Consider the following 1,018,128-nt stretch of genomic DNA (forward strand, 5'->3'; position numbering starts at 1 on the left):
CTGTTTGAAGAGAAATTTATATACAACAATAACCCATATGGCCATCGCATTTCCAACTATATGCGTTATATCGACCACTTGTTTTTAATTTGGACAGGAAACCAAGAGGAATTGAACCAATTTGTTGAATGGCTCAACTCAAGAACCGTTGACATTCAATTTTCCGCGACAGCATCAAAGGACTCCATCACATTCCTTGATGTGGAAATTCAACCACAAGCACCAGGCTTAACCACTACTTTATTTCGAAAACCATCCGACAGAAATAAAGCATTGCATTTCACCAGTAACCATCCGCGTAACTTAAAAGAAAATTTACCCTATGGACAGTTCCTTAGGATACGTCGAAACTGCTCTACTAAAGAGGAATATTTCAAGCATGCGGACCATTTAAAAGACCGTCTCATACAAAGAGGTTACCCCAAAAAATTACTGAAGAATTCCCTGAAACGAGCTTGGTGGACCCCAAGAGAGACTTTACTTGAAAAGAAAGTCAAACAAGACCTCAGAAGAATGGTATGTGTTACCACTTTTTGCCCAGCAGCAAATCAATACAAAAAATTGATCATGTCCAACTGGCACCTACTTAAAAACCTTCATGAAGACCTGGCAGCTCCCCCACTGTTTGCTTTTAAAAAAGAAAAAAGTGTGGCGAATCACATCGTAAGAGCCGCCCTCCCATTAGTCAAAGCCCCCACATTACAAAGCCTTTTTGGATTACCTCCCACCAAAGGTCACCACAAATGTGGTACTTGCATATGCTGCAATGAAACGATTGAGGACTCTGTTTTCACATTCGAAAATATCCATTGGAAGCATGACACATTTACAAATTGCAAAACTAAAAATGTGATCTACGCAATCATCTGTCCGTGCCCTTTGGTTTATATCGGTAAGACTACACAAGAAGTGAGGAGTAGGATTACTCAACACAAATCCCGAATAAGAAGAGGAGTGGAAAATGCCCCCTTAGTCAACCATTGGGTGAACATGAAACATAAACAGACCGATCTAAAATGGACAGTACTGTCCAAGATTGAAAAAGACCCAAGGGGAGGCGACTTGGACGCCAAACTGGCCCAGCGTGAGGCATTATTAATTATGAAATTCAACACTGCCGTACGAGGGTTAAACGAAATGTCAGAGATTTATAAGTCTAACACCTGACTCGTGCAGTCAGACAGCAAAACATCAGAACACTATTTTCTGCCGTTCTTTCCACCAGAAGTGAACTACAAATCCCAGAAACCTCTAGGAGTACTTCAACCAGGAAGTAACAATCCCGACTGCTTCGCAATCGTGACTCACTCTGTAGAACGTTTCCATGGATGAAGGACCCATTGTTTGACCGGTACGCTTGTTTTGTGAGAAGCGCTACGTTTCTGAACATCTACAGCATTATCTAATCATCTGTTCCTCCGTTTCAGCGGCGAATACGCGAAGGAGCCTGTTCGCACCGCGACTGATGAGAAGCATGATTTAAACGTCCAGCCAGCAGCCGACGTCAGTGCAGGTAAACAACTCCCCAGATCCCCAGTGCACACCCGAACCTAGAGAAGCGTGTCGTAGGGCAGCATCCAAGCGCGCGTATTTACTTTATTCAATGTTCTTTTACTCACAGCCCGTGAACACACCTCACGGTGAAACCTTCCGCTTTGACACTTCCATCCTCGAAGTACTTACTTTTCTGGTTCATTGGCTGAAGGTAGGCTTTGGTTGAGCTCGGAGTGAGCGTCTTTCTTTTTCTGACTCATTGCCATACTAAGTACCCCATTCTTTTGATTATTCCCACAGAACCAGCCTAGGTCCTGAGGAGAACCCCACTAATCATAAGGGTTCGAAACGCGTCGACCATCCCCGTATCTGGTCTATATGTTTTGTGCTAAAACAAGCCTGTTTACCATCTTTAAGAGAAGTGGACTCCCGTTTAGAGATTAAGTTAAAAAGACTTTTAAAAAATTCAAAAACCTCAAGGGATTCCCTCCACTGATTTATGACCGATACGTGGTTTTCTTTGTAAAATGTTTCGTTTGTTGTGTTTTGATCATTTCACTGGCTATTGCGTATGAATGTTTTGTATGACTGGAAGGCCATGTATGCTGTAAGTGTGTAAATATTTTTCTACATGTTCATTGTGTATAAATATAAATAATGTCTGTTTTTTCCATGCACTAAAAATATTATGTGACAAACAAAAGAAAAATTTTGAAAGAGGAATAAAATTCCCAGTTGCTAATTATGCAGGTTGTTTATGATTTATTCGAAACATCCATATGTGACAAGCTTATGTGGTCAAAAAGCTCCAGCAGTGGCGCTTGTGTTGTTTCCTAACTTTGCTCAGGGCCGGCACTCATCCAGTGCCACTCCAGTTGGTCTCCAGGTCGCACTGTAGAGCAGGGTAGTGAGAGGCGCCCCGTGCCGCACCTTTGGCGTTCCTCCCCGGCTGCCACAATCACCGCCCCTCCGTGTGTAGAGTCCAGGGACGCCCAGTACCCACCACGGGTCGCCAGGTGCTCGTCCGCATCAACTGCCTGGTCTCTGCTCCGCAGATAGATGGCGAAGAGGCAGAGTCCTAAGTCCAGTCTGGGCCCAGGGTCCGCAGAGCAGCCTCGCACCGCAGGCCCGGTAGAGAGGACCAGCCGGGCGTTGTAGCAGGGCGGGGCCCAAAACTCTCGTCTGTGTCGTCTGGGCTCTCCCTTGCGCTTCCCACTCTCACCTGTCCCCGTCTACCTCCTGGGATGCCGAAACGGTGGGCCTGGGACTTGCGCGGGGGCACGGGCCTGCTGGGCCTCCTGATCCCCGGGCTGCCGTAGTTGACCTCCGCCGGCTCCTCCCCTCGCCACTCCGGTCGGGCTGCCGGCCGCCTCGTTCGAGTCCTCCGCACTCTGACCACACCAGCGGCTTGTGCTGGCTACGCTTCCGAACCTCCGGTCCTCCACAGTATCGCCGGTGCCGGTCTCGGAACCTCCGGCAGGCGACGGTCGCTGGCTCCTCGGGTCCCCGCTTGCTTCCCAGCCGGCCCCCGCACCACGGACTCCTGATCGTCGCCCAGCAAGGGCTACGGGACCACCGGAGGGTCCGGACTGCTCCGCTGTGCTCACGGTTCCGTTAGGCTTCGCTTCCACTCGATCTTGGGGAGATCAGCGGAGCAAAAGCGGTGTAGGGGCTACGGGAACACGGTAGCCCACGGAGAGTGCATCCTCCTAGCCCGCCATCTTGGCCACGCCCCTCTCTATGTTGGTTTTAAACATAGAGGGAATGCTCCCTCTTCCCGCCCTGCAGATTATCACTGCAGATTATGTAAAGGTGCAGAGGGGTATGCACTGAGTGATTTGGTTTCTAAACAGGGCCTCAAGAGGGAGCAGTCCCTCTCTGTTTAAAACACATTGCAGATTAATCTTTAATCTGCAGTTAAACATAGAGGCCTTGTTTTAGAAGCAATGACTTCTGCAAATTTATCAGCTGGCAAAGCGGCAGTAGCTCAGCATTAAAAGAGTAACGCAAAATTACCAAATTCCTCAGATTAAGCTGGCCCAGGCCTACAAATGAGTTTAATTTTATCGATAAATACTTAATAGGATTGAAAGACATCTTTACAGGAATTTAAGGTACTGCTTTGGATAATTAGAGGCAACTGGCGCATGTTTAAGAATAAAAAACGTTAACCGTCTGTTATAATTAAATTAGATTTAAAAAAACATTTCATAGGGTTGGTGCTAATTTGTGCTGAAAAAGTTGTGGCATGTGTACTCAGATTTTACTGGGAGTCAAAATCCTCCAAAGTCGTTTTTCACTGCAGAAAGGGAGACTTTCCCATAGAAGAGCACTGTGTTAAATTAGAATGCCTTATAATGCATAATTTAATTTTGGAACTGGCTCGAAAATTGATTCAATGACTTGTTTGAATAGGAATTTAAAACCCAACCTGATGGTCAAGTCATATTTTAACTTTCTATTTTGAAAATGCCACTTTTAGAAAGTTAGCATTTTCCTGACTAAGCCAAATGCACACTTCTGCCAGTGTCACTTGACTGGTAATGGCTCTCCTGTGGTGTGATGTGTAGTCCTTCCAGACAATTGAAATGGGGCCTGTAAGTAGAGAGGTGACCTAGTTCTAGGACACCCCCGCGCCGCACGGCCACCAGCTGCTGCGTGTGCCCCCTTCTGCCTGACTGCCTCGCTGCCGCCGCGTGACCACGCCCCCTGCCTTCCAGCGGCGTGGTCCGCGATCGCTTGTCCTGCCCCTGCTGCTTTGCTGGATCAACTGCTGTAATTGTTTCATTTTTGTAATTGTTTAATCTCTGTAACTGTTTAAATTTTTGTCTTCTGTACTTCTGCCGTTTTGCGCTGCCCTTCGCCCTCCCTCCCCGCTTCCCGCCACCGCCGCTAAACCACGCCCCTTTTGCCTTCTGTACCCTCCCCGCTCCCGCCTCCCAGCTGCTCCGCCCCCCGCGCACTTCGCCATATATGGCGACCGTGCGAACGCGCAGCGGTCACGCGCAGCGGGCGCGCCGATTGTGCGCCGAAGGCGCGCCAAAGGTAAGCCCGTCTGCGCCTGGACCGCGCCCAGTGCCAGGACCCCTGGCCCTCGAGGACCCCGGCCGACCCGCCTGACGTACACCGCCGCCAACCTCAGCGCACTCAACGCCGGTCGACTCCCAGGATGCTACCAAGCCACACCACGACGCACCCACGGACCCTTCAGCTGCCACGCCTGCAAGTTCACCTGCATCCGGACCTGCCCCGCACCAGCACCCGCCAAGTCGAACACCAGCAGCACCCACCTCAAGTGCATCCTGCTCAACACCCGCTCCGTCCACAGACACGCCATCGAACTCTGGAACCTCCTCGACACCACAGCCCCTGATGTTGCCTTCCTCACGGAGACCTGGATGAACGCCTCTTCAGCACCCGACATCGCCATCGTCATCCCAGAGGGCTACAAGATCACCCGGAGGGATCGCACCGCCAACCAGATGGGAGGAGGCATCGCCATCATCCACAGGAACACCATCCGTATCACGACCAGCACCGACAACACCCTTACCACCGCCGAACACCTGCATTTCCAGATCCACACCGACCCGAAGACCACCCTCAGAGGCACCATGATCTACCGACCTCCGGGACCACGCACCCAATTCAGCGAGGACATCGCCGACTTCGTCAGCCCGCATGCCCTCCCCTCCGCTGACTACATCCTCCTGGGGGACCTCAACTTCCACCTGGAGAACAACAACGACCGCAACACCAGCCCCCTGCTCGACAACCTCGCCAATCTTGGACTCAAGCAGCTGGTGTCCACCCCCACCCACCTCGCCGGACACACACTCGACGCAGTCTTCTCATCCAGCACAGACATCGCCTTCAGCCACGCCACAGAACTTCAATGGACGGACCACAGCTGTGTCCACTTCACCTTCAAAAGAATGACGACCCACCACCACCAGCAACAGGTTGCCCGCAGAAGCTGGAACAAGATCACAGCCGACCAGCTCGCCACCTCCTTGAGCCAGCACCCTCCTGCCAGCTCAGCGAACCCCAGCCAGGCCGCCGACAACCTCACGAAGTGGATCAGCAACTGCGCGGACGAGCTCGCCCCGCTGAGGACCCCGCCCAGCAGACCCGGCAGTAAGAAAGCCCCATGGTTCACCGACGAACTCAAGAGCTCCAAGAAAACACCGGACAACATGACCACCCTCAAGCTTGCCACCCGGAAGCACCACCAGCTGATCCGCGCCACCAAGAAAACTGCATTCAAGGACCGGCTGGACAACAACGCACACAACTGCAAGGAACTCTTCAACATCGTGAAAGAGCTATCCAACCCCAGCGCAGGAAACAACGACATCACCCCATCGCAAGACCTCTGCAACTCCCTCGCCTCATACTTCCACAACAAGATCGCGGACATACACAACAGCTTCAACAACCAACCAACGCACACCACGACCGAACCACCACCCCCCACCACCACCCTCCGCGCCTGGACTCCGATCAGCACCGAAGACACCGTCCGCACGATGAACTCCGTCCACTCCGGATCTCCGACCGACCCCTGCCCTCACAACGTCTTCAACAAGGCCGACGTTGTCATCGCACCCCACCTGCGAGACATCATCAACACATCCTTCGACACCGCCACCTTCCCTGAGAGCTGGAAGCACGCCGAACTCAGCGCTCTACTCAAGAAACCCACAGCGGACCCCACCGAACTCAAGAATTACCGCCCCATCTCGCTCCTCCCGTTTCCAGCCAAAGTCATCGAGAAGACCGTCAACAAGCAGCTGGCCGCCTTCCTTGAGACGAATGGATCCCTCGACCCCTCACAGTCTGGCTTCCGAGCCAACCACAGCACCGAGACCGCCCTCATCGCCGCCACCGATGACATCCGAGCCCTGATGGACAACGGAGAAACAGCGGCCCTCATCCTCCTAGACCTCTCCGCGGCATTCGACACTGTCTGCCACCGCACCCTAGTGCAGCGCCTCAGCAACGTCGGAGTCCAGGAGAAGGCCCTGGAATGGATCATCTCCTTCCTCGACGGAAGAGCACAGAGAGTCCGCCTACCACCGTACAAGTCAGAGGCCACCGAAGTCATCTGCGGCGTCCCTCAAGGATCCTCGCTGAGCCCCACCCTCTTCAACGTCTACATGAGCCCCCTCGCGGCCATCGCACGCCAACACAACCTCAACATAATCTCCTACACCGACGACACCCAGCTGATCCTCTCCCTGACCAACGACCCCGCCGCCGCCAGAGCCAATCTGCACGAAGGGATGAAAGAGGTAGCCGAGTGGATGACGACCAGCCGCCTGAAACTGAACTCAGACAAGACGGAGGTCCTCATCCTGGGCTCCTCGCCCTCCGCCTGGGACGACTCCTGGTGGCCTCCCGCCCTGGGCACCGCACCCAAACCGACAGACCACGCACGCAACCTGGGCTTCATCCTGGACTCCTCCCTCTCCATGACCAGGCAAGTCAACACCGTCTCCTCGGCGTGCTTCAACATCCTACGCATGCTACGGAAGATCTTCTGGTGGATCCCCACCGAGACCAGGAAGACCGTCACGCAGGCCCTCGTCACCAGTCGACTGGACTACGGCAACACCCTCTACGCTGGTACCACCGCCAAGCTCCAGAAGAGACTCCAGTGGATCCAGAACGCCTCAGCCAGACTCATCCTCGACATCCCACGAACCAGCCACATCTCCGGACATCTGAGAGACCTGCATTGGCTCCCCGTCAACAAAAGAATCACCTTCCGCCTCCTCACCCACGCACACAAAGCCCTACACGACCAAGGCCCGAGCTACCTCAACAACCGAATCAACTTCTACGCTCCCAAACGCCACCTCCGATCAGCCAACCACGCCCTCGCCGCCGTCCCCCGCATCCGAAGAGCGACAACAGGAGGAAGGTCCTTCTCCTACCTGGCCGCCAAGACCTGGAACTCCCTCCCGACCGACCTGCGCCTGACCCAAGACCACCTCTCCTTCAGGAAGAAGTTGAAGACCTGGCTGTTCGAGCAGTAAACGGCACCCCCCTCCCCCCAGCGCCTTGAGACCCTACGGGTAAGTAGTGCGCTCTATAAATGTCTTTGATTGATTGATTGCTGAGAGGGTGGCTGGGGAGGAGCTGTGTCCCTGCCCTGATTGCACTTCAAAGGGTGGCCGGTGGGCTGTACCATGCCCTTCCTGTCTTCAGAAGAAGCCTACCCTGTCACTGGCAGATTCAGCTCACACATGGGCCTGCATGTCTTTGTTTTACTAGCCAGTCTAGAACCAAACCTATGGAAAAGGGAAGTACTGACCAGAACCAGTTTAAAGGTTAGGCAAAGGGGTGTCCCCCACACCGAGACTTGCACTGAGACTAAAAGTGGCATCCCCAGAACCTGAAATCAAAACACTCATGGACCTGTGAAGACTCAGAAGAAGAACTGGCCTGTTTGAAGCCTGAAGGAAGTCTGGGCCTGGTTGCCTTGAACCCAGTACTCCAAAAGTGACTCCAAGTGTCATTTGACTGACCTCCTGCGGTGAACTAAAGGGACACAAAAAGTTCCAGAGGCCTTTTTCCTGCTTCCCAGCTGACCAGACCCAACTAGAACTGACCTGGCCTCCCTCTGCTGACTTCTGTGGGAATGAGTCCTGACCCCCAAGTGTTGTCCTCAAGATCCTGGACCCTTGGCTGGTGTAAGAGTGCACGTCCCCTCCTTAACTGAAGGTTTCACTGGATCTGAATCAGAGCGATGCAATGTCTCGCAGAGCCCGCAGCTCTTAACCAAAGGCTATACCCAAATTTATTGGTGAATAGTACAATTTATAGCACATTGAGCTGGTAGTAATGATCAAAATTTGGTAGGATTTAAACGAACACTTTCCAGGGGAGTTGAGGTATTCTCCAATAATTGTTGAGACAAGGCCTAAATGGTATTCTCTACAGACAATAGAACAGCAACTTAGGTTAGAATCTGTTAGGAATTAACAATCACTGTATTTGTGGGCTGAGGACCTCCTCCTACAAACATTTGGGGAATGTTTCTGCACTTGTGACATTTTATAGAACATTAAGCCATTGATATTGGTCAGTATTTGCAATAGAAGCCAAAACAGATGAATGCCCACCTTGATCGACAAATACACTTAATCGTATTAACCCACACCTTCCATCCCCTACACCAGAGGTCTTCAAACTTTTTTAGGCCAAACTCCCCCGGAAATATTTTTTTAAGAGTCGGGCCCCCCCCCCATCACAAACATTTCTGGAAGTTGGGATTTAGTATCTTTGACACCTAGTTTAGCCCTGAGGTGTTAGTTGACTACTAATTTTCGAAACAGCAAAACACCATTGGCAGGATTTTTTTAAAGTTAAGATTTGTGAGCTGTAAATCTGGCTCACAACCACTGAACTAATTCAACACCCTTTAATGGAAAACTTTATTTTAGGTAAAACCGCCACGAGGTCAGTGCCTGAAACCCACCTTTCAAGACCACATCTAATACTGTGCAGCCTGATCCAGCAAGCTAGCAAAATGTTGGCAGACCTGGCAAGCACATCATTCTCGGGGCAAGGTCTTTGCTCTGAAGATACAACTCAATCAATTGAAATTCTCACTGCCATAAATGTTTATTTTGTATTGTCATGTGACAGCTGTATAGATACCATGGGCCCAGGTTGTGCAATGAAAATGGCCTCTTTGACTAGAGCTGGGATAGGAATCCACAGCAACTATCAGGGCTTAATGGGCTGAATGTACATTAAGACTGTGCAGGAAGCTTCTTGACAGCCTTATCACTAATTAACAGGAAGCAGGCCCGGATCCAGGAATTTTTATTTGGGTGGGCCAAGGATGCATTAGGGTGGGCCACTGTGGGCTCGATTTGTAGCATATATGTCTGTGCAGGCCAGCTTCAGGGCCCTCCTTTATCTCTTATTAGTCTTACAAGGCCCAGTAAAACACACTCTTTTCCAAATCTCTTTCTAAATATTATCACTCTCAAAAAGTGTTTTTTCCATGTAATGTTCCTTTGATGGGAAGAGGAGGTTTTTGAGGTGGGAGTATCAGGCAAGTGACACTTCACGGGCTCTCTCTGTGCGAGCCTTCAGGGAGAATCCCTCTTCATTACTATCTCCACCTGACCCCCGACTCTGCAACGCTCTCCCTTACAGGCTCAATTATCCACCACTCCTCTCCAGTGCACCTTATCGCACAGCTGACCTTGGGCCCCAGCCCCATATCAGGCACCATTGGGCTCCACTTTCATTTTTCCCAGTAAAAACATTAGTAAAATCACCATCAAACTTAAAACATTGAATATAGCAGTAAATATAATTAGCACGCACTTTAAAGTACGTTCCACAGAAGCCCTTATGACCAGACTTCTAATTAAATTTAAAAAAACAGAAAGACCATGACAGGGCCGGCTTTAGCGCCGGTATGAAAGTCCTTTTTGGCGCCGCACCACTGACCTCGTTCTCCGTAAATACCTTTACTATCACCTTCCAACAGTGCCCCTCATCCCTCCATGGGCTCCATATTGACCTGCTCCTCGGATTGCCTCACTGCCACCCTCCACTGGTTGCCCTCATCTCTCTGTAGCCCCTCCTCCTCAGATTCCTTCACTACCACCCTCCACCAGTGTCCCTGATCTCTCTGTAGCCCTCCCTCTCATTTTAAAAAAAAATATTTATTGGTCTTTTTCATATTATTCCAATCCCTTACAATACAAGACAAATCAAAAATTGTGAAGAATACAATAAATATATCTGCATGCAATCGTCATCAAAACCTCATTATAAGAGAACAGCTGCTCCTACTACCGCAGCACGATTTCACATGCACAATCACATATTAGCTTATTTCTAATGAACAGTTTCCCCAGCAGCGGTGCGTCCATTGGGGCATAGGGGCGTAGCCCCACCAGCCCATGGACCCGCGGCTGCCAATAATAATAATTTAATTTAAATAAATGTTCCCAGTGACTCCTTCCTTGACCTTTTCTCATCATGATATTTTTTTTTCGGAGCGCCGCCGGGCAGCACCCGACTGAAACGGGAGTGCGCAGGGGGGGCGGGCTGGTGTGAGTCAGTGATTGACAGACGACGAGTCGAGAGTCGAGTCCTCTCCTTTTAGAACACGCGCATGTACAGCTTGGGGCAGAAACTTGCCCGAGCATGCGCATATTAAGCTGCCCCACATTATAGTGACTAGGGGGTGCAGGTTTATTCGCGCTCTGCAGCCCTGGCGTTAAAAGGGCGACAGGGCGAGCAGTTAGTGGGCCCTCCAAGCCAATCCTGGCGCTGCATGCAGCGCCAGGATTGGCTGGTCACCGCGCCGCAGAGCAGGGGCAATCCATATTGGATGCCGCGCGTGGGTGGCTCAGCCGCAGTGCACAATGGCCAATCACTGTATCTGACTTCTTGTAGTCATGCAGTGATTGGCCATTAGCGCGCGGCGCTGCTCTCGTCGTACGTTGGATCCCGTAATGGTTCACTCCAACTCGCCTTGTGGTTGTGTGTGGACTGGAGTAGACTCGTGTGTGGAGTGGAGACAGTACTGACAGTGTGCGCATCACCACCGGAAGCCTGTGCTTGCCTTTTGCTGCCTGTTCCTTTTGCTGCCTGTTCGTCGTTGCCTTTCTTTCCTGAAGCTCGACTTCTTCTTTTAGCTGGGAAGTGTCAGTGAGTATATCAGCGGCGGCCCCTACTAAGAGACGGGCCTTGATAATAAATTCATTGTACATGCAGGCTATTAAAACTTTTTGTTAAAGCATACGTTTTCTCAATTTAAGTTCACATTGCCACGAGGGCTGAATCGATCTACATTTTCATTGGTGACATTAAATGCAATAGGTTTGCCCTTTCCTGGCCTTCTCTTCAAAACCCATCATTGGAGAGAAAGGGGTGCTGCCCCAGTAAAGACAGAGACAAAAGACAGAGAGCGCAGAGTGGGGATTAAACACCAGAGAGACAAGAGTGCCTTCGGTGGGCCAAGGGGTGAACGGACAACAGTCAGTGGGAACAAGAGCAAGGGGCAAAGAGGGGAGATCCCACCCTGCGAGGAAGGGCAGAGAATGCACAAGCACAGGGAAAGAGAGAGCACAGGAAGATAATGGAACAGAGAGATCATGTTGGCGGGCTAGAGAGAGCACAGCAGAACGTCCAGAGAGAAAATAGAGAAGAGAAAACTCTGTAGCTGGTCAAAGCACAGCAGATGGATCATAAAGACCATATAGCATAGTGGAGGGAAAAAGAGCACAGCAGTGGCTGGCAGGGAGAGGTCCCATCAAGAGGACAGAAGAAAGAACGCAACACAGGTAGGTAGAGAGCACAACAGAAGGGGCGCAGAGAGCACAGCATGGTGTTTAAAGAGCATATAACACAGAAGGGAAATGAGTACATTATCTGTGGCAGAGGGCGGGTGGGGCAGAGATACTGCTGTTAAGACGGCAGAGATAGCTCTGGGGAGTGGGAGAAGAGAACGCTTGACAGAAGATCAGAGAGAACCGCTGAAGGGCAGACTGAGGACTGCATCAGAGGGAGTGGCAGAGGAGGATATAACTGAGTGAACCAAATCAAGGCAAGTAGATGAGTGGCAAGAGAGACAGTTGAATTCCCAAGTGAAAACGTTGCAAGAGGAGTCACACTAGAGGCCCAACGTGGCCGGACTGATCGTTTGCAATTAGCTGAAGTGAGGCACTGCGGTGACAGTAAGCGCGGGGGTCTGTGAACACTGTTAGACATGATGGTGACATAGGGAGACTCTGTTAGGGCTCATCCAGCAAGAGCTATTCCCGAGCGACATCCACCAAGTACTTCCCCAGGGAACCTACTGCACACTACACGAACGCAGTTCACCTCACAGGCCTGCTTATTATTCAAGACCTGTGGAATCGTCGCCATGCTATGGAAACCTTCATTTTCTGTTTTCATCAGAAACGATTAATAGTAAATTCCTGCACTACATTCACGGGCCAGCTGTTTCTGGTCGGAGCAGTTTCTGTTATCTGCACTAAGAGATAAAAGGCCTAGCCCCTCTCTTTTGAAATCAGTGCTGCCATAAAAAAATTGAAATATATATGTTTACAGAATACGTTTCCTAACACTTATGGTACAGTTAAAGTTCAATGTCAGATGTTTTTAAAATATCTCTAGGACACACCATTGCATGTAACTTAGCAGCGCTCGTGGCATCATGCTATTCATCAATCTCAAACTTGTTTTTCAGTTTTTTTTTCCATTTATTCTGGACCAAGCTACTCAAACAGTAGACTTACTCTGGGTTTTAGCTTCAAATGTTTCTTTACAAGCGCAACACTTCCCGGTATGCTCTTCTACACACTAGCATATATTAAAGGACCTGTTGTTATCTATTTTCAGCTAATTCAATCCTCACAATAACAAACAATATTGAATGTTAAACCCTTAGAATTGGGGACATGCAAAAGAACAGATGGCTCAACCTGCTCCGCGTCCACAAGCCAAGTGGTAGCAAGAGACAGCTTGAACAAGCATTGAAAATGCCATTCATTGTTGCACTTGGCTAGTTGGCTGTATATTCTTTTGTCTTGCAGTAACAGCATTTTATGTGGAATCTAGTCTCTAACGAGCCTGTTCCTTAAAATGTAGGAAATACATAGTGTGGGTTAGGGAATGGATATTTAATGAGCCAGGGTGTAATATTGAAATAAGGCATATGCCCATATTGCTTGAAATTGTGTCTTTAATGGCTGCATATTTATCATCGCAAATATATCCCCTTACACATCTGGCGTTCTCAGTGAAACTGGGAAAATAAAAGCACTTCTTTAAGGATTTCACCATTCCATTACATAAAATCTGATTATTTTCTTTTAATTCTATTCTCCTCCCTTGAGCGCCTTCTCTACTCCTTTTATGAGTTCACACATCTAGCTCAGCTGATCGCACGTGCGGTGCACCATCCGCGCCGTTCTGCACGGATGGCATTGGCATGGGTGGGTCACAGAAGTGTCACACTCACACAGACACAACCAGCCAGGGAAGGGTTTCGTTCTGTGAGTGTGACGAAAAGAAACCGAAGCCACAAACCCACCCCCAGTTATGCCTATACCCCAGTTATGCATATACCAGGCTTCTGCGTGGAAGGCTCGTCCCTTGGCTCCATCTCAAAAACACGTATCCGTCCAAACCTGGCCTGTACTAAGTCGAGACTCGAGAACAAAGGCCAAGGCCAAGGAGCAAGGTGACTGTGGCGGAGTGCAGATAACTGGCATTTCCTCATCCTCAGCACGTGCTGCCATAATTCCCACATGCATCACTCTCACATATCCGCTTTCGGTCCCCAGGGGCTTGGTGACAGTGGAGGATATTCTCAGTGAGTAGGTCTGACTGACAGCCCACGTCTTCCACGCAGCTTCTAAGGGTCGTGTTGTGTGCTGCAGTGACCAAAACAGATAATGCATGCTGGCTAAATTCAGGGATCTTTTAACCTCATAGCTGCTATTACACATTCCTCCCCAGTGCTGCGCTGTCCATTAGAACTAGTGCTGAATGGACGTTCAATGGTCGTGCGCAGCACTGGGGAGGTAGTGCTGCCGTCGGCCAATGCACCGAGGCAGCACTTAAGGGGTTAAGGACTTGTGTGCACACATGTCACTTTTTCCTCCTGTAATGCACTGTGTGCAACCTCATGTATTTTGTTTGCTCACAATTGTCACTTTTGCCTTTTGTAACTTAACGTTTGCTTTTGTAATTTGTTCACTTGTAATTTTCTCCTCATGTTTCATTACTGTTCCTATTGTGAAGCGCAATGACGCCTTTGAGTAAAGTCTGCGCTATATAAAAACGCATAAATAAATAGAAGACCAGAAGACCCTGTCCGGCCCCGCCATTCCAGTCTCCTGGGCTAGTCCTGATCTGGGCGGTGCATTGTGCTTGCAGTTGCACACGGCCGACTGCATGATTTATTGCTCAAGGCAGGGAGCAGGTCAGGCCTTTCCTTGAACTCGTCACTTCACTTGCAGGTGATTCACTTTACAGAGATGTATTTGTATTTGTACTGAAATTTCATATTATTGCACTGCACCTTATACGTTGTATTTTGATTATTGACAGGTTTATCAGCAAACAACAAGAGGACCCCAACCTCCTTTGCTGCTCTCTCACCCCGGCTACAACCCAGCAAACACCAGTGTTAAAGGTAAGCAAACTGATGCTATATATTTTTTTACATGGGAGTTAGGGCTATGTAGTATGTGGTCACTCTCCAGGCCCTCAAGCAGTGTCTCTTTCAGTGCCTCCAGCAACCACTATGGCACAGAGAGGCAGGAGGCAGTACGGCTGTATTTTAGCAGTCATTTTGTGGGAAGGGGAGCTGTTGGAGATGTATTTGTATTTGTACTGAAATTTCATATTATTGCACTGCACCTTATACGTTGTATTTTGATTATTGACAGGTTTATCAGCAAACAACAAGAGGACCCCAACCTCCTTTGCTGCTCTCTCATCCCGGCTACAACTCAGCAAACACCAGTGTTAAAGGTAAGCAAACTGATGCTATATATTTTTTTACATGGGAGTTAGGGCTATGTAGTATGTGGTCACTCTCCAGGCCCTCAAGCAGTGTCTCTTTCAGTGCCTCCAGCAACCACTATGGCACAGAGAGGCAGGAGGCAGTACGGCTGTATTTTAGCAGTCATTTTGTGGGTAGGGGAGCTGTTGGAGATGTATTTGTATTTGTACTGAAATTTCATATTATTGCACTCCACCTTATACGTTGTACTTTGATTATTGACAGGTTTCTTTAATATATATATTGGTAAGGCCAGCAACACACCATCATGAATACAGCACAAGAGCTGATTGCAAGGTCATTCCAGTCACGGACACTTGAACAAAAACTACAGATAAAGCAATTAGGACCTCATCAGCCTGAAATAAACCTACAGCATACTACCCAGGACAGAGGAAAAATGTCAAAACGCACATTCTCAAATGCCTGGTACAAAAAAGCTGATTGGCTTACAGGGTGCCCTATATAAAATTCTCTGTTCTGCTTCCCCTGCTTGCTGTTTGGTGGTGACTTTTCTTGGACACGACAAGGACTAGTGGACTTGAAGCACATTTCTGAAAAAATAAAGAAGCATGCGATCACAAGAAATCATCTGGAAAACCTGACAAGACTGGGAATGTTGGGGGAAGACGCCCCAATTGAACAGCAGATAAATGATGCATATCGCAAATCCATTCAAAAACACAATGAAGCTGTTGATAAGAACAGACAAAATCTATCCAAGATCATTGGTTGCATTCGTTTCTGTGGTGCTTTCGAACTGGCATTGCGAGGCCATGACGAATCAGAAACTTCCTCAAAACCTGGGATCTTCCGAGGCCTAGTGGATTTAATGTCAACCATAGACAAGGATTTGGAAACACATTTAGCACGTGCTACAGTCTTTAAGGGCACCTCTAATACAATACAAAATGAACTCCTTGACTGTATGCTCAAAATTATAAAAAGCCATATTGTGCAAGAGTTGCGAAACACAGACTATGTGGCTATTCAGGCTGATGACACCACTGATGTGGCCACTAAAACACAGTCCGTGTTAGTGTTTCGGTACCTTGACAGTGACAAACGTTGTGGAGAGGTTTTATGGTTTCACACATTTAAAAGACTCTAGTGCAGCAACCATCACTGAAGCTATAGTGTGTCAACTGGACTTAATTTTCCAGGACCTGCCTCAAAAACAAAACCTTATCGCACAAAGCTATGATGGTGCGTCCGTAATGAGTGGAAACCTTGGTGGAGTACAGAAACGAATTCGAGATGTGTACCCTAATGCTCATTTTGTGCACTGTTACGCCCACCAACTCAATCTTATTATGCAACAGGCAGTATCAAAGATCAGAGAGACACAAGTTTTCTTTCAGGATATCGGAGGCATAGCAGCATTCTTCACACGTTCCCCCAAAAGAACCGAAGCCCTTCATGAGATTGTAGACAAAAGCGTACCAAGGGGATCCTCAACTCGTTGGAACTTTCACACTCGTACAGTCAATTTAATCTTTGAAGAGAGGGAGGGCCTTGAGAAATGTTTTGTCGCCATATCATCCAGAGAAGACTTTGATCGCACAAGTCAGAATGAAGCCCATGGCTTTCTTAGAACACTACAAGACAAAGAGTTTCAGTTCTTACTGTTTTTATTTCATGACATAATGTCTCATGTTGATGGGTTATATGATCAGTTACAACGAAAAGACATTGATACTGTCTCTGTGAAAGCCGTTACATCTGCATTTGTACAAAAGATAATGGAAGTGAGAGATGGGGTTGACGATTTAGAGAGCAAACTGCCGGAGCATTCTATTTTTGCAAACCGCAGACAAAACATCACCTCTCTGGTTCGAATTGGAAAGGAGATATGTGACATTGTAATTGTGCAGGCAAAAGAACGTTTTTCATTCACAAAACATTTGGTGACTGCCACTTTATTGCAAAGTAAAGAGTTTGCACGATATGATGAATCCTTCCCTGAGCGTGCTCTGAATCAGGCTGTGGAAGCATATCCTATGGTAAAAAAAAGAGCAGTTGAGAACTGAGTTAACTGTACTCTACGGAATGCCTGTGTACCGGAAGGCCACAAGCGCCTTGAGTTTGCTGAGTTTAATTCATAAACTGCATATGGAAAACTCACTTACAGAGACAGTGACTTTACTCAAAATTGTGATTACGACTCCAATGACAACAGTAGAAGCTGGACGATGTTTTTCAGCCTTAAAGCGTATAAAGACATTCCTCAGAAACACCATGCTAGAGGAAAGACTAAATGCTTTGGCGATGCTGTCTGTAGAGAGCAAACTAGTCCAAAAGATGCCGGTCTTCAATATGAAAGTAATTGACAAGTTTGCTACACTGAAAGACAGACGTGCTGATTTCATTTACAAAAAGTGAATGCTGCTACTTGTTGGTTGAATACAAAAAATTCTGATTGAGGTAAGAAATGCATTGTTATCTTGAGGTTCCGTGACACTCATAATGGTGTTCTCGACTCGCTCGAATATGGACGAGTTTGGTATCTATGAACCGCAAATGACGAGTTTAGTGGGTGTACGCGTTTTCGTTACGCTGGCCTGAACCGTTCGTTTTATTCGTGGGTTTCTCCATCTGAACCCACGGGTTCCATTTTAGATATGGCATCCATTTTGTCTCTTGCCCTCAAGTAGCCAGCGAACGGACACTGTCCGCTTCGTGACCCTGGGATTCCCAAACTCTTGCGGAAGAGACGTGTTCCTTTGAGGGTATCTTTATGACGAGGGGGGTGACACTGCAAAGGCAGATGGCCCCGCTCGAGGCTCATCTTGCCGTGCCGGTCTATTGTTTCAGCCGTGCATGCATTAGGCACGAATCCTTTGATCCTGCAGTCGTGTTTCCGATATCGCCCCCTACACTCTTTTTCAACCTGTTGTCTATCTCTGTCTTCCTTGCACCTGTTTCTGTCCTTTCTCTTAACTTGTTTACAGCCAGAACGGAATGTACTTTATGGTGGGATAACGTACTTTTACAGTTGGGAACCGGCGATGCTACTGTAATTATGTTCCGGGCTCTTGAAGACATGAAAGCGACCCTTTTGAAGTTTACTGTGGAAACTGAATTGTAACCTTTTGTTCACCATGTTGTGCTATGACTAAAATATGTATAAAAGGAGCGATCCACTGTTGCAATTTGAAGCAGTCTCCTAGAACCTACACACGGTGTACTTCTTGCGATCTCTGTATTCCCTGCAGTAAATAAACCCTGATCTTTGACGCCGAAGGAAGTGTCCCGTGTCTCTGTGATTTGTACGCCAGAACAGGTAACCCACGAAGGTTTCAGGTGTTGTCCCCTGGCACCGCTGGGTCTTAGAATAACCCAGTCCTTCAGTTGGCGCCCAACGTGGGGCGACATCAGCGGTACCGGTCCAAAGCCCGACGATCGTGAGGAACTTCGTGTGAAATCTCCGAGGGAAGGTGCACCCCGCTTCATCGATCCTGTTGTCGAAATAAGTGGGCCGAAAATTTTCCCGCGAAGATCCCCGCCTCCTGACGGCTGCGACGGACTGATGCCCTGACTGTCGACCTGTTTTGGCGCCTGGCGTAGTCCTTTGTACAGCGAGACGATAGACGGGCCTTCCTGGTGACGCCATTGCTCTTTCAGTTAAGTATTTGTGGGTCGCTCCCAGAGTCCTTGGTTGTTGTTGAAACTTGGTTGTTTGCATGGTTCCATTGCATTTGTGGTTCTTAGTTATTGGTTCTTAGTTGTTGGGTATTATTTGACGATTGCAATTGCCAAAAACCGAGGGTCTTGCATTTTTGCGAGGACATCGTAATTCGATAACCCTTGAAGTTTGTAAACTCAGTTAGTGTGCACGGTGCCTGGCCGTAGTACTTTGTTTGGTTGCTTTAAATGTTGCGGTACGGATTCCCGATTGGAGGACTCATGTCCGATACCTCCAGTTGGAACTCCGATCTATGAGCTCTATAGTCGCCATGGAGTAGGTCCTATCGTATATAATGATTATTGGATCCGCTACACTAAAGATGATGGTGTCCTTAGTTGGCCACCTCATGGTAGTTTCGAAACTGCAATTTTGGACAATCTCGAGGCGAAATTGTTTAAAAAGAAATCTAGGCCGGCCATGTTTGATTCCTTTCGGTTATGGCGGAAAGAGGCCAAGCAGAAAGAAATGAAACAGCTTAAGAAAAATAAGAGGGAAGGTATCGTTACGGTGATGAGAAATGCAGAGCAGTTCCAGCGAGACAAAGAAGAGAAAGAAAAGGAAGTTTTTGCTAGACTGCAACATATGGCGGTGGATAAATGTTATCCTGTTTTACCGTCGAGTTCTGAAAAGAAGGGAGAGGAAGCGGTAGAGGACCCTTTGATGTCCTATCTACTGAAATCACAACCTACGTACGCACAGGATACTACAGCCCCTGTGGTTCCTCCTGTTCCTCAACCTGTTGTTCCGGCGGCTGCTGGGCAGCCTGTCGCTGGTCCTGTTCTTCTGAATCAACTTGTTCCTCAAGTTGTCCCTGTTCCCTTACCTGCCCCTCTTCATACTGCTCCACTGCCTATACCTTCTCAGTCTGTTGTTCCTGCTGCTTCTGCTGTCTTGGCTGTTCCTACTGCTCCTACGTTCAGCCCTCATGTTGTTGCCCCTGTACTTCTCTCCTCTTCTCCGTCTGTTCGTAGTCGCATACCTAATGTTGTTGCTAATCTTTACTCTCCATTTGGACCGATCCTTGGGTTCGATGTTTCTGATGTCCCTCAAAGATGTAGTCAAATTCCTGGTGGTAGGGAGAGCGATACGTTAATAAAAATGTCACGTAATTGGATTAGGTATCCCATTAAAAACACCCGCGCCTGGTTTAGGAGACGTTTTCTCAATTTAATGAGCCCACGCAGAGATTTATGTTTGAGGAAATGTGTAAATGTTTACGAGAGGTATGGGATACCAATGAGGTAGACAATGTGCCGCCCGAAGTGACTGAACTCCAGCATCAGTTTTCGAGTGGTATGATTGTGGGTAGTAATGTTCGACGTGCTTTAGAGCGTCTCCTATCCTTTTGATCTCCAGTACTACCTCGAGCGTTGTTTAAGGATGAAACTGAGGAGTGGATGGCAACACCTGGTCAGTATCCCATGCGAGAAGTCCCCCCAGTATGGATGCCAGGTAATCCTGGTGCTAACCCTCCGATTTTGCCACACTTCCAGAGAGTTTGGATACACCTCCCATGGAAGCGTTCGGAAGTCTTGCAGGTGAAGCAAACTTTGCCTGACCCCCGCAAAAATCCGGCAGGTTATTATAAGGAGTTATCGCAATTAGTAGATGCTACTGTTATGAACCTTGCCGACATCGACATGCTGTTTGGTAACGTCGTACCTCAACCAATTTGGGCAAAAATTCGTCAAGAGAATCACGTAGCCGAGTTAGGCGGTGATTGGGCTGCTCTTGCGGCGGCTGACGGACGACAAATTGGCGGGGCTAAGCCTGAACAGCTCATTACAGATCTGCCCCAAAGGATCATTACACTTATGAAGACACTTATGCATTGAGAGTTAATTGGGATAAACTGTCCGCGTGTAAGCAAAAGAAGGACGAGAGTGTCTCCGATTTCTTTACGAGATTTGAGGAGGCATTAATCGATCACAGTGGTCAGGATATGAGCACTGAGGGAGGTCAGCGGTTATTTGTAGATAAATTTGTATCGAATTTGTTGCCTGACCTCAGCAACAAATTGAAAAATTCCGAAAGTTCATGGGCTGTTTCTACTTCTGCTCAAATAATGGGCACGGCTCAATATTACGAAAATAGGGAGAAGGAAGAAAACGATTGTGCAGATAAGAAAACGAAGGATCTTAAAACTAAGGTTCTGTTGCAGCAAGCGTATCCTCCGCGCTTAAATCAAAATGACTCACAGCAGCAAAATAGATCGCAATCACAGTCTGCTAGGTCACAGTTGCGTAATGACTCCTCTACACCGAGATCTATGCTTGGCTATAATCAATGCGCATGCTGTAGGGGTGAGGGCCATTTGAAGTTTAATTGTCCAGTTTTGCGTGACCGAAACAATGGTGTTTCGGCTCGAGGAGGTTGTAGTGGTCCTCAACAGGCTTCACGTGGTAGAGGTCGAGGTGTCGCTCAAAATCAGAATGAGCGTTCTACCACTTCGTCAGATTCAAATAATTGCTTTGATCAGCGCGGTTCATCGTCTGGTAGATCTGCACAGTATCATGTAGACGACTATTACGTCGAGCATGATATCGATACTGACGGTAATTACTAGGACAGCCACAGACAAAGAGAGGGAGTAGTATCAGTTCCGGTTGATCAGAGAGGGCCTTACGTCGCAGTTGCCACATCGGGCGTAGTTGAGCCTTTTCTGTTGGACACTGGTGCAGCGAAAAGTTCCATCATGCATTCGAAACTCCCTGTGCACCTTTGTCTGGCTTAACGAATGTTTCCGTTGGATTCTCTGGCGCCCCTGTTAGCAATCCGGTTTCTAGCCCTTTGCCCCTTACAATTGGGCCTCGTGAGCTAGAAGTTCCCTTGATTTTGACTACTGGTTGTGGTGAGAATCTTTTGCGCTTGGATTTGCTGAAGCGGTTATATGCGACCTTGTACTGTTCTCCTGCAGGAGTGGAGCTTACATTGGGTCAGAGAGTGATCTCTCCTATGTACTTGTCAACTGATAAGCTCCCACCGGAATTGAGTTCTCTTCCTAAGTCTTTGTGGGCAACAGGTCCCAATGATGTGGGCCTGCTGGACATATCACCTTATGTTGTCCAATTGAAATCGAATGTGCGATTACCACGTATTCCCAGTATCGTATCTCTCTTGATGGTGAACGAGCGCTGTTAGCTATCATTTATGACTTGATCAAGAAGGACGTTATTGAAGAAACTCGGGGAAATGTGTGTAATAGTCCTGTGTTACCTATTCTAAAACGAACTGATCCATCTAAGCCTCCTGTGTATCGTTTTGCCATTGATTTAGGAGAGGTAAATAAAATTGTGATTCCACAATTTCCTGTGGTGCCTGACATTACGGCTTTACTGACTCTGATTCCAGCCTCTGCCTCTTGGTTCTCAGTGATCGATCTGAAGAATGCTTTCTTTAGCATTCCGATTGCTGAGGAAAGCAGAGATCTATTCGGCTTCTCATTAGGTGGTCGCAGCTTTAGGTTTAAACGCGCTCCTCAGGGCTACTGCGAGAGTCCATCGATCTACAGCCAAGCCCTGAAGAGTCAACTTGATGCGTTTGTGTTACCAGCTGGTGCGGCCTTGATTCAGTACGTTGATGACTTATTAGTGGCTGCTGACACTAAAGAGATCTGCAAAACTGCTACAGTATCGTTGTTACAGCATCTCTGTGACTTACATCACAAGGTGTCACCTTCTAAGCTGCAATATTATTGTCAAGAAGTAACCTATTTAGGTCACTTATTGTCTAAGGAGGGAAGAAGGTTGACCCCAGAGAGAATTGCAGCGATCGCTCGAATGACTGTGCCAACAACTCAGAGAGATGTGCGTGCCTTTCTAGGTATCACGTCATACTGCAGGCAATGGATTCCAAATTTTTCATTGCTAGCGAAGCCATTGGTAGCCCTCACGTGCAAGGATGTCCCGACTCCTTTGCCATTGACTGAAGAGTGTCAGAAAAGTTTTTCTGAATTGCGTGATGCGGTGTGTTCGGCTCCTGTGTTAGGTACTCCTGACTACAGTAAGCCGTTTACACTATACGTTCACGAGAGAGAGGGTTGTGCGTTGAGTGTTCTAACGCAACAATTTGGTGGTAAGCAGCGTCCATGTGCATATTTCTCCTCGACCTTGGACCCCGTAGCTAGAGCATTGCCGAGTTGTCTAAGTGCGACAGCGGCAGCTGCGGTGTCCATCCGACAATCTGCAGGATTGGTCATGGATAATATGCTTACGGTGATGGTTCCGCATGCAGTTAACACTCTTTTAAATCGTACAAAAACTCAACACTTGACGAGCGCAAGGTTGTCCGGTTATGAGTTGACGCTTTTGGCAAGTCATATACAAATAAAGCGCTGTAATGTACTGAACCCGGCGACGTTGTTGCCAACTAATATGGAATCAGATGATGTACCACCACATGATTGCTATTTACGAACTGAGGAAGAAACGAAGGGTCGTGTTGACCTAAAAAACACTCCATTGGCAGATCCCGATGGTACTTTGTATGTTGATGGTTCGTGTTTCAAGTTGCCGAATGGTGATGTGACGACTGCGTATGCTGTGGTGACATTGAGTACGGTTGTGGAAACTGCGAGATTGAGTCAGAATTCCGCGCAGGCGGCAGAGTTGATTGCGTTGACGGGAGCGTGTGTTTTGTCTAAGGGAAAGCGAGTGAATGTGTTTACGGATAGTCAGTATGCATTTGGCGTTGCACATGTCTTTGGTCGACTGTGGAGAGAAAGAGGATTTATGACATCAAATGGCACGAAGATCCAACACGGACAGCTCGTGAACGATCTTTTGGACGCACTTACATTGCCTAAGCAGGTGGCAATTATTAAATGCAGCGCGCACCGAAAGGTTACGGATGATGTTGGTCGTGGTAACGCGTTTGCGGATGAGATTGCTAAAGAGACAGCTAAAAACCTTGCAACCCGAATGTACGTTACAAGTTCAGTAAGGTGGCCGGCGGAGACTGGTATGTGTGAGGACACTGTTGAGAGCGTGAATGCGATTCAGAATGAGGCCACTGAAACTGAAAAGACTAAGTGGAAAGAAAGCACGGGAAAGTTAGATGCCCATGGATGTTGGATTGATTTGAAGGAATGTCAGAGGTGGATGTTACCGGATGCATATGTGCTAGCCGTTGTGACTATGGCTCACGGCTTGTCACATATTAGCGCGAAAGGTATATGTAAATTGCTGTCCCCTGTATGGAAGAATGATGGTATTGCTAAGTGTGCTGAGAGAGTGGTTAAGAATTGTATGGTATGTATGATGTACAATCCTGGCAAGGGCACTCCCACTCCACCTGGCCATTTTGCTCCTCCTACATGTCCCTTTGAGGTTATCCAACTGGACTTCATCCATATGGAGAGATGCAATAACCTGAAGTACGTTTTAGTTGTGGTTTGCGCGTTCTCCAGATGGATTGAGGCCTATCCTCTTAAAGATAATACTGCACTGTCAACAGCGAAAGTCCTACTGAAGGAATACTTTCCTCGGTATGGAATGCCACGGATTGTATGGTCAGATAACGGAAGTGAGTTTGTGGGGAGTGTGATGAAGAGTGTGTGTAAAGGCCTTGGAATTAGACAAAAATTCCATAGCGTCAATCATCCCCAGTCAGCAGGTTTAGTTGAAGGGTACAATGGTACTCTGAAACTGAAACTTGCTAAGATTCAAGCTAGGACTGGTTTGTCGTGCCCTGATGCCTTGCCTCTAGCTCTCTTGTCGACTAGGGCGACTGTGCACTCTCGAGTAGGGCTCAGCCCATATGAGATTGTGTTCGGCCGCCCTGCGAACATTTGGGGAGTCCCGAGGCCTAAGGCCTTTGATAGTCTTGAGTATCCAATGTTAATTGATTATCTTCATGATCTGACTGCTAAACTGAGGTTAATTCATCAACAGGTCTTTGAAGCTCTACCGGCACAGACTAGGGGCCTGGACATCGGCTCCAACCGGGTGACTGGGTCGTCACCCGCAACTTTGGCAGAAAGCGCAATTTGGAGCCGAGATTTGTAGGTCCGTTCCAAGTCCTGCTGGCCACAAGAACTGCAGTTCATTTGGAAGGTAGAAAAAATTGGGTGCATGCCACCCACACCAAAAAGGTTCCGATCCCTTTGCCAGCAGATTCTTGGGTGAGGACCGGGATTGCCGCAACGGAAACAGAGACCCCAGCAAGTTTTGTGCCGTTTAGTGATGCTCAACCTGTAGGAGACACCACGATGCAGCCAGATACATCTGTTGAACCATCAGCATTGGAGAATTCGAGGCTTGAACTGCCATCTGATCGATTGGACGCTGTTTCACAATCTGAACAATTATTCGAAGAACAGACTCGTCCTGGAAGAAGCAGATATTTTCTTCGTTCTCATAACAAAGACTAATAAAGGAAATCCCTTTTCGTTTATTTTCCCTTTTTGAATTCATATTACCCTCTTACTGTTGTCATGAACATTATGAACAATTGCATCCTCTATTAATTCTTGAGCCTTTTTCTACGTAAGTTTTTTTTTCCACAGCTAGGAGATTCGCATTAAAATTGAATGTTTTGATTAAAGAAAAACTTACATCCGGGTTGACCGTAGGGCCGTGCGGGTACTTCCTTCTGTTTAGCAGGTTCCTGACACTAGGTCGGTTACTTTTGTCGATTCCTGGGAACTCCTGGGAATTGATAATCGCTACTCAGAACGAAGTGCGTCAAGAACGTTGCGGACGGTTTTTAGAGGATGGAATTCTCAAAGTTGTCGGAAGTAGAGAGGATGTCAGCTCAAAGATCAAAATTGCATAGGGTTGTACGAACGAAATGCTTTCTGTTTCAGGTATTCCTGCTGTTCTTGACAGTTTCCATGTTATTGGTGGGTGTAGTGTATTTCGGAATACAGTCATTATTGCCTTCTGTTTCACCTACTTCTTCTTCTGAACCGAAATCTATTCCCACTGTTTCTCCACACTCCTTTCATCCTCTGCCCCAACACGAACAGGTTAGACGTGCGGAATTCATGAACAACTCCTTTGTCCAGCTTCTACATCAGCATCAGTTGGTGATGAATACTACTAACTGTTGGGTGTGTGGGTTAATGCCACATACCATGGATAGGGGTATTCCGTATTTGGTTCTTCCTTATAGCTCCCAGGGTTCAGCTCGAGCATTCCAAACTATGTTTCGTAGCGCACTAGATTCCTACCCCCATCGAGAGCCACACTCTCCAGATTCTGGTCCCGGCCCGTACCACAAGCCTTTGGCAAGAGCGATTGCTGATTTAGATAGAGATATTTTTGATGTATCGCTTATCCCAGAGGAAGAGGTGCGAGCATACAAGGATCTGAGTGAGGCTGAGTATAGTGTATCAGTGGGTGATAGACAGCTTAAGAGCTCGTCTCCGATCTGGATCGTACCCCATCTCGGTAATTTCTGCTTGAAAGGCCTTGGCCGAAGTCCGCGAGCTCAATTCGGGAGGAGTGCTTGCACTGAAACGTATGTTTTACCAATGCTCTCTTCCCTTGTTTTCCTGACTGCCAAGGGTACATACTTTGTATGTTACGATCGCGCATATACGTGGTTGCCCCGTGACTTCTTGGGCACCTGTTATATTGCGAATCTGTTGCCACCGACTTTCACAGTTGCCTCGGACTATCACAAGACTAGAGTTGTGAGAGGCGTTATTAGCGAAGAAGACACTGCCGGTCAAGAAGCAGGAGACTTCTTCAAGGGTTTCCTGCCGTTTTGAGGTCCTATGGTTAATAGTAGGAACCTGAGACAGTTGACTCGTGTGGTCGAATCGACCGCTAATATAACTGCAAATGCTCTTGGTAATCTGACAGCAGAGCTTCAGGCGGATAGGCTTATGACGTTGCAGAACCGTATGGTTTTAGACGTTGTTCTTGCAGATAGAGGTGGTGTGTGCAAGGTGATCCATTCGAGTTGCTGTATTTTCATCCCTGATAACGCTCCAACTGTCTATCAAGCCATCTTGAAGTTGCATAAGATCTCAGAGTCCATACACGTGGACGTAGGTGATTGGACACTACTAGGATGGTTTTGGGGTCTAATGTCGACGTGGGGTTGGAAGATTCTGATGGTCATCGGGGTTATTGTAGCATTTCTATTCACGTGTTGTCTTTGTGTGCAGTGTGGTCCTGCCTTATGTGGCCTCTGTGCTACAACGTGTATAAGACGGCCATCTGTTACCAAGGAAGCATTGATGGATAGAATAATGTTGCAGCAACATCTGAATGATCTGATGAATATCGAGATCGATTCTGATATTGACTAGTGCTTGCCTACATGAGGGCAAAAGGAGCGTCTGAGGTTCCGTGACAATCATAATGGTGTTCTCGACTTGCTCGAATATGGACGAGTTTGGTATCTATGAACCGCAAATGACGAGTTTAGTGGGTGTACGCGTTTTCGTTATGCTGGCCTGAACCGTTCGTTTTATTCGTGGGTTTCTCCATCTGAACCCACGGGTTCCATTTTAGATACGGCATCCATTTTGTCTCTTGCCCTCAAGTAGCCAGCGAACGGACACTGTCCGCTTCGTGACCCTGGGATTCCCAAACTCTTGCGGAAGAGACGTGTTCCTTTGAGGGTGTCTTTATGACGAGGGGGATGACACTGCAAAGGCAGATGGCCCCGCTCGAGGCTCATCTTGCCGTGCCGGTCTATTGTTTCAGCCGTGCATGCATTAGGCACGAATCCTTTGATCCTGCAGTCGTGTTTCCGATATCGCCCCCTACACTCTTTTTCAATCTGTTGTCTATCTCTGTCTTCCTTGCACCTGTTTCTGTCCTTTCTCTTAACTTGTTTACAGCCAGAACGGAATGTACTTTATGGTGGGATAACGTACTTTTACAGTTGGGAACCGGCGATGCTACTGTAATTATGTTCCGGGCTCTTGAAGACATGAAAGCGACCCTTTTGAAGTTTACTGTGGGAACTGAATTGTAACCATTTGTTCACCATGTTGTGCTATGACTAAAATATGTATAAAAGGAGCGATCCACTGTTGCAATTTGAAGCAGTCTCCTAGAACCTACACACGGTGTACTTCTTACGATCTCTGTATTCCCTGCAGTAAATAAACCCTGATCTTTGACACCGAAGGAAGTGTCCCGTGTCTCTGTGATTTGTACGCCAGAACAGGTAACCCACGAAGGTTTCAGGTGTTGTCCCCTGGCACCGCTGGGTCTTAGAATAACCCAGTCCTTCAATCTCTGTTTTTAAAAGTTTTGTAGTGTTTGTTCTATTTGGAGACTACACAGATTTGCTCACCTTTGTTCACTGGCTGGAGCTTTCTCCCGCAGGTTGAACGATTCGTTGCTTGTGTTGCCTATCAAACCTTTCCCCTTGGCAACTTGCAAAAACCTTGATACCATATAGTGCTCATAATCTTATCCTTCTGTTGCACAGGGGTACAATCTATGTTAACCTGCCATTTGTCTACTAGAACCAAGACTGAAAGCTGTGCAGGTTGTATATACAAGTGTGTTCATACTCTGTAGTATAGATAAGAATAGAGTGTAACATCTTCCTTCCTTTACAGCCTGCCTATTCTTCAAGAATTCACGAAGAGGTTATGTTTGGGGTACTTGAGTGGACATATGTGAAGTGTGTGTATAAAGCTCAGCTCAACCAGAATCACGGTAACAGCACGTTGAGCTGCCTCTTTTATATTCAGTATGTTGTTAGTCTTTAATGTGACCTTTATCACCACTCTCTCCTGGCAGATTATTCTTTGTACGTATAACCTACAGAAGAATACGCACTCCTCTTACTCCAGTCTGGGAATAGAGTGGTGAGCCATACATACCTTTTCATTGTATATAGTGACATTGTGTTGGACCATAGTGCTCATAATCTTATCCTTCTGTTGCACAGGGGTACAACCTATGTTAACCTGCCATTTGTCTACTAGAACCAAGAATGAAAGCTGTGTAGGTTGTATTTGCAGGTGTGTTCATACTCTCTGTAGTATAGATAAGAATAGAGTGTAACATCTTCCTTCCTTTACAGCCTGCCTATTCTTCAAGAATTAACGAAGAGGTTCCCACGCTCAAGACCTGTTTTTCTTCCCCCGCCTTTCCTTGTTTTCTTTCCCTGTTTTCCCCTGGTGTGCCATTCGTTACTCTAAAGTCTTATAGAGTCGGAAGGCCGTAGGGGAAGACTGTGGACTTTTCTTCAAGTTCCTGACACTCCTGCGGAACGAGCCTGGTAACCATTAAACTGCTGTGCAACTTCTTCTACTCTTAGAGCTGACATTTCCATGAAAGTCTTATAGTCTGAATTCAGCACCTGAGCATAATAGGGCGGAATATATGAAGCTCTGTGGTTATACTGAATAAGCAGCTACCTATGTTATGCCATCTATTAATGTAATAACTGCACTTTCACGATTGCTTTATAAACCTTCCTGCTTTCTCAAATTTGCTTGAAAATGCACGATTTTTCTTCTTTTTTTAAAAAAATTTCTTGGGGGGGTAACCCCCCTAAACCCCCCTTTTGGGGTTCAGGCTCGCTCGCTGCGCTCGCTCGCTACGGTGCTGTATGCAAATCACTTTCCACCCCACCACTTTAAAATCTCACCCACCGCCCCTGAGTTTCCCATATATTGTTGCAACTGCCTGCCCGCCACGTATCTCAAAAGCCTGCATGCGCCTACATTAGAACAAAGTTAAAAAGAGAACAATGGGACATATTGCTAACTTCACATGCTAACATTACCCACAGTATTTAAGTCCTTTGCGTCTAATGGACACGACATTACCAGGCGCTGGAGATCCATACATGTGGCCTATTCGATATTACAACGGAGCCGGCTTTGCCGAAGAGGAAACGTGATGACAAATTATTATATCAACAGATACATCAATAAAGCATATTTTATCAAAATTAACGTACTAAAAAACAACACTAAAGGGCTACTATCTGGAAAAAATATGTTAACTATTGCCGGAGTGTGGTTATGGCATGAATAACTGCTTGGAGACTCATTGGGACTCAACTCGGACTCATGCGGATGCGGGAGGTCAATGCCGCAGCACTAGGCGTCGGGATAAGATAGAACAGGGCCCCCATTACCTCAGACTGCCCCAAGGGGTATCGTCCGGTGAACTACAACAGATATCCACCTCCAGCCCTCTCCTTGCCACCCGGGAACTTCAAGTAGCATACCATTTTGTCACTAACTAAATGTCACTGTCCTCCCCAGTAGCCCCTCCCATCATGACCTCCTCCTCAGACTCCTTCACTACCACCCTCCACCAGTGCCCCTCATCTTTCCCTAGCCCCCCCCCTCCACCCCATGACCTCTTCCTCGGATTCCCTCACGGCCACCCTCCACCAGTGCCCCTCATCGCTCCGTAGGCCCTCCCACTACCACCTCCTCAGATTCCCTCACTGCCACCCTCCAACAGTGCCCCTCATCTTTACGTAGCCCCTCTCTCATATGCATTTCATTTATTGTATAGCGCTACTCATATCAGTGTAGTGCGTGTCAGTACTTTACACCACGCACACATTATACAGAGACAATGAATCATACAAGTATGTAAATCAGTCTACAGGGAATGTCACATAAGCCAATGAGGATTACAAGGTGTAGGAATCATGTGTCATCCATACTGGTGGGCAGTTTATTTTAAGAGGGTTTGGTCTGGGAAACACAACCGTAGGATTTAAAGAGTTTTCCATGGGGGTCAGTTTTACTGATAAAAATGTAAATCTGCCCAAACATACTCATTTTACCAATATTAGAATAATGAAAGACTGAGGACGTTCGAACTATATCACAAAACAAAAAAAGCGAAGTTCTAACTATAACATTCATATTTGTATGTAGCTCTTTGGTGACAGTTCATTGGTCACTTTCCTATGTTAGGATTGTAACTTCTGAACTGCAAGTAACACAAGGATCTCTATGACAAAGGCAGTGACCCACTGAGCTTCCACAAAAAATACAGTTCATCTGGATTTAAAAACTACTAACAGACAAATGATTGCTCTCATGCAAGATCATTAATCACCAGCGTTCACTGGGCATTTTGTATTGTCTTATTGTTGTCCTGCATCAGCCATGAAAACTGTTTAAACTAAGCGCACGAAGTATGTGTAATGCTGGGCCTGTGCAGATTTTAAAAAGAAAAACAAATAGTAACACATTCTCTTACCAACTACTCCAATAGCCAAACTGTGTGTCACAGCCTGATGTGATAAGCGGCTGTAGGGGTCAGGAAAGGTGAATAGGAATAAACAAACTTTTCTCCTGCACTGCAGAGAAAAAGAAATTTCCAGCAGCAGAACAGTAGGCAAAGTTTGATTTGTCACCTTTGCCATGTGGAGATGAAGGGGTGAAAAATAAAGAAAGCCTCATTAACATGTTAATAGTCTTTTAAAGACCTGTGAAGTGCTCGGGTGCGGCTGCGATACTCTCTAAAACTGTCTGTGTGCGCCCAGGAAGTTTTCTCAACCCGGGCACACACACAGACAGCCCTTTGAACCCAATGCCGTTGCGCGCCTGCATTCAAGCCCTCACTGCGAGGGCCAAGGCTACTGTTTGGGTGGGCGGCCTACCCGCAAGAACCGGGCCTGACAGGAAGGAGCGCAAAACTGCAACAAATGGCCTGAAAAGGCCTGGGTATTATGGAAAATACTATGAAATTTTTAATTTTGCTTCAGGCTCTGAAAATACCTGCATCATAGCAGATTTGCAGAGTCTAAACTGCTGTTCGCTAAAACGCCAGGACTCAGAGCTAAGACTCTCAACTGAGACCAATTGACAACAAAGTCGAAGGTCACTAGGTCATAAGAATTTGCACAGCACAGTTATGCCCTGTTTAAGGCCTCATAGCACTCTATAGTTTTCAACTTATTTTTATTTAATGACTCCTTTTTGTCTGGTTACCAGCGTGTTCCTTGCCTTTTAGTAAGATTCTCAGGAAAGAAAGCATCACCCTGACCTTGAGAAGTTCGACAGAGATTACTCCAGAAGTTTACCTTTCAATTTGTAGAATTCGAGTGACTCAGTGGCTGCAATCTGAAAGGACCAACGCTGGGTTAAGTTTCTGGATATTACTTTGAGTCACTAATATTCCTTTCCCTTCTGGTGGTGTTTAAACGCACCCAAGTTTTGTGAACCTTTCCCTGTTTCAAATGCGTGAAAAGCAGGGGGAACTGTCGCATATTCTAGATGTGTGTGTGTGTGTGTGTTTTTACGTGTGAAAGAATGTCTGCTTGTCTGACACTGTGAACGCCTGCTGAGTGAGAATGCTTGTACGAGTGTCCTGCTGTGAGGGAAAAACCAATTTACGTCTTGCTGTGGTAAATAAACAGAAGTGGAGCGAGGGTGGGGGAATAGTGAAATTACCCTACAGAAAAATGTTTAAACATCCTACCAGTAGCTTCCAATGTCTAGACAGCAGTGTGATGAACCGATGGAAAAGGCACAAGCAAGGGGGCCAAAAGGCAGCAGCAAGAAAGGCGAAGGGCAGGGGAAAAGCACCGCTCTCCCTGCAAAGCAGTATATGTTATTAAGTTTCATTTTGTATGGAAATGAATGTGCAATTCGCTGCCATTTCCTGCCTTTATGCTGCTGTGTCTCGGATTAGAGAAACGTCAGAGTTGACACTTCCACTTAGTTATTATTTACTCTGACTGCAGCCTCCAATCAAAATAGAGTCCTGTTTGCGATGGCCACGAACCTCGAGAATACATGGCAGTAAACGTGCTTCAGACGTCGGAATGAGTGATGATAAGGGGAAATCTTTCTGTCGAGCTCGCGCCCCCATGGGGGGGGGTGGAGGGGGGGGAGTAGCATCCCTCAGTTTGAAGACCTCTGCCCTACACTCCTGTCACCCTCAAATAGGCCTGCTCTCCTATATTTGCAACTATTAAGCAGTCCCAGGGTCATCTCTCATGTTGCTAGTTTTTTGGTGGGGGCTGCCAGGGAGAGAAAAAAGATAATGAAACTCCACACGAACGTATTTTTATAATTCATGCACTTTATGTACACAGTGTGATTTTTAAATATGGATGGTATAGTACCTACTTTGTATATGTATTGACCTTTTTTCTAATATTTATGAAACGTGTGAACTTTTTAATAATGTAACTGTAATTTATATATTGTGCATCACTGTCTTTTTATGATATTGAATTATCGAATAAAGTAATTTGACTGACTGACTGAAACATAGGATGGGAAGGAACTAAACAAACTCAACAAAGTAGGATACAATTGGTAATGTAGAACATGAATATGATCAACTATATGAAAATTCGAACAAGTGCGCAAACAAAGTGAGGAAGACAGAACACAATGACAAGAAGTATTGGATACTATCAGCCTGATTCATGTACAATCCGTTTTGCGTGTCCCTAATAGCGAGTCATAGCGACTCGCTATTGAGGACACGCAAAACGGCATTCATGTAGGAATTGCTAATAAAATAGCGATTCCTACATGTTCTTTATTTGCGAGTAGCAATTTGCTACTCGCAAATACTCCCCATTCATTCCTATGGGCCAAGAGGCCCATAGGAATGAATGGGGAGTATCCCTTATTTGCGAGTAGCAATTTGCGACTCGCAAATGAGATAGCGACTGAAAGGGTGCCAGGGGTGTCCAAAGGACGCCCTGTAGCACCCCTAAAATGCACATTTGGACAGGTGTTGCGCACACACATGTCCAAAGGACATGTGTGTGTGCAACATGCAACTTAGAAAAATGCTTTTAAAAGCATTTTTCTGAGTTTCTGCTATTTACCGACAGGTCTGACCTCTCGGTAAATAGCGGCCCCAAAAGTGCTAAATCGCAATTTCAGGATGTGTCATGAATAGCATTTGAGGAATCTCTAATAGAGATTCCTTAAATGCTATTCCTCGCATATTTGCGACTTCCTAAATAGCGATTTTTGCATTTGGTATCATGAATACCAAATGCAAAAATCGCACTCGCAAAGGGCCAGATTCTCAGAATCTGGCCGTTTTGCGAGCGCTATTGCCTACATGAATCAGGCTGTATGTGAACAGGCGTGAAAAGTACATATTCATTAGCGAAATGTCACACCTTGCAGGCTCTCCAACCCTAGTAAATACATACCAAATAGGTGGCCCTCACCAAGGTTAATGTTATTGGTTAACATTGTATTTGTTTGTATAATCGTTATTTAAAACATTTGCAATATATCACAATTGTAATTTCATCAAGAAATGTTTGAAAACTAGTAAAGAACCATGAGGGAAAAAAATGTTCGTCAAACCTTCGTAGAATGTAAATACCCATTTATTGGGGTTTACAGGTTCACCTCTAAAGAATTTTTAGAAAATTATGTGTCAGATGGAGCGTATGTAAATACATTAGACAGGTAAAGTTAATCAAAACCAGGAAGAGTTTAAAGACCACTATTCTCACATTCTTTTTTCCACACAGGATCCTTCAAGCATACGTAATCAAAATGACAGTAAATGATGATGCAGGCACCTATGGAATAGGTCATACCTTTGGCACCCGGGTGTGTGGGGTCTAAAGCCCTCTTAGCCCAATGGTCTTTGAGCGCTTGCTACCTTCATAAGTGTGAAGGGTTGCACTCAGCCCAGTGTGCAGTCACACTTGGGCGTTGCCCTGACACCCCAGGCAGGTGACCCCCCCAACCACCACGGTTGGGGCTCAGATGTCCCTATTTGCGCTGTGCCCTCGCCGAGATGGCTCTTACACCGGCCAAGAAAGGTTTCAGAAATATTAATCCAGAAATTAAATATGGTGCAGGTTTTGGGCGGCTTATACGTCCACCACACGTGAAAGGCATTATCAGGAAACTAAAAACTACATCTGCAAGTTAAGAACCAATGACATTAAGCTGTAAACACGTAGTGCTGCCATGGGAGAAGAGTGGGCGTCAGGAGTTGTAATTAGGCGTTTTAAAGGGCGTGCCGCTAATCTGCTCGGTGTTGGCTCCAAGCACCCTCGTGTTAGCAGTAACCATCGCCTCGTGTTTATGTACCACGGGGTGCCTTATCCCAGACGCTTCTTTTCTTGTTTTTTCCAACAGTGCGAGGAGACAACAGAGCTTCAGGTCTGAGAGGGAGGCGGGCTCGACCTCTGTCAACAGAGGTGCAATCGCCTCAGGCCGGGGAGTCCATTTAACAGCCGCAATGTACCTTTTATTAGGCTAATGCCCCGGCTACGTCACGCAGCAGGCATTCATAAATCTGCCCTATGGGAGGGGGAGTTCATGACAACATTTCAGCAACAAAACAGCTACAAAGCAGGCGCCTCTATGATTCCAGACACTACACAAGGCACATCTTCGAAGGCGGTCTCCTTCTAAAGATTTCTTTTGAACCTGCGTTTGTTTTTACATTCGCCTGCCCAATACGCATTCGTTTTAAAAATGTGAAAGTTCGTTAGCTAGGCAGCTAACATTTTCACTTTATAATCTAGCACACTACAGGTGCTGAACCGTGAGCGAGGTTTGAAATTGGGCGCTTCTTGCGGCCTTATGAATTGAGCTCCCTCGAGGGCTCTCAGATCCCATGGCTACCGATGCGTGCACCAGCATCCGTGGCTTCACATGAGAAAATACACAAGAACGACATAGTGAGGCACAGTAGATTGAACATTTTCACAGCCTCTCGCATTTTCTCTCTCGCTCTCTTTCTGATCTCTCCTAGGGTGACAAGATTTCTAGAACCAAACAAGCATTTGCAATGCAATAGGTCTCGCATTAATTAAGTTTGAGCTATTGGCATTGCTTAATATTGCAACACCAATTGCAACAAAAGTCTATAAATTGTAGGCCAAAAAATTGTGTATTTATTTTTGTAGCAATGGTGGCATGCTGCGCTTTAGATGAATATGTTTAAAAGTAAAGTGCACCATACTGCGGTTGCTACAATAGTTAATTGTGATGCATTAACAATTGATGTGTGCACTGATGGCTGGTGGTGTGTGTGCCTGGTGGAAGTGTGCACTGCCGGCTAGTAGTGTGTGTGTGTCTGGTGGAAGCGTGACCCACTTGTGGGACACCCCCGCGCCGCACGGCCACCAGCTGCTGCGTGTGCCCCATTGCCTTGCCCTCTGCCTCGCTGCCTGCCTCGCTGCCGGCTGACGCCGCTATCGTCTGTTTTGTTTTTGTTTTGTTTGGTAAATCATTTGTGCTTGTTTAACCAGTTTTTTTTCCCCGTGTTAGCGTTTTTGTTTTCCATTTGTGCCTGTTATTTTTGGTCAGTTTCTGCCCGTCTTAGCGTTCTCCTTCCTGTCTGCCCGCCTACCTCGCCGCCCTCCGCCTCCCCTCCCCGCTCCCCGCTTCCCGCCACCACCGCTGACCACGCCCCTTTTTCCCTTCTGTTCCCTCCCCGCTCCCGCCTCCCAGCTGCCCCGCCCACCCGCGCACTTCGCCTTATATGGCGACCGTGCGAACGCGCAGCGGTCACGCGCAGCGGGCGTGCTGATTGTGCGCCAAAGGCGCGCCAAAGGTAAGCCCGTCTACGCCCGTCCGCGCCTGGACCGCGCCCAGTGCCAGGACCCCTGGACCTCGACCGACCCGCCGGACGTACTCAGCCGCCACCCTCAGCGCACTCAACACCGGCCGACGCCCAGAGTGCCACCAAGCCACACCACGACGCACCCACGGACCCTTCAGCTGCCACGCCTGCAAATTCACCTGCATCCGGACCTGCCTCGCACCAACACCCGCCAAGTCAACCACCAGCAGCACCCACCTCAAGTGCATCCTGCTCAACACCCGCTCCGTCCACAGACACGCCATCGAACTCTGGAACCTCCTAGACACCACTGCCCCTGACGTTGCCTTCCTCACAGAGACCTGGATGAACGCCTCTTCAGCTCCCGACATCGCCATCGCTATCCCAGAGGGCTACAAGATCGTCCGGAGGGACCGCAACGCCAACCAGATGGGAGGAGGCATCGCCATCATCCACAGGAACACCATCCGTCTCACGACCAGCACCGACAACACCCTGACCACCGCCGAACACCTGCATTTCCAGATCCACACCGACCCGAAGACCACCCTCAGAGGCACCCTGATCTACCGACCTCCGGGACCACGCACCCAATTCAGCGAGGACATCGCCGACTTTGTCAGCCCGCATGCCCTCCCCTCCGCTGACTACATCCTCCTGGGGGACCTCAACTTCCACCTGGAGAACAACAACGACCGCAACACCAGCACCCTGCTCGACAACCTCGCCAATCTTGGACTCAAGCAGCTGGTGTCCACTCCCACCCACCTCGCCGGACACACACTCGACGCCGTCTTCTCTTCCAGCACAGACATCGACTTCAGCCACGCCACAGAGCTTCAATGGACGGACCACAGCTGCGTCCACTTCACCTTCAAGAGAACGACGACCCACCACCACCAGCAACAGGCTGCCCGCAGAAGCTGGAGCAAGATCACAGCAGACCAGCTAGCCACCTCCCTGAGCCAGCACCCTCCTGCCAGCTCAGCGAACCCCAGCCAGGCCGCCGACAACCTCACGAAGTGGATCAGCAACTGCTCGCCCCGCTGAGGACCCCGCCCAGCAGACCCGGCAGCAAGAAAGCCCCATGGTTCACCGACGAACTCAAGAGCTCCAAGAAGAACTGCCGAGCCCTCGAGAAAGTATGGAGAAGGGAACCTACACCGGACAACAGGACCTCCTTCAAGCTTGCCACCCGGAAGCACCACCAGCTGATCCGCGCCACCAAGAAAACTGCATTCAAGGACCGGCTGGACAACAACGCACACAACTGCAAGGAACTCTTCAACATCGTGAAAGAGCTATCCAACCCCAGCGCAGGAAACAACGACATCACCCCATCGCAAGACCTCTGCAACTCCCTCGCTTCATACTTCCACAACAAGATCGCGGACATACACAACAGCTTCAACAACCAACCAACGCACACCAAGACCGAACAACCACCCCCCACCACCACCCTCCACGCCTGGACCCCGATCAGCACCGAAGACACCATCCGCACGATGAACTCCATCCACTCCGGATCACCGACCGACCCCTGCCCTCACCACGTCTTCAACAAGGCTGACGCTGTCATCGCACCCCACCTGCGAGACATCATCAACACATCCTTCGACACCGCCACCTTCCCTGAGAGCTGGAAGCACGCCGAACTCAGCGCTCTACTCAAGAAACCCACAGCGGACCCCACCGAACTCAAGAATTACCGCCCCATCTCGCTCCTCCCGTTTCCAGCCAAAGTCATCGAGAAGACCGTCAACAAGCAGATGGCCACCTTCCTCGAGACGAATGGATCCCTCGACCCCTCACAGTCCGGCTTCCGAGCCAACCACAGCACCGAGACCGCCCTCATCGCCGCCACCGATGACATCCGAGCCCTGATGGACAACGGAGAAACAGCGGCCCTCATCCTCCTAGACCTCTCCGCGGCATTCGACACTGTCTGCCACCGCACCCTAGTACAGCGCCTCAGCAACGTCGGAATCCAGGACAAGGCGCTGGAATGGATCATCTCCTTCCTCGACGGAAGAACACAGAGAGTCCGCCTACCACCGTACAAGTCAGAGGCCACCGAAGTCATCTGCGGCGTCCCTCAAGGATCCTCTCTGAGCCCCACCCTCTTCAACGTTTACATGAGCCCCCTCGCGGCCATCGCACGCCAGCACAACCTCAACATAATCTCCTACGCCGACGACACCCAGCTGATCCCCTCCCTGACCAACGACCCCGCCGCCGCCAGAGCCAACCTGCACGAAGGGATGAAAGAGGTAGCCGAGTGGATGACGACCAGCCGCCTGAAACTGAACTCGGACAAGACGGAGGTCCTCATCCTGGGCTCCTCACCCTCCGCCTGGGACGACTCCTGGTGGCCTCCCGCCCTGGGCACCGCACCCAAACCGACAGACCATGCACGCAACCTGGGCTTCATCCTGGACTCCTCCCTCTCCATGACCAGGCAAGTCAACAACGTCTCCTCGGCATGCTTCAACATCCTACGCATGCTACGGAAGATCTTCTGGTGGATCCCCACCGAGACCAGGAAGACCGTCACCCAGGCCCTCGTCACCAGCCGACTGGACTACGGCAACGCCCTCTACGCCGGTACCACCGCCAAGCTCCAGAAGAGACTCCAGCGGATCCAGAACGCCTCAGCCAGACTCATCCTCGACATCCCACGAACCAGCCACATCTCCGGACATCTGAGAGACCTTCACTGGCTCCCCGTCAACAAAAGAATCACCTTCCGCCTCCTCACCCACGCACACAAAGCCCTACACGACCAAGGCCCGAGCTACCTCAACAGCCGAGTCAACTTCTACGCTCCCAAACGCCACCTCCGATCAGCCAACCACGCCCTCGCCGCCGTCCCCCGCATCCGAAGAGCGACTACAGGAGGAAGGTCCTTCTCCTACCTGGCCGCCAAGACCTGGAACTCCCTCCCTCCCCACCTGCGCCTGACCCAAGACCACCTCTCCTTCAGGAAGAAGCTGAAGACCTGGCTGTTCGAGCAGTAGCGGCACACCCCCCACCCCCAGCGCCTTGAGACCCTACGGGTATGTAGCGCGCTCTATAAATGTCATTGATTGATTGATTGAAGCGTGCACTGACGGCTGTTGGTGTGTGTGCCTGGTGAAAGTGTGCACCGACGGCTGGTGGTATGTGTGTGCCTGGTGAAAACGTGCACTGATGGCTGGTGGTGTGTGTGTCTGGTGAAAGCGTGCACCGACGGCTGGTGGGTGTGTGTGCCTGGTGGAAGCGTGCACTGACAGCTGGTGGTGTTTGCACCCGGTGAAAGCGTGCACTGACGGCTGGTGGTGTTTGTGCCCGGTGAAAGCGTGCACTGACTGGTGGTGTCTGTGCCTGGTGAAAGTGTGCACTGACGGTGTGGTTGTGTGTGTGGTTGTGTTTGTATGTGTGGGGTTGAGTGTGTGGTTCTGATTGTGTGTGTAGTTGGGTGTGGGTATGTGTGTGTGGTTGTGCGTGTGGTTGTGCGTGTGGCTGTGTGTGTGGTTGTGCGTGTGGTTGTGTGTGGTTGTATGTGGTTGTGTGTGGTTATATGTGTGGTTGTGTGTGGTTGTGTGTGTGTTTGGTTGTGTGTTTGGTTGTGTGTGGGTGTGTTTGTGTGTGGTTGTGTGTGTGTGTGTGTGGTTGTGTGTGTGTGGTTGTGTGTGTGTGTGGTTCTGTGTGTGTGTGTGGGTGTGGTTGGGTGTGTGTGTGGTTGGGTGTCTGTGTGGTTGTGTTATTCATCATCACATGAAAGCACTTTGAAAAACAAAAGTTCCTGTTGTGTGCTGTACAAAAACTTCTCTCAGGCCTGCCGAGTGCCACGCATCGTGGGTTTGGCTAACGCATTGTAATGCCTTCTGCATCACTGCACTGGCATTAAATGCCACACATTAGTGCGCTTAATTGTAATGTCTGAGAGTGCAGCTTTAGCGCCCAACACTGAATAGCTCGGCTGCGAGTGCTTCGGTAGCCAGAGCGTGAGCCGGACCCAATGTTGAAGCGGGGGCTGTGGTTGTCATGGATACACAGTAATGTCTGCTTGGGCCCGCCCTCACACCATGTGCTGACACCTCTTTGCTTGAAATAGACTGCATGGCACATTGTTGTTAAAGCACGATTTCCTGTTGTTCCCAGAAAACGAGGTACGCGATCCGTTCCAATACTGGCACCGCCCGTCAGTGCCACACACACCGGACCGGTGCGGACAGTCCAGAGGCCTGCGGGGATCAGTCGCTGCCGGGGTAAATCAGCTATCTACGGGTGGGTGAGACGCTATAAAATAAACACGTAATGCAGTCTGCACTCTTTTGTACCCAGGCAAGGTACGAGCTATTTAAATTGCTGAAAAACGGTTGAAAAAATAAACGTGTAATGATTAAAGTTATTTTATTACCAGGTTAAATAATGCAAATTTTGCATAGTGAATGGGGAAAATAAAGAGTGCTTAATACCTCTCAAAGACTACATTACTAAAGTAGTCTGTGTTAATTATGAAGAGGTCTTTTTTCCCTATGAAAAGTTAACTGTATTCATACTGCTGAACAACTAATTGTGTAATGTTTATTCCCCAATATTTAACCTGCTGAAAAAATAAGCGTGTAATGTATTCTGCGGCAATTATGAAGCTGTCTTTTGACCCTGGGCAAGTTTCATGCTAGTTTAAACAAAGGAAGAGTGTCCAAAAGTCAATCAGAAATAACAAAAGGAGCAACAGTATAAAGTAGATACACAACCCCACTCAGGTGTGTATAAAAAGCCCTCACTCACCTACATGGTAGGTGACATGCTTCATCATCGGGCCCTACTGGAGTGGCCGAGTGCCTCCCCAGTGTGCTTCAACGCCATAACTACTGCGGAGCAGGTATTTTGTGAATAGACGTGAAAGTGAGTGATTTAAAGTGATAGTGATATTAAAAAATGTCTACAGTGTATCAAAAAAAGGATTTAATGTTTGATCACTTGGACATATTTAAAGTTAAGGTGTGGGAAATTCAGCAAATTGAATTGATTGGTTATTTCCACTATATTAGTAGTCAGTCAACATGTTTCTGCCTTGAAACGGTGTCAATTTACCAGGCATTCATCAGGACAAAAGTGGACTAAACCCCGGCGGTGTGGACACGCTAAGGACCACCCTAACCAAGGGACGTGAAAGTAAAAACAGTGTAGAAAAAGTGCAAGTGGAAGGAGGACCTGCCTCCTAAAGTACTACCCGTTTGGGAGACTTAAAAATGAGTGTGTAATGCACCTGTGGAAGAAAAAGAGGACAAAGACATACATTTAAGAGACAAAACAAACAATTAAAATCTTATTATGCTCATGAGTATGTCTCAAGTGCTCCAGTTGTTGTGAGAGGAGGGTGAGTGTCAAAATAGCATTATTGTTAACACCACAATAGGTCCATACCCACCAGATGTATGCTCTGCTGTTCCAACCATGTCCGGAGATGCAAGGCTTCCTGACAAAGGGTCCATGACCCCACCCTGCTTGTTACAGTACCACATGCGGTGGTGTTGTTCGTGAACCCTTTCAGTAGCCTTTCCTGGATAGAGGGTAGAAAGGTTTTTAAGTACCAAACGGATCACTTGATGCCCCAACAGGTTGATGTGGAGTCTGTATTCCGCCAGAGACCAGAGCCCTCTGATCTGCACCCCTCCCAGATGGCTGCCCCATCCCAGAAGTGAAGCATCTGTCACTACTGTCAGATCTGGTTGGGGAAGGAAGAGGGGTCTGCTGCTGACCCAATCAGGTTTGTTAACCACCCTTCCAAGATCTGCACCACGTTGGAGACATTCCCCTGATGCTGTGCCCACTGGAACTTTAGGTCCCACTGCAGAGTCCGCATATGCCAATGGGGATGTGTCATAAGCAGGATGCAGGAGTCTCACCAAAATCCAGGATAGAGGCTGAAACACCGGTATCATACCGTGAATATCCTGGACTTGCTGTTCGGGAGGATACGCCTAAATTGCACCGCGTACTGAACAGTTCAGATGAAAGGGAGCATAAAAGAGGGAGTCAGGTGTGACTTCTGCCATAGTTTGGACACAGTGGGAGACAAGAGCCTGGGGTAAGCCCACCTTTAACAGTCAGTAATCAAGATAGGGGAAGACTGGTACTCCTGATCTCAGCAGATGAGTTGCAGCCACTGCAATCCCCTTGGTGAACACCCAAGGGCCGCAGGTGAGACGAAAAGGGAGCACAGCAAACTGAAAGTGCTCATGGCCCACTGTGAACCGCAGGGAACGCTTGTGAGCAGGCAGGATGAAAATGTGGAAATAAGCATCTTGCAAGTCCAATGCTACCATCCAGTCACCCAGCTCCAGGGTATACAAAACCTGAGAAAGAGTGAGCATCTTAAATTTCTCTTTCTTGAGGAAGATATTGATAGCCAGAAACCGGTCCTTGGTTGCTTGAATCCGGTCTAGGAAAGACATGGCTTGGTAGTTCGGGCTGGACTGTTCCCATGAGGCGCAGGGTCAAGGCTCATTTGCATATAGCCATTGTCTGACCTAGGGTGGTGTGGAGTGCAGAAAAACGATGGATTTAGGCCCAGATCTTTGTACTGGGGTGAATGTAAGACATTGTTCCGCATTCTGTCCATCAACTGTGTTTTTTGCAATGTCCTAAGTGAATGGCATGGAGAGAGAGGTAGTCTCCAAGGGGAAGGAGTAGCCCCTTCAGACAATCTGCAACCCCCCCTGTCTGATGCTATGGACCACCAGCGGGGCAGGTGATGACGAATCCTGACGGGGGCGTGGCTTGGACGCCGATCGGGATGGCGGCGTGAGCTTGCAGCTCCGCGCAGGGTCCCGCTAATTCTCCTGAAATCAGCACCCGGAGCGACCCCTGGTCGGTGTGACTGGCCTACGAAGAGTTGGGGAGCCACTGGGGAGCGGCGGAAAGCACTTTGGGGTTCGCTGGCCCCGTGGAGACCTCGTAAGACGACGGCCGAGGTGTTGCCTGGAGTGTGAAGAAAATGGCGGCGGCGCGGGTCGATGGCCTCGGAAACCGAAACTGAGCGGAATTGGCGTCGACTGGCGGGGTGGCCCGCTTCTACGAGATCGGAGTTGTGGGAGCTGTAGATGCGGTCCTGAAGGCGGGGAGTTTGGTGCCCGGCATTTGATCGGGGTATTGGGGGCGACCGCTCGTCTCTACTCCTTCTCCCCCTCTCCCTCCCCCGGATCTGGTGGCAGTGAGGTGGACGGCGCTGGTCCTTCTGATCCTCGGAGTTGCGGGCATTGTGGTGGCACTCTGTCGCGATCATTGCTGAGACGCACGTCCCACTGGACAGTGGTTGTTGGGACTTGGCGAGGCCCTCTGCCCGTGTAGAGGCGACGGAGCAACCTAAGATGGCGGCTGCTGGGGGAGCGACCACCATGGAGCAGGGCCAGGTGGACGTGGCCGCACTATCCCAGGTTGGTGAGGCCCCCCCGCCGATGATGGACCAGAAGCAGAGGCTACATCGGCGCTTGGCTGCCATACTGGATGCTGTCACCTCGACCAAGGAGGCATTGCAGCAGGACATTGCGCAGGTCGCTACGGGGCTGGGGCTCATGCGAGCGGATCATGCCAAGTTGGCGGATAAGGTAAAGGACCATGACCAGCTATTATTGGACCTGAAACCGGCGGTGGTGACCACGGTTAACGGACATCCTGACCCGGCTGGACATGTTGGAACGACGAGCGGAGGATGCCGAAAGCCGCAACAGAAGGAACAACGTGCGGGTCGTAGGCCTGCCGGAACGAATTGAGGGGGAGGATGCGGTGGCCTACATGGAGGAATGGTTCCGGACTGTGGTGGCACCGGAGGGACTTACTTCCTTCTTTACATTGGAGCGAGCTCACAGGGTGCCGGCTCGCCCGCCAGCGCTTGGCCGCCCCCCCCGACCGATGGTGGTGAGGCTCCTTCATTATAAGGACCGGGACCTCCTAATCCAGAGATCTCGGGCTTCGGGCCCATATGAGGTGGAAAACAGCAGGGTCACGATCTTCCCGGACTACACTCAGGCGGTCCAGAAGAATAGGGCATCATTTCTGCCAGTGAAAAAGGAACTGAGGGAGGAGGGCATCCAGTACTCCTTGCTCTTCCCGGCCAAGCTGCGGATAATCCTGGATGGGGCCACGCACTTTTTTCAGACCCCGGATGAAGCATGGCTGTGGTTGGAATCGTACCGAGCTGGCACGGATAGGAATCACAAAAGTCGGCGAGATCGGCCTAAACCGCCTCAGGTCCGGCAGTCCCAAAGGATCCGCTCCCGCACTAGGCGTCAGCGAGAGAAACGGGAGGCCCAAATGGCTGCAGACAAGAGAGAGGCGCTTGCAGCGACGGCGGCCATTACGAGATCGCAGCCGGAGAGTGAACTGGCAGCGACGGACTCTGGCAGCGACGGACTCTGGCGACGACGGCGGCAGGACCGGAGAGGAACTTTCGGAGGCGGAGAGCTCGAAGGGGCCGGTGGTCACCCCCCAGACGTCTGATGAGATTTTTCATGGCTGATTCTTCATTGGGACTTGAACACGGTTTTTGGTAGGGTGGCATCCTGTTGGAGCTGGGTGGGTCGCCGGGCAGGGTGCCGCGTTGGCATGGCGGGATAGGGAGCGCGGGGCGCGGGCTCCGCTTGCCGGGGTCGGCGATAACTCACCCCCCCAGGGCCCTTAAGGCCTTCTGTGGTGGCGACCACAGGTTAGTCGGATGCGTGTTTGGTTTAAGGTTTGGATCGGGGCTGACACCGGGTTTGTGGGCTCTGTCCTGGGGAGTGGGGTTCGGGGAGTTTTCTTTTCAATAGTTTGTTTCGGGGGGGCAACTGCTATGGTGTGGGTATTGACTGGCTGCATTTGAACTGGATCGCTCTATGCTGGTATGGGGACGTTACCTAACTTGAAATGCCTGACGTGGAATGTCCGAGGGCTGCGAACTATGGTCAAACGCCACAAAGTGCATGCGTATTTGGTGCGTAGGGGGGGGTTCAGGTTGCCATGTTGCAGGAGACTCATTTAACGAAACAGGAATGCACCGCACTACAGAAGAGATGGCGGGGTCAGGTTTTTGGCACCACTTACTCAGCGTTTGCTAGAGGGGTACTGATATGGGTGAGAGCAGGGATACCGTTTCAGGTGCTGAATCAATTGGTGGATCCCGAGGGCAGATATGTGGCGGTGGAGGGGAGGTTATATGGTCGGGATGTGGTTCTCAGCTGTGTGTATGCTCCAAATGTTGATCAGGCCCGCTTTTTTGATGGTTTATCCGGGTCCTTGGCCTCCTTCCTAGCGGGTCCTGTGATACTGGGGGGGGACTTTAATTCGATCACGGATGTGGCCTTAGACAGATCTCACCCTCCCCTTGTTGACTCCCCGGTACGTAAGCTGGCCATGCATAGGAAGGATTGGCAAGATAGGTGGGGGCTGTTGGATGTATGGCGGGAACAACACAGGGATGTTAGGGACTACTCCTTTTTCTCGGCACTCCATGCTCTACATGTTAGAATTGATTCGGTACTGTGTGGCGGGTCCCTGGCCCCATTGGTCTCTCATACGGAGTATCTGGCCAGAACCATCTCGGATCACAATCCTCTGCTGGTGCATGTCCAATGGCAGAGGGAGCGTACCGCGATTCCAACATGGCGACTCCGGCCAGACACGCTGGAGGACTCGGTGTTCAGTGATGCAGTCCAACAGGGCATTGATCAGTATTTTAGTGAGAATGAGGGTACAGCTACATGCAGGTCCACTGAATGGGAGCGATGAAAGTGGTGGTGAGAGGTGTATGCTTGGGTAGGTTTTCGAATGCTCGATTGTCGGTGCTGAATGCGCTTGCCAGTGCGGAGGAGAAACTGAGGGAACTGGAGCGGCGTAGGCCGGACCGACCGGAATTGCAGGCCCGGTTGCTGGAGACAAAGGAGGTGGTGGCCACCGAAACGGAACGGTTACGGAGCTATGACTACAGACAATACGCCATTAGAGCGCATGCCGAAAGGGATAAGGTGGGTACGCTCCTGGCTAGGCTTGCTAATCCTGAACTTAGAGGCTGCCCGGTCCTAAGCATCAAAAATGCACTGGGGGAAACGGTGTATTCCCAATCGGCGGTGCTGGAGTGCTTTCGGGCCTATTATGCGGAGCTGTACGAGAGTCAGTTGGGAGTAGAGGCCCACGTAATCGCGGCGTATCTGGAGTCAAGGCAGCTTCCGGTCCTTGACGATGACGATGCAAAAGACTTAGGTGGGCCTATCACGCTGGCCGAGATCAGGACGGCCATTAAGCACATGGCGAGGAATAAAACGCCCGGTGTGGATGGCCTACCGATAGAGTTCTACCAGAAGTACGTTGATAGTTTGGCGCCCAGACTGCTGGAGGTGTATACGGAGGCTTACAGGTTGGGGGGTCTGCCCGGATCAATGAGGGAAGCACTGATAGTGCCGTTGCTAAAACCCGGCAGGGACGCGACTGATGTGAGGTCCTACAGGCCATTGTCCATGCTGACGGTGGACTACAAGATATTGAGCCGGATCTTGGCCACCAGGTTGGCCCCACACATGACTGGCCTGGTGCATAGGGACCAGGCGGGGTTTATCCCCACGAGGAGCACGGCGTTAAATATTCGTCGCCTGGTTGGGATACTGGATGGTACAGTGGATACGGACGGTGCCCAGGCGGTGTTGTCTGTAGACATTGAGAAGGCTTTTGATAGTTTGGAATGGGTCTATCTGGATGAAGTGCTAGTGAGGTTTGGTATTGGTGAAGGGTTCCGCAGGTGGACGAAGGTGCTGTATTCCTCGGCAACGGCGCGAGTACGCCTGGGCAATTTGGTGTCCGCGGCTTATCCAGTTGGTAGGGGAACGCGACAGGGGTGCTCCCTTTCCCCTCTTTTGTTCGCACTGGCGATGGAACCCTTGGCGGTGCATGCCAGGTCGGGAGACGGGTATGCAGGGATTGCAAGCGGTGGGCAGCTGCACCACATCTCACTGTACGCGGATGACCTGCTGCTGTATATGGAGGACACGGAACGGGCTCTGGAAGGGGCGATGGAAATGCTGTCTGAGTTTGGCCGGTTGGCGGGCCTCAGGGTTAACTGGGCGAAGACCTGTGTCTTTCGGCTTCGAGCGGATGCGCCCTGCCCCGCACGTGACATGGGGGTGGTCTGGGAGCCATCTTGCTTTACTTATTTGGGAGTCCGTATCTACCACGAGGCCGCGGACCTATTAGAGGGCAATATTGGACGGTGCGTACGGGCGCTGAGAGGTTGTATGTCCTTTTAGGCATCCCTTCCCCTGACGGTGTTAGGTAGGATTGCTCTGTTGAAAATGGTAGCGCTTCCACGACTCCTGTATTATTTTCGAACGCTGCCCATTTGGATTCCTCAGAGGATCTTTAGGGACTTGCGGACGATGGTTATTGACTTCCTTTGGGGGCATGGCCGCCGTAGAGTGGCACTGAACACGTTGCTTCGCCCCAAGATTGAGGGGGGGATGGCCGTCCCTGACTTTGAGTTGTATTACTTGGCGGCGCAGCTTCAGGTTCTTACACAGCATGTGGCTAGGGTGTTCAGAGGGCCGGAGTGCGACCGAGAGTTGGGGATACAACGCCACGTCCTGGCCTATATCGTTATGCAGCAGAAACTGGAGTTGCGAGGCCTCACTATGGAGGAGCGGACGCTCAGGTTATGCTGGCAGAGGAGTCTGAGGAGGGCGAAGGCGACCCGACCGTATGCACCGGAGATACCGATAGGCATGTTGACAGCACTGCCGCATGGGGGCGATTGGTCCCCACTGTCGGAATGGGAGGAGTCGGGACTGCAAGTGGTAGGGGACCTGTATGTTGATGGGACCTTGGTGCCCTTCGGGGTACTACAGGAACAGTTTGGGCTGCCGGAGGGGAGCTTCCTCTTGCATGCGGCCGTGGTGGCGGCCATTCAGAAGCACTGGAGAGGGGGGCTCATTGAGCCGGACACGACTATGGCATGCCAGTACGTAGTGATGGCCGCTGGCACCTTTAAGGCGGTGACCTGCCTCCATAATAGGATGCTGCATGAGTGGCTGGAACCGCTCCTGGGGCTGAAAGCGAAATGGGAGGCGAGCATAGGTAGGCCCATTCCGGACACGGTGTGGAGCCATATTCTTAAGCATACGTGGAAGGGCACGAGGAACGCGCGCTTCCAGCAGGTGCATTTCTTTGTATTACATAGGGCCTACTTGACTCCGGAGAAGATCAAACGGTACTTCCAGGTGCAGGAAGCGCGGTGTCCGAGGTGCTTGGCGTTGGAGGCGGATATGGATCACCTGTTCTGGGGCTGTCCGAAATTAGAGGCTTACTGGGCGGAGGTAGGGGAACTTCTCAATGCAGTGACCGACAGGGAGGTGGAGTTTGATATGGCGGCGTGCTTGTTGCTCTGGTTCCCACACACTAAACACACTAAGGTGACAAGTAAGTTTATTGACCTAGGGCTGATACTGGCGCAGAGAGAGATTACCTGGCACTGGAAGTCCAGGGAGGGACCGTCAGTGAGGAGGTGGACGAATGACTTGCTGAGGTGGTCCGAGTGCGAGAGTGTGCTCCGAATGAGGCAGGCTGTCAAGCTTGATAATGAAAAGAACTTAGAATCAGCGTGTGCATGGGAATTGATAGTGCAGGCTCTGCGTGATTCATTGGTGGAGGATGAGGACTGAATGGATAGGACCCGAGGACACTGCGAGGCTTACGAGTGCGGAGGTATCAGCGGATCTGTAGCGGGACCCATGCAAGAGTCAGGAACATGGCACACACCATTAGCGGTTGCTGGCGGGGTGGGACTAGGGGTTTTTTAGGGGCTGTTGAGGGGTGGGCTAGGAGCCGGGAGGCAGATTGGATACGGCAGCGATTCTGGATTGGGACTGCTTACTGGGTCTGTGGAACGTGGGTGGATAGCGGGAGGCGGCAGGGGCGCATGGGACGGACATGATGAGGCCCTCGTAGGGAACGGGGAACGGGATTGCAGCGGCTCCGTAGCACTGGAATGTTAGACTAGGATGGCTGATGTTGGGGATAGGTTAGGGGTTGGGGGGGTAAAATGCAGATACGTAAAGAGATTTCGACCATTGTCCCTCAGGGACGCTCACCATGATGTCTTGCTACTAACTGGGACGCTGTGCCGCCCGGCCTCCGGGATGCGGGCTGAATGGCTGTGTATGATCTACGCTCTTACGATTGATGCGGGGGGACACCATGAGTGTACTGGTTGAGCAATTGTATGCAATGGTTTCTAATTCTGCAATAAAAATGTTTTTTTTAAAAAAATGACGAATCCTGACGCCCACTGGGTGTCCTTGATGATAAAGGGGTAGAATAGAAGGGTTTGGCGGCTGCTGGGGGGCAGAGGGGTGGACTGACCAACCGCTGGTACCCGACCTATAGGCCCGGTAGCAACCTCGTCCCACTCCATGCAGAGGCTGGAAAGCTTGTAGGAAGTGGGGTTGGGTGGGTAAGGACGCACCTGTACACCCCTTCTGTGGCCACGAAAGGAGCGAAACGTGGACTGAGGAGGACGAGAGGCCTTTAGAAAGGCTCAGGGACCTGGTTGTAACCCTGCTGTCCTTAAAGCGCTCCAGCGCCAAATCTGCCTTGTCTCTGAAGAGACAGGAATTATAAAGGACATATCCACAAGTGAGGATTTGACATCCCTAGAAAAGCCAGTAGCCCTCAACCAGGCATGGCACCGCAGGGCCACTGTCGATGAAACTGCTCTGTTTAGTGAGTTGGTGGAGTATAGTACACATCTAATGGTGAACTTAGATACATCCCTCCCAATCAGCAGCCTGGGGGAGAATAGCCCGAGCCTCCTCAAGGACCGTGGGCAGCATCTGCACAACCGTATCCCACAGAGCGTGGGAATAGCAGACCAAAAGCCATGCAGTGTTCACTGCCAGGGTGGTGGAAGAAAAATTTCCTTGCAGCCACCCAGGAAGAGGTACTTGTGCTGTCGGAGGTCAGCTCTGTCCCCTCCACTGATTGAGAGGACACCAGGCCCAACCAGAGCCGCACAGCACCAATGCCAGTGGTACCGGATCCCTTGCAGCAGTCAAGGACTGCTGGTGCTGGTACACCTGGCAAAGTTTAGTCGGGACTAACAGCACCTAGACCGAGCAGCTGTCGAGGGACATCAGCACCGCAGAGACCCGCTTCATGAGTAGCCCAGCTTTCCTGAGTTTTGCACCCTCCACAGTGAGACTGACAATCACAAGGGCCTGGACGCACAAAGCCCAGCCGACCTATCTATTCTGCACCGATTGCTCCTGCCCAGGTAACCAAAAACCGACTGTGCTCCCTTGCTCCCATTAACCTTGTGATCAGAGTCCTTCGTTGGGAGCTCCTGGATCTGTCCCCAAGACCTCTGCAGCCTGTTTCTAGGTGGACCCCCTTCATTCCACCAGTGTAGCACACAAGGCTATCAACCAGACCAGCGCCTCTGCACCCGAATGCCCCAGGACAGGTACCTAGTAATTCCTGGAAGTACTTTGAGCCTTGGCCCTCTATGACCATAAGCCCAGAAGGAGACCCTCAGACCCGACCGTAAATAACTGCCTTTTTCCCCCCACAGGAAAGCATTGCTGCGCAAGGATGCATTTAAGTGAATATTTTACTTAACTGTAGAAAGCGATATTTTTTAAAAGTACTTACTTGACAACTAAGTTATTGATACAAACAATTACATAAAAATACGTCTTATTTTCCTAAATTGGTCTCAGATTTCTTTTTGAGAATGTTTCTTATTTATTGCCTCTTTAAGTACAACAAATGCTTAGCACTATCCTGTGATCAGCATAAGCTGCGCGCCCACACTACCACAAAAGAGAGCATTTAGTGTCATCATTTTTGCCTCTGTAAACCAATTAGGGTTACCTGGACTCTGAACAGTGTACCTCGTTTTGGTCCACTATATCGAGAGCCAGCTCCCTACAGGGGGGGTCGCTGCAGCTCCCGGAAAAGCAGGGAGGTGTGGAGTAGGCCTAAGTGCTGGCTCAACCACAGAGCCAGGCCTCGAAGGACACTCTCTAATTTTGCCAGACGAAGTGAAGTCGAAGCACGCTTTTTTTTTTTGCGAGACCTACACTTACCCAAATGGCTCAACCACTTGGAGTTGGACGACGACCTCTGACTCCACAACAATTCCTGGTAACTTGAGCTGCCATGATCTTGAGGGATAGCTCCCTCAAAGCCTTTGGATGCATGGCGCTGCAGTCGGGACAGGCCTATGGGTCATGGTCTCGTTTGAGGCATCATAGGCAAGCAATGTGCCGGTCAGTCATCAAAATCTGTCGGTGACAGGTGCCCCAGGGCTTCTTTGTTGACATTATTGTCACACCAGGAAATAAGACCTCAAAAAAGACTTCAGCAAAATGCCCAAAAAAGTGCAGTCTAAAAGTGACTAAGGGCTAGCACTTCCTGGATCTGTGCTGACTGGTGCGGAAAGAAAAGAACGGACATCAGTACGCCTAGGTGGCGTCTTTTCAGGCACCGCAAATGTCACTTACGGCACGGACAATGCCAACGACGCCACCTACCGGCTGGGGTATTGCTCAGGAAAAATTTCCGAATACAGTCTGACTCCAGGGGATAATTTTAAGGTAAGAAAACTGCAGCTAGAATCTATCAAATTAAAGGAAATTTGACCCTACAATGGTGCATGCAACTTAGAACTCATTCCATATCTAGTCAATGGAAAATAGATGTCAGGTAATGGGGTATCAAATAATGTATCTCAACTGACTAGGATATGTCTGCCCTTCATCAGCTTTGTTTTCCAATAGTCAAGTATTCCTTTACTTTATTTGGCATTCAGTCATTGAGACTCTAGCATACAAAAAGACTTGTTGGAGCGCCACAAGAGCAAGATGGTGAAATAGGATTGTCAAAAGAACCATAAGCCCACAGACCCTTGAGTCAAGTCAAGTCAAGTCAAGTCAAATCCACTTTATTCGATTATTTAAAATCATAAAAGTATGCTATTCAATCACATGTTAAAATCAAAGGTACAAGATATATAAAATTATTTACATAATATACAATTCTTATATACATAATGTACAGTGTGTGTCAAATTCATAAATTTTCAGTTTATCTTACAAAATGTACACACTCTCTAAGGGACAGCATTTTACAAACCGGGGGTTCATATTCATGTATATACTCAGTTAATTCTTTTAGATATCTTCAATTGATGAAATTACATTTAATCAGAAGATATTTCCCCTAATTGCCTCATCTTTTTATTACGAATGGAGGCTACCAAGAAGTTTGCTACCCCAAACATAACAACGGAAGATTCCATTAACTGTATGTAAAGTAAAGCAGGTTTTACTTGTATGAAGCCCCTGTTTTTCAACAATGGAGTGATAAACCTTTTCCTTCCTTCCGTATAAAAAGGACAAAAAAACACAAATGCATTGTGTCCTGGTATGAGTAATAATCACATTTACAGGGAGCAGCTTCCTCTGGTTTACTCCACTCCCTATAATTTCCCAATAGCACGTGCGATTGATTAAAACGGAATTTGGTAAGCAACCATCGATGAAAGGGTTTAGTGACAATTGTCAGGTATGGTTGAATAGACATTGTCAATATCAACAAGTAATGAGCCCTCACAGTAGGTTTGCAAAGTTCTGTTGCTTCACGATCCAGCTCCCTAGATTTGATAAAATTGGTTTTTACCCAGTTGATATCAGCCTTAATTAAAGTTTCTGGGTTGGAGTAAATCTCTGGACGTCCAAGATAAATGGATATGGATTTAATGTAAGACATCCATTGTATTTCCGCCACCTTGTCAAGGGTCATACAGTCCTTAATAATCTTGTGATTCAAAGTTAGGTTGGGGTTTATCCATGTTCTTATTTCAGGATAGGTGCCATGTTCAAATAATCTGAGATATAACCCATCCCCAGCTCAAGGTGTACAGCATAACTGGCGGTTGAGTGGGGAAGACCCAAAAGGGCTCGCAGGCATTTATTTTCCTCCCTCTGTATGATGGTTGTATCCTTATAGACCCATATTGCGGCCCCATACCTAGCAATGGCCACACTTTTAGCTTTGTAAATGGACAGGATAGCTTCCCCTGGTTTGCCACTCTGTCTCTTTGCAAAGCCCAGAATAGCGGATGTTGATCTTCTTACTCCAGCTGCTTTATTTAGTAATTGGGGAGCCCAAGTGCCTACGTCATCAAACACAACTCCTAGATAGGTGAAGACTCTCACCTTAGTTATTATAGAGTCATTACAGGAGACTGTTTTAAAGTACTTCCTTCTGCTCCCTAAAGACATAACATGGGACTTTTCTGTATTGCCCACCAGGTCCAACCTCTCCATAAACTTCCCGAAGGAGTCAAGCAGTCGTTGTAAGGCATTAGGTGTTCTCGCCAACAATACTGTATCGTCCGCGTATAGGAGTACAGGGATGGGCTTTCTTCCTATACGCGGAATGTCAGATGTTACAGTTACCAGGACATCCTCCAGGGAGTTTATGTAAAGTGTGAACAACATTGGGGCCAATATGCATCCTTGACGCACCCCTCTGCCAGATTTAAACTCAGCAGTGCATTTTCCATCTTGCGACATTCTAATTGATGCCGAAAGGTCCCTATGCAGCTCAGCTAGGAAGTTCACCAAAGCCTGGTCTAATCCCAGCTCCGGGAGCATCTTCCACAGCCTTGACCTGTTGACTAAGTCAAAGGCTGTGGATAGGTCCATAAATGCCAGGTAGATTGAACCTTTGGACGCTACTGTATATTTGTTGACTATAAGGTGTAGGTTTAGGCATTGGTCTTCTGTGCCTCTTCCCCCTCTAAACCCATATTGGGCATCACATAAAATAGCTTTGTCTGTGGCCCAAGCATTTATCCTGGCCAGGATAACTTTTCCCAGTATTTTGATTGACGAATCAATCAATGAAATCGGCCGATAGCATCTTGGGTCCCCCCTTTGACCCTTTTTAAATACGGGTATTATGATAGAACGGGACCAGGTCTTAGGGAGAATGGCCGGGGTAGAGCTTGCTGCTAGATTAAAAACATTAGTGAGTATAATTGACCAAAGGTCAGAGTTGGCTTTATACATATCAGACGGTACCCCATCGGGGCCCGGTGCTTTCTGTCCTGATGTTTCAGCTATTGCTATCTGTACTTCCTTAATAGTAAAACTCTGTACAGACCCCACTAGTTCATTAGAATGTATCTCATAAGTATCAAGTTCCAAATTACTTCCGTAGATGTTCTCGAAATGGTTTAACCGTTCCCGTTCTGTGATGTTAACTTCTAGCGGGGCATTTTCTACCCCATTGAACAAGGGAGAATTTACGATGGTCCAAAATTTAGAACTATTCCTTAGGGTAGCTTTATCATATAGCGAATCCCAGGCCTCTTTTTTTATTTCATTTTTATGAGTTTGTAGTGTGGTTTTGTATGTTCTCCTTAGAGAGGAGACCTCAGACTTGTCTCTAGGCTTCTTATTTAAAGCATACAGGAGTTCACTATGAATTTTAGTGCAGTTATGGTCAAACCATCTATGCACCGGTTTGAGTTTCGGTTGTCGCTTCACCTTAAGTTCTAATGAGACCTGATGACAGATTGCCTCAAAAGATGGTATAACATCCCCCCCAAATCTGAGTGGGTCACTACAGGTGTTAATTTCATTCCCAACCTTAGATTTGATTGCAGATAGAAACTCCTCTGGTATGATTTTATTCCATTTTCGTCTCCTTCCCTGATCCTTGGTTACAACCTCAGTAATTACTTTAAGGGTCTCTGTTTTATTAACCCTTTCCATGCTCATGACGAGCTCAGCTCGTCATGATGCACGGTTGAGCTGTGCTGATGACGAGCTGAGCTCGTCATGAAATGATGGAAATGACGATAATTCAGCATAGGAGGGGAAAACACCTAGCAGCCAAGGTGTTAAAAGAGAGTGAGGTATTATCCATTTCCAACACCACTGGGTTATGGTCACTAAACATGGATTGAATGGCATTATAGAATAAAACGGAATTTAACAATACAGGAGATAAAAACATATAATCTATAATGGTTTCGCTATCCCTTGCATTATATGTGGGAACCCGATCCTTTATGTCAGCGAACCCAGGTTCGAACAGGTCTACCTCTGTGAGTAGATCCTCCAGGGCAGCCCCCTTTACATTGGGTTCGAAATGCTGATAAGCTGAATAGGCCGGGTAATCTAAATCTAGATACTGGCAGTTTAAGTCACATAAATGAATATTAAAATCATCCATCAAGATGACATAGAAAAAAGTGGTTTGAGCTTCTTTATATAAGGATACAAATTTTAATAGTGAGTGGATATGCTCATTTGGATGCTCTCCCTGTATTGCATTATAGAAGTTAATATATACAACTTTGTTATTATTTGGCATTGAGACTTCTATAGCTAAGATGTTAGGGGAGGCAGTGTTAAGTTCCTTCACTATACCTTTTATATTAACCGATATTAAAAACATCAGTCCTCCTTTGGTGTCAGTCAATCAATATCACCCAAATGGGATAAAGGTGTAAATCTGTTTGACGTAACGATACCCCCATTAATCACAGTAGTGTTGGGATTACGTGCTTTTGGTAGTAGTCCAGATTTTTGGGTGGCCCAACTATTTAAGTGTGCTGGCTGGTTTACTGGATTTCTTGCTGTAGCTATTCGTCCATTCTCCTGTGTACTCCTCCTATGTAACTCTGGCCGATGATAAAAGAACCCTAAAGGTGGTGCTTGTATCTCTCCCTCTTGTATGAGCATGTCCGTTGCATCCCAGAATAACCGAGATGCCTCGTAGGGTCTATTAAAGTTCACAATGAGACAATCTCCCTTAAGATTTTTTTTGTTATTTCCCACCCAACTCACCCGTCTCCCCATAATTATACTGGCAGAGAGATTTTTACCACCCGTGCAGTTTTCATCGCACCAGACCTTGATGTTTCTTAACAGGGTTTTCTGTGTCTCTAACTCTCCTTGTTTTAGGGGGGGGGAACATTTGCTAAGATAGCCACATACGATGTGGCCTCTGGGGGTAGATGAGAAGTGTGTTTGTGATCCACATCCCTGTTCTTGATATGCTCTCTCTCAACTATAAGGATCTCTTGGTGAGAGTGTGAACTATCGGGAACAATAGCCATCCCCTGGTCCTCAAGACCCTTGGCCTGACCTGCGGGTGTTATCCCACTGTGTAACATAGGTGAGGAGGGAGGATTCAGATGAGTCGGTGGAGTATAATCATCTGAAGTCCCCTTTAACACGGTATGCTAGGTTAAAGGTTTTTTGGGCAGATTAGTATTAACAGTAGTGGGAGAATGATCTTTTACAGCCAAGAATGTGTTTATACGTTCACATTTTTTCAGAATTTCTAAAACACACTCTCTTAGCGTTTCAGTAATGTCCCTACAGATCTGAGTCAATATTGTTTCCAGTTTTTCAGTGAGTATACCCTCAACCATGTCTCTCATAGAGCTTTCAAAATGTCTAGATATAGAATATCCTTGTTTGGGATTCGATGGCGTCGGCATTTTAGACTTTTTAGTCTGCCTCTTTGCATGTTTCGTGCCTGCGTTTGTGGCCTCCCCAGTAGGACTTTTAACAGTGGGAATATTTACGACCGCTTCATCCTCACGACTAGATGTAGTTTGCGGAGATAAGATGTCAATCACTTCATTGATACAAATCACGGGTTCCAAAGGAATAGCCTGTTTTTCAATTACAGGTGATCCAGATGGCTCTAGGATAGAAGTTTCAAGTCCCAACTCTCGTTCTGTGGTTGCAATTTCTTTATTTAATTTGCCCACAGCAGAGGTAAGGTAGGACAATATATTTGTAGGGTTAGTAGAATTGCGTGGGACTTTAGATTTTACACCGCCTGCATTTGCAGAAGTTTGTAGCTTGCGCTTACCCATCGTAGTCAATGTTTCTCAGGGTGGTGGCCCATTCCGTCCCTTGTCGTCCCCTGACGGCCACAGACGGCCCGCCCTTTGCCCGGGCTTCGCCCGGCGTCCCGCGAGGCGGGGCTGACGCTGATTTCAAGCGCCTCCTGGCGCGGTTTCCGATGTTGCAGCCTGCATGGGCTGATGGGAATTGTGGTTCCCTGTCCCGCTCTCCGCTCGGCGGCAACACTCAGCGAGTGGTCGGCAGGCGGCAGCAGGGTTCTCCGGTAGCTGGTTAGCGCTCAAACGGTGGGTCCCAGAGTCAATGCCCAGGTGGGTAGATGTGGCGGCTAAACAGGTTTCTGTGCGGCAAAGATTCCCCACAGACCCTTGAGATAGAGAATATGAAAATCAATGTGTGTGAATGGGGTCACTAGAAGGACCCTCAATCTAAACATGAAACAGTTTTGCTATAGTTAAACATATTTCTGTCATGGCCACCCCTTCACTATGGCCCATTTATTTGGCATTTTGTTGTGGTTTAGAGATTGTTGGCTTTGCGCCAGTACCTACGCCAGGCACAGTGCACCGTATGAGTGAGAGGGGAAGGTAGATAGGGATGTGGATGCTGCACCACGAGCAAATGTTTATCCTAGGCTCACTGTTATGTCCAGAATTGAAAAGCTGTTCGGTTTGGCTGCTGTATGGCTGCAAGTGGTTTTTGATCTGTGCTGGTCTGCCAGGTTGCTATTGATGTCTCCTTTGAGCTTGCGGCCATCATAGTGATTTTTTCACTACTAACTTTCCAAACTGCTTTATAGGCTATACATTTCTGACTAATTACAAAGAAGTGGTTTACCAGAGGAGTGATCGGGTACTGTAGTGGTCTTCAGATGGGATTAGTGTTGACGTTTTCTCCAGAGGGGTATTTCTGCACTTTTGAGTACCACTCACATTCTAGAGGGATGTGTACCATGTTTTTGATTGGCTTTCTATTGCAACGCCTTTCTAACTGAGCGGTCTTGTTCCATCGGTGGCTTTGTTTGTATGAGTTCAACAGGTCAAACTTTGCCAAAGCAAAGTTTCTGTGATTGTTCCTGCTTGCAGAGTGAAGAGATATGGTTGTTGTTGCTATGAGTCCAGAAATGCTTCTATGAAAGTTGAACTGGAAACGGACATTGGATCAATAGAAAAAAAAATTGAAGGTAGATGGCATCTGAGGAACACCTGCTCACAATATACAGGTGATACATTTGCGAAGCATTTGGTGGTGGTGTTTTTGTTGAAGACAGCTACTCCTCCTCTGGCTTGTGGTTCTGCGTATACATATTACTCCCTAGAGAAATAGCTTCATGGACGGTATGTCATCATGTTTCAGTAATGAAGATGAGGTCCAAACCAGAATAGGCTTATTGATAGATCGTGCATTAGTGGGGAAGCAGAAAAGAGCAAAGCAAAGGGATTGTGGTATGGAGAGATTATGTAAATATTGTGAAGGGGAGGAAGGTGTCTGACTCAGTTTCAAACAATCTGAGAAAGGACTTAACTGGCTTGGCTGCATTGTGAAGTCCAATGATTGAAGGGCTGGAAAGGTTGTGTGAGCAGGTCCTGGAATGAATGGCAGGTGGATATCCAGGCAGAGTACATACGTATTCAGTGGCTGGAAGCAGGAGGACAGAAATGGCGCAGTTACATGGCAGGCAGAGTTAAAAAAAAAAAGAATTAGGAAACTGGGGGTGGCATAGAAGATCTTAGGCTAGAAGGAAGGGGACTGCGGATGAGAGTTTAACCAACCAATCAGAGGAGAAATTACACACAGTGGGAATCTTAAATAAACACCATCAAAGGGAGGGGAAAGCCGGCTGGGAGGAACATTAAAGAACAAAGGCAGGAGATGAAGAGGTTTTAAAAAAAAACTACGATTGAAGTGAGGTGGGGTGAGGAAAAGGACAAGGGAAGTGAAAGGTAGAAGGGGGTGAAATGAAAAAAGAAGCAATAGGATGAGATGAAAGGAAGGATGGTATTGGTGGTGTTGGGTGTAAAGATGGAGTTAGATGGGGTATAGGATGGGCATGTTAGAAAAAATGAAGGAAATAGGGCACATAATGGGAAGATAACGGAGGACCAGGGAGAATGTGAGTGTCAGAAATTTTAGAAAGTAGGGCTGCTGCAGAGTCCACAGTGGAAAGTGGCTATTGGAGTACAGGGGCAAAGGTGGGAGATTTATCAGGGACACATGCAACATATTGGGCCTCTGACCAGGACCTGTGCAAGCTGAAATACATTATTTTCAGATATAGATATATTGCCGATGGAGAAGCAGTTGCACTTCAGAGGCCCCTAGTGTGTGTTTGTTTTCCAAAGCTACAAGATTAACTAAGTATAAGGACCACCGATAGATGGCCCAGTTTCCCAGGCGTAGTCACGCTGATATTATCCCGTTGATGTAAGGTCTGAAGATGGAAGGGTCCAATTCTGTGAAGCAAAAGGGAGCCGGGTTAACAGATGTTAAGAGAGAAGGGAAGACGGAGAAGGGAAGTTTATAAAAATAGATAATGGCTCAAGAAGGAAGGTTAGATCCTTACTTGTGAGCGAGGAGATCATGTATTGACTGCAGGATATAAGGATTTGCAGCAGAGTCTCTTGCCCATTGCCCTTCTGGGTCCTAACACAAACAGCTAAGTCACCTCAGCAAGTTGCACCGAATCATCTGACCTTTACATGGATGACGGAGTGAACACCAAGTGGGGAGTTTAAATAGATGGGAGAGGCGTGAGGCACACAACAGATGCAAGAATGAGGAAAGGTGGCTGGACTGGGTCAGGTTGATGGGTGGGGGGATAAGAAGGGGACTTCAATTGGAAGGACCTGTTTGTGGTCATACCGGATAGTGATAAACAAAGGACTGGCTTGTGTTTGGTAAATAAATCAACACAAGACAGGCCGGATCTTACAGAAGTCGCCATTGCTGTTTAAATACAATTGCCCTGATGAGATTCCTGGTACTTCGCGCCCAGGAACAGAAAGGCGTTGGCTGATAAATATTCAGGGGACTACTGAATAATTTAAATTTGTGATTAGAGAAAAAAATCTCCAGTTTTTCTCAAAAAAACAACTTGCCCTGTATAAGATTGGATACCGAATATAGACATGAAAGAGTCTTAAGGAGCATAATCAAAAGTATATTACTAATAGCGATATATGTATTAGATGTCTTTTTTGTTAAAATGTTTTTCATGTAAAATGCCTTTGTGATATATGTTGTACTGCAAAATTTATGTCTTATTTAACTATGTTTGTTAAATTGTTTTGAGAACAAGGATGTATTGATATGATACAACATACGTCTTTTTCAGATTGAAAGAAATAACTAAGAATAAAACATTGTGAAAATAAAAAGGTGAAAATAAATTCACCAGTTCAAACTGAAATCAATGGGCTTGGCTATTTAGCAAAGACATTCAGCTTTAAAAAAACGAGAGGCACAGGCTCATTCCTCTTTTACAAACTTTCTAAAAGTGGCATTTTCTGAATTGTGACTTAACATCTGACTTTACTATTAAAGAGGATTTTGAATTACAATCCCTTTGAATGTAAACACCATATCTCTACCTGCTTCCAATCCAAAGTTAGCATTTACTAAATTAAATATGGTAACCGAGAGCCAGCCAATGGGAGAGATAGGCCTTATAATACTGAAAAACAACTTTAGGAGTTTTCCATTACCAGGTCATGTAAAACCTAAAAACACAAATCCTACTTTTTAAATACAATGCATCATACCCTATGAGCATTTAGGGTCAAACTGAAAGATGACTTATAAATATTAAAAAGTAAGCTTTATTCCTGGTGAAGGTTTTTGTTTGCCAGTTCAAAATGGCAGTTTAAAATTGCACTATAGGCTGCATTGGCAGGCCTGAGACAAGTTTTAAAAGGCTACTCGAGTGCTGCTACCTGCCAGTGAGTAGCATTAACATTATAGGCCTTACGTACATGTAGTCCCTCATTTTAGGGACTTACAAGCAAATTAAATGTACCAATCTGGTGTGGTCCAATTTTACCAAATTTGACAGAGACAGCACAAGTACTTTAAAACTGGTTAGAAGTGGTAAAGTGCACAGAGTCCTAAAAGCCAACAGACATAGGTTCTTTTTTTTTTTTTTTTTTGCAAGACCTTTATTTCAAACATGCTCACATACACAGCAGTGTGCCTACAACCCTGTACAGGGCCGGCTTCCATCAAATCAACAGTGGGTATCTGCAAGCACATATCAAAGGATATCAGGCAGGGACAGTCCAAGTACGCAGAGGGAGGCAAGTGTCCACAGTTCAAGTCGATATCATCCTCCACATGAGTACCCCGCTCTTCACCTATAGGTCTTATTTTATAGTTTTAATACAGAACAGCAACAAACCCCACCCCCCCCAGCCCAAACAATCCCGGTCCCAGGTCACAGTAAAGTCCATAGTATTAATGCTGAATAGCAAAGCAGTGTAGAAGGTACGCAAGGTACTGCCAGTAGTCGTGCAAACAGTGCAATCCCAGATACGAAATCCAGCATGTGCCATCAGTCGTCGTGCAAGAACAGTGAAAGGTACAGACAGGACAGCCCCCCCCGGATCCACACTCACCAGCAGAGACAGACATCCCATTGACGAACACAGCACAGCCCAACCATTCATTCAGGCAAACCCTCAGGCACACCGACACCAGGCAGTCAATCCCCGCCCTCGCCATCAGAACTGTCGTCCTCCTCTAACGCAAGCATATATGCAGTATATGGAGCCCAAATGTCTCGCGGACGGGACTTCTCCGGCAGAGTTTCAGCATAGCAAGTTAACTGATCCCTGCAGTAGGCCAGGTCCTTTAACCACAGTTGCACATCAGGTGCCCGCCTTCCACCCCACATCATAGCCACCCTCCGCTTAGCAAGCTGCAATGCCAGTACAATCAATTTCCGCTCCTTACATGGCACTCCAGAGGCAAGCCCCAGCAAGCATAATCGTATATCCATCGCAACCTCCGTGGCCGTCATCTTAGTCAGCGCCTCAGTCACAGCCACCCAGAAGCTATACACCCGGGCACACCCCCACGCCAAATGCACGAAATCTGCATCATCCTCTCCACACCGGACACACTGCGCAGTGTCCCGAAGACCATACCTGACCAGCTGCGTTGGCGTGTAATACCATTGATGTAGAAATTTAAAGTGGAGTAGGCGGAAATTGCTGTTAGCCACATAGCCCCCAGTCATGGAGCAGCATTCAGTCCATTCCTCATCCGTTAATGGCTCAGGCAGACTCCTATCCCATCTGGCCCTAGCCAGTAGAGCCCGGGCCCCCCACCTTCGTCTTCTTGAGCAGCACGGTATAGTCTGGAAAGCAGTTTAACTCTGTCTGTCGCGGTGTAGATTAACTGCAAAGCGCTCAGTGCTAAGGGTTCCTCCGGATATGTAGGATATAAGGAGCGTATGGCCGCATGGAGACTGACATAAATGAAGGTAGCCATGACCACATTCGTTGACTGCTCCGTCACAGTTTGCAATGAAAGGAACTTGGCCCCTGGGAAGAGATCCCCCATAGTGTGAAGACCGGCACCCTGAAGGACCTGCAAACCACCAATTTCACTCGACACCGATATATCTGAATGATACAACAGCGGCATGCTAGGAGCATAGAGCGGTAACCTGCCAGCTCTCCTACCAAGCTCACGCCAGGCATTCGCCGTGGAACGGACTGTATCCACCTCACCCTTATCAAACACCGAGTGAGTGTTACCCACCATAGCTCTCAACGGGTACGGCAGAACAGCGCTGGCCTCAAGTGCCACGTGAAGGGTATACGGGGGCGCAGACACCCAATAGGCAGCAAAGTGCGCCTGTGCGCATAAGTAATATAGCTTCATATCCGGCACAGCAAAACCACCCAGTGCATAGGGCTTAGTCAGCACATCCCACGTCACTCGTGGTTTCTTACCAGCCCAGGTTAAGGTGGTCAGCAAAGAGCGCAGCTGAGCAAAGAAGCAACAGACATAGGTTCAGCAATGGAAGGAAGTGAAGGCAAAACGTTTGGATTGACCTGCAGAGAGGGCCAGGTCCAACAAGGTGGAAATTGGAAAAAGCCTTATCTTACGTATTCAGAAATTTGTCAGAGTTGAGTAGGCGATTTCATGCATTCTTTATATAAAACAGGATTCCAAGATTCCTAGGTTGTTAATAGAGACGTTAAGCCCTGCTCTACTGAATGCTCTTGTTGCAAATTAGGAATAGTCTTATACAAGCTGCGAGGTTGTTATATAGCAGCCCACTTGGTGGTGATGAATAATTGGGTACAGTGTCCACTGGAAAATCCTCAATCTGAATGGACAGAATGTCCAGGGGTACAAAAATGTATGTACATTTACTCTAAGGGGAACAGCACAGAAAGTATGCAACCAACTATGTCCATGTTGATTAGTGCATGGCCCACTACCATAACACTAATGAGCTGGAAGGGGAACACAACTAAGTAGACTCCAATGTGCTGGACACTATGTGTCAAAGTTAGGAAACATATTGGCAAATGGTTGGAGGAAACCATACGGACTTCCAGGTGCAATTTAAGCTAGCACAGTGAGAACACATTTTTATTACAGGTCTGTCATGCCATTGTAAGTTACAAACTGAACTGGATGGATATCTCAAACAATTTCTGAAAGAACTTGTATACCAAAGTGTGGACTGGACAGCGGATGAAATTCAGACCAACGACACTATCAATACTAATCTACCAAAGACCTCTGGGTTGAGAACCAGGGCTACTGGAATTATGCGACTGCAGCGTTTTTTTTCCTCATAATTATGGATATGCCGTATTTGCCACATAATCAACCTGCTGCACAGTCTACAGAATTGAACAAAACATTTTTTTTGTTTTGAGTTAATAAGTTATATGAAAACAGTGATGAGTTGCTGCGCAGTGAAAGGTCCTTTGTAAAGTTTGACTGGTCACCTTTCTGTGGCTTATTGCTATGTTTGTTAAACTGGTACTAATGAGGTGCAACCAATGCCCAGACAGTGTTTAATAAGTGTACAAATGATAAAATAAAGAAGTAATACTATCAGAAAATGTCCTGCATTACGCAGGATTATGTGCCTTTTCTTGCCACATAATTTAGTTAACCCTGCCGCATAAGTTGGCTTTCTCCTGCCGCATAATTACAATGGCCCTGGCCGACAATAAAGTGGTTGATTGATCTAGGCCCTTTCAAAGACGAGGACTGGGAGGAAGCAATGGGAAGTAGCAGTGCCGGCTTGTTGCAGACTTATACAACTTAAAATTGTACATGGGGCACACCATCACACGACAACATTTCACGCAACAGGATTCGTGGACACCCCACTACAAATACCCTGTAAGAAAGAAGGTCTTCCATTGGCACAGCTTGGGGCTGCCCAGTGAACGAAGAGTTGTGGGACTAAGATTCATGAAGAACTGGTCATCAGCATTAGTGTTAGGATACTGCCTACTCCCAATACAGCATTCTAGGGAAGTAGAGGTCAGAGAGCTTTTTCCAGGTATAAACTGCCTGTCTACTTAATGGGAGGGACAAAGCTCGCAAATGGAAGCAAATGCGAAGCAGTCCCGAAAAACATGGGAGAAGGTATCGGTCCCATGAAAAGACAACTAAAACACTATATACATCGGACCAATTTTATAATTCAGTGTGAAAAGTGTGTGAGAAACAAAGAGGGTTTGGGAGGGTTTCCATGGTCTCTGACGTACACTTATCGTTTCATCTTGAAATTAGAAGCCGAAAGCAGTTCAGTGAATTGTACTGTCAATATTTATTTTTTCCAAAGGTGCGCTCTTATGATCAATACAATTCATTGTAATCAAACATATAAATTAAACACGAATACATAAAAAATATAGGCAGACGTTTGTAAAGGAATATCTGACTCTTCAGTGAGTAGCCATGATTTTTTCACTCACAGTGTAATGGACATCACACTTTTACATGGTAAATTAACTCAGACTCCTCTGTGAAACCACAGACCGAAAAACATTTTTTCTGATCAATAGGCATGAAAAATAAATATTTTTAGCAAACTTTTATGAAGGCATGTTCACAAGTTTGAAATCTATTTTACAGTGGTAGTTGTTATAACTCAACTATCAACGTGCTTTGTCCATGTACTACAAAACAACAAATCACACTGGTTTGATGATACAATTTTATAGAAAAAATACAAAAGAGGTCACAGCAAATATTTTACACTGGTTGTTGTACAAAAAAGCAAAACTGCTACTTTTTTATTGTGCAAAAATTCAAATGTGATAATTTTACATTACTCGTTATGTTTTATAATTGCACCATCTCCTTCGAGTTGTCGATTTTTTTTTCTGAAACCTTGATTTAAACAGTCTTCGTTCAACTAAGCACACTTCTTCATGGATCAAAGAAGTTTCTATGTTCAGTAAAAATCCGAAGAGCTGCAGCAAAAAATTGTAGCTCCTTGGGAAATGTGATTCCTCATAGACAGTCCAATGCTTACATTCCCTGCCAACACAAGGAAGAAATATGTACGTTAATATTCAGGAATACTCGGTGTGTTCACACAGCACAAACCGCTAAATTACGATGGGAGGGAATTTAAGAAGCAATTAACATTTGATAGAAGCTCTTTGCAGTACATACATGCAATATCCCAGACTTGCTGCCTGCGCAGAGAGAGATATTGGTCATTAAAGGCCCATCCAGTGAGAGTTGATACTACGAGCTGAGGACTTGTGAATGTTTTACAAGGTCATTAAAGTCACTGGCAGCAGTGCTAAAAGGAAAAATAAAATGATAACATGATGTTAGGTTTAGGGCGGGGCGGGGCGGGACTGGACTGTCAGAGCAGGGGGAGGAGGAAATATGTGCACATGACAGTTTGGCCGGCCATCATGGGCCGGCCAAACAGTCTTGCGCACTTAGCATGTTCTCCAACTGGCCGAATTGCACGGCCTGGGTGGCGAACATGCACAGGCTCCTACTCCTTGTCTAAGCGCCAAACCAGGCCACTCAGACCAATCACAACGATGCTGTCATGTTGGTGACAGCAGTGTTGTGATTGGCTTACGGGAGCCTGCATGCTTCCGGGAGTCAGAAAGAGAAGCAGAGGAGAGATGACAGGGGAGAGACGGCAGCCTTGCAGAGGTGTTATATTTTTCTTTTCACTCCCCCGCCGCACCAACACCCCCATTCCATAACAACTGCCACTTCTGATCTGTTGGGAGTATTACACTCTACAAAGGATGAATGTACTTACGTCCTAAAATGTCTGCATTGAAATAGCTTTAGAAATACCTGCGGATCTCTGCAGCTTCCCTTGGCCTCTTTTTGTGGATCCTGTGGTCAATGAATGAGTACTGACTTACTTCCAAGGCCACGCACGATGGCCTACACGGTCCCACAAGCAACTCTTATCACGGACAGTGAGATCAGTTGATGTAGAGCTTTAAATGGGAAGGTACTGAAAACCTTCACTTCTTCAATTTAAAAGGGAGAATATCAGCACTACTCACTACTGGTGCAATACTTGCAATAGGAGAGTACCAGCACTTTTCCAAAGTAAACTGGTACTCTTGGATAGCGAGTACCTGCACCTCTATATTTTTATGAAAGCACTGGAAGGATGGAGGATGATCTTCTACAGCCCATGCCTCTCCCTCTGCTGCTCCGTCCAACTGCTCAATTTCTGAAAATAAATTAGGTAGAAGGGAAGGAAAGGGCTCTCAAGCCTTATGCCCTTCCTCCTGTGGCGCCTGCGCATAGCAGCGGGTGCTCTAGGAGAATGAAGGGGGGAACTCTCTACTTTTCTCTCCCCATTCAATCGCTTGCAAAACAACATATTGCCAAATGTAGGGGGAGGCGATGTGCATTAGGGTCTTGGAATGTTGACAGCAGCTTGCCTATACCAGTGTTTATGACCTTCCGAGCACTCAAAATATCAAAAGAGTCTTTATATAGTTTTCACTATTTCTTTTAATGTCCAATCTTCTTTCAAATCAAATCCAATTTTCATCAAACGATTGCTCGCAGCCAACACGCGTTTCGTCAAGTCCGTATAGGACAAATTGACTTCTTCAGGGCTGCAACCCAAATATTTACAGTCAATCTTAGTTTACTCAAATTAGAAATACAAGGCAAAACAATTCATACATTCTCAACATTATACAGTAAGTCACTCAAAATAACTTTTCAACCTTAACTAAGGTCTAGTGTCTGGTTACAGTATCACTACAATGATTTCACAAAGAAGGAACACTTGTGCTAAAAACATGATCTCCACATTAATCCAAAAAACCATTTACATTTCAAAACATCACCAGCTATAATTTCATATGAGTCATATGTAAAAAGTACACGGGTATAAGGTTATGGTCCCCGAAAACACCCATAGCTAACAGATCGCTTGTAGGTGACTCACCTATTTAATGATAGGTGTCTACTTTCTAGTCGTCCATACGTAGCATATTCGATACAAATCAAAATCCGTCCTATTCTATGTAGTGTGTCTCGTATATGCCAACATCTATAAATAAAGTTCATAAGTCGTGTTGTTAGCGCTAAATACGCAATGTTAGTTAGGTTAAATAATAGTTTGGGTTTTTGTCCAGCAACGAATTTAGACTGGTGTATGATTAAAATAGATCTTTTTAAATTTGTAAGAAACCTTAAAATCAAGAAATACTTTGCTAATGTACCAGAGAAAGACAAACAATCCTCTAATAAAGTTCTCAGTGAGATTACGATACAAGAATTGAAAGATACTCAGCTTCTTTTATCACTTACTGAAAGGGAAGATGATCCAGTCACAATGCAGACACTTATTGAAGATCTTGAGATATCGAGATTTCAGAGGGAAGGGAGTGGATTGAAAGTGAAGTCAAAATGGACCCCACAACTAATACCAGGGAATACTATCGATACATTCTTTAAGATGGTCTGTACAGACATAGACAAAGCAATTGACACATCTAGACTTAAAGGCACTAGGGTACTTCGAGATAATCTCACATTTGGAGAGAGAGAGGCCTTACAAGAGCTTATTAACAACAAAGCAATAACGATACGTAGTGCAGACAAGGGTGGGAACATAGTGGTATTGAATACTATTGATTACAATAATGAAATCTACTCCCAACTCAATGAAACCCGGTATTATGAGAAGTTGACTAATAATCCTATTCCAGACTTAATTGTTAAAATTAATGGTGAAATTAAGCTATGGTATGAACAAACATTGTTAGACCATGACGAATACCTCTACCTTATGCTAAGCACACCTAGATAACCGTGTCTATACACTCTCCCAAAAGTCCACAAATGCCGGGACAAACCGCCGGGGCGGCCTATTGTATCCGGCATTGGTGGCCCAACGGAAAGACTATCTGAGTTTATTGATTGTTTTTTGAGACAATATGTCTATAACTTACCGTCCTTTATTGAAGATACTAAGCACATATTGAACTTACTTGAAGATATTGTATGGGAGGATGGTATGTTATTAGTTACACTGGACGTGGTATCCCTTTATACCATTATTGATCACGATATGGGTATACGTGCTTTGGACCATTTTCTCAGCGTGAGACCAGCTGAAATGTTTGATCACACTCAAATGTTATTACGAATGACTCAATTGGTACTAGAAAATAATGTGTTTTTATTTGATGGCCAGTGGTACAGACAACGCCTTGGGACGGCGATGGGTTCTAGATTTGCTCCGTCTTTTGTCAATCTATTCATGGGTTGGTTCGAGGCGGAGCGAATCTGGGGCCCAGAAGGAACTGAATGGACCCCATATATACACTACTGGGGCCGTCTTATTGATGATTGCCTGATGATATGGACAGGCACAGTAGAGAAACTCAAAGGTTTTTTTGACTATCTGAATGAAAATACATACAATTTGAAATTTACAACTTCTTATGATAGGCAGAAGATTACTTTCTTGGATGTAGAGTTGTATGTGGAGGGAGCAAAGATTCAAAGTCGGATGTATCGAAAACCCACGAGTTGTAATTCAATCTTGCATGCCGGGAGCTGTCACCCTAGTTATCAAAAAAGAGCCATACCATATGGAGAACTAATCAGAGCACGACGGAACTGCTCAATAGATAGTGAATTTGAGCACAATATAGCAGACATGACATCTAGATTCCTTAATCGAGGATACAGACGAAATGTGGTTACTAAAGCTGTATCAAGAGTAAAGAAAGTAAGAAGAGAATCCACATTGATAAGAGAGAAGAAAGATGGTAGAACAACTGATCAGAAGATAAGACTAATAACTAATTATGGAATGGACAGCTCGAAACTGTTTACTATTCTGAACAAACATTGGCACCTACTTTGTATAGATAATGATCTAAAACCATACATTTATGATAGACCCAGTGTGACATTTAGAAGAGGAACAACTTTGAAGAACATGTTGAGTCCTAGTTACCCGATTAAACAGAACAAAACTGACTGGTTGAACAGCTATAAGGGCTTCTACAAATGTGGAAGATGTGTATCATGCAGATGGGCAATGAAGAAGGTTCTGTGTTTTGAATACAATAATTCTGGCAAATACACTATTGGCATGTTCATAAATTGTGACACAACATATGTGATATATGTGATCTCATGTACATGTGGCAAAATCTATGTAGGGAGTACCAAGAGAAGGCTCAGAGATAGAATTGCTGAACACTATAGAGCATTAAAGAATGGAGACACACGTTATCCAATTGCGTCACATTTAATTCAGAACTTTGAAAACAAGGATCAACATGTTTTTTTCTACCATGGTATTGACCACATAAAACCAGACCCGCGAGGGGGCAACAGATTGCTAACATTGAGAAAGCGGGAGGTACTTTGGTTGATCAGATTGAAAGCGGTTGAATGTGGTCTTAATGTTGACCATGAGTATGAATTCTATCTTGGGAACTAAGATAAGATTACAATCAGTAGAGTGAAATCTGTAGATAACAATGCTGGTGCCATTGTTTTTGTTCTATATTGAGTTTATACTAATGTCTCCCAAAACTGTAAACTCTATTGAACGGGAAAGGATAGTGATTTATGAAGCGAGTACATACGTCTGTTTTTTAACGGTTGTAAAGAACCCAACTGGATTGTATACCTTTCTTTTGAACCCACTACCTCTCTGTATTGTTTTATGCTATGAACACGTGAAATTTGATGGATAGGCTTAATGCTGACGCAAAAAGGGAAAAGGCGGTGGTTAACTTGAAGACCCCAGTGGTTCGCAGATCATATTGTAGGAGTCTAACATAGAAATTATTGATATGACAATAGGACCGATTAATTCATCATGTATTAGTATGTGCAAAAACACTTAATGCACACGAATTTGATATCGGAGTTGACGGCAGCGCAATATCAACGTAAAATAATAACTTGATTAAGAATAATCCTTAAAAACATAAATTTGTACCCGTTTAAATATGGCGAGACCGTTACTTTTGAGTATATCTGCCGATCTTGTAATTATACTAAGACATTACAAGATGGCGCCCGTATGAATAACCATAAATTGACATTCCAAGATGGCACCCGTGCGGAACGCCAAAGTCGGAACGAAATAGACTTACAAACGGTAAGCGCGGCCAAGTCATTAATATTTAAAATTAGATACTAGGGTAGTTTCGGAACTTATGAGTGTACCCTTTTTCTTTTCCAGACACGGACTCGTGTTGGTGACATTTACGATTACATATAACTACTAGGAGATAAAGATACATATTATGGGTACGAGCAGATACTGAAGTGAGAAGGTGAGACACATATAGTTGGTATCGGGTTGAATACTCTGTTTTAACCGTCACATGCCCTACTGATAGCACTGACACAGCTCTTAATTTACTTTAGGAATTTACTTGAACAATCCGCAGACATTTGGATTGGAACAGAAGTTTTTGGAAAGACTCATATATATTTGAAAATAAATACAGTTTTCGTTACTGTTTGGTGAGTGCAATTATCGGCCCTTGAATAACATAACTGGTATTGACTATTATTTAACCTAACAAACATTGCGTATTTAGCGCTAACAACACGACTTATGAACTTTATTTATAGATGTTGGCATATACGAGACACACTACATAGAATAGGACGGATTTTGATTTGTATCGAATATGCTACGTATGGACGACTAGAAAGTAGACACCTATCATTAAATAGGTGAGTCACCTACAAGCGATCTGTTAGCTATGGGTGTTTTCGGGGACCATAACCTTATACCCGTATACTTTTTACATATGACTCATATGAAATTATAGCTGGTGATGTTTTGAAATGTAAATGGTTTTTTGGATTAATGTGGAGATCATGTTTTTAGCACAAGTGTTCCTTCTTTGTGAAATCATTGTAGTGATACTGTAACCAGACACTAGACCTTAGTTAAGGTTGAAAAGTTATTTTGAGTGACTTACTGTATAATGTTGAGAATGTATGAATTGTTTTGCCTTGTATTTCTAATTTGAGTAAACTAAGTTTGACTGTAAATATTTGGGTTGCAGCCCTGAAGAAGTCAATTTGTCCTATACGGACTTGACGAAACGCGTGTTGGCTGCGAGCAATCGTTTGATGAAAATTGGATTTGATTTGAAAGAAGATTGAACATTAAAAGAAATAGTGAAAACTATATAAAGACTCTTTTGATATTTTGAGTGCTCGGAGGATCAAAATAATCGTTTGGACCTTTGGTTTGTCTTGGTGACTGTGGTAACCAGTCCCCCACCTCTTCCTGAGCACCATTTTGACATTTGGTTTATTACGTTTACCTAGACTTTGTGCTGTGCGCTCTTTTAAACCGTTACCATTGTTTTCTACAGTGTTTATGACCTGCTTCCACTCCATTGTTTTTAATGAAGCTCTTAAAGTATCCAATGTTCTTGTAAATGCATATATCTTGCTGCAGCATTCCAGCAGTACTGGCCAACACTGCAGAGAAAGTAGAAATACCCATAGAGGAAGAGGAGGAGGCCTCTGAATGGAAGTACAATCACCACATGGCTCATCTAGTTGAAGATATGCTTGGAAATCACCTTGAGGGTCACCAGCCTAGCCACATGACCACTGCTGTCCAATATCATCAAAGGAACGACTGTTAATTATTAACTGCCGTCGTGGAGCCACTGAGGAGTTTCCCTGTCGACATCTAGTGGTGCCTATGCTCTGTCCCAAATGAACTAAGTATCTTTGAGGGGTCTGATATCTACTTTCTTCAGCTGCACAGAGACTATGAGGTTTTTGTCGTCATAGTCCTGGCATGAGGTTCAGTCCCCATTAGCAGTTAGGCATACAGAGTTTTAACCCAGTGGTTTGACTCTAACTCGAAGCGTCCAGGTCCAAGTTGGGACTGGTGATGGCTGGTGGTCTGGTGGCTGTCTTTGGACCGTGGTCAGGTGCTTGCACCATTGGAAAAACTTAACTCTGACTTGCTCATATTGAAATAGAGGCCCCCTTGAGTTTTGCGTTTTAGAGCACTACACAGCAGGTAGTTATGTGTATATCTATGCAGTTTTGAAAATAACCTTGAAAACACGAGGCCAGTTAAGTTCTTATTTGGTCTCCACCAAACTGTGTCTTAATGTGACAATAAGTACATATTCCGAGCTTACGTATTGTATTTATTTACATTTAAGACATCAGAGTGGTAACAAGGTGAATTAGAACCACAAGCAAGAAAGGAGAAGCCTAGATCTCTGTTAAACATACGGTTTTTTTAAACGTAAGAAATTAGCTTAGAGGAACTGCACACAGACACACTTGGTAACCTAAATTCATCACTGAATTTTATGTACTGGATTTAAGGCTCAATGGCTTTTTCACCATTCTACCATCTTAACTTGAACTGAAGCACAGAGACTTAAATCCATTGAGCTGACCAGTTGCACTCAGAAGCAGAATCCCTTAATAAGATGGCCATATTTGTAATAGCCATCTGATACACTGAATGCACGGCTGCACATTTCCCTAAGACTTTGTAAACGCCGTAATAATAAGGCTGAAAGATCCAGAAGTCTTTTCACCTAAGCGCAGTCCTTTAGGATAATATTTACTACAGAGCGAAACAGAAGTGTTTGGGGTCACATCTCAGCTTTATAAGGTCTTCTGGTTATCACTATGCATCATCATTTTAACAGTCCCTTTTAGGTCTTGCCTGTCTATTACCTACGACCCAGTGTGTACAACTAATATGCAGAGAGTGGGCTTTTGGTCAACAACCTGCCCATTACTGGAGGAGTTCATTGTTTACCTCAGTTCACTGCTTCTTATTTGAAGGCTGTGGTAAGTAAAGATGACCCACAAATGTGTAGATAAGTAGTACTCTTTTTGGAGCATCAATGCAAGATGAGCACCAGAAGATACTGACAAAGAATCACATCCCAGAACTTGGAATGTAAACTGGACGTACACAACGGAAAGACCAATAAGAATGAATGTAAATAGCAATCATGTAAGGATGTCTTCAACTATTAATAGATACATGCAAATTTAGTCACAGAACTTAGTCGTAGAATGTTGACTAAGGCCTACCACACACCTCCCTTATTTATACAACAAAACCTATAAAAACGAAATAAAACTTAAATACATACTTCTATACATAATATAATATACACTTTACCCGTGCTTAACAAAATCCTCACATTCTTTAAGCACTGTAGTATTTCTGTTTTTGGCACCAGCACTTCCTGATGAAACAGTAATCTGAAGAATGACTGCTTCACCATTATCAATATTGTCCTTCCTAACTTTGGAGTTGAACAAATCACTTAAAAAATCAGGTTCATTACACACACTTAAATCTTCCTTGACAATGTTATTCACACTAGCTAATCTAGAAACACTCTACCACGTTTCATTGCTAAGCAAGGCTGTCATTTTTCCTACTTTTACAATTCTCCATACTTTGGAGAATTTGGAACTCTCTTTCTTAACATGTACATACAGTTTGGTTTTGACATCCTCTCCAACACGTAGTGGAATTTATTTTGAGTGCTTTTTTTTTCTTTAGTTTCCTTACCTATAACATTACTCTTGACTACATCGTACATTTTCTTTGAGTCACAAGTCTTAGCACTGGAAAACAACCAACTTGGATTTAATTCCTATCTTGGTTTCCTCCTTTTAAGTAACACAAAAGGAGAACATTTGGTGGTTAAATGGGGTGTGCAATGATATGACCATAAAAAATCTGCTACATGTTTTTTAACATCAATACGCCCTCTAAGAGCCAATTGACTGTCTTCCATTAACGTTTTGTTAAATCTCTCTACCAAACTATTCATGTTTGGTTAATATAATGCAGTTCTTAGGTGTTGAATACCCCCATTCCTGAAATAATATCCCATTGTCTGAGACCATAGAATCAAGAAAACCTTCTCTCCAGAACGTGCCTTGAAGAAAATCAATGACTGTCTCTGTGATGAGTCTGTAAGACCCACTTAAGCCCTATCCATTTTGAAAATCATGATTAAAATGTAATCTTTTCCAACTCCAATGACTTTATAAGGCTCCAACAAATCAATGGCTAACTTTTTCCGTGGCTTCACTGGCAACGTAGTGTGAACATAATATGATTGCTGCGCTTTCAATACCTAATCCGAATTGAGGCATAAAGGACAATTTTTTTCAAAGCTGACCATATCCTTGTATGGCCACCAAAACAGCTCCCTCACTTTCTTAATGGTGGTACAGTTTGTCCCATATGACCTAAATGAGCAATTGATATAAGTTTATTTCTGATACCAGAAGGTGTAACATAATCACCTAATTTTCCAATCATAACCTTCCAAAACACTTTATGTTCTTTAGATAAATGCTTCTCCAATCGCCACACCTTCACAATGTACTCTCTGAGTTCCCTCAACACTGAATTACTAGAAGCAGCCTGCAACCACTCTTCTTCCATTTAAATCTGTTTGACTGCTAGCACTACATCCTCCAAACTTGCTACAACACATTCTTCCGGAGGATGTGAATGACTGGAAAACTTAACTTCACCCGACAGCCAATCTGCTCTCAAATTTTGCATTCCTGGTATATATACCACCGTACAATTGTACACATATAATTTGGCCAACAATCTCAATAACCTGGATGAGGATTTCCCCATGCCATGCTTAGACAACAAAGAAGTTAATAGTTAATGACCAGTCTTCAAATGGAAAGGTTTACCCACAAGTACATTTTGAAATGTTACACTGACTAAGTCCACCCCAATGTTTCTCGTTCTAAGGCACAATTCCTGGACTCAGCGACTGTCAATTGATTGGACGCAAAAGTAATAGTGCATTCCACCTATTCTTTAATTTGACTCAAAACAGCCCACAAACCAGTGGCCCTGGTGTCCATGGTAACTAAATTTACATCATTGTGGGCAAAAGAGGACAGTGGTTTAGAGTCAATGATTGCCTCTTTTTAAACGTTGAAAGCACAAGGATGATATTCTGATCATTCACATTTTGCCTCTTCCTTAAAGCCGTCAAAGGCAGCACAATATCAGCAACCTTTTGTACAAATTTTGAGTAATAATAGCACAAACCCAAAAATAATTTCAGTTGTTCTTTACTACCAGGCTTTTGCATGCATTGGATTAATTCTAATAAATCTTTCTTTTGATAAATGCCTGTTTCAGCAATAGTGTGTCACAAATATTCTACCTCATGGGCAAATACGTTACATTTGTCAAGACAAACTATCATGCCCTTTTCTTCTAATATCGTCAACACTTTACTCAACATTTTGAGATGTTGATAGGGTGATTCAGAATGCACTAAAACGGCATCCTAATGTATCTGAAAGCCCCATCAGGTTTTCAAAACGTAGTAATATGTCTAGAATGACTAGTTACCTCGAACTGATTATAAGCTGCTTTAAGGTCTATGGTTGTGAAACAATTTGCCCTATTCCAATTTTGCAAACAATCTGTGTACCTTAGCTAACAGATGGCAGTCCACAACAACTTGCTTTTTCACCAACCTAAGGTCCACACACTTCCTTAGTTCGAGTCTTCTTTTTACCCAAAACAACTGGAGAAATCCATTTGGATGAATTCACAGGTTCAATCACCCCCCTCATCACACATGCTCTTAAGCATTGTGGACAACTCACACCAAACAGACAATGGAACGTGTCTTAATTTGTGTCTGGTGGGTACAGAATGCTTCTTCAGTTGAATATGGTGGGAACACCCCTTCTCTTCCCCAGTTCCTTAAGAAATAAACTCTCATGTTTGTTAAGAAGAATTTCTAATTTGTTTTCTCTCACCAAAACACTTTGAACCCTCACTTTCTCTTTTATACATGTTTGCACCTTGGTATTAGGATTTAGGGTAACATCAAACTTCTCTTGGTACCTTCAGCCCACTACCTGCAATGCATCAATGGCAACATATACCATACCAATAATGGTCTTATGTTTGAAACCTATTTCAGACACAAAATATCCCAACATATTAATTTCTTTACCCCCAATTCCACACACACTAACATCCATATGATTTTCCTATACTTTTCAAAGCCAATTCTTATGAAAGAAGATACAATGGCATATTGGGATCCTGAGTCAGCCATAACATTTATACTCTCCCATCAATGTTAATTTAGCATACAGGTGGCAATCAATCCAATCAATCAGTGACACTTATAAAGCGCGCTACATACCCGTAGGGTCTCAAGGCGCTGGGGGGGGGGGGGGGGGGGGGGGTGCCGCTACTGCTCGAACAGCCAGGTCTTCAGCTTCTTCCTGAAGGAGAGGTGGTCTTGGGTAAGGCGCAGGTCGGTCGGGAGGGAGTTCCAGGTCTTGGCGGCCAGGTAGGAGAAGGACCTTCCTCCTGTAGTCGCTCTTCGGATGCGGGGGACGGCGGCGAGGGCGTGGTTGGCTGATCGGAGGTGGCGTTTGGGAGCGTAGAAGTTGACTCGGCTGTTGAGGTAGCTCGGGCCTTGGTCGTGTAGGGCTTTGTGTGCGTGGGTGAGGAGGCGGAAGGTGATTCTCTTGTTGACGGGGAGCCAGTGAAGGTCTCTCAGATGTCCGGAGATGTGGCTGGTTCGTGGGATGTCGAGGATGAGTCTGGCTGAGGCGTTCTGGATCCGCTGGAGTCTCTTCTGGAGCTTGGCGGTGGTACCGGCGTAGAGGGCGTTGCCGTAGTCCAGTCGGCTGGTGACGAGGGCCTGGGTGACGGTCTTCCTGGTCTCGGTGGGGATCCACCAGAAGATCTTCCGCAGCATGCGTAGGATGTTGAAGCACGCCGAGGAGACGTTGTTGACTTGCCTGGTCATGGAGAGGGAGGAGTCCAGGATGAAGCCCAGGTTGCGTGCATGGTCTGTCGGTTTGGGTGCGGTGCCCAGGGCGGGAGGCCACCAGGAGTCGTCCCAGGCGGAGGGTGAGGAGCCCAGGATGAGGACCTCCGTCTTGTCCGAGTTCAGTTTCAGGCGGCTGGTCGTCATCCACTCGGCTACCTCTTTCATCCCTTCGTGCAGGTTGGCTCTGGCGGCGGCGGGGTCGTTGGTCAGGGAGAGGATCAGCTGGGTGTCGTCGGCGTAGGAGATTATGCTGAGGTTGTGTTTGCGTACGATGGCCGCGAGGGGGCTCATGTAGACGTTGAAGAGGGTGGGGCTCAGAGATGATCCTTGGGGGACGCCGCAGATGACTTCGGAGGCCTCTGACTTGTACGGTGGTAGGCGGACCCTCTGTGTTCTTCCGTCGAGGAAGGAGATGATCCATTCCAGCGCCTTGTCCTGGATTCCGATGTTGCTGAGGCGCCGTACTAGGGTGCGGTGGCAGACCGTGTCGAATGCCGCGGAGAGGTCTAGGAGGATGAGGGCCGCTGTTTCTCCATTGTCCATCAGGGCTCGGATGTCATCGGTGGCGGCGATGAGGGCGGTCTCGGTGCTGTGATTGGCTCGGAAGCCGGACTGTGAGGGGTCGAGGGATCCGTTCGTCTCGAGGAAGGCGGCCATCTGCTTGTTGACGGTCTTCTCGATGACTTTGGCTGGAAACGGGAGGAGCGAGATGGGGCGGTAATTCTTGAGGTCGGTGGGGTCCGCTGATGCGGCACACATGGTTCCGCATCCAACTCATCACACATCTTTTTGATATTGCAAACCTCTTACGCCACTCTTTCAGTATCAACTCCGTCACTTACACACATCACTTCATTTTCCATGGCTACCTCATCATCCATGATATTATCCTGCTCACTAGACACCCTCTTGGGTACACTCCGACACATAAACCCAATATGCCCAACCTTACCACGCTTAAAACATTCTTTACCGTTGGTAGGACATTCTTCAAATTGGGCTGAGTGGGCTGAGTGTGTGTTTTTAAACCACAGCGATTGCACATACACTTATTGTTCATCACAACAGCAGGTGTGTGTGTTTTCACACAAAATTCCCTTTAGAACCTACAGACCTGTTAGCATTCCACAATGTCACTGCTACTATACCCATGGAAACAATGTCAACAATAACAGTTTTAAACAAATGAATGGAACGTTCTACACTCTAACAATATCAATTACTTCCTGTAATGTTGGATTACACTGACGTACAGGTTGTTCTTGAATTTTCTTGTCATAGCATCGTATGATTAATAGCTCCCTAATATAAGTGTTGACTTGCGCACCAAAATGCACAATCAGCAGCAAGTATTCTTAATACTGAGACATGTAAGTCGATGAACTCCTCCAACAGCTGATGGAGTGTAAAAATTAAACCTTTCTAATACAATATGTGGTTCTTCAGTGAATCCTTTTTAAGTCTGCCTAATGCTTCCGAAACAAATTCTACCCAAAGTGGTGCTGTCACTGCAGGGAAGTGCTCTAAAATGTCTTCCGCATCCATACGTTTTAAATTGAAAAGCAACCCGTTTTTCCCTTCTGGTTCACACGAATTTCCATTAATATCCAACATTTAATTCTTAAAATGTCTCAACCATTTTTCACAATTAATACTCGGTTAAGTGGAACCTCTAAAGAATGAAGGATGAGGATTTCCACATGTAGTATTCATATTGATAAAAACCGATACCACACTGTAAAATGTTAGTCAAAGTCTTCTGTATAATTCCCAGAATAGTGAAGTAAAAATGTGGTAGGCCCAAATTTAGTAAATGATAATAAAGATTTCACCTGAGAATGACGTACATTAATGTTCATTGTGCGTCACCAACTAAAACTGGGCACACCGCATGCCCAAAAACGACAAAAGAGGTGAAAAAAACAAACAAACTGTTACCGCTCTAACTCAAATGATTTGTACCCCAAAACAATATGGGCACCAACAACGTGCATGCATGTAATGTGTTACGTTGCCGTATTCTTTTCAGTATGCCATCACATGTCACAGCATGATTGTGGGGCGGCTCCTCTGCTCTCAGCAAGTGACTTGCAGTTTGATTGCGGCAATGCTGTATGTTGCTGTGTGCTGATCTCCTGCTCCCAGGATTGTGGTATTGCTTGTGTCTGGGGCCGCGCTGGTTTGTGCTCAACGGTTCACCTAATTATACGCAAATCCACCAAATCTTCTCAATTCCTGTCGAATCGGCCACATACTTCCCGTTCGTAGGCAGGAAGAACTTATTCGATAAATCTGCTTCAGTACTGCCAAACTTTGGAATCTGGCAAAATCAAATACGACTCTGCTCATGCCACACCATGTACAGTATAAACATGGATGCTCCCTTTGGATCCTTCTCAGTCTCATCAAAAAAATGTAGTAAATAAAGATGATCCACAAATTTGTAGATAAGTAGAACTCTTTTTGAAGCATTCATGCAAGGTGAGCACCAGTAAAAACATACCTAGAATCACATCTTATGACTTGGAATTTAAACTGAGCATATAAAATGGAAAGACCAATGAGAATGAATGTAAATAACAATAATGTTAGGAAATCTTAAACTACTAATAAATACATGAAAGCTTAGTTAGAGAACTTAGCCATAGAATGTTGACTATGACTTACCACAATCGTATTCCTCCTTGATGTTGTTTTTGTCCTGCACCTGGAGCATTGCTGCTTTACACCATTTATGTTGATATGAGGGGTTCTATTTTTTATTTCACTTTCAGCACTCCATGAATTCATCACTTTACTCTTTAGGTAAACACATTTCTGTTTTTTCTCAATGAGGGCAGGCCTCGGAGAAAAGAAGTCTGTATTTAACATCAGTTTTTTATGTGAACATGTATGCGCTGAAAGGCGTTTATTGAAAACGTCTTTATCTGGTGGTCTCCTGCCCCTCCCATTCCCGCTGCCTGCTTTCTCGCCTTTTTGCTAACCCATCTGCTAGCTCACTTCCTGTTCAGTACCCCCCAGAATCACCTTACTGCTCCCTGCTTTCTTGCCTTTGCTATCTTCAATCTACCTGCATCGTCTCCATCTGCTCCTCTCCATGCCCTACTCTATCAGCTTCTTACTTTTGTTTTTTCTATCCCCATCCACTCACTCTCTACACCTTCCAAAACTCTCTTGCTTTTTTTAGTCTATTTTTTAAAGAGCCCAGCAGTTGTGCCTTTTAGAAATCAGCTCTTGTACTTGCATGGTCCTGCTTTCAGAACCTTCCAGACACCTCTGCTCATCCGGACTCCTACTTGCACCCATCCCACGCATACAGAAACACAGATCCAGCAGTCAAGCCTTCTTCTACATCGCTCCTTAAGCATGGATCGACCAGACGCTAGCCATAATAACCTCCTCTTCACATCTTGAATTAGGCAAGAGGCTGAAGACCTGGCTTTTCGAGTAGTGCCAATAGGCCCTAGATTTCACACATGCTCAGTGCCAGGATACCCTACTGGATGCTAGTGCACTCTACAAATTGGAATACCATAGTTTCCCAGGTATACTTTAGTCTTAATTTACCAATCTAAAAGGCTGTTCATCTTGGAACGGTGACTTAATAATGAAGTACTAAAAAAATAAAGCAATGATGGCTGCTGGTGCATCATTACACATGCACATTAATGGGTAACCATCTTCAACTGTTTTTCATTATACTTTATGAGATAAACCACTCCATGATGGCCACTGTCAGTATGCATGAGAGGTCATCTCGAAAATAATTTCTATCTCAGATCAATTTACTGTTCCAAGATGGTTGACAACCATTTTCGGACAGTGAAATGATATTAAGGAGTGGGATGCCAAACCTAACAAGCCTTGGCAAAAACAATAGCTCTGTGCAGTGGTTGAGACATTAACCTGGCCAAAGATGGTAGCTTACCTGTTAATAAACATTGTATTCTTTTTTGACATCGTAGCACGGACTGCACATTACATTTACTGCTATTTCTTTACTGAGTCCGACATCATCTGACTTTTCCATTGTAACCACTTCATAGAGGACACTGTGGTTGCCTTACTTTACTCCCACTGAAGAGACAAGTTCGGCGAGGGAGTAAATTAGTTATGCAACTGGAATGTAACAGTATTCACAACCCTGGGACTGCAGTGCTACATGAAAGCACACCAACAAGATAATATCCGTTAACTGATCCATAATCCTAAAGAAACATCTCAACAACACCCATGAAAGAACATATTAGACAGCACATCTGTATATGCACTCATATACAAAAGTACACTCACAAATTAGAAACAAAGCCTTCTAGTTGGCCAAACTATTCAGTCTCATGAGCCAGTCACATTCCTCACACAATCATCTCCCTCTGAACCACAAGAACATGTTAGCAAGACAATTGAACACGTTAAATACACACTACAGCACCAAAGTCATATAACTAGTAAACTGATGATTACCAACTATAAAACATTGCTAATGCTTACCAGTGCCAATAAGAGAACCTACTGAAAAGTCCTTTCGCACAGTAATGCATCAAAGATGTTAAAGCAAAGATTCCCAAGCACCACATCCCACACCTCATAAAGTTAACCCTTACAGAGCCTAAACATTTTTTATGAACTTCAAACACCCTCACGCACATAATACAGCCCCCTAGTAAATTTCTAGCTATCGAAGGCCTATTATCTATGCAACACCATAAAACCCTCAGGCAATGCACAACCGTTTGTAATAATGACATCAAAGGTAATGCACTATATCTCATTGACACAAATACACCCCTCAAAGTCTTTAGGACCACACAGGGATTTTACCTTTAAACCACACTGACCACATACAATATCTTGGGACAATCACTATAATCAATGACGCGTTACAACTGCCACATAAATGACAAATATGCTATAAAAATGCAGATCACTTTAATTGATTGTTAGTGGTGGTGTGCAGAGCAACTTTCTTGGTGTCTTGAAGGCTTAAAATAGGTTGAGTGGCCTTATAGGTTAAAAAAAATAGCATATTGGGAGAAAATCTCTGACTCTTGTTAAAAAGGCTCAGTTCTTGGTTGCACTTTCTGTGACTTAGGGCCTGTTTGCAATCCCTTTGTTTTTACGGGAACTATGCCAGTGAGCACAGTCAATCTACAACTAGAGTTAGAAAAACAATTTGTATCTTAACTAATCAAATTGAAGTAGGATAGAATCAGACTGAGCTTTCATTATCCCCTAATTGTTCTGCATCTTCTAAGAATTCTATTCGGTCATGCTGCAATGCTTCAATAGACTTTATATCAACCTCTTCTTCCCTGAGCTGAAGTTGAGGAGATTGACACTGTACAGCGGTTCACACAGTGGTAAACCACAACATCTACATGGGTCATACATACTCATAGAGTAGAGAGAGAATTGTGGCAAACATATCATGGTATTGCTGCAGCTCTTAAACCCAACAGACAAGCAGCCATTTCAACAATACAACCGCATAACATTGCGTGTGCTCCAGTAGTACATATCATGGCAGCTCTTAAACCCAACAGAAAAGCAGCCATTTCAACAATACAACCGCATAACATTGCGTGTGCTCCAGTAGTACATATCATGGCAGCTCTTAAACCCAACAGACAAGCAGCCATTTCAACAATACAACCGCATAACATTGCGCGTGCTCCAATAGTACACGACTATTCCTGTGGTCACATAGCAGTCAGAGGGTACTGGGCAGCTAAAGATAGCATTACTGTTGTTTACCACGTATGCCCTGAGGCTACTGTAACACTTAAACTGATTAACCAAGTGTCATGTATCCTGGAGTTCGTACTCTCCAGGGATTGTGTTCAGTGTTGTCGGGAGACAGGCACATTTCTTAGACTCTGCGATACAAGCTTGCTATAGGCCAGTGGAGGTTAGGGAGGCAAAGGAGGTTCGAGTCACAGTGTAACACAGATTAGCACTTCTAGAGCAAGGCTGAAAGAGCCGGTACATTCTGGAAGAAGGTGGAATGTTACAGACGCTTCTAGGTCAATAAGAACTAGGAAGATTTAAGCTCCCATCACAGCGTAATGCTTTGTTAGGCAACAGCGGTTGATGTGTTCAACATTCTGGTCAGCTTAGCTTGTGTTCCCTACATCTGGTTTTCTTTGTTTGTTGCTCCTTTCAGTTCCCTCAATGGTTAGGGCAGCTCCTGTTATCCACTCCTTCCAAAGATACTGCAGTTTGGTTGCTGCCATTCTGTAATTCCTGCTCAAATGGCAAACACCCTAAGTCATCTTGATTCTAGGATCTCGGCAATTGTAGGTAGGACTTCATATTCAGTTCTCAGACCAGAGACCTGTCCTCTTGGGGCTAGTCATGGCCTTCCCACTTCCATACCCACGTAAGACATTGTACCAATACTCTCAAGACACTGTATGTTGTTTGTATATTTAGATTAACGGTACACCATGTTTTACAAGATTACGGGGGTTACCAATCAGTTCACTGTAAACTGAGGGTCTTTGAGGCAGGCCTTACACTAGCCTATGCTGCCGAGGCCAGCAGGTCGAGACGCTTACGCAGTTTTCACAGTCACTACAGATTTAGGAATTCCTTACAAATCTTATTTCACTGAACGGGGAAAGAGTGGGGTTAGCATCAGAGTCCCTTGGCCTACACCAGTGAAATCCTGGCACTTAGAAAGAAGATATGGCCTAAAGGCTAGAGCAGTTGAACTCGAAGCTGGGGAACTGGGTTCGAGACTCGGCAGGGACGCTCTACATCCTCTGATTCTGGACAAATCGCTTAATTTCCCTGTGCCTAACAAAATTAATGTGGGAGTTTGTAACGCAATTGGTGCTAATTTAAAGCACTCCGATATCTTTGGGTAGAGTTTGTGCTATATAAAACTCCCCCCCCCCCCCCCCCCCCCCCCCCCAAAAAAAACCTACTTGTTTCAGCACTTCATTCTCTGTCAGGGTAGCTAGACTCTAAAGTCAAGGCTTACCCTACAGATAATTTGGGGTTAAAATCTCCCAAACGTTATATAGCAGTTAATTAATGGAGTGACCAGGCAGCTCTTTACTTTAAAAAAATTAAGAAATTTAGTAAAAGTAAATAAATTAGTCCACACTAAATACAGTAGGCACTTTGTAAAGTAGAAATGTCTAGCAACTTCTGGGACTGAGAACCAACCCCACAAGCATTTAAATCTCCTAGGTGTTATGCTGACCAATGTTAACTAGTAGGGGAAACTTCAAAGGGACAAGAGTACGGGTGAAGCATTTGGCCTGTAATGCCTGTTAATGGATAACAGATGCCAGGAACAAGAATATAATGTTACAAGATTTGTAACGGATATGTCTACTCTCGGAGTTAACAGCAAAGCTCTTTCAGGATTAGAGAAATATATTCATATAAAGACCCACCACCAAAAACAAATAGGATGCTTCCCTTGTGGAACATGTTTTAAGTTGATAACAAGGGATCCTAGAGGTGGTTAGTGGTGACCCTGCATCTGGTCATCGGTGCCAGTTGGAGGACATGTTAGACCGGTCATCCTCAGGTGGTCTTTCCCCAGGCTTTTTGACTGCTTGCCTCCTCTTTTCGCTGTATCTTTTTGTTGGCCTTAGGACTCTGAACATTTTACCACTGATGACCAGTGCTAAAGTGCATGTTCATCTCCCCTAAACATGGTGATATTGGTGTGTATATATGTCTGGCATATTTAGTTTACTTATAAGTGCCTTTTACAGTTGTATACCATATACCCAGGGTCTGTAAATTAAATAATACTAGTAGGCATGCAGCATGGATTGGCCTGCAGCAATGATTGTGCCTCCCACATCAGTAGCCTTCCAAACCTGTCTCAAGCCTGCCATTGCAGTGTCTATGAGTGCAGCTTACTGTCACTTCGACGCCAGGGAGAAGCCAGGGAGATGTTATCCTGATGGCTGAAACATGTTGACCACGTAGACAGTGATTTACTCCTAACTGTCTTTTTTCACTTATTATTATTATTATTATTATTTAAAATTTTATATAGCGCGCAGTTACCCTCGGGCATCCCAGCGCTTTGGTTTTAGTTGGAAGACTTATAAGGGCTTACAACAAAGCATTATTTGTATTGTATATACCTAAGTGTATCCTATTTTATCTCACATCTTTCACTTTCTGCACTGCTATTTTCGTATAACAATTTTGGTAAATAAATACGTTTCCTTTTCTTACACTTGTCTTCCCTTGTGAGAATCCACAAGCCGGTACAACTTAACCTCTATGGTTTTTCCCTAATGATCAAGGGAGAACTAGAGGCAGTTGTTTGGTAAACCCAGATGATGACACTGGGCACATGGATTGCGTAATTATGGGATACCAAATATCCTGAGGGGGCCTCTGCTCGCCCTTTTACTTGATCTCAGTTTTCTGCATCACTATGTTTCTTTCTTACCTTTTCTTCATTTCTAGAAGATAGTGTAAATAGTAGTATAATTCTAAGGCTTAATTTCTGAAGCTAGTAGACCATCGATTTTGTTTGTTTTTGACATTTAATAACACTTGCCAAGCCTTAAACTCACCTTTTATTACATGTAAGCCACCCCTCTGGTAGGCTCCAGGTAACCTTAAGGGCAGGGTGCTGTGTAACTAAAAGGTAGGACATGTACTTTTAAGCTTTATACAGCCTAGTAGTGACAAACAGCGAAATTCGTATTTCACTACTTTGAGGCCTGCTCCTCTCATGGGCTAGCATTGCGAATTCCTTAATTCACTTTTAAGCTGCTATTCCTGATTAGAAAGGAGAGGCTGCATCACGTTACATAACTTTGGAATGATAATGATAAATCCGCTTTACATGTAAATATGGATTTCATATTACTATTTTAGAAATGCCACTTTTAGAAAGTGGACATTTCTCTGCTCTTACAGTCCTGTGTGCCTTGCAGCCTGTCTCCAATACATGTCTGGAGTGGATGTCAGCTACACTTTGTGCATTCCCTCTTGACAGCCACAAACACAGGAAAGGTGGGTGTAAAAGAGATCTCATCTACATTCTGATAGCTCATCCTGGGCAGGAAGAGGGGGAGATGACACACCTGAATAGGCATTGTCTTGTTTCCCACACAAAGGGCTGATTACCCCCTACTGATAGTCTGGAGCCAGGGCTGGGAAGAAAGGGGGGGCTGTGTAACTTCAAGGGCCTGCTTTGAAGTCACCCCCACTTCAAAGGCACAACTGGTTATAAGTCTCTGATCCTACCAAGAATGTATACTACTGGGCCTGTGAAAAACTCCGCCAGGAGTGAAGACTGCTGTGCTACAAGGATTGCCACTTTGTTTGACTGCTGCTCTGAAGGAACTGTTCCTCTGCTTTGCTGTGCTGCCCTGCTGCCTGCTGATCTCTGCCGTGCTGAGTACAAGGACTGCACCCATCTCACTTGAACCCAAAGAGACTCCAGGGCTTGCTGGCTTGCCCTCTATTCAAAGTCTCAGGGCCATCAAAAACTGCTTTCAACTCTGCAACAGCACCTGAACTCTGCCATCTATGAGGCGTCCTGCCCTGCCAAGTGGTGCCAATCCAGTCCAAGGTCCTTGAAAGTTGATTTCTGCTGTCCTGAACCATCAAAATCGCCAGTGACGACTCAGCGATCGAACTGACACACTGACTTTCAATGCTGATGCAGGAGCCAATCGATGACATCGCTGTGATGGACTGTGTGGCTCGATGACACAGTGTCTGCATTGTAAAGGGGTTCAACTACCTCACCTGCGTGGAGTCTTCAATGTCGATGCTTGCCCCATCCAAGGTACTTTTTCAGTCGAACCTGCGTGAGTCCTGTAGCCGGTCTGCCCTCCGTTGCGGTCGGCCTGGATTTACCCCAGTTCAACACAACAACACGTAGCCCCTAAGTGCTACTTGCTTCTAAGCACTACTTTTTGATTTATTATTTAAAAATACATAACACCGGTTCTACTTATTGGAGTTTTGTCGTTTTGGTCACATTTTACTCATAAAAATATGATTATTTTTGAAACCGTGTGTAGAGTATTTTTGTGGTGTTTTCATTACGTTACTGTGTTTGCTGCACAAATACTTCAGACATTGCCTCTTTAGATAAGCCTGACTGCTCTGTGCCAAGCTACCAGAGGGTTAGCACAGTTTATCTTTTAGTATACATCTAACTTTCCCTGACTAGAATTGTGGTTCCTGCGTGTACAGAATGAATACTCTTATAACCAGAAACCCAATTTCAAACAACATGGTTCATTCACTTAAGTCCAGCTGCCCAGCCAGACTCTGGTGAGAACAATAGCTGGTTAGTATGCAATACTGTACTTTCAAAAGCGACCAGTCACAGCTGTGATTTTAGAGGGTGGAGACAGCTACGGGTCCTTGACATCTGCAATTGGCATCAAAGAGTCCAATGGCTACTTGCCCAGATACAGGAGGGTGTTGACTGGAGCTTCAACTAGTGATATTTGTGAAACAGAAGTAGATAGGAAGCTGACCCAATGGTTCTGGAATCAGGGTGTCTTCTTCTAAGCACCACATGCCAGGATAGAACTTCAGAATTCTCTAAACCTCCTTAGATGGCAGAGAAGGTACATACAGGCAACACACGGGGAGGACAGAGTACAAAGCAGGTTAACCCTTCTTGATGATTTAAGACGATCTGCCAGTGCTTCAAGCAAGATGTTTTTGTGCTAGTTCCAGGGCAGTTAGTTATGTCAACCCCATGATTCCAGTCAGTCTCAGTCTAGAAAGATGTCAAGATATCCTCTATCTAGGCCCTACTGGCCAGCTGGGCCATGACTTTCTTCTACAGGTCAGGCAGATCCTAGCTGCTTGTCACAGACATGCAGGCCTCCGTTCACACCACAGTTCCAGCAGCAAGATGGTTCTTCGGGCAGCCCAGACTGAAGGGAGAACAGCAAACACACACTGGTTCGCTCCCGGCTCATCAGATTTCAGCATAGAGGACCTGTTCAGTGTTGAGTTGAATATTTGGCAGAAGTCCACCGGTGGCTAAGTCTGCATCATCAGGGAGGATACATGTTCTGACTGTAATTTTGCTCCTCTAATCCTAAGAAAACATTTTCCCCACTTCTTTAATTGTGCAGGCTCTTTGCCTTGTGTCCCTCCTGCAACACGTTTATGCTAGCTTAAGAAGGGAAATGTACACACATGAAAGGAGGAGAGGTGTGGTTCACTCGAGTAGGGGAACCCTAGCCAAGGCATATGGGAATGAGCTGACTATCTCTTCTCCTTAACCAGACACACCTAGTTTTGGGGAGTGAGGATATGTGATGTGTATATGTAGATTGGCATGTCCAAAAAACAACACCAGCCTTGTACAAAGAAGACTACCATCTTGTGCAGCACACATACATGGAAGCTCAAGGGACTAAAGCATCCAACAGCGCTCGCACACACACACACACACACGACATGTATCATAGGCAACCTCTGAGACATGGTGAAGGCAAAGGATACTAGTTCTGGAAGACTGAACTGCCAGTTTACAGATGGGAGTTGGTAGGACATCTTTATATAGACATGAAGTAAAAAGACATGTCACTAACTAGAACATACACTGCCATCACTGTCTGTCCTAAATATCCTAAGGGACCTGGAGGGGACAAGAAGCCACTATCACAGAAATTGGGTGACTGTGAGTGACCACCTTACATCATAATATTATGGGTGGTTTAACTAGGAGAATCCAGACCCAATTTTTGCCACTTGGGAAGGAATTGAAATTCTTCCCCCCACCCCGCTAATTTGGTCCGACCATTATATGATCACTTTTGATATACCTATTAATTTTACTAATAACGCTCCTAACAAAATATTATCTCTTAAACGCCGCAACTGGAAAAATTACACCCCCGATCGATTTATCAGCGCATTAGAGGAACAACTACCCCCCACAAGTCAGTCCTTACAAGAGACATGGAATAACTATGAAATATGGCTAGGTAAGGCATTAGACAAAATTGCCCCGTGGACCACGAAACCCCCAGTGAGAAGAACCAAATCAGAGCCATGGTACGCTGAGAAACTAAAACTCGCAAAGGCCCAATGCAAAGCGACAGAACGCAAATGGAGAAAAAGCTACACTCCCGAACTTAAGGAAATTTATAGATCTGAGCTAAAAAAATACCAAAAAATGTTAAGAGAAGAAAAAAGCGTCTTTTTTAAAAACAGAATTGAGGAGGCGGACAACCCCACGAAGGAACTGTTCCGTATTTATAAAGAATTAACAGATACCACACGCTTAGACACCCAAGACACATACTCCAATGATATATGTGAACAAATAGCAGATTTCTTCGTCGAAAAAGTCGAGAAAATTCATGCCACTTTCCCCAAACCCACTAAATTAGGAAATGAGGTAGTCACTATAGCCTCCCCTACTCAAAATTCCACACTTACCACATTCACTACACCTGACAAAAAAGATCTAATATATATCATCAATGGTATTCATTCAGGTCCTCCTAGTGATGTGTGCCCACTGGTAAAAAGTAAGGATATCATGGAAAACTTTCTCATAGATCACATCAGAAACATGATCACCCTATCCTTTCAAGAGTGTAATGTACCAGAGGCTTGGAAAACAGCTCAAGTCATACCCTTAAAAAAAAAAACAATATCCCAATCACTCAGTTCCAAAACCTCAGGCCTATCTCTCTGCTGCCACAATGTGCCAAAATAATAGAAAAAATAGTCAATAAACAGATTATGGCATTTCTGGAAAAGGAAACTCTACTCCACCCCTCCCAATCGGGTTTTAGACCTGGCTATTCCACAGAATCAGCGGTCCTGTACTCCACGGAATGCATCCGTAGGATGGTGGACGAGGGAGTGACAGCGGCGCTGGTCATGCTCGACCTAAGCGCAGCATTTGATACTGTGCTTCACTCAACGCTGCTGTCTCGGCTCTCGGACATAGGAGTGAAGGACCAGGCACTAGCATGGCTCGAATCTTTTCTCACCAGAAGATCTTTTCAGCTGCACTGCCCACCCTTTAAATCATCTTCTCGAAGCGTGAGCCATGGGGTTCCACAGGGCTCTAGTTTGAGCCCTACCTTATTTAACATCTATATGGAACCCCTGGCTCACGTTGTAGAGCATTTTGGGGTGGGCATTGTCAGCTATGCTGACGACACTCAATTAATGTTCAAACTAACACCGGACAGCAAGGAATATGCCACCAATTTCTCAAGCTGCATGGCTGCTGTAGCCACTTGGATGGACAACAACTGTCTCCGCTTAAATGGAGACAAGACAGAGGTGTTGGTGGTGGGGAACAAAACATCGATTTGGTCCCATGCTTGGTGGCCCACGGCTCTGGGTGAATTCCCCTGCCCTGTAGAAAAGGTCAAAAACTTAGGGGTCATGCTAGACTCGGACCTCTCGGGCAAATCCCAAGTCAGCGAAATAACAGGAAAGTGCTTTGGCACATTAAAAGTCCTGCGTAAAATCATTGACCTAATCCCCATCTGAGCCAGAAAAACCATTGTACATGCTCTCATAACACCCCATTTAGATTACGGAAACGTTCTCCTATTAGGCCTTAACCAAAAAAGCTTACACCAGCTACAATGGATTCAAAATGCTGCTGCTCGTATGGTGTTGGGTCTTCCAAGAAGAACCTCTTCCAAAGCCGCCCTATCTAAATTGCACTGGCTTCCCGTTAGGGAAAGAGTCAGATTTAAAAGCCTCTGCTATGCTCATCGGATTGCCCACAATAAAGGACCTATCTACCTCAGAAGTCTCTTGACCATCCATCGCCCGATCAGAGACTTGAGATCATCTGGTATGATGCAATTCAAACTACCCTGCATCTCCAGAGCGAAAATGGGGGGTAGATCCTTCCGCTATCTGGCAGTGAAACATTGGAATGCCCTCCCAGTACACTTGCGGATGGAGCCTTCCGAAACTCTATTTAGAGCTAAATTGAAAACTCACCTTTTCCCGCAATAACTTCATGTTATCATTTCCTTATGTCTCCTCCCCTCTGGAATTTTTTGTTAGCAGTAAGCGCGGGGATACACAGTTTTGTGCAGCCATGCGCTTTACAAATGTCTTGTTATTATTATTATTATTATTAGAGTGAGCTCACATGACTGTTGAGCTCACTGGGGTCAAAATACACAGATCCACACAGAGAGCTTCACAAAACTGTACAGAGGACCTTGGACCGAACAGGGGCTCTTTTTGTTCCTTTCACCTTTTGAAGGTAGCAGGTGTATGTGTGCCTATGTGCTTGTTTGTGGTGACATATGTCTATGGAATTTTGATACAAGTATGCCTACATGGTTTGGTGACAAATGCAAAAAACAACAGGTGATGGACAGAATGCAGAACAATGTCATACATTCACCCCAGTACAGAGATCTTGGCCTAAATCCATCGTTCTTTTGCTCACCATGCCATTCCAGTTTGAACCCAGCCATATGCAAATCAGTCTTGACCCTGTGCCCCATGGGAACAGTCCAGCCCGAACTGCCAAGCCAGGTCCTCCCTGGACTGGAAACAAGCATCCAAGGACCGGTTTGGGGCTTTCAGCCCTCATCAGCCTGGATAGCTTGATTCCAGTGGCATGGAGAGCACGTGACGCACGTCAGAGCATACCCGTCTCACTCGGGGTAACAAATGCAAAAAACAACAGGTGATGGACAGAATGCAGAACAATGTCATACATTCACACCAGTACAGAGATCTGGGCCTAAATCCATCGTTTTTTTGCTCACAATGCTATTCCAGTTTGAACCCAGCCATATGCAAATCAGTCTTGACCCTGTGCCCCATGGGAACAGTCCAGCCCGAACTGCCAAGCCAGGTCCTCCCTGGACTGGAAACAAGCATCCAAGGACCGGTTTCGGGCTTTCAGCCCTCATCAGCCTGGATAGCTTGATTCCAGTGCCATGGAGAGCACGGGACTCACGTATGAGCATACCCGTCTCACTCGGGGTGACAAATGCAAAAAAGAAACAGGTGATGGACAGAATGCAGAACAATGACATACATTCACCCCAGTACAGAGATATGGGCCTAAATCCATCTTTTTTTTGCTCACCATGCCATTCCAGTTTGAACCCGGCCATATGCAAATCAGTCTTGACCCTGTGCTACATGGGAACAGTCCAGCCCGAACTGCCAAAGCCAGGTCCTCCCTGGACTGGAAACAAGCATCCAAGGACCGGTTAAATGCCAGAAACCGGTCCTCGGAAGCTTGTTTCCCGTCCAGGCAAGACGTGGCTTGGCAGTTCGGGCTGGACTATTCCCATGAGGCACAGGGTCAGACTGATTTGCATATAGCCATGTCTAAACTGGAGTGGCAGAGTGGGCTAAAGAACGGTGATGTATTAAACCCAGATCTTTTGACTGGGTGTGAGTGTTTGATTGATTCAGATGCTCCGTTCATCACCACCCCCTTTTGTATCGAACATGGTTTGGTGTGCGCCTGTTACTGCTATACATGCCTCTGCTTCTGACTACCTATCTAAGGTATGTCAATTGACTTTGGTTGTCATCCTGCTTTTGTGAGGTCTTGCATCTTATATTGTAGCATACTGTGTACATACAAATATACCACACTGTGGTTTTGATTTGCACTTAAAGGTTTGCCAATAGCAGACATGGCGGGAATTATGGGTGCCAATCCATTGGATCAAAGTGCTCTCCATCCCATTTTGTATGTGTTCCATAGGTTAGACAGGATGGTCATAGCCAGACGTGCAAGGGATAGGGTGCATGTGTTTCTACATTCGTCCTATTGGTGGTTTGATGCCTTGAGGTTAACGTCCACCATGTAAAAAGGTGGCAGAGGAAAGTGCTTGCCATCTGTGAGTGCTTGAACACATCATTCCTGAATACACTGTCTCACTCAACTGTATTTGTTCATCACTAGGAAGCATTAATGTCTTTAAAAAAGTGCATGGCTACTGCTCATTGAACCAATTCCAGTTCTTGCCTTTTTTGAATCTGTTTACTTATTCAACACCACCTCTGTCTGATGCATGCTGCCATTTAGATTACAGAGCCTTCTCGGAATACCCTTCTTTTTTTAGTGTACCCATACCAAGCTTTCTGCTGCACTTATGATCAGGCTGGTGCTATGTAGCTGCCTATATGTTTTACTCCTTACTACATTTATAATGTATGTGTCTATCTCTCACATACCCTCACCTATCACACTGCCAGGCTGTGTGTCCAATAACACAATAACAGCACCTGTGTGGTAATAGCATACAACATGAAAACACTTCCCAAAAAGGCACAAAGTACGAGTTACTTACCTTCGGTAACAGTGTATCTGGTAGAGACGTTGTCTAGGACCTCCAAGAAGCGGAGGCCCCAAAGACGCCCCAGGAACGAGAGAGGACCCAAGGGAGGCCTGATATGCATCCATCTAGGCCCGAGTTGCCCCCACACCCGGGAAGGGCGGATATAGGGGGGGCGACTGACGGGAGCACACGTCCGGCAGGCTCCGGGAACCAGCGCCTCTGACAACAGAGGAAGGGGAGGTCGAAGACCTCGGCGACAAGTGCCTCGAATTACCAAGCATTCTTGAATAAACTTGACGAACTTCTCGAATCAGTGTTAGTTAATAAGGAATTCACCATTTTGGGTGATTTATTTATTTATTTGCGGTTTTTGTAGAGCGCGACACTCATCCCTTGGGATATCACGGCGCTTTATACCAAATAAGGACTACTGATGGCGTATGCTTAGGTGTTAAGGATTGGGGAAGAGGTGGGTTTTCAATTTTTTTCGAAACTGGAGATAATTTGTAGTATGTCTTAGGTCAGTAGTTCAACTTTTATTTAGAAGATCATGAAAATAAAGATTCTGCGGTGCTCTTGGACACTCTGGGTGTCGCAGGGTTGGCCCAACTGATCGGTGTTCCCACCCATGAAGCGGGGCACACGCTGGACGGGATCTTCTCTTCTTCTTCCGGACTTAAAGTTGGTGAAGGGTTTTTACTTCCCTGGTCCGATCACTCACTCATTAGTTTCACCCTTCCCATAAATATTGGTCCATTGGACCATTTACCCAGGTCTCAAGCAGTCCCTTGTAGAGCCTGGAGTAAAGTGGACAAAACTGCCCTTCGAACCAAACTGGCTTGTTCCGTTCCCTTAAGTTCGGCTAATGTGGACAATGCAGTTAATAACTATAACAACTGGTTATCAGACGCCATTAGCATAGCGGTTCCTATTAAGCGTATCTCCGGCAACCGGGCGCCGCCATCTGCTCCCTGGTTTTCGGATCTCCTTCGTAAGGAGAAACAGAAGTGCCGCCGTGTGGAACGGCGTTGGTGTCTGAACTATCATGACTCTGATAAGACCCCACTCAGGTCCTACAAAGCATTAGTAATTGCAGAGAAAAGTAAATATTTTAAAGCCCAGATTGACTCAGCTAAATACTCTTCTAAAGAGTTATTTACAGTTATAAATAAATTAACAGTCCTAAGGCTCTGAATAAACTGGGCAGTCAACAATTTGTGGATGACAAGGCGTCCAATTTTAAAATCAAAGTATTGGACATTGTCCATAATTTTAAAGATGGCTTAAGTGCTCAGCCGGCTTCTAATATGCAGGCGATAGTTGCCGACACGAGCAGATTCCTAGAGTTTTCCCCTGTGTCAATTGACACAGTGAGTCACTACATTCTGGCTTCTAAATCGGGCTCTCCTTTGGATCCCTGCTCGTCAGGTTTTTTGATAGAGCTGGTAGACCTGGTGAGTCCTGTGTTGACAGACATCTTTAATAAGATGTTTTCCTCAGGAACTTTTCCCACCATTTGGAAGGAGATTTCCGTTCTCCCACTTCTCAAAAAACCCTCTTTTGATGCATTCAAAAAACTGGTTTGGAAAACTGTCAAAACTCTTTCACTACTAGAGGATAAAGAGTCATTTGCTAAAAGAAACCATGCATGGATGACCATAAACACATATAAATCCCTGATACCTCAACCATACTTCAGCCAGGGTTATCCCAAGACAATAAAACTGAAGTTTCTGAAATACAGACTAGGGAGGGGTCTTGCCTACTAGAGAGCATTTTCCACCATGGCTCAGGAGCAATGGCCACGATGCCTGCACCTTCTGCAATACAGAGAAGGGCGACATACTTCATATGACTTGCCTCTGCAAAGAGTTCAGGCCAGTACGCTAGCTGTTCTTAAAGGACCAGCTTAAACAGATAGGAACTCGCACTAGAAGGCAAGCAGTACTGGCTTGTCTTAACCCTGCAAACACAAAACTGAACTGCAGGTATGTAAAGTTCCTTGCGCTAATTGAGCAGAAACTGCCAAAAAACATTACACAGTAAACATATAGACGCCAATTTGAACTTAATGACACCTGCTCTCAGTGGCGGCTGGTGACATTTGAAAGTGGTAGGGCGTAAAACAATTCCCGTACTGCACTCGGGCCCTCAGTACACGTTGCCGAGTGAGGTCTCGCAAGAGACACCTTAAATACACCGCCTCCCCCGCCCCAGCACTATGGACACACAAAAAATGGCCCCAAACATACTTGCTCCTGCTCAAAGCAGGTAGCAAATGAGTGCGGATTTTGACCCGTTTCCCTCAGAAGAGGTAAATATGAGACGGAGGGTGTCTCCATGTTAATCCCCATTCAGATACATTAGCCACTGCTTTCTCTCGTGAATACCAAAGCTGGAGCTCCCAGCCCGCCCCTCCTCTCAGTCAGGAGGAAGAGGGCTCCACTGACTGCTGGTTCGAGGACCACGCCCACTTCTTTCCCACTTCGCTAGCAGATAGCATCGGCAAAACAAAATACACTAAACATCTCTTCATGCACGGAATATAAAGTACGAAGTGACACGGCGCGCAGGAGAAACAGGGTTATACGACATGAGAACACTGTCACCCCTACAAGCCTCATTTCACGCTCCATGCACGATCGCAACTAGCAACACAGATTGCCCTAACCATTAACCATATCGCTTTGTATAAGGTAAAAGATCGCTTCCAGCTTACTGTCATTAAGGTTACATTTAAAATTAATTTAAATATAACAAACTTACCTTGGCTTCCCGACTCGAGTCCCGAGACTGCTCCCGCCGTCCTGCATTTGAATACCGCCGCTCTCCTCACGGAAGCCTGCAGGCAGCCTCCCTCCCCTCCATGGCAGCCAGCGCTGATTGGTTCGGCTGGCTGCCCTAAATACGTCATTTCTCCGAGTCTGCATCCTGCAGAACGGAGAATGGGAGGAGGCTTGGGGGAGTGGCTTGCCCACTGTTGCTAATACTGTCTGTTTGGACTGCCTCTCAGGCTGTCCAAACAGTCCGTATTCACAACATTGGGCAAGCCACTCCCCCAAGCCACTCCCCCCTGCCCTGAGGCTCGAGTTAGTAACCAGGAAGTTCGCTGATTTCTCGCCGTGCAAGAAGGGCAGGCAGAAACAAATGGTAGTTATAAATAAATAACTACCATTTGTTTCTGCCTTCTTCTCGCACGGCGAGAAATCAGGGGGGGCGGCGCCCAAACGCCCCAATGTAGAAACCGCCACTGCCTGCTCTTACCCAAAAGTAATGCATCTGGAACTTGTATTGGGCTTTTACTGTTTCCTCTTTTAATGACGTTTAAAAGATACAACTTCTTTTATGATATTTAATCTGTTTTGTAAAATGTTTGCACTGGTTTTAATTAACTATGCATAATAAAAATTACCTTACCTTACCTTACCTTACCTCTTTAGATGCTGCCATGACTTCAAACTATCGCCCCATTGCACGCCTTCCTATTCCAGCCAAAATTGTGGACAAGATTATGAACATCCAACTGTCCCAGTTCATTGATGACAACGGGCTGTTGAACCACTCTCAGTTTGGCTACCGCAAGGAACACAGTACCGAGACGGCCCTCATTAAGGTGACCGAAGAAATTAGAGCAGTCATGGATGGTGGTGGCACAGCGGCATTAATATTACTTGACCTCTCTGCCGCATTTGACACCGTTGATCATACTCTCCTGACTCGCCGTTTAAAAACTCTTGGTGTGGATGGCATGGCGTTGGCCTTGCTGTCCTCCTTTTTGCAGGAGAGGAGATCAACGGTGTCACTTGACGGGTTTAATTCGGAACCCTATGTGCTGCCTTGTGGGGTTCCGCAGGGTAGTTCATTGAGCCCCCTGCTGTTCAACGTCTATGTTACTGAGCTTGCATCTCTTGCCAGGGACTACGGCTTCTCATTAACATCATATGCAGATGACTCGCAGATTGTGGTTGCAGCTCATAAGAAACAGAGCTCCCCTGCTGGGCAGTTTTATAACTGCATGGCCGCCATTAACATCTGGATGAGCAGTCACTGCCTTTAATTAAATTCTGAGAAGACGGAAGTGTTGATTTTTGGCAACTTGCAACCTTCCTGGAGTAAGCGTTGATGGCCTATGGAAATGGGCCTCCCGCCCGTCCCTACGGCAAAGACAAAAAACCTGGGTATTTTGATAGACAATAGGTTTACGTTTATTCCTCAAAGAAATGCCATGGTGTCTGCCTCTCACTTCCTGATAAAAAAAGTCAGGAAGGTACTTCCTTATATTCCGGAGGAAACCAGGAAAGTGGTCCTCACTTCTCTGATACAGTCCGAGTTGGATTACTGCAACGGGCTGCATTTGAACGCCCAAGCGCAGTGCCTGAGAAAACTTCAGGCTGTCCAAAACTCAGCGGCTCGTTTACTGCTGAGTCTTACCCGGCACAAATCTATCTCAGAAGAAATTCGGAAGCTTCATTGGCTCCCAGTGACGCATCGTATCGAATTTAAAGCACTCTGTGTGGCTTTTAAAGCTTTGACACAGAAGGGTCCACTGTTTATGAGGGAGCTCTTTGCTTGGTATCAGCCAGGCAGATCTCTCCGTTCCTCAGAGGCAAAATTCCTTGCAGTGCCAAAGATTCGAACTCTGCATTGGGGAGGACGGAATTTCCAACACGGCACCTCTAAGTTGTGGAACCTGCTGCCACCAGAAATTAGGAAGGCTAGCTCTCTTATGGGCTTTAGAAAAAATCTGAAAACCTGGTTGTTTCAGTGAGGGGGCTGGCGGGGTGTCTGTTCATGGTTCTAGCGCCGAGACACCATTTTTGGTATTCGGGCGCTTTATAAATTTCATTATCATTATCATCATTATCATTATCAAGCGGCAGAAATACGGCCTGAACCCCAGAGGACGATCGACGGCGGAACCAGACAGTAGAGGGACCTGCCGTTGATGAAGAGGCCCGGGGGGCGGGAGGGGCGAGATGACTCCGACCGGGACAGCCTTGCCGAGAGAAGCTTCATACGGAGACTTCAGCTTCAGGCGTGGCAGGCTTCGCAGTCCGTGGAGTCATGGTGCTTGCCCAGACACCACATACAAATAAGATGTGGGTCGATCGCGGACATCTGCGGCGAACAAGAACTACAAGTTTTGAAGCCCGAAGGCATCGCACACTGTTCCTGACGCGAAGGGTCGAAAAGGAGGCCTGAAGACAGGCCAGAGGAACCGCTCATTCCGGAAAAGAAGGAAACTGGTCAGCGCGCCGGGAGAGACTTATATGACCTCGCTGACGTCACGTAAGTGGATGACATCAGGGCGCCATCCCTCAGCACGCAGACGTGCTGCTGCAAAAAATTTCCAGATCCAGTCTCACGCCTGGGTATATTCTAATTTAAGGAATCTGCGACTAGATGTCTCTATCAGATACAAAAACCACACCTGCTCGCCAGACACCTTACAGTGTAACTTCCTATCCACATTGTTACTAGTAGTAAGCACTACACAAATACTATGGTACAACACAATAAAATACTAACTCCCCATACCTTTTCAGTCAGGATTGCCACACTGATTGACCTGCCACCAGCGGACGAAGGATTGTTGAACACCAGCGGGAGCCCTCAGAGCCAGCTGCTGCCGCTACGCCTCGCCGGACCCGCTTCGCGGGTCCCGCTTCGCGGTCAGCAGCGGCCGGACCAGTACTGCGAGGGGTGTCTCTGTCCCAGGATTTGACCGGCAGGGCTGCGAGCTAGCAGCGTGGGGACTCCAAGGTCCAGGAGCCCACGCGCGCCCGTCTCCATCTGGGCTGCTCTCCCTGCCGGCCCGACCCCCACCCGAACTCCTTTTAAAGAACCATCGTGCCTTTGCTCACCGGATTGCCACACTGATTGACCTGCCACCAGCGGACGAAGGATTGTTGAACACCAGCGGGAGCCCTCAGAGCCAGCTGCTGCCGCTTCGCGGTCAGCAGCGGCCGGACCAGTACTGCGAGGGGTGTCCCTGTCCCAGGATTTGACCGGCAGGGCTGCGAGCTAGCAGCGTGGGGACTCCAAGGTCCAGGAGCCCACGCGCGCCCGTCTCCATCTGGGCTGCTCTCCCTGCCGGCTCCACCCCCTCGGCCTCCAATCCAATAGCTACAAAAGTCATACAGCCTCCCCGCTGCGCGGGAGCGCGCCGGGAGAAGCCCGGGACAAGGGCGGGACCGTTTGAGGCCGTTCGAGGCCCAAGAGGACTGGCCTGGCCCACCCCCCTTGGTTCGTGCCACTGTCATCGTGCCTGGACTTTGAGATTAGTGAGTACGCTACAGGAACTATAACTGTCACACACCATGTGTACTCGGGGTAGTCGTAGTAAGACTGCACTGGGCCTGACCAAGCCAAATGGTACCTTGGATGATTTTCTTGTAAAAACAAACTTGGCAATAGACGCCGAAATCACTAAAATGCAGAAGAGGGTCTCTATTGAGCTAGACGCTGCGCGCAGGCTCTCCCAAACTTTTGCTAACTCCAAAAAATCTTCCCTGGGTAATATTGCGTCCGCTGCATCCCCCTAACAGGTTTCACGCCCACTCCCTCTGTTAATTCACGCCGACATTCATCATTCTCCCCCTTCTTCCTCTTCACTCCCATTAGATTCCTCCTTTATTTTCACACCCATGACCTCCAAACCTACTGAGGGTCATGTGCCTACTGAACAGGAAAACTCTACCACCTTGCCGGACATCCCTGCCCCTTCCTTTTCTGTAGTAAAAAGTAAAAACCTAGATCGCCAAGCCCTGAAAAAGAAGAATAATGCAAAATCTGCCTACACTCGCAAGAAAGCAAAAATTGCAAGGCAGCAGTTTTTCAATCATAGAAGAACTCTGCCCAACACAGGGGAGCTCAAACAAACACCACATTCAGCTACCCAGCCAACAGGGGGTGATAGCGATCTTACCCATTCTAACACCACTACTGCCCCTGTTTTAGAGAATCTGGCTGTCCCTGGCGACAACTCAACAGGGGGAGGGCAAAATGACCTAGGGAGGGACATGGACAAGGCGGGTGATGATGAAGACTTTCTCAAAACAGTCTGGGTCACTTTAAAACAACTATTGTTACCTTTTGAACTCAGACTGTCACGCATTGAGAATCACCTGCTTGAAATGGATAAAACCTTAGTATCCCTGGCCACGCTTAGCCTAAAACAACTGGAGGCAACATATCCCCAGATTACTGAGGGTGCCCCACAGGTTAGTAATGATGGCACCCAACCTGTACCAGCCCCTAATGCTGGCATCCAACTGGCTCTAGCCCCTAATGAGGCCTCCCTTGCTCCTTTAATTCTGCCCTCACCTTTGCCCCCCCCATTACCCAAACCTACTCCAATTCCCAAACCCCGGACAATTGCAAATGTCCCTGCCCCCCCCATCTAATTCATCAAAACCAGAGATAAAACCCCCCAAAAAACAGGTGCACCCCAAATATTTTCCTAGAACTGACCAGAAGGCGACCAAGCCTATCACCCCTCTTTTACAGCGCACATTTAACCAACACCAAAATCAACAGAACTTTTGCGGGGGCTATATTGACCTCCCTCCTGATGCCGGGCCCTATGTTGCCATCTTGGCTGGGGTACCTCCGCTTGACCCTGACACTGTGGAAACCCAGTGGTCCTTAAAGAACAAAGTGATCTACTGGCTAAATGTCAACAGGCAGCTCCCTCATACCACCAGGAGCAGGGTCTAAATGGTCAGGCGAGTCCCATGGGTGGGTCGCACTTATAAATCCATACCGGGAGACTGTATTGTGGTGTCATTTGCAGACCCTCACACAGCCCAACTCATCACCACGTGGGATCCATATGCGACTGACCAATCCATCGTCACTAAACCCCTTACCTTTTTTTTCCCTCCAAAACAGATAGTAGAGCTTCCTGGGGTCTGGTCTATAGCCCACAATCACAGATGGAAGGGGCACGGGCAGGGATGGCAACCCGCTAATAACTGGTGGGAAGGAGCACCCACTATGAACAGGTTTGAATGCCTAGATCAGGTGGATTGACTGGGAACTGTCGATCTCTCACCCCGGTCTAGTGCTCAAAATCATCCAACCAATCCCAGTAACAGTGACAAATCACCACCCATTAACAAAAATCCAACCCTTCCGGGGGCAGAACAACCCTGCCCTGTCCAGCGTCCCCTTGCTGTGCGGGCCACACAACATCTAGAGATGGTACATTCCCTAGTTCCGTTAGACGTAACGGGGAACGTGGGCCAACCAGGCCAGAAAAATAGCGACTCAAAGCATTCACTCCTATCCTGGAATGTAGCAGGCCTGGGTAATAAGATCACCCACAAACCTTGGCTGGAGATTGTACAGAAGCATGGCATTCTTTGCCTGCAAGAAACTTGGCTTGTAGAGGAAAGTCACATTATGGGGTATCGAACATTCCATTCACCCGCTGTTCCCTCTCCCCAGGGTCGAAATAAAGGGGGCCTGTGCATATATACATTGAATGTAGGGGATATAAAGGTATATAATTTCCATTCTGATCAATACTTCCAAATCCTTTCATTCAAATGGGGCACCACACAAAAGGTGATACTGGTGAATTTTTATAATAACATGCCAGCTAATGAAATGGAATTGATTTTGAACAAAATGTCACACCATATTCATAAAGTGAGAGATCAAAACACGGGGGACCACACAGTTCTATGGGTGGGAGATTTTAATTGTGCCATCTGTCCATCTTCTGAGTTAGGTTTGTGCGGCCTTGCAGATCACGAGGAGGATGGCCCTTTTCACTTCTCACACACCAATCTGGGGTCTCTCCTCAACAGTATTATATTCTCTTTTGATCTTACTTTCATTAATCAGGCATGCTCCCCCCCAGTTCCCTTTGCCCCAACATACAATGGTAGAGGCTGTGAAACTACAATCGACTTTGCACTAATATCACCCACTAAACCCAACTTTATAACTTTCTGGGAGATCGGGGACGACCCAATGAGCGATCATTATCCTATTATCTTTGGGGTAAGGATCGCAGAGGGGAAAGCAAAGGAATCTAGCGGGCCTCTATATCCACTTGAGGTCACTCTAACAAAGATAAACGGCTATGTGATAAAGTGGGAGAAATTGAATCCCTCAATCTTCTTTCACAACCTCATATCATCTTGCTTTACAGACATATTTGTCTGTTTAGAAGAAGATATTGATCCAAAGGCGATTATGGCAGCCTTCGCTAATATCCAGCTTTACATTAAAGATATGCTAACTAGGAGCCACAAAAAGAATGGGAAACACACACGTGGGTGGTTTGACTCCAGGTGTACAGCTGCCCTAAAGAATTTGAAGAAAGTTTTAAACGCCATTCCCAAAGACAGGGTTCAAATTTCCCAGGCCAGACGAGAGTACAAGAGGGAAATCAACCATCGGAAGGCAACAATGAAAAGGGAGGCCTGGGAAGCTTTGGGGGAAGCTGCCAGGAATAAGGACACTAACCTCTTTTGGAAAGTTATAAGATCAGTATATAACACAAAAGATAGTGACAATTGCATAGACGTAGCAATCACGGCAGAGCTCTGGGTAGAACACTACGGCAAACTTTACACCAATAGCCAGGGGGACACCCAGAACCAACAAAAGGCAACCTCATCCTTGAATAAATCAATTCAGGATTACCAGTTAAGTGACCCCCCAGTATCCCCCTATCCAATTGATCTGGTTTTTACCTCCCTAGAAGTGGAAAATGCCATCAGGGAAAGCCAGTCAGGGAAAGCTCCTGGCCCCGACCACACCCCAGTGGACGTCTACAAAACAAATCTGGAATTCTGGGCTCCCCTCTTAACTAACGTTTTAAATATGGGAAACAACTGTGGCTTAATTAACACCTGGTCAGATGCAATTGTAGTGCCCATCTTTAAAAAGGGAAATAGGGACGATCCTGCTTGCTACCGTCCTATATCGCTATTGGACGGCCTTATGAAAATCGCAGGAAGGATCGTCCTTAACAGAATCCAGCACTGGGAGACAGAGAAAAAGGTCATCTCGGAACTCCAATACGGGTTCCGAAAGGGCTTGGGTACCCAGGAACAATGTTTAAACCTGTCCTTATTGATCTCCAAATACACCGAGGCTAAAAAAGGGGACCTGTTTGTTACCTTTGTTGACCTTAGCTCAGCATTTGATTGTGTGGACCATCTGCAGCTCTGGTCAACATTGGAACATATCGGGGTGGATCCTACCATCATCATATTCATAAAAGAATTATACAGAGATGCCGGCGCCTGAGTGAGGTTCGGGACCCAGGGTCAATGCACACAGAAATTTGCCATAAATAGAGGGGTTAGGCAAGGCTGCATACTTGCGCCCCTCCTATTTAGTTTTTATATAAACTCCATCGTAGAGCACTTAATAAATCTGCCAAGTGACTACCCAGCTGTCAATGGTAGGCCTGTACCCATTCTTTTATATGCCGATGACGCGGCAATCATGTCTAGGACTAAGGTAGGGCTGCAGAGAGCAGTAACTGAATTCTCATCCTACATGGGGAAAAGAAATCTGAAAGTGAACACCTCTAAAACTTTCTCCATGTCCTGCACCCAAAAAAACAAAAGGCCACAATGTTCGATATATCTTGACGAGCAAAGAATTGAGTGCACGGACACCTTTTGCTACCTGGGTGTTGTCTTTGAGAGGAAAGGAGGTTGGAAACATGCAGTATCTGCTAGGAAACTTGCCTTCAGCCGTGCCATTGGGGCCCTGCGAACTTTTGCAGCTAAAATCGGGGGCTAACCGATTGCTGAGATGTTACAGATCTATCAAGCCAAGTGTATAGCGACAGTCACTTATGGAGCAGGCCTTTGGGGCTTCGAAAATGTGTCCTCGCTACAAACCTGTGAGAACCTTTTTATCCGCTATCTACTAGGTGTGAGCAAATCTACTTCGACTTTTATTACCCATATAGAGACTGGCCTCAAATACCTTAGCGACACTATAAAGTTATCACCGTGTTTGCTGTGGCACAAAATCTGGACCACCATGGAATGCCAACTTAACAGAGAACTCATCACGGACTGTATGAACTTGGATGGTGCATCCAAAATCAAATGGCTACGATACGTCCAGCTGATGTTCTCAAAAATTGGACATCCCGAATTTTATGATGCCCCAGAGTCTCTAGAAAACTTGTCTAGGCCAGCTCTCAAAAAACTTTTAATCACGCACCTGGAAAGTGCCAGATGGAACACTGAGAAACTTAAGAGCACTACCCTGAGTTACCAAAAAATTATCCCTATTGAAGGTTTACAAACGTATCTCAGGATCGAAACTGCACCTTACCCTCGTATGCTTCTTACTAGGCTGCGTTTAGGTACCTTCTTCCGTATGGTCACCTTCCCAAAACAGAATGATTGGACTTCGTCGAATCTAATTTGCCCATGCGATGATCATTCATCGCAAAGTAACATTCATATTATGTTCTTCTGTAATCTGTACTCTGCCCCGAGGAAACTATTCCTCTTACCTCTTCTTAAACGCTGGGGCATAAGAACATGTAAAACTGCTTATCTGAAGTTACTCTTGTTAGATGAGGTGTATGTTATCTTTGTTGTTTCTCGCTTTTTAATGTCAGTGATGAAATACAGAAACTCTATGATGTAAGCCTTACATGTTTAAATTCTCTAGAAGCTCCAACATGAGACCTTTCGGTTATATGTTTATCTCTGACTTTTTATATATGGAAAAATGTTTTTACAGATTCCTTACAAATTTTCTCGATGTGGTAATCTTTTTAAATTTTATGGTATAAACTGTACTGTATGCTTTTATGATTTTTCAGATAAATCGAATAAAGCTAAATTTGATTTGATTTGATTTACCTTTTCAGTCCTTGCACACATATATGGCCCAAACTTAATTACAGACACCCACACACACAAATGCCTATCTCCATCAACGTTATAACATGGCTAACAATTGATGTTGCATGAAATAGAGAGTATGCTGTTCTGCATTCTCTGTGCCAATGGCACATTTTTTCCAAGGCTGCTTTCTCAAAAGACGCACTGTTCAAAATCTTGGCATTTTTGTTATGCCAGCTCCTGTGCTTTTCAGGTAGGTATCAATGGTGCACATGTGCCAGAATCAGTTTACAGTTCCTCCATTGACTCAGCATGTGATTTAGTTATTTAGTGTGGAATATTACAGAATGCTGTGTGTATCTTTATGACGCTCACCTTGCCGCTACACTACAGATCTTGGACCCTTGTACTTTCCCTTCTGTGTGGGTTTCCTTGTGGTTCTGGTTCTCCATTGTTATGTTATGTTATGTTATGTTATATTGGTTTTTCTATAGCACACGGCTACTCCATGGAGTGTCCCGGCGCTTTTTAATTAACGAACCAGTAACATACAAGAAAACACAACACAGTAGAATAACAGACCAGACTAAAGGAGAAAAAAAGCAACCTAAAGGGCGAAAAGCCAAGTTTTAAGGCCCTTTCTAAAGTTCAACAGATTAGAGGTGCTACGCAGAGGTAAGGGCAGAGTATTCCAAAGCTGTGGCGCCAACAGCCTGAAAGAGCGACCTCCAATCCGAGCCCTTTTTACTCTTGGGACCACAGCAAGGGAGAGTGCTTCAGACCTCAAAGATCTGGCGGGATGGTAAAAAGCAAGCCTCTTCTGAAGATATTTGGCTCTCGAGGCGTAAAGCACCTTAAGGGCCAGGGTCAGAGCCTTAAAAACTATCCGCTTACGGATAGGCAGCCAGTGCAACGACTGCAGAAGACTCTGGCTCGCCTGTGCAGACCGAAGATGGCCCTTGCGGCCGAGTTCTGGACCACCTGCAGCCGCTGTAAGAGATATTCTGGCAGGCCGAGATAGAGGACATTGGAGTAATCCAATCTTGAGCCTATTAAGGCCTGCACCTTCATCTTCCTGTGCTCCTCAGACAGCAACGGAAGGAACTTCCGGAGCGTCCTGAGTAGGCCAAAGCATGTGCTCGTGAGACCAAGGATCTGAGATTTTAACGCCAGACCGTTGTCAATCTTGATCCCTAAGTTCTTTGCCAGCTGGGACGAGCCCGCTGGAGGGAACATGCCGCCCGGCCACCATTCCTGCCAACCTGGATCAGATGCACAACCGAAGAAGAGTACCTCAGATTTATCTGAGTTGCACTTGAGGCAGTTAAGCTGGAACCATTGAAAAACAGCCCCAAGGCACTCACGGATACTCTCTCCGTCAAAGTCATCTCCTTTTTTGCACGTAAAGAAGAGCTGGGTATCGTCAGCGTAGGAAACGATCTGGGCCCCAAAAGACTCAGCCAGTGCCGCCAGAGGGGTCATAAAGATGTTAAAAAGAGTCGGGCTCAACACAGAGCCCTGCGGAACTCCGACTCCCAAAGGCGGCATCATGGCAGAGCTGGGTGGGACCCAGACCGTTTGTCGACGGTCAGCCAAAAAAGATTTAAACCAGCTGAACACCGTCCCCCTCAGACCGATCTCATAAAGTCTGGCGAGGAGACCCTCATGGGGGACGGTGTCAAATGCCGCCGACAGGTCTAGCATGACAAGCATAGCCTTGCCTCCCGAGTCCAGTACCTCTTTAATAGCTTCAGACACCTCCAAAAGCGCTGTCTCTGTGCTTAAATTGGGGCGGAAGCCAGATTGAGTAGGGTGCAACAGATTGTATGATTCCAGAAAATTGGAGAGCACGGTGTTCACATGCTTCTCCAAGATCTTGACCAGCGCAGGAAGGAGAGAAATCGGCCTGTAGTTGGCCAGAACCTCAGGGTCCAGACCAGGTTTCTTAAGGAGGGGGACAACATTCGCCTGTTTCCAGACCTGTGGTACCACACCCCGCCTCAAAGAGAGATTCAGAAGTGGGTTACCCAACGGGTTCACCACTTCGGCCATTTTAGCCAAAAATTTGGCCGGACAAGGGTCAAGAGGCGACCCAGATTTGAGATTGGCCATAAGTGCCAGTGAGGATGTGGCTGAGATAGGCGGAAAATCCGCCAAGACAGGACTCACCGGGGCCGCCAAAACAGAGCCACCCTCAAAACTAGGGGGTACTTCGGCCACCTTCAGAGGAAAAGAATCCCGAATCAGTTGGATCTTGGTGGTGAAAAAAACATAAGGGCAGAGACCCACGGCTCAGAAGGGGTAACCTGGGTTGAATTGGATCGCGGAGTAGTAAACTCCCCGACGTTCGTAAAGATCTCTTTGCAGGAGTTTGAAGTGGCCTCTATCCTCCTTGCCAAGTAGTCTTTCTTTCCAAGGAGAATGTCCTGGTGGTAGGCTTTAACCGCAGTCCTATAGGCAAGCCTGGCCATAGGATCATATTGAGACCTCCATGCCCTTTCAGCCACCTTGCACTGCCGTCGAGAGGCCGATAGTGCTTCAGTGAACCAAGGGGCCGAGACCCGCTTAGATGTTAGACGAGGGGCCGTCTCAGGGGCTAGATCGTTCAGCCTGTCCAATAGCCATGATTGCAAAGACTCTAAATCCCTCTCCAAGTCTCCCGTTACAGGGCAAGGATGATCAAGGGCCGCCTGGGCTAACATATCAGGAGTCACCCGATGAAGTGCCCTGGGAGCTCGACCCTGCTGCCTAGGAGCAATGCTGGATGGTTTCTTTGTGCCAGATATATAGAATTTAGCCAGCCGGTGGTCTGACCAAAGCACCGGCACCAGTGCCAACACCTCCAATGGAGACGTGGAGAAAACCTGATCCAGAGTATGACCCTTATCATGCGTTGGTCCGAAAAGGTGAGGGGCAAGACCTAAGGAGGCTGTGATGTCAGCCAATTTGATCACTTCAGGGTCCTGTTTGTCCTCCATATGAAAATTAAAATCTCCTGCCAGAATGCAATGCTCGGCTCTCAGAGCCAGCATTGAAATTACCGTCTGGAGCTTGTCAAAAAAAGCTCCTACTGGTCCAGGGGGCCTATAAACCAAAAGCCCTTTAAAAGATTGATGGGGCGCCAATGCTATAGTAAAAGCAAGGGATTCCGATCCTGTGATGTCATCCATAGGGATGATAGAACAGGCAACAATTGGCCTTAACGGTGATGGAAACCAAGAACCCTTCTCGTGCCAAAAGGAAAAGGATTGCTAGTCCGCATAAAGGCAGCTTCTTTAAATGATATAAGAGATCTAAGAAGCTAGGAAGTAGGGGTACAGGAAATGCAATGGTGAAGGGCTTAGTTACGGTTATCAACAATACTGAAAACAGGGGCCACCATCCCGGTACCAAAGTTAATGAAGCATGTGTAGCCCCCCCTCCAAATTGTCAACTGGGTGCCAGTGATGACCCGATAACACTGGCTCAAATTGAAAACATGATGAAAACACTACTGTCCCTGATAGCTGACAGAATAAGGGTGCTAGGGGAAAGGGTAGACAGGTTTGAACAGACAACCCTGGATAACTTCTTTTCGTTGAAAACCCTTATCAAATTGCACTCTAGGATGAGGGAGGATGGTCAGGGAGGGGTAGCTGGTAACTGGGTGATCCCGGATTCTCCGCAGCCAACAACTTCCACAGCAAACACAGTAATTTTACAGGTGTCCGAAAATGCTCCTGCAGTATGTGTTGTGGATACCCCAATGAGCACTACCACGATTGCCCATGCACCCATGAGTATCCCCAAACCTCCTGAAGCCCAGGCGACGAAGCCCAGCAAGGCCAAGCCGCTGGGAGCAAAGGGCTCTGGCAATAACACGAGTACATCGAAGGGGAAGGGTTCTGGTAAGGGTCCTGTTCGGGTATGTTCTGTCACAATCTCCACCAGTATACCCGGGACCACCCAACCGGAAGTTGCTGTATTAAAAACCGCCCCAAAGTGCCCCCCGGTTAATCTGCCCCCTGATTGTCATCCCTATGTCGCCATCCTTACACATGTACCAATCTTGAAGGATGGACAATATGAATCCCACCAAACACTCAAAAATAAAACCTTACACTGGCTAAAAACCAACAGACCACTTCCCATGGGTGTTGACGGGCTGATCCTGGGAGTAAGAAGAGTAGAGTGGGTGGGGTATGGCAAAAAGCAATTTGAAGGGGATTGTGTGATAGTTAACTTCAAAGACAGTAGAGTAGCACAAGTCATTTGTAACCACAGGGATACAAATTGGGGACTCAGCATTGGCGTAGTAGACCTGACCTATTTCTATCCAAGGCCTGCTGCAACCTCCATTTGTCCATATACTGGTAGGGGTTGGAGTAATGGTCCATCTCATCTTGGTAATCTAGTGGGCCCTCAGTTCCACCCATGTGCTACATGGCCTGGATTAGAATGGAGCCCTCCTGGATATTGAACCGACGCCCACAATGGGGAGGCTACCCGGGCACAGAGTATGGGTATAGTTGGCACAGCCCCTAAAGCATCAGCAGCGGGCAACATCATGGACGACAGCCCAATACCACCTATTATTGTACTTGGAGATAACGCGTCCCATGGGAGATCAAGCAGGGGCAGCGAAACAGGAAGACAGGATCAGTTGGAAGGTAGAGATGGCCCTGTATCCCGTGGCGAGAGAGCTGTGGCGGATCCAGTTCTTAGGATTTGCAGCTGGAACGTCGCGGGTATTGATAGGAAGTTGGGCCTGCCGGATTGGAATACCCTCGTGGAGGGTTATTCCATCTGTATTTTACAGGAAACCTGGTGCAGAGAGCCCTGTCATAAGGTGGGATACTCAACCCACTTTTCCCAGCTGTTCCCCCGGTGGCAGGGAAGGGACGCCCTTCGGGTGGCCTCCTTATCTGGGTTGGAACTGCCCTAGAGTGCAAGGTGGAGGAGCATCCAACTAACTCTCCTGGCCTCCTTAACATCACTCTAAAGGACTCTAGGGGTGTCCTGCTTTTGAATATCTTCAATATCTATGCAAGAGGTACAAAGGGTGGTACAGAATCGGCCACCATTGCCCTTCTGGAGGATCTGCTTAGACAGCGCGCCCCTAAATCTCACATCTTGGTGGCGGGTGACCTTAATTGCACGTTTGAGCCCCTCGACAGGGATGATGTATTAGGCACAGAAGAGGAGGACTCAAGGCGGGGGATTCCCGCTCTGACGCTACCCCCCATTAAGAGGTGGACCCAAGTGGCTCTACAGATTAACTCCCTTAATATGGAATTTGACTTGAGGGCAGTCAATGGGAGGTCTAAATCCGATTTGAAAGGGGCCCATACCTATAACAGGCCAAATCACACATCTAGAATAGATTATATCCTTCTTGATGTACGCTTGTGGGGTGACCTAAGGGATATGGAGATTATTTCGACCATTGAGAGTGACCATAATCTCCTCTCTCTTGTTCTTTCTCCCCAGTGGCTTAAGGGAAGAAAAAACCCCTCCCCCATATGGCCCCCAACCCCCAGGCAGTCCCTATCTCTAACTGTGGTCGACGGTTGAAGTGGGCTAAATTTACTTTGTCCCCAGAGAAAGTGGCAGCCGTAGGGTGTCTCCTGCTTACAGCTTCAAACAAACTAGACCTGCCTTCCCAAGTATCTGAAGAGGTCTTGTTGACCTTCTGCAACCTAACTAGGGAATTAAGTAATCTATTTATTCTTGCCGGTGGGTGTATGGGAGCTCATATTAGGGAGCGACCACCTACCAAACAGGGTTGGTATACAAAGAAATGTAGGGCAACGAAAAAACCCTTGGTGGGAGCAGTTACATCTAAATCCCAAGTAGCTACCAGGCTTGCAAAAAAGGATTACTATCAGACATTGAAGGCAGCGAAAAAGGAGTGGGAGGAAAAGTTCTGGGCGGACCTTTTAGCAGTTAGTATAGGAAGGGATGCCAGGGGTTTCTGGAGCCTGGTCAGGAATAGGGATAGGCCGGTAGCCACGTTGGTCACATGTAACATCCCTGCCCAGAGCTGGTATAACCACTTTGAGGCCCTGTATTCCATACCTGGCGGGGCCAACAATGATACTTTATCCACGGTGGTCGAGGCAATGGTTGACCTCCCCGATGCCTTCACCGCTAGGGAGGTTGAGACCGTAATAAAGACCCTGGTCCCACTAAAAGCTGCAGGAACAGATGGGATTCCAGGCGACCTGATACGAGCCTTCCCCAAGGAATGGGGCAAGTTGGTTGCCTCCCTACTCAACGCAATTTTGGAGGGAGGTCCCGTACCCGACTCCTGGAAAGGGGCGGAGGTTGTCCCGATATTCAAAAAGGGGTGTCGGGACAGCCCTGCCAACTACAGGCCCATAAGCCTCATAGACTCCTCCCAGAAGGTGGCAGGGAAGGCGATCCTGGGGAGGCTTCTCCAATGGGTAGATGATAATAAGATCCTGTCAGACCTCCAGGCGGGTTTCCGGTCGGGAACTGGAACTATCGAACAGGCCTTCAGATTAATGCTCCTGCACTGGAAGGTGGTGGTGCTGGGCATGGGCAGTCTTTATCTGGCCTTTATAGACCTGAAGACTGCCTTTGACCTGGTACCTAGGGAGGAATTGTGGAGGGTCCTGCAGAACATGGGGTTGCCCCCTTACCTTTTGTTGCTCCTAACCAAACTACTCTCAGGGAACTATGCACAGGTGCGGTGGGGCACAGGGGGGGGGGGGGGGAAAGACTGATAGGATCCCGGTGTGCAGGGGAGTCCGCCAGGGATGTGTGCTAGCCCCCACCCTATTCTCCTTGTATGTGAATGGGGTGGTGGAGTATCTCCAAAAAGAACCGGCCGATGCACCCTCCCTGGCGGGCATCCGGATCCCTAATCTGCTTTTTGCGGATGATACTCTCCTCATCTCAAAGACCCCCCAAGGTCTGCAAAAGCTTCTCGATCACTTCCAGGAGTTCTGCTCCCCGAGGGGACTGGTGATCAATATCGATAAAACCAAATACTTGGTCATGAATCCCCCCAGGAAACTAGGGCGTCCACCGGTGCTGAATAACTGTCCACTGGAGAAGGTAGCAGAGTTTGACTACCTGGGAATCCGGCTTAGTGACTCCATGAGCTGGTCCCCGCATATTAATAAAATGTTACTCAGCCACAAAAGGGTGGGTGGTGCGCTACTTAGGGAACACTGTTCTTCCCCCAAACATTATATGGCCCCTGTTATTGACATATATAAAGCTAGAGGGGTCACTGCTGCACTTTATGGGGCTGAGCTGTGGGGTACTTGTAATCTGGAAGTACTAGCCAAAGTGGAGAGCAAATTTTTGAAAAACCTACCTGCTCTCCCTTTGAGCACACCCACAGTGCCTGTATTATTAGACTTGGGATGCAGATCGATTGTAGATCAGGCACGACTATGGCCCCTGTTATGGGCTCGTTTGTGGAGGGTCCCAGAACTTGCCTCATATGCCGAGGGCCTGTCCGAGGTGATGGCCATGGGGGGTTGGCATAGGATAAAGTGGTTGAGGGATGTCAAAAGCCTTTTGGGGGAGTTGGGATTGGCTGAAGCATGGGTCACTCGCTCCGCCCCACCCAAAGCCACCCTGAAGAAACTGTACTGGGAGTGGGTCTCTTCTAAACTTATTAGTAACCCACGACACTGTAATTCCACCGCAGTTTTCTTACGAATCAAAGACGTGGTGGCTTACGAACCCTACCTTGACTTGATTTCCATCGCATTTGATAGGGCTCTGTACTTTAGGTTTAGGGTGGGTACCCTACCAGTAGGCTACTTGACATCGAGATGGAAATCTACCTCCCAGCACTCCCCCTATTGTGCCCTATGTCCCTCGAGGGTGGAGACGGTTGCACACATGCTTTTTGAATGCCCAGATTATTGTAACCCAAGAAAGCGCTGGCTTAAACCTGTGTGCAGATCACTTGGTACTCGCGAATATTCAGTGGCCTTACGCATTTTACTAACAGATACCTCCCCCCTTGTAGTTTGTGGCGTCTCAAAATTTTTAAAATGGTCTTGGTTGATCCGATCAAATAGGCTTTCTGTATCCATTTAATTTCTTTTTAACTGTACATATTAATCCAATTCTTTTTTAATTGTACATATTCTAATGTTTTATTGTCTTTTTTATCTTATGGATGTATTGCTATGCATATTCGCTTAATATCTTTTTTAATATACCTATTGTATGTACTGCTTTTAAGATATTTTTATGTATCGAAATAAAGCATATCAACCAACTTTATGGTTACTTGGGACTGCTAAGTAATTATAGAGTGAGTATCCAGTGGTGTAGAAGAAATTAGTAGTTCAGTCTGTGAGAGGAGAAGACAATCTGATGTTCTTTGGAGTGACCACTTTGAGAGCTTAGATCACGTATAACATTAAAATATGTAGTGTTGGTGAATTAAAATCACACAAAAAGAAGTAACTCAAATCTATCACATCTAATAAGAAACAGCAGGTACCCACTTAATACAAGGTGCATAACCATGTTCCAATATCATATTACATTTCAGAAATCGACAAAAATAATATCCTAATTCGAGTAAAACAACAATTAAAATAACTGCGGGACAGGCGAAACGCGTCCGAGGGTTGACAAATAAACTTATTTGTATGGCACACAGTCTCGCCATCGTGTGGTTTTTCTGCCCGTTGACAAGGAAAAAAAATTAAAATAACTATTATGTACAAGAATATGACAACAAACCAAGGTGGCACAAATTGCAAACTAAGTAAAACATACAGATAGATAATCTGTTTCTGCGACGAGCCAAGCAAACAGGTTTTTACAAGGTCCTTTACTGACGCAAAGTAAAGCCACATCCATAAATATTGCTATATTTTCAAGTCATTTTAAGAGCTTCACCACTGAGCACTGATTTGCATATGGCCATGTCTGAACTGGGGTGGCTTGGTGAGCAAAATAACGATGGATTAAACCCAGATCTGTGACTGGGGGTGAATGTTTTGCCATTGTGCAACATTCCGTCCATCATCTTGTGTGTTTTGCTGTTCACAAACCTCGGCACGACTAAGGCTTGGATACAGTCCTATTTGGTGAATAAAGGCCTGGACCATTTTCCAAAGTTCAATGAATAAAGATGGGCAGGCACATAACACGTAACTTGAGGACAGAGACCTCCCACCACAAAAAAGGCAACCCTTAGTTTGGCTATTAAATGAAGTCCAAGAGTGTCTCAATCCCATTAGTGGAATTAATAAAAAAGCTATTTGAACAAAATGATGCATTGAAGCCTTCTCTAGAGAGCAGCAGTTAAGCAGTTTACCAATCACTTAAAAAAAAGACTGGACGAAATGTAATTTGATTCAAATTACACATTTTTTAAATTATTTGAAACTTTATTTTTGCTTAGTGCCTCAGCAACTGACAAATGACAGCGCGTTAACTTATTTTTTGGCCACCAATTTGAAATGTGCTGGTCAAATCAAAGATTCCCACCAGGGTTGTAATGTGCTCAGTGTCCTGTGCCGATATTCGGTCCACGGACAGTCTGGGGTCCGTTCCTGATAACACTTGACAGATTATTAATTATTTTCAACGCTTTGCCACACTGACTAACAACAGACCAAAAGTGGTGACATCACCTAAAGATGGCTGCTGCAATCTGGACTCTAGCCTATTTTGTCATTGGCCAGTGGGGTTCGATAAACCTGAAGGCCATGCATTGTGTACAGGGTAACCAGGAACCAAGTTTCAATGTAAAGACAGCCAGGCCATATTCAAGAGATGGAAGTTATTTTGCAGTAATGCCAGTCAATATAGGCCTGACAGAGGGTGTATGTAAATTATTATAGTAGGCAAATGGCATACGTCAATGATGTAGCTGTGGTTTTCAATGAAGTTAAATGTTCATTTGCTGACCTCTGTTCCACTATCCACACCCTGAAGTATATTTTCTATGTTTCTCAATTGGGAACTTTGCAGTATGCCATCCATTGACCTTACATAATTCATTATTAAACACATAGGCTGTTGATTTGTTTGTTTTAACCACCAGTTTATTATAAGTGTTGTAGGTATTAAGTTCAGTTGGTGATTGCTGTATGCCAATAACTAGATGATCTACACATCAACTATAAGCGATCTGGGAAAGTTCTGTTTTTAGGTTCTTCCTGAAGAGCATGCAGTTAAGTTCCAACATCATACCTGGGCTTAGGGTATAAGAGTATTCACACCAAGGTTGAGCTGCTTTCCGGGACTTTGTAGGGTCAGGTGTGCGTGGATGGCCTCTTTGCGAGTTGTAATGTGGTGCAACTTCTATGGATAAATTAGGCCCACGCTTCAACAGGCTCTGAGTAAAGTGCTGAGGATTTTGAATGCAATCCTTGCCTCCACCAGTGCCTGTGAAGCACTTTAAGAGCTGGTTTGTTGTGATGCTGCCTCTGCAGCTTCAGGCAAACTCTGGCACCTGGTTCTGAAACCTTTGCAGTTGATGAGTTTCTTTGGGACTTCAGTGTAAATGACACTAGAAAAGTCAGTCAGTCAGTCAGTCATATTAGCTTTATTTTGATACAAACATATCTTAAAAGCTGGAGTACACAAGTTAAAAAAAAGCTACATTATTAAGAGCACAAAACTTCTCAAATAGTAAATACACTCTAAATGACTGGATAAGAAAGATCATCAGGGTCCTTATTATAAAAATGATTAAAAATAACATTAAAAGTGTTATATACAACATGAAATAGAAAAAAGTACAGTTTCTAAAGTGCAGGTGACTCATAGCAGCATCAGTAATTAAGGATTGGCTTTCAGGTATCTCAATCTGATGTTCCATGCCCAGCTCAGGAATTTGGCCAAACCACATGCATACAGGGCTCACGCATCAGATCCTAGGATGCGCAACGCTACAAGGTGGCTACGAGTGCCCAGTTCCCTGCAGAGTGGTTTGAGCCAACGTTCCCTTGGCGCTTTATAAGCTGGGCATACGAACATGATGTGCGCCAATGACTCTAGATTAGCTTCACAGTTCGGACAGGAGGCTGGTGTCTGATGGGGAGCCTTCCATCGAGCAGTCATTTCTCGAGTGGGGAGCGAACCAACCCTGAATGCAAAGAACAAAGCTCTGTCATGGGGTTTTTGTATAAGGTCTAGGTATGGTTCATAGCAAGTAGAATTTTTATGTTGCATTAACTCCTCAGATAACCTGCCGGATTTGGGATCAAGGAGGCCCCTAGTACGAACCCAGTAGACTTTCTTGAGTTCTGCTTTTGGTGGAGCGGTTCTGTTTGTCCACGCTTCTTTAAGACCAAGGTCGCATAGGAGTGTTTTCAAGTCCTTTAACCATTTGATCTTGTGCCATCCATCCATATTCATTACTTCACTTAGCCCTGCTGCCTACCCTGCCAATTGTGGCCTCCGCCATAGGCGGGCCCACAAAAGGAGGGGTCGCAGTCTGGCCAAGTCTCTTAATGAATGGCATCCTAGGTCTTGCAGCAAGGGCCTAGTGGGGGTCCTTGAGGGCAACATCATAAGTACTTTTAGAAAAGTAGTGGCATGCCATCATTAAGGGTCTTGTCAATTAAACTCCGAAGTGTGTACAGAGAAATTGCCGAAGCAGAGATAACTCCATGTTGATGCTTTTGGCCACTGCATTTATTGGGGAGGTGGTGGGGGGTTAAGAGAATTCAGAAACGAACAGGACACAGGACAGCTATTGAGGGAGTTTGGTCTACATTTGGAGACCATGGGAATATCTGCACCCATGATATAACAGGTCTTACAGAATGCCTTATCTATGACATCTTCCAGCTCCCTAAGAGTAAATGTGCCCTTTTTCTTTTATCACTCAACAGTTCTAGAGTTTTATCTATTCCTCTTGCTTGTACCTTCACATCTGCCAAGCATACTTATAGCATATCTATTACGACTCTTGCATACAACCAACGTAATACATGTCAGTACTTATTTTGCGCTGAAGCGTACTGCCCGCTGGTCTGTGATTCTTACAAGCCTGCTACATAGAAAGAGGGCCTGCACCGAATGGGCCTGTTCATGTTTACCAGGGTTTTTTCCCCAAGAACTGTTGGAAGTGTCTTGCTCGTAGAAAAGACTGCTACTTCCTAGCAATGCTGTAATACAACACTCTGTTTACACTACTCAAAACATTGCTGTCACGGTACACACGTGATGGTATGCAAAGGAAAAAGAGAACAGGAAAAAAGGCGGGTCTGAGAATCAGATATAATGAAAGAGCACAAAGCCACGACCTGCTCTGTTTGATAAGGTACACAGGAGACGGAAGAATCATTTATTGGTTTATTTACACTTCAGAGACGGTCTTATGCAGAACTATAGTTGAAAGAATGTATTTTCATATTTTTATGAGTACACTTGAATTACCCAAAATACTGGGCGACCTCAAGGAGAAAAACTGGGTTAACAGTGGTTTGTTGCCCAGAAGGCCTCGTGTACTGCAAACAACAATAGAGCACTGATGAAAGGGGGACATGGACACGCGTTGTTGTGAAAAGGACGAACTATAACTCAAAAACAATGTTATCCATTGATCTAAAGCATTACACAAGCCCGCTGTCAAGAGCAACCCGGCTTTGTTTACAGCCCTGGAGCGCTGTTGTGGATGAAGCAGATATGTCTGCTAAGTTTATCAATCATTGGGCGCAAACCCCGCAATAAAGGGCTGCACATTTTATGGCAGGGTGCATTTCTTTTCTATCGCAAATTGCAATCAATGTAGTCCCCATATTTTAAAACCTGCAATTACATCAATACGTTTTGCATTAATCATCCTTTCATCCTCAAAGTGCTCTAAACATGTCGTCGTCTAGTTCATTTATTAGAATGTGTTTGTATAGTGCTCATGGCTAACACCATGCGGACAACCCCAAACTGGTCACCAGTACGTATTTAATATCTCTGGAGTGTGTTTTTTGGCTGATAAAGTAGCGTTTAAAAATATGAAACTGCCTTCAGACTATATCGTAACTCTGTGTAGATGCTGGGGATCATCAAAGTGAAAAGTATGAGTTTCTTGGAGAACATTTGCACACCAAAGGACTGATTCCCAAAGGCAATTTAGACTGTTGAGTAAGATTACTACTTTCAGCATTCACAAACTTTGAATGTAAACTTACTATAAAACAATAATTATACATGTCACTAGCCGCTGAGTATTGCAATTGGCTTACTCTCGTGTGGGTGGGTGATGTCCTTCCCTACCCCTCTCTAGCTCGCCCGTAATATTCATTAGTCCTCTCTAATCCCATTCTCTTTTGTAAAAAGTCCGGCACTTCTTTAAGCCACCCCCGAGACCTCCCACATTTAGTACTAAAACCTATTTTTACATGTGCGTAGACTCCAGGGTCGGGCAAAGTATAGGTAATGTGAGGCATAAGATTCCACACGTAGTTTGTGAATTGCAATTCGTAATATGTTGTGTACTCCTACAAAATATACTACAAAGTCCAGTTTGTGAATCAGGCTCCTACTGTTTTTTTCTCAAATGGAACACAAGATCACTCTACAAGCAGAGTCAAAATACACCAAAGGGCTGTGGGCTGGTGCCCCATCATGGTGGCTGCTCAGTTTGGGCCTTCTCTTAGCACCTGCTTTTCAGCTACTAGTTCCGTTTCAACTCAGGCTGACAGTCCGTAAATGATGGGAAATCGTCCCTGAGGTGACGAGGAGACAAAGGGCTTTATTGCGATCTTACCTGGATCAAATTGGCGACGCAGTGGAGGCTAGTGCAGCCTTTAATTTGTGTAAGAGTTCGGTGGTGGTGGGCATCAGCACTCACTTTTAGAGACAGGAAGACCTGCAAATGGAAAACAATTCACTCCGGGAACTCATATTGGAAGTCCAGGTGTGATATCTGAAAGGGGGAGGAGTCATGAAGGGCGACGTCACGAAAAGCAGAATCTGACAATTCAAGGAAATTAGCAACATTGGCAAATATGACAAAGTCTGTTCTGGCTAACTTACTTGGTCACTAAGAGGCTAGATTTTAAAATACCATATTGGCTTTAGGCATCTGCCACAGAGATCTTTGTATGACCAGCAATTTTTATGGGTTAATAATGCAGCCTGAAATATAACTCTGGTGATTAATGGATTTCGGTGACAGATCTGTGTTTCACCTAGTTAGAGTTTTGATTTATAAAGTAGCATAAAGGGTTAATTTGCCTGCTGCAAAGCACTTAATGTAACATGAATATCACAGAGTTTTATTTTTTTAGATAGGTAAATGTTTTACTGCTTTTGACACACAGATCCTTTTGTGACTTGAAGTTCATAAGTTTCAATCTTCTTAATATAGGACAGTGAGCTATGAAAAAGCGTCAAAGGACTGCAAGAAAACTGCAAGGCATGACTTTAGACCTTATTTCTTTTCGCAATCTGTTTCTATTTTAAGGCTCCAGCCAGCTCCCAGCCAGGTCGATACTGGAAAAAACAGAAAGGCTGGCTCTTTAAATCAGGCCTTTGTTTTGGGTTCATTTGGAAATGAATAAGAAACCCCCCCTCTCCGCCTACACTAGACCCTGATGACCTTGTCAATTACCAGCCCATCACTGACATACCATTCATCAGAACGATTGCTGAAAAAGCAGTCTATGCTTAACTCCAAGATCACATGAATGATAACATCTTATGCATGACAAACAGTCTGGCTGTGATCATGCTGATCACTGAGGCTGCTACCTAACACAATGTAGACCAGTGGTCTTCACACTTTTTAATGCCCCCGTGGAAAAAGATTATTTTTGGGCTCCCCTCAGAATTTTTTACAATTATTCTATCAAATTGGCAATTTTAAGTATGTTTATACTTATTTAAACATTGCAGTGAAGTTCTGTTACCGGTTAAAAAAGTAAATCAAATACATGATTGCCAAACATACTATTCTGGTCAGGCAGGCCTTACTAACCTGTGAAAGTATCCACAGTGTAATTATTAGAAACGGGGGTGGGCTGTTTGAAAATTATTTGGAGTCCCTTCATTTTTGACACACTCCCAGTTACGATATAAATGACAAAAGATGTTAGGGATGGCCCACTGCACAGTGGCTTACTGCCGCTCATTTGCTTTTCTGCTTAAAACCAAGAACAGTCATCAGCATAATGCTTCTTTTGGCCAGAGCCTGGTGTGCCCATTAAAATACTTAAGGCCCCCCTAGGGCGGTCCACCCCCCAGTTGGAAGACTCCTGATGTAGACAATGCCCTCCTAACCACACATGAAGCTTCCTGATACAGCTGGACCTCTCAGCTACCTTCAACACAGTGCCATCCCACCCGAATACGCACCCTGGAGTGATGGATTGAATTCACAGGCAATGTCTTTCACTAGTTCTCCTACCATCACCAGTTTTTATTATTTAGGCACCTTCAGGTCCCAACACATCCCTATCACCTGCAGAGTCCGCAGAGGTTCCATACTGTTTTCTGTCATCTTCAACCTCACCATGCAGCAACGCAGTGCTCTACTCACATATAACAGCATCAAGATTCACCAATATGCTAATAATACACAACTCTCCATCTGCTGGATGTCCAGTGCCTACCCGACACTCAACCCAACCAAGACAGAAATCCTATTTGCCAAGAACAACAATCAAGAAACATTACAAACCTGTCTTAATGACATGAGCCTTAACTGTTTCGAATCCCTGCTTTAACCAAATGCCAAGTCACTTGGATTCATCCTGGACACCAGCCTCATCTTCAAGGAACACATTAGCAAAAAAACAAATTCGGCTTACTGGTATTAGCTCTAACCTGAAAAAAAGTGGAATTGTTTCTTCCAGAAAATCACTTCAGAACTGTTGCTCAAGCCCTTGTACTCTCACGTCTGGAAGGTGGTAACACCCACCTCCATGGCCTTCGGGACTCCACACTGGCACCCCTTAAGGGAACCCTCAACGCTGCAGCAAGTCTCATCCAAGGCTTTAGGAACTATGATCACATCATCCCCTTCCTGATGGAACTCTATTAGTTCTCCTTCCTGGCCTGCACCTTCTTAAAAACCAACTAGCTGCATCATTTACAAAGCCATCACAACCAGCACTGCTGCTTATAGACAAGGTCACCCTCTCTGGTGTTTTTCAGCACACCTGCAGCCAGGACACCATCAGACTGTAGACTAAGAAGTGTAAAAAGGAAAAAAACAAGGCAGCAGGTCTTTTCCATCTATGCACCCAAGATCTGTTAAAAACATCTCTGTATTCATCACAGGTGCCCCAAAGCTGATGTAATTTACGAAAGAGTTGAAGACTCGCCTCTCTAAAGAACACTACATCACAGACTTCTCAAGACCTGGTTGTTCGAGCAATAGCAGCACCCTCTACCCCGCTTAGCGCCTTGAGACCCTCCCGGGTGAGTAGTGTGCACTACAAATGTTTGATTGTTTGAAAGCATTAACCATTCATAATCGTCGTACTTATCCTAACACTTGTCAACTTTATGCTTGTCTTTGACCCTGTACAGTGCTAAGCCGCCTTTTGGCTAGGTTTGAGCTATAGAAATACCATATACATACATACATATCAACTGCAGGTTGCTGCTCAGAATGCAAAGCAGACAAAGTATTGGAGCTGCTGAATGTTTTCCGACATCAGCAAATTATGCATATATTTGTTGGATTTCTCAAATGGACAAACATTAATCCTAGAACGTTAACCATGGACAAGTTGCCTTGAATGTCTGGAGTTCGGTTCTCCAAAATATGTATGGGTTTCCTTAGGGAATTCAACCAGCAGAATTACTTATATAATATTACCACAGATCACAAATTTGTGGCAGAATCACTGTTTATAGTTCACTGTTCATTTCATAAGAGATACCAAACTCAGGACTATATAAATAAAAACGATACATTTTCTAATTCTGTATGACCTAGGACTGTATAAGGGAAGCCAGACCTCCCTTTTCCTGACTTGCCAGCAGAACACTCTGAACATGGTATTTGTCAGATTTTCATCATTTCTTCCCCCAAAAATGGAAATTCCCACCAGTGTCTCTCAAACAGGAACATATTCCTGCCAAGGCCTAACCCCCAACATTGTTCTCCTGGGACTCCTTTCAATGTGTTTGTGGAGTCCATAGGTGATTAAGTGGGTGCAGTACATTTGTGAAACTTAAAAAGCAAATGATAGAGGAATGGCAGTTTAGGTTACTGTGGTAATGCTTAAGTCTTTGTGGGAATGCCTAACTCTTTGTGAGTTCTGTGTCCTTTTACGGAATGCTGTGTTTTGATCAGAGCGGCAGTTGGTTCTTGGCGCTGCTTTGGACTGGACATAAGTGTAGCGGTCTAGTTGTTCACTGCTAGCCACCTCGGGGACCCCTACCCGGAAGCAAATCTATACTTTGTAGCACCTTCTGCCAGGCGTGGCCAGAAGGCTTAAATAAACGGGCCGGGGTCGCTCGGGACTTCCGGCCCACACAAGTGCCTTACCCAACCTGTCTGTGTACCTCATTGAAGTGTGCAGGGCTCCCTCAGGGGGCGACCCACGCGCGATAAGTTTTCACTGGCGACGAGGGTGTGATGGACGAGGCACTACCACTCCACTGCTGAGGTAAAAACTGTCCAGTCCGGCCCGTCAGCCTGCCGAAAAGACGACTAAGCGTGATTGACGTCCATCAGCGCATGAGGACAAGATTGCGTCAGTGCGGTGAAACGGGATCCAGAAAGTCACCGGCCGGCGACTCAAGATACCGCCTGACCCACAAACCCCTTACTGAAAAATAAAATCCCTCACACGAAGCGGCAGTGTGCTGGTGCTCCTGGAGAGGCCACTGTAGAGCCCGCGCTGACAACCGAAGCCAAGATCAGTGCGCTCGGCAGCGAACCCTCAAGCCTTGAAGTGCGCGGTCGACACGCAGCAAGATACAGTGAAGCGAGCGCAATTAACTGCCTGACAGGGGAGCAGATAACCATTGGATCAGCCCACCGAGCCAAAGATAGAAACAAACAAGCATTGGCACGGCTTATCACGTCGACTGCCAGAACAAACAAGCATTGGCAAAGCCAACCACTCTTGAACTGGCATACTAAGACAAAGATAGAAGCAAACAAGCATTGGCGCAACTTATCACATCGACTACAGGCACAAACAAGCATTGGCAAAACCGACCACTCTTGAACAGGCATACTCAGACAAAGATAGAAACAAACCAGCATTGGCGCAGCTCATCACGTCGACTACAGGCACAGCCAAGCATTGGCAAAACCAATCACATCGACTAACGGCACAAACAAGCATTGTCAAAATCCTCCGCTCAATCAAATATAGAGCCGGGAAAGAAGAAGAAAAAAAACCAAACACACGAAGACTATTGTACCACACCCCGCCATGACTGAACCGGCTACCACTAAAGCCGCTCCACAGCCAGCACCTCCAGCGGCACCACCAGCACATGCACACTCACACGTCAGTGCGCTCCCACTGTTCAGTGAATTGATTTATCCGGCCACCACATCACTGAGGTGGAACGTGTGGATTGGCTGTTTAGATAAATATTTTATCGTGACAAGAGAGACAGATGGCGCCGTAAAGAGATCATTGCTACTACATTTCGCAGGTGAAGAAATCTACAAACAATTTGCTCATCTGTCAAACAACGGAGAGTCCACTGACTACGATGCGGCTCGAGCGCTTAATGCCCATTTTGACCCCCAACTTAACCCAGACTATGAACGTTTTAAGTTGCGGTAAGCCCGTCAAAGGGAGGGTGAATCCATGGACATATTCCATGCCCGCCTCAGAGAACTGGCCAGTAGCTGCACTGGGGAGTAGGGGCACAGGCCATTCTAGGATGCCGCAACAAGACCTTGCGGACCCTCATCCTCAGGCAACCGCGTATCTCCCTGGAGGATATACTAATCCTAGCACGTTCCCATGAACTATCAGAAGTCAGGGCTACGGCCATGGAAGCAGTGCTCAACAAACCAAACAAACCTGTGGTGACCGTTAAGACAGAGCGAGTGGATGCAGCTCGCATCCCCACTCGTGGAGGTCGGGGACGATGGCCCACCAGAAGACCGTGACAGTCCCAATGCAGATACTGTGGGAGAGAGGATCATCCCGAAAATGCCAGCCCAGCAAAGGGCAAGATATGCTCGAAGTGTGGAATCCCCAATCACTTTTTGAGTGTATGCTGAGGCGCCATGCGAAACAGAGGAACTCCCGGGCAAAGACCCGGGCTAGATCAGTGAGACACCTCTCACTAGACGAGCCCAACAAGTCAAAGATGCCGAGAACACAGACCCCGCGTAGGCCATACATCGAAGATTCCTCCACAGTTGGAGAGGAGGAATGCCACCTCGTCTCCTTCGCGAGTGACCTGAAGGGGAGGCGGCGCCCCCAGCGTACACCTGTCACAGCCCTCATCCACACCGGACCGTCCGTAAATGTCATGGCGGAGTCAGCACTACAAAACACTCCACCCAAGGCCAATGCTCGTGCCATCCAAAGTGAGGATACTCACATATAGCAGCCAAATGCCACTTCCTCTGAAGGGGAAAATGACTGTACAGGTGAAGTCAGAAGACCATGAAGACCACAACGACATTCCATGTAGTCGACAGTGAAGCAGCCACATTGGTAGGACGATATACTGCAGAAGACTTAAGCCTGATAACATTCGCTAACGCAGTAAAGACACTACAGACCGAGGACATGTTAGAGCTGTTCCCACAATTGTTCAAAAGGTTCGGGTGCATAAAGCGACCACCAGTAAAGGAATATGCTACTTACCAGTATGCATCTGTTCTTGGCATGTAGGGCTGCTGACATTCATACCTTGTGCATATCTTGTGCATAGATCGCCGCCTAGTGTTGGGTCCGGATGATTGCACTTTGTTGTCTTGGAAGAGTCTTCGATGTTTCACAAGATAGGAGACTCCTCCCTTGGACTACAGTGCGCATGGGCATCTTCTCCATCCTCAGATTGTTTTTTGCCATTGTGGCAGAGATGGAGATAGTAAAGTAAGAGATGGCCATGACAGAGATAATGCTGCAGCTGCTACAGGCACCGGGGAGGAGGGCGGGCGATATGAATGTCAGCAGCCCTACATTCCAAGAACAGATGCATACTGGTAAGTAGCATATTCCGTTCAAGGCATGTGGGCTGCTGAATTCATATCTTGTACATAGACTGTATAGCAATATCTCCACTAGCGGTGGCTACCTGTGCCAGCTGCAGATGTTTGAAAAAGAGTTTTGAGAACAGCCTGGCCTACAGCAGCTTGCTGTTTTGCTTGCAGTAGTGTTTTGTGAAAGTCTGTATGGTGGTCCATGTGGCTGCCTTACAGATATCTTCAAGAGGAATATTTCTTAGGAAAGCCATGGATGCCCCCATTTTTCTTGTGGAGTGTGCTCTTGGGGGGACGGTTAAAGTATGTTTTGCCTTTTGATAGCATATTTGAATGCATTTAACTATCCATCTGGCTATTCCTGATTTTGAAATTGGATTCCAGTTGTTTTGTTTTCCTACAGGATTTAGTTCTGTCCACATAATAAAGTAGAGCTATCTTTACGGTCTAATGTGTGCAGGACTCTCTCAGCTACTGACTGTTGATTTTGAAAGAACACTGGCAGTTCTATTGATTGGTTGATATCGAAATTGGATACAACCTTAGGCATGAATTTAGGGTTTGTTCTAAGAACCACCCTGTTGGCATGTACCTGCATGAAAGGTTCTTGAATTGTTAGTGCTTGTAATTCCCTCACTCTTCTGAGTAAGGTAATGGCAACCAAGAATGCAACCTTCCACGTTAAGAATTGTAGTTCGCATGAATGTAGAGGTTTGAAAGGAGGGCCCATGAGTCTGGTAAGCACTATATTTAGATTCCAGACTGGGGAAGGGGGGTGCCTCGGAGGAATCACCCTTTTTAAACCCTCCATGAAGGCTTTGATTGCTGGTACTCTAAACAGTGAAAAGTGTTGCCTGTTTTGAAGGTATGCTGCTATAGCAGCAAGGTGTAGTCGTATTGAAGAGTATGCTAAGTTACATCATTGTAGATGCAGCAGGTAACATATAATGTTTTGTATTGAAGCGTCTAAGGGGTTGATTTGATTATTGTTGCAGTAAATACCAAATCTCTTCCATTTAGCTGCATAGCACGCTCGTGTGGTTGGTCTTCTTGCCTCCCTAATGATGTTCAGGCAAACTGGGGGCAAGTTAAGGTATCCAAACTCTAAGACCTCAGGAGCCAGATCGCTAGGTTCATTTGATTGGGATCTGGGTATCTGATTTCTCCATGGTTCTGAGTTAGAAGATGAGGTGCAAGGCACAGTCTTTGATGAGGAACTACTGAGAGTTCTAAGAACGTTGTGTACCACGGTTGTCTCACCCATGTGGGAGCAACTAGGATTAGTGTGAGAGAGTGTTGCCGCAGTTTGCGTGCCACTAGCGGGATCAGCGGTGTTGGGGGAAAAGCGTACGCCTGACCAGTTCATCCATATCGCATTGCCCTGTGACAATGGATGTGGGAACCTGGCGGCAAAGTACTGGCATTTCTAGTTTTCTTTTGTGGCGAACAGGTCTATTTCTGGGCGACCCCACTCCTCGAAGAATGGCGGGAGAACCTGGGGGTGAATCTCCCATTCGTGTAGTTGTTGGCTATGCCTGCTGAGCAGGTCGGCAACCTGATTGTCCTTCCCTGGAAGGTGTTCTGCTAGGAGAAAAATGTTTTTCGGAATCGCCCACTTCCATATGCTTTGTGCCAGATGGGATAGCTGTGGAGAGTGCGTTCCTCCTGTTTCTGGATATAGTACATCACGGTCATGTTGTCCATCCGGATCAACACTGTCTTGCTGTACAAGTATTTCTGAAATGCTTTTAGGGCTAGGAATATTGCTAGCAATTCCAGTTGGTTGATATGCAGCTTTTTCAGTTTGTTTGTCCAGAGCCCTTGTACTGTGTATTGAAGGAGATGGGCTCCCCAGCCTGTCAGTGATGCGTCCGCTGTTAGTACTAGTTGTGGAACCGGCTCTTGGAACAGTCGCCCCTTGGAAAGGTTTTGTGGGTTCCACCACTGCAGAGAGTTGTGAGTGCGACTGTTTACCAACACTAGGTCCTTTAGTTGTCCTTTAGCCTGGTTCCATTGCCGTGCTAGGCATTCCTGTAATGGGCGCATTTGAAGTCTGGCATGGGGGACAATGAATATGCAGGAGGTCATCATGCCTATGAGCTGCATGAAGAGCTGGCAGAGAGTGTTTTGGCAGGAATTTGCGAATGAGTGTCTGCATACTGGCTATCTTTGCTGAGTTTGGATATGCCTTTGCCACCAAGGTGTCTATAGTGGCTCCCAGGTACTGCTGTTTGTGGGACGGTTGCAGATGTGATTTTGCGTAGTTGATTAAAAAGCCTAGGCTGTGTAGCAACTGGATTGTTTGAGACGTGTGTGCTGCGCACTGTTGGTACGATTTTGCCTGTATCAGCCAATCGTCCAGATAACGGTACACATGGAAGTGTTGCCTTCTGAGATGTGCTGCTACTGTCGCTAAGCATTTTGTAAACACTCTTGGAGCCGTGGTAACCCCGAAGGGCAAAACCTTGAATTGGTAGTGTTGATCTTCTATTGTGAACCTGATGTATTTTCTGTGGGCTGGTTGGATGGGTATGTGAAAATACGCATCTTTGAGGTCTAGTGCTGCTAGGAAATCTCCTTGTTGTAGCAACGGGAGCACTTGTTGTAGTGTGATCATATGAAAGTGCTCCGATAGTATGTATTGATTTAGGGGTCTGAGGTCCAATATGGGTCTGAGGTCCAATATTGGTCTGAGGGAACCATCCTTCTTGGGAATAAGGAAGTATAGGGAGTTCACTCCTGTCCCTTGCTGTTGGAAAGGGACTTGCTCTATGGCCCCCTTTTCTAGCATGCAGTTCACCTCTTGTTGTAGCAGGGTGATGTGTTCCCTGGACATTGGACGATGTCTGGGTGGTATGTTTGGTGCTGTGGAAGTCAGTTCTAGGCAATAGCCAGACTGGATAATTTCTCTCACCCACTGTCTGTGGTAATTGCGTTCCAGACAGGCAGGAACTGTTGGAGTCTGCCTCCGACCGGTTTTAGGTGGTCTGGAGGTAGCGTAATGAAGTCACTATTTTGTGGCCGTGGAGGCTCTGGTGTTATTGCCTCCACGTCCTCTTCCCTTATTGTTGTTTCCCCTGTAACCTCCTCTGTTTGTGTTCTTGTTGAAGGAGCCTTGTGTGTTACTTTTGTATGAGGCAGATGTTTGTGAGGTATTTCCTCGTGTAGTTGCTCTGTATGAGGAGCGACGAAAGGAGCCTCTATGCTGCTGAAATTGCAATGCCCCCATTGGTTTTGCGGTCTCTGTGTCCTTTTTCATTTTATTCAAAATGGTGTCGACAGCAGGGCCAAATAGAAAATCCTGATTGACAGGCTGGTTAAGAATGGTGGACTGCACCTCATTTTCAAAACTAGAAATACGCAGCCATGCATGTCTGCGTATTAGGACGCTAGTGTTGATTGACCTAACTGCAGTGTCTGCTGCGTCAAGCGCGCATTTGATGGAGGTGTTTGTTATGAATATTCCCTCTTGTATGAAATCCTCGGCTTGTGCTTTGAAAGGCTCAGGTAGGTGTTGCATTAGGGTTTCTAGCTGATCGTAATGCGCCCTGTCGTAACAAGCCACTAGGGCTTGTGTATTAGCAATCCTCCATGAGTTGGAGGCTTGTTCTGCTACCCTTTTGCCTGATGCCTCTAGTATTTTTGACTCCTTGTCGGGGGGAGGTGCTTCCCCAGTTGTTTGGGAGTTGGCTCTTTTTCGTGCGTTGGCCACTACCAGGGAGTTTAGTGGTAACTGCCCTCTGATGTAAGTAGGGTCTGTAGTAGCTGCCCTATACTTTTTTTCTATTCTGGGGTTGATTACCCGTGCCCTGGCTGTATCCTTAAATATGTCAGGTGCATGTTTCAGAACTCACTTTAACATGGGAAGTGTTTTGACACTTTTTTCTGATGTAGGGAAGGTGTCAAACAGGAAGTCTTCCTCAACAAGGTCGTTATGCATATCTACATTGTGGAATTGTGCTGCCCTGTCTATGAGTTGATTAAAGACTACAGTGTCATTAGTAGGTGACGGCTTAGTAGGATAAGAAGGTATATCAGGGATGGGATGGGTGTTGTAAGGGTCTGTTGGCTCCTCCCATGGTTCCTATTGTGGTTCAGGATCTTGTGGGAAATCATTTTGAGGCTGTGGCTCATCCCCCGTGTTACCTTCATTGTCCCTGTGGTGAGAAGGAGAATAAGGAGAGTAGGGAATAAAAGGTGTAGTAGGCATGATAGGCTGAAAAGGAATGAAGGGTCTAGAGGGAGAAGTCCCAAAGTCCTTTTTCTTTAATGGAATAGGGGACTGAGTTTCAAAGTCCAAAGGCCTCTTTTTTCTATGCAGGATGGTAACTTTACCAGTCTCTAGATTAATGTATATCTTTGCCTGGTCATCAGAGGGATCTGGGTGGAAGAGTTCTTCCTCTACAGTCCTGGGTTGAGTGTTAGACTTTGGTTTTTTGACGACTTTTGGCTTAGTAACAGATTTTTCCGGCTCTGGGCCTTTTTTCGGGTCGACCGGAATTTTTTGGTTTGACGCGTTTCTCCGTAGTTTTTTTTTGGAGGAGTGTTCTTTTCCAGAGTTGATGTTCTTTTTCGGACCGATTGGTGACTTTGGCTTTTTTGGATGAGTGTCCTTTGTCAATGGTATTTTTTGGATCGACTGGTGTTTTTGGAGCAGGTGTTTTCGGGTCGGCAGGTTTTTCCGGCCTCAGTGCGGGTTTCGGCATGGCACCTTTTGCCAGGTCGACGGATTTTGGAACATTAGGCTTGTTTGGGTCGGCGACCTTTTTTGGTTCGGCGCCCTTTGGTTGTGTGCCTTTGTTCGTTTTGACAACCTCTCTTGGGTCGACAATTTTCAGCTGGGCGGCCTTTCTTGGGGTCGACAGTCTTTTTTGGCTTGACACTCTTTGGCTGTACGGCCTTTTTCAGAATGACGCCCTTCGGATCGACGGCCTTGTTTGGCTCTGGAACATTCTTTGGGACGATGGTACTGGGCCCTGGGGTCTCAGAAGGTTTCGGTTTCGGAGCCGAGCCGGATGGCGGAGCATGCAAAACATTTTTATGATCTTGTCTAAGGCCTTTAGGCAATGCCTTGACCGGAGCCTTTGGTAACGGGGTAGTTGGTGTCGGGGCAGGGTACTCACGATTTGCCCCGGTGGGATGTCGTCATCGCAGTCCGAGTAGTCCTCGACGGTGACGATTTCTAGGTCCGAGTCTGGAGCTTCCTGTAGATTCTGGTCATCATCGAAGATGTTGTCCGGTTCCGGAGCCTGTCGCTGCATTTCTTGCCTAGCGGCCCATCGGTTTCGAATAGTTTTCTTCGATCGAAACTGGGCGCAGGCTGGACAGGTTTCTTCCCTATGGTCTGGGGAAAGGCACTTGTTGCATACAGAGTGCTTATCATTATGTGGGAACTTGGAGTGGCATTGTGGGGACCTTTTAAACGGGCTTCTTTCCATCGACGGTCGACTCACGTGGCGTTGAAAAGGCCCAACGGCCCGCGTCGACGACCGATACGGGATGGAAGGCTGGATCGAGTAGAGAGGTACCGAGCGAGAACAATACCGTCGAATCGAAGGCCTTTTGGCCTTTAGAAAAGTTTTGTTTTTGATTCCAAAGTTGGAGTATAGGAGCTAGCATCCAAACCCAATGGCGGAAAAAAACAATCTGAGGATGGAGAAGATGCCCATGAGCACTGTAGTCCAAGGGAAGAGTCACCTATCTCGTGATACTTCGAAGACTCGTCCAAGACAACAAAGTGCAATCATCCGGACCCAACACTAGGCAGCGATCTATGTACAAGATATGCACAAGATATGAATTCAGCAGCCCACATGCCTCGAACACTACATATCGACACATCGATAAAGCCAGTTGCCCTGCGACACCGGCGTATCCCATTCCATTTGTGCCCACTGGTAGAACAAGAGCTACAAAAGCTTGAACAAGGAGTGATAGAAAAAGTTTCTGGGCCAACTCCCTGGGTGTCGCCCATGGTTTTAGTCGAAAAACCAAAGCAACCCGGCCAAATCAGACTGCATAGATATGAGGATGCCCAACCAGGCAAAATGCAGGAAGAGAGACTTGACACCAACGGTTGATGCCATAGTCGCTGACCTCAATGAGTCTCAGTGGTTTTCGAAACTAGACCTCAACGCTGGATATCACCAGTTAAGACTAGCTGAAGAAAGCAGATACATAACCACATTTTCAACACACCTTGGGCTCAGGCGTAACTTTGGGATGCGGAGATCTTTCCAAAAGGTGTTAGAGAAGTTCTGTCCGGTCTACAAGGGGTGCTCAATGTCAGCGATGACATTCTGATACACTCTGCAACACTTGAAGAGCATCACCGACGGCTCTGAGCCACCCTCCAGCGTCTGGCAGATCATGGAGTCACCCTCCACAAAGAGAAATGTCAATTGTTAAAAAAAAACATTGAATTCTTAGGGTCTGTGTTTAGCCAAGAGGGGGAAAAGGTTAACCCTAGGAAGTCTCAAGCCATCCAGCTTGCTCCTGCGCCCACAACTGTATCGGAGGTTCGGAGTTTCCTGGGCATGGCGACGTACTGTGGGAGGTTCATACCCAACCTCGCCACTATCGCAGAAACTCTGCGAAGCTTGACGAAGAAAGAGGCTGGATGGAATTGGGGCCAGGCAGAAGAAGAAGCGTTTCGCAAAATGAAGTCAACCCTGCAAGAGAAGACAACCATGGCTTACTTCGACACCACACGGCCAATGGAACTAATAGTGGACGCCAGCCCGGTGGGGTTAGGAGCCCTTCCGACGCAGGGACATGTGTTCTCTGGCATTCGCGAGCAAAGCATTGACAGCAACGGAAACCCAACATTCGCAGATCGAATGAGAAGCGCTTGCTATCAAGTGGGCATGCAACCACTTTCATCTATATATCTGCGGGCACTTCAACACTATCAACTGGACTTGGTTTACCGACTTGGTGCAAAGAACCCAGCAGACTTCTTGTCACATCATCCGGCTGATCCCACAGACAGAAACTCTGAGCACAAGAAACAGACCGAAGACTTTATCAACATGATCACTCAGTGGGCATGCCTAAAACCCCTCACAATCCCACACAAGAACTGACATGGTACTCGAGAAAGTACTGGATGCCTTGAAGAAAAGCTCATGGACGGGTTTTCTCCATGACGTCAATGGTTGGAACAAGGCAGACCGAAGGAAGGTCTGGAAAGTACACAAAGAACTAAGCGCTGCAGCCAGGGGCATCGTGTTGAGGTGGTCATGCATCGTAATACCCCTAAGCCTCAAAGAACGAGCCACTGCTTTGGCACATGAAGGACACCAAGGTACGAGAAGAATGAAATCCAGAATGAGGGAAAAAGTGTGGTTCCCGGGTCTGGAAGAAGCCATAGATGACTTTATGCGCAAGTTCCAAGCATGCCAACTCACTGGAAGCCCAGAGTCGCTGGCCCCGTTGATAACTGAAGACCCAGCTCCGTCACCCTGGTCATGGATAAGTCTCGACTTTGACAGTTTTCCGGATGGTCGGACCACCGCGGTTCTGATCGTCAGCTACACAAGGTACCCGATCGTGGAAGTACTACCCTCCACTGCATTTAACCACCTACTATCGATGCTTGAAAAGACTTTTGCACTATTTGGGCTGCCACACATAGTCAAGACAGATAATGGGCCCCCTATCCAAGGCAGCAAGTTCAAGAAATTCCTAATGCGGCTAGGAATAAAACATCACTGCATCACTCCACAGTGGCCCCAGGCCAACGGGGAGGTTGAATGATTCATGCGGACGCTCAACAAAATCCTACGCATAGCAGTAGCTGAACAGTCTGACCCGGAAATCACCTACAGAGATTTCTGGGAGAGTACCGGAGCACTCTTCATTGCACAACTCAGAGGTCACCGTGGTCGCTGAAGCTATCCGGACACCGACGGGACACCATCCCGGTGGCTGAGAACTGGGTGCCAGAGTCATATAATCCAGTGGACACTCAAGCCCGCAGGTTAGCAACCAATGAGAAGGCCAGTCAGCGGCAAAGAGCACGCCCACAGCTGATGGTGCCTGAATGTACAGTCCTGGTAAGGAATCGTCCGAGTGGGGGAAAATTCTGCAAGCCCTATGAACCGGGGCTGTGGACAGTCAGGGCAGTTAAGGGAACTGCTGTCACAGCAGAAAAGAACGGAGAAGTACTCACTCGAAATGTCTCTTGGTTCAAAGAAGTACTCACTCTGGAGCGCGGAAGGGCTCGGCCCGAGTTGCCCTGCAGCAGTGAACTAGAGTGGGAAATTGCTGAGCTGGACCACGCGCCGAATCCAGCGGCACCTGAATTACCGGCGGACACGGGATCCAGAATTTCACCCAGCGAAATAGACGCGCCACGCCAAGGACAAGCCTAACCACTTGTCAACGTCATTACGACTTGAGACTGAACCCAAAGCCGAACCAAAGACTTGCTGATTTTGTGTGCTAATTTGTCTTTACTTTAAATTTTGTTTTGAACCGATTTGGAATGGGATGTAGCGGTCTAGTTGTTCACTGCTTGCCACCTCGTGGACACCTACCCGGAAGCACACCTATACTTTGTAGCACCTTCTGGCCAGGCGTGGCAAGAAGGCTTAAATAAACAGGCCGGGGTCGATCGGGACTTCCAGCCCACACAAGTGCCTTACCCAACGTGTCTGTGTCCCTCATTGGAGAACACAGGCCTCCCTCAAGGCGCAATCCCACGCGCAGTAAGTTTTCACTCTCGACAATAAGCAAAGTAGCATCATCGACACTCGGAGGTACTGTGGTGATTTACTTTTACAATTTGGTGACAAGCTACTGTTGGGCATTCTGGCTGTTCCACTTGTGCGACGACCTCTACACACAAGATCATTGCTTTAAAAAAAAAAGTTTATTTCTCATCCTTCTTGCTCTGAGGGAAATCACCTGATGACGAACAATTGAGGTTTTAAGCTGAGGAACAATTGGAGATTTGGAGCATTATGGGCATCATTCGAGCCCCGGCTCAGAGGTATTTGTGACACTAATTACTTTACATCCTCGTCAAGGGCGGTGGAAGTTATGCATACATGCTTTTCTCCATCTGCGTGGGACTCGTACGTTAGTCCGTCCGTCAGCTTGACTCCATCTTTTCAGAGGCTTCGTGCTTCAAGCAAACTGCCACACTTCTACGAGTGCATCTACGCGAGTAAGATTATTAAATCATCTATCACGTAGCCAACATATTGCTTTGAGATTTCGGAGGTGTTCAGTGACGCACACACTGTAAAGCTTCACAGTGTGTCTCAAGAGTTGTTGTAGGGCATCATCCAGTTCAGTGCATCCTGTGCATATCAGTGACACGCGCACTACTCATTTCTAAAAAAACAAATCATTGCGTCTTCTGTGATGCACACACTTATGGATTTCAATCTTGGAGCATTTGGCACATGTTAATGATGCGCACACTGGTTACTGCTGCAAAGTCTTTGGTGGGAGTATTCACTTTTGAAGTTTCTGCACGCGTTCAGTAACACGTACACTAGTTATTTGGCGTACCCAATTGACAGTGACAACTGCAACAAGCACACAAAGTCCTTCTTGTGCATATTCAGTGATGAGCACACTACTGCATATCACGAGAGAATTTGTGGATTTACTATGATACGCAAACTTATTTGTCTGTGTAACAAAAACTCTGACCCGGATAATAAATCACCCCAATGCGTGTGTACATTTGGAAAATCATTTTGGTTGCTTTTGTGCTCTGGGGGTGTTTTACCTAATGTCTGAGTGTCATCATAATGCAAAGTGTTAATTGCCCACTATCATCTTACAAACACCAGGGGATCCTCCAATAAATTGGAAGCCCCAGTTTAGAGCTTTTACAAAGTATTTGGGTGCCTTTGGGGGTAATAGGTTCTGCCCAGAAAGGAAAATAATTTAGCTTGAACATAATTCAGGCTTGGAAGGACAGGTAATATATGAACAATTACCACCATTACATGAGGTTTCTGATCAAGAGAATGAGCTTGATGAATATCAGGATGCGGTTAAAAAGTTGGAAAAAAAATTTGATGTTCAACCACGTTTGATTGTCAGTAGGCACAAATGTTTTTAGTTGTTAGCAAGACCAGGAAGAGTCGATTGACTAATACGTAGCAGCTAAGCGTATTTTGGCTGCTGACTGTGAATTTGAAAAGGTCACCACCCAGTTCATCAGAGATGAAATAGTTGTAAGATGCTGGGATAAAAAAGAAAGGACAAATCGCTTACTTTAAAGAACCCTTCACTTACAGAGCCTATTGATGTGGTCGAAAGCATTGAGATTTCCCATAAGGCGTCCAAGGAACTAATCAAAAAAGAAACTATTAGGTTTCACGCAATTGAAGGCAATGTTGCAAAAGGTCAGCATATTTATCGGTTTGGGTCCAAGAAGAAGAAGTACAATTTCATAAAGGGGGACAAGAGTCAAAACATTCCTTGTAGATGTGGTTTTCCAATTCATTCTCACATGGGCCATCCTTGTTTTGCAAAAAACGCAACTTCTAAAAGTTGCGGTAAGGTTGGGCAGTTTGCCATGGTTTGCCAGAGCAGTAAAAATAGAGTGAATGTTCTCGCTGAATGATAAAGCGGTGATGAAGCACTTGAGGTTATGGAGAGAACAAAATATCTTGTGTTGGTTATTACAGGTGGAGAGGAGTCTTATTGTATTGATCCCTTGACTGAAATTTGTGTGGATGGGAAAACTCTGAATTTACTGGTGGATATGGTGTCAAGATGACCATCATCACTGAAGAATTATTCAACAGTAAATGGTCAAGGAACGAGTTGTTGTCACTCAATATATGTCTAGTGTCAGTCAGTTAGTCAATTACTTTATTCAATACTTATAGTATAATATCATAAAAGTTCAGGTGAATACAATTTAAAAACGTTAGTCAATCAGTGCAAATTCAAGGGTTATATACATGTCAGTATAAAAATGATAAAAACATATAACAATCACAGATAAAAAAAAATAGTTAATAAAAGCGGTTTAAAATTAATTCACTAGGCTTCCTGGGGGTGTGGCCAAGATGGCGGGCTGAGAGGACGCTCTTGCCGTGAGCTCCCGAGCCCCTGGAAACCCTGCACCTTTTTCCACCGCTGATCTCCCCCGGATCGAGCGGAAAACGCACCCAGAGCACCCCGTGGTGGTGTGGAGCAGTCCGCAGCCCTCAATCTCCTTGCAGCGGCGGCGGAGAGCCGCTTGGGAGCCGGCCTGCGGCGAAAGCCGCCCGAGGAACCGCCGAAAGGACCGGTGGCCCCTCGATCACGGGTCCTCGGTTATCCAGCGAGGGAGACCAGTAGCACGGAGTAGACAAGTTGCTTGCGGGTGCTCCGTCGCTACGACCCCGCCGTGGCCTGAAACGACCTTCCTTGGCGGAGCGGAGCCGCATTAGCGGAGAGTGAAGAGGCGGAGCCGACAGGAAGCAGCTACGCAAGCCCGGGGATCAGGTAGGCCGCGAGGCCTGCGCCACATGGCCCGGCCCTGAGCCCCGCCCTTCGCCACTGCCGGGTGCTTCCAGCCCCTCAAGCACTCACGGTCGCCTTCGCGGCCCGCGGGACCTAACCCCTCTCCGGTCCCAACTGCGGAACGACTTGCACGACCGGCCTCCAGCCATGTAATAATCGAGTGGACCAGCGGGGGATGAGTGCTGTTATCCCCGAGAGCGGGCCTAGACGGAACAGCTGGTTGTGGGGTTCTGGGACGATCACTGGGAGGACTGTCCAGTAGTGCTCTCTTTGTACCAGCAGATCTTGACTTCAAACTTGGGCGGAGCGGAACGGCACATATATAGCCCGGGAGACGAGGCTGCGTCACACCGGCGCTGGTTCCCCAGGCCGTTGCGGACGGCCATCTTGGACGGGAGCAGAACGATCGCATCGGCCTCTTGGAGCGGCCCTCGCTCAAGGCGATTGGAGGCACCTCGCTGGGATTAGGTCTGCATCGGCACTTTAGACTCCGCGAGCGGTGTGGATTGCCATCTCCTGCCGCACTGCTGCCCGTGCCTGTATTCCCTCCTCGCCACGGCACGTGGGCTTTGGTGATCCCCTCCCTCCGCGATGTCGAATGCCATAGGGTCGAAGAAGGGTGACCGGACCTTGCCGGACATGCTGGGTAGAGGTGCCCCGAGGCAGGACAGGAACCAGCCAGCCCCGAGCCCCCCGACTAGTTCTCGGGGCGCGGAAGGCGGGGAACCCCCGGTAACTAGATCTTTCCTGGAGTCACTGTTCAGCTCTTTGAGAGAGGACTTTCAAACCCTGAAACAAGAGGTGGCCGGGGAGGTTCGGGAAGTTCGGAGAGAAGTTGACTCCTTGGGAGAACGAGTGAACACGGTGGAGGCGGCTGGCCACTCTAGGGATGAGGAAATCACTCAATTGCAACAGGAGGTCCTGAGGCTGAGAGACCAGCAGATTGACCTACAGGCCCATGCCGAGGACCTTCAAAACAGGTCTAGACGTAACAACATACGGGTCCGAGGCGTTCCATCCAGCGAGGAGGGCGAGGACGCGGCCGCCTACTTAGGAGCCCTGTTTCGTGATATTCTGGGAGAATCTGAAGAGTTCCCAATTTGGATCGACAGGGCACATAGAGTTGGTCGGCCCCGCAGGGCCTCAGCGCCTCCTCCGGACATTTTGGCTTTCTTGCCGGATTTCCCCCTGAAGGAGCGGATTCTTCGTGAGGCCCGAAGAAAACAGCCTCTACGTTTCAGAGATCACCCAGTGGCTCTATACCAGGATCTGTCCGCAATAACACTGCAGAAACGGAAGGCCTTTAAAATTGCTACAGACTTTTTGAGGGAACATGGCACACAGTATTCGTGGGGGCATCCCTTCCGCCTCATCTTTCGCTGGAATGGGGCTCTGCACCAGCTCCGGTCCCTCCAGGATGTCTGCGGAGTGCTGGGAATCACTGCATCGGACATGGACACTCCAGCGCCTCGTCGCAGGCGGAGCACGCGAGATGGCTGACAGCTAGTCGGGAAACGACGATCCCCGCCACCCACGAGACCCGACTCGCCTACAATCCGGGCGGAAATGTCCAGCGCCATACAGGAGGCTTCCAGGACTACGGCGAATGGTGATGTGGCCTTGACGGCCTGAACAGGCTCCGGGGGGAGACTGCAGTGGCCTATCTTCATAGCAGGTGCGGGGGTTCCGGGGGTGGGGGGCGGCGGGGGCGCTGGAGGTGGTGGCTGGACGTCCACTTGAACAACTTTCCACGGCCTTGTCCGTTGAGGACCAGACTGGGACAATGAAGTACTCTGCATGGTTGGGGGTGAGGGGGGTGGGCGAGGGAGTTGAATGGGTGAGTTTGGGGTTTGGGGCGTTCACTGGGCGGCGGGGGAGAGGGGGGAGCGTTGGGTTCCAGGGAGGGGGTCCTCACAGTTGGGGAATTGGGGGCCCGGGGACTGTACTGTGCTATGATGTGGTTTACTATCATTGTGTGCTGTGGCCGCGATCTGATGTCTTTGAGTTTAGTCCGGCGGACCGTGCCCGCCTTGATGAGCAATGCTGGTATTCCCCTCACTGATGGCACTTAAGATTGTTACCCTGAATGTGAAGGGGCTGAACAATCCGGTTAAACGGAAGGCTGTATTGTCCCTCCTGGAAGACTCACAGGCAGACATATGTCTTCTACAGGAGACTCATCTTCTAGCTAAAGACTGTCACAGGCTGCGGACCCCAAAGTTCCCCACACAGCTCTTCTCTTCCTGAGCTTCCAAAACCGCAGGTGTAGCACTCATGATATCTAGGAGGTTCAAGGGGGAGGTACTGCAAAAGGTAGCAGACCAAAATGGGAGGCTTTTGGTGTACAGAGTCAGGGTGGGGGGTCTAATGTTCACTGTGAGCTCCATATATAGCCCCAACGACCATCAGGAACAGTTTCTACACAGGGCACTGGAAGACGTGACATCCACTCCTGACAGACACATCGTACTTGGGGGGGACTTGAATATGGTATTTGGTGCGTCCCTGGACAGGTCGGCGCAAAGGCGCCTACAATCGGGAGAGCTCTCGGGCTCGGTTCGATCCCGTTTGAAGGATCTTGATATGCATGACATGTGGCGCCGCCTCCACCCCACGACCCGCGCCTATTCATACTATTCTCATGCCCACAAATCCTATGCGAGATTGGACCATCTCCTGGTGACGGGTCCGATGTATGAGCTGGCCTCGGCTGCCGAAATAGGGGTCCTCTCTCTCTCGGATCATGCCCCGGTGGAGGGCACTTTCCAGCTACCCCCGGTGTCTCCCTCGCGAGGGGTCTGGCGTCTCAGGGACACTTTGCTGCACAAGCAATCCGTGGTGAAACATATCCGCGAGTCCATAGAGAAGTACAAGCGTAATAACGACAATGATGACACCACCCGCGCGACGCAATGGGCCGCCTTAAAGGCTGTGCTCCGCGGCGAGTTTATTGCCATCTCCTCAGCGGAGAATAGAGACCGTCAGCTTAAAAAGGACGAACTTACACGCCAGGTGAGGGAGCTAGAGCAGGTGCATCAACGGACAGGAGCCCCTCGAATCTGGAGGCAACTTAAGGCTGCTAGAAAGCTCCTGTCCGCGCTCGACATGGACAGAGAAGAGTACGCTGTACTTCGCCTGAAACACAAATAATACACTGGCGGGGACAGGTGTGGCCGACTTCTTGCGCATAAACTCCGCGTACAACACCAGCAGCATCGGGTGAAAGAACTGGCGGTCCCCACTGGGGGGACAGTCACGGAGGATGGCCAGATTGCGGACGGTTTCCGTAGTTACTACGCTGATCTCTACGCCGGTGTCCCCCCCTCAGCGCGAGCCGAGACTGACTATTTGGAGTCGGTGTCGCTCCCGTCCCTCACGCCGGACCAGGCCCAACATCTTGAGCGAGAGATCCGGATTGAGGAGGTGGTTACGGCCATCTCCCGACTCAAACACGGGAAAGCCCCGGGGCCCGACGGTTTTATCCCTCTCTTTTACAAGACCTTTTGCCAGGACCTTGCGCCGCTGTTGACGCGCCTGTTTAATACGTTCTCTGAACCGGGCGCTATCCCTCCGGAGTTCCTTCAAGCGACGGTGTCGGTGATCCCTAAACCGGTCAAGGACCGGACTGACTGCGGATCCTACCGCCCGATCTCACTTTTAAATTCGGACCTGAAGATATTCACCAGTATTCTCGCGCCACGTCTGGCACTCCACCTACCGGGTATGGTTGACCCGGACCAGGCCGGGTTTGTCCCGGGCCGGCAGACTGTCGATAATACTAAAAGGGTGACCCACATATTGGAGAAGGCCTCCCGGATACCCGGGGAACGCATGCTCCTTTCCATCGACGCGGAGAAGGCGTTCGATAGAGTGCATTGGCCTTACCTGGAGAAGGTATTGAGTAAATTCGGCATAGGGGAGAGGTTTAGGCACCTGGTATTCAATTGCTACCGCTTCCCATCCGCAGTGGTGAGGGTGAACGGTTGCAGCTCCCGGCAATTTGCAATAGAAAGGGGCACCAGGCAGTGGTGCCCACTATCACCGCTGCTTTTCGCTCTCTATATGGAGCCGTTTGCACAAAGAGTTCGCCAGAACCCCGATGTCACAGGCGTCCGCATGGGGGAGTTTCACCACACCCTTAGTCTTTACGCGGACGACGTGATATTGACACTCGATGACCCTAGGAGGTCGTTGCCTGCTTGTATTGAGGAGCTGGAAACCTTCGCGACTGTAGCAGGTTTCAAAGTAAACTTTGGGAAATTGGCGGCCCTCGACATCTCGCTATCCGGCACCACCAGGGCCGACTTACAGAGGCTTTTCCCGCTGAGCTGGTCTAAAGACCAAGTACCCTACTTGGGGATCCTCTTAGTACCCTCTCTTCCTGCCATGGTCACGGCCAACTACACAGCCTTAAATAAGAAGATTAAGGAGGAACTGGCCCGTTGGGACAAAGGCACGTTGTCATTGCTGGGCAGAGTGGCCGCGGTGAAAATGACCCTCCTACCGCAAGTCCTGTATCTCTTTCGGGCCCTCCCGTTGCAACCCCCCAAGGGGTGGCTAGGACAGACCCAGTCTGACATAACACGCTTTGTATGGCAGGGTCGCAAACCTAGGCTCAAGAGAGCCATAGCCATGCTGGCGCCTGAGTCCGGTGGCCTTGGTATACCGGACTTGCACAAGTATTTCCAAGCTGCACAGCTGCGCTACCTAGTAGAGTGGAGCCGGTGGGAATCAGATAAACACTGGTTGTTTCAGGACCAGGCAGTGGCGGGCAGGACGCTGCAGGAAGTGCCCTTCCTACGGAGGGCCTACCGCCCCCCCCCCCAACCTCTATGCGTCTTTCATCAAGCGGGTTCCGCTCCGAATCTGGGACTCCGTGTCCACCAAACACGACCTTACCACCTTTCCTTCTACCTTTACACCAATAATCGGAAACCCGGACTTTAGCCCTGGTATGGAACCTGGAGCCTTCGAGCTTTGGCGGGCAGCCCGCTGCTCCGCCCTATTCCATATGTATGGCCCGGAGGGTGCCGTCTCCTTCCAGGATCTTCGGCGGGACTTCGGTCTGCCCAAGACGGAGCGCATGAGATACATGCAGGCGCGTCACTGGGCGCTCCAGCCGCAGGTGCGAGCCTCCGCGGACCGGAAACTTACAGCATATGAGCGCTGGCTGGTGACACGCTCCTCGGACGCCAAGCTTATCTCTGACCTCTATAAACTGTTGCAACCTCCCACTTTTCACATATACAATCCCGGTAGAGAACGCTGGGAGCGGGAGCTTGGACGATCGCTGAGCCACACTGACTGGGACCACATCTCCTACCGGGCACGACACTCTGCTTATCACACTGGGCTCACTGAGACTTTCACCAAAATGTCCACTTACTGGTATCGCACCCCCGAGAAACTTCACGAAATGAACCACTCAATACCCAGGACCTGCTGGCGAGCCTGCGGACAGACTGGCACACTCACACATATACTATGGGAATGCCCCCTACTGACTCCCTACTGGGAGGAGGTGCTGAATGAGATAGACCAATGCTTTGAGATTGAATTACCCCGCTTTCCTGCCTATGTTCTGCTTGGTTTGCCAAACGGTTTGATATACCCCCTAAGATCTAAGAAGGGTAGGCAGATAGCGATCGCCCTGGGATCGGCGATTCAGAATATACTCATTCACTGGCGCACTACCACGCTTCCTACTGTTGTTGGTTGGCTACATAGGTTGTGGCATGTCTTGGGCATGGAGAAGATGTCCCTGGTGGTTGCGGGGGAGGTGGACATGTTTGAGGAGCTGTGGTTACCATTTCACACACTGTTACGGTCAGAATTCAAAGAAATTACTTGCCCTAGATACCTCAGATTGCTACGGCTGACGCCTCAGCCAGCCCAGTCCATCTGAGTTGCCCGGGTAGTTAGCTAGAGGGGGGCATGGATGACTACGCTGCCATGGTGGAAAGGAGGAAGTCTATTAGCACAGTACAGGGGGTGGGGGGGAATCGGGGAGGTTGGGGGGAGGCAGTTGGTTGGGGGGGTTTTTGTTTTTCTTTTTCCTTTTGGTTTGTCCCCGCCCACAGGTGCACTAACCATGTGACTCTGGAACAGGATGTGCCCATCGCACTGCACGAACGGATTTCACGTCTGTGATGAACAGTATGCACTATTTCGCGGGGGGCACCTGTGGGTATTTGTTTGTAATGTTGTCCTTTTCTTTCTATGCTGCAATAAAATACTTTAAACCTAAAATTAATTCACTAGTGTTGTTCTGCTGCCTGATCTTCCATGGTTGGGTTAAAAAAGACGCCACTGAAAAGCAAACCATAGTATTAGGCAGAGATTGTAAAAAGAACATTGCTACACAACATTGTTTAAAATGGAGTTTGCACATCAGGGGGAGGATACATCTTTTACGAGGTTCCCTGTAAAATTTGCAGAAAAAGAAGATATGTAAATTTGATTGCGCAGAGGAGCCATCGTAGGGACAAAAGGGTAAATCATTTATCCACATGGCTGCTGCGGGGATTTTTGCCCTGTGCTGGATTTTGCACTTTTGCTGGCACCATGACGAGCTCAGCTCGTCATCAGCACACGACACCCGTGGGTGATGACGAGCTGAGCTCGTCATCAGCAGCGAAAGGGTTATAGAATAGATTCCTGCAGGGTGTGCCAGCATACACAGAATAAAATTTAATCAGAATCTAATTAAAAGGAAACCGTGACGTGGGTTTGTCACAGTAAATAAGTATGGCATTGTCCCTTCCTGACGCTTCGGTCCTTCAAGGTATAATTTTGCCAATAGCTTCGTGCAGTTTGTTTGCAGTCTAGCATCTTCACTTTGTTTAAAAAAAACTGGCATTTAGATCCCGTTTTGAAATGCTCATACAGTCTCTGGGGGCAACAAATAGACGCTGCAAGCCTGAGGAGGAAAGAGTAGATTTGATGTAGGAAATCCATGGAATCCTATGGGCATTTTCCATGGATAGACAATCTTCAATTAATTTTTGGGTAGTCTGAATAGACTCCCTTCTTCAAATGGAGTGCCACATGATAAATGGAGCCACAGAGATTGTATCAGACAGATATGGGACCTCCAATTCGGTGTGGGTGATAAAGTTAGTGTAGCTAACGGGGAGGCCCATTAATATTTTCCAAAAGATATCCTCTCTCACTTGGAGGGCCTACGGATTAATATGGCCCCATATACCTGCCCCATAAGTTTCTACCAATACTGATTTTGCTGCATAGACCTTTCTTACCATATCGATAGGGTTCGCCCCCAGTTTTTAATGAAGAAGTGGAGAGCAATGATACTTCTCTCAAGTGATAGCCCTCTAGTAGCAAGCATATGGGACAGTGAAAGGTGCATGTCAAATGTTACGCCCAGGTAAAAAAAGGTATCGGTATGGGCTATTTTTTCCCTGAAATATAAAAACTCAGTACCTTCATATACCTCCGACCAGGTGTTAGAATAAAAGACTTTGCCTCATTTATTTTATGTTTAAAAAAAAGTTTTATAAAGCGCTAGCTTGACCCGTGGGTATCAGAGCACTTTACATGCACACATGAGAGAAAAATAGCATTACATAGCAGGGACCTAAGAAAGCAAACAAAGATATAAGCGAAAGATACTAATTAGGCATACAGTGAGGGGAGGGACAAAAACGCAGGTGATTGGTCATAGTCAAATAACCATCTATCTTTGATGATCAAGTGAGAGGGGATTCAACTAGGTTATTGAAGTCTAAGTTAGTTGACTTTGTTGGTAAAGTATTTGTTGAGGAGATGGAGTTTCAGATCCCTTTTGAAACAGGAGAAGGAGGGGTTGCATCTGAGGTCTCTAAGGAGTGTGTTCCACAACCTGGGTACGCTACCAGAAAAGGAGTGGTTTTCCTTTACAATTTCGGAGGGATGAGAAGAAGTGAGTTGGAGCTTTTCAGAGTTCTGGATTTTCCTTCTTTTACTAGTTTGCTGTTAAGGTAGTTGGGGGAAGGTGAGTGAAGGGTTTTGTGTGTGATGCAGGCCAGTTTGTACATACATCTACCTTGCATGGGAAGCCACTTGAGGGAGCTGAAGGTTGGTGTGAAGTGTTAAAATCTTTTCATACCAGTTATGAGTCGAGCTGCCATGTTAAGGACTGACCTTAGTGGGGCTAGGTGAGATTTTGGTGTCCCTGTTAGGGTGGCGTTCCCATAATCCAGTTTAGAGAGGACTAGGGATTGTACTATTGTCTTAAGATCATCTTGGGGAGTGAAAGGTTTAATTTTCTGGAGGTGTTTCAGTGAGTAAAGCGCACGTTTTGCAGAGTTCTTGATGTGGTCCTTCATTGATAAGTTTTTGTCCAGGGTAATGCCTAGTGACTTAACCGAGTCAGATACGACGAGGGAGCAGTGTAGGGCATCAAGATTCTTGAGCCAGTCTTGGATTGGTCGGTGGTTACTTTTTGGGGCGAGCAGTATAAATTCAGTTTTGGCCGGGTTCAGCTTTAAGTGGTTTGCGTTAAACCAAATTTGAATCTTGGTTAGTGTGACGTTGAGGTGTCGGATGTCGCTGGGCTTTGCTTGGGTATACTTGGCGATTAATAGACTAAGGTTGAGGCACTGATCTTGGGTACCCATACCCTTTTTAAAACTATATTGGACCGGAATTAAAACCTTGTTTTTTTCTGCCCATTCCTCTAAGCGGTTCAATAGAACCCTGCCCATGAATTTAGCTGGGCTATCCAGCAATGATATAGGCCTATCATTTTTTGGTTCAGATTTGTCTCCCTTCTTGTAAATCGGTATTAAAATTGATTTCTTCCATGAGTCAGGTTGGCTCACTTTTGCGACTGCGTTAAAAACATTTGTCAGCACAAGGCCACACAGACCTGGCTGGTCAACGAAGAAGTCTATGGGAGTACAGTCTGGTCCTGGCACTTTATTAGTGGAGCACTGGACAAGGGCTTCCTTAACCTCATAGTATTCAAAGACCAGTGGTGGCTCAATGAAACGGATCACACACAGGGGTCAAATATGCGGGAAAAATACCTGACCCAAGATTTCTCATCAACATGGCAATCCAATGTGGGAGCTGTTGGTGGTTTAAGGAAGGGGGCGTTAATAATACTCCAAAAGACCTTAGAGTTTTTTGCAATTTCCGCTTGATAGAGTTGGTCTCATGTTTCGTCCTTCAAAATATTGATTCTTTCCTTCCTGGCCTCGTTATATTGACAACAAAGTTGCTTCACTAAGTTTTTGTCTCAAGGAATTACCCTCAGGGCCATATGCAAAGTTGATAATAATTTGGTGCATGAAGGATCAAACCATCTGGACCCTGCTGTTATAGTAGTTGGTTTTTTCCTAGATGGGTGATACCTAACCTCAGATAATATGGCCTCGAATGCCATAGTTATTTGAGTTGGATTAAAAGCAGGTTCTAGGCATATAAAGATGTCCTTCTGGCTCTTTTTAATTATTTTTGGAACAAGGGATGCTTTATCTGCTAAGGCCCATTTTAGGGTTATCCCATTTGTTTTCGCAATCGTAAGCTTGATGTGCCCTATCTGTTCCTGAAAGATTCCTGCCCATTTAATTTTTCCAGTAATCGCTGCGTGATCGCCAACATTTAAGTAGTTGATCTCGCAACTAGAAATACGTTTTTTGAGCGGTTCTGCTGTGATTATGTAATCGATTGTACTACCCTGCGAGGGTTTAACCAAACGTATTATATAGCGTGCCAGCAGAAATATTAATCGGATTAAAAATCTCTACGTTATCATTCGCTAAAAGTCTGTTCAGGGCTCCCCATAGTAATTATGATTAAAATGGTATAGGGGATCCCCTTCATCATCATTAAAAACCACGTGCTACTGTATGTGAGAGCTGGCAGCAGTGTGCATTAAAATCGCCCAGCCACAGAATTTTTGGTGTAACTTTTATAGTGCTGGAGCAATTATTAATATCTATCTCCAACTGATCTGCCACCTTTTTCATATCACCTGAAAAATTATGATTATAAAAATTAACTAAAACAATAATATCTTCATCTGAACCTTTTATAAATAATAAATTATAAAAAGGGGAAGCATTGTGAAACAAAACAACTTCCACCCGTAGGGTATTTCGTAATAAAGTTAAAATCCCCTGGCTCTACCTGATCTTGATGGAAGGGCAGCAGTTTAAAACGAGCGATAACCATCCCGGTCGGTCTTCTCGATCTCCCATGTTTCCTGGAAACAGATCAGATCATATGTGGTTACAATGTTTATCCAATCTGGGTCCTGGATTTTACTGCTCAAACCAGCGATATTCCAGGTCATGAATGAGATTGGTTTGGACTGATCAAATGTTTCAGTGACAGACAATTGGGTTTCAGAAACCCGTAAAGGTGAGTTTTGAACAGGAGTGGGAACACTCCCGTTGGGAGTGTGTCATTCACAACTCTCTAGGTCTGTTAATACATTGAATCTGATATGTGTGGGCAGGGGAGCAGAAAACATGCCCAAAGAGTGTTGGGGAGGATTAGACAAAGGGAGAGGAGCCAGATACGATTCAGGAGATTGTCGACCTCGCAACCCTACTGTATTTGGTATATAAAAATAACCCTGTCTAGTATCATTTGAAGGAAAGAAAATTGATTTGGTAGGGTACTTTGAGAGTTTATTGCATTTCAATGGTAAGACCATTTTTGGAAAGATTTATGTGGCCAAGAAAGGGCTAAGCATTTTAGGGTGGTACCACCAAGGTTTTTTTGGGATGACATTGAGGCCAAGGAAGAAAATACAGGTTTTACTGGTAAGTGAGGACAAGCAAATGCATTCTCATACAGACTCATCTTTCAGCAGCGGGGGGACTGAAAGGTTTAAAGGAGATTTTAAAAGCAGTCTTGGTAATATCAAAGGCTTTAAACATAAGATTCTGGTCCAAGAGGGTGCTCTGCCAGTCAAGCATAAGTTGAGAAATCTGCCTTTCAGAATTAGAGAAGACTTAGCAGATATGTTGGGAAAGATGTGCATTGAAGTGGTATTGAGACTGTAGAACCATCATTGTGGCTGTCTCTTATAGTCACTGGTAGGAAAACAAATGGAGAATTGAGAGTTTACGTTTATTTGAGGAGTTTGAGTAGTAGAATGATTTGGGTGGATTTTCATGCTTTGCCTTTGATAAAACTGTGATGAGTTTTGCTGTAGCATGCATTTTTAGTAAAATTAATTTGTCATCTGCATAACCAAGTCAAACTTGATCAATCATGCAGACATCTTACAGCTTTTGTTTCTCCTGTGGGTACTTTTCAGTTTAAGAGAATGTTGTTTGGCTTCTGCTGCAACAGTGTTCCAACAAATTATGGAATCTGTTCTACAGGGTATCAAGGGAGTGATCACTTTTAAGGCTGATATTCTTTTTTTTTTTAATTTTTGGGGAACCTTTATTATTACTTCAAGCAATTACAAGCATGGGCCTACAACCACCCCGGCCGGCCGCTAGTCAAACATAAGTACAGCAGAGCAATGTGGAAAGTTATAGCAGTTCGAGAACCGGGGTCCAACAAATGTCCAGGATATGACTTGTATTCAAGCGTACTGGTCGGAATTCAGGATTATGAAGGTTCATTTTACAGTAAAGAAAAACCAAGAATAAATGCCATACGGTCATACATGGTCCTACAATAACAAGCATGAATCCGGATATCCGCAAATAGTACAAATACAAATGAAGTATTGGGGGTAAGGTACGCGAGTCAGGATAAATGTAAGCACAAACCCGTTCCGTAGCAAAGCTGAACCCCACCCCTCAAAACGAAACATACTGTAGGAAACATGGAGAACGACGACACTAAAAAGGAAGAAAGACTAAAGGGCCATAGAAACAAATAACGGACAAATTAACAAACCCCATCCCCCTACCCCCACCCTGCACCCCTGCAGAAGGCCATGGCCTACCCCCTCTCCCCCCTCCCCTCCCCCCCCCCAGCAGCGTGCCTGTCGCACTATTGGAGACTCGAAATATAGAAAAAGAGGAGAAAGAAGAAGAGAAGAAAAAAGTGGAGAAGGGCCCTCGATCTTGCCACCCAGCCTCCCCCCCCACCCCTGCGCCCAGTAAACATCCTAAAAGCAAGATCAGAATATCCATGGACAACATCAATCACCGACCACTCCAGCAATATAATCCCCGCCGAATGTCCCCCAATCACCGTCAGCCAACAATAAGTCCACTGGAGTCTAGACGGTATCACCCCTGGCCTTGTCTATCAATAGAACCAACATACGTCCACTTATCAATCGGCATACAGAACGGCGTGGAGGGTCCAAGTGATCCGGGCGGACCAGGCCGAGTTATCGCTCCATGGGACTTCAGCAACCACAACCCAGGCGAACATGTATGGCGGAAATCCGTTTGTGTCGATATCGACCCCAAAAACATCCTCAAGTCCGAACACAGTCTCACCATCCAAGGAGAGAGTCTCACCCAATCCGGCAAGCGCCGATACGTCGCCGGGACAGCCCAAGAAATAGATCGACGTTGTTTCCCCAGCCGGCAATTAGACATGTGCCCCGACGAGACACTCGCATGTACAACAGATCTGTCCAGGGCGATTACATGAGCCGGGTCTTTCGGCGTCTCCATAAACCTAGGCGTAGCTGGAGCACTCTTCATGGACATAGAGGCGGGCACGTCGGCACTCCATTGAGATCGAGCTGTGCCCGTGCGGAACGGCGGGACAACAATGGCGGCCATCCTTCTTCCCAGGTCCCAGGCATTACAGATCAGGGTAACATGCAGGGTCGTTAGAGCAGCCAATATATCTTTGGACGTGGGCTCCTTCTCGTGCCGCCAGTCCCCTGATCTCACCCGCACGGCAGCTGTTCGACCTGGATGTGGTCTGCATAAGAGGGTGCCGGTCGCCATCTTAGCTGATCCGGCCTCGTCCCTCTTCACCTCACCTCAGGGACCGGGCCCCAAACCAGGGCGCTACAGGATTCACAGCGTGGACTCAGAAAGTCAAGGCAGGCTCCCCAGAAAAGAGTCACCAAAGGGCTAAACAAAATCTCTGCCGCTCCCCGGGAGCCGGCCGCCGATTCCGGGGGTAGTCCTTGATTATGCCCGGTCACAAAACTGGGAAGGGGGGCCAGATGTCGTGCACTACCCTCGACCCTGTTTTGCCACGCATCCCCACGAGGCACTCCGCTAAGTGGACTGGGTCATCACTGTCGCCATCGGCCCAGCAAGTCTCCGGTGCCCTCCGGCTGACTCTTCACCTCCACCAGTGGCCGCTGTAGTCGCAGTCGCGGCCGGATGCTCCTCTCACTCGACACCCCGGTCCCAGCTCCGCGAGGGCCGCAAAACAGTCGGGGACATTTCTCCTGGTCTGCCGCACGTAGAAGCCTCAGGAGCAGACGGTAAGTGAAAGTTCTCCTTCGCCTACTTAAATATGCCGTTACGGCTCAGGATAATTGCCAGGATGTATGCGCGGGGTGAGAGGGCTCACGGAGCCGAGCGTCTATGCGGCCATCTCGGTCGCTGGCTTGGCTCCTCCGCATGAAGGCTGATATTCTTATAGCAGCTAAGAACATCCTAGACATGATGAGTTGATGCAGTTGGCATTAGAAAGGCTTGAACAGGCTGGCATATTAGCAAACTTGAGCACATGCGAGTTTGCCGGATCGAGCTTGGAGTATTTAGGTCATGTAATTTTGGAACATGTGGTGGAACCATGCATGGTTTGGTGGAAACGATTAGAAACACTCCCATTCCTGACAACAAAGAACAGGTTTTATCCTTTTTGGGAGTTTTTGAATTTCATGCAAAGTTTATCAAATGAATTTCTAGTAAGACAGAACATCTGAGGGCATTGCTAAAGAAAAACAAAGTCTTTGTTTGGGAAGACAAGTGTCAAATACACTTTATCATGTTAGAAGAAGTGATTGTGTCGGCTAAGATCTAAGCACTGTTTGTTCCTGCTAGTTAGTGTTTAATCACTCTTGATGCCAGTAATAGTGGCTTAGGGGCAACATTGTCCCAGAAGAGCAATTGATTGGTTCAATTGTTAAAAGATGGATGAGGATTTGACTTTGGTCCAGAAATATGTTATGGAAGGGTGGCCGAAAGAAAAGTCTTTGCCTTTATTTAAGGTTGCGGATGGTGAATACTCTAATAGAAGATTCCTCTTCTTAGAAAACTCCATAAGAGCCAGACTGGATATGAAGTTGTTGTTCAATAGTGTTTCCACACACAGCTAGGTGGCACTGTGTGGCTCCATGATGGCTCTGTAATGCCCCAGAAGTGATGAAGCAGAGCTGCATGTAAGCACCACCCCTGTGTGCTGCTATCAGTTTCTTATTTTCCCTTTCTATGCCCTTTGATGCAGAGCATGAACAAATGCTGGTACCAGTGTGCTGAATACCACCTTGACACCTTTTTAGATGATCAAGAGGCCACTCTGCAAAACAGGGAGGTGAGAGGGCAATGAGGTACGTGCTGTTGGGTAGAGTGCCCAACAGAAAGAGCATTATCGAAATTAAGTAACTTGTTCTTCTGATGAATACTTCTTTTTTTTTAAATAAATGTAATTTGTATTTTGCCAAACAAAAGAAAAATAAAACACAACAAAATTTGTTACAGCCATGCAGTAACATACATTTGTAGGCCATACATCATACAATACTGCATCACAACCAAGACGGGCCTCTTGAAAAATCAATTTCAATCTGTCCACACATCCCCATTGTGGTATTTCAGGGCTCCTCCTTCTCTTGTGTGCTAGGGAATCAATACTTATCTTTAGGTTTAAAGGAAGGATCCCTCCAGGGTCGCCTAGACATTCCCCATACCAACATCAAGGCCATAATAGGTCCCCCATTTGCCCCATACCTTGCGAAATTTCTTCGGGCAGCCCTGCCTTCCATTCTCGGAGCAGAGGAGCAGTGGTAGCACCCCAGGTTCTTGCTACGTTCCTTTTCGCTACTACCAGGGCTAACATAGTAAAGATGAGCTGTGGTCGGCCTAGATCTACATCCCCGGGTATGCCCAGCAATATAAATTTAGGGTCGAAGGGTATAGTCGCCTCTAAAACCTTTCTCAGTTCCCACAATACCTTTTCCCAGTAGGCCTGCATTTCAGTACAATCCCAGATGGTGTGATAAAAGTCTCCCCTCTCATAGCCACATCTCTGACAACCAGGGTCGCTGGCTCGGCCCATTTGGTGAAGTCTGGCCCTCTCATAATAGGCTCTGTGAAGTATTTTATATTGAATGAGACAAAGGTGGAATTTAATTCCACCTCCCTATGGTGTATCAGGGCTGCTTCCCAATCTATGTTTTCGTGTACGCCTAATTTTCTTCCCAGCTATCTCTCAACTTGCACAACCTGTCTGGTGCATTGTTATTCAAGGTCCGATAAGTGAGCGATACCGCCTTGGCAGGCATGTGCTCTTGTAGAAGGTGCCCCTCCAACGGCCCATAGTCTGGCAGTGAGGAGAAGGTTAAGGTCTCTGCCTGCCAGGCATGTTTGAGTTGAGCGTACTTAAAGAACTAGGAGGTATGTAATGCAAAGTCTGTCCGTAGTGAGTGGAAGCTTTTGAGTTTACCCTTGGCAATGATGCCCCCTATGGTAGAGATACTTATGGCGTCCCAGCCCTCAAAGCCCCTCAATTTTTGGATGTCTTTTAACTAGGCACAATGCTAAAGGGGCGTCTGCTTAGTAAGTTTACGATCCCACCCCATTGCCTTGGTTGCTTTCCCCCATGCCTCTATTGAGGCTTGGGTAGCAAGGAGAAGTATCTCCTTACCCCGTCCTCCATATAGATAGTGCAGGCAGGTACGCCTGCCATAGTTTCACTCTCTAGTCTGTAGGTGGGGCAGTCCCCCGGGGCATGGATCCAATCATTCACTGGGGTTAGCTGTTCCGCCCAGTAATAGGCCTCAATGTCCCGCAGCAATATCCCTCCATTATATTGATGGCGCTGCAAAGTATTCAGTGCAATCCTCGGTTGTTTCCCAAGCCACAGGAGGGAGTGTAATTCCACCTCAACAGCTCGGAAGGTTAGTCGCGAAAGGGGGAAATACGTGTTCTGTAGTACATACAGGAAGCGCGGCAAGGTAATCATTTTAAACATGGCGGCCTGGCCTAGGATAGTGAGAGGAAGGGATTTCCATCGCTACGCGTCTTCCGTAAAAATTTGTAAGTATACGATTAATGCTTCTCTGGTAACAAAGATTCTTATCGGTAGTGAGGTAAATTTCCAAGTATGTGAACCCATTATGGGCTATCTGAAGGGCCCCAGGGAAGGTCGGCCATGTGGACAGGGCACCCGGGCTATATATTACTGACTTGTGCCAGCTGATGGTGTACCCCGAGTTAATCCCATAGGCGTCCAAATACAAAACAAGGTGGGGATCATGGTTTCCGGATGTGTAATATAGAGAAGGATATCGTCCGCACATAGAGAGATCTTTTCTTCCCAAGTGTCCGCTGGTTTAATGCGTAACCCCTGGATCTCAGGGCACTGTCTATTCGCACAAGCTAGTGTCTCGATCGTGAGTGGAAAGAGCAGAGGGGATAGAGGGCAGCCCTGACGGGTGCCTCGTCTAATAGGGAAGTCTCTGGAGGTCTGACCATTGACCCTAACCCTCGCCAGGAGATCTTTATACAGGAGTCCTACCCAGTTCCGGAAATTGGGGCCTATACCGAATTTAATCAAGGTTGCCTCAAGAAAGGACCAGTGGACCGCGTCAAATGCCTTTTCCGTGCCCAATGACAAAAGCAGATGCGGGGTGTCGCGGTCCTTAACCTCCATTAACCAGTTATGGGTCCTGCATAAATTCAGTCTACTCGCCCGGCTGGGAAAACATTCTGAAAGGTCCTGATGTACTAAAGGAGTAATTACTTGGTGAAGTCTTGTGGCAAGGATAGTACCCAATATCTTCACCTCAATATTGAGAAGGGAATATTGGGCGATATGATGCACATTTATTTGGGGGCTTCCCCTGTTTATTGATAGCGATGATTGTGGCCATTCGTAGGTCCAGGGGAAGGATTCCCTCCTGAGACGCATCCTGAAAGAGATTGAAAAAGTGGGGACTAAAGAGATCTGTGCACCTCTTATAGAGTTCTGCAGGTAGGCCATTTGGACCTGGGGTCTTTCCGGGACGTAGTTGGGTTAAAGCCATTTTAATTTTGTCAACAGTAATATCAGAGTCTAGCCCCTCCCTATCAGCCTCCTCTAATAGTGGGGTATGAATCTCCGCCAAATATTCTGTAATGGCTGAGGGCGTTCACAGGGTCTTGGCATCATAGAAGTTTTGATAGTTAGACGCAAAAGTCTGCGCTATCTGCTTATCATGCTTCTGTGTTATCCCTTGGTGATCTATAATACTTGCCACCTATCGGGCCTCTACTTCTCTATGGCTAAGCCTTGCCATGAGCTTACCCCCACATCATACAGCCTATGCAAGGTCGCCTGTGCCTTGGCCGCCTGAGTGGCCAGGGACCTATAGTGATGTTGTACGTCAGTTAGCTGTGGCAGGACCTGGGGATCTCTCTGCGTGATGTTCCGTCTCTCTAGGGTAGGAATCTGGGCCTCCAGTGTAGTTAGTTCTTCCTGGTCTTTCCTCCTTTCCCATGCTACCCGGTTTTGAGCCCTATCCCTCAGGACCATTTTATACGTTTCCCAGATCACCACCTCTGCCTGCACCGAATCCACATTTTCAGCAAAGAAGACTTTTGTATCAGCTCCGAGGTCTGCCCATATGCCCCATCCGGGCCCCCTCTCCTACTCGTACATACAGGGGTGAATGATCGGAAAAAACCATAGCCATATATTCTGCTTTGTGAATGTTTTGTATTGCACCACTCGTGAGGAACATATAGTCCAATCTCGAGTAGACCCTATGGGCACCTGAACAGTAGGAGTATTGTCGTTCCCCCGGATGCTGGTATCTCCATACATCCACCAGACCAAGTGTGTCAGCAAGACGCACTAGTTGTGTAGCAGAGGACGCTTAGACATGGTTCCCTGAGTGGTCCATGGGGATAAGCTTCACGTCACTGAAGACACCCCCGATAATGTGTGTCGAGCCTAGTGTCTCCAATAATATGTCTGTCACTTTGTTTGGCGTCCTGGTTTGTAGGTTTGGTGGGGCATAGACAGAAGGATGGTAACATTCTTCAAGCCCCACGACCCTGTCACTCCCACAAAAGTGCCTTGAGGATCTATCCACGTACGTTTCACACTGAAGGGAGGTGACTTCTTAATAAGGATGGCAACTCCTCTAGAGCCAGAGGTGTACCCCGCATGCGCCAGGACAGTGTATGCTCCTCGTGTTATGAACACACATTTAGTACCTTTGAGATATGTTTCCTGCAACAGTAACACATCTGGGTGAGTGCGTTTTATGAAAGACGTCACCAACCCTTTTTTAATTTTGTCTCCAAGGCCATTAACATTCCAGGTTAGGGCCGTGAAGGGACTATTCCCTGAACTCATCATGGGAGGCTATAGTGCAGTGGTGGTGTATGCAGTAATGTAGCACCCTGACATAGGGGTGTGGTTGGTTGTGTATGTCCTGCGGACTCTGGGACTAAAACGCAACAGAAACGTAAATAACAATAACAAAGTAAATTATTGAAAGCCCCTCTCGTCCCCCTCCCACCTCCCCCATTTCAACATCCTCATCCAGGAAAAGACTTCCGAGGCGGTGCATAAGGGTGGTAGAGGTCTGTCGCCCACCCCAGCCCAAAACTTATGTACAAGTTCAAACTCTTGCAGCGCCACAAACGACCCCAAGAAAGAAAACAAACAATAAGTAGAAAAAAAGACGAAACCAAAGACTGAAAAAGAGGAAAAGCACAGGGGAGAGGTGAGGAAGACAGAACAGAGAAGAAAAGAGAAGGAAAAGAGGAGGGAGAAAGAAAAGCAAATGTCCAAGTCTTAGGCCTCTTCTGGCCCTTCACCTGCTCTGGAATGCAACCCTTTAGTCGCTCTGCAGGTTGAATAGGTGGTGCAGGGGGTCAGGGGGGAGGGAGGCGCCCAACACCAAACTCAGCCGTTTTAATCTGGTCCCACGGCCAGTCTCCAAGGCCCGTGTTCAGGAGTTCGAATCAGGGGCTTCGCCCTGCGAGGCAAGTGTTTCTGGTGCTGAGTCTTGCTCCATTGCTACGATTTCAGCAACCAAGGGATGTTGTGAGGGGTCGTCTTCTTCTCCGGACGTGCTCTCAATAGTGTGTATCTCGGTGCAAGGTTTACGACGACCAAGGATGCAGCCGTTGCGCGAAGCCACCGCCAAGTTGGAGTCCAACGATCGTCCACTTCTCCGCCGAACACGTCCACTCCCTTTCGTGACATGACATATGGCGTTGCCCCCTGCAGACGTTCCATTAGGTTGCCCCGGGATCTCAGCGTCCACTGAAATCCAAGAAGTTTAGGGTCTTTCTCCGCCATTGATTAACTGGTCCGCGGCAAAGCTTCCATCTTCTTCAAGACAGGGCGTTCTTTGATCCATTGCCACGCTTCCTCTGGTGTTTGGAAGAAGTGGGTCTTTCCCATGAATAGTACCTTCAATTTGGCAGGGAATAGAAGTATGTATTGGATTTAATGGTCCCTGAGTTTCGCCTTCACGGAGTCATAGGTGCGCCTTTGTTTTTGGGCCTCTCTGATGTAGTCCAGGAAGATCATTATACGTGCGTTTTCATGCCTAATGTCCCCAGGTTTCCTGGCCTCTCTGAGGATCACGTACCTCTCTAGAAAGTTCAGGAAGCGGGTTATGATGGGTCGCAGCTGCGCACCCGGGGGGTGGGGGGGGCAGTTTATCGCCGTCAGCGCCCTGTGAGCCCTCTCTATGACAAAGCAAGTGGAGAATTTATCAGCCGGGAAAAGGCGCTGGAGCCATGAGTAAAGGAAGTCTGATGTACTTGCTCCTTCAATGCCTTCTCTAAACCCCACAAAGTGTAAGTTGTTTTGCTTCGCTCTGTTTTCTGCATCATCGAAGCACCACTGGAGGTCTTTGTTCGAGGCTTGATGGTCTGCCATCCCCTTGCGGAGATCCTGAAGCGAATCCTCAGCCTCACCCAGCCAGGTCTCCGTTTCCGTGACTCTGGCGGCTAGGTTGCGCTGGTCCTGCCTCAAGATCATCACCTCAGTGCCCACTTCTCCTATTTTCCCCTCCAGTGCAGTCCTGAAGGATTGGATCACCTGGAGAAGAGTATCAGTGTCGGTACGACAAGTAGGTCTATCCTCCGGGCGGGGCAGGGGGTGTTAGTGATCACCTTGGTGTAACAGTCAATTTTCCCCTGGCGCGGTGGCTCCGGTCTTAATCCTTACCAATGGCCGGGGATGCAGTGATAACCCACAAGGATAGTGATGGGCAAGCAGGGTCTGACCACACGTGTGGCAGGGGAGGTCCCTTCTCAATCCTACGGTGGGGCAACCTTCATACGCGGCCCCGCTCAACAGGACGTTGTGCCGCTCGAACTCCTCGTAGCCCCAGCCCAAGCGAGGCAGCAATAACTCCTCCGGCATGCTCAGGAATTCGGAGCCCACAACTGGTGGAGAGGGAAGGGGTACAGTCCAGCCTGGCACAGTAGGTCCAATCCGATGCAGGAAAAGCCCCTCTGCTTCAGCTGCTACAGGGGAATAGAAGGCTCAGAATGAGTGGAACGGCTCAAGCCAGGCGTGGATCCCCACACCGCTAGTTCTCAGTCAAAAGGGCATCAGGGAGGTTCTGTCCTACCAGGGCACCGCAGCCACAGCAAGACAGTTCCAGCCCCCTACTGCATAGCCAGCGTGGGAGGCGGTCATCAGCAGGCTCACGCGGGCTCCAAGGCCCCTCAGGATCACAGTCCCTGCATAGGTCCGCCGTACAGGGCCCCACATGGCAGCAAAGGTGGAGGGCACAACTTGTCTCAAGCCTAACCGGGCCCAACCTCAGCGTCATTTGGAGGGGTGAGGGTGCAGCCCTGAGGTGCAGGTGATCTCGCCGCAGCAGCGGCAGCCGCTTGGGTCCCCAAAATAGTCAGTCCCCTAGGGGCCGGCCTGGGGACCCCCGTCTTCATCCATGTCTGCCGCCGATCAGGCCCCTCATGCGGCACAAGCCCACGGAGCAGCCAGCTCACCTTTTTCTCAAGTCCAAGGCACCATCAGCCAGCCTGCACAACCGCCACCAGGCCACGTGGCAGCAGGGGCGGCGTGCCCCAGGATGCGGCGGCGAGGAGTCCCGTGTCCCCAGGGGGGGGCGTCGCAGTCCCGCATGGTCAGTCGAGCAGCCTCAGCCCCGGGGGGGGGGCGCCATTTTGGGGTATCGTCTGCGGAGCCAACTGCAGCGTTTCAACGGCCGATATGCCTCCCGATTGTCCCCACAAATATCGCTGGGTTGTCCGCGTCCCTTCTGGAGCAAAAAAACTATTTAGTCCGTGCCTTCGGACTGCTGGATAAGTGTTCAGATGAAGCTTTCGGTCAGAGCTCGGCGGAAGAACGTCCTAAGAGGCCACGCTGTTGGCCACGTCCCTCTGATAGATACTTCTAATCGCAGATTCCTCACATTAGAATAGATTTCAAAGCAGTGCCCGCATCAGTCTGGCAGATGTCAAGGCAGCGGTAGCGGCCTTAACCTTGGTCGAATCGGCTTGCAGACCTTCTGGAAGCTGTTTGTCGGCCAGAGTGTAACAGGTCTTAATTCACATGACTATCCTCCTCAACAATAGCCTCTTCTGCACACCCTTTCCTTCCTTTGCTCCAGAGAACTCCCACAAAACATTGATAGTCTACTCAATGGTTTTTGGTAAGAAAATTTTAAAAACTTAGAGCCCCCTTGGGTCCAGCCAATGGAAACTATCATTCTCTTTCATGGGATGTGTGGGAGCAAAGGGTGCTCGGAGAGAGCTTAATTGGCTGTCCCGGCTCCACATCAACCTTCTGGAGCTGCGGGCGATCCCACTTGCACATTGGTGAAATTAACAGAGTTGGGAGTGCAGATCTGGATCTGCGCTGGAAGGTGCTGAAAGAAAATGACTGGAGCTGGTGTGCAGGTGTGGAGCTTATTATATGGGGCTCTGCTTTAGGGACAGTGTGGGCCATCACTGAGCTGCACCATGCCACCTAACGGCATGCAGGAGCACTGGTATACGAAAAATTCTTCTGGAGCGTTAAGGAGTAGTCTAAGGTGAAGAATCTGCATTTAGAAGTATCCATCATAACAAAGGTTTTGTACATCAGTCCTTAAATTCTTTATGCATTGTAGACCTGAAACAATCATATTTTTTAATTCTTTTTATTGAGTAAGAAAAACAAACTTATGACAGCATATCATAGAGTGACATTGTGCATCAGTACCTTAACCATTACCAATTCATCAGTACATAGCAACATTACCATTACATTGCATATCGTCATGTTACATTATGACCACTAATTTCATGGGGTTATACATTCCTTATTAGAGGGATCAAGAAACGGAGCACATAGCATTCCCCTTGCTTCGTACCATGCCCCCCAGATCTTGGTACATTTATGGGGGCAACCCCTCCCTTCATAGATCACCCTCTCCGTCTGCATACACCAGTCCATGTTTGCTTCCCATTCCCGAAGTTTAAGTGTTGTGTCTCCCTTCCAGGCTCTAGTTATGTAATGTTTTGCAACTACATTACCAAGGAAAACTCAGATCCATTCTTTAGCTGTCAAGTCTGTTGCGTCTCATATGTCGAGAAGGCAGAGTCGGGGGTGACTTCCATACATTTCCTGCAGACCTCCCACATTTTGGAGGTAATTTTCTTCCAATACTGCTGTATCGTCGGACATTCCCACCACTAATGCAGATACTCTTGGCCACAACCCCTAGGACATTGTGGGGACCTTAAGATTCCAATCGTGGCCAAAGCAACACCAGTATGATTAACTCTATGGAGTAGCTTAAGTTGAATTAATTTAGATCTAGATCGCATTGCGACCTCCCGGGGGGAGGTGAGTGCTTCCTGCCACTCCTCGTCATCTAAATCCACCACGTCTTCCCCCACCTAGCACGAACCTTCACCACGGCGTCTAGAGAATTATTTAAGAGCTTGTAGGTCAGGGAGATGACTTTATCTTTCAGATAATCATCAAGGAGTCTGTACTCCAGTGGCGAGGCTGCTGGGAGATCCATGCCCTTCGGCACTACTTTACACAGTACATTACGAACTTGTAGGTAACGGAAGATTTCCCTTGGGTTTAGATCATAGTCTCGCTGAAGGTCACTAAAGGGGATAACTTTACCTCTTGCCCATAAGTCGCATACTGTTAAGAGCCCAATGAGGTCCCACTGACAAAATCACGGCTGTGCACCAAGAGCCCCAATCGTTCATACCCAAAGAGGGGGGTGCTAGGGTAATCTTATTCTTCCAACCCAAGGCGGAGGCGACCGCGCACCACAAAGCGACCCTGGTTGAGGTCGGAGTATAATCCGGGCACTCCATATAATGCCCACTGGTAGGAGCCTGCTATTATATTGTACCTATCCATTCTGTAGGCAGGCTCTGTTACTGTCCAATGTACCCAGTGGTTGGTGACCGCTAATTGGGAAGCCCAGTAGTAACTCTTGAGAGCCGGGAGAGCAATGCCACAATCTTACAAACTCTTTGTGAGCTTCGTCAGGGAGACAGGGGAATTCCGTTGTTTTAAAGAAGGGTCCTGATCTCTGAATCTAGACTGAAAATACCTGGGTGGGACGGGGAAGGCGTATTTTGTAAGGTGTAAACAAATCGAGGCAAAGCCTTCATCTTAAAATAAGGCTGCTCTGCCAATAATGTGAGAGGCAGTGTCTTCCAGTGTTGGTTTGAAGACAGCGCAGCAGCGGGGCAAAATTATTATCATAAAAAGTCACTGGGTCAATCGTCACATAGATTCCCAATTAGCGAAATTCTTCTGTGACAATTTTAGCACCACATTGTGCGTCAACCTAAGATCCTCCCCAGAAAGAATGTATATGAGGGATTTATCCCAGTTTATTGTGTAACAGGAATATTTCCGAAACAGGGTGAAGATATGGAGAATTCTGTACATGAAAAAATAGGGCCGGGCCAGATACAGTAAAATGTCATCTGCATAGAGGGAGATTCCATTGTCCAGTTTAAGCCTCTAATGAGAGGGTCCCCCTGATCCAAATTGCTAACGGTTCGAGAACCAAAGCAAATATCAGCAGGGACAGTGGACATCCCTGCCATTTTCCACTCTGCAAGGCAAAGGTTGCCGAACGGCCCCCATTCACCCATTACAGAAACTCCGGGCCAAATCCGTATCGTTCTAAAACTGAAAATAGGTCGGGACATTCAATCAGATCAAACGCCATTTTGGCATCTAAGGACATGATCACTGCATCTTCTTGTATAGTCCTAGCTCTGCCCAATACCCCATGAAGCCTTCGCAGATGGAGCGCCGACTGGTCGGGATGGATCAGTTTAGACAGTCGCGTGGCCAAGATTTTCGATAATATCTTCACCTCCGAAATCAATAACGATATTGGCAGGTAGGAACCACACCATTCCGGAGGTTTGCCCTGCTTGTGAATCACAACCACATTCGCCAGCCTCTGTGTTTCAGAGAGCATACCCTCAACCACACTTTTCTCGAACATATCTACCAAATATGGGGCTACAGTGGACACATTTATTTTAAATAGCTCAATCGGAAGACCACACGGACCCATCGCCTTCCCCAATTGCAAGGTACCATTTTTTTGGGTGACCTCGTCCTAGGTCAAGTCGAACTCAAGTTCCTCCCTCTCCCTGTCATCCAAGAAAGGGAGTCTAAGGGTAGACAACAGCTCCTTAGCCTCTTTCCCTGTAGATACAGATGCAGATCCGTATATCACTTTGAAGTGTTCTGCAAAGGCCCCTGCAATACTGTTTCTCTCCGTAAGTCGTCCCCACCATCTGTCTCAATCTCAAATACTCACCGAGTGGCCAGATCCCGCCAGTCCAGCCATGCTAGAAGCGTGCTCGCTTTATCCCCTATATCATAAATTCGACACTGCGTGGCCCTGTAGTGAGGCTTGGTTGCCTCTTTGGTGATATCTCTATATTCTTTCTGCTTAAGGAGTAATTTATGTTTGAGTTTGGGGGATACTGAGATCACTTGTTCGTCCTCCAATTGGGCTATCTCACCTTCAAGGGTGAGCAGCTGTTGTTGGTTTTCTTTCTTAAATCCTGCAACCAGGGATATTACCTGACCCCTAATGACTGTCTTATAGGCTTTCCACAACATGGAGGATGAGTCCACTGATCGCACGTTTTCTTTAAAATAATTTTCTGTTGCCTCAATTAGCCCTTCCCGAATCTTAGGGCATCGCAAATACCAGGGATTAAGTACCATCTCATGTCTATTGTCCGGAGGAGAAGCTGCATGTATAAATACAAACAGAGAGTAATCAGAGATTCCCCTAGGGAGGTGACCCACCTCTCTAAACAGTGAGAGCTGATCCGCTCTACAAAATACGTAATCTATACGAGATAAACTTCCGTGCACACCCGAATGAAAGGTGTATTGGAGGGATGACAGGTTGTATGCTCTCCAAACATCCAGCAACCCCATAGCTGTTATACAATCTCAATATAATTGGAAGGATTTGAGACCTTCCGCCATAAGGATCACACAAAGAAAGTTATGACCTGTTAACACATAGTGGATCTCAAATACAGCCCCCTTCGGACATCGGTGTAAAGGAATTTGACGGACAGCACTTTTATCGCCTATAGGCCCTTTGAACGCTGTAACCAGTTTTCCTATACAAGAGGGATATACGAAGTGTTTTGACTCATGCCACTAGTAGCTTGCTTTAAGTGAGTTTGGCGGCATGTGTTTTTCCTATTGTCTTCTCACTTATGCTGGCATTGAAAGCAGTAGGTAGGATGCCTATACACAAGATTGTTTTATAGTTTGAGCACATACTCAGAGGTGTTACAGCTGAGTGATTTTATCTATCAAGCCACATTTTCTACACTTCTTTAGTTCTTATTCTTTTATAATACATTTTTGATATCCCCAGTTTGAATCACATGACATGAGTTTCTTCCCTGCATGTCCACACCCAGCATGCTCGTTGTAACCGAGAGGACAGTTGTTTAATATATTTCTTGGCATCATTATAATTTTTTGGATTATTGTAGGTTTGTTCCATTACCCTTGTCCTGAAGAGGCCCAGAAGTGATTGGGGGCCGAAATGCGTCAACAGTTTGGATATGAGAAGCCAGCTTAAACAATGAGATTGATTATTCTATTTTGTCGCACATTTGAGTAATTAGTTTTGAGGTAGTTTTACCTCATGCGCCTTTAGGGTTATCTCTCAGAGTATTACCCTGATTTGATGTGTGAACACAGATTTTTGCATAACAAAGTGGGTACTGGTAACTTATTGATGCTTTCTAGTTTTGTTAATATTTGTTCGATTCATGTTTCTTTGTTCTTTAAATGGTTTGTGATATAAATGTCTATGTAAATGTTGATATACACGTTTGCTTGTTTGATACAAATGTTAATGTAAAAGTTACCACAAGAGTGTGGTTTATCCTTGCCCTTTGGTCCACATAACAAATAATTACCATTTAGTTTGTCAAAAAACGTCTTCTTGGTATGTGTCATGTTTAATGTATTTTCCATAATTTCATACAAGACAATGCTTCAAATGTAGGGTAATTTACTGTTCCCTATTGAGTAGTAAAGAAAGAGATATTGGTTCCTCCATACCACAGTGTTTTTCGTATCGTAGTTAGAAAATATCCTAGCGCTCTTCCGGTCGGTTCCTCCGGCTATGGTGGCCATCTATCAACGTCCCCACTCAATGCAGCATTACAGTCACCCCCAAGTAGCGACTCCCCTTCCGGCAAGTTGAGCAGATGTGCTCCAAGATCAGTCAAGGTAGGGAGGTGAAGCCGAGGTGGGATATACAGTTAAGTAATATTAAGTACTCTGTCCTCCATTGTGCCAGTAAGCGTCACGAATATGTCCAGCTGATCACGTAACACGGGTTGGACCTGCAGGGGGAAGGAGTTACGTAGAAGAATCCCCACCCCTCAAGAACCTTTAGTGTACCCCGCATGCGCCACCAACTTATATACCCATCTATTGAAACAATCATATTCTTGTTGTGCTTTTTTTTTACTGTAGCAGGTGTTTTACAAGTCCTTTTGCTTTGCCAATGCTTGCTTTATATAATGCTCTTGTAACAGTACAAGGGTAACTTCCCATTGTGGCACTGTTGTCGACGTAAAAAATAAATCTGGCTAACATTTCCGGTATCTCTCCTCACTAATGAAAATTGTAAAGCTTGGTTGAAAAATTAAATGAGTGGATATGGCAAGTGTTCAAAAAGAGAGGAAAGAAAAACACTAGACTTACACAGACACCTTTTGTTGAAGAAAGAAAGGCAAGGTTTAGCTCATGGAAACTATCAGTTAAAAAAGGTGATGGCACTTGCATTCAAAGGATTTAACTTGTATATTTTGGCTTGCACCATAATCTTATTACAGGTTCTGATTGGCTTTAAATAATGGTACCTTATGTTTTGTTCGCTGTGCCTTCGTTAATTTTCTTGATATATTATTTTTGGGATCTATTATCCAAGATCTTAAATTCTAAATGAACCATACTATCTTTCCTTTCCAGATGCTCGATGCCAAGAAACTCGTAAATGTAAAGAAACAGTGACTAGATAGTGGATGCACATCAATAAACAAGATTCACTAATTCGGTTTACATAAGCAATTCTCTGGGTACTAAAACCCTACAACCCTGCCGCTGTGAATGCCTAAACCATTTCTACATTCTCAGGGTAGCACGCCCGTATTAATACACCAATTCCCTGGTTGATATCTGTGATAGAAATAGACACCAAAGATAATTTGCATATTTTTTTATTTAACTAGTTGATCTCATACAATAGGTCACAATCTTTAAAGCTGTTTTGCTCCAAATACCAAACATTTTCAACGTTATAAATACTAGTATTAAAGGGTATGTTACAATGCATAGGTCAGTTTCATTTCATTAATTTGTAATTAAACAACCCGTACACCACATTTTCCTTGAAGATCACTGCGTAACCATCAGGTCTGAAAGTGATGTGAATGACGCATGGACCAGCATGGCCACCGACATCCGCAGTGGTTCTCATGCCATCTAGAATAGTGAATACACAAGGCCCGCCTCGGTGCTGTGGAGGGAGCAGACGCCTCACCGAGCTAGGCCTAGAAGAGCCAGATCATCCAAAACGCGGAGAAATGTTTACTGATTTTCTTCTGAAGATTTTTAACATATGACGCAGTAGAGAATGAGTCTGTATTCACGGAATATTAGTGGGCCAGCAGCGGGCTTTTTGAGGAGGGGAATGACCACAGCTTACTTCAAGTACAAGGGAGAAGAGATAGAAGCGTTGGACAAGGAAGTGGAGAGACTGTATCCATTGCTGCAGCCCCGGATCACATCAGGGTCAAGATGAGAGCCTGATTTGATAGACATAGCTAATAATACAATATTAAAAATAAGTATATTTAACACAAAGTGTTTCCAAACGGAGAGTATAAAATAAATAAATACATAAATAATAATAAATAAAGAAAAGGTAATTTACATAAATCAACTTTCTATGGCATTGTGGAATCATTTGGGTGAAAGCCACTCTATTCTAAGGAAACTAGTTTCCACGCCACTACCTTTTTCCATCTTGTGAAAACTTTAGTCACTGCGTCCAAAACACAAACTTGGCGATAGTAGTGCAGACAGCTCCTATCTCCTTTTTTTAAACAAACATTGGCAAAGCCAATAGGTCTTGCCTTTGAGACTATTGGCTCTGTGTCACTGTATTTAGTTCATGCTGTACAGCATGGGTATTGCCGAATTCGGCAATAATTTGTAGCCATTCTGTGAAAACAATAATACAAAAAATGACTATGTTGCATTTAAAAAATAAAAATAAAACAACATTAGAACTGGCTGCGTCCTAGCAGTTTAAAAAAATTATTGGTAGCCACACTTCAAATCATCCGTGCGCCGTGCTGCTGTACCGCATGAGTACAAGACATTGCCAAAGACAGCTGCTTTCACAGGCGAGACCAATTGGCTTTGCCACTGCTTGTTATTTAGATGCAGCAATGCAACCCATGAGCGTCCAGCTGAAGCAACAGAACTTTAGATGACAAAACTCACTCCACACAGCTGGTCCTAGGCTGAAAGAATACCCTAAAAAATGAACTCAGTAGGTTACTGATCAAGCCAGTCACATGTTTAAAAAGAAAATGAAACTGTAGAGATGGACGAGAAAAAACACATCTGTCTCAGTTAACAGAATGGCCATTCAAAGCTAGAATGCTACATCTCATTTCAATTTGAATGAAAAACAAATGAAAAGGGAGACCAAAACCAATGTAGCAAGGCTCAATATTTAACCTTTTAAGTGCAGACATCGTCCAGTGGCCAACACCTGCACTACCTCCCCAGTGTGCGTGTCAAGGGACACTAGGGAAGTGTTGGCCCCTCTGGTGCTCAGCACCAGAACGAGTCTTTTATTTTTTTATTTTTTACATCTGGCTGCTTGAGAAGAGCATCCCAAGCAATCTTTTTTTTTTCCTTTGCTGTAATGGCAAACAGAATGCAGGTTGCACTGACGTCGTTACAGCAAAGTGAAAGTAAAATAAGCTGTTTTACTTCCACTGAGTTAGTACTTAGGAGCATATCTCAGCACCACCGCCCGCAGCAATGGATTCTTTTGGGTTAGATATATTTGGAAAGAGAGAATCTCCCCCCTTTCCGATGCTACCTCTGCCATGTGCATCCCTGCTTGGGAATCGCCATAGTAGAACGATCCTCAAGCAGGGATCCACTCACTAGACACCAGGGATGGGAAAGCTGCCCTTTAGGCAAAGGCTTGTGCCCCCCCAGCGCCTTTGAAAATTACAGTCTTTTTAGCACCCCCACCCCCAAAGGGATGGGGTTAATTACCCCCGATCTGTCCAACCCCCTCAAAGCCCACTAGATGCCAGGGAAATATTTAGTTTTGAAATATAGCTGTGGGGGCTTCCTAACATGGGAATGGCCATAATCCCACCTCTAATAAATGGAGCATCAATATTTTTGCCTTTCCGGGGGAGGGAGGGGGGAAAGTGGAGGTGATGACATTTCTTGTTAAAAAATTAATATATATATATATATATATATATATATATATATATATATATATATATATATATATATATATATATATATATATATATATATATATATATATATATATATTTATTACCTACTGGCGGTCGCCAGTAGGTATATATAGTTAGGATTTTTTCTCTATGGGATTTTTGAAAATTCTATGTCTAATAACTTTGGCGTTTGTGGACGGAATTGGCTGAAATTTTCAGGAAAATGGAACATTTTGTTTCTGAGCAGCCCCTGACAATTTGGGGGGGTTTCATCAAGGGGGGGGCGAGAAAAAAGGGGGGTCCCAAAACGCGTTTTTCCCATGTTAATTTCCATAGGGCGGTTGGCCTCACTTTTAGCTCGAACGGCTGAATGGATTTGCACAAAACTTGGCAAAATTGTAGGGACTGTTAGCCCGATGTGCCTTTGCTAGGTCTCAATATATGTGCTCCAGTGGATTTTGAGTAATTTAGGTTCAAAAAAAGATATATATCTGGGCGGAGCCTAACCACACATCTGATCTGATTGGCTGTCAGCACTTCATCCAAGAAGTGTTGGCAGCCATCTTGGGACCAATATACATGATAGCACCTCATTAAAAAGCATTGTAGTTAATAGAGGGTTTTAGGACTTTAGTTACATTATAAATCATTTGTTGATGGTACCATACTCGTTTTAGGAATTGTGGTGGGTTCTAAGGTGATTTTACCATTGTAATGGCTGGATTTTCTGAGTAGGTGGGATCAGCCCCTAGGGGCCCCTCCAACCCAGCCAGAACGTAATCACATCCCTCCTCAGGACCAACTATCCAGGCACCTGGGTACCTACCTGAGGATGGGGAACTCGCAATATACAAGCTCATATTATTAAAAACACCACTAAATCTATAGGGATACTAAGAATACTCACTGATTACTAGGGATATCCATACCCTACACCACACTTATATTCACATCAGTTGGTCTCGCGGCCACTCAGACCCAGACCGGTCTACCCTAGGGCAGATATGACACACAATCCGGTGCGTCTACACATGGGCCTGCAGAACCCAATGCTCCCTTTTCCAAACTATTCGCAATCCTGCAAAACTACACGCTAGTCTCCCTCCTAGCGCTCTCACTTATTCAAGCCACAATCCTGTGGGTATCCGCGCTGGTAATCCTCCCCAGCGTTCTCACTAACGCCGTATATCAACGACGACCACATTCCTATGAACACCTATATATATATATATAGTGGGAAGTCTCTTCACTAAGGGTCTGCTACTACAATATTAGGAGTTAGCCAATTAATATCATGTGTCTCCTATTCTTGGCATCATAGGTCCACTCACTCCCTATTTATGTGATCACCACTTACCTGATTGGGATTACTCATCCATTCATGTACCTAGTAAATACCTAGGAGCTTTATTTACCTAGATTGAACAAAAGTATGAGACATATGCCAGTTTTCTACAAACTGGGGGTTATTTTATTAGTACAATATAAACCTTTACACAGATCTGTGACTGACAAAGACTATAGGTAGAACACACCGCTGAAAGAGAAAAGATTAAACATAACAGGAACACTCCGCTGAAAGAGAAAAGATTTAAACATACAATGGCTTAGGGAATAAGGACAAGATTAAGGATGGAGTTCACCTTATTAGTGTGTAGTCTTGTTCTAGCTGTCATCTGGGTTCCTCTCTCGTCTGTGCCTTGGCTCATCTCAGACTCTCTCTCTCTCCTGCACTCTTGGGTACACCTCTGCGCTGATCACTTTGCACTGGACTCCTCTCCCCCACGAACTGTCTCCACCTTCCAGCTTCAATCTTAATGGTTCCTGCCGCTCTGATCACCGTTCATTCCACTAGCTTATTCACTCTGTCTCTGCGCCAATGTCCAATTAACTCCATCTGCTCCCATAGGTTAGTCCACGATCTCTCCTCCGTCTCTTCTAAAAGGCATTACTTCAGACTCCAGCTATTCACACCTCCTCCTGATAAGCAACTGCTTCTGACTGCTTCCTTCAGTTCCAGCTCACTATTCAACTCAGCTCTTCTCCAGCTTGAACCCTCTCTCTCTGCCAACTCCACTCCACTGCTTTCCACTCCTCCACCTTAACACGACTCTCTGGCTTCGCCACCTCCACTCGACTCTCACTCTGCTCGACTCACTGGCTCCGCCTCTGCACTTCACTGATATAGAATGCTGTTTCCTCATGGAAAGTTCCAGCCATCAGCCTGCCGCCCACCAGGTCTCTGCATCACCTCGCATCAAGGACACACACCCAGCCGGCCGGCCTTTTGTTGTGTCTTCCACACAGAGAATAATACAGCCTACCGATAAGGGCTGGCCCAGACCGGTTCTCTCCAAGTGAAAAACAGCCTTAACTATAAACTTTGCCTTTGCCCTGAAAAGCCTCTCAGCTTCATCAAGATGGAGTCCCTCTAGCTCTAGGCCTGTAGGCCTGAAGGGGGTGAAATGCTCCTTAGCTCTGTCAGAATACCTACATAAACCATACCAATGTGTCTAATATGTCAAAGCCAATAGGCAATAGACAGGTTAAAGTCAAGAATAAAGGCATATTAAGCAGCTATCCTCTTCTAGGTCTGGAAAAAAGGGCTTAAAAGGGCCAACACAGGCTAAGAATACCTATACTAGATGTGAGCAAGATTAATGATCTATATCACTGCTAAATAAAGCCAAAAACTCTGCCATTACAACCATGTGAAAAAACCTTCTGCTGTGATATCATGAATATTGTTTGAAAGAAAACTAATATCTCATGATTTTCCCACAGTGGTTTGGAAGGGGATCTATAAGCTAAACTGAAAGCATATTTTCTGTAAATTCACATTATCTTTCTCAGTCATGTGAAAATGAAGTCTGACATTCTCAGTAAAACATGTACATCCAACAAGGACAGAGACTGTCAGTTGATTCCTTTGTGTTCTACTGCAGCCTCCTAGAGTGTTCTAAAGAACAACTAGAGCGCTAACAGTCCTACTTATTACAAAGGTATGGCACACCCGAAGCCATCTTGATTGGAATAAAGTGGTAACTCTTAAAACATTTAATTTAAAAAGAAACAACATGAGGGGGTATATTTTGCCATAGAATGTATGATTAGTGCTGCAGAATGAAAATTTAGGGCACATTTTGAGTGACTTTTCAAATCCTCTTCTATTTCATTAAAACATTCTGACATGCAGTCTCCCAAAATGGCCACCAGAGACAAAAGAGCCCAAATGTAGCCCAAATATCACCCAGATGTAGCCCAAGTATAGCCCAATGACAGAATGTCCCAGAGTGTTCTAAAGAACAACTAGAGCGCCAACAGTCCTACTTATTACAAAGGTATAGCACACCTGGAGCCATCGTGATGGGAATAAAGTGGTAACTCTTAAAACATTTAATTTAAAAAGGAAAAAAATGAGGGGGTATATTATGCAATAGAAGGTATTATTAGTGCTGCAGAAAGAAAAATTAGGGCACATTTTGAGTGACTTTTCAAATCCTCTTCTATTTCATTAAAAAATTCTGACATGCAGTCTCCCAAAATGGCCACCAGAGACAAAAGAGCCCAAATGTAGCCCAAATATCACCCAGATGTAGCCCAAGTATAGCCCAATGACAGAATGTCCCAGAGTGTTCTAAAGAACAACTAGAGCGCTAACAGTCCTACTTATTACAAAGGTATGGCACACCTGAAGCCATCTTGATGGGAATAAAGTGGTAAGTCTGAAAACCCTCAATTTAAAAAGGAACAACATGAGGGGGTTAATTTTGCCATAGAAAGTATGATTAGTGCTTCAGAAAGAAAAATTAGGGATCATTTTGAGTGACTTCTCAAATCCTCTTCTATTTCATGAAAAAAATTCTGACATGCAGACTGAAACATGCACTTCGAATACCAGCAGCAGACGTCCCTGGTGAGCAGTAGCTTTACTACAGTGATCTAATGTGCAACTAGAGTGCTAACATTCAGAATTTATGGCAAATGTGTGACACATCTGAATGCCTTCTTGATGGAACCAAAGTAAACAAGCATTGAAAATGCAATAGATCTCGCCCTCGTTTAAGTTAAAGCCATTCTGTTTGTAATGAGGTGGCTTTTTAGCTTTGCTTTTATTAGTGTTTTTTCAACTTTCATGTAAATAACATGCATCTGTATGCATATAAGTATATGTATGCATGCATTTATGTTTGTATTTATATAGATATACAGATGATATATGTTTATATATGTATGTATATATATATATTCACTGAAAAAACCATAGGTTATAGACCATATATAGTTAGGAATTAGCATTTACAAAACCTTGAAAATTCACTGAAAAAACCATAGGTTATAGACCATATATAGTTAGGAATTAGCATTTACAAAACCTTGAAAATTCACTGAAAAAACCATAGGTTATAGACCATATATAGTTAGGAATTCGCATTTACAAAACCTTATTTTACTCACACAAAACCATTGAAATTCCATATATAGTTAGTTGCACTAACTATATATCGCGCACCCGCAATCCACTGCTGATGATGTCACATATTACATCATTCATGACATGGTCAGTGACATCACTGATGACATCACTGATGACATCTCAAATGACATCACTGATGACATCACTGATGACAACATCCAGTGACTGTATGTTTCTGTAAAGTTACAATATGTCTTACATATTGAAGAATGAGTGGATGTATAAGTGTCTGGATGAAGGATTTAGTAGGTGCATGACTGACTGTATGAGTGAGTGATTAAATGTGTCTCACTGAGTGCATGGGTTAGTGACTAAACTGTCTTAATTTGTGCATCATTATGTCTGTTGTTCTGTAAACTGTTGCATGTGTTGATAAGTAGCTATATGAGTAACTATATCGGTTATTGATTGGTTGCCCAAGTATTTGTATGGGAGACTGAGTGTGTGTGTGTGGGTGGCTGGGAGGTGTATGACTCTGTGCATAGATGTGTGAGCAGTTGATTTACTAGATGTATGGTTTCAAAAGTGCATGTGGAAACAGCTGTATGGGCGGTTGACTGTGTGCATGAGTGTATTGGTGAGTGAATGGATATCTCAGTGCTACATGTCAAAGTAAGTACATATGTAAAACACAGTACATGTGAGAGTTGACATATATAAATAACTGTGCATAAGAGCCAGTGAATGTGTGAGTGGCTGTATGGATCATTGTGAACTTGTATCAGGGATTGTATAAGAGAGTAAATATGTGTTAGTATATGTTTGAATAAGTAAAGTTTGTATAACTGTATAGTTGAGGAAATGGAGGTGTGATTGATTCTTTGCATGACTGACTAGGTGTGTGAGTAACTCCATGGATGAGTGACAGTCTGTGAGTGTCTGTTTACACTGATTGTATCTAAGGTTATATTAGAGTCTGAAGAGGTTCATCGTATTATCACATGAATGATATCATCAGTGATGTGATCAGTAATGTCAAATGAGATGTCATCAGTGATGTCATCAGTGATGTCATTTGAGATGTCATCAGTGATGTCATTTGAGATGTCATCAGTGATGTCATCAGTGATGTCACTGACCATGTCATGAATGATGTAATATGTGACATCATCAGCAGTGGATTGCGGGTGCGCGATATATAGTTAGTGCAACTAACTATATATGGAATTTCAATGGTTTTGTGTGAGTAAAATAAGGTTTTGTAAATGCGAATTCCTAACTATATATGGTCTATAACCTATGTTTTTTTCAGTGAATATGTATATATATATATATATATATATATATATATATATATATATATATATATATATATATATATATTTATTATCTAGCAGCCCGTCCCGACCTTGACCGGGAGCAACAGGCTTCCCCGACCCCCGACCGCCCCGACAATGCCCAGCAGCCCGTGCCCCCGCCCGGCCAGTCCGCTGCCTGCCCCGACCCCCGCCTGCCCCGACATGTGTCCCCTTACCTCAGCCGCCACTCCTCCCGCCTGTCTGCTGCTGATATACTGCTTTAAATATGTCTGTTCTTCTTTGCAGAGGTGTACAGCTGACCAATCCGTTCTACAGAGTGTACATTGGCTGGGAAAGCTTACATCATAGCTAATCTTTTTGGCCTAGAGGTGTGTTAATGATTGCTGTTTCACCATAAAAACATGGGATCATTCTCTTTTCACCTGCAGCCCGGGCCCGTGCCCAGCCCGTCCCCCGCCCAGCCCGTCCCCGCCTGCCTCGACATGGGTCCCCTTACCTCAGCCGCCGCTCCTTCCGCCTGTCCGCTGCTCGCACCGCCGCTGGCCTGTCCGCTGCGCCTCACGTCACCCCGCGCCATGTCCGCCGCTCCCTTACCTCAGCCGCCGCTCCTCCAGCCTGGCCGCCGCTCCTTCCGCCTGTCCGCTGCTCGCACCGCCGCTGGCCTGTCCGCTGCGCCTTACGTCACCTCGCGCCATGTCCGCCGCTCCTTTACCTCAGCCGCCGCTCCTCCAGCCTGTCCGCTGCTCGCACCGCCACTGGCCTGTCCACTGCTCCTCACGTCACCGCTCCACCTCCGCGATATGTCCGCCTCTCCTAGTCGCGCTCCTGGACGCCGCTCCTCCCCGCGCTCCCGACGTGAGCACGCACGTCGCGGCCGGCGCTACTTCGGAGGGATTACTTTTTTTTTTACTGTACATTTTTTAAATAACTTATTTTGTTTTAATTTGTATAGCCTATAACCATCTACACACCCTGACGATTCCAACGGTGTACCGGGTGTGTGGATTGGCGCTGTGGTTCCAGAGTTTACCCGCCTCCAAGGCTGAAAGTTCTTCCTTTATTATAGTATATAGATATCCCAACACAGTCCAGTAGCATGAATCAAATAACTCACTGGTGCGTGGCCTCAATTAAAAAACAGTGTTTATTTTAGCAACGGGTGCCCAACGCGTTTCGCTGTTAACCTCACAGCTTGTTCACGGGTGAAATTTTTACAAGTGAAGTGCATATTTAAAGGTACATAGATCAGTTCAGTTTTTTTGTCATCATAAACATAGTGAAAATACTACGTTGCAATCAATTACATCGTAATTTTGGAGGAATTCATGATAAGAAATAATACATAGACAAATAAATTAATTTTGCATCAGAGCATTATTATCTGCATTTGAAGCTGTGACTAAGTTTTGCGCTGTTTTTAACTTCACGACTATTGCGCCCAGGTGGGTAAACACAACTCATTTTTATGTTGCTGCATAATTGTCACATTTTCAACATAATTTTTGGTTGGCTTATACCAAAATTATCCTCATAGAAAGGAGACGACCTTAAATCTCGAGCTGACTTTCTGTCATATATATCACCAACAAAAAAGCACTTGTGCTTCAGGAGGTCACACACCTCGTCCCCACAATCCTGCTTGTTCACCTCACAACAGCTTGCACTCCCCTTCTCCATACATTTCACCAGAATCCCGACGCGTTTCGAGGCTATACGCCTCTTCATCTAGGGGACAAACAGAAGCATCCAGCAAACTCGCATCCATTTTTCATCCTTTTATTGTCCTCATTGACACCATCAAGCATGATGGTACATGTAGTCCGTGCGGAGAGTTTAAATAATTCCCTTGAATAGGTTGCAAGCTCCGGCACATAAAGTTATTGAGGCACCTTTAGTAGGAAGGGAGAATCGGGAAAGTTAAGCTGCATCATAATGTAGAACGACGTGCCAATCAGCAATAGAAAAGTTCTCCGCTTCAGCGTCACTGTCTCACAGTATTGTACCTGTGAGTAGAGCGGTTCTTCTCCTCACGGCCAAGACCAGCCGTGCACGTAAATCAGCAACAAAGAAGCACTTGTGCTTCAGGAGGTCACACACTTTGTCCCGCAATCCTGCTTGTTCGCCTCACAACAGCTTGCACTCCCCTTCTCCATACATTTCACCAGAATCCCAACGCGTTTCGAGGCTACACGCCTCTTCATCTAGGGGACAAACAGAAGCATCCAGCAAACTCACATCCATTTTTTATCCTTTTATTGACAATAAAGTTCCGCCTACAGTGGTCGTGGCTCCTCATTGACACCATCAAGCATGATGGTACATGTAGTCCGCGCGGCGAGTTTAAATAATTCCCTTGAGTAGGTTGCATGCTCCTGCACATAATGTAATTGAGGCACCTTTCGTAGGATGGGAGACTCGGGAAAGTTAAGCTGCATCATAATGTAGAACGACGTGCCAATCAGCGATAGAAAAGTTCTCAGCTTCAGCGTCACTGCCTCACAGTATTGTACCTGTGAGCAGATCGGTGCTACTCCTCACGGCCAAGGCCAGCCGTGCACGTAAATCACCAACAAAAAAGCACTTGTACTTCAGGTGGTCACACACGTCGTCCCCGCAATCCTGCTTGTTCGCCTCACAACAGCTTGCACTCCCCTTCTCCATACATTTCACCAGAATCCCGACGCGTTTCAAAGCAACAAGCCACTTCATCTAGGGGACAAACAGAAGCATCCAGAAAACTCGCATCCTTATTTTATCCTTTTATTAACAAAAAAGTTCCGCCTACAGTGGGCGTGGCTCCTCATTGACACCATCAAGCATGATGGTACATGTAGTCCGTGCGGCGAGTTTAAATCATTCCCTTGAGTAGGTTGCATGCTGGTGCACATAATGTCATTGAGGCACCTTTAGTAGGAAGGGAGACTGGGGAAAGTTAAGCTGCACCATAATGTAGAACGACGTGCCAATCAGCGATAGAAAAGTTCTGCGCTTCAGCGTCACTGCCTCACAGTATTGTACCTGTGAGCATGGGGGACACAATTTGTTCATCTAGTGGGGAAGCTATGTAAAGCAGCCAATCCTAGCACTGCGCTCCTGTCTACAGATATCTGATAAACCAGTCAGGAACACCCCCATGTATTGCCTGACATAGAATAGTGCATTCTTTTTCTTTAAGTTATTTGATGTTTTAATTTACTGTCCTAGTAGTCCAGTGGCTGCTTCAGAGCGGTTTGCAAGAGAGTGAAGATTGTCCACGGTTAGATGTATATAGTGGGCAGATGAGGTGGAGATGCAGTCCAGCCTGAGCAGTAAGGTTCTTAAGTCTTTGTTGAATTTCTTCAAATAAAGGAATTGATTCAAATGGATCAATTATTAAATGCAATGAACACTTCAGTTTTTTAGTAACCATTATCAGAAGCAACTATAAAATGAAATAATGTCATTGTAAAGTAAAAATGTAGGGTGTTCTTAACATTAGGTGCAACATTTGTATGGAAGTGTAATGAGTAGAAAATGAAATGCGTTACCTGTTACTGCAGTTATCCAGTATTGGTATCTTTCATAGATTCACATGCCTGAATCATTCCCCGTCATCGGGATGGGGGTACCCGGTCCATAAATAAAGTAATGTCTTATTAGACATATAGAGTAATAGGCCAAGGGCTTCACATTATTAACATATCCATGTCCTTTTGTAAAAAGGACCAAACTCTAGAGAAGAACCAATCAGTTATCACCACCTTCTGGAACCCTCCTGGAAGGAGCTCTAGTCCCTCAGATTTCCGTAAGCAAAGTGCTAAATAGGTGTATCACTGAGAGAACTAGGTGAGCCCTTCCAGTGGAGGGGGTTGGGTTGCATGTGAATCTATGAAAGTTACCAATACTGGATAACTGCAGTTACAGGTAAGTAACACATTTCTTATCCAGAATTAGGGTATCTTTCATAGATTCACAAGCCTGAATCAGAATAGTAAGCAGTGATAAGCACATTTTGGATGGTACAGCATAAATTAATTCACCTGATAATAAAATATCATTGTGAAACATAGAAAGTACCAAAGTGCAATCAAAGAAATCATTAAAGAACACAATAGAGAAATGTGCTTATAAAAGAAAGGACGGTGGGATGAAAAGAATGCTCACCTCTAGTTAAATAGATGACGTAGCACCGCCTGTCCCATTGCAGCATCCTTCATGAGTTCCGTATCTAAGCAGTAATGCTTGGTAAATGTATGTGGCGTCTACCATGTTGCCACTCTGCAAATGCCTGTGATAGGCACACCTGCAAAGAGTGCCATGGAGGTAGAGATCACCCTAGTGGAATAGGCTCGAACCGTGGAATGCAAGGGTTGACCCACTTGCTGATGACAAAGTAATAGCTCCCGAGATCCACCGAGAGATACTTTGTTTAGAAAGTGGAAGACCTTTCCTAGGTTGACTGTAAGCCACAAAGAGTTGCTTGGATTTGCGGAACAACTTTGTCCTGTCAAGGTAGAATTTAAGGCAGCGTTTAAGGTCTAGAGAGTGTGGAGCTCTTTCTGCTGCCATCTGAGGATTTGGAAAAAAGGTCCGTAAGACTCTTTGAGGTTAAAGTCTGACGGGACTTTGGGCACAAACTTAGGATTAGTTCGCAGTATAACCCTGTCATCCTTGAACTGAAGAAAAGGGTCTTGAACGGAAAATGCATGAAGCTCACTTACTCGCCTTCCAGAGGTAAGGGCTAGAAGGAGTGCTGTTTTCCAAGAAAGATATTTAAGATTGGCTCTGTATATCGGCTCAAAACGGTGTTTCATAAGCAGAGCAAAAACTGTGTTGAGTTGCCAGGTGGGAGGCAGAGACTTTAGGGGAGGAAAAGTCCTGAATAGGCCTTTGAGAAATTGCTTAATCAATCTACTAGACCAAAGAGAAGGGCCTGCAGAAGATCTCCTGAAATGGGATATTGCTGCCAGGTGAACTTTAATAGAGGCGTGAGGAAGATCTGAAGTCGCCAGATGGAGAAGGTAAGGCAATATCAGTTCTGGAGGAGACTAAAGAGGGTGTCTTTTTGCCAACTTACACCAGATGCAGAACCTCTTTCATTTAAAGGAATATATTTTATTAGTAAGTGTCGGCTCGAGCACGAGCCAGAACTGCCCTGCAGTCCAGAGGAATGTCTAGGCCATGGAACTCACGGAACTCAGGAGCCAAGCCGATAATTTGAGAGATGCTGGATCCGGATGTTGGACTTGTTCCCGGTTCATTGTGAGGAGAGAGGGAAACGGTTTCAAAGGGATCGGCGGTTCCAGGGAGAGAAGATGGAGTTCCGTGAACCAATGCTGGCGCCGCCACGCTGGAGCTATCAGGATTAGCGTGCAGGGTTCTTCCCAAACTTCCTGATGACCCTGGGAATTAGGGGAATCGGTGGAAAAGCGTATGTAAAGACGTTGAACCATGCAATCAAATATGCATTCCCTAGAGATCCCTGTTGGGGATGCCAGCTTGCGAAGTTTTGGCATTTGGCATTCTGCTGCTTGGTAGCAAATAGGTCCAAGAGAGGGGTGCCCCATTGGGAGAATATGCGGTTGAGAGTCCGCTGGTTCTACTCCCATTCGTGACATGTTGTTTGTTGTCTGCTTAGTGAATCGACCAGTACGTTGTCTGTTCCTGGAACATATTCTGCTCGAAGGGAAATGTTGTGATGAAGTAACCAGTTCTAGATCTTTTGAGATTTGTGAGAGAGTAGTAGTGAACGAGTACCACCCTGCTTGTTCGGGTAGTGCATTGTCGTAGTATTGTCCGTCCGTACAAGCACTAGAGAACCTTTGATCCAGGGAAGGAATTCCAGGAGAGCCAGATAGACAGCTCGCAGCTCGCGGAGGTTTATGTGAAGCTTCCAATCGGAAGGAGACCACTTTCCTCTGATTCGGAGTTCTTAGAGGAAAGTTCCCCAACCCTCCAGGGACGCATCTGTTGTGATGATCTGAGGGGAATCTTGGAGCAAGAAGGGCAGGCCTTGAGAAAGGTGCTGTGGACGAGTCCACCACTGCAGAGCAGTGACCATATGAGGGGTCACCTGAATGACATTGTCGAAGGATCCTTCGGATTGAATCCATTGAGCCAAGTGTGCTTCTTGGAGATGTAGGAATGTGGAGGCGACAGTAAGGAACCAGCAGAATACAGGATGACATCATTTCTAGAAGGGATTTGAAGAGGCGTACTGAGAGAGACTTCTTAGATTTTATGTGATTTGCCAAATGAAGAAGTTTGCTCTGTCACTCTTGTGACGGGAAAGCTTTCTTCTGGGTTGTATCGAGAGTAGCACCCAGAAAGGTTATTCGCTGAGAAGGTTCAAGGACAGACTTGTCCTGATTGAGAGTGAGTCCCAGATGACTGAAAAGCTGTAGACAGGTGTCGGAAGACCTGATCGCGCCGTCTAGAGAAGGAGCCTTGACGAGCCAGTCGTCGAGATAGGGAAAGACCTTATGGTATTGTTGTCTGAGGTATGCAGCCACTGGAGAAAGGCACTTCGTAAAAATGCATGTATCTGACTTGAGTTCAAAGGGCAGGACTCGGAATTGGTAATGTCAGCCTGCCACGGCGAATCTCAGAAACGTTTTGTGATTCCTGTAGATAGGGATATGGAAATAGGCATCTTGAAGATCCAAAGACACCATGTAGTCATTTGCGTTGAGAAGTTGCAGCACTTCTTGGATGGTAACCATGCGAAACAACTGCTTTTTTAAGAACTTGTTGAGATTTCTCAAGTCTAGGAATGGTCTCCATTTCTTCTCTTTTTTGCGCACCAGGAAAAAACGGGAGTAAAACCCTTTCCCCCGTTGGTGAAGAGGAACCCTTTCTATAGCTCCCATCTGGAGCATGAGTGAAATTTCCAGAAGTAAAAGGAGTAGATTTTTGTGAAGCATAGGTTGAGGAGGGGTCTGGGGAGGGTTTTGAATGAACTCCAGCGAATGTCCAAATTGTACCAGTTGAAGAACCCAACGGTCCATTGTTATTTGCTTCCAATTGTGTAAGAAATGGGAAATCCTTACTCCTACTTTAGAGGGTGGAGAGGAAATGGAGACCGGCGGTAGAGAGAAGTCACTGCCGCCAAGCAGCGTCCTTCTGTTGTCCTCCCTTTCCTCGAAAGGAGGTCTTAGTGTAAGAGGATTGCTGTTGTTGACGTTGTTGGTATTGTGGACGATATAGTTGGTTGGAGGAGGAATAGGAAAACCAATAGTGTTGGTAGTCTCCTCTGGTGGAAGATTGTCCTCTACCCCTTGAGCCACGAAAGGGTAAGGGTACCCAAAGCCCTAGCCGTGTCGGTATCCTTTTTTATGCTCTGAAGAGCTTCATCAATATGCGTGCCAAAAAGAAGCTGACCATCGTAGGGCATGTCCAGAATTTTCATCTGGACTTCCGTCTGGAATTAAGTCTCCTTCAGCCAACCTTGGCGTCGTAGTACAGCAGCGCCAGCTAGTTGGCGGAAATCAGTAGAGGCGATATCCATCGCACAATCGATGATCTCGGAAGCCGAACGTTCGCCCTCCAGCAAGATCTTCTTTGCTTCCTCCCTCAAGTCGTCCGGCAAGGCCCCCAAGTATGGAGCAATGTCCGCCCACATCTGCCTGTTATAGCGGCCTAATAACGCCAAGGAATTAGACGCACGCACTGTTAATGCAGACATGAAAGAAAAACGTTTCCCAATATTGTCAAGTCGTCTGCCTTCCTTGTCTGGAGGAGCGGACATCGCAGCAGAAAGATTTTTAGATTTTCGCTGAGCAGCCTGAGTGATGACGGAATCAGGCTTGGGATGTCCGATAAGGCAGGCTGGAGCGGTGTCCTTAGCCCTGTATTTTTTGTCTAGCCGAGGTAACACTGGGGGAACCGAAGATGGATTGTGCATTATTTTAACACCCTGATCCCAGATGTAGTCTCCAATAGGCACAGATCTTACAGACTTTTAAAAGGTTCCTTAAAGTCATAAAGGAAACAATCCTGCGAGTGAGAAGGCATAGGGATCTGGAAACGCTGTGCAGCCCTTTCCAAGACATTATGAAAACCCCTGATATCCTTAGGAGGCGAATCAGCTTGAGTAGGCACCGGGACGCTGGACAAGGGATAGCCTAATCATCCCACTCATCATGAGTCAATTGGGAATCATGGAGTTCTCCTTCCTCTTGTTGATCATCCGTGTAAGGTGTAGGTGGCAGCGTGACAGTCACAGACTGTGGAGGTAGAGGTGGAGGTTGTGGCCTTGGCGGTGGAGAAACAACTGGAGTAGAAGACGTAGCAGAAGTAGGAAATCTCTGCTTGTAGTCAGTAATCAGAAATTGGAGGTCAGAAACCAAAAAAAAGCAGGTAGACAAACCATGGGAGGTTGGGGAGGATGGCTGTCGTCCGGATAATATGTCTGGTCTTCTGGTTCTTGCTCGTCATAGTCCGAACTCTCTTGGTACTTGACATGAAGTTTAGAAGGACTTGTCGCAGTTCCGAACATACTGCCATCATCTGAATCTTCCTCCTCTTCCAAAAGGTGAGTCGGAGGTAATGGCTGGACCCTGCTAGGGGAAGTTAGGGCAGGTTTCAACATGCGTTTTGTTATTTTGAGATGGACATACACACTTTCCATGTTGGACTCTTTTGTCGTCGTCGACGGTGAAGCACCGCCGGACACAATTCAAGGTAACGTCGATAAAGCTCCAGTCGACGAGGCAGTCGTCGACGGTGTTGTCGTCGTCGACGGAGCCCTCATCGACGGTGTTGTCGTCGTCGGCGGCGGATCTCTCGTCGTCGACGGGGTAGACGTTGACGGAACACTCCTCGTCGATGTTGGCGTCGACGTGCTTGTCGACGATCGTAGCGTCGCCGCTGGCTTGGACGTCGACAATGATTTCTTAATTTTTATCGTCGACGATACAGGTTGTCGACGTGGACGAATCTGAAGTCGCCAAAGAGGTAGAGACAGTCGTCGTCGACGAGGTTACTCACACAGCTGTGGACGGGGATTTTCGCGTCGTCGAGGACACCGTTGACGAGGCAGTTGTCAACGAGATGGAACTAGGCTTCTTAAAGGTATGTAGAATCTCCTTCGGAGAAACCTTCATTGGTAAAGCCTTAAGGTGTGCCTCTGAAGACTTTTTGTGCGTCTTCTTTTCAGGGGGCTGCGACGAAGGTCCTGGAGAAGCAACTCTGGGCCTTTTTTAAGAGGATTTTGAAGATTTGGAGGAACCCTTACTCTCCTCAGAAGACAAGGCTTGGTCTTTGTCTTTGATCCTCTGCAGCCAAATTAAAAAGCGTCCCTCCCGGTCTTTAAGGGTCTTTGAAGAAAAGGTATGACATACCTTACAGTCCTTTGAGGAGTGATCCGGGTAAAGACAGTAGAGACAGTCTTTGTGTTGGTCGTCAACATGAAGCCTCTTCTTACCACAGGAAGCACAGAGCCTAAAAAGGCCTTTCTTAGGAGTATCTACCACGAAAATAGTAAGAACTTCACACAGAAGAAGGAATTCTGAAGAAAAAAATCTCTGGAAACGCCGAAACAAGGAAAACTGAGCAGAGCTCAGTGGAGACTTCCTTAGCACGACGAGAAGTAGAAAATCTGAGGGACTAGAGCTCCTTCCAGGAGGGTTCCAGAGGGGGGTGATAGCTGATTGGTTCTTCTCTAGAGTTGGTCCTTTTTACAAAAGAGTGATCAAATGGGTAAAAAGGCCTCCAAAGGAGTTTGTTTTCAAAATTGACTTGGGTTGTTTAAATGAATTAGATACAGGTAACTGAATTATCCTGGGATAAATTAATTTCAGTAAATCAAATGGCTCAAACTAACTAGACACGACAATACTCAACATTAAAACAAATATTGACATGAAAACAAATAGACATGTGTATATGCAAAAAATAGATTTTATCAAGATTTAAATTAGGGAAAAATACAATAGACCAAAATGTACAACACAGGGATACAAGTCAGACTTCTGCTTTATCCGAAAGAAAATTTCCCCACTCCTTGTTTTTGGATAAGCTTGTCACAGGCTATACAGAGAGTTTGATTGATTTCCTAACACTTGTCTTGTATCCCTGTGTTGTCCATTTTGGTGTATTGTATTTTTCCCTGCTAATTTAAATCTTGATAAAATCTATTTTTTGCATATACACATGTCTATTTGTTTTCATGTCAATATTTGTTTTAATGTTGAGTATTGTCGTGTCTAGTTAGTTTGAGCCATTTGATTTACTGAATTTAATTTATCCCAGGATAATTCAGTTACCTGTATCTAATTCATTTAAACAACTGTAATGGCTGCCTTTTCGCTAGCTCTTTGGAGAAGGAGAATGATGGAGAGTGACTCCAGCCTATCACCCCCATAGCATAGGGATTAGGCCGATAGACAGGGACCCTTTCTTACATATATTAGGGCATTTTCGTACCATTTTCCTTAAAGTAAGGCTTATGAATTTAAGTTAGGGGATAGATATATAAGTATTAGTTATGATTTGCTCATTTACTAACATGCTGGGCTATTATCTATGGAGCTATGCATATTGTGGGCTCCGTAGGCCTTAAACGAGACAGACTCCATTTTGCTTTCTGCCCGGTAGCTCGAGAAGGCTTTCTAGGTGAAGTGTAATGTTTTAGTTTCAAGCTGTTGTTCGCTTGGAGAGAACCGGTTCAGGCTGACCCTTATCGAAGGAATGTATTTTTCTCCACTCCGAAGACACAACTTCAGGCCGGCCGGCTGGGAAAGTGTCCTTGGTACGGGGAGGTACAAGAATTTGGTGGGCGGCAGGTTACTGGCCGTGAATTTCCATGAAGGAACGGGCTTTGATATTAGCGAAGGTGTTAGTCAGTTTGTCAGTCAGTCCGTAGGCGGCATCTAGCCGTTAGCATCTCTGCCATTATTCATCTCATGGTGGACAAGTCGCCATCTTTGAAGTCGGAGAAAGATTTAAGACCGAAACTCTCTGAGAAAGACTGAACGAGAAGCAGCGCGGAGCGCACTGACAGAGAGAGAGAGAGAGACGGTAGCTAATAATCAGCAAGGTTCCGGTGTCCTGAAGGGAAGCAGACGAGGTTGAGCCTAGCGGTGCAGACGTGTACTTGTGACGGCTGGGGTGTGACTGCAAGGCGAGCCAGGATACAGAGACGAGAAGGGAACCTAGATGACTGCCGAGTCCAGACTTCCCACTAATAAGGTGACCTCTGTCTAAACTTTAATAGAATGTGCACTCTAATCTTTACCTTTTCTTTGCAGAATGTCTGTTGCATAGTAATGTGATCGGTGTCTATTGTTAATAAATACCCTAATTCTTATAGAATTATTGTGTACCTGGTGTTCATGTTCAATCCTGGTAAACTGCATTCCTAGTTGAGAGTTGTTTATGTGAACGGATGAGAAATCCCGATCAGGTAAATGGTGATCAAATAAAGAGGGAGTGAGTGGACCTGTGATGTCAAGAGCAGGGAGTACACTATACGATTTGGAACTATATTCAAAGTTATTATTATTATTATAGTTTTACCCCGGGTAGGTAACTGAGATTTGGTCCCGATAACTGTTCATAGGAATGTGGTCGTCGTTGATATACGGCGTTAGTGAGAACACTGGGGAGGACTACCAGTGCCGATACCCACAGGATTGTGGCTTGAATAAGTGAGGGCGCTAGGGGGTCGAACTAGCGTGTAGATCGACAGGATTGTTGGTCGTTTGGAAACGGGAGCATTGGGTTCTGCAGGCCCATGTGTAGTCGCACCGGATTGTGCGCAATATCTGCCCTAGGGTAGACCGGTCTGGGTCGGGGTGGGCGCGAGACCAACTGATGTGAATAAGATATTGTAGAAAATTCCTATATATGTATATTATCATTCCCCATCCTTAGGTGCGACCTGTATATATATCTGTAAATCTATCCATTGTGAATACGATCTGAGGAGGGAAGGTGAGTACGTTTTGGCTGGGTCATAGGGGCCCCTGGGGGCTGATCCCATCTAAACAGAAAATCCAGCCATAACATCTGGCGTCACGAACTGTTTACGAAGCCTGTGTGCATTGTGTTGTTTTAATATTGTTGGTTTGCGCTCGGCTTGTACGTATTAAGTTTGTTTATAATTGTGTATATAATTTTTTTTTTTTTTGTGTGTCATTATGTTTGCGAAAAAATCATCGTCGGTTTTCAAATTACCGATTCAGATTCCCGGCTGGGAATGTACCCCTTACGAGGCCTTGGCCCGTGAGTGGGCTGATTCTACTGGTTTGAGTGAAAATTGATCTTCATGCTTGGAGCAGGCGGAGCCTGCCGATGTGGTATCGTGCTTGCAGAAAGCGCCAGTAGTGAAGGGTGATGAGCTTCCTATTTTAGGACGCAGAGGGTGGATTGTTCTTAATGCATACAGAATATTGCATGAGAAGTTTGTTCAGCTACAGAAGCGGTTTAAAGATATGGAAGGACAGTGTGTTGAATTACAAAATGCACATACTCTGTTGCGTTGTCAAAATAAATTGCTTGCCGACAAACTTGAGACATATCAGACCATTGCTGAAAGAGCTGCGGTCCGTATTGCACGATATAAGTATAAACATCGTCGTGGTCGTGTATCTACACGCAAAGTGCGTATGGTTGTAGCGAAAGCTGGAATGGATTGGAACCCCGATGAGTGGGACGGTAATATCTGGGATTCTCATACTTCTGACTCCTCGGCAGAGGAGGGTGATAAGCGCGAGTCTTCTCGCTCCGGACGTGATTGTAAATCTGCTTCGTGTACTGATATGGGTCCTGACACCGACCGTGCTCGTTCTTCCCGTTCGGATGACGTGGCTTGCACTGATTGTGCTACTAAATCTAAGCTGCGGGCTTCCTCGGAAGCTCTTCCTGCAGTTTCTGCTCACCCGATTTTTCGACGAAAGTTACAACAGGCCCCTGGTAATCCGGGTGGTATTGCTCTTGATTGTATTGAAGACTTTACTCAACAGGAGGTTAGTGACATTTTGCAACGATTTCGACAACGGCCTGGTGAGGCCTTGCTTACCTGGATGGTGCGTCTTTATGAACTTGGCGCTGCCGGTATTATGCTCGATGCTGTTGATTGCTTACGATTTTGCTCTTTGAGTTCTGAATCTACGATTCAGGATCATTTTCGGAATTATAATGGTGCTGGTCAAATTTCTTTGCTCCAGCTTGCGTCCGACGGCTGTAATCATAAATATCCAACTGAATCTGATTGGCCTACTGATGAGAAACCGTGGTACACTCTGCGCGATGCGTCGCAACGTTTAAAAGAGGAGGTCATGAAAACGGCTATCTTTCTTAGTACTGCTGATAAACTTTTGGATGGTCTTTTAACATCTTCTGTGCGTAATCGCATTATACGTTCTTCTCCTGTTGCTTACAAGCAGGTCATGATGACATTATTGATTAACCAAACTGGCAACCCTTTGTCTGTTGTGCTTGAATCTGTTCGTCAGCTTGGTGAGCTGGGTGAATGGTTTAAACCTGAAAGACAATCTCGGCCTGAGGGTCGTACTGGTGGTGACTACAAGTTCTCTAGACGTGACATGTTCCTTGCTCTCATTGCTGATGGTGTCAAAAAGGAAGACATTGATGGTGAACCTAATAATCGCTTATGGGACATGTTTCGTAAGCGTGGTCTGGATCGAAAGGAGGGTGCCCGTCGTGTGCGAAAGAATGAGTATGATCGTGGTTCGGATGACAGTGGTGATGAGAGACGACGTGTGAATTCTGATCGCCGTGATGATCGGCGCTATGAACGTGATGGATCCCCTCGTCGTAATGATGGAAGGGGGAGAGAGGATGATCGTGAAAGAGGAAGTGATGATCGTGTTTCCAACAGACGACGAGATGCAAGGAGTTATTCCCCTGACGTACGAAAGAGGGAGGATCGTAACAGACTCTCTGACCGTAATTCACATCTTTTTGAGCCTGACACTAATCCGTTTCGTACTGGAGACGGATATGAACAAGACATTCTAATACCAAAGAAAACTGAGAGTATTTACCCTGATTTGTCTTGGTTGACAGAGCGCAGGAAAAATGACTAGGAAATAGGTCAAGCTCCGGTACGCAAGTGGGCCCACAGAGATTACAGACCCTATGTAGATATTGAGATTTTTTGGAAACATCGTAATATCCAAAGGGCCCGAGCGTTAGTTGATACTGGGGCGGAGGCCACTTTAATTCATGGTAAATCGAGAAAGTTTCATGGACAATCCTTTACGATTACTGGTCTGGGTGGTAAAGAAACACCCGCGGTTCAGACTGCACTCGAAATTAAAATTGGTAGAATCCCTCGTAGAGAATACTCTGTATTGGTTGTGCCACTTTTGGAATACATTATTGGAATTGACATTTTGAAAGGTATGACTTTGCATTTGGATGATGGATACTATCAATTTGGTACACGACAGTACATTTCGACCAGACCCGTACGGGTTGGCCGTTTACGCATGCCACCTATTAAAATACCTTTAGCAACGAAAGTGATTTCTCAAAAGCAATATCGCATCCCAGGTGGTCATGAAGAAATTACCGCTACGATTCAGGATTTGGTTGACGCAGGAGTCATTACTCCGGTCACATCTGCTTGGAATAATCCCGTTTGGCCCGTGCGCAAAAGTGATAATTCTTGGCGCATGACTGTTGATTATCGAGAATTGAATAAAAATACGCCTAAATTGACTGTTGCAGTGCCTGACATCGTCACACTGATTGAGAGAATTCAAAAGCATCCAGGTACGTGGTATGCTTCCATTGATATTGCTAATGCATTCTTTTCAATTCCGATTGCCCCCGAATGTCAAGAACAATTCAGTTTCACATGGAATGGACGTCAAATGACGTTCCGGAGTCTTCCTCAAGGCTATGTACATAGTCCTACGATCTGTCACCGGCTGGTGGCGGAACATTTGTCTGAAGTGCCCACGAATGCACAAGTTCAGGTTTGTCATTATATTGACGACATTTTGATTCAAGGTGAAACGCAAGACCAGGTGCAGTCCCATTTAGATCAGATCATTGACTGTTTGCGAGCGAAAGGCTGGGAAATTAATCCTGACAAATTACAAACTCCATCCCAAGCTGTGAAATTTTTGGGAATAAATTGGCATGAGGGTCACAGAGAGGTGATTCCACAGGTTAAACGAAAAATACTTGATTTTGCTGTTCCCAGAAACAGGAAAGAAGCTCAATGCTTTATTGGTTTGTTTGGATTTTGGCGTCAGCATATTCCCCATTTGAGTCAAATTTTAGCTCCACTGTATCGAGTCACTCGTAAGAAGAATGCGTTTGAATGGGGTGAACATCAACAGACTGCTTTTAATTCGGCTAAAGAAGCTATTCAGTATGCTTTGGATTTGTGGCCTGTGAGTGAAGGTGATGTGGATTTGAATGTGTCTGTGGAAGGCCTGTATGCCAATTGGAGTTTGTGGCAAAAGCAGGGCAGACATAAAGTGCCATTGGGTTTTTGGACTAAAAAGTTACCTGAGGCTGGTGAGCGTTACTCACCTTTTGAAAAACAGTTGCTTGCTTGTTATTGGGCTCTGGTGGATACCGAGCAATTGACCTTAGGCCATGCTGTGATTTTAAGGCCCGAAATTCCCATTATGCAGTGGGTTTTGAGTTCACCTAAATCCCATCGAATTGGACATGCTCAGGAGGCTAGTGTGATTAAATGGAAATGGTACATTCAGGACAGGGCACATGTGGGTCCGAAAGGTGTGGCGGTTTTACATGAGCGAGTGGCGCAGGCGCCCTCCAATGAGATTGAAAGTGAGTGTTCGGTGCCCGTAGTGCAGGAGTCTCCCGTGACGTGGGGTAAATCATTTGATGATCTGTCCGCGGAGGATAGAAAACATGTGTGGTTTACGGACGGTTCTGCGAAATTCATTGGTGACAAAAGACATTGGAAAGCTGTCTCTTATAACCCGATCACACAGAAATTATTAAGCACAACTGGAGACGGTAAGAGTAGTCAATATGCAGAACTCTATGCAGTTTACCAAGTTTTGAAACAGGAATTACCTGGTACATGTCATATTTTCACTGATTCCTGGTCCACTGCAAATGGACTAGCGGTGTGGTTGCCAACTTGGCATTCTCATAATTGGGAATTGCATTCGAAGGAACTGTGGGGCAAGGAGCTGTGGCAAGAAATTTGGGAATTGCTCCCGCAGAGTACTGTAACAATCTTTCACGTGGATGCTCATACTCCAATTGACTCCCTTGACAAATTTTTCCATAATATTGCAGATGAGCAGTCTAAAATTTCTGAGGCAGTGGTTGACATGCAGGATTCTGATTTGGCGGGATTGGCGAAGTGGGCCCATCAGAAAGCAGGACATTTTGGAGAGAAAGCCACTAGCAGGTGGGCTGCCGATCGAGGGATTCATATTCCTTTTTCTTTAATAAAAGATGTCATTCTACATTGTCCCATTTGTCAGCATTCTAGGAAAAAAGAGGTGCCTCAGATTGTTCGAGGTCACTTACATCGAGGTAAATTGCCCGCCCAAATCTGGCAGATTGATTACATTGGTCCGCTCCCTATGAGCAGAAATTGTCAATATATTTGCACAGTGGTTGATACTTATAGTGGCCTTTTGGTCGCTTTCCCTTGCAAAAACGCTACCCAAGTGAATACAATTAGAACCCTGGAGCTAATTATTCTGTACTATGGTGTCCCATTCCAGATTCAATCAGATAACGCATCCCACTTTCGTGGAAGATTGGTGCAAGAATTCTGTACGGAAAATAATATTGATTGGGTGTTTCATATTCCATATTACCCACAAGCTTCAGGATTGATTGAGAGAATGAATGGCTTGTTGAAAGAACAGTTGCGCAAGTTGACTGATGACCGTTACAGCCAGTGGAGAGATGTCCTACTTCAAGCTTTGTTAATTTTAAATAATCGTCCTTTGTTGCATGCTGAATCTCCTTTAATGCGTTTGTTTCCTCCACATGTTGATGCGAAACCGAATTCTATATCGAATACTGTTATGTATTGGGAAATTACCCCCGGTGCTCTGGCTCCATGTAGAGCTACCCCTGGTTCTGCAGGCCTCGACCTGCATGCTTTAAATGATGCTAAATTCCCAGGAAAGGATCGAATCATTGTTGAAACTGGCATTGGTGTCTGTATACCTGCCGGTAGCTTTGGATTCATTGCCCCTAGATCTGGCCTGGCCCTGAAAGGTGTACAAGTGCTCGGAGGAGTAATTGACAGTGATTATCAGGGAGAGATTAAGGTTCTCCTGCTTAATAGCAGTGAGACGGATTTGTTCATCAAAAAGTCTGACCGTGTTGCTCAGTTATTGATTATGCCTGTCTTCAGTGGTGAGATCAAAAAAGGCTCTGCCCCAACGTTGCTAACTGTGCGAGGACAAAAAGGCTTCGGATCGTCTGATCTTCCTGGGGCTAAGATATGGGTGCAATCGCCTAAAAATCCTCCTGAACAGGCTGATATTATTGCGACCGGTCATGACAACACCGTTTTGGTGATGAAGCCAGGGAAAGATGGCTGGGAGGCTGTCCCAGCTGATAAATGTTACTTACGAGAATGATTAAGGCCTGTGTTTGTATTGTTTCAGATCATTCTTTGGATTGCTGCTGCAGGATGTGTCGGCGCTGGACTCCTTTTGGCTTGCTACGCCGGGAGAGGGAAGGATCCACCGACGCCGGTTGATGGGATAATTCGAGCCCCGCGGTCTGCGTGGGCAAAGTCATCAAACTTTTGGATTACACTCGCAAAGCGGGTGACGAACTCTCCACATTTCTGCCTTACCCCCATGAAGTCCGTCACTGACATTTTAGCGACCTGTTTGGTTGCTGTCCCTGCATCCACTGAAACTCTACGTCACATTTTTAATATATCTAATGCTCGACCTAATGTTATTCTGGGCGACTTCGCGGCCCATGAATTCTGTCCCTCATGTACTGCTCTTCCAGATCTTGATATCCCTATTCATTCCCGTATTACTACTTTTAATATTACCCCTGGAGACCTATGCTTTATCATGACTTGCGACCCAAAAGCTATTACTGAGTGCTTGAAGCTTAAGCTCCGAGCCGCTACTTCCTTTTCAGCTCATCAACGTTTGTTATGTTCAAAGAGACTTCCGAATTCATGTCTTTCAGTTAAAAATAATATGACATGTAAACGATTATTAGTAGCCACTAGCCATTATCGTTCAATGCTATTACCAGCTGGATGGCTCTTTTCCTGTGGGAATTCATCTTGGCCCTATATTCCGGCGAATATTTCTGGTGGCCCATGTGCCATCACTAGATTGAGTTTGTTAATGTTTTCTTCACATCCTACTTCACATTCCCGTATTGTACGTGATTCAATGTCATTGCATGAAGATTGTGATTCCTCTGTTCATCTCTATTCTAGATCAGAGTACCTTGGTTTAGCTTTTTCTATCATTGGAGTGCCTGCATTGGCCGTTTATAATGCCAAAACAATCGGCAAAATGGCCTGCTGGATGGTTAAGTCCATTAACCAAACGTCTACTGTTTTATCTGATCTCTTATTAGACGCCCAAGGTGAACGTCGAGCTATTTTGCAGAATAGGGCCGCTATTGATTATCTCTTGTTGAAACATGGACATGAATGTTCTGATTTTGAAGGTCTATGCTGTTTTAATTTGTCTGACCATTCTAAAGCTATCCAATCCCATATTGACAAACTCCATGACTTGACTGCAGAAATTAGACAACATATAGATCAGGGCTTCTTTGACTGGCTTTTTAATTGGCTCCCTGACATGCATTCCTTACGACAGATTTTAGGGGGGATTATTGTCGCTATTTGTCTCCTAATAGCTATTTGTTGCTTGATTCAGTGCATCCCTTCCCTGCTGCAATTCTTTAGGCTTAGTAAGGGTCGTAGATCAGTTAGTTTTGTTTCATATTATTCTTCTACCGATGTTAGTTCCATTTAGTTTGTGGTTAATAGACTGGAGTCAAGGGGTGTAATGTAATGGCTGCCTTTTCGCTAGCTCTTTGGAGAAGGAGAATGATGGAGAGTGACTCCAGCCTATCACCCCCATAGCATAGGGATTAGGCCGATAGACAGGGACCCTTTCTTACATATATTAGGGCATTTTCGTACCATTTTCCTTAAAGTAAGGCTTATGAATTTAAGTTAGGGGATAGATATATAAGTATTAGTTATGATTTGCTCATTTACTAACATGCTGGGCTATTATCTATGGAGCTATGCATATTGTGGGCTCCGTAGGCCTTAAACGAGACAGACTCCATTTTGCTTTCTGCCCGGTAGCTCGAGAAGGCTTTCTAGGTGAAGTGTAATGTTTTAGTTTCAAGCTGTTGTTCGCTTGGAGAGAACCGGTTCAGGCTGACCCTTATCGAAGGAATGTATTTTTCTCCACTCCGAAGACACAACTTCAGGCCGGCCGGCTGGGAAAGTGTCCTTGGTACGGGGAGGTACAAGAATTTGGTGGGCGGCAGGTTACTGGCTGTGAATTTCCATGAAGGAACGGGCTTTGATATTAGCGAAGGTGTTAGTCAGTTTGTCAGTCAGTCCGTAGGCGGCATCTAGCCGTTAGCATCTCTGCCATTATTCATCTCATGGTGGACAAGTCGCCATCTTTGAAGTCGGAGAAAGATTTAAGACCGAAACTCTCTGAGAAAGACTGAACGAGAAGCAGCGCGGAGCGCACTGACAGAGAGAGAGAGAGAGACGGTAGCTAATAATCAGCAAGGTTCCGGTGTCCTGAAGGGAAGCAGACGAGGTTGAGCCTAGCGGTGCAGACGTGTACTTGTGACGGCTGGGGTGTGACTGCAAGGCGAGCCAGGATACAGAGACGAGAAGGGAACCTAGATGACTGCCGAGTCCAGACTTCCCACTAATAAGGTGACCTCTGTCTAAACTTTAATAGAATGTGCACTCTAATCTTTACCTTTTCTTTGCAGAATGTCTGTTGCATAGTAATGTGATCGGTGTCTATTGTTAATAAATACCCTAATTCTTATAGAATTATTGTGTACCTGGTGTTCATGTTCAATCCTGGTAAACTGCATTCCTAGTTGAGAGTTGTTTATGTGAACGGATGAGAAATCCCGATCAGGTAAATGGTGATCAAATAAAGAGGGAGTGAGTGGACCTGTGATGTCAAGAGCAGGGAGTACACTATACGATTTGGAACTATATTCAAAGTTATTATTATTATAGTTTTACCCCGGGTAGGTAACTGAGATTTGGTCCCGATAACTGTTCATAGGAATGTGGTCGTCGTTGATATACGGCGTTAGTGAGAACACTGGGGAGGACTACCAGTGCCGATACCCACAGGATTGTGGCTTGAATAAGTGAGGGCGCTAGGGGGTCGAACTAGCGTGTAGATCGACAGGATTGTTGGTCGTTTGGAAACGGGAGCATTGGGTTCTGCAGGCCCATGTGTAGTCGCACCGGATTGTGCGCAATATCTGCCCTAGGGTAGACCGGTCTGGGTCGGGGTGGCCGCGAGACCAACTGATGTGAATAAGATATTGTAGAAAATTCCTATATATGTATATTATCATTCCCCATCCTTAGGTGCGACCTGTATATATATCTGTAAATCTATCCATTGTGAATACGATCTGAGGAGGGAAGGTGAGTACGTTTTGGCTGGGTCATAGGGGCCCCTGGGGGCTGATCCCATCTAAACAGAAAATCCAGCCATAACAACAACCCAAGTCAATTTTGAAAACAAACTCCTTTGGAGGCCTTTTTACCCATTTGATCACTCTTCACCCAGCCCCCAAAGGTTTACTGGGTAGCTCACTTTACCTAACATCTTTTTACAAAAGGACATGGATTTGTTACTAATGTGAGGCCCTTGGCCTATTACTCTATATGTGTAATGAGACATTACTTTATTAATGTACCGGGGACTCCCATCCCGACAACGGGGAATGATTCAGGCATGTGACTCTATGAAAGATATACTAATACTGGATAAAAACTGGTTACTAAAAACCATACAATGAAAAGAGGTGAAAAACCTCAGGGGACAATGAGAAAAACAAACCAAATGGCAGACAAAAGCCTAATAAAATAACAAACAGCAGGAGAAAGAAGAACAGGAAGTGTCACAAGAGTACTCAAAATGGGGGAGGCGTGGCTAGCTGCCAAGCGGAATGGTCGCTTGCTGAAGCGACTCTCCGCCTACCGGCACAACATCCGTTATTTTTATCCGCTTTTGCTACTGGTGATCCCCTGCAAAGCTCAGGGATCACCGCGACGTCCTGTACGTGTGCTTTCTCTTGAGTCCTTGGGGGCTTAGAAGGTGCGGAAGGCGACAAACTCCCTCTCCCAACCGAGGCCCTTGTGCGGCCAAGATGGCGGCCGCCGCCGGAGACGGCCTGTGAACTGTAGCACCTCGGAGACTCACTGATGGCCTGAACTGCTCGCTGGGGCCGAGGAGGTGCGGAGGTGCAACCGGAGCGCTGGAACAGGTCCTGGGCTTCACCCAAATGCGGAGCGCCGGCTCCCTCCCCTGCCTGCTGATGGCGGCGAGGTGCCATAGAAGGTACCCCTCACTCCGGGGACGCGCTCACGCGAGCCCCCGGCTGCGCGGACTAAGCTGCACAGTGCGACGGCCAGCGACGCCTCCTTGGGGCTCGAACGCCGCCTCTCAGACCCTGGCCCGCATCTTGCGCCCCCCCTCTACCTTTGAACCTTGCCTGCTGTGTCTTTGGGGGCTACGGGTGCCATCATATCTCCTGGAGACTCGGCGGAGAAGCCTACTCCAGCAGGACCATGCCCTTGGACCCCCGGGACTGTCATCATCTTAGTGGGGCCTCCCCTGCTGCTTCCCAGACGCTACACAGCGGCGCACTTTGAAGACCCCTGCTCTCTTTTAACAAGCCTTGCCTGTACTATCCCTTGGGGGGGTCTCGGCGCCGGGGGTCCGACCCTGTGTGGCAGGACGTCAGCGGAGCTACAGCTATGTGAGTGACACAGCCTACCTTGAATGCCCTGCTCAGGCCTTCTATTCACCAGGGTGACTGCTTGAGGTGCGTCGGTGCGCCTACCGCCTACTTACCAACTCCTGGGGTTCGTGGCTGCCTGAGCCGGCCGTCATCTTTCTGGAACGCTGCCACGTGCTGGCGCACTTCGAACCTGAGGCCACGCCACTTGATCTCACCCTGCTGTTAGTAAAACGCGCAGTGGCAATGCAATGGGGCGCCCCACAGAGGCTTCTCCTGGTGGGATGGGTGGCTGAAATGGATAGATGTATGCTTGCTGAAAAATCTGTATATAAGGTCAGGGGGTGCCCCATAAAATGGGACGGGAAATAGGGACATTGGAATGGATATAGAGGCGAGATCTGTACCTCCCCCACCACCGACATGGCCTTGGATAGGGCTGGGTCTCGACATCGCACTGTACCCTGATCTAATGTCTTTAAGCTTTGCCTATTGCATTTACCTCTGTATTGTATGAAATGATGCTTGGACGATGACTCTGTTTTCTTTTTGTTTTCAATAAAATATTATTTAAAAAAAAAAAAAAAGAGTACTCAAAATGCCATCCTTTTGACGGTGGGCAACTCTAGGGGATGAAGCATTACAATTTATTCATACAAAGCTTTTGAAATTACTGCCACGTCACCCAGACCACTTTGTAGTGTTATTCCTATATTCCCAATAGGCTCTGCGCATTGGAATAATATATCCTATAGATGTGACGTAGGACTTAGGTCGACTGGGTCTCTATCAAATATATTAGACTTAATTGTGAGTGCTTGCTAGCTCAGAGGTCACTAGAAACTTTCTCAAGTTCACAAGAAGGGATTTAGTTTCTGACAACCGCATAAACATGACAACTTTTGTTTCCCCAAGATAAAACTGATCTTCAGAGTTGTGGAAACAATAGATAGATATTTTGTGCATGCTTCGTTTCAACAGAATTGCAGAGAAGTAGAGAGACGGGCGTTTTCAATAAAAGGTATTTATTGAACAGTCTTCTTTCTCAAGCATAAGAAGTGAACTGCTACAATCGTAATACTGGTTGCAAAATATAATGCATACAGTAAAAAGAGTAGAATAAAATAATACTGTAAGAGCATTGTATGGTTCCTAGACCATAGATAAATACATATATAAATAACAGATGCTAAAAAAGTACTCAACTGGTGCGTCTAAAATACGCCTACCCCGATGTACCTAACCTAAGTCTAGTACGAGGGAAGAAGTAAGTGTGGTGTACCATAAGTTAAATATTCTTTTGCAAAGATTCTAACCAAGATTTCTCTAAGGGTTTAATCAGAATGTAGAATGAAGACTGTCAGTCTCAGGACTCGATTTCCCAACAACCCACAAGGGTAGCTTAAAAACACTGGAGCTGGATTTCTCGACAAGAGAAAAGACAACGCCTATCTCAGTGCGTCTGCTGGAGGGTCGGCTTCCTTCGGCACTTGCTGTAGCAGGATGCGTCAGGCAAGTAGATAGTCGAACTGCTCCAAACCACTGTGTGTTTGCTAAGGGAAGTGTGGGCATATTTATACCTTGAAGGTGCTGAGTTTGACGTAAAGGTGGACATATAACGTCATCAAAGAGTCTCAGTTCTTTGAAAACTCCATGAGTTCTTGGACAAGTCAGTATTCGAGCAAGGGGAAGTCCCTAGCTGCTGAAGCAGAGTTTTCCAAGAAATCGTTATGGATTTTCGGAACTAGTGTAAGTAGCCCTGCCGTATTTGGACTGCATTAGCTATGTCTAAATATGGTTATGATTTCTATGCCTATATAAGGATATGGTGATTTATACCTATATAAGGGCATGAATCGGGAAAATTACAATAGGGTCCTAAAATGTTATACAACAGTAGCACTGATGAGCAAACAAACTAAAGGAAAGATGGGCTGGAGACTAGTTCTAAGGAGTTGAGAATACCTACACCAGTCCCTTCAATACCTACCCTGGTATTCATGGTTCGAGCGGAGAGCTGCCCTGAGCACTTCTGTTTCCAACAGTCTGCTGAGTTGGAGGTAGCTGCTTTCAGCTCGGACCCAAAGGTGATGGTAGCTCCTAGTTGTAGGCCTTGAACTACTAAGGAAAGACGTTATGTCATGTTTTAGTCTCTTGAAGGGGCGTTGTTGGGTCAGCTGAGAGGAAGTTTAGGGCAAGTGTTTGTCTGGTACATAGAAGAGTAGGTAGCAGGTAATCAGGACCTGTACCCTTATATGTTTTATGTATGTATGGTGATTTTATCTTGGTACCTCCTGTAAGTCCTACGCAGCGGAATTCCTGAGCGCTGGTCGGAGGCCCAGCACCCTTTCTCCATCACTCTGCAAACGTGACTGCTAGTTAATGAAGGTTTCGCATTTGCGAGAGTTAGAGCTATTGGCAATGTAAATGTAAACTTTTTTGTAATGTTTTTCTTAGTGGAGTGGATGTACATTGTGTGCAGTGAAATTATGTGGATAGAAAGTATGTGGTATTTATTTTATAGGAATTATGTAGAGTGGGATTATGTGTTATGGAGAGTAATTATGTGGTATGGTAGTCTGTGTTGTGGAGTGGTAACGTCAGGCTTAGTCTTCCTCGTTTCCATAGAAGCTCAACTATGGACTCAATGAGACAAAAAAAAGATGGAATCACTGAGGAGCACTTCTGGACCTAGTCAGAGGTATGAGCAGGGCCACTGGAATTATGACTGTTTGGCTGCACCGACTTTCGCACAAATATACATTTTTCACATTAGCCATATAATTCATCATCTGGCCCATAATCTGCAGATTTGAACAAAAAAAGCCTTGTTTCTAGCTCAAACGTTAACAAAAATTGCAGCGACAAGTGTAACAGCATGGTGGAAGGTCCTTTGCAAACCTAGAATGGTCACATGTTACTTATTGCTAAATGTGGGTATTAAATTGGTACTAATGGTGTGCAACCCACTCTTGCTTCCTTCTGCGCATCTCTCTGCGCCTCTCTTGCCTCTTTCTGCATTTCTAATGCTTCTTTCTACAAATTTATTTTTTTCTGCACTTCTCTTGCCTCTTTCTGCAAATCTCTTCTATTTTCTGCATCTCTCTTGCCTCTTTCTGCATGTCTGTTGCCTGTTTCTGCACCTCATTTGCTTCTCTCTATACTTTCTTGACTCTTTTCGTACCTTTCGCCCGTCTTTCTGCACCTCTCTTGCCTCTTTCTGCATTTCTAATGCTTCTTTCTACAAATTTATTTTTTTCTGCACTTCTCTTGCCTCTTTCTGCAAATCTCTTCTATTTTCTGCATCTCTCTTGCCTCTTTCTGCATGTCTGTTGCCTGTTTCTGCACCTCATTTGCTTCTCTCTATACTTTCTTGACTCTTTTCGTACCTTTCGCCCGTCTTTCTGCACCTCTCTTGCCTTTTTCTGTACCCCTCATGTCTTTCTGCACCTTTTTGCCTCTTTTCCTTCATTCTGCACTTCTTTTGTTTCTTTCTACACCTGCCTTGCTGCTTTCTGTATCCCTCTTGCCTCACTCCACCCCTATTCCCTCTTTCTGCACTTCTGTTGCTTCTTTCTGCACATCTCTTGCTTCTTTCTGCACCTCACTTGCCTCTTTCTGCACCTCTAGTGCCTCCTTCTGCACTTAACTTGCCTCTTTCCATAACTCTTTTGCCTCTTTCTGCACCTCACTTGCTTCTTTCTGCACCTGCTTTTGCCTGTTTCTGTACCTCTGTTCCTTCTAGTCTTTCTGCACACTTCGTGCCTCTTTCAGCACCTCTGTTGCTTCTTTCCGCAGTTCTCTTCCTCTCAGCACCCCTCCTGCCTCTCTCTGTACCCCTCCTGCCTCTTTGTGCAGCTCTCCTACCCTTTCTGCACCCCTCTTGCCTCTTCTCCACCTCGGTTGGTTCTTTCTGTACCTCTTTTTCTTTGTTCTGCCCTTCACTTGCCTCTTTCTGTACCCCTCTTGCCACATTCTGCACCTCTGTTGGTTCTTTCTGCACTGCTCTGTTCCACATTTCTGATCTGCATCCCTCTTACCTGCTTCTGCAGCCCTTTTGCCTGTTTCTGCAGTTCTCTTGCCTCCTTCTGCTCCTCAATTGCCTCTTTTCGCACCTCTGTTGGTTCTTTTGCACAGCTCTTGCTTCTTTCGGCCCCTCTCAAGGAAAGTTCTGCACCCCTCTTGTCTCAGTCTGCACCTCTGTTCCCACTTCCCACGCTTCTTTCTACACTGATCTTGCTTTTTTCTGCACCCCTGTTGCCTCTTTCTGCATTCGTCTTCCCTCTTTCTGTACCTTTCCTGTCTGTTTTTGCATTTAACTTGCCTCTTTCTACACATCTGTTGCTTCTTTCAGCAATTCTCTTGCCTCTTTGTGCTCTTCTCTTGCCTGTTTCTGCACCTCTCTTGCCTCTTTTTGCACCTCTGTTGGCTCTTTCTGCACATCACTTGGTTCTTTCTATACCCTCTTGACTCTTTTTATACCTTTCTTCCCTCTTTCTGCACTTCTCTTGCTTTTTTCTGTACCCCTCATGTCTTTCTGCACATTTTATCCTCTTTCTGCACCTCTGTTCCTTCTTTCTGCACTTCTTTTGTATCTTTCTACATAGGTCTTGCTGCTTTCTGTACCCGTCTTGACTCTCTCCACCCCTCTTCCCTTTTTCTGCACATCTATTGCCTCTTTCTGGAGTTCTCTTGCCTCCTACACTTCACTTGCCTCTTTCTGCACCTCTCTTGCCTCTTCCTGCACATCACTTGCTTCTTTCTGCATCTCTGTTGCCCGTTTCTGCACCCCTCTTCCCTCTTTGTGCAACTCTTGCCTCTTTCTACACCTCTCTTCCCTCTTTCTGCACCACTCTTCACCTGTCCTGTCTCTTTCTGCACCCTTTGTGCCTCTTTCAGCACCTCTGTTACTTCTTCCTGCGTTTTCTTCCTCTCTGCACCCCTCCTGCCTCTCTCTGTACCCCTCTTACCTGTCTGTGCAACTCTTCTACCCCTTTCAGCACCCCTCTTGCCTCTTCTCCACCTCGGTTGGTTCTTTCTGCACCTCTTTTTCTCCGTTTTGCACTTCACTTGCCGCTTTCTGTACCCCTCTTGCCACTTTCTGCACTGCTCTGGCTTCTTCCTGCACCTCTATTCCAAATTTCTGCATCCCTCTTGCCTTTTCCTGCACCCTCTTCCCTCTTTCTGCACCCCTTTTGCCTGTTTCTGCAACTCTTGCATCTTTCTGCAGTTCTCTTGCCTCTCTCTGCACCTTATGTGCCTCTTTTTGCACCTCTGTTGGTCTTTTGCACTGCTCTTGCTTCTTTCTGCCCCTCTTTAGGAAATTTCTGCAACCCTTTTACCTGTTTTGCATCTCTCTTGCCCCTGTCTGCACCTCTGTTCCCTCTTTCTTTACCTCTTTTGCCTGTTTCTGCAACTCTCTTGCCTCTTTCTGCAGTTCTCTTGCATCCTTCAAAACTTCTGTTGGATCATTCTGCACTTCCCATGCTTCTTTCTACACCTGTCTTGCTTTTTTCTGCACCCCGGGTTGCCTATTTTTGTATTTGTTTTCCTTGCCTGTTTTTTCTTTTAACTTGCCTCTTTCTGCACTTTTCTTGCTTCTTTCTACACCTCTGTTGCTTCTTTCAGCAATTCTCTTGCCTCTTTGTGCACTTCTCTTGCCTGTTTCTGCACCTCTCTTGCCTATTTTTGCACCTCTGTTGGCTCATTCTGCACATCACTTGCTCCTTTTTACACTTATCTTGCCTCTTTCTGCATGCCTGTTGCTTCATTCTGCACTGTCCATGCTTCTTTCTGCACCCGTCTTGCTTCTTGGCTCGGCACTTTTCTTCCCTTTTTCTGCACCTCTATTCCCTCTTTCTGCACTCCTGTTGTCTCTTTCTGCACTCGCCTTCCCTCTTTCTGTACCTTTCCTGCCTGTTTTTGCATTTCATTTGCCTCTTTCTGCACTTTTCTTGCTTCTTTGTATACCTCTGTTGTTTCTTTCAGCAATTCTCTTGCCTCTTTGTGCACTTCTCTTGCCTCTTTTTGCACCTCTGTTGGCTCTTTCTGCACCTCACTTGCTCCTTTCTACACTTCTCTTGCCTCTCTCTGAAACCCTGTTGCTTCATTCTTCACTTTCCATGCTTCTTTCTCCACCGGTCTTGCTTCTTTCTCACCCCTGTTGTCTCTTTATGTACTTCTTTTGCCTCTTTCTGTACTTTTCTTGCCTTTTTCTGTACCTCTCTTGCCTCTTTTAGCACCTTTGTTGCTTCTTTCTGCACTTCTCTTGCCTCCTTCTGAAGCAGAATAGCTAGAGATAGTTTTAATCCCCTTGCCCTATTATATACTAGGGCCATACAGGGGAGGTCATGCCAATCACAGGGGTACCCCAACCCATAGTGTACCCTAATGTATGTAAATGTAAATGTAAATGTCATGGTACTTATAGAGCGCACTGTCACCAGACGGTCACCTTGCGGTGTCGCCTATTCGGCTTCGTGGCGCTAATACTCATACCGCTGTGGAACCCCTCCTGGCTTTCTCTGAGAAGTGTCCACTCCTGGGCACCCCCAGGGTGAAGCCAGGCATTCTTAGCGCTGTTGGGGCCGGTGTGGAGGCTAAGCAAGCTATTGAATTAAAGGACTCAAATATGTTTTGTCAGGGGGTAGGAACACCTTGTAGGTGTGTTCATGAGGCCCTCACCCACCAACCTAGTTGGTGGCATGCTTCATCATCGGGCCCACCCAGTAACACCTAGCTTGTCCCGGGTGTGCTTCGACGCCTGATTACAGCGGAGCAGGTATATTGCTGAGTGTGCAGTGTGAGGTGTAAGGTATAGTGATGTTAAAACGGCTTGGCGGGGGTCCCAGTACCCAAGGGTAAATTAAACTTTAATAACTGGGCCTCCGTCAGCGGTTAAAAATAAGGCTTTTTGGATGTCGGAGGCGAGTTACGACCTCTCACATCCAGTGGTGGGTCGACATGTTTCAGCCAGTGCCTTATGACTATGCTGGCTTTCTTCAGGACCAAGATAAAAAGGTGTAGGTGTGAGTTAAAGGTAATGGGTGTGTAATCCAGACTATGTGTATACACGCCCTAAAGTGTTTATCTATGTGTGAGAGGGGGATTCCCTTCTCAAAAACACACTAGTACCGGTATGCAAAGGAGGCATAACAGGTCCCAGGCAGGCTTTGCCCAGAAAAGCTGGTCATCCCCTTGCCACTTCTCTACCTTGAAGTCATATACAGCTAAAACTAGCGTGTTTTTGAGAAGGGAATCCTCCTCTCACACATAGATAAACACTTTAGGGCGTGTATACACATAGTCTGAATTACACACCCATTACCTTTAACTCACACCTACACCTTTTTATCTTGGTCCTGAAGAAAGCCAGCACAGTCATAAGGCACTGGCTGAAACATGTCGACCAACCACTGGATGTGAGAGGTCGTAACTCGCCTCCGACATCCAAAAAGCCTTATTTTTAAACGCTGACGGAGGACCAGTTATTAAAGTTTAATTTACCCTTGGGTACTGGGATCCCCGCCAAGCCGTTTTAACATCACTATACCTTACATCTCACACTGCACACTCAGCAATATACCTGCTCCGCTGTAATCAGGCGTCGAAGCACACCCGGGACACGCTAGGTGTTACTGGGTGGGCCCGATGATGAAGCATGCCACCAACTAGGTTGGTGGGTGAGGGCTTCATGAACACACCTACAAGGTGTTCCTACCCCCTGACAAAACATATTTGAGTCCTTTAATTTAGTAGTTGATGAGCTAGTCTCCTTTTGATTAAATATATATAAACCACGGGGACACGGACTAGCTATCTGGTCCTCTCTCTCTCTCTCTCTTGATACGCATATAAGCAAGCTATTGCCCAGAGTTGCAGCGTGGGGCCCGTGATTAGAATAGGCACCGAGGCGAGAATTAACAGGTCCGAAGAAATTGAGCCCGAGACCCCGCCGAGGCGGGAATCGAACCCTGGTGCCTGGCCAGAACTCTGCATCAGGGTCTGCCGCTCTAACCACTGAGCCACCCTCCTCTACTCTCCTCCACTATGTAGGTGTTTTCACTGTATTCTAAGTGTCTTTCAGCATAGCACTGGCTCTGGGCCTGGTTAGTCAGAGTCAGTTACCACCAGTACCCGTCAGCAAACAGTTGGGGGCACAGGATGACTTTGCAACAAGGCCTCTTTCTGCCCCTCTGTTGGTTCTTTTTGCACATCTCTTGCTTCTTTCTGCACCTTTCTTCGTCTTTGTGGATTTCTGTTACATCTTTCTGCATTTCTCTTGCTTCTTTCTGCGCCTTTCTTGGTCTTTCTGCACATGTCCTACCTCTGTAGGCATAGTTAGAAATTAGCATTTAAAAAACCTTTGAAATTCACTGAAAAAAACACAGGTTTCAGGGATGTTATAGTTAGTTGGACATTTCACTCTTACAAAACCAGTGAAATTCCGCTGTTATAGTTAGTTCAGCTAACTATATTTATTTATTTATTTATTTCAAGGGTTTTATATAGCGCTGCTGGACCCTGGCGTATCAGAGTGCTTTACAACAGAGTTAGACACAATAAGATAAAATAGCAATATATGCGGACTTCGCAACGGGATACAGTATTGCAAAAAGTATATATAGACAGGTACAAATTAAAAATAGGCGAAACAGTTAACAGGGGAGAAGATGTTGAATTCAGACAAGGTGGGGGGAGGGTATAAGAGTAGAGAGAGTGGACATGCTAGGTACCCCAATATTTGTTGTGGAGAAGTAGTTTGAGTTCTTTTTTGAAAAGAGAGTAGGAGGGGTTGCAGCGAAGGTTTTTGGGGAGTGAGTTCCAAATGGTAGGAGCACTACCAGAGAATGCACGGGATTGAGTTTTTTGACAATTAAGTCTGGGTGGGATCAGGAGAAGGGAGTCGGTGCTTCTCAGGGACCTGGTGCAGCCTGCTTTTTTTAGTTTGGTTTCAAGGTAGGCGGGGGTGTTTTGATGAAGAGCTTTGTGGGTGATAAAGGCAGTCTTGTATGAGGATCTTCCTTCAATTGGGAGCCAATTAAGATTTTTGAGGACGGGCGATATGTGGTCAAATCTTTTACAGTCAGAGATAAGTTGGGCAGCTAGATTGAGGACAGATTTAATCGGTGCAAGATGGGTTTTAGGGGTGCCGGCAATGGTGGCGTTAGCATAGTCAATCCTGGAGAGGACTAGCGATTGGACAACGATTTTTAAATCATCAGCTGGAATGAAAGGTTTGATTTTTTTGAGGTGGAGAAGGGTGAAAAGAGCACTTTTGGCGGCATTATTAATGTGGGGGATGAGGTTGAGATTCTGGTTGATGCTGATGCCAAGGGATTTAACAGAGTTAGAGGTGGAGAGGGAGCAATTGAGAGCTTTGATATCATTGATCCAGATTTGTATGGGAAGGGTATTGTTTTTGGGGGTGAAAAGAATGATTTCTGTTGTTTTGGGGTCCAGTTTGAGATGGTTTAGATGGAACCAGGCTTGTACTTTAGTTAGGGTGTCGTTGAGGTGAAGGATGTCGTTGTGGGATTTGATCTTGTAGTATAATTGGGTATCGTCGGCGTAGAGGTGGAAACTAATTTTAGCTTGTTTGAAAATGAGGGTGAGTGGTTCCATGAAAAGGTTGAAAAGGGTTGATGAGAGGATGGATCTTTGAGGGACCCCGAGTGAGACAGGTTGAGGATTAGAAAGGAAGTGGCTAAGCTTGATTTGCTGTGTTCTGTTTTGAAGGAATGAGCAGAACCATTTGTGTACAGTGCCTTCCAAGCCAAATCGATCTTTGAGGGTGTTTATAAGGGTGGGATGATGGACAGTATCAAATGCCACCGAGAGGTCAAGGAGGATCAATAGAGAGGATTCACCATTGTCAAGGGAGCGATGAATGTCATCTATGATATTTAACATTGCAGTTTCTGTACTACAACCTTTTCTGAAACCTGATTGAAAAACATCAAGGAGATTGAAGTCGAGGATATGGTTATCAAGTTGTGATAGGACACATTTTTCTAGGGCTTTAGAGAGGAAAGGAAGGTTAGAGATAGGGTGTAAGTTGTTGAGGTCATTTGGGTCGGCAGAGGTGTTTTTCAGGATGGGAGAGATTTGACCGAGCTGAAGGGAGGCTGGGACGCAACCAGTGGCAAGGGAGGAGTTGATGATATTGGTCCAAATAGGGGCAATGGTAGATTTGAGGTCTTGGACCAAATGGGCGGGAAGAGGATCTTTGGAATGGGAGGAAGGTTTGAGTTTAGTCATGATGTTAATGATCGATGACGCTGAAACTGGACTAATTTCACTCCAAGAGGCATTATTTTTAGTTCTGAGTCTATTAGGAGAGAGGTTTGAATGCGTGAGAGCAGGAGGGGTAAGAGATGGGTCGAGGAGAGTGGGAAGGTTAAGAGATGAGTGGAGGAGAGTGGGAGGAGTTGACGAAAGAGATAGAGGGGTGTTGGGGAGGGTATGTTGAGTGTGGGAGGGGTGGAGAGAGGGGGGAGGGAGGAGAAGGATAGTTCTATCTTATTGACTTTGTTGCTAAAAAAGCAGGCGATTTCTTCGCATTTGTCAATAGAGGCAGATATTTTAGGAGGGCCAGTGGAGGTTTGTTTTTTGACAATGCTAAAGAGTTCTCTAGGTCGGTTTTTGGCTTGGTCAAGTTGTGACCGGAGAAAGGAGGCTTTTTTTTATTGTAGATGTGTTTTTTGTATTGGACTCTGGCAGTTCTGAGGAGGGTAAGATTGTCATTGGTGGGATGATTTCTCCAAACACGTTCAGATTGTCTTAGGGATCGTCTTTCATTATTAAGTTCAGAGTTGAACCAGGATTTGGGAGGGTTGTTTTTTTGTTGTTTGAATTTAATTGGGGCAATTTCGTCGAGGGCTTGGAGAATAGAGTTATTATAATGGTTGGTTAGGTCATTAGTACTGTCAGAGAGAGGGAGGCGAATTTTTGTGGTTAGGCTTAGTGCCCATGACAAGAATGGATCAAGCCAGGGTCAGTGGGAGTCCCCTCGCAAGAGTAATAAATAGACACTGTGGGTATGAGATGCCACCTCTGAAGAGGCCACCTCCAATAAATGTGGGTCAACCTTCAGTAATACTAAACAATGGCATTCTGCCGAAACAATACAATCAACATTGTCCAAGAGAGAGAACAATTTCTGCACCCATCCTGATAGTACCTCTGTTCTATTGGTTCACCTAAGCTCCTTCGCTGCCTTAGCACTGTCAAACAGTTTAGTGAAAGGCCAATGAGAAGTCTAACAACTTGTCTTGAAAGGCCAGTCAAGATCTGACAACCCTTCTCTTGTGGTCCCTTTCATTAGGATCCCTTGAAAACCTACCCATGAACATGGATATTTCCACTCCATTCAACAGTGTTCTTGCTCTCAATGTCCTGTGGCACTTTGGAATGAGATGGCTCCTCACCTCTCTATCAAACAGACTCCTAGAAGGCCTTGCAGCAGGCAGTGAGTGTCTAATTAGGTTGGGATCAAACATATCTAGCTATGAATTTAATCTGATTTCCTGGTCTATGAGGCAACACAACTTTCTCTTCTCTTAGCCTCTTCCTTTCAACACCAGAATAATACCAGTCCACCAATCTCCTGGACGTCAATGTCCAAGTCTAAGACTCGTCTTAGGAATCCTCATTCTCAGTCAGAAAGGACCACGCTTTTCTTCACAGGAGGAATACTGGGAAAACCTAATGGCTAAGTCTGGTCTATTCTTCGCCCCCTGGACTGCCATTGCTACACTTGTTAAAGACAGCTCCTCTGACCCATTTAAAAGATCCCATCCTATCTGCTGGAACTTCAGCCCTTAAAGCGCTAATGCAAGAGATCCCTGCATTGAAGGATTCTGCTCTCTTGCACAGCCAAGATGGGCATAGGTGCCTCATGCAACCTTTGAATGGCTGCTTCACAGCATGCTGGACATACTTCTACAAATACTTGGGCAAAGCTAGGATCGAAAGCACAGGGCATCTTCACCAACAAACCATCTGGCATTAGGAGGGTTTGAAATGACAATTATAACTATCTTCCAACAATGTTTTTTACATACAAATTGTTCAATATTCCTATTTTTTGGGCAATCTAATTACAAATACATTTAGCAGGAAAAATAGCATTAAACCACCCAACAAACCAGCAATCCCATTACTGCTAAATCAACTGCATAGCAAACTGCCCCTTCAGTTCTATAGATCTGGCCTATCAGAAGAAAAATGAATCTGAGAGGGCGTGGTTTGACGCCAGGAGAAGATGGCCACTCTCCTGTGAGGCTCCGTGGCAACCGCCAAATTGGGTCCCTTCCAATTATGAAGACCCCTTGATTTGAAGGATCTTGATAGGACAGATCTATGGAACTGCAGGGGCAGTTTGCTATGCAGTTGATTTAGCATTAATGGGATTGCTGGTTTGTTGGGTAGTTTAATGCTATTTTTCCTGCTAGATGTATTAGTAATTAGATTGCACAAAAAATATAGGAATATTCAACAATTTATGAAGACCTGGTTTTGCTACAACGCTTTATAGACAATTGTAGAGAAGATGACAGACGCTACCAGACTTTCTAATATTTGAAGTTGTGATGTTCGTTAACCATTTCCTTTTCAGTGGTTCCTATAATACATTTTCTCTGGTTGGTGATAGATGTTTGAGTTTCGATTTACTTCATGGTTTAATGTTTCTCTTTCTTTTCCCTATGTTAGGTGCAGCATACAGTTTTTTACCCTTGTGATCACTGGTTCGTTTGGATGGAGTATCGTCCCCCAAAATCTGTCCTGAGTTGTTTTGTCAGTTGTGTCATCTTCTTTGCGTGGCTTTACCACCCTCATTTTTGGTATGCCTTTTTGGTATGTCTTTTTGATGTCCTTGTTTGTCTTTCGTATATATGGGGTTTGTTTCTTTTCTTTACTTTTCTCTCTCTCTTTTTCTTCCTTTCCCTTACCTTTTCATTTCCCAACAATCTCTTTACTTTATTCTATTACCGTCCTTGCTTCATCCTTTTTCCTTTATGCATCCTTTCACAATACTCTTCCTTTATAATCACATCATATGTTTCATTATATTATTTCATTTCTGCATATACATTACATATATCTGATATTTCTGGAAACTGCATTATGTAGGTACCCTATTATATCTTATTAGTGCTTCACTTTTTTAGCTTAAACTGTTTAATATGTCCATTCGAATATAGATGACTTGGAGAATTTTATCTTGGAACGTTAAAGGTTTTGGTTCTCCTATAAAGCGTCAGAGAGTATTAACTTTTCTTTCCAATTCAAATTGTGATATTGCCTTGTTACAGGAAATTCATATTGTGGACAAAGAAATAGCTAAGCTTAAACGACAATGGGTGAGCCATGTTTTTGCTTCCCCTGGTACTGGGAAAGGTAATGGTGTAGCTATTATGTGTCACAAACGCTTAGATATTCAGTTGCTATCACAAGATTTTGATGATTTAGGTAGATGGGTGTCTGTTTCGCTATTAATGAATAAAATACCTATTCAACAAAGCCTTTTGGCCCACAATACTGTCCAAATTGATGACTTACAAGGATGATTATCTATTGGTGGGTAGTGATTGTAACAAGGTCATTGATCCCATACTTGATCGTAACTCTAAATCTACATTTAATCCCTCTCTTATGCATACCCAATTTACATCTACCATTTGGACAACGATCTTTGGTGGATGCGTAGAGACTTTGCAATCCTACAGTTTTAGAATATACCTTTTTCTCCCCTGTACACTGTTCCCAATCCAGTTTAGATTATTTATTCCTTTCTCATCCCCTTGCACAACACATCACTCAATCAGATATAGGTCCTATACTTATTTCAGATCATGCCCCAGTATCTTTTAACATAGAACTTCTCCCTCCAACTCATGGTACTAGATGACAGAGATTTAACAATTCCCTTCTTTTAGATCACAATTTTACTCAAAGTTTTTAATCCTTTGCTAATACCTTTTTTCTTGAAAATGAGTACTCACTTATCGCCCCACAAATTATATGGGATACTTTTAAGGCTGCGTCTAGAGACTTCATTATTTCTTTTGTATCCTGCAAGAAGAAATCCTCTTCAAGTACTTTCTACAGATAACACAAATTCATGTTTACTTAAAGCATTTGCGAAGAACTATGAAGGTCAAAATAAATCGGGTCCATTCTTGGCTCTATCTTAAAATAAAAAAAGAACTCTCCAAAATCAACTCGATCCTTACCTCATCTAATCACGTGCTTTATAAGAATGAAGACATTCTGGCTGAATTTACCTGTTTTTATCAGGAACTCTATACACCTGACTTTCCCACTTCTCAAGATAATATTCAACAATATTTTGTCTATTGATCCTCCTTCCCATCTTAATTTAGATTTCTCTTTCACTAGACAAAGAAATTAAAATTCAGGATATTCTTAATGCAATCCGTACCATTAAACATGGTAAAGCACCGGGTCCTGACGGTTTTACCATCGAGTTTTATTCTAATTTTTCTCACTTTCTTCTTTCTAAATTGCATCAACTTTTCCTATTCTGTATATCCTCTCAATCCTCTGGTGGCCCTTTTCAGAATGCTCTAATTTGCCACCTTCCCAAAGAAAAAGAAGATCCCACATTGTGTAAGAATAACAGGCCTATTTCTTTGATCAATTTAGAATATGAATTTTTTTGAGTAAAAAAATACTAGCTCTATGTTTGGAATCTTTAATGCCTCAATTAATTGGCAGGGGACCATGTGGTTTTATTAAAGGCTGTCATATTGCAGATAACATTAGATTATTCTTCAATGGCCGTTTATTTTTTCTACCCTTTCTTGGTTTGGTTTTGGTAAAACTTTTATTGATTGTTTCCCTATTATATTTGTCTCCTATGTCATCTATTTTAGCTAATGACCTTCTTTCTTCCTAATGTTCCCAATATAGTGGTGCTAGACAAGGATGCCCTCTTTCTCCTCTCCTATCCTCCTCCACACTACTCCTGTGGAGTGGTGTGGCTCACTGGTTAGAGGCGGCAGACCTGGAAGCAGAGGACAGCCCGGGACCAGGGTTCAATCCCCGACGCGGCAGGGTCATGAACCAGGGTCAGCGGACTCGATAATTCTCGCCTCGGTGCCTACTCTAACCAGGGATCACACTCGGCAACTCTGGGCATTAGCTTGACTCGTCTCCACAACGGCCCCCCACAAACGCCGGGGATGCCTGGTTTCACCTTGGAGATACCCAGGAGGGAACATCTCACAGGGAAAGCCAGGACGGGTTCCCCAGCGGTCTATAGCGCCAGGACGCCTCCGGGTAGCAGTGCGCTTTACAAAACACACACATTTACATTTACATTCTCACTCTTGAACCAACTCTGATAAAGATTCATAAAACTCCCAAATTTCCAGCTTTCAATACGTGATAATCAATTAAAGGCCTCTGTTTATGCCGATGATATCTTACTTTTTCTTTCAGAGCCACAGACCTCTCTTCCAGCTTTCTTTCGGAGGTACAGCTTTTTGCTTCGGTTTCAGGATACCAATTAAATACAGACAAGTATGAGATTCTTCCCCTAAATAAACTATGTTTTCATGCTGATTATACAGTTTCGAATTTCCGCTGGAAACCGGATAAAATTAAATACCATAGCTTATGGTTTATGCCTACTAGTAAAGAAACAGTTTCCCTGAATCTAAAAAATTGCTAATAGCTTTGAAAAATCTCACTTCCAGATGGAATCCCCTGTTTTTATCCTGGTGGGGCTGTTTAGATGTAATAAAAATTATGCTGGTTCCTATAATTCTCTTTTATATTTCCAACCTTTCTATAAATATACCTCATTCCCACTATAAGTTAACATATTCCATCTTATCTAAATTTTTATGGAACAATAAAAAACCACGTATGTCTATTCAGAAACTTAAAAGACCCAAGTTTATGGGAGGTGCTAACTTCTCGGACTTTTACTCTTACCAGACTGCCTTTCTTTTTCCTTAAACAATCTTCCTTCATTTTACATGAGGATGCCTTAAATTTACCTCTAAGGGCCAATATTGAAAAACTATCCCTTCCTATTTTTAATAACATTTCAAAAATCTTCCAACCTATCTTCACCTCTCACAAACCCCTTAAGGACCAATTCTTGCAATCATCCATTTGGTACAACCAACACATTCAAAATAACAACAAAACAGTTTTATTGGAAAGACTGGCACGCTAAAGGACTTCATTGGACTTTTCAACTTTTTCATCTTGATATTTGTATTTCTTTTGCAAATGCCCAAATGCATTTTTCATTACTCTCTTCCTGGGAATCTAAACTCAATTCTTTAATCCCAAAGATTCAACATGCTTACAAGAATCTCCTATCTACCCCTGTATTTCCCTCTTCTCCACCCAATATAGTTTTGATTTGGAGTCTCCACCTTCTGCTTCACAACTATATAAACATCTCCTTCCTCAACCAACCCATCAAGACGAAACAGAAGTAGAATTACCCTGGGAAAGAGATCTCCAGCTTACTTTTCCCAACCATATTCGGAACAAGATTTGGTTGAAAATAAGATCTTCCAGAGCAGCCAACACAACACAGACATTATTGCACAAGTTACTACTTGTGTAACGATATATCTGTAAGAGACATTAGTTAGTGATAGATTCCTTACCTTAGAATATCCCCAGGCGTCAGACTGGATCCAGAAACTTTTGCGTAGCAGTACCCTTGCGCGTCGGTAGGCGTCGTCTGCGGCTCCGCGTCCGTCGTCGGCGTCGTGGGCGCCGTGATGACGTCGTCGGAGTACTTAGACGCCGCCTCCGCGTGCTGACGTCAGCTCTTAGACACAGCTTTTCCACGCCAGAAACGCAGAGCTATGCCAAAAACCAACACTGGTGCCAAGAAACTAGGGCCCTTGAAAGGGGATGACCTTAACCCTAGATATCGGTTCGCAGAACGGGGAGGATGGGTGGGTCGGTAAGGAATCTATCACTAACTAATGTCTCTTACAGATATATCGTTACACAAGTAGTAACTTGTGCATCTGAAAGAGACACGTTAGTGATAGATTCCTTACCTTAGAATAGATACCCCTGCAATACCAACCCCGTGGTGGTGGGTCTGCGAACCAATAATCACACCAGAAAGTCCTGGAGGACGTAACGGCCTAAGTAGCCATCCCTCCGGAATTGACTGTCCAGGCAATAATGTCGTGCGAACGTGTGCAACGAGGCCCACGTAGCCGCCTGGCAAATGTCCTGCAAGGGCACACCTTGGCCCAAGGCAGTTGTAGTCGCTGTGGCTCGAGTGGAATGAGCCCTCAGCCCCACAGGGGGTCCCTTCTTAGCAAGGAATAACCCGCCTGGATGCACAAGATGATCCACCGCGAGATGGTACGCTTGTGCACCGCTTTCCCTTTCCTAGCGCCCATGTACCCAACAAAGAGTTGGTCATCCACCCGGAACTGTTGTGTGCGATTCAAATAAAATGAGAGCGCACGTTTTGGGTCCAGACGGTGGAGTCTCTCTTCCTCTCTCGAGGGATGCGGAGGCGGAAAGAAGGTGGGCAAAGTGATAATTGCTCAATGTGGAAGGCCGTGACTACCTTGGGTAGGAAGGAGGGCCTTGTCCGTAACACAACCTTGTCCGGATGGACTGAAAGGAAAGGAGGCTTACAAGATAGAGCCTGAAGCTCAGTCACTCTCCTGGCAGAGGTGATGGCTACCAGGAAGGCAGTCTTCAAGGAGAGAAGGCGAAGAGGACAGTTGTGAATTGGCTCAAAGGGAGCGCACATCATAAATGTAAGAACCAGGTTCAAGTCCCACTGAGGCATCACGAAGGGAACAGGAGGGAACGTGTGTGTGATGCCCTTCAGGAATCGATTAACGATAGGGGACTTGAACAAAGAAGGTTGATCAGGCAGCCTTAGAAAGGCTGAAAGAGCTGAAAGATAGCCCTTGATAGTGCCCAGAGCAGAGCCCTGCTGGGCAAGAGAAAGAAGGAAGAGGAGAACCTCAGAAAGAGGGGCATTAAGGGGATCCACAGCCTTTGCTGCGCACCATGCCACAAATCTGTTCCACCTGCAGGCGTATACCGACTTTGTGGAGGGACGCCTGGCTGCCAGAATGATGTTACAGACTTCAGGAGGCAAGTCAAATGGCCTCAACTGTCGCCGCTCAATCTCCAATCATGGAGGTGGAGACTGGACAGGTTCGGGTGGAGGACTGTCCTGCTGCTGCGACAGAAGGTCCTCCTGAAGAGGCAGACGAACCGGGGGATCGACTGACATACTGAGTAGCTCTGGATACCAGTACCTTCGTGCCCAGTCCGGAGCCACAAGGATGACTTGTGCCCGGTCGCGTTTGATCTTCTTCAGCACTCTGGGCAGAAGTGGTATAGGCGGAAAGGCGTACAACAGACCGCAACTCCACTCGCGACGAAAAGCGTCTCCGAGCGAGTGCCGCCTTGGAAATTCCAACGCGCAGAACTGATGACATTGCTTGTTCTCTTCGGTGGCGAATAGATCTAACCAAGGCTCTCCCCACTGCAGAAAGAGACCTTGCCCCACGTCAGAGTTCAGACGCCATTCGTGATCCATCATGCACCGGCGGATAAGCTCGTCCGCCCTGGCGTTCAGAGAACCTGCCAGGTGTTGAACCATCAGAGTCACGCCCTGATGTTCCAGCCATTGCCAGAGGCGCAGAGCCTCCTGGCAAAGGGTCCACGACCCCACCCCGCCTTGTTTGTTGCAGTACCACATGGCGGTGGTGTTGTCCGTGAACACCTGCACTACACTCCCTCGGACAGACGGGAGGGATGCCTTCAGTGCCAGACGAATCGCCCGCAGCTCCGAAAGGTTGATATGGAGCCGGGACTCCGCCGGAGACCAGAGGCCTCTGATCTCCGCCTCTCCCATGTGGCCTCCCCAGCCCTGGAGGGACGCGTCCGTCACAACTACGTGCTCCGGTTGGGGAAGGGAGAGGGATCTGCCGTTGACCCAATCGCGGTCCGTGAGCCACCACTGCAACTGTCTCGCAGTGCCCTCCGAGATCAGGACATGGTCGGACAGGTTGCCCTGATGCTGGGCCCACTGAAACTTCAGGTCCCACTGCAGAGCCCGCATCCGCCACCTGGCGTGATGCACCAGAAGGATGCAGGAGGCCATCAGCCCCAGAAGCCGTAGCGTCAACCTGACCGAAACCCGGGATAAACGCCGGAAGATTGGAATCAGAGCCTGTATATCCCGAACCCGCAGTTCGGGCGGGTAAACCCGAAACTGCGCCGAGTCGAAAACCGCTCCGATGAAAAGGAGCTTCTGAGAGGGACACAGGTGTGACTTCAGCACATTGACGGAGAACCCCAGCTGGTGCAGGAGATCCGCCGTAGTCTGGAGGTGGCTGACGACTGTCTGGGGCGAGCCCGCCTTCAACAACCAGTCGTCGAGGTAGGGGAAGACTGAGACCCCCAACCTGCGCAGATGAGCTGCGACCACCGCAATCACCTTCGTGAACACCGTTGGGCGCTGGTAAGGCCGAAGGGGAGCACGGTAAACTGAAAGTGCTCGTGGCCTACCGTGAACCGCAGGTAACGCCGATGGGCCGGCAGGATCGGGATGTGGAAATACGCGTCCTGCAAGTCCAACGCTACCATCCAGTCTCCTGGGTCTAGGGCAGCTAAGACCTGAGCCAGAGTCAGCATTTTGAACTTCTCCTTCCGGAGGAAGCCGTTGACGTTCCTCAGATCCAAGATAGGGCGTAGGCCTCGTTTGCCCTTCTTGGGTACCAGAAAGTAGTGGGAGTAGAAACCAGGTCCTACTTCTGGCCCAGGAACGCGCTCGATGGCCCCCTTGGCCAAGAGGGCCGAAACTTCCTCCTGCAGGAGCCTCAAGTGATCCCCCGACACACGGTGGTGTTGCGGTGGCATGGCTTGAGGAGTCGTCTCGAAGGGGAGGGAGTAGCCCCTTCGGACGATCTGCAGCACCTACCTGTCCGAAGTGACAGTGCGCCAGTGAGAGTGGTGATGGCGAACCCTGCCTCCCACTGGCGTCACATGGGCCGAAAAGCACAGACTAGGAGGGTTTAGAGGTGGATGCTGCGGGGGAAGGTGTGGACTGACCTCACCGGTTTCCCCGACCGCCTCCACGGCGGTTTCCACGGCCGCCGCCGCGCTGGATGGCAGTCTGCGGCGAGTGGCTGGCGGCACGTGTGGGGACGCCCCTTCCTTGGTCACGAAAGGAGCAAAAGCCACCCGTTTGCTGGCGCGGGGCCGAGAGGCCCAAGGACTTGGCCGTAGCCCTGGAGTCCTTAAAACGCTCAAGCGCGTGGTCTGCCTTGTCGCCAAAAAGGCGACGGCCATCGAACGGCATGTCCATAAGAGTGTTCTGGACATCTGCCGAAAAATTGGCGGATCTCAGCCAGGCATGGCGTCTCACCGCCACCGTCGTAGCCATCGCTCTGCCTAGCGAGTCGGTGGTATCCAGCCCACACCTGATCGAATACTTGGCTGCATCTCGGCCCTCCACAAGGGCTTGGCCGAGTTTGGCCCGTACCTCCAACGGGCACTCTGGCAGCACATCCGCCACCGTCTCCCACAGGGAGTGGGTGTAGCGGCCCAAGAGGCATGCGGTGTTGGAAGACCGCAGTCCCAAACTAAGGGAGGAGAATATCTTTTTACCATACTTCTCATACCTCTTGGATTCCCTGTCCGGCGGAGCCGTCGGGAATGCGGTCTGGGAATTAGAGGCCTGGATGACCAGAATCTCGGGGGTGGGGTGGGAGGACAGGAAACATGGGTCGCCCGGAGCCGGGCGGTGGCATCTGGCCACGTTCCTATCTACGGGCGAACCCGTAGCGGGCCTGGACCAAGTGCCCAAAAGAACGTCGGTCAAGGCCTCATTAAAGGGCAGCAGAGGCTCAGCCGAGCATGACTGCGGTTTAAGGACCTGTGTGAGGAGGTTAGTCCTCACGGCCGCAACGGGGAGCTCAAGGCCCAAAGCCTTGGCAGCCCTCGTCAACACCACACCATAGGTAGCCCCCTCCTCCGAAGCCACGGCAGGAGGAGAGACAAAACCAGTGTCTGGAGACGTGTCCAGGCCACTGGCCTCCCCAAGGTCTCCTGCCCAGTCCTCAGGAGACTGACACTCCTTAGTCAGAGGGTCCCCAGACCCCTCCCAATCCTCCTCTTCACCCATCTCCTGATACTCAGGGTTTTAATTGAATGGGTTCAGTTCATAGAAGTGGAAATCTCCAAACGGCGCCGCTCCGACGTCGGAACCGAAGCAAAGGAGGTATCGGGGGCGGCGCCGCCCGAGGACGGCGCCGGAGGTGACACCTGACGGACCGACGCCGGGGGGGGTCGTAAGGTCCACCGGTGACGATCCAGAGCCCACCGCCGGTGCCCGAAGGCACCGGCGGTGTCGGGATCGTGGGGCCCTGCGGCGCCAGCCGGAAGGCGCCTGCGGCGTTGAAGCACCCAACGGCGTCGGGGTTGAAGCCCCCGACCCGCTAGGGCCCCTAGACGGGTCCGCTGGGCCCGAAGGCGCCGCGGAATCCGTCGGAGGAGAAAGGGACCTCATGGCCATGAGGAAGCGCTCAATCTCCTCCGGTGTTGCGTCCTGCCCAGGGACCGGAGGGTGTGGGGCGGGACGAGACGCCCGCGACTCCGAAGGAGCCGCGTGGGCGGTGTCACCCGAACCCCCGGCCACATCGCGCGAGCGTCGGGGGGAGTCAGAATTGCGATGACGTCTCTTCGACTTCTTGTGCTTCTTACCTGACGACTTCGACCCGGAGGGGTGGTGCCGACTCCCGGAGCTGTGACGGTTCCGTCCCCGCGACCTGTCCCTCGACCTCCCGTGGGACCGGGACCTCACTCGGCGCGGGGCCGACTGCCGGAGTTCGAGCCGCCTGGGGGACCGCTCCCGCATGGCTTTCCTCGAGAGGCCCCACAGTCGGGGCAGGCCTCGTCGTCGTGGTCGACACCTAGACAAGTTAGGCACAGGCGGTGAGGGTCCGTGACCGACATCGTGCGGTCGCATTCCTCACAGTGCTTGAATCCGGGCATCCCTACGGCACCGATCGGAGTCGTTAGACTACGAGAAATGATCAAAAATTGATCCAAAAAGTTAGTCAAAAATTGACTTGGGTAACTGCTCTTTCCAGATCTGCGCTGGCTGGCGCGGAAAAAAGAAGAGCTGACGTCAGCACGCGGATGCGGCGTCTAAGTACTCCGACGACGTCATCACGGCGCCCACGACGCCGACGACGGACGCGGAGCCGCAGACGACACCTACCGACGCGCAAGGGTACTGCTACGCAAAGTTTCCGGATCCAGTTTGATGCCTGGGGATATTCTAAGTTAAGGAATCTATCACTAACGTGTCTCTTTCCGATTTATGTTTACAATAGACTTATGTTCACTCCTGTTTCATTAAACAAGATAAATCCAACTCTCTCAGCTTCTTGTGGGCCTTGTTAATCCAACAAAGCGGATTTAAAACATATGTTATTCAATTGTCAACATATTTACACATTTTGGACGCAGGTTTGGCAGCAAATAAATGACATATTTCATATGCAAGTCCCCCATACCTTGGTTAACATTGTCTTAGGGAGTGTCTCTAAAGATTGGGATTCCAATTTGTACATAATAGACTTACTTCTCGGAAAACATGGCGGCCGCCGGTTAGGGCAGGTCGCGTCTCTGTAGAGGAGTTCCTGTAAACCCGATGAAACGCGGTGATTTTCGGCATGCAACGTGGCCCTTTAACCAGCGCGACCGGCTTTGCACCCTGAAATGAATCGGATTAACCTTCGCCGAAACGCGGTGATTTTCGGCATGCAACGTAGCCCTTTAAACAGCGTGACCGGCTTTGCACCCTGAAATTAATCAGATTAACCTTCGCCGAAGCTAAAGGTTTTCCTTCGGCATTTTTTCAGCGTTTTCTGCATTTTCCCGCTATAAGATAGACGCCGACATCTATGTTTGCATCTGAGGCGCCTTTGAGATAGGCGCCGCCCGGAGCCGCTCGGAGCGGTGAAGAGCAGCATAGCAGCAGAGGAGCGGAGCTGGGGAGCTCCGTATGAGGTAAAGGTGGTTTCCCAATCTACCCGCCGATATCTGCAAAGACATCGGCTGCCAGGGGGTTACTGGGGGTTACTGGGGAGTTACCTGTGGGATTTCCGGCGTGTTGTGGTCTCGTCCCTTTCTTCTGTGTGATTCGCGTGCTGGCAGTGTTCAGCGTCCGAAGCCCGAAGTGGCCTGGGACGGGAGCCAGGGCAGGCTCCGCCCTGAGTGAGGCCTGAGTGAGGCCAGCAAGCAGCAAGCAGCACTAGTGTTTCTCAGGACAGGCACAAGAGGTATACTGTAATCGTCCCACGCTTTGGCTTCCTGGCTCCCTGACTCTTTTTTCCCCCACAGGAAAGAAAAGGAAATGAGAATGAACAATTAATTAAGGGGGAAAAAAAAAAAAAAAAGGGAACAGAATAAAAGTAGAAGTGGAAAGTGGCAGTACTGACTTTACTTTACCTTTACCCCAATTAGAAACATCCAGCTTGTCGGTGTGTGGATGTGTGGTGGCAAGATCCCGCCTTTTGCCACACTCTCCCGGTGGGCAGAGGCAGCCGTGGAGCTGCGAAGGAGCCGCAGAGCGGCTGCTAGAGGTGATCTTAGCAGCCTTACCACTTTATCAAAGTGCCCTACTCTAATAAAAGGAGCTCAACCGGACACCTTCAGCCTGGACAAAACCCAGAGAATCCGTCGCATTAAACCAAAGACAAAGACAAAGACAAAGATAAGGTCAGGGGGAGAATCAGAGGAGGAAGGTGTTGGAAAAATATTCGTCCAGGCACTGCCATCGAGCAAGGAGCTCGGGAAGAGATGTGTGGACACTAAAGGGGGTAAGGTTGATTATACCCTCACTGATACCTTTTCTAAGTTGGATCTCAGTCCTCGTGACGCTAAGAAGGGAGTTAAGGAGGGAAGCAAGGACGTGGCTATAGACTTTGAATTCGGACCTAAAGAGAGCACTCCGGACCCTTCGGTTTTTGTGTTTTCTGGTACTCACATCGCAAATTCCGCAATTACAGTAACTGCGGCCGCTAACCCGCGGCCGGCTGGGCTAAAGGGTACTAAAGATTCAACAATTGGAACCAAAACAAGATCTAAAAAAACTAAAGGTAGTGCTGCGAAGCTTACCCCCTCGCTTAGATCTTACTTTAAAGTGTTACCTCAAGTTCTAGAAATCCCCAGTGGACCACTAGAGGATAAGAATAAGATGGGCGATTCAGATGCCACCCAAGATTCCGTCCCGGTGGGGGTGATAAAAGAGGAGGAGGAAGTAGACTCTGTTGCTGTTCATGCTGGGCTTCCCTCGGTTCAGGAAAAGGACAAGGATAAGGCAGGAGAGACCTCGGAAATGAAGGAGAAGATTTCACTGGAGGATTTACTGCACGAAATTAAAGTTGGGTTTGCTGAATCCAAGCGTAACCAGCTTGAGATTAAAGCAGCTTTTGAAGCCTTGGATAAGAGAGTGGATCTTCTCTTCGAGAGGACAGATACTCTTGAGAGCACAGTTGTTGAACTAAAAGCTAAATTAGAGTCTGCCAATGAAAAGATCTATTATCTAAGGCGAGACGGGAACGCAACAAAAGAGAGAGTGGAATCTTTGGAGAACTATTCAAGGAGAAACAACATTAGAATTCTAAAAGTTCCAGAGGGGAAAGAGGGGAGTGATATGAAAAAATACGTAGCTTCCCTGCTTAAAGAGTCCCTAAATCTGGAGGAATCCATTGAAGAGCTAGAAAAAGATATTCAGCGAGCTCATAGAGATCCCTTCCGTTTAAAACAGGGAAGGTCTAAACCTAGGAAAATTCTAGTTAATTTTCTGACCTATTCGGTAAAAGAGAAGATCCTAAATCTAGCTCTAAAGTCCACTGCTCTAAAAGCTCCAGACTTCTCATATGTTGTCAGATCTGATTTATCCAAGTCCACTCTCGACAGACAATGGGAGTTAGGCCAGAAAATGGAGAAGTTTAGGGCTCTGGGAGTAACTGTCCAAATGAGGTTCCCTGCTTTTTTGAGGGTTATGTATAACAACAAAATGCATAACATTCATTCTCCATTGGAGGCTGACGAACTTTTGACTTCCATTCATGATCATCAACAGGGTAATATCTAGCGTTAGGTCTTAGGGTAACACACGGAGGTGAAGGGGATATAAGGTCGAAAATAGGGGAAGTTAGAGAGGACAGGAGGAAAAAAAATATATATATATATATGTAGGGATGAAATATGGGGAAAAGTATAGGGAAATAAAAACGAAAAAAAAAGGGGGGGGAAAAAAAAGGGGGGAAACAGGAAATAATGAGGGAAGGAAAAAAAAAAAATAATAGGGGGACGGGTGTAAAAAAAAAAAAAAAAAAAAGTATAATACTGTATTTACAAAGGGAAAAAAAATAGATATACGTTTTGAAATTAAAAATATATATATATATAAAACTTTTAAAAAAAGGAGGAAAAAAAAAGGGAAAGCATATCAGAATAATACTCCTGTTATATGTGATGGTGTGCGTATAACACCTAAATCTACTTTAATTCCCAAACTTAAGTGTTGCCATTACTTTTAATTTACATAATTATGATGGCTTTCCCCTAGAAAGAATTAAGGCATGCCAGGCTAAACTTAAACATGTAAATGACCTGGGCATACGGAACTCCATAGAGAGGCAAATCTGGCAGTAAGAGCCAGATTAATTAAGGGGGGTTTTCCAGGGTGGGGTGGGAGGGGGGAAGGGGTAAAACCATAAAACATCCTCACTGTTCAGGCACAGTCTCAAACTTACTAGTTCAACCGAGTGTACTTTTATTTTTATTCCATTTAAGTCTCACTGGACGACACAATCCTTTATGGAGTTGGAGTAGGGGGAGGGGTCCGGACACTGGCTGACGGTAATTAAATTTCTGTCCTGGAATGTCAATGGCCTGCGTGTTAAGAGTAGGAGACATAGAATACTGCAATATCTGAGGGACTCACCGGCGCAGGTCATAGTCATCCAGGAAACACATCTTCTCCAACACGAAGTGAAGGAAATCCTGAGTAAAACCAGATGGGTTGATAGTTATATTAGCACTAATCATAATGCGAATATCCGTGGTATATTAATCATCTTTAAAAAGCAAATCAAAGCCCAGATTCTTACATATGAGGAAGATTTAAGTGGCAGATGGCTATACGCTAGAGTCAGTCTAGTCAATAATGTATATAATTTGGTAGGCTATTATGGTCCTAACCAGGATGACCCTTCATATTTGATTAAAATTCAGAACCAGTTATTATCAACACAAGGTCCGATAATCTGGATGGGAGATTTTAATCTGGTACTTAACCCAAGGCTGGATAAATCCCCTAATTCAAGGGCAGTAACCTTTAAAAAATCCAGGCAGGTGTTGGGGGATGTTATGTCGACACTCGGATTGGCGGATCCATGTAGGGAGAGAGCGGGTAGGGCACTCGGTGTATCATACAACAACTATAAATATAGCCACAAATCAAGGATTGACTATGCCCTTTTTAGTTACTCACTTAGAGACCATCTTAAGGATGTAACGTATTTACCTTCACACTTATCGGACCATTCCGCTATATTTTTTTGTTTACAATCAGGCCAGCAACCCTCTCAGGCATTGTGGTCATTTGACCGCACTATTCTTCTAGATGAAGAAGAGACAGACCTTCTCATCCACGAAACAAAATTTTTCATGGACACAAATATTAATTCCACACAGTTAAACACAGTATGGGAAGCCTTTAAAGCTTATATGAGAGGCTACATAACTAACAGGGCCTCTTTCCGAGGGAAAATCTACAGAGCTAAGATTAATAGTATTGAAAGGGACATTGCATTATTGGATCAACATATTGGCACCGGAATCGGAACCAATATGGAGCAAGAACAACGTAAGGGGTTTAAAGAAAAGCTAGAAAACATCCTTCAAGAAAGAGTCGCCCTAAAATGGGAAGCAAGTAAAATCTCTAATTTTGAATATGGCGAGTCTGCAGGAAAGGTCCTGGCGTGGAAAATTAAATCGGACCAGGCAAAAAAACACATAAAACATATCATGGTAGATGGAGAGACAAGTGAAAGAACATCTGTTAAAGATATCAAGGAAGCATTTTTGGAGTTTTTTCAAAAAATATACAAGGAAGAAATTTTGGAGGACCCTAGTTCAAATTTTAGATGGTTGGAGAAGATTACTCTTCTCACTCTTAGCTCTGAACAAAGAGAGCGTCTTGATAGGCCTATCTCAGAAGAAGAAGTGAAGGAAAGCATTAAAAAGGTGAAGAGGGGCAAGGCAACAGGCCCGGATGGCCTCCCTGGCGAATTATTACGGGTCATAGCCCCGGAAATAATTTCGGTGTTGACAAGGCTCTTTAACGATATCCTAATAAATGGTGTGGCTCCTCCGAAGTCTTGGGGAGAGGCGATTATTGTCTTGATTCCAAAACCAGGGAAAGACCCAGCCAAATGCGGCTCATATAGGCCAATCTCACTTTTAAACAGTGATTATAAGATCTTTTCCGCTGTGCTGGCAAACAGACTTGGACGTGAGGTCGGGTCAATTATACATACTGACCAAAAAGGCTTTATAAAGGGTAGACAACTTTCGGACCTAACATACGATTTGATCGGGGCAGTGGACATTACCTCTACTTTTTCCCTTCCATTGGCAATTATGACCCTTGACGCAACTAAAGCGTTTGACCGGGTAAATTGGACATACCTAGCAGAAACAATGAAGAAATTTGCATTTGGTCCAAATTTCCGAAGATCAATTGGACTTTTATATCAAAATCCCAGTGCAAGTATCATGGTGAATGGAGTGTGTACTCAGCCCTTTAAGATCAATAGGGGGACAAGACAGGGCTGCCCCCTGTCCCCTTTATTATTTAATATATACATTGAGCCACTAGCACAATCTTTTAGGGATGACCCAAGAATTCCCTCATTTAAATTCGGTGGGTGGGAAAGGAAAGTTGGGCTATATGCCGACGATATCGTAATATACACCAGTGACCCTGCAAATGCTTTCCCCGTAGTGGTCGAAAAAGCCAAGGAATTTGGAGGTATCTCAGGATACGACAATAATGCTGAAAAGACCGAGTTGATGACATGGAATATTGCCAATCCGGGTGTGGGGGTGACGCCTTCAACACACGCAATACGATATCTTGGAGTTAAAATCACACAAGAAATAGACGACTTAGCAAAATTAAATCTAGACTTGGTTGCCAAAGAGTGTAGGGTCCTTTTAAGATCCTGGGTAGGTCTTAGATTATCAATTTATGGGAGGGTTAACATTGTAAAAATGTCTATCCTCCCGAAATTCACCTTTATCTTTAATACAATTCCCATTGCATTTGACTCTAAACAACTTCTTAAGTGTCAACAAGAAATAAATTCTTTCATATGGGGGTACAAAGCGACAAGGTTGGCTTGGAAACAATTGAGGAGGAGAAGGGAAAAAGGTGGTCTGGCCCTTCCAGACATTCAATACTATTCCTGGGCGTTCCAGCTCTCCCACTCAAGAATGCTTTTGAAGACACCAGATGTCACCTCAAATGGGAAATTATTTAAAGCAATGTTGGTAGGGGCAAACCTCCCATTGGATGGGTTTCTTTTCAAGTTCGGAGAACAAAAGTTCTTCAAGAAGGTGAGGTTAAAGATTTTATTAACGCAATTAAAGACGTGGGTACAAATTAAGCGCAGAGTGGGGTTGGCGTATTACTCTAATTATGCACCAATTTGGGACTCTCCCGGGCTTCCACCATGTTTACAGGACTCTCTGGCCACCCCTCTAATATCAGCTGGGCTTGCTAGATGGGGGGACTTACTTGATGGGGGCAGCCTGATACCGTGGGAAGCCCTCAGGGAAAGAGTAGGGGTGACATTGTCTAGATTTAAATACATACAAATCAGCAGTTGGGCCAGAGATTTGATCAGGAAAGTTCCTAATATCGGGAGAACTAGTCCTCTAGAACAACAGCTAGTCGGAAAACAGATAGGAGGTAAAGAGGTGGCTTGTTGGTATTGGTTGATACATGAAGAGATAGATGGGGAGTTTCATCTGCCAAAACAGTTATGGGGGAGAGAAATTGCGGCAATAGAGGAGGACAGTTGATAAGAGTCTTTCACCCTTTTATACAAATTGGTAAAACCCGCTTGGCTTAGACGAAACCATCTGTTCACTTTACATCGGGCTTATCTTACTCCTCTACGCCTGTCTAAATTTCAAGAGGGGAAATGCTGTAACAAATGTAAACTCCCCTCAGCATCTGACACTCATATGTTTTGGGAATGCCCCCATCTGGTTACTTTCTGGACAGAGATTAAAGCTACCCTGGACTCAATTATCCAAACTGATATTTCATTATCTTTATCATTAGTTATCCTTGGTGTACACCAGAACATAACTGGCGCAGCACGATCCTTTCTGTTTTACGCCATACTACTGGCAAGACGGCAGATCTGTATGCAATGGGTGGAAACCACCCCTCCCACCCACTCAGGATGGCTAAACTCACTGTATGAAACCTCAAAGGTAGATCTGAGAAGATCATGTAGAGCTCAGAATCTCTAATTTTGGAAACTTTTGATTGAGTGGAAGTGAAGTCCTATTGGGGTTTTTTTTTCTTTTTTTTTTTTCTCCCCAATATCCGATGATTAAGCCCATCCACTCAATAGTTCAGTATTGTGGTCAGCCCAGACTTCGACATATATATACTGAAACCTTCGGCACGAAGTTGCTTTGAGACATCGTCATAAGATGCACGGTTGTTCCTATCAATTCATATAACTCTTTGCCAAGTAGTGAAGCGGCTCAATCTCCAGGGTCTTGCTTCTAGAGGCAGTGAGATGATTGGTTGGTTTCTCCCACATCTAAGGGACGTGTGTCGGGCAGATGAGGATAAAGAAAAAAAAAAAAAAATAGACTTACTTCTTGCGTTGCCTTTCAGCAAATCACCAGGGAATGGAAGAATTCTACTAAAGTATCTTATCGGCCCTGTTGGTATGTAGTTTCTTACAACCATAGACTAGATCGAGCATATCTCTCCCCAATTTCCCTTGCTATTAAACATGACTCCTTTTGGCTACCCATAACTACCTTTTCAGATAATTCTGCTATGTATGCATGTGCTCATAATCCCCGAATTGAGGAAGTTACTAAACCTCCATGATTGTTTTTCATGCACTACAATTATAGCAATTTATTAATTGGTCTAGTTTTTTCTTACTCTCGACTTGGATGTTATTTACTGTACTGTGATTATACCTAATTCCATAATTTTGGTGAGTGTCATTTTTTCCCTCCTTGCCCCTCTATCTCGCATATTTTATTGATATGATAACTTTATGTTTGATTTTATCTCGTGCTTGTTATATTGTATTTAATTAATTACAAAGAAAACCTCTTTTAAAACTTAAGGAGAAAACGAAATCTGAATCGGAGGAGCTGGCTGACAAAAGCTGTGTGTGCGGACGAGGTCTGAAGATTAGCGCCAGGTTAAAGTCAAAATGGACCAACATGGTCCGAAAAGAGACATTACCAGCACAAATGGACAATTCTTGTCTGCTGACCAGCATCTCTCCTCACTTACCAATAGGACTGGGCACACAACCTCAGAGCAAAACAGAGTGTTAGAGCACAGGCTCTTAGACCACACAGAGAGGCACTGTCTATGGTGCCAATTGCGCACACCTTAGGGAGACGCTTCAAGCTGCTTAAAAGGGCATGGCCTTTGACTGCATGCTAATCTTAAAGGAAGATCACTAAAATACTGAACATAGGTATGCAGAAGGTATGCAGGTGAACTTCTATTGGCTACAAGAAACAAAAAGAGAGGGTGATGGAAGTTCTACTGAGGATTTCCATGGACAGTGCTGGTGTTCACTTGTTGGATTGACATGATTTATATTTCCTTTCCCGCCAGGTCATTAAAAAGGTAGAGGAAAGCGTATTCCTCACCTCCGGTCCTGCCATACCCTACAGAGTGTAATAATGCAGACAGTTTAATTACATTGAGGTTCAAAGTGCAGACACATCTTTTATAGAATGAGTATGATTATCCAATTAAAGGACCATTTAAGAATTTTTAAAGTTTTTTTTAAACAAATTTTTATTGCCTTTTTTGATATCACATAACATGCTCCTTAGAGCGTCGAGATACATAAGACGTAACCATTCAATGTGCTATGCCTGTTGCCTTTAGTGTATAATCACCATCGCTTGACCCCCTTGTATATGGCAACTAGAATGCTCACCATGCGGTCTCCTACCAGCCTACCATGTGTGCAAGACAAACCCCCCTCCTTTTCCCCCCGAACATTAAGGCAACAAACCAAAACTTTCCGCACCCCCCCCCCTCCCACACTGCTGTCTCCCCATAACTATTGTTCAGCTCTCCGGCATTTTAGGCGTGAAAACCGATGATGTGCCGGGACCTTCTGTTGCGACCCCCTTTTTCACCCATGCATGTCGGTACCGTGTAACGCTCCCATTTTTCTGTCTCTACTGGGGCATGCAGCCTTAGTCTCATCCCTGGAGGTGCTCTACCTGCTGAAACTGCTCTGGGGTGGAAGCCTCTGAGTCCCTGCCAATTCCTGTTAAGTCCGCCACCAGCCTTTCCCATGGCTGCACCCGTTCCAGCTTTCCCACTCCCCACCTTGCATTCCGAATAGAATTTTTTAAGTTCTCAAAAATACTAAAATACTCACGGTTGTTGACAAAGTTTCAGAGAGCTTAGCCAGTAGTTTGAGTTCACCAGTGAAAATATATTGTCCTCTTCTTGCGTAATTGCCTCCAGGCTATGCCCATGAAAACAAGTTCTCTCTGTGTTTTCTTCATCCCATTTAAACTGGAAACTGGAGGGATTTTGCTTTTCAGTAGACGGCCTCGACCCAGCCAGTCTTCCAAACTGCCTTTGCAGGTTTATTCTCATTTCTGAAATGAAACGACTAATGCTTAATTCGCAAACTAAAATTTACCCTCTCCTCCCCAAACATATTTTCGTATTGAAAAGACAGATTGTTAAAAATCACTTGTCTTGTGTCAAACATTATTTTAGAAAACCACAGCAAAAAACTTTTTAGCAGTCCTTCACAACAGAAATCACCATTTGATTAATTTATTACTTTTGTGTTCTTCCAAGTCATTAGATTCCTACTCTTTTCCACCTCAATAAAAGGGCCCTATAGTCATTCCGATAGCTTAAGAAATTGCCTGGAGCACTCAATTGGTGAGCTATGATCATTCAAAAACTCAATTCCTCCTTTGCATTACCCTAAGTGCATTGCTTAATTTGTGCAGGCGGTGGGCACCAGGACTTCTAACTGAAGACCGGGGCTTACTTGTCTGTATCAGAATTTGACTCGGAGAACATAGATAAAGGCAGAAAAGACAAACAGAAGAAACGCGTTACTTACCTGTAACAGCAGTTATCCAGTATTGGTGTCTTTCATAGATTCACATGCCTGAATTATTCCCCGTCGTCGAGACGGGAGCCTCCGGTACATAGAAAAGTAATGTCCTATAGACATACATAGAGAAAATAGGCCTAAGGGCCTCACCTTAGTAGCCTATCCTTGTCCTTATGTAAAAAGGACCAAACTCTTAGAGCCAGCCAATCAGCTATGACCTCCCTCTAGAAACTTCCTGGCAGGAGCCTCAGTCCCTCAGATTTTCGTACGCACCCAGCTAGGTAGGCGTAATACAGTTAGAGAGGGATGTGAGTCCTTCCAGGGGAGGCGGCAGGGTTGCATGTGAATCTATGAAAGACACCAATACTGGATAACTGCTGTTACAGGTAAGTAACGCGTTTCTTATCCAGTATTAGGGGTGTCTTTCATAGATTCACATGCCTGAATCAGAGTAGTCAGCAATACATTATGCACATTTCTGATGTAATGTTGCCATACAGGCATGCGAGATAATACACATATTATCATACAACATTGGAACGATAGCATAAAGCAGAATATCATAAAGACAAAAAATGTGCATACCCGGATGGCGGGATGTTGGAAGGCTCACCTCACTGGAATAGATGGCGAAGCACCGCCTGGCCCACTGCTGCATCCTTCTGAAGTTCAATATCCAGGCAGTAGTGCCTGGAGAAAGTGTGCGGTGACTTCCAGGTCGCCGCTCTGCATATGTCCAAGATCGGCACTCCAGCGAACAGTGCTGCTGATGTGGACATCGCCCTGGTGGAATGCGCTGTAACATGATCACTCAAAGGCCGTCCGGCCTTGTCATGGCAGAATGCTATCGCTGAGGAAATCCACCTTGACATGCTTTGTTTCGTGAGAGGAATACCCATTCTTGGTCTACTGTAGGCCACAAACAGTTGTGATGATTTTCTGAAAGTCTTAGTTTTGTCTATGTAGAACTTTAGACACCGCTTGAGGTCCAAAGAATGTAGCGTTCTTTCTGCTGCGGTGGAAGGGTTCGCAAAGACAGACCGAAGGACTATCGGTTCATTGAGATGAAAGTCTGAAGGCACTTTCGGTATGAACTTAGGATTCGGTCTAAGCACCACCCTGTCCTGTTTGAACTGCATGAAGGGTTCTTGAATGGTCGCATGCCTTGCTCTGAACACCAAATGCAGAATCTTTTCCATTTGAGAGAGTATGTTTTGTTGGTACTGTCTGCTCTCGCTTTTGCCAGCACGTCCCTGCATTCCTGCGGGATATTCAGGCTACAGAACTCTCTGTGCTCAGGAGCCAGGCCGATAACCTGAGCGATTGCAGGTTCGGGTGTTGCACCTGCCCGTTGGACATGGTCAGTAGGTTCGGGTGCTGCCGCAGACGAATCGGTGTCCTGATGGAGAGGCGATGAAGATCTGAGAACCAGTGCTGCCTCGGCCAGAACGGGGCAATTAGGATCAGGGTACAAGGCTCCGCCTTCATCTTCCTGAGGACTCTTGGGATCATCGGAAACGGAGGAAAAGCGTACGCAAATACGCTGAACCAACCGATGGAAAAAGCATTTCCGAGTGACCCTTGATGGGATGCCAGCTTGCGTAGTTTGGGCATTTGGCGTTTCCCCTGGTGGCAAACAGGTCGATTCCTGGGACTCCCCATTTTGAGAATATGTGATCCAGTGCGCTCTTGTCCAGTTCCCACTCGTGGGAGAGGGATCTTTGCCTGCTTAGGGCATCCGCAATGGTATTGTCCTTGCCCGGGACATAGTCCGTCCTGAGCGTGATTCCATGTAGTACAAGCCAGTTCCAGACCTTCTGCGATTCGCATGATAGAGTGAGCGAACGCGTTCCTCCCTGTTTGTTGAGATAGTTCATCGTCGTGGTGTTGTCCGTTTTGACGAGCACCAGGGAGTTCTGGATGCGTGGTAAAAAGGCTTGTACTGCCAGATACACAGCCCTCAGCTCCAAAAGATTTATATGGAGCTGTTTCTCCTGAGTGGTCCATTTGCCGCTTATCCGAAGGTCTTGGAGGACAGCGCCCCAGCCTTCCAGGGAGGCATCCGTGGTGATCACCAGAGGTGCCGCTGGAAGTAGAAATGGCAGCCCTATAGATAGATTCCTGCGACACCTCCACCAGTCCAGACTCTTGGATATTTTTGGTGTTATCTTTACAATGTCCTCGAAAGAACCTGTACTCTGTGTCCATTGGTTCGTGAGGGCCTCTTGCAATGGGCGCATCCTGAGTCTGCAGTGAGGGATGAGGAGTATACAAGAAGACATCATGCCCAGGAGAGACTTGTAGGTCCGAACTTTTAAGGACTTCCTTGATGCCACAGCCGTGGCCAGAGATATTATCTTGTTTGTTCTTTCCATCGAAGGGAATGCCCTTGCGCACTCCGTGTTCAAGGTTGCCCCGAGGAAGGTAATGTTTCTTGTAGGGATCATGCAGGATTTCTCGAGATTGAGAGTTAATCCTAGCCGTTGAAAAAGATTGGTGCAGGCGTTGGAGGATTCGGTCACGCCTGTAGCTGAGGGTGCCTTTACCAGCCAGTCGTCGAGGTAGGGGAAGACTTGGTGACCCATTTGACGCAGGAAAGCTGCCACCGGTGCAAGGCACTTTGTGAAAATCCGCGGAGCGGACTTGAGGCCAAACGGCAGGACCTTGAATTGGTAATGTTGTCCTGCGACTTCGAATCTCAGGAATTCTCTGTGACACTTGAGGATGGGGATGTGGTAGTAGGCATCTTGGAGATCCAAAGATGTCATGAAATCTCCTTTTTCCAGCATGCCTAGTATTTCTTGGATCGTCACCATCCTGAACGATTGGCTTCTTAGGAAAGAGTTGAGCGCTCGGAGGTCCAGAACGGGCCTCCATTTCTTCTCCTTCTTGCGTACAAGAAAGAAGCGGGAATAGAAGCCTTTTCCTTTTAGAGATGATGGAACTCGTTCGATTGCTCCTTTCTTCAGCATCACAGATATTTCCTGGAGAAGCGGGCGTAGATGTTTTGTGTGGCAGTCTGCGGGGAGGTGTTGTAGGAGGGATGGTGGTGAATTCCAGGGAATGGCCGAATCTTATTAATTGAAGAACCCACCGGTCTGTGGTGATGAGCTGCCAATTGGTGAGGAAATGGGTCAATTTTCCTCCAATTTGTAATGAGGGATAGAGTGGCTGGACTGGCTGGAGTAATTGGTCACTGGCGGCCGCCAGTGCCCCTCTTCTGATTTTTTCCCCTGAAGCTTGACCTTCCGTAAGAAGACTGACGACTCTGTTGCTGCTTCTGCTGGTATTGATTTTTATTTTGGTAGGAATACGAGGACCTATTTTGATAGGAACCTCTGTAGGAGGATTGTCCCCTAGATCTGTTGCCTCGAAAGGACTGGTTCCGTGCCTGCAAGGTACCCAGTGCTCTGGCCGTATCGGTGTCCTTCTTTATGGTTTGTAGCGCCTCATCAATCTTGTCCCCAAAAAGGTGCTGGCCGTCGAAGGGCATGTCCAGCACTTTCGTCTGCACCTCCTGTCGGAACGACGTTGCTTTAAGCCATCCTTGACGGCGTAGGACTGCTGCTCCAGCAAGTTGACGAAAGCCGGTCATGGCTGCATCAATGGCACAGTCAATGATTTCAGCTGCTGAGGTTTGACCCTCCGTAAGCAGTGCCTTGACTTCTCCCTGCACTGCGTCAGGCAGTTCAGCTAAATAGGGGACTATATCTTCCCAGAGTTGGCGATTATAACGCCCCAACAGAGCTATGGAATTGGCCACTTTGATGGTCATGGCCGATGTTGTCGTAAATCGTTTACCGATTGTGTCCAACTTCCTGCCTTCCTTGTCCGGAGGGGCCGACAGAGGAGAGGAAGGGTTGCGGGAGTTCTTTTGGGCCGCCTGTGTAACCACCAAATCTGGTTTCGGGTGCCCATTGAGGCAAGCTGCCACTGTAAGTGGGGCTTTGTATTTTTTGTCCAGGCGTGGAACAACCGCAGGTACAGAAGCTGGCGTCAGCATTAGTTTCTTGCCTTGGTCCCATAGAAATTCTATTATTGGAATAGACTTTGTTGTCTTCTGCGTCTGCTCCTTGAAATCGTGTAAGAAGCACTCAGTTTCAGTCGATTCCATAGCCATATGGAATCGCTTTGCCGCCCTTTCCACAATTTTATGGAAACCGCCAATATCCACAGGTGGTGAATCTGCCTGGCGTGGTTGGGGTGAAGCTGGGGAAGATGCCACATACTCTTCCTCCTCTTCATGGTCTGACTGGATTTCCTGGACTTCTCCTTCTTCCAGTTCATCATCATCATCCTCATCTGATGACACTACCACCTGAGGTTGGACTCTCTCATGGCGGACTTGAGGGAGAGGCCGAGACTGTTTTGGGGCTGACGCTGGATTATTTATGGTAGGCGTTGTGAGAAGGTGGCCTGATATGCAGTGCTCACTATTCTAGTGAACACTATGTATCAGTCCAGCAACCCTTATTGATGATTGGTTGTAAGTCAACCTTATAGACCAGCTATCCTAGTAGCGTGGATACGAGCAGTCTAAGGCTAAAGACTCGAGAGGGCGTGTTAAGCCAGCTGTTATACCACACATATATCCCTTGAATACCCAGTGAAAGGACACCACACAAGTGTTATGAAAATAAACAGTGTATTTATTAAGAATCACAACAGCCCTGTACTCTTTATGAGGTCAGGGTACTAAGCACAAAACAAAACTCTTACGAAAATACTTAAGTTAGCACAGTATGTACAAATTGCCGAGGGGCACGGAAAACCATATACTCTGAAAGTGGAATGCGAAATTACTAGCAGGTAAGTACAGTACTAATAGGCTTTGGAATCGCTAGGTCTTGACTATAGAATCTTCAGATTACTTCTAGGAGGTCTAGGGGACTCGGTGCAGAGTGTGCACTCTCACGCGTGATGCGGGACAAAGTCTATGGTAGCTAGTAATGACAAAGTTAGTGTTCTCGGGCGAACCCGACCTGGTAGGAGGAAAACGAAAGTGGATTCTGACCCTTGGATAGTGAGGCTATGCTGGGGCACCGAAATGCCGAAGTTACCTAGCCCAGGGGCTGCAGCTGCATAGGTCTCAAAAGACGTCGGGAATCCTCGTAGAGGGACCAGGAGCCTGGAAGAAAGATGCTGGCAGGCGACCAGTGAAGAGAGTTCGAAGTGATCCAAGCCTGGATCTTGAAGAGAGATGACACCTGAAAGCAGAGGGGACCAAGTTCGAGACTACTAGCCAGTAGTCAGGTGGCACCAGGAGGGCACCGGATGGTAGTCACCTCGACTAGGTGAGTGGGTGACGCTGTGCTCGCAGATCTCACGGACCAGGAGGCGTTGTCGGCGACCAGGATGGAGGGGCGAGCTGTCCCACGATGGATGAAGCTGTCGGTGTCGCTGGACCCAGGATTGGGCAACAAAGCCTTGGCAAATTCAAGCCCACGCGGTGGACTCAAAATGGCGTCTGGAGTGGACCAGGAGGGTCCGGGGTGCTTCTCTTGAAGAAGGAAGCAAGGGCCAGTCTGGAGCAACCAGACCAGCAGCGGTGATGTCGTCGGGCGTCGTGAAGAAGGCCACAAGCCAGCCGGCTAGTAGCCACACAGCGCGGTGAGCAGGCAAAAGCAGAAGGGCCCCACGCAGATCGTGGAGATGCTGGAGGGCTGATCTTCGGTGCTGGAGCTGCTCAGTCTTCTCAGACCCCAAAGCACTCACCAGTGGAGCACACGGTGGGCTTGTTGCAAAGAAGTCGTGCAGTCTTGGCGATCGTCGGTCCCTCGAGGTCTCGTCGCACTCACAGTTCTCAGCTTGGCTGTAGAGGTGAGTAGAGGTCAGAGGTGCCAGGGAAGCCGGGTCTCGTCGAGCTGGGTCGCCGGATTCCTGAGGAAGGACTTGCAGCAGACCGCAGTGTTCTTAGGATGGTGCCTGCGGATGCAGGGTGACTATTCCTTAGCCACAAGGGAGAATCTTGAAGAAGAAATCTTGATGTCCTTTCGCAGAAAGTTGTGTCTTGATTCCAAAGATGATCTAATTTGAACAGGGGGCCCGCTCCTATCTTTATACTAAGAAAAGGGGCTGACCCGGTGACTAGGTCCTGCCTATGGGTGGGACTAGGAGGGGGGTGGTTACACCCCTCTCCCATGCCGGACTTCCCCCAGGCCAGGGGCTGGTGTGCCCCTGGAACTGGTTCTGACCGGCCTATGCGTAGTGAGCACCGGGGTGCCACTCAGCAGTCACCTTCCTGTAAAGCCCTGCCTACCCAGGATACACAAAACCCTGTCTGGGACGGTGCTAGCACCGCCCACGACAGGAAACCCTTTGTCCAGGCTCCCCTCGCTGGAAGGACTCCCAGCTGCAGGGGGTCAGACTCGTGTCTGTGGTGGCAGCATCCATTTTGTGGAGCTGAGGCTTCGTTTAACTTTAACCGGGGTTCACAGTTACATCCATGTCGTGTCCCTCTAGAAGGGTGGAATGCTAACCCCGTCGCCAGAATTGGCGAGGGGTTAGTATTCCAATTCGTATGACACCTTACTCGACATGTTTTGATAAAGCAATACCAAAGATAGCATTTAACCGCGAGGATTATAATTAGGGCTCCCGGTTTTATGGTATTTATTTTTTTAACATTTCCGTCTGTATTTATCCATATTTATTTTTTTGTCATTTTATCTGTATATATCCGCATTTATTTTTGGTGCAAGCAAGATAAGACTCTGGAGCTAGTATTTTTCCACGTTTATATAAATATATAGTGCACACTGTTGTTATAGGTTTAGCTATATTTGTAAATACGCCAAATTAAGTGAATACAATACATTTGTGAGCTGCTGCTGTGTTACAATATTGAAAACACTATTTCACTAGCCATGATTATTAGATTTAAACACATTTAGAATTTAGATGAGCGCACCTGTGCACTGTCAGTGACCTGGCCAAAGAGGGCATGAACGAGCCGACAGCTTTTATGATAATTTAGATATTTTGGGTGCCTCCTTGCCAGTTCCATGCTCCTCTCTGCAAGATGCACCTCGCAGGAATGTTTAGATTCTGCTATTGTTTACTTGCTGTGTTTCTTCATGCCAATCAAAGTCAGGGTGGAAAGTTTTGTTTTATGGGCTGCAAGGATCCGAATGTTAATCTGTCCGAATTTCCCTACTGTGTTTATGCTGCCGGTCTTGTAACCCTTTTCGAGTCACATTCAAAAGATTTATTTTTCCTTCTCAAAGTGACTCAGGGCCACTGGTCAGGAATCTGCCTGTAGCACTTCCCAGTCCTCCATAGGAGAGCTAAGAGGTAATCGAAAGCTCTGCACCATCACCAGACCTTGACTCCGCCCTGAAGCAAGATTGTAATATCATCCTTTTCCACAACTAGATTGCATCTAAGGCTCCATCGATTTATTTCTTACCCTCCTTCCCCGCGTTCAGTGGCTCAGCACACGGACTGCACCCACTTCAGAAGCTTTTGCGTCGGAAGGCGTCTTTGGAATGGAACGTTGTGGCTGACCGACCAAAAGCTGAAATGAGATTGATGGTGCTTGCATACCTAGGAGAGTACATCATGGCGATCGCCTGGATGTGGCCAGTGTTAAAACTCTCATGCTTTTTCAGTTTCATTTTAGCGCCCGTTGCAGCCACAGAGTCCTTTATGTGCGAGGAGCTCAGGCTTCGACAATATATTTGCAAAGACCCGGAAATAAAGAGTTAAACCCAAGAACCAGTTAAATGCACAAATTATACAGCATATGCTCAATGTTATCCAGCTCCTAATATTACTTGTAAGGATCCAAATGGCAATGAGACACGTTTTGGGGGAAAGAAATTGGATTTTACAGGCCCATACCGTGCCGTAACGTAAATGGTTACAACGGAACAAGACTTAATCAACTATCACCACGGAAACATTTAGAAAAGCACAGATGTATCCGTGAAAATCCAAACATGTCTAAGGATAAAAAGTCACAAAACCACACGAGCAGCTTCGACAGGAAAATTGAAGTTCTTATGATCGTTACTTTAGCGGAAGCACTTGGTGTGCAGAAAATATTTTTTGTCCTTTTAAGGAACAACCATTGGAAAAAAACGTTACTGAGGGGCATTGGTAGAATATAAAAATTCATTTTCAAAGTGACAGCTTCAGAATCTTTAAGAACTAATGCCATGCCCACTAATTGTATGTTTTGTTCACAGGCTTCCACTCTGTCAACTTGAACTAAATCCTTAGTATCAGCTACTTCATTGTATGGGCTCAAGCATAAACATTGTTTATTTTAGGGTTTGAGACTCACAGAACAATGTTATGAATATGAACATAATTTAATTTACCATCTCTCGTGTAAATATTGTTTATAGGTGTTAACAGCTATATTGTGTATTGCTTTTTATAAATACGTTTTCAAGACTCAGTGACCATTTGGTTAATGACTTATTGCCACATGACCAATGAGCGGTTAAAAGAAAAATAAGAAAACAACTGAAGCTGCAGGTAAGAGAAAGGATTGAAAGAGTTTGAGAATGTTTTGTCACCCTGCCGATCCTCACTATCTATCCTGCAATCAGCTCGTTTCTACTGGTCTTGCAATAGCTACTTAGCGCATCCCCAGCCTCTATAAAGAGCAAACAGTGAAACAAAAGGGCTATAGAGGGCAGGCCAGAGGTCAATACAAGACCTCATAGGAACGCATTTCCCGCTCGTAATCACAGATTAATGGCCCAGCAGGTGTTAATGTGGGCAGGCACACACTAAATCAGGGAGAGCAGCGCAGCGAGGCAACCACTTGGCTGGAGCACGGATGGCCAAACAATTCTTTGATTCCGGTTTGGTCGTATTTTTCCATTTATATTTATAAATACAGAGGGAAGAAAAATATTTTTCCGTCTGTATTTATGTGTAAAAATCCGTTTAAACGGAAAACCGGGAGCCTTAATTATAATGCACTTAAGAGTATATGGTATGTGATATCATGGAAGAGCTATTAGGACTTGGTTCCGCAAGCTGCAGACAGGCTCAGCTCATGCCAGAGCACCATCTCACACGATTCCAAGCACTCTGCCTTCAGGATTGTTAAGGCCTGCCATAGGAGTGACTGATAGGAATCTGTGTGTCCATTTTTAGGGTTAGATATAAGTATACTATATCTACAGCAAAGGGTGATTACACGACTTTGCCCCAGCTGTCATGCAGCCAGTTGTGTCAAATTTAGGATGCCAGCCAGGGGTGGCAAAATACATGCTTCAGCCCCTGGTAGGCCCAGGGTACACCTATGCCCTGAGTTACAGGGTCTGATAAGGTGGCCCAGTACCAATTGGTAAATGCACCTAGGGTACATGTTGTAATTTTAGGGAGAGAACAGCCAGGCTGTGGGTCTGATTGGCAGGCCCACAGCCAGAGAAAGTCGTAAACCAGGGAAACAAAAGCAAAAAATCTGGGTGATCATAGGATTGCAGACCCTACTCTCCTACAGGCGTCTGGCTCCCACTTTCCGTTGCCGGTGTTTCCGGGAAGCGTTGCTTGTAATCCTGGATAAGGTATTTCAGGTCATTAACAATAGAAACCGGCAGGCATACAATCGGGGTGACCTCCGTGCGAACACTAGTGTGGACAGAGTGTTCATGGTAAGTCATGTCCTCCTGTTCCTCGTCAGTGCTCTGGCATTTGACATTAAGGTCCGAAATGGAAGTAGCTGGATCCAGGAGTTCCTCTTCCTCAGATTCTTCACTCTGGAAGATTTCTGAAGGCAACTGCGTTTGCACTTTACTCGGAGACGTTGTTTCCGGCGTAATTTGCTGCTTGGCAATCTTGCCAGACGCAGAACTTGTTGTAGAAGCCCCTGCCGTCGTCGCTGGTGTCGTCGACGGTGGCAGCGTTAGAGACGACATCTCTACGAAATTTTGGACTTCTTCCACGGCTCAGAAAAGGCCAGCGTCGACGATGAGTCATCCGTCGACGGTGTCTTCGTCGACGGTAAGGTCTTCGTCGACGGTATCTCCGTAGACGGCATTTTGATCGGCGACGATGTCCTCGACGTCGGTGCGGTCGTCGTCGGTGCGCTCGTCGGCGCGTCATTTCTCGTCGACGGCAAGCCTGTTGTCGAAGTTTTCGGCGTCTTCGTCGACGCCTTCGTCGTCGGAGCCTTCGTCGTCGATGCCCTCGTCGACGCCTTCGTCGTCAACGTGATCGTCGACGGTGGGCTCTTCATCGATGACGCCGCCGTCGACGGTGTGATCTTCGTCGTCGACGAAGTTTTCGACGTCGACGACGGTTTCAGCAGGACAATAGATGGAATAGGTTTACCTGCTGACGACGATAATGGAGTTGTCGTCGTCGATGGGGAAACCGACGACGCTGTCGTCATCGACACAGTGGTTGTCGCTGTGGTAATCCTTTGCGCATGCCTGCTAGATGACTGAGCAGGCTTCTTAAAAGTCTGGGTATCTTTGGCAGACAATGAAGATGTCGTAGATCTTGCCTCTGAAGACTTCTTTTGTGCCTTCCTAGGAGGAGTTTCTGAGGGGCCAGGGGAAGCTACCCGTGGCCTCTTTAGAGAGACTTCTGAGGTCCTTGAAACGCTACCCTCTGAAGATTCCACATTGTCTCTCTCCTTGAGCCTGTCAAGCCAGATGAGCAGGCGACCTTCCCTGTCCCTTAAGGTCTTGTTGGGGAAAGACCTACATATTTTGCAGTCTTTAGGGACGTGGTCAGGATAAAGGCAATATAAGCACAGGGCATGCTTATCCTCCACATGTAGCCATTTCTTCCCACATGAAGAGCAGGCCCTGAAAAGGGCTTTCTTCTGGGATTCAGACATTGTAGAAAGCAGTAGAAAGAAAGCACTTACTGCAGAAATAAGTGGACTGAAGTAATCCTTGACGAGATGTAGAATGAAGAAACCACTTTTAAAAGTTAAGTAGATGGTTTTGAAGAGATCCTGAGGAGAACTCAGGCTGGAGACTCCCTAGCACAACGTGCGGTAGAAAATCTGAGGGACTGAGGCTCCTGCCAGGAAGTTTCTAGAGGGAGGTCATAGCTGATTGGCTGGCTCTAAGAGTTTGGTCCTTTTTACATAAGGACAAGGATAGGCTACTAAGGTGAGGCCCTTAGGCCTATTTTCTCTATGTATGTCTATAGGACATTACTTTTCTATGTACCGGAGGCTCCCGTCACGACGACGGGGAATGATTCAGGCATGTGAATCTATGTAAGACACCCCTAATACTGGATAAAAAGGAAGACAGACAGCAAAACTGTGACAAAGACAAAAAAAGGAGGGCAAAAAAAAAACTCTGCCAGAGTGCAATCAAAAAACGGGGCCTGATTCATAAAGGTAAACTTGCACCCTGTGTAAGTTTACTACTTTTTGGTATTCACAGACTATGTGCAGAGTTTTTTGACTCTGCACTCCGTACACTTATGCATGCCGAGATTTCCGCACCCATAAACTCTGCAATCAGGACAAAGAACCCAGCACACATAAGTATATGGAGTGCAGAGTCGTAAAACCACCTATGTACTTTGTGAATTGCATTTTGTAGTTTGTGTTGTAGTACTACAAAACATACTACAAAGTTCAGTTTGTGAATTAGGCCAAGGAACAAAGAAACATAAAATGGAAACAAGATTAGGCAGACTTTGTTTTCTGCAACTCAGACAATTGGCAGAGCCAGTGATTTGTTCTTGAGAAAAACTTGGGGGTCCTGCATTTATTTATTTAAACAAATGAAGCAATGTTTAAGTGAGTGCTACACTCTTTATCTCAGTGAGAAATCAGGTTCTGATTTAGATTTTGCCAGAGAGGGTAAACCGTTGCAACGGCAAGAGAGTACCCTCTCCATCAGACTCGAGAACTTTAGTATGTTGATTACAGAGCTTATTCTAGCTCTGTCACCCACATACTCTTACAACGGCCTAACATAGCCCAAGCCATAAAAGGTTAACACATAACACCGTCCTCTCTATTCCTGCCAATGTTTAGAGCTGTTGGACAAATCTAGATTTGGCGGGTGGAGGTCCCTCTGGATGGCGGGGGATGTCCTCCGTCATCCAAAACAAGGTACTCTATACCCACTAAACTCTAAATCAACACGTAATGTACTTGGTTACATGGTGAACAATCCAATACACTAAATATTTCCTCAAGGAGAGTGAAGGGACATTTAGGGCCACATGTACGAAAGTTTTGCGACTCACTAAACGGTCGCAAAGGGGTATGCGAATGCTAAAATGGCTGTTTGCGATGTACAAAAGATATTCACAAATCCCAAACTGTGATGCAACTGTTTTGTGTGTTGGTAAATATAGCAAATGCAATTAAAGGAAATCTCTATTCGCGAATCGCAAACCAAAAGTTAAGGCCCGTTGCAAATAGCGAATACTCAAAAAAAGGCCCATTTGCACATTAGGGGTTACCACTGTAGTGTAGTTCCTATTTTCCCAATAGGCTCTGCACATTGGAATAACATAAACAGCAGTGTAGACGTAGGACTGAGGTCATCTAGGTCTCTACTGACTATGTTAAACTTAATTTAGGTTTGCGCCAGCTAGCTCAGAGGTCACTGGAAACTTTCTTGAATGAATAGAGAGGGACAAGCTCCCCTGGCTCAGACAAGAAGGGATTCAGTTTCCGACATCAGCATAAACATGACAACTCTGCTCCCTCAGAATAAGAGTATATCTCTAGAGTCGTGTGAAAACAATAGACAGCTATTTCACTCAGTCAGCAGTGCATACTTAGTTTCACCAGAGTGCAGAGAAATAGAGAGACAGGCTTTTTCAATAAAAAGGTGTTATTTATTGAGCAGTCTTTTTTCTCATGCAAGAGAAATGAATTGCCACAATTGCAATACTTAAAGTAAAGTAAAGTGCGTACAGTAAAAGTAGTATTATGAAATAATACTGTAAAAGCATGGATATGGTTTCTTAGCCATATGATACTTTAAAATGGATAAAATATATACATACATGAATACATTGACTAACGTACTCAACTGGTGCTTCTAACTAAGCCTACCCAGGTGTACCTGACCTAAGCCTAATTCGTGGGAAGGGATGAGTAAGTAGCAGTTTAAGTTAAGTTGGTTAAGATTATTTTGCCAAGAATCTGCATCAAGAATTCTCTTAAGGGTTTAGTCAGCTCCGTACCTTAGTAATAAAATGTGGGAGGTCTGGTATCTATTGCTGGAAACACCGAAGCTGGATTTTCTCGGATGGAGAAAAAGACAGCGTCTCTCTCGGTGCGTCAAACAGGAGGGGCGGCTTCCGTGGGCTCTCGTATCAGCTGGGCTCTCGGGCAAGTAGATGGCCGCTCTGCTCCAAACCACCGTGTGTTTGCTTAAGGCAACTGTTGGTATTTTATACCTGGAAGGTGCCAGGTTTGACGTAAGGTTGGACATAAGACGTCACTAAGAACTAACAGTTCTTTCTGGACTTCAGGAGTTCTTGTTCAAATCAAAACAAAAGCAGGGGGGATTTCCCGGGTTGCTGGAGGCTTGGTTTGTTTAAAGAACGCGTTGTGCTTTCTAGGAGTCAATTGGAGTAGCAGTGCTGTGCTTTGGATTGCATGGGCTATTACTGAATATGGATCTGATTCTTATGCCTTTATCAGGATATTATTGATTATAACCTCACAAGGGCATAAATCAGGAATATAGAATTAGGGTCCTAGATATAAACACGACACCCACTCCACGGATTGATGTCCATCATTACTAAAAAACTAAGCAATAGTAAACATTCAACGATGCATGTGTGTTTTCCGACCCACCCCAAAATACATCTTTCGCATTTGAAATGGTATATGGTAAATACACAAAGATGAGTGTTGGTACTGTACGCTTTTCAAGCAGTGTCATCATTCAGATAAATGCATATATATCAGCTTAATGAATTGCGAAAATTACACATGAAAATGGCTCTGAATACAGAAAAGAAGGTCGAGATCATTTCATCACATATTTATACAAAATGCTGTATATGTGCTAGAGGCTGAGGTAAAGTATTGTCTCTAGTATCCTAAAAATAGAATCTCTGTTCTCTAAGAATAGTTCTACTTTAAGCAGAGTACCATGTGCCAAAAAAAGTACATATTTTGAAAAATGGGACAAAAATAATTTTGCTTTCAGGGGAAGAATAGTTCCAAATATTTTCTGTAGCTTTGTTTATCAAAAACTGAAGGCCGAATTCAGAGTTCAGGGAACGCTGTGTGCTCATTGTTTTTTTAAGAGTTATTCTCGTTGACTGGAGAGAACATTATTTCAGACAGACCCGCAAAAAATTGATCTACCACATCAGGCGAAAGTTCGACCAAGTATGAAAATGCTGCAACTGTGCAGTTCTCTGCGAGATTGCTATCATCGATTGTTGGATCAGCAATGCTCACAGAAGGCTGTACTTGTTCGGTGCTGCTTTCCTCTTGTACCTCACCGCCACCTACTTGTAGTGGTGAAGTCTCAACGAATGCCGTCATCAGAATTGGTAGCCGCTGGGGACAATACGATGCATGAGTCGTTACAGGACCTAGCAAAGTATTGATATCCATTGGTACTGCTGATTGTAGTGTAAGACAGACGTCCTACACGCATTCTTCTCCGCATAGCAGACATCGAAGCACAGGTAAAACGCAATCTTGCCAGATTCGTCTAAATGAAAGAAACCAGGTTGTACTCAGATCTCTTAGCCGGGCCAATCCGAGGACCTTAGTGATACGGTCTCGGTATCTTATTGCTAGGATTGTTTCTTCCATCGTTGCTAACGTCTTGTCTGTGGATTGGCTTGCCATATCGGTGCAGAAGGAGCAAAAATAAAACTCCTGCCACGAGTCCCAAGATTAAGGGTAGCCCGCCGAAGACAGAATGGACAAAATTCGGGAAGATGACTAGAACCGTTTCAAAGGGTGCGAACAATCCCGAAAAAATGTCTTAAATACATATGCGATGCCACTGGTATCAGACATGTTTAAAATTTGGCTTAACACTTCTACGAAATGTACGGGGCAATTTGTTGATAAAAGGGTATGTAGCTCTGCTGCTGTCCTTGCAACTTGCAGATCATATGTTTCTTTTGATGACGTTAAAGGCACAGTTGTTTGTAAAAGAATAGACTTCTTCTGCTTAAAGTATCAATTTGAATAGAAGAGATATTCAACAGAGGCCATAACGCAGCCGCCATATCTGGATTGCTGTGTGGATACAATACTTGCATACAGCAAACGGCCCTGGAAGTTACAGTTCTTTATACTAAGAAAAGGGGCTGACCCGGTGACTAGGTCCTGCCTATGGGTGGGACTAGGAGGGGGGTGGTTACACCCCTCTCCCATGCCGGACTTCCCCCAGGCCAGGGGCTGGTGTGCCCCTGGAACTGGTTCTGACCGGCCTATGCGTAGTGAGCACCGGTGTGCCACTCAGCAGTCACCTTCCTGTAAAGCCCTGCCTACCCAGGATACACAAAACCCTGTCTGGGACGGTGCTAGCACCGCCCACGACAGGAAACCCTTTGTCCAGGCTCCCCTCGCTGGAAGGACTCCCAGCTGCAGGGGGTCAGACTCGTGTCTGTGGTGGCAGCATCCATTTTGTGGAGCTGAGGCTTCGTTTAACTTTAACCGGGGTTCACAGTTACATCCATGTCGTGTCCCTCTAGAAGGGTGGAATGCTAACCCCGTCGCCAGAATTGGCGAGGGGTTAGTATTCCAATTCGTATGACACCTTACTCGACATGTTTTGATAAAGCAATACCAAAGATAGCATTTAACCGCGAGGATTATAATGCACTTAAGAGTATATGGTATGCGTTATCATGGAACAGCTATTAGGACTTGGTTCCGCAAGCTGCAGACAGGCTCAGCTCATGCCAGAGCACCATCTCACACGATTCCAAGCACTCTGCCTTCAGGATTTGTCAAGGCCTGCCATAGGAGTGACTGATAGGAATCTGTGTGTCCATTTTTAGGGTTAGATATAGGTATACTATATCTACAGCAAAGGGTGATTACACGACTTTGCCCCAGCTGTCATGCAGCCAGTTGTGTCAAATTTAGGAGGCCAGCCAGGGGTGGCATAATACATGCTTCAGCCCCTGGTAGGCCCTGGGTACACCTATGCCCTGAGTTACAGGGTCTGATAAGGTGGCCCAATACCAATTGGAAATGTACCTAAGGTACATGGAATCCATTTTACAGAGAGAGCAGTAGGCCTGGGGTCCTGATTGGCAGGGTCCCAGGTCGACTATGTCAAAAACCAGCTAAAACACAGGGCAAAAAGTTGGGGCAACCATAGTCAGGAGGTACCTTCCTACACCATGCAGGTGACATGAAAGGCTGTTTGAAGACCCTTCGCAGGCTCCATGCAAATTAATACCTTGACACAGAAGTGTACCACTGATTTTTTACAATTTTTACCACTTAGAAATACCTCCTTGTTTCCTTCACTATAACATCTGTGTGTATAAAGTAAATCCCAGGTTGATTTGATGTATTCTTTACCCAACCTTTCATACTGGCCTGCTGGTATATACTCTTGGCAGTATTTAAACTGGAAAGTTGTAATCGGAATTGTAATCGTTCCATGTATTATCCATTCAATGAAAGGTCTCTCTGACATTGTCAATGGTAATCTCTCGAGTTTTTCAATGCGCAGAATCGTATAGTCTGCTCCTTTTTCTGCCAAACTGATTCGTTTATCAGTAAGGTTAAAGATAGAAAATAATGACGTTGTGTTGATTAAACGCCATGGTACGTAGCCTGAACGTAGGTTTTGCAACGTCCAGCCAAGCTATAAAGTTATAAAATTTTTCTGAATAAATCAATTTAGTATTTGTCAACATTGTTTTCATTCCTGTTCTATGTAACATTTTAAAATAAAACGTTCCTGGATCACTGTTATTAAACCCTGAGAAGTATTGGAATTTCTCCCCAACAAAATTCGGACTGCCTTTTGGTGGAGTTGGATAGTGTTCCCACTGATTATAAGATAAAACATTTCTAGGCTGAGCAGTTTTATGCAAATAGTGATCACCATAATGGCTGTAGCAGTATAGCTCTTCATAATTGGATGAACCCTGTAAGTGATCATGTTCTGTAAATTTGGCTGACATTACTAAATCTGACATCATATTATTAATGTTTCAAAGTCCCAGTCATCAGAGAAGGTACTAGGTGTCACAAAGTCACTTAATGCAATCTTGAGCTGGTGGGGATACTTCAGGAGCTCGACCGGCCAAAAATGTCATAATCAGTTCTGTCCCATGCTACCCCACCGGGTATTGGATTGTCGGTGATGTTCACTGATGACAGTTCTCTTTTCTCGATGTGAGAGGATGTGTGAGGCTTTAGGACCAAGTTGATGTTCTGACTTGCTGTGTCCATTGTACTATATTTCCCATCAATGAATTTTCCCAAACATAGAACCATGATGAGCCAAAGCAGGAGGAAAAGTACACCTAACACAATCCAAAATTCAATCCATGGTGAAATTAGATATGTTTCTTTTAGTTGGTGAAAAAGTTCAATTACTTTGTCTTTGAAAGTTTTTGTTGGAGGCGTTTCTTCATGCTCGCTAGGATCTTCAGAGAAATCGTCGAAATTGATGAAGTAGCCTGATGCAGTTCTGTCAATTGTTGATTTTCATTTGCTTTTGCATTTTTATTTGTTTCATTTGCATAGTCCGAGGCTACATCGTTGTAGACAGGTGTTTCTGGACGAACTGGTGAGATTTGTGTTTCAAGAGGCACAAGTTCCATGGCTTTGTTGCATAGTCCTTTTTTATGCCCTGCAGGTTTATCATATGTGATTAGTCTCTCAGTTTGAACCTCTTGGATCGTTGCAAATTTTGGTATTCTGCTATTTCTTGGGAGTCCACTGGGCCTACCACTTATTATTGGCCACATGATTGTGGTTTTACTAGGTCGATGGATACAACTCAGTTCTCCTTTTTACCAGCAAGTGGCGGTAGTACAACTGATCTTGTTCAGTTGATAGCTAAGACAGGTACTGCTTTTCTGTAAGAAGGCCAAAATTCCTTCTTTACTGCAATCTTTTCTCTGACCAGATCCCCAATCTTTGGAATCCAGACAGGTCTTGCTGGGACAGGTGGTTTTTCTTCAGTGGCTGTCGACTGTTGTTTCAACTTTGTTACTCAGGTTTTTTCTTGTTTTATTTAAATCCTGTAAAACAGCCAAACGATCTTTGATATCAAAGGATTTTTCTTCTACCACTGAAGTGTGACTATCAAGATCCTGAATATGCATTCTAGTTCCGAACAATAGTTTGTAAGCAGTGAGACCTTTTAGAGAGTTTCTTGGCAGATTGTTAAGACTACGTTGGACACTTGTTAAATGTTTGACCCACCCATCACCCGAACCTAATACCCTCGCCGTTATAGATTGCTTTTTGTCCCGGTTTTTTCTTTCCACAACCGCATTTACCTCAGGATGCAAGGGAGAAGAGTACCACAATGGGATGCCCATGCTGTTCATGGCCTCTTTGTAAGCTCGAGAGCTAACGCAGGACCCTGATCATAATGTAGCATGCCAATTGCGTATGTGCCGATAAAGACTCGCAAATCTTTTATAACAGTTCTGGCGTCAGCCGAGTGCTGGGGTCTACATTTTTAAGTGAATTCAGTCTTAATTATTATGGGGACACATTTCTCCGACTGGATTTCTGCGCTATAAATAGCCTGATGCTATCTAATAGTGGTATCTGGGCTACAGGCTGGTCCGGTTCACAACTGCAATCTCTGTTGCAGTCCTTGCAATTTTTTGCAAAATAGTACATATCTACGCTCATTCCCGGCCACCAGTACTCCGATTGTAGTTCCATCAGAGATTTCAGGATCTCTTGGTGCCTCTGACCCAACCCCATATGTGCTTCTTGTAGTAAGAAGATTCTCCGGTTCGTGTTTGGAATTACCCTATCCCCCACTCCAGGGATTCGAGCAAACGGAACGGAGTTTGCATCAATTATGTATGTATTACTGAGTGGATAGTTGAGAGGTAATGCCGCATAATCGCCTTTTAATGAGGCTTTTAACGCCAGCATGGTTTCCCCATCTATGTGTTTTTCTGAACGCTTTTCAGTGGCTACGGAAGCCGGTTGAACCGCTTCTGCTGTGGCTGTGTTAACCAATGAATTCCCTGCAGCGTGAACGCCATCAGGTCGATGACTCAATGCGTGTATAAATTGAGTCCTTCGTAGTTCTTTCTGTAAAAGAACTACCTGTTCCCAAAGCCTTTTATGCTTTATTGTAGCACCTGTGTAATCTTTGTAACCGTTTTTGATCCATGTCTGCAAGTCACTGTTGTAGGATTTGACACAGAAATACGAATCGCACACTATTAGTGTGGGGAATTCGCTATCGGCATTTTCAAGCGCCATCTTTAAAGTTCTTATTTCAGCTCGCTGAGCTGAACATTTCCTGAGTGATTCAGTTTTGGTAATCATTGGTTTGAATTTACCAGAGCGCCAGCGACCTTTAACAATCGCGCACGCTGCATCATAGGATTTATTTTCTACATCATAGTGTTGTGCGAATCTGTCCATATAGATTATGCAGGTGTATTGTTCTAGAGGCAGAATTTCAGCTGGCAGAGGATATTCTCGTTCATATACTAGATCATCTAGTTTTTTCAGTTTTGGGTCAAAATAGTATTTCACGTCTTCTGTAGCAAAGGAATTTTCCCATTCTATCCATTTTGGATCTAAGGCCACTTTAAGCAGATTACGTGGACTTGTTAATGCCTCAAGGGCTGATTCTGCTGAAAAAACAGATATTATCCTGCCTTGGGCTAGGGCTCTTTCTTTTGCTACAGCAGTTTTAACCGCTGTCAGAATTTTTTTCTGCAGAGCTGAATTTCATTTCATCTTGAGTGTACAAATGTGATTTGTAAGCTATAGGTACCGTTTCTCTCTCATTAGAGGTCAGATATGTGAATCCGTATCTTCCTGGGATGACTCGGATCACAGGATTGCGTGTATTTTCACGTGTTTGCAATTTTGTTTTAGTTAACATGTCTGTTTGCAATGATCTCAAAATCTCTGTGCGTTTCTGAGACCAATTTGTTTGTTTGAAATTTGATCTTAATAATTCATAGAGGGGTTTAACCCTCTCGGCATAATTTAGAATGTATGTTCTTCCGAAATTCAGAAAACCTAGTATTGATTGTAAATTCTTCAGCATTTTTGGTGCTTGGAGTACAGCACATTTCTCTAAGAAATTGTCTGCCACGCTTTTGCCTTCACTCGATAATTCATATCCTAAAAATAGGACAGTAAGATGGGCAATTCGTGACTTTTTAAAGTTGAATTTGTAACCCTCTGAAGCGAATCCAAGTATTATGGTGTTCACCCTTTTTAAGTGAGTCTCCAGGTCATCATCTGTGAGATAGATGTCATCGACATATGATAATGCTTCATCATCATATATTTGTAATAACTCTGTTACCCTTGCTGAGAATAATCCTGGGCTATTCTTGAATCCCTGTGGTAGTCGGCAAAATTGTTTTTGAGATCCCATTATTGAGAAAGCGGTCAAATACCTGCTTTCAGGTGCAATGTTTTGACAGAAGAATCCATTAGAGATGTCTAATGTCGTTTTATATTTTTTGCGCACAATGTTATTCATTAGTGCTGCACTATGTGAGTTTTGTACTGCAAATGTTTTACAACAGGAGTTAAGGTGTCTGTAGTCCAAAACTAGACAATATGAATCGTCTGGCTTGGAGACAGGAAACAAAGAATTGTTCATTTGAGAGGTGCATGTTTCGATCACCCCTTGATATTCAAGTTGATCTAAGATCTCCCTGACTTGTTTTTTAGCTTCTTGCTTAACTGGATACTGCTTTTGTGCAGTGGGCTGATTTTTTAACTGGATCTTGTGGTGAGGTGAGTCCTCATCCCATCCTACATGATTTTTGTATAAAGCAGGAGCTTGGGCTACTGCCCATTTTCTTGCCAATGTGTATTTTTTATGAATCGGGATGTGATTTGAGAAGGCAGGCATAATCATTTCTTCGCCATGAGGGGATTCCCTGACAAACTCTGGTGGCCAGTCTTTCTCAGCTAAAAGAATGTCATAGCCTTTTGAGAGCTTTTCCCAAAAGAGACTTTTTATTTTTCTAGTTTTATCTCCCTCTATAAGTAATGTTGTTTCATATAGTTTATGGGGCACACTAACCCGTGTGTCTGCAGTTTCCACCTGAATGTACTCATTCGTGTCCACTGTCTCCAGAAGATTCATCAGGGTCTTGCGAGCTATGCTCACTTCTGCTGCGCTGTCTAGCATTGTCTGTGCCCACTCTCCGTTTTTCAGCTGTGTCCTCAGAATTCTCTGCATCTTTAATTTTAATACTTGCTACCTTCTTTCTGGGAAATTGTAATTTTTTACTTTGATGAGCAGGTTCCTTGTCTGTGGACTTGACATGCTCTTCTCTGTGTTCTGACCGTGCTCTTCTTTTGGATTTCATTGAGGAAGATCGAGAAAGATTGAGTGAGAAGGATCGAGAGGGAAGTGTAACAACATCTTGATATCTGTCAGGTTTTCTTATTTTATCCCTATCTCTAAGGTTATATCTTTTTTCAGAGGGTTCCCTTTGGGGAGACTTGTCTTCTCGGCCTAGAGATCTCTCTCTCCGCTGAGGAGACCTTCCTCTGGACTGGAAACGTTTTTCCCTGGGAATGGTTTGTTTATTACCTTCCCAACTCTTTTTTGGAGTTTTTAAATTATTTTTAATAAATGTTTTTTCTGGATTTTCAGTTAGTTGGGGTTTTACCGGTTTCCCACCCAAACTATCTCTTCCTAGTTCTTCCTAGGATTTTTCTATGATTCTGGCGAGTTCAAATGGTTGTTCTGCTATGTCTGTTTCCTTCAATCTTTGGCGGATCGCCACAGTTGCTGCTTCTCCTTTTATATTGGCTAATAATATAGCCGAGACCTGCTTGAAGTCTTTCAGTAATTTCATACTCAGGGTTAAAGCAGGTTCTGGACCGTATTCATTTTGAATCTGTCTTAATACATCTGGTATGACTGCCATAGACGGGACACCATGTGTTTTTGTGTAGATCGAAGCAAAAACTGTACCTCAAGTGTCACAGTCTTCCACATGTGGTGCGAACCCCATTGGGAGACAGATAGTCAGAATTCTGTGTTTATCAGTAGGCGTAGTATCAGGAAATACTGCCTCTATTTGAGTGATTTTTTGTGCTAACCAGAATGGGATTTGTTCCCGTTTTATGGGTACCTTACCAAGACCTGATTGTATGTTCTGTGGTGTGATTTTGTTTGTGTTCCCCTGGTGAGGGTCAGCTGTGGAATATTAATTGTCGGTTGGACTGTTGAAGTCCGCATGACATATTGGACCAATTGTCTATGTATTTTAATTAAGAGTTTTAGCTGAGCTAAAAGTTCAGGAACTGACATTTTATCAATGTCTGGATATGGTCTGTTGCTGGCAATGACCGGCCACGTTGCTCCTGGTCTACCTAGTGGACCGTGCCTGGTGGTGTGATTATTATGTTTTAGGGCGCCATTAAACCAGAGCAGGTGTTCTTGGTAATTTAGTGGGATTTCAAGGTCCTTAAAAGGAGTGTATTCATCTGGAGGTTCCTCTATTTTGTAATAGTGGAAGTATTTTGTTGTAGCGTGTGCTGCTGGAAAATGTATCCATGAATAGAATACCTCTATCTGACGATATTCATGTGCTTGTACCACGAATATGACTGTACCACCTCATGGTGTCAGTCTGTTTTCTATAAGTTTAAGAGTTATAGTTCTTCTTACGTTGACCGGAATGATTATAACACTCGGGTCATTTTCTTGGAGACTTGTGTCTTCCTCTAAGAGTTGAGCTGCTATTCTTGCTCGCTCCCTCTCTTCGTCACTTTCTGCCATTTAACTGACTGAAAGTTTTCTGTTGCAGATCGAGTTTCAAGGAAACAAAGATAAGGTGCATAATATTTTGGAACACTGTATCCTTCAACGTTGATCAAACCAAAAACTAATACATAGGATTCTCATTCTACTAAGTTCCGGCGGATATTAAACTTTCACCCACTCCAGACGTCTTTTGGAGTTTTTACGGGGAAAGGGTTCTGTGTGAAAAAGCACGACTGAGTTACTCTAGTGTCTTGCGTTAGATTATCGCCTTACCAAACGTTGGGCGCCATGTAGTGTAGTTCCTATTTTCCCAATAGGCTCTGCGCATTGGAATAACATAAACAGCAGTGTAGACGTAGAACTGAGGTCATCTAGGTCTCTACTGACTATGTTAAACTTAATTTAGGTTTGCGCCAGCTAGCTCAGAGGTCACTGGAAACTTTCTTGAATGAATAGAGAGGGACAAGCTCCCCTGGCTCAGACAAGAAGGGATTCAGTTTCCGACAACCGCGTAAACATGACAACTTTGCTCCCTCAGAATAAGAATATATCTCTAGAGTCGTGTGAAAACAATAGACAGCTATTTCACTCAGTCAGCAGTGCATACTTAGTTTCACCAGAGTGCAGAGAAATAGAGAGACGGGCGATTTCAATAAAAAGGTGTTATTTATTGAGCAGTCTTTTTTCTCATGCAAGACAAATGAATTGCCACAATTGCAATACTTAAAGTAAAGTAAAGTGCGTACAGTAAAAGTAGTATTATGAAATAATACTGTAAAAGCATTGATATGGTTTCTTAGCCATATGATGCTATAAAATGGATAAAATATATACACATACATAAATACATTGACTAACGTACTCAACTGGTGCTTCTAACTAAGCCTACCCCGGTGTACCTGACCTAAGCCTAATACGTGGGAAGGGATGAGTAAGTTCCTTCCAACAAGGGCACCATTCGTGCCCCCTGCTGCTGCACTGCTGCAATAGGAAGACATTCCTCCGAAATAAACCATATTATTATCTGTAATCTATAGTGATCAGTTGCAATCCAATAAAGCAATCCAATTTATCCCAGCTAGTTAAATCACTGCGGAAACAGCCTGATGGTACTGGAATGTTTATTATGCATTTTCAGATATCAAATGTCGCCAAAGTAAGCTTAAACATTGATACGTGCTTTTTACATTCCTTCAAGTCAGCAACTTGTAAAGCCCAATGCATTTCGAACCCTTATGAGTTCTTCCTCAGGGGCACTGTAATAAATCAAAAAAGCTGTGTAAACAATGAGACAGAAGTACAAAGCGTTTCCTACCTCTGATATCACGATTGACATAAATCTCACCACAAACTTTACCAAAACCCACCCTCTATTGCACTCCCCTCGTGAGCTCCCCTGTGTAATTAATCAAAGTGAACTAAAGTCCTCTCCCAAACCCTTGCACTCTGCCTGCGTTCATTAAAACAAAACGCATTTCCCAATAATCAATCCTGTTTGCTTGCCAAGTGTTCATAACAACTATTCATAACAAAGAAATCAGACACGATATCATGCAAAATGCTCTCCCCTTCCCCCATGCTGTTTAATCATTCTTACGAATGCTACGATGTTTTCCTTTACCTCACTATCAGAACCGGTGGGATGAGTAAGTAGCAGTTTAAGTTAAATTGGTTAATATTATTTTGCCAAGAATCTGCATCAAGAATTCTCTTAAGGGTTTAGTCAGCTCCATACCTTGGTAATAGAATGTGGGAGGTCTGGCATCTCTTTCCTCAGGACTCGATATCCCAGCAACCTGCAAGGGTAGGCTGGAAACACCGGAGCTGGATTTTCTCAGCTGGAGAAATAGGCAGCGTCTCTCTCAGTGCGTCAAACAGGAGGGGCGGCTTCCGTGGGCTCTCGCATCAGCTGGGCTCTCGGGCAGGTAGATGGCCGCTCTGCTCCAAACCACCGTGTGTTTGCTTAAGGCAACTGCTGGTATTTTATACCTGGAAGGTGCCGGGTTTGACGTAAGGTTGGATATAAGACGTCACTAAGAACTAACAGTTCTTTCTGTACTTCAGGAGTTCTTGTTCAAATCAAAACAAAAGCAGGGGGATTTCCCGGGCTGCTGGAGGCTTGGTTTGTTTAAAGAACGCGTTGTGCTTTCTAGGAGTCGATGGGAGTAGCCGTGCTGTGCTTTGGATTGCATGGGCTATTACTGAATATGGATCTGATTCTTATGCCTTTATCAGGATATTATTGATTATAACCTCACAAGGGCATAAATCGGAATATGTAATTAGGGTCCTAGATATAAACATGACACCACAATGGCTGTTCTGTACCTGATTGCAAGGAGGATGAAAACACTGGCTGTTCAGCGGAGGAGGAGACCGAGAGGATTTTCATAGTGAGGCTGACCATATTTCAACAAAATGAGGAAGAAATATATGACAAATACAGGCTAAGTAGCAATGTCATATTAGAGATAATTTCACTCTTACAGCCACATCTTGAAAGCAGGATTCTGCGCAGCAATTCTATCACTACTCATGTTCAGGTGTTGTGCTTGTTACACCTATTGGCCTCTGGCAGTTACCAGAGTGCGATTGCTGTAGCAAGAGGGGTGTCACAAAGTGCACTTTCACGTTTCATCTGTGCATTCCTAGATGCCATGCTGATCTACATTCACCAACACATATACCTACCCAGGAATGCCCATGAAATGCATAGAACCAATTTACAATGTTACATGATAACAAATTTCCCCCATGTCATAGAGTGTATAGATGAGCCAAGTGGCAATACGGCCCCATCCCATCTGGAATATATATCCAGAAGCAGGAAAAATGCACATTCCCCCAACATACAGGTAACTGATATTGTGTCACAATATACACGACGCACTCACGACTCCTTCATGTTTAGACACAGCAGAACATACAGATGGCAGGAAAGAGGGGAGTTTGATTATGGATATCTATTAAGTTCAGTATAGAAATTTACAAACAGATAGGTGTTTGTTGTCACCTATTCAATCTGTCATGTAGCATCACAACTATGTCTGTTTTGCAGGTCACGGTGCATATGCCATAAATCTCAAAATTAGTGCCAATATAACAGTGCACATCGTCACACAAGGAGTGTAATTGAGCTGACATTTGGCCTACTGAAAACTTATTTCCGTGCCTGCACAAGAGTGGGGGTGCGTTACAATATGCACCCGAAATATCTTGTGAGATGAACAAGTTACTTACCTTCGGTAACACTTTTTCTGGTGGATACAGTATCTGCCTGTGGATTCCTCACCTTTTGAATAACCCATGCACCAGCGTTCTGGAGACTTTTTCCTAGGTCTCCACGCCGACGAGGTCGTCACAATACTTTGGTTCTGCTCGCGACTCCGTATGACGTCACTGGAGCCATAAGAGAGCCTAGTTGGCGTGCTGATGTCAGTTCCACCCATTTTTTCCGTGCCTCCGAGGCAAACAGGTGGACCGACATCAGATTGAAAGTACACACTGTACATAAAATTCATACCAATAGACAGTGTAAAATTGAGAGGAAAGCCAAAGAATAAAAGCATTTCCTATAAACACACAAAGATAGATAGAAGAGACAATGCAAAACAAACATGTTAAACAAAGCCACCTTTAAGGTATACAAGGGTGGACATCGGGGAGGAGGGTGGGTCAGTGAGGAATCCACAGGTAGATACTGTATCCACTAGAGTTACCCAAGGTAAGTAACTTGTTCTTCTGCCTGTGGATTCCTCACCTTTTGAATAGAATCCCACAGCAGTCCCACTCCCGGAGGAGGGTGTCCAGTCTTCTATACCAAAAAATCCTGGAGGACAGATTGCGCAAAGTGGCCCTTCCTACTCATTTCGGAGTCCAAGTAGTAATGCTCTTTGCGAAAGTGTGGAGGGAGGCCCAAGTCGCTGCCTTACAAATGTCCACTACAGGTACACCTCTGGCCAAAGCAGACGTTGATGTCTTGGCTCTGGTAGAATGAGCTCTAATACTTTCAGGAGGCTCCTTACCAGCCAGGGTGTAGCAGATCTTGATGCACAAGATGGTCCACCAAGAAAGACTTCGTTTGTGCACAGCCTTGCCCTTCCTGCGTCCAACATAGCCCACAAAAAGCGGATTGTCCAATCGAAAGTCTCTAGTCCTATCCAAATAAAAGCTCACCGCTCTTTTTGGATCCAGGCAGCGAAGTCTCTCCTCCTCCTTGGAAGGGTGAGGGGGGGAAGATAAAAAACAAGAAGAGTTATGGACTGCCCCAGACGAACGGGAGTAACTACCTTAGGCAGAAAAGCAGCCCTGATCCTGGGGACCATCCTTTCAGCATGTATGGTCAAAAACGGGGGCTTTGAACTGAGAGCCTGAAGCTCACTCACCCTTCTGGCTGAGGTGTCTCAAAGGACAACTATGTAAAGGTTCAAATGGGGAACACATCAAGAAAGTCAAAACAAGATTTAAATCCCATTGAGGCCTAACAAAGAGGGAAGGCGGAAACCTATTGGTAAGGCCTTTTATAAATCTCAAAACAATGGGAGATTTAAACAAAGACGGCTGATCCGGCAAACAAAGAAACGCCGATAAAGCCGACAAATAGCCCTTAACAGTGGCCACGGCACAACCCTGCTGAGCCAAGAAAAGTGAAAACTGAAGAACATCTGACAAGTGGGCCTTTAAAGGATCAATGGATCTCTCTCCACACCATTTAACAAACCTCAACCATCTATAGGAGTAAATAGACTTAGTGGATTGTCACCTGGACGATAAAATGACATCCACCACATCCGGCGGGAGAGAAAAGGAACTCAGGTTGCCCTGTTCAATCTCCAGGCATAAAGGTGCAGGCTCTGGAGGTGGGAGTGTAGAACATGCCCCAGTGACTGCGAGAGGAGGTCTGCCCTGAGAGGGAGACGGAGAGGAGGGTGCGATGAGAGGTGGAGTACATCTGTGTACCACACCCTTCTTGGCCAATCCGGGGCTATCAATATAACTTGGGCCCGGTCTTGGCGAATCTTCCTCAGAACCAGAGGAATCAAGGGTATGGTAAAGGAGTTGCGAGCTCCAATTAATTTGAAACTCGTCCTCCAACGCTCTCTGCATTGGATACTGGAGACTGCAGAACAACAGGCAGTGCACGCTCTCGTGAGTGGCAAATAGGTCCAACCTAGGAGACACCCACATCTGGAAGATGTGATGGACCACCTCCGGATGAAGCCGCCACTTGTGATCACCGAGTAATGCCGACTGAGACCTTTCGCACGAACATTCAGCACATCGGCTAGATGATTTGCAAACACACAAATCTGATGGTTCTGAGCCCAGGACCAGAGTCGCAGAGCCTCTTGACAGACGATACGACCCTACACCTCCCTGTTTGTTGATGTAACACATTGTGGCAATGTTGTCTGTCAGGACCTGAACCGACTGACCGCGAAGGGAAGGAAGGAAAGCCTTTAATGACAAACGCATCGCCCGCAATTCCAGAAGGTTGATTTGAAGCAACCTTTCCTCTGGAGACCAAAGACCCTTAACCTCCAGATCCCCCAGATGAGTACCCCACCCTAAAGTGGAGGCGTCCGTGATCACTGTGGCTACCTGTGGAGAAGCTGAAAGGGCTTTCCTTGAGACAGGTTGCCCTGCACACTCCAACAAGTCAGCTCCGCCGCAGCGTCTCTGGAGATTGACTGACTGACTACCTGAGATCTCTGTTGTGTTGATACCACTGCCTGCGGAGGGACTACTGGAGTGTCATCATGTGCCAGCATGCATGGTTGACCAACAAAATGCAGGAAGCAAATAGCTCGACACACAGTAGTATCCAGTACTGCCCTTATGAACAGGTTGTGCTGAGAAGGCACCTGGTGAGATCTGGGCACATTTATTGAAAAACCCAAGTTGAACAACAGTTGAACAGTCATGTGCAGATGATGAAGCACCATCTCCGGTGACTTCGCCTTGAGCAGCCAATCGTCAAGGTAAGGGAAAACCGGGATCCCTGACCTCCTGAGATGAGCTGCCACCACTGCCTTCACCTTTGTAAAGATTTGAGGTGCAGTAGTAAGTCCAAATGGTAGGACCGTAAACTGGTAGTGCTGCAAGCCTACCGTAAAACAGAGATGCTTCCTGTGAGACTTCAGGATGGCGATGTGAAAATATGCATCCTGTAAATCAATCGACACCATCCAGTCCTCTTGCTGCAGCGCCAAAAGAACCTGAGCAAGGGTCAGCATCTTGAATTTCTCCTGTTTGAGGTAAAAATCGAAGACCCTGAGGTCCTGGATCGGACGTAACCTGCAATCCTTTTTGGGGATCAGGAAATACCGGGAGTAGCATCCCTGACCCCTTTCCTGCTCCGGAACCACTTCTATCGCACCTTTTTGTAATAAAGCAAGGAACTCCTTCTGAAGAAGTAAATGGTCCTCCGAACAGAAACATGGGTAAGGAGGAGGAAGTTCCTGAAAGGGAAGGGCGTACCCATTCCCTACAAGGTTTAGGTTTAAAACCCAAAGGTCTGACGTGACCAATTTCCAACCCTGTAGAAGGTGAGAAAGCTGATCCCCTACAGGACCCACATGTTCCAGGACGGGGGATCTAGGGCTGCTTTCCTGCGTTACCAGGGGGAGCAGGAGAGGTAGAAGAGGAGGAGGAGAGATTGCGGGCTGACCCATATTGGCAACACCTGCTTCTTCCTCTGAAGGACTTATAAAGATGATTTAGCTGCTGTTGTTGCTGAGGCTGTCGCTTGCTACGAAAGGAAGACCTTGCAAACCCTTGTTACTTCTTATATCCAAACCCCTTTGACTGGGTTAGTAACCTTAAGGATTTTGCTGTGGCTTTGCTATATTTGAACCTCTGAAGAGCAGAATCAGCCTTCTACCCGAAAAGTTTTGAACCATCAAAGGGCAAATCAAGAAGGGTAGCCTGTACGTCTGGGGAAAAAACCAGAGGATCTAAGCCAAGCCTGTCTCCTGGTAACTATGGAGGAGCTCATAAAACTGGCCACCGAATCAGCTGTATCCACGCCAGACTGTATAACCTGCCGAGCACCAGCCTAAGCCTCCGACAGAACCGCCATAAAATGTCCCTGCTCTTCATCAGGCAACTTGGGCGCTAATTGCTAAGCCGAATCCATCAATGCATGTATGCAACGTCCCAACAAACAGGTAGCCTTAGTTAATTTTAGCTCCTTCTTAGCCGATTGCTCCAACATTTTAAAGTCCCTGTCGGCAGGAGCCTGAGGAAAAGTGCTTGAAGATTGTTTAGAACAGGACGCCTGTACCACCAAACGTTATGGAGACGAATGTGTAGAAAGAAAGGGAGGGTCTACTGGAGCAGACCTATATCTTCTTGCCAGAGATCTAGACACAGCAGGAGAAGAGAGCGGTTTAAGCCATACTTCCAGGATAGGCTCAGTTAAAGCTTCATTAAAAGGCAACAACGGCTCAACTATCGAAGATGACGAATGCAAAACTTCTGTGAGAAAATTTGGCTTATATTCTGCTGTAGGCAGTTGCAATTCTAAAAGCTCTGCAGCCTTTCTGATAACGGGATGATATGGAGCTACCTCTTGAGGTGGAGAAGCCCTTGAAGAAGAAAGCTTTCACTCAGGGAAGGTGTCCAGGCCACTTGCCTCCTGAATCCCTTCGAAATCATCGACAGACTCCTCTATCTCACCCTCTTCAACTTCCTCTCTGTGATATTGTTCTTCCTCCAACAGTCTCTGCGCCTCTCTCCTCGAGCGAAACCTCGGCATCGGCGGTGCCAACAGATCCAGCATCGAAGGAGGATCTGAAGGTGGAATCGGCGCCGTACGAAGCAGAGAGGAAGGCCCACCAGATGGCACCGGGGACTCCATATAGTGCGTCGAAATTCTCGGAGCCAGAGACTGCCATGACGGCGCCGTCGGCATGAAAGGCACGAAGGGTGCCTGGGCATAATGCGGAGGCACGCCCAAATTGAAGGCCAGGCGGACCCACGGGACCTGATGGTGTTCCGGAGGGGAAGGCTGCCTTGGCACACACGCCATACATTGCATTTAAAAAATGCGTAGGATCTGAACCTGAAGTCAGCATCCACACGAGGATCATCCGATGTCGGAACAGCCGGATCCATTGGCGGAGCCACAGGTTCAGTCTCATGTACAGGAGAAGGATCATCCTGAACAGGCAAGCCCTCCGACTCCGGAGAGTCCCTCTGCGTCGGCGACTGCGTCGGAGTACCTTTTGGAGGAGATTTTTACGCAGTCACCTGAGGAGATGGCGAAGGAGACACAAAGCCATTTTGACGACGTCGAGGAGCCGGAGAAGGTGATCTCGAAGTCTTTTCCTTCAACAAACGGCGTTGAGAGCCATGCCTCCTCCTCTTCTTGTGTTTCCTTGACTTCGAAGCATGCAAAGTCGACGACTTCGATTTGGATCTTTTTCAACCTCTCTTCTCCTTCCTTGCTTTTGCCATAAAAAGCATGGCCGTCCGTTCTTTCAGAGCCTTTGGGTTCAGTTTACGACAGCAGGAACAGCCCTCCATGTCGTAGTCCGATGACAAACACCACAAACAGTCCTCATCGGGGTCAGTGATGGACATATGACCACCACACCCTCTATAGGGCTTAATTCCTGACTTCCTCGAAGTAGCCGTCGCAAAGCAACAGTTAAAACTGGAGAAACAACAAAGTAACTCGACACAGTATGGAGAGACCCAGAAAACCGTTACGTGTCGACGGCGCGGAAAAAAGGGAACTGACGCCATCACACCGACGAGGCTCTCTTTTGGCTCCAGTGACGTCATAGGGAGTCGCGAGCGGAGCCATAATATTGTGACGAACTCGTCGGCGTAGAGAGCAAGGAAAACGTTTCTGCGGAATGCTGGCGCAGGGGACATTCAAAATGTGAGGAATCCACAGGCAGATGTATCTGTCAGAAAGTAGCTACGTGTGCCATCCTACACAATATTGCCACCAATAGAGGCCTATACATTGAGGTGTCATACTCCGATTCTGTCGCAGGGATTCCGTTCTCATACAGAACTGTGCATAGAGACTTGGAACCTCAGTGAATTAGGGTGTACCAAAACTCACCTCAGTACCCAAAATCCCCTACCAGACCAGCTACAGTGTCTCATTGGTTATCACAGACTGCCAATGTTTAGACAAACCAGAACATGGACTTAGTACACCTCAGGTAACGTGGAACACATGAACACTCTTTCGTTATACAATCATTTCAATCCAGAACAAAGAGTAAATGAGGACACGTGCCCATTTGAAATGTTTAGTTACTAATGCAGTGTTCTCAAACGCAGTATCTTAGCTAATACAAGCAACATATTATAAGAAACAAAGTAATCAGCATAGTCACTAGTCCATAGATTACAAAAGGTGAAAGCATGGTAAAATGCTAAAACTAATAGAGTTCAGTAACACCTAATTCTCACCCTCCCTAGCTAGTATATTATATTGTATCTAAAAAGGTCTCTTTGGGTTTTTAGCAGGGCGGCCCCATACCTCAAGATCCTAGTGGTAAGGGATCACATCATATTCCACCAGCTCTCTGCATGCGAAGCACCATCAAGTGTGTTTGTATGCTCTTGTGCAAAGCAATATAAAACTTGCCTGAAGCCAGAATTTGGCCGCAGCTGCATGTATGTTATGTCTAGGAACGTGCAAAGTTTTTGAAAAATGGACAAGTAGCACAGGGTTCAGTGCATGAACTTATAGGACAAACCATACGTTGTACACTTCTAATTATAAATCAAATTTAAACAAAAAGATAGAAAAATATTCTTTCTATTAAATACTTTTTTTATAAACTTTTGTTTATTTAAAAATTATACATTTACTTCTTGTGCCATTTGATAATGAATCTCATTTATATCTTTTAACAACAAAGGTCAATTGATCCTAATTACACCATGATTATTTTATCTTATAAATTATTGACAACATAGAGAAGGAGAGGTTATAGTTGCGATGATCTTTGGTGATAATACACAGAACCAATCAACGCGTTTCGGCTACTGCCTTCTTCAGGAGTTCTGTATAACTCTATGAGACAAGAAAATGTATATAAGGTTTCAGCACTCACTGTACAGACACAGCTCACCAAGCAAGGCTGATATCAGATTAAGAACATATTATTCTCGCGTGAAGCAAAACACTCTACTAGGCTCAAAGCTAAGGCAACAGATATGTGTCGTGTGCAGAAGCAGCAGAAAGGTAAAATGGCGTTTAAACTCCTAATAAGCTCATGCTAACTTAACACATCATATAGGCAAAGCGTATCTATATGACAATTCAGAGGATAAAGATCCTGTGCCACCAGTCCACCAGCCGATAGATGGGAGCAGAGCACTGGAGAGGAGAAGGCGCAGGGACCACATTGCTACACATTACTTTAGAAATTAAGTCAACAATAAAAAAACATGGTGTATGTTAAACCTATGTTGAAACATGTCAACCAAATATCCTTTAATGCCAGGTATGTAGTCTGGAATGAAACAAAACACACAGTTGTAAATGAAAAAGCCACTCTGCTGGTTATGTCAGGGAACTAGAACTCCAGTATTTTTCTGACTGTAACACTGAGATACTGGCATCCATCTGAGGTAAATTGACTGAATACGAAAAGGTGGAGCATTGTGCAGGTCAACTTTTTAGGGAAGGAGTCCCAGGTGCGAAAATACAGGGAGGGGGATAGAGCAGGGAAGAGTTTAATACATATGTTGCGTAACCCTGGACTAGTCCTTGCATAGGTGAACTCCAAGATGAACAATGCCATCAGTAAGTTGGTACTGAGGCGGTACAAGGGGCAATGGTCGATTTCTTCTCTGAACTTTACAAACTGCAGTAGCCTGCAACACCCTCCTCAATCTGGCGGAATAATTTGACTCCATCCATCTGCTGTGGCTAGAGGACGGACAAGGAAATATCAGGACAAGCCCTTCTCGGTGGAAGAAGTGCGCCAGGTCATCAGTGCTTTGCCAGCTGATAAGGCCCCAGTGTTGGACGGCCTGGCAGCAGCTTTTTACAAGGAATACGCCCCTGTGCTGGCACACACCCCCTTGCAATGTATGAAGAGGCGCTGGCTACAAGCTCTCTCCCTCTGTCACTTAGAGAAGTCCTGGTTGTCACGATTCCCAAAGCCAGTAAGGACCCCTGACGGTGTGATGTTTACCATCCACTATTTATGATCAATCTGGACAATAAAATTCTGACTAAGTCGATCGCTTCGAAACTGCTCTCCCTGCACTTGGCCATGGTGTGGTCTGACCCTTCCGGATTTGTTCCGGGCAAGTCTTTGTCCCACAACCTGTGTATCTTTTTTGCCCTTCTCCATACTATTGAGTAAACCATGAAGGCTGCAGTGTTATTTTTGAACGCTACTAAGCCATTTGATTAGTTTGAATGGTCCTATCTGTTCATCTTGCTGTTGTGTCTTGGTGAAAGTCCTCGTTTTCTACAGGCTGATTGGGTTGCTATCTGCCCAACTGACAGCCTGTCTGCGTGTTAATGGATTTACCTTTGCCTTCCTGGTGACTACGAGGACCCAACAAGGATGCACCCTTTCGTCAATATTATTTGTAATAGCCATTGAGCCGCCTGTGGCAACATCACATGCAGCGTGGCCTTGTCTTTACACCCCGTATGTTCATCGTTTCAATGTATGCGGATGCCGTGATGCTCTATGTCAAGGACCCACAAGCTAATATTGACCCCCTGGTCAGGAAATTCACTAGGTTTGGAGGACTCTCTGGAGTCAAAATTAATTGGTCAAAGTCCCCCCTCTTTCCCTTAACAGAGGTGACTGAGAAATTCACACTTGAATAACTGATTAAGTGGGAAGATGGCCCAGAAAATACTTTGGGAAATGGCTCAGCAGGGATGCCAATGATCTCTGGTGTGATAACTCCAGGCAGTTAAAGAAGTGGTTGGAAGATGTGTGGGGTGCTGGCATTGACTTCCACTGTCCCTGGCTGGGAGGCTGGCCATCGCCAAGATGGTGATCCTACCCAAATTTCTTTTTTTATTTTTGACAATACAAGCACTCACCCCCAGTCAACTGATCTGGGATTAATCCATCACCGTTCTTTAGCCCACTCTGCCACCCCAGTTCAGACATGGCCATATGCACATCAGTCTGACCCTGTGCCTCATGGGAACAGTCTAGCCCGAACTGCCAAGCCATGCCTTCCCTGGAACGGAAACAAGCTAGCGAGGACCGGTTTCTGGCATTTCAGCAGTCTTCAGCCCGGCTTGCTTGAATCCAGTGGCAAAGTGATCAAGGGACTCACGTCTGAGCATACCCTCCCAACTTATGGCAAACAAAGAAAAACCAAAGTAAATGATGGACGGAGCGTTGACAATACAAGCACTCACCCCCAGTCAACTGATCTGGGTTTAATCCATCACCGTTCTTTAGCCCACTCTGCCACCCCAGTTCAGACACGGCCATATGCAAATCAGTCTGACCCTGTGCCTCATGGGAACAGTCCAGCCCGAACTGCCAAGCCTTTGGTTTTTCTTTGTTCGCCATAAGTTGGCAGGGTATGCTCAGACGTGAGTCCCTTGCTCACTTTGACACTGGATTCCAGCAAGCCGGGCTGAAGACGGCTGAAATGCCAGAAACCGGTCCTCGATAGCTTGTTTCCGGTCCAGGGAAGGCATGGCTTGGCAGTTCGGGCTGGACTGTTCCCATGAGGCACAGGGTCAGACTGATTTGCATATGGCCATGTCTGAACTGGGGTGGCAGAGTGGGCTAAAGAACGGTGATGGATTAAACCCAGATCAGTTGACTGGGGGTGAGTGCTTGTATTGTCAACGCTCCGTCCATCATTCCCTTTGGCTTTTCTTTGTTCGCCATAAGTTGGCAGGGTATGCTCAGACGTGAGTCCCTTGCTCACTTTGCCACTGGATTCAAGCAAGCCGGGCTGAAGAAGGCTGAAATGCCAGAAATCGGACCTCTGTAGCTTGTTTCCGGTCCAGGAAAGGCACGGTTTGGCAGTTCGGGCTGGACTGTTCCCATGAGGCACAGGGTCAGACTGATTTGCATATGGCCATGTCTGAACTGGGGAGGCAGAGTGGGCTAAAGAACGGTGATGGATTAAACCCAGATCAGTTGACTGGGGGTGAGTGCTTGTATTGTCAACGCTCCATCCATCATTTCCTTTGGTTTTTCTTTGTTCGCCATAAGTTGGCAGGGTATGCTCAGACGTGAGTCCCTTGCTCACTTTGCCACTGGATTCAAGCAAGCCGGGCTGAAGACGGCTGAAATGCCAGAAACCGGTCCTCGATAGCTTGTTTCCGGTCCAGGGAAGGCATGGCTTGGCAGTTCGGGCTGGACTGTTCCCATGAGGCACAGGGTCAGACTGATTTGCATATGGCCATGTCTGAACTGGGGTGGCAGAGTGGGCTAAAGAACGGTGATGGATTAAACCCAGATCAGTTGACTGGGGGTGAGTGCTTGTATTGTCAACGCTCCGTCCAACATTTCCTTTGGTTTTTCTTTGTTCGCCATCAGTTGGCAGGGTATGCTCAGACGTGAGTCCCTTGCTCACTTTGCCACTGGATTCAAGCAAGCCGGGCTGAAGACGGCTGAAATGCCAGAAACTGGTCCTCGGTAGCTTGTTTCCGGTCGAGGGAAGGCATGGCTTGGCAATTCGGGCTGGACTGTTCCCATGAGGCACAGGGTCAGACTGATTTGCATATGGCCATGTCTGAACTGGGGTGGCAGAGTGGGCTAAAGAACGGTGATGGATTAAACCCAGATCAGTTGACTGGGGGTGAGTGCTTGTATTGTCAACGCTCAGTCCATCATTTCCTTTGGTTTTTCTTCGCACTTGCAATATCTACACTGATCGTCAAGTCAACTGGGAAAAGCACAGGACAAGCCAGAAAAGTCCTTCAGGGGCAGACTGGAGCAGACTCACAGCCATGCAATGACTCTTGCTCTGAAACACGAGCCTTCTCATAATTACTATGACTCAAAACCTTGAAAGACGTCAGGTGTGCTCCAGGCAAAAGTATTGCATCACTTTCCTGATTAATGTCTGTCTCAACTGCTAGTTATTTAGAAACGTTTACAGTTGGTGGAGATAAGGTACTTGTAAATATCAAGCATGTTTATTTTTTTTCTTTTCAAGAAATTACATTTTTGCGAACGGGTGGAGGGGGTCTAGGGGCATTTTCTAGCATTTTCGTGCTTTTCTTGTATCTACATCAGATTGACATATGATTGGTAAAGTGTCCTCTGTAATGATAGTGTTCCCTATTTAATTACTTATATTTTCTACCCTTTATATGGAATTAGAAGGTGGCAGAACAACTTAAAACAAAGTGAAAAGATGCACGTGGCAGATTGACCAGTGATGCAGTCTACATATGATATACAATTAAAGCAAGGATTAAAAACAGGATAGATGACGCATAAACAATCAAATAAATTGATTATAGAAAGGATGACGAGGCTCTTAATATTTGACAGGGGAAACATTCTAATTTCCTTCCTGTTTAAAACTCATATTTTTAACCGATGCCTCTCTGGTGCCTGAAGGCAATACAGTGCATAATGTGTACCCATAAAAATATATAATTTTCGGATCTTGTTGCTGTGTACCTGTAAGTATCTGCAAAGGCTGCACCCTAAAAAAAATTATAACTAGGCTATAATAAAGTATTCAAATCTAGCTTTCAATGATATATTTACTTTAATGACCCAGCGTTTGTGTTTGTATATAAATACCACAAAACAATACACTACTATCAATCATTAATTGTTACTGCAGTGTCATTAATGGAAACAGCTTACTTTGAAACAGTAAATATTCACAATGCATCGTACATGACATGAAAAAGAGTGGGCCCAACATATCAGCATTAATTATCTGGTCTCTTTTAGCAGAAACATGCTCAGCTGGGAGCTAGCTCTTATAAAGCCCATGAAAATAGATTTTCTAAGGGCAGAAGCTCCACAACGTATTTAATACGGGAGTTGCCTAATATGAGTCTATATTTAGTGCCTTTTCAAATTGATTTTTTCAAACCGCCAATGCTAGAGTATACGCAATTTACACTTTGTGATCGTATTTTGCATATGCATGCCCGGCTAAGGAAGTTTCACCATCGATTCCAGCCTAGGGCTCCCCGCACAAACCAGTTTCTTCACTGCTGCACCCCCTTTTCACACCCACCGAAGCCCCACATGTCAACATAGCTGACGGGGTCATGGCGGAAGGACAGCAAAGATGTTCGACTAAGGCTAGATTTTCAAACCTACCAGGATCTTGCTCTCCAACAATTCTCCACATTTGACTGTATTCATTTTACGTTTTTCAAATTGGATTGTGCGCAATCTGCATTTGCATAGTGCACTATGCATAAATTATAACCCAGATACTGGGGTGTTATTTTTTAGTGACGTAGTATCGACCCCAACAGTCAGAATTGTGTGGGTTCCTCTTAGAGGTGAACGATCCCAACAATTTAATAGGGCGAGCCGAGGCATTGGTCTAGCTTGGCTCTTGGAAACCCTGCACGAGCCTAACCCCAAAAATGTTTGTCACGTAAATTATATAGCAAACTTCACATAAAATATGATAACGTCTCTTCAACATTCAAAAAAGTGCATTACCTTAAAGAGGCAAGGACAGTTGTTCTGTGAACCCTTTATGTTGTTAAAATTCTTATATATAGAGTAACATTATAGTCTATTAAATCAAACACACTAGATTTTGTACAGCTGGTATTCTGATCTCACGTATTTGAAGGTGGCTAAGATCATATGTATCATACAATTTGGTTAAGTGGGGAAGCAGAGATTTATTCAGGTTTTCTGGTGTCACTTTATACATATCAGCCAATAAATGGATATCTATTTGTCTCTCTTTTTTACCCCAAAAGTTAATGCTTTGTGTTGGAAATGGGGGTTGCCCAAGTCTCAAAGGGGGTAGCATGGCATCAAGCGGGCAGGCCAAACTTCGAGGACATGCGAAGCATTCACGCAGTACCCTCAGTCAACACACCAGGCACACCACAAAAGAGGCAGGACACCAGTTTGAGTTGGAAAAAGATATGTAGTTTAGTAGCGTTTCCAACCTGCAAGGCAAAAGAATGCAAAACAGTAGTGTTACAACATGACGCCAATTGGCGCCAGAGCCAAGTGAATAAAGGGGTGATTATTTACATAGGAAGTAGTCCAAAGTCCATGCTGTAAGGGAAAAAGGATGGGTTAAAATTGTCATTAGATCTGGAGCCCAATCTGGCGGGGCCAACTCAGACTCTCATCCTACAGGGAAGGCTGTAATTGCAAAATACCACATTAGCATAGATATATATATCATGCACAATCACGCCAACCCAACCCCTGTAAAAGAAAACATCAGGGCATCATAGTACCTCATAAATAGGAGCACCTGTAATAAAAGGCACAATCACCTGCACGGTGGCACAAAAGCATGCAATTAACCATTAGGTAGGAAAGTGGCCTCACCACAAACGTATAAACAGTAACCTAAGAGCCAGGCCTAACCTCAGGGACCATCTGGCAACAGGTAACAATGGCATTCCATTAGGCAGGTCACCTGGCTAGGTGTATCAATCATCAGGCAGAACATACATCGCCTAGCATTAACATCAGGTAGGGGCCCTCCTCTTAGATAAGGAACACCTGTACAGAAACGGGTAGGCTCCCACTACCATCAACCTAGGGCAACCCTCCTCGGGGCATACTTATAGAAGTGGGAGGTCAGGTCTAAAACACCTCAGGGAAAATTAGGCAACAAGCAAGAAGATGCATTCCAATGGGCCTCTCACTTGGCTGTGCATGACAACCCTTTCCCTGGGGACCACTACAACCTTCTACCTCCCTCCTGTGATCCTTAGGATGAGCAGGGGCTTCTATAAGCAGTTCAGTACGCCTCCCTGGTATCCTGGGGCTCTGAGGCAGCAGTCACCAACAGCCTTTATTTGGTTTCTAGGCACTTGGGCCCCACTTAGTCAATAGAGGCAGGGTAGAAGGCGGACACCGACCCTGTGTCCCGTTGCCCTCTCTACCCCCCCACACCGTATACAGTTGCCCACACTCACCGGGCTGTCCAGGGCCTCCTTCGCGGTAGGGCAGGCACCGACAATGTGCCTCGAGGCCCGGGCTTTGCTGACCCCCACGGGGCTTTCTCGTGGCTACTGTCCGTCTCCCCTTCGGTCCCCTCGGACCGGCACGGTGCTAGGGGCTCTCCTCTGTGGAGGGACAGGCATCGATAGATTGCCTTCCTGCCCCATCCTCTCTCACAACAACCGGGCCCCTCCTTCCTCACAGGGGGCCTGGGACTCACATGCAGCCTCCGCGTGGTGCTAGGCCCAGACGGGGCTCCCTCCTTCCTCACGGGAGCCTCAGATCAGGAGGCGGGGCTGGCACCGACAGTGTGCCCCGGCCCGCCTACCTCACCGGCCCCTCGCGTGGGGGCACAGACCGGCGGGGTGGCCTCCCGCTCCGGGTGCTTCTCTCGGGGCTCCCACTTTGGCACGGGGGCCCCGCAACAAAGCTTCACCCGGGTCCCCCTCCTACCTCACGGGGACCCGGGGCTCCGACTCGACCTCTTCCTGCCTTTCCGGCCGCCCGGGCCGGCAACCAATCCCTTCGCGGCGTTGGCGGGGGCGGGCCAATGACGCGGCCGGGCGCCCCCGTCACATGACGTGAGTGCCGCGGCCTCAGGGCCTAGCGCGGCCCCTTCCTTACTTCGGCGGCCCTCTCCTGGTACCGGGGGCCGCCGCAACGACGCCGAACACGGCGGGGGTCTCTTTGGCGGCGCCGGGCTGCGGCGGTGACGGTGGCATCAATAAGGGGTAGGCTCCCTTCTAATTAATTATTTATATAGCGCCAGAAGCGCGCCTCCTCAAACAGCGCTATTCACAGCACACTGCTCCTTGCCACAGTCTCCTCAGGAAACAGCGTTTTCCACCACGCACCACTACTCAAACCACAGCGCTATTCACAGCGCACTGCTCCTTGCGCCCACACGGCAGTTCTGGGGCAGATTAGTGCTTCCAGATTATAGCGCTTCCTAGGGGGACACAGCAGGCCCTCAGACAACGCGTTTTTCTTCCCACAGCGCTGGGTAGGCAGTCCAGGGCTTCTAAGGACACGCAGCTCCTCCCAGTCCAACGCTTAAGGCAATGCAGCAGCAGCACTTCCAAAGGGGGCCACAGCTTCCTGGGGGCACCAACCTCCCCAAACAGCGTCTGACAGGCGCACCTCACGGAGGGGGGTGAACAGTTCCACAGCCAGCCCCAGGGGCACACTCCTCACCTCCTGGGGGGTTCAAGCCCACAGCATTCCTCCTCATGTGGGCACCTCCTTCCCTCAGCGCTGGAGTAACTCCCGGTTCCCACAGTGTCAGGGACCTGGGTAGGGGCCCTCCCTTGTCAGGGGCCCATGGGGACAGCAGCGGGGGGGTTTATAGGGGTGCAGGGCCCAGCTCACAGGCCCATGTGGCGGTAGCACCTCACAGCAGGTCCCCTCTCTTCTTTGTCCCTGCGCTGACTGAACCTCTGGTGACACTTCCCCCTATTTATACCCTCCTCCCAGGCAGTGCCAGGACCTTCCAGAATGTTGGCACATCTAGCCTAAACTGGTTCTAGGGGAGGGGGTGAGCACCCGGGGTGCCAGGCTTTCCCTCCAAAAGCTAGGGGTTGCTGGGTATTATTATCGAAGAAATGTGTTTGTCTCTTGGGGTCTAGACGTAACATGCAGCTGGCCACTGCGGTTGCGCAGAGAGCCTTGGAGCTGGCACAAGAATTTGGTGGGAGGTAGTTTCTGTTGGAAATTTCCATGAGGAGAGAGCACTCTATATTATCGAAGTGAAGAGAGGCAGAGCGGTCAGATGGATCTTGGAATGGTAGAAGTCAGATGGTTTTTGGAGCTGAAGAGAGCAGTCAGTTGGTCTTTGGAGTTGAAGCAGTCAGAGATGATCTTTGGAGTTGGAACTGTCAGCTGGAGCTGCCAGTTTGTCAGAATGTATTGAAGCAGTTGCCAGTCAGATGGAAGAGTTGGAGCTGCCAGTTGGAGCTTTTGGAGCAGTTGAACCAGTGGAGTGAAGTTAGCATGTTGGTGATGGTGCAGGATAGAGAGAGTCCTGATTCCACCAGAGAGAGAGGAACAGACAGCAGATGTTGGTCCGTTCGTGGTGGTGCCATGGTGATGGAGAGAGTCCTAATTCCACCAGAGAGGGACAGAGAGTTGGACCCTTCTTAATAGGGTGAGGTGTTCTTAAAATGTTTCTATTATATAATCATTCATTCCTCTTTGCTTCCTAGGTTATGTTTAGGTTTCCACTTACATTATTAATTTCCTACTGTGTTGCTTATATACATAAATCATTGTTATAATGTTTTCTTTGTTCTGTCATTCTATTCTAATGTTAAATAAAGGGACCCCAGTTGCATATTTGAGTGTTGTTTTTATGGCAGGATTAACCTTTCTTTTTAACCAAGTGCTGTCGTATAGAAGGATGGGTGATTCCCTTCTTACAGGTAACTGAGAAATGGAAGACAGGGTCATTCAGCCAGGAAATAACTCCCAAATGAGATAATTAGACAGATCTTATGTGTACATCTAAATTATGAGTAGTAAATACCGTCAGTACACCTTAGGTGCACCGCCGGACCCTCATAGAATACCCCGCCGGGAGACAACAGGTATACCATCGAGAGGTGTAGATAATATTGGCCTTAAGAGTTAGGGATACAGTACTATAAAGATAAAAGTCGGGTGACTATGAAGATAAAAGTCGGGCGACTATGAAGATAAAAGTCGGGCGACTATGAAGATAAAAGTCGGGCGACTATGAAGATAAAAGTCGGGCGACTATGAAGATAAAAGTCGGGTGACTATAAAGATAAAAGTCGGGTGACTATAAAGATAAAGTCTTACGGGACTATAAATATAGCGTAAAGTGAGGTAACTATAGGATAAGATATGGAATTCCTTAGATGTTAGTAGTATGTTTGACTACATAGGCTTGTAAATAGCTTCTTTTCACTTTCTCAGGTGAGTATTCTAGATATCTTGTAAATAGTGGCCTGAGAAGAGTGTCGTTACGTGACGACTGGGTTAGCCACGGTTGGTGAGCTGCCTGTCCTAAAAATCCGGTCGTTACAGCAAGTTATAATACTCCTAAAACAACATATGTTTGAGTGATTAACATTGGCAAAAATCATTCGCATAAGAGCACCTTGCTTTTAACTCTAGAATTTCCTCATAGATGGCACAAATTCAATGGCCACAACTGACATTGTAGTGTAGTTCCTATTTTCCCTATAGGCCCTGCGCATTGGAATAACATAAACAGTAGTGTAGACGTAGAAGTGCGGTCTTCTCGGTCTCTACTGACTATGTTAGACTTAATTGGGTTTGTACCAACCAGCTCAGAGGTCACTGGAAACTTTCTTGACTGAATAGGAAGTGATCAGCTTCCCTGGCTCAGACAAGAAGGGATTCAGTTTTCCAACAACTGCATAAACATGACAACTTTGCTCCTCAGAATAAGAGTCAATCTCTAGAGTTGTGTGAAACAATAGACAGCTATTTCACTCAGTCAGTTGTGCAGATTACTTTCACCAGTATGCAGAGAATGGAGAGACGGGCGTTTCCAATAAAAGGTATTATTTATTGAACAGTCTTTCTTCTCATGCAAGAGGTATGAATTGCCACAATTGCAAGACTTGTTATTATAAAAAGTGCGTACAGTAAAAGGAGGATTGCGAAATAATACTGTAAAAGCATTGATATGGTTTCTTAGCCATATGATAGTTAAAATCAGTAAAATATATACATTCATATATACATTTGACTAACGTACTCAACTGGTGCTTCTAACTACGCCTACCCCAGTGTACCTGACCTAAGCCTAATACATGGAAGGAAGGAAGTAAGTAAGTAGCAGTTTAAGTTAAGTTGGTTTTGCCAAGGGTTTGCTTCAAGAATTCTCTCTACGGGTTTAGTCAGCACCGTACCTCTGGAATAGAATGTTGGAGGTCTAGTATCTCCTCTCAGGACTCGATATTCCAGTCACCCGCAAGGGTAGGCTGGAAACGCCGGACCTGGATTTTCTCGGCAGGAGAAAAGACAGCGTCTCTCTCAGCGCGTCAAGGAGGAGGAGGGGCAGCGTCCGTGGGCTTCTCGCATCTGCTGGGCTCTGCAAGGGACAGCTGTTCTGCTCGTGTATTCACCACCATCGCATTTGCTTAAGGCAACGTTGGTACTATTTATACCTGAAAGGTGCCTTGTTTGACGTAACTTTTTGAACATAAGACGTCAATAAAGATGTCACTAAGAACTGGTTGTTCTTACAGTGCTCGTTAGAGTTCTATTACTAATCAAAACAAAGCAAGCAGGGCTTTCCCAGGTTGCTGGTGGTTTTATCTGTTGAAAGAACTCGGAGTGTTATCTAGGAATCTAAGGAAGTGGCTTCTGCTGTGTCATATACTTTAATGAGCTGCAGAGACGAGTTACTGAAATATGGCTCTGATCGTTTATGCCATTATAGGGATATCTATTGATTATAGCCGTATAGGGGCACAAGGTCACAATATTGATCCGGGTCCTAGATAGAACACGACACCCACTCCACAAATTTATGTCCATCAAATTACTAAAACTAAAGCAATAAGATGCATGTGTAATACTTCCCACCCCAAAATACATATTGCATTTGAAATGGCGTATATGAAATACATGAGAGTACAGGTACTGTACGTTTTTAAGCATAGTAATCATTCAAAAATTATTGCATATGTAATCAGTTGAACGATTTTGTGAAAAATTACACATGAAATGTCTCTTAATACAGAAAAGAAGGGCGAGACTATTTCATCACATATAAATACAATTGCTGTGAATTGTGCTAGAGGCCTTGTAATATATTGTCTCTAGATCTACTAAAAATAGAAGTTCTGTTCTTTATGAATAGTTCTACTTTAAGCAAAAGTTTTTGTGCCAAAAAAAGTAAATATTTTGAAAAATGTTCAATCCCCCCCTAAAAAAATTCTCATGGTGAACGGGGGAATAGAGTTCCAAACGCTTTTCAGTAGTTTTTGTTGATCAAAACTGAAGGCCGAATTCAGAGTTCATGGGAACGCTGTGCGCCGGAATGTTTTTTCCAAAAACTCATTGTTGTTGTTCAGGGGAGAACATCATATCAGACAGGCTCTTAAAGAATAGGTCTACATATTCAGGTGACAGTTCGACCAGGTTCGATAGTGCAGTAACCTGGCAGTTGTGAGAATGATTGCTATCATCGATGTCTGGATCAGCAATGCTCACAGAGTGTCGTACCTGGGTGATGCTGCTTTCATTTTTTGCTTCACTGCCGCCACCTAGTCGTAGCGCAGGACTCTCAACGAATGCCGTCATCAGGATTGGTGGCCGCTGGGGACAACATGATGCATGAGCCGTTACAGGACTTAGCAAAGAATCGATATCCATTGGTACTGCTGATGGTAGTGCAAGACAGGTGTCTAACACGCATTCTTCTCCGCATAGCATACATCAGGTAAGATGCAGGTCTGCCATATAGGTCTGAATGAAAGAAACCAGGTCATGTTCAGATCTCTCAGCCGGGCCAATCCAAGGACTCTAGTTATGCGGTCCCGGTAGCGTACTGCTAGGATCGTTCATTCCATCCTTGCTGGAGTCATGTCTGTGTTTTGGCTTGCCATATCGGAGCAGGAGGGTCAAAAATAAAATGCCTGCTACAAGTCCCAACATTAGGGGTATGCCGCCAAAGACTGAGTGGACAAAATTGGGAATAATGCCCAGAATTGCTTTGAATGGTGTTAACAGTCCCGAAAAAATCATCTTAAATACGTTTGAGATACCTACGGCATCCGACATATTTAGAATTTGGCTAAGCATTTCTGTGAAATGCACAGGGCAATTTGTTGATAAAAGGTCATGTATCTCCGATGCTGTCCTTGCAACTTGGAGATCATATGTCTCTTTTGATGACGTGATGGGCACTGTTGTCTGTAAAAGCACAGACTTCATTCTGCTTAAAGTATCAATTCGTATAAAAGAGACATTCAAAGGAGGCCAAATCGGCGTCTCGGAATCTTCAGGGCCGTTTGGAAACAATGCTTGCATACAGCAAGTGACCATGGAAGTCACGCTTACGAGATATGCTTTCCCTGGCACCAAGCCACAACAGCTGTGATCCGTTATTAGAATGTAACTCCCGTTAGAAAGTTGCTTAAAGAAAGGCTCTATCTGCGGTGCAGGTGTGACGTGCTGGTGGCATGAAAGGTTGTTTGAAGTTTCTTCACAGGCCCCATGTAAATTAATACCCTGGCACAAAAGTATACTGCTTAGTGAATGTTTGCAATTTTCACCTCTAAGAAATACATTTTTGTTGTTGTCACTGTAGCATGTGTGTGTATAAGGTAATTTCCATGATGACTTAATGTACCCTTTACCCAATCATTCATACTGGCCCGTTGGTATATACTCAAGGCACTTTTTAAATTGGAAAGTTGTTATCGGAATTGTGATAATCCCGTGTATTATCCATTCAATGACAGGTCTTTCTGACATTGTCAATGGTAATCTCTCAAGTTTTTCGATGCTCAGGATTGTATAGTCTGCTCCTTTCTGTGCCAAGCTGATTTGTTTATCAGTAAGGTTAAAGATGGAAAACAATGACGTTGTGTTGATTAAACACCATGGCACATAGCCTGAAGGAAGATTTTGCAGCGTCCAGCCTAGCTGTACAACAGAACGTAATTGCGACTGGCCATGTTTTAACATTAGCAAGTCTTTATCTATTATATCGATGGAAGATGATACAATACTGTCCAGTGAATATATTCTGGAGGACAGAGTCATTAACCCATTGTCCACAACAGAAAGTGATTTTTCCAAATTAATACGATCAATTTCTCGTATTTTTTCTGCTGTTTCAATTTGCATTACTTTCCATGCCTCCTTGTATGCCGCATATACACTTGCCGCTATGAAACGTTTCTGACGCTGTTTGCGTGGTACCAGAATGAAATCGCGCAAATCAGCACCATTTTTAAGTAAAGATAAGTGTTGCTTAATTTCTGCCAGTGTGGATGATTCTAGCCATTCAAGGCACAGCTTCCCTACACTGTATGTTGTTACTATCCCTGGATGTTGTCTCTGGGAGTATCTAGGGTCTGGTCTGGTCATTGTTAACCCCTGTGCTTTATTCAGGAATCTATCTTGACAGTTATTTGTGTCAGTAGGCCAGATTAACCACTTTTTCCAATCAGGAAGTGTTCTGCTTAGATGTAAAATTTTTGATACGTCTATTTCAATATCTGTGGTTACATTATCAGGTATTGGCTTCGGAATAGACGGTTTGTTAAGGTCTTTAATCTTAGCTAGGCCAAGACAGGTTGTTTGGTGAATTGTGTCATTTAAGAACATTATTTGTTCTGGGATCATGCAGGCTCGAAATAATGCTTCTAGGCCTTGTACCTGCCAATCTTTTGTACCCCAGATGGTTTTTGTTTCAATGTTGTTTTTCCAGAAATCAAAACCAAATGTCATTATTTTTTCATAAAATGCTTCTGAATATATCAATTTAGTATTTGTCAGCATAGTTTTCGTCCCTGTTTTATCCGACAGTTTATAATAAAATGTTTCTGCATCACTTGTGTTAAACCCTGAGAAGTATTGGCACTTCTCATAGAATGTTTATGAACTGCTTTTAGGTGGAGTAGCACAATGTTCCCATTGGTTATATTTAAAAACATTTCTAGGTTGAGCAGATTTATGTAAGTAATGGTCCCCGTAATGTGAGAAACAGTACATGTGTTCATAATTGGATGAACCTTGTAAATAATCGTGTTCTGTAAATTTTGCTGACAGCACTAAATCTGACATCATATTATTTATACTTTCAAAATCCCAATCATCAGAGAATGTACTTGGTTTTACAAAGTCACTTAACGAAACCTTGAACTGGTGAGGATATTTCAAGATCTAAACCGGGCCATATATTTCATAGTCAGACTTGTCCCAAACTACCCCTCCGGGTATTGAAATGCCTGTGACATTTACTGTTGATAGTTCTCTTTTCTTCACGTGGGATGATCTGTGTGGTTTTAGAACTAAGTTGATGTTCTGACTTGCTGTGTCTATTGAACTGTATTTTCCCTCAATGAATTTTCCCAAACAAAGTACCATGATGAGCCAAAGCAGGAGGGAAAATACACCTAGCCCAAACCAAAACTCTAACCATGGAGAAATAAGATACATTTCCTTTAGTTGATGAAAGAGTTCTGTTGCTTTTTCTTTAAAAGTCTTTGTTTCTGGTGTAACTTCAGGGTCGCTCTGATCTTCAGAAAAGTTATCGAAATTGATGAAGTAACCAGAGGCAGTTCTGTCAATTGTTGGAATTGTTTTCTCAATTTGTCTTTCATTAGCACATTCTGATGCCACATCATTGTAGACTGGAGTTCCATGACGAACTGTTTCAATCTGTGTTTCAAGAGGCACGAGTTCCATGGCATTATTGCATAGTCCTTCTCCGTGAACTGCAGGTTTATCAAATGTGATTAGTCTTTCAGTTTGAACCTCTTGGATTGTTGCAAATTTGGGTATTCTGTTGTTTCTTGGGAGTCCACTTGGCCTACTGTTGATTATAGGCCACATGCTTGTGGTTTTACCAGGTCGATTGATACAACTCTGTTCTCCTTTTTACCAGCAAGGGGCGGTAGTACTACTGATCTTGTTCCGTTGATTGCTAAGACAGGTACTGCTTGTCTGTAAGAAGGCCCAAATTCCTTCTTCACCGCTATTTTCTCTCTGACCAGATCCCCAATCTTTGAAATACAGACAGGTCTTGCTGAGACTGGTGGTGTGTCTTCAGTGGTAGTTGGCTGTTGCTTTATTTTTATGTTGCTTAAGGATTTTCTTGTTTCATTCAGGTCCTGTAAAATAGCCACACGAGCTTTGATGTCAAAGTCTTTATTTTCATCTTTTACCACTGAAGCCTGATTATCAAGATCCTGAACATGCATTCTAGTTCCGAACAATAGTTCGTACGGGCTGAAACCTTTTAGAGAATTTCTTGGCAAATTATTAAGACTACGTTGGACACTTATTAAATGTTTGACCCACCCATCACCCGAACCTAATACCTCCGCCGTTATAGATTGCTTTATGTCTCGGTTTTTTCTTTCCACTACACTGTTTCCCTCAGGGTGAAATGAACAAGAGAATCGCAACCCAATGCCCATACTGACCATGGCCTCCTTATACGCTCGAGAGCTAAAAGCAGGACCCTGGTCAGAATGAAACATGGCAATTGCGTATGTGCCGATAAAGACTCGCAGATCTTTTATAACAGTTTTGGCGTCAGCCGAGCGCTGGGGCCACATTTTTAAAGTGAATATAGTCTTATACAATTAATAGGACGCTGGATTGCATACAGACAGCATTACCCTGTCCATAAAAGGTATCTGTGCAACAGGCTGGACCGGTTCACTACTGCGATCTCTGCTGCAGTCTTGATAGTTTTTTGCAAATATTTGATGTTGCACGCTCATTCCCGGCCACCAGTATACTGATTGTAATTCAGTCAGAGATTCTTTGATCTTTTTGTGCCTCGGACCCAATCCCATGTGTGCGTCTGCTATTAATAACTTTCTTCCGGTTCGTGTTTGGAATTACCCTATCCCCCACTCCAGGGATTCAAGCAAAAGGAACGGAGTTTGCATCAATTACGTATGCATAATTGAGTGGATAGTTCACGGGTAGTGCTGCACAGTCGCCTTTTAAGGATGTTTTTACTGCCGGCATGGTTTCCCCGTCTATGTATTTTTCTGAACACTTTTTTGTGGCTACGGAAGCCGGTTTAGTTGCTTCTGCTGTGGCTGTATTAGCCAATTAATTCCCTGCAACGTGAACGCCATTACATTGATGACTCAGAGTGTGTATCACATGAGTCTTTTGTAGTTCTTTCTGTAAAAGAACTACTTGCTTCCAAAGCATTTTATGCTTGATTGTGGCACCTGTGTCATCTTTGTAATCATTTTGAACCCAGCTCTGCAAATCATTATTGTATGAATGGACGCAAAAATGCGAATCGCACACTATTAGTGTCGGGAATTCACGTTCGGCATTTTCAAGCGCCATCTTTAAAGAGCTGATTTCAGCTCGCTGAGCCGAACATTTTCTCAGTGATTCAGTTTTTGTTATTTTCGGTCTGAATTTACCGCAGAGCCAGCGACCTTTAACAATCGCGCAAGCTGCATCGTAGGATTTATTTTCTACATTGTAATGCTGTACAAATCTGTCTGTATAGATTATACAAGAGTTTTGTTGTAGAGGAAGAATTTCGATTGGCAGAGGATATTCTTTTTCATAAGTTAAATCATTCAGTTTTTCATGTGCGGGGCGAAATAGTATTTCACATCTTCCGCAGCAAGAGAATTTTCCCATTGCATCCATTTCGGATCCAGTGACACTGTAGGCAGGTTTACTGGGCTGAATAGTGCCTCGAAGGCGGATTCTGCTGTGAGAACAGTGATCCTTTTGTTGCCTTGTGCTAGTTCTCGTTCTTTAGCTATAGCAGTTTGCACTGCTTTCACAGTATTTTCTGTGAGACTGAATGTTTTTTCTGCTTGTGTGTACAAGTGAGATTTGTAAGCTATTGGTACAGTTTCTCCCTCATTAGAGGTCAGGTACGTGAATCTGCATCTTCCTGGGATGACTCGGATTACAAGGTTGATTGTATTGTCACGTGTATCTAATTTTGTTTTTGCTAACATGTCTGTTTGCAGTGATCTCAAACATTTTTTAGTCCAGTTGATTGGTTTAAAATCAGGTTTAATTAATTCGTAGAGAGGTTTAACCCTCTCCGCATAATTTAGAATGTAAGTTCTTCAGAAATTCAGGAAGCCTAGAATCGATTGTAAGTTTTTCACCGTTTTTGGTGCTTGGAGTACAGCGCACTTCTCTAAGAAGTTGTCCGCTAGGCTTTTTCCTTCACTTGATAATTCGTATCCAAAAAATTAAACTGTCAGATGGGCAATTCTTGACTTTTTAAAGTTGAATTTGTAACACTCTGCTGCGAACCCAAGTATTATGGTGTTCACCCTTTTCAAGTGAGTATCCAAGTCGTCGTCTGTGAGATAGATATCATCCACATAAGATAATGCCTCATCATCATATATTTGTAGTAACTCTGTTACTCTGGCTGAGAATAGTCCTGGGCTGTTCTTGAATCCCTGTGGGAGCCTACAGAAAATTTACTGTGACCCCATTATTGAGAAAGCGGTCAAGTACCTGCTTTCTGGTGCAATATTTTGACAAAAGAAACCATTAGATATGTCTAATGTTGTTTTGTATTTTTTGCGAACTATATTATTCATTAGTGCAGCACTATGCGAATTTTGTACTGCAAATGTTTTGCAACATGAGTTAAGGTGTCTGTAGTCCAAGACTAGACGATACGAATCGTCAGGTTTGGAGACAGGAAACAAAGGATTGTTCATTTGAGAGGTGCATGTTTCAATCACCCCCTGGTATTCAAGTTGGTCTAAAATCTCCCTACCCTGTTTTTTAGCTTCTTGCTAAACTGGGTACTGCCTTTGTGCAGTAGGTTGACATTTTAACTGGATTTTGTGAGGAGGAGAGTCCTCATCCCATCCTACATGGTTTTTATATAATGCTGGTGCCTGGGCCACTGCCCATTTCCTTGCATATATATATTTAGTGTGAATCGGAATGTGATTCGAGAAGGCAGGCATAATCATTTCTTCGCCACGAGGGCACTCCCTGACAAACTCTGGGGGGCAATCTTTTTCAGCTAACAGGGTGTCATAGCCTTTTGAGAGGTTATCCCAAAATAGACCCCTTATTTTTCTAGTCTTATCACCCTCTATACGCAGTGTTATTTCGTATATCGTATGAGGTTCGCTAACTCTGGTGTCGGCAGTTTCTACTTGAATGTATTCATTCGTGTCCACTGTCTCCAGGTGACTCATCAGGATCTTGCGAGCTATGGTGATTTCTGCTGCACTGTCTAGCATTGTCTGTGCCCACTACCCGTTTTTCAGCTGTGTCCTCAGTATTCTCGGCATGTTCGATTACTCTAATACTGGCTACCTTCTTTCTTGGAAATTATAATTTTTTACTTTGAGCAGGTTCCTTGTCTTTGGACTTGGTGTGCTCTCCTGGGTCTGACCGTCCTCTTCTTTCCGATTTCTGCGAAAAAGATCGAGAGGGACGTGTATCAATACTTTGATATCTATCAGGTTTTTTCAAGTTATTCCTATTTCTAAGGTTATATCTTTTCTCAGAGGGCTCCCTCTGGGGAGACTGGTGTTCTCGAGTCGGAGTTCTTTCCCTCCGTCATGGAGACCTTCCTCTGGACTGGAAAACTTTTTCCTTGGGAGTGGATTGTTTATTTCCATCCCAGCTCTTTTTAGGAGTGTTTAAATAATTTTTAATAAACAATTTTTCAGGATTTTCGAGTAGTTGGGGTTTTACTGGTTTCCCACTCAAGCTGTCTCTACCTAATTCTTCATAACATTTTTCTATAATTCTGGCAAGCTCAATTGGTTGATCTGTTATATCTGTTTCCTTCAATTTCTGGCGGATCGCCACAGATGCTGCTTCTCCTTTTATATTGGCTATTAATATAGCCGAGACCTGCTTGAAGTCTTTTAGTAATTTCATACCAAGAGTTAAAGCAGGTTCTGGACCGTATTCATTCTGAATCTGTTTTAGCACATCTGGTATTACCGCCATGGACGGAATACCATGTGTTTTTGTGTAAATGGAAGCAAAGACTGTACCCCAAGTGTCACAGTCCTCCACATGTGGTGCAACCCCCATTGGAAGGCAGATGGTCAGAATTCTGTGTTTCTCAATAGGGGTAGTATTCGGAAATACTGCTTCTATTTGAGTAATTTTCTGCGCCAACCAGAAAGGAATTTTTTCCCATTTTATGGGTGTTTTACCAAGACATGAGGGGTCAGCTGTGGAACATTAACAGGTGTTTGGACTGTTGCAGCCTCCATTACATATTGGACTAACTGTCTATGTAGTTTAATTAATGTTTTTAGCTGTCCTAACAGCTCTTCTTTTGACATTTTTTCAATGTCTGGATGTGGTGTGTAGCTGGCTAGAACCAGCCACGTTGCTCCTGGTCTACCTAGTGGACCGAGCCTGGTAATGTGATCATTGTGTTTTAGGGCGCCTTTAAACCAGAGCAGGTGCTCTTGGTATTTTAATGGGATTTCAATCTCCTCGAAAGGAGCGTACTCATCCGGTGGATCCTCTATTTTGTAATAGTGGAACTCGTGTGTTGTAGTGTTTGCAGCTGGAAATTTTATCCAAGAATAGAATACCTCTGTCTGCCGATATTTGTGTGCCTCTATCACGAAGACGACTGTGCCACCTTGTGTGGTCAGTCCATTTTCTATAAGTTTTAACGTTATAGTTTTTCTTATGTTGACCGGGATGATTATTGCACCCGGTTCATTAATCCCTGTAACATCGGGACCCTGCTGAGTTGCATTTACTGCGGCATCAGCGGTTCCGTTGTCTTCTTCTGACATTGTATAAATGAAAGTTTTGCAGAGCAGGTCTCCAAGGAGACAAAGATTAGGTGCACAATATTTTGAAACACTGTATCCTTCAACGTTGAATAAACCAGAAACTTTACATAGGAATCTCTTCCTACTAAGTTTGGGTGGATTTTAACCTTTCACCCACTCCAGACGTCTATTGGAGTATTTACGGGAGAAAGGGTCTGTGTGAAAAAGCACGACTGAGTTACTCTAACGTCTCGCGTTAGTTTTATCGCCTTACCAAACGTTGGGCGCCATGTAGTGTAGTTCCTATTTTCCCTATAGGCCCTGCGCGGTGGAATAACAAACAGCAGTGTACACGTAGAAGTGCGGTCTTCTCGGTCTCTACTGATTATGTTAGACTTAATTGGGTTTGTACCAACTAGCTCAGAGGTCACTGGAAACTTTCTTGACTGAATATGAAGTGATCAGCTTCCCTGGCTCAGACAAGAAGGGATTCAGTTTTCCAACAACCGCATAAACATGACAACTTTGCTCCTCAGAATAAGAGTCAATCTCTAGAGTAGTGTGAAACAATAGACAGCTATTTCACTCAGTCAGTTGTGCAGATTACTTTAACCAGTATGCAGAGAATAGAGAGACGGGCGTTTTCAATAAAAGGTATTATTTATTGAACAGTCTTTCTTCTCATGCCAGAGAAATGAATTGCCACTATTGCAAGACTTGTTATCATAAAAAGTGCGTACAGTAAAAGGAGGATTGCGAAATAATACTGTAAAAGCATTGATATGGTTTCTTAGCCATATGATAGTTAAAATGAGTAAAATATATACATTCATATATACATTTGACTAACGTACTCAACTGGTGCTTCTAACTACGCCTACCCCAGTGTACCTGACCTAAGCCTAATACATGGAAGTAAGTAAGTAGCAGTTTAAGTTAAGTTGGTTTTGCCAAGAGTTTGCTTCAAGAATTCTCTCTAAGGGTTTAGTCAGCACCGTACCTCTGGAATAGAATGTTGGAGGTCTAGTATCTCCTCTCAGGACTCGATATTCCAGTCACCCGCAACGGTAGGCTGGAAACGCCGGACCTGGATTTTCTCGGCAGGAGAAAAAACAGCGTCTCTCTCAGCGCGCCAAGGAGGAGGAGGGGCAGCGTCCGTGGGCTTCTCGCATCTGCTGGGCTCTGCAAGGGACAGCTGTTCTGCTCCTGTATTCAGCACCACCATCGCATTTGCTTAAGGCAACGTTGGTATTATTTATACCTGAAAGGTGCCTTGTTTGACCTAAGTTTTTGGACATAAGACGTCAATAAAGTTGTCACTAAGAACTGGTCGTTCTTACAGTGTTCGTTAGAGTTCTATTACTAATCAAAACAAAGCAAGCAGGGCTTTCCCAGGTTGCTGGTGGTTTTATCTGTTGAAAGAACTCTGAGTGTTATCTAGGAATCTAAGGAAGTGGCTTCTGCTGTGTCATATACTTTAATGAGCTGCAGAGACGAGTTACTGAAATATGGCTCTGATCGTTTATGCCATTATAGGGATATCTATTGATTATAGGCGTATAGGGGCACAAGGTCACAATATTGATCGGGGTCCTAGATAGAACACGACAACATCTGCAATCATACATTTACACAGACCCTTATTCTGCGAAGGAAGAACATGAATTTACATGTGTAAGTTTGACATATGCATGTAAATTGTTTCATAAATCAGGCCCATGGTCCTTTTTATAGAATGCAATTTTGAACATCTTCCAACTATGGACCCATCATGGTCTAGTGGATTCCAAGCAATGAATAACAATTGCCTGTTAAGGAAGCTTTTAAGTCTGACTACTCTGAACCCATCCAGCCTCTAAGGAGGTAACGGCCTAAGTTTCCAGCACCAGAACATGCACAACCTACTGCAGTGGCAATTAACACTGCTTCACTGGATCGAACAGGCGCATTCCCCTCAGACCTATGTCACCTTCAAGGCCTGCAACCATTCTGCAAACCATGACTCGCTCACCTGCCCTGCAAAATCATAACTCACACATTAAACGTAATGTTTATGACCTCACAATATTTATACACAGACACTGCACCACATAAGAGGAAAGCAAAACATACCCAAAGAGACCTTACTGTATCCATTGTCCTATGGCATATCAAGATCATTTATGTCACTTGTAATGTCATCTGTCAAATCGTAGACGAGGTCATGAACACTGCGCACTTGGTGTGTGAGTTATGTTTTCTGAAGGTAATCATAACTGGGACGTTTCGAGGGTTTCAAGCTTTGTTTCTACTTTAACTTTGATTTTTAACTGATTTAAAGGGTTTTTAAGACAAGTTAATGTTCTAAAAATAGAAAAAAACATAACTGTCCATTAACATTTTTTTCTCAGTGAATTTGTTTCTTTGCTGATATAATGCATGACTTTGGCCAGTGGTTGGTTACAGGGCCTGGCTTTATGCCTGGCCCTGACTTGCCCACCCTTCAATGTGCACTGTCTTTATCTGTGCGAGGATAGCTTTGGATGCAGAACCTAGCCAATACGAGTTAAACCTCCATAGCCCACTCAATACCTTTTTATAATGGAAATATCAGAAAACACTTTAATTGATTTACATCAAAACAAGCAAAGGCTCACATCTGAGCTAAGTTCTAGCTTTACACCAAGTTTAAAGTAATTCAATGTATGGTGTTTTGCCATATTGGATAGCAAATGATTTTATCAGAGTTAAAAATATAAAATACCCATTTTCTTACCCTCTTTACCATCCACCCCAATACCGTTCGGCAGGAACCTTGGTATGCCAAAACATAGTTGCTAATGTTTGCTGTGTGTTGTACCTCACGTACCGGTCCTTGCAACCGCTGTATCGCGATTGTACATACTTGCCGCCAAAGCTCTTCTTCCTCCTTCCAACTTCCCCATTCCATCCTCTGTTTTCTGAAGATGTGTGTCGAATGCTATCACCTGCTCTGCACGGTCACACTCATCTATATTATGGTATTTTTCTTGTTGTGAAGCACACAAGAAAATGCTGCCCATATATCCTCATGCACATAGTTATTGGGAAGTGGAGAGGAACAAGTAATGGGGAGTTAGACCACCCAACAGGTATATGGCAGATCCCCTCACCTTAGGCTTGATAGGGTCGAATGTGCTACACTATATTGCCGTACTTATACAAGCATATAGTTTTAGGTGATCAGCAAAATGGTTGTATTGTTCATATTTTTCAACATTTTCGTCATGTTAGTCCCATTATTCGGTTTCCTTCAACTAATAATTGCTGCATAAGTATTTTACTTAAGAATCACAAAGCTTCAATAAATATTGTAACGCTTTACTGTGTATTTTTTGTGTATCTCTTTGGGTATGCGTAAGTGGCCGAGCAAAAGAGTTCTAGACCTGTTACCACGATTTCCATGGGGAGTCAGGGTTGTCATGTTCTGAGGTTGCACATCCATTTGTTACCGTGAATAGCTAGGGGTACAGATGGTGCACTGTGAGCAAGCAGGACTATGGGCCAACGTATCCTGAGCGGTGCTAAGAATCAGTCTCAGACCATTCAAACGTTTATGTGGTCAAACACATGCAGAGTTTTGCCATGTCTCTGAGTTCAGCCTAGTATGAAGTAGAGCAATTTTTAAGTGTACACAGTTCTTTCCTAAAGTTGCCTTCACTTTCTCACACCGACTTTTGACTTACATTTGCATTTGTGACACTTGGGTTAGTTTCTTGGAAACACTGACCTTGCTAACATGGAGAACATTGTGAGAACACTATCACACTGCCTTGACATTGTGTACTAGGCCCTCATGTGAATTATACAAATGTGTTTGTTATTACGTCCATATGGTGACACAGCTATCTGTGGAATACAAACAAATGGGAGCCTGATCACAATCTCTGCCCAAGATTTCTAAATATAACCTTTTGATTCCCAAATATAATCAGAGGAGACACTTCTGCTGACTTCGAGGGGTCGATGCATGCATGCTGAAATTTTTGCCCAGCAGCTGACTGACATTTCCATGAGGGTTATCCAGTTTGTGATCAAGACGGGGTCCTACACTCTTACCCACCAGGTAAAGGGGTTAGGACATCCAGAAGGGGATTTCTTGGTAGATCATCCATTTACACCTTAGACATGTAGGTTAGGGTTTGCATCGTAGCAGTACACTAGCCTGTTATAATACTGTACATGAATGAATATTGAAGTTGTCTAAAACTCTTCGTTTTATCCAGTCTTGACACTTACTATCATTTTTGTCTGTTTCTGTCTATTGATCAATGCAGCACCTATTTTCTATAAAAGAATCACTTTAGTTCAATAAATACTGAAAAATGTCCCTTTGTGTATTCTTTGTATATTTCTCAGAGCGATAGGGAGAAAGGTTCTAGATCTGTCACCACGGTTCCTGAGGGAACAGGGTTGTCATGATCAGTAGTTGCCAGAGCTGTTCGCTCCCTGTCTAAGTTAGGGGGACTAACCATGGCACTGTGAGCTAGTTGGTCCAAGGGACGACATACCCTGTGGGAGTGAATGGAATTAGTCTGGCAACATCCTAAGTTTATGATGTCCACAAACACACAGTTCCTGCTAATTAGTAAAAACTACACGACATGGCGCCGCCAATGTTGGTTGGATTCTTATTTTGAATGGATCAATTGAGTAGTTTAATTATGCTTCCTCAGAGATCCCAGCACATCCTTTAAATCACAGACATCCTTTATGGTAGGGAAATTCTTTCTAAGCTGAGTAGGTATAACTTATGTATTGGATGTTGATAAATTCAAACTTGAAAGGATCTAGTTCCCACTGTGTTAGCCAAATTCTGTAATCCATTTCTTAAATATCATTGCAAAAACATTTCTGAAAACTGCAGACATACAGTCACTCAAAATTTACTAAACCACAGCCTCACACTAAATGGTGGGGAGGTTATCTTTTCAGTAGAAGTACTTGAGGCATATAGAACAGAGACATTTTACTCCTTGGTTACATTATCTGCTGCAGATGATGCTATACAGTTATTTCACAAATATGAAGTAGACAAGATACCAAATAAATGCACTCCGTATGAGGAGATAGGAGTTCCTCTCCCTTACTAAGAACATGCTAATTGGTTTAAAGGCGTAGTATACAAGAAGTGAGCCTGGGCACACTTAGCAATGAGGGGACAACATGGCCAGTCCTAGCCAATTACACACTGTATCACGGTTTCAACAACTTGAACGCAGGACAGATGCAGGGATTATATAATAATCTAGCAATAATTTACAGAAGCCTCACACAAATTGTGATGCGAACATTAACTCTTACACCTGTGCAGACTATTCAAGAGGTAGCATCACAGTTAGCTACAGCAGGCATTAGCCCACAAACATTAAGTGCAGTAATGGGAAAAGTTTCCACCTTAAGGGAAGAAATTCAGTTTTGGATCGCATAGAAAACAAACTGGTGTTAAGTAGTATTTGCCCATATGGGTCTGCAGGAAAAACACAGGTTATTAATAATTTGCTTGCCAATGGGGATGGCTACCCGGTGGAGGGCTGTGCCACTTGTTGCACGGGCTTTACTGCAGCAAATATCAGAACATATGATACCCCTTTCTGTGGTGGTCCTACATGCTGTATTAAAACAGATTCAGAATGAGAAAGGGCCAACACCTGCTCTGAATTTAGGGATTAAACCGATGGGCAGTTTAGCAGCAGTATCACCCATAATATTGATTAACATTAAAGGGGAAGCAGCAGTGTTCACTATAAACCAAAGCATAAGGGATTTGCCTTCTGCACCACAGGAGCGTGAATTCTCTAAAATTATCAAAGCAACTTATGCTACGCTGGGTAGAGATCATTTGGGAGCCAGACCAGGAAAACCACAATTGAAGAGTAATTCTGAAAAGAGTAACTCTAAGCAAACACCTGACTCTTCAACGAAGAAGAAGTGGGACAAGAAAAACAAGGACAAAACAAAATTACGGGGTGGATCTCCTACATAGGAATCTACCGAAAAACGTTACAAATAATATAACTGTGATAATGTAAAACCGCCTGATAGGTATCAGAATACTGATACACAAACCTCTTGTCTCTTCCAGGATAATTTATTTATTTATACAATTTCTAAAGAGCACTACCACCTAACAGGCATCTTGGCGCTAGTAACTCCGAGACCATATCAACACAGGAAGGGTCAATGCGCAGGCCTAATTCTTAGGGAATAGCCAGGTTTTAAGGTTCTTTCTGAACGCGAGCAGCTCCTTGTTTTGCCGCAGTTCAAGAGGTAAAGTGTTCCACAGCCTGGCTGCAGCCACCCCAAATGTTCTGCCCCCAGCTCTAACTTTGTTAAAGCGTGGTACTTTGATTAACATTCCTCTCGAAGAGCGGAGCTCTCTGCCCGGAACGTATCACTCAAACATTTGCTGAAATGAAGTTGGTCATTTTCCATGCAAGGCTTTGAATACTAGACACAGAGATTTAAATTTAACTCTCTGTGTCACGCGCAACCAGTGCAACTGCGTCAGTGCTCCAGAGGCAGAGGTCCGCCTTGACCAGCCTAATACCAGTTTAGCCACGGCAGATTGTACCCGCTGTAGCCTGTCCAGCAGAAATTTAGGGGACCCAAGAGGTACAGCGTTACAATAGTCAACCCGACTAAGGGCCTCATTAGGATCGCGGACGGACTTGCGTCCGTCCGCGACCCCAGAGCAGGGGGGAACCTCCGCATGGCATGCGGAGTTCCCTCCTGTGCAATTAGGATGTGACCGCCACCCTGGCGGTCACATCCTCTATTTTTAATATTGCGGCGGGTGCGGCTTCAAGCTGCACCCGCGGCAATGTTAAAAATGCAGGTGTTGCATTTGTATGCAGAAAGAGGCAGGCACCGCGCGGTGCCTGCCGCTTTCCGCAAACAAATGCAGGGGGGTACCATAGGCACCCCCCATGTGCACCCCCCACGCCCCCTTCACCTAGGGGGCCCGCAATGGGCCCCCGCAGTGAAGTTACACATGCTTTTCCACGGCGGAAAAGCCGCTGCGGAAAAGCATGTTTCACATCCCATCCTAATCTGCCTGACGGTGTCTGAGAGACACCGTCACCAGATTAGAGCTTTTCCGCCTCGGTTGTAAGCCAACCGCGGCGGAAAAGCTGCGGACGGAAACCAGGACCCACCAGCCATCCTAATGTGGCGGTGGGTCTTTGGTGGGTCCGCTGCGGATTTTCCGCATCCTCCGGGCCGGCGGTGGCTTCCGCCGGACCAGAGGATGCGGAAAATCCGCAATCCTAATGACCCCCTAAGTATGGTACTACGTGCAATCAGGGCGCTGGCTTGATGTGGTAAAAGGGGAAAAATCTTCCTCAGAGAGCGCATAATCCCCAGACAGCAGCTCACCACTTTCCCCACACGCACCTCCAAGGAGAGGTTACAATCAAATGTAACCCCTAGGTTACGAACTATTTTTACCGGCTGGCCGGGGTTGGGGAACTCTAGGGGCCACAGATTCGTGGGCGGCCCTTCCCTGTTCTTATACGTTTCAAAATGCATCAGTTCAGTTTTAGCAATGTTAAACTGTAGGGTATTCTCCTTCAACCATTGTGTCATATCTCCTAAACATCTATGAAACCCTTCTGCTGAGATGGATTGCTCTCCCTTCAGGGAGAGAATGAGTTGCGTATCATCAGCGTAATTGATGACTTTGATGTTATGGCGCTTGATGATCTTCAGCAGGAGTCTCAAATAGACATTGAAAAGAATGGGGCTGATGGCCGAGCCCTGAGGGACCCCATGTGGGACAGGAGTAAAGGCAGATTGGTAAGGAGGAAGGGATACTGCTTGCTGTCTCCCCGAGAGAAAGGAGTGAAACCATCTAAGGGCCACTCCCGTCTCACTCAACCGCCTCAACAAGATGTTATGGTTGACCGTGTCGAAGGCGGCAGACAGGTCCAGCAGAATCAACACTGCTGCCTGGCCCCTGTCAGCCCGCCTCCGAAGCTCATCCATTACGGTCACCAGTGCTGTCTCCGTACCGTGGGCCGGTCTAAAACCGAACTGCTCCTCCTCCAGATGTTTGGCCCGTTCCAGGTGCGTGGACAGTGTGCCACTCACTACCCGTTCCACTATCTTGGCTGAGAAGGGGAGAAGAGATATAGGTCTAAAATTCTTCAGACATTCAGGATCCAAGGAGGCTTTTTTAAGCAATAGCGTTACAAGTGCCTGCTTCCACTGGCTGGGAACCGCCCCTTCTGCAAGAGACTGGTTACAGATCTTACACAGCAGTGGGAAAAGTTCCGCCCCAAATTCCTTCCAGTTTTTGCAAGGTAGTGGGTCCAGGGGGGAGCCTGACACAATACTTTCCGCTAACCTGCGAAAGTCCTCGATCTGGAGAGGGGGAAACTCCAAGAGAGCCTCCAAGGTATCCTCCTTCGAGCTGTCATTCGATAAACATTCGGAGTGAGAAGGATGGTCAGAGAGGAGATCAGAACAGCACATGAAACCAAGAAAGGAGTCATAAAGCTTGTCTGACTACATAATTAAACAGGAAGACAAGCCCAAAACATAAAATCCTCAATTTAAAAATAAGGTAGCCAGACTCAAGGTCAGGCATGCCATGGATTTGGAGGGCTCTGCTTCTGAACGGGGAGGGGCATTGCCAATGGTGAACAGCGTAGCTGAAGCCACGATAGTTTGCCAGAGCCTGATGGATTGTCTGGTGGGAGTAGCGCTGAGTGAGTATATCACGCGGTAAACACAGAATGCCAGGGTAAGCGTTCCACATGGTTTATATGAAGATCAACTATGGTTGGAGGGGGACGTGCCCCGATTTATTAATGTCCTTTTTTGTGAGGAACTCACTCAAGGATATGATATACTACTGGCTGAAAAAGATTGGCCACCTGACTTCCTAATGGATTGCCCAAAGGGGGTAACAGTGATTTTACCAGCCTTCTCTGACATGATTTCTGAATCAATTAAACACTCATATGCTGGGGAGTAGGCTTTATCACTAGCTCCTGCGTTATACAGCAATCATGTGGGGTGGGATGAAGGTTCACCTTATCATGACATTCCGTTGAGGACAACCCCACATCCTCAAAGACAATATCCAATAAAGAATGAAGCTAAACAATTAGGGAAATCCTAGTACAACTTGAATAGCAAGGTGTGATTGAAAGTTACACCTCTTCAATGAATACTCCTGTTTCCTGTAATGAAACCAGATCCATCATATCGTCCAGTATTAGATCACAGACACCTAAACTCAGCTACTTGCACATTTGCAGTACCAAATGCACACAGGGCCGCACTAATGAATAATGTGCAGAAGAAATACAAAACAACACTAGACGTCTCAAATGGATTTTTCTGCCAAAATATAGCGCCTCAAAGCAAATATCTGACAGCCTTTATGGCATTTGGTTCTCAGAAACAATTTTGCCGTTTACCACCCAGGCTGTTTTAAGCCAGAGTTAAAGAATTACTTAAAAATGTTGATGACCAGGCATTGTCCTATGTAGATGACATATATCTAAGGCACCATGACCTGATGAGACACTTGACCAGAGTAGTCTGCATAATCTTGGGTTTTGCTCACATGGGCTAAAGATTCAATAAAAAAAATAATTAAAGATCGACCACCTCAGTGACCTATTTTTCGCATAAGAGCTGTCAAGTAAGGGCAAGAGCCCGACAAACCATTTTTTAGAAAAATGTGCATTGCTCCAGCCTACAACGGCTGTAAAGATTACAATACATATCAGGATTTCTGAATTTTGGCAGAACATATATCCGAGATTACGCAGAAAGTGAAAAACTATTCTACGATCTCATTTGTCCAGAAATTTCAAGCACACACAGGATTACAAGAACACACAGAAAGTTTAAGTTCCGTAAAAGCGGACATGATAGCTTCCAAACATTTGTACACACGAGCAAATACAACAAACCTAGTGATCCGTGTAATCGTGGATACATAAGGGTACGCATGAAGGTGACACAGAACCTATTGTATATAAATCACATCAATATACCACTGCTGAAATGCGTTTTGCACCGACTGAAAAAACACTGACAACAGTTCAGACTGCAGTAGTGAGAAGGCGTGACCTGGCTCAAGGGAAACAAATTATTGCTGTGACCCCTGTACCAACCTTAAAGGCGATTACCAGAGCAAGCGTTCCGAATGCTAATGCTCTACATCCAAGATGGATACAATGGGCACATTCCCTCACTGCAACAGAAACAGACTACAAATTTGACTCTACACCAAAAACGAAAGCATTTCTACAGCACAAGCAGGAATATCCTCCACCTAATGAAATGATACCTCTAGATCGAAATGACTACACCATTTATACTGATGGTTCTGCTCTGTCTACAATAGGGACCAAACACCAATATTCACATGATTGCACAGTTGTAAAAGGGCATATGCACAATGGAACTTTTCATCCTGAAAAAACCTACATGCAGTCACTAGGTGATTGCACTGCACAGCTACAGAGCTACAGAGCTACAGAGCTACATACAGACGCTGGATTCTCCACACTTATTGTGTGTGATTTGTATTATTGTGTACAGTCATATAATGAGTATCTTCATTATTGGAGTCAGAATGTAATCAGGGATTTGAAAGGCTGCATAGTGAAGCACAAGTTGCTTTGGTAACAGGTGGCGAAGCAGAAAGAATGCTTGCCACAGGCTCATGTCATTAATGAACAAGTTACTTACCTTTGGTAACGATATATCTGTAAGAGACATATATTAGTTGTAGATTCCTTACCTTAGAATTACCCCAATGCGTCAGACTGGCTCCAGAGAATTGTTTCTTTGCAGTATGCCTGCGTGTCAGTGGGTGGCGGCGGGCGACTCCACTTCTGTCGTCGGCATCAACGGGATGACGTCACGGTATCGACAGACACAGCCTCTGCTCGCTGACAATAGTTCTTTTACATGACATTCCACACCAGGAGCGTAGAACCATGCAAGACACTGACCACTGTTGCCCAAAACTAGGGCCCAGAAAGGGAGTCCCTTACTCTAGAAGTCAGTTCGCAGAACGGGGAGGATGGGTGGGGTGGTAGGGAATCTATAACTAATATATGTCGCTTACAGATATATCGTTACCAAAGGTAAGTAACTTGTTCATCTGAAAGAGAACATGAGTTATAGATTCCTTGCCTTAGAATAGATACCTCAGCAATACCAACCCCGGAGGTGGGTCTGCGAACAAAGTTCACACCTGAAAGTCCTGGAGAACTGAACGGTCAAAGAAGCCGTCTCTCCGGACTTGACTATCCAGGCAATAATGCTTAGTAAACATGTGCAGTGATGCCCACGTGTCTGCCTGGCATCTGTCACCGAGGGGGACTCCACGTCCCAAAGCAGTGTGCTTGCGGTCGCCCTGGTGGAATGGGCGCAGAGCCCTACTGGAGGCTCCTTTTTCGCCAAGGAGTAACAGATGCTAATGCAAAGGACGGCCCATCGAGAGATGGTCCGTTTTTGCATGGCCTGACCTTTCTTGGCACCCACTTAGCCAGCAAAGAGTTGATCCTCCACCCGGAATTGTTTTGTGCGATCCAAATAAAATGATAACTCATGTTTTGGATCTAGACAGTGGAGTCTCTCCTTCTCCTTGGAAGGATGCGGAGGCGGGTAGAAGGTGGGTAAAGTGTTGGTCTGTCCAATGTAGAAAGAGGTTGTTGTAACGTATCTAGGGCTCTAGTGTAAATTTCCCGATTCATGCCCTTATATAGATAGAACTTATCATATCCTTATATAGGCATACAAATCATAACCATATTTAGACACAGCCAATGCAGTCCAAATACGGCATGGCTACTTCCCCTAAGCTCCCAGAGTACAACGAGTTCTTAAAGACAACCAGCCTTCAGCAGCCCGGGAAAATCCCCCTGCATCAGTATTGATTTGTCCCAAAACTCCTGGAGTGTGTAAAGAATTTCGAGTTCTTAGTGACGTTATTATGTCCACCCTTACGTCGAACTCAGCACCTTCCAGGTATAAATATGCCCACATCTGCCCTAACAAACACACAGTGGTTTTGGAGTAGATCGACTAACTACTTGCCCGACGCCCTGCTGTATGCGAGTGCCGAAGGAAGCCGACCCTCCCTGCTGACGCACTGAGAGAGACGTTGTCTTTTCTCCTGCCGAGAAATCCAGCTCCAGTGTTTCCCTGCTACCCTTGCGGGTTACTGGGAAATCGAGTCCTGAGAGAGAGATACAAGACCTTCTTCATTCTATAACCAAGGTACAGAGCTGATTAGACCCTTAGAGAATTCTTGGATAGATTCTTGGCAGAAACTATTTACCTCAAGCTACACCTCACTTACTTCTTCTCTTGTACTAAACTTAGGTTAGGTACACCGTGGTAGGTGTATTTTAGATGCACCAGTTGAGTACTTTTAGTCATTATTTATCATTGTATGTATTTTATCTATTTTAAGTATCGAATGGCCTAGAAACCATATAAATGCTTTTACAGTATTATTTCATAATACTCCTTTTACTGTACACACTTTACTTCATAGCAAGTATTAATTACGATTGTAGCAATTCACTTCTCTTGCATGAGAAAGCAGACTGCTCAATAAATAACCTTTTTATTGAAAACGCCCGTCTCTCTATTTCTCTGCACTTCTGGGGAAACGAAGCATGCACGATTGGCTGAGTGAAATAGCCATCTATTGTTTCCACGACTCTGGAGATATATTCCTTATTTCAGGGGGAACAAAGTTGTCATCTTATATGGTTGTCAGAAGCTAATCCCTTCTTGTGTATTTGAGAAAGTTTCTAGTGACCTCTGAGCTAGCTGGCACACATAATTAAGTCTAACATATTCAATAGAGACCTAGTCGACCTAAGTCCTACGTCTAAACTGTCGTTTATGTTATTCCAATGCGCAGAGCCTATTGGGAATATAGGAACTACACTACATGGCGCCCAACGTTTGGTAAGGCGATAATTTAACGCTAGATACTAGAGTCACTCAGTCGTGTTTTTCACACAGACCCCTTTTTCCGTAAAAACTCCAATAGACGTCTGGAGTGGGTAAAAGGTTAGTATCCGCCAGAACTAAATAGGACGAGAATCCTATGTATTTGTTTTTTGGTTTATTCAACATTGAAGGATACAGTGTTCCAAAATATTGTGCACCTAATCTTTGTTTCCTTGAAACTTGCTCTGAAAACTTTGTCAGCAAAATGACGGAGAGTGACGCCGAAAGGGAGAGAGCTAGAATAGCAACTCAACTATTAGAAGAAGACACAAGTCTTCAGCAAAACAACCCGGATGCAATAATCATCCCGGTAAATGTAAGAAAGAGTATAACTTACAAACTAATAAATAGTGGTGTATCATCGAGAGGTGGTACAGTCATATTTGTGGTAAAGGCACATGAATATCGGCAGACAGAGGTATTCTATTCATGGATAACTTTTCCAGCAGCAAATCTGGTAACACACGAGTTCTACTACTACAAAGCAGAGGAACCTCAAGCGGAATACGTTCCTTTCGAGGACGTTGAAATTCCACTAACTTACCAGGAGCATCAGCTCTGGTTTAATGGCGCCCTAAAACACCAAAATCACATTACCAGGCTCGGTCCACTAGGTAGACCAGGAGCCACATGGCCGGTTCTAGCCAGCTATACACCACTTCCTGACACTGAAGAAATGTCAGACAGAGAAGTTTTAGTTCAAGTAAAACAATTAACAAAAGCATATAGACAATTAGTTCAATTGACAATACAACCTGCCGCCAAAAATTATAAGAAAAACAGTTTCAGTCCAGAGGAAGATCTCCCCAATGGACTCAGAAACCCACAGAAATGTTACGTTCAATACAAACAGACATGTTAGTTAAAACAAAACTGCAAACACGCGTAAACGAACGCAACCTTGTAATCCGAGTCATCCCAGGAAGATGCGGATTCACGTACCTGACTATAACGAAGGTGAAACGGTACTAATAGCTTACAAATCACACTTGTACACACAAGCTGAAATAAAATTCACTTCAACTGAGAACATTCTCACAGCGGTTCAGCCTGCTATAGCAAAAGAAAGAGCCCTGGCACAGGGAAAACGCATATCAGTCGTTACACCTGTACCTGCCTTAGAGGCAGTGACAAGAGCGAGCATTCTAAATGCTAAAGCTTTACATCCACGATGGATACAATGGGTTAGTTCTCTTGCTGCAACAGACGTTGAATACGTTTTTGACCGTAGCTTGAAAACACAAGAATTTCTCCAATACGAGTACGAATGTCCTCTGCCGACCGAAATTCTGCCTCTTGAACATTACGGCTGTATAATATATACAGACGGATCAGCACAGCCGGCAATTGGGGGTAAACAAGCCTATAGTGCTGCGTGCGCGATTGTAAAAGGTCGCTGGCTCAAAGGTAAATTTTGACCTATTGTCACAAAAACTCAATCACTCGGAGACTGTACAACTCAGCGAGCTGAACTACAGGCTTTCAAGATGGCGCTTGAGAATACCAATTGCGAATTCCCCACACTAATAGTGTGTGATTCGTATTACTGCGTCCAGTCTTACAATGAATATTTACAGAATTGGGTTCAAAACGGTTTCAAAGATGCAAAAGGTGGCACAATAAAGCATAAAATGCTTTGGGAACAAGTAGTTCTTTTACAGAAAGAACTACAAAAGACTCACGTGATCCATACACTGAGTCATCAACGTGATGGCGTTCACGTTGCAAAGAATTCATTGGCTGACGAAGCCACAAAGGCAGCCGTCCAAACGGCTTCCGTAGCTACAATTAAGCGTTCTAAAAACAGAATAGACGGAGAAACGCTACTAGCAGTAAAAGCCTCAATGGTAGGCAATTATGCAGCGTTACCTCTAAATTATCCACTCGGAAATACATACATAATTGATGCAAACTCCGTTCATTTTGCTCAAATCCCTGGAGTGGGGGACAGAGTAATTCCAAACAGGAAGCGGAGAGTCTTCTTGATTCAAGAAGCACACATGGGAGTGGGTCTGAGGCACCAAGGGATTTTAACTTCCCTAATAGAATTATAACTGAAGTACTGGTGGCCGGGAATGAGCGTGCAAATTTATAAATTTGCAATGGATTGTGAAAACTGCAACAGAGATAACAGTCATGTACCGGACCAGGGGACTGACAATAGCACAGTCAGTCTAGCCCAGACACCTCTGTTAGATAGCATTAGACTGTCTACACTCAGACGGCCGTACGGATGGATGCGGCCCCACAACTACTAGGACAGGATTCTTTTGGATGTGGCCCCAGCGCTCGGCTGACGCCAGAACTGTTATAAAAGATTTGCAAGTCTATATCGGCAAATACCCAATTAGCACTCTACATTCTGACCAGGGTCCTGCGTTTAGCTCTCGGGTTTACAAGGAGGCCATGGCCAGCTTGGGCGTTGCATTGGGTACTCTAGTCTCTTCCATCCTGAGGAAAATGCGGTAGTGGAAAGAAAAAACCGTGACATTAAGCAATCTATAACAGCAAGGGTATTAGATTCGGGTGATGGGTGGGTAAAACATCTAATAAGTGTCCAACGTAGTCTAAATAATCTGTCAAGGAATTCTCTGGGTGGAATCACTCCGTATGAACATTTGTTTGGTACTAGAATGATAATCGAAGACCTCGATCGTCAAACTTCAGTGGTAGAATAAAAAACCTTTGATATCAAAGATCGTTTGGCTGTTTTACAGGACTTAAATGAAACAAGAAGAAGTCTGAGTAACACAAAGCAAAAGCCAACGGCCACTGAAGAAAAACCACCTGTCCCAGCAAGACCAGTCTGGATTCCAAAGATTGGGGATCTGGTCAGAGAGAAGATCGCGGTGAAGAAGGAATTTGGGCCTTCTTACAGAAAAGCAGTACCTGTCTTGGCAATCCACGGAACAAGATCAGTAGTACTACCGCCCCGTGCTGGTAAAAAGGAGAACAGAGTTGTATCAATCGACCTGGTAAAACCACAACCACGTGGCCAATAATAAGAAGTAGGCCCAGTGGACTCCAAAGATGTAGCAGAAAACCAAACCTTGCTACAATTCAAGAGGTTCAAACTGAGAGACTAATCACATTTGATAAACCTGCAGTGAATAAAGAAGGACTATGCAACAAAGCCATGGAACTTGTGCCTCTTGAAACCCAAATTGCAACAGTTCGTCAAGAAACACCTGTCTACAATGATGTAGCCTCGGACTATACTAATTTGAAAAAGGAAGAAGCAACTACAAATATTAATAACAATCCTGATGCGATTCAAACAATTGACAGAACTGCCTCTGGCTATTTCATCAATTTCGATGACTTTTCTGAAGATCCTCGTGAACATGAAGACAAGCCATCAAACAAGACACTCAAAGAAAAAATAACAGAACTCTTTCATCAGTTTGGAGAAATATACCTGATTTCACCATGGATTGAATTGTGGATTGTGTTAGGTGTACTTTTCCACCTGCTCTGGCTCATTTTAATTTTAAGCTTGGGAAGAATGATTGATGGAAAATACAGTACAATGGACACAGCTAGTCAGAACATCAACGTGGTCCTAAAGCCACACAAGTCATCACATGTTGAAAAAAAAGACCTGTCATCAGTAAACATCACAGCCATTCCAATACCTGGTGGTGTAGCATGGGACGCTACTGATTACGACATCTATGGCCCGGTTGAACTCTTGAAGTATCCACATCAGTTCCAGGTTTCATTAAGTGACTTTGTCTCACCAAGCAGTTTCTCTGATGATTGGGACTTTCAGTATATTAATAATATGATGTCTGATTTAGAAATGTCAGCAAAATTTACAAATCATGATTATTTAGAAGGTTCATCTGATTATGGAGAAATGTATTGCCTTAATCATTTTGAGCACCACTATTTGCATAAATCTGCAAAACCTAGAAATGTTTTAACTTATAATCAATGGGAACATTGTCCAACACCGCCAAAAGGCAGCTCAAAAACATTTTATGAGAAGTTTTCATACTTCTCAGGGTTTAATGTCACAGATCCAGAAACGTTTTATTTAAAAAATGTGAATAAGACAGGAATGAAAAATATGTTAACCAATACAAAACTGATTTATTCTGCTAAATTTGATGAACAATTGTCTACATTTGGTTTTGAATTCTGGAAAGACAACATTGAAACAAAAACAATCTGGGGTTCTAAAGATTGGCAAGTACAGGGTTTAGAATCATTATTCAGAGCCTGCATGATCCCAGAACAAATAATGTTCCAGAATGACACCATTCAACAAACAACCTGTCTTAGCCTAGCTAAGATAAAAGATTTAAACAACCCGTCTATACCAAAGAATATGCCTGATAGAAATAACACAACAGATGAGGGGTTAGACGTGTCCCATATTTGACACCAAAACAGAAGTAATCCTGATTGGAAGAAATGGTTGATCTGGCCCCCAGACACTAATAACTGTCAAGATAGATTCCTGGACAAAACACAGGGGTTCAAACAGAACAGGCCAGACCCAAAATATTCCCAGAGACAACATCCAGGGATAATAACAACATACAGTGTAGGAAAACTATGTATCGAATGGCTACAGAAATCCACATTACCTGAAATTAAGCAACACTTGACTTTACTTAAAGAAGGTGCTGACTTGCGAGATTTCTTATTGGGACCTCGCAAACAGAGTCAAAAACGTTTCATATACGCCGGTATATATGCTGCTTACAACGAAGCTTGGAAAGTAAAGTAAATTGAAACTGCTGAAAAAATACGAGAAAATGATCGTATTAATTTGGAAAAATCTCTGTCTGTAGTGGACAATAGGTTAACGACTCTGTCCTCCAGAATTTATTCTTTGGACAGCATTGTATCATCTGCTATTGATATAATAGAACAGGATATGCTAATGTTACAACATGTGACTAGCTCATCAACTACTAAGTTAAAGGGCTCAAATATGTTTTGTCAGGGGGTAGGAACACCTTGTAGGTGTGTTCATGAAGCCCTCACCCACCAACCTAGTTGGTGGCATGCTTCATCATCGGGCCCACCCAGTAACACCTAGTGTGTCCCGGGTGTGCTTCAACGCCTGATTACAGCGGAGCAGGTATATTGCTGAGTGTGCAGTGTGAGGTGTAAGGTATAGTGATGTTAAAACGGCTTGGCGGGGGTCCCAGTACCCGAGGGTAAATTAAACTTTAATAACTGGGCCTCCGTCAGCGGTTAAAAATAAGGCTTTTTGGATGTAGGAGGCGAGTTATGACCTCTCACATCCAGTGGTGGGTCGACATGTTTCAGCCAGTGCCTTATAACTATGCTGGCTTTCTTCAGGACCAAGATAAAAGGGTGTAGGTGTGAATTAAAGGTAATGGGTGTGTAATCCAGACTATGTGTATACATGTACAGGTGTTTTTGAGAAGGGAATCCCCCTCTCACACATAGATAAACACTTTAGGGCGTGTATACACATAGTCTGGATTATACACCCATTACCTTTAATTCACACCTACACCCTTTTATCTTGGTCCTGAAGAAAGCCAGCATAGTTATAAGGCACTGGCTGAAACATGTCAACCCACCACTGGATGTGAGAGGTCGTAACTCGCCTCCTACATCCAAAAAGCCTTATTTTTAACCGCTGACGGAGGCCCAGTTATTAAAGTTTAATTTTCCCTCGGGTACTGGGACCCCCGCCAAGCCGTTTTAACATCACTATACCTTACACCTCACACTGCACACTCAGCAATACACCTGCTCCGCTGTAATCAGGCGTTGAAGCACACCCGGGACACGCTAGGTGTTACTGGGTGGGCCCGATGATGAAGCATGCCACCAACTAGGTTGGTGGGTGAGGGCTTAATGAACACACCTACAAGGTGTTCCTATCCCCTGACAAAACATATTTGAGCCCTTTAACTTAGTAGTTGATGAGCTAGTCTCCTTTTGATTAAATATATATAAACCACGGTGATACGGACTAGCTATCTGGTCCTCTCACTCTCTCTTGATACGCATAAATGTTACAACATGGCCAGTCCCAATTACGTTCAGTTGTACAGTTAGGCTGGACGTTACAAAATCTGCGTTCAGGCTACGTGCCTTGGCGTCTAATCAACACAACGTCATTATTTTCGATCTTTAACCTTACTGATAAACAAATCACTTTGGCACAAAAAGGAGCAGACTATACGGTGCTGAGCATTGAAAAACTAGAAAGATTAGCATTAACAGTTTCCGAGAAACCTGTCATTGAATGGATAAAACATGGTAACATAACAATACCAATAACGAGATTCCAGTTTCAATACTGCCTACAGCATAGACCAGCGGGCCTGTATGAAAGGTTGGGTAAAGGATACATCAAGTCGACCTGGAATTTACCTTATACACATAGATGTTGGAGTGGGAGTAACAAAAAGGTATTTCTTAGTGGAAATAAATTGTGAAAAATCACTAAGTGGTGCACTTCTGTGTCAAGAAATTAATTTACATGGAGCCTGTGAGGGTTTATCTAATGATCTTTCTTGCCACTTGCACGGCACTCCAGCAACACAAATAGAACCCGTTTTCAGGCAGCTTTCCAACGATAGCTACGTTATATGAAGTGACCACAGCTGTTGTGGCATGTTGCCAGGAATGCCCCATCTCGTCAGTGTTACATCCAGGGTCACTTGTTGTATGCAAGTATTTTATCCAAACAGCAAGCCAGACAAGGAGGCAACAATTTGGCCTTCTTTGAATATCTCTTCTATTCGAATTGATACATTAAGCAGAATGAAAGCCATTCTTTAAAAAAAACTGTGCCTTTGACCTCGTCTAAAGAAACGTATGATCTGCAAGTTGCAAGGACCTCGGCAGAGATACATACATTATCAACAAATTGCCCCGTACATTTCGTAGAAATGTTAGGTCAAATTTTAAACATGTCAGATACCAGTGGCATCGCACATGTATTTAAGCTACTTTTTTCGGGACTGTTAGCACCCTTTGAAGCAGTCTTGAGCATTTTTCCGAATTTCGTGCACTCTGTGTTCGGCGGCCTGCTTCTCATTTTGGGACTCTTAGCAAGAATTCTATTTTTGTTCTTTCTGCTCCGATATGGCAAGTCCAGTTACCAGCGATCCCCCGGTTACCATGGAACAAGCGATCCAGGCACTGCGGTACCGAAATACGATAACACAGGTTCTCGGCTTGGCTCGTCTAAGAGATCTGAATACCACATGGTTTTTATCATTCAGACCAATCTGGCAAGATTGCATCTTACCTGTTCTACGATGCCTGCTCTGCGGAGAAGAATGCGTGTTAGACATCTGCCTCTCACTTCCATCAGCAGTACCTATGGATGTCGATACTTTGCTTGGTTCGGTAACGGCTCATGCAACGTGTTGTCCCCAGCGGCTACCAATTCTGATGACGGCATTCGTTGAGACCTCACCATTACGATTAGGTGGCGGTGAGGTACGAGATGAAAGCGGCACAGAGGTACAACCTTCTGTGAACATTGCTGATCCAGATAACGCTGACGGTAATGCATCTCACATATGCACTATTTCCACTTTTTCGGAAATGGCCCAACTTTCACCTACTGTGGTAAACGAATTCTTTGCCAGCCTATCTGAGTTAATGTTTTCTCCTACCAACGAGAATAACTCTTGAGAAACGAGCACATTGCGTTCCCTGAACTTTGATTTCGGCCTTCAGTTTTGATAAACAGAACTTCTTAAAATTTGGAACTTTTTTTTACTACAACAAAATAATTTTTTCTCAATACCAAAATATTTTCCCCTTTTTTGGCACAGAGTAATCTGCTTAATGTAGAACTATTCTTAGAGAACAATATTTCTATTTTTTGATACCTAGAGACAATATTTTGAAAATAGGCTCTAGCTCATGTACAGTATTATATAAATCTGTGATGAAATGGTCTCGACCTTCTCTTCTGTATTAAGAGCCATTTCATAAATGTAAATTTTGTGAATCATTCAGCCAGCATTTCAAATGTAAAAACTATATGCATTATTTGAATGATAACACTGCTTTGAAAACGTACAGTATAATACTCATTTTTCGTGTACAAACCATTTCAAATGCATTTATGTATTTTGGGGTGGGATTGTAAACACATGCTTAGAATTGTTATAACTGATTAGCATTTAGTAAAGATGGACATTCTACGTGGAGTGGGTGTTGTAACGTATCTAGGGCTCTAGTGTAAATTTCCCGATTCATGCCCTTATATAGATATAACTTATCATATCCTTAAATAGGCATACGAATCATAACCATATTTAGGCACAGCAAATGCAGTCCAAATACAGCATGGCTACTTCCCCATAGCTCCCAGAGTACAACGAGTTCTTAAAGACAACCAGCCTTCAGCAGCCCGGGAAATCCCCCTTCTTCAGTATTGATTTGTCCCAGAACTCCTGGAGTGTGTAAAGAACTTTGAGTTCTTAGTGACGTTATTATGTCCACCCTTACATCAAACTCGGCACCTTGGAGGTATAAATATGCCCACATCTGCCCTAACAAACACACAGTGGTTTTGGAGCAGATCGACTAACTACTTGCCCAACGCCCTGCTGTATGCGAGTGCCGAAGGAAGTCGACCCTCCCTGCTGACGCACTGAGAGAGACGCTGTCTTTTCTCCTGCCGAGAAATCCAGCTCCAGTGTTTCCCTGCTACCCTTGCGGGTTACTGGGAAATCGAGTCCTGAGAGAGAGATACAAAACCTCCTTCATTCTATAACCAAGGTACGGAGCTGATTAGACCCTTAAGAGAATTCTTGGATAGATTCTTGGCAGAAACTATTTAACTCAAGCTACACCTCACTTAATTCTTCCCTTGTACTAGACTTAGGTTAGGTACACCGGGGTAGGCGTATTTTAGATGCACCAGTTGAGTACTTTTAGTCATTATTTATCATTGTATGTATTTTACCTATTTTAAGTATCATATGGCTTAGAAACCATATAAATGCTTTTACAGTATTATTTCATAATACTCCTTTTACTGTACACACTTTACTTTATAGCAAGTAGTACGATTGTAGCAATTCACTTCTCTTGCATGAGAAAGCAGACTGCTCAATAAATAACCTTTTTTATTGAAAATGCCCGTCTATCTATTTCTCTGCACTTCTGGGGAAACGAAGCATGCACGATTGACTGAGTGAAATAGCCATCTATTGTTTCCGCGACTCTGGAGATATATTCCTTATTTCAGGGGGAACAAAGTTGTCATGTTATATGGTTGTCAGAAGCTAATCCCTTCTTGTGTATTCAAGAAAGTTTCTAGTGACCTCTGAGCTAGCTGGCACACACAATTAAGTCTAACATATTCAATAAAGACCTAGTCGACCTAAGTCCTACGTCTAGCCTATAGGGAATATAGGAACTACACTACAAGGTAACCACTTTGGGAAGAAAAGAAGGTATAGTTCGGAGGGCAACCTTGTCCGGATGGACAGCAACAAAAGGGGGTTTAGAAGACAGAGCCTGAAGCTCACTCACCCTGCGAGCAGAGGTGATGGCAACCAGAAAAGCAGTGTTTAAGGTCTGAGAGGACAATTATGTAGTGGCTCGAAAGGAGTACACATAAGGTAAGTTAAGACCAGATTCAAGTCCGACTGGGGCATTACGAAAGGAATAGGAGGAAATAGGTGAGTAATGCTCTTAAGAAACCTATTAACAATTGGGGACTTGAAAAGAGAAGGTTTATCAGGGAGGAGAAGAAAGGCCACAATGGCCAAAAGATAGCCTTTGAGTGCCCAGAGCAGAGCCCTGCTGGGCCAAAGAAAGAATGAAATGGAGAACCTCTGAAAGAGGGGCAGAATGGGGATCCACAGCCTTTGCTGTGCACCCTGCCACAAATTTGTTCCATCTGAAGGTGTATACCGTTTTAGTGGAGGGACGCCGGGCTGCCAAGATGACATTACAGACTTCGGGAGGAAAGTCGAAAGCTGTCAACTGTTGCCGCTCAATCTCCACGAAAGGAGGTGGAGGCCGGACAGGTTCGGGTGGAGGCAATCTGTTTGGAAGATCAAAGGCCATGTTCTAGAGCTCAGAATACCAGACTCTTCATGCCCAGTCTGGAGCCACAAGAATGATTTGGTCCCGATCAAGCTTGATCTTCTTCAGCACTCTGGGCAGAAGTGGTAAAGGCAGAAAGCCGTATAGAAGACCGCAACTCCACTCGTGGTGAAAAGCGTCGCAGAGCGAGTGTGGCCTAGGAAATTCCAATGCGCAGAACTGCTGACATTCGCCTTCTTCGGTGGCGAACAGATCTAACCAAGGCTCTCTCCACTACTAAAGGAGACCTTGCACCACCTCTGAGTGAAGGTGCCATTCATGATCCATCAGGCACTAGCGGCCAAGTTCGTCCGCCCTGTCGTTCAGAGAACCTGCTGGGTGTCCAACCACCAGGGACATGCCCTGATGTTCCAGCCACGTCCAAAGGCAAAGAGCCTCTTGACACAGAGTCCACGACCCCACCCGGCCCTGTTTGTTGCCATACCACATGGCAGTGGTGTCATGAACACCTGCACTACCTTTCCTTTGACAGAAAGAAGGAATGCCTTCAGTGCCAGACGAATCGCTCGGAGCTCCAGAAGATTGATGTGGAGCCCAGACTCCGCTGGAGACCAGAGGCCTCTGATCTCCGCCTCTCCCACGTGGCCGCCCCATCCCAGGAGTGACGCATCGGTCACCACTGTGAACACTGGTTGGGGAAGGGAGAGGGATCTACAGTTGACCCAATCCTGGTTCGTGAGCCACCACTGCCACTGGTGTGCAGTGCCCTCCGAGAACTGGACGCAATCGGAAAGATTACCCTGATGCTGCGCCCACTGGAACTTCAGGTCCCACTGCAGAGCCCACATATGCCACCTGGCATGATCCACCAGCAGGATGCAGGAGGCCATGAGGCCCAGCAGCCTCAAGGTCATTCTCACCGATACCCGGGATAGCGGCTGAAACATCAGTATCATATCCCGGACTCACTGCTCGGGAGGATAAGCCCAAAACTGAACTGTATCCAGAACTGCTCTGATGAAAAGGAGCTGCTGAGAGAGAATCAGGTGTGACTTCAACACATTGATAGTCAACCCCAGCGAGTGCAGGATGTCTGCCATAGTCTGGAGGTGGGAGACGACAGCCTGGGGCGAGCCCACCTTCAATAGCCAGTCATCGAGATAGGGGGAAGACTGGAACCCCTAATCTGCGCAAATGAGCTGCGACCACAGCCATCACTTTCGTGAACACCCGAGTGGCACTGGTAAGGCCAAAGTTAACCGTAGGTAACGCCTATGGGCCAGCAGGCCGGGGATATGGAAGTAAGCGTCCTGTAAGTCCAACACTACCATCCAGTCTCCTGGGTCGAGGGCAGACAGGACCGGAGTCAACATTTTGAACTTCTCCTTCAGGAGGAAGTGGTTGACAGCCCTGAGATCCAAGATAGGACACAGGCCTTTGTCCTTCTTGGGTACCAGGCAGTAGTGGGAGTAACAACTTAATTCTGGAACAGGGACTCGCGCGATAGCTCCCTTGGCCAAGCGAGCTGTAACTTCCTGGCGGAGAAGGGCCAAGTGATCCTCAGACATGGGATGGAGTGTGGGTGGTATTGAGGGAGGGACAGTCTCGAAGGGGAGGGAGTAGCCCCTTCGGACGTTCTGCAAAACCCACTTGTCCGAAGTGGGGATGTACCAGTGGGGGAGGTGATGGCGGATCCTGCCACCCACTGGAAACTAGTGGCACTGAAAGGTCGGACTAGAAAGGCTTGGAGGCTGCTGCAGAGGGGGCATTGGTGGAATGGGCCGCCCGCTGGCCCCCAGGCCCACGGCCGTCAGTCCCACGCCCCTGGCCGTGCAGAGGCTGTGTAGGTTGCGCCAGCCTATGGCTCTGGGTGGTACGTGGCGGGGCACCCCTTCCACAGAAAGGGGCAAAAGGTGGACTGAAAGGGTGAGAGGTGGCAGCAAGGTAAAGGGATCTGGCTGCTGCTCTCGAGCCCTTGAAGGGATTGAGCGCATTGTCTGCCTTGTCCCCAAACAGGAGACTGCCATCAAAGGACATGTCCAAAAGGGTCAATTGGACATCCCTGGAGAAGCCAGTGGATACCTTAGCTGGGCATAGCGCCTCAGGGCTACCAACGTAGAAATTGTTCTACCCAGTGAGTCAGCGGTATCCAGCTCACATCGAATGGAGAACTTTGTTGTGTCTCTACCCTATGGGACCAAACGGGAGAGTACAACCCGGGCCTCCTCCAGGCACTGTGGCAGCACTTGCCCAACCGTGTCCCACACTGAGTGGGTGTAACAGTCCAATAGACATAAGATGTTCACCAACCGCATTACTAAGCTGGTGGAAGAAAACATCTTCTTCCCTAGATAGTCCAGCTTCTTGGATTCCCTATCTGGGGAGCAGTAGGGAACGCGCCTTTGGACTTTGAGACTTGGAGACTTGGACCACCAAGCTCTCTGGAGTAGGGTGTTAGGAGAGGAAAATGGGGTCGCTCGGGCCGGGCGGTGGTGTCGGGCAATCATCCTATCCACAGGAGCCCATGTGCTGGGCTTGGACCAAGTGCCCAGAAGGATGTCTGTGAGGGCCTCATTGAACGAAAGTAGGGGCTCCGAAGAGGCCGCTGCCCGATGAAGCACCTCAATCAGGACATTAGTCCTGACTGCCACCTTAGGAAGCTCAAGGCCCGAGGCCTCAGCCGCCCTACGCAACACCACAGCGTAGGAGGCTCACTCCTCCATGGAGAAAGCATACCAAGGTCCCGCGAGGTATTCAGACCACTGGCCTCACCCAACTCCTCTCTCCAGTCTGGCTCTTCCAGCTGATCTGCCAGAGGACCACAGACCCCTACAAGTCCTCCTCCCCTCCTCTGGCTGCCACTCAGGGCGATAAAGAAAGCCAGGGTAAAACAGAGGTATAAAAGTATCGGTCGGCGCCAGTGCCAGCATGGGTCGATGCCGGTCCGGCTCCGTGTCCAAGTCGAAGGGGAGGCTGGGGTTGACGCTGGCCGGTCGGAGGCGTAGTCGTCAGAGGGATCGGTCGGAGGTGGCAGAGGTGTCGTGAGGTCAAACTGCACCGATCCGGATCCAGGCCTTGATCTCTGGTGGCCCTGCGGAGCCGGAAGCATCGAAGGTCTAGAGGCCCAAGCCGAGTCCGCAGACCTGAAGGTGCGCTGGCGGAGTCGGGCTGCCCAAAGATGGAGGGGAGGGTTTAGCAAAATGCACAAAGCTGGGCAGGGGACGCTCTGACTCTGGGAAAGGGAGGGAAGCTTTGAGCCGTCACAGTAGGTGGTGGTGAGTCCGTGACAGGTCCCGCGACCTACTACTCGACCGGGACCTCGAGAGGCATGGAGCTGACTGCCGGGCCTCCAGAAGCTTTCGGGACCACTCCCGCAAAGACTTTGGGTTCATGGCCTGACAGTCGGAACATGACTTTGGGTCGTGGTTGCACTGCAGGCACCAGAGGCACACGAGGTGCAGGTCCGTGACCGACATCAACTTGTGACAGGAGTCACAAGGCTTGAAGCCGGTCCAACGATGGGACATCCTTACGTGCACTAGGAGTCTAACTACTCGAAAAAGATGTTGACAAAAGTAAAAAAGTGTTAGTCCAAAAATGACTAAGGGTACCGCTATCTCCGGATCTGCTCTGGCTGGAGAGAAAAAAAAAGGACTGACGTTAGCGCGCAGGGGTTCATCTAAGTAGATAAGCGACGTCACCCCGGCGATCACAACCCCGAACACAGAGTCAACCGACGCCACCTACCGACGTGCAGGGGTAATGCGAAGAAAAAATTCTCCGGATCCAGTCTGACACTTGGGAATAATTCTAAGGTAAGGAATCTATAACTAATAGTCTCTTTCAGATACATTGAGTCATCAGCGTGTTGCCGTTTACGTTGCAGGGAATTCACTAGCTGATGAAGCCACAAAGGAGATGGTACGCACTGCATCAGTTGCTGCAATCATTTGCTCGAGTACAAGAAGAGACAGACACATCATGGTGGCCATCAATGCTGCGTGCAAAGACACACACCTGCCAAAGGCTTTCCACTCATGTACTCCTACAAGTAAGATGCACAAAATACACTGTATGCTAAGATTCCAGGAGTGGGGGACAGAGTAATACCAAACAGTGATCAAAGATTAGGATTATTTCTGGCTGCACATGAGGGTTTGTCATATGCACATGCAGAGATGGCTGCTGCAATTTCACTATTGCAGCAATGCTATTGGTGGCCGGGTCTTTACAAACAGACCAAGTACTTTATCCTGAGATGCAACATTTGTCAGCAGAAGAAGGGTTCCAACATGGCGCGTCCACCCCAGACACTTCTTTTGATTTTTAACAAGCCCTTGGCTTGTGTTTATTTGGACCATTGCGGCCCTCTATCATGTGATGGGGCATACAAGTATATCTTGGTGGTAGTGGATTTCTGCTCTCGATTCCTGTGGGTATAGCCACAGCGATCAGCTAATGCCCAAACTGTCATACAGGACCTGCGAGTCTTTATTGGGACATACGCAGTTGGCACAATGCATTCTGACCAGGGTCCGGTGTTTAGCTCTCTGGCTTAGAAAGAGGCCATGGGAACTTTGGTGTGATACTGTGTTTCTCATCTACATACCATCGCGAGGGAAACTCGGCTGTGGAGAGGAAAAAACTAGAGCAGTCTTTAACAGCAAATGTATTAGGCTCGGGTCACGGTTGGGTCTATCACCTATATGGGTTTCAGAAAGCTTTGAACAATATAGAAATAAAGTCACTGGGTGGTCAGACTCCTTATGAGATCCTGTTTGGGGTTAAGATGTGGGTTCCAGATCTCAATAGTGCCAGCAAAGTGCCAGCAGAAACAACATTTAACATAAATGAATGTTTGACTGTTTTACAGGAATTTAATGATTTCTGGGACGAACAAAGTAACATCCAGGTAAAACTCACCGCCACTGGAGAAATTAAGGTTGTTCTGGCAGAACCAGCTGGGTCCCAAAGGTTGGGGATCTGATCAGAGAAAAGATTGTAGGCAAAAAAGAATTTGGGCCATCTTACAGGGCCAGAGTGTCTGTCCTGACTGTTGAAGGTACACAAACAGTACTTCTTCCGTCCCTTGCCAGACACTGAGACAAACGGTTTGTCTATATTGATCTGATCAAATCACACTATGTGGTGGATTCTCAACAGTAAGCCGCATGGACTCCTGGGTAGCTATCTATGTCCTCTTGCTGCCATACAGGAGGTACAGATGGAAGCTTTAATTACAAATGAAGCCTGCTCTCTTCAACAAGAGACAACAATATACAACAAGGAAGCATGCCTTCTACCTGTTTTGAAAACGAGTCAAAAAGTACAGAAACACAGATCTCAATTCATAATCTTGAAAAGAAAAAGGTCTACATCAATGTACCACAGATCGAGTCTTTATCTAATTCAAACCAACCTGCTGAGCTGCCCAAGATAGACTAGACTGATTCTGGATACTTAATCGAATTTGATGACTTCTCTTCTGACGCATCGAAGCACCACAGACACCACCACCCATGCTATTTGAGCTGAAGGTGCGTGTTCTCTATCTTTGGCTGAAAAGAACATACCTTGTTTCTTCATGGTTACACCTTTGGATTACATTAGCATTACGTTGCCTAATCCTTTGGACTGGTTTTGTGACTGTGTTCTTCCTTATCCTGAACCGACATCCTACAATGCTCTGCAGTACACATAGTAAACTTGGTTCTGAAACCGCATGAGCAAAGAGACTTGTCCCTGATGAAAATTTCAGCTAGTTCCAGATGGGACGGTATGGAAGAAGGTATCTTTTGATGTGTATGGTACCACCAAACTATTGCAAATTCCACATTTGTTTACAATTTTCTTAAATGACATAATCACCCCTAGTATCCTTTCTGATGATTGGGACATTGATACTGTATATGAAACATTAGAAGGTCTAGAACATTCCATTGTGTTTTTTTCTGATGAGTTATACGACGGTACAGCTAATTTTGATTGTTCTGGTTTCAACATTAAGGTCATCATTTTCTACATAAGGCTAGTACACCTCATGAATTATTTAACTTTACACAATGGGAACATTGCCTACACCACCAGTGTTCCAAAGCATTTGCACAGAAGTTTGACTCTTTTTCTGGTTATGATACATCTAACCCAGCCTCATTTTATTTTAGGCTTGCACCATCACCTGCAAAGAAAAATATGTTAACTAACACGAAGCTGATTTGCTCTGCTTCTTTCCTTTCCCAGCTCTCTGCACAAGGTTTTGACTTTTGGACGGATACAGTAGATTTAAAATCTATCAGGAGGACTAAAGATTGGCAGGTTTAGGAAACAGAGGTTTTATTTAAGGCCTGTTAAATACCACAAAAAATGGTTTTCCTGAACAAAATTGTGCAACAGACAATGTGCCTTGGCTTGGGCAAGATAATGGATTTGATTGAGCACACAATGGTTTCCTGCTCTTACACGATTTGACAACTGGCAGCAGTTAACACTGTATGATGAAAGCACAATTGATAACATTCTGCGTAACAGTGAGCATAACTCATCAGATCCCAACTGGAAGGGATGGTTAGTCTGGCTGCTAGACGCTAACAAATGTCAGAATAGATTCCTAGGTAATAGCAAGGGATTTGCAGCAAATATGTCTGACGTGGTATTTGCAGAGTAAGCATTCGGCGGTGGTAACAACTTAAGAGTGTTGGGAAGTTGTGCCTTGATTGGCTAAAAACCTCTACACTGTATCAGGTACAACAGCACTCATTCCTTCAATCTGATGACCTAGACTTATGAGACTTTTTAACGGGTCCTCAGAAACCACGTCAAAAGCACTTCCTTTATGCCCTCTATAATGAAATATCGCAACAAGAGTCTGCTGAAAGCCTGAGTGAAATTGACAGGGCCAACTTAGAACAGGCTCTTGCAGTAGCGGACAATGGTATGACTACCATATAGTCTATAATGCATTTTCTAGATAACATTGTCTCATACACGATAGATGTGCTTCAGCAAAACTTGTCTGTGCTATATCATGGGCGGTCCCAACTTAGGTCAATTCTATTGTTAAGCTGCACACTACAGACACTACGTTCTGGCCACATGTCGTAGAGACATGTAAACATCACAAATATGTTTTCAAAATACCACTTTTCACAACAACAGATAGCTATGGCACGAAAGGATGCAAAATACACTATGTTCCATATTGAAAGACTGGAGAAATGACCTTCTACCGTTGCTCAGATAGCATCCTCGGATTTGATTACACTACCAATCTCGACTTTCCACTATCATTACTGTCTACAGCACCATTAAGTGGGCAGATATGAAGCTTTGGGGGAAGGGTACATACACAAACAATGGGAGCTTCCTTTCATATTCCAGTGTCGAATAAGGACACTAAAGTTTTTCTCAGCGCTCTTACTGCGAAGATACTTTAAGTGCTACCCTAGTATGAAAAGACATTTTGTTGCACAAAGCATGCATTGCGAGTGTGGTGACCTTGGCCTGCTATTTAGAAGGGACTCCGGCAGCAGATTGTTCTCGAATGGGAGTAACTTGATGTTGAACAGTCGAGGTTGCTGCGGGATGAAACCAGGGTTTGCTTATGTGGTGACCATATCTTCCATTGTTACGTCTTGTACACAAGTCCTGTTTCAGCCTGCCCGTGTAGTTAGGGAGGATACACTATGGCCTTTAATTAATCTTACCTACATGCGTTTTGACGCCCTGAGAAAACTTAAAGCCTTTTTATTTCAGAAGGATGTGCCCTTTACTTTGGCCAATGAGACGTTTGATCTACAGGTGGCATGTTCCTCTTTGGAGATACAGGCACTTCTCCAAAACCACCTTCCCACAACATTTTCGGGACCTGGTCTATCTTATTTTTAGCATCTCTAGTACGACTGGAATTGTAGGGTGTTTTTAAGGAGCACTGGCTCTGGGTCAGTCAGCACCTTCCAGATGGTGGTTGGAGTTGTTCCGTCATTTATCCACTCCGTTCTCAGAAGCATCTTTGGAAGTCTTCTGTTGGTCCTGCGCCTAGTTGCATGGATATTGTTTTCAATATTTTTTTCTCCGCAATGGATGTGCCAGTTCAAGATCAAATGGACCTGGCACTGTCTCATGTCCTGTTATGTCGTCAATGCATGGTGCAATACTTTTGCATCCCTTTGCTTCGAGAACTGGATGAGCATTGGTTCCAGTAATTTCGGCCCGTATGGCTTCATTGCATTCAGCCTGTGTTCCGCGGCCTCTTGTACACTTACGAATGTGTCCTGGACTTGTGCTTTGGGTCGCAATTGGTTGAACCTTCTGACATACACGTACTAATGGACCTGCTGAAGCTGTCCCTTGTGGATTCCATTGCTCTTGCCAGCATCCTATAAGCTTCCCTGGGTTGCCTCCGCACCTGTGGTTTGAATCTTGGCTCTGTTTCAACTGAACACAGACTCGCGGACTTCGCTCCCTCAGCGGATGATGTGGGGGTTGGATGGGAACATACTTGCTCTATCAATTTGCTCCGCGATATGCCTCTGGGATTCTCTGCGATGCTGGGAACAGCAATGTCTCGTCTACAATTCGGAACATTTAAACATTTGGCTTTCCGGGTAGGTGGGAATTTTTGATTTGGGCTGTTTTTAACTTCCAAATTTGTTTTAAATTGCCTTACATTTTATTATTTTTATCTTTAACAGCTTTCAGCTTTCTTTATGCTTTGGGCCTCCAAATTGCAGGAGTGCCTGATTTTAAAGCGATTTTCTAATCATCCTTATATTGTATAGCTTTTAGTATTTTCCTTTACATATGCTAATGCATTTTTTAATGGCTTAGTTTGTTTTGCACAACTTCTTAGCCAACCTATGTACGAGGAGTAGGTGTCATGTGCACGAGTTTGGCCTAGAAAATAGTGCAATTTTTACATGTACACAGTTCTTTCCTAATGTTGCCTTCATCTTGCCACTTCGACTTTTGACACACATTGGCATTTAAGACACTTGGTTTAGTTTCTTAGAAACATTGACCTTGCTAACCTGGAGAACTTCGTGAGAACACTATCACACTGCCATGCCATTGTGTACAAGCCCTCACATGCGTTATACAAATGTGTTTGTTATTCCGACCATATGACGACACAGCTATCTGTGGAATACAAACAAGGGCAGCCTGGTCGCAATCTTGGCCCATGGCAAAGATGCATGTTTAGAGTTCACCTGCGTAAAATCTCTTGTATTTAATACATCTTAAAAGGGGGCTCTTATCAATTCTTATGCCGAATTACTGTTTTAATTCGCTTTTACATAGAACTTTGTTTTGTGATAACTTCCCCTGGCTGCACGCATTTAGATACTTCTACTAAAGCTGTTCACACTGTTTAAGGCCCATTCACTGTCAAGATAAGATCTCTTCCCATAGAAAAGGCAGGCAGCTTTTAACAGCATTCTGAAATACATGCTTTTCATTACTTAGTTGTGTAAAGCAGATGCTTTAGCCTTGGAACATTTGTGGCATTTCCTATTCATGCCTCAGTACCTTTCTTAGCACTTTGTAGTCATTATCGGATTGATTTTTTCAAATTAATCTTTTTGGTCAATATGATCGAATTCTAAATGTTGTAATAGACATTGCACGTAAAAAAAAAGTGAATATACAAGAGCTATGCAATATTTTACTAATAAACAGGCAGCCACAAGTGCAATTACCTTGAGACAATAGGGTCATGAATTGAATGGTGCAGCTGGTGCAGTAGCACCATGCCCAAAAGGTGTCAGAACTCCTTTAAACACCTAATATTGATATATTTTACTACTATATAGACAATCACATTGTAATTTCCTTGCAGTTTAAAGGGGCTTCATTCAAATGGTGCGGCAGGTGCAGTGGCACCGGGACCAACAGTTGTCATAACTCCATTCAACACCAAATACTGCTATATTTGACTAAATTGGCAGTCACAAGTGCAGTTATCTTGCAGGCAACAGGGTCCTTATTCAAATAGTGCAGCAGGTGTAGTGGTACGGGGCCCAAACACTCCAGGCACCCCACTAAACATTGATTATTGCTATATTTTACCACTATACAGGCAGTCACAAGTGCAGTTATCTTTCAGGCACTAGGGGCATGATTTTAATGGTGTAGCAGGTGCAGTGGCAGCAAGCCAAAAAGTTGTCAGAACTCCTGTAAACACCTAATGTTGCTATATTTTACTACTAAACAGGCAGTCACAATTGCAGTTACTTTGTAGTTGAAAGGAGCTTGATTTAAATGGTGCAGCAGGTGCAGTGGCACCGGAGCCAAACGTTGTTATAACTCCTCTAAACATAAAATATTGCTATATTTTACTACTAAACAGGCAGTAACAAGTGCAGTTATCTTGCAGGAAACAGGGTCATTATTTGAATGGTGCAGCAGGCACTAGGAGCAAAGGCTATCAGAACTCTGCTACACACCTGGTATTGCTGAAGTTTACAACTAAACAGGCAGTCATAAGTGCAGTTATCTAGCAACCACTAGTGTCATGATTTCAATAGTGCGGCAGGTGCAGTGGCACCGGTACCAAAAGCTCTAGACACCCCAATAAACACTTAGTATTGCTATATTTTATTCCTAAACAGGCAATCACAAGTGCAGTTAACTTGCAGACAAAAGGGTCATGACTTGAATGGTGCAGTAGGTACAGTAGCACTGGGCCCAAAAGTTGTCACAACTCCTCGAAACCCATAATATAGCTATATTTGAGTACTCAACAGGCACAATTGTATTTACCTTGCAATTAAAAGGGACTTGATTTGAATGGTGCAGCAGGTGCAGTGGCACAGGGGCCAAAACTCTAGGGACCCCACTAACCCCAGATTATTGCTAATTTTTACTACTAAACAAGACAGTCACAAGTGAATGTATCAAGCAGGCAATAGGGTCATGATTTGAATGTACGTTATAAGAAACAAGGGTGCTTAGCTTATTCAAAATGAATATAATACAGTATAGGAACACAATGGAATATTATACGATTGAGGTTTCCTGACCCAGCCGGGAAAGGAATTTATTTTCAAGACACAATGTCCAATATACAATGCATAATAAAATAGCATGACACAAGCCTGTGCCGTACCAAGGAAAGAAAGGAAGAGTAGGAATAGAGTGAAAGGGGTGTTTTTTCAGGCAAAGGAAGAGAGCAAGAGCAGGGCACTGTAGAAACAATGAGGATCACTGACAGTGTCACCTGAAGCAGAGCATACACAATCTCATTTGACAATTTTGTAAGTGTAACCCCACTTTTGGGTGTCGACGTTTCGATCCCTATTGCTCATTAAATGCATGGGATCATCATCAGGACTTTAGAGATAAACAAAGCATGCCTGAATCTATCAAAGCCTGTTAGGAGAAACAAAAGATAAAGGGTCCATAAGGAGTAGCTTGAACATGTCTGCCAGCTTTGTAACACATTCGAATTCGCAGTGTGTGAATAAGTGCAGAGTGGCGTGACAGGTAAGATAACATATCCATATTGTTTTAACACTCCTCGGAATCGCAGTGACACGCGTGATGGGCTACTTGGCCAGAGTGTGTTGTGAAAGTGATTGTTTTGGCTCAGCTGAGGAGATGGTCGTGAGTTCGGTAATCTAGCTGTGCAGTGGTCGTGAGAAACCATTGAAGTGAAACGTGCCCGTGAATGCTATTGATATACTAGGGCGGAGGGTTGGGGGGAGCCGTTCATAATTGTAATTAAAATTAATACAGGGTAAAAAGTGGTCCGTACCTCTATTAAACGAGGTGAGAAGCCTCTCGTGGGAGGTTCCCTTTACTCCTTGGTTAATTCGGCGGAATTAATGATCAAGACGCCTAGCTGAGGACGCTAAGGAATGAAGGATAAACAGTGAAGGATGAACAAGTAGAAACCTTCAGTTACGGTATCACTTGTTAACTGCGCAGTGGGCTGGGATGGGTAACAAATGAAACCTACCAAACGGTTGAGCAGTGGTCCTTAATGGGATCCGATTAGCACGTTGTAGTGAGACATACGTGTACCGGTTTTGTTTTCGCCGGTGAAGCCGTGCTGAAAACAGACATAAGTTAGAGCCCTTGTTAATAGAGCGTTACCAGTGTGGCTCCGAGTTTAAAAGATCCGGGGCTTGGAGGTTCTAAAATGTGACAATAAGGAGAAAAATGACGTACCTTCTCCACTCTTTGGGAGGGCGGAGTACGGGATTTTAATGCAGGCACAGATGGCCTTACATGCAGTGCACCCTCAGCGTGGTGCTCGGGCGCTAGAATACATAATTAAATAAAATCGGTCAATGCTCCGCTTGTAAACGGGGCATAATGGGAAAGACTAACCATCTAATGGTACTTACTCAGTCAGGATAAGGACTCGCCCCTGCTTTGGACACTCGGTCGGTGCCGGTTCCCTGTTATGCTTTATGTGGTGGAGTGGATTATAGGTTCCGCGTTGGTCACGTGGTCGCCACTTTGGGCGCCATCTTACAAGGGTGAACAGCTATTCGTCCACGAGGAGGTTGTGCCTACGGTAGCTGCCATCTTAGAGTGGCTAACTAGATGGGCTAGTCATAGGGATATATGGGAATTGTGAGTGATAGTGACTTGGTGACAGTGACAGAAGTGACCAATAGTAAAGTTAAACAATTAATGTAAAAAATAACATAAAGAAAGTTTTGTCCCGCATTCCCGATTGTTCAACTTGTCATCAGAGATGCAATCATTTGGGGAATCCGTCTTCCACATTTAATTATCAGCAAAGTTTTTCAAAGCCATCTCTTTGTTCTAGGTCAGGGATAGTGTTCATCAGGGACAGGGATAACGTTCAACAGACAATTAGTTCAATCAGAGTAATGTAGTCCAGTCCTCACTCCGGTTGAGACCCGTATGGATAGTGTTAAATTGTATAATGGATTTCAACTCTTCCCGGTTCAGCAGTTGTTGTAGATTCCCACCTCTCTGTGGTAACTTGACGGACTTCAGGACCGTCCATCGCAAGTCGTCCGCTGTGTGCTTCATGTTGGCAAAGTGTTCTACCAACGGAGCATTGAGGGTCCCACATCTTATGCGACTCCGATGCTGGCTTATCCTTGTCTTTATTTTTTGTGTCGTTTGCCCCACATACATACAGGGGCAAGGGCATAGAATCGCATAAATTACATTGCAGCTATTGCAATTGGTGAAATCTCTCATGTGGATTGTGATATTATTGTGACTAAAGGTGCGCCCCTCAAGTGTCAAATCACAAACAATACATTGCCCACACTTTGCATGGCCTCTCATTGGTGGCAAACCCCAATTGGACTCAATTGTATTGTTTGGGGTTGAAGTAGGTAAGGCAGCCCGAACAAGGTGGTCTTTTATGTTCTTACTTTTTTTGAAAGCAAAAAGGGGTTCATCAAGTATGAGCTGGCCTGAATTTAGGGTTGGCCAGTGTCTCAGAACTGTTTTCCTGATTTTGTTTGAAATTGGGGAAAACGTTGTGACACACGCTATTCTCTCACAGTTTTGCCTGGTCTTTGGTTCCAGCAGGGCCTCCCTCGGACAATACCATGCACGTTTGGAGGCATTCCTTACTATTCTGTTTGGATAGCCTCGTGCTTTCAGTTTTGAACATAGGATGCTTGACTCCCTAAAGTAGTCACTTTTAGAGGAACAGTTCCGCCTGATCCGAAGGAACTGCGAATATGGCAATGAATCTTTTAGGGCTTTGGGGTGGTTGCTGTCATATCTCAGTAAGGTATTACGTTCAGTCGGTTTCCTATATAGGCGAGTGAGTAGTTCGCCTCCCTCATGATAGATCGTCAGGTCCAGGAAGGGTATCTCTGATTTATGCTGGGAAAGAGTGAACTGCAAATTGTCGCAGTTATTGTTTAACCAATGTAGAAATGAATCTAAAATTCTGTCATCTGAATTCCAAATCAGGAAAATGTCATCTATGTAGCGGCGCCAAATCCCTATGCTGGACCTAAATGGGTTGGTGTCAGCTAAGATTGTACCTGTCTCTAGTGCATCCATATAGATAATGGCCAGATGGGGAGCAAAAATCACTCCCATCGATGTCCCTTTGATCTGCTGGAAGAACACCCCATCAAAGACAAAATAATTTTTTGTGAGACATAGTTCAAGTAACTGTAATATGAACAGTGTCGGTACTCTGTGTGGTCGTGGTCTAGAGTCCAGTGTTTTCTCAATCACTCGTAGAGCCGCTCCTTGAGGTATGTTAGTATAGAGCGACTCTACATCGAGTGTACAGAGTGTTTGGTTGTTTGGATCAAAGGGAAGATGTTCAACAAGATTGATCATTTCCATGCTGTCACGGACATAACAGCATGTGGAAGGCACAAAGTCCTTAATGAAAAAATCCACATAGGACCCCAATGGTTCCAAAATCGATCCACAGGCCGATACTATTGGACGGCCTGGAGGGTTCTCAATGCTCTTATGCACTTTAGGCAAGGTATAGATGACCGGGAGTCGTGGACATTTAACATTGAGGAAATTGTATTCTTTTTTGCTCAAGAAACCCTCATCCCTGGCATCTGCGGTAATTTTCTTAATCAAAGTCTGGATCTCAGTTGTTGGATTGCGACCCAGTTTTAGGTAGTGTTCCCTGTTGTTTAACTGGCGGTTAATTTCATCTTTGTACGTGTCAATGTTCTGTAGAACAATGCCACCGCCTTTATCGGCGCTTTTGATGATTAAATCCGTATTAGATTTAAGGGAATCTATTGCCTCTTTTTCAATTTTGGGAATGTTGTACGGGATAAACAACCTCTTCTTCTCCAGCATCTCAAGATCTTTCAGAATAAGTTTTTCAAAAGTAATGACCTCTGGCGGAATCATACTCGCCGAGGGTAGGAAAGTGGAGGGTGGGCAGAAGGGAGTATTACGATTAGATTCAGGCACCGGGTGCAACTGAAAAAATGCTTTCAGCCGAATCAGTCTAAAGAATCTAAGAAGCTCTGTTTGTAATTCCATATAGTTTGGGCGTATCGTGGGGACAAAGGAGAGCCCTTTCTTCAGCAGTTCTAATTCAGAATGCTGTAGGATGTGATTCGATAGATTAAAGATAGGTAATGTTTCAGTCATATTTTGTGTTGTGGGTACTACCGCTGGTAAAAATTGTTGCGGGTCCTCCGCTCTCCCGGAGCGTTGAACCATTTCCTGGTTTTCTTTGATTAAGAAAATTACCGCAGATGCCAGGGATGAGGGTTTCTTGAGCAAAAAAGAATACAATTTCCTCAATGTTAAATGTCCACGACTCCCGGTCATCTATACCTTGCCTAAAGTGCATAAGAGCATTGAGAACCCTCCAGGCCGTCCGATAGTATCGGCCTGTGGATCGATTTTGGAACCATTGGGGTCATATGTGGATTTTTTCATTAAGGACTTTGTGCCTTCCACATGCTGTTATGTCCGTGACAGCATGGAAATGATCAATCTTGTTGAACATCTTCCCTTTGATCCAAACAACCAAACACTCTGTACACTCGATGTAGAGTCGCTCTATACTAACATACCTCAAGGAGCGGCTCTACGAGTGATTGAGAAAACACTGGACTCTAGACCACGACCACACAGAGTACCGACACTGTTCATATTACAGTTACTTGAACTATGTCTCACAAAAAATTATTTTGTCTTTGATGGGGTGTTCTTCCAGCAGATCAAAGGGACATCGATGGGAGCGATTTTTGCTCCCCATCTGGCCATTATCTATATGGATGCACTAGAGACAGGTACAATCTTAGCTGACACCAACCCATTTAGGTCCAGCATAGGGATTTGGCGCCGCTACATAGATGACATGTTCCTGATTTGGAATTCAGATGACAGAATTTTAGATTCATTTCTACATTGGTTAAACAATAACTGCGACAATTTGCAGTTCACTCTTTCCCAGCATAAATCAGAGATACCCTTCCTGGACCTGACGATCTATCATGAGGGAGGCGAACTACTCACTCGCCCATATAGGAAACCGACTGAACGTAATACCTTACTGAGATATGACAGCAACCACCCCAAAGCCCTAAAAGATTCATTGCCATATTCGCAGTTCCTTCGGATCAGGCGGAACTGTTCCTCTAAAAGTGACTACTTTAGGGAGTCAAGCATCCTATGTTCAAAACTGAAAGCACGAGGCTATCCAAACAGAATAGTAAGGAATGCCTCCAAACGTGCATGGTATTGTCCGAGGGAGGCCCTGCTGGAACCAAAGACCAGGCAAAACTGTGAGAGAATAGCGTGTGTCACAACGTTTTCCCCAATTTCAAACAAAATCAGGAAAACAGTTCTGAGACACTGGCCAACCCTAAATTCAGGCCAGCTCATACTTGATAAACCCCTTTTTGCTTTCAAAAAAAGTAAGAACATAAAAGACCACCTTGTTCGGGCTGCCTTACCTACTTCAACCCCAAACAATACAATTGAGTCCAATTGGGGTTTGCCACCAATGAGAGGCCATGCAAAGTGTGGGCAATGTATTGTTTGTGATTTGACACTTGAGGGGCGCACCTTTAGTCACAATAATATCACAATCCACATGAGAGATTTCACCAATTGCAATAGCTGCAATGTAATTTATGCGATTCTATGCCCTTGCCCCTGTATGTATGTGGGGCAAACAACACAAAAAATAAAGACAAGGATAAGCCAGCATCGGAGTCGCATAAGATGTGGGACCCTCAATGCTCCGTTGGTAGAACACTTTGCCAACATGAAGCACACAGCGGACGACTTGCGATGGACGGTCCTGAAGTCCGTCAAGTTACCACAGAGAGGTGGGAATCTACAACAACTGCTGAACCGGGAAGAGTTGAAATCCATTATACAATTTAACACTATCCATACGGGTCTCAACCGGAGTGAGGACTGGACTACATTACTCTGATTGAACTAATTGTCCGTTGAACGTTATCCCTGTCCCTGATGAACACTATCCCTGACCTAGAACAAAGAGATGGCTTTGAAAAACTTTGCTGATAATTAAATGTGGAAGACGGATTCCCCAAATGATTGCATCTCTGATGACAAGTTGAACAATCGGGAATGCGGGACAAAACTTTCTTTATGTTATTTTTTACATTAATTGTTTAACTTTACTATTGGTCACTTCTGTCACTGTCACCAAGTCACTATCACTCACAATTCCCATATATCCCTATGAATAGCCCATCTAGTTAGCCACTCTAAGATGGCAGCTACCGTAGGCACAACCTCCTCGTGGACGAATAGCTGTTCACCCTTGTAAGATGGCGCCCAAAGTGGCGACCACGTGACCAACGCGGAACCTATAATCCACTCCACCACATGAAGCATAACAGGGAACCGGCACCGACCGAGTGTCCAAAGCAGGGGCGAGTCCTTATCCTGACTGAGTAAGTACCATTAGATGGTTAGTCTTTCCCATTATGCCCCGTTTACAAGCGGAGCATTGACCGATTTTATTTAATTATGTATTCTAGCGCCCGAGCACCACGCTGAGGGTGCACTGCATGTAAGGCCATCTGTGCCTGCATTAAAATCCCGTACTCCGCCCTCCCAAAGAGTGGAGAAGGTACGTCATTTTTCTCCTTATTGTCACATTTTAGAACCTCCAAGCCCCGGATCTTTTAAACTCGGAGCCACACTGGTAACGCTCTATTAACAAGGGCTCTAACTTATGTCTGTTTTCAGCACGGCTTCACCGGCGAAAACAAAACCGGGACACGTATGTCTCACTACAACGTGCTAATCGGATCCCATTAAGGACCACTGCTCAACCGTTTGGTAGGTTTCATTTGTTACCAATCCCAGCCCACTGCGCAGTTAACAAGTGATACCGTAACTGAAGGTTTCTACTTGTTCATCCTTCACTGTTTATCCTTCATTCCTTAGCGTCCTCAGCTAGGCGTCTTGATCATTAATTCCGCCGAATTAACCAAGGAGTAAAGGGAACCTCCCACGAGAGGCTTCTCACCTCGTTTAATAGAGGTACGGACCACTTTTTACCCTGTATTAATTTTAATTACAATTATGAACGGCTCCCCCCAACCCTCCGCCCTAGTATATCAATAGCATTCACGGGCACGTTTCACTTCAATGGTTTCTCACGACCACTGCACAGCTAGATTACCGAACTCACGACCATCTCCTCAGCTGAGCCAAAACAATCACTTTCACAACACACTCTGGCCAAGTAGCCCATCACGCGTGTCACTGCGATTCCGAGGAGTGTTAAAACAATATGGATATGTTATCTTACCTGTCACGCCACTCTGCACTTATTCACACACTGCGAATTCGAATGTGTTACAAAGCTGGCAGACATGTTCAAGCTACTCCTTATGGACCCTTTATCTTTTGTTTCTACTAACAGGCTTTGATAGATTCAGGCATGCTTTGTTTATCTCTAAAGTCCTGATGATGATCCCATGCATTTAATGAGCAATAGGGATCGAAACGTCGACACCCAAAAGTGGGGTTACACTTACAAAATTGTCAAATGAGATTGTGTATGCTCTGCTTCAGGTGACACTGTCAGTGATCCTCATTGTTTCTACAGTGCCCTGCTCTTGCTCTCTTCCTTTGCCTGAAAAAACACCCCTTTCACTCTATTCCTACTCTTCCTTTCTTTCCTTGGTACGGCACAGGCTTGTGTCATGCTATTTTATTATGCATTGTATATTGGACATTGTGTCTTGAAAATAAATTCCTTTCCCGGCTGGGTCAGGAAACCTCAATCGTATAGTATTCCATTGTGTTCCTATACTGTATTATATTCATTTTGAATAAGCTAAGCACCCTTGTTTCTTATAACGTAGTTATACCCATGGTCCTTAGCCATTTATTGGGTTCCCCTTGTTTCTAAAAAAATGATTTGAATGTACAGCAGGTGCAGTAGCACCAGGACAAAAAGCTCTAACATTGTTATATTTTACTACTACTAAATAGGCAGTCACAAGGGCAGTTACCTTACAGACAAGGGGGTCATGATTTGAATGGTGCAGCAGGTGCAATGGCACGGGCCCAAAAGTTGTCAGAACTTCTCTAAACACCTAATATTGCTATATTTTACTTTCTATACAGGCAGACAATTGCAGTTATCTTTAATTGATCTGAATGTTACAGCAGGTGCAGTGGCACCGGGGCTAAAAGCTCTAGGGACCCCACTAAATGCCGAATATTACTAAATGTTACTGCTAAACGGGCAGTCGCAAGTGCAGTTATCTAGCAGGCACTATGGCCTTGATTACAATGGTGCTGCTGGTGCAGTGGCTCCGGGGGCCAATAATTTTCAGAACTTTTACAAACACCAAATAGTGCTAGATTTAACCACTAAAAAAGCAGTCACAAGTGCAGTTATCTTGCAGGCACTCGGGTCAGGATTTAAATGGTGCAGAAGGTGCAGTGACACCGGGGCTTAAAGCTCAAGGAACCTCTCTAAACATTACATTTTTTACTACTAAAAAGGAAGTCACAAGTACAATTACCTTACAGGCGATAGGGTCATGATTTGAATGGTGCAGCAGGTGCATTTGAACAGGGGCCAAAAGAGGTCATAACTTCTCTAAACACCAAATATTGCTATATTTTACTACTGAACAGGCAGTCACAAATGCAGGTATCTTGCAGGCACTAGGGGCGTGATTTGAATGGCGCAGCAGGTGCAGTAGCACCATGCCTAAAAGTTGTCAGACCTCAGCTAAACACATAATATTGCTATTACATCAATGAATTCTATTATTTCCCTCTTTCATTTCATTTTTCAAGATGTTGCTATTACTTACCCGCACTATACCATTAGTAGCAGCACAATGTTATTGCCTTTTTGTGCACAAACAAGTCCTAACACTTCAACAGACTTTCTGTAACTTATATTGCACAACTACTCAGCAAGCTACAACTTGCAACAAAAACCAGCTTATTATTAATCACATAGGCAAAACCTAATACATTTACCAATGCTTGTTCCGTATATATAACCTTTTGTATCCCAAGAATAATCAGAAGAGACCCTTTTGCTGACTTCAAGGGGTTCTTGCATGCTGAAGCTTTTGCCCAGCAGCTAACATGAGGGTGTCCAGTTTGCGACCAAGACGGAGTCCTACACTCTTACCCACCACGTAAAGGGGTTAGATCATCCAGAGTGGGTTTCTTGGCAGACCATTCATGAACACCTTAGACACATAGGCTAGGGTTTGCATCGTAGGAGTACGCTAGACTGTTAAAATTAGGGCTTCTAGATATATGGTATTTATTTTTTAAACATTTATCTCTGCATTTATCCATATTTATTTTTTACAAATCTCATTGGTATTAATCCATACTTAGTTTGTGTTTTATGAACAATTTGAGTAATAAAGTGGTATATTTCTACATTTATTTAACTGATAAACATGCACTTATACTTGGAAGCATGTTGTGTTTTAGCAAATTAAGCAGCCAATATAGCAAAACATAACACCCAATGGTAAATATTAGCATTATATACAAATATATGTTAAAAATATGGCTGCATTTAAGGAAATCTCATCCTGTTTTTCAGCTCCCCATGCTGTCTATCTGCTCAGCTGCTGGCCTGGAATTCATGAAGGGAACATGAAAGGTCACTCACAAGAAGCACAGTTTTCTGTATTATTCCATTTACCAGAAACACGTTGTTTTCTGTTTGTATTTATCTGTAAAAAAACAGTAAAAACTGAAAACTGGGAGCCCTAGTTATAATACTGTATATGAACGCATATATAAGTTGTCTCAACAAGATGGTGGAACTCTTCATTTTGTTCACTGCCTTGACACTTATAACTTTTGTCTATTGTTCATTGAAGCACATATTTTCTATACAAGAATCACTTCTGTCTTTTGCTCAGAGCAAAAGAGAGCAGGAGAGCCTGAGTGAAAGATTCTACATCTAACACCACAGTTGCTGAGGGAAAAGGGTTGTCATATTCATTAGTTGCCAGAAATGGTTGCTCCCTGCCTAGGTTTGGGGGGCTAGTGGTAGCACTGTGGGCTAATTGGTCCGATGGACAACATGCCCTGCGGGGTGCATGGAATCAGTCTGGCACCATCCTAAGTTTATGATGTTAATAAACAAGCAGTTCCTACTGATTAGTGGAGACTATACCACAGTTTTACTTGAGAAAGTATAAGCCATACAACCTGAAAGGGCAATAGAGTGGGGAAAATCAGCCCAAAGCACTCTCGTACATATCTGGCAGACTCTTCACCAGCACATTTCCAGTAAATTATTTTGTTGAAAATTAAGAATGCAATGATTTCAACAACTTAAAAAAACACTTGTGCCTAAATATATACTTATTTTACTCATATTGTAAGAAAACAAGATCGAGTGAAAACCTGGTGTGTCTAATAGCTCTATTAAACTACTCAATCTGTAATGGTCTAGTGGAAATTACTTGAGTTTCTAGTCCGCAACACCAGATTCAGCTTGACACGTCACAAACTAGCATTCTATTCATGGTAAAGAATGAAAACACACAAACACCCAAATGAGGGAAAACAATAGAGAACTTAGCAGCACATGAGATGTAAGCTAGGAAAAACGGCAAGGCACATATCAAATCAACTTGTTATGGTAGATAAATGAGGATGGCTCAGACATAAGTGCTCCACCTTCGAATTAGCACTCTACGTCATGAATTGGAACAATCTGCATCTCTTTAATTATAAGAAAGTGATTCACACACGAAAAGTAGGCCAGGTAAATTCAGGTCTCTAGTAATCACAAGCATTGTGTCAAAAGTAGAATTAGCAATGTAATCGTTTTATTAGAAGGCTAGGGCAATTATCTGGGCTGGGCTCACTAAAGCAAGCTTTAACTCACTGTCCACAACAGGGAGCTTCGCTCCCGGTTGCAGTAGTGTAACAGTGCTGTACCCATGTTGTGTGGTTGGTTACAAAATGAAGAATCTATCAAAATTTAAATTCAAAGGATCTCAGCTACAATCTCTTGCTCCTCATGTGCTGTACACAAGAGTGTGATCTTGTAACAGAGTACCCTAATAAACAGCATAAAGCAGGCCCATGGGATCAAATGATTAAAAATTTACAGTAATGCCCATTTATAGACAAAGAAGGTCATTACGAAATTCACCTTGGGGAAAAAGATCAGTTTCAGGTTGAAAACTGGTGGTCTTGTTTGCAAGTTACGGGAGCCTGAAGCACATTCACAGAACAACCAGGCCCCTGCATAAATGTATTGTAAATGAGACTAGTGAAGGCACCATCTTGATTAAGGAGCCCAGCCATGGTCGGTCCACTGTGCCTGAGGGGCCACGCCCCTCACCTTTAGCCTCTCAAGAACAGTGTCTGTCAGGCTGAGCAAAGTTCGGCCTGACAGACACTTTTTATTTTCAGGTCAGGCAGCCAATACTTAGACATGCTCTAAATGCGCAGGCTCCTGGCTGACTGAGCTGGACTTTGCTGGGCTGAGGATATCACAGCTCCTGTGCATGTGATCTCCTCAGCTCGCAAAAGGTTCGTGAGGCCCTCTCCCTCGGTCGTGAGATGTAGCGTCACTCGTTGCCTCGGACCTGGGTGCTTCAGTTTTAAGCCCTGAAGCACCCAGGGTCGAGTATCTATCAGTGACACTTCGTCACAAAGTGGGGTGGGGTCACCAGTCTCACTGATCCCGTTCAATCTGTTACGAGGTTGGGACTGCTGCCTTAGGTCAGCCAATGATGGGAGGGGGTAGTCTCAACCGTCCTGGGACCTTCAAGGTAGAGATGTGCATGTGTGTGAATGCATAGATGGGGGTGATTATGTATGTGTGCGTGTTTATCCCGTCCGCCACCCTCCCTCCTAAAATTACCGTCCGCCACCGGGGGAACGGTATTCTGGGGTACTAGAGCTTAGCCTTTAAGGCTCTTGTAGGTCACTTCTTGGACTGTGCTCATAAAACTAAAGGGAACTTTAAAGAATGGACTCCCTGAGAATGTGATCGATAGCAAGCAACGTGGTCCCTCAGAGCTCAAAGGAGAAACAGCAGCACCCACCCCTTTGAGCATCATACAGCTGGTCAAACCCACAATCACAGGCAGCAAAATATAAATGGCCAAAGGCTAGGCAAAAACACGTAATAAAGTTTACAAAATCACAAGCAGGTGCTGATACTTTTAAAAGTACAATAAATTAGTCAATGAAACTTTCAAGGCTCAGGTCTTTTAGGTAGACTTTGGCCCTCATTATGAGAGGACTGGTTGGGAAGAAGTTATTTATCAGACCTGATAAGAAAAGATTCCGAGGATCATTATTCATCAGGGCTGATAATTAATTGCTATCACAACCTTCCCCCATTCCAATGCGGATTGACATGCAGATTCTGGTGCCTGATGTACCAACATCTGCATATACTGGTATTTACTGTAGATGTTCCCCCCGTAACGTTCAGCTAGTTTAACCTGCCAGAATTCACCTAGGGGAATTGCAGGAATGCTGTAATTAACGCTAAACTCGTGATTCCGGTCCCTGTGCAACCATGTGTTTGCACAAAAATCAGAAAATAACAAGCCTCAGGTGAGTGCCATAATGCCTTTCTAATAAATACCTAACTTTCTCTAATGCAAGTTACTTACCTTCGGTAACGATATATCTGTAAGAAACAGTAGTTAGTATCAGATTCCTTACCTTAGAATATCCCCAGGCGTCAGACTGGATACGGAAAGTTTTGCGTAGCAGTACCCCTGCGCGTCGGTAGGCGTCGGAGTACTGTCAGTTCTTATACACAGTTTTTCCGCACCAGAAACGCAGAGCCATGATAAAAACCAACACTGGTGCCATGAGACTAGGGCCCTGAAAGGGGATGACCTTAACCCTAGATATTGGTTCGCAGAACAGGGAGGATGGGTGGGGCGGTAAGGAATCTTGATGCACAAGACAACCCATCGGTATATGGTTTGTTTGTGCACCGCCCGTCCCTTCTTAGCGCCCACGTAACCAACAAAGAGTTGGTCATCCACCCGGAACTGACACGTGCGATCCAGATAGAATGAGAGCGCACGTTTTGGGTCCAGACAGTGGAGCCTCTCTTCCTCTTTCGAGGGATGCGGAGGTGGAAAGAAGGTGGGCAAGGTGATGGACTGCCCGATGTGGAAGGCTGTGACTACCTTGGGTAGGAAAGAGGATCGCGTCCATAACACAACTTTGTCCGGATGGACAGAAAGGAAAGGAGGTTGTGAAGAAAGGGCCTGGAGCTCACTCACTCTCCTGGCAGAGGTGATGGCAACCAGGAATGCAGTCTTAAGGGTAAGAAGACAAACAGTACAGTTATGAATTGGCTCGAAGGGAGCGCACATCAGATAAGTCAAAACAAGGTTCAAGTCCCACTGAGGCATCACGAAAGGAACAGGGGGAACATATGAGTGATACCCTTCTAGGACCTATTTACAACTGGGGACTTGAACATAGAGGGCTGATCAGGGAGCCTTAAGAAGGCGGAAATGGCGAAGAGGTAGCCCTTGATAGTGCCCAGAGCAGAGCCCTGCTGGGCAAGAGAAAGAAGAAAGAGGAGAACCTCAGAAAGAGGGGCAGAGAGTGGACCCACAGCCTTTGCTGTGCACCATGCCACAAATTTGTTCCACCTGCAGGCATATACCGATTATGTGGAGGGACGCCTGGCTGCCAGAATAACATCACAGACTTCAGGAGGCAAGTCAAATGGCCTCAACTGTCACCGCTCAATCTCCACGTATGGAGGTGGAGGCTGGACAGGTTCGGGTGGAGGACCGTCACCTGCTGCTGCGACAGAAGGTCTTCCTGAAGAGGCAGACGAATCGGGGGATCGACTAACATGCTTAGTAGCTCTGGATACCAGTATCTTCATGCCCAGTCCGGAGCCACAAGGATGACTTGGGCCCGGTCACGTCTGATCTTCTTCAGCACTCTGGGCAGTACTGGTATAGGCGGAAAGGGTTACAACAGACCGCAACTCCGCTTGTGACGAAAAGTGTCTCTGAGCGAGTGCTGCCTTGGAAATTCCAACAAGCAGAACTGATGACATTGCGCGTTCTCTTCGGTGGCCAATAGATCTAACCAAGGCTCTCCCCACTGCTGAAAGAGACCTTGCGCCACGTCCGAGTTCAGACGCCATTCGTGATCCATCATGCACAGATGGCTGAGTTCGTCAACCCTGGCGTTCAGAGAACCTGCCAGGTGTTGAACCACCAGAGTCACGCCCTGATGTTCCAGCCACTGCCAGAGGCGCAGAGCCTCCTGGCATAGGGTCCAGTTGGAGTACCACATGGCGGTGGTGTTGTCCGTGAACACATGCACTACACTCCCCCGGACAGAGGGGAGGAATGCATTCAGTGCAAGCCGGATCACCCGCAGCTCCAGAAGGTTGATGTGGAGCCGGGACTCCGCCGGAGACCAGAGGCCTCTGATTTCCGCCTCTCCCATGTGGCCCCCCAGCCCTGGAGGGACGCGTCCGTCACAACTGCGTGCTCCGGTTGGGGTAGGGAGAGGGATCTGCCGCTGACCCAATCGCGGTCCGTGAGCCACCACTGCAACTGTCTTGCAGTGCCCTCTGAGATCAAGACATGGTCGGACAAGTTGCCCTGATGCTGGGCCCACTGAAACTTCAGGTCCCACTGCAGAGCCCGCATCCGCCACCTGGCGTGATGCACCAGAAGGATGCAGGAGGCCATCAGCCCCAGAAGCCGCAGCGTCAACCTGACCGAGACTCGGGATAACGGCTGAAAGATCGGAATCAGAGCCGGAATATCCCAATCCCGCTGTTCGGGAGGATAAACCCGAAACTGCACAGAGTCTAGCACCGCTCCGATGAAGAGGAGCTTCTGAGAGGGACACAGGTGCGACTTTGGCACATTGATGGAGAACCCCAGCAGGTGCAGGAGGTCGGCCGTTGTCTGGAAGTGGCTGACGACTGTCTGGGGCGAGCCCGCCTTCAACAACCAGTCGTCGAGGTAGGGGAAGACTGAAACCCCTAATCTGCGCAGATGAGCGGAGAACACCGCCATCACTTTCGTGAACACCCGTGGGGCGCTGGTAAGGCCGAAGGGGAGCACGGCAAACTGAAAGTGCTCGTGGCCTACCGTGAACCGCAGGTAGCGCCGGTGGGCCGGCAGGACGGGAATGTGAAAGTAGGCGTCCTGCAAGTCCAACGCTACCATCATGTCTCCCAGGTCTAGGGCAGCTAAGACCTGAGCCAAAGTCAGCATCTTGAACTTCTCCTTCCGGAGGAAGCCATTGACGTTCCGAAGGTCCAAGATAGGGTGTAGGCCCCCTTTGCCCTTCTTGGGAACCAGAAAGTAGTGGGAGTAACAACCACACCCTACTTCTGGCCCAGGAACGCGCTCGATGGCCCCCTTGGCAAAGAGGGCCGTAACTTCCTCTTGCAGAAGTTGCAAGTGATCCTCCGACACACGGTGGTACTGCGGTGGCATGGCTGGAGGGGTTGCCTCGAAGGGGAGGGAGTAGCCCCTTCGGACGATTTGCAGACTTACCTGTCCGATGTGATGGAGCGCCAGTGGAGGAGGTGATGGTGAACCCTGCCCCCCGCTGGCGTTAAATGGGCCTGAAAGCTCGGACTAGGAAGGCTTTGAGACGGATGCTGCGGGGGTAGATGTGGACTGGCCGCGCCGTTGTCCCCTGTTACCGCCGTAACGGTGACCACGCCCGCTGCCGCGCTGAATGTTAGTCTGCGGCCCGTGGCTGGCAGGACGTGTGGGGGCGCCCCTTCCGTGGCCATGAAAGGAGCGCTGGGCAGAAGTTTGCTGGCGCAGGGCCGACAGGCCCAAGGACTTGGCCGTAGCCCTGCAGTCATTAAAGCGTTCCAGCGCACTATCCGCCTTGCCACCGAAGAGGTGGCTGCCATCGAACGGCATGTCCATAAGGGTGTTCTGGACATCGGCCGAGAAGTTGGCGGACCACAGCCAGGTGTGGCGGCGAACCGCCACAGACGTGGAAATCGCTCTTCCAAGCGAGTCCGTGGTGTCCAGTCCACATCGTATTGAATACCGCGCTGCATCTCTTCCCTCCGCGAGGGCTTGAGCGAGCTTCACCCGGGCTCCCTCCGGGCACTCAGACAGCACTTCCGCGTCCGTATCCCACAGAGAGTGGGTGTAACGGCCCAAGAGGCACGCAGTGTTGACCGACCACAATTCCAAACTAAGGGAGGAGAACATCTTCTTGCCAAATTGTTCATACCTCTTGGATTCCCAATCTGGTGGTGCAGTCGGGAATGTGGACTTGGAAGTAGAGGCCTGGATAACCAGGCTCTCTGGGTGGGGTGGGTTGCCAAGAAACTAGGGTCGCCCGGAGTAGGGAGGTGGCGCCTAGCGACGTTCCTATCTACAGGGGGACCTGTAGTTGGCATGGACCAGGTGCCCAACAGGACGTCCGTGAGAGCCTCATTAAACGGCAGTAGAGGCTCTGGGGAGCTTACCTGCGGTTTAAGGACCTCTGTGAGGATGTTAGACCTCACCTTTGCGAAGGGGAGCTCAACAGCCAAGGCCTTGGCCACCCTTGTCAGCACCACACTATAAGCAGCCCACTCCTCCGTAGGCATGGTAGGAGGGGAGACAAAACCAGTGTCTGGGGAGGTATCCAGGCCACTGGCTTCCCCTAGTTCCCGTGTCCAGTCCTGAAATGACTGGCACTCACGTGCCAGAGGGTCCTCAGACCCCCCCAGTCTCCCTCGTCGTCCGTGTCCTGAAATTCAGGGGTAAAGGATGGACCCAGATCCTCGAAGAATTCCTCTTCGGCCGGCGCCGAATGCGGCGTCGAGCGATGCCGCTCCGACGCGGATCCTGACCGAGGGGTTGACCAGGGACGGCGTCATGCAGGGATGACGCCGGGGATGACACCCTAGGGGCCGACGCCAGAGGGGGGCGTAAGGTCGACCAGTGGCGACTCGGATCTGGAACCGGATCCCGCGGAGCATTGCGGCGCCGGGGCCGAAGCACACGACGGCGCCGGGGCCAAAGCACCCGGCCCACTTGGACTCCCAGTCGGGCCGCTTGGCTCGAAGGCGCCGTGGAACCCAACGGAGGAGAGAGCGACCCCATGGCCATGAGGAAGGCTTCGATCTCCTCCGGCGTCGCGTTCTGCCCAGGGACCGGCGGGTATGGGGCAGGCAGCGACGCCTGCGGAGCCGCGTGGGCGGTGTCACCCGAACCCCCGGCCGCGTCACGCGAGCGTCGGGGGGAGTCAGAAGAGCGATGACGCCTCTTCGACTTCTTGTGCCTCTTACCTGAGGACTTGGAGCCCAACGAGTGGTGTCGAGTCGCCGAGCTGTGATGACTCCGGCCCCGCGACTGGTCCCTCGACCTCCTTCCGGACCAGGACCTCGAACGGCGCGGGGCGGACAGCCGGAGCTCGTGGCGCTTACGGAACCGCTCCCGCCTAACCTTCGACGTCAAGGCCCGACAGTCGGGGCAGGACTTGTCATCATGGTCGGGCCCCAGGCAATGTAGGCACCGGCGATGGGGATCGGTAACCGACATCACTCGGCTGCAGTCGTCACAGGGCTTGAACCCGGGCATCCCTACCGGCACCGATGGAGTCGTATGACTCGAAACAGATCCAAAAAGATCGAAAAAGATTAGTCAAAAAATGACTAAAGGGTACCACTTTCCTCAGACCTGCGCTTGCTGGCGCGGAAAAAAGAAGAACTGACATCAGCGTGCGAGGGCGGCGTCTAAGTACTCAGACGACGTCATCCCGGCGCCAACGACGCCGACGACAAACGCGGAGCCGCAGACAACGCCTACCGACGCGCAGGGGTACTGCTACGCAAAATTTTCCGGATCCAGTCTGACGCTTGGGGATATGGTAAGGAATCTAATACTAACCTGTTTCTTTCAGATATTCTATTTTCAACACAACATTCATCTGTTGCTTTTGGGCAAACATTTGTATGGAAATCATTAACTAGAAATGTGTTTGTGGTGTCAAAATCAAACTCATCTAAAAATTCCAGAAAACAATCCTTTGCTGACCTCCAGTGAAGCTGTGTCACAGGTGGCCTCAGGCAACGGGACAAAATGGTAGAGCGGCTGTCCCTTGAATTTGATAAAGAGTCGTATATCTATGTTACACCATAGTAGTACAATGCACAAGGAACAACCAGTATCACAAGACCTGCCCTTACTTAAAACAGTTCTCTATGTGCCATCGCTGTGACTTTTCTTGTAGAAAAGAACGCCACAGTGCTAAAGCTGCTTACTGCTTCACATATTCATGGGCCTGTTAAAAAACTTTCCTTGAGCTTTGAATGGTCTATCTGTGCATGTGTATGCTTAGAGTATGCCTGGTCTTTCCAGCTTGTTTACTAGCCGCACTGCGTCTGTGGCTGTACGCTCTGCTCTACAGTCTTGGTGCAAAAGTGCATGCACACAAATGCTCCTTTCCTGCCCAGGTGTGCACACGCTGCTGCTGCCTTCCCTCCATCGTTTAAAGGCATGTCCTTAGTTCAAAATATGCTAACATAAAATGCTTTGAGGGATAGTACTTGCTGCTGGTGACAGGTGCAGTCACCAGTAGAAATACAACAGAGGAGGACACACCTCCTCATCCCCAGCTGAAATGCTCCATCCACACAAACAGGGGCCTGTAACCGTGAGAGTGTAATTCTTCAGATGCCTCTGACTCATTACCATTACTTCCTCGTTCATCACGGGTAATAAGAAGGACCTTAAAAACAGTCTAAATACAAAATACACAAACAGTGCAGCCATCTTTGTATGTAGAGCTTAGTGTCTCTCGAGATACTGAGACCTCGGCATGGGTGACAGAGAAACAGAAGTCTAGAGATATTTTTATAGCACAACAGAATGCTCAAACTATGATGATGAAGACAGATGAGGTGGTAATGCTTCAAACAGAAATACTACATAAACCAGCTGCAACATAGATTCTAGCCCTAAAAGGTTTGAGTTAGTGAACCGTGAAGTACGTTACAGATCATGGAAAGCAGGGGCAAAGATGTACTGTGGAACCTGCATCATGAACGTCTAGGACCATTAAAGTGCGCGTACGAGAGCACAACCATTAAAACGTAAATTTAAAAATAAATTAAGTGGAGCAGGTGAGTTAGAATCCCAAATAAAAGATACTTACGTTTACTTTTATATTTATTTTGTTTGGTTCTGAGAGTAGAGAAGAGTGTTTTTTCACTTTTCCAAGTATACCTGTTAGGGTAAAACAATAAAATTCAACAAATATCGAAAAGCTGGTCTCCAAACAGATCAAATAGAAACTTATATTGTTGTAAGCACTATTCCATCAAATGTTGCACCTAGACGGACAGTACTATCATGTAAAGCTTGACGGTACTGCCCATAAGCAGCTGTCATTTTTAAAGTTTGTCAACATGACAGTTACTTAAATACAACTTTGCTTAAGGATATGAGACAAGAGCAAGCTTCATTTGAGATTTAAACCTTAGCTCAACTGTATAATTTGATATGTAGCGATTTTGAGTTCTTGAGTTGATTACTTGATCCAATGCAATTTTTTAAACCAAACACTTTAATTTTTCTGTAGATTTATTCCCACCCTTTAGGGAAATGTTAATTTTCCTTCTATCGTACAGTCATTGGCCATTTGACTTTATTGAATGAGAAAGTGGACCCTGCTATAAAATATTTCGCACTGACCAGTTTATTCTACACCACACAACTAAGTAAATGGTTAGCTAATGCTTAAACACAAGTTTTTTTTCTATGTTTGAGCTTAGTTAACCTTGTCAAACATATTCATAGGTGTATTTACAGATTTACAGCAATGGCCTCAACCACTACCTTCAGACAGTAGCAAGCGTACACACTTGACAGATAATATGGATTTTAAAAAACTCTGTTTACTCTCAAAATTATCTTGAGATCTTATGATCAGCAGTAGGTTGATGCATCACATCTTATCTATTAGCCTGTAGTAACTTAAAGCAAAAACCTTCATGTCTTAGCCCTATAGTAGAGTTATGCTACAGAGCACAGTCCTTTAGTATAGGACGGTGTACCATGTCTCCATATCGGTCCAGACTCCCCTAGAGTCGTGGAGATCCTTGAGCTTGATAGAGCTTTTAGCCATCTTATGAGTCACATTGTCCTTATTGCCATTTCATGAGAGGGAGAATGGGTTAGTCATGCAAGAAAATATGGTGGCTAAGACCTAAATCAATCATCACCTGCTGGCCTGCCTGGGTAGAACTAAACCTTAATTGCATTTATGCCACCTTCATTCCCATGGAGGACAATATTTGGGTGGACAAATCTAAAAAAGTGCTTAATTCATCTTCTGACCTATCAGGCTATTTTATGTTAGCTGTTATGTTAGTTAGTAACACAGATGTCTTGGAAAATGTAGGTTGCCCTAAAGAGAGACTATTTTAAGGTAGTCCTATAAAAGAGATCTTGGAATATACTTAGATCCAAATTCACATCCTCAGATATGTGTTCGTCAGGTGGTGAATAATTGTGCTGATTTTACTACAGTTTCCAGAGGTATTAAAAAAGATCGTAGGATAAGTAAACAAAAAGAAGGTAGATGTTAATAACACTAAACTCAGACAGAGAACTGTTCCAGTGGTTGCTTAGAAGAGATGGATGCCTTTCAGTGTCCAGGATGCTGTGTGCAATGAGTTGGTGAGATTAAAGCAAGTGGGGGTAATCACACTAATGGAAGCCAAAGAGTGGTAGGCTAGGAGGGCAAACCGAGCAATAAGACTGTATCGAGTTGAGCGTTTTAAATAAAGACATTATTGTTAATCAGTATCCACTGCCAAATAAAAAAGAAACTATTGATGTTGGCAGATGCTGAAACCTTCACAATCTTGGATTTAGCATGTGCTTATCATCAGATCAAATTACATCCGGACTCCTAGGAACTTCCAGGAACCTACACGTTTTGGTACACCAATGAGAAATTTTAAGTATACCATTTAGATTAATTTCAGCTGCTTCAGTTTTAGAGAGGGTGATGCAATCTGTTTTGGGGACTTTGCATGATGTGTGTTGTTTTTAGGATGATGTTCTGATATTTTGGCTCAAATTGGGATGAACATAATGTCAGAGTTGTAGTGTTTTGGAATCATTCAAGAAGGCAGGTCTTAGGCTGTAACTGTAGACAGGTGTTTGGCAGGGAAGAGATATCTTTATTAGGGCATTCAGGGTCCAACAAAGGAGCGAAATTATCTGTACTCTGTGTGCTCCTCATAAAAAAGATGAATTACTTTCATTTCTAGGGATTAATGAATTTTATGGACTGTTTTTACCCAACCTGTCTGTTGAAACCAAGGAAATTAGAAGACTTTGTATGAAAGGAGGGGGGATTAATTGGACCAAAGAATGTATGACTGAGTTTGAGAATGTCAAGTCTCAATCATGGTGCGCTCCAGATATGTAGGTTTCCGTCAAGGGAAAAAGGGTGATTAGAGATGACAGTATTTAAGGTCTTGGAGCTGTCCTTCTAAAAGTTGTTGAGTGGAAAGTAAAGACTATTTACTTGTACCTATGGATCTTTGAAAGGCGTTCTCATCCCCAGCAAAGATATTGCTGGGGATGAGAACGATGAAGTGTAGTCTGGTAAAAGTATGTGTGTGGTTATGTGCGGGGTTACCTAACAGGAAGAGTGGAAACATGAACTGGATCAGGGTGAAACATTGGCCCTGTATATATATGATAGATGATTGGCTGAAAACTAGGTTTTTGAGTGACCCAGTTAAACTGTATTGGAAGATTAAGAATTAATTATCTTTGTGTGACAGGCTGATGTTCAGAGGGAAAAGATTAGTAACCTCTAGTAGAATGTGTAATAGAGTATTCGACAATGCTATGAAGGCCATTTGGGAATGGTCAAAACCATTGTCAGGATTCGCTTTGATTTTTGGTGTCCTGGTCTTGATTTATAAATTGAAGGAAAGATCAAGGAATGTTAGGAGTGTAAGGAGCGCGACAACCTTCATAAAGTAAGAACTGTTCCTATGTTACGTAGAGGTCAATCCGATGGTCCATGGTAAGAGATTGCCATGGATTTGGTGGGTCCTTTAAGAGATTAAAGCTAGACTCCTTATTTATTTGCAGTGGTAGATCTATATCAAGGTAGCCTAAGACTTGATGTGTAGCTGACTTTTCTGGGGCTGGTCTATGCTTTCTTGAGACTCTTTTCAGAAAAGAAGGTATCTCAAAAGTATTTTAGCAGATAATAATGTTTCATTTTGCTCTCATGACGTAAGACAATTCTTGAATGCTTATGATATTAGTCATAAGAAAACTATCATCCCAAAACCAATGGAATGGTAGAAAGGTTTAATAAAACTATAAAAGAAGGAAATCAAATTACTAAATCCTGTGGGCTAGATTGGAAAAAAAGTTCAAGCCCGCACGGTTACATAGAGATTAGCTCCGAATGCTACCACTGGGCATTTTGGGGCAGATGTATCATCTGTTTTTTTGTCGCAAACGCTGCGATTCGGAAAATAGCAGCGTTTGCGACAAATAAAACGGGATTTGGAATGTATCATGCAAAAAGCCTCGCAATATTAAGGAATCGCAAATTTAGCGATTCCTTAATATTGCGAGGCTTTTAAGAAATGGCAAAATGCGATTTATTATTTGAAATGTATTAAGCACTTCAGTGTTGCGATTTTTGACTAAGAATTCACAAATTACCATCAACTTGTAGTTGGTGGTAATTGGCGAATTCTTTTCAAAAAGCACTTTTTTAAAATTCTAAAGGTGCCATATGACGCTCATACATGCCCATAGGGCATGTATGTGCGCCATATGCGTACACATCAAATTCAGGGGTGCAGCAGGGTGTCCTTAAGACACCCTTGCACCCTTGAAATTATTCTCAATTTGCGATTAGCTAATTGCTAATCGCAAATTGAGTATAATTTTACATTCATTCCTATGGGCCTCCTGGCCCATAGAAATGAATGGGAAATTATTCCTTAATTGCGATTAGCAATTTGCTAATCGTAATTAAGGAATCGCTAATAAATAGCGAAATTCTACATACATACCATTTTGCACTTCTCAAATAGCGCGATTCCTTAACAATCGCTATTTGAGAAGTGCAAAATGGTATCTTGATACATCTGCCCCTTTGCTTTTGAATTGTTTAGCGGAAGGTAGGCCAACACTCAGCGAGTTCCTGAATGAAGTGAAATAAGAGTTGTGTGTGTGTTTCTGTGGGGAACATGTGGGGAAAGTGTGAGCCTGACAACATGGTTGAAAGGAACAAAGTGTTTGACAAAAGACATGCTGTAAAAGAAACAAATGTGAAATGCATGATTGGGTGAAGATTTGTGCCCCAGGTGGCCCTAAGCCATGGTCAAAGTTATCTGGACTTAAGAGATCACTAAGACCTTTAAAATGCAGTTAAGACATCAGATGGCAGAACTTGGAATGTTAAGTGAATTATTTTTTTGAAAGGTCACTTCTCCAATTTGGAAAAGTGTTCTGATCTCAGTAAAGATCAGCTTTACTGTACTATTTATGGGGACACTGCTACTTGTGGTTTGAAGCTTCCCAAGAGAATCTCCAGGAGGCCACTTTATTTGAAAGGCTATGTATAGATTAGGATATATTTGATCTTTTATCTGTCTTACTGTAATTTGTTTTCTGTTTTTACTTTCTTTATTTGTTTGCTATTTGCCACATTTGGTGTTGAAAAAAGGGGAAAGGGATGCTATCTAGCTATTCTATGTTAGCTAATGACATGTTACTGTATATATCACAGAGTCAAAGGTTCTGGAATATTGGGGGCACAAATCTTGGGGCAGTTGTAGGAAGCAGGTAGCTGAGGTGGAATAAAACATACCTGGATGGTTCCCAATGTCTGGTCCAGTCTCATTTTGTGCTCCCTCTCTCAGCGTTCCATCACATTGATCTGTAAGATGCTCAGGGCACCATTCCTAGACCTGTATGCTTCAAGAACAACTTACTCCAAAGCATCATGTGTCTACTGATATGGTGACCCCTCAGCCTTATATGTCTTCCTGCATTTTTCTGCGAATACAGAGCATTTTGCTGAAAATAAGCAGGAATGGTGCTTTTTGTTTTCCTGGTGCATCCTTTCTAGGCTTGGAAATTACAGTTACTACTCCCTTGGCCAGCTGATGACATTGAGTGGATCCTGTTAGTGTCACCACTTCCCTAATATGCTTCTCTCAGTACATGGACACGCTGTTCTTATTCTTTTTACAAAAACACCCGATGGCGGTAGTACACTACAGCCAGCACCTCTGTAAAAGTTTGCCACAAAGTTTAAAAGATGAAAAGCATATTCTCCAGCGTGCTCAATGCCAAGCCCTGTGCCATCCACAGTGCTAATCTATATGCAGAAAACCTTCATATAGCCAAAACAATAATCTGAATGACAGAGCACAACCCAAACACATTATGAAAGGGACTCAAGTGAGCCCACAGCTCTGAGAACATTAGTAGCACAAGTCCAATTGTATATGCAACAGAAATATTTTATTCTTAAGTCTTCTCCAATGTTGACACAGAGACAAAACTAAAACAGTCGACACGTGTTTCGTCTAGGGACGACTTTTTCAAGGCTAAGTTAAAAATGTTGTAAATATTGTGTGAAGGTGCTTCTAAGCTTCTCAAAGGGTGTTCTGAAGCAGTAATATCGTTGCCAAGCTACTGGATGTTCTGCAAATATGTAGTGTAAATATACATCCAATGGAGAGTAATGGGCCCACAGTCAGGTAAACATCAGTGAGGTGAAGCATCCGTAATACGAGGCCCCTCACGGCGTTGATACTGTCGAAGCCAGCTGTTAAGAGAGGAGGGTCTGTGGCCCGTTTCGATCGGAAATATTATCTTTGTGGAGCGGACCTTCGTAGTAGTTATATAGGAGTGAAAAATCTCATAGAAATTCAAACCGATCTTCTACTTCAATATTGGTGAAAACGCCATAATAGCAAACTACGAATGGAGGGACCGAAGAGGTTACTTTCTTGGACAGGCTGCCTACACCTGGAGGCGTTCTGACCATACCATTATCAAGTGGCGTCCCTTTCATAACGTGTTTGGGTTGTGCTCTGTCATTCAGATTACAGTTCTTATTCTTGTTGTACAAGCATGGTGAATGTTCGATCGGCCTACACATCTTGCTGCATATGTTGCTGGAAAGTCAACTCCCTTCGCCCACCTGTTCAATTTTATGAGCATTATTTGCAAACCCCACAAATGACTTCTTTACAGAATTTCACAGCGTGTACGCTACATCATCCAAAGTCTTGATTAGCACCAGGATCAACTATATGTGAAGGATCAAATAAGGAGTTGTAAGATTCCAACTGTACCTCCAAAGGGCACTCTATATCACCAATAGTCCCAGATGAAAGCTTTGACTACCATCTGCCCACACCTACAGCTATGAAAGCCTGATATTACCACAAAATATGGTCTAAATGGGATTGTCATACTCCAACAGTTGTTAGAATCAGTCATTAAGTTAATTGATTGGAATGTGTGGATGGCTCTAAATCTATGCCTGGGGATTGAACCTGCTTTGCTATAATGGTCCAAATGAATGTGTGGAAGTACAGTTACTGTCCAAAATGTGCCATACTAATTCATTGCATACTCCTTAAGGCCACACGAATCCTCTGGGGACAAACCTTACTATCTAAGGCTATCACGTTTGCAAACCTCTGCTCATCTTCCACCACCTCAAAACAGTGAAAATAGAAACGTAGGTTGACTATGATTATAGCTATATAATTGCAGACAACTATCCCAATCAAGTAATACACAATACTAAAACCATCCTTATGTTCTACACCAAGACAACTACGCTAAGAAAAAGACTAACCAACATCTTCTCACACAAAATAAATGATTATTGTGGCGGCTGGAGGCTCGGAGTATCTTTTAACTGACACAACCCCATAAATATCCTAATCACAGACAACAGAATGCTTATGATCGAAGCGAAACAGTTCCGTTTTCGGATCACCATTCAAACCTTCAAAAACGGAAAGGAATACCAAAAACAGTTCTGTCCCTGCTTTTCCAATCTTCTTTGCTAAAGAGACAACTCAATGTTGGCCCTCTTCAGCCACCTCTTCTCCTTCTCCCACTTCCTTGGCTACACTCAACATTCATTCACGCCTGCCCCCCTTATTCCTGTCTGGGTGATTCGGTAGTGTTACAGTCTTCTCCTAATGCTTTACAGGGCACCCTTGTCAATGCCACAACTTCAGTTAAAACACCTGTTACATCCACTGTCTTCAGTCTTATCCTGAACAATGACTTCCAACTACTTGCTGTTATCGAAACGTGGTTGAAAATCACTTTTGCACCTAAGTCACTGGAACAAAACCGAGCTATCAGCTGGAGTGGGCAAGACCTGTTAGACACAATTCAGGGCATATTAATTGGGTTGTGCAAGGGTACAGAAATGTAAATGTAAATGTATTTGAGCTTATATAGCGCGCAGCTACCCACAAAGGGTTTCCCGGCGCTTGCTTAGGGAACCCGTCCTGGTATTCCCCTGTGAGATAACCCCGGCAGGGTATCCACAAGGTGAAAGCCAGGCATCCCGCCGCGAGGGGCCGTTGTGGAGATTAAGCAAGCTATTGCCCAGAGTCGCAGAGTGTGAACCCGTGAGTCGAGAAGGCACCGGAGCAAGAATTATCAAGTCCGTGGAATTTTTGAGCCCAAGACCCGCCGAGGCGGGGAATTGAACCCTGGTCCAGGGCCGATCTCAGCTTCCGGGTCTGCCACCTCTAACCCCTGAGCCACACTTCTCCACAGAAAGAATATCTCCAGGCATGTATTCATGAATCTTCTAACATCACCAAAGAACTGTTCTGGATTATTAAGAATCCCGTTCATCCTCCAGTTTGTCAGCTCTCTTGGTTGAACTTTGGGACAATCTTCTATCTTTTGTTATCAATAAAACTGAAAGCCTGAGTCTCACATTGCTTTTATTGCTCCAAGGTCACTGAATCATATCTACTCTTCTATTCCTTCCTGTGCAAGCTCGCTGTATGAGTTTGAGCCTGTGCCCAAATATAAGTAATATCTTGATCACCTTCAAGAGATTCTCTCAGCTTTGAGACATACTTACCGCTAAAGTCAGTAACCATAGTCAAGGCCCCAAACATGTACCTCAGTCATCCCCAACCTATTCAATAACTCCCTATGAAGTGAAGTTATCACTCATGTACTTACATTTGCAATAATCACACCCATCCTAAAGAAACACACACCGGCAGAATCAACATCGCAAATTGCAGACCAATCTGAGGTTGAATTTGCATTGGAAAAATGCTTGAAACGTTTGACAAACTCAAACTGTCATCTCACCTGAATCTTTGTGTGGCACTGCACACTTATGTGTGTGCACCAAAAACAGAGTGGAACAGTGCTCCGTATCCCAGAGTATAAGTGAACCCACACCTGCATAGGGAACAGCGTATTAGAGAAAGGTGGACAAGCTGTTTTAAGCAACTGCTCCGATTTTTATTGTGCAGGAGCCAACTGGACATGTGATTGAAATTATAAGAGAGATTCCCTAAAGGCCAGTGTCGTAGGTGACGGCAACCAATCCCTTTCAAGGGGTGGCCTCAGGGGGATGCACTGAATGTGCACTACCTGTAAGTACAGGCCCGCCAGGCCGCCCTTTGACAGTATCTTTGCCGCTGCGCCTGCATCTTTAACAGGGCACAGGAGCAAAATCAAAGTGTTCCCTTCCTTTGCATGGGTCACGAAAATAAGGGCACGCCCCTGAGATCGTGCCTGCCCACATTTATCACTGGTGCGATCGATGTGCAATACAGAACGGCAGCACAAACAGCTGCCATCCCATCTGTAAAACCATAGTACGCAATGGGTGCAATAAGTGTGACACGTCACCACAGCACTTTTATAATATAGTCCATGGAGTAAAATTGCCTTGAAAGGGAGTTCCATCAGACTTCACAACCCTTAGGGATAAAGAGACCCCTCTATCATATATTAGGGAAGGGCCTTTCTACTCTCAGGGAACGGGCTTCACTATGCACTGATCCTACTGGATCTTTCGGCCATCTTTGTCACCATGTTTGACAAGGGGTTTATTGAAAAACTGTCCACTCCACATGGCCGCACAGCACTACCAAAGTTCACTTCCTCCTTTCAAAGTAGGATCATTCTGCTCTGGTATAGTCAACATTAGACGTGTCAAACCTCAGGACTCACTCCTATCTTCAACACAGCTCAATGTTTACAGATATTACAAATACACTAACTATGTATGCTGGTATATAAGATATGTCAGTGGGAGTGATCTTCATTGGCAACCTTTCACTAACACCAGATAATTGTATCTTCTCTCTATGCCTTCTCATATGGGTCTGCTATTGCTCCACTGCTTTCAGAAAAACTCTAATCTTCGCTACAGTTATCTCACACCTTGATTATTATAAAAGTATATATATTGACCTCTTCACACATTCTTTTCAAAACTGCAGAAAGTTCAAAACTATGCAGCTTTCCTGCAATTTGCCTTGAAATGGCAGGACCGTATCACTTTGGCCCTTAAATCCCTTAACTACCTTAGATACACATTATCTATTGTAGATAATCAGACATGTGATTGTTTGGAGATAAAGAAGCGAATCAAGGACTTTTGGAAGTTGAGCTTTACAAAAAAAACAAGGATCGTAACACAATGTCACACTACAATAGTGTTCTTTGACAAACTTTACTTTGTGCACAAACGTATTTGTCCCTTACTATCTGACTAAATGTCTTTGGTCCGCTAACCAGTACGTACTGTCAGCTTGATCGTTCAGGTCCAGTAGATACAGTGGTTGGTCTCTGCATGTCAAAAGATCCTCCTGGTGGAAAGCCCTTCTTCTCTAACTGAGACCACACAGTGACTACCTCAAAATCAGACTATCCCTATTAATCACTCACCTCTTCACCATGGCATTTGGATAACCATATCTTCTCCACAACCGCCCCCAAGATATAAACTATAAGCTATGTACTGCCATTTAATCACCCACGGCAACCTGGCTCTTCTCTCTGGTCCTGTGGACTCCTGCTAGTAAGGTTATGTCATCTTGTAGTACATTATCAACAGGTGCTATCTCCAGCTACTGCCCATCAGTGCTAGAGGGGAGTAAGGTTCTATAAAACACATGCTAGAGATGAATTGTATTACAAAGGTAATAACCACTTAATCACACTCCCCCTACATGAACTCTCGCCCCAAATTCTCTGAGGCCAGCATAGGTTAACAGTGCTTAAAATACAAAAAATATAACAATAATAAAAGAAATACTAATAATAATGACTAGCGCTTACTTTTTGGGAGCAAAAAGATCCAAAAGAAAGAGAGAAACTTAGAACTAGGATAGAGCTGTTCAAAGGAAGATACAGTAATCAAAAAAAGAAGTGCTACAGGTAGCAAAGTCACTTTCATGTGTAGCACTACGCCATAACATATTGAGACCAACAGGAGGAGACAGACCCATTGTCCCAGCCCCTGCCAAGGCCATTCTAGGTATTGGATTGCTTCTAAAAAAATACCTAGTTTAGAAATCGAACTTAAATTATGGCCTTTTCTCTTTATAACTATCCCCGGATCTAGATTTAAAGAATAATACAGAACTTGCAAGTGCTTCAGAAATAACTGCTTCAGAACTAATGCACAAACAAGATAAATACACAATATATCAGTTTGGCCAGTAAAGAATCCCACACTTCTTCAATTTACCTTGCAAATTCTTCCTCCTTTTTCTTTTGTGCTTCATCCAGAGACAACTTCATAGTCTTGTACCACCTTCTGAAATCAAACCAACAAACACCTAAACTCCAAAACAGAAGAAACACAAGTGTATTTAGGTCAAGGGACAAATGAGAAGTACTTAAAGTATATTTTTATTAAGCACTTGATACTGCTGTTTAAGGCATTTTACTGCAGCAAAAATATTTCCAAGTACAATATTGTAGAAGTGAACATTTTTTTTATTATATATATATATATATATATATATATATATATATATATATATATATATATATATATATATATATATATATATATATATATATATATATATATATATATGTATATATCGTAGCTACTTCCTTCTTGTCTTCGCCAAAGAAGAGAGAGCACTCACGGGAGGAGGATCAAAGTTTTATTTCAGACCCTCAGAGCACCAGACGCGTTTTGGCTACTGCCTTTGTCAGTGGTACACTGAATCACCATTTTTTTCTCATTTAAATACCCCTCACGTGTCATATTTAGTCATAGAGGTAGAGAGAGGACTTATACATCATTCTTGTGTGACATATTGGATTGGTTATATACAGCATTTTATAATCGTAATACAATTCATTTTGCCCTGGATGGGCACCTTTAAATTACTTGCTGTGACCTTATTTTCTACATTTTCGATTCGTAATCGCTGACTGTGTCCTGTTTACATTATTGCGATTAGAACAATTTTATGCAATTTTATACAATTTTGGCATTCCCCATTATTTAGCCCTGGATGGGCTTAAGCAGCAAGGTCAACCTCTCAATAATTGACAATTCCTCTGATTCTCTGCCTCTCTAGACTTATTTTTTACAAAACACACAGTGTAAATTATAATACCCTTTACCTTAAACCAAATTAAAATATAAAACATACATTTTCATATTATTTGAGGATTCTTAAGGGTCTTTTCTTACTACACGACTTTCTTTGGAGCATGGAGCCCCCTATCCCATATGTACTGTCATCTCCTCATGGCTATTCAGGACCCGGGGTTCTTGGTGCCAATATCTATTATATGTCTGGATTCTAATCTTCTCAGTTTCATTAATCTGTCACCTCCTCTTGGGCTCGCTGGCACATGATCTAATGCAAAGTACACCAGTAGCTCACTGTTGCTCTTATGATGTTGCTTATAGTGCCTTGCTACTGGCTACGACGGATCACAATTAGTAATAGCCCTGAGGTGCTCCAGGATGCGCATCTTAGTGGGGTTCACTGTGCTGCCAATATAACGCAGTCCACAGGGGCAAACGAGACAATAAACAGTGTAGGGAGTTGTGCATGTTAGAAATGTTTCGATTTTACGTAGTTCTCCTCTCACCTGGTAAGACATTACTTTTTTACTGTGTTTGCATGCCTTACAACGCCCACATGGGTAGAATCCTGGTTTTGGATTACCAAATGGTTGTTCCACTGGGCGTGTTAGGTAACTACTTGTTAAGGTGTTCCTTAATGCTCTCGCCCTCCTGTAAGTTACCATCGGTTGGCTCGGGATGTCTGTTCCTATTACTGGATCGGTTGTTAACAGTTTCCAGTTTTTCCTTAACACTGTTCTCAATACACTTGCCCCTTCTGAGAAGGTAGTGATAAATCTGAACTTTCCATCTTTGTCAGTATCCTTTACTTTGGTTTTTAGCATTTCCTGCCGTGAGATGTTTTTCACTTTTCTCTGAGCTTCTTCCAGACACTTCTCCCCCATAACCTCGTACTCTGAATCTCTCTACACTCTCATTGGCATTCCTGATGTAATCTTCTTCTGACGAACAATTACGTTTTATACGTATTAATTCTCCGTAGGGAATACTGTAAATTAGCTGTGGTGGATGACTGCTCTTCGAGTGTAATATAGAGTTACCAGCTGTGGGCTTTCTGAATAGCTGTGTATGTATTTTCCCTTGCTCTGTTCTTATCTCAAGATCTAGGAAATTGACTTTACTGCTGTTTAAGGCATTTTACTGCAGCAAAAATATTTCCAAGTACAATATTGTAGAAGTGAATATATATATATATATATATATATATATATATATATTACCTACTGGCAGTCGCCAGTAGGTAGTTATAGTTAGGATTGTTTTCCATAGGAAATCCTAAACATTCTATTTGGAATAACTTTGGCCCTGGTTGAAGAATCTTAGCGAATTTCTCAAAGAAGATGGCTCAGTCCGCTGCGCTCCTTCCCTAAAAGTTTGGGGGGGGATTGGTCAAGTGGGGGCTGAGATAAAAGGGGGGTCCCAAAACGTGTTTTCTCCATGTTATTTTCCATAGGACCTTTAGACTCGGCTACAGGTCGAACGGGTGAATGGATTTATAAGAAATTTGGCAAAACTGTACAGTCCGGCTCGCAGATTACGCTTTTTTTGGAATGGTGTAAATCCGTTCAGTAGTTGTTGAGAAACTTAAAGTTAAAGTCAATTATATATCTATAGGCGCGCATGCGTGCGCGCACCCAAGTGGCTGCGCGTGAGCGGATTTTTTTTTTGCTGCGTGACGTCTGTTAACGTTCGATTCGAAGGAAATCAGGAAGTGTTGACCGCCATTTTGTCACTGCGAGTAAATATATTGTCATTTCAAAGCGTTGGAACATGGAAAGGGGAGAAGGTAGAGATTGTTTTGCTGCGTAGGTTTTCTCAGGGTGTGCAGTAAGGTCCTTAAAAGCGAAAATATATATATTTTTTCCTCGAAAAAGTTGCGGGGTGCGCGCACTCGGGCGCGCACACCTATTTACAAAAGTGTGAAAATGGAGATAAATCAGAAGTTTGAGTGCTTTGATATAAGGTGGCTCTGAAAAGAGCCCTTGTGTTAATTGAGTTGTTTCTGCATTTATAAGTAAGTACCGATGCAGAGTTTGATATAATATTGTTGGCAGCATTTTGAAAGGAAAGACAGGGGCCCATTTTCTGGTTAACAGGTGACCAGGCCAACTTTTCACGCCAGGCCCATTCCTGCAAAGTCGACCGCCATTTTTAGGAGATCTGCAACCACCGGCAGTCACTGGGTTGCAGGAGCAGATGGACTCAAGCCTGTCGGGCGAAGCATCGTTGCACCGCCACAGTGGACGAGACCCTGCTGGGCTCGTGGAACATCGCTGTACCGCAACAGTGGGCGAGTCCTTTGCTGGGCTCGTGGAGCGTCCCTATACCGCCAGAGTATGCAAACGCTTTGCTGGGCTCGTGGAGTGTCCCTATATCGCCACAGAGTACGAACCCTTTGCCGGGTGCATGGATCGTTGGGGGTGCAGCTGAGGGGCCTCCATCTGGGGAGGCTCGTCCGCGCCGCCTCTCCCTCCCAGTGGACCCCACGGCGTCTTGCTGACATTTGTTATGGCCGGACCAGGCGATGAAGAGAGGGGGAGGTCGGATATATATGAGTTATACTATTAGGTATGTCACATCCCCCTTGTGGCCTGCAAGGCACCGAAAAAAGTAGAGAATGGGAAGACAACTACATCTCGGGTCGGGCCCATGCCTTCTCTGGCCGATGGCGGCCGGCCGCTCTTTGCCATGGCCCCAGGAACGGATCCCTTGGTTCATCCTGGGGACAGGCCTTGGCGTGTGGTGTCTCCTCCGGACTATTCGCGTAATGGTTCTCCACCCCAGGCCGTTGCCGACGGCTTTTGTAGACTTTCTGACGCTCCACATTGTAAATGCGGCACACCATGGGTGGCAGAGCAGCGGTGCACATTAACTGGTGCATCTCTGGGGATGCGCCAGTTAACATAAATCTGCTCCTTTACATTTAAGTATGAGCAGGGGACACAGAGTTGGTGAAGCTTATCGAAGGTTAAAAAGAGATGAGTCCTGTTCACTGAAAACTTGGACATAGGACTCACCTCCTCAGCATCGCTGGACATGTCTAAATAATAGCTGCAAAATGTTACTGTTGTTAAACAATTTTACTATTATAGTGTCTGAGATTTGTCTCTTACTCTGCAACATCTCATTGTTGTTCTCTTTCTTTAAAGATAAGGACATTAACCATGAGTGATAATGAGCAATCCGTTGGTCTCGATCTTATTGTTGAACATGTCATTGAAACGTCAGTGGAAGTGGAACCCTTAGATGATTTAAATCCTGAGGATGATGAAGAACATGATGAGGATGCCGATTTGTCAGAATTGTATGACATAGGGTGGGAAGCTGACGTGCTTCAGCATATGGAACTATAAACATTTATTTTTCAAATTTACTGGAAATAAAAAGTGAAAATGTAAACCGTTTCATTTAAAATTAAACATAACTTGAAAAACAGGTTATGTGTAGTGTCTTTAATAAAATAGTCAAATATGCTCATAAAAATATTTCTAAACCAATGAAAAGCCTTAACAAGTCACATGACCTGTTATGCTTACGTTACGCGCTCCGCGCCGCGCCCCGGATTGTTGGTCATTCAAACTGAGGCTGGCGTCAGCATGAGAGCGCCAACGTCTCGTGGCTACGCCATTCAGAAAATATTGTTGGCAGCATTTTGAAAGGAAAGATCTGCAACCACCGGCAGTCACTGGGTTGCAGGAGCTGATGGACTCAAGCCTGTCGGGCGAAGCATCGTTGCACCGCCACAGTGGACGAGTCCTTTGCCAGGTGCATGGAGCGTCGCTGCACCGCAAGAGTGGACGAGTCCTTTGACGGGTGCGTGGAGCGTTGGGGGTGCAGGTGAGGGGCCTGCACATGGGGAGGCGGGAGAGGCTCGTCCGCGCCGCCTGTCCCTCCCAGTGCACCCCACGGCGTCTTGCTGACATTTGTTATGGCCGGACCAGGCGATGAAGAGAGGGGGGGGTCGGAGGCATATGCAAGACATCCCCCCTCGTGGCCTGCAAGGCGCCGAAAGATTATCGTCCGCGCCGTCTCTCCCTCCCAGTGTACCCCACGGCGTTTTGCTGACATTTGTTATGGCCGGACCAGGCGATGAAGAGAGGGGGGGGGGGGGGGGGGTCGGAGGCATATGCAAGACATCCCCCCCTCGTGGCCTGCAAGGCGCCGAAAGAGGAAGAGAATGGGAAGACAACTACATCTCGGGTCGGGCCCATGCCTTCTCTGGCCGATGGCGACCGGCTGCTCTTTGCCACGGTCCCAGGAACGGATTCCTTGGTTCATCCTGGGGACAGGCCTTGGCGCATGGTGTCGCCTCCGGACTATTCGCGTAATGGTTCTCCATAGTTGTTTTAATATATTTTTGTTCAAGAATAAAAACGTTTTAATCTGTTATTTTGCTGTCGTGTGGTATATTTCTAATATTTGTCGCTCTGATGTCGTTTCCCCTCCCAAATGGAACATGTGATGTAATCTACAGCCGGACATTCCGACAGGACATGAGAGCAAAAGGGGGGGGGTCAGATCTGAAGTTGGGCAGGCGATAAGATCACGTTTTGCTATGTAGGGCTATCTATGTTCGTGATGGGGCCTAAAAGGGGGCAAGATGGCGTCGAGCTCGGTTTCTCTCACTAGTTTCACTAGTTTCATATTTCTCATGAGGGGTTGTTCCTAATGTTTCTATTTTAGCAAGGTCAAAAAGAGATCCTATCAGTGGCCTATTGATTTTGTTCGATTCCTTTTGTTTTCTCTAACGATTTTTAAGTTAAAGTTTGCTAGTACGATACAGCGGCTAGTCCGCATTTTATATATATGTCTTTTTTATTAGGGGTGTTTTCCGGTGGAGTCGGACGATCTACCTCTAATAAACGGTAAGTGTTCCTCTGAAGGAATGCGTCTTGAAAGTGGCTGACTGTAATGTATGATATTTCACTCAGTGACTTTCAGGCCCATGCTGTTTCAAAACTGTGCATGTGTTTGAAGCAGGCGTAGGTATTGACGCAGCATAGAAACTACTAGGAACCAATTGGAAGTGTTGTTTTCAAGTCACATGACTTCACATGCGCGTCTCAGGACGTGTACGCGGTGATAGTATCTGGTTGGAAGTAGCGGTCCAATTTCAAAACGTGAAGAGGAGTAAATCGAAACATATCCGGATTTAATATATCTTCTGAGTAGTATAAGTTCTATGGTGGGTGTATGAAGAAATTTAATAAGTTGCAATCGCGAGCTTTTCCCGAAATATATATAGGCGGGTGCGCGCACACGGTCGCGCACGATCGAAAGCCGATAAACGCCCTTTATAATATGCTCCTGGAGCTGTTTTTGGAAAGTTCAAATTGCAAAGTTTTCACGAAATATATAGGCAGGTGCGTGCACTCGGTCGCGCACGAAAGCCTGGAAATGCGATATCCATTTTATTGACAACTGTTGCCGAGTGCGCACACCGGGTCGCGCACGAAAGTTTAGTAAGGCTATTTTTATTTACAGACAAATTTTAATGTGTTTAAAAAAAGGCAAGGTACAGACTTTCGAATTCTGTATCGCTTTACAAGGAGTCTCTATGCAACTTGAACAGTGAAGAAAACGGCTTGTTTTCGAAAAAAATATTACCAGAACTTTATTGCCAAAAGTATAGGTTGCATACACGACATTTTTCTGAATTAGCATTTTAAAAACCAATGAAATTCACAGAAAAAACCATAGGTTTTACACACGTTATAGTTAGGAAGTAGCATTTAAAAAACCTATGAAATTCACTGAAAAAAAACATAGGTTTGACACATGTTATAGTTAGCTGGAAATTTTACTGACATAAAACCAATGAAATTCCACGTTATAGTTAGTTGAACTCACTATAACTTGCGCGTGCAATGCACTGCTGATGACGTCACATATTACATCACTTATGACATGGTCAGTGACATCACTCATGACATCACTGATGACACCATCCAGTGAATATGTGTCTTTCTGAAAAATAAATATTAGTGAGTAATGTTTAAATATTTAAATATATATATTAGTGTTTCCCTTTGTGTATAAGTGGCTACATGTGTTGGTAAGTAGCTACATGCGTATGTATATGGGTTATTAGATATTTTTATTAGTATCAGTATGAGTGTCTATATGGTTTGGTGGGGGTATTACTTAGCACATAGATGCATGAGTGACTGACTCTCTGTTTGTATGTGTTTTGAAGACAGCATATGTACAGGACTGTATGGGTGGATGAGTGTGTATATGTGTTTGTTAGTGAGTGAATGACTGTCTCACTAGTGTCTTTATCAGTAACTACATATGTTTTAATCTAGTATATATGAATATTGATGTATATAAGTGAGTATATGTGAGAGTAAGAGATTGTAAGAGTTCCTGTTTAAATAAGTATGTGTTTCTATAAGTGATTGTTTAAGAGAATAAATATGTGTAATTTTCAATAGAAGTAAGGTGGAAGTGTGTGTATAACTCTATATTCAAATAAATGGATGTTCAATAGTTTATTTGCACGTGTGAATATGTGTGTGAGTAACTTTTGGATGACTGTCGGTGTGTAACAGGATGTATAGGTGTATCACTTCATATGATGAGTGAGTATATGTATGAGTGACTATATAGAACTGTTGGTGAATGAGTGGATGTGTATATAGATAGTGGAATTACTGAATTGCTTGTTGTAACTGATATAGGTATCTCCATTTTTTTTAAATTTTAGTTTCTATTTTTGAATATGTGTCTCAAGGGTTACATTACAGTGAAAGGAGGTCTGTCACTATGTCACAAGGATGGTGTCATCAGTGATGTCACTGACCATGTCATGAGTGATGTAATATGTGACGTCATCAGCAGTGCATTGCACGCGCAAGTTATAGTGAGTCCAACTAACTATAACGTGGAATTTCATTGGTTTTATGTCAGTAAAATTTCCAGCTAACTATAACATGTGTCAAACCTATGGTTTTTTCAGTGAATTTCATAGGTTTTTTAAATGCTACTTCCTAACTATAACGTGTGTAAAACCTATGGTTTTTTCTGTGAATATATATATATATATATACACACACACACACACACACACACACACACACACACACATCTGGAAAAAAACAAAGGTTAAAATGACGTTATATTTAAGTGTAGAAATAACAACAAAAAATCCTGCTTAAAAACGAAACAAAAACACTATACTTGAAACCTGTGATGCTACACTTATCACCTCACATATTACATCACTCAGAACATGTTAAGTGACGTCAATGATGACCTCACTGTTGACATCCCAATCACTGATAACACCATAGTCGTATACAGCAGGAAGCAAGTGTGGGTGTGAATTGGTGTGAATGGTTCACCATTTACAAATCACTATGTTTTGGGTATTATACCCTGGTAAACAATAAAAAGAGTGAGAGCACCTGATATGGGTTGCGAGCTATGTTTCAAAGTAGGTTGTGGCTTACAGCCAAAGCCAGTTCCCAAAAATGCGTGAAAAAGGTCAAAGCGTCTGTAGACAATCGATTATCCACCCGATTATCCACCAGTGGATATCTGGGCATGTGCCCACTTTAAATAGTTGTAATACAATTCTATAGGTAAATTATATGTAGCACTGACATTTATAAAGTGTGAACATTTATTTCCCGACTAGCAGAGTAGTTGCAGAGGGCAGGAGGCTGAATGTAAGTAAGATAGAGCTTAGTTCTTGTAATCAGATACTGAGAACCTCTCAAATAAAAAGCCTGATGCAGGATGGTAAGACCTTTAAAACACATCCTGTTTTTAAAAGTAGCCAGTGTAGCTCCCGCAGGTAATGGAAAATGTGCACTTTCAAAATGAAGTCTAATTTGCAGCAGCATTTTGTACCGCTTGCAAATTCTTAGTCCGCTTGTCTCGGAGAACGAGATAGAGACCATTAGCATAGTCCAGTCTCGAAGTGGTCAATGTGTGGACCACTGTCTTACATTTCTTCAAGGACAGAAGATCCAGGAATTTTTTAAGGGATTTCAGGAGGGAAAAACAGATGGCGGCATCAGAGGTAATTTGATAAGAGAACAACAGTTTGTCATCTATCTTCACCCCTAAATTCCTGGCTAATGATGCGAGCCCCTAAAGGGATGGGAGATTCTGAGGCCAGCAGCTGCACTACCATTCTCCTTCAGAATGATCAAACAAGAGGATATCTGTTTTATTTGCGTTAGTTAACAGATGGAATCTCTCAGCCAACCCAAAAGGTGTTTGGGGAGAGATAGCCCTAAATAACGTGCAGTTGTATGCAGCAATCCCTTACCATCGGTTCAGTTCCACCTAGTTGGAAGGCTGCCTGCGTCATGCCCATCATAAAGAAGCCTGGATTGGATCCGTTGAAGCCGGAGAGTTATCGACTCATCTCCCTCCTTCCCTGGGTGGCAAAAATTACAGAGGCCCATGTGAATAACATCTTAACAAACCATCTGGAATCTGCACATCTTCTAGATCCTACACAGAATGGTTTTAGATCTGGACATAGTACAGAGACAGCACTTCTATTCATGGTTGAACATCTCCGCTCTGTACTAGATGCAGGTCAAACGGCGGCACTGGTCCTCTTGGACCTCAGTGCCGCCTTTGACACTGTATCTCACACCATTCTTATTCGAAGGCTTGGTGAGGCTGGTATTTCAGGCAGGGCGTTGGATTGGTTTCAATCGGAACGATCCTTTCCGGTTGTAGTGCCACCGTTCAGATCCAAGCCCCACGCCATCACTCAAGGAGTCCCGCAGGGCTCGGCATTGAGCCCCACTTTCTTCAACCTCTACGTTCAACCTTTGGCGGAGGTTGCGAAGAGTTGGGGTCTCACTATGGTATCATACGCCGATGATACCCAGTTGGCGGTGGCTCTTAACGGGGACTCTGACCAACTGGCATCAAACTTTGCGGATGGTTTGAGGGCCGTTGCTAGCTGGCTTACGTCCAATTGTTTACAACTCAACGCCCTCAAAACTGAGGTGATGGTGCTGGGGAAACATCCTGATCTGTGGGGTGCTAGCTGGTGGCCTAAGGAGCTGGGACCTCCCCCAAAACCTGTCTCCGAACTAAAAAATCTTGGCGTCTGGTTGGATTCCAAACTAACCTTCTCGTTCCACACTAAGAAGGTGGCATCCATGTGCTTCGGCATTCTGCGTGGCTTGAGGCCTATCCTCAAATTTTTTGATGGTGATCCAAGCTAGCGTACTATCGAGGCTCGATTACGCGAGCTCACTGTTCTTGGGCGCCAACCAGGTGGAAGTCTTGCGACTTCAACGGGTGCAGAATGCGGCAGCTAGGGCCCTGGTGGGCCAGCCACACTTCTGCTCAGCCCGTAGCACAATCTTCAATCTGCACTGGCTGCCAGTAATCAGGCGCATAGAGTTCAAGGCCCTCTGCTTTGCGTTCAAAATTCTTAAATCTAACACCCCTATCATCCTTCAGCACCTTTTGTCCTCGTACACCCCTTCGCGCAGCCTTCGTTCTGCTGGCCAAAATCTGGCACTTGTCCCCCGATTTCAAAAATGTAGATTGGGTGGCCGATCGTTTACGGTCTTGGCCTCTAAACTATGGAACGTACTTCCTGCCTACATTCGCTCTTTGGATGACCTTCTTGCTTTCAGGAAAGCTGTCCAAACCGATTTCTTTCCTCTGTCTTATTAATCACTCCCGACTTTTTCTGTGTTATTAGTTATGTTACTTTTTCCAGTTACAGCGCCGGGACGCCCCTTAGCTGGGGCAGCTGTGCGCTTAAAAAATTCAAATAACATAACATAACATAACGTATCAATGTAAGAAATGCATTTCTGGAAATTTGTCTGTGGGCATTCTAATGCTTTCACCCGCTCCCTATCACGTAGGGCTCTACCAAAGTCCTCCTCCTAGGACTCTCTAAGGGGTTGCAGCGAATACTGTTAGTAAGCAACCAAGGCACTAGATAACCAACTAATGAGTGTACAGCCATTCAGCCATAGCCCAACATGTGTAAGGTATGTATGAGTTGATAAGTAACTGGCTCTGATTCCCAAAACCCCAAAATCTCCTTAAGAATACATAGTAGGGAGCCATCCAGAAGAAATTGGCACTCATGGAGGTCATACTGTTCAGAAAGAGCCAAGAAAGGAAGGATCTGACCATCTTGAAAGACATCGCCCCAGGATAATGAGTCAGACTTGCTCCCAGAGCTGTAACTCCCAATACTTGTTTGTTGCCCTTGGGGAGACTGGACCATGAGGAGCTAAGTTTTTGGTGACCCGTAAACCACTAGTAAAGCAGCTGAGTGTTAAAGAAAGGGAGGCTGCCTCCAGGGCCGGCCCCCTGTTACAAAGCGTCTATTTTACAGCCAGGTCAAGAGGAGGGGCGGACACACCGGTTTCCAGGGAGAGAGCCAGTGCCGTTGGACTGTCAAGTACTAATATTCGAAGTTGGGTGCGCCAGGCCTCCCTGGTATTGTGGAAGTTATAATTTAGAAAGGGCAACCTTAAGACGAGAGTAATGCCATATGAGGTCACTCAGTATTGTGTCTTGATATCAAAACTTTTTCCTGGGGAGATATACTGGAAGATTAGCAAAGTAGTAAACAAGGCAAGGGAGCATCATAATCTTTGTCCAGCAATACGACCCATCACTGAGAGTGGGAAGGATCACCAGATGGCTACCTGAAACATTTGGAATAAACAAGATTTAATCCAGCTCATCTTGAGACCAGGGATCTCCCCAAATGTGGTCAAGATGCCATCAATACTGGAGTGTCCCCTGTCAAGTCTTTCAAATAGAACAGAACATCATCCGAGTAGAGAAAGAGTTTGTGAGCTCTATCTGGTAAGGAGCTACCTCACTTCCTTCCTCCCTGCCGAGCACAGGCTGCTAGGGGCTAAATTGCCAGGGCAAATAGAAGAGGGGAGATGGGGCAGCCCCATCTTGTGCCCCTGCCTACTGACAGTGCTGCAGAAAGCAACCCCCAGACTGAATTCAGAATGTTGGGTCTATGTAAAGTAGTTAGACCAGCATAAAAGTATGGGCTCCAAAGTCGAATCTAGACAACACATAAAATAAGTAGTCCAATCTTAAGGTGTTAAATGCTTTCTGTAAATCTAATAACTGGGCAGCGGTTTATGGCCATTGCCCTTGTATGGCTTCAAAAATTCTATAAAGCCATCGGATATTTAGAGCAGTGTGTCTGACAAACCAATTTTGGTCTGTATGTATCAGGAGCGTAAGCACCCACTTGACATGGTTGGCAGAATCTTATTAAGGATGTTGTAATCAATGTTTCAAATTGTAATTGGGAAGTGAGATGTAGGATCAGTAGGATCCTTTCCAGGTTTTAGTAAGGAGACTAATGAAGTTTCAAGAAGCATAGTCAGGAGGCCACCAGATTGGATTACGAAGTCATACATTTTAACCAATTTCAAGGATAAGGAGTTTGCAAAGGCTTTATGAAATTAGCTGGAAGACCGTTATTCACAGGAGAGTTATCTGCAGCCAATTAAATGGTCACATCTTAGACAGTGACAGGTGATTTTGTCTCCTCTCGATTTTACAGGGACAGCCTGGGGAGGCCAGCCTCCAGGACCACCAACAGCCATGGCAGGACTGAGAATGCAAACCAGCCCTGACAATTAAGTCGGACAAGCTGGGGGAGGTGGCGTGGGGGGGAGCATGTGCTTGTGGGAAACACTGCAGCTGGTTTTGTTACAGGGGGCCAATATTGCAGCACTGCTGCAAAAATGGCGCCCACCCTTCTGGCCTACCTGGAAAACACCCGTTGCCTGATATGTCCAGTCCGGCCCTGCCAACACCTCAATACGTGTAGCTCCGGGGGTGTGTGGGAGGGCTATGTAAAATGCTTCAAATGTATAATGGACTGCCCGCTGAAAATAAGTCAAGGTTGCATTCACTTCACAAAGTAAAACCAAAGGGGATTGTTAGGAATCTTTATTATCTAGACATGTTGAGAGGCGCCGGATTTATTAGCCCTCAGCATATGTACGGGCAGAGTAAGATACATGGTCTAGGCAGTGTAATCATTCCATGAATCAGAGCTGGTCAGAGAGTCGTAGTCTCAATGGCCCACCTCTCATTGTCAATGTACTCTTTTGTGACTGTCCAGCTCCCGCATTACAGATGCCTGTTCACCCAGGACGAAAAGGAAAGAACAAGAGAACCCTACTCACTATTGAACCAGGGTGATTAAGTATTATAAGAAAACACAGAGGTTCCAGCGGAATATATACTTAATAGTGATTGCAAAGGCAAAGCGAAAATCGCAATTAGCCAGGGGTTATGGGTGATGTCAAAGAGACAAACACTGACTCTGTTTTTCTATAGTTCTATAGTTGTATTCAAAGATGAATTGGAAATGAATACTCCAAATTATACAGATAAGGAAAAATATTTACAGTTGTGTAAAGGGTCCCAAGTGAAATATGAACCTTAAATAACATAAGTGAGGGTGTGTGACAATATTTACAAGGTTTCAAAGACTTTTCGTTTTTGAAAGCGACCAACAATCCATATTTTTCAAGTACAAAGACCCTATACAATGATAGAGTGTAATTTCAATGGTTCGCTTTTCCTTTTTCTGTCGATGGCGTTTGGATCCTAGTTTTGGGTGCAGGGTCTCTTCAAGACCTACAATGTTAGTGACCTCTGGATGTGGAATTTCTGAGGTGTAGTGGGGTGTGTGTAACCCGTGTTGAAGTGAAAATTAACATACTCACTAGGAGACCAAGCCGGGTTCCCTAAGTGAGGACGTGGGCCTAGCAATCCTAATTTAGGTGTAGCCTAAAAGCTTTTCTCTTCTGCTTCAAGGTTTCGAGATCAGCAGTGTCTGATATCTGTGTAGTTACGGGTGCTCCCTGGCAGTACGATTCCGCTTACGAGATGATTTCTCTTCTCAGTCGAGTATGCATCTCGGACCACTCCCGTCAGTCCTACAAAGTTACGTACATAGGACTGACGGAAGCGGTTTAACACGCAATAAGGTTCATATTTCAGTTGGGACACTTTACACAACTGTAAATATTTTTCCTTATGTGTATAATTTTGAGTATTCATTTCCAATTCATCTTTGACAACAACTATAGAAAAACAGATTCAGTGTATGGGTGTTTCTTTCTCTTTGACATCACCCATAACCCCTGGCTAATTGCGATTTTTGCTATGCCTTGCAATCACTATTAAGTATATATTCCACTGGAACCGCTGTGTTCACCCAGGACAGAATGAAAGCGTAAGAACTGGAGAACTTTGAAAGTCTCCTGGTTCACAGTTTGGAAGAGCCATCATTGTGATCAAAATATTCCAGATTTGTATCTGACATTGGACCTTTAAAGGCTGGGTCTTTCAAAGTGAATGGTTGTAAATGCCTAATAGAAATAGGGGAGGGTATTCTGCCCCAGGTCAAACCCAATATCAGAGGATTATGGTCAGATACATCCATGCCAAGGTAATCTGGAGAGGAGATGGAGGGGCAGAGTGCAGCAGTGCATTTTATTCTATCAAGACGAGCATATAAATCATGTACGGAGAATAAAAGTAATAGTTTGACAACAATATCTGAGGACAAGATGTCAAGAAGGCGCCTCAACTTAACCCAGAAAAGGGTTCTCCTAAGTAGGGTAATTAGTGGAATAATTAGTGGAATATATCTGACCTCTCCTATGAAGCCTATGTCCCTCAGCTTGCACTATGTGGGATTCCTGTATCGATGCTATAGACAGCTTTTTCGTTTGAGTTAATTATGGATTTCACAGCGCTTAGATGGTGTCTGCATCCCAAAGATACTCCCCGAAAAGACATTGAAAAAAATAAATGGCACTAAAATTTGGATCTTTGGGTTAGTCACAACTTAATAGGCAAAGAGTACCAAAAAAATCATACCTGTTTATCTACAAATGGACCAGTACTACTCATAATGATCTTAAAAAGTTGCTATGGGGCGAGAGGAGCTACGCTAGCAACCAAGATGGGCGCGTAGGCTCCCGGCTCCGCTGACCTCCGTCCTCAGCCAGATGATTCTGTCATATATCCTGATCATACGCCCGACCTACGTGTAGATGAATTGTTGCTGAGCCTGGTGGTGCAATCCCGAGAATTTTATTGCCCGGATTGACAGAGTTATGTCGTGTTTTGGATTTCGGCCTAACCCAGCCTGTGAGCCGGGGCCTCGAGTACTGGCCCAGCTTGGTTGCAGTTGATCAACATCTGCCGTGGGACTCAGACAGGGTCCGGTCTTTTGCAGTGGAGATTATCCTGGCCGACTCCGGTGGCGGTCTTTCGGTCCTATTGCTACTGAAGGAGTGGTGACAAGATCCGTCTGTGGCTGTGGGGAGGGGTCCCCGTCCCGGCCACCCGGCTTGCCCTCCCCCGGGGTCCGCTGGGTTGGGGCCCTCGCTTGCGGCAGTGGGATACAGACCGAGGCTGTTTGGCTGACAATGCAACCTCTGTTGCCGTCCACCCTGCTCTTGCCTATTTCCCCTGAGGGACCCGGCTCCCCGGGGAACACTCCTGTGTTTGATTCCAAACGAGCGGAGATGGTCCGGACGAATTGTGAGCCGTCACTGAGGACCATACTGGCCGCCATTGGAACTCTTCATTTACATCTGGACGCCATTCTCCACAAAATGATCGCTGGTAACATCGAAACTGGGCGTCCGAGTCCGGGCTCTGATTCATCGCAAGATTTACAGTGTATTGTGTGCCCCACAATGCACATTGTTATGGAAGATGATGGCCCCATGCAGGAAGTAGTATTGATGCCCTTTGTCAGTGGGCAAAGTAGTAATGGCGGACTTGGTTCTCCGACAAGATCGCAGCACCCACCATCTCTACAGATTGAGGTAGATTTGTTTGGTATTTCACTCCTGGGGACTTCCATGAATGCCTATTGGAAGACATTAGCGTCTTTTCCCTCCCAGGTGGTTTTATTACAAGTACGGCGGAAACAACATCTGGACCTAATGTCGGGGAGGACAATCCTTTGTGTGGCGGAAGTGCGCAAAGACTCAATGTTCTTGACTTGTCCCGGACTGTGTTTTCTTGAACTACCTTCGAACTTTGAGTATCCTGAGACTGCGATGGTGTTATCGGCTAGAGTTTGCATGAAAGTTCGGAAGGGCCAAGGATGAGATCTTCTGTCTGGGTCTGATTCCGGTGCTTTAGAGGACACGGGAATTGCTACCATAATGCTGGCGGGAGGTTGGGCGGTGTTTTAACGTCTCCCCTATACTGTTTCCTTGAATACTTCAAATTGCTTTTTGGTTATTATAGGGGTTGTTCGTTTCTGGCGGGGGAAGGGTGACCGGGAGCCTGTATGTAACTCTCCTCCTCCGTGTTTACTAGATTTAGTATTAGTTAGTTGGGGCGACAGGGACACTGCTAGTTGGGGTTAGGCGATTGCCATAGGCAGGGGTACAGGATGGGGGGATGAGTTTATTATTTTCTTTTTGTTTGTCTTCGTATGGTTTTCCTCCTTTTTCAATCTTCTCTTTACATATCTCTTATCAGCAATATGGGCTAATTATCCTGATTTTGTTTTACCTTCCAGTGTCTGGTTGCCATGCTTTGACTACTATTCTGATTTTATGGGTGGGAGGGTTCGGTGGGCCTGCGCTTAAATTGTTTGCTGATTGTACGACAATTAATCCTGCTTCGTATTCATTAGCGCGGGCATATCAGCGATTCTCTGTTTCTTTAAGTTTCTCCTGTCTTTGTCCCTCTCCGCCCTATTATTAAGTTGTACTGTATGGCTCCAGATACGTCTATTTTGTCTTTCTTGTTTTAAAACAATAAAAAGATTTTTTTAAAAAAGAAAAGTTGCTATGGAACCTTAAAAACACAAATGTTTATACTAAGACAAATTAAAGGTTTGGTTCAGAATACATTGGAAAATATTGCAAGTATATTTCCTTGAGGGAACCTGTGTTAATAACAAAAGTGACTATTGTGGGACATCCTATGCAGCTCAAAATTTATAAACAAAGGCAGTGAGGGCTCCTGACAAAAACGCACTGGTGTTATTGCAACAACAATTCGAATTTCACTTTCCCACATTCAACTCTTTGTTGCTCCACCACCCGTAGGACACATACTTGAAGAATCCAATCTTGGAGAAAGGAGCGTATCCAAATCTGTAATTAAATATTTCTTGTATTTTCAATGTCTTAGATTAATCTTGTCATAACATAAATCCCAATGTCCAATTTTTTTTCACATGGGAGTCTTGTCTTTCATATCAATCTTGATGTTTATTTATTCAATCTCATCACTAGTAGTCAACACAGCCCAGCAAACGTGTTTCGTCCACAAGGATGCATCAGGGCTGCAAATTTAAAAATGCTCATTAAAAATATTATGCACTTGATAACCTCTAATAGAATCAACAATTTATAATATAAAAATTTGTAAATCTTTTTAATCCAAACAGTTTTCGATATCCTTCCACAAGACCCCCTACCTATATACATTCTTTCAAGATGCTTTGCATCCCCCAAAACACAATAGTATACATTTGCAGATATGTATGTTATCCATTTTAACTACAGGTTAGTTCATTGAAATACACCTTTGCGTCCGTCCTGCTTAGATCTAATTCTTTCTTATATCCCATTATCCTACCCTTTTTATGTTTTCAATTTGTAAAAGTGAATCTTCCACATACGAGTGCAACCCCCTTCTTCCAATTAGGAATTGGGTATCCTATTTCCCTTAAGGCAAAAGATACAAACCCTTGTCTTTATCGCCAGTTCACAATAAACATCAAGATTGATATGAAAGACAAGACTACCAGGTGGAAAAGGTTTTAGACATTGAGATTTATGTTATCACAGGAGCTAATCTAAGACATTGAAAACACAAGGAATAATTAATTATACATTTGTACATCCTATGCAGCTTTTGATCCATATATCCAATAGTCACCACATGTGCCATGCCAATCAATTGCTAATTATATGGTCCTTATATCAACTGTGAAGCAAATTGCTCTAGCAGGGTCAGAGGTGCTAAAGGTAAAAAAATGTAATTTCCTTTTGAGTGAGGAGTCAATCTTAACTACAGGTTAATTTCAGAAACTGCACATATATAATAGTACACATTGGCATGATAGGATGTCTCATACAGAATTTTTTTTTAAATTTGTACTGGAATCCTGAATGAGAAATTAAAACTCTTTGACAAGAATATTTGTTAGAGATATCAAAAAGAAGTTGGAAGTTAGAAATACTTGCTTATAATGAACAACAAACTTAAGAAATCATAGACATTTCTGGAGAGAATGAAATGGATAACTCATAAAAGAATCAAACAAATTTGTTTAAGAGAACACACAAATATTTTAAACAGAATGGAAGAGAACAGAGATCTTCAGTATCACAGGCACAATGAATTTGTTTAGTAAAAAAGGCAAATACATCATTATTCTAAAACGATAAAGCAAATGTCTCCAGTAGAAATAAAGTGCTTAGTAATAATAGCGTTTACAGCTTAATACCATTATAAGCTAATGATGCACTACATGGTTAAAATAAATTATCATAAAGGGCACCATTAGTCACTTTAATTGTAAAAACTGAATGCATCACATGTTGATGGGTGAATTCTAAGCAGTTGTAGGACAAAATAGTAAGTAAACAATACTGACATACCAAAATATTCTGTCCTAACTATAAAATAACTACAAATGGTTTTAATAGGAAATGTGAATTAAAAGGATAATGTTACTTATCCAATAAGCATCTGTTCTTCGCTTGTAGAGCTATAGATTCACATGCTTTGCATACTCCTGCCATCTAGTGTTGAGTCTGGATACTTCCTATTTGTTTTTCTTCGACTAAGTCTTTCCTAGTCACGAGGTACTGTGACTGCTCTTTTCGGTGACATTATTCGATTGTTTTGTCGCAAGAGGGTGAGAATGGAGTAAGAAAGTGCTGTATATAGATGTCCATGCTTATAAATGTATAATGAAGAACTACAACAACTATAGGTACCCGGGGAGGCTGGTAGGCTCCTGTGAATCTACAGCTCTACATGCCAAAAACAGATGCTCACTGGGTAAGTAACATTATCTGTTCGAGGCATGTGTGCTGTAGATACACATGCGTTGCATATACTATAAAGCAGTATACTCCCAAAGCGGTGGCTAACGTTAGGTGTTGAAGTTGTTTGGAACCGTGTTTTAAGTACTGTTTGCCTTACATTACCTTGTTGACACACCTACGCAATAGTGTATGGTAAATGTGTGTGCTGTAGACCATGTAGCTGCCTTACGTATTTCAGCTAGCGGAATGTTACCTAAAAAGGCCGCAGAAGCTCCTATTTTGCGAGTGGAATGAGCTCCAGGGGGAATATTTAAAGTCATTTTAGCTTTAGAATAGCATGTAAATGTAAATGTACATGTATTTATATAGCGCAAATCGCCCACATCGCAGGCATCTATGCGCTTGCTTAGGGAACCCGTCCTGGTATTCCCCTGTGAGATACCCCGGCAGGGTATCCACAAGGTGAAAGCCAGGCATCCCAACGCGAGGGGCCGCTGTGGAGATTAAGCAAGCTATTGCCCAGAGTCGCAGAGTGTGAACCCGTTAGTCGAGTAGGCACCGGAGCGAGAATTATCGTGTCCGTGGAATTATTGAGCCCAACCCCCGTCAGGGCGGGGAATTGAACCCTGGTCCAGGGCCGATCTCAGCTTCCGGGTCTGCCGCCTCTAACCCCTGAGCCACACCTCTCCACTGTTTGAATGCATTTAACAATCCATCTGGCAATACCAGATTTAGAGATAGGATTGCCTTTGTGTGGTGGAGCAAATACAAAAAACTGTTGTTTTGTTTTGCAAAAGTCTTTTGTCCTATTTATATAGTACAGTAAAGCTCTTTTAACATCAAGCGTGTGAAGAGCGTGTTTTGCTACAGAATCCGGTTGAGGAAAGAAAACTGGTAACTCAACCGATTGGTTTATGTGAAAGGCAGAAACAACCTTGGGAAGGAATTTAGGGTTGGTGCTAAGAACTATCATGTCTTTGTGTAGCTGAAAGAAGGGTTCTTCCAAAGTTAATGCCGGTAGCTCACCAACTCTCCACAGTGATGTGATGGCAATGAGGAAAGCAACTTTCCATGAGAGGAGTTGCAGAGAGCACTTGTGCAATGGTTCAAAAGGTGGACCCATGAGCCTTGTGAGAACAATGAGGAGATTCCACACTGGGGCAGGGGAAACCCGTGGTGGTATTACTCTTTTTAAGCTTTCCACAAAAGCTTTAATTACTGGAACTCTGAATAGAGATAAATGTTGCCTATTTTGCAAGTAGGCAGCTACTGCTGCAAGGTGCAAACGAATAGAAGTATACGCCAGTCCTGTTTGCTGTGAATGTAACAGGTAACAGATAATATTTTGTATGGCAGCATCTAAAGGATATATTTTGCTGTTATTGTAGTATAAAACACATATTTTACATTTTGCTGCATAGCAAGCTCTGATGGTAGTCTGGTGGTAAATTTAAATAACCAAACTTTATGACTTCAGGAGTCGATCGCTAGATTTAGTACCTTGGGATTTGGATGTCTGATTTCTCCAAGATTCTGTGTAAGGAGACTGGAGGTGAGGTGCAGCTTTTGATGTGAAACTACAGAGAGCTCCAACAGGGTGGTGTACCATGGATGACATGCCCATGTGGGAGCTACTAGAATTAGTGTGAGGGATGTTTTATCTGAATTTCTGAACCACACACGGAATGAGCGGGAGAGGTGGAAAAGCGTAGAAAAATATCCCTGACCAGTTCAACCAAAGGACATTGCCCTTTGAGAGCGGGTGTGGGAACCTGGAGACAAAGCTTTGGCATTTTGCGTTTTCGACTGTGGCGAACAGGTCTATTTTTGGAAAATCCCATTGTTGAAAATAGGGAGGGAGAACTTGGGGATCAAGTTCCCACTCATAAATTTGCTGTCTTCTCCTGCTGAGAAGGTCAGTAATTTTATTGTTTACCCCTGGGAGATGTTCTGCCAGAGGATACATTTTGTGATGGATTGCCAACTTCCACATGGCTTGAGCAAGTGTAGACAGTTAGAGAGAGTGTATCCCCCTGCTTTTCCACATAATATATCGCTGTCATGCTGTCCGTTCGGACTAGGACAGTGTTGGTGATGAGGTGAGATTGAAAAGCTTTGAGTGCCGGAAAAACTGCTAAAAGCTCTAGGTAATTGATGTGGAGAGCCTTGTGCTTGTTGCTCCACAGGCCTTGTATTGGATAACCCTTGAGATGAGCCCCCAACCTGTTAGAGATGGGGTTGCTGTGCGCACAATCTGTGGAATAGGGTCGATGAAAGCACAGCCTGCTGATAAGTTTTGTGGGTTCCACCACTGCAGAGAGCAATGGGTACGGCCGTCTACCAACACTAGATCAGTTACTTGACCCTGTGAATGATTCCACTGACGTGCTAAGCACTTTTGTAGGTGGAGCATGTGAAGCCTTGCATGGGGTACAATTGCGATGCAATATGCCATCATTCCCAGCAGTTGCATGAACTGGCTGGTAAAGCTTGGTTGGGATGAAACTAGAGAATCATAGCCTGAATATTGCAAATTCTGGCTACATTGGGAGAAGTTAGAGCTTTGACTCTGTCTAGACTGGCTCCTAGGTAAGACTTCATCTGTGACGGATGCAGGTGAGATTTTTGAGCATTGATGGTGAACCCCAGTTAATTAAGTCGATCTTTTGTGATCTGTGTGTGTTGTAGACAGTTCTGGTGAGAGCTGGCTTTGATAAGCCAGTCATCTAGATAGGGGAAAACGTGAATTTGTTGTCTTCTGAGATGAGCAGAGACTACTGCCAGACATTTGGTAAAAACTCTGGGCGCTGTAGTCACTCCGAAGGGAAGCACCTTGAATTGGTAATGCTTGCCCGCTATCACAAATCTGAGGTATTTGTGATGAGCCGGATGAATTGGAACGTGAAAATACATATCCTTGGAATCTAGTGTAGACATAAAGTCTGCACTTTGTAAAAGTGGGAGTACCTGTTGAAGTGTCACCATGAGAAAGTGCTCTGATAGTATATACCGGTTTAGCTCTCTGAGATCCAGAATAGGCCTTAGGGAACCGTCCTTTGTGGGGATGAGAAAGTACAGAGAGTAAACCCTGTGAGCCCTGGTACTGTATTGGAACCGGTAACCAGTACTGTATGGTTTGCTGGTAAGCTCCATTCAATAACCAAATTGGATAATTCCAAGCACCGATTTGTCTGATGTTATAGACCTCCAAACTGGGAGAAATTGTTGGGGTGGGTTGTCCTTACCCCTACCCTTCAAGTTGGTGCCTTTATAACCTCCTTGAAAAAAAACCTCTGGTGGGAGTGGGCTGGTTGTTACCTTTGTAGGTGGAGGTATTTTGATCTGAGGATGGTGTGTTTGACCCCCCCTGTAACAGGGGCGACAAAAGGAGCCTCTGCTGGAGGTAGTCTGGAGTGCTCCCATAGATTTAGCTACCTCTGTGTCCTACATTATTTTCTCTAATGCCTGGTCGACGTTAGGACCAATTAGGTGTTCATTATCAAAGGTTCGGTTGAGGACTGATTGGTGGACTTCAGGTTTAAAGACAGAAAATAAGTGTGAGGAGGGTCAATGTAGGGCTATATTTAATGACCAAGAACCACTCATGCCCTGAGAGAAACCGTCAACAAACAAAGAATGGCCTGGTCAGGAACCTGTAAGTATGCCGCAACTGAGCTAGTGCCCCAAAACCATTAGTAGCACTAGAAGTGATCGCCCGGGTCTGCTAGGAAAATTCCCATCAGCCCACCCATGTGGTGGAATGTCGTCATGTGGGAGATGTCACCAATCCCAATCTCAAGCAGTGCACCTAGTCATGGTGCAGAGATGGACTACCATGGTGTAAATGCAAACCACTGGGCTCCACTGGTGATGCTAATGGGGTGCAGTGCAAAAAACAAAAGTGAAGAACGTGAAGATAAAATTAACTCCAAGGGCCTAAATTAATTTTAATCAGTAAGGCACCTGGGTCAAGATTAAAATATGTTGCCTGAATAGTTTGAAATAATAACTATATGTGGGCAAAGTGAGTGAAGGTCGACATGTTTCAGCTGTTATGACTGTTGGTCTCAGCTTTCTTCAGGACCATTAAAGAAACTGCGACTGCAAAAGAAAGTAGTGATATACGCTGATGTACAAAGGATAGATCCTACCAGTTCCTCTGAGCCCAGATGAATACTGTAGGAAATCCAGAAATTTATGTATCTCCCAGCATTATGTGGGAGTACGCCTCACCTCACCCGGAACCAACTCGGGAAAAAGGGAGGCCCCGCTCTGTCCGTCGGTACCTCGATGCCGGCGTCCGAGAAGGAACTGGGCTCAGAGGAACTGGTAGGATCTATCCTTTGTACATCAGCGTATATCACTACTTTCTTTTGCAGTCGCAGTTTCTTTAATGGTCCTGAAGAAAGCTGAGACCAACAGTCATAACAGCTGAAACATGTCGACCTTCACTCACTTTGCCCACATATAGTTATTATTTCAAACTATTCAGGCAACATATTTTAATCTTGACCCAGGTGCCTTACTGATTAAAATTAATTTAGGCCCTTGGAGTTAATTTTATCTTCACGTTCTTCACTTTTGTTTTTTGCACTGCACCCCATTAGCATCACCAGTGGAGCCCAGTGGTTTGCATTTACACCATGGTAGTCCATCTCTGCACCATGACTAGGTGCACTGCTTGAGATTGGGATTGGTGACATCTCCCACATGACGACATTCCACCACATGGGTGGGCTGATGGGAATTTTCCTAGCAGACCCGGGCGATCACTTCTAGTGCTACTAATGGTTTTGGGGCACTAGCTCAGTTGCGGCATACTTACAGGTTCCTGACTAGGCCATTCTTTGTTTGTTGACGGACTTCAGGTTTAAACCCTGAAATCCTATTCCTTAACCCCTTCGATGCTCATGACGAGCTCAGCTCGTCATGAGGTACACCTCTCTTACACTCATGACGAACTGAGCTCGTCATGAACAATGGGAATTTATGATGGTCAGCGCACAGGGTAAATCTGCACCGCACCAATGGTGTTAATCAAACGTGTCTCCTGATCAGAATGCTGGTGTTAACTTCTGCTGCGGTGTCTGCAGCATCTAGAGCGCAGCGTATAGAGGAATTAGAAATTAGCTTACCCTCATTTACGAAGCCTTATGCTCATCTGGAGATATTGGAGCAATTGCTTCGTTTTGTCCCAGTGTGCCCTGTCATACCAGGTTAAGAGGCCCTGCATACTTGCAATGCGCCATTTATTTGCAGCATGAGCAGCTATGTGCTTGCCAGAAGCATCAATTAATTTAGACTCTTTATCTGGCGGCGGAGCATCTCCTGATGTTTGAGAATTCACCTGATTACGAGCATAAGATACGACTAGTGAATTGAACGATAATTGTCCCTTTATACATATAGGATCTGTAGGAGAGGCCTTAGGAGCTGCCTTGTATTTTTTATCCACCCTAGGCGTCAAAATGTGTAGTGCTCTGACTCGTTCTTTGAAAATCTCATCAGCATGTTGCATCATGCCTTTAAGCATGGGAAGTGTCTGAGGCTCCAAGCGGTGGGACCCCCTCCAAATAGGAAGAGACATGGGGAAGGACCTTTGATGGCTGTTTGACTATAAGGCGATCCCTACTCACGGTGAGGTCCCATGAGAAGTCTAAGTTCTCCCAAAACGGGATGGAGTGATTTTTTGAGACACTGAAAATAAAACAACCAAGGAGAATAGGGAGCAGCTATCTGCCCTTACTAATAGTAGTGCAGGTAAATTCTCTACCCAATATCCCAGGGGACTTCCAGTCCCGCCCTGAAGAAAGTCCAGCACCCTTTATGGGGCTTTTTTGGACTAAAATATGTTGACTGTAGGGTCCTAGGACCATAATATCCCTGTTGACCCGCTTCTTTTGGTTTTATTGTCCCTAGCAGATCCAAGAATTAAGGGAAACTGGGATCTGCTTGTGGATTTTTTATCTTTATCCCCCTGGCCAAAAACATCTCCTTAAGCGCTCCCTGAAAGATGGTTGAGCCCACCCTGACTTTTAGGCGTCAGGGTGTCCCAATGATGAAGCATGACACCACTAGGGTGTGTGAGGGAATATAAAACAAAAGGACGTGCCTCCTTTCCCACGCTATAGTGGTGATATAGTCTCTAAAAACTTGGCTTTTCCCTCAATCTGGTTAGTCTTTCTGTCCCCTCTACTTCCAACCAGCGCCAGGAAACCCATGGTGTCAGTGCGCTATACAAGCACCCCTTACGATACGATACGATACGATATATCAACATCTTCACATTGATGTTCTACCCAGTTTAGTTCAGAGTTACTTGACTACCTAGCAGTGGTTATGTCATTAGGGGGAGTACTTCTGTTGGTGAGTAAGTGTCTGTGATTACCTGTGTGTGGAAGATAAAGTCTCAAAAAAAAATCTTCTTCTATTGATTCTTTGTGCAGCTCAACCTCACGGTAATGTGAAGCTCTGGCAATGAGTTGTTGGTGTGATGCATTGTCGTCTGGAGGAGATGGTTTGGCTGGGTAAAGGTCTGGATCAGTATCACCTGGGGGATCAATTGTGTGTCCTGACCAAGGATCTATTGCGATATTCAACCCCACATCACCTGCATCTTCATGGTGTGATTGTGGGGAGTCCTGAGGAGTAATATGCAAAGTATTCTGAGGTAGAGACTAAGGTTCTGGAGGAGGTGGAAGATGGAAAGGACTTGTACCTACAGATTTTTTCTTCAAGGTGATCTTGTAAGAAATGTTATGTAAATATGACCAGTCTTGGGGTTAATGTGTAGCCTCTTCTGCTTTGGATCTGGTGTTAACGGAATAGTGTCTACTTTCGGATCCGAAGGGGGGGACTTTGTGTTTCAGTGCTGAAGTTTTCAGTGCTGGTGTTTTCAGTGCTGAAGGAGGCTGGCCTTTTGGTGTGGAAGGTTTCAACTCTGAAGGTTACTTGGGTTATGGCATTGAGGATTTTGGCTCACAGCCTGACTTATGCTTGGAACCAGAGGGTTTTGGCTCCGAGGAAGACTTCTGGCGACCGGGTACTAAGCCAGAAGGCTTGACTGGTTGTTTCGGAGCCGGACTGGAAGGATGGGTGTCGGAAATGTTGTCTCGGAGCCGACCTTGGCCAGAAGGCGGAGGTGTCGGTGTTTGTGGGGGCAAGGTGTCTTTGGTACTCATGTCACCTTGTCTCTGCAGCAGTTCTTCAGCATCGAGGTATATCTCGAGCTCTAAGTTCGAGTCTTGTTCGGAGAAGTCTTCCTTCTTTTCTGCCGGCGAGGCCTCGATGTCTTTATGACCAAAGCCTTCAGCTAAGATCTCCGGTGTGTCTTTGATGCTGCATTTCTCGACGTCGATTCCGACGGTCGCGAAGTGCCTTTTTTTACCAGAACGATTCGCAAGGGTCACAGTTTTCTTCTTTGCGCTCGAGAGAGAAGCACAAATTGCACACTTCGTGTGAGTCAGTGCGCGGATACTTCGCGTGGCACTGAGGACAGAATTTAAACAGAGTCCGATCCATCGATGGAGAGATGGCTGGGCGCGGTTAAGCCTCGAAGGCTGTTCACAAAGCTTTCCGATGGAAGGTCGATTCCGATGTCGACATGATATGCGGAGAAGTAGAAATGCGTACGGAAATAATACCGTTGAGGGCAGAGAGGATTGCGCGCCGAGGGGAATGCGAGGAATGGTTTCGAACCAGAGCGCAGCAATACACGTCTAAACCCGATGGCGGAAAAAAAGTATCTAACAATGGATGGCAGAAGTACGCAAAGCATGTGTATCTACAGCACACATGCCTCGAACATATATTAAGATACATTTATTCTTTTAAAACTCATCAAAAACAATAGTTAAACAATTTTTCAAGCTATAAAATGTTATATTAACTTAAAAGAGACAATGAAATATATAAAACCCAAACATATATAACCTAATTTAAATATCAACATTAATATAAAAAATAATTGTTATTAATACTGTGAACTAAATAAGGACAAATATACATATATACTTTAAAAATATAAAAGCACAAGTTAATACTTGTGTAACGATATATCTGTAAGAGGCATTAGTTAGTGATAGATTCCTTATCTTAGAATATCCCCAGGCGTCGGAAAGTTTTGCTTAGGAGTACCCTCTGCGCGTCAGTAGGTGGCGTCCTGCCGCTCCGCATCCGTCACTGGCGTCGTAAGCGCCGAGATGACATCACAGAGAGAACTTAGGCGCCACCCATGCATGCTGACGTCAGTTCTGTACACGACTTTCCACGCCAGGAAGCAGATCCATGCAAGATTCTGACCATTGGTGCATAAAACTAAGGCCCTAAAAGGGATGACCTTCACCCTAGTAATCAGTTCGCAAAAAGGGGAGGATGGGTGGGGCGGTAAGGAATCTATCACTAACTAATGTCTCTTACAGATATATTGTTACACAAGTAGTAACTTGTGCATCTGAAAGAGACATGTTAGTGATAGATTCCTTACCTTAGAATAGAAACCCAAGCAATACTAACCCCGGTGGTGGGTCTGTGAACAAGATTACACCTGAAAGTCACGGAGCACAGAACTGCCATAAAAGCCGTCCATCTGGACTTGACTGTCAAGGCAGTAGTGCTTGGTAAACGTGTGCAGCGAGGCCCACATAGCTGCCTGACAAATGTCCTGCAAGGAAAAGCCGCATCCCAAGGCAGAAGTGGCTACCGTTGCCCTGGTGGAAAGGGCACGTAGCCCCACAGGAGGAGTAACATGCTTTGATGCACAGAACGACCCACCGGGAGATGGTCCGCTTGTGCACAGCCCGACCTTTTTTAGCACCCACGTATCCAACAAAGAGCTGGTCATCCACCCGGAACTGTTGTGTACGCTGCAGATAGAATGCTAGCGCCCGTTTTGGGTCCAGACGGTGGAGCCTCTCCTCCTCCCTTGAGGGATGCGGAGGCGGAAAGAAGGTGGGCAAAGTGACGGACTGCCCGATGTGGAAGGGTGTAACAACCTTTGGCAAGAAAGAAGGGCGGGTCCATAAAACCACCTTGTCCGGATGAACAGAAAGGAAAGGAGGTTTGGAAGAAAGAGCCAGGAGCTCACTCACTTTTCAGGCAGAGGTGATAACAACCAGGAAAGCAGTCTTTAAGGTGAGAAGCGGCTCAAAGGGAGTGCACATCAAATAAGTCAACACTAGATTCAAGTCCCACTGAGGCATTATAAACGGAACCGGAGGGAACGTGTGTGTAATGCCTTTCAGGAAGAGGTTAACAACCGGGGACTTAAAAAGAGAAGGCTGATCAGGAAGCCGTAGAAAGGTGGAGATGGCAGAAAGATAACCTTTGATAGTGCACAGAGCAGAGCCCTGATGGGCCAAGGAAAGAAGGAACAGAAGGACTTCAGAAAGAGGGGCAGAAAGGGAGATCAACAACCTTCATTGTGCACCATGCCACAAATCTATTCCACCTGCAGGCGTATACCGTTTTAGTGGAGGGATGCCTGGCTGCCAGAATAATATCACAGACTTCGGGAGGAAGATCGAAAGCTGTCAACTGTCGCCGCTCAATCTCCACGCATGGAGGCGGAGGCTGGACAGGTTCGGATGAAGGACAGTCCCCTGCTGCTGCGACAGAAGATCCTCGCGAAGAGGCAGATGGATCGGGGGATCGATCGCCATGTTGAGTAGCTCGGATACCAGTATCTTCGTGCCCAATCAGGAGCCACAAGGATGACTCAGCCCGGTCGCTCCTGATCTTCATCAGCACTCTGGGAAGAAGTGGTATAGGTGGAAAGGCGTACAAAGGACCGCAACTCCACTCTCGATGAAAAGCGTTGCCGAGCGAGTGCCGCCTTGGAAATTCCAACACGCAGAACTGATGACATTGCACGTTCTCTTCGGTGGCGAATAAATCTAACCAAGTCTTTCCCCATCGCTGAAAGAGACCTTGTGTCACCTCTGAGTTCAGACGCCATTCGTGATCCATCAAGCACCGGTGGCTGAGTTCGTCCGCCCTGGCATTCAGAGAACCTGCCAGGTGTTGAACAACCAAGGTAGTGCCTTGACGTTCCAGCCATGTCCAGAGGCGCAGAGCCTCCTGGCATAGGGTCCAGGACCCCACCCGCCCTGTTTGTTGCAATACCACATGGGGGTGGTGTTGTCTGTGAACATCTGCACCACACTTCCACGGACAGAGGGAAGGAAGGCCTTCAGTGCAAGTCGGATTGCCCGCAGCTTCAAAAGGTTGTTATGGAGCCGAGACTCCGCCGGAGACCAGAGGCCTCTGATATCCGCCTCTCCCAAGTGGCCGCCCCATCCCAGGAGGGACGCATTCGTCACCACTGTGTGCTCCGGCTGGGGAAGGGAGAGGGATCTGCCATGGACCCAATCGCGATTCATGAGCCACCACTGCAAATGTTGTGCAGTGCCTTCCGAGATCTGGACATGATCGGACAGGTTGCCCTGATGCTGCGCCCACTGGAACTTCAGGTCCTACAGCAGAGCCCGCATATGCCATCTGGCATATGTCACCAGCAGGATGCAGGAGGCCATCAGGCCCAGGATCCGGAGGGTCATCCTGACTGAAATCCAGGAAAGAGGCTGAAAGATCGGAATCATAGCCTAAATATCCCAGACTCGCTGCTCGGGATGATAAACCCAAAACAGCGTCAAATCCAGAACCGCTCCGATGAAGGGGAGCTTCTGAGAGGGACTCAGTTGCGACTTTGGCACGTTGATGGAGAACCCCAGTAGGTGCAGGAGGTCGGCCGTAGTCTGAAGGTGGCTGACGACTGTTTGGGGTGAGCCCGCCTTCAACAACCAGTCATCAAGGTAGGGTAAGACTGACACCCCTAACCTGCGCAGATGAGCTGTGACAACCGCCGTCATCTTTGTGAACACCCGAGGGGAGCAGGTAAGGCCGAAGGGGAGCACGGCAAACTGAAAATGCTCCTGGCCTACCATGAACCGCAGCCAGGACCTGAGCCAGAGTCAGCATCGCATCTTGAACTGCTTTCGGAGGAAGCGATTGACGTCCCGGAGGTCCAAGATGGGGCGCAGGCCCCCCCTTATCCTTCTTGGGGACCAGAAAGTAGTGGGAATAACAATCACTCCCTACTTCCTGCCTGGGAACGCACTTGATGGCCCCCTTGGCCAAGAGGGCCGTGACTTCCTGTTGGAGAAGAACCAAATGATCCCCCGACAGGTGGTGGCACCGAGGTGGCATGGCTGGAGGGGAGGACTGAACAGGAAGGGAATAACCCTTGCGGATTATCTGCGGCACCCACTTGTCCGACGTAATGTCGCGTCAGTGGGGGAGGTGGTGGCGGATCCTGCCACCCACCGGCGTGGGGTGCCTCACAAAGCTCGGACTAGGAAGGTTTGGAGGTAGGAGCAGTGGGGGTGCACTGACCCGCACGCTGATTCTCCGCCCCGCCCCTGCGGAAGCCGCGACCACATCCGTGCGGAGGCTGATTCTGCACAGGCTTGTTGAAGAAACGTGGCTGGGTGCCTCTGCCCTGGGCATGAAAGGAACGAAAACCAGGAGTGGCCGGGTTTTTAGCAGAAAGACCCAAGGACTTAACCGTGGCCGCAAGTCCTTAAAACGCTCCAAAGCACTGTCTGCATTGTTGCCAAACAGGTGGGTGCCATCAAAGGGCATATCCATGAGCAAGCTCTGGACATTGGGCAAGAACCCAGTCAAACTTAACCAGGTGTGGCATCGCAACGCCACCGTTGTAGAAATGGCCCTGCCCAACGAGTCTCTGGTGTTCAAACCACACCAAATGGAGAACTTAGCCGCATCCTCTCCTTCAGCAATTGCCTGAGAAAGGACAGCCTGGACTTCCTCAGGACACTGAAGCAACACCTGAGCAACGTGCGTGAGAGTAGCGACCCAACAGCAGGCGGTGTTCACCAACCACAGCCCCAAGCTGGCCGAAGAGAACAACCGCTTACCAAACTGTTCAAGTTTCTTGGAGTCCTTATTCGGCGTAGCTGTGGGAAAGGCACTCTGTGACGTAGAGGCCTGGATGACCAGACTCTTAGGCATAGGATGTGTGGTCAGAAAGACAGGGTCGCCGGGCGGTGGCATCTGGTGACGTTTTTATCCACAGGAGCCCCCGTGGCCGGCCACGACCAAGTGCCCAAGAGGACTTTGGTAAGGGCATCATTGAAGGGAAGCAACAGCTCCGACGAAGTAGATGCCGTCTGGAGTACCTCGGTGAGGAGGTTGGTTTTGAGGGCCATTGTGGGAGGGTGAGGTTGAGGGCCTCAACAGCCCGACGGAGCACCATCGTGTAGGAAGCGCCCTCATCCATCGTAGGTAGGGGAGAGGCAAACCCCAGGTCAGAAGAGACATTGAGGTCGCCGGCGTCTTCCAGGTTGTCCACCGAATCCTGCTCATAGTCACAATGCCGGACAAGAGGTCCTCGGATCCTTCCCAGACCTCCTCCACCTACGGCACAGGAGGGGCAGGGTCGGAGAGGGAGAAGAGGCAAACGGCGTCGGAAACGGCACCGTGAATGGCGCCGGCCGGAGCCAGACCGGCGCCGCCTCCCAATGCGGATCCCAGGTCGGAACAAAATGGTCCTGGAACCGGGGCAAGGGCGGAATGAACGACACCCAGTGCGGTGCCGAGGACGGCACCGGGGCCAGAGTCGGCAACGCTGCACCTCGTGGCCGACGGGCCGACAGGATCTGGACACGGGACCGCAGGGCCCGAAGGCGCGCCGGCGGGAGCCCAAGGCCTAAAAAGGCGCCATGGCAGCAAGAAACTCTTGCACCTGTTCGGGAGTCGTGGACGGACCTGGGTAGGGTGGGTAGACCATGGGACTCCCAGGCTCCAGAGGAGCCCCAGGGGCAGAGCCCCTGTCCCCCTCATCCGCCTCCGAGGAGCGATAGGGGGACGTTGGAGAGCGAACACGCTTCTTCGACTTCTTTTTATGACATCGCTTGCCAGAATCCGAAGGCGAAGACTTGGAGCGACGGCTCAGTTCCCGCAAGCGGTCCCGGCTGGAACGGCCCCTAGACCAGCAGCGGCAGTGTGACGAATACCGGACCTCCAGCAATTTCCGGCGCCGCACCCTCAAGGCCTTCGGGGCCATGACTCAACAGTCCCGGGAGTCGTGATCAGTCTCCAGGCAGTAGAGGCAAACATCGTGGGGGTCTGTCACCGACATATTACGGCTGTAGGCCCCACAGGACTTAAAGCCAGGCATCCCAACGTGCACCAGAGAAAAAAGGGGAAGATAAAGTCTCAAAATAGTAGTCAAAAAGTGACTAAGGTACGTGCTCAATCCGGATCTTCGCTTGCTGGTGCGGAAAAATAAAGAACTGACGTCAGCGTGCATGGGTGGCGCCTAAGTAGTCTCCGTGACGTCATATCGGCACTTACGACGCCAGTGACGGACGCGGAGCAGCAGGACACCACCTACTGACGCGCAGGGGTACTGCTAAGCAAAACTTTCCGGATCCAGTCTGACGCCTAGGGATATTCTAAGGTAAGGAATCTATCACTAACGTGTCTCTTTCAGATTTAAACAATTAAAAAATACATTAAAATTAAACAAAAACATGTATTACAATTCATTGAAAAAAAATTTAACATAAAAACAAATATTGATTTTAAAATACAATTTTTGTAAATAATATAAACATTAAAGAAAAAAACTAAAACAATAATTAAAAATAATCAAAAGCATTCAACTTCTAAGTCAGACGGACTATTTTCACTTCAATTTAAGCAAAAGTAGGACACGTGTTGGAATTTGTAGGGGTTAGATTTACTATTTCGAGTCCAACATAGGCCACAGTAGGGACATTTTTGGGTTTGGCAGGGTAAGATTAACAATCCCAATTACAATCTACGCAACAGTAGGGAAGGTGTTGGACTTTATTTGTGAGTTTTAAATAGCGCAAATATGACCCGAAGTTATCAGAGCGCTTTACAGAGTAAGCACAACAGTAATAACATGAGGTACATAGACATATATATATAGTAATGGTAAAAATGCAAACGAAGGACAGTGGGATATGGAACAAATTTGTAGCAAGTACCGGGGTTACATAAACTGTCAATAAAAAATACACAGCAACAGTTGTATAAAAGAAGAGATCAAAAGCCAATAGGAGTGCATGATCAAAAAATTCTAAGGTAGATCTGATAGGGAGAGTAGCTGCAAAGATTCCCACAAGTAGGTGAACGCATATCGCATCTTAGCACGAACATTCAAAGCAGCTTGGCACTTTACAGAGTTGGACAATATTAGTAACACGAGGTACATAGAGAGCAAATTAAGAATATATAGTACACAATGTGTAGTAGGATATATAAACAGATTTTTAGTGGTATTCGAGTTATATGAAAGTGTAAATAGTCATGCAAATCGACAGTAAATCACAAAAGAGTATGATCAACAGTGTACATAACAGGGCTGAGGCAGTTATGGAAGGGGGATGAAGGGAGGGGAGACAAGAGGCAGAGTTTTCCCAAAGGTAGCGATGCGTAGAATAACGAGGGGGGGGGGGGGAGTGAAACATAGGTCCAAGATTTACAGCATGTGAAGGAGCGATGGAAGGCAGCATACAAATGGAAGGTGGGGTCAAACTGGGAGCGGGCGTGGCCAGGTCCTCAGTGAGAGAGGAATTTGTTGGACAGGATTTTTTTATTACTTCTTTCTTGAAGAAGGGTGTGGATGGGCTACATCTAATCTATCTCAGTGGGGAGAGAGTATCAGATATTAGGGGCCATTCCAGAAAAGAAACCGTAGTAGGCTTGAACAGTAAGTAGCTCATACTTCTGTAGGATCCGCTCCCACCCCAAAGGGTCAGTTTCTGGGACGGTTAGGAAGGGGTGCTGTGGTGCAATGCTGTAGGAGTCATGCAAGCAATTTTGAGATGATTCCTGGCCTCGAAAGATAACCAATTCAGAGATTTTTAGTTATGGGTGATGTGATCACTTTTTTAGAGCCCGTGATGAGCCTGGCTGTTGTTTTAAGAGTAGCCTAAAGAGGAGCAAGTGAAGCTTGTGGGAGGACCACAAGGGTAGCGCTACCATAGTCCAGTTTCGGAAGCATAAGTGCCTAAGTCGCAATTTTGAGGTCAGCCCCGGGGAGAAAAGGTTTTAGTTTCCTAAGGATATGCAACTAAAGGTTGGCTGCTCTAGTGCTGGCGCTGATGTGTGTTGCTGGACTTTGGAGGGATAAGAATTACTATTCCCATTATTTCAACTCCAACATAAGCAAAATCAGAGGAAGTATTTGAGCTAGCAAGGGTTAGATATACATACCATTGCAATTCATAACATTATGAAAAAATATTCAAAATAAAATAAAATGCTTAAAAATATTATATTAACATAAAGGTTGGTGAAATTGAAAAACATGTAATAAAAATAATTTAACAAATATAAAACAGTATACATTTAAAATATACACTTCCCTCTATATTAGCCTAAAAAACACCCCCCCAAAATGAAATAAAATATACATATATAATATCATAGCAAATAATAATTTAATAAAAAAGATACAATTAAAACCAATATTAAAAATAACAAGCTTTGGCAAAGCCAATGGGTTTCACGTTTAGGTCCGATTTGCTTTGTCAATGGTGTTTTACTATGCCATAAAGCACCCCCAATGTTGTGAAGCATGGATAAAGAATGAAAAAAAGTGTTTGACCGGTTTCACAACAGCTCTCTTTCCATTGCAATTTGTAATAGGAAGATCCGTACATCTGTGTTTCTCCAAAATGAGCAATGTTTTTTAAAGGAATAAAAACACCAGATGCTGCTGAGATAAAATAGGAAAGAAGAGCACACGGGCATTTACTGACCTGCTTGGATTTCAAAGTGGGTGTGTGAGAAAATGCACAAGCATTTCCCAAAATGTGCAAACAATCTGCGCCACATAAGAAGTGCCTATCCAGCGCTAGGGAAAATACCATTTGCCACATAGATTTACAGGTACATAAGACAATTAAATATATTTTTCTCACCACAGTTGTGGCTGCATTTTGGTGAATAAGACATATGCATAGTAATCGGGGGATGACGCCATCCAGATGATGATGATAAAAGACTTGTTTTCGGATGAAGACGATGAGTTATCTCCACACTCAACATTTTTGGTTGAATGTGTAGAGATTATTCTGGAAACAAAAAATAATAATGCAATGAAGATTTTTATTGCCAGATAAAGGGGACCAGTATGGGAGCTACTTGTGCTTCAAGCCTGGCTTGCCTTTCTGTAGCATCTTTTGAAGACAAACGTATTTATAATGAATCAGTCGCATTGTTTGAAAATGTGAGTCATTGGTCACGATATTTCGAGGACGTATTTTTCACCTAGCATGGTGAAAAAGAGTCCCTTGATGAATTCATTGAATGGTTACATTTTGGTGATTTTAATATAAAATTCACCTTTAAAATAGATAATCAAAAATGATTTTTTGGACATAAAGAAGCGAATCAAGGTCTTTTTAAAGTTGAGCTTTACACAAAACCCCGGATCGTAACACTATGTCACACTACAATAGTAACTATCCACCAAGCCAAAGAGACTATACCTTCAGGTCAATTTCTTAGGATTCGCCGTAGTTGTACAAAAATGAGTGATTTTGGACACTATGCAAATACACTCACTAAAAAACTCTTAGATAGAGGATATCCCCAAAAACTTGTTGAGAGAGGTTATAAAAGAACAAAATATTACAATAGGGACAGACTATTTGAACCAAAAGGAAAAGATAGCATAGTTAAACAAAAAATGGTATGTGTCACTAATTTTACAAACCTTAGTAATAGAAAAAGAAATCTGATCAATAGAAATTGGCATTTGTTAAATGTAGATCATCTTAACAATTTCGAGTAACCTATCTTAGCCTACAGGAGAAATAGGACAATCAGAAACTGCCTGGTACAAACCTACAAAGAAGGTAAGGAGAAGAAGCAACTTAGTGTAGTAGATGGTTCCGATTTAATTTGTTATGTTTTATGCACTTGTAGAGCACGCAATTACCCTGGGGTGTCCTGGCTCTTAATGCTGGTCTTCCTGGGAAGCTGAATGGAGTGCTACTGTGAAAAAAGCCATGTTTCCAGGCCCTTCCTGAACATAAGGAGACTCAGGGAACTTTTGAGGGAAAGAGGAAGCTCATTCCAGGCTTTAGCGGTGCAATGAGTAAAACTCCTCCTCCCCAGCTTAATTTTTTTGCCATGGAGACTTGCACTTGTTTAGCACTGGTGGATCGTAACATTCTCCCAGGAATGTACCAGTGGAATTTTTGCCTGAGAAACTTCGAGCCTATACCATTGATGGCTTTGAATACTATACAAAGAGCCTGAAAGCAGTTCTTTGTTTTATTGGGAGCCAATGTAGCTTCCTAAGCTCTCCTCTGACGGAGACAAATTTAGGTGTACCGGACAGCAGCCTTGCCACTGCGTTTTGGACTAGTTGAAGCCTATACATATGTTGTTTTTGTAAGTTCAAATATAGGCTGTTACAATAGTCCAAAAGCGATGTTATAAGGGCCATGACTACTGTCTTTAGATTGCTCTCAGTTAGGAAGAACTTAATTTTCCTTATGCTTCTTAGAATCATAAAGCAGGCTGAGGACACCAAGCTCACTTGATCCCCCATGGCAAGTTTTTTATCCATTAGTACCCCCAAGTTTTTAGCCTTCATAGTAGGTATGGCGCAAAGGCCCAAGGCATCTGGCCACCATTCCGGTGTCCACACCAGTGGATTGTTACCGAACTTTAAGACCTCAGTCTTGTTGGAATTAAGCTTAAGACAGTTGGAGGACATCCAACCTGATATTGCACTCATACACTTATAGAAACGATCCCTAGTCTCCTTCTGGCCTCCCCTCATCAGCGACAACACAATTTGTGTGTAGTCAGTGTAGAAGGTGAGCTGGAAACCAAATGATCGAATAACTCCTGCCAGAGGTGCCACATATATATTAAAAAGCGTTGGGCTTATTGAAGAGCCCTGTGGCACCCCACAGGGGAGTGTGAATGGTTTAGATGAATTACCATCCAGATCTTCGGTTTGAATCCTGTCAGCTAAAAAAGATTGAAGGAGTTTCCACGCTAGGCCTTCGATACCTATCTCAGACAATCGGTCCATCAATAACTTATGATGGACTGTGTCGAAGGCTGCGGACAAGTCCAGTAAGATCAAAACAGCACTACCTCCTCCATCTACGGCCTCTCTAATTTCTTCAGTGGATTTCAACAGAGCCAACTCAGTGCTGTGATCAGCCCTGAACCAGTCTTGTGATGGGTCCAGGGAGTTATTACGCTGGAGAAACGCACTGAGTTGGATGTTCATCACCTTCTCCAAGATCACAGCAGGAAGAGGAAGCCGCGAGATAGGCCTATAGTTGTTGGGATCTTTCGGGTCCAAATTCTGTTTCTTCAGAAGTGGAACCACAGAGGCTTGCTACCAGATTTTAGGGAATACACCGGATTTAAGGACCGCATTCAGCAAAGGTGTAATTTTCCGTGGCTCATGTAACAATTGCGCCAATATAATCAAAGGTGACAACATTAAATGCGATGGCATCATTCACCATCTTAATAAGATGGTTAATTGTCGTACCAAAAACATAGTTTACCTTACTTATGTCAATAACCTGATTTCAGAAGCCATGAATAAGTCCAATGTCTTATTTAAGGTGGTAAAAGATCTTGCTGGCTCACAGACAGTTGCTATACCCCCTCCTCTCTCCAGCAAGAAATGTGATGAACTTGCCCAGTACTTCACATCCAAAATTGATAAAATTTACAAAGACATAGCAGCCCATGAGGAATCCAATGCCAGTCCTTGTCCATCCCTCACTACTTCTTGCCTTCCATCGGCTTCATTGAAGACTTGGCCTGACCTCGTACCCGCCACCCTTTTGGAAATTTTAAACAATATTAAATCCGGTTCACCTATGGACCCCCTACCTATTTCGGTTCTACGTAAACTTGAGTTTTCTCAACTTAATGTGATCTGTACTTTATTGAATGCTTCTCTTGACTCAGCCACGGTCCCCCACAGCTGGAAGCATGCAATGGTGACCCCACTGCTTAAGAAACCCACTGCAGATCCAAATGTTGCCGCCAACTTCCGTCCCATTTCACTGCTGCCGGCCTTTTCGAAAATTTTGGAAAGGCACATTCATTTACATCTATCACGCTTTGTCACCACCAACAATCTCCTTCACCCCTCCCAGTCAGGCTTTCGTCAAGGCTTCTCCACTGAAACCACTCTTTTAGGAGTAACTGAGAATATTCGCCAACTACTGGATCGAGGTGAAACGGCTGCACTGATATTGCTCGAGCTCAGTGCAGCCTTCGATACTGTCTCGCACAGTATCCTTCTCAGTAGCCTTGCCTCTTTTGGCATATGTGACAAAGCCTTGCACTGGCTTTCGTCTTTTCTCACTGACCGGACTTTTCAAATCTTTTCCAACACTTCCACTTCCAACACTTACCTTTCTCCACATGGTGTCCCCCAAGGTTCTATCCTTAGTCCTCTTCTCTTCAATCTGTATGTTGTTCCTCTAGCACATGTTGCACATCACTCTGGTCTTAATCTCTTTACTTACGCTGATGATTCTCAGATTGTGTTTTCCCTATCCCAAGCCGACCCTTCATCACCTTCTTCTCTGCAATCAGGTCTTAGTGACATCTCCCGCTGGATGAGCCGTAATTTTCTCAAGCTCAACAGCGACAAGACGGAGGTGCTTGTCTTTGGTAACAAGCCTGATCTATGGAGTTCAAGACACTGGCCGTCGACCATGGGCGACTTACCCATTCCATCGGAACGAGCGAGAAATCTTGGGGTCCTAATCGATAGGGATCTATCGATGAAAGACCAGGCTAATAAAGTTGCAGCCACCTGCTTTACTATTCTAAGATGGCTGAGAAAAATCTTTTGGATTCTGCCTTCCGACACCCAGAGATCTGTCGTGACGGCCCTGGTGACCTCCAGATTGGACTACAGTAACGTGCTCTATCTGGGGGCTACCAGGGCGGTCATGCGCCGTCTCCAACTAGTCCAGAACGCCGCTGCACGGCTTCTATGTGGATGCCGGAAATACGATCCAATCACTGAACGCATCAAGCAACTCCATTGGCTTAACATTGACAACCGGGTAAAATTTAAGGCACTATGCTTTATGCATAAGATTAAAATCGAAGCTGCCCCCACTTATCTCCAATCACTCGTCAAACCTTATGTACCCGCACGCTCTCTCCGCTCTTCTTCCCAACACCTGTTCTGTGTGCCTAAGTTTAGGCTTACCAGAGTGGGTGGTTGTTCCTTTGCTGTACTAGGATCCAAACTCTGGAATTCTCTTCCCCTGGACCCACGAGTGGAGCATTGTCATCTTCGCTTCCGTAAAGCCGTAAAGACCTGGCTTTTTGCCCAATAACTCCTTTTCGGGATTACTATGCTATTACTGTCAATCCGCACCGGCAAACCCTTACGGGTAGCTGTCGCGCTCTATAAGATTAATAATAATAATAATAATAATATCATGTGTCCTTGTAAAAAGGGATACATCGATGAAACATCTAGAGAAATGCGTGGTAGATTGAATGAACCCAAGTCAGCCATACGTAACAGATGTATGAATGCCCCCTTAGTAGAACATTGGGTAGAGTTGAAACATACAACAGATGAGTTGAGATGGTGTGCTGTGGAAGTCATTCAGACTAATGCGAGGGTTGGAGATTTAGAAACCAAAAGGAAAAGGAGAGAACAATTCTACATGTCTAAACTTAACACCTAAAAGAGTGGTTTAAATAATTGGGAATAGTGGGAAAGGATAATATAATGAAGTGAGGATACAAGTCAATTTTGGCTCTTTTACAATTCTTTCTCAAATATTTTTAAACTAGATTTTAACTTTTTAAATTTCCTCATCAATTGTATTTTACAAGAATAAAACTATTCAAGACCTTGTATCAAACACTGATGAAAGATTGGCATTTTACTGAGAATATACGATATTTTGGCGGGATATGGTACTGCCCATTACCCTTTCTGGACAATGCTTTCAATTATTTTGGGCCGATATAGTTACATCTTTATAAATACAAAAAAACTTGGAGGATCATATACTATAATATGGCCCCCACACGTAGGGTTGCTTAAACCAGTGTTGGGTTTGTTTATTTGTTTCTAATGAGCAGTAGACTAGAAACTATGTTAGAGTAGATTTTGTTGCCTTGTGGTACATTACCACATTAGATTTCTATTGATACATGGTATATATGAGGATGATCACCGATTCTTAAGTGATAGATTCTTTCATAACTGACAATTTAAGATGGCCACCACTTTGCTCCATGCTCGCCGGGATTTTAATAAGTGAGTTTGTTGAGCGACGTCATTGGATATGTGTCCTAAATTGACGCCGTAATCATGTGCCATTTTTTTACTTGTTTTGAATTGAGCTAGTGATGCACATGGGCTTAGAACAGAAGGAATTACTTTATAAGTTGCAGTGTAGGACTCCGTTTGTTAACTACTTTTCACTATGGCTAGCAGAATCAATTAATATATTTAAATGATTTAAATGATTTATGAGTATAAGCTTTAGAACGGAGTACTCGTAACTTGAGGAACAAATATACTATTTTTATTATATCGAAATATCCCCTATCTTTTGGTGAATAAGACATATGCATTTATACCAGTATAATAATCGGGTACATTCATTAATAGTTGTAAGCAGTATTGACTTTTTTCTGTTCTGTTTTTTATAGCTTTGTCTCTAATTTATTTAAATGTCCAGTAAATTGAAATAACTGGAAAAACATTGATCGAGGGTCAGTTATGAAGAAGGTATACGTCTCAGATTTTGTGATTATAAAAGATGAGACTAATATATGATCCACCAAATGTTTTTATTATATATATATGGGATTGTGACAGTATCCTCAATAGTCTTTATCTGTTTCTAATAGTAAAGTGTAGACTCGAGTTCATTACTCAATAAGGGTTATCAAGAAACCTGACGGATGGATATTGTACTTTACCATCTCTGATTTTATATTCTCAAGTAAGTCATTTGGTAATTTCTATTTCACAATAGTAAAGAGTAAGAAGTTTAGGTTAAACATTAAAATATAAAAATATATTGGGGGGCGTGGCTAACCGCCGAGCGTGGCGGACACACACTGATGGAGCTCCTGTGCGGGACCCGATACAACTTGCAATTCCTATGAACTTCGGGGGCAATTTCCGATACTTGCTTCCCCTTTCAGCATCGGGCGTTGTGGACAGCATTCGGTCCAAGTAGAGATCCCATAAACCCTGATTTGACCGGAGAGGCCGTGGACGAGCTGCGAACCTCGGCGAGATGGCTGGGTGTGGCCTCCACTTGCTGATCCGACCGATACTCTGCACTGCCGGCCTTGGTGGAATGGCCCGCGATGACTGAGCGGAGACCTACCCGAGCCTTGCACTACCCTTCCTGCTGCAGGGAAGTCCAGGTACAAATGGCAGAAGACATTGGCCGGGCCCACATGTAATCTGGGCTTGCGATGAACCCACTCAGCGGAGTTCGGGGAGCGCAGAAGGACCCCCTGGTACGACCCTGGCGACCGGACCTCCGGCGCTGTCTGAGATTTGAGTGAAGGTGCCCTCTGATCTTGATGGCAGGCTACTTTGACTGCTAACGGACAGCCCCTCTCCCGACTGTGAGGCGAGAAAATGGCAGAGGCCTAACTGACGCATCATTGATATTGGGCCGCGACTGGTGAGAAACCTCGACTGAGCCTGCACACAAACCGGGCCTGTATTTTAACTGCAGCGCGGATGTGAAGGTGTGCGGGGCCCTCAGGCGCGATCTTGTTGACCAGAGCATTTTCGCTGCCTGAGGCTTGAGAGGGGGGGCCCCCTGGTCTTCCGACCGCCTTTTGGCAATCTACACCGACCCTGGGACTGCCATTCTCCCCGACTGCGTACTGGTACTCTAGTGGAGGCCCACTTGCGCCATAATCGTTGGGAGGTGAGTCCTGTTTCCTACCCTCTGGTGGTGTCATTTCATGGAGCTGCGAGTGGCTGGTGCACCCCTCCCGACATTACCATTTATTGTATATACTTCTAGCGGACTCCCTTTCCGTCTGTTGACCACACACACCTGGACTGGTGGATTGAGCCGTTCCGAGCCGCACTGCACTGTTCCTGGAGCTATCGTTCACGCTGAAATTGTAGTGTGGAGAGTGACATATCACACAAATCGTGTCTGATACGAGCCTATTTTATTCTCCCTTGGGCGCCAATAAATACAATATACACTCATTGATCTATTTCTTAATACTTGGGGCCAATACCATCCACGCCACAGTGACTGAGCCATTTGTCATACTACATCGCTATTGCTTTGTTTGATCAATTGAGGTTGGGCTATTACATGTTAACAGTGCAAATACAGTCCTATTACCCCAATATTGTGTAGGTGGAGGTTGGCTGGTGCGGACCCACTAATAACTGGGCTGTTGAACTGTATCGCCAGGAAACGAGAGGCTGGACCAGTAAGCATACCTACTCCTAATGTGACTGAACTTATACAACCACAGATTTAAGCTGGTTCCTCTTGTCGCCGCCAGTAACAAGGTTGACACTATACCTTGTGGCTATACCCTCAGAAGCTTTTCCTATCACAAAAATCTACCATACATGCTGAAATGGGGCGCACGAAAGGAAAACAATCCGATATGTCATCAGCAGAAGTACAAACCCTAGGGGACTTTGACTCCTCCATAAGCTGTGTCCCACCGACGAATTTTGCTCCTGCTCCGGATAAACTGGATCAAATTCGACAGGAAATAAGAGACTCACGCCAATCCATTGAACATCAAATCTGCATTCTTACCACTGGCTTTACCCTCTTGCGTGTGGATCATAATAAACTGTCTGATACAGGCAAGGACCATACACGAACGCTACTAGAAATAGTACCACAACATAGAAAACATGCTGATTATTTATGCAAAAACAACTGGCCATCCTACTTGACAGAGCTGAAGATGCGTAAGGTAGAGCCAGACGTAATAACATTCGTATCATTGGAATGCTGCGACGTTCGGAGGGCCCCAATGCGATCCAATTTGTTGAAAACTGGCTAAAAGAGCATATAGCCCCAGAAGGCCTCTACACCTTTTTCTGTGTGGAAAGAGCACTCCGGATCCCCACGGGCCGACTAACGGCAGTAATGCCGCCCAGTCCATTAATAGCCTGTATCCTGAACTTCAGGGATCGGGATTTCTTGCTTCAAAAGGCTAGAGAAAATGCTCCAATACAATAGGAGAACACTCGAATCTCTCTCTACCCAGACAATACTGTTCAAGTGCAACACCAAAGAGCATCCCACTTGCCACTTAAGCGGAAACTCCAGGCTCTCAATTTGAAATACGCCCTATTGTTCCCCACACAACTCAAAATGATACACAATCAGAAATCTCACTTCTTTTATGTCCTGAGGCGGTAAATGACTGGCTAGAGTCCACCCTTACCTCTCAGACACTGGACGCTATGGATCAACAACTATGGAGTGCCTCAACATGGACAAATAAACCTAGACCCCGCCACAACGGATCAATGCGAAAACCTTCCACACAGAAACCACCTCCGGAACAGGCCCTACTTGAGCAGGAATCGGCATTAGTGGCGGCCGCCTCAATGTGTGATCCTACCCAATTACTGTCTCCGGAAAAGTCAGACGATAACTTGAAGCCTTCCGATTCTGAAAGTAATGATATTTTATTCCTCTCAATCACCCCACAGATTGTAAAAGATTTATTTGGGTAAAGCTACAATGGAGCGGTGCACAAAGGACTGCTAAAATTAAAGATCTGACCCAGCCGGACAGAGGGAAGTAAGATATTGTCAATGTGTAAATATTTGAAGCATTTTCCTGTTGGGAATTCAGCTTAAGGAATCGCAATTTACCACCAACTTCCAGTTGGTGGTAAATTGCTATTTCTGTTCAAAATACACTAATTTGTATTTTTGATTGTGGCATGTGACGCACATACATGCCCATAGGGCATGTATGTGCGCCATATGCACACACATGTGATTTACAGGGGTGTAGCAGGGTGTCCTTGAGACACCCCTGCACCCTTGCAATAATTCTCAAATTGCGATTAGCAAATTACGAATTCGCAATTTGAGAATTATTTGGAAATCATTCCTATGGGCCTTCTGGCCCATAGGAATGCATTGGAAATTATTCCTTAATTGCGAATTCGCAAAATGCGAATTCGCAACTAAGGAAGATTAAGGAATCGCTAATTAAAAGCGATTTTCTTCACACATACCATTTTGCGATTCCTAAATAACCATTCCTTAAAAATCGCTATTTAGGAATCGCAAAACGGAACTATGATACATATGGCCCTAAGTATGCTATGGGAAAAGTTTGGACCAACATAGTTTAAGAGTTGGCCCTAGTATTGGGTTTTGTAGTTCATTGGAGTTTCATGGGTTCCTGGCTCACCCTATTCTCTACAATGTAATGTATTTCTCGTGCCTCCCTAGGATATTTCCTTGTATCTGTTTGATCTTGAATGGCTGTGTTGGGTAAATACAAAATATTGACATGGAATGTACGGGGAATGGGATCAGTCCACAAGCTTCATAGTATTTATGCCCAACTAAACAGACGGAAAGTGCAAATAGCCCTTATTCAATAAACACATCTAACCAATTCAGAAGTGGCCAAAATGCAAAAAAAATGGAAAGGCCAAATATTTAATACTTCCTACTCTGCCTTTGCCAGGGGGTCACTTATCTGGATCAGGCATGGGGTTCCATTTGTTATTGTAGAACAGCGTATAGACACAGCAGGATGTTATGTATTACTACAGGGTAGATTAGATGGTATGCCAATAGTTATTGGCAGTGCCTATGCCCCTAATTACAAAACAAAACGCCTATCTCACTAACCTGAACGCAGTCTTATCTGACTGGGTTGTATATCCATGGGTCCTTGGAGGGGATTATAACTCTATTTTAGATATCCACTTGGATCGGTCTCACCCCCGGTCCGAGGAGCTGTATCCACTAAAAAAGCAGAGTTCTTCAGGCTTGGGCTAAGGGATGGACATTACAGGATGCGTGGCGTCTGCAGCATCCTACTAGTCGGGAATACTTTTTCAATTCATTACATCACATGACCACATAGCAGCCTTTTTGAACACCTTCATATACCCTAAACTGACGATTGACGCCCAAAAGACTTAGAAGCCCATATAACTAAAACTGACATAAATAAAATACTGGGTCTGGATGGATTGCCATCCGAGATTTATTCTGGTGTACGGTGATAAACTGGCCCCATGCCTAGAGAAGTTCTAGAAGACGGCTTATGAGATGAGCACTCTTCCAGTAACTACAATGCAAGCACTAGTTACTTCTGTCCCCAAAACAAATAGGGACCCCCGTGATAAGTCAGTTTACCGGCCCCTTTCATTACTACCCACCGAGTATAAAATACTCAATAAAATATTAGCCAAGCGCCACCTTCCCTATCTTCCCAAACTAATCCACATTGACCAATGTGGATTGGTGCCTGGTCACAATACCTCCTTAAATATCAGACATCTCCATTATATAATGAACACTGTAGCGGGCCTTTCCTGTAAAACTGGGTGTATCTCCTGCGACATGCAACAGGCGTTCAATACACTTAACTGGATGTATATGCTGATGGTCATAGAAAAATTTGGCATTCCGCGAGGATATTTACAGTGGGTTGAATTATTATATACTGGCCCCACAGAACGGGCCAGGACTGGCTCTCATATATCCCATCCTTATTCAGTAGCAAGAGGAACTAGGGAAGGTTGTCCTGTCGCCACTGCTATTTGTTTTAGCACTGGAACCCCTCCTCATTAAGCTCCGTAAAGAGGCATAAATTCTTCCCCCATGGCATTGATTTCTGGTGACCATTTATTATACTGATAACTACACCCTGGTCTATACTATAATGTACTAGGGACAATGCAGATTTTGAGTTGTTACGGAGATGCAAAGATTCTTTATTTTGCACAGTAGTCTTTTTCCACTACTTTATTGGTTTATGTATGCCTTTAAAGTACATTTGGAAAGGCTGTGGATATAGCACAAATTAAATCTCACAAGAACAGTATCTGCTGGTTGGGAGGTTGGTCCCTGGCCATCTCTTGAAAGTTCATTTTAGAAACAGCATTGGAGTCCCAGAGTAATTTTTTCTTTGGAAAATGCATCAGAAAGGTTAACTAGACTATCCTGCTCATATACTCACAAGATTAGTCCATCAATGCAGCATAGAGTTGTAACCCAAAGCTAAGAGCTGGGGGGAAAGGCAAATGTTACTTACCAGTAGAAATCTGTTCTTGGCATGTAGAGCTGTAAAGTCACATGCTATGCATAGATCGCCATCTTGTGTTGGGTTTAGGTGTTTGCAGTTTGTTTTTCTTCGGCCGGTGACTCCTCCTTTTGGTGATAGTGCGGCATCGACTCCATTGTTCAATCAATCAATCCATTTATAAAGCGCGCTACATACCCGGGAGGGTCTCAAAGCGCTGGGGGGGGAGGGGTTGGGGGGTTATATTGCGCTACTGATCGAAGAGCCAGGTCTTGAGGAGTTTTTTGAAGGCCAGCAGGTCCTGGGTCTGTCGTAGGCTGGTGGGGAGAGAGTTCCAGGTCTTGGCGGCGAGGTAGGAGAAGGATCTGCCGCTGGCGGTAGTTTTCCGGATACGAGGAACTGTGGCGAGGGTGAGGTTGGCTAAACGGAGGTTTCGGGTGGGGGTGTGGAAGCTGAGACGGTTGTTGAGTTATGTGGGTCCGGTGTTGTGTAGGGCTTTGTGTGCGTGGATGAGGAGATGAGGAGTTTGAAGGTGATCCTCTTGTTGACGGGCAGCCAGTGCAGGCCTCTCAGGTGGGGTGTGATGTGGCTGCGTCGGGGGACATCGAGGATCAGTCGTGCCGAGGCGTTCTGGATTCGTTGAAGTTGTCTCAGGAGCTTGGTTGTTGTTCCTGAGTAGAGGGCGTTCCCATAGTCGAGTCTGCTGGTGATGAGGGCCTGGGTGACGGTTTTTCTCGCGTCATTGTTAGATTGTTTGCCATCATTTGGTGAGAATCGATTTAGTAGTGTACAAGGAGATGACCATGCGTATGTGTGTAATAAGTATTGAATTAAATGATTGAAACTGCAAAGGTAGGAGGAGCTTCGCGCGCAACCAAGATGGCAGCGTGAGCACAGGGTTCCCGAGACCCTCGCAAACTCCCGCATCTATCCTGAAAATTATCCTGATTACATTGACGGGTTATTGAAGACGAGCCATAGCTGAGGCGGACACCGTTGACCAAATTTGAATCGGACTTCGGGAACCGGAATAATAACGATTTGAATATTGCGGCCTGCCCCTCGGAGAAGCCCGGAGCTCGAGTTAATATGGTGCCCGGGCAGTAGTTGAACAACAGCGGCCTGAGGAGACACTGTCTTGTACTTGCACTTTCGTTTTCGAGGCTCCAGTCTGATCCTATCTGAGAGAGAGCCTGCTACTAGCAGAAGCTATTTGATGGCTTAGCGATCATAGGTGATATCCTGACTGTGTATACTGGGCCTGGACTGACTGTGCCCTCTGGTCGCCGCTGATGTTTTGATCGCAGCTCCTGGTGCGGCCGCTTTCTCTCGAGATACGCCACTTTGGAGGGCCTCCTTGTCTGCGATGGCGACCAAACCTGATGGCGACAAGCAAAAATCCAAGACCACTCGGTGAGGTGGCTACATCCAAGCAAACAATATGGATCGATATGCCCAATCTAAAGGATCCCCTGGTGGACCGAGCAGATCACTAGATGGTACTAAAGAGTGCCCGGCCTCGTCGGCAGAATTTACTTTACAAGACGTCATGGGCGCCCTTAATGGAATGAAGGCGTCCATCGGCCACAAGCTGGACACTGTTTCGATCGATGTTTATTTGATCCGTACGGATTGATCAAAAACTAATGAAAAGGTCAAATCTTTAGATCTGAAAACTTCCAGCCTAACGGGTGATGTGTCCGACTTGCAGACAGAGGTCGGCAACCTGCGGACTTCGAAGGATCTTTTTGCTCGCCGGTTGGAGGACTTTGAAGGTAGGGCCCGGCGTAACAACGTACGCATTATTGGGGTCCCGGAAAAGTCAGAGGATCCGGCAGCTGATTTGTTTGTGGAAGATCTTATCACCAAACACCTCGCTCCTAAGTGTCTGAGCAAGTTCTTCGCAGTTGAATGAGCCCACAGAGTACCGGGTGGTAAACTGAAGTTGGGTGCCTCGACGAGACCTCTCATCGCCAGAATCTTTAACTTCTGGGATAGAGACGCTATTCTGCAGGCCTCACGGATGAGTGGACCCACTAAATATGAAAATACCACTGTAAGTTTCTACCTGGACTTTACACAGGCAGTCCAAAAGCAAAGACTTGGATTTCTGGGCGTGAAACGACGACTGAGGGAGATGGAACTGAAATACGCAATGCTATTTCCAGCCAGGCTGCACGTGGAATTTAATGAACAAACATATTTTTTTTGAGCGCCCAGAGATGGCGGGAGACTGGCTCGACACTTTGCCACTCCAACGTGGCCGGGAGGAACATTCTGGAGGAGCGGAAGGCGGCCCGATGGAGCAGGAATTGGAGCATGGTTTCCGACCCCTGAACTTTACTGATAACCCTGACTATGGTTCGATGACTTTTACTGTATGATTTGATGTGTCATACCCGGGAGTGGCGGGTCGATGGGTTGGCTCTCTTCCTCCTCGGGGGTTTCTTTTTGTAGACTTGTTTGATATAAGGGCGACAGGCACACTGCAAGTTGGGGTGGATATTTAGTCTTACGCAGGGGTGCAGGGTGGGGGGAGTTGTAACGGGCTTCTGGGTTGAGGGTGGAGGGGTGTTCAAGTGGGTGTGTTTTGGTTCAATGCAAGGCAACATATTGTTTTATCATTTGATTTGGATGTTGAGTTCTGAGGAGGGGTGGATCTGCTTTCACTTTTGGGAAGGGGGGTAGGGTATTGAGACTGATGAGTTGGAATGTGAATGGGCTGGGGGATAAGATAAAACGAGGGGTTGTGTTACAATTGTTGAAGCGACTTTCCCCTGATGTGGTGTTGTTGCAGGAAACGCATTTGATCGCTAACACTTGTCATGCCATGAACCGGAGAGGGTATCACCTAGTTGCCCATGTGGGGTTCACCTCTGGATCCAGAGGGGTGGGTATCCTAGTTAGGAATTCTCTCCCCATAGCAATAGATGCAATGGTCCTGGATGATAGGGGGCATTACGTAGCTTTTACTGGACGGTGGGAGGGTAGAACTATATCCTTGATCTCTGTTTACGTCCCCCCGAGTCTACAGTCGACAACTTTTGCTGACCTGGGGCGAATAGTATTGGGACTTCCTGAGGGAACTCTGGTCATGGGCGAAGATTTTAACTCAGTAGTCTCTGGCAGGGAGGATCGGCACCCACCCAGGGACCATACAGGGTCACAGAATTGGCTTAGTGGCTTTATAGACACGCTGGGGTTAGTGGACTGTTGGAGACTGCTACACCCAGCCCAGAATCAATACACTTTCCACTCGGGTGCACACAGTAGCCTTTCCAGGATTGATTATATTTTGATGCCAGCTGCACAGGCACCCTCTGTGACTGAGGTTCGACATATGGCACAGAGAATATCCGACCACTCTCCACTGTGGCTTCGGATAGACTCGCGTGGAGATTCGGAGTGGCGGGTATCCCCAATTAATCCGTGGTATCTCCGTAACCCTATGTCCCGCGCGGCGTTGGTCAAGTCTCTTGACCAGTATTTTGTTGAGAATCTGGGATCCGTGTCTTCTGCAGTATCGCTCTGGGAGGCTTTTAAGACGGTCATCCGAGGTCAGGCGGTATCATTGATTGCTGGTGCAAAGAAGAGTAGAAACGAGGAGTTAGTTAGACTTGAGACAGGGATCATCGAGCTGGAGCGTGATCTGGAATTGGCCGTCACCCGTGAGAAGATGCATGTTATGCGTCTTAAACAGCTTGACTACAGGGCGTTGGTTACGGATGCCGCAAAAGTTATGGGCAGAGAGCAGCAGGGTCGATTGTATGATGTCGGGGATAAAGCTGGCAAACTGATAGCATGGTTAGATAAAAAAGAGTGGGTTAATCGTGTGGTTCCTGTGTTTGAGAGAGTGAATGGTATACGTGTGACTGAACCCGAGAAGATCGTCCAGAGTTTTGCGGAACATCTCCGGGAAGTGTATTCCCCCGTATCTGATAGGCCGGAGGAAGACTCCCATTTATTGTTGCGCGACATTGCATTGCCCAGCTTACCTGATTCTGATAGAGAGTTGCTCGATGCAGTAATAACCGCGGACAAGGTGGCTCTCGCTATCCGCTCTATTCGTTTGGGAACGGCGATGGGCCCTAATGGTCTCCCGATTGAACTTTATAAATTGCGTCCGATAAAATTGCGCCATATCTTCGTGACATGTTCTTGGAATCGCGAGATAGTGGCTCCCTTCCCCGTGATCAGCGTCTAGCGACCATAGTGGTGATTCATAAGGAAGGGAAGCCAAGGGACCGCTGGGCCTCTTATAGGCCTATATCACTCCTTAATGCGGAACCCAAGATTCTTGCTAAGTTGTTAGCCAATCGTGTAATAAAGGTGATTAGTGACTTGATTCATCCAGACCAGTCCGGTTTCATCCCACATCGGAATACGGCCATGAATCTGCGACGTTTTCATGGTGTTCTCGCGAGGACTTCGTCATTGCGTGAGCCGGCAATCTTGGCCTCTTTGGATGCCACAACGGCTTTTGATACAGTGGAGTGGCCGTATTTGTGGGCTGTACTTGCCAAGTTTGGTTTTGGTCCTGGCTTCATTAGCTGGGTCAGGCTCCTCTATGAAGACCCGTTGGCGCAGGTGGTGGTGAATGGTCGGGTCTCTGAGCCCTTCGTTCTTAGGAAGAGCAAAAGACAAGGTTGTCCATTATCTCTGCTCTTATTTGCTCTTGCTCTTGAGACCCTTGCTGCCTGGATTAGATGGGAACCGTCGATGAAGGGTATTCAGTGGGGCCCAGACCTCGAGGATCGTATTTCGCTTTACGCGGACGATATATTGTTGTACTTGACTTCGCCCCGGAAGTCGTTAATTGTTTTGTTTGATGTCCTCACCTCCTTTGGTAGGAATTCAGGTCTAGTCATTAATTGGACTAAGTCTTACCTTTACGTCCTCTCGGGAGATGCCCCTCTTTTGCCGTGTGATTGTCCTATCCGGGTTACACGGGTTTTAAGTATCTCTGGGTTTATGAATTGTTGAACCCGGCTGCCCGATATGAACAGAATTTGCTCCTGCCGTTAACCCGGCTGAAGCTGGACGTGGTGCGCTGGCGCAAGCTGCCGCTTTCGCCGCTCGGCCGTGCAGCGCTCTTTAAGATGATGTCGTTGCCACGCTTTCTGTATGCTCTTCGGAACACCTTTGATGTAATTCCCGCGAGCTATTTTCGGACTATTGAGAGTCTCCAGAGGAGGTTAATCTGGGATGGGCGTTCGCGTATCGCCCTCGCCAAGTTGACGCTTCCATGGTATGACGGTGGTCTCGCTCTCCCTGACATCAAACGGTATTACTGGGCGTCTCAATTGGGGGCCATTAATCATGGCATGTATGGTCGCGGATTGAACCCTGCATTTGCCATGGACAGGTGGCTGTTGCCGGGGGGCGATTATTATAAAGCACTTTATTCTAGATTGGATAGAGGGAAGCTCTCCGGGCCCACAAAGATTGCTGTACGGGTTTGGCACTGCGCAAATAATGCTATGGGATGGAAGGATCGACTGACCCGTGCGACCCTGCTTTTTGCTTCCGAGAAGCTGGGGAACTTGTGGAAAACTAAAGGATTTGAGAAATGGGATATGATCGGTATCAGTAAGGTAGGTGACCTCTGGGTAAAAGGCAAGTTTAAAACCTTTGAGGAATTGAAGGCTGAGTTCAACCTTAGTGACAGGGAATATTTTCGATATGCTCAGGTCCGCCATGCCTTGCATTCGGTTTTTACTGAAAGTGCGGATATTCCGGAGTCCTCTCCGCTTGAGGATAGAATACTGGATGGTTATGTGCCAGATAGTACTATCTCTTTGATCTATAAAAAGCTGATCAATGGTAGGACTGACCTGTTGGTGCTCCTCCGGGAGGTATGGACCCGAGACGGTCTTGAATTAGACGATGAAGATTGGCAGTCTGCGATCTCTTCTCCCAAGGAGGTTGCGATTCCAGCCCGTCTCCGGTTTGTGCAACTTAAAATCCTGCATAGAGTCTATGTGACTGGCCCACGCTTGATTAGAATGGGTTATTCATAAGATGGTCTTTGTAAGTGTCGTTGTCGGCTGCTCAGGACGTTTCTACATATAATTTGGGAGTGTCCTGCAGTAGCTGCTTTTAGGACTGGGATACACAATAAGATCAAGGAGGCTACTGGTATTGATCTGCTGCCCGAGGCTAGACGTTGTCTCCTGAATGTTTGGGAACCAACTGACTATAATGTTGCACAGACGCAGTGGGCAACCCTGGGAAATATGGTGGCTAAAAGAGACATAGCGCAGTTGTGGGGTTCCCAGAGGCCACCCACGGTCGAGGCTTGGATGGAAAACATGGACTGGTGCATGTTTAGGGAGAAAACGGTATATGTGGCACGGGGGCGACCCAGGAAATGGGGTAAGATATGGGGTCATTGGAACACTCACCGGGGAGATATTTGCACTCCTCTGTTATGGATGTCCCTGAAGTTCCACTTTCTCCCTGACCTGCCATTCCTTGTAATGTAACATATATAATCGGTTTTGAACTTGTTCCTCCCCTGCTCCCATCCCCTAATATGATTTGTACACCTTATGGTATGGTATTTGTATTCCTCCTTCTGCATTCGGACTGATATCCTATTGTATTGTGTTTATTGCCTTGTTTGTTTTTATTTTCAATAAAAAGATTTACAACAAAAAAAACTGCAAAAGGTGTAGGTACCCGGGGAGGCGGGTGGGCGCATGTGACTCTACAGTTCTACAAGCCAAGAACAGATGTCTACTGGTAAATAACATTTTCTGTTCGAGGCATGTGAGCTGTAGATCAAATGCTGTGCATAGACTATACAGCAGTTTGCTCTAAAGCAGTGGTTAACCTGTAGCTGTTGCAGTTGTCTGAAATAATGTTTTGAGTACTGCTTGGCCTATATTAGCCTTTAGTCTGGCTAGCACATCTATACAGTAGTGTTTAGTAAATGTGTGTGGAGTAGACCACGTTGCAGCTTTGCAGATATCTGCAATTGGAATGTTGCCTAAAAAGGCCATAGTAGCCCCTAATATGCAAGTGGAATGAACTTTATGGGGTGTAGGTAAAGTCCTTTTTGCTTTAGCATAACAAATTTGGATACATTTCATGATCCATCTTGCAATGCCAGATTTAGAATTTGCATTGCCTTTATGCGGTGGTGTAAAAGCAACAAAGAATTGCTTGGTTTTACAAAATTGTTTTGTTCTTTCAATATAATAAAGTAATGCTCTTTTTACGTCTCATGTGTGAAGAGCCCTTTCTGCCACTGAATCTGGTTGCGGGAAGAATACAGGCAACATAACAGATTGGTTTAAGTGAAAACCAGAAACTAACTTAGGTAGAAATTTTGGGTTGGTACGAAGAACCACTTTATCATTGTTGAGGCGCAAAAATTGCTCTTCAATTGTGAATGCCTGCAGCTCACCAACTCTCCTTATTGATGTAATGGCTACGAACAAAGCAACTTTCCATGTGAGAAACTGCAGCTCACATTTGTGTAAAGGTTCAAACAGTGAACCCATTAGCCTGGTAAGGACAATATTTAAGTTCCACGCTGGTGGAATTGTTGGTGGAATCACTCTTTTTAGTCCTTCCATAAATGCTTTATCACTGGGACTCTGAAAAGTAAGAGGTGCTGTCTGTTTTGCAGATATGCAGCCATGGCAGCTAAATGTAACTGTAGGAGAGTAGGGTCTGCAATCCTATGATCACCCAGATTTTTTGCTTTTGTTTCACTGGTTTACGACTTTCTCTGGCTGTGGGCCTGCCAATCAGACCCACAGCCTGGCTGTTCTCTCTCTAAATTACGACATGTACCCTAGGTGCATTTACCAATTGGTACTGGGCCACCTTATCAGACCCTGTAACTCAGGGCATAGGTGTACCCAGGGCCTACCAGGGGCTGAAGCATGTATTATGCCATCCCTGGCTGGCCTCCTAAATTTGACACAACTGGCTGCATGACAGTTGGGGCAAAGTCGTGTAATCACCCTTTGCTATAGATATAGTATACCTATATCTAACCCTAAAAATGGACACACAGATTCCTATCAGTCACTCCTATGGCAGGCCTTGACAATCCTGAAGGCAGAGTGCGTGGAATCGTGTGAGATGGTGCTCTGGCATGAGCTGAGCCTGTCTGCAGCTTGCGGAACCAAGTCCTAATAGCTGTTCCATGATATCGCATACCATATACTATTAAGTGCATTATAATCCTCGCGGTTAAATGCTAACTTTGGTATTGCTTTATCAAAACATGTCGAGTAAGGTGTCATACGAATTGGAATACTAACCCCTCGCCAATTCTGGCGACGGGGTTAGCATTCCACCCTTCTAGAGGGACACGACATGTATGTAACTGTGAACCCCGGTTAAAGTTAAACGAAGCCTCAGCTCCACAAAATGGGGATGCTGCCACCACAGACACGAGTCTGACCCCCTGCAGCTGGGAGTCCTTCCAGCGAGGGGAGCCTTGACAAAGGGTTTCCTGTCAAGGGCGGTGCTAGCACCGTCCCAGACAGGGTTTTGTGTATCCTGGGTAGGCAGGGCTTTACAGGAAGGTGACTGCTGAGTGGCACCCCGGTGCTCACTACGCATAGGCCGGTCAGAACCAGTTCCAGGGGCACACCAGCCCCTGGCCTGGGGAAAGTCCGGCATGGGAGAGGGGTGTAACCACCCTCCTCCTAGTCCCACCCATAGGCAGGACCTAGTCACCGGGTCAGCCCCTTTTCTTAGTATAAAGAGTGCGGGCCCCCTGTTCAAATTAGATTATCTTTGGAATCAAGACACGACTTTCTGCGAAAGGACATCAAGATTTCTTCTTCAAGATTCTCCCTTGTGGCTAAGGAGTAGTCAACCTGCATCCGCAGGCACCATCCTAAGAACACTGCGGTCTGCTGCAAGTCCTTCCTCCGGAATCCGACGACCCAGCTCAACGAGACCCGGCTTCCCTGTCACCTCTGACCTCTACTCACCTCTACAGCCAAGCTGAGAACCGTGAGTGCGACGAGACCTCGAGGGACCGACGATCGCCAAGACTGCACGACTTCTTTGCAACAAGCCCACCGAGTATTCCACTGGTGAGGGCTTTGGGGTCCGAGAAGCCCCGACCCTGAGCAGCTCCAGCACCGAAGATCAGCCCTCCAGCATCTCCACGATCTGCGTGGGGCCCTTCTGCTTTTTGCTGCTCACCGTGTTGTCTGGCTACTAGCCGGCTGGCTTGTGGCCTTCGTCACGACGCCCGACGACATCACTGCTGCTGGTCTGGTTGCTCCAGACTGGCCCTGGCTTCCTTTCAAAAGAGAAGCACCCCGGACCCTCCTGGTCCACTCCAGACGCCATTTTGAGTCCACCGCGTGGGCTTGAATTTGCCAAGGCTTTGTTGCCCAATCCTGGGTCCAGCGACGCCGACAGCTTCATCCATCGTGGGACAGCTCGCTCCTCCATCCTGGTCGCCGACAACGCCTCCTGGTCCGTGAGATCTGCAGAGCACAGCGTCACCCACTCACCTAGTCGAGGTGACTACCATCCGGTGCCCTCCTGGTGCCACCTGACTACTGGCTAGTAGTCACGAACTTGGTCCCCTCTGCTTTCAGGTGTCATCTCTCTTCAAGATCCAGGCTTGGATCACTTCGAACTCTCTTCACTGGTCGCCTGCCAGCATCTTTCTTCCAGGCTCCTGGTCCGTCTACGAGGATTCCCGACGTCTTTTGAGACCTATGCAGCTGCAGCCCCTCGGCTAGGTAACTTCGGCAATTCGGTGCCCCAGCATAGCTTCACTATCCAAGGGTCAGAATCCACTTTCGTTTTCCTCCTACCAGGTCGGGTTCGCCCGAGAACACTAACTCTGTGAAATCTAGCTACCATAGACTTTGTCCCGCATCACGCGTGAGAGTGCACACTCTGCACCCGAGTCCCCTAGGCCTCCTAGAAGTAATCTGAAGATTCTATAGTCAAGACCTAGCGATTCCAAAGCCTATTAGTACTGTACTTACCTGCTAGTAATTTCGCATTCCACTTTCAGAGTATATGGTTTTCCGTGCCCCTCGGGCATTTGTATATAAATGAAATGAAATGAAAAATTACACTTATATAGCGCATAACAACCCGGAGGCCTCGCAGCGCTTATATACTGTGCTAACTTAAGTATTTTCGTAAGAGTTTTGTTTTGTGCTTAGTACCCTGTCCTCATAAAGAGTACAGGGCTGTTGTGATCTTAATAAATACACTGTTTATTTTCATAACACTTGTGTGGTGTCCTTTCACTTGGTGTTCAAGGGGTATATGTGTGGTATAACAGCTGGCTTAACACGCCCTCTCGAGTCTTTAGCCTTAGACTGCTCGTATCCACGCTACTAGGATAGCTGGTCTATAAGGTTGACTTACAACCAATCATCAATAAGGGTTGCTGGACTGATACATAGTGTTCACTAGAATAGTGAGCACTGCATATCAGGCCACCTTCTCACATTGGTGAGCAGCGGTTGGGATTTGAGCTTGCTGTTGTTTTACCACACGTATCCTAAGAATATCTTGTTGAAAGATCACATAAGTACTTTTAGGTACATATAACTTAGCTTAGAATACTCTGAGTTCTACTGAACCAGCTGTTGCAGCTCCTCAAGGCTTAGCACACCTTGGCTGCAACTCTTAGCAAGGGATCAGTAGGCAAACACATAGTGTAGGTAGGTGCATCACTTACACCACACTAGAAGCATGTCTAACCTCGGAGAGTCTGCTGAGACCCCTCTGATGGTTGAGGACCCTCCACAGGCCTCTTCTAGATATGCAGCCCTTAGCTTCCAGGAGATGAGACAAGTGTGTACCTCCAGGAAGCTAAAACAGGGGTCTAACCCCACAATCCCATTTCTGATTGGTCTCTTAGAGACTTATGATGCCAGGAAAGCTGAGAAACTTCTTAGCTCTTCTCATCCAGAAGGGGACATGCCAGCCCTAGAAGGAACCAGGGGTGACCCAGATCTCATCCATCTCTCAGGTGAGGAGGATGATGATCAGGAGACATCTGGGGATGAGGCAGACAAAGGTCCAGAAATAGTTAGTCAGCTAACTAGGGACAACTTAAGCAGGCATGAGAATGATACTAGGAGATCCCTGGGACCCCTCTCAGGCCAGCTTAACATTGGGAATGGACGAGTTAGGTCTCTCTCAAGAGGCTCTAACAGATCCATTCAAACCAATGGCTCTCAGGCATCTGCTCTGAGGAGGATGACCTCCCCTCAGAGGAGAGTCTATGAAGCCAAGGAAAGGGAAGTCAATCTGAGGATTGCAAGGGAAGAACTTGCCCTGGCCAAAGAAAGACTTGCCTTTGCTAGAGAGCAGGAATTGAGTGGGTCAAAACCCACTGGTGGCAGCATTATACCTAGCAATAGGGAAAGGAGTTTTGATACAAAGCACCTGAATAAGATAGTGCCCCCCTTTAAGCAAGGGGATGACATCCACAAATGGATTACTGCTTTGGAAAGGGCCTGCACTGTGCAGGGTGTTCCCCAGAGTCAGTGGGCAGCTATCTTGTGGCTCTCCTTTGAAGGTAAAGGTAGAGATAAGATCCTCACTACTAGAGTGGAGGATGCTAACAATTACCAAGTCTTGAAAAACACACTGGTTGATGGGTTTGGCCTAACCACTGAACATAACAGGGTGCTGTTCAGGGATACCCAGAAAACTCAGTCTCAAGATTGGTCTGACTTTGTAGATTGTGCCACTAAGGCTTTGGAGGGCTGGTTGCTGGGCAGTAAGGTTACTGATTATACAGGATTGTACAATTTGATCATGAGAGAACAAATTTTAAACAATTGTCAGAACCAGTTGTTGCATCAGCATCTTGTTGACTCAGATCTGACCTCTCCCCAAGAATTGGGAAAGAAGGCAGACAGATGGGTCAGAACAAGAGTTAAGCAGAACCAGGGCCAGAATCAAGGTGGTCAGAAGAAAGCAGACCAGAAGGGTAAAGATTCTAAGGGGGAACAAAATGACCAGAAGTCTTCGACAGGTCCCCAACAACCCAAAGAGGGTGGGGGTCAGGCTCCCCAGAAAAAGAAGAACCAAGAAGGCCAGTCCAACAGGTGGTGCCAATACTGTAAAAGTAAAACTCACTGGTTTAGTGAGTGCACCAAGAAAGGAGGAGGGCAGACTCCTGCCACTGCAGCCCCTAAGGCACCTGTGCCCCCTAGTACAGTCAGCAGTGGTAGTGCACCTCCCAAGGGTTTAGTTGGGTTAACCTTGGGTTCTGAGGGGTATGACAACTTAGTTGGCACACTCACTCAGGCTGTTTTTGTCTGTACAGGGGATGTGGATATATCCCCTGATATAAGTCCCAATACTTTGAGCAAATACAGACAGACACCTTTAATAAATGGAAGAATGGCTCAGGCCTATAGGGACACTTGTGCCAGTGTCACAATGGTGACACCTAACTTTGTGGACCCTGGACAGATCATGCCAGGTACAGATTTCCTGGTGACCAATGCAAGCAATGTCACTACCAGTCATAGTATGGCAATTGTTGCTTTCTCCTGGGGAGGGGTAAATGGCCAGAAAAAGGTTGTTGTTAGTTCAGACCTCCCAGTGGATTGTTTGTTGGGCAATGATTTGGAGTCATCACAATGGTCAGAAGTGGAGCAGAGGACTCACATGGAGATGTTAGGCTTGCCAGCACATTTGCTTGCTGTGACTAGGTCACAGGCCAGAAAATGCCCCACTGAACAGGTGCTGGATCCTGGAACAATGGACCAGACACCTTCCAAGAAGAAGAGCAGTAGGGTTAAGGCATTGCCTTCCCCCTTGCCCCAGGTTGAGGATCAAGTCTCAGAGGAGGCTGACCTACAAGAATTGAGGGAAACTGAGCCTAAAGAATTTGAACTTGATCAAGTTGAATTTCTGGGCTCAGGGGGACCCTCAAGAGAAGACCTGGGGAAGGAACAATTAGACTGCCCTTCCCTTGAACCCCTCAGACAGCAGGCTGCTGCTGAGGCTGCTGGGAACGCCACAGGTACCCACAAGGTATACTGGGATGATGGACTCCTGTACACTGAGGCAAGAGACCCCAAGCCTGGCATGACCAGGAGGCTGGCTGTACCCTTGACTCAGAGAGGTTTCCTTCTCACCTTGGCCCATGAGATTCCCTTAGCAGGTCACTTAGGCCAGACAAAGACTTGGGACAGGCTTGTCTCACACTTTCACTGGCCTCACATGAATGAGGATACCAAGGAGTTTTGTCGCTCCTGTGTCACTTGCCAAGCCAGTGGTAAGTCAGGTGGCACAACAAAGGCCCCCCTTATACCAATGCCTGTGGTGGGGGTGCCCTTTGAAAGAGTGGGGATTGACATTGTTGGTCCAATGGAACCCCAGACAGCATCAGGGCACAAGTTTATACTGGTGGTAGTGGATCATGCCACCAGGTATCCTGAAGCTATTGCACTTAGGACCACTACAGCACCTGTAGTGGCAAGGGCCCTAGTTGGAGTGTTCTCCAGAGTGGGCTTCCCTAAGGAGGTTGTCTCTGACAGAGGTGCAAACTTCATGTCAAGCTACTTAACTGCTATGTGGAAGGAATGTGGTGTCAACTACAAGTTCACTACACCCTATCATCCACAATGCAATGGGCTTGTTGAAAGGTTCAACAGGACCCTAAAAGGGATGATTCATGGACTACCTGAAAAGCTCAGGCGTAGATGGGATGTCCTGATACCCTGCCTTCTGTTTGCTTACAGAGAGGTCCCACAAAAGGGGGTTGGCTACAGCCCTTTTGAACTTTTGTATGGGCATCCTGTGAGAGGCCCCCTGTGTTTGGTGAAGGAAGGATGGGAGAGACCTCTCAAAAAGCCTGCAACCAACATAGTGGACTATGTACTTGGTCTCCGCTCCAGGATGGCTGAGTATATGGAGAAGGCATCTGAAAACCTTAAGGCCAGTCAAGAACTTCAAAAAGCTTGGCATGACCAAAAGGCTGTCCTGACTGTTTACAAGCCTGGACAGAAGGTGTGGGTGTTGGAGCCAGTGGCCCCAGCAGCACTCAAAGACAAATGGTCTGGGCCCTACACAATTCTTGAGCAAAAGGGAGAGGTCACCTACCTGGTGGACCTTGGAACTCCCAGGAGCCCCCACAGGGTACTCCATGTCAACAGGCTCAAAGCATATGTCGACAGGAAGGACATGAACTTGCTCATGGCCATTGATGAGGGACAGGAGGAAGAGAGTGACCCTCTCCCAGACCTGCTCACTCAGAATCCTGATGATGGGGCAGTAGATGGTGTTGTCTTTTGTGGCAGCCTCTCTGAGCATCAACAGAAAGACTGTAAACATGTTCTTCAGTCTTTCAGACATATGTTCTCTCTGACACCCAGTCAGACCAATTGGTGTACCCATGAGGTTGACGCTGGTGACAGCTTGCCAGTTAAGAGTAAAATCTACAGGAAGCCTGATCATGTTAGAGGCTGCATCAAAACTGAAGTGCAGAAAATGTTGGAGTTGGGAGTCATTGAACCCTCAGATAGCCCTTGGGCTAGTCCAGTAGTTCTAGTGCCAAAACCTCACACCCAGGGTGGTAAGAAAGAGATGAGGTTCTGCGTAGACTACAGGGGTCTCAATGCAGTCACTAAGACTGATGCCCACCCAATACCAAGGGCAGATGAGCTTATAGATAGATTGGCTTCTGCCAACTACTTAAGCACATTTGACCTGACAGCTGGGTATTGGCAAATCAGGTTAGCTGAGGATGCCAAGCCCAAGACAGCATTTTCAACCCCTGGTGGGCATTATCAATTTGTGGTAATGCCCTTTGGTCTGAAAAATGCACCTGCCACCTTCCAAAGGTTGGTGAATCATGTTCTCACTGGGCTGGATGACTTCTGTGCAGCATATCTAGATGATATTGCTGTCTTTAGCTCCACCTGGGAGGATCACCTGGTCCACCTGAGGAAAGTGTTAGAGGCTCTGCAAGCAGCAGGCCTCACTATCAAGGCCACCAAGTGCCAGATAGGGCAGACACAGGTTGTATACCTGGGCCACCTTGTAGGTGGAGGCCAGGTTCAGCCACTGGAGAGCTAAATACAGTCAATCAGGGACTGGGCTCCTCCAACCACCCAGACTCAGGTTCGAGCTTTCTTGGGCCTGACTGGTTACTACAGAAAGTTTGTCAGGAACTATGGATCAATTGTGACTCCATTAAATGAACTGACAAGTAAGAAAATGCCAAAAAAGGTTCAGTGGACAGCAGGCTGTCAAAAAGCATTCGATGACCTAAAGCAGGCCATGTGCACAGCACCTATCCTCAAGAGTCCAGACTACTCCAAACCATTCATTGTCCAAACAGATGCTTCTGAGTTGGGTGTGGGAGCTGTTCTATCTCAACTGAATTTTGATGGTCAAGACCAGCCCATTGCTTTTATAAGCAGAAGGCTGACCCCCAGAGAGAAGAATTGGTCAGCTATTGAGAGGGAGGCCTTTGCTGTGGTTTGGGCCCTGAAGAAGCTGAGGCCATACTTGTTTGGCACTCACTTCAAGATTCAGACCGACCATAAGCCCCTCTTGTGGCCAAATCAGATGAAGGGTGAAAACCCCAAACTGCTTAGGTGGTCCATTTCCCTACAGGGGATGGACTTTACAGTGGAACATAGACCTGGTACTGATCATGGCAATGCCGATGGGCTCTCCAGATATTTCCACTTAGAACAAGAAGACTCACCTGGTCAAGGTTAGCTTATTGTCCCAAAGTTTGGGGGGGGGGTCATGTAGGAGAGTAGGGTCTGCAATCCTATGATCACCCAGATTTTTTGCTTTTGTTTCACTGGTTTACGACTTTCTCTGGCTGTGGGCCTGCCAATCAGACCCACAGCCTGGCGGTTCTCTCTCTAAATTACGACATGTACCCTAGGTGCATTTACCAATTGGTACTGGGCCACCTTATCAGACCCTGTAACTCAGGGCATAGGTGTACCCAGGGCCTACCAGGGGCTGAAGCATGTATTATGCCACCCCTGGCTGGCCTCCTAAATTTGACACAACTGGCTGCATGACAGCTGGGGCAAAGTCGTGTAATCACCCTTTGCTATAGATATAGTATACCTATATCTAACCCTAAAAATGGACACACAGATTCCTATCAGTCACTCCTATGGCAGGCCTTGACAATCCTGAAGGCAGAGTGCGTGGAATCGTGTGAGATGGTGCTCTGGCATGAGCTGAGCCTGTCTGCAGCTTGCGGAACCAAGTCCTAATAGCTGTTCCATGATAACGCATACCATATACTCTTAAGTGCATTATAATCCTTGCGGTTAAATGCTAACTTTGGTATTGCTTTATCAAAACATGTCGAGTAAGGTGTCATACGAATTGGAATACTAACCCCTCGCCAATTCTGGCGACGGGGTTAGCATTCCACCCTTCTAGAGGGACACGACATGTATGTAACTGTGAACCCCGGTTAAAGTTAAACGAAGCCTCAGCTCCACAAAATGGATGCTGCCACCACAGACACGAGTCTGACCCCCTGCAGCTGGGAGTCCTTCCAGCGAGGGGAGCCTGGACAAAGGGTTTCCTGTCAAGGGCGGTGCTAGCACCGTCCCAGACAGGGTTTTGTGTATCCTGGGTAGGCAGGGCTTTACAGGAAGGTGACTGCTGAGTGGCACCCCGGTGCTCACTACGCATAGGCCGGTCAGAAACAGTTCCAGGGGCAGACCAGCCCCTGGCCTGGGGAAAGTCCGGCATGGGAGAGGGGTGTAACCACCCCCCTCCTAGTCCCACCCATAGGCAGGACCTAGTCACCGGGTCAGCCCCTTTTCTTAGTATAAAGATAGGAGCGGGCCCCCTGTTCAAATTAGATCATCTTTGGAATCAAGACACGACTTTCTGCGAAAGGACATCAAGATTTCTTCTTCAAGATTCTCCCTTGTGGCTAAGGAGTAGTCACCCTGCATCCGCAGGCACCATCCTAAGAACACTGCGGTCTGCTGCAAGTCCTTCCTCCGGAATCCGACGACCCAGCTCGACGAGACCCGGCTTCCCTGGCACCTCTGACCTCTACTCACCTCTACAGCCAAGCTGAGAACCGTGAGTGCGACGAGACCTCGAGGGACCGACGATCGCCAAGACTGCACGACTTCTTTGCAACAAGCCCACCGAGTATTCCACTGGTGAGTGCTTTGGGGTCCGAGAAGCCCCGACCCTGAGCAGCTCCAGCACTGAAGATCAGCCCTCCAGCACCTCCACGATCTGCGTGGGGCCCTTCTGCTTTTTGCTGCTCACCGCGTTGTCTGGCTACTAGCCGGCTGGCTTGTGGCCTTCTTCACGACGCCCGACGACATCACTGCTGCTGGTCTGGTTGCTCCAGACTGGCCCTTGCTTCCTTTCAAAAGAGAAGCACCCCGGACCCTCCTGGTCCACTCCAGACGCCATTTTGAGTCCACCGCGTGGGCTTGAATTTGCCAAGGCTTTGTTGCCCAATCCTGGGTCCAGCGACGCCGACAGCTTCATCCATCGTGGGACAGCTCGCTCCTCCATCCTGGTCGCCGACAACGCCTCCTGGTCCGTGAGATCTGCAGAGCACAGCGTCACCCACTCACCTAGTCGAGGTGACTACCATCCGGTGCCCTCCTGGTGCCACCTGACTACTGGCTAGTAGTCACGAACTTGGTCCCCTCTGCTTTCAGGTGTCATCTCTCTTCAAGATCCAGGCTTGGATCACTTTGAACTCTCTTCACTGGTCGCCTGCCAGCATCTTTCTTCCAGGCTTCTGGTCCGTCTACGAGGATTCCCGACGTCTTTTGAGACCTATGCAGCTGCAGCCCCTGGGCTAGGTAACTTCGGCATTTCGGTGCCCCAGCATAGCCTCACTATCCAAGGGTCAGAATCCACTTTCGTTTTCCTCCTACCAGGTCGGGTTCGCCCGAGAACACTAACTCTGTGAAATCTAGCTACCATAGACTTTGTCCCGCATCACGCGTGAGAGTGCACACTCTGCACCCGAGTCCCCTAGGCCTCCTAGAAGTAATCAGAAGATTCTATAGTCAAGACCTAGCGATTCCAAAGCCTATTAGTACTGTACTTACCTGCTAGTAATTTCGCATTCCACTTTCAGAGTATATGGTTTTCCGTGCCCCTCGGGCATTTGTATATACTGTGCTAACTTAAGTATTTTCGTAAGAGTTTTGTTTTGTGCTTAGTACCCTGTCCTCATAAAGAGTACAGGGCTGTTGTGATCTTAATAAATACACTGTTTATTTTCATAACACTTGTGTGGTGTCCTTTCACTTGGTGTTCAAGGGGTATATGTGTGGTATAACAGCTGGCTTAACACGCCCTCTCGAGTCTTTAGCCTTAGACTGCTCGTATCCACGCTACTAGGATAGCTGGTCTATAAGGTTGACTTACAACCAATCATCAATAAGGGTTGCTGGACTGATACATAGTGTTCACTAGAATAGTGAGCACTGCATATCAGGCCACCTTCTCACAGTAACCTTATAGATGTATACGCTAAATTTGAGCATTGTAAATGTAGTAAGTAACATACAATGTTTTGTACTGAAACATCAAGTGGGTCAATATGGTTGTTATTGCAGTATATAACAAATCTTTTCCATTTGGCTGCATAGCAAGTCCTAGTGGTAGGTCTCCTTGCTTCTATAATGACGTTCATACAGTCTGGTGGGAGGTTAAGATAACCAAACTCTATGACTTCAGGAGCCAAATCGCAAGATTGAGCTCCTTTGCATTTGGATGCATTATGTCTCCATGGCTCTGAGTATGGAGACTGGGCATGAGATGCAGCTTTTGATGTTTTACTACAGATAGTTCTAGTAGGGTTGTGAACCATGGCTGTCGAGCCCATGTGTAGGAGCAACCAGGATTAGAGTCAGGGATGCTTGTCTGACCTTCTGAATCACAAAGGGAATGAGTGGGAGAGGCGGAAAAGCTTAAGCAAACCTCTCTGACCATTTCATCCATAGGGCATTGCCCGGTGATTGTGGATACCTGGCAGTGCAGTTTGGGCATTTTGTTTGAGGTGAGTTGCAAACAGATCTATTTCGGGAAACCCACACATTTGGAAGAATGGAAGGAGAACTTGAGAATGAAGTTCCCTCTTGTGGATCTGTTGCTTTTGCATGCTGAGTAGGTCTACTATTAGGTTGCTTTCTCCTGGTAGATGTTCTGCCAATAAATAAACTTTTTGAGGAATGGCCCACTTCCAAATAGTCTGAGCAAAATGTGACAGTTGGAGAAAGTGTGTCCCCCTCTGTTTTTGTACATAGTACATTGCTGTCATGTTGTCTGTGCGAATCAATACAGCTTTGCCTTTGAGTTGGGTCTGAAAAGCTTTGAGTGCTAGGAAAATTGCTAGCAATTCTAGGTGATTGATATGTAGGTGCTTCTGCTCCCAACTCCACAGTCCTTGAACGGCTAGAGTCTAGAGATGTGCTCCCCAACCTTTTAGTGATGCGTCTGCTGTTAAGATTCTCTGTGGAATTGCGTCAATGAATGGCCCTTGCCATGCACTCCTAATACCCTACATATTACATGACTCATGGAATGTTCAATGACATCATTGATAACATCACTAGAACATCTGAAATGACATCATTAATGACAACACAGTGCATGGCGGGCATGTGTAATAGTTACGAGTTATAGTTTCTTGAGATAACCGTAACTGATGAATTTCAGTGGTTTTGTTAGTTTAAACACTATGTTTTAACTGACATTTTCACCTAACTATAACATCCTTTTGTTTTTTCCAGTGAAAAAATTTGTCGCCGTGCATGTGTACACCCATTTTATTTTGTACGATTATACATACAATAAAAAGGGATAAAAAGTACATCCAATACATAATGCATACAATGAGGTAATGGGAAAAAAGCAAGGATTGGGGAATCTCATAAAAACCCACCAATTCCATTATGTGTTATCCACCAAGTCTTTTAAAATCCCCCGGATCGTAGTTAAAAATGACCCGATTGCACACGTGATATCCAGAAACCTCATGTTCAACAACAGGCCAAGAGCTTGATCATGATTTGTAATTCCATATTTGATCATAATTGGTTTTAAAAATGCTTTCTGCACATCTAAAAACCATAAACAATCCAATAAAATGTGGGTCCCATTACATTTTGTCTTCATCCCACGAGTGCACATACCCTGTTCATCACTCGCTGCTGATTTTATCCTCTTATCTGCATAGCATGTATTTATCCAGACCCCGAATTTTAATACTGCATCCCTGAGCTAGGGAATAGGCAAGGCCTCAATAAATGGGAAACGTTTGTCATCACTGCATCTTTTAACAAAAATTGAGTGCAGGGTTCCCCCTCAAATACCAATGGTCTTCGTCTCTAGCACAGTTATATGCGAGTACGAGTAGCTCTAGTTTGGAGATCTGCAGCCCCTACTTCAACTGATTCAGCTTTATTGTCAACCTATTACAGATTTCCTTTAGCGCATGTCTCACTTGCATAGCCCATTTCAACTCGCTGTTCTGTACCTCATCTTTATAGAGGTGTGACATTTTGCCTTCCCTTGGTAATCTCTGGCAGAATCTCAGTGGGAATACAAATCCCTAATAAATCAAAACCGTAACCTGGATCTCCACCCTTATGACTTGACACACAGCCAAGGGTGCTAAAGTGTGGAGTCTTTTCACACATTTACCCTCTTCATAGTTGCAATATAGTTTGCTCCCTAAGGTTAGTACTAACATCCCCTACTGGAATTGAGGGCAGACTACTGCACTGAGGCAGCCATTATGGAGCATAGGGAGGGCCCATCTTACTTCCAACTAAATTGTTTAAACCCCATACCGAGGTCAATGCAGTAGTTTTTAGTGATTCAATATTATCTCTCCAATTTAACTTTGTATCAAACCACATACCCAAATATTTATATTTTCCAACCACATTTACTTTGTTCCCTCCCAGGTACCATTTAAACCCTCTCTTTCCTTTCCCTTACACCATTTCCATGGTCTGAGCTAAATTAACAGTGAGCCTTTACTTAAAAAATAATACTAGAAGATGTCCAATTTCTTTTGTAGCCCTACTGTCATGTCCATTATCACCAAATCATCAGCATTAGTAGAGTGGTGTGGCACACTGGTTAGAGGCGGCAGACCCGGAAGCAGGAGTCGGCCCGGGACCAGGGTTCAATTACCGATGCGGCAGGGTCGTGGACCAGGGTCAGCGGACTCGATAATTCTCGCCTCGGTGCCGACTCTAACCAGGGGTCCCACTCGGCAACTCTGGGCATTAACTTGCCTAATCTCCACAACGGCCCCATCAATGCCGGGGATGCCTGGCTCCACTTTGGGGACTCCCAGTAGGGTCCATCCCACAGGGAAAGCCAGGACGGGTTCCCCAGCGGTATACCGCGCTAGGATACTCCGGTAGTAGTTGTGCGCATTACAAAACATCATATAACATAACTTAACATAACACAACATAACATTTTATTTCCTCTTTATGTTGTTTTGCAGGGGTAACTCCCTCCAAGCCTCCTTCGTTTGCATTTTCTGTTATGGAGGTAAGCTCCCAAAAGCCCCCTACTTTTTTAAACTCCTACCTTCCCTGAACTCTAAAAATTGCTTACCTCTACTTGCGTGAACCATAGACACGCCATACCTCCGTTTTCCTCTATCCAACCCTGAACCCTAAAATCCCCTTACCTGTCTGTACCAGTACTTGTCCCAGAACCTTAAAAACCCATACCTCCCTTTACCCCTATCCCCCCCAAACCCTAAAAACTCCTTACATTCCTTTATCACTAGCCTCCCTTCCCCTTACCCATCCCTTAATCCCCTCTTTTTTATGATATAATTAAGCCATCAAAAAAATACTTGTGTGGTAAAGTACCACAAGATAAGGTTCTACAAAAGGGTCTGTGTGGTACTTACCTGAGAGGTACTTATCTGGGTGGTAACATCCTGCAGGGTAAAGAATGCAATGTAAACACTGCATTCCACCTGATGAATCAAGGGGTTTTACCCATTCTGTGTCTATAGGAAAATGTAATAGTACGTACTACCCAAGATTCCTATGAGTCAGCAATTTCACCAATCAGTGACAGAATTAAACACTGGCAAAATATTAAATATGATTTTAATCCCTTCAGTTTCTCTGCAGTGTTTAAAATAATCAGATCAGACCTGAAAACATACTTCGAAACCCATCCCCTTTAATCCAAGCACACTAACCTGGAAAGAACACAAACAAGAATTTACAATGCAATGGTCTCGTCTTTGATAAAGTTGGAGCTATTGGCATTGCAAATGGCATTTTTTTCATTTTTTGTTTTTTTTAAACATAAATAAATGGTATTTTCATTTACTATGGCAATAGGTGAGCATTAGAGAGTAGTAGAGAGTATTAGCAGACACAGAGCCCCACAAACACACACAGAGAGCCCAACACACACACAAACAGAGCCCCCCCCACACACACACAGAGCTCCCCCACACACAGAGCCCTACACACACACACACACACACACACACACAAACACACACAAACACACAGAGCCACTCACACACACAGAGAGCCACACACACACCCACAGAGCCCCCCCCCACACACAGAGCGCCACACACACAGAGCCCCCCACACACACACAGAGCCCCACACACACACACAGAGCCCCCCACACACAGAGAGAGCCCCCCCACACACAGAGAGAGCCCCCCACACACAGAGAGCCACACACACACACACACACAGAGCCCCACACACACAAACAGAGCCACACACAGGGAACAGAGGCCAGAGAAAACTACCACAACGAGGGAACAGAGGCCAGAAAAAAAACCACAACGAGGGAACAGAGGCAAGAAAAAACAACCACAACGAGGGTACAGAGGGCAGAAACATCGACCACAACGAGGGAACAGAGGGCAGAAAAACAGATCACAACAAGGGAACAGATGGCAGAAAAACATATCACAACAAGGGAACAGAGGGCAGAAAAACAGATCACAACGAGGGAACAGAGGGCAGAAAACCAATCACAACAAGGGTACAGAGGCAAGAAGAGGCCAGAAAAACTATCACAACGAGGGAACAGAGGGCAGAAAAACAATCACAACGAGGGAACAGAGGGCAGAAAAACAATCACAATGAGGGAACAGAGGCAAGAAGAGGCCAGAAAAAACTATCACAACGAGGGAACAGAGGGCAGAAAAACAATCACAACGAGGGAACAGAGGGCAGAAAAACAATGACAACGAGGGAACAGAGGGCAGAAAAACAATCACAACGATTCTTAGCTTTGGTAAGGCTTAATATCTTGTCCATTTCTAGCATTGTCTGGTTCCCGGATGCCAGGGCGTCGTCATTGCCTGACCAGGTTTCCTCCAAAGGCGTGATTTTTGCTTTGTGCGTATCGACTCTGGCCTTCACTTGGTCAAGCCTTTCTGTCAGCTGATTGAACTTGGAGTCGATTGTGCATAAACTGGCTTTTACATGCAGGAGGAGTGTCCATAGGTCATCTTTGCGGGATGCTCCGCCGTCCTTTTGCACAGCCTGCTCCTCCGCCTCTGACGCAGTCTCTCCCTGCCTAGTGTGTCTCTTACTTTCAAATGTTAATTTGGGCTGCTTGCCATCTGTCTTGCCCATATTTATGCAGGGGGGCTCAGCCAGGATACTCCAAGGAACAAGGCAAGTGCTCCTAGCATCAGGGCAGGCAATAGGCCAAGGTCCCCCCCCACACACAGTAGGCCACCCTCCTGTCGGCAGGGGTGTGCGACCCCGGCCCAGTCCACCTGGGCGAAATAAACGGGAGGAGAGAGGAGGAGAGGGGGCCCAGAGCAGAGGACGAGCCTCCCGGCACACACGAGTACTCAACTCCGGGGGAAATGGGGTCACAGCAGACCCAAGCAGACAATCGGCAGGCCCGTCTTCACCCCCAAAGCATGAAAGACAAATTAGCTGCAGTAGAACACAGGTCCTCGCAGAGGCCTTCCCAGCAACTCCGACCACCAGTCGCAACCTATTTTTACCTTCTTGACGCGGCTCGCAGGGCTGACCCGCCGCCGGTGGGGAGCGAGTGATGCGGGGGGCTCTGCCACCGCCACTGCCACAGAGGAACTGCATGTCCTAACGCAATGCCCCTAACCGGGCCCAGTGAGGGGCAGGGATCTAGCCTCTGTGCCCAGGGTCCGGTCAGATCCAAAGCGTGGCCTCCGCTTCAGCAGCGTCACCGCCCTACACCGCCCCCACCACCTCGCGGCCTCACCAGCCCGCTTACCTGGGGGAGAGAGTCCCGCTGTCCTCTGCCGGCGCCCCTCGTCCAGCAACTTCCTCGCTCACACCGACTGGTACGCAGGCCTCGCTCTGATCTCGCAGCCGCAATCACCAACCTTCCTTTCATCAAGATGTCTCGTCCATGTAGGGACTCCGGAGCACGACAGCTCCCTCTGTGTGTGCAAGGCCCGATAGGCCCAAAATTCAGCTCCGGCAGGCCGGACCCTCTACTGCGTTGTGGGAAGGGTCTCCAGCCGCCTCAGGCCGCAGCGCCGCACGCTCCCTGGGCCCAGAGGTTGATTATTGTACGGGGATGTCCCAGAGCGCAACAGCCCTTTCACGGTGCGCGAGGTCCGCCGGGCCGCAGTTCCACCCTGTAAGCCGCCCGCCCCGGGGATGAAGCCGGCACCGCTGCTGCTCCTCCAGAAGTAATCCTGCAGCTCTGGGGAACGGATCCAGTCAATCTTTTTACTCTAGAAGCAAAGCTGCGTGGGGGCCCTGCCCTAGAAGGTTGTCATGCCTGCCCCAAGGAGTGGATCACTTGATCTTGCTGCTCCGGGAGACCTGCTTCCTGGGGGTTGACACTTCTGTGCCCCCGACGAGTTCACCCACCTACCCCAACGAGAGGGGACGTCCCTGTTGTTCCTGGGAGGAACAACCGGGAGGTCTGGCCCCAGTAGCACCAAAGCGAACTCCGTCAGGAAAGCGGACCACGTCAAGCACACCACCATGTTTCTCCGAGGCGAAGCAGAAATGCTTCCGAGAAACACAGCATCATTTTTGGACTGGGGGGGCGTGATTTTCTTTCTCTCCTCTTCCCATTGGCTGGAATGTAAAATTTCAGCCAATGGGAAGAGGAGAGAAAGAAACTAAAAAACAAACCCCTCAATCCGAAAAAGATGGGGCTTAAACAGAAAGACGCCCATCTTGTCCAATGGCTGGCCTCCGTTTAGGAAGCCAGCCAATGGAGAAGAGGGGAGGGTTTAAGCCCCCATACTCTAAAACATAAAATCTCGGCAGCGAGACTGCGCAAGCGCAGCTTACGCAGGCCGAGACCTAACAATAACATTTAGTGACTTACCTTATAAAATGCAAGCAAACTAATTGTAGACCAGTTTTTAGTTCTTGCCTAGGCAGGGCGCATGCACTGTCTTTCCGAGACATCTAGTAATCTATATGTGTGGTGAAACTCCGCTGGATAATTTCTCGACGTTTGCCATTAGTTAACTTGTGCATTTTTTTTTATCAGCATTATTATTGGCTCTTCATCCTATGCGTAACTTCTGTTCATTTGGAAGCAGCACTGTCTAACGTCAGTATCCTTACACTTATACAGCGTAATTGTTTTTTTTTTAATAGTGCGCATTAACATGCACGCGCATCCCAGCCGCCGAACGCACTTAAGTGGTAAATCATCTCATCTATAGTCTTAAACCTCCACTCTCCACTCCGCACTTTCATACAGCAGTCCTGTATGCCTTCGAACATTGTTCCATCCGGACTCACCCCTCCCCGCCCCCACTGCTCAGCAGCAGACCCCAGGAGCAGCGATGCATGAAGAAGAGCGGTTGGCAACAGTAAGCAAAGTAAATGGCACAGGGAAATGTTTTCTTTGAATTACTTATTAATCTATGAATAGTATTTTTATTTGGCAGCATGGCACGATTTTAGTATAGCGTCCGCGCAACTTTATTTTATTTTCTTCAGAACTTTTTTTTTCAGGCGCTGGGTGCGAATGTGGGGTGTGTGCAGCCTTTGGCCTCACAGAGCACTCTGCCTCGCCCCTTCTCACTTGTCTGTAGATGGTTGTTAACATCCAATTATTTTCTAATTTCACCAACATAGTAGCTATAAAGAAGTCTATAATCAGTTGGAAGTCGGAAACAAAACCTGGGGGCGGTTTACTCCACCAGCGACACAAGGCATGCTAGCAAGCGCAATGTAATTTTAGTATCACACACAAACTGACTGAATCGATTAAGAAACCCCCGCCTGTCTCTTGGGCGGCATACTTCGACTGTTTTAACGTATTCCCCAGGGCAGTATTTACAGTCTGCACACAGTAAATGTTAGTTAGCCATACTCTGAACATTTTTGTTCCTCTTAATCTGCAAATTCTGCAGCAGTGGATGGATTATGTGGCTAGTGCAGAAAGCGCTCCAGCTACGCAGTTGCATCATTCCATTAGTCCTTGTTATAGGCTGGATGGTGGAACAGTGTGGCAAATGAGGGCCAAGTTGTGCACGCATTCACCAAAGTAACTAGCAAGGGCAGGCATGTTTTGTGGCACTTGCTTCAGAACAGTGGAGGGTCCACCATTAATATTGTACGTCACTGAGAAACATAGTTAGCTGGTGCTACTTCGAATCTTTAGAAGTGTTATGGACCTGTGGGAATAGAGGCACCTCTTCAAACAGTGTCTGTGCCTGACACAGCAGCCATCCCTTAGAGTAATCCTTTACATTGAAGCCCCTCCGCCCAGTGATGTCTCCAACCAGTGAGTTCATACTCACAATACCACGTGCTCGCTGGTAAGTGTTCCATAATGCAAAGTAAAATTGCGGAGGAGGGCCCGAAAGTGGCATGTTAGAGTGCGGGCAAACTAGCATCGGTGTGCTAAGACTATGTGTAAGGGACTCTTATCCTGAGGGCAGCACTTTTGGGGATGTTCGCACACTGTACCACAGATTTGGAAACCGTCTGCTCTTGGGAATTTACAGCATGCCACCGGCATGCCACCAGCACTGGTTCTCTCTGCTGTTAGCATTTGGAAACAAGGTATATAGAAATATAGATTTTCATTTAGAAATGCAAAATATACAGCCATTCACACTATCAGTCGGCAGTCGGCCAACCTTCCTTCCCCACTCGTTGGTAGGTCTTTTATGGGGGTGGACAGGTGTGTGTGTCTGCGGTGTGTCGGTCAGTTGGTGAATTGATGGTTGTTTGTGCATTCGTCATGGCATAACTCAGGACCATGAGTGGATTAGTCCTCCAACTGTGCGCCCCTTATGCTCCCCTTTCAAATGGTCTGTGGTACTCTCCGAGCACATCTTGACTGCAAATGGATCCATATATCTCCTCAACGCAGTTTGAAGTACTGTAAAAAAATAGATTGCAATGCAATAGGTCTCGCATTTCTGAGACTTTTTAAACACATAAAGGCATTGTCATTTACAGTGCCAATAGCTCAAAATCTCGCAATTGCGAGACCTATTGCATTGCAAATGTTTGTTGTTGTTGCTGCCTTGTACAACCAAGTGACATTGTGTTGGCACCTCCAGAGAGAAGTAAAAGAAAAATTAACACGTTCTCTCTCTCATTTTTTTTATTGCATTCTAATTTGTGGATGCACAGGTGCTAATCAGCATTTATATGTTTACACTGATAAGGGCTACTTTCTCTTCAGTTGGGGTTGTAGTTATTATAGGTTTACATCTGAAACAGGAAAGACTATTTATGTTTAAATCTCAACCGGGCATACTAGATGAGCATGGTGATCGCTATAGGCCACAGTGTCTAATCTACCCATGTTTGTCCTAGGAAAATACCACAGATGACATTCAAATAGTTACATACCATCTTTATTCTCTTGATTCCTTTCGGCAGCACATTTTGATAACAACCTGCAAAAAATGTTATAAACAGGTCAACATTGTTTTTTTACTACAGTGTGAAGGTGAGAAACGTTGAGAAAATATTCCACAGTGGACAATGTTGACATAAACACATGAATTAGGTTAATTAGATTTTTAAAAGTCGAATGGACAAATTATGTAATTAGATGAATTGATTTAATATGCTATAAACTTTGGCTAAGTTGGATCTGTCTGCAAGTAACAGCAATGAATGTCTTATGTACAAATTCTGGTATGGAAGCTCTCAAAGTTTCTATGAAACATCCACACTTGGCCTCCCACAGCCCAATCTGTGATTTAAAATGGAGGCACCATAGTGTTACAGTGGCACAGGCCAAACACCTGGGTATAGGGGATGAAACGTCTGCCGCCCATTTCAACATGAACCTCTGCATAGGCCAGAAATATAAAATTGAGAGGAGGCACAGTTCTCTGACGAAAGACTACAAGAAAGCCACTGGTGCAATATCTCTTACCTACGGCTGCAATGTGGAGTTGCTGAAAGAAACCTACGTTTTTTTGTGCAGCAATCCCAATTCACTGGCTGCACCCACCAATTACATAACAGCACAAAGACTAGAACTGATGTATGTCCCCTGCTAGATGAGCAGAGGAAACAATATGAGCCAAAACCAAAGGGGCTGCATAGGAGAATATTTAGGGCCTCATTACTCGTGGTGTCTGTCCAACCTCCGCCACACTGCGGAGCGGAAACAAAGGTACCTCTGGGCCTGGGGGTGCATGTTGGAGGGGGGCACATGTAGTGCCCCCTCGATTTGCATCCCTAGTTCCTGCACCTTCCTTCACGGTGTCGCATACATGTTAAACTGTGCAGGAAGGTGCAGACGGCGTTCACAGAGCGGTGATCTGCATGTTAGGCTCTTCCATGAACCTATCAGACCACTGATGTCAGACTGCCACAGGATCACCCACAAGACCAGGAATAAATTCCTGATCTTGCGGATGATCACATGTGGTGTGTTGCACTGCCTGCTGTAGGACCGCCAAACTCGTAATAAGGCGTTCAAGGTGAAGTTCTGCCAAACAAGAGTGATCAAAAGAGACTTGAATGAATGGTGAGGTAAAGCTCTGTTCAGGTAGATAGAGTGCTACCTAAGGGGGAGCAGGCCATGCTTTAACTACTTCAGGCTGCATTCACTACACCTCATCGATTAGTGCCAGCACCCACATGAAATGGAAAAACAACACATTTCCTACAAAATGATTTTGTCCTATCAATGTAGGACATGAAGACCCTCTTTACATCTAGTGTCTGAAGGGCTCTGTCTGCTACGGAGTCTGGGCGTGGGAAGAACACCAGGAGCTGAACTGTCTGGTTGAGGTGCAAAAGAGAGCTCACAATGGGTAGGAACTTTGTGTTAGGTCTAAGGATTACCATGTCACCAAAAAAACAAAGGCTCTTCCAGTGTAAGAGCTTGGATCTCACGCACATTCTTGAGGTAAGTGATTGCAACTAGAATCGCTACTTTCCACAACATAAATTAGAGAGGGGAAGATTATAGGCACTCTAAGTGGGGCCCATGAGTCTGGTGAGCACTACACTGAAGTTCCAGATAGAGGCTGGAGGTATGCTGGGAGGAGTAGCCTTCTTAACTCAAACGCCTTAATGACAGGGATTCTAAACAGTGATGAGTACTTCCTGTTCTGCAAGTAGGCTGCCTCTGCAGCTAAATGTAAGAGTGGATGTGTAAGCCAGGCATGTACGTTCTAAGTGAAACAGGTAACAGACAATGTCCTGTACTAATGGCTTTAGTGCTGGGGTCTCCAAACCGGTCCTGGAGGGCCGGATCCATGCCAGATGTTTGAAATTACTACATGTATCTCAATGGGGATATCCAAAAAATCTGGCATGGATCCGGCCCTCCAGGACCGGTTTGGAGACCCCTGCTTTAAATGATCAATGTGTTTAGGTAGGCAGTAGTGGACAAACTTCTTCCACATTGCCGCATAGCAGGCTCGAGTGGTGGTATGGCGAACCTCTTTTAGGATGGGCATACACTCAGGAGGCAAATTTAGTTAACCATACTCTAGGACCTCAGGAGTCAGATCGACGGGCAGGGCTGTCTGGGATCAGGATGCCCGAGTGTGCCCTAATGTTGAGTGAGAAGATCTGGCCTGTTAGGAAGCTTCTCGTCAGGGGCTATAGACCGAACAGAATAATGTTGAGAGAACCCCCAATATTGGAAATATGGGAGGAGATGTTTGGGATGGAGTCACCACTCATGGACTTGTTGATGTACCCTTCTGAGTAGGTCTGTGAAGTCGTTGTCCGCTCCCAGAAGATACTCTGCTAGCAGTTGTACTCTGTGGTGGATCGTCTAATGACCAATGTGTTGCGCTCACACCGAGAGTTGGGGAGAGTGCATTCCCCTCTGTTTCTGCAGGTAATACACGACAGTCATATTGTCTATCTTGATCAGGACTGTCTTGTGTTGTGTACCATGCAGAAGGCGGCCTTCAGACTGCTAATAACTCCAGACAGTTTATGTGTAAGGTCTGTTGAAGAGGTGTCCACCAACCCTGAACAGTGATGCTCTGTAGATGTGCCCCCAGCCTGTGAGAGAGGCATCTATGGTGATGGTCACCTGGGAGACCGGGTCTAGAAAAGGCCTATCTTGCAACAGATTGTTGCTGTTCCACCACTGCAGAGAGGAATGGGTGCTGTCTCAAATCAACACTAGACCTTCCCTTAGAGCCTCAGATCGTGTCCACTATGCTGCCAGGCACTCTTGGAGCAGACACCTGCCTAAGTTGAAGCAGGGAATTGAAGGACTGGGTTTTTCTAAGACCCAGCGGTGCCAGGGGACAACACCTGAAACCTTCGTGGGTAACCTGTTCCGGCGTACAAATGACAGAGACACGGGACACTTCCTTCGGCGTCAAAGATTCGAGGTTTATTTACTGCAGGGAACACAGAAGTCACGTGAAGTACACAGCATGTAGGTTCGCGGGATCTGATTCAAATTGCTACTGTGGGTCGCTCCTTTTATACACATTTCTCTCATAGATTAACATGGCACACAAAGGTTTACAACTTGGTTCCCATCATTATCCCCGAGAGGGGTCGCTTTGATGTATTCAGGGTCCGGAACATAAGTACGGAAACATTTGGTGGTTCCCAACTGTAAAAACCCATCTTCACACCATTAGTACATTCCAATCAGCAGTAAACAGATCGAAGAAGGAACAAGGACAGGTGCAGAGGAAGACAGGACAGTGGGGAGATCGGAAAGGGTGTAAAAGGGGGTGGTCTCGGGAAACACGAGCTACAGGCATCAAAGGAATGCGCCTAATGAGATGCACGGCTAAGACAATAGACCGGCACGGCAAGATGAGCCTCGAGCGGGGCCATCTGCCTTACAGTATCATCCCCCTCATCATAAAGACACTTTCAAAGGAACATGTGTCTTCTGCAAGAGTCTTGAGAATCCCAGGGTTGCGAAGCGGACAGTGTCCGTTCGCTGGCTACTTGAGGGCAAGAGACAAAATGGATGCCGTATCTAAGATGGAACCCGTGGGCTCGGATGAAGAAACCCACGAAACAAACGAACGGTTTAGGTTAGCACAGCGAAACTGCGCACACCCACCAAACTCGTCATTTGCGGTTCATAGATGCCAGACTCGACCATATTCGTGTGAGTCGAAAACACCACTTACAATTGTCACGGAACCTCAGACGCTCCTTTTGCCCTCATGTAGGCAAGCACTAGTCGGAATCATATTCGATATTCATCAGACCATCTAGATGTTGCTGCAACATAATTCTATCCAACTGAGCTGCTTTGGTAACAGGCGGCTGTCTTATACACGTCGTAGCACAGAGGCCACATAAGGCAGGACCACACTGCACACAAAGGCAACACGTGAACAGAAATGCCACAACAACTCCGATGATCATCAGAATCTTCCAACCCCAAGTCGACATCAGGCCCCAAAACCACCCAAGTAGCGTCCAATCCCCTACGTCCACGTGTATGGACTCAGAGATCTTATGCAACTTTGAGATGGCTTGATAGACAGTCGGAGCGTTATCTGGAATGAAAATACAGCAGCTCGAATGGATCACCTTACATACTCCACCTCGATCTGCTAAAACAACGTCTAAAACCATACGGTTTTGTAACGTCATGAGCCTATCCGCCTGAAGTTCTGTGGTGATATTACCAAGGGCACTGGCAGTGATATTAGCTGTTGATTCCACCACTCGAGTCAATTGTCTCAGGTTCCTACTATTAACCATAGGTCCCCAAAACGGAAGGAAAGCCTTGAAAAAGTCTCCTGCCTCTTGACCGGCAGTGTCCTCTTCGCTAATCACGCCTCTCACAACTCTAGTCTTGTGATAATCTGCATCAACAGTGAACGTCGGGGGCAAGAAATTTGCGATATAACATGAGCCCACAAAGTCAGAGGGCAACCATGTATACGCACGATCATGGCAGATGAAGTATGTACCCTCGGCAGCCAGAAACACAGGGGAGGAGAGCATCGGTAGGATGTAAGTCTCGGAGCAAGCGCTCTCTCCAAGACTAGCTCTCGATCTTCAGCCACGACCCAGTAGACAGAAATTACCAAGGTGGGGTACGATCCATATTGGAGACGAGCTTCTACGCTGTCTTTCATTCACGAGCGCACTATACTCAACCTTACTCAGGACTCTATAGGCTCGCACCTCCTCCTCCGGGATGAGCGACGGCTCATAGACATCCCTATCTAAATCAGCGATCGCTATAGCCAAAGGCTTGTGGTACGAACCAGGGCCAAAGTGGGAAGGATGTGGCTCTCGATTGGGGTAGGAATCTAGTGCACTTCGAAACATTGCTTGGAATGCTCGAGCTGAACCCTGGGAACTATAAGGAAGGACCAGATATGGAATTCCCTTATCCGTGGTATGTGGCATTAACCCACACACCCAACAGTTAGTAGTGTTAACCACTAACTGGTGCTGGTGAAGGAGCTGAATAAAGGAGTTATTTCTGAATTCTGCGCGTCTAGCCTGTTCGTGTTCGGGTAAGATATGGAAGGAATGAGGGGAAACAGTGGAAGTAGGTTTAGGTTCAGAAGTAGGAGTAGGTATGGCAGAAGGTAGGAAGTACGGTATCATGTAATACACCCCACCCGCCAATAATAAGGAAACAATTAGAAACAGAAGGAACACCTGAAACGTAAAGCATTTGGTACGGGTAATTTGTTGCAGTTTGAATCTTTGCGCCTGAGCTTTTTCCAAGTCCATCAGCTTTGAAAACGCCATCCCCTAAGACCGTCCGCAACGTTTCTTGACGCACTTCGTTCTGTGTAGCAGTAGTCAATCCCTAGGAGTTCCTAGGAACCGACGGTCTTTGACCTAGTGTCAAGACCTACTAACCAGAAGAAAGTACACGCGCGGCCCTACGGTACACCTGGATGTAAGGTATTTTATACACAAGTATGTGCAAAAGTCTCTCAGCTGTGGAAGCAAAAACACATGTGGAAAAAACTCAATATTTTACGAAAATCACAATGGTACGTGTGTTTAGACTGATCGTGGCAAAAGGGGTAACGTAGATGTCAAAAGGATAGAAACGAAAATTTTATTAGTCTTTGGTGCTGGATCGCAAAAAGTATCGTCTCTTTCCAGGACGTGTCTGTTCGTCAAACAAAGGATCCGATGAGGGGACAGAGTTCTGTTGATCAGTCAAATGTTCAGATCTTGAGTCTTGTGATGACAAATGTTCAGCAATGCCTTTCTGCTGCGCTGAGGATTCTCCAACAGGTTCGGCGTCGCTAAAAGGTACAAAGGTCTGTAATCTGTCAGTTTCAGATGAAGCAATGCCTTTCCTCACCCACGAGTCCGCCGGTAAAGGTATAGGTACCTTTTTGGTGTGGGTGGCGTGCACCCAGTTCTTGCGACCTTCCAAACGGACAGCAGTTCTCGTGGCAAGGAGGACTTGAAAAGGTCCAGTGAAACGGGGCTCAAGATTTCTTTTGCGAGCGAAGTTTCGCGTAACCACCCAGTTTCCCGGTTGGAGCTGGTGGCCTGGACCCTCCGTCTGCGTCGGCAGTGCTTCGTAAACCTGTTGATGAATTAACCTCAGTTTAGCAGTCAGATCATGTAGATAGTCAATCAACATTGGGTACTCAAGATTGGAAAACACACTTGGTCTAGGGACCCCCCAAACATTCGCAGGACGACCGAACACTATTTCATAGGGACTAAGCCCTACTAGGGAGTGTACAGTCGCCCTTGTTGACAACAAAGCTAGAGGCAAAGCGTCAGGCCACGAAAGACCAGTTGTAGCCTGAATCTTCGCTAGTTTGAGTTTAAGGGTGCCATTATACCCTTCAACCAAACCTGCTGACTGGGGATGATTGGCGCTATGGAACTTTTGAGTAATTCCAAGGCCCTTACACACACTCTTCATTACACTCCCTACAAACTCACTTCCGTTATCTGACCATACGATTCGCGGCATTCCATACCGAGGAAAATATTCCTTCAGTAGGATTTTCGCAGTGGACATAGCAGTGTTGTCTTTAAGAGGGTAGGCTTCAATCCATCGGGAGAATGCGCAAACCACAACTAAAACGTATTTCAGGTTATTGCATCGCTCCATATGGATGAAGTCTAGCTGGATCACTTCAAATGGACATGAAGGGGGTGCGAAATGACCAGCAGGTGTAGGGGTTCCCTTACCAGGATTGTACATCATACATATCATGCAATTCTTCACCAATCTTTCAGCACACTTCGTGATACCATAATTCTTCCACACAGGGGACAACAACTTACAAATACCTTTCGCACTAATATGCGCTAACCCATGTGCCATCGTCACAACAGCTAGCACATACGCGTCTGGCAACATCCACTTCTTGTGCTCCGACAAATCAATCCAACAACCATTCGCATCCAACTTTCCCGTGCTTTCTTTCCACTTCGCCTTTTCAGTCTCGGTGGCCTCATTCTGTATCGCTTTCACACTCTCGATGGTATCCTCACACATACTCGTTTCTGTAGGCCACCTAACCGAACTCGTCACATACATTCTATTGCTAAGGTTCCGGGCAGTCTCCTTAGCAGTCTCATCCGCAAACGCATTACCACGACCAACGTCATCCGTCACCTTACGATGCGCACTACATTTAACAATCGCTACCTGCTTAGGCAATGTAAGTGCATCCAAAAGGTCATTCACAAGTTGTCCATGCTGAATTTTCGTACCATGCGATGTCATAAAACCTCTCTCTCGCCACAATCGTCCAAAGCTATGCGCAACGCCAAATGCGTATTGACTATCAGTAAACACATTCACACGTTTCCCTTTCGACAACACACACGCTCTAGTCAAAACGATCAGCTCTGCAGCCTGAGCAGAGTTCTGATTCAATCTCGCAGCTTCCACAACAGTATTCAAAGTTACCACAGCATACGCAGTCGTGACATCACCATTCGGCAATTTAAAACATGAACCATCCACATACAAAGTCCCATCGGGATCATCCAAAGGAGTGTTTTTAAGGTCCACGCGACCTTTTGTTTCTTCCTCAGTCCTTAAATAACAGTCATGAGCTGCTACTTCATCTGACTCTGCACTAATTGGCAATAAAGTCGCCGGGTTCAGGACATTACAACGTTTTATCTGAATGTGACTTGCCAAGAGCGTCAACTCGTACCCAGACAACCTTGCACTCGTCAAGTGCTGAGTTTTCGTACGATTTAAAAGAGTGTCAACTGCATGCGGAACCATCACCGTAAGCATATTATCCATGACCAATCCTGCTGATTGTCGGATGGACACCGCAGCTGCCGCTGTTGCTCTCAAACAACTCGGCAATGCTCTAGCTACCGGGTCCAAGGTCGAGGAAAAATATGCACATGGACGTTGCTTACCACCAAAAGGTTGCGTCAAGACACTCAACGCACAACCTTCTCTCTCGTGCATGTATAATGTGAACGGCTTACTGTAGTCAGGGGTACCTAACACAGGAGCCGAACACAACGCGTCACGCAGTTCAGAAAAACTTTTCTGGCATTCTTCCGTCCATGGTAAAGGAGATGGAACATCCTTACACGTAAGAGCCACCAATGGTTTCGCTAACAGTGAAATATTCGGAATCCACTGTCTGCAGTATGACGTGATGCCCAAAAAGGCACGCACTTCTCTCTGAGTTGTTGGCACAGCCATCCGGGCGATCGCAGCAATTCTCTCTGGGGTCAACCTCCTTCCCTCCTTTGACAATAAGTGACCTAGGTAGGTTACTTCTTGGCAACAATATTGAAGTTTAGAAGGAGACACCTTATGATGTAAGTCACAGAGATGTTGCAACAATGATACCGTGGCAATTTTGCAAATGTCCTGAGTATCTGCAGCCACCAATAAGTCGTCAACATATTGGATCAAAGCTGCACCAACCGGCAACACAAACGCATCTAGTTGGCCCTTCAAGGCTTGGCTGTATATCGATGGACTTTCACAGTAGCCTTGAGGAGCACGTTTAAACCGGAAGCTACGGCCACCAAGAGAGAAACCGAAAAGGTCTCTGCTTTCCTCAGCAATCGGAATACTGAAGAACGCATTCTTCAGATCGATCACTGAAAACCAAGATGCCGATGCTGGAATCAGAGTCAGTAGCGCCGTGATGTCGGGCACAACAGGGAACTGAGGAATCACAATTTTATTTACCTCCCGTAAATCGATAACAAAACGATAAACAGGTGGTTTCGAAGGATCAGTACGTTTCAGAATGGGCAACACAGGACTGTTGCACACGTTTCCCCGAGTCTCGTCAATAACATCTTTCTCGATCAAATCATAGATGATCGCCAACAATGCTCGTTCGCCGTCAAGAGAGATACGATACTGGGGAATACGTGGCAACCGCACATTAGATTTCAAATGGACAACATAAGGGGAGATGTCAAGCAGGCCCACATCATTGGGACCTGTTGCCCACAAAGATGCAGGAAGAGAACTCAATTCCGGTGGAAGCTTATCGAGAGACAAGTATATTGGAGAGATAACTCTCTCACCCAAAGTAAGCTTCACTCCCGCAGGAGAGCAATACAAAGTCGCATGTAAACGTTTTAGCAAATCCAGGCCCAAGAGATTTTCACCACACCCAGTGGTCAAAATCAACGGAGCTTCGAGCTCACGTGGCCCAATTGTAAGAGGCAAAGGGCATGAAACTGGATTGCTAACAGGGGCGCCAGAGAATCCAACGGAAACATTTGTTAAGCCAGACAAAGGTGCGCCAGGGAGTTTCGAATGCATGATAGAACTTTTCGCTGCACCAGTGTCCAACAGAAAAGGCTCAACGACGCCCGCGGTGGCAACTGCGACGTAAGGCCCTCTCTGATCAACCGGAACTGATACCACTCCCTCTCCTTGTCTATGGCTGTCCTAGTAATTACCGTCGTCAGTTCCCTGATCGACGTAATAATCATCTACATTGTACTGAGCAGATCGCCCTTGCGACGATCCACGCTGATCAAAACAATTATTGGAGTCAGAAGTGTTAGTGGAACGATCGTTCTGAGCACCGCGACCCCTACCACGTGATGTCTGCTGAGAACCACTACGACCACCTCTAGACAAATTACCACTATTACGCTCATTGAGGACTGGAAAATCAAATTTCAAATGGCCCTCCTGTCTACAATAGGCACACTGATTGTACCCTAACGACGATCTTTGTGAGGAGGAATCATTTCGTGATTGTGACCTATTTGATTGAGACTGCAATCTATTACGTTGCTGCGAGTCATTCTGGTTTGAACGCGGAGGGTACGCCTGTTGCAACAACACTTTAGTTTTGAGTTCTTTCGTTTTCTTGTCAGCACGATCGTTCTCCTCTTTCTCCCTATTCTCATAATATTGGGCCGTAGCCAATATCTGAGCAGAAGTAGAAACAGACCACGCACTTTCAGAATTTTTTAATTTGTTGCTCAAGTCAGGCAATAAATTGGAAACAAATTTGTCCACAAACAACCTCTGACCACCTTCGGTACCCATGTCTTGACCACTGTGGTCGATGAAAGCCTCCTCAAATCTCGTAAAGAAATCAGAGACGCTCTCATCCTTCTTTTGCTTGCAAGCGGACAGTTTGTCCCAATTTACCTTCATGGCAGGCATAAGCGTTTTCATTAGAGCTATAATTCTCTGAGGGAGATTAGCAATTAACTGTTCAGGTTTCGCACCACCAACTTGCAAACCATCAGCTGCTACAAGCGCAGCCCAATCGCCACCTAATTCGTTCGCATGATTCTCCTGGCGAATCTTTGTCCATACCGGTTGCGGCACGACGTTGCCAAACAGCATATCGATATCGGCAAGATTCATTATCGTAGCGTCTACGAGCTGCGATAATTCTTTGTAGTACCCTGCAGGATTTTTGCGAGGGTCAGGCAAAGATTGCTTTACCTGTAAAACTTCTGATCGTTTCCATGGAAGATGGATCCACACTCGCTGAAAGTGCGGTGGGACGATAGGAACGGCAGCAGCGTCTCCTGGCATCCACACCGGAGGAACCTCACGCATAGGATACTGACCAGGTGCTCCTAACGGCCCTTCAATGTCTTCTACAAACAATGCTCGAGGCATTATAGAAGGACGAAGGGACAGTAATTGCTCGACTGCACGTTGAACATTGGTACCTATTATCATTCCGCTCGAGAACTGAAGCTGTAGATTAGTCAAGGCAGTCATTACATCATCGGATGCGTCAGCCGGTATTAGGTCACGCAAAACCTTGCACATTTCTTCAAAAACAAATCTTTGTGTCGGTATATTGAATTGCTCAAACGTTTTCAATACCGCACGTGGAGGATTCCTAACGGGGCATTTCATCCAACCCATAGCCATATTACACAATGAGTCACGCTCCCTACCACCAGGAGGCTGACTACGTCTTTGAGGACCGTCCGAACCAGCGGACTCAAGAATAGGACCAAGAGAATTGAAGAAGTTAGCAGCTACAGAAGGAGTACGACGTCGAACAGACGGAGACAAAGAATAGCCCAGAAGGGTAACAAGAGAAGTACCAGAAACAGAGGGAACGGCAGGAGAAACCAGAACAGTAGAGGCAGCGGGAGCAGGAGTATGAGGAAGTACAAGTGTAGGAGCAGTAGGGACAGAAGCAGGCAGAGGAGCGGGAACAGCTGGAAGTGCAGGGACAGGAGCTGGTTGAGGAGCAGGAGCAGGGGGAACCACAGGAACTGCGGTACCCTGTACATACGGAGGTGGTGACTTCATGAGATAAGACATTAAGGGGTCCTCGATACCTTCCTCCTTTTTGTCCGTATCTGCCGGTAAAGCAGGATAGCACTTATCTACAGACATACGTTGCAATCTATCGAAAACTTCCTTTTCCTTTTCCTCCTTATCTCGCTGAAACTGCTCTGCTTTCTTTACTATGGTAACAACTCCATCTCTCTGACTACGTTTTAACAGCCTGATTTCTCTCTGTTTGGCTTCTTTATGCCACAACCGAAAGGCATCAAACATGGCCGGCCTTGATTTTTTCTTAAACAATTTAGTCTCGAGATTATCTAAGATCGGGGTCTCGAAACTACCATGAGGTGGCCAACTAAGGACACCATCTTTTTTAGTATAGCGGATCCAATATTCATTAAAAGTAATCGGACCTAGTCCGTGCTTGCTGTAGAGCTCATATGTTGGAGTTCCAACCGGAGGTATCGGACATGAGTCCTCCAATCGGGAATCCGTACCACAACGACTAAAACAACTGAACAAAGTACTACGGCTAGGCATCCTGCACACTAGCTGAGTTTCACAAACTTCAAGGGTTACGGGATTTACCAAGTCCCAGCAATGAACAAAACCCTCGGTTTTTGGCGTCTGCAGGCGTCAAATATTACAACAAAGAACCAAGTACTAAGAACCACAAATGCAATGGAATCATGCAACAATGAAGCAACCACAACTAAGGTCTCTGGGAGCGACCCACAAATACTTAACTCAAAGATCGATGGCGTCACCAGAAAGGCCCGTCAATCGTCTCGCTGTACCAAGGTCTACGCCAGGCGCCAAAACAGGTCTACAGTCAGGGCAGCAGTCCGTCGCAGCCGTCAGGAGGCGGGAATCTTCGCGGGAAAAGTCGTCGGGCCACTTATTTCGACAACAGGATCGATGAAGCGGGGTGCACCTTCCCTCGGAGATTTCACACGAAGTTCCTCACGATCGTCGGGCTTGGACCGGTACCACTGATGAAGCCCCACGTTGGGCGCCAACTGAAGGACTGGGTTTTTCTAAGACCCAGCGGTGCCAGGGGACAACACCTGAAACCTTCGTGGGTAACCTTTTCCGGCGTACAAATGACAGAGACACGGGACACTTCCTTCGGCGTCAAAGATTCGAGGTTTATTTACTGCAGGGAACACAGAAGTGACGTGAAGTACACAGCATGTAGGTTCGCGGGATCTGATTCAAATTGCTACTGTGGGTTGCTCCTTTTATACACATTTCTCTCATAGATTAACATGGCACACAAAGGTTTACAACTTGGTTCCCATCATTATCCCCGAGAGGGGTCGCTTTGATGTATTCAGGGTCCGGAACATAAGTACGGAAACATTTGGTGGTTCCCAACTGTAAAAACCCATCTTCACACCATTAGTACATTCCAATCAGCAGTAAACAGATCGAAGAAGGAACAAGGACAGGTGCAGAGGAAGACAGGACAGTGGGGAGATCGGAAAGGGTGTAAAAGGGGGTGGTCTCGGGAAACACGAGCTACAGGCATCAAAGGAATGCGCCTAATGAGATGCACGGCTAAGACAATAGACCGGCACGGCAAGATGAGCCTCGAGCGGGGCCATCTGCCTTACAGTATCATCCCCCTCATCATAAAGACACTTTCAAAGGAACATGTGTCTTCTGCAAGAGTCTTGGGAATCCCAGGGTCGCGAAGCGGACAGCGTCCGTTCGCTGGCTACGTGAGGGCAAGAGACAAAATGGATGCCGTATCTAAGATGGAACCCGTGGGCTCGGATGAAGAAACCCACGAAACAAACGAACGGTTTAGGTTAGCACAGCGAAACTGCGCACACCCACCAAACTCGTCATTTGCGGTTCATAGATGCCAGACTCGACCATATTCGTGCGAGTCGAAAACACCACTTACAATTGTCACGGAACCTCAGAATGATGGTTAAACAGGAGGCAATCAGTGCCAGGAGGCACATCACTTTTCTCATTGTTAGCGGACGATTTGGCTGAAAAACAGGAAGCCGGATCTGAAAGGTTTGGACCCGTGCAGGACTGGGATAAGCTTTGCTTGTGCCGGAGTCCAGTATTGCCCCTAGGAAGGGCTGTATTGATAGGGGTTTGGAAGTTGGACTTGCCCACTTTGATGGTGAAACCCAGATCGAATCCCTCTCCTCAAGGCGATGTTTTAGGAAGCCAAGACCACTGACTCCCTTTGGCCAAAATTTCACAAAGTACACATTTCAAAGACACCGAAACCTGATAAGGACCATCTCTCCTGTACTAACTTTCGTCCCATCTCTCTATTGAAATACAATATGAAGATATTAGCCAAAGGTTTTGGCCATTAGATTGGCCTGCATCATCAGACAACTGATCCATGAGAACCAAGTCAGCTTTGTTCCTTTCTGCTTCTCCCCCAACCATCTACGAACTCTTTCACACTTATTATGGTCTAATAGGAGTGAAGTGGAAGATAAACTCTTGCTCTCTCTGGATGTGGAGAAGAATTTTGATAGTTTGTGGGTCCGATCTTCATCCGGATGGTCCACTGGCTTTATCACTACCCCACAACGTCGATCAGTTATAACAGTATCCTCTCTGAACCGATTACCATCAACAGGGGCATGGGGTAGAGTTGTTTGCTATCACCGCTCTCCTTCCTCCTCACCCTTCCTCCTCTGGCTATTGTTGTTCATACCTCAATGCAAATCAATGGAGTCAAAACGCCGGCCCAGGGAACTAAAATGACTACTTTTTTCCGTTTGCCGTTGAGCAACCCCGGGGCGTCGGTTCCGGCACTTCAGCCACTGACCAATTCCTTTGCTGCCTTATCGGCATACAAGATTAACTGGAATAAGACGGAACCTCTGCTGTTGATCTCTCAGACCCAACAGCTTTGCTTGTCGCGCCTCCCAGCACGGTGGATAAAGAGTGGACTGAAATACTTGTTTGTACTGTTGTACAGAGACTCTCTTCCTATGGACAAGGAAAACATCTTGCCCCTTCTAGAAGCCAGGAAAGCGGACTTTGCTAAATGGTCAACCCTCCAGTTATCTCTTTGGGGTAGAGTCCAAACTATTAGGATGGTGAGGGCCCCCAGATTTAATTATATGATCTGCATGCTCCTTTTCAAAATGTTGAAGATTTTATCGCAGATTGATACCGTTGTTCACAAATACATGTGAGGCCCGCTACCTCCACGACTGCCGCCCAATAAACTCCATGCTGCCACAACCTCTGGTTGCCTTCGCCTCACTCATCTTCGGACTTACTACAGAACATACCACTTATCACAGATGGCATACCACTTGCATGCCCATGGTGAAATACCTTCCTGGGTCAGTATCAGACGAAAACTCCATAATGACACACAGGGTCTATATGTACTTTATGCTGGACCCCAAGCCTCCTGAAACTCAATGCTGGCGGAAAAGAAAGCCGTCTGGCAATTGACGCACACTCTTTTACATGAAGATGGATTTCTTCACCCTAAGACGCCGTTGTGGCATAATGGATCTCTTACTTTTGACTGCTCCACGTGGTCCGGCCGCTGTGGAAATGGGCGGGGATCACGGAGGTACATGGGATTATCATGTGTGTCTTACATCTTGCTACTTCCATGGTCACACTTCTGGCTGTACAGTCAGATTAGACACTGCTACCTCACCCAGAGGTACATAGGGGACTGGACCCATACCCCTTTCCTCACTTCACTTGTACTTGGTGCAATGGAGCCAAAACAAAAAGCTGATTTCCTGTCTCCATGGACTCCTGATCGTAAAACTCTTTTCCGAGCCCATGGAGGGTCTTCTCCAAATATGATGGCATGATCGTCTACAAGTGACTTACACCCCTGCAACTTTGTCTCACCTTACGGCTTCCCATGACAAGAGGCTAAAGGAAGCACAAATTAAGCTTTGCTATTTCAAGACCCTGCAAGACTGACACTGCTTTCCAGTTAGACTTAAAAAAGGAAACTTGATTTCTCATGCACATGCTGGCGGCATCTCCAAACAGAATAGGATATCCTACATATTCTTTGAGCTTCTCCTGCACTCCGCTGCTCCTGTTACAGCATCAGCCATCTTCTCAGAGGTACCCTTGCTCTTCTAACTCACCTACGATCCTTCAGAGCCAGGATCTCCCGGATATTACTACCCACTCAGGAAGATTGGCTTGAGTGTGTTACCATGACCGCTGCCCACGAACGTCTGATATACCGGCTACATGATCAGGAACATATTTTTAATTATATTTGGGGTTTGCGCCTTCGTTAAGGCCTATGCACTTCACCAATCCTCCTCCCCCATTGATCTGAACACTATGCCATTTCCCGACGTAACCTGCCTGACTACGACTGATTCTAGCCGCCTATAGTGCCTGACTCCTAAGGTGAATACTTACAGAATCCCACTTCTGCACCTGCTGTCATTCGAATACCCAATTACCCTCTCTCCATCCTTTTTCTCTACCAACCATAAGATTCCGCAGGGACCCATTTTCTTCTTGTCCACACAATTTCTCAAGTGTTGACCAGATGGTCTTGGGGATACTATATCTCCACTGTACACCCCCATACTATAACTATACAAGTCACAAGATCTATTCCACAGTATGCACTGTGATCCGGCGGAAGGGACAGTTTGGGGGAAACTAATAATAGTGAGTCTGTTTGTAGTTTCTTTTTTTCTGTCCTTGTATTACTTTGTCTTTTTCTGAAATGCCAATACAAATATTCAAAGACACATTTTGAAGGAGACCTGAAGTGAACTGTGTGCGAGCTAAACGCTGCTGCTTGCTTGTACTCTTTATCAGTCAGTCGTCGAGGTACAGGAAGACATGGACACTGCTCCTACGAAGAAAAGACGCTACTGCTGCAAAGCATCTGATGAAGACTCTGGGGGGAATATGCCTCCTTTTCCCGGTTTCCCTTCCCCCGCATGTTGCTACAACACGGTTGTTTCAATGACCGCGTTGTGACGACATGCTGGGTGACGGATGCAGGGTGACTGATGTTTAACCTCTGGTGGTTATACATTACCATTACCCTGCAAGTCGCTACAACGACTTGCGGAGGGGGGTGCTGGATGTTGGACAAGTATAATTTAGTATTCCAACTCCAGTCTGTGCGGACACGAGGGAAGGTGTTTGATTTCAAATCCAACACCTACTCACCCCCTCCGCGCGTCGTTGGAACGAATTGCAGGGTAATGGTATTGTGTTGTTACAAGCCGGTCATTGTAACGACTGCGTTGTGACAACATGCGGGGTGACGGATGTGGGGTGTCTGATGTTTACCCTCTGGGGGTGGTGGTTATGCCGAGGACGAAAACTCTGAATTGAAAGTGCTGCCCACTTAACATGAATCTGAGGTAAAGGTGATGTACACTGTGAATTGGGATATGGAAATAGGCATCCTTCAATTTGAGGACAGTCATGTAGTTGCCTTCCTGCAATAGTGGAATGATATCCTGGAGCGTGGTCATGTGGAAATGTTCTAACAGCATGTACTTGTTGAGGGCTAAACGCTGCTGCTTGCTTGTACTCTTTATCAGTCAGTCGTCGAGGTACAGGAAGACATGGACACTGCTCCTACGAAGAAAAGACGCTACTGCTGCAAAGCATCTGATGAAGACTCTGGGGGGAATATGCCTCCTTTTCCCGCTTTCTCTTCCCCTGCATGTTGTTACAACACGGTTGTTTCAATGACCGCGTTGTGACGACATGCTGGGTGACGGATGCAGGGTGACTGATGTTTACCCTCTGGGGGTGGTGGTTATACATTACCATTACCCCGCAAGTCATTACAACGACTTGCGGAGGGGGGTGCTGGATGTTGGAAAAGTATAATTTAGTATTCCAACTCCAGTCTGTGCGGACACTAGGGAAGGTGTTTAATTTCAAATATAACACCTTCTCACCCCCTCCGCGCGTCGTTGGAACGAATTGCGGGGTAATGGTATCGCGTTGTTACAAGCGGGTCATTGTAAAAACTGCGTTGTGACAACATGCGGGGTGACGGATGTGGGGTGTCTGATGTTTACCCTCTGGGGATGGTGGTTATGCCGAGGACGAAAACTCTGAATTGAAAGTGCTGCCCACTTAACATGAATCTGAGGTAAAGGTGATGTACACTGTGAATTGGGATATGGAAATAGGCATCCTTCAATTCGAGGACAGTCATGTAGTTGCCTTCCTGCAATAGTGGAATGACATCCTGGAGCGTGGTCATGTGGAAATGTTCTGACAGCATGTACTTGTTGAGGGGTCAGAGATGTAGTATGGACCTGAGGAACCTGTCCTTCTTAGGGATTAGAAAGTACGGGGAGTATACACCTTTGCCATGTTGTTCAATGCCCGACCGATCCTTGCCTAAGTAGTATTTCGGATTGTTTTAACCTTTTCTGCTCTTAACAATTGAAGAACCTGTTTTTTAATTCTTCTGCTGCTAATTTTCGCTAGAGTTTGCACGCTTTCCTTACCTGAGTGGGCGGTCATCTTGGGGAGCATTGAGTTAGCGGTCCAGTCTTCGCACGCTGCCTTCTTAGGAGGCACGCTGACGCGGACACGCTCGTTTTGCCTGGCTGGTATCGGAGCTGCGTTCAATGCCCGACCGGTCCTTGCCTAAGTAGTATTTCTGATTGTTTTAACCTTTTCTGCTCTTAACAATTGAAGAACCTGCACTGGCTCCCCGTTGAATACCGGATCCGTTTCAAATCCCTGTGCCTGGTGTACAAAGCTCTGGCTAAACCCAACCCCACAAGTTTGGGTTCCATTCTCTCTCGGCACAACCCTAGTAGAAATCTTCGCTCCGGTCACAAACTCCTCCTCTCTGTACCTCGTGTCAGAAAAGTAAGATGGGGAGGTAGGGCCTTTTCCTTTTTGGCACCCAAGTGGTGGAATGCCCTCCCTCTAGAAGTAAAATCTAGCCCCTCTCTGCAAACGTTTAGATCTGCGCTCAAGACCCATCTTTTCACACTTGCTTACCCCTAGTGGCATTCTGCATTAGTGCATTCCATTTTCTGTATATTTTCTGTTTTTTGATTTGATTTGGATAGGCGCCTTGATACCTTCGGGTTTAGTCTGCGCACTACAAGTTGCTTAATAAATAAATAAATAAATAAGAACCTGTTTTTTAATTCTTCTGTTGCTAATTTTCGCTAGAGTTTGCACACTTTCCTTACCTGAGTGGGCGGCCATCTTGGGGAGCACTGGGTTAGCGGTCTTGTCGTCGCACGCTGCCTATTTAAGAGACACAATGACGTGGACGCACAGAGGGCGCGGACGCGCAGAAGGCAAGCCCGTCTGCGCTCGGATCGGGCTCAGGGCCAGTCACCCTGGTCGTGAAAACAAAGATTATTGGAGATATTCAAAACAAGAGCTCTTGAAGCTAAGACCCAGAGGAGGTTGGCTAAAATGCCCAAGGTATGCGTGTGATTCAACATATAGGGACCATACTGGGGCATGTGAACTTTGCGGTTATTAAATATTTAATGCACGCGATCAGCTGGTCAGAGGATATTATAATAAGTCTAATGAAGTAGTCGCTAATGATAAGTAAGCTGAAATTAATTGTGTTCTTATAAATGCCAGGTCTCTGATCAAACACGCCACTGAATGCGCATTATTCTTAGAAGAAAATAATATAAAAATCGCCTTTATCACAGAAACCTGGGCTGATCTTGCCTCGGGCCCCGAGTTGATAAAAGCAACACCCCCAGGATTTCTATGTTTCACTCTGAATAGGTCGCAGAAGGGGGGGGGGGGGGGGGGGGGGGTCTAGCAGTCATATACCATGACACTGTGAATCACAGCTTCCATCCGGCTTCCAACACTTTTTGCGAGGCACTTTCCTTTAACTTCGCCATGGGGCAATATAAAAATTTCAAAGGGCTACTTCTCTATCGCCCTCCTGGAAACAATAGGCACCCTACTGGAAGACGGAATGTGTGCAAAATCCTTCGTGGTATTAGGGGATTTACATTTTTTCCTCAAAGATACTATGGACCCAGATACAACTAACCTTGATAGAATAATGGAGACCGGTGGAACTGAAGCAGTTTGTGGAAGGCCCCACGCATCTCAAAGGGCATACCCTGGATGGGGTTTTCTCTAATAATCCCGAACTTACCTGGCTTAAAGCTCAACTCTTGGCCTGATCCGATCATAGGGCCATCATTTTTAAGTTGCAGGAATCAAAAATCCCTAAACCCAAATCCAGGCCCAAAATGCTGCTGGGAAAAAGGATATGGAAGGATTTAAATGGAGTCCAGCTAGAAGATGAATTAAAGAGTTCCTTTCTCCCTCTCCTACTGGAGGTAGATGAAGCTATGGCGATGTATACAGACTGGTTATACAAAACCTGTAAAAAATTGGTCCCCGTTAAAAGATGGACCCCCAAGCAGGCTAAACCTTCTGCCCCTTGGTACTCAGACAAACTTAAATCTCAGAAACCGGTCTGTAAAAAACTCGAACGGGCTTGGAGGAAAGACTACAAAAACACTGATAAAGAAACTTACAAGCAAAGTCTCAAATGCTACAAAGAATTGTTGCTGGAAACTAAAAAGCACTACTACTCGTGTGAAATTCTACGAGCCAAATCCAACGCTAAAGAATTATTTAAGACGGTTAAACAACTCGCCTCACCAAACTCATCTTCAATCATATAAAAAGCCTGTACCGGCAGCCTATCTAGACCTCGCTTTCTCGCCTTTTATTAAACGTAAATACCTAAATCTAAGGCTGGGCAACCTCCCAACAAATGCTGATCAACCGAAATGGAGGCCCCAAGAAACTAAGGAATGCGATTTATGTGGCGCAGGAAGACAAGACCTCATCCATCTGATTTGCATTTGTCCTGTTCTGAATCAGGAACGTCAGAGTTGGCTAAAGGCCAAGTTCAAGGAACATGGAATTCGCACCTGTCGGTCTGCGATTGTACAAATCCTATGCTCAGTGGATCCTCAATTCATTTGCAGAGCAGTCAAATTTACTACCAATCTTGAGAAAAAGCGAGGGCTATTGGCAAAGACTTGAACCTGCAACATGATCTCCTTATCTATGTGGCTGAGCCATGGTCCTTGACAAGTTTATCCTGAAGTTTGAATGAAATCTTCATTTTATAAATTTTATCTTTCATATAGCAGTGATAACTACCTGCTTTTAAACATTGTGGTATTTTATATTTTGTAATTGTTTTTATTAACTATACAATAAAGAATTCAATTACTTGTTTGCATCTGCGAGTGCTAGTAGCCCTGAACTCTGCAATAAGCTGGCTACCATTTTCCAACATAAGGTAGAATGCATATATTCTATTTTTTCGCCAGCCCAGAAGGGAGACGGAATTCTCCCCTCGGAAGTGGCTCAAACAGGACCCAATATGGTGCCTGTATTTGATCATTTCATCCCTTTAGAAATATCAGAGACCATTAAACTCCTGAACTCCGTATGCTCAGGCTCCCCCACCGATCCTTGCCCAGTCTCGATTCTGAAAACTATTCCGGAAACTATAGGATCCACTCTACACCCCCTGATCAATAACATCTTTGCATCTGGGTGTTTCCCCAAAGAGTGGAAGAAGGTGTCTATTCTTCCCTTATTGAAAAAAACAACAATGGACCCTGCAGACCCGAGTTGTTATAGGCCAATCTTGCGGCTGCCACTGCCAGCTAAAAGAATTGAAAAGGCAATGAACATCCAGCTTGGTTCGCATCTTCAGATGAACCAACTATTTGATCCAACACAATATGGTTTTAGAGTCGAACATAATACGGAACTGGCTCCTATTAAATCCACAGAAGAAGTAAGGAAGGCGTTGGACGGTGGAGGGAAGGCTGTTCTGATTTTGTTAGATCTATCAGCAGCCTTCTACACGGTCCATCACATGGTCTTGATGGACCGTTTGTTAGAGGCAGGAGTACAAGGGGTGGCATGGAAATTGCTGTATTCTTTTCTCTCAGATAGATCACAGACCATCGAACTGGATAATAACAAGTCTCATCCGTTCTGCCTCCCTGTGAGGTCCCCCAGGGGTCCTAACTAAGCACTACGCTTTTCAATATTTAGAGGATATCGTTGGCTGTCCTTATAAAATCGTATGGCTTTTAGCTTACCTCGTACGCCGATGACACTCAAATAGTGTGATCATTTAGTGACGGCGAGGAAACAGTAACAAATTGCGCTTTCATGATTGTATGAAAGAGATAGCTGGGTGGATAGCTTCAAACTGCTAGAAAATTAATTCCACCAAAACTGAGATCATTGTTTTCAGAAATAACCCTCACGATTGGACACCTGATTGGTGGGCAGCAGAATTGGGGAACTGCCCTTTGCCCTCACGGAAAGCCAAGAATCTGGGAGTAACAGTAGACATTAGATTGACATTTAGCGATCATATCAGTGCTGTGGTCTCCGCTTGTTTCCTGATACTAAGAATTTTAAGGAAAATGAAACCTTATCTTTCAGAAACTAATTTCAGGACAGTGGTCACGTTACTCGTTATGACAAGATTGGACTACTGCAACGGCCTCTATCTGAATGCCCAAAAACAAGTCATCAATAGGCTTCGGATAGCGCAAAATGCAGCAGCCAGGCTGCTGTCAGGCACTCCCAAATTCGTTTCAGTAAAAAATGAGCTAACCAGGCTACGCTGGCTTCCAGTGAAGCTAAGGGTTCACTTTAAGGCCTTATGTACAGCTTTTAAGTCTCTTAATGGTTCAGGCCCTGACCACTTGAAGAACAAATTCAAGTGGTATGTTACAGCCAGGACCCTTCGATCGACGGGAGCAAAAAAGGTCCTAATACCCACTGTTAAAAAGACCTCCTGGGGAGGCAGGAGTTTTGTTGCATGTACATCTAAGGCTTGAAATGATCTGCCATTCTATCTGAGGAATGCTTCGGACCTCCTTCTTTTCAGGAAGGGGTGGAAGACATGGCTGTTTACTCAATGATCCTCTCCGCACAACGGCTAAGCAGTATATGGCGCCAGGACACCCCAGGGTAACCGCTGTGCTCAATAAATTCATCTAACATAACATAACATAACACTGGTTTTATGGCTCCCTTGAGTAAAAGTGTGCTTATCTCCTCCAGGTGTTCTGGTGAAAGGGAAGGCTTGCGATTGGTTGTTTTGTGATGGTGCTGTGAGCTCCAGGCAGTCACTGCGCATCCCCGGCAGAAGTCCCCCGACAGGTGTTGTGTGATCGGGGGAAGTTAGAGGAAGTCACTACTTTGTGAGTGCTTCTACTGTAGCTGCCCCACCTCTACTTCTGGCTCTGGAATTGTTTCCACTAGGGGCCCCCTTGAATAGCCGAGACAGGCTTGTGGTTGGTGCTGCTGCCTTAGGTAGAAGGGGAGGGCCACAGGGGAGGGGTTTTTAGCACCTTAACGGAACTGTGAGCACCAAAAAGTCACACTGGGCAATGGAGATTGGAGAGCCGCCACTAATTTGGCTGTATTCGTGTCTTTCTTGATCTTTTCAAGTATCTGATCAACTTGAAGCCGGAAAAGGTGTTCCCCATCAATGGGCATGTTGATCAGATGCTACTGGACTTCTCTCTTGAAGCCAGAGACGCAGAGTCAAGCATGCCTGCGAATCAAGACACTGGAATTTATGCCTCTGGTGGCAGTGGCAGCCGCGTCTAAAAGCACACCTGATGGTAGTGGTGGAGACTGCTTGCTCTTCAGCAAAAATCTCCTGTGCCCGTTCTTTCTATTAGTGGGGAGATGCTGGATTAGGTCTCCCATTTCATCCCATTGGGCATTGTCATACCTAGACAACAACCCCACAGAGTTGGCGATAATTCAATGAGTTGCTGATTGTGACACAACCCTTTTCCCCCTCTGTGTTGATCTTCTAACTGTTGTGTAGGTCCCACTAATCTGTAGGGCCTTCACGTTTGTTTGGACAACAAACTTTGGGTGAGGTGCCTAGAATGATTCCAGGCACCCTGGCAGGATATGTTGGTTTGGAGACCAGTTAGCTCATAGTGCCGCCACTAGCCAACCTAACCTTACCAGAGAGCGAATGATTTCTGGCAACCACTTAACATGACAAACTTCACTCCTCAGGGATGGTGGAAACAGATCTGAATCTTTCGCTTAGTCACTCGTGCTTAATAGTGCTCACAGAAAAATACAGATTACACAGTGGGACGTTTTCAAAATATTATTTGAACCAACGTTATTTTGGTACAGAATGCATGTGCTGTGAAAATCCGTAGACAGCAGCAAATGAAAGTGATTGCAAGCACCAAAAGATTAAATAGTAGGTACAGCTCTACCATGGTGCTAAAACAGTGCATATAGCCTAACGGCTAGGGCGTCCAACCTAAAATCTGGGGAACTGGATTTGAGTCTCAGCAATGACGCTGAACATCCTGTGATTCTGGGCAAATCACTTAATCTCCCCGTGCCTAGACAAAAATGAATGTGTCCTCATGTAATGCAACTGGTGCTATGTAAAGCGCTCTGATACCCGATTCAGGTCAAGTTCGCGCTATGTAAAACTCTGTAAAAAAATAAATATATATATATATAAACAAGGAAGTAATCAGTCGTACTCCTACTATGCAAATCCTACTTTAAGTGTACCTAGAGTGTCTGTAGGTGTAGAGCCAAGAGTCTCCCTAAGGGACGATCCAACCCCATTACCTGGCGCGTGAGAATAAAGAACCGTGTCTTGGTAACAAACTGGACACCCCTCACAAGATGTCAGAACGCTGTGTGGTGAAGTCTTTGCATGCAGAGCCCTCTGTGTCAGCGGAAGTGCCTCCTCTGCTAATCTATTTGGATGATCATTTTTTATAATAGAAAGCAACCATGTGATGTACGTTGTAGATTAGCGATGTCATGTATATGTAGCTAGCTCTGTCGCCCCGTGGATGAAGCTAGACCGACATTTGTACATAGTGCTTAAAGAGGCCTTGTACTAAGGGTCAATATATAAAAGATATCTAAAAAGCCAACAGGGAACATAACATTACTTTGTTTATCTGTGCACCACGAATGAGTCTGGTGGGAGCTGGTCTCTAATGTAGGGTGGGTTAGAGGGTGGGCGCATGTATATCTGATCAACCGTCGGGGTGCCGACCCTGGCCTTGACAGTCTTTGAAGACCTTCTGCATAGGCTTAAGAATCCCCTTAAGCATGGGCAAAAATTGGGTGACATGCTGGGTGTGAGAGAGCATTTCCACCAGAAAGTCCTTCTCTTCTGGAATTGTGTGTAGGTTTACCACCTTGTGATAGGTGGCCGCCCTGTGGATTACCTCATGGTAAGAGGTGGTATTGTCGGGAGGGTAAGATTTGGAGGGGTAAAGGGTGGGTCCTGGTCTCCTGTAGAGGACACCCCATAATCTTCCCATAGGTCATCCTGGAGTCCCAGGTCATAGGGAGCCTCAATGGGTTCTAAGGGCTACCCTCTCCAAATGAAGAATGAGTAGATCTCTCTGGGAAAGAAGGAGGGGGCTCTTGCTGCAGTAGAGGGGAAGGTGGAGGTGGTGGTGGTAGAAGAAGAGGAGGAGTAGGCAGTGGTGGAAGAGCTGCTCTTGAGGGAAACGGAATGGTGACCCTGTCCTGATGTTTCCTGAAATTTGGAGGTGGAGGGGGTTCCAATGCCAGTGGCTCTTTAAAAGTCAACTTCCTCTTGCCAGGGAGTGTCTCCTGCACTGATGGAGGAATTTGCAGTGATTTTCCCAGTTTAGGATGAACTTACAGTCTCCGCAGCCAAGAGCCCAGCTTCTCCTGCAGACGTTGAAGAATAGGTAGCTCCCCATCATCGCAGTTTGCCATATATGACCGACTGGGTGCCGATGGCTGGTTCAGCTTTGCGGCAATCTTCAACGTCAACCATTGTTTTGACTCTGAGGTGCTGGTGCCGAGATTCCAGAGGTCATCGAGGGAGCTGTTGAGGCAAGTCGGGTTTTGGGAGGCCTGCTTAGCGAAAGGGTCAGCTCTGAAGCCTTAGGTCAGTTCTTGCCATGGCTGGGAGATAGTGGCGGCCCAGAAGGCTTTGTACCGTATTGGGGGCTCACGTTTGAACCCCGGATGGGCGGTCAGTGATTTTTTGGTGAGAAGTAGTACTAACCATTGTTGGTTTCTGACACTGGTCTGGCGAGGGCTGAGGGTCAGCGATCTCAAAGCCTGAGGGGGGAATTATGTTCCAAGCTGAAGTACGCCATCTGTTCGACATCAGCCACTCATTCCGCTTTCTTTCCTTCACCGCCTTCCCTGAAGATCTCAGGGGAATTGTCATCTCAGTATTGTTCCATGACGCATTGAGCAACAGACGATTGTGACAGTTCCGTATGGTCTTTTTACAGCAGAAGGTGAGGTAAGCAGAGCAGGGGGTCTTACTATGCTCCGGCGACAGGCAAGGTTGCAATCTGTGTATAGGTCTACCATGAGTACTTGGAAAGGCACTGTGGACAGTAATAAAAGGGTATTTTGTTTTTCATCATGGTGCTCGCATTCTTGAGCGTGGGACTCTATGGAAGAGGCCAGAGATGCTGATGACCCCGAAGATACTGCTTGATTGCACGGACCTCTAAGTAAACGATAAAACTTGATGCACAGAAAGAGTGTCCGAGGCTACCCGGGACGGAAGACTGGCGCAAACTAAAAACACACAACCAAAATTGAAACAGGGTTCTTCAAAAAGGCTGCAGGAAAGGATTTGCCAAGCCTGAAAATATTTTCCAATGCTTAACCAATATCTCCAAAACAAATTCACAAAAGGTTTGTGATCAAGCCCAGCTACCAGATTCAAATTGCTTTCAAGCAAACACCAGGCGATTACAGGAATCCCTCCACGAAATGTGTTCTGGGCTTTCCATAATTTCAGTGAGCTGTGGAAAATGGCTGCCTAGCTAACTCACCACTGTTGCTGGCATTTCACACTACTGCCACAGTTTTGTAAAATGGCACTCAAGCGTGATGCTGACCATATTTGTAAACCACTTCTTTCCTTCCTGGCATAGGAAAACAGAAAGGCTAAGTTTATTCTGTTGCATGATTACTCAAAATCACTGCAAACATTACAAAAAGTTAAAACACTAAATACTAAAAACAAAAAATATACTAATGGTGGCTATCCTAAAGAATAAGCCTTCTTCTATCAAAGAATAATAGAACATAGAAGTCAACGAAATTGCTCAAAAACAACCATTCATACTAGCAACACACTGCAAACTTTACAAGAAAAATTTAAGCAGAAAATGCAAGACCCGGCAGCATACACATAAGAAAAATCTCGATCGCTAAAACGACTTTCATCAAAGAAGAGCAGAGCACTTCCTAGTCCCTTGCAGTTGAAATTAGCTCCACAAATGGACCTATTTATCTATTGCGAGGTCGTCTTTATACTCCCAGGCCACGGTTGATAGTATCCAACCTCCAAGCATGCTACAAGACGGAGGCCAGCATACAAATGTATTTTGTGTAATCACTGTCCTGATGATGACCTGATGTAATACAGGAAAAAACACAGTCGACATGAACCAACGGATTTACAGACTCTGGCACTTAGCATCTTCTGTAAAATTGTCTCCTCCAGTATTTATTTTTTGTACCATTTGAAATAAATGCCTTCTCACTGTTATTTTCACTCTTTCATGTGCTTCACATGCGCCATTCACATTTTTAGTTCACGAGCACTGTGTCCACTTTATATCGATTGCACATCAATAGAGTAACTTTATTACTGTTCCAAGTTATTCTTCTTCATACTGTGAATACAGAAGGCGATAATCAGTACTTGGTGTTTTCTCTCTTTTTTTCTACTTAATTACTTTACACTCGCCCAGGTCTGAACTAGGTACTTGGGTTTTTCTCCTGATATTGTTGCATTTAAACAGAAGTATCTAGAAGGGAAATGCTACTTACCAGTATGCATCTGTTCTTGGCATGTAGAGCTACACACTGTGCATAGATCGCGACCTAGTGTTGGGCCCGGATGTTTACAGTTTGTTGTTGTCCTGAAAAGTTCTTTGGAAGTCACGAGATAGGCGACTCCTCCTTAGGACCACATTGCGCATGGGCATCAGCTCCATCCCCAGATTGTTTTTCGCCATTAGGGAAATGATGGATCTTTACAAGAAAAGGAAGGATGCCAATGTAATTTGTATCTAATTAAGATAATACTGGAACAGACAAGGGTAGCCGGGAGGCGAGTGGGCATGTGCAACTCTGCAGCTCTACATGCCAAGAACAGATGCATACTGGTAAGTAGCATTTTCCGTTCGAGGCATATGAGCTGCAGATTGCACACTGTGCATAGATTGTATAGCAGTACCCACTCTAGTCGAGGAACACCCCTATCTGTTGCAGTAGTTTGGAATAATGTTTTGAGAACAGCCTGGCCCACATTAGCTTGTTGTTTTGTTTGCACATCTACACAATAGTGTTTTGTGAATGTGTGCGGTGTAGCCCATGTAGCTGCTCTGCAGATGTCATCTAGGGGAACGTTTCCTAAAAATGCCATTGAAGCCCCTATTTTTCTTGTAGAGTGGGTTTTAGGAGGAACAGATAACGTATGTTTAGCTTTGTGGTAACAAATCTGTATGCATTTGACAATCCATCTAGCTATCCCAGATTTTGAAATGGGATTACCTTTGAGTGGTGGTGAGAAAGACACAAAAACTTGTTTTGTCTAACAAAAAGGTTGATTTCTTTCTATGTAGTATAGCAATGCTCTGCTACTGACTGTGGTTGCGAGAAGAAAACGGAATTTGGGCAGGAATTTTGGATTAGTACATAGAACTACCTTATTCTGATGCATTTGCAAGAAGGGTTCTTGGATGGTTAGTGCTTGTAGTTCACTAACTCTCCGCAGAGAAGTAATAGCTACAAGGAAAGCAACTTTCCATGTTAAAAAATGTAATTCACATCTGTGTAAAGGTTCAAAGGGAGGCCCCATTAACCGTGTGAGAACAACATTCAAATTCCACACAGGTGAAAGTGGTACTCTGGGAGGGATTATTCTTTTAAGGCCTTCCATGAAGGCTTTAATGGCAGGCACTCTGAACAGAGATAGATGGTGTCTGTTTTGCAGATATGCTGCTTGTTGCGGCAAGATGTAGTCTAATAGATGTATAGGCTAAGTTACATCTTTGGAGATGCAGTAAGTATCCTATGATGTGTTGAATAGACACATTTAGGGGATCAATATTGTTGTTGTGACAATATATCACAAATCGTTTCCACTTGGCCACGTAACATGCCCTAGTGGTTGGACTTCTAGCTTCTTTAATGACATTCATGCAGTCTGGCGGAAGGTTCAGATATCCAAATTCTAGGACTTCAGGAGCCAGATAGCAAGGTTGAGCTGAGCTGGGTCCTGGTGTCTGATCTCTCCACGGTTCCTTGTTAAGAGGTGTGGAGACAGGTACAGTTTTTGGTGCGGTACTACAGACAGTTGTAGCAGTGTGGTGTACCACGGTTGTCTGGCCCACGTTGGAGCAACTAGGATGAGGGTCAGGGAATTATGCTGTAGTTTGCGTACTACTAGTGGCATGAGTGGTAGAGGTGGAAAAGCATATGCAAATCTGTTTGACCAATTCATCCATATCGCATTGCCCTTTGACAATGGGTGTGGATATCTGCCGGCGAAGCTTGGGCATTTTGCGCTTTCGTGGGTGGCAAATAGGTCTATTTGAGGTTGTCACCACATCTGAAAGAATGGTTGAAGAACTTGCATATGAAGTTCCCACTTGTGGATCTGTTGCGTTTGACGACTTAACAGATCCGCTATAGTATTTTGTACTCCAGGAACATGCTGGGCTAGGAGGAATATGTTTTGAGGTATAGCTCACCTCCATATGTGCTGTGCTAGTTGAGAGAGTTGCAGGGAGTGTGTGCCTCCCTGCTTCTGCATGTAGTACATTGTTGTCATGTTGTCTGTGCCGACCAACACAGCTTTGTTCGCTACTTGCTTCTGGAAAGCTTTCAGTGCTAGAAATATTGCTAGTAACTCCAGATGATTGATGTGGAGTAATTTTTGTTGCGGTGTCCACCTGCCTTGCATGGTGTATTGCAGTAGGTGGGATCCCCAGCCGGAGAGCGAGGCGTCCGCAGTCAAGATTATCTGAGGAACTGGCTCTAGGAACGGTCATCCCTTGGAAAGGTTTTTGGTGTTCCACCACTGCAGAGAGAGATGAGTCCGACCGTCTACCAACACTAGGTCTGTTAAGTGACCTTGAGCCTGGTTCCATTGACGTGATAAGCACTCTTGCAGCGGACGCATCTGAAGTCTTGCATGAGGTACTATGAAGATGCAAGAGGCCATCATCCCTATGAGTTGCATAAACACTAGTGCTGGGAGGGAGTGTTGTAGCTGAAACTTTGTTAGAAGAGTTTGCATGCTGGCTATCCTTGCTGGGGTGGGATAAGCTAGAGCTGTTGAGGTGTTTATTGTGGCACCGAGGTACTGTTGTACTTTGGATGGCTGTAGATGAGACTTGGTGTGGTTTATTGTGAACCCCAAGTTGTGGAGCAGTTGGATGGTGGCATGAGTGTGTTCCACACATTGATTGTATGAGCTGGCTTTAATGAGCCAGTCGTCGAGGTACAGGAAGACATGAATGTGCTGCCTTCGTAGATGCGCTGCTACCACTGCTAAGCACTTGGTGAATACTCTTGGTGCTGTTGTGACTCCGAATGGGAGTACTTTGAATTGCTAGTGCTGCCCGTCTATTACAAATCTGAGATACTTCCTGTGAGCCTTGTGAATGGGAATGTGGAAGTATGTGTCCTTGAGATCTAGAGTACCCAGGAAGTCGTTCTGCAGCAGGAGCGGAATGACTTGTTGGAGTGTGACCATGTGAAAATGGTCTGACCGTATGTATATGTTTAGCGGTCTGAGGTCTAAAAGAGGCCTTAGAGAGCTGTCCTTCTTTGGAATCAGAAAATGTAGAGAGTAAACCCCCTTGTTTTGTTGGTGCAGATGAACTGGTTCTATTGCAGTTTTTTCAAGCAGGGATACTACTTCTTGCTTTAACAGTGATAGATGTTCTTGTGACATCGGACTTTGTTTGGGTGTATGATTCGGGGGTAGATGTTAGTTCTAGACAGTAACCTGACTGAATAATTTGTCGCACCCACCTGTCTGATGTGATGTTGATCCAGGCAGGCAGGAATTATTGAAGTCTTCCCCCCACAGGAGTGGAATGTTGGGGGGGAAGGGGAGGAAAATCATTGGGTAGGGGTAAAGGCAGAGCGGGAGTTGTTGTTTTTGCCTCTGCCTTTGTTGTTGTTACCCCTGTAACCCCCTCTCTGGTAGCCCTTAGTGAATGTAGATTGACCAGGGGTTTTGTAGGAAGTGGAGGGACTTTCTGAGGAGTAGCCTCTTTTGTTGCCTCTGTATGATGAGCGATGAAAGGAACGTCTGGGAGCTTGCTGCTGCAAGGCTCCCATAGATTTTGCTGTATCGGTGTCTTTTTTCATTTTCTCTAAAGACATGTCAACATTTGGGCCAAATAAATGTGTCTCATCAAATGGCTGATTAAGGATGGAGCTTTGTACCTCCGATTTAAAACCTGAAATACGTAGCCAGGCATGTCTACGTAGTAGGGTGCTGGTATTGATTGCCCTTGAGGCGGTATCTGCAGCATCTAGGGCACAACAAATGGAAGTATTAGTGATATTTTTACCTTCCTGTATAAGTTCATTAGCCCTGTTTTTGTATTTGTCTGGTAGGTGCTGCATTATGGACTCTAGTTCATCGTAATGTGCCCTGTCATATCTTGCCATCAACGCTTGCTTGGGTGTTGGCAATGCGCCAGATGTTAGCTGCTTGTGCCGCTGTTCACTTGCCGGAGGCGTCAAGGAGCTTAGATTCTTTGTCTGGTGGTGAGGCCTCACCTGATGTCTGGGAATTAGCACGTTTACGTGCATTAGACACTACTAGAGAATCTAATTGTGCTGGACCTTTAATATAAACTGTGTCTACAGGGGCAGCTTTATATTTTTTCTCAATGCGAGGATTGAGGACCCTAGCCCTGACAGAATCCTTAAAAACCTCTGTTGAGTGCTTGATGACACCCTTAAGCATTGGTAAAATGGCAGTAAACCTTTGTGTATTATCAAAAGTGTCTAGTAGAAAATCTTTCTCCACTACATCAGTGTGTAAGTCCACCCCATGATATTGTGCAGTCCTTTGGAGTTGTAGGTTAAAGCCTATAGTGTCGTCTGGTGGGGAAGGTCTGGAAGAGTATACATCATCTTGTGGGGCGTAAGGCACATCAGGGGTGTTGTAATCATCCCATGGATTAGGTGACTGAGGGGGACCATTGGTGCCTGCAGGGTTGTGTGCACCCCCACGTATGTGGTCAAAATCTGTGTCTACATCATCATCTGGATAAGTAGATGGTGTAGGTGAATGATGTGGTGGGGGAGGTGTAGGAGTAGAAACAATATGGGGAGGTGGTGGAGAAGGGACCCTTAATGGAGAAGTTGCAATGTCCTTCTTTGGAGGGAGAGGAGGTGCTGGCGCCTCAAGTGGTCTCTTCTTGGAGCTGAGTCAATTGTCCGTTTTTAGGATCCTTTACAAGAGTTTTCTGATTGGGATCCGGTGTAAAAAGTTCTTTTCGGCACAGAGCTGGTAGCTGGTGTTGAGTCTTTTGGCTTAGAAATGTGCCCTTTTGCAATGTCTTTTACCGGAACCTGTTTTTTCGTTTCCGGTGTTTCTTCGGCTCAGACGCGTGTGAATCTGGCGTTTTCGGCGGTTTATTACTCGGCTCCGATTGCAGTTTGGGCATCGATGAGCCGCTGCCAGTCTTCAGCGCTGTGTGCTTAGGTGTCAGAGCAACAGTCGGCGTAGTAGAGGAAGATGGCTTCTTTTTCGGTGTCGGTATAGGTTTGGCACCGGGAATAGGCTGGCTCGAGCCCGAGCCGCCTGAAGGCTTAGTGGGCTTCTTTGCCGGGCCCGTAGGCAGAGCGTGGGAAGCAGTGTCTCGGTGTGCACCCGGGCCCGAAGGTGAGGAGTGGTAAGGGTTACCGTACCAGAATGAGGCTCTATGAAACATGAGTTGAATTAATAGAGATTGTTATCATATTGCGGTCCTGATTAGTCACGTGACATTTGGGCTGGTAGGAACCCCCACGGAGGTTATTTTGATGAAGTAAAATTGATAGAGATTGATTAACGAACTGTAGCCTCGAAATGCAAGCAAGCAACTTGTGTGGCGGTCGTCTTGAATAAGACTTGGATCGTATGGAGTGGGACTAATCCCTGCTTGGAATTATTTATGGAATATAGACACTGACTGATTATTTCTACATATAATCCTGTTCTAACATCGATATGGAAAATAAGCGACAAACATAAGGCATAATAAAAAGGCCATAATTTGACGAATTACCGAAGCATCCATCTTTTTCCTTAGTTGGGTTCGCAACCGGCTCCATATGCAAACATAATTAAACTTGAACAGTTAAACTACTGGTATGAAGTATATGCCCTGAGGAAGGCTTCTGCCGAAACGCGTTGGTCTTTTACAACTGCAACCAGTGCTTTCAAGATTATACACAGATGTTTTCATACATGTGTGACGGGTCAACTTAATCCTTTAGTGGTATTTTGTTCCAAGTTTTTGTCTCCCCTCACTTGTTTTTCTCCTTATCATAGGGTGGGGACACATCACATTTTATCTATAAGGGTCAGATGTAGGAGCCCTAATACCGGTCGGTAACGGCCGAATTCGGCCGTTACCGACCGGTATTAGGGTTTTCATATGTAGGGGGCCTATATTTTACCGATTCTGTAAATTTACCGAATCGGTAAATTTACAGAATCAGTAAAATACCGAATCGGTATATTTACCGATTCGGTAAATCCATATGTAGGTGGCACTGCTAAGAGTGCCACAGGCCCTTAACAGTAGGTATTTTACCACCCAATCCTACTGGGTGGTAAAATACCGAATTCAGGTGTGCATGCACATCTGTGCATGCACACCTGTGCAATGTGACACACAGACATGCCATAGGGCATGTATGTGTGCCACATGGCACACAAGCCTGGAATTGGGGTGCTAGAGGGTGTCAAAGTGACACCCCCTGCACCCTTGCAACATTCGGTATTTACCAATTCGGTAAATACCGAATCGGTATTGCCCATTGATTCCTATGGGCTTCGGTAAATACCGAATGTTACAGATTCGGTAAATCAGATTATTGATCTACCTACATCTCCCTCCTTCTAATTTACCGATTCATAAATACCGAATCGGTAAAATTCGGTATTTATGAATCGGTAAATTAGAGTTACCTACATCTAGCCCTTAGTGTCTTATAAAGGTTGATTGTACTAATGAACTTTTTCTGGTGGTTGGATAATATGTTTCTTATGAAATTTTATGTATCAATGAATTATCTCTTTCGAATGTATATGTTTCTTTGATAATTATTTATGTAAGTGATTTTTGTGATTTTGGATCAAATATGTTGCTGATGAAGTAACAAATGAAGTAAGAAATTAAGTAAAATAATAATACAAAGATAAAAGATTTTTTCTATATATAATTGTTTATTGAACATATTTATGTGTTGTGGTCCAAATATATGAGTGCCTTTTGTGTTTTGATTGAGCACTGAGCCCGGTGCAAACTTTTTTTCCAATTTAGTTATTTCCCTGTGAGGGTTTTATCCAATTATACAGGGGCCTCTTTTCTTTTCCAAAAGAGGGTGTGACCAAAGCCTTTTTTGAGGGTGTCGAGGAAGGGTTGGGATCGATGGTCTTACTTACAACTCTTTGAGCTGGAGTGATGTCCTCGACGTTGGAGTCTTTGGGCAGCTGAGGGTCAGATACTCTCTTTGGCGTGCTGGTGTTCTGGCACGTCAACGCCCTCTTCGAAGATGTCGTCGGGGATCAAAGCTGACGAGCGAGCCATAGTTCTCCGAGCTCGTCGGTCCCGAATGGTTTTCTTGGAGCGGAATGAGGCACACGCCGAACAGTCTTTGGCCTCGTGCTCCAGTGAAAGGCAAAGGTTGCACACCTCATGTAGGTCGGTGTGGGGAAACTTTGACCCACATTGAGGACACTTCTTGAATGGCATTGTTTCCATGAGCCAGAAAGCAAGGTCTAGGTAGGCCCGAAGGCCTTAGTCAACGACCGGAATCGAAGACTTCGAAGTGGTAGAGAATCGCGTCGATATAGTGAGATCGAAACAATACCGTCTAACTGGGTGAGGATTGCGCGCCGAAGGAAAATCGGTTCCAACCTGGAGCGCAGGAAACACATCCGAGCCCGATGGCGGAAAAAAATAATCTGGCGATGGAGCAGATGGCCATGTGCAATGTAGTCCTAAGGAGGAGTCACCTATCTCAAAGAAGTTTTCAGGACAAAAACAAACTGCAAACATCTGGGCCCAACACTAGGTGGCGAGCTATGCACAGTGTGCAATTTGCAGCTCATATACCTCGAACATGTAATCTTGGGAGCAGTAGTCGGACTTTAATAAGGTTGTACAAAGACTGGACGCAATCCCACTTTACCACCATCGCCAATGGGTGTGTAGTTTGCCTAAAGGAATAATAATCGCACCCCACATCCTCTCATAAGCCTCCAGTTTGCCATTGGGTGTACACCTAATGTGCTCGTGAAGTGCTACCCTGTGTAGTACTATCAGCCATTCCCGACCTGTCTGGGCAGTCAATTGCCACAACCGGCGAAGAATGCACAGCTTGGCAAAGGCCAGGGCTGTGGCCAGACAACGTTGTGCATTGAGGTCAACTTCAGAGATATCCATGCCGTTGTGAAAAAGTGCCAGATGGGGTGATGGGATCAACAACAGAGAGATGTAAAGGCGTAGATTGGTCCACATGAAAGTCCAGTTGAGCTGAAGAGCTCTACAGGACCATAGAATATGGTAAACATCACAGCGAAGAATTCAACAGGATGAACACCTCTCATGTGACAGCAAATGTGCCATGAGCAATTTCTACAGGGACCAACACAAATCATGGAGAAGCCTTGAAATAAAGGGATTTGAGCTGTCAGTCTCCCAGTACACTGCCAAGTGCTCAATCAACAGGCGAGTATTCCCTCACTAAGGATGTCTGCCATTGTAGCCTGGTCACCATGAATGGAGACGTTAGAAAGTAAGGTTTTGATCCACTGGTTTAAAGCAGCTCCCGAGCCGCAGGTATTGGAAGAACAACCTGCGAAGGCCTGGAAGAGCTTCTGAGGCAATGTGCCATTTTTCTGTACTTTAAACAGTTAGTGGATGAACAGCCAAGCTCGTCCATCAGCACCTCAATGTATTTCATAACGGATTCTTGGGGCAGGTAATCAACCGTTCTCACCCCCTTTATACGCTAAGGCAGCCAATGAATTGGCTTGGCAGCTATGCAGAGTCTTGCATTATACCACAGTGGGACTCCGGACTGCAGGGACAGGGATAATCCAAAGAGTTTGTGTGCCGTGTGCCAGGTCAAAGGGGTTGCGTTGAGTATTGGGTTCTCCGTAATAAGGCTGCGTGTGGTAGACAGGTATACCGGCAGAAGCCTGGTGGGGCATTTCACGATATGGTGCTCAATGTGAACCCATGTGGAGCATCCTTGGGCTCTAGCTGGTGGCAAGAAAGCTGCCATAAATGGAATGCCTGACTGTAGAAGTCATATGTGGGACGTAAAGGCCTCTGGCCGTTGTATACGGCAAGTGTCGTGAGGGGCGAAGTCGCGTTGGTGCCCACTCCAGTTACAGGAATGAACATCCGCCTTAATGTCCAATAACACAGCACGAGGTATCTGAAAAGGCTGCTCCCGAGCACATATTTTTATGGGGGTGCAACCGTTATCTTGATCATCTGTAACTTCCTTCCAAGCGACAAGTTGAGGTGTGCTCACCTGAGATGGTTGCATTTAGATTTTTCCACAAAGTGCAGGATATTGTCTTCAACAATACCTGCCAGTCCCCTGTATATGTGAATACCCAGGTACTTAAGGCCCCTGGGGACCCACAAGTATGTCATATGCCTCTATACAAGTTCTTTTAGTCCCCCTCCAAAAAAGGGACAGCATCACATTTACCCAAATTATACTTTAACTGGACAAGCGAGAGGACTGATCAATAATGGACATGGCGGCCAAGATCAATTCCTGTACATGCAACAAAAGGAGGAGGATGTTCTTAAAAAGGTATAGGGTATGGGTAGCACTATCATTTTAATTAACGCGCTCCAACCTGCTATGAACAATGGAAGTCATAGCAATTTCTCTATTTGCGCTTCAAGGGGGTCTACAGCTTGACCATAATTAAGACGAATAATCTGCACTAAATCTAAATGAATGTGGATGCCCAGGTACTTGATGGAATCCGTGGCCCACTCAAGTGGAAATTCACAATCCTTTCTGATCGTGCTGGGGTGAGGGGAAATACTATTGATTTGCCCCAATTGACCTTAAGGCCCGTTTAAAAGCTAAATCTAATTGTCTCTCTGATCAGGGCTTCAAGGTTCGTCTGGGGCTCCCTGACGTAGAAGACAATGTCGTCTGCATACAGGGACATCAGCAGAGGGCCAGTGTTGAATTGTAGGCCTCTCTGCAAGTGTTTTTCTTGAAAATGACTGACCAAAGGCTCCATGGTCTAGTGCCTCGGGACAGGGAGAAGGGGTGGGATAGCGAGCCGTTCAAACGTAGTCTGATGTGGGTATATGAAGTTGGTGTGTGGCCCTAGGATGGTTGCTGTGTGGCAGTCTGATAGCAGGTTTGTGGACATATGATGGTGGGTGTATGACAGTGTGTGTGGCCATGTGATGGGGATGTGCTGGCAAATGAAAGCAGCTGAACTGGTATATGAGATGGGTGTGTTACCCCATGATGACTGACTCAATGGGCATATAACGGGGTGGGGGGGGAGTCAACATTTTAATGTGGTGGGGGGCTGTTCATCGGTAGGTGTGGGACTACCTGATACAGCTGTGTGGGTATTTGGTGGGGTCATATGGGTGTGTGATGTTGTCACTGAAGTATAATGATGGCTGTGTGGTTATATGTTGTTGATTCTGTGGTTCTATACAATGTGAGGGGTGTGGCTGTAAAATGTTGGGGGTTTTGGCATATAATGTTGGCTCTGTGGGCATATAATGGTGGGTAGAGAGGTGTATTCATCCATGCCCCTCTGTCACTTTGTTCCTACAGCCTTGGTCTGTTGCTCACTATGTCTGTTTTTCCTCGGTTCATCAGATCCTGTCATGCTATCTTCAATCCCTCTGTTCTTGACCCTGACTCTGTCCTTCTGCTTAACCACCTGTCCCAGTCCCTCTCCTTGTCCCTGTAGTGGCTACGGTGGCACTGTTCGTAAAACTGCACGTTTAAATGAAGAAAATGCTTTAAAACCTTGAATAAGAATGTGGCAACAGTGTCGCCCTGGAGAATCTAAAAGCAGTGTTGTAGAAAAGATTCAATTTGGAAAACGAACAAAGTTCTTGTTAAGGTCAAATGAGTCTGGTGTTCCAACATCAGCGTGAAGCTCTTAAACATGAAATAAGTATGTGGCTAAAGAGTCTAAATGCCTCGATCCGGCACAGTAAAACATGTAGTCGCAGAAACTGCTTTAATAAAAAGGTAAAATTGCAGGTTGAAAAGAAAGAAAATACTTTTAAACATTAAATAAGACCGTGGCTACAGTGGCACCATGGAGGATATAAAAGCAAAGTTGTAGTAAAGACTGTATTTGGAAAACAAAGTGCTTTTACTCATTGAATAAGTTAGCCGCTGCAGTATTACCCGGAAACTTCTAAACAAAAAATGAGCACAGGATGGTGGCGTTAATTCTTTAACACCTCCGGCCCTGTCCCATGGAAAATGGGGGTTTTTAAATGTTCTAAATCTACAATGTTTATAAATGCGGAGGGTGTACATTTTAATTTCCTCCTTCTGACCCCCTCCTGCCTTGATCAAGAGGTGTTATATTTCCTGCTGTCACTTCAACTTGCTCAAGGGTGGGACTATCTATTAACAAGCATTGGCAAAACCAATAGGTCTCAGCCATTCGAGAGCTATTGGCATTGTCAATGACAATGTCTTTTAGCTGTGTAATGGAGTGGTTTGGATGCATGTGGTATGGAGTGTAATTATGTGGCTTGGATTGGAACTGTTTCTTGTGGAATTGGCTGGCGTGGAACTGTGAGGTGTTGAGTGGAGGTATGTGTAGTGGAATTATGTGGCATGGTGTGCAGTGGAAATATGTGGAAAGTAATTATGTGGTAGTGAGTGTACTGAAATTATGTGGAGTGGTATTATGCTTCACTGAGTGTTATTATGTCAAGGGGTATTGAGTGTTGTGGAATGGCATGTAGTAAAGTGGAATTATGAGGTGTGGTGTTAAATTTTGTGGCATGATGTGGAATTCTGTGGTGTTGAAAGGATGTATGTGGTGGGTAGTGGAATTGTGAAGTGGAATTATGCTGTTTGTTGTGGAATTATGTGGTGTGGAATGGAAATGAGTGGTGATTTATTTGTTGCAATTTTAAGAACAAGGGTGAAATCTCCTGAGGCAATGCTGAATGTAGAATTGTCAGAAGAGCTGTGGCATGAGACAATTCTCAGTGTTAAATTGATCGAGTAAAGGATTTGCTACAATTCTGAGATTAACATAGTATAATATAAAGCATTCCAGACTGAAGTGATATGAAGGCCCCTGGGGACCCACAAGCATGTCATACGCCTCTATACAAGTTATTTTAGTCCCCCTCCAAAAAAGGGAGAGCATCACACTTTACCCAAATTATATTTTAACTGGACAAGCGAGAGGACTGATCAATAATGGACATGGCCGCCAAGATCAATTCCTCTACATGCAACAAAAGGAGGAGGATGTCATCAGTGTACAGTAGTGCCTTGATTTCAATGCCACCAATCCAGACCATTTCCAACTCACAATGGAGAGCAGCTCAAGGGCCAGCACGAGAGGAGCAGGAAGAGGAGGCAACCCTGTTGGGTGCATCAACAGACCAGGAAGGAGCGCAACAGTACAAACCTTGCCTAAAAACTACGCACTCAGCCCAATCCCGGAAAATACCTGGAAAAGATAAGGTCATTTCACTCAGTCAAATGCCTTCTCGGTGTCCAGGAAGAATGCCAGTGGGCTGTCAACATCATTCCTCGCTTGCTGCAGCTGATGTGCTAGCGTCCTCCGGTGATTACGTTAACATCCACCAAGGACAAAACCCACTTGGGATTCACGGATGAGCTGCAAACTCACCTTTCTCAGTCTAGTATTTTAGCCACAATGTTCAGGTCAACATTAATCAGTGAGATAGGACAGGAGCTGGCGCAGTCTAAAAGATCCTTGTCCTCCTTGAGAATGAGGGAGATGGTGGCTTGATTAGAAATCATCATGAAGGAGTACACCACAGCAGCTTCCTGGAACGCCTTTGTCAAGAGAGGTATCAGCCGAGGCTTGCTGGTTTTATGAAATAACCCTGGAAAGCCGTATTCTCTAGGCAATTTGCAAGAAGGCAATGCTAATAAGGCCATTACCACTACTTCTGTAAAATACCCCCCGAAGTTACTTCTGTCCCTCATCAATGAGAACGGGGAGATGCAAGAGGGTAAGAAAGGAATCACTTGCTCCCGTGAGACCTGGGACACAGAGGAGTAGAGAGAAGGATGCAAAGGGGTCAGTGATGGCAAAGGGGTGGGTTGCCAAGAGGCGACCTGCCCTCTCCCCGTGGTTGTATGTTCACTACTACAACTTTACCAGTGCCTCTCCCATAACTACCATAAAATATGTATTAAAATGGGGCATGGAAACATCCAGCTCGCTCTGAAGCTCCAGCGTGGTTGTCTGGAGGCATTAATAATTAGAATCATTGACCACCTTTTCCAAACATTGGATGTCAGCCTGAGCTTAACATTTCCCCGCCACACAATTTCTCATCAGGATACCCCCCAAAGTTGCCTTCTCGGCGACCCATAGCGTCCTGCCTGTTATTACTCTGGACAGTTGGGTCAATTAAGTCCTGTCCAAGTTTGGGACATAGATGGATCCCAGAATCACTGACTTGCCCATCATGGGCACTTTTGCACAAACCCATCTCCCTCGCCTCATCAGAGCAGGTGTGGAGGACCCTACAAGGGAGTTTCCGCACTATAATTATGGGCAACCCCATTTTTCTTGGAGGAGGGGGAGTTGGGTTAGGCTCTCATTCACGTTCACCCTCTTACTACATTATACCAACCTCCCCACCCACTTAAGTTCACTTGGCTGGGGAGAGGTGTATTTCTTGAAGCATTAAAGCATTATGATAGCCACATGCTTTGTGTTGAGATAGTGAAGAACTTTTTTTTAGTTTCACATAATATGAAGAGTAGGGGGGGATAGGGACAGGAGAAACAGGGAGTGGGAAAAAGAGAAAGAAACCACGACGAATTTTAGGTAGTGAGCTAGCTCGATGCCACCCAACAGCAAAAACTTGCACTCCCGCCCAAGAGCGGCAGATCGATCCATAACTTCAAAACTCAAACACAAAAATGGGGAGAATGTGTTAGCTTAACCATTTCATTGATTTGTGGGATGAGGTTGAGGTCTGAACCGAGAATGATTTCTAATTGTTGGGATGAAGAGGGAGGGAGAGCCCTGTTTGAACGGTCAGCTGAAGGTCCGGGGCCATATTTCCTGAAATAAAGGCTCCCTTTTTTGAAATGTTTACTTACCCCCACATTCCTGATCTCTTTAGTTCCCTTCTCATTTGGGAGGAAGGGTTGAGTTATTATGGTGCGGCAGGAAATTAGAGGAATGGGTTGGCTTTCAACTTTTGCAAGTGTGCTATAGTAAGGATTTCTGGTTAAGTGTTGAAAGATGACACTGTGGGTATGGCTTAAATGTTGACATTTGTGTAATTTTTGGGGTGTCACTGCACTCAATATTTTAGTAAACTTTAACTCACTCTTAAATTTATGTTGTTAAACAAATGCAATTTATGTGTTGGCATTTTCTGTGTGAGCATATGCTGCTGGATGTGTGGAAATATGTTGTTGCAAATGTGGTGTGTGAATAATTGTGCAAGGGTCTGAAGGTGAGTATGTGGGCACAAGCTGATGGGTATGCGATGGATTGTATATAAGCATATGAGAGGTGTGCTGCATCTGATGGCGGATGTGTGGGTGCAGGTTAGTGGGCGTGGGACAGTATGATGGTGAGAGTACTGGCATAAGAAAGTGACTATGAGGCAAGAGAATGTTGACTGTGTGGGTGTAGACTGTTTAATGTGTGATTGTATGATGGAGGGGAAATGGCTCCATGGTGATAGGTTCAGGTGTCTCATGGTGGGTGTGTATGTATGATCAACCCCTGTGATCATCATATGGTGGTCGTGATCAATGCAGCCTCTGTGGACATATTAGGGGGTGTGTGAACACATAAAAGCGGGTTTGTTGGCATGTGGTGTTGGCTTCGTGGAGTTTAATGTTTAGAGTGTGTTGGTGTATGATAACACAGAATAACATAAAAGGTATATTTATAAAGAGTACGTTTATTCCTGAGAAATCTCTTCTCTTGGCTGACAGATAACAGACGCTTATTGTTGCCCAACTCAATAGTACTTATTTTATAGACCTTCGAAGGATGAAAAGATGAGTGGAACTGTCAGGTATTGCATGTGCGACCATGAGTTCAAAAACTGATTCTCAGAGTGGATTCTTTTAATCCACTGATCCAACAGAATGGGCAGTGGGTAGGTAGGTGCTCTAATATGATGATTGGGTGGCTGGTCATGATGGTAAGTTGGTAGAAAGCAGATGAATTAGTATAAGTTGATTATGTGCACATATGGGTGTGTGGGTGTATGAAGATAAATGTTTGATGGTGGGTTTGTGGCCAACTGATGGAAAGTGTTTTAGCATATGAAGATGTCTGTGTGGGTGTAAGATAGTATGTGCACAAGAAGTGCACCATGGTAAGTGTCTGGGTGTATACGTGTTTGATGGTGGCTGTGTGGGAGTATGGATAGTGGGTGAGTGGGCAAATGATGGCAGCTGCACCACTGTATGTTTGGGTATATGATTTTTTTCAACGTTATTTACCATTTGAAACATTACAGCAAAAAGTAATCCACATGAGTGCTCACTGTTATCACTGTTACATATGCAGCAATAATCATGTACAACTAGACTTCCAAACATGAAGATATTGCTACATCTGTCGAGTATTGCGGCTTCCCTAAAGGTTCGCTCCCACCCCTAGTCTCCCCCACCACTGCAACTCGTAGAAGACCACATGAACTGAAGAATCAGTTAAAAAACAATATATAACGTTTACATAAAAGCAAATGATGCAGGCGTTCTCAGCTCATAAGCCGCACAGAGGAAACCTCAGCCCACTCCAGTGGGGACTCTGCCTTGTTCTAATTGTGACCCCGCTGCCTGGTGGCCTGCGGTCAAGTAGCTCCTGAGCGGGCCCCAAATGTCTTTTGGTCTTGAGGAATGGGGCAACATGGTAGCATACACTTCACTTATTGTGCTGGAGAATGTTAAACTGTTCCACTAGCCTTGTAGAGTGGGAACCAGTTTACAACCCCACTTAATGGCAATTTCCCATTTTGCTAACAGAAAACTGATGGCCGCAAACGTCCGTACCGCTTTGAGGAAGTTTACCACGTACCCCAGTAAGGCACCTCTGGGATGGGTACAAGAGACAAGTCAAGCATGGACCTCCTCCCAGTACGACTGTAGTTTAAGGCATGTCCAAGAGCGGTGGGCGAAGTCAGCATGCAGGGTGCCACATTTTAAGCAGTGATGCGGTTGGGATGGATCGATTCTGTGTGCCTTCCCTGGAGTAAAGTACATTCTGCACAAGAATTTCAAATGAAGGAACTTATGTCGGCTGTTTAATGAAACATCCCTTGTCACTGCGTAACACTTGTCCCACTGCTCGTCCAGAATGGGGCGGCCCAGGGCCACCTCCCAGTTCTTGCGGGCATTATCATCATTGACTGGGACTGCCACAATGCAGGCGCTATACAATTTAGAAATAAGGTGTTCACCCCCTTGGCGCTCTAGGATTGTGGTAAGAGGTGCGAATGAGTCCGGTTCGATGGGGAAACTGGGCAGAATTGCTCGGAGTGTAGAGCGTATGCGGCCCATTATTAAACGGTACATAAAGGTGGCATCACGAAATCGGTCCTCTTCTGTTATAGAGAAGACGTGGCCGCCTAGGAACAGGTCTCTGAATTTGAGGATGTTAAGGGAGGTAAGAGCGCGCTGCACGAGTTTCTCACTCATGACTGGCATCCAGCAAGCGTTGGGTATTGGAAGGGCCGACGAGTATAGTATGGGAGCCCTCATGACACACCGTAATTTGTCCCAGGCACAACTAGTAGTGGAAACCGTCTGTATATTGCGGGGGTCTCTGGGTATGCCTTTGCAGAGCACTGCCACCAACAAGTCTTGCTGAACGAAATCCACCTCAGGACGAAGATAATGGGATTCTGGCATCCGGGTGAGACCAAGCGTGAGTGTAGCTGCATTGAGCTACATGATCATAAAGTTTGAGGTCGGGAAGCCCGAACCCACCCCTGTCATAAGGTAGGGTCATTGTCTGCCACCACACCCTGGGTTGTATACCCCCCCACCTCAGTCAGATGAGTAGTTAATGCAATGTCAAAAAGAAACGGTTTGGTAGGGGGATGGGGATATTCTTAAAAAGGTATAGGGTATGGGTAGCACTATCATTTTAATTAACGCGATCCAACCTGCTATGGAAGTCATAGCCATTTCTCTATTTGCGCTTCAAGGGGGTCTATAGCTTGACCATAATTAAGACAAATAATCTGCACTAAATCTAAATGAATGTGGATGCCCAGGTACTTGATGGAATCCGTGGCCCACTCAAGTGGAAATTCACAATCCCATCTGATCGTGCTGGGGTGAGGGGAAACACTATTGATTCGCCCCAATTGACCTTAAGGCCCGTTTAAAAGCCAAATCTAATTGTCTCTCTGATCAGGGCTTCAAGCTTCGTCTGGGGCTCCCTGACGTAGAAGACAATGTCGTCCGCATACAGGGACATCAGCAGAGGGCCAGTGTTGAATTGTAGGCCTCTCTGCAAGTGTTTTTCTTGAAAATGCCTGACCAAAGGATCCATGGTCTAGTGCCTCGGGACAGGGAGAAGGGGTGGGATAGTGAGCCGTTCAAACGTAGTCTGGTGTGGGTATATGAAGTTGGTGTGTGGCCCTAGGATGGTTGCTGTGTGGCAGTCTGATAGCAGGTTTGTGGACATATGATGGTGGGTGTATGACAGTGTGTGTGGCCATGTGATGGGGATGTGCTGGCAAATGATAGCAGCTGTACTGGTATATGAGATGGGTGTGTTACCCCATGATGACTGACTCAATGGGCATATAACGGGGTGGGGGGGGAGTCAACTTTTTATGGTGGTGGGGGGCTGTTCATCGGTAGGTGTGGGACTACCTGATACAGCTGTGTGGGTATTTGGTGGGGTCATATGGGTGTGTGATGTTGTCACTGAAGTATAATGATGGCTGTGTGGTTATATGTTGTTGATTATGTGGTTCTATACAATGTGAGGGGTGTGGCTGTAAAATGTTGGGGGTTTTGGCATATAATGTTGGCTCTGTGGGCATATAATGGTGGGTAGAGAGGTGTATTCATCCATGCCCCTCTGTCACTTTGTTCCTACCCCTTGGTCTGTCGCTCACTATGTCTGTTGTTCCTCTGTTCATCAGATCCTGTCATGCTATCTTTATCCCTCTGTTCTTGACCCTGACTCTGTCCTTCTGCTTAACCATCTGTCCCAATTTGGAAAACGAACAAAGTTCTTGTTAAGATAAAATGAGTCTGGTGTTCCAATATCAGCGTGAAGCTCTTAAACATTAAATAAGTATGTGGCTACCGAGTCTAAATGCCTCGATCCGGCTCCTTAAAACATGTAGTCGCAGAAACTGCTTTAATAAAAAGGTAAAATTGCAGGTTGAAAAGAAAGAAAATACTTTTAAACATTAAATAAGACCGTGGCTATAGTGGCACCATGGAGGATATAAAAGCAAAGTTGTAGTAAAGACTGTATTTGGAAAACAAAGTGCTTTTACTCATTGAATAAGTTAGCCGCTGCAGTATTACCCGGAAACTTCTAAACAAAAATGAGCACAGGATGGTGGCGTTAATTCTTTAACACCTCCGGCCCTGTCCCATGGAAAATGGGGGTTTTTAAATGTTCTAAATCTACAATGTTTATAAATGCGGGAGGGTGTACATTTTAATTTCCTCCTTCTGACCCCCTCCTGCCTTGATCAGGGGGTGTTATATTTCCTGCTGTCACTTCGCCTTGCTAAGGGTGGGACTATATATTAACAAGCATTGGAAAAACCAATAGGTCTCAGCCATTCGAGAGCTATTGGCATTGTCAATGACAATGTCTTTTAGTCGTGTAATGGAGTGGTGTGGATGCATATGGTCTGGAGTGTAATTATGTGGCTTGGATTGGAACTGTTTCTTGTGGAATTGACTGGCGTGGAACTGTGAGGTGTTGAGTGGAGGTACGTGTAGTGGAATTATGTGGCATGGTGTGCAGTGGAAATATGTGGAAAGTAATTATGTGGTATTGAGTGTACTGAAATTATGTGGAGTGGTATAATGCTTCACGGAGTGTTATTATGTCAAGGGGTAACGAGTGTTGTGGAATGGCATGTAGTAAAGTGGAATTATGAGGTGTTGAAAGGATGTATGTGGTGGGTAGTGGAATTGTGAAGTGGAATTATGCTGTTTGTTGTGGAATTATGTGGTGTGGAATGGAAATGAGTGGTGATTTATTTGTTGCAATTTTAAGAACAAGGGTGAAATCTCCTGAGGCAATGCTGAATGTAGAATTGCCAGAAGAGTTGTGGCATGAGACAATTCTCAGTGTTAAATTGATCGAGTAAAGGATTTGCTACAATTCTGAGATTGACATAGTATAATATAAAGCATTCCAGACTGAAGTGATATGAATAAGTGTTTAAAATGTACACTGTTACAAATGTTCTCAATTTGTTCTGCGGGGAAGATATCAGAACTAAACTGAATGCCATCGAAATGAAGAGGTGCAGAAATGCAAATGAATGACTTCAAATACAATAATTCAAAGAGAGCATTGCAGTTCTTGTGGCATGAACCGCATTGGCCAAATTGCTAAATGTTGTAAAAAAAATCTGCCAAGCTGACACTTATTAGTAGTCTTTTGAAAATGTATGTAGGCACAACCTGGTCACCTCTTGAGCGTGGTAAATGGGATTATGTGAAGGGAATATCATAGTTACTGGGTCTAGTTACGCTGAATGGAGTGCATTGCCTGCGAACATAACAGTTGTTGATAATATCAATAAAGTTCTCTAGTTTGGAGGTTGTAAGTTCATTTGTTAGTTTGGCTCAAGGGTGGATCAATTACTTTAATACAGAGGCACAGTTCTTTAGGTGGTTTCATTTAAAATACAAGTCAACAAGAAAGAAGTTGAGACAGCCATTGCATCAATTTTTGGAGTAGCATCTGCATTACTTTTTAGGTTTCACCTGCACAGCACTTGTGCTGTGCTTGTGAAATCTCTTGTGTTTAATATATCTGAAAAGGGCACTCTTATCAGTTTCTGTTTCTGAATTACTGTGTTCATTCACTTTTTGTGGAACTTTTTTTTGTTAACTTCCCCTGGCTGGACGCACTTACGATACTTTTACTGAATCTGTTCACACTGTTTAAGCCCAGTTTACTTTCAAGATAAGATCTTCCAACGGAAAAGGCAGACAGCTTCTAACAGTATGCTGGAATGCTTGCTTTTTAGAACATTTGTAGCATTTCCTATTCAAGTCTCAGTACATTTCTTTGTACTTTGTAGGCATTATCGGATTTAAGTTTGCAACGTAATGTATTTGGTCATTATGATCAAATTCTAAATGTTGTAATAAAAATTGCAAGTTAAAAATAAAGATAATATATTCAAGAGCTATGCAATATTTTACTACCAAACAGGCAGCCACAAGTGCAGTTACCTTTCAGACAACAGTGTCATGATTTGAATGGTGCAGCAGGTGCAGTAGCACAGTGCCCAAAAGTTGTCAGAACTCTTCTAAACACATAATATTGCTATATTTGAATACTAAATAGGCAGTCACAATAGCAGTTACTTTGCAGTCAAAAGGGACTTGATTTGAATGTGCAGCAGGTTCAGCGGCACTGTGGCTAAAAGCTCTAGGGACCCCACTAAACCCAGTGTATTGCACAATTGTAAAACTAAACAAGCAGGCACCAGTGCAGTTACCTTGCAGACAACAGAGTCATGATTTCAATGGTGGAGCAGATGCAGGGACACTAGGACCAAAAGCACTAGGCACCCCACTAAACACCTAATATTACTATGTTTTACGACTAAACAGGCAGGCACAAGTGCAGTTACCATGCAGACAACAGGGTCATGATGTGAATGGTGCAGCGGCACAGGGCTAAACTTTGTCATGGCCTCCTCTAAATACCAAATATTGCTATATTTTACTACTAAACAAGCAGTCACAAATGCAGTCATCTTGCAGGCACTAGGGACATGATTTGAATAGTGCAGCAGGGTCAGTGGCACCGGACCCAAATGCTTGCAGGACTCCTCTAAACACATAATATTGCTATTAAATCAATTAATTCCATTATTTCCTCTTTCATTTACCAAGATTTTTCTACTACTTACCCAAACATATATTGCTGTTTTGTACATAAAGAAGTCAAAACAGCTTCACAGACTTTCTGTAACTCATATTTTAGGACTACTCAGCAAGCTACAACTTACAACAAAAACAGCTTATTATTAATCACAAAGGTGAAATCTAATGCATTTACCTATGATTGTTATACTTTGTCAAGCTTTAGAGATGACAAGAATATCCAGGGTAAATGAGTAAATGCATGCCTTTGGCTGAAAGGGTGGTAGCTGAATATGCATTGAACAGACCCTCCAGGATTTCGCGATTTGCAAAGAAAACGCGAAATCGGCAGTTTCGTAAAAATGTCGCGATTTTTACAAAACTGTCCGTGAAATTTGGAAAAGTTAGAGGATGTTTAAATAGAACAGTGATGGGTGGGAAGGTGCAGGGATTGCAGTGAGGTGACAGTGGTAAGAACGGCTAAGAGGCAGCGCAGTGAGCAAGAGTTGCTGCAGGCAGACATTCAGGGAGGAACAAAAACGGCAGAGAGGAAGGTGGACTGCGTAAAACTTCTGAGGATAGGTACCAGGTCTGAATAGAAGGGGACTTTCCAAACATACACTGGCTGGCTGTGCCACTGAACAACATGCGCATTTCTATAGTAGCGACCAGCCGATCATACGGATCTCTCTAATTCCGAAAGCTTGGGCGCGTCTCCCGCAGTCTCCCCCTCCCTACTATTCGCTCACGATCACACGGTATGCTCAGTGTGGGAGCAGGTTTTAGACACACATCATCTCCTGCCCCATAGCTGAGAGAGACACTCGGGCGGATAAGAGCGCATCCCTCCTCCTTGGGGGGTTAGGCCTTAGGGTTTCTGTGGGTGTCGGCGCGGCTGCAATGAGGAAAAGCCGCCGGGCAGAGGTGCCTGCATGCCTGTGACTTGCCTGTGACCCTGTGTGCAGGCATCCCTGCCTGCGAGGACGCGGGCACCCGCCGGGCATCGGGGCTAACAGGTTGTACGAGCGAGTGCGCCATTACTTGGGGAAGGGAGAGTGAAAAATTAAGGAAGAACTTCGGAAAATCTAGACATCTTGAGTGGCTGTAAGTCCAGTAAAACCGGCTCTTGATACTTGTACTCTGGAAGCTACACGTTTCTGTCTCAGAGCGCAAGTGTAGGACTGCATTGAATTCATTTGGGAGGCCTATTGCGCAGTGTTACTGGGCAGTATTCCCTATAGGACAACAAGTCCCACAATGCATTGCGCTGGATGCGTTGTGACACCCTGCAAGATGCGTCATGAGGCCGGTCATTTTGTCCACCTGGCCGGTTTCTAATATTACTGATGCTCTGTGTAACCCGCTCGCCTCATCTACCTCAGATAAAGAACAAATGACATCTAACCTCAGCTTTACATCCCCGTTTGTATTCAGATTTTCCACATTTCATTAATTTTGCTGCAAAAAACAGGTTAAAAAATCTCGAAAAAGTGAAGCGGCGGTAGAGGCTTGTTACAAATCCCCCCCCCCCCCCCAGCCTTGTGAGGTCTTAGAAATCAGTATCGGATCGATTTGGCACTTCGTGCGTTCACGTGAACCTGTGCCTGCAAGCTCTGCTGGCGCCTACTCTTTATTTCCTTTACCTTCAAGGTTTCAGTAAGCTACAAACACTTTAAACAGGCCTATTTCAAAGTGGAATACTCTGCTAAAACAGTTTCCATTGATTTCAGGCTGAAAATGAATGATTATTTGTAAAATAAACTGCTGCAAAAATGCGGCTAAATTTCCATATTTGTGCCGCTAAATTTTCTAATCCATGCCGCAATATCCTGGGGGTTCTAGCATGCACTGCAGATATGTGATTTCACTGAATTTGGATGTGTGGCATTTTGCAAGGAAACAATGAAGCACTAGAGTGAGCACCTAAAAGATTTTGTCTGCAAGGGCACAACATGTTTTCTAAACGTGTGGAATTATTGGGACACAGAATGATTTGATCTAGGAGTTAAAGAGTATCTACAGAATAGTAAAGGCAAACAGAATGAATTGAGATTGAGTTGGTGCGTGGTAAAGATAAAGAGTGGGGGCGCACATGAACAGCCAGCACTGGTGCCTAAGTACAGGGATTAAAGACTGGTTTGTGTATTACAAATCACATACACTGATGCATAATACTTGTAGAGCTAAAAACCATAATTGTATTGTGCTACTCCGATTTAATTGCCACCGCATACGAGTTAAATGGCAATTTAGATCTTCAGGTACGAGTTTACTACAATACCCAAAATGCAAGATGTCCAAAGTATATTGTTCATCTGTACAACCCTGAGAAGTTGTAAACGATTTCTTAAAGTTTATAAAACTGCTGAATATTACGCAGGAGTGCAATCGCTTGCATGCACCTGTACTGACTAGTTATGGACATCCCATTGTCCAACAAACCCCATGAAAGCTAAATATGATGACATAAAATACAAGTGAATGGGTCGATTAAAAGGGAGCATTGCTACAACTGTGTGGGTATTAACTTTAGAATAGACAGCAGGAAAGTACCACTACTGTAGTCTAGATGTACCACTGACAGATGTCTCACTGTTTGTTGGTAAACCTTCTTCTGGCTCTAGGCTAGGCCAGCACAGCAGGTTTAATCAGTCAATGTAGTCCCGCCCTCAGTGACTCTCAAGCCGTGTAACACCACAGGACGTCAGAGGGTGCAATACAGGCCCAGCCAATCACAGGAAAACACAATAAATAGCTGGCGCAGGAGGGTGTCTGTTTGCTTAGCAACAGTGGTACATAAAACGGGGAGGGTAGAGATATTGTGTGAGAAGAACGATTAACGCTCAAGTTCACAGAAGACCCTGGTGCACAGAAAACCCTGGCGCACAGCACTACACCAGAGTAATGCAGGCGAGGTTACCCGCTTCGCACTAACTACTACATACACACTAAAAAAAGAGAAAACGCAGCAACACATCACCCAATCACACAGTTACCACATTACCTGTCACTGCAGTGCACAAGTACATGCTATCTAGGCTCTTGAAGGCACTATTGGTGCTTAAAAGCGAGGACAAGAAAGAGATGGATAACTGCCTTAGCTGATACACGCCCAGATCCATCGCCACTGCGTTACCACACTGGACCTTCATACAGTTCAAATGCAAACTAAAAAAAGATAATGGTCGCAATGAGAGTGCTGTTTGTATGAAGTGCTGAAAACAAAGTAAAAACATGTGCGTATGAACGCATGGCTGAAAATACAAGCGCTTGTCTTAAGTATTGAAAACATAGTGCTGAAAATAAACCCAAAATAATGCGTGTCGGATCGCGGTGCCGATCAAAACACAAGCGCTTGTGTTAAGTGCTGAAAATAAACCAAAAAATTGTTCCTAAACACTACCCTAAAATGGGAGGAGTTGATGAATGGTAGTAATTGATCCCTGCTCTCGGGGAAAGGATGAAGACAGGAAGAGGAATGAATCATATATGCCATTACAAATGAGGAGAAATATTAGGAGAGCGACAATGGAGCAAGCAAATAAGAAGCTCAAGGGCAGAATGATGCCCCCAAAGAATATACAACATGTCTCTCGTCGAGACAGCGCATGCACGCCGTCTGAAGCCGAGACCTAAAAACTACCTTTACCCAAGGTGGGAGGGTAGTGTGTTCACTGTCCCCTTTCGCCTTACCCAACAGTGCATGGAGAGTTTCAGAGGAGGGATAACGGCTCAGTTACACTGCCTTACGCAAGCACAGGGGATAGGACAAGAACCTCTCTTCACTCTGGCAAAGAGATTTTTTTTAATCTCTCTAAATGTTTATGAATATCATGAGACTTAAAAAAAAATAGAGCATATGGTGGAGAGGGCGAGTGATCTTTGACACCACTGCTTCTCTCAATGGCAGAGGGTCATTAGCAACTCCCCCTTTTTTTTTTTTACACACCAACGCCTTTTTCCAAAAATGATATTGTGTGTACCGCTTCCCTCACCATGTCTCCAAAGACGTGGCACGGTGGAACTTTATGAAACACCCTTATTCGCTCAAGGGAGCATTTACCTGAATAACCTTCCTCCCATCTTGCCCAAAGGCAGGATGTGTTGTTAAACTATACACTCGTTGCAAGGGCAGGTGGGGTAGTTACAAAGTGCACTACGCAGAAAAGGGGAGAGAATTATTACCCACTAATCCTTCCATCTTATTCGAATCTCTAACACATAAAATAGCTAGTGGGCATCCAAAGCTGGTGCAGGATATGAACCAACTTAAAAGGGGGAAATCCCCTTCTTAGGAAAACATAGCCCTCGCCCACAATTTGGGCCATGCTTCTTCATTTGGGTTTTCCCTCATATGAAACATAATAGCGTTTAGAATCTACATATTTCAGCCAATTATATGTGCAACAAAATCAGCCAAAAACATTTTGACAAAAAAGTTGATGGTAGGGCAATAATGCCTCACTAGCTATCACAACAAAATGTTTTAATCCTGATTGACTTGTACTGAATAAGCCTACAGTGGGACTCTAACCCTGGACTGTTTTAGCCTCTCAAACTTTTGTGATACCCTCCATAATGTTGACTTTATCTGACCAACAATTTTTCAGGAGTTTGTTTGTGGTAGTAAGGTCCTTTTTATACCTAAATGTAACAACCCTGGGACTGCCACTCAGGTGATGGTCCTGCAGGCATTTGATTTGGTCATCAGGGGGCCTTCTTAGATCTTTGTATTTAAATGGACAAATGGACTGGTGCTGGTACATTTGTGTTGTGTGGTCATTGAACACAGAAAGCATCCTGCTAAGATCTGCCATTCTTTTTATGAAGATGGAGGAGGAAAACCGCATACAGTGGAGTCTAACCATCCCCCGCCCCACCTTCCCACGTCAGAGTCTAGGATCCCAGCGATCATTAAATCCAATTCTGAATCCCTACAGAGAGCTTAGGGGTCCAGTGAAGTTGCACGTCTGACTGATCAGAATCCTTCCCTATCATCAACCTTCTCATGGTATGTCTCTTCGCCTTCCTGCGTCTCATCTTGGCCGTCTCCTAAAGATTATGATATGAATGAGGTTCTTGGCATAGACATGCCTACCTGGGCCCACTTTGTACAGAGGTCCTGTCGGCCTGCCTTTGCCTAGTACTTAGCCAAGAATCTCAAAATGGCAATTGAAGCTGGCCTCTCCAGTACAAGTTTGGGGATGATCTAACAGTTAGAGGTGATGTTTCTATCTTGCTTGGCAGTTAATAAAGAAATCAAGTACCCTGTTTTAAGAGAAGGGAGAAATCCAGTGAAAGGTGTCTTACCCAGATTTCTCAAGAAATAGTACCCTCTGACCAAAAGGGAAATAGATCTTCCTTCTTTTGTGAGTGTTGAGCCCAGGTTGGCGAACTTGTCAAGCAGGTCCACAGTGGTAGCACCAGATTTATCTGTGGTTGATCCTTTGGATGATAGAGTGGAGACTGCTCTAAAGAAGAGCTGTGCTGGCATGAACCTGGCCACCATAGCAAGTATTTATGCTGTTTATCCTTCACAATCTATTCAAGGATTTTCAGGCACCTTCATTGTAGTTGTAGGCTGGGGATAGATTTTGCATTACTTCAGGCGAGTATGGAGGTCAAATTTCTTTCAGATGTGCGTTGTGACTTTCTCAAGACTTCAGCATTTACCTCTGTGTCTATGAAGCACCCAAATGTCAAATTCATATGCAATATTGGTAGGCTCAAAAAGTAGGTTTTCTGAAGCATCTTTTCTGTGCGTGTGTTGCCAGGGTCTTTTGACAGGAACCGATATAAGCACAAAAAATAATAACAGCCCTGGTGGGCAGAGAGGTGGCAAGTTTCTTGACTCTGATTGCCCTACAGTTGAATATTACAAAGCCTCTAAGGCTATTTTAGCCCTTGGTTGGTGGATTCATATCACTTTGCAGTGACCAGAGGAACACTGCCCCCCCTTACAGTAAGAGAAGTAGTAACTATTATTCTAAAACAAGGTAAACACCCATTAGATTGTGATTTGTTTAGACCCCTAGCTCTCATAAACCTAGATAATAAGATACTTGCTCGTATGCCGGCAAGCAGGGTCAACCCACTAATGAGAGGCCTTGTTCCACCTGAGCAATTGAGTTTTATACTAGGTCTGGCCGCTTGCAATACATTAAGAACTTTGTTCGCCCTTGTGCACCAGATTAAACCGGAGATGGAAGCCTTAGCCATTTTTCTGAATGCAGGAAAGGTGATGGACTCCCTCAAACGTTCTTTCCTACTCACAGTGCTTCACAGATTGGGGATTACCCCTAATATCATAGGACTTATAGCAGTACTGTATTGCAAGTCTACAGCGAGAAAGTGAGAAAATGTCTGCATTTCAAAGGCCTTTTGGGTGCACAGGAGTACAAGGCAGGGCTGCCTGCTCCTCGCTGCTTCTTTTCCTCTTCCTCATCTGGGAGAACTGTGATCTTTATCCATCAGGGCCCCTTAACAATGTTTCCAGATTGGCAATTCTTGATCAGGGTTCATGAAGTCATCCTAAAATGGTACATACATTTCACCAGGAGAAAGAAATTACTTTCCCTTCTTTCTTTGTGAAAGTTTTGTTAGCTGTTATTTCTGACTAAATTCTCCAGTAAAGTAATTTCTCAAATAAATGTAAATGTATTGCATTAATTATGGATTCTGTGCTTTGGTATAACCTCACATTAGGTAAGGATGGGTAAAGGAAGGATTGATTGATTACATATCAGGAATCTTCATTAATCTAACTACCAATCCTCATCCCAGTTCCTCCTCCTTTTCCTGCCTATATTCTCCAACCTTGATCCCCAGTGTTTAGTGATGACAGGAAGTGAGGGAATCCTTTCCTGTTATAATCACTCTAAGTGGGCCGGACCTAGGAAAGGAGGTATCTGAGAAAAGGATAATTATTTTTCTTGAGGGTCAGCTTGAGCATCTGATGCCTTGAGGGAGGTAGACAAACCTCTAATTATAGTTATAAAAACAAGGTTAGAACAATGATTAGGCCCTGCACTGATCAAATCTTTTGAGGTCAATAACTTTTCTGGCCTGCTCACTCAAATGTTTCTAAATTAGAAGGATATGAATCTGTGGGTGTAGAATCTAAGTGTTATTGTATTTTAATAAAAAAGCTTTTTTACATTTATTTTATGTTAACGTTTTCAATCTTATTTTGGTTTGTATTCTAATTGTCTTTTTCTATATTTATTGTAAACTTATATGAAATGTTTTTTATCTCCAAGAGCCCTGAAGAAGAAGTAGGAGGCAGGAAAACATGTTTTGACTCAGGCGCTACAACATAATAATCTATTCTTGAACAAGATTTGGAGAGGCTTTTGAACCATTTGGTGGTTTAATAATAAATTTGGACTGTAGCTCCAAGATTCAATGAATTATTCATGAATGGATCTGGAGTCATTTTGTTGCCCAATTTAAATGTTGACTGGGGATAGAAAAACTCTTGAGAAGTTAATTATTCATGTTTAGGCTAAAATGATTTTATATTTATGTGCAAATAAAAGAGACATTGAAAATGCATCATTAAAGTCTGTTATTAAGAAAAGGAATACTTTATATTCAATGCAAGGTGAGGCTAACAGAGCAATTAAAGTAATTGCTCGCCTTTTGTGAACTTACACCTCAGATTATGTACGTATCAATCAATCAGGAGTTTGTTAAAGCGCGACTACTCACCCATAAGGGTCTCAAGGCGCTAGGGGTGGGGGGGGGGGGATGCAGGTTCCATTCCATCAAGGAGGGGGTCTGTCCAAGAGCCCTGGATGGGTAAATGGAGTAATGACTATTACCTTTATGTAATCAGTGCATTACTTCTGATAGTGAAAGCTGGCTGATATAGAACAAATGTATCATCCAAAAACTGTCAAGAAGCCCATATATATCGTACAATGAATTATCCATAATGGGCCCTATTCACAAAGGTAAGTTTCTATGCACAAATCTACTTGCATGGATATTTCCACCAACCATTAGGCAGAGATCCATGCCTGGATGGATTTCACCAGTTTCTTTGGATCAAAGTAGACTTTTGAATCTGGTCTTCACAACTTGATTTACAACCAGAGTTACTAATAGTTATTCTGCGCTTGTATTGGGGAGATCTCTCGGGGAAGATCTATGCCAAAGGGGCAGACATCTCGTCACTCGGGTGAATATTGCTGCCTGGGTGGAGAAACCCCAACAGAAGAGTTTAGGTAAACACATACAGCTTGGCTAAATCTAAACACCTAACACATATTAACACTCAAAACACAAAGACAGAACACACCCAAGCGCTGTTCTCTCCCTTCATCTGCATGCCTAACCACACTGCTGCATCCTTGCTTCATCCACTGGGATGCAGCTAGCACCCCCTATAGAGGAAGAGGAACTTCACTGAGGAGAATACAGTACTTGTAGTTAGTCAGGGAACTTCATAGTCTTCCTCTATGCTCACTTGGTTGACCAGAGAAGGCAGTCTTGTTGCAGGCGATCGATACAATGGAGAATACATATGGCATGGATACACATCGTAGGGGACTACAAAAAGAGGACAAGATTAAAAGGCACCTGAAGGAGGCATTTTAATTCTTATTTAGACATTACACAGACACACGCTTCTTTCATACTAACCGTGTAATGTACCCCACTCTTCATAGAGCAAACTAGCTTTGTTAATCTCTATGTACTGTTTCATTCTTCCTTACATTCACCATTACAAGTGCACTGGTTGCAACATCTAGGAGAAGAGTAGCATGAACTACAACAGATCTTTTAAATCTTTTATTGCTCTGTCTTACCACTGACATTAATTACTTGTGTTAGAACTTTCTGAGACAACTCACTCATTTATAACTTGAACTGGCATGTAACAGGGCACAAAAATGATCGTCCATATTTTGTTAGGTTCCACTTTAAATGTCCTGCATTGTCGTCCCATCTAACACCTGCCACCGCCTTACTTCTGCTTCTAGCACTGACCCAGCACAAATACTGGCTACAGACAGTAGATGGATATTACAAGCCTGCTAATTTATATTTAATTTAACCATATCTCGCTCTACAAAGGTGTCAGAATATTTATTTTCCATTTCAACATAACCCTATTTTTTTCCACAAGTTCTTTATGTTTTAACAACAGTTCTAATGGGTGAACTGATAGGTCCGATATCAATGTCCTCAGGTCAACAAACGCATCTGTACATTGTGCTATTATGTGCAAGGATATGTATATGTTTCCTGTCACCCATCTATCTATCCTCCCATGTCCCCATTGTAGTCATTCAATGACCACGTTATCCTTTGTCACTATAGTCAATGCTCTGACACTTCATTGCAATGTCAGCAAATTAACAACACCTTTATCCTAAATATTAACATCCAGGATGATACCCGGTGTTGTTGATATACTGTGCATCAAACACGTCACCATACCATCATATTGTTTTTGTTCAGATGTTTTATTTCTCACTATATATTTCTCTTTCAGCTAAAGTTACACAGCAGCCCTGGTGCTCTCACTACAAACATTACCTCAGATTACATCGGTGGATATCCTGACAGCAGACACCCTAGATCATACCATAACTACAACATTGTAGCCAGTCACCAGCCTTCCTCAAAGGGCTCTCTCTAGGACTGGAAGTCCCCTGTCATAGGCACGTGCTTGTCCTCGATACAGAGCATTACTCCGCACACACTCCTCAAAAAAGAGGTATGACAATTGACTCCCCTGTATACTCCTTCCATGCAGGTGCAACTCTGGTCTTCTTTGAGTCGTCTGAGGGAAAGAACAGCTCAGATAAGAAGGACTCTACCTCAGTCACCAATTCTACCCCATAACCGCCCAGAAATCAACACTCTCAGTGATAGATAACCTGCTGGCCACGTATTGGTAGGCGGAGATTTGGTATTGGTAAATTCTGTCCTGGGTGAGGGTCAGGTTTTTAAACAACTGTCAGCTGGGGTGAGGATATATTCATGATATTTATATAAACACCAGAAAAGACTCCTCAGTGTCTGAAAAGTGAAAGATGTACTGGGAAATCTTTGTTTATCAGGGAAGAAAAATGCAAATCAACAAGCCTTGGTCAGACGAATAAAGCCATAACAAACAAGTGTAAGTGTCAATGTGCAAGGCCAATGCATATACGGATCTCACCTGTGGTGTTATAACCGGACAGGCCCACATCATCCAAAAACCCTGTTAGCAATACACCTGTGCCGCCCACAAATCTATCATTTAAAACTATGGGTCTGATCACAATCTTGGTGGATGGGACTCTTCGCTACAAGCATGATGGATATCCTGTCTGCCAGATTACTAGTTCCAAAGGATATAATGGAATTGTAATTTGGTGAACTGGTAATTTGGTGAACTGGATATTAGTCACGTGTGTCCACCAAGATCGTAATTAGGCCCCATATGTTTTAAGTGACATTTTCACCTAACTATGAGGTTCCTTTTCCCTTTGTTGTTTTTCTCTGACATATAAAATATATATATATAGTCATGCTGTAGCTATACTTAGGATTAAGAGAGATGGGAATTCCTCTGATTTTTGATTGGTAATAACTTTGCCACCATTTGATGAATGTACATGGAACTTTGCAGACCTATACCTTTTTCTACATTGGATGAGGATGCAGACTTTTGTGGTGATTAGTTAAACGGGTGCAAAGAAAAAAATAGAGGAGTCCTGAAACACATATTTCTACCAATGTAATTTCCATAGACGTTTTAGACAGACGTAGTGGCAGATATTTATGAAATTTGGCAGGAATAGAGATAATGGTGTAGAAATTTTCCTTTTTATTATCTGATAATAACTGGTTCAGGACGGTCGGTTCTTTGGCATTCCCAGGGAGGTGCCTATGAAATAGGCCCCACAATGGGAACGTCAAAGGCAATAACTGCACGGCATGAACTGCTGCAGTCCATGCCGTGCAGGTAGTGGTGTGCATGCACACAGGGGGGCACCTCCTGTGCCCCCTTGTGTGCATCCACATGGTGTGAGGCACCCCTCCCCCTTTGTTGGTTGGTTCTTTGGCATTCCCAGGGAGGTGCCTATGAAATAGGCCCCACAATGGGAACGTCAAAGGCAATAACTGCACGGCATGAACTGCTGCAGTCCATGCCGTGCAGGTAGTGGTGTGCATGCACACAGGGGGGCACCTCCTGTGCCCCCTTGTGTGCATCCACATGGTGTGAGGCAGCCCTCCCCCTTTGTTGGTTGGTTCTTTGGCATTCCCAGGGAGGTGCCTATGAAATAGGCCCCACAATGGGAACGTCAAAGGCAATAACTGCACGGCATGAACTGCTGCAGTCCATGCCGTGCAGGTAGTGGTGTGCATGCACACAGGGGGGCACCTCCTGTGCCCCCTTGTGTGCATCCACATGGTGTGAGGCACCCCTCCCCCTTTGTTTACTCACTGCCACACTTTTCAAGGTGTTTGCACTGCCATGAAAAGTGTGGCCGGAGGAAACATGTAATACGCTTGGCAGGACTGCAGCTGCACTCGCCAAGCATAAGGCAGCTTCAGGACCGCCGCGCAATGGCCAAGGAACGGCAGTTCCCTGGCGGGTGCGGTAATCCCAGGGCAGCACGAATGCCCTAATTGTAATAAGGCGGTCGTGGGGACAGCCACCGTAAGTCTGCCAGACTCATAATAAGTCACTTAGTCACACAGGGAGATCAGGTGGACCCTTCAATAGGATGCACCTGGACTTTTTTAAGATGCCTGTTTGTAATGGTGTAACGGGGTCCCCCTGGGGGGCCCCGCAACAGGGCGCGAACTGACCCAATGTGACCCCCCCCTCTTCTTTCCACAGCCCACGCAGTATTCGGAGTGGTACAGCCCAGACTCCTACAGTTGTGACGAAGAGGATGTGTGGCCCTTTAACCAGCCCGGAGGTGAAGAAGGGGAGGAGTCGCACAGGTGGATAAAGGAGGAGAACGCCCAACCCCAGGTGTGTCTATACACCGGAGGAGAGGTCAGAGTGAAGAGGAGCGGAGTGGCGGGAAGCAGCGTGGAGGAGCGGAGAGAAGAAGGACGAGAAAGCGGAGCGGTGCGGAGGAGAGGAGGAAGCGGAGAGAGCGAGGACAAGTGGAGCGACAGCATCGGGAGGATAGACAAGACCCCTCGCTCCGAAGGAGAGCTGGCGGATCAAGAGTGGACCTGGGAGCGGTTATCCGGGAGCAGTGCGGACCAAGCCTTGCAGGAAGAAGGAGACGTCGAGACACCCAAGGAAGAACGGAGAAAGCCTGGAGGCCAACACCACGCGTCGCCCAGCCGTACGCCAGGAGGGGTACGGCTCACGGAGGTACGTAAACGCTTCCTGGGGTGGTTTTCTGATAAAGCACGACTATTAGCAGACCGGGGAGGGAGGAACCTGAGGGAGGACCCAAGGGGGGAAAGCACGAGCACTCGCCCTCCTCCTTGACCGTAAACTAAGAGAGCAAGATCACTACACTAAGTGTTTCCCTCACTACCCCATCCCTGTGTTTCCACCTGCTAAACAGCTGCGCATTTCTGATACCTGCCTCTCTTTTTCGTTCTCCCCTTCGGCATCGGCGTGGGCGGCCAGCACGGAGCCTCCAGATCCCCCTGAGCGGCGGAGTCCGGTCCGAAGGAAAGAAGAGGGAACCCGGAAGAAACAACACCGAGAGAGAAGCCGATCCCCTCGGAGGTCCACAACTAGAAAAACCTGTACAGATGCGCTATATGAGCAATTAAAAGCAAGAGTAACAAAAACACGTCTCCTGCCCATTTCTGGTCCCGCCGTTACAAATGGGTAGAGATACATCCTAGTTATTGTGTGTATTTTCTTTTGATGTGTGGAAGCCTACCCAACAAGGAGAAATACTAGTCTCACTGTAGCTAAACTGTTGCTGAGAGGGTTGATACCATGGTACAGATTGCCAGTTTCTCTGCAGTCAGATCATGGGTACTCATTTTAATAATGAGTTCCTGAGAATGATTTGCGAAGGATTATAGATTGAGCAGAGAATACACTGCAGTCATCTACATGAAGCTTCTGGAATTGTTGAACAGCTCAACGGAACCAAGAAGTCCCGATTGACAAAGGTTTGTGATTCTACATAAATGAAATAGCCAGATACTTTATCTTTGGTGTTAATGAGCCTCCGAAATATTCCTGACAGAAAGACTGGGTTGTCCCCTCATGAAATCTTGATGGGGTGTGTGATGAGACTGCCTGCTGTACCTGCAGATGCACTTTTGAATATCACAGATGATAGGATACTCGACTCCTGCAAAGGATTGGATGATGTGGTGCGTTCCGTTTCTCACCAGGTTGAAGTGCTCACCTTAACTTTGCATCGAGAACAGTGCCACGACCTGAGTCCTGGTGACTGGGTGTAGGTCAAGCACGTTCGGAAGTCTTGCTTTGAACAGAGATGGAAAATTCCCTACCATGTGATCCTTGCCACGAAGACTGCTGTTAAGCGTGCCAGAATACCAAACTGGCTGCATGCATCGCACACCCAGAGAGTAAGAAAGCCATATGAAGAAATAGTGTTCTATGAGCCAGTACAAAGAGCACTAGTGGCAGAACCGTCAGTTAGACAACTGCAAGCAGCGACTCAGCAAGAGGCACAACATAAAGGAAAAGAGAATCGTGAAGAACAACAAACAGCCACACTAATCCAGTTTCCTATCATTTCTCAAAGTGGCATTGAAGTCTCAAAGAAGAAAAAAAGATAAGATCTCAAACTGAGAGAACAGTTGAGGCAGCAAAGTACTGGAGAGAGAAGAGTCACCAACCCTGCTGATTGCAAATTGCCTTTGGCCATAATGCTGTAGTCACCCACACTGCTGAATGGCCACAGCATTATGGTCTAAGGAAATTATGATCAAGTGTGTCAGTTATGTGTAAACTGCCATCAATAACAGAAGAAACAGAGTCCAGTGGTATAACCGACACACAACATCATCAGAAAGAAAACAAGAAGGTCAAAAAGAGCAATACTGCCTTGTCGGAGGTATTGTGCACCCGAACTAACCTACTACACTAATCAAGTGTTAAATGAGCCAGCGGAAAACTTGCTTCCTGTGAGATCAGAGCTCTTTAAACCACTGACATCATATTGTGAAGAAATATGGCGAAAAAGCTGCTTGAAAAAGATTTCTGTATGACTTTGTTAACTGAGAAAGTGAAAAAAAGGAAACCTTTATTTTTTATTTTTAAGATGATTCCCTAGCCCCAAAGCTGTTGAAGAAGAGTAGGGATAACACAGAAGAAGACGGAGTAGAGTAAAGGATGACTATATGAAGATGTGTGTAAATAAAAAACTAAAGAACTAATAGCTTAAAGAAAAAGAGACTGCTCAAAGAAACTAACTGTCAAGAAATAATTACAGAAACTGGTTTACGAAAATATGAAATACAACTGTGAAATATTGCTGCTACATTTTTACTTAGCGAACTGACTACAGATAAACATGTGTTTTCTAAATAGAGCTGGTTGCAAGATCATTATGGGTACTACATTTTTTGTAACAGGTTTAGAGATTATAACAACATTAATAGGGTTTTTTTTGACACCACAGACAAAGAAATCTATGTGTACGCCTGAACCCACAACATCCACACAAACAAACAAGATTACTCTACTAACGTTTTTTTTAGATTAGTGGAATGAAATGCAGTCACTGTAAGCAAAGGATTTCTATGTCTGTGCCCACTTACCATTAGATCAAAATGGGGGGACACTGTTCCGAAGGAGGGGGTACAATGTGTCACCCACTCACAAAGATGGAAAAGAGAGAGAGACTGAAACCCAGAAAAGAGGGATCCTAGGCCTAGAACCAACTGGTTAGAGGAAAGAACAAGTCTTGCCTCTTGTTGCCCTCACACACCCCGAAGGATGCCATGCTTCATCATTGGGCATGTGCTCCTCGTCGGGCCTACGGGTCCCCTGAAGGGCCACTTTAGCAGAGATCTTTTGAGAACTGCCATCAGATGCGTGCGGGTGTGTGGGGTGAGTCCTATGTGGAGGGTGGGTAAGTGTGTGTAAGTTAAAACTGGCTATGGGTTACCAACAGAGTGTATTTAATGTGACGGTACCGGTGCCAGAATAAAAACCCGAAGGTTGTGTATTACTCCATTAGGCGCAATGTGCCCAGGTAACTAAAAGGTCGACATGTTTCACGCTTGGTTGGTCACAAAGATCTGTGGCGCTTCATCAGGACCGAAAAACAAGTTGTGGTGTGAAAGTGCTAGTGAGTAAAAGAGGGATAAAAGCCCTCTGTGGAATCAGGGCGTGCCAAAACTGTGAACCCTTCAGTAAGGCTACAACTAAATAGTTGACATGCACCTGAAGTGACCTAAATTCAAAAGGAGAATGGCTCCATGGGCTCCTGGCACAGGATGCCCGCACCTTACCAGGAGTTTAGCGCGGGTGCCAGCTCACAGTCACCTACCCTGTCCATTCGCCTGCCTGAATGTTCCCACTTACCTTCGTCAGCTGCAGAAGAGTTGACTTATCACCATATACATTTGTCATATGCAATAACATGTAGTATTTTGCCTACCTTAATATATAGGTGAGAACACTTTGAATACCTTTACTCAAATTATCCTTTGGTCCTTTCTAGAGACCCATTAGTGAAGATCATACATTTATATGCACAAGAAAAGAAATGGACACAGCCTGGTATTATTTTGGACAATCTATGCCTGTAGATACACTTATGGCATACAAACACAATTTAACCTGCTTGATCAGACTCTTAGAGAAGGTATTCGTCATGACAGTAGAGGGAAGATATGCAAACATTTCACACAGTAAGAACAGAGATGAAGATGTTTTAAAAAACGTTTGGAATCAAGTAGATGAATTCAAAAAGAAAATGATCTATCCAAAATTGAAGCTACATAGAAGACAAAAAGGAAAAATATGTATTTACAAAAGAACCCAAAGTAGAAGCAGGCATGCAGGAATTAGTAGCTTTGAACAAACATTTAAAATAAATGGAGGTAAGTGGCAAATTTTACAAGGAAAATGTAATATCATAACTGAAATTTATTTTGTTTTAATTGCCGGCTGATTGGAGGGTATTTGCTATTTAGCTTAGCAGTTTCCTAAAATGTACCATGTATATTGTATTGATGCATTAACAATGACACCATCACATAGACACACATGTAATATAGGTGATGGAACACAACTAGTCGGAAGACATTGGTGGCACAATCATACCACAATCATACCATCCAGTAGGAGTCATTTTAAATTATGAGAAAATGTGAATGCTTTCAACAGTAGTTGATAAATTGACAACTAGTACGTCTGGAGCTTTATTAGTTGTAATTACAGAATTAGTGACAATTAGATCCATGGTTTTACAAAATCGCCTAGATTTAGACATTTTACTCGCAGAGAAAGGCGGCGTCTGCAAGATGCTGAAAGTTCAGCATTGTTGTTCGTACATACCTGATGAGAGTGAAAAAAGGTTATACTTCACAAATAACATTTTGACCTGGATTAGAACCATTAGAGACACTTAGGGCCCAATTCACAAAGGCAAACTTAGACCTGAAGTCCAAGTTGTGGCCTAAAGTCTAACGTTAGACCTCAGGTCTAAAATTAGGCCTGAAGTCCACGTTTAGATTTAAAGTCTAACTTAGACCTGAAGTCTAAGTTTACCTTTGTGAATTAGGCCTCTACTGTTCTACAAAATTTAGGCAAAGGAGTTGCTGTTGCTGATCGTGAGCGAGGAAAAAGTCTCAATGGGATGTCATTTTTCTCGCTTGTGACGTTGTGGACCGTGAGCAAGCAAAAAAATCTGTACTTCTAGTATGCTTTGAAGGGACAGATTGGTTCACTCTGATTGGACTGTGTTACGTAGCGTAGGCTGTCCGGCCAACCTCCTCCCAGCCACAAATTGGCCAGCATTAGTAGTATGCATCTGCGAGCGTGCAGCAGTAAGGCCAGCTGCCCACCATAACGAAATTTACTGCCGCCAGGCTGCAAGTATGGGCTTAGTGCTAATGTGCCACATTTACCACTGCATTCTAGTGGCGGTGAGCTTTATGGCCTAGGGCCGCTATCCATGTGGAGGCAGTGTGCTCGTGCTTATGCGCTCCCTCACCCGGCACAGCATATTCTTGTATAATTTCTAACTGTACTTCATAAAAGTTACCATTTTGTATAATCCCTCTCCACGCAGGACTAATTAAGTTGTGACTGTCGTAGTCACAGCTGAAAATAGAGATAAGACAGTTATCTCCATTTACGCTTGAATTTACCTTCACTGTAGCTGGATGGCAGGTGCTCGTTGCCAAATTGAAGTTAAAAACGTGGCACTAATTAAGTATTTGTAAGTTTTATTTAAGTCCAGCTACATTGTTTCAACAATCGCTTCATTGTGGAGCAACAGTGACTAAAAGGCTCAGTAAAGAGCAAGCAGGATCATATTTTTAATTTCAAATACCACTGACTCATTGTCAGTGAAATTGCTCTCCCTCCCTCGCAGCTCCACCCTTAAGTGAGGACATCCCCCGAGTCCCTGCACTCTCGAGTGTTGGTGTTCGAGGCCCTCCTCCACCCACAGGTTTCACCTGAGCTGGTGGTCCAGTGGACCTCTGTCTCCATTCTCTCGATCTGCTTTTTCTCTCCTTTTTCCCTCGTTTTTTCCCTCACTTCTATCTCCCCCCTTCTCTCTCCTTCTGGGTCTTTCCTCCGGTTTTTACTCGTTTTTTACCCTTATCTCGATCTTGCGCTTTTACTCTCCTTCTGTGTCCTCTGTGTCTTTCCTCCACTCTTTCTTGCACTTTTGCTGCCTTATTTCCACTTTTCTCTCTCTTTTTGCCTTTTTCATGCCATTTTTCCCCGCTGCTGCTGCCCCACGGCTCCTCCCACCCAGTACGACCAGAGCGACCGGCCCAATTCAGCTCCCCTCCCCGCTCCCGCCTCCCAGCTGTCTTGCCTTCCCGACTCCTACTTAATGGTGGACGCGCCGCTGGCACGCCAAAGGCAAGCCCGTCTGCGCCCATCCGTAACCCGATTGCGACCAGCGCCTGGAACCCTGGATCTCTGCCCCGCCAACGCTATGACCCAACGACACTCCACGCTCTCAACCCAGGCCGCAACAACAACTGCAAGCTAGCATCACAAGCTGACACCCACGGACCCTTCAGCTGTCACCGCTGCTGAAACACCTACAGTACCGCCAAGACCACGGACCCAGCGCAACCCACCCGCGAGAACACAACCAAACCAAAGACCCTGCAATGCATCCTCTTCAATGTCCAAATCCTCCACAAACATGCCACACAAATCTGGGACCTCCTCGACAGCACCACCCCAGACGTAGCATTCTTTACCGAAACCTGGACCAACATCATCTCTGGACCGGACAACGCCATCGCCATTCCAAAAGGATACAAGATCTCCAGGAAGGAACGCCCCACCCGCCCTGGAGGAGGAATCGCCATCGTCCACAAATCCACCCTCCACCTGAGCACACTTCCTGATGAGCCCACAGACCTGCAGGAACACCTTCACTTCAAGATACTCGCCAGCCTTACCTCCACCCTCCGAGGAACCCTAATCTACCACCCCGTGGACTCCGCAGATTTTTCGCCAACTCCATCACGGATATCATCTCCCCGCATGCCATTGCGTCCACCAACTACACACAAATGGGAGACCTCAACTTCCACCTCGACAACCAACTGGACTCCAGCACCACATCCCTCCTGGACAACCTCCACAACATTGGACTCTGCCAGATCGTGACAGAACTCACGCAATCAGCAGGTCACACCCTCGACCTCCTCTTCACAACAGGAAACTCCATCACCTTCAGACAAACCACCAAACACCCATGGACTGACCATAGATGCGTGCACTTCACCTTCAGAACACCCACCATTCACAGACACCAGCACCTGCTCCCATGAAAAAACTGTTCCAGAATCCCCAACGACCAGCTAATCTCATCACTCAGCAACTCCACCCGAAACATCGCAGAAAACGACGACCCCAGCACCGCAGCCCGAACCCTGCGAGGAAAAAAGCGATTGAAGACAGGATCTCCACTCATGCACACAACAGCAAAGAACTCTTCAACATCATCAAGGAGTCCGCCCAACTCACCAGCAAGTCCACCGACATCCCTCCCTCACAAGACCTCTGCGACAAACTAAGCACCTATTTCCACCACAAAATAAAGAGCATCTACAACAACTTCGACAAAGACAACCAACACACTGAACCTTCACCAACCACCCTGAAGCCAGCGATCGACAACTGGACAGCCCTCACCACCGAAGAGACAATGAAGTCAATCTACTCCAGGCCCCCACGGACCCCTGCCCCTACCACATTTTCAACAAAGTCGCAGACACCATTGCACCCATGCTTTGCCACACCATCAACCACTCCCTGGCAGCTGTCTCGTTTCCTGATGACTGGAAACACCCTGAGATCAGCCTCCTCCTGAAGAAACCCTCTGTGGACCCCACTGACCTCAAAAATTACAGACCCATCTCCTTGCTCCCGTTCCCAGCGAAAGTCATCGAGAAAGCCATCAACAGCCAACTCCCCACATTCATCGAAGAGCACAACATCCTCGACTCCTCCCAATCCGGCTTCAGAAAAAAACATAGTACGGAAACCCCCCTCCTCGCCGCAACAGACGACATCCGTACCTTACTGGACAAAGGAGAAACAGCAGCACTCATCCTCCTCAACCTCTCAGGGGCTTTGGACACAGTCTGTCACTGCACCCTAATACGCAGACTCCACAACGCAGGGATCCAAGACAAGGCCCTCAACTGGATCTGCTCCTTCCTCTCTGGCAGAATGCAGCGGGTCAGACTCCCCCTTTCCTCTCGGACCCTACACCTATCACCTGCGCAGTTTCCCAGGGGTCTTCCCTCAGCCCTAAGTTCTTCAATGTCTTCATGGCTCCGCTCGCCCCCATCGTCAGAACCTATGGACTCAACATTGTGTCATACGCAGACGACACCCAACTCATCCTCTCCCTATGCAACGAACAACGAACCCAACACCGCCAGACACAACTTTCAAGAAGGCATGGAAGCCGTCGCCAAATTGATGAAAAACAGTTGCCTACAACTAAACACAACAAAACGTTAGTATGAATCATGGGCCCAAACCCCGACGCCTGCAACAACACCTGGTGGCCCCCTGCCCTCAGAAGCCCGCTCACACCCACGGACCACGCACGCAACCTGGGAATCATCCTGGAATCAGAGCTCAAAATGGACCGCCAGATCAACTCTGTCTCGTCCTCCTGCTTCCACACCCTCTGCCTCCTAGGTAAGACCTTCAAATGGATCCCCCTCAAACACAGAAAAACCGTCACTCACGCCCCGGTCACCAGCAAGCTCGACTTCGGCAACGCACTCTATGCTGGAATAAACAAAAACCTCACCCGCAAGCTACAGAACATCCGAAACGCCACAGCGAGACTGGTCCTCAACCTGCCAAGACACTGCCACATCTCCCAGCACCTGCGCACACTCCACTGACTCCCCATCAAAGCTAGAGTCACCTTCAAGATGCTAACCCACACTTACAAGGCCCTCTACGACACCAGACCAGCATATCTGAACAGCCGACTCAAATGTCACGCACCCCAAAGGACCCTACAATCAGCCCAGCTCTCCTATGCCATGGTCCCCCGCACCAGAAAGACCAGATCAGGACGCCGCTCTTTCTCCTTCCGCGTGGCCAGAGCCTGGAACGACCTTCTGCTCCACCTCAGAAAGATAACATCGCTGCCTCAAAACCTGTCTCTTCGACAGACCCCCTCCTTGATAGGCTGGAACCTGCGACCCCCCCAGCGCCTTAAGACCCTTACGGGTGATTAGTCGCGCTTAACAAACACCTGATTTAATGATTGATTGAAATTTCTTCAGCAGCCAGCCCGGGCCACCAAGAATTGCTGCTGCCAGAACGAAATGAAAGGTCAATAAGTGTCATGCCTGGCCTCCTCAACATGTGCTGCCTAGCCCTGCTCATGGGGGTCGCAGTGGCGGTGTCCAGTGTCTAAAGGTGCAGGGCATGGCACTGAAGACAGCTTGTCCCACGCCGTGCTATCTTCACTGTGACATCTATACAGCTCAGCTGCAGATTAGATATGATGCACTGTCTCCGTTGTTAAGTCAAAGAGAATGTGTTGTGTAATGTTTTTCATATCACAGAACCTAATTTTGCTAAAAGGTGTTCGGTGCTAAGGGATAGTGATGCTTGGTGTTGCATTCCAAAGGAAGTGCACAAGTAGCCATGGAGTAGGTTATAGGTATAAGGTATATTAGCACAAGTTACTACTTGTGTAACAATATATCTGTAAGTGACATTAGTTAGTGATAGATTCCTTACCTTAGAATATCCCCAGGCGTCAGACTGGATCCGGAAACTTTTGCGTAGCAGTACCCTTGCGCGTCGGTAGGCGTCGTCTGCGGCTCCGCGTCCGTCGTCGGCGTTGTGGGCGCTGTGATGACGTCGTCTGAGTACTTAGACGCCGCCTCCGCGTGCTGACGTCAGTTCTTAGCCACAGCTTTTCCGCGCCAGAAGCGCAGAGCCATGACAAAAACCAACACTGGTGCCATGAAACTAGGGCCCTGAAAGGGGATGACCTTAACCATAGATATGGGTTCGCAGAACGGGGAGGATGGGTGGGTCGGTAATCTATCACTAACTAATGTCTCTTACAGATATATCGTTACACAGGTAGTAACTTGTGCATCTGAAAGAGACACGTTAGTGATAGATTCCTTACCTTAGAATAGATACCCCAGCAATACCATCCCCGTGGTGGTGGGTCTGCGAACTAATAATCACACCAGAAAGTCCTGGAGGACGGAACGGCCAAAGTAGCCGTCCCTCCGGACTTGACTGTCCAGGCAATAGTGTCTTGCAAACGTGTGCAGCGAGGCCCACGTAGCTGCCTGGCAAATGTCCTGCAAGGGCACACCTTGGCCCAAGGCAGTTGTAGTGGCCGTGGCTCGAGTGGAGTGAGCCCTCAGCCCAACAGGGGGTTCCTTCTTAGCCAAGGAGTAACACGCTTGGATGAACAAGATAATCCACCGGGAGATGGTCCGCTTGTGCAATGCTTTCCCTTTCTTAGCGCCCGCGTATCCCACAAAGAGTTGATCATCCACCCGGAACTGTTGTGTGCGATTCAGATAGAATGAGAGCGCACGTTTTGGGTCCAGACGGTGGAGCCTCTCCTCCTCTCTCGAGGGGTGCGGAGGCGGAAAGGTGGGCAACGTGATGGATTGCCCAATGTGGAAGGCCGTGACTACCTTGGGAAGGAAGGAGGGCCTTGTCCGTAACACAACCTTGTCCGGATGGACTGAAAGGAAAGGAGGCTTACAAGATAGAGCCTGGAGCTCACTCACTCTCCTGGCAGAGGTGATGGCTACCAGGAATGCAGTCTTCAAGGAAAGAAGGCGAAGAGGACAGTTGTGAAGTGGCTCAAAGGGAGCGCACATCAAGAACATAAGAACCAGGTTCAAATCCCACTGAGGCATCACGAAGGGAACAGGAGGATTGGTATGAGTGATGCCCTTCAGGAATCGATTAACGATAGGGGATTTGAACAAAGAAGGTTGGTCAGGCAGCCTCAGAAAGGCTGAAAGAGCTGAAAGATAGCCCTTGACAGTGCCCAGAGCAGAGCCCTGCTGGGCAAGAGAGAGAAGAAAGAGGACAACCTCAGAAAGAGGGGCATTGAGGGGATACACAGCCTTTGCTGTGCACCATGCCACAAATCTGTTCCACCTAAAGGCGTATACCGACTTTGTGGAGGGACGCCTGGCTGCCAGAATGATGTTGCCTACTTCAGTAGGCAAGTCAAATGGCCTCAACTGTCGCCGCTCAATCTCCAAGCATGGAGGTGGAGACTGGACAGGTTCGGGTGGAGGACCGTCCCCTGCTGCTGCGACAGAAGGTCCTCCTGAAGAGGCAGACGAACCGGGGGATCGACTGACATACTGAGAGTAGCTCGGGATACCAGTACCTTCGTGCCCAGTCCGGAGCCACAAGGATGACTTGTGCCCGGTCGCGCTTGATCTTCTTCAGCACTCTGGGCAGAAGTGGTATAGGCGGAAAGGCGTACAACAGACCGCAGCTCCACTCGCGACGAAAAGCGTCTCCGAGCGAGTGCCGCCTTGGAAATTCCAACGCGCAGAACTGATGACATTGCGCGTTCTCTTCGGTCGCGAATAGAACTAACCAAGGCTCTCCCCATCGCAGAAAGAGGCCTTGCGCCACGTCTGAGTTCAGACGCCATTCGTGATCGATCGAGCACCGACGGCTGAGTTCTTCCGCCCTGGCGTTCAGAGAACCTGCCAGGTGTTGAACCATCAGAGTCACGCCCTGATGTGCCAGCCATTGCCAGAGGCGCAGAGCCTCCTGGCAGAGGGTCCACGACCCCACTCCGCCCTGTTTGTTGCAGTACCACATGGCAGTGGTGTTGTAAGTGAACACTTGCACTACACTCCCTCGGACAGACGGGAGGAATGCCTTCAGTGCCAGACGAATCGCCCGCAGCTCCAACAGATTGATATGGAGCCGGGACTCCGCCGGAGACCAGAGTCCTCTGATCTCCGCCTCTCCCAAATGGCCTCCCCAGCCCTGGAGGGACGCGTCCGTCACAACTACGTGCTTCGGTTGGGGAAGGGAGAGGGATCTGCCGTTGACCCAATCGCGGTCCGTGAGCCACCACTGCAGCTGTCTCGCAGTGCCCTCCGAGATCAGGACATGGTCCGACAGGTTGCCCTGATGGTGGGCCCACTGAAACTTCAGGTCCCACTGCAGAGCCCGCATCCGCCACCGTGCGTGATGCACCAGAAGGATGCAGGAGACCATCATCCCCAGAAACCGCAGCGTCAATCTGACCGAAACTCGGGATAAAGGCCGAAAGATCGGAATCAGAGCCTGTATATCCCGAACCCGCTGTTCGGGTGGGTAAACCCGAAACTGCGCCGAGTCGAGAACCGCTCCGATGAAAAGGAGCTTCTGAGAGGGGCACAGGTGTGACTTCGGCACATTGATGGAAAATCCCAGCTGGTGCAGGAGATCCGCTGTAGTCTGGAGGTGGCTGACGACTGTTTGGGGCGAGCCCGCCTTCAACAACCAGTCGTCAAGGTAGGGGAAGACTGAGACCCCCAACCTGCGCAGATGAGCTGCGACCACCGCCATCACCTTCGTGAACACCCGTGGGGCGTTGGTAAGGCCGAAGGGGAGCACGGTAAACTGAAAGTGCTCGTGGCCTACCGTGAACCGCAGGTAACGCCGGTGGGCCGGCAGGACGGGGATGTGGAAATACGCGTCCTGCAAGTCCAACGCTACCATCCAGTCTCCTGGGTCTAGGGCAGCTAAGACCTGAGCCAGAGTCAGCATTTTGAACTTCTCCTTCCGGAGGAAGCCGTTGACGTTCCTCAGATCCAAGATAGGGCCTAGGCCCCCTTTGCCCTTCTTGGGCACCAGGAAGTAGTGGGAGTAGCAACCACGTCCTACTTCTGGCCCAGGAACGCGCACGATGGCCCCCTTGGCCAAGAGGGCCGAAACTTCCTCCTGCAGGAGCCGCAAGTGATCCCCCGATACGCGGTGGTGTTGCGGTGGCATGGCTTGAGGAGTCGTCTCGAAGGGGAGGGAGTAGCCCCTCCGGACGATCTGCAGCACCCACCTATCCGAAGTGACAGTGCGCCAATGAGAGTGGTGATGGCGAACCCTGCCTCCCACTGGCGTCACATGGGCCGAAAAGCACGGACTAGGAGGGTTTAGAGGTGGATGCCGCGGGGGCAGGTGTGGACTGACTCCACCTGTTTCCCCGACCGCCTCCGCAGCGGTTTCCACAGCCGCCGCCGCTCTGGAAGATAGTTTGCGGCGAGTGGCTGGCGGCGCGTGTGGGGACGCCCCTTCCTTGGCCACAAAAGTAGCGAAAGGCACCCGTTTGCTGGCGCGGGGCCTAGAGGCCCAAGGACTTGGCCATAGCCCTGGAGTCCTTAAAGCGCTCAAGCGCGTGGTCTGCCTTGTCGCCAAAGAGGCGACGGCCATCGAACGGCATGTCCATCAGAGTGTTCTGAACGTCTGCCGAAAAATTGGCAGATCTCAGCCAGGCGTGGCGTCTGACCGCCACTGTCGTAGCCACCGCTCTGCCCAGCGAGTCAGTAGTATCCAGTCCACACCTGATGGAATACTTGGCTGCGTCCCGGCCCTCCACAAGGGCTTGGCAGAGTTTGGCCCGTACCTCCAACGGACTCTGGCAGCACTTCCGCCACCGTCTCTCACAGAGAGGGGGTGTAGCAGCCCAAGAGGCATGCGGTGTTGGAAGACCGCAGTCCCAAACTAAGGGACGAGAATATCTTCTTGCCATAATTCTCGTACCTCTTGGATTCCCTGTCCGGCGGGGCCGACGGGAAGGCGGTCTGGGAGTTAGAGGCCTGGATGACCAGACTCTCGGGAGTGGGGTGGGAGGACAGGAAACATGGGTGGCCCGGAGCCGGGCGGTGGCGTCTGGCCACGTTCCTATCTACGGGCGAACCCGTAGCGGGCCTGGACCAAGTGCCCAAAAGAACGTCGGTCAAGGCCTCATTAAACGGCAGCAGAGGCTCCATGGAGCATGACTGCAGCTTAAGGACCTCTGTGAGGAGGTTAGTCCTCACGGCCGCGATGGGGAGCTTAAGGCCCAAGCCCTTGGCAGCCCTCGTCAACCCCACACCATAGGTAGCCCCCTCCTCCGAAGCCACGGTAGGAGGGGAGACAAATCCAGTGTCTGGAGAGGTGTCCAGGCCACTGGCCTCCCCAAGGTCTCCTGCCCAGTCCATATCAGACTGACAATCTTGGGTCAGAGGGTCCTCAGACCCCTCCCAATCCTCCTCATCACCCATCTCCTGAGACTCAGGGTTGTAATTGCATGAGGTCGGTTCATAGAAGTAGAAGTCTCCAAACGGCGTCGGGTGTGGCGCCGATGACAGGCGCCATCCCGACATCGGAACCGAAACAAAGGAGGTATCGGGGACGGCGCCGGAGGTGACACCACACGGACCGACGCCGGGGGGTTGTAAGGTCCACCTGTGACGGTCCAGAGCCCGAGGAAGACCCATCGGCGTCCCCCGGCGCCGGGCCCAAAGGCGCCGGAGCCGCTGTGCCTTGCGGCGCCGGGCCGAGGGCACCGGCGGTGTCGGGATCGTGGGGCCCTGCGGCGCCGGGCCTGAAGGCGCCGGCGGTGTTGGGGCCGAAGCACCCAACGGCATCGGGGTCGGAGCCCCCGACCCACTAGGGCCCCCAGACGGGTTTGCCGGGCCCGTAGGCGCCGCGGAACCCGTCGGAGGAGAAAGGGACCTCATGGCCATGAGGAAACGCTCAATCTCCTCCGGCGTCGCGTTCAGCCCAGGGACCGGAGGGTATGAGGCCGGACGTGACGCCCGCGACTCCTGAGGAGCCGCTTGGGCGTGTCACCCGAACCCCCGGCCGCGTCGCGCGAGCGTCGGGGGGAGTCTGAAGAGCGATGATGCCTCTTCGAATTCTTGTGTTTCTTTTTTTTTTTTATTTTTTTTTTTTAAAGTTTTTTGGAACCTTTATTGCACAGTACCAGCAGACAAATACGGGCCCACAACCATCCGGCCGGCCTCGACATCTTTGAAGCAAATTGGCAAGCTATACAGCAACTCAGTAGCACCTTAATACAAAATAGCAATCAGCTTGGGTTACACTGGATAGTATCGCGCTACCGAGAAACAGGAGAATTTAAGGTTCATTTTTAAGATTTTCTTTTTTAAAGTATATTGTAAAGTATAGGAACTAAGAAGGATCAGAGTCCATACAATCCACCGAGGACACGAGTGGGCAACGTTTACCAGAAAAATCCAACAAGCAGAAGAACATAATCAGAATGTCGGCAGAGTAATAATCCGAAAGGTGAAACAATCACAAATCACGTTGCATGCCATCCGCTACCCCCACACCGAACCACCCTACTGACCCAAAGAAGAACAGGAAAAGGAAAGAGTTTAAGAATAAGGGAAAAAATAAGGCCCATAGAAACTAAAATGGACAAAATAAACCCCCCCCCCCCTACCCCCCCACCCTACACGCATGCAGAGGCTACGGCCTACCCCCCAGCAGTGTGCCTGTCGCCCGAAAAAGAGTACCCGAAATATAGACGCAGAAAGAAAGAAGAAAGAAAAGAAATCACATAAAACCGGAGGAGGGCCATACATATATGCTCAAAACAACCAACATGTACGGTTCCGGTCGCCCAACCCCAGCCCCCGTATCCGATAAAAGACCAATGTTCAATTCCCCCGTCTATCCTTCAACGTCCCAGCAGTGTGAGCAACAACAATCCAAAAAAAGAGGGGAGACATCCTCAACCTTGCCCCCTGCGATCCGATATAGCGATGTAGTCCAGCTGCACAGTAGCCATCTTGGGTGAGGTAAGCGAACGGGGTGACCACAACAGAATAGGAAGCTGTCCACCAAAGTCCATCCGACACATAGCCATGTGTTTAGCAACGGTACAAGAGGAAGTAACGCATAGCAGCGATCCTCCAAAGTCGGCTGGCCAAAGCAGTAGCATCCGCTCCAGGATAAAATAGTGATTCATGCCAGTAGTTCCCAAAGAAGTCGCCGGACATGGCGCCCGGAGACGATTCCCCAGCCATTTCACAGATCCATGAACACCAGACCTCTCCAAAACCATTACAGTCGGCACCTCAGCGGTAGCAGGATCCCGCACCTCCAACGCCTCCGTGCACACCTGGGCAGAAAATCCACAGTAGTCAGATACAGGGTGTGGCGCAGTGCCCCGCACTCGAGGGCAACCACAGCCAGTCGAGGGTGCGTCAGACGAAATGGCATCCAGTCGGTCCCCCAAATCCCGGGCAGCAGTACGTAGGGCAGCTCGCAGAGTACCTAGAGCGCCCAGAATATCGCCAATCATCATTGGTGCCTCAGGGAGAAAGGATGCAGCAGTGCCCTGCACACGGGGCTCACAGACGTGTAACAGTCCTTGAAGCTGGTCGCCAGCACCTCTTGCAAATAGCCGATCACCCCGCCGGCACTCCTCGTAACACAGCCAGTCCGGGGGCACAAGGGCAGCACATACCATTCCTACACCCCACACGGTGTCAAAGTGGTGTAAACAGTAGTCAGTATCTCCACCAGCAGCCCGGGGTCGTCACTTTCAAATGGCGAATGCTCGATCTCTAAAATGGCACCCACCACAGTGCACAGGGAGACAAAGTAGCGAGCAGAGCTGTTGGACAGGCCACATGAAGGGCTCGCTCCCCCCCCGCACGACCGGGCCCGAGCCCGGCCACTCAAGTGTTACACGCCACCATTCCCCGTTTTCCGTCCCCTCTGGGACCCCTGCCTCTGAACATCTCGACCTCATGGGCCCGATCCCCTACCGGCCCACTCGCCCGACCTGGGCGCCATCTTGGACACAGCACCACGAGGCCGCGTGGCCTCCGATCGACCCTAACCCTGGGCCTGGCCAGGCCCCGACATCCCGGCACCACCATCCACCCAGGAGGTGAGCGGACTACTTGGCAGGTCAATGGGAGAGAGAGGTGTCGATGGCTCTCCCCCGCCAGGTGCCGATCGCCCCCAGCCTCCCCGGGCGCTGGCTCCACCCCCCTGCTGGGTGTCTGGACTCCCTCATCCCGGACCTCCCGACCTCCAAGTGCGAGGGTCCGGACATCAAAGGGCGCCAGACCTATAACTGGGGCAGCTCCAGAGCAGGAAGGCAGTTGTATCCTGGAGTCGAGAGACGCAGAGAAGAACTCATCCTTGACGGACTACTGGCGCTGCCGTAGCCCTGCCTTGTGAACTATCGTCCTGCCTGCTGGCGCTGCCGCAACCTTCTTAAACCTTCATCGTCGTCGGGACCTGCTGGCGTGGCCGCGGACCGTTTGTAACTACCACCTTCATCGGGACCTGCTGGCTCCGCCGCGGACCGTCGCTACCTTCAACCATCTCGGGACCTGCAGGCTCCGCCGCGGCCCGATCATCTAGAACGCCGAGCTCGAGGATTGAGAGCTATTTCATCTATGCAAGTGGTAACAAGACTGTCCCGCTACCCTTTTCCCAATCCAGAGACCAGAACCGAGGGGACCCCTGAGTCCAGACCTCCTTGTATCATTTTACCGTACTTGAAGAATTGCTTATAAAGTATTGTTGAAACTTATCCTTGTGTGGTGTACGTCTGTGGGGGGGAAGTTACTTGTCTGTACGATCGCTGGAGACGGCTCTCCACGGAGACCTCTCCCTTATCCTCGGCCGACCCTCCCGGTCCGTCTAACATTGGTGGCCAGCGGCGCGATCCGAATCACCGCATAATCGTACAGAGAGTAGCTCACCCCACGACGAAATCACGATGACAACCAAAGAAAGCGGATCCACCGAGAAATTCCAGATGGAGAAATTGGAAGAATACAGCCATCGTGAATTAAAACAATTCTGCATTGAACTAGGTATCGCTACCACCGGTCTAAGTACTAAAGACGACTTCAAGCATGCCCTTGAGTCCTGGGCAGAAACCGGGGCCGTCAGACCCCCGGACCAAAATGTCGCAGCAGTAGAAAAAGACACCACGGCTCCCGAGGAGCGAAGAACGGGTCTCTCGCAAGACGAGATCCAGGAACGAGAAAGAACACGACTACATGAACTAGAAATGGCCCGGCTCAAAATGGATGGTGAACTCAAGTTAGCCGAACAGAAACTGAACCTAGAACATTTACGGCTCCGAGAAGAACGAGAAGAGAAACAGAGACAAAGAGAGCTCGAGGAAAAGAGACTGGCATATGAACATGAGCGCAAATTAGCTGAGATAGACTTACGCAAGCAGAACAAAGAATTAGGGGTGCCCGAGCAACCCCGCACCCCAGGGGCAACAGAGAAAAAGGTACACATCCCCAAGGATGTCGTTCGAGAATACTTCCGAGAGGACGACATCCAGCAATGGTTCAAGGCCTACGAGATCGCTATGACCTCCCACCAGATCGATCGAAGCGACTGGGGAGCCGGTCTATGGGGGAGATTCCTCAATGAGGGCCGCGATGCCCTGTTACAGCTACCAGACCATCTGATGACCTCCTATGACCACATGAAAGCTGCCCTCCTCACTCGCTATGGGCTCACACCCGAAATGTATCGTCAGAGGTTCCGAGACTGCACCCGGATCCCGGGTACAACTTGGGTGGAATACGTGAACTATTTCAGCCGAGCCTTCGAGGGTTGGATCAAAGGAAGCAATGTCACAACTTACGAACAACTCTTCAATCTCATGGTATGGGAGCATCTATCAAACAACTGCTTCATCGAGCTCAGGCAGCACCTCCTCGACAGCAAATTGACTGATCCACGGCAGCTCGCCGCCGTGGCTGACCGATGGGAAATCACCAGAGTGGGCCGAAATGGGTCCTATGAACAGAACCGGAACCACCACGGTCAGCACCGTCCCCGAGGAGGAGGAGGGGGCCAAGGACGAGGAAGAGACAACGCTCCGGCCGCCACCGCTACCAGCACCACACCCCCGGCCAACCGGGGCAACACTCCGGCGCGGCCGGGTTACAGAGCCAATGTCACGTGCCACCGATGCCAGCGAGTCGGCCACTACGCAAACGACCCAAATTGTCCACAGAGCCAGACTCCGAGACCCCGCCAGATGGCTGCTGCTGCCCTGGGGGAAGAACAAATCTCCGAGGAACATGAAGAATATGAGCAAGAACACCAAGAATGGGAGCCAGCCGCCATGGCTCTAGCATGCTTAGGGGGGAGAGACATGGTCCCGCGGGTACCCCTACCCGCCAACACCCGGAAGTACAGTCAATGGGTGAGCATTAATGGACGCCGGGCCGAAGCCCTACGTGACACCGGGGCCAGTGTAACAGCCGTCCGCTGTCACCTGGTGACCCCAGAACAGATCCTACCAAACATTCTCTGCCCTGTCCATTCAGCCGATAATTCGGAGAGTCTATGTCGGATGGCTTGCGTCCCCTTCGAGTGGGGAGGAGTCTCCGGCATGTTGAAGGTGACGGTCCGAGATGACGCCCCCGTAGACTGTCTCCTAGGGAATGACCTTGAAAGCTCTCCGTGGGCCGCCGTAGAGAGGAGAGAGCACCTGGGGATGTTGGGCATCCCGGACTGGGCGTGCGTCACCACCCGGTCCATGACCGCCCGTGCCATCCCCCGACCCGAAGAACCTGAATGGCCGGCACCTCCTCCCCCGGTCGCTCCAGTAGAAGACGTCGACCGTGCTGTCCCCCCAGAACAAGCGCCCGTGGGGCCCGCTCAGCCTCAGGACCTTTCCGGCCTGGATCAGTGGCATCAAGAGGGGGGGCCCACCCAGGAGCAGTTTCGCCAAGAACAGAAAACCTGTCCCTCCCTCGAGGGACTCCGCCAACAAGCCCTCGCTCAGAGCGCAGGGGATACTTCCGGAACACATTGGGTCTATTGGGACAATGACCTGCTATATAGTGAACAGAGGATCGCGGAGTTAGGGGCCAGTCGAGTGCTAGTGGTGCCCCTCCGCTTTAGAGACTTCTTGCTAAACCTGGCCCACGATGTCCCCCTGGCTGGCCATCTGGGTCAAGATAAAACCTACAGTCGCCTGGTGACCCACTTTTTCTGGCCTAAAATGAGGAACGATGTACTCCAGCACTGCCGATCTTGCCCCACGTGCCAAGCCAGTGGGAAGAGCGGCCGCAAACTGAAAGCCCCCCTGCAACCATTTCCAGTTGTCACCACCCCGTTCGAGAGGGTGGGGATAGACATTGTGGGGCCCCTCGACCCCCGTACAGCACAAGGACATCGGTTCATCCTGGTACTGGTGGACCACGCCACCCGCTACCCTGAGGCTGTCCCCCTACGAACTGTGACAGCCCCGGTAGTCGGCCGGGCCCTGATGGGGATCTTCTCTCGTGTGGGCTTCCCCAGAGAAGTCGTCAGTGACCGGGGCACAAACTTTATTTCAAAATACATGAAGTCCCTCTGGCAACAGTGTGGGGTCACCTACCGATTCACGACCCCCTATCACCCTCAAGGAAACGGACTCGTTGAGCGGTTCAACCGCACGCTCAAAGGGATGATTGGGGGGTTGGAAGAGCCCCTCCGTCGCCAGTGGGATGTGCTACTACCGTGCCTTCTCTTTGCCTACCGAGAAGTCCCCCAGAAATCCCTCGGCTTCAGCCCGTTTGAACTCTTATATGGACACCCGGTACGAGGACCGCTCAGCCTAGTCAAAGAAGGCTGGGAAATGCCCCCTCTAAAGAACCCTCCAGATGTTTTCAAGTACCTCCTAACCCTCCGCAACCAGACCCGACGATTCAGAGAGATGGCAAAAGCAAACTTGGAGGCCAGTCAGGAGGACATGAAAAGGTGGTACGACCAAAATGCCTCCTCCATCGAATTTGAACCCGGCCAACAAGTATGGGTAATGTCCCCCACCGAACCATGCGCCCTGCAAGACAAATGGACGGGGCCCTTCAAAGTAATCGAGCGCAAGGGCCCTGTCACCTATCTCATCGATATGGAATCTTCACGGAACCCCCTCCGGGTTCTCCACGCGAATAGACTGAAACCCCATTTTGTGCGTTCAGAACTCAGCCTCCTGATGGCCACCGACAATGGAGCCGAGGAGGACTCCGAACCCCTCCCTGACCTCCTACGGACTCGGGAGAAAGACGGCTCCGTGGACGGGGTCCGACTCTCGGAGGCCCTCACCCTGGAACAGCGCCAAGAATGCCGAGACCTCCTGCTGCAGTTCGCCAGCCTGTTCTCCCTCACCCCAGGGATCACCCCCTGGTGCATACACGACGTGGACACGGGGGACAGTCCCCCTATCCGCCACCGGGCCTACCGCGTACCAGATCGGGTACGGGCCTGCATCCAAGAGGAGGTGGCCAGGATGCTCACGCTCGGGGTCATTGAGCCCTCCGACAGCCCCTGGGCCAGCCCAGTAGTACTGGTCCCCAAAGCGGCCGCCCCCGGCACCACACCGGAACTCCGGTTCTGCGTCGACTACCGGGGCTTGAATGCGGTCACCAGAACAGACGCACATCCCATTCCCCGGGCAGATGAACTAATCGACCGCATGGGAGCTGCCCGCTACCTCAGTATCTTCGACCTGACGGCGGGCTACTGGCAGATCGGCCTCACACCCCGGGCCCAAGAACGATCTGCGTTTTCCACTCCTGATGGACATTATCACTTCAAGGTCATGCCCTTCGGCATGAAGAATGCCCTAGCAACGTTTCAGCGGCTAGTGAATCAGGTCCTGGCGGGACTTGAAGGATTCAGCGCCGCCTACCTAGACGACATCGCTGTATACAGCCACCACTGGTCCGACCACCTCCACCACCTCCGAGAGGTGCTACAGGCCCTGCAACGAGCTGGCCTCACGATCAAGGCCAGCAAATGCCAAATTGGCCAGGGGTCCGTGACCTATCTCGGACACCAGGTGGGAAGCGGTCTGGTGGCCCCTCTGGAGCTCAAGATCGCCGCCATCCAGTCTTGGCAGCCCCCCATCACCCAGACCGAGGTACGCGCCTTTTTGGGACTTACAGGCTATTACCGGCGGTTCGTGAAAGACTATGGTAGCATAGTGGGGCCCCTCACGGAACTCACATCCAAAAATCAACCAAAGAAGGTCAACTGGACCCCAGACTGTCAAGCAGCCTTCGAGCAACTGAAAGCCGCCATGTGCTCCGCCCCTGTGCTCCAGGCCCCCGACTACAGCCGGGAATTCATCGTCCAGACGGATGCCTCCGACCATGGCATTGGGGCGGTCCTGTCTCAATTGAACCCCGAAGGCCTTGACCAGCCAGTGGCTTTCATCAGCAGGCGACTCCTGGCCCGAGAACAACGCTGGAGCACCATCGAGAGAGAGGCCTTCGCCGTGGTATGGGCCCTCAAAAAGCTCCGGCCCTATCTCTTCGGCACCCACTTTCGGGTACAGACCGATCATCGACCCCTGCAGTGGCTAATGCAGATGCGGGGGGAAAACCCGAAACTACTACGTTGGTCCATCTCCCTGCAGGGGATGGACTTCACTGTGGAACATCGACCTGGGCAGGACCACGCCAATGCGGATGGCCTGTCACGCTTTTTCCGCCTCGACGAGGAGAGTCCCCAAGAGGATGGGTGACTCTCCCCGCCTTCAGCTGGGGGGGACGCATGTTGGACAGGCCACATGAAGGGCTCGCTCCCCCCCCGCACGACCGGGCCCGAGCCCGGCCACTCAAGTGTTACACGCCACCATTCCCCGTTTTCCGTCCCCTCTGGGACCCCTGCCTCTGAACATCTCGACCTCATGGGCCCGATCCCCTACCGGCCCACTCGCCCGACCTGGGCGCCATCTTGGACACAGCACCACGAGGCCGCGTGGCCTCCGATCGACCCTAACCCTGGGCCTGGCCAGGCCCCGACATCCCGGCACCACCATCCACCCAGGAGGTGAGCGGACTACTTGGCAGGTCAATGGGAGAGAGAGGTGTCGATGGCTCTCCCCCGCCAGGTGCCGATCGCCCCCAGCCTCCCCGGGCGCTGGCTCCACCCCCCTGCTGGGTGTCTGGACTCCCTCATCCCGGACCTCCCGACCTCCAAGTGCGAGGGTCCGGACATCAAAGGGCGCCAGACCTATAACTGGGGCAGCTCCAGAGCAGGAAGGCAGTTGTATCCTGGAGTCGAGAGACGCAGAGAAGAACTCATCCTTGACGGACTACTGGCGCTGCCGTAGCCCTGCCTTGTGAACTATCGTCCTGCCTGCTGGCGCTGCCGCAACCTTCTTAAACCTTCATCGTCGTCGGGACCTGCTGGCGTGGCCGCGGACCGTTTGTAACTACCACCTTCATCGGGACCTGCTGGCTCCGCCGCGGACCGTCGCTACCTTCAACCATCTCGGGACCTGCAGGCTCCGCCGCGGCCCGATCATCTAGAACGCCGAGCTCGAGGATTGAGAGCTATTTCATCTATGCAAGTGGTAACAAGACTGTCCCGCTACCCTTTTCCCAATCCAGAGACCAGAACCGAGGGGACCCCTGAGTCCAGACCTCCTTGTATCATTTTACCGTACTTGAAGAATTGCTTATAAAGTATCGTTGAAACTTATCCTTGTGTGGTGTACGTCTGTGGGGGGGAAGTTACTTGTCTGTACGATCGCTGGAGACGGCTCTCCCCGGAGACCTCTCCCTTATCCTCGGCCGACCCTCCTGGTCCGTCTAACAAGAGCCGTCTACGGGCTGGGGAGACGATACAGTGTATCGCTCACAGCTGCGGTTCACAAAACTTGCAGGTTAGCAGACCAAACAGGGTCTCCGCAGCGGAGAACACAGTGCGGCAGCTGCTTTCCACCGGCCGGCGCCGCCTCGTCTGAAATGGGCGCTGTTGTTGCGTTCAGGGCCGGCCGCACCCGGAGAACAAAGACCCGGTCACCGCCGTGAAGCGCCAGGGAGAAGGCGAGGGCGCCCGTCACTTCCACTGCAGGGAGCGTACAGGAGAGCACATCGTTAGAACCGGGTTCGCCTCCCGATTCCGATGACACAGCGCAAACACAGGATCACTGGCAGGATAGGGCGGAATACGGGAGAAAAGCGAGAAGGTCGGCGGAGCCGAGGAGTTAGGCGGCCATCATGGTTGCAGGCTAGGCTCCTCCCCCCGACTTCTTGTGTTTCTTACCTGACGACTTGGACCCAGAGGAGTGGTGCTGACTCCCGGAGCTGTGATGGCTCCGTCCCCGCGACCTGTCCCTCGACCTTCCGTGGGACCGGGACCGGGATCTCACTCGGCGCGGGGCCGACTGCCGGAGTTCGAGCCGCCTGCCGGACCGCTCCCGCCTGGCCTTCCTCGAAAGGGCCCGACAGTCGGGGGAGGCCTCGTCATCATGGTCGACGCCCAAACACGTCAGGCACTGGCGGTGAGGATCTGTGACCGACATGGTGCGGTCGCAATCCACACAATGCTTGAAGCCGGGCATCCCTACGGCACCGTCGGAGTCGATTAAGACTTCGAGAAGGATCAAAAAGATCACCAAAAAGTTAGTCAAAAATTGACTGGGTTACTGCTTTTTCCAGATCTGCGCTGGCTGGCACGGAAAAAAGAAGAACTGACGTCAGCACGCGGAGGCGGCATCTAAGTACTCCGACGACGTCATCACGGCGCCCACGACGCCGACGACGGACGCGGACCCGCAGAAGACGCCTACCGACGCACAAGGGTACTGCTACGCAAAAGTTTCCGGATCCAGTCTGACGCCTGGGGATATTCTAAGGTAAGGAATCTATCACTAACGTGTCTCTTTCAGATAGCTAAGTTACGGGATGGTAAGTTGGATAATAGGTTCAGCTCCACCAGGAGCAGATGCTGCTCAGCCCACACACTCCAACGGTCTATCTGTCAACAACACCAGGCACTCCAGCATTCCACTATCTCATCAAGCATTCCACACGCATCACATTCATACTGACGGAGCAGCAGGGAACTGGTAGCTAAGGGAAAGGATGCAAAGCAACAATACACTTTACAACACATTTCCTTTCCTAGGGAAAAACAATTAATAATATTACAACAATGTACAATGGAAGAACACACATTTTGTTATCATCATTACGAAAGAGACATATACAATTTACAAATAGCAATTGTAATATTATGCAAAACTGGGAGAATGGAGGAAACCGCTGAGGTGTAACCCCTTCATCACTCACCTTTCTGCACACCACATATAGCACACCTGACAGAACCAGAAGACTCAGGTGAAACAACACCACAGGGTACACAATTCTTCAACTTACACCTCAGGTTAGCAATAGCACAGAGCACACTATCACCCACGTAACAAAATTCTGGAAACAAAAATGCCAGGCACCTTACATGAAAACATTTGGGGTAAAAATTCACCACACAAGGACAGCACACAGAAATGAATTGACATCATGCCACATATTTCTCAAGATCCGGGTAGATGGGTAGGCCTCCCAAAACAAACATGTCATAATCCATGTAGACAGAAAATCAATGATAGTAAGCCATCACAACAATTGAACTCTTCACAGAATACAAGTTCCTTGAAGACACTTCCATGTGTTTCATATAGCACCATGGACAGTCCGATCCATGCAGTGTAACACAAAATCAAAGTAACAGAGGTTCGGTCCTTGAAGAAAAAAAAAGAATACTTCACAGATAAACCAACCAATGTGATGATTTACAATTTTCAGCATTTAACGTGAGACACCAATCCCTCATAGAACACGGCTCTGTGTGAATTTTCAAAAGGTGTGCAGGTAGGTTCCCCACAGATACAGAAGCAATTCCTGGACTCAACAATGCAACGCAGTTCATGTTCTAGTTTTCCCCATTCGTGACATCACCAAGTAGCATCCCCGTCTTCCACAAGCGCTGAGTTTATGTTCCTGCACTCGCGCATTAGGCTTGCTTAGCCAACACTAAATTCACGAGCTGCGCATGGTAGCCTTGCATCAGATTAAAATGTCGCAAAAACTTCACAACAAAGTGGTGAGGAGACACGCGCTCTAATGTTATGCACTCGCAGTGATGGAGCAAGGTGGAAAAACAAAATTTTGTGTACCCCTTGTGAAATCATAGTTCAATATTAATAACTCGTACTAATGGAATGCCAAGCATGACTAACCAACATAGAATAAGAAATGCACCTACACAAATACAAGCGGGAAATTAATCTTGCTTATGTTGCAACTATAATCAACTAATTATGTGATTTTGTCATGTTCCAAACTAATAAGGAGCTTTAAGATAATGGAATGCGGCATAAATGTGCTTTTGTTTATGTGTTTTTGTGCCAAAACGCGAGGTTAAAGTAAGTATATCGCGTTTAAGTGTGGCTATTTGCTAGGTAACTATTAACAGGGAAAACCTTAGTAAAGGGGGAGGTAAATAGAAGGGTTAAATGATTTAAATTAACATCTACTTGTGTTTGTTTCTGTGATAGTTCCCATTTTGACTCGTGAGGCCTAAAAGACAATAGAGTCACTCGATTATTGTAGTCACGAAAAGAAGCGCGCATGCGTGAACAAAGCCTGAGTCTGAATGCGAGCTGCTTGTGCCTGGAGTGACTACAGTTCAAGGACAAGAATGGCCTGGAAGTATAGATGGCTGCCAAAAAGGATGAGCACAATGGTTCTGAACGTGAGAAGATCTCATGAAGTTGCAAAATTGAGAACAGGACTAGGCCAGACATTGCCCAAAACAATAACCCTTTTAAAAATCTAGCTGACGGAAGAAAAAGTAATAATATGATGACAAAATGATGCTCATCCACCCCAAAATTGTCCAATCAGAACTCGTATTTAGGTTAAGAGTTACATTTATAGATAGAGCTAGTGAAAAAGGTATAAAAAGTGCTGATTTTACTGAAGAAAAAATTTTCTCTTCGATTTTCCTCCAGAGATGCTGCTGGAATGCTGATTTTCCTGATCTGTAAGAACTTGCCTAACTCTGTTTTCTGTTTACAGGGAAATGCACTTAATCTGAGAGTCTAGTTAGGGATGTTGGGGAACTAGATGATTAGTTCGGGAACTATCTGTCTTTTGCTAATACTTGATATATAAATTAATGAAATATCTATCATGGAGTTTTTCTTAAATAACTGATGTCAGTTATCCTGAATTTAAAATCATTATGTTTAAATGTTGATTTTTCTGAAATAAATAAATTGAGACGAATAAATCTTAGACGTGCTGAAGTTGCTATTAATAAAAATTAGATAAATAGAGAATCAAGCTGGTCTTGAATTTTCCTACGCCTAATTTTTTACTAGCAGATCCATTGACTTCAATGGTGGTGTGTCTAAATAAATGGATTTATGAAAACCATGGTAAACGCATCTAAACTGCAGGTGTAAATAGTATAAAAATATGCAAATTAGTTTTAGATACTCCACTATGATACAGCCGCTCTTCTTTGAATTTCACTGATCCATGAAGTAGAGTGTAAGTAGATATTGGATGATTGACAGTGTTATGGGCCCACTGATTGAGAATATGTTAGATATATACTTCAGGGAAAAGTGATATGGTTTTAGAAATTATTTCCCGAGGAGCGCGGCATCAGTAATTAGCTTGGTAGCAGAGCATTGGCTGCTAAAGAATTACCTAGGATTATGTATAAAATATTTCATAAGAGTTTTGATGAACAGAATTATGACCAACATCTGTTAAGTTCGTATTGCGTTATATGTAGCCCTGAAAAGGCTTCCGAGTATTGCGCGAAGCTGGTGTCTCTGTCTGCATCGAATCGCCTCATGATCACACAGTGCAATGTACATAGTGACTCTTGTTTTTTGTACATGTTGAATCCTTTCTCTTTCTTTTTATGATCAGTTATATTAATGTCTTGTTTCTTAGAATAATGGTTTAATAACTTTTTAAATGTGGATTTTAGGCTTATTGAATTTATGTCGATAATGCATAGATTTCATCCTTTTAATGAGATTTTGTAAAATGTGGAGATTGTAACTGTTTTTGAATGTTTATAAAAATTTGTCTTTTATGATTTATCATTTATCATCGAAATAAAGACATTAAAACCTGAAAACCTGACAAGTGAAGTCACACATCGCATAGTCTGTTTCAAAGAAGTAGTATCGTCGTATACTGCGGTGGTATCGTCGTATATCACTGTTTAGGGACACTACGTGTGAAAGGATAAATGTATAGCGAGGACAGCCTATAAAATCTTGGCCTTCAAGTATAGGGATCATGGACTATCCTGGTTTAAAACTTATCGCTGAGAGAGTAATAGGGCTTAACCCGAGCTTGTGAGAAGGGTAAAGGTAGAGGCAAGCACTACTTTATCGGCGAATGTAAAAATTCTGTGGTAGAGAAGAGGTAAGCGCTGTCTACCGGAAATACAGAATACTTGTATAATTGAGAAAACTACCACTTTGTTTAGCGAAACAGACAAATGGAGTTATTTTAGTGTAAGTTACTAAATGATTTTGTAAAATATCTTGTAAAAACGGCTTCTTGAAAATATCCTGTAAAGGAGGGGTCAGTCGGCGCTGAAGAGGCCGGAGCGCTAGTGACGTCAAAAGTGCCGTGCTGGGATTGGTCCTCGTGACCAAGACAGAGTAGGAGCTGATACGTTCATCGCGAAAAGGCAGCAAAGTGATTGGTTAAGCACTAAGAAAATGTATCTTGTTCTAATTGGTGCGTTAGTGTAAACTGAGCTGTGATAGGTTGGTGTTACGGACCAGCAACAGGGAAGTGCGCGATCTTTTGAAAGACAGGGAATTTACCGGAAAAATGTATTACTATTATGAAGAAGAAAAGAAGAAACCTTCATGGTTTAAGAAATTAAAAAGTGTGTTTGTAAAGGATAAAGAAATTGTGACGAGAGAGGGAAAAATACTTCCTCCACTGAAAACGCCTGCTTCCTATATGTTGTCGAAATATGGTTACCATACGTGCGTTTGGTTAGAGAACTGGGCAAGGTATACTAAAAATGATGGTGTATTGGCATTCCCAGAAGGAGGATCATTTGATTTGGCAATTTTGAGAAATTTACGAGATAAGATGATGAATCTTGACCCGAGACCTAGACCGACTCAATTCGAAGCCCTAGCTGAATGGGAGGATGAAATGCATGAGTTAGAAAGTGAGAGATTGTCAAGACATATCAGACCCAGAGGAAGATTTAGAAACCTTTCGAGAGAGACACATGAGACTAGAATGCGTAGATGGAGGAATGCAAATATGTGTGATGGTATGTATCCAGTCAGATTAGTGGATGATTATGAAGGACGGAAATGTACAGAAAAAAGAAAGAATATAGAAACAGGGAATCAGAGCTATGGTGAAAGTGAAATGGAGGATGCTGTATTGGAGGAAATATTAAATAGAAGACCACCACCGTACCAACAAGTTTCTTTATGGATTACACCTAATGCTCCAACAGTAGAGGAGAGGATTAATGAGACTCCAAAACAATTTTCTAATTTTAATGATGTACCTGAAAGAGTAGAAGTGAGATATAATCCAAGTACCTCAAGGACAGAACCAAGATTTACTGGTACCCCCAAGCAAAATAACGAGCAAGGAAATGTGAATAGTGCAGAAAGGCGAATAGAGGAACAAGTCAGTACTTCTGAGTATATTAGATTTACAAATGCATTGACAGAGCAAATACAGGAACTCACGAAAAATAAGGAAGCACTAACAGTTCCAGTAACAATAGGGCCAGTAATTCCAGTGTTTGAGAATCAAAGAATAAAAGAACAGAGTTTGACAATTCCTTTACAAGAGAGTTTACAAAAAATAAAAGGGAACATTTATCCAGATTTGTCAGAAATTAGGCGAACTAATCATGTGAATCCGATTGAATTGACTCTTAATCATAGTTTACCCTATAAAAATGCGCCTGAAAAGAGTATGGAAAAAATAGACTTAACACAGACACCTGTTGGACCATGAGATCAGGAATTAAGCGATTGGATAAAAACCTTAAAACTAAAAGAACATGAATCCAAAATACTGCATGTAGCAAAATTAAAAGTAGATATGGAAGAATTAATTATTGGGACAATTGGAACAGATAGATTAAAAACATATTAAGATGATGAACTTATGTTTATGTGCAAAAGTATAACCTGGAAAGCAAAATCAATACATGATCAGCTAGAAAATTTGGCAAATGAATTTGAAATAGAACTCACAAAGAATAAATCATTGCAGAAATCATACAGAGTAGACTTTTCAGAAAAGGATATTGAGAATATGAATACAGCAGGGAGATTAACCCAAATAAAGGAATTAATTGTTTTATTACGAAAATGGGGAGATGTGAATAAATGGAGAGTGAGATGGGCAAAGAAGAAAGAGGAGACTAGTGACAAATCAACATTAGCGTTTCCAGTCAGGGAAAAAGAGGCAGTAGCAAGTGAGCTCCCTATGAGAGAAATACCAGGAGGAGGATATGTACATGTTCCATGGAGTAGACAGGATATATTATCATTCACAAATGATTTTCCCCGATTGAGAGAAAAACCAGTAGAATGGTATCAACAAGTAGATAGGTTTGTGAAAGTTTCAAAAGTTTTGTGGGTTAATATAGATGAATTATTTGATATAGTTGTACCAGCAGATTTGTGGACTGAATGTAAAATTACTGTAAATTGTGCAATAGAGGAATATCCCCGAGACAAAGTAACAGGTGCTCCCTCGCCTGAAGTGATGAGAAAATATGAACAAGTGATTATGTTTTTGAAAAATAAAATTTCACCAAAAGAGACAGATTGGGTAAAAATAGATAGAACTACACAAGAACCGAAGGAATCTGTACATTTATTTTATGAAAGACTGTTGTTGGTATTTAAACAATATAGTGGATATTAAGAGTTGAATGAAAAGGATAGGAGTCATTTTATTTATAGATTTGTGTATGGATTAAGACCAGAAATTGGAGACATGATACGTCACAATATGATAGGTTGGCAGTCAGGTACTGTGGATGAAGTTTTGAGAAAAGCAAAATATTGTAGTGAGGAGATTGACGCTAAACAAAAGAAGCTGAAAGAAAAAGTTATTTGGGCACAAGTGAAGGTAGCAGAACACCAGGTGGCACAAATGGAAAACAAGAATAGTGATGCAAATCAAGGAAAACCAAAAGGAAATTTCCCAAAAACGAAATTGGTAGGAAATCTAGATGAGCTCAAGAAGAAATTTCCATGCCATAATTGCGGTAGGCTGGGGCATTGGAAGAAAGAGTGCAAGTGTCCACCAAGAGTTAACCCAGAAAATGCATCATTAATCCGCAGGTGCAGAATGAGGTAATTCGGCAACACCCGCAGATAGTTAATCAGCAAAGTCAGGTGCCACAACTGTCACTTCCACACAGTCTAAATCAACAGAAATACAGTGCAGAGACAGGATTCAGCGGAGTCGAGCAGGTAAAAAGATCACCTAGAGTGAATGTGAGTCCTCAGTATTGGTGCAAGAAGAGGGTGGGTGTGGTCAGATGAAAGTTTCTGGTGGTGCCTGAGAGAGGGAGAAGAGTGTGTGATTGGAGCCACTCTTGAGGTAAATCAGTCTGGTCCATTTGTAAGTGGAAAGGTGAATGATGTAGAAATAACTTTCCTAGTGGACACTGGTGCTACCCGTTCTACTGTTAGGTCAGCGGAAGTTCAAAATCTTCCTCTCTCGGGAGACCACATCCAAGTTGTAGGTGTTGCCAATAGACAGATTAAAACCTCCTTAACACAACCAGTTGAAGTAGAAATTGGAAATTTCAAAGACATGCACCAATTTGTGGTGTGTGATAGTAGCCCTGTAAATCTGTTAGGACGAGATATTTTGTGTAAGATGAATTGTGCCGTATACTGTTCACCAGATGGCATAGAACTGCAAACCCCAGATGAAGATAGGCCGTATAAAATGATCATGCTTATGATTGAGGCAGAGCAACATAAACTGTTTCCTGTATTTGATCGAGAAAAGATACCGGATGAGTTGAAAAAGGTAGTGACAGAAAAGGTGTGGGATTTCATATGTGAAGATATTGGATTAATGAAAGATGTAGATCCTGTAAAAGTTTCTATAAAAGAAGGTGAAAGTTACCCGAATATTCCCCAGCATAAAATGACTACAGAAATAATTGAAGGAATGTTAATGTTAATGTTAAGGGAAATTTATTGAGCGCACTGTCACCATGAGTTTCCTGGCGCTGATAGGACACTGAGGTTGAGCAAGAGGAGTTTAGTGGGGATGTGAAAAGAGCAGAGTTTTTAAAGATTTCCTAAAAGATAGGAGGGAGCAAGAGGTCTTGAGTGAGAGTGGAAGAGAATTCCATAGCTTGGGAGCCAGGTGAGAGAAGCTGCGGCCGCCAGATTTAGTGAGTTTAAACCGGGGGATAACTAGAAGCTGAAGGTGGGTGGACCACAAGGAGCGGGGAGGACGGTAAGGGGTGATCAGGGACTTCAGGAAAGCAGGGAAGGGACCAGTTAAGGCTTTGAAGACCAGGCAACAGACCTTGAAGGCTATTCTTTCACTGACTGGTAGCCAGTGTAGTTGATGTAATAGAGGTTTGGCCGACTGCCATCTAGGGATTTTAAATGCCAGTCTGGCAGCCTGGTTCTGGATGATCTGTAGCCTAGCCAGCTGGGATTTGGGGAGGCCATGGTATAGGGCGTTAGAGAAGTCCAAACGGGACATCACCAAAGCTATTAAAACTTGTAGCAGGGCTTCGGAAGTCAGAAGATGGGCAACTTTCCGTATCCTGTATAGTTGGAACATACAGGAGGATGTTACAGCACTCACCTGGGCCTTGAGAGTGAGCTCAGAGTCAATAATGACCCCGAGACTCTTTACACAGCCAGCGGGAATAACCCCTTTAATAAACAAAGTGATTGAACAAGGTATATTGAGAGAAATTGAGAGTAGTCCTTGTAATTCACCGATAATGGGACTGAAAAAGCCAAACGGAACCTTTAGAATAGTACAAGATTTGAGAAAGGTTAATAAAATAGCAGTTCCATGTTGTCCGATTGTACCAAATCCAGCACTGATTTTATATCAAATTCCTCATGATGCAGAATGGCACACTGTGATTGACATGTGTAATGCGTTCTTTACAGTTCCATTGCACCCAGAAAGCCAACCAATTTTTGCATTCAGATTCGGAGACCGTATTTTGGCATGGTGCCGAATTCCTCAGGGGTATACTGAGAGTCCATCTATCTTTAATCAATTGCTAAGGAAATCATTGGAGAGTTTGAGCATGCCTGGAGAATCAGTATTGGTTCAATATATTGATAATCTCCTTGTGGCATCAAAGACAAAAGATGCATGTGTGACAGATACTATTGCACTATTAAATCATTTGGCTGAAGAGGGACATAAGGTGTCTCTGTCATAATTGCAATTTTGTCAGCAGGAAGTGCAGTATCTAGGTCATAAAATTGTCAAAGGAATTAGACAAGTAACTACAGAGAGAATCAGGATGATACAAGGAATGTAGCCACCAAAAACCAAGAGACAAGTGAGAATGTTCCTAGGAATGGTAGGTCATTGTATACAATGGATTAGTGGATTTTCGCTGATTGCAAAGCCACTCCAAATATTAACGAGAGCAGATATCAGAGACCCTATAGTTCTGACCAAGACTGAAATGGAAGCATTTGAGCAGCTAAAAATGAGTCTATGTGAAGCGCCAGATTATGAAAAGGAATTTGAGCTATATTGCAGTGAATTGGAAGGAAGTGCATTATCAGTACTGATTCAGAGACAAGGAAAACTGAGAAAACCTATTACGTATTTCTCAGCTGTCTTGGACCCGGTTGCAAAAGCACTACCAGGTTGTCTGAAAGCAGTAGCAGCCACAAGTGTTAGTCTGGAACAAAGTGAAGGAATAGTGATGGGATTTCCTGTAAGAGTGTATGTGCCTCACTCTGTGGAGATTCTCCTCACTAGAATGAAAACTCAGTACTTGACCAATAATAGAATGACAAAGTACGAAAAGGTAATTCTAGGAGCAGAAAGTGTGACAATATCTAGATGTGTAAATGTGAATCCTTCCACATTATTGCCTGATACAATGGAAACAGAAGTCAGAAATGAAGTGGATCACAAATGTTTAGATGTTCCTGAATACTGTACCAAACCAAGAGCAGACATCAGAGATGAACCTTTCCCTGAATCAGATTATGTGATGTTTGTGGATGGTTCCTGTCTGAGAACAGATGAGGGGGCTTTGAGTGCAGCATATGCCGTCTGTACAGTGGCAGATGTGCTAGAAGCCGCTTGTTTGAAAGGAATTTGTTCTTCCCAGATAGCAGAGTTGATTGCCCTGATTCGAGCATGTGAATTCGGAAAAGAAATCAAGGTGACTATAGTGACTGACAGTCAGTATGGCTTTGGAGTTGTTCATGACTATGGACAGCTGTGGTCCCTAAGAGGTTATTTGACTTCTGCAGGAACACCCATACGCAATGCTGAATTTGTGCGAATGTTGTTGGATGCCATTCAATTGCCAGACAAATTGGCTGTGGTAAAATGTGCAGCACACAAAAAGGGGGATGACTATATCACCCGAGGTAACAGGTATGTAGACTCAATTGCAAAATACTGTAAGAAAAATCTTGCATCCATTAATAAGGAAAGGGAGAAGCAGCATGTTCCAAGTCTTTTAATGCTATCAACTGTAGTTGAAACATGGCAGGAAGTGAGGCAAATGCAGGAAGAGGCTGATGAGGAAGAGAAAAATGTCTGGTTAAAAGCAGGATGTAGACAAAGAGAGGAAGATGAAATCTGGGTTTACAAAGATGAAGACCAGTAATGCCGGATAGCATGATCTCAAATATGGCCCGAATGTACCATGGTCAAGCTCATATTGAAAAAGATGCTATGCTTCGCTTATTCAGACAGACGTGGTATAATCCTAAATTTAGGATGATAGCGGAGAGTCTGTGCCAGAGAGGTTTGGTATGTCAGCAATTTCATCCAAATAGAAGAACTATTGTGAGTTTGGGAACCATAGGATGGGAGGGAGGTCCATTTACACGAATGCAGTTGGACTTCATTGAGCTTCCACCATGTAACCGACTCAGATATGTTTTGGTGATCATCTGTTTGTTCTCCCGATGGGTAGAAGCTTTCCCCACAAGGAGGAATGATGGGCTCAATGTTGCAAAGCTACTTTTAAGGGAAATCATACCTAGGTTCGGTTTCCCAGTGACGATTGAAACTGATCGCGGTCCACATTTCCAGAATGAGCTCATACAAATGATATTTGAAACATTGGACATTCGTCAGAGATTACATTGTGCTTACCGACCTGAGGCTTCAGGAGTGGTAGAGCAAGTAAATGGAACAATTAAGAACAGAATTGCAAAAATGAGCCTAGTGACCGGACTAAAGTGACCTGATGCCTTGCCACTTGTTTTGATGACATTAAGAAGCATTCCTGAGAGGAAAAAACTGGATTAAGTCCACATGAAATCTTGATGGGAAGGGTAATGAGACAAGCATATGTACCAGTTGATAAATTGTTGACAATTAATGATTACATCATACTGGATTACTGCAAAAACCTGTCTGACGTGGTAACTTCTGTGTTCCATCAGGTGGGAACTGAGTCAAACACAAAAGAGAAAAGTCCAGCACATGATCTAGTCCCTGGAGACTGGGTGAGAATAAAGGTACACCACAGAAGAAACTGTCTGGTACCTCGTTGGCAGAGACCAAGACAAGTTGTTTTGGTGAGCACTACTGCAGTCAAATGTGCTGGAGTAAAGAGATGGGTACACGCAAGTCATACCATCCATGTAGTCATACCATCCGTGTACCTGAGCCTGAAAATCTAGACTAAGAAGGTGAAAGCACAACTGATTCAGATTCTGAAGGTGAACCAGAGAAAAATCCAGATACTGAAGATCGACAGGAACGTCGATATCTGGAAGTATCAGATACTAGTTCAGCGTCTGAAGGAGAGGAGGAAAGTCTTGAGATACCAAATTCTGAAGATCAAACTGAAGATCGAGAATTGGTAAAGACTGACACCAGTAAAGACATTGAACAAGGTGACAATAATACTGGTGAAGAAGAAAACAATCTTGAGAGACAGACTGGAAACTCTGAAAGCAGGGACGAAGATCCTGAGACTGGGAAGGAGGAAATAACTCATGTAGAAGATGAAATTCCAAGTACCAGCTATGGAAATGTTCCTAACAGAGTGAAAGAACTGTCAAAAGAGAAAACTGACCCCGAAAAACAGAAAGACGCTGTGAAAATCATTATCAACAGGACTGTTGAAGACACTGAAAGTGAAACTGATGAAAGTGCAGATGAAACTCCATTAAGAAAGAGTTCAAGGAAAAGGGCTTGGAGAGTGGAATATAACACCACAGAGCCTAAAACAGAGAGATTTTGCAAAGGAGATAATTGGCCTAAAGGGAACGATGGACTGAGATTTAAATTGGTTAGTAAAGAAAGACAACAAGAAGAGCAGGTTAATGAGATAACAAGTCAAAGAGAAGCATTGGGAAAGAAAATAGAAGTTGTGCAAAGGCCAAAGAGAGTAAGAAGACCAAATCAAAAGTATAAATCACCTGAGTGGTCCTATATTGTGTTGCCTCCAATTGATGAGGTAAACAGTAGTCAGGAAAATTTAAATTGCCCAAAGACAAATGGGAAAAGTGAGTAAAGAAATGTGCTACAAAGGAAAGTGGTAATTAATCAAGAGAGACAAAAAGGAAAGTGAATCTGAAATACAGAAGGGAAAAAGAAAAGGGGCATTGTAAGTAGAAAGAAACATTTTTGTTACTGACATAAGGTTGAAGAACATCTGTCAGAAAATATACGTTTGTAAAGACATTAGGTCGAAGTAAACTTGTTAGAAGTACTAAAGTTTATAGGTGACATAAGGTCGAAGAAAACTTGTTCGCTGTAAAAAAAAAATGGTTGCTAATGAACATCAAACAAAATTTTCTATTTTTAGAAAATGGTGCAGAATGTGCTTGTTTTGTACTGGACTATTGATATTGATATGGATAATTTTAGCTATTGTTATACCTTTCCGAGATAACTTAGTGAAGTTGAAACATAATGTGAGTGCAAGTGAAAAAGATGTGGAATTAAAACCAAATAAGCAGCATGTATATAGGCCAGAATTGCATCAAGATAGTTCAATAAGTGATTTCACAAAGAATACCTTTTGAAGATTATTAACCGAATATGTTAGGACAATGGATGCCAGCGACAGCTATGTGTGTGTAAAATTGCCTGCATCTGTTTCTGAGGGGGTGACCTACCATCATCTCCCACTTACATATGGAATTACATGTAGTGTAATTGCAAGCTTGTTTTACCAAACAGGCAAGTTAGAGTATCATTATTCCAATTCAGATGAAGTGTTTGCAAGACTGAAAATATATAGTGCACTAAATAAGAAAAAAACCTGCTACAGTTATGGGAGAATTTTTTTTAGAAGTAGATGAGTTGAGTCATGACTATGCGTTTAAAAACAATTTAACCTGTAAGATGAGAGCAATAGAAAAAGCGTTCTTAGACATGGTTGAAGAAAGACGCATTGCTTATAAACGTAAAGAGAAAATGAAGCATGAAAAATCAAAATATTGGACATTTAATGATGAAAATATTGATGTAAGTAATGTGAATGTAGCAATAAATATAGACACTCCCTTGTTAGGGAAATTTTGTATTAGGAGAGACAATACTATGTATGACAATTATTTTGTGGGAGCGTGGTCGGGCGGAGGGGAGGAGTCAAGATGGCGGGCTGAAGCCGCCGAGTGAAGGCTGCTGCATGGAGCTGCTCCGCCGCGATTTAACCACGATCTGATTGAAAAGAATACACCTACACTGGCTGATTGTAATAGCCGTTGAAGGAAATGTGAGAAGAACAGAGATGGTGCATCGGGAAATACGATAACAATTTCGGAGCTCGGAATTCGGGACTCACCGATTCATTAACTTCTCCGGTGCTGTTTCGCTGCCGTGATTGCTCCACTGCACGACAAGCATCAATGATACGGATCCTGCTTTGCCATAGCAGGGGTTTGTTCCGCTCCTGGACATTCACAAGCGTCTGCTCCACTCGCACGCCGGCGAGGCTGGTTAGTGGGGCGTGTCCCGGACCTGGTCTGTTTCCCCTGCAGCGGAGAGCTCACCCGACGCTGCGCTCAGCACTACTGACGCCGAATTGTTTGGCGCCTGATGAGGAGCCGATGTCAGCAAGGCAGACGAGGTCTGCAAGAAGCCGGAAGATCTGCCAAACGGTGAAACAAGGGAACACAGGGAACACAGGTACGATGGCGGCAGCTGCAGCGTCAGGCGATTTAAATGTACCACAAATAGAACACTCAGAGAAACCAAAATTAGCCACAGGCAACAACAGCGGTGGGAGAAGCAAAAATATCAAACAAAAGCCCGCTGATAAGACTGAAGCAGTTTTGGGATCTGACATGAAGCCCATGCCGAGTAGTAATAGCGGAATGTGTAAAGAACCCGAGCCAGAGTTAGCAACAGAGTTAGAGTCCAGAGAGCAGACAGATAAAAGCAAGGATAAAATAAAAGAAACAGCTACTAATTTAAATGAAGCTTTGTCAGCTACTACTATATTTTCTGTGGAGAAAGTGGAAACTAAGAGCAGAAGCAAAGGCTCGGATAAACTTTCTAGAGTCAATATAGTAACTATCTTTAGAAAAACAGTCGTGCACTGAGGGTACTTTAATAAAAGAAAACCAAACTGATATGGACACAATAAGCGAAGAAGGGACGTTTGCGATGAATGCAAGCCATAAAAAGATACAAGATATCACGCAAAAAAAAAGGGGCGGACATTGTGGAACCAAACACAAACTCTAACTCACACTTAAACAAAATTAAATCGAAGGGGAAAAAGGCCGGAGATGGCTCAAATCAAGAAACTATTGAGCTAACAGATGAAGATTCCAATTTAGAGTACGAGGAACTAACGGATGAAGATGAAATAGATGATAAATCTAAAAATATATCCAGCAAACTAATCAGTTCAAAGAAAATTAAAATGAAGGTTAAATCAAAGCAAAAAATTTCGATTCATAAATCAGTAACTAGAGAACCAGCTGGAAACAAGAAAAATCGCCTAATTGATGATAGCCCCTTGAGAAGATGGATAGAGGCAAAGGGTGGCGTTAAAAACATGGCTCTAAGACTTTCTGGTACAAGTCCTGAAGATGTGCATAACTCGCAGGTGAGCAATAAAAGAAGCCTTACAGATTCCATAACGGACTCTATAAAGGAATCACCACTTGTAAACCAAGAAATAACAACCTCCATAGGCGAGACTAGAGCTGACTTAAGCAATGAGAACAGAGAAGGGGCCTTCCTGACAATAACCCCAATTACTATTGATAATTATGAGGTCAATGAATCTGTGGATTTTAATACCGAAGACACAGACTCCAACCCCAATAGGATAAATGAAGACCCAGACTGTATAGTATCAAGCTTAAAACTAATTGAAGCCTCGCCAGCGGAAAATTTAGTGGACAACTCAGGAGATCAATCTGAAATGATAAATATATCAACTGAGGAAATAAATATGAATATTTGCCCACTGGAAGTTAGCAATGAGCTGGTCAAGAAAACAAATATGGACTTCCCATATCCAACTCCATTACTGGATCATACATCTACACAGGCACAAGATACAATAACATCACAAGATCCCTCAAAAGCACCATCAATAACCCTATCAATGGAATCAATTATGCAAACTCTTCTGGCACAGAGAATGGAGAATCAGCAGCAATATTTGCAGTTGAGAGAAGACAACACTCAGTTACAAAACTCCATGAGAGATATCTGTCAAGGTCTTGGCGGAGTTACAAAAGAAATAGAGGACATAAAACAACGAATAGTAGAAGTGGAAGAAGGTGCCAGCAAGACTGATTCTACAGTTAAACAAAACTCATTAAGGGTCTCCAAACTAGAAGCTAAAGTTGAGGATTTGGAAAATCGGGCTCGGAGACAAAATCTCAGACTATTTGGAATTCCAGAAGGAATGGAGGGGACCGACCCGAGATCGTTCTTAGTGAAACTATTTCAAAGAGCCTTTAGCGATCTATCCGACTGGGACTGGGACTCCCAATTACAAAGAGTACATAGATTGCCTCTGTTTCAAAAAAATAAAAATAGTAAATTCCCCAGACCATTTTTGATATACTTTGGGAATTTCCTATTGAGACAAGCTGTTTCACTCAAAGCCAGACCTAACAATCCTGTATCTGTTGATAATCTCACCTTCTTTGTGAAGTCTGACCTAAGTAAAGGTACAATGGACAGACGTTGGGAACTTCGAAAAACGATAGATGCTTTCAAAAATTTAGGATGCATGGCTTATCTCCAAGAGCCTGCACGTCTCAAGGTGATACGCAATGGACAAGTGTTTTTTTTTTACTGATCTCGAAGCGGCAGAACAAGCTTTGGAAAGAATTTCTTTGGATAAAGAAAAAGAGGATAACTGAACCAAAAATTAGAACTTACTAACAATGATACTATTTCCTTTTTTCTGACCACTGTGCTGTGCTGATATAATATCCAAAACAACCTTTGTCTTATATTTTTCGGTACTCTCTCATTTTACTTATCTATATTTTTCTTCTTTTGAATGTGGGCTTACATATATTTTTTTTCTTCTAGGTGTGTTCAAATAGAGATATGTTTATGACGTGGTAGGGGCAGTCTCACATGTGAAACCCTTCACTACGCTGCCTTTACAGCAGCAGCAGAAGATAGAGGGGTGCTCCCCCCTAAGGGACGCAAGGGTGGGGGGGGTTTGTAAGGGAGGTGGTGGTAAAAGGTGGGGTGAAAAAACGTGGGAAAAATGTATTGCAAGATTTGATTATGTCTTAAAGAACACTAGCAAATATTTGGTTAAGAAAGAAGATATCAACGGAGGGGAATTAATATGGGAGAAACCTTATGTTTTTATAAATGCTTAAACTAAGACTATTAAGTTGGAATGTAGATGGTCTAAATAGTAAAAGTAAAAGGAACTTAGTACAAGAAGAGATTAAAATGTATAATCCAAACCTTGTGTTAATCTCAGAAACTCATATTACATATCAGGACAGAAAGCTTCTTTCTCAGATGGGGTATCAATTGGTTGTATGCTCTACGTTGAATGCGACTATTAGAGGGGTAGCCATTTTAAAACAAAGAGGAACTCAATTTGATACAATTAAAACTGCTTCAGATGCTCGGGGCAGGTGGGCAATAGCACAGATGCAAGGTGACAACAAAAAATTTATATTATGTGTAATATATGGACCTAATATTGATGATCCCAAAACATTTGAAGAATTAAGTATAGAGCTACTTGAATGGGAGGGAGAATGCATAATAGCTGGGGATTTTAATTGTGTTATTAATTACAAAGTAGATTCAACCGGGCGAAGTAATTCCAATAGAATGCACAAAGTTAGATCAGCAATTATAGAATTAGCAAGACTAAACAATTTGAGAGATGTATGGCGCATTAAACACCCTCTGATAGCAGACTACACCCACTATTCTGCACCACATAGATCTTGCTCTAGAATTGACATGATATGGGCATCGGACCAAATAGTAGATAACTGTGAAATTGAAATATGTCCAAAAATCACTTCAGACCATAAACCTCTGCTACTCGAAATTGAAATAAAAGATCAAAAAAAAGAAACACGAAACTTTACATTCCCGAGGTACCTATTGGCTGATACTAGATTCATAACACTATTAAATAAACACATACACAAGTTCATTTTGCTAAATATCAAATCGGCTAGCATTAATATTGTATAGGATACCTGCAAATGTAGCATTCGGGGATTTGCTCAACAGTATATATTAATGTCAAATGCTGAGAGTCGCCGAGCTAACAAGAGAATTACTTCTACTATATTACACACTGAACTTCAACTTGCTGATGCAACGCGACACTCAAAAAATGACATCGATAAGATCAGACTAAAACTAACCGAATTACAATCAAGCTTAAAAAAACATTAAGAGAAAGATATAGTGCAAAAATTCATAAGTATAAATTTGCTCAATATGAAGGCGGTGATCGTATAGGCAAAGTACGCGCCTATAAAACTGCGGATAAAAAAGCCAAAACTAAAATCAAGGCAATAATAGGAGCAGATCAAGGCACTTATGAACAAGCTGACCAAATACTGAACCAATTTGTTAAATTTTTCCAAAATCTTTATACCCCCGAAAATATACCCTCTAAAGACACAATCATACAATACCTTAATAAACACTTAACAATACAAAGGGTATCAAATATAGAAGCTCTTCAACAATTAAATTCAAAAATAACATCACTCGAAATAAAACATGCAATTGACGAGCTACCTTTAGGGAAGGCGGTTGGAGAGGATTGTCTGCCTTTGGAAATATATAAATCTTGTGCTCAAGAACTATTACCATTGTTAGAAAATGTGATGAACTCAATTTTAGTATCCAAACAAGCACCAGCATCCTGGAAAATTGCTAAAATAATCTTCTTCCTCAAAAAAGGCAAACCCGAAAAAGAGTGCGGTTCATACCGCCCAATATCATTGCTTAACTCAGATGCTAACATTTTCTCTAAAATTCTCGCCAACCGCCTAGCTCCTATTATGCCGGATATGGTCAACATACAACAGCATGGCTTTGTAATGGGTAGAGATACCACCGCTCATGTAAATATGGCAATTACAGCCTTTGATGTGGCTGAAACTATTCACACCCCACTCGGTATGATCATGTTAGATGCGGAAAAGGCATTTGACCGAGTGGGGTGGGAATACCTGTGGGAAGTATTAGAGAAAATGGGAATATCTGGGTCTTATTTGGACTGGGCAAGCTCACTGTATGATGAACCACTGGCTAAGATAAGCTATGGGGGTAAAGAATCTGTTAGCTTTAAGATAGCAAGAGGAACAAGGCAAGGTTGCCCCCTTTCCCTATTACTTTTTGCTCTTTCTCTCGAACCCTTTTTAAACGCACTAAATGATCAGGCTAATATTATTCCAGCCAACCATGGGGGAAAACCCCTCAAATTAACTGCTTTTGCCGATGATATTGCAATATACACAACAGACATAAACAAAGCAATGCCCGGGATTATTAATGAAGCAGATAAATATGGAAAAGTATCTGGGTACAAACTTAACGTGAGCAAAAGACAAATTATTGTCAACTATACCCCTGATGAACCTATATATGATACATGCCAAAATGCTATATACTTAGGAATTAAATTAGCTGCTAATGTGGGAAAAATACTAGACATGAACTATGAAGCTTTTCTAAAAGAAACTATGTTAAGTCTTAAAAAATGGCACAAAATACCTCTTAGCTTAATAGGACGACTTAATTTGATTAAAATGAAAATACTACCTATATCACTTTACTTATTTAGGGCTATACCACTTCAACCTAATAAACTTTTCTTTAAAAAACTAGATGGCATATGTAGCAGCTTTTTATGGGGGTACAAAAAAGCACGAAGGGCTATTAAATTTCTGAAATTGCCAACATCTCAAGGGGGACTTGCTTTTCCGGATTTTAATCTCTATTTTCTAGCCACTTTTTTTCGCCGAATAAGGAGCTTAATAAAGAATGAAACTCCACTATTTTTTCACCAATTTATGTTAGGTTCTGATTGTAAACAATTCTTATCTCGCACACATGACCCAAACTATTTTAAACGGGTCAAATTCAAGACGGCCAAGCATATTAAAAAACTTTGGGATCAAATTTTGTTCATAGGCAAAAGTTCATTTTTTAATGCCGAACTTAGACTTTGGAACAACCCAGGTCTTCCTGGTATTTTCTCTGATGGGACAGGAAATCGATGGGCTAGACATGGAATAAATACACTGGGAGACCTTTACGGATCAAATGGTACGTTAGATTTTGAAAGCCTGAAAATAACAAACGGCATAACTAATGATATGTACTTCAAATATAGACAAATAAGAGATTTCCTTTATAGCAAAATGAAAATAACGGAAGTTACTCAATCAGACATATTGGAGTGTATATATTCTGATCAAACAAAATCACTAATAAAATTGGGCTATCAACACTTAATTAAGGAGAAGTGCGATGATATGATTAAAATTGCATCAAAATGGTCTCGTAGACTTAATTTGGATATAAATCCCACACAGATTGCATCTGCACTAACCCATTTAAACAACATAGTACATTCTTCCAATCTTAAACTGCAATTATACAGAACAATTACAGAACTTTATTATACACCACAAAGAATTTCTACCTGGGCACAGGGGAACTCTGTAACAGATAAAACTAAATGTCCTAAATGTGATTTATTTGCGGCCGGAATCGATCATATGTTATTCACCTGTCCCGCATTTTCTGTATATTGGAACGGAATAATGGAAACCCTAAAAATTAAACAGATATTAACCCCGGTACTCTCTGCACACTTAGTTTTATTAGATATTCAAGAAACCAACTGTCTTAATAAAGATCTCATAACTATCCTTTTTGCATGTGCAAGATTAGTTATAGCAAGGACATGGATATCTAAAGATCCTCCTAACGTTGCAGAATGGTGCGCTTTGGTTAGCGAAATAAAAATTATGGAACTTACATTAGCTAAACATAGAGGCCCAAAAGCCTCTAAAAAACAAGAAAAAATTTGGAAACAATTTTTTTTTGAATGATAGAAGTAGAGATTTCTATTTATATATGACTATTTACTATTTTGATCATTTTTCTCAGTCAGTTAAAAAGTACTTTATCTTTTCCTCTCTTGTTTTCTTTTTTCTTTCTCTATTGATCTTCTTTTATATTGTAAAACTTAATACAAAACTAATACTATGTCAATTTACTTTCACATGACTCAATATATGTATTGTATTATGTCTTATGTCTTATCTTGCAATAATAAACTTACTTTAAAAAATAATATATATATATTTTGTGGGAGCAAGTCAATATAAAGACACTTATCAAATCCAAGGGGGATGGGGATTTAAAGGAGGAAATTAGCCTGTTTTTCCAGGTTATATTTTATATGTAGAAACAAAGCTTATTATAGATTGCCTGATCATTGGTGCGGGACATGTTATGTGGGATTGGTCTTTCCTAAAAAATTTCATGTAGATAGAGGTACTAATGGAATTCATGAGGTAGGTAAACCTTTAAGTCGTAGAAAAAGAGAAAGTGTTATGGAAATAATAGGGGATGTTTTTGGAGCACTGATACCAGCAGTGGGAATATCTTTCAATGCAAATCGAATCATAAGATTGTCAACGATAGTAGATCGTTTGTCAACAAACACAGCTGGTGGATTCCTAATGGTAAAAACTGAAATGATTGCTATGAGAACTATTGTAATGCAAAATCGTCTTGCACTTGATATTATATTAGCAAAAGGAGAAGGAGTTTGTGGAATTTTAAAGGTACAGAATAGCTGTACATACATTCCAGATAAAAGTCAAAACATTGAAAAGTATATTACAAATATTATGGAATTGCATAGAGAAATTGAACCACTGGAGGTTGATGGTATTCTCGAACGATTTGGTAAAAATTAACAGCAATTAAACATTGGCTTCAAGAAATAGGTAGTTCAATTATAGGTAAAATACTAATTCTAGTAACAGTAATAGTATTAGTCATTCTATTGATAAGGTTATGTTGTATATATAGAAAAAGAAGGAATGTTAGAAAGTCATTAAAGAAGATTATTATTGTTATTATTATTATTATTATTAATTGAAATTTATAGAGCGCAACTAAACCCGTAGGCATCAAGGTGCTGAAGGATGATAAGCTAAATGCTCAGGAATCGCCGTGGGAGGAGTTACAGATATGCTTCTTGAAATAACAAAGTCTTGAGTGCTTTAAGGAACAGGGCATGGGATGGAATCCCCTTGAGATCGTGGGGGAGCGTGTTCCCGAGTCTAGGCGCAAGCAAACGAAAGGCCCTTCCATCCCATCTAACCTTGGATATTCGGGGGACAGCCAGCAAGTTTTTACTGGAAGAGCGAAGTGCCCTACCAGGGGTATAATAGGCCACAAGAGCACGGATTGCTTCCGGCCCAGTCCCATTCAGGGCACGATGCGTGAGGCAAAGAGCCTTGAAGTTAATCCTCGCCTGCATGGGGAGCCAGTGCAGGTTTTTTTGATGGCCGTGCCCGAGCAGCGTTTAGGGGCATCCACAACAAACCGGGCAGCCGCATTCTGCACGGTCTGAAGGCGCTGGACCAGACCACTGCTTATGCCCAGGTACAGTGCATTGCAATAGTCCAGCCTGGATGCAATAAGCGCAACTGCACCTGTTTGCGTGCATCAGGGGAAAGATAGTGGACAATTTTCCTAAGGATCCTCAGAGCATTACAACAGGTGGACTCAGTCCTGCTGACCTGTTTGTCAAGCGAGAGAGTAGTATCCAGAATGACCCCAAGATTGCGGGCAAAGAGGGACGGCAGGGGGCAGGCGCCAAGGACGGAAGGCCACCAGTCCATTGACCAGATCTCACCTTTGCCCCCACAAATGAGGACCTCCATCCAGCGCCCGCCTCCATACAGTTTTTAAAGTTATGAGCAGTGATGCTCACAGATTGAGATATGGAGACCATAATCTGCGTGTCGTCGGCGAAGGAAAGAACTTGTAGCCCAAAAGATCTTATGAGCCTGGCAAGTGGGGCGACATAGACGTTAAAAAGCGTCAGGCTCAAGGAGGAGCCCTGTGGAACTCCACACTTCACAGGCTTGATGGGTGACATATAATCGCCTAGCTTAACCCTTTGCTTCCGTTGGTCAAGGAAGGATGTTAAGAGGCTGAGTGCAGGACCCTTGACTCCCATATCGCTGAGTCGGTTAGCCAGAATGGCAGGGGAGAGGGTGTCGAAAGCCGCCGTTAGGTCTAATAACACCAGTAAGTTGGTCTGGCCGGCGTCGACCTTGGACCGAATGCTATTGACAACCACTGTGAGCGCCGACTCAGTGCTGTGAGTCCTACGAAAACCGTGCTGAGATGGATCCAGGGTGTTGGTACTGTAGATAAAGGCACTCAAATGAAGGTTAAGGTGTGCCTCCAAGAGTTTAGCAGGTGCCGGAAGGAGAGAGATGGGACAAAAGTTCTTTAGTATCCCAGGGTCCAGAGTAGATTTTTTCAATAGGGGCTTGACAATGGCCAATTTCCAGCAAAGGGGAAAACTCCCTCTGAAATGGCCAGATTCATAACCTCCACCAAGGGGGGGCAGAATAATCTGTCTGCAGTCTTTAAGGACCTTTAAAGGGCAGGGGTCAAGCAGTGACCCGGACTTTAGCTTGTCCAGCAACGTACTGAGATGATCAAGAGTGAGGGGGGGAAACTGGGAAAGGGAATGAGAGGAGGCAGGCGTTTGAGTTTCAGGGATAAGAGTAGGAAGGGCAGAAGAAGGAGAACTGGAGTTGAGGGCTTCCAGGTCTGTGTAAATATCCAGGATCTTCATATGGAAGAACGTGGCGATTTGGTCACACAGAACCTGGGAGGCAGCTATAGGGTCAGGTGTCTGAATAAGGGAAAGGTTTTCAACTATTTTGAATAGATCCCTAGGTGACTTGAGCGAGGCCGTTAATTTAGAGTAGTGCGCCTGTTTTTCTGTCAGCACCGCAGCTTTATAGCCTTTGAGAAGGGTTTTATGTTTTTCCTTCTCTATGGGGTGTGCCCTCCAAAGACTTTCCTGCCTCCTGCATCCCTGTCTGAGAGTCCTAAGGGATTCCGAGAACCAGGGGGCCGAAGGCCGTTTCCTGGCAGAATAGTGCTGCAGGGCTGGCGCCAGGGAGTCGACAGCCTCTGCCAGGGTGTTAGAAAGGTCAATAGCCGCAGTGTGGGCATCCCCAGCAGGTCGGGGTTTAAGTGTGGATAAGAAGGGGGCGTGGCTAACCGAGCAGCGAGATGGCCGCTCTTTGAGCGAGCTCCGCCGGCTGCACGCGAATAAATCCTTGAATATCCTTTAAAGCGCTACCGAGGGGACCGGCTTCTGAGCGAAAGTGCTGCATCCTTGCCGCTCGAGGTGGGCTGCGCGACGAGATCTGGCGGCCGCGGGTGGCGCCGGCCCGTACACTGGAGCCCGCCTGCTGCTGTGGAGCCCGAGGCGGCGGTGTCATCTAGCCGGACCCCGGGGATTGCTGGGCCAACGCAGATCGGCGGAGAGGGGACTACTCTGGCGCCCTCGGCGCGGGGCCGGGAGCTGCCGGCGGCCGGCTACGCCTAGACACTTGTGGACGGCGGAAGGGAGCGGAGCGGCATTGAACTGAGGTAACGGCTCGGGGGAAGGCCGGGGCTGAGACAGAAGCGCGACGCCGCCATTTTGAGGTGCGGCCGGGTCGCTGGGTGAGAGGCTGCGGACCCGTGGCGCACTAAAGACTACACTGTGAGTGTCCCTTGCTTGGCATACCCCTGAGCCCCTGCAGGTCGCCGTCTGGCGAGAAGGTGACGATTTTGCCCTGATAATAGGCGCTCCGCTCCCGGGCACAGGAACACACTGGAAAACTCAGCCCGATCCTGCCAGAGCCAGTCCCGTGCTCTGCCCTCTACTTGGAGATCGTGGGGGGAGCTTGGAAGGGTTACCAAGGGGCATTGGGCAGCCCACTGTGTTTAGGGGCTGCTAACCCCCCAGTCCTCTCTTGCGACGACACGAGCAGTGCCTGCCAGTCCTGCAAGGCGGCCTGCACGGCGCACTGGTGAGTGCATCACACTACATCCTGCACACCACGTCCCACGCGTGTCCGAGATGGGGGGCACGAAGGATGCGAAACAGCCCAAACTAACATTTGATCAAAAGCAGAAGGCCAAGCAACAAACAGCGGACACGGGAGCCGCGTCATCTCCTCCCAAAAGCCCTGCAGCTGAGATTGATTTTGGCGCTTTAATGCTGGAGGTCAGATCTAGCTTGAAGAGTATCGACGCTAAGCTGGATGCAATGGCCACACAGCTAGAGGCGGTCAAGTCCAAAGTGGACGTACACGAAACGAGGCTAGACTGCCTAGAGAACAGACATACCGAATGTTCCGAGTTTCAGCAGCAGGCTAAAAAACACATCACCAACATTGAGCGCGAACTGGAGTCCATGCGTGCCAAGGCGGACGACTTAGAAGTGCGCTCCAGGAGGTCCAACGTCAGAATTACGGGCATTCCGGAGACGGACAACACCGGGAAGATGGAGGTCTTTGTAACTGATCTTCTACATGAGCTGTTTGACCCGGACCTGTCCCAGGTATTCACGGTGGAGAGGGCGCACAGGACACTGGGCAAGAAACCACCACCAGGCGCCACTCCTCACCCTATATTGGCCAAGCTGCTCAATTTTCAGGACAGAGACCGCATCCTACAGATGGCCCGTGAAAAAGGCAAGATCATCCATAAAGGGAATCATATCTCGTTTTACCCGGATTTCACCCCCCTCGTCCAGGCTGCCAGAAAAGAGTTCATACCTGCGAAGAAACTCCTGATGCAGGCCGGAGTCCAATACTCCTTGTTATACCCGGCCAAATTGAAAATCTTTCATGAACAAACTGCTCACTTCTTCACTGACGCTAAATCGGCCTTGAAGTTTGCCAAACATATCAGTGGCCCCGGCGCCAGACGCAAATCGCCGAGGTTGGAGGAGGACGCGGCCCGCATGAGCGACAATGATTGAGGGAATGAGGATAATGGGGCCGGTGCTGCCCCTTTCAACTAAAGCTGACATTTGCTAGATTGTTTGGATCTCTCGAGACGTAGAATGGAGGACACTGCTGGAACTGCTGGAGCTGGCCTACTCATGCTGGAGGGGTCTTGGTTGTCGACTGTGTCTCAGGTCTGAGGCGTCTTGGACGGAACACTAATCCATTACTGATTGGTCCGTGATGCCGGGCACCCCTCGGAGGTCGCGGATATCCTTCAGTGTGCAGCCACCCTGTGCATTCAGGGGTGTAAGCTAGGAGCACCTCGCCCCCATGGGGTATCTCCCGTTGTTTTTGTTCTCAGTTAACTCAAGTGCGATTCAGAGCACGAATGGGATTTTAGCGCAACCTGATTGGGGGGTTGGCGTGGGTGGGGGTTGGGGGGGGCTGTTGAGTGTTTGGTTACCGGTGCTGGAGGAGTACGTTGCAATCTATTTTCTCACAACTGTGCTGCGCGGGGGAGTGTGAGGATCTGGTCCTGATTGTGTGGTGGGGGGGGGGGGGCGGGGCGGCGGCTTGGTCACCCTGGATACGCCACAGGTATGGGGGGAGTTAAACTGTGGACTTGGAACATTCGGGGCCTTGGGGACTATAAAAAAGCCAAATTGACGCATAATATGTTGACCAGACACAATGTGGACATTTGTTTGTTGCAAGAATCTCACATCAACTCGACCCCATCGCCCAGGCTGAAACATCAGAGGTGGTCGCATGTATATTCTGCTATATACTCTAACTATGCCCGGGGGGTGGCTGTCCTCATACGGAAAGGGTTGGATTGGAGAGAACATAATTGTGTACTGGATAAAGAGGGTCGTTATGTACTTGTGCATGGTTCATTGCAGGGTAGGCCGCTGGTTCTGGCTGCTATATATGGCCCGAATGTGGACGATCCTGATTTTTTTCGCAATGTTTGGGCGCAAATTGTGTTGCTAGATTGTAACCTGATTGTGGTGGGGGGGGATTTCAATGTGGTGTTGGACGATGATTGGGACAGAAGGGGTGCGAGCAGACCTACGCATGCTAAAGCGAGGCAGGCGTTGCTTGATGTGATGGAGGAGGGAAGACTGACTGATGTGTGGAGACTTCGTCACCCTGGGGTGAGAACGGGGACCTGTATCACATGTCATCATGATGCTTGGTCCCGCCTGGACTTTTGGCTGCTGTCTCCTGAGGTGGCTACATGGGTGGGGGAGGTGAATATTCAGGCTAGGTCTCTTTCGGACCACGCCCCCTGCATGCTAGAGCTGCGGATACCCAATGCAGTTCCTAGGGCATTTTCATGGCGTCTGCCACCCCACGCCCTTACAGATCAGGTGTTCACTTAAGAAATCAGGGATGACATTGTCAAGTACTTTGCCGAAAACGAGGGTTCGGCCTCCTCTGAGGCCGTGGTGTGGGACGCTTTTAAAGCGGTAATACGGGGCCAATGTATAGCTCGGCAGGCAGGGGTACTGCATACCATACGTGGGACACTGGCCCAGCTAGAACGAGAACTTAAAGATCTCGACCTGGCCTTCTGCCGTGATCCGACGTTGGCTCTTGCAGGTAGTCTTAAGGCCAAACTGCTGGACTTCAACGAGGAGGCGCAGAGGGAGGTAAAGTTCCTAGGGAAACATGCCGAAGCCCGCAGATATGGGGAAGGTGATAGACCGAGCAGGACACTAGCTAGATTGATCGCTCCCCAGGCGCAGACACACTATATACACACTATCAATAATAGTGAGGGGTCACTGGTCACGGGCCAAGAGGCGGTGCTGAAGGCCTTCGCCGACTTCTATGCTTCCCTTTACACGTCCAAACACTCTGCTGCTCCGACTTCCCTGGACGGTTTTCTTGACTCTATCGCCCTTGTCTGGTTCAATGACAACCATAGACAGTACATGGACCTGCCAGTCTCGATCCAAGACATAGCTCAGGTTATCAAGAGCATGCCAGCTAATAAAGCTCCTGGCCCAGATGGCCTGACCACAATGTTTTACAAGACGTATGCTGAAGAACTGGCCCCGAAACTGCACTCAGTATTCGTTGAGGCGCTGGAGCTGAATTCCCTCCCAGACTCCATGCACGAGGCACTAATTGTCACCCTATTAAAACCCGACAAAGACGAATTATACCTTGACTCCTATCGTCCCCTTTCTCTCATAAATGTGGACGCTAAAATTTTTGCCAAGATCATTGCAGACAAATTACAGCCGATGCTGCCAATTATCGCTCTCCCGGACCAATCAGGGTTCATCCCTGGCCGTGCCACCTCGCACAACCTCAGAACACTTTTCTCCATCCTGCATTATCTCCACCCCTCCGTCCAGGCCGCAGTCGTGTTCCTAGACGCGACTAAGGCGTTTGATTCGTTAGAGTGGCCGTACCTGTTTCGTGTCTTGGGCAGGATGGGCTTCAGTCGTAACTTTATTACTCTCATCAAATTGCTATATGACAAACCCCGAGCTCGGGTACGAGTGAATGGCCTGGTGTCCGAGCCCTTTCCCATCTCCAGGGGGACTAGACAGGGGTGCCCACTGTCGCCCCTCCTCTTTGCTATTGCAATGGAGCCACTGGCGGCCAGGATACGCCAACACCACACGGCGAGAGGGATTGGCTTCAGCTCTCGTAGTCTGCTGATCTCTCTTTATGCAGACGACGTCACTCTGTATGTCAACAACCCTGCAGAAAATTTGAATCCACTGCTCCGGGAATTTGTACGTTTCGAGGGTCTGGCGGGCGTGTCTATAAATTGGTCCAAGTCGGTTGCATTCCCTCTAACTGACGAGACGGTTCAACCTCCTTCGGACTACCCCCTGCGTTGGGAGACCGACGTGGTCAAATACTTAGGTATCTGGATTAGTCGCGACACGCAGGAACTGTGGTCCCTCAACTTCGGCAGAGCGGTCGACTGGCTGGAGCGGAGGGTGGAGGTCTGGAACAAGCTCCCCCTGTCCCTGGTTGCGAGGATTGCACTGGCGAAAATGGTAGTTCTCCCGGAATTCTTATACCTGTTCGTTAATCTTCCGCTGCCCATGACTGCATGCTTCCATGCACGAGTCCGCTCCTTACTTTTATCTCTGGTGTGGGCTGGGAGGCAGGCGAGGATCTCTTGGGCCCTGCTTACACTCCCGTTGCGACAGGGGGGCCTCGGGGCGCCTGACCTAAAGCTATACTCGCTGTGCGCTCAGGCCCAATTTTTGCATTTCTGGGTATTCCCCACCCCCTACCAGCCACATGTGGCGGTGGAGTTGGCCGCGGTTGCCCCGTTGCCACTTCGGGTGGCGTTGTATGGTAAGGTTTCTCGCCCCTCGAAGGAGGTAGACACTGTTGAGATGATCCGCTGGTCCTGGAAGGAGTTACGTCAAAGGGCGGGCCTTCCCCTGCTCTATGCGCCGGCTATTCCACTGCGAAGCAATCCGATGCTGCCCTGCCTTTGCGCTAGGGGTGATACCGTCACGTTCCAGGGGAGACGGTGACCACTTTCGCAGACATCTACCCTGATGGGACGTTTGGAGAGTTGGGTGTCCGTGAGGACGGCCAGCCCACCTCGTTCTCGGACGCGCTTTTGTATCACTCTCTCCGGGAGTCCTGCAAGAAGATGTGGCCTCACTTCCCCGAGGAACCTCCACAACTAGATGCCCTTCAGAACTTGCTGTCACGACCCTCCCCCGCGAAACTGGTCTCTAGACTATACAACTGCATGCAAGAGCAGGCCCCACTCACCGTGCCTATGGCCAAACAAACTTGGGCCGCTGACCTGGACGGGACCCTGACAGATGACATGTGGGAATACTGCTGCAAGCAACTCACGGCGCTGTCACCGAATTATAGGCTACGACTGGTCCATTTTAAATTCCTGCACCGGTACTATCGCACACCAGTACTGCTACACCGCATGGGAATCCGCACTGATGCTTCATGCTGGAAGTGTGGTGGAGCTGACGCGTCCTTCCTCCATGTGGCATGGAGCTGTCCAAAGCTAGATGAGTACTGGTCGAGCATCTTTGAGGCCATCAATCACATATTACACAGGTCAGATGAACCCACTCTGCTTTTAGGGCTCCTGGGATACGTTAAGGACACCGAACCCGATGACAGGAAACTGCACGCGATGCTGCTACTTTACGCTAAACGCCAGGTGGCGATACACTGGGGCCGTGGTGCCTTGCCTACGTTTGCCGCATGGGTTCGAGACGTTACATATGGTCAGACACAACTCACGAATTACTGGGAGACGATGCCCACCGCATCTAGGCCCAGTGACATCTGGGAACCCTTCCTTCAGTGGACTAGAGAGCGGGCGGGTTCAGACACCTCTGTGGACTCCCCTGGGGCGGGTGTTTCGGATGACATGGGGTGAAACCTTTGAGCCCTGTATGCGTTTGCTGGGATGGATGGATACATGCTTGGTAGATGTGCCTGCGGGCTGTGGAATGTATTACTACTGCCGGATTCCATGCCTGCTGCGTGCCAGTCGGGTTTGACATGATGCCCCCCTTCCTGACCAGGCGCCCCACTGCTTTGTCCGGCCGCGTCCCCTCCCCCCCCCTCCGCCCCCGCCCCATAGCTGCTGCCTTGCAGTCCTCCTGCAGCCGCCAATGCTGCTTGTAATCGTCCCTCTATGACTGACGGGTCCTTGTACGCGAGTCCCTGCGTGTGTGAGATGTGATGTCTGTTTTTTTGAAATAGCTCTGCACCGAAGTTTGTTGTTTCCCTCCGATTGTTGCGGGGGGGTTGGGCGAAAAGGTGGTCGTGGACGATTTAACTATGCATTACCTTTTTGCATGAGCTGCGGTCCTGGTACTCGCCGGAGTGACGGGACGAGACCGAGAGCCTGGGATTCGTTTACCAGTCCACGACACCCAAAAATGTAAGACCATCCACTTTACATTGGTTATACCTTTGTACTCCTCGCCAGGGTAAAGGATGTGTATCTCCCTGAATGGTAGGGTACTGACATTGTTTTATGACTCCTAATATGGTACACCTTCTTGGAAAACATTTGTTGACATCGCGGCCTGCCTCCGGGTTGTTGGCGTGACGCAGTGTAACCTTTCCTTTGCATAATAAATGTCTTACACCAAAAAAAAAAAAGTGTGGATAAGAAAAAAATAAGGGAGTCGCCCCAAAATTCCTCCTCAAAACCCACTTGGTGTGATCAGGTCGAGGCCCGGTGGGGGGAGAGAAGGAAAAATCAAGAGGAACAGCAAAATGGTCCGACCACGACAGAGGAAGGGGAATGCCAGTCCGGAGACGGGAGTCGTTGCTAAATACCCCGTCCAAAGTGTGCCCAGCTAGGTGGGTGGGACTAGTCACAACTGCGGCAAGCCACAGGAGGCTAAGGAGTCCAACAGATGGGCCGTATCAGGGGAACTGTAGTTTTCCAAATGGAAGTTAAGGTCCCCTAGAATAGTTAAACTGGGACTATCAATATAGGGCTCAAGAATCTTAAGGAGTTCTTGGCTAAAGGCGGACCTAGGGACAGGGGGTCTATAGATCAATATTCCAGTGAAGGAGATCGTGGGGGAAGGGTTCAGAGTGAAATACATCGCCTGAAAGCGTTCGAGCAGGGAGGACAGATGGACAGTCCGACATTTTATAGAACTGTGATACAATATCCCCAACCCTCCTCCCACTCGGCCCACTCTGTCCATTCTAGCCAGCGAGTACCCCTCTGGTATAGCATTTAGTAAGTCCGGTTCAGAGGAGTCTGTGGCCCAGGTTTCAGTAATCAAGGCCCAAGAGGACTTTCTCTGTGAGATGAATTCCCTAAAGGAGACGTTATTTTTAACCAACGAGCGGGAATTAATGAGGAAAGCCGTATGGACAGCGTTAGACAACGGAAGTAGCATACTTGGGGAGGGGGGGAGGCAGCTAGCCGTATCCGAGGCGTTATGTTGGGTAGCTATGTCGTTGCATTCGCAGACTAGGGCGTTTCCAAGTGTTTCAGGGGCAAAGGAGTGATGGCAGGGCAACCCAGAGGGTTGACTCCGCCTCGACTCCGCCTCGACTCTGCCTCGACTCCGCCTCGGCTCCACTCCGGCTCGACTCCGGCTCGGCTTGACTCCGGCTTGACCGCTGATCGCGTCCGCTGCACGGAGCCATAGCTGATTGCTTAAATACTGGCGACTAGAGCGCCGAGCAAGGAGTGCCCAACTAAATATGGCCGCTGCCGATTTGCGCAGCCCGGGAGACTCAGCCCTCAGATCGGCCGAGAACCGCCCAGGGTGCGTAAGTAAGGGGGTTTAAATTTGCTTCAGTGTGCAAAGTACAAAATTGCCCATGAAACAGCAATGTGAAGTTAAAATGAAGGGAGCGCCACGATAAAATCCGTGAGCGCAAGGAGACAGGGTGGGGCGGACACAAAGGATCAGCAAAGAAAGTCAAAAGATAAAAGTTTTTAAAATCAAGAATCTAAAACAACACCTCCCGGCTTCCGCCTCAGGAGAGTTATGAGCAGCAATCTTGCGTCTGCTTTCCAAGGGCTGCTGAAATACTGGCGACTAGAGCGCCGAGCCAGGACTGCCTAACTAAATTTGGCTGCTGCCGATTTGCGCAGCCCGGGAGACTCAGCCCTCAGATCGGCCGAGAACCGCCCAGGGTGCGTAAGTAGAGGGTTTAAATTTGCTTCAGCGAAGCAGTGTGCAAAGTACAAAATTGCCCATGAAACAGCAATGTGAAGTTAAAATAAAGGGAGTGCCACGATAAAATCCGTGAGCGCAGGGAGACAAGGACTGGGCGGACACAAAGGATCAGCAAAGCAAGTCAAAAGATAAAAGTTTTTAAAAGATGATCAAGGAGAAATGAAAAAGAGAAAGAGAAAGAGAAAAAGGTGATATAGAAATGGAAGAGTTTCAAGAAAAGATGTTTAAAGAGACAAGAGAAAAGGATACTAAAGTATAGACATACTAATCTGAAGAATTTGAAACATGTTCCGAGATAAAATTTTCAAAATTTTGGGTGGTATTCGGTAATAAATCACGAAAGGGGGGAGTTGTTGGAGCAAGGTGGAAAAACAAAATTTTGTGTACCCCTTGTGAAATCATACTTCAATAATAATAACTCGTACTAATGGAATGCCAAGCATGACTAACCAACATAGAAAAGAAATGCACCCACACAAATAAACGTGAGAAATTAATCTTGCTTATGTTGCAATTATAATCAACTAATTATGTGATTTTGTCATGTTCCAAACTAATAAGTAGCTTTAAGATAATGGAATGCAGCATAAATGTGCTTTTGTTTATGTGTTTTTTTGACAAAACGCGAGGTTAAAGTAAGTATATCGCGTTTAAGTGTGGCTATTTGCTAGGTAACTATTAACAGGAAAAACCTTAGTAAAGGGGGCGGTAAATAGAAGGGTTAAATGATTTAAAATAACATCTATTTGTGTTTGTTTCTGTGATAGTTCCCATTTTGACTCGTGAGGCCTAAAAGACAATGGAGTCACTCGATTATTGTGGTCACGAAAAGAAGCGCGCATGCGTGAACAAAGCCTGAGTCTGAATGCGAGCTGCTTGTGCCTGGAGTGACTACAGTTCAAGGACAAGAATGGCCTGGAAGTATAGATGGCTGCCAAAAAGGATGAGCACAATGGTTCTGAACATGAGAAGATCTCATGAAGTTGCTAATTGAGAACAGGACTAGGCCGGACATTGCCCAAAACAATAACCCTTTTAAAAATCTAGCTGACGGAAGAAAAAGTAATAATGTGATGACAAAATGATGCTCATCCACCCCAAAATTGTCCAATCAGAACTCATATTTAGGTTAAGAGTTACATTTTTAGATAGATAGAGCTAGTGAAAAAGGTATAAAAAGTGCTGATTTTACTGAAGAAAACACTTCTCTTGGATTTTCTTCCAGAGATGCTGCTGGAATGCTGATTTTCCTGATATGTAAGAACTTGCCTAACTCGGTTTTCTTTTTACAGAGAAATGCACTTTATCTGAGAGTCTAGTTAGGGATGTTAGGGAAATAGATGATTAGTTCGAGAACTATCAGTCTTTTGCTAATACTTGATATATAAATTAATGAAATATCTATCATGGAGTTTTTATTAAATAACTGATGTCAGTTGTCCTGAATTTAAAATCCTTATGTTTAAATGTCGATTTTTCTGAAATAAATAAATTGAGACGAATAAATCTTAGATATGCTGAAGTTGCTATTAATAAAAATTAGATTAATAGAGAATCAAGCTGGTCTTCAGTTTTCCTACGCCTAATTTTTTACTAGCAGATTCATTGACTTCAATGGTGGTGTGTCTAAATAAATGTTGTATTTATGAAAACCATGGAAAACGCATCAAAAGTGCAGGTGTAAATAGTATATACATATGCAAATTAGTTTTAGAAACTCACTATGATACAGCTGCTCTTCTTCGAATTTCACTGATCCATGAAGTAGAGTGTAAGTAGATATTGGATGATTGACAGTGTTATGGGCCCACTGATTAAGAATATGTTAGAAATATACTTCAGGGAAAAGTGATATGGTTTTAGAAATGATTTCCTGAGGAGCGCTGCATCAGCAGCCTAGGTTCGATCGTTACCTCCGATGGCTGGCGCTGCGCATCCCCCATCAAATTCAAATATACACACAATGTTCGTTGGACGTATAAATAGACAGTACGCCGCACATAGGCCAAACGATACACCACAGAGGAAACTCATCCATATGTTGACAAGTGTGAAGAACACCAGACTGCCTGCTTCCTCAAAATTCACGATGCTGCTGGATTCTTAGTGAATGCAGCTGCCATACCCAAGCTTAAAGCAGGAAACTTAGTAAAGATGAATAAAAATCAAAAGTCCCTGCAGTCCACTGCTTACAAGTGTAAGCTCACTGCTTTCGCTGAACACGTTGTTGGCAAACAGGCAAGCAAGGTTTCTGGAAATGCTGCCAGGTGCTCAGAGAGTAACATTTGGACTGTCCCGATGCAGCAGATTTCTCCAATTATGTCAGATGTACATTGACACACCTAGAATGGCGCAGCACACTAATATATTTTCTGCTGGTCGCTGTTAAAATAAAGATGCCAGTTCTCTCCCAATGACTGCTAGAACTGCAGTCAACAACGCAATGCATACATGCCTTTAACTGACGTTTCCAAATACCATATGACAGGAGGCTGTGCAGTAGGTTGTTTGTAGACCAGCTCGTTTCAAACCACCTAATTTCACTTAATGTCTATCTTTAAACCACACTGGTAAGCGCACAGTTCGTGTTCACATTCATTGATGTAAGGAAAGTTAAACGCCCTAGGCAGCTGTCGAGATTGTAAAGGACACTGGTGGGGCTAAAGATGGCATTCTTGTCTTCCTAACTTCAAGCTTCTTCACATCAGGTTTCCATAGTTTTTTTCTCCAAATCGTCGCCATTGTTGCATTCCAAATGAAGTCCACAGGTAGCCATGAAATAGGTTATAAATTCGAGGTTTATTAAGCTTAGTTACAGGATGGTAAGTAGGAGAATAGATTCAGCCCCACAAGGAGCAGCATCCTTGCTGCTCAGCCCACACATTTCAACTGTCTCTCTGTCAACCACACCAGGCACTCTAGCATTCCACTACCTCATCAAGCATTCCAATATTCCACACACATCACATTCATACTGGCTGAGCAGCAGGGAACAGGTAGCTAAGGGAAAGGAAGCAAAGCAACAATACACATTATAACATTTTGCAGGCAGACTGGAAGGACTGATCAGAGGTAGAGAAACATGTATGAAGGTCCTTATATTTAATTTGCGGAAGAAGTGCTTAACTGGCCATTTTACAATATTATAAACAGCAGGAGCTACACTGAGACAGCAACAGACAGACATGCATATTATAAGAATTTATCTGAGAAATAATGATATGCAAGTGTGTAAAAGTAATTCAGGAAGTCCCATTCAAAAACATATGTGCAGAATTCTGGGAAGAAAAAAGGTTCAGTGGAATTGTATACTGACTGCCACTTATAAATAAATAACAGTACGTTTAAAAAGGAGATGATGAACATACCTTGATTGAAAAAAGTAACATCGCACAACACTACTAAAGCACAACTTGCTGCAAAGAAAGGAATATCACAAAATAGGCAACCACCAAGTGCACAAAACATTTCCCCAAAATGCAAGGTATGCTCTAGAGCCATTATTTTCTTTTTAGTTTCATTTAGCATGAATTAGTTTGCACCAACCTTGATAATAGAAAACATGCACAGAGAAAGGCACACAATAAAAAAAGGGATATCATCAGGTTGGATCTCAAAAAACTGTGTGGAGCTGCAGTCAGCACTACCACCCGTAGATTTCACAAAGGAATTTGTTAAGGTTAAGAAAGATCCGTAGTCCATAAGTGTAATCCAGGATCATAGCATTATTCTTCAGTTTAGATCAATTATATTAAGATGTAATCAAGAGATAAACATCGTCGCCAGTGTTAAGGTTAAGAAAGATCCGTAGTCCATAAATGTAATCCAGGATCATAGCTTTATTCTTAAGTTTAGATCCATTATATTAAGATGTAATCAAGAGACCAGAGATAGACCCCACCAGGAGCAGTTCTCCTGCTCAGCCCCTCATACCAACTGACTTCTTCTTACTGTTCAACCCACTAAACATTCCGATGACATTAACATGGGCCAAGCAGTAGAGCAGGGGCAAGCACAGGAGGATGCATAACACTTGCTAGATTACAACAGAATTATATGGCTTTCAGAAGGCCTTTCCGGCTGCCATGAACCATAAAACTTGTTTTACTGGTGCCATCATGTGCGCAACATTTGAAAAATATATAACTAGAGCACCTAGTTCCTGAAGTTGTCAGCGGGGTAGAAAGACTCAAACTTGTGGTTATTCAGGAGTCGGATGTCAGGTTGGAACCAATGGGGGGGCCTGCAGTAGAGTGGGACCACAGAGCATGAAGATGCAAGTTATCGTCGGTATGGCTTTCGGTGCTAAAGCGTCGAATATAGCAGTACTATGAATAGGGGTGGGCGAAAATTCCGCTCCGCCGGGACAGTTTGCAGAGTTTGCCCACCCTGGCGTTCCAGTTGGAACGTGGAGTTCTGGAAAAACTCTGCCAACCGCCACGTGGTGGAGTTTTTCTAGCTCTCATGCGGCTCATCAACGTAGCAAGACTGAGAATTTGCTTCCGATAGCCCGATTTGCATGTGCTAGAATGCCTAACGGCAAGATTTCTCTATGCGTGCGGTTATGGCAGATCACAACTGTTCGCGTTGAGAAAGCTGCCACTCGAGGAGAAAATCTACTGTGGTGGCAGAAAGAAGCAGCACCCTCTAGCATGCTGTGTGGTGCAGTTCACACTGATTTAACTGTGTAGAACAAGCTCCTGGCACTAAAAATCAGAGGGAACAGCACAATGTTCAAATTCAGCCCACTCGCAGAACTAAGCGGAATCTCGCAAAGTTTTTCTGGAACTCTGCGAAATTCTGCAGAGTGAATCTACATGAGTTCCGCCCACCCCTAATCATAACATGGCATGCTCAGTCGAGCCCAGATCACCGCTGACAGTGATGCGGGTAATCATAGCTTTCTTTTTATTACATCCCTAAAAAAGCACCTCAATTTCAGACCTGTTTGGTAGGTAATATAAAATGTCTATATTTAATCATCCAAAGCCTGCTGATTGCAAAGTAGGATTTAAAAGAACTAAAGAGATGCGACCACATAGTAAACATTTGTGCGTACCCTTTTATTTCTGGTAGAGCATTGATTGCTACAATATTACAAAGATAAGTTTGAAAGTTCTAAGAAAACGTGGTGTGTAAGATTACTTACCACTCGGATTTGTCATTGACTAAAAAAAGCAATTTTAAGACGACTACGATGGCAGCAGCGGCCTGAACTTCGTAATGGATCATATGGGCTGATTTAGCTACTGGGTCAAAAGTCAAAAACTGTTCCTCTCCAATTCCCGTCTTCTTCACCACTCTGCAAGTCCAATTGTGTAATTCATCTGAAAAAAATATATAACAAAATAAAGCAATATTTAAATGCCACCTTGGTGAAGATGTTTAAGATAATATAATGTTTATATTAATTTTTAGTAGCACAAACATTGCTCACTACGCCGCGTGTGTCTTCAATGAACAGCATTTTGCCAACCTCCCTATATAATGCAAAAGAGTTAATTCACCAAAACTTTTTTTAGTTTTTTGTTAAATTAATATTGATTGTTATATAGAAAAATATGCTTGGTCAACATTACAGACATTGTGAGATGACAAGTTATTCCAATCTATTTTCTCAATAGGAAAGCATCATCATGAAACAGTTATTTACAAAATATGTCTACTGCCTATGCAACGTAATCCTAAACGAGGAATATATTAAAAAGAAAAAACACTGCACAACATTATACAGAAAGAAATCCAAACAGTGCTAACACAGTGTATATGGTTAGGGCTAAGACTTAGCATATTATAGCGGAAGTGCTTGCTCTGTACATTGAGAATCAGTTCTATGTATACACAGGAATTGTTATGAGTAAAACTGAACAATATGTTGTACAACGGGAGAGTGTAGTGGACGGCACAGGGGGACGCACTAATTCTATATCCTGGATGCTGTGTTATACCCAGCCCTGAACACAAAAGAACATCAGGTGGTTCTGTGACCCAAACCCTTCTTTACTTATGCATGAAGAACATTTTATTCAATAAAGATGACCTCAAGTTACTTTAGTAGTAGTTGAAAAAACGTTTTCAAACTTATGCAATTGGTGATATGAAAGAAAAGAAAAACCCCATTCAATTCAATGGATATACAGTGAATAATTTGTGTTAAAACATGTGCAAATTGTGGAAAAGTTGTTAAAACTAACAATAGTGTAACTCAAACAATACCTAAACTGAGCTCCAATCCAAAGAAATGTTAAATCAGAGCAATACATTCACAGAAAACACTCTTAGTAATAGGACATTAAGAGGGTCCAGATGTATCGAATATGAATGTATGACGTTACTATGCATACATTCACCATGCATGGCTTTACAACACGGTCGTAACAATGACCGTGTTGTTACCACGCGTGCCGTTAGATTGCAAGTTGTAACAACGACTTGCTGTAGGGGGCGCGCTGGACTTAGGAATAGTATTAATTACTATTTCTACTCCAGTTTGTGCAACAGCAGGGAAGGTGTTAGATATAAAATCCAACACATTCCCTGATGTTGCACGCCTCCACTACAGCAAGTGGTTGTTGCAACTTGCGATGTAATGGCACACGTGGTAACAATGCAATCGTTGTAACAACAGCGTTGTAAAGTTACAGCGTTGTAAATGCTATTTTCCATCGAATATGGACTTGTAATACCCAGCAGCGACTTCTCCGCAATGGTGGAAGAGAGCCTGGCTCAGAGCCGGCACATTTTAAAAAACCCTGTTCTAGTATTGTTTTATTTTTTATCTGCTGGCTCCGAGCCAGCGTTGTAGGGTGGGGTGGGGAGGGTGGAGGAGTGCTATGTGCACTCATGAAGTATGCATATGTGTTTGGCCAGCCGTCTCAGGCAGGCCAAAACACACATGCGCAATTAGGTTTCTCCAGCCCAGCTGCATTGAACAGCCGGGCTGGAGAAACCCCACAGACTCCCTGGTCTGATAGGAGAGTCTTTCTAGCCCGCTCAGGACAATCACTGTGCTGCACTGCAGCTCGGGGATTGGATGGGAGTATGCCCCATGGACTGCTGGGACCAGGAAGAGGAGAGGCGGCACAACTGGATATGGGAAGCAGCCGGCGGCTTCAGGTAAGCTACAAAGGTGGAGCACAGCAGCTGGTAATCATTTGGACTCTGGTGGGTGCAGGGCGCTGACAAAGGCGAAAGGAGCCGAAATGCATTTGCCGCCACCTACCTGTAATGCTGTGCAATAAAGCTTTCTTCAAAGGACCCCCATCTGGCCTCCGCGCTTTCCTTTGCGGGTGAAGTGGTTTGGTGATATATATATATATAAAAAACAAAACAGTCTGAAGCTGGTGCGCTCTTTCAGCGGGTGCCGGTCTCGGGGCCAGACAATGCCTCGCATTAAATTCAGCAGCAAAACGTTTTAAAAGACCGCACTCCAGAAAACAGGAACTTTAGTGAAGCTTATTTTATTCAAGCATGATGAACACCACCACCATCCACCAACGTTTCGAACTAGAAATGTTCTTTTTCACTGTGTTTTGAGTCCGTTTTTTGTGTCACCCTTTATAGTGTAGTGTAGCCAATGGCAGCGCCACAGTCACCGGCGTCAGAAGGACAGGACCTCCAGTAGGGCGCCTGTGCAGGCATCGCCGACGGACCCGGAAAGGGTGGTAGGCCAGCGGTGACGTCGCAGGCTCCGCCGGAGCCACGGGGGTGGTACCACCCGCAGCCTGAGCCGCGTCGCATGACGGGTGAGGGGAAGTCAAAGAGCCACGGCGCTCCTTCAACTTCTTCTTGGAATGCTTTGACTTACCTGACTCCTCGACCTCCCACAGGACTGGGACCTTGAGCGGCGCGGAGCCGACTGCCGGACTTCCAGCAACTTTCGGGACCGCTCCCGCAAAGTCTTCGGTGCCATGGCCCAGCAGTCAGGGCACGACTTGGAGTCGTGGTCACGCCCAAGGCAGTAGAGACACACGCGGTGCGGGTCAGTCACTGACATCATGCGGTGAGAGTCACTGCAGTTCTTGAAGCCAGGCATCCCTACAACACCAGGAGTCGATCGACTCAGAAGAAATGACGTAAAAGGCCTCGAAATAACTCAGTCAAAAAGTGACTGGGGTACTTGCTCTTCCCGGATCTGTGCTGCTGGCGCGGAAAAAAAAGAGCTGACGTCAGCGCACGTGGGCATGTCTAAGTAGTTCCAGCGACATCATCCCGGCGCCAACGACGCATGCGGAACCGCACGACAACGCCTACCGACACGCAGGGGTACTGATGACGAAAACTTTCCGGATCCAGTCTGACACCTGGGGGTAATTCTAAGGTAAGGAATCTATCACTACGTGTTTCTTTAAGATATACATGCACGCACCAGTCAATTAAAACACAACACTTACCTGCTGCAGCTTTCAGTGAAGGAAGCCTCGGAGGTGCCAGGAGGGTTGGGACTGCTGCCTCCCCTCACTGGCCTGACCTGAAAATAAAGAGTGTCTGTCAGGATGACCTTTTTTCAGCCAGATAGGCACTGTTTGAGTCCAAAAGGTGTATGGTCATGCCACTGCTGCAACCTGAGCCAGTGGGTCTTTTCTAGATTGATTACCCCCTTTTATGGTATATCAGCCTATACCTCAATTCTATCCTGGATCATATCCCCTGAATTTTAGTCGAAACTATAATGCGGCACCAAACAGGATGTCTTTTTTTTTAAGAGGTCGTGGACAAGGAAGGAACAAACGACACCAGGAAAACCATGTGCAGTACGAGGATGGGATGCTTTATTGGATAGGGCTGGGCTGTCAATATGTCAACTGGGTTACACTTCTCTATAGTAAACAGCTGGCGAAGGTACACATGGGGCAGTTATGTCTCGCCAGAGATTGCCCTCTGCTGTGGCACCAGCTAGAGATGCCCATTGTCCCCTTTGCTGTTCGCCATTGCAACAGAGCTGTAGACTAGCCCTTTGCAGCAAACCCTCAGGGGTTGGGTATACAAATAGGGGCCACAGAACGTATTGTTTTCACTGTATGCTGATGACGCTATGGTGTATTCTCAGACAACCAGATATATTGGCCCCCATCATGCTTAATGTGCTGTCGAAGTTCTGGGATGGTTCCAGACTATGGATAAGTAGGGCTAAATCCTTACTTTCCCCACTGGGCCAACTTGCGGGCTTGCCGATGGAGAGACTACTGAGTTCAGGCCTCCCTTGGATGGGTGAGAAGGTCCGTTATTTGGGGATCTACGTTACTCTGGATGAACAGCAGTTTTATGAGCATAACAAGTGGAGAGTGCTGAGGGGCCTGCAACCTTCCATCCAGTTTTGGAATATGTTGCATCTCGGATGGGTAAGATAGTGCTCATTAAGATGGTGGTACTGCAGCAAACTTTATGCGTGATGCAGGGGACTTTTTATGAAATTCACAGGAGAGTATTCCACAAACTGGACTCACTCTTGATCAAGCTGCTTTAGAATGGAAAACAATGCAGGGTGGACCTCTCCAAATTTAAGAGGGATTGGGAACAAGGGGGCATGGCAGTTCCTGACCTGGAACTTATTTGGCAGCCCAATTACAGCATACTGTGCATTGGCAGGATGGAGAGCCCAATTAGGAGTGATCAGTGCTGAACGGTAGGAAGGGAAAGCATCAACTTGAGGCACTCTTGATGCGCGGCAGGGGGCTGCCTCACAATTTCCCCTACCTAGTCCAGCTCATGGCCAGACTCTGGGAATAGGCGGTATAGCGGGTGATGTAATGAGCACCCTGGACGCATGATTTGAATATCTGGATTATTCAATTATTCAACCCTTTGCAAAAATTGCCTGGATTAGGACAGCGGAAAAGTGGCAGGAGGTGGTATGTTTAATGCTGTCTGACCTTTACCCCAAGGGTCGGTTTGTCACCTTTTAGGTGGCTGTGGAGACGTTTGCATTGGAACCTAGTTAATTCCTTCAATATGAGAAGATCCTTGCTTCAGGGCGCCAGCTGTGGCCGATGTTCACTAATGCCCTGGCACCATGCATACACTTGCCACTATGTTATCAAGGCTGGGGGCTACAAAATTATAACCCACCTGTATCAAGTAATGCAAATGGACAGATCGGCTAAACCACTGCGTTTAGAGGAGACATGGCAGTGCTTTAGAGATGAATTACTCTCCACAAACGATTTGTCCAAGATTCATGCGGGAGTCCAGTGGGTCTCAGTATGTGCTAGGGTCACACTGATCCAATATAATATTGTACATATGACATACCTATCCTCCAAACGGCTGCATGCTATATATGTATCAAGAGAACATGACTATCCCAGATGCGGGGAGTCGGAGGCTGACTTTCTGCACATGGTTTGGTAATGCCTGGTGGTGGCCGCCTACTGGCTGGAAAGATTGGCCCAGCTTAAGCAGGCAAAGTGATGTTCTGTGCACAATTACGAAATGTTTGTTAGGCCTTCTTCCCGATGAGCCAAAGTGGTGTCTTAGCAGGTAATACACAGTACCTGAGGTTAACAGTAGTAAAAAATATAGCCATACATTGGGTGGGTCATCGATCCCGGACTAGAGAAAACTGGGAAAAGGACATGCTAGAATGGGCGGGGGCAGCGGAGGCACATATGAGAAGGACCAGAAAAGATGATAAATCACAGGATACCTTGCTTGCATGGGGCCCAATGACTCAAGCACTGTTGGAGCCTCAAGATCAGATACAGGTTGTACCTGACTAGTTATTTGGCAGGCTGTTTTTTAAACATAATTATGAGTTGGGCTTGATGGGCATTCTCGCCCATTGCCACTAATATGGAAATACAAGAGTTCACAGGTACCATCACCAAAACGGTGAGTTGACCATTTCTGCAATAGATATTAACATGTATAAGTAAGTGTGGGGTGGGTGGGGGGCTTCTGGAGCTTTATTGCTATTTTTGTTTGAAACGACTATTTCTGTACTTTTTATAAGACTGTATGATGTACTATCCAGATTAAGGTTTGGTCTTCTGTATGCTGAAAGCATACACTAATAAAGAATTGAGGAGAAAACGAAAAATAAGTTTAAGCCCTGTAGATTACACAACAAAAGTTTTTTTTAAAGCTGAAAGCGTTTGATAAACGCAGTCTAAAAGGGATAGCTCTGGATTCTGAGGTTAGAAGTATGTAGTAGAAGTGTTCTATAGATTATTGTATGATGTGTACTCGTTGGAAGAGGTGTTGTGCATACAATATTACACAGAAATGTTCTATACATGTGCTTGTTAGATGATATTGCAATGTCTGTCTAATTTGTAATTTTAAGTGTTATACTTGTGTGTGATTAGCGGTGCTTGCGGCTATCGCCAAAGTGATAGACTATATAGCGATCTGTGCTGGGCTGCATGTGCATGTGTGCTGGGCTGCATGTGCATGTGTGCTGATAGGTTCCTCTCTGAAACCCTTGGAGGAGCAGAGGTTATGGGGGTCAAGCTCAGGAGGGGAGCGGTTTGTGTGGTGTTCTTGGTGGTTTATCGGCCACCTTGGGCGTCGTCAGACTTCCCCACTCTCTTTGTGAAATTGGTCCAGGACCTGTGCACAAGATATGATAAACTGGTGATCGTTGGGGACTTCAACTATCATTGGGAAAAATCCCCCAAAGAAGGACAAGCATTACAGATCGAGGAGGCGGTCTCCTCATTAGGTCTTACTCAACAGGTCAAGGAACCGACACATGATAAAGGTCATGTACTCGACTTAGTCTGGACCACTATGCCAGTCCAGGGCAGTACGGAAATTCTTCCCTGTGCTTGGTCTGACCATTCTCTAATAAAAGGTAGACTTATATTGGGGGGCCCCCGTCCAAACCTGGGGAGGGCTGGAAAACGGCCCGCAAATGGAGAAATCTGGATGGGGAGAAATTGGTCCACCTCTTAGAACACCGCCCTTCAGCAAAAGAGCAGGATGTCAACGTTGATGCTCTATGTAGACACCTCCAGCATAAACTGGGGAGTGCCATTGATGTGGTGGCACCTCTTCGCAGGATGAAGAAGGTGGCGAGAGGAGCTGGGGCGCCTTGGTACAATGATTCCCTAAGGGAGATGAAACGTGGGGTGAGGAAGAAAGAACGGGCATGGCGTAAAAAATATGACGCCATCACCAAACAAGAATACGTCTCATCCTTAGCCCATTATAAACTAGCCATACAATCCAGGAAGGCTGCGTTCTTCGAGGAAAGAATAGCTGCTGCAAGAAACCCGCAAAAAGAAATCTTTCGGGTCCTGGCGGAGCTCAGGGTGAACAAAGAGCAAAGTCCCGAGTTCACTCAGGAGGACAGTCAGAGGTTTCAGGATTTCTTCGTAAAGAAGATATCCGATATCTTGGACGAAATTGAGGAAACTGCACCCCTCGACTGTCCTCGCCTACCGGACCTTATCGCCCCGTTAAACATCCCACCATTAGCTGAGTTCTCCCCTATTTCCAAACAAGAATTACTTAAAATCATAGGCCGAGTTAAATCGGGTTCCTTGGTGGACCCTTGCCCTCCTGACATATTTAAGGTGGCAATGCCAGGAATAGAGGAAGAGGTTCTGCATTTATTGAACACTTCTCTTCGCACAGGACAGATCCCTCTAGCTTTCAAAGAGGCTCGCCTGATCCCCTTACTGAAGAAACCTGGTGCAGACACAAAATGTCTGAAAAACTTCCGGCCCATCTCTCAGTTGCCTTTTCTGGCTAAAGTGATTGAGCAGCATGTGTTAGCTCTACTCTCGGGCCATCTAGAGAGTAACAACCTGCTGGAGACCAATCAGGCAGGGTTCCGTGCTAATCACAGCACGGAACTAGTCATGCTATCCATTCTAGATGAGCTAAGAACTCGGGCTGATGTAAAAACACCGAGCGCCCTGATACTACTGGATCTCTCCGCGGCGTTTAATACCGTGTGTCACAAACAGCTTCTGTCGCGGTTGAGATCCTTTGGCGTCATGGGCACAGCACATGCATGGCTCACATCATTCTTGCAGGGTAGGACACAACGAGTGCAGCTGGGTGATCTACTTTCCACCCCTGCGCCGATCACCTGTGGGGTCCCACAGGGCTCTGCCTTGTCACCCCTACTCTTCAACATCTACCTGCAGCCACTAATTGCTCTCCTGAACAGGATGGATTGCCTAGTGTATAACTATGCCGATGACACCCAGATAATCATCCGGCTGGATGATGGTCCGGGAGCATCCACTAGGCTACAGGACATACTGAAAACCACAGTCAATTGGATGTCCGAGAACTCTCTGAAAGTCAATCCGGACAAGACGGAAGTGTTGCCCATCTCCATCTCGGGTAACCCTTGGAGCGAGAAATTTTGGCCTAGGGAGCTGGGTGCACCACCAAAACCGGCAGTCGCAGTCAAAAGCTTAGGCCTATATGTGGATAACAAATTATCCATGGAAAAACAAGTTTCCACCGTAGTGGGCACCTGTATAGGCCTCCTAAGACAACTAAGGAAGATCTCTGCCCTACTTTCATTCCCTACTTTGAGACACGTGGTCTCAGCCACAATTCTGGCTAGGCTGGACTACGGGAACTCCCTATATCTAGGTTTGCCACAGCGGCTGCTGGACAAACTTCAGGGAGTTATGAATGATGCGGCTAGGCTGATATTTAAAAAACCCAGGACTGCTCATGCCTCTCCCCTGATGCAGGAGCTGCACTGGCTCCCAATTCGTCAGAGAATTGTTTTCAAAGGACTGTGTATCGCTCACAAGGCTCTGTATGGCAAAGCACCAAAATACTTGTGTTGCATTTTGTTGTACATTTATTTCTGCCTTGTTTTCCCTGTCTGAATCTGCTGCCTGGAATGTATGATGCGTGCCTGCATCTTACATCCTGGGTTCCAGATTCCAGACCAACTGATGTATTAGATCTCTACTTGAACCTGTTAAGATGTGCTGTGCTTCAACTCCATTTGATCAATAAACCTTTTTCATGGAAATCAATTCATGCATCCTTGGATCTTTTTATTGGCGACGAGGGAAACCTACTATTTCTGCCACCATCCCTGAAGCACAGGAGCAGAAATTTTTAATTTTTTATACCAGGTTTAAAAAAGGATCAACCTGGAAAATACGCTTTCATTCTTAAAACTACTATGAACTACTCTCTTACGTCGTAACCACGAAGAAATACGACCCACCGGCGCTGTTCTGCACAATTTTAAAGTTTTTTCCGCTTTTCCAACGGTAAAGAAAAGACAAGAAGTACTGTACTTTACCGCATCTACCTTCGTTTGTGGTGCTTCTCCTGACTGTTTCAGCGATCCCTCTCCGGTGATTGGGTGATGTATAAAACCCCATTAATCCAATTTTAAGCCCTTTTAGACTTTTTTCCTGCTGTGCGCGAGCGAGGCTTTCAGAGCGCTCGAGACTTTCCTTGACGTGTTCTTACACGTTGCATCTCGCCTACGCGCTGCGTCACCACGCCACACGCTCCTGTTATCATCACGTTACGCGCTCAAGCGCCATTTTGTGTATCCATGACAACGTGATACACGATCACCGGAGACGCTGAAAAGCCGATGTCGAGCAGGTTTTGCACGGCGGAAGGTAAAATAAAGTATATTTATACGCTGAAAGACTAAATTGGACATATTTTCATTATTCTTCATATATTTTTACCGGAATTACGCTCATTTTAAAAGAAAAGAACTTGGAATATACTACTTGTTATTTTTGGGTGTATATTGTTACTTTTGAGAAACTGTTCATTTTTAAAAGAGAGAGAGCATCTTGCTACAGCCAGTATGCAATTTGACCCACCTTCAAAGTTTTTACAAACCAAAGGAGACCCGCCCATCCCTTGGACTAGATGGAAGGAAGAATTTTTTACTTACCTTAAGGCTATGGATGGTGAAAGGATGTCAGCGGAAAGAAAAAAAAAACATTTTCTTACATTGTCTTGGCTCAGAAGGACAACTTGTCTTTAGAACTTTACCTCCAGTGAGATCTGGTGGTGATTCGAATGTCTATGATGAAGCTGTACACAGAATAGAGGGAAGGTTTAAACCAGTAACCAGTGTAGCCTTAAACAGGTTTAAATTTTATACAAGAGTACAAGATGAGAGTGAGTGCTTTGATGACTTTTTAACTGCTTTGCGTGCACTTTCTCTTCATTGCAATTTTGGTCTGATGACCGACGAAATGATTAGAGATCAAATTGTGGTGCATGTAAAAAGCAAAAAAGTACAAGAGCAGTTATGGATTTTAGGGGATCCTAGTTTGGAGACTGCCATTAGTACAGCTAAAGCATTAGAACAGTCTGACAAATGGATCAAATCCTTAGACAAAGTCTCTGTTCAACCTACTCCCTCTACTTCCACTGGTGAGGTTAGCACTGTGAATGTTAAAACCCAAAATTCTAACAAATACGAGGGCAAAAGCAAACAATTTTATTGTTTTAGATGTGGAAGTCCGGATCATATAGCTTCTTTTCCACAATGTCCTGCTCTGAATAGACAATGTAATAAGTGTAATCGTACTGGTCATTTTTCTAAATATTGCAAAACTTCTGTTAAACCAGTTAATGATTACAAGAAACCTTCTTATAGTACTTCCAGACGAACAAATAGTAATGTATCTTATGTTGCGGAGAGAGAGGGTAATGATCCGCTGGTTAGAGAGTCTGGCATTGTAATTTCTATACAGTCTTCATTCAACATGACACTAGCTGATACTCTGCCTTCTCCAAAGAGTTCAGTGAATATATTAGGAAAAACTCTGGAACTCATGGTGGATTCCTGTTCACCGTGGACTATAATCACTCGTGATTACTGTGTAGAGTCATTTGGTAACCTAATTGATGTGAATTCCTTATGTGAACCTGATATTGATGCATACAATTTTGATACTTCCAAGATCAAGTTTATAGGTTTTAAAGAAGTTCCTATTATTGTAAAAAACAATTCAGCTATTATTAAGATGTATGTTGCGTCTAAAGGTGTGAATGTTCTAGGTTGGCGGGATCAAGCTAAGTTGGGGATCTCGTTAAATCCTAGGTTGAAAGATCCAGTCTGTGTCCTTGCTATAGCTGATGGCGACTATGACTTGGCGTCCATGTCTAAAGAGATATCCATCTCCTTTCCTAATGTGTTTTCTGAGAAACTAGGGAGATTGAATGGTTTTACGCATAAAATCAAGGTCAAACCTAATACGGTGCCTCTAAAGCAGAAGTTGAGAGGGGTTCCCATCAGTATCAGAGAGGAGCTCAGAGTCATGCTTGATAACATGGTCAAGGATGGTGTCATAGAGGAGGTAGAATCCTCTGAATGGGTTTCGCCTATTGTTTTGGCGATTAAACCCGACAAAACAATTAGGTTGTGTGTGGACCTGAGGGCGCTAAATAAATGTTTGGTTACAGATTGTCACCCGTTACCTAACATAAATGAAATGTTGTGCATGCTTGACGGTGCCTGTGTGTTCTCCACATTAGACCTTAGGTCTGCATACCACCAGATTGAGCTCACAGAAGACTCAAAACACTTCACCGCTTTCATCACTCCCCATGGTTTGTTTCAATTTAAAAGAATGCCTTTTGGCCTAGCGTCAGCCGCTTCTGTTTTCCAGAGGGCAATGTATCACATATTCAGGGATCTGAGTGTCTACGTCAAATGCTTTCAAGATGACATCCTCATCTTTTCAAAAAACATCTCTGAGCATGATGGTCACCTTAGGGAGGTTTGTTCCAGGTTGGAGGAGTTTGGCTTGACCATCAAAGCTAGTAAGTGCAAGTTTTTTTGTAAGACAGTAGATTATTTGGGCCATTCACTTTCAGGGGATGGTGTTGTACCAAAAAAAAGTCTCGTGGATGCTATTGTTAAGGCCCCTTCTCCAGACAACAAGGAAAAGTTGCTATCTTTTGCAGGGCTCTGCGAATATTATAGCAAATTTATAAAAAATTTTGCAAATAAAATGGAGCCCCTCAGAGAACTTACAAGGAGTTCAGCCAAATTTATTTGGTCGGAGAAGCAGGAACAAGCTTTCAAACAGATCAAAGAGGAGATAGTAAATGCTCCTACTTTAAAGTCCTTTTGTGTCAACAAGAAGTGCATCATTACTGTTGACGCCAGCCTCTATGGCATTGGTAGTGTGTTAAGTCAGTCATCAGGGAGGGATGAATGGTGCGTTGCCTTCTCCTCAAGGACTTTGTCTCCCACGGAGAGAAGGTACTCTGTAATTGAAAAGGAACTTCTGGCCTGTATTTGGGCGGTGGAGCACTTCAGGAATTATGTTTGGGGAAATCGTTTTGTTTTACGCACCGACCATAAACCCTTAGTTGGGATCTTATCTCCTGGAGGTGGATGGAACTCCACTGCGCGTATAGCTCGTTTGTCTTCACGCCTTCAAGAGTATGATTTTGATATTGTATATGTTCCTGGTAAATGTAACGTGACTGCTGATTTTCTTTCAAGATTTCCTTGTGAGGACTCTTCAAAGATGGATAATGACATCGATGTTGTTGCTTCTGTTGGAGATTGCGTGTCCAAGGAGTTCATTTCATTGTCGGAGGAGGAATGGTTCCTTGAACTTGGCAAGGATGTGATTTGCCAACAGCTGTTTGATTTTGTTAGGAATGGTTGGCCACTCCATAGGGGTGTTTCTCCGGATATAGCTCCCTTTTCCCAGGTTTCATCGGAAATTGAAGAGTTTTCTGGTTTACTTTTCAAGGCTGGTAAATTGATTCCACCCCAATCCTTACAAGAGAAGATTCTTCTTCTCGCTCACCAGAGTCACATTGGCATGTCGTCAATGAAACGTCTTATTAGAGAGAGCTTTTGGTGGCCGGGTGTGGACAAAATGGTGGATAGGCTGGTAAGAGACTGTTCGCATTGTGTTAACAGTGACAAAATGCTTCATGTGACCTCTGCTCCCCTCAAGCCTGTGGCTTGGCCCACTTTTCCCTGGCAGAAAGTGGGTTTTGATATATCTGGTCCATTCAAGCAGTTACCTTATAATGCTCGGTATGCCTTGGTTCTGGTAGACTACCACTCCAAGTGGCCCGAAGTAAAGTTCGTCAGCTCCGCCTCTTCCCAATCTGTCATTCTTTTCCTTAAGGAAGTCTTTGCTAGGGAGGGATTTCCTGAAACCTGCGTCACTGATAATGGTGTTCAACTTGTGTCAGATGAGTTTGAGAGATTCCTCAGTGCATGTGGAATCAAGCATTACACCACCTCTCTCTATGAGCCTAGGGAAAACGGCCAAGTTGAACGCTTTAACCGCGTTCTCAAGGAGTGTTTGAACCTTGTACAGACTTCTGATGATTGTTGGGTGGATGTTGTGAGGAAAAGATTGTGGACATATCGCATAACCCCTCACTCTGTTACGGGTGTTAGTCCCTTTAGACTCCTTAAGGGTAGGGAACCTCCCTCTGATATATGTCCCTGGTGGATAAAAAAACTTGATGTAAAACTTGATGTAAATAATTCTGTTTGTGATCTTGCTGCTGTGGCCAAACGGGTTGAGAACAAACAACTACAAATGAAAACCCTGTTTGATTCCAAAATGAAAACCAAAGATAATGACTTTGTAGTGGGGGATTGGGTACGGATCAGAAAACCCGGTTTTCTGGTAAAGGGCCTTTCCAAATTTTACCCTCCTATCAAAATTGTCAAAGTCTTCAAAAATAGTGTTGCCACACAGGATGGTAGAGTATGGAATGTCCGCAGGGTTGCCAAATATTGCAATCCTGAAAATGTACATTACTCTCCTGCCAAATATTGCAATCCTGAAAATATACATTATTCTCCTTCCTCTACTCAGGACTTTTGCCAAAGGACACGTGATGCTTTTCCCGTTTTACCTTCTCCCAGCTCTGTTCATCTTGATTCCTCAGTTGCCTCCAGGGTTAAAGTTTCCAATAGGCAAAAGTGTGTTCCCAGCAGGTATCTGGATTAATTTTTTTTTTTTTTTTTGGGGTAAGATGTGTTGCATTTTGTTGTACATTTATTTCTGCCTTGTTTTCCCTGTCTGAATCTGCTGCCTGGAATGTATGATGCGTGCCTGCATCTTACATCCTGGGTTCCAGATTCCAGACCAACTGATGTATTAGATCTCTACTTGAACCTGTTAAGATGTGCTGTGCTTCAACTCCATTTGATCAATAAACCTTTTTCATGGAAATCAATTCATGCATCCTTGGATCTTTTTAACTTGAAATCCCGAATATCCCCCTACACACCGGGTAGGACTTTGCGTTCGTCGGACGCCACTCTTCTGTCCCAATCCCGCTTCAAATTGACCACGGTGGGGGGCCGTGCGTTCTCCAACATGCTCCCAGCTTTATGGAACAAATTGGATCCAGAGCTCAGGAAGGAAAGTAACTTACTTTTCTTCAGAAAACAACTAAAAAGTAACTGTATTGTTTAAACAAGCATGGAGCAGATCTTAGGTACACAGCTGGTTTCAAGTGAATGTAACATCTTATCACGCAACATCTTTCACGTAAATCTGGACAGACAGCGCTTAGAGACCCCTGTGGTTATAACGCGCCATATAAATTAAATAAATAAATAAATAAATAAATATGTAGTGGCCTGTACCATATATTCAGTTTAGAGTTTGTGCAGACAATGCAAACATTACTTAGGATAAACAAAAACATTTAAAAAGTTATGCCCTTCATAAGAAAAAAGAGAAAATAAGCAGAGAATCTGAGCTGGTTGATGATTACTGCATTGAAACTGGGCATTCTTGGATTGTGAAACATATACTGCTATGGTACTCCGAGGCTGCACCTTTACTTGAAAGTGGACCTGGCCTCCCCAGCACTTGTACCCTTTGTCACCAAGCACTCACCACTCATCCAGCTCACCAATCTAGAAGAAATGTCAGGTTCACAATGACAGTAGTGGCCAAGACACCACATACACTGCTCAGCCACTGCCTTGCCAGAGTAACCCTCTACCCCATTTACCCACAACACAGACCCACTCTCTTCTGACCTCTGGAGTCAGCCAGTTACCCTCCCCATGAATCCCTAAGTATTGTGCCACAAAAGACCTGTTAGCCTTTACCATCCCTGGTTGCAACCCCAACCACAGTGATGGTGCCAGAAAAGAAATATAAGCTGGATCAGCTGTGTATGCACATCCAAAATATTTTTCACATTTCAAAGACTGGGAGTCATGCATGAATAAAGAGAAATAGCCTGCTAAAAGAGTGAACACGTGTAACAGCATAAGGAACTCTGCATGATAGAAGACTCTTTATATCACCAGGATGTACAAAAGTCCTTCTCCAAGATACAGTGATCCAGTCACTGCTCCCTTTCACAGTTGTTCCAGCACAGGCTCCTGACCGAAAGCCACCACTACTGAAACAGGAGAAGCAAAGGCAGAACCAGGGACCTTAGTTCAGCCATGCTCATTCGCCAGAAAGCCAAGCTCACCCAAAGCTGCCAATCACAAAGCTGACTGAAAATCCCAAAATGAATAGTCCCTCTTCAACAAACAATAAATGGACAGAGGGTGGAACACAAGAGGAAGAATGTAACTACAAGAAAAAGTATTGTAAGAAAATTCTGCTACTGTAAACCCAATGAGCCTAGATCATAACAGAAGTTGCTAACGGGAATCCCACTAAAAAGAAGAATTATAACATCTTTCCCTCAATTACAGCCCTAACACTAACCCCCAAAACCTCAATAAAAACAAAGGCTAACTGCATGACAGCCTGGGGTTCACTACATTGCCAAATGGTAGGATCCAGGCAGCCCCTCAAATCACATGTATTTGGCAAAACCAGGAAACATAGGCAATCAAGACTATAAGAGCCTGTGAAAAGGAGTTGAGTGAGGGTCATGAAACAAGTGAAGAAGTAATCACCCTGAGGAGGGACAGATGGCATCAGGACCAAGGAATAGAACCATTGATGTGATGTATTACCATAGAGCAATAAAAGTCTAATGGGTGTGGGGAAAGGGTGGCTGTAGTACACAAGATGAAAGAGTCTTCTGATCCACCAATATAGCTTCCATGCATCTGTGCATTGTAGCAGGGATTCTGCTCCTACACAGAACTGTGCATAGAGACTTGAAACCTCAGTGAATTAGGGTGTGCCAAAACTCACCTTAGTAGCCAAAATCTCCTACCAGACTAGCAATCAGTGTCTCATTGGTTCTTCCATACCCCTAATGATTAGACAACCCAGAACATGGAACGTAGAATACCTCGGGCAATGTGGAACACGTGAACACTCTTTCGTTATACTCTCATGCTAGTCCAAAACGGGGAGTAAATGAAGACACGTGCAAGTTTGAAAAATTTATTTCTAATGTCGTGTTCTCAGGCGCAAAATCTTAGCTAATACAAGCAGACATATTATAAGCAACAAGATTATCAGCATAGTTACTATTCCATAAAATATAAAAGGAGAAAGCATGTTAAAATGCTAAATGGAAATAGACTATATTACACCTAGATTTCACGCTCCCTTGCTATTAAATTATTTTATATCTACAGAAGGTCTCTTGGGTTTACAAGGGCGGCCCCATACCTCTGGTCCTAGTAGAAATGGATCACATCATTTTCTACACCAGCTCTCTGTATGCGAATGTTCTCCCAAAAAGTGTGTGAGCATCCCTGCGCAGTGCATTATTAAACGCGCCAAAATCAGAGGTGGCCACAGCTGCATATATGTTATGTCTAGAACGTGCGCTGATCAGACCAAACAACAACCACTGTGTTGAAATAACCTTGAAGGCCTCGGCACTCGCTGTTCAGACAAGGCTTACCAAGCCATACTGCTAGTATAGAAAAACATATTATTCTCATGTGAAGCAAAACAGTCCTCTAGACTCTAAACATTTGTAATAATGTGTGCCGTGTGCAAAAGGCAGCAGAAAGGAAAAAATGGCGTTTAAACTTCTAATAAGCTCATGCTAACCTAACACAGTGTAAATGTAAGGTTCAACCCAATGACACCCTCCCTTGATCCGAGCACGGTTAAGACAAAGGGCAAATTTGGAAAGCAGAGTACAAGGACGACTGCCAGAACCAGGTTCAAATTTCCACAGTGAACAAATGTGAAAAAGAAAAAAAGTCCATAAATGGAATGCACCTCAAATCAAATAATTCTAGCCATGGACATCGAGAAGTCAATAGGTCTGTGCAGAAAAAAATTCTAACTGAGAGCAGAAGAGTGAAAAAAAATATAAAAAATATCCGAAGTCCAGCTCGTGACCTCGGTCATGGAAGAGAGAGAAGCCATTCAATCCAACAATGTATATGCAAAAATAAATGTAGCAACAGCCTCCAATAGGAAGTCACTGTTCTCATCCGAAAACATATCAGCCATCCAATTCAGCAAAGGTAAAGAACATACATGTTCCTCAATTACCGGAGTCTCTAGCATCATCAGAGGGCAACTCGGTGTTTCTTCAATGAAGCTGCGTGCCAAGAGATCTTGCACCGCTGTGAAAATATTCCAACTTCCCAGGAGTCGATGCATCGCTGCAAAGGCCATAATCCCTCCGCCAGAACAAAGCAATTCATGAGCAACTAAGGGGCTCATAAGCTGATCATAATCCGCATTGGGAGACACCATATTGCAGAGACACAAATCTAGGGCCCAGTCGAAATCGCAACTCAGGCAATGAAATACAGGCTGGATGCATGTAAAAAAGGAAAATCTAAACGATAATCCATAAGCCGCACTCAAAGTAGCAAGAGGCAGCGCTCCACAAAACTCAAGCATTCGATTGCGGAGCAGCAACAGTCGTGACAGAGCTCGCAACACAGGATGTGCATCCATTTTGAAATAAACAAAACAAAAGAAGTACGCCTGCGGCCAAAGCCAGCAACAAGGGAAATCCACCAAATAGGCTGGAAAAAAATCAAATGAAAAAATGCCGGGAATACCCCAAATATAGTTTGAAAAGAAGTCACAAGGCCACTGCTAACAACTTTAAAAAAGTGCACCAGCCCTGTGGGTGAGGATGCATTAAAGATAGTGTGAATTAACTCGCCGAAATGCAAGGGCAAATCAGTATTAAATAAAGCATGCACCTCTGTGCGGGTATTTGCCACGTGAAGGACAAATGTTTCAAGAGCAGATGTGAGGGCGACTTCTTTTTGGGACAATAGAGCTCTTATACGGCTCATCTTGTTGAACTCTGCTTTCAAGGTCGGAATCATCGGCCAGATGGAAACATCAAGCTTCCCATACGGAGGAGGGAACATTACATTTTTACAGCAAACCACGCGCTCACTGACCGTAACCACGTAAGAAATTTCGGCAACCATCCCACAATAATCTTCAATATTTAAAAGTAAATAACTCCTGTTTGCCAGTAATGTGAATGCTGGTATGATAGCAGGTGCTGGTGTGCCTTTCAAAATACAGGCTAAATTTGTCTCGTTCTGGTTACAAGAGCCATGCAATTGGATATTCCTACACATAAGTGAATGATCAGGCATTGTAGTGCAATCCTCACCTTTCAAGTAAACCTCTTTAACCTCCCTAAGGCATCAATAGATAAATGGTAGTGACCAAGCTTCATGGAGATAAGCGGTGCCCAGAGGTTCATATCTTTCAATTGCATAGTACTTCACACATGCCTTGAATTTGAAAAGAGGAAATGGTAGAGCTATTAACCCCTGGATAAGCCACGTTGCCGAATTGGTTTCAGCCACAGAAAATGGTAACAGTTCTAACTTCTCAATGTGTAACATAGAAAAAGTTGCATCTTTCATTGACATAAAACGTTGCTTTTCAGTCAAATTAAACCGGGCAAATAATGATGACGTATTCATGTAGTGCCAAGGCACTTTCCCAGCTTTCAAAGTCTGTAAGGTCCATGTAAACTTTATAATAGAACGCAATTGATTTTGGCCATGATACAAAACAGGCACTTCATCCTGCACAATATCAACAACAGATGACACAATATCAACAACAGATGACACAATATTATCTAACGTTTAAATGCAGGAAGAAAGCGTGTTAATGCTGTTATCTACGACTGCTAGCACCTTCTCTAAATTCGCTTGATCTATAGCTCCAATGTGGGAAGCCGCTTCAATTTGGGACAGTTTCCAGACCTCGTTGTAAATAGCATAAATCCATCTTTTAGATCTACCGGAAGCCGGGCCTTTCACGAAATCATTCAGATCAACATTGTCAGTCAATTTAGATAAGTGCAGCTTAACTGACGCCAAAGTGGAATGTTTGACCCAACTCTGACATAATTTGCCTACAAAATAGGTAGTCACAGAATGGCCACTTTCAAAACGGGGATCCACCCTGACCTGTGTGTAGCCTGGAGCTAAACACAGAAAACTATGCTAGCAAGAATCAGCACTCTTGTGCCACAGCAACCAACCCGTAGGATCCAAACTGGATATGTTAAAGGAAGAATTCAGTAACAGAGTCTGTAACTCTCTGATAGAAAACTTGGTATTATTATTCCAACCTGAATATTCTTCTAACTAAGGAAATGAAGGGGCATTCAATTTTTTAGTAGTAGCCAATCCAAAGCAAGTCGTTTGTGAAATTGCAGAATTCAAAAACAACATATGGTTCGGGATCAGGCATGCACGATGCAAAGCCTCAGTGCCTTGCACTTGCCAACTTTTAGAACCCCATCAGGGCACGAGTCCCGAAATGCATAGGGACACAATTCTTGCAATCAGATGAATCATAAATCGTTTCTATGACATACCATTATTAATGGAATAAGTCCAGATGACTTGAATCTGGTATCAATCGAATAAATATTTGTTGAACTTTGAAAGAATTTTTGTGTCTGTACCTACAGCAATCAGGCAAAAATCCCTACAAGTCTCTTATGACTCGAGTCCCGTAATGCATAGGGACACAATTCTTGCAATCGGATTAATCGGAAATCGTTTCTATGAAATACCATTATTAATGGAATAAGTCCAGATCACTTGAATCTGGTATCAATCGAATAAATATTTGTTGAACTTTGAAATAATTTTTGTTTCTGTGCCTACAGCAAGCAATTATTAGCCTATTACCTTGAGTCACCGTCTCCCACAGGTGTGCCACCAAGGACCCAGTGTCATTTGATTTGACACTTAGTTTAGTTTTGTACAAATTCTGGTCCCCAAGGCCAGGAGGGACTTACCATGTGGCACCCAGAAGTTGATTACTTTTGGTAGAATTGATTGACATCACTGTTAAATTTACACTTGAACGAAGGTGTGCCGCACACCACCCTGATTGACTTCATTTGAATGTTCAGGCAGCCAGCATGATTTGGTGAAAATAGGTTGTATCAAAGCATACAAAGGCTTGATACGCTGGGCATAATCGGGAATGTAAGTACGCCCAAAATTAAAAAATCCCAGCTTTTTCAGAGGTGTAGGAGCGCGCAGCTGTGCGCATTTCTCCAAGAAGTGAGGAGCCAATCCTCGACCTTCATTATTGAGCACATAGCCCAGGAACAACACTGTGTACTCTGCAATGTGAGACTTTGCAAAGTTGAATTTGTAACCTAAGTCCACAAAGTTACAAATGATGCGGTCAACGCGACATAGATGCGCCCAAATTTTGTCGTCTGTTAGATAGATGTCATCCACATACGAACACGCATCCGGGTCGACCCTCTCTAAAAGAGAGACTATACGGGCCGCAAACACACCTGGACTATTCTTATAGCCCATCGCCAGGCGTTTAAATTGGCGTTGTTTGCCACCACAGGTAAAACTGGTCCATTGGGAACTTAGACTATCCAAATTGTGGGCAAAAAAAAAGTTTGATATGTCAAGCGTGGTTTTGAACCTTTTTCGCACAAGACCATCCACTAGAGCAGAGCCGTGGGTATTCTGTACTGCACAGGTACGGGAATGAGAGTTCAAATGCCGGTAATCCAATACCAAACGGTACGACCTGTCCGGCTTGGTTACAGTAAAAAGTTGGTTATTCATCAGTGACACGCAAGTTTCAATTACACCTTGATATTCCAATTGTTCAAGGATTTCCGCAACGGAAGCCTTAGCTTCACGTCGGATCGGATATTGAGGTTGAGGCTGTGGCAGAGTCCGTAGGGGAATCTCATGGTGTGGGGAAAATGTATCCCAACCACAGTGCGTACGGTACAGAGTCGGCGCAAGGGCTTTAGCCCACTCTTCTGCAAAATTCAGCGCATGCTCCTTGGAGACTGAGTGCGCGAAACGAGGGAGGATTACCTCCTCCCCTCTCGGAGCCGCGAGAACAAAAGGTGGGGGCCAGTCAGCCTCCGCTAACAAAATGTCATAGGTAGTTGTAAGATTTTCCCAAAATACCCCTTTTATGGTACGTTGTATGTCACCTTCAATTAAAAGGACTATTTCATAAAGTCTATCAGGGGGAGCTACTCTGGTATCAGCTGTCTCCTCAACAACATATTGGTCAGTCGCTGTCACCTTCAGTAGTGGACGCAGGGCCTCTCGCACTATGGTCATTTCCGCCGCGCTGTTTAACAACGTCAGCGCCCATGTCTGATTCCGAAGCTGCGTTCTCACTATCTGTGGCATATCACGCTGTTAAAGCGGCAACTTTCTTTTTCTGAAAATGGGGTCTTTTCTGTGAAGAATTGTCCTGCTTGCCTTTTCTGTCTTTCGGGCGGGGTTGGACGCGACTCTGCTGGCCACCCCGACCTCTGCCGCCGCCTCCACCACTGGACGATGAGGCCCATGTGTCCTGTAAAGAACGAGGAGAGCGTTGATCAGGAACCTGAAATCTGTCAGGCGACTTAATCGTACTGCGGTCACGCAAGTCATAAACGTGCTCAGTAGACGCAGGCACTGGTGATGGTGGATGGGACTCCTGTTTCTGTTGCTGTTTCCCCTGTTTTTTATTTCTGTTCCCATTTTTCTTTGGAGCCGTTGGTTGAACGTCTGTTTCAGACTTCGCACCTTGGATCTGCTTCTTATCTTTAGCAGAAAAGGGCTTGACACCTAAACTATTGTGGCCAATGGTTTTATACGCAGCCGTAATAATTCACAGTAACTGTCGGGGTTTGTCGGCATCGGGGTAATGGCGTAAGGCATTAGACACTTGAAAGTTTACCGCATCTCCCTTTATATTAGAAAGGACCAGATCGGAAACTACATCAAATGAGCCCACGAGTCTCATTCCCAATTCAACCGCAGCCTCAGGTCCGTGTTCGTCCTGAACATGTTTAATGACTGTAGGAAGGACAGCCATTGACGGAGTGCCGAAGCACCTCGTATACACAGCCATTAAAATTCTACCCCACGACTCACAGTCACTGGCTTCTGGTACCAAATCCTTTGGTAAACTAATTGTAAGAATCCTGTATTTTTCACGGGACTCGAATTAGGAAAAACTGACTCAAGCTGGTCAAATTTCTCAGCAAGCCAAAAAGGCATATCATCCTTATCTTGGAGACGCTTGCCCATCACCGCATTGACCATCACGGGACTAAGCTTCATTCCGCTCGGTCCAGCTGGAGGGGCCGCAATACCAGCCCCCCCCCGTCCCCCCTGGAAATTGCGGGTAATATATTGAACTAGGGCCATAATGACACTAATAGAAGAGGCTTATAGGGTCCGTAACTCAGCAACGGGGACCTGCCCCGCACGAGGATGCGGGGTAAATCCAGCCAAAACCGGCCAGGAAGTGCCTGGAATGGACAAAGGACTCAATCTACCCGCCGTTAAACTGTGGGGAAGGGCGCCATCAAACCAAACACAGTGCTGCAATGCAGAAATCGGAATTTCCTGTGTCCTATAAGGGACGTAGTCCCTGGGCACGGCTGTGTGAATGTAAGTGTGAAAAACCAGCGTAGCCGCTTCTACTGAAGGAAACGTCACCCAAGAGTAGAATATCTCAAACGGGTAAGCAACCTCAGCACTTACGACCAAAATCACTGCCATGCCCTCCAAACCAAAATTATATGCTTGCAAATGATTGCGGACCGCAATGAGACTATGCTGCGGTATAACAATGTCAGCCATAGTGACACAGAGAAGAAAAAGCTACAATGTAAAACTTAGTAGCACAACTGGGTAGTAATTCAAAAGGAAACCGTTTGAAGAGATTCAAGCTTGAAAGGATCTATTTAACTATAGGTATGTTTGTCCAACATCACTGTTATCCAGAAACAATAGCGAAGGGGTTAAGGACTGAAGGAAGTACTACTCAAGCGTCATGTAATAAGACCACCAACGTTGGGCACCATGTAGCAGGGATTCTGCTCCTACACAGAACTGTGCATAGAGACTTGGAACCTCAGTGAATTAGGGTGTGCCAAAACACACCTTAGTAGCCAAAATCCCCTACCAGACTAGCAATCAGTGTCTCATTGGTTCTTCCATACCCCCAATGATTAGACAACCCAGAACATGGAACTTAGAATACCTCAGGCAATGTGGAACACATGAACACTCTTTCGTTATACTCTCATGCTAGTCCAAAACGTGCAAGTTTGAAATATTTATTTCTAATGCCGTGTTCTCATGCTCAATATCTTAGCTAATACAAGCAGACATATTATAAGCAACAAGATTATCAGCATAGTTACTATTCCATAAAATACAAAAGGAGAAAGCATGTTAAAATGCTAAATGGAAATAGACTAGATTACACCTAGATTTCACGCTCACTTGCTATTAAATTATTTTATATCTACAGAAGGTCTCTTGGGTTTACAAGGGCGGCCCCATACCTCTGGTCCGAGTAGAAATGGATCACATCATTTTCTACACCAGCTCTCTGCATTCGAATGTTCTCCAAAAAAGTATGTGAGCATGCCTCCGCAGTGCATTATTAAACGCGCCAAAATCAGAGGTGGCCACAGCTGCGCATATGTTATGTCTAGAACGTGCGCTGATCAGACCGAACAACAACCACTGTGTTGAAATAACCTTGAAGGCCTCGGCACTCACTGTTCAGACAAGGCTTTCCAAGCCAAGCTGCAAGTATAGAAAAACATATTATTCTCGTGTGACGCAAAACAGTTCTCCAGACTCTAAACATTTGTAATAATGTGTGCTGTGTGCAAAAAGCAGCACAAAGGAAAAAATGGTGTTTAAACTTCTAATAAGCTCACGCTAACTTAACACAGTGTAAATGCAAGGGCCAACCCCATGACACCATCAACATTCAACAACTACAACCAACAGACATCACTGCCACCAACATATTCGTTTGATAACTTTATTTCGGCCACCTCGGGCCATAAAAGCACATTAATACCTTCATACAAACAACGGTCAAGTTTTGCAGTGCTCGGATGCAGTACCTGACTGAAAGAACTCGGAATGGAGGAGGCCGATCAAGCCCGGACGTGTCCCAACATTTGACCCATCAGTCATGCGGTCATAAAGAGGCCAGAAAAGCAAAGCCAACAAACTGACAGATCCGACCACTCATGGGCCAACTGCATTGACACACGGTAGGACACTAGAGACAGGAATGGAAAATGCCAGTGTGCAACTCCCAACATCTCCAGGACATCAAATCTCCATCCCCGAAATCAGGGTAGCCAGTACGCAGCTGATCTAAATGTCAAACACATGAAGGAGGTGAGTAGACAAGAGACTCGTAACCACCAAGATGACCTCGACCCTCCCAACTCTACATCCTCAGCTGCACTCTCAACCTCTTCATCTCATGGAAGGTCAAGTCTGAACCAATGAAATGTTGGCACGCAATACAGGAACCCAATGTGAAGGGTTCAGAGACCTGGTTGGTGTTTTTGGTTACTGCTTACTAAGTCAGTGTGTACCAAGAGTGTGAGAAAGAAAAATTTCTTTCTAGAGTCCCCTCACTCACCGGGGTTGCCCCACGGTGACATGCTTCATCATTGGGGCCATCCCAGTTCTCTACGAAAAGGGGCGCGCTGCGACAAAACGACTACGCAGGAGCACTTGTTTTGTGAGATGACTATGTGTGGTGTAAGTGTGGTGATGGTGGAGTGGTTGTGTAATTAAAAATACCGTGCTAGTGGGCCTCAACAATTTATTTTGCTCCTAGTGTGGTATAAATTAAAAAGGGGTAACACTGTATTCCAACTTTAAGGTTGAGCTAGATCAGTGTTATGGTCGACATGTTTCAAGCTCCCCCTAAGCTTTTCATCAGGACCATACAGGGTCCAGCCCTGTATTTCCACTCCTATATTCTAATGAATAGGTGTTTTAAAAATAAATGCTAGTTATTTATGCTCTACGCTGTTAATAATAAAACATGCGTGTTTTATATACATACGGTTTGTATTTTACTCGTACTGATATATGAGTGTTAAGTTACACTTCATGGTCTCAGGCGAGGGCAGGATCGCCTCGTGGAAACATTGTTCCTATCGGCAAACCCGCTCGGTACTACCTGGTCATTCCTCACCCGACAGCATACCCTATTTTTTGTTCTTCCAATGAAATGTTGCCCACCCACCAGGTTTGGTAGGATTTCACCATACTCCACCATGAATGACCATCATGCCAAAAACATCAAACCAGCCCCAGCACCACGCACCATGTCCCTTTCGGAGAATATGCCATGATGTCAGTGAAAGCCACTGTCAAAAAGGTCTAGTCAGGACATGCAATCATAGGACAATGCCCAGCAGAGGACCTCAACCAACTACAAGCTCTTGGGCTATTAGGGTTTCTGGAAAGTCCAGTAGCACAATTTCATTTTCTCTTGCTTGCTAAGGCCCAGTTGCATTAACCCATCAAGCTGTTTCATTGGCACAGGAAACACGAATCTGCATGGCATCATGAGCTATCTCAATGGATATGAAACATGTAACCTGCAGTGGTCATAGTTTAACCCGCCAGTCTATTTCCACCACCGCACCCCATCAACCCTACCTGCCTTTCTCACAGTCTGTGAACAGATGAGTCGACATACTGTATAAAGCCAATGGTGCACATCTGCAAAGTGCATAATGGAAATTCTAAACAATGTTTTTACTTCAGAAAACGCTGTGATACAAGGCACTTTGGATTGCATGAGGTCCAAAAGTGGTAGTGGTGTCCAGGGAGCTAAACATGGTCAGGACTACATGTCCCAGCATACCAAGCAAGACATCCATCTTGGATGAATCCTGCTATCAAGGCAGCCCCGTCCCAGACCATGTTGCTCAGAATTCTTTAGTCTTCCTGTAGGAAGGTTCTGGAGAGTAGCGGCAGAACTTTAAAGAGCAGTTTGAGGTTGAGTAAATCACAGAGAAGAGCAATGCCGATAGGAGCTTCTAGATGAGATTTTGACTCCTAAATTAACTAAAATATTAGGCACCGTCTGAGACCCTCAAAAAGGAGCTTTAAACCTTGTACCCAACGCTTTTGTGCTCTTTAAACTCAGAGTGGGGAAACAGGGGGTCGTGAGGAGAACTTTCTAAAACTCCATTGACACACTGTTCATTGAATGTTAAGACCTTTTTAAAAGATGATGCTCGAATGCAATAGAAATTGTCAAACAATATTTAAAGTACTTTCCTCTGTTCATTTTTGTGGCATACGATTCCAATGCATATGAAAAACCAGATCCGGCAGTGGAGCCTTCTCCTACATCGCTCCTAAGGCGTGGACGGACCTGCTGCAACATATAAGAGCCTTCTAACTTTTTGAAGACCTAGCTTTTTGAGTAGTCCGTCTAGGCACTAAGTTTAGCTACACTCATCTGCTCAGCATCTCCTGAGTGATAATGCGCTCCACAAATATGCATCATAAAAAAATTGCCATAAAAGACACATCGCATCCAGTAGCCAAAGCCAGACATATTAGCTTTGCAAATGCTTATTTTGGATGCGTACAATGAGGCAAGTGTAGGGATATCGAACAATTACTTCCTTAAAATCTCTCTAAGACAATATAAACGTACATCAAAAACTAACTGGCAGAAATTCAGAATACTCCAGCTAAAGATCTGTTCTTGATGTAGAGTACTCGGGAGGCACCTTGGAAGACATTCAGCAAATGGGAGGCTCCTTTTTAGAGTGGATATGAAGATGACCAGGGAATGAAGTCGGCGTTTGAAGATCATTTTATGTGTTGCAACTAGTTACTATTTTAATAAACCCTCCTGTTCCCAAATAGAGTAAGGCCTGAGAACAGTGTTTTAAATGTAAAATAGTGTAAAGTTAACCTGACCTGTTTCTCTCTTTACAAGTCCAATTTATAGCCAGGTTGTATTTCATAGCGCTATCTTAAAAGCCGCGCTCATCGGGATGTCGTATAGAAAGAAATATGTACAGGCTGGTTTTTCGCATGTCCAATTTTTACCAAGTAATTAACAAATTAAATGGTTGCTTACGTACAACCAGTATATGTTGTGCAAAGGAAAGAACGTTTATATTTTAGTTTTGCATTTTTAGAAGTCGAGGTGTACTAGAAGAAAGTGGGCTTGTATTTAAGGGGTATTTCTTCTGTGCTTGTATAGAACACGTCAATCACTTAGCAATGCGGTGAGTTAAGTTTTAATGTCAGTGAGTAGAACCAATCTTCTACCGACTGTGACAAACAGATAGAGCCGTTTTGAGAAAAGAACAAGCCTTTCCCTTCTTCATTTGAACTAAGGGCTAGTGAAATAAACGCTTTTTAACTAATACGTTTCACATGGTTGTCCTCTAGCACCGAAAATTCGAAGACTCCTAGTGACTGCTTGAGATTTTATGCTCAATCCTTGCCTAGCTTTGGGCAAGGCCACTATATATATATTTGTGATACTATTTCTGCGATTACTCACCCTACTTTGCATTTCCTGCAGGGAACTCGAAATCATAGGTATGGCTAGTGAGATGCACAGGTGAACAGTGTTCCTGGTTGTGAAACAGAAGAGCATCAATTTGGGATTTCTAAGGGAAATGCTATCATGACAAGTTTGCAAAGATCAATGGACAGCTGAGCTCCGTGGGCCATCCTGATGACTTAAAAGAAATCACCCGCCACCATCTAACACCTCTTAGTTATTTGCAAAGAACCATGAACAATTGAGCTCCAAGGCCCATCCTGAGATCTTAACAAGATATCACCCTCCCCCATTTAACCCCTCCCAGCCCCGCGAACAGTGAGACGTGTTGTGAAACACTGGAAATTCAAGTGGTAAAAACAAGAGCAAAGTTGTTGTATTTCAAGTAAAGAACTGAACGTCAGATTCTTTTTGGAGATTTGTTTGACAAGTGCTACGGTATGCAAGGATTGTGAGCAAAAACCTGATTTACTGGAAGGAACCGTCATACCAAAACAGGTTAAGAGGAAACTACGGTTGAAAAATATGAAAAGCATTCTTCGGGTACTAGGTGAAAAGCTTTTAATGACTAGCACCACATTTAACTCAGAAGGTCAGAAGAGACGTGTTAGAAATGGGGTTTCTGGTTGGCAGAGTATGCACCCTGTCCAAGCAGGAGCCACAATCCTAGTCAGGATACGCCACTACACAACATAAATTATCCTGTGCGCACCCTCAGGCAGCGTGGCACAAAGCAGTCAAGGCTTAACTTAAGAGGCAATGTGTAAAGTAGTTATGCAACACTTAAACAGTAGAACAGTAAAAACACCACTAAAAGACTTCACAACAGTTAAAAAAAATAAAGCGTGACTATAAATAAAACAAGACAAAAATTACAAATCCAATATGTAGGAATTAAGATATGAATTTTGAAGGAATAAATGCCACAGTAGTGCTTCAAAACAAATAGTGCTTAAAGAGTTAACTGGTTGCGCCTGACCGGGACAAAATCAAGAGTTTAGGCTGACTGCGAGGGACTCTGGGCCAGATACAGGGATCCACTAAGGGCCACTGAACAAAAGTATATTGATACCAGGTTTGTGTCGACAGAGGTAGGGAACAGCAGAGCGATGCTTCCGTTAATCCCAATGCAGCAGAAGTAATGAGACAAGGGCAGTGAGCAAAGCGTCGGTCCCAGGGTTTGGCCATTCCGAGTGTAATGCGGTGGCTCTCAGTGCGATGCGCCAATCCAATTCCAGCTACAGCAGATGGTATATCAATACCACTGTAGCAAACCCCTAGGTCCATGTCCAAGGGTGCAGGGCTGGCTTGGCTCCTGTTGGTAGGACAGACTGACCAGCAGATGAGCCCAAGGGTTGGAAAAGGACAGTTTTAAGTTTTTATGTCCCTGAGACTTAGGCAAAAGGAGGCGAGCCAGCAAGAACTTGGAGTCATTCTGGGTTCAAGTGATGCAAGTACAGACTGTCTCACCCAGAGAGAGTGGCCGCAGCAAGGCAACACAGCAAGGCAAGAGTTCAGCAAACAGCACAGCCAGCAGAGTGGCAGTCTTTTAGCAGCACAGTGGTTCCTCTTCTTCCTGGCAGAGGGTTCACAGGTCAAGAAAGTGCACTGAATTGGTATGGTCAGAGACCCAGTACTTATACCTTATTCTGCCTTTGAAGTGAGAGTGACTTCAAAGAAGGGTCTTTGAAGTGCACCAGGTCCTTTCTTCCCACCCTGAGATCCAGACTATCAGTAGGGCGTAATCGACGATTTGTGTGTAGTCAGGCCACTACATATATTAGAAGAATAAGCCATTACCTCCCTTCCTGTTCAGGAAGACTCATCAGAATGCAGTTGTATGTAGATGGGTACTGAGAAACACCTAGCCTGCCGTACTTGTGGCTGCGTAGAGGGAATGCATAACTTTTAGCTGTAACCCTCTGTAGACGTGTATTGGAGACAGGGCTGCAAGGCACACAGAGCTAAGAGCAGAGAACTGCCCACGTTCTAAAAGTGGCATTTCTAAAGAGTAATGTTAAATCCAACTGTACCAGTAAATAGGATTTTCCATTGCCATTCCAAAGATATAAAACATAATGCAGCCACTCCTTTCTGATTAGGAATTACAGATTAAAAGTGTACTAAGGAATTCCCAATGTTATCCTATGAGGAGAGTAGGCCTCCCAATAGTGAAAACGAATTGAGCAGTTTGTCACTACCAGGACATGTAAAACTTAAGAGTATATGGGCTACCTTTTACTTACACAGCACCTTGCCCTTAGGGCTACCTAGAGCCTACCTTAGGGTGACTTAGCTGTAATTAAAGGAGATTTTAAAGCTTAGCAGGTAGCTTTAATTGCAAGTCGAAGTTGCAGGAAACTGCACACGAAGACCCTGCAATGGTAGGCCTTAGTGCTGCAGGCCCATTATTAGCACTTAATTTACAGGCCCAGGGCACAAGTAGTGCACTTTACTAAGGACTTACAGGTAAATTAAACATTCCAATTGGGGATGAACCAATATTACCATGTTTAGGGGCGAGAGCAAAAGCACGTTAGCACTGTTTTGCAGTTGTAAAGTGCAGAGTGTCCTAAAGCCAGCACAAACGAGGTCAGAAAAATGGAGGGAGGCAGGCAAAAGTTGGAGGAAGACCACCCCAAGGCTGTCATCTCTTACAAGATGATAGTGAAAAAGTAATCAAAATGTTAAACTGTAGCAAGCACTGTAACATAAGAATCAAAAGTCACAGTAAAACAATTCAGAACATCACTGGAGAAAATCACAGCAGGACCAATGCTCAAAAGTGTGTTGATGAGTTTGGTATGGGCTTCTTACATTGGAATTGGAAAAGAGTTCTGCATAAAATTCAATGGACCACATGAAGTAGAAATGATACAAGGTAGAAAAGTGTACTACCAATCAAGAAAAGCCCAGGTCGTCAGTCTTCTGGCCTGTCTGATTTGAGGAAATCCTCATAAAAGGTAGGACCTAGGAAGGAGTGTCTTCATGTCCCTCCTAAACATTTAGACATCACCATTAAATCAAAGTTGTGAAGTCATTAAAAAAAACTCTGCAATGTGCAAATTTAGTGGAGGGGAGTCCTCAAAGGCAGATATTTGGGTACAGTGAGTCCACCTTCTCCAATATATTTTCTGTTTTGAAGATGATGGCATAGTTTGCATTAGGAGGCTATCCTTCGGCATCTATTCAATGTGTAATAAAGACTGACTTGTCCAATATGTTAGGGCCCAGTTTTTACACACTAAGCAAAAATGTATTAAGACCTTTTGTCAGTGCGCGATATTACGGCTGAGGAAATGTGGTCACATGATGTCTTACTGATGAGGAGTCAAGCTACCTGGTGTTGGGCTGGTTGTAGTATACTCATAGTCTTTGTGGCGAGCCCTTAGTAGAGGTATTTGCTTTCAGGCAAGGCAGTCCCGTATCAATGACTAGCACCTTCCATTAAGCTAGTAGCAGCAGAAGGTGGAAATCCCTGTAGGGGTGACCAAATGCACTTTTTGTTCCTGCATTAATTGAGAAGATAAGAAATATGTTAGCAATGAATTGATCTCTCAAGTTCCATGCCATTCTGCTCGAGTCCTGGTGAAGATCCAATGCTCTGTGATCAGATAAAGGGGTGAACAGTGGGGTTTCGATGGCCGATGATTAGAGTCTGGGTACTTGCAGCTTTCAAGCGTAGCCGGTTTTTATTCATTCAGGTAAGGATTTGCGAGTGCCAACCTGAAGCCTGGTGATGACCCCATTTTTCCTTTAGTTTTTTGAGCTCTCTCTGTGAGTCATCTGCTGAAATGCGTTGGTTTGCATAGTTTATATGGAGGTACTTTGTATGTAAATATTAAAAGGGGTCTGAGACTAAGCTGGAATTTGTGGCACATTGAATGCGATGTTAGTAACTGCAGATAAAAAGGTTAAAGGAGTATGACCTGAAAGGGGCAGGTAGGAGATAGGCTATCTCCAGTATTCAAATTCCAGCATTATTGAAAAGCGATATGGCGAGCTTTGCAGAATGCTGCTAGGAGATCAGGATTCATGTTTTTCTTTTTTTATAACTCACTTTATTAGTTTTAAGATCATATACAAGAAAACAATAACAGTAAAGATAACCTTGCTGCAGTGATCCGAAACCCCACTTCGCCCATGTAGGAGAGGTAACAAAACAGTGCAGTAGGAGAGCTAGTCCTCCATTTCAGGGTTACCGATTAAGACATCCATGCTCCCCATACCTTACGGTGGTTGTTCTGGTCACCCCTTCACAAATCTATCACCTATGGCGGCATAGTCAATTTCTCGGGTCCATAAAAAAAAATTGCAGGCTTGACATGAGTGCCAGTGTTGTCCAATGTCTCTTTTAGCGATGACGAGACCCATACCAAACATAACATAACGTGTATTTGTAAAGCGCACGTTTACCCAAAGGCATCTTGATGCTGAATAACAGGTGTTTATTGTTACCCAACTCAATGGTACTTAATTATGGTGTTACCACCCCCATACTTTCTAGCAGGGCAGGAGAACCAGCTTCGGGTTTGGCGAGACGGTCATGACGATGATCCAGTAAAAGGTGTTGCAAATAACTGGATAATCGGGCATTCCCAGATCATGTGAAAAAAACATGCCCGCTGGGTGCCGAATATGCCAGCACAGCAGTGGTAGGTCAGCCCTCATCCTGTGTAGCGTGAGGAGCTGTAGTATATGTAGTGCAAGTATTTCAATTGGAAGAGGCAAAGCTTCATGGAAATTGCCAATGTCCTAGGGGCCCTTATGGCCTCTACTCTATCGTCACAGCATGAAAGATGGGACCCCCTCAAAAAAATAATTTGCGGGGAAGAGAGAAATTTGTTCTAGGAAATTGTTCCTTCAGTGGTCATATGTATCAATAGGCAATATACATCAAATAATTAAGAAAGGTGACAGAATTATAAAAGAGTGTTTACTTTATCATAGTTTTTATTTTCATTTAATTCAGTTTTTTTCATTTCAGTTTTTCATATAAAAAATGCATGATTCATCATAAATAAATTTTTCAAACTCGAATTTCAAACCGCCGACTGCCGAGGAAGATCAAAATAGACGCCGAGACCTCGTATGTGCAGATGGATGCAGTATAAAGAACGGGGTTATTTACCAAACCGAAGAAAGGAATATCTTTACTCCCTGTCCGAAGAATGGCGGCATATCTCTAACTAAATAAAGGAATGCTTTCCTCCTTTGTGCCACTAACAAGATACCGTAGCTGTTGAGACCACCTCTTATCGATCCATATTGTACCGCTGAGGGCATCATCAGTCACTAAAAGTTTTTATTTGACTCCCTGGAGAACAGATAACTATCTCAGAACAGGTTGGAGTAATTGTACCCTGTCTTGAAACGAAAACTGGTGTCTCTTAACAAGTATCCGGTCCTAAAATCTAGCAACTGAGCACTTGAGGAACACGAATTGGCCTATCTTTTATCGTCCCCTGATATCTTTGATCCACAAGAGAAAAAAAGGTCCTGAGGAAGGTGGTTCACCCACCGAAACGCGCGTCGACCGATCATGTGCGGGGGTCTCGAGTCCTTCTGAGACCCTAGAATTTGACAATTTGACAACTTGTGAACTTGTCAATCAATACGTAGTTTCTCCCCCTTTTTTTCCCCTTTTGGTAGTGTGGTTGTGGTATGCATGTGTGTATGTTTGCGAACTGAGTTGAGTATTCAATATCAGGTGGGCTACTTAAAAATTAATTGTTTACTATAATCGTGTATAAAAAAATTTTTCTCTATTATTGGTGTGTTAATAATAATGTGTGTTCTAAAAAGCAAAAAATTCGAGTTTGAAAAATGTATTTATGATGAATCATGCATTTTTTATATGAAAAACTGAAATGAAAAAAACTGAATTAAATGAAAATAAAAACTATGATAAAGTAAACACTCTTTTATAATTCTGTCACCTTTCTTAATTATTTGATGTATATTGCCTATTGATACATATGACCTCTACTCTATCGTCATCATCGTAGGGGCCTACATCCCCCTCCCATCTCTCCCTCAGTATTTCCATGGAGTCCGGGTGTTGTTGACCAGTGAGCGGTACAGCCAAGAGATGCCTTTCCCCTCTGGATCCCAGTAGGTGTGCCTCTAGGGGATTGTTTTGGGGGAGGGGCTTTGAGGGGCAGAGGGAGGCCTCCAATGAATGTCGTAGTTCTATGAAGCAGTAGAATTGCATCTTGTGCATAGAGTATGCATCTATGAGGTGTCAAACGTGCACATGGAAGTACCCGTCCAGAGATTCCCCCCACCATGAAGATACCTATGGAGTCTCACACCTGAAATCCCTCTAAAGCTGCTGTTTGGCTGAACCAGGACCCGAACCACAGTGGTGTGGGCGCCATCTGCACCCCGTGCCAGCCAATCCACCATACAGCATGGTGCGAGTTAAGCAGGGTCAACTGGGTCCTGGTTGGGATGGTTGTGGGGGTGTTGGGGCCTTAGAGAAGGGTAAGCATGCCATGGCGGTCAAACTCGCTCAGTTCCACTGCTATTGAGGGGTCATCTTAGCCCAGAAAAAACACTTGGTGATTGGAAGGAGGCGACTGGCCCAGTAGTATAGCTGGAGGTCGGAGAACCCAGCCTGCTGTCGTATGGGTTAAGCACACATTTATGGGAGGAGATCCGCGGCTGACCCCCTGCCCAAATAAAGCACACCACTTCAGATTGTAGTGTGCGAAAGCAGGGGGGTAGGATGAGGTATGGGGGTCATCATTGTGAGAAGTTCCTCACTGATTTTAATGAACGTGGTTCAATTTCAAGACTGGCATTCATTTAGTTACAGGCAGGAAGTGAGTTGGGGTGTGAATACTGTTTCCAGGACCTGTTAGAGTGTACATCTAGGATAGTTCGATGATTTGAGAGGACGAGAGAGGGAGAGTTTTATTTTTAGGTTATGTGTGCAGTGAAAGTCATAGAGTAGATAAATATAATTCAGCTAAAAAAACAGGACAAATTCAATACATTTATTACGCTAACAAAGTCATTTATTGGCTAGCTTTTATGAATGAAGATCACTTCTTCATGCAGAAATAAAACAAGCTTTAGAAGAAAATGTTCACAACTTTTTGTTCACCAAGGCAAATAGCTCATCTCTCACCCTATATAAATTACATTAAGGAATGCCAGCCTTCCAGTTTGGATAAAGGTTACACTGGTAGTCATAAATTCAACTTTTAAACTAAGTATCCCACACGAGAATATATAGAGAGAGAATGCACTAGCCATTTATATAACTGCATACTGGCAAAAGGGAAGTTGTCAACAATGTTTTTTCCGTGCACATATGATAATGATGCAACTATACAATATAAAAATAAATACTATCAATTTTGTATTACAGTTCCTTAAAAGTGTGGGGTGTGTGATGGGGTGGGGGAGAGAGTGTGAGAGAGAGAGAGAGAGAGACACTTCTGTAATACGAGATTAGTATTTTTGTTATATTGTATCCTTGGAGATGAATGTAATGGTGGCCGGCATGACTCGCGGGCGGCAGGGAAGGGGGGAGCAGTCGAAGGGCGGCACGTGGGTGCGCGAGGTTGCGCAATGTAAAACAAAATACATTTAAAAAACAATTACACACATACCTTACCGCAGGGTCCAGCATCTCTTCTTCTTGCTCCTGCGCACTAAGGAGTGGGCAAATCACTTCTCCGCTGCCCTGCTCCATGAGCAGACCAGTCCCGCCCAACGGCCCGCCAAGGAAATATAACTTAAAGTTATTATCATTTAATATTTCCTTTCCTTTACAGTGCTCAAAAGCAGAGGGGCGAAGCTCCTCCACCATAGCCATGGAGCCGCCACTTAATGAATGTTGCACAAGTAACATGTTCTATTAGTATTTTTAATTTCATCAGTCTTCTTGCTATTTTTCTGAAGAGTTGTTTAACCACCCAGCTATCTTCCATGAACCACGTATCATAGCACTTGGATTGATTTTGAGCTGCATTGCTAAAGAGGAGCTATTTTATTTTTAAAATATTTCCTTATTGGCTTTTTGAAATCGTCAGAACAGTGATCAAAACACTTGTGAAGAATTACAGTTATAGAGATACACAGGTCAGCAAAATAAATCACAATAGTGTAACTCCGGAGTGTGGGACTATGCGGGGAATCACAAGGAGCAAATGTAGACCAGGCCGCCATCAGTTGGTGTAAGCCCCCACCCGGGGGGAGAGGTGGGCCAGGTCAATACAATCCCCAATACAGTGCCAAAAACATAAAGCCATGCTGCCACAATGACCTGCAACTATACATCCTAGAACGCGTGTAAATAATCTGGGAAACAGGGGGTATCCATGAAAGCTCAGTGGTATTTTCCAAATGGAAGCAAGCAGTCCATGTATAGTTATCAGAAAGTACGGGGGGTCATCGGTGTATAAACCCAAGTAAGGTGAAGATGTAGTGTTGCCTGCTCAGACTATAAGCTGCTATGGATCCCCTTTGCCCGATGGGGACTGGGTGTAAAAGCCCTGTTGCAGGAGGATCCCCAAATCGGCATGTTGGTGGGCTCTCCCTCACAGCAGCAGTATCCGGGAGCATTTGGGGCTACAGCAGTAATTAGTGATCAAGCTTTTTGAGCACATGAGTGTCCCATAATGTGACCCTGGCGTATCCTGCATTCCGAGACGTCACAGGGCAACTCACAAAAATACTAGATATGGCGGAGGAGGCAAAACAGTCTGGTGCTCTCATTCCACTGGAAGTGTAGTCAGGGTGGGCTCAGCAGGCCGCGAGTTTCTTAGGGAGCGCCAACTGCTGCCTGTCAATGGAGAGATGTTGTTCTCATCTTATCAAAATGGATGCTAAGTTGGGGGATCTAGCTTCTTAGGAGGCAGGTGCAGTGGTGCAAAGGGGATTGTTTGGAAACATTTGTTAAGGAGTTGGGGAAATTTGCCTCCACTTTCGCCTCCCTAGATAAAGCCCAGGCTTCCATGATGAAAATCTGCCACCTGAAGATTTTTGCCGAGCCAGTCATGGCAGAGGGCGCTCAACCGGCCAAGTTTTCTACCAAGGCCCTCCGAGACATCAAGAGTCCCGGCGGGGACACTGGCCGGATCAGGTTTGTTTTTCCCCCTCCAGAGGAATCCAGAGGACTAAAGGCACAAGAGGCAGTTCCCAAGGACAATTCAAAGGAAATAATTCAGGTGTTCACCCTTCTTCGCCAAGTAGGAGTGGGGAAGAGGGGGTCGATTGACTCTCTTCGTCCATAATTGGAGGGCCCTGACCTCAGACACATGGGACCTTCAGACTATCCAGGGCTTCCACATCGAGTTTCATGGGTATCTGATTTAATATTTCCACCAATGCATGCTAATTTTTTCCAAAGCATAATGTACCCTCATAGATCAAGAGATTTTGGATCTGTTACAGAAAGACGCTATCTCCCCTACTCATCACCATACTTCCGACTTCATCTGCAATGTTTTTCTAGTGGAAAAGAGGGACGGAGGCCAGCGGCCTGCGGGAGTTCAACCAGTAGTTGTTTTACCGAAATTTTAAGATGGAAGAGATCCATCTTCTGAGAGAACTCTCGCGCCCAGATGATTGGATGGTGCACTTGGATCTCAAACACACATACCTCACAGCCCCTATCTATGCCTCATTGGTCTCCAGACCACCATGCTTCGGCATGAGAGCCTAGGCTTTGTTATCAACATGAAGAAGACTGTGGTATTCTGTCCAATGCTGACTGATGGAATCTCGGGCTAGAATCTTGCGAGGACCCAGATTCCAGCTTTAGTCAGTTGGCCCAGGCTTTTCCCGTATTGAGCTGCGTGTTATTTATGCTCAAATAAATATTACATCTAACCCCTTAATCCTCGTATCCATCATTACAAAGAATCATTATACTGGCAACGATAGGGGTAAATCATTGAAAAACCTGGAGCGCCGCCAACGAGAATACTTCGTGGCAGATCAAGAGGTGTGTACGTATCAAATATGACGCCTACGAAGAAACGAGTCTCCGTTTTCTTGGGAAGAAGAGGTGAACTGTTTTAATGGATTTTGCCTTTTTTTCTGGAGGAATCAGGCATTTGAAATCAATCCCGCATTTGAAACCTTTCCGTTGTTGTTGCGTCTTGCTGAACGCGACAATTGATTTAGGAGCCAGACCCACGCTGTTTGTCAAAAGGAGTGGGGCATTTGTTCCGGTTGTAAGTACTTTTGACTCATTTAATTTCTTTAAATGTTGACAGTGACTTAGTGAGAGTGCGCTTCAACTTATACAGAGAGTTCATCTATATGTGCTGTAAGTATAGAAGCGCATGCTGGCTCGAGCGTATACCGAACTCTCCATGTATGCGCTGAAGCTCGAGCGCTTGAACGATTTCTGACAACTGTCTGCGTTCACCGAACTTTGAGTGTATGCGCTAAAGCTCGAGCACTTGAACCTTTCCTTACAACTGCATGTGGGTGCTTATATTTGGGCGTTACCTGTGGTTTCATACAATTACTGAAATTCTTCAGTGCAACTCTGTTCGATAATTTCAAGCTTTGACTACCGTTATACTTTTATATCTTCAACTTCATCTTGTGTTCTACTACACAATTCGATAAAGAGAGACCTTCTGCGCAAGCTTCATGTGAAAGCACATGATTGGCTCCTATGTTTCCTGATTTTCTTTGCAGTACAAGGTCTACCTGCCTCAGAAACAAGCCCTAAGGACAGTGGAAGCCATTCATAAATTAATGTAAAGTTTGTGGTAGTTTTTATTGACAATATAGACCACCATCTGGTACAACTTTGCGGTGATCTGCACACCACCTTCAGTCTTCATATTTAACCTTGTTTGAACAAATATTATTATTCTTTTTTTATTTCACTATTTTGTTCTTGCAGACACCCAACACCACATATACATATATATACATACATATATATATATATATATATATATATATTCACTGAAAAAACCATAGGTTATAGACCATATATAGTTAGGGATTCGCATTTACAAAACCTTATTTTACTCACACAAAACCATTGAAATTCCATATATAGTTAGTTGCACTAACTATATATCGCGCACCCGCAATCCACTGCTGATGATGTCACATATTACATCATTCATGACATGGTCAGTGACATCACTGATGACATCTCAAATGACATCACTGATGACAACATCCAGTGACTGTATGTTTCTGTAAAGTTAAAATATGTCTTACATATTGAAGAATGAGTGGATGTATAAGTGTCTGGATGAAGGATTTAGTAGGTGCATGACTGACTGTATGAGTGAGTGATCAAATGTGTCTCACTGAGTGCATGGGTTAGTGACTAAACTGTCTTAATTTGTGCATCATTATGTCTGTTGTTCTGTAAACTGTTGCATGTGTTGATAAGTAGCTATATGAGTAACTATATGGGTTATTGATTGGTTGCCCAAGTATTTGTATGGGAGACTGAGTGTGTGTGTGGGTGGCTGGGAGGTGTATGACTCTGTGCATAGATGTGTGAGCAGTTGATTCACTAGATGTATGGTTTCAAAAGTGCATGTGGAAACAGCTGTATGGGCGGTTGACTGTGTGCATGAGTGTATTGGTGAGTGAATGGATATCTCAGTGCTACATGTCAAAGTAAGTACATATGTAAAACACAGTACATGTGAGAGTTGACATATATAAATAACTGTGCATAAGAGCCAGTGAATGTGTGAGTGGCTGTATGGATCATTGTGAACTTGTATCAGGGATTGTATAAGAGAGTAAATATGTGTTAGTATATGTTTGAATAAGTAAAGTTTGTATAACTGTATAGTTGAGGAAATGGAGGTGTGATTGATTCTTTGCATGACTGACTAGGTGTGTGAGTAACTTCATGGATGAGTGGCAGTCTGTGAGTGTCTGTTTACACTGATTGTATCTAAGGTTAAATTAGAGTCTGAAGAGGTTCATCGTATTATCACATGAATGATATCATCAGTGATGTGATCAGTAATGTCAAATGAGATGTCATCAGTGATGTCATCAGTGATGTCATTTGAGATGTCATCAGTGATGTCACTGACCATGTCATGAATGATGTAATATGTGACATCATCAGCAGTGGATTGCGGGTGCGCGATATATAGTTAGTGCAACTAACTATATATGGAATTTCAATGGTTTTGTGTGAGTAAAATAAGGTTTTGTAAATGCGAATCCCTAACTATATATGGTCTATAACCTATGGTTTTTTCAGTGAATTTCAATGGTTTTTTAAAAGCTAATATCTGTAGCTGTAAAATTTATTCTTCTTTTAATCTTAAAATATATTTTACATGTTTTTTATACAATTTAAAAAAAAAAAAATTTATGTTTCGCTCCCAGTCCGCGAACCGGTCAGCTTCCCGTTAGCTCAATTTAAAGCCGCGGCTCGGTCCGCGAACCGGTAAACGTTCCTTTAGCGTAACTGTTACGTTAGAATGACGTTTTGCGTTGTCGCGTAATACGTCATTTGACATTTTGACGCGCCAAGTTAGCGGACCCGGAAGCGGACCGGAAAGCGGAGCAAAGCGCGAAACGTAAACACAGCAGGTCATGTGACTCGGTAATAACACTTTTCATTGGTTCATTTCACTTTTGGTTTCCTAATGATGTAATACTAGGTCATGTGATCTAAAATTAACACTTTTCATTGGTTTAGAACTTATACTTTTCCCAAATGATGAAAACCCCTCCTTCTTTCCTCACTCTGACTTTCATCTTGGTGAGAGAAAGACCCTTTTTGATATTTGAGCAATGGCTTCATTAGTTGCTTCAGCTGGTGCACCCCCACCACCACCTTCACCTCCTCATGGGAAGAGAGGACCACCACCCCAGTTCATCACCAACACAGAGGAGGAAGAGGATGAACTAGAGGAAGAGGAGACAGAAGAACCACAATTCATACAAGAGTTGCCCCGTGTTTCCCATCGGAAAACCAGTTTCATTTGGCAGTTTTTTTCACTCCCTCGAGGGCAGAAGAAAGTAAATGCTAAATATGTCACCTGCCTCATTTGTAAAGACAAGTTATCAAGAGGCACTGAAAAAAAATATAGCATGGGGAACTATACTATGCATCGGCATATGAGCAGGTGGCATCCATTGAACTACAGCCGTGCAGAGTTGCGTGACCTGCAGGATAATCCAAGAACAACTCCTGTGGCCAGGTCAACTTCGCAAATATCATTGACAGGAGCAGAGGAACGGGAAACCGTGCCAAACATTCAGCAGAACTTTAAACATATGAAATTAACCTGTTTGTATTGTGGTGCATTGCTTTCATGTGGTAACATGAGCATAACGTTAATGAACGTTGCTTATGAAAATCATAATTGCCCTAACCGCCCCAGACAGTAATTTTTTTTTTTGCTCCTGTTGAGCCCTTTTCAATGCCTGTTTTTTGTTGTTTCCCCTCCATCAAAAACAAAAAAATCATAAAACTGTTCAAAAAATACAAAAAAAACAAAAAATGTTCAGAAAAAAAAAAAAACATTAAAAAAAAGTTCTTTTCAGAACTACCTCCCCTTTCAAATAAAATTGCTAGAATGTTTAGCATTCTGGCAAGCTCTATTTCTTTTGGTTCGCTTCCCCGTTCGCTGACCGGTTCGCGAACTAGGAGCGAACCAAAACATTTTTTTTTTAAAAAAAAGAAGAGTAAGTATAAGGGAAGTAAACAGAGAGTAATGTTAAAAGAAAGACAGCTATAGGGAGTAAACCAGAGATACTGTTTAATAGATCTACTTACCGAAGAAAAGATGGAAAAGGGTATAATTGCGAAAAACAAAATGGATAAGGAAGTGAAAGAAAAAAAAGAGAGTAGAACAATAACAAAGAAGAGTTTCTTGAAGAATGTGAGTGAATGTTCAAAATAAGATTAAAACATGTGGAATAACAGAGAGAAAAAACAGAAAACAGAAAAGAAAAAATAACAGAAAAAGATTAATTGAAACAGCAAAGAAATGTAAATAACATAGATCCATATCATCAACATAGGCAATAAAAGTTTTGCAGCTTTTATCAGCAGAAATATGTCGCCAAAGCATTCTAAATAGCTTGATACATATGGCCCCAATATACTATCCCTCTGTAGTAGTTATAGATTGAGACTTCTCTGTTATAGTTATGGATGGAGTTAGGCTTCTCTTGGTTAAATCACATACACTTTTTTATAGTCCTACTTCCACTCTGATACTATACACTGCCAAAAGATAAATTCACTGATAAAAACTGCCTATCTAAAATTAATCCCAACAGTGCTCTATCTCTACTAATATATATTTTTTTAATCCAAATTTCAGGCAAAATGGAAGGCGAGCAGCAAGTTCAATTTAAAATTGTACTGCAAGAGAGCAGCCAAGGAAACATTGATGAAAATCAAAATGAATTTATGGATGAAAGTAGGGACCAGGAACTACTACAATGTGTGGAAGCAGTGGATAACCTGCTTAAAAATGAGGACATTTTACACCCTCATAGACTACAAAATATATTCAATGACAATTATGAAATTTCTGACAGTGAAATGTTAGAAAGTTTAATAAATTATGAAACACAATCAAAATAAAAAAAAATGCTTAAAAAATAAAGAAAATAAAAAAATCAACAAAAACAACAAACAATTAACATACAGTATTTGAAAAGTCTATCATTCTTTTATCCTTATAGTACGCTGCCCAGAACGCTTTCCGGTTCGCGTACTAGGCGCTCACCACGCAAAAAAAAAAAAAATTTTTTTTTTTGCCCTGCTGGGCCCTTTTAAAACCTCCACATAAAACCTAGGGGGTCAAGGAGGATCTACTATGCCCCCTTATGGTAATTTCCCCCTTTGTTTTGGCCTCCTCTTGTCTCTCGATCCTACCGAGAGACAAGATGGCGGCCGCTCCGGACTGTTTAGAATGTTGACAGACACCGAAGAGCCAATCAGCTTCGCATCGCAAAGTTCCGTTACGCGAAAAGTACGCGAACCGGAGCGCTACCCGGGGCGCTGTTACAGATATATATCTTTTTTTGAACGTTAATTTCTCAAAATCCACTGGAGCACATATATTGAGACCTAGCAAAGGCACATCGGGCTAACAGACCCTACAATTTTGCCAAGTTTCATGCAAATCCATTCAGCCGTTCGGGCTAAAAGTGAGGCCAACCGCCCTATGGAAATTAACATGGGAAAAACGCGTTTTGGGACCCCCCTTTTTTCTCGGCCCCCCCTTGCCGAACACCCCCCAAATTTTCAGGGGCTGCTCAGAAACAAAATGTGCCATTTTCCTGAAAATTTCAGCCAATTCCGTCACAAACGCCAAAGTTATTAGACATAGAATTTTCAGAAATCCCATAGGGAAAAAATCCTAACTATATATACCTACTGGCGACCGCCAGTAGGTAATATGAATATAATATTGTAGCTCACACAATCTGTACAACATACTATACTACATTAGTATTTATAATGGATGGAATTGTTGCACCATTATCTTTCTTACCTAATCCAGGTGATCCTGTATTAGAATGGAAACAGTGGAAAGAAGGTTTTGAAGCATATTTAGAGGCTATCGGAGGAGAAGATTATACTGATAAACGCAAACTTGCTATACTTGAACATTCTTTAGGTGCTGAAGGAAGACGTGTTTTAAGTCTTCTACCACCTGTTCTTCTTCATGAAGATGATGATGATGCAGATTTAGATATGTATAACATGGCAATTTCTCAATTAGATACATTGTATATCAAAATAGTTAATGAGGTAGTTGCTAGACACACATTTTTAAGTAGAGCTCAATTACCAAATGAATCTGTTGATTCATTTGTCAATGTTCTAAGGATTCTTGCTGCGAAATGTAAGTATGAAGATTTTCACGATTGGATATTGGATATTGGATAGGTATTTATAGAGCGCTAACGTTCGCTCCGAAGGGAGCATCTTGGCGCTGTAAAACCTGGTACCAGATCGCCGGGAAGGTGGTTGAGGGCTAGACGATCAATTAGTACACAAAACTGGACACACTATATTACAAGAAAAATTACTAGCTGCGAAGGACCTTACTTTAGAGAAAGTCATTGACATTAGTCATAGATTCGAAGAGAAGAAATTAGGTATGAAAGAATTTGCCGCTAAATCCACTTCTAAAGTTCAAGTTGTAAAGAAAAAACTGGGTGATGATAAATCAGAAGATAAATCATCAAAAGATGGTGGTAGTGGTAAGGAAAATACAAAGTTTATTACTCAAAATGCAAAAAGAAACAATTATATTTGTTTAACTGTGGCCTACCTGGTCATTCAGAGAATGACAAATCTTGTCCAGCTATTGGACAGATATGTAGATATTGTAGAAACAAAGGTCATTACTCCAGAATGTGTAGGAATAAAAACAAATACCGTATATAAATAAACCTGCTCATATCAAGGAAATAAGTCAAGAACCAGATGATTTAGATGAAAAACTTATGCTTTGCATTTATGATGTCAACGATAAAAAAAAAAGATTCTCCATTTTGTGTGGTTAACATTGATGGCATCGACATAGAAGTGATGGCTGACTCTGGAGCTCATCATACTTTAATTGATGATCAATTCTAAAAGAAATTTCCTAATACACAACTGTTGCCATCTGACATAAAATTGGTTGGTTATGGTACTAGACCTATTGATGTTTTGGGATATTTTGTTGCAAATACAAGTTTTAAAGGCAAGACCATTTTCAGCTAATTTCTATGTTGCTAACGAAGGATCTGGCTTATTAGGATGGCCACAACAAAGGGATTTCCTCGTCACTTTAAATCCCAATCATCCTGAACAGGTATTAGGATACAGTGATTTCATAGCTCAGGTTGATGATGATAAAATGACTTAGTGGGAGAAACTAATGTCTTTTCACCAAAACTAGGATTGTTAAAGGATTTTGTTCATAAAATAATTTTAAAACGGAATACAATTCCTAAAGTTCACAAAGTTAGGAATGTTCCCTTATCTATGAGACAAGCTCTAAAAGAAGAATTAGACAGATTATGTAAGCACGACTTAATTAAAGAAATTGAATCACCTGAGTGATTATCTCCTGTTGTAGTAGTCCACAAGCCTAATGGAAAAATTAGACTATGTGTTGATTCAAGAGATTTAAACGAGTGTGTGTGGGGAGATCAGCACCCATTGCTGAACAAAAATGAGATGTTTTCAGCTTTAAATGGGGCCGCTATATTCTCGACATTGGATTTATCCAATGCTCATCATCAAATGGCTTTGCATGAAAATAGCAAACCTTACACCTCCTTTCTAACTCCTGAAGGAGCTTTTAGGTACAAGAGGATGCCTTTTGGTTTGATATCTGCCTCTGCAGTATTTCAGAGACCTATGCATAAACTGATCAAAGATATTAAAAATACTTTATATTTTCAGGATGACATATTAGTTTTCGGGAACAATAAGCAAGAACATGCCGAGACATTATGTAAGGTTCTTAGCATTTTGAAAAACTCTGGAATTACATTAATCAAAGAATTTGAAATGAATTATGTGGACTATTTAGGGCATAATATAAGTTGTAAAGGAATATCACCTAAACAGAACTTAGTAAAGGCAATTGAAGAAGCTCCAGAACCCCAATCTAAAGATCAGCTCAGATCTTTTCTGGGTCTGGCTGAATATTATGCCAAGTTCATTCCTTTGTTTTCTGTCAAGACCAACCACATGAGAAACTTAATGAAAAAAAATAAACAATTTGTTTGGTGCAAGGATTGTGCCAGAGTTTACAAATCTTAAAAAAGAATGATCCTCCACTTCTGCTTTAGCATCCTTTGACACGCTGTCAGACCTCGAACCCCCCTTCCCCCTCGGTACACACTTCTGAGGTGTATAACCGGGGAACCCATGAAGTCCTGAGGCAGCCGGCGGTAAAAACTACAATTCCCGGCATGCCGTACTCAGCGGCGCACAGGAGACGCAGATCAGGTGCGCACCCGGAAACAAAACAAACGCGGAAACCAGCAGCGGCGCCGATTATTCTATGGAACACAGAGTTTTGGAGTGTGCGGTTTCTGGTAGCGGTAAGCTGGGTTCTTGAACTTCTCTCCCCTCGCGGTTTCGGGGGAGAAGCCTGTTATGTTGTTGTACACGCAAGCTGCGTGTGCATAAGGATTCCCCAGAACGTTTGGTGATTTTGGTCTGGTGTTTAGCAGGCAGCGTGTGAGCAAAGAAACTTTTGGAGCTCTCTCTCTAAGTTTAGGGAGAAAGGACTCACGGCTCGGGGGGGGGAAAACAGTAAGTAGCTCACAGGAGATGCGAGGTTGCAAGACGGATTGCCACCTTGCTTTTGAGCAGAGTTGCACGCAGGCTGCGTGTGTTTAAGGATCTTCACAAGCTTTCTTTCTCAGCTGTATGAACACTAGGCTGGAGGGAAAAACATTGCTTTGTAGAAGAGCGTGGTGAGGCTGCAAGAAGGATTGCCACCTTGCCCTTTATTCCGAGTTGCAGGCAGTGCAACAAGTACATAAGGGAGACTGAATCACGGTGACTATGTACACAGTAAACAGCGTTAAGGAGTATTAACACTGTTTGATATTGTTTCTGTTTGTTTCTACAACCTTGTTTTGCTTTATCTTGACATGCAGGAGAACAGAGAGGGGTACCATAAGTAGGGATCCTGTGCTTTAAGGTGAGCAGTTCTGAGAAGAAATGCGTGAATGTGTATGAATGAGTTCGTAGTTTGTATTCACATTCAGGTTCATACTGGTTCCCTTTGTCTTCTCTGCAGTGAAACAGAATCTCTGGTATTGCCTCAAGTCTCCTCTCCTCGCATTTACTCCCTAACACATTCCCCCCCTCAGGTAGGAAAGAAAGGCTAAGTCATGGACTAAGTATTTGTAGAAGTAGGAAGTTAGAGTCAGCGGGCATGGGGGGAGCTTTCTTCTAATGTTTGTTCATTTGTCGTTTCAGATCTCCCTCCCCGCTGTTCCCTTCCTTTCCTTCCTTGGGGGAATTACCTTAATGGTCTGTGTATACTTCAGGCGTTGGGGTGGTTCTTCGAGGGAAGGTAGAGGTCTTGCAACACAGCTCCGAAGAGATAGAGACGGAGCCTGACACACGCGTTGTAGTTCTGTCATTGTGACTGATGCCAGTAATGTTGGTATTGGTGCGGTTTTGATGCAGAATCAGAATGGAAAAACTTGCCACCATTGCTTTTGGATCAAGACAACTTAGGGATGCTGAAGTTAAATATTCAGCATTGGAAAAAGAAACACTTGCATGCTGGTGGGGCGTAGAATACTTTTGTAAATATGTATATGGTACCCCATTTAAGCTTAGGACAGATCATCGTCCATTGGTTGAGCTATTTACTACTAAAGGTTGTGGAAAAGCAACACCAAGGATTGCCAGATGGCAGTACAAATTACAGGATTTTCATTTCAATGAGGAATACATTCCAGGTGCCAGGAACATTTTAGCAGATTGTCTATCTTGTTTACCAATTAAGGAGGATTGTGACCAGTCCGTGACTGATGAGGACATGGAGAGTTGTATCCATTTGTGTAGTATCAAATGGGTGCATCAAACAAGATGAATGGAAGAATGCCTGCATTAATGATGAAGAAATTCAAGAAGTCATTCAATATAACAGTACTCAATTGCCATTTAAGAAAGATTAGGATAAAGAATTGTTATTCTATGTTGCCAATGAATTATCGGTCATAGATGTGTTATTTTGTGGTGTACAATTGGTGGTACCCAAGGATTTGCGAGAACAGGTGTAGGACATCCTGGCATGTCTAGTATAAAAAACAGATTACGGTTTGAGTTTTGGTGGCCATCCATTGACAGGTGTATTGAGTCTAAAGTTAGATCTTGTGTTGAGTGTGCCATCAGTGACAATTCATAAAAAGTTATCAATTATGAGAAAGCTCCAGTTTCCAGACCAGAAAAAGCATGGGAGAGATTATCTCTTGACATTGCTGGTCCAATATGTTTATCCAAAAGTCAAATGTATGTTATTGTTCTTATTGATCAATTATCCCAGTGGACAGAAATTAAATTAATCCATCACGTTGATTCACACACAGTAATTCAATTTTTAAATGAAGTATTTGAAAAGGAAGGATTTCCTAAATGTTTGGTTACTGACAATGGTGTGCAGTTACGGTCAACTGACATGAAGGATTACTTGGATAAACATGGCATTAGCCATTTACGAACATCTGTACATTATCCACAAAGTAATGGAATTGTAGAAAGGTGGATAAAAGTTCTGAAGGAAGGTGTACAATTGGCTTTAGCCAATGGGAAGAATTGTTCTCAAGCATTCAAGGACCTAATGTGGCATTACAGAGTTACTCCCAGATCGGCAGGTGATATATCTCCATTTGAGAAAATGAGGGATAGGAAGGCAAGTAGTAGAGCTGTCTGATGGTAATGTGTGCCGCATGAGCAAGGTGGTTAAAGTGCCTAAGTGTTTATGGCCTAATTTAGATATGTTTTCTGGATCAAGCGATGTTGTGATTAACCAACATAACAGTGATGTGTCAAATAAGACATCTGCTTCAAGATTGAAATCCAAACCTGCTTGGTGTAAAGATTATGTCATGTAATAGTCTGTAAAGGTAAACCATGTGTTCAAGTCCTATGTTGAACACACTGTTCTTGGTTTTATTACTTAATTCTGACTTTGTACATATAATATTATGTGCATATCATTTTATTCATGTTATTCAATTATCCCTGCAAATCTGTTATTTCTTTAATTGTAGTCTATTTCTGCAATTTATTTTTAGAAATGTGTTTAATTGTAAATGTGTTAACGATGGGGATACAGACACACTTTGGAGATCCCCTACATGCGAGGAGTTATCCGTTCCTCGTTTCTGTTTTTCTCCCACTGCACCCATCGTGACCAACTGCCTCACACTGCTTCTGCCACACTCAAGTTATTTCCAGTTCACTTCCTATGATACCATTTGGGTTCTCAATCAAAATCCGGGGCGCAAACAAGCAGTACATTATTTGATACGGTACTTCTGATTCCCTATTTTTAAACCAATCGAAGCAGACTATTTTGTCTTGGGCCCAGCCCAGTCGGAATTATCACCGGCTGAGCGACAACCCATTGATTTAATATCTTCTGACACAGCCCTGAGAAAGTCGCGGAAAGATTGTTCCACATGCGACGAAACACGTGTCGACTAGTTTGCTTGAGAATTAAAGACTGAACATTTTTTCAAACTCTTCAAGAAACCATTTCCGCTTGCATATTTTGCTATATGTGTTTACACTAACATACTGTTACACTTAATTTATGTGTGCATGGTCTATGCTCGAATTTTGTATTGTGAGGGTTGTTCCCACACTCAATTGGGGGGCTTATAGGGCTTATCCCCTCACCTAGTTTCACCATAAGCAACATCTTTTCAAACTACTGCGTCTACTTTAGCTGATCGCATAGGAATTTCCCTGGTCACTTAAAAACCCTTCTCTGGAGGCGAGGAGTATTCCCAGCCAAGTTTTTTTAGAAACCATTTCTTATCTTGAAATTACAGGAAAGTTTACATTTTATAACTAATTAATATTCAGATGTCTTCATCTGGTATAAGTATTGAAGTCTTCTTTCTTGTTTATTGTCCTGATATCAACACTGTTTCTGTTGAATTTATGAAGAAATTGATGAACATTTTTTCTTTCTTGTGATAGTCTTGATTGAGGAATAGCTGGTGATGTATTTTCTGTCCTATTTCAGGTTAGGAGAATACCAAAATAAAGAATAAGAAAGTTGGAGTCTCTGGCCACCGTTGCATGAGTAAAGAGGGAGCATAGAGGAGAGAAAGGGACTGTTATGGGACATTGTTCATGCCTTCAAGGTGGTTGAAATGGTTTCTACTTCCTTTCCCAATTGTTCCTTGAAAGGATAGTTCTTTATTAAATGTTGAAGCAGCTGGAGTTGTAATAAAGGGAGAAAGGTGAGCATAAACTTTGTTATGAAAGCTAGGAAATTTTACATTCTAGTGAAAAACAAACATTTTCAATAGTCGCTCACAGGTACAAGTGTGACTAAGTGCAAGAGCTACAAAGCTCCAGTGCAAAGTCCTCTTCAGCTCTGCATGTTGGCCAAAGTGTCAATATTTTAGAAATACTTACATTCAAAAATGTCACAGTGGAAAGTCCTAAGATTGTTTTTGATCACCTCATCTTATAATCATTTATGTATTATTAATATTATTAAGTTATTGATAGATCAAGCTCAGCAAAACGGCACTGAAATGCCAAAAAAAAGCAATCTTGCCTGGTGACTCACCCTACTGAGAGCTTACAGCTCAACAGACCATTATTATTGCAGTGTGTTATAAGCAAATACCAATAACTCATCACCTAACTGCAGGTTGGCTAGCAGGAAACAGCAGCACTACATGACACAATATCTAGGAAGGAAAAGCAGTTCGAGGTACCCCACAGCTCAAGTTATGAAAGCAGCTCCTTAAATGTTAAAAACGTGAGATTAGGCTTATGGAAAATCATGAATGCAGAAGTGAGCCAGGTATCTTCTGCTTTATGCAGGTGGATACATCTCATGGGCAGTGCAGGAATAAATAAATACCCACTATTTTTCCCATCACATCACCAGTAAACCATGAATAAGGCTGATGCTACATTCTCTTTCTGATGAAAAAATGTTAGATATCTGTTTTCTTTTTCTTCTTCCATGCACCTAAATTAGTACCAATTCTGATTAACAGTGAATTTTCAAGTGCAATTGGACATAGAAAATTACAGAGTATGGGTAAAAAAACGGTGTTAAACTGTTGGAATTCGTGAAAATTCAAAGTTAATTATCATTTTCACTTAAACATATGCTCGGTTTTCTAATGCAAATATCATTATAACTACAAACAAATAATCCAAGAAACAGAATTTGTTTAACATAAATGCTAATAGTTGTGTAATTGTATAGAATCCATTAAAAGCAGCCTTAATCCAAGGTGATTGTGTTCGTGAGTTAAATAACATGCAACATCTGCAATTACAAAAATATGAAATTATTCTTCATGTGAAGCATGAAGTAAATCAGTTAGAGAACCCTGCTATTAGACGCTTCACTTGTGCACATCTGTAAAATAGGACAATCAATTTACGTAGGGAAAATACACTGCATATCAAACGCCGGTCTGAAAAGCTGAAAAAAACGGACTAACAAATGAGGTCAGGCTGCATTCACTTCGGCTCAGTTCCTCAGACGTCCATCTCGCTGCGTATGGCGCTCCAGCAGCCATGTCACTTTACAAACAGGTGTGACAACGGAGTAAGCTTTCCTAGGAAGGTCTCTTTTACTGACCTGGGTTAACATGTACTGCCCAAATATGTGTTCTTGTCTCTGAAGGGAGGTGGGGCGACAATACCTGTCTTGCAGAGTGGTTTATTTTGAGTGTCTCAAAACCTAGGCACCTTGCTTTTCCTGTTCAGCAAGACATCCTGGAACAGGCTGTATCATTTCATTCCAGGAAGACAACTATGTCTTGCCTAGTTTGAGCTGACAGCCCTGGGGTTAAACTAATTATCTTAATTACCCCGCCTCCATTACCTGCCACATCACAGAAATGGCAGGTGACCCTTAGCACAGAAAAGGTGAACCAGAGTGGAGCAGTGGTCATAAAAGTTTCTGCTCTTTTTGGTCTGAGATCAAATGTGTTTCAAAATATATCCATGCATATCATTACCATTAACTGCATAACCAGTGTCGGAGAATTAGCTGTAAACGTGAATTTCAAGGAAATGTGGCGGGGCAGGATGTAACTTAGCTCTTTCAACCCTTTGTAGTGGGAGAAAACACGGATCGGCGTCAGATACATTGATTCCTTCAGAATCTGTCACAACTGACATATGGAAGAAGATTAACACCAACACTACTAAATACAAAGAAAACAGCTTGTGCACAAAGCAAACAAAGCATGCCACCTTCAACCAAACTACATAACCAACCACCTTGTTCAAACAAGTGCTTTAGTTGTTAATAAAAAAAGTGAGAGGTTCCTTCTCAGAAAGTGACTGTAGTTTGCACCACTCTTTGCCCCTGTTAGCGCTGCCAATGCCAGTACCAATACAACTACAACCCATCACACTCCTACAAGTGTGATAGTTTGGACTATTCCATTACACCCAAAGCCATAAAAATGCACTGGGCGGCTATTATCAATATTTAATGTATATTACATTGTTAAACCCTATTGTTGTGGTCACCTAAAAAATAGACAGTGTCACCATGTGGTGGACCGTCAGAAGTGCCAGTGTTGAGATTTCAGAGTCAGTGTGAGCACTGACAAACACTGACTCAAATTAAGCCCTGGCTCAAAAACTTACTTGAACAAACATTTAAATGCATCAAGGGTTGCATTAAAAAACTATTGATACAACTACATGGCTGAATTAAAAAAAACATTCAGCAACTGAGAGGGTAAGCCCCTCAAATACAGACTAATTGTCATCCTAGTTATCACATACAATTCAGAGCTAGAAGCAATAAGAAAGGTGCCAAGGCAACCACAAGCCTTTCTTAAAGAAAACAAGATACTGAAAGTACCCAATCATAAACTGAATGAGGTTCTATTCCAGGAGACAGGTGCATAAGTTGCACACAGTGCTTCGGGTCAGATTATGGTATTCTGTGGCACTACACTAGATGTTTTATGAGGGCTAATGCCATTGCATGTTTTTACAGTGAAAACTGAAGAGTTCAGGGTATGTACTGAAATGCCATGAAGCAGCAATGCTTCCAGTTACCTGGTCCTAGCCCTGACATACTGTGCTATTAAGATAGTGGGCACTATCAAGAAAAGTAAATGGGTGATGTGAAGGGTGAGGAAGGGGGTATCAATAGAGTGCAGGTAACAAGAAACCGTGGCTAAAAGGAAATTAGTTAACTTGTGGGTCGTATAGTCTGTCTTCAGTTTTAGGATGGATTATGTAGTATCCATATCGACCCAAGCAAGTTGACCTTGTTACTACCATTTCCTGTAGGAGGAGAGCCAGAACCAGGAAGTTGCTAAGTTATCAGGAAAGGAGCAATCATTCCCGTTCTTCCAAAAAGTGATTTTCGCAATCTCGATGTTCCTCATGCACAAGAATCTGAAAGGGCTGTGACCACTGATACATATGGCATACATTACTGCTGGGCTCCTCATCTGCATCTCAGAATAGAGGATACTAAATTCTTCAGGAATACTCTCACCGCAAAAGACTGGATGGTTTGATCAAGCTGCATATATGTAGCCCCATGGGTTTGAGAGCGACATGGTGAATAAGCCGCTGTTGGAAAATTGTCTCTACCAGGATCGGGAGATGTGCTGATTGAATTTCCTGTGTATTCCCAACCAAACAGGTTTTGGCCCCAAAGCTGTGATCAGTAGCTTGGTGATCTTTCTCTCTGGAGGGAGTAGTTGGCTGGGTTGGATATACTCCTGATGTCTTGCTGAGGGCTTAAGGTTTCGTGCATGGACGAATCCTTGGGTAAGGGGGTGTGGTGGCAGAGTAGGCAACTATGACATGTTCAATTCCACAGCACACCCATGAGGCAAAAAAGCAGGGAGAAGTGAGATCTTATCGATGAGTACCATCTTGTGAGACCCGACCAGTGCCTGGTGTCTCTGGTCCAAACACTTTCTAGGGGTAGCAGTAGTAGCAAGAGTTCAATATGCAGCAGTGAGAGCCCTTCCGTGGACCCTGGGGGAGGCTGTCGTTACTGGCCAATATCTGTGGTGGGTACTGGGCCTCACCACTGATGTTGCAGGGTGTCAGGTACCAGAACATGCGAATTGGATAACCAAGTTACTCGCTCTGTATGCTTGGACTGCCGCTAGGTTAGACAGTCAAGGTTTATTCAAAGATGCCTATGTATTTACCTAAAGCTGTGGGGGTAGAACAGCTGTAGTTGTGTCGTTCACCATTTTCAACAGCACTGAGGGTACTTAATTTTCCCCATGTTGTTTCCTCCAGTGATGCCTTAAAATCGCTGCTGCACCTTCTCCTGGTTCATCCAGCCTCTGATGACTGTGGCGGAGTCAACACCAATCCCCACCGCAGAAATGGCCACATCCATCTCACCCCAAAATAGTTGTGTCAGCCACCAGTGACATGCCAATGATGCCATCAAATTCCGATTCCACCTCCTTGGGATTGTTGTGCAAACTTCCCTCCAGTGAGGTGCAGTCCTTTGAGCTGCTGATCACAGAGTATATGCCAGGAGATGGGTCACTCCTTCAAAGTTGCCAGGAAAAAAATAGCAGTAAAGTGGACGCTAAGCCTTACTCTGGGTGGGCTCCACTGGTTACCCACTCCAACTGCCCACTCCTACCTCTTCAGTGAGTGCAATTTCCATATGATAGCCTAGTCATTAATCCACCAGCTAACAAACTACACAGTCCTTGAGTGTACAAGTCAACTGGCCGGTGGTCTAACTGGGAGGAGTGGGGGACAGAGCAGCTTGGATCTTCTAAGCAATGGTCGGCACAAGCATTACTCCTCCTGGAAGAAATATTCCAATGAACGACACAGCGCTCAAGAGAATAATCTGAAAGCCCCAGACAATAGAGGTTAGAAACCTATGGAAGTAGACCATATGAACAAGTAATGAAGGAATAAAAAGGAATACAACACTTATCTCATATCCCTGTGATCTGAGGAGCCCTGTATACTATATCTGTCTAGCTACCTAACTTCATGGTCCTCATTTAGTAATAACCACTGACAAAGCCAATAGGTCTGTTTTTTGTATAATGACTATCCACAGAGCTACATAACATACAGGTACACATCAAACATGTCCCTTGCACCAATGTTTTGCAATGCTTTGAGAATAACTTTCATTGTGTTTTGTGCCCCGCCTTATTAAAACAGAATAAGTATAGGGACATTCACACATAGTCCTTTTCACTTTCTTCCCCCTTTTTTCTTTTTTGAATTGTCAATGATGATTGAATGGATTGTGCGAATGAATCATTGTATGCTAGTGATTGTTGAGTTTGAGATTGAAAGTATGTATGTATGATCCTTTATCTTTTATACTTTCTTGTCACAATCTTGTAGATATGCACACACAAGTTTTAGAATAAGGAGTTCTCCTCCCCCTCCCCTTGTTAATGTGTTTGATGGCCTATTTTTGACTCAAATAAATTGTCAAATATCCAAGGCCTTTGAAAATGTACAGAAATTAACTACATTCTATTTTTCGAGCAAAATAAAATAAAAAGTTTTGAGATACAGTTCTAGACTGAACGAGTGGTCAAAAGAGATAAGGTATTCATTGTTTATCTTGTTGTAGGTATTGAAAAAGTTTGTGCAGTACTGGCATTTGCTTTGTTGATTATATTGTTGGCGCAGCCTTACTGCGCTTAAGCCAAACCCCTTTTTGTTGTTCATATTCTAGATACAGCATGTGTCGAACAGACAGCCATGCGCTGCCTAGGCGAGACCTAAAAAGGTTGCAGGTTGCTTTGCTAATGAAAAGAAATAACAGTACTGTGGGGGTTATTAGAGAGAGGCATATGTGCTTGAGTATGGCAGTACCAATTAAAACATTGTTGACAGGATTCTGAGATTCTATAGCACGAAACGTTTAATGAATGTTTGGAATCTGTTACTAGACCCTTAGAAGGGAGAATTGATATCATGGTCAAGCCTCATTTTCATAAAACATTACACTGAAAGACAAGTATATATGAAAAGATATTGACAACAAAACGATTCACTCATATTTACCAGGTAGATTAGCTTCCATAAGATATTTTAGACACAGGAGGTTGGGATGAAGAAAGCAGCTTTCAATTATGGGAGGAAAACGTGGCAAGTCTAAAAAAGCAGCAAGTTGAAACATATTTTTCTCTATTGAAGTGTACGAGGGCAAACACTGAAAAACAAAACATAACATTCTATGATTAATAAAGTGTTTTCTAATACAATTATGTATCGAAACACCAAAGAAAACCTTGGTGTCCACATGCCATAGAATCTGATTTTTTCGCTCTTGGTCAAAATACAGTGATGATACATTTTTGACTTTTCTTCCTTTTAAAAGGATTTAACAATTTGTCATCATTCTTTTATAAGGGCAAAAAGGAAGTGGCAGTTGTCAAAAAGTTTAAGCTAGGAGAATAGAAACATACAAATCAGGGGATAAAATAAGAATATGTATGTATATATATTTTTCCACAAAAACAAAAAACAAAGGTTAAAGTGATGTTGTAGTTGAATGACAAAGTGACACAAGACCTCACATTTAAAAAGCACAAAAACCCTAAAATTCACCAGTGAGTGACCTAAATGTAACTTGCACTGCTTATTACATCACTCATAACATGTTAAATTACATCATCAATAATTTCACTAATGACATATCAACCTACATTCTTTTATTAGTTGTTCCAGATGCAACTACTCTGAGGAAGTGCCGCAGTATGTTGCGAAATGCATCATTTTTGTCACTTTCCTCCCACTGTTGAAGCAGAACTTCTTGTGGAACAGTCCATTGGCCCTCAGTAGTTCCTCTTTTCTGCATCTCAGCACAAGCCATGCTGTTGGGATACATAACCCTCAGGTGCTTCCACATATCACTGGTTTCCACTGAATATTATCCAGTCTTTCCTCCATGCAGCACTTAGTTTCCCTCCTGTGTACTTTTTATTTGACAACTGGAAGGTAGTAAAACTACCACACCACTGATTCCTTCTCCAGCCTATGTTGTGATGCTGCTGAAGAAGATGGAATGACAATTTTGTCATCTTCTGATACTGCATCTGTAATAGGCAGTGTGGATGATGTGCTTGGTTTCTCTTAGTGTCCAGATATGTCTGAAGCACTGGTGGGCTATGATTGCATTTACACTAAACTGCCTCTTTCTCTCAAACACCCCTCTGGTGATCAGGAAAATCATTTGAGGCTATTTCGAATGGCAATGGGCTTACATTTTGATAAATGCTTCCTGAGTGGCCAATCACTTGGCTGCTTTCATTTTTAGTATTTGTTTGGTGTACCATAAGTCTAACAATACTCTGCAAAACCCAAATACCTAAGTAACAAAATATCATGTCACTCTTGCTAGGTCATTACTTTCTTTTCTAGTGTTGTGGTAGTCCTACAAAAAGTTGTGGTTACTAGGAAGGGATGATGGGGTCATTGTATTCCCACTTAGTATAAATTTGAGTACACCAGTTTCCTCAAAAGCACATTTAACCAAGATCTCTTGTAGTTTTTAGTAAAATGTGTGTGCTTTTAGGTAAAGCAGGACCCGAAGCCAGTACCACAGTCTCTGTGAATAATAGTAAAACTACATGTGATTGCCTCAGGTAATTCTATTAATATATTTTAAAGGAGGTTCCCCCCAATTACTGTTATAAGGGAGTGGCACTTTAGTGTATTGACATCCTCTGCACTCAGTTTTGTTTTTTTCTGCAGTTTCTCCTATTTCTTGGGAATTCAACTACAACTTCTAAAATGGTATCTGGCGAAGACTGTGCAGAGCCTGAAGAGTCCCTAGACGAACAGCAAATGTAGAGGGCTACTTCATAGTCCATTGTTTGGGACTTCTTTTTAATCCCTCCAGGCGAGAAGAAAGTCTTAGACAATATGGTTATTAGCAACTTCTGCCACCAAGACATTTCCAAGAGTATTTATTCGGATGTTGTGCATGATCAATCATCTAAATGTTTGACACACTACTCAATACAATGCGGCCAAGAGAAGACATGCTGAAGATGCGGGAGTCTCTACATCATCTGCTCCACTCCAGACTCTCCAGCCCTGGGATTCTCTTTCTGATGAAGTTGTTTGCACCCTCACCCAAGATACCTACACTCTTTATATAGATATTATCACTTCATGTTGAACAAAAAGTGCAAACATTGTATTTGTTAGAGAAGAGTAGCTTGAGACCAACTATTGGCTGCTCACAAAGCAAACTGCAGAAAATAATTTTTATTTTATTTTTAATCCAAGTTCAGATGCCTTGTTTTCTTCTTGTTTTTAGGTAAACTTCTAAAAAAATGAAAAATTGGCAGATAACATTTAAAAGAATGTTCATGTTAAAACCAATGTTCTTGGTCAAAAACAGAAAAAAACGAAATTGCTTTGTCTGTCATGTCTGTGTTTTAATATTAAATTGTATTAGTATATTATAATGTGCACATTGAATATGCTTTAGCATATTATGCAACATACAAACGTAAACCCAGATTTACTCACGCTTTGCATAGGCTTTGTATTACCATCAAACAAACCCAGGACAAAACATTTTGGTTGTATTTACTTTCCCACATAAAGTATCCATCAACTCAAGCCATGCACACCTGAGGGTGTTAGCCACAGAGCCTAACCCCGACGCAGCCATCCAATTTCTCACTGCGCACAGCCAGTCAGCTCACGAGCAGCCAACCCCCTCCCCTGAACAGCCTTTGTCCAGGCCCTGAGCCCAACCCCGACACAGGCTGCCATCTGTCCACAGCCCTCGGCCTTTGGCTGTGTGCAACAAGGGGATGGACTGCAGCCAACCCCACATAGGCTGCCCAAACCCCTGCTGCGCACACTTTGCTATGGGAATTAACATCTTAGCCTCCCCTCCCTTTTTTCTTGACATCCACTTGACAGATCAGTGCAACACTTTTTAGGTCTCGCGTGGCGTTGCAGCGCAAAGCGCTGCTCACCTCGGCGAGAGATTTTGTCAGAGAGGGCTTGAAGCCTCGCCCCTCATTTCCATTGGCTGGCGTCACCTTTTATGGTAAACAGTGGCCTGCCATTGGTAAAGAGCTGTTTGCATTGCCTCCCTTTGGCCTTTTGGTCCGGCCCATCCGAACGTGATCGCCTGCTTCACAGCTGTCGTGAAGCAGTTTTTTATTTCATGAGGCGTGTTAGATAAACAAGCCCTGAGATCCAGTCCGGATCGGCCATCTTAAAAGGATACAGGGCGCCGCGTGTTTATTTTGCATTGCGCTTTTACCTTTCAAGTGAAAGCGCAATGCAAAAATAAACAGTGGGTATGGCGAGCGCTTGTTTTTCTGGGAATCCTTGAAACTAAATAAGTGTGTGACCGCCTGCAAATCTGTCCAGCTTTTGTGGGTAAATTCTCGCAGCGCCTAGACGCGGATCCACTCACAGTCTGCACTTTACCCAAAGTGTTCATTGCTCTATTGTTCCATTTTGTGTAATATAAAGTGGGTGCATTTTGTTATTTTAATAGCTTGCTATAAAGCTAACTTAGTTCCATGGTTTTCGATCGCTTTACATGAGCACCTGAATGTTGTTACTTTTTAATGACTCGAGAATATTAAACAGTTTGCCGAAAATCACAGGATGTCGAGGAGAAGCTGGGATTCGATCCAGATTTCCTAAGTTTGAAGTCTACAGCTTTTGACTCAAGGCTACATCTTTTATCAGCTAAAAACAACGGTTGCTTAGAAATTAACCACACTGTCGCGGCAAAGCGCCCCAACAGAACTGCTTTTGGATTTCTGTGAAAATGTATGCTGGTGTGAAGCTAGCAGTCCAGCAGCCAAGCCTTCCCGACATACACAACGCGTGTGCCAAGCTCTTCTCCCACGTGTTTCCTCTTCGAAGGAGCGGTGCCAGGGATCGTCTGCCTCTGCTAATGCAATAACTGAATTACCAGCTTGTAAGCTGATATCGCAGCCATTTGGTGACACAACGTTGGTTGCCAGTGGAGAGGGAGAGAGTTGTTTGTGTACTTACCTTAGACAATAGGCCAATGGCGACCGGGGGTTGTTGCCTTGGTTTCCTGCCAGGCTAGTTCCTGGGTACCTCGCATGTGGTGGGAGAGTGCTATGTAACTACAAACCCTTTTTGCAACTCAATTTATGCCCCATGCTGGAATGTTCAGGTGAGTATGAGGGGCAGAGCAGGGCCTCTCAGCTGGAGGTTAGAGCTGGAATGGGGGGGAGGTTTGAAGGGCATTTCATGAGGGAGTTGGAGCTGGAATGGGAGGCAGTGTAGAGTTTGGGTTGGAACGGGAGGCGGTGCAAATACCACAAGTTAGTGAGGTAGAACTTTGTAACTTATCACAATTCTACTCAGAGGTAACCGCGCAAATGGAATACTGTAAGTCTACAGTAGTACACGTGTTTCCAGCTACTTCTAAGTTTTATCTTTACCTAGAGTAAATGAAGTCTTCAAGTGGGGCAGGTCCTAGCAGGTCTCAGGCGCAGCAATAACAAACAAGCATTTGCAATGCAATAGGTCTCGCATTTGCGAGAGATTAGGCTATAGGCATTGTGAATGATAATGCCTTTTATTTGTGTCTTAAAAACCAACACGTAAATAAAAGGCATTGCCATTTACAATGCTAATAGCTCAATCTTTCACAACAGCGAGCCCTATTGCATTGCTAATGCTTGTTTACTAGAAGCTTAGGAGGATTAACTTTTTGTTGGGGGGGGGAGTTTCCTATAGATTTGTCAAACAGCGCAAAAGTTATTAGCGAAACAAAAAATGCTCTTCCTATGGAAACTCTGACCTAATTATCGCTATACTCTGTGTTTGAAAAGTAAAAATAAATCATTTGATTATTGGGAAGTACAAATCATAAAAGAAAATATGATTTGCTGTTGATCTACACAACGTAAGTATAGATTCTAAACGCATTATTTCTATCCCTTTAAAATACGTATGAGAGAGGTGTTCTGCCCGTACCGGGTACTGCACAGCCCGAGAAATTCCTTTTTAAAGATCACTTGTGTTTCACTTGTGTTCAACTGTGGCTGTCGTACCAAAGCCAAACTAATGAGTCTTAGTGGATGTAGAATATCTGGAAAGTAGCCAACACAAGATCATCATTCAAAAAGGAACTAAATCCAGATCTCAACACCTTAAGCCATGCGAACATAATGATCTACTAGACGCATTATTAGTCCCTATCTTAATATACACAGTACTGAATATCAAAACGCAGTTAGCGTCAGAATGTAAATGGTGATAAGAGAATTGCTGCTTGAGCTGAGGGAATTTCGTTTCCAAGTTTTGGGAAGGTTTAGGGAAGTCTAGCAGTTTAGGATCATAAGAATGAAACTAGTCTTAACACTACTAAGCAAAATAGAAAGATAAACAATAAAAGGAGGACTTGCAGAATAAAGTGGGTTTGGTTTCTAGGAACTCTCTGAACATGTTGACGTCTGCCAGCATGACTGGGCCTGCTGCAAAACATCAGAAGACAGAGCAACACCGAACTAAGAAGCACAAGTTAGCAAGACATACAAGACAGAGGTAAAGTGCATGTAATTGGTATGGCACAAGCTAGGAATTAAACACTATCACCAGAGGGAGAGACTATTTAGTACCACACAAAACATATAATTGCTGCTAGACACCGGAGAATAAGAAATCACTGTGACATTCCACACTGTCAGTTCACCCCTAGATTTTGACCTAAATCAATCTACCTCACACTTCTCCAGCGAGTCACTTGTGAGCTACTAGTACCTCTCCAGCTCTCCTGCGTGCATCTTTGCTTACTAAATTGGAACCTTTTGCTCGGTTGAATTAATATGCATAGGCCTAAATTGGGTGTTCAAGATAATAATGTGTGTGTTTTCAGAACTCATCTGATGTTTAGAGATAAAAGACTATATTTGCAAAATATATTTAAAGTCGATGTTTCACTTACTAATCATGTGATCAGACTTATTATTACTTTTCATGCAAGGGTCACAGCAGCACTGTGGCTGGCATGTATTACCTATGCAGAGGCATCCCAAAACCTTTTATACATTACTGCTGGGAACCAAGCCTGATCCACTGAGGTGATCACTGCTGGTAATGTTGCATGAGGTGACCAGTAATGTAATCTTGTCTGATGAGGACAGTGTTACTACACAAATGAGTAGCTTGTGATAATTTTAATTGAACATAAGTAGCTCTTATTACACAAAAGGTCGGAGATCCTTCATCTACTTTCTTCACAGACATATAAAGAATGGAATAGGCGTGTGCTTGATCTGACTACAGAAATGTGGGAATTCTTGCTTACCGACAAAGATATCCCAGCCCTGTGGGGGTCACCTCCTCAGTCCCGCAAAGTGCTTGGAGGACCTTCCCATCATGACGAGTGACAGCATTACTGATATTCTCGGAACTGAGCACTTCAGTTTTAAGCCAGGAAGTGCCCAGGGCCGAGTGTCTATGAATGATACCTCCTCCCAGCGTGGGGTGGGGTCAGACGGTCCCACTGAGCCCATCCCACTCTATGAAGAGGTAGGGACTGCCTAACGTCAGCCAATGAGAGGATGCTGCAGTCCTAATACTCCAGGAACCTCAGACGGCAAGATCACTTCTGAATCTGGCAGGTTCTGTTTTTAAAAAATATTTTATGTGTGCATGCATGAGTGCGTGTATGTATAATTATATGCGTGTTTGTGAGTGCACTGGGTGAACGGCGGGTGTAATGTGCACCCTTGTGAATGCATGGGGGGTGTGTGTGCATGTAGATGGGTGAGCATGTGTATGTGCATGTATGCAGCCCGCCCACTCCTCCTGCTCTACCTTCTACCACTGCAGTCCACCCCCTTAAATAGAAAATCCTTAGGAGGGAACAAGTCTTTCACACCATCCGTTAATGCAATTCTGCACAAAATGCCAACCCTGGACACACTGTTGAAAAGAAGACAGTACCAACCAGTGGTACTAGAATTTAAATGTCAAATTAAGTGTAAATTGGTGTATCAAGGAGGCATATATTTCAAATAGCAGAATAAAGTGACCGCCTTCTTATTACCCATGGAAGACAAAATATATTCAAGAACAAAGACATCGCCGGCCTTCCCTACTACGAGTTCAGACAGCATAGTCGTCATGGGGAAGGGTGGACCAACCCTGTGAGAAGCTGAAAGAAAGAAGTTAGAGATAAGAAGGGAAAACATATCAGATTATTACTGAAGAAATTCTAAGATCATCCAATGATGATAATGTCACTAAAGCCAGGAAAATCCTTCTGACCGCCAAATTTGAATGGTAATATTTATTATCAGTAGGGAGGAAAGAATACTCTGACACAAGAGTTTGGCCCATGGGAACACATCATATCATGCTAATCACGTAACATGCAATCTGAAACACAAGAATTCAAAGAGGTAATTGGGCAGTAGAAAAAAAAGAGAAGGAACTCCACATTGGCAGTGGAAGCAAAATCAACATGGCTAGAGAAGTAGAAACACAACACATCATTTTCACAGAACCAACAGATATGAGTGAGCCTTTCAGGTCTGGCCCTTAAACAAAGGTAGAGTTTGAGACTTCTGGTTGGACCAGGGAGTGGGTTTATGATATTTGTGTTTACTGCTAGTTGTGGGTTGTACTCAATCCAGCAGTGAGTGAACCATGAACGTAATTACTAAGGAGAAAAAACTCGTATGAAGGTTTTAAATAAAGGCTAAGATACCCACATTTAAAAAGTCTGAACTTTTTAGGTAAACACCATTACCTTACAGCTCACACACTTGAATTTTGAATTTGAATAGAATTTGTATGGCGCACAGCTACCCCAAGGGGTTTCTGGGTGCCGGCCCAGTAGGAAAACTGAGATCTAGCAAGAAGGATCTAAGAATTGGACAACCAAGTCTTAAAACGTACGCGGAATACACCATAAACGGTTTACTCACGTAGTGAGATAGGTAAATATTTCCTGATAAAAATAAAAAAAAGTTTGCATTTCGGCACAGAGAACCTCATCTGGTGGGCAGAGCGCAGAAGATGGGAGGGTTGGTAGCGTTGAACTAACTTTTGCAAATATTTGGGGTCCACTCCAATTTTGATTTGAAACACGTAGGATAGGGCTTTCAATGTTCTATGGTTCTCCACCATCAGCCAATGAAGGCTACGGAGGAAGCCAGTAACTGATGAGGATTTAAGCACCTGGCACAATAGTCTAGCCGCTGCATTCTGCACCACTTGAAGTCTTTGGAATATAGATTTATTGGAACCCAGATAGAGAACATTGCCGCAGTTCAGCCAAGAAGTGACTAGAGCATGGACTACCATTTTCTGGGCAGAGAGGGGAATCATCTATAAAAGAAATTCAGCCATTTTAAAAAAGTAAAGCAGATGGCGGATATCCTAGTGACTTGTTGTTTCATAGAAAGATGCTCATCAATGATGAAACCCAAATTGCAAACGTGGTGTACCGGCAAGGGCAGTACCCCTACTTCGTGGCGCCAATTCTGAGGACCGCCACAGACCATGTTTTTTCCTAAAATCTTAACTTCAGTCTTTTCTCCATTCAGTTTGAGTAGATTGTTTGAGTAGATTGTTTTGCATCCAAGATGCAACTTTACTCAGACCTGACTGAAGAGAAGAGGGATCCGACCCCTTAACAGAGGAAAGGGAAAAAATATATGAGTGTCCTCTGCATAGGAAAAAAGGGAGATATCAGCCTCTTCCACAACATCCGCCAGAGGACGAACATACACGTTAAACAGCAGTGGGTTCAGCACTGACCCTTGAGGAACTCAATAAGGCAATGGATAAGAGTTGGAAGTAGCTAAAGCTGATAAATCCTGGAAGGTTTGGTCTGCTAAAAAAGATCAGATCCACTGCAAGGCTACTCCAGCTAAACCCACAGCCTGCAACGCTCTCAAGAAAACAGAGTGAGACACCATGTCTAATGTGGCGCTACGGTTCAGTAAGATAAGGGCCACTGTTTCACCCCCATCTAACATGTGCCTTATCATTTCCATAACTCCAAGAATAGTTGATTGGGTAGAGAAGCCACCTCTATAACCTGATTGAGAGGTGTGGAGTACGTTCTGAGATTCCACATAAGCGGTCAACTGACCCTATATATGCTTTTCCAGAATTCTAGAGAAAGCCAGGAGCAGGAGATGGGACGAAAGTTAGATGGCTTTGTGGGGTCGGCATTGACTTTCTTCAGAAGAGGGAGCACCATAGCATGTTTCCATTCCTGAGGTACAACGACCTCCAATAAGGAGGCATTAAGGAGATCCATAATTATCGAGAGTATGGGCGTGACCAGCTGTTTAGTCACATGAAAGGGGAGTAAGTCACGGGGGAACCCGGTTTCATGTTTGACAAGAGGTGGCCGAAGGAACTAGGTTCTAAGAGGGTCAAAGTTTCCAATATATTGGAGGAGATCCTATTAATGTGTGACCCTAGTCCTGCAGACTCTGGGATGACAGTAATGGTGGTTTCGGACTCTGATGAAATAGTTTGAGAGTGTTAACGAAACAGCGCAGAGTGTATTTGTTCAACTTTATCATTTAAGTAGAGGGTGAGTTCTACACATTGGGCACAAGTAAGAGCAAGGGGTGTAGTCTGAGTTTCTGCGCCGGATAGTTCTTTTACCACCTTAAAAAGCGTTTTGGAGCAGTTTTGGGACTGGGAGATTTTATGTGTAAAGAACTTTTCACTCTTCAGCTCCATCAGAATGCGTGAGAAAGTTAAATTAGGCCTGAGAGCATTTTAAATAACAAGGCTTTACAATCAGTGACACAAAAGTCATCTATTTTACATATTAAAGGGCTTTTGTATATAATAGCTACACTGCCCCCATCTTCAACTTCCTGTCTTTCCTTATGATGGAATAGTTCGGTGGAAGTGCTGCTGTCGCATCAGGCCCTGAGCTTTCCTGTAGCCTGGTGCAACTTGGTCAGTTGCTTGATAGCATAAACTAGTCTTGTTATTTGGCCCAGGGGTCGTGGCCGCTGGTCACGTTCGGGCGCTGAAGGGCTTGCATTTGGCACGCCTTTTGTGCACCCACTGCGCGCGTCCGCTCCCGGGCTATTAAGTAGGGCCGAAGCGTGAGCAGGCTAGAGTGCTAACCACTCGTGGCGTCAGGCACCACAAAATGGCCGCCCGAGGACAAGAGCCTCGAAGATAAGTGCAACAGTATTATGAAGGTTAAAAATTATAAAACACATCAAATTCATAAAAACATAAGCAGTATGGAAAGAGCAGTGCAGGAAAGGCACTACAAAATGGCCGCCCGAGGACAGGAGCCTCTAAGTTAAAGCACAACTTGCTCAGAAAAGATCAATTCGGTATGTAAAACATATTGTTTTCTAACACATCAATAACAGCAGGCATGCAAACAGGAGTTGCAGGTTGAACGAGTTAAGGTTAAAAGAGACCTGGGGGACGATAGGCATTGATCTTACTAGAAACACAAAGGGAAATATTCACACTTCTCTCTGCACAACACATGGCCCAAGATATCTTTCTCAGCACTACTCTAAAAAATATAGTAAGAGAGGATGTTGGGAGCACATTCTAGGAGGAGACCTAAATTTGGAATGGGAACCAAACGTCAACCATTCCAATCAGCCTACTCACATGAAGGCCATGAGTAAGTGGGTGAAGTAGCTATATTGCAATATGGATCTAACTGATAAATGGAGATACTTTTATCCCAGGGTAAGCGATTTTTCCTTCTACTCAAATGTATACAGAGATTCTATGCCAATGGACTAGGTACCTGAAACCTCATCTGTGTTGTGGATACTTCAGAAAGCAGCCGCTGCAGATATTTCGGTCTATAACACACACAAACAAATTAAATGTCTTAGTGGAATGGGAAGGATAAACTCCAGTGCCACAATGACTTGCTCAGACAGCAAATAAATCAGTCCTATCCAAGAAATTCAAAGTTATCTTTGCCATGAAACAAATCAGAAATAGAAAATTATTCTACAAAACCATTTAAAAGTCAATTTCTAGACGCACCTAAAAATGTATTACTGGGGGCTCTAGAGAGCAGTGCACACAATGGATGCCTAATTGGTGTGCCATCCCGGCCACACCAGAAATCTACCAACATTGATTCCTGCCAGCCCACCTATGCTATTGCTATTTGCGGTGGGGGTAGGATACAAACCCAATCCACTCAGAATCAGAGTAGTTGCCCCCGTGGGGGCATCACAACCCAATAAAAGGTATTGGTGGCCTCATGCACGGCCTATCACTTGTGCTCCAGGAGGAAGATCGAGGTGATTCTTGACCACGGTGGGCCCTAGAGTCGGCGTGAGGTGCAGGAAAGGCTACACTGGCAGTCGGCAGGCTGACGCGACCCCAGGTAAAATGCTGCGGTACGATGGAGTGCCGAGAGCCGCCGCAAGAGTACTGAGGCTGTTACCTGTCAGGGCTCGAGGCGCTGTTGCACACGCAGCCCGGCCTGTTACTCCTGCGCCCCAGCATGATGATAGCGGGTGGCTTGCTGAGGGGGAGTTACCAGATGAAGCCGAAGCATGAGGTGAGGTGATCGTGGCCCCCCACACCCACCTGGCCCTGGACAGCTTCCTTAGCGGCCACCCATTGCTGCATAGCTGGATAAAATTTGATAGATTACCGCCATGGGTGCTGGAGCTGCAGACTGTTGGCTCCAGTTGTGCGCACTTACCGGCCTGTGTTCTAAACCCATGGTAGGGCTTGGGTACAGCATCTAAGAGCTGAGTGTGGGGTCCTAACAATAGAACTGACTTTCCTAGCTGCTTCCACCTGACTCAAGAGTGGGGACCAGTCTAAATGCAATCTCTAGTGTGACATCAGAACGGGCCCCAGTTGGGGGAAGCGATGAGACAGCATGGTGGTTAGACTGTCCTCTCAAAGAAATGTTGGTGAGGATCCCGGTAGCCCAGATCATTACCTGCATTACATAAACGCTAGAAGCTGCTGATGTAAGCGATTAGGAGGTGGGAACTGCATAGTGCCCTGAAACAGGTGACAACTGTACCGTCCTTGGAGACTGCTGTGGTGCTGACGACAAGCTGACCACTGCACAAATATGGAAAAAGCATACCAAAATATTCACTTCAATAAACGACGAGGTGTGAATAACATAGATGACGCGCAACAAGTGCCCTCCCATCTTGCAGACTCAGAAGTGGCAGGGTTGCTCCGAGAACTGAAGGAGGGATTCCAAACCTTCAAGGATAAGATAGATCACCTCACGATATGGATGGGGTATTTTAAGATCCTCTTGAACAAACAGGACACCAGACTAACAGAGGTGGATACAAGGATCTCAGAGGTGAAGGGTGCCAGTGGTGACCAAAATCTCAAACCAACCACTCTCTCCAAGGAGTTCGCTATAATAAAAAAGAAAAATTATGATTTGGAAGGTCGCTCACGGCAAAATGATGTACGGATAATGGGGATAGCAGAGACAGAGCACGTGGCCAAGATGGAAAATTTCATAGAGCAAATTATCCTGTCATTCTCCTCCATGTTTATGGTGAAAGATGCCCACGGAAAGCCGACAGCCAAACCTGGGTAACCCCCAAAACCAATCACAGGTCATTTATTGAACTATTGGGATAGGGACACCATACTATGCCTCAACATATCTCATCCGGATTTACAGCGTGGCAATTCACAGGTGGCATTTTGTCTGGAATTCAAAACAATGGTTGAGGAGCCATAGTGATCCTTTCTAGAACTGAAGAAACAGCTCTGTAAAAGGTCATAAAGTACTCAATATTATACCTTGCAAAACTGAGAGTGGAGGCTACTGGTAAGACAGCACTGGATTTCCTTGAAACCTACCCCCCCTGCCTAGTAATATGCGGGCGAAGGGTGAAACTGAGGTACAATTATCCCAACGGGGCTAGAGACAACCTTCACCTCACAGCAATGAGGCCTAACCTTGGAAAAGGAACAATGGATTATCAATGATCTCTATGGAGCGCATTATGAAGTGGCAGATTTGCTTGGTCCCTTGTTGGATTGTAGTCTTCGAACAGCTGCAGCTTACATATAGTGCTCCATTAGACCCGGAATTTGGGGTGACAGCTCCTGCCCCTTTTCTACTGACTAATTCAATGATTATAGACACTAAGCTTTGGTGGGAGGAATAGAAATGGACTCTGCGAGGGGCGGAAATTTCTCTGGGCCTGTTCCAACACCTAAGGCTACAGAGATACATAAGGGGTTGATGATAACATTGCTAATACAGTTATGGACACCTTTAAGTTACCAGAGTAAGCTGTGACCTCTCAGATTCCTCCCTGCCGTTTAGCGCACAGCAGCCATTATGAACCCTATTGCATGGGTACTTTTCTGTATTGGGTATTTTTTTAGCTGACTGCTTTAGGTGGCGTGGATGGTGGTGGTGTAATTGTGGAGTTACTGTTGTGTTAACTATTGGACATCTCACACAGCCACGGGGGAAACATTGTGGGGACGCAATAGCTACCATATTACCAAATAGATACCATGGAATGGCTACACACCCATTGTCCACAAACAGGCATTAACATTGTTCAAACTGATAAGTTAGAATGGCCGTGGGCTTAACAACCCACGGAAAGCACAACAGGTACAAACCTCTCTCACAAGACATGGAATTATATTCCTACAGGAAACACATGTCACCTGGAGCACATCCCGCCTTTGCACCCACATGGGGAGCGCAGAGATATTTTGCACCCTACAGGTCCTACTCCAGTGGAGTTGCAATAATATAGTACAGTTTACACTATTATACTGGCAAGCTAACACTCAAAGTCAGTGGATACTAGTGGTAGGGCACCTTAACAACCGGCCGCCGGTCCTCCTCAATATTTATGGCCTGAACACTGACACCCCAGATTGTTTGGATCAGCTGATGGCTAAATGCAGCAAATATAGCGATACCAAAGGGGATGATGGACGGAGCATTTGAGCACATCAAACACTCACCCCCAGGCAACTGATCTGGGTTTAATCCATCACCATTCTTTAGCTCACTCCACCACCCCAGTTCAGACATGGCCATATGCAAATCAGTCTGACCCTGTGCCTCATGGGAACAGTCAAGCCCGAACTGCCAAGCCATGTCTTCCCTGGACAGGAAGCAAGCATCCTGGGACCGGTTTCGGATTCATAACCCTCATCAGCCAGGCTATCTTGAATCCTGTGGCAAAGTGAGCAAGGGACCCAAGTCTGGGCATTCCCTACCAACTTAGGGCAAACCAAGCGATACCAAACGGGATGATGGACGAAGCATTTGAGCAAATCAAACACTCACCCCCAGTCAACTGATCTTGGTTTAATTCATCACCATTCTTTAGCTCACTCCACCACCCCAGTTCAGACATGGCCATATGCAAATCAGTCTGACCCTGTGCCTCATGGGAACAGTCCAGCCCGAACTGCTAAGCCATGTCTGCCCTGGAAACAAGCATCCTGGGACCGGTTTCGGGTTCATAACTCTCATCAGCCAGGCTATCTTAAATCTACTTGCAAAGTGAGCAAGGGACCCACGTCTGGGGATACCCTGCTAACTTAGGGCGAACAAAGCGATACCAAAGGGGATGATGCAGCAAATATGCCACTTCTCCTATGGTCTGGGGTGGAGAGTTCAATGTGACCATAACTAGACAGAGGGACCGCTCCGTACAGACACACCGCCCGTCTCACTTGGCGGCGGAGGTCCTTTCCAAAATAACACAGCTTTAAGACCAGATGGATATGTGTAGGATACAACACCCACAGCAGACAGATTTCACCCCTAAATCCACTGTGCATGGCACTAGCTCTCAGATTGGCTATTGGCTGGTAACACACCAGGTCATGGGATTGTTTAATATATTGGGTATGATTCAAAGTATATTTTATATCCTCAAGAAGTGTTTTGAAAAAACCTAAGTTGTAATTCACATTTCTTAATATAAGCCTCACATATTTACAAAGTATTGTCCATTTTGCAGCCAACATGTGTTTCGCCCCTTGAAATGGCATGAACGCCCGGGGTTTTATCAAGGCTGAAATAAAAACAAGGTAAAGAAAAAGTAGGGCAAAGAAAACCATAACATAATTCTATGTCACGACTATGTGAAAAGATGCCACACTGTCATTCAATTATGTTACTCTGTTAAAGCCAATAAACATGTGCGTCTTAAACTTATGTTGAAACTTTTATACTGGTGAAAAGTGAGAGTGAGTACAGAGAAAACAAATCATAGTGAAATTTACTTATAGATTAATTTTTTATGAGTTGAAAACCATATGCTATTATTTATTTAAATACTTTTTAAAATGTATTGACTATAGACATTAGATCTAGTGCACTGGCACAGAAAATCTTGTTACATGTTCACTGGTTAATAAGTATTAGAAATCTTGTAGTAGACCTATAAAGGTAAGAGTGTCCTTAAGAATATTGTACTACCCATAATTAAGTAAAATGAGCCAGAAGCATGCTTAAAAGATCACCTCTATTTCCTGGTATCAACCGGATAAGTGTAACTAGAAAGGAAAGTGGGGAAAATAATAGTCAAAATAAAATGCTAATCCTAAAATTTGTGAGAGCAATTGGCAGAGAAATTATGAAAAGCGTACTCAGCTAGTTTTCTAACGAAAGACATTATCGAACCAACCGGGGACAGGAGACGTAATAAATGAAGAAATAGATAATGCATAAGTTAACATCAAAAGTAAGGGTAAAATCGAGGAAAAGAATCGCGGAAAATAACTAGGAGAAACTTAATTCAAAAACTATGTCACTCATTCTTGGATAAAAGAAAAAAGCAAGGCTCATTTTTGGACAAGCCAGAAGGTTTTTTATATATGCACCTCATCAGTTTGATAATTTGGCAACAATAAAACCTTAGAACCTTAGTTGGAAGCCCAGACCACCCACCTGGAGCGGCGCCTTCTCTCTGACCCGGGGGAAGCTACTTCTTGCCAACTGCGTCTCGTCCGGCAGGATATAAGCCTTCACTCTCTAGCAGCGGCTAAACTCAGGCAAGCGATGATGGCCAATATCTACGGCTGACAAGAATGGGAAAATGCTATAATAGCAGGCCTCTCATCAGCAGGCCACTAGAAAAGTCCCAGAGATTAGAGACGACACGGGCCACGTACATCAGACTCTAACAGACATTACCCGGACCTTCGCCCTTTACTCTGAGCACCTGTATTCTGTGCCGAGCAATAGAGAGTGGAAAGCCAGTAACTGCCCCCTAGACATGGTCTCCTTATCACTCCTTCCCCAGGGAGAATCCCAGCTCCTAGACGACCCCACCATAATGGAGGAAGTCGGAGGGGCTCTCTCAGGGATACACCTCGGGAATACTCCAGGTCCATATGGATTCCCCATGGAATACCTGCTGAAAAAACAAGACTTACTGCTTCACCACCTCCCAGCCCTTTTTGAAGAGGCGTGTCTTCTTTGCTTCTTCCCCGAAGACCTGGACTCTGTCACTATAGTAGTAATACCTAAAACGCAGCCCCCCACAACCTCAGGTGCGCATTACCGCCCATCTCCTTACTCGACTACGAAGTAAAAGTTTTTGCCACCATTCAGGAGAATAGACTGAGAAGGGTGCTGTAGTCGCTCGTCCATCCGGACTAGTGCGGCTTCATGCAGCAAAGAAGAACACAACACTGCATTCGATGGCTCCATGGGGCCCTAGCCCATCCTCACTCCCTACCACAAGACCTCGATTTTGATTTTGAGAAGGTACACAATACAGTGGAATGGGAATACCTCCGCAAGGTGCTGGTTAGTGCCGGTCTCGGCCCACGCCTCCAAGGAATGGTTGATGTACTTCACTCCCATCCCTCGACCAGAATTCATGTAAATAGGGTCCTTTTGGACCCCTTCCCTATTAAGCGCGGCAAGAGGCAGGGCTGCCCCTTGTCTCCCCTTCTCTTCGCCCTAGAGATGGGCCCCCTAGCACAGCTCATTCACAGCCATCCAAAATGTGGGGGATGGAGGTGGGACGCCAACCACGAGGACTGCATCGCCCTCTACGCAGATGAAATCCTTTTGTACTTGGCAGACCCAGCGCCGAGAGGCCCCCACTGCCTTCTCCTACTTGAGGCCTTCGGATGAGCCTCTGGCCTGAAAGTAAACCCAGCCAAATCAGTGCTAGTTCCCCATGCCCAGTGAAGGGACTGTTTAGACTGGTAGTTGAGAATTCCCCTCTGTATGCTGAGGCGTATGGGTGAGCATACATCCAAACTCACCTGGGCCCTACACCTACAACCGCTGACCCAGAAGGCAAAGGCGAAACTGACTAGGTGGCAGAGCCTCCCCCTTAATGTGATGGTCAGGATTGCCTTATATAAAATAATGATTTTGCCCCGCTTTCTCTATACCCTCCTTAACAGATTCCAAGGTCCTGGTTATGCAAACTGGAGGTTTCCTCCACCACCTGTTGGCTCGGTCCCCATAGATGAAGCAGATTGGCGTGATGCCCTGATGTCCCCCACGAGCTCACAATCTCCTCCAAGCTGAGGCTAGTACAAACCTACTATCTTCATGTAGCATATCTATCCCCCCACATGTCTACACAGGACAGGTCTCCGACCATATGCCTCCTGTCCAAGATGCGCAGTTACACCTGCGGATTTCTTCTACATGGTTTGGTCCTGTGCTCCAATACAAACATACTGGGCTGCAATAAGAACAAAACGGTCAGAGGTACTGGGGTGGACGATACCCCTATCCCCCAATCTGATACTTTTGGATATAATGGAAGGTGTGGGGGGCACCAGGGCTGAGAGGGACTTCTTGGGTACAGCGTTCCTCGCCACCAAGCGCGACATCGCGGCTCAGTGGATGAATCCCACTCCCCCTACTGTCACAAAGCGACAACGTGGGTTTGACTGGTGTTTCCAGCAGGAAAGGGTAGTGTGAGGCAAGAGGCTGTCCCAGTAAATATGACCGGGTGTGGATGAAGTGGTTGCACCTTTGGCTTGCTGTCTCCATGCCCCAACTCCGGGGAGGCTCAGAGTTCACCAACCTATTTATGTATATGCTCTGACTCATTGGATGTAATTTGTATGTGTGATGTGGAATACTTAGCTTGTGCTTACTCTTGCTAGTCACTGTGGCTGTTAAAACCCAATAAAAGCTTTTATAAACAAAAACATTCCAACATAAGGTTAATGAGCACATGTGTAATGGATTTAACACAGTGTCATGATTGAATCACAGTGTGGCACCTTTTCACATTAGGCATTACAAAGCAAGGATGAAGTTATGGTTTTCTTCACCCTAAATTTTCTTTACCTTGTTGTCGATTTCAGTCGTGATAAAGCCCCAGGCTTGCATGCCATTTCGGGCGGCGAAACACCTGTTGGTTGCAAAATGGGCAATACTAAGTAAATATGTGATGCTTATATTAAGAGATTTGAACTAGAATTTAATATTTTTCAAAACACTTCTTGAGGATATAAAAAAAATACCTAGAATCATACCCAAGAGAAGAGACTCCCTCTTTTTACCCATTAGACTCAGTACAGCCTTCTCCTATGACCTATAAACAAAAACTGGCATAGCCAATAGGACTTGCTTTTTGGACCTTATAAGCGTGTAGCCATGCAGCCCATTATCCTGGGTGCTGTGCTACCAAGGATTGAAGAGCTATACAATTTCAACAGGGGGTGGTGGGAGAGGAAAGAGAAGAAACAGATGGAGGCACAAGGGTAAAAGAAGCAACACAAATAGGGGAGATGCCCTGAAAACACAAGTACTCCTATGGCATGCTTGTAGAAAATTAAAAGAAATAGCTCCGAAAATGTGAGCAGTGGAAGGAGGCAAGTACTTGGTCCATGCCATAGGTGAGGGCCAAACAAAAGAAATATATTAAATTCCACCACATGCCCCACCCAGGTTTCAACTGTGAATCACACTGATACAGCCAGGCATACACCAAAGCAGACACTGACACATCCAGCCAAACACTAATGCATTCAATAACGTACCCAGGCTCATGATGATGCACACACAAACACACACAGGCTTACAGCAATGCAGGCACTGAAACACCTGAACAAACTCTAATGAATGCAATAACATACCAAGGCACACACTGAGGCATACACTGACACAGCCAGGGACATACTAATGCATACACTGACACACCGAGGGATACATCAATGCAGCCACTGATACAGTCACGCATACACCAAAGCAGACACTGACACATCCAGCCAGACGCTAATGCATCCAATAACACACCCAACCACACACTGCAACACGCAGGCATACACAATTGCATAGACTGACACACTCAAGCATACAGCAATGCAGACACTGACACACCTAAACAAACTCTAATGAATGCAATAACATAACCAAGGACACACTGAGTCATACACTGACACAGCCAGGGACATACTAATGCATACACTGACACACCCAGACATATATTAATGTAGACACTGACAAGGCCAGGCATACACCAAAGCAGACAATAACATATCCAGGCAAAAACGAACGCATACAATAACACACCCAACCCACACACTGAAGCACTCAGATGCATAGATTGACACACTCACACCGATGCAGTCATTGACCCATTAAAAACACAGAGTTAGCTCTTTGTTTGACCAGATGGTGGTTCTAACAAGACCCGTTTCTTTTCTAGAAGGTTTTTTTTAAATGTGGTCATCTTTTTTCTTTTTTGAACAAAAAGTGAACAGGGTTCTAAAAAGGGTAAGGATGGGGAAATGAAAAGATGGTACTAGCTTCAGTCTTCAAAAAGCATTATGTGGTCACTGGGAGCAAAAAAACAAAAAACGCTAACAGCGATGCTTCTTCACTGTATTCAAGAATGCACCCACAGAAGACATTTTTACAGCAACAAGCATGTAGCATTTCGCAGAGTGAATAACCATGTCACTCAATTCTTCGTAGGCAGCTAGTATTGTAATGGCTGCAGCTGAAGATGGTGGTTCTCCCAAAGCTGCTGTAGAGGTCGACTTTCCTGCTGCAATAGCTTTCTCCCACATTATCCGGCTGTAGACTCTTTTATGAATTATTTTAGGTGCTTCCACATGGAACTTGCCTCATGTGAAGGTATAGTAAAGTGCTTCCAGATATCACTTTCTTTTCTTAAAGGTGGAGTATCTTCATCCTCATCCTCAACAGGTTGTGGATGCTCATCCAGGTTAGTAGCTTCATCCATTGAGTAAAAGCAGACCACTAAAGTTCTCAATCCTCTTAGAGGCTTCGCTGGAGAAGTAACTGGTTTTGGGTGTGGTTTTCCATGTGCATGGGTTGGGTCCTCATATATCCAAACAGAAGAAAAGGACTAGGTGTGGTTTCGATCAAATGTACGAATCCAGCACGTAGAATTGCAAATTCACGAAAGTTGTAAAATGGATAACTTTGTTGAAAAACAGATATAAGGTGGTTAATATATACCTGTAAATATGTTCATACTGATGTCATTAATGAAAATTGAGGGTTGTACATATGCGAAATTATTTTTAAAATTTGCAGTGAATCCACATATTCGGACTCGCGGATTCATCCCAATCAGATGATTGTGAGTAAAAACCATAAAGTAGTTGTCCGTGTATGTTTATGCACCAGCAAGGGTTCCAAGCTACCCCCCAAAAAATTACAAAAACTTTACAATAAGTACATATGTGATTTTTATGTTTTGAAATGTATATAAAGTATATTTATATAAAATGAAGGCCTACATTTCAAACAAAAAATAAATTAACATCAAAATAAACTGCAATGTACATAGGCCCTCAATTATGGCATTTTGGAATAGGGCAGCACATCAAGGCACCTGGCTGCATTGCCCTACATCAAAGTCGAAGAGCAGGAATGCGCTGTATTTAAGCATTATGGTGCATTCCTGTCCTTTCTGCCTGTACTGGAGCCATTTTTGCAGTCCAGCACCAACGTAGTCAGCCAGGTGCCTCCATTGCATGCAGAATTGTTTTTGAGCAGGAAGAGGCACCTTCCTGCACAAAAACAATCCGACGAGGCGTTTTCCTCCTTCGAGGTATGTTGTAGAATGCATAGCACTTTAGAAATGGAATTTGAAAAACGTTTGAAATTCACTGAAAAATTCAAAGGTTACAGGGACGTTATAGTTAGGAAACAGAATTAAAAGAACCTTCGAAATTTGCTGCAAAAAAACAAAGTTTGCAGGGACGGTATAGTTAGGCTCACATTTCAATTGCACAAAACCTGTGAAATTCAGCAGTTCTAGTTATGTTAGTTAACTAAATGTATGCCCCTGCAATGCACTGATTATTACTTCACATATTACACAATTCATGACATGGTCATTGACATCACAGATGACATCATCCACAGAACCACTCAATCATCCACTCACACAATTCATATACCCACTTACTCATCCACGGAGGCACTCCTACACCCACTCACTCACACAGCCACTCTCTTACCCATAAACCTACTCACACAGTGACTAACCAATAATCACCCATACACTCAGGTTGGATAAGGTTTCGTTCAGGCGATGTGCCAAATGGCTGCGCGACGTCTATTGTTTTTGCTCCGGGACACCTCTGCTGGAGGTAGCTGTTAGAGCTCTACAAATGGCGGAATCATTATTATTATCTGGAGCAAGGGAGAGAAAAACACAAAAGGGGGAAAGAAGGTGAAAGAGTAAAACATAAAGCAGTAACAGGAAGAAAGCAGGATGAAAGAGAACCTGCAAGAGTGAAATAAAGGGGTAGTAAGGAGTGACAGGAGGTGCATTTAAGAGGCAAGCGTTCAAATCTGGACTCCGCAGGCTTGGTATTTGAACCACGAACTTCAATAGCGCAGCCTCTGGATACTGGCACTTATTGATTTTGAAATGAAGCACTGCAGAAAGTACATCATTGTGAATTGAGTGCTGCAATCTCTAGTATCTCGCCACCAAATCTCTTGACCTGGTCAAACGTTTGTGAAGTAGACCCACAAACACTTGCAATGTGGTGTCACAACTTTTGTAACCACCATGGTTGCATCCTCGTTCTTTTAAAAAATGGCTCAAGCGCAATTACTACTTTATAGGTGAAAGATATACAAGTGATTTACAAAATGCCAACATGAAAGCTAAAATGTTCTTTTACATTTTTACTTGTGATTATATTTACATTAGGTCTTTTGCATAGAAAACATGCAGCGGTGGCTCCTCCACAATGGCGGAGGAGTGTCGCCGCACTGGCTCAGAGCGAGCAACTGAAAAATAAAACAATATTTTATTATTGTTTTATTTTTCAGATGCTGGCTTAGCGATTGTGTGCAAGGGAGGGCTGGCCCGGCCATGGGAGGGGGAGGAGGTGTGGCATGGGCACCTCTAAGTGCGCAAGTCAGTTTGGCCGGCTATCTTAAGCCGGAAAACTGACATACACACTTGGGTTTCTCCAGTCCAGCTTAAATTGCACAGCCGGGTTGGAGAAACAGAACAGACTCCCAGTGCCTTAGCGAGCATCATTCCAGCCCGCACAAGCCAGCCACCATACTGGCCTCATGCTTGAGAGCAACACAGGGATTGGATGGGGAGTTCATGATGCCAGGAACTGGAAGCAGAGGAGAGCAAGGCAGCGGCAGCACCAGGTAAGTCTTTTATTATTATTATTTTATGTTATTAACCCCACTTCACCTCATCTCCCCGCCCCACTACTATTTATTTGCATTTGCCACCACTGGAAACATGCATGAAGTGAACCATTTGTTAGCAATAATATAGCTGGTTTTTTTATATGTACTAACTCACTCAATAATGTGATCACAAACCTCATGCACCATTTCATATTTTTTTAATGTAAAATAAATAATTGTGTTTGACTTTTTATCTCATACACAATATCAAATTGATAAGTTCGTAATACAAACGAGAACAAACTAACAGTGCACTGCTCCATAGAAAATCTTGGCATACCATTTTTATCTAATTAATTGTGCATTAGTTCATTATTTTATACTGTAGAGAGGATCAAATGTATGCATGTGTGCATCTATAGTCTACGGTGGCCCAAAAGAATCTAAGACCCAATTTTGAATTTGACAAACAGGGTACTTGAAGTAATCAGAAGGAAGCTGGAACTGTAGATTCTTATGTTACTTTATTAGTTAAGATGTTAAGTCATAAGTTATAACGACAACCCCATCAGGAGCAGCTGTTCTGCTGCTCAGCCCTCACTCAACTGACATTCACAGCACACCAACATTCCAATCATCTAACATTCCAAAAGTCATACATACAAGCTGAGCAGCAGGAAGATGTAAGATACAACATTATCTCCCTTCGTTGGGAAATTAAAGAAAACAAATAAATACAATTGAACAATAGATTCAATAAATCCAAACAAAGCACCAGTAAGATGAAATGTGCAATGTAATCAAAAAAACAATAGGTACCCACATACCTCACTTCGCAACCAACAACACAAAAAAACAAACTGACGCAAGAAGACCCATCCTATCCCTTTCCATACAGACCCATCCATTCGACACCGTGACTCGATTTCACAGGCCCACAGAGGCTCGATTTCCTGCCCCCGAACTCGTTTTTTTATTTTTTTTATTCCTCAAATACTCGGGAATCATAGATCAGCTGACAAATGCCCTTCACACTCCACCGACGCTCGATTTTATGCCCCCGAATAATTCTCCGTGACTCAATCTTTTCTCTCAAACAGTGCTGCTGGCATTAATCACTTTGATTAGCGCTGAAAGATCACGCAGAGTCAACATACACATTTTCCGAGGTTCGAATTACTGTCATGGGTCTGGCAAACCTGGGTTTCAGGGCGACCGATGTCCGGGTCACTGATGGGGTTAGATTGCCAGACAACACTCCAGACACACTTTTAATAAAAAGTCATTTACCTCGAGTTTTCGTTGCTTTCCGATTTACAATACCTTTCAGGATTCCTTTTCCAACCGGCTTTAACTTCCCTTTTTGTAACAGCCAAGTCTCTGTTTTGTCTTTAATATTCCTTGAATTTGCACGCACAGGTTCTTCATCAAATCAAGCTTTCACTTCTTATATTCTTTTCTTTGTTCCAGTCCAATACTCCTTTTCTTTATAGTTACTTTTTTTTAAATCTGCACGTGTAGATTCTTGTTCACAGTGATCACCAAATGTCGCCAAATGAAGTAATCAGAAGGAAGCTGGAACTGTAGATTCTTATGTTACTTTATTAGTTAAGATGTTAAGTCATAAGTTATAACGACAACCCCATCAGGAGCAGCTGTCCTGCTGCTCAGCCCTCACTCAACTGACATTCACAGCACACCAACATTCCAATCATCTAACATTCCACAAGTCATACATACAAGCTGAGCAGCAGGAAGATGTAAGATACAACAGTACTCCATCACAAATGTGACTGAGGTTTTTTTGTGTTGGAGGAACATGGCGGCGGCAGGCTGACGCCGGTCGCGGGAGCTCACAGCGGTAGACGCCGGTCGCGGGAGCTCACAGCGGTAAAGCACACAGCGCACGCAGCGGACAGATAGCAAGGAAAGATGCAATGCTAAACTCCCGTAACTTACCCGGTAGGAGCATGATGATTTGAACTGCATCTCAGAGAGATGAGCCTAAATTCGGTTTATCTGTTTTCTCTTTCTCTCCCTATACACGGCCCTTCACGACGGAGTGCTAGGACCCTGCAGTAGCGGATGGGCAGAGAGGCGGAATCAGCATCACAGGAAGCCGGCCCCGGCCCCATAGCGGTCGGGCGATCCGTGGAGCGCTGCAGTTACGAGCCTTGGAGTGGTCTCTGGTGTCGGGCTCGGGCTGCCCTAGCTCTACATCGTTTTCGAGGTCTGACGAGCAGAAACTGCCCACTGCTGTTAGGAGGCTCACTCTCAATGCACGCCCCAGAGAAACATCACCTCTTTTTCCACCTCTAATCCCGGTAAGGAGTTTCCGAGTAGGGGGGGAGCTGGTACCAGAGTGTCTGGATCGGGAGCTTGTGGAGGTTGATTCAGTAAGTCCCTCGTGCGGAGAAGGGGAAAAAAGTATAGTAGCACCCATCGTATCGGCTATTACACTATTTTCAGGAAGAAAGGAGATTTCACAGCCAGCCTTGGTATCTAAGGGGGGTACTGGCAAAGAACCTATAATAACTACATCAGGCCAATCAAGTCAGTTAACCTTATCACCCTCAAGGAAAAACAGAAACAGGTATCAACTTAGATCTCAGCAGGAGTTGAGGTCTAAGGGAGTGTTGGATCGTTTGGAGGGGGTAGGACCGACACCTTTAACCCCATATAAAAGAAAGAAAAAGCCTGGAGACATAAAAATATTAGTAAACTTCCAGACCTATAGTATTAAAGAACTAATCCTGGGGAGATGCTTAACCTGGGCCACTCTCCATTATCAGGCTACCCCATACCAAATCCGCTCGGACATCGGAGGGAGAACAGCGCAAAGGCAATGGGAGTTAGGCTCCAGAATGCCCGAACTGAGATCACTTGGAGCACAGGTGCAAATGAAATTTCCGGCATTATTGAAGATAATGTGAAAAAATAAAATGCACCATTGCCGTCAGCCCGACGATGTCGATGATCTTCTGTCTCAGATGAGAGGGTAATGACACACAGGGCAGCTAATTTCATAAAGGGGAAAGGGCGGAAGACAAGGTAGGAATAATAGAGATGGGTGGCGGGTGAAATGCTTTGTCCTGATTGGGCATGTCAATCAGATTAAAATAGAGGTGAGAAAGGGAGAAAGTATAAAGGTTCAGGGGAAGGTTTAAGGAGAAATAGAGTTCGGGGTGGGGGAAGGGAAAGGAAAAAAAAAGAAAGAAGGAAGGAGAAAAATAATAATTTTTTATATATACAGATAAGGGTTGGATTTTTTTTTTTTTTAAAGGAAGAAAGGGGGGGGGGGAAGAGAAAATAAATTAAGAAAAGGAAAAAAAAAAAAGAAGAGGAACCCCCCCCCCTCCCCCAAAAAAACCATTTACACACACACGACAAAACTATAGTAATATGTGGTACTGGTTAGACGGGTGTTTTTCTTTCTATACATCTTTCCTCTTATTCAAAGGGAGGAGGTGCTGTGCCGCTTGAGGAGGGTTCCCAAAGGGCAGTCACAACACCTAAACTAAGGGTGGGATCCTCAAGGGAGGGAGGAAGGATGGGTGTGGGAGGGGGGGTACAATTTGGAAAATTGTCCTCATACAAGACAAAAGAAGGACTTTTTTGTCTGTTTAGCTCTAGATGGAAGATTTATATGGTAAGGACATGTTTTATTAGGAAATGAGTGGGTCACTTAGTACAAGATTCCTCTCCTGGAACGTTAATGGACTGGGCGGAAGCAAGAAGCTATCCCGGGTTTGTGATTTTTTACGGAGAAGTGATGCCCATCCCATGTTGCTACAAGAACCTCATCTTGAAGCTACCGAGTGTAAACAAGCTTTCAGTAGAATAAGCTTGGTGCAGGAGGTGGTATGCTCCAGACAGTGGTAAGGGCAAATAAGGGGATTAAGATAGAGAAATAGGATACTGATCAGTCAGGCAGATTGGTGGCAACCGTATCTTTGGGTGGTTCTCCCATTACCTGTGCAGTGTATTACGGGCCTAACGAAGATAACTCTGGCCCGCTTCTGAAACTCCACACCAGTCTGCTGCACACCTCAGCCCCAGTTATATTGGGCGGAGATTTTAATCTACTACTTGATAAACAATTAGATTGGACCTCTAAAACAAGATATATCGTTCCAACTAGAACATTTCAAGTGCTTAAAAATATTATGAAGGAATATAACCTGTCGGACATCTGGAGAATAAAAAATAATTTGGGTAGGGAATTTTCTTTTTACAGTAAAAAGTATAAACAGTTCTCCAGGATTGAGTATTTTTTAATAGATCAGGGTCTGGCTACAGTAGTAGGGTCCGTCAGTCATATCCCAGCAATTATTTCAGACTACTCCGCTGTTGAGTTGGTTCTTAGTCTCGGGTTAAAAAACACAGAGAAAAGGTGGACCTTGAAAAGGACCCTGATGTTAGATGAAAAGGTCAAGGTAGAGTTGAATGAAAGAGCAGCCAATTTTTTTAGTTTTAATATCAGTACCTCCACAGAGCAAATGGATTGGGAAACCTTTAAAGCTTGCTTAAGGGGGGTGCTGAGCTCCATGATGATTTATAAAAGGAAGGCCAGTAAGGAATTGGAACTAGAGACCCTCAAGAATATCAAAGAGAAGGAGACTGAATTGCAATCAGCGGTTTTATCGGCTACGGAGCTTATCCCTCAGCTGGAGAAGGAGTTGGTAAGTTTACAGGCGCAGTTTAATGCCAGGACAGATAAGATTACGCATGATAAGTGGGAGGCAAGCAAACTACAGAACTTTGCCTATGGAGAGAAATGCGGCTCCCTCCTGGCCTGGAAATCAAGATCAGAAAGGATAAGGAATAATATCAAGAGTCTGACAGAGGGGGTCAGCGGTTTTGTTATCTGAGGATGACAAAATCAGAGAAGAGGCAAGGTCTTTTATGCAGGATCTTTATCAAGATGATATTACCCACAGACAAGGTGAAGTCAGGGCTTGGCTGGATAGCAAAGATCTACCTCAATTGTCCGACTCAGACAAGGTTTACTTAGCCTCTGACATATCCGAAGGGGAGATTAGGGACCAGCTGAGGAAAATGAGCAAGGGTAAAGCCACCGGACCTGACGGTCTACCAATAGAGGTCTATATTAGTCTTGTGGAGAAGGTAGCGCCTGTACTGAAAAAACCGTTTAATAACCTACTCATACAAGGCGAAAGCATTCCTCCATCCTGGTCAGAAGCGACAGTAACACTTATACAAAAACAAAATAAGGACCCTCAAAGAATAGAATCTTACAGGCCAATTTTGCTTTTAAATTCAGACCTGAAGATCTTCTCGGGGATACTGGCCACCAGGATGGCCAAAATTATCAAAACAATTATTCACCCTGACCAGAAGGAGTTTATACCAGGGAGGCAGCTCAATGAGCTCACCTTTCAGGTGATCGGCGCAATTGATTTCGCGGAGGATATGAAGCTGCCACTTACCATCATTGCCATTGACGTCGCTAAGACATTCGATCAGGTCAATTGGGATTATCTACGGGCTACTATGATCAAGTTCGGCTTCCCATTAAATTTTATAGGAGCCGTTAAATCTTTGTACCAGAACCCGAGGGCGAACGTTTTAGTTAATGGTGCCCTCACTGGGTGGTTTGATATGCAAAAAGAGGTACTAGGCAGGGCTGCCCTCAGTCTCCCCTATTGTTCAATGTTTATATTGAACCTTTTGTGTGCTCACTTAGAACAGATGAACTCATTTCACCTTTTAAAATGGCAGAACACCCAGGATAGCGTGGAAGAAGCTAAGGAGAGGGCTGAAGATTGGAGGTTTAGCCTTACCTGACCTACTCTCCTATTGTTACGCCTTCCATGTTAAGAATTTCAGACTCTTGGCAAATAAGCTAGATTCATCCACGCTGGGCATGCTATTTAGAGCAATGCTACAGGACATACCACAGGGGCAGGAATTTTTCCTGTATAAGTTTGGGGATCCCAAATTCTATAAAAAAGTCCGGTTGAAGATTTTGTTGACTGCTCTCAAAAACTGTGGACATATTAGGAGAATACTGGGGATTCAATATTACACCCTACAGGCTCCGATTTGGGATTCCCCAGGGACCCCTGATTGTCTGCTAGATCAACTCTCCCAGCCACTTAGGTTAGCAGGTATCAGACTGTGGGGAGATTTAAGCCAAGGACCACAGCTTATGAGCTGGGAGTCCCTTTCTAATCTTACAAATCAGACTTTGACGAGGTTTAAATTCTATCAGCTCACTGGTTGGTGGGCGACACAATCATGGGGCTGTGTAGAAGACACCAGGTTTTCTGATTCTATCTCCAGAGTGGGCACATGGAAACGGGAGGTGTCCTTCTGGTATAAAGCTTTCACAGAAGTAGGGGCCTGCCTAGTCTTTGAGCTGGAGAATCTTTGGAGTCGAGCCCTGACAGAAGACTGGGAGGATACTCGGAAAATCTGGTGTGATTCCTATACCCTGTCCCAGACAGTGATTAAGCCAGCAAACCTCAGGAGAAATTACCTTTATACCACCTACAGAGTCTATTGGACGCCGGGGAAACTATCCAAGATAAGTACAGTGCCATACCATTGCCCTAGATGTAAAGAACTGGCTGTGGATGACCATCACATGTTTTTGGGTTGTCCAAAGTTTGTTCCATATTGGGCCAGGGTATGTGGCTTCCTAGAGGAGGTTCTATTAAGACCAATTGAACTTACCACTACCCTGGTCTTTTTTGGCCTCACACCAGATTACTGTATAAATTCTCCAGTTACAAAACTTCTATTCTATGTGATAGTTATTGCCAGGAGGGAAATCTGCAGGGCATGGAAATCAGAGACCCCACCAACATTTACGGAATGCCTGAGAAATATTATTTTGATAAGTCAGTCCGATATGACCTGTGATGAATCTAGTCGAGATAAGGTCTGGGCACCCTTGGACACCTGGAGGATAAAATAATCTTAGTCCTATGATTATGCCAGAGGTTTGTTGTCCGGTCCTCCCTAGTAACTTGCTTTCTATCTAGTCAAGAAAACGGGAGTGGGACCAGGAGACAGCCTTTCCTCTGGGCGAACTTTGTTTGCCAGGCACATACATACCCAGGGCGGCCATCGTTTTTGTCAGTGCAGATGGCATGGAGTGACCCCATCTAGAGTTTATCAAATCTGATGGCATGTATGAGGACAAAAAAAAAATGTGACTGAGTACCATGTCTGTTAAAACCTCAGTCCACCCAACCTGTTTAGAGCAGTGCAGATTATTAGTGGTGCCCTCAAAGGTTCTGTCGACAGAAAGCCTACTCCGAAAGCTCTCTGGGCTGCTAGTATCCGACCACCCGCCCTATTAAAGACTGATGGTATCAGACCACACACCCTATTAAGGGCAAGGAGCCAGGCAAGGGGAGTTATAAACTATGGTTATGCACCCCAGTGTATAGTCCTACAATTAAGGGCAATGCTACGGAGAAAGTGCTGTAAGGACAGTGCTGTGGAGACAATGGGGAGAGGCAGGAAATATACTATTCATCAGTGATGGTGACCAGAGAAGAATCGTAGTATGATTTCTGCGTAGTGTGATTTCTCAATAAAGGTGACTATGGTACAGGCTAGTCCACGCCTTTGGAGGGTCCTGTGTTCCCGGTTGGTGTTGGTGTGCTGTGACAGTTGCACATCACTCCATTTGCATACAAGAATGTCATAAGCTAGGTGCATAAGTCACTAATGAGCCAGTCACTGCTCTGACAATAGGCACAAGTTCTGCCTACATAGCTAAATAGTGAGCATATGCGGGCTGACCAAGTTTGAGGAGGATAGTGCATTGTCTCTAAGCACACAGCACACAGTGACAAGAGGAGATGGCATGGCTCCTGCAAGCGCTTTGGCCAAGGCAATTGACAGAGGTCTTGTGACAATACCCTGCTCCAGGTACGAGTCATTCCGAGTTGAAGAAAGATGGGAGGGTGTTTGGCGGCATATCAGTGCAACTTGCTTAAGAGAGAGCCTCACCAATATTTTGGATTCCCGACCTGGGCACTGGAGTAAAGGCACTGGCTATGTTTCTGAAGGACGGGTATACGATGATGTTTCATTGGGACAGGTCTGGAGATGTTGAAGAAAGACTACAACCTCCTGGTTAAGTTAAAAAGAAAAGCAGGAATATCTCCAAAGACATTAGAGAGAGAACTAAGAAGGTGTTGTTTCAGAGTTAACTGTGTACTGCAGGCACAGGATGTTGAAACAACGCTTGCCTGGCATTTGCCAAAGGTGATGTTAGAACAGGACATTCAGTTAATAAATCAGCTGAATTATTTGGCATTCATTGAGTTAGTATTACTATATGGGCTTCTGGTAAGAAATGGGTCTTGTTGCTCACTGACTGAGATTCATTAGGTTGAGGGGCAGTTTGGATGGTTATTCTAGAGGCTTGACGTGCCATATACACCTTAATAGTAAAGCATGTCTTGGTTTAGTACATTGGTGTGTAAAACTGCATCTGTTATGTAGCAATTACAGTTTATGATAATGTTTGTGGTGTGCTGATTGCTGTGCCAGGTTGAGTAGCTTTAAGTTATCCACCTGTTGATTATTTTGGGAGAACAGTGTGAATATTTACTTTTTACTCCATTTAGAGATTAGTTAGGGGAAATAGAGAGTAGTGCCCATCTGTGATTTGTTGTGTAGATACATACTGGTTAAGAATGTCCAAGTAGCACAGAAGTGGGGAAGACTATTATCCCATCGCAAAAGATATACGTGTAGTACACTTTAGTGGGTGTTGGTGCAAACTGGGGAAAGAGCAGTACCCTGTCACTGAAGGTTGTAAGGGAGAATGCCACTTGGTGTGCAAAGTTGGAGAAGAGTAGCACTCTGTCGCTCGAGGTTGTATGCAGAGAGCAGTCCATGGTAAGTGAAACTGGGGAAGAATAGTACTCTTTCATGACATGCTGAATGGGGAGTAAGTACCCTGTGGTGTGCTAAGTTGGGGGTAGTGTAGTTTCAGTTGTGAGATGTTGCATCGGAGAGGAAGTACCCAGTGGTGTGCAAAGTTGGAAAAGAGTAGTACCCTGTATGAGAAGTTACATGGGGAGTACCCTATGGGTGTGATGTGGGAGAAGAGAAGTAGCAAGTTGAAGGGGGTAGCAAAGGAAGAATGCCATGGAGTGAAAATGTTGCAAAGTGCAGTATCCTATGGTGTTGTGGGTGATAGCCATAAATTGTATTGAATTGACATGTAATGAGATTGGTCAGCGTTGTGTTTTAATGGAAGTGTTTGATATAGCTCTAGTTTGTTGTGAGTACTTTTTTTTACCTGCTGATCTGGACTGAAGTTAAAGGTTGTATTGCTGGATTGCTCTAGTGTTTCATTGCTGTGTCGTGTCAATACATTTTTAGTATGTGTCTACTGGAGGCTGTCATCATTGTGTTCGAAGGCGTCTCAACTTTACTGGTGAAGTTTCCAGAGGGCGTGGTACAGGGTGTAGCTCAAATGGTACTGAGTGAAGATTAAAGGCTCTCTTTGGCTAGGCACCTGTTCATGTTGGTTTGGCCAGTTAGTTTGAATGGGTGCAGGGCATATTGGAGTTCTGGGTCATACTTTTATGTGTGAGTGTTTTGTACAGTATGTTGCCCTTATTGGGATGAGTGTGTTGCTTGAAGAAGCCAGCAGGGCCGGACTGGGAACCAGAACCGGCCCTGGCAAAGTGCTCGGCCGGCCCCCCCACCCCCCTCCGGCAGGAGGAGGGGGAGGGGGGGCGCGACCACGCTCTATGCCAGGGCCGGTTTTCAGCCGTTTTTGTTACAGGGCCTGTAACAAAAACGGCCCCCAGGGGCCCAAACCCGGCCCCCAACCATGCGGCCCACCGGGGGATTGCCCGGTGCCCGCAACGGCCAGTCCGGGCCTGGAAGCCAGAAAATGTGTAAGAGGTTATTGTCCTGTGTAGTTTAGCAACGTGATGTGAATGTCTGGAGACATAGTGTATGAGTGTAGTTGTGATGACAAGTTTTCTGTTGGAGTCTAGTCAAGGTAGTTTTGAGTTGATGTGACGTATGGTTGAACTTTCAGCTTTTGTATTGTTTTATGCCTTGAATATGTAGGCATGGGATAAACCTTTTGCCGAAAGAAGCCAGAGGGTTCTGTGCCATTACTGTTGCATGATGTGTGTAACTACATGTTTTGTGTGTGAGGAAATGTTTTAAGGTGCCACTGGGAGTGTGCAGGCATGTGTTGGTAGGGCCTCATGTCTGAGGAGGTAGCAAGACTTCACATGCCTTGGACTGTTTCGCAATGGTAGTCACAACCTAGATGTTATCTTTTTTCTTTGCTTGACATGGGGTGTGGGGACCCTGGCATCTTCAAACATCACAGAGTAGTTTTAACCGCTATTTGTTGTCTTTGTGTATCAGCATGGGTATTAGAGAGTTTAACAGATTGTTATTGAGTGAATGTGTAAGTTAAACATTTTGGAAATTGAGCAATTGTGAATGAATATCATTGTACTTTATATGGAAATACACGGCTGATCTATTTTTTGTAATTATTAAAAAAAAGGGAGTTGTGTAGTATCCTGTTTGTCCCCATTACCTCTGCTTTTGAGCTGGTGTCTGGAATGCTGAGAGTGAATGATGCAATGCAATGTTGGATTTGGAGATAAAGGAAGAATGACATCCTGACAGGGCCAAACTGATGTTCCTCTTAACTACAAGGAATAAAAAACGTACTTTCTACCCGAGTGGTTCCAGACTCTTGTATGAAAAGCCTGCCTTCCAACTACAACATACGCCTTTCCCACTTTGGTTATCTGTTATGTTGTTAAGATGATGTCAATAAATACTTTCATTGACGCCATATTTGTGGGATGGAAACTGAACATCTCCGGGCTTTTCTTACACATTAAATTCACACATATGAGAAGCCTGGAAAGAAGTGAGCGATAGCCTTAATAGCAACAGCACTGGTGAGAGGGCATCCCCAAAAACACAGTAATTCCTCTTGCTCCTGAAGCAGGGAAAGCTCTGTTGGATAAATCATTCAGTGTTTGTAGAGAACAAAGTGCTTATACACAGCCCTGACGCAGTCACCAACTCTTCATGAACTACCAGAGCAACAGAACAAGGGACTGAAGGAGAGCAATCAGTTTTGAATGATATGCGAGATCCACGATCAATTGAATGATTTACCTGTATCATGCAGAAAAGCACTCTTGGATAACCACAACACCAGCTGAAGTAAATGAATAGTGTTTTGCACTGGAATTAATTTATTTAAAACGTAGGTTCTATAGTTGTGGTTATGGTCCCTGCAGAATAATAATCCAGGCATTGCATTATCCATGTGGAACAAACAGAATATACTCTGTTTTCCTTCTTTATTTATTTCATTAGTATCTTTAAACTCAAACAAATCGTGAGCATACTGATGATAGTGGCCAAAGCTAAAGGGGGATGGCTACCTAATCATCAGATGTTAACACAGTGGCTAGCCACACTGTAGGATCAACTTGGATCAGTGATATGCACTGAACGCATGCATATTCACCCTTCCACTGTAAAATAAAACAAGCATTGGCATAGCCAATAGGTCTCGCCTTTGGGACCTTATAAGTGTTTAGTTATGCAGCACAATATCCTTGGTACAACAACATCAACTGTTGTATGGCTAAACACTTATAAAGTCCCAAAGGCAAGACCTATTGGCTATGCCAATGCTTGTTCATAAATATTCTGTTGCCACTCACTTCACATTTCTTTAAAAGACTACGCTCCAACATCATCACATTGATGTGGGCAAGTCGACAGCCACGCATCGCCTTTGAAACCTTGACACTGTGTTTTTTAGTGTCAGGATGGGGGGTCCAAATTTTAAGCTCTATGCACACTGCGCTCAGGCCAGCTTCCTGCATTTTTGGTTACACCCAACGCCCTTCCAACACACGTTGCAGTTTGAGACGGACCTTGCCTCCCCCTGGACGCTTCAAACAACACTGTTCCTTCCATACAAGGCCCCCAGAAGAGAAATTAACACAATTGAATATATGTGATGGGCGAGGGAGGGGATCCGCAGACACAGAGACAAATCCCTAGATGCACTGGCGATGCAATTATCAAACAATCCCTCTTTCCCTCCACTGCAGATCAATGGTATGGCGCGCTGGGCTGCGACACTGGGTATACGCACTAACGCTGACCTCTATCCTAATGGACAGTTTCTCCCTCTCCCCAACCACACAACTCCACTAGAAAACCTGCTATATTATCAAATCACAGCAACCTGCAGAAACATCCATGATACATTCCCTGACTCCCTACCGCCAAATGTGGCACTCAAATATGTCCACACAATGGCGTCTCCACGCAAACTTGTCACCAGACTGTATACGCTTACCCACACAGCCTCCCCAGTGGACACTGAACACGTGCGCTGGGCGTGGGTGGAAGACCTGGTTGTAGGACATTCACCAGAACAGTGGCAATATTGCTGTAACCAGTCCAAAAGACTTTCCCCCAACTACCGACTGCGCCTGATATTTTTTAAATGTTTGCACAGGTTCTATTACACCCCAATAGCATTCCACAAAATGGGACTGGCTGTAGATGCGAGATGTATACGATGTTCGGCACCCGAAGCAACATTTACACACTTTGCCTGGACATGCCCAAAGGTAGCGTACTACTGGCAAGATGTGTGTACAATTATTAGCGCCATCACCTACAAAACCATCACGCCTGACCGCCCTCACATGTCTATTGGGACATGTCAAGGACGTATCGGACGTTAGCTGTAGACTTGTTGCAATGCTGCTGGTGTTGGCCAGGCGCAACGTGGCGATTCACTGGGGCCACAGACCAACACCCATGCCCAAATACTGGCTAGCAGACTCAGCACACGACCTGACGCGCCTAAGTAAATATTGGAACTAAATGCCTCTGGCGACCAGGCTGCTCGACATTTGGGTCCCCCTGGTGACATACCTCCGCCAATCAGATGATACTGAGGAACCCTCTGATCGTGCCCAAGATCCTGCAGCCCTGAATGTAAGTGCAATTCCCGACAGTGGCAGACCTGCAACTTTATGACGAGGAGATATTGAGACTTGCATATAGGCTAGCCAAAAATGGTGTTCACATGCCTGGATATTTACCAAGTTGCCATGTATTTTCTATGTGCCATTACCATAATGATGCTCTACCAGAGACCTAGGATTGAACTGTATAATTGAATGCATAAAATGTAACATGCCTTATTCTCAATAAAGTTTTCCAAAGCAAAAAAAAAAAAAAAAAAGAAGGCGAAGATACTGTACCAAATGTTACTTTGGAAAAAGTGCTCCGGGGTCCCCACATGTGGGCGGGATTACTCCGTGATTAGGATTATCAATTGAAATCCCATGAGAAAAAAACGTGCTTTAAGGGGATGCTGCTTCATACACATACTGTTTTTCCCTGTAAGTGATGTGCTCTTTGTAAAATTATGTTCATTAAACGTCAGTGTAAATCGTTTGATGAAAGAAGACAAGGACACTAAAGTAAGGTCCCTGGCATGGGTAGTAGGAGGCTAACCAAACATATCATAAAATGAATATGGTCTCTTTTCTATTACACGTTCTGTCTGCGAAACAACACATATACTGGGAGCACGTCTTCCTCGTTCTCTCCTGCTGCCCTCATCAAAGAGGCTCTTACAATGGTCTGCCGATGGCGCTGCAGAAGTGCGAGTGTTCCCCTAATGCAGCTTCTCACAATGACAGAGACAACACACAAGAGTCGCGCCTTCTCTTCACATCTCTGTAATGAGCTGTCAAGGCTGGTGTCGAAGACCAGCCTCCATCAGTCCCTGTGTGTTTTGTGCTCCCAGTAACAACCACGTTAATGAATTGATTTGGTATTACGAAAGACAGAGCTTGTAATTCCCATTAAACTTTTTTTTTGTTGTAAATATCGTTTTTATTGGCATTTCAATCTGAGGGAACGTCCTGCACCGCATTACAGTTATATTCGTCTGTTCCGAAATACAACACAATCAGTTATATTCATGCCTTTTATGCATTAAACCCCTTTTGCCATCCCCCCAACGACCCTCCCCACCCCTGTCAGTGCGCCCCGCTCAACTCATACAAATGCAACAACCATGAGTACCATCCTTCGAACAACGTGCTCCATCTTATCCAATAATTCTAGGGGGACAACTTCCGCGTGCGCCCACCAGTCCTGCGCTAAGAACCAGTCCGCTGCAAGAGCGGGGTACCCATCCAGCCCCCAGCTCTATGGTACATCCTGCTCCTCTTCACTCGAACCATCCGCCGGTCGCTGCAGCTCCGTCACCAATGCCTCCCATGCCCTAGCCACTTCTATTGCCTTGTCGTTATCTAATCGCCTGGCCTGTTGCAGCGGAGAGAGCTCTCAGCACGCGCCCAGCGCAGGAGGCCCGCCTTCCACCGCGCATAACTAGGGCCACGGCGCGACTTCCAATGCAAGGTGAGTTCTCGTTTGGCCAGAATTAAGCCCAAATAACAAAACTTACTAGTGACTTTCGCCCGGGGGTGTGCGGAAACCAGAGCAACAGGCAAACGCCCATGTCTACTTCTATCCGCTGATCCGTGACAGCGTTCAGACAAGCTACCACCGCAGTCCAATAATCCACCAGCGTTGCGCATGACCAAAACATGTTTGCGAAGTCAGCCCCGTCTGTACCGCATCTTGGGCAGAGGGACGTGGCGCCCCCAAAGTATTGTAAAATCTTGACAGGCGTCAGGTACGCTCTATGAAGCGTGAAAAACTGGACCAATTGGAATCTGGCGTTCCGCGTGCCCTTCCAGGCGCCGAACCAGTTGCGGCCACGTCGTCTCAGGGATGGACCTCCCAAGATCCAGCTCCCATCTGCCACGCAGCCCGTCCAGGGGTAACATGGCCTCTGTCGAGAGCCTCCGATAGAGACAGGTAACAGCCTTGAAAGTGCCGGCCGCCATGACCACATACTGGCAACCCAGAGAGGGCGGTGGTTGGGCGAGGCCCCCACTCCAGTGTTTCTGGATACTGGCCACCAAGGCGGCATGCCACAAGTAATCCCCCCGCGGGAGACCGTAAGCGTCGTGCAACTCCTGAAAGGTCAGCAGCGCCCCATCGCGATGTAGGTCTCCAAGCATGTGCAACCCAAGTTCTTCCCAGGTTGCCAGCGCCGACCAATCCCCACCGTGTGGGATGGCTGTGCACATCCCCAATGGAATCTCCGGGGCATATGGGCGAGAGGTGCCCGCGCGTCTGTGAATCCAGAGCCAACATAGGCGAATAGTGCGCTCCTCAAGGGTGAGGCGGCCCAGTTCGAGCTTCTGGCCCAATACTATAAAAGAGATGACGTGTCTTGGACACAGCCTACCCTGCGGCCCCTCCGGACTGAGAAATTCGCGAGCCACTGCTTGAATAAGCCATTGGAGTTGCGCCGCCAGATAGTACTACTCAAAATCTGGGACCGCGAAACCCCATCAGCTCTGGGACGCATCAAAGTGACCCCCATATAAATCCAGTGGTTAAGGATCGAAGTTTGCGAAAGATCGACGCCGGCACCCACACCGGCAGGGTGCGAAACAAATATAATAGAAGAGGAAGAGCAATCATCTTCAGCAACGCCACCCGACCTGCTACTTATAGAGGCAGGGCTCGCCAGAACCCCATGGATCCCTGATCCCTCTGTCGATGTTGCCTTCCAGCAAATCTAATTGAGTGTGATAGATCTGAGTGCCCAGATAGGGGAGGCAACGGTGTTCCCAGCGAAGGTTCCCTTCCATCTGGGATTCACAGTCCCTCGGTGCCACCGCGAAGAAGCACGACTTCCCCAGTTGACCCGCAGCCCCGAGAAACCGCCAAAGCGAAGAAGAAGGCGCTTGGCCCCACGAAGGGAGCCGTCGGTATCCGCCAAAAACATCAACAGATCATCCGCGTACAAAGAGATGTAGTGAGAGTCGCCCCTCAGTGCCAGGCCCTCATAGGACCGCCCCATCCGAGCATGAGCCGCCAGCGGCTCAATGGCAAGCGTGAATAGCAATGGGGACAGGGAACAGCCCTGGCGTGTCCCCCGGCCAACCGGATATGCCGCCGATATCGTAGCACCCGTCTTCACTCTAGCTGTGGCCGCATTGTACAGCAAAGCCGTCCATTTCACAAATCGTTCTCCCAACCCAAACACCTCTAGGACCCGGAACATGTATGGCCACTCCACACTGTTGAAGGCTTTTTCGATATCAATCGAAAGCACAGCGGCCTCCGGGAGCCCTCCAAAATCACCTCCCATGACCCGCAATAAGCGGCGCACACAGGTGGCCGTGGTGCGCAGGGGAATGAAGCCCGCCTGGTCCGGATGGACCAAAGTGCACATATGGGCAAGCAGTCGCGTTGCGAGGACCCTGCTCAGGATTTTATAATCAGTCGTGAGCATAGACAGGGGGCGGTAGGACAGGCAAGAGCCGACGTCTCCCCCTCGCTTTAAGAGGGGTATTATGATGGCTTCCCGGGATGTTGCGGGAAGAACGCCAGTGTCCCAGGCCTCCTTATAAACAGCGTGCAGCGCAGGGCCAAGACGTCGATGTAAGCCGCATAGAACTCAATCGGCAGGCCATCTGCACCAGGGGTCTTGCGGCGAGCCATAGGCTTGATGGCCGCTCGTATTTCCCCCACAGAGATCTCGTCGCCTAGCTTGTCCCCATGTTCCGGTTCAAGGCGCGGTAACTGTGCGGTGGCCAGGAAGTCATCCAGTTCCTCAGGTGCACTGGGGATCGTGCTCTGGTACAGACGTGCATAGTAATCAAAGAACTGACCATTGATGTCGTTCTAGGCATAGACCAAACGCCCCTCCGCCGTGGTTAAGGCCAAGATCGGGCGTGCCACGGGCCGCAGGATTGGCCAGCCAAGCCAGCAGAGAGCCCACTTTATCACGCTCAGCGTGCGCCATAACAAGATATTCCTTATGATCGAGGCAGCGGAGCCTTTCCATCTGCACCGCAACCTCTTCACGGGCCGCCGAGACGGCCTCGTGAGCCTCGAGATCTTCGTGCACTCCGCCGCACGCAACCGATCATCGCTGTGCATGAGGTCCTGCAGTAGGGTCATGCGGGCCCCCGCCGTGGCCGAGATACAGGCACCTATAATCACCGCCTTGAAGGCGTCCCATTCAAGGGCCGTACTCGACGCTGTACCCTCATTCGCAACAAAATAGCCCTCCTCACTGTCTTGCACCAAAGCCTTAAGGGAAGAGTCCATTAACACCAGCGGGTTCAACCGCCACGTGGGAATAGCCTTGCGCTGCCGGGACCATCGGACCATCACCAAGCAAGGGTTATGGTCAGAGATTGTTCTTGCCAAATGCTCGCTGTGGCAGACCAGACCCTGGACATCCGGTGAGCAGAGGATACTATCAAGCCGGACATGTGGATCGTGCAGGGAGGAATAGAAGGAATAATCCCTCTCGGCGGGGTGTTGCGTCCGCCAGGCATCGACCAATCCCCACAAAGATTGCCATTCCCGTCTCCCCTCCACCATCCTATGCACCACCGATTGCGCAAGCGGTGGGTGCGACCTGTCCAAGTCCACATCTGTTACTGAATTAAAATCCCCTCCAAGGAGGACTGTGCCTGCCAAGACTGTCGCCAATTTCCCCGATATCCGCGCAAAGAAAGCCGCCTGCTCTACATTCGGGGCATAAACACTGCAAAGCGCAAATCCCTCCTTCAAGCCTACCCTGTACTGCCACATATCTCCCATCAGAATCCACTAATGTTTCTAGGGGCTGGAATGGGACCCCCGCCCTCACCCAGATTAAAACTCCCCTCGCAAAGGCCGAGTAAGTAGTATAAAACAGCTGGCCCGCCACCTGCGCTGCAAGGCCCGCCCCTCGGATTGGTCAACATGCGTCTCCTGCAGGAAAGCAACTTGGATCCCTCTGCGGACTAGGTAGGCATGCACCTTGTGTCGTTTCAGCATGGAATTCAGTTTCCGTACATTCCACGTTACACATTTCACTTCAGGTAGGGTCCCCATTCAAAAGTACATACATATTACGAACCATTGGTAGAACCCCAGGCGCACTGACATTGCCCTCGAATCCCCAACTCAACCCCGCCCCACAGAGCCTAGCGGGCACGCTAATAGACCCTCCCCAGCCCAGAACAACCCCAACAAGCCCTCAGTCCACCCTCCCCCAGAACAGGTGCCAAACCAATGTTACCCATCCAAACCCAAACCCCCGCTAGCGGGGGCACTCTGGTAGCTACAAGAGACTCACAGGTTATGTGAGGTAGAGGAGGTGACTCTGCACCAACCGAGCTGGACAGCAAGCAGCCCTCCCTCGTGCCACAGTCCAATCTCGCACATGCTAACCTCCCCACCCCAGCAGTATCCCGCCCCACGTGCGCTCCCCTCCCTCAGGTGCCCTTCCCCGTCTCGCCCCACATCAGGACAAAAGCAATCCCCCCACCTAGTCCAGCAAATGTCCCCACAACCGCCCCAGGCCTCTCCGTGCAACAGCGCCAGCACTGTTCAGTACGCAGCAGCCCAGAAGGTCACTCGTCCAACAGGTCATCAGCAGTTCCAGGGGTTACCTGAGGCAATTCACTGGGAACCTCCTCCGAACCCCCGGATTCCCCCTCGTCCGACCCCCGCTGTGATCAGGAGTCCGCCAGTGAGGCTGTCGTAACTGCTCCGGAGATGACAGACACCGCATGCAGGGCCGCCAACCGCTCCAGCTCAGTTTGCGATGCAGACGGGGATCGTTTGGTCAACATGCGTTTCCGGTTGCGCCGGCTCCTGCGGGGCTGCGGGCGTGCCTCAGCTGTCTCATCCCATTTGCCAGCGCCGTCTGTGCCCGCACTGTACCGCTCCAACCACTGCCAGGCGTCCTCCGGTGTGTCACAGAAAGTCGCCGCACCGTCCACCATCACCTTCAGGCGTGCCGGGAACAATAGCGAATACTGCACTCCTCATCCCGAAGGGCCTTCTTGACCGCCGAGAAGGAGAAGCGGTTTCGCTGAACCTCCTGGGAGTAGTCAGGGTAAAGAGAGACGGATGCATTGTCTACCTTATACGGGCCAGACGTCCAGGCCTGTCGCAAGATGATATCCCGGTCTTTAAAATGCAGTAGGCGCGCGATCACAGGACGAGGGGGGCAGCCCGGCGCCGGTGGTCGGGCCGGTACCCGATGCGCCCTTTCCAGGGTATAGAAGTGTGTTAGGGTACGGATTCGCAGAGGCACCAGGCAGGGATGCCCCCTGTCCCCACTGATTTTCGCGCTAATGATGGAACCACTGGCGGAGCAACTCCGAGTTTCCGGGGCGACTTGGGGTATCCCACTGGCAGACGGGGTGCATTCGGTGTCCCTGTACGCTGACGATTTGTTGGTATATGTCAGAGACTTAACTTGCATACCGCACACTCTCACCGACATCTTCAGAACTTTTGGAGACATGTCGGGTTTACGCGTAAATTGGGTAAAATCTGGAGTGTATTCCTTTGCGGCTAACATGCCGGAGTGCGCTGTCGAGGTAATGGGGGTCATATGGTACCCGACTGTCTTCCGGTATTTGGGAATCCTAATTTATCGCAACCCACTTGACTTGCTGGAGGGCAACCTGGTCAGAGCCATTTCGGCGCTGACGGCTCTGGTCACATTTTGGAACTCTCTCCCACTCAATGTCCCAGCCCGAGTCACACTCACGAAAATGATTGTACTCCCGAAACTGTTGTACTATTACGTGAATCTACCAGTATACGTCCCGACCCGTATCTTTCGGGAACTTGAAACCCTAACCAGGCGCCTAATTTGGAACAAGGGGCGCCCTCGGGTTGCGTTGAAAACCCTTTATGCGGCAGCGGAAGCTGGAGGATTGGCAGTCCCCAACCAGGAACTGTACTATTTAGCGGCACAGCTGCAATGGGTCGCTTACTGGCTGAGTGGCAGGAACTTAAATGATCTAGCCACGGTGGATACAGTGATGACTGTGCCGCAGATACATGCGCTGTTCCATCCTTTAGCCAAGGGCCGCTGCCCCGATCAAATACACTTAGCGGTGGCAAGGAAATGCTATGCGAGAAGCCTTAAACTCACAAACTCTATAATGCCCTATGACCCAACTCTGCCACTCTTGGGTACGCCCTGGGAGGGAGGAACGCTATCGGAGACTGCACTGAACTGCTGGACGTCTGTAGATCTGGAGGACTTGGGAGATCTGTACGAGGAGGGAGCTCTACTCTCCTTCGAAACTCTGGCGGCCAATACTGACTTGCCACCGGGACAATTCTTAGTCCACGCAAAACTCCTTTACATACTGTCGAGGGCCTGGGGCGACCTCTCCGAAGAACTGCCCACGCACCTACTGGTGCAATATCTGCACATGATGGGAAATGGTTCCCATATAGTGCACTGGCTTGCCCAAGCGCTGCATTATCACACGCAATTTTCGTCCCAAAAACTGAGAGACAAGTGGACGGTGGATAGAGGTCGCGACTGGTCCGATAAGCAGTGGGCAATGATACTAGCTGGGGCGGGTAATGTTCCACGAAACTCAAGGTTTAGAAGAATCCAATACTATATAGTGCACCGAGCGTATTTGACTCCAGATAAGCTGAATCGCTATTTCGGCCTCACCACCTCGGCATGTCCCAGATGTGGACTGTTGGATGCAAATCTATTGCATGTCCTCTGGGCGTGCCCTCCCCTCTGTTATTATTGGGTAGCGGTATCGGCCTCTTTGTCGGCGGCGACGGGGGGGCGCCCTGCCACATACATGGGAAGCCTGTCTTCTGGGACTATTTAGGTGAACTAAATAAACGAAAGTTCAAGAGCGGTTCTGGGACCTGGGGCTGGTAACAGCGAAGCGCCTCATTACCAAGTGCTGGAAGAATAGTGCTCCCCCCAGAGCGATAGACTGGCGCAATTCCTTTAATAACTGGGCCGGGGCGGAGAGTGTGGCGCTGCATAGGGAAGAGACAGCGGGGCTTCGCATGTACCCTATAGCATAGGACTGGGATGCCGCCCTGTCCGCACATCACCAAACGTGTCAGCAAAAGGCCTCTTTCTCCTCCCCCCGCTGTTCCCCCCTCTGCCCTCTGCCCTCACCCTTGCCCCCCTCTGTGCCCCCCCTTAGCCCCCCCCCACTCCGCGCTAGCCCCCCTCCCCCCCAGGCACTTTCCCCCATAGGGAATTCCGATCACCCCTTGCAATAGCATAATATCGGATGCGCTTGCTTCCACCGCCCCAGACCGCCTATCTTTAGAGAGGTGCATATACACATATACGCTGTTCGCTTGTGGGTACCTAGTCTCCTGTTTCTATGTCTTTATGATTTGTTATATGTTGACACTCATTGTTTTATTGAGTCTAGGAGTAAGATTTGAATATGTATAATGTCGAGGGTATATGCGTGAAACCCTGCTTTTACCTGTATGAAGTAATGAGCGCTTACACAATACTGATCCGGAGAAAGGATTTGTAGAAGCAGGTTCTAGTTCCTGTGTGTGAACGACCACTGTTGCTTCTGTTATACACTGTTATATTGCCTATACATGTAGCTACTGCCGAGCTAAGGGCTGTGATCCGTTATCAAGTCAGATTTGGCTGTTGTGTCTTTCGCAATACGCATATTCAAGAGAATAGACATGAAACCATGCTCAGTTGAGTTGCCTGGCCACTGTTCAAGCATTTTCAAATGGCTTGATGTCTGCATTTTGTAACAATAACAATATCCAAACTAAACCATGAGTATCAGTTCAGCGGATGCCGGAACATTACCCCGACGATACTACGACATTTCTGAGAAAAACGGATTCGAACTGTTGTGTTTACAGAGGTAATTTCTTTAGTTATAAAAAAAAAGGAAAAACAAGATGTCATTTGCAAGTAGAAACGATCTGTGAGTATGTATGATGCGTATACTGTTTTCTAGGCCAAGGGATCGGATGTTATTGTCAGAAGAACTGAGTGTTGCAGCTGGCCCCCAGGGTTGTAGGCTCCGCATGTGTACTGCTTACTGCTGCTAATAAACGTCTTAAAAAAATAAATAAATAAATAAATAGAAGTGTGTTAGGCCTTCAGGGGCAACCACATCCCTCAGCCACGCTTCCAGATATGCAACCATGTCAGTCCCCTCGATTTTTTCAGGCAGCCCGACCACCCGAATGTTGTTGCGCCGATTGCGCCCTTCCGCATCCTCGGCCTTCTTCTCCAGCTGTTGCACTCGTCGCAGTAGGTATCCCATCGTCGCATCTGTTGCCTTCTGTGCTGGCTCCAGTCGTTCCAGCACCAGCTCGGTGCTTTTGACACGATCCGTCAACTTGTCATGGTCTGCCTTCAACGATATCTTGATGTAGCGCGGTTCGGGTGTCCGATATGGCCTTAGGAATCTGGTCCATCTGTTGCTGTTGCAGTCCTGTGGTCTCGCTTCCGGGGAAGCCTTGCTCCTGGGGTTCCTGGGAGTTTTCAACCTGGTCGACCGGCGCCGTCCCCGGCACCTTGCGCGGCTTCCCCATTCCGCTGCCCCCGGGCCGACTGCTCAGACCAATATCAGAGTCCCGGCACCTCCAGACGCCCGTCTCAGGAACAGGGGGTGTTCACTCGTCTCCCTCGGTATGGTCGTGGGGTGGGCGAGCAGGAAGGCCTCCCCGTCAGCCACTTATGCAAGCCGTCCTGGGTAGTAGGAACTCCCCGTCGTGATAGGCCCGCAGGGTCTGCAATCGTCCTCGGTGGGAGAGCACCACCTGCGATCACCACCTCTCCCGGAGAGACCCACACCAGGCAGGCAGGAGCTAGTCCGACTGGGCCCGGGACAGTCCCCACCTGGGTCCCGGTCCTTTCCTGCCAGTCGACTACGACAGAGAAACATTCAAAGTCGTTGCGGTGCAAGGGGGCCAATCCGCTCCCTTTGGGCCTCGCACCCCCTCGTCGCGCGTCCGGGCGCCAAGTCCCCAGCACCAAGCCGCAGATGCAAGTCTCTACCTGCTATAGCCGCTTGCTGCAAATGCAGGTCCCCCTCCGCGCCAGTGGGCTTAAGCCAGAGTGAGCAGTACTGCGTCCAAGGCAGGGCTGTCGTGACGCACCTTCCTCCTGGGCAGCTTCACTGCCGCGTCACCAGGTCCCTCCAGAGCGCCGTCACTCGCCACCGTTAGTCCAGGTCAGGACACCTGCAAGGTCCCAATCGTCTCCAGCAGCCAAGGAGTAGCTCTTATGTTCAGTGCTCCATGCAGTAGGCCAGCGACGCACTCTGCAACGATCTGAGAGGTCTCCAGGGACGTTATGGGCCTAGAGTCGCTTCCCAGGCGCGCAATCCTCAGTGGGTAAAGCTATATTATCATAGGGATTGTTGCGGTGTTATCCAAGGGACGTCAGCAACAGAGGGCAGTCGGATCCTGCTCTGTCCCGCAAGAACTTCTACGCTAGCCTCCAGGGCGGTTGCGCACTCCACAGTGATCAGAGTCGTCACCAGGTGTTCACCTCCGCGAGGGCCGCCGGCCGCCGCAATCCGCTCACCCCTATCGGCCCGTCCGCCTGATGCGTGGGCGGCGCCCGGGCTCCAGCAGGCGCAGCTACAGGTCTGCCCCAGGGCGACCGCCTCCCGGAAAGTTCACTCCGCTACTTTGGGGGCGGGGGTGCACAGTCCGCTGCCAATTGCTGAGTGTGTAGTCCGGCCCGCCGCAGTGAGCCTCTCCGGACCGCCCCCCAGCCTCCGTTAGAGCACTCAGGCCGCTCTTGCCGGGGGGAAGCTCCAGGCGCCTCCTGGACGTTGCTCCTGTCCGTCGGCCTCGGGCACACTGGAGGCCGGGGATGAAAGGCCCGATGTAGGCCTTGATCAAGATGGCCGGGGTCCCCAGGGAGAACTCCGCTTTCCGCCCCTCCGACGTCCGTCGGAGCCCTCCTCCGGCTCTAGAAGTGCGCTCGGGCGACACACTGCTTCAGGGCGCACATGTAGGACCACGAACACCACCGGGGGAGTCCCTCAATCAGGATAACTGGCGAGATCGGACCGGAGCTCACAGCTCAGGCGTCCATTCTCGTCGGCGTTCAAGCCACGCCCCCCCAATTCCCATTAAACTTAGTGGCAGTGAATCCAGGGGCAGTGCTAAGGATGTTGTAAACCGCCCAAGGGGATTCTCAATCCAATATGAGCGTCTCAGTAAATAAATGTTAGTAATACTAGTTCTCCATTGTGTGTCTTCTCTCTGAATCCATAAACAGTAGAATATCTAACCACCCATGGAATACCTGCAACATTTTTACAATATAGATTTTCATTTAAATTTATTAAGAATAAATAAAAAAATGCCTATAAGAGGAAACAATGTCCATCTTTTTTTAGTGGGGGACGGGGAACAAAGCCAATGATACAAATAAGTGATAAAGTACATTTGACTGAAAAACTCATTTCCAGAACCAAAAATAAAGTAACAAGATAGCCTCTGTTCAGGTTATAAACAGAAAACAATGATTGTGAAGCTGCAACCACAGTGAAAGGATATAACTTCTAGGGTTGGAATGCCTGTTTACTCTAACTGGCATTTCCCCAGTGGAGTGGGGCAATCGGAGACCGTTTTTTAGGTCTCGGCCTGCGTAGGCTGCGCTTGCGCAGTCTCGCTGGCGAGATCTTATGTTTTCCAGAGTGGGGCTTGAACCCACACCTCTTCTCCATTAGCTGGCTTCCTAAACGGAGACCAGCCATTGGAGAAGAGGGGCATCTGTCCATTTAAACCCAGTCTTTTTCGGAGTCGGGGTGTGTTTTTTAGGTTATTTCTCTCCCCTTCGGCTGGAATTTTACATTCCAGCCAATGGGAAGAGAAGGGAAAGAAAAACATGCCCCCCAGTCGGAAAATAACGGGGCTTTACAGAGAGCCATTTCTGCTGGACCTTGCTACTACTGAGATGCATTCTCTCACAAGCGGGTCAAGTTCTGGGGTCCTGGGCCGCACTGGTGTTCCACTGCATAACGGCAAGCTGCGGGGGTAAGGAGGATGGGGGGTGCCGCTTACTTGTAAATGTTGCTGCTGTCCTGGGGTGTCACCTACGTCACCGCGGCTCCCTCGCTAGGTCTTTGGAGAGCGGCGGCGTCATGCCCTTGTCGCCATTTTGTCTCCCGATTGCCGAGGAGTTCTTAAATTGATTACTCAGCCAGACGGCAGTGCAGACTAGCTCCGGCATGCTCACTGGCTGCACCGGGTGTTCCGATTTCAGGAATACTGCATTATGTGGGTGATGATGCGGTTTAGCACAGATCAGCCACACAAGTCAATCACTCGGGGAGACCGCGCTGATGAAGGAGGTAGTTATCTCCGCTGGGCACACTTCTCTAGGTGGAACGCCACTACTGCGCTCCCTCATCACTAGCGGGTCAAGTTCTGGGGTCCTGGGCCGCACTGGTGTTCCACTGCATAACGGCAAGCTGCGGGGAGGAGCAGCAGCTGCGGGAAGCCGGCTGGTATTTTTCACTTTTCTTGCCTCTGTTCCCTGCTTGTGCGCGATTTTCTTGCCTCTGTTCACTGCTTGTGCTCGTTTTTCTTGCCTCTGTTCCCTGCTTGTGCTCGATTTTCTTGCCTAGGTCCCTGCTTGTGATCGCTTTTCTTGCCTCTGTTCCCTGCTTGTGATCGTTTTTTCTTGATTCTGTTCCGTACTTGTGCTCGGTTTTCTTGCCTCTGTTCCTTGCTTGTGATCGTTTTTTCTTGCCTCTGTTCCCTGCGTGTGATCGTTTTTTCTTGCCTCTGTTCCCTGCTTGTGATCGTTTTTTCTTGCCTCTGTTCCCTGCTTGGGCTCGATTTTCTTGCCTCTGTTCCCTGCTTGTGATCGTTTTTTTTGCCTCTGTTCCCTGCTTGTGATCGTATTTTCTTACCTCTGTTCCCTGGGGAGTTACTGGGCAGAGATGGGCATGTGGCTGACCTAGACTGAGGGAAGCAACAGGTGAGCTCTGGGAGTTGGTGGGGGCCTCGAATAACCCATTTGTAAATAAGGAGAATCCCTGGGGTGAGGGTGTGTGTGTGGCTCTGTGTGTGTGTGTGTGTGGCTCTCTGTGTGTGTGGCTCTGTGTGTGTGGGGCTCTGTGTGTGTGGCTGTGTGTGTGTGCGTGTGGGTGTGTGTGTGTGTGTGTGTTGGGCTCTGTGGGTGTGTGTGTGTTGTGCTCTGTGTGTGTGTTGTGCTCTGTGTATGCGTCTGTGTTGTGCTCTGTGTGTAGGGCTCTGTGTGTTTGTGTTGGGCTCTGTGTGTGTGTGTCGGGCTCTATGTGTGTGTGTGTGTGTGTGTGTGTGTGTTGGGCACTGTGTGTGTTGGGCACTGTGTGTGTTGGGCTCTGTGTGTGTTGGGCTCTGTGTCTGTGTGTGTGTGTGTGTGTGTGTGGCTGTGTGTGTGTGTGTGTGTGTGTGTGTGTGGCTCTGTGTGTGTGGCTCTGTCTGTGTGTGTGGCTCTGTCTGTGTGTGTGGCTCTGCCTGTGTGTGGGGAGGGGGCTCTGTCTGTGTGTGTCTGTGTGTGTGTGTGTGTGTGTGTGGCTCTGTCTGTGTGTGTGTGTGGCTCTGTCTGTGTGTGTGTGTGTGTGGCTCTGTGTCTGTGTGTGGTTCTGTGTGTGTGTGTGGTTCTGTGTGTGTTTGTGTGGCTCTGTGTGTGTGTGTGTGTGTGTGTGTGTGTGTGTGTGTGTGTGGCTCTGTGTGTGTGGTTGGGTGCGTGTGGCTCTGTGTTTGTCTGGGTGTGTGTGGCTCTGTGTGTGTGTGTGTGTGGGTGCAAATGCAATAGGTCTCGTAATAGCGAAAGATTAAGCTATTGGCATTGTAAATGACAATGCCATTTATTTATGTTTTAAAAACAAAAATAATGTCATGAGCAATGCCAATAGCTCTAACTTTAACAAAGACCACACCATTGCATTGTAAATGCTTGTTAAGGCAAAGGGTCGCTGCTGGCGCCTATGTCACTTTCTCGAGCTTCCATAGGTAATTACAGCAGGCACGAAAAGCACGGAAAAGAGTGAGAAGAGAAGAGAGAAAGCGAGATGGGTTGGCTTGAACATTTTAGCTAGAGCTGCTTTTTTTCCAGTCCGGCAATGCTGACATAATCACCTACAGTACTTCTGGTCAAAGGGAGGCAGATAGGGGGTTTATGAAGTCAGAGAGTATATTCATGACAGAGAACTTCGATTACAGGCAGTCATATGGCCTTCTCCGTAATGGACTTCTCAATGATATCCATAAACAGAATAAAGTAGCACGCTGACAAACAATCCTAGCTCAGATGTGAGAACCTGCAGCATGGAAAGTAACAAGTAATCCACATTTGTAAAACGCGAACCATCACCCGTGAGGGTCTCTAGGTGCTGGGGGCCGTGGGTAGATTAAGCAAGCTATTGCCCAGAGTCACATGGTGCTGGGCTAATCTGTGGCCGGCACCGGGGATCGAACCGTGATCCCCAGATTCCAACGTCGGTCACCCTGACTGTGGCGCCACACCTCTCCCCACAAGTAAATTATGCAACTAGATTAAAGGGAATTATGTCTCGCCATGTTATCGGTCCTGGAGTCAGAATTTATAAAGGATGTTTCGCAAAGGCTCCAGCTGACATCCAAGTGGTCCCCACACAAATATCCAAATTAGGCACAGTTGTCAGAAATGCATATACTTCCATGTCGTCTTGCCCCAACAAAAAGGCTATTTATCAGAATTTGATGGCATGGTGGCTTGGGAGATCGGTTGAGTACAAAGGAGCCTTATAGGACCTAGCTCAAGAAAAACGCCTTTCCCAAACACATTTTAAAAACATCGTGGGACAACAAATACCACCAGAAAATAGAATTTTCATTCTAAAAACATCCTTATGAAAAATTGTAGGGTTCATGAATTCTTCTCAGCGAGCTATAAAAGAAAACTGTCTGACTGACCCATAGACCATTATGGGAAATCTTAAAGATGCAGTTGCAGTTTTCCATTCTGTTTCCTACTTTGTCAGACATGAACATTTTGCATTATTTTTTGTTTTTGAAAAACTTGGAAAACAATTTGTTTAGTTAAGTGTACTTTATGACTAATAGGCTTGATTAAATAAAAGTATTAAATATTGCCTCATAGTCATTTCGTTTAATGCGGTTTTAAGAGAAAAAATAAGTTGTAAATAGTGCTGTAGAGATCTGCAAATACGAGATTATATTCTACTTTTAATGACTATCAGAGGGAATCCTGTGACAGAGAACACTCACCCCTTATAAAAGAGAGCAAATGAAGAGAGGCATGAGGATGATTTAAAAGGTGGCCATGTAAACTGAAGCTCTGCATTGCTTAGCAACATTCATTGTCGCCGAACAAACACATACACCTGCGGTAACCCCAACCGAACGGACTAGCATTAAACATGCAACTATTGAGAAAACCGATGCAAACAATATTTTGGTAATAGCAATTTCCACACAAATAGGTTGGATAACACCCCGGGGAAAGCATTACTAAAGCCATGGTAACTGCACCCTCTGCCAAATTGTGTACTGTCTTACTCAGGAAAATACACTCATGAACGAGCATTGGCCAAGCTAATGGTTCTTGCTTTTTAGCCCTATTTCTTTTGTCAGTGCATTTGGCAGATGCTATTCAAACAACGGCAAAAAAAAAATAAAATGGTTGTTGCTGATCAGAAACAGTACCAGCAAAAAAACATTTTAAAAAAGGCATGACGAAGCATATGCCTTCATGTGTCTTTACAATTTCACACATACACCTCATGAATCCACAGCGACCCTAGAGTCACCAAACATGTGTGTGGTTGCTGTGACAATTTTGTTTTTTAATTTACTGTTCCAAGATGGCTTATAAAAAAAATATATGGAATGTGCCAGAGCACATTTTTTCAGGAAGGAGCAGTCAGTAGCAAAACTTAGCTGTCGGCCCCTCAACAAAAAGATAGATTTGTTTTAAAAAGAAAGAAGGAGGGGCTAGCGGGGAGGGGTGTTGGGAGTAACAGAGGATCTGACTATCGGAAGAATATTGATAATACAAGAGAGACAACACCAGACAATGAGGGTAGGAGAGGAAACAGACAAGTGGCAGGGAGGGTTTCAGTTGGGAAGCAGCATACATGGGAGTAAGCATGCAAATATATGCGCTTGCAGGATACTCACCTACAACGATCGCGAGGCTGAAAAGTTGAGTGAAGCAACACGGTAGACAAGTAGGGGGAGGGGGGAGCGGCTGAGAGCAGGCAGCGTTTCCCTAGTGAAGAAACAGAATGGAAGGTGCACTCAAATGAAGTCAGTAACAAAAGTAATTTATAAATATCTTCTTCTTTATTCAAAGGTTATTCGTGAAGCAAAGGCACAGCCAACGCATTTCGTTCCCATCTGCCTTAAGGAACTTCGTCAGGGTGAGATAGTATTCCTAAGGGGCAGTATTCGTGATTCAACCAAAGTAAGTGAGCCGGAAGTAACCACTTGCTCGCTAGGTCAAAGTTCGTAACCTGGACAGGGAAATTTCAACCCTAATGTGGAAGGCCACGAGTGGTTCCAGTTGGTGCGGCGAGTTCTCTGGGTTGTAAATGCTATTATAGGCCCCAAATAGGAAACAGTCCAAAAAGGACGGATCGTGACGTCTTAGTTCTCCTTCTAAGACGGCAGCCCGATGACCATTAACCAATCTTAAAAGTTCTCAAATTGTCCCGCTAATGTAGGGTGAACGCCGAGGGTCAAGTAGTGACCCGAGTTGAAAGTTGAAGAGGTGATGCCGCACCTGTGATAGGGTCCGGCTCCGAGTACCGTCAGAAAGAGAAGCGTTTCCCTAGTGGGAGCATGCGGCCATATGGCGCCACTATATGGTCCCGCGTGCTCCCACCAGGGAAACGCCAAACGTGCACGCGTTGCCATTAGAAGCAAAGCAAAACGTGTACGTTTTTGCCGGAAAAGCTCTGCCGACGACTTACAGTCTCCTTCCTATGCAGCGCATGCGCGCTGTGTATGTCGAGACCTAAAAAGGAGCAGATCCACACACAAAGTTGTTTCCTTCAGTGCCTGGTATTATCACAGAGATGTATTTTTAGGATTGTAACATTTTTTGGTTTCGAAAGGGATAAGGAACATCAGCTGTCGCCTACATCCATTGGCCGGCGAAGAATAAGCAGTTAAACTTTTAAATTCACATTACAGCATCCTGAACCTACATCCATTGGCCGATGCGGTTGGCATGAAAACAAACAGAAAATAAGGGAGGGGAAAGAAGGGGAGGGGGAAACATACTCCAAAGTCACTTTCAACATGGAACAAAAAAACAACATGTGGTCATGGTGCTAAATGCGTAGACTTCACTCTTTCTGCTCCCCTGGATCTGCTGGATGTGTGGGTGATGTAATCTGCCGTATGCGTAAGTATATCAGGCAGGTTAGTTGTTGAAATTCACCCGAGAGAAGTGTGATACAGGTGCCCATCTTTTATTGAATTTGGGTAATGTGTGGTTAACCGTAGCTGTCAATTTCTCCATCCCTAGGAGATCCCAGAGTTTATGGAGCCAATCGGCATGAGTTGGGACCGAATCAGTGCCCCATTTAGCCAGCAGGACCTGCTTCGCAGCACACAGCACCAATGTAATAGCTTTGCCCCGTTTGGAGTGGAGTGGATAGGTTAAGACATTGGGCAACCCTAATAGAACATAAACTGGAAAGCGCAGTATTTCGGTTTTGAACATTGTGTCAATATCAGTTAAAACTTCCTCCCAATACCTATGAAGTTTGGGGCAGTGCCATAATAAGTGAGTACATGTGCCTGAGTGAGCACAGTGCCTCACAGCGATGTATTTTTTTAGACCAAAAACAATTTTTTTACATTTAGCCTATGTTATTAATATTATGGAAGGTCCATCAGTTCGAATTATAACGTTTTACAAAAACCATCACAAAGAAAATGAGCATTCCCAAAGCCAACGTTATACATACTGGCTTTGTCAATGCTTGTTTTACTTTCGAGTGAGTATGCAAATATACAGCAGTACACACAGCAGTACACACATCGGATCCAAATGTAAGTTTCGTCGCAATAGCTTTCAACGTCGGTGTCGTTGTAAAACATGCTTGCAGACAGGCAACAACGTGCTTTAGTTTCTGTTTCACAATAGGTTCCGGAGTTTAATCTGATTAACTTGCTGCAGTCAGACTTTATGAGTAACCATGAATAAAACGCCTTGCCCTTGCTGACAGATGAGGAAGAGAGGAGGATTCAGGAAGCAGAATAGGTGTGACATTCAACTGCAAGTATGGGTTTGCAAGCGGCACAGCTGAATAAATAGCATCCTCCCATCATGTACAGAACGAATATTCATAATAGTATGTTCACATATTCATCTTGAAATAATTTTATAGAACGTGCAACTGAAAGTATGCCAAGTGTTCAGCAGGTTAGTCAGCATACACTGTCAGACTACTCGGGCAGCCAAAGGATCTACTGGGCCTCAACCGTGGTTGCTGAAGTGGTTTGCCACTGGTGTACTGGAATCCATCTTACTTCATTCAACACTGCACGCTGGGCTACGTTCAACATTGTATCACTTGGCTCTCAGGGTGGCAATGGGGAGCAGTCACAGGCTTCTCAGGGAAGTATTGTGGGCAAGGGGGTGGGGGAGGGGGCAAGTGCTCAGAACTCAGGAGTCAACCAAAAGACACAATAACAATGTCCAGCACAGTACTTGCATTTTTGTAAAAGCAAGCAGTTTAATCAAACAACTGATATAAATACATCACAATTCAACATAGTTAGCAAATACAAGGTTGTTAATAGATAAAGTCCTAAATATTAGGTGGTAGACGCATGAATTAGGCACAGGTGCCGATGATTTTGATTTTGTTACTTCCACTGGTTTCGATGCGCAACGCAGGCAACAGTTCTTACACCAGGTTTAGTTTAAGCAGAAAGTCAAGTTTTTGTGCTTGATTGCCACAAAGCATGTCTCAGTCCTTCATTCCGGTTGCGGTTGAAGCCTTAAGGTGCCTGCACGCTCGTCTTGCAGGGTAGATGACAGGTGCAGCCTATGACTTCTGTCTTTGTGGCAGCCTCTCCTTGGCACCAGTGTCGATGGACACTTGCACCACAGCAAGGCTGAATGCCACGGCATTGCTTCTGCGAATAGGGTGGTTAAGTATATCCTCTCTTTTTTGGTGTTGATAGAGTTCGAAAACACAGCCATACTTGTCTGTAGTGCAGTTCTCTCCAGAAAGCCTAGTGAGCCCGGCAGAACGTCCTACAAGAATATAAGAATTTCTGATTCATTATGGGTCACTTCTAGCTTCACTCTACAAAACAGTCCACTTTCCCTGGATGTTTCTCACACTGGGAACATGCTAGTCTTCCCCTAGACAGTCTCTCTTCCTGAAGGGGACTGGCTGCCAGGCAAACTACAGCCCTGATTTCATAGCAGGCCTTTGAGTACTCCTCAGTAAGGTGCGGAGCATTGCATTTCTTGGTCGTGAAGAATTTGGGACTGGAACCAAGTGGATTGGTTTGGATCCCACTCTTATAAACATTTTCCAGGCAGGGGATGTGGACCCAGTGCCTAAAACCTCAGAACTGGTTAGGTTTGGTTCTCATTTCCAGTGCCAGTCTCAGGTTGCTCTCCAGATACAGCATTTGGGTTCCCTAATGCTTCTCAGCACAGGAGGCAATAAAGCGTTCCCCAAGAAAGAGCACCCATCACATATGAACAATAAAGGCTCCTTTTTCTAGAAATGGCTTTCATCAGCCTTTCTAAAGCAGTAATCGGGGAGAGACAAAAGGGCAAGCCTTGCCTAGAAACGTTTTAATCCTGAAATAGAGACTCGACTTTCAGTGTACCATTTATAAATTGGCAGTACTCAAGACGATGTATTCAGCAGCCTCTTGCTAACAAAGTCTTCATGGAATTTATCCATCCTCCTCACTTCTATGTTTGGATCTCTGTTTTCCAGTGAGAAATACACTAAATCTTGTACCACGCTAACCAGGGCATCAAAAATGAACCCCAGTGGCAGCAGTACTCAGATTTAAACACACATACAGTCTTACTACCACACAGGTGCTATGTGAACACTCAACAAGATTGTGATATGCACATGGGATGTTAACATAAGGTTTTGGGTTACATATAATACAGTAACTTTGTACAAGAGATGTCAGGAGGCCGCCCTCTCACTGACCAGGATAAAAAGGTCTGGTCAAAATCACAAAACATAGTAAGTTTCCAGCACCACTTTATGTGCTACACCCATGAGAAAAACTGTAGAACTTTTTCCACTATAAGAACACCTTTGGCGTGCCCCTCCTTCTGGCATTGTAAGGGACGGGCCTAGGCCTCCACACATACTCTAGCGCATGGGTATACGCAAACATTTTCTTGCGGCTAAAGTGTTTTGTCCGTGGCATGACCAAGGGCCGCATTGATGCCAGTAGTGTGACGGTCAGGGCCGGTAAGGTGGGTGTAGGGGAAGTGAAGCATATACATCCAGTGGCTGAATGTATGTAAAAATCTGAATACCTGGGATTAATCCTGGCTTTCCCACTTTACCAAACTGTGCGATCCTGGGCAATTGCTTAATTTCATATTCCCTCCTGTTTTATCATAAATAAAAGGATTTCAAAATACATGACTTCTGCATGTGCATTATACAAAACCTTCTCCTGTGTTTGATTTAATAAACTATAAAGTTTTTCATGTATAATAGTATCCCATACCGAAGAGTGCACTTAACAAGTGACTTGTATCTTAGTTCACTATTGACATAATTGTCGGGATGGGAGGTGGGGGGATGAAGGTTTATACATTTATGTTTTAAAACTATTGCTAAAAAATTACTTCTCAATGCACTGATATAGTATGATGTACTAAGGTGAAACGGTTCTGCATGTTAATGAAACACACTTTTAGAATTTTGAAGAGACCGTATATTTGTACACTTTTGCTGCAAGATGTGTTTAAAATAAAGGTGTTTCTAAAGTTAGGCAGTGCAGGATAACCTAGTTACTTCCTTTCTTTAACATCAATTAACCCTTATATTTAGGATTGCTATTTAATTAACTTCTTGCTCAATGTTAGTGCGGAGTTGAGAAAACAGCCACCCAGAGATGCTGTTGACCAGGGGAGCGCATATAAAGTTCAGGAACTCTGCATGGACCCCCTGGGCTGTACTTTGAGTATCACTGCACTAGTGTGATGGCAGGAACAAAATAACAGTCAGAATTCCAGGCTCATATGCAGATGGGCAGTCGGGGTAGGTTGTTCACCATACAGGAGATATTCCCATCCCAAAATGGAGACCAACTGTTTTTAAAAAGTACCAAGGGGAGTGTAACAAACATGATCGACCTGAAAACAATAAATGTACCACTTGTGATCGAATCAGTGCGTGATCTGTCTCGGCAAATGAGAGTACTGGTGGAGAGAAGGGATGTCCCGTGCATGCATGCCTATTCTCACACTTTAGAAGGCACTAAGCATGGTGTAGCTTATTCCTTACATCTCTTCCTAGAATGAGCCTTGAGTCTACCTTCAATAGTCCTTCACCCAGCCTGGCCTGGTCCTGATGAAACTCAGTCTTATCCTAATCTAGGTTACCTCCCTGAGTTAGGCGCAGAAGACCATGCCATGCTGGCCATCAACATGGACATGGGGCTGGATATACAAAGCATGTAAGCTGGTGATCAGAAAGAGAAGTTTACCAGGCTATAAAACTGCTTCAGTGGATGCTTATGGGAAGAAAACCAGCAGGGTAAGCTTGCTGGGAATGAGAAATCATTACATTGTCCAGTAAGGGGGTAGTTGTATCTAATGCTTCTTTGCTCTAGCGGGTATTTTTCCCATTCAGATTCTTTCGAGTGCATGGTTCTAAGATGTTCTAGGCAGTGATTTAAACAAATATATATGTAGCGAGGACTATAAATACATTACTTACTTGTTGTACCAATCTTACTGGAGGATACTCTATCTACCTGTAAATTCCTCACCTCTTTAATCTCATCCAGGAACCGGACTGGATCCAGAAAGTTGAAATGGCTCTTCTGCTTCAAAAGGTGGAATCTCTTCACTCAAGGTGTTCCAGGTCTACCCAAACTGATACCACAGAGTTGTATTATGCTCCAACCAAGTGCCATAATATCAATTCATTGTCTTTTTTTCCATACTCTCACAGGCTGATTAACCAGATTGACAGGCAATGCAGTGTACCAACACTAACTTAAGACCTTATTATTAAAAGGCACTTGAACACTCCTGTGTAAGTGGCAGTAAGCAGGCTCAGTGAGGGCTCTGCAGGCAGATAGAGTACCCCATCAGAAGGATCATTACCAAAGGTAAGTTACTAGTCCTTCTAATTGACACCTCCACTTGCTGACTACTAACTTCCTGAATCAATACCAAAGCAGCACCTCCAGCTGGTGGGTCTGAGGCGGTGGTCAAACTAGAAGTTGTGCAATGCACATTTGGCAAAATGGCTGCCTCTGTTGACTTCAGAATTAAGGCAATAATGCGTGGTGAAGTTGTGGACCAAAGCCCTGGTACATATCCATGACCGTAACTTTCCAGGACAACGATGAAGAAGTGACATTTTCCCTGGCAGAATGGTCCCTAATGCCCTCATGATAGTTCATCTTGGCAAAATCTTTGTTAAAAACTTTAAAGAGAGCATATCTGTCCATCCCGGGCTTTCCAGCTGTAACTGAACAAACACCTAGAGGACAGTCAATACACACTAATGAGAAAAGCCAGGTCTTAAGCAGTTTCTTAGAAATGATTTCATTTGAACGCGTTTGCATCTGATGTTGAAGTGTGTTTTTGAGTTTAGGAGCGAAAGCCTGGAACGAGCAATAGTCAGCATGGACTCTAATTACTCATGGGATCTCAGGGTCCTTGGAGGAGTATAGGGTTTAATCAATTTCTGAATGTAAAAGGGCCCAGTAGTAGGTCTTGCTGTACTGCATGATCCAGCTGGAAATGGTTTACTCCTAAGGTGCTTTGCCTTTCTTAAAACTAGAAAATCAACCTGATACTAGCAGGTCTTGCCTAGGCCTTGGGCAAAATTTCAATTATGCTTGCGTAATTTGCATAATTACGGCAATTTCACGTTATGTTTGTTACACACGGTTTGAAAAATAATGCCATTACATCACTTTGTGCAAATACATGTCATCTGTGATAATAGTTACTGCAAATGCAGCAAATTGCAGTACAGATTTACAGCAAATGGCCATGACCAACAGAACATGAGCGGCCCGTTTTCACAGTGCTTTTGGGGTTTTTTGCACTATTTTATCAAGAAATGCATTATCGAATCAAAAATTGAAGGGACCTTTTTCCCTCACTCCTTTTTTGTTTTTAAACAAACCTCTGTTTCCCCATCCCAGTCATGCCCCCCAACCTTTGTAACCACCCCCTCATCCCCTTCTCACCTATTCATCATGGAGTCCTTTTAAAATAAATATTTATCTTTTTCACTGAAACATTGCATTTTAGTGGAAAAATGATCTTGTCATTTTAACCTTTCTCTAAAATGAAGTATTCTCTTCATGCTTTCATCAGGCTGACTTTCTTCATTTTAGACATCCATCAAGATGACCAATTATAGCCGTAAGCTGGTACATGTCTAATAACGCCAAGTTACAACAAGAAAACCATTGGTGTCACTACTTTCTTAGTTCAAGTCATAACATTGTAAAACTCGCTATATGCAAAGCTTGGAACAACAGAGAATCACTTGGAGTTCAGGTGAATGTTTAAATTTGGTAATTCTCTTTGACATCGAACAAAGAGTTGATATAATCTTGTTCAGAAAGACAAGTGGCAATATACATTGTGGCCTCGTTTGCTACAGACATATGTCATAGTACTACCCACTAAGAACAAGGAAGAACCAAATCAACCAACTCACCCAGCTAACATCCCTTTAAGATCAGGGGAGAAGCCGACCAACCCAATCCCCCTATAAGTATGTCGCCTAAGCTTCTGATTCAAACAAGAACATAAGAGAAAGAGCAATGCAAAAAACAGAGATGTCCCATTTCAAAAACAGAGACGCCCAACTCCTCTAAATCTTACCTATCAAATCCAAAGGGGCAGCTATTCGGAAGTACTGCATTAACACACAGCCTCACATTTGTAAGAGCAGAGTGTGAAGTCGAGAAGAATTGGACTTATCTTAGTACTATTAGTGTTACCTATCAAAGCCCTAAGTCCAACAACATCAACAGCCAAACAGAATACTAAGATGTATCACCTGTCTATATCAATCCTTCATATGTCACTTTGACACCTCCTAGCAAATATTTCACCTCCCGACACCCGTTTTCTCCAGGTGCTATGACTTATTAACCACCAAATGGCAAAACAAATTGCCTTTCTAGGCATATGTATACTTCTGCGCCTGAAATACATTAGCGAACCACATAATAGCCCTGCACACCTCATTATGTACTTGCATGTTCGCACGTAAGTACTTAGTGCACAGACTTTTCAAAATCTTCAAGATTGAATAATTTTTCACCTACACTTTAATCATCTAACTAACCAATCTATATAAAAGATCCCTAACAAGAACCCAAATGCAAGTCATGAAATGTATCATAAAAATAGAATAATGAAAGCTTTTGAACCTCGACCTAATAGTAATACTAATACTGCTGTTAATACTAATAAATTATAATTTAATTTAACTTTGCGTGGTTCTACTTCAATAGGGTATTATAACTTCAGATCTAAGAATGTATTGCTTACATTTTAAGGTTTATGACAAGTACTGGCCAGTTTGTCCCTTTTTGGGGATTAGAGCCCGATGAAGGTCATAGTTGAACATCGAGTGAGGACTAATAGGGGTTAAAGCCTGTTTGGTATTTGCACATTACAGACGGTTATATGTGGATCAGTGACTTTAAAAATCTGAGGATCTTGCCAGAGCGATGGAATGTGGTGGCATTGGGATGTATTTTTGGCTTTAGAGTGGATTAGAAACAGTGAATATTACACAGTAATGAATTCTGTTTGATCATAGACTATGGGACCTGAGGTAACTTGATAAAGGGTGGTCTTTGTATTTTGATAATATTTGTTAATGAATTTGGTCTCTAATAAGACTCACAAGACAAAGAAGTGATTCAGTGCACGTGACTTGATAAGGTGTGGATGGCATGTTCCACAGCAGAGGGTCAAAGAATGATGGTTTAGTCATAAGGACTTGGGGCCATATGTATAAAAGGAAACTGCATTTCTTAACTGACTGAATCGTTTTGCGATTCCCTAAATAGGATAACGCAAATAGGGGTTTCCTACTTGCGATTTACTAAGCACATGTACAAAGAATTTCCTAAATGCAAAATAGGCATTTAGGAAATGCTATTGCCATAGACTCCAAACCGATGGTAACTATGCGCAAATTAGGAAAAGGCACCAAAAACTGCATTTTTGATAGTGCCATAGAGCGCACACATGCCCTTAGGGCATTTGTGCACTTTAGATGTGCACCACTTTTTGGGGAGGGTGCATCAAGTTCCTTAGGCCAGTGGTTCCCAAACTTTTTCGACCTGCAGCTCCCTTGTCCCATTGGCCATTGCCCGTGGCTCCCCACTGTTACTTTTTTTTGGAGGGCGTGGGGGGTGTAAGCCCGGCCTCGGGAGTACTTACATTTTTATCCCAGAAAATAATTGGGATGAAGCTGATGAATGAATTATAATCATATACGCAGGGTGTTTTGTATTACTAAGGCGGCGCCTGTAATAAAATATTCCTAGTTACACTTCTTTGCCCATGCCTTTTTTAGAGTACCCTCTTAAACTTTTTTATCCCACTTACAGTGCTAGATAGCGCCCCTATGCATGTAGGCCCAATTGCCAAAGTGTTTCTGTGCTTGAAGAATATTTGCATGCACTTCCATTTCTACCCGTGACATAAGTGCCAACACACCTGTCTCAGTCAGGGTGACTCACAATTTTTTAGTACACATACAGCTTTATTTTTGCAATTTCCTCCCCAAAATTGCCTCCAAATCAATGCAAGTAAAATAAATTCCTCAGATTTAGTTTTTTTAAATGTCCCTCTTTCTTTCTTCAAATGTTGGCATTATGCCATTTATTGCATTTTACTTCCCTGTGTTCATGGAGAGAGCCGGCCTTTCTGGAAGTTGAAGAAGCAATGGAGCCGTGCACTCCCAAGGTAAAATAACGTCTAATAAAGAAGCATGTTGAGTGCCTTCGTAGATATCATCTTTATTTAAATACATCCAAATGAAAGGCAAACGCACATCAGTCAACGTGTTTCGTTCATGGGAAGAACTTCGTCAGGGCAATACATGTATGTTGAGATACGTCACTCGTCAAATGCATAGGATCCAATAATCCTCAAATAGTAAATGTTATCAATCTGCAACGGGTGCCTCTGTGATAAAGGTCCACAGTGTAAAGCCTTGTAGTATCGCTCTACGCGTATTGGCACTTCTGGAAGTGTGTGTACTGAAAGAAATGTTTACTGGAAGTACCTATGATTCAAGTACAAATGTCAATATTTAATAATACTTAGTGTGTTTAATAGACAGGCAACTGTACTTTCCTGATAACATTTATTGGTGTAAAATGCATTTGCGAAAAAATTAAACTATTAACAAGTCTAACAAAATAAATCAGACATCTTCTGCCTACTTTGGGAGTGTTGAAATGTGGGGATCCAGTGAAATATGGAGGTCATCTCCCTAGAGATGCCATTAATTAAGCACTACGTTTACAGCTTTAAACATGTTACTTACAAATCATCAACATCATATGTTGAAGTCTAATTAGTTTAACTGAAGCCAACAACCCCTTCAACGTTAAATGCATTAAAGTTCTTGGTGCGCGGCTCCCCTGGCTAGATTTGATGGCTCCCCAGGGAGCCACGGTGCACAGTTTGGGAACCATAGGTACACTTGGTTTTGCGATATATTAGGAAATCACAAAGTTAGAAATGCAAAACTATCCATATCTAAGGGTCTTTACGCCCATTGGAACAAATGTTTTAGTATTCCCTGAACAGTGATTTCCTAATAGCAATTCTGAATCTGTAGGAATCAATATTAGGAAATTGCAATTTTCATTATAAATATGGGTTGGCTGCATTTTGTTGTTATGGATTCAAGCTTCTTAACCACTAATAACTAAAGTTGTGGTTTTGAAACTAATTAGTATAGTATTTGAAAAAGTTATTTGTTGATGCACAATTTGAAAAATTATGTAGAGTAACTAAGCTGTTATCTTTTTTTTTTCTTGCAGCTCTGAAAAAGAGGTGTTCTTACCGCCAAACACGTGTTGGCTGCCCGAATGCATTTATTCTTTATGATCCATAAACTTCTTGAATAATGTTTTCTAAAAAGTCCTCTATGAATTTGAAATTTTGCATTCGGTCTTTGATGTTAATCACTCAATATCATCATCTTAATGATTTGTGTACACTAAAGGTATATGTTTAAAGAATAGAGATCAATAAATATATTTAAGACATTTTGGATTTAATTGTTGATCAGACATCACATAAATTTACTCCCCACACTTTATTACTGAAGAGAAAGTGGGCATCTGTCCACAAACGAGAGGGTGGGTAATAGCAGGTTCTGTAGAGCAGGAGGGATAAGTTAGAGTAAATGGTTTACACAGACAGGGGTGCCTCCTATCACCCCTTCGATTTGCAATTGTGGTAGAGCCATTAGTTGTAAGGATACAAATAAAAGCAGAGACTACGGGGATTCTCACAGGCCAAGAGGACCCAAAATGTGCCTTTTTGTAAACAGTGTTCAGCACAGCCTGTCAGGCCTAGAACATTTGATCCTGGCAACCCTGAAGGAAATGGCGGAGTTTGAAAACCCTGCCAAGCTTTACAATTGTTTGGCATGCACCTCAGACACAGGTACTTATATTCACTAACTAAAGTAGCAGTTACAAGGATATTGCCACACTGTGCTCAGGTGACTGATTTCACGTGAAATGCAGTAGGGTAAACCAGGCTAGTTGGGAAAAGATTTTACTCAGAGATAGCCCAGATGAAGACTGAGCAAGGCTATGGAGCGATACACCCAAGAGATATAACTGCATTCCTTTAGGGAGTCAAATTATAAAATAATATATTAGCAGTTCCTGACCCTGTTGATGCTTCACCACATTGTACCCACTGTGCCAGAAAAGTGCTGGCATTATGAAGGATAGATGACTTCACTACTTCATATGGTGGAAGTGTCATGCTATCACATTGTCCTGGAACGAGGTCCTATGTCACATTAAGGCTGTGTTAAGATATCCTATCTATTGGTCTAATGTTTTGGGTTGTAAGGGATTGAACCTGGAGCATAAGGTTGCAGTGTATCGAACTTTGTTATTGCATATTTCACGGCAGCAAAATCCCTCATAGCGATGCAACAGAAGTTAAGATAACCTTCCATCATAACCCAATGGTTTCAGAAACATTGGCAAATGCTAGCATATGAGAATGTAAATCATGATGTGATGTACAATGATAAGCACTTTGTGAAGCAATGAAAATCCCTGATTGTTTACTTAATGCGCAATAGCACCTGTTGCCGGTTATCCGCGCTCATTCCCAAAACTCTATCTTCATGACTACGTTTGCAAAACGTATGTTAAGAAATATTCTTATGTATTACAAAGATAGCCAGGTATCCATGCAACATTTCCAGAAGAGCAGAAGTATCTCCTTGGTGAGGCAGAGAGCGGTAATCGGACACCTATAGCAGCATTTCAGTGATTAATCGCTCAAGAGACACTCCTAGAAAAGTAGCTCTATTATTCAGCACTGGACCACACCTAGAGTAAAATAACTAAGGAGCTCATGAAATACCTTCAACTTTGTAACTTGTTGTAAAAACACTCAAAACAAGTGACAACACATTAAGAAACAAATAGCAGGTAACACACAGTGACGTTAAAAGACAGCTAATAGCAAAAGTGAAAACATTTTCGAGTTTTATATGAGTGACAATGTGCTTACATTCACTTTCGACTAGAAATGCAAATATATCTAAAGGCCAAATTATGTAAAAAGGTCTCTGTCGGCAGCAGGTGCGTTTTTGGACTGTACTTGCTGAATCAACTACAGATTTGTGTCAGCAGAGCTGGGTAGTGTCGGAAAAAGGTTTATAGTAATATCTGAAACTACTGGTGGTAAATTGTTCCTTGCTGGGCATTAGCCCTCAGTGACTCCATATATGACACTTCTCGTTACTGTTAGGGTCATTTCAATGCATAACCTTTTACAAAACAAATTCAAATGCTAGAGACGACGACAACTTCAAATAACGCTGCTATAAAGTAGCTTTGTTTATCAAGGTCCCTGTGTCCAGCCCCACCAGTGGAAACGCTGCATGTGTAAGACCAGCAAACAAATCCTGTACGCATTGCAAGATCTTTATTCACCATGTCGGCTTTAGATCTTTCTAGATTTCACAGCTCAGAAAATTTAACGAAATGTTTCAACATTTATTGAGGGAGCAAGGTGGAAATACATGTTGAGTTGAGGTTATTTTCCACTTGACCTCAACTGAATTACTCATATGTTATAGTTTTGTCTTCATTTTCCCCACTACAGCGTTTCATTGTAGATCCCAATTTACTAACAAGAATTTGCATTAAGTTAGTACAAACAGTACATTAGAGATAGGCACAATATTGACATAAAGAACTAGCACCATTATGCATGTTCAGATTTGCCCCATCACTCAGAAATCCTTACTATATGTTGGCATCTGCCACATAATTAAGTATTTGCTATTGCATGTTTATATTTGCCACCTCACTTAGCAATCCTTGGTGGATTTTCAGATTTGCTCCATCACTCGATTTTGCAAATATTTAAAAATTGCATTTTCAAAGAAAATACACATCAACAATAGCTTCTACTCAAGACACTTCCAGCACTGAAGACAAGGTTTTACTAACTGCAAATAAACAGAACTCCTATATACGTATATTTATTTTATGTTTACACTTGTATGCATTGACGATACGTTCAGTTAAAGAAAATACCTATGTATTGTGAACAATTATTGCATAATTTTGTGGTGTTTATATGGGCGTCCACGTGTTTGATTTAAGGGAGCCTACAGCATTCTGCAGATATCCACACCAGCTTTCCACCTATCTAAACAAGGGTATTCATTTTGCCACACCGATCCCTCCCCCAGCAAACTGAGGACGTTGGCGCGTGCACTGGAAGCTATTTGCTTTCAGCACAGCCCAGCAAGAGTGCCTTGGAAGGTAATTCTCATGCTTTTGGGGGGCAGAAAAATACTAGGGGAAAAAAAACATTTTTTCCTTTCTCCCGGTGTTACTCGAGTGCATTCTCGCTGTGGGATCACGGGTGGGACTGCAGTCGTGAAGAAGATCTGCACCCCACTAGGCTACCAAGGATCTTTTGCTTGTGTAGGGGCAGACCCTTGGGCAAGGGTCTCTCCTCATTTTGACACACACATCCCCTTTGCTTACCTCCGCAATGGGGGCAGATCGGCTGTTTTTTAGGCTGATCTGCCCACAGAGGGGAGGAACACCACTAGACAGCAGGTATTTTATTATATATATATATATATATATATATATATATATATATATATATATATATATATATATATATATATATATATATATATATATATATATATATATATATATATTGGAGTGCATAACCATATTAATGGACACATCTTCTTTGCTTCTTGAACCCCTCACCCCCCTTTCCCTCTTGGGCAGATCTGCCCTATTTTTTAGGTCAATATGCCCCCTCGGAGGGGGGCGAAAACCACTAGGCAGCAGGAATATTAAAATATATGTTTGTTGAGGACTGGTCTCTTGAGCAAGGGACGCTCCCCATATTGAGGGACAATTTTCATACTTAACATATGTTCTATTTCCTGAACTATAGCTTGACGCCTTGCTGCGGGAATCTGATAAGGCTGTAACCTCACAAATTTTCCTTCAGGGGTAGAAATGGAGATTTTAATTAGATTGGGCCTTCGTGGCTCATCAGAAAAAATCTAAGAGAAGGATTGTAATGTCTTTTCCAGTATTTCCCTTTAGTCTGGGGACAATTCATCGTTTACAGGTAGCTGATACAGGGTGCTCCTGGTATGACCTTCAGTAGGTACTATATGTACGTCTTTTGGAGGAGGTCCCAACCATTTAAAAAAAAAGGTTTATGTGAAAAATCTGTTCTCTACGATTTTTCATTTTTAGTTTATAAGAAAGGTTCCCGATCCTTTCCATGATTCTAAAGGGACCCTTCAATTCAGATTTTCGTTTTTTGGTATAATCAGGTAGTAAGACCAAAACCCAGTCAACTGGCTGGTATAGACTTAACCTCTTCCCCTTATCATAGATTTGTTTCTGACTTCTTTGATTTCTCTCTAGATTGCTATATGCTAATCCTCTAAGTTTCCCTAAACGGTCCCTTAACTGTTGGGTATAATCCGATAGGTTAGTGGTCTCAGGTTCTGTGCCTTTTTCCCATGTCTCCTTAGTTATCTTTAAAAGCATTCTAGGTTTCCGTCCATAAAGTAAATCAAAAGATGAACATTGTAACTGCTCTGTACTTGGCTTCTCAATACAAAGAGAGCCAAGGGTAATAGTTGATCCCAGTTTCTTCCCTCACCTATAAGCATTTTCTTTAAGATGAGTTTATGGGAACCATTGTATCTCTTGACTAATCCATCGGTCTGGGGATGGTAGACAGAAGTTTTAATGTGTTTGATACTCAATTGCTTACAAACCTGGGCCATAAGTCAGGACACAAAGAGTGTACCCTGATATGTGAGAATTGCCTTTGGAAACCCATCTCGAGAGAATAATTCAATAAGATGTTGGGCAATAGTCTTGGTGTCTGGATTGCGAATGGGAAAGGCCTCTGGGAACCGAGTAGCATAATCTACTAGAAAGAATGCGTATTGACATCCCTTTGTGGACTTCGGCAAGGGGACTATCAAGTCCATTCCACCCCTCTCAAACGAGATGCCTACTATAGGTAGGGGCTGTTGAGGCGCTTTAGGGGGCATGTCCGGCGCTTTAGGGAGCATGTACGGATTCCGCATTTTGCAAATCTTACATTCCTAACAATACTTTATGTGCGCATAAATACTCAGCCAGTAAAAATTGCAAAGAATGTCTTTAGTGGTTTTCTCTCGCCTGGAATGGCCTGCTAATAAATGGGAATGTGAATAAAACATAATTTTGTCTTGAAAGTCTTTAGGTACCGATAACTGAGGAGGGTCGTTGGGTCTTGGGATCCGATATAGGAGTCCAAGTCTTATTTGAAAATGGGAAAAAACCTGGGTATCGTTTTGTCTGGCACTTTCCCAGACAGAATGCAAAAGAGCGTCATTCATCTGTGTAAAATGAAAATTGTGGTCTATTACCCAAGGCTAAGGGGCTAAATAAGAAATTTCTTGAGACTGTGGTTTTGTCTTGTTTATTAAGTCCCTTTACCTGGTTATTTGCAGTCATAGAATAAGTCTAAAAACGGATGGTTGTCAGTACCCAAAATAACATAGTCAGGTAAGTTAGGAAGAACACCAACTTCCACTTTCTCTTTTCCTCTTTTCATGGATACCAATAGCTGAGTTACAGGATAGGTTCTAATGCCCCTGTGTACACACCTAATCTGTACAAATGTCTCAGGTATAACATGTGAGAGAAGGACCAACTCCGCATGTACGACCGACTGCTTACAGCCAGAGTCCAATAAGGCGGTTGACAATTTTTTATTAATTTGCACACTTACAAAAAAACCAGGGCCCATTTCTTGAGTAAAATGTATAGAATTTGGAACGTAGTTGACTTCCATCGGTTCTTCTACGGTCTTCTTATTTTTACAGAAGCGTGCTATGTGGCCCCATTCACCGAATTCAAAGCACTGAGGTCCGGTTGGAATATGAAGTTCGGGTTTAGTTTGGTTTGTTTTCCTTGTATCGCTAGTGGTCGTGTGGTTTCTTTTGTGAATATGAGAAAAGGTAGTCTTTGGAGGATTCTTTAAATTTTTCTCAGACTCTAAGGAAAGGGATGTGTTTGGATGTGGGAGAAAGTGGCAGCCATCTCGACTGCTTGTTCCCTATTAAACACGGAATGCTGTCGTAGCCATTTTTGAGTTGGAGGGGGTAAAGCTTCTATAAATTGTTCCAAGCATAATATTTCGTTTTAAGTGTTGTCGTGTGGTTTTAACCACTTCTCATCGGTGGCTATTAATTCAAAATAAAGTACTTTCGCTGTGTCACTGTGTTTTCCACTCTCTTGGCGAAATCGTACCCAATAGGCTTCTTCGTCTCAACCAGCTTGACCCAACAATATATGCCCCACCTGCTCAAATGTAGCCTCTCCTTGGGGATTCGAGAACTTGTATGCTGCTTGTACATCGTCGGTGAACAAAGGGGCTAAGTAAAAGGGCCATCACTCCATAGGCCAAGCACTTGCCCTTGCAGTCTGTTCGAAATTGATCAGGAAGGCAGCCAGGGCATCTCCTGGGACGAGTGTTTGTAACGTTACCATAGGGGCATTAATCACTGGTGCCCTATGGCTAACTAATCCAGACTTTACTTGTAGTTGTTCTTGAGCTAGTTTATTTAACTGTTCAGTTTGTATCTTCATGGCATCCCGGAATATTTCGCGGTCAGCCTTAGCTGAGGACATCTGGTGTTCCAGAGCCCATTCCAACTTCCGTGGCCCTTGCACCAGATGTTCAATCAATCAATCAATCAATCAAGGCATTTATATAGCGCGCTACTCACCCGGAGGGTCTCAAGGCGCTTGGGGGAGGGGGGGTCTGTTACTGCTCGAACAGCCAGGTCTTGAGTTGCTTCCTGAAGGAGAGGTGATCTTGGGTCAGGCGTAGGTGGATGGGGAGGGAGTTCCAAGTCTTGGCTGCCAGGTAGGAGAAGGATCTTCCTCCCATGGTGGTTCTTCGGATGCGTGGAACAGCGGCGAGGGCGTGGCTGGTTGATCGTAGCTGGCGGGTGGGAGTGTAGAAGGTCAGGCGGTTGTTGAGGTACCTGGGGCCCAGGTCGTGGAGGGCCTTGTGTGCGTGGGTGATGAGTCGGAATGTGATTCTCTTGTTGACGGGGAGCCAGTGCAGGTCTCTCAGATGTCTGGAGATGTGGCAGTGCCGGGGATGTCCAGGATGAGACGTGCAGAGGCGTTCTGTATGCGTTGGAGTCTTTTCTGTAGTTTGGCTGAGGTTCCAGTGTAGAGGGTGTTTCCATAGTCCAGTCGGCTGGTGACTAGTGCCTGGGTCACCGTCTTCCTGGTTTCGGTGGGGATCCATCGGAAGATGTTTCGGAGCATGCGTAGGATGTCGAAACATGAAGAGGAGACGGCGTTGACTTGTCTGGTCATCGAGAGGGAGGAGTCCAGGATGAAACCCAGGTTGCGTGCGTGGTCCGTTGGTTTGAGTGCGCTGCTCAGGGTGGGGGGCCACCAGGAGTCGTCCCAGGCAGAGGGTGATGATCCGAGGATGAGGACTTCCGTCTTGTCCGATTTCAGTTTCAGGCGGCTGTTCATCATCCACTCGGCTGCGTCTTTCATCCCTTCGTGTAGGTTGGTTCTGGCGGTGGCTGGGTCGTTGGTGAGGGAGAGGATCAGTTGGGTGTCGTCGGCGTAGGAGATGATGTTGAGGTTGTGTTGGCATGCAATGGCTGCGAGGGGGCTCATGTAGACGTTGAAGAGGGTGGGGCTGAGCGATGATCCTTGTGGTACGCAGCAGATGACTTCAGTGGCCTCGGACCTGAACGGGGGGAGGCGGACTCTCTGGGTTCTTCCGGCGAGGAACGAGATGATCCACCCTAGTGCTTTCTCTTGGAGTCCGATGTTGCTGAGGCGCTGTACTAGGGTGCGTTGGCAGACGGTGTTGAATGCTGCGGAGAGGTCCAGGAGGATGAGGGCCGCTGTTTCCCCGTTGTCGAGTAGGGCTTGGATGTCGTCAGTGGCTGCGATGAGGGCGTCTCGCTGCTGTGGTTGGCTCGGAAGCCGGACTGCGAGTGGTCGAGGGATCCGTTTGTCTCGAGGAAGGCGGCAAGCTGCTTGTTGACGGTCTTGTCGATGACCTTGGCTGGAAAGGGGAGGAGCGAGATGGGGCGGTAGTTCTTGAGGTCGGTGGGGTCTGCTGAAGGAATGTTGAATCAGAGCATCCATTATTTTCAATGGAGGGGTCTATGCCCGCATTCTCCACCACTTGTCATCGAGTAGGGACTATTTTACATAGAAAACGTATGACCAAAAATATTGTGCTTTACGTTTCCTTTATTATAACATCTTTACAGCATTCTCTTATGTTTATATGTGTATCTTCTTATATTCGCATCAAAAGAAACAATACAGAATAAGGCGTAAAGCCAGTAATATGGTTAGTAATGCGTCTTCTTTTCCTTTCTGTAGAATTTTGGAACATCTTTTCACAGGGACATTCTGAAAAAAATTATAAATATATACATAAGGCACTACCTCACTTCAGTCTCACCCAAGTGACTAGTGAGTTAGTAGTTGCCCTTTCCCCTTTTTTTTAGGTTTGGTGTGGTTAGTCTTAGCCTTATTGGAATGTTCGTGAAGACCCCAAAGTTATTGCATTATAGATAGGATTTAGGGATTAGGGGAACATCTTCCAAACGTCTACTCTCTCTCACTTGTTTCCAAATTCTACTCTCCCTCCTTCCCCACCGGGACTATCCCTTGTTCTATAGCCGGGGCACGGCCCCTACTCCACAACCTCTCACGCTCCTGAGAAAGCCATGCCGTCCCTGGGACGTGGTTGGGAATCAGAGCTGACAGGGGAATAGAGCTGCTCCTTTCGTCGTCAGATACCCTCGCGTCTTCTCCCACTGCGGTCGGCTCTTTAATCAAGGTACCCGCAGGATGCTCGTCACTTTTTGGCTGCTTCTCCTAGGTAGGTTTTTCTGCTCTCCTCTCTCTCACACAACTTTCCCCAGCCTCCCTCTTTCACACTGACACTGCATCCTCTTCTTTTGACGTGTATGTCACGTCCCACGGATTACGTCCAACCACGTCTGCCTGACTTCCAGTTACACGTACAGCCTGACTTCCGGTTGTACGTGTTACCTGCGGCTGGAAAAGGGGGGTGGGTGGGCACTCGTCTCAGTCAGTGTCCCTCATCGGTTCTTGACAGTAAAGTTTATTTCTAGCATGTGTCATGGACTTGTTTGACTGTTTTGTTTTTTACTGCTGTAATAATTTTAGGATATTTTGCTGATGTATTTTTGTCATTCTAATTCACGTTTGGATTTGAACAAGATCTATATTGTGTTGTCTTATGTGATTTTTTTTTTCTTTTTCCCTTTCCAGTGGGATATTTTTCGTGCTTGTGGTGTCTTTGAAGAGTAGGTGTAGTTGATCATCAGTCTAGCTGTACATGACAACTAAAAGGTATTTAGGTATCTTTTTGTAATAGAAAGTTCATATTTCAATGGTTATATTTACTGTTTAAAACAGCCACAGTTTGCTGAGATCTAGTGTGACATGGTGTTCTTTATAGTTGTCTGTTTTTTTATGATAGTTTTATTTGTAAGTATTATAGATTCCTGCATGCTGGCTGTCCAGCAGGTTGCTGGTTTGCTTTTTGAATCTGCCTCCAAACATGGCTCTAAGACTAACACTCTAACTGAGGCAGAGGGTGAAGGGGAAGATTTTGGCAGTGAATTTTCTGTCCGAGAGGAACCATCTGATGATGAATCCACTGTAAGCGCTGGTGAAATGCCTCATTTAGAGGAGGACATTGATGGGCCTGCAGGGCAGCATGAGCAAGCTAGATTGATGCGAGGAGCTGGAAAACACTCTCACTGGAAGTGCTGAATCCTGTGTTCCCCCCTAGCAGGATGCAGCCTGCAGTGTCTTCCTTTAGTGGTGTTGCAAGTTGTAGAGTTCATACGGAATATGCTACTTACCAGTATGCATCTGTTCTTGGCATGTAGGGCTGCTGACATTCATATCTGGATATTGATAGGGGGGTATACCCAGCTAGAGTCACTGGGACCTGGGCTATCTAAGTAGTGGAAGGAAGGGGTCCCAGTTGCATAGGAACAATAAACACAAAGATGAAAATAAGTCAACCAAACAATAATTTAGTCCACATTGTTTTAATCACAATGGGAGTGCATATTGGATATACAGGTTGTCAGAACAATAAGTTAGTGGTTTTCACAGTGCCCCATAACGATATGAATGTCAGCAGCCCTACATGCCAAGAACAGATGCATACTGGTAAGTAGCATATTCTGTTCGAGGCATGTGGGCTGCTGAATTCATATCTGTGCTTAGAATGTATAGCAGTCTCTCCCTTAGCGGTGGCTACCTGTGCCAGCTGCAGCAGTTTGAAAAGGAGTTTTTAGAACAGCCTGTCCTACAGCAGCTTGCTGTTTGGAATGTACATCTACACAGTAGTGTTTTGTGAAGGTATGTATGGTAGACCATGTGGCTGCTCTATATATTTCCTCTAGAGGAATGTTTCCTAGGAAAGCCATAGATGCGCTCTTGGGGGAACTGTTAAGGTGCATTTTGCTTTTTGATAACATATTTGAATGCACTTAACGATCCATCTGGCTAACCCGGATTTTGAAATTGGGTTGCCTTTGTGTTGTGGTGAAAAGGCAACAAACAATTGTTTAGTTTTCCTAAAATCCTTAGTTCTGTCAATGTAGTAAAGAAGAGCTCTTTTGACATCTAGTGTATGTAGTGCTCTTTCAGGTACTGACTGTGGATTTGGAAAGAACACTGGTAGTTCTATTGTCTGATTGATATGAAAGTGGGATACCACCTTTGGCATGAATTTAGGGTTGGTTCTAAGCACCACCCTATTTACATGTATTTGGATAAATGGCTCTTGAATAGTTAGGGCTTGCAGCTCGCTAACTCTTCTAAGCGAAGTAATCGCTACCAGAAAAGCCACCTTCCATGATAGAAATTGTAACTCACATGAATGTAACAGCTCAAATGGTGGTCCCATCAGTCTGGTTAAAACAATGTTTAGGTTCCAGACTGGTGAAGGTGGGTGTTTTGGAGGAATGATTCGTTTGAGTCCCTCCATGAATGCTTTAATTGCTGGCACTCGAAACAACGAAAGATGCTGTCTGTTTTGAAGATAAGCTGCTATAGCAGCTAAGTGTATTCGTATAGATAAATAAGCTAAATTGCAACGATGTAAGTGCAAAAGATAGCAAATGATGTTTTGTGTTGAAGCATCTAATGGGTTTATGTCATTATTATTACAATAAATGACAAAACGCTTCCACTTTGAAGCGTAACATGCTCTGGTAGCAGGTTTTCTTGCCTCTTTGATAATATTCATGCAGTTTGGAGGTAAGTTTAGGTAGCCAAACTCTAGGACTTCAGGAGCCAGATTGCAAGGTTCCGCCGTTGCGGATCTGGGTGCTGTGTGTTCCCCTTGTAGTTTGAGCTGTGCTGTGACAAGGTACCTCTTGTAGCTCCTCTGTAATTGGAGCGACGAAAGGAGCCCCTATGTTGTTGGGACTGCAAGGCTCCCATCGACTTAGCAGTCTCAGTGTCCTTCTTCATTTTGTCCAGAATGTTGTCGACAGCTGGACCAAACAAGAAATCTGGATTTACTGGCTGATTTAATATAGTGGACTGAACTTCATTTTTGAAACCTGAGATGCGAAGCCACGCATGTCTTCTGAGCATAACACTGGTGTTAATTGACCTGGCAGCTGTGTCTGTCTCTGCGTTAGAAGAGCAGGTGTTAGATGCAGTCTTTGATGAGGCACCACGGAGAGTTCTAGAAATGTTGTGTACCTCGGTTGCCTCGCCCATGTTTGAGCAATTAGGATTAGTGTCATTGGATGCTGGCGTAGTTTGCGTGCCACCAGCGGTATTAGTGGTGCTGGGGGAGAAGCGTACGCAAATCTGCCTGACCAGTTCATCCATATCGCATTGCCCTGCGACTGCGGATGTGGGAACCTGGCGGCAAAGTACTGGCACTTTGCGTTTTCCTTAGTGGCGAACAGGTCTATGTCTGGTTGTCCCCACTGTTGGAAGTATGGTTGTAGCACTTTGGGATGAATCTCCCACTTGTGCATCTGTTGGCTGTGTCTGCTAAGCAGATCCGCTATTTGATTGTCCTTGCCTGGGAGGTGTTCCGCCATGAGAAAAATGTTTCTTTGAATGGCCCACTTCCACATGCTTTGAGCTAGGTGTGATTGTTGTGGAGAGTGTGTTCCTCCCTGATTCTGTATGTAATATATTGCTGTCATGTTGTCCGTCCGAATCAACACAGTCTTGTTGCACAAATGTATTTTGAATGCTTTCAGTGCCAGAAAAACTGCCATCAGTTCTAGTAAGTTGATGTGCATTTTCTTTTGTTGTGTTGTTCATAGGCCTTGCACTGTGTACTGAAGGACATGGGCTCCCCATCCTAACAGGGATGCGTCCGCCGTCATGACTATCTGTGGTACAGGCTCTTGGAACAGTCGACCTTTGCAAAGGTTTTGTGGATTCCACCGATGCAGAGAGTTGTATGCACGACTGGTTACCAACACTAGGTCTTTCAATTGTCCTTGAGCCTGGTTCCATTGTTGTGCTAGGCACTGTTGTAGCGGACGCATGTGTAGTCGTGCGTGAGGGACTATGAATATGCACGAAGCCATCATGCCTATGAGTTGCATAAACACTCGTGCAGAGAGCGAGTGTTGTGGCTTGAACTTTTGGATGAGCAGTTGCATACTGTTGATCCTTGCTGTGCTTGGGTATGCTTTGCTGCTAGAGTATCTACTGTTGCTCCCAGGTACTGTTGTACATGGGATGGCTGTAGGTGAGATTTTGGGTAGTTCAGCGAGAAGCCTAGACTGTGTAGGAGATGAATGGTGCGAGACATGTGGCTGGAACATTGCTGGGCTGACTTTGCTTGTATTAGCCAGTCGTCCAGGTACGGGTAGACATGAATATGCTGTCTTCTTAGATGTGCAGCTACTGTCGCTAGGCATTTTGTGAACACCCGTGGGGCTGTTGTCACACCAAAAGGAAGGACTTTGAATTGGTAGTGTTGACCTTGTATTGTGAATCTGAGATACTTCCTGTGAGCCGGGTGTATCGGTATATGGAAGTATGCATCTTTGAGGTCTAAAGTTGCGAGGAAGTCTCCTTGCTGCAGCAGTGGTAAGACTTGTTGTAGAGTGAGCATATGGAAATGCTCTGATAGAATGCATTGATTTAGGGGCCTGAGGTCCAATATTGGTCTGGGAGACCCGTCCTTTTTGGGTATTAGGAAGTATACAGAGTATACCCCTGTACCCTGATGTTGTATTGGTACTGGTTCTATGGCTCCTTTTTGCAGCATACTAATAACCTCTTGCTGCAATAGGTTGAGATGTTCTGTGGACATAGAACGGTGTACGGGAGGTATGTTGGGCGGTGTGGAGATGAGCTCTAGGCAATAGCCATTTTGGATAATTTGTATTACCCACCTGTCCGTGGTGATGTTTTGCCAGGCAGGTAGAAACTGCTGTAGTCGTCCTCGACCGGTTTTGTATGGCCTGGGGGTAGCGACAAGAAGTCACTGCTTGGTGTTGGTAGAGGATCTGGTGGTATTACCTCCTCTCCCTCTGCCCTTGTTGCTATTGCCTCGGTAACCACCTCTATTATTGTTTTTGTTGTCGGTGGTTTGCGTATTCCCCTTGTAGTTTGAGCTGTGCTGTGACAAGGTACCTCTTGCAGCTCCTCTGTAATTGGAGCGACGAAAGGAGCCCCTATGTTGTTGGGACTGCAAGGCTCCCATCAACTTAGCAGTCTCAGTGTCCTTCTTCATTTTGTCCAGAATGTTGTCGACAGCTGGACCAAACAAGAAATCTGAATTTACTGGCTGATTTAATATAGTGGACTAAACTTCAATTTTGAAACCTAAGATGCGAAGCCACGCATGTCTTCTGAGCATAACACTGGTGTTAATTGACCTGGCAGCTGTGTCTGCAATGTCTAAGGCACATTTAATGGAGGCATTAGTTATTAACTTTCCCTCCTGTACTAGTTCCTCAGCCTGTTCCTTGTAAGGTTCTGGTAAATGCTGGAGGAGTGTCTCTAAGGTGTCATAGTGTGCCCTGTCGTACCTAGCTATCAGGGCTTGCGTATTTGCAATACGCCATGTGTTTGCTGCTTGGGCAGCTACCCTTTTGCCTGAAGCCTCAAGAATTTTCGACTCTTTGTCTGGAGGAGGAGCTTCTCCTGTTGTTTGAGAGTTTGCACGTTTACGTGCATTGGATACAACCAATGAATCTAGAGGCAGTTGCCCCTTAATATATGTGGGGTCTAATGGTGCCGGCCTGTATTTCCTCTCTATTCTAGGGTTAATTACTCTTGCCCTAGTTGTTTCCTTAAATATGTTTCCTGCATGTTTAAGTACCCCTTTCAACATAGGTAATGTTTTTACAGACCTTTCTGATGTAGCAAAAGTGTCAAAAAGGAAATCCTCCTCAATGGGGTCTGCATGCATCTCTACATTGTGATGGATGGCTGCTCTATCTATTAGTGCATTAAATTCAGCTGTATGCTCTGTAGGGGAAGGCTTAGCAGGATATGCAGGTGTATCTGGAATGGGTGTAGAGCTATATGGGTCCACTGAGTCCACCCATGGTTGTGGCTGGGTGTCTGAGTCAGGGTCTACTGGGTAAATGTAATCCTCATTATTTTCATCAATCACCTCTTCCTCTGAGTGTGTGGGTGAATATGTGTATGGGTTAGGCATAGCTGGATGGATAGGCTCAAATAGAATAGGGGAAGTAGCACAGTCCCTTTATTTCTTTAGTGGGATAGTATAGGAGTCTTTACTGGATACTGGTCTGACTTTCCTTTTGTAGAGAGTAACTTTGCCAGTATTAGGGTCAATATAGAATTTTGACTGTTCTTCTGCTGAGGGGTCTGGGTATAAGATCTCCTCTTCAGCAGTTTCTATCTTTTGCACTGATGCCTTTGTTTTTAACTGTTTCGGTCCGACACTGCTTTTTGGGTCGACCAGTCTTGACGTTACAAGAGTCTTTGGCGTTTTGTCAAGGGGAGTTGGAAGTCCAAAATTAATCGGTCCCAATGGCTTCGGCAGTACAACCGTGTTTTAAGGCTGTGTTGGTTTCTTTGGAGCTGATGTTTTGATCGGTTCGGCGTTTCTAGTCAGCTCGATCGTCCCCTTTTGAACTTGAGGCGTCTTAGGAAGCTGTTGTTTCGGAACGATGCCTTGAGTTTTCGGCTCGATGCCCCTCTTTGGATTGATTGGCTTCGGCTCGATTTTTTCGCTGGAACTACTTTTGGCTTGTTGACTTTCTGTTTCGGTTCGACAACCCTTTTGAGATCGAGGCCTTCTTGAAGAACCACTTTTGTTTTATTGGCAGTCGGAGACGATTTTATCGGGTCGACGGCCTTCGGTTTCGGAGGTTGTATAGGTACGTTGGCCTTCGGCTCGGCAACCTTTCTGTTCGACTCCGATGGGTCTACGTAGTTCGGTCCGAAGACTGTATTGTCTATCAGTTTCGGTTTTGGTTTCAGTTCCACTGTTTTTGGTTTCGATACCAACAGTTTTTGATGCTGTTTATGAGATAGCTCTTTTTGAATATTCTTAGCCGAGCTGTAGTGCGGGGCTATAGAATCGGTATCGAAATCTTGGCTAAGGCCTTCCGGCGATGCCGCGACCTGAGCCTTTAGAACCGACGTAATGTTTTTGTGGGGCGGTGTACTCGCGGTTCGCCCCGCTTCGTCACTGGAGTCGTCCTCGACAGCTCCAATCCCTTGATCGTCGTTTCCTACCTCGACGATGTCTTCTTCGTCATCAACGTAGTAATTGGATTCTTGCTCGGAGTCTTGATCGGACTGTCCCTCCGATTCTTCGGCTTCGACAAGTTCTTCCTCGTCGTCGAAGATATTTTCTGGCTCCGGCGCTGATTGCTGCATTATTAACCTAGCGGCCCTTCGATTCCGGATCGTCTTTTTTGGATCGAAACTGGGCACAGGCTAGGAAGTTCTCTTCGTTATGATCTGGGGATAGACATCTGTTACATACAGGGTGTTTGTCTGTATGTGGGAATTTAGCGTTACATTGAGGGCATCTTTTGAAAGGAGTCCGTTCCATCGACGACCGGTCCACGTGGCGTCGAGAAAGCCCTGCGGCCCGATTCGACGTCCGGAGCTGGATAACTCTAAATAAGGTTTCTGTACACCGATCGAAACAATACCGACGGACTCGAAGGCCTTTTGGCCTTTTAGAATAACTTTTTTCGATTCCGAACTTCGAGTAAAGGAAAGTACATCCGAACCCAATGGCGGAAAAAAACAATCTAAGGATGGAAAGGATGCCCATGCGCACTGTAGTCAGAGGGTGGAGCCACCTATCTCGTGATACTTCGAAGACTCTTCCAGGACAACAATATGCAATCATCCGGACCCAACACTAGGCGGCGATCTACGCACAGATATTAATTCATCAGCCCACATGCCTCGAACAGAGAACATTTTACCTATTCATTTCTTCCAGCTCTTTATGGACGTGTTTTCGGATGATATTGTTGAGCAGAAAAATGTGTATGCAGAACAGCATTAGAAGAACAATAGTGCCATACTTAAGACCCCCTCTGGTGCTACCTGTTGGACTCCTACAAAGCTCCATGAGATGAAAGAGTTTTGGGGTTTAACATTTTGGATGGAATGGATAAAGGAAACAATGTTGTCTTTATGTTGGTCTACTAGTCTCTTGCTGGCAACTGCTTTTTTTTCCAGCAACCATGAATCGAGACCGGTATTTACTTCTTTAGGAGATACTGCATATTGTGGATAATGTGTAGCATTATGCCCCAAGACCCCCCTGATTGTAACCGTCCCTTCAAAATGCAGCGTGTCATTGAAAATTAAGTTGATCGTTTCTCATAGATCATTGTTTCAAATCAAGATATATATGTGAGTGAGTCTCTGGTCTTGTTCAAGGCCATTTGGTTTTCATACAGTATATACCATGCAAGGAAGCACATTATGGTATAAATCTGTATATTGACCTTCCTGATTGTCCTTCCACTTTTGAAGTCGGAGAAATAATTGTGTGGTACTTGCCAGAGTACTTTTTCATTAAGGTCACCATTTATATGTGAACAATTTCTACACAGGTGCATAATTATTTAATGAATCATTCAAAGTTGGCACTGTTCTATGTGGCGCATTCCGTTCCAACTGTAAGGGTTACCCTATAAAGCTTGTATGTAAGACATTTTGAGGGGGCAAAGCAGTAGCTAGTTGTAGTAATGAATTCTCATATCGAAATTTTCAAACAGAAGAGATGTCCCCATGCTTACAACTATTCACAATGAAATTACTGCACCTGTGACTGGGGTCAAATAGCAGAAGTGCGCAAACCAGAGCACATTCTAGACCACAACAAGCACATGGGTAGATCAAACATTGGAGCCTTACGATGCTGTTTGAAAGTCATACATCTGGTACATGAAGTTGGCTCTAAATTAATTTAGCATCCTTCAATGCTTACGTAGTTTTCAAAGATCATTCTCCAGATTCCAAGATAAGTTTTGTACATTTTCAGCAGACTGTAACAGCCAGCCTATTTGAAGTAGACGAAGTAAGTGTCCCTAGATTCAAAGTGGATGAGAATGTGGCTAGATTGAAAGATCAACACTTTACTGAATACATTTCTCCAAGACCCAAAAAACACTTTCCTTGTTGGAGATGTAGAGTCTGTGTCCGAAGAGCAGTAAGAAAGGAGAGTTGTATGCACTGCCCAGAATGTCCTTTTAATCCTGGTCTATGTGCGTCAACATTTTTTAAACTGTATCATATACAACTAAAATACTGGGAGCAACCATGAGAGTAAAAGGCAACTGATTATGGTCTGAATTGCTATACATTTTCTGTTTAGACACTAGGTTGCCAATAGTTTGATGTGTTCAGTTACACCTGTTGTGAATGCTGCCATTAAAGGGCTATCATCTTCTACAAAATCGAGGTTATTTAAAAAAAACAAAAAATTTAAACCCGAGATCCTGCTGTTTGTAGTTGGATGTTTACATTTTTCTGTATGTGCTGTGTGTAAGCTATTCATTCTGGGAGTGTTTTAGAAATGAAAATGGTGTGGCACTTCATAGTGATGTCCGTCTACAGTTTGGGTTGTGATGTGGGTGGACTGGCGTTTGGCTGGGGTGTGTGTAGATTTGCATTTGGCTGGCGGTGTGTGTTTACTGGTGTGTGGCTGGCGGTGTGTGTGATGTTGGTTTATTGGTGGCATGTGTAGAGGAAGTTGACTGATGGTGTGTGTAGTGACGGATGGCTGACAGTGTGTGTAGTGACTTGCTGCTGGTCACTACAGACACACAGCCTGCCAAACACTAGTCGACACACACCTCCAGCCAAACATAATTCCACACAGACTGCCAGCCGCCAGGTGGTGTAATTGGTGTGTCAGTCCAGTGAAAGTTTAAAAGAGCGGAGCCCTTGAATGGTGCCTTTGTTGATGTGAGTGTTGTAAAAGTTTTGGGCCCACGGCTGGCGGTGAGATTGGTTTTCTGTTTGTGATGCAAGAAAGGTGCATGAATAGTCTGTAAAGCGGTCAGTGCCTTTTCTTGGCTTTACAGCTAACCAGTTGTGAAACACTGGTTCAGTAGTCTGACATTTTAATCTTATTAACAATAATATAAATGTTTTCATTTTCTTTAAATCTTTTGTTAATAAAATGTACATTTTGAACTTTCCACTCACCCTCGTGCCAAATCCAAACAGTATGTGTGTGTACTTGATCAGCAGATTTACTATTTTTTGACTTTCACTAAACATTCCACTGAGGGTTTATTACACAGAAACCTTTAGAAAACACACATTTCTGTGAGTGAAAGAACTGGAATCTGTGGGGAGCCATACCTTCCCTACCACAGAGCCTTCCCATACGTCTCTCGATAAAAATGTTACCTCACCTATGGACTCAACTAGCACATTAAGCACATTATAGTTATTCATTGTGTTTTTATAAAGAGCGAACATGACCACTAAGGTATCAGAGTCCTGTACATAAGAGTGCTGATGAGGTTTGCAGTACAGTCAATCACCAATTTCTAATGATACGTTGTACCTGCCAGTCGAAGAGCAAGGTACAACACCATAGGATACAATAAGAAATATTAATGTCAATAATATACATTATGCAACAGGGTGAAAGTCAGTTTCAAAAGATTTATTTTATGGCAGATGATTTTCTAGCAGTAGGGATTTTACTTCCTTGTTGAAGAGCCAGAGGTAATTGCTCTTGTAGAGGGTAGTAGGGAGTTCCACAGTTTTGGAAAAGATTCAGTGAAAGTGCGATCGGGTCTTTTCCTTTTTTTTTTATTGGGCTGGTTCTAGTGTGAGGGATTTAGCACTTCTGGAAGCCCTCCCTCCTCCAGTTTTATCCTTTTCCCCATTATACTTAAAACCAAAATTGTGTAGAATCTTGTGTATTATGCAAACAATCTTTAATTGTATCCTAGCTTCGAATGGGAGCCAGTTGAGGGCTCCAAGTGAAGAGGAGATGCAGTCATAGCACCTTGTGCTTGTTAAGAGTCTTGATGCTGCATTTATTGTTGCTTACCTTGTGGCAAGGTTGGCTTTCGGTAAACCTGAGAGTGTGGCATTCCCATAGTCCAGACTTGAATGCACTAGGGTTTGAAAAGCCGTTTGAGGTCTCCAAGTGGTTTTAAGAGCTTTATTTTTTTTTAGAAGGTGCAGATGTAGGTTAGCGTTTCTGGTTGCAGCTGTATGTGCACTTGCATGTTTAAATTTGAGTCGAGTGTGATGCCTAATGATTTTACAGATTTGCAAATTGTTAGGGTGTAATGTAGCGAGTTGGGGTTATAGGACCATGTTGCGGTTGTTGTACAGGGTAGGGAGAAAAGAAAGAATTAGGTTTTCAATGGGTTTTGTTTTAGAAGGTTTTGTGCTAGCCAGTCCTGTGTTTTCATCAGGGGGTCTTCTCAGTCTACGGATATCCTCCTGAGAGGAGAGTCTAATGTAGAGTTGTGTATCATCAGCCTACATGTGGTATAAGATTTTAGATTGTTTCACGATCTCGTGAGGGGTCCATGTATAAATTAAGTGCTGGTGAAATTGTAGATTCTTGAGGAACGCCCCTGTCGATGTCTGTTACATCAGATAAGATGTTGCCGATTTTGACTTTTTGTTATAATTTCTGCGGGAAGGAGGTGAACCAGCTTAGGATGGCTCCTGATAGGCCCATTTTTGATTCAAGAGTTTCTCGGAAGAGTTTGTGGCTGACCGGGTCAAATGCCGCTGTTAAATCCAGTCAGGATTTGTTTTGGTCGTATGAGGATTGTATATCATCAAGGATGTTTCGAATGGCGACCTCAGTATTGCGTGCAGGTCTGTAACTGGATTTGTGTTTGTCTAATGAGTCAACATTTGTGATGTGTTCACACAGCTGCTCATACAAGATTTGATACAGGGCAGAAGTTGTTTAGGTCATTGTTTTCGGTACTTGGTTCTTTTTTTTTTTTTAGAAGGGGGAAAACTTGGCCCATTTTAGGCATTCTGGGAGTGATCCTTGTTGAGAAGATGTGTTCACAATTTTAGTCCATAGTGGAGTGACAGATTGGTGGATCTCTTTCAGTAGATGGGAGGGAATAGGAATGTTGAAGTGAGTTGTCGGTTTCATTGACTGAATGGTTTTCTGGATTTCTCCCTCAGACAGAGATCTGAAACTTTTCCAGAAGACTCTTTTTCTTAGGAGCGCTGGGGTGAGTTGGTCAGTGTTCTTGCTGTGATCTGTTAGGGTGGGGTGGATGGATTCCCTAGGTAGCTTGGATGGGAACAAAGTTACTTATGGTTGCAATTCTATCTTTAAAGAAAGTTAAAAAGGTGTTGTAAATGTCCGTCGAGTGGTTTGCATGTGTGGGTTCAGTAGGTTTTCCAGATTGATGTTTTATTATGTCAAAGAATTTTCTAGGCCTGCTTTTTGCTCGATCTAGTTTGATTTGATTGCTGTAGTTTTGGCTTTCCAGATAGCATTTTTGAATGAGGTTTTATGTACTCTCAACTGTTCAAGAAAGGTAACGTTTGGGTCCTGTCGCTTCCCACTTCGAAGGCAGACACTGCGAAAATGAAGCAGTGACCTTTGAAACCAGATTGTTGTGAGCACATGACACTTTTAAATATCTCAGAGTCCATGTGTATAAGGACAAAAAGGATCTGGTGAAACACACTTTGGGTATGGTTTTGATGAACTCTAGACAGCCGCTAGGCTTTTGGTACACAGTACCTCTTTTTCCGGCAGGCCGAATAGCCATGGCCAAAATGTTTTTAATGCTATGTTTATTGTATACGTTTTCTGCTATTCTGCCACGCTCTTTCTTTACTGACTCGAATAGGTTGCTTTCAAATTTGATCGGTGGTGCTGTCGTGGCTAAGCAGAGTCCATCAGTAGGATTGCCCAATGGTGCGAGGCTGCTGGGATACATCATAATCTTGTTTTTCAATCAAGTTGCACAGGAGTTGTTTGTGCTCATGGCTTCTCTTTTTGTTCCACATCCCTTTTTGTAGAACAAAAATAATCCTATCAGCTGGGACACATTCACATGTTACCTCCCAACCCCCTGCTGGGACAAGAAGACATGGATAGTAAAAAAGCAAAGTATCAGAAGTGCCGGACAATGAGGAATGGGATGGTGAAAATCCCACTTTTAGTTACATAACTCTTGTGAATACCATGCCCTCACTGTAATCAACGTACAACTGTCCATAATATCATTATATTGGATAGGAGGTCCACAATTCAGCCGTCAGTAGCACATCTAATTACCTTGCAGAAAATAAAACAGGTTTTCCAGCTTCGAGGTAGACCGCTGGAGCCCTTTGGCCACCTTCTTGTTGTGTCCTGCAGGACACATTCTAGAGTTCCACCTCAGTTTGCATCCCACACTGCACACCCACCTATCACAGGTGTCACCTGTCAGGTGACCCTGCTAATAAAAGGGGCTGGGGCATGTGCACTGGGCCAGTTACAGTCACCTACTACTGCGCGTCAGTCTGGTCATTTACCCAGCATGTGGGCCTAGGGCCCAAGATACTACAATGGTGACAAGCGAGTCGATCCCCGCATGCGTGTTGTCAGCCGTTTTGTGGTTCGTCATGGGGGGTCTAATGGCCTGAGTCTGCGGCACACCTGAACCTACTGCCGGCACAAAGCACTGGCGCCCTACAGCAGTGCCATGCAGTGCTCGTCTGCATGCCCCGCAGCCCCTGCTGCAGTGACCAGCCAGGGGGGCAGGGATCCTGAGAAGGGGTGGAACGACGGAGTCTAAGCTGTGCTTGTAGCGCGTGACCAGGCAGACATAGACCACAAGAGACAGACCCCCTACCCGCAGTACCTGAAAGTAAGAGGAGGAAAGCACCGGCCCTGCAGCTGCGACCCGCCCCTCCTGCAAGCAAACTGTGCGCCAGCGCAACACAGAAACCCGTTCCGGCATCCCAAGTGTCAACAAGTCCGGCAATCACGCAAAACAGCCCAGTGAGGCTTCCATAAAAAGAAAAAAAAAGAAAACAGTGAGCAAGGCTCATCTGCACTGCCTGAAATTAAAGATCATTTGTGGTAAATGCCCAGAGTCTCTAGGCATAGGGCAATCCCTGTCCGCAAATGGCCTGAGAGGAGGTGGCAAGCATAACCAGAGGGGTACAGGCCAAAGCAGTGCTGCTGCAGCGTGAGAAGCCCGAAAGCAAAATGGTCATTGATCTGGCTCCCAGCATCTAGAAGAGCCGGCTGTGCCCCGCGACCATGCCCAAGCAGTGTCACTGAGGGAAAAGGGGAACACTTACCTTCACACCTACAGCTCACCCGCACGAAATGCCCCAACATCTGTTTCCACAAAGCCTGCAGGGCAGCATGGCCTGCAGCATGAGGAAGGCTGCTATGGCCGCGTGAGAAGTGTCCATGGTCAAAGATAGCGCTGCATCCCATGCTGCGAGGAAAAGTAACTCCTATACAAGCATTCCCTGGACCCGCAGCACCGCCGTGGGGCAATCCCTGGCACACACCTCAAGCCCAGGAGGGCCACCAGTACAGCTGCACCAGCCAACATTACCCCGCAAGAACCTCCAGTTCTGGGGGAAAGTGAAACTGCCCACGGTGAGGAGGCTGCAGCGCCACCTACTGGTAGTTTGTACTACTGCATGTCAGCCCTGACCCAGGAGACGAGGGCAAAGATGAAAGTAACCCACTGAAGGGACAGCCCAGCAAAGAGCTTTGCCTAGCCCAGTCATGCCATTCACCGCCTAACTACCACTCTGCGAGGCCTGAAGCTTCAAGAGGCTGCAATGATGCCACCTAGCAGCTGTTCTGCTGCAATGCATGACGGCCCTGGCAAGAGACCAAGCAGTGCCCCACGACCATGCCTCCGGGAATGAACTACAGCACCAAGTGCCAGAAGAGGGCACCAAAGAAGAGGACGGAGTGCACGAGGTGGGCCAAAGTCCATACCGGCGAACCGGACAGCACGGTCAGGCGCCCCGGGAGATAGAGACATCTTCACAAAAAAGAAGTGATGGCGACAGCAGCAGAGAGCCTCCACATCCCCACCGCATCAGTGAAGCCCTGCAGCGTGCCCCAGACAGCAGGGTGTCCTCCATCACACTGCCTCAAGACAGAGTCGCCAGAGGCCCAAGACAAGTAAGAGGAAAGTAGCACACTCCACGTGGCAAGCTGCCACCGCAACATGTGCTCCAACAAAAAGGCAATACGTGGCCGGATGCCACATCACACCGCAAGCAAGGAGCACGTGACCAACCCCACCAAGCATGCCTGAAAGGAGGCAGGATCACACGCCACAGCGGTGTAGCCACAAGGAAGGCGCAAGCACAACTCCTGCGAGTGAAGAGCAGAGGAGCATCGCCAAAACCCAAGGAGGGGAAGGCGCCTGCAAGAGGTCCTCAAGGAGAAGAAGCATGTTATACCAACAGGACAGATCTGTGACAGGTCAGCAAGAAAGTAAAGCTCGTCCCAAGAACCGGACATGACCAGTGAGATGTCCATGTGGCGTGAACCTGGTCAGAAGAAGGAGAAGAGCATGGAATCAAACAATCCGCAAAGGAGAGTGGCACACCGCCAAATGGCAAACACCCACCACAGGCGCCCAAGAAGGATAAAGAGAAGAGCAACAGGACAGAGGACTTGTGCCAGCACTGGAGAAGGTGTTCATCAACACAAGCCAGCCACCAGGGTGCAGAGATGTCACTGGAGACAGCTTTGCAGGACGACCAACCATTAGCTGCTCGCAAGCGCGATCGGAGTCTATGCCACATGCTTCACAGTGCGACCATCTACACACCTGTCACCGGCTCCTTGGCATCTTTGGCATCACATCTAGCAAGTGCACCTGCCAGAAGACAACCATAAGTTGGGAAGAAGTCCCTCCAGTCCTCCTCACTTCACGAGGTCACCGTAAGCAAGAGAACGCTGACTGTTGCCCAACAAAAGAAAATGATCATGTTCGTCATGCAGGTGCATCATCACCAAGAACATCTGTGAAGCATCCCACCGCCAGAGTGGATCCAAATACTCGAGCCACCCAGGAACCTTCTGTGTGCCCGCGTAAACCTGAGGCCTGTCCAAGAAGAGCATACCAGACCACTGGACTATCCACCCTTGGGGTTACACGAGGCTTGGCTGTAGCCCTGTTGGGAGTTCTGCAGCGACCCCTCAGCACGGACTACGAAAGGCCCGTACAGCCCACGCGGTCATGTGGCAATCCAGGGGCTAGGGCCTCAATGGAGTTCCTGTGAGAGGGGAATCCAAATCGGAGAGCTGTGTCTGCAGCAGCTCCACGACAGGCACTGGGAAGCAGGGAAGTCGCAGATGGAGACTGGTTACCCAAAGACCATCTGAGGAAGGTATAGAACCAGAGTCTTGACAGCAAGAGCACACAGACTGAGATGCCAATCTCTGTGGCTACATGAGCGATCTGGCTGTGGTCCTGTTGGCAGTTCCTCTGCGACGCTTCCACGCGGCTACACAAACCTCACGCGGTCCGATGGCAGTCCAGCCCAGCAGGAAGGCCCTCCAGGAAATTCCTGTGAGAGGGGAGTCCAGGCACGAGAGGCAAGTCTGAAGTTGCTTGGCTATTGAGAACATAAGGATCATCGCCTCCAAGGAAAGTCCTCAGCCACTAAGGTCATCCTCCGTATTTGCAGGCTGGCTGTCCACAGGAGCAAAAGAGGACTCGATCACCGCTCCAGATGCACCACTATTTTGAACTTTGTAAATAGAGGCGGGCCAAAGTTTCCTGACCGTGTGGTCCAGAGCTCCAGCACCGCCCAGCAGATGGCCTGAAGAGACTCATTGGATCTGTGCATTGTTGGTTTGTTTTCTTCATATATTGGACTTTGCGTTGTTTTTTTTACATTAACCACTTCGCCAGGGGCTGTCCGACACATTGAAAGGGTTAAAGATGTAATGTCCTGCTGGACACGTTCTAGTGTTCCATCTCTATTTCCACCCCACACTGCACACCCACCCATCACAGGCATCACCGGTCAGGTCACCATTCTAAAAATAGGGGCCGGGCGTATATGCCCTGGACCAGTTACAGTAACCTACTACTTCGGTGTCAGTATGGTCATTAATCCAACATGTGGGCGTAGGGCCCAAGATTCCACAATCCTCTCCCTTAACTTGATAACACTAATATTTGGTTGAGTGTCTCTTACCCACTGATAACAACATTAAGTGTGGGAGGAGATTCTGAGTTTGAGAGAAACCTGCCGGCATCGAATGGTTAAAACATGTTGTTATGCAGAGACCTGATGCTCATGTCATCTTGTGGCACTAACATTAAAGCCAGCTGTTATCCACTAGGCAGACAACGAAAGAGTCCGAGAGACTTGTACCAAGCGAAAATAACATAAAAGGCTTTTTATTCAGCAAAGCAGTCCTGCATGTACATGCACTCAAGTTCAAGTTCAAGTTTATTTAGTTATGTTTTGGAACTCATAACAGAGGTCCACATAAAATCACCAAACAATGAAATTTATACAATTTTCAGCAAATATGTCAAAAAGAAGAAGTGATACAAATAAGGAAACTAATATATATTTAAAAAACTTTTTAAAAAGTTAAAAATTATACAACAAAACCTCTCATTTGGCGGATTACAAATAGCATCTAGGAAAGCAGGGGCAGACAAGATACTTAGTCTTAAACAAGTAGGTCTCAACCATTTAAGACGGTGTTGTTTTAAAGCCGGATACAAATAATACATGTTTAACATCCTGTTTTGAGTTATTACAAAAATTGCACATTACCGATGAGCCATACCATCTTGACAATAAATTATTTAAAGGAAGTAAATCCTGCCTCAGAAGGGACAAAAAACGACGTACCCCATGGGGAAGATTCCAGGAAACATAAGGGTGAATAATCCTAATTTCATAGGAATTAATAACTGGTAGTGGACCTCTCTTTACAATGAGAGCCTCCCTATCCATTACAAAGCTTAGTTTCCATGAAGCCAGTTTTAAGGTCGATTTTAACTGGTATGCAGATAGAGAAAAAAGAGTCGATTCATCTAATTTCAAGAGATCAACTGCTAATCTAAAATTCTTTATAATTAAGGAGTACTCTTTTAGGGTTCCAAGAAGTTATTTTTGGATCAAATATCTTAAGGTGCCTGGTTCACCCTTTGCCAAACTGGAAACCCACCGTACTACCCCAGCAAGGCCCTGGACCCAAGCACTTCGTACGCCAAATTCCAGCCTAAGAGCCGCTATATTACAAGCGGTATTAACCATGCACAAGTTCCGCAGAATTTTTCCTTCCGTGGTATTCAGGAAACCCCATTTCCCCACTTCAAGTAATTCTATACCATATAGAAGGGAGGCCGGGACTTTAGCTCTAAAGACCTCCAACAAATAAGCAAAATGTCTCTGGCCAGTAGATCTATAAAGGGTGTTTAGACCCTTCCCATGCGCCATTGCCTTCCGAATGTTATTAGCTATATGGGCCTTGTCACTTAAAGTACTAGAAATTATTTTCCCCAGAAAAACATGCACTCTATTAAACAAACATGCAAAGCATACGTATTGAGATGGCACGAATCTATACTTAGTGCTACCGAGATCACCTTTGTCACTGTGAGTCGGGTTAAGAACACAATGGGTACCGAATAAAACACTAAAAAATACATCTCAGGTGGCTGGAAATTCATTACAAGCTTCTGAATAACTAATCATAGTGCCATGTAAAATTCAAAACTCTAAATAGGTACTGATACTCCTAGTAGTGAAGGTATATTTTAAACAGAACTTCAGACCCCAGCCGAGGCTTTCCATAGACTGTTACAGTCTTTAGTGTGAAAGCTAAGGGTGCAAGCTGACAATTTGTAAGGTTTATGCAATTCTTTTGACCCCCACGGGCTTCAATAGGAGAAAGGAAATTCCTAATTGGATCCTTGTGTACAAGTTTGGGAAATCTAGTTAGTATGTTTATTGTCTAATAAATTATGCCCGATTCTGGAACGATTCTATTTATTTTTTTCAGCTGTTCCGCACTATAGCACTAGATGGCAGGAGTATGCCATGCACGCGAATGTAGGAACCTATCCTGCAAATAGAGACATCCCTAATTCTCAATACGGAGCAAAAATCAGGGCTCAGGAGTGCAGCAAACGTGACAGGATTTGGGTGTGGAGGGTCAAACCAGGCTATGTTGCAAGATTCTTTCGGTACCTGGGAAGCCACGGATAATCGCGGGTGGGTAATTAACAGTTTTAAGGGATCTGTTTTGAGCGTGATACAATCTGCTCAATTTTGACGTGCAAGAAATTGAATGTTACATATTAGCAATGGTGGGCTAAGGCAGAGAACTGTTGGCCCCGCTCTGTGCCAAAGCTGTACTTGAAGCGATGTACCTGCATGTGGCACGTGTTCATGCCCCTCGCCCACTGTGCATGTCTGGCGTGCACGAGCTGTGAAAACAGAGGTGCTGTATTACTATGTCTAGCAATAAATGTCAAAAATATATTTTTTCTAGATTTTGGAACACAACAATAATGTACTTACATTAATATTTTCAAAATCCATATTTCCCAGCAATTGCGTCATACCTACGATTTATTTATTTTCCTTAATTTGAGGATATTATGTTATCCCTATAAATAATGGACGCCAACCAATAAGAAGGCTATTGAGTAGTATAGTAAATGACAACAGTATTAATGTAGTAATGTTTTCAATGAGCATTGTTTGTCTCCATTTCAAAAATGAAATGAGTATGATGGCGTTTACAACCCTCTCTGCATCATGGTTGATGATCTATTCACAAGCAGCACACATTTGCATTATGGAACCATGGGTAAGTTTAATATAAACTAGAAATGCCCCGGGTCCATTCCCTGAAGCCGTAAGTGCCTCAGGACATCCAGCACTGTTGTATGGCGTTTTAGGATCCGAGCGAATTTTCCCGATTCATGCCCCTTATATAGGTACAATTTACATAGTCCAAATATAGGCATATAAATCATACCCTTATTTAGACATAGTCCATGCAGTCCAAATACAGGCATGGCTACTTCCACCCGTACCAAAACGTCACAACGATTTCTTGGAAAATCGGCTTAAGCAGTCAGGGACCTCCCCTTGTTTGAATATTGATTTGTCCTAGAACTCATGGAACTTACAAAGAACTACTATTCCCTTGGCGTTCTTTACTGGCGTTATTATGCCTGACTTTACGTCAAACTAGGCACCTTCAAGGTATAAATATGCCTTCACTTGCTCCAGCAAGACACGGTGGTACGGAGAAGTTTGACTATCTACTTGCCCGACGCAGCTCGCTACAGCAAGTGCCGAAGGAAACCGATCCTCTAGCTGACGCACTGATCGAGAAGCTGTCCATTCTCTCACTGAGAATCCATCTCCAGTGTTTCCAAGCTCCCCTCGCGGGGTGTTGGGAAATCGAGTCCTGAGACAGAGAGACCAGACCTCCTTCTTTCTAAACTAAGGTATGGGCCTGATTAGACCCTAAGAGAAATCTTGGATAGATTCTTGGCAAAGAAAACCAAAATTTATGCTACACAATACTTACTCCCTCCCGCGTACTAGACTTAGGTTAGGTACATTGGGGTAGGTGTATTTTAGAAGCACCAGTTGAGTACTTTTAGCTATTGTTATTTATGTATGTACTTTTATATGGGTTAAAAACCGTACAATGCTTTTACAGTATTGCTTTATAATTCTATTCTTGTTGTATGCATTATACTTTGCAGCCTGCATTAGGATTGTAGCAGTTCACTTTAGTTGCATGAGAAAGAAGACTGTTCAATAAACCCCTTTTATTGAAAAACACCCGTCTCTATTTCTCTGCACCTCTGTTGAAACAAAGCATGCACAATTGACTGGGTGAAATACTTATCTATTGTTTCCACGACTCTAGAGATCTATTTCTTATTCTTGGGAAACAAAGTTGTCATGTTTATGCGGTTGTCAGAAACGAATCCTTTCTTGTGAATTCGAGAAAGTTTCTAGTGACCTCTGAGCTAGCTGGCACTCACAATTAAGTTTAGTATATTCGATGGAGACCTAGTTGACCTTAGTCCTACGTCAAATCTATAGGATATATTATTCCAATGCACAGAGCCTATTGGGAATATAGGAACTACACTACAGCACCTAGCCTTAAGTGACTGCGGGACTACAGTAACTAAGACCAGATGAGCCAAACGCGTCCTCTTTCCGCACCCTAGGACTTTCCAAACAGGGGAAGAGGTGCACAGCTCATAGGAACCAGTAAGAAGCAGGCGGCTAGTGCCCTGTGTAGCAGCAGATGCACAATGCAATACACACCCCTTTACATAGCTAGAATCTACACTTTATCCTCGATATGTGCAGACATAATCCTGCATTTATAAACGTATAAGATGTTATAATGATACAAACCTAGCACTATATTTAAAAATGAGTCACAAATTCCACAGTAAACCCGAAATCAACTTTGACTACACCTCGTCAAATTTTGAAAATTCTACAGGAATATATGTAATTTTACACATATGAAGTTTGGTGATCATTAAGCAAGATTTAATTGTTAATTGCACTATTCTAACATGGGTTTCTTTCTCAAATCACCATACAGCACACAAAACTCTCTCAAATGTCATCAAATTTGGCATGGGCATAAAAATCTTCTTTCCCCACGTATTTATGAATACATGTTTAAAATGACCCAACATTTTAGAAGAAGTTAATAAACAGATTCAAGGCAAATCAATAGTAAAAGTATGTGCAGAAAGAACAAACTCCTATTCAGAGAACGTCTGAAAAACAGTATGTGGGCAGAACTCTACACATTCGGTATTTCAGTGCAGGCTCTGCAAGTGCAATGAAACTGGATGAACCCTTCTTCCTGTGCTACCTGGAACACATGAAAGTGAGCCTCATCGGCTGCATATTCAGACAAAGAACTGTACATTCATTCAAACACATGTCCATTTCAACTACAAATGTGCAATCACACCAAAGAAGGCACACTCACAAGAATGAAGAAAGAATTTACTAATTGTATGGTTTCCACACAGCTTTACATTTAAAGGGCTCCACTTAACATGCACTAAATGAAAAGATCATACTCGAAGCCTTCAGGAAATCATTCCTGCAAGTACAGGCCCTCTATTAAACAAACAAGAACACAAGTCTGTACTAAGTGCTACTGAGTTCACCCCAGTCACCATCTTCACGCAATTAAAGGTTTTCAGCTGTACTGAATGAGTGCCGACTAAGACACTTACAAAATACATATCAAGTGGCTGAAATACATAATTTAGAGTAATTTTGAAAAAATACATCATAGTGCTATGTAAAATTATTAACTCATTCCGAATAGGTACCGGTACTCCATGAAATGACTCCTTTCATCATTCAGAAGCACTTACGGCCTGCTCTATAAAAAACTTCAAACCCCAGAGGGGGCTTCGGAGAGCTCTGATTCACACTGGCATTGTGGGCACTTATTCAGAGAGCGTGGTTAATAAGGCGAAGCATGTAATTTGGCATAGGAGGGAATAATGAGTATAGTATACAAGAATTGGAGACATGTTCCAATTAAGGTATGTCAAACTGGTAGTCACGAATAAGAATGTGGTGTATCAGAAAACGAGAGAACACAGGCGGTCATGAACACAGGCGGTCATGAACACAGGCGGTCATGCAGCCAGTTTCCTACCATCTTAGGAGCAGTCTTTATGATCTAATTATGAGGTTGAGAAGAGACAAGATTTTCGCACATTTCGAAATTCGAGGTCGTAATCAATTATTTTCATATTTGCAGGAACTGAGTACCAATCCTTGACTGTATGGACTGAGAAAGAGCTTGCACCTAGTCACGAGGAGGGGTGGGCCAGGAGTGGGGCAACCCTAGAGCCTAGCAATATAGTTTGGTAATAGGCTCGGAGTTTATGTTGATGATAGATAGGGCTAGGGCAGTGGATATATGGCAGCTGGGTTCTGGGTTACCTGTAGCCTGCAAAGAGATAGAGAGGGGCTCCGTTGGCACAGTCGGCACTGGAAAATACGTCCATTAAAACCACATGTGCAGTAGTTATGCTAATGACTTGAATTATTTAAAATAGTCAAACAGAATTGCACCAACTGCTTTAGTGAGGGAAATTATACAGATACACAATATCACAATATGTAAATATAGTCATAACAATTGTATCCCTAAGTGCTTCACTATTGAAATATTGGGGCAAATACAAGAAAAATACATATAAATACATAAGCAAAAACAAAATGCATAACACTTCCACCCAAAAAAAAAATACAAATACACAAATACATGAACTGTATGTACAGCAACACTTGAATGTTTCAGTTTCTAAATATCTATCATTACATGCATATATGGGACTATATATAATACGACTTTATATCTCTTTATAATTTTTTCCATATGCATGTATACCTTTCTATGTAGTTCTGTATCTACTTATTTATTACTTTACTCCTACTGTAGAAAAAAATTAAAATCCTTCAAATGTCTCCAATGCACTACTCTATGTCTCATCCTATACCTCTCCCAATATATAGTCTACCTCCACTCTGACTCATTATACTACTATGATCTCTCTAATAACCCTTTCTAGACTCTTTCCTCGTTTATCTGGTCTTTGACTCATCCCAAAACTACTTTGACTACTACCAACTCCCAAGTAACACTTTCTAGACTCTTCCCTACACTAACCCTCCTTTATCATATTAAATCCAACTAACAGACTCCCATGTCCACCCCTCGAATTAACAACTTATAATTACCTATACTAATCCATTTTGGGTCCTGGACTAGCATGCTACTTTCCGAAAGCGCTTCAACACCTCATCAGGGGTAGTTAATGCTATATAATAATACAATTACAATATGATAAGTTGTGTTTCATGAAGCACACTTATAATCCAATTGTGTAGCATTGTAAATATGAAATGTTCCTATTAGTTGAATCAGCTGTACCCATTTTATTAATATCAAAGAAAGTTATGCTGGGATGTCAATACTGGGATTCACACCAGTGTGCTGTAGTTTCCATATAGATCCTGTTGAAGGCACAACTAAGGCCCTTATACTAATCTACATGAAACGGCTATCATGTGAATTAAGGAGGATGAGCCACAGCAGGATTTCTACTTAGCTCAATGTCTGGATTACAATGTACATGTCAATCCATCTATCAACCAAACTCCACGCACACCACAACACACAGAACTTTGCAGAAAATAGACCATCCTAAATGTAACGTCAGAGAAACATTCAGGCCGCGGTCTGCAATGGAAATATTTGGAACGGCATGGGCACCACCACCGAAAACAAATAGTAGTATAAGCACAAAAAACAGACTGCACACCATATAAATGGTGATAAAATAAAGTCTCACAGTCTGTCACAAGCCTTTCCTAGTTGCCCTAACACTAAACCATAACACCAGCTTACAAATACCACTATCTTAGGGTAGTACTTCAGAGAACAATCATTTTGTACATTTACCTGCGCTTTATAGCAAAACCCGCAGTCTACAGTATTTTCTTTAAATCCGTCTTATATGTAGAATGATGAATTTAGCAAGCAGGTTCCTTTCTCAGAGAATAATGCAGCTCCATCGAGCAGGGGCTGTGGTGTAGCGACTCTGCTATCAAATGTACCAATCCTAACTAAATCAAGGAGAAGATTGTATTCATTCTGTGCTCATCAAGGCCGTTGACGCAGCCTTGGCTAAACTACTTCATCTTGTTTGTGTGTAGAATATAGATACCTCGCTTCAGCGACTAATAGATCAAATGGGTCCCTAAGGCTGCATATAGTGGCATGGGGGTTGTGGGTCCTCAGTGCAATGTTATAGCCCCTAGATCAGGGCCTAGCTGTGCAAAAAACACTGGTAACATGTTGACTGATCTTCTGTCAGTAGAGCTCACTGCCAAATCTGCAGGTGTTAATTTATTACATAATGACCCCCACCCCTCTCCCCCCACAACCTCTATTAATCAATCGAGGAATACAGGGATAACTCCTAGTAGGATCAAGGGAGGAAAGGTCAGATTACTTTATGGGTGAGGGCTGTGTGTTCAGGTCACATAACAAGGTTCTACAGTTGCCACCAGAAGCAACAACACTTCTTATAGTGCTAAAAAATGTCCCCACTCTACACAGTAATCAAGTTGAGGATGGTAGTCAATGAAAAAATAAAGTTGTGCACTGTTTAGGAAGATCACTGCATTATCAACATTCAAAAAGTAAGCTTAGTGGGAGAACATCCCTAAAAAGGAACCCTAGGACCACGTGGTAATGAATTTTAGGGATGCACAGATGGTAGGTTCCCTTCTGAATAGGTTTTCCTGTGCCGGAACATCTTGCAGCAGTATTAGGGCTGTCCCTCTTGACTATTTTTACACCCTGCCTAATGCTATGCCCCTCAGACCCACCATGCTCAGACCTTTCAGTATTCAGACACATAATCACTTTACACGTCTTGAGCAGCTTGACTGACTCAGGTATTTGATGTTGCCGATAGGTGCAGTGTCGAGGGTGAATCAACTACTGAGACAGGAGTCTAAGTTGGAGATAGTGGGGCAGATGTGCATCAGTAGGGTTAGTTCGGCTACTAGCTTCATGCATACATTGGGCCATGCTTCGTGGGTCATAGCCTCCCCAGTATCTGCCCATCATGATAAAAATCCTTCCCCGCCATCAAGGAGGTGTGTGACCTTGATGCAAATGCTGGTATCGACGAGGATCAACTAATACAAATTGGGAATGCTTCACTCATTACTGCACAGTAACTGCGTCAGATTTTGGCTGGTTGTTCTGGAAAGTTGATGGCCTTTTGAACAAGTTGAACAATGCTGAATGTATTGAACTGATAAATAACTTTCATACCGTGTGCCTGTGAGACAGTACATATTGAGGGGTTTGTTTCAGTTTCAACTCTGGCCGTTATCTCTAGAATGGGGCATCACAGGGTGGACTTATAACTTTGATTTCCAATGCATTAGATAGCAGGATTCTTAAAACCTACTTTGAGTCACTTCACTTCCAAATTATAGGTCTGTTGCATGAGAGCAAGGAAACTATTGTTATAATCAACTTTTATCATAATAATTGTAATCCTTATTACACAGACATAGTAGACTCTGATCGGGCACTCAGTATGGCACTGAATGAATTAAAAGGCTATTTTAATGGTCATCTGGGAGGGTAGATTTTGACAGCAGGCTTTGCTCAATCTCCAAAAATTCTGGTTGTTGTGCACTTGGATGTGGCAATGAGGAGTATTCCCATTATGACCACAACCCATGTAGTGGTCTTTTAAATGCAATCATGAGTAAGCACTCTATTCTGTTATAACTATATTTATCCGCAGCCCCAGTTCGTATCCAAAATACCTTTACTGGTATTGGTTTGGCCAGTCTGGTTGATTTTATTGCCTTCTCTGAGAAGTATAGAAATAAGTTTGCTGATTTCTCAAATTTAAATAACTGTTTTAGTGACCATAACCTTTTGGCATTTTTCTTAACTTTGGGAGTCATGTGTTTCTTGTATGGCCCCTTGTCTTTTACCTTGCTAGTCTAATTGTGCATGTTGTAGGCCGCTTTTATTTTGCACACGTTTATAAATAGCACGCTTGCTTTTGTGCCATGTATTTTCACACAGAAACAGCACATGCTTTTGCATTTTATTCTTTTCCTGGGATTTAGACTGGACAGCCTAAGCAAAGTCAAACAACATTGCCCCTTGTCTGGTCAGACACTAGCACCTAAACATAATAATAGAATGCAGCTGCTGTTTTGAATACACATAACTTGTCATATAACAGAGAGCAGGGGTTCTGAAAAAACAGACTCACAGAGCGAAGGTCCCGAGACAAGAGTGCTGCTTCAGCTGAGATGTAGAGCATCCACCTATGTATGCTGAGGTACAGTGTCCTCCACTAAACCCATCTATAATTTATAACCATTTAGCTTCAGTAGTACGGGAGTGTTTAAGCAGATCTGTCAGATAACATGACAGGGCTCTTTATTGTATATGGTTTATTAACCATGTTGATGGCATTACTAAAATGTATTTGTTTTCTAATTGTGGCACTATTATTGCATCTTAGAGCACAATAGTTTAAATAAATATTGTAAACTTCCTTCGTGTCTCTTTTTTATCTTATTGTAAACAAGTATGAGTGAGAGAGCAAAAGGGTGTGTCCTGTTACCACGATTCCTGAGAAAGTCGGGAGTGTTATGTTCTGGGGTGCCAAATCACTGGTCTCTCGGGAAAGGTTAGGAGGGCAAGTGAGGCATTATGGGTAGTCGAACTTGTACTCATTGATGCTGATGTGGTATGGGGACACTGTCCCCTACATACTGATGTTCTATGGTCCCAAGCTTGATCTGTTCCTGAGCAGAATTACTGCAACAGGGCAATTTACAGCATCAGGTTCCACACTCTACAGTACTAACAGAGGTCAATCAGAACAACGGTATCCTCCACAAATGGGTAACCATGGAATCCAGATACCTGCTAGCCAAACCTGGAGCTAGAAATGGGGAGCAGATGATTATGTGTTTGGAAAAAGAGGAGGACCGCCCTTGCATGTTATGGGTGTATTCTGAAATCTGCAATACTGTGTTGAAGCTGTTAACATTCACAAAGAAAGCCAACAAACAAAAGTTGTTTGATAGAGCCTGTTCACAGGCACATGTAGGTTAAATACGTGGCCTCAAGCGGATGCCTAGAGATGTGGAGAAAGTGAATCTGTGAAGATGGAATTCTAAACAGGCCATCGCTAAAAGAAAGTCAACTGTAAGGCCGGAAGCCTGGGAACAGCTTTGCAAGGTTAGTACAAAGAACAATAGTTATGGTATGTTATGTTATGTTATATGTTGTCTTATATTTTTTATTTATTTTATTTATTTGAGATTTTTATTGCGCGACAATTACCCGTGGGTGTCTCGGCGCATATGATTACTCAGATAAGGACCGATGCCCACCAGCTTACTTGTCAAATAACCAGGTTTTAAGGAGCTTACGGAAACCTACCAGGTTGGGGGCGGTTTTAATGATCAAAGGGAGGGTGTTCCATAGCTTGGGTGTTGCTACCATGAAACGCCTGTCTCCCCAGGTCACTGTTTTGGTTCGAGGGACTGAGAGCATGCAAATGTTTGCAGATCTGAGCTGTCTCTTTGGGGTGTGCAGTTTAAAGGCCTCTCTCAGAAACCTGGGTCCTATATTGTGTACGGCTTTATAGGCAATACATAATGCCTTGAATTTAATACGGTTTTCAACTTTTAGCCAGAGAAGCTGTCGAATGGCTGTAGTTGTCGGATGGCGTCGGGGAATACCGAGCAGAATTCTGGCTGCCGCATTCTGTATGGACTGGAGTTTCATTAGGACTTGTTTTTGAGTGTTCAGAAAGAGGGCATTCCCGTAGTCCATCTTCGAGAATACCAAGGTAGTAATGAGAAATTTTTCCCTGCTGATGCTGGAAGATAGGGCATGAGTTTCCTGATTTTCTTCAGGACATAAAAGGCGGATGATACTACCTTGTTTACATGATGGTTAAAGACCAGCTTATTGTCGAAAATATCTCCCAGGTTTCTGACCTTGGCAACTGGGACAGGCGGGGGTCCCATCTGGCTTGGCCACCAGATGGGTGACCATTCCGGGGATAGGTTGCCAAAGGTCATAACCTCGGTCTTATCCGAGTTAAGTTTCAGACAATTTGTTGACATCCATGAGCAAACCACCAGCATTGCTTCTTGGAATTTTGCTCCCACCATTGGACCATCCTTATGCACCGCTAGGACTAGTTGGGTGTCGTCTGCATAAGATGTCAGACACAACCCATGGGTTTTTATTACCCTCGCTAAGTCCGCTACATAGATGTTAAACAGCGTCGGACTTAGCGAGGAGCCTTGGGGGACCCCACAGGGGATTGCGGAGACAGGAGAGTAAAAATTACCTAATTTCACTGTCTGCGTGCGACTGTTCAGGAAATATGAAATAAGATCTCCAGCCAAGTCGACAATCCCCAGGGCTGTGACACGGTCGATCAAGATGGCATGATCGACCGTGTCGAAGGCCGTGGACAAATCCAAAAGAATATAGCGCACGGCTACTCAAAAAGAGTGTCCCGGCGCTTTTATTGAGAACCTATAGCAGAATAACACAACACAGTGATATAAAAACAGATAAAAAGAAACAGATAAACAGGGAAAATAGCCTGAAGGGCAAACAGCCAAGTTTTAAGGCCCTTCCTAAAGGTCAGTAGATTAGTGGCCCCACGTAACGCCAAAGGCAAAGTGTTCCACAACTGTGGCGCCAACAACCCAAAGGAACGGCCTCCAATGCGGGCCCTTTTTACTCGCGGGACCACCGCAAGAAACAAAGATTCAGATCTTAAAGATCGAGCCGGGTGGTAGAAAGCGAGTCTCCTTTGGAGATACTTTGCTACCACAGCATGAAGAGCTTTGTAGGCCACAGTCAAGGCCTTGAAGGCAATCCGCTTCCGGATAGGCAGCCAGTGGAGCGACCGCAAAAGGCCAGCGGCACTGGCTCGCCTATTTAGGCCATAAATGGCCCTCGCGGCCGCGTTCTGAACAACTTGCAGCCGCTGCAGTAGATATTCCGGCAGGCCTAAATAGAGGACGTTGGAATAATCCAATCTTGAGCCAATCAAGGCCTGCACTGTCATCTTCCTATGCTCCTCCGAGGGTAGAGGCAGAAACCTCCGGAGCATCTTGAGAAGACCAAAACATGTTCCCGTTAAACAAAGGATCTGAGATCTCAACGTCAGACCCTTGTCCATCTTGACTCCCAAGTTCTTAGCCAGCTGGGACGAACAGGACGGAGGGAACATATTAACAGGCCACCATGCCTGCCAATCCGGTTCCGATGGACAGCCGAAGAAGAGTACCTCAGATTTATCTGAGTTGCACTTGAGGCTGTTCGGCTGTTCAGCTGTTCAGCAGTTGTCTGTTCTGGAAAACATGAAGTGCACCTTTTTTAGGGATAGTGACAATACAGAATTGGATGCAGCTATATCACCACATAAATGGGTTAAGCACTTTTCCAAGGTGTATGACGCAGCAATGAACTAAATAACTACTAAGATATTATAATGGCTGGCTGCCAACGGGGTGGCTTGGAGCTGGCACCCGTTATCTTGGAAGAAGTTAGATCTGCAATTGACAGGTGGGCAAAGAACAAGACTCCAATGGGGTTCTAACTGAATAACAATGACCATATAGACTTATAGGCACCTCTAATTGTCAACATATTAAGGAGTGCAGTTTCTATAGGTCCACCTAAGTCATGGTTCTAATTCTAAAAATCATCCCAATTTACAAGAAAGGTAATAGAGCCGGACCTCAATATAACAGTCCTATCTCCTTAATTGATTAAACTGCCAAGATTCTGGAAAGGATTCTACTGGATCGATTGGCAGCTTGGGATGCAGAAAAGAGTAACTTTACTGCTGTCCAGTACGGGTTCAGGAAGGGCCTAGGAACCTTTGACCAATGCCTGAATCTACATTTAATCATCAGTAAATATACAGCTAGCGTTCATGGACCTTAGCTCAGCATTCAATTGTCTCAACAGAGGATAGTCAGGGGGGGAAGATGCTGGAAATGGTAGTGGAGACTCTATTAGTGCATTTCATAGCATAATTACATGAAGCTGTGACTGGGTACATATGAGAAGAGAGAGGAGAGACACGAGAGACAGGAGAGAGAGGGGGGAGAGAGAGAGAGGGATAGAGAGCTAGCTAATGGTGACTACACTACCCAAATTAGGATCAAGCATGGGGTGAGACAAGGATGAGAGATGACTGATACATAAACAACACTAGGGAAGGTGAATGAACCCAGGGTTGGAACACATAGCCTCCCTGCATTGTTATATGCAGACCACACACTGGTATATATATTTATATCACTTGCAGTAAGACTGAGGAATATAGTCTGGAAGTGATGTTTTAATGGTGATCTATTATTTCATTTGTTCTTAGCCTTTTTAATATGTTATAGAGCATGGGATATGGGTCTGGCCCTTTTTACATCCTTAGTTTGTTATTTATTTTCGCATTCCATGTTATGCATGAGTCCCTTTATGGGTCCAATTCTTGAAGTGGAGCCAAGTCTCCTGCTGGTACAGACCTTATTTATTGCACAGCATTTTATGTATTATCTTACATACCTGAATTAACTTTACCTACTGTTTGATACAATGACTGTATATTGATTGTTTTTATGCTGTGCACTCTTATGATTTTATACGTTGAATAAAGAAATTGATTAATAGATTGATTAACCCCTTTCTTTTTTTTAGGAAAGAAGCGCCAATCTAATACTGCTCTTTGAAAAATGACTCACCGCACTTATCAAAATGGTCATCCAATAAGCAAATAGTGTGTGATCAGAAGCTGGGACTTACATTATTCAGCTTCTTCTTGAATTATATATTTGCCTCCTTCCTACCATTAAGACGTCATTGTACAAATTAAGGTGCATTTAATAACAGCAGAGGGCTTAAACTGTATTTGAATGTATAGTTCATCTAATCTCAAAACCTACATAAGTAAGCTAGAACCATATAGAGCACTGTTACAAATAAATAACACAAATTATATTTTCACTGACTGACCTTTTCAACAAAGAATTTTTGTAACCCAAAAAATGCTTCCACCACTGTCTGAAATTATGTAAAGATCTTTGAAAAATCTTCTAATCCAAAGTGAAAAATATGCAGGACTATTTGCATACCAATATAAACAGAATCACAACAGTCAAGGTGGGTTTTTACGAGACTGTTGGTACAACCACTAAGACACTCTCACCTAAAGTCTTGCCAGGGTCATCTTGCTCCTCTTATACATCTCCAATCCGAGAATCACAAAAAATATAGTGAATTATCTGGCAAGCTCCTTTGACAAGACACATACATGGCCTTAGTGCCTGGTAGAGTTTTCTACTCCCAGTGAAGTCTCCTTGGATGATCGACGCATTGTTGGTGTATGACTCCCAAACCCCCTGCCATTTGCACAAGAAAACCTAAATTCTTTATTGAAAAATAGATAATGACTCATTTCGTAATCAGTATGTTGTTCCACTTACCGATTCTATCTAAATGTATTTATTTATTTAGTGATGCTACCAAGAAGCCCAAAAGTCTCAATAAAGAACCATCTGTATACCTTCTAGGAAGAGTATCACACATTTATATGACCCTTTACTTTAATAAACCTTTTATTCGATTTATAAGAAGATAATTCCCTATATGACCCTTGGCTCATGGTGGATGGTAGCAGGGTAATCATTATGTTGATCTATCAGCCTCTTTCAAGTACTTGAGGACCCTACTCTCCCAGACCACCTCCAGAAGGGTGGAGTTAGGGGACTTGGACTCATAAAATAAATCCTTAAAGAAAGATCACTAACAATCACTTTAGCCCCTTCCGCCCGGACCACGTGCCAACTCCAGAACCACTACAGCATTGGCATCTGTAGTGCCTCAAGGCTTTTATCTGTCTCCTTGTTAAATATCACCATTGACTCACTGGCTCTATGGCAACATTCGTTTGGCTTAATCTTTTATACTAAGCTGGGAATAAAGAGATGGTAATATAATTTGAGTATCTTTAGATGCTCCACTACATTTCTGTGTATGTGTCTAGAAAAAAACTATAATGGGTCATGATCGTCTGACAACAGTCTCCTGAAAAACAGAGATATTGGTCACTGATGGCAAAGTAGAGCTTTGTTCACTCAGTGTTGGCAGGAGTCAGTTGACACTTTGTTTGCCAGCTACACGTGGAGAAACTTGGTTAATTTTGTCATTGTCTTTACCTTTCTCTCCCTTTGGAGGATCTGTTGTTGAGTTCTGCTTTTAATCATCTTATCTATGTCATTGCCCTACAGATTACTTTTATATTAGGTAATAAAGTAGCTTGTTTTGGTCACTGGATCTTTATGTAGACACTAACGTATAAATACTTGCATATCCGATGAGTAAAGTACGACTCCAAAATGAAGTAACCAGGGTTTTTATTACCACCACCTGGAGCTTCCCCTACCTCACTTGCACTTGTAGTTTTTCATTGCTCTGGAAAGCTAGCAAGTCCAGTGCAAAGGTTTATATATTGTTCTTAAGCTAAAAAGCATACTTCCAATATGCATACCAAAGTTTTCAGGTCATTTTCCCTTACACACCATCGTGCTGAAGGACACCAACTGTTAAAGGGGAATCAAAGTTGTATGAAATATGAAAAAGTAGACACGATTTCCACTGCAAGCTTTTCGAAGAGTCTGACTCAACATGTAGAGGAGATTACAAATCAAACTTGGCGTTCACAGGGAAAGAAAATGTGGCTATATTAACAGTATCTTAGCATCATTTAGTTTTACGTTAGTATAAGTAAGTACTATATGAAACAATAACATTACACAACAAATACAGAAAATAAACGTTTACCTCGACTTGGAAAATTTTGATATCTTGTCCATATAACTTCATCTCCTCTGGAAAATGTTGGAAACAATTCAAGTAAGGTATGTGTCCCTCTTCAACAAACCTAGTAAAGTAATAGTCTCATTATATAATTTCTCCATTTACATGCGATGCAAGTTATATCATGACTGTACAAAATGGGCAATGTTTCTCCCGCTTTGGTGGCTGCGCCCTTTCCTGCATATTCGCGAGTCAATGAATGTTGAGGGTTGGATAGTGGGGGGTTGTGAGAAGGCGGGAGATCTGGATATGAATGGTAGTTTCATGGATCTGGTGGATATCGGAGCACACTGCGGGGTAGACAATAGTCAGTTCATGCAATATGCAAGCATTTCACACACTGTTCATGGTATATGGCCCACCTTTCCGGATGAGCCACAACAGTTACATGTACTCGGGGTAATTCTGACAGGGTTCCTATAAGGGTATCATCTTCAGATTGAATGTAGCACTTAAGGTAGACAGGACGACGGTAGTTGCCTTGAGAAGGGAAACGTGGGACAAGGAAGTAGATACCCCACTGTCACACAGTAAATGGTGCAGAGTGTGAGCACTGGTGCATGAGGTGGCAAGCAATGCCCGCTTTAAGTTAGTGCACTTTTATTTTCTTTATCATGCCTACCTGACCCCTGCCCGACTTCATAGAGAATATCCCAAGAGAACACCAGGTTGCATTAGATGCAGGATGAAGTTTGATTTCTGCCACGTGGCTTGGAGTTGTGCACAGCTTCAGCCATACTGGGGAGAGGTACACAGAGAAATGTGTAGAGTGATAAAGGTGGCTGTGGAGACCTCTATCGGTCATTGTCTATTGGGTTAGCTGCCCCCCCCCCCCCCCCCCCCCGCCCTCCAAGAAGGGACAAAAAATTTGCCCAGCTTGGCCTGCTGTTAGCAAGCTGGCGTATAACTAAACATTGGGCCAGTCCCATACCTCTGGCACTACCTAAATGACTGGCAAATCTGCGGGAGTGGGCGGTAACCGAGGAATGTAGAGTTTGGAAAGTGTATCCGATGAGCATGCAGAAAGGGACATTGAGATGTGGTTGAGTATTCTAGATGTACTTGGAGGCAATGGTGAGCAACAAGAGGAGGGAGAGGAGTGGGTTGGGAGCGGTGAGGAAGGAGAAATAGATGTGAATGGTGAGAGTGAGTGGAAGTGTGTATCAGACTCACACACATCACCCAGCAGTGCATATGGATTGGATTAGGTAGGGATTGTCGATGGCTTCCTTGCATAGTTGCAGAGATGGGCTTGTGTATAGACGACCACCCCCTCTGTTTTGCACATGCACTATTCTGTATGGCAATACAGTACATGAGGGAAGAGGGGAGGTCTTGGTCTCAGCTCTCTTGTTTATGGCATCAAACATGTATGCTGGCCCTCCCTGACTGGGACCTACATCCCCCAACTCCTAGGTGAAACTATATGTGTCAAATTGTAATAATTCTGCACTGATGTATTTTGTAGTCTCTCTATGCAAAATTGAATAAACGTTTTTTTGTTTTTTTTTAAAGGCCAAAGTACTTTGAGGGGAAACCAACAATATTTGTAAGCTCATTTAATAAAAGCTTCAGATAGAAAACGGAAGAACAGTAGGGAAGAAGTGGTTACGGCAAGGAAAAGCTCTACAGACATTTCTCTTGTTTATTTTGCATTGAATTTATGATTGTCAAGGTAATGTGAATTTCCTCCTTTCATTAAAATTTCAGTCCCAGATGTTTTCCAAACTTTAATATCTGATAACGTATCAATCTTTTTAAGGACAATGAAATAATGTATTTGGTACACAGGAATGCTGCCAAGACTTGTGTAACCTAAAAGTCATAGATTTGAATCCATTTGTTATCATTCCAATGTCGATGAAAGAAGCAAAATGTAGCAGAGCAATAATAGTAACTCTTATAAAAGCACTATAAACCTACCGGAGTATGAAATTAAGACGATTTTGTCAAAATGAGCCTGTCTTATCCAACTGCCTTTTAGTCCACCAATATAAAGATTTCTGGTAAGCAAAGGATAATGTGTGCTGTAGTACAGCCAAAGGAACTGAAAGTCACAATGTGGATTGGCAGATGTAACAGTTGCATGTGATCCAGGAGAAATTCACAAAACGTTTATGTCATTTTCTCCCAATGAATGTGTTTCTCATGATGTCAAATCCATCCATCCATGTTGAAATAAATGACTGCAGTTCTTTTTTTCCCCAGAATCAAACAGAACCCTGGTTTCAGGAGTGGATATCTCCGTACATTACACTGTCCTCTTCCTGGTCCATCCTCTTTTTTGTTTCTAAGGAAGGGACCCACTCTCATCCCCACATTCTTTTCATCTTTCCATCCCACTTCTTATATCCAAATTGGCTCTATCCCTTCTCCATTACGAATGTTTTTACTCTAGTACCGTCAGCCCTAATTATAAAAACCCATACCACTGCCCATTCCCTAGTCCCTCCAGGCCTCCCTATACCTTAGACCCTTTACCCCCAAACTACAATATCTACATCGCAGCCCAAACAATACGTCTGCTTTAACCTGGACGCTAGTACATCTACTCTCCATACATCCAAGTATACACCAGTACTTTCCGAAGGACACCTACGTATTCCCTAATTGTATTACCGAGCCTTACCTCTCCATTTATCCAGCCCCTTTTTCTTATCTGTTTTATTTTCTAATGTTCTCGTCCACATTTTCTCTAGTAATGCTATGTTGCATTAGTCCCCTTTTGCAACGAAAAAGGTTTTTCTCGGTTTGGAAATTCACCGAAATAGAGTACCACCATTCTGGAGTTGTCACACTAGTTTTCTCCATTTTGTTTTCAATACCTAAAATGAGGTAGTGCTGTCTTCAGCATTGAAGAAACACTAAGGTACAGGCCTCACTTCGAAGTAGTGACATAGCCAGTAGGTACGTCTCCAGGTTGATAACATCACAACTGGATTTGCCTTGCTCTCTTGGATGAGAGAGAAAAAACAAAGCAATGCAACGCAATACTAGCTTTGAAATACCTTGTACAATCCAGTTTACTTGTACACCAACACTCAATATGCTTTAAAGAGTTCTTAACAGGATGAGAAGAATAAGTAGCACAATAAAAGGTAACACGCCTGATAAACAACTTACTAGTTCTACACATTTACATTCAAGGATGACAGTAGAAACTGTTTCATGTGTAGTTAAAGTATTTGCTTTTTTGGCCTCAAACCCTCGATTTCCTTTTGTATGGTCAAATCCTTGCAGGTTCCCAAATGGAATCAATCAACAAATCAATTTAATAACTCACAGGCTGTTTGCTCACTCCCTGGTACCCAGTTCGTTTTTGGCAATCCTCTCTATGTTAATATCAAATCAGTGACACCACAGCTTTCTCACAGCAAAAGCCGCACCACTTGTTCACTCTTCACAGGGTCTTCCAGAGTCCCGCAAGATTGGCGAACTGTGGGAAACATATGCATGCTTTCTGTCTAAAATGTGGAGAAAATTAGGCAGATGACATGCATTTGTGACCTGTAGGATGATACACCATTCTGGCATAAGGTGGGCAAGACTATGTTTGAGATACTTCAGAATACTATAGAGGTAAGCCCTGCATATATTATTTTTGGGATTTTGGAAGAAGAAAGAAGGGAAAAACTGACACTATCTCCAAACTTAAGGAAGCTCCTCTTTCATATGAAAGTGCGACCTCCAAGGTAGCCGGGTGCTAGCCTCCTAGAAGGGGAGCAACCCAAGTGACAATCTGAGCATTTATACGGAGAAGAGCGAAGTTTTAAGTGTTTTCCTAAACTGAGGCTTGTCTTGACGGGCTCTTAGAGAAGAAGGAAGGCTATTCCAGAGTAGTGTGGCCCTAACTGAGAACGCTATACATGACGGGCTTACTACAATACCTAAAGAATGTATTTGTTTTTGACGCACGTTGTTCTAATCAGAAGTCTCAAATTTGGGCACCACTTACGAGGTAACACCCACACCTCAGAAAATCCAAAGATTACACCCCGTTGAAGACTTAAGGAAGTACCCACGTGAAGGCTGAGAAAGAAAGCGTGCTCTGAGGCCTGAATAGGCAAAACCGAGCAGATGCGTAAGGAGGAAGGGAAATGTACTCTGCCACCGGAAAATGCATCTGGGGTGATACAAGTACAAATAAAACAGCTTCCTCTGCAAATACTTAGGGATTCAGAATTAATTTTGCCTTAGATATTCCTTTTCCTATCTAAGTTATAAACCAGTGTTTATTAACATCAGATTTTAGATCTTGTACTATATTACTGCCCCTTAGTTCCACTTGTTTTTACTGCACTCTAATCAGCTCACTGGAATTATGTGATTGTGTGGCTGCTGTATCTGCCACATAATCCATCATCTGCTGCATAATCTGCAGATTTTAACAAAAAACATTTGTTTCTAGCTCAGATGGCTCATAAGTTACTAAAATCGTAGTGTCACATGTTGCTGCGGGTGGAAGGCCCTTAGCAAAGGTTGGCCAGTCAACTTTCTGTTGCTTATTGCTATATATGGGTGTTTAACTGGTACTAATGAGGTGCAAACTATGCCCAGCCAGTGTTAGCAAGTGTAAAGTAATGAAATAATACTATAACAAAACTTGCCGCATTATTCCCCTTTATTTGCCTTTTCGTGCTGCATAATTTAGTCAACCCCGCTACATAATTTGGCCCTCCCATGCCGCAGCATTCCAGTGTCCTGGAATAAAATATACATATCAACATCATGGCACTTGTTCTGTGTTATTCAATTCCCACTTGCCAGGCCCTAACCTTAACATTTCTTACCTGTTAGACACCCATAAGGTAAGCCCAACGTACCACTGTGGTCAGGGTGCCGTATATGTGAAAGGTAGGACATGCCCTGATGTGTGTGGTATGTCCTGATAGTGAAATACTGCCAATTTCTTTTTTCACTATTGAAAGGCTATCTGTCCCACAGGAAAGAATGGAGAGTTTGCTTATAACATCTTATAAGCTTAATTGCCCCTGGGAACAAGATAAGAAAATAATGTTTGACATGCCTGAACTCAGAATATTAAGATGCATCTTTTAGTGAGGGTGATCTTAACATTCTGGGTTTGAAAATACCACTTTTAGAAAGTAGGTATTTTCTTGCCTAACCATCCAGTGTGCCCCTGCAAGGTTCTGTATTGACTGTCTGGCTTTGGAGAGACTGGGGCTGGGGATGTGCAGTGGATTCAGAGACTCTGGATGAGTCAGGGCTGGGTTGAATAGACCTAGGCTGCATTTAGAGTAGGGGAAGGAGATTGCCTTTCACCTAAACGGGCCTGGTCTGCTTTCCACAATGCTGTCTTCACCTCCTACCAGGAAGCTGCACAAGAGAGGGCAGAACTGGTTTTGGCTGGACAAAGAGCTGCTCTGCCACAGAGAACAAAACATTTTGTATTATAAAAAGAGGGGCCCAGACCCCAGACTTTTAGATCACTTCTGGAAATCAAGAGAAACCTTTGCCAAGGAGAAAAGCTGGAGAAAATGTGCTGTTTGCTGTCTGGGCTTGGCCTGCCATGGCTACTGTCTGCCAAGGAAAGTTTGCTGTGTCCCCTGCTTGAGGAAGATCTCCAAGGGCTTGAACTTGAGCTTGCCTCCTGTTCTGAGGTCTCAGGGATACAAAGATTTCGCCCCTAGTTTCCCTGAACTCTTTTGCTGGGAGTTCTGACCTGCTGAGAGGTGCCTGCCAGTGTTCTGGGTTTCTGGAGGTTGTTTTGGGACTAGAAACTGTAAGAATTGTGAAAATTGACGCAGATTGTTTCCGACGCATAGCAGCAGTGCGAGAGAATATTTCAGACGCATCACTGTTGCCGAAGAATCGACGCATCGCCTGCTAACGGCCAACGTTTTTGCTGCGTGAAGAATCCTGTGCACCAATCTCCAATGTCCAAGATCACCGCACTGATTCTGATGCAGACCCGGTTGGAGAAGAAGCAGTGCATCTCACAGGATCGTCACGCAATGCATCGAAGCTTCAAGTCTGTCGCATTGTTGGGGGTGCAGTAAGAAACCAACACATCACCTCCTCTCCGGTAAGGAACCAATGCATCACTTCCCCTGCATAGCAGTAAGGAACTGACGCATCACCTCTCCCGGAGCAAGGAACAAAGGCATCACCTTTCCTGAATGTAAGGAATCGACGCATCACCTTCCCTGTGACCCTTTTTGCTTGTATTTTTCGACGCAACCAAGGTACTTTATTTATAAGTGTCACATCCCACATTTTCTTGGAACTGACCGGTTTCTACATTTTAAGAATCATATTTTTACTACTGTATTGTGGATTTTTGTTGCTTGGTCTTATTTTGGTTTACAAAAAGATTATTTATTTTTCTAAACTGGTGTGGTGTCCATTTGTACACTGTATGTTTTCACAAATGCTCTACACACTGCCTGTGAGGTAAGACTGTCTGCTTGTGCCAAGCTACCAACGGGGTGAGCAGGGGTTATTTTAGAAGTGCATCCCCCTTACCCTGACTAGAAGCAAGGGTCCCTATTTGAACAAAGGCACCTCCCTCTGCCAACTAGAGACCCACATTTATAACGCTAACAATGGGAGGGGATGAGAAGGTGGCATTCAGAAAGGGAAGGGCATAGTAATCTTCAACAATTATAGGACCTATTGACTCACATGATCAATTTAAAGTCCGGTAGGCAAGGCTGAATCGGTCCTCCAACTGGGCACAGTTGTCCACAGAACAATAGCAGTTTTGATGCTTTGTCTGTAGAAGGGGAGGAATACTGATGCTGCTGCTGTTGTACCTGTCATTTTGTGCCTTCTCTGCCTCTATAGTAGTGAAAAGTGTAAGCGGGATGCAGAACTGGCTGCAAAGGTGGACACTGGCAACAGGGTAGGTATCCAGAAAATACCAAAGCACTCAAATTTCTGTACTGCAGGTGAAATTGGTAGGCTGTGGAAGACAAATGCAGTGAGTTCACCATTGCCTAACCGATCTTTAAACCTTGTACGGTTGAATCCGCTTTCTAGCCAAAAACTCTAGCTCCCTCAAATGGCATGTCCAAGGAAGCTCAGATGGCTCCAGAAAGTCTGGTGGAGTGCATCCAGATTTTATATCCGAGGACGAAGGTGGATCCCATAGCAGAGGCAACCAACACAGTGGTGTCAATGCCACAGCACAAGCTCTGCCTAGTCAAATACTGGCCATCTTGTACAGTTTGAGCAAAGAAGTGACAAAGGTCCTCCGGTAGCATGTCCAAAACTTCACAGCCAATGTACAAAAGACATCGTCAAAAGTGAGCTGGAAGACAAGAGCATTCAAGAATCATGGGGCTAAGCTGAGGAGAAAACTTTCTTGCCATCATATCAATAAGTGTAGGCTCCCTATCTAGCAGAGTGGTTGGAAAAAAGTTTAGACAGACCTTAAAAGTTGAGACTTTCACCACAAGGCTCTCCGGTGTAAGGTATTGGATTAGCAATTCCAGCCCCCAGGTGATAGCCTGCAGCACTTACCAATTGCCTCTGGCGCTGAAAAGGGACTTAACCAGGCTGCCAAGATTAGGCCAACCAAGACCTCATTGAATGGTACCAGAGGCTCAAAAATAGAAGGTCCAGGTTGAAGTATCTCTGTCAGTATGTTAGCCTTAGTCTCTTCAGTCGAGAGCGCCAATTCCAAACATTTGGAGGCGTCTGAATCACTATGGCAAAGCAGAGTGGATTCAGACAAAGTATCCAGACAGCTGGTATTTTGTACCAAAAGTAGAGATTAGTATAACATGGGGGTGCAAGTGATCTGCCACCTCATTGACCTCATCATGCTGCATTGGTGGGAGGCCCTGAATAGAATCGATTCTGACCAAAACGTGGCTCCCATTCTACTGAAAAACTGACACTGATGACGAGGAGCGGTGGTGCTAAAGAGTCCTTCACTAGAGGTGGCCTTTTATGGTATATGACATGGAGCAAACTCTCGACAACGATGCATTGGTATCTTGGGTGGACGGATCAGGAACAGTGTTGATGATGGAACTGCAACCAACAAGGCCTGCAGCACAGGAGGCCAGTGGCAGAACAGTCTGAGCTCTCACAGGGTCAGCCAGCGCTGAGGGAGAAATAGTAGCCCCAATGGGTGTATGGGACTGGAAGGTGGCCCCAGGGAGCCAGAGCAAAGTTGAAAATCTGCAGCATGAACTCCTTAAATGCTGCAATGTAATGTGTAAATAACGATTGGACAGGGAGCATCACCTCCATAGAGGAAGGCAAAGCAGGAGTAAAGTTCCTCAATTGTCGACTCTAGGATCACTTCTCGGAACGTCTGGATGTTAAAGAACTTTTTTTCTGTTTTTTATGCCTTTTCCTCAACATGTCCTTCATCTGACTTAATCGATTGTGGGGACCTGCGTCAGGAGCAATCTCCTTTCTTGAGTTCATCAGCGGAAAGTTTAACTCCCGGCTTCCTCATAGTGTTTGTTGCAGACACAGAATTTCCTGAAGGACATGGGGTCATTATTGGTGCCAAGACACCTCAGACAAATGTCACGTGGACGTGTTGCCGATATCTGTATGCAAAATGCATGCTTTGTTTGAGGCCTTTTGCCTTTGGAGGCAACATTCTTGCAAACTGCCAAAATCATGGTAATATAAAACAAACTGATAGGAGCAGAGGTCTGGTTCTGCAAAAAATGGGGAGGAAAAAGAGCAACTTACTCTGTGGGCACCAATATATGTGGCTCATGTCATCACGTCCATGGTGTGACGGAGTTGTGAGAAGGCAGATGGCACCACCTGCCAGTGTGCAAAGCATGTAGAAACAAGAGTTTCCAGATCCAGTCTGGCTCATAGGATTACTAACAAGGGGAATCAGTGGTTGGAAATTTCAATCAGAAATTTAGTTATGCGTGAGAAAGGGAAGTAGAGTTAAGTGCCATCTGTAAGGTTCCTCATACAAACATGCAGTCTATGGGAAGTTAAACTACTCTCTTAAGATAGGTACATATTTTTTCCAGTTGGGTGAAACTGCTTAAACATGGAGAAATGTAAATGCTTCATAAACAAATGCATAGTTTAATGTTTCACAATTTTCAATGACACATTTAATAATGTGAAAGTTCATTGCCAATTTTGCAGATGCTCATGATTCTGAAGTAACAACTGAGATAATATGTTAGAGATTCTAGCTGGATGTGTTATTACTACTACTATCAATACAATATCAAGAACAACCCCTCTTGCCCCGAGTTATGTTTCTACAATTTTTCATGTATTTGCAGACAACTTAAAATACGACTCCTTCAATGTTTTATTAGAAAGAGCTAGTTTCACATGTTCTTTGGCTTTACCATTTTGTTTGTTACTGTATACTCAAATAATGCTCAGTATATTCTCTTAATATTACCAATATATAACAGGGTATTTATATGTATAACATAGTTAGAGCCCTGTTAACATAACCAACATTGTTGACCACAGATTTTCTTTCGCATGCAACTCTTCTTACCGCAGGAGGTCACTCAGTGTAATTGATTCTCTTAGCCAAACTAACGACATATAACAGAATGCCAACGTCATTGGCATGGACATCACCAGCAACCCCTCTTGCTTCGCTGGTGAATACAAACCACCATCCACAGAACCGGAATGGTATGATTTAGTACTGCCTGTAAAATGAAGAATCATAAAAATATTGTAAAATATAAAGGACCGTTTTAATGTGAAAATAACAGTTTGAACCAAATATAAATGTCTAACAAAGACAAGATTCGAATATGCTACTTACCAGTATGCATCTGTTCTTGGCATGTAGGGCTGCTGACATTCATATCTGTGCATAGATCGCCACCTAGTGTTGGGTCCGGATGATTGCACATTGTTGTCCTGGAAGAGTCTTCGAAGTATCACGCGATAGGTGGCTCCTCCCCTGGACTACAGTGCGCATAAGCATCCTCTCCATTCTCAGATTGTTTTTCGCCATTGTGGCAAAGATGGAGTGTAGTACAGTAAGTGATGACCATGCTAAGAGTAATTCTGAGTGCTGCAGCCGCTACAGGCGCCGGGGAGGAGGGCGGGCGATATGAATGTCAGCAGCCCTACATGCCAAGAACAGATGCATACTGGTAAGTAGCCTATTCGGTTCGAGGCATGCGGGCTGCTGAATTCATATCTGTGCATAGAATATATAGCAGTCCCTCTATTAGCGGCGGCTGCCCGTGCCAGCTGCAGCAGTCTGAAAAAGTGTTTTTAGAACAGCCTGTCCTACAGCTGCCTGCTGTTTGGAGTGCACATCTACGCAGTAGTGTTTGGTAAATGTGTGTATGGTAGACCATGTGGCTGCTCTACAGATTTCCTCTAAAGGGATGTTTCCAAGGAAAGCCATGGATGCCCCCAACTTTCGTGTTGAGTGGGCTCTTGGGGGAATCGTTAATGTGCGCTTAGCCTTTTGATAGCAAATCTGTATGCACTTAACAATCCACCTGGCTATACCTGCTTTTGAAATGGGGTTGCCTTTGTGTTGTGGTGAAAAGGCAACAAACAGTTGTTTTGTCTTCCTGAAATCTTTTGTTCTATCGATGTAGTACATTAGAGCTCTTTTGACATCTAGTGTGTGGAGCATTCTCTCTGCCACAGAATCTGGATTCTGGAACAACACTGGCAGTTCTATAGTTTGATTCATATGGAAATGTGAAGCTACTTTAGGCAGAAACTTAGGGTTAGTGCGTAGTACCACCCTGTTGGAGTGAATCTGTATGAATGGCTCTTGGATAGTTAGTGCTTGAAGTTCACTAACTCGTCGTAGCGATGTGATTGCTATTAGGAAAGCCACTTACCACGTTAAGAATTGTATCTCGCATGAGTGTAGAGGCTCAAAAGGTGGGCCCATCAGCCTGGTAAGGACCACATTCAGGTTCCATACAGGTGCCGGTGGGTGTCTGGGAGGAATAACTCGTTTGAGCCCCTCCAGAAAAGCTTTGATGGCAGGCACTCTGAAAAGTGAGAAATGTTGCCTGTTTTGGAGATAAGCTGCTATTGCGGATAAATGTATATGTATGGAAGCATAGGCCAGATTGCATTTGTATAGATGTAATAGATAACAGATGATGTTGTGAGTAGATGCATCTAGCGGATTAATGTCATTGTTGGCACAATAAAAGACAAATCGCTTCCATTTTGCCACATAACATGCTCTAGTTGTGGGCCTTCTTGCCTCCCTTATGATATCCATACAGTCAGGAGGCAGGTTGAGGTAGCCAAATTCTAAGACCTCAGGAGCCAGATCGGCAGGTTGAGCTCTTGCGGATCTGGATGCTGAATGTCGCCATGGCTCTGTGTCAAAAGCCTGGGTGTGAGTTGCAGCCTTTGATGTGGTACCACAGAGAGTTCTAGAAACGTGGGGTACCATGGTTGGCGTGCCCACGTTGGAGCAACCAGGATGAGAGTCATCGAGTGTTGCCTAAGTTTGCGTGCCACTAGGGGTATTAGCAGTGCTGGGGGAAAAGCTTACGCAAATATGCCTGACCAGTTCATCCATATCGCATTCCCCTGCAACTGTGGGAACCTGGCAGCAAAGCTTTGGCATTTTGCGTTTTTCCTTGTGGCGAATAGGTCTATCTCTGGATGACCCCACTGCTGGAAGTACGGTTGGAGTACTGATGGATGTATCTCCCACTCGTGCATCTGGTGGCTGTGCCTGCTGAGCAGGTCCGCCATCTGATTGTCCTTGCCTGGGAGGTGTTCTGTCATGAGGAAGATGTTTCTCTGAATGGCCCACTTCCACATGCTCTGAGCCAGATGGGACAACTGTGGAGAGTGTGTACCTCCCTGCTTCTGTATGCAGTACATGGCCGTCATGTTGTCCGTCCGGATCAACACTACCTTGTTGCACAAATGTACTTTGAATGCTTTCATTGCCATGAAGATAGCCATCAGTTCCAGAAGGTTGATGTGCATCTTTTTCTGCTGTGCTGCCCATAGTCCCTGTACTGTGTAGTGGAGTACATGAGCTCCCCATCCCTGGAGAGATGCGTCAGTCGTCAGTATAATCTGTGGCACAGGCTCTTGGAACGGTCGGCCCCTGCAAAGGTTTTGTGGGTTCCACCAATGCAGAGAGTTGTATGCGCGACCGGCCACCAACACTAGGTCTTTCAATTGTCCGTGAGCCTGATTCCACTGACGTGCTAAGCACTCCTGAAGCTGACGCATGTGTAGTCTCGCGTGCGGGACTATGAAGTTGCAGGAGGCCATCGTGCCTATCAACTGCATGAACACTCGTGCGGAAGCGAGTGTTGTGGTTTGAATTTCCGTATCAGCAATTGCATGCTGTTGATCCTCACTGAATTTGGCTGTGTTTTGGCTGCCAGAGTGTCTATTGTCGCGCCCAAGTACTGCCGTACGTGGGCGGGCTGAAGGTGGGACTTTGGATAATTCAGTGAAAACCCCAGATTGTGAAGAAGGTGAATGGTGTGGGACTTGTGGTTGGCACATTGCTGGGCCGACTTTGCTTGGATAAGCCAGTCGTCCAGATAAGGGTAGACGTGAACGTTCGGTCTCCGTAGGTGTGCAGCCACTGTCGCTAGGCACTTGGTAAACACCCTGGGTGCTGTTGTTACTCCGAAAGGGAGGACCTTGAACTGATAATGCTGATCCTGAATGGTAAATCTGAGATATTTTCTGTGTGACGGGTGTACCGGTATATGGAAATATGCATCCTTTAGATCTAGTGTTGCGAGGAAATCTCCCTGACTGAGTAACGGTAGAACCTGCTGTAATGTGAGCATGTGAAAATGTTCTGACAGGATGTACTGGTTTAGGGGCCTGAGGTCCAGTATGGGTATGAGGGACCCATCCTTTTTTGGGATCAAGAAGTACAGCGAGTACACCCCTGTACCTTTTTGTTCCACAGGCACGAGCTCTACGGCTCCTTTTTGCAGCATGCTGACTACCTCTTGCTGCAATAACTGTATATGCTCTGCGGACATAGGACGGTGTCTTGGTGGTTGTTGGGTGGAGTGGATGTTAACTCCAGACAATGACCATACTGGATAAGCTGCCTCACCCACCTGTCTGTAGTGGTGGATTTCCAGACCGGCAGTAACTGTTGTAGTCTCCCCTGACCGGTGTTATATGGTCGGGGGGTAGTGACATGACGTCACTGTTTGTTAGTGGCGGAGGATCGAGAGTTGTTGTTTCCACGACCTCTGCCCTTGGTGCTGTTTCCACGATAGCCACCCCTATTGATCTTGTAGGTGGTCTGCGTGCCTCCTTTACTGTATTGTGTCTGCTGGGACACCTGGCCTCTGGAAGCTCCTCTATTGTTGGAGCGACTAAAAGAACCACCCCTGAACTGCTGCGACTGTAGAGCCCCCATAGACTTTGCAGTCTCTGTGTCCTTTTTAATTTTTTCTAAGGTAGTGTCCACTTCTGGGCCAAATAAGTAATCAGCGTTAACTGGCTGATTAAGTATGGTGGTTTGTATCTCAGGCTTGAAGCCGGAGATTCTCAGCCAGGCGTGTCTACGTAACATAATGCTTGTATTAATCGCCCTGGCTGCAGTGTCTGCTGCGTCTAGCGCACACTTAATAGATGCGTTGGATATAAGTTTCCCTTCTTGTATTAGCATTTCTGCTGACTCCTTATACTCATCTGGCAAGTGTTGTAACAGGGTCTCAAGTGTATCATAATGAGCCCTGTCATATCTGGCTAAGAGTGCCTGTGTGTTGGAGATTCGCGAGACATTGGCCGCTTGAGCTGCCACCCTTTTCCCTGATGCTTCTAGCACTATAGATTCCTTGTCAGGGGGAGGAGCATCACCAGTGGTCTGCAAGTTCGCTCTTTTACGAGCATTTGAAACAACCAGAGAGTCCAATGGCAACTGTCTCCTGATATACGTAGGGTCCACAGGTGCTGGTTTGTATTTTCTTTCAATCCTGGGGTTTACCACTCTTGCCCTTGTGGTCTCCTTAAAGATGTCTCCAGCGTGTTTCAGGACACCTTTTAGCATGGGTAGAGTCTTGACAGTTCTCTCTGAGGTTGAGAAGGTGTCAAATAAAAAGTCCTCTTCAATAGGGTCAGCATGGAGCTGGACATCATGATTTTTTGCTGCCCTCTCAATAAGTGCGTTAAATGCAGCCGTGTCTTCTGTAGGTGAGGTTTTAACAGCATAGATATGACCGTCCGGGGCATTTTGTGGCTCCCCTGGGTCAACAGTGTCTGTCCAGGGTTCAGTGTGGTCTTCTGGATCAGTGTCTACAGGATAACTGTAATCCTCATTGTCACCATCCCCTGCATCCACATCTGAATGTGTGGGTGAAAAAGGAGCAGGTTCTTGTCCATATTGTTGTAGAGGTTCAAAAAGAAGGTGATGTTGCAGAATCTCTCTTTTTCTTTAATGGAATTTTATACGACTCCATAGGCTGTTCTGGGGCGATCTTTTGCTTGAAAATGGAAAGTCTACCAGTCTCAGCGTCGATGAATTGCCTCGACTGATCTTCCTGCAGAGGCTGTCGATGCTTGGTGGCCCCTTCAGTAGTTGTAGGCTTTGGCCCCATGGACACCTTCTTGGCCGCTTCAATGCCCATCTTAGGGGCGAACGCCTTAGGTGCCACTGGCGCCTTCAGTCAGATAGCAATAGCCTTCTCCTTAATGCGCTGCAGCGAGTCCAACACCTGCTTCGAAAAAGAGGCAGATGGTTGTGTTGACTCGACGGGGTCCTTAGAGCCACTGCTAGTTTTGGACTCGAGGTCTTTACTGACCTTTGCTCTGTCGAGTCGACGTTTAGGGTCAAGAACGTTCTGTGTTTCGAGTCCTTTGTTTGTGTCTACGGTCTTCGGCGCCGACTTCTTTGGGTCGATGTCCTTGACCTTCTTCTTCGGTGCCCCGGCTTTCGGCTCGACACTCTTTAGCGACCTCTCCGGGTCGATAACACTCTTTTGTTTCGTCAGAGCCAATGGTTCAGAAGCCTTCGATCCGACCAAAGTAATGTGTACTTTCGGTTTCGATTTCATTTCCGGTGCTTTCGGTGTTTTTGGTTTCGATTTTGATCGATCAACCGAAGGCTCTTTGGAATTGTCCGTAGCCGGGCCTTGAAGCGAGGCTGTGGAACTATGCGTTTGATCTTGGGTAAGGCCATGTGGAGATCCCTCGACTTGAGCCTTATAGAGTGTTCTAGTCTCGGCCCCCATACCAACGGTTGGGCCTAGCTCCTCGCTCGAGCTATCTTCTACGGCCCCAAGGGCCTCATCGTCGTCTCCTACCTCGTCGACGACGTCGTAATTTTCGACCATTTCCTCATCTGCATCGTAACTTGAGTCAATCTCTGCTGCAGGATCAGACAGGTTCCCCTGAACTTCCTGCTCGACTCCCTCATCTTCCTCGGCATCGAAGATGTTCACCGGGTCAGGTGCCGTCTACTAGGCTTCCTTCCGCGCCACGCGTCGAAGGCGAATTGTTTTCTTGGATCGGAACCGAGAACAAGCCATACAGCTGGCTTCATCGTGATCCGGAGACAGGAACTTGTTGCACACCGGGTGGACATCGATGGGAGGATACCTGGAGTTGCAAACGGGACATCTCTTGAACGGGCTCCGTTCCATAATGGATCGTCGATAAGGCCTCTGGCGTCGACCGGGCCTTTAGTGCTGAATAGCCACGCAGCTCTTCTTGACGCCCGGCTCGAGGATAGAGCTGGAACGAGTACTGGGCACCGATGGCAAAGACAATACCGACGATAACTAGAGGCCTTTTGGCCAAATATAAAGTCTTTTATCGATTCCGAACTTGAGTTAACAAATATACATCCGAACCCAATGGCGGAAAAAAACAATCTGAGGATGGAGAGGATGCCCATGCGCACTGTAGTCCAGGGGAGGAGCCACCTATCTCGTGATACTTCGAAGACTCTTCCAGGACAACAATGTGCAATCATCCGGACCCAACACTAGGCGGAGATCTATGCACAGATATGAATTCAGCTGCCCACATGCCTCGAACATTAGAGTACTAAAAGGGAGTCACGCAACAAAATCTACTTTTGACATCACAAGTAGTATACAATATGTGAACATACTTTGTTACATTTGGAAATCGGGTGCAGAAAACTTTCACACACTGTACAATATGTGATCACAACCTATGTGCATTTAGGAACCAATTTAATTTGTTTGCAGATCTGCCACACAGCATACATGCAGCAGTTGAAATATTCTATGGTTAAAAACAACTAACTATACTAAAGCCATTTGAGAGTTCATTGACTAAGTCGTCACACTCAGACTTTTGCTTGCTAAATGATTCTCCTGTCAAATTGTGGAATCCAAGAACCTAGCTCTCATCCTGGTTTGTTCATGCCATTTAGTTTACTGCCCCAGAACAAACCTTTCCTCCTGCGTCTTCATGCTTTCCATTTTCTCCTTAAAGCTTACCTTACTGTCCACGAGAATTCTCAAAACTGAAGAACCTCCAAAGATACTATTCAAAGTGCTCACTGAACTTCCACCATTTCATCATTTACCCACTATTACCTTGTAAGATTCTCTCCACTGGCAGAACGCTCAATTCTTCTGGGTTCCAGTTTTAATTCCCTTATAATCCCTGCTTTAGCATGCCTGTTTCATGAATTGTCTGGCCCCACTACAACACTTCCTGTCCTGATGAAGACCCCGTTTAAGGGCTCAAGTTAACCTCCCATGTAGAGGTCGAAACGTCGACGGCTCTACCAGTCTCGTCATCCGGCACTATCCATGACTACAAAATATTTATGATTGTGACAGTTGAATGACTTTTGTATTATTCCAATTGTAATGTTGGCTTGAATAAGTTACAGCCTTTCTCAATTAATAATGAATGTTTTGTCTTGAATACGAAACTAAGTTCTCTCTTTTGAACCCCCTACCCTCTTTCATTTCACACCTTACACTTATTCTCCCTTCCTGTGCATGGGGCTCTGATATTTTTATGTCTAAAGCTTGAATTGATTGATTAGCACATTGTGATTTAAAGACAGTGGTTGCTTTATTAAACGTGATGAATTTTGTATTTGAAAATGTTTGGAACAATGAATTGCGTACTTTTATGATACGCTGTCTCTCTGGGACCCCAATATATGTATTGCCTTCAACAACCAGTCACTGAGGTATGGGAAGACTCAGATACCCAACCTCTTCAGAAGGCCAACGACCACCACCATCACCGGAGGTGCACTGGTTAGGCAAAAATTGAAAGTATTTGTGGCCTACTTGAAACTGCAGGTGACATCTGTAGGACTGCAGGATGGGAATGTGGAAGTATGTGTCCTACCAATCAGGGACCACCATCCAGTCTACTGGATCTAGGGCAGACAAAACTTGGGTAAGAGTGAGCATTTTAAACGTGTCCTCCCAAAGGAACAAGTTCAGAGGCTAAAGATCTAAAATGGTACGTTGGTCTTCATCCTTTTCTGGCACAACAAAAATAAACGGAATAACAACCAGTGCCGATCACTGATGCCAGCACCCTCTCTATGGCTCCCTGTGCCAAGAGAGCTTGAACTCCTCCTCAAAGGATGGCTAAGTTGTCCACCAAGAAGTATTGTGGTGTGGGATGTATGTCAAGGGGGATGTGTCAGAAGGGAAGGAAATTACTGTTTTGCAAGACCTGGAGCACCCAATAGTCAGTTGTGATGATTTTGCTCCCAGGGAGGTAAAAGGTGATACAATCTCGGACTGGTGTGCTGCCGTGGGAGACTAAGTGGTTTTGCAGAGCTGCATGGGAGGTGTTGGGGGTTTGGATAGATAGTTGCCCCAGGGGTCTGGATGCTGGCGGACAGATCTCTGAACTCTGCTTCGAAAGGCTTAGGAGGACAGTTGCTGTTGAGGAAGTTTGATGGTGCATCTGCTGGTATCCCCTACCGAAGCCTTAAAAGGGGTGAAACTGCTGGACAAACTGCTGCACCAGTGGTGTCAGCCCGAGAGAGTTTGCCGTCACTTTGATGTCCGTAAAGTGACCTAGCGCTAGTCTGCTTTGTCTCCAAAGAGACGAGTTCCATCTAGTAGCATGTCCATTAGTGACTGTTGGACGACACTTGAAAATAGGGTGGAGCAAATCCAAACGTGGAGCTGAAGCACCACACTGCTCCTGACTGCTGTGCACAGATAGTGGGTAGTGTCCAGGCCTGACCTTATGGAGTATTCACCAAGTACTGGTCATCCTGTATGATTTGTTGGAGGTTGGGCTGAACATCACCTGTTACCATTAGCAAAATATCCACTACCATGTCCCATAACGCATGCAAGTATCTCCCCAGGAGACAGCTGTTGTTGATTCACCTTAAGGCACAGCTAGCTTAGGAGAACATTCCCTTCGCAAATATTTCAATGGGTTTCGACTTTCTATCAGTGGGTTTGTAGAGAACGCACTGAGGTACAACAGGGTGGTGGAGACCTGTACCATTAGGCTTTCTGGGGAGAGATGGGGAGGAGGAGGAAGGCTGGATTCCCTGAGGCAGGCCTGTGCTACCTTGCAATCTGTGTGTTCACTGGAGGGCAAGATCCTCGCTTCGCCCTGGTGTCCAACAGTATGTTTGTGAGAGCCTCGTTGAAGGGGAGGAGACGCTCAAGAGTAGTCTGTCCTGGGTTAACATATTTGTCTTGACTTCAGTGGGGAGAGGGTGAGTTCTAAAACCTCTGCTGCTTTATTCAGAATGGTGGTGATGGAGGCAGACTCTTCTGTAGCCACATTAGTTAAATAGTGACTGGAGACCAGTGTGAGGCGATGTATCCAAACCATAGGTTTTTGTGACCATGTAGGTTAATGACATCCTCATGATCATCTCATAACTTGTTGCAGAAGCAACTCTGGACCAGAGTGTTGATAGGAACGATGCACTGTCGATGGAAGCCACTCTGGGTTTACCTACGAGTCAGAAAGGACTATCTACTTCCCAACCAGCATTACTGGAGTCGGTGCTATCATTACTCTCTGAGTTGCAGCGCCAAAAGGAGTATCAACATCAATCCTGAAGCTGGGACTGACCTCGGAGTGGGACCCAGTGGCACCGCCAGGAGACCGACTGAAGGTCACCTTAAATCCGTAGGGTCTGAAGGCAAGCTAGAGGGTTCCAGTAGGATACCAAAGTTTCTGATTACAGCTCCTTGTATTCCTGTATCTGCTGCGCCATCATCATGGGGACAGCGAAGTCAGGTCGAATTGAGAGGAGGATAGGAACCGCTTACAGGGTGGGAGACAAAGTTTGGGGCCTGAAGGGAACACACAACTCCAAATGGTGAGATTGGCAAAAAGTCAAGAAGCCGTGTTTTGATTTCTTATTTTTATGGGATTTTTCAAACTCACCTGTACATCTTCGATGATGAACATTCACAAGATAGGCCATGGGAGGAGGAGCACATCCATACCCTCATCTGGGAGCTGGTCTCCTTCGATTTCCATAGATGTTCTGTGACATACAACTTGGCCATGACATCCAAGATGGCCTTTGGATTAATTCTGGCGTATTTGTCCCATGATGCCTAGTCAAGCTTGGAGCCCAAGCACCAGAGTCAGACCTTGTAAGGGTCAATCACGGACATCTGTTTCTGGCAGCCTTTGCACAGTTTGCACCCTGTGGTTTTCTGGAGAGGCCATACCCCTTACACACTGGAAATAAAATAGGGAGAAAAGTCTGTCAGGTATGACAGATTTGAGCGAACAAGCTCCAGATCAGTGTCAGAGACAGAAAGAAAAAAACTGATGTCAACACACGGAGGTGAAGCCGATATAGTGGTCCAATGTCACATCTGAGGTAGGACGGATCCAACAAGGAGCTGCACGGTGCTAGCTGCCAATGTGTGAGGAAGTTGCTATGATAATCTTCCATAGCCAGTCTGAGGCCTCTGGAAATTCACAATGTGAGAAACAGAGTTTAGAAGTAGCCATCAAAATAGTAGATTATAGCTCAGCGATACACGCTATGCATACCTTGCTCTGTTACCCTTACCTGGATGTAGTGCTGACCACTATGGGAAGGGTGGTGGGCATAGGCAGAAACTGTGCAACAAAAGCAGCACAATTGAAAAGGGGAAGGTGTATTACTGGACTCCACAGCGAAGGGATAGACATGATGTTCCAACACTTGGGCAATGAGCATACGATACGTAGAGCCTTCAATAATGATTAAAAGAAAGCCCAGGGAGTATTATCGCAATCTCTAGACCTCCCCATACATGCAAATGAGGACAAGATTAGTGAGTCTCCAGTAATCTCACTCTTTTTCCAAATTTTCATGGCGTGAGGTTATAAAGACTTGCCAATCCCTTGATAGCCTTTAACATGAGGGCTGAGGATGAGATCACAGAACAAGTAAAGAGAACAGAGTGGAGATCAGCAGACTCTCCTCCTGACTTTAGCTGTGAAACCCAGCTCCCGAGATACTATTAAAATTTGTGGTAAGGGGTCAGGCACTGTCCATACAAAAGAGGATGGGGTGGAGCGCAGATGTGCGCCATGAGATTTCACAGTACGAGGCATGATCTCACTTCATCATAATTCATTGACACCTCAATCAGTTAGAGCAATGCACAGCACTGCAGTAAGGACTGTTGGATGGAAGATATATTGGCTTAGGTCCATACTTGTGCCAGTCAATCTGTAGGGCAGAGTACCAACAACCTCGTGAAGCAGCCACCACTGTCCCTTTTTTAAAGGGCTAGTTCAAGCTCTGCACTCGTTAATGCCAGGACTCTCTTCATCGCAATGATCTGGGAGAAAGGCCAAGTTGCAACATGTTTAGCACCAAGCAGGTTAGAGTCTTGTGTGCACAATAACAGACCATTTGAGCTTATGATTTGCTTGTGTTCTTTTGTTTCAGCAGGATGTTTGTGAAAGCATGGAACTGTTTAAATAATTTGTAAGTTCATGACAACAGCAAGCATTTAGTTCGTATTTTAAAATGGAAGATCTTCAGCCTGCACTTACCAGTGGCACTTGTTTTGCTCCCAGACGAAAGATGTCCCAAGCTGCTATCAGAGGTAATCATTCCTTCATGTTCAGAGAAGGGCAAACCACCATGCAGAAGGTTCTCCAGTTCACTTTCCCATTCCGAACCACTAGTGCTGCTGTCAATCTAAAGTCAAAATATACAAACACATTTCTTGGGCTAGCTGTTTATACTGTTGGGTATCACATATGACAGCAAGTAACAGGTCTTCTCAAATAGGTGCAAATATTCTGGGGAAAAAAGAGTTTTAACACTGCTTTCTAAAACTTAGATTTTTACAAATCTACCGGATTTTCTGGAACAAGCTTTCCATTTGTCCAGTCTACTTTTGACCATGGATTGCTCTCCCTGCTTCCACCTATTCCTATCTCAGCAAATCTTGAGACATCAGGTTTAGATTTGGAACCAAAAGTAGCTCATGCAAATTGTGCTATACCAATGCCAATGTTCAGAGAATGAACACAGCAAGGAAGCTTGATCACCACAAGCTGAGTTTAAGGAGATTTAAGCTACCATTCTTTAAATACGTATGATAAAGTGAGATGTATCTATCCCTGCTTACACACCCTTATTGTGTGCGCAGGAACCCAAGGATTCAGGCTTGGTTTACTGTAAACTCAAAGTAACCTACTCTTGCACTCAATATTTTCAAAGAGTGCAGTTTAATCAACCTTCTGGTTCTACCAGGTAACTAGTATGGGAACAATGGAAGAAATAGTTCAATGGTACATGCAGACTTTAGCAGCCAGAGACAGATGTAGGAATCCCGGATTTACCACGACTTAATTGTGTTAGGCAGAGACCCAAGACTAATCCCTTAGCAGCACACACTATACAAACATGCCCCTAAGAAGGAAACCACAATGCAGTTATACTTTTTTCCCACACCTAAGCCTATAAGTGCCTAGTACATTTCAAGCAAAATGTTAAACATGCAAAGTGGAGGACTTTAGGTAAGATTAAAAGAGAACATTTAGGCCCTAATTCCAAGAGTTGTAGAGCTGGTTTGGCAATGTCCATTACAATGGGTTGGAATAGTTATCATGCTTAGTACATCCCTCTTTTTCAAGGTTAAGCAGCTGGAGTGGGACCCAACATGTGGAATCAGGTTTCTGCATGTTTTATCTTTTTACCAATCCTTTCCCAGGTTCTTTCTAATACAATCTGTGCAGGGAAAACTGCAAAGTTGTAAATACTTATAATTATGAACCTTATGTAAACGTACGTACGTACTTGGAATTGGGGCCTTGGTGATGTTGTGGCAGCATGAAGAATGGTTGTATTATATCTGTGACTATGATCTTTTTAATGGCAGCATTATACGAAAACCAGTCAGTCAGTCTGCTCTCCACAAGACTTCAACTGATATTGACTGCCATAATTCGCTATCCATTAGCCATTTGTCTTTCCCTAAGCTGGTCTTAAAACACAAGCCCTCCCTTATTACTGAGCTACACAGATAAAATTATGGAAGTTACCAATTCTCATGATGTCAGGCACTTGGGAACTGGAATCTCAAATTCAGTCAAGGTGGAAAAGCACATACCTTTGCAAAAAAGCAATGCAACAGTGGGAGAGCACATGAAGAATTCACAGGATCTTCGAGTGTGCACAGCGAGCATAATGGGTATAACTATTATGCTGTAATGAATCTCTCTTCTTACATCACTCTTTCTAGTCTCTTTCTTTTTTCTCTCTGTATGTCCTTCATTTTATTCTCTGAACACGTTCCTATCCAGTCTGTCTTTCTTTTTTTTTTCTCTCCATCTCCTTCCAGCTGTGGGTTATAGAAATCTATACCAGGTTTATGCCCTAGGCTGCTATCTGTTCCTCCCATGGGGAAACGTACAAAAGGCAACCCAGTGAAAGAGAATGTAATGCTGCAAATTACCAGAGACAAGTTAAAAATGAATACAACACGTGAATGCACATTCGCGCCCTTAATAGTCTGACTCTTTTTAGACGGGCCATCAAAACCCACTTGTTTTCCCCTGTTATCTGATTTCCCCTCTTTTCAGCTCTGATCTGTTGTGTTGTGTACATGATCTGGCGCCAGGACGCCCCTTTGCTGGGGCAGCTGTTGCGCCTAATAAATGTTATTAACATAACATAACATAACATGTTTGATTGAATTGTAATTTGATTGACTAAGTGTGGACACTCAAGAGTGATACTCAAGTAAATTAAGAGCCTGAAATGTTTACCCTGATGAACTTTTGAATTTGAATTTCAATTGGTGAGTTCTCTTGGCAGACTATTCTGCTGGTGAAGATACAATTGGATTTCCATGTCTTGAGGGTAGCACTTTGTAATCTTAGTTGTTTGTGTTAACACTGCGCTGGGTGAATACAATGTTTTACTTATAATAAGTGCTCTGACTAAGATAATCAAACAGCTATTCATAAAATACTTGATCCCTTATTAGGTTTATCTGTATTTGCAAACTTTGCCATCGGTAGATTCTGGGCTGGGTTAAAGGGAAGGGGGATCGGTTGATTCACAGACTGTAAGGTTTCACACCTTGATAACTAAGTCAATGACCGTACCTTTAAATTCTGGAGTCAGGCTGTCTGATCAGAGCAAATAAGAAAACCTAGAATGCCAATCCTCACTCCAAGCGGCAGGGGGGGTATATTGGTGGGGAATGACCAGGGTTTTCAACCTTCCAGAATCAAAATGTATAAACAGAAATACTCTACAATTAAATGTTTGCGGGGGTTTTAGGGGCTACATGTAAAATTGTACAGTGTGCCTTTTTATGGCCTCTTTGCTTCCGCGGGTATGTATAGTTGGAATGTTTACAACATTGGTCATTTCAAAATGTTAATAACAAAAAAGACATTTAGGAAAGCACAAAAATGTACAGAGATGATGGTTGACATATTTAATATTTTTTAATGATTTGATTCAAACTCTGAGTATCCATGTTCAGCCAACACGTATGACCTCTGATGGCATGCAGGCCTGGGGCAGATTCAAGGCTGCAGTTGTATATGATCTTAATAATGACTGGGATACATTTAATCAAACTGTAATCTTTTTAAACTTGAAATTTTAAACTTAAGTTAAAGCAATAAAAGCTATAAAACAATGAGCATAGTTCAAAGGCAAGAGGTTACGACAAAAAATAATGACAAAAGACAACTCTGATATTCCAAAAACAAAAAATGAATCTAAAGGAGCCTCTCCATCATGGGCATAATCTCCTGACAACCAATCTTAGAGTAGTTTGATATATGAAACCAGGTATTTCGTTGGTCTTTAAGAGTTTCTCACAATTCAGCCTGCACCAAAGGGGCCCTTTTACGTAGTGCAAGTATCTTACATCAAGGTTACATTCTGTTCAACTGTGCAACATGTATAAATGCTGCTAGAACCCAGTCTTGGACCCAGGGCTCGTCCTGCACGAAGAATGAAACTGCTGTAAAACAATTTGAAACATTGTTGGGTGGCCAGACCATCATTTTGATGATTTTAGTGACTACCGAGATTAATACAGAACTGCATTCCAGAATGAAATCTATGTAAATATGAAACAACATTACAGTTGTGGGGGGAGGGGGAGGTGCTACTATTTTGTTAACATTCTCAGGTGCTACGTTGCTAGCCACTAAATCGCCAGCTACAAATTAGCAGATGCACATTTTTAAGAGTCACAAATTTCGCAAAAGGAGAGCACTATCATTCCATAAACATTGCCTCTACTATGCGGTTGAAAACATTCCTCTTTCTAAAAGGCCAGGGTAAAATGTTTTCATTGATACTTTCCAACTCGTTCATTCTCTTTTTAAATAAAACTATACAGGCATTTCATTCACAAACACATCCCAATATTCCTTGAGGTCATTAAAAGCACAGAAATATTTTTGCCCACGAAATTCGTGAATTGTTTTTGACTGTGAGCAGTTTTTAATTTTAAAAGACATGTCTGGAAGGACATATTTTAGAACAAGGACTGGGGCTTAAGAAACATGTTATCACAACTGTACCCTCAGTTGAACAAACAGTGAGCAAATCTGAATGGGTCTGCTTGTGTGTCGAAGACTATTGCATAGAAATCGCACATCGTTCTGTTGAAATGTTTGAATCCCTCAAATCGAATTATTTCCGAATGCCATTGTGATATGTTTGGAAGACATCTGATGTTCAATTCTGATAGAGATAACATTTTAGGAACATCAATTGCTTTAATAGGAGGAAATTAATGCATTGTTTTTCATTTTATTTCTGTGACTGAGGAAAAAGGTTATTTGGGGTTGGGGGATGTGAAAGGGAAGTTTTGTATTTGATTGTACTAAACGTTTTACTTTGAGGAGAGAGGACATGTTTCAGTTGCAAGGCAAAAGGAAAGACACCTTCTTTGTGATAGCAATGTCTTATGATATTTGGTGTTTACACAAAATATTAAGCTTTAAAAAATCTGATACCAGATTATGTTGCACGAATATCATGATGTCGAAAATACTTTTAGAGTTTAAAACGTTACGTTCTTACTAAACATCTCACCTAACCTTAATGTCACTTTTTTCAGTGAATTAATCAATCAGCATTTGTAGAGATCTGCACTGGGGGTATCTGGGCAATAGGGAGCGAGCTCTCCGTCGAAAAGACAGGTCTTGTGGAAACAGAGGGAAGAAACGAGCAGAAAAAGGCAAAACAGTGTGCAGAAAAAGCTTAACAGAGGATGGAAAAAAGCAGAAAAAGCAAAACGGAGCAGAAGAGGGCAAAACAGAGGACAGATAAACGAGCAGAAAAGGGAAAACAGGGCAGAAAAACTAGCAGAAAAGGCAAAACAGAGGGCAGAAAAATTAGCAGAAAAGGCAAAACAGGGAAGAGGAGGGTAAAAGAGGGCAGAAAACGAGCAGAAAAGGCAAAACAGAGCAAGGACCAAGCAGGAGGCACCAAAAGAGGGCAGCAGGTAAACATGCTGCAGAGGGTAGGGGACTGCAGGCAAGCTGAACAGGAGAACTGTCCCAGGGAGAGCTGGCACGCGGACTTGCTCCAGGGTTCTAGGATTATTTTAACAAAGTAATATTTTATTACCATATGTAAAGCACCCCGGCAGGCAGCCAACCACACGCTGTGCATAGTGGGTTGCCCAAGGGGCCTGATCTTTGGCCAGGCCCTGCCATCACCACCCCCACCATCCACCCTCAGGTAGCCAAACTCCTTCCTCATCCCTCCACAGCCAACACCCTCCAAAGCAAATATATCCTTTCTTCAAACATTACCAATAATTGTAATCAAATGTATACTTAAATTATGCACAGTGAAAATAAATGGTAGGATGTTTTTTTTCTATAAGAAAAAAAATAAAACAAACATTTCTGAGGCTACCTTTTAACATTTTACACCATCAAAAATGCAATCATAAAAATACCCACATAAAGGCCTTGTATTTTATCGGATACATCTTCAGGCCACATAAGATGCAACTGGCCCCCCTGTGGCATTGCAATACTAGCTGTAGACCAGGCACTCCAGCCTGGGAAATGATTTTTAATAAATATGGGAAGTTCTCCAGGGGTCATGGTTTTGATTACCCAGGAGACTTATGTTTTTTTTTCCTAGTGTTGTTGGGGGCTGCAGTACTCCCTGCAGCCCCCCACAAAACATGAACAAAATATTTTTGGGTGATGTCCATGCACCTTCTACAGATATCACCAGAACCAAAATATATGTAAATAGGCCTCCCACTCCTTGAAGGAGCCGTGAATAATAAATGAGAATACCATGAAGCATCAGTAATGCCATCACGCCAACAAGTTCCTTAATTGAAGCAAGCGGCTGAATGGATTTCCACGAAACTTGGCAAAATTGTAGGGACTGTTAGCCCGATGTGCCTTTGCTAGGTCTCAATATATGTGCTTCAGTGGATTTTGAGAAATTAACGTTTAAATCAAGATATATATCTGTAACAGCGCTCCGGGCAGCGATCCCGTTCGCGTACTTTTCGCGTTTCGGAACTTTGCGCACGGAAAGCTGATTGGCTTTTCGGTGTCTGTCAACATTCTAAACAGTCCGGTGCGGCCGCCATCTTGTCTCTCGGTAGGATCGAGAGACAAGAGGAGGCCAAAACAAAGGGGGAAATTTCGATAAGGGGGCATAGTAGATCCTCCCTGACCCCCTAGGTTTTATGTGGAGGTTGTAAAAGGTCCCTGCAGGGCAAAAAAAAAAAATTATTTATGCGTGGTGAGCGCCTAGTACGCGAACCGGGAAGCGTTCTGGGCAGCGTACTATAAGGATAAAAGAATGATAGACTTTTCTAATACTGTATGTTAATTATTTGTTGTTTTTGTTGGGTTTTTTTGTTTTCTTTATTTTTAATTTTTTTTTATTATGATTGTGTTTCATACTTTATTAAACTTTCTAACATTTCATTGTCAGAAATGTCAAAATTGAATATAGGGTGTAATTTTTTTTCATTTTGAAGCAGGTTGTCCACTGCTTCAACACATTGTAGAAGTTCGTGGTCTCTACTTTCATCCATAAAGTCATCAATTTTGTCTTGGCTGCTCTCCTTCAGTTCAATTGAAAATGTAACTTGTTGTTCGCCTTCCATTTTGCCTGAAATTTTGAATAAAAAAATATATATTAGTAGAGATTGGGCACTGTTGGGATTAATTTTAGATAGGCAGTTTTTATCAGTGAATTTTTCTTTTGGCAGTGTCTAGTATCAGAGTGGAAATATGACTATAAAAAAGTGTATGTAATTTAACGAAGAGAAGCCTAACTCCATTCATAACTATAACAGAGAAGTCTATCTAAATCCATAACTACTACAGAGGGATAGTGTATATGTATCAGAAAAAGTCTACCATATCAAGTTATAGTGCACAATATACTTCATTTTTAAAAATAACAACTTACCTTCAGAAACAAGTTGAAGTCTTAGGTAAGTATTGAAATGTGATGTACAACAAGAAGTAGTAGTCAAAATGGCTGTGTTTTCTTCTCTTCCTTTATATATATTCAGGTATATAACCAATCAAATATCAGGTAATAAAAGTAGAAAATGAAAGTAACATTTTCATTGGTTGTCAATTCCAACACTACAGATGTGTTTTGTGAAGTAATTTACCTCAAGGTATTTAGAGAGGTCTACAGGCTTAATGGCTAAATGGAATTTCAATCAAATTTGTGAAAATGAAAGGGATTGTTATGTAGTATAAGCTAATCTATATTTGGTGAGAGTGTCTCCAGTCCTTTTTCTGTGAATTACTTTCCCACCTTTTTTTTGGACCGCTTCCCGGGAAGCAGTTTAGTCCGCGAACTAGAAGCGTAACGGGAGTCCACCATTTTGTGTTTCGGTCGAATTAACATATAAAATGGAGGTTAAATAATGTTCAAAAAGGGTAGAAGGGGACACGGTACAAGTATTTTGACCCCCCAGGTTTTCTGAGGGTGGCTGAGGAGGACCATATGTGCGGAGAAAAAACATTTTTTAAATAATTTTGGGCGGTTAGCTTCCAGTTCGCGTACCGGGTAGCGCTCTTTGAGCGTAGTTTGTTGAAAATTACAGAAATAAGTTAGAGAAAAGTATTAATTGTGAGTGATCAGATGAAGGGTAGCTCTGAGAAGAGCTTTTGGGTTTATGGTACATTTAGGTACTTATAAGTAGGTACCAATGCACAGTCTTAAATTCAGAATGAAAATTCTGTTGCCCTCATCTGAGAAGTGAACTCCATCTCCTCTGTAGATATCTTGCATGTAGTAACGCAAGTTATTATTGTACAGGGAGCCCATTCCATGGTCTCTCATGAAAGCTGAAACAGATTTGTTTACATGCTTCCTCGCTTTCTCAATTTGTGGACCAAATTGGTTGGACCACCTCCATTTCTGTCTTTGGCATATATTGGAATATACCAAGGCAGTTTGAGGAAAAAGTGCCATTAATTGCTCAAAGGTGTCCTTTAAAAGCATTTCCAGACCTACTCCTGTTAAAGTGCCCAAATCATTACCTCCACAATGCACTATTAACAGGTCAGGTTTTGGCAAATGCATAAAGGTTTTCACCAATGGTATCAATTGGTGACATTTTAATCCTCTTTGGCCCAACCATTTAATTTCCACATCTTGTAAATTGAGGTTGTGTAAATTTCTGTTGTCAGCATACCTTTGAGCCCAGTGGATGGAACTATGTCCAACAATCCAGACGTTAAACATGGTGGGAGAAGGTTGGGCTGCAGTCAGTTGAAGTGTGGTAATGAAAGGGCAGTTGAAACAGTAGGAGTTTGTAAAGAAAAAAAACTGTGGATTTCCAATGCTAATGATTCATTAGCAGTGATTGGTGCATTTCCATTTCTGAAAACAGAAAGTTAGGGTGCATGGATGTGTTCTTGAAAGATGTAATTTCAATGGTCAAGGAAGAAACATTTAATGAAAGATTGCACTGGATACGCAGGTGCACTGAGAGTTCAGAGTTCAATTGAAACATTGTTGTGTGAATTTGCAAACATGAGAGGTCTTCCAGGAGGTGGTTGCTATGGAAAAAAGGCAGAGAGGGCAGAGGGGGGAAGGGTTTTGATTTGAAAAAAGTGAGGGAAGAGTTATGATTGGCTAATATGAGAGATATGTGAAATGAATATCTGTATTTCTGTGCTTTCAATAGCTGCAGCCTCTGGAGTGCATCCTTTTTCTTCTGCTGAAGACAATTTGGTGTATTTCTGAGATTGTTTTTAAAATCCAAAAAGTATTTGCTAAGGTGAGAAAAGATTTATTTATTTTAGATAGAGAATAGAATGATTTAAGGAGAAAATGATGAAGAAAGCTGTGTTTTAAAACTGTGGCTTTGTCTGTAGCGATATAGAAATAGATTTTGTTACTTTGAGAAATTGTATTTGCATATTCGGTGTAGGATTCTGGCATGCAGTAACTCAAGTTATTGTTGTATATGAAGCGCATTCCATGGTCTCTTATGTAAGCTGAAACAGATATGTTGTTTTTAAAAACCATTTTTGAAATCAATTACATTTCTGGATATGTACTGTTAGAGCTTCATAGGTTGTTTTGGGTCATATTTATAAGGCATTTGAGTGTCTTTGATGTTATTTTTTCATTTTTAAATGGAAAGCATTCCTCATGGGGCAAGTGTCTTGTAAATACGCTCTCACCTGCGCTTGGCAAATTTAGATTTTGATTATGGGAGTTACATAGCCATGTTAATAATGTCGGAAAAATGGTGCTAGGGCATTCTAGAAAACGCTTTTGTGTGTCTCAAGGACATTTTCAGTCATTTCCTCTTGAATGCAGGTATACAATTGATTTATATGCTGTGTTTAAAAACGATTCTTTTCTATGATGTTATTTTTTCTCTTTTAAATGGAAAGCGTTCCTCATGGGGCCCTGAGCAGTTCTTAGTCATGTTATCCAATGGGAGGTGGATAACATGGCTAAGAGCATTTGCTGAATAATGCATGAATATCGTTGACTTTTCAGCGTTATTCATGCATTGCGGCCGTTTTTTTTCGCATTTGCGAGCAGTTCTTAGCCATGTTATCCAATCGGAGGTGGATAACATGGCTAAGAGCATTTGCAGGATAATGCATGAATATCGCTGACTTTTCAGCGTGATATTCATGCATTGCTGCCGCTTTTTATCGCTAAGGAGAAAATGATGAAGAAAGCTGTGTTTTTAAACTGTGGCTTTGTCTGTAGTGATATAGAAATAGATTTTGTTACTTTGCGAAATTGTAATTGCATATTCGGTGTAGCATTCTGGCATGCAGTAACACAAGTGTGCTTGGCAAATTTAAATTTTGATTATGGGAGTTACATAGCCATGTTAATAATGTCCAAACAATGGTGCTGAGCAGTTTTTAGCCATGTTATCCAACATGGGCTTCAATTGGATTTTCACAGAGCATATTATGAAGCCCATTATCGCCGCTTTATCAGCCGTTTTCGGCCGATAATGCGACGATAATTTTAGTGTTCAGGTTTGATAATATTTCCCTACATTCGCAGGGCTAGGTGATAGGCTGAGACCACCCTGGCATGTAAAATGGTTGCCGTGCACGACAAAATTGTGGCATTGTAAAAAAGGCAAGTTGGCGCAGACATTGTGTCTCAATAAGGATTCATTTATAACAATGTGGCATTTTATCAAGCCTGTGCGCTAAAATTATCGCCGCTTTATCGTCCGAAAACGGCCGATAAAGCGGCGATAATGGGCTTGATAATATGCTCTATGGATTTCCAATCGAAGCACATGCTAGATGTGAAGACATCTAAAATGGGCTTCGATTGGAATTCCACAGAGCATATTATCAAGCCCATTATCGCCGCTTTATCGGCGATAATTTTAGCGCACAGGCTTGATAATATGCCCCAAAATATTTTATCGCACTGAGAAATTGGTGGTCAACACTTCCTGATTTCCTTCGAATCGAACGTTAACAGACGTCACGCAGCAAAAAAAAAAAAAAAGCTCACGCACAGCCGCTGGAACACATGTATCAACATATATGAGACTCCTCAGCCACCCTCAGAAAATATAAGGGATTAGGATACGTCTCCCGCACCTCCTTATTCCTAGTAATTTAATTAAAACGAAGCACAAAATGGCGTATTCTCGTGCAGTTTGCGGCCCAGTTCGGTGTTTGGGAAGCGGTTCTATCGTGAAAAATATATTTTTTTTATTTTCCCCAGGGGACCCTTTAAAAATCCCAACAACATTCCTAGGGGGTCAACAGGGGTATACTTTGCCCCCTTTCATTACATTTCCCCTTCGTTTTTCACCTCTTCTTCTCTCTCGATCTTACCGAGAGATAAGATGGCGGCCGCTCCGGACTGTTCAGAATGTTGACAGACACCGGGGACCCAAGCAGCTTCGCATTGCAAAGTTCCGTTTCGCAGGTGGGAGCGTATTTACAAGAAACTTGCACCATGAAGAACGCTTTCCATTTAAAAAAGAAAAATAACATCATACACAGTCATATGCCTTATAAATATGACCAAAAACAACCTAAGAAGTTTTAGCAGTACATATCCAGAAATGTAATTGATTTCAAATAATGACTTACTTCATTGGTAGGCCTTCACATGTATTATTTCCTTTGTTTTCTTAAGTGAAAATCTTATCTGCAACCATGTGTTGGCCTTACCTCAAATAAACAAAACAGGCGATGGACTGAATGAGGATCAATGATACACTTTCACCCCAGTCAAAAGATCTGGGCCTAAATAAACCTGTAGATAGGCCACACTTTATCGTTATTCTGAATTAATCATTTAAAATATTAGGGAGAGATTTATGACTGTTGTATGCCTGTTTTGTAGCACTGTTTGTCATTTTTGTGATGCAGTGCTGGTGCAAAAGATTTGCTATGTTAAATAATAAGTAGGGCATTAAGTTTTTGATGACTGTTATTCATTTACTGTTTGGTAATAGTGGTTATTAACATTTTTTATTATATTTTTCAACAGATTCAACTGCAGATTCTTTCATAATTTGGAAAATGCCTACAAAAAATAGAATTAGAAAGGCTCGAAAACGTCAAAGACAGCACGGTGATGTTTTATTGCAGCAGTCCTCTTCCCTAAATACTTATCAAAACACCAAGAAAGCTCCGGGTAAGAGCACAAAATCTTTCTTAAAAAATATTTGTAGTAAAAAAAGTATTTATCGCCAAAATGTTTCAGTTCAGAAAAAGAAGAGTCATTTAAATGGAAAGGAAAGACCCATGAAAAATGTTACTGGTAGAGGAAGAGATAACTCTGTGCATGATAGTAGAAGGAAAGAACAGTTTAGGGATATTCGAAAACGAATGTTCCGTAATAGGATAATAGTTAATTTAATAAAAAATATTAAGAAATGCAAACAGAAAGCGGCATTTTATAAGAAGAAGAAAAATGTCGAGAAAATTATTGATCATGCTTTTGAAATTAAGCGAAAGTTGTTTATTTTGGTAATCAATAGAATTAGGAAACTAAGCAAGGTAATTTCTGATTTTAAAACAAACAGTAGATGGAAGAGAGTAGTAAATCGTAGCAACTTTTGTGAAGTTTTTTCCGGAGAATGGATGCATAGTTCAAGTTCTGAGGCATTTTTTAATGAGGAGAGTTATTTTCAGGATAATGATTTGGTGCATGCAGTTGACACCAGTGGTCGAGCTTATGAAGTGAAGGATGGTTGTCCAGTTGAAAAAGAAAAACTTGTGACAACAGAGACAGAAGAGGCGCTAAGTGATGAGGTTTTAGGAAGACGTCCTAAGGCTCCTGTGTACATTTGGAAGTGTAGTTCTATTTGCAGTGTGCGACAGGTTTCCATCAATTTGCTTTGTGATTTTATACGGACATTTAATAAGAAAAGTTTGAAGCAGAAAATGAAATTGTTGCAAGATTTAGATCCTTGCAGAGTGAGACAAATGACAGGTTTGCGTGGTCATTCACTGGCTTGTCTTTCCAGGAGAGTATGCCAGAGTGTTTTTCATCATTTCAGGATGCTAGCAGTGCATCATAATAAAGTGAGAAAATTAGTGAGAATGTTGTAGTATGCAAAGAGTCCAGCAATTATGCTTAAACAATTATGTGCTGCTCTTTTGCATGGTTCTGAAATAGATGTGAAGAATATTTGTGAAGAAATTGAGTTTTGTTACTTTAGTAGTAAAGATGAGAATGTTCAAATTGACCCTGAAGTAGAGAGTAATGTGGAAGATAATGTACAGGTTTACAGTACAGATAATTTTCAGAAGGAAATTGCCACGTTTCAGATGAAATCAAGTGAGAGGCCTAATTTCACTTGTGTTTGTTGTCGACGCACTTATTATAAGAATCAGACTAAGGTAGTGGATTTATATGCAAAAAGTGAAAGGGAAAATAATAGTGAATGGAAGGATTTTGCCACATACTTGATGGTAGAAAATTATTTTGATTTGGGATCGGATCAACGTGTGTGTACTTATTGTTGTAATAAATTAAACCAAAATCAGATGCCTGCTAGGGCAGTTCATAATAATCTTGAATTGGTTGAGATTCCTTCTGAATTGAAGGATTTAAATACTTATGAATCTATTTTGATTCAAAGTATCCATCCCTTTCAGGCTATTGTAAGAATGGAGCCAAAGACAGGGAAGTTGCCTCCAGCAGATTTACAGAGAGGATTAAAGGGAAGAGTTGTTTATTTGCCTTTAGATTTGAATAAAAACATTAACACAATTGGAGTAGAAGAAGTGGAAGAGGAACCTCTGGTTATCTTGGTTAATGGGGTTCCGACAAAGAATAAGAAAATATGGCAAGATTTAGTGGATGTTAGGAAAGTCAAAAAGGCAACAGTGTATTTGAAGAAAAATAATAAGTATTATAAGAATGTGTATGTTGCAGAAGAGGAAGTAAGTGATGAAGAGGATAGCGATTTGTGTGCTGGCCAAATTGAGAAAGTAGAGGCCTCTAAAAGTGAAGAAATATATGAACATTATAGTGTTCATCCTTTGCATTCCAAGGAAGTCATGGGGAATGCTATTGAGTTGTTTCAAATGAAACAAGCCAAAGGGAGTCCCATTAGTGTTTGGGAGGAAAGTTTGGAAGCTCGGTGTTTCCCACAGCTATTTCCCACAGGTCGAGGAGGAAGATATGATGAGCGATCTCATCAAATTCCTGCGTCTGAATACCGGACTTTACGATTGTATGGAGAAGATCCTAGGTTTCGTCAATGCATTCCCTATTTGTTTCATCTCCTGTTTGAAAGCGATCTGTCTGGACTGTCATATGCAGTGAACCACATCTTAAAAAGTGGTATACAGATGCGAAATATCTCGGCAAGAGACTTTATGCATAAAGTCAATGTCCAAGATAGTATTTTGGATTCTCACTTAATTAATCTCATGGCGTGTCAGCGTGGTACTAATGAGTACTGGTATCGTCGTCATGGTGATTTAAAATGTATGCTGAGGAATTTAGGAACTCCGACATGGTTCCTCACTCTGAGCTGTGCCGAGTATGGCTGGGAAGACTTACTTGAATTTCTACGAGAAGCAAATGGAAATATTGAAAACATTGAATTCAAGACACCTGGAGAACTGTGTTCTTTGGATCCTGTGAATGTATGCAGGTACTTCAATCATAAATTTGAAGCTATGATGTCTTTCATCACAAATAAGAAGAATACACCTCTTGGAGAGGTGTTGGATTTCTTCTGGAGAAAGGAGTACCAAGCAAGAGGTGCTCCTCATATACATATGTTGTTGTGGATCAAGGATGCACCTAAATTTGGAACAGATCCCGATCACTTAGTGATGAATTTCATAGAACAGTATTCTACGTGTGCTGTTCCAAACGCAACGGAGAAGAAAAGCCTAAGAGAACAAGTTCTACGTTTCCAAAGCCATCGTTGTGGAAAGTACTGTCGTCGTAAATTCAGAAACAAGGACAAGTTCTACACCAAATGTCGTTTCAACTTTCCACGACCGGTGATTTCTAAAGGAAAAGTGAACAGTTTGATGTCTTCACTACGACATAATGTGACAAGGAAATCACCCAAAAATACATACAATTTGAAAAGGAACGAAGAGTCCAAGTACATCAACGACTACAACCCAGTGATTTTGTCCATGTGGAATGCTAACATGGATATACAGTTTGTGGGTGACAACTGTATGGCTGTGGCTCGGTATGTGACATCTTACATCACCAAAAAAGAAAAGACAGAACTGAAGGATATGTGGGAGGACATTTCCCATGAAAAGAGCCTCAGCAAGAAGTTGTACAGTTTCAGTCTGAAGATGTTGTCGCATCGAGAAATCGGAGCTTACGAATGTTCAGATCGATTGTCTTCAGCAAGTCTCTATGCCAAATCTAGGAGTATCGTTTGGGCGAGTCTTGGTCTTGCTGCAACGCGAAATCGAGTTCTAAAACCTGTCCGGGAAATTGAGTATTTGGCGGAAAAGGAGCCAAACAGTACCGACATTTTGAAGACCAACATGTTGGATACATATTATCCAAATCGAAGCAGTCACCTTGAGAATGTTTGTCTATATGAGGTTCTCCAAAATTATATATTCAAGAGGAACATCAAAGAAAATATTGAGAAAGGAGTGTATGCTGTAATTGGAAGTGAGGGATGCCTGGTCAAGCAAAGAAAATGCCAATTAGTAAACCATCGAAAATTGAGTGGTGAATCTCCAGAAAAAAAGGAGTTTTTCTATTTAGCACTTTTGCAACTTTTCAAGCCTTGGCGTGCAGAAGAGGAACTGCTTGGAGATTTCCTCTGTTACGAAGACTCTTTTAATGCAGCCAAGGAGTCCATAGAAGGTCCTGCTTTTCCTAAATATCAAGAAATGCTAACTTTGGAAATTGAGCAGGAAGCAACGATTGCAGCTGAGATTGCCAGAGACAGTTCTCAGGAGAGTCAGAGTTCTGTTTCATTGAGTCAAGATCCACTTGGAGGACCTATTATCGAAAATGAAGCTGCCACTGCTATGAATGAAGTGGAAAGAGCCATGGCACATGCTCAGGAGGATTCAGTTAACTTAGAAGACTTGGAAAAACAACTCAATGTTGAGCAGAGGAAAATATATGATGAAGTTACCAAGGAAATTGAGCACGGATTAAGTCATGAGAAGAACGAGTGCTCATGTACATCGTTGAAGCCTGTCCGACTGTACGTGAGTGGAGAAGCGGGAACTGGAAAAAGTTTCCTCATTAAAGCAATTTCTTGTTATTTGCAGGAAAGGACTGAGTCATCGCTGTCTTGTGTTGTCACCGCTCCTACTGGACTGGCAGCACATAACATTAAAGGTATTACTTTGCATCGTCTACTGATGCTGCCGGTGGAGCATGACAACAAATTACAATACAACAAGTTATCTGGGGATGCTTGCTGTGAAGTTTCAAGAGTCTTGAGGAAAATGAAACTACTTATCATTGACGAAGTAAGCATGGTTTCCAATGTCATACTTGCCTTTGTGCATTTGAGAATGCAAGAAGTACTTAAAACTGAATATGATGTGTTATTTGGTGGCAAACACATAATTGTTTTCGGAGATCTTCTGCAGCGGACACCAGTAAAAGGTCAACCTGTGTTCAAAATACTCACGCATGAAGATACCAGGAAGTGCCTAGGGAGCATTGGCAACGTCAATATATGGTTAAACTTCAATTATGCTGAACTGCATGAAAATATGCGTCAGGCAAAGGATGAAGATTACAAGAATATTCTACAAGATATTAGAATTGGAAAAGTGACCGAGCATGGGAAAGAAGCTTTAAATGCACGATTACTGTCAAATTTATATCCCAAACAAGAGATTGTGCCTGAGAATATTTTTCAGAAAATTACTGAGAAGAAATCCGGGATATGTCTCATGCCAACTCTTGCAGAATGTGCCATCTTCAACAACAAAATGTTGAATTTAGAAAAGCAAGAGATTCTGAAACTTGAAGCTATCGACAAATTAGAGCATATGGGATCAACAATTATTTTGTCAGACAATTTGAAATCAAAATTGGATTCATTAGAGAAGACTATATCTAAAACAGCGGGTTTTGAAAAGACTTTGAATGTGTGTTTAAATTGCCGAATCATTTTGAGAAGGAATTTACATGTAGAAAGAGGTCTGGTAAATGGATCAATGGGTAATGTTGTTGATTTTGAGAAATACAGAAATAGAGATGGAATAGAATTTTTAAGAATTAAATTTGATGGCATTGAGGAAGTACAGCAAATTGGTCGTTGTTCTGCTAGGTTTTTGCTTGTTAAAGACTTATATGTTCGCCGTAAACAGTTTCCTGTTTGCTTGGCATATGCGGTGACAATCCATAAATCGCAAGGTTTAAGTGTAGACTGTGCATTGGTGAATATTGGCAGTTCTGTGTTCAAGGAGGGTATGGCATATGTGGCATTGTCACGAGTTAGAACTTTATCGGGATTGTACTTGATTGACTGTGATGTCACAAACATTTGTGCGGATCTAGATTGTGTTAAGGAATACAATAGGTTAAGAAGAGAGTATGCGCCACATTTGCCTCAATATCCTTTGTTTGAGAAACGTGTGGTAGGCCAGAAACGTAGAAATATCAGTAATAGTAGGGAGGTTGTTGCAAAAAGACTAAAAGTCAATGAACCGAAAATTGTTAGCAGAAAGAAAGTGGATTCTGTTGAAGATGTTGTCGGTTTTCAATTTGAAAACAGTTCTGGTGTCAACTGCTATGCAAATGTAGTGGTTAATGTTCTCTTTTCACTAGAGAGTTTAAAAGAACAGATTCTGTTGAATTCTGAACAAATTTTATGCTGTTTGTTGAATTCTGTTTTCGAGAAATGTAGCACTGATCGAACAAAAGTAGAAAGTGTGTCTGAAGTTCGTTATCTGTTAGATGAATGTTCAGGTCAAACAGACTTCTCTGAAAATAATCAGCAAGATTGTCAGGAGTTTTCAATGTATATGCTTGATGTATTGCAAGATGAGGGTGTAGATGTAGATCACCTGTTTGGGCTTTCTTATCAATGGCAGCATGACTGCGAGAACTGTATGGTATCAAGTACTACTAGTGTAGACTCAGAAAGATTTATATATTTAACTTTGCCAGACAGTAAATCAGAGTCCTTTAATAAGCTAGTAAATGCAGCGGATCACAACATGGAGTGTAGCCAATGTAAATGTGATATGAGGTCAACATTATTTATACGTAGATATGGCCAGTATGTCATTTTAATGATCCAACGATGTAGGCCTGATGGATCAAAATTGTCAACTTTAATAAAAAAATTTGTGGCTTCTCAGCTGTCAATATCAGGGAGGACTTTTGTAACTGTAGCAATTATCTATCACGATGGTCCATCAACAACATCAGGACATTATACAGCTTACTTAAAGTCTCGAAACGGCTGGTCATTCTGCAATGATTCCGTTGTAACTTTCAAAAAAAAATTGCCGTTTGACCTTAAAAATTCATACCTGGTGTTTTTAAAACCAAAATTTTAAGTAGAGGGAATGTAAGTCTGCAATGCTGTCTAGATTAAAAATCCAACTATATAAACCTGATGCAAGTAAGTCTGCTTCATAGTAAGCAGTATCAGTGTCATAGGAAAAGGAGAACATGAGTGACAAAGAAGAGTAAGATATTAGTAGTCCAGGAGTGTGAAAATAATCTCAAATATTTTCTTTTTGAAAGTTGCGAAAATAGAAAATGTCGGGATTTGATTGGAAGAATTACAAGACTTGCGAATCGCGGCAACATGATTTGGCCTAGTGGAAACATGTGATAGAATGAGAGAAGTCTTTTTTTCTATGTAACATATTTTACGTATCGATGGAGGTTTTCTTTCAGAAAGTGGCGGGCTGAAAATATTTATAGCACAACAGAGTGGATGCTGTTCATAGGAGATCCTTCGACGTCATTGAAAGTAAGTTAATTTTAAGGAGTTTTGAAATCAGATTTCTTAGGTTGTATGGGTTTTTTAAACACAGTCATTTTGATTGTGTTTTTTTTTCCCCGCTGTTACATGATGAATATCTTCAAGTCACTGATTTAAGTGAAATTTGATACATTCTGAGAACAGCAAAAATAAACCATTTAACATGTATAATTAATGTTATGCTTTTTGTACTTATGATATACATTTAGAAATGTGAGGTAGATATGGAGAAGCTGAGTCTTCTGTAAGTGTCAATTTTAATGCTTACAGTGCTGTACTTCTGGGTACTGTTTTTTTTTTTAAAAAAGAAATAGGCCTCACCTCAAAGAAAGCTCTTGAAAGCACACATCTTATTTGCATCCTAAAACAATCATTTTAAATGTTAGACACAATTTTATGATGGTTTTACATCTCCTTTGCGCTGTTATTGCATCACTATTGTGAGACATAAACAATGCAAAAGAAGCATCATATTTCAAAATAGGCCTCATTTCATCAGCATGAAGATACTGTTTGTTTAAAAATTATATATTTAGGATTGTGTAGGGGTCGTAGAGAAGTAGAGGTTTCTGTAAGTGTCAAAGTTGTTTAAAAACTGTTTCTTCTTGAACCTTTTCCCTTCTTTTTTCTAATTTTTAAATACATGTTTTAATATTTTTGGAAATGTTTGTTCTCTCTTTTACAGATTGAATGTATGAAAAATTTTCTTTAAAAATTAACAAGAATTATAAGGTAAATGTTTTCTACTTTTTTAACCTGCATTCCACTGCTGATGATGTCACTGACTATGTTATGAATGATGTAATAAGTGGGCATGTTTTACTGCAATGGTAGGTCTTCACATCTATTATCTCGTCTGTATTCTTCAACAACCATAAATTTGATATGCAACCCAGAGTACGGTTCACCTTAAACAAACTTTTAGAGAGGACACACCTTATCGTCACCCTCAATCAATCATTTAATCTATCACATTTAACATCTATTAGTTCTACTGCTTCATTTCTTTAATCTTTACTTTCCTGTGTTTGCTACTTCTCTCCTTCCTTTCTCTATTACTTAATTTTTCTACTCCTTCCAGTATTTTTCTCACTCCCTCTCTTCTCATACTTCTTCATTATTATTCACTAATTCTGTCTCTATTAATGTTACTGTTTCTGAATGATCTCCAAAAATTTTTACAACAAGAACAGTAAGTATAAGGATAGGAAAAGACATTTATGTTACAAGAAAGACAGCTATTGTAAGTAAACAAAAAAAACTGTTACTCGCAATCAACTGCTGATGATGTCACTGACCATGTCAAAAATAATGTAATATATGACTTGATCAGAAGTGAATTGCGGGTAACAGTATCTTTTCTTTACTCCCTATAGCTGTCTTTTTTGTAACATAACTGTCTGTTTCCTTTCCTTATACTTACTGTTCCTTTTTAAAAAAAAAAATTTTTTGGTTCGCTCAAAGTTCGCGTACCGGAGTGCGAACTGGGAGCGAACTAATAGAAATAGAGCTTGGCAGAGTTCAAAGAATTCTACCAATTTTTTTTAATAATGGGGAGGTAGTTCTGAAAAGAACTTTTTTTTTCTTTTTGTTGTTTTAAATTTTTTTTATTAGTTTTCTGAACATTTTTTTTTTTTTGTTTTTTTCTGAACATTTTGTATTTTTTTTTATTTTTGGGGGGGAGGGGGGAAACAAAAATGATTCATCGAAGAGGGCTCAACAGGAGCAACAAAAAAAAGAAGAATTTATTTTTTGGGGCGTTTTGGGCACACATGATTGTTGATGGCTCTCATTATAAGGGTAATGCTACTTTCGCGGTAGCAAAGTGTCTGGTTGCACCACACACAGACTTGCTTCACTTCCCCCATGTTGATTTGGATGTTCGGGATCACCTCCCTCGCCTCCGGTCCCGATACCTCCTGAACAACAGATCTTCTTGCCATTTCTGGGGGATTTTGTTGTTGGTCGCGAAGCTGGGCATTACTGTAATTGTTAGGGTGCCACCGACTCATGTGCCTGTGCATTGTATAATTCCCATAGCTGTACTTTTTGTCAGTGCCCCTTGAAAGACGTTCGCCGCAAATACGGCAAAAGACGTATCTGGCATTGACTTTTTTTTGGTCAGCTGGAAATTTAAAAAATTGCCAGATGTAATTTTCTTTCCTGTTATATCTCCTGGGCTCTTCTGGCAAAAACTCAGAATGTTCTTCCTCTTCTTCCTCTTCTTGATTTTCCACCTCTTCTATAATTACTGAAGCAGGTGGTCCTTTCTTCCCATGAGGAGGTGGAGGAGGTGGTGGGGGCACACTGGCTGAAGCAACCATTGAAGCCATTGCTGAAGAATCAAAAAGGGTCTTTCTCTCACCAAGATGAAAGTCAGAGTGAGGAAAGAAGGAGGGGTTTTCATCATTTGGGAGAAGGAAAAAGTCTAAACCAATGAAAAGTGTTAATTTTATATCACATGACCAAGTATTACATCATTAGGAAACCAAAAGTGAAATGAACCAATGAAAAGTGTTATTATCGAGTCACATGACCTGCTGTGTATACGTTTCGCGCTTTGCTTCGTTTCCGGTCCACTTCCGGGTCCGCTAACTTGGCGCGTCCAATGACGTATTACGCGATAACGCAAAACGTCATGCGAACGTAACAGTTACGCTAAAGGAACGATTACCGGTTCGCGTACTAAGCCGCGGCTTTAAATTGAGCTAACGGGAAGCTGACCGGTTCGCGGACTGGGAGCGAAACAAAAAAAAATGTTTTAAAAAAATTGTCTAAAGAACATGAAAAATATATTTCAAGATTTAAAGAAGAATATATTTTACAGCTACAGATATTAGCTTTTAAAAAACCATTGAAATTCAATGAAAAAACCATAGGTTATAGTCCATATATAGTTAGGAATTTGCATTTACAAAACCTTGAAAATTCAATGAAAAAACCATAGGTTATAGTCCATATATAGTTAGGAATTTGCATTTACAAAACCTTATTTTACTCGCATAAAACCATTGAAATTCCATATATAGTTAGATGCGCTAACTATATATCGCGCACCCGCAATCCACTGCTGATGATGTCACATATTACATCATTCATGACATGGTCAGTGACATCACTGATGACATCACTGATGACATCTCAAATGACATCACTGATGACATCACTGATGACAACTCAAATGACATCACTGATGACATCTCAAATGACATCACTGATGACATCACTGATGACAACTCAAATGACATCACTGATGACATCTCATTTGACATCACTGATCACATCACTCATGTGATAATACAATGAACCTCTTCAGACTCTAATATATCCTTACATACACTCAGTATAAACAGACACTCACAGACTGTCACTCATCCATGGAGTTACTCACACACCTAGTCAGTCATGCAAAGAATCAATCACACCTCCATTTCTTCAACTATACAGTTATACACACCTTACTTATTCAAACATATTCTAACACATATTTACTCTCTTATACAATCCCTGATACAAGCTCACAGTGATCGATACAGCACTCACACATTCACTGGCTCTTATCCACAGTTATTTATATATGTCAACTCTCACATGTATTGTGTTTTACATACGTACTTACTTGCACATGTAGCACTGAGATATCCATTCACTCACCAACACACCCATGCACAGTCAACCGCCCATATAGCTGTTTCCACATGCACTCTTGAACTCATACTCCTAGTGAATCAACTGCTTACACATCTATGCACAGAGTCACACACCTCCCAGCCACCCACACACACACTCAGCCTCCCATTCAAATACTTGGGCAACCAATCAATAACCCATATAGCCACTCTTATAGCTACTGATCAACACATGCAGCAGCTTACACAACAACAAACATACTGATGCACAAATTAAGACAGTTTAGTCACTAACCCATGCACTCAGTGAGACACATTTAATCACTCTTTCATACAGTCAGTCATGCACCTACTAAATTCTTCATCCAGACACTTATACATCCACTCATTCTTCAATATGTAAAACATATTTAAACTTTACAGAAACATACAGTCACTGGATGTTGTCATCAGTGATGTCATCAGTGATGTCACTGACCATGTCATGAATGATGTAATATGTGACATCATCAGCAGTGGATTGCGGGTGCGCGATATATAGTTAGCGCATCTAACTATATATGGAATTTCAATGGTTTTATGCGAGTAAAATAAGGTTTTGTAAATGCAAATTCCTAACTATATATGGACTATAACCTATGGTTTTTTCATTGAATATATATATATATATATATATATATATATATATATATATATATATATATGTATATGTACAACACACGGTTCCTATACCCATGAACTGCTTCACAATTAAGGACACTCCAGTCAAAATTTTCGTAGTCTCTACGCCAGGTTTATTCTCCGTGCACACTTTAACAGTCAACAAACGCGTTTCGGCGTTGCCGCCTTCGTCAGTGTTGTCTGATTGAGACTCGCTTTTACATTTAAATAAAGTTTCTTCAAAACATTGTCATGTGATTAAAAACAAACATAAAAGAAGGGCACTTCAATTGAATTCATTGATATGTGGCGGCCATCTTAGAGTGTCCGAAAGCATTGTGATTATGAACATTTGATCAATATATTAAATCATTCATTATACTTTGTGCAATTTCATCGCATTCATTTTCGACAGTTGTGTATATCTTATACAGTTTAGTACCTTTAATTTTGCCCTGAATGGGCATTGGCTTGTTTACGTCACAAGCATACATTTTGACATTTCACAATTCGGTTCACATGTTAGGCCTGAACGTTGGTGCCCTAAGAGTCACATATCTCTTTATTGCCTTGATTGGGTCATTTTCAATACCAATATTGTATTTGACATTTGTTCTACATAGATACGGTGACTTGGCTAGCATTCCTACTGCAGGGAATAGTTTTGAGGGGATGCCATATATATAGTTAAGTGGTCCTACCCTATATGTACCCACATTTCCTCTTCATTATTCAACCCTCCAGGATTCTTTGTTTGGAGCATAATTATGTACCTTGATTCCAAGGTCCTCAATTTCTTGACCCAGTCGCACCCTCGCTCTGTTCTTATCAATTGGTCCAAAATGAAAAAGGTTAGCAAATTGCTGTTGCTTTTATGCACTTTTTCACATAATTATGCTCCAAACAAAGAATCCTGGAGGGTTGAATAATGAAGAGGAAATGTGGGTACTTACATCATTCCTACTCAGTTTGTCCTTCAGGGAATGAGCCTTCCTGTAAGTCATGTTAGGGTTATCACCCAAAACATCAATCAGAGTAGGCTCAGTTTTAAGGATGTTCCAATGACGTTTGAGACTCCTTTGTACTTGCCAGGATCTAGAATGATAAGTAGATATAAACCTTACCACCTCACTGGTTGCTGTAGGTTTCACGTCATTCTTAGCAATCAATAAGGAAGAGTGACTGATTGCACTAGATTTATTCAGTGCCACCTCTATGACAGAGGATTGATATCCCCTTTCAGAGAAGGGTTCCTTCATACATTCACTTTCAATCTGAAAATCCTGATCTGTACTGCAGTTCCTCCGAGCCCGGAGGAACTCACCAAAAGGAATGCTTTTTATTAAGGCTTTCGGGTGTCCACTATCCGCGTGCAATAAGGTATTACCCGCAGTTTCTTTGCGGTATAGACTGGTTGAGAGTCTACCATCACGTACCTTAACACGTAAGTCTAGAAACACCATGGTCTCAGTATTCATTTGACCCTCCAAAGCGATGTTCAAGTCATTCCTGTTCAAATCATCAATGAAACCCACTGCCTCCTGTTGTGAGCCTTCCCAGATGATGAACAGGTCATCGATGTAACGCAGCCATAATTTCACATGGCTGCGATACATCTGGTGGGTCCTCTCTACTTGCTGCTCCCAGCTCGCCATGAAGAGATTGGCAAAGCTGGGAGCAAAACAAGTTCCCATTGCCGTACCTTGTCTTTGTCTATAATGCTTCTCATTAAAGACAAAGAAATTATTTTCCAAACAAAATCTTATCATCTGGATGATCATTTCCGTATGACTGAAATATGAGATTGATCTCGAGCTCAGAAATTTACGACATGCCTTGATACCATCTTCATGCCTGATCAATGTATAAAGGCTACATACATCAAGAGAAATGAGTATGTAGTTGTCATGCCATACAAAGTTAGTAAGTTTATTTATGAAGTCTCTGCTGTCTTTGAGGTAGGACGGAACTTTTTCAACAAAGGGTCTTAGAAAGAAATCAATATATCTTGACGTGTTCTCTAAAAGAGAACCAATCGAAGATACTATTGGCCTTCCCGGGGGATTGCTGGGGTTCTTGTGGAGCTTAGGCAGTAAGTATAACACTGTTATTTTAGGATGGCGATTCAGTAAGAATGAGTACTCCTCCCATTCAATGATACCACTTGAACGCCAACTGTTCAACATCTCATGATAAGTACTGTTACTTTTTTCAATTATCTGTAGGGAAGAGACTTCATAGCAATCTCTCATATTCAGTCGTCTCATACCCTCTTTGATATAGTCTTCCACATTCATTAAAACCACATTGCCCCCTTTATCAGATTGGCGAATGACAATTGAAGAGTCACATTCCAGTGACTTAACCGCTAGTCTTTCTTGTTTACTTAAATTGTCATTGGACCAATGTTTTTTCTTTGTCAAATTCTTAAAATCATTGATGACCAAGGTTTCAAAAGTATCAATGCCACACACAGGTAATGTAGGATTGAATGTGGATTTTGGCTTGAATGGATTTGGGCAGTTAAGATCTATTTTATAACCCATAGATATTGCATCATTTGGAGTATTCACTGGTGTACCCAACTCCAAGTCTTGCATTGCAATTAGAGTTACAACCTCATCAATGGTCTCACGTGCTGGCTCAATGTTTGAAACCTTCAAGGCCGTGTTCTTGACCTTGAGTTTGTTCCATTTCTGCAACCTTAGTTTTCTAGTAAATTTAAAAAGGTCTATCTGTTCCTGGGAGTAATTAAAGTTAGCCTAGGGGCAAAAAGAAAGGCCAAATTGCAGTACATCATTTTCTATATCAGAAAGTATATGAGAGGATAGGTTTACCACATTTCGTCGATTCATTTTCCTCTTGTTTTTTTCTGACCCCGTGTTTCCACTCCCACTGGGGTTGTTGTGTTTCCACTTATTCCAGCCGCCCCTCCTGACTGGCTGTTGGTCTTTGGTGTGCTTCCTCCAGGATTTCCTCTTCCTCTGCCTTTTCCTCTGTATCCTCTTCCTTGCCCCCGACCTCTGTCTATTTGCCAATTTTGTTGTTGAGTTGTCTGATTCATCATCTTGAATTCCTCCCAAAAATTTGAGGCCTTACTTGTACTTTTGGTTACATTTTTTGTTGCCAGGACCTGACCATCCTCCGATACATCACTTTCTACTACTTCCTCCTCCGATGTTACTCCTGCCGCACTTACTGTGTCAATGTTCGCTTGCACACCTTTTCTTTTTATGTTATCATACTTGCGGCTGAAAGTGAAAATTCGACCTCCCTGATAGTCGATTTTGTCTCTGAGAAATTTTCTTTCTTTTTTAGCCACAATCTCATCCTCATGTTTGGTCATTTTTTTATTGATTTCCTCCATTTTCTTTGTAAAGTTCTCATTGGTATCTTCCTTTATTAGTTTGTCCTTAAGCTCAGAGATCATTTTTAACAGCGCCATTCTGTCTTTCCATGCGTGTTTGATTAGAATAGACAGCATACGGTTTGAGCAGTCCATTAGATTCTCAGCCCACTCCTCTGCCAGCTCTATATCGGGTTTCTCATGTGAAGGGGCAATTAAAATCCTCAGGCCTCTCGGAATTCTCTTTTCCTCCTGATATTTTTCCAAGGTAATTGCCTCCCACCACCGCAATATTTATTTCCGTATTAGTTTCTCCAGTCTTTGATATTTATTCACGGTCACTTTCCCAGAGGGAGCAGGGTCAGTGCTGGCAGATCCGTTAGTGCTTTGCACAAACATAGATTGTGCCCTTAGTCTCCTTTGTGCTTCTGCATCATCATCCATTGTTTATATTCACGTAGGGCTTCCCCCTCCTGCATGCAAAAATAGCCAATAGTTGGAAATAGCACAACGTACTGGTCTAATCAGTGAAATCTGTCAAGGACCCACGCCACCTAAATTCAGCATGTAGCTCTACTGAAAATCGGGCGCGGGAGAGTCGCGTTTTTAGATTTGGCAAAGCAGATAGTTCCGATCAGTATTGGTGAGCAAAGAGCAGCCTTGCAAGTGTCCTTCGCAAGCGCATGTAAATAATACTTGAGGTTTTATCAACGCTTTCACACATCAGTATCTGAGAACAGGTAAAGCAAAACTCACCCTCCACGTTGCTCAGTCCGTTTCGAGAATGCGAACATCCCTTCACGAATCATCGGCTGACAGTGGGGGGAGTACCGTTACCGACACTAGTACGGCGAAAAGCTTCCCAGAGGTCTTCTACAAGCTCACCAAACTGTGGCAAAATCCAACGCGGTCAACCGGCAGCACTTGTTTATGCAGTTCCACTTCCTTCGCAAAAGTGCCGGGACACCAGGACAACGGTGCAAATCCAGGGGCAAAGGTAACCCTGTGTTTAGATTCAGGCTCACAGCGTGTAGCCGCAACAGCTACGCAAATGCACTCTCCTCGACAGGAAACAGATCACTCCCAATCCTTTTTGCGCATTCCAATATTCTTTAATTCATCAGAAGCAGCATCGTGATAATAAACACGGACAAAAAACCCCAACGCGTTTCGGCGATACCTTCGCCTTGGTCACAGGTGATTACATTAACAGTGTTCAAAACATTAAATAAAGTTTCACGTGATGAGTGCTCAAACATAAACAAAGGACTCAAGACCCCATTATCGCGGCCATCTTGGAGTGGAGTATTGTCGCCTTATACTTATAATACCCACTGCAAAACATTTCACCAAATAAATATAAAGACAGTCCTGTCATATAGATAAGGCATGGAAAGTAACAAAGATGATATTCATATTTCATCTCACATATTTACTTGTATATTTGTCTAATACAGATAATATTTGTTTAAATGAAGGCGTGAGGCATTAAACCGATAATATTCTGTAAACAAAATTACCACAGCCTGTGTTCACCAAAAATTATTTGGAAAATTTCAAATCGCTCAAGTGAGCAGCATTGTATTCTCATTATATACGTGGATTGTCACAAAAACAGTCTATCAGTTTTAAATTCCCAAGTGAGAAATTATAGTTTTAGTCCACACGGTCTTCTATATACAGGAGTTCTGATTGGCCCACTTTTTTGTATTTTAGGTAATGGAAGTACATTGATGCAGAGACAGAAACCTCACTTGGGTGTTGATTATTGATTGGATACAGTATCTAGAGATTCCCCTAATGACTCACACCCTGGACATTATACTGTCTTGTGGCAGAGGATGTCAACTTATTTCCCTGCTGTATGCGGCCATGCGTAGGGACTCTGCCACGCCGGTCCCCCCGGCGTGGGCGGCTTGGGAAGTGGATTTGGGTGCTCCGCTGGAGCAGGAGCAACGCAAGCGAATAGGGGCCCTTACAAAGAAGGTTTCTTGTAATGCGCGCTTTAAGTTAATACATTTCAATTTCCTGCACAGTACATATCTCACTCCGAACTTATTGCAGCGTTACTCCCCTGGTAGGAGATATGATTGCCCCAGATGTGGCGCGGGGGGAGCGGGGATCCTGCACTTGGCCTGGGGATGCCCAATTGTCCAGAGTTTTTGGGGGAGGGTGGTGGAGCATATTACTGCCACAACGGGGATTCGCATTACACTGACACCTTTACACTGCTTGTTGGCGGTGGTACCTAGGCCGAAGAAACGGAAATTATCTTATAAATTGATGCAATTGATGCTGGTGCTGGCCAGGCGTAGGGTGGCTATCACTTGGATGGGTCAGAGGGCCCCAGAGATTCCCAAATGGCTGAGTGATGTGCTGGAGTGGTCCCTAGCGGAGGAGGCACATATGCAGAGCTGTAGGAGGGACAAGAAGCTGCAGGAGGACCTGTTGGCCTGGCGCGTAATGTGTGCCACGATAGGGGTCCTGGACCATGCCTCCCATAGTGAGTCAGAGGGGGCAAGTGGAGAGTTATTCTCACCGATGGGTTCGGGCACTGAGGAAGACAATGGAGACGCCCCCGGAGTCACGGTGGAGGTGGAGTGAGGTGTAGGGACTGGCCCAGTGCTCGCTGGACGCTAACTGTTGTCTGATAATTTGCAATGTGTCATGGGTAACTATGTATCTCAGTGTGCCCTCTGGTAAACCAACCGGGCCTTAATGTGTCCGTCAATGTGCATATGTGATGTTCTGATGCCAATTGGGGGGCTGTTATTTTCGGTTATTTTCCAGAAAATTACAAAAATAAAGTTAAAAAAAAAATACATGAAATGTATTTTCAAGAATGGTCGTACACAAAATGAGCATTTGTACAGTATGCATCTTAAATCAATGATTTCACTGTAAGCATATGATATGATATTTAGCAATGCTAACCGAATTAATTACGAAATTTACATTAAGAAATTGCTCTAGATACAGAAAAAAAATCTAGACCATCCCATAGCAGAATATACAAGCTAGTTTGATTTGTGCATTAGGTCAATATTGTTTCTAGGAAGTTGTCAAATAATTCTTGTTCTCTAAGAAAAGTTCTACTTTAAGCAGATTACTTTGTGCCAACGTTCAGTCTGTTTTGTAAAAAAGGCATTTAAATTGTAGTGAATAGAGTTCCAAACTTGGAAGCTTTTATTTTGAAAAAAGTAAAGGTCGAATTTCAGAGTCCCAAAAAGAAAGCTGTGTGATAATTTCAAAAGTTATTCTCGGTGTCAGGAGAAAACATTAAGTCATCAAGGCTGGCAAAGAAATCATCTACCACAGTAGATGAAAGTTCTACCACTTCATTAAGAAGGTCAATTGTACACAGATGTGAAGCATCGACGTCAGCGTCAGTCGCATTAGCAATGTTCGCAGTAGATGGTACCTGTGTGCCTGTTGGTCCGCGTATTTCACCTCCAGTTGGATTTGCCGGTGAGATCTCAATGAATGCAGTCATCAGGATTGGTAGCCGTTGGGGGCAACATATGAGCCGTTACCGGACCCAGTAATGCGTCAACATCCATTGGCAATGCCGATGGTAGTGTTAGACAGATGTCTAACACGCATTCCGCTCCACAAAGCAGGCATCGTAGAACAGGTAAGATGCAATCTTGCCATATTGGTCTGAATGACAGGAACCATGTGGTATTCAGATCTCTCAAACGAGCCAAGCCAACGATCTGTGTTATTCTGTCACGATACCGCATGGCCTGGAGCACACTCTCCATGGTGACTTGGGTATCGCTGGTGGCCGGACTTTCCATAACGGAGCAGGAGGAATAAAAATAGGATCCCTGCTACAAGTCCCAAATGAGAGGCAGGCCGCCGAACACAGAGTGTACGAAGTTAGGAAAAATGCCCAGGACTGCTTCAAATGGTGCTAACAGTCCCGAAGAAATCGTCTTAAATACATGTGCAATACCACTGGTATCAAACATGTTAAAGATACGACCTAACATTTCTGTGAAATGTATTGGCAGTTTGTTGATAATAATGCATGTATCTCTGCAGAGGACCTTGCAACTTGCAGATCTTACGTCTCTCTGGACGAGGTAGGTGGCACAGTTTTTTGCAAAAGAATGGCTTTCATTCTGCTTAAAGTATCAATTCGTATAGAAGAGATGTTCAGTGAAGGCCATAGTGGCGACTCCCCGTCTGTCTTGGTTTTCGGAAACAATACTTGCATACAACAAGTAACCCTGGCTGACACAGTAACGAGGTAGCCTATTCCTGGCATCATTTCACAACAGCTGTGATCATTTAACATAATGTAGCTACCATTGGAAAGCTGCCTGAAAATTGGATCTATCACCGCTGTGGGTGAACCCTGCAGGTGGCAAGAAAGTTTATTGGAAGAACCCGCACAGGCTTCGTGTAAATTAATACCTTTACACAATAGTGTACCGCTTAGTGAGTTTTTAAATTTTTTACCACTTTTAGAGGCGAATCCAAGTATTATGGTGTTCACCCAGGTCAAGTGCCTGTCCAAATCATCATCTGTAAGATAGATGGCTTCAACATAGGACAATGCCTCATCATCATACGTTTGTAGTAACTCTGTTACTCTGGCTGAAAATAATCCAGGACTGTTCTTGAATCCCTGGGGGAGATGACTAAAGTGTTGTTGTGTCCCCATTATTGAGAAAGCGGTCAAGTACCTGCTCTTTTGACAGAAGAAACCGTTTGAAATATCTAATGTAGTTTTGTATTTCTTGCGAACAATGTTATTCATTAGTGCTGCACTGTGTGAATTTTGTACTGCAAAAGTTTTGCAACAAGAGTTTAAATGTCTGTAATCCAAAACTAGACGATCTGTTTCGTCTGGTTTGGAGACAGGAAACAAAGGATTGTTCATTAACGAGGTGCATGTTTCAATTACCCCTTGGTATTCAAGTTGATCTAAGATCTCCCTGGCTTGCTTTTTAGCTTCCTGCTTTACTGGATACTGCCTCTGAGCAGTAGGTTGATTTTTCAAATGAATTTTATGGTGAGGAGAGTCCTCATCCCATCCCACATGATTTTTATATAATGCTGGAGCCTGGGTCACAGCCCATTTTCTGGCATAGTTATTTTTTTATGAATAGGAATATGATTTGAGAAGGCTGGCATAATTATTTCTTCAACTTTTTTTAGTATGGGTTGCACACTATTATCACATCAAAATTGTCCTTTTGTTTTCATCCTTCTGAACGTAGCGTGCTCACTGGTAACGTGCCCTAGCCCCAATGGCACGTGGTACTTGAAAGTTCAACGTCGGGACACCGGTGAAGTGCCCCCACCAATGGCACTATCGCTGCTGCATCTGCAAACTTCTTGATCCTTAATCATCTTTTTTATCGTTTTAAATCATTTTTAGTCCATCTTATAATTTCACTTGTTTAAACCATTATCACTCAACATGCAAGGAAATGCCAATTTTCATCTGTTTCTCATATTCATGATGGGCCATCCGAACTTCTTCAATCAAGAATACGTACTAGAGGATATTTCATCAAGAGCAGTTTATTAAAAAAAAACAATGCATTTCGGGCCTCCATGGGCCCTTCGTCAGGGGTAACTGCAAGATCAATTAAGCAAACATTAATGTAACACGCACCGCTATGTTCACATTCACGTAATTCTAAGATTTACTGTATAAAACCACAATAATAATGCTTTTTATGTCTGGCTAAACACTAATAAACGACCTGTGAATGTTAACCAACATTGAAACATATATTTACGTCTTTTAAAATCAGGCAAGTATTGGTTTTCTTTCTGGCATGATCACCTAATCGCTTGCGCACTCGTGTAATACCCATCATATGAACTCACCCCTCTTTGAAGGCTCAAAACTGTCTTTGGGTTTTCATTACTTCATTATGCCTAAGCCTTGCATCCCGAACAAAGTGCCTCCAATACTTCAACTCCCATAGTGCATCCTGCCGGTAACCATCTCTCATGCGCTTTTATAAATATTAACAGTACATCTATAAATAAAACGTGACTACAATTTTTAGTCCATCTTTTTAGACGAGCGCTGCAGTCAGGAATTTAAACACCTCCCGCCTACCCCCCCCATCACATCCACCCCATTTCCATCCCCCCACGCCCCCCCCGCAACCGCAATGCCGGCCGCGACTGCATTTCAGTTCTTGTCTTGCGAGCTCATGCCTAATAATGTGTAGGTAAATTTAGTAAACAGTGCTTTACGCTGACATTTAGTCTGATGTTTAGGCCAAGATCATGTTGTTAAATTCTGGCATGTGCATTATGGGGCTTTGTGGAAGCAAGCTAGTCTGGGTAAGTCGAGCCCAATTGCCTTATGACTGAGGATCGAATAATTGTCCGTTACCTATTTCTCTCGGACAGGTTAATGTTAGGCAAATCTGTCTTGCAAAATGGTACATTAAAGTTAGCCAGCGCGAAATCCCCTTTAGGACCAGAAGAATATAAATCACCTGATGAATAAAATTGGAAGCCAAAATGAAGCTCAGTTAGATCTGGTCATTCTCCATAAAGTGCCTATACTACCGCGCGTTGCAGCTAACATTCAAGAGGGCAATCCACAGGGAGTTCGTTGAGGAAACGTAACCTTTTCGTGTATCCTGAGAAGCGAACAGAGTTACTAGAAAAAGATTGTTAGGCGAGTTCTTGCAGGATTTTTATGAAGACTTTTCTTCCACCCTCTCTCTGTCATGCTTTACATGTTAATATGGTTTTGTAGTTATTGTTGATGTGAGATACTCTTGTATGTATGCCAGCTTTACCAGCATTGCCAGCTCTCGTAATGCACCTGCTGCTTCATGCAGATGCAGGCTGCCAGGCTGCCAGGTGTGAGTGGAACAATCCCTGTGTCTTCTATCCAGAGGTGGGGCACATGTAGCTTAAAGATACATTTAGATGCAGCAGTGAGGGGCAGTGGGCAACACCGCCGATGGAGCAGGCACACACTGCACCCCATGAGGGGGAGGGTGGGGGAGTATTCACGGCAGCCTTCCGGAGAGAAGCTGGACTGTCTCTGTGCAGCAAGGACACACAACCTCAGTGAGTGTCTGGGGCTCCCACACCCTGTGACCGCATCCACCCTCACAGTGGCCTTCAAAACCCCTTTCTAAAACGTCAGGGGTTTCAAGCTTATCAATGTGGAATTTCATGTGGGCACATATGCTGGAGAGAGGGCAGTTTTTCTGAAAGGTGGTGCACTGCACTTCTCAGAGCGCCCAAGGTCTGCATGTAAACCCAGAGCATATGCCCATGTGCAAACCTGTCCCGGATTTCCCAAGAACAGCTACTTTAAGTCCATTCTTATTCCTGGTCTCTATGAGCCTAAATACGCCCATTGCATATTCGACTGGTCACAACCTCATTTGCATATTCATTTATTTATTTGTGATTAACCATAACATGTCAGAGTCGAAAACCGGGACTTTCAATGACATCTTACTAGAACAAATTTGTCTTGCAAAGTGGTGGTAATTTTTTTTTTTTTTAAGCAGAGAGCACAAAATCGAAAGAACTGTTGAATGTAATTCAAATGTCTAGATTTTACAAGAGGTTCCGACCACCTTCTACTACTTCCTGAGCTAATATACCCAATTTACTGATCCCGCTAAGGTGGCCTTGTCTGAATGCAATCTGGGGAACTACAAAGCAGATGTCAGCAGCGAGCGTTGCTCTTACATCCCACTAGTTTCAAATTCCACCAACCGCCACTGGTGAAAGGCAGTATATGTGAGTGCTCGAGTATATAAATGACTATATGTGAGAATGAGTGATTGTGAGAGTGGCTGTATGGATGAGTGTGTGCTTGTATCGGTGATTGTATAAGAGAGCAAGAATGTGTTAGTATCTGTATGAATAAGTGAGGTGGGGTGTGTATAACTATAGGTGAGTAAATGGGAATGTGATTGATTCTTTGCATGACTGACTAGGTGTGTGAGTAATTCTATGGATGAGGGATGGTGTGCGAGTGTCTGTATAGGTGTATGAGTGCAAATGATAATACTGTATTGGTGAGTGACTGCATGTATCAGTGACTGTATGGGTAAAGGAGTGGATGTGTGTGTAGAACAAGGAATCGGTGAGTGAGTATGTAGTAACAGCTATTGGTGTGTCTATGGTTTCAAAAATTGTAGTCTGTATTTTAGAGCGGGTGTATCAAAGGCTATATTAGGGTGTGGAGAGGTGCATCAGATTATCACATGGATGATTTCACCAGTGATGCCATCAGTGATGTCACTGACCATGTCATGAAAGATGTGATATGTGAGATCATCAGCAGTGGACTGCAGGGGAGGGAGTTATAGTTAGCTTAACTAACCATAACGGCTGAATTTCTCTGGTTTTGTCCGAGTGAAATGTCCAACTAACTAGAACGTCCCTGAAACCTGTGGTTTTTTCAGTGAATCTTTAAGGTTTTTTAAATGCTAATTTCTAACTATAACGATCCTGAAACTTATGTTTTTTTTCAGTGAATTTGAAAGGTTTTTTAAATGCTAACTTCTAACTATGCCTACAGAGGTAGAACATGTTGAGAAAGAGGAAGAAGGCACGCACAGAAAGAAGCAAGAGAAATGAAGAAAGAGGCATCAGAAGTCTAGAAAGACAAAGAAAAGTGCAGAAAGAAGTAAGAGATATGCAGAGGGAACCAACAGAGGTGCAGAAAGAGGCCTTGTTGCAAAGTAATCCTGTGCTCTCAACTTTTTGCTGACTGGTACTGGTAGTAACAGATTCTGGCCAACCAGGCCCGGAGCCAGTGCTATTGTGAAAGACACTTTGAATACAGTGAAAACACCTACATACACTAGGGTACACTATAGGTTGGGGTACTCCTGTGATTGGCATTACCTCCCCTGGAAGTCTTTAGTACATAATAGGGCAGGGGATTAAAACTAGCTATTACTCAGATGTGCAGAAGGAGGCAAGATAAGTGCAGAAAGAAACAACAGAAGTGCAGAAAGAAGCAACAGTAATGCTGAAAGAGGCAAGAGAGGTACAGAAAGAAGCAAGTTAAGTGCAGAAAGAGGCAAGAGAGTTGCAGAAAGAGGCATAATAAGTACAGAAAGAGGCAACAAAGGTGCATAAAGACGCAAGAAAAGTGCAGAAAGAGGGACGAGAATTACTGAAAGCAACAGAGGTGTAGAAAGAAGCAAGAGAAGTGCAGAAAGAGGCAAGTGAGGTGCACAAAAAGCAAGAGCAGTGCAGAAAGAACCAACAGAGGTGCAAAAGAAGGCATGAGGGGTGTAAAAAGAGATAGGAGAGGTGCACAAAGAGGCAAGAGAGGTACAGAAAGGCAGGAGGGGTGCAGAAAGAAGGAAGAGAAGAGCAGAAAGAGACAAGGTGCAGAAAGAAGCAAGAGCAGTACAGAAAGAACCAACAGAGGTGCAGAAAGAGGGAAGAGGGGTGGGGAGAGAGGCAAGAGGGGTGCTGAAAAGGGTAGGAGGGTACACTAAGAGGCAACAGAGGTACAGAAAGAGGCAGGAAGGGTGCAGAAAGAAGGAAGAGAAGTGCAGAACAAAGTAACAGGGGTGCCGAAAGAGGCACAAAGGGTACAGAAAGAGCAAGATAAGTGCAGAAAGAGGCAACAGAGGTACAGACAGGCAAGAGAGGTGCAGAAAGAGGCAGGAAAGGTACAGAAAGAGGAAACAGGGGTACAGATAGAGGCAAGAGAGGTGCAGAAAGAGAAAAGAGGGATACAGAAAGAGGCAAGGGGTCTTCAGAAAAAATCAACAGAGGTGCTGAAAGAGGCAAGTGAGGTGCAGAAAGGGGCAAGAGATCTAGAAAAAAAGCAACAGAGGTGGTGCTGAAAGAGGCAACGGAGGTGCACAAAGAAGCAAGAGAGGTGCAGTAAGAAGCATACAAAGTGCAGAATGAAGCAACTGGGGTGCATAAAGATGCAAGGGAGTACAGAAAGAAGCAACAGGTGCAGAAAGAGGCAAGAGAACTGCAGGAAAAGGCAAGAAAAGTACAAAAAGAGGCAAACAAGGTATAAAAGACAATAGGGGTGCAGAAAGAAGCAAGACATGTACAGAAAGAAGCATGGATAGTGCAGAATGGAGCAACAGGGATGCAGAAAGAGGCAAGAGAAGTGCAGAAAGAAGCAACAGAGGTGCCGAAGGAGGCAAGAAAACTGAATAAAGAGGCAAGAGAGTTGTAGAAACAGGCAAACGAGGTACAGAAAGAGGGAACAGAGGTGCAGAAAGAGACAAGAGAAGTGCAGAAATAGGTAAAAGGGGTACAGAAAAAGGCAAGAGTGATGAAGAAATTTAGAACAGAGGTGCAGAAAGAACCAACAGAGGTGCTGAAAGAGGCAAGAGGGTACAGAAAGAGGCGAGTGAAGTGAAGTACGAAGCAAAAGAGGTGCAGAAAGAACCAACAGAGGTTGGAAAAGAGCCAAGAGGGGCGCAGAAAGGGGTAGGAGAGGGGCACAAAGAGGCAAGAGGGGCACAAAAAGAGGCAGAAGGGGTGCAGAAAAGGGAAGAGAACAGCAGAAGGAAGCAACAGAGGTGCTGAAAGAGGCAAGAAGAGTGCAGAAAGAGACAAGAGGCAAAGAAAGAAGGAACAGAGGTACAGAAAGAGGCAAGAGTGGTACAGAAAGAAGGAAGAGAGGTGTACAAAGAGGCAAGAGAGGTGCACATAGAGGGAAGAGAGGTGCACAAGGAGGGAAGAGGGGTGCACAAGGAGGGAAAGAAGGGTGCACAAAGAGGGAAGAGGGGTGCAGAAACAGGCAAAACGTGTGCAGAAAGAAGCAAGTGAGGGGCAGAAAGAAGCAAGTGAGGGGCAGAAAGAGACAAGAGGTGCACAAAGGAGAGAGAGTTACAGAAAGAGGCAAGTGAAGTGTAGAAGGAGGCAAGAGAACTGCAGAAAGAGGCAATACAGGTACAGAAAGAGGCAAGTGAGGTGCAGAAAGCTGCAAGATGAGTACAGAAAGAGGGAAGAGGGTGGAGAAAGAGGGAAGAGGGGTGGAGAAAGAGGGAAGAGGGGTGGAGAGAGAGGCAAGAGGGGACAGAAAGAAGCAAGACAGGCGCCGAAAGAAGCAAAAAGGGTGCAGGAAGACATAAGGGGGGTACAGAAAGAAGTAAACGAGGTGCAGAAACGGCAACAGACATGCAGAAAGAGGGAAGAGAGGTGCAGAAAGTACAAGAGATTTGAAGAAAGAAGCAACGTCTGAGCTAGAAACAAGGCTTTTTTATACAAATCTGCAGATTAGGGAGCAGATGATGAATTAGGAGGCTAATGCAGAAAATGTATAATTGTGCGAAAGTCGGTACAGTCACATAATTCCAGTAGCCCTGCTCATAACTCTGACTCAGTCCACAAGTGTTCTTCAGTGATTCCTTCTTTTTTTGTCCCACTGAGTTCATAGTTGAGCTTCAATGGAAACACGGAAGACTAAACCAGAGGTTACCACTCCACAACACAGACTACCATACCACATAATTACTTTCCATAACGCATACCACCCACTCTACATAATTCTTATACACTAAATGCTTTCTATCCACATAATTTCACTGCACAACAGGCCACATAATTCCACTACATAAAACGTATATCTACTCCACTCTAAAAAACATTAGTAAAAAACTTTTGCATTTACAACGCCAATAGCTCTAATTCTCGCAAATGTGAAACCTATTACATTACAAACACTGCTTTAACTAGTTGTTCACGTTTGCAGAGTGGTGGAGAAAGGGTGTTGGGCCTCCGACCAGCATTCAGGAATTCCGCTGTGTAGGGCTTACTGGAGGTATCAGGAGGGATTCTTGGCCCGCAAAGTCCCTTAGGAGTAAAGTGGACTTCATCCCCCATCCCGTAGTCTGCCAGGAGGCGCGTTTGCAGAGTGATGGAGAAAAGGGGGCATGGCCTCTGAAGACATCTTAGCAATACTACTATGCGAGACTTACTGGAGGTAACAGGAGGGGTAGTTGGCCACAAAGAACATCCTTGGAGGCCAACTACACCTCCTATTACCTCCTGTAAGTCTCACACAGCTGGATTGCTAAGTTCTCAGACCAGGCCAAGCCCCCTTCACCTTTAGGGGCCAACTAGCCTACCTCTTACCTCCAGTAAGCCCCACACAGTGGATTGCTGAGAGGTGGACAAAGGCCACGCCCTCTTTCCCCACCACTCTGCAAACGCACCTCCTGGTGCATTCTAAGTTGGGGTATTAAGTCCCCTTTGTTCCTGGTGGTCCCTGGGGGTCAAGCAGTCCACCAGGTACGACCAGTAAGTGCCACACAGCTGGATTGCTGAGAGTGGTCTGAGGCACGCCCCCTTTTTACACCACTCGGCAAACGCAGCTCCTGAAGCACTGCTGCTCAAGGGATGAAGTCCACTTGTGTCCTGTGATCCTCAGGACACAAGTGGACCTCATCGCCCCATCAGCAGTGCGCCACGAGGCACGTTTGCAGAGTAGTGTAACAAGCATTTGCAATGCAATAGGTCTCGCATTAGGAAAGTTTGAGCTATTAGTATTGTAAATGACACAGTTTTTATTTCTGTGTTGGTTTTGAAAATTGCGAAATTATTAGCTTTGTCATTTACAAAGCCAATAGTTATAAATTTCGCAAATGTGACACCTATAGCATTTGTAATGCAATATGTGTTGTATTTACGTGACTTAGATGTATTGCTATTACAAATAACAATGGCTTTTATTTTTTTAAATAATTAATTCTTAAATAAAAGTTATTGTAATTTAGCTTAAACTTTTTTAAATAACTTTTGTGAAGATTATGTTCTGTGTATTTTATTGTGACGAAAATCCAAGAACAGAAGTGAACTATTAACATCTTTTTGTGACATTTGTAATAAAGCTTGAAACATTGAGAGAACATATTTGAACCAATTGTTGTTGAATGGTGGCGTTCAGTGATGCTGTGGCAGCGCATAGGGATGTTCTGGTGCCCCTGAGTGATGCTGTGGTGGTGCTGAGTGATGCGATAGAGTGAGTGCGATAGATAGATAGAGTGAGTGAGTGCGATAGATAGATAGAGTGAGTGAGTGAGTGAGATAGATAGATAGAAAGTGAATGAGTGAGTGCGATAGAGTGAGTGAGTGCGATAGATAGAGTGAGTGCGATAGAGAGAGAGAGCGATAGAGAGAGAGCGAGATAGAGAGAGAGGGCAAGAGAGAGGGCAAGAGAGAGAGGGCGAGAGAGAGAGGACGAGAGAGAGAGAGAGGGCGATAGAGAGAGAGGGCGATAGAGAGAGGGCGATAGAGAGAGAGAGGGCGATAGAGAGAGAGAGGGCGATAGAGAGAGAGGGCGATAGAGAGAGAGAGAGGGCGATAGAGAGAGAGAGAGAGGGCGATAGAGAGAGGGCGATAGAGAGAGAGAGGGCGATAGAGAGAGAGAGAGGGCGATAGAGAGAGAGAGATAGGGCGATAGAGAGAGAGAGGGCGATAGAGAGAGAGAAAGAGGGCGATAGAGAGAGAGAAAGAGGGCGATAGAGAGAGAGAGAGGGCGATAGAGAGAGAGAGAGGGCGATATAGAGAGAGAGGGCGATAGAGAGAGAGAGAGGGCGATAGAGAGAGAGAGAGGGCGATAGAGAGAGAGAGAGGGCGATATAGAGATGGAGGGCGATATATAGAGATGGGGGGCGATAGATAGAGATGGGGGCGATAGATAGAGATGGAGGGCGATAGATAGAGATGGGGGCGATAGATAGAGATGGAGGGCGATAGATAGATGGAGAGGGCGATAGATAGATGGAGAGGGCGATAGATAGATGGAGAGGGCGATAGATAGATGGAGAGGGCGATAGATAGATGGAGAGGGCGATAGATGGAGAGGGCGATAGATGGAGAGGGCGATAGATGGAGAGGGCGATAGATGGAGAGGGCGATAGACGGAGAGGGCAATAGATGGACAGGGCGATAGATGGAGAGGGCGATAGATGGACTGCATTTATGAGACGATGATTATATGTTGATGCATTTATTCTTTTGTGTTGTAAAACAGTCCATGTGATAGAGTGAGTGAGTGAGTGCGATAGATAGAGAGTAAGTGCGATAGAGAGAGAGAGTGCGATAGAGAGAGAGAACGCGATAGATAGAGAGAGGGAGTGCGATAGAGAGTGTGTGATATAGTGAGAGAGAGAGCGATAGAGAGCGAGCGATAGAGCGATAGAGAGAGCGATAGAGAGAGCGATAGAGAGTGCGATAGAGAGAGAGTGCGATAGAGAGAGAGATTGCGATAGATCGAGAGAGATTGCGATAGATCGAGAGAGAGAGTGCGATAGAGAGAGATTGCGATAGAGAGAGAGAGAGCGATAGAGAGAGAGAGCGATAGAGAGAGAGAGCGATAGAGAGAGAGAGCGCTAGAGAGAGAGCGCGCTAGAGAGAGAGAGTGGGCGATAGAGGGAGAGAGAGTGTGCGATAGATAGAGAGAGAGCGATAGATAGAGAGAGAGCACGAGAGAGAGAGTGCGATAGATAGAGAGAGTGCAATAGATAGAGAGAGAGCGCGATAGAGAGAGTTAGAAAAAAGCTTTGAACATGGGCGTGTCAACAGAGATTACAGCGTGAGAATATATATATTTTTTTTAAATAACCATTTACCAAAAAATAAGGTCGGATCAAGTACAAAAACCGAGGCTGCACTAAACTTGTAGATAATTAAGTCTCTAGGGATAATAAACGGCGCTTAAGGGCCCTATTATCTTTGAAATCTTCGATATACTAATGCCAAGAAGTAGAAACAGAGCTGCATGTTGCCTCATGTCACAAGTCTCTTTCAGACAGTTCTGGGACTTTGTATACCATGGTTCTTTGCATCCATGGAACTATATGCCCATACCTCCACATGCAAAAACAAAACTACATGTCCAAGAAAGCAAAGCTCTTCTGGCTTAAAACTAGGAATGGCTGAGCAAGCGTGTCACACATGGCACGAGGATACCTGACAGCTGCGTGGGAGGAGCCAGTGGTAAACATGAAATTGTTTGTTCAGCATGTAAAACAGGGCGTTCTCCGTAGCTGTTTGAGACATGTAGATAAGCCTTATGGGTAAATCTGGGTTTCTTCAGTGCTAACAAGAAGGTAGACTAGAGCATCCGTGGTGCCAGGAAGGGGCAGAGAACTGACCCATATTAGTATAGGAGGCCTGTTCACGTGGCAGAAAGCATCAGTGACGTGACTTTTACGGTGCTGCAGAATTGTCTCCTGTTCGTGCGACACAGGGATGTGCATTTTCAAACAGTAATGCAGAGCTGAGGAGTGGAAGGCGCCCTCAACACAGCACACGTCTTGTGCAGCTACCCGTAGCCTTTCAGCCAACAGACCCAAAAATATATAATACACTTCAAAAGAAACGTATGTGAAAGGGAGGGGCTTAACATACCAGAGTCCTCGATGCCGATCACCAGGTGTAGGCCGAAGAGATAAGATAGGGAAGGGAGGGCCGGCAAGGGAGCTGGCAAGAAGTGTGCTAATGAAAAAAAAATACGCTCTTGGCATTGCTGTGGGGAGGGAGGGGGGGGGGGAGAAATGCGAGACACGGCCTGGCAGCCGTGAAAAGTGAGACACGGCCTGGCGGCCGTGAAAAAAGTGTGAAGCAGGGGGCGGGGGAGCGGATCCCTTTGAAGTGAAGCTCTCGGAGGCAGGCGGGAGGAAATGGCAAGTGTGTGCATGAGCACATGCATTTGACGAAATCCGTGATGGTTTAGACCTTGGTTTGCCCCCAATACTCTTGTCTATTTATTCCTTGCGGAATATAATAGACGAGACCTAAAAAAGATGCGCATTTTCACATCAAACGCAGGGGCAGATTTACAAGAAAGTGACGCATCTGCGAAGATGCGTCAATTTCCCTGCGCTACTTTGATAAACCCTAGCTCCACTATGGATGCGCTGTATTTACAATACGGCGCACCATGGCGCAAGGATTGACAGATGCGTCAGAAATTCTGACGCATCTGTTGACGCAAAAGTCACGCATTGCTGGAGTTGTGTTGCAGGCACAACGCAACTCCAGCAATGCAGGGGGAGGCCTATCCTCATTGTGCTGCATCACTCCTTACGCCTGCTTCAAGCAGGCGTGCAGGTGTAAGAATTTGACGCAGTGGCGTCCTAGAAGTGGCGCCGTGAAATCTTGTAGATTTCACGGCGTCACTTCTACGAGGCTTTTTTGCGTTGGAACGCCCACCCTGCATACATTATACCTGATGTGATGCAGGGCTTTACAACGTGACACATCTCGGTAGATGCGTCCCGTTGTAAATGGGACGCATTTTTACACAGCTGCTGCGTCACAAAAAGTGACGCAACTGCGGCGTAAAAACGACGCAAGGGCCTTGTAAATATGCCCCTCAATTTTGACAGTTCCTAATTCTATGCTCTGTAGAGTTACAAATCTGGGGACATGGAAGCCCCGACAATATGTCACGTGACATTGAAGAACACGTACGCGTGGTACAGCTTTCTAGAGGTACAACCCGAAATGTGTGAAATGGAGAAAGTAGTACATCTGCACCCGTTCAGAGGAGTACTTTCCTTGTGCAGATTTAGTATTCGTGTTAATCACCTTCTCTTTGTCACCATATGCTATTAGTTATTTCATTAAATTTGGGTATCAGGGTCCTGGTATAGTTGGTGGTGGCTGGAGGTTGGAGGTTGGTTCATCCACATCCCGACAGCCCCCTTCCGCCCCCCTCGCCACGTTCCAAGAATCATTCTACGACATCCTAATCCTTTAAAAAAAAAAAAAAAAAATGAAAAGCGCCCATGTTTACACTTGAAATTATCTGGTATTTGCTGATGAGGAAGTTAGAAATTATAAGTATTCATACAAGTTCATCGGCAATTTTTAAATTAAGATCTTCAAATTACTAGATCTGTGAAAAAAACGTCATTGTGAGGGTGAATTCTGTTTCTGCAAATTCCACAACCTTTAAATTATCACGCAGGACTTTCCATGCTCATCTAGAGGCAGACATGCCAAAAGGAAGACAGCCTTCTGAGAGATGAAAGTCAGGGAGGTTGTCACTGGAAGCGTGAGTGTAGCGGCCTGCGAAGAGGCGTAGGCGGAGAGAGTCATGGTAAAAGGTAGTAAAGGGAAAAGCAGAGCCCAGTAGAAAAGTCAGTGAAGAAGGAGTGACAAGTTATGCATGAATGAAGAGAAAATCAGAGGAGAGACTCGGAACGGAGAAGAGGCAGCGCATGAGCCACAGCATGAGGGTGAATTCTGTTTCTGGGAATTCCATAACCTTTAAATTATCAAGCGGGATTTTCCATGCTCAATTGTCATCCTCGGTACGAGTCATTCCGGCGGCCAGACACTGCCATCTAGAGGCAGACATGCCAAAATGAAGACAGCCTTCTGAAAGATGAAAGTCAGGGAGGTTGTCACTGGAAGCGAGAGTGTAGCGGCCTGCGAAGAGGAGTAGGCGGAGAGAGTCATGGTAAAAGGTAGTAAAGGGAAAAGCAGAACCCAGTAGAAAAGTCAGTGAAGAAGGAGTGACAAGTTAGGCATGCATTAGCCACAGCAGGAATAAGAAAACGAGTCTAACAGAGGGCAGAAAAACGGGAAAAAACTAGTCTAATAGGGGCAGAAAGGCACAAAAAAACGAGCATAACAGGCGCAGAAAAAACGCGTCAGCGAAATGAAAGCCTTTGATGCAGTAGGGGGCGGAGCGGATCCCTTTGAAGTGAAGCTGCTGGCGGCACCACGCTGGGGAAGCAACAGATGGCTGGCTTTGATGTGGTGATGCGAGGCAGGCAGAAAGGCGGATAGAAGCGCGTGCACGGGACACATGCACTTCTGGAAATCCGCATTTTTGAGAGCTTAGTTTAGCTCTTAGTTTCGCCCCAATAGTCTCGTCCTATTCATTCCTTGCGGAATGGAATATAACAAGACCTAAAAAGGGGCGTGTCGTCAAACTATTTCTCTGCAATCCAGCTGTATGGCATTTACTGGAGGTACCTGGTGGGTTAGTTGGCACCCCGGGACCCTCAGTAATCAAAGGGACTTAATACCCCAACTTCGAATGCGCCAGGGGGCGCGTTTGCAGAGTCAGGCAGGGAGGGGGCGGAGCCTCCGGCGAGTTGCCGGTTTCTTTTTTCTTATTTTATTGGAGGAGGGCCACATTTGGCGCTGGGGACCCCATCCCCCAGGGCCTGGCAGCCTTTTTTATTTATTTTTTATGTTGGGGAGGAGGGCCGCGTGGCCCCCCTCCATAGGCCAATTATGGCCCCGGGGACCCCATTCACCGGGGCCTGTCCACCCTTCTGTTTTTATTGAATTTTTTGGGAGGGGAGCCGCGTGGTCCCCCTCTCCAGGCCAATTATGGCCCCGGGGCTGGCATTAATGTTTTTTTAATAAAAAAAAATTATAATTAAAGAGGAGGGGGCCACGTGGCAGCCCTCCCAGGCCACTTTCTGGCCCAAGGAACCCTATCCCCAATGGCCTGGCCTCTCTGTTGGGGACAGTGGGGGGTGCCCCATTGCCCCCACGGTCCCTGCTGGCTCCCCGCCTCTTGTGGGAGCCAGCATTGCTTTTGAACAAGGGGAGCTGCTGACATGCAGCTCCCCTTGTGCACAAGCAATCTGCTATGGTTTTTGTAGACAAGAACAGGTTTCCTGTTCTCGCTTCCAAAAACCAAAGCTGGAGTTTGCTATCAAAGGGCAGGAGCCAAGCTCCTGCCCTGTCACAGCAAATGGCAATGTCCCGGGGGAGGGCAGCCCGGGACATTGCAGGAGAAGGCCCTGAGTGGCAGTCCCCACGGCCATCAAGGGATCCTGGAGGGGGGCTGCGTGGCCCCCCTCCCTTGCGGTTTAAAGCCCCGGGAGGTGGTGGTCCCTGGGGGTCCGCAACAGACCTCCCCATTTAATTAAAGAGTGCCCCAGGGGCAGTGGGGGGGGGGGCAGGAGCACCCCACATTTCTTTTTTTTTTTTAAAGCCCCGGGGAGGTGGCAGTCGTCGGGGCTGGGGGGGGGGGGGGCGCAAGGTCCCCCGCACATTAATAAGGATTGCCCCGGGGAGGTGGCAATATCCAGGGCAGCGTAGGGGGCCCCCCCAGACGGTCCCCAGGGCAGAGGGGAGCCACGTGCCCCCGTGCATAAACAATTAAGCCCCGGGTAGGTGACGATCCTTGGGGCTGTGGGGTCCCGCTACATAAATAGGCATTGCCCCGGGATCTGGCCCACCCGGAGACTATCAGATAAAGCGCGGGAGCCAGCGCTTCGTTTTTAAAATTTTCCCAGCAGGATTCGCGCACTCAGCGCGAATTCTGCAGATTTAAAAAAAAAATGCTTGGCCAGGGGGCCCCTATGGGACCCTCTGAGCAGGCCTAGGGTGTCAGGGTGTTTCTACCCTGCCCCCTTTTCTTGTTTTTTACCCTTTTTTACACTGTTTTCTTGTGACTCGGTTACCGAGTCACAAGATGGCCGTCAACACTTCCTGGTTTGGAGAGTTGGCAGTCAATGCTAGAGAGTCAGCTCATGCTGGAGAGGAGTCGCGACTCCTCCCCGTTGCTCAGATATCGAAAGCTTTCTTTTTTTAATTTCTCAGGAACTACTGAACAGATTTACACCATTTAAAAAGGAGGTCGCTTTCTGAACCAAGAGCTACCTTTTTCCCAAATTTGGTGTAATTCCGTATAGCAGTTCGGGCTGTAGCTTTGTCTAAAGTTCCTATGGAAAACACGTTTTGAGACCCCTCCCTTTTTTCTTGGCCCTTGCTTGACGAACCACCCCATAACTTTCAAGACAGGAGCGAACCGGGCCATTAGTTTTGAAAATTTGGGAAGATTCGTCAAACGGCACCCAAAGATACTGGCATAAGAAAAAACGCTTTTTGAGTAGAAACGAGGTCCTAACTATAACTACCTACCGGTGTGGGTCCCATGCTCACTACGCCACTGGAGTTAAGCTGCCCTGGCTGATGAGGGCTGAAAGCCCGAAACCAGTTCTAGGATGCTTGTTTCCAGGGAGGACCTGGCCTGGCAGTTCAGGATGGCCTGTTCCCATTGGGAGCAGGGTCAAGACTGATCTGCATATGGCTGGGTCCAAACTGGAATGGCGTGGTGAGCAAAATAACAATGGGTTAAACACAGATCCGTGACTGGGGGTGAATGTTTGACAATGTTCAACATTCCGTCCATCATCTTTTTGTGTTGAATTATCATAATGACACAGAAATACAAAGTTTGTCTTATAATACAAGACAGAAACTCGTACCAACAGCACAGAATATACGATTCAAACAGTGCACAAACTCCGTTCAAAAATGCGAGGAGACAAATGCATTCTAATGACGTGAGCACAACAGGGACACACTTGTACTCACACGCAGCCTCTTTTACTGTGTTTAAGCATGCTTTCTTTTGGAAAATAAGCGTTTATCTCGAGCACTAGTGATCAGCACCCTGAGGACCATGTGTCACGGAAACAGACATGGAGCACACTTGTGGCAGTAGCAGTCATAAGCCAGTGAGCTGTAAGGTGCAACACTCTGCTACGGTAAAGCCTGCATCTCGCGTGCACATTCACTGCTCAATAGACCATGACATATATATGGGGTTGTGTGGCTGACAAAGAGGATGTCTTGTGGGCTATGGCTAGTTAATGGAAATTGTTTTTATAACACCCCATAGTTCCAACGATACAAGTGGCAATCAGCCGGTGCTTTAGTTTTGCATTGAAAACACCATAGATGCTATACAACGAGTTTAAAGGTGTGCGCTGAACACAGCACCCTCGCTTCTACTAAAGGCACAATGGTGCTGTTTTGGTGTAGTACATATCTACTGATCTTGGCACGCAAGTAAATACATTGAAAAACACATGCATACACCTATGAGCTCAGGAATAAGCCACATGGCAAGGCTTTTCGCACTTGAAGTAAAGTTGAAGAAATTAACGGTGCAAGTTTCCTGGACAGAGCCCCTAGTGCCTACTGGTTCTCATATCCCGGCGCCGACAGTGGTGCGCCCGCTGCTCCTCGGACCTTGGTGGTCTTCTCACTAGTTCTCTGTGCACTTGTGCTTTGGTTCGAGGCGCTGAAGGTATCACTCCGAAGACTCAGTGAGGCGTGCACTTCTGCAGAGTTGGGGTCGAAGCCTATGGGTAATGCAGTGCTGCAAAACATAGATATCTACCCTTACCCGTTAACACAGCGCCCCCTTCAGCCTCAGGAGGCACAGCGCTCCCTGTTCTCCCCTGCGGCTGACGGCCGGTCATGGCTCAGGTTTACGGGCTTTGCTGAGAGTCCAGGGAGCTGTCAACCCTGGGAGGAGGGGTCCAACCCACTCCCGGATCAGGTTCCCATGACTGACAGCGTCTCCACGGCAACACCATCCCCGGCTCCCGGCTGCCACCACCGCCTCCCGCCCGCCCCGGGGTTATGTGTCCTACCAATTGGCGCACGTCCGGGCCCTTCTCATGGCCGCTTACAATAATATTATGAAAAAGCTGCCGGGGCAGCCTGAGAGTGCGAGCTGACTGTGGCACTCTATCACCGTCAGCCCCACACTGCTGAGAGGCTTCAAGTTAAAGGTTGGGGCGCACTCCCAGTGCCGCCGGAAAGCAGAGACAATAGACACCTAAACTCAAGTACCTGCGCAAGAACTTCACAAAAGTTTTCACATTTTCCTGGCGAGATGCCAATGCTTGTATTCACTGCCCACCTCTCATTTGTCCCTCCGTCTGAGGTACAAGATGGCTGCCAACACTTACTGATTTGAAGTGTTGGCACCCCATGTAGGCATACATGCACGCACACACAGGTAATTTCCAACCGCACATAGGCTCGACTGCACGAGCACATACACAAACTATTCCCAGCCCCATAGGTGTTAACCTGACGCACACAAACAGACCATTCTCTCCAAAGCCACAAACTGCACACAGACCATTCCCAACCCCATAGAGGCACACGCTCACAGACCATTCCCAACCCCATAGAGGCACACACAACCATTTCCAACCCCAAATAGGTACACATTGCACGTGCACAAATACACGTAAACGTAACATATATTCCAAACTCATATAAACACACGCCGCTCGCTTACATGCACTCGGTTCGTTCATAACTGCAAAGACACATATTTAGACATTCTAGAGACTGATCGTTATGATGACATCGATAGCTGCTGATCTATGAATAATTTCTGTTAGGGTGTCATTGATCACAGCTATGATGCCACTGATGAATACTGCAATATAATAATGCACTATTGTGATATAACAGATACCATTGTGTGACATAATTATTTCTGTTCTGATGCTTACGTCGATAACTGTTGTGATATAATGAATTATTTAGGTCATCACTATCGGTTGTAATATGGGTTAATTTCATAATGCTTTGATAAATGTTGCGATACTGTGAAGTAGTTATATCAGTCGCTGTTATGAAATGGTGCCTTACATTTACAGTGCCATTAAACACGCTTGCGATCTGAATGAAGGGTTGATGTAACTAAGCCATCGAAGGGTGTTGTGACGTCATTGCTAGCTGTCGTGAAGACAAGAGAGCTGCCATGCGCACCCATGTTTCGACAGAAGGCTCCACACCACGGGGATAGCCCGCCCAGAATATTAATGGGTACATCGTGGGTGCGTGGGTGGCTCGGAGGCGGTCCATCCGGGTTTCCTTTCTCGTGGCCCTGCCACTCTCACGCGGTCTAAGAGCCCAAGCTCAACGTTCATCAATCCAAATCTCTTCCCTGTGAGTCAATATGCGGCAGGGGTCACCTGTGCGGCACTCTCGTACCCTACATAGAATGTCACTGCACAGGGAATAGTATCTTCATCCGAATGTGTGTGTGCTATATTACCGGATGTTGTGTAGCGAGCTGTTTGCTAAACACCTGAGCTCTTTGTACAGTCTCAGGTCCATTGCGGCTATCATCCCCTGGATTTCTCCGCGCTTGGGTTCCAGGTTGATATTATAGAGCAGTAGGATGGCCTCAAGGGGCTCCACGTTCTCAGCGTGTTGGTAAAAATATTGATAATCGGGGTCGACACTAGTGTTTTGATGAAAAAATCACTTAGTGGTTGGCTGGTATATGCTTCGCTGCGAGTCCAGGGAGCTGTCACCCCTGGGAGGAGGGGTCCCTCCCTCTCCCAGATCGGATTCCCGTGACTGACAGTGTCTCCGCGGCAACCCCATCCCCGGCTCCCACCACCGCCTCCCGCCCGCCCCCGGGTTAAGTGTCCTACCAATTAGTGCGCGTCCGGGACCTTCTCATGCCCGCTTACAATAATATTATGAAAAAGCTGCCGGCGCAGCCTGAGAGAGCGAGCTGACTGCGGCACTCTATCACCGTCAGCCCCACGCTAGCGAGAGGCTTCAAGTGAAAAGGTGGGGGCGCACTCCCAGCGCCGCTGGAAAGGCGAGACAATTGACACCCAAAATCAAGAACCTGCGCGGATTCCTGTAACTGAAAGTGTCTCCGCGGCAACCCCATCCCCGGCTCCCACCACCGCCTCACGCCCACCCGGAGTTATGTGTCCTACCAATTCGCGCGCGTCCGGGCCCTTCTCATGGCAGCTTACAATAATATTATGAAAAAGCTGCCGGGCAGCCTGAGTGAGCGGGCTGACTGCGGCACTCTATCACCGTCAGCCCCACGCTGCCTAGAGGCTTCAAGTTAGAGGGTGAGGCGCACTCCCAGCGCCGCTGGAAAGCCGAGACACTAGACACCCAAAGTCAAGTACCTGCGCAAGAACTACACAAAAGTTTTAAAATTTTTCTGACGAGATGCCAATGCTTATATTTACTGCCCACCACTCTTACTTGTCCCTCCGTCTGAGGTACCAGATGCCTACACTTCCTGGTTTCAAGTGCTGGCAGCCAATTAGAGCCAAGTTCGTGCTCGGAGGGTTAGGCTCCGCCCAGATATTGAAACTTTTTATTTTTTGAATATCTCAGGGACTACTGAATGGATTTACACCATTTAACAAAAAGAGCTCTTTCTGAACCAAGGGCTACCTTTTTGCCAAATTTGGTGTAATTCCTTTCAGCAGTTCGGGCTGTAGCCGTGTCTAAAGTTTCCTACGGAAAATAACATGGGGAAAACACGATTTTGGGCACCCCTTTTTTCTCTACCCCCGCTAGGCAAATTACCCCGAAACTTTCAGGATAGGAGCTGACCGGAAGGGGCCATACGTTTTGAAAAATTCCTCACGTATTTAAGATGTTTTACTATTTTTATTTGATTTTTTAGCCTTCAGATAGCATTTATGCAGAAAAAGACAGACACTGATCAACGCGTTACGGGAGCACCTCTCCCTTGCTCACGGATCATCTGATCACAGGAAGTCAGTTCTTTTAAAGCCACATTGTAGCATTTCCTGTTTGGTGTGCACATGGTCTCTAAGCATTCTGGTGGTTGTAGTTTGTATTAAAAAATGTGTAGGTCTTTGCCTTTAAACATTGTTCCTTGACATTTTGGTAAACTTTGCTTGTTTTCAACATGGTTACATTTCTTTGTCATTGAAACACGTCAGGCTTTTATGTTCGAAGGAGACTCTGAAATCTGCTGGGAAGCGAGCAGTGAAATGGATTCAAATAAACGTGCTCATTGAAAAACTTCGTGTGGCAGAGCTTCTGTTAAGGCTACCTGTTTTGATTGAATATTTTCGGCTGTTGCCCAGTTGGGAAGCAAGTCCCACCTTGAATGTGGGTCCATGCAGGCTTTTGGTAGGAGCTTGCAGTCTTGGAACGAAGGCAGGCGCAGCGCCAACCCAGGTGGTGCTCCCTTGGACATGAATTCACTGCTGCAAATGCGCTTCCAGTCAGGTTCCAGTGCCCTCCTCGCTCCACTGGGAGAACATTGGTTTCAAATTGCAAGGTTGAAGAAGCAGCCCCACTGTGGGTTAAAGGACAGTGTACTACAAAGCCCAGGATGCAGTGCGCCTGAGACACGCCCATAGAGGCAGGTGAGAGCTATTTGAGTAGACACTACCAGGAACTGTTTGATTGACCTTCGCGAACATTGCCTCTGAGGAAAGGGTCACCCCTGAAACGCGGCAGGCTTTTATGTTCGAAGGAGACTCTGAAATCTGCTGGGAAGCGAGCAGTGAAATGGATTCAAATAAACGTGCTCATTGAAAAACTTCGTGTGGCAGAGCTTCTGTTAAGGCTACCTGTTTTGATTGAATATATATATATATATATATATATATATATATATATATATATATATATATATATATATATATACACATATACATACTGAAAATAGTTAGGGAATAGAATAAAAAAACATTAGCTATTCACTGAAAAAAACGAAGGTTACAGGGACGGTATAGTTAGGCTGACATTTCACTAGTACAAAACCAGAGAAATTCAGCAGTTATAGTTAGCTGAGCCAACTATAACTCGCGCCCACTCAATGCATTGTGTTGTAAGGTTATTTCTTCTCTTCCTTCTTATTTATTTGTGAGCCTCTTTCATTTTCTACTCCCCTGATGCGGCCCGGTTTAACTGCTCTCTTTCATTTAAAATGGCACAAAATATCTACGGCGCATTTGCTGTGAGGTGTGTCACCCTTATTATCTGGTGTGTCCCCCTGGGAAATTGAATTACGCGTTCTGTTTTTCCCCTCACTTCGTGATGGATGTCGCCTCTTGTTGTGCGAGATGTGTCATGTTTGGGGCAATGTTACTATTTGGATATGTCATACTTTTAACTTTGCTGCTCCACACATATCCAAAGTTCAAATTGAAACCATCAGCCACCTTTAACGGTCTCCTTTCGTCACATACCACTCCTTGCCTCTGCGCGCAACAACAGAGGAGCTCCTGATGACGTCTCTACATCTTCATCCTCTCCGCCTCCGAGCAATGCCTGCATGCATCAACGTGCCTAGAGCCCCTTGGCACAACGTCTAAAAACGTGCCGCCATCTTGGGATTACAGAAGCTCTGGTGTTCTTATTCCTTCTTACCTGGTGGTGTTCATGCTTTGCTAATCATTTTTTTTATTTTGGTTGTCAATAAAGTTATGGGGAACATTGTCGTTATGGAGCCCCAAGGTTTTGAAGTTACTCTTGTCAGCTTCGGTTGCAGTTTGTGTTCTCGTGAGAACAGTTCCTTGTCCGTTCTCCGTGGATGTTTCAGAAGAACCTGGTGTCTCTTCCTTGTGGACAAGTCATTCAACAATGCTTCTGGTATTTCTTCCGTGCTTTTCTGGATTACGTCAGCATGCAGCAGGATCATTCTGCGAATTTGTCATCTTCTGTGGCAATTTCTTCTCAGGATCTGAAAGTCTTTTCATCTCCGTTATTCAGTAGGACCGAGTGTTGTATAAGATGTATTACATCTCTGTACCTGTGATTGTTGGAACTATTTCACCAGTGCGATGTAGTTAAGAATTGGTCATTCTTCTAAAATGTTTCTGCTTTGTGGTTTCTCATTATAAGGATGCTGATGTTTTCCTATTTTGGTGAACATTATACTTTACTTGGCTCAGTCCGCCATGTTCTGGGCTTATTCTGAAACGTTTAATTCTTAACATGTTTTCCTTTTGTAGATTATACTGGGGTACTTGGGTCGAGTACCGGTGTAATTATTTCTTGTTTGATTTGTAATGTTATTTATTTGAAATTATGTTTCCTGCATTGGCATATGAGAAGGTTCACCTGTATGATTACTTAGTTTTCCATACTTTGCTACTTATTTTCTGAGAGTGCTGTTTTATTCTGATATCCTATTGTATTTATTTCTTGTGTCACGCCCCGTTTTTGCTGGGTATTTTCTAATGTCTACTTTACTTATTCCTCCATTTCTTATACATGTACCCTGCTATTATTCATTAGCTACTGTTTACATTGGGTTTACTTGCATGAATACATATGTACTTTCTTTCTTGGTGTAGAATGTTTAACACTTTACAGTTTTAGGCCTAGTTTTGATTTACTTACTTTAGTCTTTACAGACTTACTGCGCAGTTTTTACATTTTACTTGTTACCCCTTCATTGCGGGGTGTGGATAGGCATACAATTCAGCTTTTGCCTGGTTCTTGAGGGTTGCCTACTTGCTACTTTACACGCACGTACATTTTGTTTCTACAGTCTGTGTTCTGGTCCCTCTCTGTTTGCCACGCTGGTTCGCTGTTTGCTCCTTTTCACAGAATGTAGGGGTGCCCTTACGTCAGACGTACTGGTCTGGAGCGGATTTTTTTGCTAAATTCCATTACTTGTTTGCATTGAGATCCTGCGTGCTTTTTGGGAGGGGGGGGGGTTGCAGGATTTGCATTATATGCTCTTTCTGTGGCATACGCTTTATTTTTGCTGCCATCTCCTTGTGCGAATATGGGATTGGTGTGGTTCTCTTTGTATTATTGTTTTTTATCATTATTCTTATCTCCTACCTGCCTATTTATGATATTGTTCCATTGTTATATAGTACTTTGGATTAACTTTCTATTTATCTCTTACTGCACTTATTTGCTCAAGAGATGTATTTGCTTTTTTGTGCATATTTTCTTACTTTGTCTTTTCTTTCAGTGTAAAGAAAGAGGATATGTTGTAAGGTTATTTCTTCTCTTCTTTCTTTACACCAGTGCCATTCCTTTTGTTCAGCCTGCATGATTGAAGAATTCTGTAAGATGTCATGGAATGTTTGAGTGTGGACTGGTTGAGGGGGTCAGTTGCAGATGTGAGGCTGAGCAGAAGGAAGCTGCTCCTGGTGGGGCTACAATTACAGCTTATTACTTACCATCTTACTACAATTTACCATATATCTACTACTTGGAATTTATTACAATAAAGTACATCTTGGAACCTACCAACTTGCCTACAATTTGGACTTCATCACTTAGTACACACTGCTTATGACCTCACATATTACATCACTCAGGACATGGTCAGTGACATCACTGATTATATCACTGATGACATCTTAATTGTCATCACTGATGACATCATCCTTACAATCTCTGACACAGCCACTCACGCCCCCATGCAACCATTCATATTCCCACACCAACTTTCACACAACCATTCTCGAAACCATTGATACACCCATACCAGTACTTACATATCCACCCACTCATAGGTCTACACACACACCAACTCCCTCACCCACACAGCCACTCATACACCCACTCACTCACTAATACAGCCACTTTCATATCCACTCATACACCCATACTACCACTTATACTGTCAGACACTCCTAGAGTTACTCACACACCTATAGAGTCAATCACACTGCCACTTACTTACCTATACAGTTATACACACACCAACTCACGTATTCATACAAATACTAACACATACTGAACTCACTTATAAGTCACTGACACAAGCACACACTCACTCATAGAGCCACTCTCACGATCACTCACTCACACATACAGTCACTTATATACTCGAACACTCACCCATAATGCCTTTCACATATGCAGCTACTCACCCATATACCACTGACACATCCATTCACTCACCGACACAGCCATATGCACACTCACTCACCCACACAGCCCCTCACGGATGCACTCACGAACCCATACAGCCACTGTTTTACCCACTCACTCATCCATGCAGGGAGTCACACACACCCTCAACACACAGACACTCATAAACCCATTCAGGTAGTTGGACTACCAATCAATAACCCATACAGCCACGTATGTTCCTACTCACCAACCCATGCAGCCACTTACACACCAACTGACAGACTGATACAGACATTCACACAAATTACTCACTCACTCATACATTCACTGAGACACGTATAATCACTCACTTATACAGTCAGTCGTGCACCCACTAAATCGTCCATACAGGCACTCATACACACACCCACTCATTCATTCATTCATTCATTAATACACCTTGGTGTGTATATATATTGATCTTTTTAGAAACTCAGTCACAGGATGATGTAATGCATGGATGTAACAGTGATGTTATTTGAGATGTCATAATTTATGTCATCAGTGACGTCACTGACCACGTCAAGAGAGATGTAATATGTGAGGTCATACGCAGTGCACTGAGAGGGTGTGAGTTATAGTTGGGTCAGCTAAGACCTCATCTCAGGGAAGTGGATGTGGTCTAACTGCTAGGGCGGTCGGCCTCAAATTTGGGGAACCGGGTTAGAGTCTCGGCAATGACGTTCAACGTCCTGTAATTCTGGGCAAATCACTTAATCTCCCCATGTCCAAAAAAAATGAATGTGTCCTTGTGTAATGCAACTGGTGCTAATGTAAAACGTTCCGAAACCAGATACCTTCGGGTCAAGTTCGCTCTATATAAAACGCCGAAAAAATAAACTAGAACTGCTGAATTTCTCTGGCTTTGTACGAGTCAAATGTCAGCATAACTATAACATCCCTGTAACCTTTGTTTTTTTTCAATGAATAGCTAAAAATTTTTAATTCTCTTTCCTAACTAGAACAGCACTGTAACCTTTGTTTTTTCAGTGAATTTCTAAAGTTTTTCAAAATGGTAATTCCTCACTATAACTTACCTGCAACCTTTGTATTTTTCAATGAATTTCCATTCTTTTTAAAGTAACAATGGTCTTTAAAGTATGCTGTGGAAAGGGGGCAGGGCCTCTGATCAGCTCTCAGAAATCCTGCTGAGTAGGACTTATAGAAATTACCAGGAGTGCTTCTTGGTTTCCAAGGTCCTTTAGCATCCAATACAACTTTATTCCCCAACGAGTACTGTGCCAAGAGACATGTTTTCAGAATGGTGCAGAAAGGGTGTGTGGCCTCAGAACACCTCTCAGAAAACTGACTGTGTAGAACTTGCTGGAGGTAACAAGAGGGATACTTGGTCCCCAAACACCCTCATTAGCCAAGGGGACTTCAATCCCCAAATAGTACTATGCCAAGAGGCACGTTTACAGAGTGATGCAGAAAAGGCATCTTTGATGATTGCACAGGTAGTGCCTGTATGATTCTATGAGTGCCATTTCCAAGGACAGACTGCAAATACCAGGTGTTTTTGAAAAATTGTAAAACACATATATAGACATATTTGACATAACGTTTTAGTGTAGCTATTTAGTAAGATACTAATATAACTTTCCCCTTTGTATTCATTTGTTGAAATAACTACGTCAAAAATGCATTTTCTTTCTTTACAAGTGAAACAGGAGGTCGCAATGACATTAGTAGTCACAAATAAAAAATGAAAAAGTGCTTAACAGATATACAGACATATTTTACACAAAGTTTGAGTCTAGCTGTTTAATAAAATATTGATTTACCTTTATTAGAACATATTTGTAAAAAGACAACAGTCTCAAACAATAAGTTTCAACATATAGACACTTGAACGCCACAACTTCCAAATAAACCTTAAACTGTCCATTGTTACCCAACCTTATGGGGAATCAAGAACTAGTGCAATGCACAATGTCTGACAAGACCCTCTCTAGAGGGACGACCAAAAAATATTCATGTGGGACAACGTCCATATTATACCTTCTAAAGCAGAGTGAAGCTGGATTATCATCTACTTCAGTGACAGCAGCAACAATTCCTGGTCAGAAACTCACTTCTGAGGGTGCAGATTACTGCAACAGATATGGCTCCAGATTTGTCAAGCATGGCCATGGACTGTAGTGTTGTTATAAGTTCTGGTAAGCAGTGTGTCACAGGTATTCACAATGCTGCCAATATCGTACATGGTATTGTTTTCCACCTTTTATCTTTTTTGCATATTTTATTAGAGGAGTTCAAGTGAGCAGCAAGAAGGCAATGCAAAGCTGAAGGATCCTCGACTTCAATAGCAACACAACAACACCGAAGCAGAGAGTCCGTTCAAAAGTCCAATCTCGACTTCAAGATATGGCTCCACAGCCTACCACAATGGCATCATACTGCATGGATTGTGGAGTTGTAGTTAGTGCTGGAGAGAAGTCCTTAACGGCCCTATGCAATGCTGGAAAGAATAATAAATGTTGATGTGTTTTTTTATTTTTGACATTCAAAGTTTTTCTACATTAACAGGCATTTTATTATCTTACAAAATGGGCATCTAATATCCATCTGCTTTTCATTTTATTATCTTACAATTTATTATAACACTACTTACATATAACGTGCTGTATACACAAGTCAAACCATCCCTCTACAAATAAAAGCTAACTTTTTCCACTTATCATAATTTACTTTTTCACTTTTTAAATAGTTAAATCTTTTAGTAAGTGCATCAACAACATATGCAAACATACTCTGCTTTTTACAGAACACTCTATTACATTTTGTAATCTCTTTTTTAAAACTATCAACTGTAATAGTTGTGTCTTATTCTGCAACTCCTCCTCTTAACAACTCTTCATTTTCCCTAGAATCCTGTTCAGGACCAAAGAAACGAAACTGCATATCACCACAAACCCTTTCTACATCTGCCTCACTAGCATGCAAAAATGCTCTACTTATATCTCCTAAACATAAAGCATACAGTCTCCTACCAAAGGTTCACATTGTTGAGTGGTATAACTTATTTTGTGTTTTAAACTTCGTCTTGGAAAGATACATAGGAATTTTCTTAATATATCAATGGACTCCTGTCTAATACTAGAAACATTACTACAATAACATCATCCTTGTGAATCAATAGCATGAACTAATTTGTCATACTGTAAATAGCTTTCTTCATTAAAGAAAGCCTCTGTACAAGAAGTATGTATCCATTGTCAGACACTTCTATTCACTAATCTTTTCTTCTGGTTTTGTCTCCTCATACAAAAAATTATTTTGGCAGAGTCTTCATTCTATTTAGAATATACATGAAAAGCTTTCTGTTCAAAGTAAATTCTTTATCAACTACTCTCATAACTTTGTCCTTTTTTGTTTTACTGCATCTCTCCTTCTACACTTTTTTAAATGGAACACTGAATTTACAAGGCTGTAACTATGCAAACATTATAACGTTTGCGCAGTACCTATGCAGCCATGTGAACACCCACTTTCAACCCATGTAGACATTGAAATACTGAGGCATACGTATGCAATAATGAAGCACTCAGGCTCTACTCATGCACTTATGTAATTATTTAGAGTCACCACATATTCAAAGGAGTCACCCCAAATACAAAGAAAAGGGACGGGATGGTTTTATACTCATAACATCAAACGTTTCCCCTTTCAGTTAAAACCTCGATTTCTTTCTTTTCCAAACCAGTAGAAATGGAACCCAAAATATGATTTGAGACAAAAAAATCATAAAGATATATTAAGCTTTAAAAACTAATCAATATAATCAATTAAGAACATATTAAAAACAAACTTTTCTCATTCTAAAAACCTGAAAAGCCCTGTAGCCAAATAAAGCGAATATATATAGATCTACAATTGTTATAAATATTTCCTTATTTTTCTTATTCTATTTTGCACATAATAAAAACAATTGAGTACATATAGAACACAAAATGTATGTGGGTAACAAAGAACTTTACGTACACAGTTTATACACAGGTTACAGATTCATAGTTTAACTCGTACATCAAATATCTGGCAATCTTTAAAACACAATTATAATTTCACAAAGTTCTCATATATAAAAAAAAGAAAAAATCAAAAACATATTAAAATGTATTCCTTTAATCTTGATATGCTCAATTGAATATATCTGTTGACGCGGCGTTTCGGTGAAACAATTAAATTATCACCACCTTCTTCAGGACAACTTTGATTATATTGATTAGCTTTTAAAGCTTAATATATCTTTATGATTTTTTGACTTAAATCATTCTTTGAGTTTCATTTCTACTGGTTTGAAAAAGAAAATAATCTAGGTTTGAACTGAAAAAGGAAACTTTTGTTGTTACGATTATGTAGAGAGTACCATTGTAGTAAACCTATCATCCATACTGTCTATAGACTACATATTTCTCAGTAAAACTTGTAAATACGTGGGTTTGTGGTTGAATATATCAATACTCCCTGGATGATTAAATGTGTGCCTAGATAGTGCCTAGGAAATTCCGTGAGGATACAATCAGTGCCTTGATGATTCCCTGACTATGTCATAACTCCATGAGTCATTCCATATCTGTATACTTACTACCTGCATGGTTGCATGAGTATACCACTAGTATCTGGGTGTTTGGATAACTTCACGAGTAAAGTCTGAATGATTCGACAAGTGTGTGACTAATGCTTCAATAATTCAATATATGCATAAATACTGGTAGGATGATTAAATGAGTGCAACTCTAGAACCTGGATGATTGCAAGAGTGCACACATAGTGTATAGGTGATTTATGCAATGCATAGTTTATTTAAACCCATGCGTAGCACCTAGCCTATTGGATCGTGTTTCAGCGACTGGATCCTGCTCATGTCTTTTTGGTTGACTGAAGAGGTAGTGCCTGGATGTTTACTAAACTACTTGGGTAGTGCCCGGAGATCTGGAAAAGTGTATCAGTAGTACCTACCTAATTAGATGAGTGCATGACTAGTGTCTGAGTGACTGCAGGATTCCATTGTTAAATCTTGAGAGATTGGATGAAAGTAAGTAAGTATACTGCTGGGGTAATTGTATTAGTGCAAAATTATTGGCTCAGTAATTAAATGATTACATAGGTACTGATGATGATGATAAACAAAGTTTATTTAGACAATAGTCTATAAACCATACATAGAACAATGGATCCACATAGCAATAAGAATAATAAACCATAATTCATTTTAAACACTCTGTACACGTTTAAAACCATTAAAACACTATATTGGGATACTCCGTTTTTTTTAAATCTTAAACTCTTAAACTTTCCCATCCTCCTTGGTTGCCTCCATTGCAGATTCTCTTGTTGCTTTCAAAAATTTCCCCAACGCAATTGTAATACCGGACCTCCTTTTCCCATCATTCCTTACCCAATTAACGGATTTTTTTAGCTTCAGGTACTACAAGTCTCGTGATCTAGAATATTCGAGCACTAAGTCTCTAAGCATTTTCTTGGTAAAGACTAAATCCAATGAAGGTTGTTCGAGGTTCAATTTTAAGTGTGCAGCTACTAGCTGGAGGGGTTTCCTCACTTCCCGTGCCCAATGTAAGCTACTTGCTTGTATTTCCTCTCTGCACCAAATTGAGACCTTCTGTTCCCCACCTGGCGCCTGACGGTTCCAAAATCTTAACAATGACATTTGTGACTTTACATCCCATGCCGTCAGTCCTACCTCCAATCTGATTGCTTGCAACATGGAACCGTTAGGTAAAGACAACAGCATTTTAGGTATCTTTCCTTCTTCCCGGTCCCACCCCCTTTTACCACTCAGATAGAGCACTTCTGCACCATAAAGAACTTGTGGGGGGATCATAGCTTCAAATGCCCTTAGTATCGGTCTGTGAGACATGTTGCCATAATCTTTATTACATTTTTTAAATCCACAGACTGATGAAAACGCCTTTGAAGTTTGTGCCACCACGTGGGTATTCCACTTTAATGCACTGTCAAACCAAAGGCCTAGATATTTATAATTGCTTACTACATTTAGTTTGTCCGAACCTAAAAACAAATAAACATTTTTTACCCTCTTTCCAAAACATAGGATCTTTGTTTTCTCCATATTCACAGTTAAAAGCTTTTTTGTCACAGTACTTTTCAAAAGCGTTTCATTTCCTTTGGAGGCCCATTTCTGTTTGGTCTAAGATCACGAGATCAGCAGTATATAAAAGGCATGATACTTTATTACTGTTCATGCGCGGGCTCGCACTCTTTTCGACTTCCAAAACTGCGGGAAGATCTGCTAAGAAAATTGAAAAAAGCAAGGGTGCCATTCTTAACTGGAATTTTCTGAGTTAATGAGCCCTTTGAATCTCTAATGACCTGGCCCAATTGTCCCTATGTAGGTACATAGGTACTGGATGGGCGATAGGTTTACTACAATGGTACTCTCTACGTAATTACATGACTGCATGAATAGAACCTGACTGCTTTATCAGTGCACGCATGTGCCTCAGTATTTCAATGGCCGCATAGGTTGTAAGTGGGTGTTCAGATGCTGCATAGGATCTGCGCAAATGTTTTAATGATTGCATAGTTACAGCCTTGTTAATTGCCTAACTCAATAGATAGTACCTAGGTGATTAGATGAATGTATATATAGTGCATGCATACTTCAATAACTACATCATTTCTGCCTGTTTGATTGCAAGAGTACAATTATAGTTTCTGGATAATTGAATAAGTCCATGGATTTCTGAATCACTGATTTGATGACTGGCTGCATAGTGGCTGGGTGATTCCATGAGTGCCTAAATACTGCATGATTGCCTGCGAAAGTACCTTCATTGCTCTTAGATACATAACAGTTGTCACTATATCTCTGAATCACTGGTTATCGCCTTCTGTCAGTATAAAATTACCTATTTTACTGTATCCATGCTTTTCTTCTGACCTATGTGTGAGTGAAATCTAGGTATCGCATTTGATATATAATTGCATACATGGCCCTCTACAAACATACATTGCTTTGTTACTGAGCGTGCACTTGCATCAGTAAGTTTCTAAAATAGAAAACAACATGTTCACATTTTTCAAAGCACAAAAATTTTTGCACATTCCATACCTACATCATTTCTCAAATATTTATTCTGCATCTAAAACATATATTCAGCATATCTCAAACAAAAGTCACACTACAAATGAAGCTAGCACAAGAACTCTCGAGGCATTCTGCACTATTAATCCTCAATTTTAAACAAACCATGTTTAAAGAAAACCCCTACCCTCGCCATATACATGAAATTGTCATCAGTCTAACTGAACATAGATCACCATGTAAACATATATGCGATTTCTTAATAGATGTATACCTTCAAGCCATCTTTCCCAAAATATATACCTCTCTGCATCTTTGAGCAAACTCATAAGTCCCACCGTATATATAGCTATGTGCAAGCACAAAAACTATATCTCACCATTTAAGCATATGCAAAGTGGTCATATAAGTTACCATCCACAATAATAATGATAATACTGTATTTGTAAAGCGCACAACTACCCGTAGGTTTCCCGGCGCTGGGGGCCGTCGGGAAGATTAAGCAAGCTATTGCCCAGAGTCACATGGTGCTGGGCAGACCCCTGCAGCCGGTGCCGGGGATCAAACCGTGATCCCCAGCATCCGGCGTCAGTCGCCCTGGCCGCTGCGCAACACCTCTTCCACAAACACTTCCCAACATATACCTAACAAGTATTACTTCTTTCTAAATCATATACACACAGACATGTTCTCAACTTTAATTTCTGACTACACTATTCCTGTTAAATAATGTTAGTAAGAGTACTACAACTCCAAGAATACAAATGACAGATATATCTATTCTGCACATGACGTTTAGACAGTTAAAACAAAATTTGTTCCTCATTGCAACTTTCAACAAAACTATACTGTTAATTTTCTATAAAATACACAATGTAATAAACAGGGACAAATTCATTTTTAGAACTCGCCTGAGCTAGCGCATGCGCTTCTCTGGCAAGACATTTAGTAGTTGCTTTAAAAGTGCAACCTTGCCGGCGACCAGCTTGCTATTTCGCGCACAACGTGCACAGCTGCCATCTGGCTTTCAGTGCGCGCGCGAAACCCCTCCCCTTGCCCCTCCCTTCTCCCACTCCCTCCTCGTCAGCTCTTCATTTTCCTTTCACTTTCGCGCCACGCGGCCGTTGTATAGAGCGTACTTTACCCCTACGTGTCAAAGCGCTCTAAAATAGAACCAGTTACATTATATTAGGACTTCAGAGTATCCCATGAGTTTGATTTTAGGATATGTTTGTGTGCAGACATTCTCCATGTTCATGTGAGTCAAAGAACTGGCTAGTGAAGGTTACATGGACCTCAGAGAACTGACAACCCATATCTCTGTCACGCCCACTCTGTGCTGGCAGGAAAGCCAAAAGAGTTTGCCCAGCTGTCAGTTGTAAACAGGCCGTGACATCTCACCACCAAGGACCCTAAGGCGTGCAGCCCACTCCCTTCCTCCCTAAAGTAGCATAGAGAGTTAATGTTCCTTCTGCAAAGCACAACTTGTAGCATGCATATCACAGATTTGTACTTTTTGTAAATAGGTCAGTAGGTAACTTCTTACGTCACTGAGAGGATTCTTTTACTTGCTCTTAATAATTTACCATCCTTTAAGTATAGCACAGTGACCTTTGGACTGGCATGATAGTGCTACATGTAATCGGCAAGACATAGGTTTAGAACCTTCTTGCTTTTTCTCAATTTTACGTCATTCTAAGGTTGTAAAAAGGATTGCTTTGGATAGTAATCCAATTTTTATTATAGACCGCCCCAACCACTGTTTTACGCTTTATATCCTGAGTTGTGGGGCAGGATTACTAACACTTTGCATGAGATTTGCATCACAATAGTGACACAAACCTGAGGCAAAATATTTTTGGTGGATATTCCTCCTGCCCAAATCCGGAGTGGTACTAGATAGCAGCCCTAAAGTAACGTGATGTAGCACTAGCCTCTACTTTGCACTGCTTTGTGTCAAGGGAACATATCATGGGTGATACATGGATGTTCTCATCTCATGCAACCACCCCCTGGATTTTGATGCTAACTCCTATCTGCTAACATTGGTAGAAAGGGACTTGTATACAAAAGTACACCTCCTCAAAGCAGGAGTAACTGATCAGCACACATACAAAGTGGTAGTGTTAAACCTTGTCAAAGCATATTATTGGGTACTGGAAGAGTACCCTTCCAGTACAAAACCAAAGGGTACACTTTCAGTAAAAAGCTTGTGCTTGACATCATGTACTCATCCTTGCACTATGGTGCATGGGTGTGTGCATTGCCATAAAGCAGCTTAAGTTAAGCCAGCATTAGAGAAAAGAGCAACTGAGCCATATCTTAGTAGAGGTGGCCATATCTTAGTAGATATGACACTGTTATGCTCTCTCTTTTTCACACAAAAGAGCAACAGTGCTTACTGTGCTGTGGTGCGTGAAAACATAGTAAATCTGCCTCTTCATTTCTCCATATGAGGCACTCTTAACATATAATGCGTACCAGTACGGGGGACGTGTAAATGCTAGACTATGTGGCCCTCATTGGGTCTGGAGGGTGGCAACAAATATTGTCAAATTGGGCACCAAGAGCGCTAATTTGTGTTACTGTCACATGTGATGTGACACTGAAGAGGCCTAAAGTTCAACTCCGCATTTTTTTAGATATACTTTTTCACTTGTTCGGTGTTCTTATGATTTTTTCTCTGAAATACAGTCTTAGGAAAAGTAAGTTTTAATATTTTTATGTTTCTGGAATTTGTATTGTGGTCACTGTAAATTTAGCTTTCTTTAAGCATATGTCCTTTGAATACAACTGCAAACTATAGTAATTTCTACGCTCAACATCAAATGTCAATATAGGGCATGTTTTTCAGAGGTAGTTAGTTCATTCTGCTTAGGCTCAGACTGTCAAGCTGGACATCATGTTAGAAAATTGTTAAGCATTTCCCTTCGTTTATCCAACCTTAAAACATCCGATTGACTGAATCCATGCTATTTACTGCTACCATCAGCTCTGTGTGTGTGTAACAACAAAGCAGCACAAGCATTTGCAATACAATAGGTCTCGCATTACTGAAAGTTTGACCTATTGGCGTTGCAAATAATAATGCAACACCAAAAGCTCCACTTTTCAGTAATGACTCCTATTGCATTGCAAATAGTTGCTTTTTTAGGCATGAGGAGACTAAGTGATTTGCCCAGAATCAAAGGATGCTTGAGCCTCCTGCCAAACCCGAACCTGATTATGTTAAATAAGAAGACTAGGAAACAAATGGCTTATAATTCCACTTATAACCGTATTTGGAATGTTCTGTGATTGGAAACATGTCCCACATTGTAAATGAATTAAATGTAAACAACTTATATATTAAACCTCAAATAAACATGTTTATCGATTGTTTGAATTAAATAACATTATAAGCTGTAACTGGTGAATGAAATGCCAAACGTACAAAAAATTGGTACGTTTTGCTATTTCTAGCCACATCTCTGATCCAATCCTCTCTTTATTCCCGCCCCCTGATTCTCCGCCCACAGTTCCCCACCTTTTTTTCCCCACTTCGACCACTGCACCAGCCTGGCACGCAGATGATTACCCATCACCAAGCGGGGTGTCGCCTACATTGGTCAATGAGAAATCTTTGACCCCGGATCTGAAGGCTCCGTCATTCTCTCATACTAGTCTTTTCTTATACATTGTTTGCAGAGTTTGTGCATTTCATGGGAGAAGCATTGGGACTGGATTCAAGAACTTTGCGTATCCATTCTTGAGCAGACCAGCCACATTCATTGTCTTCAGTTTATGGTTGTCTAAGTTGGTAAGGCCTTGAGTCTCCCATGGGTGAAAAATAAAACATGGGTACCATGGAGAAGGAAGACATCACACCTAACAGCTATTATCCTTTCAAAGCAGCAAATCCAAAAGAACAAAAGGAGAGGACCGGACAGAAATATCTAATCATGCAACTGTCTATTGGGGGTAACACCGCAACGAACAAAAGGTTAGGACATAGCTAAAGGCTATCTGTGCTAATTTAAAAAGACTGTCTGAAGATTCAAAACCTTCAAAATGGCTTCAGGGATGCTGGCAATGCACAGTGGTAGTCTGGCAGGCTACTGCAGTTTGTACAGCATAGTTTCAGTTCAATTCCAAGATAGATTCCACTGAGCTTGTAATACGTCATAATCCACATGCTGAAGGTTAATCTTACCATATGTATCAATTCTATATACTCACACCATATCCATGCAGTTAGAATGTAGTGAAGGACCAAGTGACACAAAACTTGACAGACCTATTGCACTGGTGAGGTCAATATCTCACTTTCCCTTCTGCAGGCAACAGGTATAACAAGGATATTGCGCTGCATAGCTAAATACTTATGAGGTCCCAAAGGCGAGACCTATTGGAATTGCCAATAGGTCGCGATTTTCGGACCTTATAAGTGTTTAGCCATGCAACAGTTGGTGTTATTGCACCAAGGATATTCTGCTGCATAACTAAATACTTATAAGGTCCAAAAGCGAGACCTATTGGCTATGCCAAAAGAGAGACCTATTGTGTTAGACCTGGCACCTTGGCGTGAGTTTCCCTTCCACTTTTTGCTGATGTGCCTCCGATGTTTTGCTGGTTTTCCGATACTCAGGGCACTGCGCCACGGCCGACCCGTGCCGCAGTGCAAGTGCTCCCTACTGTAAATTGTACATGTGATTGGTATCCATGATTGGTTCATTGGATTTACTGTTAGTCCCTAGTAAAGTGCACTAGGAGTGTCGGGGCTTGTAGATGCCAATACTGCTAGTGGGCCTGCAGCGCTGGTTGCGCCACCCACCGAAGCAGCCGTAAAGATGTGTCTGGGGACTGCCACCGCAGAGCCCGCGTGCAGTCTCGTACTGTCACGCTAGCTGGGCAAGTGCACCCACTTGCCAGCCCTGAACCTTCCCTTGACTGCATATTAGTCACCCCTATGGTAGGCCTGCGGGCAGGGTGCATTGTAGGTGTAAGGTAGGACAAGCCCTGATGTGTGTGGCATGTCCTAGTAGTGACTTACAACTAAAATCGTATTTCACTATTGAAGGCTGCCTGCTTCCGTTAGGCCAGACTGAGCTGCTGGAATTATTACACCCTATAATCCCAGCAGGCTCAAGGAGCATGGTAGCGAGTCGTGTTTAGTATGCCTGAACTCAGGATGATAAAATATTTCTTGTAGTCAAGTTTATTTTAGTATCCTGTGTTTGCAAATGCTACTTTTAGAAAGTTAGCATTTGCTTGCCTAACCATTTCAGCCCGCCTCTGCTGGTATGTGTATCTGACTGTCTGAGATGTGTGAGTGACAGGGCGGGAGGATGACAGGTGGTGAATGCGCAGATTACACCTTAGTGGGAGGTAGGAGTGGCTCTTGACTCTAGATCTTGCTGTGCTCTGCCACCACAATGCTGGCTCCACCCTCCTGGGGAGCGACTGATGACTCAGCCGACACCTGGCCCCGGAAGGGCGAAGCCCCATCAACAAGGTACTCTGGCTGCCCCTGTCCGCACAATGCTGGCTCCACCTCCTGTGGGGCGTCTGATGCGCCTGCCCCTCACACTGAAAGCAGAAGCCGGATTACGCCACCCGAGTACTCAAGGACTGAAAGTGGCTATGCAAAGGCCCCCCTGGCCTGCGAGAACAAAAGAAATACTGTATAAAAGAAGGAGCCCTGCTCCTAGTAAATTAGATCCAGTTTGGGCTACAGAAGGAACTCTGCCCGACGAGAAGAACCGGGAAGGACAAGGAAGAGTGCTGGCTCTTGCCTGTGTCTGGTGCCTTGCTGCCGAAGGAGAGGAAGAAGGAAAGACTACAAGAAGACTTTTGCTTTGAGAAACTTTGTGCCGAACTCTGTTGAGAGATCTCCAAGGGCTTGCTGTGAACTTGCCCCCTGACCAGCGCCCCAGGACCAGTGGGCGCTACATCCTGAAGAAAGCGACTGTGTGTGCTGCTTATCGCTGCAGTACCGACGGAGGAATCTCCTCCAAGGCAACGACATCCACTTGACCACCGTGACCGGGGCCCAAAGCAACAGCGAGAGCAACGTGAGGTCCAGCCGCCGCTGGCCCGAACACCGTGACCGCAACTGCACCGGGAGCCCGAGAGCAAAGTGAAGGAGGACCTGTCCGGTCCGAGCTCCCGAGTTGACTGCGCCACGAGCAGCCAATCCACTTGCAAAGATGGACAGTCGCCCTGTGAGAATCCCCCTGGTCGGTATCCTGCCCGACAGCTCAGCTGTGAGCGCACAGCTGCAACCGGCACTTGGCTGGGTACGTCCTGCACTTGAGGACCGTACTGCCACTTGCCGCCACCACACGGCCGCCGCCCCAGGGTTGGAGCGAACGACGAGGAAAGGACCCTGCCGCCACAGAGCACCGCTGCCCCGGATGACCCGTGACCTGCCGGCTGAGAGCCGCAACGAACAGCGACCCCGGAAAGGCGACGTGGGACAGCTCCCCTGGAAGCCGCCCGCTCCACAAGAAATTCGAAAGGTACTGTGTTGTATCCTCCCGGTGCGAGCGACCTGCAATCCGAGCTCGCACCGTGCCCTCCGCTCCCAACGCGAGTCGCCTCTGAAACCGAGGCTCGCACTGCTCCTGGCCCTCGAGGCCCACGCGGAGAGCGCATTGAGGCGCTACGAGACACTGAACCTGGTCGAACCTGGGCAGAAGGCCCAAAAGAACACTTATTGCCGAAAGAGAACTGTGGCAACCTGAACTTAAGTAACCTGGAACCGTATTGAAAGTTTGATAACTGTATTGACAAACCGGCTTGAAACTTATATAAAGAGATATATATTTTCACAAATACAGTTTGGTGTCATTGTGTGGTGGGTTGGTTGTGACGGTATAATATTGCAAATGTTTAACCCTATGTGCCCCAGAGATTAGCCTAAGACTGCTTAAGCCACACTACCTAGAGGGTAAGCAGAGGTTGTCTTGACGGTAGCCCTCAGCCCTGACGAGGAAGAGGAGAGTCCCTGCTTGTCGCTAGTGTTGCACTGCGCCAACTAGAGAATCCCCCTTCCTACATTGGACGCAGCGGTGGGGATTTTCGAATTTACATTTGCAGTGTTTATCCCTTAACTTCTGACCATTGCACAGTGATTACAGTCCAGTTACTTGGCCACAGGTTTTGTTGCAATTTTGTCGAGAAAAGATCCCTACTGAAAGAACCATGCCGGGCACGAAGAGCTTGGATGGAGTGGAGTCCACGACCTCGGAGATGTTGGAGGTCGAGTGGGACGCCGCAAAGCTGGATAAATACTCAAAGAATGAGCTGAAGTTTTTTTGCAAGAAACTCAAGGTTCCGCACGCTGGTTGCAAGAATAAGCCAGAGCTCTACAAGGCCCTGAAAGCCTGGATAGAGTCCAGAAAGGCCCCGGAGGATCAAGATGCCCTCGCGGAGCAAGATGCAACTGAAGAGCAGAATGCACCTGGGGATCTGGTGGATCTCGAGAGGCAAGACAGCGTGCACAGCTTTGGTAAAGGCCTGTCGCCAGAGGAGCTGGCGGACAGGAAGGAAAAGAGGGATCATGAAAGAAAGCTGGCAGAATTAAAAATCCAACTGGAGCTTGAAACAAAAAGAATGGCGCTGGAAGAGCGAAAGCACCAAATGGATTACGAATTGAGAATGAGGGAGATGAGTCTGAAGGAGAGAAACTTGGATCATCCTCCCTCTGGTGGCAGCACATCGCCAGTGCAGGTAGAGTCAAGAGTGCACATCCCTAAGGACGTAGTTAAGGAGTTCTTTAAGGGGGATGACATAGGACAATGGTTTAGGGCATACGAGGTAGCCATGTCCTCCCACCGGGTCCCTGACAAGGATTGGGGAGCGGGGTTGTGGGGAAGGTTCCTTAGCGAAGGGCGAGATACCTTGCTAGATTTGCCCGTTGAAAACCAGAGGTCCTATTCCCACATGAAAGAAGCTTTAATGAATAGGTACGGGCTTACCCCTGAAATGTATAGACAGAAGTTTAGGGGATGTACTAAGCGGCCTGGAAATACGTATGTGGAGTATGTGACTTACTTTTGCAGAGCACTGGATGGTTGGGTGAAGGGTAGCAAAGTGAATGATTTTCAAAGTCTCTTTGATTTAATTGCATGGGAGCACTTGTCTGATCACTGTTTTCCTGAGTTACGCCAACACCTGATCGATAGCAAGCTGTCCAACCCGAGGAAGCTTGCTGAGGAGGCGGACCGCTAGCTCAGCACCAGGGTCCACAAGGGTCCAGTGGGAGACTCCGCCAAGAGTGGGCAGGGTCCCCAGCAGAAGAGTGGGGGGGACAAGGGAAAACAGAAAGGGTTCCAAAAAGGCCCCCAAAGTAATCCCCAAGGGAACCCGCAGCAGGGTTCTCAGCCTCCCCCACCCCCGAAGCAGAATGGGGCCCCGACAGGTAAACCTGTTCCGAAGGGGCCCTTCAATTGTTTCAAATGTGGCGAGCCTGGGCACATATCCAGTGACCCCAAGTGTCGCCTGTTTGGAAAATCCGCACCCACTGGTGCTCCGCCCCGTCAAGTGACTAGTGTTCACTTAGGAGAAGAAGTGATGGTCCCGGGGGGTGGAGATCCCGTTCACATGACCCTAGTCTCACTAGGAGACAGTGAGATGATCCCTGCAAACTACCTGCCCTCTAACACTAAGAAATATGGGCAGGTGGTGATCATAAATGGTAAGGAAGCTGAGGCTCTTAGAGATACAGGAGCCAGTGTGACTGCAGTGAGGCAGCACCTGGTGTCTCAAGAGCAGGTTGTACCCCATGCCTACTGTAGGGTTATCAATGCTGATAATTCAGATAGTCAGTGTCCGATGGCTCAAGTTCCCTTCGAGTGGGGGGGGGGTCTCTGGTACTCTGCAGGTCTGTGTAAGGAAAACCATGCCTGTCGACTGTTTGCTAGGGAATGACTTGGAGCACTCCCCTTGGGAAAAGGTGGAGAAGACGACTCACCTGCGGATGGTGGGTCTGCCTGACTGGGCGTGCGTGACCACCCGGTCAATGGCAGCCAGTAGGGGTGATCAAGAGGTCCTGGGGCCTGAAGGAGAGGCCCAGGAACCGGCCTTAGGGAGAAGGCGCAGGGGGCGCGGGAAACCGGTCCCTGAAGTTCCCACGGTCCAGGAGGAAGCAGACCTTGAGGGGGATGCCCTGGAGCCTACAGGGGAACAGATTGCCGAGCTGGGGGACCTGCCTGAGCTGACCCATTGGCAGCAAGAAGGAGGACCCTCCAGGGAGGAATTCTGCAGGGAGCAGAAAGAATGCCCTTCTCTCGTGGGTATGCGGCAGCAGGCTGCAGACCAGGCCAATTGTGTTCAGGCCAAAACACATTATGTGTACTGGGAGAACGACCTCCTGTATTCAGAGCCTAAGGCTGCTGAACCTGGGTCAGCCCGTGTGCTGGTGGGACCCCAGAAGTTCAGAGCCTTCCTACTGGGTCTGGCTCACGATGTGCCTTTAGCAGGACATTTGGGGATGGACAAGACCTATGACAGGCTTGTCACCCACTTTTACTGGCCCCAAATGCACAAGAGCTCAGACACTCATTGTAGAACCTGTCCGACTGGCCAAGCAAGTGGGAAGAGCGGAGGGAAGAACAAGGCTCCCCTCCAACCCTTCCCTGTGGTCGGTACGCCATTCCAGCGAGTGGGTATTGACATTGTTGGGCCTCTGGACCCCAAGACAGCCAGGGGCAACAGGTTCATCCTGGTCTTGGTGGACCACGCCACCCGGTACCCTGAAGCCATCCCTCTGAGGACAGTGACGGCCCCCGTGGTGGGACGTGCACTGATGGGAATTTTCTCACGAGTAGGATTCCCTCTAGAGGTGGTGAGCGACAGGGGGACCAACTTCATATCCAAGTATATGAAGTCCCTTTGGCAAGAGTGTGGCGTAACGTACAAGTTCACCACGCCTTACCATCCCCAAGGTAACGGGTTGGTTGAAAGATTCAACCGAACCCTGAAAGGCATGATCATGGGCCTGGAAGGTCCGATGAGGCGTAAGTGGGACGTCCTCTTACCATGCCTGCTCTTTGCATAACGCGAGGTACCACAGAAGTCCCTAGGGTTCAGCCCCTTTGAACTGCTGTACGGTCACCCCGTGAGAGGACCACTGAGTTTGGTAAAGGAAGGCTGGGAGCAATCTCCCAGGAAACCTCCCCAGAATGTATATAGCTACATGCTGGCCTTCAGAAACCAAACCAGCCGCTTCAGACAACTTGCCGAGGCAAATCTGGAAGCAAGCCAGGAGGAAATGAAGCGGTGGTACGACCAGAATGCCACTCTGGTCGAGCTTCAGCCTGGACAAGAGGTGTATGTCCTGGCCCCAGTGGAGCCCTGTACCCTTCAGGATAAGTGGACAGGCCCATTTGAGGTTGTGGAGCGCAAGAGCCCAGTGACATACTTGGTGGACATGAAGACGCCCAGGAACCCTTTGAGGGTCCTACATGTCAACCGCCTCAAGCCCCACTTACGAAGGTCCGAAGTGGGCATGTTGTTGGCAACTGATGATGGAACGGAGGAGGAGTCGGAGCCTCTTCCTGACCTCTTAGTGGCCTGTGAGAAGGACGGGTTAGTGGATGGAGTTAACCTCTCACCCACCCTGACCCCCGAACAACAGGAAGACTGCCGCCAGTTGCTGGGGCAGTTTCCAGATCTGTTCTCCCTGGTTCCGAGTGTCACAGATTGGTGCGTCCATGATGTGGACACAGGAGACAGCTTACCTGTGAAGCATAAGGCTTACAGAGTGACTGACAGGGTCCGGGCCTGCATCAAGGAGGAGGCCTCCAAGATGCTTGCCCTTGGGGTGGTTGAGTCTTCCAGCAGTCCTTGGTCCAGCCCCGTGGTCTTGGTCCCAAAGGCTGCTGCGCCGGGAGCCACACCCGAACTCCGGTTCTGTGTGGACTACAGAGGACTCAATTTAGTCACAAAGACTGACGCGCACCCCATCCCCAGAGCTGATGAGCTCATTGATCGGCATGGGGCTGCTCGGTTCCTCAGCAGGTTTGATTTAACGTCCGGGTACTGGCAGATCGCCTTGACCGATGGGGCAAAGGAGAGGTCGGCATTCTCGACACCAGATGGGCATTTCCAGTTCCGGGTTATGCCATTTGGGATGAAGAATGCCCCTGCCACCTTTCAGAGGTTGGTCAACCAGGTGTTGGCTGGGCTGGACGAGTTCAGTGCCGCCTACCTGGATGACATCGCGGTGTTCAGTGGCACCTGGCCAGAACACCTGCGACACCTCTGGGAAGTGTTGATGGCCCTGCGCAGAGCAGGCCTCACAATCAAGGCGAGCAAGTGCCAGATTGGGCAGGGTTCAGTGGTGTACTTGGGACACCAAGTGGGGAGTGGCAAGGTGGCACCCTTGCACCCCAAAATCGAGACCATCCAGGCTTGGGAACCCCCCAAGACCCAGACTGCGGTGAGAGCCTTCCTGGGGCTCACTGGGTATTACAGGAGGTTTGTCAAGGGCTATGGCACGATTGTGACCCCCTTGACAGAGCTGACTTCGAAGAAGCAGCCCAGGAATGTGATTTGGACTGACACCTGTCAGAAGGCTTTTGACACCCTGAAGACTGCCATGTGCACGGCGCCCGTGCTCCTGGCTCCTGATTTCTCCAAGGAATTCATAGTGCAAACAGACGCTTCAGAGCATGGTGTAGGGGCTGTTCTTTCACAGATGACTGAGGAGGGCTTTGACCAGCCCGTAGCCTTCATAAGTAGGAGGTTACTTCCACGGGAAAGTAGGTGGAGTGCAATAGAGCGTGAAGCATTTGCTGTGGTCTGGGCGCTGAAGAAGCTAAGACCCTACTTGTTTGGGTCTCACTTCCGAGTTCAGACGGACCACAGGCCCCTCAGATGGTTGATGCAAATGAGGGGTGAGAACCCGAAACTGTTGAGGTGGTCCATTTCTCTACAGAGTATGGACTTTACGGTGGAACACCGCCCTGGCACCGATCACGCCAACGCTGACGGTCTGTCCAGATTTTTCCGCCTTAGTGATGTGGAACTCCCTGGGGAAGGGTAGTTCCCCCCACATTTCAGCTGGAGGGGACACATGTTAGACCTGGCACCTTGGCGTGAGTTTCCCTTCCACTTTTTGCTGATGTGCCTCCGATGTTTTGCTGGTTTTCCGATACTCGGGGCACTGCGCCACGGCCGACCCGTGCCGCAGTGCAAGTGCTCCCTACTGTAAATTGTACATGTGATTGGTATCCATGATTGGTTCATTGGATTTACTGTTAGTCCCTAGTAAAGTGCACTAGGAGTGCCGGGGCTTGTAGATGCCAATACTGCTAGTGGGCCTGCAGCGCTGGTTGCGCCACCCACCGAAGCAGCCGTAAAGATGTGTCTGGGGACTGCCACCGCAGAACCCGCGTGCAGTCTCGTACTGTCACGCTAGCTGGGCAAGTGCACCCACTTGCCAGCCCTGAACCTTCCCTTGACTGCATATTAGTCACCCCTATGGTAGGCCTGCGGGCAGGGTGCATTGTAGGTGTAAGGTAGGACAAGCCCTGATGTGTGTGGCATGTCCTAGTAGTGACTTACAACTAAAATCGTATTTCACTATTGAAGGCTGCCTGCTTCCGTTAGGCCAGACTGAGCTGCTGGAATTATTACACCCTATAATCCCAGGAGGCTCAAGGAGCATGGTAGCGAGTCGTGTTTAGTGTGCCTGAACTCAGGATGATAAAATATTTCTTGTAGTCTAGTTTATTTTAGTATCCTGTGTTTGCAAATGCGACTTTTAGATAGTTATCATTTGCTTGCCTAACCATTTCAGCCCGCCTCTGCTGGTATGTGTATCTGACTGTCTGAGATGTGTGAGTGACAGGGCGGGAGGATGACAGGTGGTGAATGCGCAGATTACACCTTAGTGGGAGGTAGGAGTGGCTCTTGACTCTAGATCTTGCTGTGCTCTGCCACCACAATGCTGGCTCCACCCTCCTGGGGAGCAACTGATGACTCAGCCGACACCTGGCCCCGGAAGGGCGAAGCCCCATCAACAAGGTACTCTGGCTGCCCCTGTCCACACAATGCTGGCTCCACCTCCTGTGGGGCGTCTGATGCGCCTGCCCCTCACACTGAAAGCAGAAGCCGGATTACGCCACCCGAGTACTCAAGGACTGAAAGTGGCTATGCAAAGGCCCCCCTGGCCTGCGAGAACAAAAGAAATACCGTATAAAAGAAGGAGCCCTGCTCCTAGTAAATTAGATCCAGTTTGGGCTACAGAAGGAACTCTGCCCGACGAGAAGAACCGGGAAGGACAAGGAAGAGTGCTGGCTCTTGCCTGTGTCTGGTGCCTTGCTGCCGAAGGAGAGGAAGAAGGAAAGACTACAAGAAGACTTTTGCTTTGAGAAACTTTGTGCCGAACTCTGTTGAGAGATCTCCAAGGGCTTGCTGTGAACTTGCCCCCTGACCAGCGCCCCAGGACCAGTGGGCGCTACATCCTGAAGAAAGCGACTGTGTGTGCTGCTTATCGCTGCAGTACCGACGGAGGAATCTCCTCCAAGGCAACGACATCCACCTGACCACCGTGACCGGGGCCCAAAGCAACAGCGAGAGCAACGCGAGGTTGGCCCGAACACCGTGACCGCAACTGCACCGGGAGCCCGAGAGCAAAGTGAAGGAGGACCTGTCCGGTCCGAGCTCCCGAGTTGACTGCGCCACGAGCAGCCAATCCACTTGCAAAGACGGACAGTCGCCCTGTGAGAATCCCCCTGGTCGGTATCCTGCCCGACAGCTCAGCTGTGAGCGCACAGCTGCAACCAGCACTTGGCTGGGTACGTCCTGCACTTGAGGACCGTACTGCCACTTGCCGCCACCACACGGCCGCCGCCCCAGGGTCGGAGCGAACGACAAGGAAAGGACCCTGCCGCCACAGAGCACCGCTGCCCCGGATGACCCGTGACCTGCCGGCTGAGAGCCGCAACGAACAGCGACCCCGGAAAGGCAACGCGACGTGGGACAGCTCCCCTGGAAGCCGCCCGCTCCACAAGAAATTCGAAAGGTACTGTGTTGTATCCTTCCGGTGCGAGCGACCTGCAATCCGAGCTCGCACCGTGCCCTCCGCTCCCAACGCGAGTCGCCTCTGAAACCGAGGCTCGCACTGCTCCTGGCCCTCGAGGCCCACGCGGAGAGCGCATTGAGGCGCTACGAGACACTGAACCTGGTCGAACCTGGGCAGAAGGCCCAAAAGAACACTTATTGCCGAAAGAGAACTGTGGCAACCTGAACTTAAGTAACCTGGAACCGTATTGAAAGTTTGATAACTGTATTGACAAACTGGCTTGAAACTTATATAAAGAGATATATATTTTCACGAATACAGTTTGGTGTCATTGTGTGGTGGGTTGGTTGTGACGGTATAATATTGCAAATGTTTAACCCTATGTGCCCCAGAGATTAGCCTAAGACTGCTTAAGCCACACTACCTAGAGGGTAAGCAGAGGTTGTCTTGACGGTAGCCCTCAGCCCTGACGAGGAAGAGGAGAGTCCCTGCGTGTCGCTAGTGTTGCACTGCGCCAACTAGAGAATCCCCCTTCCTACATATTGGCTATGCCAATACTTGTTCTCTTAGTTCCCAAAACATTCACCAATAACCTCTTAAACACATGCCCTCTAATAGATACAGTTAATCTCATATTTTTTCTCATCACTGTGATACTCCTTTTAATCAAACTCCCATATACATCTTAATCTCTTATGTACATTTTAAAATAGTTACAAAGTTATATACATACAACTGAATTCAGTTTGTAGGTTATATTTTTGTTTTAGCTCTTTCTGCATAGTTTGGACGCTGTTAAGATTTATAAAACCTAAGCAGAAGAATGTTAAACCACTCTCACACAAAGCAAGTCTTGCATGGGAACATCTTCAACTCTCCACTCTATCATCATGAGAAAGGCAGCAAATGAAATCATCTCTTTCATTTTATACTACTGCATCTCCACTTGTGAATGGTTAGCAGGGTCAGACTGATTTGCATATAGCAATGTCTGAACTGGGGTGGCAGAGTGGGCTAAAGAACGGTGATGGATTAAACCCAGATCTTTTGACTGGGTGTGAGTGTTTGATTGATTCAGATGCTCCGTCCATCACCACCCCCTTTTGTACCACTTTTGGCCGCCATAAGTGTGACAGGGTATGCTCAGACGTGAGTCCCTTGCTCACTTTGCCACTGGATTCAAGCAAGCCGGGCTGAAGACGGCTGGAATGCCAGAAACCGGTCCTCGGAAGCTTGTTTCCGGTCCAGGGAAGACATGGCTTGGCAGTTCGAGCTGGACTGTTCCCATGAGGCACATGGTAAGACTGATTTGCATATAGCCATGTCTGAACTGGGGTGGCAGAGTGGGCTAAAGAACGGTGATGGATTAAACCCAGATCTTTTGACTGGGTGTTAGTGTTTGATTGATTGATTCAGATGCTCCGTCCATCACCACCCCCTTTTGTACCTCCAAATAAGATACAGCAGGTGTGCTTTACTCCACATATTCAAAAGCATATCCACGTCTCCAAACTTCTTCTGATCTTGCTACTGGATGGAGAGTCTAGAGCTTGTGGGGGTTGGAAGGATGCGCTCAGCCAGAGTAGCGCCCTTTACCTCTTCCGGACCCTCCAAAAACCTGCCGGTTGAACACCTTGCAAATGGATTGCTGCTCTTTAGCTAGTGACGAGAATGTGTTCATGAAGCGCGAGAGCTCCTTAATGAAGTGTTCCCCGAAGAAACCCCTCCATTTGCCACAGGCCAGCCTCTGTGGTGGCCAATTCCACCAGTCCGGGTTCTATTTTGATTAATAGGGAGCGCTGATGTTCCGTTGATAGGGCACAATTAGCCTTAAGAAACACAGGGCATGTTGGGCTCGCCCTAAATAGTGGGATCAATCATATGGCCGGAATCTTTGGAGTCTTTGGTCATATCTAGAATTTTCATAAGTGGGCCAGGACGTCCAGTACATTATCCAGACGGATCGCCAGGATAGGTTCTTCTAGTTCTTAATGAACTTAATGATAAATGTCACCATTTTTGGTTCTATATCAGGGGTGCAATCCACCCTACTGGTCAAGGAGGGTCAAGGGCATTCTGCCCTCAGACGTCCCCTCACCTACTGATCCATGGGCTTCCTTATGCGCCTGGCCATGTAACGTGCTACCTTAGTGGCAAGGACCAAATCTGCAGATCGAGGGCAATAAATGTCCTCCAGGTTCAGTATACCCGGTACCCCCCTGAGAGTCTTGTTCGCCCTTGTCCTTAATACTGGTACTCTTGGCGCCACCTTCCAGTCGCCAGGGTCTACTCAGGCCTGGTTTATCACCCAAATCCCCTTAAGGGGTGTCAAAGTTGCCCCTGGCATTATTATCTGTTCCCAGAACGGAACAGGACTCGTCTTTGGGGGGTATACCCAGGATGGGAATCTTCCTGCACACCCAGGGCGTCCAGACGCCCATTTACAAAGGCTTGGCAAAGTCTCTCAATGGCGTCAGAAGGGGGAGAGGTTGCTGTAGCCTTGGCAGCGGATCTGGTTTTGCCTTTGCTCTTGGGGGCTTCACGAGTGTCGATAGGTAGCGCAAGCCTCAGGCCCTCCCCATAATGGGGTAACAGACTGCGCTGGACACTCAAATTGATGATCCTCCGACTCAGGGAAGCTAGAGAGGAGGAACCGCACTCTCCAGGGATGCATCAGTGGCATCCACAAATTCTTCGTGGATGAGGAGAAGCATCTGCTCCTTTTCCACAGGCTCCCACATCGCTTCAAAAGCACCTTCCAGGGATGCCCAGGTGACAAGTGATTATAATTGTACAGGAACAGCAATGAGCCGTATAAGAGCTATGTAGAAGCAATAATTGCTGCGGCAAATGCTTGTTGAAAATATGTGGGCCAATGATTGTTAGCAACCTGTCTCTACTCGCCCTTTAAATGTAATCGGGCTGACTGTCAAAATGAGCTGCACGGCGTAGAACATCTTATCTGGATCAGCAGAATGCTTGGGACCACTCGTCTCGCAAGCGAACAGAGGAATAGCGTTCCTTTATTTACAAACGGAAGGGGAAGACCACGTCCACGTTGCATGTTGAGAAACGCCAAGAATGTAAAGGACGGGCTCACTGTCAAGACAGACCTACCCTCTTTAGCACTCGCACTGCCCCTGTGGAGAATGGAAATCAGGAAATGCTGCTGGCCATGCAGCTGTGCGTGGGGCTTGTGCCCTCTGGAGGGCTCCAAGCTCTCTTCTACATTGATGGTCATGTAGTGTTCTTGATGGTAGACACTGGATCTAGATATACAATCATACCACAAGTTATGTTCAGAAGCATATGGAAGGAAAAGGAACTTGCACCTGGTGACATTTCTCCTACTGGCTTCCAAGGAGAAAAAATTGACATCATGGGTTATTTTGACTCTGATATTGTTTTTGAGAATAGGTCTACCTTTGGAAGAGTTTATGTTTCAGTGGATGGTCCACCCATTTTGGGTTTGGTACATCAATATGACCTTTATATTATTATAAATTCTAGGGCAAGGAACCAAGTCATGGTAATTGAGGATGGGCGTGTTGAGAGTATCCTCCAAGAGTTCAAGTCTGTGTTTAATGATGAATTAGGGGAACTGAAAGGGTATTCTCATTTTATCAAATTGAGGAAAAATAGTGTTCCTGTACAACACAAATTAAGGAGAATTCCTTTTTCCATTAGGGATGAAGTAAAATCTCTGATAGAGGACATGTTACAAAGTGGTGTGATCGAGCCGGTAGAAGCCTCTGCTTGGGTTTCTCCGGTTGTGATTTCGAGAAAATCTGTCGGCTAACTGACGTTTTGTGTTGACCTCAGGTCTTTGAACAAATGTGTAATTGCAGACACTTTCCCTTAGCCTAACATAGGTGAAATGGTATCTACTCTTTAGGGGGCTAAGTTGTTTTCTAAACTTGACCTGAAGAGTGCATATCATCAGGTTAGACTGCATGAAACTTCGAAACAACTCACTGCATTTGTGACCTCTGAGGGAATATTCCAATTCACACGGCTTCCGTTTGGATTAATTTCGGCAGCTAGTGTGTTTCAAAGGATGGTAAGTGAAATTTTTAAAGGCATACGTAAGGTGGTTTTCTTCCAAGATGACATCTTACTCTTTGGAGACACGGTAGCTGGTCACAACCGGGTACTCAAAGATGTTTTGCACAGGATTTGGGACACTGGACTTACTTTACACAGGGAAAAGTGTTCTTTTCTTGTGCAGAATATAGAGTATCTAGGGCATGAGATCTCAGCTGAGGGAGTAAAACCAAAGAAAGATCTTCTGGAAGCCATACGTCTTGCTCCAGTCCTGTAGATAAAGATCAGTTGCGCTCCTTTATGGGGCTGATTGAGTATTACTCAAAATTCGTTGAAAAGTTCTCAGAGAAACCCATACCTTTGAGAGAGTTCCCTAAGAAAGATTGTAAATTTGTGAGGTGCAGTGAACACGAAAATTGCTTCAAAAATATAAAGCAAGACATCTGTAATGCTGAAATCCTTGAACCTTTGATACTAGTAAAACCTCCACACCGATGGTCGATGCCAGTGCCACTGGTATTGGGGCTGTTCTGTTACGGAAACACAAGGAAGGTGTTCGCCCTATTGCTTTTGTCTCACGCACTCTGTCTCCATCTGAGAAAAACTATTCTGTTATCGAGAAGGAGGCTTTGGCGGCAGCATGGGGTACGCACTACTTCTGAAGCCTACTTGTGGGGTACAAAATGTAACTTAAAAACGGATCACAAACCACCTATTTGCATTTTTTCGACTGGATGTGCTACTTCTGGTTCTCCTAGACTCGCTAGACTAGCTGCTAAACTACAGGAGTACCATTTTGAAATTTCTCATTTACAGGGGTGGAGGAATTTTCAAGCAGACTGTTTGTCTAGAATTTCTGCCTCTACTGAAGTAACAAATAATATGAACTTCAGTCTAGAAAATGTTGATGGTAACATTGCCTGGATTGATGACGTTCTTTATTTATGTGAAGGTTCATTTTCAAAGGAGGAGTGGGTTGATGCCATGACAAATGATATCACATTAAAAGAAGTCATTCAACTAATGAGGGTTGGGTCCAGGAGAGAGAGCTGTGTTAGTATTAATGTCAGACCATTTTTAAAAGTGATTGATGAATTTTCATTGTGCAATGAACATGTCTTAATGCGTGGAGAAACATTTGTTCCACCGTCAATTCTAAGACCAAAGCTGATAGCTTTGGCGCACCTTCACTTCCAGATCCACATCGACCCCAAGACCACACTCAGAGGCACCCTCCTCTACAGATCACCAGGACCCCGCGCAAAATTCAGTGAAGACATCACGGACTTCATCACCCCACACGCGCTCCCCTCCAAAGACTACATCCTTCTGGGAGACCTCAACTTTCACCTTGAAAAGATCAACGACCGCAACACCGCCACCCTCTTAGACAACCTCGCCAACCTCGGACTTAAACAACTAGTCACTTCCCCCACCCACATCGCAGGTCACACACTCGACCCCATCTTCACCTCCAGCAATCATGTCTCCTTCAGCCACACTACGGATCTCCTCTGGACTGACCACAGCTGCGTTCACTTCACCTACAACAAACCAAAACCCACCAACCACCTCTGCAAAGAAACTGGAACAAAATCACCACGGACCAGATCTCCACATCGCTCCTTCTAAACACCCCAGCCCACTCTTCTAACGCAAACGAAGCCGCCGCCAACCTCACCCTATGGTTATCCAACACCGCCGACACCTTAGCACCACTGAAAAAACGTCAAAGCAAACCTGGCAACAAGAAGGCCTCATGGTTCAACGATGATCTTAAGAAGTCCAAGAAACTCTGCCGCTCCCTTGAAAAGGCCTGGAAAAAAGACCCAACCACTAGCACCAAGGACGCCTTCAAAAACGCCACCCGCACTCACCACCAACTAATCCGTAAGGCCAAGAAAACAGCATTCAAGGATCGACTTGACAACAACGCCCACAACAGCAAGGAACTTTTCAACTTCGTCAAGGAATTTTCCAATCCCTCGGCCAACTCCAACGACATCACCCCCTCTCAAGCCCTCTGCGACTCCCTAGCCTCATTCTTCCACAACAAGATTGCAGACATCCACAACAGCTTCGACAACCAACCCGGAAACCAGCCCACCCTACCATTTGCTGAACATTCTCCCCCCTTGAACACCCTTAACGACTGGAACCCAATCTCCACTGAGGACACAATCCGCCTGATGAATTCCATCCACTCAGGATCCCCCACAGACCCATGTCCTCACCATATCTTCAACAAAGCAGACTCCGTCATAGCACCGCACCTCCGAGACGTCATCAACTGCTCCTTCAACTCCGCCACCTTCCCGGAAGACTGGAAACACGCTGAACTCACCGCCTTTCTGAAAAAACCCACAGCGGACCCCACCGAACTCAAAAATTACCGCCTCATCTCGCTCCTTCCATTCCCGGCCAAAGTCATCGAGAAAGCTGTCAACAACCAGCTCGCCGCCTTCCTCGAAGCCAACAAATCCCTCGACTCCTCACAATCTGGCTTCCGAGCAAAACACAGCACTGAGACCGCCCTCATCGCAGCAACAGACGACATTCGAACTCTACTGGACAATGGAGACACAGTCGCCCTCATCCTCCTCGACCTCTCTGCAGCATTCAACACAGTCTGCCACAGCACCCTTCTACAACGCCTCAATAACATCGGAATCCAAGGAAAAGCACTTGAATGGATCACCTCGTTCCTCACCAGAAGAACCCAGAGAGTCCGCCTCCCACCATTCAAGTCCAAGGCCACTGAAGTCATCTGTGGCGTACCACAAGGATCCTCACTCAGCCCCACCCTCTTCAACGTATACATGAGCCCCCTCGCGGCCATCGCCCGCCAACACAACCTCAACATCATCTCTTACGCGGATGACACTCAACTTATCCTCTCTCTCACCAATGACCCCAGCACCGCCAAAACTAACCTACACGAAGGAATGAAAGAAGTTGCCGAATGGATGAAACAAAGCCGTCTGAAACTGAACTCAGACAAAACAGAAGTCCTCATCTTAGGTACATCCCCCTCTGCATGGGACGACTCCTGGTGGCCGGAAGCCCTTGGAAAAGCACCCATCCCGACAGACCACGCATGGAACCTAGGCGTCATCCTGGATTCTTCACTCTCAATGAACAGACAAGTCAGCGCCGTATCCTCTTCCTGCTTCAACATTCTTCGCATGCTCAGAAAAACATTTTGCTGGATCCCCACCGAAACAAGGAAAACAGTCACCCATGCTCTGGTCACGAGCCGACTGGACTACGGAAACACCCTCTACGCAGGCACTACCGCTAAACTCCAGAAGAAACTCCAACGAATCCAAAACGCCTCAGCCAGGATCATACTAGACATTCCACTCAACGAACACATCTCTGGTCACCTTAAAGACCTCCACTGGCTACCCGTCAATAAGAGGATCACTTTCCGACTGCTAACCCACGCACACAAATCACTCTATGACATCGGACCAGATTGCCTCAACTCTCGACTGTCCTTCTACACCCCCTCCCGCCAACTACGTTCTTCCAACCAAGCCCTCGCCACTGTACCTCGCATCAACAAGACCACCATGGGAGGCAGATCCTTCTCATACCTGGCTGCTAAAACATGGAACTCACTCCCCGCTCACCTTCGCCTTACCCAGAACCACCTAGCATTCAGAAAGCAACTTAAAACGTGGATATTTGACAAGTAATCCTCCTCCCCTTTCTAAGCGCCTTGAGACCCTCTGGGTATGTAGTGCGCTATATAAATTCTCTGACTTGACTTGACTTGAAGGCCATCTTGGTCATTTTTTAACACAACAGCGGCTAAAGGCTAATTTCTGGTGGCCTGGGTTGGATTCTCAGGTTTCCTCTTGGGTTGAGTCATGTTCTTTTTGTAAAGAAAGCGAAAAAAGGTTGAAGGTTGCTCTGGGCTCAAACATGGGAAAATGATCCCATCCTGATTCACCTTGGCACCCCTTATGCATTGATTTTATTGGCCCCAATGGGGAAGTTGTCGCAGCGGTTTGCCATAGCTTCCATTGATTTATTCAGTAAATGGCTTTCTGTAGAATTTCTAAAAGACATTACCATTGAGACAACTATTCAGCACTTAAGGTCCTTATTTCAACAAGGTTTTCCTTGTGTTATCATTACCGATAATGCCACACAGTTGGTTTCTCACACTATGTGTTCCTTTTAGAGTAATTCTGGTATTACACATCATAGAACTTCTCTCTATAACCCACAGGGTAATGGTGTGTGTGAGCGCATAAACAGACTTGTGAAAGGAACTATCCAAATGGCTCTCACACAAGGTACTCCAGTTAATGATTTGGTGCAAGATATGGTAAATGCATATCGTACCACTTTTCATGGTTTCAAAGACAAATCGCCTTTTGAAATTATGCGAGGCAGAGTTCCGAGTGCCAAGTTAACACCATCATGGCTGAAAAATGTATTATCTAATGAAGATCATTATAATGATGTTAGTAGTTCACAGATTTGTTTTTTCGAAAATTGAAAAAGGTGATCTAGTAAAGGTGAAACCAGGGAGAATCACCAGTGGGTTATCCAAGTTTAGAGGACCTTTTACTGTAAAAAATGTTTTTCCACAATATGTTTCTTTGACTAATGGTGAAAGATGGAATTTCAGGAGGGTGGCTTTATATCAGAGAAGGAAAGACGGCAAAACTCTTTCTTTCAATTCGTCTTTTGGAAAAAAATTAACTAATGGGAGGAATAGTGGTCATATGTTTACTTCATTGGAAGATTCTACTAGTTCTCATTCATAGCCTGTTCCCAGGCAGAGTGATGGAGGTGGTGATGCTACAGATTCTCTACCTTGTAGTAGTGGTTCTTACAATACTTCCAATCTTTCCATTTCTAGTACTGTGTTCAATCCTGGTAATGTCAGACGTTCAAGGTACCGTAGACCACCTTTGTACTTGAATGATTTTTGGAGTGATTAATTTCTTTATTCTTTTCTTCATTGACAATTGTTATTCTTTATATTTATTTTTCTGTATTAAGAGGGAAGATGTGTTGTATAATGCTTACTATGTATAGCTCTATGGTTCTTGTTCTCTATGTTCCTACCTTGCATTCCAGAATCTAGATGGCTCCGACTCATGTAGAATTCTGTTATGGTCAGTTTGTGCCTGGCCAGCAAGTGTTAGGTAGACTGCTGTTTGTGCTCCACTAAACTTCAGTTACTTACCACACTGGAGTTTCTACTTCATTTACAACACTCAACATGAATCAAATTACAAAAGAACTGCGTGAAACAATGCAGTTTGATCTCTCACCCGATGACCTCCGTGACAGTTGTGGGCTACTGTAGTGCACTGTGAGACGTTTTAACACTCAGTAAAGAAATTACAGTATCAAAGCCAAACAAAACATATTAGTGAATCGCCAAGGCATGCACATAAGGCATAAAGAAAGGCACGTATCTAGCTTCTTAGCAGCGAAGACAGAGGAAGTGCTGTTCCTTGATGCCGCTTAAATGGGACATTCTCTATGGTTGTTCTGTTGACTTGTTGCAAAGACTCCTGGGATTTGTATCTTCGATTACAATGTTTGGTTAAGGCTGCTGAGTAATAAAATGACCAAGATAAGCATAATCTAAGCCTCCGGACCGGACATAGATTTTTAACCTATATGTATCAAAGCTTTCCTTATTTCATTTAGAAAACTTTAAAGGAAATAATTTGAATGAACGTGAACAAACAAATCAAATAAACAAAAAATTACTTTTGACTTTGGTTGGTTTAACTTAGATTGATTTGGGAACAGAAGTCTTTAAAATTATGTAAAACGCCAGGGGAAAAATTGGGAGTGCAGAGGGAGACAACGTCGGAATGGCAGAATGCTTTCATTGACTTTTCTAAAAGAGGCATTTTCAAAATTGTAACAAAATTTGACTTTACCATTAAAGATGATTTTAAATTACAATTCATTTGAGTGTAAAGAGCATTTCCCTATGTGGCCCCAAACTGAATTTAGCACGTAATATGTGTAGTAATGTAACTCTCTGTTATTCTAAGGAAAGATTGCCTTACAATACTGAAAAATGACTATAAAGGTTTTTCACTGTCAGGACATGTAAAATTTAAACCAGCGTGTCCTACTTTTAAAATATCATGCCTTATGAGCCTTTAAGGCCTACTTTACTAGGGACTTGGGTAAATTAAATGAGCCAATTAGATGAATGACAATATTACCATGTTTAAAGGAGAGGTACAGGCATGTTGCCAATGGTTAGCAGAGATATAGAGCACAGAGCCTAATGCCAACAAAAACAAGTTCTGCAAAAAATCACGGAGTGAAGGCAAAAGATCGGGGGAAATACCACGCCAAGGATGCCAGGCCTTACATCTACCCTGGTTTTCTGTCTCTTCTCCAATATCGCTAGCCCGGTCAACAGCTTAGTGCCTTTAAATTGACTATATCCTAATACCACTAACACAGACTATACTCCAATACCTCTTAACCAGACCCTGCTCTCCATTTAGCCCTTCTCCTTTTTCTCCTCTTACTTTTTCCCTGAAGCATTTTGTCAAATTTTCTAAATTATTTTGATAAACAGGTTCCCCTCTTTTTTAGGTTTTGCCTAGCGATGCGCAAGAAGTGCGCATGCGCTAAAAAACCTTATGAGTTAGAGTGTGGAACAGGGACCCGCCCCACTCTCCCACTGGCTAGCTCCATAAATGGAGGCTAGCCATTGGGAGACGGCTCTGTCCGTCAATCCCGGACCAGATTCGGGGGCGTTCCCGAGAATTTTTCGCTTTTGGCGACGTCACGCTACGTCAGCCAAAAGCCCTCGGGAACGCCCTCGAATCTGGTCCGGCATTGAGCCGGCACCCGCCTTCCTGCTCAGGGCCGGGGAGTTTCGTGAAAAACACCCCGAGCGCTTCATAGCGCTTTTCTGCCCTAGCGAGTGCTCACCTCGCTTTTTTGTAATTAAATTCTCCCCTGGCAGGCGCCCAGGGACCTTGCCGCTATTGTTTATTTTCACCTCGAGGGAGCCCACCCCTCGGTGAATTCACTTCCCGCCTGCAGTAGCTGAGACGGGCCGCAGCGCTGCCCGCGACGACCCAGAAGCTGAGGGGGCGACCCGGAAGTCCAGCCACCCCAGCGCAGACAAGGAGAAGCAGCTGCACCCACCGGCAGGGCTCCATGGTGGAAGAGGAGCCCCGCCGCCGCCCGTGAGAGCACCCGGCCTCAAGAAGCGGGACCGGGTGAGGAAGAGCTGCAGCGAAGTACCGCCCCCCCAGCACGGACAAGGAGAAGCAGCTGCACCCACCGGCAGAGCTCCATGGTGGAAGAGGAGCCCCGCCGCCGCCCGTGAGAGCACCCGGCCTCAAGAAGCGGGACCGGGTGAGGAAGAGCTGCAGCGTCCAAGTACCGGTGAGTGCGGCCGCAGAGAAGGGAGGGGCGCCGGGACACGTCCATTACCCGGAACTCGCTACATGGACGCGCGGACCGGATGAGTCTTCTGACCTTATGACTCAGGTGAGAGCCATCCCGTCCACCCGATGCTGACCGCAGTAGCCCCTTATTATCTCTCTCTGACCTCATTCTTATTTTCCCTCCCAGGTCGCCTCGAATAGTTCTGGACGCACCCGTCCAGTACAGTACTCCCACCTTTAGCACGGGGTGCCCTGGTCGTTTACTGTACTTTTTACCACGTGGCCGTGGTATCTCTCTGATTGGGTGTCATTATTTTACAATGCAGTTATCATTCTGTGTTGTCACAATGTATTGAACTGTGCTTCAAGGTAACTGGCACTCCGCTTGCTATCTGAAATTTATTACTGAGAATCATCAATGCATAGAATATCATGACTATACTTACTGCTGTTTGTCTGTTCCTTTCATAGTAAGGTTTCTTTGTAAATGCTTGGTTGCTCTTCTGTAGGTACCGTCTCCAAAAATTACCCAGAACCTCATTCTAATAAACAAAATTTGAATTAATGAGCCAATTATGTATCATAGTCTCACAAATCCACATTTTCCAATAGTTGAATTGGCATTACAAACAAGGCACACTTGGCCTACTAGTTCTCTGCATTAGTTCGTGGATTTTCACATTCAGAATTACACTTACCAAACTGGAAGGGGATGTGCAGTTTATTTGTATTAAAAAAAACAAGCACTAGCAATGCCAAAAGGCCCAGCTTATAAAGGAGAATGGATCTTCTATTGTCATTGATGGGTTTAAGCACTCAGATATTCATCAATTATGTACCCTGTCACTGATCCTAGTACTCTTGCATCCATAAATCTCCCCGCTAACTAATTTTTGCATTAATCCACTTACACAAGCACAAAAGTAGCACTGAAAGTAGGAAAAAAGAAAACATGCATGCCATAGTGGGCATGAGCGTGCAATAACCAATAAAAATTAAACATAGCAGTGGGTGGCTGTCTTGCAATGGTATTGTACATAGTGTTTCTTAGTTTAAACCTTTCAGCATGGATATCACATTTAGAACTAATGTGCTGGCAATTATGGAATGGTAACAATGACACTCGATGCACAGTACCATTCCATTATGATCGACTGGTTTAGTGCCAGTTCCTGCGCAGTAACAAGCAAGCAGCCCAAAAACACTGTCTGAGGAGCTGTAGCGTACTCTAAAAATGAAAAGAGAAAAAATAGAAAGAGAAAGCAATCTATGGATTGAAACCTCTTATTTTGAGGTGGATGTGGACATGGGTTACAACAAGTGCCGTCACTCACAGGGCAAGCAAGCCAGTGGCTAAAGTAAGCTGAGCCACTGCCCAATGCTATATGCTGTAATAAATGGTAATGCATGTAAATCATGCTCATATGGACCAATGGCAAAGGAGGGCTAACTGAAAGGCCCTCTAAGTATATGTATGTATATATATATATATATATATATATATATATATATATATATATATATATATATATATTCACTGAAAAAACCATAGGTTATAGACCATATATAGTTAGGAATTCGCATTTACAAAACCTTATTTTACTCACGCAAAACCATTGAAATTCCATATATAGTTAGTTGCACTAACTATATATCGCGCACCCGCAATCCACTGCTGATGATGTCACATATTACATCATTCATGACATGGTCAGTGACATCACTGATGACATCACTGATGACATCTCAAATGACATCACTGATGACATCACTGATGACAACATCCAGTGACTGTATGTTTCTGTAAAGTTAAAATATGTCTTACATATTGAAGAATGAGTGGATGTATGAGTGTCTGGATGAAGGATTTAGTAGGTGCATGACTGACTGTATGAGTGAGTGATTAAATGTGTCTCACTGAGTGCATGGGTTAGTGGCTAAACTGTCTTAATTTGTGCATCATTATGTCTGTTGTTCTGTAAACTGTTGCATGTGTTGATAAGTAGCTATATGAGTAACTATATGGGTTATTGATTAGTTGCCCAAGTATTTGTATGGGAGACTGAGTGTGTGTGTGGGTGGCTGGGAGGTGTATGACTCTGTGCATAGATGTGTGAGCAGTTGATTCACTAGATGTATGGTTTCAAAAGTGCATGTGGAAACAGCTGTATGGGCGGTTGACTGTGTGCATGAGTGTATTGGTGAGTGAATGGATATCTCAGTGCTACATGTCAAAGTAAGTACATATGTAAAACACAGTACATGTGAGAGTTGACATATATAAATAACTGTGCATAAGAGCCAGTGAATGTGTGAGTGGCTGTATGGATCATTGTGAACTTGTATCAGGGATTGTATAAGAGAGTAAATATGTGTTAGTATATGTTTGAATAAGTAAAGTTTGTATAACTGTATAGTTGAGGAAATGGAGGTGTGATTGATTCTTTGCATGACTGACTAGGTGTGTGAGTAACTCCATGGATGAGTGACAGTCTGTGAGTGTCTGTTTACACTGATTGTATCTAAGGTTATATTAGAGTCTGAAGAGGTTCATCGTATTATCACATGAATGATATCATCAGTGATGTGATCAGTAATGTCAAATGAGATGTCATCAGTGATGTCATCAGTGATGTCATTTGAGATGTCATCAGTGATGTCATCAGTGATGTCACTGACCATGTCATGAATGATGTAATATGTGACATCATCAGCAGTGGATTGCGGGTGCGCGATATATAGTTAGTGCAACTAACTATATATGGAATTTCAATGGTTTTGTGTGAGTAAAATAAGGTTTTGTAAATGCGAATTCCTAACTATATATGGTCTATAACCTATGGTTTTTTCAGTGAATTTTCAAGGTTTTGTAAATGCTAATTCCTAACTATATATGGTCTATAGCCTATGGTTTTTTCAGTGAATATATATATATACATACATATATAAACATATATCATCTGTATATCTATATAAATACAAACATAAATGCATGCATACATATACTTATATGCATACAGATGCATGTTATTTACATGAAAGTTGAAAAAACACTAATAAAAGCAAAGCTAAAAAGCCACCTCATTACAAACAGAATGGCTTTAACTTAAACGAGGGCGAGATCTATTGCATTTTCAATGCTTGTTTACTTTGGTTCCATCAAGAAGGCATTCAGATGTGTCACACATTTGCCATAAATTCTGAATGTTAGCACTCTAGTTGCACATTAGATCACTGTAGTAAAGCTACTGCTCACCAGGGTCGTCTGCTGCTGGTATTCAAAGTGCATGTTTCAGTCTGCATGTCAGAATTTTTTTAATGAAATAGAAGAGGATTTGAGAAGTCACTCAAAATGATCCCTAATTTTTCTTTCTGAAGCACTAATCATACTTTCTATGGCAAAATTAACCCCCTCATGTTGTTCCTTTTTAAATTGAGTGTTTTCAGACTTACCACTTCATTCCAATCAAGATGGCTTCTGGTGTGCCATACTTTTGTCATAAGTAAGACTGTTAGCGCTCTAGTTGTTCTTTAGAACACTCTGGGACATTCTGTCATTGGGCTATACTTGGGGTACATCTGGGTGATATTTGGCCTACATTTAGGCTCTTTTGTCTCTGGTGGCCATCTTGGGAGACTGTATGTCAGAATTTTTTAATGAAATTGAAGAGGGTTTGAGAAGTCACTCAAAATGTGCCCTAATTTTTCTTTCTGCAGCACTAATCATAATTCATATGGCAAAATATACCCCCTCATTTTGTTCCTTTTTAAATTAAATGTTTTAAGAGTTACCACTTTATTCCAATCAAGATGGCTTCAGGTGTGCCATACCTTTGTAATAAGTAGGACTGTTAGCGCTCTAGTTGTTCTTTAGAACACTCTGGGACATTCTGTCATTGGGCTATACTTGGGCTACATCTGGGTGATATTTGGGCTACATTTGGGCTCTTTTGTCTCTGGTGGCCATTTTGGGAGACTGCATGTCAGAATGTTTTAATGAAATAGAAAAGGATTTGAGAAGTCACTCAAAATGTGCCCTAATTTTTCATTCTGTAGCACTAATCATACTTTCTATGGCAAAATATACCCCCTCATGTTGTTTCTTTTTAAATTAAATGTTTTAAGAGTTACCACTTTATTCCAATCAAGATGGCTTCAGGTGTGCCATACCTTTGTAATAAGTAGGACTGTTAGCGCTCTAGTTGTTCTTTAGAACACTCTGGGACATTCTGTCATTGGGCTATACTTGGGCTACATCTGGGTGATATTTGGGCTACATTTGGGCTCTTTTGTCTCTGGTGGCCATTTTGGGAGACTGCATGTCAGAATGTTTTAATGAAATAGAAAAGGATTTGAGAAGTCACTCAAAATGTGCCCTAATTTTTCATTCTGCAGCACTAATCATACTTTCTATGGCAAAATATACCCCCTCATGTTGTTTCTTTTTAAATTAAATGTTTTAAGAGTTACCACTTTATTCCAATCAAGATGGCTTCAGGTGTGCCATACCTTTGTAATAAGTAGGACTGTTAGCGCTCTAGTTGTTCTTTAGAACACTCTAGGAGGCTGCAGTAGAACACAAAGGAATCAACTGACAGTCTCTGTCCTTGTTGAATGTACATGTTTTACTGAGAATGTCAGACTTCATTTTCACATGACTGAGAAAGATAATGTGAATTTACAGAAAATATGCTTTCAGTTTAGCTTATAGATCCCCTTCCAAACCACTATGGGAAAATCATGAGATATTAGTTTTCTTTCAAACAATATTCATGATATCACAGCAGAAGGTTTTTTCACATGGTAAAATCACCTTAGAACCCACCACAATTCCTAAAACGAGTATGGTACCATCAACAAATGATTTATAATGTAACTAAAGTCCTAAAACCCTCTATTAACTACAATGCTTTTTAATGAGGTGCTATCATGTATATTGGTCCCAAGATGGCTGCCAACACTTCTTGGATGAAGTGCTGACAGCCAATCAGATCAGATGTGTGGTTAGGCTCCGCCCAGATATATATCTTTTTTTGAACCTACATTTCTCAAAATACACTGGAGCACATATATTGAGACCTAGCAAAGGCACATCGGGCTAACATTCCCTACAATTTTGCCAAGTTTCGTGCAAATCCATTCAGCCGTTCGAGCTAAAAGTGAGGCCAACCGCCCTATGGAAATTAACATGGGAAAAACGCGTTTTGGGACCCCCCTTGATGAAACCCCCCCAATTTGTCAGGGGCTGCTCAGAAACAAAATGTTCCATTTTCCTGGAAATTTCAGCCAATTCCGTCCACAAACGCCAAAGTTATTAGACATAGAATTTTCAAAAATCCCATAGAGAAAAAATCCTAACTATATATACCTACTGGCGACCGCCAGTAGGTAATTATATATATATATATATATATATATATATATATATATATATATATATATATATATATATATATATATATATATATATTTATTATGATGTATTTATGTACTTTTTAATGAATTTTTACAAAATCATGGCAAGCAGCATAGCATGTGGTGCCTTCCGAAGGGATTCTAACAATTACATTGCAAATTTTCTACCCCTAGTTTGTCAAAGGGTATAATCAACACCAACATCCTTGCTTACAAAGTTAATCTAAGAGATTTCAAGTAACAAAATGCATGTTTGCAGACTTTAAAACAGTACAATAACAACCCACTCTTAAAGGCCTATTGGCTTTAACATATGCATATCATGATACATAAATCAGGCCTATTAGCTTTGTTGTAACTTTTCATGATAAACAGTTCAGATATATGGCATTTAAATAACATGTTCACATGAACCAATCAGGCATTTCTCTTTTCTAACTGGCTAGTCGCCATAACCAACTCATAACTACTGTATTGAGCATAAGCATTGCCACAAGGAAGCCATGATAAAATTACACATGTATTTACAAAATTAGATTTGTCAAAATAATATAAAATCCTTCCTTAGAGGGCTTTGGGAGGATTATCATAGGGGCAATTCAACTACTCACACTGTATGTTTGAGTGTGTTGTCAAAAACAAAACCCTTTCCAACTATGGTAATCTGTGAGATTCCATGAAATACAATATTAGCCGACAGGTTTAGCACAGTGTAATAACAATCCACCCTTACAAGTCTATTGCCTTTAACACATGCTACATCCGGCTTATTGGTTTGGTCATAGCTTTCATGATAAACAGATACTGATAGCACATTTTGCTCAATAGAACACATCTTGGACAAAAATTCATGCAAAGAAGTCAGGGTCTTAGACACTTGACTTTCTAGATACTACCTAATGACAATAAAAGTCACGTAACGTCCTATTGTGGATTGTGTTGTGTAGTAGATCAAAATGGATTTCTGGGCTACCCTGTGCATCATTGAGGGGAGCAGTGTGTGCATTATAACGAGGGCAATTAAAGTAATTTACTAAGGGGTATCTAAACACTTGACCTTGGTGGTGAGGACTTCTGCTCTTGATCGATTGAAGTTTAAGACTCTCACTTATGGGGGGGTTGGCAATCCCTCCCCCAAGAGGAAGTGATTTATCTAAATGACGGGAACGTGTACATTTGACTAATATAATAGTGTGCATCGCATCACACCTCTTTGCCTATCTGTTCGGTTTCTATCAGCTCCTTTAGCGGTTTCCTGAATAAATGAATCGACGACTCTGTAATTTATTTGCACATCTTCAATTGTGTCAACAGGTGAGTTCAAAGGGTCCCTTTTGCCTTTAGAAGGCAATTTCAACTCTTTGTCATTCACTGGGAAGAAGATGATTATGAGTAAAGGTCAGGCTAATAAAGGTAGTTGTGTTCATTATCAACTCACCAAGACTGGTGCTACTCTATTGCTGCTCCTTCACGGCCTTGGCAAAGTCCATGTGAGACACTATTATAGGAATGTATATTTTTGCAGTCTAAGTGGGTTACTATCAATGAAAAATGTTGTACAGAATAAAACAGCCCGTCATTAAAGTTTGCAAACTTGGTGTACCATACTGTAATTACCTTTAGTTGTGGACATTTTACTAAGGCCTGCAGAGCTTCGGCTTGCCTCAAAAGTATGTACTGAAAACCTTCGCAAACGTACCATTCATAGCCTTTATCTAGAAACAAAAAAACAAACAGTTTTACGTGGTAAGTATTTATTTTTCCACTATATCTATGTCACATGGACTCAACATGCCCCCTGCTCATATTTAATAAAGCGATTTCGCAGTATTTTTCTAAAATAAAGTAAAATACTTTCCGTGTCCAACGAAACGGCACAACAAAACATGCTTTGATGGTTTATGAGCTGGTGATTCAACACGTACAGAAAAGTATAGAATAAGGTTGTACTTCACTGTTGTGATGTCACAAATGTTGAATCAAATTTTATTCGTTGACAAATTCGTTTATTATAATGTGCAAAGCTTAAGTTTAATTAAAACATATGCTAAATGCAACATTTTTAGTAGGTAATTATAATTAAAGGTTATAGGCCTGTTGGATTGAGTGGGCCTATTACTCTCTCACACCCACATTCATCAGCCCCTTCTCTGGCTGGTGGGTCCACTTAAGAACTACAAATAGCGCAGACATTTGCAAAATCCTTTCATGTAGTGCTTGTATGTATGTATATATGTATGTATGTGGATACCTGATGTAGGTCCCTCCACCCCGTTTCCCCGCCCTTACCTGGGAAACCTCTGTCCTAATGCCTGCCCCTCTGATACTGTGAAAAAAGCTTATTAATGCAAAGCCGCACCGATTTGTTTTGTATTGTCCTGAAAACCTGAATAAATCATTTTCCCCAAAAAATGGTTGTAAGCATGCCAAATAAAAGTACTGATTTGCCTGCTAAGATTTTGTGGTGCAGATTTGAGGTACCATCGATTGCACAATTTAGATTGGAACTATAGCAATTTGTAGTGAGTTCACCGGTATTGATTGGTGCCAGTGGAACCTGTAGCGCAAAAGGGAAAACTAGATTAGTCAGGGTGATTTTTCCCAGGTCGAAATTTAATTTGTGTGTATGTGTGCGTGCAGGAAAGTCAGAGGTTGTTAAAAGCTTATTACCAATTGTTTCTAATATGAATGGTTTACTTTGAATTCTTTAGCGGAACTGACAAAAGCTATTTGTTTAATGTGCTTGATTTGAGTAGCAGTATTTTGTGTATGCGAACATTGTAAAGGAGTATGAATTGCTGTAAGGAGCGAAGAATTACACAAGTGTGCTGCACTGGAACAGGTTAGTTGTGAAGTGCACGCTGAAATTGGTTGACAGGTCATCAAGTATTAAGCTGTGATACGTTTGTGAAAGAAAATTGTGACAGTACTGTAGGAAAGTATTAATGTAAATGGATTTGTAAACTGAACAAAAGCATTGAAATGTTTGAATCTGATTACTGTTAATTTATTGTTGAATCTTGCATTTATGAAATGTTTCAAAGCCCTTTAGAGATTTGATGAGGGGTGATGTGGGAGTCAAAGTTCATGAGGGTGAAGAGGTACCATTGGAAGGTGTGCCAGCTCATTATAAGGCAACAAATGTAGGGCCACATACATGTTTGTGGCTTCGTCAATGCTGCAAGATTACTGAAAAAGAAGGACCATTCAAATTTTCACAATATGGTACTTCTTTTTTAAATATTATTGAAAGCCTAACAAACGTTATATGTAATGAAGTCACCTCCTAGACCTAAACAGTACGAAGCATTAAATGCTTGGCAGCAAGCAGCTCATGCCAAGAGAAAGAAAAGTACCAGAAAAGAGCAAAGAGAGCAGTGCAAAATTATGCAGATGCGCAATGGGATGAAGAACAGGAGAGGTGGAGAACATTTGTAGTTGAAGGAGCTAGGATGTGCCCGGCAATAACAAAAGATAAGGCTAAAAAGAATCGAAAACAGAGACATGAGGATGAGGAAGATGCAAGGAAAAACCGACATTGATAGCGATTCAGGGGATGACATTTTAGATGCTCTTTTGTCCTCGTTTATACAGCCAGATGTGGCCACCAAAACAAATATGGAGGGTGCTACAACTGCTAGTGCTACAATGGCTACAGCCTTGTTGATCCCAATACAATTCAGATTAAAAGACCAGTACCAACACTCCACCTGTTGAAGCAGCCACTATGGCAATTGCTCCAGGTGTTACTGCTTCAATTGTTACTGTTCCTGCCCTGGAACGTCTGCAATGCAAGCTTTGCGCGACCTTCACTGGTTAAAAATTTCGGATCGTGTGGCCTTTAAAACTCTGTGCCTTCCATTCAAGATTCGTCAAGGTTCTGCTCCTAACTACCTGCATAATCTTGCCCAGCCATATCAACCTGGCTGCCTTCTGAGGTCATCTAACAGTGGCAATCTTGTGATTTCCAGAATCCGACTGGCAAAAATGGGAGGCCGTTCATTTGCATATCTTGGACCCAAGATGTGGAATGCTCTCCTGTTGGCGCTAAAAACAGAAACGAGCCTTCTTGCTTCCCGCAAAAAACTGAAAACTCTTCTGTTCTAAACTTTTTGGTCTTGTTTTTTGTCTTCCCTCTTTGCAGTTGCTTGTTTTTCTTCTCTAGTCTTTCCCTGGCGCCGGGAAACCCATTGCGGGTAGCTGTGCGCAATACAAGTTCAATAAAATAAAATAAATAAATAAAGAGACACAAGTTGTATCAGCTCAGACATTGGCAGTGCCTGTTGCAACTACATCAACAAATGTTGTTCCAAATGTTGCTGTTCAAGGTGCTGTAAGAGTAGTAGCTGCAACAGGGTTCATCCCGGCATTGCAAAATGTACAAATTATTGCTTGGACCCCACGACAAAATGTTCAGTCATTGAGAGAAGGGAGAAGGACTGACTGGCTTTAGGGGCACCAATTGCACATGGAGAGAGAGGAACATTTTGCAATGGGATTTCCCCCCCCATAGTTTAAAAAAACTCAAGAAACTAAAAGGTGGCAGAAACCAAGAGACTAATCTACCAGCTACGGAAGAGTGAGAACCTTAGATGCACCAAAATTCAATTTGACATTAGAAGAGATCATTAGATGAAGCAATATCGGAAAAATGAATTGATATTTCTAAGTAAAGAAATCACAAGAGGTCTGTCTGCCACCCATGACAACTTAACTGAATTGGCAGGAAAACATGAGGTGGATCTTTCTAAGAGTGTTTTTAACCTTTAGGTCACAGTTGGATTATGAAGCTATTCTGACAATGAAGGTCTTCAGGAATTAAATTACACACTGCAAAATTAGTAAAGTGTATCCACAAATGGAGCTGATTAGATAGATTAGAGAGGAAGTGAGCAAAAAAGGAGGGAAAGAAAAAGAAACAATCAGACGCTACAAAAGCGAATCATAAGCCACTACAAATGTTTCCTTTTAGGGCAATACCAGATGATGGGTATGGGTATGTACTGTGGAGTAAAGGTGACCTTGCAACATTTATTTACCAACTATTTTCCAAAGCAGAGAGAGAATCCAGCTCAAGTTGACAGATTTGTAAAGATTTCAAAGGTTTTGTGGACGGCAAGACTTGAATAAATTCTTTGATAATGTGGTACAGAGTGACCTGTGGGAGAGATGCAAGATAGCTGTGCAAAGAACATGCACAGAGCCTCTGAGAAATGTGTGTCTTCATGCACCTCCACCTGTGGTAATGACCAAGTATGATGAGGTGACTACCTTTTGGCAGGAAAAGTTCCTGCGACGGAAATGAATTGGCTAAAGATCAACAGAGCTACTCAAAAAGCTAAAGAATCAGTGCATACTTTTCATTACCAATTGCTGAAAGTGTTTTAAGAAAATCCCAAGAAGGGAGATATGAGAAGTTTTGTGTCACAGTTCGTTCTTGGGTTTCAACCAGAGATCAGAATGCACATAACACAGAATGTGATTTGTTGATAAACAAAGCTTTTAGATGAGATCTTGAAGTATGCAATATACTGTAGTGATGAGCAAGAAATGAAGCAAAAGAGACTCAAAGAGAAGTTTATGCTAGTGCAAATAAGCACGCTCAAAAGTGGTTTGAAAATCAATCACATGGAGGGAATGTTAGTGGAATGTAATGTGTTGGTTTTCAGGTATGAGATCAATTTTTGCAGGGTGGTGTTTGTGTTTCACAAGGAAGAGATCGAGGTGTTTCAGTTGATCCAAATTCAGGAATAGACATTGCAACTTCAAAGAAATCAACTCCTTGTCACTATTATAACAGGCTCAGGTATTAGAATAGAGAATGTAGACAGAATAAAAATGGAGTGAGTGGTTATGGACAAATGCAAGGAGCAACTACAACTCAAGTGCAACATGTTCCAGTTCAGTCTTAAGACCAACGAATGCAGATGCCAACGCAATCACAAATTCCCATGACGCAAGTCCCACAAGCTCTGATGGCCCCACAGAATATGGTTAATCCCAAATTCAATATGAATCAAGTATTGAGAGCAAATCCACATACATTCCAAAACCAATTTAAACAGTTTCGCATGGTGGAGAGCAATAGTTTTGATTTCTAACAATTCCCAAGGAGGGTGCCTGAGGGAGGAAGAAGATTGCATACTTGGTGCAGTCCTAGACATAGAACAAAGTGGAACATTTGTATAAGGAAAAGTTAATGACCACCAAGTGTCCTTTCTTATCAACGCAGGAGCTACCAGTCCCATTGTTAGAATAGAGCAAAGGTCTTCAAACATTTGGATGCCGAGACCCCCCTGTCAACATTTTCAGGTGTATGGACCCCCTCATCACAAAAAATTCCAAACCTGTTGACAGAATCTGCATAGTTATCAAAGGCAGCACAACAAGTTTTGGTCCCAGAGCAGGAGTGGGCAAAAAGCCTGGATTCATGGCTCTGCCAGTGCCGCAGGTTAACAAACGGTTTCCTGAACCTACAAATTAAATGTCAGATTTACGTTACCTGGCGCAACCCTGGAAAATCAGCAGGGATGCGCCAAGAAACATGCGACACGCAATGCAGACAGACTCATGAAAAACCTTTCAGAAAACTTCTAAAGACTTGGATCTTTAACCTTCCTGACGACTACTCCAAATCAGCCATCTAATCTCATACAGCCACCAGGACTGACCTATCAGGAATTTCAGCGCCAAGATGCTCCTTCCGGAGCGAACGCTGCGCTTTAGAAATACCCCCACAAATATCACAAATATCACAATGCCATTGTTGTGCCACAACGGATGCGCCGCATTTACAAAGGGTCATGCCATGGCGCAAGGATAGGCAGATGCGTGTCGCATATGGTGGCTTGAGGTTGGAGCAGTGCCTGAGTTGTGTCGTGGGCGCGACACAACTCCAGCACTGTGCCAACCCGGCCTATCTTCCACATGGTGCGTCACACCTTACACCTGCTTCAAGCAGGCGCAAGGTTTTGACGCAGCGGGGTCGAAAATGTGACGGAGTGAAATCTTGTCGATTTTACTCAGGCACTTTTCCGGGGCATTCCTGCCCGGAACGCCCTCCCTGTGGCGGTACACCCACATGAAACCGGACACAGGTTACATGTGGCGCAGGCCATTACAACGTGACGTAGCTCCCTGGATGTGTCACGTTGTAAATCCCCCGTAGCATGGCGCTTGCTTTACGCCGTCGCTGCATCACAGAAGTGACGCAATGGCAGCGCAAAAGTGGCGTAAGGTGCTTGTAAATCTGCCCCTCAGTGCTTGAATTTTTTTTACATCTCCAGCACATCCACAGGACCAAATTCTCACGAGTTGGAATGCTCAGATGCAATGGGACTTCTATATAATGTTTTTATAAGATAAATTATTCTTATAATAGAATTGGCAAAAGTGAAAAACATTTTGGGGCAGATTTACAAGCCCCTTGCGCCACTTTAAGTCACTTTTAACATGGAAAAAAAGACGCAAAAGTGGCGCAAGGACTTGTAAATCCGCCCCTTGGTGTACAGAAAAAAACCTTTTAAGATGTATGAATGTTTTTTCTGTTCTTAGTTAATTTCATTTGTTGTTGAACTGTGACATTCTTCCCTTCCTGGAGTTTTATTTACAGCTGCGCTTGATAGAACTGTTTAAATGTAAGGAATAGGCAGAGTGGGGACCCAGGGGGTACTGCAACCAGAAAAAACACGAAGTCTTGGTAACCGGTTTACAAAGGCATGCAAATTTGCAAATGGTCTTTAATGACCTGTCAAAAACTCGGGTGTGCCAGAAATAAGACTCCAGACACTGCCCAGCCGATCCCACAGCAGCTCGAGCTGCACTGCAGCAGCCCGGGCTGAAACACAGACGGGGAGGAGGGAGGGCCGAAGCCCTTGGGCCTCGGCAGAGTGACTGGGAAGGCGTGACCCCCTTTCCTCCGCTCCACGGCCCCCCTGGGGTCGCGCCCCACAGTTTGAAGACCCCTGGAATAGGGAAACTCGCAGACCCACCCCTACTCGGGAAAGAAGCTCCAAATTATAGGGATCACAAATAAACAAAAAACTAATCCTGTTTCAAAGAAAGTACGCATAGAAAACCAGATTAATTTGAGGAAGACCAACAGTTTGTGCTATGGGACTCAAGTCCCGTAAATTTGTTGGGGGAGATATTTTGTGCAATTCAAATTGCACTAGTTACTCCACACTGGATGGCTTGAATTTCAAATGCATGATGAAGATGTTGTATTTAAAATGGCCTGACAAGGAACAGCTGTAGGATTATATCCTGTAAGAATGGTAGAGGATTTAACTCTCAATTTGAGAGATACTGTGAAATCAGAAGTGTGGGATTTTTCAGGGAACGACATCAGACTAACCAAAGGAGTAGGACCAGTCCAAATCAGAATAAAACCAAAATGCGTTTTCCTGAGAACACCACCTTATAATCGAACACCAGAGACAGTGGCTGGAAAAACACCAGTGATTGAATACATGTTGAAACAAAGGGTTTTAAAGACAATTGTCAGAAGTCCTTGCAATTAGCCGTTTATGGGTTTACAGAAGCCCAATGACAACTATGGAATTGTACAGGATCTTTGAAAAATTAACAACATAGTTGTCCCATAGTACTGAAACAAACAACAATCATATTTCAGATTCCCTGCACTGCACAGTGGCTTACTGTTGTGGGTCTCTGCCAGGCTATTTTCTCTATTACGTTGCACGAGGACAGCCTATTCCTGTTCTCATTTGTAATTAGAGATAGAGTTTTGGCATGGTGCCAAGTTCTACAAGGGTATACAGTCCTTCAATATTTAATCAGATTTTGAAAAAGAAAGAATGTTGAGACTCTGCAGATGCTTTGGTATGCAGTTCTTGTGAAATACAGTGATGACCTGCTTGCGGCATCAAGTAGCTTGTGAACAGGACACAATTGCTCTTTCAAATCATTTGGCTGAGGAAGACACAAGGTGTCCCCGAGCAAGTTACAATACTGTCAAAAAGAAGTCCTATATATTAAAACTCAGTATTTGACAAATAGCAGACTTGCAAAACATGAACAACAAATACTTGTTGATAGTGGTGTTTTGAAAAGGTGTCAACCACTCAATCTAGCCACATTGTTACTGTTGCCTGAAAGTGAAATTGATGGAAATGAAGTTGAGCATGACTGCCTAGATGTTACAGATTCATGCACCAAGCCAAGACCAGATATTAAAGATGAACCTCTAGATGAGCCCGACTATGTAATCTTTGTAGATGGTTCATGTCTCAGTGACAATGAGGGAACTCAGAGCAGTTTATGTTGTCTGCACAATTCAAAAAGTGAGGTTACCTCTGCACAAGTGGCAGAAATAATTGCCCTTGTAGAGCTTGCTGTCTTTCAGCTCAATTGAGAGTGACACTATCACGACTCGCTCCCTGCATTCTCGTGCCCACCACCAGGGGAGAGTCACCAAAATTGTGTCCGGAGGAGCGGAGAAATTTACTTCAGCTTGGTGAGGTGTCTGTTTTACAACAACTCAGTGAGGTCGAGGCATTCAGAGCGCATCGCAGGACAGGCTGGTGAGGAATCAGATTGTTATACCGTGTCCAGTCGTCGTCTGTTGAAGAAAACTGATCTTCGCAGGTGTGCATGCGCATTACCGGAAGCTGTTGTGAACAGTGTCTCACCCTTTGCGCGTCTCTCCCGGCAGCCATTTCACGCACGCTGAGGCTACGCATTACACTTGACGGCCATTTTGGATCGTGGTTGGCAGTGCAGTCTAAACGTGCATGTCTGTCATATATCCATTATGCATGTACAGTAAAGTTTGATATAATCAGCGCAGAGACGGGCACACCTTGAATTGTCAGGTCTTGACGCGCACACCTTCTGTGTAAGCAATTTGTGTGCATTTCTGGATATAATTTATGCGGTGATATGCACAACATTTAGAGCTCAAAAGATTGAACCTTGCAGCAGTGTATGGTGAGTTTCAGGCGCTGTGAGGCGCACTCCCTTGGATTTATGTGGTGATGATATCTTTTAATGAGCTTGAAAAGAGGCTGTTACTATAGTATTTTCATTTTCTATAAAAAAATAAAGTAACAGCTTAGATTGTGTGGCCAGAAGTTTCTGCTACATTTGACTCAGTTGAGTTTCGTATTCTGAATTGACAACCAAGGGTATACTTGGAGCAGTGTGAAACATCTCTTGTATAGCATTTGTTTGATTTTTTTGCATTTTTGCAGCATGCAATCAGTCGCAGCTCACCGTCTTTTCTGGAGGCACCAGGAAATCCACCCATAGTGTAGAAAAAATTGCATGATGCTTTTGTGACTTATCTTGGGGAGATAGGGGCCTTGAGGTACCGCCCAAAAAGAAAGAAGTTTTGTTGTTACACTGTTTGGGTCCTGAAGGCAGAATAATTTACAAACATTATATATGGAAACTGTAAGGAAACTTGAGCTACGCTTTGATGTTTATTCCAGTCTAGTAGGCATTCATCATACATTTTTTTAAAAGAGAACAAATGTCTGGAGAAGATGTGGACACTCTTGTTTCTGTGCTCAGGCAATTGAGCGCAGATTGTCAGCTTGAAGGTTTTACTGATCAGTTAATTAGAGATCAGTACATTTACAAGTGTGCAGACAAAACTATTCAACAGAAACTATTATCTATGGGTAATCCGTCATTAGAGGAGACTGTCCATACAGAAAAAAGCATTGAATTATCTAAAGTGTCAGTAAAATAACTGGAGAAGAAAACGGAGGAGACTGTTGGGGCTGTCAGGGTCAGAGATCTTAAAGCTATGCAGGTGCCCCTTTCAGAAAATAAGGTTTTATATATAGAACCTGATTTTTGTTTTAGGTGTGGGAATACTTCCAATTCAAAAGTAAATACGTTTTTCCCTGCCAAAAATGTAATGATCATAAACTGTGTCAAATATGGCCATTGTGCTAAAATTTATCAAAGTGGTAAACATGCTTGTGGGATGTGCAAGTGAACAGAGGTCAGAACAGTACGGTTAGTGTTGCGAATGTTACAGGATCTACTAATAAAGAATCTGAAAATATTTAGAATATTCAAGATGGTTTGAGAGAAATGGTTATGGTTGTGAATGACGGGAAAGTAATCGTTGGGGATACTTCTACATGTGTTGATCCTTATGTTGAGATTGGAGAGAAAGATAAGAAACTTAACCTGTTAGTGGATTCTGGCGCAAGAATAACTGATTACACAAGAGTTATTTGTAGAAACTTGGTGTGATCGGCCTTTAGAACCCCCCTGACAGAGCACCTGTTTCCTATGAAGGGCACAAAATCAAGTTAGCCGGTTTCTTTGAAGACATCTTAGAGTTCAAGGGTGGGAAAATTCTGGGTATGGTCTATGTGGCCATTAAAGGGTTGTCAAACTTAGGCTGGTTTCACCAAGGTCTGTTTCAAATGGTTCTCAGACCTGGTGCTAAAGAACAAGTTAGTGTGGCTGATTCTTCGGATTACACTGAAACCATAGTTCAAGAATACCCCACAGTTTCCAGTGGTGGTTTAGGAAAAATAAAAGGGTTCCCACATGAAATAAGAGTAAAAGATGGTGCCATTCCTGTTCCTTTTAGTGTAAGAGAGGGGTTGGAGAAAGAACTTAATGAGTTATGAGCCATGGGGATTATAGAGCCCATCGAATCATCGTAATGGCTTTCGCCTTTGGTTGTTACAAGGAAAAGGAATGGAGATTTGCGTGTCTGTGTGGATTTACGCAGTCTAAATAAGAACATGTGGATGGATTCACACATCCCGTGCCAAAAATTACTGGAGTTGTCGACGTTGACAAAAGGGTCCAAATGGTTCACAAAATTGGATCTTGCATCGGCTTACCACCAGGTGGTGTTGGATCCAGCTTCAAGACATTTAACGGCATTTGTGTCACCTATTGGTTCATACCAATGTTGTAGAATACCGTTTGGCCTAGCGGCAGCCGTTTTCCAAGGATTAATGAGTCAGATATTGAGGGGTGTCCATAGAATTTCTGTATTTCAAGACAATGTCTTGATTTTTGGTGAGACCAGAGAGAGTCATGACAAGTCTCTCAAACATGTTTTAGGGATCATGCAGGACAAAGGTGTTGTTCTGAAAAGCAAAAAAGTTTGTTCCTAAAGGAAAGAGTGGAATATCTTGGACATGTGTCACAACAGGGTGTGGAGCCAAGACCAGGGTCAGTCAAAGCCATTGTGGATGCGTGTCCACCAGTTACTAAGGTTGGTTTGAAGTCTTTCATAGGACTTTGTGAATTTTATTCGTGATTTGTTCGAGATTATGCATCTAAAGTTAAGCCGCTAACAAACATGTTAAAGAAAAACGTACCTTTTAGTTGGAACACGAGTTGTCAGGAGGTGTTTTGATTGGATCAAATCACAGTTGGTTGGTTGGTGATAGGATTCTCAAACCATTTGATCCAAACAAAAAATGTACCATCAATGTTAATGCTAGTGGGTTTGGGTTGGGAGCTATTCTCACTCAAGACAATGGTGACACAGAAAGCACCTTGGGTTATGCGTCCAGGCTACTGAGGGGAGCGAAAACTAGTTTTTCTGTTATTGAAAAAGAATAGTTAGCCTGTTGGTAGGCCATCAGGAAATTCAATCCCTGCATTTGGGGTACACATTTTGTTTTGAACTCATCATAGTCCTTTAGTTTCCAGTCTTTCAGGCAAAAAAATCAAGGAGCGTGCACCCAGAATAGCAAGATTTTCAACTAAATTGTTGCAAAACAATTTCGATGTGATATAGTTACCTAGAATTAAGAGTGTAGGAGCAGATTTTCCGCCTAGATTTCCTGTGACTGAGTCTGACACTGATTTGGAAAAGGAGGAAGATCAAGAGGACTGTTTTGTAGCCTCCATTGATGTTGAAGATATGTGTGCTGTGAGTGAATCAGAGTGGACGAGAGAGTTACCAAGAGATGATGTTCTTGTGCAGGTCATCAAATAGGTCAGAGAAGGGTGGCTTAAAGAGAAAAATGTCACATATCAATTTCAGTCTTTTGTAAAGGTTTCACAAGAACTTACGGTAGAAGATGGAATCCTGATGTGGGGGAGAGGTTGATGCACCCTGAAAGTTTGAGAATGCGATTATTGTGTGGTGCACGAGGGACATTTGGGGAAAACCCTCAGCAAATGCAGGCTAAGAGGTGTTCTGGTAGCCACAGATGGACATTGATGTTGATGATCTGATTGATAAGCGTGTGGTTTGTGGGAGTGCTGAGAAAGTATTCAAAGTGAGGGTCCCACCTATGCAACCCATCGATTTGCCAAGTAGACCGTGGGGAAAAATTGGCATCAATCTGATCAGCCCCTTCAATTTACTTCCTGCTTCTTTAAGATTTACTGTGGTGGCTATTGACTATTACTCCAAGTGGCCTGAAGTTCAGTTTTTGGGTGAACCAACTTCTCAGAACATCATTGATTTTCTCAAAGATATTTTTTAAGAGAAGGGTTTTCGTCGTCCATTATTTCAGTTAATGGTATACAATTAGTCAGTGCAGAGTTTAAAAAAATGTTTGAAACGGGGGAAATTGTTCACCACAAGAGTTCACTATATCATCCCCAAGCCAATGGCCTGGTAGAGCTTAGGAATAGAGTTTGGTTCAACTGTGTCCAGTGGGCCATTGTCTGCAAGTGTGTAGTACAAAATTCAGTACGGTCCATGCTTTGGTTCTACAGCACAACTCCACATTCTTCTACAAGAGTTTCGCCTTTTGAAAAGGAGGAAGGCGAGGGACTTCCTGAGCTTCAGTCTTGTGGGTGAGGGACTTCCTGAGCTTCAGTCTTACCGTGTGGAGCTCCCGAGGGCTCTACCCCTCATTCCATTAATTGCTATTGTTGTTTTACATACAAGTGTATTGCCCATCTGTCCTTGGTGTAGTGATTCTGAAGACTGAACCGCCTCATGAGTACCTGTCCTTTCTGAGTCTTAGTCATCTTGGTTCTTTGTGCAGGCTTCCCCTTTGGATCCTTTTTCTCCTCTGACTTCCTGTGCGATCCTGGGCAGTGCTGTACTGCATTTTCTGCTTCATTTTCTACCCAATCACCAGTATTTGCCCAAGTCCCTGAATGAGTCCCAGACATTCCCTAACAAACTATATTTGCAGATAGTCAACATGGTTTTGTTATGGTACATGATTTTGGGCAGTTATGGTCACAAAATGGGGTTTTATTACGTCACCAGGGTCCCCTATTAGCAACAACAGGGAATGTGTAATTAAATTATTGGAAGCTTTGCAGTTACCCCAAGAGGTTGCTGTAATTAAAAGTGAAGCTTACAGAGGTGGCAATGACTATGTCACTGTCAGAAATCAAAATGTTGATGAAGTTGCCAGGTATTGTGCACTTGTGGCATGCACATTTAACAGACATACAGATGAATCTGGATAGGACGCTACCTTTTCGAAGTTGTTGTCAGAAGCTGATACTTGGGGAGAAATCAAAACACTAAAGGAAGAAGTTTCAGAGTTAGAACAGCATGGGTGGATTAAGGCAGGATGTGTTAAAAATGCAAACAATATTTGGGTTTCAGAAGATGGAAGACCAATGTTGCCAGACAGCTTGTTGTTCCTGATGACAAAACATTTCCATGGTCCTGCACAGACTGGAAGGGATGCAATGGATAGGCTGTATAGACAGAATTAGTAAATCCACAATCCAAAATGTTAGCTGAAGAGCTGTGCCATAGGTGCTTTACATGTCAGCAGATGAATGTGGGAAGGAGAACCTCTGTAAGAATTAGCCACATTGGAAGATCAGGAGAACCCTTTAATTTGGTGCAGTTGGACTTTAACAGAAATGCTGTTTGCAAAGGCTGAGGTATGTTCTTGTTAATTTGTGCATTTTCTCCCAATGGGTGGAAGCCTACCCAATGGGGAGGAATAACAGTCTCACTGTGGCTAAACTGCTGTTAAGTGAAGTCACTCCATGGTTCGGATGCCCAGTTTCTCTGGAGTCAGACCGAGGGTACCCATTTTAATAATATGGTCATCAGAATGCTTTGTGTGGCTCTTCAAGTGGAACAGAGATTACACTATAGCTACCATCCCGCGGCTTAAGGCACGGTGGGACAGTTAAACAGAACACTGAAGGCTCGATCGGCCAAAGTCGGTGCATCCACTTCGTTGAAATTGACAGATGCTTTACCACTGGATTTGATGCGTCTTCGAAGCACCCCTGACAGGAGAACAGGATTATCTCCACACAAAATTCTCATGTGTCATTCTTCGAGACTGCCTTCTGTATCTGCAAATGCACTTGTAAATATCACAGATGATGCAAAAGATTAGCTGATGTGGTGCATTCTGTTTCTCATCAGGTTAGAGCTGCCACTGCCAGTCCACAACAGGAGTAGTCTCATGATCTTAACCCAGGAGCTTATGTGCAAAAATACTGCCTCGAGGTGAGATGGAAAGGCTCCTACCAAGTCATTTTGATTACCAACACTGCAGTCAAATGTGTTGATATACCTTATTGGGTTCATGCTTTGCACACTCTGAGAGTAAGGTGCTCATATAAATGAAGGTGTGTCGTTTGAGCCAAATCTGAGATCTCCTGCACCCGTATAGAGAGGGGTGATGTACAGCAAAACCTCTTACCGATGCAAATTACTGAAATCTCACAAAGTGGTGGGGAAATACCTACGGACAAAGAAGGACTGAGAGCAGAGGATAAAGGAACTGTTGAAGCACCATCCGAGCAATCAAATAATCCAGGCGTTGGAATAAGAGTGAAAAGAAAAAGATCCCTATGGAGATAATAATGGCCAAATGGTAGGAGACAATTGAGATCAAGTGTGTCAGTTGAACGTATATCACAAGCCATCATCGAAGAAACAGAATCCAGTGGTATAAGCGAAACAGAAGATGATCAACAGACACCAAAGAGATCCCAAAGAGCAAGAGTGCCTTGTCTTCGGTATTCTGCACCTGAATGGACTCATTACTCAGAGAATGTGCCAAATACATCAGGTCAAAATCCCCATGAACGTAGATCAGAGACATTTGAACCTCCATGATATGCCATACTAAAAACAGCATTGGTGCAATAAGATTTCTGAAGCAAATATTAGAATCAAGACCTAGACAAGCACTATTTCGTGAATTCAAAACACTGAATTGACTGCGATGATAAATGATGAACTATATTTAAAGCAGAAAAATAGAAGACTGAAATTAACAATAACAATTAACACAAGTGAATAAAAAGAATTGAGAAGAATTCCCTAGGGTCAAGTTTGCAATGAAGATGATGAAGTAGGGCTAGTGATGTCTCATGAACATTTTTGTGTATAAGATGAATAGAATAACCGCAAGTTGATCATCATCAGTTTTGCACGTGTGTACAAGTAGACGTCAACGCAGAAGATTGGATCTGCCTTCTGCTATATTCATCTCAAGGTCTGACTGCAAACAAACATGTGTGTACTCACTAAAGCCAAGTGCAGAATAGTGGTTATTTTCACACTAATCGTGCTTATATTCGCAATTACAGTTCTTTTAGTTGGAATGAGTTTTACACCAGCGACAAAAACACTTGGGTCTATGACTACATCTGCAATACCAGAACACACATATGGGAGACAAAATAAAAGGCTTCATTTGTAGATTATTCAAAAGAAGATTTTTCGACTAATGTGAACTCTAGATTAGTTCAAGAATACCTTCAAGCTTTAGATACTATGTTATGTTTGCGACCGTTTACCATCTTCAGCTGCAGACGAAATGACATATCACATCCCATTGTCATATGCAGTTACATGTAGTATTTTATGGACTTTATTCTATAGACAGGAACGTTTTGAATATTTATCCAATTATGACATGATCTTCTCTAAAGTTCCCCTTCAGAAAAGAATAAAGCCTCAAACACAAGGAAAAGACATGGAAATTGACTGGTATTTCTTTATGTCTCCCACAGTTATAGACACTGTTAAGGCATACAAGAATGCAACCTGTTTAATAAGGTCATTATAAAAGTTCACAACTCTTTTCCTGAACAAGATGGCGTCTGAGAAAGATCGATGCTCACTCCATTCCCGCTGCCGCCACATCAGGTGGTTGTTCAGAGTTGTGATAGTATGCGGGCGGACTTTGTCCCGGCGTTAGGGCCAAGGAAGCTGAGCTCCGTAATCAAATCTGCGGCAGAAGGATTGGAGCTGGCTGTCTGTGGTGAAGGGTGCTTGGCAGGCTGCTGAGTTCAGTGGTAGTGATTCAGAAAAGGGGGTGGTGATGAACAGAGTGTCTGAATTAAGCAGACCACTCTTACCCAGTCCAAAGATCAGGGCTTGATCCATCACCGGTATTTATCTCACTGCACCATCCCAGCTCAGAACCTGGCTATATGCAAATCAGTCTGTCCCTGGCCCAGTGCATCATGGGAACAGGGCAGACTAAACAACCAAGCCAATTCTTCACCAGAAAGGAGACAAGCTACCGGGGACCGGTTTCTGGCATTTCAGCCGTCTTCGGCCCGGCTTGCTTGAATCCTGATGGTGCAGTGAGAGAGGGACTCATGTCTGAGTATACCCTGCCACACCTATAGTAGCCAAAAACGATTCAGAAAAGGGGGTGGTGATGAACAGAGTGTCTGAATTAAGCAGACCACTCTTACCCAGTCCAAAGATCAGGGCTTGATCCATCACCGTTATTTATCTCACTGCACCATCCCAGCTCAGAACCTGGCTATATGCAAATCAGTCTGTCCCTGGCCCAGTGCATCATGGGAACAGGGCAGACTAAACTACCAAGCCAATTCTTCACCAGAAAGGAGACAAGCTACCGGGGACCGGTTTCTGGCATTTCAGCCGTCTTCGGCCTGGCTTGCTTGAATCCTGATGGTGCAGTGAGAAAGGGACTCATGTCTGAGTATACCCTGCCACACCTATAGTGGCCAAAAACGATTCAGAAAAGGGGGTGGTGATGAACAGAGTGTCTGAATTAAGCAGACCACTCTTACCCAGTCCAAAGATCAGGGCTTGATCCATCACCGTTATTTATCTCACTGCACCATCCCAGCTCAGAACCTGGCTATATGCAAATCAGTCTGTCCCTGGCCCAGTGCATCATGGGAACAGGGCAGACTAAACTACCAAGCCAATTCTTCACCAGAAAGGAGACAAGCTACTCAGATGTGAGTCCCTTGCTCATTGCACCATCAGGATTCAAGCAAGCCAGGCCGACGACGGCTGAAATGCCAGAAACCGGTCCCCGGAAGCTTGTTTCCTTCCCAGTGTAAGAATTGGCTTGGCAGTTTGGTTTGCCCTGTTCCCATCATGCACTGGGACAGGAACGGACTAATTTGCATATAGCCAGGTTCTGAGCTGGGGTGGTGCAGTGAGCTAAAAAACGGTGTTGGATCTAGCCCTGATCTCTTGACTGGGTGAGAGTATTCTGCTTAATTCAGAAACTCTGTCCATCACCACCCCTTGTTGTTAAATATTTTTGTCCACCCTAAGCGTGGAAGGGTATACTCAGATGTGAGTCCCTTGCTCATTGCACCATCAGGATTCAAGCAAGCCGGGCCGACGACGGCTGAAATGCCAGAAACTGGTCCCCGGAAGCTTGTTTCCTTCCCAGTGTAAGAATTGGCTTGGTAGTTTGGTTTGCCCTGTTCCCATCATGCACTGGGACAGGAACAGACTAATTTGCATATAGCCAGGTTCTGAGCTGGGATGGTGCAGTGAGCTAAAAAACGGTGTTGGATCTAGCCCTGATCTCTTGACTGGGTGAGAGTATTCTGCTTAATTCAGAAACTCTGTCCATCACCACCCCTTGTTGTTAAATATTTTTGTCCACCCTAAGCGTGGAAGGGTATACTCAGATGTGAGTCCCTTGCTCATTGCACCATCAGGATTCAAGCTAGCCGGGCCGACGACGGCTGAAATGCCAGAAACTGGTCCCCGGAAGCTTGTTTCCTTCCCAGTGTAAGAATTGGCTTGGTAGTTTGGTTTGCCCTGTTCCCATCATGCACTGGGACAGGAACAGACTAATTTGCATATAGCCAGGTTCTGAGCTGGGATGGTGCAGTGAGCTAAAAAACGGTGTTGGATCTAGCCCTGATCTCTTGACTGGGTGAGAGTATTCTGCTTAATTCAGAAACTCTGTCCATCACCACCCCTTGTTGTTAAATATTTTTGTCCACCCTAAGCGTGGAAGGGTATACTCAGATGTGACTCCCTTGCTCATTGCACCATCAGGATTCAAGCAAGCCGGGCTGACGACGGCTGAAATGCCAGAAACTGGTCCCCGGAAGCTTGTTTCCTTCCCAGTGTAAGAATTGGCTTGGTAGTTTGGTTTGCCCTGTTCCCATCATGCACTGGGACAGGAACAGACTAATTTGCATATAGCCAGGTTCTGAGCTGGGATGGTGCAGTGAGCTAAAAAACGGTGTTGGATCTAGCCCTGATCTCTTGACTGGGTGAGAGTATTCTGCTTAATTCAGAAACTCTGTCCATCACCACCCCTTGTTGTTAAATAGTTCAGTGGTAGTGGCAGCTGCTGGTCCAGTGTGATTTCTGACTCTGTCTAACTGGAGGGCATTCTCATCCTTGCCGGTGAGCTGGAAAGATACCTTGGCTGAAGTTATGAAAGGGTGTGACGGTAAAAGCGGTAAGCATTGTCCTGTGCCTTCTGTGGCTCCTGTTTCAATAGTCAGACAACCCAGACGAGAGGCTGAACGGGAGGGAAGAAAGGGTATCTTCGACGCGGTAAGAACAAAACAGATTTGTTAGCAAATTACATCAGCTTAATGCCCGGGGGGTCTCAAACCCAAACTGTAAATTTATTCTCCAACTCTGGGGTTGTAGGCCCAAGTACTGGCACTAATAAAATGGCAACAGAAGATCAGGCTGCCCTGGCTGTCGGTTACATTGATCGGGGTCAAAGTAACTCGCTATCGGTCAGTCTTTCGACTGAAAGTAGAGACTTAGGAGATAATCATGAAGGTGACGCTGGTCCCTTGTTACATAACGAGGTGACCATCCGGGAAGTGCCCCTGACACAGGATTTCACTGACAACATTTTAGAGGTGGTGACTGGGGTTATCTCCCTAAGCAGGCCTGAAGAGGATGTAAAGTCAGTCAGGGAAGGGGAAGAAGTAATACCAAAGGACCTGGGTTGTCAGATAGATAAAGATAAAGATCCAGAGGATAAGAAAGGAAAAGGTCCTTAGGTGGTGTGTCTATCCCCGGAAGAGATGGAGAAATTCTTCTCCTTTACCGACGAGTCGGATATTTCAGATGCCAGTATCTCTGCGACATGCGGGGAAGGGGCTTCAAAGTCGAGTAGTAGCAGTGGCCACGAAGATTCAACAAAGAAGATCACTTACTAAAAGGGGAAAAAGATGGAAAAAACGCCACGAGAAGCTCCCGACAGAGGTAGCTTGGAGGAATTAAGATGGGACTACTCTACCACACAGCTTATGCTTCCCGAGGAGGAAAAAGGGGAGAAAGAGATAGCTGAACTGGGTCAAAAAGTTGTTTGGCGTTTACCTGGTGCTTGGAACTCTGTGGAACCCCTAACTGGCAATGACTAGGGGAGAAAGATAGCTGTACTGGGTCAAAAGGCGGTTTGGGATTTACAGGGCACTGGGAACCCTGTGGAACCCTAACTGGCAATGATTTTTCTATCAATAAAGCATTTCCAGGAGGAAGTAGAGTGACAACCGGCGAGCTTGTCTTGCCGCCAAAAAGTTTGAAGCCACTGTAAAAAAAAATCAGCAAAACTTATATTGACATTACCGAGAGAATTGTCAAGGAGGAAAACTTGACGGAGAACCTCGAAAACTGAAGTGGCCGCACTGAAGACCCAGGGCTCTTCGCAGGAGGGATCTTGACTGATGTTATGTGGAAGATCATGAAAATAGGCAACACCGTAATCATTTTAGATTTCTGGGGGGACCCGAAGGTATAGAGGGGAATGAGGTTAGAAAATATATGGTATCCCTCTTGAAAGGTGCCTTTCCCAAGCTGACTTCATCGGACTGAGATAAGGAAGGTCAGCATGCCCACCGATTCAAATAAGGTTAACAAAATTATCTTCCAATGAACTGGCTCGACATCGTGCAATTTTGGTGTATTTTGGACACTTTTTACTTTGGCAAACTGTCTACGATTTGGTGCGTCCAACTATGAAAAGAGACGTTGATGGAGTATCTTTTTCTGTCAGGTCTAAATTTGCAGACGCCACAGTGGAAAGAAGATGGCTTTTACGGCAACTTTTTGCACCATTACAGAAAGTGGGGGCTGAGGTGTATTTACAGAATCCTGCTCGGCTAAAGATTGTTTTTAAGGGGCAGACTCGTAGTTTTACTTCCGAGATCCTGGCCCAGACATACCTAAAAGATATTTTGGGCAGGGTGGACTGTAAATTTAAATGTTGTAGTACTTGTATAGCGCTTGAATCACCCCACATGGGGTCTCTCCAGCACTTGTACGCATACCGCTGTGGAACCCTTCCCGGTTTTCCCTGTGAGGCGCCCACTCCTGGGCATCCCCAAGGTGCAGCCAGGCATCCTAGCGCTGTTGGGGCCGTTGTGGAGATTAAGCAAGCTACTGCCCAGATTTGCAGAGTGGGACCCATGATTAGAATAAGCACCGAGGCGAGTATTATCAGGTCCGAGGAAATTGAGCCCAAGACCCGCCGAGGCGGGAATTGAACCCTGGTCCCAGGCCAGACCTCTACATCAGGGTCTGCCGTTCTAACCATTGAGCCACACTTCCCCTACTGTAGCAGTAAATGACTGAGATAACAAATATGGTATAGTGAATGTCATGCCTGATGAGTTGTCTATGTGTATGGCGGGGCAGGAGGAAAAGGGTAGGGATGGGTTAGCGTCAAATCTCTTTAATCAGGCTGTGGCCCGATTGCTCCTGTTGTGGTGGTGGGGGGGCTCGGAGGGTGGATGTGAATGTCGTCGGGTGGGGGAGGGGGACTCACATGCTGGTGGAGAGAGAAAACGTTTCAAGCACTTAAAAGTCTGGTTCTTTGGGTTGTATTTGCTGAATATAGATTGCTTTTGGTGGATAGATGTCCAGGCTCCTGGGCTCCTTTGCTGATTTGGAATGGGTAAATTGTGTATTGCTACTATCAATATCTGTGGGCTTAATTATTTTAAAAAGAGACCGAAATTTGCAGCTGCACTAAAATTGTTAGAAGCAGATATTATTTGTTTGCAAGAGACCAATATCGAAGGAGCTCAACAACATTTGGTAAAATCTCTGGGTAATAGGTTGACTGGTAGGACAACACAAACCACTTGGATATGTGGAGTGGCTATTCTGCTCATGGTGGTACTCTGCAGTTTACTTGGATGCGGGCTGATAAATGTGGACGTTGGGTCATTAATGAATGCCAAACATACTCCGGTGGGTCATTTCCTGTATGTTCAAAATTGGCAGTAATGTGGATGATCCGGGAGCAACGGAATGGGCTGATAGGGAATTCGTTTTGTGGCCCCTTCCCGTTATTTTATGTGGGGATTTTAATATCAATCTGCCAGGAAACTGGTATTTGAAAGAGGACTGGGGCTATTAAGGGGTTTGTGTAGGGATTATGGCTTGGTAGATGTGTGTAACACTGAAAGGCCTTTAGATTCAGGGTATACCTTTTTTCTCCCCCACATTTATTGCACACCCGATTGCATTATGTGCTTGCATCTTATTCTCAAATCCATGATTGTACTATAGAAAAGGACTCCATATTATGTCAGATCGTAACCAGTTAGTAGTTAAACTTAAGGGGACAGGCCTTCAACCAAATGGGATGTCATGGACTTTTGAATGCGATCTTCTGTTAAATGAGGACTATTGCTCACATATGTAAAATTGGATTCCTATGTTTTTGAGGGACAATATGGGGAGCAAGACTATAGATATGATCTGGGATGCCTTGAAGGCGGGACTCAGTGGAGAAACATTAAGGTTCTCTCTGAAACGGAATAAGCAAGGAAGGCAAATGCTACAGGACCTTCAAGTTGTTTCGGCTTTGGCAGAGGAGGGTTTGGTGACAGCCACTGAATAAGGGGGTGAATTGTGGGAAGCCCAGTTCAGGGTGGCTCTCTCCAAATCAGCCATTAGTTGAATCTTGGCCAAGAAAGCAACGGATAAACTCATGGCTGGAAAGAAAAATCCTTTGAATGAAGTGAGCAGATCCGTCGGGAGGCAAGATGGCGGAGTGAAGACGCCACGGAGAGGACGAACTCATGGGAGCTCCGCACCTGTGAGCTGATTGCTACTTAAGAGACGCGAAAAGCCGAGAATGTATTAGACGTTGTAATATACGTTATATACGCTATATGGTATACGCTGAATATCACCAGGAAGTATTCGTATATTCACTGCTGGGAAATGCTACATCAAGACAGCGGCTGTGTGCAAAGTGCAAAGCTCCTGAAAAGCCTTAAAGATCGTCTGCCGGAGAGCGCATGAAGAGAATGGAGAAAGCAGCTAAACAAATAAAACTGTAAATTAATCCTGTTTACCTGCTTCCAGGGGCTGCGGCGCGGCACGGTGCTGAGTTGGACTTCTTTGCCTTTTTCGTCTGAGACTTTTGGAGACTTTTGGAGACTTACCGGATTGTCACCATGGAGAGGTGGAAAGCGGAGGGCGGCGACGGCAGCAGCTGTGGGCTGTTAGTAGGAAGTTGAGATCGGACTGCATCGGCGGCCAAAGTGAAGGAGAAGAGCTGGCTGAAAAAGCAGCAGCAGCAGGGGGATTGTATAGAGACGTGGGATTGGAGTGTTTCGTTTGTTTTCAAGTACAGGTACATTTCATGCTTGGCTTTGAGGGGCTACAGATCCAAGTGACAGCCTGAGAAACTTATCAGGTTAATAAAAGGGTGGTTTAAAGGTGCAGGTACAGACTTGCCTGTCCACTCACCTGCTATATATAACTTTTTTTCTGCTGAGATTTGCTAAGATTGCCAGGATCCAGGTGAGGGATTTGTTACTTGGCGGCCGCGGGGACGCAGGACTACCTCAGGCTTGGCGGCTTTTGGCAACTACTTGGTGCTGGGTGTGAAAAAAGAAAAGGGAAAGGATACTAGGAATACCAGCATAAAACTGTACTGATGGCGCCCAAGCACGCTAGGGGTAGAGCTAATAGAGGTACACCCCGGAAAGATGGAAGGGATGAGGCGATTTCACCAATACTTAAACCAATTTCGCCAGCAGTGGTAGCAAGGACGCCACGCCTAATGGAAAAGCAAAAAACAGTTCAACAACCTTTGGTTACACTTACACTAACAAATGCTAGAGCTATAGCAGTGAGTGCTAAAAATAAAGATGAAGAAGAACTGAAAGACAAAGGCAATTCTGATGGTAGCGGAAAGTCTACTGGCAAAATTACTGACACTACTAAATCAAACTCAGCTAATAAGACAGATACGGGGAGCTGTAGTCTTGTACATAAGGAGAACCGGCCAGCGTTTAATGAAACCATTGAAACCAATGGGGACAAAGTACAGGCAATGGAAACTACCACGGACATTACCACTAAACTCGCTCTACAACCTTTTCAAGTTCTACCGATATCAGATTTGACTACAGGTGATGTGCAAATCAATGAGAGAACTGATAAATCTGGTTGTAGTAATGATGATACTGAGATCGAGACATTTCTTGAGGATAATTCGGATGACGAGGATTATGAGGAATTTATTGAAGGAGGAGACTGTGAGAGAGCAAAAGACGCAGGCAAGGATATGGATTATAATTCTATACATCTAAAGGGTAGTAAAACCTCCGCCTTCAAAAAAAGGGGGAAGACTAAAATAAAAGTTAAGAAAGGGGAGAGAAATATGAATCCCGCAGCTTTAATACCCACATCAATTTCGAACTTGGGCGGAGGGAGCCTGATTAAAGACCAGAACCCTTTAAGCAAATGGATCCAAGTTAAGAAAAAAGGGATACAAAATTTACAAATGACTCTCTCCGGAAACAACTCTATTGCAGAGATTAGCCTTGAACATAATTCAAAAAATCTGCAAAATCTGCAAAATACTTCGTCAGAGAATGTGGCTCCACTAGTCCCGGATCAGGATCCACTAATATCTGCTACGGTTGCTCCCCTCGCTTCTGCGAATATAATACTTACTGAGAACATTATGGATGGTACTATTGGCGATATAGCAACGAGGCAGAAGGATAAACTTCCCGTACTTAAATCTCCTCATAGGGACGTACCGGCAGGCTACAATTGTTCTTTTTCTCCCTTACAAGATACGGCTAATACTTCATCCTTGGATCTAATTCTAAGAACATTAATGGCTCATCGTCAAGAAGTGCAAGAACATTTTCTACAGCTAAGGGAAGATAATCATAAAATGCACAGCTGCCTGCAGGAAGTTACAAATAAATTGAGCGGGGTTAAAAAAGAAGTCGAGGAATTACAGCAAAGGGTTGTTGAGGTTGAGGAAACTTTAACTACTACTACGGTATCAACAGATCGACACACCGAAGAAATTGAGGTCCTGCAGAATAAGGTGGAGGATCTGGAAAATCGCCAGAGGAGGCAGAACTTGAGACTTTTTGGGATTCCGGAAGGCTCGGAAGGATCAGACGCGAGGGCCTACATAGTGAAAATATTTCAGAAGGCATTTCCGGACTTATCCGATTGGGACTGGGACTCGCAACTGCAGCGGGCACATAGACTTCCCATTACTCCCAGAACCCATGAGAGTAAATACCCGCGGCCCTTTATGATTTATTTCGGCAATTTTTTGTTGCGACAAGCTGTCTCAATAAAAGCTAAACCTAGTACCCCCGTGATAATTGATAACGTAACTTTTTTTGTAAAATCTGATTTGAGCAAGATCACGATGGACAAGAGATGGGGTTTACGTAAATTGATTGATCCCCTTAACCCCATCGGGGCTGATGACGAGCTGGGCTCGTCATGGTGTAGCCTCCTCAAACACTGATGACGAGCCCAGCTCGTCATGAACCCCACCCTCGGGGGAAGCGCCAGCGCTCTCCCCGAGTCTGTCCGATTTCGTTCGTTTCTGCGGGGATGGCAGGGGAAGACCTTCCCCTGCCTCCCCCCGCCCTCCCCGCCCGCGTCATCAATGACGTCAGCGCGCGAGGCGCGCTGACGTCACCGGAGGTTGCCTTTTGTTTACCGACGCGCAGGGAAGCCATTTGCTTCCTGCGCGTCGTTGGTAAACAGGTTAGTTTTGCGGCGGGGGCGGGTGGGATTGTCCTGAAACTTGCATCGAGGGAAAGGAAAGGCTTTTCCTTTCCCTCGATGCCACTTTTGAGCATTCCTGCTGCACGATCGTGCGATCGTGCAGCTGGAATGCTAGGTATTTTTTTTTTTTTTGATGTTTTGTGCAATTTCGTTGTTTGGGGAGCGGCCCCTTGGGGAAGGGTCGCTCCCCTTTTTGGGGGAACATAAAATATGAACTGTTTTCGAGCATCTGATGTTTTGTGTTGGCCGTTTTTGGGTAAAAAAATGCTGATGGGGGACATTTAAAAAATACAATTACAGTGCTAATTTTAAAGGTGAGCAGAGGAGTGAGGCATGGTTGCATCCTGGCCACTTTCTTGGTTTTTTTTACAATTACTCCCTTGGTAAAGCTTTGAGGGCATATAGTAAAGTATATATATGTATAAAGTATACTTTTGTGTTTATCAGAAGTGGCTAAATAACACACCTGTCCTGCCTAGGCAAAGCTCACTAGTGTTTTTGGGCTGATGAATGTTTATTTGTATTTGTGCTGCAATTTTAACACATGCTTTGTCTTCAGTGTCCATGTGTGTGTTACTATGCCATCGCTGCGATGTGCGAAGGGGTCCCTTGAGTGAGCTGTCCATCATAGTGATGAATGTGTTTCTGAATTTGTGCTGCAAGTAGAGCACCATCTTTGTCTCCAGTGTCCATGTGTGCGTTACTATGCAATCACACAGATGTGCGCAGGGGTCCCTTGAGTGAGCTGTCCATCATAGTGGGAAGCTCACAAATGTTTTTGGGCTGATGATTGTTTTCCTGAATTTGTGCTGCAACTCGAGCGCCATCTTTGCATAGTAACGCACACATGGACACTGGAGACAAAGATGGCGCTCTACTTGCAGCACAAATTCAGGAAAACAATCATCAGCCCAAAAACATTTGTGAGCTTCCCACTATGATGGACAGCTCACTCAAGGGACCCCTGCGCACATCTGTGTGATTGCATAGTAACGCACACATGGACACTGGAGACAATCACACAGATGTGCGCAGGGGTCCCTTGAGGGAGCTGTCCATCATAGTGGGAAGCTCACAAATGTTTTTGGGCTGATGATTGTTTTCCTGAATTTGTGCTGCAAGTAGAGCGCCATCTTTGTCTCCAGTGTCCATGTGTGCGTTACTATGCAATCACACAGATGTGCGCAGGGGTCCCTTGAGTGAGCTGTCCATCATAGTGGGAAGCTCACAAATGTTTTTGGGCTGATGATTGTTTTCCTGAATTTGTGCTGCAACTCGAGCGCCATCTTTGTCTGCAGTGTCCAAGTGTGCTTTACTATGCAATCACACATATGTGCGCAGGGGTCCCTTGTGTGAGCTGTCCATCATAGTGGGAAGGTCACAAATGTTTTTGGGCTGATGAATGTTTTCCTGAATTTGTGCTGCAACTCGAGCGCTTGCTTTGTCTCCAGTGACCGTGTGAGTTACTATGCCATCGCACCGATGTGTGCACAGGTTCCTTGAGTAAGCTGTCCATCATAGTGGGTAAATTTAGGGAAGATGGTGCACTCCGCTAGTTGGTGGGCGGGGCCAAACGGGGGTCTTCTGTGCGTGTTCACATGCCTCTTATGTGTATGAATGGTCACAGACAGATGAGAGCACCAGATGGGGTGAAAGGAGCTCCTGGTGATAGGAGTTGTTTTTGGATGTAGCTTGTGAAAGTGAAGGATGCAAGTGCCTCTGTCCAGCATCACTGTTATCCACAGTAATTCTGTTGCCCCCCTCCCCATGATAATCCCTGATGACGTCAGCGCGCACAGCATGTGCAACATCTTCAGGGATTCCCAGGTGGTCAGGAAGCCATTTGCTTCCTGCGCCTGGAGGTGTTAATTTATTTTTGAGAGTCTTGGGGGTGTGGGGCCGCAAAGAGGCATCAGGGGAGAGGCAAGTGATTTTCCTCTCTCCTGATGTCTCTTTCCAGCCTCACGGTTGCGCACAGCATTGCGTTTGTGCGGTGGAAATGCCCCCACTAGCACCAGGGATTTCATTTTAGATTGTAGGAAGTGACCCCTTTTGCAAGGGTCGCTTCCTGGTGGGTTGGATTTTTAACTTAGATTTTCTGCCCCCCCCTTTTTGATGGCCCATCTGTGTGGATGTGATTTTGTGGGTAAATTTGTGTGTTGTTTGTTTATTTGTTATGTAGTTTGTGAAATGTAGTATTAATTTTTTTATTTCCTCTTTGTTTTTGATCCAGGCTTTTGCTGTTGCTATTGGTGTAGGTTGTGGTTCAGTTACTGCTGGTTTTGCAGCTTGTGTAGTTGCATGTGCTTGGTAAGTAAAAAAAATGTTGTACTACTTTCCCTAGATGAATGTGTTTTTTTGAAAAGTCTAGTTATTGCTGTTTGTGTGGCTTTGTGGTTCTTGATTGTTAACTTTTTTTTGTATTGCTGCTTGATGTGTACTTTGTCTAATCTATACTTTTTTTTCTTTCTAGTGGGATTTCCTTTCTTTTTGCTGTGTTTCAGCAGAGTAGGTGCTGGTGAGTGTTCTTATATTTTGTTAGATTTGAATTGTTTTTAAAGTGTGTTGTTCTTTGCGTGAAGACTCTACCTTGTTTACTTCGTACTTTGCACAGTGTAGCTTGTTGTTCACTTGTGTGTGTAGTCTTCTTGCATAGCAAGGATAATGGCTGCTCGCAGAATGACTGCTCGGCACGTTGTTAGTTTGCTTTTTGAGACTTCCTCTGAGCATGGTCCAGACACTGACTCCGATTCGGAGCATGAGGAATTTGCAGAAGATTCAGGCAGTGAGTTTTCTCTTCGCATGGTATCTTCTTCATCGGATGATGATTCTTCTAGTGCTGATGAAGTGCCTGTGGTAGAGAGGGACATTGATGTGCCGGTAGAGAGGCAAGAGCCATCTGAGCGGCTGCCTAGGTCCTTAAGGTTTCGCTTACTTTCTCGTCAGGAAGAGGCAAGTGTGGTAAAGGCTGCGCCCAAAAAGCTTCACATTGCTGTTGTTCGCCAAGGGTTATCTGGTGCTGCTAGTCTTCCTGTTGTAGAGCAGCATGAGGCATCTGGTGCTGCTAGTCTTCCTGTTGTAGAGCAGCATGAGGCATCTGGTGCTGCTAGTCTTTCTGTTGTTGTTGAGCAGCAAGTGGCATCTGGGGAGGCGAGTTCCTCTGTTGATGTTGAGATGCAAGAGGCAGCTGGGGATGCTAGTGTTCCCGTTGATGTAGTGCAGCAAGAGGCAGCTGGGCTGCAGGCTAGGGTGGCTTCTTCTTCCGATATTAGTGATGACGTCTGGGTTGCCCCTGGCATGGTGCAGCCTGAATTGCCAGACTTCACTGGTGTTCCAGGGTGTAGAGTGAATACTGACAATTTTCTGCCAATTCAATTTTTTCAATTGTTTTTTGACGATGAGTTTTTGCAAGAGATTGTGGAGCAAACTAATTTGTATGCAGAGCAGTATTTGAGGGACCACAGTGCCAGCCTTAAGCCCCATTCTAGAGCTACCTATTGGTCTCCCACATGTGTTGAAGAGATGAAGAAGTTTTTGGGATTAATTTTTTTGACGGGCTTGCTAAGGAAGCCATCAATGTCTTCTTATTGGTCCACTAGTCCCTTGATGGCAACATCTATATTTCCAGCAGTTATGACTCGTGATCGGTATATGCTTCTTCTTCGCATGATGCATTTCGTTGATAATGATTTAGCGTTGCCACGTGATCACCCTGATTGTGACCGTCTTTTTAAGATTCGGCCTGTCCTTGATCACTTTGTTGATCGTTTTTCTGAGATCTTTGCTCCTGGAAAACAAATAGCTGTGGATGAGTCTTTGGTATTGTTCAAGGGCCGCTTGGTTTTTAGGCAATACATTCCTAGTAAGAGGGCACGCTATGGAATCAAACTGTATATGCTGTGTGACAGTGAGACTGGATACGTTTATAATTTCAGGGTGTACACCGGTAAGGATTCCAGCATTAACACTTCTGCTTGTCCGTCCACTTTTGGAGTGACTGAGAAAATTGTGTGGGAACTAGGCAGACGATTATTTAACAAAGGCCACCATTTATATGTAGATAACTTCTACACTAGTGTGCGTTTGTTCAAGGAATTGGCAAAAGTGGGCACTGTTGCTTGTGGCACGATGCGCAGTAACCGGAAAGGTTTCCCTATTGAACTTGTTTGCAAAAGGCTTGTGCGGGGACAGTCTACTGCATTGCGATGTGGTAAGCTTCTAGCTGTGAAGTTTTGTGACAGGAGAGATGTGTACATGCTGACTACAATCCATGATGAAAGCACTGAAGCTCTGCCTGTTTGGGGTGAGCGTGCTGAAGTGCGTAAACCTGTGTGCATTTTACAGTACAATAAGTACATGGGTGGTGTTGACAGAGTAGATCAGAGGTTGGAACCTTATGCTGCTCTACGAAAGTCTTACATTTGGTACAAGAAGTTGGCTATTCATCTTTTCCACTTGGCATCCTTTAATGCTTTCGTTGTGTTCCAGAAATCTTGTCCTGAGGTAAAGATGCCTTTTGTTAAGTTTCAGGAGACTATAATAGGCAGCCTTGTACTAGTGGAACAGGCAAGTGTCCCAAGATTTGGAGTGGTGGAGGAAGTTGCCAGACTGAAAGATCGCCACTTTCCAGAATACATTCCTCCCACAACTGCAAAAGACAATCCCACTAAAAGATGTAGAGTCTGTTGGCGAAGAGAAGTGCGGAGGGAGTCTCGTTTGTACTGCCCTGACTGTCCTTCAAAACCTGGATTGTGTGTGCCAGCTTGTTTTAAATCGTACCACACACAAAAGAAGTTTTGGGAGTTTCATTGAGCTTGTAAGTGTACTGTCTGGTCTGTATTCTGTAATATTTTTAGTCTGCTTTAAGGTGTGCATTGGTGCACAGCATTTAGTTTTTGACTTTGTGTTAGCAGATTTGTAGGTTTCATCATTTGATTTGTGGTATTTCTTTAAAAAAATCTAATTTCGATGGTGGTGTGTGCTGCATTATGCTTGGATTGTCTGTGTGCGTGGACTGGCGTTTGGCTGGTGGTGTGCGTAGTCTGGTGCTTGGCTGGCATAGTGCATGGATTTGAGTTGTGCTGGGGGGGTGAGTGGATTTTTGCTTGGCTGGCGGAGTGCATGGTTAGGTGCTTGGCTGGTGGTGTGAGTGGATGGCGCTTGGCTGGTGGTGTGCGTGAACTGGTGCTTGTCTGGCATAGTGCATGGATTGGAGTTGTGCTTGGGGGGTGCGTGGATTTTTGCTTGGCTGGCGGAGTGCATGGTTAGGTGCTTGGCTGGTGGTGTGAGTGGATGGCGCTTGGCTGGTGGTGTGCGTGGTCTGGTGCTTGGCTGGCATAGTGCATGGGTTGGAGTTGTGCTTGGGGGGTGCGTGGATTTTTGCTTGGCTGGCGGAGTGCATGGTTAGGTGCTTGGCTGGTGGTGTGAGTGGATGGCGCTTGGCTGGTGGTGTGCGTGAACTGGTGCTTGTCTGGCATAGTGCATGGATTGGAGTTGTGCTTGGGGGGTGCGTGGATTTTTGCTTGGCTGGCGGAGTGCATGGTTAGGTGCTTGGCTGTCGGTGTGAGTGCATGGAGCTTTGCTGGTTGTGTGCAAGGATTGGTGCTCGGCTGGCGGTGTGAATGGATGGTGCTTTGGTGTTTGTGTGCAAGGTTAGGTGCTTGGCTGGCGGTGAGTGTGGACAAGTGCTTGGTTGGTGGTGTTGGTGGACTTGCGCTTGGCTGGCGGTGTGTGAGTATTTACTTTCTGATGGTCACTACACACAGTGCTAGCTGAGTGCCACTCCACCCAGTCCATCAATTTGTGTATTTGCTGTGTCTGGAATGTGGGCGTGTGAATGTGATGGGCCCTTGAATGGCGCTGTCTGCTGGTGTGAGTGTTTTGATGTGAAGGGCCTGCGGCTGGCGGTGTGAATGTTTTGTATGTGTCACATGTATGAAAGGTGTGTGAATGGCCTGTAAAGAGGTTGGTGCCTTGTCGTGGCTTTACAGCTCACGAGCTGTGAGTCAATGGTTCAGTTTCTCGTTCTCTCAATTATTAGCAGTGCATTTCATTATTTGTGAATTTGCTTGCTAATTGAATTGTATATGCTGAACCTTCACTCACCCTCGTGCTAAATCCAACCAGTGTGTGTGTTTGAGGATTTGTTTGCTGTTTTTTTTTAATTTTTATATTTTTCAGTACGGGTGCTCTTTTTTTTTTTTTGTAAATGTTGTGATGTGTTCCTTTTGTGCATGGTGGTGTGATTGTTTTTCTTTGTTTTAGGTATGAAAGGAGTGTGAATGGCCTGTAAAGCGGTTGGTGCCTTGACGCTGGCTTTACAGCTCACGAGCTGCAAGTAATTGGTTCAGTTTCTTTGTCCATGTAATTGACAGTGCATTTCTTTTTTGGGAAATCTCTTGTTAATGTTTTTATATACTGAACCATCACTTGCCCTCGTGCCAAATCCAACCAGTATGTGTGTATGTGTTTGGAATTGATGGGCTACTAGGGAAACCTACCAAAACCATACATTTTTGAATTGTAGACACCTAGGTGCTTTCAAGGAGCTATGGCTTGTGTGGATCCTCCAACGTTCCTTTACCCAGAATTCCCTGCAAACCTCAATATTACTTAAAAAAAACAATGTTTTCAGCAATGTTTGTGTTGGAAAGCGTGCCATCACTGGGCTCACCCAAATTTCCTCCCTCCCAGCGTTCCCCCATGTCTCCCGGGAAAAATGGTACCTCACTTGCGTGGGTAGGCATAGTGGCTGCGACAGGAAACGGTTCAAATCGTACGGTGGTGAATTTACAATAACCAATAGCAACATTACCTTTTTTTTGGGGGGGGGGGACTGAGTTTTTGGACCGGGGCTCGGCGGGCATCTTTGGAAAGTACCAAACCCAAACAGTTCTGAAAACTAGACACCCGGGGGAGTCCAGGGAGGTATGACATGCGTGAGTCCCCCAATGTTTTCCTACCCAGAAATCCCTGCAAACCATAAATTTTGGTTAAAAAAACAGTTTTCCAAACATTTTTGCGTGGGATCTCCGTGTCGGCACAAATGTCCAACCACCCAGCGTTCCCCTTGTTCTCCCGAGTTAAATGATACCTCACTTGTGTGGGTGGGCCCAAGGCCTGTGTCTAAGGCAGTGGGGCTTAATTTGTAAAACATAAATACTTCTTTTTCAAAAGTCATTTTCGGACTGTTCTGCTTTGGGGCACCCACACAAGTGAGGTATCCTTTTACTCGGGAGAACAAGGTGAACGCTGGGTGGTAGGACATTTTTGCCGACACGGAGATCCCACGCAAAAAAGTTTGGAAAAGTGATATTTTTACCTAATTTTAAGGTTTGCAAGGAGTTCTGGGTAGGAAAACATTGGGGGACCTACGCATGCCATACCTCCCTGGACTCCCCCGGGTGTCTAGTTTTCAGAACTGTTTGGGTTTTGTACTTTCCAAAGAATACCACCGAGCCCCGGGCCAAAAACTCAGGTGCCCCCCCCCCCCAAAATCAAGGTTGTTTTGCAATTGGCTATTGTAAATGCACCACCGTACGATTTGAACCGTTTCCTGTCGCAGCCACTATGCCTACCCACGCAAGTGAGGTACCATTTTTATCGGGAGACCTTGGGGAACGCTGGGTGGGCGGAAATTTGTGTGAGCCCAGTGACGCCACGCTTTCCCACACAAAAAAAGTGTGAAAAAACGGATTTTTTCAACATAAATTGAGGTTTGCAAGGGATTCTGGGTAAAGGAACGTTGGAGGATCCACGCAAGCCATACCTCCTTGGAAGCCCCCGGGTGTCTACTTCTCAGAAATGTGTGGGTTTGGTAGGTTTCCCTAGATGGGCGTCTAGCACGGGGCCAAAAACCCAGGTAACCCCTCTTGCAAAAGCTGGCGGTATTGAATGTCAATACCGCCAGCTTTTGCAAGAGGGGTTACCTGGGTTTTTGGCCCCGTGCTAGACGCCCATCTAGGGAAACCTACCAAACCCACACATTTCTGAGAAGTAGACACCCGGGGGCTTCCAAGGAGGTATGGCTTGCGTGGATCCTCCAACGTTCCTTTACCCAGAATCCCTTGCAAACCTCAATTTATGTTGAAAAAATCCGTTTTTTCACACTTTTTTTGTGTGGGAAAGCGTGGCGTCACTGGGCTCACACAAATTTCCGCCCACCCAGCGTTCCCCAAGGTCTCCCGATAAAAATGGTACCTCACTTGCGTGGGTAGGCATAGTGGCTGCGACAGGAAACGGTTCAAATCGTACGGTGGTGCATTTACAATAGCCAATTGCAAAACAACCTTGATTTTGGGGGGGGGGGGGCACCTGAGTTTTTGGCCCGGGGCTCGGTGGTATTCTTTGGAAAGTACAAAACCCAAACAGTTCTGAAAACTAGACACCCGGGGGAGTCCAGGGAGGTATGGCATGCGTAGGTCCCCCAATGTTTTCCTACCCAGAACTCCTTGCAAACCTTAAAATTAGGTAAAAATATCACTTTTCCAAACTTTTTTGCGTGGGATCTCCGTGTCGGCAAAAATGTCCTACCACCCAGCGTTCACCTTGTTCTCCCGAGTAAAAGGATACCTCACTTGTGTGGGTGCCCCAAAGCAGAACAGTCCGAAAATGACTTTTGAAAAAGTAGTATTTATGTTTTACAAATTAAGCCCCACTGCCTTAGACACAGGCCTTGGGCCCACCCACACAAGTGAGGTATCATTTAACTCGGGAGAACAAGGGGAACGCTGGGTGGTTGGACATTTGTGCCGACACGGAGATCCCACGCAAAAATGTTTGGAAAACTGTTTTTTTAACCAAAATTTATGGTTTGCAGGGATTTCTGGGTAGGAAAACATTGGGGGACTCACGCATGTCATACCTCCCTGGACTCCCCCGGGTGTCTAGTTTTCAGAACTGTTTGGGTTTGGTACTTTCCAAAGATGCCCGCCGAGCCCCGGTCCAAAAACTCAGCCCCCCCCCCCCAAAAAAAGGTAATGTTGCTATTGGTTATTGTAAATTCACCACCGTACGATTTGAACCGTTTCCTGTCGCAGCCACTATGCCTACCCAGGCAAGTGAGGTACCATTTTTCCCGGGAGACATGGGGGAACGCTGGGTGGGTGGAAATTTGTTGATCCACGCAGATTCCAGAACTTTCCACCACTGAAATGTCAGGAAAATGTGTTTTTTTTTGTCAAAATCTTAGCTTTGCAAGGGATTCTGGGTAACAAAACCTGGGGGTAGGCAGAGGAGTCACCCCATCCTGAATTCCCCAGGGTGTCTACTTTTCAAAAATGTATAGGTTTGCTAGGTTTCCCTAGGTGCTGGCAGAGCCAGGGCGCAAAAACTAAAGGTAGTCTTTTTGTCCAAGAAGCTCAAAATTTCACTGGAAAATTGAGGTGCGACCATGTTGCGTTTTGCGCTGTTTCCTGTCGCAGCCACTATGCCTACCCAGGCAAGTGAGGTACCATTTTTCCCGGGAGACATGGGGGAACGCTGGGTGGGTGGAAATTTGTTGATCCACGCAGATTCCAGAACTTTCCACCACTGAAATGTCAGGAAAATGTGTTTTTTTTGTCAAAATCTTATCTTTGCAAGGGATTCTGGGTAACAAAACCTGGGGGTAGGCAGAGGAGTCACCCCATCCTGAATTTCCCAGGGTGTCTACTTTTCAAAAATGTATAGGTTTGCTAGGTTTCCCTAGGTGCTGGCAGAGCCAGGGCGCAAAAACTAAAGGTAGTCTTTTTGTCCAAGAAGCTCAAAATTTCACAGGAAAATTGAGGTGCGACCATGTTGCGTTTTGCGCTGTTTCCTGTCGCAGCCACTATGCCTACCCAGGCAAGTGAGGTACCATTTTTCCCGGGAGACATGGGGGAACACTGGGTGGGTGGAAATTTGTTGATCCACGCAGATTCCAGAACTTTCCACCACTGAAATGTCAGGAAAATGTGTTTTTTTTGTCAAAATCTTATCTTTGCAAGGGATTCTGGGTAACAAAACCTGGGGGTAGGCAGAGGAGTCACCCCATCCTGAATTCCCCAGGGTGTCTACTTTTCAAAAATGTATAGGTTTGCTAGGTTTCCCTAGGTGCTGGCAGAGCCAGGGCGCAAAAACTAAAGGTAGTCTTTTTGTCCAAGAAGCTCAAAATTTCACAGGAAAATTAAGGTGCGACCATGTTGCGTTTTGCGCTGTTTCCTGTCGCAGCCACTATGCCTACCCAGGCAAGTGAGGTACCATTTTTCCCGGGAGACATGGGGGAACGCTGGGTGGGTGGAAATTTGTTGATCCACGCAGATTCCAGAACTTTCCACCACTGAAATGTCAGGAAAATGTGTTTTTTTTGTCGAAATCTTAGCTTTGCAAGGGATTCTGGGTAACAAAACCTGGGGGTAGGCAGAGGAGTCACCCCATCCTGAATTCCCCAGGGTGTCTACTTTTCAAAAATGTATAGGTTTGCTAGGTTTCCCTAGGTGCTGGCAGAGCCAGGGCGCAAAAACTAAAGGTAGTCTTTTTGTCCAAGAAGCTCAAAATTTCACTGGAAAATTGAGGTGCGACCATGTTGCGTTTTGCGCTGTTTCCTGTCGCAGCCACTATGCCTACCCAGGCAAGTGAGGTACCATTTTTCCCGGGAGACATGGGGGAACGCTGGGTGGGTGGAAATTTGTTGATCCACGCAGATTCCAGAACTTTCCACCACTGAAATGTCAGGAAAATGTGTTTTTTTTGTCAAAATCTTATCTTTGCAAGGGATTCTGGGTAACAAAACCTGGGGGTAGGCAGAGGAGTCACCCCATCCTGAATTCCCCAGGGTGTCTACTTTTCAAAAATGTATAGGTTTGCTAGGTTTCCCTAGGTGCTGGCAGAGCCAGGGCGCAAAAACTAAAGGTAGTCTTTTTGTCCAAGAAGCTCAAAATTTCACAGGAAAATTAAGGTGCGACCATGTTGCGTTTTGCGCTGTTTCCTGTCGCAGCCACTATGCCTACCCAGGCAAGTGAGGTACCATTTTTCCCGGGAGACATGGGGGAACGCTGGGTGGGTGGAAATTTGTTGATCCACGCAGATTCCAGAACTTTCCACCACTGAAATGTCAGGAAAATGTGTTTTTTTTGTCGAAATCTTAGCTTTGCAAGGGATTCTGGGTAACAAAACCTGGGGGTAGGCAGAGGAGTCACCCCATCCTGAATTCCCCAGGGTGTCTACTTTTCAAAAATGTATAGGTTTGCTAGGTTTCCCTAGGTGCTGGCAGAGCCAGGGCGCAAAAACTAAAGGTAGTCTTTTTGTCCAAGAAGCTCAAAATTTCACAGGAAAATTAAGGTGCGACCATGTTGCGTTTTGCGCTGGTTCCTGTCGCAGCCACTATGCCTACCCAGGCAAGTGAGGTACCATTTTTCCCGGGAGACATGGGGGAACGCTGGGTGGGTGGAAATTTGTTGATCCACGCAGATTCCAGAACTTTCCACCACTGAAATGTCAGGAAAATGTGTTTTTTTTGTCAAAATCTTATCTTTGCAAGGGATTCTGGGTAACAAAACCTGGGGGTAGGCAGAGGAGTCACCCCATCCTGAATTCCCCAGGGTGTCTACTTTTCAAAAATGTATAGGTTTGCTAGGTTTCCCTAGGTGCTGGCAGAGCCAGGGCGCAAAAACTAAAGGTAGTCTTTTTGTCCAAGAAGCTCAAAATTTCACAGGAAAATTAAGGTGCGACCATGTTGCGTTTTGCGCTGTTTCCTGTCGCAGCCACTATGCCTACCCAGGCAAGTGAGGTACCATTTTTCCCGGGAGACATGGGGGAACGCTGGGTGGGTGGAAATTTGTTGATCCACGCAGATTCCAGAACTTTCCACCACTGAAATGTCAGGAAAATGTGTTTTTTTTGTCGAAATCTTAGCTTTGCAAGGGATTCTGGGTAACAAAACCTGGGGGTAGGCAGAGGAGTCACCCCATCCTGAATTCCCCAGGGTGTCTACTTTTCAAAAATGTATAGGTTTGCTAGGTTTCCCTAGGTGCTGGCAGAGCCAGGGCGCAAAAACTAAAGGTAGTCTTTTTGTCCAAGAAGCTCAAAATTTCACAGGAAAATTAAGGTGCGACCATGTTGCGTTTTGCGCTGTTTCCTGTCGCAGCCACTATGCCTACCCAGGCAAGTGAGGTACCATTTTTCCCGGGAGACATGGGGGAACGCTGGGTGGGTGGAAATTTGTTGATCCACGCAGATTCCAGAACTTTCCACCACTGAAATGTCAGGAAAATGTGTTTTTTTTGTCAAAATCTTATCTTTGCAAGGGATTCTGGGTAACAAAACCTGGGGGTAGGCAGAGGAGTCACCCCATCCTGAATTCCCCAGGGTGTCTACTTTTCAAAAATGTATAGGTTTGCTACGTTTCCCTAGGTGCTGGCAGAGCCAGGGCGCAAAAACTAAAGGTAGTCTTTTTGTCCAAAGAGCTCAAAATTTCACAGGAAAATTAAGGTGCGACCATGTTGCGTTTTGCGCTGTTTCCTGTCGCAGCCACTATGCCTACCCATGCAAGTGAGGTACCATTTTTCCCGGGAGACATGGGGGAACGCTGGGTGGGTGGGAATTTGTTGATCCACGCAGATTCCAGAACTTTCCACCACAGAAATATCAGGAAAATGTGTTTTTTTTGTCAAAATCTTAGCTTTGCAAGGGATTCTGGGTAACAAAACCTGGGGGTAGGCAGAGGAGTCACCCCACCCTGAGTTCCCCTGGGTATCTACTTTTCAAAAATGTATAGGTTTGCTACGTTTCCCTAGGTGCTGGCAGAGCCAGGGCGCAAAAACTAAAGGTAGTCTTTTTGTCCAAAGAGCTCAAAATTTCACAGGAAAATGAAGGTGCGACCATGTTGCGTTTTGCGCTGTTTCCTGTCGCAGCCACTATGCCTACCCATGCAAGTGAGGTACCATTTTTCCCGGGAGACATGGGGGAACGCTGGGTGGGTGGAAATTTGTTGATCCACGCAGATTCCAGAACTTTCCACCACTGAAATGTCAGGAAAATGTGTTTTTTTTGTCAAAATCTTATCTTTGCAAGGGATTCTGGGTAACAAAACCTGGGGGTAGGCAGAGGAGTCACCCCACCCTGAGTTCCCCTGGGTGTCTACTTTTCAAAAATGTATAGGTTTGCAAGGTTTCCCTAGATGCCGGCAGAGCTAGGGTGCCAAAACTACAGGTAGGCACTTTGCCAAAAAAGGGTCAATTTGTAACTGCAAAATTTAGGTGTGAGCACGTTGCATTTTTCGCTGTTTCCTGTCGCAGGCACAAGGCCAACCCACACAAGTGAGGTACCGTTTTTATCGGGAGAATTGGGGTAATTCAAATTTGTAAATTAACTGTTATTACCCATTGAGCTTTCATGCATTTCTCCCTTTCAATGAAACACATTGTGTTTAAAAAAAATTTTGGGGGAAAAATGACCAATAATTCTCATGCTAGTATGAGTATTCCCAATTTTGAAAATTAGCAATTATATACTGTTTCTGAACTCTATAATTTGTACCCAATTCAGAAATACCTAGGTGACTTTCATACAGATTTTTCCATGTATACATTTTCCAAAACAAAGTGCTCTATACCCGGTAAATGAAAAAATACCATTGCAAGTTGCTCCTCAGTTTTTGGATCTGGGTTTGTCGGGTTCTTGGTGACACTACAAGTCCTATATATCCCCACAACCAGGAAGGTCTAACGGACATAACGGTATATTGCTTTCCAAGAGTTCTCAAAATTAGAAAAAGTTATAGGTGAAAACGTTGAGACAAAAGGCTGTTTTTTTAAACAAATTTTCATTTTTTTCGATATTTAACTGTTAGTTTCTATAAAGAAACCTTCATGGATTTAGACAAATGACCCCTTTCAGAATTCAGAATTTTGTGTACTTTTCGAAAATGTACAGCATTCCAGGATCCATTATTGTTTTCAAACTCTTTTCTACCATTAACTGGAAGGAGGTAGAAAGCTCTAAAAATAGCAAAAATAGGCTATGTCACAGAAAAATGCCAATACTGTGTGAAAAATGTCGGTTCTCTGACAAAAGACTGTTATTCCCTAAAAGCTATGAAAATGGAGATTTCAGCCCCACAAACCCTTTTTTGATAACGTTTTTAGGGAAAAACCCAGAGGCTTTCATTTGCAGCCCGTTTTTCCAATTTTTCTGAAAAAAACAAAAAAATCACTATATTTTGGTTACTTTCTGGGACCCCTCCAAGAGAATCCAGAAACCCTGGGCACCTTTGGATTCCACATGATGTTGGAAGAAAAGGACGCAAATTTGGCGTGGATACCTTATGTGGTCAAAAAGTTACAGGGGCCTAAGCGCGCACTACCCCAAATTGCCAAAAAAGGGCTCAGCACAGGAGGGGAAAAGGCCTAGCAGCGAAGGGGTTAAATCACGTGGAGCCACAGTATATTTTCAGGAACCTGCTCGCCTCAAAGTAATAAAGTCAGGACATAGTCATTACTTCTACGATGTAAAAGAGGCTGAACAATTTCTTTCAAACATGGACTCAAAGAGTTAAAATGAAAATGAGGGGGATTGAATTAGACATTTCATATGTGAAGGTACTAATGTTGGCATCTAAGGAGGCTATTTTTTTGATGAATTCTTGGTTACTTTTTTTTTGATTTATGGGTATTGAGGTAGGAGAATTCGAGATCAGCACGGAGGGATGGAGCTCCTAGGGAATCCTCTCTGAAAGGCTGCCTTTCCATCGGCAGCAGAAGATAGAGGGAGGGTTCCGGGTAGGTACAGGGGGGAGGGAACCAGCTGTCCTTGGGGCAGGTATGGGGGGACTGTGGGGGGAGACTGGGGGGTGGGGGAAAGAAAAGGACAAGGCAAGGTTTAAGGTGGTTAACGTTAGAAACTGTAGACAGGGAATGTTATGGCAATTAATGAGAGGTGCAGAACGTTTTGCTTTATTAAGTATTTATAATGTTTAGGTGTTTAGCTTGGAATGTTTCAGGATTATACAATAAGAACAAGAGGCGTATGGTGTATGAGGAACTTAAAATGTATGATCCACATTTAATTATGTTAACGGAAACGAATATTTGTTTTAAAGACAAGAAAATACTGAGTCAATTGGGATACGAGGTGGTGGTGTGCACTACTTTTAACGCTCCCATTAGGGGAGTTGCAATCTTGAAAAAAAGCACCCATGGGGGGTAGTGATTAAAACTGCTTCGGACAATGGAGGCCGGTGGGCCATTACTCAAATGCAGGTTGAGAACCGTAAATATGTTTTTTGTGCTATATACGGGCCAAATACTGATGACCCGCTCATCTTTGATTGGTTAAATATTGAATTGCTTTCGTGGTAGGGGGAACTTATTATGATGGGGGATTATAACTGCGTGCTAAACTATGAACAGGATGTGACTAAGAGAGGTCTATTTAGACGCATGCATAAAACTCGGGCGGCGATATTAGAACTAGCTCGGATACATAATGTAAAAGATGTATGGAGGAACTTGTATCCAGATCAACCTGGTTATACGTTTTACTCCTCACCCCACAAACTGTATTCACGAATAGACTTGGCGTGGGCATCAGATGAGGTTATTGAGGTTGGACGTATGGAGATCTTTCCAAAGGTCTCTTCGGACCACAACCCAATTTTATTGTCATTCTGTATAATACAAAGGGCTCCGAAAGTTAGATTGTTTACCTTCCCTAGATATAAATTGACAGATGCAGTTTTTGTCGGAACACTGAAGGCGCACATTAAAGAATTTATTGAAATCAATTTAGATAGTGCATCACTTTTATCAGTCTGGGACGCTTGTAAAGCATCTATTAGGGGGCTCGCGCAACAGTACGTATACAAACAAAACGCAGAACAAAGGAAAAAGGATAAGATTGTTATAAATGGTATTTTGCAACTGGAAAAACAATTAGCCGACAATCTGAGAGCTGGTGGTTTGGGGGTGCAAGATATTGAACAATTAGAAACTAAATTAGTGACTGCACGCTCGACCCTAAAAAGTGCATTAAGGGAAAATAATAGCCGAAAGCTGCTTAAATATAAACTGGCACAATATGAATGCGGGGATAAGGTAGGAAAGGCCCTGGCTTACAAAGTTGCAGATGACCGAGCTACAACATTAGTCAAATCCATTAAAGGCCCTAATAATACATCATATACCCAGCCAGTACAAATAATGGATCAGTTTGTAACATACTATAAAAATGTATACACCCCAGAGGGAAGTTGCACAGAAATGCAGATACAAATGTATAATAATAAAAATCTCCCAGTTCGCGAATATTTAGAACAAGAATGTGTTAATGGGCTTGAGGAAGAAGTCACGTTAAAGGAACTGCACTATGCTGTTACCTCTCTCTCCTCTAATAAGGCTGCTGGTGAGGATACTCTCCCTATAGGATTATATAAAATTTGTGCAGATGAAATCTTACCACTTCTATGTTTAGTTATTAATTTAATTGGTGTCACTGGGCAGGTACCAGAATCGTGGAATACAGCTAAAATTATGTTTTTCCTTAAACCACCTACGGAATGCGGTTCTTACCGTCCTATATCATTGATCAATGCTGATGCTAAAGCGTATTCCAAGATTTTAGCTCTTAGCATGGCCCCACTTATGCCATTGTTGGTAAATGAACAACAACATGGTTTTGTAGCCGGGAGGGACACTACTACCCATGTTAACATGGCGATTACCTGCCTTTGATGTTGCAGCAACTAATCACACTCCACTCGGTATGATACTTTTAGACGCAGAGAAGGCGTTTGACCGAGTGGGGTGGGATTATTTATGGGGGTGATGAAACAATACGGCTTTAAAGGACGCTTCTTAAGAAGTATACACGCTTTGTATAAGGATCCTAATGCCAAGATTAGCTATGCAGGGGCTGTTTCATCTAAATTTTCAATCTTACGGGGGACACGGCAGGGGTGCCCTTTGTCACCCCTACTTTTTGCTCTTTCTATGGAGCCGTTTATTAATGCCCTTCAAGAGCAAGCTAAAATAAAACCCATGCATCATGAAGACAAAACTTTGAAAATCACTGCTTATGCCGATGATTTAGCCATTTACACTACCAATGTGGTAGAGGCACTGGTAGGGATCTCAGAAGAAGCTAATAATTTTGGGGCTATTGCAGGTTATAAACTTAACACGAATAAAACGCAAGTTATAATGAACTACCAGTCTAATCCTCAAGTTCCAGGATATTGTCTGGCTGCGGTTTATTTAGGGGTTAAAATTTCTTCAAAGATCTCGGATATAAATTTATTAAATTATGAACCTTTATTGAAAGAAGTGGCAGCTCTTTTAAAAAAGTGGCATAAGATACCGCTTAACATGCTGGGACGATTGAATTTGATTAAAATGAATATTTTGCCTAAATTTTTATATCTTTTTCGTTGTATTCCTCTGCGCGTTAATAATTTGTTTTTGAAAAAGTTGGACAGCATCATTAATAGCTTTTTGTGGGGCTATAAGAAGCCTCGAAGATCGATGGCAATTCTGAAATTACCATTGGAAAAAGGGGGTCTCAACTTCCCTGATTTTAGAGCCTACTTTTTTGCTTCTTTTTTGAACCGGCTTCGTAGTCTGTTTACTACTTACAATCAATTTTTTTTTTCATCAATTCATGCTTGGCAGAGAGGCAAAACAATTTCTGGCAAAAGTGCAGGACCCGAATTATGTTAAACGTGTAAAATTCAAGTCTGCACGGGATGCAGTACGTATTTGGAATATGATTTTGATTAATTGTGAGACTTCTTTTTTTCACACTGACCTGTTACTTTGGGGTAATCCTGGACTCCCAGGGATTTTTAGAGATAATACTGGACGAGATTGGGCTAAATATGGTATTCTAAAACTGGGAGACTTATATGGTTCAAGTGGCCTCTTACAATTTGAAACTTTGAAACTTTTGTTTAAACTACCGGAAATAATGAGTTTTAAGTATATTCAAATAAGGGATTATTTAATTCGTAAGATGAACTTGATATCTGTAAGTAGCTCAGATTTATGGAGTTGGTTTTATTCAGTAAATCGGAAATCATTAATTAGTATGGGATATAAGTGTTTAAATCAAAACAAGCTGGATGAAGCTCCTCGTTTAGCGATAAAATGGACTTCCATATTAGGATTCAATGTGACAACTCAGAATATTACAGCCGCTTTAGTAAACATTAATAAAGTGACTCATTCATCCAGTCTAATGCTCCAATCGTACAGAACAATATCTCACTTATACTATACACCACTGAGAATTTCCAAATGGGCACAAAACAATCTGAGCAGTGACCGTACTAAATGCCCTAAGGGTGGCTGCAGATATTGTACATATGATATATACATGTCCGGTATTAACAGGGTATTGGTCGGTAATATAAAGCATTTTACATAAACAAAAACTGATTAGTTTTGCATTATCAACAGCCTCAATTTTACTTGCTATATATCCATCTAGCACAACCAATACAGATTTGTTAAACATTCTCCTGACCAGTGCTAGATTGGTTATTGCAAGAGCTTGGATCTCCCCGAACCCTCCTCATACAATGGAATGGTGAGCGTTAGTTAATGAAATCTATACTATGGAGGGCTCAATTGCAAGGAATCGGGGAATAAAAGCAACCGGGAAGTTTGTTAAAATATGGGGCACCTTTTTAGAATAGTACATGACTACAGAAGATACTAATAGTAGTAGGCCTTAGGGTATGTACCTGTGTTTTTCAATTTTTTTATCGTAGATACAGGGCTATACATCATTTATCCATTTGCTTTCTGTTTTGTCTTATGGCTACATTTGAAGTATGTGTAATGCAAAGAGTCTGGCGTTACTTTATTTGTATGTTGATCTGTACCGTTATTTTATATTATATGTTTTGTAAAAAATGTATTTGTTGATCACCTTGACCTGCTTGTCAATAAAAAATTTAAAAAAAAAAAAAAGTGAGCAGATCCGTCATAACCTTGCTATAACAAACTAGACAACAGAACATGCAAAATGCTGTTCAGGAGATCAACGATCCAGTTCTGGGATTGGTAACCGACCCAGTTACAATTAAGGCGTCATTTAAAAAATATTTTCTGGACAGTACTGATAGGGATTTTAGGGAGCTAAATGAATATCTAGATGCCATCCATTGTGATAAATTTTCAGCTGAAGAAGAACAGCTAGAAAGTTTCCCACAAGGCATAGAGATCCTGCTTGTATTGAATAGCCTTGCGGGTGGTAAAGCTACTGGCATAGACTGCATCCCTAAGGAGCTTTATAGGGTACTTACTCAACAGCTTAAAGATTGTATGATCAAGTTATACGATCATATTTTTAAGGGTTCATGATCTTCCGCCCAAAAAATTGAAGCACCCCCCCCAAAGAAAATAAAAACGGTACTGGAGCTTGGGTCTTACCACCCGATAACCCTTATCAACGGTGACTCCAAAATATATTCTAAGATCCTGGCATCTGGATTAGCGCAAATTATCCATAAGATCATTATTGGCCCCAATCTGACCAGTATTATTGAGGATGTCCCCCAATCTAAACCCCCCATGCAAATTTCCAATACACTAGGCGAGACCACTGTGTTAAGACTTTACAACACAGGATATCTGGTGGTGAATGGAAGATCAGCAAGCGATTCCCCCCCAAACTGGATCTGGTCAAATAGAAGAACAAAATCCTACCTGGATTTCGCTATTTGCAACTCGGACTTCCTGTCCAATTTGACCAGCTTCTCCGTTCTGCCAAGACTTGAGAGCGACCACAGGCCATTGGTCGTTTCCTTTGCCACAAACTTAATTCTCCACAAAAAGGCACCATTCACATACAAAGGAATACATTCCGACAACCTAAAACGCCTGAAATTGAATGAGTCTAACGGACAGTGTATCCTAAAAACAAGCAAGGATTTTATTACGTGTGCTCTTGTCCAAATGGCCTCCCCAACAGCAATATGGTTGCAGTTATGTACACATTTGATCAGACTTTATCCAGCGACAAGGCAGGGCCTTAACCGCACACCACCAGTAGGAGCAACAGCACCGGCCATGATACAAACATTAAAAAGAACGAGAAACAACGCACTGAGGTTGCTCTTAAAATCTCCAGAGAACAGCAACCTCCTTGACACATATCGTCATGCCCAAAAGGCATTTAGGAGGGCAGTTACCCAAGAGAGAAAGGACCAGGAATCTCAATTCTGGGTCAAACTGGTATGGGAAAGTAAACGACAAAACTCAAAGTCATTTTGGTCACTTATCAACAATATAGATCGAAACACAACATCATTCGGATCAGCGAACATTCAGGAAGCAGACTGGATCTTGTACCTAACAGAGCATTTCCAGGCACAAGATAACCCTGACAGCCCTGGATTAACATGGGTTTCTGACAATGGCACGGGTGCAATACCGAATCCTTCACTCGATCAAATGCAGGGGCCTTCCTCATTTGAGGAACTGTCTGAAGAAAGAGTAGTCAAAGCTCTTACCAAAGGAAGACAAGATGGAGCACCAGGCCCGAATGGCCTGCCGCAGAGGCTATTCAAGTCTGATGTCCCTTTCTGGTCCAAAGTGCTACTAAACCTTTTTAACTACACCCTGACCTACCAAACCATCCCGGATTCTTGGAGAGGTGCTATTATCCATCCCATCTATAAAGCCGGTCCACGAGGCAACCCAAACAACTACAGATTAATTGCCTTGTTGGACATAGAGGCAAAACAATTTGCAGGCCTCGTTTTGGAGGATCTGAGACAATGGGTAAAGGATAAAAATCTGATTCCTTTCAATCAAACAGGATTTGTTGCCAAATCAGGAACAATGACAAACTTACTGGCAACCTCCACCATCATTGACAAAGCCCTCACAAATTCCAGGTCGATTTTTTGCTGCTTTGTCGACTTCAAAGCAGCATTTGACAGGGTGCCTAGGGTAGCGCTGTGGCAAAAACTGAAGCAGTGGGGAATCCCAGACAACATCTTGAACCCCTTCATCCTGCTGTACTCTAATACATGCAAACAAAACAGGTGATGGACAGAATGTGGATCAATGTCACACATTCACCCCAGTCCGAAGATCTGGGCCCAAATCCATCGTTTTTTTGCACTCCACACCACCCTGGGTTAGACAATGGCGATATGCAAATCAGCTCTGACCCTGTGCCCCATGGAAACAGTCCAGTCCGAACTACAAAAGCCATGTCCTTCCCAGAACGGAATCAAGCATCCGAGGACCGGACCGGTTTTGAGGTAACACCTCTCATCAGCCCGGCTAGCTTGACTCCAGTGGTGTGGAGTGCCTGGGATCCAAGTCTGAGCATCCCCAGCGTACTTAGGGCGGTAATTGCAAACAAAACAGGTGATGGACAGAATGTGGATCAATGTCACACATTCACCCCAGTCCGAAGATCTGGGCCCAAATCCATCGTTTTTTTGCACTCCACACCACCCTGGGTTAGACAATGGCGATATGCAAATCAGCTCTGACCCTGTGCCCCATGGAAACAGTCCAGTCCGAACTACAAAAGCCATGTCCTTCCCAGAACGGAATCAAGCATCCGAGGACCGGACCGGTTTCGAGGTAACACCTCTCATCAGCCCGGCTAGCTTGACTCCAGTGGTGTGGAGTGCCTAGGACCCACGTCTGAGCATCCCCAGCGCACTTAGGGCGGTAATTGCAAACAAAACAGGTGATGGGCAGAATGTGGATCAATGTCACACATTCACCCCAGTCCGAAGATCTGGGCCCAAATCCATCGTTTTTTTGCACTCCACACCACCCTGGGTTAGACAATGCCAGAAACCGGTCCCCGGTAGCTTGTTTCCTTCCCAGTGAAAGAATTGGCTTGGTAGTTTGGTTTGCCCTGTTCCCATGATGCACTGGGCCAGGGACAGACTAATTTGCATATAGCTAGGTTCTGTAGCTGGGATGGTGCAGTGAGCTAAAAAACGGTGTTGGATTAAGCCCTGATCTCTTGACTGGGTGAGAGTATTCTGCTTAATTCAGAAACTCTGTCCATCACCACCCCCTGTTGTTTAATTATTTTGTCCACCATAAGCGTGGAAGGGTATACTCAGACGTGAGTCCCTTGCTCATTGCACCATCAGGATTCAAGCAAGCCGGGCCGAAGACGGCTGAAATGCCAGAAACCGGTCCCCGGTAGCTCGTTTCCTTCCCAGTGAAAGAATTGGCTTGGTAGTTTGGTTTGCCCTGTTCCCATGATGCACTGGGCCAGGGACAGACTAATTTGCATATAGCCAGGTTCTGTAGCTGGGATGGTGCAGTGAGCTAAAAAACGGTGTTGGATTAAGCCCTGATCTCTTGACTGGGTGAGAGTATTCTGCTTAATTCAGAAACTCTGTCCATCACCACCCCCTGTTGTTTAATTATTTTGTCCACCATAAGCGTGGAAGGGTATACTCAGACGTGAGTCCCTTGCTCATTGCACCATCAGGATTCAAGCAAGCCGGGCCGAAGACGGCTGAAATGCCAGAAACCGGTCCCCGGTAGCTCGTTTCCTTCCCAGTGAAAGAATTGGCTTGGTAGTTTGGTTTGCCCTGTTCCCATGATGCACTGGGCCAGGGACAGACTAATTTGCATATAGCCAGGTTCTGTAGCTTGGATGGTGCAGTGAGCTAAAAAACGGTGTTGGATTAAGCCCTGATCTCTTGACTGGGTGAGAGTATTCTGCTTAATTCAGAAACTCTGTCCATCACCACCCCCTGTTGTTTAATTATTGTACTCTAATACATGGGTCCGAGTGAAGCTAGGGTCTGGCACGCATCTCTCCCGGAAAATCTGGACCTCTCGTGGAGTCAAACAGGGATGCGTGCTGGCTCCCCTTCTCTTCAATCTATTCATTGCGGACCTATCAAGCACCCTAGAGGAAGTAATCAGTCATCCACCAAAAGTAGGAGGCACGGCATTATGCAATCTTTTATATGCCGACGACTTGGCACTGTTCAGTCTCACCAGAGTGGGGCTACAGAGACTTCTGGACGCCTTAACGCAATACACGGCTAAAAACCAGTTAGAAATTAACATGAAAAAAACTATGGTTGTCCCGTTTGGCAAAAAACGCTACAGAGGTGGAGGCTGGACAATAAACAAAGAAAGCATTTTAATCGGCCAATCGTATAAATACTTAGGGGTCCATTTGGACTCCAGGGGCAGCTTTACTAAACAGAGCACTGTGATTGCAGCGAAGGCAACAGCGTTAATGATATCCCTGGCTAAGTTATCGAGGAGACTCTCTGGCCCCACGGTTTTGCCCTTACTGGAAGTGCTTAGAGCAAAGATCGGGCCCACTCTTTCGTATGGTATAGAGATCTTCAAGGGAAAAATGAACAATTCCCTAAACAAACTGACAACCAAACTCTATAAGAAATGGCTTCACCTGCCAAGGTCCTCCTCGCCAGCACAGGTCAGACTAGAGCTGGGCCTAACAAACTATGAATCCTCTAATGTTTGCTCATATCTTAATCTGATCCACAAACTAAGGAAGGCAGAAGCTGGTACCTTGGAACTCCTGGTCTGGAATGAAATTAGTGTGAGCAATCCGGGAGGAACTTACGGTCGCCTCCTAAACGACTATATCCAACAAACGTCTGCTGTAGACCTCTTGGCCCTCAACCCAAGCCAGACTGCCTTCAAAAACACAATTAAAAAAGTCATAAGACTGAAATCACTGATCATGGACAAAGCTCTCTGTAATGAATTGATGTCCATAAATCCAGTATATGTAACAATTTAGGTTTATTGTAGAATAAAATCAGGTCAGGTAGATAAATAGAATAAGGTAGTATAATGATAGAAAAGACCCCACCAGGAGCAGATGGACTTCAGCTCAGCCTCCAGATGTAACTGCTCCAGCTTTCAAGCCAATACAATTGGAACACAGATGACATCATAGAGACATGCAGAGATATAAATGAGAAACACTAAGGAAGGACAAAGAAGAAATGAAAGCAGGATGTAACACATCTCCCCCCTTGACAAAATAAAATAAGATAAGAAAACAAAAGAGAATAAAACATTGATAATAGAACATATAGCATATACACAGGAAGAATTATGGTAAAGTGAAAGAAAGAGATAGAACAACAAAAAGCGAAAGTACAATAGAAAATACTGTAACCCTCATGGTACCGAATCCATATCACAGAGCAAAAACACAGCTCTTAAAACACACAACAATATGAACACCTCTAAACTTAGAGCACTTAAAAGTGGTTCAAAACTAGATAAAAGATAGCAAACACTTGCTATTCTACAAATGAGCAACCAGCGGCTCTTCACATTGAAAATAAATGAAACTCCTCTAATATAATAGAGCGCTAAAGAGGTACACATCCTAGTATATAGCAACTTTCACTCTTACAAAACCTGAATACCTGAACACCTCTAACAAAGTTAGAGCACATTGTGGTTCAGCAAAAAAACTAGAACTCTTCAAAATAATGAAATCTCATGAACATGGCTCATCCTAGGATGCAAGCCGTAAACACATAAAAATACAATGAAAAATGGCAACTCTTTAAAATTATGCAATCTCATGAACATGGCTCATCCTAAGATGCAAGCCGTAAACACATAAAAATACAATGAAAAATGGAGCACCTCAATAAATGAGCACAAAATGTGGCCCCCTTCAAAATACACATGTACACACCCCATGCACATGTCAAACATGCAATCCACAACGGATTTAAATAAAATAACTGAGCACCTCAAACAACGTTGAGCATAAAAATGGCTCACTCCATCGAATAACTAACACACCAGAAATCTGAATAGAAATTACAAAGCTCCTCAACATACGTTGAACATAAACATGGCTCTCACATTAAGGACGATACTATCTGACTGTAGTATAACTAAACACCTTGCAAAATTAAAACGATACTATCTCACTGTAGTATAACTAAACACCTCAACCATCATAGAACATGTGTGTTCTATAAGTTCCAGAACACACATACAAAGTACACACATGCAAGCAAATCATATGAGGGGCAATACATGGCAATAAAATGATGCGCAGTCCTCCCCAAAAATACATATATGAACACCTCCCTCTGAAACATGAGAAAAGTAGTCAGGTGCAGATGCAGCGATGTCTTTCTGCAAACAACAACACTTGAAAAATGTACATCAGCTGTGTACATCAGCGAAGTAATATCTTGTAAAAGAATTGCAGACGTCGAAACAATGAACCAAACTCCCCAAATGGTGAGAAACGATCCTTAGTGTTCCAAAATAAATGTTCCAGAATAATGTTTACACAGATCGTTGTGCCATATCTTCTTACAAAATCTACTTTTTAAATGTGCAGTTCTCTCTTCACAATGTACAAAAACAGTACCTTTTCCTTCAAATTCGTATTTAAATTCAAGTTGCTGTCAGGATATTATTAAACACTTTGATGCTTCACGACGCGATGTGCAACAAAAATGGCCGCCAATGACTTCATACGTTGTGTTGCGTATGCCGTGCTGCGTACGCAACGTTGATGACATCAGCTGCTGCCATGGACGGAGAGAAGACGGAGAGCACAGCGTTGTCAAGGTGATGACCACGCTCAGAAATCGTTGTGAGCGCTCGAGCCATTGCTCACGTAAGTCGTTGTCATTCTTATTTAAAAATCGCCAAAAGAATTGAACAGCAGGAAATGTACAAAAAATCAACACTGGGCCTTAAAACAATACACGGGTTTGAAACATTTGAACATCCCTTGTCAAAGTCACAGCAGACACCGCACACAGTGCTCTGCTCACAGATGCCAGCGTCGAAAGTACAGCAGACACCGCACTCTGTGCTCCGCACATAAAATCCAGCATTTATCTTGGAGAGGCCAAAGCAAAACTTTATGTCCATTCTCACGCTGCTCAACTTCTTTAAACGTCTAATACAAATGAATGTTGCACGTCCATTCACCACAGCAGATGGCAAAGACGTGTCTCTCCCAAACATGGCACACATCTTTCCTTTTAAAAGTTCTTGACAATTCAGTCCAAATCAGTTTAAATCTTAAAAGTTTTCTTCAAATCATGCAGTTGTAATTCCTTCAGATTTAAGCCAAATCACGCAGCAAAAATTCTAACACCCAAGGGAAACAGGCTGTCCAGATCACACAGGACACTGGTGGGGTTAATCAGGGTGCTCTCATAAAATACCTTTTCCTCCTCTGGGCTTGAAAAAATTCTTCAGTTGCAGTAGTTCCAAAAGTCTTTAAGTTCCTTAGTTCCTTATTCTTTAAGTTCCTTAGTTGCAGATCTCCATTAAAGCAGTCTTTTTCCACGCACAGGTTCTGTACCTCGTCGCCAAAATTGTAATGAATTGATGTCCATAAATCCAGTATATGTAACAATTTAGGTTTATTGTAGAATAAAATCAGGTCAGGTAGATAAATAGAATAAGGTAGTATAATGATAGAAAAGACCCCACCAGGAGCAGATGGACTTCAGCTCAGCCTCCAGATGTAACTGCTCCAGCTTTCAAGCCAATACAATTGGAACACAGATGACATCATAGAGACATGCAGAGATATAAATGAGAAACACTAAGGAAGGACAAAGAAGAAATGAAAGCAGGATGTAACACTCTCCTTGCGAAACGTAGCCATGCTTGGGCAGTAGCCAACTCCTATAAACGACTTCATCCGGCAAATTATCTGTCAATAACATTTTCTTATCATCTAAAGCGATGTCTAATCGCCCTAAGACTGGGAGACTGGCGCTTCCTACAAAATCTCCCTGCATGGCGTCAAAAAAAGGTTGATCAAACGTGCAGAGGGTGTGGGTCAGCAAACGAAACTTTTTTGCACGTGCTTTGTATATGCCCTTCTTCATTTTCCAACGCAGACGTCTACTCAGGCCGGAATGGAACAGGCTGGGAGTTCGGACTTGCAGACACGCCCTTACTGCTGCTCTGTCCTTAGAGAACACTGACTTAAACATAAAACTGGCCAAATTTGTTCAGTATGCCTACAGACTCTTAGAAAAAGTGGACCACTGTGCAGAATAATGTGCATCTAACTCTACCTGCATTGTCCGGGAGTGCTAATTTCTAAATTGACGTTGCAGTAAGCACTGATAAGAAAGCCACATTGCACTCTGTTTTTATTTTTTTCATTTTTTCATTTCTTTTAAGTTGTAAGATTGTATTAATGTGCTGGAAGAATCTTTTAAAGATATGTTTTTATATATCTAAATAAAAAAAGTTTAACTAACTCATTATTGGTTCCTCAACATGGGTTTATTCCTGGAAGAAGCCCAACTGACCATGTACGAAGAGTTACCTTGTTGTTTGATGTTGCAGGGGACCCTATGGCTTTAATGCTGCTTGATGGAGAGAAAGTCTTCGACAGGGTCTCCTGGCGTTTTTTTGGGTGGCCCTGTTAAGGGTGGGTGTCAACAGCAATAGAAAAACTGCCTACAAGTACATCTGGTGCCTTACTGGCTATTAACACAGAATTAGTGGATATTAGATCATTGGTCTTGCGGGATAGAATAGCTTTAGATATATTATTAGCCGAGAAAGAAGGGAGTCTGCAAAATTTTGAAAGCTTAACGTTGCTGTTCATACATTCCTGAAGAGAGTAGAAAGATAGACGTTTTTGGAAAGAACATTTCTGACCTGAAACCTGAATTAGAACCTTTAGAATTCACTTGTGTATTAGGAAACTTCGGCAAAGCTTCTGTCATTGGCAACTGGTTTGCAACATTAGTGGATATTAGATCATTGGTCTTGCAGGATAGAATAGCTTTAGATATATTATTAGCCGAGAAAGAAGGGAGTCTGCAAAATTTTGAAAGCTTAACGTTGCTGTTCATACATTCCTGAAGAGAGTAGAAAGATAGACGTTTTTGGAAAGAACATTTCTGACCTGAAACCTGAATTAGAACCTTTAGAACTCACTTGTGTATTAGGAAACTTCAGCAAAGCTTCTGTCATTGGCAACTGGTTTGCAACAGTAGGTGGAGGACTTTTAAGGGTCATATTAACACCTATACTAATCATTGGGATTTGCTTGATATGCTTTATATAACTGATATAGATGCTATATAACATAGTAGAAGGATAAAGAAAGAGAAAGACAAATCAGAGGAGAATTAGAAATGAAAGAGAAATAATAGAGAATATAAAAAGTTGAAGGAAATAGAAACTCTGAAAAATAAAAATAACGACAACAGAAAACGAGAGTGTACTCTAAAGATTCATCTGTGAAGAAGAAATTGTGATGGTTTTAAACCATCAGGGTGGGCAAACTACTGAATCGAATTTTATGCGCTGACAAAAACTTTTTATTATTATTATGCAAAGCATATGTTTAAGTAAAACATAAGCTAAATGCAAAATTTGTAGTAAGTAATTATACTTAAATGTTATAGGCCTGAAAAATGAATAAAAGTGTCAATTTAAATCAGCCTAACTGTCAATGTTATGTTAACTAAAAACGAATGCATTAAAACTGAAAGGCTTGTTTTTCATATCAAATAGTTGTTTGCACACAATGTTTTACTCTCCGTTACGGATGTTGTATATTTCCAGAAGCCTTCTGTCAGTGAATAGGTGTTTTTTTGTATTAGACCGCTGATAGTGAGTTCTCACAGAGAGGAGAGGAGAAAAAAGGAAGAATGAGTCATGAGAAGAACAGTCTGGACCACAAAATACAAATTATGTAACTTTTCAAGGACTAATGTTTGAAGGTTTACCGTACCAGCATGTAAAAATGGGAAGTTTGCCTAATCCCAGTAGTTTGCTAATATTCTATTGGAGGACTCAGAAGAAGAAAGAAAATAATGCTGCAACATAGAATGTTGTGTGGTTATATTTGTGAATGTTCTTAGAGTGGCAGCAAGATTCCAGATTCCATTCCCGACATTTGGGCTGGAAAATCATCTCAGAGTTTTTTATACTCCTCTACAGGAGAGGTTATTTAGACTTTTCCTTTTATGTCTGCTGACTTATGACTGAATATTTTCCAGTATGATATTGAAAGGCTTGATTCTCTCATTAGCAATCTTTATTTGGTATCTGAACTGACATTTCTCTTATTCTAAATTAATTTAGATTAGGGAATTTCCTTTATGGAACACGCTTGCTGCATTATAACAGAAAATACCACTATCCTAATGTATTATTATACCTTATATTGAAATATCAATTATTGGACTATGTTCATTTCTAAAAATAATGCCTTAAAGATTAATTCTTACTGAATAAAATTGAGATACTTCAGAAATTGAAAATAACACTTTAAACTCACACTAAATCTCATTATTGACAATACGAAAGGTCTAATAATTGTTGCTATGAATTTATGTATAAGATCGCTCCTTATTTCTCTTTGTCGATGAACAAATGTTCATACGACCAGTGGCATGGGCTATTTAGTGATTACACCCAAAGATTGAGATATAGAAAACCCCGCTCCCTCACAAGAAAGATGGGCTACTATCGGTCTTCATCACTGTGATGTCAAAGTGGTTTCATCTGACACACTCTTGTAGCCTACTTGCTATGTTTAATCCCTTATGTTTCATGTAGGGTCAGAGTACTGAGTGGTATTTTTGTTGTGCTGCCACCAAGATGGTACAAAGACAGAAGATGAGCATGCGGCACAAAGATGAGCAAAAAACGAGCATACGACACAAAAGATGAGCAGAAATTGACCATGCAGCACAAATTAGACAAGGCCACAGTTTTTGCTTTCAAATAATAGCAGAGTTGAACAGAGGCTGATGGGGAGTGGGGGAGGACAAGAGTTGGCATTGTAGAAGAAGTAATACTCAACCAGTAGAAACATTCTTGTGAGAAGCTGGCCTGGTATATTTATTTATTTATTTAAGAAGTTTTATATAGCGCTAGTCTGACCGGAAAGTATCGAAGCGCTTTACAACAAGTAGAGAGCAGTGCAAAAGAAAGCAACCATAGTACAGTTATAGTACATTAATGTAAGTGGGCACCTTGCACAAGTCCACACAACCCTTATGGTGATTCAAGAGATGTTAGACAACCTTAGAAAGCTCTCTAATTGGTAGCTGTGGAGAGCAGCCTTCAGGCTTAGTCCAGAAGAAGTGTAAAGCAGCTTGTTTTACCAGAATGCAAACCATATACTAAGAAAGTGGTATAAGAACCACGACTTGGGTCAAGACAGAGTTGAGAGGACGTAGAAGTGCTGGGGACCCAAGGAACCACCCAAGGCGAGTAGATAGAGACCTCATGGAGAGCATTTGTTGTGGGGGAACACGACTGCGCACTCCGTACAATTCTATGTGAAAGTTGCGGTTGGATTTTTAAAGATGAACGACCCTTCCCAGTGGACCCTGAAGAAACTCAGTGGAAGTCAAAAGGTTGGAGAGCCACCCCCCGTGGATACCCTAGTACCCACGTTACCTACACCAGGGAATACGGGTGCACAGGTGTGAAGTGGTGTTGGAAACCGCAGTCAAACTCAATGGAGGACTTCAGGAAATTGAAGCTGCTGGGAGAGGAGAAAGTGTCCGTTGGAATCCGAAGGTGGATTCGAGATATGGAGTACCTGAAAGCAGAGGGTACAGAGTCTATGTCACTCAGGGGTGACCAGGAGACTTGGAAGACGAATGTCCTCTGATGTCGGGTGTTGCAGGATGGTTGACTGTGACCTTGACTCTGCAGCTGTGAGGACTAGGCAACGCTGAGGAAGACCAGGAGCCGTGCCTGAGCTGCCACACGTCAGCTGTCAATTGCTGAGGGTTCGGTGTACAGCGGGAGTACCAACAAGCCATGGCAAATGCAACCCACACAGAAGTCAAAGAAGGTGCAATGTCGCGACCAGCAAGGCCCAGGGAACTCACCGAAAGCAGGAGAGTCAGGGCAGGACCCAAGCAATCAGAGGAGCCCAAAAGAAGCAAAGGTGACCCTCAAATGGACCCACAGGCCGGAGGCATTGGAGTCTCTAGAGGACCTCAAGCAGCTCACGTTTCTGGTCACTGGAGGCACTCGAAGTTGGGTCTACTTGGAAGGTCTCCTTGGAAGTAAGTCAACAAACCTTTCCAACTGCAAGTTGACACGGTGCACATGAGTTTGGTTTTTGCAACCCCCATGTGGGCTGCTGGCCTCAGGGCAGGCCTCGGAAGCTGTGGAAAACCACCATCTGTGTTGCAGAACCTTACCTTGGTCAGCAGACCAGTCAACTTAGTTGTGTTGCCTGCAAATGCAGGGAAGTGACTCCTTTACTCAAAGGGAGATTCCTTCAGGCGTCTTTGATACTAACAGGCCATGGAAGGTTCCTGTATGATGCACAGGCACAGATGATGCAGCAGACTAAAAGGTAGACGAAGTCGAGCCCAAACGAAGTCCAGAGTGCCCAGATGGTAGAAGAAGTGGTGTCTGATCTGAATCTTGTCCCACAACGAATCTAGGAACCCACCCACAGGTTAGCCCTTAAGAACCCTAAGGAACGGGTTGGTACGATTCAGGGGACCCTCCCAAGTGAGGGCCTGGACATCAGGGAGGTTACTCCCATGTCCTATGTCCAGTTTTGTGCCAGAACTGGTTTGAGCTGGACTATGCATGGGGGCACCAAATGTGCCCCTCAAACACTGAGTGGCCTCTGGTAAGCGCACCCACCCTTACCACAATACACTAAATCCTGTCTGGGAGGTGGTCACACCTCCCTGTGACAGGATGCCTACACTGCTCGAGCTTGGCCCAGCAGCAGGAGGGCAGAATCGTGTTTCTGGTCAGCAGCAACCATTTTGTGCTGTCCAGGTCAAGAAGGCTGGTACTGGGAGCACTGAGAGCCTAACGGTTGTCTCTTCCAGTGCTTGGAATCATACCTCCCACACCCTTCTCGGTGTGGGGATATGATTCCAACATGTTTGATACCAAACATGATCGGATTTGTTGCAGCCATTTTAGAGATGGTCATCGCATATTTACGCTGTGCCCCTCTATATGGTATATGGCTGATTCACTGACAACCCAGCAGAATGGACTGCGTACGCTGTAGGGGTGTCCTGCTCATGCAGGGGCACCCTCTCACTTATAACCAAGCACCCTGCCTTCAGGATTGCAAAGGCATGCTATAGGGGTGACTTATTGGTTTTAAGTGCAGTGACCCTAGATATAGGAAACCTATAACTTTAGTAAGTGGTGCTAGCACCAACTTACACAGGCTGCAATGGCAGGCCTGTAATTCCATTCTGAATTGTCTCCCATGGGTCGCATAATGCATGGTTCGGCCCATGAGGGACCTCTGGGGTACCTATGCCCTGGGTACCTTGGTACTATATACTATGGACTTGGATGGGTTCCCCAGTATCCAATCTGGGATGTACCTAAATACTTGTCATATCAATTTAAGGGGGAAAGCAGATAGAGTGGGTTCCTCGTCAGCAGGATCCCAGTCAGACAAGTCAGTAACAACTTAGCACCAGGCAAAAAGTGGGGGTAACCCTAAAAGCAGATCCTACTTTCTTACAGTTCTGAAGAGAGTGCTTGCCTCTGATCTAGCTATGCCCACTAACTGCTTCAGGAGACAAACGTGGGATCTCTGCAGATAAGACCAAGGCAAACACAATATGTCCACACAGAACATACATGTCAGAGGATCTTAACTATGTAGAACTTGGGTCTCAGTTCTCAAGTACAAGACAAGTACAGAAATCTAGAGGCACTTCATGACATCACTTGGCAGTCCCTTATTCAAGATGGTGAGCCATCAAAATTCCAATATATTTTTAACTGAGCTGTGCTAGATGGGGAATAGAAATACAGGAGATACCACTCCATCATCCACCTAATGGTAACCCCCACTGTTTGAGGGATAGCCTACCTGAGTTGAGGGAATGTGCTTCAGGGCAATAAGTTCAAGCTCATGTGCTGGCTGGTACTGGAAGCACATACATTGTCGCACTACTTTGCAGTTGAACTTTTAGATGACCACATTAATCAGTTGTAGGGTAAAGCAGTAACTAGAAACTCCCCAGAGAACGTATCACTCCCCAGCAGCGCACTTCCTATAACACCTTCTTAGCATGCTGGTGATCACATAAGTTGGGACTTTGTACAAAGATTATACATTGGCTAATATAATTGTTTGTAACCATCCTTGTCGACAAGTGTAAGGAAATAATATCCTTCGTGCTAGCCTCTCTCCGACAGCCATAGGATGCTTTAATATTACGGTTATATTGATTAGCTAGCATTTACGGGGCACCACTGCTCCAGTTTTACGGCTACATTGAGCCGGGACAAGGTTGGACTCTGGAAACAAGAGTCCGAAAGCTGATGCAGTTGTAACTCCCCTAACAGTGGTCCAAATAGGCTCTGAAATGCTGGGGCACTTCTCAGATAAAGAATGTGCACATGGCGGAGAGCAGGTTTTGAGGATACAGGCTGGGTCTGCTGTACTGTAGCCTACAATTGCCGAATTTTGCCAACAAGTTGTCAATTTCGGCTTCCTTGTTGTTTCAAGAAAAACCCCAGATTTATGTGTCACAATTTTTTGTCACCTTGCCCTAGTCACTGACTGCCAGCCTGGCAAATCAAATGCCTTATCTTAGCTCCTACCTAATGACCCAGGTCATAAAGTTGCTTGGGGGTGGTCTCCTCAGGTAATGCGATCAGCAAAAACCCTGGACCAACTGGGTGATAACCAGCATGTCCTTCGTTGCTTTTCTTGCGTTAACACTGAATAAGACCAGGGATCGTTTGGGCACACAGGGAGGCTGCTTAAGTTATACCGAGTAATTTCATACTGGGTGCTAGTACCTCGTGATTCTTTGCCATGCTATTATTAGCATGCTCATATAGGGACATTGCCTGAGCCTGGGAGTCAGTTGTACTCCATTGCAGCTGGTGTTGGCATACTTGGGTGGTACTTTCAATCTGACTCAAGCTGGGTTATTTCAATATCCTACCCAGTAAGTAATCTTAACAAAGACCCATTTCTCATGCTGAATCCTTGGGGGCTCATCGAAGAATGACCATAAATTTGGAATGACCCGACCTAATACAGGCCAAAACCCACTAGAACACAAATAATCTGTTAAGACAACCAAGAGGACACTCTTTTCTGAGGGGGGCTTCCTCCACTACTAAGAGAAAACACTACACATTCAGCCAGAGAGGCAATGCAGCCTTATAACATCTCGAGTAACAGCCCTTCCCATTGACCTTTGCCCTGCAAACAACAGCCTTACAGTTTTAAATGCCTAACATCAATATTCATATTAGTTTTTAAGTATATTATACTCACGCTAGCATATGTAATTTTGTAAAATGAAAAAGTACAGACACATATTGACCATACCTAGCGTTTTCCTCGCTTTCAGTCCTCTGGAAATGGACTGGCTTTTTGAGTTGGCAGTAAACACGGATGCATCATCAACTTCTTTAATTCTCTGAGGAATAGAAGGATTAGAAGATGTATTAGATCATTATAGATTCAGGACTGGCTGTTTTGTATTACACACAGTGATTATTTGCTTGTTTGTATCAAATATCTACTTTCACTCTATCTACAGAAAATCATTCATGGGATTACTTTGAGAAAAGAAGGATTAAATACAATAATGTTAGCTATAACTCCGTCCACATGTATCCAGCCTATGCAATGGAGAAAAAACAGGTTGCAATCGCTTTTATCAGCTATTTACTTTTTTTATATTAAATTATTATTATTAAACAAGGCATCAGAAAAAATACAGTACAGCTGTGTCACAGTAATGCCACTATAGCATCTTCGGGGGGATAGGAAGCCATAATACAAACATATCAGGAACCTCATGGGGATGGGGGTACTTCAAATACAGCATTCCTAGGTGGCACACAGATCCCTCCTCTATATGTGTTCCAGGGTCCCCATATTAAAGCCCACTTTCGAGGGCGGCCTCTTGCTACGAAAACAGTCTTTTCACAGAACATGCACCAATCTAAGTAATTTTTCCAGCCCTCAAGGGTAGGAGGCTGTTCAGATCCCCACTGCTGGGCGATATTCCTTTTTGCTATCATAAAACCCAGTGTAGCCCACTGTGTCTGTGTAGAATTAAGGTAGTAGGTTCCCAAATATTGAGGAGGCATCTCCTCGCCTCTGGCAGCAGGGAGATCCCCAGGACCTTGTGTATAGTGTTGTGAATCTTACCCCAGTACTCAGTGATATATCGACACTCCCAGATGATATGGAGGAACGTACCCACAAGACCACACTTACATCTACACAATCCAGCAGCCCCATCCGTACCAGACGGGGTCCAGTGACATAGACCCTGTGCAATATTTTTAACTGGACAAGTCGCAGTCGTGCAGGAATGGCTATCACTTTTGTAGAGGACACTGCAGATTGCCAGTCCTCATCATCCAGTTCTATTCCGTCACGTGTCCACTTACCCCTCAGCTCCCTAAGGAATTCCGCTCTATGATTTATTAGCTTCTTATAGATCAGGGAGATCGTTTTTTCTGGGAGGTGGCCATCTAAAATAATGTCCTCGAGGGGCGAGGCGTCAGGAAGGTCTGCATCTTCAGGCAAAGCCGCCTTTAATGCGTGTCGACCTTGTCAGCTCAAATTCTGCCTGCATTTCTTCAAACGATGTGATCCTCCCCTTGCCCCAGATGTCTTTAATGATGGATATCACTATCAGATCCCACTTATCAAATCCTCTCGTATTCCAAAACTTACCCAGCCATTCTGAATCAAAAAGTGGGGTAGCTAGCGTCAATCTATCCCTCCATCCCAAAGAACTTGTGGCATCGTGCCAGATCCGTACCGCATGTTTAGTTGGTCCTGTCAAGTCCAACTTCGCTGTTTTTGCATATAGTGCCCTATTATAACTGCCCCCAGGGAGAAGCCATTTGTCCATAGCGTATACGGGATCAGCGACAGGACCATATGTTCCATGATTGATTGCAGCCAGTTGGGAAGCCAGTAATATCGTTTGATATCTGGGAGGGCAATTCCTCCGTCATACCATGGGAGCGTCAACTTGACTAAAGCAATACGGGTTCTGCCCACCCATAAAAGACTACGCTGCAGCCCCTCCCTCCCACGGAAATAGGTCGCTGGCACTACATCTAAGGTATTATGAAGGGCATAAAGGAAACGAGGCAGCGACATCATTTTAAAAAGAGCCGCTCGCCCCAATAAAGAGAGTGGAAGTTTCTTCCAGTTAGCAATGTCACTTCTGAGCTTCTGCAAAGGGGAAAGGAGATTCTTGGCATATCGGACCGCCGGATCGAGGGAAACAAAAATCCCCAAGTAATTGAACCCACCCGCATTAATTTGAAGGGACAATCAAAAATGATTTCCCCCAATTAATGGAGAGCACAGAGTTTTTACCAAAAGAGGCAAGGACATCTCATGGCACCGAGACGGCCTTGGTCACCGTGCTGGATGATCTACGAACGCGAGTCGACAGGGGCAAGTCTGCATTTTTGGTGCTACTTGACATGTCGGCCGCGTTCGACAAGGTAGACCATGAGGTACTACTTGGCCGTCTTCGGAGTGCCGGAGTGAGTGGTCTGGCCCTAGACTGGCTCACTTCTTATCTGGACAACAGACAACAAGCCGTGGCATTACCACCATTTCGATCAGCCACTCAGCAGGTGAATCAAGGAGTCCCCCAAGGGTCGGCGATTAGTCCGATCCTATTTAATATATATCTCCGTCCCTTGGTAGCACTGATAAAGTCATTCGGCATATCAGTCATCAATTATGCCGATGACACTCAGTTGATTTTTTCATTTGAGGGATCGGAGATAATCTCAAGGGACGCCTTTCACCGTTGTATGTCGGCAACAGCAGCATGGCTGCGAGCCAATTCATTGCAATTCAACGGGTCGAAAACGGAGGTACTTTACTGCTCCTTGGACCGAACTCCTCGCACATTACCGGTTGATTTTTGGCCAACGTCTATCCCGGGTTCGGTGGAGGCTGCAGAATCAGCTCGTAATTTGGGAGTCCTATTTGAACCCAATTTGCAGCTTGATGCTTCCGTAAATAGGACGGCAGCGACGTGTATGGCCTACTTCGTGCCCTTCGGAAAATCTTGCCACTTCTTCCTCGGGGACCCAGAGCAGAGGTAGTGCGTAGTTCCATCCTCAGTAGGTTAGACTACTGTAACGCACTACTTCGGGGTGCCCCGTAGTCTCTGGTCCTTAAACTCCAAAGGATCCAGAACATGGCCGCTAAATTGGCCTTGTCTCGACCGCGATCCGCCTCCTCATCGGTAGCTCTGGCCGACCTTCATTGGCTTCCAGTCCAGCAGAGAATTTCATTTAAAGCTCTATGTCTTGTTTTTAGGGCCCTGCATGGACTGGGACCAATACCCCTTCAGAATCTTTTTTCCTGGTATCAGGCAGCCAGACTTTTGAGATCCTCTTCGGCGTTCCTGGTAAGGGTCCCCAGGATAAACAGAGTGAGGATGGGCGGATGTGCCTTTAGTTTTACGGCCGCCACGTTGTGGAATACTCTACCTCTGGCACTGAGGAGTAGCCACGACCTGCCCACGTTTAAAAGAGACCTTAAGACCCACTTGTTCCCAAGAGTAATGTAGCTTACCTAACAGATGCTTGGATCGGTCTCAGCACCAGGATGCCCTTTGGGTGACAGCTGCGCTTAATAAGCAATAAAATACATACATACAAGGACATCCCACACAACGATAAGGGATTTACGAGGAGAGCTCAAATAAAGCAGTATGTCGTCTGCATTCAAGGAGATCCGGTCCTCCCACTCAGAAGACCGCCGAATGCCCCGGATAGATGGTTCCCAGCGTATCCAAACCGCTAGGGGTTCAAGTGCCAATGAAAAAAGGAGGGGAGAGAGAGGACAGCCTTGTCGAGTGCCCCGACCGAGACATAAGGACGCCAAGACCTGATTATTAACGACTATTTGGGCGAGTGGCTCAGTGTATAATAAGCGCACCCAGCTAATAAAGACAGGGCCAAATCCAAATTTAGTCAGGACCGCCCACAAATAGGACCATACTACAGTATCAAAAGCCATAGTCGCATCTAGTGAAGCAATGATGGCTGACTCCTGCAGAGTGTGGGCCCTGGCTATCACACCATGCAACCTGTGTAAATTCAGGGCTGTTTTTCTGTGGGGGATAAAGCCCGATTGATCTGGGTGGATCAGCCCGCTGATTTCTTTCACCAGCCTATTGGATAGCAGCTTGGCCAGTATTTTGGGCTCAGCATTCAGTAAAGAAATAGGCCTATAAGAGGCACAATTAGTCCTGGGTTTACCCTCTTTATGAATCACCACCACTGATGCAATTTTCTGGACAAAAGGCAAAATCCCCTTCTCCCGGACTTCCACAAACATACTTTTAAGGTAGGGAGCCAGCCTATCAGGCCTGAGCTTATAAAGCTCAATATTGAGCCCGTTTGGTCCCTGTGCCTTACCCGAATTTAAAGAGCGGATAGCTTGGGCTATTTCATCGGCTGTTAAGGCACTTTCCAGAAAATCATGGTCTTCACAGTGATAGAGCCTGACCCCTAATGACAGTCTTAAAAGCTTCCCAAAGAGATATGGAGGAGGACACCGATCCATCATTATCCCTAAAATAATCATCTAATGCCTTAATGAGGTCCTTACGGAGTTTGGGATTACGTAAATACCAGGGGTTAATAGGTGCCACCCTACCTGCCATTCCTGAAGTGACACAAAAACTGAACCAAAGCGGGGAGTGATCAGAAATCCCCCTAGCAAGATGGACCACCTCAGCAACGTAAGACACCTGAGCTGCTGGTACCAAGCAATAATAATGGCGGGAGAGGCTGTCGTGGGCGCCAGAGTGAAATGTGTACTGTTTCTGGTCAGGGTGGAGCAATCTCCAGCTATCCACCAACCCCATTTCCTCAAGAACGTCGGGTAGCCATCGTTGAATACGTCCTGTATCTTGCGGGGATGTCTATCCATAGCTCCAGAGAGCACTGCGTTGAAATCACCCCCCAAGATCAAGAGCCCAACCGGCAGTTCGAGCAGAAGTTTTCCCAAGTCAACAAATGAGGTGGATTGCATACCCGGGGGAACATAGGCAGACAAGAGAGTAAGAGCATGCCCCTCCCAATGACCCAAAATTCCAATGTACCTGCCCCTATCATCCTCCCATGTGGAGTCTATCACCAAAGGGAGCGCCTTCCGAATCAGGATGCCCACCCCCTGGACCAAGATGTGAATCCCGCATGGGCCACCAACTTGTACCCCATTCTGTGCATAGCCCTACATGAGTTTCCAACTAAATGTGTCTCTTGTAGTAAGACCGCATCTGGCTCTTGGCGTTTAAGATAGTGACGGACCACCGTACGTTTGATTTTGTCCCCCAACCCATTCACATTTCAACTCAAAACTTTCAGTTCCCTATCAACCATCATCATGTAGGAAAAGGAAGTGACAATCTTCTGTCAGCTGCATGGTATTCAAACACAACATAATGATGCCAACAACAATACGAAATATGACAAATTCCCCAACTCTCATCCCCCACCCCGCACCCCTGCATGTAGCTTACGCTCATCCCCAACTAGCAGTGTGCCTGTCTCCCCCACACTAATCTACAACTAACTGAAGGTAGAAAATAAAGGGAGGGCCCTGGCCATCCCACCAATCCCTTCCTCCCCCGCCTCGCCATCGCCTCCCCTGATCGGACCTTCAAAGCACAACTTCTTTCAATACTGCACATCAGGGGAGACCTACTTACCCGTCCCACCCCCTATTTCACAAGTTATTACTATTTTAAAGCCCGCTGTCGCCAAATTACAACGTTTATTGTTCATCCGCTTCGCCAGGCTCTGCTCTACGCCTCGGTCACAAGTACACTGTCCAGCCAGTCGGTCGCCACGTCCGGATTATAGAAGAACCAGGTTTTTCCATTGAGTTCAACCCGGAGGCGGGCCGGAAACATCATTGCATATTTCAGACCTTTCTCTCTCAAAGTCCTCTTCAACGACATAAAGCCCTGACGCTGTTTTTGTACCAATTGAGTAAAGTCTGGAATAAAGGAAAGAGTAGCATTTTATTATCTCAGGGGGGCTCCGACCAGGGCCGCCTGGAGGATTATATCTCTATCACGAAAGTTCAGGACCCCTGCAATCATGGGACGGGGGGCGCCCCTGGTTTGGGTCTGCCCCCTGGAACCCTGTGCGCCCTTTCCACTGTGAAAAAATTGTTGAGGCCTTTAGGTTTGAGATAGTTGAGAACTATATTTTCGATAAATAGATCCGGGGTCTGCCCCTCTGATTTTTCGAGTACACCAAAGATACGGATGTTATTACGCCTGGCCCTGCCCTCATATTCGTCCAGCTGCGGTCCGTAAGGGGCCTTGAGGTCATGTACCTCTTGCTGCAGCTGGCTCACATCGTCAAGTAGACTGGCCGTTTTGAGCTCAAGTGTCTTGACTTTTTCGTTCGCTTTAGATAGGTCCACTCGTATCAGCCCCATCTCAATTGTAACAGTGTCCAACTTATTATCCAGGGCCTCCATCTGCTGACCCAACAATGTGCTCACTCCATTTACGGCTGTCAATGTTGGCTCATTGGGAGTAGGAGTGGCTTTCTCTCCTCTCGAATGGGTCTTTCTCAGTTCCACTGGGGACCCCTTAGCTATGGTATATCGGTCCAATCGGATTGATTTAATATTTCTGGATCCCTTAGAGGACCGAGGCTGGGATTTCTCTGAATCAGTTTGTCGCCATTCCGCTGCTCTAGTACAATTCACCAGACACGATCAGTATCTTCAAATTGGACCAGAGGCTCAGAGCAAAGATCCATACACAATGCCCATCAATCAGCCGCACCTTCTCTCGTCCTCACCTGCCAACCGTCAAGAGTTGCTAATATTTTAGGCTGGAATGCACCCATCCACCACCAAAATTCCCCCTGTACCTCCGATACCTGGTGCTTTCCCCGGAGGCACACTATGCTGATTAGCCACCTATTCGAGCTCCGGGGTTTGCGCCCAGACCAAAGCACACTGCTAAAACAATGTTAGCAAGTGGTGATAGCAGTGCGCCCCCTCCACCACAGCGTATAACAGTCCGGGAGCTCCTTTCTGTAGCCTTTAAGCCCAGCTCTCACAGTCTGCAGTGCGGGCGGCCAAATAAGTGGTCTCCAGGGGCCATCCAGGCTCTCCCTCGTCTCCAATACATCCTCAGCATTAAATCTGTGGGCTTCAACACAGCGGGGATCTCCAACCGCATCCGGGCATTACATTTAAATTGGCTCCTTAGGGGCAGGGCCACAGCGGAGCCTCATGCCCGGGTTTCTCGCCTTCAAAGCCGTCTCTCCACCGATAGCGGTATTGACCCCGCCCCGGGTGCACCAACTTGCGAGCACCAGCATGGCGCTTCGTCAGTTTCCGCTGGTATACGCAGCTCCGGCAGGCCAGTCTTCCAGGGTCCGCCGGGCTACCAGGATATTACCACCGCACACTCCCCACATCACCGAGCCTCTTCTAACATTCAAGGCATTCCTCTGGATTGTGCTGCTCTCGGGCCGGTATCTATAGGGCCGCGGCTCCGGCAGACCCACACTTCCGGTCGGATGCACAGGGGACCAGAGGCCCCCTTCTACACTCGCGGATAGGCCCCGATCTTACAGACAATAGTTCTCGGCCTCCAGATCACGGGGAAGGCTCGGAATGGCAACAGCGGGTGCCGCAACACTTCCCGGTTACATGGGGGTGACACTGGAGCAGGATACTTATCAGGATGATGTAGCAGGGAAGGAGGGTCGGCGGAGCAGATTCCCTACGTGGCCATTTTGGTCGCCGGCTTGGCTCCTCCCCCCAGCTATTTACTTTCGATTACATTTTTATTTCAACTACTAAACTTTACTAGTTTGTGTACACATTTTCTACAGGTGAAGTTCATAATAAGAGTAGAGGGGAGTAGATTTTTCTTAATACCTAAAATAATCCATAAAAGTTACAGATTGGTTAGTGTGCCGAGAAAGGTATAAACCAATACTCCTACGAGAGGATTTATATGGACAACTGTATTACTGTTTTTTTTAATTAGACTTGACAAGAGATTTGGATATGGAGAGCTGGGAGTTCCAGAACATACATTTCTGGATGTAAATAATGTATGCTATTTCTTCATAGCCAACTATTTACCAATGTGTATGTAATCCACAATGGTGACTCTTATTAATAATGCTCGAAATAAATTTTAGGTCTCGCCTACCAGACAATGCAAATGGAAAGGGGCGACCACTCGGTCCCCCCGAACGTATGGTAGGGTGCCCTGACCCCCCCCGGGAAACCATTTTGGGCGGGAGGCGTGTCTCGGCTGGTATGCCCGAAGCGGCGTAGCCGGGGCGCGCCTTTTTCCCGCCCAAGAGGGGTTGTCCTAGACACCTACACCGTTGGCCACGCCCTGTAGGCGGATCGGAGGAGGGTACACGCCCTCCCGAGGAAGAATAAAAGGAGCAACAATCCAAAGAAGCATCCTCTTGTTCCTGTGCTTGGAAGCTGCACCTCCTCGTTGCACGTGAGCCCTCGACGGAACAAGGAGCCAATTTTGGGAACTTGTAATTTTTGTGCTTATCTTTCAGCGATTCCGAATCTTTGGATCCAGGACCTCGTCGAGCAGCAGATTTCGAATATCCGACAACGATGCCTGGCAAGAAGGTCGGAAAGAAGGCTGGAACCGAACAGATGCTTCGCATGCTGGTGAAGGACATGGCGAACATAAAGAAACAGATGGCGGCAATGAATAATACGGGCAGACCGAAGAAAGTCATCGGACCAGCATTGCCGGGAGTAGTCCCCGCTGGCAGAGGTAAAAGGGCCAGGAATAGGGCGGCAGGGGGGGAGGTCCCAGTTCCCGAGTCACCCCCAGCGAGCCCGGTCAGTCCAGTGGAGGCCCCGGTTCCGACCCCGGACGCGGGACAACCGATCCCTGTTGTAGTTACACCCATTAACGAGTGGGATATGCCTCCGGAGTTGGCCGCCCAGTTAGCCGCATGGCTCGGCAAAAATACCGAGGGTGCTACGGCGCCAGGAGACATGGCCGAAGAGGCCAGGTTACTAATGAAGCAGTTGCGGCAGTCGAGAGATGCTGCGAAGGCGAATCTCCCTCTTGTTTTCCCTCAGGTTCCCTCGGAACGACCGGCGTCTGGCGTTGGAACAACAGCAGGACCAGCTACCGATTCGGGTAAGCAGCCGTTGCCAATGACAAGGGAGGGATCGTTACCCTCAAGAAGGGAAAGGGTGGTCCAACATATCCCGATGGCCACGAAAGAATTGATCTGGGCTGACAAATATGTGAACATGTTTTCTCTCTTGACCGACCACCACGAGGTAGAGCACGTTAAAAGTCAGAAGGATTTGTTGCATCCGAGTGTATGGCGTGCTAAAATGGCGGGTTTCAGGGTGGATGAGACGATCGCTAATTGGGCCAGGGTGTTTGCAATGTTCACTGCGATCATGGGGGAACGTAGGCCCGAGGTATTGACTGAACTGGCTTGCTACCAGACACGTATAATGGATTTCTATGAAACGTATGAAGGCAATCAATGGCTGGGTTATGATAATAAGTTTCGTAAGGCCAAGGAGCACGACTCATCTCTGACGTGGGATTGTTTCGACTCCATCTCTTGGCAGAAGCAGCTCATGCCGGGCACGACGAAGTCGTCTTCGCTTGGCGGGAATGGGGCTGAGCCCTCCCGACATTATTCGGCGGCGCCCTTTCGAGCGGGCGCCAACAGTGATCAACACCCAAGGAGTAGTGGGAACGCGGGTAGAAAAGGGGTCTGTTGGAGCTTTAACAGAGGCAAGTGCACGAGGCCACAAGGGACATGTAAGTTCAAGCATGAGTGTGCTGGGTGCGGACAATCTTCACACCCTGAGAGTTCGTGCAGAGGCAAGAATGGTGATACAGGTGGTAGAGGAGGGGCCAAACAGGTCTAATGTCGACCGAGGGGCACCGCTACCTACCCCCGTAGACATCATGGCAATGATCCCTTGGCTGAATGAATACCCTGATCATGTCTCCGCCGGGGTGTTGCGAGACGGTTTCTCATATGGTTTCCGCATCCCGGCGGGGGATTTTCGGGGGGAATCACAGTGTAAGAACCAACTGTCGGTTCAGCAGAATACGGCGGTAGTGCAAGCTAAGATTGCAAAGGAGGTGGCCCGTGGTCAGGTTGCTGGACCATATGGGCATCCGCCAGTTACTAACTTCATTTGTTCACCGTTGGGAGTAGTCCCCAAGAAGGACCCAGGTGAGTTTAGGTTAATCCACAACTTGTCGGCTCCTAGGGGTCTTTCGGTGAACGATGCGATTGACCCCGGTGTTTGTTCGGTGCGGTACGCATCCTTCGATGAGGCCGTCGCCATGTTGAATCGCCTGGGGCCCGGAGCGCTGATGGCAAAATCAGATATTGAATCAGCGTTCCGGTTGCTCCCGGTACACCCGCAGGATCAGCGTTTGTTAGGTTTTGTGTTTCAAGGACGCTACTACATGGATAAATGTATGCCAATGGGTTGCTCCATCTCTTGTGCTTATTTTGAGAAATTCAGTTGTTTTTTGCAATGGGCGTTCACCAGAGCTACGGGCTATACGCAGGTTATGCATTACCTAGATGATTTTTTGTTCTTGGGGGCAGCCGGTGACACAGAATGTGCACAGGCTTTACTGGAATTTTGCAATCTCATGAAACGATTCGGCGTGCCACTGGCACCAGGGAAGACGGTGGGGCCATCCACTTCACTCGAGTTTCTTGGAATTGAGCTCGATTCTGTGGAGGGATGCTTCCGTTTGCCCAAGAAGAAGGTAATGAAATTTAGGGCTTCTCTGGAATTGTGCATCAGCAAGGAAAAAGTGACTCTCCATCAGTTGCAACAAGCAGTGGGCCAGCTTAACTTTGCCCTTAGAGTGATACCAATGGCTCGCCCCTTTTCCCGCTCTATTGCACAAGCCATGGTTGGCCTCAAGGAAGGGCACCACCGCACAAGACTGTCTGCAGAGGTTCGCCAGGATATGCGCATATGGTTGGCATTTCTGGCGGATTTCAACGGTCGCGTCGTGTGGAACAAGCCACCAGCTTCCTCCGAGGAGCTGGGGTTATGGACCGACTCGGCGGGGAGTGTGGGATTTGGCGCCATCTTCGGTAATCGATGGTCGGCGCGAACATGGCCGACGTGATGGCACGACAGTGGGCTCACAGGTAACATTGGGTTTCTTGAGCTGTTCCCCATTTTTGTGGCCTTGAAGACATGGCCGGATGGGTTTCGTGATCGCACAGTGGTGTTTTGGTCTGACAACATGACCGTGGTTGAATGTATCAATAATCAGGCAGCACGCTGCAAGTGGATTTTGAGATTACTGAAAGAAATTGTTCTACTGTGTATGAGACTAGACGTCCAGTTTAGGGCAAGACACGTACCGGGTGTACTGAATCAGGCGGCTGATGCACTCTCTCGTTCCCACATGCAGGCCTTCAGGGGTTATCTACCCTCTGCGGACTTGGTGGCGGCACCATTTCCCGAAGCTCTCTGGTCACTCGGTGCCCCGGACTACAAGACCTCGTGGGAGCAAGTCTAGCACCCAGGACAAGGAAGGCATACGAAGGAGCGTTCCGTTCCTATTGGTCATTTTTGGGTCCAGCTAGGGGGGAGCATTGGGGGCAGGAGGAGTATGTCCTGAAGTTTCTGGTATCACTCCATCAGGCAGGCCGATTAGCGGCAACGGCCAATAGGCACCGGGCCGCCATTGCCTTCATGGCGCAGGCGCATGGCATCAAGGACCCCACATCGTCCTTTCTGGTAAAGAAGGCACTGCGTGGGTGGCAACGCCTTGAGGGTCGTAGAGTGGACGAGAGGCGCCCGATTGGGCTAGAAAGGTTGTCCCTGTTAATGTCCGTACTCCCTGCGACATGTTCATCCCAGTCAGAGACAGTGCTGTTCCGGGCCGCTTTTGCATTAGCATTCCATGGGGCTATGCGGGTAAGCGAGCTGGTAGCGAGGAGCAAGCAGGATACGGGGGGAGGTCTGTGTCGAGAACACATTCAGATCAAGGGTGATGCAATGGTAGTCACAATAGCCAGGTCCAAAACCGATCAGGGAGCGATCGGGGACAGTATTGTTGTTCAGCGCATTCAAGGGTCCCCCATGTGCCCGGTGAAATGCGTGGAGGAATATTTAGCGCAAAGGGCGGCATCATGGGGGGGAAGCTTGCTGAGACACACCGACGCCACCCCACTGACTAGGTTTCAGTTTCAGCGGGTGCTAACAATGGCAATCGCGGCAGCGGGCTTGAACCCGAGCGATTTTGGGACCCACTCCTTCTGGATAGGGGCTGCTACAGAGGCTACAGCCAGGGGTCCGTGTGTTGAAAAGGTGAAACAATTGGACGTTGGTCCTCGAACTGTTATAAAAGGTATGTGCGGTTGCACATGTTGTGAAGCCGATGTCATGCACTCACGCTTCTTGTTTTCTGTTTGGTTTACAGTTTCGCGAGCAGGCTTGGCGGGGCGGACTGTGCAGTTGACCCGACACCTGGGGACCAGCGGTCAAAGATCACCGGCTGAGGGAAGAGTGGTGTGGGTCGTTGGCCACTCATATGTGAGGCGTGCCGCGGACGTATTCAAAGCAGGTGACATGATTCACGTGGCTGGGGAATACGGGTACAGGGTGACCTTCCACGGAAGGGGCGGGCTCTGTATTGACCATTTTCAAAGTTTTATTGAGGGACTGTTAGGGCGGACGAGGTCACCGCCGTCTGTAATCATAGTACACCTGGGAGGCAATGATTTGGTGACCATTGGTCGACGAGTACTTCTCGAGCTAATTTTATCCACTGTTAGTTGGTTGGCGAGAAGGGTTCCAGGGTGCACGATAGCATGGTCACACTTGATTCCCAGGAAGGTGTGGCGGGGGGCCCTCTCTGTGTCAGCTTTGAATCAGTCGGTAAAGAAAGTCAATAACAAACTTAGTAGGTTATTTCGCTCAGGACAGTTGCATTGTATTCCACATGGATGTATTCGGGGGGACCACATGTATCTTGAAGATGGGGTCCATTTGTCCCGGGAGGGGAATGTCTTACTCATAGGAGACTTCATAGCTTGGTTAAGGGGTTTGTGTATCCATGACCTTTAGTAGGAGTTTGTGGGGGGTCCGGATAGCCGGTCAACTATCCGGCCTGTGGCGGTAAGGTCATGATCGGTGAGCAGTAATTTGAAGATCCCTAGAGGTGGGGCGCCACCCATTATGGATGGGAGCGCCCGGGGGGGGCGGCCATTAGCCCCTCACACGGGAAGGCGGCACCCTCTAAGGATGGGGCCGCCAAAAGGGAAGGCGGTCATAGGCCCCTCCCAGGGGAGGAGGCGGCTACGGGCCCCTCCTACGAATTTCCCGGGGCCAGGACATCCGCGACGGCGGATGTGGTAAGCAGTGTGGGGTGGGAGGGGGGTCTACGCTACCTTCTAGACACCTCACACTAAGATGGCGTCGAGTTAAATAAGGGGCCCCCGTTAAGACAAGGGAAATTGGAAGTTGGCACAGAGGTACAGTCCTCTGTGCGCCCGCCCCTCACAAGTGAGGGGGGGGTTCTGGTATTAGGGATCTGACACCGGTTACGACCTTGCCGTTGGCCCGTAATGTTAGGATGTACAATTTTTATTTAGAGAATATGCATTTGCAGGATGTTTAGACTCGGCTAGGAGAACCTTTGTATTAGAGATTTGTTAAGGTTAGCCAATAAACATCGTAATGTATAAATGAAAAATTGTACATGATATGAAACTGTTATTTTAATGTTTTAATTTTGTTTCATATTTTAATAAATACGGCCGGGAGGGTAACTCCCTCCCGCCTTCCAAAAGTTCAAGAACTGTGTCCGTCTTCCCATCCTTGGGGATTGTGTTGGGAGGGGGTGACGGGTATCCCGGCCATATGGAAAGGGGCGACCACTCGGTCCCCCCGAACGTATGGTAGGGTGCCCTGACCCCCCCGGGAAACCATTTTGGGCGGGAGGCGTGTCTCGGCTGGTATGCCCGAAGCGGCGTAGCCGGGGCGCGCCTTTTTCCCGCCCAAGAGGGGTTGTCCTAGACACCTACACCGTTGGCCACGCCCTGTAGGCGGATCGGAGGAGGGTACACGCCCTCCCGAGGAAGAATAAAAGGAGCAACAATCCAAAGAAGCATCCTCTTGTTCCTGTGCTTGGAAGCTGCACCTCCTCGTTGCACGTGAGCCCTCGACGGAACAAGGAGCCAACTATTTACCAATGTGTATGTAATTCACAATGGTGACTCTTATTAATAATGCTCGAAATAAATTTTAGGTCTCGCCTACCAGACAATGCAAACTGTCTGGTAGTTAAAGACCTACTGTGAACTTACAGAGGGCTTAGAGACAGTCCACTGGAAACAAATGGTTTGTTTTATTGTCATTCTTATTTGCTTGCTTCTTATTCAATGTCTGGCCCTGGGTTTGTTCTGTTTCTGGAGCATACCATCTATACCAGTAGTTCCAAAAATATTTTTATAACAATTGCCCACTTTTTAGAATGACAAACTTTTGCTACCCACCTAAAAATAATGGACATGAGTATGTGGGATTTTTTTAAAACAATTAAAGCATTATGTGGTAGCGCATTGTCATTTACAGACAGTATATTTTCCTTTGAAATCACCACTACATTTTCATACACCTACAGTTTTACTACTACACCTATGTAGCACACAAATGATAATGTGGGGGAACCAAGTTTCAGTGAATATGAATCATTTGTGCATTACCAAGTAAGTGTCTTGATTTGCTTTCATCCCAATAAAATCTGTGTCCAGCACACTTCAGAATTACAAGAAAAAGTTCTTTATTTATGGTTTCTTAACTGCTGGATGCATATAGTTAATTTACAGGTATTTAAATTGTGTGCTGCAAAAGACAACATTCTAAATTGTCACATAATTCACTATAAAAAGTCACTATAAATTAGCCCTTCGCTTTTTTTGCGGTCAGAGAAAGAAAAGTAAACATCAATCCTCGTGTTAAAAGAATAAAGCAGCCTGACATCTGACCTCTGTCTTTAGGTTTAAAGCATTTTATTAAGGCAAAAACATAGGAGGGAAGGGAATATGAGGGGTAGGGGTACATACATTCAGATGAAAATAGCAGAGCAAAAATCAAAGAGTGCGATGGCGGACAAAGCTGCTGCAAAGAAAAAGGTCAATGAGCAAAATAACAAGGGCTAAGCATGATTGCCACCATCAAGCAGATCAGAAAGTGAACGGCAGAGATGTAAAAAGCCAACCCCACCACCCCCCGGAACCCCTCCCTCCAAACACCCCAACGCACCCCAACACCCTCCCACCCCCCCCCGTCCAGTACTCGGCAATATTGCGTCCTGCCCTCCCTCCACGCCCCCCGCCCCGTGAGCCCCCATCCTCCTAGTCAGTTGGGATCACCGGAGGTGTTAGTCTCAGGAGTCTAAGGTACCTTGGACAGGTGAGTTCTCTGAATTCTGTGGTTAAAAGCGCATGAAAGGGTTGCCACAACTCGTCGAATTGTTCCACGTCCCCCGCCACCATAAGCGATAATTTCTCCATACCTAGTACATGCCAGAGCCTGTGCAGCCAGCCCGTGATGGAGGGGACCGCGGTGGTAGGCCAATGAATCAAGATGTTCTGAATCGCCGAACCCAGAGCTATCGCAATTTGCCTGCCCTTGCGGGACTTCAGCGGGTACATCAGCCCATTCGGTAGACCCAGCAGGACATACGCCGGGAAGCGTGGTAATTCAATCTCAAAATGAACATCTATCTCATCAATAATCACCTTCCAGTATTCCTCTAACAAGGGGCAGTCCCAAAGTACATGTGTGAGAGTCCCCACCCGACCACATCCTCTCCAGCACTCCTTCCCGATATGCCTATTCATTTCGTGTAGCCTCTCCGGGGTATAATACCAATACGTGGACACCTTGGTGAGTGTTTCTGTGAGACCTGTGTGATATGCAGAGTGTCTCACCCGATGCGCAATCTGATCCCACTCCTTATGACTAAGCGTCCTTCCCAGTTCCCTATTCCAGCGTTCTCTACCCGGGTTATAAAAATGAAAAGGGGGGGCGGGGGGGGGGGGGTTGCAGGAACTTGTAAAGGTCCGTAATCAGCTTAGCGTCAGAGGTGCGGGTTACCAACCACCGCTCGTACGGCGTTATCTGGCGATCAGCAGTGCCTCGCACCTGAGCTTGAAGCGCCCAGTGCCTGACCTGCATGTATCGTAATCTATCTGTCTCAGGCAGTTGGATCTCCTGCTTCAGATGCTGAAAAGGGACCACTCCCTCAGGGCCATATACCTGGAAGAGTGCTCGGCAACCCGCTTCCCTCCAGTGTGAGAAGGTGCCTGGTTCCATACCGGGGGAGAAATCAGGGTTGTCCACTATCGGCGTGAAAGGTGAGGGGAATGTGGTGAGCTCACGAACTTCACTGACCGTATCCCACACCCTCAAGGGGACCCGCGTGACGAAGGAAGCGTATAAGTTGGGGGGGCGATGAATCCGTCGCAGGAATGGCACCTCCTGAAGGGGACGCCCCGCCACTGCCTGGTCCTGAAAGAGCCAGTGCTTGTCGGATTCCCACCTACTCCACTCTACCAGGTAGCGCAACTGCGCCGCCTGGAAGTATTTCCGGAGGTCCGGGATGCCAAGGCCTCCCGCCTCAGGGGCCAGCGTGGAGATAACCCTCTTCATTCTCGGCTTGCGGCCCTGCCAGATGAAGCGTGCAATATCGGCTTGCGTCTGTCTGATCCATCCCGTAGGTGGCTGGAGCGGTAAAGCTCGAAAGAGATACAAGATCTGGGGCAGGACCGTCATCTTGACCGCTGCAATCCTGCCGAGCCAGGACAGCAGGCCTTTACTCCAGCGGCCCAGCTCTTCCTTGATTTTCCTAGTAAGGGAGGCATAATTGGCCGTTACCATCGCTGGCAACGTCGGTGCTAGCAGAATCCCCAGGTAAGGAACCAGGGATGACGACCACAGCATGGGGAAGAGCCGCTGTAAATCTTGTCTTGTATCCGCGGCCCGGGACACATCCATGGCCGCTGACTTGCCCATATTCATCTTAAAACCCGCCACTTTCGAAAAAGCGTCTAGTTCCTAAATACACGCCGGGAGGGCCCATCTTGGATCATCCAGGGTCAAGAGGACATCGTCCGCATAGAGACTGATCGTATGGACATACCGCCCCATCTTGACCCCAATCGCATCTGGGTTTTGGCGAATTCTCTGGGCAAACGGCTCCATATAGAGAGCAAAGAGGAGGGGGGAAAGCGGGCATCCCTGCCTGGTACCCCTTTCGATCTCAAAGCTGCGGGAGCTGCACCCATTAACCCTCACTGTACCCGAAGGGGACTTGTAACAGTTGAAGACCATCGAGGCGAATTTTTCTCCAATACCCATTTTCCGGAGTACCTGCTCGAGATAAGGCCAGTGAACGTAATCGAATGCTTTCTCTGCATCTACCGCCAGCAACATCCTCTCACCTGGGATCCGCAAGGCTTTCTCCAAGATGTGCGCCACCCTCTTGGTGTTATCGACGGTTTGTCTGCCGGGGACAAAACCAGCCTGATCAGCCTCAACCAGGCCCGGTAGATGCAGGGCCAATCTAAACGCCAGAATCCCTGTGTACAATTTAAGGTCAAACTTCAGGAGGGAGATAGGCCTGTACGAGCCGCAGAGGGCCCGGTCCTTCCCAGGTTTTGGGATCACTGAGACCGTTGCCCTCAACAGGTCCGGTGGTATGGCCCCTGGTGCGGAAAAGGAGTTAAATAGGCGGGTAAGAATAGGAGCTACAACCGGGCAGAAGGTCTTATAAAAGAGGGACGTGTAACCGTCCGGGCCCGGGGCCTTCCCATGTTTGAGCCTGGCTATAGCGGATATCACCTCCTCCACATGAATACTGCGTTCAAGGTGTTCCGCCTGCGTGGGGTCCAGTGCCGGAAGGGCCACTGACTCCAAGTAGTCCGCTGTATCCTGCGGCGAAGGGGGTTCCCCCGTGTAAAGCGCCTCATAGAATCTACGGAACGTCTCTGCCACAGCCGCGTCGTCAGAGACTGCCACCCCATCAGAACCAAGCAGTTCCTTTACCACATTACGCTGATGCGCAATTGGGAGCCTATTCGCCAAGAGTTTGCCACACCTGTCCCCACCCGTGTAAAACGCGTGTTTCAGACGTAGCGCCGCGTATTCCGCCCTATCCATGTCCAACGCCGACAAGAGTTTCCTAGCAGCCTTCAGCTGTTTCCACATCCTAGGAGCTCCGGTACGGCGATGGACCTGTTCTAATTCTCGGACCTGGGAAGTCAGCTCCTCCCTCTTACGCTGTCTCTCCCTGTTTTCCGCTGAGGAGATGGAAATTAACTCCCCCCTTAGAACCGCCTTCAATGCCGCCCACTGCGTCGCTAGTGAGGTGTCCGAATTATCGTTGTGTGCCTGATATTCCCGGATCGCTTCCTCAATGTGTTTCACAACAGTTTTTTTTATGTAGGAGGGTGTCTCTAAGACGCCACACCCCACGAGAGGGGGGGGCCGGCGGAAGCGCAAATGTGCCCACGACCGGCGCATGATCAGACAACGACAGGACCCCAATGTCCGCCGCCGTAGCGCAGGCACACATTGGTCCACTGACCAATAAGTGGTCCAACCATGCATAAGTCCGGTGTGCATGTGAATAATAAGAATAGTCCCTACTCGTGGGGTGGAGGGTGCGCCAAAGATCATGCAGGTCCATATCAGCGATTCGAGCCTTCCCATCCTGTGAGAGTTCCCCAGTCTGCGGGTATCGCTGCGCGGACCTATCGAGTGTGGAGTCAAAGACTATATTCAAATCGCCCCCTAAAATGATATGTCTGTCTGGAGAAGCAGTCACTTCCACCAGCGCCGAGTCAAGAAAGCGCTCCTGGTGGTCGTTCGGGCTATATAAAGAGCCAATAGTGAACGTTGTGTCCCCCAGCTTGAGGCGGTACGCTAACAGTTTCCCCTTCTGTTCTGCGAATTTGTACAGCACCTCCCCCCTGAAGGAACTTGCTATCAAAATGGCCACCCCGCGGTCTTAGATGCAGCAGAGGAGAAGCATTGTATTGGAAACTTGTTAGAGCGCATCCTGTGACAATCCCGTGGTAGTAAATGGGTCTCCTGCAGGAGGCATATGTCTGTCTGTGCCCCCTCCAGCAGAGATAAAATTGCCCTCCGCTTTACCGGATTGTTCAGACCCTTAACATTAAGGGTCATTACTTTCAGAGTCGACATATCCCCAAATGACTGCATGTGCTAGGCCGCGGGCGCCCAGTCAGCGGGGGAGGGGCATGGGACAGCAGCGCAGGAGAAGCAAAATAAGACAAAGCAATAACATGTAAGATACTGGACGGTGCCCCCTCTACCCCTAAACAACCCCCAACTTCCCTCAGAACAGACCTGTGGCAACTGGCCAACTCCCCACCCATACCCGAACAACCCATTGTCCCAGTCATGTCCCAAACACGGACAAGTCCGTGTAAGGTACCAAAAGTGGACGTCCGGCCACTCGTTCTTCCCGCCTCTCCCCCGACCCCCCCTCCAACCCCCAAACCTGTCGTTGCAGAAGCTATGTCAATCTCCCCCCGGAGCGATTCTACGCCGTCATGGCGACTCCGTTCGTGGCGGCCGAGTCCCTGGCCGCTTCTCTCAGAGCGTTGGCCATTTCTGCCCTGATGGTGGGCGAGTCCGGCCTTCCAGCACTAGCCGTCGATCTCCGCCTCGCCGACCGCCGTCGTCCTCCTCGATCAGGGCGCCTCCAGCCCGGTGTCGCTTCACTCTCCTCCATGGCCGTGAGGCCCAGGACACCACAGACATCCTGCAAGGAGCGCAATTGGTGCAGCACGCCATTCCAGCGGAATATTAGGTGAAAGGGATGTCCCCAAGAGTACAGTGTTTCATTCTCTCTTAGGAAGTCCGTCGCGATTTTGAAGGCCCTGCGCTTCTGTAGCGTGATGGCAGACAGGTCCTGAAACAACGCTACAGGCCGTTCACGGAAGGTCAGCGGCTGTTTCTTGCGGGCCTCAGCCATTATGCGTTCCTTCACTGGGAAATCCGGGAGGTAGGCCAGAATGTCCGGAGGAGGCGCCGCCGACTGCCGCTGTCGGCCGACTCTATGGGCCCTATCGATCCGGATCGGGAAGTCCACGGGCTCACCTAGGATCTCCCTGAACATGTCCTTCAGGTAGCCAGCCAGATCAGTTCCCTCTTCTGCGGATGGAACACCCCGGACTCGAATGTTATTTCGTCTCGACCTGTTCTCCAGGTCTTCATTGTGTGCCTGGAGTTCGACATGCTGTTCCCTGAGGCGGAGAACGTCTTGCTGTAAATGGACCATCTCCTCATCCCTCCGCTGAGCCGCTGCCTCCACCGTTTCCATCCGTTCACCAAGGCCCTCCACCTCCCTGCGGACCTCTCGCACTTCGCTGGCTACCTCCTGCTTTAGCGTCTGAAAGTCAGCCTTGAGTGAGCTGAACAGGTCCTCCATGAAGGATCTTGTGACGGGGGGCTCACCCCCGGCCGGTTCTCCTGTGGTTCTGGAAGAGCTTGGGGATGGCTGCGCCCTGTCGCGTTGTTGCTGGGCCCTGCTGAGCATGTCCGGTAGGGTGCGGTCACCTCTCTTCGCGCCCCGGTTCCCCGACATTTGTGCACGATGGACCACCGCACTCTGCTCAACCAAATAGGCGATCCCGAGCCACTAGCAGCAGGTCCCGGTATCGTTGAGTCTCCACCGGCGGGCAAAGCACAACCAAGGGGAGAGTCCGTTGCAGTAGGACCACTACGCGTTCCGTACCACCGAGGACAAAATGGCGGCAGGCCCCGTTGCGGAGGTCGACCCGCACTCCAACGAAAGTCCAAGCCGCTGACCACTACAAGGACCACCCGGTCCGTGGCATCTCCTAGGACGAGAGTTCTGCTCAGGGCCAGGGGTGCAGGAATCGTTCCAAGACGGCACTGTAGGAGGTCTTCGTCACCGCAGCCGTGGAGATAAGATGGCGGCTGGGCGCAGCCGGGCAGACCCTCCGGGTCCGATGGTACTGCCGAGGCCGTTCAGGGAGTCAGTGCCCCAGAAATGAGTCCCCTCTGGGCTCGCCGAGACGCAGCAGGGTCGAATGACCTGGCTCTCACTCCTGAGCACCGTCCCAAGCTGGTGACAGGGCCGAGGCACACGCCGCGTAGCAAGCGACTGCCGCAGACCCAAGCGCCTCCATGTTCAGACAACAGGCGTCTTTCTTCTCGGCACCTCGCGGTGGCTAGTCATCCCGTGTACCAGACAGGGCACAGGCCGATGCGAGGAGGCAGGCAAACTCCGCGCCAAGCAGCCAGACACTGGCGCCGGGGTCCACCCAGGCCTCCCGGCCGGTGATCTGCTCCGCTTCGCTTCAGTGGCGCTCCGCAGCCAGCTTGTCGGCCCCTGAGTGTCTTGCAAAAGCGCTCGGGGCCAAAGTTTTGCACCGGTGTGCGCACCAAGGTCTCCGCCACCCGTCTCACGGCCGCTGAGCTCCAGCGGGGGGAGAAAAGCTGTCGAAAAAGGGCTCGGGCCTAGTCGGGCCGGAGGAGCTGCGGGAAGAAGCGTCCACTCACCCCGCCATATTGGCCACGCCCCCTGACCTCTGTCTTTAAATTAAATGTGACAAGGTAAACAGAGAATTTAAAGTAATCTTTATTTATTCCTTCGACTTTTGCGACCCACCAAAAATCAGAATACTACCCACCAGCGGGTTTTGAAAATATTTTGGGAAAACACAGCTTCATACGATTCTTTTGATTAGGTGATTGTAGGAAGCTGGCTTTTTATTTAGTTTACCAAAAGGAGGTACACTATGTAGAAAGTTGAGACGACCCTTATTGGCTTAAAGGACTTAAAATAATAATACCAAATGCTTTCTATGTGGTAGTGTGGGCAAGCAGTTTAGGCTCATCACAGGGTAGTGTTAAACATTTGTTAAACACAGTAACACACAGAAGAAGAAACTCGACACCAATTCAGAAAAAAACATTTTTCATATACTTTTAGACACCAAGATTATCGGAATCAGGTAGACTTGATCAAATTTTACAGTAAAAACAGTAGAAAATGACAGTTGTCAGATTTAAGGCAGGAGCCTCAAACGAGGTAATGTTATCCTATGAGAGGAACATACACTGTATAGGTACACTTACAGACGACTTACAGGGCTGTTCTTCTGAACTTAAGTTATGTAGGGGCCAAGGTCCAAGAAAGCATCAAGAGTTCAGGTTTATCTGCCCTGGGGTGTCCGGGTGCAGGGGAGCTTTCAGCAGTGGTAGCCTTGAAAGTTACACACTAAAATCAATGGTGAACAATATCTGTAAGAAAATGCTGCAAGGGGAACTGGAAACCCGTCCGGCAGAACCCAAGGGTGGGGGGCTTGGCTCTTGAGGGTCTGAGGACCACAGAGACACTGTTGGTTTATGCAGGCCCAGGCTGGGGAGCTCGGCTACAGAGGGTTTTTGTCCGGCGGGTCGTTGAGTTAAAGGCTCTCACGGTTCTTGGTGTTCCTGCAGGAGATGGAAAAGAAAGATGGCAGGGCTACTCTCTGTTTGGAGTTGGTCCCTCTCAGAGTCCCTTGATGTGCAGGTAAGTTTTGGCAGTGGTGGTGTTCTGACTGAACACAAACAAGCGTTGGTGCTTGTAACTGGCTCTGGTACATAGGGTATTGGTGCAGGGCAGCTCCTGGGGGTCCTGGCACCTCCAAACTCGGCATGGGGACGGATCTGACGTCCTGGAGCACAAAGACCTCTTGCTGAGGGGCTGCTCCCACAGTGGGTATACCGGGAACATGCAGTTGGTGTCTGCTGGTGCAAGGAGTGGCTCCTTCCCTACAAGGGCGATGTTGCTGGGTCGAGGAAGTGCTGGGCAGACCTCCAAGGATTTGGAGAGGCTGTTAGCTTCTGGACGAGTTGGTAATTGTCGGGAGAGCATCAGTAAGGCAGGGTTTTGGGCCAAAGTTGATGCTGATCCACAATTCTCACATCTCCGGCTCTTCTTTGTCCTCCTTCTCTCAGGCAGAGGAATCTGAGTTCCTGGTGTCAGGGGGTCACCTATATACTTAATTTAGTGGCATTAAGGGGAGTGAAAGGTAGTAGCCAATGGGCTACTTACCCCTGGATTCACTAAACCCCCTACACAACCACTTCCTATAGGAAGTGGGCATAACCCTCTCCCAGAGTTCCTAATTCCACCAAATACCAGATGGTGGAACCCTTCTTTTGGGAAACACATCAGGCATCCCACCTCAAGGGCGTGACAAGCCTGTTCTGCATTCTGTCCATCAATTGTTCTTTTTACATCTGTCACCCCGAGGGGGACGGGTATGCCCAGACATGGGCCACGTGCTCTCCATGCCACAGGAGTCAAGCTATCCTGGCTGATGAATGGTGAAACCCCGAAACTGGTCCTAGGATGCTTGGTTGAGGTCCAGGGAGGACCTGGTCTGGCAGTTCGGGCTGGACTGTTCCCATGGGGCACAGGGTGAAGACTGATTTGCATATGGCTGGCTTCAAACTGGAATGGCATGGTGAGAACAAAAAAAAACTATGGATTTAGGCCTAGATCTCTGTACTGGGATAAATGTATGACATTGTTCTGCACTCTGTCCATCAATTGTTCTTTTTGCATTTGTCATCCTGAGTGAGACGGGTATGCCCAGTCGTGGGTCCGTTGCTCTCCATGCCACTGGAGTCAAGCTATCCTGGCTGATGAGGGGTGAAACCCCAAAACCGATTCTAGGATGCTTGGTTCCAGTCCAGAGAGGACCTGGCCTGGCAGTTGGGGCTGGACTATTCCCATTGGACACAGGGTCAAGAATGATTTGCCGATGGCTGGGTTCAAACTGGAATGGCATGGTGAGCAACAAAATGATGGATTTAGGCCCAGATCTCTGTACTGGGTTTAATGTATGACATTGTTTTGCATTCTGTCCATCAACTGTTGGTTTTGCATTTAGCCTGGAGGAGCAAAACTCCTACTTGCATAGCTAATTACCCACCTGTTATGGTGAAAAATGGGCCTCCGGCTAAGGGGTGGCATCTTCCAGGTCCCGGAGAAGTATGGTTGCACATCAAAGGCAGCAGGGGTTTTGAAGCCCCTGGCCTTGATGTGCTAAATCACTAGCCATGCTGCTGGAGGAGGTGTAAATACCTTTCTCCAGAGCAGGCATTATGTTTGGCCTCAGAGAGCATGGACTTTCACCTACAGGACGTCCGAAACCTGTCTGTAGTGGCAGGCTGGATAAGACCAGTCAGCAGCACACTAGATACTGGTAGGTTTTTCAGGGGGCAACTTCATGGTGCCCTCCGGGGGGCATGACATAGTACTGACAACAGGACAGATTTATTAAGACAAGGTGTCTTATTAAACACCATACGTTTCAGCAAAGCCATCGTGTAGTTGTGAAACTCGTAATGACCAGTGCACAGTACATATACTTAATAGATGGCTTCCATGTTCACTTGTACCATTTAGAAATAGAGCTAGACAGCACAGGGGCATAGCTACTAATGCAGATATGCCCTCACATGTAATATAATGCACCCTGCCTTAGGGCTATACGGCCTGATGTAGGGGTGACTTGCATATATTACATGAAATGACTTTGGCATGGCACACAGTAAGTGTGCTATGCTGTGTTTTCACTCATAGTTTGCATCATGACACGCAGTCTGCAATGGCAGCCAGCATGCAAGTTGTAGGGGGGTCCCTTAGGGTGGCAGAACACATCCGACAGCCCCGAGGGACCATCTTTAGTAACCATGCCCAAGGTACTAGGTACTTACTAGGGACTTACATGGATGCTAAAGTGTGTGCCAACAGTGTTATAATTAGGCCAATTAACCTTGTGATTTAGGGAAAGAGCACTGGAGCCTAGTTAGCAAGGATCCAGTGCACATCGGCCAAAAAACATCAGTACCAGAGGAAAAAAGTGGGTGTGACCATTACAAAAAGAGGCACTTTCCTACAGTGACTTGTATTGTTTCACTGCTCGCATTTAGGGAACACATTTTTTCTTTTTCATGCAGCACTTCATGAGTATACATATTTTCTATTTCATTTTTTCTTGTGCTGGTTCTCCCACCCCTTAAATACATGGTCACCACCCACCCTTGTTGCTACTCACCCCTCCCAGCTTAACCGGTAAAAGCACAGCAACAGGGAAACATTTGTTGGGGTATGATTGTTGGGGTATCAATGTAAGGGTTGTTTTTGCTTTATCTCTTGCATTCCACATATTGCATGAAAGCACCAGCTTTGACAACCAACAATTTTTATGGTGCCGACGAAGGGCCATCAACTGCATGCACCCAGGGCAGAAGGTGTGCTTAACATGACCCTTCTCCAACACGCCCATAAAATCTGCTCCCTTGGCAGCTACAGAATAACATTTGGCTGAACCCTGTGGAAAATAAACTAAGCCTTGGCAAGTATTTCCCTTAACATTCCAACACTACTTTATTCTTTTTCAATTCTACTCAGAGATTCCTGAGGGAAAAGTAATAAAATGAATAAACATTGATATTAATTATATTGGAAATACTGAATTCAATGTATGATTTAGAGATACCAATAGATATGGGTTTGCTTTTCCTCCAGTATTTTGAAAAGGAAAACTATCTCTTTACCAACTGTCAAAGTTCATACCAGTGAAAATCTCATACCCTAAATGTGTAAGGTGACTACCTGCCCCTTCCATGAGCAAGCTACTTGCCCAACAAAGCAGTTGCCAAGAGCTGCTCAGAGAGATGAGAGGAGATGGGCAATGTATGTTCGTAATACTGAAAGATCCTACGAATACTTGAGTCAACAAATGGCCTATCTGTCCTGGAAACCAACTCCCCCTTGTGCCTCACCAGTACAGCTGCTGAATATACCAGAGGTGAGACAGAAAAAAACCAGATGCAGCATTTTGCACACACATTGGTTGCTTCAACACCTTTAATTGCAAAGCAATGTTCTTGGCTTAAAATGTTTAAATCAGACTTTGTAGGTATGTGTGTATTAGATGGATGCATGGATGGATAAGGAGCTGCTGTCCGCCTAAAATCTGGAAACTACCCAGAGTTCCCTACTTCCATTTTTGTATAATTTATTCAGCACTCCAAGCTTGAAATGGTATTGCTGAGAGTGAGAGAGAGAGAGTGTGTGTGTGTGTGTGTGGAGCTCTGTGTGTGTGTGTGTGTGTGTGTGTGTGTGTGTGTGTGTGTGTGTGTGTGTGTGTGTGTGTGTGTGTGTGTGTGTGTGTGTGTGTGGGTGTGTGTGTGTGTGTGTGTGTGTGTGTGTGTGTGTGTGGGTGTGTGTGTGTGTGTGCATGTGCGTGGGGCTCTGTGTGTGTGAGGGGGGCTCTCTGTGTGTGTCTGGCGCTCTGTGTGCGGGGGGGGGGCTCTGTGTGTGTGGGGGGGCTCTGTGTGTGTGGGGGGCTCTCTGTGTGTGTGGGGGGCTCTCTGTGTGTGTGGGGGGCTCTCTCTGTGTGGGGGGCTCTGTGTGTGTGTGTGGGGGGCTCTGTGTGTGTGTGTGGGACTTTCTGTGTGGGTGTGTGGCTCTCTGTGTGTGCGTGGCTTTCTGTGTGTGTGGCTCTGTGTCCGCAAATACTCTCTACTACTCTCTAATGCTCACCTATTGCCATTGTAAATGACAATACCATTTATTTATGTTTAAAAAAAAAAAAATTTAAGTAATGAGCAATGCCAATAGCTCTACCTTTAATAATGCTGATATCATTGCATTGTAACTGCTTATTCTAGTTAAATTCAGGAGTACCAGATCTCTGATCAGTTTTTATTTTTTTTAAATTGAAAAAGGTGGAATTTGCAATACTTATTTCTTTCTGCGTCAGGGAATAGACCAATAGAGTAGTTAGAAACGTTATAGTACAAATCACCAACTAAGACCTTGGTATCTGCCCCCTCGTCCAAGTCGTCATTTTTAGAAAACATTGCAGGAAGTACTTTATTATAATGGAAGTCCGGGGAATGTAAGCATTTACAATTATGACCGCTCTTTAAGGGAGAAGCATTACAAGTAAGGCCAAAATATCTATCTAGACCAAAGTTGGAGGGTCACCAGGTTTCCTGAATGCAGACCACATCAGCTTTCAAGCAGTTTAAGAAATCCATTCTATCAGGTATATTCAATAAACCAGCTGCATTCCAGGAAACCACTTTTAAGCTATTATTAACTGTGTAAACACTGGACCCGAAGCACAGGTGCACATTAGGGTGCCGACAACCAATTCAATGTTACCAAATCATCCTCTGTTGGCAGGAGAGACCTTATCTCTATAATGTCAGGCTTAATAATATATTTCCCTCCATCCTCTACAGAGACCTGTAAGAGTTTTGGATTTACGCCTACGGTCTCATTTCCTGCCAGGGAATGGCACTCATCACAGGACAGAACAGATTATCATATTGTAGCTCATGTATTTTATTTCCCCAAGTTACATGTAAAACATCAATCCATCTACACTGGGAGACGTCACAGTTTTGTAAAATCAATGGGGTACTGCCACTGATTGAAATTACACTCTTGCTTTGTTTATCATGGATGAGTGAGATACATTCACAAGAGAAATATCACTACTCTGAACCCTCACAAGATTCACGTTGTCAGCAAAACAATATTAAAAACGAGTGATTCAGAATTATAGCAGAATCAAACATTGCCACAAAGACAAGCAAAGAGGTTACTACAATCGGAGGGGAAGATTGTACAACACTTCCCTCAGCCTTTCTGTAATTTAAATTGTCTCTTGAGTCACAACAGAAGGGTATAGCAAAAGTGTTAAGTCCGTATGGCAACAGAATTATCATCTCCTACGACTAAAGAGAAGTCTTGCTTTGAAGGATCAACTTCATTGGGCTTTCGTCCATTTGTGTTGCCATTGGTTGTTTTATTCATCTTCTCCTCCTCGGAGTACTCTTCTACATTTTTTCTGCAAATTTAGTTTCTTGGTTGCTTCTTATTGTTTGTTTATTTGTTGCTTCTCCATTGTTTTTTCTTTGTCCGCAGATAACTTTTTTTTTTCTTCACCTTGGACAGGGGAAGGGCAGGTATTTTTCTGAAAATTTAGTTTCTTGGTTGCTTCTTAGGGAATCTCCATTGTTTTTTCTTTATCCGCAGATAACAGTTTTTTGTTTTTTTCTTCTCTTTGGACAGGGGAAAGGCAGGTATGAAATCGTCCTCACTTTAACATAATCTGAGTTTAAAAATAGGAAAAGAGTCAATCCTGGAGGCAGGGTAAGTTCCATCAGATCTGTAACTGCTGGGTCTGGACAGCAGGAATGAAAGACATTATTTAGCGAATACCTGGAACTCCTCCATTCCCAATCCGTCTCCCCCCACTTTTACGAGTAAAGTAAGAATACATGACATAAATCTTTCTAAACACTGAAGGGATTCACAGTATTGAACATAATGTCTTGGAAGGTTACAGGGAGGGCTCCCAAGTAGTTTTAACATCAGGCGTGTTGGAGATCTCAGGAATTAAGGAATTAGTAATTTTAGTGATGCATATGACTGCAACCGATGAATTCATGATTTTGCACTTCAAAATAAATGACTATCTCAATAAGAAGTGTGAAAGATAATGCAGTATAGGTATGCCACCGTTTTTTTTTAAGTAGGACACAGTTTAATTAAATAGGATGCAGTTTCTGGAGTTCTGCTCATTTTTCTACGGCTCATTGCCCCTCCCAATCAGTGACCCGCAGCAAGTCTTCTCTCTCCTACAAATCTCCCTGTATGAAGTAATATTTGGACTATGTTGTATTTTGTCTGCTGTGTGATTAAATTTTTCTTGAAAATAGATAAGCACTGGACTGGCTATTATGTTGTATATCTGCTGTTTGATTGTGGAGTTTGAGCTCTTGTCCCCCCATACCCACACATTACCTCCCAGAGAAGCCGGCCCGACTGCTCACCCTGGCAACCCTGAGTCAAATGTGGAAAGGGATGTACTAGGCCAAGTTTGCAGAGCTCTAGTAGGACAAATCACATGACACCCATGGCAAATGAGGTCATCCACCACAGTAAAAACAACAAGATGATGGATGGTTGTTTCCGGTCCAGGGAGGACCAGGCCTGGCAGGTGGGGCTGGACTGCTTCCATTGGGAGCTGGGTCAAGACTGATCTGCATATGGATGGGTCCCAACCGGAATGGCATGGTGAGCAAAACAAACTATGGACTTAAGCACAGATCTCTATACTGGGGTTGAATGTTTGACATTTTTCAGCATTTCCGACCATCACTTGTTCTTTTTGCACTCACCACATTAAAGGCACAGTAGAGCCTGTCAGCCCTCGCCCTCTGCCAAATAGGGACTCAGAATGGTGATCTAGCTTCTATATAGGATCTTCATCGCGTTCTTCCGAGCTGAATAAACTTCCAACAGATACAAAAAGGTCCCCTACTATTAAGATCATGGTCTTCTTTCTCTCCAGGTGGCAGTACGTGGACAGTACTGTAGAGGACTAGGTAAATGTTTTTATACGCTCAGGAGTCCGCATAGCAAATTCCTGATTACTACCATAAAGCAATGCTGCTTACCTCTATCACATTGTGACACGACTTGCAGTAGAATGTGCCCTCATCAGTAAGTCCCCAGTTAACTTCAGAGCACAGGCCGCAGGCCTCTGTGTAATTTCTCTAGTGGAAAAAAATGTACAGTATTAGAACATAAACCTAACTATCCTTGTAAGTTGTACAAGTCGATATTTCAGATAGCTAGTTAGGGATTGTGAAGCCATTGTCTCTCATTGCAAACTCTGCACAATCTGGTATGTTTAGAAGGCAAGCTGCAGACCTTAAAAAGACAGTCTATACAGACTTTAGGATTACCATACATAAATAAGTGGCACACTATTAACTGTAAATACTGTATCAAAATTCACCTGAAACAAATGTTGTTTGCAATGGAGCTCCTTGAACACAATCTTTTTGCAATTTAAATCATGCAACTTTGAAAACCACTCCAAGATTTTGCAAATAAAAATGTCTTTATGAATTGGAATAATTTGTCTTTTAAACACCTAGTGTACTAGTGGTGTATTGGAGTAGTAAAGGGACAGATACAAAACACTTTGTGCCCAGTCAGTTCTCTTGTTGCTGCTTCTTTATGTTCTAGATTGAACTTTGCATTTTTATGTATGTCCCTGAACACTTGAGGATATGACATTTTGCTGCTCTATGCGTTACAGCAAAAATATCACAGCAACTCAAGAAATGAAGTTGTGGAAGACGCTTTTTATAGAGGTTCTCACACAGTAATTTAAATTATTTCTGCTAGTGGGACTCACCAAATTGTCCTTTTGTAATCTAGGAAAAATGAGTTAAAGACATAATGACAGAGGATGGAGGAATATAAGTCTATTCATTCAAGCATAAATGGAACCTTACCACAAATTAGTATAATGAGACTGCATTAAGTCTGATATTATCTCTGAGCATTTAAATTCATATTGTTCTACAATGCAATAGATTTATATTTTCACTGGCATGGCAGAATATATAGAGAACCAGTGAAAATAAATATGGGCACATAAAGTGAACATGCCTAAAGGTTTCACTACAGGTCAAATAGAATTGTATTGCCACAGTACATGGTAGATCAGTGGTTCCCAAGCTTTTTAGAACCACAACCCAATTTTTTTCTTAGAACAACAAACTTTTGCGAAGCATCTACCTTTCCATCTACTATGAGGCGGGCGGTTTGTGAATGTAACTAAACTATCATGTGGTAGCTCAATGTCATTTAAAGGTAGTACATTTTCCATTTAAATGGTCACTAAATTTGCACAGAGATAGTTTGTTGAGAAAACTATATAGCACACAAATGATGATGTGTGATATTCGGGTTTCAGTGAATATTTATCTTTTGTGCATCATAAAGTAAGTGTCTTTATTTCTATCGATCCAATTGAAAGCTCTGTTTCTAGCGCACTTCAGAATGCCCCAAAAACGTACTTCAGGTTTACTTTCCTTAATGCTGGGTTCATGCAGTTAATATACAGGTATTTATAATTTGATGCATATTGAAAAAAAAAACATCCTATATTGTCACATAATTCACTTTAAAAACTCATCTTACCTTGCAGTCAAAGAAAAGTAAACACCAAACTCTATGTTAAAACAATAAAGCAGGTGGACAGTTGACCTCTTTCTCTGAATAACCAACAAATGTGACAAGTTAAACACAGAATTGAAAGGCATCTTTATTTATTGCTCGGACTTTCCCGACTCACCAAAAATCAGCTTGTGACCCATCAGTTGTTTGCAACTCACAGTTTAGGAAACACAGGGCTAGAATATTCTACTACTGGAAAATGTGTTCTGGTTCAGGGGAAATACGATTTTTGCAAAAGTGCCCGCAAAATTGAAGGAATGCAGGGAAAAGGTTGGTAATTCTTCACTTGCCTGCAGCGGCTGCCGGCCCAGGCGATTACGTCAAATTTGGGGATCTGTCGGCTGCCTTTGTTGCATTTATAAAGGTATATAAACCGGATAATAGTAGACTTTTTTCCCCTCCTAACTACTTTTGGGAGGGTGGAATCAATGACTGATTAAGAGAGGTGGAACGGCAATAAAATCTTTTTTAAACTGCTAACCTTTTCCAACATTGTTGTTTATCTGCAACTGAGAGGATTACATGTTGCCATCTGGACATCTGAATGAAATAAATGAAATGAAATGAAATGAAATGAAATGAAATGGGGTTTTAGTAAGCGCAGCAGCTGCCCTGAGGCGTCCAGGCGCTAGGAACTAGATTGAACCTTCCAGTGAGATCGATCCAAGAGTAAGCTGGTTAGTTGAAAAAAAAGTTTGAGTTGTCTACGGAAAGTCAGCAGATTAGGGTTGGATCTTCGATGTAGGGGGAGTGAGTTCCATAACTTGGACGCATTGTAGGAAAAAGACCGGCCTCCTGCTCTGGATCTCCGGATCTTGGGGACTGCTGCCAGAAAGGCATGGGAGGAGCGAAGCTCTTTCTTTGGATAGTAAGGGGTGATCAGAGAATGGCTGATTGTTGGGCCAGCTTTTTAATAAGCTTGGTGGGTGATGCACATGGATTTGAACTTAATTCTTTCTCTAATAGGGAGCCAGTGTAGAGCTCTCAACCCAGGCTCTATCGGGGTTCTGGGTGGGATTCCAAGGAGTGTGCGAGCTGCACAGTTCTGAATCCGCTGCAGTTTTTGCAGGCAGTATTCCAGCGCCCCTAAGCACAGGGTGTTATTGAACTCAATGCGGGACTGGATTAGGCCCTGAATAACTACCTGCTTGGCGTCAAAAGGTAGAAGTGGGAGGATTTTTTTCATCATCCTGATGAGACCAAAACAAGTCGCTGAAAGTTTAGTTGCTTGTATATTGAAGGTCAGGGACTTGTCCAGCCATACCCCAAGACTTTTTATATTTTCCTTCGGTATGGGAGGTGCGCCTAAACTAATGGGCCATAACAGCTCCAAGGTGGAGGGAGCTGAAGGGCCAAGGAGCATGTGCTCTGTTTTATCCCCGTTGAGTTTCAGGCATGACTTAGTCATCCAACTCTTCACCTGCTCCAAGCAGGCTGTCAGGCTGGTCTGTGGTTGATGACAGTTCTTATGCGTAAGAGAGACCACTAGCTGGGTGTCGTCCGCATATGTAATGATCTTAATACCATGCGGACGGACAATCGCGGCCAGTGGTCTCATATACGCATTAAATAGCGTATGGCTCAGGGAGGAGCCCTGTGGCACCCCGCAGCCTAGAGACTTGGTTGTGGAGACAGAGGCTCCTTCAAAGACTTGGAAGGTCCGATCACTTAGAAAGGACTTTAACCAGGCCAAGGCTTCTCCTGATATTCCTATGCTAAGAAGATGGCTCAGGAGGATTTTATGGTTCACCGTGTCAAAGGCAGCGCTCAGGTCAAGGAGGATCACTGCCACTGATCCCCCCCCCCGATCTAAGATCCGCCTTCCTTCCTCTGTTACTGCCATCAATGCAGTCTCCGTCCCATGTTTGGGGTGGAAGCCCGTCTGGGTAGCGTTGAGCAGATGGTTATTCTCGAGAAACCTAGTTAAGAAGGTGTTAATATATTTTCCGAGGACTTTGCTTACCCAGGGGAGCAATGAGATCAGGCAGTAGTTGTTGAGGTTGCCAGGGTCAAGAGTGGGCTTCTTCAGGAGTGCTCGCACCATGGCATGTTTCCAGGTGGGTGGTACAGTGCTAGTCACTATGGAGGAGTTCAGCAACTCCATTAGAGTCGGAAGAATTACTTGGTTCGCCAAGGCCAGTGTGCTTGGTGGAGCAGGGTCGCACGGGGATCCAAATTTTATTTGGTGCATCAAGGCTCGAGTGTTTCTGGGTCTAGCTGTGGAAAATGGTCCAAGGTATTTTGATGAGACTCCTCCACTTCAGTAACTAGATGGGGGCATTGAGTGGGAAGCTCTGAGTCGAGGTCTGGGAATGATAAGTAGATTTTATTTACTTTGTGGAAAAATAATTCAGCCAAGTCGTTGCATCGGGAGAGAGGCTTGTGATTAGCAGCCAGCGGTGGTGGAAGCCTGGTCAGGCTTTTTACTGTTTGGTACATTTCTTTGGGCTTAGATTTAGCCAACATGATTCTTTTGGTGTAATAGGCCGATTGTGTCGATTTGATCGCTGATTTGTAGACTCTAATGGTCTCCCTATAAATAGCTTTGTCCGTGGCAGCGTAGCTCAGGCGCCACTTTCTTTCCAGCCTCTTGCATAGACGCTTTTTGCCTCTGAGCTCTTCTGAGTACCAGGGTGCTGTTTTACGATGCCTCTTTGAGCTAGTAGTGCGGAAGGGGAGTACAGAATCCAGTGAATTCATAATCCAGTTGTCGTATTCATTGTAATCTAGGGAGGGGTCGCAGTTGAGTGTGGGTCTGGTGGTTGTAAGAATTCTGGTCCAGTGGTCCAGGCATAGTTTAGGCCAGTCTCTCATTCTGCGAGAAGTAGGGGTGGGGGGGGACAGATATGTGTGGTCCAGTTGAGGGAGATCAGAAAATTATCAGTCCAAGGAAGACGACTGATAGTGCCTACTTTGAGGTGCGCGCAGTTGCTGAATACAGGGTCTAGCAAGAGGCCTTTGACGTGTCTGGGGGATGGAACAAGTTGCTCTAATTGGACTGCAGCCAGACTCGCCGTCATCTCTACGGCGACGCTGTCCAAGGTGTTATCGAAATGTATATTAAGGTCGTCAAGTAGCGTAAAGTTTGCCGGGGAGATGACCAGTTCTGCCACAGCGGAGGGTAACGCTGTCTGAAACTGTTTGAGTGCCCCAGGAGGGCGATAGATAAGAACACCAGTGAAGCGGTCATTGGAGGAGAATTCAATGACAAAATGCATGCTTTCGCAGTCTGCGATGGTCTCCAGGGGGCAGCGGCTCGTATATGTGTCCTTGTAAATAATGGCGAGCCCCCCGCCTTATCCGTGGGCGCGGTCTGTGCGGGCTATCTGGTAGCCTGGTGTGAGGGCTTGCACCAAATCGGGCTCAGAATCTTGAGTTAGCCAGGTTTCAGTCAAGAAGACTATGTCCGGCGTATGCTCGTCCAGCAACATTGATATTTCCAGACTATGTTTGGGCAGGGATCTACAGTTTAGGAGAAACATATGGTAGTCCCGCAGTTCATTCTTGTGAGGAGGGCTCATGAGCTCTGTGTTACAGTGGGGACAAAGAAGGGGGATCTCCAAAGGGTGGAACTGGTGGCAACAGCTTGTTATTACAGGGGTCCTCAGTTGGTAAAGAGACTCTATACTGTAGTGCTTCCTCGATCCCATTAAAGGGGCAGGGGAGGTGGCCCCTGGCCCAGGTCTGCCGCGGACGGGCGCAGACGGGCTTGCCTTTGGTGCGCCCGCTGCGCCCGCCGGCTGCGCCGTCGGGATTCAGCGTTCATTTTATCGGGTGGAGGAGGGCGGGAGGCAGCCAACAGCTGGTGCGCTAGCCTCGTTACCCCTAACATGGGTCCGATCCTGTCTGCACCCGCGTCAGAGCCTGCTCGTCTGACCGGGGAGCGGGGTTCGAGTTGCGGCGAGGGACAGAGGTATAAGTGAGCTAAAAAAAGATCGTTGCAAATCACAATACAGCCACAATTATTAAAATTTTAAAAGTTCACACAACAGCCTGGCCCCCGGCTTCCGCCTCAGGGGAAAGTGCAATGCAAATTCTGGGCCCGCGCGTGTCAGCGCGTCTTAAGTACTTTTGGGAGGGCGGGAGGCAGCCAACAGCTGGTGCGCTAGCCTCGTTACCCCTAAGATGGCATCCGACCCTGTCTGCACCGTCGTCAGAGCCTGCTCGTCTGACCGGGGAGCGGGGTTCGAGTTGCGGCGAGGGACAGAGGTATCAGTGAGTTAAAAAAAGATTGTTGAAAATCACAATACAGACACAATTATTAAAATGTTAAAAGTTCACACAACAGCCTGGCCCCCGGCTTCCGCCTCAGGGGAAAGTGCAATGCTAATTCTAAATCTGATTGCTGATAAGAGCACTGTTGACCCGGGAGGTTGACTTCTCCAGCTGTTTTTCCAATGGCGTTCAGTGATAGATGAGGGAAAGGCACCTGGTCGCTTTTGTTCGGGTCCCCTCACATTCAGTCTCTTTATCTGCCCATCATTAACCGAATGGGTCTCTGCCGGTTCTCTCTGGTCTACTTTGCCACTGAACGGGATGCGTGTCAGCCAGTGTGTTGAACCCGGTCTTTGCTGAAAGATACGAAACGTGCAAGGAATGTTTGGATTCAAGATGGCCTGGGAAGTAACAGAGTGGGAGAGTCGGGCATTGCGAGAGGTGCAGAAACGGTTAGACCTAGATGTGCCCGACCTTATCTGCTGTCAGTATCTGTGTACGGCCCACAGTAGCATCAGAGTACCTCGGTAGTGTTTCCACCGTGGGTCTGAATAATTTATAATCTGTCACCGCTAACACCTCTAACAGTCCTTATATAGTCCACCATTCGCTCCCAAAAAAGAAGTAAACATGTTTTTGCTTAAGAAGTCAGTATGCAAGATATCATGTCAAATGTGATGTACAGTGTTACTCTTGGGAATTAGTTTCATTTTGGGATAGGGCAAAGGGGGAAGAGGGGGCAAAGTTACGTTCCTTTTGAATTCGATTATGAGCTAGAGCCAAAGTCATACTGGAACCTCGACGAGCAGAGCTCTTATGTGACTGCGGCTTCCCTCTCGACTACCGGTATGTGATGTAAAGGCCAGAGCTGCTGACTGTGGAGCTGGAGAGGCAGGTTCGAGTCAACATCGGCTCGTCATCCTGTGATTCTGGGAAAGTAACTTATGCCTATAAACAATGGATCTGTTTGTGTTGTAATTGTGTAGTGCGACTGGTGCGCATGTGAAGCGCTTCAATACCTTCGGGTCAAGTTGGAGCTAGAATTAAAAAAACTACAGAAGAATACACTAGGAGGTTAAAACTAAAAACAAAGTTTTCAACATAAGGAAAGACAAATAGATACCCACTTACTTGCTGATTTGTACAGAGTGAAACCAGAAAATCTGGATAAAATTGTGGCTTCCATGCTGAAATTGTGTGATCTTAGGCAAATCTTTAATTTCACTAAAACCCTTTTGCTTCACTATTGCATTTTCATCCCCCATTCTTTTCTCCTCGAGTGGCAGGCTGGTTAAAACCTTTTAAGTTGTCTTGACCACTTTAGAGTGACTGTGGGGGGTTAGCCAGAAAACGTATTTGCAGCAGTTCAACAGCCTGCCAAATTGGCCCACAGAACCTGGTTTTGTGATGGCAATTCCTTCAGCCGATACCATTGGCAGTTAATTCACTGATACTCAGTGGAAGAGGATCTAGATATAATAAATTGAAAAATGAACTAATCCAACTAGACAAAGGAATATATTTTTCTCTGCATCCACTGGGGGTTCCTTAGGACCTGAATTTCTGTTGCAGCAGCCATTATAAAATGCCACAAATTAAAGCTTGCAGCCGGTAAAAAGTGTCAGTTGAATGTAGGTGTTAGGGAAAGCATTACCTGAAGACAGGGTGGATATGGGAGTCCCAGAATCACTTCCGGATTCACAGATTCACCTGATTAACAGACCTCTCAACTTAACATTTTGGGCTAGATTTGCAGCTGCAGATTCACTAATATTTGTTAAAATAAATAAATAAACGTTCACTTTTTTCCTGCAGATTTGTAGTAGATGCGTTGCTTTGCGACATGCCAGGCTAGTCACCTGGAACCTGCTGCCCATTGACAAAGTGCATGCATAACATTGGCACCAAGGAATGGCATAGGACTGGCTACAGGCCGGTTCATGCTGTGGAAATCGAAAATAATTTCTGTTAGCATAAGCTGAAGGCATCTGGTCTGTGCCATCCATTTTGTTCGCTATGTAATTCTTCTGTCGTCACTGCTGCTTGCCCTTCTATTCTGCTTGAGTCATCAACTTTAGTTAACTCCTTCTGTACTGAGACAAAGCAATGTATGTGCTGAGAAAAGGCCTGTAGCTGCTGAAATGCACCTGGTTAAAAATGTAACTATCCAATATTTTGTGCTGCTGTGAACAGTTCTGTTCCCCCTCCCACTTTGCTAATTGATTACTCATCTGCACATGTCTGGCTGTAACTATTTCTGTGTAGGCCTGTACCTTCTATTTGTATCTACATGCTTACAACAAAGTCTGTATATAAGCACCATGGTCTGCGTATTCAATGTACTACCTCCTGGAACACTTGATGGTGTTGTATGGACGTAGTCCCACTCATGAGTGATTAATAAACTTGTTCTTTGAATTCCAGCTTCAGTGCCAATCTCTATTTTGTTGGTCTATGGACTCGTGGACAAGATTAGGGTGAACCCTGCACCGACCGGTGTGCTCATTAAAAGGCACATTTCCACAATGCAACAAAATGCCCCACAAGTTCAGTGGCGACAGGGAGGTGCAGAGCCTAGGTCTGTGCCTTGAAAGCATAGGGCAGTTGGCAAAGGGCTGAAGGCCATGGTTTAATGGCAAGGTCCTGACACTTCAACTTAACGTCACTGGGGTTGGTACATAAATTCTTTGATACAAAGGAGAGTTATGATTAAGTACAGGAGCTGCTCCTAGCTAACCCAGGGAACAAAATATATTGAGCAGCACTCCCACACGTATATCTTTTGGGCAAGTGGAAGGCCGACATTTTTCACATCTGGTCTTGATGCAAAGCAGTGTGTAGTTACCCTAGCCTAGTCTCAGCCAGACTATGCTGCAGAGGAGTGGGTTCAAATGGCCTTTTATGTTTTTTTATCTCTTTTGGGCCTGTTTGACAGCTAGGGGAAGTCATGTTTAAGTGGACTCCCGATAGTGTATTCCCTGAAATCCACTATGTGACTGGCTGGAATTTCTCAAAAGGATTTCACACAATGACAAGAGCAACATGTATGAACATTAACTGAAATATGCAACACTAAACCATGTGCACTGGACATTTTCTGCTTGTTCCTCAAAAATGGAAATGCAACAAACCAAGAAAAAGCAACATACAAATATACACACAAAAACATTACCTTCAGTTGAAGGGATGTTATGGTAACAATTTGGACTCCAAAAAACCCCAGACAATTGTCAGTTATTGTTGGCAAAGAAGCCGTAACTCACCCTAAAATGCAAAGTTAATGACCTCTCAAATTGTATCATAAATGACAGCACAGAAGCCATCACTGATAACATTAGATATCACCACACTACTGACAACATGACTATGGACATGGAATAATTTGGGCATGTGTTAATTTCTGATGTAGCTTTGTAATAGGTTTCTAATTATTGTTATTACAAATTGTGTCATTTTGCTGCCCAATAAATACGGCCTTCAGATACGCGTAGCAGGGGATGCACTCCATTTTTAATCAAATCCGATTTTAACAATTATTTTTCTTCTGCCTACTTAATAATGACCCTCTTGCCACAGTGTTTCAGTGAATGAATCATACGCAGATTTGATAAAAATGATTTGTAGTGCCTAAAATGTAAAACAAGTGCTGTGGCCCAAAGTTTTTCTCATATGCCCACGGCCTGGATTATCAAAAGTACGGGTGCTGAATACCAAGGTTGCAGTCGTGACTCCATCTCATTCCTCTTTAATTCAACAGAGACGCCTTAACTCTTTAGCTCACGTTAACAGGTTCTTTTTCATTCCTGCTTTCTACTATTGGCACTGCTGTTCGGTATTCTCTTCCTCTTTTTCCCCTTTTGTGTTTTTCTCTCTCTTCTTCTGGCTCAAAGTCTGCTGACAAAAACTAGAGCCAGTATCCAAGAAGCATTGGCAAAGCCAATAGGTCTCACCTTTGAGAATTAGTGGCTTTGCCAATGTTTCAAGCCATTCTGCACAGCATCACCAATGCTGTGCAATGTGGCTTGTAAAAAAGAAGGCAGGTGGTATGTTTTATTATGCAACAGCAGGCAGTAATATCATTGTTCTCGAAAGCGGTTCATATTACAGGCAATATTAAGTAATACACAGAACAATGAATAGATTCATGGACAGGAATATTGTAGGTATTAATGAACTGAATGATGGGTGTTAATCTGATCTCATGCGAATAAAGGAGAGAGAATGTTTTGTTCACTTCTATAATGATTGTTTATACAGTTATGTTATGTTAATTTAATTTTTATCGCACAATAATACTCAAGAGTGTCCTGACGCGGCTCAGAGAGGGGGAACCATCACAGATTTATGCAAAGAGATATGTTTTGAGGTTCTTTTCGAAGATCAGCAGGTCCTGAATATTCCGGAGGGCGAAAGGGAGAGTGTTCCAGGCAATAGCAGCTTTCCAAGCTAGAGAGCTGCCTCCAAGCCTCTGAAATTTAAACCTCGGGACCTGGGCAAGGCGCTGAAACAAGGTGCACATGTCGAAATTAATTATACATTGGTGCTTAAAAATCATTTCAATATTAGCCAATGAAGCAGTATTCACGGTTATCTACTGTAAGAGGATGAAAGGCTGAATCAGCCATGCTGTCAGTCGAGCCTGTAACATGCGGGTTAAATGCAGTTATCTTACTGCCCATGAATCACTGTTGAATGTTGCCTGTTTAGAAAGCAACTGAAGGAAATAAAGCGCTCAAGTCGCCCCGAGCATTTCGAAAAGTGTGAAGTCTAAGGTGTGGTTACATCGAAATCTGTCTGCATCACACAAAAACATGAAACGTGTGGACAGAGACATACTTCACTCCTCTCCGGGAAGTCACATGCTATGTTACAAGAGAGAGTCTACCTCCCATGGAGATGTCTCCTTCACTCTGCGTCCATCTGCACGCCCAGCACCAAAGACATCGGCCAGCTCATCCCAGCCGGTGAATGGCTGTAGTGAAATGACTAAGGCTCTGCGCTTTGGCTTGCACTGTAACAAAAGAATGGAAAGGGGCGACCACTCGGTCCCCCCGAACGTATGGCGGAGTGCCTCGATCCCCCCGGGAAGCCATTTTTGGGCGGGAGGCGCGTCTCGGCTGGTATGCCCGAAGCGGCGTAGCCGGGGCGCGCTTTTTCCCCGCCCTAGAGTGGGCTGGCATAGACACCGACGCAGCCAGCCACGCCCTCGGGGCAGGCAGGGGCGGGTTTACGCCCGCCCTGAAGACGGATAAAAAGGGACGCAAGACCAGAAGACGTCCTCTTGTTCTTGTGCTCTGAAGCTGCACCTCCTCGCTACACGTGAGCTCGAGACGGAACGAAGAGCCAATTTTGAGCGTTTTGATCTTTTCTTTTGTCTTCTAGATACTTCGTCGGAAAGATGCCCAAGAAAGGCGCGAAGAGAATGACGACTGACCAAATGGTCCGGGTCCTCATGAAGGAGATGTCCGAAATAAAGAAGCGGCTGGCGGAGCGAGACGGGGAGGAGGGATCGGGGCATCCACCGGCTGGAGCACCCCCTGGAGGGAAGCCCAAGAGGCCAAGAAGGGGACCTGCCGGGGGAGACGTCCCGGTTCCCTGTCCCCCGCTCGAGGCGCCGACCCCAGTACCAATGGAGGGGAATCCGATTCCAGTTGTCGTCACCCCGACATCCACTGAGGATATGCCCCCCGAGCTGGCAGCACAGCTAGCAGCGTGGTTGGGCGATAGTAGCGAGGGCGCCACGGCTGCCGAGGCACAGGCGCTGATGAAACAGTTGCGCGAAAAAAGAGATGCAGCCAAGGTGCCCGCGCCGGCTGCGGTGATAGACAAGCCACAAATGGCGGAAGCAGCGTCCGGTGCAGGTAAGCGGCCATTGCCGATCGCGAGGGATGAGTCTACACCCTCTCGTAGAGAGAAATTGGGGCAACATGTTCCTTTGGCAATAAAGGAAAAGATTTGGGCGGGGGAGTATGTGAACATTTTCTCCTTGCTGGTCGATCATTATGAAGTAGAGCATGTGAAGAGTCAGAAGGACCTAATGCATCCGAGTGTTTGGCGCGCAAAAATGGCCGCCTTTAAAGTAAATGAGAATATTGGCAACTGGGGCAATGCGTGGGGTATTTTTACATCGATTTTGGGGGAACGTAGGCCTGAGTTGCTTCCTGAGTTTCCAATTTATCAGTCACGAATTATGGGGTACTCGACATCGCATCAAGGTAACCATTGGTTCTGTTATGACAATCTCTTCAGGAAAGAAAAGGAGCATAACAAAAGTTTAACCTGGGACTGTTATGATTCTTTGACATGGGATAAAATGAAAGAGTCAGGAATGTTGAAAATGCCGTTGGTGGGGAGCAATGTTGGTGAGTCCTCCCGCCAATATGCGGGGACGCCCTTTCGGTCAGGTACGAGTACCGACGATTACTCGAGACCTGCCGGCAATACAGGGAAAAGGGGTTTCTGCTTCATTTTCAACAAAGGTAAATGTACCAGGCCTTCGGGAACGTGTAAATTCAAACACGAATGTAGTGGTTGCGGGTCGTCCCATCCGGAGTCATTGTGCAGAGCCAGAACGGGTGAGAACGGGGGTAGGGGAGGCGCCAAACAGGTCTAATGTAGTCCGAGGGGCGCCTTTACCAACCCCGATTGATACCTTGGCGATGATCCCCTGGCTCAGTGAATACCCAGATCGTACTACTGCTGGGGTGCTGCGGAACGGTTTTTCATATGGTTTCCGCATCCCGGTAGGGGACTTTCAGGGTGTTGGGACGTGCAAAAATCAACTTTCCGTCTTACAGCATACGACTGTAGTGCATGATAAAATCCGGAAAGAGGTTAGCCGCGGTCGGGTCGCTGGCCCGTTTAGTGTACCCCCGGTACCGAATTTTGTCTGTTCTCCGTTAGGGGTGGTCCCCAAGAAGGACCCAGGTGAGTTTCGATTGATTCATAATCTGTCAGCTCCGCATGGTCTTTCTGTAAACGATGCAATTGATCCAGAGGTATGTTCGGTGCGGTACGCATCATTTGATGAGGCAGTGGCCATTTTGAATCGCCTGGGGCCCGGGACGTTGATGGCGAAATCAGATATCGAGTCAGCGTTCCGGTTGCTCCCGGTACACCCAGACGACCAGCGTCTTCTGGGATTCATGTTTCAGGGATCGTATTACATGGATAGGTGTATGCCGATGGGATGCTCTATATCCTGTGCATATTTCGAGAAATTCAGTACTTTTCTGCAATGGGTATTCACGAAGAAAACGGGTTTCCGAAATGTAATGCATTACCTTGATGACTTTCTGTTCCTTGGGCCCGCCGGAAATCACGAATGCGGCCAGGCCTTGTCTGAATTTTGTGTGTTAATGGGTCAATTTGGCGTGCCATTGGCACCAGGTAAAACTGTGGGTCCCACGACTTGCCTCGAGTTTCTGGGGATCGAGTTGGACTCTAGTGAGGGTTGTTTTCGTTTACCAGCTGCCAAAGTGTCGAAATTCAGGGCAGCCCTGCATGTATGTATAACTGCATCTAAAGTTACGCTGAATCAATTGCAACAATTGGTGGGGAAGTTGAATTTTGCCCTGAGGGTGATCCCAATGGCCCGCCCCTTTTCCCGTTCAATTGCCCAAGCGATGGTTGGCCTACAGGAGGGTCATCATCGCACGAGACTATCGGCTGAGGTCCGCCAAGACATGCGTATTTGGTTAGCATTTTTGGCGGACTTCAATGGTCGAGTCGTCTGGAACAAACCAGTCGTGTCCTCTGAAGAGCTTGGTCTATGGACAGATTCAGCGGGAAGCATAGGCTTTGGCGCCATCTTCGGCACAAAATGGTCGGCACAAAGGTGGCCCCCATGGTGGCATGAAGAGGGGCTGACGAGTAATATTGCTTTCCTTGAACTGTTTCCCATTTTGGTGGCCCTCAGAACCTGGCCCGATGGGTTCAAAGATCATTCTGTCGTGTTTTGGTCTGACAATATGACCGTTGTAGAATGCATCAATAGTCAGGCAGCACGTTGTAAACTGATTTTAAGGCTGCTCAAAGAAATTGTCTTACTGTGTATGCAACTGAACCTGATATTCTGAGCGAAACATGTCCCAGGGGTGATGAATCAGGCGGCTGATGCACTGTCTCGTTTTCAAATGCAGGCTTTCTCGGGTTTCCTTCCCTCAGCGGACCCAGAGCCGGCACCCTTTCCCGAAGCTCTCTGGTCTCTCGGTGCCCCGAACTTCGTCACCTCGTGGGAGAGAGTCTAGCGCCAAGGACGAGGAAGGCATATGAAGGGGCGTTTCGGGCCTATATAGCCTTTTTGGGGACTGAGAGAGAGGGGCTTTGGGGCCATGAGGAATGGGCAGTACATTTTCTGATGTCCTTGCGTAGGGCTGGGAAGTCGGTGGCTACGGCCCAGAGGCATCGTGCTGCCATTTCCTTTGTTGCCAGGGCCCATAATATCCAGGACCCGACAGCGTCTTTCGTGGTACAAAAAGCGCTGCGTGGGTGGCAACGCCTAGAGGGTCGCAGAGTAGATGAGAGGCGCCCGATAGGTCTGGATAGGTTGTCCCAGTTGCTGGCCACACTCCCTGCCACATGCTCGTCTCAATTCGAGACTTTTTTGTTCCGAGCGGCTTTTACGCTTGCATTTCACGGGGCGATGAGGATAAGTGAGCTGGTGGCGAAGAACAAACAGGATGTGGTGGGGGGTGTGTGCCGGGAACACGTTCAGATCAGGGGTGAGACGATGACTGTCTCCTTTGTCAGGTCCAAGACCGATCAAGATGGGATGGGTGACTGCACAATCATTCGCAGGATTCCCGGGTCCTCCATGTGTCCGGTACAGTGTTTAGAAGATTACCTAGCACGAAGGGTGGCATCATGGGGAGGGACATTGTTGAGACACGCGGACGCCACCCCACTGACGAAGTTTCAGTTTCAGCGGGTGCTTGCGATGTCAATTACCGCAGCGGGCTTAGACCCGGGCGAGTTCGGGACCCATTCCTTTCGGAGAGGGGCTGCCACAGAAGCTACAGCCAGGGGTCTTAATGTTGAACAAATAAAACGTGTGGGGCGTTGGTCCTCCAATTGTTACAAGAGATATGTGCGGTTGCACATGTTGTGAAGCTGTAATAATGTACTCACGCTTCTTGTCTTTTGTTTGGTTTTCAGTTGCGCAAGCCTACGAGGCAGGGCGGACTATGCAGTCGACCCAACACCGGGCCAGCGGTCAGACATCACCGGCTGTGAGAAAGGAGGTGTGGGTCGTGGGCCACTCATACGTGAGGCGTGCCGCAGACGTATTCGAAGCAGGTGACATGATTCACGTAGCTGGGGAATACGGGTACAGGGTGTCCTTCTACGGAAGAGGCGGTCTCTGTATTGACCAGTTTCAAGCATTCTTTGAGGGTTTGTTAGGGCGGACGAGGTCACCGCCGTCTATAGTCATAGTACATTTAGGGGGCAATGATTTGGTCACCACCGGTAGACGACTTCTCCTAGAGGCAATGCTTTCCACGGTAAGTTGGTTGGCGAGGAAAGTTCCGGGGTGCATAATTGCGTGGTCTCATATGATCCCACGAAAAGTGTGGCGGGGGGCTATCTCGATTCCTGCCTTGAACCATTCTGTTAGAAAACTTAATAACAAAGTGAGTAGGTTGTTCCGTTCCAAGACATTGCATTCTATCTCGCATAGTTGTATTAATGATGACAGTATGTATCTGGGGGATGGTGTGCATTTGTCTCGGGTGGGAAATGAGTTACTCCTAGGAGACTTCTTAGCATGGTTAAAAACGTTAAAGCATGACCTTTAGGTAGGAGTTTTGTGGGGGGTCCGGATAGCCGGTCAACTATCCGGACCTGTGGCGGTAAGGTCATGATCGGTGAGCACTAATTAGAAGATCCCTATGAGTGGGCGTCACCCAACACGGATGGGAGCGCCTGGGAGAGGTGGCCATTGGCCCCTCAATGGGGAGGCGGTCCCTTCTAAGGATGGGTCGCCGGAAGTAAAGGAAAGGCGGTCAAGGCCCCTTCCTTTGTAGGAGGGGTTACAGCCCCCTCCTGGGGAATTTCCCGGGGCCAGTGACATCTGCGACGGCAGATGCTGTAAGTTGTGTGGGGTTGGGGGGAGGTCTACGATACCTTCTAGATACCTCACACGAGTCTTCGAACGACCTTTAAATGGCGTCGAGTTCTTAAGTGCCCCCGTCAAGTCAAGGGAAATTGTTAGTAGTTGCACTTGAGGTAAGCCTCCGTGCTGTCGCCCCTCCCAAGTGGGAGGGGTAAGTCTGGTTAGGGATCTTGACACCGGTTATGACCTTGCCGTTGGCCCTTAAACGTTAGGATGTACAATTTCAATATTTCTAGAGAATGTTTTGTAGGATGCTAGTTCGGCTAGGAGAACCTCTGTATTAGAGAATATGTTAAGGTTAGCCAAACATCGCAATGTGGTAATGAAATTGTACATAACATGAAACGTTTAATGTTTTAATTTTGTTTTAATAAATACGGCCGGGAGGGTGACTCCCTCCCACTTCCAAAAACTTCAAGAACTGTTTCCGGTTTCCCTCCTTTTGGGGATTGTGTTGAGAGGGGGTGGCGGGTATCTCAGCCATATGGAAAGGGGCGACCACTCGGTCCCCCCGAACGTATGGCGGAGTGCCTCGATCCCCCCGGGAAGCCATTTTTGGGCGGGAGGCGCGTCTCGGCTGGTATGCCCGAAGCGGCGTAGCCGGGGCGCGCTTTTTCCCGCCCTAGAGTGGGCTGGCCTAGACACCGACGCAGCCAGCCACGCCCTCGGGGCAGGCAGGGGCGGGTTTACGCCCGCCCTGAAGACGGATAAAAAGGGACGCAAGACCAGAAGACGTCCTCTTGTTCTTGTGCTCTGAAGCTGCACCTCCTCGCTACACGTGAGCTCGAGACGGAACGAAGAGCCAATTTTGACCCACCCACCAACCCCTGAAGACAGCCAGTTGTTTGGAATAAAGTTGATCAATAATTCTGTTCTGTTTCGTTTACAGGTTGTGATAGTATCATGTTGATGTTGTTTTTAATAAAGAATGGTGTATGTTGTGTAGGTTTTGCGATTAAAGAGATTCGGATATAGTGTTGATTTTGTAAGCATGCTCTTTCGGTCATAGTGACCAATGTTTTCGTAGGTTTTATTAGCATTGTCGTATTTATTTTGGTAGGCGGTAAGGTCATGATCGGTGAGCACTAATTAGAAGATCCCTATGAGTGGGCGTCACCCAACACGGATGGGAGCGCTCGGGAGAGGTGGCCATTGGCCCCTCAATGGGGAGGCGGTCCCTTCTAAGGATGGGTCGCCGGAAGTAAAGGAAAGGCGGTCAAGGCCCCTTCCTTTGTAGGAGGGGTTACAGCCCCCTCCTGGGGAATTTCCCGGGGCCAGTGACATCTGCGACGGCAGATGCTGTAAGTTGTGTGGGGTTGGTGGGAGGTCTACGATACCTTCTAGATACCTCACACGAGTCTTCGAACGACCTTTAAATGGCGTCGAGTTCTTAAGTGCCCCCGTCAAGTCAAGGGAAATTGTTAGTAGTTGCACTTGAGGTAAGCCTCCGTGCTGTCGCCCCTCCCAAGTGGGAGGGGTAAGTCTGGTTAGGGATCTTGACACCGGTTATGACCTTGCCGTTGGCCCTTAAACGTTAGGATGTACAATTTCAATATTTCTAGAGAATGTTTTGTAGGATGCTAGTTCGGCTAGGAGAACCTCTGTATTAGAGAATATGTTAAGGTTAGCCAAACATCGCAATGTGGTAATGAAATTGTACATAACATGAAACGTTTAATGTTTTAATTTTGTTTTAATAAATACGGCCGGGAGGGTCACTCCCTCCCACTTCCAAAAACTTCAAGAACTGTTTCCGGTTTCCCTCCTTTTGGGGATTGTGTTGAGAGGGGGTGGCGGGTATCTCAGCCATATGGAAAGGGGCGACCACTCGGTCCCCCCGAACGTATGGCGGAGTGCCTCGATCCCCCCGGGAAGCCATTTTTGGGCGGGAGGCGCGTCTCGGCTGGTATGCCCGAAGCGGCGTAGCCGGGGCGCGCTTTTTCCCGCCCTAGAGTGGGCTGGCCTAGACATCGACGCAGCCAGCCACGCCCTCGGGGCAGGCAGGGGCGGGTTTACGCCTGCCCTGAAGACGGATAAAAAGGGACGCAAGACCAGAAGACGTCCTCTTGTTCTTGTGCTCTGAAGCTGCACCTCCTCGCTACACGTGAGCTCGAGACGGAACGAAGAGCCAATTTTGCCCCACCCACCAACCCCTGAAGACAGCCAGTTGTTTGGAATAAAGTTGATCAATAATTCTGTTCTGTTTCGTTTACAGGTTGTGATAGTATCATGTTGATGTTGTTTTTAATAAAGAATGGTGTATGTTGTGTAGGTTTTGCGATTAAAGAGATTCGGATATAGTGTTGATTTTGTAAGCATGCTCTTTCGGTCATAGTGACCAATGTTTTCGTAGGTTTTATTAGCATTGTCGTATTTATTTTGGTAGGCGGTAAGGTCATGATCGGTGAGCACTAATTAGAAGATCCCTATGAGTGGGCGTCACCCAACACGGATGGGAGCGCTCGGGAGAGGTGGCCATTGGCCCCTCAATGGGGAGGCGGTCCCTTCTAAGGATGGGTCGCCGGAAGTAAAGGAAAGGCGGTCAAGGCTCCTTCCTTTGTAGGAGGGGTTACAGCCCCCTCCTGGGGAATTTCCCGGGGCCAGTGACATCTGCGACGGCAGATGCTGTAAGTTGTGTGGGGTTGGGGGGAGGTCTACGATACCTTCTAGATACCTCACACGAGTCTTCGAACGACCTTTAAATGGCGTCGAGTTCTTAAGTGCCCCCGTCAAGTCAAGGGAAATTGTTAGTAGTTGCACTTGAGGTAAGCCTCCGTGCTGTCGCCCCTCCCAAGTGGGAGGGGTAAGTCTGGTTAGGGATCTTGACACCGGTTATGACCTTGCCGTTGGCCCTTAAACGTTAGGATGTACAATTTCAATATTTCTAGAGAATGTTTTGTAGGATGCTAGTTCGGCTAGGAGAACCTCTGTATTAGAGAATATGTTAAGGTTAGCCAAACATCGCAATGTGGTAATGAAATTGTACATAACATGAAACGTTTAATGTTTTAATTTTGTTTTAATAAATACGGCCGGGAGGGTCACTCCCTCCCACTTCCAAAAACTTCAAGAACTGTTTCCGGTTTCCCTCCTTTTGGGGATTGTGTTGAGAGGGGGTGGCGGGTATCTCAGCCATAAGAGCAGAAGCAAGAGAGAGGAGAGAGGGGGGGTCTGAAAAACAGCAAGAAAAAGAAAGGGACCAAGCAGAGGTAAAAATAGTTAGAGTTCAGACAGCTTGACCCTAAGTTGGCTTTGTGACTCTTTCCATAAAGCTTCCGTGTAGCCTGCCATCTTGAGATCAGGCCCGGACTTTAGCACTCATGAGAATTAACTAAAGCTTTTAAAATGGCTCACACAAGTAAACAAGCATTTACAATGCAATGGTCTCGGCATTATTAAAGGTAGAGCTATTGGCATTGCTCATGACTTTTTTTCTTTTTCTAAATCATAAATAAATGGCATTGTCATTTACAATGCCAATAGCTTAAATCGCTCGCAAATGCATGACCTATTGCATTTACACCCACACAGAGCCACACATATACAGAGCCACCCACAGTCATTCACATAGAGCCACCCACACCCACAGAGCCACCTACACAGAGCCACCCACACATAGAGCCACCTACAAAAAAAGCTATCCACACACACAGAGCCACACACACACACACACAGAACCACACACACACAGATTAGCGAATCAGATTGCTTAAAGAAGTGGCCTACATTTGCAAATCGCTGCAATATTGAACGTGGGTAGTTTTTAACTAGCGAAAGCAAAGTGCACACACCCCACCTCATGTGTCTCGGTAATCAGAAGTAGCGCTGCTGCCCATGCTGAAGTAGGTTGCATTGCATTGCAGTTGCGTTTATATAGCACTTACAACCCCTGGCGAGGCATTAAATCGCTTGCGTTATTGCAGGTTTCCACTCTTCTCAGGCTAAGACTGTTTTTTCTACAGGAAAACCACGCCAGCCACTCCCAGTTCTTTGGCGATTGAAAGCCCGCGCATTTGAGCGTTTTCACTGTGTAATTGTTGGAGAGAACAGGGATGCTTGGAGCCACCTGCTTTTGAACGGCGCCGCCCTGTAATAGTAACAACACATCTGTTTAATAGTGCTACATCCACATTTCTGTCGTCTCTAACTATTGCAAATGACACTTTACATATATCAAATTCATCTTCGAATTTACTGATTTAAAGGCTGGTATGTGGTCTATCCTGCCAATATTTCAATTTGTGACCTTCACAACACCGCACTTTGTAAGTGGCAAGCATTCAGCTCGCTGAGCCACCTTTTTCCATGCGCTAGGTTTATGGTACTCTCTCTCCCGGGTTCATTAACCAATCTAAGATATATTGCCCTGGCTGTACAACTAAGCCATTTGGATATATGATTTCATACAGGTTTTGTGAAGGCGCAGCCCTTCCAAGCCTCCAACGCAGCTGCAGAAATTAGAACCTAAACAAACTGATAAATAACCTAAACACTTTTGCTGAGGGGCGCGAGCGTGATAGGGGTCCTCTCCGCGTTACTTTGACTGGGGGAGGGGCTGTAGACAGTCACAGTGGACCTGAGCACTTTGCTTGGGCAGAGAGGACTCACCTGGGTGGTTCTCTCGGAGCAGCACATCCTTGAAGAGGTGGTAAACGTCCGCGCTTAGCAGTTTATATCTGAAGAAGAACAAGTGACGCACTGGCTGCGCCCCCACGTGCAGTACTCCACTTCACACGAGTGACCACATCTACTTTTGCAGCCAGAAGAGGTGGTGCATTATTTAATTTACTTTAACAGCTGTTGGACACTTCTACTCTGGTAGAAACTTGGAAATCTCCGCGAATTGCACCATTGTCTAGCCTGTTCCAGGGGTGCCTCACTTCCAGTAGCGCTTGACAATCACTTGCGTGTCCTCCTGTAAATAAAGATAGCGGAGCCGGCGCATGACCTGCCTTGAAGCACCGTGGCTACCACCAGCCGGTTCAAATCCTTTTGTTAATTATGTTATTCACTCACTCATCCGCGCACCCACCCATTCACCTGACATTTACTCAAACGCATTTATTCGGGCAATAACTCTCCTGTATTGGTAATCACTCGTCCATTCACTTTTCACCCACTCACCTATACACTGACTCACTCGTCACGCAGACCTCTTGGTACCGCATTCACCCCCAAACAATCGCTCACTCACTGACTTGCTTTCTCCTTCACTCACTGACTTGATCTTTTATGCACTCATTCCCTCATCTATCCACTCACTCCCCTACTCGCATATGCACTCGTGCCCTTTATCACTCCTGTTAGAATCGGGGGGCTCTGGTTGGCACAGGTATTCACTTGTGGCAAACAGGGACCCTCTCCTCTAGTCAGGGTAAGAGAACAACTCCTTTAGAAATAACCCTTGCTCACCCTCTAGGTAGTGTGGCGCGAGCAGACAAGGCTAATCTTCAGGGCGATAGTTAGTTAAGCACTTATGATTACATACAGGAAACCCACTGACCCACCACAGACTGACACCAGTCGTAGGATTGTATCAAAAATACGTAGACTTTATGTGAAAATACTTCATATGCAGAATTATCACACGACCATATAACGTTTAGCGATTTGGAGGCCACCAGATTTAAATAGACGATTGTTCTTACGTGTTCTTGGTTAGCAAGGTACGATGACAGGGAAAACAAACCCTGGATCCGATGCGAACTCGGGATAGAGTTACGTGTACCTTGCGATGAGTGTCCAAGGCGTTTCAGGCGCGGCTACTGGTGAGGGCGGACCCGGGACGAGGCCAACGGGTCTCCAAAGGATCTATCAGTCTCGGAGCCCCCTGAGGTGCGAAGCGGGTGAGCGGGACGGTGTGGAGGGTTGTGGCGATCCGGGGTCTGATGCAGCTCATGGGGCAAGGCGCCGTTCAGGCCTGCGGGCGTACCTACTTCTTAGCACACCAGGTCGTACCTGTGGATCTGTGTGGGCGTCGCGTTCTCGGGCAGACGGCCTTGGTATGCAGGAGGGCAAAGCGAGACAGTCTGGTACGCTACAACGTACGCACCGTCCGAGGCTATCAGATGCCCTCCGTGCAGATTCCGGCGGGGGAAGATGAGAGGTGCACAGCGTGCTCCATAGCAGGCGAGGTGACAGGAGAGCGGGCGGCCCGGCACTGAAGTGGAGAGCGATTCAAGCTTGAGCAGGGCTCTCTGCGGCGGGGCGTCCAGGCGTCGAGCTGTCACGACCTTGGAGGGCGAAGGCACCCGAGTCACAACTCCAGCGAGGGAATAAGAACTAAAGGCCCAACAGCAAACAGGCACAGGCAGAATAGAACCCAATGGTCCTAGGGTTCCGTTCAGGGGGCAAGCTCGTGATCAAGCCCTTGGAAATAGTTTCAGGCACAAGTCTTCAAAGTCCTCTCTGGTCTTTTCCTCTCCGTCCTCAGCAAGGCACCACTGTAGGTTTCCTTTCCTCAGCTTCTCTTGGTCCTTCTAGTCAGGCAGAGGTTTGTCGTGGTCAAAACTGGATCTAATTTCTTAGGAGCCGGGCTCTTACCTTTACACACGGTTTCTTTTGTCTTGGCAGGCCAGGGGGCCCGAGCCTGGTTCAACCCGGTTTTGGAGTACTCTGTTGACAGGACGCTGTTGTCTTCTTTCAGGGTACAGGGCAGGGACATCAGACGCTCCGCAGGAGGTGGAGGCAGAATTGTGGTGGTGGGGCACAACCCTATTCAGAGTCAAGGCTACTCCGCCCACACATCCTGGTGTAATCTCTCTATTCACCACCTGGTAACCCCGACTGTCCCCGGGAATTCCCCAGCCCTGTCACTCACACAAACCCAGACAACAGATACACATCCTGGCAGAGGCGGGCTGAAATAGTCAGGCGAGCAAATGCTAACTTTCTAAAAGTAGCATTTGCAAACACAGGATATTAAAATAAACCTTGCTAAAGGAAGTATTTTATTAATCTGAGTTCAGGCATACCAAATTTGACATGCCACCGTGTTCCCGGAGGCGGCCGGGACTATAGCGTGTAATAGTTCCAGCCGCTCACCTTGGCCTAAGAGAACAGGCAGCCCTTCAATAGTGAAGAACGAAAAAGGGCGGTAATTCACTACTAGGACATGCCACACCCATCAGGGCTTGTCCTACCTTACGCTTACAATGCACCCGGCCCGTAGGTCGACCATAGGGGTGACTGATATGAAGGTTAGGGAAGGTTTAGGGACTGGCAAGTGTGTGCACTTGCGCAGTCAGCGTGACAGTACCAGACTGTACGCAGGGTCTGCGATGGCGGACCCGAGACATCTTTCATGAGGCCGCTTCGGTGGGTGGCGCATCCAGCGCTGCAGGCCCACTAGCGGCATTTGCATCTGCAAGCCCCAGCACTACTTGTGCACGTTACTGGGGACTGACAGTAAACCAAATAAGCCAATCATGGAAATCAATTACGGATACACTTTATATTGGGAGAGCATATGCACTTTAGCACTGGTCAGCAGTGGTAAAGTGCCCAGAGTCATTAAACCAACAAAAACAGGTCAGAAAGAATATTGGAGGAAGGAAAAAAGTTCAGGGGTGACAATGCCGAGAGGGCCAGGTCCAACAACTCCCCTGATTGATTAAAATGAAGTCGACCCGGCTAGTGCAGAAAAATCTCCTCACGTGATATTGCGGGCTGTGCGTGTTCTGAAACCTGGCTGCTAACTGGATTGAAGAATGTGGGGTACAAATGTGAGAGGCTTAATGTGAAGTGCAACTCCTCCGCCAGGTGGCATGCGAGGGATGGTTAGTGGACTGGGATCACACCTACACTGACCTGACAATGTCCATCAGATATAAACAGATTCCCCCGTGGACTCCCAATGCAACATGCATGCTGCTCGCAGAGAATTAACTCGAGCACTGACAGCTTGTATGATGTTTGGAGAGAAGAGGTTACAGTGGCGCCCCTTGGAGCCCCCTCTGGGGTCCATTCCTCAGATCCGGCCTTTTATCCGGTTAATGTCAAGAGCTAAGTGCACTCTGGAGTCACAGGGGACCATTCCCCGCGTTTAAAAAAAAATTAAAAAATTAAGTGCAAATTCAAGGCCCTGTTATTCCAGAGGGGGAGGGTGACCTTTTCGGACCCAACTGGCACCGGTGGAATGAAAACCGCCTATGCCCAGGGCCGCTCCGGAGTGATTTTTAATCAGTGACTTCACTCGCTGGGGGGGCCGGGGTCCCCGCTGATTCTGGTATGTGTGAGTGCGCTCGCAGCCTTCTGGGTTGTTGAGCAGACCACCCGAGAGGGAACATTCTTTGGAAACGCTAGACAGTCCCCCTGCCACCTCATAAAGCAGCGACGGGGCAGAGTATGGGTGAGTGAGATTCCGCAGAGGGCTGGCTGGGTACCCTTGCGGGCTGAGAGGCGACATGCAACTTCCTTTCTCAAGAATCCGGGGGCAGAAGAATGTGAGGTGGGGCGACCAGGGCGCTTGCCTCGGCACAGCAGGAGGACAGGACTGACTGACTGCAGGTCTTGTTTCACAATGAATTTCACTCCTAGATGCAAGAGTGGGGGCGTAGCAGGGGCCGTGTACCGTGTGGGCAGTAATTCCCAGAGCTTCGCTCCCTCTGGAGTCAGCTAGATCCCCTGTAGCTCAGGAGGAGGTAGGTGGCAGCACGCCCCTACACCTGGCGTGTGCATACCGGCTTCTGTGGAACATTTTATTCCTGCAGCACAATTGCAAGAAATCCTGCCTCGCAGCACGCTTGCATCCGACTGATGTTTGTGGCCCACTTCAAGAAGAATGAGAAGTGCTCCAGTGATTTCCCGATTTTTTCATTATTAACATTTCATGGTTTGATAACATTCCGAAATGTTGATACATGTTTGGGTGGGGGTGGGACGACTGATACTTTTTTTTCCAAAATGCAATGTTATTACTGAGCTATACACGGTCTTCCTTCCACATCTTCAATTGAGTTCCCGGATCCACATCGACCTTACTAATTCTGCTTCCAAGTAACAGGAACACTTGAGTAGCGCGGTGCGTGGCTGCCTCCTAGTGGTTTCAATTAATATTTTGATTTTTACAGGCTTATGTTATAAATGAGACTTGGGAAGCAAGCGCTTGCGCAAGTCATTTACGTTTAATAAATAAACACGGAGCTTCATCCCATGCGTTGTAGACGTAAATCTATGACCTCTCAGTGGAAAACGCAAGCATACCACAACCTATGGAGACAGCTCCTACATGTGGATGGGGGACCGTGAAGAGAAAGAGTTGAGCCATTATGCAGAGGGGTACTTCCACGCTTCTTGCCAAATCTCATCTGGGATGCAAGGGCCGGACGCGGTCGGGCAGAAATGGCTGCCGCAAAGCTCCGAAATTTTCGGAATCGGGGCGTGTTTTTGGGTGAGTGACGGATGACGTCACAGATAGAAAGAACCTAAAAAACATGCCCCCGAATCTGAAAAAGACGGGGCTTAAAGGGAGTGACGCCCCTCTCCTCCAATGGCTGGCCAGCATTTACGAGGCCAGCCAATGGAGAAGAGGGGCGGGTTCAAGCCCCCTACACTAAGAAACATAAAATCTCGGAGCTCTGCCCACTGCTTACACAGTGCGACGGAGTCCTCGACCTAAAAAGGTACTATGCTGAAGCCAGCGTTGACGAGTTACAGCGTTTTACGTTTTGTATGCCATATGTTAAAATTTTAAAAAGCAGGAGGGGGTTGGGAAGCAGCACGAAGGAGGAGGTACCAGACAAGGGAAAGGGGAGTGGATGGGGAGAATAATAAATAGTAGGGAAGGATGTAGCCCAACGTCTAGAGCGGTCGACCTCGAAGCTGGGGAACTGGGGTCAAGTCTCAGCAGGGATGCTAAACATCCAGTGATTCTGGGAAAATTACTTAATCTACCAGTGCCTAACAAAAATGAATGTGTTTGTCTGTAACGCAACTGGTGCTCATGTAAAGCGCACTGATACAGGTCAAGTTTGTGCTACATAAAACAAAAAAAACTTAATCAATCTGTGCTTGGTCCATGCACCACAGAAAGAAAAGGAAGTTACGCACGGCAATGGCTGCCCAATTTGAAGGCAGCAAAGAACAGGGGCAATGATGGCAATGAATGGAAAGCAATGGGCGAGTTCCAAGCCCATTACTGAACACAAATGCCTTGTAAGTGAGAGTGCATGCGGTAGGACATGCTCATGCAGGCTCGACCTTAGCGGAACTTGCAAAGAATTTCTGGCCTTCAGCAGAGAAAGACAATTTGCAGTGACAGCAGAGTACTTGCTGGGCCATCATAAGCTAGAGACAAATGGCAGTCCGGGCATTCACGGGATTCTAGTGCACAGACTCTAGGCCTCACACTTTTTAGGCACGAACACATAGATTGGGTACTGTATGAAGTGAATACAAGTGAATGCAGTTTGGCAAGGCAATGTTGAGGTGATCCCCTGGTGATGGCCCGAGGAATTGAGCACCGCACCTACGCTTAAACTAGTGGTAAAAAACGTGGGTGTCCATTTTAACCAGAAGTTTACCATGAAAGAGCACATTACATCAACTGTCGGATCATGCTTTCATGTGCTTCGTCTCCAAAGGAAGGTATTCCCCTTTCTGCCACTAAACACGTGGAAAACACTTATCCAGCCACTAGTGTCAAGCCGGCTAGACTATTGTAATTCCTTGATGATTTAGGCAAATGAAGCCTCTTTGAACAGGCTGCTAGTAGTTCAGAATACTGCTGCTCGCCTGGTAGCTAATCACCCCCGCGTACTGCCTCCCTGCCCCTTGCGCGACAGCTACACTGGCTGGCAGTGTGGATGCGGATCAGGTTTAAGGTTTGTTGCATCATGCACAAATCTCTAAATGGCAAAAGCCCTAGCTACGTAACGAAGAAACTTACTAACTACCTGCCGACTAGATCTCTTCGATTAGGGTCCAAATCTCTCCTTTTGACTCATCGCTACAATAAAGAGCACTTGGGAGGAAAGTTTTCTCCCACGTGGCCTCTACCCTCTGGAACGCACTCACGGTCCACCTGCGGCACTGTTCGGATCACTTACAGTTTAGAAAACTCCTTAAAATCCTACTGTTCTAATACGTCTCTATCTGTGGCTGGTAGCAAGCAATCAGACAGCGTGCAGATACCCCTTGGGGGTGATTCAGGCCCTTTAAAAGAAAATAAATCAAATCAAAATAAATCAAACATCTTTGCATCCCAAATGAAAGTTCAGCTGATGTGTGGATCAGTGTTTATCGCTGTGGACGCATTCCTATAGATCTGGGCCTCAACAATCAACTACGCATTTCTAACTTTTGTAAAAATCACAAGGGTGGCAGCCCAAGTCATGAGAAAAAGATTTTGATTACACCTCTGTGGAGACCTCAAGAATGGGTCAAAGTTCCTCTGGAACTTTCATTGGATTGTCCAATCCTTCTTCCCAAATATCCAAAACTTCTGAAGGATCACCTAGGCCGACCCCATCCACTAGTAATGAAGGGATGCCTCAATTTGGTGGCACAGAGTATTATCGGCGCAGTATTTTTCACTTATTGGCCAAGCCTGGGAAGAGTACTGTTAGGTGATATGACTGGACCTTGAGTTGGTGAGCATGTTGATGTAAGGAAAGAAGTTTTGATCCTACAGTGAAGGCAGCACATTCAGGGTTGGCAACAGGACATTCATTATATTAAGATTGAAAATTTCGGGAGGAGCTTCGCGGGCAACCAAGATGGCCGCGTAAGCTCGGAGCTCCGAAGACCCTCCGATCCTCCGTATCGATCCTGTTAACTATCCTGTCCCACGACGGTGGGAATCAGTTGTGGTGCTGATGCTGATGCGGCGCCCGTTCTCCGTTTGAAGATCCGAGCTTCCTGAACCGAGTAACACCGTTGTGAAGCTTGATGACGACGACGCCATAACGGCCTGGCATTGATGGGGGGACGGCGGCGCTCCTGTGCGGTGGCACGTCGAGAGGGGACGAGCTCTTTCGCTAAGGGCTGGTGACTGTATTGTTCAGATTCGGGGCTTGAAGTTCCCTGGGGAAGGTGGAGGTGATTACCGACCTCGATCGTCTGGAGGTGGCAGTGGTCGTCTCGGGTCGCACGATTCCCGTCGCCCATCATGGCGGGCAGAGGAGACCCAGACAAAGGGAAGCCTCCAAGAGTCAGCAGGAAACCTTCCCTCTCGCAGCCCACCATTTCTGAACGCTTCTCCCTCTCTAAAGGCTCGCCTGGTGCATCGGGCCATACCAAAGACTCGCATCAGGATAGATCCCCTGAAGAAGCTGAACCCACCCTCCGGGACGTGATGGGCGCCATTGCGGGCGTGAAGGCCGAAATGCACAAACAACATGAAGTGATGTCCCACAAGGTTGATACCCTCACGATCGAACTCAACCTCATCAGAGCCGACCTCGTGAAAACGAATGACAGGGTCAAGTCACTCGACATCAAAACGTCGAGTCTGACTACTGACATGTCTGAGGTACAGACGGAGGTTCGGGACTTGAAGGCCGCTAATTCGATGCTTGCCCGCCGGCTTGATGATTTTGAGGGACGGGCACGGCGCCAGAACGTCCGCATTATATGTGTACCGGAGAGTGCGGAGGAGGACGCTGCTGATTTGTTTGTGGAAGACCTGGTGGTGAAGCACTTGGCTCCTGGAGGCCTAAGTAAGTTTTTCTCGGTGGAGAGAGCTCATAGACTGCCTGGTGGCCAACCGAAATCGGGTGCGTCCCCGCGCCCCATCATTGCCAGACTTTTTAACTACAGAGATCGAGATGCGATCTTACAGGCATCGAGAAGTGGCGGTCCGCTGAAATTTCAGAATGCTGATGTGAATTTCTTCCCCGACTTCACTCAGGCTGTACAGAAGCGCCGACAGAGTTTCATGGGCGTCAAGCGGAGACTGAGAGAGATGGGGCTGAGATACTCCATGCTCTATCCAGCTAAGCTTCGAATAGAGCATGGCGCTCGAACACTATTTTTTGACTTGCCAGATGCAGCTGGGGACTGGCTGGACACTTTGCCTCAGCGTCGGACTGCTCCTGAGGACTTATTGGAAGAGGCGTCGGGCGGTCCTGGTTCCCAGGAATAACCGGTGCCACGATGGACTTCTCTCGGTGGAGGGCGCTGCGGATGCCATCACTCACTGACTCTTGTTTCTTTTTCTAATTCTCCTGTTTCTTAACTTTGGGGGGTAACGGGGGGTGATAGGATGTCTCCTTTCTCCTCTGGGGGCTTTTTGTAGGTTAGTTAAACGGGGCGACAGGCACACTGCTAGTTGGGGGGGCTGTTAGTCTAATGCAGGGGTGCAGGGTGGGGGGCGGTTGGTTTGTGTGTTCTTTTACTTTTCCTCTCTCTCCTTTCTCATGGTGAGGATTTTATTGTTTCGACTACACCGCTGCGGTGGCTGCATTCTGGGGAGGGTGGTTGGGACGGGGCATCTTTGACGATGGGGGGTAAGACTTTAAATGTGCTAAGTTGGAACGTGAATGGGCTGGGGGATCGTATCAAACGCGGTGTTGTGTTGCAAATGTTTAAACGTTGGGCACCCGATGTTATCCTCCTGCAGGAGACTCATCTCGTTGGCAATACTTGCCAGGCTCTAAACAGAAAGGGGTTCAAAATGGTGGCCCATTCCGGGTTCTCCTCGGGATCCCGGGGGGTTGGGATCATGGTGCGCATGTCTCTTCCCCTGGAGGTGGAGTCCAAAGTGATTGACGATAGGGGCCGCTATGTTGCTGTGGTGAGCAGATGGGAGGGGCGCACCCTGGTTTTGGTTTCTGTTTATGTCCTGCAGACGGCTACCTTTCAAGATCTCGGAGGTGCCATTTTGGGCCTCCCAGAGGGCTTGCTCATATTGGGTGGGGATTTTAACTCTGTGGTTTCGGGCACCCTTGATCGTTTTCCGTCCAGAGATCTGCGCAGTGCACAATCGTGGCTCCCGGACTTCATGAGTACTATGGGCTTTATCGACTGCTGGCGACTTTTACATCCTGCCCAGCAGCAGTACACTTTTCATTCGGGCGCACACGGTAGCCTCTCCAGAATCGATTACGTTCTGACTCCGGCGGCTCAGGCATCGACCGTTTCTGGGGCTCGCCTTATGGCCAGAGGAATATCGGATCACTCCCCAGTTTGGGTATCCTTTGACTTTGGTATTGCGGCGTCGACTAGGGTGGCGCCAGTCAATCCTTGGTATTTCCGCAACCCCAAGACTCGGGACCTCCTTGCTAAGGCTATTGACCTGTATTTTACCGAGAATACAGGTACGGTAACGTCGGCCCTTTCCCTTTGGGAGGCTTTTAAGACTGTCCTGATAGGGGAGGCTTTCTCCTTGATAGCCGAGGTGCGCAGACGAAGGGATGAGGACATGGTACGGTTGGAGTCGGATATTGCAAGATTAGACTCCCAATTGGCGCTGGGACCGACACCCGAACTGCTGCATGCTCTCTCCCTGAAGCAGTCGGAATATAAGGCCACTGCTACTGACGCTGCCGAGGCGATGGGCAGGGAACAGCAAGGGAGGATATACAACGCCGGTGACAAGGCGGGAAAGCTCCTTGCCTGGTTAGACAAGAAGGAGTTGGCTTCCCGTGTAGTACCTGAGATTTTGGGCGATGACGGAGTGGTCGTTACTGACCCCAATGCTATCGCCTCGGCATTTGCCGATTATTTTGAGATGATTTATACCTCAGTCTCCGCCCTGACTGAATCGGACTCGGCCTCCTTTTTGGGGAGGGTTGAGCTCCCTTGCCTGTCGGACACCGAGCGTGACGACATGGACCGGGGCATTACGGCGGACGAGGTGGCGCTAGCAATACGGTCCCTGCGATCCGGGAAGGCTCCCGGTCCCAATGGTCTCCCGGAGGAGCTTTATAAGATCAAAGCGGATACCATCGCAGTGCCCCTGAGGAGTATGTTTTTGGAAGCCCGGGAGGCTGGCGAACTCCCATCAGACCAGCGCCTGGCCACCATTGTGGTGATACATAAGGAAGGGAAGCCTAGAGATCTTTGTAGATCATATCGCCCCATCTCCTTGTTGAATGCCGAACCTAAAATCCTGGCTAAGTTGCTGGCCAATCGGCTCGTGGGGGTGATTGCGGACTTGGTCCATCCAGACCAGTCGGGCTTCATACCTCACCGCAACACGGCCCTTAATCTTAGGAGGCTTCATGCTGTCATGGCGCGGGCGCACATGCTCTCCGAGCCAACTGTCCTGGCTTCACTAGACGCGACGATGGCGTTTGATTCTCTTGAATGGAACTACCTCTGGGCTGTGCTGTCCAAGTTTGGTTTTGGTCCTGATTTCATCAGTTGGGTCCGGCTTCTCTACTCCTCTCCGTTGGCCAATATAGCGGTCAACGGTCGCATGTCTGCTTCCTTCGCCTTGCGCAGGGGTACTAGACAGGGTTGTCCATTATCACCGCTCCTCTTTGCCCTTGCGCTTGAGCCGCTTGCTGCCTGGATCCGCACTCATCCTGATGTTAGTGGAATCAAGTGGTCACCGGGATTTGAGGACCGTGTTTCGCTGTACGCGGACGACATTCTGCTCTACCTTACATCCCCTTGTCGGTCTTTGATTATGGTGTTCGATGTACTGGGTACCTTTGGTAGATACTCGGGCCTGGTCATTAATTGGTCCAAGTCCTACTTATATGTGCTTCGCGGAGACACTCCTCGTCTCCCTAGAGGCTGTGCGATACAGGTCTCGCAGCAGGGCTTCAAATACCTAGGTATCTATATTTCAACGGATGCCCGGGCACGCTACGCTAACAACTTGCTCCCTCCACTGGCGCGCCTCCGGCGTGACGTGGAGGGTTGGAAAAGATTGCCGCTATCCCTGCTGGGCCGCGCGGCGTTGTTTAAAATGATGTCCCTGCCGAGATTCTTATACGCGCTTCAAAACACGCAGGACCCAGTCCCTTCCAAATACTTCCGGGAGATCGAAGGATTGCAGCGAACCCTCTTGTGGGAAGGTAGACCGCGTATTGCTGTAGTTAAGTTGACCATACCGTGGTACGACGGCGGTATCGCCCTGCCCGATGTCCGCCGGTACTACTGGGCCTCCCAATTGGCGGCTCTTAATCATGGCTTTTACGGACAGGCGATAAGTCCAGGGTACGCCATGGATCGCTGACTCATGAATGATGGGATGTACTACCGAGCACTGTACTCTAGATCTCTGGACCGGAAATTGACTGGCCCCACCAGGACCGTAGTGCATCTGTGGAGGGCCGTTACGAAGGCACTGGGGTGGAAAGATAGGCTCACCATGGCAACTCCCCTTTACGATTCTGACTTGCTTGGTAGGTTTATGGCACTCCAAAGGGTTTGATCGGTGGGATCTCATTGGCATTTCTAAGGCTGCGGATGTGATGGCCAGGGGGAAATTAAATCGTTTGATGCTCTACAGGCAGTGTTCCAACTGGGGGCCACGGATCATTTCAGATATGCGCAGTTGCGGCACGCCCTTACATCCACCCTGCCTGTTGGTGAAAAAGTTCCCGAGTCATCCCCGCTGGAGGACAGGGTGCTGGACGGCCATATGCCGGACAGCGCCATCTCCCTGACTTACAAAAAACTAATTAATGTTCGGACAGACCTGTTGATGAAAGTGCGAGATCAGTGGATGAATGATGGGATTGAGATGGATGATGAGGACTGGCAGTGTGCAGTATCCTCCCTTAAGGAGGTAGCAATTTCGGCCAGGCTGCGCTTGGTTCAGCTGAAGGTGCTACACAGGGTCTACGTCACTGGCCCCAGGCTGATTCATATGGGCCTTTCCCAGGATGGCTTTTGCAGGAGAGGATGTGGTGCTCTAGCCACCTTTATGCATACCATTTGGGAGTATATATTTAACAAGATATAGAGAGCAAAGGGATTTTTATCCACTCAAGTGGACGGAAGGGTACTCCCAGTCCCCTGGTTTACTAGTTCTATAACAAATAGGAGGAGTACCACCAGAAATCAGGCTATACAGCCAGTATCAGTGGAATGAGACCGTGATTTGTAAGAAGAAGTCCTTCTTTGTTTTTTAAGGAACCCCTCACTCACCGACCTGGTCGGTGACATGCTTCATCATCGGGGCCACCTTGACAGCCGAGTGCCGTCAAGGTGTGCTGCGACACCTGAAAATACAGTGGAGCGGGTATGTGGGTGATGAATGTGAAAAAAGGTCAGTGGGTTAAAAATTGTCCTGGTATGACTTAATATTATTTATTGTAAGGCTACTGGACAATGTTAAAAATAGTGTGTGTAGATACAGTCAAGGCGTTAATTGGACCTAGTGTATCTGAATTTATGTGATAGGTCTACATGTTTCAAACCATAGGTGGGAGTTACCGGTTTTTCTTCAGGACCATAAAAAAGAAAGGAGTTGGGTGGTCAGGGTACACTAACGCCCTGCCATACCTACAACCCTCTCTGCAACCTATTTAGCAATTTGCATAAATGGGTAAAAAACTTGCAACCAAGTATGGTTACAGAAAATGGCAAAAACTTCTCAGTGGAGAAATGCTTGCTGCACAGGAATTGAGGGGAGGCAGCAAAGCTCAAAAGAACGTATTAGTTTTTTGGCTTAACGAGTGACTTCTCACCTAGTCCGCCCCTCCGTGTACCCGTTACTGATACTGGCTGTATAGCCTGATTTCTGGTGGTACTCCTCCTATTTGTTATAGAACTACCATTTGGGAGTGCCATGTAATTGCCTCATTTTGGGAACGAGTGCATGCGATCATGCGTGATGTGACTGGTGTTGATTTGCCTGCGGAAGCTAGACGTTGCTTGTTGAATGTGTGGGGTCCGACTGATTACAACAATGCTCAAATCCGCTGGATCACACTGGGGAACATGGTGGCCAAGAGGGATATTGCTCAGAAATAGGGTGCCCCGACCCCCCCCACTGTGAGTCTTTGGAAAACCAACATGGACTGGTGCATGCTCCGCGAGAAAACTGTTTACTTAGCCCGGGGCAAGCCCAAGATGTGGGGGATGGTCTGGGGGCATGGAATGCTTATAGAGGCGATATTTGTGTACCCCCTGAGGTAGTCCGGCCGGAGGTTCGTCTCTCACCTTAGTTCTTCCCTCCGCCCACGATTCACGTGAAATACTCCTGTTTCTTTCTCCCCCCCACCATTGTATGCTTTATTTGATATGTATACTTCAAGATGCTGGAATTCCCATTCATCCCCCTGGATATGTGCTTTACCGTTTTCTCATTCTTTTTTGCCTTGCCATCTTTTTCCTTTTTCCGTTTTTCTCCCCTTCCTCTCTTTCTTTCTCTCCCTTGTTCCTTTCCGATTTCTACCTTGTTCTTAGGTTCGCGTTAATAATATAAAATAAGGGGGGCGTGGCTTGGCGCCCGGCGAGGACGGCAGCGCAGATGTGAGCGCTCCCGGTCGCTAGGGGTTTTCGCCGCTTTCACCATCCTACCTGCACTTGCAAGGCAGGTTTTCCACGACCGGAGACTGCAGCGGACAAAGAGCTCTCAGTTGCGGTCCCTTCCGAGCGACGGAATGGCCGTTTTTGATGATTTTGCAGCGGACGCGGCTGAGTGAAAGTCGCGCCCGCCATTTTGTGTCTTGTCAGCGCGGACTGCGGCGCTCCCGCTCCACAACCATGCGAGTCTGCCACAGAGCCCTACGCATCACCAACTCTTCCTGGTGAGATATTTTCTGCACTTATGCTTCACCGCTGCCTGCCTATGCCATAAGCTACCTCTCAACGGATTTTGGCGAGTTTAACTCGCGTTTTCATCTCCTTGGCGGCCATTTTGAGCAAATGGACTTCTATCTCTTCAGGTACCCTGCAGGTGCATTCAGACTAAATTAATTCTATGCTAAAAGCGCTGCTTTCTCTCATGCTCACATATTTAACACTATCTACAATTTGGGGCAGTTCTGAGCACGGTTTTTGCACGCTCTCCTTTACTTGCTCCCCTGGCGTTCATGAGGTCCTCTCCTTGACGAACCTCCTTTGCTCCACAACGTGCCATTTCTCTATATTTCATCACCATGGTGGCTCTCTGATTTCATCATCAATGCGTTAACTCCTTCAATTAGCGAATTAGTCGCTGTTCCACCCATTTTCCTCACTCCCTGGCATACTTGCATCCTGCGCAGTTTTTCAGTCAGAAGCTCCAACGCATACTCTTCAATGCCTCTGGACTAGTAGTGGACATTATTGAACTTCATTTTTATGGAAAAGAAGGCATTCTCTCGCACCTCCAAAACTCCACGTCGTAACTTCATTAAAAACTCCAAAGTCTTTTCTGCACTGGCGCACCTCGAGGCCTCTCAAGGGCTCATCACTCAAATGTCGCAGTCTAACACGGAGCGGCCCATCCAACCTCCAGGGAAGGTCACGACGAAACGCCTTAAAAAAGATCCTCCATCGCCAACAGGGTCTACATCGGCTGTTTCCATGGAGCTATTATTGGAAGAAATCCGTGCCCTCAGACCCTTCATGGAAGAAACCAATTCTAAGTTGCAGGTTCTTACTGACAATTGGTCTCAGATGGATGCCAGAGTGACTACAGTAGAACATTCCCTAACTGCTCTACAAGAGTCATCCTCAAAAGTAACACACATGCAATCTCAAATTTCTTCTCTTCAGAAGCAGGTTGAAGAATTGGAGAACCGTAACAGGCGCAACAATCTTCGTCTCTACGGCCTGGCGGAGAATTGTGAGGGGACTGATCCCATTGCCTTCTTCAAATCATTTTTGCCCAAGCTTCTTCATCTACCTGAGGATACTACGCTTAACATCCAGCGTGCACACCGGTTGGGTCGTCTACCTTCTACTTCTTCTCCTTCTTCACGACCAAGAGGTGTCATCATGTACTTCTTAGAATATACTGACCTCCTCAAAGTTATCTCAGCGGCTCGTGCCTCACCTCGTCTGCAATGGTCAGGCTCCAATCTTTTCTTTGCGCAGGATTACGCAAGAGCCACAGCTACTCGCCGCAAGGCCTTTTTGGACATGCGACCAGAACTTCGTGCCATTGAGGCCAGATATGGTCTTTTCCACCCTTGCCTATTCAGAGTGACCTACAACAACAAAACTACGACATATGAAGATCCTGTTCATCTTCGAAGCTTTTTGAATGCAACTCAGGCCTCTGATATGGACTTTTCCAGCTCCTCGTCAGCTTTCCCGCCATGATTTCCGCGTGATGAAACATTGAAGTTTCAACTAATCTGCATGCATGTCGTGCACTGTTGATTGTCTTTTTCTTTGTTTATGCCACGTTTTCCGGCGACTCCTGTTTTCCTGTTCTCCTACTCTTCCCCTCATTCTCCGTCGTTTTTCTTCTATCTCTGTACGTTAGTTAGTACTATTCACTACCGTTTCTTTACATACCTTTTTGTCACTCATTATTGTCTTGTTCTCACCTTCTCTCATTCGTCTCATTCATTATTGCTTTTCCTCCCTTTTCCTTGCAGGTTTTACAATATGTATGGCGTCATTTCCCCGACCTGTTGGTTCGTTTGCATTGGACGCTTGCTTCCTTTGCCTGGTGCTCCCCCCTCATCCATTTCCTCGCGTATCCTCCCCCTGGTGATCAACCCTCCCCATCTCTACCCTTCGTAAGTATGTTTTCCCTTTCCTCCCGGTTGTTCACTTTCCTCCTTGTATCTTTTTCACTTTTAAGTTCCTCAATTTCCTCTGTTTCACAGGTGTCTCTCTCTCTTGGTTTTCGCATACTTTTCTATTACTGTCTTCTACCTATCATTCTAACTACTTCTTGGACTACCTTATCCTCTTCTCCACACAACTCGCTTCTACTTTCATTTTCCTCACCCTCTTTCTTCTTTACTCATCCTCTTACTCTTTATTATACTACACTGATTTTCACCGACTCTCTTATTCTCCTTGATTTTTTTATCCTCTGGGTCTCCTTTGCACCTCTTTTTTTTTTCCTTTGTTTTTTTCCTCTTTGATATGATATGTCTCTGAAAGTAATCACATGGAATGTTAAGGGCGTCAATTCCCCTATCAAACGACAAAGAATTTTATCTCATCTTTCACGTTTAAATGTGGACATTGCTTTTTTACAAGCAACCCATTTATCTGCTGAAGAATCTGTCAAATTGAAGAGAAGCTGGGTAGGTGATGTTTACTATTCCCCTGGGGATGGTAAACGTAATGGCGTTGCTATTTTATGTCACAAAGCTCTTTCCCATTCCTTGCTTGCTCAGGAATCAGATGCTGAAGGCCCATGGATATATGCCAAACTCTCTATCAAGAATGTTCCAATTTCTCTCCTAAATGTTTATGCCCCTACCACTGGTGATCCCACTTTCTGGCACTCATTTTCCCAGCACATCACCAGATTCATTGATGATAATTTTATATTAGCAGGAGATTGCAATCAACCCCTAGATCCCTTTCTAGATAGGAACTCCAAAGCACACTTCATCCCTAACAAGTCTCACAAATCCTTCTCTCAAGCTATTTCCCAACACAAACTCACTGATGCTTGGCGTCTATGTAACCCAGAACTTCAGGAATTTACTTTCTATTCTCCATGTCACCATTCCCAATCCCGAATTGATTACATTTTTGTTACCCACAATATTGCCCAAACTCTCACACATGCGGAAATTGGTCCGATTTTACTTTCTGACCATGCCCCCACCTTAGTTCAATTGGACATCTTACCCAAATCAATAGGTCCTAAACGCTGGCGCTTCAACAATTCTCTCCTCCTAGACCCTAAATTAACTGCTTCCTTCACTTCCTTCTCTCATGAATTTTTCTCCCTAAATGATAACTCCCCTGTCCCCAAACACACCATTTGGGATGCCTTTAAAGCGGCGGCAAGAGATTTCATTATTGGCTTCGTTGCTAAAAAACGTAGAGCTGCTCGCGATTTTACTAAGGCTATCCTTCTGGATATTAAGAAATTGGAGCATTCTTATTTCACCTCCCGCTCACAGCAAACTCTAACCGCCCTGATTAGCGCTAAGATGAAATTTAACAAAAAATCTACGGATGATGCATCCTTGTACTTATTAAAATCTAGTGCCAAGTTCTATGGAGGCAAAAATAAGGCTGGCAAGATCTTAGCTAATTATCTCAAGGTAAATCACAATAAATTAAACATTGAATCAGTCTACGACGCCAATTCAAATCTCAAACACACAGACGCAGACATCCTCACCGAATTCTCTACCTTCTACAAGACTTTATACTCTTCTGAAACTCAGCCTTCCTCCCACTCTCTGGGCACATTTTTTCTCCTCTACTCAAAAACCGTCTCACTTTCCACTTGACCTCTCTCACTTAGAACTTGATATATCCCAACAAGAACTACTCAAAGCGCTTCAAACTCTCCAAAAAGACAAGGCCCCTGGGCCGGACGGCTTCACAGTAGAATTTTTTCTCCACTTTTCAAAGCTCCTTATCCCTAGACTCCATTCCCTTATTGGCACCTTCCTTTCCTTGGGTTCTTCCTCAGGCTCCTTTGCAGACGCTCATATTTGCCTCATACCCAAGGAGGGGAAGGACCCTCAACACTGCAAAAACTACAGGCCAATTTCTTTGGTCAACATTGACTATAAAATTTTTGCAAAGTCTCTTGCAGCACGTCTCGACCTTCTTCTTCCAGACCTTTTGGGTGAGGAACAGTCGGGCTTTGTCAAAGGTCATTTTATCACGGATAACACCAGACTCCTCTTCAACATTCTTTCTAAATCTCGCCTTTTACCCCATCCCCTTGCGGCCATTGCCCTGGATGCCGAAAAGGCGTTTGATAGGGTCGAATGGACTTATCTATTCCACACCCTCCGTTGGTTTGGTTTCAGTCCTGTTTTTATATCCCTAATTTCACTACTTTATTCTAACCCACGCGCAGCGGTTTGTGCCAACGGTCAAATATCTTCCTTTTTTGATTTAAAAAGAGGTGTTCGCCAAGGCTGTCCCTTATCTCCCTTTCTTTTTAATCTGGCCTTAGAACCCTTCCTCTCCAAGCTCCGTCAAAACCCCTCCATTCACGGTTTCCAATTGTCAGACTCACACATCAAACTAGCCGCTTATGCGGATGACATTTTGCTATTTGTCTCCAACCCCTCCGTTTCCATTCCTGCCTTTCTCACTGAAGTCCATGCTTACTCCCAAATATCTGGCTATAAACTAAATAATGATAAATGTGAGATCCTCCCCTTGACTAAATTCACATTCCAACCCGATTTTGCCACCTCTAACTTCACATGGAAACCATCCAATATCAAGTACCTTGGGATGCATATTACCCCTACCATCCCAGGCACTGTTTCCCTGTGCATGTCCAAATGCATTCAAAAATTAACGGATCTCACTTCCAAATGGCATCCCCTCTACATATCCTGGTGGGGTCGCCTTGACACCATTAAAATGATGTTGTCTCCCATTGTTCTCTACACCCTCTCCAATATTCCGGTCCCTATCCCCTCCAAATTTTTCAAAAAGATCAACTCTATTCTAACGTCCTTTCTTTGGAATAAAAAGAAGTCACGAATGTCTCTAGCACGTTTGATTCGTCCTAAATCAGAAGGTGGGGTTAACTTTCCTGACTTCCCAGCCTACCACAAGGCGTTCCAATTGAGACAAGCCTCTTTTTGGCTACAAGACCCTGACACCCCGTGTCCTCTATGGGCCAAATTTGAACGCCTCCTTCTTTCTCCCTTCTCCTTTGCTGAATACCTCTCCTTCTCTCGTAAACCCACCTCTATCTCTACTCCGATCCATAAGTTTACCACTAAATTACTCCTCTCTTCCACCCACTCACCTCCTACTACCATTGCTGATTTCCTCTCCTCTCCCATATGGCATAACGCGTCCTTACTCATTCGTGGCAGACCCTTTTTTGGGAAATCTTGGCATACTCGAGGTCTGCAGTGGGTCTCCCAACTTTTTTCTCACTCCTCTTTCTTATCTTTTGACACCCTTCGCTTCCTCTATGACTTACCCACTTCCTTTGCAAGCAAATATCAACTGCTTAAGAACACAGCCCTAACGAAATACAATGACCTCTCTCAGCTCCGCCCTCCTCCTGCTACATCCACTCCCACTTCCACACTTCATTCCTTCTTACGCACTACACCAAGAGCCACTGCAATTTACAAATACCTTCACACTGGTGAGACTCCAAGGCCTAAATCTAAAGTGGAAGAGTCCTGGGAGCATGATATGTCTGTCTCTTGGTCGGTTTCCTTCTGGGACAAAATCTGGACCAAACTTCGTAAATCCTCCAGAGCAGCAACCCTCACTCAGACTTTGTTTTTTATTTACAATAGGCTCCTTTTCACACCCTCTGACCTTCACAAACGCTTTCCTAATACTTCCCACACATGCTGGTCTTGTTCGTCACCACAAGCTAATTTATTTCATATGTTATTTTTATGCACTCATGTTCGTAGTTTTTGGCTACAGGTTTGGACTCAAATTAATTTAATTTTCCACACTTCTATCCCTTTTTCTCACACCCGTATTTTTATGGGTAGCCTCTCCCCTTGTTGGGATGACGTTGATCTAAACCCTCAGATCGTTGACTTATTACTTGCCGCTGCCTTCCAACAAATAACGGTCAACTGGAAAGACTTCTCCAAAATCTCCTTCAAGGCATGGTGGTTTAATGTATGCCATAACCATAGACTCGATACTTACTTTTCCCGGCATGTATGGCCACAAAACGCATGGACTTATGGACTCCTGTCACACTTTATCTGGATTCATGTAGTAAACGCTTGTTTCACCCTCCGCCTCCACAACAGGAAGTTCCTAAACCCCCTTAATCGCTCGATACATTCCACTTATCCTTCATTGTATCAATTTTTTTATTCTTTCCAAGGTTTTCATGTTTTTCATATTTTATGCTTAACGTGTTTTCTCTTAGCCATTTCCTTTTTTCTCATTTTGTACCCAGATTTCTTTTATTATAATGCTTGCATTTGTATGATAGCATTATTCTGCTTAGATCCTTAAACTTGATATCACGTTGTACTTTGTTTTGACACCTGGTTTTCTCTCTTATTATTATCAATAAAATTTTCTTGAACTTAAAAAAAAAATAATATAAAATTAAACCTGACTGCTCCTTTTACTGTTTTTGTGCACACCTTTTGTTGCTTATAATGCTGCCTAGCCTCCGGGATGTACGGCTGAATAGCGGTGTACTTTGAATCACCAATAAAGGTTTTCCAAAAAAAAAAAAAAGATTGAAAATTTCAGTGGAGCCTAAGGTAAGCAATTCTACCGAGGGGGAATATCAGTTGGTCTGTCAATTAAGTTGTGGGAATACAGATGTTCTTATCTGCGAGATGTGTAAAACCTCCTGAGGTTCTTTCTGACTTGGCTGCAGAACAATTATCTGTCAAGGAAGGAGCTCTCTGCGAAGTTGGCAATGTTGCTATGTTTAGTTTCCAGGATGCGAATTTCAGAGTTTGTACTCTGGATGTCGAACATAAAACATTTATCCTGGAAGAATTCAGTTTTACCATTGCTAAGAGAATTAAGTCCAACACTCATCCTATCACCTACCTGAATTCACCAGAGTCTCTCAAGCGATGTCCGGTGCAATGCAATAAAGCCTTTGAGTACATGGTCAAGGTGCTTTGTCCCCACAAAAGAGAGGAAACTCTTGATCTCTTTCAGGAATCAAATCAAAGCAGTTTCACCAATAAACATAGCCATATGGGTGTGTTGGGTGATACAGGAGCTGAGCATGTGTGTCTCCTCTTACAGTTAATGTGGCGAGGGGAGCAAAAGCCTCTAAAAAACTTTCCTGTGTGTGTGAGGACAGTACACCAGAAGATACTATTGCATGCTGACGGCTGCAGGTCCATTCTTAAAACGTGTTAATTCCAACAGTACAAAGTTTGGTTGTAAGTTTTGAAAATGCATAATCCTCTCCTATAGCTCTGTCACAGAAGTCAATTCAAAAAGAATTTTAAAAATTGCTAGCTATCTTGAAGGAAAGTTTAAATTAAATTAAAGACACAGAGGCCAAGATTATCCTGCCTAGCTGAGCATTCACTGGCGTTACACCCAGTGGATGAAGATAAGGAGTAAATGAAGGGTTTGTGAAAAATCTGTAAGAATGGCAATGTAATGGGCTTGTTTTGAGTTGAGAGGAAATTTAACATGGCTCTGACATCAGTGTTTTTTAGATCTCAGCTGTCGAAAGCAGTGCATGCGCTGCTCTCGACATTCGAGAGCTTCTTGGAATCAATCCAGATTCCGAAGCTCTCGGAGGCGGAGTTGAATTGGCCAGCGTCATCTTCAATGCAAAACACTGGCTTCTGATTGTAAAGGAGGCTTCTTAGTCCCTCCTTGTTGCCGCCTTGTCTCCTTTTGGCCATGCCCACCGGGATTTGATCTTTTACAGGCGGCGTGACACTCACCCTCACTAGGTGGTACAAAACTTTTTTATTCACATTCGGCTTTGGCAAAGTCAGCTGCGTGTTTATTTTCGCATCCGCTTTCACTTAAAGTGAAAGCGGAATGCAAAAATAAACATGCAACTGCCTTTGCGGTACCGCGCTTGCCTCGGCATATTTACACGTGCCAGCATTGTGTGTGTGTGTGTACAGAGGTTTCTGTTTACCCGTATGGCTGTGCGCGGTGGTCACTTGCAGGGCGGTTTCAGTGGGACTGTCTGTGTGTGTGTGGGGATGAGTGTTTACATTTCTGAATTTACATAATCTGTATACAAATATAAATGTTTGATTGTTTACGCTATATCAGGCCCTATGTTTTTGATTGATTTGTATTTTGTAAATATGCTTTGTTTCGGGCTAGTGTTTTTCCTTATTTTTTCAGTATGTCAATACCCTTAAATCTGAAGATGCGACCATTTGATGCGTTTCCCCACGGAACCTTTCATCTAGATTCAGTTTTGGCTAATAGCGGAGCACGGAACACTTTTCATTTCCTATGTGGGATGAGGAACATGCAGGTAACTTCAGGAGAAAAAAACCATATTTGATACAGCACTCGAAAGATGTGGAGGGAAATGTGGAGTAGGAGATATCTTTTGGGCACTGCATTATCCTGTATCCAGTACATTTGTATGGTGCTGCAATTTAAATGTCCGTTTATCAAAGGTTAAGGGTTTTGAAACAATAATTTCAAGTAATCGGGCTGTCAGCTGGAAGCCTTCTTGGTATCACCACACCAGTCTACAGATAATGTTACAATTTTCTGCATCTGAATCTTTGTTTTGGAAGCTTCTTGCAGATTATCGTGACTCTTTGGAGACAAAGAAATGAGGGATTGACAAATCAAAAGCACCGTACATCCTTTAGCAACCTGTAAGTCACCGGTTTGCCTCCAGTTGTGGACACTGGACACCATAGCCTGTAGGCGTTCAGCACCTCCTTGCAATGTAGTACGGAGCCCCACACTGAATAAGGGTAACTTTGAAAATATCACAAACCCGTTTTTTTTCTATTGATTGCTCGTTTTCCAATGGACTGTTGAGGCAAATGAAATCTTCTTGACGTCTGATTTTCTTTTTTTCCCCTCATAATGCATGACCGGGTGATCAGAGGGCGACGGACCGCATGACAACGGAGAACGGCGGCGGACATGTTAGAATGAGCACAGGCCATCTGTACTTTCGATCAGGTTGTCTCATTGTAGCAAGATGAGGCACTCATTTTTATTAACCTTGTAAGGATGAGACGTTCAATTGGCATGACAGGGTTCAGGATGTAATCTTCAGTTGCCAAAATATTTCTGGAGCAGGTGCACACGCATACACACCAAGGTATCTAATTGGGCTATGAAGGAAAGAGTGAAACAGAAACTGTTGATAAGATGAGTGCTTTTTATTTCAGTAGAGTGTGTTTTTATTACTGAGTGATTTCAGAGGACGGAAGTAAGCTGTTTAAAACAAGGGGGTATAGCTCGGTACATTCAAAGTTGGACTGCTGGTTAAATGTGATGTTCTTGGAGTCATGAGTTCGATCTCATCCTTCTGCGGTTTGTACGTTGAGTGGCATCAGTTAGGCAGTAGTAACATCTGCTATTTACTAATGATTAGACAAACCAGAACAAGCGTAGAATACTCTCAGGAATGGTGGGAAACAAGAACACTCTTTCATTTGTATTTCTCATATAAGTCCACAAGATGCGTAATCAGAGACACAGTAAAGTTTAAAATATTTATTTCAACGACGTGCTCTAAGATGCAGTATCTTGGCTAACATAAGCAGGCATACGATTAGAAATAATACAATCAGCATTGTTACAATTCCATGCCACACAAAGGGAGAAATCATATTATACTGATAGTGGAAACAGGTCATAAAGCGTTTGGTGTACCACCCTCCCCTTGCTCTAAGCTAAGTTTTATAATAATAGAAGGTCTCCAAGTTTCTTTTTTTTTTTTTTTGTCCTCATTTGCCACCTAGGTTTTGTTTTTATGGTGAGATCAAGAAGTATGCAAGCGAGATGCTGTCTCAGTTTTTAATAACTGGCAGGGACCTATCTGGACTATCGAATCTCATCCCTCAGCAATACCACTTCAACCATCTGTGATCACCAAACAGAAACCAATAGAAAGGTGGAAATTGCTGCCACAATGGATCGGTTGATACCTGGAATCCCGCCACGCCCCGATTTGGGTCTTGGTAGCGTAATCATTGGACTCGGGGAAAAAAAAAACCCGGACACACAATGAGCCCAATTCAGTAGCTGCCAAAACGCTCTTTTGTTTGAGTTACCTGACCTACCCAGGTCTAATTTAGAAACCATCAGTGCAGAGGTGTACCAGTCATCAATGGTGGGAGGTAGAGGGTCTTTCCATTTTCTACATATCTCCCTTCTAGCAAGCAACATAGAATAAAAAAATAATTTCTTTGCCAAACTTTGGACCCCATCCAAGACACCAAAAATCACAAGAGGGAGGTCAAGAACTATATTCGAGTCCAGAGATGATGACAGAGTTCTTCTTATGGCCTCCCAAAAAGGGGACAAGTAGGGGCATTCGAAGAACAAATGGGAGTCAGAAGCAGCCACCAGGCCACACTTAGGACATGCCACTACGCTCCCCTGAGTGAATTTCGAAAGCTTAAGAGGGGAATAATAATCTCTATGGATTGTAAAGAGGTGGTTTCTGCGTAGCCAAGCCGGTTTACCAACATCTCATAAAATTCTGCATGATGAACTCCAAAGATCTTGTAGATTACGATCGCTCATAAGTGGAGACCAAAGCTCGTATGGTAGTGAAAAAACGCCATCCATTTCTTCCAAGATCAAATTATACCATGATGAAATTTCCTTCCTGACGGGAGGTTTGTCTACCAAAAGAGATATTAGATAGCTATGCCCTCCAAGGGGAAGTTTGTTTGCTCGGGTTGGCCGGGAAGTATATGTAGGGGACCAGCTGGATATTTGCATATACTTAAACCTAGCGAAATTTGGGCCAACGGTGTTTCTCAGGCACTCCCAAGGGAGCAATTCCCCATCCAAGAATAAATCGCCCCATACTACTAACCCGGCTTCTTTAATCGGGACCGCAAGACTGTCCCTCAACCAAACCGGACTCTCAGGAAGATCCCATAGCGGGGTCCTACTACCGTAGTACTCTACTTTAATAGCTTTGGTTAGCTGTGCCCAAATTTTTGCCATCCCCTGTAAGATCTTCAATTTGATTTTTTTGAAGAACTTAGGGTCCCCAAATTTAAACAAAAAACCTGATTGACTGACACCCTCTCCTTTAAGCAAAGTGGAGTACAAAAACCCACCCCATACTCAAATGGATTCTTTAAGAGCATTCTGGCGTGGGACAGCTGGAACGCCCATGCATACGTCTGGAGGTCTGGGGCTGCAATCCCCCCCCTTTTCTCTACGCCTCCTAAGCTTCTTCCAGGAAATCCTCGAAGATGCATACTCCAAATGAAAGAACTAATGTGAGCCTGTAGTTTTTTTATTAAGGATGGATCAAAGTATAACGGAATAGTATTAAATAAAAAGGAAATCTTGGGTAGAATAGACTTTTTGAATAAATTAGCCCTTCGCAGTAACGATAAGGGGAGTTGTGCCCATAACTGCAGCAGTTTACGGCATTCCTTTGCAACAGCTAAAAAGTTTATATTGGCAATCTGATTAATGTCCTTAAAAATATTAAGGCCTAGATATCTCATCTTATTACCAGGACGAATTGTAATACTAAGTGGAATCTGATCTACATTCCATACCATCATCTCCGTCTTGGAGGCATTGACCTCGTACCCGGAGACCTCCCCAAATTCTGAAGCCACCTTGAGAACTGCCGGGAGCGCCGTATGTACCTCTGACGTAAACACAAGAATATCGTCGGCGTACAGGGCCACCTTTCTCTCCCATCCTTCATACATGAACGATCTGATGTTAACATTGTCCCTTAAGCACTGGGCAAATGGTTCAATGTATAAGTCGAATAACAACGGGGAGAGAGGGCAGCCCTGCCGTGTTCCCCTCGAGATGTTCAGGACTCCGACAGGTATACCCAGTTCACCCTGTCGAAGGCCTTGGTAGCATCCAACGAAAGGACCGCCAAGGGAAGGGACTCCAGTAGAGGTATATCAATCGCCCCAATCAGATCATAAGTTAGTTCGTATAACTGTCGACCCTTCATAAAACCCTTCTGGTCAGTATGTAAGATCTCAGGGGCCACGAATGCGAGTCTCTTGACGAGTACTGTGGCGAAGATTTTGTAATCCACATTAAGGATCGATATAGGTCTATACGAACCACATGATGTGGGCGGCTTCCCTGGCTTTAAAATCAAAGTTATAGAGGCACTATCCCAGGATACTGGAGGAAGAATACCATCCTATAAGATTTGATTAAATAGTACTGTCAGGAAGGAGACTAGTTCTTGCTCCAATACTCTGTAGATTTCGGCTGGCAGACCATCTGGCCCCGCCGCCTTCCCCTTCTTCGCATTTTGGATGGCCTTTCTGACTTCTTCCTCTGAGATTTTACTATCAAGGAACTCACTCTGCTCAGCAGATAGAGCCGGAAGGACGATTTGTTTCAGCCATTCCTTGATATGTTCAGGGTCAGAGATTTTATCCTCCTGATAGATGGATTGAAAACTCTTTAAAGGCCTGTCTTATATCAGAGTCTGAGGACAGTGGAACATTATTGACCATAATCGAATCTATGTTATTACGGACCTGGTCCGTTTTGGCTTTCCATGCCAATAACTTCCCTGCGCCTCCACCATATTGAAAGTGGGCGATCCTACTGGCCTCCCATCTTTCTTGAATTCGCCGATTTAAGACTGAACTTAATTGGCCCTTTAAAGAAAGTAACTTGCTATGGAGAGGCGTCAGAATAGCACCCGGGGAAGCCAAATTGGCATCAATATCGAGCTGAGTTTTAACTATATCTGCTTCGACAGATGCCACCGCCTCCCTATACTCCCTCCTTCTATGGGACACCGTAGATGTAATGAGACCTCTCAAAAATGCTTTTAGAGAGTCCCATACAACTCCATTGCCTGCCGAACCCACATTTACCTTAAGGAAATGCTGAACTTCGATTTTAAGGAACAAGACATCGGCATGAGAGAGTAAGGAGCGATCAAAAGTCCAACTCCTAGCTGGTACATTGAGAGACAATGAAAGCTGCAACACTACAGCCGAATGGTCAGATAAGTGTATAGGAAGATATTGAATATTCTTTACAGCTTCAACTAAAATACGGCTTATTAACACAAAATCAATCCGAGATTGATGGTGGTACTTGTAGTTTCTAAATGAAACACCCTGCTGTCTACCTGACCTTTCCCTCCAAATGTCCACATACCCGAACTGTTTCATTGCATTAAGCAAAAAAGCCCTGGATTTTGAGGGGATCCGGGAGCTATTGTTTTGCGACTTGTCCAGAATTGGATCGAGTACAATATTAAAATCCCCAGCAAATATAATTGGATCAGGAAAAGAGAAGATTGAAAAAAATTGTCTCTAAGACCGAGGGGTTGTCTTGATTCGGGCCATAATAACCCACAAATGTAAGTTGGACACCCGATATAATAAGTAAGGTGATAACCCATCTGCCACCTGGGTCCACCTTAAAAGATATCAACCTTGATTTTAACTGTCTTTTAAAAATCAGGGATGCACCCCTAGTGTTCGTAGATTGGGAAGTAGAGACTGCAAAGTCAATCCACCTATTTTTCTTTACCAACACATCTATTTCAGACTTGATCGAGTGGATCTCCTGGAGGATAATGACCTGTGCGTCCGTATCTCGAAGATACTGAAACAACTTTCGTGCCCTAGGTGTAGTCCGTAGCCCATTAATATTCCAGGAAAATACTTTTAAATTAGCCACATAAAAGACCCAGACCACGACTTTTCCCAAATAGGTGCAAAGGATGCCGGTATACTGTTCTAACCGAAACAGGTTCAACTGCGAGTCATAGAGCACCAACTGATCGTTACAATAAGAAAAAATACTAAAATGACAAATGAGGAACTTCCCCCCTATGTTCTCCAAGTTTCAACGGGGAACCCCATACCTCAAAGATCAGCTTAGGTGTATCACATCAAAGGATCAGCCAGCTCTCTTATGGAAGGAAAGGCTTTTCTTCAGGTGCCTGCGAACTGCATGCAGTGTAATATTAAAGGCACTCTAATTTCAGCTTCTTGTAGCTGGATGCATATTCTGTCTAGAGCGTGGGCCGATCACATTGAATCAACAGCATACATTGTTATTTGGTCTTGACGCTGTGAGCACAAGCTGTACAGACAGAGGCTGCTGTGTAAGTCTAGGGGTGTGTAAAGCAGACCGTTCTCATGTGAAGCAAAGCAAGCAAGTTAACTTACAACAACAGATATAGGTAGTGTTGTGTGCAAAAAGCGGCAAAAGTTATAAAATGGAGTTTAAACTTCTACTGCGGTTATACTAACATAGCAATATGTGCCGGCAGGTATCCTTCCTCACACACCCTCCCCTGATCGGACCACAAACAAAATGGAAAAATTTGGAAACGTTCAAGTTCGATTGAGACAGAACCAAGTTCAAATCTTGCCAAACCACACAAAGTGAAGTCAGAATGACAAAGTAGTGGGGTAGTAGAGGAAAGGGAAAAGAAAGGAAAAGGAAGAAAAAAACAAGCATTAAAAAATGCTATAGGTCTCGGGTTTTTTTGACTTAGAGAAAATGGCCTTGTAAATGGCAATGTATTTTATGCATGCTTCTTGGAGTGTGAGCATGTGGTGTGTGTTGGAAAAATGTGTTTTGCATTTGAATATTAGCAATGGTGGTGTGCTGTGCTTTAACGCATTATCTTGAAAAGGTAAAGTGTAGCATAGAGCGATTGCTACAATATTTTATGGTGGATGCATTAACAATTGATAGGTGCATTGATGGGTGGTGGATGTGTGTGCCTGTAGGAATTGTGCAGTGATGGCTGGTGGTGTGTGTGCTTGTGTGGCTGTGAATCGTACAGAGATGGATGGTAATGCGTGTGCTTTGTAAAAGAGTGCACTGACAGCGGTTGATGAGTGTGCTTACTGAAAGAGTGAACTTTGGTTTTGTTGTGTGTGACTGATGAAAGTGTGCAGTGACAGCTGCTGGTGTGTGTGTGTGTTTGGTGAAAGCATGTACTGACATTGTGTGTTGTGTGTGTGGTGGATTTGCAGCACTGATGCATTGTCGTGTTTGTGTTTGGTGAAAGCGTACATTGATGGCTGTTGGTATTTGTGCCTGGTGAAAGTATGCACTGACGGCTGGAGGTGTGTCGTTTTGTGTGTTTTTTTGTGTGTAGTGATGAGTGTGTGCTGGTGAGAGGCTGGTGTGTGTTTAGTGTGTGTGGGTGTGGTATGTGTGTGTGATGTATGTGGTGTGTGGGTTTGTGTGTGGTCCTATGTATGTGTGTGGTGAACCTTTTAAATATGAAGACAGTGCGTTTGCAAATGAAATGGTAGCCTAGGTACAATAATTGTATGATTTGGATGAATACAGGTCTGTGTAATGAGCACTGCAAATAGTTATATACTACTACAAATCATACTAAAAGGTTAAAAGAAAGATGGCTTTCCCAATGGCACAAAATCGCGAAAAGCCTGGCATCTGCCTTCAATTACCGGCACCTCTGACAGCTCGTAATTGAGAATTTATGGCATTCTCCTGGCCGGGGAGACAGCATGCGCGCACTTATAGCTCAAGAAAACTACAGAGTCGTGAATGCGCGTAAGGGACCCTGACCCTGACATCTGGTAATTGGGAATTTATGGGATTCTCATGCGCGTTCTAGCACGGAATATGCAGGAAGTACAGAGAGCAAAATTCCTAGGGCCTATTGCGTGAAGCCTTACAAAAACACAGCCGTGAGAAGACCATTGCCATGCAGTTGGCACAGAACACCACAAACATTCTCGCGCACTGAGGAATTTTTACTTCACTATTCTGAGCCCCTTAACAATACGCCTCGGAGCTCCGCCCCACTGCTGACGCAGTGGTGACGTAGGCCGAGCCCTAAAAACACTACAGGACAATCTGCCCAAAAGTACGAATAAAAAAAACTTGTAAAAAAATCAGGATCGAGTAAGTGCTCTTAGCTGGTTGGCCGCCTTAGTCCATCAGCGTGTAGGCACAGTATGTTGCAACAGCCTCCAAAAGGAAGTCACTCTTTGCATCAGCAACAAGTTTAGCCATCCAATTCAATAAAGTAAATGAACATACATGTTCTTCAGCAGCTGGGCCTCTAGCACCATCAGAGGACAACTAAAATGTTCTTCGAGATAACTTTGTGCTAAGAAGTCATGTGCCGCATCAGACACGTTCTAATTACCTAGAACAACTTGGGTTGTCGCAAAAGGCCATAATCCCGATGCTAGAACAGTCCAACACGTGAGCCACTAAGGGACTCATCAGTTGGTCATAATCGGGGCAGGAGACAGCGTATTTGACAGACACAAATCCAAAGACCATTCAAATGAACAATCCAGGCAATAAAACACAGGCTGGACGCATGTAAAATATGAGAACCGGAAGGATAATCCATATGCTACACTCAAAGTCACCAGAGGTAGCGTTCTATAGAGCTCAAGCATCCAGTTGCGAAGGTGGAGCAGCCGAGGCAGGCTGTCTCTTGACACAGACAGTGCAACCATTGCATAGTAAACAAATCAATAGCAATACACAGGCAGCCAAGGCAAGAATTAAGGGCAAACCGCCGAAGACGCTGGAAAAAATAGAATGAAAAAATGCCGGTATCACACCACATATAGTTTGAAAAGAGGTCACAAGTCCAGAGGTCACACATTTAAAAAAGTGTGCCAATCCACTTGTGGAAGACGCATTGAATATTGTGTGAATCAAGGTACCGAAATGAAGTGGGAGATCAGTATTTAAAAGGGCATGCACCTCTGTTCTGGTGTTAGCCACGTGAAGCACAAATGTTTCACGAGATAAAGTAAGGGGGACTTCCTTCTGAGATAAAAGACCCCCTATTCTGCTAATTTTATTGTACTCTGCTTTCAAGGTTGGAATGGAAGGCCAGATTGAGACTTCGAGTCTCTAATGCGGGGGCGGGAAAAGCACATGTTTGCAGCAAACTACACGTTGGGAAACAGTCACAATGTACAGAATACTGGGTAGCATCCCACAGCAAGCCTCATTATTTAAAAGTAAATAGCTACCGGTTGCCAATAAGGTGAATGCTGGTAAAAGTTCAGCTGGAGGTTTCGGTTATACAGTGTAAGGCGCTCACAGTGCAGGCAATAGTAATGATAATGGATAGATCAGGAAAAGTTTGGGCGGTGCAAAACAGTATAGAGGGAAACCCTAAAGCCTCTCTAAGGTGAACAGGCACGAAAATGCCTGGACACTTGAACAAATTAAACAGCAGGTACTGTGCACACGTATAATATAAACAGTATCGGTAATATGGTAGTTTTTAGACAAAGAGAAATGTGGACGTAGATTGATGAATTGAAGATAGTCTGTAGTATTGGGTATTTGTCTTTATTTCTTTTCTTTGTTAAGCAAACGCCAGCCGACACGTGTTTCATCAAAAGATACAACCTGTGACTCATCAGGGCTGCAAAAGGCGCAAAGAAAATATGGGTATGGTGATGTTTAAATTTTGAGTGAGTGAGTCTAACTTTGGAAGACGATTTGGTAGTTTTAAAATAAAAGGCTTCCGGATTGGTTTGACTAAAATCAGTGAAATATGTAAATTTTTTCAACAGAGTTTTCAAACTGCCTTCCATGGGAGTTGGACAATGTTCTCATTGTGTATAATGAACAATATTCCTAAATGTATTTGCTTTATACAGGAAATGGTTGCCATGGTGCTAATAGCAGAATAGGTCTGCATAATTAGCAGAATCTAAGTACAAATCCTCAGCATCAAAAGCAGCTTAGTATTTCAAATCAGAAAAAAGAGCCTCTACGGCTTGGACATCCCAATCATCAGAGCGTATGTTTTGTTTGACAACATCCCCCATAGAGACATGAATCTGAAATCGGACAGCATCCCACACAATCCCATCTAAAACAGGCCAAGCAGTTATATTAACAAATGTCTGGTCCCTTTTCATTCTGTGTGATGAAGAGTGTGGTGCCAAAGTTCCATTTATTAAACGGATTGTAGATCTTTTGGTCAGATAATGTCCATTAATAAAACGAAAAAAGAAAACCACAAATCCGATCAACATGAACAAAAAAATAGAGAAAAGACCCAACCAGGTGCAAGTCTAAGGGGGTATAAAAATGTTTATTTTAAACCAAACAGAAAAAATTGAAATTTTTGATTGGGCTCTTGATCTTGTAGAGCTAGAGTCAAATGAAAAACGTGACTGGTCAGCTGGACTTGTTTGCATACCAGGCAATGACACATCGGACGGATAGGTATACTCAGTATCCTCATTGGGATCAATAGTCGGTGGATTCAATACGGGATTTGTAATTGTTTGCATCTCAATGGCAATGTCAGGCCTGTTCTTATTTGCCGGGGCCAAAACAGAATTTCTCAGCAACGCTGGACAAGAGACTGTAGGAGTCATACTAAGAAGAATCGGCCATTCACTGTAGTTTGACATTGTCAATGGAGATGTACCTGTTATCCTTGCGACCAGGAAGTGGAGGTAAAATGACTATTCTTGTGCCCTGCACGCCAAGCACTGGAACTGGAGCTCGATAAGAGGGGCCAAATTCTTTCTTGTATTCCACCTTCTCACGGAAAAGGTCTCCAACTCGAGGTAGCCAGACGGCTATTGGAATCTGTAGTGCTGCATCAGAGGTGGAGGGCAAATGTTCCTTTGCGAGACTGTCAAGAGTATCTTGTAGGTTCTGTAACACAGTTGAATGATTATCTACGTCAACGGGTGCGGTCGACGCCGCCATGTCTACACCATTAAGGTCCGGGACAAACCTCTTTATGCCAAAGAGCATTTCGTATGGGGTCCCCCAACCCAGAGACCTTCTAGGGAGAATATTAAGTGCACGTTGGAGGCTATTCAAATGGGCCAGCCAGTTCCTGCCAGTGCCAAAAACCCTAGCTGTCAAAGATTGCTTTAAGTCTAGGTTAATTCGTTCAACAACAGAATTGCCCTCAGGCCTGTATGGGGACGAAAATTTGACTTGGACCCCCAAAGATCCCATGGCTTCCTTGTACGCCTTAGAGGCTAACGCTGGACCCTGGTCAGAATGGAAGGTACCACATGCAAAAGTTCCCACAAAGACACACAAATCTCTGATGGCAGTTCGAGCATCAGCGCTACGTTGTGGCCAGACCCATAGAAAGCGTGTGCACGAATCCACTGCAACTAAGATGAACTTATAAACAGTATCAGAGGTGAAAGGATCGCAGTGATCCAAATAAACACACCCAAGTGGTTTATTAGATATGTACAACTGTGTTTGAAGAGGACGTGCAGCAGTAGAAAGTTTAATCTGCTGGCAAATGTCACAAGTAAGGACATAATCAACGGTTGTTTCTACAGTCCGCGCCACCAGTAACGTTGTTGCAAGATAGTGTCAGTCCCTGAAACGCCAGCATGGGCCGAAGCCATGCCCTCATGAGCGGCCATTATCAATGCTGGTCTGTGGTCCGCGTTGGGAATCAATCTGTCACCAACGTCGTTAATTCTCACATAGGGAACTTTATCAGGACTTAAATGATAAGAGTACTTCGAAGGGAAACCTGTAGGGTAATTATCACTCTTCTCAGTAGCAGCAATATCTGCCAAGATGTTATCATCAATCTTACTTTTAGATCTTGTAACTGATGCTGGTCAAGTCAAGTCAAGTCAGAGGTTTTTGTAGAGCGCAAAGCTAGTCACCGCAAGGTCTCAAGGCGCTTTGGGAAGAGAAGAGCAAGTGGAAACAGTGCCGGGGAGATGATTCAGGCGAAAAGGAGATCTCATTTTGGGAACTTAGTATGTTGCCACTGGTTGCTTCATCAGCAAGACTGTTGCCAAAAGCGTGTACGCCAACACACTTGTGACCGAGAGTATGAACTACATTCATGGGAGGCAGGTTTTCTTTTAGTTCTGCGACTCGTACTCAAAGCATTTTGTGTTTGTTTGCGCCACCTTTGGAATCACTATAATCGACCAAAAGAATAAATTGTTGTTGAAAGACTGAACACAGTCTAGTGCAAGCACCAGAGCCTGTAGCTCTGCCAATGGGCTGGTACAGTCCCTAATGATTGCGTTTGCACAACATCAGACTTGAATTCTCCATTCACAATGGTATCAACCACTATTGCGCAGGCAGCTAAATAAGCATGCTGAGAATCGGTCGCCGGCTGCGCCAAACCGTCAGTGTAAATGATACAATGGTAATCCTCAAGGGGGCGCATGGACAGAGGAGCAGGATGACTAAATTCATACTGTAAGAACTCCTGAGTTTGCAATGAGGGATCAAAGATGAACATGACATTCGGAGATGTCAGCGATGCTGCCCATTGTATCCAACGAGGGTGCAAAGCTTTAGAATTAGGTACACTGGCTCTCGTCACTTTGCGATACGGTGTAACAATCAACATGTGTTTCCCCTGTTCCAGTAAACCTTCCTTCAGAATTGCCATCTGAACCGCTGTTAAAACTTTTTCGACAGTAGAAAAGCACATTTCCGCCTAAGTGTACAAATGTGACTTGTAAGCAATGTCAATATCACCCATAAAGACACAGAGAAGAATAACAATCTATATGAAACGCAGCACAAAAAGAGTAGTAATTCAATAAATGTGAACCTATTTAAATGTCAAGCTTGAATGAACCTACACTTAATCCATAAAGGGAAGTTTACTGTCACAACCATCATCCGGAAACAGAAGTGAGGGTGTTGTGGACTAAGAGAAGCACTAATTACTCGTAATAAGATCAAACGTTAGGTGCGCCATGTTGTGGGGATTCTGTATGTGCACAGAACTGCTCGTAGGAAACCAGGACCTCAGTGACTTGTGGTGTACGAGAAACTCACCTCAGTACCCAGAACCCCTATCCGACTACCATCAGTGTCTCATTCGTTCTCCGTCCTAAGCGAAGCTACCAATGATTAGGCAAACCAGAACAAGCGACTTCAAATACTCTCAGGAATGGTGGGAAACAAGACACTCTTTCGTATGTATTTCTCATAAGTCCACAACATGCGTAATCAGAGACACAGTAAAGTTTAAAATATTTATTTCAACGACGTGCTCTAAGATGCAGTATCTTGGCTAACATAAGCAGGCATATGATTAGAAATAATACAATCAGCTTTATTACAATTCCATAAAACACAAAGGGATAAATCATAATATACTGATAGTGGAAACAGGTCATAAAGCGCCTTGTGTACCACCCTCCCCTTGCACTAAGCTAAGTTTTATAATAATAGAAGGTCTCTAAATTTCTAAGGGGAACCCCATACCTCAAAGATCAGCTTAGGTGTATCACATCAAAGGATCAGCCAGCTCTCTTGTAGAAGGAAAGATTTTTCTTCAAGTGCCTGCAAGCTGCATGCAGTGTAATATTAAAGGCACTCGAATTTCAGCTTCTTGCAGCTGGATGCATAGTATGTCTAGAGCATGGGCCGATCACATTGAATCAACAGCATATATTGTTATTTGACCTTGAAGCTGTGAGCACAAGTTGTACAGACAGAGGTTGCCATGCAAGTCTAGGGATGTGTAAAGCAGACCGTTCTCATGTAAAGCAAGCAAGTTAACTTACAACAACAGATATATGTAGTGTCATGAGCAAAAAGCGGCAAACGTTGCAAAATGGCGTTTAAACTTCTAATGCGGTTATGCTAACATAGCAATGTGTGCAGGCAGGCATCCTTCCTCACTACACTATACAATACTATTAGCAAAGCAAATGGCTTTAACTTAATCAAAGGCGAGACCTATTGCATTTTCAATGCTTGTTTTTCTTACAAGTGATTTTAGAGACATATCAGGAGATGTGAAGCTAAAATGATGTTTAAGTCCCTGGTGCAGATTATAACATGAGGGTAAAATCTCTGATTATTTGTTGATTTGATGCTTTGTTTCCTGTACACCCTAGGAAAAGTAGTGTATGGTGAGCTTTTTCCAAGGCTTGTTTCATGGCTGCTGAGCATATTAAAAGAAGAAAGAAGATGCATAATGCTCACCATCATGTACTTGATAGAATTGAAAGTTTGCTTCATAAATGCTAAAAAAGTTTACTTTCCATATTAAAAAAAGCACTTTCCTGTTCCCTGTAATTGTAGAATGTCTAACCTGCGCTGGTGTCTCCTCTAAACAGGTGGAGCAAAGGATGGGTGCAGTGTGCCTATTTCCCACTTATCGTAGCCTTGCTCTGCCACAGTTTCCAGTCCTAACTGCAGCACTGACTCAAGTCTGAAGCATGGAACATTTAGCTTTTAAAAACGACCCACAAAAATATTTATTGTAGGATGTTGAAAACCTCTATAGATCAACAACGTACATACATAGGCAAGTAGGAGTTCACTATTTTTACACCCACATCAACTTACCTTGAGGCATATATAAGAGGATGTGGTGTTGGGAATAGTAAATCAACACTCACCTATATTTACTTACCTTGACAATATGGTGATAGTTTATCTTTTTTCGATATTATCATTATCGTGAACCTCAATATTCTGGCATACACCCTAGTCACTTGTAATATTCACAACTACACACACCCTATTAACACAGGAATAGATAGTTGTGTCTCTTTAGTTAGGGTTGAGACCTCACACCATAGGAAATCAATTTTTGCATCCTTTTGTTATCAAATGATCATCTTGACCCTCAAGTGGCCTACTCCTAATTCCAATTCTATTTCTCGCTGAAAAGGCCAAACAGTGTCTGTGGCTCTACCCTTAGTTCATCATTAGAGCGAACTAGGCCTTAATCCAGGGAAATAGCCTGAAATAGGTTAATCCTGGACACAAAAGCAATTTGTAGAGGCAGTGAGGATCCCCCGCCATATTTAGTGACAAATCTGTTAGAAGCTGGGGCTACAATAGCTTTTCATCTACAGTAATACAGAAATATTTAGAGTATTTAGCCTTTTTAGGTCACAGTTTTTGATTTCCCAACATTATTTTCTATAGATATTACTAAAGTCCAATATTTTTTATTTAGAAAATGTATTCCAATACTACATTCCTTTGTAGTACTCAAGATGCCAAAATGTACCCTTTAGGCCTTTTTGAGTAATACATAATGGTATTATGTCTGCAAAATCAATGACAGAATATGCAAGCCCACAATTTAGGCAGATTTTGGCGCTTGAGGAAAATGTGCTAAGTATAACATAAACTGCGGAGATGGGGAGAAAAGCACAAACTCTTGAAATTTTTCTAGTTTGCCTAATCCAAACAAACCCATATATTGAGTAACTCTAATGAATGAGACTAAGGAGTGAAAGGAATATACCTGACTTCACCACTTTGGCCTAAAAGTTGCTTCGTTCCACTTTATCAACAAAATCTGGAATTGCATCAAATGCTTAAGATAATGGATAACTTTCAGCCTATCTGACTTTGTAAGCAAATAGAACTGAAGCTGTCTGAACTGTGCAACACAGCACCACAGGATTTAATTTCATTAATGGCTATTCATGAAAACATGCAAACAATATCACAGCAAAAAGATTCCCCAGAGGATCTACTAAAGATATCAAATCTTTAAGTTGTCCTGTATCTACCTTAATAAATATTATGACTAATATTTTCGCCTTTCCAAGTATTTGGTGCAACGCACGACAAGCGAATCAATCTTGTTTTTGCTTAAAAGAAAAAGGGAAAAAGGCCATCAATACACATTATTTTCCAACGCGTGGCTGCTGCCTAGAAGGGTCCACTGTTGTAAAACATTTTGCTTTCATTCAGTGACGTTGCAAGACTGCTCCAAGCTAAATGCAAGCAAATTAAACCCCTTTTTTGGGTAGTGAAAAACAAGCGAAAATGGATGGGTGCAGTAGGTCACTCACATCCATCAGCCAGGTGTCAGTGAATTTTGTGCACCAAAGATAGGTGCGTTTCTGCTTACATTATCAACGTTGGTTTTTGATTCATGCAAGTATTCAGCACAACAAGGGTATTTCTAGGCAGCTCTTTAGTACACAGTTACCCAGCTCTTTAGTAACCAGTTAGGCAGAAAATACTTAGTTTACGATTTTTGCTGCCTAGTATTGGTGCGTTTAGAAGTGGACTTTAATTGGTAGTAAACTAACAGCCTGATTCATCATAGACCCGTTTTGCGACTCTATAATAGCGATTCATAAGGAATCGCTATTACAGACTCGCAAAACGGGATTCATGTAGGAATCGCAAAAAGATTTGCGATTCCTACACAATCCTTATTTGCGATTAGCAAATTGCTAATCGCAAATAAGGAATAACTCCCCATTCCTTCCTATGGGCCAAAAGGCCCATATGAATGAATGGGGAGTATTCCTTATTTGCGATTAGCAATTAGCTAATCGCAAATAAGATAGCGATTTAAAGGGTGCCAGGGGTGTCCAAAGGACACCCTGTAGCACCCCTTAAATGCAAATTGAAACAGGTGTTGCGCACACACATGTCCAAAGGACATGTGTGTGTGCAACATGCAACTTAGAAAAATGCTTTTAAAAGCATTTTTCTAAGTTTTCGCTATTTACCAAGAGGTTTGACCTCGCGGTAAATAGCGGGCCGAAATTACGAATTCGCAATTTTTTAATGGATGATGAATTGCATTTAAGGAATCCCAAATAGAGATTCCTTAAATGTAATTCCTCGCAAAATTGCGACATCGCTATTACCGATTTTTGCATTTGGGATGATGAATCCCAAATGCAAAAATAGAGCGATTTTTGCATTTGGGATGATGAATCCCAAATGCAAAAATAGAGCTCGCAAAGGGCCAGATTCTCAGAATCCAATTCTTATACTGGGAAGGAAACAAGCTTCCGGGGACCGGTTTCTGGCATTTGAAGCCATCGTCGGCCCGGCTTGCTTGAATCCTGATGGTGCAATGAGCAAGGGACTCACATCTGAGTATACCCTTCCACTATAGGTGTGGCAGGGTATACTCAGACATGAGTCCCTTTCTCACTGCACCATCAGGATTCAAGCAAGCCGGGCCGAAGATGGCTGAAATGCCAGAAACCGGTCCCCGGTAGCTTGTCTCCTTTCTGGTGAAGAATTGGCTTGGTAGTTTAGTCTGCCCTGTTCCCATGATGCACTGGGCCAGGGACAGACTGATGCATATAGCCAGGTTCTGAGCTGGGATGGTGCAGTGAGATAAATAACGGTGATGGATCAAGCCCTGATCTTTGGACTGGGTAAGAGTGGTCTGCTTAATTCAGACACTCTGTTCATCACCACCCCCTTTTCTGAATCGTTTTTGGCCACTATAGGTGTGGCAGGGTATACTCAGACATGAGTCCCTTTCTCACTGCACCATCAGGATTCAAGCAAGCTGGGCCGAAGACGGCTGAAATGCCAGAAACCGGTCCCCGGTAGCTTGTCTCCTTTCTGGTGAAGAATTGGCTTGGTAGTTTAGTCTGCCCTGTTCCCATGATGCACTGGGCCAGGGACAGACTGATTTGCATATAGCCAGGTTCTGAGCTGGGATGGTGCAGTGAGATAAATAACGGTGATGGATCAAGCCCTGGTCTTTGGACTGGGTAAGAGTGGTCTGCTTAATTCAGACACTCTGTTCATCACCACCCCCTTTTCTGAATCGTTTTTGGCCACTATAGGTGTGGCAGGGTATACTCAGACATGAGTCCCTTTCTCACTGCACCATCAGGATTCAAGCAAGCCGGGCCGAAGACGGCTGAAATGCCAGAAACCGGTCCCCGGTAGCTTGTCTCCTTTCTGGTGAAGAATTGGCTTGGTAGTTTAGTCTGCCCTGTTCCTATGATGCACTGGGCCAGGGACAGACTGATTTGCATATAGCCAGGTTCTGAGCTGGGATGGTGCAGTGAGATAAATAACGGTGATGGATCAAGCCCTGATCTTTGGACTGGGTAAGAGTGGTCTGCTTAATTCAGACACTCTGTTCATCACCACCCCCTTTTCTGAATCGTTTTTGGCCACCATAGGTGTGGCAGGGTATACTCAGACATGAGTCCCTTTCTCACTGCACCATCAGGATTCAAGCAAGCCGGGCCGAAGACGGCTGAAATGCCAGAAACCGGTCCCCGGTAGCTTGTCTCCTTTCTGGTGAAGAATTGGCTTGGTAGTTTAGTCTGCCCTGTTCCCATGATGCACTGGGCCAGGGACAGACTGATTTGCATATAGCCAGGTTCTGAGCTGGGATGGTGCAGTGAGATAAATAACGGTGATGGATCAAGCCCTGATCTTTGGACTGGGTAAGAGTGGTCTGCTTAATTCAGACACTCTGTTCATCACCACCCCCTTTTCTGAATCGTTTTTGGCCACTATAGGTGTGGCAGGGTATACTCAGACATGAGTCCCTTTCTCACTGCACCATCAGGATTCAAGCAAGCCGGGCCGAAGACGGCTGAAATGCCAGAAACCGGTCCCCGGTAGCTTGTCTCCTTTCTGGTGAAGAATTGGCTTGGTGGTTTAGTCTGCACTGTTCCCATGATGCACTGGGCCAGGGACAGACTGATTTGCATATAGCCAGGTTCTGAGCTGGGATGGTGCAGTGAGATAAATAACGGTGATGGATCAAGCCCTGATCTTTGGACTGGGTAAGAGTGGTCTGCTTAATTCAGACACTCTGTTCATCACCACCCCCTTTTCTGAATCATGTATTGCACCTCGACATGTTCCCATGCTGCGTGTAAGTGTCTCAAGCATGTCCCTGCATGTTGTGGCCCTTGCCTTGTCCGTACTGACACACACATGCCAATAAAGTCTCTGCAACTTCACTACTGTCCAACTGTGATGAGTGTTGATTAGATGTCCGAATCGTGTGCCACAATGAGCATCGTCCCTACACAGGGAGGGACTGTGTGACACCTGTTCAATGGGGGTGGGTCCCTTTACACTTTGATGATGTCTGTAATTTGGTAGCCCAGGGGCTCCGACAAGAGCTGTTAACTCTACAACTGTGCTTAAAATCTGAGCTTCCACACACAAGCTGGGATATCTATTGGATCCCATTTTTAGTATATGGGAAGCTTTTGAAATCGAACCCCCTGTACCCGTTATCTGGACGGACCACTTCTTGTTCCCTTTTCAAGTTACCTGCACTGTGGAGAGAATACTGGTGAATCCGGGTACTAAAAGGAGTTAGAGGAAATGGGCTAATTTCACGTCTGCGAGGTTTCGCACTGCCCTTGCTCAGGGTGGTCCTACATTGGAATTACGGCGGGAGTTAGATCTAGCCTGTGAGGCCTTGGACCAGCGCATTTTGCGTGCTCTGGACAGCACGGCGCCTTGGTCTACGACAGGTTCCGCGAGGCGGCTAAAATCCGCCCCTTGGTTCAATGCTGAGCTGAGGGAGGCTAAGTCAGCATGTAAGCGGCTGGAGAGACGCTGGAGAGTCAACTACTTACCTATTCACAGGACTGAATACAAGTCCAGTCTCAAAATCTACTACGCCCTAATTAGAAAAACTCGCTCTGCGTATTTTGCAGACCGGATTGATAAATCGGACTGCTCAGCTAAGCAGTTGTTTTGAGTGTATAAAGAGATATAAGCACCATCTACCATAAAGGCACCAGAGGTTGGATCCGTTGCTTCCTGTAATCAGATAGCAGAGTTCTTTGCCACTAAGGTGAAGGATATCTACTCTACTTTCCCCGCGTAAGCCAGGGACTGGTCTAGCAGAGAGGGGACGTCCAATGGTGGGATAATGGAGTCTGAGTGCCTGAAGATGTTTAAGGTTCCTGAGGGTGATATTCTCAGTAAATTAGCTAGCAGTGTGAAATCTGGCTCACCTAAGGACCCCACACCGGCAAACAAATTGAGAAAAAATAGTGAGACTTTAGAGCTGTTTATTAGGTATTTGTTAGAGCTTTCTTTCAGCCTAGTTACAGTACCGAAACCCTTGAAGGAAACTGTGGTCCTTACTCTGAAAAAGAAGCCACAGATTAGTATAGCTCAGTTAAGTGATCTGCGTCCTATCTCACTCCTCCCATATTTTGCCAAAATTGCTGAAAAAATGGTTAATCAACAACTAACAGCCCACATGGAAACCCACAAGTTACTACACCCTTCGCAATCTGGCTTCCGTGCTCTCCACTCTACGGAGTCAGCCTTGCTTTTTTCCACGGAGACTCTCCGGAGGCACGTGGATGAGGGTCACACTGCGGCACTGATTCTTTTGGATCTTAGTGCAGCGTTTGACACTGTGGCTCATCACACCTTGCTACAGTGTCTTAGGAAGGGTGGAGTAACAGGGAAGGCGTGGGACTGGTTGGAATCATTCCTTCAAGATTACAGCTTCCAGGTTGCTCAAGGGCCCTTTAGATATAAAGCTTTCAGCTTGAGCCAAGGGGTCCTGCAGGGCTCTAGTTTGACCCCGACCCTTTTCAATCTTTATGTGGCGCCTGTGGCTACAATTACCAAGCAATATGGGGTGGAAGTGGTGACTTACGCCGATGACACGCAGCTGGTTGTGGCCTTAGCGCAACCTGCTGAGAATGCCGCCAGTAATTTTGGATCCTGTCTCCAAGATCTGGCAGCCTGGATGGCTAGCAATTGCCTCAGACTGAACGGCGATAAAACGGAGGTGTTGATTGTGGGTAAAACACCTTCAGTCTGGACTTCAGCATGGTGGCCTCAGGTGCTTGGGCCTCTTCCTGTTCCTAATGATCAAGTCAAAAACCTGGGGATTTGGATGGTCTCTAAAATGTCATTTGACTATCACACAAGCAGTATTGCTGGCGCATGTTTTGGTATCCTACGCGGCCTGAGAAAAACTCTGGACTTACTAACTGTAACAGCTAGGAAATCCATGGTCCATGCCTTGGTTACTTCAAGGCTGGACTATGGGAATGTCCTTTATCTGGTAGCGAATGTAAGCTGTCTCCAAAGGTTGCAGCGCATCCAGAATGCTGTTGCTTGTCTGGTTGTGGAGTGATCCACACTGGCCCACCTCTATATCGATTTGTGCACAATGTCATTTATTTTGGCTGCTGCCATGCTATCAGTCATGCAGTGTCACTTGCTTAGTCAGTGTGGCTCATACAGCCGTTGCTTTTCTGGTTCCATCACATGTGCATGGATTGATAGTGTTGTTGGTTCTTCGGAGGGGGCTCATATGTGCACATGTTGGACGGGGGCCTACTTGGTGTTTGTATGTGTGATGCAGTGTGCAAAGGTTATCATGGACATGTTCCACTGTCACTGTGCGTGTGCTACACTTGATTGTTCATGTGTGCCATTGTGCCCATCTACCCTGTCCCCCCAGTCCCTGGACGTCGCACACCATGTTGCTGTTCGGTCAGGTCGTATCGTGCTGTGTCCAGGCCCACAACTCCAGCCACCGTCTCCACACTGGTGACTGTGGCCAACATTTCCACCAGCTCATCCAGCTCGTCCCGAGGTGCAGGACTTGTGGGACACCCCCGCGCCGCACGGCCACCAGCTGCTGCGTGTGCCCCCTGCCTGCCCTCTGCCTCGCTGCTGCCTCGTTTTGCCGGTTGCCGGCTGTTTTTGCCCTTGTTTTGTGTAAAATTTGTGCTTGTGTTGTATAACCTCGATTTTTTCCTTGTTTTGTCAGGAATTTGTGCCCGATGTGTTTAATTTTTATTTCCCCCGTGTTGTGGTTTCCTTCCTTGTTGTCCGCCTACCTCGCCGCCCTCCGCCCTCCCTTCCCGCCACCGCCGCTTTTCCCCGCCCCTTTTTGTATTCTGTACCCTCCCCGCTCCCGCCTCCCAGCTGCTCCGCCCACCCGCGCACCTCGCCTTAAATGGCGACCGTGCGAACGCGCAGCGGTCACGCGCAGCGGGCGCGCCGATTGTGCGCCGAAGGCGCGCCAAAGGTAATCCCGTCTGCGCCCGTCCGCGCCTGGACCGCGCCCAGTGCCAGGACCCCTGGCCCACGGGGACCCCGACCGACCCGCCTGACGTACTCAGCCGCCACCCTCAACGCACTCAACACCGGCCGACGTCCAGAGTGCCACCAAGCCACACCACGTCACTCCCACGGACCCTTCAGCTGCCACGCCTGCAAGTTCACCTGCATCCGGACCTGCCTCGCACCAGCACCCACCAAGCCGAACACCAGCAGCACCCACCTCAAGTGCATCCTGCTCAACACCCGCTCCGTCCACAGACATGCCATCGAACTCTGGAACCTCCTCGACACCACAGCTCCAGACGTTGCCTTCCTCACGGAGACCTGGATGAACGCCTCTTCAGCTCCCGACATCGCCATCGCCATCCCAGAGGGCTACAAGATCGTCCGGAGGGACCGCAACGCCAACCAGATGGGAGGAGGCATCGCCATCATCCACAGGAGCACCATCCGTCTCACGACCAGCACCGACGACTCCCTGACCACCGCCGAACACCTGCATTTCCAGATCCACACCAACCCGAACACCACCCTCAGAGGCACCCTGATCTACCGACCCCCTGGACCACGCACACAATTCAGCGAGGACATCGCCGACCTCGTCAGCCCACATGCCCTCCCCTCCGCTGACTACATCCTCCTGGGAGACCTCAACTTCCATCTGGAGAACAACAACGACCGCAACACCAGCACCCTGCTCGACAACCTCGCCAACCTGGGACTCAAGCAACTGGTGTCCACCCCCACCCACCTCGCCGGACACACACTCGACGCTGTCTTCTCATCCAGCAAGGACATCGACTTCAGCCACGCCACAGAGCTTCAATGGATGGACCACAGCTGCGTCCACTTCACCTTCAAGAAAACAACGACCCACCACCACCAGCAACAGGCCGCCCGCAGAAGCTGGAACAAGATCACAGCAGACCAGCTCGCCACCTCCCTGAGCCAGCACCCTCCTGCCAGCTCAGCGAACCCCAGCCAGGCCGCCGACACCCTCACGAAGTGGATCAGCAACTGCGCGGACGAACTCGCCCCACTGAAGACCCCGCCCAGCAGACCCGGCAGCAAGAAAGCCCCATGGTTCACCGACGAACTCAAGAGCTCCAAGAAGAACTGCCGAGCCCTCGAGAAAGTCTGGAGAAGGGAACCAACACCGGACAACAGGACCTCCTTCAAACTTGCCACCCGGAAACACCACCAGCTGATCCGCGCCGCCAAGAAAACAGCATTCAAGGACCGGTTGGACAACAACGCACACAACTGCAAGGAACTCTTCAACATCGTGAAAGAGCTTTCCAACCCCAGCGCAGGAAACAACGACATCACCCCATCGCAAGACCTCTGCAACTCCCTCGCTTCATACTTCCACAACAAGATCGCGGACATACACAACAGCTTCAACAACCAACCAACGCACACCATGACCGAACAACCACCCCCCACCACCACCCTCCACGCCTGGACCCCGATCAGCACCGAAGACACCATCCGCACGATGAACTCCATCCACTCCGGATCACCGACCGACCCCTTCCCTCACCACGTCTTCAACAAGGCCGACGCTATCATCGCACCCCACCTGCGAGACATCATCAACACATCCTTCGACACCGCCACCTTCCCTGAGAGCTGGAAACACGCCGAACTCAGCGCTCTACTCAAGAAACCAACAGCGGACCCCACCGACCTCAAGAATTACCGCCCCATCTCGCTCCTCCCGTTTCCAGCCAAAGTCATCGAGAAAACCGTCAACAAGCAGATGGCCGCTTTCCTCGAGACGAACGGATCCCTCGACCCCTCACAGTCCGGCTTCCGAGCCAACCACAGCACCGAGACCGCCCTCATCGCCGCCACCGATGACATCCGAGCCCTGATGGACAACGGAGAAACAGCGGCCCTCATCCTCCTAGACCTCTCCGCGGCATTCGACACGGTCTGCCACCGCACCCTAGTACGGCGCCTCAGCAACGTCGGAATCCAGGACAAGGCGCTGGAATGGATCATCTCCTTCCTCGACGGAAGAACACAGAGAGTCCGCCTACCACCGTACAAGTCAGAGGCCACCGAAGTCATCTGCGGCGTCCCCCAAGGATCATCTCTGAGCCCCACCCTCTTCAACGTCTACATGAGCCCCCTCGCGGCCATCGTACGCAAACACAACCTCAGCATAATCTCCTACGCCGACGACACCCAGCTGATCCTCTCCCTGACCAACGACCCCGCCGCCGCCAGAGCCAACCTACACGAAGGGATGAAAGAGGTAGCCGAGTGGATGACGACCAGCCGCCTGAAACTGAACTCGGACAAGACGGAGGTCCTCATCCTGGGCTCCTCTCCCTCCGCCTGGGACGACTCCTGGTGGCCTCCCGCCCTGGGCACCGCACCCAAACCGACAGACCATGCACGAAACCTGGGCTTCACCCTGGACTCCTCCCTCTCCATGACCAGGCAAGTCAACAACGTCTCCTCGGCATGCTTCAACATCCTACGCATGCTACGGAAGATCTTCTGGTGGATCCCCACCGAGACCAGGAAGACCGTCACCCAGGCCCTCGTCACCAGCCGACTGGACTACGGCAACGCCCTCTACGCCGGTACCACCGCCAAGCTCCAGAAGAGACTCCAGCGGATCCAGAACGCCTCAGCCAGACTCATCCTCGACATCCCACGAACCAGCCACATCTCCGGACATCTGAGAGACCTTCACTGGCTCCCCGTCAACAAAAGAATCACCTTCCGCCTCCTCACCCACGCACACAAAGCCCTACACGACCAAGGCCCGAGCTACCTCAACAGCCGAGTCAACTTCTACGCTCCCAAACGCCACCTCCGATCAGCCAACCACGCCCTCGCCGCCGTCCCCCGCATCCGAAGAGCGACTACAGGAGGAAGGTCCTTCTCCTACCTGGCCGCCAAGACCTGGAACTCCCTCCCTCCCTCCCGACCTGCGCCTGACCCAAGACCACCTCTCCTTCAGGAAGAAGCTGAAGACCTGGCTGTTCGAGCAGTAGCGGCACCCTCCCCCCCCCCCCCCCCCCCCCCCCCCCCAGCGCCTTGAGACCCTACGGGTATGTAGCGCGCTTTATAAGTGTCACTGATTGATTGATTGATTGAGGACTCCCACCTCCAGGCACCGTTGCGGACTTCCTGTTGGCGGCGAATTTCTGCTTGATCTACCTTTGCACATCATGCCACCGCTTCTTGACCTTCTCCACTCCTCGCCACTCCAACTGAATTAACGTTGGTGAAGATGGTCTGCCATATTTCTGTTTGTGTTGCCAGTGCAGCAGTGGAGGTGTCGGACAGTTTTTGGTAGTGTCCTATCACCTCCGTGACGATGATCCGGTCTTCCTCCGGACTGAATCCCGTCTTCCTCTTCCTCTTGTCCTTCCCCGAACACGGGGTTCCATGTTGGTCCTCCATGGGGCTTGTGGGGTTTGGCTTCTCCTTTGAACTCTATCCGAGTGCATCCAAGGTGCTAGGCAGTTTGAATTGGTTTTGGCTTTTTTTTGGGGGGCATTTATAGTGCATTTTCCCGCATGACGCTTGGGTATTGAAGGGCTGTCGCTAGTTATCGATGATTTTGGTATTGTGCTTTAGGGCATCGCAACTTTTTAGGTGTTTTGCATTTTTTGTTAGTCACGTTGAATTTTGCGCTGTCATTTGGCGCGTTATCATGCTACTATTGCATGGTGCCGCCGGGTTGGGAATAGGACGTTAAGACAGTGTTATTTTCTCGCGATAGATTGAGATATGCACAGTTGCGTTAAGTTACTTTTGCAATGGTTATCACACGTTCTTGAAAATATCCCCTTTGTCTCTACAAAATATCACTGATGCATTATCCTATGTGTTTATCTCTAAATTCTGACCCCCTTCGTATCTTCCCGGGCACACGCCACGGATGCCCACTATCGCCGCTCCTATTTGCCATTGCAACAGAACCGCTTGCATTGCAACTAAGACAACACCATGCAAATAGAGGTATTGGTTTTACCACTAGCAGACTAGTAATATCTATGTATGAAGACAACATTACACTTTACACCTGTAACCCAGAAGAAAACCTTACCCCACTAACACATAAGGTGATTCTCTTTGGTGGCCTTTCGGGCATACATATTAACTGATCAAATCGATATTATTTCCACTCACTAACCATTACACGACAATTCCCAACTGAATATCCACTCAAATGTGCAAATGACCTAGTCAGGTATTTGGGCATATGGCTCTGCTGGGATATGCAGGAACTGTGGAGCGCAAACTACGGCAAGGAGATAGCCTGGTTACAGGAAAAGATCACAATCTGGACTAAACTACCAGTATCCTTAGCGGGTCGGATTGCAATAACAAAAATGATTGTTTTAGCTAAATTTCTTTATCGATTTGCAAATATTCTACTATCGCTAGCATCCCATTTTATTTTTAACATTCATAAACCTGCATGGTTACCTTAATACGGGCGGGCATACAATCTAGAATATCATGGGACCTCCTTACTTTCCCACTAACCTTAGGCGGAATGGGTGCTCCGGATCTAACACTCTATGCTTACTGAGCTCAGGTCCAATACTTACATTTTAGGCTGCATCCTACATCATATCAGCCGCACATAGCCAATGAAAAGGATTATTCTGGACCATGTCCCCTGAATACAACACTTTACCACATTTACAATAATCTTAAATGGGCATGGGAAGGTTTGAGAAAGAGAGCTGAACTCACAATTCTATATGCCACTTCTATCCTGCTGGCCAATAACCCCCAATTACTCCCATTTCCAGATAGAGAGGCAATTATGCGAGCACATACTCTTAGGATCAACATGTTCTCAAATTTATATCCAGATCATCATTATAGACAGCAGAGGACCCAACCATTACTTTTCTCGATACTTTACTTTATCAGCTGCGGGCTACGTGTCATACACTGCATGATACATTCCTCACCATCTACCCTCTCGGCACTGGAGCATATGCTCGCAGATCCATCTCCACGAAAAATAATTACTCGTCTTTGTAACACTATACAGTGCACCTCACCTGTAATTGTTCCGAAAGCCTTGGAACACTGGAAAGTGGAAATAGATCCCCCCCATTACAGATGTGTGGTGTCTTTTCCGCTGCGGGCAACTAGAGCACTTGTCCCCAAACTATCGACTGCCCTTAATCCACTTTAAATTTCTACACCGTACCCATCAAACACCCTCGCAACAATATCCAATGTGGCTGGGCCCAAACTCATGCTGCTTGTGATGCAGACTCCTGCCGGCTAACCTTTTGCACTCGACTTGGCAATGTTCCAGAGTTGACTCTTTCAGCTGATCACCAGTCAGGGGTTACAATACTCTGCATTAGTGGGCCTGTTGGAACATGCCAAAGACACCAAACCTGAATATAGTCGCCTCATTGCCATGTTGCTCCTTTTGGCCAAACGCAGTGTGGCCATGCATTGGGGCAGACGTCCTGCCCCCACAATTGCGGCATGGTTGCACAATGTCACTTACTGTCAGGAACAATTATCTAATTTTTGGAAACTCATGTCCCTTAGATCGACACCTAAAGGCATTTGGGAACCATTCACCACCTGGCTTCAGCAGCTGAACTCTGATCCACCTATACCAACTCCAACATTATAGTCGCTCAAATGATAGGGTGACCAGAATTTTAAAGCCAAAAAACTGGACTTTTCCCAAAAATAAAAGAAGGACTCAATTTTACTGCAACCAAGTGCACAGAATGACAGTCTTCCTTAGCAGAAAATTACAGAAGAGGCAGTAAGAACATACATAAAATGCCATTTTTAAAGCCAGTAGCATGCATGTTAATTAAATTGCTTTCTTATAACAGCAGCTAACTATCTCTGCTTTGCAAGACATAAAAAGATACCTCCCACCGTTTTCAGCTGACGCTCTCTAAAAACCGGGACATGAGCTTAATTTCCTAAAATCTGCCGGACAGCTGGTGAAAACCCAGGACCGTCCGGGCAAATTCAGGATGCCTGGTCACCTTACAAATGATACACTCTGACCATTGCCTTTTTAACAATTAATACAACGAAAATTAGACCGCCTGCATACCCTAAATGCCCTGTATTAATGGAGCGTTGCATCTTAAAATTGGATTTTAATAAGGGCACTTACGAATGTTGTATGGGATATACTAAACTATATTGATATAGATGTATTGACCAACATGTGACTTAATTAGCATTTAGTTGTGTGAAGTTGACCAACTGTATGCATCTTGGACCCCCTCTTGGTCTGCTTTTGCTCACTGTTAAGATTGCAGATGCTCTGTTGTTTCAGTATTTGCATTTAAAATGCCAATAAACAAATAAAAAAAGGATTATATTGTTTTTTGTTTCTGAGCTATCCAGAGAGAAGTCAGATTCCAGATTCTCGTCTGCTGCCCTTCCAGTAACTAGTGTGGACTTATGCAGTTGAGTTTGGCCGACCTCTAACCACAGATTGTTCCCGCCTCCTTGCCGGCCAAATGCCTGACAACACAGAGGCCCTCTGTGTCGCAGGTATACAGAACAATTGTAACATTTTTCCCGCAGGAAAAGTTAGCTTATTTACATGCTTTCTGAATAATGAGTAGTGATAGGAGTGGGTGTAGGAATTGGAGAACCTAATGCTATGAACCATAAAAGAAACATTTGTTGTGTTCACTCTCATATTCACTTTAATAATAGCAATCTGCTCCATATGTTCCATGATTATAGCTCATGTACTACTACTCTGTAGAAAACTGCAATACATGTTCTATACAGATATTGTGTCATTATTAGTACGAGTCTTCAGTGTGACATTCCAAGTATGAATGGTGTGTTTGCTGAAAACCACTGCGTTAATGAGAGCGGGACCATTTTGTGTACCAGTATGCAAATCTTTTCCTGTGACACGGAGCCCGAAGATATGTACCATAAGGATTAAGAAAGCCTTTACACCCGACTAGATTAACAACCTTAACATCACTGAATTGACCCCTTCCTTCTCCCCCACAGTCTCTTACCTTCCTTGGGATCACCCTAGATCCAAACCCCTCAATTAATTCCATGTCAACAAACTTGCCAAATTAGTTTTTACTTATTTGCACGAAACTGGTTAAAACCGCTCATATTCGGCCTATTCTAAAAACAACACCTTGTGCCCTCATTCTAACGATGATTAACTATAACAAACATCCCAGCGCCACTGCACTCGTGCCTCTGAAAACTATCTTACATGCAATGTCAAGGCTCTTGTCTAGCACCATAAAAATTGATAGCATCACCCCTAATCTGTCAAAGGTACACTAGCCAGAATAATTGTTCAGATAGGGGTTGCTGGTTTACAAAGCTATCTACAGCAACACCGCATCCTACCACGCTAACAATCTTGTGGCATCAGGGATTTAAAGAACAAAGAAAACAGGCCTCGAAATGCATGTTTCCAGTGAAATGTTGCTACCCTAATTGCAAAAACAGGATTAAGATTGACTTGCACTTTCCCAGCAACCTTGTTTAATTGCGAGCCGGCTATAGCCGCAACTCCTGCAATGATTGTCAGAACTCGCCCAACAACGATGTTAATGGCGAACAAAAATGCACGTTCCGTCCACCAGATGACGAATGCGGTTTCCCGTTAAACGTTATAAGTGATGCCGATTCGCCTGATCTTAACATGGCTGCAAGAGGGACAAAAACACAAGCACAGTCTAGCATTTCAATACGTCTCGTCCTATATACGACGAACATGTGCTCCTCTTTCCTGTGGCTAAAAGTAAGCACACTCTCGTGACACCGAGAAAACTCACCGTCTCCTCATCTTCCATCGCCGCGACTCCTGAAGATCCACTTTACATGGTTTTCGTTCACTAACGGTATGTTTTTTGACAGGAAACGCACCCACTAGGTAGCATGTTCAAAACATTACTCTGGAGAGCAGCCAATGATATAAAAGACGGACTAGAAGGGTAGTGTGCCAGTAGTTGTCATGGACATAAAAGACAGACGGCAACACCAATCGACTGCACAAGATGCTGGGGAAATGTGAGGCCATCTTAGAATGGTAGTTATTTTTGTACTCCCTGGTTTATCATATAAACGGTAGTAACCCCGACCTTGTTTGACATTAAATAAGATCTTTTTTATTTTATTAGAATAATCAGGATTTGGATTCCATGATTGGAAGGCAAACTGCAGTGTCACGTGCAGTGAAGGCTCCTATCACGTAAAGGAGTGAAAAACATGTAGGGGAGGACCAATGGCTTTAAGTGGGCCGGGTCCTGCCGGTGCTCAGCACCGGAAGTTCTCAAAAGCAGCTGCTAAACGGCTCTCCATTTCTGTCCTCACCCTCAGGTTGAAAAAAAAAATCTTAACACTCCAGCAGTACTACTCTTTGCTGACTTTGCTGAAACTTCATAGAGACTCGTTATAGTTCTTTTACAGTCTCATCATGTGAGAACTGTAGCATTTTCAATATTATATACACTGAAGCCGTAGTTGTTGCTCATTTATCTTATACAACTAGCAACCATTGACAAAGCCAATAGTCCTGGCTTGTTGTAGGTGTAATCATGTTACTTGTATTATATATCGGGATGCAATGAGAAAAGCAGAACAATTCCAGTCGGGCGGCACAGTATGCTAAGCATAGATCGCGCAATAAGAACAATCCACACCATATATAAATTGTAGCATAAAAGGTCACTTTTATTTAGGACAGTCAAAAACAGATAATACAATCTTTGTAATTGTTATGAATGAGAAAACCAAAATACATTTTCCCCCAAACATTTCCATAAAATACTGTAAACTTCAAAAACATTTCCAAACCATTTTCCAATCATTGCCCCAAATACTGCAACAAACACCCATCATTGTTTTTTCCCCTTGTTCTCTTTGATCACCATCACCAAAACGTCCAACAAGGCTTTTGAGAAGTTGTTACAAGATTACAGAGATAAGGGGTTATTAGAATGGGAAGAATACAAATTTTTGAGATGTGAGCATCCAAAAATTCCCATTATGTACCTCTTACCCAAACTTCACAAGAATGCCATAGATCCTCCAGGGAGACCCATTGTGTCTTCAATGGGCTCCCTGTTGCAAAATACGTCTCAATACATTGGCCACTATCTCAGACCTTTTGTGATTGCTCTCCCTGCCTACCTAAAGGATACTACTCATTTTTTGAAGATCATTGAGGGAATTCACTGGGAATCGTCTTACACTCTGGTAACTTTGGATGTAAGCAGTCTTTATACATGTTTTCGACATGACCTAGGATTGGCAGCGGGTGAGCACTTCTTAAAAACAAGATCTATATCATTTTTGAGCCATTCCAAAATGCTGACAGAATTGATTAAATTCTGTCTAACAAATAATTTTTTCATTTTTGACAAGACAATGTACCGACAGTCACAGGGCACGGCAATGGGCACCTGCTTTGCGCCAAGCTATGCCAACCTATTCATGGGTTGGTGGGAGGAGCAGGTGTCCAGGGAACTAGCCGAATTCAACACCGAGGTGGTCCTGTGGCTTAGGTTGGTTGATAGCTTTATTTCGATATGCAAATATCATAAAAGCATTACAAAAAGATATATAAAATAGCACATCGTAAAAACTGTACAAGTTAAAAACCAAGTCGAATAAAAGTTCTCTAGTTGTACAACAATAAATTAATTAAAAGGGAATTAAATTGATATAGACAGTCTTTTTAAGCGGATCAACCATGCCCATTTTAAACATTTTGACACGCCGCAAACTATAGGGGAGGATGTGTCAGTTAGTAAAATCCGTAGGGCCACCATATACTGACGAGTTCCCAGTTGTCTACAGAGAGGTTTAAGCCAGTGCCTTCTTCGGCAAATGTAATCAGGGCACTCAAAAAAGAAATGAGCCACAGTTTCGGGTCTGGTTAAGCATAATGCACAGTGTGGTGATGCCTGCGCGGGCATGTTCCATCTTGAGAGCAGGTCTCCTAGAGGTAAGGTGCCTACTCTAAATTTAATGTAAAGTGCCCGGTCAGCAGAAATTGTGATTAAATCCTAGTACGGCTCATAAGCAACAACATATTTCATTTTCAGGTAAGCTGCGGTGGAATTGCAATGGCGTGGGTTGCTGATGAGCTGGGCAGAGACCCACTCCCAATATAGTTTTTTCAGAATCGCCTTCGGCGGGGCAGATTGTGTAGTCCAACAAGACCCTAGACCTAGGTCTCCCAGGAGGTTTTTGATGTCTGTGAGCCACTTGATCTTATGCCAGCCACCCATTCCCATCACCTCTGACAGCCCGTCCGCATATGATTTCAATTCGGGACCCTCCACAGACGAGCCCATAGAAGGAGGGGCCGTAGGCGAGCCTGGTCCTTAATTGATTTACAGCCCGCATCCAGAAGCACCGGAACTGTTGGAGTGCTCAGCGGAATGCCCAGAAGGTCCTTCAGAAATTTGTTCTCAGACTTGAATAGGGCCTCCGAATTACCAAGGCCCCATAACTCAGCCCCGTAGAGAGATGCCGTGACAGCTCTGGCTTTGTAGATGTCGATGACTAGAGCTACACATTGCTTCGATGAGTTACGGTACTCACTCAACAAAGCTCCCCCCACCCTTTTGTGGCTAAGGGTCATTTTGTTAATGTGGGGTGACCAGCTCATGACATCACTCACACGAATCCCTAAGTAATCAAATTCTTAGACTCTTTCAAGGGGAACAGAGTTCAATACTGGCGGACGACCAAGCTTGCGTGGAGGGTGCATGATCAAGTATTTAGTTTTGTCCAAATTAATGACCAGCCCTCTTTTTGAGCAAAAGTCCTGAAATCGGTTCAATAGCTTCTGGAGGCCCTGGGAAGTCTTTGAGATAAGGAGGGTGTCGTCCACAAACAATAGGGTTGGGATCCTCACGCCCCCCAAGGAGGGAGCGTCTGCTGGTTCTTCAAGCAGGTGCTCTACCACACCATTCACGTACAGAGAGAATAGTGTGGGAGCTAATACACAGCCCTGTCGGACACCCCTTTTCACCGGGATCCTATCGGTCTTTTCTCCATTCTGTCCCCATCGCACCTGGGCATAGTTGTCATTATGTAGTTTGATGAGAAGCAATAGAATATAAGGGGGCAGACCGAGACCCTGCAAGACCCTCCAGAGTTCCTCCCTAGGAACCAGGTCAAAGGCAGTCTTTAAATCTATAAAGGCCAGGTATAGGCTGCCTTTGCCCAGTTCCACCACCTTCCAGTGTAGAAGCAATAGTCTGAACACTTGCTCAATAGTTCCTGTACCGGAACGGAAGCCTGCCTGCAAATCGGACAATATATGGTTTTCATCCACCCAGTGGAGAATCTTCCCCAAAATCGCTTTTCCCGCCACCTTCTGGGTTGAGTCGATGAGGCTTATTGGCCTATAGTTCCCCGGTTGGTCCCGACAGCCCTTTTTGAAAATTGGAACTACCTCTGCCCCTCTCCACGACTCGGGGACAGGACCTCCCTCTAGGATGGCATTCAAAAGAGCAGAAATCAAAATGCCCCATTCGCCCGGATAGGCTCGGAGAAGATCCCCTGGCAACCCATCAGGGCCAGCTGCTTTCAGGGGTATCAGGGATTTAATCAGGTTCGAAACCTCCTGTGCAGTGAAGGGGTCAGTGGCTCTGTCCAGTAAAAATGGGGGTAGGGAAAATGGGTCATCGAGTGGGCCTTCTGCAGCTGAATATAGGGCCTTAAAGTGGTTAAACCACGACTGGGCCGGAATCGTACAAGTCCTCAAGGTGTCATCAGGACGATTCCTACTGCCCACCAGATCCCAAAAGCCTTTAGCGTCTCTACCTCGACTCGCGGTCAGGAGATCCTGCCAAAAGTTATCCTCCCATTCCTTTTTGGCAAGTTTCAAGCATTGTGAATATAGCCTTCTGGCCTCCCTGGTCCTTGTTTGGGACTTAGATTTCACTGCTTCAACAAGCAGTGTCTTAGTTGCCCTACACTTGTGGTTAAACCAACCCTGTTTTTTCCGGGGGCGTGTCTTCCTCCCATTGTGACTGGATGGGACAATAAACAAATTACTTATAGCCTGAGTTAGATTACAAAACCGGTCGAACAACTCCACCGGCCCTCCCTCAAGGGAATCCAAATTGTCTGAGGCTGTGGCTAGGAGCTGCGATATGATGGACATCTTCTCAATCGAGAGCGTGAGCTTGGCCCACTTCAGCCGTCTGCCACAGTTCGAGACAACTGATTCTCCAGAAACTGTAGCACATACGGGCGAGCCCCCTATACCCTCAAACACCCAGGAGACAAGGCAAGAGAGAGCAAGTTGTGATCGCTCTCAACGGACGATATAATCTCCATGTCTTCCACCGAGCTCCATAGGTGGACGTCAAGCAGAATGTAATCAATTCTTGACGTGTGGTTGGGCCTATTGTACGTGTGAGCTCCCGCTTTGTCGGATCTAGTCCTTCCATTAAGGGCCCTCAGGTCGAACTCCATGGTAAGAGAGTTAATCTGGAGTGCCACTTCCGTCCATCTCTTTATTGGGCTAAGCTCTAGAACCGGTATCCCCCTCCTGTAATCATCCTCCTCCTGGTCTTGAGTGACTTCTGATCCAAGAGGCTCAAATGTACAGTTAAAGTCGCCCGCGACCAGGGTACATAACTTGTAGGGGGAAGATCTAAGCAAGCCTTCTAAAAGGGCTATGGTGGGTGATTGTTTACCTCCCTTTGTGCCCCGCGCATAGATATTAAAGATATTAAGGATGACTCGACCCCTGGAATTTTTTAAGGTGATATTTAGGAGGTCCGGGCTGTTTGTTTGGTGCTCCTCTACCCTGCAATTAAGGGAGGAAGATACCCAGATAAGGAGCCCTCCCGAGGGACGTCCCCTGCCTGATTCCGGGTAGACAGCAGGTATATAGTGGGAAGAGTAGCCCGCCTAATGTAGGGGCTCCCTACTCCATGTTTCCTGGAACACACAAATGGAGTACTCCTCCACCAGAGCGTTCCAATCAGGCAAGGTCAACTTTCTGTCTTGTCCAGCCACGTTCCAGCTGAAAACCCTAATAAGTGGGTCCGTCACAGTTGCAACGCTACTGGACGCGACAGCACCGCCCAACCCCACCTCTGTCAAGGTGGGGTGGTCAATGACAACTTCATTAGGGTCCCGCCCCACACCTGATTCCCAACTATCCATTAGGGCTACCTGCTTCCCGATTATGATAGGTGAACCCGTCAGCTTTGGGGATGGGTGGAAAACTCCAACAGTTTTTGGATCCCCCCGAGCCTCCCCAAGAGAGTCAGCAAGTCAGTACCCCCTGGCACCCCGGCTCGGCCTCGGCCACACCGCATGCGGCTGGAACAGAGGTGTAGCAGAATGCCATTGGCTGCCAAAGTTGTTTTGGTAGGAGGCCACGGGGAGTTGACCAGGACATTTCATAGACGGCCGTGGGTAAAAGTATGTTAGGTCAACCGCATCAATACCTGGTCCGCATGAGGCCTGCTCAGAATTGCATATTGCGTGAGCAACTCTCACATCTTGGAAGTTGACTACCACGCAATCACCCTCAAAAGATTTCTTTCCCTGTCCAATCCATCCAACCCTGCGATCTCCAAGAATCAACCCATCCACGCCCATGGGAAGGGGTCTATTGGCTTTTAGCCAGTGGATGGTTTTATTCTTCAGTGCCTGGTGGTTTTCTGGCTGGGCTTCCTTCAAGACGGGGACATTAATGAGGACGGCAACAAATGGGTGGCACTCTGGGGGGAGATTTACTGGGGGACATTTTCGAGCCCGCTTCTGCGGTATAGCTGCAGGAGGAGGGGCTCCAAGATGGCTCGTTGCTGCTTTTACCTTTAAAACCAGGGCAGCTACCCTGGTGTCAACAGTTTGGTGAGCCAATCGTTTTGGCTTAGTAGGGGCCCCTCCTATTTGCAACTTCTTTTGGTCAGGTTTGGGCTTTGCATTCCTTGCTATCGGGGGGTACTAGCATGGACCTGGACAGTATGAGTTATAGTTCCTGGTTTTATAGTAGTTGGGGTCTCGGAAACCATTGCAGAGTCCTTCCCTGCTGCTATGTTAGGTACATACGTGGACGGTAGTGTTGCCTGGATTGAGCCTCCTAGATCCCCCTTCCCGACATTCCCACCCACATTGTCCTCCCTAGATTTGGATTGTAGTTTAATAAGAGTTTTCAGGGAAAAGAAGTTGTCCCGGGTGGACTGTTCAAACCTATCAAGCCTATCCCCCAGACTCTTGACTTGGTCGATGAGCGGGACCATTAAGGACCTGACCAGATCCTCAATGAGCTTGGGGGAAGGCGCTTCGCGGGAAGCTGTTGGTGGTGCAGGGGCGATAAAGTTTGCCTGTGCGGTTTCAGCTACAGTTACCAGGGGATCATTTCCTCTAATTGGATCGGTGGTCGGTATGGCAGGCCCACGGGTGTTAGGTAAGGCAGGGCCTCTTGGGACATACTTCCTCGGGCGCTTATGAAGTGAAGTAAAGCTACCCTTCTGTGTACTGGTAACCCTTTTTCTCTTAGCACGAACCAGGGGGGCACGTGCCAAACACGACGGGTTAGGAGCCAGGGAAGGGTCCTGAGGGGGCGGTTGACGCACCAGGCTAATGGAAGTGCTTGGGGGTGTAATGGGTCGGGATCCTATAACCACTGGGCTAGAGCTAATGGGCAAGGATTGTGCAACCATGCTTTCCAGCCTATCAATGCTTGCCCCTATTGCAGCAATCCGTGGCTGTTCGGACAAAATCTTAGGAAGAGGGGAGGCAGGATGGGGAGTAGTTGGAGACAGGGCATGAGCCACTGCTCCTAGCGAGGAGCGTCTGGCCGGAAAAGAATCTTGTGAGAGGCGGCGTTCCATCATCACAATCTCCTTTTCAATGACAGCAGCTACTCTTGTGATGAATTTATCCATTGTGCCTATCATGGAGCTCCCTGCAGCACCCTCTCCCCCACCCCTCAAAGCTTTCCCAGAGCGGGTAGACATGTAGGCCTCTAAACCCCCAAAGAAACTACTGACTCTGGCGCAAAAGATGGTAGATAAAAGGGGGGTGGCTCAGCCCAGCCTCTGACAGCCCCTGACTGCCACAGACTGCCCGCCCTTTGCTCGGGCTTCGCTCAGCGTCCCGCTCGCGTCCCGCTACGCAGCTGCCTCGCCTTAAAAGGGGGCGTTGCGGCCGGGGGGCGTGGTGTCCAGTGGGCGCAGCGGCAATTCCTGGCGCTGCGCTGAGCCTTCTGGTCATTATAGTTCTGGTTACTGACACTGCTCCACCTCCCGTGACCTCCTTGCTGTTCCTTCAGTGCCGGGTTGCCCCTCGTTGACCGCACGAAGCGGCACCCGCGGAGCGGGTGCGGCGAGCGGTTGAAGCAGTCAGCGGTAGCCCCTTAGGAGGGGGAAGAGCAAACCTCGGATGAAGCCTCAGAGTCCACACGATGTCTCCCACAGGTACGGTGTCCCGCTTGAATGCTAAGGAACGCCGGCTTTTCAGCACCTGGCCGGGCGGGGGGGCGTGGTGTCCAGTGGGCGCGGCAGCAATTCCTGGCGCTGCGCTGAGCCTTCTGGTCAGTATAGTTCTGGTTACTGACACTGCTCCGCCTCCCGTGACCTCCTCGCTGTTCCTTCAGTGCCGGGTTGCCCCTCGCTGACCGCACGAAGCGGCACCCGCGGAGCGGGTGCGGCCAGCGGTTGAAGCAGTCAGCGGTAGCCCCTTAGGAGGGGGAAGAGCAGACCTCGGACGAAGCCTCAGAGTCTACACGATGTCTCCCACAGGTACGGTGTCCCGCTTGAATGCTAAGGAACGCCAGCTTTTCAGCACCTGGCCGGGCGGGGGGCGTGGTGTCCAGTGGGCGCAGCGGCAATTCCTGGCGCTGCGCTGAGCCTTCTGGTCAGTATAGTTCTGGTTACTGACACTGCTCCCCCTCCCGTGACCTCCTCGCTGTTCCTTCAGTGCCGGGTTGCCCCTCGCTGACCGCACGAAGCGGCACCCGCGGAGCGGGTGCGGCGAGCGGTTGAAGCAGTCAGCGGTAGCCCCTTAGGAGGGGGAAGAGCAAACCTCGTACGAAGCCTCAGAGTCCACACAATGTCTCCCACAGGTACAGGCACGGAGCACTTAGTGCATGAGGAGCTTAAAACTTTCACAGAAGCCCATAACATCTTGCACCCCCAGCAATCGGGCTTCCGCTCCGGTCACTCCACCGAAACAGCTTTGATCGAACTTGCTGATTCCATCAAATTCCTACAGGATGAGGGCAAGCAAGCTGTCCTCATCCTGCTGGATCTCACAGCAGCATTCAACACTATCTCGCATGTTATCCTAATCAATCGAATGCGAGAGATTGGCGTGACAGACTCAGCCCTGGCCTGGATTTCATCATTTCTATCAAATAGGTCTCAGACTGTGGCACTAGGACCACACCTATCCTGCGAAAAGCCAATTTCAGAAAACTCCTCAAGACATGGGTCTACAAATTACCAGACTCCTCTGTCCTGGCTGCCATTTAGTTCTCTCTTCCATTCATTCCACTTTTTCAGCTATTCCTCTGCAGCTCGCCCAGCGCCATGATGCTCCCCTGGGAGCGAACGCTTGCGCTTTACAAATGCCCATAAATATCAAATATCAAAATACGGCTTAGGTACATTGATGATATTTTTATGATTTGGAATGGTAGCACAGAGTCTGCCAGTGAGTTTGTAACAATTGAACAAGAATACACTGAAGCTAGTTTTTACTGAACAGATCCATAAAACGTCGATCGAATTTCTAGATGTACAAGTGGTTATTCAGGGGGAGACAATACACACAAGTCTCTTTCGTAAGAAAACCGCTGGCAACAGCCTCTTAAATGCTAGAAGTGCTCACCCTCGGAACCTAGTAGACAGTATACCCTATGGGGAACTGCTACGGGCTAAGAGAAATTACAATACTGATTCTGTCTATGAAGTGGAGAAGTCACAAATGTGTAACCGGTTTAAAGAACGGGGTTACAAAAACAAAACGATCAAACAGGCCTGTACCAGGGCTGATGCTGCTATCAGAAATGAACTGCTGAACCCAAATAGAATCAAGGAGCAAGACGACAAAGTAAGATTTATCACCACCTACTCAGGACAGGCTCATGAGATCAAAAAGATTTTTAACAAACGTTGGCATGTTCTGCTCACTTATCATCACCTCAACCCTATTTGAATCCAAATCCCCAGATCACTTTCAGAAAGTGTAAATCCATAATAGACGACCTAAGTCACAACTTGGTCCCTAGCAAAATTCCAGCAAAAGGAACTCCTGGCTTTAGATGTTGCAAATCATGTAAGGCATGTCGGAGGAGTGTAGACTGTAAAACTCTCACTATTCCAATATCAGGTAGAGTGTTTACCATCCTGAAAGCGCTATCATGCAACACCATGTATTGCGTATACGTTCTAATCTGTCCCTGTGACAGATGGTACGTAGGAAGCACAATACACAGAGCAAAAGTAAGGGTATTGTAACATTTGAGGGCAATTAGAAGTAACAACCCACAATACCCGGTGGCACGTCACTTCTATGACTTCCACTTTCAAAATGAAAATCTGTTGCAGATGGTGGTCATAGACATGGTGGATCTGGGAATTCGTGGAGGCAACAGAAAACTGGCTCTACGCAAATTAGAGTTGAGGTATATAATTGACTTTGAATGTATGGCTCCAAATGGATTAAATTCAAATGAAGAATTGGTTGTGCACCTTGTAGAATGAATATTTGAAATCTTGAAACTATGAAATTATGAAAGTATAGAAGTGGTCTGTTGATTGTCTCCCAGGTGTCTTATTGTATATATGATTTTATATATATTATGAATATATATATTTTACATTTTCTATAGGTACCATGATGAATTTGGTGGGACCATGTTAATGGAGCAGATGTCATTTGGATATTGAAGAATAAATTACAGTGCACATTAGATATGCTGGCTATTACAGGAATTAGTCAGTATGGACAGACCTGTGTGAATATTTAAGTCAATTAAGTCAATCTTAATATTTCCTGTCGCAAACCTGGCACTCTTAGAATTGCCCACTGGGGCTTGGACTCTGAATCATCATTGGCCCACTTGGGTAGACTTCACTTCTTCCCTTATGAAATGTGCCGTGCTTTATTAAGTAACAGGATTTTGGAAGGACTATGAATTCATAAACATCAATATATATGTTTGAGTGTGCCCACTGAAGCGCGGAAGCTGTTAAAGTACTTTAGCCCACTTGGGCACGATAACTTGCACTAATTGCGATCCTTTGTGCATAAAGTAACAAAGCTTTGGTTGTTTTGAATTCGCTAACTTTAATGATATATGACAATAACATTGAGTTCGCAAAGTACGATGAAATTTGATTACACAGGTTCATGACTAATGCAGATCATGTTGTATTGATGTTCTTATTGAGGTATACAGAATCGCAATAGAATTGTATGACAAAGATATATACTTTCCAAAACGCATTGTGATTTTACAAATATGAACTGAAAATGTTATTACAGTTTATTAATGTATATGGATCTGCTAGCCCGACTATGATATGACAACATAATCTGCATAGGGAAATACTATTTGAATTTAACTGTGCATTTGTGCCCTTTCATACATGGCCGCCAAATTGGTATCGTTTTGTACACATTTTGGTGACTAGTCCTATTTCTATGTTGTATAACAGAGTAAAAGGACACCTTTTGGGTTTCACGGCTGAAACGTGACCAAGCCGCAAGGTGAAACGTGTTGTTTCCTGCCAATAAACTTTGTGCACCAGCAACTTTACGTGTGTCGAGTACGTCTATTCGGATGAATGGAAAGTTGTTTTTTGATATATATATTGGTTCGTTGTGAAAAAAAAAAAAAATATATATATATATAAAACAAATAAAGAAAAATAACAAAAAGAAAAAAGAGGAAGGGTGGGTGGGACCAACAAACTGCGCCACAAACCTCCCGCCTCCTCACAATGACGTCTAATCCCTCCTGGACGTTCTTACCTAAATCGTGCCCCCCAACCTACCTCCACCAATCGCGCTGTGGTGGATTGTTCCACTGCGCGAAACATCCCAGGGAGACATCGGCTCGCGCCACGGTCCTCCTGGGTTCCCATCGCGCAATAAGAACAATCCACACCATATATAAATTGTAGCATAAAAGGTCACTTTTATTTAGGACAGTCAAAAACAGATATCCAATCTTTGTAATTGTTATGAATGAGAAAACCAAAATACATTTTTCCCCAAACATTTCCATAAAATACTGTAAACTTCAAAAACATTTCCAAACCATTTCCCAATCATTGCCTCAAATACTGCAACAAACCCCCATCATTGTTTTTTCAGCTTGTTCACTTTCCTCACCATTTTTCTCCACCCTCCCCCCACCCCCAGAGGGAAAGGATAAGCCCGCTCTAGTCTATCCCGACCCCCCCACAGAGCGCCACCCAGGGAAACCAAAGAGTTTTCCTGTCCCCACCCAAATGTGAAATTCAGATAAAAGTTATTTCAAAATGTTGTCACACCACAAGTTCCCCCCCCCAAAAACCCGCCAACAAATCCCGTAATTCCATCAAATAATAGGCTTGCCCCATCTGGGACAAATGTACCCCATCATCATGAAAAAGGTGTTCCTCAATACCTGTTATATTCTTATGCGCCAAAATTCTAATACCCATCGCTGAACAGAACATTTTCATTGCTCTATTCAACTTCCTGCGAGCTTTCTCCACTGCATTATGATTCCGAGCCCCCTTCCAATGCTGACGATAAATAAATTCTGTCCAGACTAGAGATGTTCCTGACCAATTGCTCTTCAGCACCGCCAAATCCAATTTCATTCTTTTTATTAAAGTTAAACCTGAAAGTGCTACCCGATCATTCTCCCCTAAGTGAAGAATCAATAAATCTGGAAATCCCCTCTCCTGAGACAATTTGGAAAGCAAAGGAAATAAATCACCCCATTTCATCCCCCCACCCCCTTCCAAAATACTTCATGACCTTTGCTGTGTAATCAGATTTCCATCTACCTATTTTTTGTATGTCTTCCCAACCCCATCCCAACCTTGATGCCTCAGTTGCAGCTCCAATTCTAAAAGAATGGGTCCCAAATAATAAGGGGTTCTTACCCTCTAAAGTCAACAGCTTTCATAACACCGCCAGTAACTGAAAACAGGTGATAATCTCCCCGTTTGCATGACAAACACCACCCCTTGTCTAAAATGAGGGGATATCAAAAAGGATTCCCATTCTTGCAGTGGACAACAACCCACTGTGGCACTCCCACTAAGTCGAATCCATGTTCCTCTACCCATTTGATCTGTTGTTGACTGTCTCAACCAAATTCTCAAATTACCTTTTTGAACATGTACATCAGTAGTTTGCATGCCCGACTGACCCCATAAACCCAGTAATTCTGATACCCGAAATGCCCCAAAGAACAACCATATCATACACAGCCGAAAACGACTAGCTTCCCACCCATCAAAACAGCAACTAGGCAAATACCGTAGAAGCTGCTGTAACAAATCAAAAGTAATTGGCTCCCGCAAATTCAACTGATGAGCCCTCTCTTTACTGAAACCTTTTAACATTCTCTTCAATAACACCCCACCCTTCAACTCCATACCCCACAACAACTGCCCATAAAAAGAAATCCCCGAAAGCTTGCCAGCAATGGTGGAATGTGACAAACCTTTGTCCATTAGTGACAAAACAAATTGAAAAATGAACTCTTCGTTACCAACCGATAGCCCGCACTGATTCTGTGATGCAGCATATGTTAAAAATTCAGATCACGCCTGCTGATAGCTGCGTTTGGTGGATGGAGCAATGGAACGTTCAACCAGCTCGACGATCCTCAATCCCCCAGTACCCAGATGTCTGACGGAATTGCAGTTTTGCAGGAATCCGCCCCCGGTGCCAAGGAACAAAAGGTCTGCCAATTTGAACGAGATAAAGCATCTGTGATTGTATTACTGACACCCGGTATGTGTTTCGCTTTAAAAACAATATTCAATTTGAGAGTCTGCAACATGAAAGACCTCAACAAATGTAATACCCTCACATCCTTAGCACGTTGTTTTTTTACCAGATCCACTACAGACCTGTTGTCAATGTGAAAAAGCACACACCTGTCTCTGAACTCCTCGCCCAACACCTGTAAAACTACCAGTAAGGTTTCATTAAGCTCTTCCAAAAATTGCAACCAGATTCTCAAGTCATCTTTTACTGCCTTATGAAGTCTAATCCGATGATGGGGAAGATAAGCTCCAGACATGGCGAAGCCCAAACGTCTGCAGAATGTCCTGCCTGCCCTTACTACTCTGCAAGCAAAATTCAAATAGCCAAGCAAGCGCTGTACTTGTCTGAACTCAATCTTCTGCTTGCTTATCACTTCACTCAAGAATGAACTAATTTCTACAACTTTCTCAGATGGTAAGCGAGCCATCATTGTCTCTGTATCAATCTCAATACCCAAGAATGTCAATCTGGTAGTCGGTCCTTCTATCTTTTACGGAGCTAAAGGTACTCCAAATTCCCTCGCCATGTCCTGAAAACCATCCAGCACTGCCCTACACTGATTCATCTGTGCCTGTCCGATGAATAAAAAATCGCCCAAATAATGACAGACCTACGCATGTCCACATTTCTGTACCAAGCACCACTGTAAGAATGTGCTAAATGTTTCAAATAATGCACAAGAAATGGAACAGCCCATGGGTAAGACTCTGTCCACATAGTATCCACCTTCAACAAACATTCATAACAGTTCAAAATCAACTGGGTGAATTGGCAATAAACGAAAAGCCGACTGTACATCACATTTGGCCAACCCTGCACTAGTGCCCGCCAAACGCACTAGACGCAAGGCATCATCCACAGATGTATAAGAGATATTAGCATCCTCTGGCGAGATGTAATCATTTACTGACTGGCCCTCAGGCCAGGATAAATGATAAAGTAGCCTAAATTCACCCTCTGCCTTTTTAGACATCACCCCCAAAGGAGATACCATCAGATTGTCTAAAGAACAATGACGAAATGGGCCAACTATCCTTCCAGCTTAACGTTCTTTTTCCGGTTTCAATCTCACAATATGAGGTAGATCTCTAGAAGACTTCAAATTATCAGCCCAACAATGATAACGGGGACCCTGATAACCAATCCTGAAACCCAGTCAGAAACCCCAGAATAACTTGGCTGCTGCGTCAGCATCTGGATACCTGTCCAACCATACCAACATTGCCTGTAAATTAACCAGAGTATGTGCCTTTTGGGACAACAGGTGTATTGGACCCTCTTCCTCTCTGCCCTCTCCCAATGTCACTAAAGGCCTGACTGGGGAAGCACTGCGTGATGGGATGTCTATCCCCACACTGTGAGCATTCATGTTTAAATTTACAGAATTGCCTAATGCAGGTGTCTCGGTTAAAATTCCAACATGCCCCTGCTGTAGGCAATTGTGCTCTCCCCAACCCACCCATCCCCATTGGGGCGGGACGCTGTAGAAAGGACCGGTATGTTATGGGCAGCCCACTAGCTGTATGTATGGTGGTCGATGTCTGACCAGTAGACATCCATTGTAACCAAAGCTCCTGGTCTACTTCCCCCCATGGTTTGTCATTAAAGATATGGATGTACCATGTTAAAACGCATACCGTTACAACTACCTACCATTACAACGCGACCATTACAACGCATACCATTACAACGCATAGCGCTTTGAGGTGCTGGATAGTGGTAAGTATAATTTACTATTCTAACTCCAGTCCCCGTGGACACTAGGGAAGGTGTTGGATAGTAAATTATACTTATTCCCTATCCTAGAGCGCCCCCCAGCGCAATGCGTTGTAATGGTATGCGTTGTAAAAGTAGCGTTGTAGTGGTAGTGCGTTGTAACAAATGCGTTGTAACAGGTGTATACCTAAAGATACTGACCCTGGCCTGAAACTCTTCATCATAATTGAGCCAGGCGTACCCTCCTGCCTGCAAATGTGCCCTCCTAATAATGTCCATATATTTAAACATTGCCACCGCTCTGTCCGGATGCCTCTCACAGTACACGGTAGCATAGATGAGAAAGGCAGCCGTCCAGTTCTCGATGTTCTTGGGCACTCAGGGGCGGCGAGACAGCTCCCATTCTTCTTCCTTCAAGCCCTCCCTGGCTTGAATGTCTCTATGCAGCAATCGAAAGACATCTACAAACTCATGGTTCCAAATCTTTTGCCTTGTTTTTTTCGGATAGGTGCATACCTAAAGGCATTGCCAAACCCATATAAGGCAGTTTTGACCTACTAGTACCCGCACCTGAAACTTGTTTCTCACTCTGCACATCCTTAACAAACTTTGAATTGTCGGCATATGAAACATTTACCAGTCGAACTGCCCCCGACCCCGGAGACACCTTTGACATTGCAGCATCACCTGTACCAGATGCACCCATTGTAGTGATGCCGCTTTGAACCACCTTACTGTCACTTGCTACAGGTCGCGACCACGCAGCCCACCAGTTAGGCTTACCTGACTTAGCTGCGCAGCCCGCTTCTGAAAGTTCTGTGGATCATCGCGCCCATGATGTCCATCTCGCTGACCTTGATCCGTCGTGAAATCCGCTCTTGATCTCTGAAACATACTACCAAACGTGAATTTACCCTGAACCCCCGACCCCAACTCCTGAGTGACCACTGAAGGAGCCGCTTTTTGAAACATAACTTCCATATGATTATTACCACTGTCCATACCATGATAAAACGACTCATTTTGATCAACCTGAAAATTTTTCATATTATCACTAGTACTTGGCTATTCGCCATCACAAATTCCACCATCATACTCCATCCAAGAGGTCACAGCCCTCCGCTGAGAGAAACCGGCCATTACTCCTGAATCTGCACTAAATCCGCCTTGTGAATACTGTGACTTACCCAAAGCCGCACTATGCTTCGCAACTGTTGATAAAGAAACCTAAGTTAGGACCTGCCCTAGGAGCAAGGTCCGCCACCAAGTTCTGACTGCTCTTGCCAGAAACCTCCATAGACTTACCCCTCGCAGCAACCCTGCTGACACCTTCCGTCTCCTCATTTGACATGTCCGAGTGTTCAACCCATACCCATTGGCCTCATTGAGGACTAAAAGCAGAGTCAAAGTCCACTTGAGGGTGGCAGGGTGGGTGACGAGATTCTGGAAAAATTGCAATAACATCTGCGTCATGACCGTAATCTAACAACTGACTTTGATTGGAATCCCCCACAGGCCAAACTTCAATCCTTTGGTCTAAAATAACATCTTCTTCAGTTATATTGTCCGGGAAAAACAAGTCAGTATTTGGCTCCCTTGGCTGGTGATCCGTTGTGCACCTTTCTCTTAGGGGACCCCTAGGTTTGGGGGTCAATCTGGCCTGCAAGCTTGACCCACCCACTTGGTTCACCCTCCCGCCCTGAAAACCCGGCTCCCCGTGATGTTGTATAAAGTCCTCGGCCTCCTCAGTATGCACCTCCTCTTCTTCCTCACTATCTGTTGGGTAATCCACCAAAGCCACATCATAACCCACCTCCAATACATTGGGGGCTATATCCACCATGGCAGCAGCTCGTTTAAAAGTATAAACATGTGGGGAAGTAATACTTAAACATGTGGCCTCTTTTTGTAACCATTGAGTACCTTTTACCCAGTCAAACATCGGTTCCCCTGCATGGCCACTACTGCTTACCGACCCCACAGTCAATGGAATGGCCTGCGCGTTGACCAAACCCCCAAAAATGCTCTTGCTACCTTTTTTACCCGCCCTCCTGAAATTATGTGGCAAAAACGGACCAATATTGCCCTGGAGAAGGTCCGGTGCAGAGGCAGCGTGCGGTTGCACTCTCTTAACCCGTGCGCTCCTCCCTGAAGAACGCGCTCTCCTCGGCTGCAGGGACATTCTGGGGCATTTTATGGGGCCGGGGACGCCCGGCTGGCCGACGGCAGGCACGCCGCTATAGCCTGACTCACCCCTCTTGCCGCTGCACGCCTTGGCTGCTTAGCACCCCCTTCCTCTTCAACAACAGCGCCCGTCCGAAGCAGGTCACTCTGCCCCGCCTCCATGAGCGCTCGCACCGCGTCCCTCATAATGCGCTCTTCCTCCATAGTAACGCGACACTTCCTCCTAAGGCCACCGACTCCACCTGTTCGACGCCCACTCTGACAGGAAAATTTGCGCACCAACAAACAATGACGTCTAAGCCCTCCCGCCTCCCGGACGTTCCTACCTAAATCCCGCCCCCCAACCTGCCTCCGCCAATCGTGCTGTGGTGGATTGCTCCACCGTGCGAAACATCCCAGGGGGACACCGGCTCGCGCCACGGTTTCTCCTGGGTGCCCATTCTTAGCTTACATGTTTTAAGCCACAACCATAATTACATAGGCCATGCCCCTTTGAGAGACGCCCCTTTGAGAGACCCCCCCCCCCCAGCAACAATTTTTTCATCCCACTGGGAGGACTTATGTTCGCTCTAAAATATTGTGCCCAATTATTTGGGTGACCAGATTTTGAGAAATAAAAAACGGGACACCCAGATATAAATGGTTTACAGAAAGGGGGTAACCCTGTGTCCCTCAGAACCTGGGTATTGATAGTTAAACAAGCAAGTGGTTCTGTCGGGTAACACACAATACTTTAACAATGCTAGTATATGCAATTAAAATATCAATGAGAACTCTCTGATACACGTATGCAAATGAAAAATAAATGCTCAAGCAATAGGAAAATATTCATGTAGCCAAATGGTGAATTCATGTAACTTTATATCAGAATTCAATCACGTTTGTACTGAATTACTTCATTCAGTGATAAACAATTGATACAGGATATGACCGTCAAACACAAATTAAATTCAGTGACAATTGATGAAAAAAGTGCTCAGTGCATGAAGATATATACAGTGAGATAAATAAATACAGCTATATACAAAAGTAATTGAAAGGCCAGGGATTGATTGGTCTCTAAGGAGTCCTGATGATTTTTGACGGATCCTGGAGTTCCTGGACCTAAGGTAAGCGTCGACGTTTCGACCCTAATGCGCCCCAGTCGGTGGTCGCTGCGGGTCTTTATCAAGACAGGTGTAGAATGGTTGACAGTCTGCAATGTATAAAGGCTAAGTATGAGAGAGATTTAGAGAGATTTTAAAATGTGCACTGTGAGTGGCACATAAGACAAAGCAAGTGAGTGGTAAAATACTCACGTGGATCAGGAGGATATTCTGCCTGATGAGTTGCCGCCAAGTGGCTTATCGTATCTAAGGAGGACAGTGGTTCCTGTTTAGCATACAGTGAGTGAAACACTGGGAAATAATGTGACTATGGGCTAACACCTATCAGCAATGTGAGGTTTTAATTAAGCTCTGGGGCGATGTCATGCAAGTGTGCATACTCGAAGTTAGGAAAACCGTGTTATGACACCAAGGAGTGTTCGCTCAACCCCGGTGGCAGGCGCAGTGGATCCATCTAAGTGAAAACGAGACCCGATGGCTGGCGCATTAGGTTTTTGTTTGTTTTGCTCACGCTGGTCTCAAAACGTGACGATTATTTTGTTCTATATATTGCAAAGTGGCATTGTTTCTTTCTGGTGTGTAATTTCCAAAATTATGCCATAACACATTATCGTGCAGTGCACTCCAATCCACCATACTCAAGTCCACCCAACCCACCCCATTTTAATCCGCTCACACCAATCCAATTCACCCCACTCCAATCCACACCAATCAATCCAACCCCACCTCAAACCACACCAATCCAATCCACCCAACTCCAAACCAATCCACTCAATCTAATCCACCCCATTAAATCCTATCCAATCCACCCCACTCCAATCCAATCCACTCAATCTAATCCACCCCACTAATTCCAATCCACCCCAATCTAATCCACTCCACCTCAATCCAATTCACTCCAAACCAATAAAATCTACCCCACATCAATCCAAACTACTCCAATCTAATTCACCCAAAACCCATCCGATCAAATTCAACCCACTCTTATCCAGCCCAATCCATTTCACTCCATTCAGTTCACCCAACTCTAATCCGCTGACCCAAATAAAATCCAATCCACCAAAATCCTCCCCACTCCAATCCACCCAATCAACTCCAATTCACTCCACCCACACTAATCCACTCCAATTTAATCCATCTCAATCTGTTCAATCCACTCCAATCTAATCCTTCCCACTCCAATCCAGCCCCCCATCCAATCCGCCACAATCTAATCCACCCCACTCTTATCCAAATCACCCCAATCTAATCCAATCCACCCCACACAAATCCAGCCCATCGTACCTTGGTCCCCACACCATCCACTTCAATCCAAACCAATACACCCCACTCCAATCCACTACCATCAAATCTAAACCACCATACTCAAACCCACCCCACTCCAACCTAACCAACCACACTCATATCCAATCCACCCACACCAATCCAAGTCACACCATCCCATTGCAACCCAATTCATTCCAATCCAATCCCCCACTCCAATCCAATCCCATCCACCCACTCCTCTCCAATCCACCCCACTCCAATCCAACTCACACCATTCCATTTCAACCCAATTAATTCCAATCCAATCTACCTCACTCCAATCAATCCAATCCTCAATCCCATCCACCCCACTCCTATCCAATTAACCCCACACAATCCGACTCACACCATTATATTTCAATCCAATCCAAACCACCCCACTCCAAACCAATACACTCCACTCAAATCTACCCCAATCAAATCAAATCCACCATACTCCAATGCATTCCACTCCAATATAACCCACCCCACTCCTATCCAATCCACCCCACTCCAGGGCACCACATTCCAATCCAATGCACCCCACTCCAATCCACCCAACTCTAATCTGCCCCACTCTAATCCACCCACCCCACTCCATTCCAATCCACTCACCCTACTCCTAGCCACCCCACTCCAGTTCAATCCATCCTACCCAAACCCACCTCATTCCAATTCAATCCAACCCACCCCAATCCAACCCATCCTACCCCAATCCAACCCATCCCACCCCAATCCAACCCACCCAACTCCAATCCACCCACTCCATTCTAATCCACTCACCCCACACCAATCCACCCTACTCCAAACCAATACAACCAACTCCAATCTACCCCATCAAATCAATCCACCATTCTCAAATCCACTCCAATCCAATATAACCCACTCTTATCCAATCCACCTCACTCCAATCCAATCAAACTCACACCATTCCATTCAACCCAATTCATTCCAATTCACCCCACTCCAATCCACCCCACCTCACTTCAATCCACCCCACCCACCCCACCCCACTTCAACCCACCCCACACCAATGCCCCCCACTCCAGTGCACCCTAATCAAATCCAATGCACCCACTCAAACTCAGTCCACTCCAGTCCAATCCACCCACCCCAAAACAATCCATCCCACTCCAATCCATTCCACCCCATTGCAATCACACCATTCCAATCCAATCCACCCCACCCCACTCCAATCCATTCCACCCAGCTCCAATCTACTCCACTCCAATCCACCCCACTTCATTCCAATCCACTTACTCCACTCCAATTCAGTCCATCCCACCACAACCCACCTTAACTCCAATCCACTCCACCCCAATCCAATCCATCCCTCTTGATCAAATCTGCACCAATCCACCCCACTCCATTCAATTCCACTCACCCCAACCCATTTTACCCCACTCAAATTCAATCCATCCAACTCCAGCCCACCCCATTCCAATCCAATCCACCCCACTCCAATCCATTCCACCCAGCTCCAATCCACCCCACTCCAATCCACCCCACTTCATTCCAATCCACTTACCCCTCTCCAATTCAGTCCACCCCCCATTCTACCTTAACTCCAATCCACCCCACCCCAATCCAATCCATCCCTCTCGATCAAATCCACCCCATACCACCCCACTCCAGTCCAATGCACCACACTCCAGTCCAATGCACCCCACCCCAGTCCAGTCCACCCCACTCTGCTTTAATCCAATCCTCCACACTCTAATCCACATCAATCCACCCCACTGTACTCTAATTAACCCAACTCCACTCCAGTCCGCCCAACTCTATCCCACTCCAGTCTGATCCACCCACTCCAATTCAATCTACCACAATTCACTCCAAACTGTCCCACCCTGTTCTAATGCAATCCACCACACTTCAATCTAATCCGAATCTCCCACTTCAATCCAATCCACCCCACTCCAATCTTATTCACCCCACTGCAATCCAACCGACCCCACTCCAATCCATTCCATTCCACCCCATTCCAATCTAATCCACCGTACTCCAATCCACCCCACTCCACTCCAATCCAATTCACCCTAATCAAATCCACCCCAATTCACCCTCTTCCAATCCAATTCACAATAATTCACCCCTCTCTAATCCAATCTACCACCATTATCTAGTCCATCTATTCCGATCCAATCCACCCCACTCTAATCCAATGCACCCCAAACCACCCCACTCCAGTCCATTCCACCGCCCACCAATCTAATCCACCCCTCTCCTGTCCAATCCAACACACTCCAAGCCAATCCACCACAATTCACTCCAATCCAATCCACCTCATTCCAGTCCAATACACCCCACCCAAATCCAATCCACCCCAGTTCAATCCACCCCACCTCACTCCAATTCAATCCACCTTCCAATCCAATCCACCCGACCCACCTCAATCCAATCAACCCCACCCAATCCACCCCACCACCAGTACAATTCACCCCACTCTAATCCAGTCCATCCGACTCCAACCAATCAACCCCTAGCCAATCTTCTCCACTCCAGTCCACCCCAATCCATCCCCCACCACTCCAATTCACCAAACTGCAATCCAGTCCACCCCAATCCAATCCACCCAATTTCAATCCCACACACTCCAGTCCACCCCAATCCGTCTCACTCCACTCCAATCCACCCCACTCTATTCCAATCCACCCTACTCCAATCCAATTCACTCCTCCAAATACATCCACCCCACTCTAGTCCAATCCACCCCAATCCAATTCACACCACTTCAATCCAACCCACCCCACCCCACCCACCTCAACTCCACCCCACCGAACTCCAATCCAATTCCCTCCAATCTAATCCACTTCGATCCAATCCAATCCACCCCACTCCAATCTATCTCACTCCAATCTACTCCACCCCACCCTAATTCAATCCACCCCACTCCAATCCACCCAGTCTAATGAAATCTGCCCACTCCAAACCTCTCCAATCCACCCCACTCTACTCCAATGATCCCATTCCCCTTCAAATGACTCCACTCCCCTCCAAATAACCCCAATTCCGTCCACTTCATCCCTCTCTACCCCATTCCAATCCACTGCCTCTACCTCAAACTAATCTAACCCTCTCCGCTGTATTACACCCTGCTACACCCCACTCCATGCCACCCCACTCTATATCACTGTACTCTATGACTCCGTCCGCCATTGAACCACTGAACTCTACTCCACTCTGCTCCCCCTACTCCACTCTACTTCAACAACACTAATATGCATATTTTGTACCCCCTCCACCATAGACTGATGTTTTAATTCGGTCATCGTGTAGACCTTACATGAACCATAGGGCAACTAAGGCCTCTAATTTGTGTCTTGGTGTGCTCTCTCCCGTTCCTGACACTTTTGCCTTTCTTCTCTCTCTCTCTCTCTCTCTCTCTCTCTCTCTCTCTCTCTCACTGTCTTGTGATACTAGTCTTTTACTGACATCTCTCTGTCTCTCCCTTAGTCCAAAAAATAATAATAATGAACATTTGTGCTCTAACTGGCAGTGAATATACTATGACAAATGAGGCCATTATTTAATATGTCATTGATTCTTTTTATCCAGTTATTCCATGTGTACATTTTCATTACAAAAAAAACATATACTTGTCTGAAGTTATAACAGTACTAACACATATAAATGTAGACCTTCAAATCTTGCTAAAACAAACTAGAATTTACACACAATGAATAGTGTGTTACACTCCCTCAGACAATTGATCATGGCGGTATCTAGCGGCAGAGTTGGATTGGGATTGAAAATCGGCCCGGGCACGCAAAAAAAAAAATCGGCCCAGAATTTGCATAATGCCTTTCCTCAAATGACTGCTTCGGCGTAATCTTATCTTATAAAAAAAGCGGGGGGAGGGTAAAAAAATGCATACATTTGTTTACACTGCTGAAACACACCTGGAAACAAGTGAGGCCACTTCTTCTCAGGCCCCCTGTCCCCGCTCAGTATGTGAACATGTTAATGGGCAGGCCAGCGAGACATAGGGAGTCATACCTCTGCCTCCTGCTAAACAGGAGTTAATGAGCGCCCATCTGCCTATTTATCATTCATTGTCATGATTTTGAATCAATTATTAACCACTATGGTTGATGGATCAACTAATGGAAACTAGACCATGAAAAAACAAGACCAGCTTGTCTTTTCGAATCTAATTTTATTAATTTTATTTCATAAAGAAAGAGCATTTTACGTTTAAGAATCTTTATTTCATAAGCAAATAGTTTAGCAGCATTTTATTAAGGAAATGAAAATTAGAACTGACATTTCAAAGTAAGCTCAGAAACATGAAGAATTAGTTAATAACAGTTTCCATTCCCTGACCCTATTTTCCCTGTCTAAATCACTCTTTACCTAGAAATGAATAAATCATTTTAAAGTCTGCTGTCCTTACGTGCGCCAAAAGTCCAACACCATGTCACACCATTCAGGAATCGGAAAGTAAGAGTTTTTCCCTGCTCATGGTGTCATAATGTATACCTTACTCACTAGCTAAACTTTCTACATTTTACATTCTTTCATAGAAATCCGAACTTCTCATTGGCTGTCCCGTGTCAGTCCATGATAAAATTCATTAGATCATTCGACTCTTGACCAAAATCCGGGTTTCATATAAGGCCCATTGTCTTTCATTTCCACATCCTCGATTTCCTCAAGAATGATACTTTTACTCAAGCCCAGGACGCTCGTTTCCTAACCTCCGTGAACACGTACAACATGACAAAGAAGTTGCTCTCTATTTCATAACGCGTTTGCAGCAAAATTCTTCACAGCTGCGCATATGCAGGAAATCACTCTGGACAAGCTTTCGTGTCTGGAGCTCTGTCAGCCATATTTCTGCATCATCTTTTAGGCCTTACTTCGGAAACTATTATTAAACAAACACAAGACATCAATTAATTAAAGATTTGAGACCCATTCTGTTACCCTCCCCCTTTGCTAATTAACCCTGTTAATTATGTTACCTGGCAAAGCACGAATATGCAGCATTATATTTACCAGTCCTTTTCGGATGACTGGAACTCCAAGAGCTTTTATCACAAATGACATAACATAAGCACATAAAATAAGCACATGCCATTTAATTAAACTGCTGCATTTAATACTGACAAAGACAATAGACAAGGTTAGTTTATTATTTTTCTGTGCGTTTGCACATAAAGAGCGCATTAGTCCCGCGTATATTTCATGTATGTATCTTTTAAACTAAGTTGAATAATAATTTCACCACAGGCTTATTAGACTAATTACTTTTGTTAGGGGAGATTAACTTTGCAAGTTAGAACAACATTTTGTTCTTTACCTTGCTCCATCAACTACCTTATCTGGTGATTTCTTAATCACCGAACAATACCCAAAATTTTATAAATTTTCAACCCTTGAACATATTTTGGACTTTCTTGATATTAGTATTTCTAAACTTTGGATTCATCTGTCTTTCTGCATTACTCATATTGAGTTTCACGAAACTCTTCTAATTCTATTTCCTTTTCCTTTTCTTTCCTTGTGTAGCATGCAACCAATTTTTAACAAAAGTATCACTATAACTATAACTATTATAGGGAAAACTATTTTACCTATGATTGATCTACCAATCTCTTGAAACCAGTGTTTAATTGCTGTAAATCTTTTGCCTAAGCGTTCTGAAAAACTCTCATCTTCTAAGGGTTCAATCTCCTCATGTAATTCAGTAATATTTTTTATGTACATTTCTATGTTCTGACTCTTGTCAGGTATGTATGTGCAACAATATTGAACATGCAAAATCCCACAGACTCCACCCTCTTTAGCCAACAGAATGTCTAGTGCAAGACGATTCTGCATTACCATGGTTCTCATGGCAACAAGTTCAGTGTTCACTAATTGAAATCCACTTGCAGTATCTGTTGACAATCTGTCAACAATTGTGGACATTTTTCAGATTTTGCTTGCATTCAGGGTAATTCCTACCATAGGTATTTGCGCACCAAATATGTCTCCCAGGATTTCTGAAAAGCTTTCTCTCCTAAATCTGTTCACATGATTGCTAATTTCAAATGAACCTTCAGCATTTCTGTCTACATGAAAACATTTTGGAAAAACTAAACCTACATAGCAAGTCCCGTACCAGTGGTCCGGGAGGCTGTAATTAGCTTTATTCCCACAAATAAAATAAATTCCAGGAAAAATTGGAGCCTTGCCTCCTTTAAATCCCCAACCCCCTGTAATACGATAAGTATCTTCACATTGACTCGCACCTACAAAATAATTATCATATAAAGTATTATCTCTTCTTATACAAAATTTTCCACCAACAGGTTTATCTATGTGAATTGCTACATTCTCATTTTTACCATTGAGTTTTTCATCTTCAATCTGCCAAAATTTTGATTTAGTAGTTTTCAACAATTCATTTCGCTTGTAAATTGCTCTTCGCTCCTCAACCATATTTGAGAATGATTTCTCTTCTGTTCTCAATTTACATGTTAAATTGTTTCTATAAGCATACTCATAAGTAAGTTCACTAGTTGTTAGGAAAAATTCCCTCATCTGTTTAGCAGGTCTCACTTTATTCAAGTTATCTACAACCTTTAGATTTGTAAAGACTTTGTCAAAATCGGAATAATAATATTCCAGACGACCAGTTTTATAAAACAAACGAGCTATTACACTACATGTTATACCATAAGTAAGAGGAATCATATTATAATTCACTCCTTCAGACACAGAAGTAGGTAATTTCATACAAACATAGCACTCTTTTGCATCCATCGCCTTAACATATTCAGACAAAATCTTGAGAAGGTATTGCTAGAAAAATCTCCAATAGATCGATCTTGATGAATCTCTGGTTTATGTACAATAATTCTACTAGTTTTATCTGTTTTCTCAAGCTTAGCCACAACTTTACTTGTCATGTTAGCTTTATACATCTCTTTATCTACACCAAAAGGAAAAATAACAGCTAAAATTAACCAAACTAAAATGATCAATATTACGCATATTGAAGACAGCTTGCAACATCTTTTGAGAATTGAGCATCTCGAATTTTCATTTGTATAAGGCATCTTTACTTTTTAAAATAACAGCTAAAAATGAAAATAAAAAATAGAAAAATTGAAAAATTACTAAATATACCCCCCTCTTTTTTTTAACAGATAATCTTATCTTCTACAAATCTTTCTTCTAACAGCTTTTCTTCGGCCTTATGTCATACATCAAATGTATTTTCTAGCTAACAAAATTTCTTCGACCTTGTGTCTCCTAACACAGTTTCTTCAACCTTGTGTCACCTAATCAATAAGTTCAACCAGTGTCACTTGCATCATCAAAATTTTCTTGACTACTGTTTACTTCTACTACTGGTGGGATTATTATATAGGCCCACTCTGGCGATTTATATTTCTGGTTTGGCCTAACTGTTCTCTTTGCTCTGCTGCTAACCACTTCTATTTTCTTTCCTGCCTGGTTTTTCTTATTCAAGTCTTCCTCCTTTTGACTTGTAATCTCATTCACCTGCTCTTTTGCTTTATTTACTACTTTAAATTTTATGCCTCCAATTTCTTTTGGCCAACTATCCCCTTTTCTTGTTAGCTTCTTTTTTGGTTCTCTCAAATTATACTCCACTCTCCAAGCTATTTTTCTTGTTTTCTTCAATTTAGATTCATCTTCACTGTCATATGTTTCACTTTCTGTGATTTCAGCTGATTCATTAATGATCAATTTTTCTGAGTCAGATTCTTCATCAGATTCAGGTACTTCTTTACTCAGCAGTTTCACTTTGTTAGAAAAATCATCCTTATAGCTGGTACTTGGAATTTCTTCTTCTTCTTCTTCTTCTCCAATTACTTCCAGTTCACCAGTTTCAGAATTTTTGCTCCTTCTTCCAAAGTTTACATTCTGCCTTTCAATACTCTCCTGATCTTGATCTTGAATCACTTCTTGATCAGTTTCTTTTTCTGCCTCTTTATCTAGCAGATCTTTGTCATTTTCTTCTTCAGAATCTTGTATTACAATTTCTTCATTCTCTTTATTCAGAGCTTCATTCGCATTTGAATCTTCCAGATGTCGACTATCTTGTCGATCTTCAGAATCTGGATTTCTTTCAGGCTCTTCTTCTGAATCTGAATCAGCTGTTGTATCACCTTCTTTGTCAGGATTCTCAGGTTCTGGCACACGTATTGTGTGACTCGCATGAATCCATCTTTTCAATCCCTTACAGTTAACTGCATTTGTTGTGACCAAAATCACCTGTCTTGCTTTTTGCCACCTTGTTACTTGGCAATTCCTTCTTTGATGCACTTTTGTCCTTACCCAGTCGCATGGTAACAGATCATGAGCTTGTTCTTTTTCTTTTGTGAGTACTTCAGTTCCTACATGATGGAACACAGAAGTCACCACGTCAGATAGATTTTTGCAGTAATCCATAATGATGCTGTCATTTATGCTCAACAACTTATCAACTGGAACAAATGCTTGCCTCAAGACCCTGCCCATTAAAATTTCATGAGGGCTCAATCTTGTTTTCTTATCTGGAATGCTTCTCAGAGTCATCAAAACAATTGGTAGTGCATCTGTCCACTTCATTCCTGTTGCTAAGCACATTTTACTTATCCTGTTTTTAATTGTTCCATTTACCTGCTCAACAACACCCGATGCTTCTGGTCTGTATGCACAATGTAATTTCTGTTTGATACCTAATGCTTCACAAATCAGTTTTAGCAACCTGTTTTCAAAATGTGTGCCGCGATCTGTCTCGACCGACACTGGGAATCCATACCTTGGTATGAACTTTCTCAAAAGCAACTTTGCAACAGTGATTGAATCATTATGGCGTGTTGGAAATGCTTCCACCCACCTTGAGAACAAACAAACAATCACCAAAACATATCTGAGATTGTTGTGAGCTGGCATGTCAATGAAGTCAAGCTGTATTCTGGTAAAAGGACCTCCCTCCCATGCTTACAATTGTTTTCCTGTTCGGGTTGATCTGCTGGCAGATCAGACATCTTTGACAAAAGGACTCTGCAATTATTCTGAATTTTGGATTGTACCATGTCTGCCTAAACAACCTAATCATAGAATCTCTGCCAATATGTCCTGGACCATGATACATGCGTGCCATGTCTGAAATCATGCTGTCTGACATTACTGCTCTATCATCTTTGTAAACCCAAATCTCATCCTCTTCTCTTTGCCTGCATCCTGCTTTAAACCATGTGTCTTTTTCCTCATCACTTGCTTCATCTTGCAACTGTTTTACTCCTTGCCAAGTCTCAACTACAGATATTAGCATAAGTGAGTGCAAAACATGTTCATTTTCTTTTTTCCGATTGACTGCTGCATTATGTTTTGCACAAACGTTTGCTATTTCATCAGCATATGAGTTTCCTTTTGTTATGTAGTCTTCTCCTCTCTGGTGCGCTGTGCATTTAACTACAGCAATTTGTTCTGGTAATTGAATTCCATCAATCAATTTTTTTATTAATTTAGCATTCCTTGTTGGTGATCCCACAGAAGTTAAATAACCTCTTTCAGACCAGAGCTGGCCATAGCCATGGACTACACCATAACCATACTGACTATCAGTCACTATGGTGATCCTTCGCACTTTTCCCAATTCACATGCTCGAATCAAAGCAATCAATTCTGCTACTTGAGCTGAACGAATTCCCTTGAGACTTGAAGCTTCAATCACATCTGCAACCGTACACAGTGAATATGCTGCACTCAGAACACCTTCATCTGTTCTTAAACATGAACCATCAATAAACAAAACATAGTCTGATTCAGGCAACGGGACATTTTTAATATCCTGCCTTGGTTTTGTGCAGTATTCCAGTACATCCAGGCATTCATGATCAACAATTTCATCCCTGATTTCTGTTTCAGAAGTGTCAGGTAACAATGTCGAAGGATTCAGATTCACACATCTCGCAATCGAAACATTGTCTGATCCAAGAATCACTTTTTCATATTTTGTCAACCTATTACTTGTCAAATGCTGCGTTTTGCTTCTAGTAAGCAGAATTTCAACCGAATGTGGCACATATACTTTCACAGGAAATCCCATTATTCCTTCACTTACTTCCAAACTTACACTAGTAGTTACTTTTAAGCAACCTGGTAATGCTTTTGCAACAGGGTCAAGAACAGCTGAGAAATATGCTATTGGCTTTCTCAGTCTTCCATGTCTTTGAATCAGAACTGATAATGCACATCCTTCTCTTTCACTGCAATATAACTCAAACTCTTTTTCATAATAAGGCATTCCCAATGCTGGAGCTTCACACAAACTTCTCTTTAGCTGCTCAAAAGCTTCCAATTCAGTTTTTGTCAGACTAATCGGGTCTTTTATATCTGCTTTTGTCAGTCTCTGCAAAGGTTTTGCAATTACTGAAAATCCACTAATCCATTGGTGACAATAACCTACCATGCCTAGAAACATTCCAACCTGTCTCTGTGTTTTTGGAGATTGCATTGCTTGAATCATTTTTATTCTTTCTGTTGTCACTTGTCTGGTACCTTTTGTAATTCCTTGACCAAGATATTTTACTTCTTGTTTGCAAAACTGTAACTTCGCAGGAGATACTTTGTGTCCCTCATCTGCCAGATGATTTTAAAGAGTAATGGTACCTGTTATACAATTATCTCTTGTTTTTGCAGCAACAAGGAGATCATCAATATACTGCACTAACTTAGATTTTCCAGGTAAATCTAGATTCTTCAATGATTTCTTCAACAACTGATTAAAAATAGATGGACTTTCGGTGTACCCCTGAGGGATTCTACACCATGCTCGAATACGTTCTTGGAACCGGAACGCAAAAATCTGTTGGCTTTCTGGATGCAATGGAACAGTAAAGAATGCATTGCATAAATCAATAACTGTACACCATTCTGCATCATGCGAAATCTGATATAAAATTACCACTGGGTTTGGTACAAATGGACAACATGGAACAACAATTTTGTTAACTTTTCTCAGGTCCTGAACAATTCTGGAAGTTCCATTTGGCTTTTTAATTCCCATAATCGGTGAATTACATGGACTGCTTTCTATTTCTTTTAGAACACCTTGTTTTATGACTTTTTCAATTACAAGAATAACTCCTTCAATCACTTCTGCTTTCATTTTATACTGTGGAATATTTGGATAGTCTGCTCCTTGTTTTACTGTAATTTGCACTGGATCTACACTTTTCATCAAGCCCATTTCATCTCTAGTGAAATCCCAAATTTTTACATTCACTGTGTCTTTTAATTCTTCAGGTAAATTGTTTTTATCAACCACAGGAAATAATCTGCTTTCTTCTGCATCAACCATTGACATTGTTAATTTGTAAAGGCCATCTTCTTCTGGAGTTTGAAGCTCTATACCATCCGGTGAGCAATATATTGCGCAGTTCATTTTACAGAGAATGTCCCTACCTAACAGATTTACAGGACTGCTGTCACAAACTATTAATCTATGCATGTCTTTAAATTTACCTATTTTAACTTCAACTGGTTCACTTAAATCTGTTTTGATCTGTTGATTAGCTACACCTACTACTTGGATCTTTTCACCAGAGAGAGGAAGGTTTTCTATTTCCACTGATCTAACAGTAGAACGGGTAGCACCTGTATCCACTAGGAAAGTAATTTCCACATCATTCACTTTACCATTCACAAATGGACCAGATTGATCTACCTCAAGAGTGGCTCCAAGCACACACTCTTCCTCCTCTCTCAGGCACCATCAGAAGTAATCCTCAGATTCACTCCCTCCATCTTCTTTCAACCAAAATTGTTGAGATACATTCGACACATTCACTCTTGGTGATCTGTTTACCTGTTCACCTCCGTTGAATCCTATTCTGTACTGTATCTCTGCAAATTTACACAGTTTGGAAGTGGCGGTTGTGGTAACTGTTGTGGTAACTGACTTTGCTGAATCACTACCTGTCGCTGTAGCTGTTGCTGCTGATTTATCTCATTCTGCATCTGTGGATTTAATGATTGATTTTTAACAAAATTTCTGGGCGGATTCTTACATTCGCGCTTCCAGTGTCCAATTTCGCCGCAATTAAAACATGGGAGCTTCTGTTTTAACTCTTCTATATTTCCCATCAAATTTGGCTTATTATAATTACCCTTAAATTTTCCTTGATTCTGGTCAGCATTTTTATTTCCTAAAGTTGCTATCTGTTGCTCAGCCACTTTCACCTGTGCCCACATTGCTTTTTCTTTCAGCTTCTTTTGTTTAGCATCTATCTCATCACTACAGTATTTTGCCTTTCTCAAAATATCATCAACTGTATGTGATTGCCAACCAACTATTCCAGTTCTTATCATTTCACTAATTTCAGGTCTCAAGCCATATACAAATCTGTATATAAAATGGCTCATATCCTTTTCACTTAGATGCTCATAACCAGTGTATTGTTTAAATACCAGGAGCAATCTTTCATAGAATGAATGTACTGATTCTTTTGTCTCTTGAATTGTTCTATCTATTTTAACCCAATCTACTTCTTTTGGAGGAATTTTATTTTTCAAAAACACAATCACTTGTTCGTATTTTCTCATCACTTCTGATGAAGGAGCACCTGTTACCTTATCTCGTTGAGGTTCTTCTCTAGGCCAATTTATAGCAGTTTTACATTCTGTCCAAAGATCTGATGGAACGATTATGTCAAATAATCCATCAAGGTCTACCCATAAAACCTTTGAAACTTTCACAAATCTTTCTACTTGTTGATACCATTCCACAGGTTTTTCTCTCAATCGGGGAAAATCATTTGTGAACAATAAAATGTCCTGTCTTGTCCAAGGGACATGCACAAACCCTCGACCTGCTATTTCCCTTATTGGAAATTCATTTACTGCCTTTTCTTTCTCTTTTACAATAAAATTTAAACTTACTCTGTCTTCATCTCTTTTCTTTGTCCATTTTGCTCTCCATTTACTTGATTCACCCCACTTACTCAGAATCGCAGTTAAATCTTTTATATGTGTAATTCTTCCTGAAGCGTTCATGTTTTCAATGTCTTTTTCAGAGAAATCCACCCTGTAACTTTTCTGCAAATATTTCTGTTTACTCAAATCAACTTCAAACTCAGCAGCTATTTCTTCCAATTGATCATATCTGTTTTTCGTTTTCCAAGTTATGGTTTTACAAATAAACAACAATTCATCACCCTGATATGCCTTTAAACTGTCAGTTCCAACTGTCCCAATTATTAATTCTTCTATATCTGCTTTCAGTTTACCAACATCAAGTAATTTACCTTCTGGGGTTTGCATTACATTTACTTTATTTATACTCTTTTCTGGCGATCCAGAGTCAGAATCTGCACCAATTGGTGTTTTACATGATAAACTTTGATTAAGGGTTAAGTCAGGCATCCTCATTCTCTCTCGATGTGTTTGAGTCAAATCCAAATAAAAATTTTCAGTCACTTTTTGTGTTTCTGAATTTAACGGAACAATTAAGGCTGAATGTCTAATTTCTTTTTGATCAAATACTGGAAGAACAGGTCCAATTGTTACAGGCACTGTTACTGCTTCCATGATTTTAGTTAACTGCTGTATTAATTCATTTGCTGAACGAATATATTCCGAAGTATCTGGTATTGGTGAACCTTCATACCTATCTGCTTTGATTCCATTTCTTGGGGTTTCATTCCTTGGAGTTTCATTCCTCTGATCTGGAGTTTCAGTAAAATTACTATTTTCTGGGGATATATTTGAAATACATCCTGTTTCTACTCTTTCTGGAGTTTTATTATTAGTCAAATTTGTTTCAGGAGATTTCTCAACATTAATTTCTCTAGGTGGGGCACTTGGAGGAGTAGTCCATGTACAAACTGGTTGATAAGGTGGCGGTTTCTTTGTATAAATTTCTTCTAGAACCGCATCTTCTGAATCACTCTCTTCTCTAGTATTATTTCTTTTTCGGGAATGCTTTTTTCCAGTTGTCTCATTAACTAGTCTCACTGGGTACAAGCCATCACACATGTCTGCACTTCTCCATCGACGCATTCTATCCTGATGTGTTTCTCTAACTAATCTTTTTGGTAATCCTCTACTTTCTCGTTCTAATTCATGCATCTCATCTTCCCATTCAACTAAAGCTTCAAATTGTGTAGGTCTGGGTTTTGGTACAAGATTTATCATTCTTTCTCTTAAGTTTTTCAAAACCGCTATGTTAAATGATCCGTCTTCTGGCCATGCTAACGCACCATCATTCTCAGTGTATTTCATCCAATTCTCAATCCAGAGACAAGTATGGTAACCATATTCACCCAACATATAAGCTACAGGTGTTTTGTACTTATGAATTAATTTTCTGCCTCGCGTTGCAATTTTCTTGTCAGGTTTAACTTTCTTTTTCAATTTCTGAAACCATGAAAGTTTCTTTTTCTCTTTTTGAAAATAATAATCCATGTTTTTAAACGATTTCCTCAACTTCGGAAAAGATCGTAACAAGGAAGTTGTTATTCCTCAACACCAACCAATCCGTGCGCGAAACTCACCAAAGGACCAATCAGGCTAAGCTACGTCACTATTCTGCTCAACCAATAGAATTACTGTTTTTCAGGATGTGACAATCAGCTGTAAGCATGTCTTGTCACGTGAACCAATCTGTGCGCGAACACTGTGACGTATGTTAGCCAATCACAGCGCGACACTAGTGACATATGCTACCGCTGCAGAGAAGCTGCTCTGTCTCTCGCTCTTTAAACTGACCCCTCCTTTACAAAAAATTTTCACAGCGCCATATTTACAAAACTTTCGATCAAATTCAGTTAATAACTTCACAAATAAAAAACCATTTGTCTGTTTCGCTAAAATAAAGTGATAGTTTTCTCATACATACAAGTATTCTTTTCGCGTGAAATAAACAACGCTATTTTCACAGAATATATAAATTCGTCGATAAAGTAAGTAGCCTTATCCTACCCTTCTAGCAAGTAATAACGAACTTGTTTCTCTCCAAATGCACATACAGAGATTTTTACACCTCCTTAGAGACAATTCAGAGTTTCACTCAATCGTATATTACAAAATCATTTACACACATTCATACAGAAAAATCCCTAACCATGCATACTTAATTCTTTAGTAGGACTTTAACCCACCAATAGAAATCCTCACTCGCCAGTAAGATAGATGACACTTCCTTACCCTTCACTCAAGCTTGAATAAATTCTACTACTCTCTTCACAGTGAGTTTTAAATCAGGACAGAAGTAGTCCCTATACTCGAAAGCTTTGATTTCATAGACAATCCTCACTATACATTTAACCTTACACACCTAAAATCCGTAAACTTGTGCTGTACGACCACAACACTAGTGATATACGACAATACCACTATTTTGAAACAGAACAAATGCACTGTGTAACTTCACTTGTCATACTACTCATGCCGGCACAACTAGGAATTTTCACACTGCTGGAAAAAACCTTTCGACTACATATAACAACTAAACAAACTTAACAAGTTTTAGACATGTAATCCTATGTAATTACCATGTAACATGTTAGTTACCATAGTAACCGAACTCTGCTACCAAGTTATTGATCCAGCGCTCCGATTGAAAAACTGTCTCACAAACACTAATTATCACCTCAATACTCACCATATACCTTTAAACACTTATACAGGCCCATAACACCACTGAGACAATTTTGAGCAACTGAATCAAGTGATTTGATTTATATTCTATTCATATAATATTTACACTAATATATACAACTGCAGTTTTATCTTTCATTGTCATGATTTTGAATCAATTATTAACCAGAAAATCAAACCACTATGGTTGATGGATCAACTAATGGAAACTAGACCATGAATAAACAAGACCAGCTTGTCTTTTCGAATCTAATTTTATTTATTTTATTTCATAAAGAAAGAGCATTTTACGTTTAAGAATCTTTATTTCATAAGCAAATAGTTTAGCGGCATTTTATTAAGGAAATGAAAATTAGAACTGACATTTCAAAGTAAGCTCAGAAACATGAAGAATTAGTAAATAACAGTTTCCATTCCCTGAACCTATTTTCCCTGTCTAAATCACTCTTTACCTAGAAATGAATAAATAATTTTAAAGTCTGCTGTCCTTACGTGCACCAAATGTCCAACAGCATGTCACACCATTCAGGAATCGGAAAGTAAGAGTTTTTTCCCTGCTCATGGTGTCATAATTTATACCTTTCTCACTAGCTAAACTTTCTACATTTTACATTCTTTCATAGAAATCCAAACTTCTCATTGGCTGTCCCGTGTCAGTCCATGATAAAATTCATTAGATCATTCGACTCTTGACCAAAATCCGGGTTTTATATAAGGCCCATTGTCTTTCATTTCCACATCCTCGATTTCCTCAAGAATGATACTTTTACTCGAGCCCAGGACGCTCGTTTCCTAACCTTGGCAATCATATCAAATTTTTGTCCTTGGCTGGCCTCCGTGAACACGTACAACACGACAAAGAAGTTGCTCTCTATTTCATAACGCGTTTGCAGCAAAATTCTTCACAGCTGCGCATGTGCCGGAAATCACTCTGGACAAGCTTTCGTGTCCGGAGCTCTGTCAGCCATATTTCTGCATCATCTTTTAGGCCTTACTTCGGAAACTATTATTAAACAAACACAAGACATCAATTAATTAAAGATTTGAGACCCATTCTGTTACCCTCCCCCTTTGCTAATTAACCCTGTTAATTATGTTACCTGGCAAAGCACGAATATGCAGCATTATATTTACCAGTCCTTTTCTGATGACTGGAACTCCAAGAGCTTTTATCACAAATGACATAACATAAGCAGATAAAATAAGCACATGCCATTTAATTAAACTGCCGCATTTAATACGGACAAAGACAATAGACAAGGTTAGTTTATTATTTTTCTTTGCGTTTGCACATAGAGAGCACATTAGTCCCGCGTATATTTCATGTATGTATCTTTTAAACTAAGTTGATTAATAATTTCACCACAAGCTTATTAGACTAATTACTTTTGTTAGGAGAGATTAACTTCGCAAGTTAGAACAAAATGTTGTTCTTTACCTTGCTCCATCACTTACATAAGGAAGTTAACCCCAAATCTTTTTCTTGGCTTGCATACCGAAAAATATGGCTTGCCACTCCTCAACATTCCTTTAAAGCAGAGGTCTTCAGTTTGTGGGGTGCGACCCCCCGGGGGGCCATGGAGTCCTGGGAAGGGGGTCGCGCATTTCCAGGCCTAACTTCTGCATGGTATACAAAACATGTGCTAATCCTTTGCACAAAGGCACCGTGATCATTAAAATACTTCAGCTGACGTAAATTGAGTCTTGTGCTGTAAAGCGAAGATGCCAATCAGACAGGTAAAACAATCCTTCTAACAATCCTTCTTTCCATGGTGCCTGCTTGCCTGAATGAAATACTAATGTGTGCTAGAAGTGAATCTGCAAATGTAAAGGATGCTTGGGAGGGGTTCTGGCTTTAGTTGCTCCAATCACTCCAAGCATTGTGATGGCAAAGATGAGTTTTTTTGTTGTTTTTTTGCCTGGTGGTTAACAACTGGGCTGTGAAGTGCATGCTTTTAATCATAACTGTATTTACACAGGGCTTAGTACTCCTGAGGAGGAGTTGAGGGACAGTTATGCAAACAAAATGCATCACTTATGACCTGATATTACTCGAATCTACATTTTAGAAGCTCCATTTTATCCTAATACTATTTGCAGTTTGTAGCAGTCTATCTTATAACATGCGTAATGCAATTATAAAATATTGACTTACATATGCACAGTGCTTTCTGTCACAGGTTGTGACCTTATAGCACTAAAAATACTCTATTCTCCACTGCGCCGACCAAATTTGATTCTGTGGCTGTTTGGTTACATACAGACCTCAGCAGTGCATTAAATAAAAGAAGTTTCATAATTTACTATATGGTGCATTTCCCACTGAGTAACAACTTTTACATTTATTTTTCATTTAAGCTGCCTATTATTTTAAATGTAGCTACCTGATGGTGAAAGACCTAAAAACGAACAAAATATTTTGGGGCTGATTTATGAGAGGCTTGAGCTGCCAGAGAGTAACATTTCTTTTAAGCTTTGGCGGCACAAGAGTCTCAATCATATCTATGAGGCGAGGCAAAGTCACCCTTTGTGGCTTTGCATGGCATGTATATGGAGTAATGCAAGCAGGGCAAGTCACTGCGTTGCCTTACTCTATGTCAAGTAGGCGTTCCATGGGCATTGCAGTGGGTGTTCCCATGCAACACCCATTGATTGTGACGCGGTCCTAGATTTGAAAACCATGTAAACCTGGGACAGCACCAAAATCTTACACCTCCTCATAGCAGGCGAAACAAGGAGAAATGTGGATTGTTTTAGAACAGGAAGGTACCCCTTCCTGCACAAAAGCAATCTTGCCTATGTTGGTGCTAGGCAGCAATTTGTGCACCAACACAAAGGGAAAGGACAGGAATGCACCCTATTTAATAAATAAGGTATATTCCTGCCCTTTCATATTAGCGCACGGCAGTGCAGCAAGAAGACTTGTGGTGTTGCCCTACGCTAATGCCTCAGGAATAAGGCACGTTGTTTTTAGCCACGCCTTTGGCTCACTAACCTTTGGTTTGCTAAACATTGTTTAATTCATTTCCCCCAATGTAAACATGATGTGCTATGGGAATTAGGGGCGGGGAAGTCGACAGATAAGGGAATAAGTATAATTAAATAAAGAAAAAATACCTATTCCGTCATGCGTCTGCTTCCCCCCCTGCTGCACCCTGCCCCCATGGGCGTCCGCAGGGGGGGGGCAAGGAGGGGTGCTTGCCCCCCCCCTGGAGCGACCCTCCTTTCCCCCCCTGCGGACGCCCATGAAAATCATCACTTCAAGACGGGGTTCTCACTCTCTTTCCTCTCCTTTCTTTTATTTGCTTCCCTGTGAAATGGATCCAATAAAGAAAGACGCTTTTGCTAGAAATTTCATATTTTTCTGACATTTTAATTCCAAAGTGCAGCATTGGGAATAAAAGTCTAAAAACATGAAAGATAGATAAATAACTAAATAAAGAAAGACAGAGTGGTAGCAAACTGGCCAAACTGATTTTATTCATACTGAAACACAGTAGCGCCACTTTTACAGTGTTTGCCAGTGAAGCGCTATAGTTTTCTTGTCTTTTTTTTCCCTGGACTTGGAACTAGTGCACCAATCCTGGAGGTACTGCAATCTGTGGATTGGAAAACAAAATGTGTGCTGCGGCTCTGCGTCCAGGGATGTTGTCTTTTTACCATACTGCTTGCGTTTAGTAAGGATATAAGCAATGGCCATTGAAATGGGTCACTTCAGGGCCCTGTAGTTGTGTCCTTAACTTTTCAGGCAAAAGCACTCACTGATTTCTGAATAGTGAGTATAAAAGCATTACGGTAACCTTGTTGTTCCTGCTTACATTTCTCACGGTTTGCTAAATTTTGCATTCCCTATAAGTGTTTGCTTTTTCCAGGATGTTGTTACTTTTTTTTTTTGTAGGCCGCATATTGCTCTTGTCTAGTGCGTAATTTAAATTGAGCCGCATCCAGGTGTTTATAGCGGGCAACAATTGGGTTGTAGTTGAAGACAGTGGGAGTTTTTCTCAGTGGGGCAGTACGGTGTTCAGTGGGGGAGAGGATGTGGCACTATGGTCAGAGCTGCTGAATTTGGAACTGGGAACCAGGTTTACCCTTAATAACCAGACCACCAGACCACTCTCCTGCGAGAGCAGAATCACATTCTAGACCTTAGAAGGCTTCTCAACACCTTAGAAGTCTTGGTGTCTTCGTACCAGCATGACAATTGTAGGTTAACCTTCAAGGCTTGTCCACCACTATCCATACTGAAGTTCACGTCCAGTCTTGCGGGCAGGCCTATGAAACAGCACACACTAGAATAACAGTCACGGAGGTCACAGGACCCTTGAGAAGGGCCAGCTCTAGGGAAGTGCAATCAGTGTGACCCCACCAGGTGCTGACTTTACGTGGAGGCATCATGTTTGCAAGTATTTTATGGTTTTAAAAACGCTTGCTGCCTCCTTCCTGGCCTCCAGCAATTTTCGGCAACAATAAAAATGTCATGATGACTCTGGTGATTAATGTTCTTCCTAGAGAGAGATCAGAATTTTGTCTAGTGGAAGTTTTGACTCATAGAAAGGTAGCTCAGAGGGTTAATGCACAGGCTGCAAAGAACATGCGCCATGCAGATCACAAAGTGCACATAATGTAAATAGGTCAGTGGGCTACTGTTTTTGTCAGAGAGATTCTTTTGTTACTTGCAGTTTATAAGTTAAAATCCTAACTTAGAACAGTGAGCTATTAACTGTCATCTAAGAGCTGCATACAAACTGCAAGGTATAAATTAGAATATTATGTCCCCCCACCTCTCCCCCCAGTCTTTGATTATCCTAATGTCCCAAAAAGTGTTCTTTTGGACATAAATCAATTCTGATTATTAAGGAGAACCCCCACCATGGTATTACGTTTTAAATTCCGGGTATTGGGTTTCTCCAGACCAATTACTATTAAACTATACGGGCTACTAGTATGGATGTCATGTGACTCCTACACCTTGCAGTCCTTAGTCTTATGTAACATTTTCTATACAGTGATTTACACACATATTGATTGTCTCTTTGGATAAAAGTTATCATGAATTCTAGCACCAAGAAGCCAATATTGGTAAATATGTGTGCTACAAATAATCCCTAACATACACTGTGCATACAATATATTTAATCTGGTGCTTTAATCATAGGCTGTTTTAAAGTATTCTGATAAAAATCGAATAGTGCTGAAAACAGCCTTGATTGGTGTTGGATCGAGGACCCGAAAGTCTGCACACCTAGCACACAGAGATAAAGCTCCTTGTCAGAAAGTTTAGCGTTTTCCCTACATGTGGTGTTTGTTAGCCTCTGGCAGGGTCAGTCACATGTCTTGGATTCCTGGCATTTAATTGAGTCTATCCCAGTTCTGCGCCCCAGTGTTTCTTGTGCCCCTCCTGGCACACATCATTTCGGAGGATGGGGATGATGTTAACATTTTGCCCCCCCCTGGAAAAATGTCTGCGGACGCCCATGCCTGCCCCGTTTCACCACGCTTACTTGAGCTGGTCACCGCTGGATAGTTGGCAATGATGAAGACCAAGTTCTATAAACAAAATTCAGGAGAGGGTCCTTACGCCTAATAATTTTGACAGGTGGGGGGGGGGGTCTCGGCATCAAAAAGTTTGAAGACCTCTGCTTTAAAGCCAAGCCTATTGGCACTACCAATGCTTGTTTCAAGAACCTGGCATAGGTGTGCCAGTCTTGAGCGTAATTAATCAAGGAGTGACTGGTCTGCTTTATGTAATATTTACTTAATAGGTTGCTATGTTGAATTGCCACTTTCCTCATTAGAAATACCTGTCATTTGTTAACGTTTTGATATTCTGGAAAGGCCAAAAGCTGATCAGTGAAAAACAGTGTGTGAAAAATGTTTTACATTCTTTTGTGACATGTAATGTATATGTCACTTTGCTTAATAATTCAGGCAGCTATGGAATTCTTTTATTGATCGCTTCATTTTTTTTCAATTTTAGGTTTATATTTCAAAAGGTTAAGCTTCTACCATTTTTTTTACTGGACATACGCATACAATTCGGGCCATTTAAATATTGCCCAGATGGCAAACCTACTCCTCACATATGCAATGGAAATGTAGCACAAATTCGGGTAGTTTGAAAAAAGTACCAAACCTTTGTTTTACTTCCTTTTCAAAACTAAATGTCCATGTTTCATCTTGAAATTATCACTGCGTTGGTTGAAGTCTACTATCCTGCATAGTACTTTTCTTTAGATATCACCAGGAGTGCTTTTAAATTGATATTTGCATAATCGCGAAACAGAGTATTGTTCACACCACTGTAATTTAGGCGAAAGATGGAGTATGAGAGCGGGAAAAGGAGAAAAGTATTACAGAGCTGTAGGTGTAAAAGAGAGACATAATTGTAAAAAGAGCGTGAGTGGGATGGTAAGAAGAGGGTGTAAAGAGAAATGAAGGTAAAACAAGAGGAAGATGTGAAGAGATGGATAAGAGAAATGAAAACTCAGGAGGTCAACTGAAGCAAATAAGGAAGCAAAAGAGAAAAAAAAGGGAGATGGAGAGAATGGATGGAGAAAAGAGAGCAAGGGAAAATATCCATATAATGAGAGGAGAATCGATAGAGAGGTAGAATGTTAATATATTTATACATATTAATACTAAAATGGGCACTGGAGTGGCAGAACATAATGGTAGTCATTGTACATCAGGTTTGAGGAACATTGACAATTCTGTCTGGGCAACTCAGTGCTCTAACCCCAGACGATTTGCATACCATATTTAATGTACTTCTCTTCTGATGTGCACAGACATGCCTTTACTGAGCCACTAAGAGGGCTATCTGTATGCACCTCTATACTTATCTTGCACCACAGTGCCACTTTTGAGATATTCACAAAGCAATTCCAGTGTCCCTCCTTGTTCACTTCCACCATCAACTATGACATTCAGAGACTTATGCCCAAGTATTCTGGCCTGCAGCATGCACTGTTGTCACTCTGATGTCAGCAGTATGTCCTGCAACAAAATGACAGCAAGACTGCGGAATATGTAAATAACAGTTGCGACAGCAGGGCTCAAATTGACTGCAGCCGGAGTTTTCAAGATATGCAGCCATCAAGGACAGCTTCGTGAATTAATGGATGTGTGAACGATAGTAACTTCATGCATGCTGGCAAGGAATGGCAACTGAAGGTGTGGGCATCATAAGCATATCCAGGAACTCATACACCTTTACACTCATCTCAGTGGATTGAACACCTGCTCCCAAGATCTGTAAGCAGTCTATATGCTAGTAAAGCCATAACTACCCTTGGTGTGTGAGAGAGGAGGTTTCGAATCGGGGCACTGTATCTTTTCTGCACGGAAGGGAAGCTGGTGCTGCCTGTTGTGTTCTAGTCTATTTGCGTACGGGGCGCAAGATGCGTCTCACGTGATACCACGTGACCTAGTTAATAAAAAGGGCCCATGCACGCACGTACGCCAGTTGGCGACGGCGTGCAGAGCCATAAGCAATACCCCAGTGCCCGTGTGTTTGTTATAGGGCCACGTGTTAGGCCTGCATGCCCCAGGTGCCCCCTGAGCATAGGGATCTCTGTTGGCTGCTACCCCCACAGCCTCCACAACACAACAGCTGGCGACGAGGGTGGGCGTACCCTCGCTGTGTGTGTGTGTCACGCCCGACTTGCTGGGGCGGCCGCGAGCTCTGTCACCCGCTCGCGGCGCTCGTGCCCCACGGATCCGCCTGCAGTGCGGCCACGCGTCAGAGGTGCCAGATTGGAGTGCTCCGCGTTCTGTATTATGTGCAGGTGAGCCGCTGCGCCCTGCACGTGCGCACGCTGTGTGTGCTCGACTCCCCGCCGCACCGCGTCTCACGGGACGGCCCCTGGGCGCCGCATTGCCCGCTGCAGCCCCCAGCCGCCTCCCGGTCGGCGCAAGGAGCCCAGAGCAGCGCCGCACTTGGGCTGACTGCGCGCTGCTGGTGCCGGAGAGAGAGGGAAGATCCGCATTACTGCGGCCATGCCCCCCCGCATCCACGCGGCCTGAGCCCAGAACCCAGAGCCACGTGCGCCGCGGCGAGGCCCTGCCGCAATATACTCCGCGCTGCTGACGGGGTGGAGCTAACCCCGCGGGGGTGAAGGGAGCCTCAACGGCACTGGAAAATAGTGGAGGAGCAAGCGTCGAAACGCTTCACGACGCGCCAAGCACACCAGGCTCACCTGCCTGCAAGAGTCAGCAAGCATTGACACCTCCAAACCACGCACGGGTTCGTGGAATCACACGTGCCGTTTCTGCACAACGTAAGGCGCCCCACTGCCACAAGCATGGCCCCAATACCCACAATAGAGCCATTCGTGGTAGAAGGATCACCGTCGTCATTGGATCCGAAGTGGAAGGACTGGGTAGATCGACTGTTGATCTTCTTTGAAGCCACCAAAGTTCATAAGGACCAGAAGCGAGCCATAATATCTCCACCTAGGGGGAAAAGATGTCCACAACATTGCTAAAACTTTAGTGGAAGCCACACCAAAAAAACACCACTCACTCATAAATGCCCTGAATGCATACTTCGAGCCTATGGCCAATCAGGATTATAAGAGGTTCATATTCCGGCAAGCCAGACAACTGCCGGAAGAGTCCCATGACACGTATCACGCACGACTAAAGAATCTTGCATCAACATGCGGGTTCACGGACGTCACAGAAGATATACGGG

The 1,018,128-nt window shown here is 45.3% G+C and overlaps 1 protein-coding gene and 1 pseudogene across 2 annotated transcripts; both read right to left on the reverse strand.

The window, feature by feature from the left end:
- Positions 1-64,896: 64,896 nt before the first annotated feature.
- Positions 64,897-974,508, reverse strand: TAF1B (TATA-box binding protein associated factor, RNA polymerase I subunit B). 2 transcript variants are annotated; one of them, XM_086926356.1, is made up of 15 exons: positions 974,328-974,508; positions 902,228-902,326; positions 872,963-873,053; positions 814,117-814,214; positions 807,531-807,626; positions 720,139-720,286; positions 708,698-708,857; positions 699,193-699,292; positions 594,710-594,857; positions 539,469-539,646; positions 418,572-418,618; positions 344,523-344,613; positions 333,909-333,979; positions 226,671-226,896; positions 64,897-65,631 (listed from the first exon to the last, which is right to left on the reverse strand). In XM_086926356.1, exons 1-15 carry the CDS (start codon positions 974,343-974,345, stop codon positions 65,427-65,429), a joined length of 1,776 nt encoding a protein of 591 aa, XP_086782482.1. In that variant the 5' UTR covers positions 974,346-974,508; the 3' UTR covers positions 64,897-65,426. The 2 variants fall into 2 exon arrangements, with proteins under 2 accessions (XP_086782482.1, XP_086782483.1); XM_086926357.1 differs by lacking the exons at positions 64,897-65,631; positions 226,671-226,896 and adding an exon at positions 260,100-260,276 and having other exon boundaries at positions 974,328-974,488.
- LOC147707310 (uncharacterized) lies at positions 709,867-711,166 on the reverse strand (annotated as a pseudogene).
- Positions 974,509-1,018,128: the final 43,620 nt, after the last annotated feature.

This window comes from Lissotriton vulgaris, chromosome 6 (assembly GCF_964263255.1).
Source record: "Lissotriton vulgaris chromosome 6, aLisVul1.2, whole genome shotgun sequence".
Taxonomy (NCBI): Eukaryota; Metazoa; Chordata; class Amphibia; order Caudata; family Salamandridae; genus Lissotriton; species Lissotriton vulgaris.

Bases quoted from the DNA above. Each gene is read 5' to 3' on its own strand.
- TAF1B (XM_086926356.1), bottom strand. The intron at 699,293-708,697 runs GTAAGAAGAGTT...TTACTTTACTAG, and splicing joins ACACTGAGTGACCTCCTGCG to GTTTGTTGAAGAGGGACACA. The intron at 226,897-333,908 runs GTAAGTATCTTT...GTTTCATTTCAG, and splicing joins AAATAAATATAAAAGTAAAC to AAATGAGAATAAACCTGCAA.